This window comes from Phodopus roborovskii, unplaced genomic scaffold (assembly GCF_943737965.1).
Source record: "Phodopus roborovskii unplaced genomic scaffold, PHOROB, whole genome shotgun sequence".
In the NCBI taxonomy this organism is placed as follows: Eukaryota; Metazoa; Chordata; class Mammalia; order Rodentia; family Cricetidae; genus Phodopus; species Phodopus roborovskii.
Genome location: NW_026126575.1, coordinates 6299386 through 7452818, shown reverse-complemented (window position 1 = coordinate 7452818; position 1153433 = coordinate 6299386). Strand labels below are relative to the sequence as shown.

At 41.6% G+C, this 1153433-nt stretch overlaps 3 protein-coding genes, 1 non-coding gene and 2 pseudogenes across 23 annotated transcripts; 4 read left to right on the top strand and 2 right to left on the bottom strand.

Annotated features, from left to right (window-relative positions):
• The first annotated feature begins 20188 nt into the window (after positions 1-20188).
• On the top strand, positions 20189-120648 carry Lrig1 (leucine rich repeats and immunoglobulin like domains 1). The gene is made up of 19 exons (XM_051203423.1): positions 20189-20562; positions 56795-56866; positions 65293-65367; positions 91046-91183; positions 93164-93307; positions 94790-94933; positions 96467-96610; positions 98849-98992; positions 101363-101443; positions 104670-104741; positions 105555-105626; positions 108277-108440; positions 113744-114064; positions 115498-115779; positions 116272-116691; positions 117053-117178; positions 117772-117918; positions 118735-119016; positions 119114-120648. Exons 1-19 carry the CDS (start codon positions 20339-20341, stop codon positions 119356-119358), a joined length of 3297 nt encoding a protein of 1098 aa, XP_051059380.1. The 5' UTR covers positions 20189-20338; the 3' UTR covers positions 119359-120648.
• A 708-nt stretch (positions 120649-121356) lies between these two features.
• Positions 121357-227860, bottom strand: Slc25a26 (solute carrier family 25 member 26). 2 transcript variants are annotated; one of them, XM_051203424.1, is made up of 10 exons: positions 227751-227860; positions 214384-214540; positions 211175-211284; positions 197124-197228; positions 196258-196305; positions 145716-145760; positions 132874-132943; positions 126372-126436; positions 125482-125555; positions 121357-121708 (listed from the first exon to the last, which is right to left on the bottom strand). In XM_051203424.1, the coding sequence occupies exons 1-10, from the start codon at positions 227781-227783 to the stop codon at positions 121591-121593; spliced, it is 825 nt and encodes a 274-aa protein (XP_051059381.1). In that variant the 5' UTR covers positions 227784-227860; the 3' UTR covers positions 121357-121590. The 2 variants fall into 2 exon arrangements, with proteins under 2 accessions (XP_051059381.1, XP_051059382.1); XM_051203425.1 differs by lacking the exon at positions 145716-145760.
• Positions 227861-232925: 5065 nt separating this feature from the next.
• LOC127236013 (proteasome subunit alpha type-3-like) lies at positions 232926-233464 on the top strand (annotated as a pseudogene).
• A 216304-nt stretch (positions 233465-449768) lies between these two features.
• On the top strand, positions 449769-1026378 carry Magi1 (membrane associated guanylate kinase, WW and PDZ domain containing 1). 19 transcript variants are annotated; one of them, XM_051203417.1, is made up of 25 exons: positions 449772-450637; positions 788823-788939; positions 901041-901160; positions 919637-919843; positions 928306-928507; positions 936518-936600; positions 940492-940527; positions 950047-950104; positions 951763-951887; positions 953772-953864; positions 960984-961166; positions 962249-962869; positions 985286-985317; positions 994933-995149; positions 998792-998875; positions 1001569-1001660; positions 1003103-1003295; positions 1005356-1005649; positions 1008328-1008528; positions 1015829-1015922; positions 1016081-1016141; positions 1016992-1017135; positions 1019784-1019922; positions 1021961-1022049; positions 1023765-1023957. In XM_051203417.1, exons 1-25 carry the CDS (start codon positions 450325-450327, stop codon positions 1023819-1023821), a joined length of 3855 nt encoding a protein of 1284 aa, XP_051059374.1. In that variant the 5' UTR covers positions 449772-450324; the 3' UTR covers positions 1023822-1023957. The 19 variants fall into 19 exon arrangements, with proteins under 19 accessions (XP_051059377.1, XP_051059372.1, XP_051059371.1 ...); XM_051203416.1 differs by having other exon boundaries at positions 1008325-1008528; XM_051203407.1 differs by lacking the exon at positions 1021961-1022049 and having other exon boundaries at positions 994936-995149; positions 1023765-1026378.
• LOC127236041 (small nucleolar RNA SNORA44) lies at positions 838666-838793 on the bottom strand. The gene has a single exon (XR_007835751.1). It is a non-coding gene; the product is annotated as a small nucleolar RNA SNORA44 (small nucleolar RNA).
• A 43283-nt stretch (positions 1026379-1069661) lies between the features above and the next one.
• LOC127236020 (proteasome subunit beta type-3-like) lies at positions 1069662-1070501 on the top strand (annotated as a pseudogene).
• The last annotated feature ends 82932 nt before the right edge of the window (positions 1070502-1153433 follow it).

Below are 1153433 nucleotides of genomic sequence, written 5' to 3'. Positions count from 1 at the left end.
CAGGATAAAGCAGAGCATGAGAAAGATTAGGGCTAGTGTTTAGCCCTTCTGTTTCAAAACCCTTGGAAGCAAAGGCTTCCAAATGGAAGACAAAGAATCCCTTCTCTACTTTCCCCCTTTAATTTAGAAACCCTAAGAAAAAGCGTGGGGAAAGTCACACCAGAAATCACACATCCAGGGTCCTGTTTTGCTGCAGTAGAAACCAGGATTTTATCAGCAACTGCAGAGCCTGGGTGGAAGACAGAGTGGGTAATGTTATATGATGAGATGCACTGGCAGCAGAGGAAGGTGTCCCACAATGTTTATTTCCATCTCCCCTTGGGGCCCACAAGATGGCTAAATTCAATCCCAGGACCCACAGGGTAGAAGGAGAGAGATGACTCCCAAAAAAGTTATGTTCTGGCCTCCAGGAATGCATACTTGTACACACGGAACCACACACACACACACACACACACACACACACACACACACACAGCGCAACAAACATGTTAAAATGTTAAAACAAATAAAAAAAAAAACCCATGAATCTTGCAACAGGAGTTAAGAGGAGAGAAAAGGTAGCATAGTTTTGAAACATTGAGATTTATGTCTGGAATGTGGCTCAGATGGTAGTGAGATTGCCTTGTATGCCTGGAGTCCTGGCTTTGATCCCCAACACTGCATTAAGTGGGTATGGTAAGGCACACCTATCGTTATATTACCTGGGAGATGGGGCCAGGATGATCAAAAGTATATGGTCCACCTCTGGACCATGTTCAAAACCAGCCCAGGCTGTAGAAGACTCTGCCAAAAGAGACAGGGAGCTCAAGGTGTATTTGCCAGCATGTGTGTATATGTGTAACATGTGCCTGCTTGGTGCCCAAAGAGACTGGAAAAAGGCGGTACTTGTGAATCACCACTTGGAACCAAACTCAGTCCTTTGCAAGACCAGGAAGTGTTCTTAACCACCGAGCCATCTCTAGTCCCAGTTCACTCATGTTTTAATCTATTTACAAAGCAGTTGAACCACCATCACTATCTAATTCTACAGCCACTACTCACCATCCCCATCACTATCTACAGCTGCTACTCACCACCCCCCCCAATCCAAGTGCCTCATAAAAGACAGACACTCCCCATTCCTGTCTTTCTGCGACAGGACAGTTTCATGTCTTTCTTTATTTTAAATGAAAAGCCAGGCTGCAGGTTGAAGAGGCGGTTCATTCTCGGGAAACTGCTCTTAACACGATGCCAAGTGTCTCTGGATGCAGACTAAGATGTGCTCAGCATCCTGCTCCCACCCACTAAGGCCACCAGGTCAGAATTACCACCAAAAGCCAAGAGGTGGGGGCTGGAGAGATGGCTCAGGGGCTAAGAGTTCTCTGGCTGCTGTTCCAGAGAACCCAGGTTCAGATCCCAGCACCCATGGTGACTCACAACCATCCCCTAACTCCTAGGGCTAGTAAAGTCATGGATCTTGGAGAAGAACCTATAACCACCATTAAGCCTGCATAATCCCTAATTATATTCCAAACATTTATCCTCATACTCACAGATAAGAGTAGTTCTCATCCATCATCAAGGAAACTTCTCTTTGCAACATATGGAGACCATTACAGAAAACCACAGCTGATCTAAATACAGAGTTGTGGATCCCAGTCCCAACCAACACATCTACAGCACAACTCATGGACCTAAGGTTTAGGGATCATTTTAGAAGAAGGGGCTGTACACATCTACAGCACAACTCATGGACCTAAGGTTTAGGGATCATTTTAGAAGAAGGGGCTGTAGAGAGCCACCGGTGCCATTCCCGAAGATGGCGCTGGTTTCCTGTCCATAAGCCAGCAAGGCGCGGATGTGCGATCCACATCATGGGGTGACCGTTACGAGCGTTGCGGGCTGCACCTGTCAGTAACGGACACGACTCCTCTGAGCATATATAAGCAGAGCCCTTTTTCCTTCTCGGGGTCTTCCCTCAACTTGCTGTAATGAGCTGTGCAATAAACATAGCTGCAGAAGAATCCTGTTGTTGAGTGTCGTTCTTGCAGGCAAGGCGATAGCGCTCAACAAGGGGCAAAAAGATTGTAAGAGCCACAGGAACAGGGTGTTTCCTGTGAGATTGTATCTCCTAGAAATGTCAGAGAGTCTACACCCACAAAGTCTAGTCAACATGGCTGTGTAAGAAAGACATCAATAGACATGCTAATGTGAAAGGAAGAATGTGCTTGAGGCTTCAACCCTAGACAAAGAATTAGAGGTACCTGAGGAATGCTGAGAGCGGGAGAAATTGTCTTCCCTGGGGAAGAGCACGCCAACTAGTTATCCAATATTAAGTGGTCATCCATGAAAACGCACACATACAAGTAACATAAAGACTGAGCAGTTTGCAGTTATGTATAGGAACACATACACAACAACAGCAACAACAACAATTTAAGAAAAAGAGGCCATAAATTTGAAAAAGAGTGGGGAGGAGATGTATGAGAGGGGTTGGAGAGGACAAAGGGAAGGGGTTAAATGATGTAATTACAATCTCAGTAATAACAATAATAATAATGATAATGATAATAACGTAGAGACAGGACTTGGTGGCTGGTGCTTGCTGATCAGCCAGCCTAACAGAATCAGGGGCTCTAGGTACAGTGTGAGATTAAAAATCTTGTCTCAAAAATAAGGTAAAAAAATGATAAGAATAAGGAAGGCATATTGTTGCCCTCTAGCATCCACATGCTCTCTAGAATGTGTGCATAGGTACCCACACAAAAAGATACAGATACGTTGGAAATGACTTCCTAGGTGCTTACATCCAAGCCTGTTTATTTTGCTAAGGTTGTGAGTTCTAAGTACTCTGGTTCAGAGGTAGAATATCCCCTATGGGCCAGTCTGTGGAATCTTTGGGACTGTGGCTAGGCTAGCAGAAGTGGGTTGTGGGTGGTGGTGAGGGGCATTGAAGGGGATATTCACTTCTTGTTCTGGCCCAAGCTATCTAATTCCTGATTCAACATTATGTGGGCAGTCCCATAAGGCCCCACCACCATGCTTCCCCACAATGAAGGTGCTAAATCCTCTACACTGTGAGGCAAAGTAAACCACACCTTCCTTGAGTTGTTTCTGTTAAGAGCATGACAGAAGTCTACCATATGTGGTTTTGTTCACTTAGCAGCCTCCAAAGGATCTGATATCAAGCCTTGCTCCTGACAGGCACATTGTAATTGCTGTGTTGATGAAAAAATGTGCTGAACTGATCTTGCCAAAAGCCATCACGCATCATTTTATAATCTAAATAGTGGGGTGGGGGGCAGCATGAGGGGACTAGAATCTTTCGGGAGCCACCATGTTGGTGCTGAAAATCAAACCCAGCCCTCCACAAGAGACATGAGTGTTCTTAACCACGGAGCCATCTCTCTAGTCCCGGTATCTTTTAATTAAGGCCACAGGAGAGATTTGTGAAGATATATATCTTTAAAATAGATGATCTTGGTGTTTAGAAGGTAGACTGTGAACTTGACTCTACAGTTCTTGTTATGCCAATTTCTGGTAATCAGCTTAGAGGTGGGTTGAGCCAATTCTGGCTTTGTTCGATTCCAGCAACAGTGGGCACCGTGCTGCACTAAACCTGTTCATGCCGCTCTCCAATATGGCATAATAGGCTGTTGAGTTAATCAAAATGGAACTCTGCAGTAACAGAAATACAGAGCTCTGCTCTGAGGTTTGTAGCACCAGCCATTAGATATGACCATCTTTTTAAATCTGTAGCATGCACTTGGCAGCGTCTCTACCAGAATTCTATCATCAGGAAAATCACTTCCTTTTTTTTTTTTTTTTTTTGGTAAGACAAGCACTGAACAGGTTTTACAGAATACCGCATAGCACTGTAAAGGCTGTGGAAGTCACACCCTGATCACCAAGCGGTTTTAGTTTTATATTCATAAGAGAAATTAAAACCCTGATTGTAGTGCTGAGGGTTGAACCCAGAGCTTCCGGCATGCTTGGCAAGCACCCTGCCAACTTCGCTACATCCCTAGCCCTGAAGTGAAAACATTTTGTGACACATAAAGCAGATATGAAGTATAACCTGGGACTGCCCATAAGCACAACCATGCCTCCTGGTTTATACACGGTCCGTGATTAATTTTCTCATATGGTGACCACAGCAAAGAGCTTGTAATTCAGGGAAGCTTGAGCTGTTCACTGCCTTCCAGACACAAAGAAAAGTTACCCAGGTATGGTGGCGCAAGCCTGTAACACCAGCAATAACAAATAAAATTATAATTGAAAAAGAAGGAAGATCTGGAGTTGGATGCTAGCCTGGGTTATGCAGAGGGGACCATCTCTTAAAAACAGAGGGAAAGGCTAGCAAAGGTGATCCAGAAAATAAAACCACTCAGTACCAAGCATGACAAACACAAGTTCAATCCAGGGGACACACTCAGCGATAGGAGAGAATTCTCACAAGTTGTTCTCTGACCTCCACAGGTGTGTGCCATGAAGGATGTGTCATGGTGAGAGTGCCTGCACACACGTACACAAATGTACATAGTAAACAAAAAGTAGATACCATTTAAAAAGATTGGGAGGAGGAAGGAGTGCCCAGGAAGGGAGCAGAGTATGTGCTGAGTTCCTCTGTGGGGATCACAAGGCCCAGAGAAGTTTCAGGGAAAGAATGAGCAGCTAGCAGAGCAGACAGCATAAGACGCAGGGCACTGTTTGTGTTTTTGTTTGTTTGAGATGGACGTCTCACTCTGTAGCCCAGGCTGTACTGGAACTCCATATGTAACCCAGGTTGGACTCAAACCTACAGCGATTCTCATGCCTCTGCCTCTTGGGTGCTATGATTCCAGATGTGAGCCACCACTCCCGGCAATATAAGATGCTTTCTGTTACTCAATGATATGGTATCATAGGCTATGGTAATAAGCTTTTGTCTGGCTCTATTGCAGCTGACAGAGTGTCCCCACTCCCCAGCCAGAGTGGCTTGGAGAAACCACTAATCTGCCCAGTTCTTGTCACTTGGAGCAATGATTTAACAACTAGAACAAATGAGCACATTCTCAGGCTCTGCTTCTTACTGGCTGTGTGACCTTTGGCAAGTTTCTTAACCTCTCTGGAACACATCTTACTTCTTTGTGAAGTGGGATGACTATACTGTCACTCCATCATGTCTGTGTTGATATACAAAATGACACGCAGAAAGTTGGGGTTTATTGCTGCTGTTGTGATAACCTCCCTGGGCGTGCCAGTGTGGATACCTGGCCCTACCTTCAGAAATCCAGGTTCAGTATATGTGGGTGGAGCTCAGGAATCCGCCAGGAGGTGTGTGAACCACAAGTTGAGAAATAATGCCCCAGGAAGACAGGTGTGGGGCCATCTGGCCTGGCAATGTGACCCGGCCCAAGGCACCGATGATCGGTAAATGTGTAGCATGTAGTGGGTGGATAGTCTGGGGGTAGGAATGTTTTCCTCTGCAAGCAAGCCCAAGCCTGAGGTTGAACAAAGCCAGGGAGGCAAAGATAGGTTTGAGAACCACCCGCCCTTCTGTGCACTCCTCACCAAACACTATCCTGTTGTAGGCAGAGGCCTGCACAGAAGAACGCATACACTAAATACTGCCTAACTTAATTCTCAGTGAGTCTGCGACACTGTGCGGTGGTGAGGTGGTGGCCACCTTGTTCTGTGAGGACAGTTAAGGAGCCCCAGCACTGCACTCCCCTATTCTTCCCAGGTCAGAGCTACCTGGTCTAGGAAGGCCCATGGGCCAGGCAGGACTGGGCCCCAAGGAAGAAGAGGGAGCTGTGCTGTGGCAAGCCAGACAACACTGGCTGTACTCACAGGGCTGGTGGCTTCTCTCCAGACTGTTGTTGTTCTAAAAGGAATGCAGACTGAGAGTGGCTAGATAGTCATGTTTTCCCAAAGAAGCCAGATCCCCAGATTTTTGTGTAGTATATTCCCATTAATGAATGCTGGCAAGTAAGCCAATTTTTTAAAAACCCCATTCGGGCCAAACAAAACACATCTGCTGGCCGGATCCAGCCTGTGGGTGGGCCTCCAGTTTGCAAACTCTGGTCTAGACTGAGTGATTCCAGCCTGAGGATCTGCATGGAAGCCCCCCACTTACCTGCACTATGAGTTGGTAGAGGGACAGGATTTAACCTAGGGCAGTCTTACTAGCCCTGCACACACACTGAACTCATCAATATACAAGATGTCCAGGCTCCATATCTAGGATCCTAACTAGTCCCTATGAACATCCCCAGGTCTTTCGAGTCAGAGCTCAGCTCCCCTATATTTGGAGAACAACCTGGGCCAAGCTGGAGGGTGTTCTAGTTTGAAAGTAGTACCAGACTGGGGAAAAAAAACAATGTGGCCTTTTCTGTTTTCCCTTATCTATGGAAGAGTGCCACACAGTTATGCAAATGTGGGTCTCTAGTTTCCATCAGCTATCTGTCATAGGCAGGTTGGTGTGAGTGTGTGTGTGTGTGTGTGTGTGTGTGTGTGTGTGTGTGTGTGTATGGAGGCCAGATGTCAATCTCAGAAGTGATTCCTTGGGTTCTACCGACTTTGTGTATCAAGACAAGATCTTTCACTGGGACTGGGGCTTAATGATTAGGCTGGGATGGCTGGCCAATGAGCCCCATAGATCTGCTCTCTACCTCCCCATATTGGGCTCATCAGCACATGCTACTACACCTAGGCTTTTACTTTTTTTTAAATATAGATTCTGTGGCTGATGCTCAGATCCTCCTGCTTTTACCTTACAGAGTGAACTATCTGCCTAATGCCAGTTGGCACTAAATTCTTAACAGCCCAATTTAGTATTATCAGATTGAGGACACAGCCATGGATTACAGTTTTAGTAGGGGAGGTAAGAAGCAAGGAAAGGCCCTTGTGCCTTTGGCCCGCTCCACACAGAAGCAGCATCTCAGGTAGGACAAATGCCTGAAGTGACAGCTGGTAGCCCATAGGGACAGTGCTACAGCTCAGTGCTGCAGATATAAAGCAAACCACCCCAGTCACAAACCCCCTGGAGAAAAGAAACCCTAGGATTTGGGACAGGAGGTTGATGAGTGACTGATAAGTTTAAATACTTGATTTTATAAACACATGCTGAAGTTGAAAGAGGGACAGACACACAGAGATAGAGAGAGGAGAGAGAAGAGACAGTTCAGTGGTTACAGGGCTAGCCTAGCACACACACAGCCCTGGCTGCAAACCTCCAGGACCATATTAACCGGGCTTGGTGGCACACACCTGTCATCCCAGCCCTTTGGAGTTGGAGAAAGGAAAATCAGAAATTCAAGATTGTCGGGCGGTGGTGGCGTTCACCTTTAATGCCAGCACTCAGGAAGCAGAGGCAGGTGGATCTCTGTTAGTTCTAGGTCAGCCTGGTCTACAGAGTGACAGTGAGTGCCAGGGCAGGCTCCAAAGCTATAAAGAAACCCTGTCTCAAAAAAACCAAAACCAAAACAAAAATGAAAAAACAAAGGGGAAAAAAAATAAGTTCAAGATCATACTCAACTATATAGGGAGTGATTGTCATGCTTTTCTGTTTTTGAGGTAGTTCTTTCTCTTGTAAGTCCCTCCCCGTGAGCAGCTGGGGGTCTGCATGGGAGCCAGGGCCACTCAACTTGGTCTCACACCCCATGCTGAGTTTTTCCAGCAAGTTCCCAAGTTGCCAGGGTGGTTTCATACAATGGTCTCCCTCACAAGCTTTAATTGGCCTTTAACACACAGGAAGACACCAGGGAGGTTTTATGGTGTGTGCAGGGCTTTTGAACCTGGAACCAGATTCCTTGTTGCATCACACTCCAACCCTGCACACCCTCTTTTCCTTTTGAAGTCAACGGGAGCCCTGTTGAGGGTGTCTAGCAGGAATCAAGGATCTGGTCTAAGTGAATTGTTAGGAAAATGTATTAAAGCGCTTAAAGGGAGATTAAGTTACTGGAATAAACACACTTGAGCCAGAAAAGGGCAGCCAGAGCCACCTGGGGGGGCGGGGTGTCCCAGGTCAGAGAAGAGAAGCAAATGTCTCTTAAAAAATTTCGTGAATGTCTTCTGTGCTGGGAAGAAATAAGGCTCCATTGTCCTTGAAGTGTTTAAAATATGAATTGCCAATTAACAATATGATTGGCAAATTGCTCTACAATTAAAAACATAGAAATGTTGTTAGGCAATTAGAATAATTGTCACATGTTAATTATGGGTTGATGGATTTTGCATGCTGCCAGCAATTACCCTTTGAGCCTGAGATTTTTCTGAACAGAATCCAACCCCATAAAGACATTGATATAATATGAACTGACTTCCTTGCTGGCATGCCTACTGTCTTTTTAATGTCTTTTAAGGTATGTAATTATTTTTAATTAGGCTTCCAAAAGAAATTTTCTGAATATGTATTTTGCTAGGTCAGCCTTAGAAAACCTTGTATCCAATCTGAAAACGGAAGGAAACAGAAGAGGACACAGTGCAGAGGCAAGCAAGCTTCAGTTTTGATATTTACCAGCTAGCTACGATAGCTAACATTACTTTAGTCTTTGGTAACCTCAAAATAAAATAAGGAAAAATATATACCTGATGGGGTTGTTAGATAATATTGACGTATCCCTCTCACCTCAGACACTGTGCATGATGAAGTAATTGACATTTGAACCTATGTGTAGTATCTCCTAGCCATTCCTTGTTCTCTCTCAACTCTTGGCTTTCTCTTCATCCCTTTGAATGTTCTGGTTTTGCCTATTCTAGACCTTCTAATCTAAAATCAGAATCCTCCTTCATAGAGTCATGGAGTTAGCTATCTTCACATGGCTGCTTAGCTTTTGCAAACAGGATCCTAAATTTAAATCATGTTGACTCTTGGTTCATGTCCTATCTTCTAGCAGTATTGATCTAGCTGATTTTCACTTACAGTTCTAATTTGACCTGCAGCTGGTTTTTGTAGATAGAGGTGTACTGGAATATAGTTATAGCCAGTCATTACATATTATTTGTGGCTGTATTTGAGCTGCAAGGATATAGCAGGTATGTGTGGAATATTACTTTAATTATGCAAAGATGTGTTACATTTGTTTATGTTAAGGAATATTAGTTATATAAAGATGTGTTGCTTTTGTTTATGCTGCATTTGTTTAACATGTAAAGATGTGTTGCTGTTTCACCTTGCCTGCCTAAGGCACCTGATTGATCTAATGTAAAAGCTAAGTGGTCAATAGCTTGGCAGTGGAGGAACAGGTGGGACTGATGGGCGGAGAGAATAAGTAGGAGGAAGAAAAGAGGGAAGAGAGAAGAGAGGACAAGGGAGAAAGAAAGAGTGATGCCCTGGTCCAGCCAGGGAGCTGCCAACCAAGCAGACACGGAGTAAGACATACAGATCCTGGAACTCAGTTCACCAGCATCACTTTTACTCACTAAGCCATCTGGCTGGCCCATTATAAGATAAGAAGAAACCTGATCTCTGCATTACTGTGTAACACCACATATTGTGATGCAGCAAAAAGGCCAATGCCAGGTGCTGAGCAGATATTTACACCATGCTCTGGACTTCCCACTCTCTAGAACTGTGAGCTACACAAGCCTTCTTTCATTACAAGTTATCTAGTATCAAGGATTTCACTATGTCAATACTGTTAGCACTGGGAGTTTCATGAGATAGGAAACTGCAAGTCTCCAGGCAAACCCAGGTGGCTTGGCACCCTCATTCTACTCCCTATTATGTGACTTGGATGAATTTAGGTGGTTCTGTAACTTTATTGTGCCTGAAACACACTTTATTGTTAAAACAGAATGCTGGCTCCACCTCCAGGGATAGGGGTAGGGCCTGACTCACTCTATTAGATAATCACAAGGTCATTAGCCATCTAGAAGTCTTCAATTCCATGGCCACCTTCCTGTGACCTGCTTAGAGTTTAACTTGAGAAAATGAGGTCCCCATATAGAAAACTATTTATTGGACAATAAGCAATGTTTATTAAACACCTGCTACTTTTCTAGATAGAACCAGGGAATTGTGTCTAGAGATTCTCTGATGGCAGGGCTTGGGGAACTCAGTTTGGGCCCTGCCCTGGTACTCCCACACTGTGTACAATAGAGTTCTTAACACAAGAACCAGAAGAGAGTGGAATACAGTAACTACCTAAGGGCACAGGGAGCTGCTGTTTATGAGGATATGTTTGAGAATCCATCATTTTTTCTTAAGTGTCTTTGAGCCAGTTTCATATAGTTCAGGATGACCTCAAACTTGCTATGTAGCCCAGGATGACCTTGAACTTCTGATCCTTCTGCCTCCACCTCCCCAGTGCTGATTTTAGCATCAATGTACCTGGTTTAAATGGGATCAAACCCAGGGCTTTGTCCATGCCCCAAGTACTCTACCAACTGAGTTATAGCCTCAGCCCCAAATCTGCCTTCGGAAAATAAATGTATACTTTGTGTTTCTTTTAACCTCAAGACAGGAAGAGAGGAGATATTCTGTGGTCTTCTGAAGAGCCAGAACATATATTACCCAAGAAGCTGAGTTAGACGGTCAGCCAGTTTGTACATGACACTCAATCAAAGATGGTGACAAACATGTTAAGGAGGTCAATGATAACACTGATCCTTTGATGCTCCTAATAACAAGTGTATTTGGTAAGACTTTCTTTCTTACAGCACACTCATGTTTTATTGCCTGTCTACTTAGGCACCCTTACCATCCTATCTATCTACAGCTATTTAACAAATCCCTCTGGACTCAATGGCTGGGAGCGAGGTCTATTTTCACTGGTCATGATTTTCTGGGTAGAGAATCTGAGTGAGGCTCGCAGGGATGGCTTCTCCCATGTACCCATGCTTGCCATGCTCATTTTCATGGCTGCACTTAGCCAGTGGTCTGGCTATTTAGCCAGCTGGACTTTTTAGCCAGCTAAAAAGTGCATCGTGGGGCTGGAGAGATGGTTGAACAGTTTAGACCACTTGTTGCTCTTACAGAAAGAAGACTGGGCTTGGTTCCCAGCAGCCACTTGGTGGCTCACAGAACACCTATAACTCCAGTTCCAGGGGATCTGATGCCTTCTTTTGATGTCTGTGGTCCCTGGAACACATACATACATACATAACATACATACATACATACATACACACACACATACATACATACATACATACATGGAAAACTTTCATTCACATCAAAGCGACAGTGACCAGGTGTTAAGCAGATACCAGCACCATACACATAAACAAATCTAAAAGAACAACAAACAAACAAAAAACCATTTTTTTAAACACTGAGGTTTTCCTGTCCGATCTTGTTATAGTTTGGGCCGTTGGCTGTGCCTCTTGTGCTCCCTGTATATGGCCTTTCTTTCCTTATGGTCTCTATTATTCTGGGCTTCAATTTCTAGGACAGCCTGGGGCTCAACATATGGTAGCTGGAGTAGGAAATGGTCACAAGGCACAGCTGGTTAGAACTGGTTAGAGTAATATTGGATAGAATAAGTTACCATGTCAATCATGATCTATGGAGGGAGGAAAAACCCATCTTGATGGGAAGAGCTGCTGCTGGCTGTTTATGCTGGCTGTTATTCTAGACACTCGATTCTCCGATTCTTACCCATCAATGCACTCTCAATAGAGAAGCATGGTTGTTTTTATGCAGTGAGAGTGAGGGTTTCTGGGTGACAAGATGAAAAGTTTTCTTTGAGTTACAGCATCTATATCCAAGCAAGTGTCAGGGTTCCCTCGGGGAAATAAGGAAATGTAAATGATTATCAAAGGAATGTAGATCCTGGGCTAGAAAGGCAGAGAATAGCACAGAATGTGTGTCTGTCTGTACATCTGTTTGCCTGTTTTGCATATGTGTATGAGGTCCATCCAAGTATGTGTTTGTGAATGTGTGGTTGTGCTAACCTGTGCTGGTGCCTGTGGAGGCCAGAGATTGGTGTCTTTCTCAATTGCTTTTCTACCCTCTTTAAAATTTTCTTTGTTTATTGTGTGTGTGTGTGTGTGTGTGTGTGTGTGTGTTTGCTCATGCCATAGCATGTGTGTTGAGGACAAATTGTGAGACTTGGTTCTCTCCTATCATGTGAGTCCCAAGTTCAGGCTCAGGTTGGCAATTTGGTGCAAGCATCTTTACTCGCTAAGTCATCTCAACTGCAACTGCCCCAGTTCATTTTTTTTAGATAGTTTCTTTCTTTCTTTCTTGAAAAAACTTATATTTAACTTTATGTGTATGCGTGTGCCTGAGTATGTGTATGTGCACCACATGTATACAGAAGCTGTTGGAGGTTGGAGGAGGTATTGGATCCCCTGGAACTAGAGGTCTAGATGGTTGTGACCTATTATATAAATACTGGAACTCAACCCTGCATGGGCACAGCTCTCTCTCCAGCTCTGAGATAGAGTTTCTTAATGTTCACCTAGACTTGTCCATTGAGCTCCTTCTTGTCTCCACCCTGCCCTCAGCATTGAGATTCCAGATGCATTGTGCCATGCCTGGATTTTTATATGGATGCCAGAAATCCAAACTTAGTTCCTCATGCTTGCATAGCAAGCACTCTTCCCATTGAACTGGCTCTGGGTCCCTCTGTCTATATGTGTAAGATAAATCTGAAATTTGTAAAAAACCCAACTGTCCTTTTGGAAACAAATATAACAGATCATAAAATTCACAAATGCTTCTTATTAATCTGCATGCAGCTCAAAGAGAGAGTTCTTTTTTGTTTTTTGGTGGTGGTGGTGGTGTGCGGTGTGTGTGTATGTGTGTGTGTGTGTGTTCCAGAATCTCATGTGCAGCAGATGTTTTGAATGATCTTCAGTTTAGGGTCAATAATGGAAACCACATGCTGGACTATATTTTTGAAATTGTTTTAGTAAGGGCTTGTGAAAATATGGAAAATGAAATACGCACCAGCATATACAAATATATAACGTGCAAAGAAGCCATCCTATCGTATAGCAATAAGGGAGCCACAGTGGCATAAGGGATGAATGTGGTGTCCATCTTTAAATGTGCAAATGAATCATGACCTACTTAGAGCAGATTCTGAGGCTGGGGAGAACATTTGCCTAACATGCATAAGGCCCTGGGTTGGATCTCTAGCACCACATAAAACCAGTGTGGTGTCACAGGCTTGTGATCCTAGCACTTGGGAGGTAGAGGCAAAAGGAACAGAAGTTCAAGGCCATTGTTAACTATGTAGCAAGTTTGAGGGCAGTCTGCTCTGAAAAGGACAGATTTCTGGACTGGTGGGTATGTGGAGGGGCTGATGTCACATGCGGAGAGGCTTTATGGTTGCTGATGTCACCCAGATTTGAACGGTAGTACACATGTGTAAGATTTGGGAAGGAAGGGCTTGACAAGCATTTTCCCTTAAGAAGGGTTTAGTGAGCAAATATCATGTGTGTGCCTGAAATTGAGCTAGACCATGGAATGCCACGATCAGATTAAACTTGGTCTTGGGACTTAGTGAGCCTCCAGGTTGGAAAGAAAGGTTAAACGGAAAGAGAATGGAAGCAGAAAGACACGAGGAGGTGTAGGATTGCCAAGGATTAACTACAAGCACAGTCTTGGATTCTGGCTCTCTGTTTAAGCTTTAAGCAGGATATGATATGAGTTGAGCTCAGAGTCTCTGTAATTTCATTCATTAAAAAAAAAAATGGTGACCATTACAGTGCCAACCTTATAGTTTGAAAAAATAGATCTTAAGCTAAGGTCAAGAGAGTGCCTTGTGTGTGCTGGCAAAGTTCTCTGTCAGTGAGCTATGTCCCAGCTGTGGAAACCCCATGAGACTTAGGTAGAATCAAGTCATACTGTGAAATAATACTTAGCAGTGCTCAAAATGATTAACCATTATTATCATACTTGTGTGGGTAACTGATGGAAAAAAATTGAGCTTATTAATCATAGATATTTCCATAGAGCTGGAAATCTATTAGTAAGTTTAAAAAACAGAAAATAATTATGACCATTACCATGATACTGCCAAGAAGGAGGCATTTTGATATATTTTTTGAGACATTTACTGAATATAAATCCTGGATTACAAAAGAATTTTTAAGATTTTATGGATTCCTGACTTTGTATGACTACAGCTTTCGCCTCTATTAAGTGGGAATAGTTAGAACTGTAATATTCAGAATACTTTGCTACCCAGGCATGGTGGCATGTCTGTAGTCCCAGCGTGTGGGAGACTGAGGCAGAAGAGTCACTTAAGCTTAAGAGTTCAAGACCAGTCTGGGCAACATAGTGAGACTCGGTCTGAAATCAGAACAGCCTCTACTCCCAACTCAAACTTTAGGAGACACAGCTTTCACAAAGAGTCTGGTATCCAAAGAGCTGGCTTGCAATCTTGGTCCTGTCACATATTAGCCAATGAGACTATAACAATTCCCTTGGATCCTCCCCCAATCGAGAAATATATAAAGCACTCAGCAGTGTCATAGACAGAAAACAAATGCCCGGGAAATGAAAACTGTGGCTGTAATATGCAATTGCTTTAAAAACACACACACACACATGTGCATTACCCTGTGAGGCTGGTCATTCTATAGTGTGACAAATGTGCTGTGGCTGGTATACATCTAACTTCTGTTGGAGTTGCTGGCAGTGAGGAATAACCTTGTTTCTCTGCACCCGGAATCTTGCACATGCCTCTCTGATCAGCCTCTGGTGACATCATCAGCCTGTCTTTGGATGTAAGGGGCTGCCTCTTCTGGTGAGCTGCAGGGTTTCAAGATGGTCAGAGCATTTTATACCTTTTAAAAAATCCTTTGAGTCAATCAGTTAAAATAGTAACTTCACAGGTAAAGGACAAGTGTTCCCAGGATGTGACTTGTGTCGGGGAGTGGACCCCAGAGTTGTTAGTCAATATTAATAGTTCTTAGATGAGGGGAGGAACCCGGGCAGGTCACAGCTGAGTCACAGGCATCACACATTCTGGTTACGGAGGCACAGCAGCTGCAGTTTGACAGTAGCCAGAGACTGCATAAAAACCACTTCTTCTCACCTCTCTGAGAGGAAAATGCTGGAACCGGGGGCAGGGAGACATCAAAATCCTCTTCCTTCCTATCTCCAGACTCATTAGCTCCCTCACTAACTTTCTCCCCATCCATCTCCTTGACAAGATTATTGGAAAGAAGGAGTTAATGAGTACACACTTGTGTTTTTCTTGGGAGACAAGCACAAGACAGACTCAGAGCAGGCTGTCATCACTCTTGAGTCCTTCGGGGCTTTACAGGTAATAATTAACCTGTGGCATTCCTGGAAAAGAAAAGCTTGGGGTTGAAAGAACCTACTAAGATTTTTCCATCTGTAGTATAATCACCGACTTTAGATGTTCCAGAGTTTAAATTTAGTAACACTTAGAAAAGAAGCCTTAGATATCTGTGTCCCTAAACCCTCCTCTAACACACCCATGCCCTTTACTAGAGTGTTACGTTGTGTGGGAATGTGTGTATGTGTGTGCTCCCGTGTACATTGAGGGTAGGCCAGAGGAAGACTTTGGGCATCCCTCTCTACCACTCTCTGCCTTATGTCCTTGAAGCAGGGTCTCTTACTGAATTTGGAGCTAGGGAGACAGACCGCAAGCCCCAGCCATCTTCTTGTCTATGCCTCCCACATCACTGGGGCTCCAGGCACACAGCCAGCTTTTTATGTGGGTGCTAGGGGCTTGAACTCATGTCCTCATGCTTCACTGCAAGTGCTATTATCAATCGAGCCATCTCCTCAGTTCAAAACAGATAAATTTTTAACTTTCTTGAGAACAAAAGGAATTATCCTTCAATGCCATTTGAGAATACTGAATCTTAAGAAAAGAATTAACTGTATAAAGGTTTCTAGGAACAAGGATGGCTGGAATCTAGGTCTTTTGGAACCAGGCCAGGGAACTATTTTATTTTTTAAATTGCAGAACTGGTGACCTGAAGACTCCAGTGATTTTTAGTGCATCAAATATCATGTAAATTCTCTTTTAACACAAAGTAGGCATAATTACGACTCCTTGAAGCTGGGTTTTCAATTCCTATGATTAATCTGCTTTCCTGATTTTTTTTTAAAGGGTGTGTGTATTTGTGGTGGTGGAGGGTATGTCATGCCACATCACACACATGGATGTCAGAGGACAGACACTTGCAGAGCTGACCTCCTCTCCCACTTCTATATGGATTCTGGGGATGGAACTTAAGTTCTCAGACTTGCGCCTCATGTGCCTTTGCCCATCGTGCTGGCCCCTTTGCTATTATGGCATTGTGTGTTTCCCAGTGCAGTTTGGTAATTGAGGCTTTCTCGAAGTGAGCTTAGCATGATGTATTGCTGAGACTTCTGGATGCAAGAAACCTGGAATGATTCTTAGGGGTGCTGATTCCTTGCTGGTTTGGGGCATTGGTTCCTGCTTGATTAAAACAAACCGGGAAATCTAGAATGCTAAGAAAAATGGTTCAGACACTAAGGAAGCAGAGGCAGGAGGATCAGGAGTTCAAAGTCATCCTCTGTTACCTATCAAACAAACAAACAAAACCCGAAAGCAGTAGATTAAAATGAGGATCCAGAATGCACTGCTCTGAGCGAAAGGACTGTGACCTATTCTTCTAGCAGGTGGCTTTCCTTAACAGTCTTCCTTGAAGTTCTCACCCTGATTTGAGGTTGTGGCCACAGATGACTCTTTTCTAAGCTGGATCTCTACTCCCCGGCCCACATTCTTGCTGCAATTGCACACAGGTTGCTAGCATGTGGGCAGACTTCCATACATGGTGTGAGGAGCAGACATGACTTCATGCTTTGCTGTAGACAAGAAGAACTGCCAAGGCTCAGACGCCCCGTCCCCCCAAGACTTTCTCTGGAATCCTCTTCTCTGGTGGTGTGGTAACCAGACCACAGGGGATGCTGTAGATCTGTGGGCAAATTACCTTGCAGATTCCCAAATCCTGTCCTCTAGGAGCCTGGAGTTCCCAAGCACATCTCATAGCTCCACCCACAAACATTTGAAAACACATAACTGTTATCAATCCAAAGGTAATCTTCAGTTTCAAGAAGTGTGATCAGCTGTTATTTACTACACTGCTTGACTCTGGGATGGGAAAGGGACAATCTGACAAATTTCTCTAAGGAAATCCTCACAAACATTCTGAATGAAATTATGCTTTTGTTTAAAAACTGGGGGAGAGAGGCAATTAGAGAGATGGCTCAGTGGTTAGGATTACTTGTTGCTCTTGCAAAGGACTGGGTTTGGTCCCTAGCACCACTTGGAAGCCCACAACTGTGTATGGCCCAATGCCAGTGAATCTGATGCCTCTTCTGATCTGTATGAGCATATATGTATTGGACAGGCATATATGTAGGCAGCACACAAAAATACATAAAATAAAAATAAATTTAAATATTTAAATAGAACTTTAAATGAGGTGTGTGTGTGTGTGTGTGTGTGTGTGTGTGTGTGTGTGTGTGTGTGTGTGTTGGCCAGAGGACAGAGGACCGCTCTCTCCTTCTGCCTTGTGGGCTCCAGGGATCAAATTACTCTCTTTTTCTGCCATCTTACTGGCAGAACTGGACTCTTTTTGTCCAAACACTTGGGATACTGAGGCAGGAGGATTGGTGCAAGTTTGGTGCTAACCTGTTGTACATTATGAGATGTTTCAAAGAAAAAAATTGTGTGTGTGTGGGAATGTGGGGGTGCTAGAGGGATGGCTCAGTAGTTAACTATGCCATACTTCTCTTACAGAGACTTCATTTCCCAGCATCCATGTCAGGTGGCTCACAGCTACCTGCATCAGGCTACAGTGACCTTTGACCTCTTTGGACACCCTGTACTCAGATGCACATACCACATACATACAAACAGACGGAAACACACACACAATTAAAAATAAAAACAAATCTTTAAAATGTACTCGTTTGTGTTCATTGGTCTTGAAATACTTAAACATCAAGATGGAGGTCCTCTTCAATTTGGGGTCTTTTATATTCCAGTCCTCAGCTTGTTTTTATTATTTCTACCCAAAGACATGAAAACAAAGAGACCTGTTTCTCCTTATCCAGATGGAAGGTGTATGATTATGTGTACTGCACATGTAGTGCACATGTTCCTGCTCAAGCATGCACGTACACGCACACACACCAGTTGACACAGTCAGTGGGATGGGTCAGTCACAGTGTGCTCCTAGTAATATTTCTGGGTATCACATTTGGCTTAATTTACACACATCTGAGCACAGCTTCAGCATCACTTCAGAGAAACACACCCAACTGGACAGCATTCATCTGATAGTATAAGACCAGAAGAAGGGGAAGACGGAAGTCAGGATAAAAAGAATGGCAAATAGAGCTGAGTGTGGTGTACACACCTGTAAAGACAGTATTCAGGAGGCTGAAAGAGGAGGGTCGCAACTTTGGAAGGAGCTGGGCTATATGGTGAGACTCAAATAACCAAAAAAGAAAGAAGGAAAGAATAAGAGAGAAAGAAGGAAAGAGAGGGAGGGAGAGAGGGAGAAAGGTAGGAAGGGAGGGAGGGAGGGAGGGAGGAAGAAAGAGGAAGAAGGAAGGAAGGTAGACAGGTAGGCCAACAATTACTTGACTACTAAATTCAGGTCCAGTTAAAAATTTTGAGGGATAGTCACATTTCACATCAAAGCAAACCTCTTGAATGTGTTGAATATGAAATAAAAAACACTTTTAAGTATTTTGATTTTGTCTTCCCTAAATCTCTTCTACTCCGTTTCTATAAAATGTAAGTTAGATTTAACGTGCTGGAACAAATGTTTTCCAGCCGACTAGAGGCTTAGCTTCACTGACCTGTTAGAAACTTGCACGCTCTTGGGGAGAGTGTATGTGAGACACCAGCAAGTCAAAGCTCCCAGAGTGGCAGGTATGTATTACAGTGCTAATCTTTACCACTATTCCGCTTGTTTTTCTCCTACTGTGCGCGCTCTATTTCACATGGCGGCTATCAATCCATTCTGAACCATATACACCAAACATACAGCTTTTGTTTCTTCTTTTACTGTTTATAACGAGTATGCCATGGATGGTTTCTTGAAAATTGACTTGGAAAAGCCCCCGTTTTCAAATACAAAACACAACACCACAGCGAACCCTTTATCCAAGTCGGGGCATTTCCCGAACTATTCTTCAACTAACTAGGGGCGGGGAAGAGGGCGTGGCTTTGAAATTAAATTTCTGCAATACACTTTCATGTCGGTAGTCAAGAACACATTTCTGAATATAAGATATCAAGAACAAGGGCTGGAGAGATGGCTCTGAGGTTAAGATATCAAGAACAAGTTCGGAGCAGAAATGAGCTCCAGGATGTGCGATAAAAGGGCCCACCTCTGAAGAAATAGCTGAGAAACTCGTGAAAATTTTAAATCTTTTTTTTTTTTTCCCTCCTGGAAAGACACCTGAAAAGAGGGTGCGTGTTTGCTGTAAATCCACCGTGCTGTTGGTAGTCTGGGGGAATCCAAACAAACCTTGGGTTCAGATAGCTACCAAACCGGAGGATTACGGTCCCAACTTGCTCTCCTCCCCTAGGCTTAACGGGCGGATCCCTGGGCCACCTTTAGATCCCGGTGCAGGATAGCCAACATCCTGCAGGGCTCCTTTAAGAGGAGGCAGCACGCCCCTCCATTTCCCCGCCCAGTCCCCGCCCTTCACACCTAGGGTGGGAAAAGCGAGCGGAGGCGGGACCTCGGGGACCTAGCGCTCCTCCAGCCTAGGAAGCCGACCGGGGCTCCGGCAGCCAATGAGTAACGGGCAGGGCGGGGCGTGACTTTGTAGCCCAGCATCCAACGTGGGCTGCTCTCGGCCCGCGGGCCCCCGCGGAGGGGTGTGAGGGCGAGCAGCCGGGGCGGGGCGGGGCCTGGGGCCGCGGGGCTGGACCTCGGCGCGGCTGGCCGCTGATTGTTCGCCGCGCAGAGGCACGGTGCGCTCCGGACGCTCCGGGACGGTGAAGCGCGTGGAGTCCACGGCTCTCAGCTCAGAGCCCTCAGTAAGATGCTCGCCCGAGCCAGGCGCGGAGGCCGAGGCTAAACGTCTTCAGTCTTCAGCGGCGGCGGCGGCTCTCGGCGTGCGCCCGGGCTCGGAAGGCGACGCGCAGCGCGGCGGGAAGGACGAGCAGCGGCGGCCGAGCACTCACTGCGGGACTCCGCGGAGTTCGCAGCGCGCAGGGCTCGGCCCGGATGGGCGCGGGGGTGGCGGTCCCCGCAGGGCCCCGCGAAGCGGCCCGGTTAGAGCGTACCGGCTGAGCGTTGCGGCCGCCGAGACGACTGGGGCCGGGCGTCCATGCCCCGGTGCGGAGCCTAGCGCCGAGCGCAGCCCGCGCCCGCCCGCCCGCCCGCTCGCCCGCCCGCAGCTCGCAGCGCTCGCGCCCCGGCTTCGCGGCGCGCTCCAGACAAGATGGCGCGGCCGGGTCCGGGAGTGCTCGGGGCCCCGCGCCTCGCGCCTCGCCTTCTGCTCTGGCTGCTGCTGCTGCTACTGCAATGGCCGGAGTCGGCGGGCGCCCAGGCCGGCTCGCGGGAGCCCTGCGCGGCCGCCTGCACTTGCGCCGGGGACTCGGTGGACTGCAGTGGGCGCGGGCTGGCGACGCTGCCCCGGGACTTGCCCTCCTGGACGCGGAGCCTGTGAGTATCACCTTCGCTGCTCGCCCGGGTGCTGTCACTGGGACAAGGCACGGGGTGTGCATGGCCGGGGAGAGTGCGGAGTGCACTCTGTGGGCTGGGATTCTTGGGTGGTCTTGTGGGGGTCGCGCGTGGGGTCTCTGCGGTCTGAAGGTGAGTGCGTGTGTCTCATGGGATTCTGGAGAAGCCTAACTTGCAGTGCGTGTTCTCTTGAGGGATGAGGACATGGGTGTAGGGGTGTTTTGAGTGTGCTTCGTGGAATCTGGAGGCGAGCCACCGGCTTGTGACTTGAAGGTGAGTGGGTGAGCTGGTGAGTGAGCGCGAGGTGCGTGTGTGTGGGTGTCAGTGAGTGAAGAATGAAGGTGAGAGAATTTGTGTGCCTGCGAGACCGAGGATGGCAGAGTGTTGGGAGTCCATGTTGGGATCGGTTGATGTATGTTGCTTCTTTTCTTCTGTAACCTGGCTCTTTGGTGGCTGAGTTTCCTCAACTTACCTCCAGTTGGTAATGAATGAAGGTGACTCTTACCTCCAATGTTCGTTCTGTTTACATTATTCATTGGCGAGTGTGTGTACTCCAGAGAATCGTGGTGGCTTTGGCATTGGCCAGGGCAAAAGGGACCCTGCCCTGGAGAACACTGGAGTTAAGATTGGAGAGCTGTTGGAGATCTCTGAGTGCGGCTGTTCGCCGTTTTCCGCCTGACTGGCATGTACAGGGACTGTGTTCCAGATTCCTTCCTGTATGTTCCCTGGGATCCCCTTGGGCTTGATGATCCACAGTGGTGGGTCCCACCCTCGAGTTTTTCCTCCATAAATGGCACAAGTTAGTTGTTGAGTAGTGCTGCTTCAGGAGAGGTTGCCAGGGGCCTGGCTGGCTCTAATAGTTTGTTTCACCCCACAGAGGTGCATTTTTGTGCTGTTGGGATTGGGGCCTATCGGGAGTTAGTGGGATACTTCTTACAGGGGATTAACAATAACAAAAAGACATTATTAGGTTTCTGTAAACAGTGGAATAGAATAGCTTTGTTATACTTCTAAAAACTTAGACCTCTGTTATCAGTAATTAGCATCTCTAGAACTATTAGTACGTTCCAGAAAAGGCCTAGCTTGAGTAGTCTGCTTTTGACTTGAGCAGTTGAATGTCTTTCCTAGGACATAGAAGAGGTACAGCGGTACTTTTAGTCATGACACTGCTGTTTTAAAAAGAAAATTGACTATACAAGTTTTAATCCACCCCTATGGACCTGAGTATTAGATTGCCATGAAGGGGAGAAGTTAGTTGCTTTCTAACAAGAAGACCCCATTTTTTCTCTCTCTCTCTCTCAAAATGAGGCATTGATAAAGGCTATTTACCCTGATCACTTGGGCAAGCTCCTGTGAGTCCTGAAGCTGGCTGAGACCCTTTGGTTACCATTAGGCTTTTTCTTCAGGGTCTGCTTCCTCTCCCAACAGAATTCATTGGTGAAAAAACATGGCCTTAGAGTGGGTTTGAACACAGTGGCTCTGTCAGTTACTACGAGAGGAACAAACTGTTGCTCTTTACTAGGATTTTGTTTGTTAATGGTTGATGCTGGTTGATGCTGGCTGGGGACGTTGTGTTTTTCTTTGAATACTTAAGGTTTTTTTTTTTGTTTTTTTTTGTTTTTTTTTTTTTTAAATAATAGAACCACATGGGTAGAATCAGAATAACTTCAGTGTTCACCTGTTGGAAGAGTGACTTGCAAAGCTGTGTGTCCGTGGCATAGTGAGGAAAGCTCTCAGTTTCCAAGCCATAGCTTCCTTATGTGTTCTTATTTGCACTTTCCTAGGTCACAAGACCCACCTTGCCTTGCCCTGTTATGGAGCAGAACTTACTAATCATTTTTAGGCTTTTGGTTGCCTACAAGTGACAGTTCACACAGCATAAATACCTTTAAAATTGCAGTCTTTTTCACTCAAATGTAATGATCAATAAATACCAGACTAGGTATTTTGAGCCTCAGGAGATTTGACTCTACTGCTTTAAAGGATTAGATTTAAGATCCAAGCAGTGTGGTTTCTGGGTTAGCATGTGGTGATATTGTGCACATGTGCTTGCCTGTGCGCTTCACGCACACACACATACTTGAAAAATACTTACTGAGTTTTTTTTTTTCTGCTTAAAATGAAGTCAGGTATGAATTATCTTCTAACCTTAAGATTTCTCAAAACTACCCCCCCCCAGCGATATTGAGGGTTGAACCTAGGAGTATGTTAGGCAAGCAAGCTTGCTACCTCCAAACAGTATTTGTAGTACCAGCACTTTCATTTTAAACCATTGCTTTTATTCTGGGATTTCCATAAAGATATTCATACCCTGGGCTATACTTTGGCAAGACAGAAGTGGAGAAAGTCTTCAAATGTAATAAAATAAAAAATATCTTGTATTTTCACTGAATTCACACCCTCTAAGGCCATTGCGTCTAGGAAATGCTTTTATGAAGTAGGTAACTGCGGTCTGCTCAAACAGTTTCAGGCTGTGGGTTTGAGATAGCAAGGGACCTATGGCTTTATGGGTTTCTCTCCCCACTATTGTAAACAGGACATGTACTTTTGGAGTTGTTCTTAGGCCAAGCATAGAGAAACTATAACTTTTTAATAGTACATAAAAATGTAGTAAAAGAACAGGTCGCTGTTTATGGAGGGAAATAGATTCCTCTCCAGGGCTGAGGATAACTCTGAGAGGTGGAGCAAAACCGAGGCTCCTATCTCACTGCATAGGTGAGACTGGCATGATCCAATCAGAACATTCGTAAATAGCACCTAACTCTTTCAAGCCTTACTCCAACCTCCAGAACATTAGGAGAGTCCGAACTTCTTAGAACGTATGTGTTTGCTTTCCTTGAAACTATTTTTGAGAGCCTGATTTCAGAAACTGTTTAAGAGGTATTGAAGAGGATTTACTTTAGACTCTTTCTTACCTGTCTAAATTTGAGCAGAGAGTTTAGTTACAAAATACTGTTGGCTTTAACATTCCAAGAGGTAACTGATGGCTTATTGGGAATGAGAGGTAGGCAGGCTGCAGGAGGGCAATCTTTGGGTTCTTGTTCTGTGGAGGGAAGTTAGTGGGGATTCAAAAACAAGGACATTTAGCATAGGACACCAAATGTGGTCACATGAGTGCCAGTAGTAAGAGTTTATTGTTTCGCTTCTCTTATATTATGAATTTGCAGTATTAAGTTGGGTGGCTCAAATCTAGCTTTGCTGTTTGAGCAACTAAGTGGCAGTTATGGTTACATTAGACAATATACAATCTGTGCCATCACTGTATAGTTGGAATCAAGGAGAACCTCTGTCTTTCAGATTCTACAGCTGTGCTTCAAAGGCATGGTGTGCAAGGTGTTGTGAGTTAAAGTTCTGGAAATTACTTTCCATCTTATTTATGCAAATTAGCTGACCAAATTCTTTTAGAATCCTTTGACTGAAGTGCCCAAATGGTCCATAATCCCTCCTTACCTTTTAAAAAAAAATCTTTTTGTTTCATGTCACTTTAAGAGCTCAGCAAACCTTGAACTTGTTTCAATTTGGGGTTGGAGGTTGTTTAGAATAGAGATGGATTTATTTATTTTTGTGGTGCTTAGGGATTTGAACTCACTGCCTGAGGCATGCTAAACAACAGTGCTTTCCCACTGAGGAGCTCCTCCACCCAGCCCTATGGATCTTGAGAGTACTTGTACCTTTCTTCTCTGCCCTGAGCAGAGGAAAAAGCTTGGTAAGGCTGGGCTCGAGCTCAGGGCTTTGCATACTCAAAGCAAGCATTCTACCAACTGAGCCATATCCTAATCGAATTGTCCCCCTTCAAGGCACTATTTTAAGACTCACTGTGTTCATCTCTTTCTATAATTATATATGGTTAGTAGATTTCACAAACTTTGGACTTTTGAGTGTATTATAGGCAGTCATTCTTGGCAGTATCTTGAGAAGGCTTGGGGACAGTGCAGTGTGCTATGGTAAGAACTGCTTTCTGTGAGATGTCCTCCTATTCCTGCTCTCCAGCCTCATCCCTCTTTGGTTAATTACATCTTTGTCGCTTGGGTTCCCTGGGCTGCTTCCCTGACCAGTTGGGTCGCCCTCTGGCTGACCTTTTGTACTGTCAAGCTCCATGCCCACAATGAAAGACTCTCTTCCCTTCTTTGCCGTAGTGTCTCCTTGGGGCAAAGCTTTTTCAGCCTACTTCTAGCCTGGCTAGGGGCTGGTGTGACTTAACACACCTGGCTGTAAAATAGGCACCTGCCCAGAAGAAAGGTCTGTGAGATAGGAAAGCCAGATGGTGGCTGTTTAAAGTAGCCTATGGCTATTTTATAAAGTGAGAGGGAAGTGTAGAAGAGCTCATTGAGTTGGAAGTTACTGAAAGCAGTAAGCATGGTGGTGGTGGTTGACTTTGCCATTGTAGTCCTCCTTCTCATTTTCCTCATTTGTTTAAAACATAAAGGGATTCTTATTTACCCCATAGGTTGCAAGTTATGCCTAATTAACTTTAAACTCGTTTTGAAGGAGCTTTTGCTAACTGGCACCTTCCCCTCCTCAGCAATTGCAGTTTGAGACCCTGGGGGTCTTTTAGAAGTGAACAGGACATTGGGCTGTGTTAATATTCAGGTTTTTTGTTTTTTTTTTTTTTTTTTTTTTTTTTTTTTTTTTTGTTTTTTGTTCAGTGGATGTGCTTTCAACAGGTGACACTTTGTCTTGAGACAGGAGGGAGAAAGGGGTGGAGGGAAAACTCCTAAGCAGAGGAAGGGAGATGAAAAAAATCTCAAGTGGTGTCCGGCCTGTGAGAGGACCATTAGTAATTAGTGATTGCACTTTAGGCATGGTATTGAACCTGTGGGTTTCATTAGGGATGTACCTCATTATTTCTGATCTTTCTCTGTGCTAGTAACTACCTGGTTATCTTCTGCTGCTGTTTCCAGTAAAATTGCACATTTGGTTTTATTTCCTGAGGACTTTGAAGACCAGAGGTTAAACTTTATACAATGAAAATTGCATTTATTTATTGGTTTAGCCCAAATAGTTTTATGTAGAAATAGAGATTAGGATTGCCGTTGAGTCTGACCAATTAATTGGTCACTTACATAATAATTGGTGCAGAACACTGCCACTGTTATTAAGCAAAAATGAATAGGTCAAAAAGAATGCAGAACATAATGATTTCAGTTTTCACCAGTTAAATTGCTGACTTGTGCCCATGCTTTCTTGGGTGGGTATCCTTTTTCTTACCAAAAAGCCTTATGCTTCTATGCTGTCATGTTTTGTATAACTTAGTGTTTCACTCGTGTCTTTAAAAAGATTTATTTTCATTATTTTTAATTATGTGCATGCCTGAGGGTCTGTGTGTCGGTTTATACCTTGAGTGCAGGCACCCTTAGATGTCAGAGGTTTGGGATTCTTCTAGAGCTGGAGTCATAGGTAGTTGTGATCTGCCTGACCTTGGGACTAGGGACAGGATGCAGGTCTTCTGACAGTAGAAAGTACTTCAATGCTCAGCTTCTTTTCTGGCCTTTATCATCTGTCTTTTGACTCAAGCATATTAAGCCTAGACATCTAAAATAGAGTTACACAGTCTGCTTATAAAAGTTGTTCTAATTTTTCATAAGTGGTTTCTTCCTTTCCCCAGGTCTAACACTCTTTGTTTCCCTGCTTTTAGCTCTTTTCATCCACTCTAAATGGTCATTAGATACTGGTTTCTGATATTGTGATGGGTGGGAATGATGTGGATGGAACTGTTTTTATACTTTGCATTACCTTACTGGGCTAGGGGCACCTACTGCCACCCTTCACTTTGGGGTAGTGATGGAAAGATTCAGAGTTATTTTTAGGGTTCATTTCTGGTACCTTCATTCTCCAGCCCCTTGCCCATCTATATCAGGGGGTTCATAGTATCATATCTCATAGCTGCCAGGAGTTAAACTGTACATGTGTACCATTTGCTTCCTCTGTGTGGTCTACCAATTGAAGGTTGAGGTGGCGGTACCTCAAATCTTGCATCCGTTCTCATGACCAGTCCCTCCAAGTTGCATTTCCCAGTGACAAAGGCTTTCCTGGGAAAAGTTTACCTTTCTGATATAAAGGGATCTTTTGGTGTGGGAGTATAGCATGACTCATATGCCAGGCATCCTTCTTCGGCAGCAGTTTTGATGGTAAATGAAAACTGAAACAGGTAGACTTCATTTGCCTTGAGAATCTCAGATGAATGGGCAGGAAGCTGTACACAGTTGTAGTAAATTATACAATTAGCAAAAATTGTTGGGGTAGTTTAAAATCTATTCCAGTTGTATAAATACTGCCTGTTCAGCATTATTCTTTTGGAAAGATAGATGGGAAAAAGCAGGAAAGTGAGAAGCCCTTAAACCAATCATTTAGCCTCGTATTTCTCAAGGTTTCATTGAAATTGAGCCTACCCAAACACAGGTAGCTGAGTATCTTTGAAGAATGCAGGTGTGCTCTTCCAGGTGAGATTAGGTTACAGCCCTACAGTCCTTAGGGCGGGCTCATGCTGGTTGCATACCCACCTCCTTTTGGAAAGACTTGAAGGAGAGGAGGTAGGAGGGGGGATAGTTATTGGCTGAAGGTGGATAACAAGTTTCATTTGTTTTGGTCTGACTCCAGAGGTATGGTAACTCATAAGGGGGCACAGACAGTGAACACCGGGCCATCTGATGAACCTGGCAAGGATGCACCTTGAAAAGCCGTCTGCTTCTGGTGCACCTGTCAGTGAGTCTTTACCCTTGTGAATGGCCATGATTCATAGCCTTGCCCACATGAATGGCTGGAATTGTTTACACCCTTATTACTATTTAATCTAACCTGACCAGTAAGTCCCATTGTGTTAACAACCAATCTGTTCATCTCCCTGAGGCCGGATTCATCACTGCTTCCTTGTGAACCAGGATGCCTGTTCCAATCACCGCTCCTTGAGTTTGTTTTGGCAAAAGACAAGAAAGGGTGGTCTGTCTTCAGGTCTTTATGATGTGTAGGTCTCTTACCTTTTATGATCAGCAGGAATTGGAAATGAATGAATGTTTACTGATACTCTTACAAGCAGCCTCTTCCCATTATTTTAAAAGCTGGTTTAAAAACATCCACACTCCTTAAAATTTGCCTTTTGTGGCTTTTTTTGTGCAGCAGTGAGGAGTTGCTCCCTCCTGCCTGTCCTTTGACCTCTCTACTAATTTATAATTTGTTGTGTAAACAATTCACTGCTCATCTCAGCAGAGCACACATTGCACTGTTAAATTCTTTGTTCTGGATTACCTACTTGATGATGGCTGTTAGGGACCATTAGGACTGAGTGTCTGAACTGGGGCATGAGCTTCTAGGTAGCTTCCAGTTGGTCCTGTGGTTCCAGTGCTCTGCATTTGAGAGCCTTTGCATCTGAAGCATTTGCACTGTGGGTTGGATAACCAGAAAAAGCAGTGAAAACTCAGCTGACTGGGACAAAGTCTGTTGCCAAGAGAATCAAGAGAATTTTTATTCTTATGAGATGATTAGAAAGATTGGCCTTAAAATCAATTCTGAGTTAAGGAAATGTTTGCCATGGAATTGGATATTTTAAAATAAATTCTTTGTTAATGTAAGGTGTTTTCTCCTTAACATTATTTTATGAGGAGAGGCAAATGGACAGTTTATTAATGATGCCATGAATTTTGGACCTGTCAGTCAGCTTCAATAATTACCAATTCATGGTCTGTCTCATGGACCCCATGCCCCAATATTATCTCCCTTTCTACCCTTTTTTAAAGAAGCAAATCCAAAGCATTGTCATTTCATCTGTAAATGTGTAGGATTTTCCTTTAACAGCTTTTGGAGGGCATATCATTCACATGGTAACTATTTACTGAAAGAGGACTTCTAAGAAATGTGTAAAGGAACAAGTTCTGACAAATACGAATCAAAATTTCAAAGGAAATTTTGACAAATTATGCATTTACAGACTGTTTATCAAGCACATATTTCATGCACTTTTTTTTTTATGTTCTCAAATTACGTGTTGTTTCCGTACCTTTGCTTTTGTAGGGAATGTTTAAAAAGTTCTTGTGTAGGAACTGCTTGCCAGAATGCAGCTCTCACTAGTTTTCTTCTTTCTCCATAGGTCCCTTGATTAGGAGGCTCCTTCCAAGCTACTAATTGTAGATTAGAATCTATTAGTGAGCAAATATGATTACAATGGGTCATTTAAAAGCGGCATTTCAGATATTATTATTATTATTTAATGTAGAGATAATTAGCCATTGGTTGTAGCTAGGTCTCGAATCTGAATTGAGTTAACTCTTGTTTACTTTGCAGGGCCCTGACCCTCCAGCTGTGTCTACTTGAGTCTGCTTTAAATAGAGTTAGAAGCGCCCTATAAGAAAATCCCCCCAAAGCTCAGAGCCAGCTTCCTGGAACCCTCTGGGTTTCTTTTTAGCTTCACACAGATTAGAAAAACACTTCCTCCTCATGGCTACTGAGTGGTTTGTGTTACATAGCTCCATGCCTCTGTTTCTCTATTGTTTCTCTTTTGGTTGGGAGAATTCCTTTAAAATCAATTATTTTCAAAATCTGTCTGTAGAAATCTAATATTACATAAATTATAAAGCGTTTAGTGGGTTAAATGTCATTTTAAGTCCACAGATCTGTTGAGCATAATTAAACTGATGTCATATTTGATTAGAATACCATTTGTAGTGGATCCTCTGTTTATAAAAACATACACTGAAGAGCTTGAAAGCACTTATAGGCAAGCGAATCAAGTATGAGGGTCTGATTGTGAGCTCAAGTTCTATTTGCAAATTGGAAGAAAACTGTTTTGTCTCCTTCTTGATCAGGGATTTTGGTTCAGCCTCATGCTCACATACTGATTTTCACTAAAATGATTTTGTGTGTGTCTGTGACTTCCTTTCTCCACCTGGGACAGTGTGAGTTTCTGGCACATGAGCACTTAGTGTTTGCAAAACATTATAAACAGCCAGAAGAGCCCGTAGCTTCCAGGAAGTGGATTGTTGATGCAACCAAGTGATGGATGCTGAAGCCACTACTCAAGTAGGGAGGGATTGTCCCCTCCTCTAAAGGAGAGGAGAGCCAAAATCAAGTGAAAACAAGTATTTACTAGCTGCCAGGGCTGCCTCACTCCCTATTCACTGTGTTCTCAGATCTAGTGTCAATGTCTTATCCACAGGTAATTTTTTTCTCATGGAAGAGGCTGTACTTTGCTCGTGTAAAATTGGAATTCTAATATGATTTTTATTTTTACTTTTGAATTTATGTATATATGTTTCTTGTGTGTTTAGGTGTTTGTGTGCCGTGTGAGTGTGAGTGTGAGTGTGAGTGTGAGTGTGAGTGTGTGTGTGTGTGTGTGTGTCTGTCTGTCTGTCTGCCTGCCTGCCTGTGTCTCTGTCTGTGTACATGCGTGCCTGCCCATGGAGTTTAGAAGAGTGAGTTAGATTCCTTGGAGCTGGTGACATGGGCACTGGGATTCAGAGTCCTGTCCTCATGACTAAGCAGCAAGTGATCTTAACCACTGAATCCTCTCTCCAAGCCCCAAAATGATTTTTAGATTCTTTATAAGTTTTGAAATAATATTTAGGAATAGTTTAATTATGTTCAGTCTGGACAGACCCAAAATAAAAAAGTATTTTACCTCAAGTATTAATGACTTGGAGTCTGCAGGACTTTGTTGTGTGTTCTTAAATTCTCTTGCCTTTTGTTTTGTTCGTCTGTTCTCTAGACAAGGTCTCTCCTGTGCAGCCCAGGCTGGTCTTGAATTCACAGCAGTCCTCGTGCCTCAGTCTCTTGAATGCTAGGGTCACAAGCAAATGCCACCACTCCTACCTCTTTATTTGCCTAAACAAACAGACAAAGACAACAAGCAAAGAAACAAACTATGAAGCTGTTAAAAAGATGAAGATATAAATTTGCAGCTTCCATAGCTTTCTTTGGGCAGAGGGGAACAGGAGTTAAGGCTGGTCCCCTTCTTGGAAACATGTGGTACTTAGTATATATTTCTGGAGGAGAGGAGCCTGGAGATTTAGGAACTTCTCAAAGAAGTTCCTAACAGGAAGTTAACTAAACAACAGGGAGAAAAACTATTGACCTTGAAGAAAAAGTGTTTTTTGTTTGTTTGTTTATTTGCTTTTTTTCTGAAGCTGTGGAGAATAAGAATATGGTAGAATGGAAACTAGCTTGCAGCTGAGTCTTAGGAGCCCTGGGGTTTCTGTCCTGGCTATGATGTGGATGGGTGATATGACCTTGGGCTGTTTCCCTCCTTCCCATCTGTAAGGATGTAAAAATAAGACCTAATTTTCAGATTCTAGCTAGTGGAGACAAAGGGGAAGTGCGTGATGCTTACTTGATGGGTACCCAGAGCAGCCAAAGGAGAAATGGAGCGCTAGGGGCGGGGCTCAGTGAGGGGCCCTTCAACCAGGCTTTGCTATTGTTAAGGAGAAGCAAATACTACATCTAAAAGTACAGGTGAAACTTTCCTAATCTGCAAGTCCAAAATGCTTCAGAATCTGACAGTGTTTGAGTGCTAACATGACACCACAAGTGGAAAATTCCATACTGGGAAGGAACTTGGTTTTCACGTACAAAAGTATTAAAATTAGTGTATAAACTTGCCTTGAGGCTATGTGTATGTATAAGGCATATGAGTCATAAATGAATTCATGTTTAGACTTGGGTATTATCCTTATATAAATAATGCAGAAATTAAAAAAAAAATCTGAGATCTCAAAAACTGTGGCCCAATGCATTGCTGTTAAAGGATTCTTAGCTTGCCTTTCCCGCCCTTGGGCCAAAGAAAACTATGGAAGCTGTAAACTTGATATCTTTGACTTAGCTTTTTAGGAACATAGGTTTCGAGAAAAGTCACAGAGTCAATTTAGTAGAGCTTTCTTAGGGCTGCTGCTGGCCATAGTTGTTCAGTGACGTCCCTAAGACTGATAGTCTTTCAGCTCCTTGGGCCCAGTGTACAGACTCGGCAACAGCTGCAGTGAAGGACACACACCCACTGCTCTCTCCTTTGGAGCAAGCTTGCCTTTGGTTCTGTGCAGAGGCATGGCTGATCTCTTAGTAACTTTAAGCCATTTTCCCAGGGAGCTTCTCAGTATGCCTTTTGGTGTGTAAATTCAGCAGCCTAACTTTTGTACAGCTCAGTCACTTTTTTCTCCAATTTTTGAAGTCTCTCCTTTTAAAAATTATTTTATTTATTTATGTATTGTTCAATGGACACCAAATTTACCATGTGTGGGTTTCATTTTGATTGAATATTGTTTTTGGGAAATCTTGTTTGCTACCAAATAGAGTAGGTCCTAAGAGATTATATTTATCATGTGGAACCTTGTAGCTTTGTTTTCTGTGTTCTATATTTTTAAAAGGTTTGTGTTTATTGGGGAGAGGGGAGAAGAATCTAGAGGTCCATGTTGGGTGTCTTTCCTATATTGCTCCCACTTACTTTTGAAATGGTGTGTCACTGAAACTGAAGCTCATTCATTTGGCTAGCTTGAGTTAACCAAAGGCTTCAGAAACTGGTGGTACCATTCCCCCAGTGCTGAGGTTACAGGCACATGATTCCTTATCCAACTAATTACATGGGTGGTGGGGATCTGAACTCAGGTCCTTGTGTTTGTACAACATGCATTTTACCAACTAAGATATTTTCCCAGCCGACCCATTTTCTGTATTCTTCATAGCTACCTTCTTTCACATGGACTTTGTTGTCTTCACTAGAGACTCTCCAACCTTTCCTTTAATGCATTCTTTATCATGTGTTTTCTGTTCTTTTCTTTAGAGCATGCTTTTGGAAGTTGGAATCTTGTTTGGGGTTGCAACCCGAATAGAGTGAAATTGGAGGCACCATAAGTGGTGTTTGGAACCTCTTGACAGTCTTGGAAGTCATAGTACCTGTACCTAGGAATCACCAGACATGATTTGTTTGTCACCTCTGGACTTTTCTCATGTGTGTGTGTGGGGGGGGGATGAGGGTGGGGGTGGGAGTGGGGGTTGTTGGTGCATTCTTTCTGGGCTGAAAGGATCCTGTGGCTCCTTACCCCTCCAAGGGCTTCAGGGGTTTCTCTTCCAGGTGTTACAGTCTCAGGTCAGACTGTGTAGAGAACTGGAGGGGAAGTGGTTAGGGGTGTGTAGGTTGCCCTCATAAGTTCGTGGGGGTAAAGGGGTAACTGCAGCCTTGCTCGGGGAGCTGTGCTGTGCACTGTGGAGTCAGAACTTGTACTCTGTCTGCCTGTATGTGGGAGAACCTTTGGAGAGAATCCCTGACATAAAGCAAAAACTATGGAGAGGGCTCCTTTTCCTTCTTCCTGCTTGAGACCCACTTCAAAGAATCAGATGTGTTGGTGCCGCAAGCTGTGCAGTTATTGTTAAAGAATTTGGGAATATAATTGAAAACAAACTGCTGGGCAGAGCAGATTTAGGCAAGTTCTAGCTTTGAGAGGAGGGAATTCCAAGTTCTTCCTCTATTTGGAGCTGATGTCTCAGAACACTTGTTCTGTAGATGAATCATCAGTGAACTCTACATCTGGGAGTTATATATTGGGAAACAGCATTCTTTTTAAATGTAGAAGAAGCATAAAAGCTTAAAGTTACAGTGCAGTTGGAAAGTTGTAGTCAGAGTTTCAAAAAAACTAACATTGAGGTGAAAACAACAAAGTGATTGGCCATGAGATTGTTGATACTTAAAATGGAACGTACGTATCCGGAAGCACAGCCACGGCCAACTTACTTATTGCACCCCTGTCCTTTGTTTTTGAAGCAGATAACATTTACAAAATGTCATAAACACCATCTATTCAGAATCACTAGCTACTGCAAGTGTGGCTTTGGTGCTTGCGTGTGACTTAAGTCCTGGTCTTGAACTCCTTAAATCTTCTGTTTACCAGTGAAGGCCCTAGAGCAGGTCCTTGATCTGTAATTGGAGAACATATGCTCTCTTCTTCTGTGAGCTCCTTCATGTCACAGATTATGGGTTGGGAGATGAAGCAGCTGTGTGGTTTCTGTTGAGAGAGGCATCCCTGGAACCTGTCTATCTGTCTGAGTGACTTTGGTGAATTTACTTGGTTTCTCTCTGCCCCAGGTTCCTAAAGTAAAATGAGGATGACTGAAGTGCCCACCAGATTGAGCTTGTTTAAGGGCAAAAATAACAATGCCTAACACATGATTAGAGTTGGCAGAGTACTGGCAGCTCATGTTTTTTATAGCAGGATACATGTGTTAACTAATTTGGTCATCATCCTGGTGAAAAACTTAATGTATGTTTTATGCACCAGATCCAGGGTGGATACAATACTGGTCCGGTTCTAGCGGTTGCTGGAGTTAGAAGTCTAGTCTGCATGCACATGGTCATAGTAGGAAGAAGACCAGGCCTAGTCCTTTGTGCTTTCCTTTCCAGTCTGAGTTCCCTGAGGCCAGTCCCGGGCTCCTCTGTTTTTGAGTGGCTTGAGTACCCAGCACAGTTTTGGCATACAGTTGGTACTCTATTAATGGTGTCTGAAATGTGATTTTGAAGCACAGGCTTCTTCCTGGGCTGGCTTATGCTTTGCCTCTTTGGTGAGAAGGGTGGTAGCATGCACATATGCCTTGCCATCTGTTGTTTATTGTTTCTGTTAGGTTGTGGTTTGTGTTCCTGTTGCATGTTTCTTTGGTTTCTGGAGCAACTGCGAATATTATATGCTTGGGGATCAAAAAAAGTAAACTATTTATAAACAGTAAAGTATCCTTGGGTTTGGAAAGTGTTTTTCTCAAATGCATGTGTATTTGGTGGCTTTATTATAATCTCACTGATGTATCATTAGACAGTTTGCAGATTGAGGCTCATCTAAAAGATGGGCGGGTCAGTGTCCAGTCTTGTATAACCAGCACACAAACAGCCTTGGTGATAAGGCCGTGGTGTTAACGCTGACCCGAGCGGTGTATTTTTAACTCAAGAACATATAAACAGTTTAGCCTGCTGATGGAGTTTATACTTGCCTGAAATCCTTGGCATGCCTTGGTCTGGGTGTGCTGGGGATACATGTGGTCTTAGGAGAATGCTGTGACCACCAGTGACCCATGGCCCCCAGCCTTCATTTTAGAAAAAGGAATGCAGAGTTGGAAGGAATGAAGGGAGATGCTGGTTGCTGATGGCACATTTTACATTGAACTTTAAAAATACCTATTCTCTCTGTTGTGTAGACTTGAGGCAGGAGCAGAGACCAGTTGACTCCCATTTAATTTGTTCCTGCCTCTCCTCACCCCTCTCGAGCCATAAGGGGTCTTTACAGTCACAGATTAGAATAGACTTCTTGCTGCTGGATGTCCACTCACTCTTGAGGGTCCTAGTGCCTTCCTGCCTGGTTCTATTTGCCCAAGCTACCGTACCCAAGTGTTTTTTTTTTCTTCTAGATTCTGTACTGGCAGCTTGTCTTGTGTGTGTTTGGAGGAAGGTTCTTTTGTCTTGGAGGCTCCTGTCTCTCCTGAAATGTTTCTTCCCCTGGAAACTATTGTTTGCATTCCTTTGACTGGGATTCCCATCTGGAAGACCCTGCCTACTTCATATAGGCCCTTCAGGGTGTTAATTTGGTTGATAGCTGGCACCCCAAGCTGCCTGACAGCAAAGACTGGCTTTCTTTCTAATGCTTCATTGTTTCCACACGTCTGAAACATATACAACGTTCAGGCAGTCCAGACATAGATGTAGACAAGGGCATTCACATTCCTCCTTTCCTACGGTAGGGTCTTAGATAGCCCAGGCTGACTTCAAATATGCTAAATAGGAGAGAATGACCTTGAACTTCTGATTTTCCTGCTTCTACCTCCCAAGTGCTGCCATTACAGGTCTGTATCACCTCACCTGCTTTATTCAAGGAGGGGGATTGGTCCCAGGTCTTCATGCGTGTTAGACATTTAGCCTACTGATTGAGCCTGATTGCATTGGTATTCTTTCTACTTTTATAAGTTCAGTAGAGATAATCGGACAGAATAACTCAGACTTCCCAGGGTTCATGTATCTCTCCATTTGCTACTGACCTATTTGTTTGTTAGTTCCCTTCATCTGCTACCAGGTGCTCATGTTGAAAATTTAGAACAGGAAGGTTTTAACCTTAAAGCTGCAATTTCAAAGATGATGATGGACAGACAGTGGGAGCATTGCATGGGACCTGCCTCTCACATGGGGTCCCTGGACTGACTTCCTTGCTGGAGTCTTCCCCATGGCTGTCCTTGGCAGGTGGGCCAGACTGCACACACAGTTATCTTCTGACTTGTGCTTGGCTAGGGCACCCACAGTGTAGTTCTGAACTGTTGACATGGTCTCTCATCTGCTCTTTTGCCAGAGCTGCCTAGTGGAGACTGTTTTGGGGAGGGTTGCTTCTCACTCACTTAGACTAAGGCTGTCTAGACACCCTTCCCTTTGTGGTTATTCTGCTCAGTTTATGCTGAGCCCTCGCCAGGCAGCTGGTTTTGGTTGCCTGAGCTCTTGGTTACTCTGCTAAGACCTCCCTTGACAGAAAGCATGACTAGGCCAAGGTCGTTTTTCTTCCTTTGCTCTTGGCAAAGGGAAGGATTGCTCTCCTTGACTGAATCGAGTACATACAACATTCAGGGCAGGTTACTGTACCCTCAGGGGACAAAGGCAAAGTAGCAACACAGATTTGTAAGGACATATACAACAGGAAGGACTGTAAATTTGACCCTTTCTGTGTGGTCTTCAGGTGTGACACTTTAGCCCCTGCTCCATCCTTGAATACACAGGCCCCCTCCTAATGGCAGAGGAGTCATTGCTGGCCTGGCTCAAGGTGGCTCCTCACTGGGCAGTTAGTTTCACAGAGATGCTGCTAAGAGAGGGCATTTGGGAAGTGGGGTCATGTTAGTTTTGATGATTAGGAGGTCTTAGGTCAGGGTTCTGCAGGGGCCCATTGTACCTGGCAGCCTGGACTAGGTGGGGGGGAACGCGCTTTATGGGGAGGTTTTGTTCTGTTGAGCAGTCACCAGAGTCTAGTGAACATGTCTTTAATTACTTTTAATTTATATGGTAATAAGTGTTAGTAATTATTAAGAAAACTACAAAAGAAAGGGTTATTGATTTCATCATTCAGTGATAAATATTATTTTGTTGTATAAATTTGAAGCGATGTTTCATTTGAATACTTGCTTCAAATTATGGGTGTTTGTTTTGAGGTGATGTATGATGTATGGTGTATAGTTCTGAGTGGCTTTGAGCTCCATAGCCTCTGAAGTGCTGTGTTAAAGCCCCATGCCACACCTGGCTCAAGTTATGGGTTTGGGTTTATTTATTTGTTTGTTTATTTATTTATTGTCTTTTATTTTTTGAAATTAAAATAGTTTTTCTTCTTCCCTTTCCTCCCTCCAACCCTTCCCATGCACCGTTCACTCCCTTGCTCTCCCAAATTCATGGTCTCTCTCTCTCTCTCTCTCTCTCTCTCTCTCTCTCTCTCTGTTGTGTGTGTGTGTGTGTGTGTATGTTGTTCATTCCAAAATATATGAATAAAGCCTGCTCAGTCATAAACTGTTACTTGTATGTATGTAAATCCAATACCAAGTAATGGTCACTTGGTATTGGATAATCAACAATTTGAACTTTTAAAGACTCAGCATTATGAATATTTCCTCTATGGTTAGATTTTATAAAATGTCTGACATTGAGCCTCTAAGCTTTTCAAAACCCTAACTGTTGTTGGGCATAATTGTTTATATACTTCTTAGTCCCCTAGTCTGCGTTACCAAGTATAGGTTGCTCTTGATAGGAAAATCTTAAGATTTTGCTACAACTTCCCCCAAGAAAGTGGCTACCACCCCACGGGGAAGCTTGTGCTTGCTTTTCTCACACTGTCCCATTCACAAATGCCACCTTGTTTTCTGTTACCATGTACCAGAAAACCACCTTGCAATCTCTTCATCTTCATTTCTTTGCATGGTAAGGCCGAAAACTTTTAGCTGGTTATACTCACAGATACTTCCTTTTAAATTGTCTTTTTTTTTTTTTTTTCTTCTTATGTTCAATCCAGTAATTACCTCGGAGTCCTTAACTGTGGACTTGAGACACTGTTGAAAGAGCTGGTGTTTCTAAGGTACAGCAGGTCTAGTTCTGTAGAAAGCTGTGTTCCTGGTGGTCGTGGCATAGTTTTGGCTCTTAACGAGGGCATGCGTCCCTCCCTCCCTCCCTCTCTCCCTCCCTCCCTCCCTCCCTCCCTCCTTCCCTCCCTCCCTCCGTTTTCTTCCTCCCCCACCTCCCACTCCCCTTCTCTCTCTCTCTTTGCATTGCAGATGGGTATTGCAGTGGTTCTGTGGGTCCCAGGCTGCTGTGGCTCCCATGGAACCCACTCAGCCCACTCAACCTGGTACCCTGTCTGTGGCCAGTGTTCCTGGTACCTACAGCTGGTAGGAATCAGAGCAGATTAGCATGGCTGAGAACCCTTCAGGAACAGCTTCCAGCAAATGGAAATTATTTTAAAACAAATTGATGTGGTTTTTCTGTCAAACCTACTTGGAACATAAACAAGGTTGGACCATAAGCTGCCCCCCACCCCCTTCAGACAAGCATATGTTTAGAATGTGGCTTTTAGCAAAGTAAACATGGTCTCTAAAGTGAGTTGTCATTGTGTCTGATTTGAAAAGTAAAAGTAGCAGACTGGAGCAACACTGGCAGACAGTTCTAACACTGTGCGTAAGAATTACTGTCCATTTGTCTTTCTGCCACAAAGATACCACTTCCTGGAAAGGTTTTTGGAGTGAGGAGTCATTTGGTGTTAAAAAGATTAAGGGGAAAGAAACACCAGGCAATTTCTGTGGTGAGATAACTGTTTTTATTTTGCCCCTTGGCCATGTGGGAATATCAAAAACATCTTATGAAATACTTAACTCTTCTATGGTTGTGAGTACATACCCTGCACCCTTTCCCAGTCTGTGTGTCTTTGAATTCTCTGCCAGGGTCAAGATGGATCCCCTAATTTATCTAGAACAGTGTCTTATTAAATTAGCCACAGTCTCCCTAAAAGGCCAAACAATGCTTTTAATGTTCTGATTATGTATTAATGAATAACCAGGCCAAGGGGCACTTGCCAATAAAGGTTAGAGTGAGAAGGCCACCAATATCAGAGTGAACTTTGCACTCTGGGAGTGTGAATGATCTTGGGTGAAAGTAGTTTATTGCACAAGGGGAACAAGTAGAATCTCTTTGATGTTGACTAGCATCCTGGCCCCATTAGACTCTGGGGCTTCCCAGTCAACTACATCTCTGCTGGCTGTGGTGGTGCTGGATGGTACCCAGGGTCTCCAGGTGCTTGCTCTTGATGGTGAAGAGTCAGATACTGTGCATAGGGACTCACTGGGCCATTCATGTAGAGACTCTTCAGTCAACTTCAGTAAATGGCTAGCTGGACTCCAGAATCAGACAGCTGTACCTCCCAAGTTTCCCTCTGGAGGGAGTTTTCGAGAAACAGCATGCTATTATTCTAAAACCTCCTGCCCCAACCACAGAGAGAGGTTAGATCCTAATCTTAATATGACTAATTTATTTTCTCCCCAATGAACTGACATTTCCTCCTGCCTTCTGGCTTCTTTTTAATTTTTGAATGGCTGGCCATTGGGAACCCTGCTTTCCATAGCCTTATTAAAAAATTACTTACAAGAAGAAAGCAAGCTTGCAAGCAAGCAAGCTCTTTTCAAAATTCAGAGACAATGGGAGGGAGGATCCCAGCTCAGATTTGTGCCTCAAGGATTGATTGAGTGTGGGAGTGAATGTCTTTTGAGAAGCAGAAAAGGGATAGTTTGGTGTAAGTGGACTGTGGTGGTGGTATCATGGCTTTAACATAAATGTGGGTACTTTGGCCTCCTGTGTCTTATAATTTTGAGTCCTGAGGTAGTGAAACCACCCCCCCCCCCCCGTCTTTTGTTTAAAACAGAGTCTCACTATATAGTCTTCCCTGTCCTGTAAACTCAACAGAGATCTGCCTGCCTCTGCTTCCTGAGTGCTGGGATTAAAGGCATGCACCACCACACCCAGCAACTTTTTCCTTTTTAATTAACAGCTTAATCAAGATAGAGTTTGAGTACCAAAGTTGTCTTTTAAGTGTTGAGAGTCTGAGTTTTTAGTGTGTCTAGCATCATGCAGCTGTCACCACTAATTCTGGGATATTTTAATATTTCATATTTAATACTTTTAAATTTATATTTGTGCTGGAGCAAAACCTCATGCTGGTTGGTGCTTCCACCCGGCTCCTTCCTCATCTAGGAGTGTCTGTTTTCTGTGTTGAGTTACCTATTTTGAACATTGGGTATAACTGGAAAGATACAGTACCTGGCCTGTTATGCCTGCCATCTTCCTTTACTTAGCCTAATATTTTCAAAGTTTGTACGGATGTACACATTATTTCTTCTTTGCTCTCCTATATGGGTACAAATAGAGGATGGAAGAGAGTGTCAGTTCCCCTGGAGCTGGAGTTTCAGACAGTTGCCAGAGCGTGTGATGTGAAAGCTGGGAACTAAACTGATTCTGTCAGAGCAGCAGACACTCTCTCTTAACCCCTGAGCTGTGTGTCCATCCCCTCCACACACCCCCAAACTCTGAATAATATTCAGTTGTTTGGGTGTAACACACACTGTTTATTCATTTGTTAGCCACACATTTGGGTTTCCTCCACCTTTTGGCTAGTAAGAATAATACAGTTATAAACTTTGCCTCTCAGACAAGGTCTTGTTCTGTAGCTCTGCTCTGCTTTCTGGATACTGGGATGGTAGGCATGCACCACAAAACCTGGCTTGACTGTTGATGTGTAAGTTTTTGTGTGAGGGTTTATGTTTCTTAGATAGATACATGCAGAATTACTGGGGCATTATGGTAAGTGCATGTTGATTTTTGTTTTGGGGGGGCAGGGAATTGCTAGGGTATTTGTGAAGTGTTTATCATTTTAAAAAGAGACAAGTTGTATGACTTCAGGTAAGGTTTGGGTTGTTCCCCATGTAGGGATGTTCCTTTCAGGTTTGTTGTCCTCAGGCTTTTAGAACTTTTGGGGTCTTCTGATAGAAACATAAGGGTATTACAGTTCATTCATTAAGGTAATATCCCACAACCCATGGTGAGTTGGAAACACCAAGTTAAAAATGTATTTGCCACTGGTAACTTGTAGCTTAGCAACACAACGAGTGGTTTTGTTGGTTGCTGGGAGCTGTGGCTTGCTTGCTTTGAGAGTAAAGATCAGACCACACATCACTACTAGCCTGGGAAAAGACTACATTCAAAATTCCAAGTATGGCTCCTACTGAATGTGTCTGATAGTTGAACCACCACGAAGTCCATGAAGAGTAGTTTTCTGTGCTTAGTGACTTGTCCCTTGTTTGTAATCTCAAGAGAAGCAGTGAATGGGGCAGCAAATGGCAGTGGTTACTGTGGGGACTCTAGGTGCCAGAGTCCAGATTGGTTATCAGCATTGGCCTCTACCAGAACAGACTAGGGGGGCTTGCTTTGTTGCTGCCTGCTGAAGTTTGCTGTGCATCTGCACATATCTCTGGGCCTGACCATTTCCTCTGCTTTGGGGTAAGCCTGCTTTGCCAACTGAGTGTAGCAGCTATAAATTTAGACAGAAATGCAGTATGGAGGCTGTCCAAAGGTAGGCAGGGTAATTGCTCTGGACAGGTTTACAATAGAGAGGTGTGAAGTGCTTGGTGGAGACCGGAAGCTGGGGGAGGGACTGCAGATTGAACTTGAGTAGTTTCAGGGTGATAGACTGACAAGTAATTGAAAACTAAGGCTCTGGTGGCTTTTATTTGGAGAGGCAGCCACAGCTTTCAATGGTTTCTTTTAAAGCAAGAAAAATCTGCTCGCTGAGTTACTCAGGTTTTGGATCTTTTCAATGACATTCTCTGGTCTTTGCTTTTATTTTCCCACTTAGAACTGAGTGTGAAGACAAGGTAGGGGCAGGAAAATCCTCGTGGTGGCAGTAAGCTTTTTAGGTACACTTTGGAAGCACTGACAGTCCGGCTCTTAGCACCTTATTTTGTGAGGTCAGTCAGTGGGTGTGCCTCTCAAAGCATCTAAGAAAGGAGTTAATAGTAGATGTTTGGGTAGCCAGTAGGCTTAGAAATTTTTTTCTTAATAGACCCTGGACTCAGAATTATGGTGTTGCATGCTAGAACCTGCATTTTAAAAGCTTTAGGAAATTGCTTTGGATTCTTGGTGTGAGAGTCCTTCCTCATAGTAAGTGTGTGCACCTGAGCTCAGCTGACAAGTGATAGTTGCTTAACTTATCCTTCAGCTAGCTGTGCACGACCCTTGGCTTTTCTGATGTGCTCTGTTACTCAAAACATTGTCTGTTCCTGTCTTAGTTTATAAAACCCAAACCAAGAGCTAGACTCATGTTTCATCCTTCTCAAACTCCCTGCAACAACTTGCAGAAAGTCCCTTCAAAAGTAAGGCATAAAGGTGTGTGGGGAGTGCTTGGAGGCAGAAGCAGTCTGATCTCTATGAGTTCGAGGCCAGCCTGGTCTACAGAGTGAGTTACAGGACAGTCAGTGCTACACAGAGAAAGCCTGTCTTGATAAACCAAAAACCAAAACAAAATTAAAAAACAAAAAACAACCCCACCCAAAATAAAAAGGTGTGTGGGGAGTGGGGTGAGTTTCCCTTGAAGTGCAGCAGTTCTCAGTCTGTAGGTTACAACTCCTTTGGGGGTTGGACAACCCTTTAGCAGGAGTCGAAGTTCAGATATCCTGCATAACAGATATTTACATTACAGTTCATAACAGTAGCAAAATTACTGTTATGAAGTAGTAACTCAAGTAATTTTATTGTTGGGGGTTACAACGTGATGAGCTGTATTAAAGGGTCACAGAAGGAAGGCTGAAAACCACTGTGGAAGTGTGTGTCGGTTAGCAGTTAATCTCAATAACAAGGCTCAGGTGGACCCTTATGTTGCCTTGCAACTAGGGTGGATTCATAAACCCACACAGTGCAGCCAGCTCAGATTTTCAGTTTAATTTCCTTTGGTGGAAAAAACAGCCAGCCATCGTTTGATAATCTATCTTCAGCATGGTGAAGACACTCAGGTAGTGGTCAGAGAAGGCATAATTTACATGCAACTTTAGGTTTCATGTCTTGGCTGTAACATTTCTTTGAAAAATGAGGGAGAGTGATTTTAAGTGCGACAGAGGAAAGAGAGTCAGAGAGGGTTAGGGTGTGAGGGAAAAAGAAATGGGTGATGAGGTGCAGAGGCGTGTCTTCCTCCTGTGATAAGAAAGGGTCTGTGAGGTCCAGGCAGCTCATCTCTTGAATGGTGGTTATTCTAGCTACACCCTTCCCTCCATTGTGCCCAGGCACCTTTGGGGATTGTCACTTTGGAAGGTCCAGATTAGAAACAGGAAAGCATGGTTACAGTAATGTCTCAACAGCAAGTACCATCCTTGTGGTGTATTATTACATTACTGTAACTGTCTACCTGTTCTGAGAGGCAGATGTAATGCAGGTGTTGCACATTGTGGAACTTGGGTCAAGGAACCTGGGTAGTGGTATGTCTGGCTTCACAAACAGCACTCTGAAGTGCTACCTGCTCCTAATGGCAACAGAGCCATCAGTTAAATATGCAGCTGTTAAGAACAGGAGTGTTTACACAAGCAGCCTTCAAATTTTCAGATCCTTGATGAAAGCTAGTTGGTTGTGAATTATTAACTTCAATGTGCATGAGGAAATACTATCCACTTAAGTGTCAGGTGTATTTTATGGAAGGAAAAAAAAAAAGTAAGACTGACCACACCCTCATTTGGGGTTGAGAATCTGTGTGCTCATCCAGCAAGTTCACCAGGCAGCACATTTAAAGCTGGGTAGGAATGTTGGTGCATGGTGTGTGGTAGCTCTTCACCAGCCATCACGTTCTGCTGGGAACAGGAAGAAGGGAATGGGTTCTTTAAGCCACGGGGCATGTATAAATGCACCGAGTATCTAGAGTCATAGGGGGGTACTCCTCCCGTTGGTAAACACATTGTATACATAAAACATCAAAAGAGTATGGGGAAGGGTTGGCTTGAGAAGTCTGCCACGGTGTCACTTGTTTAACAGTTTTTACAAGAGTCTTTAATCTGTCACCAGGGAGCCATCCTTAACACTCGATTCCTGTGCAGCCTGTTTTTGTGAAAGAACCGGGAAGAGCTGACAGACAGGGAGGAGGAGCTACAGTAGCATCCGCTGGGGCCTCTGGGCCTCTGGAAGCTGATGTCGATGGGGTAGTTATCTCTTCTATCATTTATCTGGAAAGAGAACTGTGGTTAGGCTTTCCTTTTGGGTAGGAGTGGAGTAAGGTAGGGGAAAGGGTGAGGGAGGAAAGAGTTTGGGAAAGTCAAAGCTGACCAGAAGGGGCCATTTCCTAGCTCAGGTCTTCCTTCCTGTAAGTTTCACATGGCTTCGAGTAGTGGTGACTGAACTGAGGTTGTGGTGTGAGTAATGCTTAGGGGTACTAGCTGTGATTCTTGGGGTCCAGTTACTTTACTACTGGCCTAAAGCTCTGCTCATTTCCAGGGCAGAAAGCATGCATGCCAAGGGAGGGGAGAAAGCAGGTGCTTTGCCTCCCTCCCCTACCTCTTTATTGTCCTCAGGTGCCGTGCCATTTGGTATTGGCAGTTCTGAAATACATTGAGCACATTGTTCCCAAGCTGCTGGGATTAGCGCTGACACAAACGTGGGTCCTGCCGCCAGCCTCCTATATGGTCAGGGAAGAGAAGAAACTCAAGCTGTAAATGAATCTCTGTTTTGGGGCTTTGCAGTGGCAAATTACATGAATGTCTGAATTGAAAAGATGCCTGGTTTTATACCATCATGAATACCCAGGCCTTAGATAAATATTGACACCAGCAGTGTGACAGGCCTACCATTTGTCTCATGCCCCTAGGAATAAAAGATCTTTTCTCAGGTGTCCATGACCTTATAAACCACCCTGACGAGTTTGTGCAGGTGCTCTCCTGCACTGCTTCTCGAGGTTTGAGAGTCGGTTTTCTCTTTGTGCTTGTACAGGTATAGTCTGGCCCGCTCTCAGTTGCTCTGGCTTATTGATCTTTGTTGAGTTTGCTGCAGGTGAGGGTAGTCACTAGCACAATTTTGTAGCCATTGGGCTAACCTGGGATTGGAATGACGTTGGTTGCCTTTGAAGACCGAATGTCGGATCATGATAAGAAAGGGAAAACTTGTATAGACCCATATGCTGTACAGATATGGTGCTCAGAGCTGAATGCCTGCTGAGTAAACTGCTCAAATCACAGACCATACTTTGATTCCTCTTATGGAAGAGAACTAGCCTAACTCTTCTGATGTTAGTGGGAACTGTGCAGCAAACCAGCCCCCTACGCTTATGAGTCAGGGAGGTCCTGCTGGGGTCCCTTGATCTAGGGGATGGTGCTGAGCAGGCTCATTAGCAACTCTGGTTTGATATTGTATTTGAAAAGGTGTGCTTGGTGGAACCGAGGACTGTTTTTACGAAGAATATTGTAGGTGGAAGTTCTAGCTGTTCATGAGCAGAGTCTCAGGGGTCCAACCTTGTAAGTGTCTGGGTTTCATGAGACTCTGGGCTTTGATTTCTGCATAGATGGGAAGAAGTTCTGTGGGGTAACTTCTGTCTCTCCTTGCACACACAGGATACAGAGGATCTAGATCTCTGTGTTGTGTTTCTTAGGATTTTGCCTTTAAGTTGAACTCTAAAAGGGATCATTTATATGTGACTAAGGACTTCTAATCAGCTTTGCTGGTCCTATCCCATATATACAGAAGCACATCATTCTCTTCTTGTTTAGCTACTAGAGTTAACTGCTCATATCAACTCTCTAAGACCTGTCTTTTGGAAGCAAATAACCTAGAACTCTTAAGTTTCACATGGGAAAGGAGTGACATGCTGCTGAGAGCCTCACTGATGAATGAATAAAAATCAAAGAAAGACATTTGTTCTATAACCAACTTCTCATTAGATGTGATAGAATTTTGGTATATTTGAGGAGAGAGGTTTCTGCATTTGTCATCTGATTCTCTGCACTTGTAATCCACTGAAAAGGAAGGTCCCTGTTGTAACAGCAGAAAGCAACCTGTGGTGCGCACTGAAATAGTACTGTTCATTCAGACTGACTGTGTCTTCTCAGGAGCCTCAACCCCAGCAGCAGGGTGATTGCCACTGCCCTCCTGCTTCTCAAGCAGAGACGGTAATGCTGTGGCCAGTCTTTCATGTTCGTAGTGTTTCCTGATGTCTTACTATTACAGAAAGAAAAAGTGGCGTTTGGCTTTAACTAAGCATTTCATAACACATAAACTTTAAAGAGCCCCTCGGAAAAATGGACAGAATGAAGTCCCATCTCTATAAGCTTGTTAATAAAGTTGTTAACTGCTGGCCATGGGGCTGGTCTCTTAGAAATATTCAGATACTTTCCAACACCCGCCTGAGACGCAGAAGATGGATGCTTGTGGAGTTGTGATTCTTCAGGTTTCTCAATTGGTTGACTTACTCCTGGGTGTCTGCTCTCTGAATTTGAGTAACCTTCAGTTTTAAGTTTCGGGTAGGCAAGAAAGAGAAGCTGTTGAACTAGGAAATAATGTTCATAGCAATATTTAAGTTCATGTATAATACAGTACATTGTGGTACATTCCAGTAAACATGTGCTTTTATATTTGGATTACAGATTCTAGATGCTTAGGCTTCATAAAGACTCCAATGACATCACGTAGAGATGCTAGCAAGCAGTGTGTGTGATTTTAGTTGAAAATCCAAGGACACATGCATGCAGTGGAAGCTGAAAGTATACTCCGCAAGGAGTTTTTCTTTTTAAATGAGAAGTTGCAGCATGGCAAAGTTGTTACTCTCACTTACGTCATTTGCCTAGTAAAGCTTTTTATATGGTAGTGAGAGGAAAGACTACTGATAACACTAAGGTAAGCTGCTGTTTGTACAAATGTATTTGTCTAAAACAAACCACCTTCTTCATTTCCTTCTTCCTCCCTTTTAGTGGAGGAAGATAGGCAGCATATTGTACATTTGTCTGTAATTATCCTTCTAATTACTTACTTATACATGAAAAGAGGGCTGTAGGGATGGCTCAATGGTTAAGAGCACTGGTCTCTTTCAGAGGACCTAGGTTTAACTCCCAGCACCCACATGGTAGCTTACACAACTCTCTGTAACAACAGTTCCAGGGCATCTAACACCCTCTTCTGACATGTGTAGGCACATACATACATGTAGTCAAAACACCCATCAAATAAATAAAACTTTAATAATTGGGCAATGGTGGTACACCTCTTTAATCCCAGCACTCAGGAGGCAGAGGCAGGGGGGAAATCTCTGAGTTAGAGGTCAGTCTGGACTACAGAGCTAGTACCAGGTCTGCCAGGGCAATACGTAGAAACCCTGACCCAAAAGAAAACCAGTGAATGAATGAGTGAATAAATAAATAAAATAAATAAATGCTGAAAACTCCTGATCATTAAATGTTCAGAAGTGAGTCAGTATTAAGGCTCCTCCCCCATTCATTTCGGTGATAGGAAGTTTTGTACTAATATTTTCCCTGATTGGTTTATGTTAGGAGATAGTTAGACTTGAGGGGGGAGGATGGACACCATACTAAATATCTATCATTTCCTGGCTCTAGAAAACTGGAAACGGTGTTTAGGATGGTGTAAGGGTGGTGCAGATAGAGAAGTCTTACTTGTTTTGATGTATGCCTGTTGTATTCAGAGGAAATAATGAATCATGGAGCCTTCATTCTTAATGCATGTTTATACCTTCTGCCAGAAACACAGGCATGGAACTGGGCCACCCTGAGCAGGGGTGCTCCTTATGGAGCTATGCTGAGGTGGTTGTTTTGCATCTTAAGCAGTTTTCCTCTCATGGCTCTGTCAACACACAGATGTGAGTCTCTGGGAATGAAATAGAGAATCATTTTAGGTGCTGGAGCAGGAGCTTGGTCACAGCGTTCCTGCGGGCAGTGGTTCTACCAGAGTTGACAACTAAATTCCATGGCCCCTCAGAAATGTTTATAAGGGTAGCCGGTTTCCATCTTTGTGTGCACACCCAAACTTAGTGAGCGCAGGAACACTGTCTTAGAGTGGATGGATGGCTCTGTAGGAAGTTCATCTCCCAAGAGTTCACATTTGGTGAACTTAAAGCACTTGGAGAACCCAGGACTCCAAATTTAGTCACTAGATTGACAGGACTTTTTTTCTCAGGCTTACCCATCCCTCATTTCCTGTGTCCTTTGCCCACCTGATTTTCGATGCTGCAGAAGTAAAAGTCAGTGTCCTGCTTCAGTAGAACATCTGGAAGATTCCTCCATGCCTTTCTCAGGAGTGTAAGTGGCCAGAATTGGGCACTGTCAGCTCTCAGGTCTCAGTGGTCATCACGTGGCTATGAAGTGCCTATCTCTGGGGTAGAACTACAAAATCTACAAAAGGTAGATTGGGGGTCCAAGGGTGGCTATTGTGCAAGCAGTGGATTTAGACTCTGTAACTCTGAGTTTGTGACTCCTTTATAGGGCTGATAGAATAGGGAAAAGGCAATTCTGAGGGGCTAGACTTGTGACCCATTTCTAAGTATATTTGAAGCCCTTCTCGTGGTCATGGTGATGCTCCTCTGGTGGTAGATTTGTGGGATGGTCAGGCTTGTGGCAGGCAGCCATTCCCTGCTCAAACGAATGCCTTTTGCTTGTAAAGGTATCCACCAAGCACAGCAGTCATGGGCTGGAGTGCACCTTCATCATTGAATTAATTCACCTGTGTACAGACCGTGTTAACAAAAGACTATTATGGGCTTCTTCTCAGTGTCAGCCTCCACCAAGGATGCTTAAATAATAAATGTACCTATGTCATCTCTTTGTCCAAGCAAAGATTTTGTAAGGAAAACAGATCCTAGAATCTTCCTGTTGTAAGGTTTATGCCGAAAGCAGATGCCAACTGTCTGCAGTGATGGCAGGAAAACCCGTCAGGTGTCGTGATGCTTTGGGTTAAAATGTTTTCCTAGCGGAACAAGGAGCTAGTTCTGTTCTGTGGAAAGGACTTTAGAGGTCCTATGACTAACATTCAGCTCTGAGATGAGTTAGGATTGGTAGAACTGTAGCTCATCTGCTTGTTGGGTGGATCAGGAAGCTCTGGGCTCCTGCTGCTTTGCCCTTTTCCTTTCTTCCTAGTCCTGATAGCTTGGCCTCTGTAGCAGTTTGCTTTACTTTTTTGCTCTGTTGCCTCTTTGCTCTTCTAGCCTCTCTTCCCCAGAAAACTAGTTCCTCTCAACTGAGCTTTCTGAATTAGCTGAATTAGCTTTTCTTTCTTTCTTTCTTTCTTTCTTTCTTTTTTCTTTTCTTTTCTTTTCTTTCTTTTTTTTTTTTTTTTTGTCTTCCCCATCACAGCAGATTTTTCTTGTTCTGGATTTTATGTACCCATCCTAGGAGTGCAAGACTCAAGAAAGGGGTCTAGCAGATATTGCTAATGAGTATAGAGGGTGTCAGCAATAGGGACGAGGTCTGTGGTCACTAAGCTGCTTATGAAATAAGCACAGAAATGCCCACATAGTGACTGTTCTCAAGGGAAGCTGCAGTATACTCATCAATGAAAACTTTAGGGGTTTTATGTTGTGCGTGTGTGTGGGCACATTTTTTTATTTTATGTGTTCAGGTATTTTTCTTACACAAGTATGCCTGTCTACTACATGCAGTGCCAGTGGAGTCCAGAAGAGGGTGTCATATCCGTCTGAACTCTTACAAATGGTTTTGAGCTACCGTGTGGGTGTTTGAAGTCATTTTCCCAAACACTGTTCAATCATAAATAAACATATTTCTCTGCAGTTCAGCTTTGGCTCAAGGTCTACCAGTGTGCAACTTTTAGTCTACTACTGTGAGAAACTTTCTGAGAGCTATTTGATTGTGATTATTTGGTCAGGAGTCCTATCTGACAAGTAAGTTGTAATCTTCAGGCAACAAATAACATCCTAATTTATATCAGAATTTAGTCACTTAAAATTATTTAATGTGTATGGGTGTTTTGTCTGCATGCATGCCAGTGTACCACATGTGTGCAATGCCCCCAGAACCAGGAAAAAGTGCCACATCCCTGGAGCTTGACTTACAAATGGTTGTGACCTGCCACATGGGTGCTGAGAACTGAACTCAGGTCATCTGGAAGAATAGTCAGTGTTCTCAACTTCTGAGTTATCTCTCCAGCCCCATTTATATATACATTTATGCATATGTGTATGTGTAATTAGAAAAAATTTCAGAAAATCTTCATGGTAGACATATGCTCAGACATTTGTTGAATGTGACTAAGTACTAGAGGAAAAAGACATATGTCCCTATCAGATCACATACTGTTAGGATAGAGAGTATATACAAGACCTTCCGAGGTTACAGAAGCAGCATGAGTTGGCATTGGAATTCAGAGGCCCCAGCCTGTAGCTGCTGCTTGCTTAGCATGCAGGAAACCCTGGGTTTGATCCTTAGCACTACATAAAACAGGTGTGATGAGACATGCCTGTCACCCCGGGCCTTAGAAAGGGAAGACAGGAAGGTCAGAAGTTCAAGGTTGTCCTTGGATATAGCACTTTCAGGGCCAGTTTGGGCCACATGAAACACTGTCTACAAAAAAGTCAGAGGCTCACACTAATTGATTGATTTAAAGAGGAATGGGTGTGTTTTCCTACTTATATGGCTGTGCTGTTATGGCTGTATGTTTGATGGTTGTGTGTTAGCTTCTCTTTTGAGTCACCTTTTAGATTTCCCTTATTCTCAGGGAGGATGGTCAGAGTAGCATTTTTAGAATTGGAGGTAATCAAAATCCATTACTGCCTTTTTGAAATTAACTAACCAGTTGGAACAGTGTTCACATCCTATTTCCTTATTCACAGAAGGTGGTATTCCATTGCTAAACCTCGATTGTGTGAGTGTGGCTCATTTAAGAGCAAGGCTGTTCTTGGGTATGGACTCCAGACTGATGATTCTTGCTTAAGTTGCAATTGTATTTTTCTTCATATAGTGTGCTTTAACAGGCTCTTCAGTGTGGGTTTGGGAAAGCATCTACATTAGAAAAGGAGATAAGGACATGTGATGCCTCAGATTTCAAGTGTTTCCTGTGATCACAAACCTTGCAAAATAGATGTAGGGGCCATAACAGTGGCTTCATTGGAGGTTGTTGTATGAGATGTGATTCCCCAAAGTTACAAATGTAGAAGAAACAGCCCTAAACGCTTGGGGCTCAAAGGGCTTGAACACTTCTTGTACTTTAGAATTCTTAAAAGGACCAGTCCTGCTTTTCTGGCTCCAAGCAGGCAATTTCCTATTTAATGAGTGCATTGCAAGTTCTGAGGTTGACATGAGTGGCCAGAGCCTAAAGTATCATGAAAAACAATTTTCCCGGGCTAGCTCTGGGGACTAGCCAGTACTCAGAAGCTGGCCATTGGGTTGTCTATAACCTTCTCCCCTCACCCCCTTGCCATGTTACTCAGTTTAGCAAACATTTGAAAACGTAAACTACAAAAAAATTCTGTGCTGTCTAAGAGCCCAGCCAGGGCTGAGTAATGGGAAGTAGAGTCACTTGGAAACCAAACTGCATGAGGAAATTTCATTCAGTGGGGAATGCTTGTCACAGATTTAGGACCAATTCCTTCCGCTTGGAATATTTTCTGCTAACATTGAGGACTGGAAACATGCATCTTGCTGTGATGCACTGGGAGAGTTTGCCTGTAGAGGCTTATTTGGGAGGATGAAGTGCTCGTGTATTGTCTAATAAAGTGGGGTTACTTCCTCACCACAGCTTACTCAAAAAGTAAGTGGCACTTTCTGTCCCTCAGTTTCTAAGAAGTCAATGAATTATTGTTTGCCAGCTTGGAAGGATTCTTGCCAAGTTTGTAACATGTGGTTCAGGCTATAATCCAGGAAGGTGCTGGTCAGATTATGTAAATACCGATTAAGCCTATAGCATTACACTGGAGCAGTTTTTATTAGAATCTCCTTCCTTCCAAGGGACTTGGGCTTTCCAGTGTCCCTTTCCTGCTGGGATAGTTAAGAACTTGTTTGAGAAAAACTTGGGAGCCAGGCTGGTGGTGCATATCCAAAACCTGATACTTCAGAGGTGTAGGAAGATCCAGAGTTCAAGGTCACTTTCAACTGTTTAGTGAATTTGAATTACTTTACATAAGACCCTGTCTCAAGAAAAAAAGAAAAAGACTTGGGTTCATTTGTTAATATCCCTGTACCTTTTAAACAAAGATCTTGTGTTATTAGGACACAGATTTGTAGTGCTGGGGATCAAACTTAGGATCTTCCTGATACTGAGTACTCTCCCACAGAGTACCCCACAGCCTTGAGTTATTATCATTATCATACTGCTTGGTATTGGGGATCAAATCCAGGCCTCACACATGCCTAGCAAGCACTCTACCTGGAGCCCCTGAGATTAACTTTAACATTCATTTTTCTTTTGTAGTAGCCACTTCACTTAGAATAGTTGCTAATGTGTAATGATTTAGAAGCATTCGTTGCTTATGGTTAGTTCCAACACAGTTTAACAGGAATTTCATCGATAGCTTAAGTGCCCCACCTCCCATGCTATACATCTGTTGAGTGCTTGAAATTTGGTTAATGTGGTAAGGAGCTGAGCTCATACTTTCTATTAAGTGGTTTCAATACAGGCCACACGGTTAGTCCCGGTGTACATGGTGGTAGTGATTTCTCAGCTATTGAAATCCTCTGGCTCAGTGAGAGGAGCTTGTTGAGAAACATGCTTAGTGAGCACAGGGTTGTCGTGCCCTGTTAAACAGTGTGCTTTTCAGACACGCCTGAATAAAACTTGAGCTGTTCTCTGCAGCCCTACCTCTTGTGTGTTCTGCAAACGGTGGGCTGCACGGCCATCTTTCAGCAGATTAGCTGAAAAAGTATCTATGGCTGGGTTCAATTGTTCGAAGATCTGCATGCCCTTTGTGCAAGAACAGGGCAATAGGTGTTGTGACAATGGCTGATGATGCCCAGTGAAAGCTGCACTTGGCAGGGACTAAATTCCCAGAGGTTTCTTTCCTTGCAAGTGCTTTGCTACTGAAAGGTACAGAAATACTTTTGACAGTGTGTGTCCTGCTGATAGATGGATTGTTTTGACAGGAGAATCTGAACCCTTCACTGAAGTCCTGTTCATATGTCAGGCAGGAAGGGGCAGCCCTGCTCCTTGAAATAAGTGGGATGCTTTAGATGTGTGTACACATCAGCTGCCACCTGGAGGAATGGTTTTCTGTAGTTAACCCTTTCATGGTTCTTGGAATGGGAAATAAAAATTCATACTCTTTCTGCTGACTTCTTGGGCTAAGTATATTTCTTTTAATGTTGGGAAATGAGTGTTAGTAAGTGTGGAAGACAAAGGGCTAAAAAGACTTAATTTTTTAATTTGGAAAAAATGCACTGCACTCATTATTTATAGCAGCCAAAACTAGAAACAAGCTAAATGTTTATCTGCAGACAGTAGATAAGCAAAATGTAGGACATTCATACCAAGTATTATTCAATTGTCAAAAGCAGTGAGACTTTGGCATATGTAATGAGATTCATCTATGAGCCTTGAAAGCATTGTGCTAAGTGAAATAAGCCAGATACAAAAGGACAAATGTCTTATGACTCCTGACGTGGTACCTAGACAAGAGTAACGATGGTTGGCATATCCAGGGCAGACTGGAATTGGGAATTTTGTGGTGAAAAGGTTGATACTGGTGGTGATGATGGATGTATCTGAATGTATGTGTGGTCACAGAACAGCAACTTACAGATGGTGAAGTGGTAAATTTTATGTTATATACATTTTACAACAGTGAACAGGTGGTGCTGGGAATTTATGTATTGGCTGATATCTATTTTTTTTATTCCTTGTTATATTTCTCCAGAGGAACTACTTTTGTTTTCTTCATTTCCTGGTAATGCATTTGAGATCTCACAGTTTCTTCACGGATTAAGGACCACTTTTCAAATTTAAAAGCTAGAATAGCTCTGTCAAGGTAGGAGCTGTTCCAGGGGCTGGAGCCACAGCACCTTTGCTCTGTGCTTTCTGTTGGTGCTGTGGGATATTGAGTGGCCCTTTCTAGGCAGTCCCTTGGCATTATGTGTTGATCTGTGGCTTTTTTGATTGGGTGACTACCATGTTGACCCAGTGAGGGCTAACACACTTAGTGTCTTGTCCTGGTAGCTGCTTGCTGTCATCTTGGTACCAAGTTCTGAGATGCTCCTCAGCTCTGGATTACAGTGTATTAGGAAGATTGTTTTTTTTTTCCCCGCACCGTCTGCTCTAAGAAGCAGAATTTCTGAAAGTTAGTTGTCTTTCATTGCAAGGAAAGACAAAGCAGTGCATGGCTTTAAATGGACATGTGAGGGATGGGAAAGGAGAGACATGATTTTATCTCAGAATCTCAGTGAGCTGGAGAAAGCCTGTTGAGCCCAGCTCCTACCACCCCCCTCCCCCATGCCTTCTGAACCTGTAGCTTCAGGAGCCAAGCCCCAATAGAAGCCAGTGCTCCTCAGGCCAGGGGTAACTGGCAGAGAGGTTTTGTTTTGCTCATCCTTGCTTACTTTTTTTTTTTTTTTTTTTTTTTTTAAAGGAACTGAAAAGGTTTCTCATGAATTCAGATTTTTGAGTTTCTTAGGAAAGCCTAGCCTGGTATCAGCACTGGCCCCTGTCTCTGGAGCCAAAGAATAAATAAATGCCTTGTAGGTGGGTGGGCAGGCTTCCATGTTAGTCTCGTCCATCAGCCATTCAGTCTGCCTGCCCTTCTACCTGCTTTGTGACTTCTGACAGTCTCTATTAAATTCTCTTCAGCTCACCCATGCCAGTTACCTGTAATGATGTAAGCTTTGTGCTGTCCTTACCTCCCCCCAAGACAATGTCCCCATACCCTTTATGATAATGTGATCAAAGCAGAAAACCATAGTCCTGTCAGCCCATTTACTGTTGTAGGGAATTCTCTCAAACTGCATTTTCTTTCCCAGGTCTAAGCTGTTAATGTCTACATACTCATTAATAAATACCTCCCAAGCACAGTCAAGCTCATGCTTGACTTCTGTATGTGGTTTAAAAATTACCACCTTCAGTCTTTATGGTAACTTAATCTCTGGACAAATTGCTTTTAATTCAGACTGTGCCATGAACACAGATGGGCCATTAGTTTCAAGTGCAGTTTGACTTTTATTTAGATGAATGTCTTTGAGTTCACAGTGAAATGGCTATCAGCTCTAGGGTAGTATTGATTGAAATGTCTCTGGAGTAAGTTTAAAAGATAGTTGCCATTTATGATTAGTAGTGTTGTTAATTGGCATTAATGTCAATGGAATTAATAGCCAAGATGAAGAATGTTAACCTCTCCTGCACGTGTAGGCCTGCGTAGACTTGTGGCAAGGAGCTGGATGGCAGTAAGAGCTCATCTTGATCACCTCCAGTGGCTTCTGTTCCTGATGGATTAGACTGGCTTGTGTTCACTCTGTGGGTAAAGAAGTTTAGCTGAATCAACATTGATCAACTTGATCTGTCTGCAGCTAAGGCTATAGCTAGGCACATGAACCTTGTCTATGCTCCTGGACTTTTAAAATTAATCTTAAATCCTTGTTTAGACCAAGATTTCTCAGTCTTGTACTGGTTGTGGGACACTGACTGCTTGGCTTGGCAGGATGTTTGAGAGCATCTTCAGCTTTAAACCACAAGATTTTAGTGCCACCTTCCACCAGTGTTGACAGCTGAGCATATCCCTAGACATCACCATGTATGTGTGTGTGCGTGTGTACGTGTGTGTGCATAAGTACTCTTGGTGGCGAACTACTGGCCTAGACTGTAAGGGCCCACAGCCTGATCTCTTTTTCTGTAACTAGTACTTGGTGTTGATACTTAAGTTATATATTAATTTAAAAAAGTTATTAAGGTTGGGCTTGATGGTGTGCTCCTTTAAACCTGCAGAGGCAGGCTGATCTCTGAATTCTTGGGCCAGCCTGGTCTATGTAGCTGTTTCTAGATCAGCAAGGGCAACATAGGGATATCCTCTCTCAAAACAACTGTAAGAATGTATATCAGAAATGGAAATGAATATATGGCTTAGAGCAGTGAGTGGGTCACAGCATGGGGGGGGGTGAGTTTGAATGAACTTTTCACAGGGGTCATTTAAGACTATCCGAAAACACACATATTTACATTATGACTCATAACTGTAGCAAAATTACAGTTATAAAGTTGTAATTTTTGGTTGGGAGTCACCATACCATGAGGAACTGTATTAAAGGTTGGTTTGGTGGCATTAGGAGGGTCGAGACCCCCTGGCTTAAAGACACACATGGTGGAAGGAAAGAACCAACTTTTATAGGTTATCTCTCTCTCTCTCTCTCTCTCTCTCTCTCTCTCTCTCTCTCTCTCTCACACACACACACACACACACACATACATACACACACACACACACGTAATTATGAAGGTGCATTAAAGGATGTCCACATATACCCAGGTGAAGAATTAACAAGTATTTATTTTGGGAGTACTCACACAATGATGGTAAATAACCACTGTGGTCTTCTACACAGCCTTGCCCTTCAGGATGCTCCAACCACACCCAAGAGAGAGAACAAGTGAGCCCTATTCACACACTGAAACCACACCCTAAGGTGTAGCTATTATCTCAAGTCTTGGTGAAGCAAGATGCCACTACATGATTAAAATATTAATTTTGTATGTGTGTGTGCCTGAGTATATGTATGTACACCACATGTGTATATGAACCTGCAGATACCAGAAGGGAGTGTCAGGTCCTCTGGAATTGGAGCTATAGGCAGTTATGAGCCTTGTAGGTGTTGGGTACTGAACTCACGTCCTCTGCAAGAGCAGTAAGTACTCTTAACTGCTGAGTTATCTCTCCAGTCCCAATAAACATAATTTTAAAAAGTTAGTGGCCCTGGATTTGACATAGTGTAAAGCATTTGGATTAGGACTGGTCCATCTTAACTTTTCACGTGTTAGGTAGCCAGTTGGTACTGCTGAAGTCTGCTTGAATCTACTCTGGAGGTGTGGGTTCCCAGCCATGCTGTGTGCATTCTGTGTGCACTGAAGCCGGTGAGGAGGAGAGGTGTGTTGACAAAGCTCAGTGTGTGTTACTAAACAGTGAACAGGGTGGGGAGTCACTAGGCAGAGGGAATGGGTTTCTTCGGAGGGACTTGTGAGTGAGGAAAGGTTTCTTAGTCTTTTATGCAATGTCAGCTATTAATTTACTATTTTCATTTTCTCTTTTACCAGAAACCTGAGTTATAACAAACTCTCGGAGATTGACTCAGATGCTTTTGAGGACTTGACGAATCTGCAGGAAGTGTGAGTGTTCCCTAGCCCTCTAGAGGCAGACATACTTTCATACTGTACTGTTCTCACTCTCCTGGGTGGGTGGTCTCAGCTTATAGCAAGGGACTTTTGCATGTGGATTTTTACTGACAGATGACACTAGGATGATCCCTTTCATCCACAGATTTAATTACCCACAATAAACGAAAAATACAAAATATAAAATTTTAGAAATAAACAGTTCATGAGCGTAAGTTGAACTTATTTATGAGTAGTGTGGTGGAGTTTTGTATTTTTTGCTCAGGTCACAAATCATCCATTTATCCAGACCGTATATCCTGTTCATGCCACTTGCCCAGTTATCAGATGTCAGCCCTGGCATTGTGGTGCTTATATTAAGTAATGCCAATTTTCCCTAAACACAGAATTGGTGATATTGACAATGGATGTGCTAAAAAGCTCTGAAGTAGTTCCTTCAAGTGAAGAGAAAATACAGTAAGATTTTGCGTAAGATATTGAAGTCACATGAATTTTATTCTACAAGTATTGTCTTAGACAGCTGACTTATATGTGGAAAAAGACTATATGCAGGGCTCCAGGTATCCATGGGGACCAAGGAGTATAGATAAAGGGGTGCCATATTCAATTTCTTTCCCTTTGCTGCAGCCCATTTTCTATGAAGGGCATTCTATAATGCAGTAGGCATACTGGAAATCATGGTTGTCCGATGTCTGTGTAAGAGAGTGCCTGTCGATGGAAAGCCCTGTTTACTAATTGGGACACAAAGCTGTCTTGGTGCTTTCTGATAGGTCTCACAGAGGTGGAATAGCTTGCATGGGCAATAGAGAACTTGCCTTCCCTGTATCTTCTAGCAGAGCCAAGCATTGCTGCCATTGAGCACCAGGCTTGTTAATAACTCTTGGAGCATCCTTTAATACAGGCCCTAGTCTGTCTTGCTATTGTAAAGAATTCTGCTTTGATACATGCATTGGGATTGTCAGGAATTTTAGCTCCATAGAACTTTGCAGAAATTTCATGTAAATTGCACAGAACCACTGTGATTACTTACTTACTTCAAGCTACATACATATATGCACGTAATTTTAGAATGAAAATATATACTATAGTTTTGTTTGTTTGTTTGAGACACAGGGTCTTGCTGCATAAGTCATGATCCTATGTCTCAGCCTCCTGAGTGCTTAGAGTTGCAGGTGTTTATGGTTTTATATCTGTTTTAACTAATCCTCACATTTAAAAGTACTTAATTTAAATTTTTTCTTCATTATTTGGAGCCTTACTAGGATTACCTTCATACTAGTGCATTTCCACTGCACTAGATTCCTATACTCCCCTTCAAATGCCCCTTAATTCTTGCTGTCTCTCCCTACATTCCCTCCCTCAACGTCATCTCCCCCCTACCACCTGACCCTCGCATTCCAGTCCCATCCTGTCATATCTCTGCTCCCCTTGCCCATTCCCAGCCCATCCATAAAGTCTATGCTCTGTATGAATATGTACATAAAACTACTATAAAATCATCATCAAGTTTACTGTTATAGACATTTTATCAGATTTTTAAGTTCTTTATACATTTTACTATAAGCAATTGACAGAAATCCTGTGGTTATTCTTCTGTTCCGTTATAGCAACTTATCTAATGAAACCTTAGCTTCATTCGCTGATAGTTTGCAGAATTGCTGCATTCCCTATCCTCATGTTCAAACTATGATTTTTATGTCTTTTTACAAAGCATAAACTTCCAGAGTTAAATGTCAGAGTTGGAAGAAGTTTGGAAATGCTTTGTGTTGGTCCTTCATTTGCCCATGAGTTCAATCAGCTGGGATGAGAGGACAGAGATGTAAAGAGGGCCCAGACCTCAGTAACAAAGCCACAGGCTGGTGGCTTCGGCAGTAGAGACCGACGCCTCAGGGTTCAGGTTTTTTGCAGATGGTTGCCTCTTGTGGTATCTTCACATGCTCTTTCTTCTGTGCACATGGATCCGTGGTTTCTGATGTCATCATTTAACCTCAGTGATATTCTCCTACCCTTGTGCTGGAGAGTGACCACAGAGCTTTGACTATGCCAGCTCAATACTACCACTGAGCTGCAGCCTCAGTCTCCTTAACACCATCTTGAAAGACCCTATCTGTAAATTTATCTATACTCTGATGTCCTAGAGGTTTGTACTTCAACACACTAATTTGAGGAAGAGTACACAGTTCAGCCAGTCCTGGTTGTCCAGATTGATAAGCTTACTCTATCAGAAGCCAGTTGACATTATAACCCAGCACTTTGCTTTGGTCTAGGATGTTGTTGACTCTTGAGGTTATTTTATTTTATTTTATTTTATTGACTCTTGAGGTTATTATACGTTCAAATTTTGTGTCAGTTTCAGAGATTATTATTGGGAGAGATTAAAATGATGTTATTTCCTATGGTACCACAGGCTTTTGTTTATACTTATTTGAGTGTCTGCTTTATGCTAGATGATGTTCTGGGTCAAATGAGATACAAAAATAGGTCTGTGATTAGGGGGAGGTAAATGAGGGCCTGTCCTTAGGCACTGATGTCACAAGGGCACCAAAAGGTATCAGCCAAGATAATGGATATTTTGATGTCATACTTTGAAAGTCAAGATGAATGCTTTAGAAAGTTCACAGTAAACAAAATTATAAAAAGTCTGAATCAAGACTAGAGTCAAGGTTTCTGATGCTTTTTCTTTTGCTTCAGTACCAAGGATGGCTTGATCGCACTGCTTTTTATCCATCTTTACCTTTTTAATTTGTTCACTGTGGATTGTGTTTTGCATTCATTTTGACATATGCTTTTAAAGTCTGTTAATATGTTTGGTGTCCTGCCATTCACACATGTGGTGAGTGCTTTGAAGAGCACTCCTGTGTTTATCTCCCTCCATTTGTTTCACTTGCTTGACCTCCTCATCTCCATCAACTCCAGGTTTCTTAAGAGTTTATACCCACAGCTAGTAAGGAGCAGAGTGAGCCACTGCTTACCCAGTGCTGCGGCTACAAGGCCTCCTGGTGAGGAAAGGGTTGTTTTGGTAGCAGAAGAGCTGGGTTTGAGGTTCTGGTTCTAGATTTGTTCTGCAGGAGTGACTTGGCTCTTCTGTTCCTCTTTCCCCTTTCTGGACATTGATGTAATGACCCATGGCCAGTCCTGTTGTAGTTCCTGACTGATACGGATGTGTGATTCCCTTTGGCTTCTGGAACTCTGCAGTCCCCATACTGAGTGTGTCATTTAGTAACACATCCTTGAGGCTGACACATTGGACCTCTGGACACTGTGACTCTCTGCTACCTCTGCAGCAACACTGACTACTCACTGGTGGAGACACAAGGCTTTCCTTAAGAGACTTTTGATAAAATCTTGGTGACTTAGAGAGGTAACTGGCAGTGAGTGGTAGGAACTAGGTAAGAATATGGAAGCAAAACAAAACAAAAACACACACACACAAAAAAAAAAAAAAAACAGAAAAATCACAAGAGAACACAGCTCACAGTCAGCACACCAGTGCTTCCAAAAGAACATGCATGGCTCAAGTCAGGTCTCCCAGGCCTTGCGGTCTTGAGAGCCGAAGGCAGACACAGTGGTTGTGGTGGATTAACAGTGTTTAATTTTGGAGGCTCTAGAACCACATAACATTGTGGGTTGGGTAGAGAGAGAAAGCACACCCTTTGGAGGCCCCTGGAGGACATGGTCTTGTGCAGCTGCTTTCAAGTCAGTCTTCACTGCTCACAACCCTGAGGAAAGCCCACTAGGCAGTGCCTCCACCAGAGTGCTGGACGCCGAGTCCTCTAATAAGAGAGCTATTTATACAGTCCCCTGTGGAAAGGCTCCTGGGTCACATTACCTTGGGTGGCTTGGGAGTGCTTGCTACTATGCTGCTGTGCCCTAAATGCTTCCTGGAGAGGTCAAGGAAGGCCTGCCTCCAGGTATTTATGGCTCCACTCTCTTGTGTCCCAGGTCCCTGCTGCTTCCCTCACCCTGCTGGCATGCATGTATAAGCACAGGTGTAGAGGGTTAGGATGGTTGTGTATGTCAAGGAAGACTGAAACACCGAGGGGTGTTTTGATGAACTGCTTTTTTGCTCTTAGTATTTCCCACTTTTAGATTTATTTCTTCTGGATCCTGTACAAACCCTGTGACTCTGGTACTTGTATCATTTACATTTCTTAAAGGAGAAAACTAAGGTACAGCAAGGTTAAATGGCATGCTGAAGGTCACTTGGTTGGTAAGGAGTAGAAAAACCAAGCCCTCTGTGATTTAAATATCCATGCCTGCTCAACTACTTGGTAACTGCCTTTGCTTCTTCATTAGAGGGGGATTTGTAATTGAGTGTACTCCTGAGGGGTTGGTGTGTTATTCAGGCTTTGGGCAGAGCTGGGCACATACTACTCATTTGCCCTTCTTGTGATGTGTGATTATTAACTAAGTGACTGCTTCTCCATAACCATGGATTTATCATCTGTGGATTCAGCCAACCTCTGATTGATCATTGAAAATGCATCTGTTTGAAACACAGGTGTACTTATTTTTTTGTCTTTATGTATGTCTTAGGTATGCTAAATAATCCTGAGACGATTGAGGGTTCCCTGGACACATTCAGGTTACAAACAGACGCTGCATTTCTGTAACGTTCATGCACAGATTCTGGTATTTGAAGGGAGTCCTGATCAAACCTTCATGAATTCTAATAGAAGATACCTTGTATTACTATATAAAACTATCTGACCAGCTGCATATATCATAAAGTCTTACCAAGGAACATCTTGTGTGAGTGTTATTCTCCAGTAACTGAAGCCCTGATTTAAAACCCATGTTTGCTCTTAAGCACTATTGCTAATAGATTGTTCCTTGTAAGACACAACCAACCAAACTCTCAAGCTGAGTCCTGTGAGCTGCAGTCCTGTTAAGAGATAGCCCAGAGCAGCCATTCTGTGTACAAAGAGTCAAGTGCTGAATATATTAATAAATAAACTTTGCTGGTGGTCAAGAGAAGGTCTTTGTGATATATCCCTAAGGAGGAAAGCAATGTGTGTAGTATGTAAGTGTCTGTGTGAAACAGAAACATGGAAGTCTCTTATACCTGTCCAGGTCTGGGTCCTGAAGTGTAAGGAAGCTTTATCTTTCACTGAATACTTGTTGTATTCTTCATTGGAGCGTTTGAAACTCTTACTGTGTGTCCATTTTAGCCATTCAGGAAATAAATATGGTACTTAGTCCCCCAACCCCCAATTACTCCTTTGGTGGGTTTTGTATTATTTATTAAAGCCAAATTTGATTAGGTTAATAAATAATGATGCTGTACTATGAACTGCCCTTTATAACATTGTACATCTTGCAGCATGTAATACTCCCTTTAACAAGCTATTTATAATATAGTAGACACTTTGAGAGAAAGCTGCAGGATCAGAATGTCCCAGCTGACCTTAAAGGTCAGTGGGAAGCATCCAGCCTCCAGGTTCCGTCCTGGGGTCAGGCAGTCAGTGTATCTCATTGACCCTACTTACACCTCCTCCAGCTTAGGATTGGGCCATGATTCATGCTCTGGACCTGAATCATCAGGAAAAGGTTTATAAAAGCTAGACATTTCAGGAAGATTTATAGTGCTTTGAGTAAAGGTTTGGATGTGGGGGTGGGTGGGCAGAGTCAGCAGGAGCTGCTAGAGCACAGGGCATGTGCAATGGAAGAGTAGAACCCTAGATAGTGAAAGTATTTCATCACACACTATCCTTAACCAGTAAAATGCCTGTATTCATGGAGACGGCCAAACATCCAGAGTGCCTCTTTTCCTTCAGTGCTCCAGCACTGCTATTTTTGACCAGTCTCTATTTCAGTCTGGCAAACAGCTCTTCATGTCTCAGAGCGAGTTTGATGATTTGGCCTTCTGAGCATTGCATTCTCTTTTCAGCAGCACAAACAACTGGGGAGCCAACAGCTATGGAACTAGCAGCTTGCATTAAACTAACATTTTTTTCTTTAAAGTAGAAACGATCTAAAAGTTAGCTAGCTGTGCAGTTAGTCCCTCTCCTTTGGGCTCAAACTGTCTTCTTCATAAGTCAGGCAGCCCTGTTGAAATTAGAGCTTGCTATTTCTGACTGAGCCTGTTTTTCGGGACTGCTCATCAAGATGTAAACTTCCCTGTTAATCTTTAGCCCTAGTCTACTGTTCTGCTTAACCCACTTCTAGCAGTCCCATGGAGATGTGAAGTGCTAGCCTGTCCTTTGGCCTCTCTCATTTAGTTCTGTGGTGTGTACCAAGTGGAGTGATGTGTCATACCTACAGCAGCACTGGCCTGAGACCAGGTTCCTCAGCTGAAGTTCACCTGCATGGAATCTCATACTCTTTGCTTCAGGCTCAAAATCAACTTATGATAAGCAGGCAGGAAACAATCTTGATGTTACCTGAGGGGTTATGAATATTCAAGCCTGTCCCATGCTTCCTAGCATGTGAGCTTGCTCTTTTCTGATCTGATTTTTCCATCTTTGTTCATCTTCTGGCTGAGTCATTTCTGTGAAGTGCTAATCTGGGGTCATGACCCCAGGGTAAGTATTTAAATGAACTTAAACTTACTGTAATGTAGGAAATAACAGTTGTTGGTGTCTGACTCAAAGTTGCTGCTAGGACAGTGCACATGGAATTTGGCTTGACTCCCTGAGCCATTGTCATGTATTTGTGGTGACCTTGGTCCAGTTACTGTACATTTCAGTGTTTTGGCTGCTTCATTGGTACACTGGGATGTTTCTGGGACCTACATCTAGTTACCCAAAGACGAGATGTAATGCATGGAAAAGCACTGCTGCTACTTTTACTGCCACCGCCCCCCTCTGATTTCCAGTGTTCCTTAAGAAACGAGTTCTTAGGCAGGGTGACTTGTTGGCAATGCACACTCAACAGTTTTCCTTGCTCTGATAAGACCTGCCTGTCCTTTCTAGTAATCAGCACACTGGTGGGTACTGCGAAGATTTATTGGTTGAGATTAGGACTGATGAGAGTTTTTAGTACTTCCACACTGTGATGGGAAATGGCAGGGCAGGAAGAGATAAGAGTGAAGCAGAAGCTGTGTGATTTAAGGGGCAGTCAGATAAGCGACTGTTAAAGTAATTAATTGTCTATTTCCACAAACAAGGGCTCTTTAAGTGGAAAAAAGGCTTTGCCACATGATACAGACCTGCCTTCTCCCTGCCAGATGCTACAGTCATGGCAATGAAAAGCTAGTGAAAAAGGCACTGTGTCCCACAGTCAGTAATTGCCAGGCTTCATCCCTAACTGACTTTGGCACTGAGGAAAGCAAATGAGATAATTCAAGCCCCCACCCCTTCTATTCATTTCTGAAACGATGGCAGACAGCCATTATTATTCAAATAAGGATTCAAGTCCTATACTTGTTTGAATACAGCTGTCATTTTTGTGTTCTTGCCCTCAAATGGAGTAAGATGCTTTTTGTAAGATATACCTCCCTTAAGAAATTGGGAACAAGATAACCCATTTTTATCCCCTCAATTCCTCTTGTTAAATACTATTTCTTTCAAGTCTACCCCACCCCCAAAGCCTGACTTTGTGCCTTGGGTTTCTTATGGCATTTTGGGCTCACATTGGAAATCTGACACACCCCTACAAAGAGACCAAATCACGAAGCCTTTGTGGATAGACGGGCAGGCTGTACTTTGGTTTGTGGGCTTTCCCTTCTGTTAAGAGATAGTAACTGTGGAAATCTGGATTTAGAATATTGTAATAGGAGGGGATCCTGGAGAGTGAATCCCGTCTGCAGAGGAGTTTCAGAATGTCTCTTTGCAGAAGTGTGTTACATTTGTTTTTGTTTGTTTCTTCAAACATCACTGAGAGACTTCATCAGAGTCCAACTAAGTGGGAACCTGAAATAGATGAGGGTGTGAGTTACGTCATCCCCTGTGTTACATCAGGAGGCACTCTGAATGCCATACCTGTAAGTGAGCAGGCTCCAGCTCTCACTGTCATGTTGCCCCTCACCTAGGACACAGAACCACAGTAACTAGGAGGGGTTTGTTCTTCCTATCCCCCAAATCCTTTGTGACTACCAAGACCATTTCTGGTGATGGTCAAGGGAACACATTTGGCTAGAACCTATACCATGGCTTATTTTCACTGGTCCTATTAGTCTGATTTCTGAGCTTGATGGAAAGCCAGAACATAGTTTGTTCCTCATTGTGTTTATTTTTTACAAGGGGTACAATAAGTGGTTAAGCTGGTTTTTTTTGTTTGTTTGTTTGTTTTTTGTTTTTTTTTCCTTTTTTCTTTTCCTTCATGTGCCTGTCTCCCTTTAAAATTGATTCTAATTTTTTTTTTTTAATCTCACATCTCATTGTATCCTTATTGTGGTTAACTGATTGGTTAATTTTCTTGTATGTGATTTCTAACTAATTTGAGTGCTCCAAGTGACGAGTTACTTCTTTTTCTTACAGGTACCTCAGTAACAATGAGCTGACAGCCATTCCATCCTTGGGCGCTGCTTCCACAAATGTTGTCTCTCTCTTTCTGTAAGTGATGCCACCTGGAGACCCTGGGGCCATGGTGGTTGCGACACTTGGTAGCAAGAACATATGTGTTTTTGTGTTTTTGGTAAACAATGGCCTTTCTTAATGTTGCCTAATGATCATAGCAAACTCTTTGTTTTGCTATGATTTGCTGTTTGGGAATTTATAGTGTTAAGTTGGAATTTTTGCTTCATTTCTAACTTGGGAAAAATCAGTCACTCCCCACCACACACACACACACCCGTGTGTCTCTGTGACAGAGCACCTGAAGGGACAACTTGTACAAGGAAAGATTGATTTTGGTTGAAGGTTTCAGAGGGAGGCTAAAACCAGGGTCCTGGTAACCTCCAAAAGCCTGCTCCTAGTGGTACTCTTACAGGGAACAAGCATGCAAAACCGGAGTCTGCTGGGGACATTCAAACTCAAATCAGCGCCTGACAAAACATTGAAAACGAGAAGAAACATATAGGGACTTAACCAAAAAGGAAGAGGAAGGAGCTTTGGGGTTGCTATCATTTAAGCAGCTTCCAGCCTTTTCTGGGGATTATGCATCTGGCTCCACCCCATTCCTGTGGCATCAGGTGAAGTGCTACTGGTTTAAGCTCACCCAGAGGTCTTTCCACATTGTCCCTAGTACAGGAATGATCGATACCAGCTTATATTGGCAGCTTCCCCAGCAGAATACCCTGTTATACTGAATTTCCAGTCTCCACTTGCTCCCTGAATGCCTTTAATTTGTTGGTTTTAGGATTCATTGTCTCACCTGTATACATCATTTTCTTAACAGAGGCTCAGCAGGCTAAGCAGAGGGACTAGCAGGAAGTTAGTAAGATTGTTGGTGTAGCTTGCAGATCTGATTCTGGCTAGCCACAGGCATTGTGTTCAGGGGGTGCCTGACCTTTGAACTTTGCCCTGGAGCTTAACCCTTTGTAAGGCCTGGTAGCTTGCAGGAGAGCCTGGGTAGTAGAATTGTGACTCATTCTCTGTGTCTTGGGAAAATAACTTGCCCTCTCAAAACCTCTTTTCCCCGACTTACAAAATGTGTTCCTTATCCTTTACACATTCCCCACGACTAAAGGGGTGTAGAATGAACATAAAATGTTTGTTATCCTATGAGACATGAATTCATGGCCACTGCTTCTGGCTGGTGTCTAGTCACAGCTCTGTGGATCTTGGTGAGCTCTCACTTTCAGGACCATAAGACTTGTGAATTAGCCCTTGTTCTGAGAGGTGCTTTGGGGAAGGCTGTATCCCTTTTAGATAGGAAAAGGCCTGGTTTTCTTTTTTTATTCACTTGGGCTTTGTGCATAGCATCTGGAGAGTGTTTAATTGTTGGTAAATTAGGTCAGTTAGCCTTATGTGAAGCTAATTAGGGATATGATAATCCCCTGTGTGTCCATGAAACACAGGACTTGAAGATGCTTATAACTTGTGGCTTCAGGAAGCACAGGTTTTGGAGTAGCTGTTCCTGTCAGCTCCAGGCATGCTAGAGTGCAGAACTGCAGGCCACACCCCTCACACAGCCCTTATTTAACAAGGCCACTTGTCCACTCACTAGAGGGTACAAGAAGTGCTATTTCATTCCGCTTGCTCCTTACTTAGTGAAGCCAGGGAGGAGTAGCTCCCCAAAAGTCTTCTTAGTTGCAAGACAGTGGTAGATCTGAGGCTGGATGAAAATTCCCTTACAGGTGATTCTGAGGCACTTATTCCAGTGGCAGGAGGGCTCCTCCTGCCTGTGGCCCTTTGAACTTTCCTTTGCTCTACAAACTAAAAATCTGTTTCTATTCTTTGGCACTAGTGCCAGGGGGCAGTGAGGCTGTTTGGCCCTGTTCCTCTTCTTCCATTAGACTATGTTGAAACATGTAAAGAAGAAAAAAAAGCCTCCTTTTCTGTTGTGATTCAGTTTGGAAAATGCAGGTTCATGTTGGTAGTAAGCTCATTGGTTTACTTTTGTCCCCATCTGACTTGGGCAGTAATTTCACTGAAACCAGGAGTTGAAGTGAAGGGTCTTTATTTTCACTGTTCTGAAACTGTATTTCTGGTGCCTGCAGAAGTTTAGTTAGCAGTCTGGGGAGCATAGTTATAGGCTATTTTGCTACTAGCAGATGAGCAGAAAGCCCATGGTCCTCTTCTTGGTGAGAACAGGCAAGGAAGCCCACTGCAAGTCATTCAGACTTGGAGCAGCATGCTTTTTTAACCTCTGCTGTGTTTCAGGACTGCACAACTAAAAGATGTCAGGGTTCTGTAAAGGCTTAGTGGGTGCCTCTTCTGTTCCTTCTCTTCTGTCTAGAGCTTTACCTGGATGATGTGCATGAAGGTGTGGCAATTCAGAGACATTTCTAGTCCTTATAATTTTTGTATTACTGGGCCTTAGATATGCTAGGCAAGTGCTGTCAAGGTATACCTGGTGGGTGCCAAATGAGGGTGAATTAAGGAAGTCCATGAATGCCTGAATAAAAGAATAACAAGTGTTTATTTGGGGAAATATATTTGTCATATTGTGAACATTCCTTTTTCTGTTTACAATATTTTTGCACACTAGTATAAAATTAGAAATAAATATGCTCAAGATATTTTGTATATTGATACAATTTAAGGATATTTTTGTCATATTGTACTATACAGTTCTACCTTTGATCAAGATATATGTATAGATGTATGTATATAGCTAAAATTTTGAGATCATTGTCCTCATGCTGTAATCTGTTTGGAGTGTTTATTTTTCATGTGAAGCTTCAGTCATTAAGAAATATATGTTATTAAGAGTTATAGGTTATAGTCTCCCATGCTTTTCATACCCAGTTATGTTAGTTAGGTTCTCTAGATGTGCAGAGATGTACTCAGCATAGATAATTGATCTTCAGACACTTAAAAGACTTACAGAATATGGCATTTAAATATTTTTATAGTTTAGAACTTTCTTGACATGAGACACAAATGCTCCTGACAGCACTGAGGTATTCCTGAGAGAATGTTGGGCACTGGAGACACTCCATTTGTAATTTGTCTTCTTGGCAAAACTGGCCTATTTGGCAAAAGATGGCCCTTGCCTCAACTATCTGCAGTAAGCACACTGTCCAAACTGGACAACCAGGTTACAAAGATAAGTGACTGCTAAACCTTGCCAAGACAAAGTAGAATAGTCTTTCGATTTTTTTCCTGCTGCTGAAAATGGTCTGTCAGATTTTGTAGGCCTTAGCCAAAGTTGGTTGCCTTGATGCCACTGTGAGACCTTGGGTGACTATCCAGGTAGCCAAGTGTTTTTGTCATTTTGTGCACCTTTAGGAAGTTGTCCACTTGCACTTCCTGCTCACCCAGGTAATATTATTTTCCTTCTCAGGTCTTTGATGAGGTTGAAGACTAGATAGTCATAGCTAATATCCTCTCGTATATTAGCTAAGATATCTTAGATACAAGACTCAAACTCTTCAGGATAGTACAGCTGTTGGAATAATCTCTATATCTTTGCCAGTTACCTATAGCCTGAACATTTAGTATGTGTTTCTTGCTTGATGTTGCTCTTTTTGGTTGTAGGTCTAAATTTGTATATGTTTTAACTTTCTCCTGGACAATACTTGATATTTGTTCTTGTTGTATATAGTTTTTTGTGTCAGGTTAGAACCTTCTTGTTTAGGCAAAAGGGGGAAATATAGTAGGAATTTGTGTCTGCTAATAGTTTCGGGGTACCCATCTTAATGAATGACTTTAGTGTGTGGACATGGTCCCTTATATAGAAGAGGAGGAGTCATTCTTGCTCTCTTGGGTGATGGGCTGAGGCCTGATCACAGCATCCTGCATTGCAGCATCCTATGCCTCCAGGGGCAGAAGACTGTAGCAGCTCTTTGCCTTCATTGTGTGAGTGTTCCCCAAATAAATATTTATTATTCTTTTATTCGGGCATTGATGGACTTCCTTAATCCGCCCTTATATACCCCTGGCTTCTTTACAATATTTGTGTGTGTGTGTTTGTGTGTGTGTGTGTGTTCGATTGCACAGATGTGCATGTGGAAGCCAGAGGCCAAGTGCCACTTTCAAGAACACCATCTTCTTTCTTTAAGACAGTCTTTCATAGACCTAAAGCCTTCCACTTAGACTGGATGGGCTGGCAAGTGAGCCCCAAGGATCCTTCTGAGTACTGGGATTATAGATGTGTACAGCATTGTTATATGGCTTCTGAGGGTCAAAATCAAGTCACTTTGCTTGTAAGGCAAGCATATTACTGACAGAACTCCAGTTCTGCCTAATACCAGAACTCTTAAGATATTTTTAATTGAGGAAGGGTCTCACTATGTTGTCTGGGCTGTCCTTGAACTTGAATTCCCCTTCCTCAGGATTCGGAGTAGTACCACTATGTCTAGCCCCAAGTCCTTACTCCCCTTTTTTGAGTAGATGGAGGATCCGTGGAATAGAATATATGTCTGCTAGGACCATGTGAGTTAGGGAAGTTTGGGCAGCATTCTTGGGGTAAATTTCTCAATAAACACGTCAAGGGAAAGCAGGGAGCAGATGTAGCTGTCATTGACACGGGTTGCTTTTTTTTTCTTGTTGAGTGTGAGAATTGGAACATGCTCAAAGTATGCGCTCAGCTTTTACTTCCTTGGGTTGCATACAACTCGAGAAGAGGGCAACATCACAAAAAACCCATTTGCCCCTCTGCTTTAACTGCTGTTGGTACAAGAGACCTTAAGTAGAAGGTTTGTGATTTTTTTCAGTGCAGACACCTGCTGTTCTGGATACCAGCCTTAAAGTGTCTCTTTCTTATTCAGGGACTGGTTTTCAGATCACAGTTCCTCCTCTCTAGGTGTCACCCGTGGGAAGGCCTTGTGGAAAAGGTTCAGTTTTGTGCCTTTGTTAGGGCATCAATAAAGAGTTTGAGAGTTTGGGGAGCTGGGGTCATCCAGCACAATTTCAGTTGGTTAATGCTTTCTGATCGATGGGATCTGATTCAGTTGAAGTCAAAGAACAAATTGATAAGTGTTAAGGATAATGCTGAAATCATTAGTCCTTAATAACAGAAAGCATGAAAACCCAAGGAAAGCTTTTAATAGGATTGGGTTGGAGTGAGGGAGCTCATTTCCTAAAAATGGATCTCGGGAAAAAGAAACAGAATTTAATGAAAAGGGAATAGAATCTGCCAGCAGATTTTTTTACGTTCAAGATTAAAAAAAAAAAATGTTTTGGAAGTTCAGGAAACTTGCTTTTGATTCTCATGGCAATAGTAGTTTTGGCTGACAAATCAACATTGTTTCTGTTGAGGAAGGGTTCATGCTTTTCCTCCAGTGTTGCTGTACTCAGAACATTGAACAGTGGAAGTGCTCATTTTCAGACCAGGGAGCATTGCTAAGTCTTCGATGTGGCTTTGCCTCTGTGTCGTGCAGCAGCTGCAGCATGCTTCCCATGTGAACTTTGTAGGGGCTGCCTTACTCCTCTAGGTGTGGAGCATCTCATAACTTAATTTGTCACCATGCCATTCTCAACCTGTGTCTTAGATAGGCAGAACACCTGAGCAATAGTTAGTTATACACTTTGTAACTCTGCTATTTAAAGTTTTACATTGTTGCTTAGAAATACTTCTCTTACACTTTTATTATTTTAGTTCACTTGTTTGGTTGTTATATCTCTACACTATGTGCATGCCTGGTGCCCACAGAGGCCAGAAGATGGCATTACTTCACTTGGAACTGGAGTCATAGGTGGTTGTGAGCTGCCATGTGGGTACTGGGAATCAAATCCAGATCCTCTGGAAGAGCAGCCAGTGCAGAAACCAATTAGTAATGAAAGTGTAATGAAACCTTAAAGGGGAGAAAGCTTCGATCCACAGACACCCTCCTTCCTTATCCTCCATGAACATGTGCCTGAAGCTGAGGATATAGGGATTTCACAAAACTTTGGAAACTATTCCTGGCTTCAGGAACTGAGTTCAGACCATCAGAAATTAGACTTGAAATTGGTTGCTAGTATCTTCTTCCTTCCTTCCTTCCTTCCTTCCTTCCTTCCTTCCTTCCTTCCTCCCTCCCTCCCTCCTTTCTTCCCTCCCTCCCTCCCTTCCTCCCCCCCCCCCCCCCCGTGTATTATGTTTCTAGAGACAGATTGTAGTTCAAGGTCACAGGTGTAGCTCTGATGCTAATATTGAAGTGGTGAGTGTGCATTGGGGCAAGAGTGTTTACCCCTCAGCTGAGATGCAAGAGTAGGTGAGACTCTTTGTGTTTCCTTAGCTATCTTTCAAATTTCCTGCGAGCATTTCTGAAAGGCCATTATTAGAAGACATATTAAAGAGCTGATGTAAAAAAATCAAAAAAAACCTTCTTCAGCACATGGTGTTTATCCCAGGAGAGATGAAATAGTAGTCATATTTAAAAGCTGAGGGTTTCTGTCAGATAGATGGTGGACTCATTTTTACTGTTGTAGAAACTAGAATTTTGGGGGTTTACAAGTTGAGGTGGCTGTAGCTGTTCTTGTTGGTATACTATCTGCGCGTCATGGAGAGAAGAAAGATAATCAAGTGTGTTGAAAGCTGGTTGCCCTGTTCTGATACAACAGTTCTGTATGGGACAAGATAATTAGCTTATGCCGTCCCAGATATTGCTATCCTGCCATGGAGGACATGCAGGACACTGCCTAGGTTTATATGAGATGTGGGAGAGAAGCCCTAGGACTCATATATCCTTCCCAAGCCCATTGGACTTTGGAAGAGAATAAATCAGACATTTCCTGATGTCACCTATGTGGTGTGGTGACAGGTACCTGCCGGGAATATTGAGCTCTAAGCAGTCACTACTCTTAAGTTGAATGGTGGGAGACAAAAAGCATAAGCGCCATGGATAGATAGACTGAGCATGCTTGAGACTCATGGCTGTTACCAGTTTGTTGCTTCTGAGTTTGTTGTTTATTGATGACCTACTTGAGGCTCTCCAGCTGACTTTTCAAGTTACTAGGGAGGCAAGGAGACTAGGAGTGCTTTTGCACAGCCTAACCTGGCAGGAGACATACTGCCACCTTAACACTAGCACGCTGGTGGCTGTTGAAGCTTGTCCCCCAGGGCAAGAGTTACTTACCTTACTGCTAGATTGTCAGTTTCCAGTATCTGCTAGATCCTTGTCCGTACCTAAGTCTTGAAGAGTACTTCTTTGTTTCATGTGGAAGTTAAAAAGGGGTGTTGAGGAGGTGTGCAATTCTCTTCTTGCTCCAATAGGTCCCTCTTTTGTCTATTCCCAGCCTTGCATTGTGCACAAACCCTTCCATTTCTTCCTGCTTTCCCATCTTGTGACCCTACCTTTGTTTCGAAAGGGTTGTACCTGTTGTTACAACCACCTTGCAATCATGTCTTTGTTTCAGGAGATTGTTATGACTGACTAGTTATGCTTATGACCCTTCCTATTTTGCCCACCAATTCCCCCGTTTGGAACCCCCTACCCCCGAGCTATAAAAAACTTGTCTTTCTCACTTCCAGGGCTGTTCTCTAAAATCCCAACTTAGGGTGAGACAGCCAGCTGCCTAGTCCCAGGTGCACCTCTAAAATAAATCTTGCTTTAATTAGTCAATCATGGATTTGGTCTTTCTCCTTGCAGTTTTCAGGGTTAGCAATAAAAGAAAAGCAGTAGGGCACAGGCTGGTTTGTGATGGACTCCAGAGCTGTACAGTAAGGTTGCCATGCCTGCTGTGAGCCTCCTAGGAGGGGCCCAGAAGAAACTCAGTAATAACTGGGTTAGATCATCTTCTCCTAAGGAACTCCATCTAGCTGCACAGAAAGATGGACAGATAATCATCATACAAGGGCTGAGTACTGTCTCAGATCCCATCATATTGCTGATGGACGCATGACAGGAAAGATTCTCAGATAAAGTGACATTTCAGCCGAGGTTGTGGAAGTAGAATGTGGCATAGAGAGTAATGCAAGCGAAGAAGCCAGTTGGCAGAGAGACTGGAAACTCTTCCCCGTCTGGCTGTATGAAACAAAAGTTCTAGCAAAAGCCTACAAAAATCTTCAAAAGAAGGTGGGTGTGATGGAAATGACCTGCAAAGGGTCACCAGGCTTAGGGCAGGAGGCTTTGACAAACGTCTCAGTCCTTTCCCATTCCCATTCTTGAGAATGCCTTTCTCTTCTGTAATACACTGTCCCTGTTTCTATAACTGTCCATGTGTTTCTGTTGTAATTCTTTGTTCTAGGACTCAGGAATTTGGAAATCTCAGTGGGTACCCCGTGGACTCTGATCCATATCTCTAATATTAGACTTCCGTTCTCCCTCCTCCCTGAAGTGGGTGTAATTTACCACTGTTCAGCACAGTGAGACCCTGCAGCTTTGGGGGTACTAGCAGACTAACAGACATGGCTAGCTTCATTTAGGGTCAATCTGCCTTTCTTTCTCTTTCCTTTGTCATCAAATAGGCTGTTAGGTGAGCCAGAAAATTTCTGCTGAAAGGCCAAAAAGGACCTGTGCTCTCAGAACTGCAGTCTCATCGGATCTGGGTACCATTACTGAGCCTCAAGGTAGAAAATCACACTTTTACGAAGAGAGCAGCCTTGTCCCGCAGCTCCCTGGGGAATCTGCAGCACAGACGTCCTTTTGCCCCCAGTTGCAGTGAGCCTTTCTCTGGGAAAGGAGCTGATGTGGCTTCCTAGAGAGCCTGCCAAATCACACCGTCATGACTAGTCCTTTTCCTTCTTTCTCCTCTCCTTGGTCTTTGAGAGTGGGGGTGGTAAGCCAGGGAGATGAGAGGTACATCTGCAAGCTATTTGCTGAGAAAGTGAAGGAACACCAGCTGCAGAGCTGGGGGGAGCCCAGGCAGGGGAGCACTTGTGGAATACCAACTTGGTCATGGAGGTTCCTGCCTTTTTGGGAACTCAGCAGCTGAAGTTGTACTGCTGAGTATTGGCTTTTGTTAGATGTCTGGGTGGTGTTTTCCCTCCCTCCCTCCCTTCCTCCCTCCCTCCCTCCCCCCCCCTCTTTCTCTCTCTCTCTTTCTCTCTCAATATAGCACAGGATCCAGTGGGAATACGGGCTGCTCCTGATGCTTGAGAAACCAGGAAAGATTTGGAGGGAGGAGCCGCTCCTTCCAGCAGTGGGCTCTGAACACCCTCCAGGGCTCTGTGAAATGCAGCTTGGAAGCCGAGCTGCTCTGGTTGCACAACCTCCCATGTGAAAGGGGCTGGCTCCTGCCCATATCAACAGACTCATTCCAACTGGGCCATTTCCTTCTCCCCTCCTCCCCCTCCCCACTTCCTGCAGGTGGCTTCTGTAATCCAGTTAGCACTTGGGGAAGCCTCTTGTGCACATGCACCTAATCCGAAAATGGCTGGCTTGACTTTGACCTGTAGGGTGACCTTGTAAAGAAGGCAGGGCCTATTGTGTCTGCTCACACCTGGGAGCCATTTTCAGCTGTTCTAGCCCAAGTGGAAGAAATGTGTTTGTGCTTATGCCAGGCCTTTCTTTCATAAGGCCAGATTCAACCCATTTGTGCAGTGGTTCACAGTTTTAAAGATGGGCATATGAAATGGATAGTTTTGTAATTATAAAATAAGCAGATGTTACCTTATTCTTTCACCTTTTTAGATACGAAACTGTGACTGCAGATTTGGTGTATGGAGGCATTGCCCTGTGTGCCCTCTGAGGTACAATTCCGTAGTCAGTGGCATGCTGAAGGTAGAGACTACAAGTGTCATCCCAGAGGTTACAGAGTGACAGGTGGCTCCTGATCTACCTTCTGCTAAAGCTGGTTGTCCACTTTGTTCTGGAATGATGTGGTCTGGGAGCCTTAAAAGGGCTTGATCAGGTCCAGAGCTGACATCATATGTTGGGTGTGGGGGCACCTCAGAGTGTGGGGCAAGATGCTTCTGCCCAGGTAATATTCAGCTTATTCATACATGCATTTGCTTTACAAGCAAATGTTGATCTCAGGTGAGCTCACTGGAGCAGCTGGTGGTGTCGTTCTCATTACAGATCCCGAGAAAGGCTTCATGTGCCTGCTGTTCAGGCAGATCCTTCCCATCCTCTCACAGAGCTGTTTGTTCTGAGAGGTTGTGGCTGTCTACCTCTTAAGAGGTGGACATATGCAGGAAGTGATCTTGCTGCCAGCCCTCTGCAGAGCCCCAGCATCCTTTGTGGTAATGCCAGCAGAGTTGCCCATAATGGGACCTGCCCTTGAAGACACCACTCTAGGACAGATTCCTATGTCATTTCCTCACTTCCTGGATGCATTTCAAACCCAAACAGCTGAGGCAGAGGTGCCAATTTGTGGTTTCTTGTCCCATCTTAACTGGGTGCTGAAAGTGAGTGTGGGGGGGCAGCAGCACCGTAGCATCCAGGGCCGGTTCTCTCTGGCGCTACCAGTGTCTGCCTAGCTGTGCTGCTGCAGAGCCTTGGGAAGATAAAAAGATACTGTCCTGGGAGGGCTGCTGGGAAGTTACTTCTAAACTATATCTCTCTGTGACGGAGGGAGTTGGATCTCCTTGCTTCATACTGTCTGTCACCTGCAGCTTCAGGGTTGGGGTGACATGCCTCTTGCCTTTGCTGCTGTGCACTTGGGCTGTTGGTTTCCTTTATCCCACATAGGTGTCCTGATGTCACATACTCAGTCTGTCTGCCCCCAAATTGATCTCATTTGCAGATATTCCTTCTGGGTGATCTCTTAAAACATGTTGGAGTTCACAGATTGTGTGTGTTCATTCTTGGCTTTCTGGTATATTCCTTTTCTTGAGAGCTGTGGAGTGTACCTCTCCCACTCCATCAGGCCTTCTGTCAGACGTGACTGCCTGGTATTTTGTTTTTGTTACACTTTTTACTTTGGGGTAATTGTTGATTGACAAGTGGCTGTGAAAAATAGAAATTCTCTACATATCTTCAGCTTAGTTTCCTCATTAGCTCCATCTTATGAAACTTCACAGCCAGGATATTGATACTGATACAGGCAAGACCCAGAACATATCCATACCCACTGCAGCCCGTATGGTCATACCCACTTCCTGCTCTACACCCAGTGTGCTATTCCTCTCCAGATTTAAACTTTTTCTTTTTTACATTTAAAGTGTTACACAGAAATGGAGCGGTATAGCACACTCTATTGAGACTGGTCGTTTGTGTTGAGTGTAATTCTCTGGAGGTTGGTTTAGCTGTGTATTGGCATTTTGTTCCATTCTGTTACCAGGTTTTATTCTGTGGTGTGACTGTATCATACTTTGTTTAACCTTTCACCCATTGAAGGAAGGGTTCCTGTGGTTTTCCCAATTCTTGATTGTTTTGAATAAAGCTGCTGTGACCATTCATGTACAGATTTTTGTGAATATAAATCTTCATTTCTCAGGGCCTCAAAGTTCAGTGGAAAAGTTGCAACACACTTCATATTTTGTTTTTTAAGAAACTGCTGGGCTCTTCCAGAATGGCTCTACCATTTTATATTTCCATTAGCAATGTATGAATAACCCAGTCTTTTTATGGTTAGTATTTTGTGGTATATTTCCATTTTGTAGTTCTTTGGCTATTTTGATAAGTACATACATACAAATACATACATATATAAAATTGTGATTTAAATTTGCATTTTTTTGGTGGTCACTGATGTTGAACATTTTCTTCTGCCTTATTTGCTACCTGTGGGTTATTTCATTTTTATTGTTTTTTGATAGAGGGTCTGGCTGTGCAGCTCAGGCTGGCTTTGAGGTCTCATTCCTCATAGGTGTGTGCCCTAATGGCCAGCTCATCTGTGAGCCTTTTTGCTGAAATACTGTGTTGCTTATTGTCAAGTTTTCAAACTAATTGTTTTTCTTCTTGATGTTTGTGTTCTGTAAGGTCTTTACGTATTCTAGATACTGTTTTGTTTTGTTTTTGGATGTGTGCTTTGAGAATGTTTTCACCTAATGTGCTGTTTTATTTAACAAACTTGTTTACATTATAAATACCTTAAATTTGGGGATAAAGCTTAGTCCAGTGCATTAGTTTCCGACCTTATGGACTGTGCTTTTTAGGGTCAAGTCTAAGAATTTGCCTAGCTCTAAGCTGAAAGGTTTTTCCCATTTTTTTCCTATATGTTTTACAGTATTACCTTTTGCTTTTTACATCCACTATGACATGCTTTAAAAGCATGTGCTTCCAAGAAAGGAACAGAGCAAGTGCTTGCTCTTGTGGGAATGCAGAGCAGACTGGATGGGGGCCTGGTGGTTTGGGGATGCAGAACAGTGGCGCTGACAATGCTGCCGCTCTGATGCTATGGCAGTCTTGTCATCTGTGGGATGGATAAAGAGGACACCATCAAAGGGCCAACTCTTAATCCCAATTTTCCAAGTGCGCTTAGTTCGTATGCTAAAAGGCTTGGGAAATTGCATGGTAAGAGATAGTCTAAATCATATGATCAGATCAAAAGTCTTCCAGATGAGGCAGGAAACAGGCCTGATTTTATTTTTAAAAAGGCACATCATGGTATGACTCCCCGGAGGGAAAGGACTTGGTTTTAGAGGCTGCAGCCAAATGCTGAAACAGCTTCCTCCTCTGCCTGGAACTCAGGGCTGTTTCGAAGCTGGGATGTGGATCTAGGAGAATGTTCCAGTGGCAGGTGAAGACAGGCGCCCTTTGGTGGCCCCTGAAGATATTTCAGGACATCCTGGCTCCATCAACCCCCCCCCCCCCATTTGTTAACTTAGCCACTGGCTGCGTGATCTGGTTGCCTGTGCTGCTTCCACTCACAAGACAGCATAGCTAGGAGTCTGAGAATCCCTGGGCTTGCACTCTAGTTGGCTGGGTGACTTCCAGCCAGGGTATAACCTCTGAGTTAGGATCTGGATAAACCTTGCCTGGCATAGTTGGGAGCAGAGGGTGGAAAGCTTCTCCTTGGAGGATGCTTCTTTCCCATCATACTTTCTGCCTAGGAAACGAGAAGTGCCCCCCCCCATCTATGTAGACATGGGGAAGCTGACCACCTCAGTCATGTTCAGTGTATATAGAGGAGGTCTGGTGCCCTAGACCAACAGTGTGTTTGTACCTTGTAGGCTAAGGACCTGGAAGACCCTAACGGTGGGTCATCATTAGGAGAGACTGCTGGGGTGGGGGATATACAATGTCTCCTAGCTTCACTTGGCTTCCTCAACATCTGTATAGACAAGTCCTATCACTGCTCTGATCACATGATGGGAGTTCTTGGTTCTGTCCAGTGATGATCTCTTCTCCAAGAGTCTGATTACTACTCAGTTCTATTGTGAGGCCATTCCATATCATTGAGACAGGGATTCATATGCTAACTGTGTAAAGGCAAAATGGGGAGGGCAAGCTCCAGTGAATTTCATCTAGGTTCTGGCTACACTGACCCTTTAAAGTGTCTACTACTTGGAGTAGGCTCACATGCTGTGAGACTGTTATGGCATAGGACTCTACTGGAGACCTCAGCACCCCAATCTTCATCTGTGCCTTGTACACAGGCAATAAGTAGATCAGTGCATGCTGTGCCTCATACATATTCTGTACCTAGGCATTTCCAGTTCAAGATTGGGCCCCGAGAGGCTGGAGGGATGGCTCAGGGTTAAGAGAACTGGCTGTTCTTCCAGAGGACCAAGGTTCAATTTCTAGCACCTACATTACAGCCAACAACTCTAACTACAGTGCCAGGAGCTCTGATGTCCTCTTCTGTGCTTCACAGGTACTGCACATACATATATTCAGTTATATACACGAAAATAAATAAAATCTAAGGGGGGAAAACTCTAAGAACATTAGCTCCCAAAGCTCAGCATCTGAGTTCATGGTTTTTTTTTTTTTTTTTTTTTTTTTTTTAAACAAACTTCTTTACCTAATTGGCAAGCACATTGGTATTGTGCATAATAGTATGTGTGAAGATTTGGTTGCTGTCAGGCTCTGGGTGAGAGCTTTGCCCTACTTTGCTCTGTGTAGGACTTTTGGAATACTAAAACTTATGCTCATTGATAACCCATGTATCCTGACTTTTGTTTTACCACATTGGATGGACATTCTCCTGGATATACTTCTTCTCTCCCTTCCTCCCTCATCCAGCAGGAAGAAAAGCCCATTTAGTACACTGCTAGGGGCAAGGGACTGGGCGGTAACATGAGTGCTGTCTGGCTTTGTTGATTTTGTTGTCCAGAGACAGCTGCCCAGGTCCTGGGGGCTGGGGGAATCTGATGTTCCTCATTGTTCTGTGTAGTTTTCTTTCTTCGGGTGTGGACTCATGGTCTTGACCGTGCAAGAGGCTGGCCTTAGGCTTGTTTACTGTAAGTCGGGAAAGGTCAGGCCAGCCTTACAGTACCCCTGGCTGTTTGGTTGAGCCAGGGTTAGAGGCTTGACTGTCTGGTGCTCTTCTGAGTTGCAGGAACACATGGGGGCTGAGGTTTAGTGTCAGGGAATGATGTGCAGAGAAGCACCATGGATGTGCGGGGGTCTGCCGGTAGCAGGTGCAGGTGGCTAGGATTGGAAACAAGGAAACAAGGAAAACAATTTGAGGGCAAATAAAGCTGAGAGAGCATCTGGTGGCCATGGTGGCCTTGACCAGGAATGATAAACACTTATGGCTTTCATTTAAGATGTCTGTATGTAAAGGAAATTCTGATAGAAGTGACTGACTTGCCTTGATTTCTGTACCCTCAGGATTGAAGGCAAATGTAGCTTTTAGATCACAGTGGTCAGTGGCATCTGATAGGAACTGTCCCTGAGGGAGTGGAGAGGCATTGTTCAGATGGCACTCAGGTGACTCTTAGCTTGCTGTCCCAGATCCAGGCAAGAAGAAACATTAGCCAGCCTTTCTTGATCTAGCAATGTCTCATCCTTGCTAACTTGGACTCATTCACAAATCTCAGTGTTTGGAGCTAAGTGAATACTGGAAAGGAGTTACTCAGAAACTCACTTCTCCCTACCGTTTTCTTTAAAATTGCCTGTAGGTTCCTTACCTGGAAAAGAAAGTTAATTGTCTGCTTTATTTTTAATTCATTTTCTTTGTTAAAAAATATAATAGGTTGTATGACTTTACCTCTGTTTTTTGTGTAATTGTCAGGAGGTTGAGCTAGAGCTGTAATTCACGTGTTTGCTCAACAAACTCTGGTAGAGAAACTTCTGTATTATAAGGGTGTTTCTGAGTACTGAGCATACAAAATACTCCAGGAGACTTTTTGAGGTGAGACTTTTTGAGGTGGGGGCAGATATTTGAGACCGGGTCTCACGTTGCAGCATTAGGTTACTTTAAGCTCAGTCTTCCCCTGCATTGTCTCCTGAGTTGCTGGCATTATAGGCACAAGCCACCCACATCTGGCCGAGTTTTTATTTTTAATTAATATAATTTTAGAGCAGTTGCAGGTTTGTAGAATAACTGTAAAGTACAGAGCACTCCTGTAGCCCCACCCCAGAGCTTACTGTGGTTCATTGTTTATACTTGATGAACCAATATTGATACATTACCCCTAGATAAGTGTGTAGCTATGTTAAGTTTCACTCTTGGTATAGAATATTCTATTGGTTTGAAAAATATGCAGTAACTACCTGAGACTCTAGTGTTACTTATCCCACCTTCCTCCTTGTCTTCCTTCCTTCTTGACAACTCCTGTATCTTGTTTTTATTTTCTCAGAATTTCTCAGAATGTTCTTTAGAAGTGTGTTTTAGGAAGCCTTTTCACCCAGCAATGCACATTTTCCTCAGAGCATTTCTTTGTTACTGTTTGATTTGTGAATCTTCCTATGGAATGCAGCAATAACCTGACAGTTTGGACTGTGTCTTCATGAACCAATTCTGCTTGGGCTGGGTCACACTCTGGACTTAGTGCTGGCCATCGTTTTATGTCCCTGGGTTTCTTCATTGCAAGCTTGGAGCTTCTAGTTGAATACTTGGAGGCCTTATGGTAGGCCAAGTATTATCTGCTGCAGCAGGGTCCCTGAGACATGCATTCACATGGGCTTGAGGCATCAGATCTTTTTTCCGAGTTAATGGAAACTGTCTGTTGAGACCCCCAAGGGGGCGGGGTCAGTGATCCTGAAGGAAGTGAGCTGGCTGGGAGCTTGGTTGATATAGCCCAGTCCTGCCTTAGGAGAGTTGACCCTGCCTGGCAGAGGCTGTTTATCCTGCCACTGGGCTGCTCTTGTTTTTATCCAGTCTCCACCTGAATAAACAGATCCAGAACGTCATCTGCAGCCAGGCTGAGAATCTGCCAAAATTCCCCAGGGAACGGGTGATTCACTAGCAGCAGGGAAGGAGAGAGTCAGTGAGTAAGAAACCTGCTTATGCTGATTCTCACTTCCTGTCCACCAGATCATCTGGCCTGGGACATCTCTTGTAAGACACCAGTGTCTTCAAGCAGGTTGTCAGTCTGTACAATGGGACAGATGGTTTTGGTTTTCACTTTAGGAAGATGATTGTAAAACAGGCAGGTGGGGCAACAATCCTTCTGCTTGTCATGCTGACCTTTTCTCTAGGTTGACCTGCCAAGGTTTCCTGTGCTCACCTGGTTTAAGACTCTCCTGGGCCTTGTATTCAGGATGCACATGGCCTTTATCTTGACATTACTCTTGCCAACTTAGATCTTCCCTTTGTTATCACCACTTGGTGCTCGTTGGGTCCTCATCTAAGTAACACCTAAACAAGATAATTAAATTGAACGTGGTCATGTTCTGTGGCCTTGAGCCATATTCTCAACACTTAATTTTTTTACACTTAGAGACAGATATTATCATTCAAGAGCTAATGTTTAGTGGTCACTTCCACCATGTAGGTTCTAGGGATTGAATTTAGGTTGTTAGGTTTGGCAGTTAGTGTCCTTATCCACTGAGCCATCTCACTGGCCCTTGCAATACATTTTACTGAAAAATGTGGGGCTGGGGAAGGTGGGCAGGTTGTGACTTCTGAATATGGTTAAAGGAAACAGCAGGAAATGGGCACTTGGAATAAACCATTTCTCAGGTTCACTTCAACCTTGGAGAATTTAGTCTTAACGAAAGCTACCAGTGTCAATGTGAGGCTGGCGATGTGCATGCCTGATGACAGGTGTAATGTTGGGACTGGCCCTTGCATGCCTACCAGAGAGCGCACAGCTACGCACCCACAAGCATGTTCAGAAGACTCATCTGTGTTCATGGTTATGATTTTCACAGCAGTCACAGCTGGAAACACCCCAAGTATTGCTTAAAAAAATGGAATGAGAAAACAAATCTCTGTGTATTTCTTCAGTAGAAACAGCATGCTGAAGTTGGGATGGCATCCCAGGAGGGTGGAGGGAGGGAGGCTCAAGCTTTAGGAAAGAATAGTTCCAGCCAGGGCTGCATACCCAGACTCTGTAACACACACACAGAAAGACATGCATGCAAAGAACAGTCTGGATGGATCTCAAAACGTGAGTGAAAGTAGTCAGATATAGAAGAGTTTATGTGAAATAATTAAGTGTATATAAAGCACTAAAATTGGCATAATTATTTTTGGTTTGAGAAAAATAACAGCTAAGAGACTGGGAGGTGGCAATTTTCTGTCTTGATCTGAGTGATGCTCATGAGGATTGTATATGTACCTTTTATAAAAATACATTGAACTCTGCATGCATAATTTATGCATAAAATTCTCAGTGTGGCTTTGATATTGTAAAAATGTTTATATATATAAATAACTGCTAGTATCATGTGACCTGCCCTGTTTTGAACTAACCATCTGCATTGTGTCTTTGGTGCAAATTCCTCCCTAAATAGCATGAGGGTCATTCAGTGCTGCACTAAGTTTTACCCTCAGTGCTGGTGGGTCTCCAATTGTCTCACAATGTGCCAGTTACATGTATGATGTGTTAAGCTACACTATAGTTTCCCATGGCACCTATGGACGGGTGGGTGCCTTCAGTTGTTCTGACCAGACTTTGAATGCCTGCTAAGTTTAAGCAGTGAGCTGTTTGCTACCTGGCAGTGTCAGAATTCCAGACCAAAGCTTTGGTGTGCAGAATGCTCTAAGTAGTCAGAGCTGCCCTGGTGGAGGGTTTGATGAATTATCTCCCAGGATCACTGTGGGGATGGTGGACTGGAGGTGAGAGAGTCGGAGGTATATTAGGTATGGAACAGCCTTTTCCTATTCAGGTCTAGATTGTGTTTTCTTTAGAGGTTCAAGCAAAGTGCTGTAGTTTGGATTTTGCTAACCTTGATGATTGAAAATTATGGAAGATTTTGTATTTCTTGTTAAGCATCCACAGTCAGGGAATGGATGTGAGGACTAGTGAGTTGGCTACCTTCAGCCTGCTTCAGAATGGCTGGGAGAATTATTGAGACCTGCAGGGTGGCTCTCCGTATTCTCCATGGCAGCCTCTTTGCTCTGTCTCTTTCCACTGGCTCTATGATGTAACCTGGGTCATCTTTGAGGAACATACACTGGTAATTTAGTTTTCAGTTTACTTTCTGAAAAGCTAGACAATACATAGTCAGTAAAGACTGCAATAGTGACGTCATAATAGTGACATGGGCAGAGGAAGAAAGGAAGGGTATCTCTGCAGAGGAATGTTTAGCCCAATTTTGCAGGTTGATAAACCAGGTTGAGAAAGCAGATTGACACACAGTTTCAAAACTGTAGCAGACCTAGAATTAGAGCCTCTCCTAGAAACCAAAGCTAATTGTCCTGCTACCAAGAAGGTGGCAAATGATATTGTGTAGCCAACCTTGGTTTACCAATTGTTTCTGTAAGTCAAGTTTCAGTGGAACACAAGCATGCTAAAAATTGTGTATTGTACGCTGCTTGAACATTATAGAAGCAGAATTTGAGTAGTCGTGACAAAGACCAGATGGCCCACAAAACTTAAGTTATTCACCACCTGGCCTATTATAGAGTAAGTTTGCTGTTAAAGACAATAGGTGCATAATTTCAGGAACCAGAAATTTCCACTCAACCTAACATGTCCCTGTGCCTTTGATCCACTCACCCTTTTCTCCTGGCTGTGATCAGTGACATAAGATCTTTTCCACTACTAAGGGGATCTCGTGAACCAGGCTTTCACAGGGTGTAGTGGAACAAACATTCATGATAAAAAGTCTTAAGTGTTGGTTTCACATGCCTCGGTCTGTTTTACTGTCCAATTTAACATCAGCTCTGAAAATGTAGCCAAGTGGTGGGAGCTTATCATGCCTACCCTCCTCCTTTGAAGACTGATATTATTTTTGAAGCCTTCAACAGGTGTTGCTTTAATGGACTTCTGCTGTATTAAGTTTTCCTTACCCCAGAGGGCAGCCCAGAGGTAAACTGACACTAGTTGGAAGTGAGTGTCATGTGACTAGGCTGCCACCCACTACCCGAAATTCCTGGCTGCAGAATCATTGGCCTTTTGAGTGTTCCTTTGATGAAGCCATTGACATTATTCATAGCACAATGCTGTCCCCTGCCTTGCACTGTCATTGCTTTCTGTAAACTTGTGTGTCCTTTTGCAGCATCACCCACCCCATGAGGAGATGGATGTAACCCTCTGACAGCAGCTGTGAGAAGGTGGTCTCTGGGGATCCACTCCTTCCCTCCATTGTGAGGCCTTTGCTCCCATCTGCCATGCTTGCTGAGGCTCGGTCCCACAGGTCCCGTAACACATGCTATTCATGTAGAACCCTGTGCAGTTGGGGCATAGACTGGGCCACCTGGTTTGCTGGGAGAATCTCTTGAGTGGGCCAAGCCAAGACTCAAGTTCTTCTGGGTTTGCCTCTCTGCTCTGTTTGCATCTTAGCTGTGACCTCAGTCAATTAAATTCCAACAGAGCCACGAGTTCATTGCTTTGAACCATCTAAGAAGAAATGGTAGGCATATTTATCTGATTAGGTTGCTGTTTCGTTTGACTGTTTTGCCCAGGGTTGAGTATATGACATGCATCGATTGATGCATTGATGAACTTGGAGATGAGTGTGGACCTGCTAGGGAAGAGAGCTCTTAGGTTAACAGTGGTGGAAAATGACTTGTTTGGATATTCATTAAGAATGGAGTGTTTTCTGACCTGGGCTCTGAGACTCCTAAGCAAACAAATAAAAAGAGTAGGGAGTTTTGTTAAGCAGTGTGCTGTCCTGAGTTGGGGCATCAGATGGGCTTTGCAGTCCCTCTGCTTTCAGGGGGGAGGTGGAATGGCTTTCCTGTGTGATCTGAATGCTGGTCATTTTTCTCTATACTTAAGGAAGAATGGAGAGCTAGAAGGGATGGCTAGCCACCAAGAAGAAATGGGTTTGGAGGTGTTTGGCTTTTATGGGTCAAGGATATGAGCTTGTTGTGGAAGTGAGAAGGGGATCTACCCCAGCTGGTTGGGGGTCAGTGTCGGATTTGCTTTGAAGTCTGGTTCCTTGAGACAGCTTGGTTGTTCTAGCAGCTGGGGATGGCATTCTGCAGCTGAAGCAGGCCTGGTTCCTAAGTGGAGCTGAGAGCTCTGACTCAGTCCTTTGTTCCAGAGAGGGGAGCCAGGCTTGCCTGTTTGCGTCCAAATGTTGCAAAGGAATTGAAGGGAACCAGTCATCCATTCATTGTTCTCACTCACTTTTTTTTCAAAACATTTAGTATAAAATAGATCCATAGCTTGCTTCTGAGGATACAATGTGACTAATAAAACAAGGACTCATTTTTATGAACAACTGCTGGCAAATGTCAGGTCATATCAGCCCATAGTTATAGGAACTTCATACTCTACAAATGGGACTCTTTTAAGATTCACACCTAGAGATACCACCAGGTTGTGAATTTGGGTGACAATACTCACAGAACATCTTCAGTAGGGCTGTGGCATGTTTCAGAGCAAGGGTGCCCCTTCTTGGGTGGAGGTGTCAGGATCTCATAGATTGCATATCTATGGATTGTCCCTAAAGGAGGGTGCAGAACTTGGCAGGATCAGAGCTTCAACATCCACACTCTGAACTTGGATGGGTTCAGGAAGGGTTGCTTGGGACCCAGACTGTAGTTGACAGCAGAGATGAAGCTCCAGAGACAGTGTGGTGTGTGTTCTCAGCAGCTGGGCTGCCTTGGACATGATACAGGTGTTGGCATCTGGGCAGGGCTGTAACACGATCGGTGCTATGTCAAACTCCTTCCTGTTCCTGTTGATTCTGCCTGAAGATCTTTGCTTGGGCAGTTTCTGCTGTAAGAGTGCTGATGAATCCCATTTGAATACATATCTTCATTTATTCTTGGTGACCTGTACTGAGCACCTATCCTGCAACCCTTACCCTTCTGGAGGCAGTTGGGAGTAGAGGCGTGTCTTTCTTCATGGCACCATGCCATGGTGGGAAAGATGGTGAACTAGATAAGCTCTAACTGTTATCTGGCAAGCACCCAGTTTACCAGATAACAGTTAGAGCCTGGAGAAGGACAGGGCAGGTGATAAGGTACTTGCAGGTGTGTGATTTTAGAAAGAATAACCAGGAAAGGCCTGACCAGGAGATGACACTAAAATAAAAACAGGGAGTCAGGGATGGAAAAAGTAGGTCTCTGGAGAAGCATCCATGACCTGTGCAGTGTGGGGGAAAACATGGGGCAGATCATATGAAGGGGAGGAGAAGGTTAGGCAGGCCTGTGACAGATATTGTGCCTTGGAGGCCATAAGTCAGGGACTACAGTAATTTGTTTTCAAAGGGTCTCATGAACCAACAATTATTATTTTGTTTTGTTTTAAAATTGTGATAAAATATATATTAAAAATTTAGCAGTAAATTTATTAGTTTTTGTTGTTGTTGTCTAACTGCTCTTAAGCCATTTCCTATCCTGCACTACTAAAACTCCATGGCCATTACCAACCAATCTTCATTGTCTTGTTTTCTTTTGAAAAGCCCTTGACTTTGCAACCATCTTTGTATTCTACATTTTTTTTTTTAGTGCCTGCTTGCCCTCCCTCCCTTCCTTTTTGCAGCTCTCATCATGTAGCACAGGGTACCTAGAACTCTCTAGAACTTTCTTTATAGTTGAGGCTGACTTCAGACTTGTAGTTCTCATGGTTAGGGTTATCGCTTGGGTCCTAGTGCCCATGTAATGCTCAGTATTCTGCAAACACCTATAACTCCAGCTCTGAGAGATCCAGGCTTGCATATCTCCACCATATATACACATGTGCATACATACACAAATAAATCTTTTTTAAAAATTATAATTGTTAGTGCTAAGAATGCCATTTTATGTATGTGGTGCAAAATGGTAGAAGTAAATTTAGTCCATGCACAAATTGTTAGAAATTCTATCGTAATTTAAAAATTTAAATCAAAATTCATGGAACAATTTTTGTGTGTGTATAAAACTGGAATCAGCAACTGAAACAAGTAAGAAAAGATGTAACATTTGAATATTATTCAGTGATATACTAATTTGATACATGCTCAGAAGTGACAGGAAAATTTAAGTCTTTGTTTTTTAGATCATGTTTCTATAAGAACTGAAAACTTGCACAATGGTGGCATTAAATGCTTGTGTAGTGGTTGTGTAAAATAGGTACACAAATGAAACATCTACTGACAATAAGTCATACATTATTTTGAAGCATTTCTTAGGTGTATCTATTAGCAGTACAATAAAAACACTGGAGTTTGTAATTGACAGTTGTTTTGAATGTAAGCTATTGTGTTTCTGTGCATGTGAACATGCATAGCACAGGCACTGTATGTAATTCAGTTATGTGATCCCATATGAGGTGATATACATAGTTAAGGCAGCTATACTTTTATCACATTCTCTTTATCTATTCACCTGCCACTGGACGTTTGGGTTGTCTCATCTTTTGAGTATTCTGAATAACACTTGTGTGAACATGTGAAAGTGTCCTCTTGAGATCTGCCTTCTGTTTGGGGGTTGTTAAAAGATGGTGGTCCTGAGCTAATTTTTAGATGGTCATATTGTTTCCTAAAGTACCCTTCACTTCCCCACTGCTTGCCATAGTCTAGTATCTCCACATTCTCATGTACACATGTTCCCCTGAGGGTAGCTATTCTAATTATGACTTATGTCCCTTAAAAATACTGATACTTGTTGGCCATTTGTGTGTCTTCTTTGGAGAATGTCCATTTAAGTCCTCTGCTGATTGAAAACATTAGTTCTCTTTGTGAGTACATATGTGCATTTGTGTGACTGTATTCCATATCTCAGGGTGGCTATAGAGGCCAGAGATGGTATTTAGAGCTCTCTTGAGCTACTGTTATAGGCTGTTGTGAGCAACCTGACATGGGTGCTGTGAAATGAACTCAGGTTCTCTGAAGAGATCTGAGTCATCTCTACAGCCCCCGTTGCTGATATTTTAATAAGAATGTTTTGTGTCAAGTCATAGTGGTTCTTTATAGATACCTAAACCTTGAATGATTCGGTTCTGTATGTAAAACAATGCAGTCTTTGCATGTACCTGTGTATGGCACTTGAAGTTACCTCTGATTTACGTTTAATAGCTAAGACAGTGCAAGTACTTTGTAAATCATTGTCTTTGTTGTTTTGGAGATGATGAAAAGAAAGTTTGCATTATGCGTAGTACAGATCTGATTATTATTTTTTCTCCTGAGTATCTTGTATAAATGCATTTGCTTAAATCTTCAGGCGTGGAATATGCAGAATCTGCAAGTTGACCCTATTCTGAGCCTTCACCTTGGTTCCCAAGCTTGGTTTCCAGGTGGCTTCCCCTGCTCCACTGGTGCCCCAGCCGGCTTGTTAGGCTACAGGGCTGGGAACCAACTGCAGGAGGCTCACTGGGCTGTCTTCATTGACCACCCGATGCTTCTCTTGGTGTGGTGCCTGGTTCCTGAGGCCCCTCTTCTAATTCTCTTGCCCCGTTTCTTGTGGCAAACTCCTTTTACTTGGCCCAGAGTGCTCTCTGACAGGCCTGCTCTTAAGTCTGACCCTGCTCCTTATCGCCCCACCTGGCTCTTCCTGTCTCAGGCTTTCTCTCAAGCCTTTCCTGGAAACTTCTTCCTGACTCCTCTTTCCCAGAGCTCATGCCTTACTCCCACAATGTCTCCATCTCCATGGCTGCCTTCTCTGCACAGTGGGGAACTTTTCCCACTGTGTGATAATGTCTTGTCTTCTTCACACTGGCATTTATCCAGAATGGGGGCCTAGAATGCGGTTCAGTGGATAAATATACTGCCAAGTAAGAAGAAAAAAGTGAGAGACAAAAGACAAAGACAGAGGAGACAGAGAGGAGGTCTAAGGGAGAGGAGAGAGGTTAGACTGTGTCCCAGGGCTTGCTTGTGTCAGTTCTCAGAGTGTCAGATTCTTTGTGTGGAGCCCGTCCTTTCTCTGCCCAGGCCCTCTGTTCCTGGCTCCCTGGTACTATATTCAGGGTTCCCGGATGAGGCCCAGTGCTGTTGGCCTTTATTTCTTGTTCTTTTTCTTCTCATACTTTACATAATAAAGCTTCTATTTTCCTTTTGGAATCAGAAAACTGAAGAGACTGCCTTTATTAAAGCCATTTAATGAAGAACTCAGGAAGTGGCTTGGGGAGGAACCTAGAGAGGTAGTTTTTCTTCCTCAGCACAGTTGTACGAATGCATTTTGAGTTTCAGGGCCTGGGAGACTTGTGGAGAGAACAAAGGAGCCTGAGAGTCCCAGAGCTTCTGGGAAAGAGGTCCTTGTTTATGCCTGTTGGAACTGATTTGGTCAAGTGTTTGTTTAAAGGAGATGCCACTTGGTAAGCAACACCAGACTCTTTTGGGTTTAGTTCAGAAGGCCTTCGATTGGTTGGAGAGCTGCCCCCGTTTACTCAAAGCTGGCAGAGTGCATGGCTGGGATCCACAGTCCCAGCAATACCTACTACACAGGGAACTTCACTGTGACCCCTCCTGGCAAGAGTCAAGCCCAATCAGTGCCCAACCCTCACCCCCTGCTGGCCGTTGCTTCTCTCCAGATGAGTTGTTAATGCTGGTTGGTTAGGTTTGGGGTTTTGTAGAAAGAAGTTAAGCACTACAGTGCCCTCCAGGTGCTTTAGTGTGGTTTCAGAGAGCAGGCTGTGGCCTCATCCTTCAGATGAGAAAGCCAAGGCCCAAAGTCACCAAGGGCAGAGATTCAGGGATTTGGTTCTAGCTGGGCCCACCAATGAGCTCCTGCCTCATTGTAGAGTCAGGTTGGTCATCATATCTTTGTACTTTCTATAATCCTGTTTGTTTTCATGCATGGCATACAATACATGTCAGAAGACTGTAACTTATATTGTGATGTATTCAGATGGACTAAACTGAGCTCTTTGGGAGTGGGTGGCTTGAGAGACGGCTCAGAAGTTAAGAGCATTGACTGCTCTTCCATTAGCCGGGTGCAATTCCCAGTACCCTCATGGTAGCTAACAACTGTAGCTCCAGTTCCAGGAAACTTGACACCCTCACACAGACATACATGGGGGCAAAACACCAGTGCTCATAACATGAAAATAAATACATTTTAAAAATACCAAATAGTTGAGCTCTGGGCTCTGGTGCTTGCAGTCTTTAGTCACAGTGCTAGACCAGACACCAGAGATCAGAAATGGGGTTAGATTGGGGCAGCTTGGTGCATTTTCATATCATCTGTCACTGGACACTGGGCATGTCACCACCCTATTTCACCTCTTGGGTGGAACAACTGAGGCACAATATTTAGACGAAGAGCCTACTCTGTACAGAAAAGCCTATATATAACCCCGAGCCAGCAGATGATAATGGAGTAGAAAGAGGAATAGATCACACATTTAATGTTACTGAATTGTAATTTTAGGTAAAAGTAAAATCACAGAAACAAACAGTGGGGAATGTAAGAGTTTGCTGCTTCATCCTCTGCTCTGTCCCAGGCAACACAACAAGATCTTCAGTGTGGATGGACGCCAGTTGAAGTCATACCTGTCTTTGGAAGTGCTGGATCTAAGTTTGAACAACATCACGGAAATCCGGAGCTCGTGTTTCCCCAATGGCCTGCGTTTGAGGGAGCTGTAAGTGTCTCTACTGTCCATATACCATGTACCTCAGTTTCCAGGCCTTGTAATGACTGCCCTGGGCCAGTCTTAGACACAGGAGGGGTACTTCACTCTGGCCCTGGCTTGGCTAAGTCCATGAGGTCATACAGACCTTTGGCAGACCAAGAGTGGTGTCTACTCATGATCTCTTGGACACCCACTTTAGAGCTTTCCAAACCCTGTAGTTCTCTGTGGCGTCACAGGTGGAGGGCTGCCCTCAGGTAAGAAAGGCTAACTGGCTATCCAAGGGACTTGCCCTCAGTGTGGAGCCCAGGAGTCAGGCCCAGTCTCTCTGCTTACAAGCCTAGTTTTGCTGTCATGTTCAGAGCTGTCTCCCAGAGAAACTTGGAGGAAGTATTTGGATGGTGAGCAGGTACACATCACAGGGAGACAGGTTCCATCTCAATAACCATGTTGTGGCTGGCCCTTTTGGAGGGGGCAGTTACCCAGCTTTGTAGTTTTAGATGTCTATTAAAAAAAAAAAAACAAAACCAACCAAACAAAAACATGTCTCCATACCTGGCTCACATCGAGTGGATGGTAAACAGGAATGAAGGAGTTAAACCTTAATCCACTCACTGCAGGTAGGAAAATCCTGCTTGCTGGAGGAATCTGAAGACCAAAGCTAAAGAAACAGTTCCTAGTTATAAATGCATTTCATCCTGTCTTGCTGCTGCTTCTGAGTTATTCTGCAGCTCATTTGCAAGGCTGCTTTCAAACTCACCGTGACCCATCTTCTCAGGAAGGATGACATTTGCACATCTTTTCCAAGTCATTCTGAGACTCCAGGGAGAGGAGTGATTACTTTCAAGGGTTCATTAAGGCACAAGAATTGGGAACAAGAGGTCTTGGCTTTCATAAAGCCCTGGGAGGGAACTTTCCAGAAGTGTCCAGCTACCACCTGGTGCTTCCTAAGTGGCACACAGTTGCCACCAACTGCTACCCTGGGTTGCATTGCCTTTCCCTGCACAGATACAGAGGGCACTTTCTACTTGGCAGCTGTTGACTGCTCCGTCTTCATCAGCCGTTTGCTCTTTAATCTGGAGTGCTAAGAACAAACAGCCCAGCCCCACTTGCAGAGTCCTCGTGTGCCCTGCTCTGGGCTGCTGCCTGATGGCGGGAACAGAAGTGCTTCACTCCCTTTTGGCACCCCATTTTGGTTGAAGATTCCCTCTTGTCTGTCTCATTTTCACTTAGGACTTTGTCTGGGGAAGGCAGGAAGAGAGGTGTGGAGTGGCCCTCTCGGCTCTGTGTTGTGTTTTTACTACTTGGTAGAATTTGTTCTGTGAGATTCTTGCATCTGAGTTGTATATTGCGGTGTATTTTGAGAGTCTCCTGCTGTTTGGTCGGAGGAGGCTCCCCGACATGAACAACATGTAGCCCTGTGAAGATGTATCTCTTGTTTTCTGAAGGACTCACAGAGGTCTCTAAGTACTTCTTGAAGGTGTTAGAAATATTTAAATGAATGGTTTGCACATTTTCATTATGCAGATCATACAGTCAGACCCACTTCAAGATTAAATAAAGGCTGTTTCTCCAAAGTGTAAAACCCACTGACCTTGCCTCCCAATCAACTTTTTACTTTTAGGGCTTTTGTGTCAGTCTGAACTAGTTGGTGGTGAAGGAGTCCCACAGGTTCGTTTGAGGCAGGCCTCATGCTGTGCAGCTGGTGTGGGTGAAGGTTAGTGTTGTTCCCACCAGCATAAGCACAATATGCTGTGTGCTGAAGCAAGGCCTGCCTCAATGTCTACTCTTCATCAGACTGTCTGCTACCAGCATTCCCAGGTCCCCTGTCTTCAACTTGGGATGGGCTTGAGATGATAAACAACTCAGTGGAGCTCTGTCCCTCTGGGTGTGTCTTAGCACATTTCCTAGCAGACCCGGCTGGGTTTGGTGCTGTAAGGAGTGAAGAAGGGCTCCTACTGCCACTACATTTTTTCTTCTGAATCATTCCAGCAACTTGGCAAGCAACCGCATCAGCAGCCTGGAGTCTGGAGCATTTGATGGTCTGTCACGGTCACTGCTGACTCTCCGTCTGAGCAAAAACAGGATCACCCAGCTTCCTGTGAAAGCATTCAAGCTACCCAGGCTGACACAACTGTGAGTACAGAAACCTGCACTTTAATTAAGGTTAGCCAAACTTTATGGGGGCCAGATTTCCCCAAGGACCCTGTACCAATCGCCACCCCTTCCACACTGCCCTTGGTAAAGCTCTGCATAAACTATCATTTATGACCCTACCGCCACACCTAATAAAAGCAAATTAGGAGCTGGCTCTGGTGTCAGCAGGCTGCTTCAGATGGCCTAGGAAAAGCCTCACATGTGCATGCTTGTCTCCCTAACACTGCCTCTGAAATGCAGTCCAACTCCTGCCATGATGGCTGTCCCTCTCTGAAGTCCTGAGCCTCCTGCCCCAACCTTCCCAGTGCAGGGAATACAGGCACGCACCCTACTCTCCCCTCAGTTTCAATCTTATCTCAGTGGCTTTAGCGAAGCTTAAGGTGCCAAGGGCGTCCGTGCCTTGGACATAAAGGCATCTGTACCTTCCTGAATTGTTTGGTACAAAGCTCACTCATCAGAGGCAGCCACCTCTCCTTCATTCCTAAGCTTTAGAAGGTTAACTGGTTTGTTTGCCTATAAAAGAATGGACTTGTGTGTCTTTCCAGATAATATAAATAGCAAAAGGTTGCTAGAAAACTTAGATTAGCCAAAATTCTCTAGTCAGTGCAAGGTTTTTCAACTCTGTTTCTTTGTTTTTTCTGTGTCTTCCTTTTAGCAGAAGAGTATATTTCAGGAAAATAAGCCAAGATTCAGAATTTGGTTTAAACAGAGTAAAGCAGGTCAGGCTGGCACAAGGTGAAGTGCACCCTGTCCTCACACTTCCATGCCCCTCCCCCGCCCCGAGTGCTGGAGCACAGCTTTGCTCTTTTCAGTATAAGAAGCTGAAGATGCTGTGTGTGATGCAGGGTCATGAGACACTGCAGAAATATTTGGGGAAAACCAAGGGCTTCCTAATTAGTGCTGTGTTCTCCCACCTTTCCCCGGGTTGCTAATGGGATCCAGCTGACCTAGATTTCTCTTCTCTCTTGGTCAACTAAGGTTCTGGTAGGACTAGGGGCCAAGAGTATGTGTTCCCACCCCCTACTTCTCCATAAGGAGTCACTTCTCTCCATTGTATGGAGTTCTATCAGATACCCAGAGTTTTGGAAGGTTTGCTGTTATTTGATACCTAGTGGTTAGGATTTTCTTGGGTTGAAGCATCTGGTAGGGATTTCTGTTGTTGAGCACCTCAGCTAAGGGAATATATCTCCTGAGTCATGCCCAGGACCTGCTATAGAATCGTGAATGGTGACTGTTTTCAGGGGAGAAATGTGGGTATCTATACTTCCATGGTATCGGGCCAACACAGAGCTAGCTGACAGTGGTGTCAGTATGCCAGCTGAGGTGTAACTTTGGTTCTCCTAAGATGACTCCTCCAGAGTTTCCCCATTGACTCAAAAACTTGTTTGAACTTCTGGGAATGGTGCAGGCTAGATGTGTACATGGGAGGGATGTTCTGACATGATGGCTTCATCTCCATAGGGACCTGAATCGGAATCGGATTCGGCTGATTGAGGGTCTCACGTTCCAGGGGCTCGACAGCTTGGAGGTGCTAAAGCTTCAACGAAACAACATCAGCAAGCTGACAGATGGTGCCTTCTGGGGGCTTTCTAAGATGCATGTGCTGTAAGTGTGGGCATCTGTCCTGGGCTCTGGGAGGACATGGGCATGGGCTGAGTGTTGATTCAGCTGAGCGGTAGCTAGCTGTACCCAGTCTCCTGCTCTTTGGACCTTTTCCTGCACAATGGACCAAACCTCACATTTTCCCTGCAAGGTAGGAGGAGTTTTTGGTGGATATATGGCCAGCTAAGGAAGTGGAAGATGGACTGCACCAGTCTGCTGGGCCTACTCTCTACCCCCACTTCCTCCACGAACCTGAGTGCAGAGTGATTCCCTCCCCACATCCTCTCCACTCCCACATCTTATAGGAAGTCCTTTCCTTCCTCATGCTGTGTCAGTGCTCTTTCTTGATGTGCAGGTGAACCAAAATGTATAGTTCATCTTGGGAGATTTATTCCTGTCTTGTGAGCTAATCAAGACACTGAGTGCAGATGTGCAGCTTTTATCAGGGGGATTTCCAGCCAGATGTGTGCAGCAGCAGAGCTGTCTGCTGCCAGAATAGTGAAAAAGAACAGCAGAGAAGCAATTACTGACCTTCTGATTTTAACCTCTACAATTGTTTGAATCTGCACAGCTGGCAGTAAAGGTGGTGCCCCCCTTCCCCAAGTTTGTTTTCCACAAGGCCATCACTTTTTACCATCTCTGTCTGGTTTTCAGGTTTGGCAATGGCTTCTTCCAGATGTACACAGCTGTACCACTGTCTTTACCTGTGCCTTTCATTGGTTTAGCTGGCCATGTCCCATACTCCCTACTTCCCATGCAAATTACATCACAGCCTATACTTGTGCTATTATCTTTGTAGCTGGAACCGAGGCCGGAAGCCTGGGCCCACAGCCACCAGTGTGTTGCCCATTCTCATCAGAAACATCTCCCACTGCCCACCCCTTCCCATACACACCCACTCTCTGTTGCACGCATAGGAGGAGTCTGCTGGCCCACTCCTTGCTGTTTTACACTCTCCACTTCTGATTAACTGGATGTCAGTTTCCTGTGTTCACTTGCAAATTTGAAATCTAAATGGTCACTTGCTGAGATCACTTTCTCAGAGGAAAACTGATTACCCTGCCAGTTGGTTTTTATGTTGAGTAAGTCTGTGCAAATGAGGGTTGATGCATTTCTTAGGATCCCCCCCTCCCCGTATGTGTATATGTCTCTCTCTCTCTCTCCCCCTCTCCTTCCCTCCCTCTCCTTTTTTTTTTTTTTTTTTTTGTTTTGTTTTGTTTTTCAAGACAGGGTTTCTCTGTGTATCAGTCCTGGAATTCACTTGGTAGACCAGGCTGGCCTTGAACTCACAGAGATCCACCTGTCTCTGCCTCCCACTGCTTTGAGCAGTGGGAGAAAATCAGATAGACAAAAGCAAGTTCTGGTTGCTTAAACTTCTTCTCTGATCCTGAATGTGGAACAAAATGTGCATACTTCTCTGTTCTGTTACCTTCTCTGTGCTAACGACCACTTCTGATAATAGACTGGCCTCCTATTTGCTGACTGTGTGGCGAGGGAGTGCCAGTCTCTTCATCCTGTGTGTGTCCGTCTCTGCAGGCACCTGGAGTACAACAGCCTGGTGGAAGTGAACAGCGGCTCCCTCTATGGCCTCACAGGCCTGCACCAGCTGCACCTCAGCAACAACTCCATCTCTCGAATTCAGCGCGATGGCTGGAGCTTCTGTCAGAAGCTGCATGAGCTGTAAGCCTGGGGCAGTGGTTACTCACAGTACTCTGGAAGCCTCAAGACCTCAAGGAACCACTGGCCTGACTCACCCCACAGATGAGGAGGCAGCCCAGAGGCAGGGTGCCTGGTGATCTGTTCAGGAAGGAAGACCCACACAAGACAGCCACTGCCCCCTAGGCCTTAGGCTTAGAGACAGGAATGACATGCCAGGGAACAGAAACCTAGATGTTGTCATCACAGCCCTTTTGAGTTCCTATGTATTTCTGGAGTGAAGAAGTCATGTTTGAGTAGGACAGTGGAACTGAAAGAAGGTGACATGCTGATGTGGGGAGGGTTTGTTTAGCTGTGGGGTCTCACCATCCTTTCCTCAGACAGTTTCTCAGGGCACTGGGCTCGTTCCTGCCCCATTTGTGTCCTAATGCCCAGTGGTGGATGTGTAGAGATGAGGCACCCTTTAGGTTCTTTTGGGAAGTTCCCAGACAGGGTCCCAGGTTGTTCCTTTGCTCCTGAGGATGGTAGTGACAGACTCCTCTGATGGGGAGCATGTGGCCTAGGCATCCCCTCACAGAAGACACACTATAGTGCCAGAGCCAAAGACTCAGCAGACATTGTGTGTGCCCCTTTGTGTCCGCCCCCCCACCCCCCCCCCATCCCCCGGTTGAGGAGTCCTCTCAGCTTAATACATGCCTTGTACTTCAGTAGGTTTATATTTGAGAGATTCAGAAAGTTTTTACCCTCTCTCTTTTTACCTTGTTTCACTAGGCTTGGCTATAGGAAAAGATTGATTCACTAAACCAAGTGATTGGTAGGTAGGAATGCCACACCCTACTCAGCCTCTCTGATGTCTTTTGACTTCACCAGGCATATGTAGAGACACTTGAACCTGATGCTGCCTTTCATAGCTTGTGTCTTCCTCTGGTCATCTCTATTCTTGATAATATCACCCTCAGTGTACATGTCTCTTATACTCCACACTTAATTGGAGTCCATAAGTTAGCTAGTCCCTATCTTTTGTAAAAGGCCGTAGGCCTGCCCCTTTCTTTGTATTCGTTGCACTTAGATTCTGTGTTAGTGTTCATTCTTTGGGTTTAGCGTCTTGCTACCCAGAAAAGCTGCTGTTGACCACTGCCTATGGTACTGAGTGGCTTTGACCAGCCCTTGACATGTGGTTTTTCTGTTGGAGGCTAGGAGTTTTGGGAAGGGAGAGTCCTTGTAGGTATTCAATCTAGTCCCCAAGTAAGGACAGTCCTCTGGAACACATCAGAAAGTGTTTTGAGCCCCTGGAATTGGGGACACATGGAAAGGCAAACCCTTGAGTTCCCCTTTCCTGCTTCTGCCTGGCAACGTGACATTGTCTCTTGTGCCATTTAAAGAAAGGGAATGTTCACTCAAGTGTACTGGACTAGTTCCATATTAGAAAGCCTTAGCCACATGTAGCATTGCTTTCCAGTATATTCTTGGCCTTCCTTTTAAGCCAAATGCTTTAATTGCAGGTGAGGATGATATTTTGGTCTCCTGCTATTGATAGACCCATGACTTATTTCTCTGAGAGAGAATAGTAGTGTTCACTGCTACCTTTAAATGCGCATTAATCTTCAATCAATTAATTTTGCTTCTTTTTGTACCAGTCAGTCCTGACTTAACTTTCCAACTGTAGATAGCTATTGTGTCACATAACCAATTCAGTGCTGTGTAGCACCTGCAGTAGAGCTGGGGATTCCAACACAGAGGCAAGATTCCTGTTGAGGCGTATAACAACCAGGCCTTCTGTGTCAAGGTCTTATATCTTGCTAAGAGAAGAGGTCTTGGTTTGGTTGTCCCAGGCAGTGGCTCACTATGCCCTCTGCTGGCAGGTACAGAGAGTGTAGCTGTGGCATCCTTGCTCAGTGAAGTACCCTTCCAGATTTCTGTTCACTGCCACGAGGGCTCTTTCATTGCCTGAACCAAGCCCAATGGAGGGGCTTGGAGCCTTGAGATTTGGGTTGTATGACAGGTGTCTAAAGTGTATGTAAGAAGTAGTTCTCAGTTGTGTGGCACTAGTCTCATGGCGTGCATAATCATTTAGTTATCGGACTAGATGAATGTTGACTGATGGGTTTCTTTTTGTGTGGCCACTTTTACTCCGGATTCCATTGGAATTGCTTAAGTATCCCCTTTCCAGTGAGGTCAGCCCAGTTGTGGCATGACTGCTCAAGAGAAGAGGGCATCCATATAGCTCATTGGTGACATTTGTCTTCCTCTTCTCTTCCTCAGGATTCTGTCCTTCAACAACCTCACACGGCTGGATGAGGAAAGTCTGGCTGAGTTGAGCAGCCTCAGTATCCTGCGCCTTAGCCACAATGCCATCAGCCACATTGCTGAGGGTGCCTTCAAGGGACTCAAGAGTCTGCGGGTCTTGTAAGGATTTTGCTTTTGAGGGTGACAGAATGAAGGGTACACAGGTGGGAGAGCAGGCAGCAAAGCCCCTACTTTGTTGAGATTCTTCTTGCTGGCTTCCAGTCAGAATTGGACCCAAAGCTGGTCTGCTATGGGAACATGGGCTCAAACTTTTATATCATTGACCAAAAAATAACCATTGAACAGAAAAATCTTTTCTTTCCCAGGATGGTGCCTATAGAGGGATGAGAACTCTTTAAACATTTCTATCATTAGTAATTCTCAGCACATTCAGCAGGTCAGGGTGGGCAGGTCTAGAAAAGTATGCCTGTATAGGATACCTGTAGCAGCGTCCAGACAGTCCTGTGCATCTCTTCTCCAGTCTTCTGGCTGTGACTTTTTTTTCCTGGAGCTGGGGACTGAACCTAGGGCCTTGAACTTGCTAAGCAAGTGCTCTGCCATTAAGCTAAATCCCCAACCCTGTCTGTGACTTCTTCCATATTTTTCTTTTTGAACAGGGAAGGTGGTCATTCTGTCCATTTACTTCTTAAGACAGGATATCTGTAGTTCAGGCTAGTCTCAACCTCTTATAACCAAGGCTAGCCTTGGACTTGTGGCTGTCTTTAAAGCCCTAAAGCACTAGAATTACAAGTATGTGAGCCTGATTGTAAATTTTGAGAATTTTTTTTCTCCTCTTGCTATAGATCAAACCCCGGGTCGTTGAGTGATAGGTGTGTTCTCTTTGCTGAGCCATATCCCCAGGCCTGGCTTCTATGTATTTCCTTCTCCAAGTCAGTTCCATGGTCACTTTCCTGTTACCTGAAGCTCTTCACTGGATCTAGACTCAAGAGAGAGTTAGAAATGGAGTCCTGTGTCCTTGCTTGGGCCTCATTAGGGAGTAAAAAAGAAAAAGTGAGAATGCCATGTCCTTTAACACGTCCAGTTGGGTGAGGCTGCTAGAAGATGCTAAGGGTGCTTTTCTGGGACTTTTCATGGAATTTTTGTTATAAACGTTAGGCAGATTCCTAGCAGCCCTGAACCTAAAACTCCCAGAAGGGCATGGGGCTCTCAACAGACAGGGGGAGCAGCTTCAGCAGCCTCCTTCTCCAGCACGGTCTCTACTGGAGAGTGTGCCTGTCATATGCTTGGAGGAAGGCCTCTGCACTTAACCCTGGAAGAGTGGGCTGTAGCAGTGAGTCACTGCTGGGGAGTATGACAGTTAGTGCCAAGTTATTCAAGCCGAGGTCAGTCTGTGAGCCCTTGAGAGGCCTGAACAGAAAGGCCAGAAACATTCAGGCTGAACTGGCCAGAAAGAGAGGGAGACTTTGGCAGGCAAGGCCTGGAGCAGGAAGATAGGCACACAAAGCCTGGGCCCTGCTGTACTCAATGTGAGGATGGGATGGCAGGGTGGGGCTCGTTGAAGGGGCGGTCCCTTACAGCAGCACATTCTCTTAGCTTCATACTGGAAAGTCAAGGTCACAGCGAACGTATTGCACTTGCGTCCCAGCTCCACTCCCAACTGGCAGTGACTTTCCAGCTTCCCTGAGCCAGGAGCTGCATCCCTTTCTGTTCTTGGTCATATCTGCAAGGATTCTAGAAAGGGATGTGCTGTGAAAATCTGGAAAGAACAAAATGTGAGAGTAGGGGTCTGGCTGACAGGTGTGGTGTGTCACTGGGCACTGTGACCTGCTCTTAGAGGCTGACAGGTGTGGTGTGTCACTGGGCACTGTGACCTGCTCTTAGAGGCTGAGGGAGGAAGTGGTAGTACTAACCTTATCCAGGCAGCCTGGAGCCGAGGAGTTGGCCTTATTTTTCCCTTCCTGGCAAGTGGGTCAAAAGACTGACTCAGCATCCAGATGTCTGCTCTGGCTCAGAGTCCAGTGCTGCATAGGCCTCATGAGGAGCAGGGTGCCGGCCCCAACTTACAGCCTGGCCTGAAGGAATACCAGGGCAGAGCCCAGTTCATGCCATCTCTTTCTTCCACATGCCTTCCTGTGTCCTGGTTGAGCCCAGAGAGAGGACTGTAGGAATAGAAGAGTAGGCAGGAACTGTTAGAAATGGTTCGAGCCAGAAGTCTACTTTGTGTAGGTGGGGGTGCAAAGCTGGCTTCTTCTGCTGCTGTCTCTACTATTTTCCCCCTGCAGCCAGCTAGAGTATTTGATGGGTGTGCTAGCTTTGCTGGAAGCAGAAGCAAGGCCACACTGCACAGTGTGCAAAAGGACTTTGTCTGGCCACACTTGTCATGGCAGTATATAATGTTGGGCCCTCTGAGGTGCACCTAGATGTGTTAGGCCTCTTGGTAAAAGCCTGGGTGGGGGCTGGTCTTCCTTCACAGTGAAGAACGAAGCCATAGCTCAAGAGGGAAGGTGAACTTGTCTTCTGTCTTCTCAGGGACCTGGACCATAATGAGATCTCAGGGACAATCGAAGATACCAGTGGTGCCTTCATGGGCCTCGACAACCTCAGCAAACTGTAAGTATTTCGGAGTGTGTAGTTCTGCAAGCTCTTGGAGTTGGAGGATGCACTCTTGCAGCTCCCCTGGACCTCTCTGTCCTGGGCCCACAGAGGACAGACAGCAGGGAACCTTCTGCCGTGTGCAGGGAAGAAGCTGAGGACCGGTGTGAGGGCTCCAGAGCCGCTCACAGGCCACTCTCAGTCTTAGTGTTTTCACAGGTGGTGCTTCTTAAGGCTGCTGGTTTTGGTGCCATTCACAGCCCATCTGAAGACACCTGAACGTTTTGTCCTCCGCACAGAAGGGTGTTGCTGTCTTCCTCAGTTTCTAGAAAATGTGTGAAATCTCTTTGAGTAACTTGATAGTTTTGAGGCACTTGTCAGTATCTTTGTTGTTAATTATAATCTCAAGTAAAAGCAGCCATTACCAAGAGCACTAGTAAGAATTCAATCTGGGGAACTTTTGCCCTGCCCTAGAATTTGCCAGTTGCTGTGGTAGGCTGTGAGGTTGCTGATGATCTCACGAGGGCAGGCTCCATTATGCAACCTTTGGAGCTCAGGAGAGACAAGTGAATGGCTGAGCCCAAGGCCTGGTAGGTAGCAGGTTCTGCTTTGTATATCTGAATATGGAACTGGTGTACTCATTCCCTTGCCCAAGCTTCAGAATGGCTCTGGAGTTCTGATGCTGAGGGCCTGCCCACAGCCAGCTTGTGAGAGAGTGGGCATTTCTGGGCCTCACAGGAGAAGTGCTCTAGTGACTTGTGTAGGAGAAACAGTACAGCGCTGCACCCCAGCTCCAGTTCCACCTCTGGCTTTGCTCAGCAGGGAAGAGGGTGTTCTATGTAGGGTATACATGATGAAACCATGTGGAGTGTACTCAAGTGGGACCTCGGCCTTCTGCCTAGGTGGGCACTCCACATTAGGAGAAAGGCTTGTCCATACCATGGCTCCTTCCAAGAACAAGAGTACAAGGCCTACCATGACACGTTCCTTCAACCTGCACATACCATAGTACCTTTGTGGTTGCTTTAGCCAGCACTGAAATGGCCTTTGCGAGCCTTTGACTGGGCTGGCCAGATGTGTAAGAAGGTTTAAAAAGTGACATTCGAGGTCACTAGTCTGATCCTAACTGGGGAGGTCAGACTAGCCATCTCTTCCTTGGAGCATCCTTCCAGTCCAGGGATCCATTAGCATCTGCTAGCTTGAGAGCCCAGCCCCACAGTACCCCCAGATGTCTGCTGAGAGGTCAGGGTGTATTTCAGCCTATATCAGCAGAGTGATTGGCACTGTGTAATTGAGAATTTGTTTTATTGCTGTTGTCACCATTAGAAATAACAGCTGCTTTCACCGTAAAAGAGGTCAACGTGACTAATATTTAATGGATGAAATAAGGCACAGCATTTTCCTAGATCTAGTTTATGAGAGATTTCACTAAACAGCTCAGTTTGTTTTTACTAGGACCTGGAGCACATGGTACCCTGGCTTGTGGGGATCTGAGTAAGTGCAGGGATTGGCAGTCTCACAGTCACATTTGGGGTTCAGGCCCCATGAGCTGTTAATTGCTGCTAGTTTTGTGGCTAAGGAGCCAGAGTGAACATGGTCACTGGGTTTCTGGGCGTTTGATTTATTTATAGTAAGAAGTCCAGATCAAGAGTTGTGGAAGTGCTTTCAGTATGAGATTGTTTTCGTGTTCACACAGATTGCCCGTGAGAGAAGGAAAAGGTACAGGGGTCATTGTCTGTTTGCCCTTCATCCTATAAAGCTTTGTCTAAAGGCTGAACTGCCTCTGGAGCCCCCGGGGGAGGAATCTATCTCTAATGAAGACTTGTGGTGTGGTTTGGTGATGCCCTTGGGGGCAGGTGGCTCTTGGCACCTTTGTGTTCATTGAACTGTTTGAGTCTGTTCTGGCATGTAAGCCATTGGTCCTGTAGGCCAGCCCTGTTTTTGCCCCATACTGTCCCTTCTGAGCCTTAAGTTCAGGGCCACACAGTGGGTGATGGCTAGGCCATGATGCAGTTTGGGTTTTGCAGGCATCACATCACCATTCATTAGTTTCCAGTGGCAGGTTGTTACTGGTGCTCCCTTGTGGAGGCCAGTCTCAGTCTTAAGTAGGTGGAGGATGGCCAACTTCTAGTCCAGATCGTATCCTTTCCTGGTTCTTGCTAGGATCTTCAACAAGAAATACCTCTCTCTTGGGAAGAGTTGAGCTTTGTCCAGGGCCTTGTTCCTCTGTCCACGTATACACTGCTGTCTGGCCTTGCGGGTTGTGACATTTCCTAGGTATAAAAATCCTGAAGACATTAACATTGAATGGGCAGAGCGAATAACAAGCATCACTTCAATTGTCCTCTCTGATATTAGAGTCCTCAATAACAAAGGAAGGAACTTTGCATGTAATTGTCCAGTGCACTCTAGGGTCTCCCTTAGGTGGGAGCTCTGAGCTCCATACCCAGTAAGAGGAACACCCTGTGTATATTAACTGAATACTTACTGTCAAGGCCAGGGTTAGAGCTGCACAAGCCCTGCCCTGTGCTCAGAAACCCAAGGGTATGGACTTTATTTACCTGGAAAGTTGACTGTGACACCCCTAACTACCTGGGGTTTAATGAACTTCAAGTCTACTACAGTTAAATTCTGGGGCTCTTGTTCAAGAAGCCAGAGTACAAGCCGTCTTCTCCAGGCCCTAAGGGCAAGGATAAAGCACATGACAGCTGCATCCTGGCCACTATAGTACATAACAGATGCAAAGAGCTATGGGGTCATCTGGATGGATGCCCATCTTCCTGTTCTCTTCTGGTTGCTTGGGACCCTTTATGCCCACAATGCAGTGCATGCAGATTTTAGTACTAGTTTACACTGCCTTCTGACTCTACATCTCTCACTAAAACAGTAACCAGCCTGTTTTTCCTTAACAAACTTCCTACCCCCTTGGGTGGTCCTAGGACAGACAGCCTGGCCTGGTCATGGTGATTTTCACTTGACACTACAAGGGGTCTCTTGAGACTGAGTGGAACATGCAATTCCAGCCTATCATCAGCATGAAATTGTAGTAACGCTAGAGGTATTTTATTTTAGAGTGGATGGCCTGTGTACTGCAGCCTTATGTAATCCCTTCACAGGTCAGCATTGCATCCGTCTCTCTCAGACACTGGTCAGGTAGCACTGCCCTAATGGTGTGTTTTCTTTTTCTAATGCTCCTTGGTCCCTACTCCTGCCTACTCTGGGCCTGGATGTTTGGAAACTACAGAACTCTGTTTGGAAACAAGATCAAATCTGTGGCTAAGAGAGCATTCTCAGGGCTGGAAGGCCTGGAACACCTGTAAGTATCATGCCAGACCCTGCCCACCCCACAGGCCTGCCAAACATGGCTGCTGGGGAAGTCTGCTGGCAATTTAATCACTTCTTTGTAAACCAAGAAACAGTCTGTTTGGAAACACCATCTGTTCCCTTCTCATTATAAGTCAGCTTCAACTTTGGCCTTTATTTTCCCTATGCCAGGAACGCTCCTAGAGCATGTAGTCTGCTGGTGTGCTCCTAATTAACGCAATTGGTATTTGAACAAATACCTCCCTCCCACCTGCTGGACTACATCACCCTGCATCAGACTCCTTGAAGGGTCCCTGAGCTCTTGCTGCTTTGATAAGGATACATTATCCTGGCAAAGCCAGTCAACACCTGTCCCCTTTAGCAGCTCAGCCATTCCTAGCACATGCTGGGAGTTTTCCTACTGGGATGCTTGCCTCAGGGACCTTGGAAGGAAGTAGGCAGCACTAGTCCTGAGATGTTCATACTGTTGTTGGGAGTTGATGCCTCTATTGCCTGGCTCTTAGTTTTAGTCTCTGAATCAAGGTCATCCTTTATTCTGCTGAGCAAAAATTTTTTTTCTCAGCTTTCCACCTAGCTTCAAGGCTACTCTTATGGTTGGCTTGGTCCCCAAGTCATCATATGTGCTTGCATAAACATGAGAACTGAGAAGCACTCCTAACAGATCTGGCACATGGGGTATGGGCAGCTCTTGTGGGGGTTACCTGTGAACCAGGGCTGGCCTGGAAAATCCTTGAGTGTCCTTCCTTGCCACACACTTGACAGGTGCCCACAGTTCCTATACACCAATGTTTGTGTTCTATTTCAGGAACCTTGGAGAGAATGCAATCAGGTCTGTCCAGTTTGATGCCTTTGCAAAGATGAAGAATCTTAAAGAGCTGTGAGTACCTGGGAATCCATGCCCTCGTTGACATGAGTGGAGACTGAGAATAAGCAAGCCCTAAAGTTGCATTGTGTTCACTCTGTGTAATAGCTCTGGTCATTTACAGATTAGATCTAAGTTGTCTTTAAAAGAAACATGCCTCGTGGGGCCTAACTCTGGATAGGGGTGGCAAGTCTTTTGCTGAAATGCTGACATAGTAAACATTTTGGACTTTTTTGGGTCATAGGGGCTGGGTCATGACTATTCAGATGTGTTATTACAGCAGACAGCAGCAATAATACACAGACAAATGGGTGCAGCTGTGTCCTGCTAAAGGCACACCAGCAGGAACATCTAGTGGCCTGAAGGCCAGAGTCTGTCTACTAAATGCTGTTCTGATATGTAAAGAGAAAATCTCTTCTATAAAATGGATCGTCATCTTTTAAAGTATATCAGTTTTGTCTTTTAGGTTAGAATTTATATTTGAGATGGGTTTCCTGAAGGAGTTTGTTGGAATATGAGCAAGATGGCTATGGCCTAATTCTGGAGGCTCAGCCTTGGTCTGGTTTCCCTTCAACTGCCAATGTTCTCAAACCATGGCTGGCCCTGGGCCCAGTCCTGTGATTGGAGAAAGAGGTTCACTTTGGTCATTTTCTTCTCCATCAGATCACAGCAGGTTATTCTGTGCCCTTAGTCAGCCTTTGGGTAGATTTCACAAGCAATGATTAGAAACATGCTTTGAGTTGGAGCCCTGAAAATGCACTATGTAAGCCAGTGAAGAACTGGACTGATTGAAGGCATGAGCTGTGGAAAACACTGCCTATTAGTGGTGGCAGAGAAGTTTTGCCTGAGTGACAAAATGACTGGAACCTGTAGGGCCTGGGGAAGCTCATGGTCCCACCATCCAATCTGTCTCGCCTTCACCTCTAACTATGGATGCCATGGTGGGCCAGGAGCCTAGTGTTCCCACTGGTGCCTGACTCCAATCACTCCTGTGTTTTCTGGCCCTCCAACTCATGGCTTATGCAGACCTTCCCATTCCTGGTGACCAAGGTTTTTCTGGGTCTAGCCTGGCCTCTACCCTGGCACAGGCTTCACTAAAGACCATAGCGCTGAGCCCAGCAGATGTACTGAATGTGGTCCCAAACCTGATTCTTTAATAAACTTACATATATCCCTGTCCTGTCTCCCAGCAACAGCCTAGCCTGTCTCTAGGCCTTTTCCTATCTATTGTACTCTACCACACCCAAGTATCTTTTTGATAGTCAGAAGTTCCCTCTGGTCCTTCACCTGGCCTGACACAGCCAGACCACTACCACATAGGGCTCATTCCTGTGACTCTTGCCTCCTTGTGGGTCACTTTATCATGGGTAGTGCTGATGGACTTCTGCCATTACAGTAGCTCCTTAGCAGGACAGCCCTCAGATATCTCTCAGCAGAATGCCTGCCCATCAAATGAAAATGTTAAACATCATTCTGGTACTGTTGTCCAAGAGGGACCAGCATCCCTATTTTAATGCTTTGAGATAAATGAGTTGAGTCTTTGGAAAAATATTTCCTCAAGTGAACTGGAGAGGCTGAAGGAAGACTTTACTCTATGTGGTCACCCATGGGATGTATTTATTCCTCCTTGCTATTTACTAGTCCATCAGACATCAGGAAAGAGACAGAAAACAGGAAACTAGTTCATTTGTTGGTGTAAGAATAAGATATGCTTGGGGCTGCCCCCTTTGTCACCATGTACCCACCAGGCAGTTCATGCTGGGAAGCCCACACATTTACTGTCTTCTGGTCCTTGGCTGTGGGCTAGTGTCACTCTTTAACTCAAGACTCCAGGTCTTTGAGGATCCAGGCAGCTAGACTCTGGGTGACTTATCTGAATGACTCTTGGAGAAGGAATGTCCGCTCAGATGGCCATTCTGATTTCTGTGTTTGGAAGTATAACACCAGTTGCTTGAAAATGAAAACGTTCTCTGTTTTGGTTGGAGCCTCACAAAACCAAACTTGAGTGGTCTCATGACTGCTGGGCAGCAGCAGTTAACTTCCAAGCACTGTGCTAGAGGTGGATCCAAATTTTTGCCCTCCCCAGCAATACTGGTGTTATGGTAAACTCTGGCAAGAAGGTGTGCTGGTGAGGCTTGAGTTTGAAGTTAGAAACATTTACAGTTTTTCCAAATAAAAAGATAACAGCCACACAGGAAAAGATTTCTTAGGGTTTGTTGCAGAATTTAAAGTCTTCTTCAGTTTGGACATTCAACACAGCTTATCAGAAATGTGGTGAGCCACTGGTGGGCAGTGTGCTCTTCCCATGCGGGATTCATCTATGTTCACAGCAGGTTAGAAGGCATCCCCAGGGCGACAGGAGCTTTGGCCCTCCTAGGACAGAGGTAAACTCACAAGGTGCTGCTGTGGTCTTCGAAGAAGCATTCTTGGTATCTCCTGGGGGCTTGTTAGACATCTTGAATTCTGCCCTTACTCCATTTGAATCTGCAGGGATGTTGCATGAGCTGTTCCCAGTCACTGGAGGAACCATGAGGAAAAACATTCCCTTTGTAGCTTGATGTCCTGACTTCTAAGCTGATTGGTTACAGTATTTTGCTCTTTGTGTAAGGGAGCCCCCTTCCTTAATGGGCACATGGTAAGTGTCCACCTCTTGTTTCTCTTTCAGCCACATCAGCAGTGAGAGCTTTCTGTGTGACTGCCAGCTCAAGTGGCTGCCCCCATGGCTAATGGGCAGGATGCTACAGGCATTTGTGACAGCCACCTGTGCCCATCCAGAGTCACTGAAGGGCCAAAGCATTTTCTCAGTGCTGCCAGACAGTTTTGTATGTGGTAAGATTATCTTTGAGATTTTATTTTTTATTTGTTTGGTGGATGAAGAAGGGCAGAGAGGTCAGAAGGAACTTCTCATTATGAGACTCGTTCCTATGATGCTAGTTAATGTGGTCCATGGTTACAGATTAGCTGCTGGGTACAGTTTCTTTCCCACGGAAACCACATGTATTTACTGTATGGTGCCTCATTATGTGGTTCTTGGAGTGCATGTATTTAATTACAAGGGAGTAGGTTCAGCTACAAATCTAAATAATCAGTTACAGGGAGATCTAGTCTTTTCAGAAGAGTCCCGGTGCCTGGGTTTGGCTGTGAATTTACACAGTGCGTGAGGATGGGGTTTCAACGTGTATTTCTTTCCAGCCCTTGGAATGAGAGGTTAAACACAGGAAGAATGGGTCTCAGGAGAATAGCCACTACAGTAAAAATAATTCCTCGATGTTGACTTGCACTCTTGCTGTTTGTCCAAACCACTGCAATGTGCACTGCTGAGATTCTTTCTTCCTTCAGATTGCTGGGACATAGCAAGGGTGGTCAGGATTCAAGTTTAGTTACAAAGATCACAGAAAATGCAGAACAGCCGAAACACCACACACACACACACACACACACACACACACACACACACACACACACACAGAGAGAGAGAGAGAGAGGGGGGGGCAGCAGGTACCCCAGCAGGACCAACATAGCTGTATAGCCAAGAAGATGGACTCCAAGAATTAGAAGTGTCTGGGTTGCTTTGAGCAGAAGTGGGGTGTATGGCCCTCTTGTCATCGGTTCCCCGGTTCCCTCTGGCCTTTCTGGCCTTCAGGATCCCTTCCTGGACAGGGAGTGCTACTTATGACCCCATCTAGCAGCATGGGTGTCCCAAGCCACTTGTCCAATCTCTTTTCTTTTTAATTATGCATGTCCTCTTTTCTATTCATCCAGTACCTCCCACCACATTGGTTCCTAGAGCAGGTTTGCTCACTTCTCACAGTGCTCTGACTCCCAGGGTTGTGCAGAGAACATCCTAGTCACAGAAAAGCAGGCTCTCCTACAAGGCCAGTGCTAATTGAGTCCATGGCCATTAACTTGTTTGGGCTTCCTCTGTCTGTCCTACTGGAGGGCAGTCTTCCATTTGCATGCACTCATGAGACTTTGGGCAGGCTATACCTGATCCCTAGCTGGTGGCCTTGCCACACTTGGCATCACAGCAGTCCCCTCATAACTATCCATGAGAATCACGAGAATCCTTGGTAGGAAATCAGAGGTTCAAACTCTCTAGATGTCTCCCACTTGTACTTCTAAGAAACAGAAATAGCCACCTTACACATTCTAGGAAGTTAGCATGAAGTTAGGTGAGTGCAAGTGCAGATGAGATGGAGAGGTCCCACCCTTTCGGTGCTGCACAGGGAGCATCACAGTATAAACAGTACACTATGAGCTATTGGGCCCACTCTTTTGATACATCTAAGGGGATGGGAACAGCTCTGACCAAGTGCTCACTTGTGTTCCTCATAACAGTCTAAGCTACCCATGCTTAGACAATAGGTGGGGTAGCTGTCCCATGGGACATGAGGTGAGTTAGTCCATCTCACATGGATGGATTTTGACAATGATCAGCTAAGTGACTGAAGTCACATAGCATGCCTAGACTAAGGGAAATCTGTTGAGCTAGGAAGAGTACATTATCAGTTCCTTTGGGTGGGGAGCAATGGAAGATGGAAAGGGAAGAGCTAAAAAGACAGCCTTCTCTGTGGTGATAAAACTGTTTAAGACTGATACTTTAAAAAAAAAAAAAAAAAGACCCAGTGAATTATTTAATTAAGAATATACCTTACTGTAAAAATGTACTTTGTTAAAGTGGCTTTAGACTAATCTAAATTAATGCCATTATTATTGCTCATTTTACATTTTATCACCTCTAAAAGATTCCCACTCCCATGCTGTTAAGCTGCCCCTGTTGTCATGAGTCTATCCCCAGATCCTTTGAAGGCACGGGTCCAGTTGTATATGGGATCAGTCTGTTCTAGACAGCTGACATAAATAGGACTATACAAAAATTTAGCTTGCTCCTTCGACAAGTTGTAACTGAGTTCTCAGTTCTGTGTTGATGGTGCTGGAGTTTAAATTCAGGACATCAGGCATGCTCTGCAAGCATTCTAGCACTTAGCTACATCCTAGTGTGGAATTCCTTTACATTTACTCATTTAGTGGCACTATGGTCTCCAGTTTATAGATATACAATTTATCTGTTCATCAGATGTCGGGCATTAGGGTGTGTATATGCTTTGGATCTCTTGAATAATGTGCTGCACACAGTCAGGTTTTTCTGTATGTTTTCTTGGGTTTATACATACCTAGAATAGAATTGCTGAAATTGTTTTCCCAAGGGGGCTTCATGACTCCACATACCCACTGACAATGTATGGAGATGCTAATTTCCATAGTGACATTTGTTTTCATTACAACTTAGTTGCAGTAGGAGCAAACTGTCACATGCTTACTGGATGAATGTGTGTCTTCTTTGGCAAGCTAGTCATTCAAATAATTTGTCCATGTCATGTCTTTCTGCTCTTTAGCTGTAAATGCTTTTTTTATATTTGAGGCTCTAATCATGGTTTGCCAATATGTTCTCCTACTCTGTGAGGGTTTTTTTTTTTTTTTTTTTTTTTTTTTTTTTTATCATTTTGTTGACAACTGCAGTGCAGAAAACAGTTCTCTAGAGCCTCGGTTCTCCACTCTCTGTTGTTCGTGTTGCCAGTGTCATTTTCAAGAACTGATGACTCACACAAGGTCTTGACACCCTATTCCTCTGCTTATAGAACTTTAGCGACTCCTTCCTTATTTTGTCAGGATTATTTTGGCTATTATGGGTCCCTTGCCATTTCTCTATAAGATATTAATTTATAAATTTCTTTAATAAAAGAAACTAGGATTTTACTGACTCTAGATTAACCTGGGGAGCATGGCCATCCTAACTGCATTGTCTTTCTGATGCATAAACGTGGTGGTCTCACTTCTCAACTTTCCATTTATTTACTTGTTTTTCCTTATTCTTTGTGTAGGTTTTATAGTTTTCAGGGTAAAAATGTTACTCTTTACATAGAAAGATGCAGTTGAATGTGATAGAAACTGGAATGCTGTGTATGTAAATAAGTTTTATAATGATTTTATATCTCACAATTGTGCTGATAAAATATATTCAGGTTTGTTTTTGTTTTGTTTGTAGACTTTGTATTGTATGCATGGGTGTGGAGGCCAGAGGTCAACTTGGATGTCATCCTCAGGACCTCTCCACCTTGTGTTTTGTGAGATCAATCTGTCATTGGGAACTAGGGCTTGGCTTACCAGTTGCACTAGGGTAACTGGCCTATGTTGATTTTTATACTTACTTGTATAAATTCTTTTACAGTGTTTGGATTTGTTTGTTGTTTGCTATTTGGATCTAGCCTGAAAGACTCGCCCAGAATTTTCTACTGCAGATTGCCTTTTTTTTAAATATCTGGAAATGTTTAAATTACTTCCTCAAATTTGGAAGGTATTTTTGCTAGATAAGGAGATTTAGTTGGTATTTTTGATGAGCAGTAAGCTGCTTGTATTTTGGAGGATCTTTCTAATGTAATGAGTTTCTCTGGGCCATTTTGTCCTTTAACAGGTTAAGCACGGTGCATACAGAGTCCAGTGTACTCTATATGTAGGCCACTGAACCTGGAGTGCATCCTTTCCATCAGATTTACTATGCTTGGGCCATTTCTCTTAAAACTTTTTCTTTTTGTCATGGTGGTCACCAGTTAATTGTCACATTGCTGTGCCTCTCAATGCTGTGGCATAGGCCTCTGCTGTCTATTCAGTTTTCTGTTTGTTTTTCTTGCAGTAGATAATCCCCATGGATCCATCTTCAAGTTTATCCTCTTCCACCAACTCAGATCTGCTATCGAGCCACTCAGAGACTTCATAAAATTTCACTTATTCTACTTCAAAACCAGATTCAGTTCATTTTTATAATGTGTCTCTTCTTTGTTAAGGTATTCGTGGTCTTTATCATGTATGTATGGTTCCTTTAGTTCTTCTTTTCATAGTAAGATACAAAAAGTTCAGGATCTAGGATTCTTCAGACAGTTTCTCCTGACTGCTATTTTCTTGTCTGTATATTTCCTATGTTGATTGTTGAAAAATGGGCAACAAAAATAAAACAATATGTTCAATGTGGGAATCAGATTCTCTGCATGCTCTCTTACTGGGCTGGTTGCTGCTGTTTATTTCCTGTTTGTTTAGGGATGTCTCTTGGGCCCATGCCATAAAGCCTGCTGTGCACAGCCTCTTGGGTTTCTTGCTTGGTTATTTTAGTTATTAGCTAACAACTGGACACAAACATCCTTACTGAGTTTCCTATTCCCTCCCTGGGATCCCTGTAGGTGTTGGGTTTTGTCATCATTTTCTGTTTGTGCAGGTCCTTCAGCCCAGTCACAGGAAAGAAATGAGAAACCCTTCAAGCCTCTGCTGGGTGTTTGCATCCTAAATTCTCAAGTCTATTGGAGTCTTTATTGCCCATTACTGGTGTCTTCTTCACCTGATTCCCTTTGAGAGTTGCTTTTCCAGCTGCCTGAATGCTAGGGCTGGGGTGGTCATCAGTTCATGAGTTGGTCATCATAGGGCTTCTTCTGCCTTGCATACTCCTGCAGGCTCACAGAGTTCCCAGCTGCTCCAGTGAGTGTTCTCTGAGGAACTGTTGAGGGAGCTGGCCCTTACTGGTTGCTAGCTTCTGGGTTTCAAGTTTGTCATAGACCTGGGGATATGGAATTAGAATTGGATATATGAAAACACTGCTCACTGACATTACTGAGGTGTGTGGCCTTTTTCTTCAATCAAAAAAAAAAAAAAAAAATCTATGGGTTGTTAGTAAACACATGGTCTCCCTCAAATCTGAAAATTAGTTTTTCCATTTTTGTGGTATTTTACCTGTGTAAACTGTAGTGTGTTTGAGTCCTGACACTCTAAAGTGCATTGAACCCCAGTCCTTTTGGAATTAGGTTTACAAGTATGACTGATGGTGCCTGGAGATTTTGTTTAAAGCAGGCCAAGTTGGCATAGTTGTCGAAAGAAAACACTAGGCTGGTTTGATGAGTTGAGTGGTCATGGGTTGATTTCTAGCCAAGGAGGCAGTGAGGCCTGAGACCCATGGCACAGCTCTCACCATGTCTGGTGGAACTAACTTTGCTGGCACTGTGACCAGAACTGACCCAGTTCCTTCTTAGCTTGACTAGCAGCCGGTGTACCCAGACAACAGGGTGCCTTACAGTTGGTTCTCTCCCCAGATGACTTTCCAAAGCCACAGATCATCACCCAGCCTGAGACGACCATGGCTGTGGTGGGCAAGGACATCCGTTTTACATGCTCAGCAGCCAGCAGCAGCAGCTCCCCAATGACCTTTGCCTGGAAGAAGGACAATGAGGTCCTAGCCAACGCAGACATGGAGAACTTTGCACATGTCCGTGCACAGGATGGAGAAGTGATGGAGTACACCACTATCCTGCACCTCCGTCATGTCACATTTGCACACGAAGGACGCTATCAGTGTGTCATCACCAACCACTTTGGCTCCACGTACTCACACAAGGCCAGGCTTACTGTGAACGGTATGGAAATGGATCTTGTGCTTCTCAAGCAGAGTCCCATGAACTACACTCTTGATTGTCATTGGTGTAAGGAGACACAAGCTGCTATGGGATACATTTCTTTGTACCATTCCTTGGGTTTGTCCCAGACCAAGTTTTACAGGTTGAATCATTGTTTTTTCTTTGGGATGGGTGACTTTCAAACATTGTGGAGTTAAGCCTTTTATTTTTATCTTCCATAAACCAAGAATGTGGTTCCCAGACTCCAAGCATCCCTGGATCATCAGTTAGCTTCTGCCAATAGAGTAGATGGTCTATCTGGGAGCAAAGCAGCTTGGGACAAGTGCCAGTCCCCATCCCTCTAAACAAGAGTGCCCTTTTAATTCAGTTCTTCATGTTGTGGTGATACCCAACCATAAAATTATGTTCATTGCTACTTCATAACTGACTTTTTTTGCCACTGTTATGAATCATAATGTAAACAGTTTTGGAGATAGAGGTCTGCCAAGGGGGTTGAGACCCACAGGTTGAGAAGCAGTGCTCTAGAGGTTATGGAGATTAGGTATAGGTTGAGCCTCTGGCTTGATGGTTCAGTGTGAGGAAGGTTGTGACAAGGCCTTCTTACGCAGAAGCCAGACTCAACCATCAAGGTGGCTTTCTTTTAGACTACTGTCCGATGTGGTATGTTGAGAAGTGAAGACAGAATGCATAAGTAAGTCATTCACCGCAGGCTTGTGAAGAAGTGGCTTGTGGGTAGTCTGAAGCCCTGCCTCTATCCTCCAGTGTCTTCTAAGCTATGTGTAGCACAAAACAGTGTCTGCCACAGCTGAGCAGATTGTCTGGGCTTGCCTGAAAGAGGCCTGCCTGGGTGTTTTCTGGAGATTGAGGCAGCTGACTCTCCACCACAGGGCTTGAACATGAAGTCTGGATACTGACCACTGTGTCAGCACTGATATTAAAGCCACACAAGCTAGTGAACTGCATAGTTTTGCCTACATGTGGTTGATAATGTGGATCCCCATAGGCCCCAACCACAGTGGGTTTCATCAAGGGGGGATTGAGCCAGCCCATTGGTTTCTTCACGGTGAAGGTATGCAGCTTTCCCCCAGTAGCAGTTGTTCTGTTGCCCAGCTCTCTCCATATAGCTATGAAAGCAGGTCCGCCCCAGATCTCTACTACTGGAAGATCCCTATATAGTAACTATTGTAGAGGTTCGGGAGTCAGAATGTTCCATCAGAAGCCTTACCTTTGAGTGGTCAGCACCAGCTCACGAAATAGGAAGGTTTTAAAAGTGTAATAGGTGTTATGTCTGGGATGGGGAGAATTTGGGTACTCTGGGAAGGGTGGAGTAGCAATAAGCTGAGACCTGGACATAGTGGGGATCTGTTTGTCAGGAGTCTTCTTTTGCACGCAGCCATCCCATATAACTTACCTGCATTTTTTTTCTCCCTCAGTATTGCCATCATTCACCAAAATTCCCTATGATATTGCTATCCGGACTGGCACCACAGCCCGCCTCGAGTGTGCTGCCACGGGCCACCCTAACCCTCAGATTGCATGGCAAAAGGATGGAGGAACTGATTTTCCTGCAGCTCGTGAGCGACGCATGCATGTCATGCCAGATGATGATGTGTTCTTCATCACTGATGTGAAAATAGACGACATGGGGGTCTATAGCTGTACCGCCCAGAATTCAGCTGGCTCTGTTTCAGCAAATGCTACCCTGACTGTCCTAGGTTCGCTATTGGTAGTATATGTGGTGGGTGGGATGGGGGCAAAACTCAAGTATTACAGGTATCTGCTTTTCTAGAATAGGTGTGGTAAACTCTTTCTTCTTAGAGATTTGGGGCTGCTTTTAATTTTAATTTAAGCAAGTGGCTCTGGCTCATAAAAGACAATGAGCAAGAAATTCAGTCTTGACAGTACCTAGCTGTATGTTTGTCTGAGTAGGAATTCCCTTTGTGTGTGTGTGATCGTGATCTTGGTCAGGAGTAGTATTCAGGTCTACAATAGGACAGTTTGATATGAGGTAAGGTCTTTGCTGTAAAGGCCATTCCAAGAATGGCAATGATTTAGTCACATTTGGCCTTCTGAAAGCTTGAAGCATAGTAAAAGACCTCAGATAGTATTTCATCACTACATGGGATTGTCTCTGTCTGGAAAATAAGTATACCTCTAGCAGGCAAGATCCAGAGAATCAATGTGCAATCTCCACTGCCTTCCTGCAGAAACTCCGTCCCTGGCAGTGCCTTTGGAAGACCGTGTGGTAACTGTGGGAGAAACAGTGGCCCTCCAGTGCAAAGCGACAGGGAGTCCCACACCTCGCATCACCTGGCTGAAGGGAGGTCGCCCGCTGAGCCTCACCGAGAGGCACCATTTTACTCCAGGCAACCAGCTGCTGGTTGTTCAGAATGTGGTAGTAGAGGATGCAGGCCGGTATACCTGTGAGATGTCTAATCCCCTGGGCACTGAGCGAGCACACAGCCAACTGAGCATTCTGCCCACCCCGGGCTGCCGGAAGGATGGGACCACCATAGGCATCTTCACCATTGCTGTAGTCTGCAGCATCGTGCTTACCTCGCTGGTGTGGGTGTGTATCATCTACCAGACCAGGAAGAAGAGTGAGGAGTACAGCGTGACTAACACAGGTATGGTAGGCTGCTCAGGGGGTAGTGGAAGTATTGAGTGTTGCAGTCCCACATAACAGGAAATGGGAACACTTAAGCTTAAGCACCTGCTGGCCTGTACAGTTTCTGGTCTCCATGGAGATTCAGAGGCATCATGGCCTCTGCCTGTTGTCATGAGTCAGGTTGTTCCCAAACTCTTACCATCTTGTTGTTAGGCATCTGACTGCTGTGATTTTTACAACAGGATGTAAAGGAGCTTAACCAGTAGCTGCTGAGCTCTGCAGAGCTTTTGGGCCACTCTAGTGTGACCTTTGCGACTGTGAACTATGTATGTATTGTTGAGGCAGGCACCCCTGTTACTTCATCCTTGTTTTCCTTGTAGATGAAACCATTGTGCCTCCAGATGTTCCAAGCTACCTTTCTTCTCAGGGAACCCTTTCTGACAGGCAGGAAACTGTGGTCAGGACTGAAGGTGTTCATCAGACCAGTGGGCACACTGAAAGCAATGGTAAGTTCAAGAATATTGAAACAGTCTGATCTGGCTGTCCTGGACACAGCTTTACCTCCTCCTTGGGGTAGGCTGGGTACCTGTGTCACATGTGGCGAACCAAGTCTTTGACAGATGTTTTGCTTTGGATCTGGTGTGTACAAGGTTCTATGGGTTTAACATCTGGTCTGCGAAGTCCCTGCATTGGGAGGTGGAACATTGGGAGGTTGAATTGCCAGAAGAATAGATGCGAAGAACATTGCAAACCCCGACCAGCTTTACAGTACTGTTGGTGCTTCAATCAACCACAGATTGAAAATTCAGGAAAGAAATGTTTTGTCTGTACTGAATATGTATGGAGGTTTCCATTGTTACTGGTAGAGATGACTTAAGGTGAGATGACTTAAGGTCTATCAGAGAAGGTATACAGTTTATGTGCAAACAGCATCATTTCACAAAAAGGACCTGACCATCTTTGGATTTGGGCATCTTTGAGGAGCATAGGAACCAATCCTCAGTAGATGCCAAGGGATGGGTTCTGGGAAAGAGCTATAGCTTGTCCACTAGGCTGAGAGATCTAAAGCAGCTTCTAAATTGTAGGGGCTTCATTTCAGGTGTGTGTCTGAGAGACTCGAGCCTCTTCCCAGAGGTTGATATGCATAGCATTGCATGCCGGCAGCCCAAGCTGTGTGTTGGATATACTAGAGAGCCGTGGAAAGTGATGGAGAAAGCCGACAGGACCACTGCTCCATATGCAACGGGTAAGGGTCACTTTGATCAGAGAAAGCCATTGCTTTTGACACTGAAATCAGGGTGGACTTAGTAAATTGGAGGAGTAGCACATTGTTGGTCTCATACTGTCTCTGAATTGTATCAGAATACAAACTGGAAGCTCTGGCTTCAGAGTCCTGTGTCCCTTAGGCAAGTCTGTGATGTGCTGAGCCAAAGGGTGAATTTTCTTAAATTTATAAGAAACTTACAGAGCAAAGACCACACACAAACCATGATGGTTAGCATCCTTGTACCTAGCCTGCCTTGTCTCATCCAGGCTGTCCTCGGCTTCTGAGATGAGGCATGGGTTACAATGCCCAGCCAATGGCCAGAGGCTGGTATGTCCCCCAGTCACACTCTCCACTCCATGTATTGAGCAGGGCCTCTCAAGTAAGCCCAGAGTTCACTAGCTAGCCGGTGGGCCACCATACCCGCGTGGCATTTCTGAGAGTACTAGGGACCTGAACTCTGATCATTATGTTCATCATGCACTTCATCTGCTGAGCCACCTCCTCAGCCTTGCTACCAGGGTTCTTTAAAGGCTAATGTCCAGTTGTTCAGAAGACATCTCTATGTAGTGTCTAATGTAAATCTGTCCTTTTACTTTCCTAAAGTGTGCATCCTAAATTAATTTCATGTGGACACAAGCACAAAAGACCAGCTCCTCTCCATGTTTATATTCCAGGGAGGGACAGGGTGATTACAAAGGCAGTGGTAAACAGGACTCATCTTCCAGTTGGGCCTCTGACAGGGGATGGAGACTTCAGGGGCTCTGGTTCCAATTCACCGTTGGCTCTGTTCTTCAGCACACAATGGCTCTGCGGTATGCAGTGACTGCAATACTGACACGGACAGTCAGCCTAAGGAGAAAGCGTCCTATCCTCAGCCTGTGTCCAGAGAGAGTGGACAGCCAGATACACCAAGCAGCCAAGAGCTCAGGCAGCATGACAGAGATTATTCTCCACACCATCCTTACACTGGGACTGCTGATGGGTCTCACACCCACCCTGGGGGATCCCTCTATCCGAGTAACCATGACAGAATACTGCTGTCTTCGAAGAACAAGGCGGCATCCACAGATGGGAAAGGTACGTATTGTGTTAGAGGTGCCTCTGGTGGGTAGGACCCCTTATGGGGTTAGTGTACACAGGCTAACTAACGTGCTCTCTTGTTTTTCTTAAACAGGAGATTCCTCTTGGACTTTAGCCAAGTTACATGAACCAGACTCCATAGACCTACAGCCTTCTCCTACGTTATCTTCAGGCAGCCCAGAGCTCCCAGAAGACACCATACCTACTGAAGCCCAGCACTTGCTTGTTTCCAATGGCCACCTCCCCCAGGCCTGTGACTCAAGTCCTGAGTCTGTGCCACTGACAGGACAGCTGCCTAGCAAACGAAGGGGACCTTTGCTATTGGCACCGAAAAGCTAGGCTTCATCTACCTCAGTTCTTTTAAAGTGGTTGCTACAGGAAAGAGGTAGGAGAAGCTGTGGGAAGTTTGTGTCCAAATGTCACTCTGGACAGTTGTAACTTCCTTGTGGAGTATCAGTTGGCTAAAGGACTTTGGCATCTGGAGCACAGAAATGCAAGAGACTATTTGTGTACAAAAGGCAAGAAAAGTATTTGATACCATTGTACATAAGAGTTTTCAGAGAGTTCATATATATTATATATCTTTTACAGAGACTATTTTAATCCTTTGCGCATGGGTCCTGCTTTCAGTGATATTTTCACACTAGGTTGCTATCTAATTTTGGAGAAGGTCAGGAATAGTTCTGGTGCCTTAATGCACAGCTGAAATTCAGGTAAAACCACATTAGCTATTGCTGGTGGTTGGAAAGGAGGGCATTTTGGCTCACTTAGTCAGATTCAAGTGCATTGGCCAGACCTCTGCAGTTGTAGTTCTGGTGGCCTCATTGTGGAGCCGGATGCATGTGACATTTGCCTTTCTTCTAGGTTCAGGGTCTGTCTTTGGAGGAAGAGGTTGAGGGTTGTTAATCCAACAAAAGCTCAACTCAAAACAATTAAGCACTGCCTTTCGTCTTTCTTTGTAACTTACTCAGTAGAGGCAAATATCTCGTCTGTCTCTTGGATGGTTCTTTGACGCTTGTTAAGGCAGAGGCTGCCAGTGTTGGTATACCTGTGGATTTTTCCAATAGTGCGGTTTAGTTCTGTCAACACAGCACTGCAGAGAGGAAGAAAAGGAAGCCGTCCACATGTAGGGCCAGCTGATTCTCTTAGTAGGCCCTTCCCCATGTTCCCTGGCGTAGTGAAACTGGGCTTGGATGTACAAGACCGAGTCCCAGGCGGATTTGCACTTTGGGGCCCTGTTGCTAACCATCTTGTGAGTGCCAATGTGTAATTCAGTAAAAACTACATGGAAACAAACTCGGTCCTTAAAATCTCGAAAGCTGAAGGGAAGTATTGACACAGTGATGGCCTGAGTCACAGTGTACTGTCATGTGATAGGTCATCACTGTGCCCCAGGACAAAGCACATTCAGAAGTTTATTCTCCACAGTTGGATGATTAATGTTACTTCCACAAAATATGTGAATCTGCTGCTTCTGAGAGGCAATGTGAAAGAGGAAGTATTACTTTTATGTACAGAGTTATTTATTTATAGAAATTTTTGGTACAGTGTACATTGGAAACATGTAAGATATTGAAGTGTCTAACAAATGGTATTAAAGTGTCTTTAATAAAGGTTCATTTATAAATACTAAGTGTGTCTGTGGTCATTGTTCTAAGTGCAGTTATTCTGCTTTTAATAGTATTTTTCCCTAAAAGGAGAATAAAGACAGAGCACCACGGCCCATATTGCACTGTTGCCCCAGAAGATGCAGTGTACTACATTCCACAGATAGCTTGATAAGGCTTTGCCACCTGGAGCTAGTTAGTTAGTTAAGCCTCATGCTGCACAAATACACTGACCCTCCCACCTCCCGAAGCCAGTGTTGCTTGCAAACACCATGAGGACAAAGGAGCAGCTCTGGCTGGCCCTCTAGGGAGGACAGTGGTGGCCGTGGGGCTTTGCTTCCCCTTAGCCATGCTCCTGGCCAGAGTCACTCGGGCCCACCCACTCACTCACTGGAACTGCAGCTGTCTCACACACTAGGGATTTTAGGGCACTTTGCTGTAAAATAATATTAATCATGTGTTTTATAGAAGAAATATGAGGGTAATTAAAAACAGCAGCCTCCTTACCAGAAGGAATGCATGCTATGCACCTGCAGTTCATGCTTCTTAAACAAAGCTATAATCTTACACAATAGGAATTAGCCCAGGGGAGAAACACCACATGCACAGTTCCTGCCCCAAGCCCCCTTCCTTTTCCCAGTCTAGTCATTCGCTTCCAATGAAGAGCCAGCTTGCTCTTTAGTGACTCAATAGACAGCAGGAAGCAAACAATGCTGAAGGGCCTGGCCTGAGCTTACCAAGAGTATTTATTGAGAGGTCTGAGTTGTTGGTCTGGAGGTCCAACTGGAGACAGTTTCTGTGGGGACAGCCTTGGATGACACTCAGGGCTGCACTCTGCAGGCCGCTTAAAGGCAGGGCACTGCAGCGTCGACTTTGCTGACTTCGATGCTTGGGTGGCTGGGCCAGTGAGAGGAAGACGGGCTGCACAGCAGTCCCTCTTCTCCAAGGACACGCAGTGTCTGCTTCATGGGCTCTTCCTGCCCACTTCCAACAGCAAGCTGCGGGTCTGGTCATAGGCACCCAGGAAGATGAAGCCTCCTATGCTGATTGCTGCCATTCGTGGGAAGACGCCTGCAAATAACCTAGGGTCAGAAGCCAGAGTTTGCTCACTTCAATGTGTTTACTTCCTTTTAGGAGACCATTAAGTAACATTCCCAAGTAGGCATGAGAGACCAGAACCCAGTTTAGTATGGCTGGATGCTGTACTGTGTACCTGGGAACACTCAGGTTAAGGCAGTAACTCCACTGTCTCAACAACATCTGTGCTCTAAAAAGGAGTCAAAGGGATGAATCTGAGGCAAGGCTGGTAAGGGTACTCCCCAGTGGGACACTGAGGGGCCTCTGGGTCTCAGTTCTGGGAGGCAAAGGAAGTTCTTAAACAATTCTGCCACCGTCTTGGCCTGGTCACTCGGTTGTGTTCTGTCATTGGAGTTCCACAAATGGGATTCTATAAGAAGGAAAAGAATCTTTGTGGATTTTTTTTTCTTTCTTATTCTGTCTATAAAAGGACACCAGAGGCACGTGACAGTGATGGAAGGGAGGACTTCACATGTCAGTCCTGGACACTCAGGTGCCCCAACCCAGGCCAGTCAGAACCACAGTGGTGTTGCAAGCCACTCTGTAGATCAACGGTTCTTAACCTTCCTAATGTTGTCACCCTTTAATATAATACAGTTCCTCATGTTGTAGTGACCCCAACCATAACATTATTTTCATTGCTACTTCATAATTAACTTTTTGCTACTGTTAGGAATCATAATTATCTGTTTTCTAATAGGCTTAGGCTACACCCCTGTGAAAGGGTGGGGGGGGCGTCACCCCTCACAGGTTGAAAAACATTGCTCTGGAATATTCCTCAGATATTCATTGTGATATTACTGAAGAAAGTAACCTACTAATGACCTTCACCTGGCTACACCAGGCAGAATAACATGCAGCTGGAGGGGATAAAGCAGAAGAAGCAGGCCCAGCCATAAAAGGTTACAGGTCCTATGATCTCAGGGCTAACGGACACAGGACATATCCCAGGCTGTAAAAACAAAACAAAACAAACCAAACAAACAAACAAACAAAAAACCCAGCTTTCTGCAGAGGAGGCAGGGGCAGGTTGACAGGGTTGGCTCTTATTTTTCCTGAAACCTTGCTATCCAGAAAAGTGTTTCTGTGCAGAAAGACACTTAGAAAATGAGAACTTGAGCTCCATAGGTGGTTCAAGGTGCTTGCCATCAAGCCTGATGACCCCAGGTCAATCCCCTGAGAAGGAGAGCCCGTTCTCACAGGCAGTCTCTTCTAAGAGCCAGTTGTCTCACTCAGCTTTTGCACTAACCAGCTCGGCAGAGGCAAGAGACAGATGGGACCAGTGTCATTAGATAACAAATGAAGTGAATGTCTTTTAATGGGTGGAGTGGGGTTCCACCTATGCTGGTGGGTGGGCAGACTTGTGAATATAGCAGGGTATGTCTCAGATCACAGGTGACAGCACAGGTAGCATCAGACAGCAGGAGCTCCCAGCAGCAACATCACGTGCATAAAGGGCTTAGTCAATAAAAAGCAAAAGCCAGGTGGTCAGTGAGAAAGGGGACAGTCCCTCCCTTGCTGTGCATCCAGCATGGCTTTTGCCTATGGGAACTAACAGGAAGACCTGCCGGCCATCTACTCTGAGAGCATCAGGTTCCTTGGTGGTGGGAGCTGCTGTGAGGTGTGCAGACTTGGCCTGTTTAGTGCAGGGCAGGACAGAGGCAATGGTGGCTGTATCTGGAACTGCAACAGAGAAGGTAGACTGAGTGACCTGTCCAGGAAGGGACCAGTTGTTTCTTGGTCCAGTCATTTGTTGTCTTTATCAGTAGAGGGGCTGGAGCTGCTGTATGTTCAGTCACAGCTATTGCTGCCCGGAACATGCTGTACAAGGTGACCAGAGTCCAAGAGTGGAGACTCAGAAGATGAGCCAAAAATCTAAATTACCTTTCAGCACTAAGGCTGAGCTAACACCCACCTGTTCTGCTGCCTCTCCTCTGCCTGCAGCTCTGGCATTGCTTAGCTTTGGTCAGGACCGACAGGGAAGGCTGGTCTTGCATCATCTATAAATTAGTGTCCAGTGACCATGCTGGGGAACTGCCCCATCCATCGTGTTATCTCTGTCACCACTTTCTCAACACAGACAAGTGGGCTGCAGCTCTACAACACCGTGGTCAGAGAGGCCCAGCTAAGTCACCACAGACGCTAGTATGTGGAAATAGGACTGAAATCTGGCAGGTGGCCTTTATGATGTCGAAAGCCACTGTCACTAGCTGCTGCTTCTGTGGGCTAGCCACTGCTTACCCAAGAGGCTACCCAAATAATGCATATGGGTTCACAGGTCATTTCACTCCTCATTCCATTTCTTTGTTCGGTGTCAAGTTAGTATCCCAATGAATGACTACCGTGTTCTTATTTCCTCTGACGGTGTCAGCCATGAACAACAGACTCACTGCAATGCTACCACCATGCCTTCTCTGTGCTGAGACATCAAGAGCCAGTCAGTCCGACCCACTAGATCCAACCTGTGTCTTGGACCATTGGAGTTGACAATCAGTAAAGCCACTGGCACCACTTCCAGCTGAAAAACTCAGACAATGGGGTTTGCTTTCTGGCAAAAGCCTGACTACATTCCCTAGACCATCAAACTGCTAAAATGAAAATGCCAAAGTTACACAAAAATGGCAACTGGTGATTACTTGGGCATGGGGCTAAGATGGGCAGGCAGCAGTGCCCGGTGAAGAAGCTGAGAGCAGGCAGGGCTCAGCTAAACACACAGGGATGCTCCTACCAGCCATCCCAGAGGCAGCTCACCCTCCTCCCCTGCAAAGGGAGGCTGCTGAGCATCTGCACAGCATGTCAAGAAGGTTCCATGTAGAAAATCCTTCTATTTTGTTAGCATGTCAGCATTTATACAGTTTTAGAACAACTGTACAGGCAATAAACATGGAGCAACAGCTGTTCAGGACATAAAGCCAAATGTTTTGAGGCACACGGGGCTAGAGAGATGGTTAATAAGGTGTATGCTTTACAAGCTCGAGGAGCCAAGCTCAAATCCACCCACATAAAAGCCAGGTACAGCAGCACACACCTGCAAGCCAACACATGGGGAGGGGACACTAGACCTGGGCTCACTGGACAGCTACTGTGGCCAAAATGGTGAGCTCCAGGTTCGATAAGAGACTCTCAAAAACATAAGATGTAGCATGGCTAAGAAAGGCACCAACCCCAACCTCTGGCCTCTACAGGCATGTATGTGAGCAAACACAACTGTTTGCACATCATATGCAAAATAGAGGTACTTAACTAGTAACAGAGCAGTAATGTCCAATTGAGGCCAACCAAGACTGCATATACCAGGCTGGTCCTGTAGGATGAGGCTGTGTGTGAAAATACCTCTTTTTCTATTTGTATATCTCCAGACACACAAATACCACTGTTACAACTGTCCATAATCACCAGAGTTGTACATGTTATATCTGCAGCTAAACGCCATTTTCTCCAAATGTGACACCATCTACATTTGTGTGAGCACACTATATGATACTTTTGCATAGTGACAAAATTACTCATCAATAAAACAACACCTATAGATACACAGATCATGCCAATCATTAGGCATGGCTACCAATGGCTCTTAAAAGTGGTTATAAACACCCAAGCCCCAAACACTTTCTTCTAACTCATTTGCAAGTCTACACTGTGTAAGTGGAAACTTATTTGTATCAATGCTGTATAGCCCAAATAGTGCTGAGGGCCTGTCATCCATGGCAGGCACAAAGACTTGAGGAAGCACTAGTGGAGAGGAGGTAAGACAGTTGAGGGCTGGCTTTGTCCTTACCCTGACAGTCCCTGTGAGCGCCACACCCCGTGCATGGCAGAGAGCACATTCCCAACAGCAGTGCTGGAGCCTGCCTGCAGATGATAAGGAAGGGATAAGGCTGTTACCTCCTGGTGAGGGTGAGCAGGCTCCCCTCACCCTCATTCAATACACACTGTGGGGTTGGCTTGGAAATCTTGCCTACATTCAGACAGGTAGACAAATACCTCAGGGAAGCCTGAGCTCACCTAGGAACCACTGGCAACTGTTTGACAGGAAGCCAATGGGAAGCAGTTGACCTGGCCTGATGGGGATGAGGGTTCCATGTCTAAATGGGTCTAACTATAAAGCCTGACAGAGGAAGAATGCCACTTTCAGTTTTACAATGACCCCATTCTCAGGGCTGGCCCCATCCACCCATGCACTAGAATTCTGCTCACACGGCTCTGTTTTCTACAGAACTGGATTTAGAGAGAATGCTTAGTTCAGATATGTTACTGACATTCTTTAAAGCTCGGCCCAGAGCTTGGTTGATTGGTTTCCTTTTTAAAAATTCTGACAATTGTCTTAACTGGTCAAAGCCAACCAGGACTAAGTTCTGAGTCTGTGGATTAGCTTTGAGGAACATGAAGCTAGTCAAGCTCTCTTGAGTCTTAGATCTGAAAACAGTAGCAGGCAGAGGCCCTCAGATCTGCTGTGTGCACAGTGCAGGTAAGGATGCTTATGAAATGGAGGCAGCAACACACAGATCCATCACAGTGACAGCTATAGACAGATCTGCAGCGTTTATGACAATGCTGCTCTACCAATGTCAGTGTTACTAATGGTCCGGCAGGTACTCTGACCACTGTGTCCCTGCAAGTCTTCTTGCTAACAGACAGGGCATCGAATCTACATTATCTGATACTCACCTTTGCCAGCATGATCCTTGTTTTAGCCACATCCAGAGGTGTAGTAACTGCAGCTGCAAAACCACCTGTGTGCAAGATCCAACAGTTGTGAGATGTCTAGACTAACCAGTACCCTCACCATTTCTACATCTGGATTCACGTAACTGTTAAAATCATTTCTTGGCCGTCACATCTACTTGACTGTGTTGAGAACAGGATGCACACATGAAAAAATTTCAGTCTACCTAGTTCACACCTTTTGCAGTGACACTACAAGGAGGGGAAGGATATTCCTTTTCCACTCGAGCAAAGGAGTGAGGCCTTCCAACTCACCTTGCTCTCTGGTACACTAATCCAAGTACATATGACACATGAACAGCCAGATGTGGACTTTTCAGTGTGAGAAGCACAAGGCTCCCAGTGGCTTTGAAGATCACACCTTTCTGCAGGCTGTCTTACAGCCTCCAGAGGCTTTTCTGCTCTGCGTGGGCAGGCTCCTGTGTGTCACAGGACTTCCGTATAAACAGCTGACTCTTCAGGGTAACAGACAATGCTTTCTGTTTCCCAAGCTCTGGATAACAGCTGGGGACAGTTACACTTCTCCCTCTCTGTATCTCCTTAGCTCCCTCTTGCTCTGGCATGCATTCTGTCTCAAGGGTTCCTTTCCACATTCGGTGTTTTCGTCATCTAAATACTATAATGGCCAAACTGTCCATGGATTCTAACAGTATTCCTACCTGTGGACACAGAAACCCAGACTTTATTGCTAATATTTTGTTTCTGTGCTTAAGACAAGTGGTGTCACTATGTACCCAGAGTGAGCTTGGAAATTGCTATGTAGATCAGGCTGACCTCGAACCCACAGAGCTTGCTTCCATTGCTTTGTGTTGGGGAATATTATTTAAAGGTATGTGACATTTGTTTGTGCTGCATTTGTTTAACTCTGTGAAAAGAGCTGAACAGCCAATAGTGAGGCCGGAGTAAGGCTAGGTGGGGCTGACAGGCAGAGAGGAGAAATAGAAAGAGAACCGAGGAAGAGGAGGGCCTGTCACTCAGCCAGCCATGGAGGAAGAAGAAATGTAAGATAGGCAGCAGAGGGAAATAAGGAAAGCTGGCCAGAAACAAGCCAAGCTAAGGCTGGGCATTCATAACTAGGAATAAGCCTGTGTGTGCGATTTATTTGGGAGCTGGGTGGTGGCCCCTTAAAGAGGCAGAAGAGACAAGAACAACAACAAAGAAACCAACAAACACCTCACCAAACTACATCTTGTCCTGGGCTTGAAGGCATGTGACACCACCATACCAGGCCTGATGTCAATATTTTATTCACTTGGTACAAACATGCATATGAAACCCTGACAGGCCAGAAGGACAGAGAAAACAGCAGCCCCTAGAAGTCTTTCAGGAGGTTCAGCACCCAGGAACTGGGGATGAGCAGCAGTTCCTGGGGGATGTGCAAAGGAGGTCCAGGAATAGCTCCAGGCTCCACCCCCTCTGCTGTGGCATGTGGATAAAAGGGGCCTTTGACTTCTGACAAATATCTTTCTAAATACAGGGTTGAAATAGGTCGTTACAGGGACCCTGGGCTGCACAATGACATCTGTTCTGACACTTGTGGGAAGGCACACCCACTCCCAGTTTACGTTCTATTTTTGGTTACCCATGACTGCCACACACCTTATGCCTGTCAGCACCCCTTTTGTTTAGAACCCCGGACTTTCCATCCTTTTAGATTATGAAGTTGTGAGCCAACAAGATGGCTCAGCAAGTCAAGATTCTTTGCCACGAGTCCAAAGCCCAGAGTGTGAGTCCTGGAAGGTACATGGAAAGAGAGAACTGACCCACCAGGGCCCCGACTCCCCGCGCTGCCATGGCATGCACATGCCTGCACCCACCACACACTAAAGTAAAAAGAAATTTCAGAATGTAAAAAGACTGCTCAGTGCAGAGCTGAGATCTGCTCTTAAGCTTGCCCAACTCCAGCGCTTGAGGCCCTGGTCCCTGATGTCCCAGATGCTCATCTGCAAAGTGCAGGCAGATGAGCCTGCAGATTATCTTTATTAAAGAGTCCATGCAAAGTATCTAGAAGAGGCATGACTCACAGTAGCACCATGAAGGCATCCAGTCCAGTCTAGGTGGGTACTGTGCTGATTAGGTCTTTGCTAACTTGACACAAGATGGAGTTGTCCAGAAAGAAAACAAGTAACTGAGGAACTACCTCCATAATACTGGCTTGCAGGCAAGTCTAATTTTCTTAATTGAAGACTGATGTGGGAGGGCTACACCCTCTGTGGGCAGTGCCATCCCTGGACAGGTACTCCTAGGATGTATGGAAAAGCAGGCTGGGCAAGCCTGTAAGGCACATCCCTCCAGGGCCTCCGCTTCAGTTCCTGTCTTGAGTTCCCATCCTGACTTTTCTTCAGGATACACTTCAGGATACAGCTGCAATAAACCCTTTCTTTGCCAAGTTGCTTTTTGGTGTTTATCACAATAATAGAAAACAAACTAGGACATGGGTAAAGAGAATGGGTGATGTTCTTTTCTGTCTCAATCTAGTGCACACAGTGGGCACTCAATACGCTCAGTAGTAGGCGCCCTGCACAAGTCTAAACATGTATGCTCATCCTATAAATAAAAGGCAAGGAAAGGTGGGCATGAACGCCACTGCTTACTTGCCAGGCTCTCCGGAACTATGCCTGCACCATCACTGGCATCTACCCACAGTCATATAGCAGCTAGCAGAGCTGGGAATGAGATTACATGTATCCTGATCCCTAAAACCATCTTGCCACACCCGAGGAGGACTCCGATACAATAACACATTAAATAAAATAAGCCTGAACATTAAACTTCATTCTCCTATGTAACCATTTTCACAAGCTACCCTAAACCAATTCATAAAGCTGACAACACAGAATAAATTTGGATAGCCATCAAACTTGCCCTAGCCACCAACAGAGGTTAACCACTCTTTCCTGTGGATATTTGCATTCTCCAGAGATTTATGCTCCATGAAAGTAGTCCGAAAGAAAGATGAACTCAAACCACACAGGCCCTTTTATTGTATTACCATGCCAAAATCAGTATTTTACGTAAACCTCAAATATCTGACTACTTATTTGTATATTCTACTTATAGGATAAACTTGAGAAGCACACTCACACACCTCAGGAAACAACAATGGGGTCCAGCACACAGGCTGCTCTCATGTGAACCAATCTCCTAAGGGTGCTTTATTGAATGTAAGGCTACAGCTTTCAGGGTCACATTCATGGAACTCATTTCCACAGAAAAACTACTTGCTGCCTTGGGAAAAATGTAATTAATAACCCTCTAATAGGTAAAGGGACCCCTTCTTTCTGACAGCTTGGAGCGGCCCCCTCAGGGCAAAAGTTAGGATGTTGAGGAGGGCAGTGAGGGGAGGACCCAAGCCAACTCTGGCAGATCAGCTCCTCTCTGCCCCTGGAGCCTCCTAACTGATGCACTCAGGAGCAAGGGCTCCTTCCTGTCTGCCTCCCACTCAGGCTCTGTGCCAGGCTCTCACGTTTGTCACACACACAATCCTCACCCTATTCTACAGTTCCAGGGATGAAGGCCCTCCCTCCCCCACACCTTCTCGAGAGAGAGAATAGAAGGAAGTTTTTACTATAAGAAATTGATCCAAAGATACCAGAATACCAAAATGCTAAACATACCAATACACAACATCATTAGGTTTTATGAGTCAAGGCCAGTAAGCAAGCTGGCAAAGTCCTTCTTTTTCTGTATTTTAACCCTGACCAGAAGCCAGGGGAATTTCTAAGCATAATGAGCCATCAACACCTCCAATCTCAAGAGACATTTCTGGATATCTGTGCCAAGTAGCACATGAAGCAGGCTTGGGCGCAGAAGAAAGCGCTGAGGATGGCACAGAGCAGTCCTTGGCAAGGACCAGGCCAATTTAAACATGGAAAAGCACACGCGAATGAAAAATCTGATCTCCTGACATTGAGGGCACATTTGGTCACGACGAGCTGGGAGGCGGTAAGGCAGTGTGTGGATGTCCGGACAGGACTTTGGGTAGGAGGTCATTCTTCATCTCCCTGGCTGTGCAAAACAGGGTTGCAATCCACTCTTGCAGAACACCAATTTACTCAATTTTGTACTGTTCAGATTATGTTTATCCTACAGCAATGTTTTCAAAATACTAATCTTGTTTCTCTAATGTTTGTAGCTGACAAAATTTCCAAAGAAAGAGAAATATAAACAAGAAATGTATTTATTGCCTACTAATGTTTGATGTTAATGATGCACTGCCCCCCACCCCCAATAGGCCTTAAACTCCTTCATTTAGCAGTATCTCCCCTGAAAACAATGAGATGACCGGACAGAAAATCTACAGGCTCCAATAAGAAACTATGTACACTGTGCAGTAACTTCAGATAAATGACATCTTCCAGTGCCATCCAAGGGATGAGCTATTTTTGTTATGGGGACAGCTTTCCATTTGGGGTTTTGCTTTTTCTTCTGGAAGAGTAATGACTCCCTACAGCTGTCAGTTTTACACATCACCAAGAGCCAATGCACATATCAGAGGATCCCTTGAGCGGGGGAGTAATTATTTCTATGCTACAGGGTCAGGAAATGGGTACTTAAAAAGCCCAAGGTTTCCTTAAGGAACTGGGCTTCAGCCAGAAATTCAGTCACTAGGCTAGGCTCTGAGTACCATCTCCTGGCTCAGCATCACAGCATCCTCTGTCAATCATTGCCATCCTGAAGGGCCTGGACAGTGGGTTCCTACCACATACTGCATGTGTGACAGAAACTGCCTCTTTTTCCTCCTCTGACAAATGTTAGTGCCATGCAGAGCATTCCTCAGCAAAGAGGATTGTATAGAAAACAAATTCCCAAATACACAGTATCCATGTGTCTGCATGTAAATCTCTGGAATCATAATTTCAGGGAAATCTTAGGGTTTCTACTGCTGTGAAGAGACACCATGACCATGGAAATTCTTATAAAGGAAAAACATTTAATTGGGGCTGGCTTACAGTTCAGAGGTTTAGTCCATTATCATCATGGTGGGAAACAGCAGCAGGCAGGCAGGCAGGCGAGGCCCAGGAGAAGGAGCTGAGAGTTCTATATTTTGATCTGCAGGCAGCAGGAAGGAGACTGAGTGCCACACTGGGCATAGCTTGAGCACATGAGACCTCAAAGCCCACCCCCCACACAGTGACACACCTACTCCAACAAGGCCACACCTAATAGTGCCACTCTAAGGGGCAAGCATTCAAGCACATGAGGCTGGCATGGGGTGGGGGACATTCCTATTCAAACCACTACAAGGGATACACCAGAACATGCTTATTTCTTATTTGAAGGCAGATAAGTTTTAGAGCATTCAACTCCAAGAAGTGGCTTTTCTTGTTCAGGGTGACTAAACTTCCATAATGTTTACTTGTGTTCCTCCCCCAACACCTCTGCCCCAACCACGGAGACAGAAATGCACACCTCCTAAAGGCCAGAGCAGCAAAGAATCGTGACCTCTGGAAAATGAATCAAGACCCCCTCCTTTAACCCCACCTCCAACAATGCAGGTGTGGAAACCATTGCCCTCCCTGATCTACATGGGCTTTCTCTGCAGGGAAGTTCTAATTTCTGGTGGTTACTTCCACAACTTGTATGGGTTTAAATTGTTAACAAATGAGCCTATAAAATGTTTTCCTAATCACCACATGAAAACAAATAAAATCTGACAACTCTTACAGATATTTGGAAAAGAAGCATTTTCCCCAAAGCTGTAGACCTCCAACCTACCTGACCATCCGTTCACCAATTCTGCATCTAAACATTGTAATTCTCTGGCCAAGTTCTACACTTTTATTGCAACTATAATTCTAATTGACCTGTACTTGTAACGACAAATCAGCCCTTTCCCTTTGGCTTCTGAAGGTAGCATTTATTACATTCTTGGAAGCAGCTGTATTCTTGGCACTTAGTGATGGACGATACTGCACATTGACAAGCTGCTCTTGCTTTACTGTCTCTAAAATGCCCAGATGTTCACAAGGCCACATTTCCCACCCAGTGCAGTTCCGCCTGCAGTACGCTGTGGAGTAGCCCCTGCTCTCCCGATACTAATTAATCTCCTGCACTGTCAAACATGTCACACGGGCTGTGAATCTCGGATCGCCCGCAGCATCGCTCCCAGCAGACAGCTGCACAGTCGTTCCCCCCCCACCCCAAACACAGAGGGCTTTATAAATCATCCTTAAAATAATCCAAGGGCCTGAGTGAGGCTTTAATAAAGATAAAAAGAAAAAGAAAAATTTGTCAAAAACAAATTGGTTGTCATTCAAGCACACGCCTCTTTAGCAGGTTTGGTCCCCCCACCACCACCAAGATAATTTCTTTTCACAACTAGCCAGTGAGGCTCTGTCCATCTAAACAATGTGGAATTCCTGAAGGATGCTGTTCTGCACAGCTAGCATTTTCACTCTCTCCCCCCACTTTAGCTTTCCCAGGATAATATAATCCCCTGCACCTGCGAAAGCTCCGCACACTGCTGACTGCCAAGAGTCCACCATGTGACCCTGCTGCCACGACCAGAGCGCCTGCGTGGAAAGAGAAGGGAAAATACAAGTTATTCCATCTTTGAGTTTAGCAGAACCTGCTGTGGGTTTAGCTTGCGATGGGAACTTAAGTGAGAAGCTATTTTGGTAGAATTCTTCAATGATGACATAAGTGATTTTCCCAAGGACTTAACTGCATTCTAAAATTAGTCAAAGAAGTATGGGTGACAGCCACATTATAATTCTCAGAGGAAGTATTTTCAAGGAAGATTACACACAAATTAAAATAAAGAAAATAAGTTTATGAGAATAAAATATATTTTGTGTATTTCCTATATAACTCTAAGCATATAAATACTATAATTCATAATTATTCCAGAACAGTGTATGCCAAATTCCTTGGTTCTTTTAAAAATCCTTATCCACACCTCACCTATGAGAGATGTTAGCTGCTACCTGAGTGGTACTTTACTGGAGGGGGCATGCTTTGAGACAGGATCTAATGATACCCAGGCTGTCCTTGAACTCAGGGTCATTCTACTCCCGTCCCTCAATGGTAGGACTACAGGTGTGTGCCACCATGCCTAGCATTAATTCAAAATTAGTGGAAACATGTCTGTGTTGTTCACATAATAAGCTGGGGATTATACAAACACACACACACTAAGTGTAAGTTAGGGGAATGTGGCAGACATGGTGCTTTGCTCACTGGAAGCTTACTGCCTGGTAGGAGATACGATTCCATCTGCACAATGCTTTGTCTGGTCTCTCATCTTTTGAGATCTGTGGCCTTCTCAACAACCCTAGGATTTGGATCCTATTCTACCTAGGCTTCTGACACACAGCCTTGCACAATACTTATTTATTTGGCTTTACTGAGGTAGGTAGCATCTGATAGACTCATGTATTTAAAGTATACAATCTGATAAGTCTAGGGGACATACACACACACACACACAATCACTGTTACAACTAGAACCATGGAATTACTTATGAGTCCAAAGTTCTGCTTCCCTTTGGAACTTCTCTCCTGAGCCTCACACCTCACTGTCCTCTAAGCAGCCTGATGCTCCTGTCACTGCTGACTGGTTTGCCTTTGCTAGGATTTTATACAAGTTTAATCCCACCAATTTTCTTTTATGTGCCTTCTCTCATAACTATTCTGTGTTTCAACCACATTACAGGTGTCAAGACTTCATTCCCTTCTTGTTGGCAATAATCCAGCACACAGGAACATGATCAGCTGTTTTTCTAGTTTGGGGATGTTATTGATAAACCCACATGAACATTTGCAAACAGACCTTTATATGGAAAATATCTTCCCTTCTGCTTAGGAAATAACGAGTAACTAAGAAAGAAGTTGCTCGGTCAGAGGTAGGGGGATGCTTAACTCTGTAAAGCTGCCAAGCTGTTTTCCAAAAGTGAATGCACATTTTACATGCCCAGCAGTCCTGACCTGTCCACGTCCTTCTCAAGCTTGTCTGCCAGCATTTATAAGTGTTCACAACCTAGTAAGTGTGCAGTACTGTTTCACTACGTTCTTGCTTTGTTTGCTTTTAGATTTTGAGTTCTGTATATAATATGTATGTGTTCCCTGAAGGGGACGGTATGGACACATTAGTATAGGGGTCCACGGAGGTCAGATGACATCAGATGCTCTGGAGCTGGAGTTTGCAGGTAGTTGTGAGCCACTCACCATGGGTGCCAGGAGCCAGGCCTAGGTCCTCTGCAACAGGCAGTCCATACTCTTAACCACCAAGTCATGTCTCTGGTTCCTTTACCATGGTTTTAATGATGGTGACCTTCTCTTTACACACTTATTTCCAAACCATGAATTTTCAAATATTTATGTATTTTATTGGCTTGTCTATTATCTAAATTAAAGATATTTCAAAGTTTTCAAAATATGAATACAAGTCATTGGCAGATACTTTTCCCTAATCTGTGATTTATCTTTTCATTCCCTGGAAAAGCATTAAATTTTGATTAAGTCCAAATTATTTTTAAGATAATCATAGTATTTTTATTATAGATGGTGGATATTTCATTTTTCTTGGGACAGGATCTCACTCTGTAGTTCAAGCTGACCTGGAACTCACCACATAGTCCAAGATGATCTTGAACTCACTGTAACCCTCCTGGCATTGCCTGCTCAGCACTGAGTTCACTGGCATGTACCTTGGTACCTGGATTATGAATCTTGCTTTGGGTGACATTTTTAAGAAAATTTTGCCTATTTCAATGGTGCAAAGATCCCCCTCCCCCCTCTGTAAGTTCAGAAATCTTGTTTTTTTTTTTTTTTTTTTTAAAGCTTTTACATCTTTAACTTTGAGTTAATTTGTTATGGTACCAAGGCTGGGCTGCTGTTCTCTCATTCTGTTTGAGTGATGGAGAAGCACCCACTGGATCTAGTGTTTGAAAACAACAGTTCTTTCTTCAGTGAAATCCCTTCTCAAAAAAATCAACTCACACCTTTAATCCCAGCACTTGGGAAGCAGAGGCAGGAGGATCTCTATGAGTTCGAGGCCAGCCTAGTCTACAGAGTCAAGTTCTAGGACAGGATCCAAAGCAATACAGAGAAACCCTGTCTCTGCAAAAACAAACGAAAGGAAGAAAGGAAGGAAGGAAGGAAGGAGGGAGGGAGGGAGGGAGGGAGGGAGGGAGGGAGGGAGGGAGGGAGGAAGGAAGGAGGGAGGGAGGGAGGGAGGGAGGGAGGAAGGAAGGAAGGAGGGAAGTAAGGAAGGGAGGGAGGGAGGGAGGGAGGGAGGGAGGAAGGAAGGAAGGAAGGAATCAACTCACTAGTTGTCCCTCATCTATTTCAGGGTTTAATAAAGTCTGAAATCTGGTAGTTTCAGTTTCCCAGATTGGTTCTTTTTTAAAGTTGTTCTGACTATTCCAGGCTCTTCACATTTCCATGTGAATTTTTACATCAGGTGACCAATTTCCATAGAACACCCTGCTGGGAGCTCCTACTGACTGTATGAATTCTGGTGTTATTTGGGGTAGAATGGACACGTTTACAATACTGACTTGCATCTCACTTTTTCATCATAAGCATTTAGTTACTTTTCTATTGCTGTGAAGAGACACTGTGACTAAAACAACTCGTAAAAGAAAACGTCTGATGTGCTCACCGTTGCAGAGGGTTAGAGTCTGTGGCCAACATGGCAGGGAACATGGCAGCAGGCAGACATGGCATTGGGGAAATAGCTTAGAGCTTATATCTGATTCAAGCAGGACTAAATAGGAATGGCATGACCATTTTGAAACCTCAATGCCCACCGCTAGTGACATACCTCCTCCAACAAGGCCATACATCCTAAACCTCTCCCCAAACGGTTCCAACTGGGGATGAAGTACTCAAACACATGCGCCTATGAGGGCCATTCTCATTCAAGCCACCGCAATAAGCATCTCTCCCCACAATTTCCCACTCAACCCTGTGCTAGAGTTTCATAGGCTTTGACCCTGGTTTTGTCAGATTTATTTTTAAATACTCCACATGTCATGGAGCTATATGAAGGGTAAATGTGAACCTGTAAATTCAGTAGAAACTGATTATCAACACAAATGATTTTATCTGATTTGTGTTCTGCAAGATTAGCCATTCCAAAGGCTTCGCTCCTGTGCAGATACCATCAACTTTCTTCACAACTAAAGTCAGGCCTACTTATTCCTTTCTAGTCAAAGCAACTTATTTCACCTGAAATAATGGCCACACATGTTACCAAAAAGAGCTCCTGAATATCTTATTTTAAATGTTTAGAATAGTATAATGACACAGAAGAAGTGTCATTCTGGGGAAATAACCAAACACAGAACACATAAAATAAGAACAGCTGACTCAGCACCCATCTCCCATTATGGGTATTTATTTCCCTACTGACAACTCCCTCTGGAAGGGTTACAGGATTGCTAAAGATTTGATGAGGCCATAAAAATAAATCCAGATGCACATGGCCCTGTCTACCTTGTCAAGTTTAGGCTTTTAACACAGAATAACAAATAAGATACATGCTGCTGCGTGATGTCTCATTTCTTCCCAGCCCTATGAGGAAGAGAAATCTACTGGGCTAAAAGTCTACCTATCAAATAGGCTTCTTCTTCTTTTTTTTTAATCATTTTTTTGGGGGAGGGGTTAAGACAGTATTGCTTTGGAGCCTGTCCTGGAACTTACTCTGTGGACCAGGCTGGCCTCGAACTCACAGAGATCCCCCTGCCTCTGTATCCAAAGTACTTGGGTTAAAGGCGTGTGTGCGCCACCAGTGCCCAGCTCATACTAGGTTTATGAAGACAAATAAGCTTTAAGAAACTTTGTGACAAGCATATTTCTAAAGTCTATAACTCTACAGAAAAGAAGTTGGCAGACTTTAGGTAAATGATTTAATGTTTAAAGAGAAATGAGTCTTCTGTGGAAAGCGTTACTGTCTCCATTCCTCTATAGGCATTAGAGATCAATGGAACACAGCAAGGAATAACAACTTTTATCTTTTGTAGCAGTCTTTATGCATTTAGCTACACATCTGATAAAAATGAAACAAAGCATTCATATGAAATATTCCCTTCTCTCTGTGTGTGCACCTGCCTTGCTCATGCTGAGCACACATTCTATTACTGAGTTATACCCCCAACCCTTAACACCATCACTCACTTAACACACTGACTGGAGAAAAGCACACATGATCCATGTTTCTTCGTGAAGAGAGGTCATTTTTTATTCTTAATCTTCTGACATCTACTAAAGAGGACATTATTCCAAACACTTAAACCACTGCTCATAAGTTTGATTTACAGCAACAGTAAAGAACAAACAAAGGATGAAGGAGATCACAGAAGGATAAGTCAAAGATACTATGTAATTCATGATGCAAGAAATGTTCAGTGATTGCTTACCAGGTGTTTCTTGCAAGCTCAAGGGAAAAACAAAACTTCTGGGACAATCAGTGAGGGATGGATACGCGCACGCGCGCGCGCGCACACACACACACATATAGAGAGAGCAAGAGCAAGAGCAAGAGGGTCATGAAATGGGGGTGGGGCTGGTGGAAGAGAAGCTTCACAGAGGAGCCTGTTGTGTTCTAGGAAGAAAGGGGACCTGGTTACCAAGGGAAGAAAACAATCAAAATAGACTCGGATGTCTGAAGACTTCAAATATAAAATCCCCATAGATGAGTCTAACTTTCCACTTCACCTGGCCAGAATTAGCCTAAGAAGATATTTTAAAAAATAATTTTATAATAAAATGAATACTAATAATAATCTTAGGAAAAACAGACTCCAAGTCCACAGAGAAATTAAAACAAAGTCAGGGGCCAATGTCAGTGGCAAACTCAGGACACAATATAAATAATGACTGACAGCAACAGGCACAACTGATTCCTCTAGCCACTAAACACTTCTCACAATAGGACCCTCATCATAGTCTTCTGAAGTATGTATAACTGTTAGCATCTGTCATCCTTTAGAAAGGAAACTGAGGCTTGAAGCGCTTAAATTACTAGTGAACCTACCAATGGAGCAGGATCTAAATGGGGCCACATGCCATATCCTATACAACAACTGGACATAGACCTGCAGATTGTCATTGTCTTCAAAACAGAGATGTACACAGAATAGGAACCACACTTGCCGCTGCAATGCTACTGAAAAACCCAAGTGAGGTGGCTTATGCCTATAACCCCAGCACTTCGGAGATGACTCTCACTCAAACAACAACAACAAAACAAAAACAAAAAACAAACATACAAAAAACCAGGCCTGCTGACTGATTAAATAAAGCAACCATATTATGCCATATTCAAAGCAATTTACTTCATTAAGTTTGAGATTTTTTTAAGTGAGTAACTGAATATAAAATCTTGGGAAAATAATAGTGAGACCAACCAATCTAAACAGATGAGAGCCATTTACAAATGCTACACTTTGAAGTTAAAAATAAGAACAAGAAGAACTGTGCTGATAAGTATTACATATAAATTAGAAAAATATTTGAAATTGTATCTTAGCCCATGTGTTTGCAAGGAGAAGAGGATGGGATACTCACTGCAAAAGCTAGGGAAAGTCACTCAGAAAGATGATATATTGGTTATATTTAAGTAAGTTCAGACCACACTGGAAGCAGAATAAAAATAAACACAGCACCAGCAATGGGTCACATGATTCCTACTAACACTGTTGGATAGCTCACTAAGTAACTAGTACACCCCCAAGTGGGACATTAAAGATTTTACCAGATCATCTTATTTAATTTTGGAAAGCCTGTATAACCACAACAACAGGTGGGGTGCAGAGGCTGGGAGTGTTGAACAAGCTGCCTGTGCTCACACGGTCTCGCTCTGCACAAAGCCACATCTTGTTACAGACAGAATGGTCTGCGTGTGTTTCTCCAGGTTAGTCTCTGCCTTCCAGTGGAGAGACAGGACAACAGGCAAGCTGTAGAGAATGCCGGTCTCATTCCAGTAACATCTGTTTAATTAGTGGGGCTTGTGACAGCTTTATCTGTTGTTTTGTTTTCTTGCCTGCAGGACCTTTCTGAATACACACTCACAATTTAAGCTTCTGTAACATTCTCAACCTTAGTAATATTTCCACTGCCACATGTGTGTGACTATCACTCCCATCAAGGCAGAAGAATGACTGGAGAGGTGAGGGAGGGCCAGAAAGGGGCATGAAGAAATGATGTCACAGTCTCAACGTTTAAGAATTTAAAAATACAGAGGGCCACATATTCCCAGATGTTTGAACCCTGACCTCAGTTCCATGTTGTTGCCTTTTCTTTTCAAATAAAAATGAATTTTTATGATGACTCTACAAACACGTATTTATATCAAAGAGAAATTCAAGTTTAAGGGTCAAGACTGGCCAGTAGAATGCACTTAACTTCTTCAGTTTTCCTTAGGTAAACCTTTCTTAACAGAGGGTGATATGGAGGAAACATTCCTAGTAGTTTATGCAAACAAATTGATTCTAAAATAATTTTAGTTTACAAAGGAGCTGCAGAAACAGCACAGTTCCTACATATTCTCCTGCCGGTGTCCAGACTTCAAGGACCAAAACTGACCATAGAAAGCCTACTAAACCACAGGTCTATAGTGGAATTTTACAAGAACTGCTACCGTCTAAAAGTATGCAACTTACAACATTTGCCTAGTTCTTTAATTGAGTTGTTTTCATCCCCCAAGTGAGTCTTCACTTTTTTGTTGAGATAAAGTTTTACTTTATAGCTCTGATTGTCTAGAGCTCTATATGCAGACCAGGCTGGTCTTGAACTAAAGGCATACACCACCACCTGGCTTCAGTTGTTGAAGGCCTATCTGAGGAAGAATAATATGAGAAGGTGGGTCTCCCATCCCCATCCTAGCACCACTATTCACAAAGAGGTACAAATAGGCAGCATCAGGAATGGCTTGGAGTCCTAGTATGGGCAGCTATCTTCCACTAAAGCACACCATAAAGAGCTTATGTTTTTACTTCTAAAGACATACCCAGATGAACTCTACTGTCTAATGAAGACAAACTAAAAAGTTCGTGACTGGAAAAAAATTCACAATGTGGGACCTGTTCAAAGGGACTCACATGGCTTCCAATTTTGTAAGATTATAGGATTTTAATATGTGGTTTTTGTGGGTACATGATATGTTATTTTAAAGCCATCCACTCAATTCCAAATTAACCACGACTAAGATAACATGAAGGTTTTCAACTCTATGAAGCACTTGGGATCAGCTCTGGGAGACTCACAGTTGAGAATCCACCAACAAGTATAGCCACACAGCAGAGCCAGCGCATGCAGACTTCCTGGAAATGCTCCCTTATTAATGCTGACCAAGCTACTGTGTAGCCTTGCACAAGCATTCCTAAAGCTGTTCAGAGAGCTGCCTATGATTCCCGTTCAATCATAAGAGCCCTCCTGTAAAGTGCTCACACACTAATGTGTGTAAGGCGTAGGTTTCAAAATATGCTTTGGAGACCAAAGACAAAACACAACAGAAGACAGTAGTACCACCAGGTGGTTGAAGGCTAACAGTTATAGTTTGCATAATGAAAACTGGATGCACCCAGCTGCTAATTAGGAGTCATATGGAGCACACAGGCTGACTCTGGCTCCAGTTGTGGATGGAAAAGGCTGCGGATGGGATACACAAGCAGCAGTCTCCTTCAGGCTGATCTACACTTTGAGTAGGACTGAATTTAGGCTGGCTGAGACTTAAGATATGCCTTTCCAGCTACTGAAGGTTAGACATAAGAATTTCTAGGAACCCTGAATAGAAAAGGTGCTGTTCTAGAGAAAATGTACACTTGCTTCTTAAGACTAGGGACTACTATTTATGCAACCATATTTTTGGATTACGTAGCTGTCTTTTGGGGGAATCTTATTCTAACTGGGAGGTTCTCTGAGTTTTCTGTGTCTGTCATCTGATTTTGTATTAGTTTTGTTTTGGTTTTTTTGTTTTTGCTTTTTGGCAGAAGGGAGAAGAAGCCCTAGTCACTCAATGGCACTTCAATCTCTGTCTGAGTAATAATTACAATAGAACAAATCATAATTGAGGCTCAAAATGCTTCATCCAATGGCATAACTGTTTTAATACTCCCACCTTCAGAAGAACACCTGCCTTTCTGTTTCAGGGTGGACCATCTCTTTAAAAAACTAGGTAAGTTAGAAGCTAGAATAAAGAACTAGGAAAGGACATTTCATGTGACAAGACACCAGTCTAACTTTTACATGACGGGTACTGTATCAAATGTAATACTAATCCATACACATAAACAACTATCATGTGACAATTAAAATTAAAGTTTCAGAAAAGATACCAAGTTAACAAAGGGGAGGCTGAAGGGCAAGTCCAGATCTCTCAGAGCACCAGAAGAACATATTTAAATGTTTTTAATAACATAAGGCTTTTCATGACAGTGAGACACATCTGTTCCTGGCAGTACCAGTTAACTTCAAAGAAAGGACAAAGGGCACCAAAAAAAAAAAAAAAAAAAAAAAAAAAAAAATCTCCAAATGGAATTTGCTTCTTTGTGGTAAAAGCTAGCCACTTGGGCAAGAAATTTCCCTTGCCTCTACTGCTGACAGTATGCTGTCCAAACTGAACAAACAGGACACAAAAGAAAGTGACTAGGGTAGTCCTTCAAAACTTCCTGCTTCACCGAAAAGTATGTCAGATAGTCTAGGCCTGTAGGCCAAAGATGGATGCCCCAACATTACAGAGGAACCTTGGGTGACTGTCCAGGCAGCCAGCTGTTTATGCCATTTATCATAGTTTTAGAAGTTTCTTGCTCTACAGTTCCTGTTTACTCAGGTAATATTATATCCTTCTCGGGTCTTTAATGGGGTTGAAGACTAGAAAGATATAGTTTACACTTTCCCTTAGTCATGACAGAAAGTAAGTTAGGTACAAAACTTGGGACTCATCATGAGAGGATAGATAATGGAGTATTTTCTCAGAATTTGCCAAATACAAATAGACTAGACATTGTGAATATAATTCTTACCTGGTAAATGTTCTTATTATTTATAGTTTAGTATATTAGAGTTAAAACCTTTCCTTTTTATTTAGTCAAAAGGGGGGACATGTTGTGAGGTGTTTTATTACACTGTACAAAGATATGTCACTGTGACTGGTTTAATAAAAAGCTAAATAGCTAATGTCTAGGCTGGAGGTATAGCAAGGCCTTCTTGATAGAGAGAAGAAGAAAGGCAGAATTGCCAGCCAAACACAGAGGCAAAAGGACATGAAGGAGGAGAGGTAAAAGCCATGTGACAGCACATAGATGATAGGAATGAATTAATTTAAGTTGTAAGGCCTAGGTAGAAACAAGCCTAAGCTAAGGCCGAACTTCCATATTTAATAAGTCTCTGTGTCGTGACTAGGGGTTGGCAGTCCAAAAACAGCCTGCTACAGATATTTTAGAAGCTCAATGAATGACAACTGGAACCTGGGAATAGCTCAAATGTATATCAGTTTTGAATGGAGCCACACGTTTTGAAATGCCAATGACAAAAAGCAATCAATACCTGTGTATAAAGCAATAAAGACCCAACATCATTGCAGAGAAGGGGGCAGAGCATAAAATGCTGCATGGAGCATTCTACCTGCTTATGTGACACCAAAAAGCAGTGACTGCTGGGGGTTTGGGGTAGAAAGGGTACTAATGATAAAGTGGCAAGAGTGAACTGGGCTGAAACACTGTTAGAACTCATGTATCCCTGTTTTGTTTTGTTTGAGACAGGGTTTCTCTGTGTAGCTTTGGAACCTGTCCTGGAACTCACTTTGTAGACCAGGCTAGCCTGGAGCACACAGAAATCCTCTTGCCTCTGTCTCCCAAGTGCCGGAATTAAAGGCATGTGATGCCACCACCCAGCCCTCAGATATTCTTTTAGGGTGACATTTACTGTATGCATAGTATTCCTTGAGGAACTCAAAAATACATATCACTTCACACAGCTTTTAACCAGGCTGGAGAGATAACTGAAGCAATCAGGAGTACTGGCTGCTCTTTCAGAGGACTTGAGTTCAATTCCCAGCACCCACATGGATGCTCACAACTATCTGTAACTACAGTTCAGGGAGCAAATGCCCTCTTCTGGGCTCCGAAGGCAGCAGACACAAATGTAGTGCAGAGACACGCATGAAGACAACATGTTAAATTAAAGCTAAAAATTAAAACAAAAAACTTCAAGCAAAGTACTGTTATTTGTGACTACCACAAAAATCCACAGTGATTTTTTAAGAGTTAGAATTCTACAAATACACTTAAATTTTTGGAAAGAAATGAACCATCCCATGCTGCTTCCCTCTCTGGACCTCCAAACATTCCTGTATGGACTTCAAGTGCTAAGGACATTAGAATGTGTAGAATTTGTGTGAATGCCAGTTATTGAAGCAGTCATACAGAGGCTCTTGTTTGAAGGACAGCTGTTGGCTACATAGTTCTTTTGTCACATGCTAAAAAGGGGAGCTGGTATGCTAAGGGAATGTGACCTTCTCACTCATAAGTTGTTACATCACGCCTTTAACACTGGCCAAGGCATCTGTTTTTACCCTGCATCAAGAAGGAAATGTTGAAACTCACCAACAGAGACCCCAAAACTCCAGGAAACAAGTGCTAGTGTTTAATATCAGATCACATGTTCTAGCTTACTTTAAATTTTAAAAATCATACACTTGTGTATGTGCATGTTCACACATGCATACATGGGAGGGTGGCACATACAAATACATGCCAAGGCATGAGGTCGGAGGTCAGAAGACAATTTTTAGGAGCTAGTTCTCATCTTCTACCATGTGGGTCATGGAGCTAGAACCTGGGCCATGAGGCTTGATGGTAAGTGCCTTTGCCTTCTGAGCAATCATGCTGGCTTCTAGCTTCCAGATTACTTTTTAAAAGGATAATGTTTCCAATTTGTTTATTATTCTTGGTATGCAATTATAGTAAGGTTTATTTAGGAGTCCAAACTAACTCTTAAGATATTTTTAAAGAGTGTTTACTGTAGGCATGCCATGCATAGAAACTCCATAAAATTATGTTGGCATCAGCTTGGGTTTTGTTCGTTCATTTTCCTGTAGGACTGGAGTTGAATTTGGGGATTTAAGAATGCTAGGTCACCACTGGACTGCTGAGCTGTTCCAGCCCCAATTTGTACCATGATTCTTTGCCATTTTCCTGCTTGGTTATTTATAAACCCTTCCCACTTGAACAACTTTTAATCTTTCTTGACTATTATCCTACTAAGACACATGTCTTACTAGGTCTGCATTACCATTTATGTATACGTGTATAGTGCAACATGAAGTTGAACATGATGGCAACTATATCATGTAGTATTCACTAAGTCCTTTACAAAACTTGCAAAGACCCATGCAACTCATACCACTGTCACTGCCCTAACGATGAAAAGCAAATGCAATGTCTACATGTTTAATTAACCAATTTCTGTGTGTGAGAGAGAGAGACAGAGAGAGCATGCACACACACTCCAGCCTAGAGAGAGAGAGAGAGAGAGAGAGAGAGAGAGAGAGAGAGCATGCACACACACTCCAGCCTGGGTGTAGAGATCAGAGGACAATTTTTGGCGGCTGACCCTTGCCTCCCACCCTGCTGAGGCACTTTCTTCGACATACTCCATGCTATCTGCCCCAAACCTTCCAGCCTATCATTGCTGCCCCACTCACCACAGGTGTACTGTGATTACAGACACATCCTACTGTATCTGGCTTTCTATGTCGATTTTAGGGACTGAACTACATTGTCAGACCTGTGTGGCAACCCTTTCCACCAGCTGAGCCATCTTCCCAGCCCTTACTGCATCCTTAAAAGTGTTCCTTTCTATCTAAACAAATGAATGATCTGCCCCCAACCCAAAATGTGGTCATTTGAGCCCCTTACTCTCCTGGGAGTCAGCAGCAGAGGTGATGGACAGTGAGAGCTCCATAGCCTGATGTGCCTGCCGCCTTCTGCCTGTCTTGACACGGGAGCTGGGAAGCCTGGGCCTTCCTGTTTTTCCATTTACCCCATTGCTATTGCTTAACCCCGCATGCCAAACACCCACACATGCTCACACACTCTCTTCCACTGACTGGAGAAGGACGGCAGTCCAGGGGAAAGCAAAGCAAAGTATTTCTGCTCCTGTGGGCTTCAGCTGTGCCTGCAGCTACATCAAATAGTTGACAAGTCACATGGAAAAACACTTTGGCTGCTGGTAATTTGGAGTTTTTAAACTTCTACTCAATATTATCTCCTTCCATTGCATACCCATTGTTGACACTAGGAAAAAAAAATCTTCAAATGATGATGATTAAAAACTTACTTTCAAGGATTCCCACAAGGGAAACTGGACCAACGAGAAAGGAATCTGGAGAGAGAGAAAACAATCATGCAAGTTAGGTAAAACTATATCAGTGGTTGACCTGGCATGATCATAAGAACCCGCAGTTATCATTACAGTGATTCATTTTATTTCAGAGCTGTAATATGGCCAGTATTAAGCAAATACACAGGTGTAGTACAAGCTTTTAAAAAACTGATAACTCTGGCCATAGATCCCATCCTATTTCAAGTTCAAGGAACAGAAAGGACACCATGAATCCCCGTGAACTGAAGAGAAAAGCAGAAATGAGGCTGAGGAAACGATACACCACACATCTCCTATAGCAGCAGAACGGGAAGACCCGAGCAGGCTCTGTGTGAGAACTACAGCTCTGTACCGCTCAGCAAGCAAGGTGAGGGCTCAGGAGAGCAGCTGCTCAGAAGAGATAGGAGAGGGATGGTGTGAAGAAAGACGAAGGGAGGGAGGAAGACAGTGAAACGAGGAGGGCAAGGGTGGGGAAAGGGAGTGCGAAGGGAAAGAGGGAGAAGAGGCACGCAACGCTGGGCGTGACAGAAACAAAGTGGAAGAGGGTGGACAGGAAAGGAAGCCAGAGCCACTTGCAGGAGCATGCCAGCACGGTGGACTCCAGGAACCTGCCAGCTGCATGCGAGCGGAACGGCTGCAGCCTGGAGGAGAAAAGCTCTACACACATTATGTTCCATGCAGACTTCAAAGTAACCCTGGCCGAGCCAGGGAGAAGGTCCTGCAGTCCCCAGGACAGGTCAGGACAGGTCACTTAGAAAGTGTTTTCTGTGAGCACTAGACCTATGGGATGAACACCCAGTCCTCAGTAAGATGTCCTCCTCTAAAGGCGCTAGTAAGCCCCTAAGCCAATCAGTGCTGTTCTCACTCAGTTGACAGGTGGAGAGGCTGGGGTTCAAAGAAACCATGTAACTTGCCAAAAGACACAGTCAGGAACTTGAGTCAGATCATCTGACTTCAGAGCCCTAACTATCATTTTACCTGCAAAGATAAATATTCAACCATGTTTATCTGATTATAAATCCACACAGTACAATTTCTTCAATTTTAATTAACTTTTTAGATTAAAAAAAAAAAAACACTAACATTTCCAAAATAATGAACTCCAGTGGAATCCATCCACTGCTTACCCATCACCGCCTGGCACATTCAGTGCCCCAGGTGACACTCAGGCCCCAGTGTTGCAGTCTCTACACAGTTTAGTTCAGGTGTAGATCAGCTAGACTGTGCCCATGTTGACGCCAGCAATGTCAACTTATATGCATCCCCACACCCTTTGGAGGAATTATCAGGCATGTAACAACTATTTATGGTCACATGAACTCGGGACAGGAAGTTACTGCTGTACTTAGAAACTCAAAAATCTATCAACATCTGTCTAAAGCACATAGTGTCCCCGAGTGGGAATGACAGTGGCCACAAAAAGAAGCTGTCCTACTCAGAAAGAAAATGGTATCACGGGGTGTGTGTGTGTGTGTGTGTGTGTGTGTGTGTGTGTGTGTGTGTGTGTGTGTGTGTGTGAATGTCACTAGCTGGGATTAATTTGACAAATGAAAATCTCGTAGAAGCTTGTTCATGCCCTACATAAGCAGTCACACCCCTAGGTGTCACAGTCACACAAGACATTAAGTTTAGTGTCTTGATTCCCAAAACAAATTGGAAACTCAAGAGCTGTATTTTTAATGAAATCAAATACCAAACAAAACCCGGGCTGTAAGACTGGCTCCTAACAGCTCTTCTAAAATCGTAAGAAAGTAGACTGTATGGTGAGAGATCCCCAGACGAATAACAGGCAGGACTCAGAGTCTTCTAATTTTAATTTTCTTCCGTGAACTTCTCCTTCCTAAGTGTGAAGACATCATATTCTATAACAATGTCAAATGTCTCACAAATTTAAAAAGGCTTCATTATTGTAATAATCATTGCTAGAATTATTCATTTTTTATTAAAATAACTTCTAGGACTGCACTGAATGTTTTCAGAACTTATTTGACTTTTAAGACTATTCAACTTTCAATCTATGGATAAATATTTTTCCCATTTGCCTCTATTACAAGTTATTCATGAAATTCTTCTTTCAGCTTAAAGAGGCAACTTACATAGTATATAGTCCTGGTCCAAATATTCCTTAAAAAAGAAAGCCCAGCTTCATTCCCTACAACAAACTTCACAGATAGATTAAAGCAATTAAACACGCTGTAAATGCTTAGATTTGGGGGGTGGGACTTTTGTCCTGAAAGGTCCCTCCTAAGGTAAACTCCCGATGTTGAAAACATCTCAAATGTTAAGTCAAAACTGTACAGGCTGATTGTTGTCATTTCCAATCAGAGGAAACCTCTCTGGAGATGTGTCACACATTTGTGAGGTGCAGACAGCTCCATGCTGCTTCTAACTTGAGCAGAACATGGGCTACCAGAGAACAGCTTCCCTTTCCCATGCCTGGTTTGAAGTCAAACAACACTGATGCTTCTTCAAAACATGGAATTTTACACCCCACACAGATGTAAGCTGTTATTCTAAAATGCTTTATATGTGAAGAAAATGAATAGCTATACTCAAAGGCCTTCTATTCCAAAATACAACATACCTATTTTATTGCACCAAAAGTTGCAAAATAGGTCACTGTTGTGGCCTGTTTAATGCCTCCATTTAAGATGTTTTGTTTAAGTAAGGTTGTTAAGACCCAGGGGCACTAATAAGTGAGCAGCAATAAACCCAGCTACCATCAAAGAGGCAGAAGCTGGGGACCCTGCTACAATTCACATGGATCCCACTCAGCAACAAGCACAGAAGCAATTCTATCCTAGAATACACATGAGGATCCTGGGTAAAATAGAGAAAATGAAACTCGGGTCCCCAGCAAGAAGTGCTGGCCATCACTACAACACGAAGAATGGACATGGTTATATCATAAGCTGACTTACCTATCCCCAAGTATTGGACTGCAATTATGCCTGAATTCAATCAGTGTTTCTAACCTTATAACCATAAGATAAATAACCTTATAGTACTTTAATAAACAGTTATTTATAACCGAAGGGCTATAAAATATCATTTCTAAAGTATAATTTACTGTTGTGACTAGTCGATAGAATAATCACACAAGGTACTTTTTAAAAGATAAATAAAGGTAGATTGTAAGTTATAATAAATACAACATGAATGACCTAGGGAACCTAAGAATAAGAAATTATACTTTAAGGGTGAATGTTATCACACTTGGCAACTTGACCAACAACTCTGTTTATAAACTCAAGGAAATGTGCAAGAGTTAAAAATCCAAGGTATAATGGTTAGTCCTAATTGTTAGCTTGGTCAGATTTAAAAACACCATGGAAACAAATCTCTGGCTTGTCTGTGAAGGATTATGTAGACTAGACTAGCTGCTGTAGGAAGATAGATATAGCCTAAATGTGTTTGATATCATTCTATGGGGCCGGGGGGGTCTTAGACAATGGGAACAAGAACTATGGTCACACATCTTGCTCTCTGTTCCCTGACTGGATACAATGTAACCAGCTGTCTTCAGGCTCTGCTTGCAAGCCCCCCAGCATCCTTGATACTGTGTCCGCTCACACTGTGACTTAAAATAAACCATCCCTTCCTTCCTTAAATTGCTCCTGTCAAGCATTTCATTGTGGAAACAAGACAAATATACTAACACCTAAGATTGAAAAGTGGTCAGCTTGCCAGTGACATAGGAATGCGTCCAAAGCTGGCCCAGACTCCTTTCCTCTACAAGGGACATCTCTCTTCTGCTGCATGGCACTTTCCAAATTAATGTGCTTCATTTAGGGTTTCCCATTTTAGTGTCCCAACAATGACAGTGACTCTCCCCTTGAATAGTCAGCCCTTTCCGTTCAATCCCAGTGGAGGCCATGGGCAAATGATGGGGAGACAGAAATTTCAAAGTGACTATCATTCTTTAAACAAAAGGTTCAAAAGAAAGCCATTCAAAGCCTGCCAGAAAATGCCCATCAGAACTGAATTTCAACAGTAAACACCTTTTATTTTGTTTTGTTTTGTTTTTTTTTTTTAACTTAAACAGTTCAACTCGCTTATCGGCATTTTGCATAAGAAAATGTGTATCTCATAAAAGAAAAAAAAAACTGTATGGAGAAATACTGTAGTGTGGGTGGCACACCTCTTTAATTACAGATCCCAAGGGTGAGGGTGGAGGGACCCTGTCTCAAAAAGAAAAAGGGAAAACTGAAGTGAATTTCTCTTAGGTTAATAAGACACTCTAGGGTATCTTTCTAAATTAAGTACAATATGACAATATTCCCAATTAAGCACAATAGGAAAAAAAATCTAACAGAAGAAGATAAGCATGCACATACTGGAGCTCAAATAAATCTTAAGGATCACAAAGGAGGGACACTAAGGGTACTACTAGTCATTCCATCATTCATTGGGGCATTAGACACAGGGGATGCTTAATAAATCTTATCAGGGAAAGCCATTGGCTCCATCTTTACAGTCTATAGAATCATCAAAATCCTTCTATCTGGGCAGAGGTAACTCAGCATATCAACTTACATGTTAGTGTGTCAGTCATATGACACTATTACATAATGAAGAGTGGTAAGTGAAACAAACCCTCTCCCATTTAAGTTGTTTCTGTAAAGCTTTTCATCGCAGCCACAAGAAAGGAACAGACACTCTTATGTGAGTGGCCAACGTGCTGAAGACAGGAAATGTCGTTAGTCTCTGATTCACTATTTTTCTGACCCTCGCCCCCCCCAACACACACACATCAGGGTTGGAGGGAATGGATTTTTATTTCAAAAAGACACCTAGCAAAATTCAGTTGCACTGTGGGGTTCTCTTTCTCCTAACTGGCCCCAGCAACACCACATAGGAGAATACAAGTAAGCCAGCAAGCTGCAGGATGTCTGCCACATAGACCTCGGAGAAGCCACCTGAATGCGGTAACTGGGTAAGGCACTCTGAAGGATCAGCACAGTGCTGGCCTGCAGGCTGCAGAATTCTCACAGCCAAGGTGTGGCGAAAATAAACAATCCCCAGAAGCAAATTTTCAAAATAAGAAAAAATTTAAAGTTTTGTACATAAAGCTACTCAACACTTCCTTAGCACTGACTGGCAGAAAGTACACTGAGGTGGCTCTTTAGGGAAAATAGCTTCAGTAGGAGCAATGAGATGAATTTCACTGATAATCGGGCACAAACAATCCAGACACTCTCCCCCCTCAGCAGAAGAGCACTGAGGAGTCACCTCCCCATCAAGGGGCACATGCAATTCTGTGAGTGAACAGTCAGGAAGGGGATAGAGACGAGAGAACCTGGACTCAGCTGAGCTGAGCCCTGGGAGGTAGGGTGTCTCAGAGGTCTCTCCATCTTAATTTGGTTACATCTGATGAAAAACCAGAGTTGTTCAGAGATATCTAAAGCTGAAAACCTTCACAGCACACAATAGTTATTTGTTTCTTTGTTTTTGTTGCTGTTGTTTGGGGTTTTTGTTTTTGGATAACTTCCCAGAATCCCACTAGGACTTTGAGCAGAGGACTGAGGCTTTCTACATCGGAGCCTTTGTCTGGGCTCTGCAAGCTGTCTTTGAGGCAGGTCCATTCATTCCTGTCTCCCTAAAATCTATCCTCTAACAGTGAGAGGGAACCGATTGCTACTTCTGAGCTGTGGAAGCCCTTGGCATGTTACAAAAGCCTTATTTGGGGAGGGGTAGTACAAAAGGCTGCCTCCTATGGAAGGGAAGGGGAGGGCAGTGAGGACTTTATAGCAAATGTGCATAGGGAGAATATGTGAGTCACTGAAGGTGGACTGGTTCTGAGATGTGGGTGGTTCTCAGTTTACCAACAGTAAAACCTTCACATTCTGTTCAAACCCAGGCACAGCATTAGACCAAACCTCCCCATCTCACAGAGGGGAAGGGGGAGGGGGAAGAGAGGGAGAAGAGAAGACGGAGGGGGAGGAAGAGGGAGGGAGAGTGGGAAGGGAGCGGGAGGGGAGGAGGAGAGGGAGGGGGACAGGGAAGGGGGAGGGTCAGGAATTCTAAAACCAAGATTCTTGTCAAGATGTTTGAGCCAGGCATTCCAGGAAACATGATTTCCAGGGAGTGAGGATGTAGCCTTCACTGCCTGCTTTAAGATGGTCTTTGCTGCTGAAGACAGCATTCATAGGATGAGGTACTTTGATTTTCCCACTACAGTTCCTTTCCTTCCACCAGCATATTTTAGCATCACACTGCCCAGAAAACAAGAAGGGAAAAGGATAGTCAACCCTTTAAGAAGCTCAATGGTTAAGTTTTATGATTTCTTATTATTTCAGTGCCTGGCTTAAGAAAAGGAGGTGACATTCATCTAGGCTTCTGCAGTCACTTGGCTAACCTATAACTCACAATGTAGACCAGGCTGGCCTCAAATTCAGAGGTCTACCTGTCTCTGCATACTGAGTGCAGGGAAAAAAGAAGCATGCCACGATGTCTGGCATGTCTCCTAAATTCTTAAAGAATAAACAAATGAAGAGTTTCAAGCTAACCAAACATAGCAAAAATTCTCAGCTCACAGTACCATCACTTCTATGGATGCATGCTTCATCTTCACACTAAATCCTCACCTGCTTCCTTCCTGATACCACCTCTAACCTCTCCACAAACAGCTCAGTGGAATTAAAAGTACTTTTGGAAATGGTGCTACTAAAATAAAACAACAATAATGAGCTAAGCAGAAATGTATCAATGAGCTAAGCAGAAATGTATCCTTGGACAATTTACAGAGCAGACACAAGACAGCAACCATGAGAACAGCAGAGAACACACCCATCTGTTTACTTACCGTTCCACCCAGAGTCCTGGGCAAGAGGGCTCAATAACCACCACATGAGCTTGTGGAGCAACTGAGGGGGAAGAAGGACGAGCAGAGAGATGGCCAGTTTAGAGTGCAGGTAGAAGAGAGCCCACATTGTCTGCATGATAGTTCAGGGAATGACACTAATTATGGTTTCACATTTACTTATGAGACAGTGTTTGGAAAGTGGAATGTGAAAGTTAAGTCAGTACCAGTTTCATGCGAAAGAGAAAACAAAAACCAAAACAAAGCAAAACTACAGCTGTCAGTCACTGTATTTGTTAGTTAGGCCTAGGGGTTAGTAATAACTCAGACGCAAATTTCAGAAAACTTCTATTACTTCTATTATCCAGACACACCATCTGTTGGCCACAGGCTGGCTAGAAGCACCCTCATTTAAATCCCCCAATACGGCAGAGCTGTATGAAGAGTCAAGTGTAACTGCAGCAAATTCGGGGTATAAAAGCAGCACAGGGACCTTAGTTCACAACAAGCATAGATCTATATATGAACACAGTGAAAGAAAAAGCAATTCTAAAGCAGTAAGACTAGTTAAAATAACAAAGAATCAAAAACAACTTGCTCAAATCAGTAAAAATAAGGGTAAGAAAGGACAGGTGAAAATATGAAGCAGTTGGTGTCAGGCATGATGGGTACACACTGTAATCCTGGCACTTGTGAACTTAAGGCTGATCACAAGTTTCAACTAGCCTTGGCTATTTAGTGAGTTGTAGGCCAGCCTAGGCTATACAGTGGGAGCCTGTTTCAAAGAACAACAAAGCAAACAATAAATAAAAATATTAGCAAGAGAAGCAAGCTAAAGAAAACAAATTGTTACATTAAACTACCTAGCAGTATTTTGTTTATAAGAAAAACATGAAGTGAGTTTTAAAATAGTAAAAATAAAAAGGTAAGCATAGAAATTAAGCTAAAAAATTAATAAAGGTATTCTTTAAGAAAGATATTAAGTAGGCTACCAAGATGGATCAGTAGGTATCAGGCTCCCAGGCCTAACTACCTGGTCAACCCCTGGGAATTCAATGGTGAAGAAGAAGAAGATCACCAAATTCTGCAGGCTGTTCTCTAACCTCCACATATATGCTGTAGCATGCATGAACACAGGCACACACAATAAACAAACATAAATCTTTAAAAACTAAGCAACAAGGAAGTCATGATTCATAAAGAAGGTGTGTTAGAGGCTCACACTCAACTGAAAGTACGACAGTTAAATAATTCAGACAATGAAACAGAAGAGCCTGCACATTCGGTGAAATTCCTCCATGGTGAGTGGTGAAGAGGACAAAATGCAATCACTTGTGAACGGTGGGGAACAACACAGCCCTCTCAACCCTCACCCCCTCTGCTGCGGGAAACACAGAGCTTTGGCTAACACTTCCACATTGACTTAGGAAACCAAGCAACACTCTGGTCACACAGAAACTTGAAAGTCCATACTTTTCAAAACTATGACACAGCCCCTAAAAATTACTGTTGTGCTCAAGAAACCATGGAAAAAGAGTATATATCCATATACAGCCAAGATTAGTATGGAAGAGAGGAGGTGGACAGGTAAAATAGAACATTCCTGTTTACAACCCAGAATGTACTTAAAAGACTATATTCTAGAAACATCTATTTTAAAAACATGTCTGTAGATACAATGAGTTCTCTAAGAAAAGCATAGTAGGAGAGGAAAGCATGGATAAGGATGCCTGGGTGCTCACTGTGTCACTGTGAGTGACCAACATGGAAGCAAAAGTCATTAATAAGAACAACTGGACCTATGACTCCTCCACAGAATAGGAAGCAGTCACTTTTTTGGGGGGGGTGGTGTTGGATGAATAAACAAGTCAATTAAGGAATTTTAACATATTCTCATGCTCATTTACATAAATAATTAAATAAAAATTCTTAGGAAGGGTCCTTGGGAAGAGGAAAGGAGAAACTTCAGGGCAGTGGTTCCGAGATTTCATGAGTTATCACTCAGGTAGGAGATGACAGGAGCAATAAACAAAGCTATTGTCTGCCTCCGCCATTCTGATTTCATCTATTTGAGGTAGAGCCCTGCCTTAATTTTATTTATAGCTACTCAAGTAACTTAATGCTGTTAGGGCTGAGATGGAGGGATAAGAGTGTAGGGAGAGGCTGGAGACTGAGGTTCCCCCAGTCCTGGCTTTGGTTTGTCTGGCTCTTAGTAGCCAACCCAGCCCTGGGGAGCACTTAGCCAACTGGGGCGAGCCCAAGGTAGGTGTGGGAGGTATGTGGATGGCTAGCCAGAAGTTTCCAAGCTTGAGTGACTTAGATACGTGTCAGGATGCCCAGGTTTTGGCTCTGTTTACCTAATACCATGGGGTCCCTGTATTCCACTGCCCAGCAAACCTGGGACCAAGGAATTTCTGGGCAGCTGTGCTATTGTGAACTTTCCTGCATTGGAGAGAAGTGAGGTAGTTTGTATATTCCCCAGAAGCAGTCATTTAAAAGAATGTTTTGGAACTATAATTGTTGGCATGAGAGATTTTTACATGTGTTAAGAAAAAATACAAAAATAATATATATTATCATGTAAAATCCCTTTTAAAAAGTTCAAGACAAACACTATTTGATCATGACAATACAAAAGGTACACATAAATGCATATTAGTTAATATGAGGTATGGAGGCTCAAAACATGGGAGAGGAAACTGAACAAATGAGTAAAAGAGAAAAAGAATTATTCTCAAATGTACATGCATCTTAGAAGACACACCACGGTGACGTCTAAAGGAAACAGATCAGAAGGCAGGTAACAGACATAAGTGGCCTTTGGGAGACTCTGCAAGTGAGAGGATTCAGGGCAAAAAGGGAAATTATGTGCAGCGGAGAGAAAGTGAGAGAAAACTATGGGGACCAGTGAAGAAGTGAGAGGTTCTAAACTGCAGAGTGGGAGAGGCAGCAGCAGGGTCAGCAAGAACACTGGAGTCAGGCACGCATGCGCAGTGCATTGTGGGTAGTTCTAGCAAGTAGCTGGGGGAATAGATGAGCACACAGCTAGAGTATTTTAACCAGTATCATCATGATAAGAGGGGTCCTTTTAGGGACTGACTGGCTCTAGGGAACAGAGCAGAGAGTAGTGATAAAATAGGACTCAGACTGAATAGGGAGGTAGGTGACAGGGGCAAATCACAGTAGTGGAGGAACTGGCCAAAATTCCAAAAGGTATATGTAGCAGGGAATGGGGACTGTGATGGCCTAGCACTCACTGGTTCACCCGCTAGAGATGAATGGGAACTGATGCATGGCGTAGCTCAAGGAGCCAGACCTGAGCCAGACCTGTGACCAAGTGAGGGTGGAAAAATCACTCCGTTCCCACACTCCCCAGTATAAAGCTTGATAAATGGAATAATCCTTCTAGAAGATAAAACAACTGTCAGTCTATATACATGGAATACTGTCAAGTCTAATTCATTCAATAAATGTGCCTGGAATATAGAGAGGCAGAACCCAATGCCTCACTCTCACTTGACACATGGCCACCAAGGCAAAACTACTAACAAAGCACACCACCCAAACCCATGGGACTAAAGTACTCTAAAGATGAGGACTTAAACCCCAACAGAGGATTTCACTCAAAGGCTACTGATTATATTATATATTCTTTCCAGCAGGTCGTGAAGCTTTCTATAACACGGATCCATAAAGCAAGTCTTCACAAGCACACAAAAATAATCAAGATAATTTCCACATTATCAGATGATAGTGAGAGTGGCCATCAACAGCAAGGAAAATCCCAAAACTATAAACACATGTAGTCAGGACAGTTGGTGGGTCACAGAAAAAATGAGGAAACTTTTACAATTCCTTTAATTACGAAAACCAAAAGCTACCACATTGTTTCTGTATAACAGAAAAAAAGATCCAGGAGGGAAGTTCATAGCTACACGAAACATCAGAGAAATGTAAAATAGATGATGTAACACTGCACTGTACAATTTTAGAAAACAATGTGACAAAGCACCCCAACCCAGCAGACAATTATGAACAAGATCAGAGCCAAAATTAATAATGACCAAAAGAACAATACAAGGGGTCAACAAGCTGGCCAGGGAAGTAAGTGGGCGAACCACAGACCTTCACCTCCAAATACAATCCCAGTCTCAGCCCCAGCTCTGCAGCAGATCCCCTGCTGCAGCCTCCCCTTCCTATCTGTCCCCAGTCTCAGGGAACAGCACCCTGCTTTCCTCCCTTCTGCAGACCCTCTCAGTGCCCCCCCTTAGCCCATCCCCATTCCTAAGTGTCTGCTCCCAATACCTAGAAATACATTCTACCTGGAACCCTCAGTGGCTACACCTGGCAGGATCCCAGTAGCATTCCCTATCAAGGTACAAACAGCCAACACACCCTCCTTAGAACCAGAGAGGGCAACAGAAACCAAGGAATAAGACACCCACCTATCAAAGACCAGACCAGATATTAGCACCTAGCATTACAATCTTCCAAAACCCAGATTCCTAGACACCAGAATTTAACAAAATCCAACACCCCTTCATGATAAAAGGGCTGAAACAATAGTTCCCAACCTTCCTAATGCTGGGACCCTTTAATACAGTCCCTCATGTTGTGATAACCCGAGCCATAAACTTATTTTCACTGCTACTTCATAACTGTAATTTTGCTACTGTCATGAGTTGTAATGTAAGTATCTGTGTTTTCCAATGTTCTTAAATGACCCCTGTAGGGGAGAAGGGGAAGTCCTGGAGAGACTAGAGATACAAGGGATATAGCTCAATACAACAAAGGAGTTTACAGAAAACCCATAGCCAACATCCACTTAAATGGATAGAAACTCAAAGCAAATCCTTTAAAATCAGGAACATGACAAGGCTGTCTACTCTTTTCATACCTATTCAATACAGTGCCTGATGCCTTAAACATCTGAAAGAGATCAGGGGATACAAATTGGAAATGAAGACATCAAAGCTTCTTTATTTTCAACTGATACTTAAGTGACCCTAAGAATTGTACTGGGAAATTTCTACATCTCATAAATACTTTCAGGAAAATAGCGGACATAATGTACTCACAAAAAATCAGTAGCCCTTCCATATACAAATGGCAAACTGAGAAAGAAATCAGGGAAACAACGCTCCTCACAATAGCCTCAAAAATATAAATATCTTGGTGTAAATTTAACCAAGGAAAACTTAAATGATTAACAAACAAAAAACACTGAGACTAAGGAAGAAATTGAAAGATATCAGAAGATGTGATGATCCCTTACACTAACAGATTAGTATAATAACAAAAATGGTCACCTTACAAAAGGCAATCTACAGATTTGATTCAATCCTCATCAAAATTCCAACTATTCACAGATTTTGAAAGGATGATTTTCAGCTTCACACGGAGAAAACACACACACACACACACACACACACACACACACACACACACACGAACAAAAAACAGGCTAGCTAAAACAATCCTGAATAATGCTGGAGACTATCATCATCCCCAATCTCACACTGCACTAGTTACAGTAATAAAAACAGCATGCTACTGGCACAAAAACAGATACACTGATCAATGGAATCAAATTGAAGATCCAGATAAAATTCCACACACCCATAAACAAAAAGCCAGAAATATACATGGGGGGGGGTGGGCATCTTCAACAAATGGTGCTGGTCAAACTAGATGGCTGCATGTAGAAGGACTGAAATAGATCCATGTTTATCACACTGCACAAAACTCAACTCCAAATGGATCAAACACCTTCACATGACAGTAGACACACTGAACCTGACAGAAGAGAAAGTGGGGGATAGCCTTGAACTCAGGGAAATACTTTAAGAACAGGACACCATTAGCACAAGCACAGACACTGAAATCAACAATTAATAAATGGGCCCTCATGGAACTAACTGAAAAGCTAGGCATGCATAGCGAAGGACACAATAGTTCAGACAAAGCAGCAGCCTATAGAATGGGAAAAGATTTTTACCAAGTACACATCCAATAGAGGGCTAACTTACAAAACAAAAAAAACTAGGTATCAAGAAAACAACCCAATTTAAAAAATGATATAGAGATCTAAACAGAGAATTCTCAATAGAGGAAACTTAAATGGCTGCGATACACTTAAAAGTTATCAGGGGAACACAAATTAAAACGACTCAGACTTCATCTTACACCTGTTAGATCAATAAAAACAAGTGACAGCTCAGGTTACCAAGGAATCTTCCATTGCTAGTAGGAGTGCAAACTTGTACAATCACTATGAAAATCAGTGTGGCAATTCCTAGGGAAGATGGGAATAGATCTACCTCAAGACCCAGCTACACCACTCTTGGGAACATACCCAAAGGAGGCTTCATCCTACCCCAGAGATACTTGCTGCTCTATTCATAATAGCCAAAAAATGAAAACAACCTAGATGTCCCTCAACAGATGAATGGATAAAGAAAATGGGGTATATTTACAAAATGGACTATTACTTGACTGTTAAAAAATGAAACCATGAAACTGCAGATAAATAGAAAGAACTAGAAAAAAATCATCCTCAGTGAGGTTACCCACACACAGAAAGACAAATATTGTATATTTTCACTTACATGTAGATATTAGCTGTTAATGATAACCATGCTATAATCTACAGAAACTGGGTATAAATAAGAGAAGAAGAGAGACAGATATATCTCCCTAGAAAGGGGAAATAGAATAGATAGCTATGTATGGACAAGAGGAGATGGGACTAGAATGGGAGGATCAAGCAAGGAACGATGAGGGAGATCAGGGAGAGACAGCTAAAATAAGGGACATTCGAGTGGTAGTATGAAAACCTAATACAGAAAGGTTTCCTAAAATAGACACATGTGTGAAGGCAATTTAAATGAAATCATCAAATAAAGGAAGAGACAGATCCCCAACTGGACATCTCTTGTAACCAAACAAAGCTTCCTGTACTGGAATTGGGTTACATCTAATTGAGCTGCTGGCCAAAGGGTGGCAAAAGGACCCTCAAATATCCCAGGCTGTTTGCAAGACTACAAGTTGCTCTCCACTAACTGACAGCAAGGCCCTATTGCTGAAGACAACACCTATATAATTCAACAAACAGAAAAGTTGATGGTACCTACCTAGAGCTTTCACCCCTGTGGGCTAGTGTTCTTGGTACCAGAAGGTTCTGCACGCTACCAAAGGAGAAATGTAAACATCAATGCAGGTACAAACCCTGCAGGTGTCCTGCCTACAACATAATGCTGGCACAAAGTGTGTGGGAGTAACCAACAAGGCCACTCCATGAGATGGAAACCATATCCAGTACTGCTTGTGTGACCAAAAATCAGAGACTAGATAGACTAGGGACCTAGGAAATAACCAAATACTACTGTTCTAAAAAGAAAAAGTACCAATAAAATGATTCCTAATGGCATTCTGCTGTATTCATAGACCGGTGCCTTGCTCAGCCATCATCATAAAAACTTCCTATGGCAGAAGATAGGAACAAATACAGAGACCCACAGCCAGACAATGTACAGAGAGTGAGAGGCCTTGGAACACCCATCCCTAAATGGGATGTCTCCATCAAATCCCTCCCCTCAGAGCTCAGAAAACCTTTCAGGAGAGGAGGCAATGGTGTAAAAGCCAGAGGGGATGGAGGACACCAAGTAATCACAACAGTACTGATGCACACATGAACTCAAAAAGACTGAGGCAGTATGCACAGGACCCGCATGGGTCTGCATCAGATGGGGTCTCATGCTAAAAGAAGTGGGCACATGCCTCCATCCCTAATCCAGAAGCTATCTCCAATTGACTGCAACTTGCAAATGAAAGTTTAGCTTCCTTCAAGAGATTTCACCGGGGAAACAAAGTACTCTTAAGACTGCATGCCTAGCAGTAGATGGTCAACAGAAAACTAACTCAATGGCAACACTGGAGGTTCCTTGTCTCATGATGTCCTGACAAGGCTTTGTCTATCTGCCTGCCTGCCTGCCTTCCCTACCTTTTTTTTTTCCAATTTAATTTTTACCCTGTAGGCTCTTAGCATATATATATATATATATATATATATATAATGACTTCTTGTTTTGTGTTTTTATGGCACTCCTGAGTGTGTCAAACAGTGGGTCTCTGCATTTCTATTTCTGTGCCCTTTCTTGGGCTCTTTTCCTCCTGTTTATTCTGTCCTACTCTGATTTATTTGTTTTTATTTTATTACTCTTATTTTATTATTATCCCTTAGATACCTGGTCTTTTTCTAAGTGAAGACAAAAAGGAAGTGGTTCCAGATGAGGAGGAACTGGAAGGAGTAGAGGGAGGGGAAACCATAATCAGGAAATATTATCTGGAAAAAAAAAAAAACTATTTTCAAAAAAAAAAAAAAAAGATCAACTAGACAAGAAGCCACTTCTTTGAAGAGATAAACAAAAATTAAAATAAAAAGATTATCAAGATGGCAAAACACTCACTAACCTAACAGAGAGCTCACAATAAATTCATATAAATACATTTATACACAATAAATAGAAATGACAAGGGTATGCTTACAAACTATATCAACAAACCTGGAGAACTATTGGAGAATACTGGGGAATAGGGTTTAAAAAAAATATTCATATCATTTAGATTGAAGCAAACCACACAAAATTAATTTTCTTTATGAATATAAGACATCTATATTTTCTATATGCTTTCTAGATGAGCCACGGACCATTTATCTTTATAGTTTTTGCTTATAAATCAACACAAGGCAATAGATACAGCCATAGAAAGGGTAGAAGAAAACAGAACAGTGAGCTGTCTATATGCATGGTCTGTGACTGTCATGAAAGCTCTTGATGTTATATAATGAGTTGTAGAGACTTTGGTGGTGCTATCGGGAGCCTGGGCTAGTCTCACCTCTGGAATGCAGACTCTTGATCGGGCTCTTTCAAAATGACTGATGTTTCACAGGGTCTATCCTGTACTGTGATTAAAGTTAACTTGTACTCACATACACAGACCATAATGTATGTGGACATTCTCTCTCTGATAGATTACAGACAATCTAGCAAGTGATGATGTCAGAAATAACTTACATGTTACACAAATGCCATTACCTAAAAATAAGAAATTCTCAATGATTTAATTTCAGTGTTCAGATCAGGTCCATGGGGCTAGAGATCATGGAGACAGAGACATGAGCAAGAGAGAGAACAGCTAACTTGCTTAGCATTTTTGAAATACTATACTGCATCCCAGCACTGTAAATAAATGTATAAATAAGAAGAGAGGGTCAGATGGCTCAGTGGGGAAAGACTGCCCAAACCTGGCAGACTGAGTTTGACACCCAGAAGTCACCCACATACAAGTAGGTGGAGAACCCCTGGTGGGAGATGTCATTCTGTATATGTTTCTCATACTGGTGAATGAAAAAGCACTGTTGGCCAATAGGAAAGTTAGGTAGGCGGGACGAGGAGATGAGGAAGAAAGGGAAAGTAGGAGAGGGTCAAGATGGAAAGCCTGGAGAGAACAGAACCGCCATTCCTCTGCTCTCGGTAAGACCACGTGGAAATACATAGAAATGGGTTAATAATTAAGACAGAGCTAGCCGATAAGAAACTAGCACCTGGCCAATAGCATTGTATCAAATACAGAGTCTCTGTGCATTATTTGGGGCTGGCGCGGCGGCGGGACAAGACCAGCGGTGACAGGCAGAAAAACCCATACTCCTTACAAACCCTGACTCCACAGAGTTGTCCCCTGACCTCTACACATGTGGTATGGTTTGTGTACTAAAGCACACGCACGTGTACGCATGAGCACATACACACACACACACACACAAATACACACCGATATTCTAATAAAAACTGAATTGAAAAATAAGCTGAAATGAGGCCTACTTGCCTGATCAAACTCTTTCTACTCCAGTTACCACTCATTTATGATTCCTTCCCTGGGGACTCAGAAACAATGTCAAAGTGATGTGGAAATCTAAAACCAGAAACCAAGGGCATAACAAACACATGTATTCTGGAAAAGTCATAAAAATATCCAAAAATAATTATATCCTTAATGTCCAAATGACTGAACAAATTCATTTTTAATAAAATACAACTTGGAAGAAAAAAGTTACAATATGGCACTTGCACAACAAATACCCGGAGATTTCCTGGGACATTCAGGGACTAGGGGAGAAGATGGGTAAGGAGGGCACATTCTCCTCCTCACTGTATTCAAATTAAGCCATGCCTGTCTCAATTATCACACTTCAGGGGGGCAAAGAACAGATTTACTCTGTGAGCAGATGTTTCTACTATTAGCTTGTCCCCATGGATGAGTAAGTGCACAATGTAAATGGCTCAGTTACTAAACAGCCATACATCCAACCATTTCCCTCTAAAACCTATTTAACTACATGTACTAACTGAACAGGTGAACTCTCCTTTGCTTCAAACTTTCACTTTTCCCTATGGTCATCTTCTTTCTTGTTTAACATGTGCTTTAAGTACAAACTAGAAATGCATGCATGTTCTAAGAGAAACACTTTCACTACGAATGTAGAAACAAAGGAGATGGAGAAGCAGAGTTGGTGAAGGAAATGAAGAGATGGAAGACAACATTGCCAAAGTCAGTTTAAAATATCCATGTACTTCTTGTTAAGGTGGAAACTTCACCTCAGCCCCTGGCATCCATATACCCAGAGTCTGGAGTGTTATGATGGAAGTTCTACCCAAGCCCCCTCCCCTATCTCTCTCCAAACCCTGCTGCATCTCAGCCCACCAAATGATAACCCTCCCCAAGAGATGCTTAAGACCACTCCCACAGGGTATCTAGACTGCCTCCTAGAAAACGGACTCATGGTTTTTCTGGTTTCCCTTTCCCTTCTCTGTGGGGCCTGAAGACCACCCAGGAGCATTGTATCCATTAAACATGGCCTTTTTCTAATTTGGTTTCATTTGGTCTGATTTGCTTCTGTGGAGATGCTTATCAGCTGGGTGCAGAAACTTTTCACTTAATTGTCTTCCACACATAGTCCTATGAAGTGACTTGTTCACACTGAGGCTTGCAAATCACTGAGATAACATTGAGTATAGAATAAAGGAACTATAGAGCTATACATATTCAAACCATTCTGTTTTAAGATATAACAAATTCAACCTGGAGGGCTGATGGCACAGCAATTCAAAGAGAACTCCTACAGAGACCCAACTGTATTACTCCTTACCTGTAATGCATGCTCAGAGGTTCTCACTTTGTTATAAGCAGCATGCACGGGGTCTGGCTCAGAGCAGGTGTGTAACACTGAAGTCTGGCTCACTAACTCCGAAACCATATGCTACATTCTGAAAGCTGCAGAAAGGGGCAGTCAAGTGCTTCCTTTGTTTCCAGACTGTTCTTTATTGCTGTGGCCTCCCAAAGGACCAAGCCCCAGGCACCCCTGAGGAGTTCCACTGTACAAAGAAAGTGCTAGGCACCTAAGGGCCTTGGGTAAATTAGAAAACCACATAAGGTTGCGCTATTATAGCACGGCTGAGGCAACTGAAGATGGAAGACAATAAGCTTGGCCTTCTGTCAGGAATGAATCAGATGTCATTTGTGTTTTGGACCAGAGGGCTATGGGGACCTTGAGCATGGAAAGGACATTGCTCTTCTTGTTGTTTCTGTCACCTCAGCTGACCCAGGGCACATAGTAAAAAAAAAAAAAAAAAAAAAAAAAAAAACAACAACCAATGAGTCCACATGCAAAACAGGAGGAAATGCAACATTACTACAATAGCCATCTATGAGGTAAGGAGAAAGCATAGAAGACACTGAGAAAATGAAGGGGTTAGGACTGGTCCCCTTGATAGGGCTCACAACCATCTGAGCCAGCATAATTAAACTCCACACCAGAAGCTAATGGGAACAACATGGTGCCATGGGAGACTCCATGTTTGTTGTGACATGCTCGTAGGACACTGCCTGCGCATGGACTGTTCTATGGGTAATAAATACCCACACTGCCTTCCTGTGGCAAAGCTGTTTTCTCAATAGTTCTCTCCAGTCCCATCTCACTCAGCAAGCCACACACAGATGAGGTAGGCACAAGCAAGGCCCGCGAAAGATTCAAACTGTCCCAAGGGTCTCGAAGCACCACAAATTCTGTGAACAAAGGGAACTTGGAAACCATGGGGGCACTGTCCTCCTAAGTCCTAAAGAAAGGGTAAACTTTGAATATTGGCACAGTGAATTCCACATTCCAAATGAAGTAGTCTAGGCCTGTGAAGCTGCTCCATCATACAGGTGTCAGTGTGATTTGTAGTTATGAGCAGAAAAAGAAGAGCTGTGTAGCCATTTCAACAGACACAAGAGAGGCTTCTGAAAATACCACACACTTATCATGAAACACATAAAAAAAAAAAAAAACCCACGAACAGTAAGGAACATTCCTAATTAAATAAGATTGAGGGCTCTTGACTCTCTTTTCTTGTCCTCTTACACATTCTGTCTGTCTGTCTGTCTGCCTCTCTCATGTCCCCACTCTGTCACTGCCTTTCACCCTTTCACACTCCCTTTCCCTCCTCTCACAATAAATCTCTTACATTGGCAATCAAAAAAAAAAAAAAAAAAAAAAAAGATGATTAAGGGCCAGAGTGATGGCTTAGTGGATAAGACGCCTGCTACCAACCTCAAAGACCCGAGGTTTATCCCTGGGACCCAAAATGGTAAAGGTAAGAATGACTCCATAAGTTGTCTCTGACCTACATGCCTACATGCATGTGCACACGCGCACACACACACAGTAGTATGCACTTACACATGAACATGTACACACAAAAAATTAAAGAAATGTAAAAATAATTTCAAATAAAATTAAATTTTAAAACATGCATAAAAATGGAATAGCTATTATAATACTAAATGGTAAATATCCTTGCATATGCCTTTCACAAGAAACTAGGAACATGGGAAAGATGTTCAGAGTTATCCCTTCTATTCTGCAATATACCTGAGGGCTGAGCCAGAGCAGCCAAGCAAGAAAAAAATAAGGTGATTGTATAATGGAATAGGAAAGGGCAAAATTATGAAGACTGTCAATACCCGTTGCTGTCAAGGTTATGGGCAACCGGAGTCCTCACATGGCTGGGAGAAGCCTAAAATGGCTCAATCACTCTGGGAAATTGTTTTTGTCCTGTTGTTTTGTTTTTGGAGACAAAACTTCCCAATACAGACCAGAACTTGCAAGCCTTCTGATTCAGCCTCCCAAGTACTAGACTGCAGGCACACACCACTGTAGCTGTCCAGTTTACACACTCCATTAACCACATATGCCACTAAGTACTTATAACAAAACCCATAAAAAGGCTTGAGTAAGAATGGGCAGAGTTCCTTTACTGACCTGGGCCCACAGCTGGCAACCCAAATGCCGACCTGTAGGAGAATAGATGAGCCAATAGTCCCATCTTACTCAACTCAACAGCCCAAAGGAAGAGGCAACTGTTACATGCACAGAAGGAAGATGGGAGATCCCATATCGATCCAAGATGGCTGACTCCCAAGTTATTGTCCAAATGAAAGGGTCTTTGGGCAGCTTTTCTACAGGAAGAACTCAGATTCCCCCAAACCTGTCTTATCCAGTAAGATCCCTTCTGTCAGCTGAACCTACCCAACCACACAGTGCATCTTCCCAGGACAATTCAAGAAGGAGACAGGAGACCTGGCCCTGTCCTGCTCTATGGAATATATAAAAGCCCAGGCTCCACACCCCTTATAGGAAGAATCTGTGTCTTTGAGTGCCGAGTGCTCCTTCTGCTTCAGTATATCCTGGCTGTATGGTGTGACCATAACCTTCTCATCTTCACCTGTGGAGAAATAGCCCTGAGAAAAGACACTAGAGGGCAACAGAGACAAAAGCCAGATACCAGAGGAGACCTACTGTATAATCCCATACAGTTCAAAGTTTCTAAATAAGCCAATACACTCACACATAGCCAAAGCCTCACTGTTGGTAAGAAGATGGTGGCAAGTGGGGACTGGAGACCACACTGTACAGCAGCAGCACCCGAGAGAGCTTCTGGTGGTGATGAAATGTTCCACAGGCTGCCCGTGTGGGAAGTACTGTGAACCCAGTCACACCCATCCACACACACACTGTCTGCGTGCGACTGCTCTCCCATAACCCAGCAGAGCTGAGCAGCTGCGACAGTGACACTCTGACAGGCAGAGTCTAAACTATCAGACCCGTTTTGTAGAAAGATCAGTGGCACCTGCTTTATATTCCTATCATACTTGAGGTGGCCAGGCTGGAAGATGGACATGAAAACTCATGAGCCATGAAATGAACATATGTTTCCTAGATAGAAAAAGAGTAACTCATTAAAACTGACTTAAAAGGAACAAGTATTTTAAAGAGGAATAACCATGGCATAAAATGGACAGAGTATTCTCAGAAATGCGACACAGAGTGAGTCAGAACACCATATTGTAACGAGAACGTTATTTTGAGAAGGCGTTGGAGCTCTTCAACCCCTTTCTTTTATCTGCTTGAAAGAAGAGCTGACTAGAAGCCCATGGTCATAAATGCACAGAAGCAACTTTATGCTTCTCTTGCTGGAAGTCAATGTCACACCACAGAGACTCCATCACCAAGTGCTGCATTCTTTAGCGTAAGCTCCACTAATCTTTCCATAGCCATTTGCATGTCCACACATATGCCATCACCTTTCCTCATTCTACAAGGTCATTAGTTCTTCTGTAGCCCTGTAGAAGACAACAAATTCTACAAACCCCAATTTATCCTCACTCCCAGTTACATTTTCTAGTGACCCCATATTCACAAATTCGATCTATTTTCATTTTTGCTTCCTTGCTAACCTGTTGTTTTTTTTTTTTTTTTTTTTTTTTTTTTTGGAGACAGGGTTTCTCTGTGTAGCTTTGGAGCCTGTCCTGGAACTTGCTCTGTAGACCAGGCTTGTCTTGAACTCACAGAGATCCGCCTGCCTCTGCTTCCTGAGTTCTGTGATTAAAGGCATGTGCCACCGATGCCCAGCCACAACACTGACTGTTAAACATGACTTTAAATTAGTTGAGGCCTATTAACAGCATGACATTCAAATCTGATAATGGCTTCTACTCTCCCTCACACATCAGCCCTTACGACCTCTCCATGTCTCAGACCTGTCTTCTGCCTTAGAGGACAGGCTTCCTGACAGCTGTGCACCCTGGTCTGCCAGAGAGCAGGAAGAAGGAAGGGATGGCCCATGTGTGCCCAGCGGTCAGAGGGGACACTGCAATGCACTCCAATTCCAATGTCTCATTTCAGGAGAAATCTTTGCAAAGAGAGGAGTCTAATAATAAATACCATGTCTGGTTATTTTGAAATTGATGATATGGTGCAGTATAAACAATAATAACTAAAAAATAAGACAAGAAGTGTCCATGAGGGAAATCCATGTCTACTTCATAAAACTTGGCAAGGAATGTATTATGAATAGGGTGAGAAAAACGGTTTATTGATAAATGCTTTCCAATTATGAAAAGGTACTCCTAGAAAACAGAGAGAGAGAGAGAGAGAGAGAGAGAGAGAACTAATAAATTGTTTAACACAGACTAAGTGCTGAGCTACAAATTGGCTCAGAAGTTAGTCATGGCAGAAGTATAAAACTTTAAATTCCAAGTCAACATTCATTTGCCAACCCTTATTTGTTATTAAAACCACATGTTGGCATTGAGTCATTTTATGGTCCATTTGAAATAAACATGCAGAAAATTATGGGAAACAAATAGAACTTCAGAAGTCTGTTAAAGCAAGACACTCATTCCAACACAACCTCTGTCACCAGGCTTCAGGACGCCTTCACTAAAAAGTGCATTTGTGGTGGAAGGGGCTTATACTAAGACAAAAACTGCCCTGTGTGATGAGATTAGAACTGTGGCCAATGCTTATTTTTATCCTAGAAATTGGAAAACATGGATCTCATTACTTGTTCAATGACAAAATGTATTATGACACTTTAAATATCTTCAACTAGTAATATCAAATTTTACTGGGCAAGTGTCCTAGTTAACAAAACTAAAATAAAACTAAAATGCATATTAAACTAGTGAGTTAATATTAATGCAAAAGATTCCTTTCTTGAAGAATTCTTTGCTATATCCTCACTGCAAATACAGGGTCTTCTCCAAGTCCTTCACCCCTTCCTACAACTACCTGCAAAGTATATTTGTGACAAGAATGCAAATCCTTTAAAGCAAGTATGCCCTACTTTCTTTTGGTCGGTGTTTTTTGAAGCAGGGTCTCATGTAGCTCATGCAGGCCTGGAGTTATGAACCCAAGTCACTGTGGGATGACAAAGAAAGAAGACCCTTGCCAGGTGTAGCTCTGGAGCACCGGCCCTTACAGTGAGAAATGAGTTCTTCAGTCAGAGCCCTGCTGCTTGGGGGCTTGCCTCACATGCCCAAAGCCTGTGTTCCATCATCAGCAACACACTGAACTGCAGAAACTGAGTCAGGAAGATCACAAGTTCCAAGTCACCCTTTGTACACTGCAGCTAGCTTAGATACAGAAGACGCCCGCCTCAAAACAAACAAATAAACAAATAGATAAATAGATTTATCTTCTTTGCTGCAAATTACCCAGCCTGTGGTATTCTCCAGCAGCACACAATGCATGAAGCTATAGTTTTCCCTGCTATTTCCAAACTCTAAAATGGCAGACCATCACTGAATACAACAAAACAAAACAGCAACAACAAAAACTGATCAAGAACAAGAAAATGACAATATTTCGCAGAGAAAATGTTTTAACACAGAGTGAACCTCTGCTGCTCTTGCCACCACCCAGTAAATTAAGCAATCCCAGCTTGTCTCCCCGCTTGTTGTCCTGTGTGCCTCAGCCCCCACCTACTCCACCGTCACATGATTTAAATCAACAATACTTTAAAGAACTATTTTTGATTGCTATGTATTTTGATCTATAAATACAGGAAAGAGCTATAAACCTGTTGCTTGATGGGATTTTCAGACTGGGAGACATATCCAACAAACTAGTCTCACTCCAGGTGGGGGCTAGAGCTGGGAGAGTGCCTTCCAACAAGAGACAGCATCCAAATGAACCAAGATCTACTGCTTCTCAGCAAAGTACTCCAAATGGAGAGAATTAACATGCCTCATAACCACATGCAAGCCGGGTTCAAACACAGGTACAGGAGGAGCCTTGCCTTCATGTTTCCACTTCAGGGAAGACCTGAAAACTTGACTTCATTTTCAATGCCACTGCCTCTAATTCCAGTCCCAAGAGACACGACACTCTTGTCTAACCTCCACAAGCACCCACACATACCCATTAATAAACAAAATAAAAATATTTTTAAAGATTTGTTATTTTAATGTGCCTGGTGCCTGTAGAGGCCAGGGGAGAGTACCCAGATCTCCAGGAATTGGAGCTACAGACAGTTGTTAAGACACCATATGGGTGCTGGGAATCCAACTTTGGTCTCCTTCAAGAACATCAAGTGTTCTTAACTGCAGAGCCATCTCTCTAGTACTCTACCCAGAAGCTAATTTCTGTAAAAGGGCAAGTGGCCCGAAGAGACATTTCTCTCACAAAAGACATACAAACAGACAACAAGTGTTTAAAAAAGAGTAAGTTCAGCATCACCTACAAGGGAAATGCAACTCAAAACTATAATAAAACACTACCTAACACCTGTGGTATGGTCTGAATGTGAAAATTTACCCAGAAGATGGAAATTAGAGAATTCAGACATAGAAAAAATAAAATAAGGAAGTATGAACAGAACATGCAAGTTCATGGGACACAATTTAAAGACCAAACGTATAAATCATAAGGGAAGAAAGGGGAACTTCAGCCTAGAGGGATAAACAATATGTTCAGGAAAATTGTAGTGGAAAACATCTCAAATCTAGAAAAAGAGATGAACACCCAGATTCAAGAGACATTCAGAACACACAGACAAGACCAGAAAAGAACCAACCCACATCATATTATGGTTAAAACACTAGACAGAACAAAGAAAATGTATTAAAATAGCAAGAGAAAAGTATCAAGTCATGTATAAAGGTAAAAATCATAACATTCCTCAACAGAAGTAAAAAAAAAAATATTTCTAAGCACTGAAACACAATAATTGACAATCAAGGTTACTATACAAAGTAAAACTGTTATGACTGACGAAAAACCTTTCATGATTAAAAAAAAAGCTGAAGGTGTCATGGCCACTAAATCCTTGAAGAAGCCAAAGGTTTTCCCATAAGGCTACATGAAAGAATAACAATGCAGGAATAAGGAATAGAAACAGGAAGACACAAAACATTACAAAATCAACAAAATGACAGGAGTTAATACATAGCTTCCAATAACAATTTGAATATTAACAGGCTAACTTTCCCAATTAAAAAGACACAGACTATCAGACATGATAAAACAAAATTTATCTATTAGTTATCTGAAAGGAATATACCAAATCATAAAAAGCAAATACAATCTTAGAGTGACAGGATGGAAAAGGCATTCCAAGCAAATGGAAACAGAAAGCAAATGGAGATTACTATTCTGATAGCCAACAAAATAAAAGTTCAAACCAAAGTTAGTCAGAAAAGATAAAGACAATCACACCACACTCATATCTTTATCATCTATCAAAAGGAATACACACACACACACACACACACACACACACACACACACACACACACACGCACACACGCACACACCAAACACAAGTGTGTCCAACTTTATAGAACAACACTGGTAGATGGGAAGATACCAATTTACGCCAATGCAAAAACAAAACAACACAAAAAACAGTGGTGACTTCAATATCCATTTACACCAATACACAGAGCACCCCAACAAAAGTAAAATAATCAGAAACATCTGTGTTAAATAATCATAGATCAAATGGACCTAACAGACATCTACAGAACATTCCATGCAAACATTACAATACAGAACACACATTCTCCTCTACAGTCTAGGATACTCTCCAAAATTGATCATAAACAGAAAATAAAACAAGTTAAAACAAATACAGATATTGATTTAAAAATAACTTCTCAAATGCTATATGACAATAGAATAAAACTAAAAAAAAAAAAAAATCAATAGAAAGAGAAATGACAGGACATACACCAAGTATGAAGACTAGAAAACACACAAATGAATGATGGAAAAGCCTTCAAAGAAAACTTAAAAATTCCCAGAGTTAAATAAAAATGGAAACATACCATATGAAAACCTATAAAATATAGGGGAAGCAACACTAAGAAGGAAATTCATACCTATAAGGTCCTGTATTGGAAAAATTAGGGAGCAGAAATAGTGGCTCGGCAGTTACAGTGAGTGTGTGTACTGCTCTTGTAGAATACCTGAGTTCAGTAACCAGTATCCATGTTGAAAAGTTTGCAATTGCCTGTAACTCCAACTCCAGAGATCTGACACCCTCATCTGACCTCTGCAGGCACTGCATTCATGTACTGTCATTCTGTATATATGTTTCTCATACTGGTTAATGAATAAAGCACTGTTGGCCAATAGGAAAGGAAGATAGGCAGGACTAGGAGACAAGGAGGAAAGGGGAAGTAGTAAGGAGGAGTCAAGATAGAGAGTCAGGAGAGAGCTAGATGCCAGCCGGCTCTTCGAGGGTAAGAGGAGACCATGTGGAAATACATAGATTAGCAGAAACAGGTTAATACTTAAGACAGAGCTAGCCGATAAGAAACTAGTACCTGGCCAACAGCATTATATCAAATACAGAGTCTCAGTGTGTTAATTGGGACTGGCGGCAGGAGGAAAAACCTACTCCTTACATACAACTTCTATCCAGCAACACACACATATAATTTCTTAAAATAATAAAGTCTTCTTTAAAAATATCAGAGATCTCAAATAAATAACCTAATTATGTACCTTAAGGACTTGGAAAAATAACAAGCCAATGGCATAGATACAAAGAATCAGGAAAGGATGAAATGAATTAATGAAAACCTACACTCAGGGAAGTAAAGAGGTGGCTCTTTAGAAAGTGTGAAGCAGTAATTTAAAAAAAAATTCTCAACTGGAAAAAAAAATACAGAAAATTATATTCCAGTCTCTGATAAACATAGATGTAAAAACAGACAGAATTCAAGACATATTACAAAGATCAAGGTGGCTTTCTTTCAGTAACAGAAGGATAGTTCAATAACCCCAAGGCAGTGAGGTAGGAGTTAGCTTCCCATGGATAGTATGGGTTCAGGCCCATGGTAAACTGTAAGCTGGACATAACCAGGGAACAAAGAGAACATTAATAAACAAAAGAGCTCATTTCATTTAGTAGCCACAAAAACAAGCTAAGGTGGGCAGTCATCAACACCAGCAAGGGTTGCTGGCCAGCAGACAAAGCCCAAGGTCAGCAAGTAACAAAATAAATGAAGGCGGGGAGGTGGAAGGATTTTAAACATGACTGCCCCTAATCTGGCAAGCAGTGTACAATTATCTCCTCAGCTGAACCAAAGGGACATCTCAAATTTGGGCAGCCTCCCCACAACCACCCCAAATACCCAATTGCATTAAATCTGGACTTTGTCTAGTCTTCATCATCAAACTTATAAAAAGCCTCTAAACAAGGCTCCTCTAAACTGACTGAAAGCGATGCTCTCAGGACTCCCACTCCAGCAATTACAGAAACCTTAGTGCTTCTTGCTCTTGGATTGATAAAGACACTTTCACTTGCTCATGCTCTTTCATTGGCATTTCTTTTTTATTTTATGTGAATGGTGTTTTGTCTACATGTATGTCAGTGAACCATGTGCACACAGTGCTCTCAGAAGCAAGAAGAGGGTACTGGCTCCCCTGGATCTGGAGGTACACAGTTAGCTTGTTTGCCACTACATGGATGCTGGGAATTAAACCTGTATCCTCTGGAAAAACAGCCAGTACACTTATCCCTTGAGCTATCTCTCCAGCCTTTCATTGTGTTTTTATTCTTCAACAACTGAGACTTTTGAGGCCACCATCTCAGGACATTTTGGTGAATGCTGGTTGTTTCAGCACTTTGGACACTGGGTCAAGCCTACAAAAGGCCAGGAAGGCTGCTATTCTCAAAGATTCCACAGCATCAGGAACTAGAAGGGGATTCCGCGGGTAACAATGCCACTGCATGAGCTTAAGGGTTAAACCCCAACACTCACATAAACACTGGGTGTGGCCACGTGTGTGTCCATTAAACGCAGCATTGCTAGGCATGGAAATATGAGGACCGCTGGGAGGTGTGGGGCTTGCCTAGCCCCAGGTTCAAGAGAGACCCTGTCTCAAAGAGTATGGTAGAGAGTGATAGAACAGGACCCCAATAGCCTTCCTGGCATCTAGGCACACAGGAGTGTGAGCATTCCCACATACATGTAATGTATATACCACACATACCACATAGAACACACACTTTTAAAAAAAATATCCAAATGAATATACATAATACAGGACATAAGTAGACTCATGATAGAAATGTCAGGGTCATCTCAATAAATGCCTAAGAAGCTTTTGATGTAATAAAGGCCCTGAAAAAATGAGGAAATGTAAAGAAGATATCTCAACATCATAAAAGTCATGTATGACAAACTTTTAGCCAACATATTAAGTGGGAAAAAGTTCAACGCTTTTCCACTAAAATTGGAAGGAGACAGGATATCTGTCCACTTTCTCCATCCTTACTAGGTATAAATAATACTAGAAGCCTTAGCTAGAGCAAGAAAGGAAAAAAGGGGGTGAGGGGAATTACAAACAGAAAAGTTCGGAGTAAGAAGGGTATCTGTATTTGCAAATGGCATGATTCTTCAGAGAGACCCTAAAGGCTCCAGCAGAAATCTCTCAGATCGTATAAACATGTTCAACAAAGTGGCAGGATATAAAAATCAGCACCCTTCCTACAAACCAATAACAAATATGCTAAGAAAAAAGAAATAAACAAAATATCATTCACAATTGCCTCAAAAAAATACTGTGGAATAAAACTAACCCAGGAAGTGAAATGTCCCACATTGAAATATTTAAACAATGGAAGAAGCTGCAGGTAGCATGCTAGTTACTTCCCAGTCTGCTACCTACTCTCTTGCAGTACACTCAGTAAACTGTTTAAACACACACACACACACATACACACACACACACACACACACACACACACACACACACACACACCACTAAAGGAAGAAATAAGAGAAGTTAACGAGAAGATAGAGAACTCTCCTGTGTTCACGGATTAGAGAATTAATATTTTGAAAACAGCTATTTTGCCAAAAACATTCCATGATTTTAGTAAAATCCCCATCTGAATTAGAAAATCATGCTTCATAGAAACAAAAGAAAACAAATCTTGAAACTTACATGGAAGCACAAAGATCCTGGGTAGCCTAAACAATCCTGAGTAAAAAGAATGATGCTAGAGGTACCACCATCCTAGATGTCAAGTTACACTACGGACACAGAAATAAAAACAGCATGGTACTGGCATAAAAACGGACACGTAAATCAATAGAACAAAGCACTCAGACATAGACCCATAGAGCTACAATTGCCTGATTTTACAAAGCTGCCACAAATTCACATAGAAGGAAAGATCCTCTCTCCAACAAATAGTGTTAGCAGAACTGAACATCCACATAGAAGAATGAAGCAAGACCGATACCTCTCAGCCTTGCAAGGGTCAACTCCAAAGGGAACAATATAAGATTGGGACCTCTGAAACTGACAGAAGACAGAGTAGGGAGAAATTTTCAAAATATCAGGATAAAAAACTGAAGCAGTGGCTCACACCCTTGATCCTAACATTTGAGGAGACAGGAGGATCAGAAGTTCAAGGTCATCCTTGGCTACATGGTGAATTAGAGGCAGCCTGGGCTATGAGAGAACCTATCTTGAAAAAAATAAATAAATAAAAGTTATAGTCATAAACAGCATTTTAGGAATAAGGCTCCAGTTACTATAAAAATAGTGACAACAAGTGATAAATGGGACTTCAGGAAATTAAAAAGCTTCTGTACAGCAAAGGATAGACAGTCACATGAACACACTGCCTACAGAATGGGAGAAAATCTTCGTCAGCTACACATTTTGATGCAGGATTAACATCTATACAAAGAACTCAAAAGACTAAAACAAGAAGTCAAACATAATCAACAACAAAAGGGCTAAAGTAACGAGCAAATAGCTCTCAAAGGCAGAGGTACAAACGGTCAGTACACATGACACAACACTCACCCTCGCCTGCCTTGTGAACATTGCAGACAGGAAGTCAGGCCATGGAGCTCCTCTGCCCAGCTCCTTCCAATCTCTTTCTCTCTGAGGCTGCCATGAGGTAAGCAGCTCACTCACTGCATGTACCCCACCATGAAATTGTACCTCACCACATCCCCAAAGCAAAGGGACCAGCCAATCATGGGCCAAAACTGAGATCAGTTTATTATGTCGAGCACCTTGTTAGTGTAACTCAAAACTGACTGATACAAGGGGTTTCCTGACACCAGCAACAGCACAAACAGGTCATGCACCACACTTCCCACCTGTGAGTGGCTGCTGTGACAGCAGGCATCCGTTACAATCTCATGAGAACACATCACCCACCTGCTCTACTGTCAACTGAAACATCCCTGTGTACCTGCTTGGCTATGTTAAATAAAAGGTGATGATTAAAACAGTATTAGAGACAGTCACTAACACATGAAGCTACTCTAACTGTCACTTCCTATGTCCTCAAAGTGCCACTTTCAACACAAGGACAGTTCCACCAGAGCCCTTCCAGCCACCCAGAATGTCTGGGTTTCCCTATTCAGGAAGGCATCTGGCATCTAGTGAGGCCAGGATGCTGCTAAACATCCCCACTACATGAGAGAGTAAGCAGGTCCTCAAGTTCTACTCAAGTGTCATGAGTGTCCCTGTGTGTCCCTGTTAGCCCCTCATACCTATGACTGGAAATGCTACTCAAGAGTGGTCTCAAACTCAGAAGCAAAGTTTGCCACACCCCAAGTTTTGTGGCATGAGTTTCCATCAATTTTGGTTTAAGGACTGAACTTAAACTTACATTTTCTTCACCTTTTCTTCTTAGCAAGCAGCATCAGCGTTCAGGAATAGACAGGGCTCAATACTGCACTTTATCTAACCGTTCTTAGCAAATACACACTGACAAGTTGACAAGTGGGGGGTGAGGGAGAGTACAGAGCACAACAGATAAGAGCCATGGCTAAGCAAATGGCCCCAGAGAGGAAGGAATCAAAACAATAGGAAGGCTGGAGACTGGCAGACCCTAGAGCAGTCCCCTAACATCTACCCCCCCTTGCAGGGATACAGGTTCATCCCTCCCCCGCAAAAAAAAAAAAAAAAAAAAAAAAAAAAAAAAAAAAAGCATGGATTGTGGTGAGGTCAGGAAGCTTTGGGAACTGCCAGCAACATCACTCTCACCATGACAGACAGGGTCGCATTCCCAGAGCACCGTCCCAAGTATTCTCCAAAACCTCTTATATGTATGAACACAGATGTATGTGGGCACTCTCGTGAGCTTCTCATGCATAGAAATCACTGGCACTCCCTGAGCCCCCCACATGTGTGAATGAATACATGTAATTCTCAGGGAGGCATTGTTTTGTACTCATCTCAAAAAGAAAGAAAATGAGAAGAGACAGTTGAAATAACTTGCCTAAGGCCACGCAGGTGTCAGGTGCTGGAGCTTAGGTCTGTACCCAGACAGGCGACCTCACAGCCTGTATGTCTAACTACCACCTCCTACAGTCTCACACCAGCATTTCTAGGGACACATGGGTGCTTAGCGTCTTAGCGCTCAACATCTGTACCTGTAGACAACATGTTTTATCAATTCACTTAGACAAGAAAAAGACGTAAGGCTGAGGGTCCTCTGTCAAGGAATCAGATGTGATTGAGCAAAACACCAGCCACTGCTTGTGGAAAATGGTCTTCACCCAGCATGGTTTGGTTTTGAATCCAAGTTTGCTCTTTCCAGTCACAGGCTCCAGCTCACACGTGAACGTGACAAACATGCAGTTGTCACTCACTCTTCCTACTCCCCCTCGTGGAGCTGGAGGCAGAGGCACACTCCTGCGTCCTTTGACACAGCCAGCGTGGGAGGGGTAGCACAACTCCAGAGCAAAGATCTGCATCTACTCCAACTCAGAACAAAACTCAAACTTCAAGTCACCAGCATATAAACTGACTTCACATCTCACTTCGTTTTAAAACAAAAGCCCATGCCATAATTGACTTGGGAAAGATGGCAATTTTGAGTTAAAGTTTCAAAATGAGTCAGTTTACATGTTACTAGGAGCACTGCTTCTTGCTTTTTTTCTCTTTCTTAAATAAACTCTACTTTGCATCTTTCAAACATCCTGAGCAAAGAACAAACCTGCCATTTAATTCTTGAAGCTCAAAAGTTGATCCAATACTAAACCTATATAGGTTTTTATTTATGGATGAAGAGAAACTTGGAGTATTTTTAAATGCTATTATTCCCAAATCTGCTTAGAAACCCAAGCTGAACTGTAAATAAAATCTACACTGTGCTGCAGAAAGCTGTCAACACCTACAGAGGCAGAGGTGCGGGTCAACAAGACACTACAGTACAATGCGTGTGTGTGTGCCAGCAGCACAGCAGCTTTGGGTGAGTAAGTACTGGGCTATCACACTTCCTACCTTCTCTCCAGTAAATGCTACTGTTCCAGGTAGGTTTTTACAGAGTCAAAATGGGAAAGGCAATCTTCAGAACAAGAGAAAACTGCACAAGTCATGGTGGTGTCCCCAAGGGAACAGATGGAAACACTGAATTTCAGATCTTCAGAAGAATAAAAATAAACATACACAACGACAAAGCCAACTCTTTCCCTAAGGAAGCAACTTTCATCCCCCAGTGAGGCCACACCTCCTTGATCCTTCCCAAACAATTCCACCAGCTGGACAGCTCGTTCACACCACCACACTGAGCATGGTTCAAGTTCCTCAGGGTCAGACACCAAACGTCTAAAGACAGCTGGAAAATGGAAAGAAAGCCAAGTAGAGGGTACTCGGAACTCCCAGCACAGGAGTCAGTTGTCTGGTTTTGTTTTTGTCTTGGGTTATGGAACAAATAATGGAGGAAGTCAGCAACCCAGAACTGCCAAACCAAAAGTATAAAAGTTTCCAAAAGAGAAGTAGTTTTCAGATTTTAATTCTGAATGTTAAGTTGTTGAAACCACTAAATATGATATGAAAAGATTACATAAGAATTATATAAACAAAAATGCTTATGACTAATTCATGACTTCCTTTAGAAAGGAGTAAGTTCAAATCATATTACCATGTCAATTTAACACAAACATGGCCACTGCAAAGAGCCTCCCACACTGTGGTCAATGGCCTGCTCACTTAATGTAATATTGGTAATGGCTGAATTCCAGTGTAACAAAAAGGAAATAAAGAAAAAAAAAACAGCCTAGAAGTCTACTGGAGTTCACTGTAACAGGATTTAAGCTATAATTAAATTTGATTAGTTTGGTTCAAACCTCAAGTTCAAAAGAATTATCAGCATGAATGGATGAAAAGCCCTTTTACACGGGCATTTTGAAAATATGAAAAGGGCTGACACAGCAAGCATCAAAGACTTTAAAAGCAATTGACCCTTCCCAGAGCAAAGGAGAAAGGCTAACAGCTGAAACTCAGATGCTGTGTGCAAAGAAAATAAAGCTCCAGATGGCTCCAAAGCTTGGCAGTTTATTAAATATTAAATACTATTATTTTTAACTGGAGCTGGCCCAGGGATACCCAAATGGGTCATTGATAAAATGTGAAAACGTCTGATTCCACCCTCTGAAAACCCGAAGCAAATAAACGGTTCCTTTTCCAAAACCTACCAGCATTAGGAAACTTCTCCAGGACTTTCACAAACAGCTATGATGGCATTTAAATAAGCACGGTGTCTAAAACATTTAAAGCCCAAACACCTCCAGTCTAAAAGTCCAGACCAGCGTCTTAGAAAAAAAGCAGCTCAGGGAATCTAAGAACCAGTAGGAGACCCTTCACTCCCACTCCCTGCACGAGTCTATGCCACCAAACAAACACTGTGTGCCTCCCATCACCCTGGATACTGAAAGAGAAGACTCGACACAACTACTGCACGAACATGGCCTATTGTAGCTTGTTAGGGGCTGGCAGTTAACACAGGGCTTAGACACACTTAAAAAGAACGCCGACAGCATGGCACATATGAATGTGTGCTGGGGGCCTAAATGTGCACACACAAGGAAACCTGGGCATATACTTCTACACAGCTGTCAGAATAGCTGTAAGCGTTAAAGTGTAAGCATACAGCCACCATATGATGAAATAAACATGTGTGTTTGTGTAGCCATGTACACACACACACACACACACACACACACACACACAGAGCTTACAGACTTGGGATTTTTCAGTAGCACTTTTGCTTTATGTTAAGCATGTTCATTGTTACTGTAACCACAAGCCTCCGGAGGGGGAGAGCAGACTGTTTGCTGAGCATTGGGAACACGTGCCAAATGAAGCAGGTGTGAGAATTATCAGAGATGAAAGCAATTCTCCAAATAACAACATCATCCCATGATGCTTTCCTGACATGTGCGATTCTCTTCCTCTCCCTGAGGCACTGCTGAGGGGTAAACATTTCTACTGGCTTTTAGCACTGAAGAAAAGGTTGACCCAACAGCCATCTCCATCAAAGTAGGAAGAAATAAAGCAGGCTGGCTTGCTAAATGTTTTGTTTTGTTTTCCCTCAAAGTGTTTTCGGTATAATCAAAATAATTCTTCATATAATTATTTTATCCTGAAAATTATTTTAAATCATCTAGCTTTAAAATAATTCAAAGTAGCCTACTATTAAGAACATTAAAAAAATAAAAGAACTCATGAAGAAATCAATCATGATGTTTATTGTCCATTAATAACATAATAACAAGGGAGGGTAGGTGTGAGTGTGAGCAAAGTATGTGACACACAAACATGAAACTACCAAAACAGTCCACTACTTTGTATATGAATGAAAACATACGTGGAAGAAATTAGGCATCAGGAATTTGCCATTAATTTGGTGAAAACTTTACTAGAGATGAAAAGAGAAAAAGCTTGACCTCACCAGTTACTGTAATATTATCCACCAGTTCTTTATTTCAAAACAGAACAAGAACTCTTTTTTTGTTTCTGGCTTGTTTGGGATCTGTCTTTGCTGTTTATTTTGTGCTGTGCTGGGGACTGGATGGCAGAGCGCTGCATACACTAGCTAAGCTTGTACCCCACAAGGAAATCGCTTTACTGAACTTGGGATCATACAGTCTGGTTGTTCTCACATTCCAACAGGCTGAGAACCACCTGGAGGGGATAAAATGCAAACTTGTGGTCCCATCCCCACAGTTCCAGATTCAAAGGTCTGAGGCAGAACATAAGGACTTCCATGTCTACTAACCATCCCAGTAAGCTGAAGAATCAGATGGGCATTCCACCCTCTCTTGATAGTCAGCTGACCTGGCAATTAGAAAGACTTCTGGGTTTGGAACTAATGAGAGGTTCTACAAAAAGAACCCCACTCCAGGCACGGAATGCACTTTGGAGATTAGAGAGTCCAGGACTCAGCAGACTTCTTCTAACTGAGCCAGATAACAAGGAGTTTTGGCTCTGCAGGCTGTACAGTATCCCTTACATCTGCATTCTGCAGGCACCGTGAAGGCAGATGGTACAGGACAGTGGCTATGTGCCTACACACATTACCAAGACAAGTTACAGTGTAGTATTTGAAAACTAACATGCCAATGGCAGGATGTTTGAACATCTCAAGAAGCCATAAGAGAGCAGATTATATCACTGCAACCGGGGTTTGGCTTCCTGGTGTCTGATACAGTGAACAGTAACAAAAAACCAGAGATGGAACACACTGTAAATTTTGTGTAGTTTGTAATGAACAAACAACTTTCCTAAACAGAGATCTCATTTCTAGAGTTAATATATGACATTAACTGTTTCTATTTTTTTTTTTCCAGGTTTTTAAAAATTATGTAGGTGTGTCACTGGTATGCCTGCAGAGGGTGCTATATCCCTAGAGTTAGAGTTATAGGCAGCTCTGTGCTCAAAGACATGGATGCTGGGAACTGAACACACATTTTCAGCAGGAGGGGTACACGCTCCTAAGGGCTGTACCATCTCCACAGCCCCTTATCTCTAATATTATCAGCAAACAGAAAGATGCAGAAGACACTAACTGGGTTCTGATGATGTGGCTTTGCTGCACACCATGCCAGGCCAGAGAGAGCATACAGCTCAACCTTCTGATCAGTGCGTGGAAGACAAAGAAAGCTAAGCTCTTATCATCTTGGTTTTAAATGTTTCTCTCTTCATCTACTATTCGTTTTCTGCCATTCCTTGGAACAATTTTCCCCAATACTAAAATCTTCTCACATAGCACCTAAAGAGGTATAAATTATGATATATAAGTAAAACACAGGGTTTTGTGCACTAAAGTGAAGTAGTCTAGGTTGTACCTCAATTTTAATTATCAAACAGTTCTTAAATTTAGATAGTAAGCAAGACAAGCTTGTTTATCTTTAAAGTATACATCTGTAATATTTAGTTACATGTATACACATATATACATGTGAACAACTTTCTACATCTTTATCAAATTATAAACATGCAGACATACAAGCATCATTTATATGTGCTCACAGCTGTCTCAGTTTTTATAATTCAAACTGATATTTAAATAAGTCAATATGCTTTGGTACTTGGTAGGTAAACTTGAAGTAGCACCTTATAACTATACTATACCAGTTGATTTAAAAGCAAAGAATAAAATCAGTTCACTTCTGCTCACTCATTCAAGCTGGCATTTCTAAAGGAGCTGCAGTTAATGCGAGCCTGCCCAGTTCAGGATCATATATATAATGATGAATCTCAAGACTGAGACACAGTTTGGAACATGTTTCATGTATCCTGAACCATGCATGAAGAGACAGCTGTTATTTACAGATCAAAGCAACCCCAAGGATCCTAAAACAACCGGAGTGAAAAAGGCCTAAATCTAATTTCACCCCTGTCCATGCACTCCTTTGAACTAAGAAGTCAGAGAACTGGTCAGTATGTTGAACTAATTAGCATGCTTAACGCTTGCCAATTTTGATGGCTCCAATTCTTTATTTTAAGAAATGGAATATAAATAACAGGCTTTTTCAGACACACACTAGCAAGTCTGAGAAAATACAGGAATTACTTCAACTTAAAGTCATACATAGTGAGCAATACCTAAGAAGTATCACCATAAGACTTTTTAATATCTGCTTACTATTCTCTAAATTGTCAAATGGGATATCAACTGTTTGGGGTGTTGTTTTGCATGAGATAAATTCAATCAGTTTTTATGGAACTCGTTTGCAGCCCACCTCTAGCGCTATTTCAGCATGAGGGGCTGCAGTAGGTACCCTGCTACAAGACTGGGGCTGTTTTCACTTATAATGAGAGCAAATAGAGTCAAAATCTTCTAAGGGAAACCCTACACTATGAGCCAAGGGCACAAGGACACACCTTCTCTTTAGAGCCACACATTTTAGCCTCAGGGCACACTTGCTACAGCCATTCTAAACACCTCTGGTGCTCAGCAAAGGGGGAAAAGGCACAGTAAACAGGCTAGTGGGTGTTATACAGTGTCACCAGAGCCAGTGAGGATAATGAGTATTGAGTGGTTTTTTCTTTTTAATGATTTTTTAAATTATGATAACATCACTTCCCCCTTTCCCATTCCTCCTTCCAACCCCTCCCATGTACCCTCCCTGCTCCCTCTCTCATATCCATGCCTTTTTGTCCTTTAACTGTTATTGGTGGTGGTGGAGATAGTGTGTATGCACACATATGTGCATGCGTCTGTATGTTTACTCTTTTCTACCCAGCCCTGGTTGTTTTATTCACACAAGATCAACAAACCTTCCAAATAAGCAAACTCTACTTCAGTTTCAATTCTTCTTGCCCCTCTAACTTAAGTCTTGAGTTAGACTCGAGGTTGAAGAGTGCCAATTTCAAAGGGGGTCTGTGCACATGACTCCAGCAGGGACTTCGAGAGCATTTAGTACCACTTGAAAGAAACATTCCAGTTACAAAAGAGTCTGAAGGCTGCTAAGCACACACTTGTCAGGATGCTTCCCAATTTCAGCCAGCCCATCCCATCTTACTGCTCCTCCTGCTAGGAACTCCTGTAAAAGCATTACTCCAAATTCAACTCATTCAGAGAGAAGGCTCACTCCGGGGCCAGTCACTACTTATTCCTGGCCTTGGCAGCACTTTTCATGTTCACTTACCAAGGAACTAACTCTGTGTCCCACTCACTATATAAACAAATCCAAGTGAAGTAACATTACTGCAACCATAACAGTGATATTAAGAGGCAACATGGTCAGTGCCTCAGCTGTAAGATACAAAGAATAGCTACAATCTAGCTCTTGCGTGAAAACCTATGACTTCCAGTCTGTGACCTGCTCCTTTCATAGGTCAATGTCAAGATTAGTCTTACTACACGGTAACCTAATAATAACTTGAAAATAATAGTAGTTCAATCTCTACAAGGAAATATTTTGTGAATCAAAATCAGAGAAGAACTGTCCTGGCTCTCCAATATACACACATTATAGTACAGCAATTCAAGAAAAAGCCGCCATTCTGATGAAAAAGGTATGAAACTAGTAAGGTTTTGGAATAGTTTTAGTCAGCCTTAACTATCCATTAAAAAAGATGGAGGAGTAGGGGTCAGGGATCCAAAAGACATAAAATTTGGAGGATTGTTTTAAAATCAGCAGCCTACTCTACCAGTTAAAAAGAGAAGAAAATAGCCTAGACAAAGCAGTATCTTTCAAGATGGATGTTGGAGATGGGCAAACAAACTCCTGATCATGCCTGGCACAGAGAGAAGAATCATCACACACCTGTTACACACAGACCCACAGACATCACCAACTGGACTGCAGGAGCATTTCAATGGAACAGAAGGAGCAAGCATTTCAACAAATCAAGTCAGAGCAACTGCACGCCCATATGCAAAGACAAAACAAACCGACAAAATCTAACAGCTAAACCTCACCCCTAAATAAGTCAGCTCAAAAGATAAAAAACCATGAGACTTTTAGAAGAAAATAAACTTTGCATTTTGCCAACAATGGAGTAGGACTCAGCAATAAAGAACAGCAGAAACGGGGAAGACTCTTGGGCACCCGGCCTGTCCAGGTCAGGACATTAACCTCCTGTGTAATATATCAGAAGCTGGTCGTGGAAATGGGCAAAAGCTCAGCCTGATGACCCAAGTTCACATGCCCAGGACCAGTGTGAAACAGACACTGTGGTAAGACAGGAATCCCTGTAAAGCCTGGAGTGCACAAACAGCAGCAAACCAACGTGTCAACAAGGACAAGCACCCAGGGTTATCCCAAGAGACCCGTCTCAAACTATGGGAAGGCTAGGACAAACACCAAGGTTATCCTCTGACCTCCACAGGCATCTCAGCAAGCACTTATCTCATGTAGACATTTTAAAACCTAGAAACCAGGCTGAACACTGAGAAACCAGGAAACTAGAAAGGGACTGTAGAAGGGTAGATCTTAAGGAAGGGGAGACAGTAAAACAAAAATGATATGGAGGGGAAAGGGGGGTATGTGAACAGAAGTTTAAAAAGAGAAGACGGGGTATGACAGAGGGGTGTGAGCGTGTGGGGGGTAAACATAAGGATGTTTGAAAAAGCCAGGAGGAAGCCTGCTATTTTATAAGCTCTCTCTCTCCCTCTCTCTGTGTGTCTCTCTCTCCTGTGTGTGTACATACATACATACATACATACATACATACATACATACATACATATATATATATAGAGAGAGAGAGAGTTACACTACACAACTACACTGTGCATAATGCTCTCCCAGAAGTAGTTACGCTTGTCAAACAAAAAGCCCAGTGTCAGGTGTGGGCTCTCCATCCTTAAGTAGTTGGTCATCTGGGCCTCTGAGACTGCAGACAGTACAGACTACTGTCAATCTCCTAGTGGCCCACATGAAGTTGGGAATAAAGGTGATGGAGTAGGAGTGGACCCAGAAAGTCTGGGAAAAGAGCAGAGGGCAAGTATGATCAAAATACATTGTATGCAAATCTAAAGTTCCCAAAGAATTAATATATTTTAACTAGGAATTTAGGTTTTAAAAATGGACATCAGTTTTGAGATTATAGATGATATGATGCTATTTAAATGACACTCAAAAAAGATACATAATGGAGAACAGATCAAAATTGTTGCTGGCAATTAAAGCAGGATATGACGGCACAGATGTTTCAGGGGCTGACATGTTAAACCCATGACACTATACATCAGAAAGAAGTCCACCCTACAGGCGACAATTCTCAATTCTCAGTTACTAGGACATGTGTTGTTTTCCCATTATCTTCCAAGGCTTGGGAAGGAACCAGAGCCTTTGTTGTGCTAGATAGGTCCTCTGCCACTAAGCTATACTGCCAGCACCTACATATTGTTGCCTGAGATAACTATATGGAAATAGAAAGAATAAATGAGCTATTTAACTATTTTTTTCTGCTCCATAGGAGAACTTAGATACAATAATGCACCTCCCATCCAGATACTGACTTCTAAATACACTTTCCACCAACACTGACCACGGACCAGTAGGTTCTCAGCAACAATAGAGACTTAGCAGGCCTGGACAGGCTCCCACTGGTCAAATGTAGGGAGTTACGTACCAAACAATATAAACACATCATGACTACGGCACAAGGATCCCTGGCTATGGTGATGAGGAACATAAACCTGTGGCTACACTAACACCCACTAAATTGTCACTTTAAATAAGTGGATTGTATGGTGTGTGACTTATATCTCAAGAAAGCTGTTACTCAAAAAGAAAAAAAATAATAAATCCATGAATCCACAGTAAATATTTAAAACCTCTAAGGGTGAAAGAGGAAAACTCTTCACAGATGAATGCCAATTAATAAACTCGGAGGGAAAAGACAGTATTAGGAAAATCATCGTTTTGCAATACCAATGTAATAAATGTTTCAAGCAAGAAGCATCCACAGATGGTAAGACTATTAGGTGAAAGATGATTAGGGAACAGGAGAGTCACACAGCCTCAAAATATCACCCCATGGATTGCTTCATAACAAGGAACTAAGTCGTCCATGTATGGAAATCAGAGAACACCTACCCTGGTGATCAACAGGCCAGCCATAACCAGCGTTTATGTAGTGCCTGTGTAAAAACAGTCAAACTAGAATAACCCAAGTCTAATCACAGGGATTCAGACAATCTACATGTGTGGCTCCACAGGACAAAATGTCAAAGTCGTGAGGGAAATGAACAACCACGTGCCGGGTGCATCTCTCACCTCCTGAGGAGACGCTATGGCCTTCACAAGTGGTAGTGTGTACACTACCAACACCTTTTTAAACTAAACCGTCTGCAAGGATGGTGAAAACCCCTTGGTAAACAAACAGGTAAATGGACAGACAAACTACACACCCTGTAACTGTCGCAGGATCTGTTAGTCAACATGAGGCATGCCCCACACACCAGAGCAAGAAATGGCGGGTCATAAAGGAGGAAGGGAAGGAGGAAGGATCCAAATACAAGGCAATGAGACACATTTATCGGGGATGCTAGGATATATGCTGCTGAAGAGGAGCATAGAGCAAACCGCATCCCCTCTGCCATCCCAAAGATTCCACAGTCTAATAACAAAACTCAGTATCCAACGCACCTGAACAAAGCAGTGTTCAAAGGCTACCTCTAGGAAGTGAGGAAGGGGACAGGGTAGGCAGGGCTGCTCATGCCTTCCGCTAACTCCTTACACTTATTTCTTTAACAAAACAGTAAGTGTTTAAGAATTAAGCTTTAAATTTAACTTGCCATTTTTAGATTATCTTAAATTCTTTCACACGATGTTCAAACCTAGCCCTTTTTTAGCTTTTAAAAATAAATTTTATTTATTTATTTTAGAGCTTCAATGAGGAGTTTACTTAGAAAGGGGAGTGAGGGAAAAGGGAGGAGACATAGAGGCGCTGGGAACAGAGGAGGAGAGAGGGGGAGAGAGAGGGGAGAGGAGAAGAGGGGGTAGCTGGTGGCCAACCGAAAGCAGGAAAGAAAGCAAAAGAGAGAGAGAGGAAGAGCTGCAAATAAATTATTTTACTTTTTGTGTGTGGGTCTTTTTCCTGCCATGTGTTTATGTACCACACGCATACCTGGTAACTCACAGAGACCAGAAGAGGGGCCAGGTGCCCTGGAATGGGAGTTACCATGTGGGGTGCTAGGAATTGAACCTGGGTCCTTGGAAGAGCAGCCAGTGCTCTTAACCACTGAGGCCTCTCTTTACCCCCTCCCCTGCTTTTTCTTTTTGTTTTTGAAATAATTTACCAATTTTTATCAAAGTTACTATATGGTATAGAGTCCACACATATTCTGCTGCTGGTTCTAGAATAGTCCTTGAATCCAGTGTCCTCAGGGCTGGAAAGGTAGTCCAAGGACAGAGCAGGCACCTAACAAAGCTGCAGGCTTGTTCCTAGTACATGCAAAAACAACAGCAACCATAGTGCAGAACAAAACCCATTAGTGCTGCAAACTGAGGCCAGTACCACAATCCCTGAAGGCTAGACTGTAGCTCTCACCTAAACTTCAGGTATCGCCTTACACATCTGCTTCCTGCCCCAGGCCCCAAAGCCACCTTCCACCAGCCTGAGTGTCCCCTGAGCACCCATCTCAGGCAGACTTTCGTCATTACTGTTCATTACCTTAACAAGTTCACACATCTGTCGGGCTTGTACGAAGTCGCCTCATGATCATACTGAGATTTGTTATATACTTTTGTTTTCTTTGGGTTGGGTGGCTGAGACAAGGGGACTGAGTTTGAGGCCAGCCTCAACTCACTGTTTCCTTATTTGGTTTTGCTTTGGGTTTTTGATTTTTTTTTTTTTTGAGTTCCATGTATCCAAGGCTGGACTCAAACTCGAAAGAGAGGCAAGATGAGCTTGAACTCCTGCTCCTCCTGTCTCTGCCTCCAGTTCTGTCATTACAGGAATGTACTGCTACACCCATTTTTATGCAGTGCTGGGGAACAAACACAGGCTCTAAGCATGCTAGGCCAGCTGACACTGTCTTTACATTAAAAAAAATTAAATTCTGAGCATGTATGTACCAAAGATAAAAAACAAATTTATGCATCCAAGTACCTTGGATAAAAAAATTATCATGCTCCAATCTGAACCACTTTTATTGAGGCCAGCAAACATGTCCAAGTTTCCAAGTTCCTATTGCCTTGTTGACCAGTTCCGACTTCGACATTTAAAACCCAGGCCTTGGGCACCCTCTAGTGTCTCATTCTATACCACAAGCTTCACATTAACCACCAAAACCAGCATTGCAGAGACAATAAACTTTTACTAGTTTCTGCTTTTCCACCACTACTTAATAGCTGCTTGGCTACATTCCAAAGCCATCTCAATGCCTGAAGCCATCTCAATGCCTGAGCATCACCTACCACTGTTGCTGAAACCCAGAGAAGGAAAGACAATAGCTGTCCAAAAAGCCTTAAACAAGTTTAATGAAGATTACAGGAAAGAAGATGAAGTCAGCATTAATGCCTAATTTTTATCCTTTAAAATTCAGAAATTGTGCTCTAGGGGCTAGAGAGATGGATGGCTCCTGAGTCCCCAGCACTTGTGAAAAAAAATCAGGGCATAGCCACATGCCTGCCTGTAAGCCCCGTGCCATGGAGAGCAGAGACAGGAGAAACAGTAAGCTTTGCAGGCTGCCAGCACAGCTCTAGGTTGAGTGACAGACCTTGCCTCAAGGGGATAAGGCAGAGCATGGGAGCACAGTGTCCTCCTGTGGCCTCCATGCACAGGCATGAGCATGACCTGCATGCCCCCACACCCAGGCACATGCCCCTCCACCCGCGCATGTGTGCACGTGCATGTGCGCGCACGCACACACGCACAGGAAACTGCTATTTTCCACTTCCAGTCTTGATCCAAGCTTTGTACATCTGTAGTCACTTTCCCGGGATTTACTGGAAGTTAGTGGTCAGAGGGCTTATCTGTGAGGTGTAAGAAAGTGGCATCCTGTGAACAAAAATGCACACTTTAGGGCTTGACACACTTGACCTCAAATTCCAATCCCACACTTCCTAGCTCTATTGAATCATCCAAACTTCAGCTTACTGGTCTGGAAAAAGGCTAACGTTTTACAGTTTAAAGATTTAAAAATATATTAAGTATGTGATCATTATTGATTTCAAACTGTAACTTTTCATTTATATGAATCCATGTAGTGTGAGCCAGTCTGTCAAACCTCACAGATACAAATCTTCAAGTTCCTCCAAATAACCTTAAATCTTGAAGTGCTCATATAATTTCTGTATTTTACTTCAAATTTATTTAATTTTCTTAATACATAAATGTAGTTTCTCTCTTAATCTTTTTAGTAAGACAGAATTTGTACAGACAGCAAGATTATACCAGTAACAGGACTCAAGATTTTTCAAGCTCTAGTGTTCAATGGCCTCACTTGGCATATATCTGATGAAGGATCTTCTTTGCAAAACAATAGCTTGTTTACTAATTTTGTATATAATTTTAGAAAATAGTTCTCCGTGGATGTGCATTTATATAGCTTGTGTGTGTGTGTGTGTTGTGTGTGTGTGCGTGTGTTTCCATCCCCTCCAAAGGAGCAGTCTTAACAAGAGATTAAGATAAGGTTATCCATAGAAGACACAAGAAAACAAGAAAGTATATTAAGAAAAATCAAAACAAAACTGACTCCACTGGATATGTGGAAGAGCTGGCTGGTGGAAAACTACAAGTGTGCCACAAGTATGTGAGGACTCCGTAACTCTTTTTTATCGCATTTTATTTATTGTGTTTACGTGTCTGTGTGTGCATTTGAGTACCACAGCACAGGTGTGGTGGTCAGAAGACTACTTATGGGAGCCAGTTCTCCTTCCATCATGAGGGTCCCAAGAATCAAACTCAGGTTACCAGGCCTTTATCAACTGGGCCAAGGCATTTCTGAGGCTCTAGAGTGAGAACACAATTTGTTCAAAAAATAAGTAAATAGCAGCTGGCTTCTGTAAACAGAACCGAACAATACATACAGTAAAGGACTAAAGTTATTTTTTCTACATTAAGTTAATTTTACTACATTGTTCTGGTTAAAAATGTTTATTGAAGAGATTGTGAAAATTGCAGGCTAAAATCCAAGCTGGAGCGCAGTGACGTCAAGGTCTTACACTAAAGGATTAACTGAATGTATCATCCTTCATTCTTCACAGATCTCTACAGTAGTCACAATAATGCAAATGCAATTAAGTGACTCAACCTATAAACCTCTGTAATTAAAGGGGAAATTTCATTTTCATTTGTTTAATACTCCCATTAATAAGAATGTCTTAGTACACGTTTACTGAATGAGAAAGCAATGGAAAATCCCAAGGACAAATAGGGTTTTCTTTTCTTTTCCCATGAAGCCAACATTATGGAATTTAAACAGATGTTCTATTTGGTCATAGTTAATAAAATGAATTCTGGAGGATTAAAATCCAGCTCAGTGTGTTTGCACTCGATTATGACTGAAAGACAACTTCCCATTAAAAGTTTGCAAAGGCTGTTGGTCATTCTGCATTTGACAATCACTGACATGTAGATCGGTGAATGCCTACAGCACTCCTACTCCAACAAAGCCAGACTTAACAAAGATAATTTCTCTACGGGTTAAGAAAATTGAAATCTTGGAAAAGTATGTCTAACTTGGAATCTCACTGCCTAGCAAGTGTGCAGATCACAGCAATGCAGCGTGTCATCCGAACAGCCACTACTTGGCTGTTTCCAGCCCCAATTAGAGCTGCCTTGCCCTTCAGAGATGAATGTGGTGTCTGGTAGCATGGGAACAAAACAGAACAGAGCTTAATGGAATGAGGAAACCAACTCATATTTATTGAGAGCCCACTGTGGAGACTCTCTATGCTAGAGAACTAGCGTGCAAAGGGGAGAGAAAAGGCAACAGCTTTTAGAGAAAGGGAGGCTATCTAAAAACAAAACAAACAAACAAACAACAGCAGCAACAACAAACAAACAAACAAAAACTAATGGAAATAGGACAGAGAAACTGAAGGCGAAGCAGAGGGAAATCAAAGAAACAATGTCAAAGACACATGCTAGAACACATAGCTAAGAAGAAGCCCTCTCATGAGACAGTTAAAAAGTACAAACACGAGAGTGGGAAGCAGTGGACAGACCTAATGGCAGCAAGTGGTGAAGTTCTAGGACAGCCACCTCACATCATTCTTCAAAAGAGGACACTGAAGTGCCAGGACTCATTCAGAAAGTCTCTCAGACTGAAGATGCACCTCAGTGGCAGGCAGGCTGCTTACTTACCAAGCCCTGGGAACATTCCTAGTAAAGCAAAGGGCTTTCTTTGAATGGGTTGTGCTAGGTAGAATTCTGTCAACAGTGACACAAACTAGAGCCACCCAAGAAGGAGGACTATGACTGATTGGCTATGGGCAAAGCTGTGGTGCATGCTCTAGATTGAAAACTGACGTGAGAGGGCGCAGTTCACTTGGTGCCTGATGTCCCTTTGGCAGGTGGTCCCAGGCTGTATAAGAAAGCAGGCCAAGCAAGCCGTGGGGAGCAAACCAGTAAGCAGCATTCCTTCATGGGTTCTGCTTTTGTGTCTGCTTGATGACTTCCCTCAATGATGGACTGACATAGCAATGGAAACCAAATAAACCCTTTCCTCGCCAAGTTGCTCTTGGTCAGAATGTTTTTTATCATAGCAATAAAAAGCAAATGAAGATGGTGCTCTTATTTGAAAAAAATGCAAATTAGCCTTTTATAGTCAATTAGCAATGAAATTATTTAAATCACAATTTTTCCTGACATACTCATATTAATGATTTTGAAAGTCTAACCATTAGGATAACTATACCCTACACACTATATTTACAATGATAAAACTCCTCTCTGACAGACATCTGGATGAAGCGTCTTGACCCTCGGCTGGGCAGCTATATCAGCAACAGCAGTCCTGGGCCCCTTTCAAGCACCTGCTATCATGTCCCACAGTTACACATTCAAACACAGACAGAACCAAGTGGCTTCTGGAGGCAAGAACTTAAGCTTCAGGTCAGCTTCAATCTGGTGTGAGAGCAATTCAATGACTTTTGTATCTCAATTAAGGACCTTGAAATTTCAAAACAGGCTATACAATCCATTTGACCAGTTTGTAAAGGGGGGGAGTGGGAAAGGGGGGTAATCTTTATCTACTTCCAAACTACTGAGTGGCTACTCTACTGTACAAGAAGCCGGGAGATAATCATTGTTAAGATGGCAATATCTACAACAGAGACAGCACCAACAGCATCATCCCTTCAGATCTGAGCAGCAAAAGACACAAACTGCAAATTTCTCCTCTAGGACACAAAGTCAGCCTCTTTCTGGAGCATCTCCTACATCTTCCCCCTCCAGCCTTCTAGCAAACACCAAACTGAGGTAAGAGGTACAATTCATCTTCCTTGCAAGCACCCCAGCTCATCAGTGTTCTCTGAAAGCATCTACCCTTGTCTGGAGGTTCATCTGGGGAACCTAGGAAATCCTGGATTCTACTTACAGGTGCAACACACACGCTCCTTCCCTGTCTTTGTTCAGGCTATATATATCTGCTTATCTCTGACTGCTTCTAACTACAAGCCTTCAAGAATCATGTCTCATTTTGTGTTTGTGTATACATGTATGTACACTCACATACATATGTATGCAAGCCTGTGTGTATGTGTGAGCATGTGGAGGTCAGAGATCAACATCGGATGTCTTCCTCAATCATGTTCCTCCTCATTTCTGGAACACAGTCTCTCACCACACCTGGACTCACCAGTTCTGATAGGCTGGGTGACCATTGAGCCCAGGGATCTGGCTACCACAACTTCTCCAACCCTGGGCTTATAGGCAAAAGCCAATACGACCCTCTTTTGATATGGGTTCTGGGGGGATTCAAACTCAGTTCCTCACTCTTGTGTGGCAGGGACTTTACCAGCTGAACCACCTCCCCAGCTCTAAGCTCGCTTTTATCACTGTGAAAATGCTGAGTGCACCCAGGTGGGTGACCTCTGAACTCTAGGTGCATCACTACAGCCTTTGGTAAAGGAGAAGCCCCTGTATGCTTCCCCATCAGGGCAGGGCTGTTCTGCACAGCATCAGCTGTACTTAACTCACTCCAAGTTCTTTTGAAACAGATTACTTTTCTCTGCTTTCTTTCCCTACCCAAGTCCTTCTAATTCTCATACAGCAGCATGAGGCTAATTTGCACAAAACTTTCAGGTCCATGGACCTGAAATCATCTAGACTACGCCCACAAATATAACTGTGCTCCCCACTTCCATCTTACTGCAATAACCGCAATGCACCAAGATGCTCAGCCATATTTAATTTGGTCAAGTCCATGAGAAAGAAGAACAAAGAAAAGGTGAGGCAAATAGTCTAATCTGTTGATCTTGATCAGACTCAGTGCAAAATCCAGAGAAATTGAACTAGTTCCGGAGAACAGGGGGCTAAGTATACAATCTCTACAAAGAGCAAGCACAGCACAATGCATGGTGGTGCTCACAAAGCCCAGAGAACACACTTCATGTGTAGCAGATTTGTAATTGGTTTTAATAATAAAAACTCTGAGTCAGATATAGGGGGTTCATGCTGAAGATAGGAAAAGCAGAGCGGCCAGCCACTAGTTCTCACCTCTACCAATGCTCAGACCAAAGGGGCGATCCTGTCCTCAGACTGACTGCTGCCCAGACTGAACTGAGCTAAGGTCTTCTGCCTTATACCCCTTTCTCCACCCAGCCACACCCCTTCCTGTCTCCTCCTCCCTAGTGTTGGGATTAAAGCATGTGATCCCAAGTGCTAGGATCACCTTTGTGTGAGCTGTTTCTCTTTTAGACTGGATCAACTTCCTGTAGCACAGTGTGGCCTTGAACTCACAGAACTCCATCTGCCTCTATCTCCTGAGTGCTGGAATTAAAGGTGTGTACCACTGCTGCCTGGCCTCTATTGCTAACTAGTGTGGCCAGCTCTGCACTCAGATCTCCAGGCAAGCTTTAGTTGTTATAGCATATTCAAATATCACCACAATCGTGCTTCTAGTGCATGGAGACAAACTTCAATCCCCTCCTAAAGGTTACTGCTAGTGAGATAAAACTATCTCCAAGAAAAAATTTGCACACTGAACAAATCGTATACATTTCCTGGGGGTTCCCACTAAAGCTTCTGTGTATTTCTTATTGAGACAATCATATGGGATCTAGACAAAAGGATTTTATATTACTGTCAGGATAATGTAAGGCTTGAAGCTCTTAATAACGCAAAAATGTTGTTTAGAGCAGACCCATCACTTCTGATTTGTCTCACTTGGAGGAGCAGCTACATTTCATTGGGCAGTAATTCCCCTCTCATCCCAGCTGAGACTGCACAGAGCAACACCTCAGCTGAAATCAGCTCTGAAAGCTCCTTCACGAGCTTGCATAATGCACAAGGCCCCAATTAAACTGCCAACAAAGCTCTGCCATTTAGAGTAAACAAGGTCTCTCAGTAAGGTCACACAATTCACAAGGACTGCAGCCAAAAAATTAATTACTAGCATGACATATGTCAAAACAAATTTTTGAAAGGATGGAACAACAGTTGTGGGCATGTGTTTTATCTGTTTGTATGCAAAACTAGCACTCTCTGGAATGGAAATACATCATTTATTCAGCCCTTTTCAGAAAAATAAAAACATGTTGATTACTCTATCCTCCACTTTTCCCTGCATCCAGGTGAAAGATGAGGCAGAAAGAAAGGGCAAAGAAGGCTTACACAGGTGATATTTCTGCAGAAAACAGGAACGAGCGTGGAGCATTCCATCTGCTAAAAAGGGAACTACGGGCTCACAGCAAGGCTGCACTGTAGGTCATTGCCTCATTAAAACCAAAGGCCTAGGCCACACTACACACTGTCCATGCACCCTAAGGAGGCCTTCAAGCCACAGAGAGTACAAAATGAGAGCTTTCAAAGAATTCCAATATTCTATTAATTCCCACCTTATTTACATTAGAAACACTTGTACAAGTTAAAATGTTTTAGTCCTGGAACTCCAAGAGGAGGAGGAGACATCAGCAAGTTCTTCCTCTGTCATGGAAAACTGTGTCCTGGACCAAAAACATTTTTCACATCTCACTATGTCAAAGTCCAAGCAGACTCCTGTCTGGAAGGCAAAGATTAAAGCACGCCGCTGTCCACAGAGTCTAGTGACGTCATTACTGAGGGCCAAGTCTTGCTTTATCACTCCCTCTCCTACCCAACCCCACCTTAAAAAAAATCAGTACAGCATGTTTGTTAGAAGGCCCAAGATGACAGTGCTGGGTTTCTCTCCAGAAAGTTCCCAGCCCTTTGCATAACTGACCATGCCAGCTACCTAGAATGACAATGACACCAGCCTATCCAGCAAACCATTGCAAGCATTCTTCTGGATGGAAGAACCAAAGGTGCAACTAGACAGTCTGAGTTACTTCTTAAGCCAGTTCCTCCAAATACATTTCTGATTCGTAAGAAACAAGGCCAGCAATCAAAGCCCACCCTGTGCTGGGGCTTCAAGAACAGTAGTAACGGGTTACCTCTCTCAACACTGTGCCCTTGTAGCCTCGGTACAGTCCTTGGATGCCCTGAAACAAACAAGAGCCAAGTATCAGAAACCGGAACGACAAAGATTTGTGAAGAATGTTCTAGAAAGAGACTCCCTTGGGTGGTGGTGGTACATGCCTTTAGCAACAGTTTTCTCAAGTTAAACATTCTAAACTGGCTTAAGGCACACAAACTTGGGGTTAGCTCCCTTGAAATTGACATCTCTAATAACAAAACAAGATACATGGTGTTAAGTAACAGCATTTTATCTTTTGCAAACATTTACACTGTATACATTTCCAAAAGCCAGTCCATTATCCTTTAATGTAAGAAGAGGACTTATTTCAGATATTGGTCAGTAATCTCTCAATAAAGTATGTATTACAGATAAGCCTAGTGCCATGCGCTTAAGCGCACACATTAGTTCAATGAGGGGCCCATAGGACTGACCTTATTCCTACAGTTGGTAACAGACCAGAAAGATGAGGCATGTGGAGGTACACACCTGTCATCCCAGCACTCAGGAGGGTGAGGAAGAAGACGAAATGCTAGCCAGAGACACACTGCTTCTCTCCTACGGGCCCTCATACAATGTAGCAATGTTCTAAAGAGTATCATTTCCTTCACATGATTAGTTTGTCTGATTCTGATGCCCAAGACAGACTGCACTCACGGCATGTGCTGCAGTGACACTCAATACATGATCGCTTCAAAATTTGGAAAAAAAAACGAAAATGAAAATTCAAACACAAAGAAGATAATCCCAGCATTAAAGGCATCTTAAAGTTTCCTGTAATGTGCCCAAATGCTCTCACACAAATCTCCCTTAACAAGGAAAGGAGTCTAAAAGCAGCCTTACCTCTTCATTTAAAATAGTAGAAAAAATCTGCAAGGTTTTTGAAGAAGCAGACACCTGTGCCCGCTGCTTAACCACTTCAGAAGGAACTCGAATCAAGCAGGCAACCTAAAATAGACAAACGTAATTATATCTGAAAAGTTGCTGTTGCAAAATTAACATCTTTTCATAAGCAAAACTAATAATGCAAACATCATCTTGAGGTTTAATGTGAGGGGACAAAAAGTCTTATATTAACCTAAAATTCTTGAACCTTCGAGGATACACAGAATCATCAGTGCCAAAACCCTCCTCTGAATGACAACTTGCCTTCAGACACCACACTCCATGCATATGTATACACCACTCAATGGCAGAAGAAAATTCCATTCTCTTGAATTCCCAACTCATAGAACAGTATGCCTGTTCCTCCAAGGAATATACCAGAACAACCTTTGCTTGATTAGAAGTAACACACCAGGAGAGGAGAGGAGAGGAGAGGAGAGGAGAGGAGGGGAGGGGAGAGGAGAGGAGAGGAGGGGAGGGGAGGGGAGGGGAGGAAAGAGGAGAGGAGGGGTGGGGAGGGGAGGGGAGGGGAGGAGAGAGGAGAGGAGAGGAGGGGAGGGGAGGGGAGAGGAGAGGAGAGGAGGAGGGGAGGGGAGGGGAGGAGGGGTAGGGAGGGGAGGGGACAGGAGAGGAGGGGAGGGGAGAGGAGAGGAGGGGAGGGGAGGGGAGGGGTAGGGAGGGGAGGGGAGGGGAGGGGAGGCTGACTGTGAGCTGGTACTCCTCTTCCTCCCCACGTCACACCAGTCTCCACCAACTCTCAAACAAGCCTGGCACCTAGGACTTCCCACCACACCCAGCTAAGGAGTCATCCCAGCACCCACCCTTCCAGCTGACACTGGTCCTCAGTAGCCATACTCACACCTAGCTAAATCAATAAGCAATTTGTAAATTGCCTTCAGTGATGTAAAGACTGGCAGCCTACTTTCAGAAAGCAGAAGACTGTTCAAACCAGAAGGCAGGTGTGGCTGGCTGGACAGCTGCCTGGTTGGCTGACTCTAGGCATCTCCCTCTCTTTTTTTCTCATTCTCCTCTCATTCTCTCAAGCCTAGAGTCCCCTCCTCCTACTTATTCTCTCGGCCTGCCAGCCCCGCCTATGCCTCTACTGCCTAGCTATTGACCATTCAGATTTTTATTAGACCAATCAGGTGCCTTAGGCAGGCAAAACAACACACCTTTACATCATTAAACAAATGCAGCATAAACAATATAACACATCTTTACAAGGTTAGAGTAATACTCCACAACACTTGTGTGGCTTTTACATGGGTGCTTGGGATTTGAACTCAGATCCTCTTGCTTTCACAGCAAGCACTCTTAACCACTAATTATCTTTATATGAAATGCCCATACATATTTTGATTAATAGATTAAAAAAATACAGTAGGATTACAGTTTTTTTTTTCCTGCTTATTCATATTTTCTAAGTTCTTTGCAATTACCATGAAGTTCCATGGACCAAAGACTTTCTGTGAGGGGGAAATAAAATGAAGGGGCCAAATTAAAATACACTTGTCTGTTCCTAAGCTAGCAATGATCTACAGCAGAGCAGCTCACACGGCTTCCCAGAGGCTTGGAACTGCATACAAATGGCTTCTTTGGGTAAGACTGTGAACTTTCAGAAACCAACAGAAAACCGAGATGCAAAATTAAGTCCACTGACACCGACAGAAATCTAAAGGCAAGCTCCCAACATCTACAACTCACCAAAGAATGAAAACACATAAATAAATGAAAGAGAAAGGAAAGGAAAGGACACACTAATGTCTTGTGCTTTCCATTTCGGGAGGTCAACAACGAAATATGACCCCAATATGGCAGGAAAATAGGAGCTGTCCACTTCTGAGGTTCAGCATAAATATTTATGGAACGTCATGCTTCATAACCCTTCAAGCTCTTAGATTACAATTTTATTTCTTAAAAAAATACAGAAACGAAGAAAAACTTGGAAAAGGTTCTCAGATGAAAAGCACTCTGGGCCACTGCCTGGTACAAAGGCCCCAGCATGGCATCTGACCTCTGAGGTATGGCAATTCCGGCCCAAGTCACTCTACAAAGAAATGCCTCTCTCTCCTCCCGCTCCCCCCATACTTCTATTTGGTTTTCTGATTTTTCTTCATTTGAATGTGAGGCACAACAGAGCACAGCACAAGAACAAAGCAGATCTGAATGCTGCAGGTCTGTGACAGGAAATGCAAGTAACTCTGTCCCCAGGTCTCCCAGGACATCTGCCCTGGGGCACACCCTCTCCTCAAACATGTGGGATAATGTCAGGACATGGGGATGGTGACATCTTCATCAAACCCGAGAATGTTGCATGTGTTAAAGTTCTATCAAAATGGATTTCCATAAGGAACATATATATGAAGTGTAACAATTCTAAAACTCAGGAGTAGAGACAGGGGATTGAAGTGAAGGCCGTATAGCCTACAGGACAGGACAGAGGACAGGACAGGACAGAGGACAAAGAACAGGAGAGGACAGGGCAGGGGATAGGACAAAGGAGAGGGAAAGGGAGGGGAGAGAGAGAGGTGGGAGGGATGGAGGGATGGAGGGAGGGAGGGAGGGAGAAAAGGAGGGAGTAATATTCATGTGTACCGATCTTTTATCAGCCCTAAAAGGGAAAACAGAATACTAGACTCATTAGAATTCACACCAGAAGTATGACAAAACTTCTGGTAAATTTTAGTTAAATATTGACACAGCTACCAAGAGTTTCCCTTCTTGGAAACAAAAAACTTCTCTAAAAGATAGGTTACTGTCGCAGGGGGCAACCTAACCATCTATTAAATGCAACACAAAACTGAAAATCTATAAACCATAAATGTATGAAAGTGAATTAATTATAGTGAATGTTAGCATCATAGCAAGAAAACAAATCGCTGCCAAGCCTGGTGTCCTGAGTTTCATCACACAGTGAAGGAGAGAACTGAACTAAGCTGTCTTCTGACCTTCACATGCACACCATGGCATGTGTGTGAGAATATGCATGTATACGCACGCGTGCGCGCGCACACACACACACACACTCGGGTGGGGAAATGATGGTAAAATCTCTGGTTCTTCCTTGCCACAGCCAGGTTCCATACCTTCAACATCACCTGCCAGGGTTTCACAACTTTCCTCTGCCCTCTCACTGTGGACACTCAAATTCCACACAAGGAAACGGTTATCATCTTCATTAAAAGTTTGCCGTGCTTACAAGCATTCAAGGGGCTCAGCTAATTTTAAATTAGTAAATCCCTCATATTTCAAATGGAAGTCTATAATACACTCAACAGAAACCTAAGAATATGCTGCATAGAGCAACCAGGGATTGATATATCGGAAGAAAAGTCCGTGCTGGGCTTCATGGCAGATTGCTACAAGGAGTATCAGGAAAACAGTACAACAACGAAGACTTTTGAAACACAGTTTAGTTTACTTGCATTTTATGCTACTTTCTTTTTCAAATTCTCTTCAGAAAGCAGCTTCTGCTAATAGCTAACATATCTTTCTATGCCACCATTTAAAATTAAGAAGAAGAAAAAAAAAAAAAACCTCCGCTACAACTGTACTGTTCATTTGTGCATCAAGCCTGCCATCTTGTGGTTACACATGGAACTGGACCTGTTGATGTATAGCTATTTGGAAAGCTTACCTATTGAGAGAGTTTCTAAACCTTTCTTCCTTTCTTCCTTAAGTGGCTCCCCTCACTTACACAACCACCCTATAAGCACCATAAGAAAGACTTAAATCTCTGCAGGTACTGGGCTCTCTTGAGAAAACCAACACTGCACTGCCCAGACTGCAGCTAAGCGAGCAATCTCCTCAACAGAAATTATATTGACTTGTAGGCCCTGGATAGCAAACATTTAAGAATCATTATACAAACCAAAAGCCACTTCTGTACTTCTCCATCACAGAAGTGAGTCACAATTCAATGGAAGCCCTAATCATCAATCTGTAGATTCCTCTTGACAAATACACGCTGTTAATAGTAACTGCCATTTCTATAATACACCATCACACACTTAACGGTAAATGTACTTTGGCATGAATTATAGGAAGGGATCTCCTTGGCTAAATCGAAGATGCCAGGTAGCATGCTTTCTGTAGCACACAAGTGTCACTTACATCCCCTGGCTTGTGGCTCCTCCTTCCACCTTTAAACCATCAGCTAGGAAACCCCAGGTCTCCTGGGTCAGTCCAGATGCTTCCCTTCCCTCTTGAAGTAAGGATGCTGGAATTACAGTGAGCCCACCTGATGATCCAAGAAACCCTAGCTCTCAAGATCCCTAATCCTATCTGCCCAGCTTCTTTTGCAAAGTAACACTCTCAGGTTTCATGAAGGGGGTGGGGCTATATTCTCTAAAATAGAAACAGTAAGTTCTAGAACATGCTTTTCCTATTTTAAGAAACTCAACAATCTGCATTTTTGCCTCAACTGATTTTAATTTTTATTTAATATGCATATACTATATTTACATCATTCCCCTCTTTCAGCCCCCCCCCCACTCCCAATCTCCTTTTTCTTTGTTTTGGAGTGTGTTGGTTTGGTGTGAGTGTGTGTGTGTGTGTGTGTGTGTGTGTGTGTAGAACTAACCTATTAGGAGGCTCATACCTGAAAAACACTAATTGTCTCTCTCCAGTCATTGGATGTCTGTAGTTCTTTGTCTAGGATATTTCCCCCATCCACGTTAGTTAGCATGTCAACTGGTGGTGTCACTGTGTAGGCAGCCATACTGCTGAGATTTCATGGGTAGATCTTCCCTGTCATGTCTAGAAGACACAATTGCACTGCAGGTCTTTGAAGGTCCTCTGGCTCTTACAATCTTTCCACCCCATCTTCCACTATGTTCCCTGAGTGAAATGGTTGTGTTGTGGCTATCAATTGGCGCTGGGCATTCCACAGTCAGTTGTCCTCAGCACTGTGATTGTTGTCTGTTTCTGTGAAGGTATCTGCTTAAAAAAGAAGCAGCTCCTTTGATGAGGGCGAGAGTTACACTACCGTGTGTATAAGGATAAGAAATTAGAATGCAGATAGGAATTAAACAGGTCAGAGAGTGGCAGTAATAAGTTCTCCTCTAAGATCCATGACTTCTCCAGCCTTGGGCAGCTGGGTTTTCAGAACCAGGCTTGATCTCCCTCCTGCTGACTGGACCTTAAGTTCAATTAGACAGCTGTCAGTACTGCCATGATTAGAGATAGCTCGCCATGTGGGTCACTGTTGCGGCTCACATGCATCACAGCTGTGTGGGATTTCTTTTTCCTTCCTTCCCTTGGTAGCTTGCATACCACCTTCTAGTACGATGTCCTCAAAGAGGAGGCACTTAGTAAGAACCAGCATAATTCCTCTGAGTCCTGTGTCTGAAGTGCATGATGTCTTTTAGCAACTGTCCTACTTCAACTTCTGGGAGACAAACAAAGACAAGAGTGATAGCCTACATTGTTGAGGAGTTGTTTGGACTCTCCTGACCAACAACTCAAAAGAAGGTCTCTCATGAACTGGTACTAGAGCCTATGATTTTGTAGGGAATGTTGTCAACCAAATGGCAATAACTATACACACAAATTAGATAAATATATAATAATATGATTCCCTATATAATTTTCAACGCCCTTAGTGTTATTTTCTCTCCTTCCTAGAGTTCATCTAGGTATTCTCACTGGAGAACATTTCTGTAGGACTGGTGGGTTGGGGTTAGGGGTGCTGTCTTGACCTCTTACACTGGTTATTTTTAATGAAACCTGGGCATATGAATGTCTTTGGTTGTACGTTTGATGTGGACACAGCAGACTGGGTCCCAACTCTAGCTGTGGGTCCCGGACTAGGTATGGGGATTGGGTATGGTACAGGTGGGCTAGGGTCAGGCAGACTTAGTAGGCTGGACCATAGTACAGGATGTATGAATAAGGCTGGGCAAGGGGCTGGATGTGGTACAGGTGGACAGGGTCAGAGGGACACAGAGGACTGGGCTAGCACATAGCATAAACATCCTAAGCCAAGCCTGGAGTTTTCAGATGATGCAGGCAGAGTTCAGCAGACTGGACTGGTTCATGTGATGTATTAAACAGGAATAAGGTTAGGCCTAGAGGTTGGAGAGGGTACCAGTGGGCTAGAGAGGCAGGCAGACTCATCAGGCTGAGAGCCCAGGTTCAGGCTGTGCTGGCCCTGGGGGTTGAACACAGCACAAGCAGATATGGTCAGATGGACATCTACTACTCAAGCCCTGTACATTCCCATCTCCACTTCTGTCACTTTTATACATAACATAAAAAAACAGCCATCTCTACAGAGGTGCTCCTGGCAATGCACAGAAACGCTGGCCACATTAATCATTCTCCATGGTGTTTTATTGTCTACACCTAGCTAGAAATCTTCTGCAAGTCACTCAACTTTCTTGAGTTTAATTTTTCTGTATTCTTGTATCAAAATTGTAAAAATGTGTCACACAGCAAATTATGTGGCATGGAACCAGAACTAACATTTACTGTGCTGTGTGTGAGATGCAAGGCTGAGCGCTGTGACAGTGCTGCACAATTTCATCCCCGTAGGAAGAGGGAGTGAGGCTGCATGCAAGCCTGCTTGTCCCAGTGCAACGGGCAGCAGCTGCACGAAACAAACAGTGCACGAGTGGGAGCACGTGGGTGTATGTTCACACGTGTGCACACACATGCACACAAACACACATACACACACACATGCACACGCGCATGCACACACAACAAGGAGGTGTGAATATGTGGGAAAGTCGCAGTTCTGATTCTCATCTATACTTTGAAAATAGATGATCCACATCACAAGTCCTCAAAATAGTCCTGGTCACTAGGGAAATGAATCCAACCATTAATTTTATATGCTCCTCAGAAATAGGATTAACAGTCCTTATTCTACTTCCTGGCACCTGCTGTGGTACCAGCTATATATATGCAGAACACACAAATATTAGAACTCACACAGCCACAGACCAAGGCAAATTAGTAACCAAGGCATTTAATTCATTACCCTCCCAAGAACTGATTTCTAACCAACTAGAAGGCTAGCAGATGCCAAGTCTTGGTAGGCTTTAGGGGGAAAAGCCACCTTCACAAGCCAGTATTGTCTTAAAAACGAGTTTGCACCTGACAAATCTTGGACTCACACAAAAGTAGCTAAACCTATCTTCCTTTAACACTGCTGCCCTTAGAGAGAAGGGCTTGATTTTCCTACGTACAACATAATGGCAATGACTGGACACATTACACAGCCCCAAATAGTTCCTTCAATTTCGTCATAATGTATGAACATCGTGTTTAACTGTAAAGCTCAACTTAATTGTCTTCCATAGCCTGATATTGTTTCAAAGCTCAAAGTTAGCTCAGCTTCCCTTCCCTCTTACACTCTAAATAACTAGCATAATCAATGAAAGATGCCAGGTGGATCACAAATCAATGCTGTCTGCACTAAAGATGCATGCTGTATTAGAAAAGTGAGAATCTACAGGACGCAAAGCCTGAAAGGGTCAGCAAGGGCACGAGCAAGAACCCTTCATCAGATCCCTCAGGGTACACTCATGTCTCAGAAGTGAATAACCACCGGTTATATCACTATTGCTGGGCGGTGCCAAGCCCTGACTGGCCCCTCCCTCTTCTTGCCTGTGTGCTGGGCCTGAGGTGCCTGGAACAGCTGAAAAGATTGGGGTGGTGTGGACTGCACTGAATCAGTAAGCTGTGCTGGAGAATTCTCCAGCAGGCATTCAGCACACATCAGTAAACAAACACACTGAAGAGGGACTGTTTAGAAGCTCTTCTAGAAAACAGTCATTTCTGTGCTGACTCCTCTTTAGTATCTCTGGAGTTTATTGTCTTCCTCCATAGCCTCCTTCCTCCCCCTCTCCCACTCCCCTGGCCCTGGTGACCTCTGGGTTACCATCTCTCCTCACCCACACAGCTGACTGACAATGATCACTTGCTGCTCTTGCAGAGGACCTGGGTTCTGCTCAGTATCCACTTGGTGGCTCACAGCCATCTCTAAGTACAGTACCAGGCCATCCAACACCCTCTTCCGAGATATGTATACAGATATGTGCATACATACATATAGGCAAAACTCTTACACACAAAGTAAAATAAAGAAATCTTTAAAAAACTTAAGTTTTTAACTTTTCTCCTATTGCCTTGCTCAATGTTTCTTCTCATTGTTTTATTTTTCTATTTACTTATTTGCTTACTTACTATTTATTTTTTGAGGCAGGGTCTCCCTGTGTAACTTGGCTGGCCTTCAGCTCACAGAGATCCACCTCCCTCCGCCTCCCAAGTGCTGAAACATCAAATATTCATTTTATTTTTATGTATGTGCTCACACATATGCATGCACTCTGGTTCCCTCAAAGGCCAGATTCCATGGAGTCAGAGTTACAGATGGTTGTGAGCAGCCTAATTTAGATGTGGAGAATGAAATACAAGTCCTCTACAGGAACAGCACGTGCTCATAACTGCTAAACCATCTCCTACTCATTTATGACACTATGATATAAACAGAATAGCTTCCACCCATCCCAGGGAAAACACAGCAAGTGCTAGCATGTGCTCTAAGCTTTGTGTCTGAGAACATACTTCAAGAACTCAGCTTACTTGGCCAAGCAGATCAGCTAGTGGAGGCTTAACTCCACTACATCCAGTAAGAGCCTGAGTAGACTGGGACACAGCAGGTCTGGCAGCCTTTAGCTGCCAGGGAAGGGAAGCCTTAATATGAAGTGTCTTTAGCTACAAGACTCCACAGCAGCATGGGCCTTAAGAAAACTCGAGGGCAGGCTCCAACATTCACACCACATCCTTTTAATGAAAAGCCAAGTCTACACACATGAGTAATATTCCACCCTCAATAACGATCAGTCTGTGTATGTGTCAGTGAGTACCAGTGCCATCTGGGGTTTTGTTTACCTTGCAGAGTCCCCACTACTGTCTCCAAAGACCATCGTTTGTAACCTGCCGCATGGGCAGCTGCTTCCATCGCAGGCTGTCCTTGGGCCACATTTGGAGAAGTGCGTTAGAAGCTGACAGAATAGCATGTGCAAAACAAGATCTAATTTATCTCCCGGTTGTTTCTGTCTTTATGGGGAATGGGTTTGAAAGGGACACTCAACCAGCATCCATGCGGGAGACCTTTATGTCATTGTGCATACAATTGATTCACAGTGTGATCCTTTTGGATATAAAGAATTTTCAATATTCTTCCATTTCTAAAAGTAACAGGAACCAAGATCCAAGAAGAATGAGATTCAAGAAAAGCAAACTCCGAGACCCATTAAAGAGCATCACACTGCTAGATTACAGTGCCCACACCATTAAGGGAAAAGCTGCCGTGCCTTGGACCTCATTATGGATTCTGCTTCTCACAGGGCTTGTTCTGTGTGTGATGAAAACTGGGCTGGGAAATAATTGAGGTAGGGATTTAGAGATTTGGAACAGCAAACTTCCTAATAAAAATGGCACAAACGGGACTCTTCTTGCTGTGGTTACACATTAAATCTTATTTGATCGATTTCTCTGTATCCCAAATTGTAAGCAGAAGGCAGACAGTTGTGATTAAAGTCATATTGATTCATCATTAACATTTAATCAAGCCATTGCTATAGCCACAGGGAATGCTTATTACTGTGGCTGTGTTCTTTTCTTTCCAAGTTGCCTTTATTGTAGCCACAACAAAGAAACGGTGGCTATGTTCAATAGCAACAAGATACGGCATTGTGTCTGCAGCATACATAAGGCTGGATGAAAGCAAACATGCTGACAGGTACTGCCACCCTGAGCTATTCCTTATTGGCTGCGCTGCTGCAGCTCTGAGCAATGACCGCTAAGCATAACTGTCTATTCCTTTCATTTTACAATCAAAATTGCATTTCCCCTGTGTCCACTTGTTTATTTCCCTCATTTCTAGCACATTTACATGAAACTGAAACCCAGAGTTTGTGTCCTATGAAATGGAAACAGGGTACTAAAACAGGAAAAAAGTAATGTGTGAACTTGTTAAACAATTTGACAAAACTGATTCTGAACTTCCGGGAGGTTTTCCAGATAAGATCTAAGACTATTAGCACTTCAGGGTAGTACTTCCATAAATGCCAGAAATCTAGGAAACTTTTTAAAAATTCCTATTTTTTCATGAGAAACTCAAACTTATAGGAAATAATTTGTTCCCTTCAGCACCTGCATCCTTCTCAACAAGGCCCCCTCCTAACTCCAGGTCTTTTTAATAACCCACAAAGTCACAAATGTGAGACCACCCATCAGGACAAGGAAAACACACCAGTGCCCCACAAACACACCCACACATCAATATAAAGGAGGCAATTCTTCAACTGGAGTTCTTCCTAGCTATGTCAAGTTGACAACCAAGATTAGCCATCATATCATACACACTTAGCTACCAAAGTTTGATCTTCAGACATCTCTGACCCCCCCTCCACATATACATGGTGGCACCTGCACTTATACAAAACTCAACTCACAATGTAGCAAAGACACAAGTACAAGAATTAAGACTATAAAATGTGTATAAGAAAACACAAGTGTATCTTTGTGAGCTCAGATTAGGCAATGGTTTCTTTTTTGTGTTTAAAAACATTATTTTTCATTTTACATACAAACCTCAGTTCCCCCCCCCTCCTCTCCTCCCACTCCCACCCCTTACCCACTCCTCACAGGGGGTAAGGCCTTCCTTGGGAAGTCAACAAAGGCTGGTGTACCAAGCCCCTCCCCGCTGTATGAAGGCTGAGCAAGGTATCCCACCATAGGGGATGGGCTCCAAGAAGCCAGTTCATGCCCCTGGGATGGGTCCTGGTGCCACTGCTAGGCCCCTCCCAACAGATTAAGTCACATAACTGTCACCCACATTCAGAGGGTCTACTTCGGTCCCATGTAGGTTCCCCAGCCGTTAGTCTTATAGTCCATAGCTCAAGTCAACTGTCTCTGTGGTTTTCCCCACCATGGTCTTGACCCCCATTGTTCATTTGATCCCTCTTTTCAACTGAACTCCAGGAGCTCAGCCCTGTTCTTGGCTGTGGGTTCAGTCATCTGCTTCCATCAGTTTCTAGATTTATGTTCTATGATGACATTAGGGAAGTCACTAATCTGATTAAAGGGAAGGCCCATTCAGACACCCTCTCTATTACTGCTAGGAGTCATCCTTGTGGATTCCTGAGACTTTTTCTAGTACCAGGTTTCTCCCTAACCCCATATAGTGGCTCCCTCTATCAAGATACCTTTTTCATTGCTCTTCCCCTCTACCTCTCCCCCAACTCGGTCTTCTTCATCTTTCATGTTCCCATCTCCCATCCCCTCCCTTCTCTACCCCTCCCCATTTACCCAGGAGACCTTAACTATCTTTCCCTTCCGGGGGCCCTCCACATGTGTCCCTCTTAGGGTCCCCATTTTTTACCTAGCTTCTCTTGGGTTATAGATTATAGCCTGGTTATCCTTTGCTTTACATCTAATATCCACTTATGAGTGAATACATACTATATTTGTCTTTCTGGTTCTGAGTTACCTCACTCAGGTTGTTGTTGTTTTGTTGTTTTGTTTGTTTGTTTGTTTGTTTTTCTAGTTCCATCCATTGGCCTGCAAATTTCAAGAAGCCTTTTTTTTTTAACCGCTGAGTAATATTCCATTGTGTAAATGTACCACATTTTCTCCATCCATTCTTCCATTGAGAGGCATCTAGGTTGCTCCCAGGTTCTGGCTATTACAAATAATGCTGCTATGAACATAGCTGAGTAAATGTCCCTGTGGAATGATCCTTTGGGCTATGCTCAAGAGTGGTATTGCTGGGTCTTGAGGTAGATTGATTCCCAATTTTCTGAGAAACCACCATATTTATTTCCAAAGTGGCTCTTCAACTTTGCACTCCACATGCAGTGGAAGTGTGTTCCCCTTTCTCCACATCCTCTCAAGCAGAAGCTATTATCAGTGTTTTTGATCTTAACCATTCTGATAGGTGTAAGATGGTATCTCAGCCATTTTGAGTTGCATATCTCTGATGACTAAGGATGTTGAACAAGTCCCTAAATGTCTTTCGGCCATTTGAGTTTCTTCAGTTGCAAATTCTCTATTTAGATCTGTACTCCATTTTTTAATTATGTTATTCAATATTTTTGTGTCTAGTTTCTTGACTTATTCATATATTTTAGAGATCTGCCCTCTGTCCGATGTGGGGTTGGTAAAGATATTTTCCCATTCTGTAGGCTGCCTTTTGTTTTATTGACCATATCCTTTTAGGCAATGATTTCTTAACAATGATGTCAAATCACACAACACACACTTGACCCTAGCACCCTCACCACAGAGCCACACACAACTCGCTCCTAGAGGCCTGTGGTGGTTTGAAAGACAATGTGGCACTATTGAGAGGTGTGGCTTTGTTGGAGGAAGTGTGTCACTGTGGAGGTGAGATCTGAGATCTCATATATGCTCAAGCTTCATTCAGTGTGGTACAGTCCACTTTCTGTTGCATGCAAGATGTAGGACTCTCAACTCCTCCAGCACCATGACCGCCTGCATGCCATGTCTGACCATGGTGACAATGGACTGAACCTCTGAACTGTAAGCCACCACCTCAGTTAAATGTTTTCCTTTGTAAGAGTTACTGTGGTTATGGTATCTCTTCACAGTAATAGAAACCCTAACTAAGATAAGCCCTCACCACATATACAAACAACTTGACTCAGAATCTAGAGAAGCTGAAGGAAAAGAAATGGGAGTTGGAGAAGCCATGGGCCAGAAGTCAACACAATAAGCCAATGGGCAGTGACCCAGTGGGCAGAATGTCTGGCACAGTGCCTGCCCCTGCATCCCACTTCTTTTCATAACCACAGCTGCTACTTCATTCCCCCTTAATTTCTCTGTGACTGTCTGAAACTATGCTGTAGAATCCATTCTGTGAAAAGGAGTTCCAACTCAGCTACACTAATATAAACACCACCAACCAAACTTATATTGATATCTTCTTCCATCTCTTTAATTCTAGCTCTATAATGACATTGTAGGGCTGCCTCTAACAATAATATACAATGGACATTTTCTTACATCATAAGACTGTCTTTCAACTGTCACATTTAATCCATTCATATTTTTTGGGATTTTTACCACTTTCATAATTTAAGAACAAAAAACAGTGGAGGTTAGGGAGACGACTCAAGCATGAGGGTCTAGCATCAACATAAAAAGCTGTATGTAAGGCATGCACTGTGAGCCCAGCATTACTGGGGATGAAAACCAGCCTAGCTCCAGCTTCAGTGAGAGGCCCAGTCTCAAGGGATAGAGCAGGGTCCATCATTGTCCCCTCCCGGTACTGCATACAAAGGCACAGGTCCCACGCATACTTGTGTATATGCAGCACACACACCTAAATGTACACATACAAACACACACACAAAAAAAAAATACTGTTAAAGCTGGAATGGTGGCACATACTTATAATTTCTGTGCTCAGGAGGCTGAGGCAGAAGGATTACAAGTTCAAAACTCAAAGGGTAGGGGTTTTAAATTAGATAAAATTCACCACAAATACATTTGAGGAAACAATAATGCCTGTACTCCGTTATAGGCATTATACAGTAGAATCTGATACAGTGGATATGAAGTTTGTCTAGCATTTTAAGAGCTTTGAAATTTGATCCTCTATCTGAATCTTCTTCGAATCCCCCAAGACAGTGCCCCTTACCAGCAGGAAGTAGTTTGGAAAGAATGACGCCCAAATTCCCAAATATTGTGTATAAATGTTTGTTTTCATTTAATTGGACTTTGTTATATAAAATTAAATAAAAATAAATAAATAAATAAATAAATAAAAAGAAATTTGATCCTCAGCACCAAAATAACGTTATGTAATATGTACGTTGTAAAGCATTGCATTAAAAGATACATATGAGTTTTAGATTTTATATATCAGTTAAAAGAAATCTAAATTTTAAAAATAAAACAATTACCTGCACCAACAAACACAGGCATAATTCACATATCTAGAATGTTTTATCGTGTAGCCTTTTGCTTACCACTTCTCCCGCAGAGGCGGCCAGCATGTGCTTCACGGGCCTGAAGTGTGACGCTGAGTCGGTGTGCAGCAAACATTTCACATATTCATAGGTGAGAAAAAACATAGCAGCTGAAATGGAAAAGTCTCTTTTCAGTGTAAATGTCTCACATAGTAAGGAATATCTCTCAAAAGCTGTGACAATAATAATTATGAGATAAGGAGTGACAAGTGCATGCCTTTCCCCACTCTCTTACAGAACTTATCATATCTGAACTACATTATTGACCTTGGACTTGAAGAAATGTAGAAGACATGATCCCTGCCTAAAGTGCACTCAACAGGCAGCCCAGCACTGCCATGCTTCACTTCCTAGCAAACGTCTTAGAAGGAAGGGGCTGTGGCCTTCACAGACCCAAAACAGCAATACGGTCAGTCATAAAAACACACAGCTGCTGAGTTATACGTAGGCTAAGACCATAAACACATATCTTAAGTGAAATGTCAATTCAACAATGTTTACTTCTGATTATGCAAAACTATGCTACTTCTCACTACTTCAAAACATCATTATAAAACACAGAAACAATCAACTACCTCATTGAAAATAGAAGTCAGTGCCAGGGTTGGCAGTGCACATCTTTAAACCCAGCGCACTGCAGACAGGGCAGAATGATCTCTGTATTTGAAACCAACCTAGTCTACATAGCAAGCTCCAGGATACCCATGTTACATAGTGAGATTAAGAGGAAAAAGAAAGGAAATCAGGAGAAAGCTACCTCTGCTGCTGTCATCAGAGTTGCACAGCAGGCTTTAAACCTTTCTATGTCTGATCAAGAGATTTATGTTTACCTCTTCCATAAGGGATAAGGCACAGAAGCTAAATGGACAGCAAATTCATCTTCTGAAGGACATGAGAGCACTAAACACTCAGGAAAACAACCCATTTCCAAAAGTCAACCAGTGTGTAAAGGGCCCATAGTAACTACAGACACAATGGCTGCACACAGCTGTGTCTGGCCTATTCCCACATGTGGCCCTCACACTGTTTCCCCCACTTTGGCCCATCCACGACATGCCCAGGTGTAAGGGCTCTACTGCATTCAGCTGTATGTTCTGCAGGGGCATACACCCCCCCCCAAGCCCTACCCCACCCCGGGAGAAAGAAGAAAGCTAAAGGTTCCTAGGTTCCATCGTAGAGTACCTCAAGACTGTCATTTAGAGCTACTTTTGTGAAGTAGTAGAAATGTGAGTTTCAGCCCCTGCCAAACAGGTAGCATCCAAAAAGGCTCTGGGGTTGGAAGAGATGTCAGTCACAGTGCAGTTCTAAAAGAAGCCCTAGGCACAGAAGAGAAGAGGGGCTGCGCTAACCATGCCCCACCCCACAGGAACATAACCCCGGACTGCTGCTTCCTCTATTATGTTCCTAACTATAAAGAATGGGGCTCTTCAAAAGGCTCCCCCCTCTCTCTCTATCCCTCACCTGTGCTGGCTTTGTTCTCAAAAATGTCCACAGCCATATATGGTAACAGTGGATTCTGCACTCAGGCTAGACAGAGCCTTAATCAATAACAAAAGAAAACGTTTCCACAAAGGAAAGTTTGACTCATCCAAATCTATAGAAAACCCCATTTCTAGAAGGCTATGCTTGGACTTTGTCTCCTGCACTTTATGGGAAAAATTTTGAACATAGCCTTCCCAGACACACACACACACACACACACACACACACACACACACACACACGTGCTTGGAGAACATAAAACAGTTCTTTGAGTTTAACCACAGCATCATGTACCACTTATGCTACCGACGATGTCACAGCTACCTGAACCCTTACTGCAATAGAAAAGAGAGGGTGAAGCACAAAAGTAACAAGAACTGAGACCAAAAGCCATGAGCAGAGCATACTCCTCTGCAGATCTCCTCCTCAAAGGTCCTCAGCTTCTCTACAGAGGAGGATCGCCTTCCGGTTTCCAACCGCCAAGTGTCCTGGACACACCTGAGACTAATTACACCCCAATCTCTGCCAGTGGGCCACGGGCATCCGCGTGGCTTTACACTCCTTGTTGATCAGGTCTACTAGGGACAACCCTGTATCTTTGTCCATACTGAGAAACATGCATTATAAAGTGAGGGTTCAACAATAGCCCATTAGCTAATATTCAAAGAATTAAGACAGACTAGAGACTCTCAGGGGATGCAGAAGAAAGTAAAGTTAAAAACAAAAGGAGAGAAAGACTACATTTTCTTTGCACTACAAACCTTTACATGAAGGCTATGTTTAAAGACTGGGCACATGAGCATCAGGTTAACATATTCACTCCTTATCCTGGAAAAAGAGAAAATGGACCCCAAGATTTAAGAAGCCCCTAGAGACCTAATTTTGTGGGTGCAGGCTGTGTATCATTTGTGCTAGTTGGCTCACTGTACTTCTGAGCATTAAAAGCATCCACCAGGGACTGGGAAATAGGAAGTAGACACAGCTCTGAAGAACACTGTCTGCTCAGCGTGTGTAATGTCCTGGATACAATCCAAATAAAATAAAATACAACACCCTTTGGTAAACAATTACAATCAGGTAAGTGACTGAAAACAGATATACTCAGAAATAGATTAAATAAAAACACATCATCCTAATTATCAAAGAAAAACACCAAGTAAGGACACAGCTTTAAAACCCAAACAATAGACATTGGCAGGAGGACAACCCAGCCAAGCACCGTCCTCATCCAAGAGCAATTTAAGGTGAGCAATGCTTCTCCATCTCACCTGCTCACATCCCAAAGTAGGGATCACCCAACCAGCTCACCTAGGATACTTTCAACACATCTTTATAAAGCTTCGAGAATTCTGGTATTCGGGCAAGGTTAAAACCACTGCTCTAAGGGATCATAATGAAAAAGCAAAATTTTAAAGATTCTAAACAGAGGATTAAAAACAGCAAAGCCATTTTTAAAAGATTGCCTTTGTGTGTGTGTGTGTGTGTGTGTGTGTGGAGAGAGAGAGAGAGAGAGAGAGAGAGAAAGAATGTGTGTGTGTGTGTAAACATCCTGGAATAGAATCTACAATACTCTCTGCATTCTGTTTAAGTACAATCGAAGAACAAAACACAAATGCAGAAGACCAGCTGTAACACAGAAGGAATTTTCTGTTGGTAACATCTTAAACTACTCTGGAACTGAATCCATTATCTTGGCTTCTGAGCAGTGTGAATAGCCACACCCTTACCATTAGGAAAGGATCCAACAGCTATGGAAGGGACACCTGCATATATTCCACGAAAACCACCAGCCTTGTTGAATCCTTGGGGACTCTGCAGCCTTGTCTTAATAGTATCCAAAGGAAACAAGATCAAGTCAACAGAGGCACCTGCTACTCCTCCGGCCTGTGCAAAAGGAGAGGGGAGAGAAAAGAGAACAGTGAGCTCTAGCGTGGAGGGGCAGGAGAGTGGACTTTTCGCCTTTCCCATGCAGGACCAGGGCTGTGAAGATCTGCCCATGCAAGGCAAGTGCCCCACTCCCGAGCTACATCCCCAGCACCGAGTAAGTCTTTCAACAGTTTCTCCTATCTTTCAGTCCACAAATGCCTTTGCAATACTCAAAAGACTTGCATTTTTAATAAGAAAATAATACATTATCAATTGTACTACACTTGCAACCTGTACATGTTTTTATTTTTAGACAAATTTTAATGAATTAAAATTTTTAAAACAAAATTAAAGCTCATTCTTAATTTACTCCTATATTTCAGTAACTGTTTAAAGCTATTTTAAGAAGAAAAAGACAGGTAAAAAGGTACAAAGTACCCTAATTACTCAAGAAGCTACTCGTAGTTGTTTCTTGTTGTGTCTTTCCAAAGTTACCATGGGCATATTCAAGCAAGCATGGTTACTCTTTTCTTATTTATTTTTATTTCTTTTTTAATTTTATATGTTGTATATGTACTGTTCCTGTGGATGTATAAAGAGCAGAGGTAGACATCAGGCATCTTTCCTTGATTGCTCTTCAACTTTGAGACAGTATCTCACTAAACTGACTAGTAAGCCCTGCCTCACTCACCTTGGGGACAAGGTTTCATGTAGACCAAATTACCCTTTAACTTGTTACACAACCAAGGATGAACCTGAACTCCAAAACCTTTCTGCCTCCACCTTTCTAGTGTGAAGGTACAAATATAGACAATGGAATCCATTCCCTTGTTAAAAAATAATTAAATCGTCCCCGCCAGAACTCCCTGGGTTGGCCCCTGATCCTGCTGCTCCTGTCTCCAGTCCCCATCGAGAGCACCCTTGGAGCTCTGATACACCCCCACCCATCCCCACTGCCAGCCTACCCACCCTTCCCTGTGCCCTATCCCACACACGGTCCTGCCGCTCTGGTTGAGCACTGGGACAGAGGGTGGAGCCAACAGTCCACCCTACTTCGGAGACTTCTCGGAGCAACTCTGAACAAAGGAGACCTGACTATCCACGCTGGACCATCCGTAATTTCCACCGGCTTGGTCTCTGACCCCGCCTCCAGTCCTCTGCTGGAGTCCCGGGCCCCTCCCAGAGATCCACCTATCTCTGCGGGTCCACTCTGAGATCCTGCGGGCAAGATACTTGACCCCCAAATCCTGGCCTCTGCCAAAGAAAGAGGTCTCAGCTGGAGAGCACCAGTTTCCAGTGAGATCCGGCTATCCTGCAAAACCTTCTCAAGTTCCACCTCAGCCCTTGCCCTCTTCCGCCAGCTATTGGCCAGAGCTATTGGCCAGAGGACCACTGTGAATACCTGCTGGCATCTTCTTCTGGATCCTCATCCTTGACCCCATCCTGGATCCCTGTCTGCGGAGAAACTTCTTAGAGAGCTTGGACCACACAGAGCTACAAATATTGAATCTCAGACCCACATAAGCCCATCGGGGAAGTACCATAGAGAGAGGGAGAGACCCCAACAACACCTACTGGAAGAAGCTATGGGAAGAAGGCAATACAAGAGAACACCTAACAACAGAAAGACAAACATGACACCACCAGAATCTACAGAATCTACACCAACTAGAATGGAACACAATAAAGCAGAGGAAGCAGAAGGGTATGACTTAAAAATTACCATCATAAAAATGATAGAGGCCCTCAAAGAAGATGTGAGAAAATCTCTTAAAGAAATGGAGGAAAAAACAAACAAAAAAGTGTAAGAAATGAACAAATTCCTTAAGGAAAGTACAGAAAGCCAAGAAAAAACAATTAAGCAGGTGAAGGAAACAGTTCAAGACTTGAAAACTGAAATAGAGAAAATAAAGGCAACACAAACGGAAAGAATGCTGGAAATAGAAAAGCTGGGCAAAAAATCAGCAACTACGGACACAAGCATAACCAATAGAATTCAAGAGATGGAAGAGAGAATCTCAGGCGCAGAAGATAAATTAGAAGAAATAGATTCATCAACCAAAGAAAATCATAAATCCAACAAATCCTTAACACAAAACATCCAGGAAATGTGGGACACCATGAAAAGGCCAAACCTAAGAATAATAGGCATAGAGGAAGGTGAGGAAGCCCAGCTCAAAGGTGCCGAAAACATATTCAACAAAATCATCGAGGAAAACTTTCCAAATCTGAAGAAGGACATGCCCATGAAAGTACAAGAAGCATACCGAACCCCAAATAGGCTGGACCAAAGAAAAAGGACCCCTCGACATATAATTATCAAAACACCTAGCATACAGAATAAAGAAAGAATATTAAGAGCAGTGAAGGAAAAAGGACAGGTAACATATAAAGGCAGACCTATCAAAATTACACCTGACTTCTCCATGGAAACCGTCAAGGCCAGAAGGTCCTGGATAGATGTTCTAAAAGTATTAAGAGAACACGATGCCAGCAAAACTCTCAATCACTATAGATGGAGAGAACAAGATATTTAATGACAAAACCAGATTTTCCCAATACGTATCTACAAATCCAGCCCTACAGAAAGTATTGGAAGGAAAACTCCAACCCAAGGAAGGTAACTACACCCACAAAAATGTAGGCAACAGATAATCCAACTACACCAGAAACCAAGGGTGAAGCAGAACTAATATATTCACAATACCACTGCCAACAAGAAACCTAAATCAAACAAGCATCAACAATCAATGGTCTTAACTCACCTATAAAAAGACACAGGCTAACAGAATGGATACGAAGACAGAATCCATCTTTCTGCTGCATACAAGAAACACATCTAAGCTTCAAAGATACTTTACCTCAGGGTAAAGGGTTGGGAAAAGATTTTCCAATCAAATGGAAATAAGAAGCAAGCAGGCGTAGCTATCCTAATATCTAACAAGTTAGACTTCAAACCAAAATTAGTCAAAAGAGATGAAGACGGTCATTTCATATTCGTCGCAGGAGAAATCCATCAACACAAAGTCTCAGTTCTGAACATCTATGCCCCTAATACAAAATCACCCACATTTGTAAAAGAAACACTACTAAAACTCAAAGCTCATATAAAACCTCACACACTTATAGTGGGAGACTTCAATACACCACTCTCAACACTAGACAGGACCACCAATCAGAAACTCAACAAAGAAACAAAAGAATTAACAGAAGTTATGTCTCAACTGGGGTTAACAGACATCTACAGAACATTCCATCCATGGAACCTTCTCTAAAATCGACCACATACTAGGTGACATAACAAACCTCAACAGATACAAGAGAATAGGAATAGTCCCCTGTATCTTATCGGACCACCATGCTTTAAAATTGGAATTCAACAACAACACAAATAACAGAAAACCTGCAAACTCATGGCAACTGAACAATGTGCAATTGCACCACTCCTGGGTCAAAGAAGAAATAAAGAAAGAAATTAAAGACTTTCTAATATTCAACGAGAATGAGGATACAACATACCCGAACTTATGGGACGCCTTGAAAGCAGTGCTACGAGGGAAGTTCATTGCACTAAGTGCCCACATGAAGAAAACAGAGGATAGTCACATAAGAGAATTAACAGCCCAACTGAAAACCTTAGAACAGAGAGAAGCGAATACACCCCGCAGGAATATACGCCAGGAAATAATCAACTTGAGGCCTGAAATCAACAAAATAGAAACCAGGAAAACAATACAAAAAAATCAATGCAACAAAGAGTTGGTTTTTTGAGAAAATCAACAAGATAGACAAACCTTTATCCAAATTAACGAAAAAGCAGAGACAGAACATGCAAATTAACAAAATCAGAAACGAAACGGGGAACATAACAACAGACACAGAAGAAATCCAGACAATTTTCAGGTCATACTTTGAAAACCTGTATTCCACAAAAATTGAAAATTCAAAGGAAATGGACAAGTTTCTGGATAACTATCACTTACCAAAATTAAATCAAGAACAGACAAACAACTTAAATAGACCTATAACACGCAATGAAATAGAAGCAGTCATCGAAAGCCTTCCAACCAAAAAAAAGTCCAGGGCCAGATGGATTCAGCGCAGAATTCTACCAGACATTCAAGGAAGAACTAATACCACTACTCCTCAAACTGTTCCACAAGACAGAAACAGAAGGTTCATTGCCAAACTCTTTTTATGAGGCCACAATAACTTTGGTACCCAAACCTCACAAAGACACAACTAAGAAAGAAAACTACAGACCAATATCCCTGATGAACATCAATGCAAAAATATTCAATACAATACTGGCAAACCGAATTCAAGAATACATCAGAGAAATCATCCACCATGACCAAGTAGGCTTCATCCCTGGAATGCAGGGATGGTTTAACATACGAAAATCTATCAACGTGATCCACCATATAAACAAACAGAAAAAGAAAAACCATATGATTATCTCCCTGGATGCAGAAAAAGCCTTCAACAAAATTCAACACCCTTTCATGATAAAGGTCTTGAAGAGGTCAGGGATAACAGGGACATACCTAAACATAATAAGAGCAATATACAGCAAACCAACTGCCAACATCAAACTGAATGGAGAGAAACTTAAGCCAATTCCTCTAAAATCAGGAACAAGAAAAGGCTGCCCTCTCTCTCCATATCTCTTCAATATCGTACTAGAAGTTCTAGCTAATGCTATAAGACAACAAAAGGAGATCAAGGGGATCCAAATAGGAAAGGAAGAAGTCAAATTGTCTCTATTTGCAGATGATATGATAGTTTACATAAGCGACCCAATAAACTCTACCAGGGAACTCCTACAGCTGATGAACACCTTCAGCAAACTAGCAGGATACAAGATAAACTCAAAAAAATCAGTAGCCCTACTTTTTTCAGACGACAAAGAGACAGAGAAAGAAATCAGAGAAACATCACCCTTTACAATACCCTTTACAATAGCCACAAGAAACATAAAGTATCTTGGTGTAACGCTTACCAAACAAGTAAAAGACCTATATAATAAGAACTTTGTGGCTCTAAAGAAAGAAATTAAAGAAGATACCAGAAAATGGAAAGATCTCCCATGCTCTTGGATAGGTAGGATAAACATAGTAAAAATGGCAATCTTACCAAAAGCAATCTACAGATTCAATGTAATCCCCATTAAAATCCCACCACAATTCTTCACCGACCTTGAAAGGATAATAATCAACTTTATATGAAAAAACAAAAAATCCAGGATAGCCAAAACAACCCTATTCAATAAAAGAACTTCAGGAGGCATCACCATTCCTGACTTTAAGTCTACTACAGAGCTATAGTTCTGAAAACAGCCTGGTATTGGCATAAAAATAGACAGGTAGACGAATGGAATCGAATTGAAAATCCTGATATTAATCCACGCACCAATGAAACCTGATTTTCGACAAAACAGCTAAAATTATACAATGGGGCGAGGACAGCATCTTCAACAAATGGTGCTGGCACAATTAAATGAGGGTGTTTAGAAGACTGCAGATAGACCCATGTCTGTCGCCATGCACAAAACTCAAGTCCAAATGGATCAAAGACCTCAACATCAATCCAGCCACATTGAACCTCTTAGAAGAGAAAGTAGGAGGTACCCTTGAACAAATTGGTATAGGAGACTGCTTCTTGAACATAACTCCAGGGGCACAGACACTGAAAGAAACAATTAATAAATGGGACCTCTTCAAACTTAGAAGCTTCTGTAAGGCAAAGGACACAGTGGACAAGGACAAGACCAAACGGCAGCCCACAGACTGGGAAAAGATTTTCACCAATCCTATATCCAACAAAGGGCTGATCTCCAAAATATACAAAGAACTCAAGAAACTAGTCAACAAAACACCAAATAACCCTATTAAAAAATGGGGTACAGAACTGAAGAAAGAATTCTCAATAGAGGAAATCAAAAAGGCTGAAAGACACTTAAGAAAATGCTCCACATCCTTAGCTATCAGGGAAATGCAAATCAAAACAACTTTGAGATACCATCTTACCCCTGCCAGAATGGCTAAAATTAGAAACACCAATGATGACTTATGTTGGAGAGGATGTGGAGAAAGGAGAACACTCCTCCACTGCTGGTGGGAGTGCAGACTCATACAGCCATTTTTGAGATCAGTATGGCGGTTCCTCAGGAAAATGGGAATTAGTTTACCACAGGACCCGGCAATCCCCCTCTTAGGCATATACCCAAAGGATTCACATCCATGCAACAAAGACATCTGTTCAACTATGTTCATAGCAGCACTATTTGTAATAGCAAGAACCTGGAAGCACCCTCAATTGAAGAATGGTTAATGAAGATGTGGCACATCTATACAATGGAATACTACTCTGCAGAAAAAAATAATGGTATCTTGAAATTTGCAGGCAAGTGGATGGCACTTGAAGAAACCATCCTGAATGAGGTAACCCAATCACAAAAAGAGGAACTCTAGGTCTAAAATCCATATATGATATGCATTTTAGACCTAGAGCAAAGGATCACCAGCCTATAATTCACATCACCAGAGGAACTAGGATACAAAGTGCATTCTAAGAGATTCATATAAAGTCCCTCACAGAACTGAGAAGGGACAAGTCCCCCAGAGCACAGGTGAAGTGGGGGGGCAGCGAATGGAGAGAGAAGTAGAAGAAAATGAGGGGGAGGAAAGGAAAACATGTGCGACCAGGAAGATTGAGCCTGGTTAGGAATAGAAGAAATAGAGAGAGAGAGAGAGAGAGAGAGAGAGAGAGAGAGAGAGAGAGAGAGAGAGAGAGAGAGAGAAAGAGAGAGAGAGAGAGAGAACATAAAAGAGGGAGCCAATATTGGTTTGAAGATAAAATTGAACACAAAGAAAGGTCGAGAGAACTACAAGACTGCTCCCAACTAACAATCTCAGCTTCCGTGGAAAGGCTATCATAAATGCCCTTCCCAGAGAGTGAGATCAACAACTAACTTATCCATGGAGCCCTCAACTAATGCCTGTTGGAAACAGGAGCAAACACCCATACATAAACACTGAGTCGAACTAGAACCCAGACGCAGATGGAGAGGACAAGACCATGCTGCAGAAACACATACAGACAGCTTACCTGAACTAGGAGGAGCTAATGGCCACTAGACTGATAGCTGGGAAGCCAGCATGGGACTGACTCAGGCCCCCCTGAATATGGGTCTCAGCCAGAAGGACTGAGCAGTCTAAGGGACCTCAGACAGTGGAGCCAGGATGTATCCCTGGTGCACAAAAGGACTTTGCAAACACATCCCCCATGGAGGGATAACTGCCTTAATCTAGAGACAGGAGAAAAGCCCTAGTCCCTACTTCACATGACCTGTCAGATCTACATGACCCCAACTGGACGGCATTGCCCTACATATGGAATTGGGGTGGGGGGATGGGAGGGGAGGGTGGTTAGAGTGCATGTGAGAGGGCAGAGAGGGTAAAAGGCAGGGAAGGAGGGAGGGAGGAAGGGAGGGAGGGAAGGAGGGAGGGAGGGAGGGAGTGAGGAAGAGAGGGAGGGATGGAGGGAGGGAGGGAGGGAGGGAAGGAGAGGGAACTGGGATCGACATGTAAAATAATAAATTAAATTTAAAAAAAAATGCTTTGACTCCAAAATTTAAGTTGAAGGACAAGTTACTGGGGAAAAGGATTTCTATTTTTGTTTCCACAGAAAATGAAAAGATGTGGATTCCTTCCAGACTAATGTGGTTTGATCAAGCCAGACTACCTGAAACAGAGTACGAGGTGATCCTACATTCAAAACAGCTGGACAAAGCAGCCTTACAGACTACAGCCAGGATCTCTTAATCTTCTTCGAATCCCCATGACAGCGCCCCTTACCAGCAGGAAGTAGTTTGGAAAGAACGACGCCCAAATTCCCAAATATTGTGTATAAATGTTTGTTTTCATTTAATTAGACTTTGTTATATAAAATAAAATAATAAAAAAAAGAAATAATTAAATCTGCAGGCAAACAGAACTAGAGTAGAGTGACCCAAACTCGGAAAGACAAATGTCACATGTTCACTCTCAACTGCAGTTCCTAACTCTGAATCTTCAGTTAAGTGAATAACCTGGAGTAACTTTAGAGAGCAGAACAGGAAAAGGCAATCATGGGAGGGGGCTAGAAAAAGGAATAGCAGGTGATATGAATTGGAGGGGGTGGGGAAAAAAGGCAAGGAAGCTTTGTATATATAGGAGGGAAGAGGGAAGTCAACATACAATGAGAGGGAGAGAGAAGGGATAAATTAACACCAAGGATATTTGATGAGGTATCAAAGAATCATATTATCTTATATTTACCTAAAATTATACACAAGACATGTAAAGTGTGTGTGTGTGTGTGTGTGTGTGTGTGTGTGTGTGTGTGTGTGTTAAATGAAGATATGCCACTTGAGCTTACAATATGTTCCACACATGCAGTACTAGGGATGAGAAACATCCATTTGATTTGTTGGTTAGAGTAGTCAAAGACACTACCAAAACTATATAGGCTGTTGCCATTGCCCTTAGTTGCTTCTCAGAGGTTAAAGGTAAGTTCCTATTGCTGAAGACATCACACACTTTGCACACAGGACTTTGAAGACTTGAACTGAAAATAAGCTTCAAGCTTCTTCCAGTAGTCAGAAAGCTTCCAAGGGAGGGAAGCAACCAATAGTACTATCTAATGACCACCATAGCAAGCTATCCCTAAAGGTGCAGGAGTGGCTCAGGGGACATTGTGGAGGAGGCGACAGAAAGAGTGTAAGAGACAGAGGACTAGGAAGTCTGCTATAAGACTCTTTTGTCTCTTAGACATGACAAGGAACCTATGGTCATGACACCTCAACAATATGGCTGCCTAAACAAGACCTGAACAATGATATGTCAACAGACATGATAACACAGCAGAGAGAACTCTCAAGGGGCCCTACCCATAGACAAAAACCTACAGGCAACTACAACTGCTGAGAGGGGGAATTAGCCCTCCCATAGATGAGCCCCCTAATTGGTTATCCAATTCAAAGTTGTCAGCTCTGAAATCATACACACACATGCTACACCAAAGGGACTCAGCAAGTTGTATTTATACATTTATGCACTTTCCTGTGTAACAATGATAAAGAGGCCATCAATTTGGGAGGGATTTGGGGGGCATGGGAAGGTCTGGCAGGAACAACATGGGGTGGGAGGGAAGGACAAGGAAGGAGGTGATATATTTTAGTTTTTTTAAGTCTTAATAAGAAGTGAAAATAAGTAAAAGAGAGTACCCAGATGTAATGACATATACCTGTAATCCCAGCATTGAGGAGGCTCAATCCAAAGGACCCGGAATTCAAGACCAGCCTGGATTACAGAGGGAGACTATCTCAAAATTAATTACGTAAATAATAAATAGGTGGCACGCAATATATAGTGCTTTTATGCCTTTCAACAATTTATCCTGTGGCTGAATCAGACCTAATGTCTTATTTCATCTTATGAACTACTGAGTATTAATTCTGCATAACAACTTTTTGGGGGACTTAAATTTTCAGACAGCTAATAATTCTTATCCACCTAGATCTGTAGTAAGAAGCACACATCTAAGGATTCACATATTGTTTTCTATGTTTATTATATCTGCTAATCTCATGACAACTTCTAATTAAGTGACTAAATTTTTGGTATTCATTTCTAAGGAAATGAGTTTCTCTTAAAAGTGGAAAAGAAAAACTGGACGGTAACAAACAGGCAGAACATTTTAATAATTATATCACAGTAAAAGAAGGATGAAATTTTGAAAAATACAAACCTTTCAGCAGAGCGCTGAAAGGTCCACAGCACCATTCACAGGTGGGTAGGAGGGCAGGCTACACCATTGCAGGTGAGAACCCTCATTGTAATTAGCTGTTTGCTAACCATGTCCATCTTTTTAACACTGAACCATTTGAACATAATCGCTTTAAAATACAGAAAATTTACAGCTAGAATGTGTCCATGGCAAATAAAGGAGGGGGGAAGGGAGAGAAAGAGTGGGTACTTAGTCACACTTATGGACAAAGTTCAAATTTAATCTAAGCTTTGAGTTTACAAATTTTCCAGTTTGTGCAAAGCTTAGTGTGTGGTAGATGGACTTGCTCTACCCACCTTTCAGCACAAAACTACTGCAAGAGGTCAGTGGAAAAACAAAACAGTGCAATGCCTATTTGTTTCAGTTAAATAATACAAGTGAATTAGTAAAAACCAAAGTGCATTAGCAAATGTATTAACACTGTAATGCCACATGATCAACCTGAAAACATTTTAGAAAATAATTTTAAAGACTATGAAGCGAACGTCCTAAAAAGAGCTCTGAGATGAGTTAGGAAAGGGCTGCAAATGCTACTAAAATGCCTAGGCCAGGTACAGTGGCACACACCTGCTGTAGCCCAGGGCCATCAGTGGGAGATGAAGACACAAAGAGAAAGGAATGTGTGATTCTCTGCAGAGACGGGCTGTATGCACCCTAGAAGAGGCTCAGAGAGAGAGAGAGAGAGAGAGAGAACATAAAAGAGGGAGCCAATATTGGTTTGAAGATAAAATTGAACACAAAGAAAGGTCTAGAGACCTACAAGACTGCTGCCAACTAACAATTTGAGCAACCATGGAAAGGCTACCATAAATGCCCTTCCCTGATAGTGAGATCAACAACTAACTTATCCATGGAGCCCTTATCTAATATCTGTTGGAAACAGAAACAAACACCCATACTTAAACACTGAGTCAAACTAGAATCCAGATGCAGAAGGAGAGGACAAGACCATGTGGCAGAAACACATACAGACAGCTTACCTGAACAAGGTGGAGCTAATGGGCCCCCAGACTGATAGCTGAGAATCCAGCATGGGACTGACTCAGGCCCCCCTGAATATGGGTCTCAGCCAGAAGGACTGAGCAGTCTAAGGGACCTCAGACAGTGGAACCAGGATGTATCCCTGGTGCACAAAAGGACTTTGAGAACACATCCCCCATGGAGGGATAACTGCCTTAATCTAGAGACAGGGGAGAAGCCCTAGTCCCTACTTCAAATGACCTGACAGATCTACGTGACCCCACCTGGATGGAATTGCCCTATATGTGGAATTGGTGTGGGGGGATGGGAGGGGAAGGTGGTCAGTGTGCATGTGAGGGGGCAGAGAGGGTAAAGGGAGGAAGAGGGAACTGGGATCGACATGTAAAATAATAAATTAAATAAAAAAATCATAACTGCTCCCTTTTTAGCACAAACCTAAAACACCTGTGTGACATAAGCAAACCCCCTCCCCCCAACACAGACCACCAGCTGACCACACATTCACGGCACCACCAGTGATCTGCCAGCTGGCTACCTAATACATCTCAAAACTGCTATGCCTGCTTCCTACAATGGCCACTCACTCTCCCTGCTGGACTCCAGCTCCCGTATATGAAAGACAGGCTCACAGAAGTAAAAGACTAACCTCATCTTGCAGTCTTCTCTCTAACCGTCTTACAGTCTGCTAACAGACTGGGGATGAAGAGCAAACCTTGGCCTTGTCTTTCTACTCTGGTGATCTGGTGCCCTCCTTTCAAACAAGCCCTGCTCTCCCCATCCTCCACTTTGAGTTTAGATCCCCTTTAGGAGACTGTAACCAAATGGTATTTCTGATGCAGTGCTGAGGACTGAATCCAGAACCCCACACATGCTATGGGAGGCAAATGTTCTACTCAGCCAAACTGTTAATGATACAGTCAGGCATCAGACCTGTCAGGCATCAGGTCAGTGTTTTGTTTACCAATGCATTCCTAGCATGGGCACATGAAAGCACTCAACAACCACATCTAAAAGATGTTATTCATGTCTTAGAAGGTACTGTACACCAACTTGTAAAAAAAATATACTAGATTTTAGAAATATCAAAAGGCAAAACCAATCAGCACACATCCAAAACACAAACCAGCCAGGCCAGTGATCCATTCCAGTTACCTGAGGAGACCATTTTAGTTTAAGAGTCAGAGGTACCTAAGAAATATTGCAAGACCCCACCCCATCTCTAAAATGAGAAGAACTTGAATGACCAACAAAATGAGAAACACTTCCTTATCTCTAATGAAATAAAAAATTATTTTGAAATTAAATTAGAAATGATTTAAATATGAATCCTATTTATTAACTAGAACACTGGGGTAATACTTCAGCTGTTTGCGAGACTTGAAGAACACATGAAACACATATCATTTCTGAGAACAGTAATGTTAAGTGACAAAACTACTACTGTTGCTATATTCCCACGATATCCTGAACCCAGCCCACCTGTCATTTATCCCAACATTCACTTCAGCACTGTCTCCAACACCTGACGCTCATGGAGCGGCTTCTCTAGTTCAACACTGTATCTCCAACCCCTTTATACAGAACATTAGTTAATTCTGTGAACAATGCTACTTGGCTTCTATTTGCTCATTACAGGGGCATTTTAAAAATTAAGGTGTTTCCTGTCTGCATCTGTACACTCCTCCACAACAAAATCAAAATCAACCATTCTGTCTTGCATCTGCTGAGTCTATTATCCCCGGCTAGGCCTGCTGTCCTCAAACCAGTCCTCAAAAGAGCACTGGTTTTCATAATTCAGTGGAATAAAAAACAAACAATCTATTGACTCCACAACTATTTATGCTCAGTACTTCTTCAAAGCCTACACTTGGAGCAAAATAAGCAGATTACTACAAACTAAATAAATGGGTAGATACAACAATAAGTTAAGTTAGGGTCTTGGACGGAAAGGTCATGAGTGATTTCCTTAATAGTGTGTATTGCCCTGTTTCTTTAATTCCCAAGTTCAGAGTGAATTAATGAATAAGAGAAGCTGTTTTGCCTTGAGTAAAGACAATGAAAGGCCTGGCAGGAGGAGGCTGGCAGTTCTGAGTTGGAGGCCAGCCTGGTCTACAGAGGGAGTTCCAGGGCAGCCAGAGCTACACAGATGAACAGTCTCAACAACCCTCCTCCCCACAAAAAAAAAGACAGTAAGTCAAGCATTCCTGTCTCCTCTGACTGAAATCCCAGCAAGACCTACCTGGCCTTGAAAACAGGATCCCTGGACACCCCTCACCCCGGGCTTGCTCCTAGACCTAGCTGTCAATGACCTGAAAACAGACCACTGCACAAACCCCAAAGAAGGCGCCAGTGCAGAGAAGCTGCCACGGCTCCCATGCAGCCTGCACCCAGCAGTCCACGCCTGCCGCTCACTCACCACCAGCGAGGCCGTGAAACCCGGCGCGTCCATGGCCCCGCGAGCCCGCGAGGACTAAAGTTAGAGGTGGAGCAGAAGCAGGTGCTGACCCACGGAGCTGGGCGCTGCCATGTTTGGGGCGGGGCATGGACGACTACTTCCGGGACAGGTCTCATGACATCACTCGATAACAACCGCACACGTGGTGGTGCTTGGCGTTGAGCATTTGGGGAGGCGGGGAAGCTGCTGGGGTGGGGGCGTCTCGGGTGTGTTGGACGCCTGCATACTGCCCTCCCGCAGCCCTGATGTGATGCGTTATAAGGACCTGGCACAACCGGTAGCCCCGGCTGCGATCTACCGAGAGAGTCCGGAAGAGAGACCGGGAAGCGTGCAGAGCTTCGGGAAGGACTTGCCTGTACCTGAAGGCCAGCCTGCGGTTTCCTACTCTCAATCCAAGTCAAGTCGTTGATTCCTTCCCTTTATCTGTGCAAGTTCCTATCTGGATTTCTGTTAATCCATTTTCAGAAAAATTGCTAAACAAAAATACGTTTCCTTTACCAAAAGAAAAAAAAATGTATCATAATCCTTTTCTGCTGACGTTTATTTCCCTTTAAATTGATTTACTTATTCAAGAGTAGGTGTGATGGAAAAATTAAAAAATTAGGGCTTATGATAAGAAGGGAAAACTAGAGAGAACAAGAATTTCTGCCAGTAGATAACTACAGAGTACAGAGCCCACGTGCTGTTCTCAGGAGATTTAAAAAAAAAGAAAAGAAAGAAAAACCCCCTAACCTTGCAGGTGTGCTAATCAATCTCTTGCCTATCCATGATGACCTTGTAAAGAAACTTTGTACTCTCTGAAATGTCTGTAACTTTGGAAACTTGTGAACTGATACTATGGGCCTCAAGCCTCCCTTTTCCTTTTCCCTTTTAAAAACCCCTTCACAATTGTAAGTAGGCTCCTTACTCTTCCGAAAGAGTGAGATCCCAGCCTGTTTGGTTCTTAGCAATAAAAAGCTTTTGCCTTTGCTGTCGGGAGTCTCCTCCTTGGAGGTTGAGGAAGCTTGTAGGCACAACATATGGGAGGGGTTACTAGAAGAGAGAAAGGGAAGATACAGTTGGGGCCAATGAGATCACAAAAGTTTAATTGGGGTGGCTCCTTTATTGTTTGAAAGTTCAGTCCATTATCATGGTGAGGACCATGGCAGTGTGCAGACAGGTAGAATTGGTGCTGTTATCTTCTAGATAACAGGAAATCTACTGCCAGTCACACTGAAGGAGCATGAGTAAAAGAGACCTCATAGCCCACCCCCACAGTGACACACTTCCCCCACCAAGGCCACACCTCCTAATAATGCCACTCCCTTTGGGGGCCATTTTCTTTCAAACCATTACAGTAGATAAAGTGCTTGCCACCAAGTCTGGAAGTGGCTACTAATAAATACTATTATTCAGAGCCAATGAGATGGTTCAGCAGGTAAAGGCCCTTGCCATCAATCCTGAGACCTGAGTTCACTCCTCAGGACGCATATGGTAAAAGAGACAACCAATTCCCACAAGTAGTCCTTAGCCTCATATATTATATGTTAAGATGGTATATGAAAAGAAAATATATGTTACTACATATTAATATATTGATAAATATAATTTTAAAACTATACATATATATGAAATATACATATATATATATATATTTCAATAGACACTCTAATCCAATGGCAGAGTATGTGCTTACCTAGCAAGGCCCTTAGATGTAGGAAGACAGGAAGAAAAAGTACTCTGTGTGTGTGTGTGTGTGTGTGTGTGTCAATTTGAGTTTGTGTGGGATAGAATCTCGCTGTAGCTCAAGATAGGCTAGAAGTCACTATGTAGCCCTGGGTGGCCTCAATTCTTAGCAGTTCTCCTGCTTATGCCTCCCAAATGCTGGGATTATAGATGTCAGCCATTCCACCTGGATAATAACTTGTTTGTCTTCCAGGGTCTTGAACATGCAGGAACAGCATTTTGCCACACAGACTGCATCTACAGTCCACCACCTAGCCACTTTTGCATATTTTATAATGAACTAGAAGAAAATAGATTTCAAAGATTACCCACAAAGAAATGATAAATATTTAATGAACTGGAAATGTTAATTGCTGACCCAGCCATTTTACATAGTGTGAAAAATATGTACAATCACTGTGTCAGCTAAAAATAAAATGGCATAAGAAATCACTTGCTGTGATATGTAATGGTTCATCTTGCTCACTGTGGAGGCCATGTGTGCACTTTGATGAACATGTCATTAACTACTTAGAAAGTTTCTTGGAGTACGCTTATCTTGATAAAGATAGACAGTACCTTCTAACCCTCCATATATATTAAGGGCCTGCTAAATCTCAGTCATGGCACTGACTAGTGGATTTTTCCCCTCAGATAATCTTGTGTGAGCCACAAAGGACAATCTTTTGATGAACTCAGTCAACTTGTTGGGGACCTAATTTACATCTGCAAAACCCCTTTTTGTAATAAAATGCAACATGACCATCATGGCAGTGTTCTGTCACAAAGGTCCTGCTTACACTCAAAGGCAATGAAGGATTGTACAAATAGGGTATGAGAGGGCAGGAATCTTGAGGGCCATTTGAGAATTCTCCCTACCACACTTTTCTTGATAAGGCCACTGGGAGTTTGACAGTAAGCTTCCATTAACATTCCCCTCAAATTCCCTCCACTTTTTACTAAGGCCTGGTATCAAGGTATTCCACAGTTCATGAGATACTGTTATACACCATCTCTGTGTATAGGGTGGGTGGGTTGGTTGGTTGGTTTCAGCTTAACAAGTAAGTAGCTTAAAATGTTAACAAATTCTACCTCATACCATTTCCCTTGGTTAGGAATCTTGGAGAACTTAGGTTCAGTAGTTCAGGGATTCTCATGACTTACATTGATGGTGTTGACCAATATCAAATCATAAATCTTGACTGTAATTGGAGAATCTCCTTACAAAGTGGTAGCTCACTTCTGTGTCTTACAAATCAGTGATTGGCAGGAGGCCTCAGTCCCCCCCCCCATATTTACCTCTCCATTCCATGTTGTCACTTACTTGTTCTCATAGTGACTATTTTTTCCCCAGAGTGAGTACATTAAAAGGTAACAAAGTAGAAACTACAATCTCTTTTCATCTTTGTGACTTTTAATTTTTTAAAAAATAGTATGTGTGTGGGTGCTTTGTCTGCATGTATGCCTGTATAAAATGTACATGCCTGGTGCATGCAGAGACCAGAAGGTGGTGGGTACTGGAATCAAACCTAGGTCCTCTAGAAAAGCAGACTCTTAACCCCTGAGTCATCTCTCTACCCACCCCCAATCTTTTTAAATTATTATACCTGTTTTATGTATATGGGTGTTTTGCCTGCACATGAGAAGGCCCAAAGAGGGTGTTAAATTCCTGTAACTGGAGTTACAGAGACTTGTTAGTCACCATGTCAGTGCTGGAATCAAACCCTGATCCTCTGGAGAAGAGGCAATACTCCTAATCGCTGGGCCATCTTTGTAGACCCAATTTTTAAGTTCTAATTAAAATATATATCATTTCTCCCTTTCCTTTTCTCTCCTCAAACCCCTCTCACCCCCACTTATTCCCTCTCAATTTCATGACCTCATTTTTATTCTCTCTCTCTCTCTCTCACACTCACACACACACACACACACACACACACACACACACACACACACACAAACACAAGACCAGCCTGTTTGAATCCATTCAGTGTTTTTGTATGCACATGGTTCTGGAACTCATCTTGGTATTGAATAACAAATTAGGCGATCATCCCTGGAGAATACTAATTCTCCCTTTCCACAAATGTTAAACTATAACATCTTTTATGACCCAGACTCAGAAGGAAGTCAGTAGCCATTCTTACAATACTTACTGGTAATACAAGTCATTCATTTATACGGTTAGGTTGGACTAGTTAAGTGTCAGAAAGTCAGTAAAAATCAATGGCTGCCATATTGGAAACTGGCTTCCACACTAGAGAAATGCAGCTCAAGACCGTCATGAAATATCACTGTATGCCAGGTATAATGGCACATGCCTATAATTCTAACACTCAAAAGGTAGAGTCGGGAGGATTGCTATAAATTCAAGACCATAATGAGTAACATGCTATGCAAATCTATATAGCAAACAAGACCTTGTCTCCAAAAAAGAAAGACTGATTATATACATACTATACACATTCTCTGTGATGGATAAAATTAAAAAGACTAGTATTGCCTAGGATGAAAAGCAACTCATGCACTGTCTTGCTGAACTTAATATACAACAAAGTACAACAGTCACCCTAAAAAACAAACATAGTACACCCAAAACTGTTATACTATTATTAAGAGCTTTGTGTACAGAGGGAAAAATGGAAATACCCAAAGGTCTACCAACTAATGAATGAACATTTTTTACTTCATACTGACAAAAGAGCATTGCTTAATAAAAAGTAATCAGTGGGCTCATGAGATGGCTTAGTGAGGAAAACCACAGGCTGTGCAAGCATGAGGACCCGAGTTTGAATCCCCAACAATCACATAAGAAAGCCAGGCATGTCCAAATGCGCCTGTAACCTCAGTACTGAGGAGCAGAGACAGGGGAATCCCAGGACCTTGTTTGCCAGGAGCTAGCCAAAAAAAAACAAAAACAAACAAAAAAAAAAAAAAAAAAAAAAAAAAAAACGACAAGACTTGGGTTCAGTGAGAGACTCAAGTTAATAAGGCAGACTGTGCCTGATAGTACAGTGGCTCCTCCAAGTACAGGACACCCAGTGCCTCCTCAAGACAGCACATGAACATGAGCTCTCGTGTGTGAGGACACCCAGTGCCTCACACACATGTGAACATACATCACAAACACACACTACAAACACAAAAAATAATACACAAACATTTAAAGTAAATTAATGATGCCTTCAACAGCATAGGTTAGTCTCAAAGCACTGTAGTAAGTGAAAAATAAATAAAACCTAAGAGGATTCACAATCTAGTAAAGATAAATGTTTTAACTTTACACTGTGTGTGTGTGTGTGTGTGTGTGTACACAGACATGTATGAGTGTATATGTATGTACCACAGCAAGAGTTTAGGTCCTCTAAAAGAGCAGCCAGTATTATTAACCACTGAGCCACTTATTTTTCCTTTTTTTTTTTTTTTAAATTGCAACATGTTGATCAACATGCTGGAATGGCATTTGCAAGCTTACTGGCAGATGCTCATTCATCAGCAGACATAACAAAATCAGAAGCTTCCAACTGTAGATGTTAACTTTGGCTGCAACATTCCCCCTAAAACATCATGCATGGCAGCACTGTACATATATGCTTGTACCCATACATACTTGTACATGCTACAGTGCTCTTAGACCTTTGGGCTGCAGTCTCATGTTAGGGTCTTACAGGACAAATGATCAAGAACAGCTCTGTGTCATTGTCCCATCAGGTAGTTCATATGGTTACTGCAACTGTGCCATTGGAAAATGCAGGCAAGCTGCAAAGACAGAAATAGAAAAGCTTCAGATGAAAGGATCGACCTGCCTTAATTTAACTTAATTAAAAGTTAAAGAAGACACTAGAATAATTCATGTTGCACATAATGGATTAAGGATAATGCTTTTGAGCCAGATCTCAGCTGGGTTGGTGACATGAAATGTTCCAAAAGATATAAGGGAGGAAGCAGAGAAATGTGTTGAAGAAAGTTGAAGTAAAACAGCAAATCATATGATAACAGTGTGTAATATTAGTGCCACCTAGTCTGTTTTACATTTTATGATAGGCCATGTAGCTGTTTAATGCCATAAGCAACTCTCTCTCTTTCTCTCTCTCTCTCTCTCTCTGTGTGTGTATATATATATTATATATGTATGTATGTGTGTACATAAAATCTACTCAGTAATTTTCACTAAGCTTTTGTCTTATAAACAAAATTAATGAGAAGGAATGAAGAGAGGTATTTTAAACCAGAGAACACATGCAGTATACATAGTAATCTCATTCAAGATTTAATATGTAAACATGAGCTATAAATGGCACACAGAGAGTCTGGATACTGTATGCTATTGTCTTGTCTTTGTACTGTTTGACTACTAAGGAAATAGCAACAACTGTTAAAAGAAATGCTGCTGGATTAATCCAATTTATATATTTTAAAAATGCTATGCCTTCCAAATTTAAGTCTAAGGACAGGTTACTAGGGAAAAGAATTTCTATTTTTGTTTCCACAGAAAATGAAAAGCTATGGATTTCTTCCAGACTAACATGGTTTGATCAAGCGAGACCACCTAAAGCAGTGTCCCAGGTGATCCAACATTTAAAACAGCTGGGACAAGGCAGCCTCGCAGACCACTACAGCCAGGATTCCTGTGTCTTCTTAGGACTCCCCAAGACAGTGCTCCCTACCAGCAGGAAGCAGTTTGGAAAGAACGATGCCCAAATTCCCAAATATGTTTGTTTTCATTTAAATGGGTTAGTGATCACAACCAATCTCTTTTTCCGGGTAAAAAGGGGATTATGGTATATAAATGAATATTTTGTTTTGGAATGGATTTTCATTTATTGATACAAATTTAAGGTCAATTTTGTGATATGTATATTTCTCTGCTTGTTTAGGTATTTTGTTTATATAGCTCATTTAAATATGTAATGTATAATTTAGTACCGATTATAGAGTTACCTATAATAGTCAAAAGTTATAGTTAAGTTAGTTAGGTTTTCTAGATGTACAGAGATATATTTCAAATGGATAGGCATTCTTCAAACCTTTTAAAGACCTATAGAATATGACATTTAAAATGGTTTAGGGTTTTTCTTAACAGTGAGGCACAACTTCTCTTGGCAAGACCACCTGATTCAGAAAGGAAGATGGACATCGAAGAAACTTGTTATGGAGTTTGCCTCCAATATGGAAAGACCAGCCATTTGGACAAGATACTGCTCTAGTCTGGATTATTTGACTTGATGCTGTATAAACTGGACATGTAGGACCCACAGGAAAATGACTGTTAAAACAAGATGAACATTACTGTAGGGTTCCTGCTTCATAGAAGAATCTGCCAGACATTCTGCAGGACACAGAGAAAAGTGACTGACAAACTGCCAACACAAATGGGACAATTTAAAATTTCGTGCTTTGCTGAAAAGTCTGCCAGACACACTATGTCCTAAGCTGAAGATGGAACATTACAGAAGAACTTCAGGTGACTGACCAGGCAGCAAGATGTGTCTCATTTCTAGAGTTTATATATTATCCGTCTGTGGTCTTTGATGGAGTTGAAGACAGATAGTTGATGGGAGATGCCATTATGTATATATGTTTCTCATACTGGTTAATGAATAAAGCACTGTTGGCCAATAGGAAAGGAAGATAGGAGGGACTAGGAGACAAGGAGGAAAGAGGAAGAAGTAAGGAGGAGGCAAGATGGAGAGTCTGGAGAAAGCAGAATGCCGGCCGGCTCCCCGGTAAGAGAAGACCACGTGGAAATACTAGATTAGCAGAAATGGGTTAATAATTAAGGCAGAGCTAGCCGATAAGAAACTAGTACCTGGCCAACAGCATCATATCAAATACAGAGTCTCTGTGTATTAATTGGGGCTGGCACGGCGGCCGGACAAGACCAGCGGCGGGAGGAAAAACCTTACTCCTTACAGATAGTTATGATTATAGTTTTTCTTAGTTAGGATTAGAGATAAGTTACATATAAGACTTTAGACTCACAAAGATAGGATAGATGATAAAATATTTTCTTTAAATTTTGCTAATGTTAATGAACTAAATATTGCAATTATAGTTCTTGCTTAATAACTGTTTTGTTATATATTTCACTATGCAATATTTAAAAACCCTTTTTATTTTAGACAGAAAAGAGGAGATGATGGGAGATGCCATTCTGTAAATATGCTTCTCTTATTGGTTAATAAATAAAGCACTGTTGGCAAATAGGAAGCCAAGATAGGCAAGAAGGCAAGATTGACTAGGAGGCAAGAATGATTCTGGGAGATGTACTGAGGAGATTCAAGATGTAGAGACTTAAGAGAGAAGCAGTCTGGACCCTTTCTCCAGTAAGCCAAGACCATGTGGAAACACTTAGATTAATAGAAATGGGTTAATATTTAAGACAGAGCTAGCCAATAAGAAAATATATATATATATATATATATATATATATATATATATAAAACAGGCCAACAGCTTTATATCTAATACATCTTCTCTATGTGTTATTTGAGGGCTGATGTGGCTCTGGTACCAGGCTGGTGGGAAAACTGCTCATAACAGAGCACACAATTGGTTATCCAATACCAAATAGTCATTGCTGAAAACACACATACAAGGAATATTATACAGGCTGAGCAGCATATATTTATGCATCTAGAAATGTATATGTATGTGATGACAATTAATGAAAAGAGAGGCCATGAATTTGAAAGAGAACAATTAGGGATATGTGGAAGGGTTTGCAGGGAGGAGAGGGAAGGGAGAAATGATATAATTATATTCAATCTCAAAAAATAATGTTTTAAATTATTGATCTATAAATACAAAAGAGAAAGAAAAAGAACGAAAGTGGGGCAAGTTTGTAAACTCTCCATGCCCACCACAAGTGATATACTTTTTCCAGCAAGGTGGCACCTCTCAAAGTTTCCATAACTCCTCCAAACCCGGACCAAGTGTTAACCACCTGAGCCTGTGAGGAATACTGTCCATGAATATCAACAGAAAAAAATGCAGAGGCTGCAAAAGAAAAATTACAGATAGCTAATGAACATATGGAAAATATCTTAAATTCAGTAACATCAGAGTGAAATTTAACACAATCATAAAGCATATACTTAGCTTGTCAAATGGGTAAGGGCTTTCCAGAGGGACAATTGAAGCAGTACGGCAAGATACATCAGAACCCTAAGACCCACTTTGTCTTCAACTGCCCTGCCTTCACTGTACTCTAAGGAACTGTTTGAGACAAGCCACTGAAATATGGACAGGATGTTCATTTCACTGTTCAGTACAGAAACTAAGATGTTTGCCTAGTGGAACTAGGACTAAATCCAGGACCACCTCACATACACCAGGTACATTCTATCCCTGATTTTTATCTATCTGCAACCCTATTCCCACTTCTTATTTTTAAGTTCTCACTAAGCTGTCCAGACTGGCCTGCATTTTCTCTGTAGTTTCCATAGGCTTGATTTTCATGCCTCAGCTGGGATTATAGACCCAAGTCAACAAGCCCAGATGACCATAAGCATTTATATAATAAGACATATTCAACAGTGTCTGGTTGATATAATTTGGCTGTACTATAATAAATAGCTATTTAAATCCATTTGGGTTGAAGATTCTTTAAAGATGGAGAAGAATGGGAAACACAGAAGCAGTTCCCTGGGATGTGGGGCAGGTGCTTGAGACGACCATCAAGAACTCATCTGGCATACAATTGGAACTGGCCCTTAAAGGAGAGCAATTGGAAGGCAGAATGGTGGAGACTGTAACAGGGCCCCAGACCTTAGTTGGCCCCCAGGTCTCTGCACAACTGACTCCATGATGGAAGTGCCATTCAAACTGTAAGACCCAGCACATACACAGCACCACCTGCCAAAACTAAAAGCAAACGGACATAATCCATCGAAGTCCATAGTTAAGGAAAGTCTCTAAAAAAGTACTAACCGTGCTTTTATGGCTTCAGTAGTTCTGTTCCTAGCTAACTGTTCTTGTTAACTGAAGTATGTCAACCCAGGACGGTTTTTGTTTTTTGTTTTTTGTTTTTTTTTCGAGTTTTTTGTTGTTGTTTTTGTGCTTAGAAGCTCACCCTGAGAAAGGCTCAGGTGTCCAGTGGGATCCTGAATATCCAGTGTGGTTGCCGGCCAGCTAATAAGAGCTTTCTACTGACTAAAGCCATGCCCCAGCAGTCTTCTCTGAAGACCTCACAACAGAGAGAAGCCGGGTTTCTTTATCTAACAGTTCTAACAATTCTAACAGGTGTGCTCTCCCTCTACAGTATCTCAATCTCCTCACTGTGACTTCTTTTTAACACTTCCCTTTTAGTTCTAGAAATGTCGACATTTCTTCTCTATGACAAGGAGACTCCCTTTTCTTTTTTAAAATTGAATTTTCTTAACCCTGAACATATTTGCCTCCAAAATGCTAGCTGTGTGTTTTCTGCTTACTGCTTAAACTCTGACAAAGTCAAGTTATTTTGACTTTTATAAACTTCTGCATGTTAGTTCTTACTACTTAGCAGTTTCAGACATCCCATGTGAGATGTTTTTCATTTGTTTGTTTGTTTTTTTGTTGACAGGGTTTCTCTTTGTAGCTTACACTGTCCTGGAACTTACTCTGGAGACCAGAGTGACCTCAAACACACAGATATCCACAGGCCTCTGCCTTCTGAGTACTGGGATTAAAAACATGCACCACCACTGCCTGACTGTTTTAATTACTATGCCTAAGAAATTCATAAAATAAAAAAATGCCTTTAATCTATAAGCACCTTGCCCAAGGACAGATCCTCCCTGAGACCCTGGAGGTTGTTGTTCAAATAAGATAACAAGCCATGATCCTACTCCACCGGAGGCCATGACCGCTGCTAGAGCTCCAAGTAAGCCCCCTTTAGGCAGACACCCACTTCTCAATTCCCACCCACCTACCCCAATCTCCCTTCTCCTCCTTGTCACCATATCCCAGACCCCAACTTCACCAGTGGCAACCTGGCCAATCAAAAGTCATACAGACCATCAGAACTCCAGCTAAGCTGCCCCCAGGGACCCCCTCGTTCACTATGTTGGTTCCATTCCACCCTATCCTCAATGCCCCCACTCCTCCTTATCGCTGTGTACCAACCCCCAACTCGGGCAGAGACACCCTGCTCAACCAGAGGCCACACTGTCCTGAAAGCTAGAAAGGAAACAGAAACCAAAGAACAAAACACCCATCCAACAAACAAACTCATAAATCAGCACCTATACCTATAATCATCCAAAACCCAGATGCCTAGATGACAGCATAAGAACACAATAACAGCCAAGGCAATATGTCATCATCAGAGCCCAGCTACCCTACTACAGCAATCCCTGAATATTTCAACATAGCTAAAGAACAATAAAAAGACCTTAAAACCAATTTCATGAAGAGGATAGGGGTCCTTAAAGAGGAAGTCAATAAATCCCTTAAAGAAATCAAGAAAAACACAAACAGAAGGAAATTAATAAATCCCTTAAAGAAAGCCAAAGAAGCCAAGAAAAAACAAACATACCGTTGAAGGAAACAAAATTGTTTAAGACCTGAAAGTGGAAATAGAAGCAATAAAGAAAACACAAACAGAGGGAATTCTGGAAATAAAAAATCTAGGTAAGTGAACAGGAGCTGTAGACACAGGCATCACCAACAGAATACATTGGCATACCCTGTACTTAAGGTTTCAGTCTACCTTGTCCAGACAGCTCTCTGAGTGCAGTGCCAAATGGAGGGTTCCCTTTCCAGCAGGGCGCCTGGAGAGTGTCTCTAGGTCAGAGGCTTGACCTTATCTGATAGCTGTCCCTGAGGTACGGCGCCGGACTTATCCCAAGTATGACCTTTGACACAGATCCCTACAGATGCCCCTCCCATATGATAATTAGATATTGTAGTCAAGCTGTATGGTAGGACCATGCTGCCAAATACAAATTGGTTGATGCCCTAGCTACTGTCTCCATCTTTACGCTGGAATAAAGCTTAGCTGGAATACTGAAGCAGACTTCTGGAAAGCTATTTCCCTCATGCTCACAGTGCTCTGAGACCTGTTCCCTGCTTCTTCCTCTTCCCACCTCGCAGACCCATGGCCAGTGATCCACAAGGACAAAGGGACCCACAAGAATACAAGAGATGGAAGAGAGAATCTCAGGCATTGAAGATACCATTGAAGGAGCAGATACATCTGTCAAAGACAATGTTAAATGTAAAAAAATTCCTGACTCAAAACTTCCAGGATATATGAGACAGTATGAAAAGACCAAACTAAAGAATAATAGGAATAAAAGGAGAAAAATCCCAGCTCAAAGAACCAGAAACTATTTTCAACACAATCATACAAAGTTTTCCTAACCTAAAGAAGGACATGCCTACAAAGTATAAGCATACAGAACACCAAATAGATTGGACCAGAAAAAAATGTCCCCCTGCCACATAATCAAAATACTAAGCATACACAACAAAGAAAGAATAGTAAAGGCTGTGGGAGGGCAGTCAAATAAGATATAAAAGCACACCTATTAAAATTACACCCAACTTTTCAATGGAAAATCTAAAAGCCAGAAGGGCTGGACAAATGTCCTGCAGACTCTGAGACCACAGGTACCAATCCAGAAATACTGTACCATACCCAGAAAAAAAAAAAAAAACTTGTCAAGCACTATACATGGAGAAAACAAACTATTCAATGATAAAGTCAAAATTAAATAATACCTATTCATAAGTCCAGCCCTACAGAAAGTATTAGAAAGAACACTCCAACTCAAGGCAGTTAACTCTACCCATGAAAACACATAAAATAAATAATCCCAGCACTCCAAAGGAAGAGGCAGGCAGATGTCTGAATTTGATGCCAGCCTGGTCTACAGATCAAGTTTCAGGGTAGGCAACCTTAGGCAGTGAAGGAAATTTGGTGAATATGTAATTGAACAAGGGGCCATGTTCCAACCCCAGCAAGCAAGAACTTGGCAGTTTTGACCTCATAGTTCTGGCTTTAGAGTCAAGAGTAGAAGAAAGGGGTTATGGAATCTCCAACCGAGATTAAGGAAAGCCTCTGTGTGGGAACCCACAGAATTGATTCCACTCCATCTTGGCAAAAGGTCAGAGAGTTCTAGCTTATTATTGTTCTTCCAAAGTGAAACAACAATGATGTCTGGCCTAAGACGTAAATGCAACAGGATGTTTGACCTAAGTTATGGTAGCTTCAGGTCCTGCCTAAACAACAGAATACTTAACTCAGGATATAGTTACTTGATGTTTTGGGTGTTGAAAATGTAATTACACTTTCTTATTTTTTTTGTATTTTGGTAGAAAAATCTTTTTCCTTCTCCCCCTCTTTTGATAGGGGTATAAAAAGACTTTGAACAATAAACATGGGCATTCAGTATTCACTGAAAGCCCTCCGGACTCTATCCTGTGTTTCTGTCTTCTCTTCTGTATCTTTTATTTTTCTACCTGACATTCCTCAATCCACACTCCTTCCCATCACAAACCGGACAGACTAGCCAGTGGGACCAGACAGAAGCCCACCCCCAAATTGGGTTACATACACCAGTGTATGTCAGGGTTGCCCCTGCATGGAGACCTAGAGAGACCATTGGTGAGGCCTGCATTACCATGGAGACCCCAAGATGTTGGAGAGTCGTGGGATAGCTGCCAAGGACAGCTGTTAAGAGGGAGTGGAACCAGCCCAAGAAAAAGAAGTGTGTTGCAGTCAACACCGATGAAAGGAGCTGGAGATCTGAAGAGGATTTTAACATCGGTCATGGAGACAGAGTTTGGAGTTTGTCCAGCTGGTTTTCAGTCTTGCTTTGGTCAATTGTTTTTTCACTATGTTCCTTTCCCTCCAACTTGAAATAGTAATATGCAGAGTATGTGATCTGCTTTCTGATTTGATTTTATTAATAGATTGCATGAACCTCAGAAGAGTCTTTGGTCTTTTAAATGGAGTTGAAATTGATAGACTGGGGACTTTTGAAGTTGGACTAAATGCATTTTGCATTATGATATAGACACACACCTATGGGGGCCAGGGAGTGAATAAACATGGCCCCCTTAGACTTATGAGGAGTGGCATTATTGGAGGCGTGGTCTTGTTAGAGTAGGTGTAGCTTTGTTGGAGGAAGAGTGTCATTGAGTCTAAAACATCCTAGTGGCTTACTGTCTCATCCTGCTGCCTACGGGTCAAAACAGAACTCTCAGCCACCTCTCCAGCACCATGTCTGCCTGCACACTGCTGTGCTTTCCACCATGACAATAGTGCACTGAACCAGCCAGCCTCAAGGAAACATTTTCCTTTATAATAGTTACTATGGTCATGGTATATTTTCACAGCAACAAAACCCTAGCAAAGACAAAAGCCTGAAAACTCTTGGAAACTAAAGAAGCTTTCTATTGACTATTAGGTCAAGGGAAAAAAAATAAAGAAGTTAAATACGTCCTAGAGTTCAGTGAAAATGAATACATAACATACCCAAACTGATGGGACACAATAAAAATGCTAATAGGAGATGAGTTCATAGCACTAAGTACCTACATAAACAAATTGGAGAGCTTTCATATTAGCACCTTAATAGCTTACCTAAAGGTTCTAGAGAAAAAAGAAGAAGAAGACAAGAGGAGTAGATGGCAAGAAATTGTCAGACTGAGGGCTGAAATCAATACAGTAGAAACAAAGGACAATACAAAGAATTGATTTTCTGAGAAATAAACAAGATAGATAAACCCTTACCCAAAATAAGTAAAAGACACAGAGAGGCTATCCAAATTAACAAAATCAGAAACAAAAAGGGGGAGAATAACAACAAACACTGAGGAAATCTAAAGAGTCATTATGCCCTACTTTAAAAAGCTGTACTTCAGCCATTTTAGAGATCAGTATGGCAGTTCCTCAGGAAAATGGGAATCAGTCTACCACAGGATCCGGCAATCCCCCCTCTTAGGCATATACCCAAATTATCCACATCCATGCAACAAAGACATGTGCTCAACTATATTCATAGCAGCATTATTTATAATAGCAGGAACCTGGAAGCAACCCAGATGCCCCTCAACTGAAGAATGGATAAAGAAGATGTGTCACATTTACACAATGGAATACTACTCTGCGGAAAAAACAGTGGAATCTTGAAATTCACAGGCAAGTGGATGGTACTTGAAGAAACCATCCTAAATGAGGTAACCCAGTCACAAAAAGAGGAACACGGTATGTACTCACTCATATATGGATTCTAGACCTAGAGCAAAGGATCACCAGCCTATAATTCACACCACCAGAGGAACTAGGGTACACGAAGGATTCTAAGAGATTCATACAAGGTCCCTCACAGAAGGGGGAAGGGACAAGTTCTCCAGAGCACATGGGGAGTGGGGGGGGGCAGTGAGTGGAGAGGGAACCAGGAGAAGAGAAGGGGAGGAGAGGAAAGCATGTGGAACTAGGATGATTGAGTCAGGGGAAAAATAGAAGAGAGGAAAGAGAGAGAGAGACAGAGAGAGAGAGAGAGAGCATAAAAGAGGGAGACATTATAGCTTTGAAGAGAAAACTGAACCTAAAGAAATATCCAGAGACCTACAAGACTGACCCCAACCAACAATTTGAGGAACAGTGGAAAGACTACCATAAATGCCCTTCCCTGATAATGAGATTGATGAATAATTTATCCACCATCATGGAACCCTTATCTAATAGCTGATGGAAACAGAAGCAGACACCCACAACTAAACACTTAGCCAAACTGGAATCCAGATGCAGAGAGGGAGGATAAGACCAAGCTGCAGAAACACATAGAGACAGCTGACCTGAACAAGGAGGAGCTAATGGGCCCCCAGACTGATAGCTGGGAATCCAGCATGGGACTGACTCAGGCCCCCAAATATGGGTTTCAGATAGAAGGACTGAGCAGTCTAAGGGACCTCTGACAGTAGAACCAGGATGTATCCTTGGTGCACAAAGGACTTTGCAAACACATCCCCCATGGAGGGATACTCCCTTAACCTAGAGACATGAGAGAAGTCCTAGTCCCTACTCCAAATGACTTGACAGATTTAGATGACACCTCCTAGAAAGCATCACCCTATTGTGGAGGGGGGTGAGGGGTAGGCGGGAGTGGGGGTGGGAGGGTGCATATGAGGGTGGGATAGAAGGAAAGAGGGAGGGAGGGAGAGGGAACTGGATCGATATGTAAAATAAAATAATATATAAAAAAGCAGTACTTCATAAAATTGGAAAATCTAAAAGAAATGGATAATTTTCTCAATAGAAATTTACCAAAGTTAAATTAAGATGAGATAAACAATTTAAATAGACCTTTAACCCCTAAGGAAGTAGAAGATGTTATTTAAAAAGAAAAGTATCCCAACTATCATGGTTAAATAAGGATCAGGATAAACAAATAGGCCGAATAGATGTTTATTCAGGGAGAAATAACTTACAACCTAGACAGATGAACACCAGGAAATTCAACCCGATGCTCTCCTGTCCGAGTCACGCCAGCAAGAGAGCTTTTCCTGGCAGCGGGACAAGCCCAGGCGGCGGGTGGAAAATCATACTCCTTACACTCAACCAAACAAACAAACAAAAAAACCAAAAAATCTAAGGCCTGATGTTTTTAGTGCATAATTCTACCAGACTTTCAAAGAAGAGCTAATGCCAAGTCTCCTCAAATTATTCCACAAAATAGAAACAACAACAACAAAAAAAAATTGCCAAATTCATTTTATGAGACGATTATCACCCTGATATACAAACCATACAAAGATTCAAGAAAGAAAGTGAATAACAGACTGATTTCCCTCATGAACACAGATGCAAAAGTAGTCAATAAAATACTTGCAAACAGAATTCAAGAACACATCAAAAAGATCATTCATTATGATCAAATAAGCTTTATTCCAGAGATGCAGGGGTGGTTCAACATACAAAAATCAGTCAATGTAATCCACCATGTAAATCAACTGAAAGAAAAAAAGCCACATGAGCATCTCATTGGATGTTGAAAAAGCCTTCCACAAAATCCAACACCGCTTTATGATAAAAATCTTGGAAAGAATAGGGATACCCAGGACATAATAAAGCAATTTACAGCAAGCCTATAGCCAACACCAAGTTAAATGGAGAGAAACTCAAAACAATTCCCCTAAAATCATGAACAAGACAAGGCTGTCTGCTCTGTCCATATCTATTCAATATATTAATTGAAGTTCTAGCTAGAGGAATAAGACAACTGAAGGAGATCAAGGGGATACAAATTTTAAAGGAAGCAGTCAAAGTATTTCTAGTCCCAGCTGAATGGACCTGGGCAGAGTTCATCATCCTGGCCAGTATTTAATTAATACTTACTTCAAATTTGACTCATAAGTGTGGTAGTGGTCTTATTCTTGCATGGTGGGATTAGCACCCACATTTAGCAGAGCAGAGCTTTAATGGAGCGAGATGAGGCCTTGCAGGGTTCTGCTGGCAGGGAGTTCAGGAGCCTGAGGTCATACTGCAGCTGACCCTGTGGGCTCAATGGAAGAGGATCCCCTTTTGCAGACATGCACCTGGGTTGTTGAGTGTTGAGTGGGGAGACTTCACTCTCTGTCTGCTGACTACATGCTGTCCTCAGGATCTTGCAGTGTCTTTTGCAGATGGGTGTGGCAGGAGACTAAGGCAGAGAAGAGGGTATTGAGATTAGCATATGAAAGAAACTAGTTGGCAAATAGACCAGAAAACTCCCTAAGTGAAGTATGAGAAAGCCTTCGCTTTCTGAATCCAGCCACTTCTGACCTTCCCCAGCTCTCTAGCCCACTTCTACTCTAGATGTCATCATGGTGGGCTGGTTTAAGGTTGCAGGAATAGACTCACTTTCTCTGCACCATTTTCAACAAAAAATGCAGAAAAGCAAGGTCTCAGCACTCAGTCAAGTTTTACTGAAGCGCACACACACACACACACACACACACACACACACACACACACACACACACACACACACACACTGCAAGGCACACAAAGAGACAGCTTCCCCAGAATGTGGATATCCAGAGCTGGATTTCACATTTGCCTGCCAGATTTAAAATTTACATGTTTGGGAGTAGGAAGAATTTTCTTTCTCCCTCAGAATTGGCTAGTCTGGGCAGTTGTGAGAATTGGATAATTCAGAGGAAGTTGATTGGTTCTGCCCTAGAATCACCTTCCTCATTGAGATATTTAAAATCCCATTCAACAGTTAACCTCCCTTGGTAAAACACCACTCAGACTTTGTCTTGGGAGGAGAAGAATCAGGAAGTTAGTCATCTTAAATGTTTGAGTGAAAGCATCCTAACCTGATTAGAACCCCTTTACCCTGCCTGTCTGCTGCTACATCCAGCGTAGCTCCAGGATTGACCTGACTTGGATGTGGAGGCAAGAGAAGACAAACTCAGATATACCCAGAAGAGATGGGATCAAGTGCAGTGGGTTATCTGATGGAAAAACTGTGGTACCCCACAAGCTCAGATTGTTTATCATAAACAGTTAGATAGGGAGGCAGGATTATTACATATAACTAGATCAAGGACTCAGAGCATGGTGTACAACTGAATTGAGGAGATTGTTTCTGTGGGAAAACAGTCTTCAGGCCATAGTATTCTGAGGGAGAGAGCTATGGTGAACATTTCCTACACTCACTAACAACATCCTCACATGGACCACAGGAAAATTTTGCCTTCCTCTGAGTCACCTCCTAGGGGTGAGTGGTGTTAGTCAGAGTCCTCTAGAGGAACAGAAATTATAGAATATATATGGAATTTATTAAAATGGTTTATAGGCTATGGTCCAGCTAGTCCAACAATGGCTGTCTGCCAACAGAAGGGTAAAAACAAAACCACCATCTTTTGTCACCAAATACCCGAGTGACATCCCATATATTTGACAGCCACATTCAGAAGGAGTGAGTGACACATGGGCATAAATTTGGGGCAGCAGGGATCACTGAGAAGTTATCTTAAAGGTAATATATAACCACCAAGTGCAAAGAAAAGAATCTGTGGGCAGATAGGCTGGCTGGTGAGATCTGCACATGTGAAGAGCAGTGCATCTGTTTTCACCTTCAGGACATTCCCAATAAATACTCATTAGTACTTGTCCCATTCTCATTTATATGCTTTTGTTGATGACCTGTGTCGTGCTGACATCCATTCACAAGACATTGCTTAATTCCTCAACCTTCTCTGTGAACGAGCTGAAATACACCTGCCTACACTTTCCAAAGAGTGATTCAATTATCTTTCATAATTGGATTTTTGTTCACTATTTGACCCAAGATGAAGCCGTGGCTTGGTTTTTAAGAAGTATAAAAAATAACCATGATGGACTGTTGTTTGGATAATTGTCACAGTGTCTGACTAAGATCTCCATTCTGTAGGTGTGAAAATTATCCCCAAACCTTAAGCTTTGTGCATCTATTACCCACCAGGCCCATAGTCCTGTCACAATGAATTATGACAAAGGAACGCCTCTCCTGTAATTGCTCCCCACCACTGAAGTGCCAATGAATAATTATGTCACCCTTATGACACTCACTTGACACAGATGATGCCATCCAGTGATTTTTCTCAGCTTTCACCTACCATTGTGGTCAAAGCCAACTTAGGCTGATTTTCTTCTGCAATATGAGAAATAAGGGAAAACGGAGCATGGTGAACACACTTATAATTTCAGCACTCAGGACTTGGAGGAAGGAGGATTAAAAGTCCAAGGTCATCCTTAGTCATGTAGTCAAAATGTCTTCCAAACATTTATGTTTATGCCTATAGAGTTGTGTTGCTCTGAGTCTCAGTCAGAAAAGCTGCATTTTGTAATGGCCTGCAGTTATTGCAGAGAAACATAACTGGTCAGAGTGCTAAAAATAAGTTACTGTGAGTACCCAGCCTTAATGGACAGTTATATTAACCCCAACCCCTAAGGCTCAGGTAACATTGTGGGAAAGGGTATGGAGGATGGATAGTAACGCTGTGACGTGCTGTCTTCTGGGCATTATATGACCATTGCACAGGTGGAACCTGCAGCAGCTGTGAGTGCAAGACCAAACAAGCCAAAACTCCAGCATGGATGGGAAGGGTCCCATGAGGCAGTTAATGGCTGCTGGAGGAGGAAGAGTCATTTTTCTTTGGGATGTGGCCTTTGGTGGGTTACTTATGCTACAGTGTATGACCTCACGCCATGAATATATGGGAGGCACTAGCTGGACTCTGGGTTATAAGTTTTTTTAAAAGATGAAGCTAGGAGAGTGATATGTTGGAGCAATCTGTCCAGGGAGAGTTGGAGAAAGGAAGTAGTAAGTGAATATGATTAAAATAATTCTATACGTGTATGAAATTATCAATGAATGAATTAAAAAATTGTATCTTTTATAAAAAGAAGTTCAAGGCCATCTTCAGTTAAATGGTAAGTTTGAAGCAGGCCTGGGCTATATTCTGCCTCAAAAACAGACAGATAAATTAGCTTGATTTTTTTCTAGTTTAGGCCAGGAGATGGTACAGCAGACAATCACAGTGTTGCCAAGCCTGACACCCTGAGTTTAAGCCTTAGGACCTATCTGGTAGAAGGAGAGAACCAACCCCTGATGGTTGTCCCTGACTGTGTCACACAGCAGAGCAGCAAGGTCATGTGTGCACACGCACACAGGCACACACACACACTCGTAAATAAGTGTAATTAAAAAAAAACAAACAAGAAAACACAAGTGTGGTTCACTCACTTAAATGTAAACAAAAATGTTTTCTAGTGACCCATACATTTCTAACTAAGCTGAAATAAGAGCTTTTATTATTTTTCAAATTAATTCGTTCTATTAGAAATCACTAATCGTTGATTATCTCTCTATAACAATGTTTTCCTATATAATCCTCTTGCTTATCCCAACTTGATTTTTAAGATTATTACACTTACTTATTACACATGTGTGGGTATGTGTACACCCTCACTCCTGCCTTAGTGTCCTATGAAGGTCAGAGGACAAGCTTTGGGACTCTGTTCTCACCTTTCCCTGTAAGTGTCCAAAGGATTAAACTTAGCTCATCATTATCGGTGGCAAGCACCTTTACCATTATCTAACCAGCCGCCTTGCTGTCCCCAACTTGACTTTTATCTTTACAATTGATTTATGTTTATAAGTGTATATGTGTGTGTTCATGTGTCTATATGCACTCATGCACACATGGTCAGAAGAGGGCAGCACATCCCATGGAGCTGGAGTTACAGGAAGCTGCCAGCTGCTTCTGCCAGTACTGGGGACCGAAGTCCAGTTTTCTGCAAGGGTAGGATGTGCTTTTGACAATTAAGCCATTTCTCCAGCTCTACTTCTTGCTTTCTTTAAAACATCTTTGTTGCACTATACTTGAAGTTGAGACAGAGAGATTTTCTAAGTAGCCCAATCTAGTCTAAAACTTGATAAGTAGCCCAGGCTAATCCCAAAGTCACAATCATCCTGCCTCTGCCTGTAAGTGATGGAATCACAGGCATTTGGGCCCACACCCAGATTAAGTGACATTTCTGTGAGGTGGGACTGACCGTGAGGTGTATCTCCAGAACCCATGGTGAGAGGAGAGATTTCTAGAAGCTGGTTTCTTTTTTCTTGAAAAGGCCCAGAGAACACCTATGTGCTTCTTACTCAGCAAAACAAGCTAATCTGAAACATAACACATAACAGAAAACTGCAACCACATGACATTAAGGAATCGACATATCTCTGTAGATAACTAAGAGTAGTGTGGGGGGCTGAGGGGACAGGTCATGGAGAGTACTCACATAGAATGCACGAACCATTGGTCACCAGATTGTGGGAGAAAGAGGAATGGACAGGTAGAGCACACAGGATTTTTAAGATAGTGAAACTACTGTGTGTGGCTGTGGTGATGGATGTGTGCCATTATACACTTGTTAAAACTTTGAATGTACAATGCTGTCTTAGGGTTTCTTTTGCTATGAAGAGACACCATGACCATGGCAACTCTTATAAAGGAAAACATTTCCTTGGTGTGGCTTTGCTCATAGTTCAGAGATTTAGTTCGTTATCATCAGGGTGGAGAGTATGGCAGCATGCAGGCAGACATGGTGCCGGAGAAGGAGCTGAGAGTTTTACATCTTGACATGCAGACAACAGGATGTGGTCTGAGATACTGGGCATGGCTTGATCATACATGAGACTTCAAAGCCTTCACAGTGACACACTTCCTCCAACAGGGCCACACCTACTCCAGCAAAGCCACACTTCCTAATAATGCCACTCCCATTGGGGCCCATTTTCTTTCAGAGCACCGCAAATACTAAGAGGAATTTATCTAATGGAAGTCATGCAGTCTGAAGATAATGATATTTCAATTTTGATTCATCTGTGGTGATAATTACACCTACCTGGAGAGGCTACACTGCGTGGGTGATAGGAAATATTGGCTTATGCACTTTCTGATCAATTTTAGTACAAACCTAAAGTTGTTCTGAATAATAAGCATGTATCTATTTTAAGTAACGAAGATACTTTCTTATTCTCTGAGATTCCCAGTGATAACATTGCATAGTCAAATCCCAGCCTCCTTCTAATCAAGGAAGAGAAAGGAGAAGGTGATAAGGTTGAAAAGGACAGGGGCAGCAAAAAGGAAAAGAAAAAAAGTAACTAACAATGAACAATGTCTCTGTTTGTGCTGATCAACCCAACACAAGTTGGGATTATCTGGGAAGAGGGGACCACAGCCCAGAAACTGCCTCAGTGGCTGGCCTGTAGGCAAGTCTGGGGCGGGGACATTTTCTTGATTGATGTAGAAGGGCTCAGCCCTCTGCAGGTGGTGGTCCTGGGTTAGATACAAAAGCAAGGTGAGCAAGCAGGATAGCAAGCCAGTAAGGAACCTTCCCCTGTGGTTCTGCTTCACTCGGTCCTACCTCCAACCCTCCTCGGAGTTCCTGCCCTCGCTTCCCTTGTGAAGGACGGTAACCTGTAAGATAAAATAAAGTCTTCCCTCCTCCAGGTTGGTTTTGGTCAGTGTTTTTGTCACTACAGAAGAAAGAAAACAACACCACCCCACACTTCAGATATTTCCTATGTCAATCCTCACCTGCAAATCAATGAACAAACAAAATACAGTGTATACATTTTCACATACCGTGGGAAGTTACACAACCTTGAGAAGAACGGACATTCTGGCACATGCTGTAACATGGGAGAAGCTTAAAGAAACTGTGCTCTGTGAATTAGATAGGCTTAAAGAAATAGATAAGTCCACATGTAGAAGGTACATAGAGATGCAAAATCCATAAAGGCAGAAGTAGTCTAGTGCTTGCCAGGGCCAAGGATAGGGGACACACACACACTTGTTATTATAGGGATAGCTGAGATGTTTATGATGGTTGCATAAGAATGGATGTACTTCATGCTACTTAACTATAAGCTTAAATAAATAAACAGCCCCTTCCCTTTGGTGGTCCAAGGGCTCACATGTAAGGCCTCATGCACATTAGGTAAGGGCTCTGACACCAAGCTACAAGCCCAGTCACCTACCCCATGGTAATTTTTTGGTTTGGTTTTTTGCTTTTCCTTTTGAGACAGGGTTTCTCTGTAGCTTTGGAACTTATCCTGGAACTCTATCTGTAGACCAAGTTGGCCTCAAACTCACCGAGATTTGCCTGTCTCTGCCTCCCCAGTGCTGGGATTAAAGGGGTACACTACTACCCCTCAAATGTAATTTTTATACTATGTGCTTTTTTTTTTTTTTTTTACAATGAGATGCTTTTTCTTTGAAGAAAGTGGAACACATTTAACATATTTAATCTCAAAAAAAAAAAAAAGTATGTCTCACAAAAAGACGTGCCTTGGGGCTGGGGATGTGAAGCCCCTAGAAGAACAGTATGTTAGGCTGAACCAACTGCAAAACCATTTAATTTATTAGAACTCCAATTTGATTGTGGAGAGGTTGGAATGTTGCAGGTCCAGGGCCAAATTATCTTGGACAAATTATTTAGGGCCCCCTAATAGCCTCTCCTCAGTGTGTGACCTGGCATCTTTGTGGTCACTGAGTAAATCCCTTGGAATTTTAAAAAAAGAACTCTAGTTTCCAACAACCAAAAGGCTAAAAAAATGTCTTCAGATAGCATTGGCCCATAGCAGAGATTTCTCCACTTTGCTTTAAGTGACCTACCTGCTATATTTTTAAAGTGCCTTAAATTATGATTTTAACTGTCTTGTTACTATAAAAACTTGATCACACTGTTACCACATTTGGAACCTGGAATTTAGGATCATCTGAATTTGTGTCCTCAGGCCCTGGTCACTCATTTTGTTCCAGAATATTTCGTATCCCCTTAGAGGTGAGAGCTATTTCTCTCATCAACAAAACTCAGTTGATAAGAGTGCTTGCCTAGCATGCATGAGGCCCTGGGTTCCACTACCAGTACCACATAAACTGGCTAAGGTGGTATATGCCTATAAGCCCAGCATCAGAAGTTCAAGGTCATTATCAGTTACACAGAGAAGTTGAGACCAACCTAGTCTGCATAAGACCTGTGTCAAAGAGAAATGAGGGAAAGGGGAAATAGAGAGAGGGAGGGAGGGAGAGAGAAAGAGAGTGGGAGGGAGGGAGGGAGGGAGGGGAGGAGGGAGGGAGGGAAGGAGGGAGGAAGGGAGGGAGGGAAGGAGGGAGGAAAGGAGGGAGAGAGGCAGAGAAAGAGAGGAGATCCTGACATATTATGCTCTTTAATCAATTAATATTCCAAGCCCTCCCCAGCCCTCCAAAGTCATTGTGTTTCTGAAGTCAGGAGAGGAGGTCATAGTAATTAGTCATGGGCTCTGCTAAGAGCTCAAAACCACTGGTAATTCCCCACTAAGGAGAAGTTTTAAAGAATGACGGGCCTCACTTCGAATTTCTATTTCCCAGCTCCCTCACCATTACCTGCCTCATGCTCAGTTGGCCATTTTTTACCTTCTTCATCTTGAACCTTCCAAAGTGCTGTAGGGCACCACAGGCTTTTTATTTATTACCTTCTGTCTAGCAAGCAGCAGGTCTCCAGACCAAAGAGTGCAGCCTCCTATTCTTTCTATCCACCAGCATGCACTCTAAAAGGACACATTAGGCTTAATGTTACAGACCAAATATCCATTGTCTGGATCCATCCCTATGTGAGATCCATTTCCAAGAACAGCTTTTGAAAGAGAATGAATGCCTTTGTTTTGTCATAGGCTCAGTGCTGATATTATGAAATGCCCATCACATCCCCAAATAATTAGAAGGGGACATGTTGCCACGTGTCATATGTCATCTCTATGCACAGTCCTGCCTCCTATACTCATTTTTAGTTCAATTTACTAGTGTTTTTTCCCAAAAGAGTTTTGAGGCCATTATCTCACATATTTCATGCTGACCTTGAATTTCTGATTCTCTTGTCTCTGCATCCCTAGTTGTAGGGTTACAGGTTTTTACCCTGAGGTCTGGCCTGTGCAGTGCTGGAGATCAAACCAGGTTCCTCAAGAGCCTTATTCCAGATTCCTTTCATGACTGTGACAAATACTCTGACACACACACAGTTTAGGGGAGAAAGTGGCTTACAATTCCAGGTCACTCACAGTTCATTATTTCAGGAAAACCAAGGCAGGCAGGAACTTAAAATAGCATAACAGCCATGAGCAGAGAGAGAGAGAGAGAGAGAGAGAGAGAGAGAGAGAGAGAGAGAGAGAGAGAACAGATCCTCTCCTGCTTGCTCTAGACTCTAGAGATTTTTCTATCTTCTATTGTTCAGGAGTACAAGTACGCCTACACCTAGGGAATGAGCTGCTCAGGGTAACCAATGGGCTAGGTCTTCCTAAACCAATTAACAATCAACACAAGCCCCCAAAAGACATGCATGCACACAGCCAAATCTGATCTAGACAATTTCCTGATTAAGGTCCTTTTCTTAGGTGATTCTAGATAGCAGAAAATTGAAAAAAACTAACCACAACCCTGTGCTTTCTTTATTCTTAAATTTCCTCTCTTAAACCTTGTGCAGTAATATCAAAAGCAATAACCTTCATTGGTGCATTTTCTTATGAGAAAAGCAATGGCCAAAGTTTTGCTCGTTCTGCATTGTGCAGCTCCAAGGTGTACCCAGTACACTGCTGATGACTACATGAGTGGTTTATACTATAAACTATATAATAGTTTATGCTATAAACTATACAATGGTTTATGCTTTTAGAAACCATAGAACAGTATCATGGTTTATACTATAAACTTTATAGCCTCTTCATTGCAAAGATCCAGGAACAGTAACTGCTTTGCAATCAAGGTAAGGGGCAGTCTTTGAGGTTCAACAGTATGTGATCTTCATGGTCAAATACAGCACCTAAGTCTGAAATTTGTTAGTTCCAGAAAGGAAGGAGTTTGTAATAGATGCTGGTAAGGTTCCACCTGATGTCCTCTTGACTCAACTGAGGCCACCTACAGCTAAGGTAAACTGTTATGGCAAACTGACAGCATTCCCCCCCCCCGGAAGTTGATGCCACTCATCCCCTTGCCCAACTATGGACACAATCAAGTATGTGGGTACAAAGGGGTCCCAGACTTCACTGTCATGGGGAGATTTTATTTGTATTCCAGTTGATGTGTGTTCTAGTTTCTCAGAGATACCCATGAGGATTGTGAATAGTTGTGTATAATACTCACTTGCTTGGTTATGTATAATTTATCACCTTTGGCCCCCTTTCCAATCTCATAGTTTTCTACTTTCTTATCCATGCTTTAAGGTATTACCTTACCCCAAACAACCTGTACGCCAGTCCTTGATCCAGGCTCTATCATCAATGAAACACACTGGGACAGACATCCTTACAAATAAGTAGCCTCAGTTGAGTGTAACTGGATATTCATTACATGAATGAGGAAATGATTCTAGCATAGGGTCAAAGGAGTTTTCTCGCATGTGATCACGTTACTGAAAACTCAAATCTCTTCTACCCAAGCAAAAAAAGTAGGCTCTATTCCAAGAGTGAGTTAATACAGTTCCATATGCAGCTGTCATGAATCATATCATTTTTTTAAAAAGCAGTTTTTCTTCTTCTTTCCTTTTTTAAGATTTATTATGCATACAGTATTCTGTCTGCATGTATACCTGAAGGCCAGAAGAGGGTGCCAGATCTCATTACAGATGGTTGTGAGCCACCATGTAATTGCTGGGCATTGAACTCAGGATCTCTGGAACAGCAGCCAGTGCTCTGAGCCATCTCTCCAGCCCCAAATCATATAATCTTGAGTGGGTGTAGGCATTAGACCCTTTCATTTATGCTATCAAATGTCTCCATCCACCCATGAAATTCTCTCCTGTATCCTAACAATGCATACAAGTACCCCATTGCAGCCCCAATCAAAGCCTTGCAGCAATCTCATTTTGGAACAATAGCTAACCCTGTGAGTACATCTGCTTCCTAGCTAGAAAAATGTATAAGACTGGGGACGGGGAATTTTAAATCTACTTCTTTGTTTCTTAAAATTATGCCTTTATCTCTAAGCCTCAACAGTGCTTTCTCCTTTCCCATTCAAGAGTAAAACATGCTCAAGGAGTGTGAAATTGGCACAGTTCCTACACGATCTCAATAGGTAAACATGAAAACCTTTTCACTGCACATCACTAACTTCATTCAATTAGTGGAATGTTAAAACACAGTGGCACAGTACAACCTAACCTTTTAATTTCTGGGAAAACAAACTAGTAAATAAGAAAGCCTGAAACTCTTCCCTGTCCCCAAAGACAGTGTTCTTAGCTAAACAAGGAAGCGGCAACATCTGTTTTATAGTCAGGTGAAGTTAGCCAATGAAATCTTTTCTTTCCTACAATACAAGCATTCTTGATTTGATGATTTTGCACTAGGAATTCAATTCTGTTTTTACTCTCTTGTCACCTGTAGAATACAGTATATACGGTATACTAGACCTGTCTTCCTTCAGTTTTGACCATCTATGGGTGCAGATGTCTACCTTATCCCCTCAAGTGTTTATGGGTATGTAAGAAAAGGTTATTTATTTTGTCCATGAAGGACTTCAAACTAAGTTAGACACCTTTCAAGATCAGCAATGCAGTGTGAAGCTACAATAGTTGTTATAATAGTGAATTAAAAATCATTAACTCACTTAGCAAGTTGACATATTCTGTTTGGTTCAAAAATGGGTAGGCTTGTTTTAGTTCCTGGTTTTAGTAATATCATAGCCATTTCTTCGCATTACTAACTTCTTAAATTTTGCTTTTTTTTCTCTCTCTCTCTCTGACTGTTTTTTTCTGATAAGGAGTGAAGTGGAATGCCATCAAGGAAGTAAATATGATTGGGCTAGGAGTATAGCTCAAGGGCAGAGTGCTATGATGAGCATTTACAAGGCTCTGAGTCAATACCCAGGAATACACACATGTGTGTACGTATAAGTGCACAAATATATAATTACAGCTTTACTTTAAAGAAATGATCCCAGCAATGAGGCATCCATCAGTTGCATTTTGTCCACCATGACTACTGCCCACTTTAATGAAGTGCAGGGTGATTGTCTATGAAGCAGAAATGTCAAAGGCTTATTTTCATTAGTGACCCCACTGGACTAACCATTTGAGGCAATGCACAGACAATATTCTGCATTCTTTGTCATTTGTTATAAGTTAGTTCAGTGGCATTTTCTTATCAGACATTTCTCAGGGAAGACCTTTTCCAATATGAGCCTTCCAAAAACCCCTCTCACTTTGATTTTACAAGAAGCACAACTACATGGCTAGTAAATTTAATCTTTCAATTTATAAAATAGCTTTTATAAAAATAACTGCTGAAGGGCTGGAGAGATGGCTCGGTGGTTGAGAGTTCATGCTGCTCTTCCAGAGGACCCGAGTTCAGGTTCTAGCCCTCACATCAGTTGAATAACTTCTTTAATTTCAGTTCTAGAGGATCTGATGTCCTCTTCTGGCCTCCATGGGAACCCAAACACATGTAGTACACAATACACATTCAGAATAAATAAATAGATAAATCTCTGAAATCAGTAGCTTCTGGAGTATAAGCACGTTTGCTTTCCTCTCTGGGAGATTATAAAAGCACACTAATGGCTGATACCCTTTTCTCTCCTTTTTCTTTTTTTCCCCTATGCTCTTGTTGAACACATCTAATGTGTATTTTACCATTCTCTATAGACATGCATATGGAGAGAAATTACCACTTATAGTCTTTATAATGAAAAAGACACAAAAAAGGATCCAATGCAACAGCTATAGTAATGTGGGAGATGTTAGAGACAGCATCTGGGCTCAGTACCTCTAACAAGTTAGGCTCAGTCACTGGCCTCAATAACCTGATTAAATAGACAAGCAATAATGAAAGGCAGAGAAATGAGATTTATTCAACGTGTCACATTAGGAAGAGGAAGAAATAAGGAGATCTAGTGCCCCCTACCCCAGCACCAAGCACATCTTCAGGATCCTAAATATACCTGGCCATGCTACCAGCACCATCCTTGGGGTTCTGGCATGAAGCACAAATTTAAATATGAGATGTATACATAACTAAGCAATCCTGATAAGGTGCAGTCTGGTCTGTTATGGATTGGCCATTGTGATGGCCCTGGGTTTTCCTGTGGTCTAACAAGTCAGAACTGTGTGAAATTTCTTCCTGAGAGACAAGTTTCTTTGCTGGCTGCAACCAGCATGAGATTCCTGAGGAAATTTTAATTCTTTAGAGCCTATTCTTTCAATAATATGATAGCCAAAGGGACACAAGTGTCTCTTAGAATATCTTCACTTCTGCCAGAATGGTTGCAATAGCTCCGGAGTCCACAGCAGTTGGCCATGAGCTGGGAACCGTGACTAAACCCTTGTAATCTGTACGCCATGCCACCAGCCTTTCTCCACTGTCTGGATTGTACTGCCAGCTAATCTGTTCTACCCAGGACCTGCTTAATATGAAACACTAAGAATAGTGGCAGCACGTGGGCCCCAGCACATCTATAGGCTACCTGGCCAGCAAGGGGCTCTCTTTACAGCCCCTTTACAATTGGTTTGGACTCATGTGAAAGTTTTTGCTTTTAATCTGTTTAACTTATGAGCCAGCATAACTCTGTTACCATAGCAACAAATAATAATAAGAACAACCCTCAGTTTTTTAGCTCATTGTATTAAACCATGCTAACATGATTTAAAGCATATTTGAAAATAAGTATAAAAAGTATAAGCAAGTTGATAAATATGTATAATTCTCAAAATAGGTTCTCATCACAAGTCACAAGAAAGCCAGATGAAACTAGAATACGTACATATAAAGACATCGTGCTTAAAGTCACATAAGAGTGAAGGTAAAGTACAAGGCAAGGGTTAGTGTGAGGCTCTAGGTCAGTGTGGTCCTAAAGTCATGGTGAGGGCTGGTGTGGGAATCAGGTTAAGAGTTAGCATTAGAGGGGGAAGTAAAGATGGGAGTCAGAGTTGAGGTGTGATCAGTGACAAGACTAAGGTGATGGTCAAGATCACTGTCAGAGTCATAGTGAATATCACAACGAGATTAAGGTCAAGTAAAAGTCAAGGTTCAGATGAGTTTGAAGGTCAATTCCAGGGTCAGGAAGAGGATAAGGGTCAGAGTCTAGAGGAGTGAAGTTTCAGTGTGAAACAAGAGTTAATGTATGACTTAGTTCATTGCCAGGGACACAATAAGGATAATAGTAAAGGGGAGGTGAGAATCAGCTTCAGGGTAAGTGGTCAAAAATAGGATTAGAGTCATGGTCACAGTGTTGGTCAGAGGCAAAATAATGGTCAGGGCCAAGGGAAAATAGCATGAAAAAAATTGCAAAACTTTCCTATCACAGCCGGGTTAAAGTTCTGTATTGTTTACTTTTCTATTACTATGATAAAACACCATGCCAAAGGCAACTTATAAAAGAAAGAGTTTATTTATTTAGTCTTATGATTCAGGAAGGATAAGGGTCCATTATGGCAGGGAAACATGGCAGCAAATGGCAAGCATGGCATCCAGTAACAGGAAGCTAAGAGGTCACACCCTCAGCCAAAAGCACCAAGTCAAAAGGACAAACTGGAAGTGATGCAGAGCCTTTAAACTCAAAGCCCACCTCCAGTGACCCACTTTCTCCAACAAGACCACAGTTCCCAAACCACCCCAAACAGCACCACCAACCAGAGAACAAGTGTTCAAACATGTGAACCTATTGGGGACATTCTTGTTCAAATCACTACAAGGTCACAAGAAAGGTGAGTATAAGCATCAAGATCAGGATGAAGTTAAGGCTCAGAATCATGTCAAAATGAAAGTTCAGAGTTAATGAATATTATGTTCAGGGTCAAGATCAAGGTGATAGTTAAGTTCATTTTCAGACTCAAGGCTAGGGACACAGTCAGGGATGAGCTCATGGTCAACATGAGTGTCAGAGTGAAGGGAGGATCAAGGGAAGGGTCAGTGTCAGGGTATTTGACAGAGAAAGTGGAGGTAATTGTCAATGAGTTCAAGAGTTAACTTCAGGGAGAAAATCAGGGACAGATTCAGGATGAAAGTCAGCTCTGTCAGTATGAGGGTCATGAGGGTATGTGAAGGCCATGGACAGAAATAGGGTCAGAGGGGACAGAGAAAAGTTCAGCTTTTCCTTGAGAGAAAATACCAGCTTGCTAGTCAGGGTCAAGTTCAGATTGAAGGCCAAGTCCAGTCAGCATCACACTGGAGATCAGAGTGCCATTCTGTGCAGCTGATGTCCAGAGTCAAGTTCAAGGGCTACAGAGAAGGTTGTATCTGGATCAAGGTCAAAGCCAAGATGTTTTCAGAAAATGGAGATAACCAAGGTCAGGTTCTAGGCAAGTTCAATGTCTGGCTGATGATGACACTGAATCTGACCTTTCATCCCAATTCTTACCTTGATGTGGACTTTCACCTTAATTGTAGGTTCACCCTCACTGTGAAAATGATGTGGACCCGAGTCTTCCTCCACCTCTTTTCCAGTGCCTACTGTGACCTGTGCCTGTTGCAGACTCTGACTGACTTCTGAAATTCAAGCTGGCTCTGACCCTCATTGTTACTCTTTTCTTGATTAATAATTATCCTATACCTCACTTTCTAGCTAGCCTCCCTCTACTTGATGATGAGCCTCAAGGTGACTTCATTTCCCTGACCTCAAACAGATACCATCTGTAAACCCAATTCTGATGCTCAAGCTAACCAAGTCTATGTTAGACCCCAGCAGTCATTGTGACACAGCACTCTGCTCTGACCCTGATTCTGACACTATGCTTTTGTTCCTTACTATGACTGTGATTCTCACCATTACATTGATCCTGCTCATTGAAGTAGTACCTGAAAATCTTCTGATCTAACTTTCATCTTGACATGGGCCTTGATACTCCATCCTTATCCTGGTCCTTAATCTGACCTTTTTCTTAGGCATGCCATTGGCCATTAACCTCACTTTGTTCCTAGTCTGACTCTCAGCTACTTTCACCATGGTTCTATGACCTTCATTATGATACTGACATTGAGAGTCTGACTGTTACAGTTTTATTTCTGTTGCTGAAAGTGAATATCCTGACAAGCATCTTAGGGGAGGAAAGGGTTTATTTGGCTTACAATCACATTTGCAATCCATCATTTTGTGGAAGTCAAGGCAGGAACTTAAGCAGCTGGTCACATCCACAATCGTAGTCAAGAGTAAACAGAATAAATGCATTTGTGCTTGCTACTCAGCTATCCCTTTCTACCCTTTCTATGGTGCATCCATAATGGGCTAGGTCTTACTAGATCAGTAAACTATCTAGACCACCCTCCACAACCAGGCCCATGGGCCAATCTGCTCTATACAGTTCTTCAGTTGAGACTTAACTTCATGTGAACCTGCCTCTGATCCAGATGTTTATCTCTACATTAACACTACCCTAACCCTTTCCCCTAAGCTAACACTGACCTTGAAGTTTACCTACCCTTGACAGTCACTTAATACTTTGACCATGATCTGAATCCTTTCTGACCTCCATATTGACATAAACCTTGACCTAGACCATGATCCTTATGACTGCCAACTGGGGTGAGTAGGACCCTAAATATAAATGTGATTTTTTTTCTACATTCATTTCTTCTTTGAGATGGATTCTTCTAAAATGCTCAGGCTAGTCTTGAACTCTTATCCTCAAGTTTCTGCCTCCTGAGTAGCTAGTATTAGAGGTGCATGCCACTGAACTTGGTTTTAAAACTGACTTTTAACTTCATTGCGATTGAAACAGGACACTCTCATGCTCATCCTAACCCTTCCCTATTCTTCACTATGACACTGAAACGACTTCACCCCAAGTCTGACTCCGATTTTCATGTATCTGATATTTACAATGGCCCTGGCTGTTGGAAGATCCTGTACTTGACACTCAACCTGACCCTGACTCTGATCACCATGAATCTCAGCAATGATGGCTGACATGACCCTTATACTACCTCACTCTAAACTAGACCTTTCTCTTACACTGATTCTGATTGTGACCCTCACTTACAAAGATCATATGTTGACTCTTCATATTTAAACCAACCTGTACTCTCATTTCACCTCTGACCTTCACCCAACATCATTTCATCAGCTGTAACCCACATTCTCACTTTGTCCTTTGTCATCACATTCAATCACTACCTAAAATTGACACTAACCATCATCCATATGTATTTGATCTTCTCTGACAGTGACCCTCACAAAGACTCTGAGATTAAACCAGATCTTCAACTTGACTTCTCATCCTTGACACTGACCATAATATCCTTACTTCACTGCCAACCACTTGCCTCTGACCTTGACTATCCCTTCCTTGACAATGATTCTTATTTTGATCATGACTTCTACCTTGACCTCAGTCCTGTTCTTAATCCTGACCTTTATTGTTTTCCTAAGAGCACTTCTATTGGACTCTGACCTTAACTTTGACCTGAATCCTGGCTCTGCCTCTGACCTGACCCCTATCTAAGCTTAGCTTGAATCTAGTATTTCCTTTCTTCATGAAATTGTCCTTGACCCTGATCAGAGCCCAATACTGACATGAAACACTTAGCATGACCCAGGACTTTATGTTGGGCATTGCCATCAAGACATTAAATCCAAACACAGGACCTTTTGTAGACACACTCTAGTTTCATCTAGACTTCTTAGAATGCTCTATGGGAATGTGAACAATTTTATATCACTCTAATCTGGTTGACATTTGTACTGAGTGCTTGTAAATTTGGTGTTCTAATTTGTGTCGATATGATCTACTCCAAAGCAAGAAAGGCAGTTGAGATAAATAGATGATTTTAATTGAGTTGCCTCAGATAAGGGCTGGGCTCAACTCCACTAATTGTAGTAGTCATTACGAATTGTCTTCTGGGAGAGATGGCTCAGTGGTTAAAAGCACTAGCTACTTTTCAAGAGGTCCTGAGTTCAGTTCCCAGCAATCACATAATGGTCCACAACCATCTCTAATGAGATCTGGTGCCCTTCTCTGGCATGCAGGCATACATGTAGGCAGAACACTGTATACATAATAAATAAATAAATCTTTAAAAAAAATAATTGTCTTCTGGTCCTTTTCACCAAGATGGCATTGAAAGCGAAGAAGAAAGTGCCTTCCCCTCCCAAAGTTGAAGCCAAAGTGAAGGCCTTGAAGAAGGCAGTGCTGAAAGGTGTCCACAGTCACAAAGAGATGGCCCACATGTCACATACCTTCCGGCATCCCCAGATCCTGTGGCTCCCGGGGCAGCCCAAATACCCTTTAAAGACCATGCCCAGGAGAAACAAGCTTGACCACTGTGCCTCTGACCATTGAGTCAACCATGAAGAAGATAGGAGACAACACCCTTGTGTTCATTGTGATGTCAGGGCCAACATGCACCAGATCAAACAGGCTGTTAAGGAACTCTATGACATTGAGGTGGCCAAAGTCAACACCCTCATAAGGCCTGACAGAGAGAAGAAGGTGTACGTTCCATTGGTGCCTGATCATGACGCTCTGGATGTTGCCAACAAAACTGGGATCATCTAAACTGAGTCTGGCTGGATAATTCTAAATGTGCACTTTTTCACCATTAAAAAAAAAAGTCTTCAGGGATTGACATCTGAATCCAAGCTTGACTTTGTCTTTACTACTTGTCTCTTTACCTTCCTACAATTTTCAACTGTTTTCCTTTTGACTACCAGGAAGAAATTCCTGCCAAAAGCACATTTCAAATCCATACACATGGCTTAGATTACCTCTGTCTGCCTCTACTTCATGGCAAGAAACCACAATTGACATGAATGTAAGTTTCTACATTTTTAGAGTTCTTTTTCTCACATAAATTCTACATGTACAAGTTTGGGCAAATGGATAATATACTGGGAAAAATTTATTCTAAGACAAATCAAATATCATGTTCCTTGGAGCTGGATTTAACAGCAGTTGTAAGGCAAAACAACAAAAACCATTGTACTGTTTCTCAGAGTAAATTGAGATAAATGTAACCACACTAAAGCACATCCATTTAAAAAGTATTCTTCTTGGGAATGTGCTTTTAATATACTTTGCTCAGAGGTTGAGAGCACTGGCTGCTCTTCGGGAGTACCCAGGTTTGATCTCCAGTCTCAGAGGATCCAACACCCTCCTCTGGCCTTTTCCAGCACTACACATTTGCAGAGAGATAATGAAGGCAAGACACCTGTACACATAAAATAAAAGTAAAATCTTAAAAAACAATTTAAGGTACATTCTTAGTAAATATAAATAAATATCACTATTCATAAGCCATAATTTTAATTGACTCTTATTTCTTAAAATCTCAATGAATTCACAGAATATGAAATTATCTTTAGACGACCGCACATGTATATTTATTTGTTGTCTCACAATGCTAATGAATATGAAATAATGCTTAGTGAAAAATAACTGGCATGTCTTTAAACTTTCTGCCCTCTAGGTGTCACTTATGTCTACAGAAAGAGGAAAAACAATCACTCCTATTTGAGACAGTAACTAAAGCAGAGTTTATTATACTGGGTATAACAGAATTTCTACTGACTGTTTAAATTGCTGCAGTTTATTTATAAGACAAATTACTGTGACATATGTTGCTTTAATTTACTAGTGATTAATTATCCTTTATAGCTAAAGTTAAAAACTTTAGGTTATCATCTAATCATTTGTTGTATATATGCAAGATACCCAATTATGTATCCAGCCCCACTATTCTCACAGCATCTAATCTAGGTCAAAACCCTCACTCCCTAAGTCTCCTAACAGAATACAAAATTTATAATAAGTAAATTCTCCTTCAATGCAACTAGCAATAAACCTAACATGCCCATCTACTGGTGTGTTCCTGGGAATCTGACTCAGGGCCTGGGAAAAGTCATTCATCATTGGAAACCTGACCAAACTGGAAATGTCTCCTGTCCCTATTTTTGTCTTTTCAAAACTTAAAACAATAGGAGACACATCCTTATGGGGAGGGGTTGTTTTGTTTTGTTTGGCTTTTCAAGACATGGTTCTTCTGGATAGCTTTGTAGACTTGGCCTTGAATTCACAGAGCTGCCTGCCTCTGCCTTCTGAGTGCTGGGATTAAAGGCATGTGCCACCACCACCTCGCCACATCCTTATTTTAAAGTTATTTTTTTATTTTAAATTATGTGCATATGTGTTTGTCTATATATGGGTATTTGTACATGTGTGTGCAGGGCCTGTGGAGGCCAGAAGAGGGCACTAGAGTCCCTGGAGCAGGAACCCTGGCAGTTGCCAGTGAATACTGAGAATCAAACTTAACTCCTCAGAAAGAGCAGCACTCACTCTTAGCGGTAATCACTAAGCCATCTGTCCAGCCTCAGGAAGGCACTTTCCTCCAACAAATAAGTTGAAGCTTTTAATTTTCTCCAGACAATTGCCTCTTTCTTCTAGAGAAAAGATTAGTTTCTCAGTGAAAGACATTTTTTAAAATCTTTTTTTTTGTGTGTGTTGTTTTGTTTTGTTTTTTGAGACAAGCTCACTATTTGCTCTGGCTCTCTTGGAACTCACTCTGTAGACCAGGCTGGCCTCAGACTCAACCAGACTGGCTTAGAAGCTGCTATGCAGTGGGCAGTCTTGAACTCCTGCCTTCACTCCACACACTGGGATTACAGACGTGCACCTCCACAACTGCCTTCTTCTTGGTGTTCGCATTTTCCTGTGTACATGACTGAATTCCTATAAATAATGTATGTTAACTCTTTTACCACGATGTGGACAAGGAATAAATGATTTGTCTTACACGTAAAATGACTATTGCTTTGCACATGAGAGAGTCCTTTGGCCACCAAATTCATGTTATTTCCCAATGCATATTCCTCAACCATTGTTTTAGGTATAACTCAATTTTATATTTTTCGTATTTTAAAATTACACAGCAAAGCATAGCCAAATGTCAGCAGGTGGAGACAGTGAGCACACACGAACACCAAGAGGGCCTGGGTAGGAACAAACGCACTTATTTAAAGGTGGTGGGAGGGAATCTGGCTTTTGTTGAGGTTAAGCCTCCTACTTTGGAGGAAGGAGAGGAATGCAACAGATTTTAGCTAAGCTGGAATTCACCGCAAGCCGCCACAGCGGGCGTTCCTGAGGCTGCCAGGAGCTCCATCCAGCACTGCTCCTTGAGAACAGCAGTTTGGCAGCTATGTACCTGGAATAGTCCCTGCAAGCTCAAGGGTCCAGCTGGGCTGTTTTCTGCAAAAACGTCAGGACAGGGTCTAGGGGATTGCAGCGCGTTTCCTAGCAACGGCAGTACTGCCCCTTCTGGTACTGTGGAGGAAGTGCACAAGTCTCTTTAAGAGTGGCACCCCTGCACACTGGCCAGAATGTATTGGGAAGCAATGGGAGAGTAACACACCAAAATAATTACATTATAAACGTGCTAGGGAGCATTGAATTTGCAAACAGTTACGGGGTCACTGGCTAAAAGAGGCGTGGTTGAGATGGGCAGAGAGATTAATTGCAGTATTGTCTCCCTCCCCCAACCCCAGGCGAAAAAGAGGCAGGAGAGAGAGGATTGGGGCCCCAGGAAATCCCAGGTGTTTCATCTATCTGCCCCCTGTAAGAAAGAAAGTTTCCCACTTACAGCTTGAGCATTCTAGAAACAGACAGGAAAACTAATGGCCAGGAGATGTGGGAATTCACCAGGCTCTAGAAGCTTTCTTAGTCCTCTGTTTCATATTGAGGACTGCGGATGATGACGACACGAAGTTTCTGTGTAAAAATATTCAACAATGGTACATCATTAGAGGGACAAGTGAGAATTTCCCATGCGGAAACACAAAGCCAAACCATCCCCCACCCCACTCCGTTATAACCTGCTAGGCATAGCGCTCTCTTCAGGGAAGAGAAATTTGAGTGGCCCCTGAGAACAAATGCCTGATAAACATAAAAGGTACTGTGTGAAGTCCATTGGCTGGTGTTTAGTGAGCTCTCAGGCCCTTTATTCTGTTTGGTGACCCACTGCCAGGCTTTATCGAGAATGTACCTGGCAAGTAGGGCAAGCTTTGGGACACAGTGCTAGCACGGAGATTTAAATTTAGTCTGCCTGTGTTCATCTGATGTTTATCTCGGCCTGGTGTTGACAACTTGAAGAATTTTCATTGAACTCCCATTTTTAAGTGTTTTGGTGTTGCTTAGGCAACCCTGAGATTTAAACCTCATCCCAAACCGAATTAGGGACAATTTACTGACCATTAACAATGGGTTGAACACTTGGAGGCTTGTGGGATGTGATTATGGGAGTGTCTATCTAGATTAAGATTGTCAACTTAGCACAGGGGTAAATACTTTCATTTGGCACCCAATATGTGTATTCTGTTTTGGTTTTGTAAAACACTCTTGTTTAAATGAGTCCAACTTTGTCCACTATGCTGTGATGATTACTAGTGGTAGTCAGTGACACTATCTAGCATCTCTGAAAAGACAGTCTTCTGGGCTTGGCTTTGAGGGACTGTCTACATTATTTAGGTGGGAAGACTTACCCTAAATGTATTGCCATGCCATGGGTTGGGGTCCCAGACTGAATACAAAAGGGAAAGTTCATTGAGCATCAGTGTTTTGTTCCTCTGCTTGCTGACTCTGGCAGCAGTGTGGCTCATGCTCCTTGCTTTCCTGTCATTCTGTACTAACTTCAAACTGTGAAGCCAAACTCCACCCCCCCCAAGTTGCTTTTGCCAGAATAATGGATAAAATAGCGAACATCTATTAAAACACACACACACACACACACACACACACACACACACACACGCGTGAAATTCCTTCCCCACCCGGCATCCAGTGAGTTGCCAAGCCCCATGAAGATGATAGTATTAGTCTTCATAACTGACTTAATTTCTAGAAGTTGTCAGTATTTTGAGAACTAACTATGTGATGGCATCTTAAAATTTGAACAAGAAAATTTAGGTCAAGGCTATCTATCAATGGGATGTTCTAACAGGATGGCTGGAGACTGTGCAGGAAGTGTCAGCGTTAGAATAATTTGGTGACAAAAAGGAATGTCCATTGGTCATTGTGCTACCAGCCAACATGATGGATGAGTCACTTTACATGAAAGGTCTCAATTCTGCCAGATGGAATGATGGTACACACCTTTAATCCCAGCGCTCAGGAGGCAGAAGCAGGTGGATCTCTGAGTTTAAAGTCTGCCTGGTCTACATAGAAGGTTCTAGGCCAGTTACATAATAAGACCCTGTTTTTAAAAAGGAAGGAAAACAAGCCTTATTCTAATACTTTTGGTATATTACTTATGCAAAAAAAATATATAATAGTAAAGGGTACATTCTCTGTATGCCTTATGGCATATATAAATATGCAAACATAAGTAATATGAAACTATGGTGTTAAAATATAATTGTTAGTATACTAAATAAAACAGTATATGTTATATTAAGTTTATTATACCAATGAGCTACACAACTTTAAAGAAGTGCATAAACAAAAAATAAAAAAATCAAACTATCTGCAATCTTTGTACTCAGTACAAAACATAATGTCAGTTAGTATCTTTAATTAAAGTAACAATTCTTTTTCCTAGAGGACAGGAAGTTACAAACTGCCCAGGTACATTTTTATGAGTATTCATCTTATTAATTAAAGGCTCTGAAAAGGTCAGTACAAATGCATATGCATTATGAGCCAAAGAGATTTACATAGTTTGTTAATTCGATGACATTTTAAAACTAAAGAGTGGATTAAGATTATGTCTAGTTGCTTCTTTCCCATGATATGTACCTTTGATATTTGATTTGTTTCCTTGGGTGCACATTATTTTTCTCTGAGAAAGACTTTAAAAGGCAGGTCTGATCTGAGCTTGATGATTCTATATAATTCCTTTCCATTGCTACTTCTTAGCATCACTCTAGTAATGTGCTCTGTTGGGTTAGCCTGGCTGCTATGAGAGAGCAGCATCTACTGGCTGGCTCAACAACCAGCATTTGTCACTCATCGTTCTGGAGACTAGAGAGTCCAAGATGGATGTACCAGCATCCAGTGAAAGTCTCAGATTTTTGCTGGTACTTAGATGGTAGAGGCCTGAAAGAGGAACCTCTTATAGAGCCCCTAGTCCCATTCATTTCTACAGGCTCTACCATCGGATCATAGTTAGAACTGTAATATAAGAATGGGCTGTGTAAATATTCCTACCCTTGAGATGGACACATGCTGTTCGTACATTCATCTTCGCTCACTGGAAAAAGCAACAAGAAGTTTTGTTGCTGTGGTTTCTCTATGCAGTCCTAGCTGTCCTGGCTCTTACTATGTAGACCAGGCTGGCTTAGAACTCATAGAGATCCTCTTGCCTTTGCCTCCCCAGTGCTGGGATTAAAGGTGTGCACCATGGAGCCTGGCAGTAGTATTTTGAGAAGGATGTTTGAATCTGAGCTTGTTTAGGCTGATTCGGATTCTTCCAATGCCATAGCTTAGGCTCCTCATCAGCTGTTCCCCTCACAGTGAGGATTCACTTTAAAGATGAACGACACACATTCTTGTGTGCTTGCATTCATCTCAGTTTAATCTAAGAAGCAATAAGGTATTTGAGAGGAACATGTAAGCCAGTTCGTTTGCATAGGTACAGAGGTTTTCAATACTGTATTTGCCTCAACCAAGATGCATATAGGGTTTGATAAGATTTTAACCATTCCTCAGCAACTCACATTCATCTGAATTACATTTTCTTCCTCTGAGTCAGACCATCTAGAAAACTCTAAGCTCCATACAGTTACTTCTTGTCAGTTAAAGAAAAAAGTATCTTTGAAAATTGTACTTGTGTAAAGAGATTGGAGAAAATATAAACGAAATCAGACATTGATTCCTTAAGAAAAATCTTAACTACTAAAATCGACTGAGGCTACTAAAATTATCTGAGGCAAGTAAAAACAACAAAATATTCTTCTTAAGTATATTGTTTTTACTTTGTTATATTTATGCAAATCAAAGGAATGTATTTGAAAATACAAAGAACAAGTATAAGCAAGTTCAGAATTAAATATACTTTTCAAAACTGCTTTTCTATTGGAAATTATAAGGAATCTAGATTGAGATCAGATACAAATATATAAGATTTCATGTTCAAACTCAGTTTAGTGATGGTTAGGTCATTGTTAATAATCAGAATCATTATGAGTATTGGGGTCATGTTGTGAGTCAAGGTTATGAAGACAGTGAGCGTTAGGATCATGCTAAGGATTAGGTTCAGGGTAAGGGATGTGTGATAGAGTCAAGTTGGAAGTCAAGAAGAGCGAGTGAGAGAGTATTAGGGTGAGGATGAGAGAACAGAGTCAAAGTGACAGTAGTTGTATATTTTAAGGTCTATGATGTGATGGTTTGAATAAGATATGTCCCTCACAGGCTTACGTATTTAAACCCTTGGTCCCCAGTTGATAGTACTGTTTGGGGAGGCTATAGGACTTTATAGGCTTAGAGGAATGAAGAATGTCTTTAGGGATGGGTTTTGAGGATGTATAGCCTAACCCCACTGGCTGTTCAAATCTGTTTCCTATGTGTAGTCAAGATGTGATCTGCTAGTTTATTGCCCCTGTGACATGCCATCTCTACCATCATGGACTCTGGAACTATAAACCAAAATAAACTCTTCTACAAGTTGCTCTTGGTCATGGTATTCAAGCACAACAATAGAGAAGTGGTTAATACAGTTAATTTTAAGATTAAGTTAAGAGTCAGTGTATGGAAGTATAAAAGCTGGCGTTGTGAAAGGATCAATGAATGGATGAAATTTATGGCCAGGGTAAAGTTTAGGCTTAGGATCAAGGTGAAAGTGACAAGGATAAGGCAACTGTTGAGGAAGAAGGGGTAAAGACATGGGTTAGAATAAAAAGTCCAACCAAAATTAAAGGCTTTGTGAGATACAAATTAATGTGAGAGTAAGGCTATTGTGAGGGCATGATATTGGTCATGATCAGAGTGATTGTCAAGGTCAGATACATCATCAAAGAAGAAATAACAATTGAGGAGTAAGGGGTCCAGATAGAGTGTTTGGGTACCAATCATGGTGTCAGGGTCAAGTGGCAGGTAAAGGTTAGCTTCAGAGTCATAGACATGGTAAAGTTTGATAAGAGGGTCACAGTCAGTATGAGAGTCAAGAGATGGTTAGATTGTTGATTATGGTCACTGCTAGTTTGAAGAATATGGTGAGAGTAAAAATAAAGGTTACAAATCATGATCAAATACAGAGTTTTGGTCCATGCAAGAGTAACAGCAAGATCCTGCTTAGAGACATCATGATGGTCATGCATGAGGTGCTGGCTGGTCTTTATGGTAACAGGACACAGTTAACACAGCTAACATGTGTCATTTAGGAAGAGGACCAAGAAAAGAGTGGTCAGGCTGTGGGTGAGAGCCAGGGATAAGTGTGAGGGTGAGGTTCATCAGCATCCTGTGGGTGACTTGTCATATAGAAGATTTACAGACTGCAGATGCTCTGCCTTACAGGAATGTGATCTATATACACAGGAAGCCAACAGCTGTTTCATGACCTTCTACATCACTCTTCCAATTCGCAACTTTAGCTCTCAGAATAATCACTGAAACACCATAGGCCCTTCTGATGCTGGTTAGAAAGGCAGGAGAGATCTGTGTTTGTGTTCCTTCAGCCTCCCCAAGGACATCCTTCAAGCAAATGTCCTTGGTGGGAGGCAGCTTCCAATGGGCATATTTTAATTTTCTATCTTTGGAGCAGAGAATGACTTGGCAGTTCTCTGGTCTTTCCCACTAATATTTTCTCACTACTGGTTGAAGGAAGAGCTGGGCCTGGCAATCTGATTATAATATTAGACCTTATGCATGGGGCTCCTCTGTGTGCTCCAATTGCATTATCTGTAAAGCAGGAGAGCTGAATTTGATGGGCTTCTCATACTCTACTGGGACTTTTCAGGCATGAACTAAAACCTTTTAGGGCTCGCTTCTCTTCTGAAGATGCCACAGGATAGGGTTTCTCAGATTCTGAATTTTCACATCCTTGGGATGCAGAGAAAGCTCAGAGACTCGAGTTCCACCCACAGACCAGAACTTAATAGAAAAGAAAGATGGGAAGGAAGGAACGAAAGAAGGAGGTATAGAGGCATCCCTGCAGCCCCAGCACTGGGGAAGTAGAATGAAGAGGATCTCTGGGGCTCACTGGCCAGCTAGTTTAGCCCACTTGACAAGTTCTAGGCCAGAGAGACACTGTCTTAAACAAAAACTGAAAGCCCTGAAAAATATCACCTGAGATGGTCTTTTGGTCTCCATACATATGCACCAGACATACATATAAAATTCATGTCCCTAACGGCTAGAAATACAAAAATAATGACTTCTCTTTATTTGGGGATCACTGCAACTCCCACATTGCACCAGTGATCAGGGAGCATCCTCAGAGCTTTAGCTTTTCCAGTTTATAGGAAGAGCATAAAAGGGTAATGTTGACATTTTGCCAAATTTAAAAATGCAATCTGAAAGCTGTTCCTTTAAATGATACCCTCCCCTCCACAGAAGACCCCAGGAAGCTTTCCCAGGCTGTCATTTTCAGACCTTTCTCATCCCCCACCCCTCGGGAAAACGTGCTCTCAAATCATTTGAAGATATTGATTATCTGCTCTGTCCTGGACACTTTCTTTCTTTGTGTCCTGGTTGCCTGTGTTTGGTGTCAGTTCACAGATAAGAGAGTCCTGGTAAGGATCTATTTATAATATGTCCTTGAAAGCTGAGCCCTGGCTTCTTTAAGTGGCAAAGCTGTCATGTGGGGAGAAGAGATACCAAGTAGGTGGTCACTTCCAATAGGGAAGACAGTGTTGGATGAAGAAGCGTGGGTACACTGTGGCATGCCCAGGAAGGCTTGCACACTGCACAGCCCATCTCAAAATCCACACAAAGGGAAAAGAATAGACTTCTGGGGAAGGAAAGAGAAGTATTCTGAAAACATAACAGAAACTCAGTATGTGTTAGGGGAGGTAAATGATAAGAAGAAAGGGGGGGGGAGGAAGAGAGGAACCAGAGAGAGTACTAATTTACTAGTGAAAGCCATAGACTTGGGGCCAAGGGATGTTTATTTGAAATCTGGCTCCATATTTATTAGAAATTTAAGCTTGGACTAGCTGTTTGACATCTCAGAATTTTGGTTTCCTTGAGTGGGTATCACATATCCTTCTCCACTAATCTCCTCAGATTGCTGTAAAAATCCAATTAAAGGATGGCTATAGAAGCACTTGGTAAACTGAAAATACTATACAGTGCCTCTGAGCAGTATTCTAGAGTTCTATCTGTGAGCCTTTAGGCATGTTGTACAGAGAGAAAGCATCTCAGGGCAAACTTGTCAGTAGAATCTGGCATTATTCCTCTTCTGCAGATGAAGAAACATAAACGGGGTAATACTTAGCTGGGGTTAGTGACCAAATGGGCTTTCAACTAGGCCTGCCTAAATCCAGCAGCAAATTTGTTCTAACATTTCCTGGAGCTAAATATACATGGCATGGAGTTTTAATGCCTACATGTAGTAAGATCAGCCTTCTGGTGTTACAAGGCATTGTGCTGCTTTGCCAGGCCTACCAACACTGTTAGCACAGATTGGGTTGTTTAATCAGTACTACTTTATGCCCTCACTGTTCTGGATGCTGCAAGTTCGAGAGGAAATCGGCAGCAGGGTTGGTCCCTGGGGTGGGCACACTTCCTGCCTTGTAGATAGCATCTTTCTCACCCTGACCTCACACGGCTTTCCCCTTGCGCAAGCACACTTCTTGGGGCCTCTTTTCCATGAAAGGCATTAGTCTTCTTGGATTACAGCCCTACCATTACTACTACATTTGACCTTCATTGCTTTCCGTAAGGCCTTGTCTCCAGAGATGGCCACACAAGGGGCTAGAGCTTTGTACAAAGTGGAAGGGGGACATGGGTTCAGCTCATAACAAGTATGTAATAGGCAAATGTAACAAAATTTAAAGATTTGTGTCCTATTTTTTTCTCCTTAGAGAGGCATTTCTGAAATCTTACCAGTAATAGCCTCTGCAGCAAAAATTTCCAACTCCGAGTCCTCCCCAGATACCTGCTTTCCCATAATGTCGGGGGACTCTGGCATAATGGGAAAGGAGCCAGGCTTGTGCGAAGCCTTTCACATGCTCCTTCTCCCTCCCTCCCTCTCAAGAGCACTCAGACATGAAGAGAGCTGCCTCCCTGCCTCCGTTGCCAGGCATTCCTATTTAGAGTTTTGGGTGTTGGCAGACTAACAGAATCAAGGGTTTTAAAACCTCTTGCACCGTTTGCAGCTTTCCCTCTTTTTGCCTGGATCATCAGGAACTATTATTCCTGGTTCCCTGTGGGTGGAGGGAGACAAAAAAGATAAAATAATAATAATAATAATAATAATAATAATAATGGCTTGTGGCGTGCAAAACTGCAGGTCCTTTTTGAAAAGGCTTTGAGGCCAACAGATGCACAATGTCTTCTATTCATGACTGACCCTTCTTAGTAAGACATTCTCCATCCGTTCTAGAATCCAAAGAGTTTTATGTTGACTTTATCCTTGAATCCCATTCCACAGAGATGCTGATTGGTTTGGGAGCAAAGAGGAAAAGGCCAGAAGAGTTTGTTGCCTGGATGGCAGGGACTATTAAAGTGCTTTGCCATTCATCTCTCAACTCCAGCCACACATGATAAACTACTGTCACCAACCTGTCTAGCAATGTCAGTCTTCAGAACTTGTGAGCCAGATGTTTTGTGCAAATAGATGTTCTACACTTGCATCGATCTGGCCTGTATCTTGAGTATCTATCAGAATGTTCTCTTGTCTCCCAACACATACATTAATAATAATAATACTGAGTAATACCAAGTTGCAGTCATGCAAAAAATCCAAACTGTGGGTTCAGTTTGCACATTTAATGAAGGCTATTTATAATCATAAAAAGGGGAAAACAATAGCCAGAAGTTCATATGGAAGCTAGAGAATAAAGCTGGTATGTTACTTTTACAAATGGGCGACTAAAGTAAGAGAAGTAAAGTTGAAATTGATTTATTACCAATAAGAACTATGGGTTGGTTTCAGCCATCTGGAGAAAGAAAAATTATTCACTTAAGGTTCTTTTCTTTATGTCCATGAACTAAGTTAGACCCCGTATTCACCACAATTTTTCTAGAAAACAAATTAAAGATATTTTTTACTATTCTGTGTTATAAGACTCTCTCAAACACAGCAAAATCAGCGACTGTACTGTACACCAACAAATTCTGAGGTAGAGACATTTCTGGAAAAATAATCACTTTAGCAATATCATAGATACTTGGGGGTTGGTGAATTCATAGGGCAGTTTAACCTTTTTAAAGTTGTGAACTTTTTTATTTTATTAGAAAAGTGCTTTATGCCAGACGATGGTGGTGCACCCCTTTAATCCCAGCACTCGGGAGCCAGAAGCAGGCAAATCTCTATGAGTTCGAGATCAGCCTGGTCTACAGAGCTAGTTCCAGGACAACCTCTAAAGCCACAGAGAAACCCTGTCTCAATCCCCCCCCCAAAAAAAAACAAACAAAAGAAAGAAAGAAAGAAAGGAAAAGGAAAGAAAAGAAAAGAAAAGAAAAGAAAAGAAAAGAAAAGAAAAAAGGAAAGCGTTTAAACTTTTAATTTGGAAACATTTCACAGCACACACAATAGAAAAATCTAACACATCTGTGTGACAACTAAGCAGCTGATGTTAATAGTGTTTCAATTATTCTTCGAATCTCTCATTTAAAACACCTCACGCTGGGTTATGATGGCATGTGCCTTTAACCCCTGGAAAGCAGAGGCTGGTAGATCTCTGTTAATTTGAGGCCAGTCCAGTCTACAAAGTGAGTTCCAGGACAGCCAGGACTACACAGAGAAACCCTGTCTGAAAAAAACAAATAAACAAACAAAAGCAAAAACAACAACAACAAAAATGCATCACAAGAATTATAAATAACACTGAAATTTTCACTGGACTTCTTGATAGCTTCATTGTCCAGTCTGCCTCCCAAAGTGGCCACCCCTAAGAATGGAATGTACCTTTTAGTCACAAATACCTGATTTCAAGTAGTTGCAAAAATATCTTACAATATCACTCTTCAACTTAATTTCTCATTCTGCTTTAAGCGTTTTAGAAAGCTTTCCTTCTGTGTCAAACACTGACATTTTTGCAATATTTAATTTTTTAAAACAAGCTACTTTCCCTCTAATTAGCAGGATGAGACATGTTACTGTTTTAACAAGTCAAAACAACTGGAAGGTTGCTTCTGGGAAAGATCCAACACTTGATATCCCCAGAGAATGCCACCCCCTGGATTTGATATCTCAGTCAAGGACTCCAGACTTGAGGATAAGGATTTCATGCAGTTACTTTAAGGAAACCTCACAGGAGACAAAGGAGAGGCAGGTGATCAAGCCTGGAGGTAACAGAATAAAAGACCCAACTTTCAAGCTGAAGATCAGAAAAGCAAAGCAGCCGGTCACTAGTTCTTACCTCTACCTCAGGCTGAAAAGGCTGATCTTGTCTCCACAAGTTCTCATCAAACCTCAGTGTGCTGCCTTTCCTCAGTGTGGCCGGAGAATCGATCCTTCCTATCCTCAATGTGGCTGAAGAATGAATGTCAGTTTTGAGACCTTGCTCCTGTCTTAAACACCTCCCTAATGCTGGGATTAAAGGACTGTAATCCCAGGTGTTAGGATCAAAGGCTCTGTTACTCTTCACTTTTGTGTTGGCCATGGTGGCCCTGAACTAACCTCTTAATCCTGAGTTCAGGAATTAAAGGTGTGAACCACCACTGCCTGATCTCTATAGCTTGAGGCTGACTTTGCTTTCTGGAACCTCAGGCAAACTGTGATAAATCACAAATAGTATATCACAATTCTCTTTTTGTCTAATGCAAAATGAAGAAGGCTACACCTAACATAAGAAAAACTGTACACAATAAGTATATACAATATATACAGGCAATAAGTTTGTCAGCAATATCTAGTCCATTTGCATTTGACAAATGCAGAGAAAATACTTCATTATCTATGCTATCTTGGTGAGTCCAAAGTCTTACTTTATATTCTAATTTGCATTATCAAATTATCTTTTAATGTCTCTCAAACTTTTATATTTTACACATCTTTAGTGAATTTCTTTTCTGAGTCTGGCAAACAATGAAAACTATAACTATACTAATAGTCTCTAACTCCCTCAGAGATCCAAGAAGGAAATATTATTAACTGAGTAAGTAGGAAGTATCAGCAAGCAACTTCCAAAAAAAAAATATGAAATGACAAAAACTGCTGGCTATCTGGATAGTCACCCAAGATTCCTTTGCAACATTAAGGCATCCATCTTTGGCCTATCGGCCTAGCATCTCTGAGAGACTTTTCTGTGAAGCAGAATTTTGAAGGACTGTCCCACCTTGTCTTGGCAAGGTTTTTCAGTCACTCTCTTTAGTGTCCTGTTTGTTCATGTTAGACATTATACTGTAAGCAGGCAACTTCTTATCCAGTGGCTTACTTTTGCCACAAATGAAGTAAACACCATGTGGAGAGTCTCTTCAGTGCCTATCATCTTCTCTGAAGTAGATTGGTTCTGCCAGGAGCAGACATGTCTCATTGTCATTAAAAGCAAGCAAACAAACAAACAAACAAAAACCTATGTTATTAAAACATTTTAAATGCCATATTTTGTATGTCTCTGAAGTGTTTGAAGATGACCTATATCTAAAATATATCTCTGTTTGACTTTGAAACATACCTAATGTGATTACAACTTAGACTGTAATAGGTGACTAATTATTCACTTACATCTCCTTATTATCATATATATTTGTTAATAATAACTTTCAGGAACTAGAAATTTGCATTACATTGATAAATAAGCTGTATAGGTACAATACATTGAACAAGATTAAAAATGTATGTACAATACATCTTAACAAATTATTCTCAATTTGTATCATATACAATATTTGTATACAATATATAGAAGTTCAATCCAATGTAAAATATTTAAAATGAATAGTTGCTTTTTAAAAGTAGATTCAATAATCTATCTTTCTAGCCTATCATGTCTGTATCCTTAAAAAAAAATAAAACAAAACAAAACAAAAGAACAAAACCCCTTGATTCTAATCCCCTTTCTTCAACTTTCTTCCTGACCATAACCGACAGCATTTTTTAACCAGTCTCTCTAAATAATAACAAATATCCATAACCCACTGAATGACCAAAAGCCACCCACCCTACCTCTTGGGAATGTTGGTGTTGTGTTCTTACAGTTACTTCCTGCTGTCTGGGGCAATGGTATCTTTAGGGAATTCTTATAAGAAAAAATTTGGGTTAACTGTCAAGCTGTATTATTTTTTTTCCAGTTTCTGTAGAGGGCTTGTCTCAAGTCCTGGCTAAAGAAGTCTATGAGGCTCTATTTCATCTAGTCGCTTCAAAATTGTTCTGAGCAGTGTCTGTGAGACTGGATCATCTCCACTGGCCACTCAAAATTGTTCTGAGCAGTTTGTAGTCCAAAGTTGATCTTTAGTTGGTGTTGTTTAGCATAATGGTGTTGTCATTGTCCTGATGCAATTGTTGTTGTGGGGTTCTATCTTCTTTTGTTTGTTTTGTTTTTTGAGACAGTTTTTCAGTGTTAACTGTTCTAGCTGTCTTGAAATTCACTTTGTAGACCAGACTGGACTCAAACTCATTGAGATCTGCCTGCATTTACCTCCCAAGTAGTGGCATTAAAGGTGTGTGTGACATCTCCCCAGTTTGAATCCAATCTTCTTTTTGGAGACTTCAGAGATCACATTCAGTCAGATTATTCCTTTTCTTGGTAATTTTTTTTTGGGTAGTTCTCCCTTCTTCTTTGGATGCTTATTTGTCCAAAGGTCTTAAATTTCTCAAGATGTTTGTTTTTATGTTCCTGAAAAGGCAAAAAAAGAAACCCTTCCCCAACCCTAACTTTGGGGAGGTTCCTAATCTAATCTTTATCAATTTTGATTTATGGTTTCTCTTGAAAATTTTGTTTTAGCATCTAAAGCTCTTCTATCATCCAGAACAATATGTTTTCTTTCAATAGGCATTGGGTTATTTAGCTGTTTGGGAAGGTGATTCCTTCACAGTGACAGGATCTGACAGGAGTTGCTCTAGCAGGATCTCTTAAAAATGATGCAAGAAATACTAGCCAGCTTTGTCTGAAGGATGTGAGGCTAGAACAGCTAACTGTGAGATCCTCCACTCTGTTGAGACTGGTCCCTGAACCAGTCTGTACTTTCCGGGGTTCACAAGAGGATCAGGAAGGGCTTTGATGCACACCAAGAAAATTACCCAGTACTCATTTCACTAAGACTTGGGCAAACCAGATGGATCTAGGAGATTTTGAGCTATCTAAACTTGGCTTCAGCTGGAACCAGGGGTTGGACATGAGCTCATAGAAGGTCTTGTCTTCCTCATATCTGACTACACAGTAGTCTTACTTTAGTTTCTCAAATCAACTGATAGTGAAGAGGGCATGTATTCCAGCTCTCATGAGCCATCTCAGAAAATTCCAAGCAAAGAGCCAGAGCCACTACCTTTGAAGCTAGTCATTTGTTTCATTTTATCTTAGTTTTTGAGACAGGGTCTTGCTGTATTGTGGTTTGAAACTCTCTGTAGAGCAAACTGGGCTTGAACTCACAGAGATCTGTCTGCCTTTGTTTTCCAAGAGATGGGATTAAAGGCATGTGCCACTCACTATATCTGGTTCCCATTCATTTCTTACAACTCCAAACCAGCCAAATAAAAGTCAGTTCTTTTAACCTTACCATTTTCTTTCCCACAAGAACAATGAAAATTCAGTTACCCAGTAGTGTGAAGAAGCCAATCACATCTTCATCAGTGGCCTGTACTAAGCCCAACAAAAGAGAATGAACACATCTCTGTCTAAAACTTCAGTTCATAATAGATACTCAGAAAATATACACTGATCCACAGCCTGTTGCCTAAAATGCCTTCTATAGTTCCCATTCCTAGGGAATGAGTTCATAGCTTGAGTTCTTATACACCATCAACCTCACCCACTTCCATATCTTACATATGACCATCTTCTGAGCAACCACAGGCTAGAGGACGGGTATTCTGTGAGAAACCATAAGATAGGTTCTCTCGAGGGCAGAGGGCAGAATACAAGAGTGAGTATTCATTGTGAAACAGAAGGTAGAAAAATGTTGAGCAAGGCAGAGCTGTTGGGGCTGAAAAAGTGGGATGTATTGTGAGTTCTTGCTGATGGCCACTTTCTGAAGCCTTACACTTTTGCTTACAAATCTGCCACGACCCTCCTCACACACAACGTGTGGTTTGCTCAGTTGTCCATTCAGAGTTCTCCTGATACTTGCCGTTATTACTCAGGTTGAACACAATGACGTGACAATCTTTTTAGCTTAATTCACCATCTCAGCACTTATAAAATTCTGCAGGGCAGAGATCACAACAGCTAACTTCTCTGTGGTATTCAGCGCATTTGCAGGTCTCAGTGTACGCAGTTAGCCATCCGCTCCCTCTATCCAGAGGGCCTTTGCTTTGATTAAGCGTACCAGGCTTCCAGTGCCAAAGGGGAGCAGCGGATGAGAGTAATTATCTGCAGGACTCCAGCCATAATCTCAGTTTTGCCTGAGTGTGAGACTTACCTTAATTGCCTCGGTAGCTAGATGGAGGATTTATTCTTGGAATTACAAAATTATAGGTCTAGAAGGAGATCTAGGAGGGGGTCATTTATCATCAGGATAATACGCTTAATTTCTGGTAGGAACAGATACGGAAAACCTTTTCTCTTTGAAGAGGTTGTCATTTTCTCCACATCTTAAACCTCCATCTCACCCCTTTTCCAATTAAGGCAACCAAAAATGAGATCCTCAGCAGATACTGCAACATTTTGAAGTGCCCCCAGAAAAAAGACAATTTAAGATGTTCCTTTGCTCCAATGTGCAGATAATGCCATTCTTTTTATTGGGCAGGTATAATCTAATGTTAGACTTTGAAACCACGAGTCAAGTCAATACAGGAAGAGTCTGAGACCTTCTAAACTAATACCTTGTATTTGGATGGCATTTTTTTCCCTCAAGAGCCTGAAATTTCAGGTAATACCCTATAACTGCAAACAGGTTTCGGGAGAAGACTGATTTGATTTTTGTTATTTAATCAATAAGGTTCAAATGTATTTTTGATTTACTAGGCTCCAAGCCACCCATCGGCATTATATTAAAGCAGCATATTAGAGAAACAAGAGCTGTCACTTGTAAAAGATGCCATCATCAACAGCCTCCCTTGTTGCTTCCCCACCCTGGCTGTAGAAACATTCAGCACTCCCAGCTCTTATGCTTATATAGCATCTCAACACTGTGCACAAGTCCTGTGGAAGACGTCGGAATATTTTGTTCAAGTTTTCTTTTTTCCTTTAAGCCCCCTATATTCTACACATATTTAAATGATTTTCTTTTCCCATTTAAAAACATCTTTGTATGTACATGTGTTCATTTTGTGTGTGAGAGTGTGAGCACATGCTTTCCATGGTGTATGTGGCTGTCAGAGGACAGCCTTGGGTGTAAGTCTTGGCTTTCCACTACTGGCCCGAAACTTCTGGAGGCTCTCCCATCTTTACCTCTCATCTTGTTGTAGGAGCACTGAGATTCTTATAGACATGTGCTACACGTCCAGATATATGTGGGTTCTATGGCTCTGAACTCAGGTTCTCACTTTTGTAGGGCAAGTACTTCACCTATGGAGCCAGCTCTCTAGTCCCAGGGATGGCTTCTCAGCATAAGTACCCATAAGCCTAGCTTATTCTTGTACTGTAGATACAATAAGTAGTGGAAACACTCTTTGGAACTTTTGTTAAAGATCTTTCTACTTCCTTTATTCAGATAAATGGACACAATATTAAATTAACCCCAATGACTTAGTGCTTTACCCACGGATTAGTGTGTCACTCAAGCCTCCTCCTGCAGGAGAAAAGATTGTTCCAGAAAGTCACAGCTGGTCCATGAACAGAGAATAATAGATTGTGGGATTCTCAGCCCTAAATGGGACATCTATGCCATCTCCTTCCCTTCACATCCTTCCACAATGACTGTTATCATTTGTGGGAAAGAGGGCAGAAGGATTTTGAGAGCTGGGAGAGTGGGTGACTACAATGGAAGAGTATTTTCAGATAAAGCAGGCTAGCTGCACTTATGACCCATGGGGCTTATGACAGCATGCACAAGACCCACTCAAACTCAAGCCAGACAAAGTCCTACTCTAGAGGAGGAGGTGGGCACAGAGTTTCACACCCTAGTTAAAGAGCTATTGGCAGCTGAGAGCTTCTGACAGAGGGAGAGTCAGTTTTCTTAAAGGATATGGCTCACTGGTAAATCAGCCATGTTCCAGAGACTGGCCCACACCCAAGAGTATTTGGACAGATAAATTGGACTTGATAGGCTAAATGGAGCAAAGGATAAACTTGGGTGAGTATGTAGGTTGGGGAGGTTGTGGGGGTGAATATGATCAAAATCATTTTATGAAGTTGTCAAAGGATTAATAAAAAACAATGTTTTTAAAAAGTTTTACCCAGGTGGGGTTTTCCAAAGAGTCCATCTACACAAATGTCATGTTCTAACAAGAGGATCAAGTGCACTTGTGATTGTCTCACTATGACTTTTAATTGTTTGTTTTATTTTTTCAATGGGATATCTGCCTATGAATTATTGGTCAAGGGGACTCAACAGACATCCAAAACAACACAGACCATTGTCATGGCTCTTGGTTGTTCACCATAACTAGATGATAAGACCCAGTTGCCAAAGACCACTCACTTTGGATACAGGACATGGGGAAACCAATCTTGACTGGCAGGGAAACCCTCTTGCTGGCTAATTTACATGTAGCCAGAAGGTGCTATGCAAGCTGCTGTAAGAGAAAAGACACCTGTGATCTCACCCTGCACTCAACGCTGATGCTCCAACACAGAACTGTGTGGCAATATGTGCTCACTGGTGCAATGATGTGGTATGACAAATACGGAAATTAATGATCATTTTCTAACTGGATATGAGGTCTGGTCTACAGCACAGATTTCATGCTGCACTGTAAACCTGCTCAAAACCCCATGACTGGGGATATAACCGGTCCTGGAGTGGAACCTATTGTTATTGTTTTGCTCCGTGATCATGTTATCAGACTACCTTCTAAATAATTATGCGTTGTCTCAGAGACTTGTGCTGCACTCAACTTCCATCAGAGAGGCTTCTTGCTATAAGATGTAGTGGTTAGTAGGGCTCATAACTGGTCAGAGTGCCATGTATAAATGACAGTAATTTCTGAGCCATGGATGAATCATCTAGATTAACCTCCCTGCACCCAAGGCTCAGGTCACATGGCAGAAGAGGGCATGTGAAGAGCAGACGGGCTAGTGAGTGGGAAGAAGAGCTGGGGATGCTGATGTCTGGACATGGCATGGCCATTGCACACCCCAGTTCATAGCAGCTGTGGTTACCAGTCAGGGATCAAGCCAGTCAAAATTCCAGCAAGGGCGGGAGAGGGGCCCCCTAAGGCCCTTCTCTTTTCAGAGCTATTATCAGTTGATGTTGGCTTAGGGACAAAATAGTATTATTCTCCACTGGGGCTATGGCTAATGGTAGGTTGCCCACACTCCAGTGAATTCCTCACATCCATGTGTATATGTCTTTACAGGCAACACTAATTGGGCCATGAGTTATTAAAAATAACAACAACAACAAAAAAGGATGACATGCAGTTGAAATACAGATGGGGTGGAAGGGAAGAGAGGGAGTGGGAATGATTTAATGATGGGTAGATATGATAAACATGCACTACATATATGTATGAAATTTTCTAAGAACCAAAAAGAAAAAACCCTTAGCAAAGATAGTCACTTTGCCAAATACTATAGATGAGTGCCAGGCCATCTGTCTAAAGCTTTATTAGCCAGGTATTTTTATTCCTGACATGTAGATTAGCAGGCTGGTTCTTGGAGCAGTTCACTCATTTGCCCAGAGAGTTGAAAGTAGGTCTGCATACATGATGTCTAATTTTTATGTTAACTTTATAGAACCATAGAGGAGCCTCAGTATTTGGTCCAGTAGTATTCTGCATCTTTCTATGAAGTTATTTTTAGATGAGATTAAACATTTAAATATGAAGATGGACTAAAACATCTCCCCAGTGTGGGTGGACCTGATCTGTGTATTGAAGGTCTAGATAAACAAAAGGCTATCCTTAAGCAGAGAGTCAGTTCTGCCTGCATGGCTGACTGTTGTTGATCAGAGGCATTGTCCTTCTCTGAAGGCTCAAGCCTGTGAGCCTTCACATTAGAACTGATGTTATTGACTCTGTGTTGCATCTACAAATCTTTGTACATCCTCCAAACCACACAGGCCAATTCTTTGTAACAAAGATGTCTCTCTTTTTTGGTGGTGTTCCAAACAGGGTTGTGTACTTGAACTTTCCTTGTTGGCCACCAGCTCACAAATAATGACATGGAGACTTGATTAATTATGAAGACTTGGCCTTAGGCTTAAGATGTTCCTAACTAGCTCCTATAACTTAATTTAACCTGTTTCTCTTAATCTACATTCTGCTACATGGCTGTTTTTTTTTTAACCTATCCTCCCTTATGTATGTCTGACTTGGTCTGAATTTCACTGGCATCTCCCCCACATCCCAGATTCTTCTCCAGTTTCTCTCTCTGCCTGGAAGCACCATCCATTCTTTCCTGCCTCGCTATTGGCCATTCAGCTCTTTATTAAACCAATCACAGTGACACATATTCACATGGTGTAAACAAATATTCCACAACAGCATTTTACTATGTTGATCATCCTGGCCTTGAACTCACAGAGCTCTACCTCCTGAGTAGTGGGATTAAAGGTATGTGCCACCACACCTGGTTAAATATTGTCTTTATGCTATCTTTATACATATACATACTTCCTACTGGTTCCTATATCTCTAGAGAATCTTAACTAATTCCTTCTGATAAATACTCATTAGAATTATATGATTTCAAGTCAGGTTTACCAACCCTTATTATACTTGGGGCACCAACTGTATGACACTTAGTGCAAAAACCCATATTCAGTGTGCTCATTTTCTGGGTTATCTACAGTGTGATGTTAGGTGAGCCAAGCTGTACCAACTATTTGTTTGAAGCTTTTAGGTGGCATCCTCTCCATAGCAATTTTTTGCAACTTTTCATAATGCCTTTTCATAAGCTGACAACATCATCTCATTTTGGTCTTCATTTGGAAATAATGATGAATATTAATAAGTGCCCAAGGCACAGTGTCTCTTTTCTTAGGGAGGCCTTGTCACATGAGGAAGTGAACTTCTGTTCAAAATGGAGATGTGGGCATAAATGTTAAAGTAGGAGAATATGGGTGTTCTGTAAACTTAGGAACAACTTCTGGAGCTTAGCTGGGGGAGTTGGTAAAGACCTTGACATTTTCTGGGGTGGGGGAAGCTTTTCATCAATTAGGAACTGTCTATAATAGGAAATGAAGCCTTATTCTGTGGGATAATGAACAAGGGTCTGCTACTATTTTTAAATAAGTTCATTCTACCAATAGCCACATAAGTATTTGTGTTGTACCCCATACTTCCAGGTAGCAGACAGACATGTGTCAGTAAGAGAACTAAAATGCAGTAAGTCCTACTCTCCATTTGAATACAAAGGACTTAAGTAAGGCTTTTACAGAATTAGAACTCAATCATCTCAAATGCTACTTAGAGGGGAAAGGAATTTAACTATGCTGGGAAAGAGAATGATAAAATTTTACGTGTTCAAAATGTTTAAGATGATGTGAGTCCATATAGATGATGAAAAGGAAAGCCTTACAGATGCAGGGGTGCTACCCTAAGACAGAATCGGCATCGCTGAGCTTGATGGTCACCTCTCATCCCTCAGTGAATACTTGCTATTTTTACTTGGGAACACCCTCCTTTCCACATTCAATCAATGCTGTTCCTTCATCTACCCTACCAGGAAGAGAAGCCTGGGATTTTTGAATACTCAATAATTTTGGTCAGGTAGCAGGTTGATGACAGGTGATAGGTTTGTGATCCATGTCAAGCCAACTACAGGCACCAGGTACTTTTCTTGTTGCTGTGACAAAACATGTTACACAAATAACTTGGAGGAGGAAGGATTTATTTTTGACTCACATTGTCAGTCCATCACAGTGACAAAGACATAGTGGTATTACAACAGTGAGAGCATGCGAGGGGAGAGTCTTGCTTACATCATAGTCATGAGCCAGAAGCAGAGAGCTCAGGCCAAAACCAGAAGTGGCTACAATCTTCAAGACCCAGAAGTAAACATGACTTCTGTGACTTACCTCTGCCATGTAGACCACACTCTCCAAAGATAACTCCCTAAGACAGTGCCACCAGCTAGAGACCACGAGCCTGAAGGAAACACTAGAGACTTCAAGGATAGCAGGAACACTTTTTCCTTTAATTGCAAAACAACAATGACAACAAAAAGCCCACTTATTTCCAACTTGGACATGCTGGTATCCATTCTCATTGAAATTTAGAGAAAGTTTGGCAAGAATGCTATAAACACAGGGCACAGAGCCTGGAGATGCAAAGGAAGTTGGTTCCATCAAGGACTGAAAGTGTGTTTCTCCTCATATATTTCATAAGCTGGGATACCTTAGGGTTTTGCGGTGATCTGAGAGTCAAGGTATGTTGCAAAGATCAAACCATGCAAGAGGTTTCCTGGGATGGGGAGAGTGTAAAAGGCTGATTCTAAGTGAGGATAGGAAAGGGACAAGCTTTATAAAGGGTGTGCAACTCATGGTAACAATGGAACTGTGTCAAATTTGGCTGCTGGTAATGACATGGCTCCTGCACTGAGTCCCTAGAAGTGGACTTGGGGAACACCTGGTTCTGGAAATGGTTCTCTGTTTACCAACAATACCAACCTTCAATCCCTCCATGTGTCATAATTTGAAAAAGGGTCATTGTACATGGACTTAGCTCATTACTGTAGGTTTGTGCTCTGTTGTGAATGGTATTCTTACAAGGTGGGGGGTTGCTGACAGAAATGTGCACACTAGAGAACCATGTGCATATGAGGCCAGAGACTAACACATGCATGAGTATGTGGTGGCAGGGGGATATGTCTACACATCAAGGAATGCCGAAGCTTGGCAGCAAGCTACCAGAATCTACGAAGAGACAAAACAGATTTTTCTCTCATCTCCTGGAAAGGAACTGACTCTGCCCACACCTTGGTCTCACACTTCTAAGATCTGTGAAACAATAAGGTCCCATCATGCAAAGCACTCAGGTACTGTGCTACAGCAATTCTAGAATAGTAATTTAGGGCCCTGAGCTGAGCCTGAAGGTGACTCAATTTAGAATTTTCAGTTTAATGAACCAATAATTTTTTTCAGAATTTCACCAGTGCTTCACTGGGGTAGTACAAGGGACTTGGTGACACCCAACTAGCAGAAAATACAATTTACAGAAAGGAGGTGAAGGAAAGGAATGGGCTTTCACTCCAGCTCCGAGAGCAGGAACATCTTTTGTGTGGTTCCTTGAGGTGACTCCAGTCCTCAGTCACAGCAGCTGCTCTGTGACTGGGGTGAGAAAGTGGAAAGCCTGGGGCAGAGGGTATAGTTCTGATGCTGATGCAGGCTCTGGGACATGTTTAAGAAAACTGATAATGTGGGGGATGGCACTACATCATTGAAAGGCTGCCAAAGAGACTGGAGAGTTGCTGGGGTGACTGGAGAACTTGAGCATCACTGACACCAAGGGGGAAAAATGCATTCTTCAAAAACTTTGCAGTTAAAGTTTGGCTTACCCATGCAACTTTTGGTCTATAGAAAATAAAATTCTCACAATATCTTTAGGGACTGGGCTACTTTGGAAATATCTCTGCTGCTGTTTTAACAATAACCAACTGTGTGCTGGCCAGGTGGCAATCTTGGATATCACTCCTCAGAGGCCTCCACCTTACCAACCTAGAGCATGCCTACTTTATTTGTGCATATGTTCTGGGAATCAAATGAGAAAGAGAGAGAGACCACAGAGACACAGATAGAGAGGCACAGAGAGAGATCTTAATAAATCGGTAAACAAATGTGAGTACTTGATTTACAGCTTGCATAGAGAAACATAATGCAGACTTCCAGAGCCTTCAAGGTGAGGGTGCTCTACCCAAGTGCTTTAGTGCAGCTGCAGCTGACTAGGTCCAGATTATCAGCGTGTGCCTCAGCCAGTGCTGTGCATGCCATTGAGTACAAGGGGCATCACAGCCCTTCTCCATAGAAAAATACCCATATAATTCAGAAGGACATGGGCTACATGAAGAATGTCTCTTTCTTGATTAGGTTATTGTCTGGGTAGTCCAACAATGGCTGTCTCTTGACAGAAAGGTCTGGAATCTGGTCTCTTCAGTTCATCCTGAAGATGCCTTAACAGCAGGATAGATGACCATGCCATCAACAGCAAGGGCAAACAATCAAAAGGCAAAAGCTTTCTTCTTCCATGTCCTTTCATATGGGCTGCACCAGAGGACATGGCCCAGATTTAGGGTGAGTCTTCCAATCTCAAATAACCCTATCAAGAAAATGTGTCATAGGCATGCCCAGTTGATTCCAGATGTAGTCAAGCTGACAACTAAGATTAGCCGTCACAATTAATGAGTCTGAAACTTAAAAACTGCAATCATTTTAAACCAAAGCATAAACACATTCTAAGTCATCTACACCACCTGCTTCCAATACCCACTAGGCATCTAGCATCTGCATGCCAGTATGTGAAAGCACATGGAAGCCAGGCATGGTTTTCTTCCAGCAAGTACTTACCAAATGCTTGGCACTGATTGTAAAAGGTGGTCACTTAGATATGAACACAATAAGACTACTGCTGTCATGAAGCTACAATTCTGGGTAACCAAGAATGGCTAGTAGCTGTTTCAATTGGAGGTAGCGCAAGGAATGAATGCCCTTGGGAGTCATTTGAGTTGGGATCTAAATTTCAAGGTGGAATCAACTTATGAAGAATGAAAAACAAAACAACAGCAAAAAAAAAAAAAAAAAAAAAAAAAAAAAAAAAAAAAAACAGTATCCTAAGCCAGAGGCAATAGAATGTGCAACAGACTGAATAGATAATGAATTTGATCTTATTGCAGAACAGAAGCAGCCTAGTTAGTGCATGGGTAAATGAATATGCAATGGGAAGCCTCAGTAACCCTAGGCATGTGCCAAGGGTTAAGTTTGAGTGATGTTAAGATGTCTAGATGTTAAGTTTGAGTGAGCATCATTAATGATTTAGTGACCACATAAAAGTTTTCAAGAAAAGTCTCCTGTGATAATAACATCCCAGAGGAGATGATGCACACCTGTAATTCCAGAACCCGGAAGTTGGTGGCAGGACCATATGGAGTTCATGGTCATCTCTGGTTACATATAGAGTCTGAGGCCAATTTGGGTTACAAGAGGTCCTGCCTCAATTTCTTTTTTTCAAGTATTTTCTAAAAATTAAACACTCAAAAATTATCTCTGGAGGGTACAGATTGCTTGTAGAAATTGCTAAGTGGTTCTTAAGGTTGTAGACAACTTTAATCAACAAGAAGCTTAGTGTGGCTGACTTTGAGCCACCGCCTCATCCTCTGCCATTGTGTAAGTCATAAGTAACATCTGCTATTCACATTCTAACCAATGCCACTTTGTGGGGAAAAGTTCAAGCCCAAGCTTCCAACAGCATAATTCATGCTTGGGAAACAAATTAAAGGCATGAATAATTGTGATTCTGAGAAAAAGGGAAGATCTCCCTCCAAATGCTTTAGGATTCTAAGACTCCTAAACATCCAAAAAGAAGAAAGCAGTTAATGTAGGGAAACATTTGCAAAACTGTCCTGCCTTGGAATTCCAGCAATGTGACTGGAATAGGTTCCTCTCAGTGCCCAGGAAACCAGTGATGGTGGATGGCGGATTGGCCCCATCCCAAAGAGCAGCTAGGCCACTGCTGTTGAAACAAAAGATGAAAGAGGGATCCCTTAAGGCTCTGGTCAGAAAGTAATGCAGGAAACTGGGTGCACTTAATTTTGAGCAGCTGTATTTTGCAAACCCATCCTGAAAGAGTGCAGAGATTTTTCAGCTTATTATTTAACTTATTGAAAATTGTGATAGGTGAAAGGCATTATCTTAGGATCAAAGGAAGGAAAACTGAAGGTTTTGCCCATCATCAGTGCACCTGGGCTGCAAAGTAGGCTTGAAAGAAACAATCCTTATTAAGCACTTAGAGACGAATAGGGAGACTAAGGTGTTAACGCCTAGAGGACATTACTGTGGCTTTTGTACAGTGTTCAACAAAGCACTTTTGAAAACTCTTATTTTGCTTCACCCTCTTAATAGGACTCCTTTAGGTTATAAATGAAAAAAGATATCTTAAACATGCTTTTACAAAGTAGGGAGCCCTTGGCAGTGGTATTATAGGCCTTTCATTCCAGCACTAGGGAGGTAGAGGCAGGTGGATCTATGTGAATTGGAGCCCAGCTTGGTTGGTCTACAGAGCTAGCTCCAGGACAGGCTCCAAAGTTACAAAGAGGAACTCTGTCTCAAAAAATAATTAATTAATTAAATAAACAAAACAAAACATAAAAACCCCACAAACCCACAAAGTCGGAAGCATCCAGGCGTACCTGGAGTTTCTTGTCCTGCCAGGTCCCACCACTGCTTCAGCCCCAAACAAGCTCACAGACACTGTATTAACTATTAATGTTGGCTGATGGCTAGGCCTTCTTTTTGACTAGCTCTGTCTCAATCATTAACCCATTTCTATTAATCTATGTACTCCCATGTGGTCTTGGCTTACTGGAGAATGACTGGCGCATCCTACCTTCTGGGTGTCTACATGGCGTCCCCTTGTAGTGCCTCTCTGTCTCTCTTCTCAGCATTCTCCTTGTCTCCTAGCCCCGCCTATCTTCCTGCTGTTATTGGACAAACAATGTTTTATTCATCAACCAATAAGAGAAACATATATACAGAAGAACAACCCCCATCATTCAGGCCTGGCTTGACCCAGGGGCTAAAATATCTCATCCTTTATGGCTTCTCTTCCATTTTTTCCTCTTGTTCACTTTCAAGCCCACAACTGGCCCTCACACATTTAGTGGGTCTTTTCTCCTTAATTAATGCAATATGAAATTCCCCCACAGACACTCCCAGAAGTTTGTGTCCTGGCCGACTACAGATCCTATTGAGTTGGCAATCAATGACAACTCCCAGGAAGTGGAAATCTCCCCTCGAAAAAGCCTCTATGAGAACCAGACAGTTCACCATCACACTCAGCCATCAGTCTTGGCCAGGCAGCAATGACATTAACAGCCAAATCAGATGCACACAGAACTAAGACTGGAGGTCCTGTCCACCTAAGAAATAAGGACTACTCAGCTGGTGTCAGCTATGCACAGGTACCACAGGGTTACTAGCCCTGTTTGCAGATGAAACTCCAATGGTGAACTTAGTCACATTTTTTTAAAGAAAGGTCTAGTAATGACAGCCTCGAAGTTCTTTATCAGGAGATTAAGCCTTCCATTCTACCAGGTAGATGAGGCTTAAGATGCATGGCAACACCACGAATTACAGTCATGTCAGAATCAAAATAGATGTTCCAAGATCCCGGTCTGAGAGTCAGTCTTGTGCAGGGAACAAGTAAGTACAGTGTGCATCTAAAGGAAAGTGTTGGCAGCAAGGAGAGTTACCGAAGCAGTTGTCATTCTCCCTCCAGACTGCAAGCATCAGAAGGAAAAAAAAAATCTGTGACTTTTCTCGTCTCCCCTGCAGGCCTTGGCAAAGGACAGTGTGCAGCTGTGGCCAAGTAACAAGAAAAAAATTGTGCCCTCGCTTGACCCCTTTCTCCAGCAAATTGATATGAGCTCAGTATCTCGCCTTCAACATGATGCCCAGCTGATGGACAGGACTGACCTTCTGTACTGGCAGACACTGATGATTTGGAAGCTGTGCAAATACCCTGGGATCATGAATTTACAAACTATTAGAGATGAATCTGAAATATGCGATTCTACTCCTCTAATGTTATAGATCAGGGATGGGATTCTGGAAAATGTAATAGCAAGCCTTAGTTTTTTTGGCTGGGAGTGGGGGTAGAGGGTGTGGTGGAGAACAGTTTATCAGCTACTGTCCTTGGTCCTGAATCAGTCTCCATGTATGATCTCTGCCTAGTGTTGCACACTTGGACTTGGGTCCGACTGTTGCAGGACCTTTTAAGGTCAATGGGGGTGGAGGCAAGATCCTGATTCCAAGAAAATAGAACTGAGCTTTCTATTACAATAAAACAAAAAAGGGAATAGCAGAAACCCCCGCTGGCTCTATTTTTCTGACAAGTATTGACCTTCTCCATCCCGAGGTTTGCATAGGAATTTTAAAGCAGTGGGTAAAAGCCCTTATTTAACAAATGAACCCAAATTTTGGGTTCCCAGAATTCCTGCCTGTTGCCCACAAGCTTCACCATCATCAATACTCCCCATTGTCTCACATTGTCCCCTGTCTGAAAACTTCATTTCACGCGACAGGGGACTAAGGTAGTCCCAACCCCCCAAGAATTCTCTGTATTAGCTACCTATGGCTACTGTGGTAGTCTGAATGTATTTGGGCCCCATGAACTCATAGGGAGTAGCACTATTAGGAAGTGTGGCCTTGTTGGAGGAAGTATGGCATTGTTGGATAAGGCTGGGTGACACAGGCCTTTAATCCAGACCTTGAGGGTGGAGGGCATACCTTTAATCTTGGTCAGATCTTCTGTTGGAAAGGGGTAACTGCAGGATCAGGCTTTGAAGTCTTCTTCTCAAGCTTCACTCAGTGTGACAGTCAGTCGACTTCCTGTTGCCTGCAAGATATAGGACACTAGCTATTTCTCCAGCCCCTTGCTTGCCTGCATGCTGTCATGCTCCTCATCATGATGGACTGAGCCTCTGAACTGTAAGTGAGCCACCACAATTAAATGTTTCCTTTATAAGATTTTCTATGGTGATGGTATCTCTTCATGGCAATAAAAACCCCTAAGATAGCTACATTTTAAAAAATTATCCAAATTTAAGGAAATTAAAATAAAACACATGCTACAATGAGGGTCTTTTAGACAGCTTAGCCAAGGTTGTTGTCAAGGAACAGCTAGCATTGCAGTCAAGCGGATGCTTATTGACGCCTGAAGAGTCTTTTCTCAGGTACCTACTAACTATGCAAGCCTCTCAACTGGCCACACGAGCATCTCCACAACATAGCAGTGGCTTCCATGAGGCTGAGGTAGAGGTGGCAATGTATTCATGATCCCACCTCTGAACTCACACACTGTCACTTTAGCTGGTCCAACAATTGGCACAAGGGCTCATGAGCAGTCTCCTCAGAGAGGCTACCATCTCTTCCATCCCTTCGCATCAGGGCATAATGATGGCTTGTTTTCTGTACAGCCCATGAACTAAAACCAGTTTTTATAGCTGTGAATTAAAAATGTGTAGCATAGGCCTTATACTTTACATAACACCCAAAACAGTTGTCACATGGCCTTGTACAGAAGTTCCTGATCCCTGACCCACATGGCAGATAGGAATACCACTATAAACTTTTCCTTAAGGGTATAAAAATGAACCACTTTCAGCATATGGGATAAAAGAAGAAGGCTGCTGGGCCCGAGGGAGCTTTGCAAAGGGACTTCTCTCATTTATCAGAAGAAAAGATTCCTTTAGAGAAGATCCCTTAAGTCCTGCACCATTTCTGACATGGGACTGTCTGATGAGAATGGCGCTATGGCAACTGTCTTGCAAGTAGGAAACAAACAAACAAACAAACAAACAAACCAAAGTGGTTCTATAGAAAGTCACCCAGATATTTGACCTTATTGAGTTGTCTAGTTAAGCAATCCTCTAGCAACTAACTGGAGGTTTTATTACACAAGAAAATTTTTAAAATCTTTAAGACAGTCTTTGGGCATTTTACAATTTTCAGTTGAGTACTGTATTTACTTTCTCTTGGGAGTGAATTTCTGGGGGAAAGGCCTTGCTTGACACTTGACACAGACTCCCTTGTTTTTACAACAAGGTCTGGCATGGAATAAAATATTAAGCTTGTGTTGTCTACCATCTGGATTTCACAGTCTCAACAACATTGACACTTGGGGCCAGACAATTCCTCACTGTGGTAGTCCTGGGCATTACAGATATTGAGAGGCATCCCTAGACTTCATCCCTGTTGTCCTATGCCTTCCTGGGATGTGAAAATCAAAAATGTTTCCAGAAGTTTCCAAAGGTCTACTGAGGGATGGAGTGAGTCATCCCTGCCTGAGGACCACTGACTATCGGTGTAAATGAATAATTACTAGAGTGTTCATTTTTTTCATAAATGACTTAGCATGCAAAGCTTCAGAGTTTATGTGGGGTTCCATTAGAGTTTAGTCAAGTCAGAGACAGTGGGGACATGCAGAGCATGAGCTGGAAACTTAAAAACAAATGGCAAGTAAGGCTTTGGGTAATGTAGAAGTCTCAGCTCTGTCTCAGGCTGTTTGGATTCAGACATAAACCCCATCATCTCCTCTCAGGTCCTTTTTGATGTGTAGAAGAGGACTGAAAGAAAGGTTCTTGGTCTGTGTCTTAGCTACACCAGTTCTGGAAGCCACAGAGGACCAGACAATAAAGGCAAGGAGAGAGAAATACAATCTTGCTAGTAGTATCTAGAGTCCAGGGAACTGGGGCCTTTTGGGATGGGGAAGGGAGAGCAGAAGACAGCATATTAGTTGCTATGGACAAAACACAACAGCCTGAGGGAGTTCTGCCATGTGCCTGTCTCTTTAAAAGGACAACAGAAGTTTCCATCAGACTATGTTCTGCCAGATGTTAGCCCCTGGCTGTAGCATATGACATGCAGGGTTCTCTCACTTGACCTCACCAAATGTAATGACAGCATGCAATGTGCCTCAGCAACAGCTGAGAGCATTTAACAAGGGTTCAGAGAGATCCACAAAGAAGCATGCACTGCAGGGTGCCCCAGAAGACAAGCTGGAGAACACTCTGCTCAGAACCCAACCTAGAAAAAGCAAGGGGTCGGAGGTGAAAGGTCACAGCTATGATCCAGCCTGACCTCTTGCAAGACTGGTAGCTTGGTAAAGCAATGGTCTTCATCTGTGAGGTGGGATTGATTTGCAAAGATTAAAACAAGAACTTCTAGTGAAAGTGTTTTCATAATGTCGCCTCCACAGCAAGGAATACAGTTCTCCTCAGCTGTATAGGCCATTCCCTCAATGGAAGGCAAGCAGACAGCTGACTGCTTATACACACTGTGCCCAACCACAGGCTTCCTACCACATCACCACAGATATTGTGTGTTAACATGAATCCACTTCTTGATCTCAAGACTAAAATTCTTCCACACTCTGCTGTTCCATTCCGAAGACAAGGACCTCCCCAATCTCTTCTCATGGCTCCAGCCTCAACTTGAGTCTTGATAGCACATCAGAAGTCCAACCATCCCAGAGCCAAGTTACATGCCTCTATAATCTCAGCATTCAGGAGGCCGAGGCAGGAGGAGCATGAGTTTGAGAGACCCTGTCTTGAATGAATGAATGAATGAATGAATGAATGAATGAATAAATAAATAACAAAACAAAGCTACATAAAGCACTATTCAGGGTTGGAGAGATGGCTCAGCAGCTAAAATCATATACTGTTCTTGCAAAGGACATGAGTTCAGTTCCCAGCACCCACTCAGACCTATAACACCAGCTCTAGAGGGACTTGATGCCTCTGGCCTTGGTGAGAGCCTGTAGTCATGTGCACATACCCACACACAGATGTATAGTTAAAAATAATAAAGTAAGTCTGAAAAGGAAAAAACCCCACCATCTCAAAGCATTATACGTTTCCTATACGAATGCTAAAATGAACTTGCTGCTATTAACAGTAGTAAGATATGATTACATCTCGAGGGCTCTGCCTTGGTGAATGGATTAAGGACATCATCACATAAGAAAGCCCCTAATGAAGGGAAGGGTCTGTCTGGCTCATGTTTGCCTTAATCAAGGACATTTTCTCACTGTATTGAGTCCGTACACAACACCTGACTCAGCGTGAAAGCTCTTACTAGATGCTGGCCCTGTGCTTTCAGTATTCTCAGCCTCTAGAACGCTAAGCAACAAGCCTCCATATCTTACCATTTACCCCATTTCAGGTAGTCTATTATAGCAACAGAAAGCAGACAAAGTCACTCCATGCACTTCTCTCACTTGCCAGCCTTGATACACGATGAGAGCTGATGGCACAAGATCTTTGTTCTCCCTTTTGCTCAACACTCCTCTCTCTCTCTCTCTCTCTCTCTCTGTGTGTGTGTGTGTGTGTGTGTGTGTGTGTGTGTGTGTGTGCATCCACACATGTGCACATGCATTTATATTCGTGTAGGTGTACATGCAAATGCATATGTATTGATGCCAGAAGAAAACCAGTCACTATTTTCCATGCAGCCATCAATTAGAATGAAGTGACAATGGTTGGAATGAATACGTCCGAGATCTGAGAAGCTATTAATAAAAATGGAACCTTAATTTATCCTTCTAGTAATTTAAACACTTAATAGTATTCACACTAGAGCAGCTTATATGATATTTGGATAACAAATCACTGAAAGTTGTAACAGCCAGAAGGGGCAATTAGGGATAGAGAAAATTAAGAGCTCTCAAATATATTCGGGTCTATCAACTTTGTCAGTTGAGGGTTCCCTTTAATTACCATCGATTTTCATAATAGAGCATTAACCCACTATGTCAATTTACATTTTGTCACAGATTATTGCACATGGGTAATCACTCATTTTATAACATTGGAGGTGATGAGGGACCAGGTATACTGGTAATAAATGTTTTCTCTTATACAACCATATCTGAATTTTAAAAATGTTTTGTTGGAGCAGAACTGTATTTTATCTTAACTTGATTTATCAGTCAGCCCAATAATGCTTTGGCTCTAGAATTCACTTTAGGAACTATAGTTTTCTCACCATCTCTTCGGATTGGTGGAGAAGTAGACTACGTAGTGTTTCTGATCTAGCAAGTAAAACCTGATACATGAGGCTGGAAAGATGGCTCAGAGGTTAAGAGAACTGGCTGCTCTTCTGGTGGACCTGGGTTCAACCCCCCCAGAACCCATATGGTGGCTCTCAACCATCTGTAACTCCAGTCCTATGGAATCCAGTACTATGGACACTCTCTTCTGGCCTCCTCTGGCATAGCAGCAGGCAAAATACCCATACACATAAAAATTAAATTAAGTTAAGATTTTATTAAATGCCATCTTAAATTTTCATTTCTCACACTTTCTGAATGTGGTAGAGGACTTGACTTAAGTTGAGAGAATGAAAACCAACTTCCCTTTTCTAATATTTTCAGCTCTTGTCAAGACTTAAGTTTTGCATTCAAATGGGGCTTGTAGGTTATAAAGATGGCCTGATGGGTAAAGTTCTTTCCCTGAAAGCGTGAGTACCTAAGTTCGAAACCCCAGAAATAAAGTTTTAAAAAATTGGTTGTGGTGGTGAGCACTTAAGAAATAGTTATGTCTCTAGATATGCCAGCCAGCCAGCCTCATCTTTTTGGTGGATTTCAGGCCAGTGAGAGATTGTGTCTCAAAACAAAGTAGATAGTGCCTGAGGGACAACACTGAAGGTTATCCTCTGGCCTCTATGTACATGTGCATACTCATGTGCATGCACGCACACACACTCACACATACACACACACACACACACACACACACACACACACACACACACCTGCTTCATCTTAACTCTCAGTGTGGACTGTGGAAATCAGATGACATAAGTGGCTGTGTTTCTTAGGGCTTAAATCCTACCAAAAAGTCATGGATTCCAGGCTTCCCTGTTCACTGCAAGGACTCATTAGCTCAAAAGTACAGAGCATCCTCTCAGGAAATAACTGCCACTATTATCTCTTAAGAATTAGTAATCCTGCTAATAAAATAGAAATTAAAGACCAAGTGCCATGGGTGGGACTTGGGTTGACATGGTGGAGTCCTACCCACACATGACTTGTGAATGGGGAGAACACATTAGAAGCCACGATAAGGATGTTTCATGTTCGTCAGTAAAAGGCTCATGCTAACTAGCTCAACAGAACACCTCTAAGGACTCCACTCTGATTTCCTGTTCAAGACCATGAACTCAGAATAATTTACAGGGCACAAAATCTATTTCCTTCCCGTCTATAAAACTAATGAGATCCACTAGGCTTAGGTAGGGAAAAAAAATGAAAAATTGGAAAGGTCATGGATGTTTCTTTCTTTCTTATCTTCACTAGGTTGAAAGCTACTTAGGCTTATCAAGCTACAAGAAGAAAAAAAAAAAAGGCTGTAGTTTGCACAGGGGCATGGTCCCAGAGTTTGCCAATCTTTGGGGAAAAGATTGTCTCCCAAATTTTAGTAACTTTCACTTCCAAAACCTGTGTAATCACTAATAGCTAAGCCAGACTAACTTTTTCAAGTGAAGTTAGTTTCTGAGGCTCAAGGTAAGGACCTCAAGGTGGATGGTAGGCTCAATATCAAAACAGGAAGGCAGACTGGATGAGACCAACCAAAACCTTTTCTCAAGAATTAACCACAAATACCTTAATGTCTTCTGAGATCAAGCCCACAGTTGACCTACAGACATGCCACTAGCTTTACTCTTTAAGATTCTACCACCTTCTGATGCTGTCCCTGGGTACCAAGCTTCCAACACATGAACACAGAGACAAACTACATCCAAACCACAGCCACACCCAAAGCAGACTTGAGTCTCACTCAGTGTTCAGGCTGGCTCTTCAAACCATAATTAAACCCCTCTGGAGATCTCTACACAGGCACATCAGGCCCAGAGGAATACTCCCTAAATAATACTAAAGTCTGTCAAATTGACAATTAAATTTAACCATCACACACTTAGATTTGGGTTTTTTCAATTTCTAATTTTATAAAGAATGTCATTGAAATTTTGATAGAGACTACATTGAATTTAAAGATTGCTCCTGATAGTATAGCAATTTTTACAATATTTAGTCTGCCAATTCACGAGCATAGAATGTCCATGACTGTCACTTCAGTCTGTGATCCCCTGTGAGCCCTGCTTAGTTCATTCTGTGGGCAGTTTCTCATGGTTTCCTTGACTTCTCTAGTTCCTGTAAACCCCATCCCTTCTCCTGTGAGAATTCCCCTGGCTCTGTGTAGTGCTTCGCTGTGGGTCTCTGCATCTGCTTGCATCAGTTACTGGATGACTCTACTCTGATGACAATTGGGTTAGCCGCAGATCTGAGTATATCATTAGTATTCACTTCATTGACTTTCTCCCCCACCTCAACCCCATTGTATTTGGTTCTATCCTGGGTCTCTGAGCTATCCAGCCTCTGGATCCTGGCCACCTAGGCAGTGTCAGGCAGGCATGGGCTTCCTCTCCTGACAGGGGCCTCAAGTTGGACCCGTTACTACTATCACAAGCTGGACACCACCTTTGTCTCGGCACATCTTGGGGGCAGGATAGATTGTAGGTTGAAGGTTCTGTGGCTGGGTTGGTGTTCCTGTCCCACTGCTGGAAGTCTTGCCTGGGTATAGAAGCTGCCTGGTTCAGGCTCTATATCCCCCATGAAGAGGAGTCTTTGCTACAGTCACGTTCAGTGATTCCAGAGAGTTTTCACTGCAATAGGTTTCCATATCATTCCCGAAATTCCCCAGTTCCAGTTATCCCCCAAGTACGCTCTCCCTCCATCCCTCCCCCATACCACCTATCTCTCCTCTTCCCATCACCACCCACCCCCAATCCACTGGTAAAATCTATGTCCCCTTGCTAGGGAAATTCCTATGTCTCCCCTTGAGCCCTCCTTGTTATTTAGCCACTCTGGCTCTGTGGATTGTCACATGATTATCCTTTACAACTGATAACAGCTTATAAGTGAATATAAAATTGTCTTTACCTCACTCAGGATGATTTTTTTAAATTTATTTATTTTCTATTTTACATGTTGACTCCAGCTCCCTCCCTCTTCCTCCTTCCCTCCCTCCCTCCCTCTCACCCTCTCTGCCCCCTCATATGCACCCTGACCACCCTCCCCTCCCCCCACACCAACTCTACATGTAGGGCAATGCCATCCAGGTGGGGTCATGCAGATCTGTCAAGTCATTTAAAGTAGGGACCAGGACTTCTCTCCTGTCTCCAGGCTAAGGCAGTATCCCTCCATGGGGGATGTGTCCACAAGGTCCCTCCATGCACCAGGAATACATCCTGGTTCCACTGTCCGAGGTCCCCCAGACTGCTCAGTCCTCTGGCTGAGACCCATAATCGTGGGGGTCTGAGTCAGTCCCGTGCTGGATTCCCAGCTATCAGTCTGGGGGCCCGTTAGCTCCTCATTGTTCAGGTCAGCTGTCTCTATGTGTTTCTGCAACCTGGCCCTGTCCTCTCCCTCTGCATCTGGATTCCAGTTCAACTTAGTGTTCAGGTATGGGTGCCTGCTTCTTTTCCAACAGGTACTAGATGAGGGCTCCATGATGGCAGACAAGCCGTTGATCTCACTATCCAGAAAGGGCATTTATGGTAGCCTTTCCACGGTTGCTCAAATTGTTAGTTGGCAGCAGTCTTATAGGTCTCTAGACCTTTCTTTAGGTTCAGTCTTCTCTTCAAATCAATAATGGCTCCCTCTTTTATCTTCTCTCTCTCTCTCTCTCTCTTTCTCTTTCTCTCTCTCTCTCTCTCTCTTCTGTCTTCTATTCCTACCCTGACTCAATCTTCCTAGTTGCACGTGCTTTCCTCTCCTCCCCTTCTCTTTCTCCTACTTCTCTCTCCATTCACTGCTCACCCCCCCCACTTCCCATGTGCTCTGGGGGACTTGTCCCTTCCTCCTTCTGTGAGGGACTTTATATGAATATCTTAGAATACACCTTGTATCCTAGTTCCTTTGGTGATGTGAATTATAGGCTGGTGACCCTTTGCTCTAGGTCTAAAATCCATATATGAGCAAGTACATACCATGTTCCTCTTTTTGTGACTGGGTTACCTCACTCAGGATGGTTTCTTCAAGTGCTATCCACTTGCCTGTGAATTTCAAAATTCCATTATTTTTTTCTGCAGAGTAGTATTCCATTGTGTAGATGTGCCACATCTTCTTTATCCATTCTTCAGTTGAGGGGCATCTAGGTTGCTTCCAGGTTCTTGCTATTACAAATAATGCTGCTATGAACATAGTTGGGCTATGTCTTTGTTGCATGGATGTGGATCATTTGGGTATATGCCTAAGAGGGGGATTGCCGGGTCCTGTGGTAAACTAATTCCTATTTTCCCGAGGAACCGCCATACTGATCTCCAAGATGGCTGTATGAGTTTGCACTCCCACCAACAGTGGAGGAGTGTTCCCCTTTCTCCACATCCTCTCCAGCATAAGCTGTCATTGGTGTTTCTAATTTTAGCCATTCTGGCAGGAGTAAGATGGTATCTCAAAGTTGTTTTGATTTGCATTTCCCTGTAGCTAAGGATGTTGACCACTTTCTTAAGTGTCTTTCAGCCTTTTTTATTTCCTCTATTGAGAATTCTTTCTTCAGTTCTGTACCCCATTTTAATAGGGTTATTTGGTGTTTTGTTGACTAGTTTCTTGAGTTCTTTGTATATTTTGGAGATCAGCCCTTTGTCAGATGTAGGATTATTTAAAATCTTTTCCCAGTCTGTGGGCTGCCATTTGGTCTTGTCCACTGTGTCCTTTGCCTTACAGAAGCTTCTAAATTTGAAGAGATTCCATTTATTAATTGTTGATCTCAGTGTCTGTGCTCCTGGAGTTATGTTCAGGAAGCAGTCTCCTATACCAATTTGTTCAAGGATAGCTCCTACTTTCTCTTCTAAGAGATTCAGTGTGGCTGGATTGATGTTGAGGTTTTTGATCCATTTGGACTTGAGTTTTGTACATGGCTACAGACATGGGTCTATCTGCAGTCTTCTACACACCATCATCCAATTTGCCAGCACCATTTGTTGATGATGCTTTCCTCACCCCATTGTATTCTTTCAGCTGTTTTGTTGAAAATCAGATGTTCACAGGTGTGTGGGTTAATATCAGGATTTTAATTGGATTCCTTTGGTCTACCTGTCTATTTTTGTGCCAATACCAGGCTGTTTTCAGAACTATAGCTCTGTAGTAGAGCTTAAAGTCAAGGATAATGATGCCTCCTGAAATTCTTTTATTGTACAGGGCTGTTTTGCTATCCTGGGTCTTTTGTTTTTCCATATAAAATTGATCCTTTCAATATCCATGAAGAATTGTGCTGGGATTTTAATGGGGATTACATTGAATCTATGGATTGCTTTTGGCAAGATTGCCATTTTTACTATATTTATCCTACCTATTCAAGAACATGGGAGATCCATTTTCTGGTATCTTCTTTAATTTCTTTCTTTAGAGCCACAAAATTCTTATAATATAGGTCTTTCACTTGTTTTGTAAGCATTACCCCAAGATACTTTATGTTGTTTGTTGCTATTGTAAAGGGTGATGTTTCTCTGATTTCTTTCTCTGTCTCTTTGTCGTCTGAATAAAGAAGGGCTAGTGATTTTTTTTTTGAGTTTATCTTGTATCATGCTAGTTTACTGAAGGTGTTTATCAGCTGTAGGAGTTCTCTGGTAGAGTTTATTGGGTCGCTTATGTAAACCTTCATATCATCTGCAAATAGAGAAAGTTTGACTTCTTCCTTTCCAATTTGGATCCCCTTGATCTCCTTTTGTTGTCTTATAGCTTTAGCTAGAACTTCAAGTACAGTATTGAAGAGATATGGAGAGAGAGGGCAGCCTTGTCTTGTTCCTGATTTTTTTCTAGTTCCATTCATTTGCAAATTTCATAAAATCATTGTTTTTTAAGGGCTGAGTAATACTCCATTGTATAAATGCACCACATTTTCTTTATTCATTGTCTGGTTGAGAGACATCTAGGTGGTTTCTAGTTTCTGGATATTATAGATAAGACTGTTACGAACATAGTTGAGCAAGTGTCCTTGTGGTAGGATGGAGTGTATATGCCTAGGTATATGCCCTGGGTATATGTCCTGGAGTGGTGTAGCTGGGCCTTGAAGTAGATAAATTCCCAACTCTCTGAAGAACCACCATATTGATTTCCATAGTGGGTGTAAATTTGCACTCCCACCAGCAGTTGAGTGTTCCGCCTGCTCTACATCCCTGCCAGCATGAGCTGTCACTTATGTTTTTTATCTTAGACATTTGGACAGGTATAAGACGGAATCTCAGAGTTGTTTGATTGCATTTCCCTGATGTCTAAGGATGCTGAATATTTCTTTAAATGTTTCTCAGCAATTTGAGACTCCACTGTTAAAAATTATCTGTTTAGGTTAGTTGGTAGTGGCACATCCTTTGAAACCCAGCACTCAGGAGGCAGAGACAGGCAGATCTCTGTAAATTTGAGGCTAGCCTGGTCTACAGAGAGAGTTCTAGCACAAGTTCCAAAGTTACAAAGAAACCCCATCTTGAAAACTAAACAACAAAAAACAAAGCAAAAGAAAAAAGAATTTGCTGCTTTGTAGTGAGAGATATTCAGCCCTCCTGTGCCTGTTGCACTGACCACGCCCATTGAGGATGGAGATAGGGACTGAACTGATGTGGAGGAACTAGGTCTGGGGTCGGGAACCCTGGAGCTCTCTCTAGCTTCCTGGACAGAGACTAAGAGCATGTAGAGAGCATCTGAAGGCATCCTTGGGACTGGAACGTGCTGGTGTTCATCTGTCTCTGTTTAAGTTATTTTTCCCTGAATAAACATCTATTCAGCCTATCTGTTTTCCTCAATTCTTACTTTTCCACAATACTGTTTAGATCTCTACCCTATTTTTAATGGATTATTTGGTTTGTTTATGTCTAGGTTCTTGAGGTCTGTTTATTTTGAGTATGAGCCTTCTGTCAAATGTGGAGTTGGTGGTGAGCATTCTGTAGGCTGCCATTTTGTCCTATTAACACTGTCCTTTGCCTTACAGAAGCCTTCCAGTTTTAATGAGGTCTTATTTATTGATTGCTGATCTTAGTGCCTGTGCTATTGGTGTTCTGTTCAGGAAGTTGTCTCCTGTGCTAATGCAATCGAAGTTCCTCCCCACTTTCTCTTCTTTTAGGTTCAGTGTATCTGGTTTTATGTTGAGGTCTTTGTTCCACTTGGATTTCAGTTTTGTGTGGGGTGATAGATATAGACCTATTTGAATATTTTCTATATGCTGGGATCCAGTTAGTCCAGCACCATCTGTTGAAGATGCTTTCTTTTTTCATCGTGTCTTTCTGGCTTCTTTAGAAAAAAATCAGCTTTCCATTGGTGTATGGATTTACATCTGGTTCTTTGATTCTATTTCATTGATCAATATGTCTGATTTTATGCCAATACCATGTGGTTTTTATTACTACAGCTCTGTAGTACAGCTTGAAATTGGGGATGGTGATTCCTCCAGAGGTTCTTTTACTGTACAGGATTGTTTCAGCTATCCTGGGTGTTTTTTTTTTTTTCATATAAAGTTGAGTATTGTATTATCAAGGTCTGTAAAGAATTGTGTTGGAATTTTGATGGGGATGCATTGAATCTGTAGATTGTGTTTTTTGGGATAGCAATTTTTACTATTTTGATCCTGTAATCTGTGAGCATGAGAGATCTTTCCATATTCTGATATCTTCTCCAAATTTTTTCTTCAAACATTTGAAGTTTTTGTCATTCAAGTCTTTCTCTTGGTTGGAGTTACACCGAGATATTTTATATCATTTATATCATTTATATCATTTATATCATTATATCATTTGTGGCTGTTGTGAAAGCTGTTGTTTCCCTGATTTCTTTCTCAGTCTGTTTATCATTTATATATAGGAGGACTACTGATTTGGGGAGGGGGGTTAATTTTATATTCAGCCACTTCACCAAAGATGTGTGTCAGCTGTAGGAATTTCCTGCTAGAATTTTTGGGGTCACTTATTTATACTATCAAATAACCTATGTATGGTGATACTTTTATTTCTTTCCTTCCAAGATGTATCTCCTTGATCTTCAGTTGTCTAATTCCTCCAGCTAGAACTATACTGAATAGACATGGAGAGAGTCGAGAGCCTTGTCTTGTTCTTGATTTTTGTGGAATTGCTTTGAGTTTCTCTCCATTTAATTTGATGTTGACTGTAGGCTTGCTGTAAATTGCCTTTATTATGTTGAGGTATGTTCTGTGTATTCTTTCTAAGACTTATATCATAAAGGGGTATTGGATTTTGTAAAAGACATTTTCAGCATCTAATGAGATGATCATGTATTTTTTTTTTTCCTTTCAGTTGGTTTACATGGTGGATTACACTGACAGATTTTCACATATTGAATCATCCCTGCATCTCTGGAATGAAGCCTACTTGGTCATAGTGGATGATCTGTTTGATGTGTTCTTGGATTCAGTTTGCAACTGTTTTATTAAGTATTTTTACATCTATGTTCATGAGGGAGATTGGCCTGGTATTCTCTTTTTTGTTGAACCTTTGTGTGGTTTGGGTATCAGGGTGACTGTGGCATCATAAAAATGAATTTGGCAATGTTCCTTTTGTTTCTGTTTTGTGGAATAATTTGCAGAGTTTGGCTAACTCTTCCTTGAAAGTATAGTATAACTCTACACCAAAATCATCTGACTTCTTTTTTGGGAGACTTTTAAAGACTGCTTCTATTTTCTTATAGGTCTACTTAAATTTTTTATCTGATCTTGATTGAAATTTGATAAGTGGTATCATTGACAAAATTATCATTTCTCTTAGATTTTCCAATTTTGTGAAGTACATGTTTTTAAAGTACTTGGAGTTTTGACCCCTGCCTCAACATGGCTTCTGGTGGAGCTGGGTGCTTCCACAGATGGGTCTGACAGAATTTGACAGTGATTTATCCAGTGCTGGGCTTTTCTTTGTAGGGATATTGCTTCTGTTTTATTGCTTGCTATGGATCTGCTGAAATTGTTTAAACATTTTAAAATTTAAATTTGGCCAGTTGCAGGTATCTAATAACTTTCCCATTTCTTGAACTCTCTGTTCAGTTCATTAGCCCATTTTTGATGGAATAATTTATCTTTGTATTATTTATTTTTTTAAGTTCCTTCTATATCCTAGACGTTAATTCTCTGTCACATGTGTAGCTGACAAAGATTTTATCCTCTTCTGCAGCCTGCCTCTTCACTTGATTAACTGTTTCCTTTGTTATACAGAAGCTTTTTAACCTTAGCAGATGCCAATTGTCAGCTGCTGGCTTTAGGTCCCAGTTAGATTTAACTGCCAACTTGTCACAGCCTAGAGTCACTTGAGAAAGGAGTCTCAATTATGTGATCCCCCAAATCAGGTTGGCCTGTGTGAATGTCTGTAGAACACTGTCTTGATTGTCAATTATTGTAGGATGGCCCAGCATACTGTGGGCTGTACCATCCCTAGCCATGAGCTCCTGGGCTGAATAGGGAGTGAGCTAAGCGTGAGCCTACAAACATGCCAGCAAAGCACCCTTACTCCTTGGTTTCTGCTTCAAATTCCTGCTTGAGTTCTCATACTGACTCCTCTCAGTGATGAATTGTAACCTGTATGCTAAAACAAAACCCTTTCCTTCCCTTAGTTGCTTTTCATGGGCAACAGAAAGGAGAAATTCTTCATATTTATTCTTTGTGTCTTTTACATCATGCATCTCGATCCCACTAATTTCTTGTCATGAAGCTGTAGTGTGACACGTGAGTCATGCAGTAAAGCCTTTTACCCATATCTCTTTGCTTGATAATGTTCATTGCAAAGAGCCTTCAGGCCTCTGGCTTCTTCTACACTATTGATGTTGGGCCCTCACTGGAACTCCTCTTGGTTACCCTGTTGTTACCCTGGTCATGAAGGTTCTGCAGCTTTGGGTCTTCAGGGCTGGTGTGCTCCAGCAGATCACAGGAGAGGTAAATGCTAGAGTGGGCTAACTCATAACCCTTGTTCTGAGGCTGAATAGTTGCAGGGTTCATCAGCCCTCCAGCTCTTCCCCATCTTCACCACCAGGGTGAGCTCTTCAGCATTCCCCAGGCTAGTCCACCATGTGCTGTGATGAGTAAGGGGAGGGGCCAGTTCTCCAGCTCTGATGTCTTCGGTCTATTCTGCAGTGTTTGGGTGATATGTTTTGTGTATGATGTCATTTGTTTCAGGTGCTTCTCAATTGAGGGAATGGCCTATCAGTTGGTGAGACCATAGAAGTCACTGTTATTGTGCTTTGGTTAATCTGTGACTTTAAATCTAGTAGCATTTTATAAAATCGAATGCACCCATGCTGTGTGGCTATGGGTTTAGGATTGTCAGATCCACTTAATGGTTTGATCTGTTAGTCAGTATGTAGTGGCCTTCTTTATTTCTTCTGATTATTTTTCACTTGAAATTTTATTTTGTCAGGTATTAGAACAAGGGCACCTTCCTGTTCCCTATGTTTCCTTGAAATGCCTATTTTCATCCTTCCACTCAAAGGTTGCATCTGTCTCTTACAGTGAAATATGTCACATGGATGCAATAAATATATGATTCCTGCATTATTTTCTAGTCTGTTCATCTGTGTCTTTGAGTAAAGAATGGAGACCATTAATATTCAGTTATTAGTGAAAGGTGTGTGGTAATTCCAGATATTTTGCTGATTTTTTTAGTGTTTGGTATTTTCCTATTCCTATCTTAACTATTACTCTAGAATAATCTACTCTTTCTTGTGGCCTCATAGGTGTCATTGCCTTTGTCCTCAGTCTGAATGATTCCTTCAAATACGCTCTGTAGAGCTTGCTTAGTGGTAATGAATTCCTTTAGTGTATTTTATTTTAATGGAAAGTTTTTCTTTCTCCTTCAGTTATAACAGCTTTTTTGGGTATTGTGGTACAGAACACAAGTTCTTTAAGAACTTGTGATATGTCATTCCAAAGCTTCCTGACTTTTAAGTTTCTGTTGAGACATCTGCTATTATTCTGATGCCCCTGCCTTAATATGTGTCTTGATGTTTTTCTTTGAGACTTGTTACACTTTCTTATCTGTATGGTGTTCTAAAAGCTACATCTGGATTGGCATCTCTTCTCTAATTTGGGGAAATTTTATGCTATCATTTTGTTGAAAATATTTTCAATACCTTTGGAATAAAGTATTATCTTTCTTCTATGGCCACAATTCTTACATTTGGTCTTTTTATTGTATCTTATAGATTTTTGAAGTCTCGCTTGCACCTTATTATCAGTTTACTTTTGTCCTTGTTTAATTGCTCAGACTCTTTCACCATGTCTTTGAGCGCTGCTAATTGGTCCCTTGACATATTATAGTCATGAAGTTTTCCATTTAGCTTTGTATCTTATTCCTTCCACTTCCAGTATTTTCCTTTGGTTTTCTCCAGTGTTTCTGTCTCTTTATATTATTGCCTTCATACCTTTTAGACTTCTTCACTTACTTCACCTGTCTGTATTCTTTTGAGATTCATCATTCATCTTCTGTAATTTACCTGAACGTGTGTAAAATCATTCATCTGAGTTACTTGTCTGGGATTTTTGTCTAATTCATTCTCAGTGGAGGCCATTGCTGTGGAATTAGAAATTTCTGGAGGAATTAATGTTGTCTCCTTTTTCATGTTACTTATCCTGGAACTAGCTCTGTAGACTAAACTGGCTTCAAACTCACAGAGATCTGCTTGCCTCTGTCTCCCAAGTGCTGGGATTAAAGGCGTATGTCACCAATGCCCAGCGATGAATTCTAACTTTAAGGCATGGTGGTTCAATAAAATACAGGGGGTTATTCCAATGTTTTTGTATATGTTGAGAAGAAGAATTTTAGAGAAGGTTCCATGTGGTGCTGAGAAGGAGGTATATTCTTTTGTGTTTGGATAGAATGTTCTATAGGTGTCTGTTAAGCCCAGTTGGGTCATAACTTTTGTTGATTCCTTTGTTTCTTTGTTAAGTTTCTGTCCGGTGGTCCTGTCCAGTGGTGAAAGTGGGGTGTTGAAGTTTCCCACTATAAGTGTTTAATGTGTGATTTGAGTTTTGGTAATATTTCTTTTATGAATATGGGTGCCTTTGTATTTGGTGCATAGATGTTCAGAATTGAGAATTCATCTTGGTGTATTTTTCCTGTGATGAATGTAAAATGACCTTCTTCATCTCTTTTGATTAATTTTAGTTTGAAATCTAATTTGTTAGAAATGAGCTTTCTTCTTAGGGCAATTTGATTGTAAAGTCTTTTCCCAAGCCTTAACTCTGAGGTAACTTCTGTCTTTGAAGTTGAGGTGTGTTTCTTGTATGAAGCAGAAGGATAGAATCTGTCTTCATATCCATTCTGTTAGCCTGTGTCTTTTTATGGGTGAGTTAAGACCATTGACATATTGGGAGATATTAATGACCATTGATTGTTGATTCTTGTTTGTTTTGGTGGTGGTATTATATGAATTTTCCCCCTTTTTCTGGCTTTTAGTAAAGTGGGGTTATCTATTGCCTATGTTTTTGTGAGTGTAGTTAACTTCCTTGGGTTGGAGTATTCTTCCAGAGCTTTCTGTAGGGCTGGGTTGTGTAAATCTGGTTTTGTCATGAAATATCTTATTTTCTCCATCTATAGTGATTGAGAGTTTTCCTGAGAATAGTAGTTTGGCCTGGCATCTGTGGTCTCTTAGTGTTTGTAGACCTATCCAGGACCTTCTGGCTTTCAGACTTTCCATGGAGAAGTCAGGTATAATTCTTATAGGTCTGCCTTTATATGTTACTTGGCTATTTTTCTTCACTGCTCTTTATAGTCTTTCTTTACTCTGTATGTTTGGTGTTTTGATTATTATGTGGTGAAGGTCCAATCTATTTGGTGTTCAGTAAGCTTTATGTACTTTCATAGACATGTCCTTCTTCAGGTTGGGAAAGTTTTCTTCTGTGATTTATTGAATGTTTTCTGCACTTTTGAGCTGGGCTTCTTCCCCTTCTTCTATACCTATTATTCAAGGTTTGGCCTTTTCACGGTGTCCCATACTTCCTGGATGTTTTGTGTTAAGGATTTGTTGGATTTAAGATTTTCTTTGGTTGATGAATCTATTTCCTCTAGTTTATCTTCAGCCCCTGAGATTTCTCTTCAATCTCTTGTATTCTGTTGGTTATACTTGCATCTATGGTTCCTGATCGTTACCCAGCTTTTCTATTTCCAGCATTCCCTCAGTTTGTGTTTTCTTTATTGTCTCTATTCCATGTTTCAGGTCTTGAACTGTTTAAATTGTTTCCTTCATCTGTTTGCTTGTTTTTTTCTTGGCTTTCCTTGCTCTCTTTAAGGGATTTGTTGATTTCTTGCATTTTTGGTTTGTTTTCTCTCCCATTTCTTTAAGGGATTCTCTCATATCCTCTTTGAGGGCTCTATCATTTTCATGAAGTTGTTTTTAAGGTCATTCTCTTCTGCTTCATCTGCATTGGGATGTTCAGGTCTTACTGGCGTGGAATCCCTAGACTCTCATAGAGTCATATAAGTCTTTCTGGTTTTGGATGTGTTCTTATACTGTTGTCTTCCCATCTCTTCTTCCAGTGGCTTCCAGTGGATGCAGCTGGGGGCTCTCCCCCTCTATCTTTTCCTCTTTCTCTACTGGAGGGTGGAGGGGCAAGACAGGAATGGCAGGCGATGCAGGGTGCTTTGTTCTGATTCCAGATCCCTCAGGGACTGAACTTTAAATGTGCTTGAATTTTTAAAGATTGTGGGACTTTTGAAGTTATTTATGTTTTTAATGTGAGATCTTGGGGATGATTGAGAAAGAAAAAAATATAGCTTAATGGTGATGTCTTTTGTGTCAAGGTGACAAGGGACCAGTTGTGCTGGCAAGTTTTAACTTTCAACTTGACACAAGCCAAAGTCATCTGAGAGGAGGGGCCCTCAATTTAAAAAATGCCCCTGTAAGATCAGGCTGTACACAAGTCTGGAGGGCATTCTTTTAATTCGTGGATGATGTAATAGGACTCAGCCCATTGTGAGTGGTGCCATTGCTGTGCTGATGCCCCTGGGTTCTATAAGAAAACAGGCCGTGCAAGCCTCAGAGAACAAGCCAATATGGAGCATCCTCCATGGCCTCTGCATCAGCTCCTATCTCCAGGTTCCTGTCCTGTTTGAGGTCTTACCTTGACTTCTTTCAATAATGGTCTACAGTGTGGACATATAAGCCAAATAAACCCTTTTCTCCACAAGTTGCTTTTGGTCACGAACACAGAAATAGTAATCCTAAGACACTGGATTGTTGCCTTGTGGATGAGGATTTTGCTTTTCTTACCCTGCTGTTCAAGCTGAATTGTGGGTGCTGGCTTGGATTACTTATCTTTGGTTTTTCACCTGTATTTTTCTCAACACTTTTCAGATTTTTTCTACCTTTATACATTTTCACAACTCTTCCTTTCTCTCTTTGGAATAGAGCCTGTTCTCTCTCACATTGCCTCTTCTCTGTAACTGGATATGATAATTAATTCTGATTGTCAACTTGGTTGGATCTAGAATTGACTAGGGGATACATCCCTGGAACAGTCTATGAGGACATTTCAAGGATGGATGAACTGAGAGGAGACCCTCCCCCATAGGGTGTGGCACCTCAGACATAAAGAGGTGAAGAAAAAGCAATGTTTGCCTGCCTGCTTCCTGATGGTCACTGAGTCTATATTGTTACTGCCACTGTGGCTCTATGGTGACATTTTGTTTATGATCTAACAAATGAAGCTTGCCTGAAGATCAGAGTGCAAAGCTAGCCACACTAGTTAGCCATAGAGGTCAAGCAGTGGTGGCACACACCTTTAATCCCAGCACTTGGGAGACAGAGGTGAATGGATCTCTGTGAGTTCAAGTTCATCCTAGGCTACATGAAATTAATCCAGTCTAAAAGAGAAACAGAGCTCACACAATGTGATCCCAGCACTCGGGGTGTCATGCCTCTAATCCCATCACTAAGGAGGTAGAGACAGGAAGGGATATGACTGGGTGGAGAGAGGAATATAAGTCAGGAGGAGACAGAAGCTCATGGCAGTCAAGGTAGTCTGAGGAGCCGTGTAGTCTAGGCAAGCAGCCTGAGGATATAGTTTCATATGAGGTTTCATAGAGAGAGCATTTGGCCTGAGGATTTGTGGAGACAGGATCGCCCATTCAGTGTGAAGGAGAGGTAAGAGCTAGTGGCTGGCTACTTTGCTTCTCTGAACTTTCAGCTCCCCTCCCACCCATTCCCCCAGCCATAGCTGACTCCAAGGTTTTAGTATTAAGACCAGTTAGACCAGTTAGAATTTGTGCTACATTGCTGTCCCTCGCAGCTATCAGAATCCAGCTTATTCACCTTTCCAATGTGAAGACAGTGACTACAGTAATTCTCCAGGCCTCCAGAGTTAGATTGAGCAGCCATGGGTTTGTTTTTTTGGCCTCTCCAGAGTGCACACAGCCACTGTTGGGCTATCCAGATCCTAATGTGTAATCCAGTGTAATAAATCCCTCTATAACATATAGTGAGTCATTCTACCATCCTGTTCTAGACAGCCCTAACTAACTATTCACTGAGTCACAGTGAAATGGCCTCTAATCTGCCATCTTACTGGTGGGACAGTATCAGGAAAAGCTCGAGAGGTCTGGAGTTGAGGTGCCTGGGTGATGGGAGATGTCATTCTGTAAACATGTTTCTCTTATTGGTTAATGAATAAAGCAATGTTGGCCAATAGAAAAGCAACATAGGTGGGACTAGGAGACAAGGAGGATTCGGGAAGTAGTAGGGAAGAGATTCAAGATGTAGGACAGGGAGAGCAGAATTCTGGCCCCTCTCTCTGGTAAGATAAAACCACATGGAAATACTTAGATATATAGAAATGGGTTAATATTTAAGACAGAGCTAGCCAATAAGAAATGCTAGTAACAGGCTAACAGCTTTATATCTAATACAACATCTTTGAGTGTTATTTGGGGCCCGTGGGTCTGGGACCAGGCCTGTGAGAAAACCTGCTCGTAACATTATTTGAGTTCTCTATCTGAAGCTGTGTTATGTGATTGAACAAAGCAAACAGAGACCATTACAATTGAAAGATTATATGCTTTGGAGCCACTCAGCTTCAAAAGGTTCCAAAAGAGGGCCACAAAGAGTGACTGAATAGCTTGTTTGTCCTTTCTTCAACCCTAAATGAGCTACTTTGCCTCCAAATATCTTTCCATATAGGAAAAATATAAGAAATAGTCAGGGTTCTACATTTATCCATTTCTTAAAATCATGGAACTTTGTGGTATTTTTAGTTCTTTAGATCAGAATAAAAAAAGTCCCTGGAATGATAGTTCAAAATTAACCTTTCCAGATGTGGCCACATCATCTTATGTCATGATGTCATGTTGATAATTTCTACACATCACCCTGCAGCTCTCTTGCCCATGAACTTGTTTGCTAGAATGTAGAAATGTTTGTATTGCAGGTAGAAGGCTCTAGAAGGTGAGGGTACTTGCCAGCTTCCCTATTACAGTTTTATTTCAGCGTATGGGGAACTGACTGACACAAAAGGCATAGTAGACATTAAGAAAATGTCTGCAATAAATTAATAATTAATTTAACTAACTATGTAGCAGGAATTCTAATAAGCTTACTAATAAAAGCCCAGAGTCAGAAATAGAGGAAAATGCTGAAAGATCAGAGAGATGAGAGAGCCACAGTCATATCTTACCTTGCTAACTTCCCAGCAGAAAAGAGACTCTCCTCCTGCCTTAGAAAGGTCTCTCTCCACCCAGCCATATCACTTCCTGTCTTTCCGTACAGACTTCCAGACCTCTATGGTTAACTAGTGGTTAATTCTGCCCTCTAGTCTTCAGGCAAACTTTATTGTTAGAGTATAAACAAGACATTACTACATTTTCCCTTTTTAACTAATGGGTGGATGAATGGCTCTCCAGAACTTAACATAGTATCAATGCTATGAACAAGACTTAGCAACAACCCTTCTCAGCCTCAGTTCCACCCTCTGAGCACCTGCTCCTACGGACCTGAACAGTACAGTAGGAGAGGCCATGGGGATTCCTTCTTCTTCTTCCAGCATCTCTCATTGGACCGGACATCTACTTATCTATTAAGCTAAGATCTTTATTATTTTCTAAAAGTGTGTCTTGGGGCTTAGAGACAGTTAGTGGCTTGACATGAAATCCCCCATGGGTCCATGTGTTAACACCTGGTCCCCAGCTTCTGCTGATATTTTTAGAGGTGGTAGAAACTTTGGAAAGTGGGCCTTAACTGGAAGAAGTGTGTCTTGGTTATTTTTCTATTGCTGTGAAGAGATACCACAACCAAGGCAATGTACAAAAGAAAATATTAAATTGGAGGCTTTATTGCCTATGACCATCACAGTGTGGTGAGTGGAAACAGGCAGGCAGGCATGGCACTGGAGCTGGGACTGAAAACTTACATCCTTATTTGCAATTTGGAGTCAGAGAGAGAGAGAGAGATAGAGAGAGAGAGAAATAGAGAGAGAGAGAAATAACCAAGAGTGGCTTCTGAAAGCTTCTCCTTGGTGATACACCCCTCTAAAAAGGCCACACCTCCTAATCCTTCCCAAATAGTTTCACTGACTGGGGGCCAAGCATTCAAACAGATGAGCCTGTGGGGGCCATTCTCATTCAAACCACCAGAAAATGGATAGTTAGTGATGGGTCCTTCAGGACTGGAAAGATGGCTCTGTGGTTAAGAGCACTGATGTTCTTCCAAATGTCCTGAGTTCTATTCCCAGCCACCACATGGTAGCTTGCATCCATCTATAATGGTAGTCCCTTGAGGTCCAATGCCACTTTCTGGTGTGTAAATGTACATGCAGACAAAACACCCACATACATAAAACATATAAATAAATCTTTAAGGAGAGGCTTCTGGAGAGATGGCTCAGCTACTGAAGGCTAGACTCACAACTAACGACCTAAGGGATGGGTCCTTCATCATACCTTGCCTGTGACCCCATTTTTGTAGCCTGCTCTTCTTCATGCCCACCGTGAGGTAAAGCAGCTCCTCCACATGTGCCTCCTCCTCCATGATGCTGAGCCTCTCCACAAACCCAAAATCAAGGGGTCCCAGAAGGACTATTAACTGAGCCCTCTGAAACAGTGGTCCCAAAGAAACCCTTCATCTTTTACATTACTAACATTAGCACTTTTGTTATAATTACATAAAAGAAACTAATACCAGGATTTTGTAAAACTGGAAGATGGATTCTCAGCCCCACAAATAGTAATCATGACTGTGGTGGTTGAAGGGACTCTGGCCAGCCTAACTCTGGCAGGCCTTGCCCTTCTCCCCTCATCCCTGTGCCATGTTAGAAACCATCAGATTACATTCCTAAAGCTAGCCACCAAGGTCTATTCCCTGTTTGGCCATTTCCTCCTCCTGAGGCCAGCTATCAAAGTATTGAAGTCCAGCAGTCAAAAGCTCCCATTGGCTCACCTAATTAACATGTCCAATCAAAATTAAACACCCAATCCTAAAATGGGGCTTCCCCTTTTACCTTTCTAACCATTTTCATATGGGCTATGTCTATTACCTCTCTATCCAGAGGCAGTCCTTTACCATGTCCCCTCCCCTAAGACAAAAACCCTTCCCCACTCTTCCTTGTTCCTTCCTCTTGTCCCTCATGCTCTATCTCCTGTCATTGTCTCTTTTCCCTGTCCTTTGTCCCTTTGGGGCAAATAAATCTTCTCTGTGCTGAGAACTTGGTCCTGAAGGTCCTGAGCCGACACCAATCCATTTCAATGCCACCAATGATAATGACAACATAGACCATGTCCAAGGACCAGCTGAGGTGATCTGGCCTCAGATAAGATCAAAGTTCAGGAGTGTATACAAAGCTAAAGAAGACAGATCTAACTTCAGAAAGGATGAGGACAGAAAGGGGGGGGGGATGAAACGAGGAGGGGTGGAGAAAGGGACAGAGAAAGAGAGGTTGAACAAACAAACTTGGCTAATTTCAATGTGCCAAGTTTTCAGTTTACATATAGTCCCTTGAGACCTAGCCATACTTCCAGGCTTGATTATCACTTTCAATTCATATAGTTTGGTTGGGCTTTGGTTTCTTGCAAACAAATAATTTCTAACTCTAAAATAAGGCATTTTCAAGACTCATGGTAACTTGAACACATTTTTTGCTCATTCATTTGTTTGCTTGCTTGAGACATGCTTGAAGAATAGGTGAGTGCTCTGTACGGATCTCTGGTGGGGAGACAGCTGTCAATCAAAGACAAAAGAGAAATGGTAAATTAATCGATCCAGGGTTAAGATTGTTAAGTCAAAATGCCAACTCATGTCAGGTGTGGTGGGTGACTCACACCTTCAATCCTAGCACATGGAGTGCAGAAGCGCGTGGAGTTCTGTGAATCCAAGGCCAGCAAGAACTACACAGTGACTCCTTGGCTCAAAGTGGCCAATAAACCACTAAGATTTCCAAGTCACAAGTAGTATAAAAGAGAATTCAGCTTGTATATAGAGAGGGAATTCATGCCATCCTTTATCAGAGAGCTGGATCCACCCTTCAGTTCCACAAGACCGGTTTGAGACTGTCTCCATTTTGTAAGCAAGTTTGTGGCTCTTAGCCTTCTGAGCCAGGGCTGAGTGACTTCCCAGAGCAGCCAAAGCCAGGCAGACACAGAGGCAAAATTTCAACACCATGCCTTGCCTCCAAATCCCCACGCCTTTTGTTTTCCTCCTCTTCCAAACTGTGGCCTCTTCCCAGGCGACAGGAAGTCCGGAAGAACCCTGCACAGGGCATAACCCTGCAGAAACCAAGCAGAAGGCATCCAGACTGTGCTATTTTAAGGATCAGCTCTGCCAAAACAATGCCAGCAGCCAGGAGAAGCGGTTCCAGCCAGCTCTCTGCTATAGTTGCTGCAAGGTGGGTCTGTTTGCTGCACTGTCTCTCTCCTGGGGGCAGGTATGAGGGATTGAGGGGTGGCCGAAGTTGGTGAGGCCTGCGATCTCTCACTTGACTTTAGCACCCACTTTCACATCCAGACCCTGCAGTGAAGACAGATAGACCCAACACAGAGCTTCTGAGGGTACCCCTCAGACTGGCTCCATAAATCTCTTCAGAATTCACAATGACATTACAGGACTTGGCTAAACTGCGTACTCCTGGGGGAATCTCATTTTCTTTCCAACTTATCTCACATTACTGACAGAAAGGATAGAAATAACCTCCTCAGAGCTATAAAAATGAATGTCAATAAAACCCCCAAAGCTCCTTCAGAGCCTTGGAAACAGTAACCTTGTTTTCAGACCAGCTTTTCTCAGAGGAGACAAGATCAGAAACCAGCTGGGGTTTGCATTTGGCTTCACAAGACCCACCACAGCGAGAACAGAGGAGCCGCAAGGGTCTTAGCAGTGCAGCCCAAAATATCTCCCCGCCCACTCCTGGTGCCTGGAATTCCACCAGGAGATGTGTTCCTGGCTCAAGATGGTGCCTCTCCTGAGGATATTTCTGGCCTTTACCTAGGCTCAAACCTGAGAGTACAGTTCCGCTTCTAAGTCTGTGCCTTTGGAAACAGAGTGTGTTCCAAGGAACAGGTATATCTCAAGAAGTTTTATCAGATTGAATGTCAGCATCCAGCTGGGTGCACAGCCCTTCAGTATGAGGTTTAGGTTACCTTCATTTTAAACAAGCATCCATGTTAGTTCTCAGGTACACTAAAGCTTGAAGATATGTTCTGTTATGCTCATCTACCAGTGTTCCAAAATCTACTATATATAAATCATGGATCTAGGGGGGAAGTGGGTGTTGAGTATCATGCCTCAGGTGCCATCCACCTTGTTTTTTGAGACAAGGTCTCTCATTGGCCTGGAACTTACCAAGAAGTCTGGGCTGGCTGGCCAATGATCTCCAGGGTGAGTGAGCCTTTCTCTGCCGCTTCAAATGTGTGATACCACATCCTTGCATGGTATTTTTACATGAGTTCTATTTTTACATTGAGTTTAGTTCCTCATACTTGGACATTGTGCTCTGAGTAATATTTTGTTGGGAGTTTGTTTCTTTTCATTGTAAGATATTTACTGCCACCCTGCTAAGTATCGGTGGTAACTCCCCTCCATGTCTCTAAGTCAGGCCTAGAAATCGAGTACTAGGGAGGATTGAGGTAGAAAGATCACAACTTCAGGGTGAGTCTGGGCTACATAACAAGAGTCTGTAAAATAAAGTAAGTCAGGTACCTAGGTTCCCACCTATAATCCAAGTGCTTGGGATGCTGAGTCAAGCATATTGCTGCAAATTCAAAGACCGCTTGACCTATGGGTCTATAGAGTGAGGCTATCTTTAACAGATAAAACAAAAAATGGACAATAAAGACGATTTTATTTTTCACATGACTGAAAAGGCTAACACGATGGAATTCAGACAGGGTTTAATCAAGGTTCAGCTTTGTTTCTGCCACGATGCTAATCTTTGAGCTTCCTTTTCTTCCCACAGCTGACTTCCTTGACAGTGGTAAAATGGCTGCATATTTTTAGAGCAATTATTGCTCCAAATGGCATCACCTGGCAGAAAAGAGATTTTTGGTTCTCTCAGCATCAAGAGAATAAACCATCTCTTAGCTAATTCAACCAATGTGGGTTATGTGGGAACTTTTATTTATTTTTTCTTTTCTTTCTTTCTTTTTTTTAGAGACAGGGTCTCTATTTAGCCCTGACTGTCTTAGAACTCACTATGTAGGCTAAGTTGGCCTCAAACTCAGAGAGATCCACCTGCCTCTGCCTCCCAAGTATTGTGGTTACAGGCATGTATCACCATACCCTGACTAGGAAGTAACTTTTAAATTAAGCCATTTTGTAATGTTTAAACCACGATCTTACTATGTTGCCTAGTCCAATCTTAAGTTCATGAACCCAGTTCTCTTCAGCCTTTTGGGAAGTGAGGACCATGGGTATTAAGCTATATAGACATTCCATTAGTCTGAAGTAAGCCCCATCGAACTGGGCTTTCCGGTACTTGTAGCCAGAAGCATGTTTGGATGTGCAGCCCTAAGCTAATATACTCCCGTAATTACAAGATACTGCTTAGACTTCTGGAATTCAAAGTATGGACCTTGAGCCAGCAGCCTCAACAGCACTACAGAGCTTGTGAGGAATGCAGGCAGTCGAGCTCTTTGCCAGGTGTACCAAATCTGAAGCTGTGTCATCAGGAGAGCTAGCTGTATACTAGAGAGACAACGAAAATAAGCTAAAGGTAAACTTGATAGAGTAGCTTCTAACTGGACTAGATGCCTACTGGGTTCTTAATTGCATCTCAACTTCATACATGTGTGTATTCATTCTTTCATTCATTTTTTTCAAATCAATAGATTTTTAGCTCTACATTTGCAACTGAACGAAATGTATTTTTAATGAACAAAACAAAAACAAGGGAGTCTCTATCCTTAATGGGATCATCAGCTGCTTGAGAAAATGAAATCACATAAACTGAGACTGAGTTCTCAGGCATGTCCAAACTTTTGACCCTATAACAGAGCATAGGCATCTACCAGCTTTGTGCTCGAGAATGATTTAATCAGGTTAAAAAAAAAAAAACCCTCCCAAACAACCAAGTTTTAAGCAAGCTTATGATTTTGTATTGAGCCACATTCACAGCTTTCTTGGGACCCAAGTTGCCAATGGCCAGCAGCTTGGACACGTTTGAAACTGGATCCTTGCTAGGCACATGGGAAAGGATCATCAGGTGATTAGGATAAATGGTCCCAAGTGCCCTGTGAAGACCAGAAAAGCCTTAGTAAAGGGTGTGGCAGGATAAGGGGAGACTGGCCCAGCAGTGGAAAGTGCACAGGTAAGACCTTTAAACAGAGAACAGCAGAGACTTGAGTGTCCAGAACAGAGTCTGAAAGGCATGGAGAGGTTCAGCATGGAGAGGTTCAGCATGGAGAAGCAGGGGATAGGTGATAGAACTCTCAAAACCCCATGTTAAATGGGGTAGAGGTGTAGCTCATGCAAGTGTAAGGCCTCAGACTCAAGTCCCAGCCTAAAAGAAATCAAAGAAATGTGTTTAGGTAGCTTTTGTGTAATCCCTAAACTAGCAGAAAGTAATACATTTAAACATATCACTATCATGGCCACTGACAGTGACACAGCACCTTAACTTGTTTCCTAACATCTTCTGCTTTTCTTTCTTTTTCCTGAGCCAAGTAGCCCTGCAAGCTTCACATATTCACATTCCACTTGCTATTTGGGGCTGGCGGACAGAATGAGGGGAGGGTCAGTCCGCTCACATTATTTCCTTGCTCTGAGTGTTGAGACAACAGAAATTAGAGGCATATGATGTCATCATCACATGGTTCAGGACTCCACAAAGTATCCTGGCTCAAAGAGAGATAATAAATGCACACTGGATGAATGGCTTAACCTAGGCTCCTTTACTGCAGCAAGGTACAGTTCCTGATCTGTAAAATCAGATGCTAGTGGCATGTTTTATAGGGTTGAACCAGTAAAGAGACAGTAAGTATATGACACAGTACTAGACATAAGCCATGTGTACATATATGTGCATATAGCACTTGCACAAATGTATAGGGGGGGGGAGAAAGAGAGAGAGGGGAGAAGGGGAGAAAGTGGGAGAGAAAGAGAGAGAATTTCTCACCACTAGCTCCTGCAATCTAAAACAGAGACTCTATGAAATATTGTCTAAGATGGGCATAGTGCTCCCAGTTCTCCAAAGAAATCTAAAGACAGCCTGGGCTACATAGTGAGACCCTGTTGCAAAACCAAAACCAAAACAAAACAAAACACAAAAACAGAATCAATTGCAGAACTAAAACCAAAACAAAACAAAACACAAAAAAAGAATCATTTAGGTGGCCCATGCACTTATCTGTGAATGGGGAAACACAAGCCCTGACCTGCCCCACATTCGGTCATAGAATAGACATGACATTGACTGAGAATCTCATCCTCAGTCCTTCCCCGGTCATGTGACATTGTATAGCTAATTACCCTGGCTGTGTGTGTTTCTTCAGCAGGAAAGGAGGAAATTGGAAGTGTCATAGTGGTATAGGGACTTATATTTGGTCTGGAATGAAATAAGTGTGTGCCCATTACTCCAGTGTGGGAATTATTCCAACTATAAACTGGCCTGGTTGATGTCACATTGCATGATTATTTTATGAGCTTTTGCAGGTGAGTGGGGATTTTTTCTGGCTGACAACTTAATCCCCTAGAGTCATCCGCCAAATCTCTCATTTACCTGCAGAACAACAAAGCATCATTTGCCTCCACATTTATCATAAGAAGAGATGAAAACAATATTGATGGGTGTGCAGTGAACATTTGCTGCCAGTCCCTTGTCCTCCACACCTGAGGCTGTGTGTCAAGGCCTTTTCAGCTTCAAATGTGAGGAATACACTTCAAAATAACATGTACAGAGATTGCTAATGTATAAAGCAGATCTGTCCAGGCCATTTGCTAGCTTCCGGTAAGTGCAAAGTCCAAGTGCTTAAATATAATGTTGTCTGGAATCGATGTTCTTTGTCTTTCCATTTTCTCTTCTTCCAGCGCATCACCCTCCACCAACAGGCTCTCTACACAGTGAAAAATGTCATCACTTACACTTAAGGTTGTGATATAAGAAGGAAAAGAAAAAAAAGCCCTTTGTTTCCCAGACTTCATGTCAAGTCTCTAGGAAAGAGCTCCGAGTGGCTCAGTGGGTCATGTACCTGCTTATTCTTACATCCAGGGACACAGAGCAGGCTGACTAGCCAGACTCAGTCACATGCTCATCCCATGGAAAGGAAACAGTTACTGCTGATTCCATCACACAGATCTGAGGACGTAAAGTTCTTTATAAAGGGTGAAGGCTAGACCAAGAAAAAAGATGACCCTCCTGTTTATCTTTAAAAATACTTAAACTATAGTCCACCCCCAGGGCTCTCCTGTTAATCATCTATGTCAGACACAGAATTCATTTCAATTCTATGAAGAGGTAAGAAAAGAAAATACAGGGCAATAAAAAAGTACTTTTTTTTTTCTTTTTAATTGTGAAGCCATAGAAGAGTTACAGCCCACATCAGGCAAACATCCTTATAGTGCAGCTGGTGCGGTGTGGTGTTCCATCTGTCTGTCCATCATCCCCTTTGTTCCCTGGCCTGCTCTATGGCCTGAGGCTGACCCTTGGTGATGCCTAGCCTGGGTTCAATGGGATTCAGATAAGGTAAAGAAAGCAAGGCCATGGGAAGTGACCTCTGTACCTCCTGTTTTCAGCCCTGCCAGCCTTGGGCTTTATTCTCTATCTTTTCCTTCATGTTTAATAGTGAAAATAGCGTCTCACCTGCCATTCATTGAGTGATATATCATGTCCTGTTGACCCATCAGTTCTGACAGATCCTTCCACAAAGCCTTTACAATCATTTCAGCTATCTTTGCTTAGGTCAAGAGTGTATCTGCCATCTACTAACAGCTAAGATCCTAACCCACAGTGGACCTGGGTTAGTTTTCTCTTTTACCCTCTTTATACTACAAGTAACATACATCAGTACAGAAAAATATGACCCTCCAAAAGGAATACCATGGGCTGGGAATGTAGCTCAGTTGGTAGAATGTTCCCCTGGGTCTGATCCCAAAGGGTATATAAACTAGATCTGTTAAGGTAGCACATGGTTATAATCCCAGACTTGGGAAGAAGAGGCAGGAGGATCAGAAACTCAAGGTCATCTTTAACTACATATTGAGTTTGCAGCTAGCCTGGACTTAATAATACCCCATTTCCAAAAAGGAAAAAAGACATATTAACCCCTAGATGATGTAACATTTTTATATATACCATTTCAAATTTTATTCTTTACATACGAATACATACAGTATAGATTTTTAAAGATAAAGGTAGAATTATTACTAGCTTTTTAAATTATAAGCTGTCTTTTTGTTGAGAACAGTAATGGGAAGTTAATGTTTTCAAAGCCAAGTCAGAAATCTTTGTAGAACAATGTTACAAGTATAACCACTTTTTTTTCAAAACAATTACAAAATAATCAGTTTTGGAGATCTCTTGTAAACAAATGACTAAACTTTCAAGCCAAGAAAAGCAAATGTGGGGAATATTTTGGAATGTAACTGGCTTTCAATAAACTTTGACTTTCACCTCAGAGAATGAAAGCACAAACAGCAGTGAGAACATTGGCTAATGCCTCCTTCCACCCAGAGGCCTCTCACTGCTCTACAGGGAGATACAGTATCTTCCCTCAATACTCATTTTGAAAGAATTAAAAAAGTTTCCAAGCCCTGGTGAGTATTTTAAGAACCGGAAAGAGATGTATTGTACAGGATGAGTGGATGCTGATTCAGCGATAGCTTCCATCACTGTCAAAGCACATGGTTGTATGGACAATTATCCCTCACATGACTGAACCCAGACTGAACAGTGTTCACACAGACTGGCAGTTCAACAAGTACAGTGAGTATGAAGGCCACTGAGAAACAGATATGATCCCAAAAGACCATGTGCATGGCCTGGTCATTTAAAACAACCAAGTGTTTACATACCAATAACTGGGAAACATTCATGCAAACTGTCCTTGTTTGAGTGTGAAATGTCCCCTCAAAAGGCTCACGCAACATGACGTACAGTAGTACACAACCTCTGATCCTAGTAATGGAGAGGCAGAGATGGATGAATCTCTGTGAGTCCCAGGCTTGTCTTCTGAGCAAGTTCCAAGACATCCAGAGCTATATAATGAAACTGTCTCAAGAAACAACAGAACAAAATAAAAAGACTTACATGTTGAAGGGTTGATTCCTAATGCAGTAGTGCTGGGAGCCAGCACATGTGTGGTATGTACTCATATGGTATGTGTGGGTGCACAAGTGTGAAGGCCTGAAGTCAATGTTGGCTGTCTTTCTCAATAACTCTTCATCTTGTTGAGGCAGGGTCTCTCACTGAATCTGGACCTCATCTATTTTGCTGGAATAACTGCCACCAAGTTCCAGTCATCTTCTCATCTCCTACTTCTAGGATGATAAGTGTATCCTGCTGATCTCCAGCTGGTTTGTTTGTTTGTTTGTTTTGTTGCTTGTTTGGTTTTTGTGGATGCTAGGGGATTTGAATTCTGGTCCTCATGTTTTTACTGCAAGTATTTTACTGCATCTCTCCACAAGTCCCCACAAGTGAGACTTTTGGAGAATGATTGGATCATGAGGGTCCTGGCCCCATCTTTAGATTAATCCATTAATAAACTCATGGATTTATAATTTGCTGGCATTATTGGGAAGTGGTGGGGGTAAATTGGAGGAATTAGATTACTGGGGAATATGCCTTTGGAAGCAATGTCTTGTCCCCAACCCCTGGCTTTACCTACTCCTGACCAGAACAGGGAGTAGTGACAAAAAAATAATACAGTACTCTTTATTTGAAGACCCTATAACTGGAGGGTGTCCACTTCAAATCATTTAATGTGAATTCATTGGAGGGCAAGTCTGGTGCCAGAAGCATTAGTAATTCTAGCTCAATAGAGTACATTAAAGTCATTGCAGTTGGGAAGGAAAGGTGATGGGGGCGGGGCATATAGGAGAAGCTGAATGGGAGGGAGTAGGGAAGAATTTCATCAAAATATACTTATATATGAAAATTCCAAGTAGTCATTTTTAAAAGAAAGGAAAAGCTGCTATAGTTTAAAATGTCATAGTTGGATCTTGGGTGGGGGTGAGGCAGTCCACTGTGGGGCATGTTACTGCCTTTCCTTCCAAGCCCTTTGCCTCTAGGTGGCCCTTCCATATTCTCAACTGGCAGGAAGCACTTAATTCACTTGGTCTGGATATTGTAGCCAGTAACAATGGGCTAACTCTGGAGTTCTGTTGTCTTGCGGCTTTCAGAACTAAGGCCATGATTAAGAGGGGTGGTTGGGGAACATCCAGAGTGCAGCCTTAGAGGTGAAATTATTGGACCCAGGCAACATTTCCTGGCCATTACTCAGGGAAGAGCTCTACCCTTGCTAGCATGCCTCTGTCTTGCCTTAGGCTTAAAAGTAATGGCTACAGGTTGAGACCTCTTGAATCCAAGTAAATCTTAACCTCTTTTAAGCTTATTTTCTCAGAGTTATTTTTTTCTTCAAAACAATGAAAAGTCTCACACAGAAACGTTGGGAGACATCCAGACTCCCACCATTCATGCAATCTGGTGTCTTCGCTTTCCCTGTCAACCGGGCTCACTGGCCCTCTTCCACTGTTTGTAACTCTGCTTTGGCAAGTGATGGAAAATGTGGATTTCCTCCCCTTTTGTTAATAGTCTCTGGTCTCATGGATTCAATTTTCTCAAGCACTGGCATTGATTTTATAGTAACTCCTGTGGGGTTTCTTCTGGCAGCCCTCATTTCTCTGACTCAGCCACCACCTTCGCAGGACTCTGAGAGTGTTAGCTGTAATGGAGACCCTACTTCTTTCGCCTGGGTCTCTGCAGTTGCAAAGGGAACTGTTAGAACAGACAGACACTTGACTCTTTCACCTATATGGTCCTGGTAAATGTTGTCTAGAGATGGTCCCGCATTCTTTTCAGTTCCCAGAACCTTATGATTATTAGAGTCTTAAAAGGCCTAAGAGGTACCCAGCCAGCAAGCAGCAATTGCAACATAGGTCCACTCCAGCTCAGAGGCACCTGAGATGTCTGAGTGACACACTAGTCACTTGTACTCTTAGCTTCGGTTCAGTCCCCTTCTCAGAGGGTGGCACTCTCAGAAACACACATCCTCTGAAGATCCAACCTGGCGGGCTTTGGATGAGGGTGTCATGATGGAGTGTTTCTTAATACTAACTCAAATTGAATTCTACACCTCCACACCCACCCATCCCTTCATTCACCATGCTGACAAATACTGTGTGTTCTTTTGCAGCAGAATAAACTAAACAGAATCCAGGACATGTTTGGGAAACACCAGTATGCTGTGTCATCCTCCTTAAGAACTGTGGGTTAGAGTTTGATGCTACCAAGATGGATTTTCACTGACTTCATGCCAAAGAACAGGCACCAATTTTGCTTATTGATTTTAAACCTTAGGTTTCTTCTTCATGAAGCATGGTGCTAGAAGTCACACCTAGATATGGACTACAGATAAGCAGGCCCAGGCAGTTACCTCCATTGTTTCTTAATTCCATCAGGGACACATTGAGCGACTTTGCTTCATACCCTCTTCCTGCTTGGATACACTGCCCCCTGGGTCATGATACAGCTGACTTCTTTTTCTGACTTTCAGGTCAGCTTAAACAGGAGAGAAGCCATTCTCAGCTTTCAAGACTAGCTTCCTATATTGTCTGGGTTCTCTGGAGCAACCAAACTGGCAGATTGGATGAATGGTAAAATACTCTGTGCATTGTAAATGGGGATTTATTAGACTGGCTTACATAATAGGGACTGGGTAGTCCAATAATGATTATTTGTGTGCTGGAAAATCTGAGAAACCATATTTGCTCAGTCCACAGAGCTGGTTGCCTTAACAGTCCAAATCTGACACTGCATGACGGGCACAGTCCCTGTCTGACACAGAAAGCTACTGGCCTCCAGTTTACATTGTAAGGCTAAGAAGCTGGGGACTGATGGCAGGGAAGGATGGCATCAGTGACAATGGGATAGATGTACTCAGCAGCAGGAAGCAAAGGCAGGCCAGCACTGGACCTCTGTGCCTGGGCTGCCATTAGAAGATGCTGCCAACTAGGGGGAAGGCCCTCTGCCCTCAGTTCATCCTCTCAGGAAAGATCCTTAAAGACTCCATTGGGTGTGTCTCTTAGTCAATTCCAGACCCAAAAACTTGACAATTGAGGTTAACCATCACAGTCCCTACTGCCACGGGGCTGTTTTCACATTTCTTTATTTTGTGTACCTGTGGTCACTTGGCCTCTAAAGTGATTGTATTTCTTTTCTATCAGCCAGTAGAACCTCATAGATGATGTGTGCTGTCTCACAGGTCCTTGTACTTAGATAGCCTCTCTACTTTGTTTCATGTTCTGCTCTCCCTACCTTTAAATACTTAATAATTTTAATAATGGGTCTGCATTTTCATTTTATGTTGTACATTATGTAGCTTTCATATTTATGGTTTATTGTGGTTTTCTTGATTTTAGAATATGAACCCTAGGCTGGAGAGATGGCTCAGTGATAAAGAGCATTTTATGCTCTTGCAGAAGGCCCAGGTTCAGCTCCCAGCACTCAGATATTGGCTCACATAACTCCAGTTCTTGGGGACCTGATGCCTTCTTCTGACCTCTGCAGATAACAGGGGCACACATGGTACCCATAACTGACATGGTAGCATTGTCAACTTGACAAGATCTAGAATTACCTAGGACACAAACCTCTGACCACATCTATGGAAGAGTTTCTAGATTAGGTTAAATGAACTAAGGACATGGATGGAACCATTCCCTGGGTTGGGTCCTGTACTGAATGAAAAGGGAAAAGCAAGCTGAACACCAACTTAATCTGTCTGTTTCCTGATTGTAGGTGCAAAGTGAGCTGCCACAGGCTCCTGCTACTACATTCTCTTCTCCATGATGGACTGTACTCTAGAACTCTCTACTCCATGATGGACTGCCCTCTAGAACTCTCTTCTCCATAATGGACTGTCCTCTAGAACTCTCTTCTCTATGTTGGACTGTCCTCTAGAACTCTCTTCTCTATGTTGGACTGTACTCTAGAACTCTTTTCTTTATGATGGACTGTACCCTAGAACTCCCTTTTCTCTGATGGACTGTACTCTAGAACTCTCTTCTCCACAATGGACTGTACCCTTGAACTTGGAGGAAAACCAGCTCTTTCTCCCTTAGACTGTTTTTTTTTTTCCCCATCTGCATGCAGGATGGGCACTCTCCCCACCTTTTAATTTAAATTTGAAACAAGCTTGTTTTACATGTCAATCCCAACAATCCTAGTTCCCTCTCCCTCCCCTCCTCCCTTGTCCCCCAACCTCATATCCCATCCCCTTTCTGCTCCTTAGGGAGGTTGAGGTCTTCCATGGGAGATCTTCAAAGTTTGTCATATCATTTGGAGCAGGGCCTAGGCCCTCACCATGTGTCTAGGCTGAGAGAGTATCCTTCTATGTGGAATGGGCTCCCAAAGTTCATTCCTATACTAGGGATAAATACTGATCCACTGCCAGAGACCCCATAGATTGCCCAGGCCTCCTAACTGACACCCACATTCAGGGGGTCTGGGTCAGTCCTATGCTGGTTTCCCAGCTAACAGTCTGGGTCCATGAGCTTCCACTTGCTCATGTCTGTGGGTTTCTGTGCATAGTTTCTGTGGGTTTCCCAGCCTGGTCTTGACCCCTTTGTTCATCACTCCTCCCTCTCTGCAAGTGTATTCCAGGAGTTTGGCTCAGTGTTTACTTGTGGGTGTCTGCTTCTGCTTCCATCAGATACTTGATGAAGGCTCTAGGATGGCATTTAAGGTAGTCATCAATCTCATTATCAGGGAAAGGCATTTAAGGTAGCCTCTCCATTATTGCTTAGATTCTTAGTTGGGGTCATCCTTGTAGGTCTCTGGACATTTCCCTAGTGCCAGATTTCTCTTTAAACCTATAATTGCTCCCTCTATTATGATATTTCTTTTCTTGCTCTCCTCTATTCTGCCCCCAACTCAATCTTCCTGCTCCCTCACGTCCATTTTTCTCAGTAACATAGAATTGGACATACTCACAAGGCAGTGTGGCCACATTCTGTAAAACACTATGCTGAAAGCAGAGATTCTGGGAAGGAAATGCATGTTACCTCATTAAAAGCATAATTATTCTACCTGTGTCTTTAGCATGGCCCAAGAACCTACTTTTCTAGGGGCAATCCCTACTTCCTGAGGGGTAGTCCCTGGGTTAGATGGTTGAGCTACCCAATGGGAATAGTCTCTATGCAGGCCAGAGTCTAGTCTCTTGGCCAGAAGTAATTATCCCATGGGTCTTTACTGACATTCTAAGAAAAGGTTTAGCAGCAATCATTTTAGCAGGAAAAAATACACTCTAAAGTAGTGACTCTCGACCTTCCTGATGCTGTGAACTTTTTATCCAGTTCCTCATGCTGTGGTGACCCCAACCATAAAATTATTTCATAGCTGCTTCATAACTGTAACTTTATGAATTGTAAAGTAAATATCTGATATGTATGATATCTGAGATTTGACCCTCGGGGGGGTCTGGACTCATAGGTTGAGAACTGCTGCTTGAAAGAGAGATACTCATATGGTTCTCTTTGAAACAATGAACCCTGAGAGACTAGAGTTCTCCCAGGAGTCTCCAGCTGGAGGACGGGAAAGACTGAACTTCTCTAAAAGAGATTTCATGCAGTTCTCACAACTTATAGGACAGAATAGAGCCAATATAATGATGAGTCAATAATGGCAGGGTCATACCTCAACCAGGGCTAAGCATGTTGAGGACTGAGGACAATGTAAGGAGTATGGTTTTTCCACCTGCCGCTGGTCTTGTCCCGCTGCCGCGCCAGCCCCAAATAACACAATGGGACTCTGTATTTGATATAATGCTGTTGGCCAGGTACTAGTTTCTTATCAGCTAGCACTGTCTTAAGTTTTAACCCATTTCTGTCAAATATAAGTACTTCCACGTGATCTAATCTTACTGGGAAATGGGGTCTGTGTCTGGTCTCCCCAGTCTCTCCATCTTGACTCCTCTTTACTATTTCCTCTTTCTTCCTTCTCTCCTAGCCTATCTAGCTTTCCTATTGGCTAACAGTGCTTTATTCATTAACCAGTATGAGAAACATATTTACAGAATGACATCTCCCATCATCTCCTCTTTTCTGTCTAAATAAAAAAGAAGGGTTTTAACCTTAACATAGAAAAATATATCACACAACAGTTATCAAATAAGAATCAAATAACAATATTTAGTCCATTAATATTTAGCAAGATTTGAAGAAAATATTTCATCATCTATTCTATCTTTGTGAGTCTAAAGTCTATGTAACTTATCTTTAATCCAAACTAAGGAAAACTATAACCATAACTATCTGTCTTCAACTCCTTTAAAGACCACAGAAGGATAATATATAAACTCTAGAAATGACAGAGACAACTCACTGCCTGGTAAGTCACCGGAAGTTCTGTAATCTTCCATCTTCAGCCCGTAGGCCACAGTGTGTCTGGCAGACTCTTCAGCAAAGCAGGAAAGTTTAAACTGTCTTCTTGTATTGGCAGTTTGTCAATCACTTTTCTCTGTGTCCTGCAGACTGTCTGGCAGATTCTTCCATGAAGCAGGAACTCTGTAGCAATATCCATCTTGAATCAGCAGTCACTTTTCTGTGGGTCCTGCATGTCCAATTTACACAGCATAAAGTCAAACAGTCCAGACAAGCTTAGTATCTTGTCCAAATGGCTAGTCTTGCCATATTGAAAGTAAACTTTATAACGAGTTTCTTTGATGTCCATCTTCCTTTCTGATGCAGGTGGTCTTGCCAGGAGCAGTTATATCTCACTGTCAAGAAAAACCCTAAACCATTTTAAATACCACATTCTGTAGGTCTTTGAAAGGGTTTAAGAATGCCTATTTATCTCAAATACATGTCTGTATATCTAGAAATCTTAACTAACTTAACTATAAGATCCGGCTATCATAGGTACTATCTATAATCTGTATTGATTTATACATTACATTTCTAAATGAGCTATGCAAACACAATATCTAAATAAGAGGAGAAATATACATATCACAAAATTGACCTTAAATTGTATCAATAAATGAAAATCCATTCCAAAACAAAGTATTCATATTTATATCATAATCCCCTTTTTACCTTTAAAAAGATTGGTTGTGGTCATTAACCATTTATAACCAACCCCATTTAAATGAAAACAAACATTTAGAAACAATATTTGGGAATTGGGGCCACGTTCTTTCCAAACTATTTCCTGCTGACAGGGGGCGCTGTCATGGGAATCCTAAGAAGATGCAGATATCCTGGCTGTAGTCTGCAAGGTTGCCTTGTTTAAGCTGTTTTGAATGTTGGATCACCAGGAATGCTATTTCAGGGGGTCTTGCTTGCTCAAACCACATTAGTCTGGAAGGAATCCACAGCTTTTTATTTTCTGTGGAAATAAAAATAGAAATCCTTTTCCCCAGTAACTTGTCCTTAGACTTAAATTTTGGAGTAAAAGCATTTTTAAAATATATAAATTGAATTAATTCAGCAGCATTTGTTTTAACAGTTGTTGTTTCCTCAGCAGTCAAACAATGCAAAGACAATATAATACCGTACAGTATACAAATTTTCTCCATCTGTGGCTTTTTATTATTCTGTTTCTTTTCTATTTTTTGAGACAGGGTTTCTCCATGTAACTCTTATCTGTCCTGGAATTTACTCTGCATACCAGGTTTACTTTGAAATCACAAGATCTGCTTGCCTCTGTCTCTCAAGTGCTGGGATTAAAGGCGTGTGCCACAACACCCAGCTGTTCTCTGTTTTTTTTAAAACCATTGTTTTTTCTTCTCCCCATGCCTACGTATTTTTTTAAAACACACTGTAAACCTTTAGCTTTTACTTAATGTGAATCTGTCTTTACTGTAAATCTTTATCTTTTTGTAGCCATGAGTCTTTATCTGTTAAACAACAACATTGCTAAAATGAAAGTCATAGTTGTTTCTGCTGCGGTTTATCAAAGATGGTGGCAGGTACTTTTACCGCCAGCACTGAAAGCTGTGCTCACCACCTTGGCCTGCGCTGCCATCCAGCAGCATGCTGCCGGCTTGGAGATGTGGTCACTGCCATTGCCAGTTCTCATACACACCAATAAATTGTTAGTAGTGCTTTTTCTTAAGAGTCGTCTGGTTTTGTTTTTTTTTTTTTTTTTTTTTTTTTTTTTTTGCTTATGCTGAGTCAGGAACCCTCCCTTAAAGTAGCTTCGAAATCTTTGCTTGTCTCTCGCAAAACAGAGTTCAACCCAGAAAAATGCTGTTAGTAAGAAGCCTTGCTTGTCTCTATTCTTTTGTTTCTAATACCCTTTTTTTAAGCTTTTGTTAAATTTTAAGTGGAAGTTCTTATTAGCCACGTGGGCGCCATATGTAAGGAGTAAGGTTTTTCTGCCCGCCACCTGGTCTTGTCCCAGTTGTAGGTTTGCCGGGGCCCAGGCTTTGATCACAACAGCTCCTGAGCACCTAGAACTATCTATCTCTGACACTCTGAACTTCTCAGATGAGTCAACGTGCTGACCACTTAATTACCTTTATATGTGTGTATGTAAGTGAATTTGAATTGATTTTTTACTACTCATGATTCCATGAGAAGAATCAATGGCTAATAGCACCTATTAGATTAAGCTCAGAGCCATAAATCCCCAGGCCAATTTAGGATTCATCCTCTTGCCATTCGATAATTCCCTTGTCTTCTCAGTGTCACTGACTGTGGTAATTCACCTGACCTATAGCTTTGATGCTGTGTTAAGTATAACTCGTAACTTGTAACTTGAGTAAATGAAGGGCACAGAGAGCACATTAATGTTTCTGACCCTATAATGTCATATCTTAAATGGGTTATGCACATGTAGCGATGCCACGGACCATCTGTACTGTGTATTTAAGGTCTGGAATGAAATGGCCAGGCTTGCTCTCATTGTTTATTTATGGGATGCAGACAGCCTCCTCAAGTCCTAATTCACTGTTCATTCACTGTTGTGCAAGCTAAGGGGCTGGAATAACTGCACAAGAAACGTTTGCTGCTTCAGATGACACTACTAAAAGAAGATTGTTCCTGAAAAGACCCTTATCTTCCGATGGGGGAGGGGCCGTTAGTTCTCTATAAATTATGTAAAGAAAAATGGCAAGTATGTCTTGCTTTCTCTTTATTGGAGGCATTGTTTTAGCACAACTGTCAAGTTGAGTACACACCTATTTTGAAAAGCTTTTTACAGTTTTGAATTAAGCACAAATGGAGACATAAGCGGCTGCCTAATTAGAGCGGCGAACAGAGCTCTGCTCTGCAACTAAAGACAGGATTGCACAGTGACTGATTCACAAATGGAACCAGCTAGGGATGGAGGCTGTGCAGAGGGTGAGAGAGAGGAAAGAAAAGCAGCAAAATACAGTCAAAAGGAGCAACCAGAGAGGTAGCAGGGAGCCCTAGGGAGAAAAGTACAAATCTTGGGTATAGGTGGGGTAGCCAGACTTCACCCTGAGAGCTCAGGGCAGGCAGTTCCTTGAACCTGAATACACACAATCAGTGGAAATGCCTGTGTTACTGTAGGCTTTCATATTACAACTGCTGCACAAAGGCAGCTGCCGGGTCCCCTGTCCATCACCAGCAATTTCAATGAACTCGACATGTGGTAGCTAGGGATACTCTTAATAACGAAGAGCACATTCTGGTGAGGGCCAGCAGAGGGAGCAAGAGGTTAAGGGGTATGTTCCAACCAGTACCAAGGACACAGGCTTCTGACCTGGGACCATTTCCATTTGTGACTAGGAACCGTTTCTAGACCTCCATGCTCCCTCCCCAAAATGAATGTTTGATTGCTCTGTCTGTGGGTGCCGGGGGTTAGAGGACTGTTTATTTTTCTTTGATTCATTGTATATTATTATGCTTTGAATGTATATATTATATGCACTCAATGTTATACAATGTGTATACTGTATGTGTTGAGCTAACAGTTTTAGTTAATTAAGATGTGTAAATGTTTGCTTCTTTTCTCTGTTTTGCAGTTCAATACTCTTAATAATGCTACAAAAAATGATCTGGACACAAGAACTATCACCACAAAAACAAAGAAAATGAGTTCTTAGTGAATCCTAGATGTGCATGGCTTTAATGGGAATCAAAGAATAAAAGATGAGTTAGATACACTCTGTGGTGTCATCAAGCTTATAGACGTTCCTCTTCATTGTGACTCTATGTAGTGATATCTTGTTTGTACTCTAACAAATAAAGTTTGCCTGAAGACCAAAGGGTGGAGCTAGCCAGTAGTTAGCCCTAGATGTCTAGGGACCTGTTCCAGCTGCTATAACAAAATATCCTAGGCTATGCAATTTATAAACAGAGGAAGTACTTCTTACAACCCTGGAAGCTGGAAATATCAGAATATGGGGCCTGTAGCCTTGGTTACTGCACCTGCACAGCCAGAGTACTGAGCTTGGCGGAGGGTGTTGGGACTGAAACACTTAACAGACCACCATGAGAAGTGAAGAAGTTGCTACCACTGTTTATTACAGACAGTAATGGGCTTATATACCCAAGCCAGGGAATGCGCTAAGCATAGGAAGAAGTCATGCACCACCCTGGGGTCAAGGCACACCTGCACTGCGCACCGGAAAGTTATGAGAACAACCTTGTTTGCTCAACCTTGTTCTAGAGCTGGGTGGGGAGCAAGAGAACTGTGAGGGACAAGTACTTAAATCTCCCAACATTGGTGTGTGGTGAGGGCCTGTTTCTTACATGGCACCTTCTCTCAGCACACTGCCATGCAAAGAACAGAAGGGACAAAACCTGTGTCTTCATGGGGCCGAAGGAAAGACCAAGACTCACACTTCTCTGTGAGCTCACAAATCTTACTTTTGAGGGCTCTAACTTCACAAATCCTAAAGTCCCCGTTTTATGTGTATGACTGTGTGGATGCACATATGTGTGCAGGTGCCTGTGTATGTATGTGTCCAAGCGAGTATGTACATGTATATGTCTGCATGTGTGTATATGTGTGTACAAGTGTGCAAGTGCATGCCTATGTGCTTGAGTGTGGACGCCAGAGGTCAACCTTGGGTCTTGTTCTTCAGGGGTGATCCACCCTGTTTCTAAGACCTGTCTGTCCCTAATCCACAAGTTGGGAACTTCAATGAATACATGCCCCAGTTATGTCTCTATTTTTTTTTTAACTATATGAAGGTCAGGAGACAATTTGCAGGAGTCAGTTCTCTTTCCACCAAGCAGGTTCTAGGGATTGAACTCAGGTCATCAGGCTTGGGAGGAAGCACCTTTATCCACTGAACATCAACCAGCCAAGTCTCTACTTTTTAGTACCTTTTCTGTTGGTAACTTTTCCTGTTGTGACAAAATAAATACCTGACAGAAGCAATGCAAGGAAAGATGGGCTCGTTTGGCTCATGGCTTGAAGGGACCACCTACCCTGTGAAGAAGACACAGTGGGAAAGCAGCTCTAGCTGAGGTGCAGGAGTGTGAGGCAGCTGCTCACTGTGTTCACAGTCAGGAAGCAGGAGAGAAGGATGCTGGTGCCCAGCTCAGTTTCTCCTTTTTCTTTTCTGTTGTTCCCGGACCTCAGTCCCTGGAATGGCACCACCATATTCAGGATGTGTCTTGTTGTCTACATTTCTTGTGTGTGTAGCATGTGTGTGTGTGTGAGTGTGTGTGTGTGTGTGTGTGTGTGTGTGTGTGTGGTGTATGTTGGGTGTGTGTGATTTCTTTGTGGTGTGTATGGGTATGTGTGGTATGTATGTGAGTGTATGTTGTAGATGTGTGTGTGTGTGTGGTATGGTAGATGTGTGTGGTGTCTGTGTGTGTGGTGGGGGGGTGGCATGTGCCATGATGCACTAGGGATATGTTCCTAGTCCAGGGCTCTGAGCACATGCTAGAAAAGTACTCCACTAGCTGAGTTACATCACCAGCCCCCAGGTAATGTTTTTCTTTACCTCAATGGATTTCTAACTGGATTTTCCTCTCTGTGGTGTTGGCAATCCAACCTAGAACTTCGCACATACTCAGTGAGCAATCTATCCCAAATCAGAAATTAATTTTAAAAGATGTTTTATGTGGTTACTATAAATGCAGTCAAAATTGCACATCCTAAATAAGAAGATAGTCATTAAATAAACACAATAATACAAAATGTTTACACTTATGCAGTAACTGTGACCCAGACTTGGGAAGTCACACCTCCACCTCCCAAAGGCTTCCTTCTTGACTCTGTCAGAAGTTCTGGATGTATGGTAAAAGGTAGTGGCTTAGAATGCAATTTCACACTATAAAGGGTACCGACTGGTTGCAGAACATGGGCACTGTTTGATGCAATAGCCAAGAGAAATATTCCAACCAAAGGAGGAAGTAAAAAACCAGCAGCTGGAAGGACAGGAATTTGCAGTGTTTATCTGAACATCAGCCAGGGGGATGCATAGCTTCCTAGTATACAGTAGCTACTGGTTCGTGTCAGGTGGGTTAAAGGATCCCATTCCCCCAAAGATAAGCATAGGTATCAGATGAAAACCTAGAAACCTTCATGCAACATATCCTAGTGAGAGAACCTGTTAGCTTTGAAGTTTACTCAAGGGCAGGCAATAGAGAGCTGAACACTAGCACACTGGAGTAGGTCACACAAAACAACCTTCTTCCACAACGTGAGAGGGACAACCATTGACTGTCCACAGGGCTGAGATCTGTGCACAGCTGAGGAAGACCTACCTGGATTTCTATCAGTTTTATTATCAATTTCCAGATTGTTCTGGTCAATATAGACATCTACAATAAAACAGTTTTCAAATGAATTCTCCTTGGAGTTAACAGCCTAAGGTTGTTGCTAAGTTGGTAGAGGGCTTACATGATGCCCTCGGTTCCATCTCTAGCGCTACACAAATTGGCCATGGTGGTGCATGCCTTTAATCTTTGCACACTAGAGGTGGAGGCAGGAGGATCAGAAGTTCAAGACAACCCCCACCCTAAGGTTTATGTTTGGACCAGCCTAAACAACATAACATAACAGTGTAGGGGTTGTGACACCTGGCCTTGCATGGCAAGTATTGTACCCTGTGCTATAGTCTCTGGTTGGTTTTTTATTTTGTTTTTTTTTTTGGGGGGGGTTAATTTTTTTTAAAGCAGATTTGTAAATCAAAATAGACCAACTAGAAAATAACATCATATATTAACATTATTCACCCTAAAATATCACTGCTGTTAACAATCCTGCAGCAATTATCTTATAAGCAGGAAGAAGAGAAATGCAGGAATCTATCACCTAGTGTGTTACAGTGATTTATGTTTTATTAAAGCTTAGTTTCCAAAAAGGTTAGGATCAAATTTTAAAATCAATCAGGAGCAAAGATATCTGAAGTTAATGTGTAAGTTAATTAAAAAGAGTCATTCATCTTATAAGAATGAAATTAAAATCATCTTTGGAGGGAGGAATGGGAAGGTGGAGGAGTGGAGACTATCACCATACATCATGTACCTGAGGATGCCTGTCAAAACCCCTCACCATGCACGATGGATAGATGCCATTACAAGTTCTGTTAAAGATATTTCAGTAAGGTTTGAACTCCAAAAAGCCAGGCTTTTCCTTATGTAAGAAGTACTGACAAAGAATGAGAACTGTCCACCATGAAAACGGACAAGCTCTCTACCCCAGAATCATGGTCAACACAGAACTCCAGGGGAAGCAGTTCCCAAGGCTGTCTTCCAACTGATACCCACAATGGTTCTGAATGATTTTTAACTTGTCCTTTAAGTCCTTCAGTATGTTTAGGTGACACTAGGTGTCACTTTATAAGATTAAAAATAGTAACTGAAGTAACTGAGCAATCAAGGTATCTTGAGAGAACCTCTCCCATCAGACAATCATTAACACTGGTGATATTTTCCTGAGAATAACTATCATTGTCAGCAGTCACTTTCTGTTTTGCCTGTTCTGTGTTCAATCTCTGGCATTTAGGAGTCACTTTTAGATTTTCAGGAAAAGTCCTTAAATGTGTTGCCACTGTCTTCAGATACTCTGGGTCTTGTCTTTGGTCTAGGGGACATGCTCTGTGACAAGTCAGCTTAAGAATGCTCTTTTAGCCCTTTTACTTACCCCAGTTCCTTGAGCAGATTTAGCAAACATGACTAAGGAATTCCATTTGGGGGACATTTCCTTCTATTCACAAAGACTTCAACTTTCTTGTTTAGTAATTAATGGCACCCCACAACCAGAAGGAACAGGACCAAATAGGGGCAGCCATAGTTTTCCCTAGTTGTGCAATAGAGTCTCAGGGGTTATCTCAACAGGATGTGTGCTTAAATGGCAAGCGATAAAGAGACCAGACAAGCCAGTTGCCCTGCTATGCAGTCTAACTGGAAGGAAGTCCTCAGGAATGGATTCCCAAAGAGCAAAAGCTACATCTCAAAACAAATGGCAATTTGTAATGTTTGAGCTCTTCTTGCTTTCCAATGGTGGATGGCAAGATGCAAACATCTCAATACAAAATTTCTAGCCATAGTGCCTTACAGCAATACTCCTAGTACTCGTAAATCTGAGGCAGGAGGATGGCAAAATTGAGACTATCCCAGATGACCTATCTTCAAAAACATAAAGGAAAGGCTGGAGAGATGGCTCAGCAGTTAAGACCATTGGCTGTTCTTTCAGAGGACCTAGGGTTATTTGCCACTACCTACATGGTGGCTCATAACCCCTGTGTACCTCTAGTTCCAGGGAATCTGACCCCCTCTTCTGGCCTCTACAAGCACTAGATATATGCACAGACATACATTCAGGCAAAATGCTTAGACACATGAAAAAAATAAATAAGAAAAATTTTAAAAAATAAAAGTAAGGGGGAAAACCCCAACATAATAACTATAATTGAGTTCCTGTGGCATGTAGTATTTTCCACAACTCCCCATCATCTGTATGCAGTGTGTATTTGCATGTTTACTTTACAAAACAAGAATAGCCAGGTTCCAAAAGCCCATGCCCAACACTCACTCACACACACACATACACACACACACACACACACACACACACACACACACGGATGTCTGGTGAGCACAGCTCACATCTGTACACATTCATCTCATGACCTATCTTTTTGTGTGTGGTCCTAAGGATGGAACCAAGCACCTCATAACCACTGAGCCTGTGCTAGGCAAGTGCTCATCAGTAAACTACAATCTTAGTCCTTTAAAAATTTTCTTTGAGACAGGCCCTCCCTCTTTAGCTCAGGATGGCCTAGAACCAGTGATCCTCCCGCATTTGCCTCCCGAGTGCTGGGATTACAAGAATAGGTCACCTAGCCTATTTTCATTGTGATCCTGATTGCCATTTTGATCCTTCATATTCATATTTATTTTAAACAGCCCAGTAGTCATAAATAAGTTCTTTAAATAAATAGAGAAAAATTCAGAGCTTTTGAAGACCCATGCATCCCTCCTCCCTGACACACACACACACACACACACACACACACACACATATATATATATATGAAATTGTGGCAGCTCCGTTCTGTTTACAGGTATAGTGAATGGTCAGTTATTCAGCCCTTAAGCAATACTCATCCTTATTTTTATCTTGGGCTGAGAGAGAAAGAGACAGACTCAGGATGGAGCATTAAGCTGTGTACATGATAGGCAAGTGCTCTACCACTGCATACCTCCAACCTTTCTTGGTTTAAAATGTGACTCATACAGCCACTATGAAGATAAGCTAAACTTTGTAGGAAAAATGCAAAATAATAAAGTAAAAAATTACACCCTTACTATTCAGTGTTTAATACTCAGATATGGTGTCTTCTAGGGGTGTTGGCTTAGTTTTGGTAGGGCTGTGTTGGGGATTGGCCCTGGTGTTGTACATGCTGGCTAAATTCTCTCCAACTAGGCCACACTCCAGCTTCACATTTCAGATTTCCTAACTCATTTAAAAAAAAACAGGCTCATCCAAAACTGCATGATATTGCTTCCTTTTCACTCAGAATAATATCACTATCACTTCTTGCTATTTTAAGAATTTGGTTATAAGTCATTATAAATAATTCCTTCATGTTAACATAATAGAATATTTAAATTATTGAAGTAAATTTTAGAACAAATCTTGGTTCTCAAAATCTTTCAGTTTTTATGCTTTTTCTGTAGGTAAAATTAGGGTGTTAGTGTAGTGGAATTCAGGAATCAAGAATACTCTTTTTGGTTTGCTTTGGTTTTTTTTAGCTGTGTGGATTATAGGCACATGCCTATAATCTCAGTCACTTAGGAGGCTGAGCTGGCTGATTGTGAGTTTGGGGCCAGGTTGGGGAAAACAATGAGACTCTGTCACACACAAGAAAGTAGTTTGAGACGAGGTTCAGATGTAGAATACTTGCCAAGCATATGCAAGTGCCTAAGTTTGATCCTGAGCAAGAAGGAAAATGGAAAGTTTTGTTAGTACATGAGATAAAGTGGAGGGCTTCTCCACGTAGAGATAGTGGGAAGTTAGATGTCCTAGAAGTCATGTTCAAACTCTACAAAATGACTTGTCCCCCTCCTCTTCCTTGGCATGTTCTTGCTGGTTCCCAGGCTGGACTCACTCCAGCATCCTCTTGCCTCAGCTTCCCAAGTAGCTGGAACCCCATGGGAGCGTTCTGTGCCTGGCTGTAGTACAGATCTTATAACTAAAGAGAGAAACTTTGGATGAGGAGACTAGCTTAGTTGTGGGGTAATTGCCTAGCATGTGTGGGGCCCGAATTTCCCCACCAGCACCACAAAAAGAAAGGTAAAGAGAAAAGAGGAGGCTAGGAGGGGAAGGAGGGGAAGAATGACAGGAGAGAGAACAATACTGGGACATGAAGTTAAAGAATGAAAATGGCCAGATAAAAGAGAAAATCCTTTCACTGTATACAGCAGCTTTTAGAAGCACTGAGTCTTCTTAGGGTCGTGGTGACATCTGGGTTGAATGAGCACTTAGTTTTCACTCAAAGGGGAGACCCAGGGTGACGCCACACCAAGCTAAAAATGTGCTAAGATGGGAAGCATTTATTCTGTTAAACAATGAAGTCACTAGCCACTGAGACGTAGGGCAGCATCACACTCATGGCACTCACTGACACTTGCATCCTGCTCCCTGTCGACTCTCTTGAACGTTTTCCATTGAGCCAGGATTTTGTCCTGGGGCCAGAATTCTCTATCTGTGTAAAAGGACAACTACCCACAGCATAAAACCCTTGTAGAAAATGATCACAAGTAAAAAATCACAGTAGCTGAAGCTCAAGGACAAGCAAGTCCAACCATGTTAGAGTGCCGACTGTGATCACAGGGAAGAGTCACACAGGGGCTGTGAGTGAGGGCATCAGAGCTCAGTGGTAGAGTTCTTGCCTAGAGTGAGGCTTTGGGTTCAGGCCCTGGCATTGCAGAACTGAAACCAAATTCCTCCATGACAAGAACTTTTGAAATGAGAGGAAACATGTGAAAGTATTTCAGGGCCATACATTAACAAGAACATACACCTTGTGGGCGTGCAGTGCCACGGATAGGATCTGGAAGCCTTGGCACTGAGTTAACAGCTACTACTTCCTTTAATAATCTCGAGTCACCAGGCTGGCCTACTCATTAACAGAATTTCCCTCAAACTGTTCTCTCTATTACAAATTGTCCACATCCGGGTTGCTGAGATGGTTCAGTGGGCACAGGAGTTCTCTGCCAAGCTTGGCATGATTTTGACCAACATGTTGGCAGGAGAGAAGTAGTTCCTGAAAGCTGTTCTCTGACCCCCACAGCCCACAAAAATACATACATGAATAAGTAAATGTAAGACAAAAAGTTTTAATGTCTATAGCTGCTTATTCCCCCAGAGGTAGAAAAGAGCATTCTCAACCAACTTGTATCAACAGGGGAACAGGAGAGCTAAGAAAGGTACTATTAATTTTTTTCTTGTTTTGTTTGATGGTCTCCTTGCTTGCATACAAGTTTGTGTAAGACCTGAGTGCCATACTCTGTCAAGACACACCACACACACACACACACACACACACACACACACACACACACACAACCTTATTAGCTTATTGAGCCCCCTTGGTCACTTCCTGTCATTATGAAGGAAGAACTTAAATTTCTGCCTTACGTGTGAGGGGAGAGAGGAGCAAAAGGGAAGGTGGGCACAACCTCTACTGCTCTCTTTTCCTAGATTAAATTATAACCAACAGTGTATCAGTAAAGGTGTGGCTGACCTTGGCAAGGCTGCCTCTCTCTTGTCACCAGAAGCTAGCTCTAAGGTGACCAAGGTCACCTCTTCCCTAACTCCACACAAAACGAGGAACCCGAGTCGCCTTTCAACTCTTCTCCCTGATCACTCTGCACAGCCCTCAAGACTGTTGGGAGTAGTTGGCAAGCAGAAGGGGGCGTTTGCCTTTTGCTACATTGCTTTCTGTTTTGCTGCCATACAGTGACAGTCTAGGTACACCACACTTCTTGTCTTGTCATGACCAGTGTTGCTGGTCCCCAATTAAGATGTCTCTAACTGTATCTTTTCCTCCAAATTTGTGTGTGCAAGCAAGAAGGCCATCAAACAAAACAAAACTAGAAGCTGTTAGTGTCTTTCTTAGCTCCCTTGTTGACAGGAGAAGATACAAGGTGGGTAAGAATTATTGGGTATAGGTTCCCAGGAAAGGATGCCATGGTGGAGAATTCTCTGGAACATAAATTTCCCTTTGCCAGTTCTCTTTCCTGCCTGGAATACAAAAGCTGCTGGTGTTGGGGAAACAAACTTGGGACTATAAGGAAGAGAAGCAGACATGATCCCTGATGGCCTCTCGCAGCCATGATAAGAGCAGGGGACTGCTTGTGTCTAGACTCCTAATTAAATGAGAAAAATAAAACCCTCACTTGGTAAGGCCATTGCCTTTGGTGTTTCTGTTGCTTCCTGCCAAATTCATTCCCTATTGACATAGCACAGTGATCCTTGCACTATGAACAGGGCCTGGCATACAATAAGATATTCAATCCTGGGCTGGGGAAAACCATCAGTAAAGTCCTTACTGCAAAAGCATGAGTCCTTGAGTTCAAGCCCCCCCCCCAAAGCATGTGGGGGGGAGGCAGGTGTGGTGGTATGCACTTACAATCTTAGCAGAGAAACACAGAGTCCTGGGGCCCAATGACCAGCCAGGCTAGCCTAGTTGGTGAATCCTAGGCAAATGAAAGACCCTGTCTCAAGAAAAGGAGGGAAAAAAAGGTTAATGGCATGTGAAGAACAACCAAAATAGTCCTTGAAGCTCCATGTACATGTGTACAAACCTTCATGTGTATCTGCAAATACATGAATATTTATACAACAAAGATAATTGGTGTGTTTTATTTAAGGGAGGGGTATGCATTCAAAGCCATTCATAATCAAGACCTAATATAAAACAACAAGAATATCAAACTTGAAGGTGCCTATAAGTTATATTCTTCATTACTAAGGATTATAACTCAAATGGCAAACCAAGAAACAAAATAGATATATTAAAATATCAGCTTTCATGTATTGGTGCATTCATACAATACTTATTGCACTCACACAATCTACCAGACTCTATGCTAGGACCCAGGAATGAGGCAGCACATCTAACAGGCCAAAGTGCAACCACTTTGTGGGGCCTCTATTTAACGGAGGAAGAAAGAGCACACAGGAGATAAGTGCCTGTGTTAGGAGCTATGGAGAATTTTTATGAGAAGGAACAGCAAGTGATTATCCAGTTCGTGGCCTCCAGCAGACATTTCCCAGGTCCTGTTCACATCTATGCATTAAGCTTTATTATTTTCATGTCAGCCCAATATGAAAGTCCCAGCATCAGTATCCTTCTTGCTTCGGGCTCTTTCTGGGCCCAGGAACCTGCTCTATCCCCACATATTGCCACTAATAGGAACAGGAACAGACACAGTCCAGGAACAGGCAATAGTTGGCATAGAAGTTCCCCAGGGCCCTGCCATTTGGGCAAGATAACACCCATTATCCCATGATGTACATGATTAGTACTGGATCTGATTTTGCCAGAGAAATTAGATCAGTTGCCCATAGTGGTTGCTGGCTTGATAACAAACCCTTTAGAGGAGTGCTTCCCTCTTTCCCAGCTCCCTTTCCAGTTTCCTAAGGACACTTTCCAAATAAGTGATTTATACTCAGATCCTGGTCTCCAAGTCACAAACTAACTAAGACAGAGCCAAACTGGCCAATTAAGAAAGACGATGCTGTTGTACCTGAGGAAGAGGCAGGTAATAAGAAAGGGAGCCAGGCAGTGGCCTTAGGTCATGGGATCTATAGATGCTGGAGTTTTGTCCAAGTGAGACAGGAAGCCTTGGAGGGTTTGGGGAAGAGCAGGAATGTGCCCTGACTTACATTTTGAACCTTGCTCTAATTGTGTTGATAAGAGATCATAGGGATAACAGCAGAGGCAGGGCCACTCACAAGGAAATTATCCATAATTACAACTAATGCTGGCAACAGATGACCAGACACAGGCCTGGAAGGTGGCTTTTATAACTAGAACAGCTCAAGTGTGGCCAGGAGATGGCTTAGTGTGTGAAAATGCTTGCTGCACAAATAGATATTTGAAGTCAGAGTCCCAGAATCCACGTGAAAACTGGGCACAACACACACATCTCTAACTCCAATGTTGGAGGGCAGGGGACATGAGTGGATTCTGAGGATTGCTGGCCAGCCAGGTTAGCCCAAACTGAACTCCAGGTTCAGTAGGAAGGCCCTGTCTCAAAAAATAAGGTGGAGAGTGATAGAGGGTGATATCAAACATCAATCTCTGGCCTCCACACACATTTGCATATGGTACACCCACACCCATTCCGAAATCCATGAACATCCCTTCCCTCACACACACACACACACACACACACACACACACACACACACACACACACGTGAAGAGTACTACCATCAAAGAACAATACCAAAGCCATTCTCTTTCCCCTCATCATCTCAGTCGAATCCCTCATCCAACAGAGCAACCCCAAGTCAGTGGATCTCTTTGTCCTGAGAAGTTGGTATTTGGTAAGTGACAAATACCTGATCTTGTTTAAAGTGTCTGGCTTAGGGCTGGAGAAATGGCTCAGCAGTTAAGGGCACTGGCTGTTCTTCCAAAGGACTTGGGTGCAATTCTCAGTACCCACAACTACCTATAACCCACAAGATCTGACTGTCTCACACAGACATACATGCAGGCAAAACACCAATGCACATAAAGTAAAATTAATAAGTTATTAAAAAAATATAGTGTCTGACTCTCCATGGCCAAAAATATCATACCCACCATCTGAGGCTACTGTGAAGACTAAATTAAATGAGACAACATTTGTAAATTTCTGGGCCCAGTGGTTATGCTAAGAAGTTCCAGCATTACTATAATTTAAATATCATATTTCATCAACTTTAAACCAATATTGTTTTAAAATGCATTATTTTTTATCCACTTTCACAGGAGAATAAAAATACTGCCAACTAAACTACAACACAGGGACTTCACGACAGTTCTGCAGGGTACACAAGAGATACAGCACCTTCTCACTGCTCTGAAATGTCTTTTATCTAGACATGGACCATTCCTCAACTGCACACACGATGAGTGATGGGAAATGTTTTTGCCTGTATCCAAGAAACAGTATGAGAGAAAGTATAACTGGAAGCTCCGAGGGTCTACTGACATCTTCTGTAAAACACTGAGAGGAATCAGTGGCATCCCTCCTTTCACAAATGCGTGTTTCAGTGACCTCTCCTGCGCCCTGCTACTTTGCTTCTATTGCCACATGTGGGTATAAGGGTTTCTTATTTTTTAGCTGCTAAATCACTGTGTCCTTTCTTGGATGAATGTACTAATTGCTACACTTGAAACATTCAGCTCCAACAGGGGTAAGATATTGTACCGGCAACAATTTTCAACAGATAGGACCAAATGACAGATCCCCAGGTAAGAAAAAAAAATACTACCCTGTGACCCAACTGGAATGCCTCTGACTAAAACTCACACACTAACCTAAGCGCTGGCTGAGGCCCTTACAAGGAAAGACAGGAACAAGAGGAAAGTACTCCAATTTGGATGATGTGGGATCTTTTAGAAATGGAGACTCAGAAAGCAAACATTATTTTTATGGAGGTTTGCCAAAGTATGATGAGTGGACAAAGGGGTGTGGCCTGATATAATGAGCTGGAAGTGGAGGGCTTGACAGTATCTTCACTCAGGTTTTTCCGGTCTCAGTGTTTTCATCTTTGTCCCTTCTTCCAGGCCTGCAGGGCAGCGCAGGGAGCTCACTAGAATGAAAGCTAAATGACCTGCCTCAGGGGACACTCATCTGGGTCCTGTGGTCTGCTTCACAGGAAGTGAGCAAAGGAAAGTCGGAGAGATTTCTTGCTTCTAAGGCCTTCTCAAGTGCCACAGCAGCAGATCTGGGGACAGCATATGCTGAATACTATCACAGTCTGTTCCTAATAGCCTCAGACTAGACATTTCCCAAATACCAACCAATAGGGAATAAAGTTTGATGTGCATGGTATAGAAACATAGCAATAAGAATGAATTTGTGAAAGCTACCAATCACAACACCTTTAAGGCTCGCAGATGCAAAATGGAGAAAAATGAGGGATTCCATCAAATGTAGTTAAAGATTAGAACTCATGCAAGCTTCTAGAAATCAAGGAAATTGTTATTTGTAACAGAGACTTGGATGGCGACCAAATTTGAACAAGAAAGGGACACCTAGGGTGCTGTTACACTCAGTTCTGGAGGTAAATGCTAGCTGCATGAATGTGGACAGTTAATAAAAATGAACACTCAGTGTGCCTATGCTGTTTCTGTAAGTGTATTTCAATTCAAAAAGTTATGAAAACTGTATGTCTGCATATCTACATACATCTGTGTATAAACAGAAACTTATTTTCTATTATCAGGGTAAAAAAAAATGGTGTCTGAATAAAGGATCATTTGTCATGCCATTTTATCATGAAATTTTATTAGCCAAAGCTTCAAGCCAGATAGTAACACTTACTTAGTTATTTGCCTCTTACACATAGTTATTATCAGAAATAATAGTTTATTAAGCAAGATAAAACAATTTTTCGGATTATAGTATTATTTTCATTTTCTCTCAAGGTAAATTCCTGCTACACACCCACACCATTCACTTCGCTTGAAATCTCTTTCTAGTGTCAGTTTTAGTTGGCTAATGAGGACTTCCTGTGAGCTCAAAATGCTTCAAAAACACAGCAGGAGAGACAGTTATTCGTGCCTGAAAAAGTCTAGAACTTAATTCTCCAGAGAATTATGTAGAACTAAGGCTTCTGGTACAAGTCCCCCCCACCCCCACAGCCTGGGGAGTCAAGACTCAGTGATTAGGAGAGAAGAGAATGAAAGATGAGCTAGAGGAAAGCCTACACACTGACTGGACTCTACACTGGTAGAGCTCTCCCCATTTAGGCTGTGATTTGCCAAACATCCACCATTTCCTTGCACAACTATAGAAGCTTTGAGTTCAGGAAAGCACAACCTTCTCTTTCTGGACACTGTAGTTCTATTGTAGCTGTTTCTATGTGACTGCAACCAAAACATCCAAGGGAAGGACTTAAAGGAAGGAAGATGTAATTGGGTTCACTGTTTCCAAGGGTTTGATACATAGTTGTTTGACCCCCCCCCCATGTGCTTGGAAAGACCATGTGGATGTATGAGTTGGTCTCCTCATAGGGGACATGGGGCAGAGAGAGAAAAGAACACAAGGCTTGGCATAACATTCAGTCATACCCCAATAATTTATGTGGCCCCATCTTCCAAAGTTTTCACAACCCCCCAAAATAGTGCCATCAGCTGGGGAACAAGCATGTAACACATGAAACCAGGGGATGCATCTCGCTTCCAAACCATAGCAATAATACACAATCTTATACCTGTTCAAAATTTTACCTGCCACAAAATTCACTTTGCATCATCACCACCCCTCGGTGAATGAATATACTAACCCCAACACCAGCTGAGCAATGAGGGAAGATGTCCAACAACTCAACAGAGACAGCAGAGTGCCTTGCTCAGCCCCCACCCTCTGCCTGCAGGACTGTGAGCTACATTTAGATGTTCTAAGAGGAGAAAAGGACAGTAAAGTACAAGGGGGACCAGTTGAGAAGAGGAAGGGATCAGCAAGAGTGAGGGTAATGGGTATTACAAAAGAGGGTAACAGAGGTGAATGTGAAAAAGTACATCACAGGCATATTGAAACTCATCGTGATATGTAGTTAATATATGCCAATAAAAACCAAGAAACTAGGTAGTATCTTAAATCTAGAACCTCTGAGTTTGATAAAGTTTACCATGCTGTAGTAGATAGCACAAAAACCTGATGTGAATGGTAGTAATGAAAAGGAAAGACAGAATTTGGAGATCCGAGAAAAAAGACTTAGAAACTTAGTAGACCTTGATCGAGTTAGTTGCTCAGAGTATGACAACTGTGCAAGTCATTGGACAAAGAGATGCAAGAAGCATCTGGACCAACCTTTATCTTTACAACCCTGGAGCTGTCTCGATTGCTTTCTTTTTCTCTAGACACAAGCTGTCCATGATTTCCTTCAGTCTTGTGGCTTTAAAAATTACCCACATGTAAAACAAAACAGCAAGAGAAAGTCCTCACAAATGGTGTATCTTCAGCAGAGATGCACCTTGGGAACTCTAGGCACAGACATTAAGCTGTTTCATTTCTCCTCTTAGATATCTGAATTTACCCTAAAATCACCTTGGGGAAAACTGCCAGGTGTGGTAGCTATAATCCCAGAATTTAGAAGCCGAAGCAAGAGGCTTCTCAGAAATTTGTGGTCAGCATGAGGGACAGAGTGAGTTCCAGGCCAGCCTGGGCTACTGATTGATAACTTGTCTCAATTAAGATCATCACACAAACTACATTCTGATTCCTTCACTCCACCCCAGCTTTTTCATGTAGCACTTGATCCACAATAGTGAGGAACACAGTTTGGATCCCAGCACCCAAATAACAAGTGGGTGTTCACTAACAGTAATCAAAGGGGACAGGGCCAGGAGGCTTGCTGAGGCTTGATGGCTTCCAGCCTCATTAAGATATGAGGTCTGGGTTCAAAAGACTCCTTCCCCAAGAAGAACAGATGCCTGGGTATGGTAGTACACACCTTTAATTCCAGGCCAACCAAACTGCCCAGTGAGACCAAGTCTCAAACACACACACACACACACACACACACACAAAAAAAAAAAAAAAAAAAAAAAAAAAAAAAAACAGAGAGGAGCAGGCAAAGAACAATGAGGACACTCTTTTCTCACTTCCCCTTGCAAGCATGGGCAAGAGCACACATGTGTGTATGCACACATAGACACATACACACAGAGAAAGGTTGGATAGATGAATGGAGACAGATAGGTAGGTAGATGGATGGATAGATGGATAGATAGATAGATAGATAGATAGATAGATAGATAGATAGATAGATAGATAGATAGATAGGGAAATTTTTAAAAAGAAAAGTACTGTGGCAGGAGCTAAAAAGCCAATAAATATTGTAAAGTTTCCACAAAAGCATGTGAAACTGATTCTATTTCTTTCCACTTCCAGCTGTAAAAACTGAACACTAGAAGTGGGCAAGCTGCCCCACCTGTGAGGCAGTTTTGCAGCCTAGCTAGGCTTCTGAACAGTCACAGACACTACAAACATCACTGTGGCTGGGCACTGCTTCTCCACGGGGGAGTGGTTTGTACCCAGGAGGAGATTAAGCAACATCTGGAGATGTTTTGGGTTGTCACAACTAAAAGGGGAGAGGCCAGTGTATTAGACAGGTTCGTGTTACTTTAATTAAACTCCTGAGTTAATTAACTTATAAAAAGTTTACTTTGGCTCACAGTTTTACAGGAGTTAGTTCAAGATAGAGGGGCCCAGATAATTTGGGCCTGTGATGGGGTGCCAGATGGCAATGTGATGGGGAGCACACAGCAGACTAACCTGCTCACCTCATGATCCAGTAGGCAAAGACTTAAGAGTCCCCTCTAAGGGAACACTTCTAGTGAGGATCGCTCATAGGATTTTACCTTCTGAAAATCCATCCATAGCTGTTCCCAACAGACAACTCTGGAAACAAGACTTTAATACATGGAGCTTTGGAGAACATTCAGCATCTAACTACAATAGTCATAGATGATGCTAAATATTCTAAATATTCTAGAATGTACAGGAATACTCTCTATGCACCTGTCTGACCCCAGATGTAAAGCCCTGAGTTAAGCATATAAGAACTTTCTCTTCTACTCATACCCGATCCTGTCCCATTATGTATTTCTGAGATCTGTTATTTAAATAGTCATGACTCAAATCTCTTGGATACCTAGCTTTCAAAGTCTAGCCCTCAATTTCTATAATAGTAAGTCTGCAAAAATCATTCCTCAGTAAAATATTCCTGCCTATGGGCATCCCTCATCTTTAAATCTAAACAATTTTCATTTTAATCAATAGGAGTGAAATTTATGACAATATGGACAAAGTCTAAAGCTTTATAATCTTTCTAGATACAGTGGTGCACAGCTGTCATTATTACAGCATTTGAAAAGTAGAGAGAGAAAGGCAGTGAGTTAAAAGCCAGCCAGGGCACACATAATAAATTTAAGGCCAGCCTGGACTTACATAGAGAGACCCTGTCTCAAAACACTAAAGGCTAGCAACCTGACTCAGCGTTTGAGTATTTGCCCAGTATTATGAAGGGTCTTGGACTCAAAGGGGAGCAAAAGACATGCCATGTGCAAAGTCCAGCTAGCATGACCAGATGAAGAGGCCATGTGGACAGAAAAAGTTCCAAGATTCCATGGGAAGAGAGGAGGTCAATGTCCCAAATAAGCCAGGCTTCAGCTACCCATGTCAAGGCATTAGGAGAACAAACTCTGTGACCTTCAGGTGACACTAGCTGCAGCAGATATTACAAGGAAACGAAAAATCACCAAGCTAAACCAGGGCAGTTCAAAATTAAAAATGTAACACAAAGGCTCATTGGAAGCCACTAAGGCTGTGATGTAGCAGTACACAACTGGACTGTTGTCTCCATAAGGAGGAGAGATGACGAAGTCACAATAGTTTAAATTCTCACTACTCTCAGAATTCCTGATCTAAACACAGTCCTACCAAAAGCAATGGTGTGTATAGCTTTAGGGAGGCTTTTGAAGTTATAAAGCTTAGACAATAGTGACTTCTTTATAAGGCAAGAAATCCTGAGCCAAGGGGTTACTCAAACCAGCTGAGTGGTTTTACAGAAGTCAGAGCCAACATATCTGTGATACCAGTCATTCTCATCATGCTTCCTCCAGTGTGATCACAAGACACTTGGTATCAATGGCAGATGTGATGTAGGCATGGAAGGGAAGTGGCAGTAAGGAAGAGGACACCACAGGCCATGTGTTTGGGTGTATATGTGTGTTCACGCATATCCGTATACACATGCATGTAGAGGTCAGAGATCAATGTCAGGCCAACTGTCCTGTACCTTATTTTTTGAGATCATGTCTCTCAATTTGTACCAGTTTGGCTACACTGGCTGCCAAGTGAGCCCCATGAATCCTCCTGTCTCTCACTCCCTAGCACTGAGATTGCTCTACCATGCCTGGTTTTTATTTAGTTGCAAGGGATCAAATTTAGGTCCTCATGTATATATGACAAGCATTCTTCCAACCAAGCCACTTCCTCAGCCTTGTATGTCACTATTTTAATGGAAACCAAAAGTTTCCCAGATACTCAGGCTAAAACTGGGCTCTGATCCAATCAGTAGTTCCTAGGAGGTGGAGAAGTTGAGGCACAGGCTTGGAAAAGAACTCTGCCTTCCTCCCTCCACAGTGTGAACATTGACCCTTTGCCACTATAGATTCAGGGATTCAGAACACAGGACCAAGACCCACTGGCTTCTGAAATAATGTCAGAAAAATACAAGGGAGTCCATCTGATTGAATAATAATAATAATAATTAATAATAATAATAAAGTGCTTTGATTCTTGTCAGCTCATCTCCTTCTCTTCACTATTTTCAGTTGAGTAGATCTTGGGAGGCTACCCAGACACTCCAGGAGCCAACCTGAATCCATGTAAATGCCAGGTATAGTACAGTACGGTTGTGATCCCAGTGCTGGGGAAGCAGACGGGTGGATCTCTAGACTCACCAGCTAGGCAGCCTAGACTGCTTGATGAACTCCAACCAACCAAGAGACCCTGTCTTAATGAACAAGTAGAGGCAGCTATGAGATGCCTCACAATTACAAGCACTTGCTCTTGCAGAGAACCTCAGTTCATTCCCAATACCCCCACAGCAACTAACAACCATCTCTAAATCCAATTACAGGTTATCCTCATCTTCTGGTCTCTGTGGGCACTGCATACATGTGGTACATTAAGAGGCACACAGGCAAAACACTCATACATATTAAAAAATGCATTACTGGGGAACACCACAAGATTGACTTCTGTCCTCCACATACCTACCCATATATGTATACACATGTAAACACATACATATGCCCTAATAAATAAAAAAAACAAATATCTTGTGAGCTAGGAGTGATTGCTTTCATTTTACAGATGATTATGGAAAGAAAGCTGGGGACGGTGTGTAAATAAGGTAAGTTTATATGTTGCTGGAGGAGTGGGTCCAAATAATCCACACCCACACCAGATGGTCTTTACAGGAACTAAATTCCAGAGTTTTTCCCAGTATTCAGGGACAATTTGATTGCCATGACCCATACAATAAATAAATAAGTGAATGAATAAAGAAAGAAACAAAGAAAGTAAGAAAGGAGGAATCCCAGCAGTAGAAAACAAAGATATTTAGATCCCAATCCCTGGGCCTAGGTGCCCAGCCAGCTTTAACCTACTTGATGAATAACAGGACAGACAGAGCCTGTCAAAAAAAAAAAAAAAAAGCAAGGTTGTGCAATGGCCTCAATACACTCATGAACTACCCTATCCTGCTCTTAAGCATGCACACACACACACACACACACACACACACACACACACACACATACACACACACACCTTCTCTTCCTCCTCCTTTAAGTGATATCAAAGCAATTTTAGAGGAAAATGAGTGGGTGAAATTGTTTATCTTGCTTGCTTGTTTATTCCCGAAGAGAAGGTGATAGAATGGTCAACACAGCTGTTGTACATCAAGTACCAAAACACATTGTGAAAGATTTCCTGACAAATTATGCCTGTTGTACTGATCTCTCAATACATGAACGAGCTCTATGAAGCCAAGTGGAGGTGACCGGAGAAGTAACTGTCTTGATTACTTTTCCTGTTGCTGTGTTAAAATAACTTGACAAAAACAACTTAAGGAAGGAAGGAAGGGAGGGTTTGGGGGCTCACAGTTCAAGGCAAGAAAGTCAACAGGGACTTGAAGCAGCTGATCAATTTGTGCTGCAGTCAGGAAGAAGAGAGCAATGAACGCTCACGCTCAGCTAGCATCCTCATTTTTATGCAGTTCAGGGCCCAAGTCCAGGGAATGTTTCAACCACTTTTAGGATGTGCCTTACTCATCAAGAGAACTCTTCATAGGCAGGGCCAGAAACTAAACTAATTAGGTAATTTTCCCCACAGCTGTACCTGGAGGCTTTCTCTTTGAAGATTCTAGACCCTGTCCAACTGACAACATTAAACATCTCAGATACAATAAGGAAAGTTTTGATGGTCAACCTGTTGCTGCCTTCATCTGCTACTTGGATACAGCTTTGCCAGAAGTCCTGTTAATGTTAAATTGTGAGGATCCTACAAAGAACTATGGATTACAGTCTATCTATCCTTCATGGCACCAAACAACTCCCTGGTTACGAGTCTGCAAGAAAGAGTTTAATCAGAAGGCAGAAGTTCATTAGGAGCACATCATGGGCCAGAATGTTGTAGATTATATGTGTTACTTAAGATGATGAAGATTCTCACAAGAAACAATCTTCCTAGTGCCCAAAGAATGATATAACTCTAGACATGGTGGAGAATATTATAAGAGAGTTTGTGCTGACTAGTTTTATGTCAACCTGACACAAGATAGAACAGTAGTTCTTAATCTTCCTAATGCTGCCACCCTTTAATATAGTTTCCCATATTGTGGTAACCACCCCCCACCATAAAATTATTTTTATTGCTACTTCATAACTGTAATTTTGTTACTGCTAGGAATCATAATGTAAATGTCTGTTTTTTTCTGATGGTCTTAGGTGATCCCTGTAAAAGGGTTGTTTGACCTCATAGGGGTCATTACTCACAGGTTGAGAACTGCTGAGGTAGAGTCATCTGACATGAAGGAACCTTGACTGAGAAAATGTCTCCATAAGATTGGGCTGTAGGCAAGCCTGTAGAACATTTTCTTAATTAGTGATCATTGTGGGTGGTGTTACCCCTGGGCTGGTAGTCCTGGGTTCTATAAGAAAACAGGCTGAGCAAACCATGAAGAGTAAACTAGTAAGCCACTGCATCAGCTCCTGCCTTCAGGTTCCTGCCCTGTTAGATTTCCTGTCCTGACTTCCTTTAATGTTGAACTATTATCTTAGTTAAGGTTTCTATTGCTGTAAAGAGAAACCATGACCATGCCAACTCTTATAAGGAAGACATTTAATAGAGGGGGCTCACTTACATTTTCAGAGGTTCCGTCCATTATCATCATGGTGGGGAGCAAGGCAGCATGCAGGCAGACACGGTGCTGGCTCCATCTTGATCAGAAAGCAGGAAACAGTCTCAGATCTTGAGCAAAGGAAACCTCAAAGCCCACCCCCATAGAGACACACTTCCTCCAACAAGGCGATACCTACTTCAACAAAGTCACACCTCCTAAAAATGACAATCCCTATGAGTTTATGGAGGCCAATTACATTCAAACTACCACAGCTATGGAGGCATAAGCCAAATATACCTTCCTTCCCAAGTTTGTTTTGGTCATGGTGTTTCATCACAGCAATGTTAACCCTCATTAAAAAGCTTCAGTGGGTCTGTGAAAACATCTAGTCTGTAAGAAGCCCCAAAAAGAAGAAAATAAGACTAAGAGATGGAACTAGCCTAAGATGTTTGTTGTCCAGAAGCTGGGGTAACTCAAAAGAAAGGAAGGCTTTAGAGCTCAGGAGTGGGTTTTTGGAACTAATTTAGACAATTTTCTATGAAGTTTGTTCAGATAATAACAATAAAGTTATCAGTCCAGTAGCTAAGAAAATGAAAGTGCTAGAGCTATTTCAGATAGCAGAATTCCATGCTGGTTTTATGTCAACTTGGTACAAGCTAGAGTCACCTGGGATGAAGAACCTTAATGGAGGAAATGTCCCCCACCGAATTGGCCAATAGACAAGCCTGTAGTTCATTTTCTTAATTAGTGAATAATTTACAAGGGCCCAGGCCACTGTGGGTGGGGCCACCCCTGAGCAGGTGGTCCTGGAGTGTATAAACAAGCAAGCTGAGAAAGCCATGAAAATGGAGCTCTTCCATGGCCTCTGCTTCAGTTCCTGCCTCCAGATTCCCGCCTTGAGTTCCTGCCCCGACTTTATTAGATGATGGACTGTGATTAACCCTTTCCTCCTCATATTTCCTTTGGTCATGGTGTTTAATCACAGGAAGAGAAACTGTAAGAAAGATGAATGGGCTCAAAAATAATTACACTAGGGGAAGAGTTGGGAGAGCTGAGTGTCTGGAGGGCCACTTCCTGGCCTTCCAGAGCCTTTTTAAAGGTCTCAGTATGCATTCATTTCCACCTTCCCAGAGGTCAAGCTCCCAGTGTTGAGGATTCTGAAGCACAGTGATTTGATAAATAGACATAGGCTTGGAGGATACATGTTGAGATATCCTGTGAATGAATCTTCTTAACCATCTTCCTTTTTCTGTCTTCTCATTGAGAAAAATGGGCAGGCAGTTAGGAATAACTGGGTTAAGACACTGCTTTAGAGGACAAATTCATCCACAATCTATCTTGGCTTGATCAGGGAGGGAGTCAGTGCAGTGATATATATTCCAAAATACGAAGGGACAGTCTTGTTGCTCTGAGTGTAACAGCTACAGAATTTAGAGACAAGTCCTCGATTTCTTTTAGAAACCAATGACCAGAAAGACCATAGAACTACAAAATCCCTCTAGGGTGACTGGTAAACAAGTGGATTAAATTTGAACCCAGGACCTTGTATACAAAAAGCATAGGAAAACTTCCAGGGAACCATGGTAAGCATGCTTGCCCTTGGATGGAGGGTTCAGACACTTCTGAAAAACAAACAACAACAAAAAACCCACACAACATAGGCATCTCCTGCCACAACTTGATTGAAAGGTTGATCCTGTGCAAGCCCCACTCATACAGCCTTGACTCCTTTACTGGAGCTAAGTAAATTCCTTGGCCAGAGCCAACATTTTATGATTCTCAATGGCAAAAAAAATGGTCAACAATAGAATGATGATGGTGATAATTATGGACATAATGAGAGCTCCTTGGGATTTCTTAGGTATTTTGTGATAGAAGCTTGGCATCCCTGACTTCATAATCCATCAAAGAGCCATTGTGAATGAGGCATGCCTGTAACAGCAGCTGACAAATGTTATACTTGATGCTGCTATAATCCCGATTAGGTAGAAAATTAGGTGAGTATTCGGCAATGTGCCCAAGTTATTGAGATGCTCAGAGAAAAACTTAGGATCTAACTTTAGAAACAAAGAGAGTGGCTACTAAGCAGGCTTACTCTCTAATAGCATGAGGGCCAATAGGAGCAAACGAAAGCTGTTTTTTTTTTTTTTGTTTTGTTTTGTTTTTTTTTTTTTTTTTTTTTTTTGTGTGTGTGTGTGTGTGTGTGTGTGTGTGCCCCTCTTTAACATAAGTTTTAAATAAAAAATTAGGTTATTTTATGTGTGAGTGATTTCCCTACATGTATTCATGTGTGCCATGTGAGTACTTGGTGTCCCAGGAGGACAGAAGGGGGCATTGTATCCCCTGAAATGAGTTACAGATGATTGTGAATCACCATGTGGGTGATAGGAATTGAACGCAGGTCCTTGGCAGGAGCAACAAATGCCCTTAACCTCCAAGTTATCTCTATACCCTCTGGTTTAACTTTTGATTTGTGTGTATTTCTAAGTTCATAGGAAACATTCAGTTCACAGGCTCATTCAGAAACAACCTAAATCATATGTGAACTTACTTGAGTATAACTGTTCTGAACCATTTGGAATGGCCAGTTTTGCACTCTGCTTACTTTCCAGAAAAGAAAGTGTGATGAAGGAGGTTGGGCTCTTAACAAAATAAAACACATGCAAGAGGAAGGAATAAAGGAAAGGGAGGAAGGATAAAAGGAATGAAGGGAAGGGAAGGGTGGATAGATATTTTATAGCATCCAAATTGATATCTACAGGGCAGGAAGGGTAGAGAGATGGGCTCTTTCTTGCCTTAGGTTTCAGAGATGCTAGACAAAGCCACTTCCATGGAGGTTCTTCAATGATATAAGAATTTTGCTCAGAGATTAAGGGGAACACTCTTCTGTCTATTGGCCTCTAGTCAGTCATTACATTTTATAAGCTACCCAAAGAGATGAACCAGTTAGAACAAATTTCAGCAAAGTCAAATGACATTAAATAGTGCATTGGAAGACAGATCATAGCACCTTCTCAGGTTCTCCTCACTGCCTTTTTCTTCACCTCCAGCCACCCCACGGCAATGTCCCATTCGCAGTAGGTCACTCATCCATTCACAGAGCACAATGTCTACTTGCAGCGAAGCCTCCATGTCTGGATTATGCTATACAAAGAGGAGAATTACCTCTCTTGTGGAGTAACCTAGACCAATGAGAAATAGGTGACAGGAAGGAGAGGTGGGTAACTTGCCAGCCCTCCTCTTTCATGTGCTATGCTGAGTCACAATTCCTTCTGGAAATTCTTGCAGCAAAGTATGTCAACAAGTCGAGCAAGGCTAGTGAGTGGTCTGTGAGTTGCTCACGACTGGCTCATGGCTCAAACATTCATGATGCTTCTTCAAATCCCTCTCTCACTACCCCTGCCCCCTCCAGTTTTGAAGCTCCCAAATCAGTCTTAATACCTTCAACACGGCTACCTGGATACAGAGCAAAACCTCAGAACTGTGTCTTACAGTTCTCGTGAATGGAATGTGTGTAGAAGTGGCTACAACAAATCCTAGCCCTTGATCTTGACAAGAACTGAATCTTTTCTCTGATGTTCTATTTCCTATCCCAACCCCCCACTGTCTGGGAAGCATCAACAATTGGAACAGTTGGAGGCTGCAGATCAATGGCATTAATGATCTTCAGCCCTATGTTGTCTCTCGAGTGAGTGGCAAATAAGCTTTAATATTTTAAATAAAGCTGTATTATGTGTCTCAATTATTGCCTCAAACTCTACCTTGTAAAAATACCTAAGCCAGACTGTAATTATGATATCTGCCTTTTGCAGACAGCTTTGTTCTGCTGAGGATTCTATGTGAATTGCACTAAGGTCCCAGCAGAACAGGGGCTGCTCTGGCTTAGGGGACAGATGTACCTGGAAATCAATTCTTCCATAGTTAAGAGATGGAAAGAATGGATCCAGATCCATTCTTTTATGTCTGAGATGATGGACATATCACATCCAAATATAACTTCTTCCTCTCCCTTCAGAGCAGGAAGCAGTTGGTTGCCTTTATGCTCAAACAGAAATACAGAAAAGAAAGAAGAAAGCATGCTCAAATTCTTCTGATACAGAATAAGAAAGAGAGACTCAAGATACACTTGGGCTTCCATTTCCTTGCTGGTAAAAGTTACTAAATTCAGTATTACAAATGGATTGGCCTTCCTATAACTCCAGCTCCAAAGCATCCAACACCTTCTGACCTCCAGGGATACCTGCCCTTATATGGACATACCCACCCTCTCATATACATAATTTTAAAAAATAAATGTAAATCTTGAAAAAAATGATAATATTTGAAAATGTAATAATGCAACAAATAGTGACAGTTACATAGATAATATCCACATTATGTAAGAAAATAGATTTATTTTTCAGTTAAGATAGAGTCGTATTTGTCTGAGTGTATGTGTATGTGTGTGTGTGTGTGTGTACCTGTACACATGAAGGTTACAAAAAAGGTGTTAGATAACTTGGAGCTGGAGTGATAGGCATTTGAAAGATGCCTTCCTTGTTACCTTAGCCATCTTTCCAGCCCCAAGATTCATATTTCTTGATAACAAAAGAAGCCATGATATACTTGATCTTTTAAAAACTTGTTTTTTTTAATTGTGTGTGTGTGTGTGTGTGTCTCAAGAGAGAGGGTATGTGCACATGAGTGTAGGCGTCTTTAGATGCCAGTGGTTCCCATGGAGGTAGAGTTCAAGGTGTCTGTGTACCACCTGATGGATACTGGGAATCCAATTCAGATCTTCTGCAAGAGACACAGGAACTCTTAATGGCTAAGCCATTTCCCCATAGCCTATTTGAGTTTCTGATGCATTTATTATTGGCTGGGTGTCCTGGCACACCCCTATGATCCCAGTACTTAAAGAAATTGAGGCAGAGGAGTCATGAGTTTGAGGCCAGCCTGAGAAGTGAGACCCTATCTCAAAAACAAAATTAAGTAGTCGCCTATGACTGAATATAGTATAATGGTGTCTTCTCTTTGAGCAGAGCATCTGTGCCAGCAGTGTTGACATCAGCTGGGACTTCCTAAGAATTCGAGCATTTGGCCTCACCCTTGAATTACCAAGTCAGCAGCTCTTACAGCAGATGGAATCTAGCAGAGTGTTTCAATAGCCCCCAGGCTACTTTGATGCATGCTACAGATGGACAATTGCAGATACATGTGATGGATGAACCATGTTTTCCCTTTGCTACTCCAAAAAAGCCTAATACTCAGGGCAACTTAACTGGTCCTCTTATGCAGGAATCTATAGCAAGAAGATTATGAGTTTGGGGACATGGTCTCCAAAGCAAAACATTTTGTAATTAAATAGGCTTTAAAACCTAATAAAAGAAGAGGAGAAACAACACAAAGAAACAAAATTCAACACACACAAATTGCCCTAAAATTTACATGTTCAAATTCCCTCCTAGTTAGCTAAACAAAACTAAAATAGAATCAAAATACTATTGTTATGCTGCTGAATGGCAGGGTAGACCAAGGCAGTGAGTACAGCTCTCAGTTCTGGCGATAAAAGTACTGGCCACCATCTTGGATAGACTGCAGCTAATATAGCTATGGCTTTCATTTTAGAAATGTTGTTTACCAGATAAAAGACTCGTGGCCACAAAAAGATAAAGATTAACAGTAAAGACAGATTCAGATTAAGAAAAACTTCTAAAGGTTTACAGTGTGTTTTAAAATGTATGTAGGCTTGGAAGAGAAAAAGAAACAGGATAAAATGGTTTGGAGAAGAATAATAAAAAGAGAGTAGCTGGGTGTGGTAGCACATGCCTTTGGTTCCAGCACTTGGGAGGCAGAGGCAAGTGAATCGCTGTGATTTCAGAGTAAACCTGGTGTACAGAGTTTAATTCCAGGACAGATAAGAGTTGCACAGAGAAACCCTGTCTCAAAAAATGAAAAAATAGAAGAAGAAATAGAGTAATAAAAAGCCACGTAAAGATGGAAAGCAGAGAGAATCTGGATACTGTATGGTATCTTACTGTCTTTGTATCGTTTGACTCCTGAGGAAATAACAACAACTGTTAAAATAAATGCTGCTGGATTAATCCAATTTATATATTTTAAAAATGCCTTGACTTCAAAATTTAAGTCTAAGGACAGGTTACTGGGGAAAAGGATTTCTGTTTTTGTTTTCACAGAAGCTAAAAAGCTGTGGATTCCTTCCAGACTAACATGATGTGATCAAGCCAGACCCCCTAAAACAGTGGTGATCCAACATTCAAAACTGGGACAAGGCAGCCTTGCAGAACACTACAGCCAGGATTTCTGCATCTTCTTAGGATCCTCATGACAGCGCCACCTACCAGCAGGAAGCAGTTTGGAAAGAACGATGCCCAAATTCCTAAATATTGTTTACAGAGAAAAGTAACCGAAAAAGGGGTTTTAAAAACAAAATAGGTCCCATGTGGGGGAATGGGTACAGCACTGGTTGGGGCCTATTGCGTTATCCCTACTTGAGGTTCTGGGTATGGTGCCTGCATCTGGATTCCGCAACCAGTACAGTAGACAGGCAAGTGTCACCCAACAGGCACTCATGGCCTTGGTTGGCAGTGTAACCTGAATCAGCCTAAGTATGGCTACAGATGCTGTAGAAGCGATAGCCAATGACGGGCAACTCCTAGTGGGATCAATGCCGCCTAAGACAGGGAGTGCTGAGAGCATTTCCTCATGACGGGTGAGGTATTTGTTTCCCAGGGGACCTAAGTCAGGTATCGCTCCATTTAAAAAATAAAAAGGGAGGAATAGTTGAGAATTTTAAGTACTTGTCTCTTAGAACTCTCTTCCTCCACATCCAGCTGTAGAACTTCCATACAAACAAGGTTGTTCTCATAACTTTCCGGTGTGCAATGCCTGTGCCTTAACCCCAGGTGTAGGTGGTACATGACTTCCTCCTATGCTTAGTCCATCCCCTGGCTTGGGTATATAAGCCCATTATTCTCTGTAACAAATGGCAGCAGCTTTTTCTTCACTTCTCATGGTGGTCTTTTAAGTGTTTCAATCCCGACACCCTCCGCCAAGCTCAGTACTCAGGCTGCTCAGGCGTGGCAACTATTTTCTTGTGCCTGCAGAAATGGCTCAGTGGTTGAGAGCACATATTACTCTTGCAGAAGAACTGAATCTGGCTTTGAGCACCCATACTGAGTAACTCACAACAATCTGTAACTCAGCCAGGTGTTGGCATACAACTTATTCCCAGCACTCGGGAGGCAGAGACAGGAGGATCTCTGTGTTGGAGGCCAGCCTGGTCTACAGAGCAAGTTCAAGGACAGGCTCCAAAGCAATACAGAGAAACCCTGTCTCAAAAAACAAAAACAAACAAACAAGCAAAAACAAAAATCTGTAACTCCAACTCATGTGCACATACTCACACAAACATATAGTTAAAAATAATTTTAAACACCATTTCTATACTGCCAGGTTTATAAGAATTACAAACTCTGGCAAGTCAGCATTGCTGGGGACAACAGGGGAACAGGCATCATCTGGCATTGCTGTGAGAACTCATTCTAGACCAATCCCTATGGAGGAGATTTTGGATTATCTAATAAAACTACATATCAATTTATATTTTGACTCTGTAATTCCCTTTCTAGAAATGTATACTGATGTTAGCCTTCCAACAATAAAAGAATATACACATATTATTATATTATTGTTCATCACAGCAAAGTAGCAGAAAATGTTTCACTGGCCACATGCAGCAGAGCGGCTGAGTAATATGCAGTGGAGAGTTGTGCTGCTGTGAAAAAAGAATGAGGAGGAAATAAAGTATGTCCAATAGTATGGATTAAGTGGGGAAGGGTCAACAGAGTATGTGCAATCTGTCAGTTTTCATGGGAAATAAGAGGATGTAAAAAAAAAAAAAAAGATACTATTCCTAGGAGACAAGATTAAAGATCTAATCACTCCAAATAAGAAACTGATGACAGACCAAAGCATAGATACCACCAAGTCCAACTTGGTAAACCAATGAGTTTTATTGGGGTTACTTACAAGAGCAGAGATGACTCAAATACAGCTGCCTTATCAAAAGCCCACCCAAGCATGGGTGACTGCTCACAAAACTGGAGACTTAGAACATACTGTACGGCCAACAGGCAGGGCAATAGGTTGGAGAGTGTGCTGCCCAGTTAATTCAGTTGCTCTAAACCTTTTCTAGGTATCAAGGCTGGACTCTTCTTCCAGCCAGCTCAGCTTGACTACTCGTGTCTGTAAGTAACCTTGCAACTTATATATGCTTGGACAAGGAAGAGCTTATTGAATCTGGCAGGTTTCAGGAACTTCCTGAAGCCTTTGAGTTGTTTACTTCCTGAGTTTAATGAGATGCTCTGCAGAATGGAATGTTTCATTCCCTCTTAACATCCTATATCTTAACCAGTTTTTCCCAAAGATAGAAAATTTTAGTCTTGGAGGGAACTGTAAAACAACACTCCTGTTACCTGTCCCTCCAGCTCTTACATTCTTCCCACCATTATTCTGCAATGGTTCATTGGAAGGGGTGACATAGAGTTTGACTCTCTGGTGCTCTAACTCTAGTGGGCATAGAAAGTTTGTGTCCTGTATGTTTTAAATCGATTTCTCCATCTCTACTCTGTTCTTGGTTGTCTCAGTGGTATTGCTTTTGCTGTAAAATACAAGCGTAGAAAAGGAAGAAAAGCAGAAACAGGAAAAATATTCAAGTAAACACTGCCAGAGGTAATTACCTCTGCTCATAATTACAAATTTTAAGAAGCACCTTAGCCTGTATATCACATTTATTTATCAAAACAAAAGCAATTATTTTTTCCACTGGAGCCTATGATTTCCCTGGTCACACATTTTATCTCAGATCCAGACATGAATTTTTCTCTGTGGAACACGGCCCTTAGGTTCAATCAGAAAGTTGGCTTCCTCCATAATTACTCAAACCATTATTGTCCTAGCTGAATAATAGTGTCCGGCAGTTTCATCTTGAAGCATACAAGATCCACACCTAAGAAGGACTTTGGGCCATAATTCTCTCTAGCAACTTAATAGCACAGTCTAGCACTACAGGGAATAGACCACAGGGAAGGGGCACTTTCAGCTTAGGCTGAAACCGAAGCATATGATACCTTCTATGATAGTATCTTACCATCCACTTCTGGAATGTGACCAATGTCAGTAGCAGTAACCTTTATTGTTTCAGGGGCGTCTAGCACCTCTCTTGCCAAAGACTCCTTAGGAAGTAAGCCATCCTTAACACAGGGATTCTTTGTGTGTGTGTGTGTGTGTGTGTGTGTGTGTGTGTGTGTGTGTGTGTGTGTGTATCTTATGGATTTGGAGCATCTGCTTTTATTCCTATACAATACACATGTTTACTGTCTATGAATTGGTTTTCCTCACCACTCCTTTGGATGCACTGGAATGTCTCTCAAATTCACCTCTAAATCTGAAAAACACTTATGTTATCTATACAGAATGAATCTTTGTTTTTTAGCAGGTCAGTGGGACAGAAATGTAAAGTCACAAACCACCATCCTATGACAAATAGTGAGGTTGCTGAGATAAGCCCAGAAAAGCACTCTGAAGTCTGTTGTCACCTGTTCTGGACATGTCCACAGAGAAGAGCAGACTACAGCAAACTGATGGGAGATGTCATTTTGTATATGTTTCTCATACTGGTTAATAAATAAAGCACTGTTGGCCAATAGGAAAGGAAGATAGGAGGGACTAGGAGACAAGGAGGAAATAGGAAGTAGGAAGGAGGAGTCAAGATGGAGAGTCTGGAGAGAGCTGGACGCCAGCCGCCTCCCCTGTAAGAGAAGGCCATGTGAAAATACATAGATCAGCAGAAATGGGTTAATAATTAAAGGCAGAGCTAGCCGATAAGAAACAAGTAACCGGGCCAACAGTATTGTATCAAATACAGAGTCTCTGTGCATTATTTGGGGCTGGCGGCGTGGCGGTGGGACAAGACCAGCGGCGGCAGGCGGAAAAACCGTACACCTTACAGCAAACTTACCAAAGTTGAATTCAGCATGCGAAGGTGTCATCCATTTGTATTAGTTATCTGGGTGTTGCTTCTTGGAACACTTTCAGGGGGGGGTCTCTGCATTTCCTTCACCCCTAGTGGACTTGATGGGGCTGGCTGGCACTATCTATCTGCTTAGTCTAGCCTAGGGTCAGTGGGGGAATAGTCTCTCATCTCCTTAGTTATGCCTGTTCCCAACTCCTGGACTTGGCCTGTAATAGTCTCCTTGGCTGGTTGAACTGTACCCAGGAGAGAAATGTAAACTGTTTCCTCATGGGAGACAGCCGCCTACACCTCCATCAAGCTTTATCTTTCTGAGTTGAATTGTTTTATATGTATGTTTATTAGCTGATGTTTATTGAATTAAATTTACTGGAAGCCAAGACACATCTGCTTCCAGCAAATATATATATATATATATATATATATATATATATATATATATCAATAGAAGACCAATAAGTATGCAATGTAACACAGGGATTTCGGTTAGCCTATGTGGTTTTTACCTTAAGTGTCCATGACCTACCCCATTAGTACGTGGGACAGTTTCCATCCCTGAGGATCTCCTTCTACCTTAGCAGGGGGCAAGGTGGTAGAGTGTACTGCGGAAATCAGCTGTAGCTATTGTTTTCTGTGTTTTTCCCTGTGGTGAACTGCTGCTCAGACTTTAAGGCTCACCAGCCCTGCATTTGCTGTTTCACCAATGTTTCTTCTTAAGAACTCTGACTCAGTCTATCTATATTTCACTTCAAATAACATGGAGGGGCCCCCTGTTTGTCTTTTTCCCTGTTTTTACTTGTTTTAGTACCTTTAGAGGTTTACATGTCAGCCTAAGTAATCATATAATCAGATCTGTTCAAGTCTCTCACAAAGAGCTTGTCCTAATGTGGCTCTTAGCAAAGCCACTAATGTTAAACCCCTGTTGTGAAGTCTTTGATAAATTGGTCTTTTCCTCAACTTTTGATTAAACACAGCCTTATCTGGCCCAGGGAACTGGCATGAAACACCACTTTCTTTTTATCTGTCTTAAATTTATTTTTTTATTATTACTCATATCATATTCTTTCTGTCTTTACTATCTGATTCTCCATGGACTCCAAGTTTTTGAAGCACGAAGTTCTTGAGCACGAATACAAGTTTAACTCCTTTCCCCACCACTGCAAAATGTAAAACAAAAACAAAAACAACCCAGTTACATAAACATCTCTATTGCATCTTTTCTGATACAAGCAAATTCCCACTGAGTAGCCACCTGAATCTTGATACAGTTTTTACATGTAGTGGTGGCAACACAACGTCTGTGACAGGCTGTTGACACTCTTGTTCCTTGCACATTACTCTCACAGATTACAAAATGTATTTAAAATCTTTAACCTTTTTTTAGGGCATCTCTATACTCATGCACCAGACTCCGTGCATCACGTAGGCATGCTACTGCAGACCACATAGTCCAGGTATCTCCAGTTGGATGCTGTTTGTGGAGACTTGAGAGGTGTGGCCTTGCTGGAGGAAGTACATTGTGGGTGGCAGGTCCTGACGTTCCAGAGGACTCTTACTGTTTCAGATCCACTCTCTCTCTCTGTTTCCCTATTTGTGGTTCAAGATGTGTGCTCTCTGGTGAGGCTCTGGCTACCACGACCGTCTGCTGCTATGCTTCCCTGCTATGATGGACTCTTATTCCTCTGGAACAGTAAGCCAAAAATAAGTCCTCCCTTCCATTAGTTACCTTGGTCATGATGTTTCATCACAGCAGCAGAAAAGTAACTAATGCTGTGTAAGCATCAGGACCCGAGTTAGATTCTCAGAACTCATGTAAAATGACAGACATTTTTAATCCTGGTGCTGGGGAAGTGAATGCAGGAAGATTTATAACCTAATTGGTGAGCTTCAGGCCATGAGAGACTTTCTCCAAAAAGCAGATGGTATTCTTGAGGATGACATTGGATGTTGTCCTTCAGACTCCACACGTGTATATACACACACACATAAAAATGAGTGAAGCCAGGCATGGTGACACATCCTAATTCCAGCAAGTAGGAGGCAGAGGCAAGTAGATCTCTGTGAGTTTAAGGCTAGCTTAATCTACACAGCAAGTTTCAGGCCAGCCAGGGCTACACAGTAAGAACCTGTGGTAGTTTTAACTACTCCCCCACAGTCTTGGGCATTTGAATACTCGATGCCCAGGAGTTGCTGTTTGGAAGATTTAGGAGGTGTGTGGCCTTGAATTATGCCATTGTGGGTGGGGTTTTGAGAGTGTAAAAACATGAGCCTTGTTTTTTTGTTTTGTTTTGTTTTGTTTTTTCTTGGCTCTTTCTGCTTGCTGCTTGCTCTTCAAGATGTGAACTCACCACTTTTCCTGCCTCAATGCCTGCTGCCAGAGTTGTCTGCTGTGATGGACTGTAATCCTCCAGAATTAATTAAGCCCAAATAAACTCTTTCTTCTATAAGTTGTCCTGGTGTGTTTTTATCACATCAATAGAAAAATAACCAATATCAACCCTGTCTCGAAAAATAAAATGTAGGAATGGATAGAAACAGTGGGAAATATAAAGAGTGGAAGAGGAGAGAGGACACCTTAGAAACAACTCTAAGTTGTAGAATTTTATATTCAGAGGTGAATACACAAATGAAATGAACCTGGATCGAGGGGGAAACCAGACAGAACATGGACTGACAGAGGGCCTTGTATTCCAAATGACATAACAACCGCTGAAGGTGGGGAGAGGCTGGGACAAAGTAACCTGGGTAAAACTGGAAAATAGCATTCTTTACTATGTATTGTAAGAATAGAGAATTGTACCCCCCAAAAAAATCAGCTTTCAAAATGGTGTAGATTACTAATTCTGAACTTATATTTATTAAAAGGCAGAACAAGTTAGTGAATGCATTATCCCTATTTTATGATGGTGTGAAAATCATGCTAAGGACTTTGTACATGCTAAGAACATATTCTCTTAGTTTTATCTACATATGGTGAGATTGTGGTTTTGTTGGTCAAAAAAGAGGATAAGAAATAAGAATGTTATGGAGGCTCACAGAAACCCTCTGTTAACTGAAACTGAACTTATCAGTGTGGTACCATGATTATACATGTGTATGTGTATGATGAGATATAGGTAGATTATAGAGACAAACACACGATAACTATAGAACTGTAAGTGTATTGTGTGTGCGCATGCTAGTATACACACATATATTTTCTGGTTCTTTCTGCTCAGAGAACTTGGAAACAATGGAAACAGTGATATCATATCACCCTGTCAACTCAAAGAACCTAGATCTCTGTGTCAAGGCCGTTTCCCAGTGAAAAGGACAATGACTTCTTACAGAAATGATTGATTCTGGGGCTGGGCCAGGGAAAGCACAAGATGAGCCTGAACATTTTATGGTTCTAGAAAACAGGGAAGTATTAACAACAATAAAAGAATGGGACCAACAAACAGTGGGATAGAAGAGTCAACTTGAAGGGTCTCCCAGTGAGCAAAGTTAAGACGAGTAATAAAATAGTGATAATAATTGATGTTGCACAGAGAACTAAATATTTAAGACCTAGGCTGGTACCAAGCAAGCAAATAATGAATATAAATTGTAGGGTTCATAGCAACTTGGTGGGATCTAGAATCACTTAGAAGACAAGCCTCTGGGCATGCCTGTGAGGGCCTAGGTTGAGATAAGAAGACCAATCTTAAGTGTGGGCAGTACCATCCCACGGAATGTATTTTGTCCTACACAGAAAGGAGAAAGCATGCTGATCAGAGGCATTCATTACTCTGTATTTTCTTACTTCAGACACAGTATAACCAGCTGCCTCAAGCTCCCCTCCACAGCCATGACTTCCCCTTTATAGAAGACTACAGCCTGGAACTATGACCCAAAATAAACCTTTTACTTTAAGTTGCTTTTTTAAGACATTTTGTTACTTCAACAAGTCAAGTAAAATACAGAAAGCGTATAACTGAGCCTGGTGTTGGTACTGGTACAAACCTTTAATTCCAGCACTTGGGAGGCAGAGGAAGGAAGATCTCTGAGTTCAAGGCCATACTGGTCTACAGAGTAAGTTCCAGTACAACTAGGGCTACACAGAGAAACCTTACCTTGAAAAAAAAAAAAAAAAAAAAAAAAAAAAAAAAAGATGAAGTATTTGTCTTAGTTAGGGTTTCAATTGCTATGAAGAGAAACCATGACCTCAGCAACTCTTACAAAGCAAAACATTTCATTGTGGTGGCTTACAGTTTCATTGGTTCAGTCCATTATCATCATGGTGGGACATGATGGCATGCATGGTGCTGGAGAAGTAGCTGTTCCATGTTGATATGCAGGCAATAGCAAGACACTGAGACACTGGGCAATATCCTGAGCACAGAAAAACTCAAAACCCACCCTCACAGTGACACACTTCCTCCAACAAGATCATACCCACTGCAACAAAGCCACCTTCTAATAGTGCCACTCCCCGTGAGATTGTGGGGGCCAATTACATTCAAATTACCATAATAGTGAATGAAATAAAGATTAATGAATGAATAGGTATTGAGTGAAATAAAGCTTTCTACTAAATAATAAATAACAGAAAATTCATAAGTAAATAACTGAATAAAGGAAATTAGGAAAGGGCCATCTCTCCATTATCATAGAATTATGGTTCATATATACAAATGGGTGACATTAATAGCAGCAGCTAAAGTTAGTAGGCAAATGTTCACTACCACATGTCTCATAAGCAACTCAAAGGGTACAAAGGCAATTCTGGGGTTATCATTGCCAAAAATATATATTCTGAGTTTCACCTTGAGGAAATATTATACTAACCAATGAGGAGGATGCACAAAATAACTGACCATTTCCCTTGTGTGTGCATCTGTGCTGTATGTTCATGTTCAAGCACGCACACATTTGTACAGACATGTGTATGGAGATGACAGACATCATGATGTTGGGCATCTTCCTCAGTTGCTTTCCACCTTTTATTTATTTATTTATTTATTTTTGAGACAGGGACGTTCACTGAACAAAGTGCTCACCAATTAGGCTGGACTGACTCGTCAATGAGCCTGAGGGGTTTTACTGTCTTCACTTCCCCAGCAGGAATACAGATACCCAAAATGTATATAACATGGCTGCACATGCCTACAACCCCAGCATTGGAGGGTGGGCAGAGACAGGTGGATCTTGAGAGCTCACTGGCCAGTTGGCCTCGCTGACATGGTAACCTTGCAGTTCTGTGAGAGACTCTGTCTCAAGGCAATAGGGTGAAGAGAATTAGAGGAAGACTCCCAGTGTCCTGCTCTGACCAACACATGAATGTGCACAAATTTGCACATTTACACACTCACATGTTTGTGCTACACACACACACACACACACACACACATGAGCACACATACATACATGCTCATGCATTTGCAATTTTTTTAAAAGGATATTGGTTCCCCCAGTAATACAGGGCCAGGCATGTTATGTTCCATGTAGAACTGGGTTGGGTTATGTTGAATATGTTCATATCTAAATTCCACCAAGCAGAGAACATTTAAAAGTCATGCACTCTACTGTAGGTGTGTTATTCCTGGATGGGAAAAAAAAGAAAAAAAAAAAAAACCCAGCCTAGCAAGCTGAAGAGTAACCTCAGTGATGTACATTGAACTAGGCTCCTAACGGAAGCCATAACATTTGTCATTATGATGCTTTAAATAAATATAACAAATGCCCAGAGGAGATGTCACATGTCAGGTTCACAGCCCAACTTATATTTAAAGGGTGTTTATAACTGACACAAATTGTATGAAGTGACTTTTTTTTTTTCTTAATGGCATTGATTCTTCATGGCATACCAGTAGAGAAGTTGCAAATTCCTTTACTTTTTAAGATGAAGAGACCAAATCTTAGCATAGTAAGAAGATATTGGCCCCAGCCAGCCAGAAGTAAGGATGCTTCGAAGGGTACTACACCTCAGTCCAGGGTGTCTCTGACATTATTACATTGCCTCAAACAGAAAGACTTGGAGTTTTATATCCAGTACCAGGGAGGCTGGACAGGTAGATCACTCAATAGTCAAGGTGTTTGCTGCCCAAGCATGGGGACCAGAGTTCAATCCTTGGGCATGGTGGCACACACTTATAACCCCAGAGCTAGAAAAGGCAGAGATGGTGGATTGCTAGGCTCACTAACCAGCCAAGCAAGTCTTGATTAAACAGTCAAGCCTAATCAGTGAATTCCAGGATACTGAGAGATCCTGATTCTGAAAGTAAGGTGGAGACTAAGGAAGACACATGAGGTTGACCTCTGACCTACATAAGCAGGCACACATGTGAACCTGCACACACACACACACACACACACACACACACACACACACACAGGAGACACAAAAACCTACATAAAACAAACAAAAAAAAAAAGATTCCAAGAAGATACTTGCCTTTTTAAAAAAATGAATTTCAAGATTTTTTGTAGTTCCATCCTTGAGTTTTTATCATGGTCATAGAATTTTAGCTGCCTACATTTAAAACACAATCAAAAGCCACTCTAGATACTTAGATCTGTGTAAAGTAATGTGACTTCAAATATCAGAAAGAAAATTTAGAGTATACCTTTGAAGTTTGAGTTTGACCACTCTACTACCCCTTTTGATCTCACTAATCAGCCCTTCAATTTGAGTTGATTGACTAACAGCAGTCATTAAAAAAAAAAAAAAAAAGCATAGAACAAGTTCAGACAGACCCATTGTCCACTCTGGACAATGACCCGAAATTCCTTCGCAGACAGTTGTGTTGTGTTTTTTTTGCCACACATCCTAGACACTGGTCTACTGTACCTCTTACCCAAATTAGTCCAGGAATGCTGAGGTCCTCTCACTGTATGCCCTAAACATAAGAAAAAATCTTTTTCACAGGACATCCTGGACTGTAAGATCACTGACCTCACTCAGAATCTGATATACCACACTGGAGTTCTAGCTCTGCCCTTCTTAGTAGTATTGCCTTAGACAACTTAATAGCTCTAAAGACATTAAATGCATCTCTACAAGTTGCTATCAGATGTGGGAGGGAACAGTACCCAATGAGACAAACTCCACAGATCTTGAAGGAACATTCAGCAAGGCAAGGTGCAGTGATTGCAAATGGTTGAGGAAGCCAGGCTTATGTGATGAGCGACTGAGGCTGGCCATGGTTGGTTATGTTTGATACTTCCTTTTCTGCCCCGACCTTTTAGGTGTGTATGTGGGGTGGGGGGTGCACATATGTGTTCATGCTATCATTCTGCAGAGGCAAGCTACCTTAGGGTCTCTCATTGAGTTCTGGAGTTCACTGGAAATTTGGCCTGCAGGGATCCCTAGTTCTGGGATTACAAGCACATGTCACCTCAGGGTCTCATGCTGGCACAACAAGTGCTTCACCAATTAGGCCATCTCCCCAACCCCTGCTCTTCCCTTTCTGACTGCTTAGAGGTTGTGGAACTAAAAAGGGAAAAAATCCACAGTGGCAGTAAACACCCTGGAAGGCACATAGAAGGAAGGGGTTTCTATCTAGGCACCATGTTGGACCAGCTGCTCTGTGTTTTTTGCTAACCACTCATAGTCAGCCTAATAGCAACCAAAGCAATTATTCCCTCCTGGGAACATTTCTGCTTTGATTGTCATCAAATATGGACATCTGGAAGAAATTCAGAAATTGATTCCTAACAGTAGAGTGGATGCACAAGGTAGTGCTACTGTAATTAAACCCTCGGCAAATCCAAGTCCATCCGATTCCCCTTCCTTTGTGTGAGAGACCTGCATCCTTCCTGCTTCCTAAATGTCTACACCAAAGACAGACACTTCCAAAATCCTGTTACCACACACCTTCTATTCTGCATAAAAAAGTGACTGCTCCTTTAAGTAAGTTGCAATCCACCAGCTTTATATTTTATTGAGTCACAATAAACTAAAGGAAAGGAAAATGGGGAAACTTGCCAGAAGGAAGATGGTTTTCTGAACCCAGTTGGTAAATAGAGTGAAAAGGACCGTCCTGGCTGTACGTTTGAGCTGTCAAAACACAGCGGTGATTCCATTATTCAGCAGTAATCTAATACTATCCCACACTTAACTCCCAGAGGGGAGAACCTGGACTTTTAATCATTTAGTAATGCTCTTGTGTCCAATCTTGCAGCTTTGTCAAGAGCTGTGAACGAACAAAGTTGTTTTTTTGGTTTTTTTTTTTTTTTTTTTTTTTTTTTTTTAATGCACTTTTCTCTTTGGGGCCAGTTTCAGTTCTCATCTGCAGCACAAGCACAAGCAACTTTGAAGAGCAAGCACACCTGGAAAGGGAACTGGTCCCCTCAAGCACTGAGGGGCCTGCAGGTGGGGGGCAAGCAGCTAGAAGGCCTTGGGGAGGGGCTTCAGCACCACTTATGACCCAGGTTCCCACAAGCTTGCTGCAGAGCAGCAGGGGCCAGAGGGGATGCAGCATCTCACAATTTTCTGGCCCTCCTTATGAAGCCAGTTGGGGTGAAGTCTGGCTCATGTGCTTGCTTTCCAGGGGCCATTCACACTTTGTGACACTCTGTGACCTTTCTTCTGTGTGACAAAGGTGGTTTGTCATTTCTGCTTTGTCTTGGCTTTCTGGGCTTACTGTTTGGATGGTGCATGTCAGTCTCCTTGGGGACTCGTGGCTTGGGACTAGTGTGTGTTGCATTTCTGGTCTCTGTTGGACTTTCACACTTCTGGAATGAATGTAGTGGCATGGGTCTCCATCTGCTTGAGTGTTTGGTAATGAAAACCAATTCAAATGAATTAACTCTGGATTTTGTCTAGGACACACAGTACTACCCATGCCTCAGGCAGGCTATTCAACCCACAGGTTGCACGTACCCCAGAATAGGTTATGTAAGGAGTAGGTTTTTCTGCCCACCACTGGTCTTGTCCCGTCGCAGCGCCAGCCCCAAATAATGCACAGAGATGCTGAATTTGATATAGTGCTGTTGGCCAGGTACTAGTTTCTTATCGTCTAGCTGTGTCTTAAGTATTAATCCATTTCTGTTAATCTAAGTACTTCCACGTGGTCTCATCTTACCGGAGAGGCCGTTGGCGTTCTGCTCTCTCTGTCTTCCATCTTGACTCCTTCCTCTTTCCTCCTTGTCTCCTAGTTCCGCCTATCTTGCTTTCCTATTGGCCAACAGTATGAGAAACATATTTACAGAATGACATCTCCCATCAGGTTTGGATATAACCAACACAAATTTTTAAACTTACTTAAAGCATTTTGAAGTTTTTTGTTTTTGTTTGATTGATTGATCAGTTACTTTTCTTTTTTTTATAACTCAGTTGTAGCTCTTGAGCATGAAGTCTGTAAATAACAATGTTGTGCTACAAAGGTTGAACACCTCTAGCTAATTTACCCATATGTTCCTTGAGGCCCTGAAATTCAGGTTTGCTTGTTCCTGAGGGTATGGCCTGTCCTGAACTTCATTTCCTTCCTTCCTTCCTTTCTTCTTTTCTTTCTTTTTATTATTTTACATATCAATCCCAGTTCCCTCTACCTCCCTCCCTCCCATGCCCCCCCAACCACCCTCCCATCCCTCCACCACCCCACTTCACAGGGAGGGTGATGCCTTCCAGGAGGGGTCAACAAGATCTGACAAGTCAAACAAGGAGGAGCTAATGGGCTCCCAGACTGATAGCTGAGAAATCAGCTTTGGACCAACTCAAACCCCCTGAACATGGGTCTCTGTTAGAAGGCCTGAGCAGTCTAAGGGACCTCTGACAGTGGAACCAGGATGTATCCCTGATGCACAAAAGGACTTTGGGAGCACACTCCCCATGGAGAGATACTCCCTTAAACTAGAGGCAGGAGGGAGGGCCTAGTCCCTACTCCTCATTTCCTTTTTTAAGGAAACAGACCATTCAGGCTGGGAAGATAACTCCAGGGTTAAAGCACTTGTCACCCAAGCAAAGAGACCAGAATTTGGATTCCTAGAATCCACATAAACGTTAGGTGGGAGAGGTACCTGTCTGTAATTCCAGCCCTTGGGCAGTAGAGTCAGGCTATCCCTGGGGCAGGTGCCTAACAAGTGAAACTAGCCACATAGATGAGCTCTGGGACTCATCAAGAGACACTGCCTAAGAGGTCATGTTGCCACACACCTTTGTTCTTGCACTCTGGGAGACAGGATCAGACAAATATCTGTGAATTCCAGGCCAGCCAGGGCTACACAGTGAAACCCTTTCTAAGAGAGAGTAGGATGGGAGAAAGACCAATCAGGAAAGATGCTTATATCAACTTCAGATCTCCCCTTGCACATGTATGAGTGTACACTTACACCTGTGCTCCCCATACATGTAAGCGTGCGTGCATGCGCGCACACACACACACACACACACACACGAAAAGAAAAAGCAACACAGACCAGCTCTACCCAACTTGCAGGTATGCTTTGAAAGTTAAATGAGTACAGGTGTAAAGGAGGCTTAGCTTATATCTTTAAGATACACATTCAGAAAGTAGAGTAGATTTTTCATGAAAAAAATATTCTCAAAGCAGTGACAGGTCACATAAAGAGAAATGTAAATTGCTTTTGGCTATTTTAAAGCTGTTCAACTTCACTAATAATAAGAAAAATACAGGGCAGCACTACACAGGGATATCACTTTTACGTATTAAACTGGCAAAGATCCAATCACCAAATTGTATAACACATTCCAGAATAAATAGCGGAATTCTGCACTCTCATACACTGTTGGCAAGAGTGCAGAATGGTACAGCCCTTTGGGGAATCTAACTGGCAATTGTGATTCAAATAACAAATGCATTGACTTTTCACTCAGCGACTCCACTCCCGGGAATTTGTTTTCCATCTGTACCTAAACTAGCACTGAGCAAAGTGACACAGACACCCTATCAATGCTGTGAGCATGGACAGTGGGCTGGAAATGGCTCCCTGCCTGTCTAAGGACAGGTAGGTAAATAAACCAAGGCACGATGGCCTGACCTTACTCAGTTGGAGAAGAGACTCTCAGTCCCTTGTGGGAAACACCCCAGGAAAACTATTAGGTGGAAAAATGAAGAATGCAAAAAGAACTCAAGGCATCCTTAATTTCCATGAAAATGACAAAAAGCAACAGTATATTTATAGAGAAATAAAAGCCAGAAGGCAACACAACACACAACTAAGACCTGTTACAAAGAGGCAAGGAGTCAGTCCTCAGAATAACAATTCCTTTTGATTTCTTTTATTTTTCCTAGTACAGGGGAAACCCTCTACCACTGAGCTATATGACCAGTCACTTTGAGTTTATCTTTATTTTTTTAACCAGGTGAAAATATTATAATTTCATATCACAAAATCAAAATACAGAAAATTAACATTTTTCTAAAAGAAAGTGCTTTTGAAATCAGTTGAAACCCATATTTGAATTATCTGTGGTTCAGAACATTTCCTGGCTCTTGGATGCATTGTAAGTCTTGAAGACTAAAGTGTCTTACTGAGCGCTGTAACCTGGGTGGCAAGTCATGGCTCTCTCTCACAGTTAAAGAGCAGTTTTTACTACAGCAATGAGTGATGAAGGGTCTTGCTGCTTTCAGTCCATAGGGAATGGTCAATTAACTGTGTCTACTAGCAACTATCCATTGAGGAGTTACCAAAAAAGCAAAGATCCATCTCTGTGTGTGTGTGTGTGTGTGTGTGTGTGTGTGTGTGTGTGTGTGTGCGCGCGCGTGCGTGCGTGCGTGCGTGCGTGCGCATGTGCACGTACACTTTCATTCCTCATATATTAGCCACTTTGTATTTTGAGACAGGGTCTCTCAGTGGCCTGGAACTTGCCAAGTAAGGTAAACTACCTCACCAATGAGGAGGTATCTGGCTCCTTAGCAACCATTGTGCTTGACTATTTTTAACAATGGGTCTTAGGGCAGAACTCAGGTACTAATGTTTACAGAGCAAGCACTTTATGGGCTAAGCATACAGCCCCTCTACCTTTTTAGTGGGAAAGCAGAGGTACATCACTGAAGAAAATGATGGATGGAAAATTGCATTCCTTCTTGGAACTCTGAAAGAGGACAAGGATCTAGTTTCCTCTGAGGGTTACATTTGAAACAAAACCAAAGGCAACTGAGGCTGGAAGGGACCTATAGAGCTGCCCTGGGTCATAGTAGACTCATGAGGTGAAAGACAAATTTCTCCACACACCTTCCACCTCTTTCTTCATTACCAGTTCCCTTAATAAAAGCACAGGGGTACAGGGAGATTGCCACAGAGAGATGATTGATAAAATGACTCCTACACCAAAAAGCCAAAGAAAATTTGTTCATCCACACCTCAACTTCCTCTATGCACCGTAATTTATGCAAAATGCCTTCTCCTTTATGGCAGAGTGTCTGATTTATAGATTGGGCATCTGTTTCATATAAAGGGCTCCGAATGGAACAACAGCCTGTGTTCTAACAAAACAAGATTTCTTACATAAATCACTTCTGACCTAGCAGATACCTCATGCTGAATTTCTGTTAAATCCAACCATATTTTTCTTTTCCTCAGAGCTTGTCCCACAGGTAGCTATTAACACAGAAAAACACATATATATTTCAAGCTGTTAAAAGACCACAAAATAGCAATAATAAATCTAGAAATAAGTTTATTTCTTTAGATTTTTCCTATTATACAGCTTTTTAAAATAAATGTTTTCAGGATGAAATATTTAAAGCAATCAATGTCTTCAGAGATCTTCTAGCCCAGGAATTTGCAGACAAATGGAATTTCCTTGTTCACTCCCTATTCCCTTGCTCACTGCAGACATTACTAATTGATCACTTCTTTACTGATCAGGTTGTTGAGGACCTTCTATAACTCTCCAACCAAAGTTCAGGCAGCCCCCTAGGAAGGAAATCTATTCACTTGCAGATTAGGAAAATCCAATCCAGTTCCTTCAAGACTACAGAATTTAGAGGGATTCTGCCAAGGTCACAAGAGAGTCAGTGACACCCATGGAACATACTTCGAAGCACTTGGTATTCTCTTTGGCCCACACTACCTGAGTATGCATTTGTCTTGATACACATGTTCTTTTTTCATATTCATACACTCACTCACACACACATATATGTAGACACACATATATATTTATATACACACACATACACAGACATATATTCATACACACACAGACATACACACATACACATATACAGAATACACACACATCCACTGACACAGACATACATACAAATCCACAGACATGTATTCATAAAAACACACGAACACACATTCAGATACATATAGACACACACACACACACACACACACACAATAAATAAACATAATATTTTTAAATTGAGTATGGTGGCACACACCTATAATCCCAGCACCAGGGAGGTTGAGGCAGGAGAATCAGGAGTTCAAGGACATTGTTAGCTACATATGGAGTTTGAGACTTTGTCTTTAAATAAGTAAGCAAATAAATGAATGAATAAATAAAATCCATTTAAAAAGGAACTTCCCTATCACTCCAACACAAATGATTTAGAAACTCTTAGCTACCTGCCACACTAAATATTGTTTTGTTTTAGCAATAATCTTTTCTTATCAGTGTGCTTCCTCCTCAGTGCAGAAGCCGTAATTATTATTAAACAGGAAATTACTCCTCATCTGGGCTACCACAAAGGACCAGGCAATGCACCTGATGCATGGACAAGACCCTCCATCCTTGAAGCACGGCAGAATCGCATTAAGCAATTTATCACAGTCTCTAATAAACTTCAATGAGGCTTTAATTCTTCCTTTGCCTCAAACAAAATTTCTCAGAATTACTGAGCATCAGAGCCAGATAGGACCTTTCAATTCGAGTGATTAAACAAACCACAAGAAAGCATAGACTTCTAGAAACAATCTGATCAGGATAACATAGCTATGGTCCAGGTCTCCCAATTTTAAGTTCCTTCTAATTTAGCAAACCACAATGGTGGGATGAAAATGAGGAATTTATCACAGGGTTTAGGGCTGCACACCTGCACTCCCATCACTCAAGAGTGAGAGGCAGGGGGATTTTGAGTAACCCTGCCTCAGAAAAAAAAAAAAAAAAAGAAGAAGAAGAAGAAGAGGAATTTCCAGTATAGCATATAATCCAAAATATCCTGAGTTTTCTTTTCTTCTTCCTTTTTGTTGTTGTTGTTTTTGTTTTTCAGGACATAGTTTGTCTGTGTAGCTCAGGCTGTCCTAGAATTCACTCTCACTTTGTAGACCAGGCTGGCCTTGAACTCAGAGATCTATCTGCCTCTGCCTCTTGTGTGCTGGGTTTAAATGCATGTGTCACTACAGCCAGCATATATTGAGTTTTCTAAATCAACACTTCTTAAACTATGTGACCAAGACCCTGGGTTTAATACTAATACCAAGAAAAGAACAAAATGATGGATCTGTGGCTGTAACTTAGTGATATGGTGTGTGCTTAGCTTGTATGAAACACTGGCTTCTAGTCCACCACCAACCTAACAAACTTATAAAAAAAAATATGGATCCCAGGGGTCTGGTTAAAATGCAGAATTTCATTATGTATTCTCAGATATGGTCTGAGATCCAGCATTTCTAACAGGAACACATGATCCAGATCTATGGCCTGGTGGTCCCTTTATTGTAATACTAATACCATCTGGTATTTGTAGCGTGTCTTTACTATATCTCTGACCAACCACACATGATTGTCATCACCTAGGTCACTGTAGATTACATGGAAGTGAAATCTTTTACATGGTGTGTTAGTTACTTTCTAGTTGCCATCACAAAATAAGTGCCAAAACCACTTAAGGAAGGGTTTGTTTGGGCTCATGGTTTGAGGGGCCATACTCCATTGCAGCACAAAACACATGATGTTGGGAATGTAAGGCGGCTGGTCACATTGTGTCTAAGTCAGGGAGCAGATAGAGGTGAACACAGATATCCAGTTATTGTTCCCATTTCTTCCTTTTTATTCAGTCTAGAACCTCAGCTCATAGGATGATGTTTCCCAAATTCAGGGTTGGTTTTCCCACCTCAGTTAAACCTTTCTAGAGATGTTCCTACAGATGAGCCCAGAAATGTGCTTCAAGGTGACTGGAGATTCAATCAAGTTAACAGTGAAGATTAACCATCCCACACAGCAATAGCCATTTACTGTGAGATGGAGGCTAATTGAGCTGAATTTGACAATATAGAGATACAAATTTATGTTCTCTACTGCTATCTTCACACCTTCATTGCTATATTTTCAATTCTTTTACCCCAGGTTAATGTCTAGAGAAGATGTCACTTCTTTGGAAACATTTGTTTATTTATTCATCTGTTATTCCCATCTTCAGACATTATGATGGCAATACAGTTCCAATGTTTCTCTCCAGCAACTCAGATCTACTTTGGTGGGAACCAGGTAGGGACTGCTGCTCTCTCTCTCTCCTTGCAATGCTACTCTCTGCCACCTCTGGACAACCTGAGATCTGGTGAGGGGAAAAAATAGTGCTTTTAGGGCCCTGCATGGTCCCCTGAAGTACCTTGAGCAAGCCTGAAGCTGTTGGCTGGAACTGCTTGCCCCAGAGCTATTCTTGGTACTCTTCCTGCCCCCTGGAGCTGTCATTTGGTACTCTTCCTGTTTTGCTAACACATACCTGGTGGGGAGGAGCTAAGCCTGAAAATCCTGTTATTTTTTTTCCACTGTGCTTTAAATCAGTATTTAAGCCCACTCCATCCCCTCAATAAACAGCATTCGGCATTCCAACGCTGCCATTGAATGAATGACCTGCTGTCTTGTCTCGTATTTCAATTTCTAGGCCTTCGCCTGACTCATGGAACAGATAGTAGCATGGGTGCTACAGTGCTTACAATCAGAGAAGTTACTTTAAAAATACAAATGATTTGGTGGGTCGTTGATACAAAATTTCAGACAATGCCTCCTTCCTTTTTGGAGAAATCCCATGAGTTCAAATTTTCCCCTTCACTCCCACAATAGGGATATTGATAGTGCCCTACATCTTAGCTACTCTTCTATTGTTATAAAGAGAAACTGTGATCAAGGCTACTCTTATAAAAGAAAATGTTTAATTGGGAGACTGCTTACAGTTTTAGAGGGTTAGTCCACAACCATCATGGCGGGAAACAGACAGGCAAGGTACTGGAGCAGTAGCTAAGAGCTTTACATCCTGATCCTCAGGTAACAGGCAGAGAGAAAGACATGGACCCAGCATGGGCTTTTTAACTTCAAAGCCCACCTCCAGTGGCACACCTCCTCCAACAAGGCCATACCCACCCATCCTTCCCAAACAGTTTATCCACTGGGGACTAAGTATTCAAATACATAAGCCTATAGGGGCCATTCTCATTCAAACACTACAGTAGCCAAAGATGGTCTGAGCTTTTCTCATCTTACTGCCTCTGGTTCCTGAGTGCTGGGACAACAGGCATTTGCCACCACATAGCTGCTGGGCTGCTGGGGGTCAAACCCAGGGATTCCCACCTCCCACACAAGCCCTACCAATTGGGCTTCATTCCCAGCCAATTGATGTTAATTGATGGGTTTTAAATCCTTAGCGATATGTGTAAACTTTTCAAAAAAAAGTTTCTAGAATATATAATAGTTTTAATTCCTCAAAACTAATGCCGACACTACTAGGGTAATAATTGGGTACATAGCATTGAATGTTACTTCTAATTCACTTCACTATAGCAATTGGGCACTGAGGCACTGCTTGAAGAGTTTGCAAACTCAATTTTCTATGAATTTATGATTAAGCACTCCTGGAATTCTCCTAGGTGGCATTTTTATTTTTTTTTTTCCTCCATGGAAAAGAAATGTATCATATAGAACATTAATTTCATGGACTTGATTCTTAGAGTTATTCATTGTAGGACTGAACCTTTCCGGGATGTGGCAATGAAAGGAAATTTCAAATGGTGGTTCTGATCCTACCCGTACTGCAACTGTGCTAGTTGTCAAGTATGACCTCTTCAAAGTCAGTTCAACTTAACAGTGCTTTACGTCCTCATTTGCAGGCAACATGCAGAGATAGAGGCTGGGCCTGGTCTCCTTCAACAAGGCCATACCATCTAATCCCTCTACTCTTTCAAACAGTTCTGCTCCCTGGTAATTAAGCATTCAAAAATATGAGCCTATGGGGGCCATTCTTACTCATACCACCACTTGCTGACTTCCAAGCTTGTAGCTATATCAAAATGCAAAAATGCATTCAGTCCAACTTCAGAAGTCCCCATCATCTTTCACAGTTTCAACACTGTTTAAAAGTCTCTTTGGAAACTCATAGCAATCTCTTAAATATAACACCATGTAAAATCAAATTCAATAAGCAGATCACATACTTCCAACATATGGTGGCACAGAATATACATTACCATTCCAAAATGGAGAAAAGGATCACAGTGAGGAAAAACTGGACCAAAGCAAGACCAAGAACCAGCAGGGCAAACTCCAAAAGCTCCAAATTCTGTACCTCCATATCTGGTGTCAAAGTGTTCTTCAGTTCTCCAATTCCTTTCGGCTGTGCTGACAGCAACATCATTCTCTCTCATGGCCTGGGTCCCTCAATATCCCTCAGATCCTACAACCCTGGCATCTCCAACATCTTGGGGTCTCCAATACAATCTAGGTTTCACCTTCACCGCTTCACACAATGGCCTCTTTAGGCCTCTGTGAAGGGACATCCCTGACATATGCCTGACCTCAGTGGCTTTTCTTAGCCATGGAGGGAGATTCCATAATGCCTTTCTTATGTCCTTGCCTCTAAAGCCAGAACCACATGGCTGAAGTCGCCAAGTTCTGCTGCTTGCTGAGGCCACAGCATGGACTCCTTGTTCAAACACATTTTCACCAACTTTCTGTTTTCAGTGGTTTCCTTTGCTACCTCTTTCTGTATCCTAGGCTAGCCTTAAACTCAGAGGACTCAGAGGTCCACCTGCTTCTGTCTCCTGAGTTCTGGGATTATAGGCCTTTCTACCACACCAGCCCTAAGCTTTTTAAAAAATCCTTTTCAATTATTCTTTTTTACTCCTTTTCACAAATTGGAAGCTGGGTGGGATCTTGCCCTGAGGTTACCACTCCCTTTATTCCATTTAGCATAGGTTTTCCTTTAAACTTTTTTATCTACATTTTGCATTTTTCCTTGCTCAGCGTGCTCTTTTTCATTATAGATGTGCCTAAGACTGACCACTAATAAGACTGATCATGCCATACAGTCAATATTCAATATTAGGCTGTTTGGAAATCTCCTTTGCTAAAGCTATTCATTTAAAACTCTTCAATTTAACCTCAGGCAGATTTTTGTGGGCAAGGGTTGAAAGCAGCCACATTCTTCACAAAAATATCACAACATCCTCTGAAAATTTTGAGCCAGGGCTCCACAGTTCAAATCACCGTCAGCCCCTCTGTCTTCAGTACTCCTACTAGTATGTCCCCTTAAACTCTAGTTAAAGCATTCAATTCTTTTTCTAGTCCAAAGTCCCAACGCTTCCCATATTGCTCTAAACAAAAGCATGGTCTGGCCCATCATAGCAATACCTCAGTTCCTGGTACCTACTTCTGTCTTAGGGTTATACTGCTATGAAGAGTCAACACTTATAAAGGAAAACATTTAATAGGGGCTGGCTTACAATTCAGAGGTTTAGTCCATTATCACCATGGTGGGAAGCATGGAGGCATGCAAGCAGACATGGAGCTGGAGAGGAACTGAGAGTGATATAGCTGGATCCACAAGCAACAGGAAGAGACAGTGAGCCACTGCCCTGGCTAGAGCTTCTGAAACCTCAAAGCCCACCCTGAGTGACACACTCCCTCCAAAAGGCCACACCCACTTCAACAAGATGGGGGTCATTTTTACTGAAACCACCACACCTCCTAATCCTTCTAATCTTTTCAAACAGCCCTACTCCCTGGGGACTAAACAGTTAAATATCTGAGCCCTGGCCATTCTTATTTAAACAACCACAGGGACTTTTGCTGACAAGCTGGTGTCAGTGTTTGTCTTAAGAGTCTCTGTGGAAGGTAACCTTACACTTAGACTGCTTTCTTGAGCCCCATGGGTCTCCACCACTCTGTTAAAAGTTGACTGAGACCAATATAGGCCACTGGGAAGCTGAACAGTACCTGAGATGATGATTTAAGAATTAGAGAAATCCCTAATTATTGCAACTAGAATCTGCCATAAGAAAACCCAAGTTACTTTCCAGTTATAACAAATTCAAAAGCTGAAAAGATGTGTGAAAGAGGTAACCCCCAGGTCCCTGCCCATAAGCTTCTGGGGGAATTAAGCCATCTTTCTGCCTAGTAGGTTACTGCCAAGAATAAAATAAAAACCTAGCAAAAAAGGCACTGTATGGATCTAAAGCTTTTCATTTTTGCTCTTTTGCCCATGAATGTTTCTTCTAGAAATAATACTTAAAAATTGATTGAACAAGTACCATTAGAGGTATGTACTGAATCATCTAAAGCAGTAGCAATTTTCATATAGAAAAAAAGAAAAACTGAACACAATTGAAGTGAACAAGATATGGGTAAAGTACATTTCTATGAAAAATAGCCACGTATATACATTATGGAAAAACAGCACAATAAGTTTAGTGAAAGAGGTTTATAGATCAGATAATATTAATACATATGTGTATATTATAATTTATAAGTATATATGCCATAATATCAATACAAACTATAATTCCATTATGGGAGATTTTGCTACCTAATTACTACTTTTTACATCTCTAATGTTTTCTTGCTGTGTTATAATATGCAGGTTGAACTTCCTGCTATGAAAATCATGAGCCCTAAATGCTGCAACATCCAAGCCTTTTAAACTCACATGGTACCCCAAGTTGAAAATTCCAGACCCAGTCTTTTAGTTTTCTATTTCTGTGATAAACATTATGATCAAAAGCAACTTGGAGAAGAGAGGGTTTCTGTGGCCCATAGTCCACCTTCAGGGGAAGCTACAGAAAGAACTCAAGGATACAGCTAGAGGAAGGAACTGAAGCATAAGCCCTGAAGGAAGTCTCCTTACTAGATTGCTCCTTGTGGCTTGCTCAATGTGTGTGTGTGTGTGTGTGTGTGTGTGTGTGTGTGTGTGTGTGTGCGCGCGCGCGCGTGTGTGTGTGTGTGTTGGTGTTATTGGGGTTGTTGTTTTCCTCTTATTATCTTTTTAATTTTTTATTCATTTTGCATACCAACCACAGTTCCCTCCCTCCCCTCCTTTCACTCTCCCACATTTCCCCACCCCACCCCCACCCACTCCCCAGAAAAGGTAAGGCCTCCCATGGGGAGTCAACATATCAACATGGCATATCAAGTTGAGGCAGGACCAAGCCCCTCCCTGCTGCATCAAGGCCAAGCAAGGCATCCCACCATAGGGAATGGGCTCCAAACAGCCAGCTCATACACCAGGGATAGATCATGGTTTTATTGCCAGGGGTCCCTCAGAAAGACCAAGCTATACAACCGTCTCCCACAAGCAGAGGGTAGTTCATTCCCATGCAGGCTCCCCAGAGTAAGTGAGGTCCCACAAGCTTGGGCCAACTGTCTTTGTGGGTTTCCCCAACATGATCTTGCCACACACACCCCCACTTGTTCATAATATCCCTTTAGGAGCCAATGCTTGGCTATGGATCTCTGCATCTGCCCCCATCAGTTATTGGACGAAGGTCCTATGATGTCAATTAGGGTAGTCACCAATCTGATTATAGGAGAAGGCCACTTTAGGCATCCTCTCCACTATTGCTAGGGGTCTTAGCTGGGGTCATCCTTTCAGATTCCTGGGAATTTCCCTGGCATCAGGTTTCTCCCTAACCCCATATTCAGCCTGCTTTCTTATACAATCAAGAATCATCTGCCCAAGGATGGAAAACACACTGCCACCCCTAACCCCTGACCATAGGCTGGAACTTCACAAATCTACCACTAATCAAGAAAATGCCCAACAGACTCCTCTACAGGCAATCTCATGGAGGCATTTTCTCAATTGGGTTTCATATTTTCAGATAATTTTAGCTGTGACAAGTTGACAAAAACCAACCAGGACACCCAGTCTCATGTAACAGATCATAGTCAAGATGAAGGCATAATAAATGTATGAAATTACCTTCAGGCTATATGCAAAATCTTCTCATGAAATATAAATGAATTTCATTTTAGATTTTTGATCCCATCACTAAAATAGCTTATTGTGTATGTGAAAATATCCAACCCCTCCCCCAGTTAAAAATCTAAAGCACTTCTGGTCCCAAACATTTCAGATAAGGGATACTCAATATGTATTTATAATCTGTAGAGGAAAAGACCATTTTAAAAAAGTATATGTCTATGATGTCTGAGGACCTTGGCTCAGTCCTAGAAATATACACACAAATAATAACAATGATATCACATAATTAAGACCCCACTTTTTCCCTTGTAGATGTCTTTTATGAAGTATCTTCAGAACTCCAGCCACCAACCTACCAAACAGAAATCTATCATGAGTCACAGAGACCCAAAATAATCCAGTAATTCAAACATGCCATATAGACTTATATGTCCAAATTATCATTTTAACGTATAAACAATATAATTTCACAAGATATTGCATACATTTTTCTAAGTCTGAAATTATCCATATATTTCTTTTGGAATAACTGAGATTAATCAGATTTCAAGAGCTGAATGGCCACATGCATTGGACAGTGAAGTTTTTGAAATGAGCATGTGCTGTGCTATCATTCTAAACAATCAGTAAATGTCCAGTTCTTGGTTATGATTTCAGTTATTTATATCTTCCCCTCTTCCTCCCCTCATACTGTTCTGTCTCCTTTCTACCTTCCTTCCTTCCCTCCCTCCCCCTCCCCCTCCCTTAAACAGGGTCTCACTTTGTAAACCAGGTTATTCTCAATCTATCAGAGACTAGCCTGCCTCAGCCTCCAAAGTGCTGGGATTAAGGTGTGTACCATCACATCTGTCCCCAGCCCCTGACACACACACACACACACCAGTTTGTTTTTAAAGAAATAAGGATAAGTTATGCTCAAGAGTTAGTAATGGCCCTGTTCAGAAAGGAGACTCTTTCTCAAAACATTTAGAGGGGTTTAATTTCTAAAGTTCTTTGGTTTTGTTTAAATGACTGGTGAGTCTTAGAAGATGATACTCCACAATTTGGTTTTCTTGTCTTTAAAGAAAGCTCTGCCCTAACAATGCCTCCCATGCAAACACCCTACATGAGCTCTTACCTCTCTCTTATGTCTCTTTCCATCCTCAGCTGTTGACAGTACAAGGTCATACTCTTTCCAAGATACAGTTGTTGCTGGTCCCTGGGAGGAGGAGGCAGAGTGACAACAAACAGTCACCTATGTCCTCACTGGGGAATGACTGGAGTTGCTATTAGGGATTCCTGTGTAATCAAAATGATGGTATCCCAAAGGTCTAATTCAGTCTAAAGAATTGTACCTCTCATTTGTTCCTCTCATCGCTTTTTGAATGTTCCACCAAAAGCAGCCCCACCAAGGGAAGGTTTCCACTGTCTGACCATGGCCAGGAAGGGCAAGCCTCAGTACAGCCTAGCACAATGGATTCAGATGGGCCTACGTGTGGGTGTCTATTGGTTTCTGTATTCTTAAGATCAAGATAAATAACTTTGTTCTAACATTTGGTTTTTAATTTGTGTGTATGTAAACATATACGTGTGTATATGTACTCAGGTTCATGCACACGTATGAATAGGCATGCAAATGGCCAAGAACAATTTTGGTTTCTGTTCTTCAAGCCCCCCTTTAGGGGAGAAGATAGGGTCTCTCACTGGCCTGGAACTAGCCAAGCAGAGTAGACTGCCTGGCTAGCCAACCCCAGCAATCCATCTGTCTCTACAGCCCCAGTCTTGGGATTACAGATGCATGCCGCCACATCTGGTTGTTTGTTAATTTTTAATGTGAGTTCTGGGCATCCAAACCAAGTCCTTGTGCTTACAAGGCAAACACTTTACATGCGGAGCCATCTTCCCAGTTCTTTAAAAACCTTTATTCACATCAGACCCAAAATATGTAGAGAAAAGCACATCCATTCGAAATGCGTGGCTTGGTGGCGTCACAAATCCAGTGCTCTTACCTAGCCATCACCAGATCAAGACGGAGCGTGCTTCCAGCACTTTGGCAGCCGTCGCCATCCCTGCCATCTGCACCCGTTTTCTGTCCTTCCAAAGCCCATCACCACAAACTGAGCCAGTTAAAACCATGCAGCTTTGTCACCTCCAGTGTATGTCTTAACACCTTCTGTTCCCAGTCTCCCCATGTGGGAAACAAGGCATTAGCCAGAGTTTATCTAGGACTTCAGCTCACTGGAGCTATGGGCGGGATTCAGTTTCTGTGGCTGCCTAACTAAGGCCTCGCTTTCCTGCCCCTTGTTAGTTAGGAACTGCTCTCAGCTCCTATAGGCTAACAGCATTCCCCATAGGCCATTCACAGTTGTTCCTTCTTTTAGGCCAGAATGACCTTTTCTTTCCAGCTGCTTTTATTTCTGCTCATTCAAGAACTCAATAGATTACACGAGCCCACCTCAGATCACCAGCTTGGTAGTTAGGTATTTTAATCATGGGAGTGATGTACTAGTTATTTCCCTGTCACTGTCACCACAACATGTGGCAGGAGCCACTTAAGGGAGGGTTTATTTCAGTCCATCATGGAAGAAAAGGCATTTCATAGTTCACAGCAGTTGGGGCAGAGGGAGGAAGCTCGCTCATGGACTGGCAGACAGGACTCAGGGAAAGCTACACCAAAGCCAGGGACAGGTCTAACCTTCAAAGTCCTGGCCCTAGGGGCCTGGTACTTCCAGCCAAAGCCTACCTCCCAGAGGCTCACAAGTAGTGCCACAAGTGTTCAAAACCTGAGACACTACTCGCCTGTTCCAACTTGGGTACCCAACAACAGTGTTAGAGTAGTTCACAAGACTGTATTGAGTTGTAAACTATAATCCTTACAAAGATGTTAGGATATCACCTGGTCAATAGTACTAAAAATGTTAATATCCAGAGAGCTTTTGTTTCACTATGAAAGTCCACAAGGGAAGATAACCATCCTCTCTCCTTCTCTCTCCCCCCCTCTCTCTCTGTCTCTCTCTATCTCTCTCTCTTTTTTCTGAGATAGGGTTTTCCTGTGTAACAGCTCTGGCTGTCCTGGAGCTTCTTTTGTAGATCAGGCTGGCCCTGAACTCACAGAGATCTACTTGCCTCTGCCTCCCAAGTGCTGGGATTAAAGGCATCTGCCACCACTGCACAGCCTGTGATATCCATCTTTAAATAGCGGAAGGACCCATCAAAGTTGAACAGCCTCAACAAAAACTCTCTCTAGCTTTCATTTGCTTTCTTTGGTCCTTGCCCTAAGACATATGGCAAGAATTTATGCTAATGTGAGCAAGAGCCTGAAAAGGTCTCATGGACAGTGCACTGTCTTTGAATTTAATTGGTAGTAAGAATAAGGCCAACCTGGGTTGGGAGAATAGCATAATGGTAGAGCACTTGCCTACCTCATGTGAGGTTCATGGTTCAATATCTAGTACTAGAAAAAAACAAACAAACAAGGTACTTTGTATAAAACAGTTATTCTAGAATGAAAACACTCAGGTTGTGACAAGACATTCATGAAAGGTATTTCACTCACTGGGATCAGCAATATATAAGAAACACCATGGATTAAAACTTAGCCTAGGGAAGGGTTTTGTCTTATTTTTCAGAGGATTAAGAAGTGAAATTCAGAAAATCAGACAGGTAGACCAATGGAATAGAATTGAAGACCCTGATATTAATCCATACACCTATGAACACCTGATTTTTGACAAAGAAGCCAAAATTAAACAATGGAAAAAAGAAAGCATCTTCAACAAATGGTGCTGGCATAACTGGAAGCTGACGTGTAGAAAGAAGACGGCAGATAGGTCCATATCTATCACTGTGCACATTAAGTCCAAATGGACCAAAGACCTCAACATAAATCCAGCACACTGAACCTCTTAGAAGAGAAAGTGGGAGGTACCCTTGAGCAAATTGGCATAGGAGACCACTTCTGGAACAAAACACCAGTAGCACAGACACTGAGATCAGCAATTAATAAATGGGACCTCCTGAAATGGAAAAGCTTCTGTAAGGCAAAAGACACAGTCAATAAGACAAAACAGCAGCCCACAGAATAGAAAAAGATCTTCAATAATCCCACATCTGACAGAGGGCTGATTTCTAAAATATACAAAGAACTCAAGAAGCTAGTCACCAAAACACCAAATAATCCAATTAAAAAGTAGGGTACAGAACTAAATAGAGAATTCTCAATAGAGGAATCTAAAATGGCTGAAAGACACTTAAGAAATTTCAACATCCTCAGTCATCAGGGAAATGCCAATCAAACAACTCTGAGATACCATCTTAGACCCATTAGAATGGCTAAAATAAAAAACACCAATGACAGTTTATGCTGGAGAGGGTGTAGAGAAGGGGAACACTCCACCATTCACCATTGCTGGTGGAGTGCAAACTTGTACAGATACTTTAGAAATCAGTATGGTAGTTTCTCAAAAAAAAAAAAAAAAAAAAAAAATCAATCGACTTCAAGATCCAGCACAGCAAAGCAAATCCACTCTTAGGTATATAACCAAAGGATATACATTCATACCACAAGGACATCTGGTCAACTATGTTCATAGCAGCTTTATTTGTAATAGCCCCTCAACCAAAGAATGGAGTACACAATGGAGTACTACTCAGCAGAAAAAGGATGGAACTAGAAGAAACCTTTCTGAATGAGGTAACCCAGACCCTGAAAGAAAAACATGGTATGTACTCATTCATAAGTGGATATTAGACATAGAGCAAATGATAACCATCCTACATCCACAATTCACACCAGAGAAACTAGGAAGCAAGGAGGACCCTAAGAGAGGTATACATCAACCCCAGGAGAAGCGGAAAAAGACAAGATCTCCTGAGCAAACTGGAAGCATGGGATGGGCAGGGGAGGTAGGAGGAAGGGGAGGGACAGAGAAGAACATGAGGGATCAAGAAGACTGAGCTGGGGGAAGAATAGAGAAAGAGATCATAAAAAGAGATGCCATAATAGAAGAAGCCATTATAGGTTTAAAGAGAAACCTGGCACTAGGGAAATGTACAGAGATCCACAAGGATGACCCCAACTAAGAATCTAAGCAACAGTGGAGAGGCTACTTTAAATGCCCTTTCTCTATAATGAGATTGATGAGTACCTTAATGCCATCCTAGAACCTTCACCCAGTAGCTGAAGGAAGCAGAAGCAGAGATCCACAGCTAAACACTAAGCTGAACAACTAGAATCCAGTTATAGAGAGGGAGGAGTGATGAGCAAAGGGTTCAAGACCATGCTGAGGAAGCCCTCAGAAACTGCTTACCTGAGCAAATGGGAGCACACAGATCCCAGTTTGACAGCTGGGGAACCAGAATAGGACCAATAGGCCTCCTGAATGTAGGTGTCAGTTAGGAGGCCTGGGCAGTTTATGGAGCCTCGAGTAGTAGATCAGTATTTATCCATAGTGCATGAACTGGCTTTTTGGAACCCATTCCCTATGGAGGGATACTCTCTCAGCCTAGATACCCCAGGGAGGGTCTAGGTCCTGCCCCAAATGATATGACAGACTTTGATCATCCCTTATGGAAGGCCTCATCCTCCCTGGAAAGTGGATGGAGGGTGGGATGGGGGGCGGGTTGGTTGGGGGGCATGGGAATATAGATGGGAAGGAGAGGGAACTGGGTTGGTATGTAAAATTAAAAGCAATAAGATTGTTAAAAAATAGAGAAAGAAAAAAGTGAAATTCAGGTCACATGGTGGCAAGGAGAAACTAATCTCACATACTGATTACCTTTCAAGCAAGGGATCAAGCATGGTAGTCAATTCTTCCTAATGGTTTGTCCTCAGATAAACCAAAGCCATTGCCTACTCTCAATGCCTTTTAGAAGTTGTCCTGTTTTAATCAGAGTCTCACTCTGCCTATCTTCCAGTACCTTGTTTGTAAAATAGGTGTTGTAGGGTATCAGTAACCTCACATGGCATTAACTATCTACTGATTCAAAATCACTTAATTCATACTCTGTGCCAGACTTGGTGCCAGGTAGTGAATAGTTACAAATTAAATATTAATGAGATGTCTGCTATATCTACTGCAACACTTAATTACTTGCCTAAGCGATCTACAATCTGTGGAATCCTGGGGCTAGAGGGATAGTTCAGTGAGTAAGAATACTTAATACACAAGCATGAGCACCTGAGTTTGGATCCCAGCATACATGTAAAAAACTGGGTGTGGTTAGGTGTCACTATTTAACTCCAGTACTGTTGGGGGTGGAGACCGCAGGATCTCTGGGACTTGCTGGCTACCAGCCTATCTCCAGGTTCAGTGAAAGTTCTGGTCTTTAGGGAGTAACATGGAGCATGGTTATCTTCTGGCCCCCTATCTCACAGATGTGAATACACCGCACACACACATACACACACACACACACACACACACACACACACACACACCAAAACAAAACCGAAATGTGGACTATTCAGCTGGCTGCAAACTCACCCTCATGCCCACCCCCACCGTCATACATGATGATATCATTACTGCCTACCACTGGTGTGGATTCAACCCCTCAGGCCTGAATTCTTGGTAACTTTGGTCAGAGAAAACAAAGTAATTGCATTATTGGCCTAAGTGCTTCATAATGAAAACAGCAAATATGACCAGTTTGTAACTCCCAGGGGGAAATTTTGGGGGATTGACTGTCAGGATTATCTGCACTACATCTTTCCTTCCATTAACTAAGAAATATTGGGTAGCAGCTTACTAAACATATCTGAATGTAGGAGGGTCCTTCCCCCCCCCCCACAGGAGATTCTGTTTCCTCGTTAAGAAATGATCATTATGATCATTGGGGAAAACTTTCCAAAACACTTTCCCTTCCAATGGAGAGGTCCTAAATTTTCCCTCACCCTTAGCCATATGGTTAAGGAATACATGCTAAGTTTGGCAGAGGCACAATGGTCACAGAGAACGGTACTGAATAGAATATTATTCTTCTCTGTAGCCAAAACTCTATCTGAGGATTGCCTGGATTAAGGTTGCCTCCCTAAAACACAATACGTTGTTATGTTTGTGTTTCAGATAAACCACAATTGTTTTAGCGTAAATATAACTCTTATGCAGATTTGGGACATGTTTTTATTAAAAAATTTATTTGTTGCTTATCTGAAATTCAGATGTAACTAGGTGTTGCATGCTTTGATTTGCTATACCTGCTAACTTTACTCTGTTTTTTAGCTGCATGAATGAGGGCATGGATCCGTAAACCCTGTATTTTATCAGTAAAAACATGTTCTTCACAGGATGGCCTGCTTCATTTTCCTCCAAGCATGGAAAGATAGCACTTTCTCAGTTTCCTGAAGCAAACCGTGGGGCTTGCTTTAGCCAATGAAAAACAAGGAGGTATGAGTCACTTCCAGAAGGAAGACTTTTCTTCCCCAACTCCAAACTCAAGACAGGTCCAAGGAAGAGGAAGAAAGCTGCATGTGTGGATTTAAATACTGAGCTCTGGGGGTCTGACATTGTAGTGTTCCTTAGCTGTCTCCGTTTGATTTCTTGTTGTGGTGAAGACCATGACGAAAAACAACCTGTGAAGGAAGAGTTTATTCATCTTACATATCCTAAAGCACAGTCTACTGAGAGAAGCCCAGGTGGGATGACATTTTGTTTATGAAGTAACAAATAAAGCTTGCCTGAAGATCAGAGTGAAAAGCTAGCCACACTAGTGAGCCATAGAGGCCAGGCAGTGGTGGCTCACACCTTTAATCCCAGCACTCAGGAGACAGAGGCAGATAGATCTCTGTTAGTTCAAGGCCACCCTGAGCTACATGAAATGAATCCAATCTAAAAGAGAAACAGAGCTCACACAAAGGTGATCTCAGCATTTGGGATCCCACAGCTTTAATCCTGGCACTAGAAAGGAATATGAGGTGGGTGGAGACAAGAGCTCAAGGCAGTCTGAGTGAATCTGGGGAGCAGTACAGCCGGAAGCAATCTGAGCATAGAGATGAGAACTTTCTAGTGGCTGCCCGCCTTGCTCCTCTGGTCTTTAGCGTGAACCTGAATTGTCTCTGGGTTTTTATTATTCATGCTACACCCAGGCAGGAACTGAAGCAGAAGCCATGGTGGAATGCTGGTTCCTATGTTTCCTAGCTTGCTCCCCACAGCTTGTTCAACCTGCTTTCTTTTTCTTTCTTTCTTTCCTTTGTTTTTTCTTTCTTTCTTTCTTTTTTAATTAATTGTTTTTGGTGTGTGTTTTGCTTGCATGTCTGTCTGCCTTTATGTTTGTATACCACATGTATGCCTGGTACCTGCAGAAGCTGGAATAGGGTGCTGATTTCCCCGGGACATGAATTACTGACAGTTGTGAGCTGCTACCATGTAGGTGTTAGGAATCAAACCTAGGTCCTCTGAAAGAGCATTTAGTGCTCTTACCCTCTGAGCCACTTCTCCAGCCTTTCAGCCTGATTTCTTATACTACCCAGGGTGACATCACCCCAAGTGGACTGGGCCCTATCACCTCAATGGAGGAAATTCCCCCCACAGACTTGCCCACAGACCAATCAGATGCTAGCGTTTTCTCAACTGAAGTTTCTGCTTCCCAAGTAACTCTAGCTTTTTGACAACTGACAAAAAAGAAAAAATAATTCAGAATATTAGCTAAATCTGCTTGTGAGGTGTTAAGAAGCCTGCATGAATTAGTGATCCCCAAGGGTTCAGAGCGTGCTTGCCACACAGTGGGCACCATTTCTTGTGCAACACTGTTCTCATATGAAGAGGAAATTGAGAAAGTTGTGCTTATCATCTGTCTGTGTCAGCTTGGATTGCCATAACAAAATACAACAGAGCAGATGACTTAAACAATGGGCATTTGTGTCCTGATGTTTTGAAGGCTGGAATCCAGAAATCGGGGGACCAGCATGGTCTGTTCCTGGTGAGGGCTCTCTCCATGCTTGGTAAATGGCCACCTTTCCCCTGTGTGCTCATTTGGACTTTCCTTGGTGTGTGTGGTACACAAGAGACAAAGGGGAATGGTTTCTTCCTTGTTTTCTCTTCTATAACTCCCCATCCTATTGAATTAGACCCTCACCTTTATTTCCTTGTATATCATTTACTATATATGATCCCCTCTCCAAATCATGTTGGGAACCAGCTTTTCAACATACCCATGACAAGGGGACATAGTTCAGTCCAGAGCACTATGCATGTGCTGATAGTAAACCCTTATTGTCTAGTTTCCTTTCTCTGGGCCTAAGAAATCAAACCGCATACCCCTTCCCATAGTGTTTGGTAATCAGCCCACCAATCCACAAACATGTAGCTCAGTGAGTTTCTTTGATCACTAGACAGGTTTTGTGTGTGTGTGTGTGTGTGTGTGTGTGTGTGTGTGTGTGTGTGTGTGTGTAAAATACTCCTCTTAGGGTCTACTCCAATTGCAGCTTGGGTTATAACAAAGCAACAGACTTGACTGCCGATGGCCAGGGTTGTGCACTCTGCAGAAGCCAGCCATGTGCACAGTAATTCAGAGAGGGCAGCGAAACCAGATCCAGGGGGAATCACGAGCAGTTAATGAGAATCAGATGCAGTGTAATTCAGACCACAGCACACATCCTGATCTCTGGGCACAGGGAATTACATCCATAAACAGACTAGACTTGATTTTATGCAGCAGTTTCAACCCCCAAAGAATCCCAAAGCACTGTAAAGCACACCCTTGTTACTGGTGGCTCAGTAATGCAGGAGGCAAGCAGGAAAATGTGTCTATAACTCAGGCTCAGAGCCTTCATTTAGAGTTCATGCTGTCTACAGGGGCTGGCTTGACTTCCATGCTAGGCAACCCTTTACTGATACGGAAAATATACAGCTTTTCCTTTTTGCTAAAAACACACTTGTAAAAAAAAAAAAAATCTACTACCCTCTAAAGAGGTTTTCGAACTTTGACCTTGAGCCACAGTAAAAATACACAGACTCTGTCAGACTCACCTACATAGCATCTTATAGTGAACAGAAACAAAAACCTCATGGACTATTATTTATCCTTGCTATGTGTGAAGTATTCTGATGTTCTCAATTCTCTTTGTTTTTTGAAAAGCTGATCCCTGCCAATAATTGATCCTAGAACTCATTCCTATGAAGGACCTTCAGTTCTGAAACCCATTTTACTAAAGCGTCCTCAGCAGACTCCAGCATCACTACAGTCCAATTATACCACAGCAGATGGTCCAGAGACAGTCACTTTACCTTTGAAGTAGCAAGCCTTCTGGGATTCCTCCAGTTTTAACTTACTGAAGTTTTGATGTACGGCACCTGTGTGTAGATCTTAAACATGCTGAAGCCATAGTCACTGCTGAGACTGTTTTCAAAAGGTCTGAACATTGGTGTTTCAAGGTAGGAAGAAAGTAACTGTGTTCTGGTGCCTTGTCCAGGGCTATGGACACAAACAGAAAATGGCTTCCACGTGAATAAATGGTTAGTCCTGTATGTAGCTCAGCAGGCCCAGAGGCTGAAAGCACACCATACACTGCTTGCTTTTCTCATGTCTGGATTCCACTGTCCTCATGGTTGGGATTTTTTTCTCCTTATGGAAAGATTTCCAGTGTCTCAGGTATCAGAGATATTTCTGAGCAGCTCTCAACAAAAGTTCTCCCACTCCAAGAATCCATAATAAACAGAGCTCTTTGGTTTGATAAAAGCTCCAGGCTTCTCAACAGCCCAGGATGGATTGTGTGCCCAGTTATGAGCCAATCACATTGACTAGAGTTATATCTTCCTTCCGTTGTTCAGATCTAGGTAATTTGCCTGTCTTCTGGGCATAGTCATAGACCAAACAAACCACATGAACTTAACAATATTGTGTCACAAAGGAAAAATCAAAGGACCCTTTCCAGGAGTTCAAAGCAAGAATTGCAAGAGGTGATGGAAAAGTTGGCCAGCAGTAAACTTGGACGGATGAGAACCCCCATCCTTGCCTCCTGCTCAGTTTGAAATCACAGAGAGGGAACAGGAGCTCTATTATTGCACTTGGAGAATACTTCCCATCTAGAGAACACATGATATTTTCCTTCTCCAATCACTTTTCTAAGATGTAGCAAGAGACTTTCCTGCCTTTCAGCCGTGAAACTTAATGTGCCACGAACTTCTGGTCATAAGCCTAAGAACTAAAAGCTCTCTTTGGGGCCCATTAGAAATCATCTCCAAAATTCACAGAGTGGTTTTGAATGTAACTGTGTTGTGGTCTTTGCAGGCAGTGTTTAAACATGTAGGTTACCTTGGATTAACAAAGGTATTGTGCACTCAACTGATTGGCTCAACCAGAGTCATGAATACTTGCTCTGTCTTGCACTAAAGAGCAGACAGAGAGAAAACACCCAGGAACACACACAAAACAAAATCCACGAAGTCTGATAAAGAGGAAGACAGTGTCTCAGAGAGACAGGGCTCGAATATGATCATTCTCCTAGATTTTGCCAATACCACTTTTTCTGGGAAGCCACCAAATCAGAATTGTGACTTTTGGACCCTGCAAACATTATCGCCATGCATGGGTGGTGGTTAGCTTGCACCAACACAGACAAGGGACATGAGGAGCAGTCACACATTCTTTCTTTTGGCACATGCCCCTTCCAACCTATGTATCAGGCCAGAGACTGGGTTTTTGTTTGTTTACTAGTTTTGTCTTGCTTTTAATTAATGTGAGGTTCCAGAAAGTAATTTCTCATTGAAGTTTTTCAATTCAAACTGGGAAAAGCCAGCCCTGGTGTGATGCAGGCATATTTATGACTTTCAAGCAAGGGACACATTTTCTTTTATAACATAATTTGTTACTGATTTTTTGGGGGAATTTTACAGCATGCACCCCCATCCCACTCACCTCCCAATCCCTCCATAGCTGCCCCTTACCCCTTCAGAATTCCCCAAATGAAACCACCCCTCAAAATTAATTTAAAACAAACAACAACAAAAATCTCAATCCTCTATCTTTTCTACTTTCCCACCTCTTCACGTTCTAGTGGTATTGGGAACTTTTGTGTATCAGGCAGTATACCATTTTGTCCAAACAGCCCCACCCACAAATGTTCATTGCAATGAGTCATTGATCTAGTTCAAGGCCTCTGGCCTCTGGCACGCCATCATCACTGGACCCTCATCAAAATGCCTCTCAGCTACCCTGCTGTTGCCCCATGGAGACCCTGCATCTATTGTGCCACAGGACCAGAAAAGAGACACATTTCTCCTCATAGTGCTAGCATGTGTGTGTACATTCATGTGTGTGTGTTATGCAATGCATTGTGGGGGAAAGTGCCTGTGTACATGTGAACATCAGAAGAAGGCACTGGGTGCAGTGCTCTTTGTCTTATCCTTTTGAGGCAAGGTCTCTTGAACCTGGCACTCAAATTTTCTTATTAATCTGGCAGCCAGAGATGCCTTCTGTTTCTGCTCCCCACAGTGCTGGGGTTACATGTGCCTAAGGATGCCCCCTTCTTGTTACATGGGTGCTAGGGTCTCTCTAGCCTTCCTTAATTCTATTCTAAATTGGGGTTTCAATGCATAATATAATTCTTTCCTTATAGGTATCACATATGGAACAAAGAAACTAGTGCTTTTCTACAACCTATACCATTTCCCTGCCCACTTCCTTGGCTTATTCTTTCTCTAGCTTTCACATCTTGGCATAAATGATAGAACATATTTTCTTCAAAATCAAATATTAGAAATTAAACATAGACAAGAGTAAACAAAATTACCATGTAACTTACCCAACCCATTTCAAGCTGTCTATATTGAGAGAAATGAAGACATATGTCCAAGAAAAACCTTAGATGTGACTATTCATAGCAAAGTTATCATGATAACCAAAAAGAGTGGACTATTTAATGGGCAAGCACAATGTGGTTTAAGGTAAAGTGCTAATCAACCATAAAAAGGAAGCATGCATGGCCTACTAGTATACAATAAGAAGGAAATAATTACTGATATTAACTGCAAAGTATATCCATATAAAAACATTATATGAAGAAGTCACTGTAAAAGATCACATATTTTATAATTCCATTCATATGTAAAAGCCTTCAGAGACAGGAGAGGTATGAATGGTCACACATGGCTGGAGGTAGAAACACAGATTAACTGCAAATAAGTATATGAGAAGAATGTTTTGAAATTGAATTATAGCAATAGTTACATACACAACTTGATCAATTTAATAAAATAATTGAATTGAATAATAATGATAGTGATAAGGTTAGGCTTCTCTAAAGTCTAAAATTGAATAAGATGCTCATGTTAGACTGTCTTTAATTTTTCTGTTTCACATCTATTCATTCTGTGTGGGGAGGGGCACGCCGAGATCTCAGGACAACCTGTGTGGGCTCCAGGGATTGAATTCAGGTCACCAAGTTTGAGGCAAGTGCCTTTTCTCACCAAGACATCTCTCTAACCCCAACTTTCCCTACTGTAGGAAGTCTCATGTACCTTAAAGTACTTGAAATTGGTCTTATACCTCTATTTATGCCATTAACCAGAATGATCTTGGATGGGTCACTTGCTCTCCCTAAGACAAAAAGGGGACAGGTCCATTCATATCAGCTCATTTGTCACTAATCTCAAACATCATATTGTTTGAATTCTTTTTTTTAATGAACAAAAGAACTGAAAAGATATTTCTCAAAGATAATATGCAAGTGAGGAATAAGAAAAAAAATATTCAACATCACCAATTATCAGGGAAACGCAAACTAAAACCATAGTGAACTATCACTTCACACTTGTTAAATTGGCCATTTTGGATATGGCTCTTAAATGCTGATGAAAATGTGTAGGGTCAGCAAGATATCTCAGTGGGTAAAGGCCTTTGTTACCAAGCATGACAGTCAGTTTGATCTCTGTACCCACATGGTACAAGGAAAGAGCCAATTCCCACAATGTGTCCTCTGACCTGAGGAGCTGTGTCACCTGTCTCATCTCTACGATGTTATACACGAGGCAGGAACTTCGTACCCTAAAACTGCTCCCACAGCCCACCCAAAGCTTTAATGAGTCCCAGATGCCCATGCCCGGCATTCTGTGGATGAGGATAATTCTTTTCTAAAATTTTATTTTGTTTTTATAGTCATGTGTATGTGTGAGTCATGACATGTGTGCTGGTACCCAAGGAGGCCAGAAGAGAGCATCAGATCTCCTAGAACTAGAGTCATGGGCGATTGTGAACTGACCATGTAAATGCTGGAAAATGAACTCTGGTCTCCTAGAAAAGCAAAATGTGCTTTTAACTGCAGGGTCCCAAGGATGACCCTTGCAGTGTATGTTAGCCCCTTGTTTGTGACTATACTGAAATATCTGAGAAAGGTTAAATTGTTTTTATAAGCAAGATGGTTTTCTTCCCTCTGTCTTAATTTCTGTTGTAATCTCACTTTGTAGTTAAGGCTGTCTGCAGGCTTTATGCTTCCTGATAGATCTCACTGTACTGGTGGCTGTATCAGCCACTTACGAAGAATGGACATTTGCTTGGAACAGCAGAATGTTCCATCTGCGATAGATGACTTATGCTGCCAGTGTAAGGAATTGTAGGAACAGTAATTCAGACAAGTGACATAGAAGTCCCTCAAGAACTAAAAATTGAACTCTGATGTGGTTCAATAAGCTTACTCTGGGGTCTGTGCCAAAAGGAAATGAGATCAGGATTGACGCTCGTCCTGATGTGTTTCCTGTAGCAGTGTTCACCACAGCTGTAGGGCCAACATGGATCATTAACTTGATGCCACTTAGAATCACCACAGAACTAGGCCTCTGCTGTCTGTGAGGAGCCTCCTAAGTAGGGTTAAGTGAGGTGTGAAGAACATCCTAAATGTGAGCAAGACCATCGAAAGGGCGGGGTTCTGGACTGAATCTTTGTTCTGTTTTGTTCTTTGAGAAATGGACTATCTGTTTAATCCTGACTGTCCTGCAACTTGCTATACAAACCAGGCTGGCCTCAAACTCAGAGATCCACCTGCCTCTGCCTCCCAAGCCCTGGGATTAAAGGCGTACACCACTATGCCCGGCTTCTGTCTACCTCATAGCAGAGGCAATGCAACCAGCAACTTTCTATTTCTGCTGCCACTAATTCACTGTCATGAATGTTTCCCTTGAACTGTGAACCAAAAGAAACCTTTTCTTCCATGACTTGACTTTGACAAAGGTTTCATCCTAGCAATGAAAAAAGGCATGATTGCAATAGCCAAGGCAGAAAACTACAATTGCCCACAAAGGGACAAGTGAAAAGATTTTAAGATGTAACTTGCATGAACACTGAAATATCATCTGGCCTTTAAAGGACAGAGTGTGAGTGAATATGGTAGCTCAGCAAGTAAAAGGGCTTGCTGCCAACCTTACAGTCTTTATTTGATCCCCAGAATACACAGGGGAAAAGAGAGAACCTCTTGCAAGTTGTTCTTTGACCACCACACTCACACTATGACATCTACACATGTGTGCACATGCACACACACACACACACAAATAAAAAAAAAGTACGAAAAAATTAAGCAGAGTATCTTGCTGGACACATACATCTAGATCTAAACACTCAGAAGACTGAGATGGGGGAAGTCTTAAATCAGATGGTGAGGTGTTATTAAAAAGAGAGAGAGACAGGAAATAATGACATGTGTGAAATGTGAATAAAAATAAAATACTTCAGGGATACTCAGCCATGTGGGGTCTATAAACATCACACTCAGGAAGTAGAGAGCAGGAGGAAGGTTATTTGTACTATGTTTCCCTCCTTGGGCTAGAGATACTGAGAAAAGCAGGTTGTTCTCATGTGCCTGGGTGAGCATCCCAAGTGGCATTCAAGAGAGGAGAGAGATGTGACTCGTGAAGAGGAAGAGGGCCTTGTGACTCTATAAGCAGAGAAAAAAGCAGATATGGGATGGTTTCATTTTATTGCAGCGACAGAAATGACTCCAGAGGGACAGACAATTAAACAAATGGGATTAATAACTGAATGAATATACAAGGAAGGAGGAAGGAAATAGATATAGAAATAGAAGCCGGGTTAGTGGTGGTGTACGCCTCTAATCCCAACACTTGGGAGGCAGAGGCAGGTGGATCTCTGTGAGTTCAAGGCCAGCCTGGTCTACAAAGCTACACAGAGAAACCCTGTCTTGAAAGAAAGGAAGAAAGAAAGAAAGAAAGATAGAAAGGAAGGAAGGAAGGAAGGAAGGAAGGAAGGAAGGAAGGAAGGAAGGAAGGAAGGAAGAAATAGATGGAACCTGTAAGTCTAGGTTAGGTGATGATGGTACCAAGAAAGAAGGAGGTGAGAAACACAGTGAGTCCTCTGAGTTGTTTGTAGGATGAACAGTGAAGATGATCGGCAGAGAGTTGGACATGCTCACATGAAGTGCTGGGGCTCTCCCTGCACCTGCTGGTTGGGAGGACTGAATAAGGTAATGAATGTAGAAACCTGGCCTCGGAAGGTATTCAGCAAATGTCAGAGGACTTGGCCCCACATCTACATCCTTCATCCCTCATGTACCTCAGGCATGGCATGTCATGAGACTGCCTGTCTGAGTTACTGTTCTCCCCCCCCCCCCCTTTTATAGATTTTTTCCCCTCACATGATGTATCTTGACTGTGGTTTCCCCTCCCACTACTTCTCTGAGTTCCACCTCCTTCCGCTCCCTTGTGGATCCATCCCCTTTCTGTTTCTCATTAGAAAACAAACAGGCTTCTATAGGATAATAATAAAATCAGATAAAACAAAAACTATAATATTGGAATTGGTCAAAGCATAAAAACAGAAGGAACAGAACCTAAGAGAAGGCACAAGAAATAGAGACACACTCATTGCACACTCAGGATTCTATAAAAACATCTAAACCAGAAGCCCAAAGAACACGCGGGGCAAAAAGAGAAGAGGATAGATATGATGTTTCATTTGAAAGTGGTTATCAATTGGAGGTTGCTTCTGGATTAGGGATGGGACATGTGCCCACTGCTTTCAGTTCTAGGAACCCATCTGGTGCAGACTCAGCCCTGTGCATGCTGCCTCAGTCTACGTGAGTTCATGTGTGTGTTGATCATGTTGATTTAGAGGGCTTTGTTTTCTTGATGTCTTCTTCTGTTCCCTCTGGATCTTACACTTTTCTGCACTTCCAAGGGGTTCTCTGAAACCTAAGGGGAGGAATTTGATGAAGACATCCCATTTAGGGCTGAGTGTTCCAAAGTCTCTTACTCTCTGCATGTCTGGCCATGTGTTTCTATATTTGTTCCCATCTGCTACAGGAAGAGGTTGCTCTAATGATGGTGGAACAAGGCACTAATCTATGAGTACAGAAGAATGTCATTAGAAGTCATTTTATTTCTACCTTAAAAAAAAAAAAAAAAGAACAGTCAGATTTGGTTTTTCTCTAGGGATCTGGGCAATCTAGTCTCTGGTTTTTGGTCACCCAAGCAATGTTAGATTTGGGTTCCATCTCATGGAGTGGGCCTTTAATCAAATCAGATATTCATTGGTTACTTTGTGCCACACATTGCATTCCATGTCTTGCAGGCAGGGTACCATTGTAGATCAAAAGATATATGTGGCTGGGTTGGTCTTTATGTTTCTCCTTCTGTAGCATGCAAAGTACCTTCCTCTACCAAAGACACTAGAACATAGGCATGAACACTCTATATAGGCACCAGCTCGACTTCTCCATGTTCAATGAGTTGTGTAGATGTATGTGTTCTATTTCTGTGAAGAGACACCATGAACAAGGCAACTCTTTTGAAGTGAAGCATTAACTGGAGGCTTGCTTACAGAGTTTAGTCTGTTGTCATCATGGTGGGAAGCAGACAGTCTTGACACTGGAGTTTTATATCCTGATCCTCAAGTAGCAGGTAGAGAGATACTTGGACTGGTATCGTCTTTTGAGACCTCAAAGGCCACTCATTCTTGTGACACACCTCCTCCAACAAGGACACCTTGTAATCCTTCCAAACAGTTCATCAGCTGGGGAATAAGCATGCAAATATAGGAGCATTCTTATTCAAACCACTGCTCTGGTCTTTATCCCTGTCTTATAGAAGGCAAAGTAATAAATACAGGTGTCTCTAAAACAGTCCATAATGCCAGCTCAAGGTTAAGTAGAAGGAAGATCCAGGGATAAGAAAAAGTGGTTCTAGGGAGAGATGCTTCAGAGTCTCACAAAGGACCTGAGTTCAATTCCCAGGACCAATGTTGGGATTCTCAGAACATTGTACCTCCAGCTCCATGGGATCTAATGTCTTCTCAGTCTTCTAAGGCCACGTATGCACATATGTGCAAATACACACAGTGATATACATGCATAAATAAAACAAATCTTTTCTTAAGTGCTTGTATTGATGTAGAAAATATAGGTTCCCTTGGGCAGTCAATATTTTCTAATTGAGTAAACCTCATTATGTGGGACACAGGCTCAGCCAGAGTTTATCTTGTCCCCTTTTTAAAGGAGAATGAGTTTGGAAACAAATGATGAGTTTGGCAAGATTTCCAAAGGGAGTATTTAAAGTACTCAAAAAAGCAAACTGTAGTTAATCACCTTCAAACACTCCAGAAGCTGGTTTGGATCCAGCTGATATGTGAACTGTAGACTGTTTTTCTTTATTAAAGAAGTCTCAAGGTAGAACAGAAGAGAATTGTTGGGTAGCCTTGTTATATTTTCTGAAAATAATGATATTTTGAAAAAAAAGGAAACATTTCATTTTTTCTACATTATTCTATTTTTTATTGGCTGTTTTCTATTGAGGAGTTGAGAGAACAAATTTTTTTAAAATATCTTTTAAAGTATTATGTATTTTTGTGTGTATATGTGGTCCTGAGTATAAATATGTGTACCGCATGCCTGCAAGTGTCCCCAGAGTCTTGAAGAGGGTGCCAGATCCTCTGGAACTGGAGTTACAGGTGGTTATGAGCAGCCAATATGGGTGCTGGGAACATAACTTCCGTCCTCTGCAAGAGCATCAAATGCTCTTAACCATTAAGCCATCTCTCTAACCTCACAATGAAGGTTTCGAAGGATCACAGCCTCTGTAGCTTTTTCAACACCTATATCCCTGTCACAAACAGCTTGGACCTCAGGACATTCCATGTCCCTAAACAGTTCATCCTCAGAGCCTCTCAACTCAATCCATGTACGTGTTTTCACCTTTGAAATTCTAGACCTGGCTCTGTCACCATATACCTAGACATTTGCAATAGCCCCTTCCCTAGTTTCCTGAATATTACCAAAACCCTTCTAAAACACCTCCTGACAGCTACAAGCAGGATTTACCCAGAACAAATGCTAGCCCATGGAGGCAGGTGGAATGGGATCATCTTCAATCTTTCCCAGTTCACTATCTTCATCTGCTAAAGAAGATCATACCAGTGACTGACCCTGAGGTCTGAAGTCAGTAAGAATGAAATGCCTTCTGACATGCCTACAAATAGTAACTGCTCATCAATAAGCATGGCTATTGTCACCAGTTGGCATGTCCACCAGGCAGGACAATCTCATCTCATTTATTATAAACATAGACCTGTTTACTAGACAACAATTGTCCATCTGTCTGTCTATATAAGTAAAATAGAAAAGGTGACTTCAGACCTCATTTTTTTTTAGGCAAGCAACATTGGATATATGTATGTATGTATGTATCTATGTATATATGTATATTCAATTTAATTTAAATGAAGTCAATTATATTTAGTAACAGTGAATCACAGGCATTAAAAAGGGGATATATGAGGCTGGGGATGTAACTAAGTCAGTAAAATTACTTGTCTGCCTAGTGTACAAGAATTCCCTGTGTTTGATAGTGGTGGCACATGCTTTAATCCCAACACTCAGAAGGCAGAGACAGGCAGATTTTGGTGAATTCAAGGCTAGCCTGATCTATAAATCAAGAAACCCTGTTGAAGAAAAGGAAAAGGAAGGAAGAGAAAGAGAAGGAAAAGGAGGAGAAGCGGCCTCTACTGCCCTGGCTTCAATTCTCAACATCCCATAAACCAGGCATGGTGGCACTTGCCAGCAATCCTCAAGGTAAAAGACTGGGAGGCAAAAGGATTAGAAGTTCCAGGTCATTCTTGCCTACACAGCAAGTGTCAGGCCAACCTGGGATTATTTGAGACCCTGTCTCAAAGAAACAAACGAAAAGAAAAGAAGACTAAGGGGTAGAAGGAAGAGGAAGTGGATGCACGCTAATAGATTATTTCATTCATCTTCCCGTTACATAATTCCTTTCATACCCCTTATTCCCTGACAGTCCCCAGTGGGTATAAAATGATTTTTAAAGAAATAAACCCCAAGCTGGGTGTGATGATGAATGCCTTTTAACCCAGCATGTTGGAGGCAGAGGCAGACAGCTCTCAGAGTTCAAAGCCAGCTTGGTTTACATAGTGAGTTCCAGGCCAGCTAGAGCTACATAGTGAGGCCCTGTTTCAAAAGAAGGGAAAGGAGGAGGAGGAAGAGGAGGAGGTGGTGATGGTAGTTGAGGAAAAGCATGGAAATAAACCTCAACAATAAGTACAGTTACCTATTAAGTATCAAGAAGAGTACTTTCTCAGAATATAAAGTGAAAGTGTAATCCTTAGCTGACTTAACATAATGAAAAGTCAGAAAGCAATGTCACTCCTAAAGCCCCATGTAGCATCCTGAACCATAGGTCGTGTGCACTACCATGTCCCTTCTTTTCTCTTGGGAGATGCTCTAATCACTCAGTGTACCTGGAGAGCAGTCATTTGAAAGCACATTTTCTCCCAGCCATGTTTTGCTCATTAGCTCAAAAGTAATGAAAAAGAATATTTTAAAATTTAAAATTTTATTATTTTTAAAGGATCCCCAAACTGGAGTTAGAATTTTAAGAGGGCTCTGAGGACTAAAGAGATGGTAGTGGCCCCTACCCACATTTCCCTTGTATTTCAAAATAAAGACAACCTTAAGAGAAATGAAAAGAAGAAAAGAGTTCCATCACTGATTTTTCTTGGTATAGCGTATATTTAATTATGTTTTTGTGTGTGCAGATACATTCCTACATGTGTCCATGAATATGTGCATATGTCGATGTGTGAAGGCCAGAGGTCCATGATGAGTGCCTTCCTCAATTGCTGCCCACTTTATCTTTTGCATTCCTTCTCTCATTGTATATGGAGCTCAACAATTCAGTTAGACTTGGTGACCAATAAGTCTAAACGACCCTTGTCGGTCCTGGAACTACAGGAACGTGCTGCTGTACAGAGCATTTCTTTATATAAGTGCAGCAAATCCAAACTCATTCTTGCATTGCAAGCACTTTACCAAGCCCACCCCCACCCCTGTGTGGGTGTTGTTGGTTGTTGGTTTTCTGTTACCAAAGAACGTCTTGTCTGCCTGCCAGGGTGCAGGGATATATGTATGTATGTGTATATATATATATATGTGTGTGTGTGTGTGTGTGTGTGTGTGTGTGTGGTGTGTGGTGTGTCAAATGAGCCTAACAGAGAGTGATCCAGCCAGAGTGGAATTTAGAGATCTGTATTCAAATCTCACTGTTTGACCTTGAGCTAGTGACCCCTCTCTAAGCATCCATTGGGTAACCTGTAGTTGAAAGATGGCTGAGGAGGGATGAAAGCAAAGTAAACACAATCATTTTCTGTTCTCTAAGTGATAAATAAATCGCAGTCTATACCTGCTTGCAATTAACTCATTGCTTATAAGCAAAAGGTGCCAAAGCTAGTAGACTAATAGCGCACACTTTAAAACTGTTTACTTGCTCAAAATGTGCGTCGAATGTTTAGACAATGGAGAACTTATCAAGAACTCCACAATTTCAGCTCAGCAGACTCTAAGCAAGCTATTGTATCCCACAGTGTGGAGAGAAGGAAAGAAGAGCAAAAGAAAGGAAATGAGATGCACTGACCTAAGGGGAAAAGGCAGCAAACATAACATGGCAGTGGGTGTTAAGATTTCGGGGATAAACAAAGTGCTCTTTGCAGGACTCTTCCTGATGACTGGGAGAGCCTATTTTTCTGGAAAAGGCAGGCTTTCAATAACTACTTAATTACATCCCATCTTATAATTACAGTGAATGTGATTAAAAGACAGTAGAGATCCAGGTCCCCAGGGCTGCCTTCATCTCTAGCAATGTGGATAGTGTTGCTATCAGTGACACCTTCATTGACCTCAACTACATGGGCTATATGTTCTAGTATGATCCTACCTATGGCAAGTTTCCAAGCATAGTTATGGCTGAGAACAGGAAACTTGCTATCAACAGGAAGGCCATCTCTGCCTTCCAAGAGTGAGATCTGGCCAACATCAAATGGGGTGACGCTGGTGTTGAGTATGTGTTGGAGTCTCCTGGTGTCACCACCACCCTGGAGAAGGCCAAGGTCCACTGGAAAGGTGGAACAGAAAGGGTCAGTATGTATGCCCTTTTTGCTGATGCTGCCATGTTTGTGATGAGTGGGAACCATGAGAAGTATGACAGCTCACTCAAGATTGCCAGTAATGCCTCTTATACCACCATCTGCTTAGCCTCCCTGGCCAAGGTCATCCATGACAACTTTGGCACTGTGGAGAGATTCATGATCACAGTCCATACTGCAGTCACTGCCACACAGGAGACTGTGGATGACCCCTCGGGGAAGCTGTGGTAAGATGGTCATCAGGATGCCCAAAACATTATCCCTACATCCACGGGCTCTGCCAAGGCTGTGGAAAAAGTCAACCCAGAGCTGAATGGGAACCTCACTGGATGGCCTTCATGATCCTACCTTCAGTGTGTCCTTCATGGACTGGATATGCTGCCTGGAGAAAGCTGTCAAGTACAATGACATCAGGGAGATTGTAAAACAGGCATAAGGGCCCACTGAAGGGCATCCTGGTTATACTGAGGACCAGGTTGTCTCCTGCAACTGTAGCAGAATCACCCACTCTTCTGCCGTTGATGCTGTAGGTGACATTGATCTCAATGACAAATTTGTAAATCTCATTTCCGGTATGGAAATGAATATGACTGCAGAAACAGGGTGGTGGACCTTGAAGACTATATGGCCTCCCAGGAGTAAGAAGCTCTGAACTGCTCAGTCTAGCAAGAACAGAGAGGAAGAGAGAGGCCCTTGGCTTCCAGGGGGCCCCATCCCAACTCAGCTCCTGATCTGAGCACCTTGACCCAACAGCTTACATCCCAGTCACCCAGAAGAAGGGGAGGGGCTTAGGGAACCCTACTGTCTTGAATACCATCATTAAAGTTCATTGCATGAGCCAGTGTTCTTCCAATGTCATTATTATAAAATGTAAAGAAAGCTGAGGCATTGATCAAAATTGAAGAAGACAATCACAATGTAATGTCTGCTTTTGGTCTGGATCCTGTACTAAAAAAAAATTAATAAAATTATTGAATCAGATGACAAAACTGGCATGTGGACAGTAGATTCAATAAAATATTGATCATTACTTAATTACCTTCAGTAGGTAAGTGCTCTGTGGTTACATACAGGGAAGTCCTTGTTCTCAGGAAACACAAGGGCTGATGGGTAATGCTCTCTAGTGAAAGCAACTCAGTCACCATTAGGAATAAGTTTTTATAAATGGAGAATGAATGGGCAAAATGGCAATAATTGGTGAATCCAGTTAATGGCTATGCGGGAGTTATCATGCTAATAACTTTTCTTCACACCTGAAATGATTTGTGAACAAATGTTTAAAACCGTGTAAGACTGGAGAAGTGCAGGGTCTCTCCCTGGCAGCACAAAGATGGAAATGAAAATGTCAAGCACGTACTGTGTAGCTGGTATAATCAAGAGTGATGTCCTACTGTGACCAGATATTAAAAGTTGGATCAGCCATGGTGAACTTCCATGGATTTGGGCAATAAAACGAAGCAGTCTCCTAGATTAAGGTTTTATTATCATTCCTCTGAGGATGGATAGCTGGTCAGATACTCTTTACTTTGGCTGCAGGTCACGGGCAACTTGACAGTGTGGTCTGAAACCTGTTTATCTCTTGGGTCATCCAAATATTAATAAGACATGACTTGAAATTCCTCTAGTATATTTCCATTTCCATTCATCATTAGGGAATTTTGAAGTCCAAAAGTCTCTTGATAGCCCCAACATAACTTCCCCTGATATGAAGTTTTTCTTGTTTTACAAAGTGATTTATGTGTCAACTGACACACAGCTCAGGAGGTGAATGATACCAGTTATGACTGGGGAGTCTGGGATAAATAATTTTATATAGACTCCATTATTAATAAAGGAAAATATTCTTACCTCAGAGGGGATGATGAAAGAAATAATTACCATTTGTACAGTATCTCAAGGTCTTTTGATGAAAGGGTCTGTTCAGGTCTATAAGTCATGTTTTATGATGAGCTCTGTCCCATTGTCTTGACAGTACATTGAGTGCAATCATTTTAGGTGGTTTTCTCAGCAGCTGATGAAGGTGGTTGCCTCATTGATCAAATGAAGAAACTCATTTTCTGGACCCCAGCCACAAGTGTGTGACCTATCAATAGAATTAAACATAAAGAAGTTCATAGCCTGAGCATGGTGATCCACACCTGTAATCCCTTCATTTGGGAAGATGACGTAGGAAGATGATGGGTTCTGGGATGGCCTGGGCTACATAGTGAGACCTTATCATCTCTAGAAATAGGAAGCTCCTAGCCCTTGCCATGCTGTGGCTTCTTTTTCACTGGATTACAATATGAGTCATTGTGTTCTCAGTTTACCATATTCATTTGTGTTATTATTTTAGTTTGACTTTATGACAGAAATGTTATAGTTAACTTTCACTGTCAACTTGACTGGATTTAAAATCACTACGAAAACATACCTCTGGATGTGTCTATGAGGGTATTCCTAAGAAGGCTTAACTAAGGAGGGAAGATCCCAAAGGGTAGGGTCCCAAGCTGACCACAAGGAGAAAGAAACCTGAGAACTAGTATTCATCTCCATTTGCTTCCCAACTAAGGGCATGGCCAGCCATGGCATGCTTCTACCTTCATACCTCCCCCAATTTCAAACTGTAATTCAAGACAACCCCTTCCCAAGACAACCCCTTCCCAAGACAACCTCTTCCTTCTGTAAGCTGCTTTTGCCATAGCTACAAAAACAGTATCTGAAAAACCAAACTACTCTTGCCTTGGCTTGACTAGTTTATAGCCAATGTTACTATAAACCCAATGTTCAGTGTTAGACATAGAGAGTAAATTGATAAGACAACTAGACTGATCTCATCAATGAAGTTTAGAGTCCAATGGAGAAAAAAATACATATACATATATACATATACATACATACATACATGCTTGACAGAAAGCATGAACAGAAAGTAAAGAGAAGAGTTAATGGGCTGGTAAGATAACTCAGTGATTCAGAGAATTGCTGCTCTTCTAAAGGACTTGAGTTGAGTTCCCAGGTCACAGCTGCCTGTAACTCCAACTCCAAGGAATTCAAAGTCCTCTTTGAGCACCCAAACACATATTTGCATATATTCACACCAACAAGCACATGTATACATGAATGAAAATGAAAAATGGAAATATTTTAAAATTTTTCTTTAAGGAAAGGCATGTGAAGCCCAAGAGTAGAAGGATGGGGTCTGATGTAAGTTAATTTTTTACTAGTTCTTTCTAGGTCTGGTTGTAATGATTGTAATCATGGATTTCCTTATAGGTAAAGGTATTTTAATAACACACCACTTTGTCAGGAACAATGCATCTGGACCACAGATGAGTTCAAACTCCTTTTTCTAGCAATGCCTCTAATATCTTAGAACTTTAATATTGTGGGGATTATGTGATGGAATGAAATATTACAACTATAAAAACACTACAGGGCCTTGGGAAATTGCTCACTGGGTAAAGTGCTTGTCATGAAAACATGAACACCTGAATTCAGGTCCTTGGCACTCGCATAAAAGCCAGGTGCAATGGCACACACAACTGTAACTCCAGTGGTATCTGAGTAGGGACAGGCAGAGCCTCTGAGTTTGCTGACTGGTCAGCCTACCTAATTGGTTCTCTCCATTTCCCCCTCAATACCAGGAATTGAACATAAAACCTCATGTATTCAAGGCAGATGCTATACCTGTTCTCAAAAAAAATTAGGTGGAGAATGATAAAGGGAGACATATGTCAACCTCTGTCTTTCACAGATACTTGCGCACACACACAGATACCTGTGCATGTGCTTGCACACACATGCATACACACTCTACCACAAATGATAATCTAACACTGATTCTTCCATATTTGTTGATTAAAAAGAAAAACAAGAGGAGATTAAGCATTTTTTTAAAGTACAAAATCAGCAATGTTATAATTAATGAATTACAGGATAAACTATGGAAGTAATTTTCCACTCCTGTGGCAACATGTAGTTATTTTTTTAATTTTGTCTGTATGAAGTAAGGGCTCATTAATAGTGTTTTGAGGGGGAGGCTCTATTGTCTGTTTCCCCTATAGATATTTAGTTGTCTAACTGGGTGATGGCCCCTTTTGATACAGGTCCAAAACTAATTACCTATAGAAGTAACAATAAAAACATCTGTAACTGAGCCAGGTGCTGGTGGTGGTGCATGCCTTTGGTCCCAGAACTTGGGTCTCTGTAAGTTCAAAGCAAGCCTGATCTACAGAGCTTGTCCCAGGACAGCTAGAGCTGTTACACAGAGAAACCCTGTCTTGAAAAGCCAAGAGAAGAAAGCATTATAACCAATATCTGTTTAATGTTAGTTTTTAATAACTGCTGTAGACTGTACACTCATCAGCCCCATTGCCAGCTCCCAGGAGAACGCACAACAGTATGCCATGAAACCCTGGATGTAAGGGTAAGTACTCACTATTCCTTCACAAAAAGTATGTGGGATATTCCTTTATATTGTGTGAATATATGTCACTGTGATTTGTTTAATAAAGAAGCTGACTGGCCAATAAGTGGACAGGGTAAGATTAGGGGGAGAGTCAAACAAAATGCTGGGAAGAATGATGGAGTCAGGAGTAGCCAGCAGATGCAGAGAGAATCAATATGGACAAAAAGATATCAAGCCATGTGGCAAAGCATAGATAGCTAATAACAAACCCAAGCTATTAACAGCATTTATAATTAATATTAAGCCTCTGTGTGGTTACTTGGGAGCTTCTTGAGGGACAGAAACCTCGGCCTACATAAATAAGTACATGCTGAATGTATATGGATTCATTGAAAGAGGAAAAGGAATCCATATACCTGTAAGAGCAAAGAGAGTTACATGCAAAAACAACAAAAAGGGTTTGAGTTCTCCAAGTGTCTCAAATGCAAAGTTTTGGTTCAACAGTCTTTATTTACATATCCTGTTGTTTAGAACACATCACACAGCTGTCCAACAAAGCAGCATATACAAAAACATTTGGAGCAACTTTGCATAAGGTAGCTAAAGTTGTAGCCTAAAGAGCTCTCTGCAGGAGTTTGGCTAAAGAGGTTGAAGAACTGAAAAACAAAACAAAAACAAGAAAACCTTCCATCCTTTGTAGGTGTTTACTACTGCTGCTGCTGCTGCTGCTGCTTCATTTCACTGATTAAATAAACTTAGCAGCTCATCCTTGCTTTCACATGTTGGGAAAATAATCTCAGTTTCTCACAGAAGAACACATAAACAAAGTAATTTGACAAGGTGATTTCTTATTGCAAAAAAGAAAAGGGTACAATAGAACCCTAGCAAAGATTCTCGGACAGTGTCCTCTGTCTTTTGACCTTGATATAGGTGGTGACTAGATTATTCCACTGGTGAGAGCTCTATGTCACAATCAGACACTAATGGCTAATGGTACAAAGGAGAAGGAGCCAGGTCAGGTAATATGGGTTCTTGTGGAACTATTTACCTTTGATAGAAATAAAATACAAAACAAAACAAAACCATTTCTCACTTTTTCTTCCTTTATCATACATTTAAAAAATCATCTCCCCTCTTTCTGAAGAGATAACCCCTAACTGGATCTGGCTTCTCCCATCTAGATGGAGTTATTAGTCATAGTCAGTGTTTTGCTCTAGGGGGCCAAGTTGAAATAGTCCAAAGGCACATTGGAATTTTTTCCCCAAAACATGGTTTCTTTGTGTAACAGCCCTGGCTGTCCTGGACCTTGATTTGTAGAACAGGCTGGCCTCAAACTCTCAAAGTGGAACTTCCATTTTGTATAACAGCTAAATGCAGAGAGGAAAGGAAGCCATTGAATAGTGTCTCAAAAGAGATGTGAGGGGGAAGTAAAGGCCTAAGTGATTAGCATTACACATCCTAATCAGAGTACCAGGAGAAGCCAGAATAAAGGATACTTTTTCAATCTCCGAATCAAAGTCCATTAGAATCTCTTGATTGATGGGCCTCCATCTACTGGCCTCCTTGTTTTTCATTGGCGGCTAAGGCTGCTCTCCAGAATGCTGAAACTGGGATCTGGTCGCAGACCCTTTGATAGCTGTTAGAGTGCCAAGTTGATAGCTAGAGAGTCTTAAAAGGTATGGCCTTGCTGAGGAAATGTGTCACTTGGAGTGGGTCTTACGGTTTCAATGACTCAGGCCACTTTGAGTGCATGCTCTTTGCTTCCTGATTGTGGTTCAAACAGAAAGATGTTAGCTTTCAGCTGTGGCTCCCACCACCTGCCACTTGCTACTTCTGCTCTACCATCATGGACTCTGACTCTCTAGGCCATAAGCCCAAAATAATAGACTCTTTCTTCTATAAGTTTCCTTGAACATGGTGTTTTATCACAGCAAAGTAACATACAAAAGTTGGCAATATGAGTAGGGCATTGCTGTGAACATCCTGACCATGTTGCTTTTTGGAGGAATGTAGAAGACCTTGGGATTATGGATTAAAAAAGCTATTGGATGCTGTAAGTGGGGCTCAATGGATCTTAGTAGAAGATGAGAAGATAGTAGTGCTGAGAAGAGCAATGTGTGCTATGGAAGAATGTGAGCAACTGGGTTAGAGACCATTCTTGTGATCTTTGGTAAAGTTTTTGGCTGCTTTCTGACCACATCCTAAGGACTTGCCTGAGGCTAAATTTTAAAGTAATGGACTAATTTCTTTAGTGAAACATATTTCAAGAGCACCTGTTATATGATTATTAGCAATCATTTTATGCATCTCTACAATGAAAAATAACAAGTATGGCAGAAAGGAATAAAAAATGTACAGTAGATGGGCTAAAGGACACTGGCAAACACTCTCTGCCCTCCTCAAGAAAAGAAAAAAAAAAAAAAAAAGGAAAGAAATGGGGAGAAAATGCATATCTCACCCAAAGAGAAAGGAGTCCATAGGCTTACCACACTTTTTATTGTGAATGCCAAGCAGTGTTCTTTGGGTCCCATTTTGATCTCCCCTTAATTCCTTGGTACAAACTGTTGCTGGGAAAGGGAAGATTGTACAATGAGGAAGTGTGCCCAACACCATGGGTGCTGCTGTTGTCTGGGGATCATACGAAGACACTGGGAAGGAGAAAGTGACCTTGGTGCTATTTTGACCTTTCCGAGCCTGATATGGACTAAAGTAAGACAGACCTATGAATATATAATGGGTAGGGGAGCCTCTGGGTCTTCCAGAGTAGTTGATCTGTTCCTTAGAGGTCTTTTTACCTAATGGCGTCCCATCCTGGCTTCAGAAGTGTTAGCCATCACAGTCCACACCCCACACAATACAGATTTCTTATGCTCCCATAAATGACCATAATTTCCACCTTTCCTAATGGAGACTTTTGTTGCACTCTGATTTTAAATGCCTCATTCATCTCAATTACCTCATGAGGCTTTCTTGGATCCCCAACCCCCAAACCATGACACAGAGACTTAATATTAGTTATGAATTCTCAGTCTTAGTTTAGGCTTATTTCTGGCTATTTTTTTTCTTTCTTTCTTAAATTATCCTGTTTCTTTTCATCTACATGTTGCCTTGGAGCTTTTTACCTTTCTTACATTCTGTATGTCCATCTCCGCATCTGTCTGTCTGGCCCTAGGTGTCTCCCTCTCTGTTCTCTCTCATTCTCTTCTCCCTCAAGCCAAGATTCCTCCTGCTCCTCCTCATTGTCTCTGCTTACGACCCCTGCCTATCCCTCCTCTGCCTAGCTATTGGCTGTCCAGCCTTTTATTAGCCCAATCAGGTACCTTAGGCAGGCAAAGCCACCACCTTTACATCATTAAACAAATGCAGCATAAACAAATGTAACACACGTTTACAAAGTTAAAGTAATATTTCACAACAAGGCCATGTCCTGTATTAAGTGCTTCTTAGCAAACAGAAGTTCCAAGGACACTTATGGAGCTATGGATCAGGATTTCACAGTTACTTTATGTCAGTGACAAGTCTCATTCACTATCTCTTATTCAGCCTCATTATAACCCAACCAACCAAGAAATATATTGCTATTCTTCACATTTCCTACCTTGGTTTTGTGCACAAAAGTTACCTAGTTGCTACAGTATTTTCTTAGGCCCTTTTCATGTTGCTGGGAAACTTTCTGTCCTGGGATCATTATCAATTTGCAGGAAGGAGTGTTGTTCTCCTGGGGGCCATAGCAACAGAGGTGGGGTATGCTTCCCCCAAGGGGAAGCATCTGAGTACTCTTGGATGTGGATTTGAAATCCTGGAAAGCCCCCAAATTTAGTTGGGAAAAGAAAAATCTCAGTGTTACACCAAAGAACACATGAACAGAGCAAAAGTAATTAATCAAGGGACTTTCTTCTTGTAAAAATATGCGCCCTCAATATGCCAGCACCCAAAGTCAGCAGCTAGTGGACAAGCTCAGCCAAAAAAGCCTCTGTCTTTTATCCCCGAAGTCAGTGGTTACTGTGCTTCATCCCACTGGTGGGCACTCATCTCCACAGTCTGATATTATTCACCAATTGATGGAAAGGGGAAGATGGAGGTTCAGGGAACGTGGATGGTCTGTGGGGCCAACCACCTTTGTCAGGAAAAGAAGTTTCTCACAGAGGTGGAGTCTATAGCAATAAAATGAAGAGGGAAAGGCTACCAGTCACACCGTATTAGCTAAGAATCAGCTTTAATATTTTCTGATATTTGGCCAGAAAGATGGGTTTGAATCTAAAGGCACTTGCTGCCAAACCTAGAGGCCCAAGTTCAAACCCTGGGTCCCACAAGTTAGAAAGAGTTTCTCGAAAGTTGTCCTCTGACCTCCACACACCTGCTATAAAACTGAATCACACACAATAGTTAAATAAATGTAATTTAAATGTTTTTCAGATATAAAATAACCTACCAGTTATTTTTCCAAGTAAGAAAGCTAAGCTTACTATATAGACACCTCTACATCAATTAAAAGGAAGATCCATGCCCAGAATATTTTATGAATTAAACACTAGAAACTGCTGTGGAACCTAACAGTTTGCCTTTGAGGAGGGGAAAAACAGAAAAGACCAACACTTACCACTTAGTACTGTTCTCTTTCTTTCTCTCCCATTCCCATCCCTCCCTCTGCCCACTGATGTGTGTGTGTGGTGTGGTGTGTGTGTGTGTGTGTGTGTGTGTGTGTGTGCATCCATGCTGGGGCTTGAACCCAGGCCCCATGGATGGTAAGCACATGCTCTACTGCTGAGCTCTAACAGCTGTTGGCAATTTAAAAAATAAAGCATACATTTTTACTTCCTCAAATTTAACTAATATATTTATGGCATTAACTCTTGGAAGACATCACTGAAAAGACTTCAGACAGATTTTGGAGCAATTCCATCCTTATTTTGATCTCCTATCACACTGTTTTATTTTAGAGGGCACAATATTGTCTCTGAATTTCTTACCACCTAGGGAAACTTGGCCTCCAATTCCCAAAGTCTCAATTTAAATGATAATTGAAGTGAATATAGGGACTTACTCAGAAGAGTCCATAAGCAGGGCTGACTCCGGGTGGGATTTGGCTCTAGGACCTACTAGTGTCTCCCTGCTTTGGTTTCCTCTGCATTAGCCCTGACCCCAGCGTGACTCTGAGAGTGGCATCAAGTGTTACCACTTTCCATAACCTGTATCCAGATCACCAATGTTTTGAATCAAAATGAAGTGTACCTCTCTGTTACAGCATCCCATATACAACCAACCAGAACCTCTTGAGGTTACACTGGACCAGCCAGAACCCCTGAGGTTACAAGCACAGGACTGAACCAACCCTCTGAACCAAATATACCTGTGAGCTGTACAAGAAACATCTGCTCCTTTCCTGGGAGAATTCTGCTTTCCCCTGGTAGAACATGAGGACTGCTGGGAAGTAGAGAAGGGAAAAGTGGAGGTCTATGTGGAAAACATCAATCCTGTCACATCAACTATGAGAGGAAAATCCAGAGCCAGATAGAGTTGTATGAGACATCTTTGTGTTTAGAGTATGAGACAAGCCTGAATTATATAGCAAAACCATATTTAACAACAACAACAACAAAAAAGTATTAGGAATTATCTCTGAGGTATTTGTCTTCAAACTTATAAACATACAAGGTTCAGGCCGTTGATATGGCTTGCTGGGAAGCCTGAACAGAGTTCACCCTGCATCTCTCCCCTCCCCCCAGGATCCAACTCATGTGTATACTCCCATACACAAAATAAATACATTTTGTTTTGTTTTGTTTTCAAGACGGGGTTTTTCCTCTTTTTAGCAGCCTTAGCTGTCCTAGATGTCACTTTGTAGGCCAGGCTATCCCGGGACTCTCAGAGGTTCACCTGCCTCTGCCTCCTGAATGCTGGGATTAAAGACAGGAGCCACCACTGTCTGGCTGAATACATTTTTAAATAAAATAAAAATAAGATATTTGGTTCCATCTCTGTTCTCTTAAAGTTGTATCACCTCTTTTCTCCCAGGGAAGGAAGGTGTCCTGGTCAGAAACACCACATTTTCCCAGCACCAGGGAGTCAGAGGTAGGCAGATATCTGCATTTGAGAACAGCCTGGGCTACATAGGAAATTCCAGGACAGGACATGGTTTCTACAGAGAAACCATGTCTGGAAAAACAAACAATGGAAGGAAAGAAAGAAAGAGAGAAAGAAAGAAAGAAAGAAAGAAAGAAAGAAAGAGAAAGAGAAAGAAAGATACAATCATTACATATAATCTCAAAGTGAGCAAGTATTTATAGTCTTATCTGTGTCCAACCACATTACTTAGTAACACAATGTATCAAATGAGCAGAACCCAGAACTAGGTTCCCAACCCAGAACACTAAAACCTAGTCCAGATGTTATCCTAACCTCGATGCTATGAAGCAATAAAAAGTTGGGGAAGTTTTCCATTGTCACAGTCAGCTTACATAAAGGGGAAGAATAAAAGCCATCTTTATCAGTATGGGGGAGGACATGCACATTGCAGAGCATGTATAAAGATCAGAGAACAATTTCTTTCCAGCCACCTTAACATGATTTCTGGTTAGTTTCAGTTGCTTTGGCACAGACTAGAGATACTGAGGAAGCAAAGCCAGGAAGCAAAGCGAGGAAGCGGGAAGCTCAGTTGAGAAATTGCCTGGATCAGATTGCCTCATAGGCATTTCTGTGTAGCCTTTTCTTGGTTAGTAATTGATGTTGGAGGACAAAGCCTACTATGGGTGCTACTGCCCCTAGGCAGATAATCATGGGTTGTATAAGAAAGCAAGCTGAGCAAGCCATGGAGAACAAGTTAATAGGTATCCCTTCATGGTCTCTCTCTGCTTTATTACCTTCCTTAGGGTTCCTGCCTTCAGTTCCTGGCTGTGCTACCCTCAATAATGGACTTACTATAACCTGTAAGCTAAAATAAACTCTTTGTTCCACAGATTGTTCTTGACTCTAGTGTTTATCACTGCAACAGAGAATCAAACTAAAGTGCATGAGTTCCTAGCACTGACCTTAGGTCACCAGGCATCTACCCCAAGTGCTTTTACCCACTGAGCTGTCTCACCAGCGCTATAATCAGCTGTCATCTACAGGTTTCAAACAGAAATCACAACCTTGAACATTGCCAAGTTGGCTGGCCTTCTCTAAACCCCAATTGACAGAACCCTGTTGTCTTCATTATTAAGGCTTTCAGATGATGTCAGGTTGCTAGAATGCCTTTGTTGTAGAATAATATTCTGGGTAGGTGCTGAGGGCACAGAAGTAAACAAAGCAGTTGTAGCTCTGTTTGGTCCAGCAGGGTGTAGAGACTGTCAACATACTTACTCACTCAAGTTAAGTGAACGCAAAGACCCTTTAGTGAGCTGTCTCAGGCAGCACTTAACCTCTTGTGTCCTCCCGAGAAACCTCTGTGGTCATTTATTTCCTAGAGCTACCATTGCCTCCTGTACGCCTTTGAATCTGAGCCTTTCCCTGTACAAAGGAAAAGCTCTTCCAACCATCTTTCTCTTTCTCTCACTAACTTCTGTATCTTTGATTTCAGTTTCTGTCTTAAACCACTCCTTCCCCTGGCTTTGCTATGGGTTTTTTAATTGTGGTTTAGCTTTGAACTTTGAGTAGTAGAGGATGACTCTGAATTCCTGGGTCTCTGTGTCAGCCAAGATGTTATGGCTGCTAGACAACCAAGCCACACCTCCAGCTCTCAATCAGAAGTCTTGATGGGATCTTCTGGGCTGTCTGAGCTTTCCCCTTGACACAGCACTTTCAGAACTAGACAACTAGGAAGATTCCTGATTAATCTTTACCTTTCCAGACTATGCTCCTTGAGGGGCAAAGCTTTTCACCTTGTTTCTACCCAGGGTCTATGCCCTTGACATTCCTTTCACCTTTAACACTTTCTCCTCCCCCCCCCAACTAATTGATCAACCCCCTTGCTTTCTGCAGGTCTCTGCTCATATATGAATTTAACCACACATCTTCGCTTGCCACCTAAGAAACAACAGCCACCTTCGCCCTGAGCATCCCATGTCTCCCATGTTCCCTTCATTGCACTGATCTTCAACTTTTTCTTTGTGTATTGTCCCATGAAAAGTGTAAGCTTTTCCAGTGTGGGGGGGTGGGTGGGCAGAGATAGGAGAATTGCTGTAAATTTGAGGCCCGCTGGTTAACAGTAATTTCCAAGATCAAAACAAAACACAAAAATAAAGCAAGAATAAGAGAAAAGGGGGAAAAAGTAGTTCTTTGCCTATCTTGTTGGTGACTTTTTCCTAGTAATCAAATATTGCCTTTTATGTGTGTCTTGGTTAGGGTTTTTATTGAAGTGAAAAGACATCATGACTATGGCAACTCTTACAAAGAAAACATTTGTTCGAGGTAGTAGCTAACAGTTTCAGAGATTCAGTCCATTACCATCAAGACAGGGAGCATGGCAGCATGCAGACATGGTGCTGGAGGAGCTGAGAGTCCTATATCTCACAGGCAACAGGGAGTTGACTGAGATAGTTGACTGGGCAGTATCCTGAGCAGAGAAAATCTCAAAGCCCACCCCCTTGGTGACACACTTCCTCCAACAAGGTCATGTCCACTCCAACAAAGCCAGGCCTCCTAACAGTGCCAGTCCCTGTGAGATTATGGGGGTCAGTTACATTCAAAGTATCACAATGTGTTAGGGATGCAAACCATATTTAACGGATGAAAGGGTGAATCCATGTATGATGTGTAGCAAATGATCTGGTCCACAGTAGGCACTTTGCACATAGTTTAGAAGTCATGAGGAAGTTGAAAGCTGCTAAGCAAACACAGGGTACTTGGCTTAATTAGAAGTGTCACATGAAGTTTAAGTAATAAGAAAAAGAATTTTATGCCTGGTATGAAAGCACACTCCCCCAGCATTTGGGAAACCGAGGTAGGATTGTGAGTTCCAGGCCAGCTTGGTTATCATCATGAGACCCTCCTCAAATGAAAAGAGGGGAGAAAACAAACAACACAAAAGAAAAAAAAAAACTCGTTTTTTCTCTGATTCTTTTGATTATATTTGTTATATTTGTGAAATAGGTAAATTATGAGTCGAATTTTCTGTATTGGTATCTAGATGAGACTAAGCAAGGAAGAGAAGTCTGATAAACCCTTCACCCTCAGACACCCTGCTCTTCCACTCCCCCACCCTCCTCCACCTCCCCATCCCCTCTCTTCAACATATTTCCATGCAGCTGGCAGCTTTTGTAGTTCTGCAGTTTCTTGCCAAGAATGGAGATTAAAAATGTCCCATAGAGAAATTAGCATCAGGGTTGACCAACTGGAAGCCAAACCCTGCAGCTATTTTCCTGCGTTCCTCAACTCCCCGGAGAAGCAGAGAGGGGAAAAGGCAGAGGCTGGAGGGCAGGGCTCTAGAAGGCTCATTCTCTTACTTATGATGTTAAGTTGGGGAGGAACTGTACATAATGTATTAGAGGCCTGTGCCTGGGAGAGGCTCTTCCTCTGCCTTTAAATGTTTGAGTCTTGGGAGCTCTATAGTTTATTCTGTAACTATGTCAGGCTTTGCTCCATTGTTACCTGGAGGGGAGGGGCATATGAGATACAAGAAAAAATAGTCTTCATAGTCTTAGTGACAGTTTATTTACTCTGAAGAGGAGGGGTTGAAGAAAAGACTATCTTTTATTCTTAAAAAAAAAATCCTCTCAGTACAAAGAGTCCATGGCTGTTCTTGCTTAACACCACGTTGGGACCAGCCTCGAAATTCTAGCTATAGCAATTTAGCCTAAATTTCCATATAATCCTACATAATGGTTATTATAAATTGCTTTACTCCTTTGGAAACTACTTCAAAGACCTGTTCATAGAATATTTCTCCTGGGGTGTAGGAAGCCTCATGTGGAGATAAAAAGCCATATGAAATACGATTCTCTCTCCAAACCTGTATCACTCGGCTTTTAATGATCACTAAGACGATTGTAACACTCAGTCTGCACACAAAGAGAAAGAAAGAATAAAGTACATTCTGGCTATCATCATCATTCTTAGGCTAAGTGACAATCTACTTGAGAAGTATTCTTCGATAACCAACAGCAATTACACATGAGTTATGTTTGGAGATGGTTTGAGCTCAGACAGGTTTCAAATTTGTCTAAGGACATATTAGGCATTGTGTGACAACATGGGACTCTGGTTCTTTGGATATTGTCTTCTATAAAATTCATGCTTATGGACTGGACAACTGAGTTACAACAAAATTTCATGTTTTATAAAAGTTCAAACTTTAGTGCTAGGCCATAGCTATACCAAGGTGCATGTGACCCATTTGTCATGAGTTGGCTGCACCTGAGTCAGTATGTTGACTGAACATTATTTCTTGTAATGTGTAATTTTTCCTTTGAAAGTTGTATGATATAAACCAGCACATTCTGTGCTGTTTTAGATTATTATGATTTTTAAGGATATTAGAAAGTTTTGTTTTGTTTGACTTTTGTTTTGGTTTTTGAGACAGGGTTTCACTGTAGAGCTCTTGCTGTCCTGGAACTCACTATGTGGACCAGTCTGACCAAAAACTCACAGAGGTCCACCTACCTCTGCCTCTCAAGTGCTGGGATTGAAGGCGTGTGTTACTATGCCCATCTTAGGTAAAATTCACATAAAAATTAATTTATTATTATTATTATTGTGCTAGGACTAAATGTACTCTAGGAAAGTGCCCTATCACTGAGCAACTCCAGAAAACTTTAAAGATATATTTTCATTCATTCATAATTAGTAATTATATATACATGTATTTGGGAACAAAATGACCTTTACTATGTAGAAAATGTATTGATTAGATAAAGGTATTGGCATACATTCCATCTCAAAAATAACCTTTTTAGGTAATACACTTTATCCTTTGAAATTTTCATGCATTTATATACTACATTTTGATAAATTGACCATTTCTCTCTCCAACTCTCTCCAGTGTTCCCCTGTGTCTGTCTGCCAACTTTATGTCATCCATTTATTTTATTTTTGTTATTAATGATCCCTGAGTTCAGTTAATGTTGCCCATACACACATGGATACACATCTTCTTTGTACTCTACTCCCTGACAATGAGTGCCATGTGACCGGCAGTTTCTGCCACCATGCTTTCCTTAGTATGATGGATCGTGTGTCCTGTAAACCCAAATAAATCCTCTCTCTCTCTCTCTCTCTCTCTCTCTCTCTCTCTCTCTCTCTCTCTCTCTCTCTCTCTGCTTCTTGCCAGTTATTTTGTTATAGCCACAAGAAAAGTAACTAAGATGCTATGTGTGAGCTTTGTGCTTTCATTCTTTCAAGGTGCCTCCATGTTTTGTCATGTTAATAAGTAGTTCCTTTTTATAGCTGAGTAATATTCCACTGTATGGATATAGTTCATTCTGTTTATGAATTTATCCACTGAAGGGCATTTGAGTTGTTACCCCTTTGTGATTATTGTGAGTAATACTGCTATGGGCAGTTACAAACAATTTTTTGTTCATATACCTTTTGAAGTCCTTTGGGTGTATATACCTTGGAGCTGTTGGCTTATGTGTAAATTAGCTTATGGAGAAATTGCCAAACTATTCATAGCCACTATGTCATTTTTATATTTCCACATGTATTGCATGAAGCTTTTGACATTTTCACATTCTCAGCATTTGTTATTTTCCATTTTACTAAGTATAGCAGATCTATGTGCCTAGTAGGTATAGGGAGGTTCTTTATGGATTTGATTTACATTTTCCCAATGACTAAAAATGCTAAAAGTCACTTCATAAGTTCCATGGTATTTTTAAAAACAAGATTTAATTTTTAGGGGGGAAGGAGTTAAGTTTACAGAAAACTTGAAAAGATAATATGTTGATGAAAGTTCTTCCCCGCCAACCTGGTTCCAAAGCCGCCTTAATCCCAAATAAACACACGGATGCCATATTAATTATGAAACTGTTGGCCAGTGAGTAGGGCTTTTTATTGGCTAACTCTGTCTGAATTATTAACCCATTTCTATTAATCTATGTATTTCTACACGGCCTTCTCTTCCTGGAGAACACCTGGCACACCCTACCCTCGCGGGCTCCACATGGTGACTCCTTTGGTATGCTCCATCTGCCTACCTTCCTAGAATTATCCTCATCTGGTGGCCCCACCTATCCTTCCTATCTGGCCACTAGACAATCTGTGTTTTGTTCATCAGTCAATAAAAGAAACACACAGAAGGACAAACCCATCAATAATAAAACAGTATTTTGGTAACATAAAGTCATGTAAAATATACTAGGAACTATCTCCTCTGCACCTCTCCACAAACTTTTCTACCTTAGATGTTTTTGATAGAGAAATGTATTACTGGAATACACTGTCATTGTTAATGTAGGGTCTGCTGTTGCTTACTTTGCCTACTAAACCTACAGGCTAGAAACCCTTACAGTGAGTATAGAAGAAGCTGGGTGTGGTGACTTGTCCCTGTAATCTCAGCACTTGGGAGGTTGGAGCAGGGGGATTAACAAAGTTATATAGTGAGTTTCAAAAGCACTTGGAGTAGAGTGTCCTCAGCATTATGGATAAAAACATGTTTTTTTTTTTTTTTTTCGATCACATAACTTTGAATACCAATTGTGTCATGTTGGACAGGTTCTTTCTATCACCCCAGGGATAGCCTCGGCCCTATAGAGTCATTATGGGACTCAAGCGTAGGAACATATTTGAAGCACTCATGTGGAATCTTTTAAATGAAATGTTTCCTTGCATTTAAAGCACAGAGCATGCCTCCTTTGTGTTCTTATGGCCGGTCAAGATCCGTGGGAGATTATCACTTTCTCAATGTCCTTCGTTCATGCTCTCACAGGGCTTACTCAGTCTCAAAGTATGCATGGATCCCACACTCTACATTAGGTCATGGGCTGGGAATAGTACCCAAAATTGTCAGCCTGGAAGCAGAAAACCTTGACCCAAATCCCAACTGCCACTTCCTAGGTATATGGCCCTCTTCTAGTTACACAGTCTTGTCTAGTTTCCATTTCCTTATCTGCCAAATGAGACGAATTCTCTGCCTGTAAGGTAGAAAGTATTAAGTAGATGTGCTACATAAAGCATTCAGCAGCATGCCCAGTACAGTGGTGATATACTAAGAAAACATTCGTCATTATTGCTATCACAGTCATGATTTTGGTAACAATAAAGATAAATTACTATAAAGATTTAATGAGGTAATAAACACAAAGACTTAGGCAGTATATATTGTAAATATGACTTCATAGAAATGTTCTTTGGGCCAGGCAGTGGTGGCCCACTCCTTTAGTCCCAGCACTTGGGAGGCAGAGGCAGAGGCAGGTGGATCTCTGGATAGCCAAGGCTACACAGAGAAACCCTGTCATGAAAAAGAAAAGAAGAGAAAGAAGGAGGAGGAGGAGGAGAAGAAATGGTCTTTTGAGTACTTTTTGTCCATTTAAAAATGTAAAGTCAGCCTTAGCTCGTGGGTCATGCAGGGGAAGGTGAAAAAGTGGAGGAGAGGTGGACCTCTGTCAACATGAATGGATGATGTGGTGTCATGACACCTGGCTTCAATCACAGGTACAAGTGCGTTTGTGTGAGATGTACTGGAGAGTAATGAAAACTGCTTTTCTTATCGTGAACAGCCATCCTAAAAGTTTGTAAGACACAAACCTAGAGTCAGTCCCCAGCCATCTGGAGAGCAGTGGCAGGAAATGCCAGCTTGCCTTAGCAAGGGGGTAGCATAGCTGTAATATTTTTACATCTAATGGCAACAATTAAAAAAATAAAGTCATACCAAGACTGCATGCTAATGTAAAATTAGTAACCAAAGGAAGCTGAGTAAGTCAAAAATAGGGTAACCCTGGTTTTAAAATAAAGACCGAGAAGAAAGAAGAAAGAAGTGCTGTCTAGTGTTTGCTTCCATTACTCAGCTGCAAGAGTTCCCAGCGCTGTCTGAACTCTAGAGGCAAGGTCAAAGATCAAGGTCAAACATCTGAAAAATGCAGATGCTATGAGAGTGAAAGCAGAAACATTTCTCAGCCTATGCCAGCTTGTGCATTCAGTAAAGCAGAAAGCTAACTCAACAATTAAAACCTTGCTACCTTCCAATACAAAGCTTAATTCAGCAGTTTTAGATTATATCCAAAATCTTTGCCGGGCTCCAAAGCAGACAGGCAGAGTGTCTTAGTCAGGCCTGTCAGAAATGTTCAGAATATAAGGAATCCAAATTTGGGGATGACTCCCTGGGAGGCATTGCTCATAACCACTCTGGTTTTGGCTAAGTCTTTTCTCACCTGGGCAACGGTCCATAAAAAATGAGTTTGAAATTCTAGGAACGTGGTGAGTCTGGCGAGGGAGTCATACCTATTTCTGGAACCCTCATTCATCTGGCTACATGATTTTGGTGGGGAACAGTTTTCCAAAGATGGCGCAGTACAAGGAGCAAGGTCACCCAGACTCCACACTGCTCTTTTCTCCCGAGTTGTGTTCCCAGACCCCACCCTTGCTCTCTGGGCTCTGCTGTGCTAAGTGGCAGAGAGGATCATTGTGGAACCACATAGTCTCACTGTGGGCAACTTTAACCAGCTGAGGGCCTGAATGACTATAAACACTAGAGCACTAGAATGTGATTGCAACCCCAGACTTGCCTTTGACTTCATAAAATGCCATTAAGATCAATAGAGGGGAGGAGATAGAAAAGTCTTCTAACAGTTTCTGTTTACAAAGTACCATTCTCTCTACTAAGAAGTACTCTAGGGCCACTCTGGATTTCCCTGTCTGTGAATGTTCAAAACACTGGTTTTTTTTTTTCTCTTGTTGTTTAAATGCCAAAATTCGAGGTAAGTTTTTTTCTAGAGCAGTGGTTCTCAACCTTCCTACTGCTGTGACCTTTTAATACAGTTCTTCATGTTGTGGTGACCTCAGCCCTAACCATAAAATAATTTTTGTGGCTATTTCATAACTGTAATTTTGTGACTGTTATGAACTGTAAAGTAAATATCTAATGGTCTTAGGTGAGCCCTGTGAAAGGGTCGTTCCACTCCCAAAGAGGTCGCCACCACCTGCTGCTCTAGACAGAAACATCAGTTTATCTTTTAGTTCTGTGTCGTCAGTCCCTAATATAACTGACAAAATAAGCAGTTCATCAATTTCTTTTGTGAATAAATGAATAAAATAATGTTCAAGTGTCATGTACCATCTTTCACTTTTTCAACTTAGTCAAATAGGAACTCAAGATCCATATTGAAGCATTTGAACTTGACAACATGAGTCTTAACAAGACAACATATTAAACTATGTTTGACTTGTTCCCACAGCAAAGGGTTTGAGACTGTAACATTGCCAGCTTTAGCATATCTTTAAAACGTCTGCAGAAACGTGGGCCAGGCACTGCAGCAGCTTTGATCACAAAAATCTCACACTACATTTAAAAAAGCAATCATAAGAGTCTGTAGGGTAATCTCCTTTTGTGAGGTTTCCCCAGATAACTCCATGTCCACAGACAGGCTGTGGTGATTAGATGGTCAACAGTAGTTTCAGGGGCTGAAGTGGGAGGTTCTGGGGGGGTGAACCCAAATCCTCACATATGACGAAACGGTGTTTTTTCATTAAACTTCACCTCTGGTGCCTTCCTGACATTTTAAAATCATTGGTAGTTGTAAAAGCCTCTAAAACATAGTTTCTACCTCTACTCCCAACAAGTGAATTACTTTAGCAAGAACTGGAGTCTCTCTGATTGCTTTTCACTACTGAAAAAAAATGTCCTCCTCAGTCTGCTAAACCGGATTATGAAAGCTGCTATGGCCATCTTTTCCTACAAACAGGAAAAGGTCAGTCTTCACAGAGCCAAAGAGGATGAGGACAACTGAAAGAAGGCAGATCCAAGAGATAGACAGACACAGTGAGGGACATCTGTATTAGTTACTCGTGTTGTTGCTGTGACAAAAACCTGACAAAAAGAGCTTAATGAAGAAAGGATTTGGCTCTCAGTTTGAGGCTACACTCCACCAGGCAGGGAAGGCTTGGTGACAGGAGCTAGAAGCAGTTGGTAACTCTGTCTGCAGTCATCAGGCAGAAGTGAATGCTGGTGCTCAGATTGTTTTCTCCTTTCTTATTTTATATTTATTTTATTCTCTATGTGCATTCCTGTTTCGCCTGCATGTATGTCTATGTGAGGGCCTTGGATCCTCAGGAACTGGAGTTACAGTTGTAAGCTATTGTGTGGGTGCTGGGAATTGAGCCCTGGTCCTCTGGAAAAGCAGTTGGTGCTCTTAATCACTGAGCCATCTTTCAAGCCCCTCATTTTCTCCTTTTTATTCATTTTGAGACTCCAGCAAGTAGGAGAGTGCCACTCACATTTAGGGTAGGTCTTCTGTGCTCCAGAAAATCTCTAACAGATGTATCCCGAGGTTTGTTTCCCCAGTGATGCTGAATCTCATCAGGTTTACAATCAAGATTAACCATGGCACTGTCATTTAAACTTTCATCCAGACATGCTCAGAGCCATCCCCAGGCTAGCCTTGCCAGTTCTGTGGAGTGATGCACTTCCTCCTTGGGTTAAGCTAGTTAGACTGGGTATGTCATTTACAACTGAGGCCTACTATAAATTGTTATTTTAGTTTCATTCAAACTCTGAAATAATTGCTGAAAGGACGTTGGTTCACTCTATCCTAGACTATTCAAAACAGTGTATTATTTAGCTATCTCAAGCAATACACATAGGGCTATGTTTACAAAAGGGGAGTTGAAGATATATCTATGAACAAAAGAAGTTAAAAAAAATACTTTGTCACATACCTAAAGGTATGTGACACTTAGGAGGAAGTTGCTGATGGGGCTCTATGAGTTCCAGGACATCCTGTTTTACTAGTAAGTCCTTGTCTCAACAAAAAAACAAGATTGCTTTTATTTTATAAATAAACTAAAATTCGACATGAGAGTATTGGAGAGAATCTTGAGAGTACAGTGTGTGTGTGTGTGTGTGTGTGTGTGTGTGTGTGTGTGTGTGTGTTTACATGCATATACATGTATGCACACTCCCAATTGCTAAGCACATCACCTTTTTAATTTTTTTAGAAAGATATCATATAGGACAAAATGGCATCAAAGTTTCTACATAGCCAAGGATGACCTCAAACTTGGGATCCTCCTGCCTCCACCCCCCAAGTGCTGGAATTACTAGCATGTGCCATCATGCCCAGGCTTTGTTTTGTGCATATATATGGATGAGAAACCAAGAGGATGATGGGAGTGGTACATCAAGCCAGTAACAACAGAACTTAAGGTTGAGACAAGAGGGCCCTGAGCTTGAAGCCATCCCAGGGTATACAATGAGAACTTTTCTAAAGAAACAAAGGAGCAGACACCCCCAAAACAAAAAAATAAAGTTCTAATGGGAATCCACTCAAATATAAGTGGTTAACTTTTGCTAATAGAGTTTTGAACAGCTTTATTTAATGCTATCTTATTTTTATATAACTTTACTTGTCTTCCAAAAACTAATACTAGGGCATTTAAAATAAGTATTTAAATCTATTATTGTGTATATTTGGTGTGTATGTGTGTGTGTGTGTGCACATGCGCACACACACAAGCGCGTGAGATTGTATAATGAAACAAATTCCAGAGTTTGGAGGTCACAGGACAATATTTGGGGTTGGTTCTCTCCTTTTTCACTTAAGTGGGTCCCAGGATCAGGTTTGCACGGCAAAGGCTTTTACCTGTTGAGCCATCTCAATGGTGCTGTATTTTTAAAATACAGGCAGGCATTCTACCTTTGCATTCAGTACGCATTTTTCTCCTCTCTCAATTGGAAAAGATTCACAATAAACAAGAGAAAGAAATAGCATAATGCAGAATAATGAAATAATAATAATAAAATCAATAATAAGAGTTTAACCTATTTAAATATGTCCTATGTTTAAATTACTGCATTTTTGTGAAGCTGGTGGGTGGTGGGATAAAAGAACTATCCATGCCAGGAATGAGGATCGGTGGCACCATTCTAGTACAAGACATGGGATCCTGAGGCTGCTTTAACCAAGAAGCAGTCTATTATGCCAGCAGGCTTTTAGTGCATAACTATCCTAATTTAGAAAGAGCACAGAATATGTAACATGAAAAATAAAAAGCCCAGAGACAGATACTGGGGCTCAAGCTTCAAGTTGAAGACTAGAGAAGCAAAGCAGCCAAGCCACTCGCTCTTGCCTCTAGCTCAGGGTGAAAGGACTAATTTTATCTCCTAAAGCTCTCATCAAGCCTCAGACTGCTGCCACTCCTCAATGTGGCTGGAGAATGAATGCCAGCTTGGAGACTCTGTTCCTGTCTTAAATACCTGTCATGAATCCTGGGATTAAAGGTGTGTGATCCCAGGTGCTGTTGTGCAAGCTGTTTCTTTTAGGACTGGATTAATTTCATGTAGTCAGTGTGGCCTTGAATTTATAGTGATCTGTCTACCTTAATGCTGAATCCTGGTATTAAAGGTGTGCATCACCTTTAATAAATTATAAACAATATATCACCAAAAGAATGTTACATGTTGTGGGTTTTTGTTGCTTGGTTTTTCTTTCCTTCTCTCTCTCTCTCTCTCTCTCTCTCTCTCTCTCTCTCTCTCTCTCTCTCTGCCTCCCACACACCAGGGTCTCTCTCTGTAGTGCTGGCTATCATGGAGCTTGCTATGCAGTCAGTCCACAAGGCTGAGGCTTTTATACATTTTTTTCTTCTTTATCTTCTATACATGGCTATATGCATTCCAGTTAGGTGCATTAAATTACAAGGCAGTAAGTGCTAGAATGAGAAGAGAGGAACTACAGGAGAGATATGGTCAGTTCCTATGTCCACACAGAGTCTACTGGCCAGCCTACATGTACACACACACACTCATGGACATTGTCCAGCCTGCATGGCTGTTTCCTGTTTTTCTTCCTCTTAGCTCTCTAGGGTCCTCTCTTCTACATACCACAGCACATGCTTATCATCCCAACACTTGGGAAGCTGAGGCAGGAGTATTGTTCAGAGTGTGAGGTCAGCCTGGGTTACGTGTTGAGTACCAGACTAGCCAGGACTATAAAGTGAGACCCCAGCTCAAATCTGTTCTCCCATTAAAAAATAAAACAACAAAACACGAAACTATGCATATTGACTCAGAGGAAAAAGGCTCCTGCAGCCAAACCTTCAACCTGATTTCAATTCCTGGCCAGGATGAAAGAAGATAATGGGCCCCACCCTTGTTGCCACACAAGTGCTGTGGCATGTACATGCCACAGGCATACACACACTTGCACAAGTGTATGTAAACAAAAGGAATAGAGTGTCCAAATGTATGCATAAGCCAGTAAATAAAAGTATACACACACACACACACACACACACACACACACACAAACCAAGGAGGACAGAAACACAGAGTGTTTATTTGAATAAAATGCAGTTACCTTGTTCTCTAGACAATGAGAAACATCATTAAATGTGTTTTCAGTGGAATCATAAAGCAGGAGGGACTGCTGACTTAACATAGTGTTTTATATAATTGAACAATTTGGGAAATCTCAGGAATGCTAGAATAAATTTTTGGGGTTTCCTTTCTCCTTTGACATACAATCCAACTTCAAATCTTCCATTTTTGGGAAGTGGTTAATCGAAGTAAACCAGAATGTTCAACAGGATTTAAAAGTTTAAATTCTCTTTCTTCTTGGCCTCACTCTCTGGCATATTGAAATAGAAGCTCATCTCTGATGTTTTGAAAGGTCACACAAATTAATATTTTATTTATCTAAGGGGAGAAAAATTTATTTTACTAAGGGGAGAAAATACCATGAACAGTGTAGGGTTGTGTGAAATACAAGGAGTGTCAACTAAATTTTTGTCTGCCTGGTGAGAAAAACAAACAAGTTAGTGGATGAATCTTAAAAACGCCTCCATGAGATCACTAGGAAAATAGCCTTCATTCTGATTACCATCTCCCTGGACCAACATCTTCAATCTATCCTGCTGGTCTATTTTCCATGTCAACAGTGTGGAGTCACTTACCTTACTATATATACACAAATATTTACACTGGCATCTTTAATGAACTTCCTAACTGCATTCTACAGGAATTAAGGTTTATTTGACAGGCTGAGGCAGAAGGATGATGAATTCAAGGCTAGGCTGATCTACATAGTGATTCCCTTGACTTATATGTCCTTACATTTTGTGAAGAGCTGGCAAGCTTAAAATGCTACTCTAGACTTTGTCCTGGTTTGCTTGTCTGTTTTTGGGCTAAAATTTGGGCCCAAACCAACTAGCGGTAGAAAGGATTCATTTGGCTTGCAGAATCCAGTGAATCATCAAGGGATACCATGGCAGTATGAGAAATGCTTTGTTTGTTTCTTTGTAACAAAGGTGGCTAGACTCACCAAAGGCCAATATTCCATAAGTCTTCCTATTTTGAAATTCATGTATGTGTCTGTTTGCCCAAATTCTAAACATTTCTGAGATTTGACTTTAACACACACACACACACACACACACACACACACACACACACACACATAAATTATGAACTAGCTGATCATGTCAGACTGTGAGGTTGAACTCTCAACAATGGGGTAAGATTCAGTCACCATCTACATTAGGATATAAAGTAAGTGACCTTCCTACCTCAGTGAAGGATTGATATCCTGGTTTGGGTTGGGTCATACAACACCCTTTTTTCAAAAAGAAATTGCTTTGATGGGTTACTTTTACTTTGTGTGTTTGTGTGAAACAACAATTTGTGGGCTGGCTTCAGATTTCAAATTCATCAGAAGATTTTTGATTGAATACTCTCCCTTGAAGGAGACATGTCTTAGGGTTCCATTGCAGTGGCCACCAGGGCAGCAGGCAAATGGTAATCTTTTAGACTGGTAATGCTTCCAGGACAGAAAGTCTCTCTGTGGTGTGGGAAAGAGCCTAGGAAAGTCCCAGGGCCACCAGCACAGCTGTGCACAGACCAAGTTAAGAAACATTACAGAGAACAGTAAAATATTACTAAATATTGGGACATTCCAGAGGCTGACAGCAACAGGAGGGCTAGGAACTTTCTCTTTAGAGACGAGGGTGATCAGTTATAAGGGTCTCTCCATTTAGAAGCAAGAATCCTCCTCTTTAGGGACAGAGGGCTGTGCTCTAGGGGACTTTTGGCTGGAATGGGAAATAATCAGGACAAACTGAGCTCCAAGAAAAAGAAAAGAAATGGGTTCCCTCAGATAGGGTAAATCAACTCCTCAGCCTGGCCCAGAGAATCCTTTTCCTCATTCAGTATGCCTCTCCCTGAGTGAACTAAGGAGAGATTGAACAATACCAAAAAAAATATCCAAAACCTACATTTAACTCCTATCTTCTCTCAGATGTGGGATTCTCCTTTCTTTCCCTCTCCACCTAGTTCTCCCAGAGGAGCTGGGAGACTTTGGATCAGGTTTAGAGGAAGGAAGAAGAATAGACAGTTGCTTGATATGACTTGGTTCAGCACTGCCTTAGACCATGAGGTTCCTAGGCAGTTGCTTTTCTTACCACACAAGATTACTGAGGTTTTCTGGGCTTAAGGGGATCACAGAGACTGAACCCTCATCCAGGGAAATACTGGACAAAAGCATGATCAAAAACAAGCTGGGGAAATTCCAGACTTTGCAGCTCCACGTCTGATGTCAAAACGGTCTTCAGATAACTTTTAACACCTCTGTCTTCCATGCTCCTATTAGTACAGCCCCATTAACCAGTGCTTAAAGCATTCCACTGCTTTCTAAACCCCAAACTACCAAGTCCATATTACTGAAAACAATATTATGGTCAGATCTATCACTGCAATACACCAGTTCCTGGTACCAACTTCTGTCTTAGTTAGGGTTTCTTCTATTGCTGTAAAAAAGACACCATGACCACAGCAATACTTATAAGGGAAAACATTTAGTTGGAGTGGCTCACTTATAGTTTCAGAGATTCAGTCCATTATCATCATGACAGGGAGGATGACAGCATGAAGGCAGATGTGGTTCTGGAGCTTGTAGGCAATAGGAAGTCAACTGAGAGTCACTCTGAGGGAAGCTTGAGCAAGAGACCTTAAAGCTGCCCCAATAGTGACACACTTCCTCCAATAAGGCCACACCTACTAACAGTGTCTTTCCCTTTAGGGACTATTTTCTGTCAAATCATCACACTTGCCATCTTTTACTAATGATATCAAGAAGGCCATATGACTTGATTGCCACTGATCACCAAACCCCTAAAATTTTCTGTACCAGAGGCATTCAGTCCCACATCCCAATTCTTTTCTTTATGGGTTTTTAACTCCCTGGGTGCCTGGTGGGATCATGGAATGCAGATGCAGAGGAGCCTGCAACATTGCCAAGTGACAAGGTTGATATATTTTTATGTCAAGCCAAAGCAGCAATATCAGACCTCTATGGTAGTTTTTATTTTTTGTTTTTTGATTTTGACATTTTTTTTTTTTTCATGATATCAGCACGGTGCCGCCAATACTAGTCAACTACCAATGGGAGCTGACACTTTGAGATGGTTAGTTGGGGAGACTCAGGCAAATCTGCAACAGCCAATAGCAAACTTGGAAAAGCACAGACCTACAGGATTGTCAGGTGCTAAACAAGTTGCTTCCAGTGGGCAGCTGCAATAGCTGGAGCCAAGAAAGAATCAACCTCCTTGGGTAGGAGGTTGGAGAGGCAGGCTCTGCTGGTCTTAATGCCTGATCTTTCTGTTCAGCATCTCCATGGCCTTTTTTCTGTAACTGAGATAGAATCTTCTTTTCCTTCTCAAGACTCCTTTGGTCCATGCTTGTTGTCTACTTTTGTTTCTGTACCTCAAAGCCCTGGGTACTTTTGCTCTTGTATTTAATTTCCAATTACAAATGACTAAGAACAGGTTGATGCCCTGCCTGTACAGGGTTTTTTAGATGTTATTGCTTTCTGTGTTCTGTAATCTATAGATTATAGGTAATAAATAAAAAATAAGTGAAGTAAAAGATTGTTACAGTTTGCAGAGAGGACACAGAGGACTGTCTGCTCAATAAATAATAATAATCTCATAATAATAACTCCATCATCATAGTTTTAATAACTCTTCCTTGGCTGAATTTGTTAGCTGTTCAATTTATTGGTGTTTTTTTTTCTGAGTGTTTCTGTTTTTCTTTATTTGCTGCTTGCACTCATTCAAATCCAAAAGTGTGGCAATGGTACATCAGTCTGTGTACACACCACAAAACTTCATGCATTTTGATCTATTTATTTTATGTGTATGAGTACCTCAATGTGGATGTATGTTTTTGTGCAGCAGGTGCATTAGTGATGCCTGTGGAAGACAGAATTGCTTGTCAGATCCACTAGAACTGCAGTTATAGATGGTTGTGAGCCACAGTGTGCATCCTGGGAACCTGCAAGTGCAGCAAGTGGCCCTAACCGCTGGGCTATATTTCTACCTCCCCCCCCCCAGACATTTGGATGCCTGTTTTCTACAGGATTTACCCAGGAACTTACAATAATTTAACAGTGTACGTAGATAATATCAGATATATATATCTGATAATATATATATATATATATATATATATATATAGAGAGAGAGAGAGAGAGAGAGAGAGAGAGTTTGGATTCAGCTTTCATTTATTGTGGTTGTTACACAGCACTATTATCTAAGCCAAAAAAAACCTGCTGTCTTCAGAAGACCAGCTGTGTCTGTTTATAAAAGATCATCGGAGGCTGATGGTGGCCTTTAATCCCAGCACTTGGGAGGCAGAAACAGGCAGATCTCTGTGAGTTCAAGACCAGCCTGGTCTACAAGAGAAGCCCTGTCTCCAAAATAAAAATCATCAGCGTTAAGTTGGTTGATGTTTCTTCATAGAAAGAGGGGGTGGTCTGGGCAATTGGATCCTTACCTGAGTCACTGTATGTGATTCTGCCTCAGTTGCAAGTGGCCTTGGGGTCTTTGGGAGGAGCTAGGGTATATAGGCTGGGAAGACTAAAGGGGGGGTTTCATACATGCATCTTAGGGAAAGCCACCATTCATACAGTTTGACTTTACAATGTGGCTGCTTTCAAGTTACCCACATTCATTTTAGTATCCCCAAACTGCTGTGGAAGGATCTTTCTGTACACTGTGAATATGTGTTACACTCACTGGTTAATAAAGAACTGACTGGCTGGCAGCCAGGCAGGAAGTATAGGCAGGAGAACCAAACTGAGGATGGTGGGATGAAGAAGGGTGGAGTCAGAGGAGTTGCCAGTAGATGCAGAGAGAAGCAAGATGGGCTGGGGGGGGGGCGTGGCAGCGGCGGCAGTGCACACTTTTAATCCCAGCACTCAGGAGGCAGAGGCAGGTGGAGCTCCGTGAGTTTGAGGCCAGCCTGGTCTACAAAGTGAGTTCAAAGACAGCCAGAGCTGTTACTCAGAGAAACCCTGTCTTGAAAATAAAAAAGGAGGGAATAGACACAGCCAAGCCACCTTCACTCTCCCAAGAGAAAATCTCATGGTATTAATAAAGAAAATCAGGAGGTAGAAGAAAACATTAGAATGATGGAAAAATGGAAATATTTTATTAAAACAGGACTTTCCTATAAAGATTAAGAAGGCTGGATGTTTTTTTTTTTTTTTTCAGAATGAAAAGGGAAGCTGGAAAGCTTAAACCAGTTATAAAGGCCTGACTAAGTTACACAAGGTATGTGAAAGACTTTATGTATGTATTGAAATGTCTAAGGTTAAAGTTCACTTCTATTAACAGGGTTATTGGTCTGTTCTTCATAATAATTACAAGGATTAGCTTAAAGAACAAAAACATATATCCAATCAAAGTCCATTTTAAAATATGTAGGCTTATTTGCCTCAGCTTTATCTAAATATTACACAGTAAAGGTACCAGACCAGTGCACATGACATTCTTCATGTTCAATAACCAGACTTGGAGATCTATACTGATGTGGTCAGAAGGCTTTTTATTAAGAAAATATTTTGCTTTTTCTCTAATGTCAACTAGGTCCAGACTGTGGGCAGCCGTTGAAATACTCTGTAACTATGGGGAGTCAACTTTTCCTCTGCTTAGGGAGGTTCTGGAGACCCAACTAGTGAACTCTAACCCGTGTTCAGTCTATGAATAGGAGGGCAACACAGGAAATTTTTCTTCAGTGCTTTCAAACAAAAGCATGGTTGAACAAAGCTTTGACTTATCCCTACATAGATAAAAACTGGTTAAAGGAAGTGTCTTAGTTAGGATTTTATTGCTGTGAAGGGGCACCATGACCATGGCAACTCTTTTGTTTATTTGTTTGTTTGTTGTTTTTGTTTTTAAGACAGGGTTTCTCTGTGTAACAGCCCTGGAACTTGCTTAGTAGACCAGGCTGGCCTGGAACTCACAGAGATCTGTCTGCCTCTGCTCCCAAGTGCTGGGATTAAAGGCGTGTGCCACCAACACCCAATAATGAAAAACATTACATTGTGACTGGCTTACAGTTCAGAGGTTTAGTTTATTATGGTCATGGTGGGAAGCATGGTGGTAGGAAGGCAGACGTGGTGCTGGCGAGGTAGCTGAGAGTTCTATCTCTGGATTGGCAAGCAGCAGGAAGATACAGTGAGACACCTGGCCTGGCTTGAGCTTCAAGACATCAAGACCTATCCCTAGTGATGTACTTCTTCCAACAAGGTCATACCTTCTAACAGTGCCGCTCCCTATGAGCCTATGGGGATCATTTTCTTTCAAACTGCAAGAAGGTTAGATGAGCCAGAGGTTTTTCTCAAGTCCTAAGGACCAGACCCTCAACTGATTATGATTTAAAAAGAAAATGATTAGTTTTGGCTACCTGCATGGTCTTAAACACCCAACATGGAAGTATAACGAAAGACTAGAATGATTGGTGTATTTCTCTTACATTTCAAGGGATTGTATTCCTTGGACATTAGACATTAGACCTTGAATCCATATGAGATGTTAACTTTGACAACTATTTTTTTATGAAGGACTTTAATTTTCAAAAGAAAATGCTGTCCAGATAAAATTTCCTGTCTTACCTCATTGCAACACTTACCTACTGCCAAGAGAGGCAAGCCCACTATTATTGTAACTTAAATGTTAATGGTAGTTAAATTTCTTTTTAATCCATGTCTAGAACTCATCTGGGAGGAGTCTGAAGCTGGTTCCAGCCACTCCAACAGTTGTCAAAGAGTCTGAGAATAAATCTTGGTTCAGCATCCTTAGAGGCCAGTGAAAATGAGGAGTCTAATAAACAGAGACTCTTACGAGGCCATGAAGAGATTCTATTGAACTTTGATTTGGAGATGAAAAAAACAAAACAAACAAACAACAACAACAACAACAACAAAACCCATCCTCTATTCTGACTAGTTCTGGTTCTCTGCCTAGGACTTGTAATGCTAATAGCTCCTGCCTTTACCTCCCCTTCACATCTCCTTCCAGGCATCAGTCAAGTTTCTTCCCTCCCCATTTATATCCATTATATAAATGGAACCATGGGTGCACTCTGGGGGGTCCTTTAGATTGATCCAGTTGAGAGATGCCCTGACTGCCATATCTGACACCACCATTCAACTGGAATAACCAGATCAGTCACAACCCTAATTTCATATGGCAGTTAGGGTAACCTCTTTGGGGAGGGTATGATGAAAACAGGAGGTCAAAATTGTCTAGTCAGTTTAAGGTAAAAGACAGACCCCAGAAATAAAAGAAAAAATAATCAGTTTCTCTCTTAGCTAAAAGCCAGAAATGTTCTTAGGCCTCTTTGTAGCCTCAGTCCTGCCAAAGGCCTGAGATGCCAAAAGTGTTTTAGAGGCTCTGGTTTCTGATCTGGTTTGCAAATGACTCTGAGACGTTCATTCTCAGGAATGTTACAGCAGCAGTAAAGGATCATTGAGAGACTCTTATGCTCAAGAGAATCGACCCTTTGACTTGGATGGAGACCCAGCATTCCAGTGGAACCAGGCCAGTCTCCTGGCCAATGTTCTTTCCCTGGGAAGGTAGACTCACCTGCATCTATGCTAAACAGGAGAAATAGTTAGTCCCTGTGTTATGAGCCTTGCCCAGAGCCTCCTCAAGACTGCTCTCACCAAATAATCCACCGTCATTTATTGTAACAATAATTTACTATTACTAGAAGGCTCAGAAAGTTAGCATACCCTGGTTGACCTTGAAGAAAAAAAATGAAAATGTGTAATAAAGAGGGGGGTTAAGAGAAATGTTTATGTCCACCAGAGGTGGCTAGTTCACCAATGGCCTATAACCCATAAACCTTCTTGATCTTGAAACGTATGTGCCTGTATGTCAAAGCTCTGTACGCCCCTAAAATGGCCCTCTAGACACTGTCACCTCCCTTGTTAGAATAAAGTCTAAGAACTTCTTACCCAGGTGTGTCCTGGTTTGGGTCATGGCATAGCCTTTTGGCAAAAAGAAATTGCTTTGTTCGATTATTTCCATTTGGTGTGACACTGAGAATATTTCTTCCAAACAGCAGGAATTCAACCCGGAGGCAGGAAGAAAGCTGCTTCGTGGCTTGCTTTTTCTGGTTTGCTCAGCTCTTTTTCTCATATAGCCCAGGCCTGCTTGCTAGTGATGGCCCCATCCACATTGGGCTGGGCCCTCCCACATCACTGAACAATTAAGAAAATGCCCCCACAGAACCTAATGGAGAAAACTCCTCAGTTGTAGTTCTCTCCGCCCAGAAGACTGTTACTGTGACTATCTTTCTTCACAGCTTCGAGACTTTAGAAAGAAACAAATTTGGGAGGAGCAAAAGAAAAGAATCCTTCTTATCTGTGGTTTTGTTCTTCAGTATAGTATAAAGAGTTATATAAAAGTCAGATCTGAATTTGTGCAGAACCTATTGTTACAGCTCACTTCTCATTAGTTCTAGTCTGTCTTATTAAGAGTTTATAGTTGGTAGCTGGTGTGGTGGCACATGCCTTTGATTCCAGCACATAGGAGACAGAGGCAAGCGGATCTCTGAGTTTGAGGCCAGAGTGGTTTATAAAACAAGTTCTGAGACAGCCAGGGCTACACTGAGAAATCTTTCTCAAAAACTCCAAAACAACCCCACAGATCAAAAACCAAACCAAACCAAAACTAAAACAAGAGTTTATGGTTGGGGCTGGAGAGATGGCCCTGCAGTTAAGAGTCCTCACTGCTCTTTCAGAAGACTTGGGTTTGAATCTCAGCACTCATACTGCTATCTCATAACTCCCTGTAATTACTGATCCAGGGCCTCAAATTCCTTCTTCTTGCCTCTGTGTATACATGTATGCACACAGTACTCATAAACTCATGCAGGCATATACATATACATATTTAAAAAAACAACAACAACTTTAAAATAAAGAAGAGACTGAGGTACACATAAACTCATGCAGCATACACATACACATTAAAAAACAAAACAACTTTAAAGTAAAGAGGAGACTGAGCCATGTGGCACCTAGCTTTTATCCCAGTAACCAGGATGCGAATCAGGTAGAAAGAACTCTTGAGATCAGCCTTGTGTACACAGAGAGTTCCAGACCAGCCAGGGATATATAGTGAGATCTTGTCTCAAAAAAAAAAAAAAAAAAAAAAAAAAAAAAGAAAGAAAGAAAGAAAGAAAGAAAGAAAAGTGTCTGTGTCAACAGTATAAGAATGCTTTGTCCATCACCCGAGTTGCTTTCAGCCCTCAGATCCCTACGTTCTGCAGAAAAGTTTGCAAATCTGTCCTCCCTAAATTGCTGTGAAGTACATGATCTTCAGATGGCTCAAAGGCACACCCAGAGAAGAACACTGTATTCCTTCAGAAAGATAGGAAGAGATGGGAGGACTAAATCAACCTAAATCCACTGTTTGGCAGATTCCAGAGGCCCTTCCACCAAAACTGTGCCTAAATGTGTTCAATGGCTGCAATTGTGTTCTGTGAACACGGCCTTTGGGTTTTGCCTATGGATTAACGCTTGGCCTTGTTACTTCAAAACTCTTGGGCAAGTTTGTGCAATTCCTACCTCCACTTTGCTTAATGGTCAAACTGAGGCAGTTTCTGGTAATTTCCACCTCACCTGGTTGCTGTACTGTCCTGGCATACACAGTAAGCTTCAGAGTCATGGATTTGTAGTATCATTCTTTGCAGCAGAATACATTGCCAAATTCTTGGCACAAGCAAGAAACTTTAAGATGTTAGAGCCCTTTCTTTACATCTGTACAAAGGAAATATACTTTAAAATATGGTAGCTCTAATCCCTTCTTAGAAAACAATCTTTAAGGTGGGGGGGTTTGGTGATGGGAGATGTCACTCTGTAAATATGTTTCTCCTATTGGTTAATAAATAAAGCACTGCTGGCCAATAGGGAAGCAAGATAGGCAGGGCGAGGAGACTAGGAGGAGAGAGGAAATAGTAGGGAGGAGATCCAAGATGGAGGATGGAGAGAGAAGAACGCCAGTCCCTCTCTCCGGTAAGATGAGACCATGTGGAAATACTTAGATTAATAGAAATGGGTTAATAATTAAGACAGTGCTAGCTAATAAAAAAATGATAGTAACAGGCCAATAGAATTATATCTAATACAGCATCTCTGTGTGTTATTTGGGACTGGTGTGGAACTGGGTCCAGGCTGAGGGAAAAATTGCTCCTAACAAAATGGTGCCAAACATGGACCTGAGAACTTTCGCTTAAAACTTGATAAAAGCTTAAAAAGGGATTTTAGAAACAAAAGACAAGTAAGACTTCTTGGTAGCAGAATTTTTTTGGTTGAACTCTGTTTTGCTAGAGATAAGCAGAGATTTGCGCGGCTCCTTTAAGGGAGGTTACCTGACTCAGCATAAGCTGCAAAAAACCACAAGGCTTTTAAAGAGCTCTGCTAACAACTGAATGGTGTGTACAAGAGCTGGCAATGGCAGTGACCACATCTCCAAGCTAGCAACATCCTGCTGGACCAAGGCAGCGTAGACCAAGGCAGTGAGCACAGCTCTCATTTTTGGCGGTAAAAGTACCCACCGCCATCTTTGATAGACCCAGGCTAATAGAGCTGTGGCTTTCATTTTAGCAGTGTTGTTGTTTACCAGATAAAAAAGACTCATGACTAGAAAAAGATAAAGATTTACAGTAACGATAGATTCACATTAAGAAAAACCTCTAAAAGTTTACAGAGTATTTTAAAATATATGTAGGCTTAGGAGAGAAAAAGAATAAAATGGTTTTAAAAAGACAGAGAGTAGCTGGGTGTGGTGGTACATGCCTTTAATTCCAGCACTTGGGAGGCAGAGGCAAACAGATCTATGCAATTTAAAAGTAAATTTAGTATACAGAGTTAATTCCAGGACAGATAAAAGTTACACAGAGAAACCCTGTCTCAAAAAATGAAAAAATAGAAGGAGAAGGAGGAGGAGAAGAAGAAGAAATAGATTAATAAAAAAAAGATGGAAGGTACAGAGAGAATCTAGGTACTGTATGGTATTATATTGTCTTTGCATCATTTGACTGCTGAGGAAATAACAACTGTTAAAAGAAGTGCTGCTGGAATAATTCAATTTATATATTTTAAAAATGCTTTGACTCCAAAATTTAAGTCTAAGGAAAGGTTACTGGGGGAAAGGATCTTTATTTTTGTTTCCACAGAAAAAGAAAAGCTGTGGATTCCTTCCAGACTAATGTGGTTTGATCAAGCAAGACCCCCTGAAGCAATGTCCATGGGACAATGCAGCCTAGCAGATCGCTACAGCCATGATTTCTGCATCTTCTTAGGATCCCCATGACAGCGCCCCTACCAGCAGGAAGCAGTTTGGAAAAAAACGATGCCCAAATTCCCAAATATTGATTATAAATATTTGTTTTCATTTAAGTGGGCTTGGCTATAACTGGTTAATGATCACAACCAGTCTCTTTTTAAAGGTAAAAAGGAGATTATGATATAGATATGAATACTTTGTTTTGGAATAGATTTTCATTTATCAATACAATGTCATATGTATATTTCTCCTCTTGTTTAGGTATTGTGTTTATATAGCTCATTTAGAAATGTAATGTATAATTTAGTACAGATTATAGATAGTTACCTATGATACTCAAAACTTAGAGTTAAGTTAGGTTTCTAGATATATAGAGATATATTTAAGATGAACAGGCATTCTTCAAACCTTTCAAAGACCTACAGAATATGGCATTTAAAATGATTTAGGGTTTTTCTTGACAATGAGACATAACTGCTCCTGGCAATACCACCTGTATCAGAAAGGAAGATGGACATAGAAGAATCATGTGATGAAGTTTCCTTTCAATATGGCAAGACTAGCCATCTGGGCAAGATACTGCTCTTGTCTGGACTGTTTGACTTTATGCTGTATATACTGGACATGCAGGACCTACAGGAAAGTGACTGATGATATAAGATGGACATTGCTACAGGATTCCTGCTTATGGAAGAAGAGTCTGCCAGACAGTCTGCAGGACACAGAGGAAAGTGACTGACAAACTGCCAATACAGGTAGACATTTTAAAGTTCCCTGCTTTGCTGAGGAGTCTGCCAGGCACACTATGGTCTATTGGCTGAAGATGGAACATTACAGAAGAACTTTGGGTGACTGACCAGGCAGTGAGTTGTCTCTGTCATTTCTAGAGTTTATATATTACTCTTCTGTGGTCTTTGATAGAGTTGAAGACAGATAGTTATGTTTTATAGTTTTCTTTAGTTAGGATTAAAGATAAGTCACATATAGGACTTTAGACTCACAAAGATAGGATAGATGATAAAATATTTTCTTTAAATCTTGCTAAATGTTATGAATTAAATATTGCTAACTGGTTTTTATTTGATAACTGTTTTGTTATATATTTTGCTATGTTAAGGTTAAAACCTTTCTTTATATTTTAGACAGAAAAGAGGAGATGATGGGAGATGCCATTCTGTAAATATGTTTCTCTTATTTGTTAATGAATAAAGCACTGTTGGCCAATAGGAAAGCAAAATAGGCTGGACTAGGAGACTAGGAGGAAAGAGGAAGTAGTAGGAAGAACATCCAAGTTGGAGAACCTACAGGGTAGAACGACAGCCCATCTCTCCGGTAAAATAAGACCATTAATCTAATAAGACTATTAGATTAATAGAAATGGGTTAATATTTAAGACAGCGCAAGCAGATAAGAAACTAATAACTGGCTAACAGCATTATATCAAATACAATGTCTCAGTGTGTTATTTGGTGCTGGCATGGCCATGGGACCAGACTGGCAGGGAAAAAAACTACTCCTAACAGGGTGGTGGCACACACATTCAGGAGGCAGAGGCAGATGAATCTTTGTGAGTTCTAGGCCAGCCTGGTCTACAGAGTGAGTTCCAGGACAGCCAGGGCTACAACACAGAAAAATCCTGTCTCAAAAAACCAAAACAACAACAACAAAAAAGTACCTTGATTTAGTCATTAAGTCTAAATTGTCTTTAACATGTATCATATAATTTAATGTCATCCTGTGATCATTTAAATATTCATATATCCACTTAACAAAGGTTCTTACTTGTGCTGCTAGTATTATATCAATTTTACAGAAGCTAGAGTGATTTTGGAAGAAGGACCCTCAATGAAAAAATGCTCTCACCAAATGGTCCTTAGGCAAGTTTGTCTGTGGTATGTTTTCTTCATTGATGATTGTCGTGGGAGGCCCAAGTTCCCTGTGCTCAGTGCTGACCTGGACTGGAGGTCTTAGATACTGTAAGAAATCAGGCTGAGCAAGCCACAGGAACAAGCCAGTAAGCAGCATTCCTCCATGGCTTCTGCATCAGCCCTTGTCTCCAAGTTCCTGTCCTGTTTGTGTGCTTGTCCTGACTTCCTTCAGCCTTGGAGTGTGACCTAAGAGTTGTAAGCTGAAATAAACCATTTCTTCTTCATGTTGTTTTTGATCATGGCATTTTATCACAACAATAGAAACCCTAACTATGAAGTTCATACCAGGTCACGAGGGTATTACTGTGACAGACCTGACCATGAGTTTTGGGACCAATTATGGTACCATTTGAACTTTGGCCTGGAAAAGCCATTGAGTATGCAAGGCACAGTGGGCCCTTCTGTGGGAGCTCGGAAGATAAGAATGCAGATAGCAGCACAGACAATGGAGGCCTGGCTTGTGAAGTTTCAGAGGGAATTAAAGGCTTTATCTGGGCTTTTTATGTGTTATCTTGAATTAAGAATCTGTGGTCCTGGTGAGTTGGAGCTGAAGAGTCGGAAGAGATCAGAACCACCAAAGTGAACCCGTTGCTTTGTTGGTACCATGGAAATCTTCCAAGAAATATTTCCTCAGGGTCAGCACAGAGACGCTGTGGTCCAGGTGACTAAGGCGCCACCTCACGCTGGCAGCTGAACTTGGTATTGTTAAAGAGTCTCCTGGGTTCTATGGTTTTGGAGGCAGAAAGGAGTCATGGAGAGCAAGTGAAGCTTGGCACCATGAGAGGTCAGGCCAGGTCATTGGTGAATGTGCAGCCTCGGTAGCAGTGAAAATCTGAGGATTGAAGGGGGGATAGGGAGAGGTTGCAGCTTGGTATCATGCATTAGTATCAGAATCTCCTAAGAAGGCCCGGGAGAGGTTATTGGTTGAAGGTACAGCCCAGTTGCCATAGAATCTCTGGTGTTTTTGGAGATGCTAATACCATGGGATAACCACTAAGGACTGCTGTAGATATGGAGTGGAGTTAGCTGTCCTAGGAGGAGACAAGCTGTGTTCAATGAATAGCATAGCCAGAGATGCATGACTGTCCAAAGCCCTTTGGGGTCCAGAGGGTTGTTGAGTGGGTCCCAGAAATCAAACACTGAGTTATTTGTGTTGTTGGAGTTTTTGGCTTTGTTCAGGGTGTAATGGTGCCCTGGTTCTTTGTTCTTGAAGTGAGAAAGCTTTTAACTCATTTTGATTTTACAGGAGCCCAGAGTTGAGAGACATTGAAGATACTTTGGATATTTTAGAGGGCTCTAAATGTTTTAGAGAATTTGAACTTTGAAAGAGGCTTTGAATGTTTTAAAGGACTTAACTTTTAACGTGTTGTTTTAATTTGTAGAGGCTGTGGGACTTTTTAAAAGTTGGACTGTTTTATATTTTGACATTAAGATTGAGATCTTGGGGATGAATGAGAGCAATGGTTACATTTTATCAGCAATGTGTTTCTGTGTCAAGTTGAGGAGTGGTCTATTGTGCTGGCTAGTTTTATGTCAACCTTACAGAAGCTAGCGTGATTTTGGAAGAAGGAACCTCAATGAAAAAATGCTCTCACCAGGTGGCCTGTAGGCAAGCCTGTCTGTGGTACATTTTCTTCACTGATGATTGTCGTGGGAGGCCCAAGTTCCCTGGGCTCAGTGCTGACCCTGGACTGGAGGTCTTGGATGCTATAAGAAATCAGGCTGAGCAAACCACAGGAGCAAGCCAGTAAGCAGCAATCCTGCATGGCTTCTGCATCAGCTTCCACCTCCAGGTCCCTGCGTGTTTCAGGTCTTACTCTGACTTCCCTTAGCTTTGAGGAGTGACTTGAGAGTTGTAGCTGAGATAAACTGTTTTGTCCCCACACTGTTTATGGTAATAGTGTTTTATCGCTGCACTAGAAATCTTAACAAAGGCTCTTGTACATTTTTCATGAGACATGTGTTTTCTTTTCTTTCTTTTTTTTTTTTTTTTTTGGGAAGGAGAATTCAGTGGTTGGATATCAGAGATGTAATATCTGCCCTGAAGTTACTTCCACTGTGGGCATGGGAATGAGACCATGTGAAAGAGGGTGGATGAGAAGTGTCAGAAAGCACACGCTAAACTCAGTACCTGTAAATTTCCAACCCTGATTGCTCAGAAAGACCACACTTTTCCCTGTATTTCCTCTATACTGGCTTCAGAGCTTTCAGGTCTGCCTTCTGGGTTATCCCACACTTAGAACCTGAAGTGTGGGCTGGGGGTTCTGGCTGGTTGTAGAATATTTTCCTAGCATACACAATGTATTGTTTTTGAAATCCAACACCGAAAAACCTAGCTTGTCTGTCTGTCTGTACTAGAGAAATGTCTGTATGTAAGAACCCTGCCTGGTCCTCCAAAGGACCATGGTTTGGTTCCCAGCACCCACAGGGCAACTCATACTGTCTGTATCTCAATTCCAGAGGATCTTATGCCCTCTTCTGGCCTCCACAGGCACCATACATTCAATTGGTACACAGACATACACATAAAATTAAAAAAAAATGAAGTTAATAGGTTATATGTAAGTATGTATGGTTATGTATGGTTAGTATAGTTAGTCAGGTGTGGTTAGTCAGCAGGCATGTTTGTGTTCCCAGCAACTGAGAGGAAGAGGCAAGGACAATCAGAAGTTCTAGGGAATGCTTGGTTATTCAGAAACCCTCAGGCCAAAAACTCCCAAGAAAAACAAAACAAAACAAAACTAAAAACCATGTGTGGTGGTGTAAGACTTTAATCCCAGCACATGTGAGGTAAAGGCTGGTGGAATTATGGGAGTTTGAGGCCAGCCTGTGCTATACAGTAAGTTTCAGGCTAGCCAGAGCTAAATAGTGAGACTTTATCTCAAAAACCAAACCAAACACCACATAGATAAAACAGAAGACAGGAACTGGTCTAAATTCCAAGTCCTTACCTTCTCAGTTGCACTGGGAGGAAACATAAGTCTTGTATAGATCCCTTGGAATGCTCCATATGAGGATGAGCATGAAGTCAGGAAGTGAGGGACTACTAGTTCTGTGTGGCTAAGGGTATTTTTGGCAAATAGGTTCTAATAGAAAATGAAGCGATAAGAAGAAACACAAGGTCAAGTCTATCAGTAAATGTGAAATGCATCTCAAACAGTATATTTTAAAAAGTACATTAGGCAGAGAGTATTCATTTGACAACACACTTGAAGACTTATGAAGTACTAGGAATCCAGTGCTCCTGACTGGGGAGTATGCCATGAACCCAAAACATCTGAGTTCCTTGTTATCCTGGAGAGCATACTCCAGATAATTGGGTCATATGTTTCCTCTCCCAAAGGGACTGTGACAAAAAAACAAAACAAAAAAACATAGGGATTAAGATGCTAAATATGTGGCTTTTAGTATTGCACAGCAACACCACTTAAGGGAATCCTTAGAAATCCAGATGTTGCCCAGGCCTGGTACATCCTTCCAGTACTTAAGTACTGCTTCCAGTTCTCAAGAAGTGGAGGAAGGAGAGGGAGAGTTGGAAGCCTTCCTGGGCAGCAGAATGAGTTAGACCTAGTCTCAAAAAACAGAAAACATAGGTGTTCAATCTACCTTATTCCAGGCAAAAGATAGTTATAAACATCCCCAACACAAAGAAGTAAAGAAACAGTGACATTTATTCATTTGCAATGATTTGGTTTAATAGGGAAGACAGAACTGTGCAGTTAAGAGAATGGATTTGTTAAAGCCCTTAAACTTTTAAAATGTTAAAAAATTCAAAGATGTGGGACTTTTAAGGTTTTTATGTTGTGATAATAACATCATGAAGTCTTAGGAATAGATAAAGGAAAGATTAAGAGTAATGTGTTTGTGTGTCAGGTTGACAAGGTGGGTTGGACTGTGTCAGTTTTTGTCAACTTGAGAAAAACCTAGACATAGCTGGGAAAAGGGAATTTCAGTAGAGGAACTGGCCTATGGGCATATCTGTGGGGGCATTTACTTGATTGCTTATTGATGTAGGAGGGCCTGGGTCACCTTAGGGATGTCATCCTTGGGCAGGTGGGCCTGGTTTGTATAAGAAAGGCAGCTGACCAATCCAGGGTAAGCAAGCCAGTGAGCCACATTCCCCCATGGTCTCAGCTTCAGTTTTGCACAGATTCCCTTGATGATGGGATCTAAGCCTTAAGTTTAAATAGACTCTTTCCAATCATGTTTATTCTCATGGCTAGATCTGTATTAGACTTTGTGATTTAAGTTTGAAGGAACTGCTCATTTGATATTGTCAGTGTTGAAAGAGTTAAAACTACAACAATAAGAACAAAAAACCTCCAAACAACAACAACAACAAAAAACCAAGTCCCCAAACACCACCATCACCACTTAAAAACAACAACAAAACACCAGTGGTGGTGGCACACCTTTAATCCCAGCTCTTGGGAGGCAGAGGCAGTGAATTTCAAGCCAGCCTGGTCTATAAAGTGAGTTCCAGGACAGCTAGGACTGTTATATAGAGAGAGTCTGACTCAAAAAACCCAAACAAAACCAAAACCAACCAAACACCACCACCACACACAGCCACACAAACACACACACACACACACACACACACCACAAAGTCCCCCAGAGGCTGGATATGAATACTCTCACCTCTCCAGATAATTAGGGGTGAGACTATTATTAAATCCTTAATTCCCCCCTCCTTTCTTTTTACTTTCTTTTCTTTTCTTTCTTTTTTTAAAGACAGGGTATTGTGGAATCCAGGCTTGTCCTAAAGCTTGCTTTGAATTCTCAATCCCCATGTGTCAGCCTCCCAAGTGCTGGGATTATAGATGTGAAACACCAAACTTTTATTTTTATTAAGCTAGAATAGCACTCTAGAAACAAGACTTTAAATCTTGAATGTTCTAGAGAGATGGATTATCTCCATCCTCCAACCCCAAGCACTAAGGATTCTCAGACTATGAAGTTTTATATGCCACAATACAATTATTTACTTTGTAAGTTTCCAGTGCTTATGAGTTTTTCCTAACAACTATGGTTATTAGTTCCTCCAACATTGGTAAGTGGAAGCTTTGAGAATTCAGTTTACTGAACGTCATGCTGCAGATGCCTGAGGAATGTGAACTTCAGATTTTTCTCAACCCACCTCTGTGGCATCTCACCTCTGTGGCTCTAATTCACACCTCCCTCTATCTAGTAGATTCTCAACTCTGTGACTAGAGAGGAACTTGTGGGAAATCACTAAAAGCTTAAAGAAACTGTTTTGGCCACTGCTGTGCCAGTGTTGGAGGCTGTTCTTTCTGTCCACACCTCGCCAGCACCTCAGGGTGCCAAATTCCAAGGTGACCCCCAATCTGCGTGTGCAGGACCTGCACCCTGAGGTGATCATTACTCCCCAAAGCAGTCCTTAGGTTTCTTGGCTCCTCCAGAAGCTAACGAGGGCTGGCTGCTGCTCCTTTGCTAGAAGGACAATGAGAAGCTATCAAGATCTCTTAGTTTGAAGGCCGCGCTAGCCTTTGGCTTTTCTGGCTTGCAGGCACTTTTCTCCTTGTCCTAAAAAAGTTGGTCCCAAAGTTTAAGGGTGGGAACGCACGTGTAGGCAGGTTTGATGGGCACACAGGGAAGCTGAGAGGGTGTGTGAGACTTGCTGGTTCGGGTCCTTAGGGTCACAGAGATAAGAGTCAGGCTCCGCGTGTGGACTTGAACCCCTGGGCGGGGAGCAGGCGCGGGAACGTGGCGGGAGGCAGCGGCACCGCGTGAGCGATGGCGTGGCCAGGCACCGGCAGAGGGAGGCGAGGGAACTCGGCTGGCCAGCACGAGAGTGACCCTGGCACTTAAGTGGTCTCCCAGCCCCCACCTGTTTGAGACGATTTGCAAACTCCAAAGGCGGATTCTCTGTGTTCCAAAAGTTAGACAGCACACGTGTTCCCCAAAAGGGTCTGGCTGGGCGGACAACACTGGAAGAGGAGGAATTCTAGGGGTTCAGAGAGAGGAGCAAGTTGGCGTCAATGGACGGTCGGTCTTAGGACCTCGCGGGAGGCGCGTTGGAATCTCTCCCTTCCAGGAGGAGGAATGGGGCGGGCCTGCCCGCGGGCGGCCACCGGGCGCATGCGCGCGCGTCTCCTTTCCAGCCGGCCGCCGCGCTCCGCCGAGCGGAGTAGAATGAACTGTAACAAAACAAGCCGAGTCTTTGTATCTGCTTAAAGGGGCCGTGGCCACTTCCCTCGCGTCCCCTCACCCCCGCCCCGCGCCGCCGCGTCTCCAGGGCTCCCGGCAACTAGCTTGGAAAGGGCTTCCCTCGCGCTGAGGAGCGGCCGGTCGGCGCGGAGCAGGCGCAGCGCGTGTGGAGAAAGCCGCCGAGCGGAGAGCGGGCCCGGGCGGCGCCGGAGTGGACTCTGGTCCCGGGAGCGCGATCGGCGCCGGAACGCGGACCCGGAGGCACCGGAATGCAAACAAAGCTCGCGGGCGCCGGTGCAGGGCTCTCGACGGAGCCCGGAAAGTTTGTTTTATGATGGCTTGAGAGCGCGAGTGAGTCGGGCGAGGAGGATCGAGTGGCTCGCTCCCGCGCTCGGAGAGATGCTTGTCCCGTGAGCCCGCGGTGCAGGGGGCTCGTGCTGTGGGGGCACCTGTCTCTGGTTTTAGCAGTTTATTTTATTATTTTCCTTTGAGGAGGGGCTGTAAACTCATCATGTCGAAAGTGATCCAGAAGAAGAACCACTGGACTGGCCGCGTTCACGAATGCACCGTGAAGCGGGGACCCCAGGGAGAGCTAGGAGTGACTGTGCTGGGGGGCGCGGAGCACGGGGAGTTTCTGTACGTGGGGGCGGTAGCGGCAGTTGAGGTGGCGGGGCTTCCCGGCTGCGGCGAGGGCCCGAAGCTGGCCGAAGGTGAGCTGCTGTTGGAGGTGCAGGGGGTCCGGGTGTCCGGCTTGCCCCGCTATGACGTGCTGGGAGTCATCGACAGTTGCAAGGAGGCCGTCACCTTCAGGGCCGTCAGACAAGGTAAGACGGGGCGTGCCTTTGAAGGGGGCGCACCCAGAAAAAGAGGGGCGGCTTGAAGGGGCACTGTTTGCTCCGAGTGTGGAGAGCCAAAGTTGAGGCCCGGGCCAGAGGCACGCAAAGTTGCGAGGTTGTGGGCTGCACCCACCTGCGTGGCCCGCAGGGGCTGGGTTTGCGCTGGAAAGCGGAGGTGCTTCCCAGCCCGGGTTTGCCAACTTCTCATCGCAGCCACCTAGTTTGTGCTGCGCAGCCTCATTTGCACCTTGAGGCATCTGGGAGACTGAGGCAGGGCAAAGGTGGACGCTTCTCTCAGTCCCTTATGAGGTGGCTACTAGGCTCACCTAGCTGATGGCGTTCTCTTGGCACTGCTTAAGCTCCCACAATTGGAGAGGTTCGTGGAAGGGGCGGGTCTATTTGTGGTAGATTGGACCTCTTCCATCACAAAATTGCCTTCATCCCGAAGCCCCTCTAGGTGGGCTGGGTTATGACCTCCGGAGATTCCTAATACGGCCGCCTAAGGAGGCTGCTTTCACCCCACAGCGGGGTGACGTCTGTGTCTCCTCCTTGTGGAGACATACAGTGGGGGAAGGGGTGTTTCGCTCTTGGCGCGAATCTAATCCAAGTTTACCCAGTCGCCGCCTCCTCCCTCTCCTGCACCATCGTCCTTATGAAGATGATTGTTGGTGGTTACAATTCACTGATAGCGTACTATGTGAGAGCCTCTCTGTTTTTTTAATTGCATTATCTCATTCTGATTCACAACAGTGCTTGTACGATCGACTTGTTAAGTCCTATGCTATAATAAGTAAGCCGAGACTGACCTTAAGTAAATGACTTGCCCAAGGTCACACGACTACTAAAAGTTTACGAGCCTTTTCTGTTAAACCTCAAGCAAGCAGGAGGAGTGACTTTTGGTGATGACCTCTAGGGATTGAGTTCTGGAGTAGGGGGAAGTGAATTCTTCCCAAAGTCTGTAGGGTGGGAATGGCTTCCTTAAAGATGCCGTTGATATGGCCCCTGGTAGGTTAGTCACTCAGTTTGGTGTGAGCGGCATTCTGACCCTCTGACTGCAGCGCTTAAAGGGATCCCTCCAGCACCCAAGTGCAGTGATGCAGCTTCTCCCAGATGAAGGCACCAGAGGAGGTGGCAGAGTTGAATGTGGTGAAAAGTTGCCATATGTTCCTGTCAGGATAGCAGCAGCTGAAGGAAATGTGTCAAAGGGAAGGCTGGGCTGAGCCATTCCTCTCAGCAGCAGGCCCCTTCCAGATGACCCGAGGAGGGATGCAGCATGTGTGTGGGTAGCCAGGCCTTCCAGTGGTGTTGGGAGCCAGGCTGACACCTAACAGTGGAATGTTTTTTATCTTGCTACTTGGCCTTGCCTGACGAATATGTCCTTATGAGTTTCTCATAAAAATCATCCCAGAAAATATGCAGAATACTGCTGGGTCACAGTGAGGGCTCAGGAGACTCGAGCTATCATCCTTGTAATAGTGTTGAATTTGAGCGGTCATTTATGTATCTTAGTTAGGAATTTAATGCCAGTTACCACGGTGATTATGAATGACTCGGTAGAGCGATTGAGAAAATACTATGTCAGACGTTTATTGGGAGCAGTATTAGGTTTGCATTCAGGGCCACTTTGCAGAAAGATTTTTCATCCAGTAGGGTGTCTGGGGGGTGATTAATGGGTCCTGAGACTTGTGGGCAAGCAGCTGCCTGAAGTTGAGTTCTTTTACTGTTTAGAAAAGTTATTCTCACCCCCCCCCATCAGTGTAGCTAGAGAAAGATGCCTATGGATTTGACAGTTACTGTAGAGCCTCCGAGCGTCAGTTCTTTCCCTTAGGACTATCTTTTGCCAACAGCAATGTTCACTAGGGAGAGAGTGGGTTTATGCTTCTGAACATCCTTGTAATGGGCTAGGAGTGGCTTGGAATTCACTGCATTATGAATACTGTTGCATGTGATGTTATAATTACATGGGCACAGTTACTTGTCCAGTGTTGACATTACAGTCAAGAATGCCCTAGGAAACATTTTTACAGTCTTCCTTTCATGTTTCAACATATGTGAGTTTCTTTGTTACCGTCTCTTCATCATATCAGGTAGACTAAGTTGGTATATGGGAAGAAGTGATATTTTTATGGTGTTTCCATTTCCAGTTAGCACAGTCACTCTGAATACATGTCTGTGGAAATGTCACAGTCTTGTGTGAGAAGATCATACTCTTTTTTGTTGCATGGCAGTTCTCTGGAAAGACTTGTGAACCAAAATAGTCTATAGCAAAAGGTACCATACGAAACAGGAATGGATTGTGCACCAGGCTAATAGGACCCACTAGGCTGGAGTTTCTTCACTTTAAATGTAGAGGGCAGGTGTTTGTCATAAATGCCTAAAAATACTATAAATGTGCATGTGTTAGTTGGATCTGTGTGCATGTTACTCACTTGTAGCAGAATTCAAGTTTTTTTTAAAAATGTAAATAAACTTTAAAACTGACATACAAACATCTTTACATTTTTTTTTTTTTTTTTTTTTTTTTTTTTTTAAAGACAGGGTTTCTCTGTAGATCAGGCTATCTGGAACTCACAGAGATCCACCTGCCTCTGCCTCCCAAGTGTTGGGATTAACACCACCAATCGACTTGTTTTGTTTTTCTTGAGGCAGGATAGTCCAGGATGTCCTTGAATGCCTGGTCCCCTGTCAATCCCCAGTGTGTGCTTCTATGTGTAGTGTACTGCAGTGTTTGGTACTTGGATGTGTGTTGTATAAGTTTAAGTTAGCTCCAAGTGTCTACTTTGGCGAATTTTGGCACCTGTACCATGTCATTCCTATCACTCAGAAGATGCAGAACATTTCCATTCCATTCCTTTCCAGTTAATCCACTCCCAACAAAGGGTCTTGGTTCCTCTTACTATAGACTTGTATTCTTACTATGGATTTGTATTCAGATTATTCACTTTTTGAAAGTTTATGTTACAGTATATACTACTGTGTGCCCTTTTCCACCCAGGAGCTTCTGGAGATTTCATGTTGTGTGTTTTCCTGTGGCTCCTTTTTATTGCTGTATAATATTCTCTGGTGTGTATTTTGTCCATTTGTTTCTGCTTTTGCGTTTAGGTGCACATTTGAGCATTACAAATCAAGCTGACTGTTCTGGTTATTTTCCATCTTTGCCAGTTTTTAGTCTTGTCCATGTCTAAATTTACATCATTCTAGTGTTTTTGGGAAAGAAAGTAATTACAGGAATGTTGAATCGGAGGTAGCTAGTTTTTATTAAGTTCTCATATTGGAATTTGCCAGGCCAGTGTGTGTTTAGTGCATGTGAGTCCTGGGTTCACACCTTAGCCCCAGAATATACCAAGAAGACAGTAAGAGTATGTCAGGTTTGCTAGCCTAGCACTTGGTAAGCATTTTCTTCTTCAAGCCTCTGATCTTGCCTCAGGCCTCGGAAATGTAGGCTCACAGAGAGGTTGGGTAACTCTGCTAAGAGCCCTTTTGACATAGCAGAGGGAGAGAGCATAGCCCAGTACCACCCCAGAGCTGCTTCTCTCAATCCTGGGGGCACTGGGTCTGGAATTGGAGTTACCCAACCCACACACCTAAGCTCGCCAGGGTCCTAATTAGGAATGGAGATTCTGCCTTTCAAGGTGCTTCTGGAACTTTGGGCACAGGGTCCTTGGGGATGTTTTTTGAACTATTGGCCTAGGGTAGAGCCTGGAATGGAGAAGATAGGCAGGTGACCTTCTGTTCTGGAATAACAGATCTTGCAAAGTCATCCTCTGTGGGCCTAAATTTCTCAGTGCCAGGTGTAAGTGGGTATGCTTTCCTTCCGAGCTGCTGCCTCCCTTGAGACCCTCTTCCTCCCTTGAGACCCATTGCCTCACTTCAGAGCTATTGCTCTGGAGAAGTTCTGGGCCACGAATAACTCAGACTTGAGGTCTAAAATGGTCTGATTGCAGTTTTTGAGATGAGTATATTATAGGTCTTGCTTTTTCATATTTTTGTGGATAAATTTGTGGTTTTGCAAATTGCTCTGGAACTTAAATTGCCCTTCCTCACTCTTCTTAAGGCAAGTAAGAGACAATAAATAAGACACAATTTAAAATGCGAACATTGCACCAAACCTTTCTCACCACAGGGAGGGGGGGTTGTGGCTCCATGGAGTTGAATATATTTCTGGTGCCAGCTTTATTCCTTTGTGCTTGTTTTGATGTTGTGTGCTTATGTTGGCGAATTGGAATATATGGCAACAGCTCTTAAAATAATTCTGTAACCATTTTCCCTTCTTTTAAAAACTCAATGCTGTCTCTTTCTTGGTCTCTTCCTTTCCTGTGAATGTCAGATTGGCTTTCTTTCTCCCAGATTGTTTCCAAGTGAATGTTGTTTTAAAATTCCTTTTTCTCTTTGCTTTTTAGTATTTTATCTTGTTTATTTATTTTGTGTGTGTACATGTGTGTGCATGTGTGTATGATGTGTATGCCACTGCCCACATAAGCTACATATGGGCAGAGGATAACTTTGTATAGTCTGGTCCACTCTTCGCTTTTATGCTTTTTCTGGAATTGAACTCAGGGTTTCAGGCTTGTGTAGTGAATCTTTTCACCTACCGAACCATACATATCACCTGCCTTCTGCTTTTTTCAGACCATATCTCACCATGTTGCTCTGTTGCCTTTAAACTCACTATGTAATCCAGGCCCCCACCTTCCTGCCGAGCTGTCTTGCCTGCCCACTCCTCAGATCTTGGTGTGCTAGTGGGGAGATGTTGGCTTGTAGCAGAGCTGGAATTGGGAAGAGGCGCATAGCATTGGTTTCCCTAGTCCACCCTGAGCTGTAATTAGGCACCACTGTAAGCATGGATGGTCACCTTGAGTGGAGTGCGTCCCTTTCCCTGCTGTGTTGGCACAGTTTCACACAGTCTGGTACTTTCTGTGTCTTTCTCCTCCCCTGTGAAAACAAGAAGCTCACCTCCATTCACCTAATCCCAGTTCCTACGACAGTACCTGACATTCACTAAATAGGCACTCACTAAAATTTGTTCTACCCAGGAAGACATTTTCCATGGTTTCTTCTTACTGAGAGGACTTGTTTTCTGAGGCAGTGTCTCACTGTGTGGCCCTGACTGGCCTGGAACTCTGTAAATACCAGGCTGACTTTGAACTCAATGAGGTTTGCCTGCCTCAGCCTCCTGAGTGCTAGGATTAGAGGTGTGTGCTACCACTATAGTCTCAAATAAGTGTGCAACTAGGCCAGCTGTGGTATGTGTCTTTCCTCTGTCTCTGTCCATCCTTTCTTAATTTAGAATCTTACTGTGCGTTCGGGTTCTGCTTTCAGCCAGTGTCTGGGAATGATGTTTTACTGAAGCTTTGTGAACGGTATCTATTTATTTATCTTCACCAACAGCAAAAAGACTCTTCCCTACGTAAAACAGCTCCAGGCCTTTCTCACTCTTAAATTATGCTTTGTGTTTATATATTTTTAACTTAAACCTTCAAAAATCAGTCTATTTTTGTTCTTGGTGCCAGAAGACCTTTCTCAGTGGCTTACTTTTAGTTTATGTTGAGGAGTACTTCATAGCTTTTACAGGAAAGAAACAGTGTAAGGATAGGCAGCCCAAGCTGTGTGTTGTTCCTTCTGACTACCCTTTGGCATTGACTGTGTCATTTAAAGTAGATTAACTTGACCTTATGAGACAGTGGCATACCGTTGGCTCACTGTATTTGTTGGCATTCAGTATCCCACTCGTCTGGGATAACAGAATTGATGATATCCACCAAGGGGAATTAAGTGGTTTATAAGAGAAAACATTCTGACATCTCCTTACCACAGGGGTTTACATGAAGGATGTTGCTCTATAAACAGTGGTTATTTAGTGCACAACACCGCTCTATGATGTTAGTGGTCCTTTCCTTGAGTGTGTATATATATGGGTAACAGGATATGCTGGATTTTGTATACACTGAGAATAAAAGCTGTCAGATTCGTTAAGGGCTGACATTCATGTCCTAAAAAAGTAGGTTACTGAATCGCTGCCTGTCTGTAGCCCACTCATAAGCAAGAGAACCTTGCCAAGTCTCTCATGAGCTCTGGAGCTTTGTCATGCTGTACTCCATGGGCGTCTGCATCATTCATTGTTTCTTGTGGTTTCCTTTCAATGGTTCCCCAGTTGAAGCCCATGGATGTCAAGGTTGCATCTGTCTGTTGACTTCTGCTTTATAGTCTGGGTCTCTTAGAAAAACATCTAGTGTGCTGAATCTTACCTTTTCTGGAGGCATGCAATACAGTTAGAAAATGTACTTAAATAGTATAACTTATGGTTAAATGGAAATCATCTATTTTTGTAGTTCAGCAATTAAATAGTAAGCAGTCCATTGTTTATGCTCACACATGTAGTTCCCACCTCAGAGGTAAAGGCAAAGTTCATAAAGAAACTTTCAAGGCCTGTATGACCTGGCTCTTGATATCACTTCTCTGTCCCTACCCAGTCTTGAAGTCGCCATCTACACATCTGACAGACTGGCTCCTTCATGAACTCCAAGCCTTTCTCTGAGGTTTTCTCTGACTGACATGTTTTAAAATGAACTCCACGGACACTTGCCATTCTGTGGTCTCCCTTCAGTGTTTTCTCTTACCCTGGGCTGTGCAGATCACTTAAGTAACTTGCCTGTAGAATTTAAGTTCTAAGAGGGCAGGGCTTGTTTGCTTCTTCACTGATGCTGTTCCTCTGGGACCAAGGACACTGTAGTAGTTAGTTGTCCAGTAGTAGTTGTTCATACATTTGTTGAGTGTTTATTGTCAACTTTAGAATGAGAACATATCTCTTGAGTTCAGTTGTCTCTGCAAATTAGGAAAATGTAGATAATCCATGAGGGTCTACATTAAGCCTTGTGTTAACTTTTAATGATTACACTCTCTGGCGGGAACTGAATAGAGTTAGATGTGTGGTCCAGAAATGCTTTGAAGGCAGCAGTGCTGGCCCACTTCAATTAGACTTGCTATTATGGGTTTTTATAGTAAACACATTTAGTCCTTTGTCTCCTGCCAAGCATAGGAGAATGGAATATGTTAGAGTCTCCTTGGGATCAAAGATAAAGTTACACTTAACTTGCATTTTCAATCATAGAAGATTCTTGATTTTTAAGACTAATTGAATGCTGGATTTTTTGCGGTGGCAGTACTTAGGGTCACCAGGTGGTTGATCCATCTGGAGACTCGAGTCCACTAGAGCCACACCGAGGATCTCATCGACATACCCGTCATTGACTTCAGTCTGTTTTCCACCCAGACTGCTCTCCACTATTATGCGTCCCTTAAAATGAATTTCTAGGAACACACCTGAGATCAACTTTTTTTAATTTTTATTTTTTTTATTTTTGGAACAGTCTTCTATTGCTCAGATTTGTTTGAACATTATGATGTGACCAGTAAAGTTTCCTCAAACTGAAGGCAACCCTCCCATCTCAGAATCCCCAGTGATTGGTTGAATGTAAATAGCTTATCTGGGAGGTGGTCCTAGGAAATACAAGTAGACCGAGGCAAGATGCCAACCAGGTCTTTAAAAAAGTCACATTGCTGAGGCAGGAACCCTGGGTTTAGGGCAGCAAACTCGTGCTGAGTGCATCAGGGAAGTTTGTGAGCTGTTTCTCCCCTCCTGTGGTCGGTGAGAGGTTCTTCCTGCTGACTATGCCTCTGTGTACCTTTTCTGTAGCCATCTCTAGTGTTGGGAGAATGAGTTATGTAAGACAATTATATTCTCATTGTCAAGGTATCATGCATACTGTTGGTGTAGTGGAGTCGATTGCGTGTTTTTGCAATGGGCCATAGTTCTGTTATCTGCAGCAAGGCTAACCTTTGAGTTTGTTGGGAGACAAGGCTTGCGGCTCTCTTTATGTACAGTGGCATGATGGTGCAATTAAAAAGGTGCTTGCTTATACACTGATAAGCCATGATTTAAAATTATTGCTAAATGCAGTATTAAGTGGACTGTCAAACTGCTTGTAGACTAATCCACAAATAACAATTAATTTATGTGTTGTAATTAAGATTTTAAACCCAGTCTGGCTAATGTAGAAACTGGGTGTTAGGGGGCATAATACTCCTTCACCTCTTTAAGCTATGATTGCCCCTCTGAAAATGGAGACGATGAAGATACTCTGAATGTGGAATAAGATGCAATCTGAGTTAAGCCACATGGCTCTGGGGTGCGCAGTGATTGCTCAGAAAGTGTTGGCTTCTGTTATTGTTCCCCATTTGAAAGTGTTTCAGGGAGAAGGAATATTTTTTTTGGGGGATGGAGATTTTGATACATAGCTCTCTGTAGGAGCTTTTCAAGTCCAGAAACAGCTTTCATCTTTCTGTATGATTCAAATGCTCTTTCTGTGGGATTCGTTCACATAGGAAAGAAGCCTGTAGATTCCCGCATTTGGTGGAGGTCTGTGCCTACATGAGAGGATGAGGAGTTGGTCCTAAAGGTTGTTCTGAGGTCCCAGGTTGTGATAGTGTTTGGAGAAATAGCAGGTTCTTTGTTTATTGGTGTGCCAGGCAGACTGATGCGGTATAGTGATAACTTGAGATTAGGTGCTCTGATTTTTCTGCTACCATGTCTGGGCTCCCACACTAAAAATGGCTGGGGAGGTAGTGATGTTCAATGGTTAGTTATGTAGGTTTGAAGTTAGTCTGTGTGGACTCAAGTCCAGGCTTTTCCTCTTGCCAGCAGGGAGACTCAGTGCTGGTTAATTGGTAGAATGTCAGTTCTCAGTTGGAAAAGTGAATAATATCTGTGTCAAAGGTTGCTGTCACAGTTAGTTTTTGTCAACTTAGCACAAACCTAGACATATCCAGGAAGAGGGGATGTCAATTGAGAAATGGTCTTCTTTAGATTGGCTTGTGGACCAGTCTGTGGAACATTTTGATTAATGATTGATAGGAGAGGGCCTGGCCCATTCTGGGCAGTCTTATCCCTGGGCAGGTGGGCCTGGATATATAAGAAAGGTAGCTGAGCAAGCCAGCTTGTGCTTCTCCTCCAGTTCCTACCTCCAGGTTTATGCTTTGTCTTTTCTTGATGATAGGCTGTGTAACCTATAAGCCAAACCCTTTCCTTCCCAAGTTGCTTTGGGTCACTGTTTCATCACAGCAACAGAGAAGCAAATTAATATGGTGACTGTGAGGACAGTGCTTTCCTTGGTTCCTAAGGAGTAATGACCATCCATGATTATTTTTAGGGGAACCCTGAGTTCCCTGCCCCCTTCCCCAGGGAAATTTGCCAGTGTGTAAAAACATTTCATTTTTCATGTCTATTAAGGGTTGAGTGTACCAACATCTCCTAAATAGAGGTCAGGAAAGTTGCTAAAGAACTTATAATGTACAAGAAATGTATCAAAACTAACACTAAGGCTGAAGTTGAGAAAGCCGGCTCTGAGGTATGGCTTCATAGGTAGACTGGGAATCTGAGTTAGGAATGGTAGATTAGTAATGATAGCCTATGAATTTTTCTGAGTCTTGGGTTGGAGTTTGCTTGGGTGCATGATCTTATTCTCCTCCTATCCACGAGAAGTGACTCTTCGGAGGTCAAGTTAGTCACTGACTGTGACTCAAGCTTGTGTCTACCTGGCTCCCTTGGGCTTCCGTATTACAAATGTCTGGAGCCCTCACATCCTTATGTTGAGGGATTCATGTGAAAGAAACTATTTTAGACAGGTGCTAGACACAGTACAATATGCTTAGTGACCTCATTGAAGATAGTTCTAGGAATAAAAAAAAAAAAAAGTATTCTTCCCAATTTACCAGCTAGAATCAGAGTGTGCTATGGCATATCTTCAAGCAATTCTGTTTATTTGCCATAGGCTCCTACTCTTTATGATTGATGTCACTAATTCTGTTGGTTTCCTTCCCCCTGGTACTGCCTGTGCCTTGTAACTGTGAATCTGCCTGACTGTCTTCCTTGCTGCATATGCGTTTCTTGTAGGAATCACCCTTGTTTTGTGTGTTGTGTGATCTCTGCTCTGTGTATGTACTGAGGAAATCTCTGCTGAAATTTTCAGAGGGTTAAAAACTAGACATGATTTTTACATAAATTCTTGCCTAAGATTTTGTTGGCGAGGAAATCCATTTCTTATTTTTAAGTCATATTAAATATACTTAACCATATGTCTGACTTTTCTGTGATGATTTAAAATGGTTGTCTGCCAGTTGTTGTAGCATTTTGAACTGTAGAGAAAATATTGAATTAATTGTGTTGGAGGTCTTAGCGTGTCTTTATTCTGGCCAGATGTAAGCAGCAGTCGCTCCTGTGACGTGGCCGTGAAGGGAGGCACCAGTTCAGCCTGATTTAAATAGAGCCAGTGTCTTACCACCTGGATTTTTGGCAAGTCCTTGGAATTTACATCTGATAGAGTGTGTTCATTTCCTCCTCCAACTATCAGCCTGCTTCGGTCTGTGGTTAAGAATTCAAAGCTCAAGTTGTTAAAAGATAACTTTCTTTGGTGTTGAAGCATGCGTATTTTGTCTTTTAGTAAAAAGTATATACATCAAGGTTTTGGTTTCTAATCTTTAAAAAATTCAAATACCACTATAAACATATATAACTATTGATCATTACATATACTTGATCTGTACATACCTATATACACCCATTTATCTATCCATCCATCTATCCACCTACATCAGTTCATCTATCCTCTGATTGTGCCCTTCTTTTTTTCACATTTAAACAATATGTAGAGTACAGAAAGATGTTAACATGGAAAAAAATGCATGCACATGACTTAATATTTTATCCCAGAGAAATGTATGTGTTAAACATTGAATTTTTATCTATCCATCCATGAAATTGTATATCAGTATTTGGTGGGACTTTATGCCTAATAAAAATACTGTGACCTTAAAACAAATAAACAACAACAAAACAATAACCAGGAACTTATGCTGGCTTAGAACTTGCTATGTAGATCATATTGGGCTCAAACTCAGGAATCTGCCTATCTCTGCCTCCTCATTCTGTGGGTTACTGTGCCTGTGGACTTAAGAACAGTTTTTAAATACATGAATTTACTTAAACATCCCAATTGCTACACAATCTGTCTTGGTCACACTATTGTATGTCTTCTTGCTTTGAACATGAACACATTATTTTCACTTGTTTCATGTTTTATACATGTTTTTGACAAATATCCTTCTATATATGTGTATTTTAGCAGACATGTTCAGGTATTTTCTTAGAACAAATGTCTAGAATTAGTTTTGTGGGCTCATGTGAATATTTCTTTTTAGTTCAGAGTTAAGTAATAGCCTTTGAGTGTGTATATGAGAACCCGTTCTTTGCCTGACCTTACTTGACATGCCCAGTGCCTTCTACTAGAATTTTTTTTTTTTTTTTTTTTATGGAAGTCATGATTCTGAGCTCATGGTCTGAGATTGTATAAAGGCTATGGAGTGGTAGAGACTGGGGACAACCGGAAGGGTTTTCCTCATTCAAAAGGAAAGAATTCTGATGGGATGTGATCACGTGGCATGTACTAATGTTGGTCCACAGTCATTAGCTCTTTTCAAGTTTAAGTAACCATAAAAGCTTGGAATTTTTAAAGACATGAATTCACCAATTTTTAAATGTTGGTTCAAAGTTCTTTTTGAAAGCATGGGGGGAACCAAGTAGAATGCATCTGGAAGCCATGGTTGGTTCTCACATGACAAGTTGGCAGTGTTTCCTCTATGCATTAGTCTTTCTCATTGGTGCCTATAACATTTCATCTCCTTGAAGTAGCATTCTTATTTCTTATGTCTGTGTTCTCAGGGCCCAGGATGGTGACCAGCTCGCTCCCTCTCTCTCTCTCTCTCTCCCTCCCTCTCTCTCTCTCTCTCTCTCTCTCCCTCCCTCTCTCTCTCTCTCTCTCTCTCTCCCTCCCTCCCTCTCTCCCTCCCTCTCTCTCTCTCTCTCTCTCTCCCTCCCTCCCTCCCTCTCTCTCTCTCTCTCTCTCTCTCTCTCTCTCTCTCACACACACACACACACACACACACACAGAGCGCACGCTAAGAAATGTGTGTTGAAATGAATAATACATTCTGGAAGTGGTTTAGTTTAGCACAAGAACTTGTTCATGTAGGTTCATGGAGGCCCAGCTGGTGACAGTTCTCCAATTCCAGTTGAGAAGAGCTGGGGAGAGAGTATATTTTGACAGCTGATTATAATCTTTGGAATATTCTGTCTCAGGGCCCTGGTCTGCTGAAAACTTAGAACTGGGTGCAAAATCACATCTTGAAATTGACATTCATGTGGATTTGAATTCCCAGTGTGGGAATAGAATCTATTTTCTGCTTAGAGATGATTTCACTGTGAAATGTATAGTCTTATAAATAAAGGAATGAGCAGGCTCTATTTGCTGCTTAGGAATGGTGTGTGTGTGTGTGTGTGTGTGTGTGTGCGCATGCATATACATGTATATGGGTGTGTGGGTATACATGCAAGTATGTACCAGAGGATAACATTGTGTGTTTGTTGTTCCAGCAATTTTTTTTTATGTTAGCTTGGCATAAGCTAGAACAGTCTGAGAAGAGGTAACCTCCGTAGAGAAAATGCCTTCATAAGATTGGGCTGTAGGCTAGCCTGTAGGGCATTTTCTTAATGTTTGATGAGGGAGGACTCATTCCCCAGTATTGTAGATGGGGATACCTCTGGGCTTGTGGTTCTGGGTTCTATAAGAAAGCAGGTTGAGCAGGCCAAAAGGAGTAAGCCAGTAAGTAGCATTCCTCCATAGCCTATGCTTCAACTCCTGCTTCCTGGTTCCTATCCTGTTTGTGTTTCTGCTCTGACTTCCTTCTATGATGAACTGTGATAAGGAAGTGTCAACAAAATAAACCCTTTCCTCCCCCAAAGTTGCTTTTGGTCATGGTGTCTCATTACAGCAATAGAAACAGGCATTATTTACATTTCCCTTTCGTATGTGTGGTGTGTGACGTGTATGAACATGTGTATATGTGTGTACCAGTGCACACTGTGCCTTGAGAAAGGTTAACTGAACCTGTAGCTAGATTGGTGGCTGGCTGGCCAGTCCCAGCAGTCTTCTGTGTCACTCCTTCACAAGTTATAGGCACTTGTTTTTTATGTAGGTGCTTGGGATCTGAACTCAGGTCCTCAGGCCTGTTCAGCAAGTCCCTTTATCCATGGAGCCATCTCTACAGCCCTATCTTGTTTTTGAGAGCGTATCTCTCTTATTGGCCTTGAGCTAACCTAGTAGGAAGCCCCATTTGTCATTCTCTGTCTCTCCAACATTTGTTTCTGCATCACCAGTACTGGCATTGCAAGCACAGCACCATATATGTTGTCCTAGTTAGGGCTCTATTGCTGTGAAGAGACACTATGACCATGGCCACTCTTAGAAAGAGAACATTTAATTGGTGTGGCTCTCTTACAGTTGAGAGGTGCAGTTCATTATCATCATGGTGGAGTTGGTGGCGTGCAGGCAGACATGGTACTGGAGAGTAGCTCAGAGTCCTACATCTTGCAGGCCACAGAAGTGGTCTGAGACATTGGGAGTATCTTGAGCATATATGAAACCTCAAAGCCCACATGCACAGTGACACACCTCCTCCAACAGGGCCACACCCACTCCCAATACCTCCTAGCAGTGGCTTTTTCCCCCCTTCCCCTTCCTTCCTTCCTTCCTTCCTTCCTTCCTTCCTTCCTTCCTTCTTTCTTTTTTTTTTGAGACAGGGTTTCTCTGTAGCTTTTTGGAGTCTGTCCTGGCACTTGCTCTATTACCAGGCTGGCCTTGAACTCACAGAGTTCTACTTGCCTTTGTGTCCTAAGTGCTGGGATTAAAGACATTCGCTACCACCTGGCACTGTGGGCCATTTCTCCCAAACCACTACACGTGGCTTTACTTTTTTTTTTTTTTTTTTTTAAATGTGGGTTTTGAAAATTGAACTCAAGTGCTTGTGCTTTAAACAACTGAGCTGTCTCTCTGAATTGGGAGGGTTTAAATAGTAAAGGAAAGTGCCCGAGACTGTCTTTTTTTGGCTAGTCTATAGATAAGTCAGATTCCAACCTTTCCATCTAGAGCAGATAGACATGCTGGCTGTTAGGACTTGGTGAACTTCTGGGGACTGTTGTTAGTGCCATTGTTACATGGTAGAATTTTGTGTCTAGGAAGCTGTAGCCCTTGCTACAGCTAACCCTTCCTGCCTGCATAATGGATTGTTTGGCATTACATAATTCATGCCGAGCACCGGCTTTGCTGCCCGAGGCTGAGGCACAGGACTCTGTATTTCAGACCAGAGCTCAGTAAATGCGGGTTTTTCTATCAAGGAGCCAAGCAAGGGAAGGGCCGCTACAAGATCAAAATGGTGCAGTTGGCCATGAAAAGCAATGCAGAGTTAAAGACTCCTGTGATTTGGTTTGTGTGTCCTTCCCTTTAGTGGTCACTTTTCTTCCCTTTGTATCCCTATCAGAATGGAATGTTCTGGTAGACTGTGTAGGAATTCAATTTTTTTTTAGGTAGGGTAGTCTGTCTGTTTTTTAGAACTTCATGCATAAGACAAGAACTAAGAGTCATTTTCAAGTTGAGACTGTTGTATGGTCTGGCAAACTTCCTGTGTTTTCAAAGCTTCCTTTGTGGCACACACATGTCCCCATCCTGGCATGAAATGTGGCCTTAGTCTGCTGCTTTGAAATGCTCAAGCATGTATTGTAGTATGCAGTGCATATGTGCTGTTATTGCTTTGGGCTGTGATCTTTGGTAGCATTCCTGCCTTCTGTCTTTGTTGAGGAATCTAGATGTGCTGAAGGGCTGATCCAAAGCTGAGCACCTGCTCATTTGTTGCAGCTAGACTCTAAAGCTGCCCATCTGATCCTGAGTGAATCCCAGATAAATATGTAATTAACACATTTTGTCCCATGCCTCTGAGGCTTCAGGATTGCTTACTTTGTGGTATTACAATAGCAGTACAGTAGGTAACTGAGACAGTGGTTCCCTGTCTAAATTACTAACACATGGTCAGCAGCTAGGCCACTTTGAGATTTTTGCACTTGAGCTGGGTGAGGCAATGATTAAACATGGTAGGAATATCGTAATCATTCATTCTAGCCAAAGAACATCACACTAGCCTTCCATTTCTGATGCTTGCATCCCCAGATGCCCTGACTTTCTCCACTGGGATCTGTGACCTGAATTTGTTGTTCTGATAACTTAATTTTTTTTTTTTAAACTAAAACCAGGAAGAAGACTTCTTTTGGAAGCACAGGACATTGTCTCAATGTGGACATGTTGATATAGAAAAGCCAGTAAAGGAAATATCCTGTAGCTGTTGCCTGTTTGTGTCTCTAACTCTTTGGGAAAACACTGACATAAGGAAGAAGGGACTCAGCTTTCTTGTGCAGTGTGAATCTGTTTCGGTGATATTTCAGCTAAAAATGTAAGCTTAAACTATTCTCTGTGAAATAAATTAGCTCAGAAAAAGATATTTGTAAGAAGCCACTGATGAGGATATAATTTCTGGTTGTTCTCTTAAGATTGTTGTTAGAAGGAACCTGTCCATGGGGTTTAATAAAACACACTGACTCACTCTGCTTTCTGAATTCATAAGGGCAAAGAGAGATTTAGAAGAGGCTGGGGAGGTGTGTGGACCTTTGTACCTGATACCCAGGCATGGCTGCCTACCTGAACGCTACTGATAGCACCACAGGCCTGGATACATGGAAGAAAATGGTCAGCTTTGGAAATGTTGGCTGGCATATTGAATTCAGGTGAGCATAACCTGTGACAGAATTTCCTGGGGGCATGCTACAAGGTCTAGGCATCTGGAGTGGTGGCTTCATTTAGCTATTCTGACTTGAGTTTCATAGCCTAGTCCTTGGGTCCAATTCCAAAGAGTGGTCCCCAAAACAACCCCTGATTCAGAATCAGCAAGGATAATTTTGAGTATGGGGATGACATGGTCTCAGCTTAGACAGTATAGAACAAGAATCCTGGGATTAGGGTGGGTATTCTCTGCAGCCATGGTGTAAAAATAGTTCTGGTTCATAGTTTGAAGCTCTAGACTTCACAGTGCTAGTTTTTCAATTTTAATTTCCTAATATATGGTGGTAGCAGACCCAAGTGTACACTTGAAAACACATTGATTTAGAAAAGGCAGCAATAATGGGAAGTCAAACTGAGTTATTTGAGAGAGCTGCCTGTTTGGAGATGTGTATATTGGAGTGTATAGATGGTTTTCTTGCTTTAGAGTTATAGACTGTAGCATCAGTCTGTGACGCAAAGGGACTTTTCTCTCCATAGTACATTTCCTGTTCTAAAACAGAGATGGTCTTCCAGAGCAAATACTGTGCTGCCCAGTAGAACAGGCTGAGATGTTTGACTGTCATTTACATTCTGTATGTACTCTACTAGCCACATGTAGCTGTGGTGGCTTAAACTGTGGCTACTAGTGTGTCTGGGGAACTGTGATAGACATTTTATGTGCTTATAATGAATTAATTAGACACATGTCTAATGCCTACCATACTGAATTGTGTAAATAACAGTACCATTCCAAATGGCAAGGACAGTCATGAATATTTGCTGTCACATTCAGCTGCTCTGAACTGTACTTAGAGTGATACTTTGGTTTGATTGTTCCTAAATTTGAACCTGATATTTATGGTGTTCTAGGTTTGTTTGTTTTTGTTTTTGCTGCATTTACCCATCACAGTGGGTTCTTAAAGAAGTTGATTAGATGGTACTGTAAAGATTTCCCTAACCAGTTTGTATAGAACAATTAATTTCCACGAGGCTGCGGATAGTGGTTTTTCTATTGACTCCTCTATATAACCCCTAATAAGTAAGTTTCTTGGATGGTTGGAAAAATCATCTTTTTAAAATGATTTCTTTATTAATGTCATGTGCTTATGTGAGTTTATGTGTACCACACGTATGTAGGTGCCTTCAGAGGCCAAAGGAGTTTATCTCCTGGAACTGGAGTAACAGGTATTGTGAGATGCTTGTTGGCGGTGCTAGGACCTGTACCCCCAGGTTCTCTGCAAGAGCAGTATTATGTTCTCTTAACCACTGAGCTGTCTCTCTTGCCCTCTGGGAAATCATTTTACTTGGAGTTTTGTGTTTTGAAGCTCTGGGCTATGCTGAAGTTGTATAGTTAATTTTTTTTTTTTTTTTTTTTTTTTTGACTCAGAGCTTTGGTTACAATTAATAATAAAAGTTCAAATGGTTTCAAATGGCCTAAAAGGATTAGCTGATGTATAACTAAGAATTCCAGGGAGACAGAGCATCAATTAGTGTTTGATCAGCTTCAGAGCTGCCGCTCTTCATATGTTACTATCTAGACTGTGAAAGTGTACTCTCTACCTCTATATTTATTGGGACACTTCAACTTTTCAGAGCTCCCTCAGTCATTGTCATTCCTTGGGGTTTGGCTTACCACTCTGTTTTGTTGATAGGTGCTGTGTTCAAGGGGAATTTATGGGAGGGAGTTGCTGAGTCTGCTTCCTTTTTTCTTCTCTTCTTTTTTTTTTTTTAAATGAAAGAGAAGGTTTTACCCTGTAGCTCTGGCTGACCTGTGACTCACTGTGTAGACAAGCCTGGCTTTGAACTCACAGCTCTCCCTGCCCGCCCTCCTCTGCTTCTCAAGTGCTGGGATTAAAGGTGTATATCACCATGCTCAGTTTATCTGCCCAGAAAAGTGCTACCGGTTGTGTGCTGAGTCACTTACTCTGCAGCGTTTAAGTCAGCCATCCAGGCTTCTACAGGTAAGTGCCCCTTGCAGTGGGAAAGTGAGGTAACCATCTGGTTTGGACCATGTGACTTTTGCACAACTGGGGAAGCATTACTCATGATTTCTAATCAGGAAGTAGGCACTGCTGTAAAGTGTGAAGTCATGAACTATATGCCAGATAGAATGGCCAGTTGGGGACCACATCCCAGCGTGCTTTGTTTCAAAGTCGACAGCTAGTAAGTACAGACTTTAATTTGCTTCCAGTCCTAGAAGCTCTGTGGAACTTTTTTTTTTTTTTTTTTTTTTGAGCTGTGCCCCCCATCTTTGGGCAATGTTAGGGAATATCTGAATACAGATTTGGGTTTTATAATTGAAATGTGCTACTGGCAGATGGTGAGTGGAGGCCAGGGATGTCACTCAGTGTCTTACTATGCTAGCATGTACAGGACAATACCACAACAAAGAGTCATCTGACTCTAAAGGACAGCAGCCCTGAGATGGGAAAACCTAGGCTCAACTGTAGCCTTTTCATGGACTCAGAGGCCCTGCATCTTATCTGTCCACTTGTTATGCTTTTATCTGAAGTGGGCCTCCTTGTTTACTGGCGTCCTTCTGGGATGTAATGGCTGAAGGGCAGTAATCCCATCCATATATTCTGCTTGCTCTCATGACTAAGCAGCAGTTGACAGCTGAGCTACATTATTATATGAAATGAATAGACTAACCTAGAAAAAGGGCTGCCTTCTTTGGATGGGAAGGTTCATTGAGGTATGGAGATGGCTCAGAGGCGATAAAAGGATTAACTCTGAAGCTCTGAGGTAGGCTATAGAATAATGGGTGTACTGTTGATTCCTAAAGGGCAGAGTGAGAACTGATCAGACAACATGTTCTCATTCTGCTGGCAAACCTGGACAAGCAATGACTTGAAATAGGAGAATAGGAGATAAATATCCAGCATCAGCCCATACTGGGCTGAGTGAAGAGAGACACCGAACTTGCTAGCTGACTGCAGCTGAGCGTTTAGACCTCGGAGGAGGGGAGTTTGCTTGCTAACTAAGAAGGTCTCTAAGACATCAGTGGTAACCAGAGGCTGGGGTAGGCTCACCTGGAATCTAGGCCCCAGGGGACATGTTCTATGTGAGGTAGAGTATTGCATTGGTGACAGTGTATGGTTTCAGGTTCTATCCCTTACCAGTTGTGTGACCTTGAAGATCCTGCCTAACCTCTCTGTCTCAGTTTCCTCATCTACAAGAAGAGATGACAATGGTTCTTGGCTCTCAGTACCTGGCTTAAGGCCACATAGCTCAGTCCTTAAGAATTCTAGCATCTCAGGGTTGAAATCTTGGCTTCAAACACCCTGGCTGGAAGGTGAAGAGAGGACTATGTCATCTTTGGAGGAAGAGCATGGCCAAGTGCTGTTCACTGGGCACAGTCTTTGGGGGAAAACAGTTTTCTTTTACATTTCTTACCTTGTACTAGCAGAAGTTACAAATGTGAAAATAAGAAATCATGGGTACAGGTGGTAGGCAGTGGGGGGTTGGCACTAGTGGTTGAAACTTTTTTTCTGGCTTTTAAAATAAAACATCTGGGGAGTCGGAGAGATGATTCAGTGGTTAAGAATATTGTTACTCTTCCAGAGGACCCGTGTTCAATTCTCAGTATACACATGGTGGCTCACAACCATCTGTACTGCCAGGGGATCCAATGCCCTCTACTGACCTCCATGGGCACCAGGTAGGCATGTGATGCACATATATAGGTTCAGGTAAAGCACTCATACAAATAAAATAATATATAAAGCTTCGGATGCATATATACATTTCTGTGTGCACACGCATGCGCATGCACGCGCGCGCTCACACACACGCACACACCACCTCTTCCTCTTAATTCATGGTTGTGTATGCAACCAACAATGATTATGGATCCCTGTCTCTGACCAAATTAAAAGGAGAAATGAAAAGAACCGAATCCAAGATAATAAAATAATCAGCAGATATTCAAATGATGAGGTATTCTTTTTGATTTATTACAGCTTGCCTGAGGATCCAGAAAGTAAAGTCAGCCACAAGCTAGGCACACACCTTTCAACTGAGCAGCTAGAAGCTAGAAGGTGGTGGTACACACCCTTAATCGTAGGACTCAGAATTAAGAGGTAGATGGATCTGAGTTCGAGGCCACCAAGGGATACATGAAATTGAATCAGTCTAAAAGAGTAACAATCACATGCTTTTAATCCTAGCACTAGAGGGATAAGATAGAAGTAGGGTCTTCAGTATTCAGTAGGAGGCATACATTCTCCAGCCACGGTGAGGAGAGGTAGCAGTTTGAGACTTGGTGAAGAGCTCGTGTGTGGATAAGCCCATTTAGCCTGAACTAGAAATGAGAGCTAGTGGCTAGCCGCTTTGCTTTCCTGATCTTCAGCTTTAACTCCAATATCAGTCTCTGGGTCTTTTATTTATTTGTGTTACATATTAGCTTCCAAAGAAGAGCAAAGGTATTTGCTTTTTCTTCTTTCCTTTTGGTTCTTAGCAGTCTCATTCTGAACTAATAATGGCTTTCCACTTCTTTCTTGTGTTCATCTCGCAGATTTCATTTTTTCTCAGCGTTGGGAAGCTTCTAGCTGTCTCACCTGCCCACCTTGTCCTGTTGCCTGTTGTGCTTTACCTGTGATGATGGAAAATGAGGGGCTGAGCACCACACCAAAGTCACCAGCAGAATCTGATTCAGTATGTCAGTTCAGGTGTCTGTTTATGTAGTTATAGATATGTTGATGTGTATGGGTGCACAGGCATGTGTGAGTGTGTGAGGCCAGAGGTCAGCCTCAGATGTTCCTTAGGATGCCGTGTATCTGGAGACTTTTTAAACAGGGCTTTCTCCAGGGCCTGACATTTGCTGGTTTGGCTAGGTTGGCTATCCAGACAGCCCAAGGACTCCACATCTCTGCTTCCTCAATGTTGGTATGACAAGTCTGTGCCAAAATGCCCAGATTTGCTTCTGAAGAAGCAAACTCAAGTCCTCATGCTTGCAAAGCAAGACATCTCCCTAGCCTGGCTCAGGCTTTGCTTTCAAGGGTCACACATTCATGTACTAATCCTGCTCCATTCCCCTCTGTGTTAGAGATCAGAACATAACTGCTTGTCTGGTTAACTGACATGAGTTTTCTGGTAGCTGCATTCTTTCTAGGTATTCACCTGGACAGTTCCCTATCATTTTGTGATGGGTGATGATAGAATCTTGAGACTGTTTCTGGTCCCTGTGTGCATGTATGCGTCACCTTCTGGAGTTTGGTCCCAGGAGAGCTGAGACCCACCACTGGCCTTTAGTGGTGGCAGTTATTATACCCTCCTCAGGGAACCCCGAGCTGTCTGCGCCTGGGCAAGGGTATGTGTGGCCAGCTTGGCTCATTACAAAGTTGTACTGTTTATCCATCCGTGGCCACGCCCTGTTCATGTCTAGACATAAGTTTACATGTTCCAGCTATGACTAGACACTTCTCAGGGGTCCAAGGAAGGGAACTTGGACTTACGGGCTTAAACAAAAGTTTATGTAGCATAACATGGACTGTTTTAATCATTTTTAAGCATGTTAGGTGTTAGGTACATGCATGCTATTGTGAAGCCATTGCCACAATCCTATCTTGAGAAAACTGTGTCATTTTTTTGCAGTGGAAACTGTTCCTGTTCCTCTTTGCCTGTGCCCCTAGCAACCGCTACTTCATTTCTATCTTTGAATATGGCTCTTACAAGGGCAGTGTGTCTGTGGATGAATATAATTTGGCTTTCTGTAACTGGCTTATATCACTCATCACCATGATTTCCAGGTTCATACACACTGTAGTATTTGTCATGATTTCCCTCCCTTTAATCCTTTAAGGCTTTTGTGTTTTCTTGTTTGTGTAGGCCTCCTTTTTACTCATAGTTGATCTGTCCATGGAGAACTGGATCCCCCCCTCCAGTTTCCCCCTCCTTTGTTCTCCTTTTCTGATTGACTTCTGCTTCTGCTCAGAAGCAGGCATCTATAATCAATTCTCCCTCCCTCCCTCCCTCCCTCCCTCCCTCCCTCCCTCCCTTCCTATCTTTTGTTTTTTGAGACATGGTTTTTCTGTATTGCTTTGGAGCCTGCCCTGGAACTAGCTCTGTAGACCAGGCTGGCCTCAAACTCACAGAGATCTGCCTGCCTCTGCCTCTGCCTCCTGAGTGTTGGGACTAAAGGTGTGCATCTGGCTTTTTTTTTTTTTTGGTATTTATTTATCTTTGAGACTGGGTATCCCATGTATTCTTGTCTGGCCTCCAATTTATTACAATAATAGCTTCCTCCATATCCTTCTGCCTCTGTCCTCCAAGTCCTAGGATTATAGGCATATCCTGTCTTGTCTGGTTTTATTTAGTGTCGGAGATCAAAGTTTCCTCAGTCTTTGGTCTCTTCCTTTCTTATCCCCTCCCTGTTTATCAAGTCTCTCAGGCATACTGCTTACTTAAGTCCCTGATACTGAAGGCAGGTAGTGCATTGCCAGGGTAGAGCACAGAGCCAGGGTAGAGTGTGGCCGGCAGTGTTAGCTCAGGTCTTCTCCAGTGCTTGGAACAGTTTGTAGATTCAGTGTCCTCAGCAGCTTTAATCTAGTTATCATTTTCACCTTCTTGGCAGGGATACAGAACACTCACTTGTTACATGCACAGATTTGTTTTTCATGGAGGCTGGGTTCAAATGTAGGCCCATGACAGAACTAGTATATAATTCTGGACATGGGATTTTACTTCTGGGAAGTAGCAATAATAAGAAACATCATGAATGGTAGCTGCAAGAGTTAAATGAAATGACATAGAGAGCCCCCAGCATAGAACATAGAGTAAAAACACAGCCAAATAGCTGATATTTTTCCTGCTTTGAATCTGATAACTTTTGATTCTAGGTTTGTGGAGGCGCGGAATTGACTATGTAATTGACTCAAAACACTTCTGTTTAACACTCTGTTTTTTTTTTTTTTTTTTTTATAATCTTTCCTGGCACTACCACTTCCACTTAGATTTTATGGAGCTGAATTTGTTGGACCAAGTTTTATGGAGCAGATTTGATAGAAATTCATTCTAAGTATACTGCCTTTATGTTTTCCTGTTATTTCTTTGTAAGGTGGGTTGGAGTCTGATTTTTTTAGTCACCACCCTCTAGAGGAAGCTACAAATGATTATAGGATAATTCAAAGATCTGTGACTCTTTAGTGTTCTAGAATGATTGTGGTGAGATGGAGAATGTATATAGATGTGGTCCAATGAGTTGCACAGACTGGACTTGGTGAGTTTTTCCTTCTGTTAACTGTAGATAGGATGACAATTCAGTCACTCTCTACATGTTTATTGCTTCTAGCCTAAAAAGATGTGCTTCAAGGCTAGTGTGAAGGCATACACTGTAACTGAAGATTGAGGCAGGGAGAGCATAAGTTCAAGGCCAACTGTGCTGTGTAGTACCTGTCTTAACAACAAAATAAAAATGGATTTTATGTGTGTTTATTTATGTGATTATACTTTACATATTTTGAACAACACATTTAATCATTATTAAAAGTAATAGTTGAATAGTTATAAAGTATCTAACAATAACATAGTATGGACCATTCCATGTCGCTCCCCATCCCCCCAGGGTTTTGTATATTCCTGATTGGCTGGGAAACTCACTGTGTAACTGAAAATGATCTTGAACTTGTTTGTTTTTGAGACAGAGTCTTACTGTGTAGTCTTACCTGGTCTGAGACTCACTTTGTAGATCAGATTAGCTTCACAGAGATCCACCTGCTTCTGCTTCCCAAGTGCTGAGATTAAAGATATGTGGCATTATGCCCAGAAAGGTTTTTCATACATCTTGAGTTGAGTTTTGTTTACCGAAAAATGATGAGATCATCAATTTATCACTTTCATATGTGTTATATCTCTTCTAAATGAAGACAGACCAATGGCTTTAACAGCCTGTTAGGCTAGGGCTACATGGCAGTTGTGCAGGAAACATTTGTCTTGGCTGTCTCATACTTTTTTGAAGTGTTCCAAACTCATATTTAATGCCCATGCCCCAGTTTTCTTTATATGGAGAAAAAGAAAGTACCATATGTTGTATTATATATTGTATTGTATTATATTGTAGCCCGGCCAGCTGTTCTAAGGACACAGAATATTGTTTCACTGGGTCCTTAAATGCCAGACACAACCCTGTGGGTTGAGTTTCTGACACTGATGGTGGTTAGGTATGAAGCTCACTTTTGGGTTGTTGTGAAACCATAGCAGTGTCCACTGTGTTTCCTGTTTGGGGTTAGTGAGCATCCTACAGTAGGGTGCATAAGTGTGCACCTGGACCTGAAGGCTATAGAGTAGCCCTCAAGAGCCCTGAACTGAGCCTCACCTGCACGACGGCACTTGTCCTGGTCTCCCATACTTACTATTTATCGTGTTGCTTTCTCATTGTTTTAAAATCCATTCTTTTCATCACTTGAGTGGAGTTGATGGGGTTGTGGGATGTAGGCATGGATGACTAGTAAACACTTGGAGCAGTGTTTGCCCCTAGGAGGATGCAGGCCCTATAGATACACAAGGTATGCGTATATTCTGTGATTTGCTAGTGTGTAGATCGAGGGATGGCCTGCTCTTCTCTGTGTGATATGATATTTGTATATATCCTTTAAGGGTCCCGATTTGAGTCTGGTGGCCCTGGGCCTGGATTTATAATCTGCTCTGTCCATGGGTTATGTTTATATCTTTCTAGGACTCCATTTGGACAAAAAAGTTAGTTATGTGCCTTATAGAATTGTTTGTGAGGATGAAATGGTATAATGTATGATGAATATTCATAGAATACTGAGAATTTACCAAGTGCTCAATAAACATTTCTGTTAATGTCATTTTACCCAGAGGTCTGTTGAAACAGCAAACACACACACACACACACACACACACACACACACACACTCTGTGTGTGTTACTTTTGCAGGGTACTCGTTCTTCAGGGATCAGTCCTTTTATTAAGCAATAATCAATGAAATGCCTAATGTTCTCGATCTCCTCTTGCATGATAATTGTCTTTTATATTTGCTCACTTAATCTTCAGTATAAACTTTAATACTGTTTTAAATCTCTATGGATTCCTATTGAATCCTTAGGTTTGGAATTTAGAGGGAGTGATGTGGTCCTAGTTACTACTGTCAGTAGGATGTGTCCTTGGCTCCTTATAGCCCCTGCATGCGTGCAGCCATGACTCTGAGTGCCTACAATTTAGAGTTGACTGTAGATGGGTTAGTGTTTGTGGTGGTGATGGAGAAATCAGTACTGCAGGGCCTTTGCTCACAGTTGGGTGTGGGAGTGCTTACTGAGGTTTGTATTTGATTTATTTAGGCTATTTACAGAGTTGGGGTGAGGCATTAGTTTGAGTAGAGGGGAGAGCCAGAGCAGTGTCCTGAAAGCAGAAAAATAACAAGTGTGTTGTGGGCCCCAAGTAATGTGTGTGTGGGGGATGGGATAGCATGTTTCCTTTCCCAGCTTGGCACTGTTTCAGGAGTGCTCATTAACTTGGGTCTTGAAATGATTTGATAAATAAAGCCTTTTTTTGAGAGTATGTGGGAAGAACCCATTAAAAACTAACATTTTGGCCTAAAATTCTTACCACTAGAAATCTTTTTTTTGGAAACACTCAAACTCGGCAAGATATGTGAAGAGCTGTGCACTTCATGGTATTGCATGTAAAGAATTGACTCATGTATTATGATGGTTGAAGGCTTACAGTACCTCCCTGTTGTACCATATTCTATAGCTAGTTAAAATAGTAAGTTGAATCTGTGTCCTGACATGTAAACGGATGATATGGTAAATGCAAAAGGCTCTATTGGGTGCTTCCATTCTTGAAACAAATTTGGGTGGGTCTCTGGAACAACATCAATCACTTATCCATGGCTACCTATGGATGAGTGACATGTGCCTGTTTGAAATATGATTATTAATAGTTCAATCTTTACATCTTTATTGTCTTGTTTGGGCAGGGATTTACATGGTTATTCTATCTTTTTCTGAGGATTAGGACTGGGGCAAGAGTAATGGGAAAAGGCTGTTATACCTGTGACCTGCTCTTGTAGTTTATAGCAAGCATGAATTTTTTATAAGGCAACTTGAGGATTATGCCTTTACTGTGTTAGGCAGTGGCTCATTGCTGGCCTACCATTACGTGGTCATCTCTGATGAAGAAATTACCTTTTTCTTCCCGTGAGATGAAGATCTACTTTGTTCTACTTGAGTAAGTCATCCATAAAATTACCGAAGATTTTCATTGTCATATAAGTCAGCATGCTTTGCCACTCATCCAGTTTTACAAAGACCTAGTGGGGGTTGTATTTCCTTCTTTCATTTAACGCCTATGTTGAAGGATTGAAATTCTCCCTGAGAAAAACAACACACCCTTTGAAATACTGTGAAATTGTGATCTTCTCATCCCCAGGTTCCTCAAGCATCAATTTAGACCCAATAGGAATCTAAATTATTAAAGGAGCTCCACGTAGATGGTGGAGCTAGAGTACGTGGCAGAATTGGCTGGAGTCTACTTTGCTTTGCTTCCCGGTAAAACCCCAGAGGAAATGAACCTGGGGAGGAAATGGCTGCAATTCAAACAACAACAATAACAAAAAAAAAAAAAAAAAAAAAAAAAAATGGTCACAGGGCACTTTTGATGTGCTAGGACTCTGTGCTAGGTGACTTCACATTTGTCACATCTTTCATTCTTTACTGAAATTGTGCCATAATATCCTTCTTTCGTATATATGTGGAAACTCAAAACACTAAGTACCTAACCCAAGGTGCCTGGGCCTCAAATCAGTCTTCTCTGAGTTGTAATTTAATTTTTGTTTGTTCTTGTTTGAAACAGGGTCTGATGTAGCCTGGTTTTAGCCTTTTGATCTTTATATAGCTGAGGATGACCTTGAAATTGATCCTCCTGCTTTTTAAGTATTGTGATTGCAGGCACACACTATCCTGCCTGCCTTTGACTTGGAAACTCCACTAGTAAGAGATCTTGTCAGCCTCATCCTTATTGACATTTTGACCTGGCTGATTTCTTGTTGGGGCGTGTGGCTGGCACTGTAGCCTTTACCCACAAGATGCCTACTCTTTACTCCTTAACCTCTGGTTGTCACACACACATACAAAATGTCTGTATGGAAGTCCCCTGGAGGGTAGAGTAGTCTCTGGTTGAGAATGACTACACTGTACCGAATTAGAGGACTGTCATTGAATCCAGGTATGTCAAGGGTTAGCAATAAGCAAGCAAAGGCTCCTATGCTTAGTAGTGTGTAAACTTTCCAAGGTCAAATAATTTTAACCCTCCCCCCCCTTTTTTTTTTTTTTTTTTTTTGCCAGCAGAGTTGTGTTTGTTTAAAACTTGGGGACCTGGAACAAAGTAGCTGTAAATCTTACTAGTTAATGAATAATGGCTCTGGTCAGAATGTTGAGAAGGTGGAAACATCTTTGCATCTTGCCAGTATTCATTTTCACTTTGTCCTGATCATTTTGAGATGCACTTTAACCAGGAAGACTCATGTTAATCGTTCCATATGGTTCTATTCAGCTTTTTAAAACTGCTGCTCATGGGGGTGTATCACTCAGTGTTTGCTTAACATTCATGAGGCCTTGTACTCAACAGATAACAGTACTACTGCTGAGAAGCTGCTCAGTGGTTTGGGCTCCATGCAGGCGCCGGACATGCCTTTCTCTTAAAGGCTGTACATACCGACCTTATGGTTGGCTAGTTGAGTGATTCATCCTTGGACACTGTGTGGTTCTTCTGTGTGCTCACATCAGGACTTCTTTTTCTCAATTGCTCCCATCTCTGCTTTTCTCCAATAAGCTGGTTCGTGAGTTCTTAGCGTCATTTTATGTTTCAAAGTGTGGTGGGGCTTGGGAACTTCCAATATTGTCTCTTTTTATATTTGTAAGAAAATTTTAGAATGAATGTTTGATGACTAAAGTATACTGTGGATTATTCAAGTTGAGTGGAACATGGTGTACTGCCCCCTTCTTCCCCATTCCAAGTTCTAAGATAGCACTTGATTGCTTGTCCAAGACAAAACTCTTTATTGCCTGTCATTCTTTTGAATTATAACTTTCAGAAACCCACTTTGTTTACCATCCAATTAAAACAAAAGAAAATCAGATCTGCTTGGGACAGTTTGGATGCAGGAGGGAGAGTTAGAGCTGGAGGGGAAAAAAAAATTAGAGCATCTCTAGGGTGCTTTCCTTATAAAAGCTAAGTTAGTGGTTTTTGTTTTCTTTTCTTCCAGTTTGTATTTTAACTAGTTGTGTAGAAAGGACAATTTAGCTTGCAGATACATTGTTGCTATGTAGCTGTTGTGGTGTTAGTTGTTTAGAGAACATTACTTAGGATAGTGTCTTTCATTTTCTGTTTGCCTCATGGGGACATAATGCAGTTGCCTAAATTGGCCCTTTCCAGCATCCCCAGCATTTGTTCTGAATGACTCACCTGCGGGAAGAGGAAGCCTCTCTTCTGGTTCCCAGCCAGGGGTCACTGGCCACATCGGTGCCACTCCAATTCCACAGGGAGCACTTGAATCAGCAGACCCCTAGCCACTGACATGCCACCGGTCACACATGATTTCCATGGAGAAAGCTGTGAAGCCCTACTGCTTTCTTCAGGACAGCTAGACCACTAGGTAAGACCAGAGCAGCAGTAAAATGTTTCCTGTATATTGTTATCCCTGCCTGGAAAACTGAGGGCAAAGGTGCTTTATAACCAAGTCCGTGGTGTGTGGTATGCAAAGAAAGTTGAAAACTAAAGCAGGGTTTATACAACTTCCTCCCCATCCTACAAACAGGAAATTCCGCAAAGGAAGTTGCGTTTTACCAAGAATGAGTCCTTGTGGATTTTAGGTAACTACTTTACTAATGACATTGGAGTCTGGCCAAGCCAAAGAAAGTCAGTGTTGCCTGGGAGGCTGCCAGGGGGTGGTCACCTAGGAAGAGAAGCTGCCCAGCCTTTCTAATCACCTGTCTGACACTACCCTGGCCAAGCGGCTCTCAGCTTCTTTTGTCCCACCCGTCCCTTGTGTGCACCAGGCTTTGTGGGCATCAGAGAATACCACCCGGCCAAGAGTCTCATGCTTCCAGGAGCTATGGGGATGGTGGGCACGGAGAGCCCCTTGTGAAATGCTGAGACTACTGGGTGTGGTTGTATCCCCTGAGATCCCCGAGGACTGGGGTTCCTTACAGCCTGCACCCACACCTCATCTCACTTGCTTACTCTTTTTGTGCTTCGTTGTGAAGTGTGGCCAATAACAGCACCCATTTCAAGCCTTTCCTCGGCTTTGTATCCATATCAAAAATAAGGTTTTTTTTTTTTTTTTTTTTTTTTTTTTTTTTAACTGAATTTATTTGGGGAAGTGGTGGTTACACACCTTTAATCCCAGCACTTGGGAGGCAGAGACAGGTGGACCTCTGTGAGTTTGAGGCCTGCCTGGTCTACAAAGCTAGTTCTAGGACAGGCAGAGCTGCTGTCATTATATAGAGAAACTCTGTCTTGAAAAAAAATTATTCTCTTTCTCTCTCGGCTTCAAGAGTTAATGTGCTCTGAGGGCAGTTGGAGAACCTCACACTATGTGAAGGTAGTTATCTTTAAGGAACAGCTGCTTTGTGTACTGTGTGTTAAGTGTCACTCGTAGGCTTTAATCCTTTCAGTGCCTCTGTGGTCGATGCATGGTTGTGCCCTGTGATGGAATTCAGGTGCTCCATGTTTCTTCTAACATCCTGTGGCAGGCACGAGGCTGACTCACCAGATCCGGAGGATATATATGTGATCTGCCCCCCTCATTTTGCATCTTCCCTCCAGCCAGGAAAGTGTGGCAAATAAATTGAGATGGTGTTTCTGCACTATGGGTCTGTACACTGTGTTTCTTCCTGTCTGCAGTATGTTTTCTCATTCGCATCAAGCCTCTGCATATTTCCATCCCAGTGTCCTTGATGAGATTTGCAATGGTTCCTCCTAAGCACTAGAGTGACTGAGGACAGCTGCTTAGGATGTCATCAGGGAACTGATCTTGGTTCTCACTTCATTTCCCCTTTGTGTGCCGCTGGATTTCCTCATCTTGCTGTCCTCCTTACTGCTGCAGTGGGACCATGTTGGTGACACTCTGTGTCAGAAGGTTCAGTCTGCTGATTATTAGGCATCCCTTAAGTTTGGGGTAGATGTCCAGCTTCTCTGCTTCTTGGTATTTTAATGATATTGTTCATTGGTAACTTGATTCTTGCCAGTTAATTAATAATACAGGAAAGAGGCAGTGTGTCATTGGGGAGTTGGGAGCACCATGACGACCTGGAGTTTGCAAGAGATAATGAGCTAGAGCTGCTGAAGTTCTGTTGGGGCAGGGCCAGAAGGCACACCTCTCTGGAGCACTGGGACTCCACATGCGTTCTGTGTGTATCTGCATCCTGCTATGTGTGTAGAGATGTTCAATAGAATGAACAAGAAATATATGCTCTTTAAAGATAGGACTGTGTGGCTGGGAGGAGGTGGCTAAGTGCCTGCAAGTATGAGTACCTGAGTTAAAATCTCTAGGACTCATGGAAAAATCTGAACATGACTGTGCATGCCTGTAACCCCAGGATTGGAGGCTAGAGGCAGGCAGATTTTGAGAGCTGTCTGGCCAGGCTAGCAGAAACAAAAATCACACAAATAATAACAACTCCAGTGAGATTCCACTTTAGTGAGAGGCCCTGTCTCAAGGGATGAAGATAGAGAGACATGCAATAATGCCCTTTTGTAGTTTCCACACTTAACTTTCATGGATGCATGTACTCATCTACTCATGTGCGCATAATACATTCATACAACAACAGCCTTAGTGTCTGCCTGTCTGTCTCTTTCTGCACCGACATCCCCCAGGATCACCAAGCCCAAGCCAATTCTAAACAAAATTTAAGAACCCACTTTCTCAGTCCTCACTGATATTTATGTGTCTCTGTTCAGATGCTCAAATGCTGTGTTTTCCTTAAATAGCAGTTCTGTATGTGGTGGTATCCTTAGATGCTCATGTTTGGGAACCACAGGGTGGCCAGAGCATAAACAAGAAAGCTTCACTTTGGGATTGTCAAGGGCTTGACACTTGCTGAAAGTAAGTCACTGTAATTTGTTGTATCATATATACATATACACATTTAGAAATGCACATAGCTATATATAAACATGCATATATATGTATATATATAAACATGTGTATGTATATTATCATAAATGCAAAATACTTTACTTGGCTTTATGGGGAAATTTTCAGACTTTAAAACTCCTTGATTATATTTTGTGTTCAAAGGTAGGAATTTGTTTTTCTTCCTGTTGGTGGTATCATATTTTCAGCCTGTTATAAGTTACTTCTGATTTGCTGACATTATTTATGTAGTAACAACTTAACTGTTTCCTGCTTAGATTGCTGATTCTGGCTTGGTAAATAGATGATCCTCTGGAATAATGGACAGTGCTAAATGCAGCTGTATAGATTCTAATTTACACTGTTGTGTAAAGTTGCTAGCGGTGAAAGTCGTAGTCTTTAGTACAGGAAGAAGTGAGTTGTCACTTCCCAAGTTATTGTTCTCACTTTCTCTCCCCATCTTACCCCTCCCCATCTCTTGAAGTCCAGGCTGCCTTCAGACACAGTATGTAGCTGAGGATGATCTTGAACTGTTTTTTTTTTTTTTTAATTTTTTTGTATGAATGTTTTGCCTGCATATTTTTCTTTGCACCATATATATATACACTGTGCATAGAGGCCAGAAGAAGGTGTCCTTATCTTCTGGAACTGGAATTATGGATGGTTGTGAGCTGCCATATGGATGCTGGGAATTGAACCTGGGTCTTCTGAAAGGAGCAAGGGACACTTTGAACTCTTGATCCTCCTGCTTCCAGCTGGCTCCTGAGTGCTGGGATCACAGGTGTGGACCACTACACCTGGTTTTATGCAGTGCTAGCAATCAAACCTGGACCTTTGTGCATGCTAGGCAGGAACTTGTTCAGTTGGATTAAATCATCCTCAGCACCTTGACACATTTGAAAAGCAGCTCTAGGTAACCCATGTAATGTAGAGATCTAAAGGACTTACTGGAGGCAGTGGCAGTGTCCTTTTTTGAGACAGCGTTTCTCTGTATTGCTTTAGAGCCTGTCCTGGAACTTGCTCTGGAGACCAGGCTGGCCTTGAACTCACAAAGATCTGCCGGTCTCTGCCTCCCAAATGTTGGGATTAAAGGTGTGTGCCACCAACTCCTGGTGGCAGAGTCTTATTTAGTATCTCTAATCCAGGGGCCAAGGGTAGAAATATGTTTCTTGAAGAGTACTAACGGGAACTGGGTAATTCCCCTCTGCAGCAGGTACAGGGTGCCCTTTGTCTCTGGCTGAGTCTCAGCCTTGTGACTGCCAGGTCTCTTCTTCTCTACCTCCTTTCTTGTTTGTTCCCTACTAGGTCTTTCTAAATTGATGCCATGTCCCTCTTTGTGCTCTCCTTTTCTTTGTCCTTTAGTTGATACTTGGTTTAACTCTTTTATTTTCTCCTTTTGTTCTCACATACCACTGTCCTCATCCTGAGCGGGAAGACATAGGAAGGGATTGGAGATTTAGGAGTTGGCTTAGTCCTGAGTGGGAGGTGTCAAAAGTTTTCCAAGCACAGGAGACTCAGGGACTGTATTGATTACTAGACAGCTGGAGGTGGGACTGTTATTTAGAAACACCTGGTAGGGATGGGGTCCCAATTAGTGAAATTGTAAGTTGATTTTTTTTATTTTTTATTTTTTATCCCTATGACAGACTGCTTTTCAGAAAGGAGGCAGGAAAGAATTACTTTGGCTTACTATTTCAGAAGGACTTCAGTCCATCATCACAGGAAGGCATAGCAGAGTTCATGACAGCATATGTGTGCATGTGTGTGGGCGCACATGTAAGCCTCTTCCTTGTAGTGGAATAGCTGAGAAAATGGGCCAGAACTAGTGTCTGTAGTTAAGGGCACGCCCTTAGGCAGGTCTTACCTCCTAAGAGTTCCATAGTTGTGCAATTGGTGCCACAAGCTGAGAAAATAACATTCAGAATATGAGCTTATGAGAGACTGTTACTACGGTTCCAACGTTATTGGCTCATAGGGAGTGACATTATCAGGAGGTGTGGCTTTGTTGGAGTGGGTTTGGCCTTGTTGGAGGAAGTGTATCACTTCAGAGGAGAGCTTTGAGGTTTCATATGTTCAAGCAATGTCCAGTGACTCATCCTCTTGCCTTTGGATCAATGTAGAACTCTTGGCTCCTTCTCCAGCACCATGTCTATACATCACATGTCCTACTGTGATGATAATGGACCCAAATTAAAGTTTTTTCTTTTATAAGAGTTGCTGTTGTCATGGTGCCTCTTCACAGCAATAGATACCCCAAGGCAGAGACATTTCAGATTCATCATAGCTGCTATACCCAGAATTGTGTGGATGATGCTCTTTTGGGTTTAAGGAGGAACAGATACCGTTCATTCTGGTATGGCACACTTACTCATATTTTGCCTTCCCTTCCCCCTGTCACCTCAGAGCAGGCTGCTGGGGATACTGAAGCCTCCCTGGTAACAAATCCAGAGAGCTGTAGGTCACATGAACTCCAAATTAAATCTAGTGCTTCTCTGTAAACAGCTGCTGTCTGTGTTCCATTAAAAATGAAAAAGCTATTTAACACGGCAAATTCATAACTTCACGGATTTCATCTTGATGAAATCCAAACTTTGGAATCATAATTGAGGAGATTTTTAATACTCTTCTGTATTATGTTTAAATTAAATGTCAATTGGATATAGGAGGAGCCATTCTCTATTAAGGTGGCAATGGTATGTAATGTTTGCTGGGAACTCTTCTAATTGTAACCAGGACCATTGTTTGTAATTATGGCGTCAAGGGCAAGTTTTTAGGCTTCTGTGACTAAAATCATCCTTCTGGTCTCTGTTGTGATTTTTGCCCGTTCAGGTATTTGCTTTAAATTTGTTATACTCTAGGATGTCTGAAACTCAGAATTTTTCCCCTTAACCTTACTCATGGAATTCTTTTGTTGGTGACTTATCACCAGGACATACTTAATTTTTACAGGTGTGCTTCCAGAATATGTACAGTGATCCTAACTATCCATGAGGGTATGGGAGATGGTTATCTGCTTGTATTTCCTCTCTCCTCTGCTTTTCAATGCTGCTTTAGTACCTGGAATCTAACCCAGTGTCTCATGAATACCTGCCATGCCACAGTCTCTTAAGTTGTAGGTGATGATTATCCGAAGTCCTGCAACTCATTGTGGAGATGGTGCAAAATTTGGCACTAGTGAGAGATTTATGAATGCTTAGTGACTCAAATTAATTTAAAACAAGTGCACAATGAAGCTGAGCCACTCTGGCAGTGCTTGCCTGTGTTTCACTGTGTAACTTCCCTGTAGCCTTTGTTCTGAATATATGAGTCATAGACACTTCACACAGTGTATGCCATTGTGTATGCCTGTGTGTGCATGCTGCCTGAAACACCTCTCCTTTAATGTATGCATAGATTTCACACCCCAAACACACACACATACACACACACACACACACACACACACACACACACACACCATGCCTGTATGCATTTGAGGAGTATGCATGCATATTTAGTTTTTTCCCTGTGGTGCTAAGAATTGACCCTGGAGCTTTATGCATGCTAAGTGATGTACCACTGAGCTACATCCTCAGCCCCATACACATACATGCTTTTTTGAATACATTAGGTACTAACTTACACATGATTCCAGCTAGCTCTCCCATGTAGGAAGAAACATATTTCAATAAGCAGGGCATGTGTGTGATATTCTGACCCTTCTGCCTCCACCTCCTGAGTACTGAGGTTTTTGATGTGTACCTAGTTTATTCAGTGCTTGGAATGGAATCCAGGGCATGGGGCTGGATTGTCTCGGTGAGCTCATCTTCTCTTGCTACTGTTGCATTGGTGAAAGCAAACAAAAAAGTGGGATTTGCTCCAAACTAATTGTGGCATCTTTCTGGATTGGAACTGGGAAGTATTTGGCTTTCAGCTGTCTTATAGCACTTACTGTACTTCTGGTTTCGAGTTACTATCTTCGTTCATGGCTTCCTTCCTATGGTGACTTTCTTTCTTCAGATTGGATGGCTGTTAGTACATTTTCTGGTAGCAGGGACCTAACCTCATCATTATGTACAGAAGCCTAAGAACAAGTGCCTCACTTCAGTCACACAGGTAAAGAGTGTGGGGCTTTGGCCCCCTGGTTTTCAAGAGGGCATTTTTCCTAGGAATTGGGATACAGATGAGCTTTCTTCATTCTTGGATACAGTTACCTCTAGGTTGAAAATATTTGGAAAAAGACTGCATCTGACTAAACACAGATTTTTTTCTTCTTTTCTAAACAGTGCATTATTAAAACTACTTAGCATTTACATTTCATTAGGTATCTTCAGTAATATGGAGAGGATTTAAAGTATATGAAAGGTATTATATACAAATACCATACCTCTTTATATAAGGGACTGGGGTGTTGCTGTTAATGGAGGTCTTGGGTTTAGTGCTTTTCTGAATACTGGGGGATGGGTATACATTCCTTTCTTTCCTAATACACAAATCAGCGAAGGCCTTTAAAAAATGATAGCCAGAGTCAGGCACACCTGTAATCTCAGCACTCAGAAGGCAGAGAGGCAGATGGATCTCTGAGTTCAAGGCCAGCCTAGTCTTTCAGAGCAAGTTCCAGGGCAGCCAGGGCTATACAGAGAAACTCTGCCTCAGAAAAATAAATAAAAAATAAAGATGATATCTGAGATGTCTCAGAAAAATAAATAAAAAATAAAGATGAAATCTGAGAGTAAAATAATAGAACAGATTTCCCCTTTCTTGTAATGTAATATTTTTTTTTTTGTACCAAGTCCCTTTTAACCTTGATGTCACAAGCTAGATCTTCATTATACTGTGGCTAGATTGCCATTGTTATAATGTGCCCCATGCCCATGCTGTTTGGGGAGGTGGTGGGAAATGGCGGTGAGGAAGGAGAGGCAATGAAAGGCAGTAATGGCTGGTTTATGGCCACTCTAGTTACTCCCATCTTCAAGGGAAAATGGAATAGAAACAAATGCTCAGTTTGTGCAGTTCTACGGATATGGAAACTGTGTACTCTATTAGTTCTCACTTTTCCTTCTCTGTTTCTTTTGTTTTAAAATATTTTTATTTTTTAAGAATTGCATATATAGTTTTTTGATCTTATTCACTCACCCCTGTGCTACATTTCTGTTTTTGTGATAAAGCACAGACTAAAACCAACTTGGGGGTGGGGAGGATTTACTTCCACTTCAAGTTTATAGTCCACCATCGAGGAAGCCAAGGCAGGAGCTTGAAGGAGGCAGCATGGGGGAATACTGCTTTCTGGCTTGCGTCCCCTGCCTTCCTCAGTTTGCTTGCTTTTACAACCAGGGCCACCTGCATCAATCATTCATCGGGAATATGCCCCACAGACACACTTAGAGGAAAGACGATCCCTCAATTGAGGTTCCCTCTTCCTACATGACGAGTTTGTGTTGTGTTGACAGAATGAAGCAGCATGCTCATTCCCCTTACATTTGGTGTTGAGACTTAAACCCAAAGCTCCTTGCACTCCGGGTATGTGCTGTACTGTGAACTAGCTGGCTATTTCTTTTGTATCTTCAGGGCATTCAAGATGGTCCCCTTAGACATGTGGATGCGGATGACTACTGGTGGGCTAATTTGTGTTTGTACATCGATTCTACCATTTTAATTTTCCTGCTAGTGCCAGTTATTGGTTGTAATTTACATGGCTGGGTAAAGGCTCTTCCCCTGCTACTTCTTCCTGAGAATATCAAGGAGCCAGCACCCAAGGGTAGTGAATCAAAGGCACTGTTTTTGAAAAGTAGCCCTCCTAGGGCATGCGAGTCTTAATCAGCACAGTATTATTTCATAGATCTTATTTTGCTTTCTGAAATGTCTTAAGAATAGGTTCTAGTCCCTGCCCAACAGCCATATCCTTAGGCGTCATCTTGGAGCTTGTCTTCTGTATATTATTTGCATTAAAAAGAAACAAAATGGTAGCTTACAGAATTCTTTATGGAGACATTTCGCATAGTGAGCTCTTCCCCCTCTTATCCAGACAAATTTTTTTCTTTTCTTTTTTTTTTTTGTAAATTGCCCTTTGTTTCCAAAAAACCTAATTAAAAAAGCTGTATTTCCAATATAAACTTTGGAGTTACTCTTTGTCCAAGAAGATCTATTGGGAAACCTTTTACTGGTGAGAGTGTTCTGTGCTGTGCATTGATTCTGTTTATGAGACTCACTGAATGACACAGACACATAGGTGGCAGAGGCCCACTGAGGCCATGTAGGAGGTGGTTTATCAAACCCGAGCTTGCTGTGGGTACAGGGAGGTGAGGGAAGGCTTAGACTTTGCTTGTTCTTTTATTTCACGGGTATGATAAGTTTCAACTTTTAATCTAATTTTCTTTTTTCCTCTTCCTCCCCCTCCCTCACTTCCTTCTTCCCTCCCTCCCTCCTCTCTCCTTCTACCCTCCCTCCTCTTTCCTTCCTTCTTTTCCAACTGGGTCTTACTGTGTAGCTCTGGCTGTCCCAGAGCTTACTCTGTAGACCAGGCTATCCCTGAACTCATAGAGATCCTTTTGCTTCTGCCTCTCAAGTGCTGGGATTAAAAGTATGTTTAATCTGTTTTTGAGGGTCATAACAGATTGGCCTGTGGCTAGCAGTTATTTCATTAGTATTGACATAGATGTTCAAATTTTTCCTCTTTTCTTAAGGCTACTTGTTTTTGACAAGGCAAAAATGCTATAACAAAACAAATAGGAATCCTAATAGGAAGGGCAGGGAGGTAAGTCATTAATTAGCATGATTTCTCTATTAGGCATTAATGGGGTCCGAGCATGTACCCATCATTTGGTTTTTCAGCCTCACATATTCTTTAACTTGCTTGAAGCTCAGTGTCCCCTCTAATAAAGGGATGATTGATTACATTGGTAATGACTCCCTCAGCTGCTGTGAGTGTTCTGCCAGGCATATATGATAATACATGGCATGTAATAATCAGAGTCATTTTTTGATGCTAACGACTTTCACGAATATTCAAGGATTGTTTCAGACTTTTCCCTCTGAAAGTTTCTCTGAGGTGGTCTTTTACTTACCGGAGGGTCTTCCCCTATCTGTCCTCACCGAACTACCCTACTTGGTATTCAAGAGTGAGCACTTGTGCTTTCCTCTTCACAAACCCCAGCAACCCAAATGGAGGCTTATGAACCTCCTCACATCACCCTGTACTTGATGATTAGTTTGTACTGCGCACTGATATTGTCCAAATACCTTTCTGTCTCCTCTGTTTGATAGCAGGCCACTGGAGGAAATACTTTTCATCTTTCCATTCATTTTTTCCTGCATTAGGCAGGATTCCTTCATAGTGTCTAAAACATGCTGTCCATAACTCTGAGCCTCAGTTTCCCTTTGCTGGTCAGATCCTGGGTGGGGGGGAGGTGTCCAATTAAACTTTTAGGTAGCGCTTGGCATGCAGTTGATTCTTGGTAGGATTGGTGGACTAAGGGAAGAAGCTGTTCTTATGGAACAGTTGATGTGGAATATGGAGGCTGGGATGGAGGACACTGCCCTGATGCTGGCAGGGAATCAGTATTTGTTAAGTGCCTTGTTTGAGTCAGCTCCCAAGCTGAGTCTTGTCCCACCAGAGGATAAGAGGTATGGAGGTGAAGTGAATTTCCAGTCCACTAGCTTCCTTACTCAAATACTCTAGCCTGGGATACTCTGATCTCGCTGAATCCTGCTTGCTTTTAGATTTGATTGCCTACAAAGCATAGCTTGTGGTATTCACCCTGGTAAATAATCAGGGTGGCACGAAAAAAAGAATGCGCACTGGGGTTTTTTGTGCAATGTTGGCTCTGCTTTAATAGTTTATTGTCATGTTAGGTTTGTTGATTTATTTATTTTTCTTGTGTATGGGTGCTTTCCCTGCATGTCTGTCTGTATATCTCTGGGGAGAGCAGAAGAGGATGTTGGATCCTCTGGGACTGGAGTTACAGACAGTTGTGAGTATTCATGTGGGTGCTGGAAATTGAACCCAGGTACTTTGGAAGGGCAGCCATTAAACTTAACTGCTTGAGACAGGCCCTGTCTGGCCTGCAACTTGCTATGTAGACCAGGCTGACCGCAAACTCACAGAGATCTGCTTTTTTCTGCCTCCCAAATGTTGAGATTAACGGAATGTATCACCATGCTTTCCCACTTCTGAACCAACTTTTAGTAAGATAATGTAGCTATGTATGTACAGGGCAGATTTTGATTAAAACTGAAGTTGACTTCTACCCTGGTTTCCTGAATTCATTAGGACTCCTTAGGATTGTATTTGCAAAACATGATGAAATTAGTTCTTGATTGCAAAAAGATTGTGAACTGCTGATCAATCATATCTTCAAGGGAATATCGCATCCAAATAATAAGTGTCAACTAGTAATACCATTTACCAGAGTGTCCTGAACTTTCTCACATAGAGAGAGTGGATTTAAGGACATTAAAATATATGTTAAAGTAGATCTAATTTATGAGCAGAATATCATATGTTTATTGAAAGCCTTGGGTAACGTGCAAAATGCATCTCCAATGTCTCTGTCTTTCCCTCTCTTTCACACACAGACATGCAGATACTTTACACTAGCAGGGATGGACTGTAGGTGGTCTTGATACATATTAATCATGTGTACATATATGAAATTTTGGTTCTTGGTGTGTTTGGCATGTAAGCATGTTAGTGCCATAGATGGGGAACTACTGTAGACTGTTTTCACATTTATCGCTCCGATCTCCTATCCATCTCCTCCCTGTTTTCAGAATTACATTGTCTTTGAGAAGGGTTCTTTTATAGCTGGTGCCTTGAGTGAGAAAGGGTCAGAATAAAAAGGTTCTTGTAAAATGTATCATGATTTTTATCCCCATTTAGACATGATTCTATTCTCTGTTAAGAATTAAGTAATTGTGAGTACAATATGTAAGTGAGCTATAAAACGATTCCATTAAATGTCTCCAATAATGGGAACACATCAACACTAACCCCATGAAGCTATGTGCCTTAAAAGTTTATAACCTCAATTTTATTAGCTTTGAGGTTTTTTGCACTAGATGAAAGGAATACTACCCCATAAAAAATGGTACCTGATGAGCTTGAACCTTTCTCACCAGCATTTTAGGAAAGGCAAGGGTAAAAAAAAAATTGAATTGTTTCAGAGTATGATCTATAAATTTGAGAAATAGTCATTATCTTTTGGCTGTGGTTAATTTAGGAAGGCTTAATAGGTTAGTCTTAGTTTCTTAAGTCTCAATTTCTAAATATATTTTCTTTATTAAAACAGTGAGTTGAGTTTTATCACTTGTTTCCTTAACAAATGAATGTTTATTGCAAGCCGGCTGTGGCAGTCATCTCGGCATGAGGCGCTGTGTAACAAATCACCCTGAACTTGACTGTAGACATGAAGTATCTCCATACTCACAGATGTATAGGTTGGTCAGGAACTCTATGCATCTTATTCTGGAGGCTAGCCTTGGAATTGACATCACAAGTGTCATTTCAGCATATATCTAGAGCAGGCCAGTGAAGTATAGTCCTCCCATGGAGCCTAGGGTAGAAGGAGGGAAAGATTTTCTGCCAAAATATAATAGACTCCACCACCCACCACTACTGCTGTGTCTTGTGGGACCAGGTTTACAGTATGAACAAGATGGATGAAGTCTATGTTCTCATGAAAGCTCTGTCCCTGTATGGGTGTGATCATTGATGAAAAAAGATCAGAACACGAAAGCAAATCACCAAGCAAGACAATTTCAGATAGCAGCCAGGATAATACACGACTCAGTGAAACTGTCATATGTACCTTTTCTCATTTGTATTGCCTTCTGTGTGGTTGAGATGTGACTCTCAGTAGTGTGACATTACTCTAGAATGACAACTCTTGGCAGCTGTGGGTTTTGGTCTGTGGATAAGTTAGTGGAGGCCTTAGTGGTTTGAATTTTGAATGGAGGCCTTCATAGTGCTGGTCAATGCAACTGAGGAGAACTTCTGCCAGGCCACAGCTATTGAGGAAGAGACTGTGTCCATACACACATTTTTAAATACTCCTCACAATAGAAATGGTTCCCCAGAAAGGCTCCATGATTTGCAGAGGGGGCTAGAGAAAAAAAAAAAAAAGTGTGTGTGTTGTGTGTGTGTGTGTGTTGGGTGTGCATGTGTGCACATATATACATGCATGCATACACACATATACTTATACAATATACCCACCTCTGCTAAGTAAATTGTGGCTCCCAGAGGACTAATTCCTTTTCAGTTGTGATAAAATTGACTGTAGATCACCTAAAAAGGGTATGGAGAGATGATGTCATTTGTTGGCTTGTTAAGCTGAACACATGCCAGTCATTTGGTGGCTTATTCTGTTTGGGTGCCAGTGCTGTTACAGCTATTCTATACAAGCTGGAAGGGTGCCATATTTACCTTACCTGGCAGAGAGCTCCTGTGCAGCACAGGGGATGTGGGTGTTCTTCACCCGGCTCTGACAGATGGGAGGAAGGAGCAGGGCTAGCGGAACTAAAAGTCAAGCTTCGTTTTGTGGGTTTCAGGCTGTCAGACTGCAGGGGTGATTGGAAGCAGGGCATTTTTCCTTCCTAGGTTTTCATTTATAGTTATCACTAAATATATTCCAATGATGGAAAATTATGGCTTTTTACTTGCCACTTGGCAGCTGTGCCTGTATCTCTTTTTTAGTTTTTGGTGTATATTTTAAATCCAGTTAGGCTTCAGTGGTGTAGAATTATGAGACTTTAAAAAAAGATGAAGTGTCACACTGTTAATTTAGGGTTAGGTGCAGTATAAAAAGACAAGTTATAATCGTTAGTGGTAGTCATTGAGAGTTTCCTGTGTCCCATGTCTTGGGTGAAGTGCTGGACATATGTGATGGCATGTGTTTTTTATATTCCTGGATACCTTAAGGGTAGTTATTTGGGTGTTGTAATTATTCAGTGGAAAACTGAAGGTCAGAGTTCAATAGTTCCTTAAGCTTATCTAGCGCATGAAAGGTAGATTCTGGATTCCAGTCCACATTTGTAAATGGTGGGGCCAGCATTCTTAGAATTCTGATTACTTTTTTGGAAAGGAGAAAATATCCTGTATAATTGGTGCACAGACTTTGTCTGAAAGTTTCTCTTCCCTGAATACCTAGAACACAGCCAGGTAGGCACGGAATATTCTAGAAATGCATACTCCGGAAATGGATACCTGAACAAGCAGGCACAAAGGCTCTGGTAGGGCTCTGTGTGCTCAAGCAGAAGAGTGGGTGAGATTGCTAAACGTGGGGACTCAAGGAATACGCTTCCTGACTCTATCTAGTTATCCTTGTCCCTTCAGTTAACATTTGTGTTCAGTGTTTAGATCCTAGAGATGTACTTTGGATTTGATCCCATCTCAAAAAATCCTTACTGTGTTGGTGAGGTGATTTAACGGTCATGTTAGTTAGAGGACCTGAGTTTAACCCCTGGAACTCATGTTGGAAAGAAGAGCCAGTTCCTTCAGGAAGGTTCAGGAATATTGTGCGATGTGTCATGTGTGTCCTCTTACACTCACACACACAACACACACTCACAATAAAATGTCTTTTAAGGGAGTGATAAATTCCTATAAGGAAAAATGGGCTAAAGGAATATGCATTTTGACTCTTTAAACTGTACTGTTTAAAAATGTTTATGAATTTTGGATGAGCTTAAAGCTTTGGTGTGACCAAATCTGTTTCTATTTCTTGGCTCCTCTGAGTGTGGCCAGTGTGAACTGTACTGCTAATGACCCATTGCGGTGATTGGCGGCTGAAAGGCACCATCAGGCAGTAGATCCATCTCTAGGCGGCACTGCATTTGTTCCTATGTTGTTGCTATCTTAGCACCTTTCTGGAAATGTGTTTGTTGATGTCTGTCTACACCAGGGAGAAGCCAAGGCAGAGTGAATCATCAGAGTTTCCCAGTTGCTTCTGTGTTTGTTCACGGCCTGCAGTCTGTGTGAGAGTGAGGATTAGGGTGAATAATGTCCTTGGTTCCCAGAGCTTATATATTGGAGGAGGAATGTGCTAAGGACCCTGTGCTCCTCCTGCTTAGCACTTGACCGTGTAACTTTGTTTCTTCCTTTACCTTGGTCAAGAGAAATGGTGGGGTCATGTGTTCTCTATGCAAGGGACTAATGTTTGTGGAGAACAAAGGGAAACTGGACAGATGCAGTTATTGAAGTGGATTCAATGATTGAAACTGTTCATTGTTTTATGCGTGCAAGTTACTCTATGTTGGTTACCTGGATTTCCTCCATGAGCCCAGCATCCAGTGCTTGCACACTTATAGAAGCTGTTATTGAACATGTGGTCTTGTGACTGCTTAAAGGGAATTGGTGACTTCAGCTAAGTAGTTTTTGCTTGCCTATTGCTGTGTGCCATCCTATCTGGGACCCCAGGCATATGAAAGGGAGCTGGGGAGATGGATCAGTGGAAAAAAGTAGTTTGCTTTGTTGTACGAGGGCCTGAGTTTGACTCACATACATCTTTGTAAAATGCTTGGTATGCCTCTGTGTCTAATTCCTGCCCTGGAGGTCAGAGACAAGTAGATCCTCTCTGACCAGCCAGGCCTGCGGAAAGGCTTCTGATTCAGTGAAAGACCATCTCAAGGTAGTAGAGAGCGATAGAAGAAGACACTTGATGTCAACCTCCACATGTGTGGCCCATCCACATTTACCCACACATTCATGCATATGCATCAGGGAATCATTCCTCTGAGCTGGGAGCACAGCTTAGAGATTAAGGACCTGGGTCTTATAATGGAGCAAGGATCTGTTTCCTTCCAAGGTGTTGGCTCTTATTGGTGAGTTCACTAATGTTCCCAGGCTGTGTGCATGTGCAAGTCATATCTGAACTGCAGATGATTCTTACCTTAGGAGTCGGAAATCACATTTGGCATTGTACAGTCTCCACCCACCCTCACCCCAACTCATAGATTATTGTAATGAAATTTCATATGGTTCAAGTGGGTATAGTTTGCACAGCTTCAATTCCAGCACTTGGGAGGTGGAAGCAGTTCACATCCAGCCTAGGCTACACAGTGAGTTCAAGACCTGCTAGTATAACACAGTGAGACTTGTTTCCAAAACAGAAAGTCATTTGATTCATCTTAAAAAAAAAAAAAAAGTGTTTCTGAAGGTTGCCAGTGTAACCCACCACAGCTGGTATCCCATAGTCATTTGCTGAATGATAATATGTGATGCCTATTTTGATATGATTTATTCTTGTTCAGCTGGTGTTCGGGGAGGACTTGATGGTTCGTTGAATTGTCTGTAGGTTTCTGTAGTGTAGTGGTTGTTTGTGGATTGCAACCACTTTGGGGGTCAAACACCCTTTCATAGGGGGTGCCTATCAGATATTTATTTATATGACAGTTCTCTTTTGGCACTTTTTTTATTATTAATTTAGTTTCTACATTTCAGCATTACAATTTTTAACAGTAGCAAGTTTAGAATTCTAAAGTAGCAATGAAAGTAATTTTATGGCTGGGGGTCACCACAATGTATGGTATTGTATTAAAGGGTCACAGCAGTAGCAAGGTTTAGAACCAGTGCGGTATAAATCCTAGCCTCTTGGTCTGTGACTCTTGTATCAATGTAGGGCTACATGCTGTAGGATATGTGAGGCAGAATTGTCATTTAAAGGGTTGAGGGAAACTGCCATCATTTTATCTTGCCAGGAAAGCCATGAGACACAGGATGTTAATGTTATTAAAACTCTATGAAACCCATTACAGTGGTTCTTGATTAAATGAGATGGTTTGTTAGACAGTTCATTCCCTCATCTGTAAATAAAGCTCAGAGATACCTAGATTTTTGGAAGAGAAAGGAATTTAGAAGGGCCTGATGTGGGCTGTTGTGGATCTGGAATAGGGTTTTGCTATTCAGCTTGAGCTCCAGCAGCATTAGATGCAGGCTCTCAGGTCCCCTTCTGCTGAGAATCTGCATTTGAACAAGATTCCTTTGGGAGGGTAGGAGGAAAATTTTGATTAGATAGTTTTGAAAGGAAGACAAATTGACAGAAATCAGGTGAAGAGTGGTCTTTTTAAGCTATAGTACAGAGCAGTTCTTCCTCCCCACTCCCATCCCCATTCCCATTCCCACCTCCCCACCTCTTGGTTTACAAGGATGCTTAGAACTCCTGATCTTCCTCCTTCTCCCCTTCCAGAACTAATATTACAAATGTGCTGGGGAACCAAGCCTGGAACTTTGTGCATGCTAAGTAAACAGTTTATCAACTGAGTTACCTGCCCCCACCAGACCAATTTATTTTGAGTGTTTGCTGTGTTCCTCCCTCCCCCCAATTTTCTTCCATTTAAACTGCATTCAGTTCACATGTCAGGACATTGTTGAGGTAGCTTCCTTAGCTGTTCAGCTGTCTGGGTTAGTCAGGAGTGCACAAGCTGATCAAGTCTTCATTGTAAGCCAGTCATTGTATGAGGTTAACTCCTGGGAATCGTTTTACCTATAACCCCTTTGCAGTTTCTTGAGGTTAACTAACCTGTGATCAAACCCCAAACACTCTCTGGTACCTAAACTCTTCCAGGCCACATTCTATACATGACACTCACATTTATTTTCTTGGTGTTGTTAACACTGTTAGTATGTTATATACAGCAGAATCTGAGCAAGAAAGATATTTACATCATGATTTATATTTGACCTTTCAGCATCAGACATGTAATAGTGGTTAGGAAATATTTGCACTCCCTTACTTTAGAAGCAGGTCAGAATATAGTCTGCCAAGACTAGCTAGCCCATGTGGTTTCTTTAGTTAACTAGGAATCAGGGAAGAAAATTACAGTCACCTACACATTGATAAATACAGCGCAGAAAAAACACTTCCCTGTATCTGAGGCAGAGGTCTTCAAACACAGTTGATTTGGAAACCACCCTCGTGGTTATTTCCATGACTTGTTTTATTTAGTTATTAACATTTTATGTATGCACTCTGTGTATGAATGTGTGTTGTGTGTGTGTATGTGAAGGTCAGAGACTAATTTTTAGGAATCGGTTTTCTCTTTCAGCCATGTAGCATGAGGATCCAGGGATCTAACTTACTCCATCAGCCCTGACAGCAGATGTCTTTACCCACTGAGCCATCTCAGCAGCCATAATTAGCTTTACATTTTTTTTTGTTTTTTACATTTTTAGAGCAAACTATAGTATATGATCATTATTGGGAGCTCATACTGTTGCCAAGCATTTACACACATAAATACAAGTCTCCAAGTCCGAGCTGTCTTGCTCGTTCATTAAGAAATACCCAGGGAAGAACAGTATTAGCCTGCATGAGATCCTGGACTTGATCTCAAACTCCTCCAAAACAACAACAAAGAAGAGTGTCAACAGAGGTGCCCCTCCCCCCTCATAGTTCAACTTGCTATTCTTTGAGTCAAAGAAAATTAGAAAGGAATTCTCTAAACATGTGGTATGCATTCTTATTTCAGCTTTTGTGAACCACTTAAGATCTTCCATAAATTGAAAAAAAAATGTAATTTAAAGATGACTCAAGATTTTGTTTTTGAGATGGAGAAGGGAGGTTTTCACCTTAGCCTGGTCTCAAATTCGAATTTTTTTTTTTTTTTTTGCATCAGCCTCTCAAATACTGGGATTACAGACATGCACCTCTATGTCTGAGTTGATAATAGAGCTTTTTGTGGTTAGCAGTGTATGTCTAGGGCCATGTCTGGAAGCAAGGTGCCCAGTTCACTGCGTTTAGCCTCCAGGAACATCATGGCATGAGTCCCTGCTAATCGGTTTCTCTGTGCTAGTGGCAAACTGGCTGGAACTTAGCACCATGGCAGGAACTGACATTTGAAGAATGAAACTTGAAACGTGTTGGAGATGAGTCTTGATAACAATGCTCTGAGGAGTTAGCACTTTGTGCTAAATAAAGTAGGAGAGCTTCCCTTACCAACGAAAACATGCTTGTGCCCTTGGTTTGCGTATCAGTCTTTCATCACTCATGTCCTTAATGTTCAACTTTTCCTTTTTTAAGACAGGCTTTCTCTACCCTGGCTGTCCTTGAATTCACCTTGTAGATAAGGCTGGCCTTGAATTTATAGAGATCCACCTGCCTCTGTGTCCTGAGTGCTGTGATTAAAGGTGTGCTCCTCCACAGCTCAGCCAACTTTTCCAATTTTGCTAATGGTGTAATAGTCACGGAGTTTGTAGTTTGTAATGCTGGTCAGGACCTGGGACCTGACTCCTTCCCCCTACTCTTTGCTGTGATAATTCAAGCGCAGTCTCCCCTTTGCACTCAGGTGGTCTCTGAGTCCTTCTAGTCTTCCTGTGCCCTCTCTTGTCTCTATCCTTGACTTTTTCCCTTAAACACTTTCATATGTTTTTCATCTCTGACCTCTTGAAATAGGTTTTACTAATGTATTTTTCCTTTGATCAAATTACTTTGCAAATTTTACTTAGAAAAATTTGTTTAAGCAAAGACAGCTTTCCCCAATATTCTTTAAAATGAACACATGGCTGTTAACACAAAAAGCAATTGTACCTGGGAACACATGTGGAGCACATAAACATGCAGACATTATACTCATACACAAAAGAACAATGCATTTAAAAAATGCACCTGGATATGGGGGTTGTAGCCCAATGGTAGAGTGCTTAAGAACCTGGATATGATCTCCATAACGTTGATAATTTTTTTTAACCATTTTAGCAAAATCATTTCACTTATTACCCTTGCCCACATACTGTTAATGCATGCTCATTCTGTTCTGGCACACGTGGCCAGGGCTCAATATAAAGCTGTAAATTTAATGAATGTTATGATGAATTTTTTTGTATTATATTTTTCTTCTTTAACTAGGCTGTGTTTCTCCAGTGTGAACTCTGTAAATGGGATCATGTTACAATGTCAAAAGTTACATACCTGGACCTGTAGCATGACATTGTGTTCATGAGAGACGATCAGGGGGAAAAGGCTAATGTCCCAAGCATCACTAATGAGATAAAAATTTCAGAGGATGGCCCTGGGAGCTGCAGGCTTCTGCACCATTGGTAGCTGTCTTACACTGCAGTATGGAATGTATTAGATGGAAAGATAGAGGGAGGAGAAATGGCTGTCTTGTTGGGCTGCCACTGAACTTGGGGGTGATTTTTGGATCCTACATTTACTTAAGGGGCCAGTAGCTGACACTGTGCAAAAAGAATTAACCTCTGTTAATTTTCAACATGAAGATAGTCAACCACTTTGGCATCCAAGCCTTGCAGGTTAAGAAAAATAGAACGCCATAGACAAACCTTGGATTTAGGTCAAGTACAGATTTAGTAACTTGCAGAGGTTATTGTTTCCAGTCAGTCACTCATTTTCTTGCTTGATTGCAGTGTCACAAGCTTCTTTCTGAGATGCTCTGAGAAGTCAGGAGCTTGTTCTTGTTTGATTTTTCTTTCTTTTTTTTTTTTTTTTCTTTAAACTTTAAAAGATAATGACTCCAGTAGTATCTTTGGTGTACTTTTGATTTCAGCTCTCATTTCGTTCTTTTGGCACAGGGAGGTCATTAAAAAGGAATTATCTTCGCAATAACAAGAGAAAAATAAATGCTAGATTAAAATGTGTTTTTCATCTCTGTTCTTGCCTCTTGAGTGACACCAGGTGAATTATTTAGTCTCTATGAACTACACTTTGAACAACTGTTGCTTCCATGCATGTCTGTTTGAGGAATAAAAATCACATGGCCACCATTGTGATTTAGCACAGATTTTATTTGCTGAGATAAAGACAAGTTGGCGATGGAAGTAGGAAAGAGCAGTCCGTAGAACATCAGCTTCTTCATGCTGAATGAGAACTGGCATGCTATTTACCTGTGCTGCCCCTGTGCTCATGGCCTTACCCTATCAAGACTTTATGCTACTTTATATACTTTAAATCATTGCTTATTGAAAGCATTAAAACGAAATCTATAATTTTCTGGTTATACTGCCCACCAAACCTGTTGGATGGTTTTTAGTGGGCAGATGCACTTCCTGGTCCTTTCTTCAGCTGTTGGGGGAGTTGGTGAGCCATGGGTGTTAAGAAGTTGTTATTTTTTTGGGTGTTGTCCTTGGCAGTGGGGCTCTATTGTCAGTTTGCAGAGAAGAGCCCTTTGTCTTAGCAACAGCCTGAATTGTTTGGGGATTTCCATGGGGCCTCCTTGGTTAACAGCTCAATTTAATGCAACCCAGTCCCACCACTGGAAGCTTTGCCTGGTGACAAGAGAAAGCCAGTTGAGGCTCTGTAGTCCCCATTCTTAGAAGTCCTTATTAGGGTCACCTTCATAGATCCCAGGAAGTTTCCACTGCACTAGCTTGACCTGAACTGCCATTCCCTCCAGTTCCCCATCTTTCCTTTTACCCCATCTCTTCCTTTGCCAGATACCTCAGACTCCTGTCCCCACCTGCTTCCAGTCTGCCTGCAAAATCAATTCTATTTTCCCCTCCCAGGGAGGTTCACTCATCTTGCCTACACCCCTCTTCTTTACCTAATCTCTCTGGGTATATGGAGTGTAGCTTGGTTATCATTTTCTTAGTGGCTAATATCCACTTATAAGTGAATACATTCCTTATTTTCTTTATGGGTCTGTGTTATCTCACTCAGGATCTTTTTTTCTATTACCATTCATTTGGTTGCAAATTTCTGATGTCTTTTTTTTTTTTAAACAGCTAAGTAATACTTCATTGTGTAAATGTACCACGGTTTCTTTATCCATTCTTCTATTGAGGGGTATCTAGGTTGTTTCTAGTTTCCGGCTATTAGGAATAGAGCAGCATTGGACATGGTTGAACAGATGTCTCTGTGGTAGGCTGACGGGTTCTTTATGCTCAAGAGTGGTATAGGTGGTTCGTGAAGTAGATAATTCCCAACTTTCTGAAGTCTAGCTGGTGCCTATACAAAACTCTTACTCTTACTTTCTAGTCTCTTTGGTGTAGGAAGGCACTCTATAGGCTACCAGAAGAGAAACATGGACACCAACTGAGCCACTAAACCTTTGATATACATTTGCCCAGCCTGCAAAATATGTTAGGGCAATGGTGACACAGAACTTGTGGGAGTGGCCAACCAATGTGTGATTTGGCCTAAGGCCTACTCTATAATATGGAAACCATACCTGAGACTGCTTGGGGAGCCAAGAACCAGAGATTAGCTAGGCCAGAGATCCAAGGTAAAACCAAACACTGCTGGTTTTTTGGTTTATTTGTTTGATTTTTTTTTTTTGATTTTTTTTTTTAACAGTATCAATAAAATGACTTCTGATGGTATTTTGCTATACTCATAGATTCAGCCATTTTCAGAGTGGCTTCCTCTAGCAGAAGATGGGAACAGATGCAGAGACCTACAGCCAGACATTATGCAGACAGAGAGGCCAAATTGAGGTCTCCATCAAATCCCTCCCCTCAGAGTCAGGGAATCCTATAGAGAGGAGGCAGAGAAATTGTAAGAGACAGAGGGGATGGAGGACACCATGGAAACATGACCACATGAGCTCACAGAGAGTGAAGCAGCAAGCGCGGGACCTGCATGGATCTGCACAGGTCCTTTGTGTCTAGATTGTAGCTATCAGCTTACTAATTTAATGGGACTCCTGGCTAAGAATGAGTGGGTCTCTGACTCTTGTTCTTGCTCTTGGGACTCCTCCTGTTGGTTTGCTACTCCCAATTTTCATCTGACGGTTTTTGCTTCATCTTACTAAGTTTTACTTTGTCATGTTTGGTTGTTATCTCTTAGAAGCCTGTTCTTTTCAATGAGAGACAGAAAGGGAGTGGATCTGGAGGGGATGGGAAGTGGAGAGGAACTAGGAGGAATAGAGGGAGGGGAACCGTAATCAGGGTATAATGTAGGAGAAAAGAATCTGTTTGCAATAAAAGGAAAAAAAAAAGATGTTGGGTTTTGGAGTACTACTGACTTCAGGTTGCAGACACTGTTTATTTGGTTCTTTTTTGTTGCTGTTGGGCAAAGAACTTGGTTTCTCTGAGATTCAGTTTGATCACCTGTAAAACTGGTATATTGTAGCCCCTACTAGACAACTGTTGTATGAGATACCATATTAAATGTGTGAAATGGCTAGTGATGCATGCCCAGAAGGTGGCATGTGTGTGTGTTTGTGTGTGTGTGTGTGTGTGTATGTGAGAGAGAGACAGAGACAGAGACAGACAGAGACAGAGAATGGATGTGGAGGACAGAGGTCATTCTCTAGTGTTTTCCTCAGTTTATTTTTATATTTACTATTATTATTATTATTATTGGTTTTTCAAGACAAGTTTTCTCTATGTTGCCCTGGTTCTTGGATCTAGTTCTGTACACCAGGCTTTACTGGAACTCAGAAATCTGCCTTCTAGAGTACTGAGATTAAAACTGTGTGCCACCATGCCTGGCTTCCACCTTATATTTTGAGACCTGGAACTTACCAGCTGGTTAGAAAACCTAAAGGACCCTCCTGTGTCCATCTCCTCACTGCTGGAATTCTTGGCACACTATTTTTTTACCCCTAAATTTGGTTCTGGAGGATCAAACTCAAATGTTCATGCTTTCACAGCAGGCGACTCCTCATCCCTCTATGTTACTTAGCAATTGTGCCAGGTAAAAATACTCTTAATGTTGCAGGATTGGAGATTTAAAATTAATGTAGCTGAACATAAAAAGCAGGAGACTGTTTCCTTTCCATTTTTTTTTCCCTCCCTGTTCTTTCATCTTAGCTGGATTCAATCTGGAGATGCAGATATGCCCCCTTCTCCCCCTAGGCTTAGTGCATTGGCCATCTGTCTATTTTCTCATGGCTTTAGGGTGAAGTCTAGGCTTAGGAAAAGGGCTTCCATCACAGGTGAGCTTAAGATCTGCCTGAGGTTTCAGCTCACACTCTCCTTTACTCAACTTAGGCCAGCCACATGTCCCTCTGTTTCTATGACTCTACACTGTAAGATGTAGCCTAGAGGGAAAAGGCTAAGGCTATGTGTCTGTCCTCCACCTTCCTGCCCCTGGCCAGGAAGCCATTTCATCCCATCTGTCAGGCAGAAGTTCAGCGATAACTCTGGCGACTTCCTGAATAGATTTAAAGAGAAAAGAAATGCCAAAACCCAGCTATAAAAATGATGGCATATTTAAATATTTACACCCCAATAAATTAATGTTTCTAGAGTATTTATAATATGCCACAAGGAGTGACTGCCATAAAGGAGGTAATTAGGGTTTTATAAAAATATTAATTATACGTGTCTGGTATGTGTGATATGGTAATAAGGCTCATGTGCAACCTCGGTGATTGTACAGCTGTTTCACTCCAGTCCACACATGACAGTGACTTGTTGATTTGGGCTCATTGTGAGCCACTGGCAGAAGTTCAATTTGAAGCCAGACCCAAACTTCCAGACTTCTTGATAGATCTTATCTTTACAAAATTTATAAGGCCCGCAAAGTGGTTCATTCCTGCAATACCAGCACTCTTGAGGTGAGGAAGGAGGATTGCTGTGAGTTCAAGTCTAGCCTGGGCTATAAAGTGAGGGTTAGACTAGCCTTTGGCTACATTGTGAGATGTCTGTTTTTTAAAAAAATGTGTTCCTTAATACTGAAGAGCACAGATACTGTAATACATGATGTTTCTTAGAGAGAAAAACCTAATATACATCACAAATAAACTTGTTTGCTCTGACATAAGTATTTGCTTCTCTTTATTGTGGACTTACTATTTCTTTCCTTGCTTTCTGCTCCAGTAGTTACTGATTTGCGGACCATTGCTTTCTTATGCTGCTCTTTAAAGTCATGAAAATTATGCAAAGTTCTTTTATCTCAAAAATATAGAGGACAGGGAGGGTCTCTGGCCTCTCTCTGAATTTGCTTTCAAACCACTTGTAAGTGTCCCAGCTTGGGAACCCTTGTCGTTTGAAATGGCGATAGCAGCGTAGATTAAGAGACTCTGAACAATGTGATTTAACAGGCAGTTCCAAGTTTTAGTGCTTTCCGAGCCTACATCTTGTTTTCAGATAAATACCGGGTTTAAAAGTTTTAAAATTCAAATTAAAGGCTTGGTGAGGAGTAGTCTTTTAAACAAGGCTTTGTTGTTCCTCATTCTCACAGGCTCTTCTGTTAGTCACTCAACATTCATTCTCGAGGTGGTGAGATGTGAATTGGAAGCAGCCAGCCACAGTGTAGATAGTACTGTCAGTTACCCAGCCTTTCAGGCCTCGGTGTTTTTGCTTTGGAGAATGAGAGGAGTGATATTATCTCATAGGTGGGGAGTTGCTAATCTGTAGAGAGTATGTACAGTGGTACACAGCACCCAGGGAAACACTCACTATGCTGTGGTCTTTATCACCACTCATCAGATGTTACTCATCAGATATTGATGGAAGGGCTGGAGATGGGGCTCAGTAGTGGAGCACTTGCTTAGCATGCACAGGAGAAGTACAGTAGCCTGCGTGTTTGAAGATGCCATCATGATACCTATGTGTTAAATTAATAAAAAGATTTTAATGTGTTGTGCATGGTTGTGGGACCATGCATGTGGAAGCAGGAGGTTAACCTTAGGTATTGATTACTTCTTTCCAGATTAATTTTTATTTTTTGATCATGTGTATATGTATGCCTCTGTGTGGTCTGTGCTGGGCATACAGGTGCTTGTGGAGTTCAGGGGAGGTGCAAGACTTATCTGATCTGCATAGGTAGAAATCACTCAACCTTTTTGCCTTGGCATTTTGAGACTTTGTTTTTATTTTTTAGTATTATTTTCCTATTATACTACAGTTCCATCATTTCCCTTATCTCTTTCCTCCCTCTAAACCCTCCTATAGACCCACTCCTTGCTCTTACTCTTTTAAATTCACAGCCTCTTTTTCTTTATGTGTGTGTTTATTTATTTATTTGAGGAAGGGTCTCATTATGTAGCCCTGGCTATCCTGGAACTTACTATGTAGATGAGGTTGGCTTCAAATTCACAGAGATCCTCCTGCTTCTAAGTCCTGAGTTCCTGGAGTAAATACGTGTGCCACCACACCCGGCTTATATGTGTGTATTCTTAAATACATAAATCTAACCTGCTCAGTTTGTATAAATTTATATGCTTTTAGGACTGAACATTTGGTACTGGATAACCAATTGATGTGCCCCTCCCTGGGATGACTATTTCTCTCACTCTTAGCATTCCTTAGTTGCCTGCAGTTTACTGTGTAGGGTTAAAGCCTCACAGGCTTTCTCCTGTCCTGTCGATATCAGCCTTGTTTAGATCAGGGTTAGGCTATCATGTTGGTGAGACTTCATTGGTGTAGCTTCTGACATTTCTAGGAGACTCAATCTCATAGCAAACTCCCCATTCCTCTGGCTCTTAAAATCTTTCTGCCCCCTTCTCCTAAAATGATCCTGGGCCTGAGGTGTGGAAGTTGTGTGGTAGATGTATCATTTGGGACTTGGCTCCACAATTGTGTGATTTGACTGATTGTGGTTTTCTATAGTAGTCTATATCTGTTGCAAAGAGAAGTTTCCTTGATGAGGGATGAGGACTGCACTTACCTGTGGGTAGAAGGATAAATATTTAGACTATATTTAGGGATTATGCTGGTTTAGTAAAGTGGTGGTAATAGGTTCTTGAAGCTTTAAAAAATCTTTTCTAATATATGATTATTTACTAACTGCTTCTTTGAAGGAAATGTCAATATTGCCACAGGACATTGGAGGCTGTGTTCACAAGAAAGCCAACATTACTGACAGTGAGTTGAGATAGACCCAATTTAGTCCCCTCCCTCCCTCCCTCCCTCCCTCCCTCCCTCCCTTGCTCTTCCCTCTTCCCTTTCCTTTCTCCCTAATTGGAAACAGAAACTTGAAACATTGAAACTAACATTTTTACAATGCTGCCAATTTTGAACTTTGCCAATGACTTTGTTGAGAACTCTGAGTGATCAAGTGAGGCTTCTGACACAGGAGGACAGCTATAAGTTAGAAACCAATCTGGGCTTTATAGCAAGTTCAAGGCCAGCCAGGGCTACAACTGATCCTAATTTTGTCCTTAGATAAAATTAGATGAATTTGTCTATTGGATCTGAGCCAGGGTAAATCTCCAAGTTCGAATAGCAGAAATGTATAGTTAGGTAAAGGGATTGAAGCAGGCTAGCCAACCCCCAAACTAGCTCTTATTTGAATATTCTTCAGGTGCAAATTCCTGCAGCTCTGGTCCTTTCACCTTGGACATATCCTAAGGGAACCTCAGTAACTCTTGTTCTGGCTTAGATGCAAAGGTGAGATTATTTTCTTCTGGATACATAAATTATATTTGAAATGTTGATGAACCTTAGAAGTGTACTTGCTAAATATTCTAAGGATACCATTTCTTATGTCTAGCTTATGTCCTTCAAGCTGTTTGGGGGCTGGTGCTTTGAGGATAATGTAATTATTTTCAGTGTGTAAAGTGAAGGAAGTTGATGCAGCCTGATTTTAACTCTACTTGCTTGGGTTTGACAGGTGTAGCCATATGTCCCCTGCGGTTGCTGCAGGGATGAAGAGCTTAAGCTTTCTGCTCTTCTAGGTGTATATTCTTGGGCAGGCTATGCAACTTGAGTCATGCTGTAGCATGCATGTGAATGGATATAGCAATAGTACCTACCTCTCAGGGTCCGTATGAGAGTGACATCAGATGACTAACAGATAGATGCAGATTGATTGGCATGATGCCCAACACAAGAATCTGCATGTGCTAAGAAATTACTCAGCTAGGAAGGGGGACACTCAGGGTAGGGGCTAGGTGAGGCAGTTGCCTGAGTTACAGCATTTAAGAGGAACTGAAACCTCATCAGTTCAGTATATCCAAATGTACTACTGCTTTTCGTGCTATACGTTTTAGGGCTGTGGGTCAAACCCAGAACCCTGCCTATGCTAAGAATGTGCGCTACTGCTGAACTGCATTCCTAGCTCCAGGGCACTCCTTTTAAAATTAATAAGGTTCACACATAATGGACAGATATCACAATCATGAGTTCAGTTATAGCTGATACTATCATTGCGCGCACCCCCCCCCCCCCCACTTTTCTTCCTGAGAACCTGGTCCATCAGTTGCTGAGAGATATTCTATCTGAGAACTTTGGGCTCATTATTGCCAGGAATGGTGGCCAGTTTGCAGTGATGAGCCAGTGATTAGTCAATTCTTCCTAAGTCTCCAGCCTTGCTTTCAGGAGGACTCCCCTCTGCAGTCAGGGCTGCAGTGTGATCCTGAAATACTTCTAAGCTTATGGTGCTTTGAGTAGAATGGTTCTGTGCTTTTGGTTTCATGACCTGACACAGCCCATATAGCCTGTCCTATTCACATGGAGGCTGTTCATTTAGGAATCCCTTGGATTCCAGCCATCAAGGTTACTAAATAAAGCAGTTCAAAGAGGTGAGGCATAGTTCCCATTCTTAATTTTGACCCACATTTCAAACAAAATGAAGATGAGTGAAACCAAAAGACAGTTCCGGTTTTGCTTACCCTTCTCTGAACGTTTTAAGGTTTTTATGAAGGGTGAGCAAAGCCATTTAAGATTCCATGAAGCCACAAGAGCTATGAGTTTTACAAGCACATCCCTAAGGAAGTTAATCAGGTTTCCTTGGGGTTGCTGGGCTACAATGCTTGGAGGAAAAATAGCACCACCCTGAAGAGTAAGAATAGCAGAAACCACATGTCCCCGTGAGCCTGCAGCCAGCTGCTCCTGAAGGAGATGGAATTTAGCTGCTAGGATGGTTTTTGTTGGCTAGCGTTTTGATTAAGCAACAGGTTCTTTGCCAGCCTGGGAATGTGATTTATTAAAGATACAAATCTGATCTGAGGTGGGTGTGTGTGTGTGTGTGTGTGTGTGTGTGTGTGTGTGTGTGTGTGTTTGGTAGGTTGAGGTTATGCCTTGTTTGACAACTGTAAGAAAATTGAACCCTGCTTCATGTTTAATTCTTACATATTTTTCCCTTTTTTGTTTCCTTGGTTTTTTTTTTTTTTTTTTTTTTTTTGGTTTTTGTTTTGTTTTGAGACAGGGTCTCACTATGTAGTCTTGGCTGGTCTGGAACTTGCTATGTATGTTAGGCTGGCCTTAGACTCAGAGATCCACTTGCCTCTGCCTCCCCTTTTTGCCCTTTCTGGAATTAGAGGCATGTGCTACCATGTCTGCTTTTATCCCAGGAATCTTGATATTTCTCAGTAGAGCTGTGGCAAAACCAAACCAAACCATAGAACTTGTGACTCTTCTAAGTTGATTCCCCACCTGACTTCTGGAATTAGGAAATGTGAAAGAGTAAATAAGGTGGATATTTTAGCTTGTTGGAAAATGGAAGTGCTGCTTTTTTTGGATCCTTAAAACCACTGCTTTTTGAATGAAGAAGTTGGGAACTGACTCACCCATGTGGCATGATTCAAACTGCACTTGCGTTTGTGATGAAGGCAGGGTCAAAAGTGAGGTTGGTCATCAGGTCCCTTATTAGTGATTATTTGGCTGGGATAGGAGCCAGAAAACCATTTAGGGCAGGGGCTGAGTCAGCCTTCTGCAGTCCTGGCTTCCCAGCATGCTAGGTTCTAAGAGTCTTCTGTGAGCACAACAAAGGTCGTTGCTCTTTTGAAAAGGTGCCAGGATGCCCTGAGTAAGACCATGGATTTGGGGAGGGGAGATAGATAGGTCAGTAAATAAAGTGTTGCAGCATAATCACGAAGACCTGAGTTTGATCCTCAAAAACCCATGTGGAAAAGCCGATGTGTTCCCAGCACTATGGTCTGACCTCTGGCCTCCACACACAGGCACATACCACGTGCACCCGAAGCTTCACGTACATTGTACCTCGGTACACACAAACACATTCCTCCACCCTCCATAAAAGATCCTAAACTAACTATTTAGAAGCTGGATGTCTTGAGTAAATTGACCCCTCTGCTTTAGATTTTCATTTGTAACAAGCTTATTACTTGCCTTATACAGTTGTGAGAATTAAAGTACTCAGAGTAGAGTGTGGATCCTAGCAGAGCTTCTGGATAGGATAAAACTTAGTTTTTCTTGGCTGCTATTACAAAGAAGTGGAGCTAGCTAGCAGGATGGCTCTGCAGGTAAAGGTGCTTACTGATAGGCCTGATGACCTACCAACCCTGGAACCCACCAACCCCCGTAAGTTGTTCTCTGATCTCCACATGGATACCATGATATGCCCCAGTGCCCCCTAAATGTATACACAGTTTGAAAAGATGTATGCTTTCCCTTCGTTAGCTGTGGAAGGTTGGTGTCAGGACTCCATAGAAACCTACAGATAAATCCCAAGTTCTCTCTCTATATAGTGGTGTAGTCTGTGCAGATACCCTTATGTAGATACACTGTATACTTTAATTCATCTCTAGGTTTCTCATAATATGTAAAAAATGTAAATAGTTGTGACGTTTTATTGTTTAGAGAATAATGGCAAGAAAGTAAATCTGCATACTGGACACAGATACATGTCATGAGTCTATGGGGATAGAGCTCACAGACTGCCTGTTGATGGGATAGATTGGAAGTATTTGTGACAGCTTGATGTCACGGGTAATCTGACTGGGGAAGAGTGTCAGCAGTCACAACTGGACAGAAGATTTGAGTTCACCACACCTTGGCATCTTAGCACAGAGCAAACTCTGGTGGAACATTGGCCAAGTGCAAATTTGAAGAGTCAAGGTTGGGAAGCAGCCCCAGTAAAGACTGTCATTTGGGATGGGGACTCTCCATCATCCGCTGACTGTGGAATTCAGTCTGGCCCAAGTTTCCTCTTAATTCCTAGATGAAAAATATAACCTGAAATACTTTCTGTTACTACATATTGGGGCTAAGGAGGTAGCTCGGTTGCTAAGGTTTCTGCTGTGTGAGTGTGGGGACCAGCTTCGAGCCCCCCAAACCAAATAGGGAGCTGGGAATGAAGTGGACATGGTGGCCCATTTGTGTAATTCCAACATTTAGGAGGCAGGGGCAGGAAGATCCCAGTGAAGGCTAGCCAATGCCATATAGTGAGAGTTCATCTTTCAAAGAAAGCCTAAGCAAAATCCTGAAACTCCAAAACGAAACAGCAGCAGCAGCAACTTAAGTCTGGAGTGGTAACATTTGCTGCAATCCCAGTGCTGGGGAGGGAGGTGGATACTGGTAGATTTTACAGCTCACTGGTCAGCTAGCCAGGTCTACTTGGTAAATTCTAGGCCAACTAAGAAACCCTGTCTCAAAAAGCAGGGTACTGGTTACTCCTGAGGACCAACCTCTAAAGCAGTACCCACAAGAAGATATACTGGAAACATCTGAAAAAAGGGAAAAAAATGTGCCAAATAAGAAGGCCAAAGATTGATACTGTGAGGGACAGTCTGAAGCTCCAGATAGTCAATAGCTGCCATTTAACTCATAATTTCAGTCCAAGTTTGTGTGACATTGGGTTAGAGACGAAGACACAAGAGGTATCAGCAAAAAGCTTTTTGTAATGTGCAAACTGTCTTGGCTTCCGAAGACTTAATAGGACATTCTGGAAGGGTGTTTGCTCTTACCTCATGCCTTATATAAAAAAACGGTGTTCAAGAAAGGTGGAGAAGTGACAGGGCTGTTTTTTTGGATGTGCCTCCTTTCTTTTATGTCTGGCATATGCTTCATAAGATTTTGGAAATTAGTCTCTGAGCACTGATGTGTTTGCTGAATCAAGTCCTGAGTTTTCAGAATGAAAATTCCTCTTGCCAAGAGTTGCAAGTTGGACAGCAAGAGTGTTTCAGTTGTTTTTGGGTGAGGCAGAAAATTAAAATTGACATATCTCATGGATAATTATTGTTTCTTTTTTTAATAGATACTTTCAAACTTTTGGGGCACATTGTGAATGCCTTGTGTAAACTTGTGCAACTATGCAAAATAATCCTGCTTCCTGTGCTTGCTTGCCTGGTCACTATTATAACTTGGTGTGGGTTGCAGAGTTTATAAAGATCTGTAAGTTTGAAGCCAGCCAAGATTTCCTCCCATTGACTGGTGTCTACATCCTTATGTGTTTTGTATCTGAAGTATGCCAGGGTTGGTTGGTGTGCTCAGTAGCATATCTGTGGCTTGCCATTTGCAAGATTAATCCTTTTGTCCTGGACATTTTTCTCTTTCCTGTTTTTTTTTTTTTTTTCCCCTTTTTGATCTTTTGCCATATGGGGAAGCCATGTGATGAATAGTGCTGCAGAGGGAGAGGGATCCTCTGTGTAAGAGACTGAGGTGCTCTGCTGTGTATAGTTACCTCATGAAAGCTGTAGGTATGTAACTACAGTTCTGCTCACTGCAGGGATATGAAACCCGGAAGACCAGACAGCAGTAAATAACCATTACAAACTGGCAATGTAAGGTGGCCCTGTTACCCCGCCCCCTTCTGTTGGTCTATGCTTTCAGTTGTTGTTTGAGGGTCTGCTGTCTCTGCAGCTGGTCTTGGCCAGTAGGATGTAAGGTGTGCTCTGGAACCTGTGCCCTCCAGGTGAGAGTGATTTCCTGCTGATAAACTGAGTCACAGTTTACCCTGTCATTTCCCTACTAATAGCACTTCAAAAGTGACTTAATGTTTTTATTTTTGTGTATCTCTCCCTTGTATTCTTTATGCTAATTCCAACAGTTAACATTTCTTTAAGCCATATTTAATATAAACCAAAATGAATTTAGATAAAAGCTAATGCAGCATGTATTTTATGATGTCTGTATTTATGTTATGTCATTCTTTAGTTGGATTGTTTATCCTCGTTGTTTATATTTTAATCCTGATTATAAGAAGTGTTCTGAAAGTAAAAGAATTTAGATAAGAAAATGAGATGAGCTTAAAAAAAATAAGTTCTAATACTGATAGAGTGACTTCAGTATGCTAAATTTTGGGCTAAGCAATTCATATGTATTTGTTACCTTTATCTTCTCAAAGTGTTATAGCTATAATAGCTACTTTATGGTTAATACAGTTAAGATTTAGTTAATTATTGCTGACTCTAAAAACCAGTAAATTTTGGAGGTCAGTTTTAATCTAGATCTCAAATGCAGCTACTATGCTGTTGTTGTGTGTATAAACATACACACTGATATCCAGTACTATGTTCGGCGTTATGGTTCATAAATTTGTACTGTTGTTGCCTAAGAGTTAAATAGAGTCCTCAAAGCAAAGTTTGTCCACATGTGTGTCAGCACTGGGGCAGTTTAGTCATTAGAGCTTGAAGGGTATATATTATAAAATTTTATGCAACCCTAAGGCATTTTTTCTACGTCCTTTACAAAACAAAACAAAAGTAAATAGAAAATGTCAGATTAGAGATTTTATGGAAGTTATTTTAGTTCATTATCCTGTGCATTTCATTGCTAAGCACCAACTCAATGTCTCACAAATGATAGCTGAGTGATTGGCCACTTAACCGTGCACCTGACTCCATATCTCATTAAATTTTGATACTGTTAAGAGTGGGGGCTAAAGTGATTAGAGTAATGTGTATGGGGAATGTCTAGGTGGCCTTTACCTTTATAAAAAGTTATGTTTGGGAATTGGGTTGTCACTGATTTGCTTGCATAGACTGAAAATCTTTGCCTACCTTCCCCAGCAGTGCATAAATCCAAGGGTAGGTGGAATGCACCTGTAATTTCAGAACTTTGGAGGATAAGACATTCAGGGTCATCCTTGCCTATATAGTGATTTTGAAGCCAACCTGAGTGAAATAAGACCCCATTTCACAAGCAAAGCAAGGGGTTTGGAAAGATGGTTTAGAGATTTGGAGCACTGGTTGTGTTTCTAGAACCCCAGTTCAATTCTTAGCACTCACATGGTGGTTAATTGTACATAACTCCAGTCCCATGGGGTCTGATGCTCTCTTCTAGTGCCTTCAGGCCAAACACTCATACACATAAAAAAGTTAAAAAGTTAAAAAAAAAAAAAAAAAAAAAAAAGACTGGAGACAAACCATGTGTATTTGGTATCCGCTGGGAGGTAATGTGTTGGAATGCAGTGATTCAGTGGACCAGATTTGATTTAATCCATCCTTTTAATCTGAGCACTAAGTCTTCCAGATGTGTGAAGTCAACCAAGTTCATACCCTCTTTTGAAGTTATTTTTCCCAATGTAAAGTACTGTTAACATGTGTTAATGCTATCCCAGGGATGGAGTATTTATGTGTACCTAGTTAATAAATGTTGATCTCTCAGGGTTGGGTACTAGGTTGCTCTTCTTGGTATTTTCCCATCTGTCTTCCTCATCATCCTCAAACTTAGCATCCTTTCCTTAACTCCTGACCCTGAAGTGAGGCAGGAACTGCTTTGATGTGGAACCCAACCATCTTAGAGAATCTTTATGCTGCCCTGTGGAGAAGTTGGCCTGTGAGAGAGCCCTACCTGCAAGTCCCTGGCCTCTTAGTTCCAGTACTGTGTGCTAGGGACTTTTCTTGTTGTGACAAACTAGTTGACATAATAACTGAAGAGAGGAGAGGTTGATTTTGATTCATGGTCAGAGAGGGTATTTTTAGTCCCTTATGGCATGGGTGACTCCATAGTGGTGGTACCATGTGGCTGAAGACTTCATATTGTGACTGGACCAGAAACATATAGATAGGAAGGAGGGCTTATAGATCCCCAAGGATATGCCCCCAGTGACTCACTTTTTCCAGCCAGGCCCCACCAGCTGAAGATTCCACAGGTTTCCACAGCAGAGCCTCTAGCTAGAGACCAAGTGTTCAAACAAGCGAGCCTGTGGGGAAAACAAAAGACTGAACCTGTAACACACAATCTCATCTCTTTTTGTTTCCTTCTTGTTCTCTTTCTAGGTCTTTTTCCCCCTTTGTGTTGGATTTTCCCTTTATTGGATGGGACATGATAAATGATAGCTTACTATAGAATGATAGTTGAATGTGCCCAAGAGGAAGCTATTGAACTAGGGTAGGGCAGCACATTTGTTCCTTGGATGGTGAGATGGCTCAGTGGATTAAGGAAACTCTGCCAAGTACACATATGTCATATTTACACCAAATAAATGCAAAACAGCAACAACAAAAAGGCTCCAGCTATTCTCATTATGTGGTCCATGATCTGAAGAACAAGGAAGCACAACATGCAGTACCGCAGGAAGGCAAGATATGGGAAACTTCATGTCTGGATGGAGGAGATGCACCTGGCTGAAACAGTCTGTGAGAGGTGCCAGGGCTCGTCTTGCCGTCTTAACTGTTCATCTTTGATTCCTTTGCTTTGCATTAAGAGCACATATGAGTTGGGTGCAGATTGTGTTTCCTCTTTGGGCAAGGGTCTTGGACAGTAGAATCTTTTGCCTGCCACCCCGCAGGAACTGCAGGAGAGGAGTAAATGATAAAAGGAGGATGCTGAAGCCTGCAGTGTTCCTGAAATACACAATACTGGTTTCTCTTTAAGTCAGATGGTCTCTGAGTAGGATACTGAGTTAGACAGGTGTGGCATGTGTTTTCTGAATGCAAAACTCCACCTAAGGCCACACGCAACAGACTTGTAAGGAAGGCTGTGGAGCAGTGGTTCTCAGCCTTACTTATACTGCCACCCTTTAATGCAGTTCCTCATGCTGTGCCCTAACCATAAAATTATTTAAATTTTTGTGCTACTTCTTAACTGTAATTTTGTTGCTGTTATGAATTGTAGTGTAAATACCTTAGGTGACCCCTTTGAAAGGTTGTTTGACCCCAAAAGAAGCTCTCTGCATTGGAGTCTATTGAGTCTGATAAGCAATAATTCATCAGCATTCATATTCTCTGCCTTATTTTTTTAAGAATAGCTGGTATGTCTGCAGTAGGATAGAGGTAATCCTAAAGCATGCAATAACATTATTCTTTGATTACTTTGTTGTTGGAGAAGCCATAAATAACCATAAAGAACTAGTGTATTGGATAGCTCTTTTGTAAGCAAGCTGTGTAGCAAACTGTCTCCAAATGCTATAGTAAACAACAGTAAGAATGGCCTGTAGTCACAGTTTTGTTTTATTTTTGAGACAGGGTTTCTCTGTGTAGACCAGACTGTCCAGGAACTCACTCTGTAGACCTGGTTAGCCTCGGACTCACAGAGATCCACCTACCTTTGCCTCCTGAGTGCTGGGATTAAAGGTGTGTGCCATCACCGTCTGGTGTAGTCACAGTTTTGTGGGTTTTACTCAGGCTGTTAACAGCAAAGTTTGAACACATAAGCTGTCAGTCAAAAGTGTTTTCTTGGTACTACAGTGTGAACTGAGAAATTGGTTTAGTCTTCCCAAGGCAGCAGCAGTTGTTACACCTGGTATCCATCAGTGTCTAGAGATGGCTTTGGTTGTCAGTACTAGGATGAGAGGAAGTGGAGGCCAGAGATGCTGATAGGCATGCCTTGGTACGCAGTACAGCCTTCCACATCACAGATCAAGTGGCCCCATGTGTCAGTAATTCCTAACTTGAGAAATCCTTTTGCTCCTGCTACAGTGTCTGTAGTTAAGGATCAGGAAGGGTGAGTGCCAATGCTTCTCAGAAGATAGTGGACGGAGAGGGAAGGAAGCATGTTCCTGGAGACCAGCTGTGGTCACCAGTTTAGATTCTGGAAGGGTCCTCAGTCCTTGACTCTTTCACCTAATTATTTTGAGTCAGGGATCAGCCTTACGTTATGTGAGCCTCATTAAATTACTCAGCCATTCCTTCTTGTCACACCTTGTGTAAAATTGGCTATGCTAATGTGCTCCCTGCCTGCTATACATTTAAGGTGTCTGAAAGAACGTCCAACACCTATGAAGTACTTCCCTGTAGCACACTCACAAAGGTACTGTGACTAAGTCCACACGAGCCACCACACTCTGTGAGTGTATCAGTGTAAGTAGTCTAGTTTAGAATACCCACATACAGTTAGGGTTTACGGTGTGTTTTTAAAAAGGACTTCATGTGTAGAATAAAAGAATTCAGAGTGTACCGAGGATAGAGGGTGAAGTCTCTAACCTCCTGACTTAGCTAGTTCTCTGTGGAACCACTGTAGCTGTTTCTTGTTCTGGTAGCTGTTCAGCTCATACAAGTGTGTCTCTGTTTTTTCCATTTTCTTCAGTTAAGTGTAGAATATGTATAACATTATGTATGTTCATAACATAGAAATATGCTGTGTTTTAAAATCGTGTGTATGTGTGATTTTTTTTTTTTGCTCCTTTTTTCTTACTTTAATTTTATGTGTATGTATGAGTGCATGTAGGTGTGTGTGCATATGTGCACACCACCTGAATGCCTGGTGCCTGTGAAGGGCAGAAGGGGAGAATAGATTTCCCCAGAAGTGGAGGTGCAGCTATTGTAAGTTACCATTTGGGTACCAGGAACTGAATCTGGGCCCTCTGCAAGAATAACTGATGAGCTATTGTTCCAGCCCCAACTTTATTCTTTTTGACGTCGTAGCCTTTACCCCTGCCTCAGTGCTCTGTATATAATGCACTTATCAGGTTCTCCATCGATGAGTACCACTTTCTTTTAGTCTTTTATTTTTGCAGATATTGCTGCAGTGATACTATACCCTTCAATCTGGATCATTGTGCACAAATCATTCTGGTAATAAAATAAAGTCGCTTCAGTGGAGCTAGGGGTTTGAAAGGTAGGCCCTCTTTGTATCTGTAGTAGGTTTTGCCAAATTGCTCTTTCAGGAATGTGCCCCACCCCTTCCTTTTACTAGCTGTGCACTGATGCACTTAAAGCTCAGTCCCTGGTTTTCTTATTGTCTTTTCTGTCCTAGTCCTCTTTTCTTCCTGCCCCTAGGCTCATCCTAGATGTGGTCAAGACTTTATTTCAAGTTTCCATCTTATCCCAATCTGGGGAACACTTATCCAAGGGGTGTGCTTAACCCCCCCCCCCCCACTAGTCCTCTTTGAGAGCAGGCCTGGATTTCCCTCCAGGGCAGGTCGATGTGGAGACTCACCTTACTTCCTCTCATTGCTTTTGCAATCTCATCTGGGTAAGGCCCCTTCTGCACTTTCCTCTGTTCCAATGCCTGGGAGGCTTTTAAGAACAGGTCCTCATCTGTAGTGCTGGGGACTTGGAGCCTATAAACTTGTCTTGGGCTCTTGCCAATGCATAAAGATAGGCGCAGTTAGGCGCCCACATTCCTTACCATTTTAGAACCAGAGGTATCTGCTTGCATGTGCAGTGTCAGAAGAAGACAGGTTCCCCTGAGGCCTTTGGCCTGCTATTTCCATGGATGCTTTTGGTGGGAGATGATTGCCCTCACTTGGCTGGCAGAGGACCCAGTTTGACAGTCCATTTGTTTGTCTTTCCCAGCCTTGGCCTCCAGATGGGGTGCCCTGTAACTTGATTCAGTGTTTACAGAGTCCAACTGGGACACACTTGGGAAGGGATGGTTTCTGGGAGGGGAGCTTTCTCCCTGACATTGATGTGTCCCTTATTTAGAGATCTCTACCCATTTCTAGTGTTTCTTCTTTTCTTTCTTAAGCATTGACTCATACTTAAGAAAAAAAAAAAACTACCTCATTTTTAAATTATTATTTTACATGTATGAATGTTTTGCCTGCATGTATGTGTATCATACATGTGCCTTGTACCTGTGGAGGCTAGAAGAAAAGTGTCAGACCACTTGGAACTAGAATTACGGCTGGCTGTGAGCTGTTGTGTGGGTGCTGGGAACCAAACTTGGGTCCTCTGCAAAAGTGCAAATATTCTTAACTGCTAAGCCATCTAGTGATAGAAAAGAATATTCATCTGAATTGTGGAAACAGGGAGACAAGACACACCCAAGCATGTTGACTCCTGACACGACCTTGAGTTCTTTAAGGTTGATCTTGAGGAAGGAAGAGATCACTTTGCTGTGTTTTGTACCTTGCAAAACCATCTTCCTGCAGGCCCCACAGCTTTCCAGCTCTGTCTTCCTGCTGTTGTGCTCTGGCTGGAAGAGCATTACCTTGGGGTTAAGTGAGTCACTTGTCAACTGCGAAACATCTGAGTTGCTAGAAAGTTCCCAGTTTGCTATCTAAAGTATTTTGGGGAAACATGGTTAGGAAAGAAATAAACATGGGTCCTGCCCCCATCTTAAACATGGGCATTTGGGGAGAAGGCATTTCAGGGTGTAGGCTGTGGCTGTGATACCATCTTTGTACAGGGAAAGCAGTGTGCATAGTGTACGTCATGATGAGCTGTGCCTGGAGCCCCTGCTGCCACTCAAATTCTTTACTCTTCCATGAGTTGTCTGTTTCTGAAATTACCTCACTGAAATTAATACACTTTTATGGGGTTAGTAGGATGGCTCAGTTGGATGGATACAACCCTGGGACCCACATAAAGGTGGCAAGAGAGAACCAACACCATAAAGTTGTCTTCCAGCCTCCACACCTGTGCTGTAGGACCCCCCTCCCCCAATGCTTACATCACACACACACAATCTCTCAAACTAATACTAAAGAAATAAGCTTTTATGCTCCACTAACACATACTAATGTAGTTGAGAGAGTCTGCCTTTTAATGGAACTGTTTGCTTTTAGAGTTACCATATTTTTATGAAGCTGGTTCTGTGTCTGTATTTTATAGGCATATCAGTTTTTACTTAAGCGTTCACTTGAAATACACTGAATTACATAAGATGAGTTTGTAGCGCAGGACAAAGGTGAATTAGCAGCAGCAGCACTTTTAATGACTAAAGCATGAGAGTGGGATACAAGTGGCAGAAGTTTTCCCAAGCGCTGATTGACATGTGTCTTGGAGTTCGCATCGTGGGTCTCTGTCAATAGTAGATCCTATAGGCAGGGGAACATTTACCACATAGTTGCATCTGTTTCAAAGGCATTCAGTGGAAAATCATTTGCACTTTACATCTGTTTCTCAGCTAAGAAAAATACATGCAGTTGGTTCTGGCCTCTTTGGAAGGTTTTAGAGCAAGGAAGGATGTTTATGCCTTGGGGCTTTGGCCAAACCCGCTTGTCTCTTCGAAGGGGTCCTTGGTATCATGAGCATGCAGGAGGAGGTAAGTTTGATGGGCATAGCTTCTAATGTCCAGTATCTTTTATATCTGGAGAACTTGGAGGTAGCTCCTAAATTACAGAGGACACCCGCTTCAGTGCAGGCTTGTTTGGATGGGAAAGAGAGTTGAGCAGGAGAGCAAACTTGGTGGTATATTTCTGAGGAAGCTGGGGGGTGGTGTTGTTGTTATTTCAAGCTAGTTTAATGGCAAGACCCTATCACAAAGGAGGTGTGGGGCATGGGATCCTCTGAAATGAAACTTGGCTAAGCTTAAGGATTTGTATGATTCTTAGGGATTGTATTTCAGGAGATGAAGGCAGGTGCAGCTGCCTAGGGGATCCTTAGTTGTGTAAATGTTTAATACCAGGGAGTGTGGAAAGCAGCAGAAACCAGAGGAGAGCCAGGTACTCCCTGCTGAGGACTATTCAAAAAAAAAAAAAAAAAAAAAAAAACTTGAGGCTGTAGGCTTGGTAGAGTTTTTTTTTTTTTTTTTTTTTTGTGGGGGTTGTGGGTGTACAAGAGGAACCCTGACTCACTACCCCCACTCCCGTGGAGGGAGTCCTTGCTCTCTTCTGTTTACTTCCTGAGCAGCGATATGAGTCCATGCTAGGAAATTCAAGGTGGTAAGAGATGAGCCCTTTCCCTTGGTAGACATTTTTTTCCCCCTTGATGTTGGTTCCAGTATGGATGTGACCTCTCCATGTAGGGGTACCACACCTCAGTTTCCTAGCTGTTTATCTTCCCTCATGTTCCAATGGACATTGAGAATTTTTTCATTTTCTTTCCAACCCCTTCCCTTCTCTCATTGTTCTTTAGCTTTCTGTTTTAGGTGTTGGCTTCATTGCCCAGCCTGGCTTTGAACCCCTGGGCTTCAGTAATGTGCTATCTCAGCTTCCCTAGTAGCTGAGACTAAAGGTGGGTGGTCCTGGCCCCATCTTTGCTCTAGTGGACTTTATGGTAGGGCAGAACTCATCTTCCAAACAGGATTTGGAAGGACCATTTGTTCTGAAGAACTTGAATGTATATGAAGAATACAGTTGAGGATATTATTTGTCTGTTAGACCAAAGAAGCCCAGCCTGCTTAACTGGTTGTCCTGAAATCACTGGTATATGACAAGCTTCTTGTGTCAAATCATGGAAGTTGTTCCAATAGGAGAAACAGCCTTTTCAAACCACTTAGTGGATTGCTCAGGGAGCTCTCAAACTTTTAGTGCTAACTAAGCAATTTGCTGGAGGTTCCTTTTATTCTCCCCCAGTACAATGGAACATTCTTGATGTTTATCTCGCAGAAACCTTAATAAAGGGAACCTGGCAGGAAGGTTGGGAGAAGAGCAATGAAGCCCATCTTTACTGAAAGGTTAACTTTTGAAGCATATATAAAATGCTAAGATGGATGTCATTCTCTGTTCATTTCAGCTGCTGACTGGACCAAGTACAAGGCTCCTTGCCCCTGCAGGGTACCCTTGAAGCCCTTAACCAACTATGCTGGTTCTAAAATACTCAGCATGGCAGGTCATTAGTCACCTATGTTGAATACATGTATTATTGCTCAGTGCATTCTTTTGGTGTTATATTGCCTTGTTTATTTAAGGTATCTTCATGGTCCAGGTCATGTTTTCAATGCTGGCGGTGTACTTAAACTTGCACATTGTTGCCTAAGGAACCCATGTTGAAAATAACAGCAGCAGTTACAATTTAGGAAGAAGGGATAGGATAAAGAACTGAAAAAATTCAAAGATGGGCTGGGAAATACATTGTGGGTAGGTAGTGGTGCACCCAGAATGACATAATTTCTGTAAATTTATATTGAATAATTTCTTTCACTAGACAGAGATGACTTAATTTTGGGGTGGGGGTGGTAATATGTGTGGACAATGCATACGTTTGGGTGTTTGGATATATGCCCTTATACACACACACACACGTGGAGACCACAGGAGGACATCAGGTGTTTCCTGTCACCGTCTGCTTCCTTCCTACCTTCCTTCCTTCCTTCCTTCCTTCCTTCCTTCCTTCCTTCCTTCCTTCCTCCCTCCCTCCCTTCCTTCCTTTCTTTTATTTTTTAATGTAGGATCTTTTATTGATTCAGAAGCTCACCATTTTACCTTCAAGTTTCTGCAGCCTATCAAAGCAATGCCCTCAGTAGGGAACACGCCTGCTGGGGTATTTCATAGTCAGTCTAGTACACCTCTGCTAAGGCAGTTCAGCAGATGCATGTAGCCTGATGCAGGAGGATTCCATCAGATGGAAACCGGACTGCTCCTTATCCTCGTCTTGTAACTGAAAGCCCGAAGTCATGGAAGTTGAGGAGTCTGTTCTGGGATTTCATCGTGGCTCAGACTGTCACGGGAACCTAGTTTATGTACTCATTCTGCTTGCCTATTAGATTTGCATCCCTGCCAGCCAGACTGCTCTGAGACATAGGAGTCGTTGTCCACCAGGAGCTAATAGCTTAAGACAAAGTATAGGAGTCTGTAGGTGACTCTTACACTTATCAACAAACAGCAAACATAAAAAATAGGAGTAACCCTATGGACTCATGTCTCAGAAGTGTTTTTTTCTCCGTTTCTTTTTTTTTTTAATTAAATTAAAAAGAATTACATTAAAACTTTAAATTAAACCTTAAAAAATTTAAATTATGCATTTATTTTTATTTATTTAGTTACTTTTGAGACAGGGTCTCATTAGCTGCCATGGAACTCATTCTGTAGACCAGGCCGATTTCAAACTCACAGAGATGCACTTGCCTCTGCTTTCTGAGTGCTGGGATTAAAGGCGTGTGCTACTCATGTGCTTCTCAGAATTCTCAGAAGTGGTTTTTTTTTTTTCTTTTTTCTTTTTTTTTTTGTGGCTTCATAGGAACAAAGATGGGGAGTTATAGAAACCAAGGCAGGAAATTTACCAGGTGTAATGGGGGAGTTAAAAGGGGTGAAAGGAAGGAAGCAAGGCGCACGTCTTTCATCCCAGCACGCAGAGGCAGAGGCAGGTGGATCTCTGAGTTTGAAGCTAGCCTGCTCTACAGAGTGAGTTCCAGGACAGCCAAAGCTACACAGAGAAATCCTCTCAAAAAATAAAAATAAATTAAAAAGAAAATGGAGAAAGTGTTCCAAGAGCCTCTTCTCCATGAACGATTCAACTTAATGGAAGTAGAGGGTTATTTGTGGACGATGAGATTTTTTTAAAATTAATTAATTAATTAAGTTTTATTTTATATAATTTTTTATTTAAATTTGAAACAAGCTTGTTTTACATATCAATCCCAGTTCCTGCACCCTCCCACCCTCCTCTGTTTCCTCCACCAACCTCTGTCCCATCCCTTTCTGCTCCCTAGGGAGGGTGAGGCCTTCCATGGGGAGTCTTCAAAGTCTGTCATATTATTTGGAGCAGGGCCTAGGCCCTCCCCCATGTGTCTAGGCTGAGGGAATATCCCTCTATGTGGGATGGGCTCCCAAAGTCCATTCCCATACTAGGGATAAATACTGGTCCACTACCAGAGGCCCCATAGACTGCTCAGTCCTCCCAACTAACGTCACATTCAGGGCATCTGGGGCATTTCTATGCTGGTTTCCCAGCTATCAGACTGGAGTCCATGAGCTCCCCTTGTTCAGGTCAGTTTCTTCAGCATGGTCTTGACCCCTTTGCTCATCACTCCTCCCTTTCTGCAACTGGATTCCAAGAGTTTGGCTTGTGTTTACTTGTGGGTGTCTGCTTCTTCTTCCATCACCTACTGGATGAGGGCTCTAGGATGGCATATAAGGTAGTCATCAATCTTCTTATTGGGGAGGGGCATTTAAGGTAGCCTCTCCACTATTGCTTAGATTATTATTTGAAGTCATCCTTGTATAATCTCTGGATATTTCCCTAGTGCCAGATTTCTCTTAAAACCTATAATGGCTCCCTCTATTATTGTATTTCTTGCTCTCCTCTACTTTTCCCTAACTTGATCTTCCTGTTCCATCATTCCCACCTTTCTCCTCCTCTTCCCTTAACTCCCTCTGACAATGAGGTTTTAAATTCCAACTTCAAACCTGCTTTACTCCCTATCCAGTGGGATCAAGATTCACTGGACTCAGTTTAAGTTAAGCGAGGTTCCACAGATGCCATTCTGCCACCCAGATGCTCTCCGAAACCCGACCAGGGAGTGAGAGCCAGCTGGGGTCGGGGACCACAGACCTTTTACTTGATGAGCAAAGGGCCAGAGACAGGGCAGTCTTCTTAAAATTGTTGTATGTGTTGGTCAGAGGCAAAGATATGTCTTTCCCTCTCCCCCTGATTTCTTCTCCACAGATGTCAAAACCCTGATGAGGAATCTTCAAAATGTGAACTCTGACTTGCTTGCTGAGGTTCAGCAAAGCAGCTGGAGAATTTCAGAAAGCTAAGCAGTCTAGACATCACTTTCTTATCTCCACTGGTCTTTCTGGGAGCTTTTCCACAGTGGGAGTCCAGGCTCAGGAAAACTGGCTTAACTGGCAAAAAAAAAAAAAAAAAAAAAAAAAAAACCTAAACCATCTGGAATAAGTTTAGACCAGTCTCAGAGAGTACATACAGGGCTATGGTCATTTGTGTGAGAAGAACAGAGAAAAAAATGCTTTTTGATATCACAAATTTATTTATTTATAGTTATGTGCATGTGCCTGCATTAGATTATGTCCACCACATGTGTGCAGGTGCCTGAAGAGGCCAGATAAATTGATCATCTGGAACTGGAGTTGTAGGCTGTCATAAACTACCTGTTAGAGGTTCTAGGAGCCCAACCTTGGTCCTCTGCAAGAGTGGTAAAAATCCTTAACTACTGAGCCATCTCTTCAGCCCTGTTTTTGGTATTAAAAAAAATATAGGGGGTCACATGTAGCCCAGCTGTTGAAGTGCTCACTTAGCATGAGTTAAGTGCTGGGCTCATCAATGCTCGGCACTCCATAAACAGGGGTTGATGTTGCACACATATAGTTGTAGAACTTGACTAGAATCGTGGGTGGAGGCAGAATGATCAGAACATATCTATGAGTTTATCCTTAAGCACATAGTAGCTGGAAGCCTGCCTGGACTAGTCCCTGCCCCACAACGGGGGTGGGGCCAAGAAAGGAAAAAGGAAGAGAGAGGATTGATTTCTTGCCTCTTAGGCCTAATGTGCTCATTCTGCGTGGATGTTGTGTTGTGCATCGATGAATTCTGATGGACTGAAGAATGATATGTTTCTGTGAATCAAATAATTTAGTAAAGGAAACCTATTGTAAGTCTGTGGAAATGCAGGGACCTAATGAACTTTAATGGAGACCTGGGTGGTTTGAACACAGTGAGTTTGAAATAGTTTTGAAGTTAAACAAATGGACAAGGTAGAGAACCAAGGTACCTTTGGCTGCTAGGCCCCTCAGAAATGTCCAGAAATGGAAATGTTATTTGTGCCTTGGCAGTTGTCAAAACAATGATATCCTGCCTATAATAGCCAAGGGACAGAATGTGTACTTTGCTCCCTAGGACCATGGGCGTTGGCTTTTTTTTAAACCTTAAATATATGTGCCAAATTAGCTAAAATGTTGTCATTTCCTTTATGGCTGTTGGAAATAGTCTAGCTGTGTCAGGCCCCAGTCCTCAGGCTGTATCCTCTGCTTTTCTTGGTGATTCTGTTTCAGATGCTCAGTTCCCATCCAGACTGAGGCTGTTTTGTGTCAGATACTTAACTGCCTGTTGGTGTGATAAACTCTAAGTACTCTGGAAGTCTTTCCTCAAGATGGGTTTCAAATATGCGCCTTTGATGCCACAATAAGCAGATCTTTGTTATAAGCATAGTTTAAAATATTGCCAAGCTGAGCTTTGAGGACTGGAGTAGTCTCTCCATAGTTTTGTCTATGTGAGATGTAGTTTTAGCTAGTTTTAGCATACCTGAGCTTGTGCTTCATTTTTCCTGTGGTTTTCTCAAGAACTCAGTTTAGACATTGAGACTTAATGAATGGCTTTCTTTCAGTTTTGCTTGAGTGAGGTCAGGGAGAAGGAGGGAAGTCACATGATGATAACATACATAAGAGTGACGTAGCAGAAATCAACCCACCTGGGTCAGTGACATCAGCTCAAGGAGAACCTGACAGCTACCACACACCACCCTACTTTTGGGCTCAACTCCTTCTCATGAAATCTGACTGCACCTCGTTGGGAACTTTTATGAACTTTGAAAGTTTCTATGAGCTGATAGACTTGGTGTGGGTTCTTTTATTCCTGGCTTTTCTTTCTTACTGTGTTGTTGAGGTTTGTTCACGTAGCAAAAAGTCCAGTCTTTTGCTTTCTGTTGATATTTGTAGCTTGCGTGTCTTTTTTACATTTCTTTCTGTGCTCTGCTTTGTGTATGTGCACCTGTATGGTAGCCAGAGATTGGGGTTTGGAATCTTCCTCAGCAGCTCTCTGTTTCATGAGGCAGGGTCTCATTGATGATTGGCTAGACTGGCCAGAAAGCCCCAGGGGTCTGCTTGTCAGAGCATCCCCAGTGTTGTAATTACAGATGTATGCAGCTGCACCTGGGTCCAGATCCAAACCCAGCAGGTACTTTGCTGAGTGAATCATCTCCCCAGCCCCATGTGTTCTACTGTGATGATATTAATGTTGTATGTGGTTTGGGATTATTAGAAATAAAACATTATGATTTTGGTGTATACCTGTATGTTTATTTCCCTGGGTTGTAGCCTGGATGGAATTGTAATACCTGATCATACACAGAACATTTATCTAATTCCAGTGGACAGTTTCAAAGTGTGGTTCTAGATTTATTGTATGTTTTTATTTTTTAAAATAATTTTTGCAATAGTAGAGATTGGATTCAGGACCTGACACATGCTATGTCAGCCCTCTGTTTCTGACCTATCTAGACAATCATTTACTTTTATCCATCTAAAGCTATGTCTGCTTTAAATCATTTGAATTGATGTATCTCATTGAAAGAACTTAGGGGGCTGTGAATATAGATAGCTCAGTGGTAACTTACCTAGCATGTACAAAGCCATGGTTTGACTCTAGTGTACACAAGGGGGCATGCACACACAGGGGAGGAAGGGAGAGAGAAAGAGGAGAGGAGAGAGAGAGAGAATAAGAGATTGGTTGACTGAGAGGCTGATTGAGGTTTGGAGTATAAGTAGTCTGAATTTACCTAAGATCTCCCACTGAAGGACTTCTAGGTGATTAATTGGAGGTTGCATTAGTGGTAGGACCTCAGTCCCTGGACTCTTACACCAGATGCTTAGTGCCAAGTTGTGTGAGGGCATACATTTAGCCTCTGTGAACCTAATAGCATTGTCTGCAAAATGGGAATGATTTAAATTCCTCATGGACTTGATACGAGGAGCCCTGCGGCCCTCCCATGATGCACTTCCTTAGTTTCTGGCCATGTTCATGATAACAAAGGGCTGATGAAGACTTGGAGTCACAGGAAGCGGTGCCTGGTTTCATTGCTTTGGAATACTCCTGTATTTGTTTATTTAACTTTAGTTTTTGGGGTAACATTTATTTCCCTGAGAATATCAGATATGAGAACCCAACACATTGGTTCTGGAGCCACCCTGTGTGCTCCGTATTTGAGTGTGTGTATCTTGAAGGACACCTTGAGCCCCAGGGATACTGTGGATGTGTCTGCATCTGACACAGGAGAGCAGAAGAGGAAACGGTGCTTGGGTGCTTGGCTGTGTTTTGACGCGGAGGAGTTTTATTTTTCCTTTGTCAGGACTCTGCATCCTCCATTGAAAGCAAAACAAAGCCCTGCCGCCTGGGTAAATATTGTGACTGGCAGCCCCAGTGTTGCTGCTGTCCTTTTCCCCTTTCCTACAATTGCAGAGCGACCTAGGGTGGCACTGTAAAGCTCCATGCTTGGCATGCTGATATTTGAAAAGTAACCTTGCAATCCCAGAACTAAAAACGGTGATCTAGAGGAAAATAAGAAACACAGGTCAGTTTTCTTTGGAGAGCAATTGTGAGGCATTTGATGGGTAAGAGTGGGCCTCACCTCCCCCATACCCAAGCTGTAGCAGGCTGCTTCTGGCCTCAGGGAGGACTCAGAGATGGCAGTATAGGACCTTATTTGAGGTGGCCCTCTGCCTAGGAGATGCTTTTCCCTCACAAAGTTGCTTCTGAGTAAACCTGTGTGAAACAACTGACTTCAGAGCTTTCGGAAACATAACTGCAAACTCAAATTTCATCTGCTCCCAAAATGTTAACTAAAATCTTGGAAATATGTTTTTTAGGGTAATTCCCCAAAGGTTGTTAATCTTTGAATGATCCAGGCCTTATAGTCTTGCCTTCTTGCTCCTTGGTATTGGAGCCTGCTAGGTTGGAGAGTTGAAGAGTGGTAGTTGAGTTAAAATATTTTTCTAGAGGAAATGAATTCACTTAATATTACAGCTATCATTGCTATCATTTCAGAGAGGGGTGCCATTCCACACAGGGTGAAGCTTTTAAATTCACTTTTGGTTTTAAAAGGGATCAGCGACTCTCTGAAGTCACAAATTTGCATTAACCATCATCTTTTTAGATGGACATGTTGGTGACATTTTCTCCTCTCTGTTTCACGGCTGTCATTTGACAGTCACTTTTATTTTCCTTTCCTTGTCAGAGATACAGCTAGCTCAAGGGATCCTGTGTTGTAAAGTTCTTGTCTAAATGAGGCTTATCAGGCCCAGGCAGTCTGGCACAGTGTAGACAAATCTTCATTTGTTCAGTGTTGGAAGAGGAATGTGGCTGATACACCTGCCTCCCTGGATACACCTGTAGGGCTGGTTTCCCTGCAGAAACCTCACTGATGAATCCTTAACTCAGCTGGGATTTGCTCTCCCCTGGCAACCCAATGTCGATGTGACACGGTGCAGAGGGACTGAGGTTTCTCTGTCCTTTTTTTTTTTTTTTTTTTTTTTTGCTGCTTAAGTCTCAAATATGTGTGTAATCTCTCTTGAGCTGGTGTGGCAGAGCCGAAACTTGGCTTATCACTGCTTTGAAAGTCTCCTGGAACATAGTTTAGATAAGGTGAAAAAAAAAAAATGCCAGGCCCAAGATATGGTAAATTTAATCTTCCCCCACAAAGAACAGTGCTCTCTTTAATTTGCCAGCCTGTGGATAGGTAGGAAGGTGTGAAGGATAGGTAGGAAGGCTGCCTTCCATACCTCCCCTTGAGCAGTTTGGAAGCAGGAAGGAAAGTTCATGTTCTTGTTTGGTATTACCTATTTCTTGAGAAAATCATAGGCAGCTGGTCTCTGCTGGAGTCCCTACTTTTGACCTTGTACTTAACTTCTCTTTGAGCCTTAGCTGTTTGATCTAGGAAAAGGGAATAGTGCTAATAGTGTGCAACTCTCAGGGTAGAATTAAAGAGATAATATTTGCATTCCTCAGAAGGGTACCCAAGAGTTCCAGATAGATACAAACAATGAGACATGCCACTGATTTTTATGTGGTCTCCTTGGTTAATTCTTCCTTATATTCATTTAGTTTTGGTCAAAACCAAGAATTTGTGAGTCATCAACACCATGTTAACAGAAATGGGCCCCAGAGATAGGGGCATTTGTCAAGGTATTAAAGAAGTATGCTTAGCTTGGAGTTGGTGGGCCACAAGAGGCATGTGTATAGAAATTAGTAGATCCATAAGTTTGGAGAAGAAAAATTATGTCATATCTTTATTAACTCTTAGCTAAACTTGAGCTTTCCTTCAGTTATGAGCATAGGCAGAAAATCTCAGTGGTGTTAGTAACACTCACCATAAGGTCACCAGTAGGATTCTTAGATATTTTAATATTTTATAGTGTTATTTATACCTTCAAAAAATTAAAGGCAGGTGACATGTAGCTCAGACTGTTATCAGACTTACTGTGTAGCAAAGGGTATCCTTGAATTACTGGGTCTTCTACCTCTCAAATGTTGGGATTACAGGAGTATACCACCATGCCCAGATTCTTTCATTCATTCTTTCTTTTTCTTTCTTACTAAAGATCACAATAGTTACTGAATCCAGTTTTATGATTCTTCAGTATTTTTTTATTAAGAATATATATCACTATATTGTAAATTTATTTTATAAGTACTTTAAAAGTATTTTACAGTATAATTGGTTTCCTTTGTTTTTTTACACATGTTATTTTGCTTATTTATAAATGTTATTCTGAGCAATACCCATAGGCTTCACAAACTACTTAAGGAGTCCAGGCATCAACAAACAAACAAAGAAAACCCCCAAAACAAACAAACAAAACACATTGTATTCATAGAGCTATAACAGATTGACTTAATATTTTTTTAAATTGTTTTTATGCATGTTGTGTTTTGTCTGCATGTATGTTATTGTACACTATATGCATGCAGTGCCTGAAGAATCCAGAAGAGAAGGGCATATTCCCTGGGACTGGAGTTATAGTTGGTCTGAGCTACCATTGTGGGCACGGGGAATCTAATCCTGGTCATTTGGAAGAATAGCCAGTGCTCTAACTGCCGAGCTATCTCTCCAGCCCCTTGACTTGCTTCTTTAGAATCTGTTCTTTCCAACATAAAAGTTGTATGCAATCTGAAATTCCTAGCTAGGTGTGGTAGCACAGGTCTTCTTACCTGGGAGGTTGAGGTGGGAGACTCCCAAGTTTAAGGCCTGTTTGTGCATTAATGTGAGACCCTGACTCAAAAAAGAAATAGACTGGGGATCTAGAGTGGTGGCAGAGTGCTTGGACAGCATGAACAACACCTGTGTTTGGATCCCCAGCACCTCAAAGAAGCCAACACACTAAAAAAAAAACAAAAAAACAAAAAACAAAAAACAAACAAACAAAAAAAAAAACAAAAAACATGTGGCTGCTTTTAAAAGAGTAAAAGAAGGGAGTTAAGTTACTGTTAATAATGTTCTCTATCCAAATGATTATGTGTAAAATATTATTTTAGTAAGTTGGCTGTATTAAAAGTTAGTTGTGACATGTTTCATTTGTTTTCTTATGCTGAATGCTTGAGTCGGTCGGGGTCTGACTTTCATAATCGGTGCTGCAGGTTCACTGATATTCAGTCACATGTAAGAGAATTTCACTTGAAACATTGATTCATGTATTCCCAGCTCAATGCACTTGCTTCTTATTTGTATTGGGGTACTTACACTGAAAGTACTGAAGACAAAAGAAACTTAAGAATTCAGTTTCTTATCGGGAGAAGCCATAGAGCCACTCCTCATGTTTGCCCGGGGTTGCAGTTTCCCCTCCAGAGTCTAACTGTAACCTTCCAGAAAAAGCAGCGGTTGAAGAGAGTGCTATGGCGATTGTCTTAGGAAGCTGCTCATATTCTTGTGTTCTAATTGGTTTAGCAACTGTTCAGAACCTTCCTTGAGGTCTGCCCAGCATCCTACCTGTCCAGAGCAAGCCATGCCATAGGCACTGATCATAGCACTAAGCTGCTCCCATATCTTTTGTGGGGCCATTGATGGCCTGGATTTTCTAATTCATTCCATCCACTTGAGAATAGTTTAGAAGTTCTTGGAAATGATTCTGTTTTCTCTTTGCAATCTTTGGTGTAATAATGGAGCTTGAGTTCCATAGTGGACTTTTGGTATTTTATTTGTATTCTACTCCCCTGAAGTGTTTTCCTGAAGGTGCTTGGGTGGGGTTGAAATAACCTACTTCGTTTAACTTTCATTGGGCAGCTAGGGCAGGGTACAGAATTTTGTTTTTCCTTCAATCTCTTTCGAAAAATGGGGCAGCTCATTTGAGAAGCCTGGTTCCTCCAATGCTTCCTTTAACCTTTGCCTTCTGCAAGCTTTTCTTTTGCCTTCTAGGTTGTTTTTCTGACTTTGCCTTGTGTCTGTCCTTTTTTTTTTTTTTTTTTGATTAAAATTTATAATAAGCTGTTACAAAAGGAAGCAATAATGTTGCCAGTTCTGATCCACTATAAATATAACATTGGGTCCTACATTTAAAAGTTGGAGAGAGAGAGGGGTACTGGTGAAAAGCAGAGAGGAGTTGTTTACATTGGAAAAAAAACAACAAATAAAAGGGTCCAGTGATCTCCCAAGTCTATCCATGTTCAGTCCATCATTGGCCTATAGTTTCTCAGTTTCAGATTCTTACAAGGTGGGCTGATAAATCATCAGAACTCTGTGCTGCTCCAGGATCCAACCTTCCATCCCTCTGTCATGGGATTCTTGAGGAAATTTTAGGCTTGTTAATTATTCAAAGAGAGCCTGTCTAAAAAGAACCATGATGTATAGCATCTTTCATCCTTCAAGACTGAGGCACAAAGATGCAAGGAATTGAGGTATCTCCAGGTAAACTTTCAGAATGCTCTATTCCAGAACTCCAGAGGGTTTGAAATGGTCTTCTCCTCCAGTTGTTTTTTTTCCCCATAAGCTGCAATCACCTTGAGTTCCAGGAACAGCAGAGCCTTGAAGAACATAGATAGCCCCCAAGTGAGAGCAATTATCCAGGAATAGTCATAGCTCGCTCCTTTAGGTAGTAAGGGCTTCTCTGGGCCACCCTGAAGGACCATGATGCAGTGATTGATTAGTTGTGCATGCCTCTCGCACATTTAAACCTAATGTTCCTGTTTGTATCCTGAAGATGATCTTGGGATCACCAGACCCTTCCCCTAATTTTTCCCCATTGCCTCTCTGGCAAATTGTGGATGAGTGGCTGGACCTACCTTCTAGGAGCTTCTTTACTAAAAACTCTGGTTTTGAACCTCAACAATAATCTTGAACAATTTCAAATGCTGATTCAGGCAGAATCATCCTTTTGGTTGTTTTCTATTAAATCGACATTGAATAGAAACAGTAATTTCTAGCCAAATAGTAACTGAAATAACAAACAGCCTTTGACATTTATACAATCATTCAGTTCATATTTGCTGGCTGTGCAGAGTGTCAGGCAACAGTGAAAAATTAGGGAAAGGATCTGGTGAATTTCTAGGATATAGTAAGACAAATATTGGGCATGGAGTTTGCTTATTTTGGTGTATTATATAGGTGCTGAAATGTACCTCATAGACACATGCTTTGGCCCAAGGTAGTTGGATTTTTCCATCCCATGCGGGAGATAGAGCCACACTTGATTTTATTGAAATGAGTAACCATCTGTATCTTTGTGTGATAGAAATGAGTTTAGGAGATTATAAATGTTGTGATGTGTCTAGAGGGTTATGACTAAGGAGGACATGGAGTGACACACTCTTTGCATGCTGTTTTCTCTGTACTTCTTGTAGTTGGTTCTTGTTGCTTTCTCCTGCTGGTTTCTGTGATGAGACTAGATGATTCAGTTCCTTCATTTTGGTTTGGGACATAAAACATGAAGCCTCATGATTCATAGGGACTGTTTGTGGCACCACCCTCATTACTTGTAAAATTTGCTTTTCAAATAAGGTCTAAGAGATTTTATAATGTTAAAGCAGTAATAGATTTTAACAGTTGCTTAAATAGTAAATTACTCAGCATGCACTGCATGTTAAATCTGCATTGAAGATAGAGGCCCTTGCTTAGGACCTAATAGACCTTTGACATCCCCTTTAGAATAGACTGAGCTGGTTTTAATTGTATTCTTCCCTTTTAATGAAAAACTTCCAACATTTAAGTTTGGAGTGAGATGATTTTGGAGTGTCAGTAATGTTGAACTTACCAGGAATTTGTCAATTTCTTGCGCTGAGTGTGGTCTGTGAGTAGCTTCAGAGCAATGTTCAATCCTGTTTGTAGAGGGAGGAAATGAAAAAGAGAATGTATGTTTGTCATGGAGTTCATATGGATGTCAAAGGACAACCTTTTGGTGTTGGCAAGTCATGATCTTGCTAAGTTGCACCGACTAATTATGAACTTCATTATGTAGTTAAGGCTGGATCCCAGGGAGTGACCCTACCTTGGCCTCCTGAGTAGCTCTGACTATGATCCTATGGTTCTTAATTATATTTAGAACACCTTCCTTCCTACCACACCTTTGAGGTTTTTAAAGGTTTGAATCCCACAGTGTAGATGAGACCATAAACATAAAAGGATACAGACCAGTTAGGACAGCATTTAGTTGTTTTAGAGAACCATTTACTGTTTGCTATGACTTTCAGATCTCCTTCTCTTGCAACAAAGCAAAAGCTGGGGAATTAGTTTACATACTGTTATTTGAAAGCCATTCATCCCAGAAAGCCTGGGAGTACCAGACATTACACAATATATATACACAATATATATATGGGCCAACTTTTCCTTGACTGCTAGCTGTAAATCCACATGAACTGATATGGCGTAACTGAGATGAAAACACCTTAACTGTGTTACTTAGATATCACCTGGCTGTCATTTTTCCATCATTTAAAATTTATTTCAAAAGTGTGCTGTGTAAAGTCATTAGCTGATGTATTTTTTGAGTATCTGCTTTTCTCTTGTACCTTCTTAACCCACAGATGAAAATGGAAAAGAAATTTTAAATGCTTACATGTTTTCTCCCACATTAATTGAACCTTTTCTATTTATCATTTTCTTGACTCCTGTTCTACCTGTCTTAAAGTACACAGAAGCTGTTGTGTATGTGGTGTGCGCCATGCATGTGTGCATGTGCATATGCACGCATGACTACCTGTATATCTAGGATACAGTTTTCAGGAAATGAGTTACTGCAAACAGGCTTGAGGGCACATGACATAACCACCTCACTGAATTTCACTGCCAAGACAAATAGTGGTAGCTGCTTTGGTCTCTGCTGAATCTCATTGCCTCCTTGGCTCTGTTTCTCATCCACATGGAAAAACTTGCTGAAATTTGTACCTACAGAATCGGGTGGAAGAGGACCGACACAGGGTGTAGTGAAGTTTGAATATTCTAGATTAAGAAATACATGATGAAATGTTGCAAAGGGGGAGTGATTTTTAACTGCCAGGGTCAGCAGCAGCAACCACCAGTGAGAGTCGATGAGGATTTGTGGTTTGCAAAAGTATTTTACCTTGTCTTCTTGTGGAGTAATGAGTCAGGATGGGAGGAGAGAGGAATTATGGGGACATTAAAAGAGGAAGGAGTTTGTAACGCTGGAGTCTGTCTAAAGCCTTACCCCAGCTGAGAAGCAAGAACTCCAGTACAATTAACAGATGCTGTGAAAACTGTCCATACAAAGTTAATATTCATTTTATAAATAGACACTTTATGTTAAAGTATCAGTGACCCAGGCTGAATGTGTGTGACTGTGTAGGACCTCATTTCTTTCCCCAGGCATTGTCTGAGTGCCTTAGTTAAGTTTTCTATTGCTGTGATGAAACAACCATGACCAAAAGTAACTTCAGGAAGAAATGGTTTATTTCACTTTATAGTTCCATATCACAGTTCATGACTGAGGGAAGTCAGGGCAGAAACTGATGCAGAGACTGTGGAGTAGTGCTGTTTATTGACATCACCCATGTGAGCTGTGCCCTCTGACATCAATCATCAATTAAGAAAATGCATCACAGGCTTGCTCACAGGTCAATCTAGTGGAGGCATTTTCTTATTTGAGGCTCCCTCTCCCCAAATGACTCTAGCTTGTGCCAATTGACATCAAACTAGACAGTACATCGAGGATCTCAAAGCTGAACTTGTTTACAGTAAAGGCATCCTGCCTTCCTGTATCCTCGTCATGGGCTTGACTGTGCACACCCCCCCCCCCTTTGATTGTGATCCTGCCCGGTTTCCCTCAGGAACCACCCATGGATAAGATAATAACCTCAAACCCTATCTAGATCACACATATGACTGTTACAAAAACAATGAACTTTCTTCCTGGAGCTCATATCCATACTGTCCTACTGTCTTCTGAGCACCTTCTTACCTCTCCTGCTTAAGCCTGCACTCAAAGATCTTTAATCTCGAAATCTGCTTCATAGCCTGGCTAACCAGGAAGAAGCCATCCATCCTGGTTTGACCTCAGCGAGAGCCTGGAAACCCTAAGGGAATTGCTCCCCTAAGGGAATTGCTCTGGTTACTAAGGATGTCAGTGGGGAGATGTGCCTTCTTCACCTAGACCCACAAATGCTGATAGCAAGCAACACTGATTCTATTCTTTCTATTTCTGTCCTTAAGGATCACTAGTTAAGGTCTTCTGGTCCCTGGGAAGGCAGTATTTTCAGGGCTAGCAGGCATGGCAGGAAATGCTAAGGTCTCATGCTAATAGCCACCCAAGGGGTACTCGTACTCTGATATTAGTTATTTCCAGCCCCTGCTAGTGTCCTTGGAGGTTGGCCTTAGGGTCCAATCCAGAGAGCTGCATATGTGTTCTTTTTCTTAGTGAAGAATAAATAGGAACACTGCAATATTTTAATTCTGTATTAAAAATAGAGCATTTGAGGTCTGCAATTTTAATGTTAAAGCATTTTAAAAATTGCCACTCTACTGCTTGTTTGCTACTGCATTGTAGCTGCACTCTTCCCCCAACATGCATTCCTTCAGCAGGGTATCACAAATGCTAGACACTCAAGACATTTTCTTAGAATGAGTATATATGATCAGTGACAACAGAATCTCCTGGGTGGTTGCAAGCACAGAGTCTGTGCCCACTTTTCCGGAACTTCACAGACAACATATGTGGGACAGTGGCCAGAGAACCTGCATTTTAAGAAAGGCTTTTCTAGCCAATCTGTGTGTTAATTCATATTTGAGCACTCATGCCTTAATTTCACATTGTTTCCGGTTTCTCTGTTGTTTTTTCCTGTATGTTGGAACATAGCACAGTGTTGAATGACATTCTATTTTCCATGTTCCCTTTCCCAACAATATTATATATTGAACACCCTCAGATAATAAATCCGTGTATTATATAATGGATTCTTGTAGCTGTTACATGTACTAACACTACAAAATTGGTGCCCCCTGCCCCAACCAAACTGGTCTTGAAACTCAAAGTGATCTTCCTGTCTCAGCTTCTCAAGCTTTGGGATTATAAACATGAGCCATGACTTCTGGCTTAAACTTTGTACTTTATTTTTTTTTTTTTAATTATCTAGCCATTTCCCATGTGTATGTGTGTGTGTGTGTGTGTGTGTGAGAGAGAGAGAGAGAGACAGACAGACAGACAGACAGACAGACAGAGAGAGAGGAGAGAGAGGGTTTCTCCTGTCTCTCAAATTTCTTTAGTTTTTAGTGCTGCAAGAAGTTGATAATATGAGCATGGCACCTCTTTTGCAAAGCTTTCCTAGGTGAGTTGAGGGCTCTCTCTAGAGTCCGAATTTCTTGCTCAGGGAGTGTATTTTATTTAAAGGGATATTATCATGGCCTTGAAAAGACATTAGCATTTATATAGCACTTTCTGTCTCTGTGATCCTACTTGTTTAACTAGTACATTTTTCAAATGCAAAAACAATTCCAGGTCACTTTTTATTACATTTCCTTGAGCACATTAAACATGGATGAATGGGTTCCTGACTCCCATGCCCTTATCTGGTGTTGTTCAGGTGGTCAGGTGCTTTCAGATGGACTCAAACAGACCGTTTTTTTGTTTGTTTGTTTGTTTGTTTGTTTTGTTTTTTTCTCCCCCCTGAGACTTCTCTTCTTTGTTTGAGAAAATAAAAGATTAACCTTTGATTCCTTAAGAAATGTATACTCATCACTTACAGTGTAAAAAGTAAGATTCCACTTAAGAAATAAATGACTTCAGCATTTTGAATTCCATAGAATTAACAGAACATCCTTAAAACTTGTATTCAGTGTTAAAGTAACTCAACAATACTTGACCACAAGGTCTTTAAATCTCTACATTCCTCTTGAAAAACTTTGTTCACCTTATGTTAGATAAATCAGGACTGTCTGGAATGAAATCTTCCTAGGTACTCCAAGTTAGAATGTCTAAGTATGTGAATAGACACATTTGACACATTTGTACACAAAATGCTTGCATCTTACAGAGTAGGGACACATTTCCTGAAATGTTTTCTTTCCTCCCTCTCTCTCTCTCTCTCTCTCTCTCTCTCTCTCTCTCTCTCTCTCTCTGTGTGTGTGTGTGTGTGTGTGTGTGTGCGCGTGTGTGTGTGTGTGTGTGTGTGCGCGCGCATGTGTGTGTACACTTGTGTATGTGGAGGTCAGAGATCAACCTCAGGTATCATTCACAGGAGACATCCACCCTGATTTCTGACATAGTATCTATTATGTCATTGCCTTGGAACTAACCGAGTATGCTCCACCAAGGTCTTCCAGTGAGACACTTCCACGAACAGGCTAAATCCAATGCCCATATTGTGTGTTGGCCTCTGGGTTGGAGCTCTGAGAAGTGCTTTTTGCAAGCAGTTTAGTTTACATATCTTACATCTCCCAAGAGTTCAGCAAAGGTTATAATGGCATGCTAGTTTTAAAGTCAAGGAGTGCATCTCAGTATAACATGCCTGGACTCTGGTTATAAAGTAAGCATTCAGATTTCCACCAAAGTTTCATGTTGACATCCTAGCCCCCAGTGTGGTAGTAGAAGCGGGGAGAGCCTTTAGGAAATTAGTGCCTATGTACTACAAGCTTCTCCTTTCTGCCATGTGAAGATGCAGAGAGCAGTTAGAAGATGGCATCCCAGGAGAGGTCTCTCATCAAAGCCAGACTGCCAGACTTCTACCCTCCAGGGGAAGATCTCTGTTCATTGACTCTAGGCATTTTGTAGTATCAGTATGAATGTACTAAGATAGCCTCCTAACTTTTATGGATATCATACATTCTTGGGGGTTGCTCAGTCCTAGGACTATTTTCCCCAGGAGCTGTAATTTTTTCAGAGTAAGAAATAGATTGGAGTGAGAAATAGAGTTTGAGCAAGGCATGCTGGCACATGCCTTAAATCTCAGCACTCTGGAGGCAGAGCCAGGCAGATCTCTGTGAGTTCTAGGATAGCCAGAGAAACCTGTCTCAAAGCCCTCCTGCTCCCCAAAAGAAGAGGAAGAGGAAGAGGAAGGAGAAGGAAAAGAAGGAGGAGGAGGGGGAGAAGAAAGAAGAAGAAGAGGAGGAGGAAGAGGAGGAGAAGAAGAAGTAGAATTTAGAGAGGTCTTTCCTGGGTTTCTTGGTCATTTTTTTTTTTTTCTTTTCAAAGCAAAGTAAATGTAGATTTATTAAGGGAAAATGAGAATGATCTCCTCAGAGTAGGAGGATCTTTGGTCCTTCACTCCTTTACCTTGCTTCTGGCACATGGCTAGCAAGCTTGTTAAGGCTCTGATACCATGGGACAGAGGGATAGAAGAGAGGACACCTAGGCAACTCACAGCCTGTGTCACACTCATATATCAACATTCTGAGGTTTTCATTTTGGGCACTTAAGATTTTTCTTTTTCTTCCTTACTCTCCAGAGAGTATAATAAATGATTCAAAAACTCAGTATGATAGCAACAACCATTTCTCAAATGGCCACAATGTGCTATAGCCTTGAAAGCGTATGTGCAAAGTCAGTTTTGCTTCCTGCCCTCATTACAGTTCTAGATAATTATGTTGCTTGAGTGTATACCCTTCCCCGGTCAATCACCCCTTCCTTTCTCAGTGTCTGCTGCAGTGGGAACACACATTTCAGAGCAGGTCAGAATGGAGACTGGCATTTCTCCTCACAGTTCTGATGGGTCTGCTATATAATGTTCACCGTTGCAATACTCCTCTGATCTTAGATCACAAACATCTTTAAGTAAGGCCTTTTAATGTTTCTTTGGAATAGTTTACATTCTCCAGTTTGTGTTCAGAATTAACTCAAGTCATCTATTTTTAGTTCTTTGTTCTTTGCCCAGAATTAGCACTGGGGTTTACTGACACCACCCCTACCCCACAGTGTAAACATTAATAAATACAAAATAGTAATCATGGTGGTAAAATATAGTGTGCACATTTTCTGATACTAGAGATCGTATGGCTGCGTTGTTGCCTGTGTCCACAGAACTGTGGAAACTTTGTGGAGTCAGGACCTTGATTTTGAAAAAGAGATGCACGTAAAAAGACTCTTCCCGTAGCACTCTAGAGACACTGGAAATCCAAAAAGCAGAGTGTGTTTAATGAATGATCTGGTTGGCTCTTTCCATGCACGCTGGAAGTTAGTTTAAAGTAAGAGTAGGCACATTTATATTTTTCTCTTTGGCTCCATAGTCGTATTTAAATGATTTTGAAGAGGTCATAAAAAGAAGTGACAGCGCTGGTGCTTACCTTGGTGCCTCTCCAGGATGAATGCAACTTGCAGGGCAGGATACAGCTGTTCCTGCTGTTTACCTACAGTGGTTGCATCCTCACTACAAAGTCCACAGGGCTGCAGGAACTGCCCTCTGCTAAGTCTTTCCTTTTGTCTCTGAGGACCTTTCCCTTTGTGCTGTGCTGGCCTATCATAATGGAATGACTTCAGTGATGTCTCTTTTCAGGAAGTGTTTAATGAGTCTCAGGAAAACTATAAATAAGTCTCATGTCATTGTCACATCCAAGGAATACTTATAGCTGTTGTTTTAGATGATTAGGAGGTCCCATCTGTGATCTTTAGAAGAGGTCTACATGCAAAGAAATGACTGCATCATGTTATTTCCATTTATTTTATTCTGAGCTTTAAATCGCCCTGTTTCAATGCAGAGAATGGTATCAGGTTCCACATGTAACCAGTGGGGAGGTTGCCATTTTTGATAGTGTCATTTTGCCCATTCCTAGTCTGGGTGTAGCACTTTGGTCATCTTGGCCAGGGAAGTGAGACCAGAACTCTTTATTTATTAAAGGCCATTAAATATAGTGTAGGGACTAGGGTAGACCAGGGTAGAGCACTTGCTTGGCTTGTGCAAAACCATGGGTTTGATTTGACCTCCCCTACCCCAAAGCAGCAGCAGAAGCAGCAAGAAAAACAAACAAACAAAACTCATTTTACAAGTCCTGTTCTAGATAATAATGATGATGATGATGATGATGATGATGATGATGATGATGATGATGATGATAATAATAATAATTGCTGTAGCTTAGGATTTGATTATAAATTGTTCCTATCCATTGATCAAATTCCTTTTTAATCATAGGAGCTCTGTTTTTATTCATAGCTTAGATACTTGATGCATAAAAATTTTTTTTGAGGTCTCCATGGCCTAGGTTGGCCTCAGACTTGCTGTGTACCCAAGGATGACTTTGAACATGTGATCTTTACCTCTCAGATGCTAGGATTGCAGGCATGTACCACCATGCCTGGTTTACGGATGCTAAGAACCAAACTCAAGGTGTAATGCATGAGCCACACTTGTGGCCTAGAAAATTCTTAGTGGTAAAAATTTCTACTTTGTATGTGTCTGAATTTGATAGGATGGATGGTTACACATAAAAACCATGTAACTTTTTAAAATGTATTTTAATTTTTCAATGGAACTTATTTCTTAAGTTTAAATTTTTTTTTTTTTTTTTTTTTTTTTACTTTTTGAGACAAGGTCTCTCTGTGTAACCCTAGCTGTCCTGGAACTCACTATGTAGACCAGACTGGGCTCAAATTCATAGAAATATCCATCTGCCTCTCTGCTTCCTCAGTGCTGGGATTAAATGTATGTACAGTGATGCTTGGTCTTGGTAAAATTTTTTTCTCTTCTTTTCTTTTTTATCTCTCCCCTCAGGGTTTCTCTATGCAGCCCGGACTGTCCTGGAACTGGCTCTGTAGACCAGGCTGGCATGAAACTCACCGAGATCTGCCTGCCTCTGCCTCCAGAGTGCTGCGATTAAAGGCATGTGTCAGCGCTGCCTGGCTTGGTCAAACTTTTAATAGTGTTCTCTTGTCCACATTCCATTGATTCTGAAAACTTTTCTCTTTTTTCACAAAACAATTAAATCTAAAAAAAGAAAAAAAAAAAGAAAGAAAAGAAAAGGAATTGATTGTCACAGTTTGATTTCAAATAAACCAAATGCCAGGTTTCCCCTGTTTATTACTTAGATGCTAATGAAATGATCTAATAGAATAACATCCATTAGGTAAAAATACCAATCTTCTGAGCAGGCTTTAACTGTATGTATGCAGGTATTTTGACTGAATGCATGACTGTGTAACACACATGTAGCCTGTGCCAGTGGAGGCCAGAAGAGAGTGCTGATCCTTCGGGACCGAAGTTTTAGGCAGTCAAGTGCTGCTGTGTGGATGCTGGGAATAGAATCCGGGTCCACTGGAAGAACGGCCAGCGCTGAGCCTGGTCTTCAACCCCTAAAATTACTAATTTTGATATCATTTCTTTGTATTCTTCCCATTCTTTATATCACACAATACTCCACAATTCTGTTGGTTAATTACAGGGAAGCATAAATAAAACTTGCTGTAGGGGAGATGGTGGCTCAATCTAATGCACCTGCATAGATCCAGGAGGCCCTGGGTTGAATCCCCAGTACTTTTTCCCTTTACAAAAATGGTCTTACTAACTTTCCTTTAGCAGGTGAGGCACAATGAGCTGTGATTTTGCATATCCAGTGCAGACCTTGTAGGAAACACATATTTGGGATGGATTCATGCTGTATACAGACTGCCAGTGGCTCTGTGGTAGAGCCTTCAGCCACAGATTGGCCAAGGGAGGGCCATCATCCCCCAAGGCAAGTGAGTGGGTTAGGTCACTTCCAGGAACAAACTGAATTATAAACAATTTCCTGGTTAGCCATCTGGGGAGGGAGAGGATTTCCTGAACTGAATCCAGACTGTTGTCACTCAAAACACACAAAGACCCTCCTAACCTTGAAAAATCAGAAGCAAAAGGGCCAGGGCTACCAAAGTGTTGCCTGAGAGGACTGAGTATCACCAGCGCTTATGATGATGCTGTCCTTGGGATAGGATTTTGCAATCTCAGGACAGTACTAACGTGTTGGAATTGAGATTCCAGCATACAGGCCCCCTCTTCCTTTGCTCTTCACCTCCCAATGAGGGTCTCTGGGACCAATGGAAGAGATCTTTGGCAAACTGTACAGACTTACCCAGCACCACAAGGAAAGTTTTTGTGTAAAGAAAGTTAGATAGAGCCTTAAAGAAAACAGTCTGATTCAAATTGTGCTGAATGTCCTTTCTTTTGGCAAGGCAAACACAATTTGTTTCTGTGCTCTCTTGGTGGATTAGCACTTTGGTGTAGTAAGTAACCCTTTATCTCTTTGATAACTCACCTCACTTTTCTTTGTTTTCTTTACCACTTAAGGGACAATCAAGGTACAAAGTCCTATGCTGGGTTTCCCCACCCTGACTCACCCATATGTTCCCCTGGACTCTCTTTGCATATACTGTTTGGAGGTAAGTGAGAAGAGATTTGTGGTTAACCCATGGATTGTCAACAGCTTCAGAAATGTTGGAAAACCCCATTCTGCCATTTTGTATTTTATAGTCAGTACCTTTCAGCCTACTGTTATCTATAATATTTTAATATCCACAGTATTCAAATGGGGAAAAACCTGCAAAACTGGTGGCTTTGAAATAATGGGTTGCTATTTCTCATGATTCTGTGTGTTGACTGAGGAGAGTTCTTGGCCTTGTCCATCTGTTTGACAGTGACTGACTGGGTACTCTCCAGTGTCTCTCCTTTGGTCCTGATGGCTCTTGGAACCCTGCATCTCTTCAGTGTTACTTTTCTCCGAGGGACCAGTTCCAAGTACTTGGTGATTTCAGACCTAATTCCAGAAGAGGGGGTGTTAGATTGAGGGAAGAGGAACCTGAGACTTTGTGGGCTAGCCAGGGCAACATTGGGAGAAACCCATCTCTAACGAACAAAACAAAATCTACCTGATAGTGATGTTGGCAGAAGCAAAGCCTCTTTCGCGTCCTGCTACAGAGCTCGCCTGTGCCACTGTTGGCACTTCCTGTTCCTCAGGGCAAGTTCTCCAGTCACCTGTGAGTGAGCTTCACTTCAAATTCTACCCAGTCACTTGCTCTTGCCACTTGCACTTCTCACATGATAATCATAGTCTCTATTGCATTTTATTTTTGTAGCTAACTGATGTGTGTGTGTGTGTGTGTGTGTGTGTGTGTGTGTGTGTGTATTTCAGACTTCTGCTTCAGGGTATTTTTTTAAGGGTGTTTCTGTTGTGACACCCTAGATTCTGGGAAACATAACCCTTCCTAATAGTTTCCTCTGTTTTCTTTATCATTACACTGTTTCTCATTCCTTTTTAGAACTTGTTTTTTTCTGAGAAGCTCATGCTGTGTACCAGGGTAGAAACAATGCCTGCCTTCTCAGTATCCTGCTTCTAGTACTTACAATAGTAGATAGTTGTGCAAGTCCTTTACTTTTATTTTCTCAGAATATAACTTCAAGGTTTCCTTCGGATTCCTCCTCTTCCTTCATTTCTTCTTAGACAAGTGGTCAGTGCCCCTTCCCTACCTTTTGCCACCCAAGCAACTTGCTATGTATACCAGGCTGACCTTGAACTTGCAGAGACCCTCCTCCTTCTACCTCCAAGTGCATTACCATGCCTAGCTGGAACCAGGTGTCTTGGCAAATAGCATTGTTAGCTATCTATCATGGGAAAAGATTCCTTATCTTGATCACACCTCCATATGGCTTCAAAACACAATTTTGACTTCATCTATGCATGGGACCCTGAATGAAACTGTGTGGGGTCACAAATGCTTATCAATTTAGCTGCTACTGTACTCTGTACTCTCTCTAGACTCCAAGGAGAGGGTATTTGAATGGATTACTCGATTATTTATGTTTTTTTATTGAAAAGAATGCAAACTTCTCTTTATGCTCATTTTTAAATAGAACAGTTTTGGTTAGATCCTACCTAGACATGGATGGCAGTATTTCCTCTTTTAATCAGCTATTCTTGATTGTTATTGAATGGATAGAACAATTAAGACAATTTAGGGTGGTATAGGACACTATAGGATAGTACTTCATCTAAGCCATATAAAGAATCAGTTCTTGTTCCAGGTACTAGCTTAATTGGAAAGCGACTTCAATAGAGAGCAAGGGAGAGCTAGCAGACAAGGGTCAAGTAGAGTCTCGTGAGAGGTTGGAACCCAGAATAGAAAGTGTGGGACTTCTTATTTAATCTCTTCTTTTTTTCAGAGTATTTTCCACCACAGATGATCTTTCTTTTGAATTTTGACCTACATGGTAGAATTTGGAAAACCCATGATTCCAATTTATTATATGACAGATTTATTTATATGACCAGAAGACACGATTAATTGGTAGACTTGTTGAATGTTCATTGCTAAGCTATTCAGTTTTTTTTTTAATAGGTGGACTCTAGGACCATCAGGAACACATGCTTGCTGATGGATGTTGAAGATAGAAGGCTGAAAGGGGCTGTGGCTTCTGAAGTAGGGACTGTAGGTGCCCTGATGTCTCCTGTTTTAGAAGAGTTTTAGGAAAATATAGATAAGTTATCTAATCCAAGCAAGACAGCAATTTTTCCAGCCTCTTACTGCTCTAAGAGCAATAGTTGACAAAGTCTTGAATGCCCTTTTCCCTCTTTGTTTCTCTGTCATGTTCAATTTTGTGTCCTGTCTTTTACCACTAAGAGCTTTAGATTTGTTTTGTGTGTTTGTTTTTTGCAAGGTGTATGTGTGTGTATGTATGTCATAAATGCTTATTATACTTTCTCAAAGCAAGAATTACAGAATGCATTAAAATGCACTTCTGTGATTTCCGTAAGGAAAGGCAGTGTTCCTGTGTGTTCTAAGTTGCCATTAGTAAATGTGCACTTAACGCAAGGAGAGTGAGCTTGAGGCATAACTACATGTAGTCAGTCACGTCTTCCTCAGGGCTGTAGTTCTGGTGCTCTTAATAGCTACATGCAAGTTTGGGTCAGGATGTCTGGAATCCTTTCATGTTGGACAGTGCAGTGAAAGAATTGGAACACAGTCCATAGGTCTGCAGTGAAGCTTTCTTTGTGTTAGTTTAAGGTAACTGAAAGCAGAAAATGGTACATAAATCAGACAAAATGCTCACTTAAAAAAGAACACCATTCAGTGATGTCCTTTGTGTGGTTTATACTCATTTTTTTCCCCTCCAAAAGAAAACACAGTGAGGGTTGTTTTATCTGGAGATGCTTGGATTCTCAGGCTCTTCACTGTGTCCTTCATTTCCTAGAGTGGTTCCTTGAAGATTTAAGAATTTTTAATTGAAAACCCCAAATCTGAGATACTTTAAAATCTGACACAGCATGACATAGTACTGGGAAATCCTAAAACATTGTGTTTACAATGTTTTTATTTATTTATATTTATTTTTATTAAACTTATTATTAAAATAGAATAAAATTATCCTTAGATGTTTTGTAGTAAGTATATGTAAAATGTACGAGAATTTTTGTTTGTAGACTTGAGTCACACTATCAAGCTCTTAACTTTGTACATGTACAAACACCTCTGTTCCAAGAGTTTGAGATAAGGTATACTCAACCTATTATGTTAAAGTGTGATGGGATTCTTCCTGGGAAGGGAGTATTTAGACATGTGGTATAACTGCTCATGAGATGCACAAGAAAACATTTTTCACTCTGATGAAAGGAACTATAATTTGTTTTTTAGCATTCTTGCTCAATGTCACAAATGTTAGTAAAACATAGAATGAACTAGAATCCAGGATGGAGTTGTAAGTCCTTCTAGTCTTCATCCCTTCATTTTGGTTTTTTGGAAACAGGGTCATGCAGTATAACCAGGCTGGCATGGAACTCACTGTGTAGCCCAGATTGGTAGGCCTCCTGCTTCAGCCTCCTCTGAGTGCTGGAATTTCAGGCTTGTGCTACCATATACACCGAACCTGGGATTTCTGACCCAGGCCACTTTCTATTTTAAAACTATTTGGTATCCCTTGGCTTCTTCACTTGAGTCATTTCCATGAGTTGGTTTGTTTTGTTCTGGGGACTCAGCCCAGGGCTTGGTAACTTCTAGTAAGAACTCACCACTAAGCTTTATCCCAAGCCTGTTTTGTGGTTGATAGTGTTTAGTTTGTGAATGTTAGTTGTAGTTTAAATATTTTATAGCTTTTGCAGTATGAAAAGGCGTCGGTTGCTTGAGGAGGTGGTGTTTGCACTGTCTCCTGTGGATTGCAGTGGCTCTGAGTGTAAACACCTTTCTGTTTCACCTTGTTCTCTATGGGATGGCAGAGGTTCCTTGGATTTTGAGAAGCAGCTCTGAAAGGTAAGTTTGAGTTAGTTAGATGAAGGAGAACAGATAATAGGTTGGAGGAGGTTGCTCTGCACTCAGGCTCATTATCACAGGCTTTCATTGACTGCTGCAAGGGATCTATGACAAGCTTGTAGGGCCTAGTCACATATTAGCATTGTATTTCACAGGGCTAATGCTGACTGCATCTTTGATTATAACGATTTCATTCAGATGAGGGTTCATCTCAATAAGAGATTTCATTGTTTTATTTACAGCCTGTAATGACAGACAAGTCACACGTTGCATATTTTCTTATGCCACAGCTCCTATTGTAGGAAAGTAGTTATTTTTGGAAGAAAGGACTACACCTTTCATAATTAAAAAAGGCATTACAAGTTCTACATATTTAGAGCTATGCCCAAGAGACTTAATGAAGTTACATATGTATTGTAGCTTTAGAATCTTTCCAGGTGGAAGGACACAGTTGAATAGAGGGACCAAGGCCAAACTTTTGTTATGGTGGCAAGAGAAAAAGGAAATGTGAGCAGTTGGAATTCCTACTGGCAGAACAGTTGACTGTGGAGGAGAACAATGCATCATTTCTTCCCACTTGCCCTTGACAAGTGATGTTTTCTAGTTTCTGTTTAAGCAGTGCTCCTGGTTCAGCCTGAAAAACTACTTGTGAATGCATTGTTATATTGTTGCCTCAGATACTCTCCTCAGGAGTATTCAGTAGTGTGCTGTGCCTTGGTTAATTGCCAGCTCTGGGCAGAGTGTAGTAGTTACGGTTTCCACTATCACAATATCACCCTCATGGCCAGCGTTACACAGCCACTGTTGTCACTGAATGCAGAGCTTGGAAAAGTTGCACACATTTGGATCAGGTGTCAATATGAGCTGGCTCTTTTCACGATGGGTTCCTCACATGACACATCACAAGAACTGAACTCCAATGACATTACATGAGGATGGATGGTCATTCATTGAGACTTTTGTTGTGGGTCAGATTTGAAAATTTCTTTAATGTACTTTATCTTTATATCTTTTACTTATTTTATTGTTTATGAGACATGTTCTTACTATGTAGCCTAGTCTGCTCTCCAACTTGGCATCCTCTAGCCTCTACCTCTACCCTAACTAGTGTTATTGCATGCTTGTCCTACTTTTTCTTAGTCACTGTAATAGTACACAGAGAAATGCTGTTTGCTCTCCCAAATTTAGTATGTTCTCTTCTTATTCTCAGCTGCTTGTATTTTTCAATTTGCCTATTTCTCTGAGAAGTGTAGATGCATATAAATGACAGATCTGAGATTGAAAAATATCTTGCTGTCTCAGTGTCAGAGTTTGTGATGAGTAAAATATATATGTAATTATTTGATCATTCAGTGTCAGTTATGTTTCATGTACACTTTCTCTTTTCCAGTTATAAAGAGTCTGCAATGTTTTGAGAAGAATTAATGAATTCATGCAGTTTACTAAACATCTGTTGTGTGTCTGTTTTACATTGCCGGGATGCATCAGTGAACAAAACAGGGAAAAAATAAAAAAGTGTATCCTCCAGGGAAAAATGAAACAACTAATTATGTCAGTGCAGTTTGTGGTACAACAGGGGTCTCCAGTAGAGATGCAATGGGAAAAGTGTTGTAGCATAAGGAAGGGGGAACTATGTACAATGGAGGTCTTGGGCTGCAGTTTTATAAAGTCAGAGATCATAATCCTGTAATGGCTTAATTTTGAGATACCTCACATTCCTGATTGCTTTTTCTCAAAGGAACACAGTATGTTAAATAGCCATGCTCCCTGAACACAGGTGTAGTCTGTCTGGCCCTCTTGCAGGCTGGATCTTTCTTCCTTCCCTTGATTTGACACTGTGTAATGTAACAGTCTCTTGTGTCTCCTCACTGTGTCGTCTAACAGTCTCTTGTTTCTCCTAGACTCCTTGTCACACTTCTGGCTGGTGTTGATCTTGTGGTTAGCCTGAACTGAAAGCCCTTTCCACAGGCACATCTCCCAACCAAGCTAGCTTTCTTGTCAACCATTTTACTGTTGACTGATTGGATGTTAAAGCAGTACTTTATGTTTATTTCTTTGGTTTCTCATTATACAGAAATCCTGCCGGGGCCCTTTGATTTATTGGCCAAAAGATCTTCATTTGTGTCATCTCCAGTTCTTATTTTCATAAGCAACAGTCACATCTTTCAAAGTTCATTTTTACGGGGTGTGATGATGTCTATAAGTGTCCTGTTGGTGTCAGGAAATCTATATAGAAATAAGGGATGAAGGGAAGAGGGGAGGGGAGGAAGACATCATCAGGATAGATAGACCTTAGTGTTGGATCCAGTACAAATACTTTTAGCTGGAAATGATTAACATTCTTTTGCTAGCATCTTATTTAACTTTAATAACACTGTCTATTTGGATTGAGAGGAAACCCTTGTCTTATCAGAGTATAATAAAATTTCTTTTCAGGTTTAGTTTATACAAGTCAAAGCTGAGTTCATTTTGAGAAATCCAAAACAACAGAAATGGCTTCCAAGTCCAGTTGTGGGATTGGCTTTTCAGTGTCAGAAGTCTGGTTGATGCTTAAAGAAAGTGGTGAGGTCATTAATAGACAGGAATCCATTTAAATGCTCTGGCCATGTGGCTTTGGAGATGCAGTATGTTAGAGGTAGAGTAGGCAGCTCCTGAGGTTGACCTCTGGCCTGCATATGCGCAATGCAGGAGCACATGTATGCACACATGCATTAGTGAGAGCATATACACAAAGGTGCTTATAAAATACTTAATATTTAAAAGCATATTTTAAAAATTATTTAATTATAACCATATATATATATACACATACATATATATATATATATATATATATATATATATATATATGAGAAAAATATGAACTTTGATTTGGATCCATTTTCTTTTTATTTGTGTTTGATCAATCACAGGTATCCCATGTTTGGTGCCTCAATTTATTTGTCTGCCAAATGGGGATGAAAATGTTTATCTGAGGGTGCTTGTGAGGACCAAGTGAATACATTAGAAATAGTTCAACCTGTGTAGACTGTTACCTTTTGGGAGAGGATGGTGTCCTCCATGTTTACTAATTTATCATATTCTAATTGTCAGTATTCTAAGTCTTGTGAGTTGGAAGAGGTATAATACAGTGAAGAGAATTCTTTTTGTTTGCCCAGCTCTCCCCAGGGAGTTGTGTGTCATTGACTCTGTTTGTATTTGTCCTTGTTGGGCCAAAGTGAGTTGTTTTTATACAAGTTTGGGCAAGGTGCCCTTTATTGTCATTGAGTGTGACCTTTACACCAGCTTCTTAAGTGCTACCAAAAATATGAAAAAATACCACTGAGGCCTTTTATTACTCTGGGATTATATTTTAAAGGAAATGTCAAGGATGACTCAGTGGATGAGGAAATAGAAATTTAAAAGGGCTTAATCATGGATCTGAGTTTTCTTTTAAATGTTTAGTTTTTACTTTTGAAACAGTCTCATGTAGTTTAGGTTAGTCTCTAATTCATTGCACTTGGAAGATGATCTTGAACTCATGATCTTGCTTTTACTTCCTAAGTGCTGGGATTATAAATTTGTGCAGTCACACCTGGTTTACTTACTGCCGAAGGTTGAACTGATGGCTTAGTGCATGCTGGTCCAACACTCTACCTGGAGAACTACCCTGTGAATCATGACTTCACCTCTGCCAGCTCCTGTTGCTGGGAAACAGATTTCTCTTACTGGGTGAGAAGTATAGAGGGAGTCCAGGTCCAATACAGGCCTGGGGCTGCACATCCCACCCTGAACTCAGTAGGACTCGTTGAGTTGCCCAAAGAGAAAGTGTAATGGGAATAAAAGTGTCCCTGCAAGCTGGTTTACTATTTGCAAGACTCCTCGGAGAATCTTGTGGATAAAAATTCACCAAGGTGCTCAAAAAGTACAAATAATAGCCATCTTTTATACGGTACTTGACTATGTTCCTGGCATGGTTCTGAGCTTTTGTATTGTGTGTGTGTATGTATGTATGTATGTATGTATGTATGTATGTATGTATGTATGTGCCACATATGTGCTCTTGTGCATGTCTGTGGAAGCCAAGGGTGGCATTGAGTATTTTCATCTTTTGATTTCCACTCTCCCCCCCCCGCCCTTGGGAGACAAGTTCTCTCGCAGAACATGGAACTTCCCCATTAACTAGACTGGCTTGGTGGTGAGATCCAGGGGCTCCCGGTGCTGGATTATGGGTTTATGGCACCCTGCCTTGCCTTGCTTTTTATGTGTTACTGAGAATCTAAACGCAGGTCCATGTGCTTGCACATTGAGTGCTCTTACCCACCAAACCATCCTGCTAGCTCCAATTTGCCACTGTGAGCTCACAGATCCTCACAGTTGCCTTGTGAGGTTTTATTCCCATATGCTGTGTGGAGAGGCTGAAGCTGGGCTGTATAAGATTCGGGTTTCTAAACACAGGGCCTGAGACAGGGTTTTAATGTCTCTTTTCCATTAGAAACCACTGTGGGAACGCTGCTGGGATGCCATAAGCAAACTGTGACTGACTCTTTTGTTTTCTTTTCAGTTACTCAATTACTTTTAAAACAAACAAAAACCTCAATGAGTTTTACTGTAGTCTTCTTCTTCCTCCCCCCCCCTCCTCTTCTTCTTTCTCTTCCTCCTTCTCCTCCTCCTTCTTCCTTTTTTCTTTTTCTCTGTATAGCCCTAGCTGTGCTGGAGCTCACAGATCCACCTGTCTCTGCCTCCCAAGCTCTGGGATTAAAGGCGTGAGTCACCATACCCAGCCTTTTTGTTTGTTTTTAAGGGTATTTTCACTCATGTATGTCATTGTTTTCTTTGTATTTACTCCTGCCCCTAGATAATTTTAGATGTAGATGGCCTCACTGTGCCTTTATGCTGTATAATATGTTGGTTTCTCCTTAGTATCCCCCCACATGTATGTGAGTGGAAATCTGAGGTTGACCTGGGATATCTTCTTTGAACATATCTTCTTTAATATACATTTATTATATGTTTATCTTAACATATGGATAATTTAATTTTTTAGAGTTTTAAAAATTTATTCTTTGACACTTTCATTTGTGTGCAATGTGTCTTGACCCACTATATATACTGAGGCAGGGTCTCTCACTGAACCTAGAGCTCAACAGTTTCAGTTAGTCTGGCTGGCTTCTTTGCTTTGGAAATTCACTGTCTCTGTCTCCCTCAAATTGGGATTACAGGTAGTCCCCAAGCCTGCCCAGCTTCTCCGTGTGTTCAGGGGATCTGTGGAACCATTTCTCCCACCCTCTCTTTCCCACTATGTGCTTAGAACGTTTAGAGCAGTGATTTACAGTATCTACTACAGGCATCTGCCCCCTGCATGGCGGATCTCTATACTATACTGATAGACATTTCAGGATCTGCAAGGCTAGAAATGGATGTGTGGGAAGATTTGACTGGGGCTTGTGATCCTATTTTAGTTCAATGAAAGAGCACCTGATTAAGAAATGTGTAAACCTTTTAATGCTATAAATACAGGAAAACTTGCTTTTTCATCTAACATTTAAATGTACATCAATTGTTAAAGAGCCAAAGTAGCATTCTTTTTACAGATGGGCTTAACTTTAATTATTCATACATCTCCTTGAATTATCACAGTTATCTCATAAGTGATGAAACAGTGTTAGGCAAATTATGTTTCTGTTCACAGAGACAGCTGAGTCTAATACTTAAAGTCTCTTCAATTACTTCACATTACTCAATATAAAATCCAGATTCATCGATGACGCATGGAAGATTAAGTTCCTGTTCTCTGTTGTTGTAGAGAGCTGATACTAGTTGGAACTGCTTCTGTGTGATGATGAGAATACATCAATCACACTTGGGCCATGCTGTGCCTATGAAGAGGCAAGTAGAAGCCCCAGCATGTTCATTATTAGATGCCTTTACATCTTGCACAGTATGGACATCTGTACATGACTGGCCAGCTTCCTCTGCTGTCTTTTTACCACCCACCATGTCTCCTTGGCAATTCTCCTTATATTTAAAATTATTTTTTTTTAAAAAAATGTCTCTCAGGGTGTGGGTGGATAGTTCAACCATAAAAATGCCTGCCATAGATCTGAATTTGGTCTCTAGCATCCAGGAGCAAAGCTGAATGTGCTGGTTCTGATGGGGTAGATAGTGGAGGTAGGTGGATCCTTGGGGATTGCTGGCATTGCAATGCCACTTGATTCATTACAGAGCTTCTCCAGGCTGCCTTAAAAATTGACTAGTTATAACAACAGAAGCATGTCGTTTTCAAGTTCTGGGAGTTAGAATCCTAAAGTCAAGGAGGACCTGAAATCTGTGAGGGATCCCTTCTTGTGTCTTGAGTTCCTGCCAGCCACCAGCATTCTCTGGTTTTGTTGCTGTATAGCTGTGAGCTGTAATTTGGGTTTGGGGATTTAAATTTTTTTTTTTAATTTTAAATAATGTATGTTGGGGTTGGAAGGATGGGTCAGTGGCTAAGAGCACTTGTTGCAGAGCACCTAGACTTGAGTTCCAGCTTACATGTGATGTCTGATAGCCACTCCTTAGGTGCAGTTTCAGGGGATTCAGTGCTCTCTTCTGAACTTCTTGGACCTCAAGCACACATGTGTTGCACATGTACACATGCAAGCAGATCACTCACACATAAGATAATATGAATCTAATAATTGTAAAATTATGTGTATATGTATCTGTGTGCGGTGTGTGTACATGGAGTACATATCTGAGGCCACAGATGTCAGCTCCCTCTGGGAGATGGAGTTACAGGAATTGTGAGCTGCCTTGCAGGTGCTTGGGACTAATTCTGAATCACCTGGGTCCAATTTAGTTGGCCAGTTGGTCACAAACTGAAACCTCCAAAACTGGGAGCTAAAGGGAACTTTATCTTGGGATTTTTTTTTTTTTTTTTTAAATGAGGGAAAACTGACTTACTCTTGTTTTCTGTCCCTTTCATACTATTGTTGGATGTGTGTGTGGGGGTGTGTGTTGAGGTACGTCCAAGTGACTCCTCTTTTAAAAACTACATTAGTCATATTAGCCTTAAGGCCTGCTCTAATCTAGTGCTTCTTCACTGATTTTGTCTGCAAATGGTCTGTTTCTAAATACAGTCAGTTAGAGCTCCAGGTGGACACGGGCTTGTAGGGAGCTGCACAGCAGTGCAGACATCCTGTCTTCCACTTTCTTCCTTGATGTTGTTCTGTGAACTTAATGTAGTCTGGTGCTCTTTGGCTGACTTTGCATGGCTTTTCACCCCGTAGGCAGGCATGTTCAGCCTGAGGCCCACAGGCTGCATGTGTCCCAGAATGGATGTGAAAGTGGCTCGGCACAATTGTATATAATGTCAGGTTGCAGTAACAAAAGGTTGCACACCCTTGTTAGAATTTGAGCTTTTTGTTATATAGTATTCCATCTCTTAGACTCTCCATTTCTGTGGGGAAACTGGTCACATAATACTTGTATTTTGGCATTTTTGAAGAGTCAGAGAAATGATATAGGCAGATCATGTAATACATTGAATATTGTACCTACTTGTCATACTCCGGTGTTTGTTCATGTCTTTGAAAACTCAACGTAAATATCTATTCCACACCCCCCTTTATTTGAAATACATGTAAGAATTTTCATGTTGATATGTTCATTGGAGTTAGTTCCAGCATGATTAACAAAAAAATTTTTTGGGGGGGGAGGTGCGGCGGACCTCTGCACTGCAGAATACAACCTAGTGTGTATGCAAGAAAAGTACTTTATCATTGGATTATTTTTCCAATCCTTACTTCCCCCTCCCCTTTCATTTTAAGACAGGGTTTCACAGGCTGATTCTGATCTCACTTGTAGCCCAGACAGGCCTTGAACCTGTTACCCTCTTGTCTCAGCCTCCTGAACAGCAATGCTTACAGGCATTGCCATCAGGCTCACCTGGTAACAGAGTTTTTCAGAAAGTTGAAAGTGAATGCTGAAATGTGGACCAACATCAGGAAATTAACTCCTTAGATTAAGGTTTTTTTTTTTTTTTTCATTACAGATTGTCATAGTCTGGCAGTATACCATGTGATAGGGTTCTTCCTACAACATAGGCAACATTAACTAATTCTGCAGTGGGTTGAAATGGTAACACAAAGCAAAACCATGTTTGTGTGTTCTGGGTAATTATGATCTCTCAGTTTGAAAGTCAAGCCAATTATGACTATAAAATTGCAGTCCCACTCTATTGTGTCCTTATTAAATATAAATGTAATATAAATAAAAAACCCACGGGAGGTATTCCAGTTTAATCTTAATTTTTTTTGTTTGAAATGTGAAATTAAGTAAATGTTAAGAATCTCCTTGAACATGGCAAAATGGACCAAATTTAATTACGTTGCATTGCTTTATAAATACTTCTCAAGTTCCAGGAGGTTATATATCTGGAGTGCCTTGAGGTGATTGCATCTGAGGAAGAGAGAGTAAGTTTTTATATGACACATGTATCAGAACTTTAAAAAGAGATGGTTCCGTACTAGAAATTCAGACAGTGTTTATATTTGACTGGCAGAATTTGTAGATTCAATATTTGTGTTCCACTTACTTCAACTTAAGAAAAGTAATTTTAGAACTACTTGTTTTGAATTTCACTGGCTTTAATGACTATTACAGAGGTCTCATAGAAATTGTATCTGAGGTGTTTATTTAGAAGAATAAAATACAGGTGATTGTGGATAGGAGAGCAGATATATGTGATGCAAATCAGTTTTCTTGTGTTAAATAGCCTACTACATCTGTGACCAAGATTCCAGAGAAACAGCTTCCAGGGAGGAAAGGGTTATTTTGACTTGTGGCTTCAGTGCTTTCAGCCTGTGGGACCGTGGTGGGGGCTTATAGTAGTGGCTGCTCACCTCAGAGCCGGCTGAACACATGCACACGCATGCACAGGTGTATCCTTGTGCATGTACTTGGGCACACGCGGAGTGGAGCAAAAGTACCCACTCTCTCCACTCTCCCTTTTGCCTTTTATTTCATCCTGTCCTAACTCCCACCCCCGTGATGCTACCCAAATTCGGAGTAAATCTGTTTCCCTTATTCCCTGGAAATGCCCTCAAACACAGAGCTATGGTTTGCTAATTTTCAAGGATAGTCTCAGTCTCATCAAGTAGAAGCGCCAGTTGCTCATACATTGATAAAGGTTCATCATCACAGAGCTGGGGATGGCTCAGTGGGTAAAGGGCTTGCTGGTGTGATGGCCTGCATCTGCAACTTCATTATGGGGCATGATGGCCAGAGACAACTGGATCCTAGAGTTCATTGATTAGCCACTCTAGCCAACTGGTGGACTCCAGGTTTAGTGAAGAGACCTTGTCTCAGAAAATGAGGTGAAGAGTGATGAGGAAGAAACCTGACATTGACCTTTGGCCTGAACATGTGCATGCATACGCTTACACACACATGCATATACCACAGACACCACTATAGTTACAAACAGTATAATAGGAGTAATCTGTGAAATATGGAACTCCCCGTAATGATTGTAGCTCTTTGGAAATGTTGTTCCCCTTCTCGGGTTCTGTGCTCTCTGCCTAGTCTAGGTCACTCAGTAAGTGTGTGTACTGAACATTGGGGCAGAAAGTAGACTGGTAACCACGTAGATTTCTGTTATTCACAAGTTTCTATGAATCTGAAATAGATATAAAGGGGATAAAATTGAAAAATTTTGAAAGGAGGCAAGGTGCTTGCAAGTCTAAGATGTATGGTTAAAATTATTGAGTTTTGATATTCAGAGCAGCAGACAGATGCTAAGAGAAGGCTGAGAGGGTGGAATGGAAATTCTTTTTGCAGTGTATTGAAGTCCACAGGAGAAGGGTTGGGAGGGAGGGGGAACATAGGCTAGAATATGTAAAGGTGTCTCCTGGGAAGCTTCGCTTATGTAAGCATTTTGGAGGTTAAGGAATGGAAACTATAGTTGCTCATACATTTATAATTTCGGAATCAGAAGTCAGCATTTCATCTCCTAGGGGTGAAAACTAACTCAAATTCAATGAGATTAATTCACTTTTGTCTAGAGGAGAAGCTGATGCAGTGAGTTGAGCAGGATTAGGTAGGCTGATAGTTTGTATTTACTGAGCTGCCTTGTTTCCTGTACAATCAGTGTCCTTGGAACAGATCATTTCTGCCAGATGTTACAGGACTCCAAGTCTGTACCCTTTGGGCTAGTGTTTACTTTCCTTCCTTCCTTCCTTCCTTCCTTCCTTCCTTCCTTCCTTCCTTCCTTCCTTCCTTCAGAAAGACCATTCTCTTGTGTACAGCTGAACTCTTCTTACTTTCTCACGAACATTCTCATTGTCTTGCATCTATTTATTGATGGGACAATTGTGAGTGAAGAATAATTCAAAATTCACTGGACGTAGGAAAACAATAATTTAAGCGGACATGCTTAGCAGCTAAACAGTAGAGTGAAAATAACTCATTTGTAGCACAAGGAAAAAAAAAAAAAAGCCAGTTGATGACTGCTGAGCAGCCGGGTGCCCTTTAGATCCTTGGGAGCATAACAACGTTGATCACTTCTAGATCCAGGGTGCTAATCAAGATGAACAAATGTAAAAGACGAGGAAAGCTAGTGTGATTAATAGAGTTGAATAGCTTACTGTTCAAATTACAGAAGTTGTCTAGGGATTTAATGACATTTTTTAATTCTGGGAATTTATTTGTAGTTACTCTGAACCTACCTCAGTGTGTAGACATCTATTTTGTAACTATAAAGTCCATTTAGCATAGTTTGTGTATTTATGTTTGTTTGAATAGCTTTTAAACTATTTAAACTGATTTTATTTGTTAGAGCATGTTCAATTACCAGCATCAGTGAGAGCAAGGTGCCCGCTGGCATAGTTTCTTTCCACTGTTAGCACTACTACCATAAGGGGTGGGATACATTTTTAATACCTTAGGAGCCCACTTGATGTGTCCCTATCCCTCTAACAACAGTTGACATTAGGCTTCACTTTCGGTGTAGTATAGTTTATGGATTTGGACAGATGACTATAGACATGGACTGCTGTTACAGTAAGTGTCAGAGTGTTTTCACTGCCCTGTGCTATGTATTCACCATACCTCACCATCACGGATCCCTTCTTGTTCTGATGTGCTTACCTGAGTAGGCCTTATTTCCAAGCTGAGAGAAAGCAGCTCTAAATTGGACTTGCAAGTGTTCTCTCCTGGATGTAGGTTTTCAGCTTTTCTGGGAAAAATGAGAGCCTGACTGCAAGACCGTGTGGTAAGATTATGTTTTAGATTGTTAAGTGCCTGTCTGGAGAGATGGCTCAGCCATTAAAGGCTAGGCTCGAAACTGAAAATCTAAATTGTAAGCGCCAAGCTGCCTTCCACACTTGCCCCTCTATTGTGTGTTCCCATGACGATGAATGAGAGTTCCTGCTTTTCCACATCCTTCCAGCATTTGGTGTTGTCATTGTCCTGGGTTTTAGATATTCTTATGTGTGTATATATAGAAGAATTTCACTAGTGTTGTTTTTGTGCATAGGGTACCCCTGCCCTCTTGCAAAAGTGCTATTGTCAATAAAAAGTCCGGATCACAAAGAAAGAGACCACTGCTCCAGGTGAAGTGTCTTGACAAGCGAGCACTTTGCTCTTGATCAAGAGGGTGCACTGCTCAGGGAAGCAAAACAGCAAGCACTTTAGGTCAGGACTTGGTTTGGTTTATGAAGGTGTTGACTGTGTCTTTCCTCCATTGGCTGGGGTCTGACCTTAGTCTTTTGGGCCTGGCTAGCTTTACAAAAATTGGCTCAAAGGAAATGAGAGGGGAAAGGGCCAGGCACTTTAATCCCAGAATGTAGCAGGGCTTTTATGATACAAAGGTGTTATAAGGTGAAGCAGAATGAAAACATGTGCTTAAAAGTCTTACATGTTGGGGAGCTTAAAAGATTTTAATTTCTTGTCTGAAATACAAGGCTTTTGTGTTGTTTTATTTCACCCACCTCCCTTCTTCCCTCCCCCTCTCTCTCTGCTCCCTCCCTCCCCCCCTCTCTCTCTGCTCCCTCCTTCCCTCCCTCCCTCCCTCCCCTCTCCTTCCCTCCCTCCCCCCTTCTCTCTGTAGGCCTGGCTGTTCTAAAATTCTTTTTTGTTGGCCAGCCTGGCCTCAAACTGACAGATATGTGGGATTAAAGGCATGAACCCCCATGCTTGTCTCTGAACACAACTTCTATTTAATGTTATACTATTAATAATGAAGAAAAGTAAAGATTAAATATAATTTCGAACATCAGATAAAATGTGCTGTTTGTGTTTCCACAAGTTTCTGTATTTTATATGCAAAAAAGGCAAATACTATGCATAAAGTTAAAGAAGTAAAAACTGGTAAAACATTAATTTTAAAAATACTGATTTGGTGCTGTAGAGCCGGTTCAGCAGTTAACAGCACTCACTAGCTGCTCTTACAGAGAACCAGTGGTCAGTCTCAGCCTCCATGAGGTAGCTCACAGCCATCTGTTCTGGGAGGTCTGATGCCCTCTTCTGGCCTTCTGGGCACCACACACACACGGTGCACAAATGTACCACAGGCAAAATATTCACACAACATAAAATAAATATTTAAAAACCACAAAAGAACAATTCAGTGTTTCAGATAAGATTTTTTAGAGGGACCAAAAAGTAACTTTTTAGAACTGTTGCATATTCATGAACTGTACAGTTTCAAAGAGTAAAACTGTGTCCAGCAAAGAGTTCTTCCCAGCTTAGTCCCCCATAATCACTCACCTTCTCAACTTCATTTTTCTGTTGTTTGGGTTCCCTTAGTGTCATGATGGGCATTGGTGTATAGGTGTCTAGTATGTGCCATACTATATGTCATTAAACACAAGGGTATACTCAAGAAAAGTGACATTAAGGGCTAAATAGATAATTCCCTGGATAAAGAAAGCATTTGCTGTGCAGATTTGTGGACCCAAGTTTGGATTCCAAGCACCTACATACCAGATGGTCATGGTGCCCCTCCTGTGATCCCCAGAAGACTAGCCTTTTTTAAAAAAAATGAGCTCTGGGTTCTATTGAGAGATCATACTTCAACATACAAGATAGGGAGTGGTGAAGGAAAAATCTGACATCAGCTTTAGGCCTCAACATGTACACACACATGTGTATGTCCTCCTGAACACACATATATGTCTACACACATGTGAAAATACATATGGATACCACCACATATATACATGCCACAAAATTGCCATTAGGCAGGCTGGGCGGTGGTGGTGCATGCCTTTAGTCTCAGCACTCGGGAGGTAAAGGCAGGCAGATCTCTTTGAGTTTGAGTTCAGCCTGGTCTACAGAGCTAGTTCCAGGACAGTCTCCAAAGCCAAGACAGAGAAACCCTGTCTTGAAAAACCAATATAATAGTAATAATAACAACAACAATAATAATAACTAAAAAATTGCCATTAGGTGATTTCTTGCTGAGTAAAGATAGAATGTTATTATGCTGGGGCTACAGAGTTTATATGTGGTAAAATATTAAAAGAACCTCTTTCATATCCAGTCCATTCGGCTGTGTGAGAAAAATATATGAATGTAGTTCGTTAAGTTTTTTTTTTCTTTTAAATATTTGTTTGTTTGTATGTATATTTGTGCTGTGGCACATTTATGTGGTCAAAGGATAACTTGTAGGCATCTGATCTCTCCTTCTACCATGTTGATCCTGGACATTGAACTCAGGTCATCAGGTTGGGCAATAAGTGCCTTCACCCATTGAGCCACCTCTCTGACCTATTATATGACTATCCTTACATTTACACATATGATCTAAACACATGCACAGAAATGATAGCAAGTACATTCATTTGCATCTTTCTTTTCATCCGATGGTACAGTTTGATTCAGTATATCTCAAACTGTGAACTGCTGAGCACTGCGCCTCATATTTTTGGGTTATTTCACTATTTTTTTATTTCATTATTTTTAGACTCCAGGAAATACAAACGATCTGGGATGCCCATAGGGAGGAAAGCTGGGAAACAGAAAATAGCCCCAGTTACCTGCTAGTCATATTTTTACCAAGGAAGGGGAAGGCAGCACGTGCAGCATGGATCCTGACGGAGCTGCATGCCACTCAAAGGATGCACATGGCTAATCCCTAGGGATGACTCAGTGCAGCTGTAAACTCTTTTAATTAGGCAGGAAGCACCTGTGCCTTATTATTTCACCACTTTTCCTCTTCCCAGTCCAGGCTCATTAGGGACTTAAAAAAGAAAAAAGAAATAGAAGAAAACAATCCAATAAGCTGGAACTTAGATTTTTTTTGTTTTGCAGGGGGTAATATTTGGTGTCTAAAAAGGGCAAGTATACAGACCCTCTGCCTGTAAAAGTAGGTGCAAGTTATGGAGGGCAAATGACTGTGCCTGCTCTTTGGTGTTTGGCAGGAAACTATTAGCAGCCATGTGTGTCTGGGTTTGCACTTTTGCATTGAGTGTTTGAAAATATTTAACAGAATTAATGCTGAATGTGTTTAAGGTGTTGTTAAAATGTTAGTGATTCTGGTATTTTAGTGTCTGGGCTCTTGAGTGATCTTTTCGGTACAGCATTCTGTCATGACTCCATTAAGTGGCTGACACAGGTCATCCACTTAGCAGCTTCTATGATACTGAACAGAATCATTTACCAAATGATTAATTGGTGAGATTTTCTGTGTCCTCTCCAGAACTGTTCTCAGTAAGGTTATAACATGAACCTGCATTTTTCTTTTTTTTTTTGGCAGGGGGAGGTGGGAAGCAGAGTTACACATTATACCCTAGGTTGGTCTAGAGTTTTACTAGCTCAAGCTGGTCTTGAACTCACAGAAATCTTCCTATCTCAGTCTCCCAAGTAATGGGCATGAGCAACTGTGCTTGGTAAACTATGTCTTATTGGGTACCTACTCTGTGCTAAAAGCTTTACACATTTATTGCTAACTTTAGCAATTACCCCAAGAGACTGGTGATCTCATCATCTTTTAGCAATGGAGAAACTGAGGTCCAGAAGTGATATACCTCACCCAAGGTCACTCAACAAGCATTAGAAGATTCTGGACCTGTTTGCAGTAGAGTTTTGCTACAAGAGTTACTACTCTCTGTGGGTACATTTGGGAAATGTTTTCTAGTCTTAACACATAGGGTTTGGAAAGCATATTAAGTTATTGGTGTTGTGTTTGTGCCTAGGCTTGCGCCCTCATAAAAAAGCTTGTTTGGCCAATCTGTTTGTCACTATTCTCAGCCTATTGACTTGAACATTTAGTGCAGTCAGTGGTCAGGTGTTCTGGAGCATTAGGTTCAGATCTTAAGGATAGTAGTCCTGCACTTCAGGTGCTTTGTTTAATTTTGTTTTGTTTTGCGTTGCTTCAGGTGCTGGACGGGCTGCCCTTTGTTGTCACTGAATTACACATAGATGGATATCTTGAGGCCTGCTCTGCTCAAGGTTAACATGTCCTCCATCCCACTGACATTTGACTTTCTGATTACAGAAACTAAACATTGAAACCCGGATGGACAATGTGTTCACTTGTGAGTTCAGGTTAATCAGTGCTAAGAAATTGATTTTTGCTCTAGAATAAATGTTGGTAGCTTTTACATTATTTAATACAAACCAGTGGGTTAACTAATACTGGTTCACTGTTAACCAGAGAAGCCCCCTCCCTGTTGGTAGAATTCCCTGCTTGGTCTGTGTTTGCAGAACACCATCTGCTGCCTGTGGACAGTCTCCTACTGGGCATCTTCCCAAGGCTGCTGCTTGGTTGATTATGGTATACCCTGATTTTAATCCCTAGGCTGCAGATATTGGGGGGAAATTTGCTACAGGAATTACTGTCCCTGGGTGTGTTTGGGAAGTAGTTTTAATTCCAGTATGTAGAGGTTGGGTAGGTCCTAAGTTACTCTGAGCAGTGCTGTGTTCAAAGTAGCTGTTCTGTTTTTGCTCAACATAGGTTTTCCCAACCATTTGAATCCATTAGGATTCTGGCCTTGATCCGTGCTTTCTGTCTCCCAGAGTTATCTTTTAGTTTTGTATGTACCTCTTTGTCTAAAAACTTGGAACTGTGTTTCAGACTAAGGTAGTAGGGTATAATACCATAATTCTTACTGCATCTAATGGATTTATTTCTTGAAATACAAGTTTGTCAAATAAGAAATGTGTTGATCAAGTAATTTCGAAATGCTCAAACTAAAATAAAACTTTGTCATTTTTCTTGATGTCTGATGGATTGCACTTTTTATTTTGGTGACTTGTAGTTCAAGCAACAATTTATAATTCTTGGACAACACCAACATGTACATTGTCAAAATGTATGCTTAGGTGGACTTGTTCTACTTTTCTACTAGACAGATTTATTACAGAGTTGATAATCATAAATAATAAATATAAATGTATGTTCACCCCTGTCCTCAGTGCTAAGGTTTGGGCCCTCTCACATGCCCAAAACACACTCTAATCATTATCTACACCCAGCCCTGTTATCTTTTCATTCTCATAATGATTTTGCAAGATAACATTTCCCCCTACTTTACTAAGGAAACTAGCCCAGGGAGATGAAGTCCTTATTCATCCAGATCCCATGGTGAGTTAGTTATTTCGTGAATCTAGTTTTCTGGGTCTTTTATTTCTGTTAATTAAAAAGAAAATACCCCAAAGTCAGGACATATGAATTTGAGGAACTTGTTTATTATACCAAACAGAGGATAAAACCAGATAGATACAAGCTATCCCTAACCACACCAAACTTTGATGAACCCTATGTGAGTTGTCTACTTGTAATGGAGTTTTAATCCCAGCCTTGGTCCTCCTATCCTCTCAGGTTTACTAGTTCCTGCCCTGGCTCTGTCTGAGCAAGCCAGAGACACGCACCTTAAACCAAAACATGATGTGTATGGTTTTGGAAACAGACTACTTCCCCCACTCCATTTTGGTGAAGTGTCCGATTATTGCATTTTAACAATGCACTGTTTCAAAACTGGGTTTGCAAGCTTTCAAATGTGAGGTTATGTGGGTAGACCTGAGAGAAGATACAGTTTTGGTTATCAATGGCCACTCAATGAAATAATATTCCTTGCATAAAATTTCCACCTGTAAGATAAATGTGATGTAAGCATTTGCTGTGCTGTCTCCATTAGGGGATAATGGCAACAAGAAGTCTGTATGTATTCAGTACAAACACAAATGTTTTTCCATCCAGTATTTCCATCCTTTTGGTTGCTTGCACCGTGGATTTGGAAGCTGTGATGCATACAGAGGGCCAGCTGCCTTCTATTTACTATTAGATGCTGTTGCTTTCAAGATGTGCCTTCATCATAACAACGTGTTTTCAGTGAGAAGAGTGACATGCTTCCACATTATTGGTAACACAAAACACATGCTCTCAAATAAAGATGTTAAAATAATTTCAAGTGCTTGGAAGTAAGCTTTTATGTATTTTAAAAATAGGTATCTTTAGTTTTTCACCACTGAAATTAGATTATTTCTGTATTATAACCCCTTCCCCCAGAACTCTTCTTTATCTCTGGAGCTTCATGGAAGTCTGTCAGGTCAGAGAAATATCTCGATTTTTTTGGCGCATTCACATTTGGGAATTTAGTCATCTGCCACTGTGTAGTACACCCAAGCCAAGTACAATTCAAAGATTTTCGGGTCATCGATTAAGCTTTTAGTTAGGGCTTTGTTCTTTGACTGTACATTTGTTGCATTGCTGGTTCGGGAGACCATAGATGGTACTGGGGAGTGAACTTAGGGTGTTGTGCATACTGGGCAAGTGCTGCACTATTGAGCTACATCCTCAGCCCTAAACTGTGTTTTGATTGCCTCTGTGAGACACTCAGAGTAGACATTTTAAAAATGTTTAATGATCTGACATACCGATTGTGTATCTGTGTAGTTTGGGCTTGCATTTCTGATTTTTTTTAAGTGTGTATATGTACATTCACAGTTGTATGTGTGCATGTGTGTTGTGCATGTGTATATACATAGTCACAGTTGAGTTGTGGGTGCATGTGTATGAGCATGTATATGCATACATTCACAGTTGTATGTGTGCATGTGTGTTGTATATGTATATAGAAATACTCTTTCACTCCCCACTTTATTAAGTCAGGGTCTTAGTTTGAATCCAGAGTTTGCTAATTCTGGGTTATCTAGATAGCCAGTTTGTCCCAGGGATTTCCTGTCTTGGCCTTTCCCCTACACTTGTCCAGATTTTACTGGATTCTAGGATCTGAATCCCAAGTCTCATGCTTTCACACCAAGCATGTTATCCACTGGGCTTCCCAGCCTCTTGCTTTTTTATTGTATTTTCTTAAGATTTCTAGTGATTAATTACCACTGTATTAAGACACTCTTCCCCGCCCATAGTTGTGAAGCAGCGTGCTAAAGCAGTATTTTCCACCCCTTGCAGAGTATCTTGTCATCCTAATTAAATATGTCATACACTTTTCCTTACCTTTTCATTGTTTGTAGCAGTTTTCAAACTGCCCTGACCATAGTAATGGCCTACTTGACCCCACCTTTGTAGAGAACCCAGTTTTCTGTAATGTTTAGGAATGCTTCATTTTTAAGACATCGAACACTTCTATAATGACACCTTTGCTTTCTCGTGACTTTTTAAACCTTTTTTTCAGAATGTTGTCACCTGGGGAGAGGGGCACCTCAAAAGGGGGTCACCCCCATTTTCTTGTCTCTATTTGCTGGGGCGAAGGGCTGCATAGGTGTCTGCTGGTACATGGGCCTGCTCTTCCTGAGGCTTCCCCCAGAACAGTTGGTGGGACACAGGCTGTCAACAGGTGTTTGGGTTCAAATGCGGTGTTTGAACATTGGTTCGCCAGCTAGTATTGCTGCTTGGAAACCTTGAGAGTGTGATACTTAATTGATGGGCATAGGTCCGCTGGTGCTCTGTGCTGAGGTGACACTGCCTCTGCTTTCATTATTGGGCTTTTTGATTTGCCAAGATGTGAGCAACCTCCTACAACATGTTCCCAGGCTGTGTGCCCCCAGCCAGGATGGACTGAGGCCATGAGCCCAAACTAGCCTTTCTTCCCTTTAAGTTACTTTTCTCAGGTATGTGATGACAGCAGCAAGGAAAATTACTAGTACAACTGGTAAACCCTTTGGTACTTAACCAGTGAGAATCAAATGAATAGGTAACCTGTATCAGGCAGGGTTGAGTCCTGGGATAAAGCCAGAGGGAGGAGGAACAAGAAAGGCATCCTTAGACTGAGGGACAGTGGGAATAGTCTTAGAAGATGGTGTGGCTTGGAGTATGGAATAGGTGTGTGGGGTGGGGAAGGGTATTCACAGAGCCTTGCAGCCTGTGGTAAGGGGTCTGGATTTTATTCCAAAAACAGCGACTATCTGTTGAAAGATTTTAATAGGAAATGAGCCTCCTACCTCTAGGGTGCATACATCTCTGAGGCTGAAAGTCTCTAGAGGTGTGAAAGGCAAAGAGAAGTGGGCATCTTAGTCTGGTTTCTGGCCATTGGAACAGAATAGCTAATATACCAGGCTTGCTTGGTCAGTCCAGACCCTTCTGGCACTCCTGGACTGCTTGCTGCTTCTCTCATAATCTAGAGGTTGTCATGCCATCTCCCTGACATCCTCACAGGGTAAGGATTCCTAGAATCACATGCTTTTGAGGAATGTGGCTTTATTTATCTATTATTTATTTTTGTGTCCAACTTTAGGCAAATTAAAAACTGGTCCATTTACAAAGAGCACTGCAGTAACTTTAAAGGAATCACTGGCGAAGACGCAACACGAAGGAAGGAGGTTCCTTCTGGTCTTATCTTTTAAGGAAATGGAGAGAGAGAGGTAGAGATGCAGACAGAAAGACAGAGACCAATAGTGACATTTTACAAGGAGGACTTTCTGTGTGCTAGGAATTTAATTCTCACGCCGCCCTATGAGACATACAGAGCTAAGTTTTCTGTCTTGTAGATGAAGAAACCAAACCTTAGAAGCAGGTTGTCCAAGGTTATACTCAGCTGGGAAGTGGCAGAGCAGAATGCACACCCAATGCTGTTGCTCAAGCTTTCCTCCCTATCTCTGCTGTACATGAAAACTTCAGCTCAGACAGCCCCCACCCCCACCCTGTGAATGTGAGCATCATCAGGGTTCCTTTTCCCCAGCTAGTCTTGGTGGTCTCATTCCGGCCATTTCATGACACCTATAGTTCATTCCATTTTACTTGCATTTGATCCTTAACTTCTAATTTTGCTAAAGCTCTTTAAGGCAGTGTCGTTCTCTCTCCTGTTGCTGAAAGTTAATGTTGGAGGCTTGATGCTGCTGGCGTGGCCCTGCTCTCAGGTGAAAGAGAAGGGCTGATGTTGGACCCTGCCCTTGGGTTGTGTCCTGATGGTGTAGCATGCTCAGGTCCTGCCAGTAGGTGAGAGCCGAAACCCAGGTTGCCCCTCCCATGTTGCCCTGCCCCTTTTGCAGAGTTGTTGGAAGGGCCCTCACAGCATGTCCCAAATTGGAATTAAGGGGAGGGAGCTACAGGCTGGTACAGGTAAGAAAGCCCCAGCAACCTGTTTTTCACAGCTAAAATTAAGACCTACTTGAGATGCTAAGGGACTCACAGAGACATCGGTGCTTCTAGAGATTGGTGTTGGGGTTTTCTTTTTCATGTTCACGGGGTAGGGTAGTCACTGCCTTCTCTAACAAGAGTGTGTTGGCTGCTGTCTTCTTGTATTGTTAATGAGCCATCTTGGTTTCATTTACTTTTATCCCTTTTGAGAGTGGGTTGCTGGTGGCAGTGTGGGCTTGTCTCAGTTCTCATCAGCTATCAGAAAGACACGAGCCAGAGACAAATGAGACTCTACTTGTTCCTCTGTCTTTTCTTTGTGCAGCAATAAAATATCTCAGCATTACTCAGCAAGCAGATGCAAACTCAGGTATTTATTCCCCACCATTGCTGTGTTAGAGATTACAGCCAGTCCCTGTTAAGGGATATTCACAAAGACTCTGTGTGCTCATGTGTGTGCTACTTTGCATTCTTTAACAGCATTCAATAAACAACACTGGGGGGGGGGGGGAGTAATCACAACACATGTTGTTCTTTTGAGTAGGATGGCTTCGGCAGTTCTTTTTGTGTGGTGGAAGTTTTATTTTTCTCTGTTAATAATAGTGACCTTCAAACCTGGCAAGTGTCTACTGGAGCAGAATAAGCCAGTGCTACTACTAAGCACTAATTATTGGAGCCCTGTGGGATCACAGGCATTTGTGAGTTTGGGGCATTCTTGGATATATAAATGCAAATTCATGGAGGGCCCTTAAGGAATGAAAACAGAAGAATTGGTCTATACAAGAATGTGCCTTATTCCCAGGGACTGGGATCAGAGCCGTGGTATAGCTTGAACAGAAGTGGTTTGTGTAGGTAGGTAACTGATTTTTCACCATTTTGAAGCTTGACAGAAGCAGTTTTCAATAGGAGGGAAACCCTTATTGCAGCTCTCTGTTTTTCACAGTGGCAGCAGCCAGCCAGCGAGAGAGTGCTTCTAATTGAAAATCACATAACTTCATCTTAGCCAACTTTCAATTGCTTCCCAAGTGCATCGTTTTGCCAGAGTTTCAAACAAGACTGTACAAGAAAGGAAAAGAATGTGGGATTCACAGATACTAAAACATTGTAAAAACAGCTCTGATATCACCAGCCAATTTAGACACGGAACTCCTCTCATCATTTGCCGAGAGTGAACAGAAACTTAATTCATACGCTTTCTCAGAGCTTCCTTGTCTCCATTCTGCTGGTTCCTCCTCTTTTCATGGACCACCCTGGCTTGTTTGCACTTTTCTGTCCGTGGCCTCAGCTTTCTCAGTCTTGTCTGATGATTGCTATGGTTAGGGAGGAAATGCTTTGTGTATTGACTCTGAGTTGCAAGCACTGCAATGCTCTCCAGCAAATGTAAAAAGAAAGTATATTACTTAAGGGCATAGTGCCTCGGGCGTCTGAGGGATGGTCAAGGAAAGGCACACCCAGTGTCCTGGAATCTCAGGAGCAACACTGTCTGGTAGGTTTTTCTGTATCTTATTCCCTGCTTCCTGTGTTGTTCATTCTTCTCTGGTTTTCCCAGACCCTGGCTGCCCACATTCCCAGCATGCATTTCAGACCAAGGCTAGAATCGTTGTCTACACTGTGTATTTGAAAGGGACGGTCTCTGATTGATCCACTCTGGTCAGAAGCCCACATCTGTGGCTCAGGAAGTGAAATCCCATGCAACACAGGGGCTGGAAGCACATCTGTTGTAATCATTGTGAGGGAAAGAAATGGCTACAGAATTCACCATTGTTAGTCTTCTTTAAAATTATGTTTATTTGTGTGTGGGCAACTTGTGCAAGTTGGTTCACTATGTCTATCATGTGGGTGAGTCCTGGGAATGGAACTTAGGTTGTCAGGCCTAGTGGTAAGTGCCTTTAGTCAGCCCACAGTCAGTTTTTTTTTTTTTTTTTTAATGAATTTCTGTAGGACCTTCTTTTAATGCTGGGGATTAAATATAGTGCATTGTGTATGCTAGGGTGAGCTATGCCTCCAGCCCTTAGAAATCCTAACTCCTTTTCTACTTCAGTTTTGGGTTCATCAATCAAGTTAGGGGAATAGAAGTGTAGATCAGGGTTAGATGAAGGATCTGCTTGTTAGACTCAACTCCACATCGCATTCTGAGCAATACAGAAAACAAATCATAACAAAAGAATACCAAACCTAGTCCAACAGTAGAATTTACATGTCTAGAATTTACACGACAGGAGGATATTGGCAAAATATTTGTGTGTTAGGGTATTATTATTATGTGAGCACTTACTGAATGACTTCTGTATCTTAGGCCCTGTTTCAGATTAGACAAGTAACACATGACTAATACTTTTCATCTATACCATGTTATCCTTTCCAAATTATAGCCATATGCTTTCTGCTTGCTGGTTTCCCACCTGATTTTCACTGGAATGAGAGATTATTTTGAAGGTTGGTCCTTGATGCTGCTTGTACATTTTCTTTTTCTGTCCTACATGATGACATTTGAAAAAATAATGGTTGAATATAGGGAGGGCTGGTATAACAAAAGATAAGATAGTGAGGCTGTCCAGTGAAATAACTTCCAAGGTACAATGACTGGGTATGTAATATCCATCACTTGTCCTAGAGACATGCCAAGAAGCAGAATTGGCCAAAAGGATAAAAAATACTTTATGTTGGTAATTGGTTTCACTGGATAAATGATAACTGAAAGCAAATCTGAAATTCTTTTAGAACTTTATTATTCTCTTTGATCTAAGTGTGCAAGTGATTAATATGTGAAAAACATTTCTTGATAAGCAAGGTCTGAGTTTCCATGGATTTAAGGCCATCTTAGTGCATTCACATTGGACTTAACCTAAACGTCTGTAGCATCTGGAAAATTTGTATTTCAGAGGGGATTTGTTTTAATTTTCATTCCTTAATATAATTACAACTATAATTTTCTTTTGCAAGTCTAATCCAAAATGTAAGTGAATTAGGTAAAGTATATTAGAAATTGTATCAAAAATCCATTTGGGGGTTTTGGTAGATATGTACAGAGACTTGATGCCAAGAGCCTTACTGTGAATCCATTTTTGAGCAAACAAAATAAACCAACAAAAAACCAAAACCAACCAAACAAACTTTGTTCCTCTATTGTGCTAGAAGGGTTTGTAACTGAGTCATATCCAAATGGTGATAATATGTCATGATGAAATTTCTGCTACCTGTCAGCATCTCTGAGGTGACCTCAGTTTTTCCTTAGGTTGACCTTCCTTTCCTGCCTTCCTGTGATCAGTTTCTGGGTCACATTATACCAGGTTTATTTGGTTTTGAAATGGGATCTCACTATGTAGCCCTGGCTGGCATGGAACTAGATATATAAACCAGACTGGTTTTGATCTCATAGAGATTTATCTTTCTCTGCCTCTCAAGTGCTAGGATTAAAGCCCTGTGCCACTATACCTTGCCAAGCCTGGTTTCTTCAGTTCAGTGGTCCTATAGGTGCATGTTATCAGTGAAACTTACTGAACGTATGTGAGCCTAAGTGACTCTAGATTTTCTCTCATGACAGAGTTTGTTCTGTGGGCATTTTCCATTTCAGAAGGAGATCCATGTGTGGAATTTCTTTTGTTTAGTTGCTGTTATTTTCATTCATTGTTCCATGTGTGTATATTTGGAAATAATTTAGTGTTTCCAAGCAATAAGAACTTTGACATGAATCATAGAAATGAATGAGCCATAAAACTAGCCCTTATTTTCTGAGTGTACCAACAATTTGAATTGTGTTTATGTACACATGTAATTCTGAACATGTACACATGTGTTCATATATAATATGCACATGTGAATTAACTCCTACAAATAAATGCCAACTTGGTGTGCTGCCATGCTTAAATTCTGTTACTGTTTTTCTCTAGAGTTTTGGTAATAGAACTTCCCTGAGAACTACCTTCCTTACCCTTTCCCTTTCTCTCCCCCTTTCTCTAAAGTTGTCAATGAACTTTCATTTCAGAAGAATAAATATTTGATGTTAGGTCATAGCTGAGGATGGATTTAGGATCAACTATTGGCAGAAATGCATAAATTTAGAGAGAGTTCTTTTGAGCAGGTAAGGCTTTTATAGGAAGAACCATTCTACTTAATGGGGTATCAAACTCTGGCTAATGTCTTATTTAAGGCCTTATTCTTAAATATTTTAGGGAGAAAGATAATTATGAGTATATCTTTAGTTAAATTGTTGGTGTTATGTTTTAAATTGATATTAGGGAACAAAATCTGCTTTCCTTGAAAACACTTTACCTATAAATAGCAATCCGTGTATCAAGGTACTGAAATACCTCAAATTTTCCATTAATATTTAGATGCAAAGAGTAGTACACAGTTACCACTAAACTATTAGAAAAAAATAGTTTTTTTCCTTCAGCACCCCCCCCCCCATAATTCTACTAAATTTCATGAGTGTTATCTTTCAGGACTTTATTAGTCTAGATGTTTCATGTATGTGTGTATAAAATAAAAATCAGTGGGATGTATGCATCTTAGTTTTATTTTCACTTCCATTAAATCACGAGCAACACATTATGAAAAATAAAATCCACATTATTTTATACTACTATTGTAAAGGTTTGTATAGCATTCCGTTCCAGGGCCAACTAGTCTCTCTGTATGCACTGCTGAGTAGTTGAGGGTTAGCTTTAGTTTTTCTTGTTTTAAAGAACTCTAGGATAAACGTCCTTGTATCTGAATGTCTGTCCACATGGCGAGTAGTTTATTTTTTGGATGGACATGCTCCCCAGCTGTGGAATTGCTGAGCTCAATGTTTGGATGATTTCAAGGCCCCCTTGTTTGTTTTCAAATCACATGTTATCACATTTGCTTTCCCTATAACCTTTCTCCCGGTGCTGAACTTGGTTGTACTTTGATGCTGTGATCACTGTTGTTGTAGGCATGATAACAACTCTATTAGTTGGTGCCCTGGTGGTTTTGGTTTGGTCTGGGTCCTCAATTTCTTTTCCTGCTCTTGACTATCACTGCTGTCTATATCGAGGTTTTCTGCAACATTTGCCTTTAGGAGAAACCACTGTGGCTTGTCAGTCAATGGTTCTCCCACACTAGCCAGACTGTGGGTGTGCTGTGGTAGCCACTGCCCACAGGGATTGGCCGTTTCAGGGAAGCAACTTTAGGTAGTAGGTTAGTCCTTTTCCCTTTGTGAACTGGAAGAGTGCCCAGTGAGTGTTGTCATAGAACAAGCAAGCCACTTACCTGCTTTTAGCTGCCAAGCAGGACTGAATCATTAGTAGGTTTCCAGAGAGATTATTATACTTTAGACTTAATACCTATTATAATTTGATAACTGAAGAATCCTTTCAAAGGAGAGAAGTAAGTGTCTGGAGATTCTAGATTGACATCATTTCTCCACATTAATGTGGAGGGTCATTGCCATGAGTTTGAATGATACCTTACCATCTGAATGGCTTTTAAAAATTAGTTGTTTGTGGTTGTCACTGTGATAGAGAAAGTTACAGGATTGATGATCACCGATTAATCCTGTTACAAGGGTTTTTTGGGGGGGGGTATTTGAAAAAGAAGAGGCTCTCGTGACTGTATGAAGACATTATCATGAAACATGTAGCCCCTCACACTGAGGTGACAGTTTAATTTCTGAAATCTCTGACGTCACATAACCCCCTGGGCCAATACATTTTCTGTGTATTTCATTGACTGCTTTTGTGTCCATGGTCATGGCATTGGGTGGAGAGAGAGCTGTTGGGAAATAGGTGCTGAGTTTTCAGAGGACACACTTTGCTTGGCCTTCCTGCCAGTACTTCTGGAGTGCTGATGTTGCCTGTGTACAGTAAATCACTCGCTAGAGGCACATTCACTTAGGCCTGCTGTTCGGTGAACAAAAAGGGAGAGACAGAGTGATGGATTTATGGCCAGGTTCTTCTTGATTATGTACATGCTGCTGTCTCCCCCATGAACATCACAGCTATCTGCAAAGGGGCAAGTGTTTATGGGTTTTAATCAATGTGGTTTAGCACCTCCATTTCCCTGGTACTGTTTGGGAATGTCACAATGATGGGTGTGTATGTTTTGACCTCATATGAAGGTTCCATGACAACAGTAAACGTTCACATTGCAGGTTTTCATAAGGTAATTAATATGGATGATGCAAGTGGCCTCGGCCGGCAATAAAGATGGTTGTGAAATTTCCCATGCCAGAAGATATGCTCAGAGCTGGGACATGCGCTCTGACAACTGTGAAGGGTGCTGATGAGAGCTCCTTTTCCAGACAGAGCTGGGCGGAGTTCATGCCCATTGGCTCCATTGTGTTCCTCCAGCATGCTGATTGGGTTGAGCTGGAGTGTTTGCACCAATGTTTGAGCCAGTTTTTTTGTTCTTATAGAATCCTGTTGGTATTTTCTCTATTTGGTCTACATTAAAAATGAAAACAAAAATCCCAACAATCAAGATGAGTGATAGAGTAGCATCACTTTATAGAAGAGCTGTCACCAGTTAATTTTCGGATTTGACAACTGGTATTTTGGTTATCTTTTTTGGTATTTGGGTGGACTGGTTTGTTTCTGTCATTTTAATGATTTGAAAATTTAGTTTTATGTGAATGGATGTTTTGTCTGGATGTGTGTCTGTGTGCCATGTGCATGTAGTACCTGAAGAGGCCAGAAGAGGCATCCCCTGGCCCATAGTGACCGTTATTAGATATCATATGGATTCTGGGAATTGAACCTGGGTCCTCTAGAAGAGCCATTAGTGCTCTTGACTGCTGAGCCTTCTCTCTAGCCCAATTTTAATGATTCTAACAGCGAACAGTACAGTTTAGGTATACTGTTAAGAGTTAAGTACCACATGAGGGGACTTGTAAGATTTGTATCTTACATAGTATCGCACAGGCTCCGTGAAATCCTTTTTTACCACTGTTATGCAGGGGCATTAGTACTCAATGCTTTTTAGAAATCATGACACAAATTCTTGACAGTGCCTCCTTGCCTTCCTCATGCAGTTATGGGGTATGGGTAGGATCCTGTCTCCACAGGGAGGTGGGCAGGGTGTCTGGTTCCTTCTAGAGTTGAGGGGAAGGAATTGTGTTTACAGTGAAGTAGGAATCTAAAATTTCTAAGACAGGGTCAGAAAAGATAGTAAAACTTCTAGCTTGTTCTCTTGGGACACTTGACTTTGCAATCTATCCAGCAGGTTGTGAAGAAAGTCAGGCACACATGGAAAGGCCTGATGTTTGTTTCCATGGCCAGACACAGCTGCTTCTAGCCCTTGGTTCTCAAGTCACCTTCAGTCTTCATGCTTTCCTTAGCAGAGACTTTGACAGCTGTGAAAGATAATGAAGTGGTCTCTTTTAGCTAAAGCCTTTGGGTTTGGGGATGACATGCGTGCAGCTGTATAATTGGAATGATAGATATATTGTGGCCATGGGATGGGGTATGAAGATTTTGTTCATTTAAAAGCCATGTAACAGGCTTTTCCTGAGGTGGCCTTTTTGGACAGACAATTTGCAAAGGATCTTGTCATTACAATTTGGCCCCCGTAAAATAAGAGTTGTGTCTTTCCCTTGTGTGTTGTGTGAGAGGAAAGGGAACAGAGCTTGCAGTTGTACTTTTAGACTAAACCTCTAGGTGCACACATCCCTTAGGGTATACTGCCATCATTGAATCTGACTCATTCTCTAAAGTATCAGTCATGGCACACACATTAACAATTTCACTAAAATAGGTTTTAATGTGGGAGGACAAGGTATAAATTGCATTATTTTTTTCTTTGCATATTTAATGTTTATGTGATTTCAGGTGGTTCTTAAACACAGTGGGAATATTTTAGTCTGTAGCTTGGATAGTTTGAAATTGGGATATAGTTGTGGTTTCATTGTGGTTATGTGAATGGCTTGTTCTTTGTTCCTGTTGCATCCCATCCTGTCCTGTCCTGTCCCGTCCCGTCCCATCCCGTCCCATCCCATCCTTTTTGCTGTGGTGATTAAACCCAAACAAGGACCTATGCATTCTGACCATCTCTACTCCAGTCTTGTTTTTACCTGAGAAACATTTTGAAGCAGGGTGTCATTAGCTTGTTCAGGCTGAACTTGAACTTGAATCCTCCTGTCTCAGCCTCTCTAGCAGCTGGGACTTCAGGCTTGTGCCACCTTGCCTGGCTTTTGTTTTGTTTTGTTTTGTTTTGGATACCATTTATTGGATCACCCCCACCCCACTCCTATGAGGGGTTTGCTGTAGACAGGCAGGGTGACAAACCACAAAGAGATGAGATTGAAAACTTGGTTCCATTTGATTTATTCAAAGAGGATCAAACTTCTAGAGAGTCTGATCATACCCAGTAGTTTATTACCATCATATTTTTAAAAAAATAGAATTTGGAAAAAAGTTTTAAGGCAACAATCATTCCCATTCCCGGTGCACAATAAAGCTTAAGGCATGACTACATAGAAACTCCTTTGCAAAGCACATGTGGACCATAAAGGTGGGTTCTATAGCTAAACGGCCTAGACTCCAGTGTGTTCTATCACAGAGATAGCATGGAAGTCAGCAGGCCATAAAATACTTGTGGCATATCCCCTAAGGATGGATTCTGTTAACTGGAAGCTAAAGATAAAAGTCTAGGAAAGGAAGGGTTAATCACTGGGGGGAAGGGGTTGTTGGGTGAGGTCTGCCTCTACAGATAGCAGAAGGTCACCAGATCATTAATGAAGTCTACTCCCAGCTTTCTGGGAGGAATGTGGGTATTTTATCTCCCCCACCAAGGAGACATCCATCCATGCTTAACATTCCTGATTTCCCTAGTGCTTATCTGGGAATACAAGGACCCTGCACCCTCTACACATAAACTCCTGCCCTCACTCCGGTTTTGCTGCATAGCTTAACTTGGAATCCTTATCAGCCTCTCAGGTACCTCCCTTTTAGAAATCTTCCCTTGCCAGCAGTCAGTGGTCAAGGTACTTGAATTTTCCTTGCCAGAGCAAAGCTTACATTGCAGTTTTAGTTGTTATTTCCCCTCCTCTCAAGTTAAATTCCTGCCTGTCCAGACCCTGCATGGGCAATACTTGACTCTAGTTGAGATTCTTGGTGGAGATTACTCCTCAGCTCATGTATGTTCAGAGCTTGTGTGGTGTAAGCTTGGAGTTTGTTGGCTGTCTTCCTACCACTCAGGACAGTCCTCTCTGTGTCTCACAGTGTATTGGGGTAGCTGAGGGGATGGGAACGAAGGCTCAGAGGCAAGTATTGAACACTCTGCTAAGTCCATACAGAGTATGTGCTGAACTTGTGTACTAGCAGCCGGGCCTCTTAAACCACCTGGATGTGAGAAGAGACTGGCTTCTTTTCCTTCTTCTTTTTTAAATGATGGACTTCTCTGTTTCCTTTCACCCATTTCCCCCCTACCTATCAGATGGATACTTGCTTTAGTTCATTGATCCATCTCATTTTGACCCAGGGCAGATATATTTGTATCTCTACTTGTTGTCATATTATAGTGCTCAACTGAAAGACCAGACTGGAGGAAGGCAGTGGTTGCCATTCTTTTAAGTGTCTGTACTTCAAAGATTTTCATATTCACTAACATTAGAGCTCACAGTTTTAGAAAGTTACTGTGAATCCAATACTTGATATTATCATGCATAGGCAAAACATTCACATAACACAGTACATGTATTCATCTGACCTTTGTATATAGTAGAAAATACATTAAGGGCTTTGTATTCAGATAATTTATGATTTATATGTAGAATTTCAGGGGTTTTGGTGTAATGCTTAGTCATATGCTAGATTTTGTGGGCCACAGTTTATGGGAACACTGCACTGGACTGTCTAATATATGAATAATAGTTTTATTAGATTTTGTTTTTGGTTAATTTGAGACAGGGCAGATTGGAAGTACTTTATCTTAGGTGACAGTAGCATCTTATTATGCTTTAACCATATGAAAATTTTTTTAGCTGTTTCTGGAATCTTTTTCCTGGGTGCAGGCGTGCTGATGGTACTAGCCTTGGAAAAGTTCTCAAGTATTTGAAGTACACCTTGTGTTTTACGTTTGTACAGATACCCTGACATTGACTAGACACTTATTTTTAAATTATTAACGAGGGGCTAATGTCTTAAGTTCACTTAGAATTTTTCTATATAGTGATGAAGGGACTGTGCCACATTGGGGAAATTAAATAGCTCCGTGGTTCAGCTAGCTGTATTTGTGTGTATTGGCCAATGTATGTTTGGAATCAGCACTTTATGGGGGCTGCAGTAGGACAGAAGTTCATTTCTGGGTCTTCTAATGGCGAGTGCTTGGCAGTCCTGGGTCCAAATCAGATTTACATCATGATTCCCATGGATAGTGGGAAGGGGACAAGGGACCAGGAGGGAACTTGTCTCCTTATTCACAAGTGTGAGCCGGGAATGGCACACTGCTTCTACTCCTGTCTCAGAAGCCCCTGAGCAGCTGCAATGACAGGCTTTAATCAGGGCAGCCATATGCTCAACTGAGTATTTGCAGGGATGGGAGGATGTGGTTCATGGGCAACTCACACTGCTCTGTGATGTTTAAAGGAACCTTGAAGCACATTAGTGCACAAATGACTGAAAAAAATCTCATTGGTGTGTCAACTATAAATGAAAAAGCCATCTGAATTTTTCAAAATTCTCATCTGTTTATGTATATATCTTACACACAATTTTTCCAACCTCCTGGCAGATGTGAATGTTCTGCGCAAGATCTTTTTGCGTAACAAACCATTTAGAACTGTAACAGGGAGATGTAAAAATCTACTGTTCTTAATCTAGCGAAAGGTTATCCTGTTCCAATTTGAAACTTCAAGCATATAGCGTTGCTGGATTGTAAAGAATTTTTAGCATTTTATCAGCCTTATTTGCTATAGTTTGAAAGTGCAGATAAATATCTCCTGAGATATGGCCATCAGATAACACTTGCTTTATGAATAGCATAATATATAAATATGGACATGTCAATGTGTATGCATATGTAAGCCCATATACTCTGTGATATGTGTGTGCGCGTGCATACGTGTGTGTCTGAGGTCTATTTCCATAGGTATTAATTATTTCACAACCTGGGGTTTTGCCCATATTACATTTGCTACCAAGTAGGGAAAGAATCCCATGATACATGTTAAAAAACAACCAAAAAAGAAAAAAAAAAAAAAAACACCTTTTTTTTTTTAATCACCACCAAGATAATCTGTTCTGTGTATTTTTATCACATATTTATTCTGTGTTGTTGAGTGTAAGTTGTTCCCAACCTTCTGCTTCCATAGAGAACAGTGTGATTTTTTTTTAAAAAAAAGAAAGAAAGAAAGAAAGAAAAAGATTTATTTACTTATTATGTATACACTGTTTTGCCTGCATGTACACCTGCAGGCCAGAAGAGGGAACTAGATCTTGTTATAGATGGCTGTAAGCCACCATACTGTTGCTGGGAATTGAACTCAGGACCTCTGGAAAAGCAGCCAGTGCTCTTAACAGCTGAGCCATCTCTTCAGTCTGTGATGAGTAGTTTTTGTATCTTGTGTTATTATGTATTTGCCTGGATGGTTCCAGGAGACAATTATTACATTACATGTGGAATGCGTGTGTGTGCGTGTGCGTGCGTGCGTGCGTGCGTGCGTGCGTGCGTGCGTGCGTGTGTGTGCGTCTTGCAGCGCGCGTGTACAGAGGCAGGCTTATGTGTGTGCATGTGGAGGCCAGTGGTCAACCTGCCTTGATTTTTGTCATCTGCCTCAACATTTGAGACAGGATATTTCACAGGATCTAGGCTAGGGTTAGAACTAGGGTTTGGGTTAGGCCAGACTAGGCTGGCTGCCACCAAGCGCCGCCAACCCCAGGAGGATCCACTTCTCTAACCCTGGGATGAGAAGTGGACACCACCATGCCTGGCTTTTACCCTGGTCTTTATGCTTGCTCTGGAGCTCTTTGCCAGTTGAGCCATCTTCCTAGTCTTCGAACAGTTTTGAGACATTTCTTCATGCTTTTACCATTGCTTTTCAGTAATATCTGAAGTCTATGTTCATGTAGTAGGAACCTTAGCCCTTAGTTTGATATTTTAATAGTCTCGAGATTGATTCAAGTTACCTTAAAATTTCTCTTCCTTAACCTTGTGCAGTAGCTTAAGGCTGTGCCCTTCTCCATTAGAAAAAAGTAACTATTGTTCACTCCTTCTGTGTGCTTCTAGGTGGTGGCTTGGTCAGATCCCAACCTTACCTCCTACTCCAGGGTGTGCTATTTGATCTTTCATCTTGGTAATGAGTCTGCCCCTAGATACCTCATGCTCTGTGTTCTCTTGTCAGTACCCTGCTGTAGCTAAGCAGAGGCCGCTGGTGGCTGCTACAGAGGCGGATGGAGAGCCTTGGCCTGTCTTTTCATGGCAATGTCAATTTTGGAAGCTAATTAGTGGGCCATCGCCTTTCGATCTCTGTAACGAAGCCTCGGATTGTTTTTTACACTGTGTGTCTTCCCATTTTCATTCTCTGTAGGGATAGGAGGTTCTGTCCTTTCCGCTAGAATCTATAGTTCTTTGTCCTCCCTTCTATTTAGGAAGTGATTCTACAAGATTTCCTTTATTTTCTTCTTGCTAGTGTGGACAGTTCAGATTGAACAACTTATTTCTTCCTAGTGAACAGGATATGTGCTGGCTGTGGTTTCATGGAGGAGGTTTTTTTTTTTTTTTAAATTTTGTATTTTATGACAAGCTTGGAGGCAACACATGTAAAGAAAAAGATAAACGATTGTTACTGTTTTTGTGGTCTTTTCTCCCATGTGAGGGTGAGATGGGGAAGTAAGACTAGAGATGTAGCAGGGCAGTCCAGTGGCAATTCCGGATTGTGTCTCTGTTATCACTCATTACTGGGTATTCTAGTGCCAGTGCCTACCTGCCTCTTGTTACTGGGATTGAACACAGCCCCTCAAGAATGCTATGCCCTTTGACGTCATCGCTTAAAACAGCAAATCTCTCTTTTAAACAATGTATTTTGAGATCTGTATTTTGTTGGAAGTTCAGCCATTGAAACTGGGTGGTCTAGCAGCATGTTTTTAGCACTTAGCCAGTGTCTGTGAAATTCCAGGAATAAACTTATTCATAATTGTTGCAAAGAGTTATTTGAATAACAAATATTAAATTCTTTCTTAGTAAGACCCACCCTGCTTATAAATATTTTGTTCATTTTTGAGGGTCACATTTCAGAATTATTGTACTATTATTCTTTCAAGCTAGACATTGCTGGCAAAATGCTGCATGGGTAATTTATTATTTCCAACAGACTATACAAATATGAAACCTAATTTTGGCAACTGTTCTGTACAGTGAAATTTTTACTATTTTATTGGGCATTTAATGGCTTTGGGGCTCATTAAGCTGTTTTTGTATGTGGAAACATATATGTATGTTTCCATGTGTATTGGCATGTGTATGTGCAGGTGCATGTCTGAGCATACATGTGAAAGTCTAAAGTGGATGTCAGGTATCTTCCTCCACCAGGGTCTCTCAGTGAGCCTAGAGCTTGCCCATTTGGCTCATCTGGCTGATTAGCTCGTCCTTGCGATTCCCGGTCTCTGCTCCTAAGGGCTGTCATTACACGCAGCCTCTATGCCTGCCTGGTTTTTAAGTGGATTCTGGGGATCAGAATTCTAATTTTCAGCAAACTCTTTATTGACTAGGCCATCTCCCTGACCTCTCATATAAAGTTTTAATTAATTACTTTTGAGAGACTACAGGGATCGAATCTCTGGCCTGGTGCAAGCGAAACAGCTATTGTACTGCTGTGCCATCCCTCCAGCCTTTGCTTATTTTTTAATACCAGAGTCCATTGCATTTCCACACCTGTGACTTTAGCTTTTTGGTGTGGTTTGTGCTGAATTTTGCTTTGTACCCCAACTTGACCTCAAACTGTCCATCCCTGTGTTTCAGCCTCATAGTACTGGGATTATAAGCATACATGCCCAGATCCAGTTCCTGGCCTTGTAACTGTGCATGTGTAGTCACCCCCATGGTCTGGCTATTTTTACCAGCTTTGCAGATGCCCTTATATCTCAGTATCATGGCCATTATGAATGACAAAAGGCACTTTAGGTTTCATCTGCTGTTCAGAGCAGTTATCAGAAATACTTGGATAAATTTAGAAAGACATTAGGAGGTAAGTTCCTGTGAGGAAACTGGAGAACATGGTCTCCTTCATGCATAGTAGCCTATCTTAAGATGGAGTAGAAGTCCTCTGCCCAGCTTACTGCATTCTTACTAATGCTCTTAGGATCACCCCAACTTCATCTGTTCACAGCTGGACTCCTGCACAGATATGTGGAAGCTTCTGACTTCCTTCCATTAGACAGAGATACGATTAGGCCCATACGTAAGATTCCATATACCCTTGGGCAAGAGGCACAGCTCTCTAGGTTAAATGCTGAGGGTCCCGGAAACATCCTGACTTGTAGAAACTCAGTGTGTTAGCTGTGTGAGTTTTGGCCAGCTGTTCCCTTGGGTGAATGGCAGTGAACTCAGTGCCCCGATTTCATTATCTATAAATGGGAGACAGTAGCATCCCCGAGGTATGGGGAATACTACATATGTTGCTGTGTTGTGTTTTTCATGATTTGTCCTTTGAACTGACTGTTGTATTCTCTGCATGAGAGAATTCTGGTTCATCAATGGGTATAGGTTGATCACAGAGGCCTCTTCTGGTTTAATTTGACAAGCCAAACATAATTACCTCCTGTTGAGTATCTAGTACATAGTGTGCCATATTTTGTTGGCTACATTGTGGAATTAATTCATTGCAGTAGACTGTCAGCTAAGTAAGTCTTGAGCTCTGTTTTTCATGTAAGAAAATTTGGGCTGGAAAGGTGAAGGCTGTAAATCATGCTCACCCTGCTGAGGTGGTAGAGTGAGAATTAATACTAAGACTGGTATCTCCTGGGAGCTCTGTTCCTCTCAGTGCCTTTGTGCCATTGAAGTGTCGACACTGGACAGTCTATGGTCATCCGCCCTTAGTCTTGAGTTTCCAGCATTACAAAGCTTGAAATACCATGAATTAATTTTTTCATTATTTAAATATTCTAGCGGTTTTAAAAACTCAGATCTTAAATAATTAAGACAGATGTAATCTCCTGAAATAGTTTTCTGGTATAAAAAGACAAAAACAATTTTTAAATAAATACTTTGAATCTTTTTTTTTTTTTTTTTTTTTTTTTTTTGAGGCAGTCTCATTATATACCCAGTCTACCCTCAAGCCGCTCACCTGCTGAGATTACAAACTGCTGAACTCTGCTCTGCTGTTGCTCTTAGTAGATAAAATCTTGACAGTTCTCATGAATACAGTTTTAGTGTTGTGGTTTTTAATTTTAGATCCTTAAAATTGCTTTGCACTTCTGAGACTCTAACCTGGGCCTCACCAGGCAAGTTCCCTACCACTGAGTTATACCCCCTGCCTCTCAGTGTTTTACTGCTGTTGGTAATTATGTTGTAGATGGGGGAATTGCAGACAGAAGGTTGTTTATTGGCTTGCTAAAGACCACCTGGTAAATTAACAACAGAACTGGCATTAAAACCCTACTTTTCGAACTCCTGAGCAGTTCCCACCCCAAGACCATTTTGCCCTTTAATACAAGAGATAGAATTTAAATTTGTATGTGCTGCTTTCTGGGAAGGGTAATCTATTTGAAGTGGTGTTTGGGAGCGATTGGCACATCTGCCAGGAGGCATCAGAGCCCTGTGTGTGGATTACAGAGGTAGACAACCATGACTGTGGTGTGATGAAGGAACAGAACACTTTCTCCTTTTCATAGCCATTGGCTACTTATGTTCAGGATGCTGCCGCCTCTCTTCATGGGAGCGCTTCTCTGGGTCTTACTGCCATTCTGTCTAACTTAGTGTTTGGTTCTCAGTTCGGAAGTGTTCCTGCCTACTCTCCACTTGGATCCACCAAAGAAAACATCTAGAGTGTCCCACATAGGCATATCTACCTAGATAGCCTCTCCACAGGGGCAATTCCATCGTGGGATAGAGAGTACACTGTTTCACCCACTTGTCCTCACTTACATATAGTGCCTTTTCTTCCTAAACTGACATCGACCAATATTATTTAACAAGAAGCCTTCTTTTTTAGATGGGAGAGCACCTGAGGGTTCCCTGTGCAATACATATGTGTCCCCTGTATACAGCAGTTTAGTAAATACTTGTTGAGTGAATTTTAAATGAATACATGCACTGTATTTGAGTCACAGGAAGCTGGATGTGAGGTAGATATATGTAGAAAACTAAAAGCATCTTCCCATCCCCCAAACCCCCCTTCTTGGCTGGGGAGGCAGGGACTGGTGGATCTCTGTGAGTTCAAGACCAACCTGGTTTACAAAGTAAGTTCCCATCTAACCAGAGCTACCAAGTTTCCAGTCTAACCAGAAAACCCTGTCTCAAAACAAAAAACAAAACAAACAAACAAAAAACATGTAGTAAACTTTTAATGTCTTGAAGCCCTTCTTCAATAGAGGAATAGTTTTGGATGCCATTTTCCTCTACTTTTCACCCTCTGGGATCTGAGTTCAGGTTAGAAGAGGGGAATGAACAGGTATGACCTAGAGGCTAAGAAAGAAGGGAGCTTTTGATCAATCAGCTTCTTGGCTGTGTATAATCTGTTGATGTTTATTCTTCCTTCATTCATCAAATACTTTGCATGTTGGGAGTTAGGACTTCCTCAACTTTGTGAGGGGTCTCAAGATGTAGACTGACCTTCTCTTAGTGAAATACGTAGTGCAAGTCAGTACATCATTTATTCACTCAGCAAATGTGTATTATCTACCTACTGGTCCCAGAGGTTGCTTTAGATAGTCAGTATCAGCTAGCAATTTGCTGTGTTTTTCTTCTTGATTTCAGGGTGCAGACAAGCTCAAAGTCAGAAGCAGATATGTCACACTCCCTATAAAAAATGGTGAAGAGGAAAAAAATGATGAAACATTGCAGAGATGTGTCCCAGGCCAGTAACCCTACCCTAGTAACCCAGTAGTACTGTGCTCAGTTTTTCTTTAGTTCATGAGGTTACAGCTGTTCCTTTGAACGCCATTCTCCAAACACTGAATGAATGAATGAATGAATGAAATAAAGAACATCTCTTCCTCATGTTTTTTGCTCTTGTGATGGTTTAGGAGATGTCTCCCTGCCATCTGCAGTTGTCAGCTGCTCATCATCACTTCAGATTTTAGCGTCCAGTTCGTTCTTTTTGACATGACCATTTTTCCTTCCTTCCTTCCTTCCTTCCTTCCTTCCTTCCTCCCTCCCTCCCTCCCTCTCTCCCTCCCTCCCTTCCTCCCTCCTCCCTTCTTTCCTCCCTCCCTCCCTCCCTTCTTCCTTCTGGTCCTTGGTTTTGAAGTGTTCCATAATATTTCCTATTTACAACTCCTGCTACCACAGTTCTATGTTCTCACTTGAACTTCTCTCTCTGAAAGTTTGTCTGAGTTGGTGTACAAGAACTCTCTCCTGATGTGGGCATTGAGATGCTGTCTGTATATACCGTAGCTCTGAGTGATATCCACCCAAATGACTGTATCAACAGTCATAACAGTAATTGCTACCCTAGTAACACTCTTGTCACTATTTTTGCTGCTTTTGCTTTTATGGGGATTATTTCAAAGACTTTTAGCACATAGGTATTCAATAGCTGACTTCATGTGTCTGCTAAAAACGATCAAGCTGAAGAGTATAAGGGGAAGGAGACGAGACTAGCCGTGAGTATGAACTTAGTCTGGCATACAAGATCTGCCACTTACCAACTCTGGAGCGTTAGACAAATGATCAGTTCTGAGATAAGATGGGAGTAGCATAAACCACCTGTCTTAATAATAATAATAATAATAATAATAATAATAATAATAATAATAATAGTTATTATTATTATTATATATAGTCTTGTGATAGAACACCATGGCCAAGGCAACTTATAGAAGCATGGGTTTCTTTGGAGCTTACAGTTGCAGAGGGATGGAAATCTGTTACCATCATGGTGGGAAGAGTAGCAGCAGTCAGTCAGTCATAGCACGAAGCAGCAGCAGAGAGCTCACATCTGGATCCACAGATAAGAAAGAGCACTCTGGGGTTGGCATGATTCTTTCAAACCTCAAAGCCCACTCCCAGTGACATACCTCCTCCAGCAAGCCACACCCACTAATTCTCCCAAACAGTTCCACCAACTTGAGACCAAGTATTCAAACAGGGGTCTGTGGGGGTCATTCTCATTTCAAACAGCCATACCACCATAATGAGATGGTGCTACATGTGACTCCTTAATGGTGTGCAGCGCACATCTGAGTTACAGGAATCCCTGCTACCCTCAATTTACAAGTATTTCGGAGCACAGGGAGGTTTGCATTTTTGTTTATGGACACAGCCAGGATGTAGGGAGCTGGGATTGGAACACAGGCAGCTTGGTTGTCCAGAGTTGTTATGTTGGCAAACCTTTGGGCATGATGTTCTTTAGTGTCTGTAACACTTGTGCAAAATGTAATACCGTTACTTTACTTGAGGCTTCTTCCTTTAGAGAGCCCTGGTTTTCTTCTGCAGGGATCTCTCCTTCCATTCCACTTACTATCGGTGGCAGGGGCCTGCTTTTTCTTACTTTAAGGAAGTACAGCACTGGTGATTGCTTCTCAAGGTTTCCCCAGTGATCTTTGCTTCTGTCTTCATTTCTGGCTTTGCATCAACATGTTGAGAAATTCTTGAGGAGCATTTCAGCACAAGTCCTGGGTGTACTGTGAGATGACTCATCCCAATTAGGCTGCATCCCGTTAGGCTGAAGCTGTCTGCTGGGGATTCTCTTGTTTATTGGGACTTTTAAAGGAAGATTGCTGGCATAGCAGCCATTGCTCAGCAAGGCTGATAATGACTTTGATCCTAGCACCTTGGAGCTGAAAGTCTGGTCACAGGGGCAGGGAAAGCAGACAGACAAGCTGAATGATGGCAGCCCAGAAGAAGCCTGCCCCATGCAAAAATCTCTTCCCACCTCTAGCTGTTCCTCTACCCCATCGATTTCATAGACATTTCAGAGCAACTTGTGTTCAGAGCTGTCGGTAAATCAATCCTGGCAGCTTTCTCTGAGCTGTGGCCAGGATCAGGCTTTGCGTGGTTTGTAAACAGACTGACAACATTGACGTGTAGGAAATAGCATCAGGAACACAAATGCAGTCCTGATGGGAATTCTGCCCCTTTTGTTTCTGGTGTGCTATAGTTTTCATTCTTCTCTCATCTTGGAGTATGATAAATACTGGATGATGGGAGAAAATTAATTTGTCCTTGATTTGATGCATAAAGAATGGCCTTCCATTCTTATATCAAACTTTTGTTTGCATCCTCCAGCAATGGTGCTGGCTGGTATGACCCAGGCCAGTGTTTTGCATGTGATCAAAAAACTTTTCATTGTCAATTAAAGATGCAGGGAGTTTTCCCAGTGGGAGGATTTCTGTATTTTTGTTTTCCCTCACCTTACATTAGGGCTGAATCCCTTATCTCCAGTGGTAGTCTGCTCTGCATCTGGATTCCATGTTCTCTCTGGGGAGTTAGGCTCTGAGTAGTGGAGGAAAACCCACGGCAGTATCCATGAGCTGTTCATGCCTGTGGGAGGCCACATGGTGTCCTTCCCTGTGGGAAGGTTGCATCTCTTCTTGGTGATGAGTTATTTCTTGTGGATCATTACATCAATTACACCAGAAGCTGCTTGTTTCTTTCATTTGAAGATCTTTTCCTAGGAATACTCTTTAGACAACTGTCCCCTAGGTCTGGCTACAGGGAGTATTGGTCATGGTCTGTACTTGAGGTGAGATTGCCTTTGAGTCCCTGCTTTAACTTGGGTGGGGCACCTGCCATTTTTGTCTTTGTTTTTCAAGACGGGGTTACTCTGTGTCGCAGTCCTGGCTGTCCTGGATCTCCCCTGGTATAACTGTAGGCTGGCCATGGACTCACTGAGATCCTCCTGCCTCCACCTCCCAAGTGCTGGGATTAAAGGCATGTGCCAATACTGCCCGGCTGGCACTTGCCATTTTTACATCTCTCTTTTGGTGCTGCTGAGGCTGGAATTCAGGCCTTCTGCTCACTAAGTGATAGCTGTAGCATGAACTGCCTCTGCCGACCACAAGGACTCTTAGAATGTCATGAAGTTACCTAATGGATTACTCTAATCTTAAAAGAAAGAAAATTGAGGACTGGACCTTTTAAGTCAGCAGTAGAGCACCTGTGCAGTGTGTGCAATGCTCAGGTTCAGACCTTAGCACCACACAGAGGGTTTGCAAGTTCGTGCAGTGATGCCAGTCTCTACCATCTCATCACAACATATGTTGTTTCCCTCTGTTGTTCCTTCAGTTCTCCTTGAGATTTCAGGTGTTGTTTTTGTTACCTGTTTTCTCCTATAACTGTCTGTTTCTCACAGTGTGTGTGTGTTGTAAGCTGATAATGGAACCAAGACCTGGACTGTGTTAGCCAAGTGCTCTCCTATTGACCCATATCCTAAGCTCAAGTGTTTAGATCATCGCAAAGGTCGCTTGCTTCCTCCACCTTCGCTGCACCCTTTCTTGTGGTGGACAGTCACAGCTGAGCCATATGTAGATTGTAGTAGTTATATTGCCTTTCATGACACTTGTGAAGTCTTTTGCTTATGTTATTTTTTTTATTTGTGTGTCTATAATTCTTCTCCAAATGATCTCATAAAAAGGAAACACAAAATGACACAACAACAGAACCCCACTCCTAGGCAAAGGCAAACCAACGAAAGAATCCATCAGCCCCCTTACAGTTTTGTTTTTCTCTCATTATTGCCACACTGGCCACTAATGTAACACACATTCTTAAGAACTACCAAGTCTTAGAGTGGGAAGTGAAGGCACAGTCCTCCATCAAAGTTCATGGAGATGGATGCCTTCAACAGGGTGGGAGAGCCCCTTCCTACAGAATCAAGTGAGAACCAGGGCTTAGTTTTAGCTTTGTGTCCCCTCCTCCCCAATACATGCAGAGGGAGAGAGGGATGAGTGTAGGCCTATACTTGCAAGATGCTCATGTGACCATCAGAGGACAGCTTCCAGTGTTGGACCTTGCCTTTTACCTAGTTTGAAACAAGGTCTCTCTTGTTCACTGCCATGTTGGCTTGACTAGCTGGCCCAAGAGCTTCTGGGAATTCCCTGTCTCTATCGCTGGGATTAAAGACACATGTATCACAATGTCCAGCTCTTATGGGAGTTCCAGGGATCTGAACTCAGATATTAGGCTGTGTGCCCAGCGGGCGGCCCAGGTAATCATCTTCTCAGACCTTGATTCATTTCTCCGTGAGCAGTCTAGGCTGGTGTGAAAGAAAGCCAGTGTCAGCACATGCTGGCTTTGTCAGGTCCTCCCGCCTTAGCCTCTGAATGCTTGTAGGTGTGTGCCACTCATGCCTGGCTCTGTGAGGGCTCTGATCACCACCACTCTCCAGGCTGCTAGTGCCCCTCCCACGGAATGTGGGCCACCGAGATAGTAGTGTACCTTATAATAAACAGTACAGTGCATGGGTCCTAATTCCTTCCTGTTAGTCTGAAACCTTTGTGAGCAGAGTGTAAACATTTAGAGGGGTGATACATTTTGATTCTGGTAAAGGGAAAATGGAGAACATGATGTCCCATTCAGGAGCCACCAAATATGCCAGAAAGTACAACATACCGATTAATGTTGAAGTCGGCCCAGAACAATGCGTGACGAAGGAATGAGTGACTCTGAGCGTGAACTGCACACCTCTCCAGGCCTCAAGGTTTGTAGTGGGCCCTAGCGCAGCAGATGAACTTGACCCCGAGCTCTGGGCTCTGGCCTTCCCGTCCCTATACACAAGGTTGTCTCGAGGCTCACCCAGAAAGAAAGTCAGCACTTTGCCTGTGGACAGCAGCAAAGCCTGCCCTCTTGGCCACTGTCCTCCAGTTTGTTGTTTTTATTGACTTTGTTCTTTCAAAAATAAATAAATAAATAAATAAATAAATAAATTCAAAATACTTAAAGTACATTAATGAAAATACAGCTTGATCTTTTAACCAGCATCTTTTCTATAACCACCACCAGATGGAGCTATGGAACATTGCAAGTGTCTTTTGGGTCCCCTGGCCTTTTCAGCACCCTGACTTTTATCACAATTGCTATACATTTGCTTGCGATTTCCAATAAAACTAACTATAATGTGTGCTATTTTATGTCAGGTTTACAGATTTTCCATTTTGAGTGCCTCAGGAGTTCTTTTTGTTGCTTATGTAATATTCCACTTTGTCGTCATGTTATTATGTTCTTAAGTATCTGAGTGGTTTAGAACTTGTAGATATTTTCACTAAAAATGCCCTGTCCTTTCCTAGTATTTTTTTTAAGAACACATTTCTTTATTTTGTGTATTTTTAAAAGTTGGGGGAGCCTAGGTCTTAGAGTAGATGTCTGACTTTAGAATCTCTCTCTTTCTGTGTGTGTGCGCGAGCGTGCGTGCGTGCGTGCGGGCATGTGCACATGCAGTTTTACATGTGTACACATGCGTGTGGAGGCCTGAGAACAAGCTTGGTGTCATTCTGCAGCAGCTTGTTTTATGAGTCTTGGCCTGGAGCTCACTAATCAGCTAGACTGGCTAGCCAGCGGGCTGCAGGGGAGGGGCCATCTTGTACCTGCCTCCCCGGTGCATCACCAAAACCCGCTTTCCTGGGTTCTGGGTTTCTAACTCAGTTCTTCTTGCTTGTACTGCCAGTACTTTACTGAAGCTCTCTCCTATCCCTGTCAAGCTTGCATCACTATCTGAGCTCTGTGTTCCAAGTATGTGGCTTGTGGTCTTGAGTATGTGTAGATCAGGGACAGGAAATGCAAAAGGAAATTCATGCATGGAGAAAGAATGGAGCAGGGAGCTGCCCACTGTGTGTTCAACGAAAAGAGACAGACAGATGTGGAGAGGAGGAATTGCAGACCATGTGATGACTAGTCTGGGGCCTGGGTTTCTCTGTGGATTCAGACTCTAGCCTCTGTCCCATTCCTCAGCAGTTTCAACATAAGGACGGTGTTTCAGCTCTTATCAACATTGTCTTCACCTGTGAGCAAAGCTGGTGCCGAGCTGGTGGTTCACAGGGCAAACATTGAAGGCCACAGTGAAGACCTGTGGGGTCTACTGGATGGTAGCCGCTGTGCCCACATAGTTATAGACTTTATCTTCATGGTAATGGCACCCCCACAAGCTGTTCCACGGTTATTTTCAGTTTGCCAGGTAGGAAGCTGAATGTGTTAGTTGTCTTCCTGTTGTTGTGGCAAAAACACTTGAGATAGATTATTAAAAATAAAAAGGATTTTATTGGCTCCTGTCTGCACAGATTGAGGTGTGTGGTTGCTTGTCCCTGTTGCCTTTGGGTCTGTCATTAGGAAGGGACTAGTGATAAGGGCCTAATGCCAGCTGCCTGACATCTGGTTATAGGAAGCAAAGAGTAGGAAAGGAGACAGGGAGGCAATGGGCTCTTGAAGAGTACGCTGCCATGACTTGTTTCCTACATCTACTGTTTCCACTGCATCTCAATAATTCATTAAGTTAGGAAGCCTACAGAGGGTCCCTCCATTGATGAGGTCAGTGTTCTCTTGTCCCAGTGACCCCCTAAAAGTCCCACCCTTGAACACTACACTGCTGAGTGAGTCTTCAACAGCTGAGATCTTGGAGGGTGATTAAGCGCCAAACTATAATGCTGAAGGCATCAGGGGTTCAGTAACATGTCCCCATGTCAGCTGCTTTTTCTCAGTCCCAGCCCTGACTTCTCTTCCATTTCCCCATAGTAAGCTGTCTTTGTCAACCATCTATGTCTTATAATACACATCTCAGTTTGAGAGGAAGAGTGCCATATATTAAAGAGATGACCCTTCCTGGGTTTAGCCAAAAGCAATGGAGAACTTCTTCCCCAGGTCTTTTCAGCCATGCAGGAGAGTGGCTCTTGCCTTTTGGTACCTTTGCTTTTACTGGCCTGGGGTGGTTAGATAGCCATTGAGAAATAATCCCACCCTCAGTGCACAGTGCAGTTTTCCCTCCACGGAGGAAGCGGGATGTTGGGAAGTATTCCCTGACCACGTGCTAAGGCTCCTCAGACACCCAGCTCCACAACTGGAGCAGAAGGACCTAACCTTCCCTCCAGGGTGTTCAGCCTCTGTGTGGTAGGTAGGAGGTAAAGCGCTTTAGGCTTCATCCTCAGAATCACACCTCTTCCGACTGGGTTCTGCATTTGACACATTGCTTGTCCTCTGAACATTGTTTCCTCCTTTGTGGAAACAGAAAAATCACATTTACCCCAAGGGTTGCCTTTTGGGTGGCTTTCATATGCTCTGCCCAATGTTGACATGTCCAGTGCAATGTCATTCACCAGCAGTCTGAGGTTCTGTGAGACCCATGGACAAGAAGGCTGCACTAAGTTAAGCTCTGGCAGGTGAGGTGAGGCTCCTTACTTCCATCCATCTCAGGGCCAACTTTGCAGAACAGCATATGGACCAGAAAATCTCCTGGGGTGTTTCCTCAGCAGGCTGACTTGTAAGCAAATGACAGAATAGGCAAGACTGGCTGCAGGTTCCTGATAGATCAGTGGTGACAGGGACTACCATCTGTTCCCATACTCTCTGACCTAACACACCTAAGCCTCCAGCAAAGCAGGGCCTTTGGGGCTGAGTAAGAAGCAATCCTTCAGGGAGGGCTCTTAGAGGTCTTGTGAGCTGGACTGGCACGCATGGCCCTGTGGAGCTGAGTTCTTGACGGATTGTTCCAGGAAGGGGCATGTTGCCCACAGTGTGTTAGATACTGTGCCAGCCCTGGTGCACTAGGCTCGTGCTTTCTCAGGCCTGCGTGCGGTCTACGAGCTTATGGGAGGCTAGATGAGGGTAAAAAACTGGGAGCTTTTCTTGGGTCTGGTGACTTCTTAAGTACTTTGGGTATGCAACTCTTCTAAATTTCAGAATAACCATGCAGCACACTTCTAGCATTTATTACTTATTTTTGAAGTATTCTCTTAATTCTGTATTTGGATTGAGTCTGTTGAGCAGCAAAGTACTTCTGGTAATGTTAATTGAAAAATTAGCTTAGAACATGCTACTCCCCTACTCAAGACACTAGGAACAACTCACACACTACACTCAAGACAGGGTCTTGGTATGTACTCTAAGCTGGCCTCAAATTCAAGCTCCCATCTCAATTAGGGTTTGCATGTTATCACCACATCCAGCTAACATTGTGATTGTCTACAAATTCATAGGTGGGTCCACGCTAGTATGTCCTCAGGGCCAGTTGCAGCAACTGAGGGCATTCTTCTTCTGGGGAAAGCTTGAAAGAGTTTACTTGAAAAAGACATCTTGTAAAAGAATTCCAGCCAACAATATATGTGTACCTGTAAACAGATGTACATATGGGCTCTATGTCACATGGAAAAACGAGACCAAGGAAGCCTAAATCTTAGGAAACAGGGAGGAACTGAATGCAGGTGAGTGAGGGTGGAAAGCTTTCTGCTTCTAACTCTGCCTTGAGTTTTCATACTTTTGGTGGTATTTGTTAGTGAACATGTAAAATCCAACATGATGTTCCATGACATCTATTCCAAATGGCCACTCTAGCTGTGTAGAAGTTCATTGAGTGTAGTCTTTGAGTCTGGTAATTTTGGGGTATGATGATTTCTTTTTTGTGTGACGTTTTATTTTTTTAATGTCAAAGTTTTCAAAAAGGATACAAAGCAAGGTTAACTGCTGAGTGGGGTGCTTCTGCCTGAGCAGTGGTAGGCTAATGCCCTGGGTGGGCTCTTGGCCTCCCAACAGCCACCTCTGTACTCATCTCTGAGTACCTGGCCTCTCTGCACTTGGCCCTGAGTTTTGTTAGTCTGGACCATCAGTTCAACAGTACTGAGCCTTTGGAAACTGCTGACTTCAGAAGACAGTGTAGCTCTCCTGGGTGAAGGGTGGGTAAAGGCTGGGGAGGGATTCATCAGGAGGTACCCAGAGTGCCAGTCACACAGGTGGCTGCATCTCTGTCGGGCCTTTGTTCAGAAGCCCACATTCCCCAGGCACTTCGGCCATTCCTGATCTCTGTATGTCAGAAGTAAAATGGGGTTGAAGAAGGTGTTTAAGGCCTGGTAGTGAGTTCCAGGCCTGGCGTCTCTTCTGCTTCCCCAGGCAGTTTGTTTTATACTTTTCTTTTGTTTTAATTACACATCTCATATCCCCCAGCCCTGAGGAGTTGTAGCACTTACCAGCAATTCTTCCCCACCGTCCTCACTCTGTCTCTGTGGAGTAGTTCTTTACCTGGATATATATGTATGTGTATATGCATATTTATCTATTTACACATACATTTATGTTCTCTACTATCTGTTTCTCTACTATACATGTGTGTACTTTGTCTTTACACAGCGAGCACATAATAAAATCAATACATGTTTTTTAAAAGCCTTCCCCTCCCCCTCCTCAGTCATATTCTATATACATACTCCTATGTAAGCTGTTGGTATTTATGGTTTTAAAAGTTAGCAAGGGTGAGTGTGACTTGGTAGTAGAGTACTTGCCTAGCATATATGAGTCCTTGGTTCAAGCCCCAGCATCATATAAGCCAGTCCTGGTAGAGCATACCCATATCCCAGCATTGGAGAGTTAGAGAAGAGGCACAAAGGTCATTGGCTGTACTAGAAGTTCCAGGTCAGCTCAGGATATATGAGACGCTACCTCAAAATAAAAATAAATAAAATAAAGATAAGCAAACCTAAGTTTTCAAGGTGCTCCATTTTGGCAAACTATAATTTCTTGGACAGTTGTCATGAGGAATGCTGCAGAGTATCTGTCATTGCAATGATGGTGACCCCTTAGTAGTACTCTCTGTAATGTTTTTTTTTTTTTTTTTTTTTTTTTTTTTTGATTCTTCTTTCTTCTATTTGTAGCCCCAGTAAAACCCTTACTGGGACTTTAACTTGGATTTGGACAGTGATGGGAGAAGATTTTCATGTCAGCTCAATGTTTCCAGTCAATAGCCACAAAAAGCCACCTGGTGTTTTTCCCAAAGGCCTGGAGGCAAGCAGTTGAGAAGGGCACAGGGGCATTTCTGTAAAGGGCACCCTGCAAGTTGGAAAATGGGAAGTTTGTATGCTTCTGACGTGCAGCTCAGGGTTGCTGATGAGGCCACTTGGCACACGCTGTGGATCACCTTCCCATGGATGAGTGTGTGTGTGTGTGTACATATACATACATATATATGTATATATATATAAAATCTCATTTTCATTCGTACATTAACTATTTACAAGTTAAGAAAAAAGAAGTCTTTCTGCTACCATTCATTTAGTAGTAGAGGAGGGAGGCAGTGAAGAAACAATAATTCCAGTGAATATGAGAGAAGTTGAGAGAGACTCACTCTGTGAGTTTGTAGAACAGGGAGTGGTCCTCAAGGAGCTGACTGTGGCTATGTCTGATACAGATGTGGAGGGAGGGTGGAGATAAAGATGCTTGTGTATATCAAAGCTATTTTTTATAGTTGTGTAATATTTCTTTATAAATGTGCAGTGATTTAAATGCCTGTTACTTGGTGGGGTGTAGATCATTGCTGGGCTTTCATGTTTTATTTTGTTTTGCTGGATGATAATAAACCCTTTATTAAAGGACAGCTCAAGTGGGGAATGGTGGCACATGCCTTTAATCCCAGCACTTGGGAGGCGGAAGTAGATGGATCTCTGTGAACTTGAGGCCAGCCTGATCTGTAAAGAGAGTTCTGGTGGTTGGAGAGATGGCTCATTGTTTAAGAGCACTGGCTGCTTTTCCAGAGGACGCAGATTCAGTTCCCAGCACCTATGTGGCAGCTCACACTTGTGTGTAATTCCAGTTCCAGGAATCTGATACCTGTGTACATAAAATAAAGATAACTGGAGAGAGAGAGAGAGAGAGAGAGAGAGAGAGAGAGAGAGAGAGAGAGAGAGAGAGAGAGAGAGAGAGCGCTAATTCCAGGAGCATCAGGGCAGTTATACAGAGAAATCATGTTACAAAAAGCCATTAAAAAGGGGGGGCAGTTCTACTCCCTTATTCAAACAAACTCTGTATGTTATTATTAAGAATAATAGGAAAATGGGGGGGGTCATTGTTGTTATTACTTACTTTGAAATGTCTCAGAATAAATATTTTTGTCATGTCAAACACATTTAAGTCTATGAAGGATGACTCCCTCCTCAAAGGAGTTGGAAGAATTGAAGAAGAGGAGGAAGAGGTGATCTATTCCCCTAAGCCTACCACCCACATCCCGTGTTTTCTCCCAAAGATTCTGCCTCTGGGAAGGCAGGCTTCTGGAACAGTCCTAGGGGACCTGCTTTGTCTTAGCTGGCTTTGGATGCCATCACCACGGCAAATCCCCACAGCTCTTGTTAAAAATGTGCATAGCAATCTCTGAGGGTACCTGAGGACTCTTCTCTCTCTAAATCAACATGGGGAGCATATTTGGGCTATAGTACCATGTGCGTTGACATTCACTTTGACCAGCTCAGTGGCTTCTGTTACAATCTCCCTCTTACCTGTAAAGATAATTCTTGTCTGTACATACATTTGTCTGCAACTGTGACAAAAGAATTAGAGAAAACCTTATGTTCATAGATTTTGGTGTAATATATGGCATGGAACATTTAATGCATAATTGATTCTTTCTCTCCACTTTCTCTTCCCTTTGTAAGATTTTTCTCCATCCCCCTCCTCTACTTTACCCCCACCAATGCTGGGATTCCGACAAGTGCTCGTCATGACGGTTGCCCACCATGCTGGCTTCCTGACTAGAATGTCTTACTCTATCACTTAAGGACTCTGGGTAGATTTGTGTTGGGTATAGACAAATGGTGCTAGCTCATTCAGAGTTGAAGATGAATTCACTGTAAAATAATGCACACACTAATGGGGAAGTGGGCTTTTGATGCCTCCCTGCCTTGATGCAGTTGAATGCTTTCTCTCTCTCTCAATCTCTCTCTATGTATGTATGTATGTATGTATGTATGTATGTATGTATGTATGTATGTATGTTGTGTGTGTATTATATATATATATATTTTTTCTTTTTCTTTTGGAAGCAGCAATGAGGTTTCACCCCATGCCCATCATTGATGAGAGCTTTTTGCAGAGGTGACAAAAATCAGTCTTTTCCTGAGTGAAGGTTTCCACTTACAGTGGGATTCCCTCTCTCTTTCCTCTTCCTACAAGGCAGAGATGCTCACAATTAGATCTGATGGAGAGATGCTGAGCAGAATGGGATTGCAATTCCTGCAGGGAAGATGCAGTGATTTAGTTATCCTTATTAGGACTTTGAAAAATTCTGATTCTCGTCTTTTCTAATTTATTAATGGCATTACCCAGCCAGGCAGAGCAGCAAAATCTACAAGATTAAAAATTAGTTGAATGCAGCTGGGACCCATTGATGTGTTGTCTCCATAACAACTAGCTTGTGTCTGGAATTACAGACGGGCACCACTCCGTCTAACCACATGCCATAGCTCTGTAAAACATTTGAACACTGAGTTCCTTCAGAAGTCATCTGGAAACTTCTCAGGGTCCTGAATTTTTAGTTAGTGGATATGATCACGTTCATGCTTGGGTGATTATTACAGCTTTATACTTGTAAACACCTTTTTCAGAATTAATACTGTTGGAAATACTCAGTTTTTATTGAATGTTGTGTAGTTAAACTTGTTGGTTCCTTTCCTGTTTCCTTGCCACCCTACTACCCCGAGAGGGGTATGTGTGTGTTTGTGGCGACATGGAGAGGTCAGAGGTCAATGTTGATGATTCCTTAATCACTCTCTTTTTCATTTCATTCCCCCACCTTTTTTTTTTTTTTTTTTTTTTTTTTTTTTTTTTGAGATAGAGTTTGTCACAGAACCTGAAACTTAAACATTTGGCTAGATTGACTGACCAGAGAGCCCCAAGAATCATTGGTTTTTGCCCCCTCACCCCTACCTTTGGGGTTATATATTCATGCATTTGCGTCTCTCTTTTAAATGGGTGTTAGGGATCTGAACTCAGGTTTTCAGGCTTTTGGTACATTGAGTCATCCCTGTAGTCACATAAGGTTTGTTCAGAAAACAATAAGTTTTTTTGAGACATGGTTTCTCTTTGTCATCTTGGCTGTCCCAGAACTCATTCTGTAGACCAGGCTGGCCTTGAACTCACAGAGATTTTGCCTGCTTCTGCCTCCTGTGTCCTGGGATGTGACAGACTTTGATGATCCCCTATGGAAGGCCCACCCTCTCTGGGGAGCAGAAAGGGGGTGGGATAGGGGAGGATGGGAGGGAGAGGGAACTGGGATTGATATGTAAAACAAGATTGTTTCTAATTTTAATAAAAAAAAAAAGAGAAGAAAAAAAAAAAACACACACCCTCTTGTACATGGACATGAGCCTCATGTGAGCACATGTGGAAGTTGGAAAAGGGAGGAGTCAGATTCCTTTGAAGCTGGAGTTACCGGTGTTTGGAATGCTTGGCTTGTTACCTGAGTGCAATATCCAAATTGCAGTTATCACGGTTGTGCACCATGTTCTGACTGCTCATTCATCTTTCCATCTACACATAGTGTGTCTTTTAATATGCCCCTTCTACACATAGTGTGTCTTTTAATATGCCCATGTAAAATCAGGAAACACAGGCAGTCTTGTGGGTGGCTGACTGCAGCATTCCTTAACCAGCATCCTTAATGGACTGCAGTTTTCAGAATCTCACTAAAGGCAGCATCTCGGGCTTATTCATTTTTAAGGTCTTCCTCCTTAAAATACTAGATTTAAAAGCTTTAAAAAGAAAAGGAAAAAAGAAGAAAGGAAGGAAGGAAGGAAGGAAGGAAGGAAGGAAGGAAGGAAGGAAGAAAACCACTGTCACGTCCAAACCTCCATGGTTTTCGTGACTAAATCCTTCTACCCTTTATTATAACCATCATCTCTGCTAAGGATGTCAGAACCCTTTGACTCTGAACTCTGGGTTTTGCATGTTGACTTGAAAGTGGTTTGTATCTTTTCTGGGTACAGTCATGTGAGGATTAGTAGGTGTGAATTGGAGAATTGCTATGAGAATATTTTGATTTGCAAACAGTTATAAGGTGTTAATTAACAAAGTTTCATAAATGTCTAAGTTCTTAAAATGTGAAAAGGATCCGTTGACTTGGCAGTGCTTCTGTGCTTCAGTTGCTTGTAGGGTGACTGTACTTCTAACATAGGGCTTGGGTTTTGTGTGCTCTCCTCTCTTTTCTTTCTCTAGGAACCTGCCAGCCAGCCATCATAAAGGCAAGCTGTTTCCTGTCCTGAAAGCTGCTGGCCATGGCTGGCTAATGACCTCATAAACCAAGGCTAAGGCACTTAGGAAACACAGCTGCCTTTCTGCCAGCTGTAGCTCGTGCACCTGCAGCACCTTTACCACTGTTTGGGTTCGAACACTCCTGTTGAGTAAACAGGGCACTTGCAGAACATTGTTTTCACGAAGTGCTGGTGTGTGTGGTAGGGTGGTGGGCAGTTTCTAATATGCCATGGGGCAAGGTAAAAATGAAGTCTGGATCTGTGTGTGTTTAGGCTTCGGGTTGGCCCTATTCAGTAACAACATGTTCTTTGTCCTTGCATCAACCTGCTCCCATACCATTTGCTGCCATGTCTCTAGTTTCTCCATTTGCCACTGTGTGCGCCACTCTGCTCTGCTTGCTGTCTTTTCCAATTTCATGAGAACACCTTTTAAAAGCACCTTCCCATAAGACCTGCCTTTTCAAAAGTTGTTCCAGAGATACTGCCAGCCCTGCAGACTCATCCTCCACTGCTGCATCATCCCTAAGAGCCTCAGGCTCTTCAGAGCAGCTACACAGTCCCGAGGGTGCCACGAGCAGGAAATCTCTCTCTCTCTCTCTCTCTCTCTCTCTCTCTCTCTCTCTCTCTCTCTCTCTCTCTCTCTCTCTCTCTCTCGTATGTGCTCACACTTAGTATAAGGTTTCAGGACCGAGCATGTGAGTAGTTGTTCCCGGTGACTCTGATGTATGAGCAAGTGAGGGAGTTATCTGGTAGATCAGCACAGACAAATGACAGAAGCACTTTAATTCTGCATGTGCCTAGATGCCCTTCTTCTCCTTAGCCATGCCACAGTACCCATGGGAACCAGGGATATCCAAGTTTAGTTCTCCTGGTTTTCCTTGTGCCATCTGCCCCCTTCTGACTTCATTTGTTTAATTACCTTTCCTCCCAGTTATTTAGTACAGTGATCTCTTTCTACAGGTCCCAAAGCAGACATTACCCAGGCTTTTCCATCTCCTAGACCCTCACAAGCTCCTCTTTATGATGACATCTTTGACAGAATCCATCCTGTATGCTGGCTAGGATGCCTACTGCTCCATGGATACCCTGACATCCCATCCTTGTCCTCGGGAGTTTGGTCCTCACTTCCTCTTTGGGGAAGCTGAGGCCCTCCAGAGTTAAGAAGCCTGTTCTGTGAGCCTACTTTCCAATCTCTGGCAGAACTAGGGGTTACACCTACACCTGAAGTTACAGAGTCTCAGGTGGCTCCTGGAGCATGTTCTTATTATTTCCTGTTTCAGTACTCTAGCCTAGTCTGGATAGCACAGGGCTCTGTGCCTATTAAGGAAATATCCTGGGAGGAGCCTACAGAGAAGCTGAAGATGGACTAAGCAAGGGTTCCTTTTGTCCTAAGTCACCCCTGAACAGTACTCTTGTCCTTGTCAAGGGGATACTCCCGTATAGACAGCAGTGCAGGAAGAAGGAAGAGTGGCAAGGGCCAGTGACAGCCACCTGTGTTTTCAAAGCACTTTTTTGGAAGTCTCGTCCAGCACTTTACCTGGTATTTCTTTCCTGTCAACAGAACCCAGAGGAAATGAGGATTTCAAAGGCTTGTCATAGCCTGCCACAAGCTGTGTTTATCTTACCATTTTAGAGGCCATGAATATCAACCCAGAGCATAAATAATCACATTTATCCTTGTAGCCTGGCACGCCCTCTGCTGCGGTGGCTTATGCTGACTTCATCTCTGAGGTGCCACACTTCTCTCTCTGCTTGTGAGCTTGAAATAGGTTTTTCCTTTTTAAAAAAATCTGTGTGGCCATCTGTCGTGGCACCCTGTGGGGTATGTGGGTCATGATTTGAGCAGAGGAACCAGGTGATAGGACAAGTGAGGCTTGCTTTGTTTTTGTTGCCTGATAGGTCTGCTTTCCCAAACAGCATCCCCTCCAGAGGTGTCTGAAAGACCAGTATAGCTTCTCTGTGTGTTGGAGAGTTACCCATTTAGAGGGTGTGTGTGTGTGTGGGGGGGGTTCTTCAGAGTCTGGTTTTTAAAACCACTCTTCCTTATCTTGATGGGCAATTTATTTCAGTAATGGGGTTATACGAATGCTGAAGATTCCTTGAGGGTGGTTTTTTTGTTTTTGTTTTTGTTGTTTTTTTTTTTTTTTTTTTTTTTTGAACAGAGAGATATTTGTATGCCATTGCTTCATTCTTTCAAATACCCTGTCTTGAATGTTCAGAGATAGATGGCTGGCATAGTTACGTCCTTGTGTAGAAGGAAGGAGCTTATTGGACTTAGTTTTTCCTCTTTTTTTTTTTTCTTTTCTCCTCCTCCCTGTAATATATTTCAAATAATAGGCTAGAATTTGCTCGGAATTTATGTATTTTTGCCAGGGGCACTTTGGATGAATCCTGATAGTGAAAACCCACTTTGCTCTGAAGGGATTTTCTTTTTTAGTGTCAGCAGCAAAATGGGTGTCTCGCAGAGGGAAGCACTTTAAACAATTAAATAAAATGTGGTCTTGTGTAGTTAGAGACATTCCCCCCCCCCCATTCACCCATCATTTCTTTTTTGATATATTTTGATGTTTCTTTACTGGTCCAGAAATTCATTCCATGCTTCTCTAACATTAGGCTGGCCCGGGAGGACAGTAGAAGCAGAACATAGTGGGTAAGGCTTCAGTGCACCAGAAATGCCCAGCGGCTGATAAAGGGTGTGGTGTGGTGTGTGTTTAGACTTTGAATGTTGAAGTGTTTGAGGAATGAAACTCAGGTTAGCATTTCTATCAGTGTAGAGTATAGAAGTATAGAAGTAGAGTATAGAAGAATGAGCTGTGATCTTGGCCCTGTCAGGGACTCACTGATCAGTCCATTAAATACACACAGTAGATCTAGTCATATCACACAGTAAAGCCATGTTCACTGTTGTTAGAGGTGTTGACTACATTGGGTTGGATTGGGCAGTCTAGAAAATCTGGAGACTTCTCTCTTAATCTCAAGCTTTGTATCAACCGAAGATGAATGTTTTCTCAAGAACAAAGAGTCTTGTAACATTAAAAACATTGGCTGGAGGTTTAGATGCACACACTGCCTAGTGTGTGTGTTGGGTTCTATCTACCATTTTAGGTAGTGTTGCACATTACTGTATTTGATCAGTGCCCTCCTTATTTCTGGCTAGACTTAAATCTGTTGATATTCAGGGAGCCCATCCTGTACTGTGATCCTCCTGTTTCCATCACTAGCTACCTGTGGCAGCTACGCAGAATTTCTGAGGGGATTTCCTTGGGTGGATTTCTTCCCTGCGATAGGAGCAGACAGGAGGGCTAGTGTAGGAGTCATTGTCTGAGATGGACGCTAATCTCTCCCATGGTGCTCTGTAGCCCTTCACACCTTTTGTTCTGTGGCATTGCTTGTCAATCATATCATTTGCCATACTCCTATAAAAGCAAAAGCCAAAAGCTCAACATTCCTGTCACCCCACCCCATTAGATTCAGCCTTTGCTCAGCCTCATCCCTATAAGTCTTCCTCCTTCCTCTTCTGACAGAGTGCATGCAGTTTCTTATGATGGGTGTATTTTTCAAGCTTTCAAAAATGAAAAAGAAAATGTCTATGTGTGTGTCTGATGCATGTTCTTTGGTAATTTCCATGATCATAACAGGAATATTGCATATATAGCTCACAGTATATAGCAATTATTTTCTCTGTGAAAATTTCAGGTACTAAGCACACCCTCTACTTTCCAATGGGTGGCTTAGAAAGGTCCTAGAGATCTTAATGCCTGGTCTAGGCTCACACAGCAGGTAAAGAGAGTGAGTGGTGCAGTCTATCTATATTGGTGGCTTTTGTTCTCTAGTACTGTGTATCAGTCATATCGCCTGCCCTACTCCTATAAAAACAAAAGACAGAAACTCAACATTACTTTGACAGCTTTAGTTTTACCCTAAAAGTTCATCCAGAGTTTATATCATATATTATTTCTTATCTTTGTTTTAATGGAAGACTCTTTCAGATGATGTAATGTCCTTCCTTTATATCTTTACACTCCAGGAAGATGTTTCTTTCTTATCTTGACACTCTGAGAATGTCTTTGCATTACTAAGACCAGCAGCAGCCCTGATTTGACAGTGTGTCTGAGATGTGAGAATTTCACTTTTAAAATCTAAACAATTAAAAAATAAAAGCTGTACAGTCCAGAACAATCTAGGAGTGTTTGCTTGGAGTACTAAGAGGTTTCTTGAATTAGCAGGACATTCAGCCAGCTAAGTGTTCTAGCAAATTATGATCATTTCATCTTTCTCATTTGCATAATGCAAATAGAAAAGGCTATGCTTACATGTTGGAGCACAATAAAACCATGTGGGTTGAGAGCAATCTTAGCACATTTCCAGATAGGTACGCTTAGATTAGCATGATTTTAGTAAAAAAATTGGTCTATTTAGATGTATTTGGTTCAGTTGCATTGTGCTTTGATACTATTCAGAATAATATAGTCCCCCTCCCCAGTCATCATAATGATAGTTGATCAGTTAACTCTGATATGTATTTCTGCTTCATACTAAACTAATAACTTACCTATCAGTAATACAGATGATGAGTCTGTTTTGATGATGGGTGACTGGGGACAGAAATATGGCTCTGCATGGTGACTCACCCAAGTCTGAGAAGTTGCCTTCAGCTTTTAGAAACCTCATGTCAATGGGATCACTGGCTTCAACAAAACAGAATTCAAGGGCTAGTTGGTTTAGTGAAACCAAGTTGCTGAATTTTATTAAAGATATTTAATGCAGGCTTCAGAGAAGGAGAGACACCAGAAGGACAGACACTCGCAAGAGTGTGGTGTTGAGTGTGTTTTCTGAGGGAGAGTGCCAGAAAGCAAGACGTATCTAAGACATACTGGCTTCTCCAGGAAAGGAAACAGTTAATTGTCTCAGCATTAGCCATACACACCTTTTTGGACTTCCATGTTGTACTTCAAAAGGTTGACCAAAAATAACTCCCCTCCCATTCCTGCCCTTTGTTTTGATAGCAGAGGTGCCTTGGATGGAGTTAGACTCTGATGCGGTCCACCAGGGCTGCACTGGGGTTCAGGGCATGCCCTTTCCCTGTAATCGGGATTTTTTGCCAAGAGTCCAAGACCTCTGTAAGGATGAAGTAGAAGAAGAGGACCTTGAGCAGTGGTACCCGTGCTAGAATCTTTCTCTACTGCTGACTAGAAGCTTTCACTGCCTTTCTCTCTGCCTCAGATCTACAGAGCAATTTTTTTTTTCTTTATTAAATTCCCATCGGTAGCCAAATACCACCTTCCCATGTTAACTGGAATCTGGAAAAAATGAGGAAAAAATGATATTAATTGATCTTTGTGTTCCTTCTCCACAAAATGTGAAGCTATATAGAGATATATCTTAACCATGTTGTGACAATTAGGGCAAAGTACTTCTCTCTTGACACTCTGGGTATGCTCAAGAGGATTTATTTCCTTTAGTTTCTATGACTACCACATGAAGTGTAGTGTATAGGTATCATCTGAAGCAATAATCAAATCCTAGTGGTCTTTGTTAAACTTTTGGCTTCTGCTGCCTCTGCCCCTGCTGATTCCTAGCTAAAGTACATGTGCATCAAATGGGGACAGTGCAGGAATGGGAATAGTGACTTTGTTCAACTTCATCTCTGAGGTTGAAAGAGAAGCTGCCATCCCAGCTGCTGAACTCATTCCCCCCGCAAGAGGAAAAGAGGCTCTGGGTAGTCTTGAACTTGCAGTGTATTGTTTGGAATGCCATTGATCTGCTATCTCCTCTTTGGCTACCTGATCACAGACAGGGCCCTAGCCACTCACTCACAAAGCAAGTGACCAGGAAACGCAACCCTCATGTATTCCCAACAATCAGAAATATTTAGCGAACTACTCTGGTGTCTTCTCAACCAGCGAGGTTGTTGCATTTGAACTTGAGACTGAGGTTGGTAAAGGAACTTGATTAGTAGATTCCCCAGGTGACTGGGTTCCATTGGTACTGATTACAGCCTCAGGCTTTCAGCCGCTAACCCTCTCTCTGCTCATTGCTCATCTCTTAATAAGTTAGAAGGTCAGTTTATTTCCTTTAATGAACTCTCAGCTTAGGAGGAAAATCAGATACAACAGGAGCTGGATAATTTGGCTGAGAGAGCAGTCATTTTCTTTGTTCAAACTGTGCCTTATGTTTGTAATACACTTTAATTAAAGAGTGATTGTTAGGTTTCTGTAAGAGCTGTATTATAAGCTGAGCAATAATGGGTCCGTGGGGCCGGGAATAAACGTACTTAAGGGCTAGCTTGGATTTGCAGGCCCTAGGATGTCATTTTAAGCATCTTATTAAGACTGTCCATATGGGATCTAAAACATTCCAGGTCACTTTGCTTCTCTGTGCTCCACTTGGCCCACCTCTTTAACACGCCCATATGTTTCCCATTTGGCTTTCTTTTATTGGAAATTTCATTCAGTGTAACAGGCAGTTCCTATGTTAACCACACTTCCCAGTAACCCAAACAGAGACACATGGGCTGACAAAGTAGATTTCTTCCAACTCACTGCTGCTTCCCAGTCCTCCCAGTGAATTTGACAGACATGCTTCCTGTCTTTTGAGCAGTTCTGACCCTCTGGTTTTGCATTTTAGCTTCTCCCAAAGAGAAGTATTTAGAACTTCTCAACAGAATTGTAAACTGATAAGCAACAGTTTGTATACCTGTTTTGTGTGTTGCATCTGTACTTTGGTTTAAAAATTCACAGTAACTGCCATTGATTAGTGGAGGTTTTAGTTCCTTAAAGCTCTTTAACGTTTGTGTAAATGTGGTAGGTACAGGCTCTCCTGGTCATCCTGGTAATACAGACCAAGGATAGCAGGAGCATTATGGGAACAGGCTTACATCTGAGTGCTGCCACTAACTACTCACTCCTTGGAAAATGACGAGTAGCCTGATGAAGCATCATCAGAACACATTCAGGGCCCAGGCTGAAGCACTTGCTTAACATGGACAAAGAAGGGGCTGGGGTTCCATCCTCAGCTTTGCAGAGAAGCAATGACATTTAGTGGTAAAAACCATTTGTGTTTCGCTGGCCTGTGCAACTGGGAAAGTGAAAAAATAAATTAGTTGAATGTTATATTTTTCCATGGTAAGTAGAGGGTGTTCAAAAGTACATTTATTTATGAAAAGGAATTTCTATATCCCCAGCATAAAGTAATGCAAAATAATAGTAGTATAAAAATCCAGGAGAGCTCAAGTCCTGTATACTTTTGAACTTGATTAAGTCTTTTTTAGACAATGTCTCAGTGCATCTTCTGGGTTTCTCAAATGATCCTCCTACCCATCCTTCTATGTTTCTGCCACTGTAGGCATTCACCATCTCAGGGATGACTTATGTGTTTTAATATCTGTTATGTGTATCACAGAATATACTTAAGAGCATGCTCAAGAGATGGGAATATCTCCATATGGATAAATGCTAAATTTACTTCTGTTGGAGTTATGTAAAAAAAAAAAAAAAAAACTTACAAATTAAGAACAGAATTTTTTTTTTTTAATGTGGGTCACTTTGACAACAGGAGTGCTGTCAAGATCCTAATTTTACAGCTCACAGAGGCTTCTCTTGCAGGAAAAAAAAAAAAACCCACCAGGTGGTGCTAGTATTTTCCTGATGCAGAGATAAAAACTACAAAGCAAGCCAGGGAATTTCCATCCAGGGTCCCCTTAGGAATTTGGGATTTCTAAGCATCCAGCTATCTGCCTCACATTTAATGTTATTAAGTTTGTAGAAATTCTTGAGCTTTAAATCTGCACTTGGAAGACTCTGTCTCAGACTTGTGATTTGCCATGGTGTAGTTGTTTAGCAGATAGGATTTTGTATTTACAAAGAAGAAAACTGTCTGGAGGGTCATTTGTTGCTTTGTACCCGGCTGTTTTGTTGTGTGGCACTGTTTAAGAAAGTACCTGCCCTCAGGACAGAATTTAGCTCAGGAGATAATTGTCTTAAAATTGGCATAAACAAAGGCGGTTCATTTCTCAGAGTGACTCTGCTGCTCTTTATAATCTGCAAAAACTAGCTAGTGTTTCCTTCTTTAATTGAGGATGAGGCCCAAGAAGATAAAAAACACCGGACTCATTGCATTTGTCAGTGCACTTGTCCTTCCAAGTTATGCATTCAAGGGTTTCTTCCTCAGAGGGGCAGTGTGGTCCCGGCTAAGACTTTAGGCCCTACAACAGAGGCTTGGGCTTGAGTTCTAGTTCCATCATCTCCTAACTGTCCTGGATAAATATTTACCCTTTCAGACCTACAACTTATGTGTGATGGGAAAATAGCAGAACCTACCTTGGAATTGTTACCAAGGTCCACACAGCCTTGCATGTCACTACTTTGAAGTCATTGCTACTTAGATGTTTAATTTCCTTCATTGAGCCCAAAGCCCGGTCCCACATTCATTGCCTGGCAATGGCCATGGCAGAAAAGCATCCTACAGTTCTAACAACAAGAAGATCCAGTTCATGACTTTCATCCTCCAAATGAGGATATGTTTCCTAGACTAGCAGCTGAATATCCTATAACATATACTCAGAGGACCAGGCTACATCCTGTTCAGCTTTGCCTGCAACCTGCAATGACATCACATTTCTGGGGTGAAAGTTCACATTTCAACTGTTATTCCACTCCTCATGATGTCAGGGTTAATAACCAAAGGTGCATCTAATTTATTGGCAGACCATGTTCTCCTTTAGAAGTCTGTGTGTGTGTGTGTGTGTGTGTGTGTGTGTGTGTGTGTGTGTGTGTGTGTGAGAGAGAGAGAGAGAGAGAGAGAGAGAGAGAAAAGTTACTTGAACATAACTTTTGCAGAAGGAAAAAATGGATCCACTTTGGATGATAGCCAAAACATTTCTTAGCACTGTGTGAGCAGTCAGGGACCAAGTCAGTGTCTGCAGGTCCTGAACTTGCCACATGATGTGCTCAGTGTGGCAGTGTCACTACTTACTTGCAGCCCTGATTGACGAGTTTTATGATAGTTTAAGAGGGTTCAGCCTGGCTACTTATCTGTCTTAAGTAAGAAGGACAAACTTATTGGTTAGGCTCTGCTGACACTCCGTGCCTTGCACCGTAAGGCTGCGGAAACATTGTGAGGCATCATGAATGATACTGAAGCAAACCGACCACATGCACTTTCTTGCAAAGGTTATGAAACTTTGGAAATTGAGATCTCAGCATGGTAGCTCTGTCTGCAGTCTAGACCTGGGGAAGCTCAAGGTAGATGTGGCTGGTGCAGATAGGATGAAGCCCTGAACACTGTCACTTGAGAGCAGACTTAAGGTCACCCTGGCAGAACAGTGGCCCAGTGAGGACAGGACCTCGGTGCAATCGTGAAGGGAAGGATTGAAACATTGAGATGTCAAGTTCCTTAATTTAAGATCCAATGCATTGGATGAGGTCAATTGTTGTGTTTTTTTTTTTTTGTTTGTTTTTTTTTTTATAGAGTCTCTTCACTGAGGTTAACCACCTTTTACTGACAGAGTGGGGAGGCCTGGGAAAGCTATTTATTCATTATAGGTTATAGGAGGCAGAGCCACAAAGCAATTCAGACTTACTCCAGAGCCCATTGTCTTTGCCAGCTTGACATTACCTTTCTTCTGAAAGTTTCAGGGTGGCAAAACAAGACATCTTAAATGAAAGCAAGAGTTGAATACCTTAGTGCATGACCAGAACAGGTAAAGTATCCCTAATCCTGGAAACTGCAGTAAGAGTGGCTGTAGGACCCCACAGTCTTTGAATTGGTGGGGGTGGGGTACCATCCCATTCAATATTGAGTTTCCCTATACTTCAGTATCTGCTCCGTTGTTGTTTTAATTTCCATTCTGTTTCTGTTGCGTTGCTGTTAAATATAAAACCATACAAATTCTACCAAATTTCGGTCTTGTTGATGACTACTTTTCTGGCTGTGTATTTGATTGGGGGAGCAGGGTTAATTCCTCTGGAATTGGAGTCTTGGAACATGACCTAAATAACAGGTGATAGCTTTGTTGTGGCAGTAAAGTCTCTAGCTGGGAGGCTGTATTAGTTGTTTATTGCTGTGTAATAAATGTATCTCAACACTTACTAGCTTAAAACAATAGATGTAGTATTTCCTTGTTTGTGCAGGTCAGTAACCTGAGTATGGCTTTACTTGGGACCTTGCACTCAGGGATCTGATGAGTTTACTTACTGACAGCTGGGCTGATGCCTCATCTAAAGGCCTGAGTGGCACTGCCAGGATTGCAGACCTTGGTCGCTCACTTGGTAGACCTCTCCAGTGGACTTGTCTGTGACACTGGCTCCTCCAGGGGGGACTCAGGGAAGAGAAGCAGAGCTCACCTGAGACAGAAGATTCAGTCTTAAATCTTGACCGAAAGTGACATTTTTTAGGTTAAAAGTGAATTTATGAGTTCTTATTATATTGATAGGGAAACACAAATTCCAGGAGGTGGGAATCATTGAGGATCAATCTGTAACACACATAGCTTGTGAAATGTCTCTTATAGGTTCCTATATTTGGTCCTTACTGCTAACTGGATGACTTTCAGGGAGTGATTGGAAAGTTAGGTATCTGATACAACAAGTAAATTCTAAGTCCTTTGATGGATTCATATTGTAGTTGGCATTGTTAGGTAACGTAGTGAAAATGAAGGGTGGGGTACTGGAAGAAGTATACCACTGCAGGAGGTTGTTGTTGGAGGCCGTACCATGTCCCTTTCCACATGACTGGTCTCTGCTACAGGCTCCTACTACCATGACCTTCTGGCAAGCACTTGGGGCCCAGCAACTCTGGACCTTTGAGCTATGATCCAAAATAAACCTCTCCTCTCACAAGCTGTTTGTGTCAGCTGTTTTGACTCAGCAGCAAAATGTGAGCGACAGGAACCATAGAAGGTAAGTAGCCATAGTAACCATAGACTCTTGGTAGAAGACCCATATATTGAATTAATGTGTAATGAGAAGGCCAAGAAGAGTTTACAGATGAAGGCTCCCCTCACCCAGCATTATGAGCAGCGTAGTCCTGGTCCAGATTTCAGCAGAGGAGTCAGAAATAGCATTGAGTAAGCAACAGATGGTCATCATGACTTTGCCCATCGGTTCAAAAGCTTATGAGAAAGAAGAGACTACAGAAAGGCATTTTGCTGCAGCCCAAGTAATTATTTTCAGTGGGATTATGTTAAAGCTTCATATTTGCAAAATCCAAGAACAAAACAAAATGAGAAAATGGGTGTGAATTTCTTCGCTTAATTAAATAACCTTTTATTACCTCCTCCCTTCCCAGAGTGTAAATTGCAGTGTTGTAAAAAAGTAGCAATCTTGATTTGCTTTGTTTTCAGACACCCAGGAGGGAAAATCAACTGCTTTCTGCTCTGTAACAAGCAGATCTATAACTCAGGGCTGTGACATTTGTTTTGATGTTAGAGAAATGACCATAAAATTTTGATGGCGGCAGAGCTACTTCTGTGGTAGAGTTCTGAAGAAACGTTGACTGATAAAACTCTGCACATTGATGTTTAACTAGCTACATAGCTAACAGTGGTTTGATTAAGTATTGCACTGTTGAAATATTTTAGTACTGTGATCCTTCTGTATCTGTGTTATCAAACTTGATGATGACTTTTTTTTTTTTTTTAAATTTGAACCCTCAATGGCCCTCAGGCATTTCCAGTTGGCTTATTCAGAGTCATTAGGTGTGGTGATTTGAATGAGATGTCACTCATATTCTCAGGCATCTGAATACATAGTCCCTAGTTAGTGACACTTATTTGGGTTGGTTAAGGAGGTGTGGCCTTACTGGGCTGGGGGCAGGCTTTGAGTTTTCAAAAGCCATATACTATTTCTGTTTCAATCTTTCTGCTTCCTGTTTGTGGTTTGAGATGTAGGTTCTGAGCTGCTGTTCCGGCCTTCATGCCTGCTACCATTTTGTGTTAACCGTTATGGGCCATGAAGCTTTGCAAATGTAAGCCCAAAACAAACCCTTCCTTCTATATGTTGATTCAGCCCTGGTGTTTTATCACAACAGTAGACGCCTTAACAATACAGTCAGCAGTCATTGATGGTCACGGAAAATAGAACATAATGGGGAAAATGAGTGAAACATTGAAAACATCAGTGAAAATGACAGGTGTCTACCAAGGTTGACAGACAGAAAGGACACTAATTGCAAGTATGAAAGATGAAAAATAAGGCATCATTGCAGATTCTGAAGACACTGAGAACTTTGGAAGTTGCTTGAGAATAGAGTACTTGCTTAGCATGTGTGGAACACTGGGTTCAGCCTTCAGAAGCATAAAACCCAACCAACCAATGAGCAAGCTCAAAGGGAATACTAGGGACAATAATACCAGTGGTTCTCAACGTTCCTTATGCTAACCCCCTAATACAATCCCCATGTTGTGGTGACCACCCCACCCCCCAACCACAGAATTATTTTTGTTGCTACTCCTTAAGTATAATTTTGCTATTGTTGTGAGTTGTATGTAAATATCTGATATGCAGATTGTATTAGGTGATCTCTGTGAAAGGGACATTAAACTCCTAAAGGGGTCACACCTTACAGGTTGAGAACACCACTGTTCCATACAGATGTGAGCGAGATGAAATGAGGATGGGCTGGAGCAGCACAAACCACCTCACTTTAGTGAGTGGTTAACTTGAATAGCCACAGAGGGAGAACACAGCTGTTTCTAACAAACTTATTTCTTTTCCTCGATATACACCTGTCAATGGGATTGGATCACACAGCAGTTCTCTTTTCAATTCTCTTGGAGGAGCAGGAGTGCTGTCCCCCATAATGACTGTACCAATCTGCACCAGTTTACATTCCTACCAATAGCATGCAGAGGCTCTCTTTTAGTAATTGTTATTCTGTTTTCTTGAGTTATTATTCCTGTAGTTAACAGCTGTGTGTATGTGTAGAGAGTTGGTGGGACATGTGGTTTATATTAATCTACCCAGGCAATGTACTAACATCTCTCTCTGTCTCTCTCTCTCTCTCTCACACACACACACACACACACACCTACCTTTCATGTACCAGTGCCACTTTTTACTTTTTAACTTCTGAAATTCCTCTATAGTTATTTACAGTAGAACCAATATGGGGAAACAGGTGATGGGTACAGAGGTCTTGTCTCTTGTATCTTTACCACTTTCCATGGTACTGCAATCTTTGAAGGGGAAAGACTGTATAAAAATAAGACCTTCAGGTTGATGATATATGTAGCTCAGTTGGTTGAGGCCTTGTCTAGTATATACAAGTCCTGGATTTAAACATAAGTGCCACATAAAACTGGGCCCGGTGTACACACCTGTAATTCTAGCACTGGGGAAGTAGCGGTGAGAGGATCAGAAGTTGGCTTTGTAGTGAGTTTGAGACCATCCTGGGCTATTCAAGCACTCTCAAAAACAGAATAAAAGAAGTGAGACCTTTCAGATCACCCCTATTTGGCTAGAATTCTAATCCTAGTCCCCTCTACCACTGTTTTCCCCTAAACCCAAGCACATTTTTCCATTTTATTTTTTGTGTTTATTTGCATGAATATATATGCACAACGGTGAAGATGCTTACACATGTGTATAAAGGCCAAAAGAAGGTGTCAGATCCCTCTGAGCTTGAGTTACCTTGGCTTGTGATGTGAGTTTGGGGATCTAGCCCAAATGATTGCACAGCATACAGTCTTAACTGCTGAGTCCCAACCTTGACATGTCCTGAAGATATTTTTGTTTCTCATATATGGCGAGAGGTAACTTGTACTCCTAAATGTCCCACTATCCTCAGTGTAGTCACCACAATAGAAGTATTCAGTCACAAGTATCCTGAGTCTGAGTTTGAGAATCTCTGCACTAGTTCCTTTAAACAGCTTGAAACAAGTGTGAAATGTGAGGTTGTCCCTGTAGAAGGAGACAGCAGATTCAGCAGGACATTTTTAGAAGAGCCACATAGACCAACACATATAAAATGCTGGAGAATATAGCATAGCAGAAGAGAGAGATGGGATGGCAAATGTGAGTTAGTTTGTGCTGATCATTTAGATCATAAATAAGGTGTTTACGGTTGCCAAGCAGCAGGAGGCAGCTATGTCCTCTGGAAACAGCTAGTAGTAGCTGCTGCATATTTCACTAGCAAAATATAAAGGTCTCTTTTAGCTGTGTTTGTCCCTTGTGGCTGCTGGATGACTCTAATGTCATCTGACTCTAGCCAGTGTTGGTACTGGAGAACAGGCTGGGAGAGTTCCGGTAGCCCTGTGCCACCTTGGGGAGAGTGTGTATTTCTCCTCACTCCTCCTGCTTTAATGTGCTTTGCCTTCCTTTAGCAGGCATAGCATCAATGACTGATACACACTTGTAGGGCCATTCTGCTAGTTGCTGCAGAACTGGTAACACAGGGATGGATGAAGATAGGCAGGACCACCCAGGTGCTGTGGAAACTGTTTTGGTGAGGTTGTGTTAGCAGCTGTGTCTATTTGAAGCTGTAGTGTCACAATACTTCAGAGAGAAGCAAATGCAGTTATTATCTTTAGTTATTAATTGAGGCAGGTTCCTTTCATTTTACCTTTGTTAATGATATCTTAATTTCTGAGAAATTGTTTCCAAACTGTCACATTTAGGATCAATTTGTGAGCAAAGATGTGAAGGGGTGCAAACTGTCAGTGACTAATATTAATATAAGGAGGTGGTGTCACATTACCATTATGATAATCAAAAACAACACGACGACAACAATTCCCTCTGTGTTAGGTAGGCTGGTTTTGAACTCCAAGTTTCAAACGATATTCTTACCTCATTTTCCTATGTTGATGGAACTACAGGCATGCACTATAGCATATTTGGACTTATTGCTTGTATAATACTTTATATTCAAACATTGAGCCAGGGCAGATTGCACAGTGAGGGGTGATAGCAGCAGTTACCAAAGTGGTGGCTTCATGGAAAGCCCAGCTCCATCATTTTCTTTAGCAAAATGTCATTTCCTTTGTATATCCTTGGTAGCTGATAGTCTGAACTTGCTGGTGATGGCTAACCCATTTTACAGAGTCCTTACTAGAAAGCCAGGCATGTTCACTGCCCAGTAACAGTGGCATTAGCATAGTTTCTGGGTGACTATCCAGGCTATCAGTAAATAGAGCTGTTTATGCTCCTGAACAATCTTTCGTGCAATGTCAAAGCCAAGTTTTCATGTTTTCCAGGGAAAACACTGTTCTTCTTTGGCTTTGTGTGGTACCTGCTACTTCTTTCTCAAGACTAGATGTACCCATGACATCTTAGGTTTGATCATGATTTCACAGCTTCTGTGCATATGGGTTGCCGTGGATGGCATGCTGAAGAAACCACATTAAAGGCCCTGTTACTGGTCCTTATATTAAGCAAGCAACACCTATTTTGTCAGCAGTGATGTTGACTTTAGCTCTGGTCTCATCTATTATCCATGGTACCAAATTTTAAATTAAAGCAGGAATAAACAAGAAGCTTAATGTAATCAGTGAGGGAGATACAGGGTGGCTGAACAGGCAGGTTGTATTCTGGTTTCAGCCATAGAGCAGGAAAATCTATATATGGTACTAGTTGGAGCTAAAATTACAAATATAAATTCCCAAACCTGCCAAATAATGACCTATAAATACTTACTATGAAATAAGAATGTTCTCATTTGCATTTAAGTAGTTTGGATTTCTTAGATTTCACTATAAAATGTAGCATTAATGCAAATATTTTTCAATGAAGTAAGTAAACCCACCAGAGAGGGTTATTAATTTCTTGTACATAGTCATATATTTTCAAACACTGGCTTATCATGAGAGGCCATGATAACTCCTTTATCATACTTAGGAGTTTACTTGTTACAGTGGATCAGAAGCCCAGGAAATACAGATGCTTCAAATAAGAAATATATGCTGGGTACAAATGAACCCATGGGTGCATTTGCCATTGTTATTAGGTGACATTTTTGGGCACATTCTTCTTTTCCTGCTATATATATTTCTGAACCAATGAAATTTTAAATACCTTAAAGTCGTATGTGTTGTGTTCCCATGACATCTATGGTTAAAAAAAGATAAATGTTGTGTTAAAAGGGGTATTTAAGAAATGTAAACAAACTAAAATGAATTTTTTTTTTTATAAAAAGAATTAAATTCTCTACTTGGGTGGAAAAAACGTAAAATAAATATAGAGAATAGATTGGCATTCCAAGAACTAATGTATAAACAATTTCATTAAAACACACATTCATACCACTTCATGCTGGTTTAAAAAAAAATCACATCACATTATATGATATAGACATGTTTGAAGGAAAAGGATAAAAGGGATATATTATGCAAACCTTAATCAATAGAAAGCAGATGTAGCTGTATTAATATTGTATGAAATGGAATTCCAAGTTACAGAGATGGCTCAGCAGTTAAAAGCTCTTTCTGATCTTACAGAAAACCTGGGTTCAGTTCCTAACATCTACATGATTGCTCCATGGATTAACTCCATTTCCAGGGCACCCAACCTCTTCTGGCTTGCAGGCACCAGGCACACACAAGGTTCACATACATACGTTTAGGCAATCATTCAATGGCATAAAAATATAAATATATTTTTATTTATAAAGAAACAAGCATATTTCAAAGTGTATAAAGTTAAAATTACCACACATAGAAAGATGTTTAGAAAATCCTTTGTATTTACATGTATGTGAGGCCAGAGGTTGACACTGGGTGTCTGTTTCTGTTATTCTCTGTATTGTTTTTGTGAGACATCCTCTCAGTGCTCTCGGAGACCACTGATTGTCTAAACTGGTTAGCCAGAGATCTGTCTGTCTCTTTGTCCCAAGCACTAGCTTCCTCTAACCCCAACAGGCTTTTATGAGGGTGTTGGGGATCTGAACTTGGGTCCTCATTCTTGAGTGACAGTCATTTTATTTACTGAGCCAAATCCCCAGCCCCAGAGAGGGACCCTTTTATAAAGTCTCAATCTGCCAGATTGACAGAGGAATTCAAAGTAGCTATGCACAAAAAAAAAAAAAAAAAAAAAAAAAAAAAAAGAGAGAGAGAGTAGGAAACTATGTAAAGAGAAAACAGAAGGAACAATACAATAGAGAAGCATGCAAAGCATGGTGGTAGTTGGAGCTCTCAGCATCTCCTCTCAGTGACTGATATGGAGTAACTGGAGAAGAAATGAGCAAAGCTGCTGAAGGTCTTACCATCAGAAGGAAATAGACTTGGCGTTTGTACTTCGTTCAGTGGATGGAGAACGCATGATCCTTCCAACATCCACAGATTGTATGCAAAGATCTACCATATCCAGAGCCATAAAGCAAATCTCACCAAATGAACTGTAGTCATTCAGCGTGTTCTCCAACAGTAGTGCAGTTAAGGTGGAAGTCAACAGGAGAAAGAAGCCCAACTCTGTGTGCCCCCGGCTGTTCCTGGCTTGCCTTAAGTCCATTCATACTGGAGGGTGTTTTGGATGCCATGTTCCTCATTAGTCCTTTGATCTGTTCACCCTGGGCATTAAGTTCAATACTGTTTAGGCACTTTTGAGACCGCCTTCTGTTGCCATCCTGCTGTCTTAGCCACCATGATCATATCACTCTGTCATTTTCTTACCAACACTCACTGTGTGTATTCTTTTGTGTTTATCAGCAGAAAGGGGTGAATTGCTTGTTGTGTGTCTCGCAGTATCCTTGGTACCTGGACAATACCTGTTAAGTCAAAAATTTTTGAATGGCCATTAGATTTTTGTTGCATAGTCAGCCTTGTATACTAGTAAGCCATAACTATTTTTGTTACTACTGGGGATTTGTGAAAATTAGTAAACCAGCTCCTTCCTATGCAAATGAACATTTCTTCAACTAGCCTTTGTATTCATATAGTTGTTTACTCAACCAAAGAAACTGTTAGGGGATTCTGAATTGAAATAGGTTGGATATGTATAAAAGCCTTCAGAAAACTGTTATACTAAATTATGAAAAGCAAGCAAAAACTAAATCGTGGTGGTTTATTCAGTTTAGCAGTGAAAATGAAGTAAAAATTCCATAATTTCACAAATTTTAATTTTATAAGTGTCAGTAAAATCTTGTAAACATGTATACTGGTGATGAACTGCATAGCCCAGTTGGTAGGGCACTTGTTTAGTAGGGTACTATGGGTTCTATCCCCAGTACCACATAAACCATGAGTAAAGGTGCTCACCTAAACCCCCACACTTAAGAGGTGAGGCTGGGAATGGAAATTCAGGTTACTCTCAGCTACACGGTGAGTTCTAGGACAGTATAGAACAAATGAGATATTGTCTCAAAAATAAATAAATAAATAAATAGATAAAATAAAATTAACCTACCAAAGACCAAACCTACCTACAAACAAACAAATAATCTACAACAACAAAACCAATACCAAATAAAATAAGCCCAAACAACAATTAGGTCTTGCACATAGGAAAGTGATCAGTGGTTATTGTAATATGTAGATACTTAAACATATTAATGTATATCCAGGACTTGTATTCAGTGTCTTTGTTTCACCTTGGTATTTGGTAAGTTGGAGAGGAATTATAGAATGGATGTTGGATAATCATAATGTGTTTCAGTCATTTGTGTCAGGAAGAGAAACATGATTTATTTTCTTCTCCAAAGTCATTTATTCCATCATAAGAATTGGCCTGGTGACTGTGTCACTATAGAGTTATGAAGATTTTAACAAAAAGTACTAATCCTGCATGTTCCTTCCATTCCTTCACAGAGTCCCACAATGAGTGAAAGCAATGCACAGGGATCAAGCATCCCAACACACATAACAGTAGCCTGGCATTGCAAACCAACAGAATCCCCAGAAACCAACAGGAATTACTACCCACTGGATCCATTTAATGATATGTCATTTTCGCTAGTGTAGCTAGAGACCATGCTGCTTACTTCCATCAAACACAGAGGCTTCTCTTTAGTAACCACTTGAGAATGTAAAGTGTCATGGGTGTCTTTGCTAGACCGTGGGCTATAGAAATGAATAGGAGGCCTGAGACTACCAAGAGATAGAAAATAAACAACTACAAATCACATGGGAATTGAAACTGAAGCCTTGGGTATTTTTTTTTTTTTTTTTTTTTTTTTTTTTGGCTGAACAAGGGAGCACCTTACTTCACCCAGTTTTGAGGGTGTGTGGACACTCATTGGCAAAACCAGTGGCTGTCGATCAGTAAGCACCATTTACAGAGTGCTGTCAGTTTTGTTAGAATTGCCTGTGAACCTTTTCTTCTTCTTTAGTGTTATTATTATCATTATTACTATTGTTTTTAAGTCAGAATCTCAGTATGTGGCCCTGGTTTGTCTAGAACTGGTTTCCAACTCATGAGGTCCATCTGCCTTTATCTCCTATGAGTGCTAGGATTAAAGGTGTGGGCTACTATGGCCCATTGTCTTCCTCCTCCAACTGTTTTTATTAAATGGCTTATTAATTCATTCATGCATATAAATGTTTAGATTCAACCCATCCTCCATTTATTCCCATTTGTTTGCTTTCCTGTCTGCTCTCTCTTCCATCCAACTTGATGGGTTTGCTTAAAAATAAATTAATATCCATTGAGTCTATGTATGTCATGGATGTAAGACCATCCACTGGATCATGGGAAAACTCCCCGAGCCCACATTCCTAACGGAAGTGAGCCCCACTCCCTCAGCAGCCATCAACTTCTGGTTGTCACTAACCGCTTTCTCATCTGTGCTAGAATTTTGACTGGTTTAATCTTGTGCAACTTTTGTGCCTTCAGTCCCAGCCATTGTAAATTCATGCATGCAACTATGCTGTCATGCCCAGCAAATACTGTTTCATTACAGACAATAACTGCCTCTGGTTCAAAATATTTCTATCCTTTCTTCCATGGTGATCCTTGAACCTTGAAGGGCAGGGAGGGTGCCAAGAGTATGAGACTGGAGCACTTAACTCCAAATGGGACATCTTTATTCTTACTCTTAGTTCTCCATCCAGCCCTAGGAGTTTTATTACTATAGATTTAGGTTTACTTCATTATTCAAGGCATTAGTAGCCTTTCACTCTGAAGAATTCATCTCAGCTCCTTCCTTGGCATCATTGCTGAAGTGTCTTTCCAGAGTATAAGGCTAAGGTCCACTCAGAGCCAGCTGTTGCTGCTGCCACTGAGGTGGGCAATGTGTATTCTGTAACTTACTGATGTGTGGGTCTGCCCTGGGTTTTTGCCAGTGACTGTGTAGTTGCTCTCTTGCCAGCCATGATGGAAGTTTTATCTGTGGGCAGACAAGGGAAGTGCTGTCAAAATGAGGGACAGTTGGAAACCCCAGAGAAAGCACATTGGGGTGATGACAACTGCAGGTTAAGATATACTGATGATGGTGGTCTGAGGTCTCTCTACAGATTGTTTCTATAATATTTAAAGGCAAGTTACGATTATTATTGTAGGTCACAAGGTCAATTTATTTGAAACTTCCTTTCACACAAGTAGATTTTCCCTAACATGTGCTTTAAAAATTCTTCATTGCCAACAGTCTTCATGAAATTCTTTGATTGGCAGGATCTTATGTAGCCCAAGCTGTTTTCAAACTTGCTGTGTAGTTAGGAATGACCTTATCTTCTGTCTTCCTGTTTCCACCTTCCAAGTGATGGATCACGTGTGCTCCACCTCACTGTGTTTATTGATTCTAGGAACTGAACCCAGGGTTCTGTGCATGCTAGGCAAACTGCTCTATTAACTGAGATATATCCTGAACCTTTTATGATTTTTTTTATGTTGATGATTTTAAAAAACTATTTATGAGAGAGAGAGAGAGAGAGAGAGAGAGAGAGAGAGAGAGAGAGAGCCTGTGTTCATGCATGTGTGAGGGTAGGAGTCCCTGGAGCTGGAATTACAGGCAGTTGTGAGCTACCAGATGTGGGTGATAGGAATCAAACTCTGGTTCTCTGGAAGAACAAGTTCTCTTTTACTGCTGAGCTATCTCTCCAGCCCCCTTTTCTGGTGTTTCAGCTTCACATATTTCTTGCTCTAATTACAAAACTGGGGTCATTTAGTTCTTTGTTGTTGTCTTTATTATGTTAACATACCAACTGTCAAGTTTCCAAGCTTAGTCTTCAAGCCTATTTTACAGATGAAGTGTTCTACTTTGTATACTTTGGGAAAAAAAATGGTCCACTACAATGCTGTATTTTGTTATAATGGTATACTTTATGTCTATACTCAGACCCTATTCTTAAGGGAGAGAGGAATGCAAATGTAGCTAGCTCTGGGGGTTAGTATGCATTGGTTTTAGTTGTTGCAAAACATGATTTCTTCCTAAGTTGCAAAGCTGAGGCTTTTGCTGCTCTTACCCTCCTGTTTATCCTGCTCCCCCTCATCCGATTTGTTGTCACCTTTCCTCTCTGTTCTTTTTCCATATGAAACCCTTATTAAAGAAGATGCTGAGATCTGTAACCTCCTATTCCAGCCAGGAAATAAAGTTAAAACAAAGAAAGGAGAAGCTAAAGCTTCCTGGGCAAGCACACTTGATCCATGAAGTCAAGGCAGGAGGCTTGAGATATGCTATCTCCTATGGAGAATCAGTACAGAGAAACATCATCAGTATTCTCCCATTTCATTAGAGATGCTGGTGGTCCACATATTTGCATGAGTTTGGAATCCAGAATGCAATGCAGATCAATAAATATATTTCACAAATGGCCAGGAAAAATCAGTGTCAGGTCCAAACACTTGCCCACTAGTGCCCATTATTGATTGGCACAGTCTCAAATCCTGGTTAGAGTATGCTTGTTTATTCTCTCCTTCCCTCCCTTCCTTTCCCTCCCCTCCCCATTCATTGGTGTTTGGCTGCATGTATGTCTGTGTGAGGGCATCAGATCCCATGGAACTAAAGTTACAGACAGTTGTGAACTGCCATGTGGGTGCTGGGAATTGAACTCAGGTCTTCTGGAAGAGCAGCCAGTGCTCTTAACTACTGAACCTCTCTCCAGCCTAGTGATATTTTGTTTATTTTTTTTATGTGCATTGGTGTTTTCCTTCATGTGTGTCTGTGTGAGGGTGTCAGATCTTGGAGTTACTGACAGCTTTGAGCTGCCATGTTGGTGCTGGGAACTGAACCCAGGTCTTCTGGAAGAGCAGTCAGTGTTCTTAACCACTGAGCCACCTCTCAAGTCTGGCTAGTGTTTATTTTTTATGAGTTTACTTTTCTGAAACTACCCAGTACAACACCCATCATAATCCTGCATGCTTGTTTGCTTCCATGCTACAAACCTATTTATTCATATTAACTGATGTCATAGTAAGACTCCTGGCAAACAACCCTGGCATCATTGTCTGTGGGTTTTACTCTCTCAAAATACTAGGGTACTGCAGCCTTGATAAGGTTTGGGCAAGCCTTTGAGTGTTTAATCACATGGATATGTGTGGTTATTTTTTAATAGTGTACAATATATTACTGTCAGTCATAAAACACATTGAGAATTAATTGCAAGCATAAGTCAGACTTGTTTAGTCATTTGGGAAGACTGCCAGGAACTTCTCTTATAAGGGGTCTGGCTGTGGGAGTGGAATGGGAAGTGATTTCTGCTGAGAGAAAATGTGTTGTAGTAGCCCATTTTGCCAAGAATCTGGTCATCTGTGACTTAAAATTGAGAAAAATAATTGGGCCATTTGTTTTATAAAAGCTGGTTTTATGGTTTGTATGAGTGGGTTTTGTTTTTATTTTTTTTAACTGAAGCTACGGTTGAACCAGTCCATGGATCAGTGCTTGGTGCTGAACCTAACCATGATGTCTCTTTATCTGTAAGTGAACCAACCCCCATATATATATATAGGTCGACATATGTATGTGTGTGTGTGTAATATATATATATATATATATATATATATATATATTACAATTTAATAATATATATGTTATTGTAAACATTGCCATCTTGGAGGTCTTGGGACAAAGTATGTCTTCTAATAGTTGTAAATGTAATAATGTGACATGATAATCTATGTGGATTGAAAAATAGTTACATTTATATTAATGACATTTTCATTTCCCAGATTTTTTTCTCTTGTCCTTTAATGATGTGATATTCTAGGAAAGAAAGATCCTTCTTTACACATTTGTACCTGTTGAACTTAACCTTTGCCCAGGTTTCTAATTTTATTTTTTTAAGGTATAAAGTGCATACAGAAAAGTGAATATGCTGTAGCTGAATAATTTGATGAGTTTTCAGGAAGGAACACCCCTCCCCCCACGCTGTGAGCAGCACCCACTTTCTCCAGTGGGTGTGCCTCCTAGGCCTCCCCTAGGTCTGTCGTAGCCAATAACTACCTGCAGCAATGGCAGCAGCACAGACGACTTTCATCTACCTTCCCAGTTTTTATAAGTAAAAGCACACGACTCTTGTTTCCTTTGTGTGTATTGCTCAGCATCATTATTTGAAGGTTCATGATGTTTTAGCTACAGTTACATAGTGGACTTTGTTTTTGGACAGCCAGTACTTCTGTAATATTTCTTTCCAGATGTGGCTTTAGTGGCATACAAATAACTTCAAGATGATTTGTGACTATTCAGAAGTCACACTTAACAGACCCCTTAAAAGGACAACTTGAGGGAGGGAGGAAAGAGGGAAGGAAGGGAAGTTAGCTTTTGAGTCAGAAGAAGTGTATTGCCCCAAGCAGAAGTTCCTGAGATACTGTATGTGCCAGATGCTAGAAATGGCATTGGAATCTTGGCACTGGTTTCTTTGTTACAGAGCCGGGTAGTGCTGGTGGTCAGGAATTAAGAGTGTTTTAATGGTTGTGTGTGTACCAGATGTTACCTGCATAAGACATGATTGTATGTGTGGAACACAAAAATTTTCAGTTGTAGGTGGATATAGTGATGACTGGTAAGATAGCTTGTTCATGAGCAGTAATGAATCCAGAGTACAACTGCAAGGATATACATTTATCTATCAACACTTAACGAAAACATGATTCTTCACATAGGGCTCTGTGGTTCATTTGACCATTATAAAAGCATATTCTGCTGGCAAAATTTTTCAGCAACTGATTCAAGTTAAGTAATTTTGTCTTTGAGGATGTCCTGAGGGGTTTTATAACTTTGATAATAGTTTCTCTAAGACTTTCTCAAACACTGTTGGCCGTGTTTCACATTGTACATGGGACTGTTTCGTGCAACTTTCACACTTAATAAAAAGTGTTTGTAAATAATACCTTATGTGTGTTAGTCATTAAAAATTACTTAGCAAGAGCTGTGTTGCGCAGTGTTCTTGAGACAAAGGTTAGGAGAGTCAGTGCTTGCCAAGTATCTCATAGACCACACCCCACTGCTTCATCACAGACAGAAAGGGCAGTCACTGCACCGTTTATAAGGTCAGTACCCTGTTGGTGAGAGTAAAGCTTTTGGAAGTTCTTTCTCAAAGACCATACCGTTTAAAAGTATCACAGGTGCTCCAGTTTTGAATGTAGGAATTCTACTAACTGACACTAACCTAACCTAAACTTTTGGCCTAAATAGAAGATGTGCACAATGATTTCTTACGCCTAAGCTTAGGGGCTACAATGTCATACATTTAATTTCTGAAGGTGGACAGTTTGATGTAATCTCCTAGCTCTAAGATAAAGGTATTGGTGGAGTTGTAGTTCTTTCTGTTGATTTTCTGGGTGTTCAGCCCCTTGATGAAGTTGTCATCAAAGATGTACAGTTGTGTTACCTCAGACCCAAAGGCAACAAAATCTCCTAATGTTTTAAGCACGTTTACAACTTTGTATTGTAAGGGACAGTCCTTGAAAGGAGCTATCATTGCAAGGCAGATTGTAAAGATGAAAAGACCCTCTCTGCTGATAGGAATAAAGGAGTATACCATATTTGGCTAATAGCGAAAATATTGAGTTAATAAACTGTCTACTTTTCTTTTACTATTTAATTTTTTTCCACCCCTGAAAGCAATTCTGACATAAGATTTTCAAAGATAAACTTTTAAAACACCTGGGACTAGTATCCATTTGAAGCTTATGCTTTTGAAGGTACCATTTCCTATCCCCCCCTTTCCCTTCCTCATGTGTGCATTAACTTGAGTTGTGCTTGTGTGTTCACTAGTTGATTTCAGATAGTACATGCCACCCCCTTTTCAGGGAGTATCCTTAAGTGTTTAGTATTAGTTTAATCTTAAAATATCCTTTAATATTCTCATGGATGTTGTCTTAAAAATAAGCAACTCTAGGATAGAAACAAACATTGCACTTTTCAGTAAGGAGATACCTTGTATAACTTCCTAAGTCATTAAGTGACTGATGGATAAAAGAGAAGCCCAAGCTAGCTGCTAGAGTCATTGCTGTCCTGGCAGTGTGGAACACAAAGCTGCACCAGAAGTGAGTTAATTATCTCAGCAGCCACATTTAGTGGGGGTGGACAACCATAGTGTTCGCTGTGTGCCTGCGCATGGAGCATGGTGGGAGTCTAGCTGGACGGGTGGCCAATAAGTCCCAGAGATCCTCTGTCTCTCACCTTTCCAAGTGCTGGGATTATGGATACACATTGGCATAACTGGCTTTTTATGTGGGTGCTGGAGATATGAACTCAGGTCCTTATGCTTGAGTGAGTTTCCTTACCCACTGAGCCATCTCCCCAGCTCCAGTGTCTACTTTTTAATTCACAGTCTATTAATGATGGGTAGAGTTAGGTCATCTGAGAACAAAGAATCTACTTAGTCATTGAGATGAGGGCTCCTGTAGTTCAGTCTGACTGTGGGCTTGCCATGTAGCTGAGGATGATCTTATGATTCCCCCCCCCATTCCATCCCTGGAATGCTGGGGATACAGATAAGCCCTACCACACCCATATCTGGTCTGGTGCCGGTCTAGGACCCAGGGTTTTGTTCATATTTGGCAGGTGTTCTACTAATTGAGCTACATCCCCAGCCCTGGGTTTATTTTTTTAAGAAATGAAACTTAGAGCTCTTTCTGCATATTGTTTCTCTTGGATGTATGGTTCCCTATGGTCCTTGCAGCATGTGTGTGGTTTGAAGAACCTGTATGTAGTTTGGAATTAACCTTGAGCCTCTTCACATATTGGGCCCTGTATTTCTCCATCTACACAGCCACCTGTGCTGGTACTCCTCATGGGTCAGGGGCACAAATGAGATGCTTTGTTTTAGAACTCACGAAGGGCTGTTGGGACAGAAGCCACATGTGCTATGCAAACAACCCTGCTATTTGCCCATCTGTGGCCCTGGCTCTTCGATACAGCTCTTCTCCAAGATCACACAAGAGCTTGGGGAAAAGGCAGAGCAAAGATTTCCAAAATTATGTGAATGTACACATTTTCAATGATAGTAGATGCATAATGATTGGCCGTATAGCTTTTAATCCTCTTTTAATTAATATTTTTAGTTTTTAAAATTTCCTAGGGAGAATTGATATAATAGCTAGTATTGTTATTGATTGCTGTGTGCTTGCATTGTATTAAGGAAGTTTATGTGTAATTGTACCTCATATTCTGGTGTGGTGCTTGTCAAATAGAGTATCAGTAAATATTAGTTGAATTAAATGTGGAATTGAGATAGACATGAACTAACCACAAAAGAATACTGTGAAGATTCGGTAGAAAATGAACAAGATCTTTCATTAGCTAACATTTTCTGGCCAGAACAGTGTTTGAAAGATGCAGAGGGATACAGAATAGAGTTTAAGTGTCCTTTTAATTCTATTTTTTAAAATGGAAGTGAGGCCCTGTGGGTATGTAGTTTAGTGGTATTATGTATATTTATCATATTTGAGTCTCTTGAGTTCAGTTCCCAATACCAGAGCAAGGAAAACCAGAGCAGAGAGATCCTCACAATTTCACTTAGTTGTTCTTTAACTGAAGTTAGAATGCCCCGTGTTTTGGCTTTCTCTGCGTAACTAGAAGGGAGTAATTAGGCACTGTCATGGTCTCTTGAATTAGAATTGACTTTCTCAAGCTATTACCGTAGTCCACATTTATTTTATGATTTGCTTTTCTTTTTTATTAGACCATTGTGTCTTGTTTCTCTTACATTTGCTATGCCATTAGCAGGCAGAGCTTCTTTTTCATTATTGTCATAAAAATAGTTCCTACCAGGGCCAGAACAGTCCTGTTTAGTCTGTTGTCATAGAGCCGAATAAGACTGCCCCCTCCCACCAAAGAGTGCATCTTCTCAGCACACAGCAATCTGAGCATTTCTCATCATGGGTTTTCAGTGTCATTATTCACTTTTCCTCTTTCTTACAGGGTTCATTTTTTTTTTTAATAACTAGGAGGGAGTGCCAGTATATTTTGGGTAAACCAGAAGCAGATTTTTGATTATTTTTGTGGTGCTAGAGATGATTAAACTCCTCCATTTTTCCATCACTAGAAGCAGGAGGCAGAAATGCTCCAATGAGGGGTGGGGTAGGAATGGGAATGGTGTGCTGCTGATTGAGCCCAGGGCCTCCTTCATATGTATTCACCAAGACCACAATAAGAATTTAATGTTTACCACCAGAGGGAGTAACTTAGCAGACAAGCTCCTGTTTTCTTTTAGATTGATGCCATGCCCAGGCTTTAGCATCACACTAGTCAATCCTTCTCTGTGAAAGACACAACTCAAGATTCCGATGGCATATCAGTCAGGGCTCTGTAGAGGAACAGAATGGTTTGAATACACACACACACACACACACACACACACGATTTACAGAGTGGCTTATAGGCTGTGTTCCAGCTAGTCCAACTATGGCTATCTACTAACAGAAAATCCAAGAATCCTGTAGTTAGTCAGTCTATGAGGCTGGGTATCTCAGGAGGTCTTCAGCATATGCTGGATTCCCAAAGAAGTTGGCTCTAATGCCCATGAAGGGATAAACTTTCCAGTAAGAGCAAGGGCAAGCAGGCAAAGAGCAGGTGCTTCCTTCTTTCTTGTCTTTTATATAGGCTGCTACCAGAAGAGGTACTCAGCTACTTGGGTTTTAGTTAATTCCAGATGTAGTCAAGTTGATCACTAAGAATAGCCATCACACATGGGCAGTACTGTTTCCTATTTATATGGACAGTAATAACCAAAAGTGATTATAACAAGAAACCGTATAAGAAAGATATGAATGTGACCTCTCTTTTGAACTATTTTACTGAATTACATTTAAGCTTTTTTTTTTTTTCCCCTGTGATGATGTAAAGGGACCCACTGCCTTTGTGATGAGATAAGGTGAGATGAATGATACAGCATTGTGATGTTGTCTTAGGTATCTACACAGAGCTTTCATAGCACTGGAGTACAAGTGACAAGCAGTCTGATAGCTCAGACAGCTGCTGAGTAACTAATGGGCAGGAAGAATATATATAGCTTCTTTACACTGGACAGGGGATGATTTTCATATTGATCTAATGAATAGAAATGACATGAGATTTCACCACATTACTTAAAAGAGCATTCGTTTCAAAACTTACTCTTTCCAGAACTTTTCATTTAGTAATTTCCCCTGCAGTTGTTCATGGTTATCTGAAACCATAGAAGATGAAACTATAAATAAGGGTTGTGCTGTATTTCTGGGGTGGGCACCTAAACTATATAAGGTATGTATAGCTAAAACTTGATGATTCCTTTTTGCAAAACCCATTCAGAGCTTAATATGCCATTTTAAGTTATAGAACAACCCCCATGTATAATTAGATTAAGTGTAATAACTGTTCAGCATCCATTATGTAAAAATCTGACTTGCCAAATTCAGTTAATCTTTTTAAAGCATATTTTATGGTAGAATTTAGGAACGTGTGCACATGTGTGAAATTAGTCAAGTGACATATATTTGTCTAGTTCCCATTAAGGGATACATAATACTTTGGCATACAGGAATGTTATTTACCTACAGATTAAAACAATTCTTATTGAAGTAAAAATGAGAGATATTGTTAATGTTTCTGGGCTATAACTTATGTCTAAACCATCTGTCCCTTGCATATATTCCCTATCTCATGTATTCCTATTCCTTATAATTTAGTTATTATCCCATTAACCATACCATTAAAGATAATGGCTAAATGTGCTATCATTGACTTAATAATTGATCCATTTATTATGTATTTAAAACATTGGAGCTGGTGCTAACTAGCTGAAGATAAAATACATTTTGGGGTCCATTATTAAGATAACATTTGACCTAATAACTCATATTTAATTTAACTTCTTTTAACATCAATAATACAATACTGGTGATGGCCATGGCTATTAATGGATGCTTGCATTATGAAGAGCATATTGAGAATATGGAGATGATGGAGTGGGTAAGAGCTCTTGCTGTGCAAGCATGAGGGCCACAGCTTGCATGTGCCTGTAATCTCAACATTGCAGGGCAGAGGAGACGACTTGCCAGGTAACCTATCCAAAATTGTGAGCTTCCAGTTCTGTGCCCCCCCCCCCCTTGTCTAGCCAGGTGGAGAACAGTATAAGACTCCAGCATCCTGCTTTGTCTTCCACCACATGCAAGCATTTCTCTCTGCCCCCTCCCTCTCTGTCTCCTCATCTCTCCCCACCCTTCATTATCATGAAGTGTTATGTCCTTAGCACATTTGGTTAAACACATTAAATATACTTTCAGTAGTGTTGATTATTTCCCCCTAGTAGTTATAAAGAGCATGTGAATTGTTAATAAGGCTCCACTATGGACAGCTGGTCCTGCCATATAATTGTTGTACAGCAAGGACTCATCTACTTTGCTTCTGTTACAATGGCAATGCCACTTAGCAGATTTTAAGTTGGTAGAGCTTGGGTGAAATCCCTGGATATTTGGAGCTCTGATGTTTAATATAGTATTCACCCTCTCTGTATGGTTATTTAATTTTTATTTAAGGAGAAATGAAATTTATTTTCTTGCTCCCAGTATCCATTGGAGCTGCAAGCTACCACACTGGACAGAATGCATTAAAGAACCTTTCTGTTTCAAAGAGAAGACTTTTCAGTACTTCTCTTACAGAAAATTTCACAGCCTCTTGGCAGCATAGCTTCCTTTATTGACTTTGAAGTATTACCCCAGGTTCTGCCACATGCCCCCTCTCTCCCTCTCTTTCTGCTTCATGTATTCTATACATGATTGTTTCTAAGCTTGGCCCTACTACATTGAAGTTAAATGGGGCACTGGTCAGTGATGGCACATGTCCTTAATCCCAGCACTTGGGAGGCAGAGACAGGTGGATCTCTGTAAGTTCAAGGTCAGCCTGGTCTAAGTGAGTTTCAGGACAGCCAGGACTGTATATACAGACAAACCCTGTCCTGGAACTTAAAAAACCTTAAAAAAAAAAAAATGAAGTAGGGGAATGTTTGACATTTTACCATTCAAGGTAAGCAGAATTACCATTGGGAAAGGGGTGGGGGGGAAGTAGTTGCTTTTCTTATCATGTGAAAAAAAAAATACCCTGACAAAAGCAGCTAAAGGGGGTAAGGCATCTATTTCCAATCCTAGTTCAAAGTTAAAGTCCATCATTGTAGGACTCCGGAAGTGTGGTTGGGGTAGGGGAGGGTTGCATGGTGAGGGAGAGTTGTAGGATCTTAACAGTCATGTCACATCTTCAGTCAGAAGAACAGCGAGGACTGTCCACGTGTTAGTGTGTAGCTAGCTTTCCCCACCTCTGTATAGTCTAGGATTTTCAGCCTAGGGAATGTTTCTACTTGTAATTAAGATAGGTCTTTCCATTTCAATGAATTTAATCAAGTTATTATACCACAGGTATGCTCAGAGGTCATCTCCTAGGGATTTCTCCATTTATTAGGTTGCCATTAACAATCATCAGAATTTACAAAAGGTTTTTCCTCAGTGATTTGTTAGCGGCCAACATTTGCAATCACTGTTGCAGAAAGTAATGTTTTATTTTATTTCCTTTTCTGAAGCTTGGTATTGAACCCAGGGCCTTGCATATGCTAAGCATATACTCTCTACTGAGTTATACCCCAGCTCTATTTTTATTTTTTAATTCACAAATCAGTGTCTCCTGAACTTGATGTCCTTCCTCCTCGTCTTTTTGTTTAGGTGCCTTTGAAAATTGCCTGGCTAGTTTCAAAGTCATGTTAGAGTTATCTCAATCTCTTGCAGAGGAACTTCTGGTCACTTATGTCCACAGGCCATGTTTGTCACTTCATGTGTGTTTAACAGCACCTGCCTTAATATGTGTGAAGATTAAGTCCATAAAGCATGCAGGCATTTAATAAAAATATATTTGGTAATATAATTTTATTATAAATTAAATATGTAATAAAATAATATGTGTTTTCACAATGTAAATACATAACATAAAACTCTTGCTAACATAAGATGACATAGTTTGTTTTTATGGGAATTGCTTTCCCATTTAGGGACCATCTAAATAATTTTCCTTCAAATATGCAATGACAGAGCAAAGTGGGAAATTTTAGATATCCTTGTCATGTGGGTATCTGACAGAGTCGCTTACTCTGCCTTCTTGGTTCATACCTTGGAATTACTCAATCTGAGTGGATTTAAGTGGCCCTATATCTGGAGAAGACTCCATGCTTCAGTATTCTCATTAGCCAGTTGTTGGCTGCAACCTAGAATAGAACAGAGCACCTTTTCTTAAACAATAAGGTCTAGAATCAACCAAGTTTCTGAGGGGGAAACTCTTTTCCAGTTGTTTGACTGTGACCTCCTGGAGCCTGAGAGAAAACAAGGCAGAAGTTGTACATGCTACTGGCCTCTGGAGCTCTGTAGAAGACACTGTCATTATAATAGGTTGGACTTAAAAATGTAGACACATTTCCCAAGTGGATGATCTTACTACTTTCCCAAATCAAAACTAAAATGCAGTTAAATTTTATGAGCTTCATCTGTCCTTTTCCTTGCTGTAGACACTGGTATTTTCTTTCTAAAGGTGTGTTTTCCTAAGTTGCCCATAAAAATGCCAAGACTCTTAGCAACTGGTTATATAAACAAACAGTTTTATATCTGTGTTTTTAAATGATTAAATCAAATTACTATACACCTGGAACCTGAATTATCATCATTTCTCAGAGACATAAAAACATGGCAGCCATATTCTCCTGCATGCAAGGCTTGTTTTGTAACACTCTGATTCTCCCAGCTGCTTCGGATTGCTGTGCTTCTTGGGAGTGAGGGGTGCTGTGTGGATGTCCACTTCTGAAGAATCACAGTTCTGCTTCCTTGGCTGATTCAAGGAAACCTCCATCTTCAGGCGAGAGAAAGAGGTCTTGTTTGTTTTGTTTTGGGTCTGTTGGTATGATTTGGTGCTGGGAGTCATGAGCTACAGACTTGTAGACATGTGATACACCAGTGCACTGTGTCCCTAACCCCAAATATCTGTTGACCTTATAAAATAGCTCCTTGGAGGTCTGAGCTGATAACACTTTTACTACTGTATAAATGGGAGGTGAGGGATAAATATAAGTAAATGTGAAATCTTAAGCCTTGGCATAAATCAAAAGTACATCTCTTCATCTCTTATGTACTATTGTATACCAGTCATGGAGAGAAATTGCTGTGTCATATATTAAATAAATTAGTTTTCACTGTTACTTTAACACTGTGATTTCTTTTATTGCCTTTTACATAGTAATAAGGTTACACTATTTCTTATGAGTTTATGGGGGGTGGTGCTGAAGAGGTGCTCAGTGGTTAAGATCACTTGCTTCTGTCACAGAGGACCCAGGCTTGGTTTCCAACACTCAACAGGCAGCTCACAACTCTGTGGCATTAGTTCCATGAGATCCAACCTCTTTAGGTCTCCAAGGGCAATTCATATACATAATGCATATATATGCATACAGGCAAAATAATTTTACACATAAATTACTGTTTAAAGGCTTTTTTTAAAGTTTATTTATTTCATAAGTGGTGTCTGGCATAGAACTATGTAGCTTAAATTTATAAATTACCAATGCCTGTCCTTTACAGGCAAATCCCTCTTACCTTTCTCTTTATCATCCCCCCACACACACTTGTGTGTAATGAGGAATATGTATGCATGCATATGTGTGTGGAAAGCTAGAGGTCTTCTTTAATTAATTCTAACCCCTCCTCCACTTTTTTAGAGGCAGAGTCTCTCACTGAACCTGGAGTTCAGTGATTCCAAATGATTGTCTAGCCAGCAAGCTAAAGGAATCCGTCAGTCTCTGCTTCCCACAGCTTTTCCACACTTGGGCATGGGAATCTAAACACAGGGTCTCATGCTTTCATGGCTGACACTTCTCTTATTGAGTCCTCTCCCAGCCCCAAGTTTTTGTTTTTAAATGAAATAATACAATAGTCCTAGTATCCAAGTATGTTTTGTTTATTAACCAGTAGAATCACTCTTCACACCATTGTGGTTGATCATAATGGATAGTGAGTTAAGTCAAGTTGGTAAAGTCTGAGAAGAATGGAGAAGAGACTCACAGAAACTCTTTGGTCACCCCAGGATGGTGGCTTTTCATATGGTGTGCATTTCCAAAATAATGACAACACATTTCTATGATGTCACATTGTATGACCTTTTATGTAGCATTTTTATAAACCAGCAATTATAGAAAAATAGCCAGTTGGGTGGCATATTATTCTCTTTTTTTTCCCCTCCCCATTTTCTGTGTGCCCAATACTGGTGATATTTATATAGCTTGACCTTGAATTTGAGAGCTGTACAGAGAACCCAAGATTAACCCCATCCCAAATTCCTGCCTGGGTTTACACAAAAGCAATACTATTTGTTTACACCCATGAACAACACAAGACTTTGATTTCTTAGTATGGTGTGTGTGTGTGTGTGTGTGTGTGTGTGTGTGTGTGTGTGTGTTTAGTCACAGCTAGTAAATAGTTGGCAAAGACTAGTAAGTAGTTGGAATCTGGGGAGCCCTAGGGAGTTTATTGCTGTCTTGGCTCTGCTTTTGTTGTTTTTGCTATAATCTCTCATTCTCCAAAGCCTAGCTCTGAAATGTGGAAGAAAATATGAATAACCCTTAGCTCCTTCTAAAGTTCCAGCCACCCACAGAGACTGACTAGCTGCCTTCCAGCCATAGCTTCCCATTTCCTAGAAAGAGACTCTGTGCTGCCAAATATGGGTCAGGTGGCTGCTCTTGGCCAATGTGTGGAGCTTGGATTCCTAGTCAAACATGGCTGCCTAGGGCTCCCTGTAGAGACCTGGGAGGAGGTGTCCCAAGAAGAGAGTTGGCTTCTAGATTTGGCAGACAATCTAAAAGATGTTTCATAGGAGAAGAAAAAAGCAACCCAAGTTTTAAGCACTCATTTCTTAGGCTGTTACCAGAAAATGTTAGTGATTGTAGCTTTCATTGAATCAAAAGGGGCTGGATGATAGGACTAAGGGCAATGTTACCTTAACAATACATGCTTTTCATACCCGGAAGAGCCAGGATGCAAAGACTATTCAACTACCTAGAGAAAAATAATGAAGGGTGCATTCAGTGTTCTGCTTCGTTAATATGTACTTTGATGTTTTTACAGTTAGTTTCTAGCAGCGGAAGTTCAGCAATATTGAGAACAAACGCTTTCTTTCCTTGTTCCTGCGTAACCATTTGCTCAATTACCTATCAACTCTTTAAAACAGCAGATTAGTTATATCAACAACTACGTGGTAAGTGCTCACCGTAGGTTATATATTTACAAAGTGTTGAAAGGAGTGGTGTGTGGAGCCTTCCTGTAACAGTCTCATGGAAGAGATAGGGGAAGAAGATACATATATCCATCCATGAGTAACAAAGGAAAACTAGTGTTAGTACCATGAAGGCATATTTCAGTGTCTGGACCTGAAAAGTAGTAGAGGAGGGATTGGTCATTGTCACACATTGGGATATGTGTATATTGGGCTCTTTCAAGTTGACTGAAATGCAAGAGCTCCAAGACAGTGTCCATTATCATTCAGTAGACACTCAGCATCACTGACAGAGTTGGATCCTTGGCTGAATGATCAGAAGTGTGAGGGGGACTGTCTGGTCATTCCTGTCTCTCTGGGGAACTATCCTGAGCTCATTTTCCATTAGTTGGGCTTCCCTGATTCTGACTTGGGTTTCTAGTCACCACCTCAGTGGAATTACTCATGCTTTGTTTTGCAGTGTGCCTTGACATAACATTCAGGAAGTATTCTTTTTCTGGGCAGGGGTGTCACTGCCACAGTGGTCATGGTTTCTGACATGTGGCTTGACTACTATGTGAAGGAAGGAGGCCTGCTACTGGTGGAACTTCAGAGGTAGCATGCCCCTGTGCTAGGATGAGAAGGATTCTGGGAAGAAAGGGCCTCCCAGAAATGCCACATACGTCATGCTATGGTAAACAGTGCATAGTGGTAGACACATGTAATCCCAGCAGCCAGGCTATCCCTTCCTTTAAGCCCAAGTTGGTCTATGTAGCAAGTTCCAGGCCAGCTAGAGCTACTCAAGGAGAATTTGTCTCAAAACAAAACAAGACAACAAAAGCAAAAAAAAAAAAAAAAAAAAAAAAAAAAAAAAAAAAGAAAGAAAGAAATGCTGTGCTGATGCTAAAGCATTCATTTAGCTGCAGTGGCTTCACCTTGCCTGTCCTCCTACTGGCAAGGATGGCATTTGACAAATGAATCTCTGTGTGCTTAGGTTTCTTCTGTTACTGAATTCATAAGATACTTGGGAAAAGAGATCCTGAAATAGAGACATTTTCTCTAGGTAGAAGAAAATTGCTGTAAAACAGGCATTAGGAGAGAGGAGAGTGGGGAGGGGTGAAGATGTGTGTGCAGATCTAAGAGAGGGGCATTTCAGATGGCACCTGCAGAGGGCAGAAGAAAGGGAGCCCATTGGGTTTTGAGGCTGATTACAAGTTTACTTTGCAGGAGAACCTGATCCAAGGCCACCATCTTATGTACCTGAGAAGTTAAGCTTGATGTTAGAGATAAGTTTTACCTGTGAGGTAACCTTGTTTCCCTGTGGTGACCTGGGATACTGCTCTTCCTCTAGGCAGCTGGTTCTCTTCCTCAGGCCTCTAGTGTCTCCTTTGTTGGCAAGGATGTAATATTGGTCATGTGACTGTATCAGCAGAAGAGAGTATCTGGCTTTCAGTTTGATTTGGGTTTTCTGTCACAGCTGAGAGGATTTTTATCTTTTAGGAATTTTTGTAGGCTGCTCAGAATGATCAGAAACCCCTGGATAAAGTGTTTCTGGAAAACTTGTCATTTAAATTATGATTTCCTCCTTGTCATTGTTCCTTCTTTCTCAACTTTATCTGCCTTTGCTGCCTCCGGTCAGGGGAGGGACTCCTGTGTAAGCTGTAGTCTTTTTCCATATTGAAAGGGAACGTAATTGTCTGAGAACTGAATTTCTCTGCTAGGTGAAGGTTTTTGTAAAGCCCTCTCACCTAGTCACTCGACTTCCCCTTGGAATGGTGACAGTTCTTACCCAGTTCTAAAGGTCTTGAATATTATCTACTACATCTGGATTGCTGAAGTGTCCAGAAAGAAGCTTAGGGTCCCAATGTGCTCAATTATCCCAGCTGTTAGAGCATATCATCAGGGTCTGGGGTGGGAATGTGGTAGGAAACATCACAGCGTTTTCACACCGTGCTAGCATAGCATACTATTTCAATGTGAATGTCTTTCTTAATAACATTCCCGTGGGTCCCCTGAACCATAATCATGGGCTCATTGCTCCTCTGGAATTCCCAGTATCCAAATGTTTCTCTCATATTAAATGCCTGCATTTCAGGTTATTCCCACCCGGAGTATTGCTCTCATTTCCCAGCATAAATCTCTCTTTTACTTTTTTGGGTTATCCAGGGGACACATATGGCTGTGCCTCAGTGTTCCAGTTGAGCCTTAGCAGTTAAGTCAGTTCTCTTGTAAGAGGAGAATGCACTCTAAAAATATTTTGTTTTGTTTAAAATGAGATGTAAAAAGATGTCAAAAAAAGAAAGGAAGAAAGAAAGAAAGGAAGGAAGGAAGGAAGGAAGGAAGGAAGGAAAAGAAAAAGAAAAAAAGTCTTTTCAAGGTCCTGAGTGAATCTAAGATGTTTCTTAAGTGACAGGAACTAGAATGGTCCCTGGTTTGAGGTGGTTGGAACACTGTTGGTCTTATGAAGTTTTCTCGATGACACTGAATAGAAACGTTGTCTTTCCTGAACCCCATCTTCTTCATATCATTCCAGTACTTATTTCAGTGATGATTTGGCAGAATAAAATGCATCCAAAGTATTTAGGTCAGCATTCAGCTCACAGTAGTGACCAGGTGGAAGATATATTTTTTTTTTCTGTTTTCATCATTATCACCTGTGTTGTTATCAGGGTCATGAATGGAGATCATTAGTTCTCAACTGAGAACTTTATAAACTCTCTCCCCCACAGTACAGGTTGTATCAGGAATGTCTACAGAAACATTGTGAGGATCAAAACTTGGGGGCATTAGTATCCAGGGGGCAGAAACCAGAACTGTTGTTAAGTTCCTTACAATGCACAGAACAGTCTCTGTAGTTAAAGTAAGTGGATCACAAGTCAGTAGCAGGATCCCTGAAATCAGTTAGTGCCAGTAGCCCTGGAAAAATACTGTTTTCATTTTCTTTGTTCTCTTTCCATTTCTCCTTCCCTCCCTTCCTCTCTCCTCTCATTCCCTCATTCCTATCCCCTCTACCCCACTTTACCCTGTTTTTTTTTTTTTTTTGGTCTTGAGATAGGATCTCATATACCCAAAGTGTCGATGAACTCCTAATCCTCCATCCTCTCATCCTCTTTCCTCCACCTCCCAAGTCCTAGGATTACTGGCCTTTGCCACCACATCTGACTTCTACTTTCTCTTGATGTTGTGATGTAATCATGCTCAAAAAAAAAAAAAAAAAAAAAAAAAAAAGCAGCTGTATCTGAAATGTTCCATTTGTAACCTGTTATTCTTTGAGCCTCCTGCTTTTCTTACTTGTGTTTGTACAAATCATTGTCTGCCAGGTTAAGCAGAAGAAGCTATTTCTCTCGATTTCTATCTCAGTAAGAAGACATAGGTTAGGTTTGCAAACTTGAATGTAATTAATTAGGCTTGAATGTTGTTGCAGTTGTCTCAGGGGTAGATTCAGAGTGGGCTTTAAGATACCTCCATTTCTGCTAGATTTTTGTTAATTTGTCATTATTATCTTAAAGGTGTATGTACTGTTTATGTACCTTTATTACAATTTTCACCAAAGCCCTTAAACTACTTCTGTGTAAGAAGAAATGAGTTACTTTGCCTTATGCAGGAAGTGTTTATAACATTGTATTTCCTATTGACATCTATTCACAAGGGATGGAGTCTATCAGTTTCATTTGGAATAATACTTTTTGTATGTGGATGTGTATGGATGTCCTTGTGTGTGTCCATGTGGAGGCTGGACATCAATCTAGGGTGTCATTCCCTAGATCTTTTCTACCTTGTGTTCTTGAGACACATATCTCGCTGGCCTGGAGTAAGCTGAGCTGCCTGACACCTGAACCCCAGGATCTACCTGTTTCTGCCTCTCTGGCAATGAAAGCACATACCACCATGCTTGGGTTTCTTATGTATGATCTGGGGATCAAATCCACGTCCCACCCCTGCATGGAAAATTCTGTGATAAGCAATTTACCAACTGAGCCAGCTCCCCAGTCTGTTCTTAAGGAACTTTAAGAAGCTGTCTGTGAGGGGCAAATCAGGCTACATGTAAACATTTCCCTAATGTGTTTTTTATTTGTAATCAATAAACAAGCAAATAAAATTTAGGCAGTGCTTAAAAGGAAAGGTTTTGAAACTCAAATACTTTACTAAGTGTTCATTTAGACAGTGCCCATTACAGTAGAATTTATCACATAATTTTAGTCTAGACAGTATTATTTGTCATCTCCTAAGAGAACACTGTCATCCTACTACTCATATCACTCTATTAGATTAGCTGTGTTTTTTCTGTATAAAAATTATCAGCTTATTTATGTGGTACCTTATTTTAAAACTCACTTTGCATGTGGCAGGAAATAAAGACAGTGCGTAAGGATTATTTCTATTTATTTTTTGTTATTTTTGAACAGTCTCTCTACATAGGCCTGGGTGTCCTAGAACTCACTATGTAGATCAGATTGGCCTCAAACTTAGAGAAATCATCTTGACTCTCCTTCCCAAGTATTGGGATTAAAGGCATGCAACACCACACCCCACTTGATTATTGCTGTTTTTAAGCAAGTGATATTGAAGGACTGTGTTGTGAGGTACTTGATGTGTTATGTGTTCATCTTCTTGTGCACAGTGCTTACATGGGTGTATACATCGCAGAAAATGGGGGAGCTGTAGACTTGGAGGTGCATTTTTCATTGTGGATAGTTTAGATGTCAACATCTAAAGGCTTAGGTGGACCATTTGCCATGGAAAGAACGTAATAAAGTGTTCTTAGCACTGGGGATGGAAAGCTAAGGGTTCTTTAGTCATTCATTCCTTCAGTTCTCCACTATTTCATTAATCTGTTATTTTCCCTTTTTTGGATACTATGTACTTAATGGGCATTACAGTGATGAAGAATCCCAGTCATTGCATGACTAGTTTCATGTTGATAATAGAATATCAACAATAGTACATCTAACAATGTTAGCAATTGTTAGAGCCATCAGTTTCTAACCCCAGAATGCCGTGTGTGGTTGCAGGATATCATGTTCTTGGGAACATTAAAATGGTTGTTGAGGGTTTTTAATTTTTTTTTTCTGGACATCCTTCACATAAATGTTACTTTTAACATTTACTTTTAATTACTCTCAGATGATGAATGGCTCTTTGTGATAAGAAATTAAAATGTTAGCAATTAAAGGACAGTTGGCACCCATCACCATCTCCCTTTCTTCCCCATTTCCTCCAAAAAGATTTTAGAATTCTCTGAAGTTACTTTCTGTTCAGACCTTCTCTGAAAAGAATGGGGTGAGATGAAGAGAAGCAGGGAGGAGGGTAGAGAAGTTGGTGTGTGCACAGGTACATGTGTACATGGAGGAGGTTCTAGGGCAAGGACAAGTTGTTGGTATGTGTATCACAGGTCCATGTCCATGTCTGTGTTCATGTGGAGGTTTTAGAGCAACTGTAGATGTTGTTCCTGAAATACTATCAATCTTTTGTTTGTTTTTGAGACTAGCCTGGAACTCATCTAGTAGGCTGTGTTGGATGACCAACATTTCAGATGTCTGTCTGTCTCCTCCTCTCAATTCCCAGGATTGTAAACATGTGCCACCTTGCCTTGCTTCTTTAAGGATATAATTTTATTATTTATTTTCATTATTTGTATATATCTCTGTGTGGAGGGGTATATGGGGGTGCTTGCAGAGGACTGAAGAGGGCATTCGATCTCTTAGAGCTGGAGTTAGAGGCTGCCCAGTGGGTTCTGGGATACAAATTCCAATCCTCATGATAGAGCAGCAAGCCCTCTCATGGACAGAGCCATCTCTCCTGGCTATTGCTTGGCCATTTGCATGTGGATTCTGGAGACTGAACTCAGCTGTAAATGCTTGCAAATCAAAAACTTTACCAACTGATCTATCAGTAGGGAGGATTTTGAGGGCAAATTTTCTATCTCAGATACTAGGGACAGTGGTATGTACTAGATGCATAAATAAATTTTGATTGACTTTTTAAAATACTTGAGGCATTTTGGGAATTCATAAAACAGGCATATCTCTTGTGAAGTTTTAGAAGGTTTTTGTTATACACACACACATACACACACACAATATTTTAAGCATAATTGCTATCACCCCAAGTTTCACTGTACTCTGAAAGATAGATGGTTATTTGAAATGTTGAGAGCTACTGTGTTGGCATGTAGGTAAGCCAAGTGATTGGTGATGGACACAAACTGAGAGCAAAACTAACACCTATATGGACATTGGGTCTTCCGGATGATGTGTAGCAGGAATGCCCAATCTTCTGGCTTTGTGAAATAGCATCATCTACCAATGTGTTAGGCCACCATCATAGCTGTCTGGGAATGCATATGGTCCTTTGGACATGCCTGACTTGTGGGGTTTTCTACAGCTGTTTCTGCTCAGGTATCAGGTACAAATATGTTCCTTCAAATTTGGTAGTCATCTCCATGGAAGCAAAGATGTCAGCAACTTGGCATTTTCCTAGAATGTTCCGACTTCATGACTGATGTGGCCACCTGGGGAGATGCTCAGTGGGTAATATGCTTGACACACAAGCATGAGAACTCGAGTTTGGATTCCCAGTGTCCCATGTAAAAGCTGGGTGCAGCCCAGTGTTCTGTAGGCCTTGTGTTGGAGAACAGAGACAGGAGGGTTGATGAAATGCTTTCCTCAGCCAATCTAGCCAAGGTATTAAGCTGTGGGGTCATTAAGACACCCTGCCTCACAAACAAAAACAAAACCCAGCAACAACAACAACAACAAAAGCATGTGGAGAAACTTTTGAGGACAATACATATGAGATCAGACTCTGGCTTTCATGTGTACACAGAGGAGAGCACAATTCCATATGCACACACAAACATACACACACACACAAAACAGAAACATTTAATAAAATTCCATTTATCTTCACCTACTCAAAGGTTCATATAGTTTTTTAAGACCAGACATTTCTTGGATGTGCTGTATCAAATCTGAAAATGAGATTGTCTGCATCAGTGTTATTTAACTGGAAGCTATGGATGTGATGTAAGATAGAAATAAACACATTGATGAAAGTAAGTGAAAGAGGTCAAGAGTAAGTGTAAAGAACATGCAGAGATTTTCATCTGAGGTAAAACAACAGTAAACCATGCAGTGTATACTTTAACTGTAAGATGAACTTGAGATGGCATATTTTCATTCTTATACCTTAGCATCAAAATATATGGGTACAAGGAGAAATGGATTTATAAAATATTCATCCATCCATCTACCCATCCATCCATTGAAACAGGAACTCCACTATACTATACAGCCCTGGCTGTCCTGGAACTCAGTTTGTAGACCATGCTGGCCAGGAATTCACAGAGATCTGTGCTGGGATAAAGATGAGCATCACCATGCCTCAGTGAGAAATGGATTTAAGATTTTTTTTTTCTAGTACATTTTTAAAAGCAGTGATTTCTGCTTTTAGGTTTTTTTTTTTTTTTTTTTTTTTTTTTGTCTTTTAAGTTTTAATTTTTTAAAATATTTTTCGTATATACGTGTTTGCCTGAATGTGTGTCCATGTGCTGCATATGTGCAATGCCCTGGTGGCCGGAAGAAGCTATCAGATCCCATGGGACTAGAATTACAGGTGGTTGTGAGCAGCCTTGTGGGAATCAAACCCAGGTCCTCTGGAAGAGCAGCCAGTGTTCTTAACCATTGAACCATCTCTCCAGCCCTTCTGACAATTTCTTATGGCATAATTATGCTTCCTAATTGTGCATCATTTTCCACCATGGAAGCTCTTATTGCAATGCATTTAGTTATTGTAACTAGTTCCTGATGCACCTGACTGAGCACCTGCCCTCCCTCCACCCCGATTCATTCTCTGGGCTGAAGAGAGGTGAATTGGGCTAGCTTATGCATGAACTTGTCCCTTCTATATTTCCTGCTAGCTCTCTATGGGGCTAAGAAAGGAACTCAGTAACCAAAGGGTCCCCTTCAGTTTATATATATAACTCTGAAATCATAAAAACTCAATTACCTGTGACATGGCATGTGCTACCACTGCTCACACATGGTACCTTTAAATGTAGGAACCAAGAGGCAATTATTTAAAAAAAGGATGGGTATGGTTGTTCACACCTTCAGTTTCAGGATTTTGGGAGCCAGAGGCTCCTGATAAGTAAGTGCCAGGACAGCCAGGGATATATAGGGAGACCCTGTCTCCAAATATAAAAGAGGATAATGGTGGTAGGAGTTTCCTGTGGGTGTTTTCTAAATGTGTCACAGATGTTGCATCATCTCTTCTTCATTCAGAGCAGACAACTGGGGCAGGTGTTGTTAGATAACAGATAGCATTGTAGATAAGTATACTGAAACATGGGATCAGTTACCATATTAATATCAGTCTCCTGAGTAGACATTCTGAGTCATGAATTTCTGACAATTTTGGAAAACATAGCATAAATGTTTTAAACAATGTCATTTGTGTGTTCAAATAATACATTCACTGTTTTTCTACCGTTTTTCCAAGGAAGAACATTTAAATGTAAAGCATTAGTATACTTGCTAATCTAGTGGGAATGCTGATATACTATCCACCATCCAAAATCCCCAAAACACTGATCGTAAAGTATACTTAAAAACAAAAGATCAAGGAGACTTTAATTATTAGATCTTAAAAAGAACCCTGCCCCACCCTGCAAGCTGTACCTCTCAGCAGCTACTGGGAGGAGAATCAGGGATAGAAGGGAAAAGCCATTCATTTTAGCTGGCATGAGGCATTCATTTAGGTGGCATAACAGGGCAGACAAGCAGGCACATGATGGGGAGTGAGGCTTCAGAGACAAAATAAAGAAGCTTAAAGTATTTGACAAAGTACACGGGGGTTCTGGCTAGCATCTGAGTCGGGGTGGGGTGGAGGAGGGAGAAAGATACAGAATGACAGAAGAAGGAAAGTACCTTTGTGACACCTCAGAAAGGTGGCAGACCCAGCCAAACCTCATGGTGGCTCACAGGAATGCACTTGGAGGAGGGAATTATGGGACAGAAAGATACAGTGTCTCATTAAAGAACAATGATTTTGCCATCCCTTTAGTGGGCTTAACATAAGCCCACCTTCCTTGGAATGGTTCCTGGTCCAAGTGATTGACTGTGCCCAACTGGAACGTTTGGTCTCCACCTAGGCCAGAGTTCATTCTCTTGACCAGAAGTATACCAAACAGTATATTTTTAGTAATACCCAGATAAAGGATCGTAGTCAGTCAGAACTACATTTAAATGATTTGTGGAGCACCTGTTTAGTTGAGCTTGCTTTGGTTTAATTAAATCAAACCTCATTTTAGAAAGTCTTAGGTCTGTGGGCATTTTGACTATCACTAGGATACATCTATGGATTTAGAAGAAACCAAGGCACCCTTCCCAAGCACTGGTCATGGGAACAGCAGCAACTCTGCTCATTTTGATGTGAATGATGGCTGCTGCCTGGTTTCTGCTTGCTTTTGTGTTCAAGGAGGACAAAGGGTCTAGATGAGTGGACAAGTTACTGTGTTAAGCTCCTATGGCTGTGCTGGGGGTGCAGTGCTGAAAATTGGTTCCAGACTGAGGCATGACATCACTATTAAGGGGTTGCTCCATCGCTGTAACACACACCAACACTGGCCCATTCTAACTCCCAGTCAAGTCTGCTTTGTTGTTCCATTGTTTTTGCTTTTTCCTGTCTCTTGCTCTGAACTCTTAGGAGGTTCTACATATTATATAGCTGGCCATTCACAGAAACCATGCTTCTGTTTTTTCGTTAGCAGAAGTAGCAGTTGTCAAACTAATTACAAAAACGTGCCTGACACCTATAGTTGCTCATAGATTTCCAGAGCCACCCTGTCCATATTAAAGCTGACTTAGGCACTTCCTTCCAGAACCCGAATGTTTATCTGCCTCCTCTCCTGTTGTGGAAAGTTTAGGGCCCCTGAAGCTGGCAAATAAATACTTCATTATTAGTGGCTAATAACCACAAATTGTGAGGTATAGTCAAAGTTTTCTAGATAAACAGAAAGTGCCAAACTAGATAAACAAAAACACAGATATAGATTTCAACCCAAGATCACATCCTTGAAAGATGGAAGGGGGATTGAGAACTGCCTTGGGGCGGGGTTGGGGGGGTGGAGTTCTACTGTGTTTTGTTTTGTTTTGATCTGTGTGTCCCTTAGCTGGATGTGTTACATAGCTTGTTCCCGCTGAAAAACTTTGATTGGGACACAAGCATTCCCATGTGCTATTTACAGTCCAAGGCTGCTTTCCCACCTCAGCCTCACAGCTGAATTGCTATGGTAGACAGAACATGGCACATAATGCTTCCAGTAGAGTCTTGGTTAGAACATTACAGATAGTGTACATATTGTTCAGAAGACTTAGGCCTTTAAAGAGATTTAAGTGGAATGCTGGGGTTATGGCCCAATGAGGTCCTAGGTTTGAATCTGGATACTGTACACTGAGAAGGTATGGAGGAAAAAAAAAATAGGGATAAGCATGTAGTTGAGTGTTAGACTGCTTGCCTAACATGCTCAAGGTCCTTGGTTAGATCCAAGCCTGAGGAGAAGGAGGGAGAGAGAAAAATGTATACTTATTGTAAATTTAATTGCAAGTACAGAGTGGAATGTGTAATTGATTTATATATTCATTATTCTCTTATTTTTTCCTCTTCCATTTCTTGATACCCAATCTTTGTTTTCTCCCTCCTTCTTTCTTCCTTCTGTTTAAAATTCATACCCAATGGTAGGAAATTTAGGCATTCTCATCTTGGACAATCTTAATCGCCCTTAAATATTTTCTCATGTTAATTTTTCTCAGAAATGTGTTGTATTATCACTGTAGTAATAGGATATAGTCCTCTTGAAGGTAAATGTTTTATTCTGTTCTCATTTAATTATCTATTAGAACCTTACCAATTTTCTTGGAGAGATTTTTACCGTGAACTACAATTCTATCCTGAGGTAGAAGTATCAGGCCAAAAGATATTTTAACAATATTTTCTGACATGCAAAAGCCTAAAAGGAAATTTGATTGAACACAATCAGGATTTTAGAACACAAAAGAAAAAATGTGATCTCTTGGGGAACTCAAGCAGGTTTGACAAAATTCAGTTGTCAAAGATGGGATTGTTTTTCCCTGTTTCAAACCTGTTCTTCAGCAGGGTGGTGGTGGTGTATACCTTTAATCCCAGCAGTTGAGAGGCAGAGGCACCAGATCTCTGAGAGTTCAAGGCTAGCCTGGTCTATAGAATGAGTCCCAGGACAGCCAGGACTGTTTCACAGAGAAACCCTGTCTTGAAAAACAAACAAACAAACAAGTAAATAAATAAATAAAATCTGTCCTTCATCTCCTGGCCTATCTACTGTCCCTCGCTAATCAGTGTTCTGTTTTTACATATAGACTCAGAAGATGGTCCTTAGCTATGACAGGTTCTCTTTGTGGAGGTATTAGCCAGTGATTTCCATATCTGGGGATTGTATACTTGTGTTTTGACCAACTGCAGATAGAAATATATTTGAAAACAACAAAGCAAAACAAAACTGCCTGTCCTAAGCATGTAGTACAGATTTTCTTATTTGTCAGTGTCCCCGATTTATAGTAACAATTATTTACCTAGCATTGCATTGTATTAAGTATCAACTACTGATGATTTAAAGCATATGGGAATGGATGTGATATGCCAAAACTAAGACATTTGACATAGAGATTTGAGTATCCATGGACTTCAGGATCTGTGGGTCCCTTGTCTACTTTCTTTATGCTTAAAACAACAACAACAACAACAAGAAAAACAAACAAAAAAAACTTTGTTGGATGTTGGACTAGCTTGATCTCTTCAGCCTGAGTCTCTAGCCATCAGGGCTTGCATTGATAGAACAGGCAGTGACATAGGCAAGGATTGCAAGTGCCATGAAGGGTGCTTCCTATAGGGATTACATGTATAATCCATGTTGATTTGAAGATACTTTATTGCACCAGCCTCTTAGCATTATTGAACTGAAAGGTCCAAGGCTCTCTGAGGAGACTAAAGCTGACAAGTTGGAATGACATGATTCTTTGGCTCTAAGCTACCTTTCATCTACTTTATTAACTTGAGCTTAATAGTTCTTTAAAGATTCTGTAGTTGACTTCATAGGCTCAATGAATGGTATCTTATCAAGATCTTTTGCAGGAAAACAAGCTTTCTGGTTTTTTCTTCTCTAACTGTCCGATTGTCCAATGTCATTAATCCTTGTGTGACTAGCCACTTTGGTTTTTAATCCAATAAAAACGAACTGGACTTCAAGGGATTAGCTTTAAACAAACAAACAAACAAACAAAACACAGAGTCTGGGTTGATAAAGGCCCAATTTAGGCTGAGTTGTGTTAACAAGGAGGACACAGTGCATTTCCTTGGTCTCTTCTATCCTCCATGTCAGACAGCAAGTTCAGCTGCTAAAGCAAAGCAAACCCATGTGGTGGCACACACTTTGATCTCAGAGCTCGGGAGGAAGAGGTAGATGGACCTGAGAATTCAAGGCTAACCTGATCTACAGAGCAGGTTCCAGGACAGCCAGGGCCAAGTAGAGGCACCCTGTCTCAAACCTCCCCCAACACCAAATGCACAAAGCTAAAACAAAGCAGGTTTATTGTGGGGTTTCCATTTTCTTATGGTGGTTTAATGGTCTTAGGCGTGTTCTTAACTCTGAGTATGTCATTTTAGTTTCTAAGTGTCCTTTGTTGTTGTTTATTTTGAGCTAGGTAAGTGAAGCTAGATTTAACAAAAGCTTGGTTAGGCTGTTAGTAATGTATAGAAGTATTTTTTTCTCCTCCATTTCTAGTTTAGCTTTTAAGAACAAAGCTTTTCTCTTGGTCCCCTTTAGGCCTACAGGTTATGGACATGCAGTACATTTACTGTATTAATAAGCATTTATGATTATTTTACACTAACAGTATTTTTAAAGTGTTTATTTAGTGTGTAAATGTAGGTACATATATGCCATGAAGTGTGAGTGTGTGTGTGTGTGTGTGTGTGTGTGTAAACCAGAGGACAGCTCTTGGGAGTCAGTATGCTCATGGGATCCAGCTCAGTTAGTTGACTTGCACAGCAAGCACTTTATCTGCTAAAACATCTGTGGGCTGACTGGCTTTGACAACATTTCTTGTTTTGAGCTCTCTGGATAAAAACTGGAGGGATAAGAGATCTGAAGATTTTTATGTCTAAGATGTTTTTTCCTCGTGTAAAGCAGAACAAAGGCAAAGGAAAAATTTGTCCGAATTATTAAGGTTCTACATTGGTTCAAGACGTTTAAAAAGTAGAATTTTCATGTATTTATTTGTGAGAAGTACCACATGATTTCAAGAGTCTTTGTGGTATTGATTTTACTGTACAGAGAGTCAAGAGTACAGTCCAAGCTGGGAAGTCTATCTGAGGCATGCATAAGACCTCTGTGCATAGCTTGCTAGTAAGACTTCTGGAAAGTGCCCAGTGGGAAAGGAATTCTTCAAATACAGAATGAAATGAATCACTTAAAATGCACACAAAAGTGTCCATACAGCAAGATGTTTCTTCCAGTGGGAAGCTCTGGGTCGGACAGGTAGGCTAAGACAGCGTTGGAATCCAAGTTCTGTTGCTGAATTCAAACTTGACTGACCTGCAGCAATATTTTTTGTAAGACTGGGATAACACCCACCTTGTGGGATGCTTGTATGATTCCCAGAACAAATTGCGTTAAAAACAGTCCCGTAAAGCCTTCAAAAGCTTTTCACATACATGCGACTTGCTAGTGCTGTCCAAATAGGCTTTGACAGAATTGCCGCTGATTGTTTCCAGGAACTTTACTGGGGCACAATTGAGTTATAGTATATGTGAATCACTTCTCAGGGTTTCTGATTTGACCCTGAGGGAATTTAGTAGGGTTGAAAAATGTGGAAGAAAGAGAAAATGGCATTGTTTAGACTTGTGGGGCCCCCTTAGAATGAAGAGTAGAGGAGACTTTTGTGGCTTGCAGGTTACTGTGACTTCAACCCTGGCTTTCTCCATTCCTGACTTTGGTAGCCATGCTGTGTTCCCTCCTTCTCAGTTTGCTAAGCTATGGTACTTTGTGGCCTTTGCATGGGGGATTTCAGTCTAGGATGCTTTCCTTACCCACTTTCAAGGGCAAACTCTTCACCTTTGTTATTACACGAGTTGGCAGGTTATTCAGCTTCATGTTCTCGGAATACCATCACTTGCTCCTCACATTCCACTCTGCTCTTATAATTGCCCACTTCTTTGTCCCACTGGTGAGTGGGACTGTACATTCTCCGAGGACTGACAATGTGCCGTGTTTTCTGTCATCTCTCCAGCACAGAATATAGATAGCCCTTAGCTCCATGAAACAGTTTTGAGTTTGTAAATGAATGATGTGTGAGAATCAGTTCCCTTGTCGTAGTTCAATGTGTTTTTGGTTTTCTATTTAAAGTTTCTAAGCTGCCTAGAACTGGCTAAACATAACATCTTTGTTTTGACAGTAGACTGCTCACTAAAAAAATGGCAGAGGAAGACTTCAAGTTGAATTTATCCTTCCGTGATCTGGTTTCTTTTAGGGTGTATTGCCATGGAAATACTGTTTTGGTCCAGAGTCCAGAGTCTGAAAGGTGACCACAGTGCCTGGGTTACAATACCTTTATTTCCGCCTATTCCTTGTATCCTGAGGCATCTGCTTCTGGGTGTTTCTGTGAGATTCTGTCCCTGAATGTGGCTTTAGGGGACAAAATAGTGGTGATGCTACCACAGACATTCTAATGTTAGATAACTTGAAATATGAGTAGAAAGAGAAACATCTGATTCCCACCAGTGAATTGTTGCATGCTTTTGGGTGTTGGTAAGGGCATTGATTGAAATTTTAAGTAGGAAACTTTAACAATGAGTTAAAGAGTTTTGTCAGTCAATATTAGAGGGGTTCTTGGTCAAAGGAATCACCCTTAATACCACCGAATATATTTCAGAGATACTTGGTAAAATGGCCATGTGGTTATTCATTTGGGTATGGATGCAGAGAAATATTTTTGATCTGGTTTACAAGGAACAATAGAAATGGAAAGAAATACTGATTTCATTCATTCATTTTAGTCATTTGCTAAGTCTTTATTGGGGAGGGGGGTGTGTGGCGCAGTTGCAGCAGGAATTATTCCAGGGGTAGAAAATAGAACAGGGAAGCCATCACACAGTATTTATAACATGTTCCGTTTCTTGTAATAATTTATGCTATCTTCATGAATTCCATTCTGAATAAATACTTTGTGTAGTCTGTTGTATGACTAGAAGGGATTGAAAGGAACACATTACAATGCTATCTGTAGTTTCTCTGTTCCTGATGTTCAGTTTAAACATTTACTTTTTATCTGTGTTTAATCCTTGATTTATCAGCCTTCTAACATCTTTGGTCATGTTGTTGGCTTGGATCAAACAAACTAATAAATGCCATTTCCTCAAAAAGGAAAGAAGAGGTGAATATAAAATTAGATTGGTAAATAAATTACCAGATAGTTTGGCATCTCCTTTTTGTACCTATGAAGATAGCGCCCTCTTGTGGTTCACTGTATTTCTCTTTTAACTTCTCAAACTATTTGCTTAAACAAAATTATATAAATTCATGGCCCTTGAGTTAAATTACATTTTAAGTGGTTTATTTAGAAACAATCGATTATATGATGTAACATTAATTCATGCAACAATTTTGTGTTTTTAATGGACTTATAGAGATATGTAACTATCTTGCATCAAGCAGCTGTCTTATTTTTGGAATATTTTAATCTCTTCTGAAAATGTCCCCATGCCCCTCCCTCCCTCCATGTGGTTCGAGGCCAGAGACATTGAGAAGACATGCTTTCTGCTTCTATAGACTTGCCTTGGTAGGTGGTTCACACAAAGGGAACTGTATGGTACCTGGTCTCTCATACTTTGTTACTTGACTTATTTTCAAGCACTATCGTGTATCAGAACTGAGTCCTTTCCCCCAGAATCCCTTAATAGGCAGGGATTTTAGACTTGGGCTGTGTGATGAACAGACATGCAAATACATCATGTCCATCCAAGTTCAGGATACCCAAGACTCTACTGCTTGCCAACAGCTCCCAAATAAACACACTGAGTCTTAATATTAATTGTAAGTGCTCAGTCAATAGCTCAGTCTTGTTAGTAGCTAACTCTTGCGTTTATGTTAGCCCATATCTATCTATCTATCTATCTATCTATCTATCTATCTATCTATCTATCTATCTATTATGTTACATATCGACCCAGTTCCCTCTTACTCCCTCCCTCCCATAACCCCCCCACCACCCTCCCCTCCCATTCCTCCCCTACACACTCCACAGGGAGGGTGGTGCCTGTCAAGTCATGTGGAGTAGGGACTAGGCACTCCCTCCTGCCTCTAGGTTAACGGAGTATCCCTCCATGGGGGAATGTGCTCCCAAAGGTTAGCCTATATTTTTTGTTTACTTTCTGGTACATGGCTCAGGGCTTGTTACCTCATTCTCTACCTGTCCTGTTTCCTCTGCATCTAGCTGGAGTTTCTTCTGACTCCACCCTCTTCCCCCAGCTTTCTCCTTTTCTTCTCTCCTTTCTAACTTTATCCTGTTCAGCTATTGGCCAGCCAGCTTCTTGGTTAAACCAGTCATAGTGATACATATCCACAGTTCTCTAGTCTAGTAATTTACCCCTCCATTGCCTTTGACCCCAGGAAAGATTCAAACTACATAGGGTGTGTGGTTGCTGGGGTGGGGGGGGGGCACAGGGTAGGGTGGATTAAATAGAGAATTGAGGAAGACCTTTAACAAGTCCTTCCTTGGATGTTATCACATGGTAATTCTGTCTTGAAGCTCTTTACCCTGACATGAAAACAAAGCTCCTTATGTGCCTGAGCAAATTCCATTGTGTCTTTTGGTCTTTGGGAACCAGCAATTGCCATATCATTTGGGTAATGATTCTTTTAATGGATCTGTTTCTGGGAAACAAACTAAGGCAGCTGTGATGATAAAGCCCTCAAATGCCCCTACTCTAGGCCAGAGAGCTCCCAGTGAGTGCTAGGAGGGTTGTGGTGGTTCAGGAGCTGTTCTGTAGAGGCTGTGAATGGGTACCATTCTGTTCTTCCAAGCGTCTTAAAAACAAATAATCTAAAATGAACTAAAAACATCCCTAGCCACAGTTCTTGGAGAATTGAAAAGCAGCAGTGCACAGACCTCCCACTCTGCATGAGCTGGGTTCTTTGCTCATCATACATAGCATCTTCCATGAGACTTGGAAGATAAAGAAAAGGTCACCTGTCTGGGGGAACAGAAACTTGGAAGTTTCTCCTCAATGCCTCCCCAGCAGGGTGAAAAGGAGTAAACAATGGCTGGCAGGAGGCTCTGCTCATAACTGAATTGCAGAGAAAAGAGGCTCTCAGACTGTGAGCCTCCTTCCTGCAGGCTGTGCAGAGAGCTCCAGGGCTACATCTTACCACCCTGGCAGAGGTGGATTGTCGGGGATGCAGCTGCCTTTGAGTCATCCCTGCTGCATATAAGTAACCCCTCACCCATGTTCATTAGTGACACCAATAAAACACCATTGATTCACCAAGCTGACCTGCTACAGTCATTGCTTTGGTTTGTCATGCGTTCTCTTTCTGAGGTAAACAGAAATGTGTGTAATGTCTCTCCAGTAGTCTGTCATCTCAGTCTGTGTTCATAATTCCCTTAATTTTCCTATGGTTTTGCAAAGAAGTTCATTAATGATCTTCAAATATGAACTTGGATTTTTCAATTTCATTGCATCCCAGAAATGTATTTTTTAAAATGTTAAGAGTCATTTGTCCTTCAGAGAGAAAACTGCTGCTTAGCTGCTTGCTGTTAGTGACACTGGTTCTGAACATAACATCTAAGATGCTCTGTGAATTGACTTACACAGGAGCCTCCAGATCCCTTTTTTCACTGGTTTCAGTTGGTTTTCAGCCCTTTGAATGCTGTATTATATAATTTTTGCCTCAAATCTTTCTTTGGCCCCTTGGATAATGTCATAACTAAGTGCTCATTAAAGTTAATGAGGGTGCATTTAAAAGGGGAAACTTTGCCTTCTGCTATATTCATTGATACCTTTGATTTGCCCCTTGTCCTCCTTTGTGCCTCTCCTGATGCATAATTTCAGCTATGAGTGGTACCAAATCCCCGATTTGGTCAAATGTGATAAGCAGCATCATCTTTTGCCTTTTAGTCTCATTATTTTCATGGTAAAACATCCTGGCATCACACAGAGTTTGGGAAAGTTTTAGCTAGTTAGGGAAAGGTCAGTGCTACTTATTACTGCCTTATATTAACACACTTGTCACCTTCAAAAAGTAGATCTCCATGGGGACCTTGCAGGGTCAAGGTCTTTCCATCTGTGGTATGAATATTATTCATCAGATCATGGTTTTAAAAGGCTGTGCTCCTAGAAGAGAGCTATTTACCGTGGACTTCTGGATCCCAAAGTTGGAGACTTCCTGGGAAGGGTCAGAGACCATTAAAGATGGCATAAATCTGTCACATGGTCATGCCATCCCCACTCTTAGGAATCATATTTAGTGTTAGCTTTGTAAAGTTTGTCATTTTCAAAACAAAGCCAACCAACCAACCAACCAATGAACAGAAGAAGGTCTCCTTGTGTAGCCCAGCTTTCATCAGTCTTCCTGAATAGACCTGTTGAGTGTTATGATTGTAGACATGAGCCACCACACCCAATTTAAAGTATAGTTTTAAATTATTCCATAGTTCTTTATGCCAAAGCATAGGTAGAGAAAACCATGGGCTGGGTAGGAGGTGTATTGTCTCTGGGGAAATGTACATTCTACCTAGTCATTTCTGGCTTCTCTTGCCTGTGGCTGAACCTGACAAGTACCTTGGAACCTTCCCACGTCTGCTTGAGAGCATGGCAAGTTCATTAATGGACATCTGCAAGGACACCTGGGCCTATGTCATTGCCCACGGTGTAATAGAGAAGGTCACACTGGCAGCACTGTATGCTGGAGTGTGAGCATGAGGGTGGAGAAGAACTGAGTGAGGTTGAACCCTTTTTCCTGCAGCACTTGCTTGGGAGCTCAGGAATGTGACAGACAGCACTATGCAGTGAGCTGTGGGGAGGTTAATAAGGCACTGTTGACAGTTTGTGCTAGCTCATTACTTGTTTAGAGGTAATGGAGGCAGCTATTCTGGGCATTAGAGTATGTTCATTGTGTTTTCCCTTCCATAATGGTAGGGCCTTCATATTTGTCACAACTATTAATGCCATCACACTCTGTCCAGTGTCCCCTGGCATCTTTCCACAAGGTGAAAACCTCTGAAATACATAAGAATCTTTGAAAACTTGCTTTTAGGAATCTGGCCCAAGAGTTTGTATTTTTTACAGTTACCTAAGTCAAAGGCAAATGTTGAGTGGCTTTTTGTCTCGTTTGGTTTAGTGGCTCCCAGCTTCAGCACTGATTCTTTTGGCAAGCTATTTCCTCTTGGTTGTGGATGAAGGTATATTTCCCTCATCTATGTGTGTGCTGAGGATATGGTCCATTGATTACACAGAGGGCCCTGGGTCCATAAGCGTTGTCTGCGTTTTTTCACTTCCTTGCATCTGCCAAGAGGTTGAGTGGTAGAAATGGTTGTTGCACATGGCTTTTGTAAGACTTTAAAGAATACAGCATCTGAAATTTCCTAGTATGAGGTAAGTGTTCCCTGGATATTTTATAGGTTAGTAAATGATGCCTGACATAGTAGGTGCATATATGATATTGCACATCTACTTATCCATGGTGTTACTGGATTCCAAGCAGTACAGGATAGTATTAGCTGTGATGCATTGACTATTTCCCATGTGCCAGCCTTCTCAATATATATATATATATATATATATATATATATATATATATATATATACCTTTGCCAGTTGTGTAACAACTTTTGCGGGGATATAATTGCCCTACAGAAATTTGTACAGATTTCAGACATACAGTTTGGATTTTGACCTTCTTCAGTACTCACAAAACTGTCACCACGGTGAAGGAAGCAGCCCTTTGTATTCTTGCATCCTGACCTTCCCAGCCTTCCAACAGTCCTGTTGTTACTGTGCACTGGATTTTTTTTTTTTTTTTAAGAGTAGAATAAAAAAGATTCAATGTGGGACCCGCAAGATGACTCAGTGGGTAAAAGCACTAGACTCCTCAACTGGTGACTTTAGTTCTGCCTCAGAGACCCTCTTGGTAGAAGGAGAAAACTGACTCCCCAAAATTGTCCTCTGACACCCATCTATATGCCATGGCATGTATACTTTATTTATACACACACAAGATAAATAAATTTTTGAAAAGTAAAACAGATAAAATTAAAAAGTGGGTAAGTAAGGGTGCCTGCTGCCAACCCTGATGACCTGAGTTCCATCTCTGAAACCCTTATCATGATAGAAGGAGAGAAACATCTCCTGCAAGCCTCCTGTTTTTGCCTCACACACATGTTATGACATATGCAAGCATCTCCCCAATAAATACATTAATAAAGTATAATATTTTTTAAATGTGATATGAATTTTTTATTAAAAATAGGTTAATTATTTAGTTTATTGTTTTCAAGAGGATGTGATAGGGTTTGGGGGTTTACCTCAGTGGTAGAATTAGCCCTTGTCTGCCATGCATAAAGTCCTGGTTCAATCCCTAGCCCTATAAAAGCAAATGGATAGTTGAGATGCTGAGAACTGTTGTGTCTACACATATGCACTGTCATGGATGCCCAGGTACTGCGCAACATCTCACCAGGCACCAGGGCTTGGAAGCCAGCTTTGTCCATTGATTATTCGTCCCTTGGGAGTTTGAACAAAATTCAAACCCATCTGATATTATGCCAGTTTTGGCTCCTGTGATGATTAACTCTTTATTTGCTCAGAACTAACTCTCCTCCTCTGACACTAGCTCTGTGTGTGTGTGTGTGTGTGTGTGTGTGTGTGTGTGTGTGTGTGTGTGTGTGTGAGTGAGTGACTCATTTTTCTTCTTTGTTTATTCCCTGGGTTCTACCCATGCTAAGAAAACACTCTACCCTCAGCCGTATCCTCTCCCTACTTGCTAAGTTCCTATAAGCAGTAGCTGGACTTCACCACAGCCCTCTGGGCTTGGGGTGTTACCTTGTCTGTTTTACCACTGAGAATCCAGAAACATGGGAACTTAAAGCCTTCCCCCCAGATCACATGGCTTGTGACCATAGCGTTTATCTGTTTGCATCTAAAAGTGGAATAGAGATGCTATGAAGAAGAAAATGGTGATGGTGGGACTTTAACTTGGGGAGGGATGGTAAAACCATAGAGAAATATTTTATGTTTATTTAACAATACTTAATAAATAAAATTATACACACACACACCCAAAACAGAGTTGTACCATTAGGGTTATAATGCTTTCCAATAAGAACCATAAAGTATCTGACAAAAAAAAAAAAAAAAAAAAAAAAAAAAAAACCCACTGCCAGGCATAGGAACTCTCCCTTGTTGTTGTACAGTGATTCTAAGAGACTCCCCAAACTATGTATGTTGTTGCCATTGCCTTTGGTATTTCCAAGAAGTTGAAGAAAGGATCCTGTTGCTGAAGATAATGCCATATGAGCTGGAACTGACCTGCAAGCCTTCTTCCTCCTAGCTGTCAACATATTGCAAAGATCTATGTCAACTGCCCAGAGTTAAAAGTAATCAATAGCTCTATCCAGCTGTAAAATCTACAAGCCAATATGACTGGCCTGCCAAGATAACCTCAGTGGTGCAATAGTGGGATTCATATCTTGGGGGTAACCAACAACTGTTTAGTTGGACTTTTGGTCCAGTCAATAGTAGGGAATTGATACCTGGTACTCTAAATCTAGCCAACTCTCTGTGGCTAGAGAGGCCACAGACTCTAGAGGAGAATCTATTACTGCACTTTTCTAAACCAATATTGTTTCTACCTGTATCCTAAATATTTGTCCTTATACTCACAGATAAATGTAATTCTTACCCCTCCTCAAAGAATCTTTTTTGCAACTGATAGAAGCTACTACAGAGAGCTACTACCAGTCAAAATGTGGAGGAAAAATGACCGAGTAGTAGCTGATCCCACTTGGTTCAACAGAGCCTCTACACTTAAAATTCAAGGAAAATTGTATGTGTTGGGAAGGGCACCTGATGTAGAACAGTTTTCTAGACATGACAGGGAAGCTGCTTTTATGACATCTCAACAATATGGTTGTCTACAAAAAACCTGCATAATGTCAACACTTGTTGAAATGAATGGGAGACGCCACATGGCTCCATTAGATAAAGAGCTATGGGCAATCAATGGCTGCTAAGAAAGGGGAAGTCAGTTTGCTTTTTTTTTTTTTTTTTCCTAAGCACAAATCCATTGATAGTTTATCTAATGCCAAATAGTCATCTCTGAACAATGCATATGCAAATACTACTAAATGAGCTCAGAAAGGGTGTGTGTGTGTGTGTGAGTGAGAGAGAGAGAGAGAAAGTAATTTATGAATTTTAGAGGGAGTAGGCTTTGTGAGGAGTTGGAAATGGAAGGGTAGAAATAATAGAAATATAGTATTCATGTATGAAATAATTTAAAAAGTAAATTTACTTAGAACACATTTTCTATTAATAAAAGTATTTAGCTGTAGTTGAATCAGGAAAGTCTTGCATGTTCTTAAATTTTCATTCTCTGTGTATATAGTGTATACATTCATAATGTTTATGTGTGTGTGCATATAGGGAGGCTGGAGGTTGACACTGGGTGTCTTCCTTTATTACTGTCCACTATATGTGAGACAACCTCTTTCTGAACCTGTAACCCACTAGCCTGACTAGACTAATTGGCCAGTAAGCCTCGGGTATCTCCCTTTCTGCCTTGCCATAGCTGGGATTACAGGTTCGCAGTGCAGTACTCTCCTTTTTATGTGGGTGCTTGGGATCTGGCCTAAGGCTAACACTTGATGCATTGTGATGGCTCCTCAGCCCCGCCCCTTGAGTATGTTCCTTTTCCTTGTACACACTCATTTGCCCTCTAGCCTGTCTGTTCACTGCTTTCTCTTGAGCTCTCCTCCTGTCTTTCCACTGTGATAGGCTCTGCAGTCCCTTGTGGAACTCTCAAGAGTTGAAGCGGTGGGTAGAGTTCCTGTTGAAGTTTGCAGTGGGACTCAGCACTGATAGCCAGGATGTGAATGGAGTTGCCAGAGATGGGCGTGAACAAAAGCCCTGAAAAGCACACGTGTCCGACAGAGGAGAAGGAATGGCTCTTTGTTCGGGAATCCCACAAGTGTCTTTCATCTGCTCCAGGCTTGAGGCCATAGATTCATGTTTTACATTATACCGTGGTTTCTTTTCTGAGGGGTACCACTTTTTGTTGATGTTATGGATTTTTTTTCCATCCTAGGGCCTGAGAGCTGGCATTAATTATTGGAGTGGTGTGTCTGCCCAGAGATTTCCTGGAGCTGCCAAGAAAACCAAATACTGGAGGAGAGTCAGAAAATCACCCCAGATGTGCTCTATTGTAATTTTGAAATCAGCCTTTACAAAACTGATGTCTCCGTTATAGCTTAATATGCTCCATAAGAAGATCTTACGAAAGTGTGTTAAAGTGAGGGTTACCTTTTTTTTTCTTTGTGTTCTTTGCAACTCTAAGATGCAAAACCAAAATCTTTCATTCTCTCATTTCATTCCATTTTTAACATTAGTAATTGTGTGACTTTAGCTTTGCTTGCTTGTTTATTTTTGAAGTTGCAATAAAATTTAGTTAATGAAAGATAAGAAAATCTAGCTGCCAGTGAGTTTCTGTTCAGACAGCAGTAAATAATGCTGCACTGATTTTCTTGTACTCTCCCTGCGCCATGCCAGGAGAAGAGGTGGGTGAGGATTTTGTTGAAGAAGACTGGCAAAAATCTCGAACCAAGCAAGAAGGGTGACAGCAACTGTAGAAGCACCTGCCTTATAACCTAATTGACTAGGTTTTGGTTTACATTTTGTTGCTTTTTAAGGAAGCATCTCTGTCTTGTTTACTTTCCAATCAGAGAAATATATCACAGATTAGTTAATGCTAGAGGAAAACAAAGATCCATAGTGTACAGCCCACTCATGTTCAGAATTAATATTTTTGGTATTAATGAATATTTTTGTACACCCGCTCACATGTAGATATCGTTTAAAAATGCAAGATGTTTGGTATTGCAGAATGATCATTATTCACCAGAAAAGTGTCATTTGTGTTAGTTGCCTTTGCAGAATGGGGAAAGGAAGAAAAGGCGAAACATTACATCACAAGATTTCAAAGGTGTTTTTTGTTTGTTTGTTTGTTTTTGGAGGGGGTAGACCTTAAAGGAGGGGAATAGAGCAAGTTCATGTGATAAAGATTTGAAGGATGAGTTCTGTGAGGGGTAGGGGGTTAGGGTACTAGGGAATAGGAAGCAGGAAGATGGGGAGAGAAGGGGCTGAGAAAACAACCAAAACTAAGTGTAAAAGCACTATAAACTGTTACTTTACATGGTAATTTAAAACAAAATTAGATTTTTTAAAAACACTAAAGTTTATTTTTTTAAACAATTGAGATCACAGTATGTTTATGTTATTGATGGCTCTTTGGCATAAGAATAATTGTAAACATTATCAGTAATATTTTTGAGCTTCTGCGTGCCATATAGTGTTTCATTAATTTTCAGTATTATCCCGCAATGTTGATAATTTTTTCTTCTCAATTGTAAGTGTGGAAACTGAAGCTAAGAAGTAACTGACTCATGTCCTAGGCAGTTGCAAAGACAGAAAGACAAAAGTCAGACCCAGGTCTTCTTGTTCTGGGGGCAGATTTTAGTGTCTTGTTACTGCCAGAAACAAGTCTGGGAATCTTCACGGTCCTCATTCCCCTGTGCTAGGCACAGATCACACTCAGTTCCAGTCAGTCTTTTGGTTGAGCTCTTAGAACAAAACAAAACAAAAACAAAAGGCACAACTGTGATCTTGTTGTTCCATGTATTTGTTCATTACTTTGTGGGAGGACGTTGTGAGTATACATACCATTTCCCTTAGCAGAGCAGAAGGAATGTGCACAGTGTACCCATAACCCATGTGAACAATAGCTTAATAGACTGGCCTTGAAAATGATGTGGGCCATGAGGTTATGGGCTTCTACAAGTCCAAAGACTAAAATTTATATTCAGAATAAAGGTGGGTGTAGTAGTACATGGCTTTAATCCCAACACTTGGAAGGCAGAGGCAGGGGGACCTCTGTGAGTTTGAAGCCAGTGTGCTCTACATAATGAGTTCCAGGACAGCCAGAACTACATAGTGACAAACAAATAAACAAATATGAAGACTATGAAGACAATTTTCTGTAATAAGGCATTAAATAAATCACAAAAGGTGGTTTTTAAAAATTATTCAAGAGACACTGCATAAAAAGATTCAAATATTTAGGGGTTGTTACTGGCCTATCATCCATCCATCATCTATCTATCTATCTATCTATCTATCTATCTATCTATCTATCTATATTTGTTTTTGAGACAACATTTCTCTATATAACCCTGGGTGTCCTGGAAATTACTATGTAAACCAGGCTGGTCTCAAATTCACAGCTATTTGCCCACCTATGTCCCATGAATGAATGCTAGGATTAAAGGTGTACACCAGTGTGCCTGCCAGTTGTACTGGTTTTTATTGTCAACTTGACACAACTTGCAAATCACTTGGGGGAAGTCGAACCTTTGCTGAAGAATTGATCTGTAGCTCTGCTGAAAGGAATTGTCTTAATTGGTGATTGATGTGGGAGGGCCCAGCCTACCATGGTGGCACCATCCCTAGGTAGGTAGGTAAGCATGGGCTGTGTAAGAATGCTCACCAAGTATGAGCCAGACACCAAGCCAGTAAGCAGTGTTCCTCTGTGGGTTCTGTTTGATTTCTGCTTGAGTTCCTGCCCTGACTTCCCCTCAGTGATGTACTGTGATCTGGAAGTGTGAGCTAAACAAATGCTTTTCTCCTCAATTCTCCTCAAACTGCTTTTAGTCATAGTGTTTGTCATAGCAGCAGAAAAGGCTATGAGGACCTGGTGGAAAACAATTACAGGCATCTTAAAGCAGCCTGTGTGTGGGACATCTGGCCAGCATTTTGAGCCATGCTAAAGGTGTAGCTGCCCCTTCATCCCTCAGCAGTGCTAGTGAACACGGAACTTTCATTTAGCCAGATCTGTACTTCAGATGTATAAATTCCTAATGCAGTAATGTTTTACCCCATGTTGGAACAAAACTGGATTACCACTTTATTAATTTTTTTATTAGCTAGAGACTGGGACTGTGAAAACAAATGCCCATGTTCCCCTTAATTATTGGGTTAGTTAGCATTGCAGGAATCTGTAGTGAGTAATTTCTGCCCCAGAGCTATTTATCTTCTGGAATTTTCTCCCTTCCTGTGAATTCTTTTTCATATTTGCTCTTTGGAAGAAATTATTCTAATTTGTAGCTCATTTAGCAAGCTACAAATAATTCATATTAGAATGGAAGTACAATGAGATATAACAAGTCTAATCTTTGAATCTAATTATGAAGAAGTTGTTAAAATTAATGACTTAAGTATAATTAAGGCATAAGTATCCAAGACAAGGCAGTCGTAGACCTGAGAAAAGCAAATTACAATGTCGCCGTATTTTTCTTCAGTGTTCTTTTTGTTCTGAAGAAGACAGTCTTGTGATGTGAGTTCAAAGTGATGGTAACAAAAAAAAAAAAAAAAAAAAAAAAAAACTACAGTGGGCCCTGTAGCCAGCAGAGCTGTGGGTGCCAGTGGCTCTCTTTAAACTGTCACCATGTGAAGACAGATCTGGTGCTAGGACATGCTGAGTTGATCTCTCTGTGATTCTGCCCCCACTCCTTGTGGTCATTCATCTTTTGAGATGTCTACATTTGCTTTGGCACGCTGTTCCTAGTAGTAGTGATTTATGGCCCGTGACAACTTGAGTTCTCACTAAAAAAAAAAAAAAAAAAAGTTTTGTATTTTATGGGGGTAAACAATCCTCAGTAACATATAAGGTGAACTACTCTATATCCAGTACCTTTTGAATACTTTATGTGTATAATGCATATTATTTCATTTATTCTCAAAGTAGAGCCACTTGTCAAGTAGTTTCCTCAGTTAACTGATGAAGAATCCAGCTCTTGGGAAAAAATAGATTGCTTTTGGGAACTCGGGAGGCTGGTTATGGAGTCATGATCTTCACTCAGTTCACACAGACCTCTGGCCTCCGCAGCTCCCTGTGACATTTATTCCCTTAAATCCTCATTCTATGAAGTGCTTTTGGTGCAGATATACCACTACACCAGTGCTTCTAAACCTGTGGGTCACAACCCCTTTGAGGTCACAAATCATCTCCTACATATCAGATATTTACATCATGAGTCATAACAGTAACAAAATTGCTTTTATGAAGTAGGAATGAAATAATTTTATGGTTGAAGGTTACCACAACCCGAGGAACTACATTAAAAGGTCATAGCATTAAGAAGGTTGAGAACAACTCTCTAGAATTGGTTATGAATCAGGTGCCTGGCAAAGTGTCTGGTGCCCAATAGATTGTCACAATGTAACTCTTTGATTGCCTGTAGTTTATAAGCTTCCTCCTTTTTTTTTTTTTTTTCTTTTGTTGTTGTTGTTCTTTTACCTTCTCTTTTTCCTTTTTCTTGCTTACTTCCTAACACATAGAAGCTTGGGAAGCCGTTGTCATGGCAGCCGTTGGCTTTCTTCCTCCTGTGTTCCTGAGAGTAGGTTTTCCTCTGTCTAGAATCATTGCCAGTATCTGAAGTGAACTTGGCTGTCTCCTTTGGGACCTTTGCTTAAATCAGCATCTATTGACCACCCCAAGTCCTGTGTCTGTTCCCTGTGGCAGAATTAGGGTTCTGTCCCCAACAGAGTTATTTTTACTAGCGCCTCACAGTGCTAATGGGAGGGCCCTTACATACAGAACCATGAAATCTGTTTTGATCTGGGAATATTGATCTTTACAACAATGGAGGTGGGCTCAGTAAGTTGCATTGCTTTAAAACATTGACAACATTGAAATAAGATCTTACATAATATAGAATCATATAGCAGACTATAATTGCAAACTATTTATAGGGACTCATGTCTGTAAATAAAGAACTATTAAATAATGTAGCCACTGAATAATGAGGTAGAATCCATTAAAATTATATTATATTAGACATCTTTGTGTGTGCATGGGGTGGGGTTATGTCGGGGTCTCACGTAGCCAAGTGTGTCTTCAGATTCACTATATACCTACAATGTTCATGAACTCCCAGTGTTCCTGTCTCTACCTTCTTCTTCAGGGTTGGGACGGCAAGAAGTACCACCCTGCCAATCTTTGTTGAACTTCCTTATTTTTTTTTTTTAAAGATGATTTGTAAGCTTAAAAAATACCTTTTATTTTGGGCATTGTGTTAGGTGTGTCTCTGTTTTGTATATACCATGTGTGTGCTGGTGCCCTCAGAGGCCAGAAGAAGGTGTCTGATACCTTGGAGTAGAAATTTACAGGTATCAGCTATGTGATGTGAGCTAATTGTAAGTAACTATTAACACATTTAGAGAAAGTCAGTTATACCTTGTTTTGATAGCTAGTTTTGTTTCAAATTACATTCCCTGTAGTTGAAATTTATATTATGTAGTTACAAAAAGTTGTATTTATGATGAAATATCAATATTTCCTTGTGTTCCCCATGCTCTGTGATTAAGATTCCTACATGTGCTCTATCCATAACCTAAAACAAATGAGAAATCTCTTACAAGATATTTTTCCATATTAATGTGCTATCATGGCTGATATTTGCTCAATAATATCTTATAATTGTGTGTATATATGAGCATCCATACTTATGTTGCAGTACCAAGGGTGGGAATTAGGACCTCACACATGCTGTGCAAGCTGTCTACATTCCTAGACTGAACTGATTCCTTTAAAGCTAAACTTATTTTCTTTACAAAAAGAAAATAATCCTTTCTACCACCTAATTATTCTTCTGTACCTGTCAAGATGGATGAGGGGCTGAGCGTACCACATGACTTGCAGTGGCAGCTAAGATGGCGTGTTATTATTCTGCAGTTCCTAGCAGTGTTTGTCTGGGTTTAGTATCAGAGTTGTGAAACTCAATTTTAGTGTAGATGGCTGTCTTCTTTGGGTAAGAAGGTGCAGAGTCCTTGGAGAAATGGCTGCAGTGGTCCTTCATCCATGCAGGGTTTCAAGATCCCTGTGATAAAACATAAAGAGCTCTCCCGCAGGGGCCTATTTTTTCCTACTGATTTCTCTTTTCTTGTAATCTTAACAGGTACAGGAACAATGGTGATGTTAGGGACCTAGTTGGTGGCAATAAATCAGCAAGTTCTGGTGGTCATGTTCTTTTGAAGAACAGAGTTTTTGCTCTTGCCCAGGTTGGCTCTGAATCGTGAGACTCAAGCTCTCTTCCTCTCTTGGCCTCCAAAGTGGCTGAGATTACAGGCACTTACCACTGTGCCCTGCCCTCCTGGTATGTTTTACAAAGTGTGACTTCCCAAGGACACTGGTGCATATGAGCACTTTGGGACTTTATGACGGGAGTCTTAATGACAGATTAAGCCATCTCCTCAGTATTGTTTATGTTCCTGCATTTGGGAAGCGATGCAGCATGGACAAGTTCATGCCTGCCAGCCTACATATGAATGCCTTTGACCTCACTCTGCTGTACTTTCCTTACCTGTCAGAAATGTGGAAGACCCTGGTGACCACAGGATAATAGATAAGATTATCACTTATTTGGTTCTGCATTATATTCTTATATTTAGGTTCTGTTTTCTCAGTGGTACTCATCATCATTTGTGGTGTGGTCTGATATTTTTTTTTTTAAGCATAGAAAAAATAGTCACACATTTAAAATGGGAGAGATATTTCTTTCTTTGTGTCCAGAGACAGTTATTGCCTACATCTGGGGCTGTTTCTTCAATCAGTGACACACGAGAATTTATGCTTTAAAATTTTTACTGTATTTATTTGTATGTGTGTCTGGAGTGGGGCACATGTTGAGGTGAGAGGGCAAATCGTGCCCATATTGGTTCTCTCCTTCTACCATTTGAGGAGTTAGGCATTTAACAGTGTCTAAGAGCCACCCGTGGTTTCTTCATGACCACCTGTATACTAGTCCCCTTGAATGTGGTTCAAAGTCAGCTTGTGCTTTTGGTGGGATCCAGGTTGATATATTTTCAATCACTTTGCCTAACACATGCCTGGTTCATACGAGCCCATTTTTATTAAGAGGGGGAAAAAAAGATTTATGGGAAACTAGGCTCGTGGTGGCATACATTTGTAACCCCAGCACTTGAAAGGTAGAGGCAGGGTTATCAGAAGTTCACAGTCATGCTTAGGTACATGGTGAATCTGAGTCCATTTGGAGCTGACGAGACACCATTGCAAGGGAAAATTGTCCAAAGGAAACCTAGCTAAGCCCCTTTATTCCACGTATATTGTGATTACATGCAGAAGTAATCGTTTGTCCTCGTCTGTATGCTCATATTTCCTTTACCATCATGGAAAAAGGATTCACAGCTTTGAAGAACATTTCCTGCTTCCTTTTTTTAATGATAAAGCAAATACTGAGTTCAAGTTTTGAGAAATTTTTCTTCTTTATGGCACCGCATCTTGTTAAAGCCTCTTGCCTTTAATCCTGAAATTCATCTATTAAAGCTAGTGAGAGGCTGTTGGCTGGCTTCAGGTTCCAAGGAGTTCTTAGCACTAAGTTTAGATAAGAACTTGTTTGTCAGAATCTCAGTGGGCTTACAGTGCGGTGACACTGGAAAATGTGCTTTGTCCATGGAGTTTAAAAGGGAAATACTATTCAGCGTGTAAAGCACTTTTTAATCCTTTAAAAAATATTTCTCACATTTTTCGAAAGATAATGATTTCTTTAAAGTACTGCTACTGTAGTTTTGCTAAAGCAGAGATATTAAAAATTAAACTCAAGGCTGGTTCAGCCCAGGGCTCCTATGTGTGCTGCCTTCATGAGAAAACACAGGCCTTCAGTTCTGCATTTCATCTTTGCCATCTACCTCACCAATGTGAATAAAGTCATTTTACCCCACAGCTGGCTGTTATTATGTGAGCCCTGCAAAAGTGGTTAATTTTTCAGACAGCATTCTAACTTTTCTGCTGTCTGCTCTCTCTCTCTCTCTCCTGTCTCTCTCTCTCTCTCTCCCCCCCCCCCTCTCTCTCTCTCTCCTGTCTGTCTCTCTCTCTCCTGTCTCTTCCCTCACTCCCTAGTAAAGTGAGGTAGTGGTGGGATATTAAAAGACTTGATTGAGGAAAGTGACCTTTGACTTTTGGTTCTTGAATTTGATGTGTTGGGACCACTTCCTGAAATTATTTCTCAGCGATTTGTTTAAAGAATGCTTAGGCAACTTGCTATGCTAACTTACCTGTTGATATAGGTCATGGATCTAATTGGCTTTTAATAGAGATTCACAGGTTGGCAAATACCACATCTTAGGATTTAGAAAAGACAGTCTGCTGGGCATGGCAGAGTAGTAAGTTTTTATAAGATAGTTTGAGGTGGAGTGAGGAAATAGTGAAATGTAAAGATTAGGCTGGGTAATGTCAGGCTAATAAGATCTCTTATCGTAAAGGTAAAAGTATTATGCATGCTAAAACTGGCTGGTCTAGAACTTAGCTATCATCCTTCTCATTGGATTTCTTATGAGATGGATCATTTAAATTTTTGATTGTCAATGTGAATGACTTCAATTTAGTTTGGTCTGCTTTGCAGGGGCAGGGGAGGGGCCTTCATGGAATAATTCAGCCCAAAATAATAGGTGATTTTTTTAAATTGTTGTTTAATTTCAACTTTCCTTTTTGTTGTTTTTGTTTTTGCAGTGGTAGGAATCTAACCCCAGTCCTCCTGCATGCCAGGCAAAAGGGAGGGGCATTTTGTGGGTAATTCAGAACGAGATTATATATTTTGGGGGCCTTCAAAAATATAGAATTTTTCAGCAGTCTGCAAAAATTATAGGATTACATGTTTGATTGGGCCAGGCAGGGAAGTTACATGTATACGTACATAGGTGATGAGCAGTGATATGGAGAGGAAGATATAGTAGTGATTAGAGGGGTCACGTGGCCAGGCAGACATAGGTGCACAGTGTTGTGTGCCCCGTGGTTCTGGCATTCTGCCTACAGAATCAAAGCACTCATGGAAGAAGAAAGAGACAGAAATAGACACTGAGAGAAAGGCTCTGCCTGCTTCAGGTGAGGTACATCTGTGCAACCAGGATTTTTTTTTTATTTGAACCTATTACATTTTCTCTTAATACATCATGCTAGCAACTGCAATGCAGGTTTCTCTTTGATTTATGCTTGTTTATTTTCTTTTTTGAGATACGGCCTATGTAGTTCTGGCTGTGCTTGAACTCACTATGTAGACTAGGCTGGCACTGAAGTCACAAAGGTCTGCCTGCCTCTGCTGGGATTAATGGTGTGAGCCCCCATACCTGGCCATCTTTGATTTTAACACCTCACATTCTGCATCCTTCCCATTTTATTTATTTATTTTTAAATCGAGTTGGTTATTTTTTTCTGTTCAGAAACTCATGCTGTGATCTGCAGTTGCTATCTGTTGTATGATGGCATAGATCAGATCATCATTGTCTAAGCAAGGTCACAAAACTCAAGCATCCATTCCCTAAGCACATTCATCACAACAGTAATTATTTTTAAGCCCTGAAAGGAACACATAATGCATAATACATCATTTTCAGCTGTTTAACAGTACGATGCTCTGCTCATTTTTTGTCACCATCACATCCATGTTTTGGTTTCATATAGATATGTATGTAACATTCTTCCTTGAGAGAGCCAGGACTTCCTCTCAACTTGGCTTCCATTCTCTTCCATCCACATCTATGTGGCCACGGTCCAGTGTTGTTTTCCTGTTCAAGGATCACAGCAATACAGATGGCTGAATTCTAGATGTTGCCCATCACCTCTGGATTTCTATTCCTTGTTCTTGATTATATGCTATAATGCATATAACCAATATGTATTAACACCCTTCTGCCCGAGCTAAAGCAGGTATTCTGTCCTACATAAATGAAGTCCTCTGAAAATCAGTGCATTAACTTGTCCAAGCATGATATAAAGTGTCTGAGGTTTAATTGGTGCTACATATATTAGAAGAGCAAATGTAAATATCTGTAGCTGCAACTAAATACTAAGGAAAATGTTTGGCATGATTCTCATGTACTGTTGTCCTCAGTTTAATCTCTGGTGAGAAGAAGCCCACAAGTTAGGTTAAGGTGTCAGATCAAGGTAGTTAGTTAAAGTAGTAGAAATTCTACTTATACCAGCTGGTTCACATGTGTATTAATAATCTAGACAAATATTCCAAAAATGTAAAATCTGTATAGAAAGAGCCATTGCCTCATTTAAAAACTGCATTGAGGATCAAGAAACTTGAAAATGTCTGCTATTTGAAGATTGTTCATTGACTTGCATAATAGAAAAAAATAAATTGAGTTATGGCTTAGTGATTAAATTTCCTCCACAAAATCAATTCCAAAGACTTCACAGCCTGTGGTAGAGATTTTTTGGAACAGTGGGCACTGTAAACTTTCGAGGCCATGTTCTTGGAGCAAAGCTAATAGCTAGGTAGGCTTGATGCTAGCCTGTTCCAGGCCTTCATGTATTTTTCTCCCATTGAAAAGTTGCTGATTTGGGGGGAAATGACTCACGCTTTAAAAAAAAAAAAAAAAAAAGAGTATAATCAATTAAGCATTGGTGTGTCTGTTATCAGCACTGTCACAAAATGCTGGAAGGAAGGAAGTCAGGAAGTCAAGCTCTGCACACAGTCCTTTCAGGACAGTCTGTCCTTCAGTGTTTGTCCATCCTTAGCTCCAGCTGCAAGAGGGACTCATGGTGTTTGCCAAGTTTGTATTCTGCTGGTCTTGATTACGTATGCTACTGGTTTTAATGGGAACAGATGAGTCACATAGCTCCCCGGCACTGAGGATGCCACACCAAGGAGCATCCATTAACTTCTGTCATGGCAAGGATGCAGTGCTCAGTAATAGGCATGGGTGCCTTGTGAGGATACACCTTTTGGATGAAGTACTTTGGGTCCTTTAATCTTCTCTTTTGATGGGTAAGTGTCTTTTTAGAGGGTGCACAATGCAGTTTAATGTTGCAACCCCAAGGAAATGGTGTGATTAGTTGTCATGTCACTTTGTATGCCAAGTGAAAAACATAAAAATAAATACCTGAAAGAAGTCAGCACCCCCCAGGCGTATTACTCAGTCCTTGGGTTGGTCCACACCTGTGTTTATTCCACACACTTCATTAATTTCTAAAATTCCTTTCAAAGGGCATGTGCTTTCTCATCATATTCTGAAGGGATGCTTTAGAGAAGAAAGCTGATTTATGGTAGACTTCTCTCTGCAAGTGGAGGCCCTTTGATGGATGTGTCCCCAGTGGTCTGTTGAGTTAGGTGACCTTTTTAAAAGGCTCCATTGTCAGGCCTTCTTTTAGGCTTTAAGGTAAATTAAAGTACAACTTAGGACAAAGAGTGAAGAAGCAAATTAAATAAATGGTTACTCCCAAACTTATCCTTTTAATTACTGACTGTAGCCTGTGGTGACAGACAAGCTGTTTTTATAGAAAGCACATGAGAGACATGAATTTGTGCTATTTTGTTGTCCTCGGGTGGAGGGTGACGTTTAAAAGCCACTGAAGCTAGACATCCTGGGATGGAACCCCAGCTCTTACATTTAGTGACTGGATAAGGTGAGAGAGGATTTCTCCCATGTGTCTCTTTGCTAGGGTTTCTGCAGGGATTAAATGAGTGAATATATTACCTTCATGCTACTCTTGGAGTGGAAGCATGGCTGTGTTCTCCCTCCTAGAGTTTGCTAGCAGGCCTGAGTATAATGCAAATTTTGTACAGGCATAGGAAGCACCACAGTAAGCCGGAGAGCCAGAACTTAGCCAGTCCCTTGTTCCAATTTCATATTCTGCTGAACGAAGAGAAGCAATTGTAAAAAGTAACTAAACGGCAGAGGCCAAAGGAAGATGAGTGCTTTTAACATGGTCTGTTGGTGCAGAATCCTCCCCACCATCGCTTCCTGTCCTTGATAATAAGAACATCACTTTCCTTTTGGTGCAGGAAGGACAATTTCATGGAAAAAGAAAAGAGTAGGTCAGCGTGTCCTTATCTTTGCTATTTTTACAGTGTGTTGAGCTCAAAATAACCCTTATGCCAGTGTGGCCTATGTTGGAATGGGTGTTCTGCTCCTCTTCATGTCCATCTCACTTAGCTTGGTGTTTGCCTTAATAGAATGCACCGTCATTGACTGATTTTCCTTCCTTAGGAAGCTGAAATTGTTTCTATTCTTGGATTTCAAATTGTATGACAGTGAGTGCTCATATACATATAATTATGCCTGCATTTAGTCTCTATTCCAGAAGTTGTGGTAGCACAGTCATTAAGTCCTGTGGAGAATGATGTTCTTTTCCATTTTCTGAGGGTGTGCCAGTGTTTCAAGCTCCTCAGTCACTCCCCAGCTGTGTAATCTTAGGTGTGGTATTTAGCATCCTAGGGCCTCAGTTCCCTTGTCTATAAAGTGGTAGGAACAACGGTACTCACTGAAGTGGTTGTCTGTAAGAATTAAATAGGAACATAGACACAGCACTCACAGTAACTAGTGTATACACCGCATAGTAACCAAGGAAGCAAGCTGGGAAAAGATCACTTACACAACTCAAAACCAATTCCAAGCAAAGTAATAATTTTTGCTAATAACATTCTTGGTTCCTGAGAGTCTCGCTCATGATTCTCTAGTCAGTGGCCAAATGAACAATGTCTAGTTCACAATTTTGAAAGGATCCTCATATAGCAAAATAATGGTGACTTCCCTCTGAATGCTGTGAATTTTTGCTTCCATTTTTTCCCCCTCCACTCTCATGGTCCATACTTGATGTCACATCCATGCTCACAGTAAAGAGAGGCCAGTTTGAGGGGAAGTGATTGGTGTCTCTTGTGATCATGAGAGGTTTCCAGTGACAGGTCAGACTTTCTCCTTGAATGAAAAGAGACAACTGGTGTCTGAAGGAACTTTCTGTGGACCACCTCCTGAGAATTCCTTTGTGAGTCTGGTTGAAGAGGCAAAAATAACTGTTTGACCCGTGGTTATCCATGGCCTGCCTCTTTGAAAGACCCTGGGTGTTGAAGGCCTTCTTCCTGGGGAAGATGAGTCATTCTGGGGCCATGAAGAAATTACAGTACAGGGAAGGGCATTCATTTTCCAACACTGCTCTATTGGCCACCCAGGAAGTTCCTGAGATACATCTCAGTTTGCAGCTTCCCCAGTGATACTTACGAGGGTCCTGAAGGGTTAAATGAACCTCTCCATCTAGGCTCATTTATAATCAAGATGGAAAATACCACTCTTTGTCATATGAAGCCCATTTTTCATTCCCTAGAAGTGCTCAGGAACTCAGTGATCCTGGCATGCCGAGATGAAACAGAGAGCACATTCACTCTTAGGTGGTCCTGGGAGGCAAAAGCAATCCATTTTACCTGCAGCCGTCATTGGCATTTGTTTTGTGGTGGCTTTGGAACTATTGTGCATTCCAGACTCAGTCTCTGCTGCCTAATGAGGAGCAGGCTCCTGCAGAATGGAGGCTTCTGCCACATTGCGCATTCAGATTGTGTCTCTTTGGAAATAAAATGGCTTGCTCCTCTTAACCTCCCTGCCTTTGCTACTAGGACAGAGACAGCCATAAAAGCATTTTGAGAGGTTGGAAATGAAACCTCCTGTAATTGCAACAGGAAATAGCTTAACAGTGCTGGGATTTGGCATTTTCCTATGGAGTCTGCAAAGTCCTGGATCAACAGGGTCTATTGGCAATAGCTGTGCCTCTTCATGGCCCTGTCTAGCATTGTTCTTCATTTATCACCACTCCCTTTCGCTTGCTGTGCAGGAAGTATTCGTTTCAATCTCAGTTCTGATTCTTCTGTAGCTCTGTTTGCGGTCAGATGGTGAGGTCACGTGACTGTGATGTTGCTGGTCTTAAAAAAAAAAAAAAAACATTCTAGGGACAATGGAAATTGAATGGGCCTCCAGAGAAGCAAAATGGGTTGAGAATCTCAAATCACACAGGGCCTTGAGTTGCGCCTGTGCTGTGGAAGGGTGCCATTGTTTCACCCTAAATGTCTGAGATTGCCCCCACCATGCCAGTGATGCTCCCCACCCCCAGTTTTGGCTCACCTGTCTCTATTCACTAAATAAGATGATAAGTAAGCTCATTGCAGTCAGCCTGTAAGCTCCCTAGGTCTGTACAAGGATCTCTTGTGAGACATGCCATTTGTTTCTTTCTTTAGATCTGAGATGGAGTTCCTGTGTTGTGATTTTTAAGCTACAATACCCTTTTCAAGTGGTGTCTTATCCTCCATTCTAAGGCAGTGTTTTGTATTACTAGAGACTGGCTCTATTATTTCCTACTTGTGTGACATCACTGGGCTGTCACAAGAATTCTATGACAGTTCAAAGAGAAATCAAGTCTAGATGGTGTCTGTCCTCCCCTGTTTATCAGAAATAGTACATAATAGAGATAATGCCCAAATCCAGCTAATTCCAGGTTCTTGCACTCAAATTTTTCCCTGGCTATACTGGAACTTGCTGGCCTCAAACTCATATTCGCCTGCCTCTGCCTCCTGAGTGCTGGGTAAACACCATCTTGCTGACTTTAAAATCTAGATTCTTCTGTTAGTCTTTTAATAGAGGAAAGAGAAAAAAGGGCAGATGTTGAAGACTGTCTATTTAATCCTGTGGCCAAGTGAATGGGAGTGTGTCAGTTCCTCTCACACCCTGGGGCACACTCACTCCGTTTTGCAATGGGTGATTTTTGTGCTGGGTTTTCTTTCCCAATAGTTTGGTTGCTTGCTCAAATATATTTTTTATAATACATGCATATGTGTTGCATCCTTGTGAGCTTATTTTGGATATATAGGAACACCTAAATGTGTATTAGTTAAGTGACATCAGGGAGCATTTGGTGTTGAGATAGTGTGTGGCCAGAGCTATAACCCCAACACTAGAAAGGTGGACGTGTAGTTAAAGGTCATCCTCTAATTACATAGTGAATTCAGGGCTAGTTGGAGCCACATGAAACCTACTCCCAAATACCAGCAACCCTACAAACAAGAAAACAACAAATGTAAGCCCCAAAACTTTCCAGAAAGAAAGCACAATGGAATGAGAGAATGGAAACAGGGTCTTGATTCAGTGTTTACCTTTTAATGGGCTGTAAGACAGTTCTTCCTGGGCAATGCTAAGGTACACATGTGTGAGAAGCCCTCATGGTACAAATATGACATGTATGAGACAACAGCAGTGGATAGATTTAAATTATAAATTCTTATACTATACATATATACATGCACTTATCAAATTTTTACATCAAGTATAAGTAAATGTCTGCCTGTTTTTCAGAATTCTTGGAGATATGTGGGAGCCATCTGAATGTTAATGAAAAAAGACAATTAAATACTATTCTCTTTTCAAAGTGACTCAACTTTGGCACCATAGAAATTTTAAGCTATATGATATGTAGTAGGTTTAGAAACATCCCTGACCTCTACCCACTAGATACCAATAGCTTTTCTATAGTCATGACAACTACAACTGGGTCCAGATTTTGCCAGATGTTCTTTGGGATATGATATCATCTCTGGCTAATAACCACTGTTCTGGGAATACATATATACATATGTACATACATACATACATACATACATTTCAGTTAAATACACTGAAGACTGGGTAAATGTGATCGTGGCCCCCCCATGTGAACAGTTTGCGAAATATGGTCCAAAGAGGACAATTTTTCCTTATGTATTTCAAGAGTGCCATGCTTGGAAATGAGCTCCTGCTTCTGTTTTCTTGCCATAGAAGTGGTGAGTTGTGCAATTTCATTTTAGTTCATCTTTTCTGTATCTGTCTGAAAAGACTCAGCCAGGACTGGGACACTTAGCTCCCTTGATAAATCTGATCTTATAGCCATTAAGAGTCTTTGTGGAGGGGAATTATATTGGACTCTAGGTACTTAATTGGATTCTAGGATTTCAGGTGTTATAGGATTCTTGTGATCCTGAGGTGATGAGCTATCTTAGAAATGGACCTCTCAAGTCAGTTCTTGTTCAGAGAAGTTTCTGGAAAGAAAGGAAATAATCAGTTGTCTTTCAAGATTAGCAATTATGTATTTATTTTTCAAATGAAATTGATAAAAAAAATTCTGATGGCTTGCATTCTATATCAGAAGATAGAGATTGGGAATTGAAACTCTTGTCACATGAGCATGAGGACTGAAGTTTGGATCCCTTGAACTTACACAAAAGATGCAAGCTCTCCTGTGATCCCAGCATTCAGGAAGTGGGGACAGGGAATCCCAGGAAAAGCTGGCCAGCTAGTTCAGCCAAATTGTGATCCCTGAGCTCATTGAGAAACCCTGCTTCAGGAATCCCAGTGGAGTGATTGCTGAAAAATTTAAATTTCAAACTTTGGCTTCCACACACAAGCAAAAAGATTTAAAAAAAAAAAAAAAGAAAAGAAAAGAAAAGAAAAAAAGATGAGTTTGTTAACTTAGAAACCAAAGGAAGCAGAAATGAATACTTTTCTCCCACCCTTCCCTAAGTTTCTGAGATTTAATTTATTTTAAGATTCCTTATTCTAGGAAGTTGGCCAAGAAATCTGAAAGTTGAACCCTGCATAGTGTGAAGTACTTCTGAGAAGATGGCTTAAATCACCAGGAGGGGTTGGTTTTATTTGTTGAAATTTAATTTATAGCACATTGTTTTCTAAAAATAATAATTTAGTGTGGTTTTTGAGATTCTTTTCAATGAGCTGAAATGCTCTAAATTTGACATTCTGCATGTAGGCGTGAACACGGTATTATTACCAAAAGATTTTTGTTCACCCCTGAGGATGGGCCACAGAGTTCAGTCTCATACTCCTGCATGTATTGTGCAGGATTGTTGTGTGTGGGTATTTTGTTTTAGTTGAGACTGAAGTTCAGACATTGTCTTCTGTAGCATTCATGTTGGCTCTGTTCTCTGTTTTGAAATACATGTCTTTAGTGATGACCACAAGATGTGTCACCGGTTACAACATCATAGTTTTTCATAAAAGTAGTTTATAGAAAGAGCCTGCTTCTGCAATTCAGTTGAGAGAGTATGCAATTGACAAAGAGCGTATCTCTGGTCAGATAGAGATCATGACAGAAGGCTTGGCACCATAAAGTCCTCTGCTGACAGAAGATGGAATGGAGTTGTAGCATTTCTCAAGTGTTTCTTTTGTTTAGTGCTAGCGTGGCCTTGACTCGTACAATTTTTAAAAATCATCTCATCCTTAAATCCCACCTTCTCTTGCTCTAGCTCTTATCACTGGAGGACTTTGATCTCATTCAAACGAACCACTTTGACTTCTTTTTAGAAGCTGTGCAGAACAAGGGCCTTTCTCTCCATCCAGCCACACTCTGCAGTGGGATGCTGCCTCAATGTTAAGGCCTTTCTTTCCTGAAGAATCTACCACTAGCAAATTGCACAAGACATTTCATCTCCTTGAGAAGGGTTTCAGGGTTGTCAGGAAGGACAATAGGTTGGAAAAAAAAAGAAGGGAAAACTAGTTATATGAGTTGTTTTAACATCATGAATATTATGGAGTTCTTTCCATATTTTAGAACATTTTTAAAGTAACCACTGAAAATTGAGATGATTTCAAATACCTAAAGGGAGGGCTTGTTTAGAAGTGGAGAAATGGTATAAAAAAGGGAATTGTGTGGAAGAGATCAGAAATAACATATTTTGAATTATGTAGGTTCAAATTATTCAGTGTTTGTATTACAGCATAATAAGGCATGAGGTTGCCTCAAGGGTAACTGTTTTCTCAAATTGGTACACTCTGAAATAAATTGGCGCAAGGTTAATGAGATTTTTATTTTAATAATTATAGCAGCTTTGTATGATAGCTGTTACTTTACCTTCTCTAGGTTTATTCAGTTGTGGGTAAGTCAAGAGAAAATATTAAGACATTTACTTAGCTTCCTGAAGACCATAAAGACATATAAAGTTGTATCTCTGGGTATCATTTACATTTTCTTAGAAGACATACTCACTTTATATGTCTGTATGTAAATTGCTGCTGCTGAATTCCATCACAGATTGTCTAGAAGTGGATTTGAATTTTCAACCCTGCACTTTCCCTGCCTCCTGTACCACTATATAAAAATGTTTTCTTATTAGTTTCCAATAGACCTCCCTGTGCCTGATTGAACATGCTGATTCTGAGGACAATGGTTGGACTAGGAATCCAGGGAAGTTCTGAGCCTCTTTTCTTTTGTGGAAAGGTGTTAGCTGTGCAGGTCTTTGGAAGGAATGTTAAGAGCATACATTGAGTCATTCAGCACACCCTTTGAGTTGTCATCATTGTTCAGTTGACTGGTCCCATTGACACCTCTCAATGTGGCAGATGGTTTCCTATAAACAGGAAAACAGTAGCTTGCTAATGTATGCTGCAGATAAGTTAGAGTGCATGCTAACTGGTGTCCAAATTGATTGACTAATCAATTGCCATTCCTCTGTAACTTAGTAGATTTGGTTTGAAATATGTGAGCACAATCAGTGAAACCCAGTGGGAGTTTGCCAAAGCTGTAATTCTTACAACCACCTCAAACTCAGCATATTCCTTTTAAGGGGAAAATTTGGCATTCCTAACACCATCTTTTCTTAAGATGATTTTTTTTTTTTTTCTTCAAGCCCAGATCAAAGGCAGATTTGAGAACACCAAAAACTGCATCTAAGAAAGGGCTGCTCCTGGAGCTGATGGGATAACTTTCTTGCTGTTGAAAAAATGATATTGTAGATTAAAAATTGAGGAATACAGTGAGTGAGTATGGAGTTTTATGGGCTCTGAAGAGTAGCAAATGCTCTTAACTGCTGAGCCATCTCTTCAATCCCAAGAAATCATATTATTAAAATTTGATGAGAGACTGAGTCTTTGTCTCTGAAGGTGATATATCTTCTTTTTTATGAAGAGAATTACTTTGTTTTTATTCATGTGTCAGGCATGTGGGTGACTGCCCTAGGAAGCCAGAAGAGCATGTTGGATGCACCAGGTATGGAGTTACAGTGCTTTGTGAATGCCTGGATGTGGGTATTAGGAACTAAACTTGGGTCCACTGGAAGAGCAATGCATGCACTTACCCACCAAGCAATTACTGCTGGCCATGAAGATTCTCTTCATGCCTAAATGATAGCAGTGTTCTGTAACCTTGAACCTAGAAATTTTGATTATTGAGAGAAAAAAATGTAATTACCCGGCATACGTACATATAAATACTCATATCTCTGTTTGACCTGGTGATACTTTCTTTCAAAGGCAGTCTTGAAAGAAATTTGGAAACTCTTTATCATCTTGTTTCAAAGCCACTGTGAAATTACATGACTGTCACCTCGATCCCTTCTGTGCAATACTGCTGGCCTATGTATGGGAAGCGTTTTCAGGGATTGCCTTACCCAGGTCTTGTAGATTGCTGCTTTTCTCTCTGAGGATCAACAAACTTCATATTCTTATGATGAAAGGGGACATCAAAGTTGAGAAAGGGAGACACTGGATCTCTTGAAACTGCCACTCAACAGGGTGGCCACAGCCTGCCTCTGAAATCTGCTTTTTTCTGTTCTTTCTCTGTTAATGCTCCATTGCCCAGCAGGGGGCAGGAACAGCTCTTCCTTCCAGAGAAGGCACCAGCAGGAGGACATTTAGATTAGGGCCTCGGTCTAAGCTAGAGGCAGGACAAATAAAAGGAAAATCATATGCTTGACAGCCATGTCTCCTGATTGATTGAGTGAGTTACCATTTTAATCTTGTGTTTCCCCCTTTCCTTTAATATTTATAGGTTATGTCTATCAGAGGTGTGTGTGTGTGTGTGTGTGTGTGTGTGTGTGTGTAATTATTTGGACTGGTCCTTATAACAAATTTATGAAAATTTGTAATTCCCCTTAAGATAAGGGGACACAGGCCCAAATCTCAGAGAATCTTTTTGTTTTTTAAATTACTTTGTTTATTTGTTTTTTGTTTTTTAGATAGTCTCTATATGTAGCCCTGGCTGTCTGAGGACCTTCTGTGTAGAAACACGCTTTCCTCAAACTTCAAAGTGATCCATCTACCTGCCTGTGCCTCCTGAGTGCTGGGACTAAAGCATGTACCACCCCAGCTGGTAACTTGCATGCATCCCACAAAGGAGTGCTAAGAGCTTTGCAGGAATGTGAGGGAGTTGGGGGTCAGGTGCTTATGCTCACTCTGTAGTTGCAGGCTGGCATCCTTGTCATCTTTCTGGTTCCTTCCTCTTCTTCCTCTGGAATATTGGTAAGTAGAGGCATGGGCCACCATACCCAGTTCACAAGCGTCTTTTTAACTCGTTTCTGTAACTAATGATGGAGAGAACATGTGAAAAATCAATGATCCTGGAAACCAGGATTCTAATGCAGATCTGGTGCTGGAGCTAGAAGTGTGCTATTTAGCTCAAGTGAGGGGATTTATGTTTCAAAATTCTCATCGTTGTAGCAAACTTTGAACTCATTCAAATAGCCAGTGACTATGTTGCCCACTTGTCTGAATGCACTTGTTTAGTCTTAGCCTTTGAGGAACTACGTTGTGTTTTCTCCATGTCCTCAGCAATGCACACCTGCCTTCTAGTTCTGGGATGCAACCAAGTGCAGCAACCACAAGTTCAATTGGTTTTGGTCTCTTGGACTTCTCTGATGAACAACTTGAAAGGAAATTTCTCATGCATGGCATTGCAGTTTTTGTTAGATAACCTATGGCTCTTGGTGGGAGTGTTATTACCCTTAAGTAGTGTGGTATCATTTAATGTGTGTATGTGTCTGTGTGTTCATAAATGTTTGTGTATGTATATATGTATATAAGTATATACATATTTTCCCTATAGCTTTTTCAAACATTCTTAAGGTTATTTACCCCTTTCTCCCCCCTTTATGTTGCCCTGTCTCCCACTTCCCAGTTAGAGCTGCTAACCCTTACCCCGACTCCAAACCCTGTTCCTCATTAATTTCTCTCTCTTCGTAGCATTGGGCCTTCTTCTAGAGCTCTTTCCCCATCATTGCCCCCTTTTTATGTTCCTGGTTTCTGCTGGCTGTTACTTCAGGTTCTGTGCTCAAATATATATTACCTTACTCAATACAATATTTTTTCATCTTTTCCATTTACCTTCAAATTGCATAATTTCATTTTTCTTTACAGCAGAATAGAATTCTGTACACTTCAAGTTTTCACTGTTCATTCATCAGCTGAGTGACTTTGAGGTTGTTTCTGGTTCCTCTTGTGAGTAGAGCTCTAGTTAACATGGTGGAGTTGTTATCTGTGGAGTAGGATATTGAGTCTGTTGGATGTATGCTAAGAAGTGCTTTATCAGTGTCATACATGTGGCAGGTTTATTTTTATCTTTTTGAGAATTCTCCATAGTAATTTCCAGAGTGTACCAGTGTACCAGTTTGCAGTCTGATAAAACATGAACAAGGATAGTCCTTTTCCTGCATCGTCACCAGTACTGGCCATCTTGGCCTTTCATATTGTTTATGTCTTTCCAAGGATACCTGGGTGTGTGTACTTCTTTCATTGATTGTGTTTTTGCTGTGATTCTGTGTTGCCTCTGTTGAGCAAAAGTTGGTTTCTGTTTTGTTGTTGCTGTTGCTCAATATTGATTGATTTCAGATCAAGTATGAGGAGTTGGTAGGTCAGTTCTTCAGATGCTCAGTGGTGATTTTGGTTTGGAGGAATGGGGTGATTATTGTTCAGTGGTAAGCACAGAAGCATGTAAATGGGAAAATGGTTGGATTAACCCAAGGGAGTGTGCAGGCTGTGCTACCTGGGCAAGTGTGAAGGCCTGAGAAAGGCATGGGTGAGCTTGATATTGGAAACTCACTAGATAAGTAGTGTACAAACTGTGTCCAAAGCAAGACCTTAGAATGGAATATAGTGCAAGCACGTAAAGTTCTAGTAACTCTCCAGCCTGACCCAGTGTTCAGGGTATATGGCCCTGGGGCCAACACTGGGGGTTGATAAAGGTGCAGGTAGATTGATCAGATTGGGCTGGGCCTATAGGATGTTTGACCTGGGCTAAGTCTGAAGATTGGGGATAATCCAGTCAGGGTAGGTTCTGGGAAATCAGAAGACTAAACCAGAGGCAGAGGATGAAAGTCCTGGGTAGGGCATAGAGGTTAGATGTAGCATGGGATGATCAGAATCATGTGAGCTGGTCAGACCAGGCTAGCATGAAACATAGATTTTTTTGCTAACAATATTTATATGCAAACAGAATTGAAACTAAAGAATGTTCTTTGAAGTTAGAATTCAGTATCCAACTGACATTGCCAACCTGCCTTGAAAAGAAGAAATAACATATGGCGGCTTAAACTACTAAGATACTATGCCAATTGAATGCTAATGTGTGATATGTGTTTATGTTTTTCAGGTAAGGAATTACATTTGGTTCTGCCTGGTTTCCTAAGGGGCGTGACAGATGCCGTCTTCTGTGTTCATTTGTAACCTGGCAAATCGTGCACAGTATGCCCACCTCCAATTCTAGGGCTTCCAATTGTAAGTTATCCACTTCATATTCCTGTCTGTGGAGGCAGTCTTATGGGAAGAACTAGGCAGAATGTGGTGGGTTATGTTGCATGCTCTGTGCTGCTCATTTCAGAGTAGCTGACTGACTTCCTGATCACCAGGCTACTGCCCTTTGTATGTCTTTTCTCTTTTGTTCCTTCCATTTTATTATTCTTATTTAAAACACTAGACGTTCTGGTTCCCTATATATGATATCTGAACTGTAAAATACTAAATATGTGAAATAGTTTTCAGCAAGTGTCAGTATTGAAAATATTATACAAAGTGAAATAAAGCCAACATTGTGTGAGCCCATTTTTATAAACTATGGAGTTGGAAAATGCAGAGAAATAAAATAGACTAAAGGTCATCGGGGTCTGGGATGGATAGGGTAGGGAACTTCTGTATTTAATAGTTATAGAATTTCTCCCAAAGATAATGAAAATAGATAACCATGGTCAGAGATAATGAAAATAGGTAACCATGGTGCCTATAGAACATTGTGAATACCATTAATGCTATACAATTATACACTTAAAATGGTCTAATTGGGGCCATCTATGTGAACAGAACAGGATAGTTTATCGGATAAAGGAACTTGTTGTTAAGCCTGAAAAGTTTGTCTTTGATCCTTTGCAAAGGTAGGAGGAGAAAATCATCTCCATGAAGTTGTCCTCTGACCTGCACTTATGTGGGTGCACACATGCTCTGTACAATCATAAATAACTAAACAAAAATTCAAAATGTTACCCAAATGCCAGATTTCATATTTGTAAAGACAGCAAATAACAGGAAATAACAGGTAGGAGCCCACCCCTGCAACTTAACTATCCACACCATCACTACATTTAATTTTGAAACATTTTCTAAAGGTCTTTGTCACTATTGAAGCTGAGGTCATAGAGTCTACACAGTCCACATTTCACTTTCTTTCTTCAGCCTTCTGTTGTGAGCATTCTTGTTTGTGGGGACCTTTGCTTAAAATACTGTATCAGTGTGCTGGAGAGATGGTTAAGAGTACTTGTTGCTCTTGAAAAGGAACCCATATGGCAGCTCACAGCATCCTAACTCCAGTTCCAAGAGAGCCCTCATCCTCTCCTGGGTTGTACATGGTGCACATATAGACACAGGCACTCACTCATACACATAAAATTTAAGGAAAATACTTAATTAAAGGATTTCTTACTTGAGTCATTCATTATGGATCATATGTCCTCATTTCTCAATGCTCTCCTGTTCACACTGATTTCTCCATTTCATTCATTCAGTAGACGCTCAGTGAGCATGTGCTGGACACCAGCCAGGCTGGTCATTGCGTCTGAGTAAGGTAGAAGCTAGTGATGGGTGGGCATTGGAGCTACATCATCTAACCCATGCAAACTGGTTCCATGTGGGGTGGTTTGGAGGGCACTAGGCTGGGCAGTCTATAGAATGTTTATCACTCCTCTGGACTTGCCATTCTCTTGTAGAGTTGTAGAGTTTCATACCAGTAACAGAAAAGTATCTGAAAGGAACCTGGCAAAGATAACGCTCTCAAAAACATTCTCTGCAGTAATTTCTCATGCTTCACTGTGCTGTCCCTGAGATACAGGAGATGCTTTTGGCCTCTTCTCAAAACTGATGTGTAACATAATGAACATGAAAGAGTCTTTGCAAAAACCCAAGTGTGTTCTTTCTAAGAAAAAAAAAAGTTTACGTTTACTGTGCATAGTAGAAGGACCAAGCTGCCATGCACTTAACAGTATCTTTGTGAATTCATGTATCATCATTCCATGGAATTTAATTTTTCCTAGACTTCCTTATGTTATTTTCCTAGAGTTTGAGAAGTCGCACCAAAGGAATATATATTGAATATTCCCTAGATACAGAAAAAAATAATTATTGTAACAGAAGCTTGGGTGAGGTGAATAGGAAATTCTAAAGACCTTTGAAACATCAGCAGAGAACAGGGACTGTGTCAGAGGTATCTACTCCCTGGTTAATTGGGAAGCTGGTGGGGTATCAAGAACTGATGGACACATTCTCAGGGAGTCTCCACATGTTCTTATTTTATGGTGCCTGGCATACAGTAACAATTTGACATACAGTTGAATGAATAAATGCATTTTGGAAGGGCAGACCTTTCTATAGTGGGAATGAAAAGACTGACGATTTTCACATTAACTCATGGTCTCAGGAGGGGTTTTAATGTACATGTTGTGGTGTGTGGCTCTGTTTATCTGGCATCTGAGGAAGTGCAGATCCCTTTTGAATTGTAAGTCTATGGGGAATCTTCCTCTTTTTTTCTCAGGTGAGTTATGAAAGCAGGCCCATTTTACCACGCCTCTCACTTAGCCCCTTTGAAAAGATACTTTTCATATCTGTTTTCAAACTTTCATTTGGGGAGATGTGTTTTAGGGTTTGTTTACAAACATTTCCCCAGACATATTGTTGATCATCAGGTTTCTTTATTTAACAGCGGTTTCTTTGGGCTGTTTTCCTGCTTCTCTGATTGACAGTTTGACAAATGTTGTAGATTTTTGCAGAGATAGAGAATTTTATTTGCTCAGCAGAATTCAGTGGAAATCAGATAAAGAGAACTGGGACACTTTACCCAAAATGAATTCACCCAGGACCTGAGATGGGGGGTGGAAGGCACGACACAGTGTGGTTGTAGTGTACATCTTGAGCAAGGTCAATGTTCCTTGTGTGCTGGTAGCAGCAGGTGCACACATGCTCACTTGCACCTGTGTGGCATTTAATTCTGAGTCATTCTGGGCAAGGACTCAGTTTTTCCTTTCAAGGAGGAGGGCAGATAAGCTCAGAGTTCATGGCGCTTGCCCAAGTGCACATGACCAATTCATGGTAGACCCCGCAAGCCACACACCCTGACAGGTCAGGCATCAATCTTCCCTCGTTCTCTCTATAAAAGTTAATTGAAATTAAAGCATGCTCTGGGAATCATTGGATTTCCATAAACAGGGGAAAACTAAAGATGAACATGTCTCAAAACCTGGGCACCAGGATCCTGAGAGTCATCTCTTGACATTAAATGTGCCAGTGCTGTAAGATAGTTGTCATGGTGCTTGGTGAATGCCGAACACTCCACATGTGATGCTCATGGTTGCTGTTGTTTTAGGTTTTTGCTGTTGAACAACAGAAGCCTTTGAAGAACCCCTTTGTTCTCCTTGCTTTTGATGAAGTGTTAAGTGTTGCATGGATCTAAGCATTTTGATGTAAATATGCATAAATGTCATATTTCCATATGCAGATAAGCAAGGGCAGTAAAAGTCTCATAATGTGATTCTATTATCTAATTTCCAGACTTCATTCTGTATAATCTGAACACTCTGCTTAGTCAAGGTCGCACCTTGTCTCTGCTGTACCTGTTCTTGTATAGCAAGTTAAGGCTGTGAACTTCCTAGATGCTTGCTGAATGAATAAGTGGTTGAAATAAGTCACAAGCATGTGTTGTAGAATGCTATCCTCCAGGTTAACAGCCATCTACATCAGAACAGCTGTGACTACTTGCAAGTAACCCCCATTCAAGATCTTCAGTCAACTTGTTGGTTGCTGACCATCCCCATAGATGATGGTGGATGAAGAAGACCCTGGCCTTGCACTTGAGATTCTGGCAGCTCTCCCACTCTTCCTCGCCAGATGTATCTAATTCTGCTCAAATTGTAGGAGCCTCATTATCTTGGGAAGTACTAAAATATGTAGGTCATGGTAGGTTAACTAAAGGAGGGCTCCATCTGCAATTATGAGGAAGTCGTCATCCTTGCTGAGATATGACTGATCAGTCATGTGGCTGCTTCCAGTTACCCATACTGCTGTGAATAACCAACCCCTCACCCTGTAGGTAAAGCCCAAGAAATTCAGTGGCTCTCTAAGTTGGAATTTGATATAATTATACTTTGGAACCCTATAAGGAGTGGGTAGGCACACATCTCCCCAAAGAAAAATTTCCCACAGCATCATTAAGCAAGCTTGGATAGAATCCCCATGTGTGTTTATTTTCTAAACTGAATCTCTGTGATGAAGGTTTTCTGTTTTTGTGTAGCAAACTCCATCACCCAATGGAATATGCCCATTGATTTTTATGACATAGAATGATCCTGGGGTGTCTTACTCACCAGTAAAACCACTAATTTTGCTCTCTATAGAGGGACCTGTTAAAAAGAACTCTGTCAGTGGCTGGGGACATGGCTCAGTCTGCCAAGTACTTGCTGCACAAGCTTAATTACCTGAGTTACGATCCCAAGCACCCATGCCAGCATATGCCTGTGCTGTTAGCTCTGTGGAGGCAGAGATAGATGGATTCTGGAGCTCGCTGGTTGGCCAGCCTAGCCAATTAATTAGTGACCTTGTCTCTAATAATAATAATAGCCTCTAATAATAACACCACCACCAACAACAATAATAGTAAATCTATAGGGATTGAGAAACACACACACACACACACACACACACACACACACACAATTTTTTCAGAACTCTTCCTGTTGTAGCCCATGAAAGACAGAACTACTCCACAGTAAGTTTTTAAAGATCTTTTGAATTTTAAATATTATTGAGAGTTCAATCCCTGAAACCTATGTAGAGGTTAAAGGAAAGAACTAGCTCCACAGAGCATTGCACACCTCAATAATAATGATGATGATGATGATGATGATAATAATAATAATAAATACATTTTAAAGAAAAACTGCTCAGATCTCATTAAATTCTACTCTGCCCCATTAAATTCTATTAAAGCCTGCTTCCTCACCCCAGAAGCAATAAATCTGAAACCCTTTGAAGAAATAAACACTTAAAGAAAGGCAAAAGTTTGAGAGATATTGTCTATAAATATTTACACACACAATGTATTTGGAGCTGGATTTTTCTTATTTTATTCTTATTATTTCTTATTTATTCTTATTATATTCTTAAATTGTTCATGTAGTAAAGACTTTCACAGCCTAATTTTAGTAGCTTATGAGATGTGGTTTTATAGCTTGAGTTCACAGAGTGTCTGTTGGTCCTAGCTGAAAAATTGTTGCAAACTAATCCGTAGCAATTACCTCTCTGTCTTCCCTTTTCCCTACTGTCTGAGTCCTTCCCGAGACTCTGAAGATGCTTTAGAGTAACAGGAACCCTACCATGAGAGACACTTTTCCAGTCAGAGGCAGTGGGCATGGTAATTAGAAACAGGGTTTGGATTAGGGCTTCCTAAATTCAGATCCCAGCATTCTCAGCCCCCTCTGTGTGTGACCTTTGAATCGCTCGTTAATGACTCAGGAATAGTTTCTGTGGGTGTGCATTGCCACAGACATTGTAGTAACCTCCTGGGAAGTCCTGCAGGATTAGATAGAGTAATGCATGTTTGTAATTCACTTTGCACAGTGTCTAGCTCTCAGAAAATTTTGTCAGCATTCTTATCAACCCTGCTATCACAAGCCTACATAGTCTCTCCAGCAGAAAATGGGCACATTTCCGCACAGATGAACATAGATTATTATTTGTTTTTCTTTGTGTGTGGTCGTGTCTGTGGGGGAGGACTTGTATGAACGTATTATGGATTCTTACCTAAGGTTTTGAGTAAACTCTCATGTGAAAGCCTTTCTCAGTTTTCTCTAAGGCTGTCCATGCAGTGTGTGCTGTCCATGCAGGAGGCTGTCCATGCAGTGTGTGCTGTCCATGCAGGAGGCTGTCCATGCAAAGTGTGCTGTCCATGCAGGAGGCTGTCCATGCAAAGTGTGCTGTCCATGCAGGAGGCTGTCCATGCAGTGTGTGCTGTCCATGCAGGAGGCTATCCATGCAGGAGGCTGTCCATGCAGTGTTGTTCTTTCAGCAAAACTTGCAATTTAAAAATTTGAGTTCTGTCGTGAGAAGTGGTGGCCTAAAGCCATTAATCCTGAGGAAAGAAACCGGGCTTTTGAGAACACTGGGTGTTTGTGCTGAGTTTTTCCTGGCTTATTGGCAGGTTGTAAGGATATGTGCAGTCTAATTTTAGGGGAGCGATGAGGCTCCTTTTTGAGCTAATGATGTGTGTCCATGCATCCTTATAACTTTCTACCTTCAATCCCTTCCACCCTACTTACCACATGTAGCTGTGGCAATGTCGAGGAGGAGGCTAATGAGCTCTCTGCCTTGTTCTAAACCATTGGCTGTTTCTAATTGGACACATGTTACCTGTGTTTGGATCTGACACTTGTTATCCTTATCAAATCCTCACTTCCTCCCTGCAGATGAGTTGCAGGGTGTTGAGAGGAGTGGTTGAGTGGTTAGACCATGCTTCAGGTCCCCAGCTCATGGGTGTAGCTTTCTGGTTCTGAAGAAAGTACCTCCATACACATGCTTTATAAAGTGGGCCATATCCACTCTAAAATGAGAAATCCAGATAACATATAGATCTCATTTGTCTATTATTAGAAAAATGGAAGACAGCACTTTTTAAACTGGGATTTTTAGATAAAGCTGTCAGCATAATCCTCTTTCATTTTTCAAGGGAGAAATTAAAGGTTAGGATTCTAGCACGATCCCAAAAAGGATCTGATGAAAAATTGTTTGGAGGTTAGAAACCATCCACAGATCTTCAAATTAGCTTTGTTTCTCTTTCAGGAATAAGGCATCTTACTGAAGCATCACTGGCCAGATTTTTAAGGATCTTTATTGTATGCAAATATATGTACTTTAAAATATGGTCATAAAAGGGGCTGGGGTTGTGTTGGCAAAGTGCTTGCTGTGGAAGCATGAAGATTTGAGTTTGGATCACCAGTGTTTCCTAAGTATGGAAATGTGAGTGTAACCCAAGAGCCAGGGAACTGGGCACACCAGGATCCTGGGAGCTCACTGTCTAGTAGCCTAGCCCAATAGGTGATGTCTGAGTTCAGTGAGAGTCTATATTGAAAAATAAAGTGAGGATGGAGAGATGACACAGGGGTTAACAGCACTGACTGCTCTTCCAGAGAACCTGGGTTCAATTTCCAGCACCCACAACTGTCTGTAACCCCGGTTCCAGGTGATCTGACACCCTCACGCAGATATACCTGCAGGCAAAATGCCAGTGCACATAAAGTACAAATAAAAATACATAAAAAATTTAAAGTGTAGAACAGTTGAGGAAAACAACCTATGTTGAGCACTACCCTCCACCTGCACGGTCAGCCGCATCTATTCGCACCCACATACACATCTGAACAACAACACACACGCATACACACACACACACATAATATATATATGATCAGAAGGATAAATTTTTTTTTCTTTCTTTTTCTTTTCCAGAATACTAGATATAGCTGTCCTGGAAATTTCTGCTAAATGTTTGTGTATGTTCGAGGCATGAGGTCCTTTCGTATATACCCAGGATTCTGCTTCCTTTAGGAATCTTCAGTGGTCACATGGAATTGGAAACAGTATGGAGTTTTCTGTGCTGCTGAAATAGAGATTTGACTAATGATAGTAAAGGGGACATGGATGAGATAATGTATTTAACCTGAAGATGAAAATGAGTTGGCATCTGGCCCACTCACTCTACTCCACCAAGCCTGTTCCCCATCCCATGTCCTGTAAGCTGTGGAGAAAGTGGACTGAGAGACTGTCCTTATTTCTGAAAAAGAGGAATGCATCTTAGGAGGGCCTTTGGAGCAGTAGGAAGAGGAGATTGGAGTTTAAATCAGACCCAGAATTGGAGAAAAGTAACAGCTGGGATTGCCGTGAACTGCTGTATTAATTTGGCTGTGCTGCCCATCCCTAGAAGAGATTTAATAATGGCAGTGGTCTCGTAGGGATGAGGGAAGGCGGTTTCTTTGCCTTGAGCCCTTGCTTGGGAGTATCCAATTGGCGCTATTTCCTGTGCTCCCAGACTGAACAGTCAGAGGAAGAAACAGACCAGAGTACTGTCAAGATTTATTTATGCTTTAATATGCCATATAAAGCCACTTGTTTGTTTCAAAATTAAGATGAACCACCCAAGGAAGGGACTGGTTGAAGAGTTAAGCAGTCTTCAAATTGCCAGCTGCTACATCTGTCCCAATAAGCCAGATGGTTTTTTGATAGGATGAATCTCATTGTGTGAGAGATGGATGAGGCTTCCTTCTGCTTTTCTCTGGGATTGTCTTTGCTGCAGATGAATTTATGGCACAAATGTCTGCTGGTGTGGTTAGATGTAATGGGTTGGCATGGTTTCTTCCCTCCATTGTTTGAAGTCATGTGTAATTTAAAACATGGAGGTTCTACATATAATTGTTTTTCTAGCTTATCTTACAAACACACATGTACAGTCTCTAAAATAACCTGACCAAATGGGGCATAATCAGTTACCAGGAACTTAGATCTTGTCCCTCCCCCTGTCAATATAGCTGAAATGTCCAGTTTACCACAGTTCCTGCCATTCCCTAATATCTTCTACCTAGCTCATTTCTCCTATTGCAGTTTCTGATAAAAAAAATTAACAAAGCATAGACTCATATTTTTATTTAGCTTAAAGTCAGTCTTTACATAGAGTTTACCATGTTCAGTTAGTGGATTTGTAAACCTCAGAAAGTGGACTGGACCTTGGTATGAGAGAAAATATGCATTAATAGTACTTAAATGTGCTATAGAATCTCTAGCAAAATGTTTGAGGAATTTCTTTATGCTAATCAAAATATAAAACCGTAAGCCTCAATAAACATGCATTTTGAGATCACTTTCATTCTTGTGCAAAGCTTTTTCTTCTTATGCTGTAATATTATGACCATCTAGGGGACAATAGAGAGCAGCTTGCTGATAGGGTTTCTGGGGCAAACAGACTGGTTTGGAGCATTCAGAAACATTTTCCTTTTTTTTTTTTCTCCCACTATAAGTCTGGAGAGTACAGGCAGCTCCTGAAAGATTGCGGGTAAAAGATGAAAGTTGTGTTACTGGGCTTGTTTTCTTTATCAGTATCTGTAGGAATCAATGTGAAGTATGTATAGATACAGGATATTTGTGGGATTTTGTGTCTTGAATCAGAGTATGAAGATGAAGCCTGCATGTGTATTTTGATTGACTGCTAAATGCCCATCAGTGGAGCTGCGGTCTTGATATAGAGATATTGTGAAGGGAATCTGGAGTTTGTTCTTTTGTTTCTCTGATGCTTGTGACTGGTTCCTTTTTAGACCAAGATTATATTCATTTTATTCCTAAACATCTTAGAAGAATGTAGCTTGGTAAACTCATTTAAATGGATTTTTTTCCTATCAGGAAGTAATATGAGGGGGAAAGGTTTTCACAAGACCTAGGCTTCTTAAAGTGTGACCTTTTAGTTCTTAATATCTTATCTGAACAACAAATAAGTACCATCTAGCATACTGTTAGTCACTTTCTGAAATGTTTCTCCCCTGTGCTTTTAAACTGCTTAAGAATGGAATGGGCCTTCCTCAGCTTCCAAGGCTGGCTACTGTCAGCATTTAATGCCCTTCTCAGTCTCAGCTTTGGATCTGGGGATTTGAAAGCACTGTTTATGGAATGGGTGATTTTAAGAAATAATATTTAAAGCACCAATTGAAAATTACTAATTTATGTTTGATAATGGAAATTCCTTTGTAAATATTTTTATTATTATTTGGTTACAGATACAAGTATAAAATTCTGTATATGATCATGCGCCTGAGGTTGGGTCATCCCCTGGAGATGGAGTTACAAGCAGTTATAAGCTGCCTGATATAGGTTCTGGGAATTGAACCACACCCCCACAAGGATAATTCATATTCTTAACTACTGAACCATCTCTCCAGTCCTAATCTTTCTTTGTGTAAATGATCTTTTGTTATTTATAGATCCTTTAAGGGGTGAGATCTATGTTGTTGTCCTTGTTTACTTGGTTACCATCTCCCTGTTGTCCCCTCTAACAGAACCCAGACTTTCATTAGCACAGTTAATTCATCTTAACAAAGTAGGTGTGGCTTTAGTCAAAAGTGCTGAATCACAATTGGTCTAAGCCGGTGTTGTCCTCCTATTCTCTTTCAAGTATCTGGAGAATGGTGATATAATTAAATTGGTAGAGTTTTACCATGCATGATGCTCTAGGTTAAATCCTCAGTGTCTATTAAATTGACTTTGGTGGATCCTATGTGTAATTCCAGGAGTCGGGAAGAGCAGAAGTTCAAGGTCATTTTAAGCTACAGAAACAGCCTGAAGCCATCCTGAGCCACATGAGACCCTATTTTAAACACAAAAACCAGAAACCAACAATAAACAAGGCCTAGGACTGTCTCATTGATTAAAGTGTCTGTTCTACATGGGTATGACCCTGGTTTGGATCCCCAGCACCCATGTTTATGTATGAATGCTCGGTGAACATGTTGGTCTGCCGGTAATTCCAATTCTCAGGAAGTAGAGATGGCAGATCCATGGAGGAAGATGGAGAGCTATAAACTAGTCATGACAGTGAGCTCTGTTTCTTCTGGAGGTCTTTGGTCAATGAACAAGGTGGACATTGATCCATGAGACGACAGATACCAGTTTCTAATCCTCCATCCTCACTATGAATTTGTACACATGCAAAACAATAAAAACATGATTGACTTAGAGGTGTACAGGTGGCCCACCTCTTGTATTGAAGGAAGTAGGCAAGAGAATGAATGAATATATATATATATATATATATATATATATATATATATATATATAAATAAAATTCCCAGCCTTCTTTTTTTTGTAAATATTATTTTCTTTGGGCTTGAAAAGATTGAAGAATTGTAATTATGTGCTATGTATATGTGGTCATTTTAATTTTTAATTGAACCAGAGGCCTGAAAGTGTGTGGTAACAAAAAGAAAATAATCTGTCCTGTCTTGTTTATTTAATTCATCTGAGCTCCTCCTGTATAGTCAGACATCAGAGGTAGCAGGACTGCGGTATTTGATGCTGTCAACATTGCTGTTGACATTTTTTTTCTTAACTATATGTTTCCTGATCTAGTCTGGTCTACTGCTTAGACTGTAATACCATATGAACAGCAAGCTGATTCAGAGATTCTCAGGACACTGACTATGGCTGTGTCCTTAGAGTGGCTGAAAGTTCAGGAGGGGTGTGTATGTGTGTGTGTGTGTGTGTGTGTGTGTGTGTGTGTGTGTGTGTGTGTAACTATGGGAGTGGCTGAAGACCAGGAGGGTGTGTGTGCATAGGTGTGCATGGAGTGAACACGTGGGTGTTCATGAGCTCATTAGTTGCCTAGGCTGGCTGGCTCACTAGCTCCAGGCAACTACCTGTCTGCCCTTCCAATCCCAGGTTACAGATGTATTCATTACACTATACCTGGCTTTTCGACATTGGTTCAGGAAATCTGAACATAGGTCGTCATGCTTACCCAGGAAACACTTTACCCCCTGAACCATTACTTCAGTTCTTTGAGCATCTTTTGTTGGTGATAATGAACCTTAGAGGTGGTTTCAGGGGTCACAAACAGATTTGCTTAAGGAACTTGGCTTTGCTGGGCTGTAACTAGAATGCTTGACTAATGCAGTATTGGCAAATGTTTGCCATCTTAACTTGGGTTAGAGTTTAGTTCCCTTCCCATTTCTGGGAAATACTACTGGTAACAGTGTCTACACTATAGTTGTCTGCTGTGTCCAGTGTTATACTCAGAATGTTAGTAGGCAGTGATATCCTAGGGCTTTTTATATTAACTTTCACTACTTTTGTATAGCTTTGAACTTTTGTTACTTTTGTCCTAATTCTGTTGTAACACTCACTGAAATAATGCTAAACCTTCAACTGGAGATATTTTCAAGTATAGGGACTAGAAGCTTCAGAGTAGCTCACATAATGTAGCAGAGATCTATGGATGCCCTGCTGTCATAAACAGATAAACCAGTTGTAGTCCGGGTCCAGTGCTATATAAATTCATTGCTGCATAGCATTTGCTTGAGTAATTACTGTCTCAGGCAATTATTTCTTTTGATACTTTCTTATTTCTAGAACAAAATTTTCTTACTGAATGAAGCAAAATGAAGAACCAGATCTTTGCAGTTGTAAACTTTTACGAAATCGGATTTAATTGGGTCAGAGTTAATTAGGTTGTAGTCTATTCACTCCTTTTGAGTCCTAGGAGTATTAAATATGTTATATCACTTTGTGAGCAATGTCATGGGACATTGATTAGGAGTCAAGGTAGAGACTTGCTGTTTAAAAACTAATTGGCTTCAGGACATGCTGGAGCTCTCCTGGAAGAATAATGCTTGTGATTGAAAAGGGGTTTTTGCTTGAGTTCTTTTTTTGCCTATGAGAGTCAGGGAAGTTTGTAAAGAATAATTGTGTCTTAGACAAAATAACATTAAAACAAAGGTCTTGTTTTTCTTTCCCTGATTTCTTTGGGATGGTTGCATCTCTTCCAACAGTGAACTATTTTTTTTTTTTTTTTTTTTTTTTTTTTTTTAAGGAGAACATGTGTCCACTTGGCACTTGGGACTCTTGATTCTCCTGGGAATATTGAGCTAAGGAACTGAACGAGGTTGCTGAGATAGGGAATTCTTCTTTAGATATGGCAGCAGCCATGCTCATAGCAAAAACATATCATGTCACTTTCCTACTTAAAACATCTAACAGTGGGCTTGGGGAAGTGGCCCTGTCAGTAAAGTGCTGGCTACACATGTGGTGGAGGTTGTAAGACAAATTGACATTCCAGTGTGGACAGGAGAAATCTCAAAGGCCCCATCTCCAGATGAAAAGATAAAGGACATTAATGGCTGCTGAGAAAGGAAGAATTGCTTTTCTTCAGGGACAAGCCCCTGGATATGTTATCCCATCCCAAGTGGTCATCCCTAAACACATACACATATGTATACATATAAGTGACACTAAATGGACTCAACAGGTTGTTTTTATATATGTAAGTATATATTCATGTGCACACATGCATAACAGTAGTAATTAAAGCACAAGTCACTGAATTTGAGAAGGATTGGGGGGAACATTGGAGCAGTTGCAAATGATGTAAATATAGTACTCATATGAAATTCTCAAAAGTGGAAAAAATAAGAATGCATGCTGGGGTGGTTTGGAAGAATATGGCCCCCACAGGAAGTGGCACTACTAGGAGGTGTAACATTGTTGGAGGAAGTGTGTCACTGTGGAGCTGGCCTTTGAGGTCTCATATACGCTAAAGATACTGCCCAGTATCTCAGACCACTTCCTGCCGCCTGCAAGATGTAGGACTCTCAACTACTTCTAGCACCATGTCTGCCTGCACGCTGCCATGTCCCATCATAATGATAATGAACTGAAGCTTTGAACTGTAAGTGATCCATTCCAATTAAATGTTCTCTTTTATGAGTTGACATAGTCATGGTGTCTCTTGATAGTAACAGAAACCCTAATATAAATACTGATTTGATAAATGGAAATAACATTTTTAATTCATATATAGTGCTATGCACCTATAACTTATGTGTTGGAGAGGCAGAGACAAGAGAGGAGATCTTCTGAGAATTGCTGGCCAGCCAGTCTAGCTGAGTCCACAACCTTCAGGTTCATTTGAGAGCCCTCTTTAAAAAAAAAAAAAAAAAAAAAAAAAAAGGAAGGAAGGAAGAGAAAAACCGTGCAAACAGCTTCAACCTTTGGCTTCCATATGCATACACCATACACTTGCATAGACATGTCACATAGACACACTCAGTTAAATGCATGCAACAGCAGCTTCCCTTTGATGAAGATCCATCTTACCATGTGCTTACTTAACAGCCCTACATGATCTGTACCTCCCTGGGCCCCCGGTGTTGAGTCAAACCCTCTTTACCTCTTACAGGGTGCTGAAGTCGCACATGTTTCTCTTCATTTTTCATTTGTCTAGTATGCAAGGATTCTTTTCACAGATCTTTATATGACTGGCTGTTCCTTGTAGTCAGATGCTTTCTATACTGATCCAGTCTAAAGCAGCACCCCAGAGTCCGAGACACTGTCACATTATTGTACCACTCTGATTTAAAAATATAATGTGAATTTGAGATTCTTCTGTCTGTATATTCTATTGTCTGTCTGCCTAAATCAAAATCTACCTTGCACATCTTTTTTATCCATCGTAATTGTGTGTCTAAGGGGCACTCAGCACCACAGGGCCTAGAACACATAATAACTTCTCAAGTGAAGTGAAAATTAGGGTAATAGCATATGAATAAATCTGAAATATTCTACAAGTGATTAACATTTTGGTTCTAGGGATTGGAACCAGGGCTTCAAACATGTTCATCACATTGAAGTGCTGAGCTACCCCCAACCCCGACTATATTGAGTCCTTTTTTTATCATAAAGTGTCTACCTCATTGGGAGTTCTAATTTAAATAAACATTTTTATTTTTTTAAATCCACATGCAGATCAACTATTTATTCATATTCATGCATCCATCAGTTAATACAACAAGCATCTGAAGATGGGGGTCCTCATTTTTTGTGCTGTATGAATTCTTGACTCTAATGTACATTAAAAATGAGTTTGCCTATCACATAATGCATAAATTACAGTGGTTTCGTATCCCCTTAGAATATTCCATTCGATGCTTGTAAGTCCCAGAGGACAGAAAGTTCTATTGCTTTTGTTTTGTGTCACAGTTTACGATGTATACATACCCTTCTTCTGCACTTCCTTCTGTGTTGCTTTAATACTGAGTTTAATTGTGCCTCTTTTGCTTTGCTTAACTGGTGTGAAGGCCTGTTAGATTGGAGAGTGATGTTTTCATGGCTCTCTGGAAAGGATTTGGAGTCCCGAGGATACACCAGGAATGAATGGTCCTGATGGTTCTGAAAGCCTCAGCTGACCCAGGTCCCATCCAAACTCCCAGGGTGAAAGGCATCAGTGTCTCTGAGCCTGCTGATTGAGAAGTACTTTAATGCACTTATTGACAGTGGTACAGAGACTCTGTGGCCTCCTTTTGGATTGGTGTGCGTGAAATACCATAATTCTCATTCACTCTATTTTCAAAATACCATCTGTGAAGACAGTATTAATCAGAGATTCCTAGGCATTGTGAGTGCAACAGAGCCTTGACTTCTTTAACCAAAACAGACAGACAGACAATTTACAAAAGGCAAAAATACAAAACAACATGTGCTTGGATTGTGGAAGAATATTCCAAGACTGGTAGTGCTTCTGAATCACTTCTCATTCTGAATCCTTCTGAATCCTAATCTCCCACCAGTCAGGCAGTGTCTTCTCCAGGTAGTTAGCATCCCCCCTCATTGAATATTCCTTCCTAGACTTCCATTTTGCCATAATTGAATTCAAAAGCCTGGGTTCTCATTGTGAAATATTAAGCTAAGGTGTTTTATGTAAAAAGCATTGAATTATCTTATTCTCCAGGTGGAAATGTAAATCTAATGAACTACAAGACTGTCTATTTTATACTATGTAGCTTCTTTAAAACATACTGATTCATATGCAGCACTATAATTCATTTAATCTCAAGCCTTTGCATAATTTTATATTCCTCTTCTATTCTTTTTTTTTTTTTTTTTTTTTTTTTGCTATACATTCATGTAAATTATTTTTTGCCTGCCATACTGGCTCCAGAACAGATTTGAGAAGCAATGGAATCATTAACCCTTTGCATAGCTTCCTTCCCTCCCTCCTTCTTTCCTCCATCACTACCTTCCTCCCTCCCTTCTTCCCTTTTTCCTTTCTTCCTCTCTTTCATTTTTATTGCTAATGAAATTACTTGGAATTGGGCTTTTAAAATATTCATTTTATTTTTAAATATGTGTATTTTGTGCTGGTGTGCATATATGAGTGCAGGTGCCCACTGAGGTGATAGATCCCCTGGAATTAGATTTACAGGCACTTATGAACTGCTCAACATGAGTTCTAGGAACTAAATTTAAGTCCTTTGAAAAAGCAGTATGTACTCTAAGCTACTAACAATATATTGCCATTTTGTTATTTTTGACAAAGAACTGTGCTGGCTGGTTTTGTGTCAACCTGACACAAGCCAGATTCACTGGAAAGGAAGGAAGCACAGTTGAGAAAATGCCCACATAAGATCTAGCTGTAAGCAAGCCTGTAGTGCTTTTACTTAATTAGTGATTAGGGGAGGCCCCCATCCGTTGTGGGTAGGACCACCCCAGAGCTGGTGGTGCTGGGTTCCCTTTGGTTGAGCAAGATGCGAGGAGCAAGCCAGTAAGCAGCATTCCTCCATGCAGTAAGCCTCTGTGTCAGCTCCTGCTGCCTGGTTCATGCCATATTTGAGTTCCTGTCTTGATTGCCTTGGTGTAGAAGCACACACCAAATAAACCCTTTCTTCTCCAAGTTGCTCTGGTCGTGGTGTTTTCTCACAGTCATAGAAACCCTACGTAAGACAGAACAAGGATATTTTATTCTTCTTTGTTCTTCATTTGTTTGGTTTTTGAGACAGGGTTTTTCTGTGTAGCCTTGGCTTTCCTGGAACTCTTTCTCTCTTTTTAGACCAGGCTGGCCTCTAACTCAAAGCTGACTGAATGCTGGGATTAAAGGTGTGCACCACCATTGTTGGCTTCTTCTTGGTGTCTTTAGTCTGTAGTTAATTATGGTTGCAAACATTTGGAATAGATCCTGTTATTTTCCCTGTTTCTCAGACAGAAAAAGCCACTAACCACACTAAAGTTAGATGGCTCCTCCTAGGTCACACAAGGAAAGAGCCACATTTCAGATTCACGCAGCATTGTTCCAGAGTCTGTGCATTCAGCCATTACACACTCCTTCTGTTGAATGACAATTGGATATTAGTAGGAACAAGTAATCCAAATAAGTTGGATTGGGACCATATTTGGAGTTCTTTCCTTCTGAGCATATTGAAAAGTCAAGCTCTTTCAACTCAAGTTCTGGTCCTTGGAATTTTTAGACCAAGTACAGAGATTTAGTTCTTGGGTTCCATAAGTGTTTTTTTTTTTTTTTTGTGTGTGTGTGTGTGTGTGTGTGTGTGTGTGTGTGTGATCAGTTGTTTGCTTAAAATCTGTTTATTGAGCACTTCATGTAGGCAGTATCTTGTGTAATAGGTATTCAACAAAAATACAAGTAAAAAGTCTCTTCCCAAAGTGTATACCTCACATTGTAGTGTAGTAAGACTGACTGATTTGTGTTGCACAATAAATACAAGATCCAGATACAGATATTGGGGTTCAAGCTGAAGATCAGGGAAGCAAAGCAGCCAAGCTAGCAGAGAGCTCTTACCTCTAAAAAGGGCTGGGGTGTTCCTGTTCTCAACATGGCTGGAGAATGAATGAATGTTCCTAACTTCAGTGTGGCTGGAGAATGAATGCCTGATACTCAGACCTTGCTTCTGTCTTATATACCTCCCTAATGCTGGGATTAAGGGTGTGTGATCTCTTGTGCTGAGGTCATCTTTGTGTGAGCTGTTTCTCTTTAGGACTGGATCAATCTTGCGTAGATCTGGGTGGCCTTGTACTCACACAGATCCATCTACCTCTTAATCCTGAGTCTTAAGATTAAAGATGCATGCCACCACCTCCTAGTTTCTGGCTGCTGGTAGTAAAAGTGTGTGCATGGCTTTTATGGCTTGTGACAGACTTTGCTTTCTGAATCTTCAGGCAAGCTTTAATAAATCATAATTTATCACTACATACTTGAGTGCGGTATGCTGTGAAATTTCTTACCACAGACTTTGCACTATTTTTAGATGATTCCAAAGAATGGGGGCCCTGTTCATAAAGGACTCTTCTCTCTGTGGCTGACACATAACTGACTCAAATAATTTTAAGAAGCACCTGACATAATAACTACTTGGATATGCTGGTCACCTATGAGATGATAAAGAACCACTTGAATATGTTGGTCACCTAAGAGATGAGCTATAATGACTTAGATATGTTGGTGTGGTGATGATCTTTGTTGCTCTGGTAACCACTTCCCTTGCCATCCCTCTCTACCACTGCATTATAATTTTTACAGGATAATGTGAGTTTACATACAAACATATATGTGTTTATAAAGCTTGGTTGGGTTGGAAGAAGACTCTCATGCATGGTCTCTTTGAAGATGTATTACATTCACTCTTATTAAACATGCCTGTTCAGGCTTGTTATTGTTAATGTGTTGCTTAGAGTTCCAGATTTCTTTGTCTGAAATTCTATGTATGTGGTTGATGATATTTTAGAAATGTGTGCATTCACTGGCACACCTAGTGATTCTCACAGTTTCTAATGCAGAAATGCACTAATTTTCACAGAAGATTTTTTTTTAACACTCATAATGTGTTTCACCGACAATTAAATACTCAAGGCTCTAATGAGGCCCTCCTATGTGATTAAGGTTTCATCACTCTCACTTTAGTATGAGTTCACCACCAAAACTGTGATTATGATGGGTTTTTCATGTCGGAGTTACTAATTCGGTCATTTGTTGTTGTTTTGCACTCACTGAAGTGAATTGAAGATGATCTGTGTGTAGTAGGCTGTGCCTATTACCTGGGTTATATGAAGTTGCTACACAGGCCATGAATACCATGTGATGGCTTGAGTGAGAATCTTCCCCAGTGGCTTAGATAGTTGAACACTTGGTTCCCGGTTGGTGGTGTTTAGGGAGGCTGTGGAATCTGAGAGGTAGAGCCTAGCTGGAGGAAGTTAGCCACGTTTAAAAAAACATAGAGGTACTGTTCATGATGAATTGTCAGTATTCAGTCATTGTTGAGGACAATAACTCTTTAAAAAGACAAGATAAACCATAGACAATCAGGAAGTTGTGCTTGGTGTGGGCCATCTAAATAGCAATGTTCTAAAATTTTGAACTGTTCGAAAAACCCAAGTATGTAAAGTGACAGATGAGTGAGTGAATGATATATTTAATGTTGTAGGTGTTAAAACACTGCATGTTAACAGGATGCCATAGTTTATTAATTGGCATTCAATAGTGCTTGAATTATGTGGTGTAAATGCTAAAAAGTAAGCTAGAAAATAGCATATACTGTTCTGCCTTAAATTAAAACATATTCAGAGTGTTATTAGTATCCTTTTTGTAAGGACAAAATTCTATATAGAAATCACAGATAGACTTATATGTATACATGTGTTGTATGCATATGTGTACATATTTGAGCCAATCTATAACAGGAAGTTTTTGTTTGTTTGTTTGGTGTCCATAGGTTCTGGGTTTAGAACTTATTTTTCAGTTGAGTTTTCTTTTAGATTATCCAATATTTTAGAACATTTGCCCAACATCTTTGTCTTGATAGGGCTGTGTGTTGGAGCCAGGAGTGGAGAACTGGGTAAAGGAGTAGATAGTATCTGCCAGTGCCTTGAGGAAGGGAGCAAAAACTGAAGGGGAGAAGGTGAGGAGGGATGAAAGGAACAAATGAAGAAGGAACAACACTGTCACTCAGTTTTATATGACAGTGGAACCTCTAAAAGATGCCAGATGATATTTGACTTGGATCTTGGAACTCTCCTTTTTATTGCTGTGATAAAGCACCAGGACCAAAAGTAACTCAGGAAGGAAAGGTTTATTTCAGCTTACAGTTTATATTCCATCATGAGGGTGGGGTGTGGGAAACAAAGTCAGGGCAGGAACTCAAGGCAGGAACCTAGAGCCAAGAACTGGAAAAGTGCCCATGAAGGAATGCTGCTCACTCAATTGCTTCCCTTGGGCACTGGATCCCCTGGGTCTGGAGTTACAGGCAGTTGTGAACTGCTCTGTGGGTGCTGGGAATCGGACCGAAGTCATCTGGATCAGTGGGCAATGCTCATAACCTGAGTCATTTCTTCAGCCCTCAGCCTATTCTTCCACCACCCAGAACTACCTCCTGCAGTGGGCTGAGCCCTCCCACATCAATCATTAATTAAGAAAATGCCCCCATAGGCTTGTCTCAGGCCAGTCTGATGGAGGTAGTTTCTTGATTGGGGGTCCCTTTTCCCAAATGACCCTAGCTTGTGTCAAATTGATAATTAAAAAAAAAAAAAAAGCGTGCATGATAAATGATTTCTTGAGGAGTCATAAGGGAGATAAACAAAGGCTTTATTCATTTCCATTTTTTATGTTGTGCTCCTTAATGCTATATTGATTTTCAGGATTACCTCCCTTATTTATATGTGAATTCTATATTAACTTGGCCTCAGAATGTACTAAGAAATCTATCTTAATAATCTCTGAGCACAGACTACTTTGCTTATTTATATGAGTTACAGAAATGTAAAGAAATTTAGTGGCTAGGTGTTTCTGATGTGTAACTAAGTAAATTGTGTGTGCATGCTTTTTGGAGAATGGGAATGTGGTGGATGTAAATTGGGAAGGACAGAGCAGGGTTTGGAGCCCTGAGGTCACCTCTGTCCATCCTGTCATCTGTTGCTATGACTGATTGGAGAGTTTCATCTCCATCTTGTTCTGGAAATGTATTCAGAAAGTTGCCACAAGTTCTCATAATGTTGCTCCTTCTCATCACTGCAGGGAGCTCAGGTCCAGCCAGAATATTTGCAGCAATATTGCAGAACTAGCTTCTACAATTAGAGCACCTGGCTAGTCTCAATACCTTTTCTTTAAAGAACAAAGCAACAAGTTCGTGTTGACCATTGTGGTGTCACATTAACCATAGATGATGTAGTTTCTTATTTCCATGTCATTGTGACCTTGATAAACATCTTATTGATGAGATTCACAAAGTGAATTTTAAGTCCAAGAGGAAGAACAGAGAGACTTATTCATGGGTAGTGGTGTTATTATCAGTTTGGGAAACCTCCAACATCACTCTTTCAGCATAGTTAGACACATTTGACTAAAACGTCTCTTTCTTCTCAGCTCCCGTTGTGTTATCCCTTTAGCTGCTGTGTTTTAGATCATAGAGATCTAGGACTGACAACCTTTTCAGTCCTGGAAGAAGGTCCAAGACTGAGCTTGACCTTTCAGGATGCTGCCCAATCTCATCTCATGGCTACCATAGTTAATTCAGATAGTGATCCAAGCTGGACCAGTCATAACCAACAGAAAGACTTTTGGTAATCCTACTAAAGGAAGTTTCTCTGAGGTTAAGATTGTGGGCTTGAAGCCAAGCAGAGGCAGGTGTATTTCTGTGAGTTCAAGGTCAGCCTGGTCAACAAAATAAGTTTTAGGGCAGCCAGGGATGCACAGAGAAACCCTGTCAAAAAAAGCTAAAACAAAACAAACAAACAAACAAAAAACAAAACAAAAATTAAAAAAAAATCCTGGGTTTGAGAATGTAAGGAGATGATTAGATAGAGGCATTATAGGATGTATAGTAGAACCTACTAGATGGCAGTAGAACCTCTCCTACCCCAGCTATTATAACCAGGCATGTTTCTAAGCTTTGCCAAATGCCCTCAAGGACAAACATTTTGAAGACTATCCTTTGGCTTTTTATTTATTTGTGTTGTATTAGTTCTTTCTGTGTCTGTGTGTCTGTCTGTGTGTCTGTGTCTCTCTGTGTCTCTATGTCTTTGTGTGTCTCTCTCTGTGTCTCTCTCTGGTGTATAGACACATAGTGTGGGTATAGATACATTTGCCCATGCATTCCTATGTGGAGACTAGAGGTCAATGCTGAGACTTTGAATGTCTTTCTCAATCCCTCTCTACTCTATGAAGCTCTTTCTATGACCTGGATTTCACCTAAACTGTCTTTCTCCTAACTCTCTGAGAGCCACTTGTCTCTGTCTTTCAGTGCTGGGGTTACTGCTGCACAGCTTCATGCTCAGCTTTTGTGTGGGTGCTAGAAATATGAACTTGGGTCCTCATGCCGTTACCCACAAAGCCATCTCCTAACTTTTGTATTGCTTTTTTAAATCACTGCCTTTAGTGTGGCCTTGCTTCTGTTAGTATTTCTGTAAATCCCAGAAAGATTCACGTCCTTTCAAAATGCCCTTGGCTTAGCATATCTGGAAAACTCCTGTCCTCCTTTTCTTTAGCTCCTTTCCTTAAACACATCCTGTGAGGGATGTGCCCACAGGTTCTGAGGAGTAGACATGGACAGATGTGGTGAGCCTTTTATTTTTTTTGCCTATCACATTGTGTGTGTGTGTGTGTGTGTGTGTGTGCGCGTGTGTGCGTGTGCGTGTGCGTGTGTGTGTGTGTGTGTGTGTGTGTGTGTGTGTGTTGCTTAGCTACTTGGCCTGACTTTCCATTAGAGCATCTAAGACTTAGCTACAAATTGCTGTGGTTTAGGTTAGAAAAACCTCTCTTTAAGTGTTGCCACAATTCATAGAATGGGACTGTCTTTCTAAACCCCAGCCTGTTAACACAAATACAAAGCCTGGTATAAAAGAGGCCTCCAGAGGTGCTCACTGAGCACTAGGCTTATTCTTTTTATTCATCTCGGACCCCATGAAGAGGAGCTGTTCAAAGTCGTGCATTGGGAACTGGTAGTAGGCAGTTCTGCAGTAGAGAATGTGGAAAAGGAAGCAAACAGGCCTGCAATGATATACAATTAAGTGGTTTCCAAGAACTGGAGATTTCAGAGTCAGGTAGCAAGGGAGGAATTGCCGTCTCCCACTGTTCCCAGCACTCTGTGAAATGAGATAGTCTGTCTCTGTGTCGGCCTAATTGCAGCTCATTCTTCCCATTTCTTCTGTGCATTGCATATTGAGGTAAATGGCCAATGAATCAATCCAGGGTGGAGAATAATTTATTCTTTTTTATTTTCTTTATCAGTGCAGCTTTTCCAGATGAAATACATCTTTGTTGTCAAGCTGGTTTGTGCTGGAGTCTGTGTTGTTCAACAGTGGTTACATAGATCCTTTGGGGTTATAGTTCACTGGCCCATAGCATATCTGACAGTACCAATATCACTTTTGGTGTCCTTAGCAAATGGCCCAAATTCTAGGCTGTTTCTGCATCTAAAGAGCAGAGTGTTTTTGATACTAGCAGCATGATGGGATAGCTCCTAGCTAGGTGGTGTCTGATGCATCTGCCCCAGAGAGGAGGATACCAAAGTTATCTGAGTTGTACAGTTAGGTAAATGCTTTCTTGGCATCCATTGTTATTGTTTTGTTTTAAAACCCAATTTCAGAGACCTGAGTCTCCATATACCTTCAAGGGTAACAGGAATGTTTGAAAGCATTGCTCTAACAAACAGCTTCCAACACCTGGCTGCTCATAGGGGCATCCCAGTGGAGATGAGCAGCTGCATCTGCTCTAGTTGACTAAATTAACAAATCCCAAGCAGAGTGAATTCTGTCTCACCTTTCCCTGCCTTTTTTTTTTTTTAAACTTAACCACACAAAATCTTGGTTATAAAATGGAGTGTTTTCATATAATGAGAACACATAAATATTTCACTGATGCAATTATATTTGACATGAAATAATTCCTCAGCATGGCTAGTGCCTGAGAGAAGTAATAAATCTGCTTCTTACCCCCCCCCCCAAGTAATTCTTATTTTAAACAAAACATGTGTCTGAAGCTGTGGTTCCTGTGTGTATGTTCTACTGGTAGGGGAATGTCATTCCCTGGAAAGTGCATGTGGCGTTTAAAGTAAGAAGAGATATTCAAGGGGAAAAAAAAAAAAAACTGTGTTGCATTCCTGCAGTTAAGGTGAAATAAACAGACACTGGTCTGGTTAGAATTTTCAAAGTCCCAGACATGTACTTAATTAAAGATTCACCTCTTAATTGAAGATGCACTTTTGCTTTCAGGTAGCAAATTGAACTTACAATTTCTCCTAGAAAGTAAAAGAAAAGGGAGAAATGGCCTGGGGAGAAGGGAGCTGTTACAAGACAACAAAGGGACATCTTTTTTATCCTGAAAAAGTTATAACTACAATGAATTCATTCTTTTTTTTTTAATTAATTTAAAGTGAGTTCCAGAAGATTGTTCTAGTCCATTTAGTCCATTTTACCTTCTAAAGTTATGTGTCCTTGAGGCGATATCTATTTACAAGCATAACTGATGAATTCTTTACTTAGCTGAGCTCATTTTTGTTTCTAGCCCTGTCTCCATTTTTAAAGAAAATTTATAAACTAATGCAATTGTGTGTGTGTGTGTGTGTGTGTTTGCACATACTTCATGGTGATAAGAGCTGTCACTTTAAAAAGTTGGCAGTGTCAGAGAAGAAATGGTTAAGGATTTGATTTCTATATAGAAAACCAACCTAAGATTTGTTGGTGATTCTTGAAAGATACTGTCATGGTTTGAGAATTTTACTCTGTATAAAAGTTGACCAGTTTGCTGATTGCAGTTTCATATATAATCAGCAGAAGACAAAAGACTCATGGGCCAGAGATAAAATAATTGATATTACTCAGAAATAGCAAGCAGCATGGGCATGGAGTGCAGGCTTCCTGTACTCTTTGACTCTTAGAGGATATTTCAAAGGTCTAAGATGGGACTGTGCAGAGACCTTACTCCCAGACCTAGAACTCTGAGCTTGATGTATCTTCCTCTTTTGTGGTAAGCCTCCTTTGAAGGAGACATCATCTCATGTCTCAAAGTGGTTCATCACAAACAATTACAGCAGTGATCTGGGCAAACTGCAGTTAAGGGCTTTGTGTTTCTGTCATGATGCCCAGGGACCAGGAGTCATGTTGGATTGTGTCCTATTAGTAACAGCAATAGGAGGTATATTGACTATCCACACTGCGAGGCACACATTGCTCACATGCATGACATGTGTTAATTTTAATCCTTATAACTAACTATTCATGACAATATTCATGCCTCTCTTCCAGTACAGAAATCAAGGCTAAGGCCTAGAGAGTAAATAAGCACATTACTGTGCTTATTACCATGGCTGGTCATAGCTTTTGCAATGATGTCGTTTTCTTTAACTTTGGTTTTCTTTGTCTCCATACTGGAATGAACACTATTTTAAGTGTGCTTTACTTTCCTAAAAGCTAGATTGTACTGAGTGGTGTGATGTAGATCCTAGGTTTGGGGCTTTCTTTGTATTGAATCAGGGTCTCCTGTAGCTCAGGCTAGCCTCAGATTCACTCTAAAGCCAAAATAGGCCTTGACCTCCTATTCTGCAACCATGTAGTGCTTTGAATGTAGAATGTCTCTTATAGGCTCAGTTTGAGCCTTTAGTCCCTAGCTGGTGATGCTAATTTGAAAGTTGCAGTACCTTTATGAGGTGGGGGTCTCCTGAAGGTACTAGGTCACTGGGTGTGATGTGACCAGCTGACTTAGACCTCTGCTACTGCCATGGATTTCCTGCTATGGTGGACTATATTCCTTCTGTAAGCCAAAATTAATCTTGCTTAAGTTACTTCTTGTTAGAAAATCATAGCAACAAGGGTGGTAAGTACTTAACCCCCTCCTAAGTGCTAGGATTATAGCCTGTGATGTTTGGTATCCAAGGATTTTCTTGGTGCTCAGCAAATGGCCTTTGACCTAGTAGATACACACAAAAATTGGTTAACCACACAAGTTACCAAGGGACTATGTGACCTTGCCCTGATATGTAGTAGCAAGCTGGGGCTTGAGTTTGGGTCTCTCTGGCCTTGCAAGTCTTGTATTTAGCTACTAGTTAATAATAGCATAACCCCAGTGTTTAAAATTCTTTGGGGTTTTGATTTTCTGGCTTATTTTAGTCATCCCCAGCGATAGATAATCAGTATTATTTTGGAAGACAGAAATGAGAGTACTTCATTCATTTCATTTATTTATTTTTTAAATTTCTCTTATGGCTTGATAGGAAGAAAACAGCGGGTGTTTCCTAGAACCTAAAATACACAGTTTCAATTAAATTCAAAGCTTTTTCTGAGCTCTCTGTAGGAAACAGCATAGAGTTGACCAAAGATGTTGAGCTTCTTCCCAGCCTAGTTTCCATGGTGATGGTTGCAGCTTTGATAAGGTTCATGTGGCAGCGAAAAGAAGCAGAAGACAGGATGATATTCCATCACTCAAGCAGCCAGGGTCCTTTATGACAAAGGGCTGCAAAGGACAATGTTCAGGTACTGGCTTCTAAGCAGAAGGAGCTGAGAAAGCTTTTGTCCATGTTTTTTCTACTTCCTATGTCACTGAGAAATCAGTTTACATCTGAGGCAAAGATTAGCAGTAAATTTACTTTCCAACTATATCTTTCTGATGCATATTTAGTTGGAGAATCTTCCAGGAAGGAAATAAAGGTAGAATGATGTTTACCTGCTAAGGGTCTGTGGATATAACAAAAGATCTAGGGTGGAATTTCTAGAAGTGTCTGCTTATACATTTCATGTAGTTGTTTGCTTATAAAATAAGTAGGCAGTCAATTGCTACAGAGTAAAACTCACAAATCATAAAACACTGTGGCTTAGAGAAAGAGTGTTAGTATTTGTTATGCTTTGGTATTTTTGCTTGCCATTGACCTCTCCATGGTTGCTTTCAAAATGAAAGATTCTAGCTCCTGTCTGGCAGCTGTTGGTGACTGACTGTTGACTAGGATCTCATCTGGAACTGTGAACCAGAGTGTGCGCACATAACCTCCCTGCAGCTTACTTTATATAAGTTGGTTAGGTTCAAGAAAAAGTCTCCCAAAGAGTAGTTTGAACACTCTTGAGCTTTTGACCTAGAAATGGTGAATGTTGTGGAATGGTAAAATCATTTCTCTCATGGTCTGTCAGTCAAACTCAAGAGCCTAAATTAAACATGAGGTTACATAGATCTTACCTTGTAGTAGATATACCAAAGGATTTTCAGATTTTATTGTTAAGCCAACACAAGAGCTCCCTCTGTGTTGAGTACTTTAAAGAAACATACAGTTTTGGTCCTCGTGATGTTCATATCCTGGGAGATAGCTTCAATCTAACAGCTCACATGAATAGAAATTATTTATACTATGGTAATGATCATAAAATGGGTGTACCCAGAGGATTGACAATATGGGGGGTTAATTGCTTGCTTGGGATGCCATAAATTGTTATCGGCTGGGTGGCTTGAATAATAGAAACACTTTCTCTTCTTCCTGGAGGCAAGAAGTTAAATATCAAGGTGTCATTGTGTTTGCCTTCTAATGAGGCTGGTCACCTTGGCTTGTGTATATGCAGATACCTTCATTCTGGATCCTCCCATGGTCTTTCTCTAAGTATGTATGTGTGCAAGCCCTAGGGTCTTTATAAGGATATCAGCAATGTTGGATTAGGGCCCACCATACAATCTCATTGACTTTGATTGTCCTCTTAAAGACCCTATTAGTTGTCTATCTGCATGTATTTCTTCGTGGTGTGTGGAAGCTTCAAGGGACAATGCTGAAACAAATCTACAATCTATTAAGTGCTCTGGAAATATAAAAGAAGGAAATTTCTCCTGAAATTAGTACTCTATTAAGCCTACCTAGCTGCCACTAATGTTTCTTTGCTTATTGTTTCTCATATTTGGAATTGAACTCAGCTTCTAATGTACCAAGTATGCACTCTAGCATCTGGCCCACCTGCATCTCCTAACTGATGTTTTGTCCCTATTGCATTCTGCTGTAGTGCGGTATTTTGCTTTTCTAGAAACTAAGTTCCAAAGCTTCTTGGGTAATAGCCAATGACAGTGTGAGTTGTTTTTAAATGTATGTATCGGTGTATGCACACATGTGCCTGTATGTATGGAGACCAGAAAACAGACAACCTGGATATTGTAGTTCAGACTACTTTCTTCTTCTTCTTCTTCTTCTTCTTCTTCTTCTTCTTCTTCTTCTTCTTCTTCTGCTTCTGCTTCTGCTTCTGCTTCTGCTTCTGCTTCTTCTGCTTCTTCTGCTTCTTCTGCTTCTTCTGCTTCTTCTGCTTCTTCTGCTTCTTCTGCTTCTTCTGCTTCTGCTTCATCATCATCTTCTTCTTCTTCCTCCTCCTCCACCTCCTCCTTCTTCTTCTTCTGAGACCCAGTCTCTGTTGAAACTCAGCAAGCACCAGGGGGTCTGCCTGCTTATGCCTTGTTCCAAATGGGACTATAAGCATGTACAAGCAAATCTGTGTTTGTTTGTTTTTTGCATGGGTTCTGGAGACTAACTCAGGTCCTGGTGCTTATCTCAGCCTACAAGTCATTCATTTTTCTATTTTAATTACACCTATGTGTCTGCCTGTGTGTAGGTATGTGCACATGAGTGCTGGTACCTGGAGTAGTAAGAAGAGAGCAGTGGGACATCAGATCCCCTGCAGCTGGAGTTATACATGGTAGTGAGCTGCCTGATGTGGGTGCTAGGAACTGAACTTGAATCTTTTGTAAGAGCAATACTTGCTAGTAACCACTGAGCCATCTCTCCAGCTCCCACATCACTGTCTTAGAAAAGACAGTTTTCACAGTTCACTTGGCCTTCATTGTAGTCACTGAGTAGTCTTCTTGAAGGTTCTTTGAGGGTGCAGTCCTTGATTTTTTTGAAGCATATTCCTTGTAGTTTGCATAACTTCAGGTACTTCTTGGAAAGTGTATTTTAAGCAGGACCTGATTTACAGTTTATTTCTCTCATAAAATAGAGGTTAGCTATTCAGATTCTTTTAAAATTGCCTGTCAAAAACAAGTCTTGGGTTTTCACCTTGTCATATGTTATGCATAAAATGAACACTGTGATCATAGGCTGATTAAGGTGGCATTCTTGGGTGTCACTGTGTTTAAACACACCTCTAATGATCAGATACTGAAAGATAAGTGTTACATGCTTCTGTTGGCAAAAAATTATATAGATGATGATGATGCCCCTGCAGTGACTCTTATAAACACGGAAAAACAAAGGGGTGAGAGATAGCTCAGTTAGTGAAGTCCTTGCCTCAGAAGCATTCAGGCTTGAGCTTGATCCCCAGAACATATGTAGAAGTCACTGGTCTGGTCAAGGTACCATGTGCTTAGAATCCCAACACTGAGGAGGAGAAAGATATGGCAGGTCCCTAGGGTTCATTGACTGCCACATCTATGTTACTTGTGAGTTCTAGGTTTTTGTATCAATTAAAAAAAAAAAAAAAAAAAAAAAAAAAAAAAAAAAAGGTAGCGCCTAAGGAATGATAGCTGGGTTTGTCCCATGGCCTCCACAAGTGTATGTATACATGTTCATGTACATTTGTCACTCTGTGTGTTTGTGTGTGCGTGCATCTGCACAAACATAAACACTCAGACATATACATACCTATAAACACACAAAAATCAAAAGATAGACACTTGAGAAGTGTTAATAGAGTTGGGTGAGTCTGCTCGTTTTTAACAAAAAGCCTAGGCAGAGTTACAGCTTTAAAGATACACATTCTCTTAAAACCTTTGAGTCCCTGTCATCCCCTGTGCTGCACAGTGGACTGGAAAGGAGAGATAGTTTCCATTTCCAGTATGACACTAACTGCCTCTTTTCAGAGATTGGTTTAAGAAATGTGCCAAACTGTACAATTTGTTTTGGTTTTTTCCTCATGCTTTTACATACTTGAATGCTCCCTCACCTCCAAAGTCAGAGATGTGACCTCAGAGCCTATTCCTGTCACACAAAAGAACACAGAGATCAAATACCGGTTTATTTTTGTTTGAAAATGTGTGGCTAATTTTCTAGGGCTTTTTTTCCCTCCCAATAGACAAAGCTGAGCTGTGTGGTCTGTTTTTCTTCTGGGACTTGTTAAATTGGAGCAGTTTATTAACCCTTAGGAAACATCAGATTTTCTCTCCCATCTCCAAGGCCACATCTCATGGTGGGGGTGGTGGCAGATGGAAGGACAGCGATTGGGATTATTGTTCTCTACTTGGTTGAGTCTGTCCTAACCCTTTTACTTATCCTAATACCCTGGCATTTGGTGTAGAGAAGAGAAAACAGGAGAAAGGTTGAAACCAAGTCTAGAAAGGCCTTTTTGGAAGTTCTATCGGAAGTGGAATACTGCCCCCCCCCCATCTTCTTCTGGTCTACACTATCTTTTTGTTTGCTTTTGTTCTTTAAAGGTAATTCTATGTGTGTTGGGAATGTAGTTCAGTTGGTAGAGCACTTGAGCAGTATGCCAGAGGCCCTGGATTTAACCCACAGTGTCACCCTATAAACTAGAAGGGGTTGGATCTCACCTATGTGCTTTGAGAGCATTAGTTTTATCTAGCTGATTATAAAGATTTATTTTCAATTTGCAAAAGATGGGCAGCACTTACTGGGAGAATTATTTTAGTGCAAAGGACTATATGGAACTGTGACTGTCCCTTACTCTTTGAGGTTGAAATGCTGGTCAGTGTATGACACATATGTCCTATCCAGTGATGCTTTGCTTTGTCTCTATTCAAATTTGTGGTGACCACACCATTTCCACAATTACAACCCTGGTTTGAATAGACATGGCCATGACTTTGGGTTTCTGAAGGATTCCTAGCTGTCGATATTTTATTGGCTCAGTTTAACTGCCTTTAAATGCTGTATTGCTAGAGAAACTTAAGAGGGAAGTTTGAAGCCCCTGGCTACTAATGTGGTTTCTTTTATCTTTTGCTTAATGCTCCCTCTCTGCTCCAGAGGATTTTTTTTTTTTTTTTTTTTTTTTTTTTTGGTCAATCTTGAGTGCCTGTTTTGATGATTTACAAAGTATGTCTGTGTTGTGTAACACCAACCCTGATGGATCCAAGTAATGAAATATTTAGCTTGGGAATCTTAGGAGCGCTTTCAGGCAGCACTGAAGAAAAGTTGCCTACATCTAAGGTGTGGTCAGGCTTTGGGATAGACATTCCTACACCATTAAGAACAGCACTTAACACATCCATGTTTGATTATTGAGCTGTCAGCCCCTCCACATCCTTTGCCAAGTCTTTAGTTTACCCTGCTGCCACACTGAGTCTGGTTCACTTGAAATGATAAATGAAACCCATAGGTTGTTTGGGTATGTAAATTTTTTGTCTGTGCTTTGCAAAGATGAAAGCATAGGTTCAAAATTAAAATAAATTGAGCATCCTGGGCGGGGTGAAGGATGGAAGACTTTCACCTGTCTTTCTGAATCAAAGTAGGATGCTAAAATGTACTCCCATGGCCAAGTGGGTCTTTTGGTATCTGGTCCCTGCCTGCTTTTTCTGTGTCATCCCAGGTTACTTCTCTCCTTTCCCTGTCAATTAAGCCATTGTTACAAAAGTACTTTTAGATTCTCTGTAGTTTTCAGTACATTTGAGTTTCCATTTTCTTCTCTTGGATCTCTTTTCCTTTGTCTTTCAACTTTCTGTGTCTGCACAGCCCTGGCTGTTCTGGAACTCGCTCTGTAGGCCAGACTGACCTCAAACTCAGAACCATTCTCCTGCCTCTGCCTCCCGAGTGGGGAAGGTGTGTGCCATCACCTCTGTGCTATGGACCCTCACCTTTCATTCCACTGCACTTCAGGCTGTTTCTGGCTCCTACCATCACAAGCCATTCTCTGTCCTGGTCTTGGACCCAGTATAGTCTGAAGTGATGAAGAAGAGTTTGGCTCACTTTTCACAGTTTCTCTATACATAACTCTGTGCTTAGTACCTTAGAAGTGCTCCCTGTGCATCTGGGAGGGGTGGCTAGGTGGATCAACAGTTAAGAAGACTTGCTGCCTGTTTCAGTCAGGGTTTCTATTGCTGTGATGAAACACCATGACCAAAAGCATCTTGGGGAGGAAGGGGTTATTTGGTCTTGCTAGTTACAGTCCATCACTGAGGGAACTCAAGGCAGGAACTGAAGTAGAAGCCATTGAAGGAGTGTTGCTTACTGGCTTGCTTTCTCAAGGCTTGTTCAGCATGCTGTCTTATAGCACCCAGGACCAGCAGCCCAGGGATGACAACGACTGCAGTGAAATGCAAGAAAATACACCACAGTTCAATCTGGCAGGGACTTTTCCTCAGCTGAGTTTCCCTCTTCTAAAGTGACTCTAGCTTGTGTCAAGTTGACATAAAGCTAGCCAACACATTGCCCACTTTCTGCCATCCAATACCCACTTCTGGCACCTATAAAAATAAAAGTAAGTCTTAAAAATATATAGATTCTTCTGCCTTTGTAAATCAGTAGGCACACGGGTGCTAATAGCCTGTCAGAGCTTCTCTTGAGGTATTATGCCGCCCTATTCATCAGCCCTATCTAAAAAAGAGACTTGAAGGTTTGAGTCACATGAGGGAGCTAAAGTTTCTGTACTCATTCTAATGTGAAAGCCTTTTCCATACTCATAAACTTTTTTCCACAAGACATATTAAGTTTTCATCATCTAAGGGGGTTGGAAACTATCCCATATCTCTTACAGTGTATTTAGGAGGACAGGGGATATGGTTTAGTTAGTAAATGGCTTGCTTTATGAGCATGAAAATGTGAGATTGGATCCTTAGCACCCCATGTAAGAAGCTGGCTCTGGGAAGGAAGAGATAGATAGGTGGATCCCTAGGATCATAGCCAGCCAGTCTAGTTGAATTGATGAATTCCAGGTCAGAAGAGACCATGTCTCTCTCAAAAGATAAGGTAGGTGGTATCTGGGGGAAATGATACCTGAGATAGACATCTAGTCTCCATGCATGTATGCATGAACACACATACCTACATATACATACACACATATCACAGATAAACACATAGGCCTCGTGCACGCGTGCACACACACACAATTAAATGTAAAACAAAAAATAAATTTACATTGCATTTTTAAAAATACGTATCCTTCTTTAAAAAGACTGTCATCCAGACCCATGCGTAGGAGGTTTATAGTTGGTCAGGATAACCCTGGGCTAATCTCATGAGAAAGAAGAAGCTTTACTAGCAAAGATTGTTTGCCCTGATTTGGACTTACACAGCTACTTCTTCTAAGAATCAGAGTGAGATTCACTGAACATAAAGTTAAGTGTTTTAAAGTATACAGCTTAATGTGCATGCACTATTTATCAGGACTCAGGGTGTGTTGTGAGTAATGTTCCTCTTAGGAATTCAGTAAGGCACTATCTGTTTAATTAGAGTTTCAGTAAATTTCAAAAGCCTGTCACAGCTGGCCTTGTGTGCCACTGAATACCAGCTACTTTATGAAGTTTTATAGGGCAGAGAAAGTTCTTGGTTAAGCTTATACTCTCTAACAATATTAAATGACTTAAAATAATACTTTATTATCCAGATGTAAGCTTAAATTTTTTTTTCTTACTTCAAATAGACCTCAATAAGAATGTAGCTTGACTTAAAACCATGAGAATGAGAGACTTAAGGAAAGATTCTGGAAGTCCCTGTGTCATTGTGCTCTCTAGTATTTGTGTAAAGGTAATATGAGATGCATTGTGGCTGCTCCTTAACCTCAGTGAAGGTCTCCAAATCTCCAGGCAGCCAGAGCCACTTTTAATTGATTGGGGATTTGGGAAAGCCACTGAGGAGTTTGTGCAGCTGGAGAAAGCTATGTTTTGAGTCTAGAAAGAAAGTGGGGATTATTGGGAAGGGTAGGTAAATATGAGACACAGCTCCCTGTGCACAAGCAAGGCAAGATGGGAGGAGATGAGAGTCCATGGGGTAACCCCGGGATAGGTGGCCCTGTCAGCTCCTCCTATAGCAACATTTCTATAGAATGCTGGCTTTTTCTGCCATTTTTTATTTTTTTAAATCAAGCAGATCTTGTGTGGCTATGCACTTGAATGTACTGTACAAACATTTTCAGGAACTGATTGAAATTATTGTTGAGAATAAAATTTTAAATGGCCAACAATTACATTTCCAAACTTACAGGCCATAGAAGACCCAAGGGAGTCATTTGTTACTAGTGCAAGTTAGACGAGAAAGAAACAAGTCAGTCTGCAATGAGCTGTTTGGGCAAAGCACATCAGCAGCAGGAGAAAGATGAAGATAGTCAGGAGGGGCATGGCCTGAGGTCTGGAAGTGGGTGGCATTGAGCAGCATAGAACAGCCAGTCAGATTTGAGCTTCCTGCTGAGGAGGTGGCATGGTCTTCCCTGAATAAATCAGCTAAGTTCATAGCAAGGTAGGGCTGTGGCTCGTTTTGTAACAACTGTACCTAAGGAGTTCAAGATTAACCAGGAATGGCAAATTAGGTGCCTCCTAAGGACAGCCGAGTTCCAGGAGTGGAACTAGCTCAGGATTACCTGTACTGGTAAAGTAAAGCCTAGAGAAGGAATGAATAAGAGCAGACTTACAGAATGCTGCGTCTCCCCATGACCATCATGTAAGAGAGCAATGGATTTGATGACCACAGTGCTTTTCTGCCTCTACACATTCCTTGTATCAGAAGAGACTTCTGTAGCTGTAACCAATATAAAGCAAAGCAAGGGCTGAAAAGATGGCTGAGCCAGTAAATGGAATCATTCCCCACTTGTGGGCAAACCTGATGACCAGAGTTAGGTACCTGGAACCACCTGGTAGAAGGAGAGAGCTGATCCCTTCACGTTGTGTTCAGATTTCCACGTGAGTATGTCATACATAGAGAGAGGGGTAGGTAAAAATAAAGACAGTGCAGGGAATAAGAACAAAACAAAAATACCTAAGTGACAGCAACAACACCCCACCACAGTGCAGGCAATTTATTTTCTGGACGCTTCTAACAGTGCCTTGGGAATTCCAGCTAGTACTCATGTTAGCCATTCCCAGGGTTAGTGGGGATTTGGTAGTGTTTTATTGGCCTTGATGATCTAGAACTCATTTTCCTGAGATTTCACCTACCCTAGCAAGTCTGAAAAGTTGGACTCCCAACCCTATATTCTTCAGGAGCCCTCATCATTGAGGGGAGATAGTGTGACGCTGAAAAGCCTGTTTATATTCTCTGGTGCCATCTTAACTTGAATTAACATGCCATTTACTGTCAATGTGACCTGAGGCGAGTATTGCCCAAATAGTAGTATCCAGGAAGCAGCTGAGTCCATGGAAGAAGGTCCAGGGAAGACTCCTCACCACAGAGATAGTAATGGAAGCCACTGGCTAGGCAGAACTGCTTAAAGGCAAGCATGGTGGGAATGAGAAACTGCACCTGTAGTAAGTTTAAATTTCCTTAGACACGTTTTTATTGGGTCTTTAATCAGTGGGAAAAGTTGTGCTGGGCAGTCTTGCTAGGATTTGAATAGATAATTGACTCACCCATCATGGCCTTACACTCTGCTCTTGGGTTCAGCACATGCCTTGGTGGAGTTCATTACTCCAGTTAAACTCTCTCAGCATCTAAGGTGTCAGATGTGTGCATCTTCTGGTTCAGCAGCCATGCAGCATGTACAGCATCAGGACTAGAAGCCACTTACCCCTGCCAAAATAGTAGGATATGAATGCCCTTCCTGAAAGGCTGGAGGAGGCCATTGCCAAGTGCATTGAGGAGCTGCTGGACTGGGAGGGTGGGCTGCCTCTCCCCAGCCAATCCTCAGTGCCTTTTCTCCAGGTTCTGCTGCAAATGCTCTATGAAAACAGTGGGAACCTTCCTTCATTGTTAGCAGGGGGTAGCCCTGCATCTCAAGATCTAACGAATCGAGTTTCTCACACCATGTGTTGAGCTCCTGGGAGCTCCAAGCTGGAGAAAGAAAAAAGAGAAGCTGCTTGTTTATTCATCACTTGACAAATATGCCTTAAGGACTGAGGCTTCAGAAATAATACCATGGTCCCCCCTTTCAAGGAGTTTCAATTCTGTCCCATGAAGAAGTACAATGGATAATTGCAGGTAGTTCAAGTCCTCTAATGGGATTTGGTAGAAGTTAGCTCCATCAGTGAAGAATTGGCTTTATAACCCAGAAGACCTGAGTTCTACTCCCAGCACCCAAATATCAGGAGCAATGAGCTCCTCCAGACTCAGCACTGAAGAGACAGAAACAGATAGATCCCTGGTGCTCTATGACTGTCCTTCCCTTGGTGAAAGCTCTTTCTCAGACAAACTCTACACCACAATTTATTACATCCTCACACATGTACACACTTATGTGATGTGTGTGTACCCACGTGCACATATACATGTACTCCTAGACATGTACATCCCATGCTTGTACTTAAATATTTGTACCCCTCACGCATGTTCACCTGCATACACAGATATGCATACACAGGCATGTATATTATCTTCCTTAGTCAGGGAAGGCAGCCCCTAAATGATGTTCAGCGTACAGATACAGGGAGTGGGCACCAGGGAGAAGGCCAGGTCAGGAAAGGGATTGGTTTTGGTAATTCTAGGAAGTAAGTGGGCTGGCTCCTAAGCCTGCTTATAGCTTCTGACAAGAATCCTGTATGCATATTTTAAAATTCTCACTTTACTGCTGTGTATTGCATTGTACCATATGAGACTGTGGGGGCAGCGAGGTGGGGGGGGCACTTGCAAATTATACTATGATAAATTACAGCATTGACCCAAAAGGCTCTGCTGGCTTCAGGCTCAACTGTGAAAAGCCTTTGTGCCTAATCATACATGTAAGGGGTTGATTGTTGTTTGTGCATTGATTTTTTTTTTTTTTTTTTTTTTTTTTTTTTTTTTTGTTTTTAAGTAGGGGTAGGGAAAGACTGGCTGTAAATAGGTAGGTGCTGAATAAGCTGACACTTTAAAAATGTACATATACAAATTCTTCTTGACGTTTGGATTTAATGCTGACTGTGTAGGAGACTGGTGGACTTGCTTGGGAATGTATGTATGGAATACCAATCTATCACCTCTCCTGCAGCAAGTATTCTATCCAGAGCTGGAGCCACGGGGAGAATCACAGCTCCCTTGTTTCAACTTGGATTTCCCAAGGGCCACATTTGAGGGAAAGCAAGGGAGAATATAGCCAGGCATTGTTTGGTATTTGCATATGATTTACATAGTGCTTGACAAGGTGAAATCTGTCCTCAGCAATGTTCACGTTAAAATTTTAGCATGGTTTCCTGTCAGCCATTTCAAGGTGCTTTTTGGTTTTCTTGTTTTTTTTTTTTTTGTTTTTTTTTTTTTTTTTTTTTTTTACTTGTTTTACTATTTTCTCATATTGACTGCCTACAAATGATACATCTTTTTGCTAGAAGTATGCAACTATGGTTCTGTTCATTACAACAAGAAAATTCAGGGTCCACTAGAGACCATTACTTGGCAAATGAAGCTCCTATTGGAGCTCTTCCTAATCATGCCTTACAGTGCCTTTATTGGGGCTTGTCCCAGAAACCCTAGGGACCCATTTGTGGGCGGGGCAGGAAGGAAATGAAAGCTGCAAGTGGGAGGAGGGAGGTCAACTTCTCACATCCTTCTTATAGACTGCAGGTTAAGATAAGTTCACTGTTTTGTGGAATCTTCACTGTCAGCTGGAGATAAATGGAAATGTCACAGGGCTGTGACAACACTTAGCTCAGGTCAGTGGTTAATATTGTCAGTCTGTTCCTAGAACCTGCCCTTCATCCATATCCTGGGCATACATTCCATCTCCATAAGCTGGCAAGGGCCCCTTGATGGTAGCCCAGGACTCTGAGAATGTTGGCTGAGTGATTTTGGGGTGCCAGGTCTCATGCTCTGTAGGGATCAGAGTGATTAATGTGCATTCTCATCTTTTGAAGAGCTGTGTGGCACCTTAGAAGTACTCACATTTTGCACTTAATATTTAATTAACACATGCATTGACTTCATTAGAAGCAATTAAAGAAACAGCTTCAGGTAAAGACATTCTGTGACGTTTCTGGATGCCAGGCTGTTAGGCATTCACATTCTTTATCCTTTGAGGGTTTCTTAAGATGTTTTACAGTCATATTTTAATTTGCCAATTCCTGCTAATTATCAGAACTGCTATCTGAGGCAGTCACAACATAGGCAGAAATTAGGTATAGTTGCTCAGTTTTTTATATAAGTAGATTCAAGGCAGCCATAGGATGCAAACATTTTAAAATATAGTGTCATGTATAACTGTAATTCACTAAGGAATCACATAAAATTTGTTGTTTATTACTTAAAGGCTATCTCAAGTATTTCATAAGGAAGGGTGTTTTTAATTTGTAGGCAAAAGATCAAAAGCATTCCTAGTTAAAAATAAATTTCCAGTTAGATATGATGGTGTAGTTCCTTCTTAGTATTCTCAGGAGACTGAGACAGGATAATCACTTGAGCTTAGATCTTCAAGGCTAGGTTGAGCAGTACAGCAAGGCTCTGTCCCAAGGGAAGAAGAGATCTCAATCATTTTCTCTTTGCCCAGGGCAGTAGTTTCTAAGTAGGACTATCGGCATACTTTGCCTAGTTTAAAACTGATTTCTGGGTCTGTCCTCAGAAGGTCAGAGGTAAGGCCTAAGAATTGTCATACCCAACAGATGTCCTGTGGTTTGATGGTGAGTCTTGGCTCTCTGTCACTGAGAGGCCTGCTTTGGGGAAGCAGCAGCCTCTCTCTTTGATACTGGAGTTGGACTGTGCAGTGCCTCATCCGCACTCTAGCACTTAGCTCCACCCGGTCACCATCTCTCGCTCTTAATTCATTACTTCATGTGTTTCACGCTGAGATGCATTGATCTTCCTTTTACTTGGCTTTTTACCACTGTCATTTCAAGATAGGAAGTTCAGTGTTCAATGTCTGACAAGAGGGAACCAGAGTATGAGATCATGGGCAAACATTTCCTTGGGTGGATGAGCTACTGTTTATATGAAAATAGCCTTAGTCATTTTTGCCAAGAAATTATTTGTTCATTCATGTATCCTCCAATATGAAACATTGTCTGAGTTGTGGGATACTCCATAAATATGAGTGATAGCTTCCTTCTCTAATGGAGTTTAATACTAAATGGTAGTTGGGAAGGAGGAGGAGAAGGAAACAGATAACAGATAAATGATAAATCAAGTATGAAAATATTATGAGGAGATGATGGCGAGGGAGATCTATTTTATACAATGTGAACAAGGGACGCTGTTTTGATAAGTGAGATAGGTGCCCATAGAAAAGTGAGGCTAAGTGCATCTGGATGGAAGGAAGTGTTTCCCAGAGAGAGATGTGCGAATGTGCTGGTTGTGCTTACAGATGAGCAGAAAGGCTGACAGTACTGGAATACAATAAGTAATAGGGGAGGTGGATGGTAAATGGCCATTGGAATTTACTCTGAGTGAAAATGGTGGCCACTGGAGGATTTTGAGAAGTGCCGATAAGGTATGCCTGACATTTGGAAGGGTCAGATTGTCCTTTGGGAGAATTGGAACAAGGGAAGCATGGTAGGTTAGAAGAGTAGAAACTGACCAAAATACTGATATTCTATGCTGCTCTTCTAACATCACAAATCAGTCAATCACCAGCGCCTTTGTCAGTGTCTTGGATGTTGGTTTTAATGACTTGACAATGCAGCGTGCTGTAAGAAATGGAGCACTGGATCTATACATGGAATGGGATTTCTTTGTGTCTGTCCCAGGAGCCCATTGTGTCAAATGGCTTTTCAGTTCTTAGAGGAAATCTTAGGAGGCATCTAGATACACTAATTCATTTATTCACCAACAATTCATTCTGAGCAGTGGAGAGGAAAGTTCACAAATGCAGGAACTTGGGAATTTCAGAACCCATGTTCTGTGTCCAAATGTGATGTAATCATGACATTAAAATGAGGACTCAATCATTTTTTAATTGTAAATTATTTTTATATGAATGAATATTTTGCCTGAATGTATATATGTGTATCATGCACATATTTGGTGCCTATGGTGGTCTGAAGAGGGCATCAGATCTCCTGGAATTGGATGGTTGTGAGCCACCATGTAGGTGCTGGGAGTTGAAGTTGGGTCCCCTGCAAGAGCAGCAAGTGCTCTTAACCATTGAGCATTCTCTCTAGCCCCTTAACCCTTTATATAGTAGGAAATGATGTTTTAAGGATAGGGGTAGTCAGGATTCCTCAGAGTTTGTGATGCAGAAAGATGCAGAAAGGAGGAGTGTCTTAGTCTTCAGGTGTCCATATGTTCACCTCCATTAGTCTGAGAGCCACAGCTGTTGTCATTGTCTTGTGACAGGACTAACTACTCACCACATTATTTGACAGAGTGATGCCTGAGTTAGTCTTGGACTTATTCTGAACACTTTTACTCCAAATACCTCTCCTCTATCTTCTCTGCTTCTGTCTTTGTTCTTTGAGTTCATTTTTCTCTTATTCTCCCCTTCCCACCCTGCTAGTTACTCACATTGAGGAAGATTGTTCAGGGCATATGGGAGTGGATTTCACACTGACATGTATGTAGGAACCAGGTCATTAGTTTGGGATACTTCATCCTCCTTTTCTGTTCATACTTTTTTTTTCTAGTAATATATGCCTACCCAGCTTACCAAATTTTTGCTTGAGCATGAGTTGCCTTAAAAGCAATTTCTCAATTTGTACACAAATGTAGTAGGGGTGCTAAAATAAATACTCAAAAATATATTTAATAAGAAAAAATTAATAAAAAACCATTGATCTCATTCTGTTCCTAGAGACAACTAGCCCGAGAGTAATTGCAGCATTTTATAATGGAAGTCTTTGGTTGTAAGTCATGGATTTCTGCTTTTTCATGCAGTTGTTTTTGTTGTCCCTTAGAGGACCTTGGCTCAACAAGTGCAACTTAGGGACTGCTCATAGGAACACGAGTTAGAGTTTTGGCAGGGTACCTGCTCTTTGCAGCATATTAGCTTCTGCGTATGTGTGTGGTGGAATCAGAATACAAGGTTACTGTTGCTATCTATTGTGTTGGTTAGGTGTGGTGAGGTGTCTCTTTACTCCAGTCCCTGGGGATGGTTTTCCCATCTTTGGTTTAGAATGTAGTATTTTTATGATGTGGACTTGGATGAATTCATCTTGTGGAAGAGCTACCAAGTGGTAATAAAAAGAACAGTCATCTTTTTCCTTTATTTTCTTTTGGTGTCCATTCTTTTGTGGATGTGTGCGTGCGTGTATGCATGCAAGTGTACATGGATATGTGTCCAAAATCTTCCTCTACCACTCTTTAATTTTTTTTTTTAAAGATATGTTCTCTTATTAAAGTGGGCCCTATCTAGCCAACAATCCCCTGTCTCTGTCCTTCAATGCTAGGGTATGCACAGCCGTACACAGCTTTTTACATGAATACTGGGGATTTCAACTCAGGTGCTCATGTATGCACAGCAAGTGCTCTTACCAGCTGAGCTACCTTCACATCCCTTCTCCACCTAGTCACGTTTATGAGCAATTACTATTAACTGGGTATTATACATTCTAAATTCAGTTAGTTTCCACTACATCCTGGTGAGATAAGCACTGATTGTGGCTCACTGCCGATGATGAAATGCGATGAGTGATGTACTCCGAATGCAGTTCCTGACACATGGTGTTAACAAAAGGCAGTGACTTCATCAGCTTCTATTGCTTGGGTTTAGCTTTTATGTTTTAAGAAGTAGTTTGAATATATTCCTGAGATCAGGAGGTCAGACTGTTTTCTTCTTGTTTTTTGTTCATTAGTTATCTGGCTACATTTTACACCACTAATTTCTATCTTTATTGGTTTTTGCTGATTAAAAAAAAATCCAGTATTTATTTCTTACCCATATTTTCTCCTCTCCCATCTGTGTTCTGAATATGGATGCTCAGTAATAACTGATGTCTGCTGTTTCTTTGGGACCAAGTCTGCTTCCACTCCTACAAAGATGCAAGTCTTGTTTTCTTTTTGTTTCTTTGCTTTTATATTTTCTGGAGACAGGGCCTTGCTGTGTAACCTGAGCTGGCCTTAAATGCACAGTCCTTCTAGTCCAACCTCCCCAGTGCTGGGAATACCTGTGAGCACCACTAAGCTTTGGTTTCATTTGATTGCAGGATAGCAGACCTTTCAAGAAGATACTTAACATCTCTTGGGAAATCCTGGTGTACAGCATTTTCTTCACTGCTTTGGATTTTCAGTGTTTTTAGATCTAAACAGGTTTCATTCTTGTGCTGTGTTTTGTATTTCAGGTACATTGAACTGTTTGTGTGGGAGGTGAAGACTAGGGTCCAAGTCACACTTTGCATGTCCATGTTTTATAATCCTAAGAAAAATCTCTGAAACGTAGTCACTTGTAGCCTCCTTAGTTGCAGCATGATTATAGTCATGTTGTCACAAACACTAGGTCATATGGGTTAGGAAACACTGTGGAGGGTGAGTCAAGGCTACTTCTCTTCTTACTAACTCTTCAATAATGTACTCTCTCTCTCTGTGTGTGTGTTGTTTGTTTCCTTCAGTACCTAATTAGTATCATGTCGTTCCTTTCCCCCCTCCCCATCTCTTTCTAGTCTTTCCTTTCTTCCATCTGTCCAATAGCCTATTAGCTCTTTCTCCCTCTCCCATCCTATCCCACTCCACCCCACCCCATCCCATATAATCCCACCTATCCACCTGCAGTACACTTTTTTCAGATCCCATTTTGAACACTGGACAGACAACAGTGAACAAAAGTGATGCAGTTGCTAACTGCACGGACCTTACTTTCTATCCTACTTGACCCTGTTGAGTGTAGGAACTTGTGTCAGACTTTGCACTGTAGGTCAAAGGTTGGAGTTGGAGGAAGTGGTGGCTCATTTGAGGAATTTTACAAAGAGAGCACTGCAGGTGAATTAAAGCTGGGACTATGGGCCGCTTAAGCAGGAGAACGTGAGCTGGTTGCCTGGCTGGCAGGTGGGAGAGAGGAGCAGAGCATGGTGAAAAGAAAAATAAACCCATGAAAACTGTCAGAGAAGACAAAGAACAGAGATAAAGTGTCACTGTATGAGGATTTTCAAAATGCAATATAGATAAAACATGAATTTTGAGGAAGAATTAGAGTGCTATGAATGCAATGATTCAGGAGGTCATTAGAGACAAGGACTGCCAAGGCAGGGTATGACATCAAGAGAGAAGATAGCCTGGTATTAGTTAGGGTAGTGGCTATTCTGATAGCACACTCTACATTCTGATCATTCACATACCTGTTGCCCTGTTTCTGTCACTGCCATGAAGGTGTTTCACTCAGTGTGGCAGGTGCAGTGTATCTCCCTTCTCTGGAATGCTGCCTGTTACAGAGTGAGCACTCACCCAGTGTGTATGAATGAACAAACAAAACAAATGAAAGAATCTTTTTGAAATGTAGCACAAGGGCTTATTGAAAACTGGATTATCCCATGGTTCATAAAAACCTGTTGTTCCTTAATGATCTTCGTAGTTGCTGAGTTGCTCTATCAAAAAATAATCAGTGTTCAAATGCCTGGCTTGGACGTGGAAACATATTGGGTCTTTGTTTTCAGGCTTTGTAGAGGGGAGTGACAGAAAGGACTTTGGAGGAAAGGAAAGAAGTGTTGGGCTGCTATGATTGGGGGGCTGTGACACCAGCTTCCTTCAGAGTAGCTATGCTTGTGACTGTCTTATGTACCTGGCTAGAAGCTAGAGGCTAGAGCTGAAATAAAAAAAAAAAAAAATGTTTTCACTGTTTGTTGAAAAAAAAAAACTGTCAAGAGGGAGCACTGCTCTGTGTTCTTTCTCACACACTGTCTATGGTTGAGTTGGAATGCTTTCTTCAAAATTATTTTCACTCCCTCTGCTGAAAATACCACAAAGCCTTCCCATTAATAATAAAAATGAGGGTAAGAGGGGCTGGAGAGAGCATTCAGCAGTTATGAGCACTTACTGCTCTTGCAGAGGACCTGAGTTCAGTTCCCAGCACTCACATGACAGCGCGTGACTGTCCTTAATTCTAGTACGAGGGGAACTGATGCCTCAATTAATGAACTTGCTGGAATGACAACTGCTAGTAATTAATCTGAGAATAAAATGTTAAGGTTCTTGGGGAATTTCTAAACTTATTGTTCCAGATACCCCAGGTAATATGAAACCCATGAAAGTGTTTGAAAATAAATGTTTTTACATGTATAAAATAGGGGCTACAGAAGTGACTCAATGGTTTTTCTAAGAGTACTTGTTCTTGCAGAGGACCTAGGTTCAGTCCCCACATCCTCATGGTGGCTCACAACCATCCATAACCCTGTGGTAGGGAATCTGATGCCCTTTTCTGACTTCAGGCATGTACATACTATACATATATACATGCAGATAAAACATCCATATGTTGTATTTAAGTGTGTTTTGGATTTGAAGTTCAGAGATCTGGTTGGTTGGAAAACTAGATAAACCTCAAAAAAAATTTCAAAGAGGCAAACTTGTGATTTTTCATAGAGATATTGTCTACCGGAATCACTAACACTGGCCAGCTATGAATCACTGAGTTTTGAAAGAATAAAAAACCAGGTGCCCTTTAGATTAAGCCAGTTCTAGCAGCTGGCAGAGACTCACTGGAGAAGAATCTCACCATTCAGGAGGCTGAGGCAGGAAGATTCTGAGTTGGGTTATGGCATAGTCTATTGCAGTAAGAGACATCATGACCACAGAAACTCTTATAAAGAAAACATTTAATTGGGACTGGCTTACAGTTCAGAGGTTTAGTCCATTATTGTCCTGCTGGGAAGCATGGTGGCCTATAGGCAGACATGGTGCTGAAGAAGGAGCTGAGAGATCTGCAGGCAGCAGGAAGAGATTTGGGGCTTGAGCTTCTGAAACCTCAAAGCCCACCCCTAGTGACATGCTTCCTCCAACAAGGCCACATCTCATAATAGTGCCAGTTTTAATGAGTCTATGGGGTCCATTTTCATTCAAACCACCACAGGCTACTGTTGTTCTTTTGTTATAACTATTGTTATAATTATTGCCTAAGACAGACATGGAACTTTGCGCCCACGTGGAGTTTATTGATAGAGGGGAGAGAAAGGGAGGGTAGCTGGTAGCCAACTGGAAGTGGGGGTGGTGCACTTGGCGCGCTTGCTTTAAAAGGGAAACTTGCTCATGTGTAACTGAGTCCCCTGGCAGCCAGGTAAAGCTTGAGCAGCCAGGTAAGTCATGAAGTAGAAAAAACATGGCCATGAGTGTCCCACCCATCATGGGAGGGGGCGGGGTCAGCAGACTGCTGGTTCCCAACAGCTACAAAGAAAGATATTGTGTCAAGGAACCAAAAAGGAAACAAAACCAAAATATCCTGCTCTGGTACCAGGCTCATGTTCCTTGTGCCTGTGTGCTTGGTTCTTGTTTGCGAGTATTGCTCATATAACATGCACATGGAGTTTGTGTTGACTGTGGGATTCACTGTGACTTGAATTCCTCTGTTTGGAGTACAGCATTTTGACTTCATGTAGTAGGAGCTGTTAGACTGTTAACAAGCTTGATGTCGGCTTCCATTGAGAAGTTGACCAAGTAGAAAATGGCTTAGGCACTTTTTTGCTATGGTTTCACTGCAGTTATCTAAATCTCTTCCTTCTACTCATGAGTGAACACAAGGAAACATAGCAGCAGTGATAGGACACTAAGAAGGTAGTACAGTGCCAACAGTAGAACTTGTAGAGGTGCATTAGTTTGCAGTGTGCTGGGATAGTGGGTTTCGATTCTGTTAAATTTTGAAAATCAATGTTCTTACAATTTTTATTAGCACAGCCACAGGCTTAGAACAACAGCGGTGATGTTCTTAAAATGGAACAGCAGAACTTGGCATTCAGCGTTCACTTGAGTGTAATATTCTGCCATGTTGTATGTGCCAAGGACATTTGCACAATAGTTTTAATGCAAAGTTATGTGGTCCAAGAGGATAAATAGGTTTCTTAAATGCAGAACATGCTAACGTTTGTCATGGCTTTTTAGGGGTTTTGCTTGCAGATTGTCACAGTTGGTCTGGACAGTCTAAAATGAATTTATACATTTTGCTGGTTTTGTAAGTAAGGTTCACTCATCAGAACACCCTCATGTCATAATACCATGCCCTAGCATTTGTGGCCATTGTTCTGATTAAAACAGGGTCTCACAATTACATAGTCCTGGATTGCCTGGAACTTGCTATATAAACCAGGCTGACCTCGAACTCACAGAGATCTGCTTGCCTCTGCTTCCCAAATGCTAGGATTAAAGAAAGGCTTGTGCTACCACTCTCAGGTTGATTACAGATTTCTTAAAAAAGATCATTATAATGGTTAAAGTTGTGTAGATACTGTCATATGCTTGTTATTTATTTTGGCTTTTTTGTTTCTCCTCAAATGAGCCACAAAAAAGAAACAAAACAAAACAAAAACCTTAGCATAGCTGGGTCCAGTCTTTCATTGCAAGTACCTGGCAAGCAACTGCACCTGGCTTTCAGAACAGTGAAACGATGATGCCAGGAGAGGTGTGTCTTTATGAACTATAAGTCTACAAGCGTGTCACCAGGACCAAGTACATTCTGTTTCCAGGGATTTTTGGGTTTAGGGTTGGGGTTGTTTGTTTTGTTTTCCATCTGTATTCATTTGGTTCTGTAGAGAACTGTGAAAGCAAATAGACATTACCCATTCATTCTGCATCTACAGTGGAAGTTAAACTTTCCTACTCTCCCATCTCATTGGTGGGTCGTGGTCATGTGATTTTCATGCCTTTCTAATGTGGAAAGATGTGTGATAGGCACAGCTAGGCTGGGGCCACTGTTGTCTTTTGTGCCAAGGGATATATCCTCCCCTGGTAATGGCCATGTGCAGTGTCAGGAATGGGGCTTGACTATATCTCTAGAAGGAAGTTGAGGTGCTGTGGGACAAAACATCAGAGAAGTAGCCTTTGCTTTGGTAGGTAAAATAGCAGGTGGCCCTCTTTTCCTGTTAATCAAAGATTTTCATTAATTGAGCTTGTAGTCAGTTAAGCTGCAGCTAATTATGTTTGGTGGGTAATTAGGTGCATATAGAGTAAAAAAATTGGATATATCAAGGTTGGCCTTAGTGCTGCAAAGTGCCTAACAGGTCAGGGTTAAGGGAGCCAAAGCTTAAGCTGGGAGCTTCCCTGCATATTCTGCATTGTATCACTATGGCTTGGTGTCATTAATAGTTGCTGAATTTTGTTGTTTTGGTAGAATTCATAGATTGTGATAGGGCCTGTTATTTGCTGAAATAAGGAAACAAAAGGGGAAAAGTACATTTTGGAGAAAAGACACAGTGAATTTGAAGACAAAGGTTTAGATTTGCTGAAAGCGAAAATCTTCTTGGAGAAAAGTGAAGTTGTTTGCTTGTGAGAGGTGGTAGCTGGCTCCTTAGTGAGAAGACTCTTCAGCGGAAGTATTCTTGGAGTGTGTGTTTTCTATTGAAGACACCAGTACCTGTCTTCAATAGAAAGGGTTTCAGAGGGATTTTGTGTTTCCATCTGTGTCTGGTAAATTGTATTAGATACCACATTTTTTAGTGACACAATATCACATTGTCCCAATAAAGATGATTTGGGAACAAAATTCACACTGGAACCAAAACTTCATTTGTTTCAACTGCTGTCATCTGCAATTCAACTATTTTTTTCAAAGCCTACAATAAGTGTGTGTGTGTGTGTGTGTGTGTGTGTGTGTGTGTGTGTGTGTATAGAGATGGCAATGTGTGGATAGTTCCTTGCTTTGTAGCTTTCCACCCAGAGTCTGTTTTGGAAGATATTTCTGAGTTCTGTTCTTTTGCCTCCGGTAGAGTTAATAGATAATTCATCCTCTTGATCTCTCTAATGGTTAAACTTATGTAGTGACTGAGCTGTCTATAGAAAATAAAAGAAGCAAAGCTGGTGGTAGTGAATGGTGAATATTGAAGTGTAATACATGCTTGGGGACCAGCTCTTCCTGAGGATCTTATCAGTGCCTATTTTGATTAAGTAGCTTCCTTGTAATGCTTGAGAACATACATTTCAAGCCACTTGCTGAGCCCATTACTCCTGTTCCTAAGACATGCTATCAACAGAAAGGCTCTAGTCCCCCAGGGCGTAAAGTTGTTATGAGGTTTAGTCATAAAACTGATTGCTACAAATCCAACTCAGGTTTTCAGGCAGCATATCAAACATCTTTACCCACAGAGCCATATTGCTAGCCCCAAGATCCTCTTAATTTATATGGTTTTTGCATATTGGATTATTAAAACCATAAAAGTCATAATTTAGAGGGCTAGAGAAATGGCTCAGAAATTAAGAGCACTTGTTGCTTTTGCAGAGAACCCAGGTTCAGTTCCTAGAGTTCATATGGTAGTACACAACCACCCACAGCCCCAGTTCCAGGGGCCAACCTCTTCTTACTTCACTGGTCACCAGTTGCACACATGGTGCATGACCTAAAGTAAAGTGAATGCATTTTTTAAATCCTACTTTCAGCTGAGAAGATATTTCTGTTGGTAACATGTTTGCCACAAAAGTCTGAGGACCTGAGTTCAACCCCCAGAATGTATGTTTAAACAAAAAAGCCAGGCATGATAATTTATGCTTGTAATCACAGCCGAAAATATGCTTGTTTTTTGTCAAATGAAGTTGTGTTATCTGGGTTGAGGCCAGCTCAGATGAGGATTTGCCTTCCTCATATTGTCTGTAGGCAAGTTTGTGAGGACATTTTCATGATTAATGGCTGATCCAGTAGGGTCCAGCTTACTTTGGGGGGTGGTGCTTCTGGACAGATGGTACTGGGAGACAGCAGGCTAAAGAAGTCTTGAGGAGAAAGCCAGTAAACAGTGATCTGTGTTGAGTGCCTGGCTGGAATTCATGCCCTGATGTTCCTTCATGGTAGAATATGACTAAGATGTGTAGACAAAATAAACCCTTTCCTCCTCAGGTTGCTTTGGGCCATGGTCTTTATCACAGCAGTAGAAAGTGAACTAAGACAGTAAGGAATCTGGGATGACTAGCCAGATGGATGACTCCTTCGGGAATGAATACAGCCATGGTTGTCCTCTGGCCTACACATGCATGTGTGTACACATACACAGGCAAAAATCACAATTTGCCTTTACAGGTACAGAATGAGAAGATTCTCAGCTCAGATTCTTGGTGTTTTGTTCACTGTCAACTGGGACAGTCTTTATTCATGGCCAGTTCTTGCCTATGAAATCCTAGTTTTGCCTTCAAGTTGCTATGACAGATTCCTCCTCTATATTCGGTGATAGAATTCTTTGGTTTTTGTTTGTTTGTTTGTTTTCTTTTTGTGGTGATGGGCATCAAAATTAGGACCTTGTGCATGTTAACTAGTGCATTACCTTTCTGGTGGCAAGTGCATTACCACTGAGCTAAAACTCTAGCCCTTTCTGCATTCACAAAATCCACCCCCATACAGATTGCCACAACGTCTCTCACGATGCTGTATCATCTGTTGACAGACCTTGAACTCAAAGACTAGTAAATGAAATGAGCCACAAGCTAGCCTTCACTCTAGTGTGACCAGCTATGGTTTATTAAGAAGATTGCCCCAAAAGCTCAGAGCTCTAGGAAAGATCAAGTAGACTCTTCATAGGCAGCACAGCACACGGCAGGAGATCAGCCAGCACATTCGTTTTGGAGGTGTTTTCTCTGCTGTTCACTTTGTTCCCACAGTAATTGGGAGAGAAGTCACTGTGGCCATATTTGCACTGACAGATTTGTTTTGCATTGTGCTGAAAAGGGGTGTTAAGTGGAGGCCCATGAGGAATCTGAGGCATTCAGCAGGAGGGGGGGATGGGCGGCGGCATAATGTGACTGTATTAGTAAGGGCTCTGGAGAGAAGCAGAACTTAAGGAACAAATCTGTGTGTGTGTCTGTGTGCCAGTATGCCTGTGTGCACTCACATGTGTGTAGATACAAATAGCAGTGTGTGTGTGTGTGAATTTATTCGAATTACAACAATGCCTGTACAACAATGCCTACCTATGAATGGAAATTTAAGAATCTAGTAGTTGCTCAATCCCATGAGACTGAGTATCTTTTTTTAAAGAAAAAAATTAAAAAGCAAATGAGCTTACCTGGCACCCCCAAACTGACAACTGCCAAGAAATTTTTCCTAATTTTTTTTTAATGCATAAATGTTTCAACCTGTGTTCACGTTTCCACTAAATGACATCATTCTGCTGGGTTTGTATGCTGGTGTTTCATTGAGCATTTATGGAGCATGCACATTTAAAATATTCATTTTTAAGCACTTTGTTGTTTTATTTTGTACTTTTTGAAATAATTATAGATTCAAATGCAGGTTTATGGAATAACATGGTTGGATCCCTTCCAAACTTAGTTCAGGCTTTCCAGAGCTGCCTTTCACAGAACTATGGTGGAATACTGCAGCCAGGATATTGACATTGAGGCAGTTTATCAAGCAGATTCACATTTCCCCTATTTTATGTGTACTCATTTGTGTAGATCTGGGAACTTCATCACCTTTGTAAGATGGTTAGTTTTATGTCAACTTGACACAAGCTAGAGCCCTTTGAGAAGAAAAAACCTGACCTGAGTGAAACCCCTAAAAATGGCCTATAGGCAAGTCTCTGGAACTTTTTATTGGTTAACAATTGATGTAGGAGGGCCCAGCCCACTGTGGGTGGTGCTAACCTAGGCCAGTGTATAAGAAAACGGGGCTGGCAAACCATGTGGAACAGGCCAGTTAGCAGGACTCTTCCATGGTCTCTGCTTCAGTCAGTTCCTGTTCCCAGGTTCCTCCCTTGACTTCTTTGAATGATAAATGATGGTGTGGAAGTGTAAGCAAGGTATCCCTTTTCTCCCCAAGTTGCTTTTGGTCATGGGGTTTTATCACATGAAGTCTTAGCTATGGATCACACCATTAAGTTGTTGAACAGCGCTGGGCTGTAGCTTAGTGTTTTGACTGACATACATAAGGCCCTGCGTTCAATCCTCCCAGCAACACACATGCACACATACTTGTGCCACAGGCCACTCACCACAAGTATAACATTTGTAGTCACATCAACTCTTTTCTTGCTTTTTCCTACCCTTTTTAGCACATGGTAACCACTAATCTCTCCTTAGATTCTGAAACTTTGTCATTTCAAAACTGTGTTTCCAACTTAACATAATTCCAATGTCAGCTTGTATTGGACATCTTTTCATGTGCTTGCCTGTCATTTTCAGTCAGATAGCTTTTGTTCAGGTCTTTAGCTCATTTTTAAAATAGTGTTTTAAACTGTGAAACATGAGCATCCTTTGTAAGTCCAAGTTCTTCATCATCTATGGGTTTTGAATATTTTCCCCAGTGAACATCTTGTCCTTAAATATTTTTTTAATATATAAGAGCTATTTTTAGAGAAGGTTTTCAGCAAAGCTGAGAAAATTACACAGATTTTCCCTATATTTGCTGACCCTACACATGAAGAGCCTTCCTGGGCTGTAGATATGGTTCAGCAGTTAATAGTGAAGTCTTCTCTTCCACAGGACCCAAGTTGGGTCCCCAATAACTGTTTTAGATATCTTACAACAACCTTTTGTAGCTCTAGTTGTCAAGGCTCCAATGCCTCTGGTCTCCATGGTCACCCATATGTATGTGCAGAAACCCATGTGCATGTGTACACAGCTAGAAATAAAAATAAATCTTTTAAGAGTCTTCTTAATTTTGCTCTCCACAAGGGAGCCATTAAAATTCATGAACTGCAGACAGGTAATTTTCACCTGAGCATTAGTGTTAGCTTGGGGTGAGGTATGTTCTGTTGGTTTAGATAAATATATATATATATATATGGTGTTGTGTGCCTTTCCTAAACATCTGGGGCCCTGTTAGTGGGTCCTTTGAAATCTTTTGACTTTAGCTTTCAAGTGGTTAAATTTTAAACTTTTATTGGCCCCAAAGTAATAATTTGTCCTCTTCTAGATTGTATGTGGTGTCGTAGCATTAACCCTTCTCCTGCTCTGTGTGTTATAAGTTACCATTTGATTATTTTATTTGTTTGTTATTCATAATCTATTTGTTTGTTCTGTGAGCATTCTTTTTCTCTAGCACTATTTGCTCACAGGTGACATTTCACTGATTTAAATTGTTTTTTTTATCATTCCCAAAAGTCAGGAGTACATATATCTCATTGGCCTTTATCTACATATATGTCTATCCCCCTGCCCATATCACACTGTGGCACTATTGTAGCATCTACTGAGTGCTAGCATTGGATGGAATGTGTCTCCTAACCTGCTTCTTTACCAAGACTTTTGGGTCTGTGTTATCAGCAGCTCCCATTGTCAGGGTTTCTGTGCCCTTTCATGCCAATTTTCAATCCTGAACTCATTTTTCAGGACTCCCTTTAGGGTACTTTATTTGATTAAAGCAATTCTTTCCCTTCTCCCTGGGAATCATGTTCATTTTCTCCCTGAGTATAGTAAAAACAAATTAGGTCTTGTGGATGATTTTATTTATGCCCACTGTAACCTCCCCCAACTTCTGAACACCATTCAGTAAATTGATCTGATTTGCAAATCTTTGGCTGGTTTCTTAGTTCTTAAGTCCTTATCCTGTTAGATTTAGCGTTATGACTGGGAGTGGAGAGATGAAGAGGTGAAAATGGTTTCACTTGTAATTTCCCAATGCCCTCTTTTCAAAAACAAGGTGACTGAGTGTACAAATAAGTGCATGGTCTGCAAATGTTTACACAGGAAGGTTTTAGGGAGAATTTCTTCAGGAAATGTTTTCAAACAGCATGGCCGCAGAGTGATTGTGTAAATTGTAATGTCTGTCCCTCCGGCTATGTAAACAGAAGAGGAACTTTTTTTTCTCTTACAAATGGCTTGGTCGTTCATTTAGAATAAAAGCACCATAACTCACACTGTACAGTAATGGCAGGACAAAGAGATGGCATTGTCTTCTGGTGCCCTGTAAGAGTTTATAGACACTTCCAGGGAACCAGTTAGGAAATGGAGTTGAGAGGATAGTTTATTTCGGCACATTTTTTAATTCCACTCTGTGAATAATATCCAGGGCTTTGGAAGAGAAAGAAAGAAATGGAGAAGGAAGAATTTGGAATTCTCTCTTAATGGCATGCAAATTAGCTAGTAGACCAGGGAAAAACACACCGTTTCCAAATTCCCAGGGGCACTTATGAACAGAGGATATAACAAGTACAAGGATGGTGATGCTTTGCCCTGAGTCCCACTGTAGATCTCAGTGAAGCAGGTCTGATCTGGGGACTAATGGACGACATGCTTGTCAGTAAGGCTTAAAAGTTAAGGACCCCAAGTAGGACAGTGGTTTGAGCACTTGGGAGGCAGAGGCAGAGGCAGATGGATCTCTTTGAGTTCAAGGCCAGTTTGGTCTATAGTGTGAGCTCCAGGACAGCCAGAACTTTTACATAGAGAAACCCTGTCTCAAAAAACTAAACAAAACCAAACAAAAGAAAAAATTAAGAAACACAAATTAATTCTTTTTGCTCCCACCAAACCTCAGATTCAAACATCCAATCCTGCTGTCCCATCATGGCAGAATTAGGTCATGCTTTCTTTGGACAATTCTAAGATACATACCTGGCAGTATCATAATCAATATTACCATTTTTATTTTACTGATGGCTATTCCCACCCAAAAGTGATAAATAACACTATAATTTTATACTTTGACAATAAGAGACCCTGGCTTAATGTTTCCAGTCCTGTGTGACTTTGGGAATCCACAGTGGGGGCCAGCTCTGTACTTCCTAAGTTCATGAAAGAATAGAAAGTATCCAGAGAAAAGAGTGTAATGTGGGGTCTGTCGCCACTCCCCCCCCCCTTCCTTATCTTTACACTCAGAAGGTAGAAAGCTTTGGGATTAAAGGGAAGAGTAGTCTTTTCTATTGTTTAAGTAAGGTCTCTTGCTCAGTAGAAGGAAACCCCCAGTGAGGGTTGTTTGGACATGACATCGTCTTAGCAGCCATTGCCCAAGCTGGCCCCATGGAAGTGAGATGTGGGTGATTCTGTCCCTCTGACATTCTTAAGATTTCTTAAAATACCCTGGAGGGCATACCTACGTTATCTGCAACTATTGCATCCTATTCATATATTTGAACATTATGAAGTTTAGTTTCCCTGGAACCAATTCCCCACAAGTACAAGTGTCTCTATAATGTCTCCAGTGCTAGATTTTAACACCCTTCTCCTTTAGCTCAATATCACACACAGCATCTTTGTGCTAGTTGAGTATATTTATTTCGTGGTTTTGTGCTAGAAGATATAGATAGGTAAACAGAAACTTCAACTGCAGAAGTGGCTCCTCTGGGGGAAACTTGCTTTGTTAGTCTGTAGACATGCTTAGATGATGAGAAATTAAACAACATGATTGAGGAGGAAGAGCAGAGCAAGTGGAACGCCGGGGGGGGGGGGGGGGGGGGAAAGAGTTCTGTTGCTGTTTAAGCCCATTATTCAAGTTTGAAGATTGGATGGCTCTTAATTATTCATTTGAGTGTCAATGAGGATAGAAAATAGCTATCTTATAAGTAACAAGGACATGTTGAAATGACGAAGTGATTCTCAAAAATTCAGAGTAAGCATGAGGGGAGGGGGAGTGTTCATTTTTTTTTTTTTTTTTTTTTTTTTTTTTTTGAGCCTGTTGAGTGTGTGTAGAAGAAAGATGTTAAACTAGTTGACGGTTCCTTGTTTGAGGAGTGTGAGCATACCGGTTGGCAACATTGAACAGCAATAAAGAGAGCCATAGCTGTGGGCTTCCTGCATTTGTAAGACAGACTGTGCTGAGAATCTGGGTAGGCTAGGCACACAGCCATCTGAATGCTCATCCTCAAGCCGGCACAGAGAGCTTTTGATTAAGTCTCTGTCTCAGTATCTTCCCCCACCAAGGGTACCTACCTGTCTCCTTCATCCCATTATAGTTTAGTTGATCATCTTACACCCTTCCTTTTTTGGGGGGTGGTTTTTGTGGGGGTTTTTTGTTTTGTTTTTTCTTTTTGGCAATCTCTGTGTAGCTTTGGAGCTTGTCCTGGCATTTGCTCTGTAAACCAGACTGTCCTTGAACTCACAAAGATCCATTTGCCTCTGTCTCTCTCCCGAGTGCCAAGTTAAAGGCGTGTATCACCACCACCACCACCACTACCACCACCACCACCAGGTCACCTTGCTTCTTTTGTGAGCAGGGAACTTCATTTTAATTTCTTTGTACTTGCAGTGGATGTTTAAGAAAAATGCAAACATACTACACACTGGAGCTAGGGAGATGGCACAGTTGGTAAAGTGCTTGCTACATAGCATGAGGGCCTGCCTGTGTCCAGATCCCACCAGCTCTGTGAGGACAGCTGGGTGAGGCAGTGCTCAGCTTTAAGGCCTGAGGGGATGGGGGCAGGGTGATCTTTGGAGCTTTCTGGACAACCAATTTAGCCAAATCCTTGAACTCCAAGTTTGGTGAAAGACCCTGTCTTTAAAAACAAGGTGGGACTGGGGGTGGGGCCTTTAATCCCAGTGCTGGGAAGGCAGAGTCAGGTGGATCTCTGAACTCTGTGAGTTCAAGGACAGTCTGGGCTACACTGAGAAACCCTGTCTCCAAAAATAAGTAAAAATGAGGTGGATATTGAGAGAGGAAGAAATCCACCATCAACCTCTGACCCCTACAAGGGCTTACATGTGCACACACACATACATGGCATACATAAATGTGTGACACACATACTTCCACACAAAATACTGTCACTTGCAGTATGAGTCCTTAGTTTATTTAGAAAGGAAGTCAGTATAAGTTTACTCATAGTCAATATGGTGACACATGTCTCAGTATGTATCAGTATCAGTGGACCCAGATTGGTCAGGGCTGGCTTGAATGTGGAGATGTGAGTGTGGCCTCGTTGGAGGCTGCCAGCCAGCTGTTATACTGACTGCACAAAGCTGCCAGGTGGAGAGAGCAAGGGAACAATGTTCATCTGCTCCGCGTTGTAAACCCGATCGGGTTTCCTCCCTCTGTTTCCTTTTGACGTCCTCATACAGAGCTTCCCACACTATCTTGAACACCGTATCCTAAACCACCGTTTTCCTTCATTATTTTTGTTCATTACTCAGACGTCCCCTATTGTTGAGATCCACATGCTACTGTTATGCCAGGGATCTTTGTCATGGCTGCTTGTATCTGGGCAGCTACTCAGCTCAGCAGCCCTCACTGAATTCCTCAGTGACCGTGGAAACTGTTCTTACTCAGCTGTTCCACCTTGATGTAATATCTTTGGCTTGACTCTTTCTGGCAAGTAGTAAATATTAATAACAATACTAACCAAACAAACAAAAATCAATAAATTGGCCTGATAGTGGTGGGTGTACACCTTTAATCCCAGTACTTGGGAGGCAGAAGCAAGGTGATCTCAGTGAGCTCTAAGCTAGCCTGGTCTCTAGAGATAGTTCCAAGACAGCCAGGGCTACACAAAGAAACCCTGTCTTGAAAAACAAAACAAAACAAAACAAAACAAAAAAACCAAAATGAAACGCAACCAAAAAAATGTCAAAACTTAGAATTTAACTTTGTGAAATTTTAAAAGTTCTAGAAGTTCTTGTTACCATTCTCAACTCAACTTAACCTGGTCTCAACTCAAAAGATCTCTTTATGCATCTAATATAATCTACAAATGCATCACCTAATCTTAATTACATACTTATTCTTCATTATGTATCCCACCCCCAACAGAATGTTTTTAGTTTCTAAAGGGCCCTCAGCAGCTGTTTAAATTCTGTGTACATGGAGGCATTGAATTAATATCTGTTGAATTAATTAAGTACATCTGTTCGTGTCCCTTTGTCGGTCTCCTTAGTAGGATGGTCTGTTATGTTTGCAAGTGAGGGGCAAACTGGGATGTGTCATTCCATATTGTGAACACAATATTGTCCCTTCAGAAAAGCACTTGGTTTTGTGTAGTTCATTGGGAAATACAAAGGATGGTGTGGCCATCTGTTTTCTTTAGCTCCTGAGGAAAGAACAAAAGCATTGTAGTTTGACTGAAAGTGAGGAGTAGGGGGAGAAAAAAGAACACAAGAAACCAATCCCTCTTCAGGTTTTTAATGGTTGACCGAGCTAGGGCCAGTGTTTCCTTCCCTGGTCTTTATACAATTCAGCGTCTCCTTTCCAATCATTCTGGACTTGACCAGGTCAGCTCCCTGACTTGGCCCAGTTCTCTGTAATTCAAAATTTTCCCCACCTTTTAGTTAGTTAGTGTCTGGGTATGGGTTTCTCATCTTCAGATTCAGTCACCTGATAATCAAAAGCAAAAAAAAAAAAAAATCTCAGGGATTTCCAAAAGGACAAAATTGGATTTGTTGAACATTGAGTATAACTTGAAATCTATACGAATGAAGTTACATGTAGCTGTTTTATTATTATATTAGGTATTTTAGAAAAACTTTTCTGTGTGTGTGTGTGTGTGTGTGTGTGTGTGTGTAAAAGTCAACAAAGAATAACTTGTGGAGTTGTTTCTCTTAATACATTTTGTGGGTGCTATGTGATTGGACTAAGATTGTCAATCTAGGCAGCAATGTTTTTACCCACTGAGCCATCTTGCCTGCTCTATGTTTTGTATTTTATTTTATAAATGGTTTAGATGTGACTTAAACGTGTGTGAATTCTCTGGAGTAGTGGATACCCCATCACATAAGTGGCTTGAGCATCCACAGATTTGGAGTATCAAAGGGAGGTTCTTGGTGGGGCATGGGGGGGGGGCGTCTCTCACAGATCAGATACACAGGAACAGCTTACATTCGTGGGAAGAAGTATGATTTCAGAAAGTTTAATTCAGAGCTGAAAGTCACTGCTCCAGTTTCTTTGTCTGGCCTAACCACTGTCAGTAACTTGATATTTGTCTTTTCATGGTTTTTGCTTTAAATACAGATGAGTATTTTGTATGCTGTGGCTTTTATAAAATATTAGTTTTCATCCTTTAATTTATGTCTGCCCTTATTACTGTGAGTGCACAGGATCCATTTCTTTTTAATAGCCATGTGGAATTTTTTATATTCTATAGTTTCATATTCTATAGAATGTTCTATAGTATTGTGCTTGTTAATATATAGGTGAATATCTGAATGTTTATAAAATGTCCGGTTGGATAGAATGCTGCCTGCTCTCTGCTGGGCTAACCAGGTGGGTTTTCTCTTTGCAGCTGTTTTGCAGATACCATCATGCCAAGTGAAAATTGAGTCTGGCCACATTTATCTTCAAATATCTGTTAAGTTTTCCCTATTTCTTCTCCATCATTTGTTCCTGAGTGCAATTCAGCCAAAGTCATCTGCAGCATTAGAACACATTGTTTCTTTGATTGAACCAGTGTAAATTGTTTGGCTTGTGTTGTGAGACAGTTGTTTCAGTTTTATTGTTATTTATGTTTTGTTCTTGGCTCAGTGGGTATACCTGAACTCTCTTGTAAAAAGTGACCTCATTAGTCTGTCCATTGTACATACTTGGAATAAGGTTTTTCTCAGTTCATAGTGGGTTGTGCTTTTGTTTGTGTGTTATGTTATTCTATGTGTGATTGCCATTTGAGAATTTCCTCAGTTTTTCCTAAAGTTCGCTACTAACTTCTCAATAGTATTCAAATTTTTCAAGGTATATCCCCCCCCCATTTCCCCCTTTTTTTTTTTTATCTTTTTTTTTAAAGAATCTTTTCTTATTTTACATACCAATCACTGTTCCCGCTCCCATCCTCCTGTGCTCCCTTCCCCCACCTTTCTTCCTTCACCCTACCCCCCCCCTCCACTCCTTGGCCTCCCATGAGGAGTCAACAGAGTCTGACACATCACTTTGAGGCAGGACCAGGTCCCTCCTCCCTGTATCAAGCCTGAGCAAGGTATCCCACCATAGAGAATGAGCGCTAAAAAGCCAGTTCATGCCCTTGGCATAGGTCCTGGTGTGACTGCCTGGGGCCTCCCCAATAGATCAAGTCACATAACTGTCACCCACATTCAGAGGTTCTAGTTCAATCCCATGTAGGTTCCCCAGCTGTCAGTCCATAGTTCATGAGCTCCCACTAGCTCAGGTCAGCTGTCTCTGTGATTGTCTTCATGGTCTTGACCTTCCTCATTCATTGATTCCCTCCTTCCTCTCTTGAACTGAATTCCAGGAACTCAGCCCAGTGCCCGCGGCCAGTGCTCTTAACCTCTGAGCCACTTCTCTGGTCCCAGGTGTGCAGTTTTACAAAGGTGATCTGATGTTATTTCAAATTACCTTTGAAGCCCCAAACATCTGGGACTTCTCACCCGCCTTGCGTGACACATGTAAGCAGATATTGTTATTTAATTTTAGATATTGTTATTTAATTTTAACTTGCCTTCATGAGCCTTGGTGTCCCCACATTGTGATTAAGACGGGTGGACATGAGGTTTGGGGTGAGATCAGAGTGTCAGGACAGCAAGTCTCCTGCTGTGTGTATGGAAAGTGTGGCTGTGGAGTATCAGTGCTCCCCCTCTGCTGATGGAACCAGTAGCAAAGCAATTTGGGAATGCCCTTTTCAGGGTCTACTGATGTTTGGAGTTTGCAGTGAGTGAGCATAATCTTCATTTGTAATATTGAATTGCAGCAGATTTGGTACTTGAAGCCTATGCTTTAGTATAGTTAGGTTAGTGATGTGTGTGGGAAGTGTACGGGTTCTGTATTCTGTAGCAGATTGTATGAGGATAAGCTGCCAGCCAGAGAACAGTGGGTTCATGGCAGAAGGGGGGGCACAGAAAACAAGGCATGTTGCAAGTTCCTCTCTTTTCTTTTGTTGAAGGCAGTGTTGAAAGCTATCTGGGAACAGAACGCCTCTGTTGAGAATGGCTGTTCTAGAAACTAGAGAATGTTGAATTGTTTCAAAAGAGATGTGTAAGCTCTGGCTGCCAGTTCATTTCCCCCAAAATAGTTCCTGTAGATGGAGTTTCACAGGCACCTTGTGAGGCTGGGAATGTCTGTGGTCATAGCGTAAAATGAAACCATTGATTCTGTTCCTGCAGATAGATTGGATGGCTTGTCTTCTTTAGTCTGAACAGGAGTCCTACTTGAAAGTCACCTGCTGAGGCTGTCCGCCATACGTTCCTGCCTGTGTGTGCCTATGTTCTTTCTGTCTGTGTGCCTCTGTCTGCCTGTGTGTGCTTATGAGTGTGCTGAGGTTGTCCTCCAGGCTCTCCTGCCTGCCTGTCTGTTTGGCCTTATCAGGAATACAGAACACTCAGGCTAACGGCTGTCACATGTATGGAAGGATCTAAACTAATTAACATCTTTTTTAAAATTCTTTTTACATTAAAATAAAAACAGGTGAATTCCATGGTGAACTTGTGGAAGTCATATGACAGTGTTGGAAACCATTTCTTGTCTTCTGTATGGGTTCAGTGTTTAGTGGCAGGTGCCTTTAATGGCTGACTTCACAGAATTTTTGAGACCTCTTTTGTTGCGGCCATTGCTTCTCCTGCCCCACATTCAAATGCTAAGCCTTATTGAGCTACTTTGTTCCCAAATGAGGTAACCCCATGTGAAAGGCACTGTATTGGTTTTGAGAAGTGTGAGGGAGAAAAGGCTCTTATTTTGCGGTTAGGTTTTAATAATATAAGTGAAATTTCTGTTCTCCTTTCTCAGAGCTCACATTTTATGAGATTTTGCACCTATGGTTCCAAGTAGACAGAGGGATTATGTCTAAAGGTCTCTGTGTTTCAGAGCTAGAAGCATCCTAGAAGTCTCAGCCCCAGTACTTAGCCTTACAAATAAACTGTGGGTCATTGTGGGCATAGAGCAGACTGAGGCAGAGCCCAGTTTAGACTTTATTCTCAATTTCAGGTAAGAAACTTTCTGAAGGTTACAAGTAGAGGCTTAAGATCAAGTGTCCCTAAAGCACTGTGTATTTAACATCTTGGATGATAACAGTTAAACAGCTGGATTATAAAAGTTGACCCATAAATAATTTTTAAATTTTTTTCATGTTTAATAGATGTGGATTACTCTGGTATATTGTACAAAAAATCATATGAAATTTTAAATTAAAAATATGAGCCCTCACAAAATTTGAATATTGAAGGGAGTGATCAGGCTTCTTCTACAGTTCATGCTGTGTCTGGCTGAGAAGGTCCATTACTATTAACAGTAATCTGTAGGTGATTCCCACCCCCCACCCCCCCATGGAAAACTTGGAGGGTTCATCTGATTAGAGTTCCTGAGTTTAGAAGAAACCCTCCAAGGCCAAGCAGAAGCCTAGAAGTTCTGCTTGCCACCAAGAGGTGGCAACAGTGGTCGTTTATTTGATGCCCCTTTGTGCTTGAAAACTTATTTTTTAAACAGTTATCCTTTCAACCTCTAAAGCCTTAATTGAGGGGCTGGAATACAAGACAACACTTGTTTGTTCTTGATCACATCCTGCTGTCATGGTATGATGAGTTGAGTCTCTTTGTAGTCATCAAACAAAGTGGAATAATTTTCTTCCACACTTTAATACTGGGGTGGGGGGAATAGATGGTGGGGGTGGGGGGGAGCTTGCCCTCTAGGGAATGTAACAATAAGCAGGTTGCAAAGGAGTAGGCGTCAGTTGCTGATACCAATCTGCTCTCTGAGATCAGTCCCTTGAAAATTGTTGTAGTGGTATCAGACCATCACTTAACTAATAAAATGCCATTCCTAGTCAGAGTTTTATCGTAGTCTCTAAGACATCTACCCCTTCTCTGCCCTGCACAGGTAGTGTCTGCATGGTATTCTTGTGGCCTTCCCATTTTTTTTTTTTCTTGCTCTTCTTTTTATCTTAACAGCTCGATGCTCAGGACACAAACTTTATTATTCTGTTTCTACACATTGACATGTAAGCACGTGTCCTCACTGCTGTGACCTGCAGACAGTCCACCAATCAAAGGGGCTATCTTTTCAGCGTCGCATCTGATGCATCAGCACTTTTGGCATTTGGGAATTCGCTACATGTGTGGCTATCACAAAATGAACGTATTTTCTATATTACTTTCATTCTGTAGAATGAGTTTGATGATTTGAGGTTAAGATCCAGGATTTTTACACTAAAGCCCACGTTTCTCTTCATATCTAGTCCCTACCATTCTCCTTTAGCATTCCACTGTATGAAAGCATGAACTCTTTCTCTAATATTAATCTGAGTCTGAGATCTGTAGTGAATCTGCTTGATGAAAATTCTAGTTTGGGTTTATTTTGTTGTTGTTGTGTTATTATTTTTCTTACACTTTAGGATGCAGCAGCCACATTGTCTGATGGGAAAGTACATCTCTAATTTGAGATGAGTGTTTTATACCTCTCTTAGTAAAATGAAAACTAGCCTTTCTCCCATAAGGACTCTGCCTGGGTTTTGTGTCTATAATGAAATGATTGTATGTGTGTCAATACTTCTGTCTTAGGCAGATTTCCTCAAAGGAATGGAGATTGGAGTCATACACATAGTTTCCCTGGTGGTTTGGACTCATGTTTGTAGTGTGGATTGGAGCCTGGCAAGGGTGAGGGGATGGGTGGGCCGGCAGTATCCAGAGCATTGTGCAGTGGCTGTGAGCTGCAAGTCAGTCTTAAACACAATCTAGTTATGCCCACTTCACCCCCACATAAAGTGGTAGATAAAAAGAAGCTTGTGACTTTTTCAAGATGACATTTAATTTGTAGGTAATGGCTACTGTAGTAGTCGTTTTCTGGTCTCCTTTATTTTTTGAGTCAGGATTAGAGTCTTGTACCCAAATTTTTATTTTTCATTAATTGGCTTGTTTATTTACTAATTCATTTACTTATTTTGCAGAAATAGTATTTGTAAGGAGTACTGTTTTTCCTCCCGCCTCCTGGTCTGGTCCCACCGCCGCGCCAGCCCCAAATAATGCACAGAGACTCTGTATTTGATACAATGCTATTGGCCAGGTGCTAGTTTCTTATCGGCTAGCTCTGTCTTAATTATTAACCCATTTCTATGTATTTCCACGTGGTCTTACCAGCGAGAGGCGGCCGGCATACTGCTTTCTCCAGACTCTCCATCTTGACTCCTCCTTCCTACTTCCTATTTCCTCCTTGTCTCCTAGTCCCTCCTATTTTCCTTTCCTATTGGCCAACAGTGCTTTATTCATTAACCAGTATGAGAAACATATACAGAATGACATCTCCCATCAAGTATTGTGTGTTTTTTAAGTTAAAAACTTACTAGTATATACTCTTAATACAAACTAATGAGTTTATCCTGGCAGATTCACATTTGTGCATAATGTACTTTGAGTGAATAACCTCAAGTTCTAACAGGAACCCATTCTCAATAAGCATTGGGTGTCAGTTACAGAACTTTATTTATATTACATTATAAACATATCCCAAAACAGTGAATGAAGCCTCCAAAGGAAGTGAATAAAGTACTTCTAGAGTCCCAGTATATGTGTGTTGACTCTTACTCCATTGAAGAATGGGAATGTGTGCCTCTGGCATATATGTACTTGTTTGTAAGCTAATCTCCACATTAACTGTGTTGATAGTTGAGGCTCCTAAGGGAGGGAATCAGAGCCAAATAGCCCCAGTGGTACTTAATTTATTAAAAGTAATGCTGTGCTCATCAGCTTCTTGGTGCCACATTTCCACCTGTTCTTCCTTTAATCTTCGAGAAGACCAAACACAGCAGATGGAGCAGGGGAGGAGGGGAGTTTGCCTTTTCCTTAGGACATGATCTTTGTAATACATCTTAGATTGCAAACTCCCTGTAGGCAAAGCCTTTGTTGTACCTTAGCAATAGCCCAGAGTGACTAAGCTTGTGCCTGGAAGTTTTTGATGCTCCTGTATAGACAGGTTTTGACCTACACTCTTTAATGGTGTGATAGTTTGAGGTTAACCTATACACTTTCGGTGCCGAGTTCAGTAAATGAATTGTATAAGGTATTCCATCTTTTGTTATGAAGGAAGGTTAGTGTTGGATGATTTTTGGCCAATCATGGGCTGATGTAGTTGCTGGAATATGTAAGGAAGGTTGGGCTGATCAGTGGAGTTCAGCAAGTTAGGTGTCTTGAGTGAATTTTCAGTTTGATGCCTTTAGTTGGTGGACTCATGTGTAGGCAACTCCATTGTAAATTGGAGGACATCTGTATTTGTTAGATTGAGGATTTGTGACAGTGTCTCAATTTTTTATATAACCTTTAAAAAATTCAAATGGATCTCTGCTTGAGTAACATATAAAACTCTTAATGGTGACAACATTGATGATATTTCTGTATGTACGCAGAACTACACAATGTGTACCCATGTGAACATGCATGAATAAACATTTATATTGTGGTTTGAATGAGAATGTTTCCCCTAAGTGCAGTCTTGCTGGAGGATGTACTCAGTAGATAAAGTCTGTGAGAGCTCATAGCCTGGTCCCTTCTGGTTTGATTTCTTGGCTTCCTGTTTGTGGTTAAAATTATGAACTCTCAACTTCCTGCTCCAGACACCATGCCTAACACCGCTATGTTATTTTTCCCTCTACAATAATAATAATCCAAAATTAGCTCTTCCTTCTGTAAGTTGCTGTGGTTATGGTATTTTTTCACTGTGGCAGAAATGTAACTAATATGTATGTCTACATATACATGTGAACATGAGTACACCTCCTCTCTGCATGAGTGTTTTCCTGTTTGTGTTGGTGGGAGGTGGGGTGGGTCTAGTAGTGTTGAGCCACTGGTTCTGATGTCATTCAGTATGTAACAGAGAAAAATTCCTAGTAACCCTTTGGTTTCATTAGTAAATCCAAGCCAGCTTCAGTACAGCCTATTGAATAACACAGCATGCTTTGTACTTTAAGTATATTAATTACTTTAAACTCCATATAATTTCCATTGTAATGTGTGTGGGGGGGAACAAGGCAAGCTGAGTTACACAGCTTTTAAGAGTTGTGCTAGATAGCCAGGCAGCCTAGATTCTAAACCATTATATCTCAGAAAGTCCTCCACAAGATATGTTGCAAGTGGGGGTGTTGAGAAGTTGTTTCCTCCTTTAGGGTGCAGAACAGTTCTTTAGAAGACACCCATTCTTCCTGGTTCACTCTCGTCTCCCTCGTGTGTCCTTCCTTCCTTAGTCTGTGCCAAGCATGAAGCAAGCTCCTTACGCTTGCATGTCTCTAAGGGCCTCAGTAAGAATAATTAAATTTTACCTTCTGGCTGCTTTTCCCACAGGAACCTGCCGACATGGAATTGTGATGAACTAGACTGTCCCAGGCTTTGCATGCACTCGTTCTGTTCCATCTCAGTCCTCCCCTTCAACCCCAGCCTCCTTCACCACACATGCTCTCATACCCTAGTCTTTATTGATTCATGATTTGTTCCTCAAGGCCCAACCCCTTGTGCCCTCCTTCCTGAAAGCTTTTATGTTGTCACCAAATAGTTTTGGCAAATGCCTTTGAAACTGAAATGTCTAAATTTTAAGTTTTTTATTTCTCCTCTATTCCCATTCATAGCCAAGAAGTCCCATTTCTATTCACTGTGAATTGAGAGGACACTACCATTCTTCAAATAGAACATCCCTTCTTGATGTGCTCCATTGGTGGGATGATGTGTTATTCTCTTAGCATTTTGTAGGTTTTAGATGGGTATTGTCATTGATGAACCCCAAAGCTCTTCTCTACCTACGCATGGCTTGCTTGTGTGCTCTTGTAATGAATGCAGCAGCGATGAAACTTCAGAAGGGGCCCCACCACACTGCCTGTTTGAATGATGTGTGATGAATCTGCACCCTGAATGTGAAAGATCCATCACATTGTTTTTGAAAGTGTTATAACTGGCTGGTTACACATTTGTGGCTTTGAACACCAAAACATTGGAATATTTTCAATGTATGTAATGTAGGTATGTAAAAGAAATCCATGGACAAAGAGGTTTTGTAACTATTCCTTGAAGTAAGTGTGTGTGTGTGTGTGTGTGTGTGTGTGTGTATTAGACAATAAATAACTAAGGGGTACTTGGGTGACAAATATATACAGATTCATCACCCAGTTTTACTTATCTTGCCCCAGAAGCACTGTTGTCAGTGTTCCCACACCCATAGTCTGTTTTATGGCCTCCAGGCTGCATTTTGAATGATTAAATTTAGGTCTTCTTAGACAACTGTCTTTAGTTGCTAGCTAACATGCAGAAAGACTCTTCCATGATGTCAGCACTGGTTGCATGTGCCTGGGCCGAGCCTGTCTGTGATGGATGAGGTGCTGCTTCTGCTGCTACATTCTTGGCCAGGATATAGGAGGCCAGGACCTTTCACCACCCCTGTGTGGTGGTCTACAAGATGTTATTATATGTGGCATTTTTCAAAACTCACTTTCCAGCTACTTCCTTATTCTCATCATGTTTTGGGTGACTTGTGTGTAGGGCTGTGGTTCTCAGCCTGTGAGTTGCAACCCCTTTGGGAGTTGAATGACCCTTTCACAGGGGTCACATATCAGATATCCTGAATAGCAGATGTTTACACTATGGTTCATAATAGTAGCAGAATTGCAGTTATGAAGTAGCAATGAAAATAATGTTATGGTTGGGGTCACCACACCATGAGGAAGTGTATTAAAGGGTTAAGGACCACTGGTATAGAGGAACAACATCTGAGGAATTGAATTCCATATTACAGTCAAAATGTTGTTAGACCTTTGAGGATGACTCCCAAATCCATTCTTGTTGTTTAAGATACTATTTATAGCAACTATGTCTATACTCTCCCTCCCCTACTTTCTTTTTTGAGACAGGGGTTCTCTGTATAGCCCTGGCTGTCCTGGAACTCCCTCTGTAGACCAGGCTAACCTAGAACTCAGAGATCCACCTATCTCTGCCTTAGAAATGCTAGGAATAATGCCATGTGCCACCATGCCTAGCTTCTTTTGTTTTTGTTAAATTTTTGAGACAAAGCCTCACTGTAGCCCAAGCTGAGACCCAGAACTTGGTATGTAGCAGAGAATGACCTTGAACTTCTGATCATCCTGTGTTTGGAGTAGGGGCAAGAATGCAATGCTGGGAAGCAAACCCAGGAGCTTCATGCATGCTATACAGGCATTTAGTAACTGAGATACAAACCTTGGCTCACCTCTGATTTGATTTTCTTTAATGTCTTTTATGCATTGCTGTGCTTGTTTGCATAATAGTGCTTGGTGAACATATGTGTACAAATGAGAAGTTTGAAAGAGGTGATAAGTTTGCTGAGAGTGACAGGTTGCCAATGGCAACCACACAAATCCCTGGCTTTCCACTTGGTACAGAGCAGCATCTTCAGCAGGTGTGTGATTACTTTTTTTAATGACCATATGGAAGGTGTTAAAAGTTTTCTGCTTTTTATTTTTATTTTTTTAATGGTTTGATGAAATATTTTCTGCAAGATTTAGATCAGTTTCAAAGCATGAGCCATGCATCACTGTGGGGCATGTAGGTCAGATTGGGGCTGTACAAAAGCTTTTTAAAAGCTAGGCAGATTAGGCTTCTGGGAGTTCTGTTGGATCTGATGAAGATTGTGACACAGCACAGTGATTTATAAAACATGGGTTGTTAGTGAAGAACTCTTAAAACATTCAGATTTCTGGACAGAACTGCTCAGAGGTTTAATTTGAGAACAATGTGCTGAAGTCCAAAATGCATATTTATTAAAGGAAGGTCCAGGTATAGTCAGTTCTTGTTACCCATGAGAGCTGTGTTCTGTAAAGTTACCATGAGTACCAGAGCCAACACTCAGCTTCTAATGTAAAAACCTAACTAGGTTTCTATGGACCTCTAGTATCAGTTTTTATCTGCACATCCATCATAATCTTATGGTTTTTGTGTTTGTGTTTAAAGATGCTTTATTTATATCTACATATGTACCTACTGTCTTAGTCTGTATTCTGTTGCTGTGGAGAGACACCATCGCCATGGCAACTCCTATAAAAGAAAGCATTTAATTGGGGCTGGCTTGCAGTTCAGAGGTTTAGTCCATTATCGTCACAGCAGGAAGCATGGTGGAACTCCTGCAGACATGAAGACATGGTGCTGCAGAGGTAGCTGAGAGTTCTGGATCCACCAGCAGAAGGGAGAGACATGGGGTTTGGCTTGGGCTTCTGAAACCTCAAAGCTCACCCTATTTCCTCCAACAAGGTCACTCCTCATCCTTTCAAATACTGCTACTCCCTAGTAACCAAACATTAGGCTACTCCCTAGCCTAAAGGGTCTTTCTTATTCAAATCACCACATTCCATTCCCTGAGTCCCATAGCCTTGTCACAACACAAAATGCTTTTAGTCTAACTTCAGAAGCCCACATACTCCATGACAGTCTCAACACTGTTTAAAAGTCCAAAATTCAATGTTTCTGATACTTAAGGCAATGTCTCAGCTGTAATAACCTGTAAAATCAAAATTAGAAAGCAGATCATATAGTTCCAACATACAGTGGCTCGGAATCTACATTACCATTCCAAAATGGAGGAAAGGAAGCATAGGGAAGAAATACTGGTTCCAACCAAAGATGAAACCCAGCAGAGCAAACACAAAATTCTACATTGCCACACCTGCCTATATCTCAGAATACATCCCAGAGCTGGCCTAGAAATTACTATATAACACAGATTGGCCTCCAGTTCACAGTCTACCTGCCTCAGTCTGTTTGTGCTAGGATTATTATAGATGTGTGAGCAGTTAGTTACCCGTGACTTTTATACATATTTCTGATAAAGCACACATCCTGTTTTTTCTGTATAATTAAAGCCACTGAAAAGGGATTGATATTTTCCTGGTCCTGGATAACATGGCTGACATTTTCTTTGACTTTTAGCCTCATAACAAAGATATCTACTGTACTTAATTTATTGTCCACCATTTCACAAACAGTTTTAGCCTGTTTCTTATCATCTTGTCACACATACAGACGTTGCTCTCAGTTTGGGGAATTGCTTCTTCCTCTGTCTGAATGGTTTATTGTGGGTGGGTTATTCTTGAATTCACAATCAGATGCACTAAAACTGGTTGCTAAATGAAGCTTAGCTAGCACCCATGAAAAGCATGTCATGGTTATAGCTGTGTCCTTAGACACACTGTGTGGGCTTCAGCAGGTGAATTGGGGGCATTTTTAACAGAAACCACCCATAAACACACACACGCACACACACACAATAATGTTAAAAGATGGCAGTGGATGAATGTTGAAAAAACCATTTGTCTACAGTACAAGAAGTCAGGATGTTATCATGTCTGTTCTTTGCTGGGAACATAAAATCTTTCAATGCATTTTACATGTCTGTAAGTGACTGAGAAAATATTCCATATTGATTTAAGATTAAAAATCATATTTAGTAGTTGGTTTGATAATATTGTCAAAGTTATAGTAGTAGATTTTACCTTAGGGCCTTTGACCTGCCTTAATCAGAGGTCATGGGCTCCAATTATTGGGCCAGGTTCTATTTTGTAGCAAGACTTAAAACTGATCAGAAAGGTTTGGTTATGTCCATGGCATTGGTGACACTATTGCACCAGTAGACTTAGCTTATAAGCAGGTTATTATTGTAGCTTCCAGAGTTCACGTCTGGATGAGATTGGTAATTACTGTCCTCTATTAGCATGCATAACGACTGGCATTGTGAAGACTAGCCAGTAGAGAGGAAGCTTCCCAGTGACTACCTCATGTTATCTAGGACTCAAGTGTGTGAATCACACTGCAACAATACTGTCTTACTGCTAATGGGACATATTATTAAACTGATTTCTACTGACTTCTTGTTACAGCCCTAGATGGTGAGTCTCTCAGTCCTTATCAGCAAATGTTCTTTGTGCAACAGATGGTAATCAACACAGACCCACACCTGGTCAGGGAGCAGAGAATAAGTGACTACACAGTGCTTAGCCCTAAATAAAATATCCATATTGCAACTCCCACCTCACATGGTGCAGGGACCTTTGCAGAAGAGGGGGTAGAAAGACAACAGAGTAGAAGCAGTAGATGACTGGTAGAAAACCTTTTTTTTCTCTCCATAATACATGCATAGGAACTCAAAGCAATTATGACAACATGCACAAAGACCTGAGCACTACCCAAGGCATGTGAGGCCAGTACTACCAGTTAAGTAATGTCCCAATCTGGGTCTTGTTATATAGCCTAGACTGACTTGGAACTCATGATCTTGCTGCATGAGTACTGGAACTATGTCACACTCCTGGCTCTATTTCACTTTTTTTTTTTTTTTTTTTTTTTTTTTTTTGTCTTTCAAGCCGAGGTTTCTCTGTGTAATAGTTCTGGTGTTCTGGTTCTCTAAGAACTCACTCTGTACACTAGGCTGGCCTGGAACTCTGAGATCTACCTGCCTCTGTTTCCTAAATGCTGGAATTAAAGGTGTGTACCACTACCACCCAGCCATCTTATTTGCTATCTTATCCATCACATTTGCATTTTTTCTTATTTCTAATGATAACAATAGTAGTAGTAGTAAAAGTCAGAGGCATTACTGAAAATGCTAATAAGTTTAGTACAGATGCTGAGTCAGAACAAAGAAAAGGTGATTGAAATGGTTTCATTGGAAAATTGGGAATATGCCACCACTTCTCCCCACCCCCCAAGTTAACACTAACTCGTTTGTCCCTGGAAAAGCCACAGTGTTTACCTCTGGCACCAAACTGAGCAGCCTGGCTTAGTTTTAATTGAGAAAGAGTCTCCTAAATTAGACATTAGTAAACTTTTCCTGTAAATACCAGGGTGCAATTATTTTAAGCTTAAGGAACATACAGTCTCTATAGTAACAACTTGATTCCATCTAACATAAAAGAAGCACCTATCAGAAAATGACCAAAGACTGTGTGAATGTCCAAGGTGACTTCTAAAGCAGGTAGACTATTCTAGAACAGTGTGACAGGTCAATAAGGATGGCATGATGGTGTGTTTGTACTTCCTAATACTGTCTCTTTGTACTGTATAATGAAAGATTACAACATGATGTTTTGATACATATATGCAGAGTGAAAGGCTCACAACTATCTTCTCTTGTTCTGGACTAGAAATAGCTAAAATCTATCCCATTGTGTATTATAATACAGTCATGTGCACGATGATATTTCACCAGTGACAAAAATGGTATGCTATGGTGGTCCCACAGGATTACATCAACAATTTGACTACTGCAGCTGTCTTAGTTTGTGTAAATGCACTCTCATGTCACACATGGATGAAATCACTTGACAGTGAGTTTCTGAGTACATAGCCTAGTTGCTAAGTGATACAAATGCTGTCACCTGTGACAATTCATAGAATGCTCCCAACAGTACCGCCAACTCATTATGATAGCATGCTTGATAGCATGCTCTGGAAGGAAGCGGGAGGGGGAAACGATGTAGAATAATTAATCTGTTTGTACAAAGCAGCCCAGGTAGACAAGTATCATGCCATTACCACCATAAAACAATAATAATATGCACTCAGTCAACATGTGCTTATCTAAAGTGTAGTTCTAGGACTATTAATCATATATTGTGTTCAAAAGGACCTGATGAGGCAGCTTCTGAATTGCCATGTTTTAAAAACTGTAAGAGAAAGTAAATTGTTTACTCAAAGTCCTGTAACTTCTAATGAGCAGGAGGAGGGCAAGGCAGTTTCAGCTATTCTGCACAAATGGTTCTAGCTTTACATGGAAAAACAGACTCCTTCTCAGTGGCTCCATGTTTATATATTTACCTACCCAAGAAATTTTATTTTTAAAAGGTATTTATTAATTATTGAGAATTCTATGCAATGTATTTTTAACATTTTCATCTTCATGCACCATTTCCTTTCCATACTTACTGTGTCTTCTTTTTTTCTTTATTTTGTTTTGTCAGAATTTCTCTGTGCAGCCCTGGCTGTCCTGGAACTCACTCTGTAGACCAGGCTGGCTTGGAACTCATATGCCCTGCCTCTGCTTCCTGAGTGCTGGAATTAAAGTCTCCCTTTACCATTGCCCAGCTGAGCCCATAGGGGATCATCAAAGTCTGTAACATCATTTAGGACAGGGGCTAGGCCCTCCCCCATGTATGTAGGTTGAAAGAGTATCCCTCCATGGGGGAATAGGCTCTTAAAGTCCATTAGTGCACTAGGGATAAATACTGGTTCCACTGCAAGAGATCCCATAGACTGCCCAGGCCTCCTAACTGTCATTTACTTTTAGGGGACCTGGTTCTGTCCTATGCTGAATCCCCAGATGTCTAGCTGGATCCATGAGCTCCCACTTGCTCAGGTCAGCTGTTTCTGTGGGTCTCTCCAGCTCAGAGACCTTAAATTTTAGAATGCTTACTTTTGGGTCTATTTTTTTTTCCACCCTTGGAAACCTAGATGCCATTTTAGATGGCTTTGTTTAAGTTTGTCCAGGTTTAATTATAAAGTTGAGTTCTGTGCTTAAAAAGATGCCCCTTCTAAAGCAACACACCAGCATTCATTGTGTTGAGAAAAGATTATTTGTCCTGTAATTTACACATGATGGAAGGATTGTTTGACATTTGTGTTTCTCTCCATTCTCCAATCTAGAATGGCTTATTCATTTGCCCCTTATGCACTCCCACCTCAGGAGGGCATATATGCTCACAGTTTATCTAATTGCATTCCAGCCTGTGAGTGGATATGCAGAAAATGATAATTGTTTTTTTTTTTTTTTTCTAGCTCTCTAAGCTGATGTCAGGAAAGATGATTTTGTGTCCTGAACAATTCCTAATTTATTTCAGAAAATGTGTATTCACATTGGAATCCTGGGGTGTAGGCTGGTGCATGTGTGGTAGCAGATTGATGGTTATATCTTTGATGCATTTTCTCTTATCAGTCTGATTCCCAGAATGGAGAGTCCCAAAATAATTGGTCCTCTGACATCACATAAATGGCTCCAAAATGCTGTAATAGCTTGCTATGGAAGGCTAGACATTCTGACCGCCCATGGAGATGATGGTCCCTTCTCTTCTTGTTTTATTATAGTGAGATTTGTTTAATCTAAAAGACAAAAGGGATGGTTGATTAGAAAGTGAAAGTCAGAATACTTATTGCCATTCCCTCTTTCACTGATTTAATGATTTAATGATTTAATTGAAGTCATTATAAGAGCAGAAATCTAGACCATTTTCTTTAATGAGATTTGGGAACTTGGAAAAGGCACTAGCATGCCTTTCTGCTAATGGATGTTTTGATATCACTATTGTCAGCAGATACATTTGTAGGTATGCACTGTTATGCCAGATTGACAGTTAAGAGACTATTTCAGATCATAAAACTGACATTCCCAATGTTATGTCTCTAATTTCAAGATTTGACCAGGCTTTTGCTTCTATTGAAGGTCACTGGCAAGGTGCTTGATCTTTGTTGGCCTTTAACTCCAAATGTGAGAGAAAGTTTCATTTCTCTTAGGTATCAGCAGCACACTGCCTAGAATAACTTGAATGCAGTCACATAGAGATTTAAGTAGAAACCAAAGTCCAGCAAGGCTAGCAAAGTAGAGTTGGAGTCACTGTCATTCGCTGATTGCTTAGGGATTCAACCCTTAAATAGAGACCCTCATTTAGTTAATCAAAGCTCTTGGCCCCTCAGGTAATAATTTCCTTTGGGTCTCCATGTTGCTCACTGTTGTTTGTATAAAGTAAAGGGTACATTATCTTTAGGTTTCTTAATTAATATATTTTTCTGTTTGCTCTGTTTGAAAGGCAGTAGCAATGGAGTTTGCACTTTGAATCCCAGCAATAACTTAACCTGTGGTGTCCTTGAGCAAGATACTTAGCTTGCCTTTGTTTCTGCCCTCTTATCTTCAAGATGGGGCACCATAGTATTTAGGTCCTATGGCTATTGACATAAAGGGTTCAGAGTTTTGTAAAGTTCTTAGTTTCATAGAAGGTGTTGCATAAATTCCGACTGTTTATGTCATTCTCTCTCTCTCTCTCTCTCTCTCTCTCTCTCTCTCTCTCTTTGTGTGTGTGTGTGTGTGTGTCTGTCTGTCTGTCTGTCTGTCTGTCTGTCTCTCAGCTGTTTGTCTTATTTCTGGATATAACCAATAGGTACCCTTTCCTCCCTTTGGCTTGTTGAGTGTCAAATCTAGAACCTCATGAATATTAGATGATAGTTCTTCATTTCTTCCTCTCAGCGAATTTATACTAAAAGATGCTTGTTTCATACATTAGTGTTACATACCATTTGAGAATAGTAAACTATGATGGGAGAGTGAGTTTGAGGTGTTTGCAAGATACTGAACTTACAGTTAAAAATGTACTTTCTAAGGGCTGGAGGGATGACTCAGCTTTTAAGAATACTGGCTACTCTTACAGTACCAACATGGTAGCTCACAACTGTCAGGAGGTCCAATGACTTCTGATCTTTAAAAGAATGAATTTTCTCAATATGTGACCCTAAATATCCTTGTTGATTTTTTAAAATTTAGCACTTTTGTAACTTATTTCTCTATCCCTGATGGAGACTTGGTGATATTGTAGAAATATATTTTATTAGAAAACAAAAGCCTGGAATGATAATTCAGGAAGCTCACTCTGTGACGCCAAGACTTCTTTTGCATTATCAGTGGTCATAAGATCCAGCTGGCCTTTGAGAAAATAAGAGGAAAAAAAATCTCTCTCTCTCTCAAGGTTAATTTATTTTTCTCATGTATACAAGGTGTATGTGCATCATGTGTATGCCTGATACCCATGGAGGCCAGAAGGATTCAGAGCCCCTGGGACTGGAGTTACAGATGATTGTGTACCTTTGTGTAGGTGCCGGGAACTGAACCTAAGTCCTCTACAAGAGCAACAAGTGCTCTTAACTACTGACCCATCTCTCTAGTTCCTAAGGCTTGGCTTTTTAATAAGATTTTTCGTAAGAGTATGAAAGTAGTTGGAAATGAATATTCAGTTACCTACATTCAAGTTCCACATTAACTTTTAACTAAGCTGTGTGATCTTAGTCAACGTTCTCAACTAATCTGTGTTTCTTTCTGTTTATTGTCTCTAAGGTAGATAATACTACTCCCATTTCAAAGTGCTGAGGCAAGGACTGCATAATGTATAAGAACACTTAACAGAGTCCTGCAGTAAATTATAATTGTCATGGTGATAGATGATGACAATTTAGAATTCTCCTCTGCATATCAAATTGAGCAGAAAGGAGAAAAAAAAATTCCCTTGGTAATAAATCCCCATGAATTCCATCTTATCATCCATGGAGGAGGAATAGAGACTCTTTATTCTGTCATCTGTGTTTGGTTGGAGTCTGACTAGGTTATATTTTGGAAATCACAGTTTGCTGTATATGTGACAGTCTATACCCTAACTATAAGTGGATGGATGTAGACATTTTCTCCCTTTTAATTACTGTTTGTCTGTCTATCTGTCCGTCCATCCGTCCATCCATCCATCCATCCATCCATCCATCCATCCATCCATCCATCCATCTGCTTTATGGAGTCACTGTGAAGTCCTCCAGTGTCATCTGGGAGGGTGGGCATTGACTGCGTCTTCTCCTCCCTCTCTTCTCTTTCTGCACTCCCACCCTTCTCCTGATAGAATCCTTGGGCATTGAATGAAGCACCTTCCCCTCCCCCACTGGCATTTTCACGTTGGTAAGGAGAAGAGCTGGATAATGGAGGGAAATCATAAAAGCTCCTATGCTGACAGCAGCAAGCTTGCAGTTCCCTGGCAATAGGTAATTTCCACCTTTTGAAATTGATATGAATGACGAAGTGGAATAATGGCAAGAAGCATTTTTCTGTGCAAAGTTAAATTATTTCACAATTACAAAATGTGTAAAATCTGAGCCCATGCAATATATTTGTAGCCATTTACATTTCCATAACAACTGGGTGATAAAGTGGAGGTGTCTTCCAGGCTAACGTTTTGGAGCCTAGCACTTGGGAATTATGCAAAGAATTGCAGGAGACAGAATAGTCAGCAGGCTCTGCACAGATTTCATCTTCCGACCAAGATCCATGCTGTAGATTGTGTTAAGAGGGAAAGAGCTGGCAACTTTTGGCAGATAGTTATTTACCCTGTCTTACCATCCCAGGATCTGAAGTGTATCTTTTTCCCTAGTCAAGTGTTCCCTAGCCAAGTGTCACCAGCATACCAAAAGGGTGCTCAAAGTAAAGATTTGCATGTGACGTCTTGAATGTTCTGGAACATTTGATTTTGAGGTACTGGCAGGAAAGCCTGGTGTTATCACAGGACTGTTGTGATTCCTAACTGTCTTCCTCCATGTGCTTATATTCAGCAAGAGCTGCTCTTCTCCAGGCTATACAGCCTGCAGCCACTTAACAATTTTATGGGAATTTGCTCTCAGCTCTGAGTATTGTTTCTCTCTCTGCCCTGCCCTCTTCCCCATACACATTTGTGTATGAAAAAGCTTAGGTGTGATTGATTTTGCAGTTAACTCTGAAAGCACTAGTTGAGAACAGTTTGCAGTCTGGGTCACAAAGATTTGCAACATAGGAAAAACTGGGTGGGTGATCCATCTTTGCATTCTGAAATAATTGTATAATGTCTTTGCTGTAGACCCTAGATCTGGCTATGTAGATGAAGACTTTTAACAAAGCAAACTTTTAGAATCTTAAAAGTATTGAGAATCAATTTACTCATCTTTAATTTTGTCATCCAAACATATTCCTGTTAGCATATGGCTGTATTTTTTTCTAGTTTGCTTGTCTTGCATATATTAGAACCATGCTTAGACCCCTCTCTGCCCCATCATGGAAATAGGATACCTTTGTGTTTGTATATCTTAAATCTAGTTGGACTTTGTGTTTTATATATGGAAGTTACATCAAAAGCACAGTTACACACCACCATATGTAACTGAGATGATGGATAAAAAGAAAGAGAAACTGAAATTTCTCTAGTTAACTTTCCCAGCCCCCAGGCCTGCTAGGTTTAAAATAACCTTGGCTCAGTTCTTTCTCACTGTCTTTGAGAAAAGAACAGCACTATGGAAATGCACAGAGGAGCACAGTGTGGCCTTCTAGCTTCCAAAAGCCCAAGTCCTGCTCATTTAAAGGCTTTTAGCAGGCATTTGTGTTATTAGCTATTCAAGCATTTTTAACTCCTGTGCAGAGGTGCAGTTGCATTTGACCCTTGCTTTGTGTCTCCCGTCCTGTATACCCTAAGGTAAATCATGGTTAAGAAAAAGAAGCCGGGAGTTGGTGGCCCATGCTTTTCAGCCCAGTACTCAGGAAGCAGAGGCAGATGAATCTCTGATCTACATAGAAAGTTCTAGGACACCTAGAACAACACTATAGAGAGACTCTGTCTCAAAACAAAACAAAAACAAACAACAACAACAAAACCCAAAAAACAAAAGTTTGCAGGTATCAAGATTCATTCTAAGTACATTGGGAATCTCATGAGGGAATATGCACTGAGAAAGGCAAGTAGATTCATGTTTTAGACAGGAGAGAAGGCCAAAAGCAAGGCAGGTGACTGCTAAAGAATTTCCCATAGTCCAATAGTGCGATGCATGATAAGAAGAAGTGGGCTGCTTGGAGAGATAAGCAGCAAGTGGAATTTGCAGAAGCAGACTGCTGGTTTGATGGGACATAGACAAGATAGATGGAGGAGATAGCTTCCAGGTACAAAATGCTGCCCTTCATTATTTCTCAGTTTGTGATTTAAACACACATTTCTATTGTGGTTGGGCATGCATGTGTGGTGAGGGTTTCATAAGGGTTGCTTATCCTGTTGAGATTATTCTGAAAACCTAGATGCATAGTGACTTGGATCCTTGCTGGGTAAAGGAACTCTCTGAGGAACTTGTGAATGCTGATATCCTGACTCCATGAATGGGGGAGAGTTGTGTTTTTCTTACAGGCCTGGATATCAGACTGTTTGACCCTTGATTCCTCAGGTATGCTCCCTAGTGCCCATGCATTGTCTTCAGATCTCAGAATGACACCTTCAGTTTCTTGGATAAAAAAGCAGGCAAGGCCACCACTATTTGAATCTCAGTAAAGCTGAGGCCGTGGCCTTTCAGTGATCTTTCATCACCATGGAATTTGGCTGGACTTAGGTGATTCATAAAATGTGGCCATTAGGAGATAATGCACTGACAGTTCTGCTGAAATCACCAAGCACTAAACCCAGTGTCTTTGGATTTCTGTTGCTGTAGAGAGATACCATGACCACAGCAACTCTTCCGTTATTGAGAGGGCTTGCTTACAGTTTCAGAGGTCCAAGCCCTTATCATCGTGCCAGGGAGCATGGTGGTGTGCAGGCGGAGCTGAGAGTGCTGCATCTTTCAGGTAACAGGAAGTCAACTGACTGTCACACTGAGGGAAGCTTGGGCCAAAGAGACCCAAAGACCGCTCCCATAGTGAGACACTTTCTCCAACCAGGTCACACCTCCTAATAGTGTCTCTCCCTTTAGAGGCCATTTTCTTTCAAACCATCATACCCACAAAGGGCCAAAGCAGAATTTAGGTACACCTCAGGATTCATCTGATTAGGCCTACTTGCTCATTTGAAGCAGGGGTTTTTAGATGAGGATGATTTTTTTTTTACCCACTGGGAGACAGTGCTTGAGGATGTTCTTGCTTTTACAGATGGTTTGGAACTGGTAGCTGCTCTCTAGTGAGTACAGACCAGAGAAGCTGTGAACTGTTCTACAGCATAAGTCTTGCCCCCCAAGAACACAGATGCACCTGTTCACATAGGCCAATAATAGCAAAGCCAAGAGCCAGAGATTAAAATGCTAATTTTATCCTAGTTTTTTTCTTAACTGTTACTCACTTTGAATGACTATCAATCTTATGTTCATCTTCAAATTATTAGACAATATCAATGGTGACAGTTTTAGAAATGAAAACAGATTTTCCTAGAAGAATATTAAATTATTTACCCATCCACTAATAACCAAGGCTTAAGACATTTAAACAGTGGCATCACAGTCAGAGCACTGTGCTTGGGAGGCAGAGACAGGTGTGTCTCTGAATTGGAGATCAGCTGGGTCTGCAGAGTGAGTTCCAAGACAACCAAGGGCTATACAAAGAAACCATTTTTTTTGGGGGGGTGCATAACATAGTGGCTTTACAGCAATGATTCAATTGGTCTAGAAACAGTAATAACACTCATTTATTTTCATTTAGTTTTCCATATGGATGGCATATATATAAATGACTGTCGAGCTCTGAAAGTGGATGCTGTTTAGTTTGCCCTCATGTAGCCTTATCATTTCAATTAATATGTTTTTCCCTCAGCATAGTAGCTAGAGAAGATACGTACTTAGATATTTGCTATGAATATTTCTAGAGCAATATATTCTCTAAATATGAGCTAAAAAGTTAGTCAAAGGTTGGTTACCTTAACATGAGAATGAAAAATGCTGGCATAAAGCCCAGAGAAATTGAAAAATTAAATTTGAGGCTGAGTTAAACAAATTGTTACTCTCGGATATTCAAGAAAGATTAGAGCCTCTGGAAATGTGGATGGGAATACTTTCTTGGCGCCATATGCAAGAATAGCATGTTTGGGATGTCTGTCTGATATGAGCAAAAGAAGAAAGTGAAGAGCTTGCTAGACCATGAGCAGCAGTCCAAATTGCATGCATCTGGAAATGTTGGCTTCATGTAACAGGCGTACCTGCCATGGTGCTGGAGAGAGCTCAGCATGTAAGAAGACTTGTTGCTCTTGCAAAAGACCTTGGTTCAGTTCTCAGCACTCACATGAAGCTCAAAACCATCTGTAACTCCAGTTACAGAGGATCTGACACCATCTCTTTGTTCCCACATCACCAGGCAGACATGTGTTGCACATATATACATACATACATACAGGCAAAGTACTCATGCATGCTAAATAAAGGAATCTAAAATTAAGTAATTGTGTTGTTGTGCTGGTGCGTGGGTATCTTGGTATGCATGTGGAGATTAGAGGACCACTCTCTGGAGTTAGTTCTTTCCTTCCATGTTGTTGAGGCGAGGTCCCTTTTGTTAATGCTATGCAATGCACACTGGGATAGCTGGCCCACAAGCTTCTGGCATGTTCTACTATCTCTACTTCTCTGGGATAGCAGGAATGCTGGGTTACAAATGTGCTAATCTGACTGACTTTACAGGCGGTTCCAGAGAGCAAACTCAAGTGGTCAGGCTTGCACAATAAGCTTCCAATAAGCCAGCATTCCAGCCCCCAGGAAGTGTTCTGATTACTCAACTGCCACCACAGCTAGAGTCCAGGATTTGCTGGGGCCCTAGCTCCTACCTGCAGGGCAAGCGCCTTGCTTCATGACATTTTCCTCGATAGTGATTTGTTGTGTTGACTTCAATAATAATCCTTCCAACCATTACTTTGTTTGTCCTTATGGGTGATTGACTCAGCCAAAACCCCAATCTGGTTCCTTGAATCCCAGGATTAGCCCATCCTGTGGGATTCTTTCCAGCCAGTGATTCATGATTCTAGAACAATGAGCAGATATCTAAATCCCTCCCCTGTCCCAATCTTACTAACTTCATTTTCACATTCTTGATAAATGTCATTAGATTTTCTATGTAAATAATCTTTTTTTAATTGTGTATGGGATGTTTTGCCTGCATACCTATGTGTCACATATGTGTCTGATGGCTTTGGAGGTCAAAAGAGGGTGTTACAAGTTGAATCCTTTGAAACTGGAGTTACTGATGGTTGTGAGCCAACATGTGGGTGTTGGGAATTGAACCCAGGTGTTCTGCAAGCAAACCAAGTACTCTTAAACTCTGAGCTATATCCCCATTCCTGGACTATATAAATACACTTTCCATCTGTAAAATCAGAGGATTTTATTTCTTCAGTTGTAGTTAATGTGTTACATTTCCTTTACTCACCACTTTGGCTAGAACTTCTGGTACTTTATTGTGGTGAGAACTTCCCAAACTCTAACAAGAAAAAGCATTTTACTTACCATCAAGATGTACCATGGCAGTCAAAGGTTTTTTCTGACTGTTTTTGGCCAGCTTGAAGTGTCTCCCCTAATCATAATTTTTGAAAGTTTATACTTTTATACTTGTCAGATAGTTCTGAATCAGTTGATTAGTTGATATTATGGTGTAAAGTTTTGTTTTTTGTTTGCTTTTGTTTTTCCCCTTTTTTGTGCAGTAGGTGATGGTTCTAAACAGGGTTTCTCTGTGTACAGTCCTGGCTGTCCTGGAACTCACTTTGTAGACCAGTCTGGCCTTGAACTCACACAGATCCACTTGACTCTGCATCCCCCTCTCTCTGGGATTGTGGAGTGTATAACCACCACTCAAGGTGAGTTTTCTTTATAAGCAAGTTAGTATTATGAATTATACTGATTGATCTTCACACTGTCACTGTAATGAAACAGTATTCCTTATCTACCAAAACAAGAAAACAACACTTCAGTTATTCCATGTCTCATTATTTCCTTTCTTTTCTTTTTTTATAAATTTAATTTTGTACTTAATTTATTATTTTACATGTCAATCCAAGTTCCCTCTCCCTCCCTCCCTTTTACCCTCTCTGCCCCCTCACATGCACCCTGACCACCCTCCCTCCCATCCTCCCACCCCAATTCCACATGTAGGGCAATGCCATTCAGGTGGGGTCATGTAGATCTGTCAGGTCATTTGAAGTACGGACTAGGACTTCTCTCCTGTCTCTAGGTTAAGGCACTATCCCTCCATGGGGTATATGTTCACAAGGTCCTTTTGTGCATCAGGGATACATCCTGGTTCCACTGTCTGAGGTCCCTTAGACTGCATAGTCCTTCTGGCTGACACCCATATTCAGGGGGGCCTGAGTCAGTCCCATGCTGGATTCCCAGCTATCACTCTGGGGGCCCCTTAGCTCCTCCTTGTTCAGGTAAGCTGTCTCTATGTGTTTCTGCAACCTGTTCTTGTCCTCTCCATCTGCATCTGGATTCTAGTTCGACTCAGTGTTTAGGTATGGGTGTTTGCTCCTGTTTCCAACAGGTATTAGATGAGGGCTCCATGGATAAGTTAGTTGTTGATCTCACTATCCTGGAAGGGCATTTATGGTAGCCTTTCCATGGTTGCTCAAATTGTTAGTTGGCGGCCCTAGACCTTTCTTTAGGTTCACTTTTCTCTTCAAACCAATAATGGCTCCCTCTTTTATGTTCTCTCTCTCTCTCTCTCTCTCTCTCTCTCTCTCTCTCTCTCTGTCTCTGTCTCTCTCTCTCTCTCTGTTTCTCTCTTTCCTACCTTGACTCAATCTTCCTAGTAGCACATGTTTTCCTCTCCTCCCCTCTCTCTTACTTCTCTCTCCATTCACTGCACCCCCCCCCACTTCCCCTGTGCTCTGGAGGACTTGTCCCTTCCCCCTTCTGTGAGGGACTTTATATGAATCTCTTAGGATACACCTTGTATCCTAGTTCCACTGGTGGTGTGAATTATAGGCTGGTGATCCTTTGCTCTAGGTCTAAAATCCATATATGAGTGAATACATACCATGTTCCTCTTTTTGTGACTGGGTTACCTCATTCAGGATGGTTTCTTCAAGTGCCATCCACTTGCCTGCGAATTTCAAAATTCCATTACTTTTTCCTGAAGAGTAGTATTCCATTGTGTACATGTGCCACATCTTTTTTATCCATTCTTCAATTGAGGGGCATCTTGGTTGCTTCCAGGTTCTTGCTATTACAAATAATGTTGCTATGAACATAGTTGAGCAGATGTTTTTGTTGCATGGATGTGGATCATTTGGGTATATGCCTAAGAGGGTGATTGCCGGGTCCTGTGGTAAACTAATTCCCATTTTCCTGAGGAACAGCCATACTGATCTCCAAAATGGCTGTATGAGTTTGCACTCCCACCAGCAGTGGAGGAGTGTTCCACTTTCTCCACATCCTCTCCAACATAAGTCATCACTGGTGTTTCTAATTTTAGCCATTCTGGCAGGGGTAAGATGGTATCTCAAAGTTGTTTTGATTTGCATTTCCCTGATAGCTAAGGATGTGGAGCATTTTCTTAAGTGTCTTTCTGCCTTTTTGATTTCCTCTATTGAGAATTCTTTCTTCAGTTCTGTACCCCATTTTTTAATAGGGTTATTTAGTGTTTTGTTGACTAGTTTCTTGAGTTCTTTGTATATTTTGGAGATCAACCCTTTGTCGGATGTAGGATTGGTGAAAATCTTTTCCCAGTCTGTGGGCTGCTGTTTAGTCTTATCCACTGTGTCCTTTGCTTTACAGAAGCTTCTAAGTTTGAAGAGGTCCCATTTATTAATTATTGCTCTCGGTGTCTGTGCCCCAGGAGTTATGTTCAAGAAGCCGTCTCCTATACCAATTTGTTCAAGGGTACCTCCTACTTTCTCTTCTAAGAGTTTCAGTGTGGCTGGATTGATGTTAAGGTCTTTGATCCATTTGGACTTGAGTTTTGTGCATGGTGACAGACATGGCTCTATCTGCAGTCTTCTACACACCATCATCCAATTGTACCAGCACCATTTTGTTTAAGATGCTGTCCTTGCCCCATTGTATTCTATTAGCTGTTTTGTCAAAAATCAGGTGTTCATAGGTGTGTGAGTTAATATCAGGATTTTCAATTCGATTCCATTGGTCTACCTGTCTATTTTTGTGCCAATATCAGGCTGTTTTCAGAACTATAGCTCTGTAGTAGAGCTTAATTAAAGTCAGGGATGATGATGCCTCCTGAAGTTCTTTTATTGTACAGGGTTGTTTTGGCTATCCTGGGTCTTTTGTTTTTCCATATAAAGTTGATTATTAGTCTTTCAAGGTTAGTGAAGAATTGTGGTGGGATTTTAATGGGGATTGCATTGAATCTGTAGATTGCTTTTGGCAAGATTGCCATTTTTACTGTGTTTAATCCTACCTATCCAAGAGCATGGGAGATCTTTCCATTTTCTGGTATCTTCTTTAATTTCTTTCTTTAGAGCCACAAAGTTCTTATTATATAGGTCTTTCACTTGTTTGTTAAGTGTTACCCCAAGATACTTTATGTCGTTTGTGGCTATTGTAAAGGGTGATGTTTCTCTGATTTCTTTCTCAGCCTCTTTGTCTTCTGACAAAAGTAGGGCTACTGATTTTTTTAAGTTCATCTTGTATCCTGCTAGTTTGCTGAAGGTGTTTATCAGCTGTAGGAGCTCCCTGGTAGAGTTTATTGGGTCGCTTATTTAAACTATCATATCATCTGCGAATAGAGACAGTTTGACTTCTTCCTTTCCAATTTGGATCCCACTGATCTCCTTTTATTGTCTTATAGCTTTAGCTAGAACTTCAAGTACAATATTGAAGAGATGTGGAGAGAGAGGGCAGCCTTGTCTTGTTCCTGATTTTAAAGGAATTGCCTTAAGCTTCTCTCCATTCAGTTTGATGTTGGCTGTTGGTTTGCTGTATATTGCTCTTATTATGTTAAGGTATGTTCCTGTTATTCCTAATCTCTCCAAGACCTTTATCATGAAAGGGTGTTGAATTTTATTGAAGGCTTTTTCAGCATCTAGGGAGATGATTATATGGTTTTTCTTTTTCAGTTTGTTTATATGGTGGATCACGTTGATAGATTTTCGTATGTTAAACCATCCCTACTTAGTCATAGTGGATGATTTCTCTGATGTATTCTTGGATTCGGTTTGCCAGTATTTTATTGAGTATTTTTGCATTGATGTTCATCATGGGTATTGGTCTGTAGTTTTCTTTCTTCGTTGTGTCTTTGTAAGGCTTGGGTACTAAGGTTATTGTGGCCTTGTAAAAAGAGTTTGTCAATGAACCTTCGGTTTCTATTGTGTGGAACAATTTTAGGAGTATTGGTATTATCTCTTATTTGAATGTCTGCTAGAATTCTGCACTAAAGCCATCTGTCCCTGGGCTTTTTTTGGTTGGAAGGCTTTCGATGACTGCTTCTATTTCATTGCAGGTTATAGGTCTATTTAAGTTGTTTGTCTGTTCTTGATTTAACTTTGGTAAGTAATAGTCATCCAGAAATTTGTTCATTTCCTTTGAATTTTCAATTTTTGTAGAATACAGGTTTTTAAAGTATGACCTGAAAATTGTCTGGATTTCCTCTGTGTCTGTTGTTATTTTCCCCTTTTTATTTCTGATTTTGTTAATTTGCATATTCTCTCTCTGCTTTTTCATTATGTTGGATAAAGGTTTGTCTATCTTGTTGATTTTCTCAAAAAACCAACACTTTGTTGCATTGATTTTTTTTTTTTTTTTTTTTTTTTTTTGTATTGTTTTCCTGGTTTCTATTTTGTTGATTTTAGCCCTCGAGTTGATTATTTCCTGGTGTCTACTCCTCACTGGTGAGTTTGCTTCTTTTTGTGCTAAGGCTTTCAGTTGTGCTGTGAATTCTTTTGTGTGACTATCCTCTGTTTTCTTCATATGGGCACTTAGTGCAATGAACTTCCCTGGTAACAATGCTTTCAAGGTGTCCCATAAGTTTGGGTATGTTCTCATTGAATATTAGAAAGTCCTTATTTTCTTTCTTTATTTCTTCTTTGACCCAGGTGTGGTGCAATTGCACATTGTTCAGTTTTCATGAGTTTGTAGGTTTTCTGCGATTTGTGTTGTTGTTGAATTCCAATTTTAAAGCATGGTGTTCTGATAAGATACAGGGGATTATTCCAATTCTCTTGTATCTGTTGAGGTTTGTTATGCCACCTAGTATGTGGTGGATTTTAGAGAAGTTTCCATGTGGAGCAGAGAAGAAGGTATATTCTTTTGTGTTTGGATGGAATATTCTATAGATGTCTGTTAAACCCAGTTGAGACACAACTTCTGTTAGTTTTTTTGTTTGTTGAGTTTCTGATTGGTGGTCCTGTCTAGTGGTGAGAGTGGTATGTTGAAGTCTCCCACTATAAGTGTGTGAGGTTTTATGTGAGCTTTGAATTTTAGTAGCGTTTCTTTTACAGATGTGGGTACCTTTGTATTTGGGGTGTAGATGTTCAAAACTGAGACTTTGTGTTGATGGATTTCTCTTGCGATGAATACGAAATGACCGTGTTCATCTCTTTTGATTAATTTTGGTTGAAGTCGAACTTGTTAGATATTAGGATAGCCATACCTACTTGCTTCTTGGTTCCATTTGATTGGATTTTTTCCCAACCCTTTACCCTGAGGTAATGTCTGTCTTTGAAGCTTAGATGTGTTTCTTCTGTGCAGCAGAAGGATGGATTCTGTCTTTGTATCCATTCTGTTAGCCTGTGTCTTTTTATAGGTGAGTTAAGACCATTAATGTTGAGGTTGAGTAAGGACCATTGTTTGTTTATTTAAAGATTTTTCCTTTTAATATTTATTATATATACAGTGGTCTACCTGAATGTACACGTGAGTGCCAGAAGAGGGTACCAGGTTGTGAGCCACCATGTGGTTGCTGGGAATTGAACTCAGAACCTCTGGAAGAGCAACCAGTGCTCTTAACCTCTGAGCCATGTCTCCAGCCCAGGACCATTGATTGTTGATGCTTGTTTGTTTTAGATTTGTTGTTGGCAGTGGTATTGTGAATATATTTGTCCTGCTTTACCCTTGGTTTCTGGTGTAGTTATATTATCTGTTGCCTACATCTTTGTGGGTGTAGTTAACTTCCTTGGGTTGTAGTTTTCCTTCCAATACTTTCTGTAGGGCTGGATTTGTAGATACAAATTGGAAAAATCTGGTTTTGTCATTAAATATCTTGTTTTCTCCATCTATAGTGATTGAGAGTTTTGCTGGGTATAGTAGCCTGGGCTAACATCCGTGGTCTCTTAGTACTTGTAGAACATCTATCTAGGACTTTCTGACCTTGAAGGTTTCCATGGAGAAGTCAGGTGTAATTTTGATAGGTCTGCCTTTATATGTTGCCTGTCCTTTTTCCTTTGCTGCTCTTAATATTCTTTCTTTATTCTGTATGTTAGGTGTTTTGATTATTATATGTCGAGGGGGTCTTTTTTCTTTGGTCCAGCCTATTTGGGGTTCGGTATGTTTCTTATACTTTCATGGGCATGTCCTTCTTCAGATTGGGAAAGTTTTCCTCGATGATTTTGTTGAATATGTTTTCGGCACCTTTGAGCTGGGCTTCCTCACCTTCCTCTATGCCTATTATTCTTAGGTTTGGCCTTTTCACTGTGTCCCCCATTTCCTGGATGTTTTGTGTTAAAGATTTGTTGGATTTACGATTTTCTTTGGTGGATGAATCTATTTCCTCTAGTTTATCTTCTGCAGCTGAGATTCTCTCTTCCATCTCTTGAATTCTGTTGTTTATGCTTGTGTCTGTAGTTTCTGATCTTTTGCCCAGTTTTTCTATTTCCAGCATTCCTTTGGTTTGTGTTGCCTTTATTTTCTCTATTTCAGTTTTCAAGTCTTGAACCATTTCCTTCACCTGCTTAACTGGTTTTTTTTTTTTTTTCTTTCTTGTCTTTCTGTACTTTCTTTAAGAAATTTGTTCATTTCTTTCACTTTTTTGTTTGCTTTTTCTTCCATTTCTTTAAGGTATTTTCTCACATCTTCTTTAAGGGCCTCTATCATTTTTATGACAATAATTTTTAAGTCGTTTCCTTCTGCTTCATCTGCTTTGTTGTTGTGTTCTGGTCTAGTTGGTATAGATTCCCTAGATTCTGGTGGTGTCAGGCTTGTCTTGCTGTTGTTAGGTATTTTCTTGTATTGCAGTCTTCCCATAGCTTCTTCCAGTAGGTGTTGGTCGGGTCTCTCCCTCTCTCTATGGTACTTCCCCAGTGGGCTTATGAGGGTCAAAGCTTTGATGTCTGTAGCTCTGGGTGGTCCAAGCTCTCTAGGAGGTCTCTCTACAGGCAGGAGCTCAGGGAAGGGGGTCAGCAATCAGGCTCCAGCATAAGACTGGAGATGGGGATCAGAGATCCCGAAGGCCAGGACGCTGGACGTTCCTTGTGCCTATAGGCAGATCTAGCCTGGGCCTGGGACTCTCCAGTTGAGGCCTCTTTAGCAGAGGCTCTGCTGTGGGGGTCAATGATCCTGCTGGCAGGAACTCAGAGTGGTCCTGCAGTGATAGGCAGATCTCTGGGAGGTGCCTGGGACTTCAGTAGAGGATCAGCGATGGGGGTCAGAGACCAAGAAAGTGGAAATTACTAGTGGTCCCACATGGATAGGCAGGTCTCCTGTGTTCAGAGCTGCTCCCAGAACTTCCCCAAAGTTGTCTGGACTGTTGGCTCCACCCTCTGTCCCAGTGTTCAACCAGAGCGGTAGGACAGTGGGCAGGGTAGGGCACAAGGTAGGGGGAGGGCAGGCTCTCTGTGGGGATGAATGGGGGTGTATCAGCAGAGCCCTAAGAGAACTCTCGATGGGGGCAAGACACAGGAGCAGAGTGATCGGGGCCAACCCAGGGAGTTCCCAGGGAAGTGTGTAGGGGAGAGGCTGCCCGAATTGGGCCCAGACTCACCTCTAGCCAAGGCCTGGTGATAGAGGACAAAGGCTGGGCTGATAGTCAGGATGTTTCTGCACCGATAGGCAGATCTCACTGGACCATTATTTCTTTTCATATATTGCTGGGTTCAGTTTGGTAAAATTTTTCTTTTGTGAATGTTTATATTTGAGCTCATGGGAGGATACACTAGTCTGTAGATATTTTTGGTAACAGACAATATTTGCTTTGTAAATTTATATTCATTTTCTGGAAAGATCATGTTGAATTGGTATTCTTCACATAGTTGTTAGTGAAAGACAAAAAAGTAAAGTTAAAGAAACCCCCCACTTGAAATGAAGGACAGACTAACCTGGAAAGCTAACCCAGACCAACATCTGTTCCTTGGAATTTGCTAACTTCCTCTCACAGGGCCCTGAGATAACAAGATACCAAGAATTCACACTGCCCCTCCTTTCTTGTGAGTCAGCAGGTGGTGAATAGGGTCCTTAAGAAACAAAGAGATAACTGTACCTCCGGTTTGCCCAGACAAGATAAATTAGCACACCCTGAGGCCCTAAGGTCTGTTGACCCTAATAGCGAGACCATCAGGCCTCAAAGGGTCATGTACTCAATGGACAGAGGGTCCCACCCCCTACCTAAGCTTGTGGGTTTTGCCTTTAAAAACACCTGTGCCCAGGGGATGGTGCTTCTCTCTAGCCTGTGTGCTGGAGGAGCCCGTTTGCACAAACGTTTCCTGTTCATTAAAGCCTCTTGTGTGTTGCAGCAACTGGACTCGACATTGAGTTCTTGGGGGTACCGACCAAAACTGGGAGACTCCTCATTCTGAGGGTCTTACATTAGGTTTGTTGTGTCAATGAAGTAGTATGTAACCCTATGGATTCCCTTGTGTGTTTAGTTTGAAAGTTTCATTTCTATAATAATCCAAAAGCTGTTCTAGTTCTGCTTCTTAGATAGACTATGGTGTTTCTCCAGTTATGAGTTCATTTCTCCTCAGTCATCAGTGCATGCCCCTCTTAGAATTCCCTTCTGATTTTATGCACAAATGGCCACTAGCAGCATCATTTAATTCCTCATATTGATAATTCTCTCTTATGTGTTTGTGCCCTTTTGTCAGTTTTACAGGAAAAATTGCCTTCTGTTTAATCTTTTCAAAGAAACATTAACTTTCATTAACTTTTCTGTTGTCTTGTTTTTTTTTTTTTTTAATAATTATCATATCTTTATCCTTTCCTTTGCCTTTATTTTGCTTTTCTTTGTGTGAATTCTTGTGGAGATTGATTTGAGGAATTTGTTCTTTACTAATGTAAAAGCTATCAATCTTCCTCTGATACTATTTTAGCTGTATTGCACAGATTTTTATATGCTGCAGTTTTCTTCTGTCTGATTGAAAATTCTTTAGAGAGTTCAGCTCCAAGTCATGGGCATTTGTTGGGCTTTTAAAAGCATGGATGTAAGCATGTAAGTGTTCAGACCTTGTCCTCAGATCTGTCTCTTTCTGATTTCTAGTTTGATTCCCTTGTATTTATAGAACACAATTGTATCTACATGCAGGTGAAAATGAAATACTTAAAATTTTATTTGTGCGCATATATATATTGCGGTTTAATAAGGATCAGGATAAACAAATAGGCCAAATAGGTGTTTATTCAGGGAGAAATAACTTACAACCTAGACAAATGAACATCAGCAGGTTCCACCAGATGCTCTCCTCTCTGCGTCCCGCCAGCAAGAGAGCATTCCCTTGCTCCTCCTCAGACCTAGTTTCACAGGTCACTTCCGCCCCTGGCTCCACCCCCAATGGGTGTGGCCAGTGCCGCTGAAGGAGACAAAGTAAATATCCCACTACATATGTATGTGGATGCCTATGAAAACAGACATCAGAGTCCCTTGAACTCGATCCAGGCCGTTGTTAGCTACCCAGTGTGGGTGCTGGAAATTGAACTCTAGTCCTTTGTAAGAAAAGAAAGACTTATTGGACAGAATATACTAGATATATATTGGTTGTACTAGGACAGATGTCTATCACATGTTCATTGGTATTTGAAAGAAAGACTAATATTTAAGCTTCTTACAGTTTATTGTCCATTTACATTTTATGTAGTTTTTGGCATTAGTGCTTATAGCTATCTTATTTTACTTTTTCATTTATTTTTTTGTAATTTTTATTATCTGCTTTCCTGAGAGCTAAGCATTGCTCAAGTTTTCCATTTCAGTTTATCTCAAAAGTTTTACCATGTTGTTCTTTTCATGATCTTTTTAGTAGTTGCTTTAGAATCTACATTATAGACTCAATGTATCTTCTGCTGAGGTGGTAATTTTATTAGCTCAAGTGTATTCTTTAAACCTTATCTTCTTTTACATCTTTATAATATACTTGTCTGAAATACTTGTATATGCTTACAATCACACTGAACAGTATTATACCTTATGTACCAATTATTAAGCCTATTTAGGAAATTGAAAGGGAGAAGGACCATGAATCATACTTACACAGGCATGCACGCACACATACACACACACACACACACACACACACACACACACATTTAATTTCTGTTCTAGTCTTCCTTTTGGTCAGTAAATCTATTCGTTCTTGTATGCTTGCATGTCTCTTGGGTGTGTGTGTGTGTTTGTGTGTGTGTGTGTGTCTATATGAGCATGTGTCATATGTTGTAGGAATGCCTTGGGAAGCTAGAAGTAGGTATCAGTTCTTCTGGACTGGTAGTTACCGGAAATTGTAAACTGTTCAACATGGATGCTGGGAACTTAACTTGGGTCTTCTCCAAGAGCAAGTGCTCTTAACCACAAGGTGTCTTTCTAGTCCTCTCTTCACTCATTCTTTATGGTAGGTCTGCTATTAATGATTCATGTAACAATGCCTTTATTTCTCTTCATATGCTTCATTGTATTATATTTTATGTGGATTAACTTTTTTCCTCTTTAGTTTTTCTTACCTTCTTGAATTTCTACATTTACATGTTTTGCTTAATTTGAGAAATTTTGTGATCATTACTGCCAGTATATTTTTAGATGTGTTCTTTCTTCATTCCTTGTGGGATTCTAGTGACAAAAATACGAAATCTTGAACAAAATACTATAGTTCCCTGAGGCAGATTGGTTGACTGGTATGTATTCTCTCTGTGTCTGTTTCTGTCTCTGTCTCTTCTCCTCTGCTTTCCTATTCTCTCTCTTTCTCTCTCTCTCTCTGTCTGTCTGTCTGTCTGTCTGTCTGTCTGTCTGTCTGTCTGTCTGTCTGTCTGTCTCTCATTTTGAAACAGGGTTTCTCTATTTAGCCCAGGCTGTCCTGGAACTCACAGAGATCCACCTGCCTCTGGCTTCCAAGTATTGGGATTTAGGGCATGCACCATTACTACAGTACCCACTTATTTTTGTTTGTTTGTTTGGTTGGTTGGTTGGTTGGTTTTTTCAAGCCAGGGTTTTGTCTGTGTATTCCTAGTTGTCTTGTAACTCACTCTGTAGACCAGGCTGGGCTAGAACTCAGAGATCCGCTTGCCTCCACCTCGCAAGTGCATTCTTGGTGGTTTTCAAAGTACTTAATTTTTCATGTTTTGTCTTCAAGTTGCCTGAAATTGTTTCTTCTACTTGTTTCCTCCATCTTTAGATTCCATTGTGAATTATTCATTAAGCTCACCCATTGTTTTGGCTCATTTGCCATATTTAGATGTAGGATTCTATTTGTTTCAACCTTGTGATATGTTTCTTTCCTAAGGTATTTGATATATTTTATAATTTAAGTCAAGTGCATTCACTGTGGCCTCTGGCATCACTTCTATAATCACTGCAATAGTCCTTGTCAGATAACTATAGCATCTCTGTTACCTCCAAGTTGGTGTCTTGTGATTGTCTTTTTCAGCATTGTTAAAACTTTCCTGATTCATGTTACAATGACTAATTTTCACTTTGGCTGTTATGAACTTCTGACTCTTATTTAAACTTTCAGTTGTTTTTATTTTAAGAGTCATTTATTTTATGTGTATTTTTTCCTGCACATATTATGTACACCACATGGGTACCTTTTATCCAAGAAGGCCAGAAGAGGGCCTTGGATCCCCTGGAACTGGAGTTACAGATGGTTGTAAGCCACCATGTGGGTGATGAGAACTGGACCTGGGTCTTCCCCAAGATCAGTAGATTCTCTTACTGATGGCTCATCTCTTTAGCCCCCTCAGGGTTTGGTGTTGTTTGTCTATTGTTTGCTGTTTTATTACTAATTTGACTAGGAGAAGGAAAAGAAATACTTACTCCTCCACACACATTCAATGGGACCAGTGGTTTTCTTCTTCCCTTCTAGTTGATTCAACAGCTCTGGAGTCCCATAGTTCTCAGTAGAAGGTATGAGGAGAGCAAGAACTTCTACCCGGTGTTGGGGAAATTTGATTTTTGGTGGGAGGACCTGAAGATTGATAAACAATTAAGGGCACTCCTTGTACTTGAAGAGAAACAATTTTAGGCTCTTAGCCCCAACTTCTCTAACTACAGTTTCTGGGGATACAATATCTTCTTCTGTCTTTCTTGGGCACCAGACATGCACATTATACCCATACATATATACAACAAAAATTCATTTACATAAATAGATAAACGTAAATGTTTTAAGATTAAAAAAAAATAAAATTTGCTTTCTCTACTTAATTCACTTCTCTGATATCACCTTGTAGTGGAGCCCAGAGATTAAGGTACCTCTTTCTGCCTGGTAGTCTTTGGTTCCCTTCTCCATAATTTCCAGTTAGAATGTAGATTGGCTGAAGTAGAGCCACTCTCTTCTAAAGTTCTGTCCCTTACTCGTCCCCTGTTCTTTAACTGAGAGAACAGACTTTTATCTTTCCTTTTCCTAATCATTTTTTATTAGTTTCTAGCTTCTTTAGTATCAACCCTGGGATAGGAGCAATTTAAGGAAACCAATGCCCATCCCACTGTATGTCTGTCTCTTTACATTTAAAAAGGAGCTTGTTTGTCTTGAAAATGATACCTGAATCTCTGGTTGTGCTTAGTGTGAGGAGGAGAGAAATTCACCCTTCTTTAAGAAGGGCGGGGTCACCTAGTAAGACAGTGGTTGGGTCTTGGTTGTATTATCCAGAACACTTGAGAAGAGTTATCCAGTTGGTGTCAGGAAGTTGGTAGTAACATGATTTTACAGAAGAGAATGCGTATGAGGAACAAAGGTCAGTCAAGCCAGTGATTTCCTTTCCAGCCCTTCTGATAGTTGGTAATGGAAGGGCAAAGAGAATGAGGAGCTGAGAAATGAATAACCAACCTCACCATCTGGCTTCCTGCAGTTCAGAAAGTCACATGACACCGCCGAGTTAGAGCTGCTTCGCTGTGTGTACTTGAGGTGCCAAGTGCTATATTTAAGCCAGGAGCCGCTTTGGAAAATATTTTTCTACTTCTGTTTTGTCAAACACATTCCTTGGCATATTATGTTAGGACTTCTTCTGTTAAAGCTTCACAGAGCCTTCTGTTTCTTCAAGCTGATTTGGCTTGCACTACTCAAACATTAGACCCTAGTTTTGGAACAAAAGTCTTCTCTAGAGATAACACAAAGAATATCTAACTCCCAGGCAGGTAATACCTCCCAGATGAGAGATGGAGATCTTATTCCTTAATTGTTATTCTTCTATACATGAGACTGCTTTTTAAAGTTATTTTCTGCTCTAGCCTCTTTGACTACATTTTCTCTTCCCAGAACCTTTCTAATTATGGGGAGGAAAGGAAATGTTAAGCTAGTCTCTCTTTATAGTGAAAAGCGGAAGAAAGTGTAACTGGCTTACTTTCATGGTTTGATTTTGCTTGAACTTTTAACATACCAGTGTGGCTTCAGTCTGTATAAATAGAGCACACAGATACAGGCTAGACATCTAGATAAGCCAGCATAAAAAGATTTTGTACAGCATTTTAGTGTCTGTGTAAAGATAAGGGTTTTTCTATGGAGCTTACACCGATTGAGTTTGCTGGTAGATCTTCTTACTGCCTTTCAGGCAGGGCGTGATTGTCATGGCACCTGTACCTCTGACCCATGGCAGGTTACTAGCTCATTAAAGAGAATTAATAGTTCCTGTGAGTGGAGGAGGCTTGATCTTTATCTGGCAGTGGCTGCACTTGGTGTTGGTGGCCAAATACACCTTGTTGAGGTGCCTGTAGGCCAATGAAATAATTTCCCTATTCGTAGCAGTCACTTTGAGTTAGATTCAATTTGAGAGAGGCTCCTGATTTTCCATTTATTTTATATAGTTATGCCTAAGTATGCTGGAATTTGCTGAAGTTCAGCCATCAGCCTAGATTGCTGTTAAAACATCATTATTTCGATATGAGGGTAGGAAGCACCATGTATTAAAAAAGCCTTTTACCCCTTGCTCTTTGCTATTGATCATAGCCAAGTGGAAACTGGTTCATTTAGGTTCTCTCTACACATGTGTGTATACACACACACACACACACACACACACACACAGTCACTCACACACACACACACACACACACACACACACACACAAAGCCTACCCTTCATATTGATGGCTTTTCTTTACATTGCACTCCAGGTTAAGATGACTTTTCTCTGGAATTTGTGTGAAGGTGAGAAGTGTGACTAATGGTCAGTGAGAAAACCAAAGAATAGGTCACTTTGAGCCTCCTGACCTTTTGAGATGAAGTGTCTACCCAACTATTTTGTTGCTCCCCCCCCCCCCCAGCCAGGGCAGGCAGAAACCCAATTTAAATTTGCAAGGCTGTGACTCTAAAGATTGTTAGAATTTTTCATGTCTTTTCCTTATGGATGTTCTTCACTCCAATCTGGCTTTGCCCTCCTCTCAATAGTTTTGGGCTTCATCTTTGAAGTTGAGAGCACTTCATCTTAGGTGCAAGGTATAGTACAAACAGCAAGGTCTGCATAGTGTCCTGACAATTAGTAAATCTGTTCTGAACTCAGGACTGAGGAACCAGGCTTTGCTCAGAGTCCTGGCTGTATAGTGGAACCATCAGTGGTTGTCTTGCTCCTGCCTTTACCCCTGTGATTATAGCTATGCAGTCACTTCCAGCTTAGACCCTGCTGGGGATCGACCCCAGGGCATTGTGCTCTATAGACAAGCACACTGACAACGGAGTTACACCCTGTGTAGGTGTGGATGTATGTGACTCTTCGCTGTCTCTGTCTACATGAGTGTCTGCCACAGGTGTGTAGGCACCCAAGGAGGCCAGAGGGGTTGTTGGATCCCCGAAACTGGAGTTATAGGCAGTTGTGAGCCACTCAATGTGGGTATTATTTCCTAATGACTCAGCCATCTCTCCAGACTACCTGGTATTCAAAACCTGTTGAAAAATACTGGGGTTTGTTTGCTTGTTTGTTTTGGTTTTTAATCTGCCTGGCCCTGCCATATAGATTATTAATTGGTCTGAAGTCAGAGGCCTGGGGGGATGGGTATTATTTTAGACATTTCTTAGCTGATTTTAATGACACTCCGGTGAGATGCAAACCTTCAACTGATAGAAAACAGCTTCCATCTCTGTGGCATTCATTCATTCATTCATTTTGAGGACAAAAGAAAAGACATTCGATTCTTCTCTGAGAGCCATGTGATACATGGTAGTTATTTTCCTCCTGGCCTACTATAATATTCAGCACAAACACAAGGGAGGAAGGACTTATTTTTGCTGAGTGTCTCGAGTGATACCAGTCTGTCATGGTTGGAAAGGCATGGGCTAGAGCAGGCTTGGTTTCTGGTGGTGAATGCCTGGGGCAAAGCGTTTATAACATTTCCACGAATCTAGAAGCATAGCTCTGGGGAACAGGAGCAGATACTACCTTCAGGGCCCACCCCTCAGTGACACATTTCTGCTAGTTGGGCCACAGTCAATGAGTTTCTACAGCTCTCACAAAAGCACCCCTGTCTGGAGTCCAGGTGTCTAGGCCCCTGGAAAGGATCAGTCTGAAATCAAGCAAATGGAAAAGTGCCCCATCTTAAAGGCAGAAGATGAAAGGCTTTCTTTCATCTGTCTGGATACAATGCATGAAAGTGCCAAGGCTTTGCTCACCTAATAGAGCACTTACTAATGGAGCTTATTGGTTCGTCTGGCATCTTCGATGCAGATTTTAAAATGTCATTTAGGGTTTGAGTGATTCTCTCTGTATATGAGTAATGTGTGGAGAAGAACCTGGAAGAACCCAGCTGCTACAGTCCCCTTGATTTGTCTTCTTTCTCAAGTAGGGGCAGAAAGGATTACATGCTGTATGCACCATTGTGGAGCACCTAAGCTAGTGCAGCATTGAAAGCTGTGTGTTATGGAATTCTTTTAAGATCCCTTTTGACCTTAAAGGGGATGGTGCAGCTGACTTAACTTTATTAGAGAGGATTGCTGACATGAAAGACATCATGGCATAGAAAGGGGAAGCCAAAATAAGTATCGGGCAATTTTAAAATCAGAGATAACCTAGGTATTCTTCTTAGGGCCATTTAGGGCTAGAGAGATGATGGTTCAGTGGTTAAAAATGTATGGTGCTCTCTCTCTCTATATATATATATATATCAGGAGCCCACAGCCACCTGTAACCCCAGCTGCAGGGGAATCCAGTTCTCTAGTGTTTCTCAATGTTCCTAAAGCTGGGATGCTTTAGTACTGTTCCTCATGGTGTGCTGACCTCCAGCCATAAAACAATTTCATTACTACTTCATAACTGTAATTTTGCTACTGTTATAAATCACAAAGTAAATATCTAATATGCAGAATATCTGATATGTGGCCCCCAAAAGGTCCAAGACCCTCAGGTTGAGAACCATTCCTCTAGCCTCTGAGGGAATCTTACATACAATTAAAAATAAATCTTTTAAAAAGAACTAGGACCATTTTTTTAGACATTCCACAGGAACTGAGTACAATGTGTTACACTCATTTGGACCTGTTGGAGCCAAGTGATGTATCCTTTTGGATTCTCAGCCGTGTTTGTGTGTGTAAGTGGAGAGAGGAGAGGGAAAGAGAGAGGTAGATTCAGATTAGAAGTATTTTGTTGGTTGGCATATTCCAACAATCAAAGGGGCTGGAGGCCCAGGCGAGCTGGTGGTGCTATCTATCAGAAAGTTGGCAAGCCCGTGTTTTAGTTCTAGTCCAAAGGGAGAAAGAAATGACTCTGAATTCAGAACTGTCAGGTGGAGGGATGTTTCTGTGATTTGTGAAGGGGTAAGATTTTGACATCCCCAGTTCTTCACCAGTGAGACCAGGTCTACCTATAGTGATGAAGGTGGTCTGATTTACTCAGTCTGTCCATTTTTGTTAAACTTACCATATTTGACTAAGAATCCGGCTGCTTCTTAGACTAGTTGAGTTGGCATGTGAAATGAACCCTTATGGATGATTCTTTAAATCACATACTGTACAGATTTGGGGTTCACATACAGGTCTTCTGACTTTTGACCAGGATTCTTGACTTTATTGTCTTGTTTTCTGACTCATATCTGTAAAAATTAGGCTTCAACAGCATTGAGTGGTAAGTGTTTGGACAGTGCACACCAAACCCTATGTTCAATCCCTGGGTCTCAAAAGAATAAACTGTAATTTTGCAGAACCCATACCACTAAGGAAATAGTAGGCAACCATAGTGAGAGAATGTTTACCAAATCCCCTTTGTCCAGGACTTGAATCACAGTATATTTGGAACTGTTTTATTAAGATAACCTAATAAAAACAGTCAAATGGAAAGATACTTTCATTGGCATATAACAAGATGCTTAACATGGTTAGCCTTCTGGGGGAATGCAAATTAAAATAATGAATAAGCACTGTAATCCACACATAAAGAACGTGGTAGTAAATGGGGAAATTGAAAATGAAGGCTACATGCCCTGATGTTTGGGGACTGGACTAAACACTTGATGTTCTCTCCTGTGCTTTTCTTACACAAAACTGAAAGTATATCCCCTCTCTTGGCTTTCATACCTTTAGCCATACTGTGGTATTGGGAGCATGAAAGTACTCTGAGGCTAACACCAGCTTTAATTAGTTAACATTCTGACACATAAAGGCTGGCTTGTTTAACTTCTTTTGTTTTATACCTAAGTGACAGACATGAAACAAAAAAAAAAAAAAAAAAAAAAAAATAAGAAGAAGATGGAGAAGAAGCAGAAATAAAAAAACAAAAGTAGAATTCTATAAGAGTTGACTGTGGCCATGATTCATTTGGTAAAGTTATTGCAGGAGAACCCAAGTCCAGTCTGTATATTGAAGCCAGGCAGGGTGACATTACTGATAATCCCAACACTGGGGAGGCAAAGACAGGCATTTATTGATTGTTTTGTGTGCTGTCTTGCTGGTCAGCCCTTTAGTCAAGAACAAATGGCTGTTGAGAGCACTGTTATTCTACAGCCAGAGGGGAACCAGGCTGGCAGATGCACCAGTGACTCCCAATATATCAACTCTTCTTGTTGGGTTGGCATATGGCCAGTGAGTGCCCTAATTACTGAGTGGCTTTTATAGCCCTTTATTTGTAGTCCATCTTGAATAGTAGCTGGAAGATGACAGTGAGTCAACATGGAAATGGTGGAGTATAAAAATGGGAATTGTTAATAGAATTTGGGAAATTAGCCACCTCTGATGATCAGCCAAAGAAGTGTTTTCCTTATTCGTTCAATGTGAGAGCGATAGTCTGTCCAGAGAGATAAATCTTGGTGAATTAAGAAGTCTTACCTGGTTATCACTGCCTTTGCACTAACTAGCCTCCTTCCTTAATACTCTGTTAAAAGAGCCAAATCAGTAATGAGGAGCAGAGGAACAGATGCATTTAATGTGGCTCCCAGAGGAACAGAGAGAATTACCAAATCCCCACCCCCCAACTCACATGCCCATCTTGAAAGTCCTGAGACCCAGGGCAGTTAAATAGAAGCCAGAGGCATACATAACTGAGCAGAGGTGATGTGATCCCTGTGCACCTGCTGTCTCAGTCCCCAGCCTCTGCTGTCAGCTATTCTTTGGGAGAGAGTTTCCTACTTTAGCCTATTTAGTTCCTCCTCCGATTGCCTCCAGGACTTCAGCCATTTCTTCACTCTGCATGAGATTTTGGGAACCCATTCTTTTTACTATTTATGTATTTATTCATTTATTTAGTTATTATGTATGCAGAGTTCTGACTGCATGTATGATGCCTGCATGCCAGAAGAGGGCACCAGATCTCATTACAGATGGCTGTGAGCCACCATGTGGTTGCTGGGAATTGCACTCAGGACCTCTGGAAGAACAGTCACTGCTCTTAATCGCTGAGCCATCTCTCCAGCCTGGGAATCTATTCTTTGACTAGTTTGATAGCCAGAGACTGTAAAGTGCCTCTCTAGCTTTTATTCTTTCCTGCCAGACCCACCATTACATGTTTGTAACATGTATAGTTACTCCAAAACCATGCACATAGCCACATACACATGTGAGGTATTCCTTCCCTCAGTTCTTCCCTCCATGATCTTGATGATTCTATCATTTCCTTTTGGTTTTGACTTTGTTCTGTATTTAAAGCCAATATTTTATACAAAGAATAAACCTGTAAGGTGCTTTCTTGAGTGAGAAACTGTAGCCAATCTTTCTCTTTCCTGCCAGGCAGCCCCCAAATAATGAAATGGAGACTTATTATTAATTATGAAAAGTTGGCCTTAGCTTAGACTAAATAAATTAACCCATTTATTTTAATTACATTCTGCCTTGTGGCTTGTTACCTACTCATCCACACTGTTCATGCTGCTTTCTCTGAGTCTGGCTGGTGATTCCTCCTCTTTCTTCCCAGGAGTTCTGCCTATACTTACTGCCTAGCTATTAGCCATCCACCTTTTTATTACCCCAACCACAGCAATATATTTTCACACAGTGTATAAATATCCCACAACAGGAAATTATCTCACTTCCTTTTCAAACTTATCTAGTGATTTATGTTTCACCATTCCTGTCTGTTCTCATAGTCTGGTCTAGTACAAATGGCAGAGGTGTGCTGTACTATGATGTTCTGTCTGTGATTTGCCAATATAGGTCAGAGTGCCTGGAACACTGGCCCCTGCCAACTGTTGCATGAGTTATAGCAAAATTTGGTTTGCAACCCAGATTCTCTCTCCACTCAGAGAATAAATTGGGGTGAGGCTATGAGGGCAAGGAAACAGCTGTCTTACTTATTGTGGATGTTCCAGACTGTGAATGCATTTGCATAGAGACATTTGAAAGGTCTTTCTTGTCTCCAGAGCCCTAAAGCCCAGCAAGAAAGTGCTTTGCCAGTGGGTAGGAGGAGAGGGCTGTTTCTCTAGAAGGAACTTTGCTTACACATCGTGGCTGGATATCTGTAGAAGATAGTGTTAGTCAGATGTCAATTCTTTGTTTTGTTCTGGTCTCCGCCCCCCCCCCCCATAGTAAGAACATTGAGGGTTGCCAATTTTTGTGATTTGTAAGAGAAGTCAGTATCCTTTATATCAAGAGTCAGACAGATGTATGTTTGCTAGTTTCTTGGTAATTGTACAGGCTTTAGCAAAATAATATAGTTTATTTTTTAGTTTTATACTTTTTTTGTTGTTGTTCTAAAAACTTCCAACCCATCTGGAAGGTGAATAACAGTGTAAACTGTACCCTCATTACTAAGTTCACCTCCAGTCATATCTGGCTATGTTCTCTGTTTCCATATCTATACCTATTTGCATTTCACCACATTTGATGGCTGTAGGATGTAGATACACTAGCACTTCATCGCAACTGATGACATTCTTCTGTAAGTTTTGGCACAAATGCTGTGTCTCAGTCTTCTTTCAGTAATATCATTAGACTTTCCTAGCCACACTCATCATTTCCTCGGCGCATTCTTCATCACATTGTTTGCATTAAATTTAGTGTCTTCTCAACTTTACATACTTATTTGAGATGACCCTTGGTTAGGAGAAAGAATAATGCATTACTGAATCTTTAAGGTGTGCTAGGTAGATAGGCAATGCTAAGCCTGACAACAAATCTTTAGAACATGTTCCATCTTTATAATCAGCTGATACTTTGGAAAAGCCAGCATCACCAGGGATTTAGTAACTTGTCTAAAGCCTACTGCAGAATTTGAAGCCTAGATTAGAACTAGTAGTCTGCTGGGAAATCAATAATCTTGGTATTGCAAAGTGGAACACATAAACAAAGAAATCAAAAGTAACTCAGCAGGAATTCCTTTTTGTAAAGAATGAAGCAAATGAATACAGTAGCCAAAGTGGATGTTTGTCTTTTATCCCTAATGCAGGTAGTGACTGCATCTCATTCCATTGATTGGAGCTTGACTTCACAATCTGATGTGATTGGCTAATCAGAGCAAAGGGGTGTGTGGGGAGGTTCAGAAAATACAGACTCTTGTTGTCTTGAATACCTTGGTAGAAAAAAAAAATACATTTGTTACCATTAGATGCATGCAGATTGCATGCTGCTGACAGAGTTCTACTGTGCATGGACATGTTTCATATCACTTGGTTTCCACAACACCAACTTCCAAAAGCAAAAGCTGTTTAGAAAACAAAACTTCTGTGAATGTGAGAACTTAACTGGATATACACTGGCTGCTTGGCCTTACTTTCCTAATGTCCATCTTCCAAGATGCTCTGTTTTTATTGTGACCATCTCCTGACTCCCTCCCTTACTAATGACACTTGAACAGTCCCTCTGTCTGGATAGGATTCCCATCTCTTCTCTAAGTGGGCGGTGGAGAAATTTCTGAGCTTTAGTTCATACTTCTAAAGCATGGTACCAGCCTCGTAGAGTTGGAAGCAGATTGTGATGTCACATTTATCAGTGTTCACAAGCATGGTCTGTATATGTTCATAATCCTCACTCAAATGTAGCAGGGTTATTTAGTGTCTTTTCAGGATGTCACTTCCAGGTCAGTGAAAAGGTTCCATGAGTAGAGAGAGGCACTTGCTGCCAAGCCTAACCATCAAAGTTAAGTACCAGTATCCACCAACAGAAAAAGTGATCTGATTTCCCAGAGTTGTCCTCTGACCTCCACATCCACTGTGGCAACCCTCCCCCATTAATAAATATAACAAAGAAACAAAAGAGGAGGGGAAGGACAGGAGAAGATACAGACGTAGCAGCAGTAGTCATCACTGCTGTCTCCAGTGCCTTGGCATGAGGCATAAATGGGTACATGTGCATCTTCAGGATGCTGAGGAGTCTGAGCTTGGATGCCCATCTTCAGTTTTTGGTGAAACCCTAGAGCTGCTTGCTGGGTTGACCTTAAACTTGCATCAGCTATAATGCTTAGACAAGAGGAATCATTGTCTTTCTGCTTTCTCTATACAAGTTTCTTCCCGCCACCCCCCAATGAACAGATGTTATTTTGCTTCTTAGCTTAAGTGGAATAAATGTAGGGAACATAAAGCCTGTAAGTAATGAAAAAAATGGAGATGATAAAGTTTAAGCCTGAGCTTGCTTTTCTTTCTATGCTTAATTCAAGTTTCTTCTCACTGTGGGATGAAATTTGCTGTAAAAAGATTCACTGGGAGAAAAAGAATAGAAAAGGTGGCCAGGAAATAAAAATAAAGCCGATTTTCTAAAGTGCTGACAAAATGTTTTGTGCTCGTCCATGTGGGGTATGTAATGTAAGTAGTGTTTTTTGTGTTTCGTCAGCTTACACAGTTCTACCTACTCTGCCGCCTCTCTCGAGTCACAGACTTGCTGTGTATTTCCTTTTCTTTTTTAAGTTTCAGAGAAACATGCCTGAGTAAACAGGACTGTTTTTACCACCAAGGCATGGATTCAGCCTCCATGTGTCTAAAGAGTTCCCTGTCAATTGTCGGCCCACCTAGGGCTGTCACCTAAACAGGAGCTTGCTCTCCAGAGAAACACCCTTCATCAAAGGAATGAAAGATAGGAAGATAGGGTTCATTCTGGAACACAGATTTAGGCTTCCCAGTACGGAGTGTCAACATTGAAATAGCATCATGGAGTTTTTTAAAGCAAGGTTTTTGTTGTTGTTGTTGTTTGTTTGTTTTTTCCATTTTTTTTTCCAGAGTCAGGACTTCTCTGTGTTGACCTGGTTATCACTGAACTCTCTATGTAGGCCAGGCTGACCCTGAACTAGGAGATCTGCATGCCTCTGACTCCCAAGTGCTGGAATTAAAGGAATGTACTACCAAGCCCAGCTAAATCAAGCATTTTCAAAATACTGTGGTGGAAACATCAGGGTAGAGGTTCCAGCAAGATGTCAGAATTTCAACTGTGGGCCTCAGATGGTTTCTACCAGCATTCTTAGCCTTTCCATTGGTGGAGAATAAGGTTTTGTTAACTGAATACAATTCTAGAGGGTTTTATCTGTTTATCAGTATGTTAGATCTGGCAAATAGATGAGAAGTTTTTTTTTTTTTTTTTTTTTTTTTAAAGGGGACTAATGCTACAGCAATTAAATAAAGTATAAAATTTCATTGAGATGTTAATCATTGTTTGCTTTAGAAGCAGTTTCTTTTCAGAACACTCATTCATAAGCTGTAGCTCTGAGACCATGTCTGTTAGCCTTACTCCTTCCTCCCCACCTTCCCCTTCTTTTTTGTTAGGATGTCACTCTGTAGCTCACACTGGCCTTCTCCCTCTGCCTCCTGCTGTTTAGGGTTACAGGTGTGTCCCTCCGTGTCTGGCTTTCTCTGTGATCTTTGTAAATACAGTTTTGATAGGAAGCATTCTTACTTGCATATGGTCCCTGCTAACTTTCATAGCACCAAGAATGGATAGTTGCAGGGCCTGTGTGTGCTCTCAAGGCTGAGAAAATGTAGCCTATCCTGATTTGGGTCATTGCTTTAATGTTCTTTTTGGTAAAGAAGTTAGAAGTGACTATATAAAGACTTGACATATTCAGTGTTCCAAGTTTATGTGTTTTTTTATATTAGGGTTTTCTTGGTTAAATATACATGATAATGATAGTCACTCATTATTTCTCAATAGGCCATTCTCTAAATTAACTTTCTGTGAAGAACAGTTTGTCAAAATTAGGAAAAACTAATTAAAAGGGAAAACCCATTCTCATTTCAGCATTCTTTGTCACATGAGTGATGCTGGATTTTTCTGTATCTCAGTAGAACTTGGTATGACCTTTGGGAACCAATTGATTCCATTTACAGAGAATTTCAACAATAATTCATATTTATGGTTTGCATTATAGCATTAGGTAGGGCATCCAAATGTTTGATACATGTTTAATCTCTATACCAGTTTTGAGCCATTTGAAGTTAAGAGTCACAGTGTGATACCCATCTGTAATCTCAGCACATATGAAGTAGTGGCAGGAGTAAACAAGGGCAGTGAAACCACTGAACTAAACCACTCCATGGCTGGGGGGGGGGGCGGAGGACTTGGGATCATCCTGCCAAGGTTATTATAGGGTGTGGGGGCAGAGAGAACAACCAGACTGAATGAGGCCTCTATAGTGGTCTTTTGCACTAGGTAGTTGACTTTTGTGGGAAGATTAAGGATGGTTCTGGTAAACAGACACAGCCTTGAGACTTGTTTATCCAGTGAGATTCTTCTGTTAATTGGGCCAAAGTGTCCTTCCTGTTAGGACAGTGTCTGTCAGCACTTCCATGGGGTTAAATGTAAGAGTTGGGCCTTTGCACCTAACAGCAGGAAAATTTGTTTTGAGGTCAGCCTGGTTATATAACTTGGAAAAACTAATAAATATGGGATCATGAAAAAAGTAATAAATACAGATAGATTACTCTGTCTTTGTTTAGTACACAGCCTCATGTGGGCTGGACTCAACCTTGTTATATAGCCAAGGATGAACTTGAACACTTGATCCCGCCTCCATCTCCCAAATGCCAAGATTATAGGCCTGTCCATAGCACTCAGCTACAAATACATAGATTGTGGTGAACTGATAAAATATATAGCATTGCAAAACACAATTATATTTTACAAATGCCTATAAAATGTTATAAAATGTGGGCATAAATTCTCATGCATTGTAGGATCTGACAAGTTAGGTCATAGTTCACAGAGATCAACTGAACTCTGTGGAATAGGAGACCCATTTATTGCCCATTAAAAAAGAAAAACGTTGTTGCTTTTCTGTTGCTGTCATAAAATACCAGGACCAATTAGCAACTTAGAGGAGAACTAAACAGAGTTCATCATGGCATGGAATCAGGAGCCTGAGACTTGCCTGGCAAACATGGAGATCATGTTTTATCTGCTCACAGGAAGCAGAGAGAGTAGAGGAAGTAGGGGCAGGCTATAAACCCTTAAAGACCCACACCCAGTGCCATGCTTAAATTCAGCAAGCTTCCTAACCTTCCAGAACAGCCACTGACTGGGGATCAAATGTTCAATTCATGAGCTTATGGGGAGACATTTTTCATCCAGCCCGCTGCAGCATTAAATCATACCTTTCTGTCCTCTCCTGATCTTCGCTGCCCTTTCCTGGGTCAACACCCCTTTTTAGCTAGTGTGGATGTACTGACCTCTCCCTGTCACTTACAACTACACAGCACACTGTACCTGAAAATTTACACCATGTCTTTCTCTGCTATGGCTGGAGGTTGTTGGCACATTATTCCTGCACCTCAAGTAAAATACAAGTGCCTTGTCATGGCCTATGAAGCTCTTTTCACTCTCTACCCATGCTCATTGATGATGTGCCCTTTGCTGCTTCTGAATTTTCTACATATGCTGCTACCTCTACTTGGACTACTTTCCACCACACTTTGCAGGAGTGACTACCTTCATTCACCTCATTATTACCATCTTAACAGTTGCCTCTATCCACAGGCTATCCCTGCCTTGCACGTGGAAGTTTTTGAACATCTGCAACTGATGTTATTTAATAATAACTCCCAAATAAGTATATTTCTTTTACAGGTGAGAGAGATGTTGGGAAACAATGTTAGAAAGTAACACGAATAACAACATGTTGACATTCTCTGACACAAATGACATAGTTGAAGGTCATAGTGGCTTGGTCAGTATTAATAATACTCCTGTCCTCTTTCTTGCAAACTGTATTTTATTGCAGGATTTATAGTTGGCTAAAACTTACAAGGAAAATACAGAGAGTTCTGATTTACCAAAAGTAAACTTACATTTCTTTCCCTGAACTAGAATATTTTTATATGGAAATTATCATCCAAAGTAATGGTTTCATTATGATATTGATGGAGATAGCACATGATTCTCTTGCCCAAAAAGAGACAGAAAATCCTATTTCACAGTTCAAGTCCAGCCCAAAGTCCCAAAGGAAACATGATATGCCTGAAGCCATGTGAAGAAAATGGCATGAGTATCTATTCCATCCATGAGATATAGCCTTAAACACAGCCTAGGATCCCCTCCTCTCGTGCACTTGCTTGCAGACTAGGCTTCTGCTCCATGGAAATCAGTTTCTTGACCTTTGTTGCATTTTTTTCTTCATGTCATCCCACTAACATTTATAGCAACATGGTTTGTATTGAAAAATGCCTTGGTTTTTATGCAAAGGAAAATGAATTTTGGTGTGTTGAAAATGGAACTTTATGTAATATTAAGATGATATATTGATAATCATTAAATTTCAGAAATATCAATAGAAAAATGCAAAGATATATTTGGAAAGTTAAAGGATACAGAATTCCTATGCATTGATAAAATATACAGATATAAAATAATAGCAATCCAAGAAGAGTCTAAGCTCCACTTCCCTCTTTTAAAATTTAAAACTCCTTGCAGTGATCTCTGATCGTGTATGTGTGTGTGTGTGTGTGTGTGTGTGTGTGTGTGTGTGTGTTCAGGTGAATATGTACACCTGTTCACATGGGTGTCTGTGCAGGTGCATGCATATGTGTGGAGATGAAAAGTTGAAAAGTTGACTTTGTCTTCTTTAGTTGGTTTCCACCTAATTTTTTCCTCCTTCCTTCCTTCCTTCCTTCCTTCTTTCCTTCCTTCCTACCTTCCTATCTTTCCTTCCTTCATTTCTTCCTTTCTTCCTTCCTTCCTTTCTTCTTTCCTTCCTTCCTAACTTCCTTCCTTCCTTTCCTCCTTCCTAACTTCCTTCTTTCCTTCCTTGTTTTTGGGAGGATTTGTGAATATAGGTTTTTAGAGACAGGGTTTCTCTGTGTATCCCTGGCTGTCCTGGAACTCACTCTGTAGACCAGGCTGGCCTCAAACTACAGAGATATCCCTGCCTCTGCCTCTTGGGTTGTAGTCATGCACCACCACACCAGGCTTCCCTTCTTAATTCTTTGAGACAAGGTCTCTCACCAAACTAGTTTGACCGTTCTGGCTGCCCAGTAAGCTTCAGGGTTCTACTGATCTCTGTTTTCCCTGCACTTTGATTAAAGGTTTATCCTGCCTCAGGCAGCTTTTTATATGGGTACTCGGGATTTGAACCTAGGTCATGTTTGCAGAAAAAGCACTTTACTCACTGAGCCATCTCCCCAGCCCTAGTCTGAACTTTTTGTTGTATGTAAAGTTCTACATACTTCTGTCCTCTGTTCTTTCTTCCATTTACAAAACAAATCTTGAATGTGAACAAAAGTAAAGATGCTGGGACATACTTACACTTTATTATTTATCTACTATACAGTTTGTTATTTCATTGGCTCAATGCCCTTGACAATTTAGGAAGATTTACTGACATGTCCTCTGAATAATTGGCAATTAATTTGAGATTAGATGCCCAAAGTACAGTATTCTTAATGGGATGTGAACGTGGAATTTTTTTCTCATCCAAATGTCAGGGAATGCAGAGTAAATGTTAACTGACTGCATAGTTAACCCTGCCCTTTGCACATTCACAAAAGAGAGGAGTTTTGGTCTGATTACCATAAACCATAACTGGCTTGCTTAGTTGGAGCCTAAGATCAAAGTTAATCTAGCAGAGTCTTGATAATGCCCTTCCATCTGAAAACCTGATTTGTCTTGATGGTGTATACATGTATGTGCCTGGGTCACATATAGGGAAAGAACTAACGTCTCGCAAATGTTCTCTGGAATTTGTTTTCGACCCAAAAGGTATGTTTAGCTATCACAGACCTCTTTGCTACTCATATTTCAAACTCAAATAGTGTTCACTGCCTCTTAATTTTTATTTTTATTTGCGTGTGTGTACATGGGAGCCCAGTGCCATGGCAGACATGTTAGGGGACAACATGCAGAAATTGGTTGTCCCCTACACGTGCGGTCTAGGGGCCGAGCTCAGACTTGGCAACAAACACCTTGCCCGCTGAGCACCCCTCGCTGCCCTGTCAGAGTCTTTGTCATGTTAGTGATTTGCTATGACTTTTTCAAGTCAAGAACCACCTAGACTGTAGGCAATGGCAAGAGTTATTCTTTCAGTATCATTCAGGAGTGTCTTATCCCTGGGGCTAGAGTCTAGCAAGTGTGATTAGCACACCTACAAGGGATGCACCAGCAACCATTCTGTCATGAACCTTGCTCCCAGTTTACCTAAGAACACGCAAATACTTTCACCTATTTCTAGCAGCTCATAAGCAAAGCCTTATGCTTTGTCTTCTGTTATCTCTAGCCCATTTAAATAACATTCATATTTATGGTCTTTTTTTTTTCCAGAAGGAATAATGATCCGTGTCTGGGCTAGCTTTTGTTCTTTTCCCCCTCACCTCCAACACTTGACACTGTAGTGATTACAATTTTTATCTTTCGTTAAGTGCTCCACTCTGCCCTGCACTATGCTGGCATGTCGTCCCCTCTGCTGTTTACAGCAGCCATGTGATGCTGCTGCTATTATATCATTGTTCTATTTTTACGAGTGAGAAAAGAGAGGCTCACGAGCCATGGATAATGGAGCTGGATCTATACCTGGACCCGTGTTTGTTCACTGCCAACATTTGCCCTATTCTTTATGTTTGACTCCCTCATGAAATTGGGAGCTAAGCATCTAGCACAGTGCCTAGCATATGGTATCCACTCAGCCAGCCACCCTGTCTAATTTTGTTTCCTGTACGATTCTGTGTATTCTGATGCACATAGGATCTGTGTTATGTCACCTAGTCAGTCAATTCTAGATTAGCATCTCCCTCAAAGAGTTCATTGTCTTCTCTGTCTCTTAAAAAGTTATTTGGAGGCCTGGTGAGATGGCTTGGCAATTAAGAGCACTGGCTGTCCTTCCAGAGGAACCAGGTTCAGTTCTCAGCACCCACGTTACAACTCACAAATTTCTGTAAGTCTAGTTCCAGGGGACCGGGCACTTTCACGCCAGTGCACACAAAATTAAATAAATATTTTAAAAAGTTATTTGGAAATAATTATTATGGTATTGTTGACTCATAGAATGTAGAACAGTGTTTATCAATACCCTTATAAAGTCTACTTATGTAAACTTGAAGGAAACATCCATGAATGTGCTCCATAGTTCCAGATAACCCATTCTTTTGTACTGTTCTGTTCTTAGTCTTTGTTTCCCTCTATTGTGGAGGAAACATGTTAAAACTTTCTGGGTGAAGTTTTGTTCAGTGTGGTGTCTGGCCTCTGTGTTCAATGTTAAATTCTTGGGAATTATCAATGTCACTTAGGTATTTGTAGTTACTCGTTTTTAAGTGCTGTGTAGCATTTCATATCACTTTTTGTTTCATTGTCTCTGCATAAACATTTGGACTATTCATAAGTTGGAGCTGTTGTCATTAAGGCTGCTGTAAGGACTCATCTATATTCTCTTTTTGTGGACTTACTTTCATAGTCTTCATTTCCAGTGAAATTGTTGGGTTATGTGTTCTTGCAAATATGACTTAATAAGGTATTGTTAAATTGTGTTCTCATAAGGCTGAGCCTCCTTGTACACCCACTAGCTGTGTATAAATCCTTGTTTTATGACCTTGCCAAAGGGTGATGTATTTATTCACTCTTTGAATTTTGCTCTTCTGGTAACTATGTAGTGGGATCTCCTTGTGATTTGAATTTGTGTGTTTATACCACCAAGGCATGTGTCAGCATCCTGTGCGTGCATGCATGTGTGTGTGCTTTTTTGAACTTTTGAAACATCCTATCTGTCTGTCTGGGGAACAGGTAAGACAGTGCTTACTTCATTCATAAATAGCTGATAATGATTGAATGGTGTTAAGTTTTATTATCAATGTATGTCTTTTCCTTTTAACAACTTGAACCTTGGTTATAATACAACTGAAATAAAATAGTTCAAATGCAGTTTCATAAGTTTGTGCCTGAGACCAATCATTTCCTGATGTAGAAGGAAATAGTGTCATGTTAGAATCTCTGTCATAGTCCTGAATCACTCTTCAGAGCATAAAGAAGTTGCTTCAAGGAGTTCTGTGTGTCACATAGTGTCTGGTGGATGACTTGTTTCACTAAGGCTGGAAATGCCTTTGCCTGGTTTTCATTGTGTCTAAAAACTGAAAGACACTTGTTTGTTGTTGTTGTTTGTTTTTTCCAAGGCAGAGTTGCTGTCCTGCAACTCATTCTGTATATTAAGCAGCTGGCCTTCGACTCAGATCCTCCTGCCTTTGCCTTTGCCTCCCCAGTGCTGGGATTAAAGTGTGCACCACGAGACCCAGCTGGAAAGTCAACCTTTTATCCTTGTTAATTTTTTAAAGCCCTCTCTGTAGCATCTTTATCCATCTCTTTTAAAATTCTTTAAAATTCTCTTTCCTATGACACATTTTTGCAACATTGAAAACTTTTCTTTTGTTGTATTAAGTATATAAGATTTCAAGGAAATAAAGACACAACTGTGGCTCAAACAACAATAAGGAAGCAATGTGTAGCTTCATATGAAAGGGAGTGAGGATATGGAGATGTGGATATCAATATTTATGTATCCATAAAATGAAGAATGGGGTCTCTCTTTTCTCTGCTTGAGTCTTTTGCTCTAAAAGAAATGGCAGTCTTTTTTATTTTTTTTTAAGATTCCTTCTATTAATATGTGTTCTTTCTTTTTTATTTGTAGTTTATATATTTTGTTGTTTTTATTTCATTCTGGGGATTGAACTTAGTCTCAAACTGGCTAAGCTGTGCCTCTGTCCATTACCTATTTAGAATCTTTTTTCACACAAAAAGAGTCATAGAGACAGACACCCATGATCTCGCGCCTGCATGGAATACAAAAGCTGATTTCGTACTAATTGCCAATAAGTTGGTAGTATGAATGGTGTTTATCACTGGCCTGGGAAGTGCAAGGGGAGAGGTTTGTCAATAGATGCAATGTTTTGTCAGGAAAAAACAAGAAACATTGTGTTTGCTCCCATTGAAAAGGATAACTAAACATAATAGTACAGTATTCTACACTTAAAAAGCTGGAAGGATTTTTAAAGTTTTCACTGTATACAAATGATAGCTACCTTAACCATTGTGCAGTGTATACCTATGTTCAAACATTACATGATACACCCCTATATACTTACTATGTAAATAATTTCTGCCTTTACATGCCAGTTAAATAAAGTTTAAAAATGCAAATAGGGTTCAGACCTTGAAGGCTATTTTCCAAGCTCCCTCCCTGCAACTGGCATGTGGAGGTGTATCTCATATATATACTTAGCAGTTACTATGCAGGTGGGCTGAACTTTACTGAATCAGTTTTTTTTTTTTTTTTTTTTTTTTTTTTTTTTTTTTGCTATAGTGGATTATACTGGAGTTCTGAACTGCCTGGAGAGGTGGAGACTGCTTTATAATTTGACACTTAATGTTGGACTGCCCTCTTGGCAGTGTCACCTGTTTGTTCTCCCTCTGGGAGTGTCTGGCACTGGCACTGGCACCCATTTAAATGTAAAGCCTAGAGGAAATTCCCCCTAATTTAGCTTCCTAGTGTTGCTCTGATTGGGCCCACACCTTGGTTGCTTCCCTCTCATTTTCTCTTTGTTGCTTTCTCCTGGCTTTCCCCCTGCAGAGGGAAATACTTCCTCACAGTGGCTGAGGGTCTGTGGGCTGGATTTGCTGGATGCTGCTTTCTCACACACAGCTCTGACAGAAGGCCCTCTCTTGTTGATGTGCGCTGTCTGTTTTATGTTTCCTGCAGGAGGAAGGCTCAACAAGGACCTGCGCCACTTCCTCAACCAGCGGTTCCAGAAGGGGTCTCCAGATCATGAGCTCCAGCAGACCATAAGGGACAACCTCTACCGCCATGCCGTGCCTTGTAAGTAGCCAGCTTTAGTGTCTCACTGCTGGAGAGTGAGTGTGCATGTGCTCACGTGTGTGTAAAGAGGAGAGCGGAGAAAGAAGCTCAGCTGATGATTCTGGCACACATAGCAGCGTGTCCACCTAATGATGCCCTAAATAAAGCAAATGTTGGTTGACAGCAGGACAGACAGCATGATGTCATGGTGTAACTGTGTGACTGGATTTCCATTTGGCTCTGCTACTTACTAGTTTTAAATGCTGGGCAAATTATCTACCTTTTGTGGTCTCACCATCTGATCTGTATAAAGAACATGTCAGTCATGGTAGTTTCATGAAACTACTGTGGAGCATAAATGGGCTGAAGCCAGGAAGAAGTTTGTAAAGCTTTGGCATGGTGAAGCTTCTAGAGATATGGAGTGAGCCAGGCAGAGACCCTGAGACTGACCTGGACAGAGGCCACTGTGTTTTTAATGGCCTTCAGTGTAAGGAAGACCACAGTACATGCTCCTTCCCTGTGCCTTCCTTCCATACAATTAGATTTAAAAGATCCTAACTCTGGATTGTAGGAAGAAAGGATATTCACAGATTATAAACTACAATTCTAAAAACCATTCAAGGCAATCAAATTTGAGCAAGCAAGATACAGAACGTCCAGCCTCTAAAAGGAAGACCTTCAGCATTAAGGACAAGCAGTCAGTGTGATAATCTGTGAGTGCATAAATGGACAATTGCCTCCGAGTGGGACGTGAATACACTTGGGTCCATGGACTTGATTTCATTCACACCCCAAGGAAGGAGTCATCTTGGTCTTATTACTGGGAATTTTACTTTCTGGTTCTCTTTGAAGTTTTAAAGAGTTTTTAGAGCGACCATTTTTAAGATACTGTCTCCTAGAGGAAGAATACTGTCCACAAAGTCCTTCTTTTGCTGTGCTCTGATGTCTAAAAATATAATATTTTGTAAGTAATAGGCTAGACTGCCGATGTTTGCAGGTACTCCTATGAAACCACAAGTGTAACTAACCAAAAGGTTTACATGGATTTGAGAACCTTAGGAAATAAGTTTCTAGAATAATCTGCTGCCCGCCATTTTACATGGTAGCAAGTCGAGGTTCTGTGGAGAAGAGGAACACTGTGATTAACTTGGGACAGTCCTCTATAGTCCTCTTTACTCACTGGCAGCTGCATCTGACATAGAAGATGGCTCCGTTGCCCTCTTTCATTTCAGCTTTTCCATAATGAATTGAAAACTCTAACCCTTTAATGGCCCCATATATATTTAAGATTAATTGCAATTCTAATTCTAGTCTTGTGGCTGGGGTAGGGACTTTAATCTGATCTTTAGTGATCTTGTAACACAGTTTTGAGTGAGAATGTGACTCAGGGTGATAGGATCCAGCTTGGTCCACCTCTGTCATGCTGGCCCATGCTATCTACACCAAGAGGATGAGGAAACATTCATGGAGACTTCAGAGCAGATGCTCCTCTTGTTGACTCTTGAACTTTCTAGGGCCATTTCTTAGCTGTCCTGTGAGTGCCTGTAAGTTATAGGTTCAGGTTGACTGCAACTTTGCAGAATTTACTAATTGCAGACTCATGATTGTTCTCTACATAATTTTTCCCCTGTTTAGATAGCAATTTATGAAATGGGGATGAAGCAAATGATCACACCATTGCTTGATGCATCTGTGGTGTTACCATGGTTACATTTTTGGCAAGCTTTCCCATTTCCCCCACACTGATCTGTTGGACCTAACTGTGAGCTAAATGGCTTGATTTTAAGTGTGCCACTATTTAGGAAGTAGGTCCAAAATGGCCTCAGTTTTTAAAAACAGAGGCAAAACAATGTTTGTCTTCTCGTGAAAAAAAAAAAACAAAAAAAAAAAAAAAAAAAAAAAAAACACTTGGTATTGATGTCCTGTTTGTATAAAACTAGTAGATCAGGAATTTGGAAAGTGAAATTGGTGTTTGGCCTAAAAAAGAAGATAAATCACAATTCACTGTACCTATCCGATTATAAAATGTCAGAAAATGAGTGCTATTTCTGTGTCTGTTGTGCTCTGTAAGTGTGTGTGTATGTGTATCTGTTATTCATGTATGTATGTACCCACATGCACATGTGTGTAGGTAGAATCCAGATGTCCATTTTTGATGTCATTTCTCAGGTGCTGAAACCTGGTTCTCTCACTGGGATTTGGGGCTTATGATTGAAGCTTGACTGGCTTTCCTGGAAAGTCACAAGGATTACATGTCTCCACCCACTATGCGCTAGGGTTACAAGCCTGTGTCATCACATCTGCCTTTCTAAACTGTGGGCCCAGGCGCTCATGCTTGTCTAGCAAGCACTCCACGTACTTACTCAGCTACCTACCCTGCCCATGATGTGGTTGTTAACATGAGTTGGCTAAGGTGATATAGGATTCTGTGGCAGGTCAAATCAAGTCTGTCCCCATGTGTGTTTATTTTGACCCTTAGGCCCTATTCCCTTGGAAAGCAGGGATCTTTCTTTACCAATGCCTTTGTGAGTGGGCTGTAGAAGTCCTGAGTTGGGAGAATCAATCCTCCTTGTGTTATAATAGGAACAAAAGTTCCTGTGATCTGTTGCTTTCCAGAACCTCCATTGGCTGATACTCCTGGACCTCAGTGTGTGACCTCATGAGCAGGTTTCTGCCAGTCCAGGTTGATGTTCTGTTCTCCACATTGCAGAAGATATATTGTCCACTGGAAATGAAGAGATAAAGCTCCTCTAGTCCCTAGTCATCTTAACATCTTCAGTATGTGTGTTGTGATGAACAGCTTAGAACTCAGCCCTATGCATGGCAATAGTCTGTTTTACCAATAAGCAGAGAACAACTGAATTTCTGCCCAGTCACACTTACAGATTCCATGCTGCTCACTTCTCACGACTGCTGTGATTATTATTTTTAATTTCTAGCAGCTTCATTGAGGTATAATTCACATACCATCCACGTCCCCTGTTTAATGCCTTCATACCACCCTATTTTTGTTGTAGCTATTCTCCCTTTTATTTTTCTCTTTATTCAAGAACTTGGTTTCTACAGCAGAAGGAAAAGGTCATCGTGGTAGAACATAATTATATTTGCCACTGAAAATCACTCCCCCTCCCTAGGAAGAAAAGAGTACAGAAAAGAGCTCAGTGCTAGAGGAGTCAGAAGTCAGAGCTCTGCCAGCTCTGTGGCCTCGCGCAGCTCATAGAACTCCTTTGTCGCTCTTAAAATGGAAGGTCTCCCAGGGAAGGGAGGCTTATGAGGTAGGTTCTTGTAGGCATGACCATCCTCCTGACTGTGCAGCACTCTACCTCACACTGAGAACCATGTAATGCAGCCACACATGCATGTGTACACGAACACACACACACACCACCATATTCTAAGTGTCCAGTTTTGTCTTGTGCCCTGTTTGTAGCTCTCCTGAAGCACATGCAGCCATTTCCCGGTGCCTGCCTAATGCTTCACACAGACTTCTTCCTGTCCCCAGCATATAAGCACCTTCTTCTATTGTACACATTGCTTTCTCTGACCACTTTCTTACTTTCATGGCCTAGATGCCTGTTCTCCCTTGAAGTTCTGCCTCATCTCCTTTACTGAGGCAGGTGCCCTCCTCAGGTCTCTCTAAGCCTTTCACCCTCTACCATGTCTTGAGCTATGATTTCTACTGTGTGTCTGTCTGTCTGTCTTACTAGAATCTAACTTTGCCAGGTCTCCCAAGGTGACCTCTGCATCTCTAACTTGGTGCCTGGATAGTAAGATAACTATTTGTTGAGTAAATGAACAAAAAAAGAAATATGGAGGAAAGTTCTCTGTTTTCCTTGATTGTTTTTACTTCCTTGGATATGCATATGCAGCCTTTAAGAGCTGCTTTTGCATAGGCTTCCAGATTGAGAGGCTGCTCGGAAGATTGCTCTCCTCAGAGACTGTCTGGTAAGGCCTTCTTTGGTGACTTGGCAGGTAATCCAAGCTGTCCTAAACATGGAGCTAGGAGTCCTGTGCAGCACCTCTTAATTACACTCTCTGTTGCTGTACCTCCCTCAACGATGGCCTCCCTGTTTTCTGACTTCTTGTCTTCGTTGATGTGACAGCATCTGAGATTGGTGCTTTGAAGTAGCTGCATTCCATGTGAGGATAAATACCTCACCTGACAGGGCTTGTCATTTGCCATGCCGCTGTTGTCAAAGTGAGATGCAAGATGCAGCTCATGGCTCATTCAGCAATGTTGCTTCTCTGGAATGCTGAGCACACATCTGGGGGCTCTGTTCTGAGGGGCTCGTTTTTCCACACAGGCAAACAAATGTCTCCTGAAAGAGGGAAGGAGAGGAGAAACCTGTTTTATAGCTTAATATGTTGTTGATCAAGACTTTCTGTGATACTGAGACCATAGTAACCTGCCTAAGAGGTATTGACTATTAACTTAAAGGAGTTTACAAAGAGGTTGTGTTTGATCTCCAAGACATTTGAGATTTGATGTGAAAAACAGCTATCACTGGTCTTTATTTATAGAGGCGCCATATTCAGATAGACAGTTGAGCATCTGCCAACATTGACGTTTTTTTTTTTTTTTTCCTCTGTCATACATAGAGCCATGCATTACTCTGGGGACTATTTGAACCTGAAGTTTTCTCTTACACACTGTTGTTTCCACTATGATTTGTCTGAAATCAGCCCATTCTGCCATGGTTTCTAATAATTAGAGCTAATGATAAAATAGACCGCGAGCAAAGAAGCTAATGCTGGACGTCTTCAGGAATGTGTGTCTGTGTTTAGATTATGTTTGATGTTGATGAAGTGCTTCTGATTGGAACTTGTAGAAAGGTCTGTGAGCATCTGAGTACTAACATGACTGTTATCCTCTAATCAAAGTGCTGCCCAAAATTAAAAGGATTTCTTTTTGCTCTTTGCAAAGCCTAGCCTGATTCATGGCATTGATAGTCACTTAATTTTGTGACTCTGTGTCCGCAGGTGCTCTGCTGTGATTTGTATAGTTTGTATAGATTGCCTCTGTCCTATCATCTCTAACTCTAGGATACATAGGTTGTCATAAGCCTGAAGTACAGACAGACAGATTCTCTCTTTTCCTCTCTCCCTCTTCTCTCTCCCTCTCTCCATCTCCCCTTCTTCTGTGTGTGTGTGTGTGTGTGTGTGTGTGTGTGTGTGTGTGTGTGTGTGTGTGTTTGAACCTTTAACCTGCCTTATCAGCTAGTTTATTTAGCAAGTGGTACAGTAATGTAAAGAAAAGCATCACCACAAACCACCTTTCAGTTTTCACTCTGCTCTCCTGGACTCCCTACTGACCCTGTTTAATTGGTGCTTGACATGGATGCTGACTCTCTGGACCATCCTGCTGGAAGGACCTGAGAGGCCAGCACCTCTTCCAGTTAGCAGTTTTCCTGTGCTGTGTGCCTCCCCCCATTTTTCATGGATGCTTGTGAGTAGTACATGAGCACCCAAAAGTGAGTCTTCCTCTTCCCAGGTCACCCATCAAGTGTGACCAACCTGTGTCCCTCAGACCACATGTGTCCTAGGGTAGCTATGAATATCCTGAGTTTTTACCTTTTTTTTTTTTTTTTTTTTTTTTTTTTTTTTGTAATTTAGTTTTACTCAAAGATGAACCTTGTAGATGATAACAATGTTGTGTTGCATTGTGAGAATGTTACACAGTCCTGGGAGCTTCTATCTGAAGCTCTTCCTATGAGGTCAGTCCTTCTACTGACATGAATTTCCAAATTTAGCATTGCTTCTCATTTTCAAGTTCCCTTTAGGCTTTAGCTATCTCAGAAACACTCTAGGCTAGGGGATATTTTTTTTAAAAAGCAAGCAAAAACAAAACAAAACCAGAAACGTATAACTCAGGATTGGAGGTACCAAGGTGTCTGAATTGAGCAAGAACCTTCTTGCTGTTTGGTCCTGTGACAGAGGCTGGAATGAGAGGAGGTCACTGTCCTCTATTTGAAGCCTCTTCTGAGAAAGAGATGTGGTTTGTTAGTATTGTATCTCATGTATTCTTAGTGTATGTAGCAAGAGAAGTGGACAGCACCAGTCAGTGGTGTGTGCTGGTACCCAGTTTATTAAGGCCGGAACTGAAGTAGAAACCCATCTAACTACCACCAGACTTCAAGCTCTGGTTTTGCTTCTTTGCCTGCTGTCACCTTGACAATTAATTTTTTAAATATATGTACTGAATCACAAGCCGTCTCCTCTTAGTAACACATGGATTAGGCATTGGCTCAGTCCAGGATCCTAATGTATCTATTTGGCAGCTGTGTTAATTTATTTAATTGCTTTATAATTTTAGCTGACATTTTCCATCAAGATTTGTTACAATTATAAAGCCATTTTCACAGTAATTTTTGAAGGTATATGAGTTTCCATAGTGTCCTTACCACCTATTATGTCAGAGAAGATTTCACTATATTAGTTTTTCAAAAAAAGGTTTAAGTCCAGAGAATAAAATACAGTGTATTTGATACAAATTCTCCTTGCATCAAGTGTGTTCAGTAGAAACAAGTGCACAGAGGGCTAGAGGTGTGTTGGTTGAGTGCTCACCTAGCATTTATGAGCTCCCCACTCCTATCCTTTAGATTTGATCCCTAGTACTACTTAAAACTGGGTTTTAAGTTGATTATATTAGCCAGGGTTCCTGTGCAGGATTGAAATCAATGGAATTGATATACACTACAAAGGGAAATAGTGGGTTGGCTTTCATGCTGCTTGCTGGGTGGTCCAGCAGTGGCTGTTTGCACTCTGCAGAGGCTTACAGTCTGTGGCTGCTCAGTCCACAGGCTGGCTGCACCACCAATCTCAATCTGGTGCTCAAGGCCTGGATAGCACTGACTTTCAGTGCATGCTGGAAATCTAAGAAGGCAGGGTTCCACTGTCAGTGATGGATGGTGCCAGTATCTGCAGCAGTAGCATCGATGCACTTAGCAGCATAGAGCCCAGGGAGTTTGAGGCTAGTGTAGACCCTGTCTCCAAAACAAAACAAAAATCACACACACACACACACACACACACACACACACACACACACACACACACCAGAAAACCGCACAAAAATACAAGTACATTTCTAGCTCTTTTTATGGGTGGTGAGCATTTATGTTGAAGTTCAGGTAAGGATACTTTTCCTCCTGTGATTTGATTGCCTTTCTAAACCCTGATGCAACAGGGGGTGAATAATAGGGGAAGAATAGCACTTTGTACTCTTACAGAGGATGGGTTTGGTTCCAGCACTCAGATGAGGCTGGCCAAAGTGGCCTGTAACTCCAGTTCCAGGGTGTCTGATAACCTCTTCTAGCCTTTGGGGGCTTCTGCACTCAAATAGTATACATACAGATGAACACACACACGATAAAATTTAAGATAGGCCATGATATAAGTCATGGGTGCTTAAACACTTTTCACCTACAACCACTGTTTGCCTGAGAAATTTTTACCTGGGGAAAATTACATAGATATATAAAATAACTGTACAAATTAGCATTTGTTGAGAAGAATTCATTAAAGCAACTTCCGTTGTCATTTACTAAAGATAATAACAAACTTGCCTAAACAAGATAGATGTGGTTGTCATACATACACAATGACTTATGTCTTTGTTAACTATTTGATAGTGCAGGACATAGAATATTTTTCATGTCTTTGGGAGTTGATTGGCAACTTGATCTTACGTTGGTGAGTACTGGGATGCTGCTTCACACAAGTACATAGTACAAAAGAACAGAATCATATTCAGGGCCATTTCAGGAAGTTTTAAACTCTGAGCTAATCTCAAACCAAAATTCATTGAACCACTTTTCTGTGAAAGTCAAGTGAGCAGCTCAAACAGTAATTTTAAAAATCAAAGACAATGAGTACCATTCAAAGATGCACAGATTTGATGCATGTTGAGGAATGACAGTAGGGAAAATTTAAAAGGCTTTTTGTTTTGTATAACTAAATTATGTTCCTTTAAGGGCAGAAAACCTCCCTTGAATAGTAAAAATGTTGTAGTTTATAACCTCTAGCATTGCATATCTGAGCCAAGCTCGCATAGACAGTGTTGCTGCTGTCATATGGGGTGACAGCATGCTTAGTGCAAAGTAGCACTTACATGTTCAGAACAGAGGCTACAGGGAAGTGGCAGAATGAAACATGGAAGAACACAGCCACAAATACCGCAGATCCAGCATATGTTTGAGTTTAATTGTTCATCATTGCATATTCAGAACCTTTTTACTGTTGCCAAAAGTTTCATATCCTCCACATTGTTACAGGACCCTATAGGGGCTCCAAACTGCTGGGCTGGCAAGATAGCTCAGTGAACAAAAACACTTGTCATGAATGTCTCCAGGACCTGAGTTCAATCCCTGAGAGCCATCTTGAAAGTTGTCCTTTGACTTCTTCGTGCACAGAATGGTACACAGTTACCTGCACTCAAACACAGCATGCACTCGTGCTCACATACACACATGCACACTCACCTGCACTCACACACAATGCATATAACAGAGTCACACACACGAAAAACTGAGGTGTAAAATAAACTGCTTGTTGTGATTTTATTCAATTTAGACTAGACAATATCTATTGTTCTGTTTTAAACATAATGTGAATGAAATTGTTGTATTAGTGAATGGCATACTGTATTTAAAAATAGGCAGTTTCCTGGGAAGGTGGCAGGGCTAACACAGTGCATGGAGCCCTTTATTAATCTCCAGGAAAGCTCCCACCTCCACATATAATTAACTGGTTGCCACTTCTATCTGGAAATATGCACTGAAGTATTTAAGGGTAGATTGGGTCAGTTCTTTGCAAGAGAGAAAAAAGCAACTGAAAATATATTTATTGCCTGTGCAGAAATGGAGAGAGAGACAAGTAACAGGCCAACAGGCAGAACTCTGGATGAGCCTGAGAGAGGGCAGGTGGTATCCTTGGTATCATATTTATTCTTTTGACTTCTAGAAATTTGAATTACTCCCAGATAAAGTATTCTTAAAAGGAAATCAACTCATCCTAATAGAAATAAATTAACTAATTATTGTTTGGGAGAAAAAGGTGTATATGCTCCATGTGGGTATCATTTCTCCCTGTAGTTATGTCAGTGTCTTTAGACTGTCTTAGAGCTGGGATGTGGTGTACACCTTAATAGGCCATGAAGCAGAGACTGTCTGAGAGATGTGTGTAGCAGAAACACAAATCTCCTGTGGAGTAACAAGTTTTTGTCAAGTGTTCTAATTATAGTGTTTCGTGTTATTATTGCACAACTCCTATGAAGTCAGGTTCTTCTGTTACACCACTATCCTTTTACTGATAGGGAAACTGGGGCTGATGAAATTCACTTTCTTACTCTTGTACAATAGTGCTGAAACACCAGCACCCAACTCCCATTCATAATTGCAATTTTACCAGACTTGGAGTACATTGTTGCATGTGTGCCTATCTAGAAAATAAGTTAGGAATAATCATTTTAAGTCAGTTCTCAAGCTTTGCTAATGAGATTCTAGATGAATATAAAAGTATTCGTAGAAGATAATTATATTATGAGATGTGCTGGATGCTTCATATGCCAGGTTTTACCCCACTGCAGTGTAGTCGTCTCCTGATGGTCCTACAACAGGATACTGTTTGTTACTCTCCATATTCAAGGTTAAGTAAGTTGCTTAAAATCTCACCACCTCTAAATTGTAGATCAATAGTGGATCATCTGCTGGATGCTCAATTGGAGAGAGAGTGGAATAAAATTGCCACTCATTTTGGAAGTACATGTCTCAAAGATGCTTTCTAAATATTGTGACACAGTGTGTTATGCAGGTAATCTGCTACAAATTTATCTGAAACCCAATTAAAGGAGTTTTTCATTCTTTCTCTTTTTAATCCTTTATTTACTGTACAAAATTTAAATACCATCTTGGTTCTGAATCTATGATACTTCCAGATCCGTGGCTCCCACACTGTGACAAGCTGGGAAGCACATACATGCTAGCCCAGCTACCAGACTCATGGGTAACCTGGTTCGGTTTTGATCTAGATGACATTCTCCATAGTGTGAGATTACAATAGGAAGGCTGGCTTTACTGTTGGGAAACTTCTTTCCTGATCTTTCTCATCACTACAAGTCTGTTGGTGGTTTTTCAAAACACCATGTACTTCCCATCCAGCCAATCACACTTAGAACATGTGATTAAAAATAAATACATAAATAAATAATTAGCCGGGCATTGGTGGTGCACGCCTTTAATCCCAGTACTATGGGAGGCAGAGGCAGGAGGATCTCTATGAGTTCAAGGCCAGCTTGATCTACAGAGCTAGTTCCAGGACAAGTTCCAAAGCAATAGAGAAACCCTGTCTCAAAAAACCAATTTAAAAAAAAAAAAAAAATTGGCAGCCATTTGTACTGGACTACTGAAAAGCGAACCTGGAGCTGAGTGTCTTAAGTTTTATTTTGTATTATTTTCATCTGCAAATAGCCCCTGGTAAATATTGGTGACTCCATTACCATCTCCACAGAAACTCCACCCTGATCATGATTCCTTTATGACTCTGGAAGGTGCTCCTTTTGTATTCTGATGGACTACCGTCTTTGTTGAACTCTCCAGTGCAGAACTACCTAAAGTTCTCTGCAGTCATAAGTACTAGGTATGCAAACACCCTGATGTTCATGTGGCTAACTTCCTAGCTGTGAATGCTCACATCAGAGAACATCTCTGGGATGACTGGACTTGATCTTGACACTACCATGGCTTTGACCCGAAAGTAGAAGCCCAAGTTCTTCTTAATTCAGCTCAGTAAATAATTAGATGTGGTGGTGCATGACTTTAATCCCAGTGCTTGGAGGCAAAGCAGAATTCTTTGTTTCTTCCTTTGTTTTTATTATTGTTTGTTTGTTTTTTCAAAATAAGTTGTCAGTTTGTAGTGCTGGCTGTCCTAGAATGCACTATGTAGACAAGGCTGGCCTCAAACTCTCCGAGATCTGCTTGCCTCTACCTCCCAAATGATGGGATTACAAGTGTGTATCACTAAGCCCTTTGGAATTCTTGTAAATTTGAGATCTTCCTGGTCTAGGTAGTGAGTTTCAGGACAACCAGAGCTGTATATGAGACCCTGTATCGAAAGAAAAAGAGTCAGGGTTGTGTTTGTTATGACTTGAGTCACAAGTACCCCTCTCCTTACTCATACCGTGAACACCTGCTCCGCAGTCTGATGCCGGTTTTTGGAAGTCATGGAACCTTTTAGGTGTGGAACCAGCTGTTGAATGTAGTTTACTAAAGACAGCATTTGAAGGGTGTACCTATGCATGGTCTTACCTCCCTCTTTCCTGCCTTGTCTCGTGTCATGTGAATGGTTTCAGCTGTATGCTTCCACCTCTCTGAGCTTGGGGTACTAACCCTAAGGCATGGTCTCCTTGGCTACCTGACAACTGATAAACTGTAGGGAAAGCTGTCTTGTTCTCACTTGAGCTTGGCATGGTCGGAGACCAAGTGGCAGAGAGGTGGCATAGTTGGTGCTCTTGACACCTGCTCAGAATAGCTGGACAAAGTCAGCAGGATCAGTAGCAGAGTATGTTTTGCTCTGTATCTGTGTTTGGCTTTTCATTGTACCCCTTAATAAACAAATACTTCAATTAAAAATGGGGTCCAGATCTACACAGAATCTCGACAGAAGAATCTCAAATGGCCAAAAAGACACTTAATGAATTGCTCAGCTTCCTTAGTCATCAGGGAAATGCAAATGAAAATGACTCTGAGATACCATCTTACACGAGTCAGAATGGCAAAAATCAAAAACACATATAATAGCTTATGCTGGAGAGGAAGCAGAGTAATGGGAATGCCCCTCCATTGCCAGTGGGAATGCAAACTTGTACTTTGGAAATCAGTATGGCGATTCTACTCTTGGCATATACCCAAAGGATGCACTTTCATACCACCAGGATATTAGCTCAACTGTGTTTATAGCTGAATTACTTGTAATAGGTAGAATCTGTAAACTATCTAGATGCCCTCAACCGAAGAATAGATAAAAGAAAATATGGTACATTTACACAATGGAGTAGTATTACTCAGTGGGAAAAACAAAACAAACAAACAAAAAACAATGATATCATGAAATTTGCAGGCAAATGGATGGAAACTAGAAAAAAAAAAAAAAAAAAAAACATCCTGAGTGAGGAAACCCAGATCCAGAAAGACCATATATACTCATTCATAAGTGGATATTAGATGTAAAGCAAAGGATAACCAATCTGTTGTTCACAGCTTCTAAGATGCTAGGTAACAAGAAGAACCCTAAGAGAGATGTACATGGATCCCCCTGGGAAGGGGAAATAGACAAGATCTCCTGATGCGGAAGGGGAGGTCAGAAGGGCAGTGGGGGAGGAGAACATGAGGGAATGGGATGGTCAAGATGGGGGAAGGACAGAGAGGGAAAGGAAAGAGATAGCTTGATTGAGGAAGCCATTATGGAGTTAAAGAGAAACCTGGCACTAAGGAAAGTCCCACAAGTCCATAAGGATGACCTCAGCTGAGACTCTAAGCATCAGCAGAGAGAGTGCATGAACTGACCTTCCCCTGTAATCAGATTGAAGACTACCTTATTATCATCATAGAACCTTCATCCAGAAACTGATGGAAGAAGATGCAGAGATCCACAACTAGCCCTGGGCCAAGCTCCCAGAATCCAGTCGAAGAGAGGGAGGAATGATATGATCAAAGAGGTCAAGACCGTTTTGGGGAACCCACAGAAGCAGCTGACCTGTGACTCTAGACTGATAGCAGTGGAGCCTGCTTAGGAAGAAACTAGGCCCTCTGAATATGGCTGACATTTGTGTTGCTTGGGCAGTCTGTGGGGCCTCTGGCAGTGGCTTTTTGGAGTTCATTTACCTTGCTCAGCCTAGATATAGGGGACAGGGCCTTGATCCTGCCTCAAAGCCAGACTTTGTTGACTGCTCATAGGAAGCCTTACCTTCTCTGAGGAATGGATGGAGGTGGGGTGGGAGGAAGATGGGGAGATGGGACGAGCAGGAGGGGAGGGAGTAGAAACTGGGATTGGTCTGTAAAATGAGAAGTGATGTTTTCAAATAAAAAATTGATGAAAAATAAACTGATTATTATCTGGTGCCCAGTGTGGGGCCCAAACCCACAACTGAGATTGAGAGAGCCCCCTACATGAGCAAAGGTGTTCTCTGACAGCCCTCAGGCCTTTCCCAGGGCTTTGCCGTCTCATCACCCTGCTCTTTAGTCTCAAGCCATCTCATGTGTTTTTGACTTAGGTGGAGTTGTGGTTTTCTGCCCTTTCCTGCATGTTAGATGTGGGCCATTCTGTTCTTAGGGGCTTTGTTTTGAAAAGTGAGGCATTTTGTTTAGGAGGAACGAAATCATTTTCAAGGTTACTGGCTGATTCCTATGGTGGATTTATTCCTCTGGTTTCTGTATGTGAGTGTGTTTGATGTTTTCTCCTCACCCATCTCCTAGAATGGAGCATTAAGTCCTACAGCATAAAGGAGCCGCAGCTCATGTATTCTTCATTTCATCTGCTGATTTTAAAGATATACATGTCTTGTTTTCATCTCTAATTGGTTTTACATAGCTTCAGCTTCACTTCATTAGGGTTTGTTGTAGAAACGCCACATCTGTTTCAGCAGAATCTTGAAAGAAAACGTTGCATGAGTGATAGGTGAAATGTTCTTCAGTTATGTGGTATGACTTAAAATGAGGCACTCTGTGAAACCACTATGGAGGGAATTTGGGGTTGGCTATTAGAGTGCCTGCCATGCTGGTATGAGAACCTGAGTTCCCATCTCGTTCCCATCTCCAGCACTCTCATAAAAAGTTAAATGTGGGGCACTTACCTGAAGCTCTAGTGCTGAGGATTTGGAGCCAAGAAGATCCCTAAAATTCACTTAGCAGATAGTCTTGCTGAGTTGGTAAGCAGAGGAGTCAGTCAGAGATGAGGCTCCAAAAGTAAGGTAGAGAGCAAAGAGCAAAAGAGGAAATGACTTGATTTGGGTCCTGACCTCTATATACATGGGTGCATGTACATGTGTCTGGGTACGTATACGTACACACACACACACACACACACACACACACACACACACACACACACACAAATGAAATTCTGCAGATTTCTGACAGTGGAACTCACAGTAACACTGGACCATCCTTTGTTTTGAGGCCTGTGGCCTTGAGGCTTCGTTTAAGATTTGTTTTGTTTTTTGTTTCTTTCTTTGTTTATTACTTAGTTCTATTCCTCTTAAAGGGTAGACACCTAAATTATGCCTTGTACATTTTGTCACAATTGCACACCTGCACAAATTCACACCGTTCAAGGATTCTGCAGGGCCAATATGCGCCTTCCCTGTACACAGTAGAGTACATCATTTACAAACCAAAAAGTGGGTGGCAAGGTAGTGAGGAGACAGGTCAGCCAGTAAAGTGGTGCACTAGATTCAGTCCTCACCTAAAAGAAGCTACACATAGCAAGTGATTATAACTCAATGCTGGGGAGGTGGAGATAGAAAGGCCTCTGACAATGGCTGGCCATCCACCCTGGCCTCACCTTACTTGGACAGCTCCAGGCGAGTAAGAGGCTCTGGCTTAGAAAATAAGGTATCCAGTGCCTAAGCCTTTGTTCTGTACTTCCACACAAACGTGCTTGTGTGCCTGCTTGTTTGCATATGGACATACACAGAGCCATATGATTGGTTCCAGATAAAAGCCTTCTAGCAGCCCCCTTATATCTCCACCTATTACTTCCTTTCCTTCTCAGAAATAACCATGATTCTGATGATACGTGTGTGTATACAAACATTTATTTATCTGTGTGTGTATACTTGAGTGTGTGTGTGTGTGTGTGTGTGTGTGAGAGAGAGAGAGAGAGAGAGAGAGAGAGAGAGAGGCCCTGTACATGTTGATTCTTCCACTTCTTGTGTTCAGGGCTCTAACTTATGTCATCAGGCTTTGAGGCAGGTGTTTTCATTCATCTGAAATGTCCAACCAGCCCTAGTTCTGTCCTCTTTTTCTAATGTTGTTCTTTTGAAATGTATCCACATCTTTCAACATAACAGTAGTTTCATTTTCCCCCCACCTGATACCTTCTAATTGTTTTGATAGACTACCATCCTCCTCTGTAGGTTTCAATAGTTTCCAGCTTTAAGTCCAAGCTGTATGTGTTCTTACACAATTACACGTTTATGTACAATACCTGGAGCATCATTACTGGTTGTAAATTCAGTTGTGGTAGATCTTGCCAAAACATTTCCAAGGTGCATATAGCTTTTACTCTGCCTAGCCTACCATGAGTTCAGACCATACCTCATTGTCAAAATCATTAGGTATTGTTAGTTTTGTGTACAAATATTTTTGTCATCTTGGTGGGTATGCAGTAGCATCTCTTTGTGACTTTTTTTTTTTTGCATTTTTGCTGATACAAAATGATATTGATCATCATTTCAAATATTTTTTGTCCAGTTGTATATCTTCCTTTCCTATTTTATTTTGTTTGCATTTATCTCTTAATTTAGATTATCTTTTCCTAAAAGTTGTAGCAGGATTTGAGATTTAAATGTTATTTTGATGCTTGGATAGATTGTCCAAACTTTTTATATTTCACACAAGTGGCACTAGTAAGGGCAAGTGTGGTGGTGGGTGCTTACAATCCCAATACTCAGGATGCTGAGTTTAAAGGAGTTTGAATCAGAGGCATCCTATGCTACAATGAGACTGTTAATCCCACTGGGTAAGAATAAGACCTCTACTACAATCTTTGAGCCAAATTTGAAGCAAGCTTTATTAAATACTAGCATGACGATGGACACTGGCCAGGTCCATTCTTGGTACTCCCAAAGTATTGCCCCAAATTACATTACTTATGGGCTTTTAAAGGCAAACCCAGCAAGGCTATGTACTTATTAAAAAATAAGGTATCCAGTGCCTAAGCCTTTGTTCTGTACTTCAACACAAACGTGCTTGTGTGCCTGCTTGGTTCCGTGGGACCAAGCATACCTTCTGATGTACTTCCTGACCATGCAACACTCCCCACACCCCACCCCAGTCCCTACAGGTGATGGAGCACATCTTGTATAGTTTGGGTTGTTGGGGCAACCAAGATTGTTTACAGAAGTGAAAACATGTGGTTTGTTATCTTACATGAACAACAGCCCCTAGCATTTCAGGAATCTGACCTTGGGCAAGTAGGGCTTATAGGTTAGAAGCAATTTTGTTTTATAGATACCTTAAGCACAGTTATTAAACTTAAATTTAACTTTAGCCATCATAAGACCTGCCATATCCGTGGGGGGGGGGAGAGAGAGAGAGAGAGAGAGAGAGAGAGAGAGAGAGAGAGAGAGAAAGAGAGGCCAAAAAAAGTTCATTGGGGTCTGGAGAGATGACTCGGGTGGTTAAGAGCTTGCTTGCAAGGCAAGCGTAAGGATGTGAGTTTGATCTCCAGAACCCATGTAAAGATATCTGGATGTATGCTATTGATTAGTAATCTAGATGATGGGGAGGCAGAGACAGGCAGGTCCCTAGGGTTAGCATAGTCTATTTAGTGAGTTTGAAATTCATTGAGTGACTTTGTCTCAGTAAAAACAAGATAGATGACACCTGAGGAATGACACAGCTTGAGGTTATCTGCTGCCCTCTACCCTCTACATGCATGCATGTACATTCACACATACAGAAGTGCATATGCATGAACATGAATGCACATATACACATGCACACATACTTAAAGAAAATGCCACAGAATGGGTCCAGGTATGTCTGCTTTATAGGTAGGCTGCAATAAGAATGAAACAGGAAGTGTGAGAAATCACCAAGCACAAAGCAGTAAGTGCCTCTGTACCAGGCATGAAGAAGGCACAGGCGAGTAACATCTAAATTAAGAAAAAGAACATCTATTATTGTATCAGAGGTCAGATTCATTACAACGTTATTATGTTGTGGTTCTCTCCCTCCCCCATTCTCTTTATGTGCCTTTACCTGCTTCCTATCCTTTTGTACTACAAAAAGAGAATGGTGATGTGCATAATACATCGGCTAAAGTGGCCGATTTGTTACAAAGGGACACTAGAGGTCCGATCAGTTCTCCTGAGAAACTTGTCTCTGCAAGGGAGACAAATGCTGAGTAGAAGTGGGTTTCTAAAAAGAGGGCAATAGGATAAAATATAATGCTCAATTAGAATTACCTCCCTGCCCCGGTAAGGGACATGCAGGAAAAAGGCCTGGGTTTTATCCTCCTCCTTTGTTACTTAGCTTGTCAGAGACTCACTTTGTTCATCTGTAAAGTAGAGAGAGCAATGCCTTCCTTACTGCCTTTGCACAGTGCCTGACCTCCAGCCACCTAGCACTGTATATGGAGCAGCTGTGATGAGGTGGATGATGTTCATGGGGAGAGTGCTGGTGCCGATGAAGATGATGAAGGCGCCTCTTTGACTGAGAGGGTCCTGTCTGCCTCAGCCACCAAAAGGCTCAGTGAAAGCTGTTTCTGGGCAGAGGTAATATCATTTCCAGGGAGTGGTGCTTGTTGCAGCAGGAAGGGCAGTTTAGGAAAGGGGAAAGGCTCCTTCCATCTGGAAGGAGCCTGTGTAGGTGTCAGTGACTGTTGGGGCATTGTTCCTGGATGTCCCTTTGCATTTCAGGCTCAGGAGTTTGGCCAACCTGGGCATCCCAAATGACTTACAGTGAGTTTTGTTGTTATGTTTGATTTGTGTATTTCAAATTATGTGTAAACCAGGCTGTAGTAGTACAGTTTAATCTTTAATTAATCTCAGCACTCTGGAGGCAGAAGCAGGCAGATCTCTGAGTTCCAGACCAGCCTGGACTAACGAGAATTCCTGGATATCCAAGGTTATACAGAGAAACACTGTCTCTGGGCAGGGTGGGTGGGAGGAGTATGTGTAAGGACAAAATCATAGTGATTTAAGAAAGTACTGGAACTGGCTTTAGGCAGCTTCTCTTTGGGACTTTGGGACACTAAAACATTTTGGAATACTTTGGGACATCACTGGGGTTGTTAGTAATAAGACTTCAAGTGTAACCCACAGCCCCTCCACCCTCTGGCTTTGTAGAGTTGGATAGGTTGCTTCCCTGAGGTTTCCCAATTCTTCTGCAAACAGGATTGTGCTATGGTCCCCATAGACTTAGAGAGAGGATTGAGACATAACATTTGAAAATATGACAGGCATACAATTAATGGCCATGTTACTGAGATAAAGCCGGGTACTTGATGAGTAGAGACAAATTCAGTGATACTTATTTATGAGGGAAGGGTACCAGGGAAGGTGTGTTTTAAGCATACCTACCAGACCATGTAGACTTACTCAGCCTCCTCATCTGTGTGTTGTGGCTACAAGCAGGCTTTGGTTCTATAATTCTGTCACCAAATGTTCTGGTGTTGTTTAGAGCAATTGCAGTTGAGATAAATCTGCTGTGTAACTAGCCTGCCATTGAGCAATCTATAATTTACTGACATAAAACACACTCACCTGCACATTATAATGCTAAGTGTGATATTGTAGCCTTACTATTTTCTCTCCCTCTCGTTAACGATAAAGCCCTTCAGAGTGCTTTAAAGGTGGGTCAGCCAGTACAAAAGGGCCTGGCTGGCCTCTGGGCTTTTACTTTTGTTGCCATTTCTTGAGCTCTCTGAAATGAATGGCTGGCTGTATAAAGGAGGGTGAGCTTTTCTGCAGTAAAGCCCCCAGGAAGCACACCTATGTTGTGCATCATTTCCAGAGTTCAAACATCATGTCCCTTGCCCTTGTGTGTTCTGAGGCCAGAGAGGGCCACAGCAGAGCAGACCAAAAGGTGATGATAGCACAGGATTAATGAAGGCTGCACAGTGTTGAGGCTGGAGGTGTATAACCTTGTCAAACAGTCAGTCTGTAGTGAGGTCCTGCAAATAGATTCCACAGTGACTGCGGTCCTGTTCAACACAAATTCAGAGTTTCTAGAACTTTCATCTTTGATGGCATCATTGTAGAATAGTTTCTTCCTCTTAGTCCTCTTTCGTAGATTTCATTATATGAGCCATTGTCAAGGAGCAACTGGAAGCCCACTGGTTGACAACCTGTTCATACCATTAAAGAAGCTGGTCAAGACAGGGCAGTGGTGGCACACACTTTTAATATCAGCACTCCGGAAACAGAGACAGGTGGATTTCTGTGAGTTGGAGGCCAGCCTGGTCTACATGGTGAGTTCCAGGACAGCCAAGAATGTTATACAGAAAAACTCTGTCTCAAAAAACAAAAACAAATCAAATAAAACAAAACAACAAAAATCTGGGCGCTTTCCACCTTGGAGGTTACAGTCAAATAGGGACAGTTGTAAGGAAATGCTCTGCATCTACTGTTTCCTTTCCTTGTTAAAACTGACAGTCTTTCGAATTAATTTTATTTCCCATTTGCTGTATGGTTCCCCAACAGACTTAGGAAAGCCCTGGAGTTGTCAGTGGGATTGTTTTCTGTAAGAGTGGAGGGGTCACTTCCTCATATATGTGTGGCAAAATCCAGATGGAAAACAGTATTTCAAATTGTTACACCTTTTCCCCTTTTCATTTCTAGAAGTCAAAAGGTTCTTATAAGGGAGATGCATCTCTGTGATCCATACTAACTGTTCAGTGATTTATCATCTATCTCTTGACATTATGTGCAAGTCATTATAAGCCATATGCAGGAAGAAATGTCAGTAATGATTGTCTATCACGTCTTGGTTATAAGTTGATAAAATACCCTGTTATTAAGGACCTTTAACTTTTAAAAGCATCCAATAAGCTGGAAGTTCTTTTGTTTAGCTTCTCTTTCCCAGCAATATTTGTTACTTCCTAATTGAGCCTTATAAATTAATCTTAGAAAACAATCAGTGTTCTTTTCCTGGAAAAACTTTGCTGCAGAATTCAAACAGTTGTGCTTAAAAGTTGTATCCTTTGAAAAGGGGTTTCATTTTGATCAATACCTCCTTTGTTCTGTAAAACCAGTATTTCTTGATTTGGATATGTTTTTTTGCACTTGGGTGTGTTGATGCATGTATGTAATGTGATAGTTTTCTTTTTTCTTTGAAAACCTATTGAGGATGTAGCTTGTAATTATTAACATGTTAAAACTGTTCTTTATTTGTTTGTTTTCCTAGTATCTCATGGATCCCAGGCTGGCCTTGAATTTGCTTTGTACTAAGCCTGACTTTGAGTTTCTGATTCTCTTGGCACCCCCACCCCAAGCATTTTGAGTTCTGAGTGCTGGGATAGCATGCATGAACCACCATACCGGATTAATGGATTGCTATGGTCTGAACCTGGGCTTTGTGCATAGTAGGTAAACACTCCATCACCTGAGCTACACCCTCAGCCCCAAAATAAGAAGAGTTTCGTATTGGAGGGAAAACTGTCTTGTACTGTGCTCTAAAAATGTCTCCCTGAATTCAAATGTTGAAAATAAATGGCCAGTGTGATATGTAAAACTTTCAGACGATAGATAAAGTCATGAGTATGACAGGAATTAGAGCTGTTTTGAGAGGGTTTAGGAGAATATGTTTTGGTTCTGTCTTGGCTCTGCCCAATGCTAACCCAGTGTTAATCCTTCTAACCCTTTGGACACAAGCTGCCATCTTAGGACAGGTCTCTTGTGAGACTCCCAAGTCCATTGGTGTCTTATCTTGACTTTGTACTCTCCAGTTAGCAGAACTGTGTGACACAAAACTTCACCAATTTCTGCTTCTTATAAACATCACCACAAATGGACTAAGACTCAGACTATTTATTTTTGTTACCTGTGCTTTGAATTTGTATGATTAGACTGGTAAATCAGTATGTGGATGACTTTAACTCAAAGTCATCCTTCAGGTGTCAGTTATCAGGTCCCTTTTCTACCTCTATGGCTCTAACAACTAGCAAGAAATTCAATCCACATTTTTAATGAATACCTTAGGGTTTTCCATCCCATATGATTATCAAGTTATTCTTATTGTACCAGTAACATATTTTTTTTTTATTTAAAGTAAAAGCACCAAAATTTCATATGACCTTCATAATACCATAGTGTTTACTTTTTGTCAGAAAGCCATGGACTGTTATTTAAACCCTCTAAACATTTGTCTAGCATGTGTGAGATGTCTGGGTTTCCAGCACCCAACCCCTAAAACACACAACATATACACAAATATTTGGGGGCTAGACACAGTCTAGCTGTACAGCTCAGTACTTGCTCAGCATGTGGTGCACAAGGCCCTGAGTTAGTTCATAGCACTGGAAAACTTAAATGAGACAGAAATATCCCTCGGAGATCCTTTGCTAGTTATTCATGAATGTGTTCTGAAATGTCCTTTCTCACTGTGACAAAGTAGCTGAAAAAAAGTCAACCTAAAGGAAAGTGTAGGTGGGAGTTTCTGTGCTGCCAGCTGCTCCCAAATAAACACAACGAGGCTTATATTAATTATACGTGCTTGGCCAATAGCTCAGGCTTGTTACTAGCTAACCTTTACATTAACCCATATTTCTTATCTGTGCTCTGCCATGGTGCCTTTTCTCAGTACTGTATTCTCGTCTTGCTTCTCCCTAGATCTGCTGGCAGCTCCTCTGACCCCACCCTTCATCCCAGCACCTTCAGTTTGGTGGTCTCACCTATACTGGCTACTGGCCCGTCAGTTCTTTATTAACCAATGAGAGTAATACATATCCGCAGTGTAAAGAAAAATTATTCCACAGCACGAAAGGGTTGTTTTGGCTTGGTTTCACACCATGGTTGTTAGGCCCCAGTGCTTTGGGGCCTGTAGCACGTACAGCAGGACATCACAGCAGAAGCATGTGGTTGAAGATATCTCACATCATGGCGGTGAAAGGGAGATACAAGGATCCCAATGCTTTCAGCAGAATGCCCCTAACAACCTGTCTTCCTTCACCACTCCTCACTTCCTTCCGGCTGCCTTACCTCCCAATGGTGCCAAACCACAACATGTATGAGCACAAGGGTTTGTACAATGAGCACCACACTCTTAAAGGCAGTGTAAGAGCTTTCTGTAAAATATCCTGGCATGTGTGTTATTTGATTGTTTGTTTTAGCAATTGGATACAGGGAGGAGAAAATAGTTGTTTCCTACTGTTTGTTTGTTTGTTTGAGACAGGGTTTCTCTGTGTAGCCATGGTTGTCCTGGAACTTGCTCTGTAGTCCAGGCTGGCCTTGAACTCACAGAGATCCACTTTTTTCTACTTCGAGTACTGGGATCAAATGTGTGTGCCATCACCACCCAGCAGGTTCTTTCATCTTAACAGCATTGTATTCAGTTAGTCCTCTCCTTTGGCTTTATGTTGTATGTTAAGACAGTTTTATTAGTATATTATTCCAGAAAATCACTCATCTGTCTAGGTTTTCAAATTAGTAGAATTATATATGACATTCTCCTACACATTTTTTTCTATTAATAAGGCTTTACCTTTTGTTTTTGAAACTAATGGAATTATTTCTCCTTTCTTTACTCATGATTTTGTTTTCCAAACATTTTTTTCCTTGCCAGGTGATAGTGGGACACAACTTTAATCCTAGCACTTTGGGAGGCAGAGGCAGGGAGATCTTAGTGTGTTTGAGGCCAGCATGATTTTCAGAGTGAGTTCCAGGACAGCCAGGACTGTTACACAGAGAAACCTGTTTTGAAAAACGATAAAAAGAAAAAAAAGATTTTTTTTCTTAATGTCTATAGCCTATTGTCTATATTTCTACTCTAATGTCATTATTCTTAGACCATACCTTTTAAAATAGCCTCATTGAAATGTATCACCCATTTTTTAAAGACTTGTTTTTTTTTTTTTTTTTTTTTTTTTTAGTTTATAGCTGGCTGCCTGTATCCATGGATTCAAGCAACTTCAGATTCTGTGTTAAGCTCACAGTGAATGTGTCTATCTGAGTATCAATGACTTTTATTTTCTTGTCACTATTCTCAAAGCAACACAATTTAGCAACTCTTGGCTATTATAAGTAACCCAGAAGTGACTTACAGTATTTGAAAGGCTTAAGTTACTAACACATACATATTCTTTTGAGTTTTTACTTCTTTTTGATGATTATGACTAATACTACCACAAATACTTTGTATATATTTTTATATTGGCATGCATTTTCATTTCTCTTGGACACATTCTATGAAATGGAATTGTTCTGTTATGTCATAAATAACTTTTTGAACCTCTGCCAGACTATCTTCCAAGATGGCAACTCCATTTTATATTCTTATTTGAGAGTTTCATCTTTGCTAGTTGTCATTTTGATTAAAATAGCTTCATGACTAAGAAGTGATATGTCATGGTGGTCGTGACTTATATTCCTGATGGATTACCCAGTTACACTGAGTACATTCTCATGTGTTTATTGGTTACTTGTATATCATCATTAGAGAACTGTCTGTTTAAATCCTTCATTTGTCTTTCAAATAGACTATTGACTTTTATATTATCTAATAGTAGAGGCCTTTCATATATTTTGGATATAAGCTTCTCATCAGATAGGATTAAAAAATATTCTCTCCTACTCTATTGATTCTCTTTCCCTTATCTTGGTAGTATTATTCTCAGGGAATGAAGGAACCTCTTCAATTTGTACTGTGCTTAATTTGTATTTTGTACACTTTTGGTATTATTGCCTAACCAAGGACTACAGATTAATAACTTCTGAGAGTTGTATCAATTTCTGTCTGTCATCTCTTGTGAGTAAATTTTTGTACATGGTTTGAGGAGGGAGCAGCTTTATTCTTTTGCATATGAATATCTAATACTCCCAGCACCGTTAGATAATTTTTAGACCATTTTAAAGTTTACCTTTCCTGTTTGTAGCTTCATGAGTAGAAAGCATAATTCAGTTGTTCTCTCTCATTCTTCAATAAGTATATATAAAGGTGTAGTTTTCTTCTGTGTGGGTGCCTAGACCTATCCTGCAGATTTAGTTTGTTGTTAGTGCCCCCCCCCCCCTGGCTCCTTTCTATGTTAATGTCTATTCTTACTGCCTTCTAGTTAGCGATTGTGGCCTGGGTTGTCATTCAACATAATTTTATCAAAGGACAATTGTATTATAGTTACTACAGAGGCCCTCTTCCAACCTCATAGATTGGTTATACCTATTATTATATCCCACAGGGCCATGCTCTTGGTATGTACTAAATAAATTTGATGGATAGACATATGGAAACTGGGTGTGGTGATGCTGAGCTGTGATCCCAGGACACAGGAGGCTGAGGCAAGTGGATAGAGACTGAGTTAAGGATCACCATGGACTAAATAATGAGATCCTGCTTTATAATAACAAACCAAAACAGAAGAATATGGTCACTAATTATACGCTGACATGGTGATGCATGTCCATAACCCAAGCAAGAGAAGACAGAGACTGTGGGTTTGCTGGAAGTTTGAGTATAGCTTGTTCTGTATCAGCTATCTAGAGCTACATAGCAAGACCCAGTATCTCAAACTATCCCCTCCCCCCGACATGTTCATAGAAAGCAGTCAGCAGATCCACACCTGGAAGATAAGGTACTAAGGTGGTTAGTTTGATAGGAGTAACATTAAGCGTGTCTCTGTGCCAGACGCACACATGGCCTGCATCTGCCCACCTTGTCATTATGCCCACCTCATGGGCATGGACTCTTCATTTTTACTTTTACAGGAGAGAGATGTTGCCAGGTGGGGTTATTTGCCCTTGAGTCACATAGGAAAGAGGCAGAGTGGCTATTGCACTTGTTTGTCCCCACTGTCCCTAACCTACACCCCTGCCTCCAAAGTGGTCACCATTGGCTAACATTTGTTCAGAGAGTAACCTTCGGCCTTTTCACACTGCATGTTAAAATGCTGATAGAAAGACATGTCTACACCTCATTGTCTAACCGCTCCCTGGGTCCCAAAATCAGGTAGCAGTGAATGAAGAACACACTGGTTCTTACCTTGTGTATGTCACCAGTGTGATTTCAAAGGACACACTATGAAATATCTTTCCTTATTTCTGCTGTAGACCACTTGATCTATGTGAGCCGAGATTTGTGAAATTGAGGGTGTACTCTCTGATAAAACTGAGCAGCTTCCCATGGTCTCTTTGCGCCAACCCCTCTCCCCCCGCTTGTGTTTCTCTTATACGTAAAGAAGCTTGAAAATAATTTCGATTTTCTTCCCACCCCTTCTCTCTCTCTTGGATCGAAAACAAGAAGTTGGGTGGATAGGGAGATGGAGAAGAGGATCTGGAAGGAGTTGGGGGAGGGGATAGAATATGATTAAAATATATTGTATGAGACTTTTAAAAACTTAAATTTAAAAATTATTTGTTACCATAAGGGATATTTCCCACCTAAATGGGGCTGTTTTTCTCGCTCTACTGAAGTCTGAAAAGATCTATCCTTGAGTGCTGACTGCATAAAAAAAGTCCCTTCCTTATTTCATGAAGAGGGTGGTTTCAGAGTTTTGTTACCTTTAGTGCAGTCTCTATGCAGCTTCATTGCACTAGAACAGTTTAATTTGTACTGTACTATCATTTTCTTGTGGAAAACTGATAAAATATAAATTCCAGTTTTCAGTATGAAATTGTGGCTAAACACTTTAAAAATTTCATGTGACACTTTTCTGTCTGATGATGGCAGAGAATGATGTCAGTACTTACACATGATATACAAGGTTGATAAGGAAACTACTCACTGAAGCATTGTTTCCCTCTAAACAAAAATGTAAGTTGGCTTCTAAGTCCTCACCCACCAATGGAGTAGGCAGAAGAATGAGGCTTCTATTTATTTATTTATTTTGTTGATAAGGAAACTACTCGCTGAAGTATTATTTCCCTCTAAACAAAAATGTAAGTTGGCTTCTAAGTCCTCACCCACCAATGGAGTAGGCAGAAGTCTGGAATGAGGCATTTATTTATTTATTTATTTACTGTGTAAACATTGTTCTACCTAATTGTAGGCCTGCACACCAGAAGACAGTACCAGATTCATTACAGATGGTTGTGAGCCACCATGTTGTTGCTGGGAATTGAACTCAGGACCTACCTCTGGAAGAACAGGCAGTGCTCTTAATCTCTGAGCCATCTCTCCAGTCCAGAAGCTTTTTTAAGAAACAAAACAAATACAAAACCAAAAAAAATCTCACCTTTTCTGACAGTCAGAGTGGTGCCCAGGGCTTTGCATTTATCTAATTGGAATCCTATATCCATTTTACAGGACTTACCCCAAAGTAAAGGGTATGTGTTTTGTACTAGGCTTAGTGGCACTTGGGAGGCAAAGGCAAGCATGGATCTCTTGGAATTCAGAGCCGGCCAGCCTGATCTACATAGTGAATTCCAAGAATGCCTGAGCTAGGTAGTTGAGATTACGCCTCAAAAATAACAACAAAACAAAACAAAAGAAACAAAGAGATGCTTTGTAAGGAAAGTGTTGTAATAAATACTAACAGCAAGTGGCATACAGAAACTCTTTTTTCTGTATGCATAGGCTGTAGACACTTTACTTGTGTGTCTTCACAAGTCTTCACATGTTTAAAAAACTGAAACAGAAACAGTGATAAAGGTGAAACCTGATACTAACCTCTGGCCTCATATAAACACACACACACACATGTGAACATATACATTCATACACACAATGACTACTATCATGTAGGAATAATACACAAAAAGTTCCCACCACAGTCCACTAGTATGCAAAAGCATAAAGAGGAGAAATGGGCTTGGCATACACAGAGCCTGATTCCAGTGTTGAGTCTTCCAACCATGGGTGGTTACAGGAGCATTAGAAATGCTGTCTTGCCATTCCCTGGGTTGTTGAAGGAACAAAAGATTACATTTCCAGGAATAGAGTGACAGGCTCCTGCTTAGTAATTGAAGAGAAACATGCTTTGTTTTCCTCATCAGCTCTGACAGTTAGCTGATCCTGCATCCTAGGCAGAGTTCTGTTCCCCAGCTATCTGACAAGAGGGCTACCCTGTCAATTTTTCTCTCCCCCATCTTTCAAATGCTTTGCTATCTTTTGGCTTTCATCCTCTTTGTCCATTTCTTTCTCATCATTCTTCATCTCAAAGTTTTAGATTGCCTATGTCCTGTCCATGCTTTAGATACATTAGTATTTATTTGTTTGTTTGTTTATTGAGACAGGGTTTCTCTGTGTAGACCCAGCTGTCCAGGAACTTACTTTGTAGACCAGGTTGGCCTCGAACTCACAGAGAATCTGCCTGCCTCTGTCTCCTGAATTATGGGAATAAAGGTGTGTGCTACCAGGCTAGTGTTTAACTCTTGACAGCCCCTTGCATGTGATCCTGGAGCTATGACACCACACATGGCAGGTAGTTCCCTCTTTTGAAGTCAAAGGCATACTCTGTGGTGCTATCAGTGTTTTCCTCAACTGCCAATAGGAAATATTTACTCTCTGGAGTCTCTAGGCACGTTTCCCACTCACTGAGCTAGGATGAGGATGCTGAGTTAGAAATAGGCCTGAGATCAACCCTCTGACTTTGAGGGGTAAGGAGATGACTACTAAAATGCTTGTTGAACAGGTATGAGGACCTGAGATCCCAGCTCTCTTCCAATAGTCAGGTGCAGCAGTGTGCACCTTTAATCCTAGTGAGGGGGAGGCAGAAAGAAGGGCATCCCAAGGGACTTGCTGGCCAGTGGTGAACTTCAGCATCAGTGGTAGACCCTGCCTCAAAAATGAAGGCACAGAAATGATTGACTCACCCTTGCCACCACCACCCCCCGACACACACCAAGAAAAGAAAAAGCAATTGAATACAAGGTGATAAACCCCAAAAAACTTGATTCTAAATGGGATTTTACCTTTAATTTTTTCCGAGTCATCTGTTTGAAGGGGAATCCTTCAAATCATCATTCTCCACCTGTCATCTTTAACTCCAAGAAAGTTATTTCAAATATAAGAATTATTTCCGTGTAGTTCCTTTCAAAGTTAGGAGAAAGGCCAAGGGAACTTGGGAGACATTTGTCCCTGTTCTTGAGAGTCACCCACCTTTCCTTATGATACCCCCAAGCCCTCATCCCATCTGTCCACTCAGCTGCCAGTCCTTAGCAAATGGGACAACCCGATTTCCCGCCTTTCCTTGGCCAAGGGCTCCCTAGGACCAATCGGGTGGTGGGGACTTGACATGACCTGGTAGGGGAGCTAGCTGGGTCCCGCCCCCTCCCGCCCCCTTCACAGGTGCAGCCCTAATCCCCCCTGGCCTAGATATCCGGCAGCCTCTAAGAACCCTGGCTCTGTGATGTAATGCGCTTTTTTCACACTCCCGGCTTAAATACAGATGGAAATTGTTGTCATGTGTTAGAAATGTCGCCAGTGATATAAAAGGCGCAAGCTTGAGCATCTTCTCTCCCTTGTCGCACATCAGCTGCTCCTCCAGCCAGAGCCTGTGCCCTGGAAAACCCACTCGGTGGTCAGGTGGCCAAGGAGCCCCCAGATATCTTAGGAAAGGGTTCAGATCCCACTCCCCACCCCCGCCTCTCCTTACAGCCGCTGCGGAGCCGAGGACCAGCGTGGTGGGAGGCTCTTTCAGGCGCACAAAAGGAAGGATTAATCTTGGCGATTGGCTGGGCTTTTGCAGGCAAGTACAAGTCCATGATCTCCTCCTGGCAGTCCCCTTCCCACCTCTGGATTCGAACGCTCGGCCACTAGAAGAAGGCTGGGATCAGGCGGGCGACGACGGGGGCGCCTGCCACCGGAGGTTTGCGCTTGGGTTGTGGGAACATCCATGGAGGTGAAGATGCCATGTGTGGTGTGTGGACCAGGGAGGAGGGGAGACTGGGCCAGCTTGGGAGGGCCAGATGGCCGAGGCTGCGTTTTAATTCAACGGGCAGGCAGGCCCCATTTGGCTGGGCAGGGTGGGAGGAGAAGCAGGGAAGGAAAAAAAAATCAGAGGTCAGTGGGTAGGGAGAGGCTGGGCTCCAGAGCAGATGCCTGGCGAACAATAGGGCTTTTGAAAGGGATGCTGGAGGAAGTGTGGCGTGCGCTTTGTATTGCCTCCTCCGCATTGCAGGTTGGAATCGGGCAGCTAAATTTTAATGAAGTGCATTCCAAAGTGTGCTAGTCAGCCTGGGCTTGGGGAGCCAGAGCGAGGGGCGGCCCCCAGGCTTTGCTGAATGGGGACTAGGGATGGGAGGGGGAGGGGGACCGCCGAAATGAGTTCCTGATGGATGGTAAAGGAGGAGATGAAAGCTTGCTCAGTGTGGAGGGCAGAGGAAGGGGAGGGGGAAAGCCTTAGGCCCCCGTGCATATTAATAGGCTCCAGCAGGTGTTGGTAAATGCGTGTTGCAGCATTGTTCCGGCGCCCAGGCTGGAGTAGGCGGGGAGACAAGAGAGCTGCTTCTCCTGGCGGTAGTAGGCAAATGCCTTTGCACTTTGGAAGAGCTTTGCAAGCTCTCAAGAAAATAAAGAAGGAAAGGACCACCATCCCCTCTCTCCTTTCCCCCAGTTTTAAAAGGAGGAATGTCCATGCAGAAGGTTTTTTTAAGTTTGCTTCCTGGAAATTAACATGTGTTTGTGAGAGCTCTGTCTCATCTAGGTAAGGTATGCTTGACTGTGGGCATCAGTAAATAGAGGAATACGGAGTCTGGCTTGTGAGTGTTTGGGACCTGAAGGGCTGTGCTCCCTAGCTGGTTCTTAATGGGTCAATCCTAGAAGGCTGGGATCCTTATTTTCTAAAGAGGCAGGAGGGTGTACCTTCCTCTTCTCAAACCCTAATCTGTCTGACCTGAGTACCAAGGGGGCAGTGAAGTGTGCAAGGAAGCTGTGTCAACCACAGAGTTGGCCTTCCACACAAAGGGAGTGGATTTGTGTCTGAACTAAATGGTTTGAGGGTATGTGTTGTTTATTTGTAAGGATTAAGGATAGGCCTCTTTCTCTTCTCAAGAGTTGACTATGCCTAGAGCCCTCTCCATTGAGAATCATTTAGGAGGCTTTTTAGTTAGGACTATGCATTGGTCAAATAACCCTTGCTGGTTTTGTTGTTTGCTTGCTCGCTTGTTTTTACTACTCTTGACTAGAACCTATTCAGTGTTCAAAAGGTTCAGATGTTCTCATTGGAGGCTAAGATGAAAACTAAAAGCTTTGCAGAGGAAGGGGTGGGTGACTTTATGTTGAAAATATTTAACTGTGGTTTTATATATAACTGCAATTTTAACATAGACTAACATTGCCTTTTGGGGTTCTGAGAAAAATGCATTTGTTTAGAAAAGCATACATTTTATCATTTATAAGACCAGTCAGTGCCTTCTGAAGATTGATGTTTTACCAGAACTTTGGAATCCTGCATTGATCAGATGTATGTTCAGATTCTTTTCATGATTGGACTTGTATAGTACCTGGTCAATAAGGCCTAGCTTGCCTATGAATTTTAGTGCTGTGAAAAGCTTGAGCAGATTAATGGTATCAACAGTGTCTTGATTCCTCCATTTCTCAGCTGAGCAAATAGAAACAGTATGCCTCTGACCCTGGCTGACTTTCTGCTGTGGGCTTTGGGGAAGAAGATGGGGCAGAAGGAAGGATTGCTGCTGGGACCCATCTCTGACCACCACCTCTCCCATTCCCACCGCACCCTACCCTACCAAGTTAAAAGTTGGAGCATTTCTGTTTTGCTTCCCTCCGGAGTCTCTCAGGCTACAAAATTCAAGTTGTGTTTCTATGGCAATGCCTTGAAGAAAATGTTTGATATTGTCTCTGGCTCACTTGTGTTTTTACTACAGAGGTAGACTTGACCTATTATTTTCTTTTCTTTTTTTCTTTTTCCCCTTCACTGCACTTAGACCTAAGGTTTACCTGCTGGTACTTGTTGAGCAGAGAGCAGGGGCAATTGTGTATGTTACAGAATTTTTCCCAAGAAGACTAGAGCGTCCATGTGTGATCCAGAGTGTGTCCCAGTGGAGCAAGCATCCACTGGATTGATTCCACTCTGAGACTGTTTCTGTGATACACAGCTATAGATGAGCCATTCTGATGCTTAAGATAGCAGTCCATGAGTTATTAGTACCAAAGAAGCCATGGCTGTAGCTGGTGTGCATCAAGAACATTTCCAGTAGTGAATCCAATTTCAATCTTCTCATGTGGCTAGAAGTAAAAGAAAGACTAAAGAAGAACATTTGCAAACAAGTCAAACACTGATTGATTAGTACTAAAGTGAACAAACAAGTAATAAATAAAAGGTTGTCATTTCTCTTTGCACCTAAGCAGTGTCTTTAAAGCAGCTAAGGTGACAACAACTGAAATGTCCTATTCCATGATATGTCTTTACTAATTAATATGTAGTTCAGTGTGTTTCTCTGATTTTGGCTTATTAGCCTTTCTGTAGGGAACAGGGTGTGCAGACACTTAGGTCTAAATGTAAAAGACTATCTCAAGTAATTAATGACTATAGAGGTGCAAATATCACAAAAAGCAGGATCAAAGACAACTCTCTAGTCAAGTGGGTTTTTTTTTTTCCTTTGCAATTCTATTTTTCTGGCAAAATTCAGTTCATTTGGTAACCATTTTTCTCCCAGGATGTTTATTTTCTCTTTTAAAAAATGTTTTTTATGTTGATAATCAGACCCCAAATATTTGAATGTAAGCACATCCCTCACAGTCATACTGACACCCTCTGGCACCAGACAAACTGTCATAGCATTTTTGAGAAGTCTGGTGGAAAGAAAAGGCAGCAGCACCAGCAATTGACTTGGGAACTGTGCAGATGCCCGTGCAACAGACAGTAGGTCTTCTCTTGGCTTTCTGTCTTCTGAAGTGTTAGGAACACTTGCTCCAAAGGTCGTTTGGATTCCCACTCTAGAAGTAGAAAAGTTTCTGCCATTGTTGGCCCCCAGCACATCTCCACAACTCCTCAGAGATGCCCACAATAGGGGGATTATGGCTAAGCAGTGCTTCCCAAGCATGGCAGTGTGTTGTTTGTTTCTCTTTGGTGACCTTTCTGTCTCTGCTCTTTTACTTATAAACTGACTCTTCTTCCATTTGTCCCAAGAGTCTAGTGAGTTGATGACTGAATACCATGTGAATACTCAATTTTAGTTGGGTATATTCCTTATACACACCTTGGGCTCTGGTTGCTCATTTAATTCTTTTCTTCCAAAGAGATTGACATCTTTGAAGTTACAACAGATGCCAGATTGAGGCAAAAAATCAATTGGAAAATGTTGTTTGACATTTACTATGATGTTTGAAAAAGTCCAAACATGAAAGTAAAGAGAGACCCCAGGCTTGAAAATGTCCCACTAGACTCAACCCTCTTCAATATATGTGGATATCTGACTCAAAAGGAAAGAAAAAGTCCTCAGGCATAGGCTTCTTTTCTTTGTGATATACACCCTTGTTTGTAGAGTTTTTATTTTATTTTATTTTATTTTATTTATGTATTGCCATTTCCTTTCTGAATCCTGGTTCTTAGTACATAATACATATTGAGTACATACTTGAGTGAGTGGACACACCAGGAACCCTGGGTAGTCATTTTGAAGTTTGATCTGAGCGCTAGAGCGCTGATACTTCTGCCAATACATGAAAAAATCATTTCAAATATAGAGAAAGGAGAGATGGGTCCCCTGCATTTAAAGATGCCTGTTCTCTTCTGCAAGCTAGATAGTTGATCCCATATTCTATAGGAAATAAAGCACTTTCTTTCTGCTCATTGTTCAATTGATCTTCAGGGTAATACTGAATTATTGTATGGGGTATATTTCTGTTCCATAGAAAAGATTAGATCCATGTGAATCCACAAATTTGACAACAGCTATATGAAATAACTTACCGAAAAGCAGTAAGTGCCACAATTTTCTAATTAATTGTGGAGCAAGGCCAAAGAGTATTGCTTTAAAAATACTAAGTATAGGCCTGAAAGGGAAGCCCTAGTCTGTAAACATTTAGCTTGTTTTAATGATGCTTAGCACCTGGGTTTATGGAAGACTTTGCTGTTTCTCTTTATGGTTTCTTGGACCCTTATGTCATTGACATCCTCTGTCTAGTGATAATATCACTCTGGAAGTAGTACATATGTAGGTACCTACTCTTTAGACGTCAAAGACTGTAGCATAGTGAGCAAAGCCCACTAGATCTCCCTGAGCTTCTTAAGCTTGAGTTAGACCCATGTTGATTTAGTCTAGTCAAGGTAGAAAAAGGGGGATAAGGTAGAAATGATTATTGAAAAGGAAATACTTTATCTGTGTGAAGTTTATTCCCAAAAGCTATTGTAGTGATCAAAACAAAAGTTGACTTGATTGCTTACAAATAAGACCAGTTACAAAGATAAATATAATATATAATTTCAGCTGACCTCAGTCTTGTATCTCAAAAGGAGTGTGTATGTGTGTGTGTGTGTGTGCGTGTGTGCGTGCGCACGCTTTCAAATTTCTGCAATAATATATGCATAGGCAGCTTTTATTCCTGTTTTCTACCTGAAATTGACATCTTAATTAATTAAAGTATCTTTGCCAAAAATTTGGTAGCAAACGCTCTATGTATAGGGCAAAGTGCTATAATGCTTTTTAATTTTTATTTTGATGCTTGGACTTTGGGTTGGTGTCTCTTTCCCTCCCAGATTGATATACAGTAACTAGCCCAGCATCCAAGTTCCACTTGCCTTTTCTTGTTACCATCAATCACATCTGAACAACTTTCCGTGTCAGTACACGTTTGCCTACTTCCTGCTTTCTAGTCATTATTGAAATCTGTGTTTTTACGCTGCTTCATGCTTGAGCTGGCTCATTTAGTCATAAGATAGATGAAACGTTCAGCAAATATTAATTTCACAATATTTCTGTTCTGAGAACTATTGGATGCTCAGGATTTATGATCAAACTCAAGGATGAAGGTCCAGCATGGGGTCTGTGTTACAGTCAGGGAATTTGGCAATACTCAGTAATTTAGAGTGCAAAATGGTGCAGATATGATAAGGGAGGAGAAGAGGAGAGGAAAAATCCAGGAACTTGGGCATTAGGTGTGTTGCAGTTTTGAATAGGGTCTTTAAGGTGTCAAGTTAGGCCCCATAGGCAAGGAAATAAAAAAAGTTGGCAGAGTTAGGGAAGGAACTATATCTGGGTGATGAATAGGCCAGTACGGACACTGCAGCAGATGTGCTAACTGCACTTTTAGAGAAGTAGCAAGAAGATGAGAATGGTTGGAGTTGAGATGATGGGAAGAAGTGTGGAAAGCTGCATTTTAGGGCACAACCACACTACTCAAAATGAATAGTAGCCATGACAGGGTCCTGACCAGAATGCAGTCTGCTCTTGATGGTGGAAAGCCTCACTGTGGGCAGTGTGCTAAGCTATCTGGAAGAGTGGAAGCAGGGAATACAACTAGGAAGCTGTCACTGTCTTCTGCTCAGAGGAGAGGTGTGCTGAAGGCATGGAGGGATAAAGAATGACTCTGAGTTTTTGTTTGTTTTTTTTTTTTTTTTTTATTTGTTTGTTTTATTTTTCAAGACAGGGTAGCTTCTCTGTGTAGCTTTTTTTGGAGCCTATTCTGGAACTTCTTCTGTAGACCAGACTGGCCTCTAACTCTGCCTCTGCCTCCCGAGTGCTGGGATTAAAGGCATGTGCCAGCCACCACCTCCCTATTTTTTTATTTTTATTTTTGTTTTTTTGAGACAGGGTTTCTCTGTAGTCCTGGGCTTCCTGTGTATACTAGGCTGGCCTTGAACTTGAACTTGGGAGATCCACCTACCTCTGCCTTCCAGTGCTGGGATTAAAGGTATGTGCCACCACTGCCCAGCTTTATTTTTTATTTTTTAAGGGTAATTGTTTGAATTTGATGGTTTGTTTGGTTTTGCTTTTTTAGCTTAATCATATGGGGGAAGCTGAAAAGGCGTTATCTTGTGGTTTAGGTCAGGAGTTCACCCTAGGAGTTAGTGAATGGGAGGTACCTTATTAGATCAGGGGTTTATGTAGACAGAGATAGAAAGCCTAGCATCCTATCTCCCCGTAGCTACATGGAGTCTCTCTGGAGGCTTCTATCTGTGTCCTCCACTTAGAACTTTATGATCTGGAGTTTATAGAAACCTCCATTATGCCATGACTTAGGCTATCATTGGCTAGATCAATCAATCCTATGGCAAAACTGTTAGAGCCATAGCTTTGTACCTACTTGCAACTTTCTGGAGACTTCCTGGAGGTTCGACTTCTGAGGTACCTGACATAGGTGAATGCAAAGGCTATGTGTATTCTATGCATGTGTGCATTTGTGTATGTTCATTTGTGTGAGAATACATGTGTTCAGGTACACATGCATGCATGTGAAGGTGTATGTGGAGGCTGTGGACAACCTCTGGTGTCATCTTCAGGAATCCTGTTCACCACCTTGGAGACAGAGTTTTTCATTGGCCTGAAACTTACTGATTAGGCTCCAGGGATCCACCTGTCACTGCCAGCCCAGCATTAAGATTACAAGCTGGTAGCACTATGCCTGGCATTCCTATGTGGGTTATGTAGATCCAGCTCAGATTTTCTTGCTTGCAAAGCAAGCACTTTCCAACTGAGCCATTCCTCTAACCTTAGAGAATGCATGTTTTAGGATTAGAAATGCCTCTACTAAGGAATGTCACAATGCACATTCTTGTCAGTGTGTGCAAGTTTTCATTTTGCTTCCACTTCCCTCAAACTGAGTATAATCAATCTTTAAAAGTTGCACAGGGTGGTAGAAAAAAATGCTGTGTATAAGTATGGTCGACATATATAAGTATTTATAATAAATACGGTCTTTACTCAGACCTCTCATGTTCTCAGCCTCAGAGGTTTCTGTTCAGGTTCTGGAAGATGTAAGAATTTGCTCCCCTCTGTGAAAGTTTGCCTACCATGGGCACAGTGGTAGCACAGGCCATATTTAGCAGGACAAACTAATTGCCTGAGGACTTAGCTTTCTGCAGGAAGATGTAACATACTCAGCATTGTTCAAGCAGCTAATTAAAGACTAATGGGGAGACTGCCAAGGAGCAGTTTTAAAGCACATCTTCTGTAAAAGGGGAAATTTTAAATTATGCCATTATATCATCCTCAGAAAGAGCAGTGCATTCTGACATGTGGACAAGTTTTAGTTGCTAGTGCTAAATTAAAATAGTTGGCACAGCCAAGATAAAGTGTCCAGTGAATTCAGATTTCTTTAAAAAAATTATGCAAGGTTGATTGAGGACCTTCTTCCTAATTAATGAAACAAACACTTAATGTGTCTCAACTACGAGGAGATAGTAGTAGGGCCTGGTTGCATCAAGTGTGGCCCTTTTTCCTCACTCAGAATCCAGTGGAATTGGTGGTGGGAAATAAATCTGTGGGGGATGATGACATACTGTCACATGAACTATGCAAAAGTGAGTATAGTTGCTGTGGCTGGAATTCAGGTCAAGGATGGCTTTGTGGCATAGGAAGCTCTGCTGGCAGTTTTGAAGACCAGAGAATAGAAAGGCAGAAGACACCTAGTCATGTGCCCATCTTGAAGAGAGGCTGGTATTTCTACAAAGCCACTCATTGTGGTCTGTGCAGTTTATAAGAGTTGTGAGGGACTGTCATGGTAGGGACTTAGTGACACTCATATGTCCTGCCAGGACATCAGTTTTAGAACTGCCTTGGAAATCTTAGAGAAATTTAAACAGAAGGAATTGCTTGCTTACATTTTTGAAAATGACTCTGGCAGCCAGCTAAGGTAGAGGCCATCTCCGTGACCTTCTGGCCAAATATGATCCATTGTTTGTTTCCTTCTTTGGGTTGTGGGTTTGCTTGTTTTTGCATATTGTCTTTATTTGGGACATGACCTTCTTTTTTTCCCTGTTTTTGTGCTGTCACTATAGGACATGGTGCCTGTAGCATAGAATGTAGAACCCACCAACCCTGAACTATTTGATTGAAGAAAGTTTGTTAACCCTTGATTTAAAGTTTGAAGTTAATGCAGGGACATTTACAAGGAATCTATGACTAAAATAAAAGTACTGAGCCCAATTATTCAGTAAAATCTGAAGGACTTAGTGAGTAATGGGATGAGAAATACAAGGGAGAGGTGGAGTTGGAAATGACATTGGTTGGTTCTAGGAAGAGTGACCAGAGGAATTGAAAGGTCACACAGGGCATTTAAGTGGAGATGCCCAGCTAAGTGAGAGTGTTTTTATGAACCTGTGACTGCTTTGAGCAGATGTGGAAGATGGTAAGTAGGAGTTTAGGCCTTGTCAGTGCTTATAACCTCAGAAGTACCTCATTGTTTATCCTTCTTGTTTGCTTCAGAAATGAATCTCACTCTGCAAGTGTTAATCTTGACTCAGGTCCTAGCTTCACACTTTTAGGAAGCTATCCCTATGTGTGGTATGTCACACAGCAAGTCAACACAGCATGTAGGCGAGTTCAGAGGTTTCAGTCTACCATCACCAACTGGCAAGCAATGGTGAAGCAGAAATTTGTCTGGAAGGGCGTGGCAGGGGAAAGAAACTTCACTGGTGGAGAAGAAGGAACCAGGGGAAGCTAGATCTTTCAAAGACATGCCTCACATTCTACTTCCTCTGTTCCTTGCTTCCCAATAATGTCATATTCATCTGTTGATCTATTAGAACACCCATCATTTAAACACCCCCAAAGACCTACCTTTGGACATTGCATTGAATACAATGCTTTTAACACAGGAGCCTTCTGATAAGTTTCATACTTAAACCTTAATATGATACATTATATAATCTGATCTACCCAGCTCCAAACTCTTCATGTAGACAAGGAATCCCAGATTGTATAGATGGCTTTCTTTTCAAGCAAATATTTATTTCTCTACCTTGAGCATAGTCTAAGGTTAAGGGCAGTGTCCCATACTTTTTTATGGGATTCTAGGATGTATCATGTAATCAACTCAGTGTAGTTACAAAACATGATATTTGAATGGAGGAAGGCAAACATCTTCTAAAATATTTCATTGATTTGTTCGACAGAAATTTGGCTAACACATTAAATTCATCCCATGCAGTCTGTTATATTTCTGCAGTACAGTGGTTAACAATTCTTGCCCTCAGAGAACTCTTGTTTAATGGAAGAAGAAAGGCAGCACATTCCGCCCCCCCACCCCATCTCAGTTCCTAAGACTATGAACCATAATACTGTAGAAGGATTGTGAGTATTTTAGTTCAATTCCATCATTTTTAGAGCTAGACCTTGGGTTGCCCATCTCACTTGTATGATCTGATCCACTCTGAAGGACATGGGATGCATTGTTTTAATGTGCACTTTCCATTCTTGGCTCTGGTTGGTGCTGATTTTGAAGACTGTATTTTTTTCTCTTCTTATGTTAATACATCCTTGCCAGACTTACTTTTATTGCAGATGCTCTGCTTTAATGGGGTCAAATTTGGGAAAGAATGCTTCACCCTTAGTCCATTCTCTTATCTCATATGACACGCTGCTATCTGCATTCTTGAAATGTGACATGGAAAATTAAGGAACATGGAGTTTCTGGCAGTTTCCCATTTTCATCATTACATGAGCTGAAAGCATCAATTTTCATTTCATGCTTTGAATTGCTTGTAATAGGGGTTTTCAGTGAATCTTTGGTAGGCAGATGAGCAGAGCTCTGGGACCGTTCAGGAAAGAGAACTGCTCTGGAACCTAGGAGACCCACATGTGTTTGGAGAAAAGAATTCTAGATATATTCCTCACCCAACCCTACAGGACAGCTGGTCTTGCCATGCACTGAGGAATCTAATTGTTCCTCGTGAGTTTTCTTGTGTTGCTATGTGTGATGCAAAGACATGGGATGGGGCATGTTTTATTTTCTGCAGACAGCATGAAAGTAACAAGGTGCTCAGCACAGTGGTACCTTCCTTGCGTAATGATCCCCCTGAAGTGGATCAGGGATGGGACTTCAAGGCAGTAGATGCAGTTGTAATTTACTTGAGGTTTGACTTCATGTGTGGGTTGGTTTGACTTTATTCATGGGGAGGTTACAGTTTCCTTTCTATAAAGACACTTTCTCCAAAGGCAGCATTTGTGACTTACCAGATTTGTGGAAAACCTGTGTATCTTACCCAAGACGCCTCTCTGTGTTGTGTTTGCATTTTCCAGGATGCAGAATGAAGGTGTTGGAGTGAACTGTTGTGCTTGCCAACCAGCAAAAGGGTGTTAAAAAAAAAAAAAAAGTCTGTTATGTTTCTTGCCAGTTTGAAAATGTGTATGTTCCAACATTTGTCATTAAGAAAACGTATGTTAGTTTGAGATGGCTTTAAGTGTGTGCATTTGTGTTCATGTGTTTGTATGTGCTTGTGTATGTGCGCACACACACATGCCTGACTCTAAGAAATGCTAGTTTTTTGTTGTTGTTAAAAACTTCAATTTTTCTGACTCTAGAGAAATGTCCAGAGACCTTCAAGGATGACCCCAACTAACATTCTGAGCAACAGTGGAAAGTCTACCATAAATGCCCTTCCCTTATAATGAGATTGATGACTAACTTATCCACCATCATAGAGCTCTCATCTAGTAGCTGATGGAGAAACAGAAGCAGACGCCCACAGCTAAAAACTGAGCTAAACAGGAATCCAGATGCAGAGAGGGAAGACAAGACCAGGCTACAGAAACCCACAGAGACAGCTGACCTGAACAAGGAGAAGCTAATGGGCTCCCCAGAATGATAGCTGGGAAACCAGCATTGGACCGACTCAGACCCCCTGAACATGGGTCTCAGTTAGAAGGCCTGGGCAGTCTAAGGGACCTCTGACAGTGGAACCAGGATGTATCCCTGGTGCACAAAAGCATTTGGGAGCACATTCCCCATGGAAAGATACTCCTTTAATCTGGAGGCAGGAGGGAGGGCTTAGTCCATACTCCAAATGACTTGACAGATTTTGTTGATCCCTCCTGGAAGGCATTACCCTCCCTGTGGAGTGGGGGAGGGGTGAAATGGGAGGGGGGCACGTGAGGGAGGGAGGGAAGGAAAGAGGGAAGGAGGGAGAGGGAACTGAAATCAATATGTAAAATAAGAAAAAAGATAAAAATAAAATAAAACTTCAATTTTTTTGAAGTGAGTTTAATTCACTTAAAAAAATTGCTTACAGTTAGGGGTAGGGGTGTGCTGAGTTTTGGAGGTCACATATAGTCTTGAACCTGTCCATTCATTCAAGGAGACCATTGTAGTCTCCCAAGGAATTCCTTCCTCCTTAGCCCTTAGTAATCAGTATCCTTCCATTCCCAGGCATCCATATCTGTTTTGTATTACCAATATTTTTGACTTATCCCAAATGCCATATAAATGGAATCATTTAGTATTAAGCTAATGAATTCAGCTTATTTGCATAATAAATAGAGTTAAGACTCATCTCTGTTGCTGCTTGCACTATTAGTTCCTTTGTATTACTGTGGATTGTTCCATTTTATGAATGTACCACAGTACATTTGTCTATTTACCCCTTGAAGGACTATTGAATTGATTTCACTCATGAGATTATGAATAATGTCATTAAGGAGGCTCCAGAAAGCAAGAGAATGGCTTAGAGTTCCTGGGCGAGGACCCACATGAGCACACAAGGGGTTTTTGTCAAATTAGATTTTTAGCTGTTTGTAAAATGCCTAGGATTGAGATCTCTGGGTGACATGGTAAATCCATGGTTAATGCTAGGAGAAACTTACCCACTTCTATAGTGGATATACCTGGTGCATCCTCACTATGGTGGGCAGTGTAAGACTCTCTGTTGTATGTTTTTTCTAGCATTTGCTTTGTTTGTTTTTGAGACAAGATCTTACTATGTAGTTCTGGGTGGTGTAGAACTCAATATGTTGACCAGACTGACCTGGAACTCAGAGATTTACCTGCCTCTGCCACCTAAGTGCTGGTATTAAATTCATGCACCACCATGCCTGGCATTTCTCTAGTATTTGTTACAGGTTGAGCATCCCTCCTTATTAATCCCAATGCTGAACTATAATGGGTTTTTAGTGTCATGTCCACACTTGAAAAGTTTTGTGATTTCATTGCTTTTAAGACTTTGAGTTTTCAGATGAGAGATGTGCACTGGGAAAGGCTACACAATTCTTCAAAATACAAAGGACAGGGAACTCTGAAACAGTCTTGTCTCAAATATTTCAAATGAAAGAATCTCAAGCTATATTGTAAAGTTAAATATTTTCTTAGTCTTTTAAAAAATATAAGTGTGTGAATGTTTTTAATGCATATTTATCGTGTGTGTGTGTGTGTGTGTGTGCGTGTGCATGTGTGTCTGTGTGTGCACACATAGAAGCTTCTCAGTACATGTATGGAAGACAGGGGACATACAGGATTCAGTCCTTCCTCCCACCACAGGGATCTGGGCTTGAGTCAGGCTGTTATGCTTGGCAGCAGGTGTCTTTACATTTCCAGCTATCCTGCCAGACCTTTTTCTTAGTCTTTCTAATACTGTGGTTGCAATTTGTCCTAATTCCAGACAATTATAGATGCTAAACATGCCCACATGTGCTTATTTGCCGCCTGTATATGTTGTTTGGTGAGCTGTGTGTATGAATTCTTTATCTATTTAAAAACTGTTGTTGTTTGTAATCAAGAATTTTAAGGGAATACACAAACTGTCAGTCAACCCTATTCATTAGTTTGTCTGATTATTTTTGATGCACCAAGATGAAGTCTGGAAAGATGGCTCGGTGATTGTGAGTGAACACTGCTCTTCCAGAGGACCTGCTTTTGGTTCTCAGCACCCATGTCAGGCAGATCACAACAGCCTGTAACTCCAGCTTCAGAGTATCTGATAACTTCTGGTGGCCTCTATGGGCACCCCTATGTATGTGCAGACATTCACGCAGACATAGATACTCGCTAACAAATAAAATATCAAGATGGCTCTCCACTTCTTCTTTCGTTTGTGATGGGTTTTTTCAATTGTTTGTTTGTTTAAGTTTTTGCTAGAAGTTGTTCCTACCTGGTTTTACTCTCTGGCTGTAAAGATGACCTTAGCCACCCATTTCACCTCTCTGAATCTCTCCTTCATTTATACAGTAGTCTTAGTGCCTAATTGCTAACTTGATGTTAAATAGCATGTCATGAATAGACCCTTACACAAAATGTATACTTACTGAGCAAATCAGGAAATATTACTGATTACTGTGAACTTCTTTTTACCTGTCTGCCTTCCTTATACCTGATCTGTGAGGTCCTTAAAGGGAAGTCCTTGGTGGCCTTTGCTTACCACTGCAGCTCCAGGGTTTGGCTCATAGCTGGCAGTTGAAAGGCAGAGAGAATTGTTGGGTGAATGAAGAACATAGAATGACATTGTTGATGTTTACTCAGTGAGTCCATTGCAAATGTGGCTTTTAGCCACTAAATTAAGTCTTGGGTATCCTCTTTTTTTTTTTTTTTTTTTTTTTTTTTTTTGTGTGTGTGTGTGTGTTGGAGTCATCAATACCTTTTAGCTAACAAACTCATTTAGATTTAATTTTAGGGAGTCTGACAGCAAGATTTGGGGACATAGTGTATTTGCATACACCTTCTATCTACTTAATGCTTTTCTAAAGGACAAAACCATAGCCTGAAACCCACCTGTGGGTTTCTCTTTGCTGGGATAGAGTATCAGCCAACAGTGTAGTTCCAGATAAGTTAATGATGTCTTGGCTGTGCTGAAGGGGACTTCCTGACCAGCTCTCTCGGGGTATGTGGCCCATTGCTTCTTGGTTGATTTTAGGGAGGACAGGTATGCCTTAGCTGGTTTAGCTCTCTTGCAGCAGCAACAAGGCTGTTTATAACCTGGCCTCATTTTGAAGAAATCGCTGACTTTGGCAGGGTCCTGTCAGAGCCTCACCAACTCTAGCACTGGCCTCCTGAAAAGCATTGTCTCAGCTGGTCTCAGCTGAGTCAGCTGTGAGGCAGAACTAGGTCATAATAGCTCATTCTGGAGGCCGAGCAATACTTCCAACCAACCTTCCCTTTTTCCACAGGAAGGGAGAAAGTTAACTTTAAGCCAGTTTGCTTTCTTTCAAAAAGTGTCTTTGAGGCCTGTGGGTAAAGGAGGGAGGGATAGGAGCTGTCAAAGAGCCCCTGGGATGTGTTAATTATTAGGTTATGTTCTGTCTGGCTTTGAGCTTTACACCACTGTTGCTGTGGAAAGCTCTGCAAATCGAACTGCTTTTCATGCCTTGGTGATCCAGCTCACTTTTCTGGAGCCAGGAAAGGCTGGACTTTGCCTTTCGAGGAGAGGCCTGTTCATGGTCAGAGCTGCTCTCGTATGGTGGAGTTACACCATGCTGAATGCATCTGCAGGTGCTCTCCTTCAAACCTTGCTGAGAGCATCCTTCAGGAGCTCAGTTCTACAGAAGCCTCCCCTTTCTAGAACATTGGCATGCAAGATGGTTCTTGAACTAACTCTACCTGCTTCATGTCTCCTGTGTTGCTAGTTAATTGTTTGTTAAGTTTGTTGTTGGTATAGCTGTTTGAAGACCTTACAGTCAACATACATTAGTCTGTTATTAGCAAGAAATACCACTGTTAAAAGGAAGCTTAATGAAGCAACTTCTCTTAGAGGTCAGAAAAACACAAATATTGTTTGCAATGTAGCTCTATTACACAGAGTAGCCCATTCCCACTATCTCATTGCTTCATATAGTAACTGCATTCCAAGAGATATCGGGAGCTGAGACTAATGCTGTCCTAAATTAGGAGGAATTTCAAACTCCCTTCTGAGATAGTTAAAAAGCATGACTCAGAGAGCAGCAATAGAGTCCAGAAGAATAAAGTGCTTAGTTAACACATACACTCACACTGTCCAGGGTCAGTCAGTCTTAAGCCACATGAAGCTGTTGGGGCATTTCAGATATGAAACATCTGAATTGAGATCTGGTGACAGGATAAGGTACAGTGCACATTGTAAAGACTCAGTGAGAGCAAATGAAGGGAAGACACAATGGTAATGATTCTTAGACTGACTTGACCTTACAGTAGTTTGAATATGTTGACTTCGAATAAACTAATTGTTTAGTTAATTTACTTGTTTAGCTTGGATTCTTTCTTTTTTGGTTTGTTTGTTTTTTGTTTGTTTTTGTTTTGTTTTGTTTTTGAAGTAGGATTCCTCTGTGTAACAGCCCTGGCTATCCTGGAACTTACTTTGTAGACCAGGCTGGCCTTGAACTCATAGAGATCCAACCTGCCTCTTTAATCCCTAGTCCTGGGATTAAAGGCAGGCACCACCACTGCCTAGTGAATTCTTTCTTAAATATTATTTTTTTTAAATTATGTATGTGTGTAAGTATGTGCTTATGAGTGCAGAGCTGGACTACAGCCAGTTGTGAATATGGGTGCTGGAAGGACAACCCAAGTCCTCTGAGAGAGTTGTGTACACTCAACTACAGGGCAGTCTCTCCACCCTCTTAGATTAGTATTAATGTTATCTTTGTGTTTTAAAATTATTTATGGGTTCATATTATATCTCTATGAGAGGTATAATACTTGTGTGATATTTGCACTCATAATTTCAAAAATTCAAGAAGTTAAAGTCATAGCCTATGCCAGTGTTGACTTGCTGATTGAAGTGTGTCCTTCTTTGGAAAAACTTGAATCCCTTGAATCACATATTTAAGTATTGATCATAAAAGGGGCTTGAGACCAGTAATAACTGTGTACTTGCCATGGATGTCTGTGCTCATGATGACCTTGTTATGAGGTTCAAGTGGGGAAAATGAGGTAACGAGGTCAGAATGCAAAGGGAAATCCCAGCAATTTCCTTGGCAAAGCTTGCTCTCTGTAGAAGTTGTATTTGACCTGGATTTCATGCTCAGAGTGATCTGGTATTCTCTTCCATCAACCCCAGAGCCTGTCTCTGATGTTACGTACCTAATAGCAGTTCCAAGGGCTCTCACCTGTAGTAAGTGCTTTTGTGGCATGCTTACAGACACTCACTCCATCCCTCTCAGTTCCCAAGAGCACTGAGGGAAGTTTCTGTGTATTGTTGTCCACTGTGGTGCTTGGATCTGGCCTGAGCCTCTTCTCTGTGCCTGCTGTTCTCACTTCCTATCCCTAAATCTGCCATGTAGGCTCATACATGACCCAGACAAGACCTTCTTTCTTTGCTCACAGAAAGCCTGCTCTGTTGCTGAGTATGTGGCTGTGTGCAGTGCACCTTCTAGGGTGAGAGGTATAGCAGCAGAAAAGCCAAATTAGCTCTTGTTAAGCTTGATTTAAGGAGCAGATAGTCTACTAGGGCCTCTTGTATAGTTTAAGACACTCAATTGCAACGAATGGCCAACCTACAGAGAACTTGGAAGTTACAGAGGCCAAACCACTTATTTAGCAGTCATTGCTGCAATCTTGAATCCGCAGGGGTGAACTGTGTTTGTGTACTGAGGTACTCATTGTTCACCTTCAGGAATTCAGTATTTCCTAACAACTGCCATCTTTGGGGTATTTTCTTATGTTTCTTGACAAATAGAAGAATGAAAGGATGGATTCCTTGAGTTTGAAATTGATTTAACAGAAAGGGGGAAGAAAAGGCAGAGTTCAACAAGGTAAGGGCATTGAGCGTGTAGGTGGGAGATGAGTGGCGGTTTTCAACCAGGAAGGTAATCCAGATGAGTTGGAACAAGTTTGTTTTCCTTCTGGAAGTCAGGGTGTTAGTGAGTTCAAAGTCAAAGAGGCAGATGTCTGCCTGCCTTGTTTGATGCTCCATGAAAGAGGGCAGTGGGCTGGGGCAGAGTGGGACAAGAGTTAAGGGAGTGTTAGACAATGAAGTTGAAGAGGTAATAGGGGATTGTAATCAGATGGGAACTTTAGCTTTTCCACACATCTGTAGTCCAGCTTACTTGTCTGAAAAAAAGTGATGCTATGCAGTAAAATCCTAGACTGCTGATGTACAGCTCTGTAAGCTCTCACAAATATACATAACCCTCTTGCCATCATCCCTGGCAAGATGCTGAGTCCTTGTACTGAGAGACACACTTGTGACTTAGCACTTCAGAAGGCCACTCAGGAGGCTCTGACTGGCAGACTGTAGAAAGGCAAGCTTAGGTGATAAAGGCAGAGTTCAGGTTCATACAGCTGTCAGATGTGGAGGAAGCCAGCCAACAGATCTGGTAGTGATCTCAAGGTAAAGTTTGATGGACTGTGTAAGAGAAAGGAAGGATGACATGATTTTGTCTTCTACACTAAAGAAGGGTGGAATACTTGTCACTTACTGAGCTGGGGCAGATTGCATGTATGCTTTGTAAGAAAGAAGGGTGGAAAGAGTATTAGTGATATTTTGGGGGCCTCTTGTCCCCCTGTATGGTTCTGAGGAGCTTGGTTATACCTTTTGTGCAGTGTCATCTTAGTTCGCTTTGTTATTTGTTCTTTGGTAGAAAGATCTTTCTAGGTTGACACAACTCCAGTTTCGTGTAGCTGTTTTCATCCTACACCCTGCTTGACTTATTTAAGAAACATGACTTGTAGTAGAGAGACCTATCATTAAGAGGCTTCTTTATTCCACCAAAGTTGAACTTCAGGAGGCAGTTTGGGTGTGTAACTTTGAGTCTTTCTCTCTTACAGTACTGTTAGATGACAACTACACTCTTGTGGCAAAAGAGAAACTGAGAGAATGCTAACATCAAATGGGAAAAAATAATAGTTGTACGGGAAGGGATATAAATGCTTTGTGTAACTGAATCCCAAGTTTAGCCTAGAATACATTCTAGAAAGAATATCTGAGATAGTTATCAGTTGCTCTCTATTGCTCAGTGATATGGACTTTTGCTTCATTACAGGTACTTTTTCTCCTTGTTTGGGTGAGTTTCATCAACAAACATTTATTTATTTTTTTGGAAGAATTTATCCAACATTAGATTCAGACCTAGTCTTGGGCTGGAACAGTAAATGAGGCAGGGGAAAAAAAATAAGGCTGTGTTTTGAGGGATCTGATAGTCAAATTTTGTTTGTTTGTCTGTTTGAGACAGGGTTTCTCTGTAGCTTTGGAGCCTGCCCTGGAACTTACTCTGTAGACCAGGTGAACTCACAGAGATTTGCCTCGCAAATCTTGCCTTGCAAATGTTGGAATTAAAGATGTGTGCCACTACTCCCTGGCTTGGAGCTGACAGTCTTTTTGAGACAGGGTTTCACTATGTAACTTTGACTGGCTTGGAACTCTCTATGTAAACCAGTCTGACCTCAAGCTCACAGTTCCTGTCCCTGACTACCAAGTGCAGGGATTACAGGCTTGTGCCACTGCTTCTGCATGACAGTCATAAGAACATATGTGATCATTATAGTTTTATAAGAAGAAAAAAATATATTAATGAATAAAGAAAGAATACAAGTGACTTTGTCAAGTTTCATTAGCCATTATTTTTTCCTTTCATAGTGCTAGGAACGATATTCCTAAATCACACTCCATACTTCTTTTTAAAAAATTAAAACCTAATATTTTATGCCTTGAGATTTTATACAATATATTATGATTATAGTCACCTCCTTTCCCAGCTCCTCCTAGACCTACCCCCACCTCACTACTACCCACTTTGTCTTCACTCTCTGTCTCTGTTTTAAATACATTAAGTCATCCTGGAATGCAGCTCGTACATCAGAGATCACACCATAAAGAAAATTGACTCTGCCTTCCCCAGTAGCTATCAAATGCCAGCAGGTCCTCTGTAGAGTGGGGAATGTGCCTCCTGTCCCACATGTTGGAGTTTTGTATGGCTTGAACTAGCACAGGTTTTATGCATGTTGTTGCATTTGCTATGAGTTCTTATGTGTATCTGCCTTGTTGTATTTAAAAACAAAACAAAACACTGTTTTCTTGTAATAAGCCACCATCTCTGGCTCTTAAAATCTTGCTTTCCTCTTCCACTAATACCTTTGGTCATTGAGGGGAGGAGTGTGATATAGAAGTCCCATTTAGGGCTGAGCACTCTGAAGTTTTTATTCCCTATGCATTGGCCAGTTGTAGCCTCTATTTATTGCTTTCTAATATACAAAAACCCTCTGATGTAAGTTGAGAGATACACTGATCTCTTGCTATAGCGATTAGAAGTTGTTTTAGTGCTAGTAGGTTTTCTCTTAGGACCTTTGACCTATCTTGCCATGGGTTCTTGGCCTCATTACCAGTGCCAGGCATATGGAGTGGGCCTTAAATTCAATGAGAAAGTGGTTGGTTGTCTTTATAATATGTGTGCCACTATTGCGCTATTGGGCACATCTTGATATATAGGTTGTTATTGTTGCTCACAGGGTTCACAGCTGGGTGAGACTAATGATTACTTTTCTTCAGAAGTGGTGGATGCATGCCTAGCATATTCCACGACCATAAAAGCCAGATAGCCTTTTTAAATATGGATTTTTTGATGTTCTTTTGTTAAATTTCTAATGAAAATACTGCATCGTTTCCTCTCTCTCGTTGTTTTCATGCACTCCCATTTCCACTTTCTCTCAAATTCGTGACCTCTTTTTCTTTAATCATTATTGATAATGTCTTAGTGTGGTTATTGTTGCTGGGATGAAATACCATGATCAATGTAACTTGGGGATGAAAGGGTTTATTTGGCTTACACTTCCACATTATAGTCCATCACTGAAGGAAGTCAGGACAGGAAGTCAAACAGGGCCAGAACCTAGAGGCAGGAACAGATTCAGAGGCCATGGACAGATACTGCTTTCAGGCTTGCTCAACACAGCCTACTCAGCCTACTTTCTTATATAACCCAGGACTTTCTTATATAACCCAGGGGTGGCACCACCCACTATGGGCTATGCCTTCCCCCATCAATAACTAATTCAGAAAGTGCCCTTACAGGCTTGCCTATAGCCCTGTCTTACTGAGGCATTATCTTTATTAAGGCTCTCTCCTCTTAGATGATTTTAGCTTTTGTCAAGTTGACATAAAACTATCCAGCACAGCTGAGTCTGTTTAGTATTACTTGTATGTATATGTTTCTAGAGTTGACACCATGGTATTGGATAATCAATCTGGGGCCTCTGAGGAAGACCAATTCTTCCTCTCTCAACTCATTAATTGGTTGTAGTTCTTCATATAAGAGTGAGGTCCCAACTGGAGTTGGAATTGTTCAGGTTTTGTTTAGGCAGCCATGGTGTTAAACTCCATGTTTTATGAATCAAGGGTATGGTGTCTTTAGGAATAGGATCTTACCATCAAATTTTGGAAGATAACTAAATTCAATGATAATAACCCGTAATATTTGTAGGCCTATGGGACTTCATTGGCCAAAGCTTACAAAGAATTCATTCATTCATTAAGGTTTTTATTTGGTAGCATGTGGTTATAGGTTTAGTGTGTGTGTGTGTGTGTGTGTGTGTGTGTGTGTGAGAGAGAGAGAGAGAGAGAGAGAGAGAGAGAGAGAGAGAGAGAGAGAGGTGGAAGGATGGAGGAACAGAGGAAGGAAGAGAGGAAAGGATGGATGGAAGGAAGGAGAGGGAGGGGGGACTTTTCAAAAAGAATTTAATCATTGCTTTTGACATTCCCTCATCTATCCTTTGCTCCTAGCCCCCTTAATCTCTTATATTCCATTTTTCTCTTTTCCCTCTTTACCATTATATTCTGTCTCTCCTTGCTTGAAAGAGTCCATGCTCCCACATAGCCCTTTACTAGTATTGTAAACTGTGTGGGCATTCCATATGAAGCATACATCTCTAAAGTTTAAAAATTAGCATCTGTATTTCAGAGAAAACATGTTGTTTGTCTCTCTGCATCTGAGTTTTTTCACTCAGCATGATGGTTTCAGTTCAGTCCATTAACCTGCAAATTTTATTTTCCCTAAGTTGAATATTATTCCATTGTATAAATGTACCACACGTTCATTATCTGGTCATCAGTTGATGGACAATATGTCTAGGCTGTTTCCATTCTCTTCTCTAAGATGAGTAGCAGCTGCAAACACCGTGCTGACCTGAGCTTTCGGAGTGTCTCCGTGTTACTCTGTGATATAGTTGGAAATCCCATGACTATAATCAAGCCAAAGCCCTTGGAAACATGGTGTTGTTTTCTTTCTTAGGGAGGTCTTTATAAATTATGCTTCCTTCATCACCTTTCTCACTGGCTTTATTTTCTGAGGCTCTAGAACTGAGTCTTTTGATCCTCTTTGCATTTCAGCAGCAAGTTTGATGAAATGGCATCTGATAGCAGGTACAGATGTGTATCCTATTCACCATAAAAAGGAGCTGTGCAACGTTCACATATGCATGTGTCTTGGTTTCAACCGCTGAGTGACAGAAGGTGCTGCAGTAACATGGCAGAAACTTTGCTGGAGGGTCCCACCTGATGTCTTCATGACCTCCATTGTAACCCTGGATTTTTGTTAAGTTTCTTTTACCTTGTCTCAAAAACACCTACATTGACCTCACAGAATCTGATAGTGAGGCTGGGCAGTACTGTTCACCTTATGGCCATTCACATTCACATTGACCCAATTGTCCATTACTGCTGTTGGAGGTGCAGTGCCAAGTGTGTCTTGTGTTTTGTGGATTTCCAGAATGCACAGAATTTAAGAGAGCTTGCAGGGGGCATCTTTCCTTATTGAGAAACTCTTGGACCAGGAGACGTCATTGTTCCTTGTGACCAAGTTTTCTTATAGGAATAATAGCACCGGGCAATAATAGCACCTTTCCATTTCTGGATCAGTGTTGCAAGTGGGATTTGGAACCTGGGGGGAAAATGCTTCCTTATGTCTTCTTTCTCGAGTATCTTAAAGCTGGTTGAAAATCCCCCCCCCCCCCGTCCTTCTCAGAATGCTAGTATGACTGCTTCCTTCTAATTTTATCAAATACAGTATGTCCAGAAACAAGACAGAACCATGTTGCTGCATGTGATTCCTGGCAGAAGTGGTGTTACTTCATCTCAGGACAAAACTGTGAGATTTTAAGAAGCAACATGATATGATTCCTTAAGGAAAGCAAATGGGATGCCTAGCCTGGCTGCCAGAGTCTCTGGACTTGGTAGTCCGAGGTCATGGCTAGTCATTTGTGATCTGAGGTTCCTGACTACAGCAGAACCCTCCCTCCCTCAGCTTGCAGAATTCTGGGTAAAGAGCCGAGGTGTGGTGGGCAGTGTTGCATTCCCAGGAGAGTCACATTTTCATGATATTTATTCACTCACATGACACAAGGCAAGCCCATGCACGTGTAAGATTGAGACAGATGTGATGCATCACTCACCAGAAGGAATTTGAGGGTTGAGGGGTAAGGTCCAATGACTGTGTGCCTGGGCTCAACTGTCTACAGGCTGTTCCAGGATGGAGACTGTGCTGGTAGATATAAATCTCCTCATATCACTACCTCACTGAGCTGAGGGACCTACTCTATCCTGCTGTTCCTTAAACATGAGCCCACTTCATCCTGGGGCTCACCTGCAGAAACAGTGAGCTTTTCTCACTTTGGAAACAGACTGGCAGCATTGAGCTTAAGCAAAATGTAGACTATTGCATTTGGTGGAGAGTTTAAATTGGACACTTCTAAGACATTTTTAGGTTTTTTTGTAGATGGCAGATTGGGGTAAAGTAGGAGAAGCATGCAATTTAAGAGCACCATTAGTAATCATTTTAACACTTTAGGATGTTTTAAGAATTGTTTTAAGAGGCTGGAGAGATGACTTAGCAGTTTCGAGTACTTCGCTCTTCCAGAGGACCCTGGTTTAACTTCCAGCACTTGTATGGCTCTTCACAACATTCTATAAGCCCAGTTCCAGGGAATCTAAGGCCCTCTTCTGGCTTCTGTGAGCATCACACACTCACATGGTAAACAAACAAACAAGCAAATAAGACATGTAAAAATTAAAAACTAAAATATAATAATTTAAGTATAGATAGATGAGAATTATGCCTTTTCTTTTTTCCTAGGATGTCTTTGACTCTCAGCATGGTTCTGGTATTGATCTTACCTTCATATAAAACTGCCTTGTCATAGTTTAAATGAAATGGCCCTCATAAGCTCTTATAATACTTGGCCTCCAGTTGGTGGAGATAAGGAAATATGGCCTTGGAGGAGGAGGTGTGACATTGGGGGTAGGCTTTGAGGTTTCAAAGCCTTTCACAGTGTGTTTCTCTTGGTGCAGATGTGGATTAAGATGTGAGTTCTCAGGTACTGCTCTAAGTCCATGCCTGCCTTCTGCCATGTCCCTGCCATGATGGTCAAGAACTCATCCTCTGAACCTGTAAGCTCCATTTTCTTCTGTAAATTGTCTCAGTCATGGAGTCTCTTCAGAACAACTGAAAAGTAACTTAGACATAAGTTCATCCAAGACTCTGCATTAATTGTATGTGTGTTTTATATGTCTATTGTATCAGCCACTTTTACTTGAAATTACTGAAGTTTTTTTTTTTTTTTTGGTCTTTGTTTTCATCTTTGGAGCACTAAGATCATGTATCCTTTTCTTCCCTGTGGTTTGGTTTTGTTCTTGACTTCTGACCTTAGAAATTGTGACTTTAAATAACATAAAGAATATCTAAGGTGACTTCATGAATTTAGTTCTTACAGAAATAACTTCTTGTGTGTGTGGTAGTATGTGAAGGCCCTTTATATATTCCTCTATTTAATAGATATTTATTGAACATTTATTGTATACTAACACTATTCTGAATGCTTGAGTTATATAAATTAAGCAAATCTTTCTTCTTGGAGCATACATTTCTAGTCCCCATGACAACTTTTCAATATAGATATTGGCTCAACCATTTTTCAGATGGGAGAAAGATGCTCCAAGGATAATCCTGGAAGCAGATGATGAATGTGGTCATGCTAACATAGAAGAATGTTGAATGGATTCTGAATTTAGTCAATAAATAGGGGGCTTCCTGGAATGTCTAAGTCCTAACTTGGCTCACAGAGGTGGGCCTAACTCCAGTCTGTTAGAACTGGAATCCTTTATCCAGAGAAGAGAGTACAAGTGATTTATCTGCATGGGAATGATAGGATCACCGCTAATTTTCATGCTAGCATGCCAGGTACATTATAATACTGATGTGATTATGTTGATTACATTTGTGCCATGAACTGAATCCTCTATTATAATTTCTGAAGAAATTGCTCATACATGTTAGCCTGATTGTTTTGATAGGAGAAAGAAACAGAAAGTGGAAAAATTTAGGTTAAAATGTTGATGGTGTGTTTTGCAGATAAAATTATATAAATCTTGTGATTATTAATGTACCAGACAATTAGGAAACAGTTAAATTTAACTTACATTAAAGACCTTTAAAAGACTTATTGAGATGAATTTGATCTTGTATGTATTTAGTGTGTGAAATAGTTTGAAGCCATCACTATGAGGGATCAAAAACCTAGGCCCAATTGTATATGCTTTTAGTCCTAGCTGCTTGAAAAGCTGATGCAAAAGGATGACTGGTACTCAGGAGTTAAATCAAGTAATTTGGAGACGGGGGAGGGGACAAAACCACACTCACGTTTTGTTTGTAACTTTCCTTGTACCTATTTATATCTCTGTTACCTACACTGTACTTTTTCCATTTCCACACAGTGATACATGCTTTCTTTCTTTTTAAATTTTTATTTTTTGAGCTTTATTTTTATTTTATGTGTTTTGACTACATGTACATCTGAGCATTTTGACTGCATGTACATCTGAGCATTGCATATGTGTGGTGCCATCAGAGGATAGGTGTTAGATCACTTGGAATTGTAGTTATAGGTGGTTGTTAGCCATCATGTGAATGCTGGGAATTGAACTCTGGTCCTGTGGAAGTGTGGATATGCCATCTTTCCGGCCCCAGTATGTATTTTCCATTGCTATGCATTAGGTTGCTTTTCTTAGAAGCTTTACACAAGCTAAGTCATGTAATATATATTCTTTTTGTAAATGAACCAGTCTGCCTTAAATCAATTGTAACAGTGAATTATGCTTCATTCATTGATATAACTCTTTGAGATCCATTCCTGTTGTAGCATGTAGCCATAGTTCACTGTTTAACTACCAAGTAGACTCGTGCTCCGTATGGAGATGCCATAATTTACCTACTTCTCTGCTGATGGACATTTTTGTTATTTTAGTTGGAGGGCTGTTATAATTAACACCTACCAAGTTAGCCTTTAAATGGACCTAGGATTTCATTTCTCTTAGTATCTAAGTGTGGAATGGCTAGATGTTAACGTCATCTGAAATTTTTCAGTAATACAGCATTCCCAGAGTGCCTGTTGCCTTTTACATCCCAGCCTGGTACTATGTGAGACTTCAATTATCTCATGTATTCAACAAGTGTTGATTAGGCCAGACTTTTTCTTTTATTATTATTGTTAAGAGTACGTGATTACGTGTGCCTGTTAGGGGATATATACCCACACATAAGTAGAGGTGCCAGTAGAGGTCAGAAGTGTCCAGTGTGGTTCCTAGGAACTCAGGTCCACTGCAAGAGCAGTATGTGCTCTTAACCATTGAACTTTCTCTTCAGCCTCTTGGCTAATCTTTTCAACTTTAATGTTTTAATGGTGTCTAGCGGTATTTCATTATTGGTGACAGATGATATTGAGTCTTTTTATGTCCTCATTTGCTTTTCATGTACCTTCTTTTTTAAAGTGTATAATGAAATGTTTTGCTCCTTTTATGCTGGCTATTTTTTTAATGCATATATATATATTCAATAAAAGTCCTTTTTCAACTATTTGGTTTGCAAGTATTATTTCTGAGGCTTTGCTTTGTGTGTTTATGCTTTTATAGTGACTTTAGAGAATAGAAGTTTGAATTTAGTTGCTATCCATATTATCCCTTGTAACTATATGTAGTTGCTTTTGCTATCACATTCCATGTAACAGAAGGTCAGGAGAATTTTTTTTCCCATCTCTATCCATAAATTTTATAGTTTGTGATTTGGCTTTTATGTTTCCAATCCATTTTGAATTATGATAGGAGTAGGGATGGGAAACAGAGTCTCACTGTGTACACTGGCTGGTCTGGAAGTCGATAGGTGAACCAGGCTAGCCTTGAACTCACAGAGATGGACTTGCTTCTTCCTCTGTCTCCCCAGGGCTGGGATTAAAGGCATGTACCACCATACCATTTATGTTCTTATTGGTTTTGTCTTTTGTCTGCAACAAGTTTGGTTGTTTTTCAAGCATTTCTTGAAAATGTGTCATTTCTCCACTGGATTGCATTTCTATCTCTAACTGCAAGAGTGAATCATATGTGATGTGCATACGCATATTTGGAGTGTCTATTCTGTTCACAGAGTAGGATAGCATTGTCTTGGTAATTGGGAATTGATTTTTTTTTTTAAACCCTCTTTTCCATCTTCAAATTCATTTTGGTCATTGAAGATCTTCTGAAATAAAATTCTACATAAATTTTAGAACCACTATTTCTAGTGCTACAATTGTAAGATGGAATTTTGGCTAGGACTGTGTTGAATATCTAAATGTAGAGAATTTATAGTTAAAACAAAATATTCCCATGGAGCTTAGGATCTAACTAAGTAGTACAGCTCACCTGCCCTATGCAGGCTCTGGGTTCCATCCCTAATACAGTAGGATGCATATATTCTGTAAGGGGAATCTTTAAAGGTCTTGTTTCTTCCTTTTAACGTTTTTGGTTTAATATTTTTGTGGGGGGGGATGCTTGCATCAGGGAGTGCTTGTGGGGGTGAAAGGACAACTCTCAAGAGTCCATTCTTTCCTTTTACCTTGTGGTCAGATTTAGCCTTCAATATTATGTATTTTTGATGCTTCAATAAACACAACTTGAGCATTTCAGTTCTGTCCACAGATTGCAAGTGGGCAGAAATACATATATTTTTGGACATCATTCTTGTGATCTGTAATATTACAGATTAAATCAGATTGTCCACATCGATCAGGGGTTAGAAACCTTTTTCTTCAAAGTCCTTTAGCAGATATTTTCAGCTTGTGGGTTGGATGGTCTCTGTGGAGGTGGCTTCTTTGCCTGCTGTAGGGAAAACAGTAGTGGTTAATACATAAGCAATGGGGGTTGGGGTAGTTCCCTAGTCATGGAAATTTCTCTAGGATGCCAGCATAAACTGTGCCATCTGTGTTGCTCACCTTTTCCAATTTTGTAAGTCTTCTATTTCCTTTCTTTTCTTTGTCGTGCTCTTTGAGGGTTCTTGTAGTGATGTGTTTGGTAGAATAGAGAAAAGCAGTTATGTGTCTCTCATTTATACTTGCAGGGGAAGCACTCCACCTCAGAGCTATATGTGAGTGCTGGGGTAGGTCTCTTGTAAGCCCCTTTCAGGTGGAGGACTGTGTGAGCTAGTTACAGTTTCCAAAAGTTGTTATCTATTTTCTCCATCTTGCTCCCTTACCCCCCCCCCAAATCAGTACTGGAATTTCTCAAATGGTTTTTCCATGTTTGTAGAGTAATTCCACAGGGTTTCTTTTTTAGCTTATGAGTACAATAATCAGATTGATAGGATAAGCTCCCTTTGTCAGTTTCTCTCTTTGTCTTGGAGATGAACTCAGAGTCCTCTTTCTACAACAAGAGATGCTAGGAATTTGGGCAAAGCAGAGCATATAGTTATCCTTCCTCCAACTGTTCATTGCCAGGTTGTAGCATGGTCCCTGTTATTGCCAGATTGCCAGATCGTTTCAATTTTAAAGAGAAATTGGAAGTTTGACTTTTTATTTTCCTGTTAGCACATTTAGAAATTGTCTGCTAAATCCTAACTGTGAACCAGATATACATAATGTAGAGCTTACACCATCTTTTAAAGAAAGATGTTTTACTTTATGTGTCTTGAGTGTTAGCTGCAGAAGTATGTCTTCAAGTGTGTGTCTACTAAATGAGGAGATGGGGAACTGAAGTTACAGGTAGTTATGAGCTACCTTGTGGGTGCCGGGAACTGAGCCCAGGTTCCCTTTGCAACAGCAGTATATACACTGAACTGTCTCCAGCTCCAGAGCCTGTCATTTTAATCATTAAGTGTGGTTAACTGCTCACAATATTAGTACATTCACACAATTGTCCAACCAAACTTCAGTCATATTTCTTTGCATCTTGCAAAATTAAAACTTTATACTCAACCAACAACTTAACCTTCCCTTCCCTTCATTGACTGCACACTGCCAGTTTCATTTGTCTTTATTAATTTGATTTCTGTGGAGATCCCATAGTAGCGAGTTCATAGGGCATTTGCCTCTCCTAGCTATTTTCAGTCACTCAGCCATGTAGCACGTGTCAGTATCTCCATCTGGAAATCCACAATTGAAATTTACAAACCAGATTATTTTTTATTCTTTTTTTAAAAATAAAAATCCATAAATGCTAGTTTGCTTAACAGCTAGTTTGTTTTGAGACAGGGTCTCACTCTGTAGCCCCAGCTAGTCTGAAACTCACAGATGATCCAGATGGCCTCAAACTCACACAGATCTGACTGCCTCTGCCTCCCAAGTGCTAGGATTAAAGGTTTGCCAAAACAACAACAACAAAGAAGAAACAACTTAAAGCCTTAAATCAGTATACAAGCTAGCCAAAACATGGCTACCCCCAGCTGGATTTTGTACTGGTCTATGTGGATAATAAAAGTAAACATGAGAATTATTTAGCTTATTACTGTAGGTTGTTAAGCTGTGTAGTCACACAGGGCCAAACTCCTTGTACTTGAAATAGTACAAATTCATGGAGCATCATAAGGCTGTGTGTGTGTGTCTGTGTGTGTCTTGTGTGGTGTTTGTGTGTGTCTGTGTATGGCTGTTCCTTCAGATATGTGTATTCATGTGTTCCAGAGTTGAACTTTATATATCATTCTGCAAGCACTGTCCACTTTGTTTTCAGAGGGGGGAAAAAAATCTCTCATTGGCTTGTAATTTGACAAGCAGACTAGGCTGGCTGCCCTCTGAGCCCCAGGGACCCATGACTCCTTGCTTACCCAGCTGTAGGATTACAAGTGTGCCCCCAGCTATTTTAAGTGTGAGCTCAGGAGAGTCAAAAACAGGGTCCCATGCTTGTGCAGTTAGCACATTACTGACTGAGCTGTCTCCCCAGCCCTCTCAGAATGTTTCTGGATACCTAGCACTCATGTTTAGTATTAGTCTGCCTTAAACCCAAAAGCAAGCTTAGCTATCATCATTCCCTCTTGGAATGTGTAACATACAGGACATCAGCCAGGCCTCTGTCCAGAGCAGGCACTAAATAGCTATAGACTGGCCGAAGCTTTATTAGTCCTGAGTTGTCTGCTCACTAGTAGCCAAAACCCTGATGTGGAACTTTAGTCTCTTGTTTGGATCAGCCATACTGAGCAGGGTATAGAACACAATGGGTTGAGTTAAGCCCCCTGCTTGTGTGCAGGGATAGGTAGTCAAGTTGTTTCTCATTAGGGTTCTGCTGTGCATCTTGATTTGATTATGGCTGAGGGTTTCCCTCATACCTTATAGTAAGGAGTCACCTGGAGTGTTTGGATAAATACATCAAGGGCTGACTCCTGATTATAATGACCAGGAGAGAGAGAGAGACAGAGACAGAGAGAATGTGTGTATGTGTGCTAAAAAAAAATTTTTTTTAAATGTTATAAAGAATCAGAAATAAAAGAGAACCCAGGGCACAAGGTTGGGACAGCTCCTGCCTCACTGTCAGCAAGCACTGGCGCTCACCCCACCCCACCCCCTTCCCTTGGCTGAGTGAAGAGTTGGTGAAAAGCCTGAGCTTGTATGCATGCTGGGTCCTTCCCCAGTCCTTCACATCAGTTGCCTCTCCAGCTGTGCCCTTTCTCTGGTACACAGGTGCCCTTGGGACAGTGCTTTGGAGATTGTTGTGTGCATGCTGATGTGGATGCTGCTGACTCCGGGGTTTATGTCCTGATGTCCCTTTGAAGGCAACATTTAACTGCTGAAGAGATTTGCTGGATTAGTGTTCAGCCTAAATTAAATGTAAATATAAATACCAGTGGGGTATGGTACAACAGAGTATAAAGGCTTTTTGCTGCCTCCTCATCTTCCTATCTTCTTTAATTAGCCCCTTTGACCTGATAAAATTATTGGGAACATGATTCTCTTAGTGCTTTCTGAAGCAGGACCTTTTCTGAGTTTGGTTTTGTTTTGTTTCTTATTTGGTTTTGTGTATGAGTGTGTGTGTGTGTGTGTGTGTGTGTGTGTGTGTGTGTTATGTGTAGTGTGTGTGGTGTGTGTGTGTCAAGTGTGTGTGTGTGTGTTGAGTGTGAATGCAGGTGCACACATTGGGAAGCTGGAGGAGGGAGTCAGGTATTCTCTATCACTCTTCTCCTTGAGACAATCTCTCACTGTACTGGTTAGCTTTTGTCAAATTGTTACAAACTAGAGTCATGGGGGAAGAGGGAACCTCGATTCAGGAATTGCTTTCATTAGATTGGCCTGTGGGCATGTTTAAGGGGTATTTTCTTGGCTAATGATGTGTGATGGTCCAGCTCACTGTCCGTGGTGCCATCCTTGGGCAAGTGATGCCAAGTTGTATCTTGCCATGACTTTCCTCACTGATGGGCTTTGACCTGGAGGTGTAAGTCAAATTAAGCCTTTGCCAAGCCTGTCACTTTTGGCCCTGGTGTTTTGTCATACAAACCATAAAGCAGACTGGCATACTAAACTGGAGCTAGGCTGACTCCAGCAGGCACCTGTAATCCTCCTGTTTCCATCCACAGCTTTGGAGGTATAGGCAAATGCATAACCACACCTAACATTGACTCTCCTTCACCCCCAAGAATGAATCTCTTAAGGAGAGTGGTATTGCTGAAACTCCTTGTGGAGAAGGTGAAGATCTCAAAAGTCAACTTGATCAACCAACCAAGAACACAAATGGCTATTGCTATTTTCTTCACTACTGTGTAGCCTTGCAAAATATCCTCTGGCCATGAGTATTCCTGTGTAGTTCCTAATTAGTATTGGTGTGCTTCTGTGGCTGTATAATATGAGTTATCAGGAAGACAATGTTAGGCCCTTGATAAGACCGTGGAATTTATTTTCTACTAGAGTTATCCTTCCCGCACCATCTACTAAGAAAAAGGGAATGAGAACAATGATTTAGATGGTATGACTTTTTTTCTCTTTCTCAGTTGTCTTTAGAAGTGTTTAAGTCTTTATTAAATAACTGTATGCAAACATGAACATGAGTTTGTATGCACATTGCTTGTAGGCCTTGTTGGCACCTTTGGTGAACATCAAGGTTTGCTAGCCTGTGTCAGAGGTTCATCTGGCCTGGACTGTAGATCTGCTTTCATGTTCTCCAGGGAGCCAGTACTCTGGTGGTGGAGTGTGCTGGCTCATCTCTGCTTTTATAGTGTCACTATGCTTGCTATAAAGCCTTTGAAGCTATGTTGTCTTTCTACCATTGATATGTTGGTTGGCAGTGAGGAGCCAGGAGATCTATTCTGTCACAGGCATTTAATGATGATAAAACATTAGTGAGGCTATTTGAGAGCATTTTTGACAAGCGGTCCCTCTGCTAAAGACCTTGGCTGCAGGTTAGAATACTATTAGGAAATCAAACTATTAAGCAAATAAATCTTTAGGTTGCTATTGAACTTGGGATGAGGCTATGCCTATTTTTAATTTCCCAGAAGACTTGTGAATAGCCATTACATGGACTACTATTTTTATTTTTTAATTTTTTTTAGTCTTCATATTGTTAGTATTGTAGATTGGATGACAATTCTTTATCCACAGCTATTTCAAGATTTCTGCAGATAGTTATTTATAAGAGCGCTTTAAAAAAAAAATCATTCATTCTTTTGCCATATAATTTCTCTTTGCCTTGGCTGGATCTATTCAGTGAAGAAGAAAATTCAGAATTAGACATGGAAAGAGGCCAAAAACAGGGGCAGAAGACGGCAGTGGAAATACCCAAGTCAAGACACTTGTGAAGCACATTGTGATTGTAAAGGAATCTTTAAAATAGATTTGTTCTGCCCCTACCCCTCTTTTTTTCTATGAGATTTTTCTACTTTTGCAGCTTTGTCTAAGGCAGGGAACTGCTCCATGTTTATGAGGTCTCATATATGCTTTGCTCTCCATTGTGATGGGTAAGACAGTGAGAAAAGTAGACCATCTGTGTTTCATCAAAGTTGGGTTCCAGAGTTTGAGCTCTGTTTCTCTATCGTTTCTTCCTGTAGCCTATGCTCTTCTTTAGTTACCTGAGTTGGGTACTTCTGGCATTTCATTCTTTCTGCACAGCCTGGTTTGAGAACTGGTGGGTCAATGAGGGACTGAAGAAAGAACAGACTCTTAGAGACACACATACACAAAAGCTGGGCGGGCCATGCTTTCTGCTGGAGGCATAGGGTCTTAGTCACTGTTCTATCGCTGTGAGGCATGGCAAAGCAACTCCTATAAGGGAAAGTATTTAATTGGTGCTTGATTATAGTTTCAGAGGTTTAGTCCATTATCATCATGGTGGCAGCAGGGTTCCTTGCATGATATTAGAGCAGTAGCTACATCCTGATCTTCAGGCAGAGAGTGAGAGGCACTGGTGTGGGCTTTTGAAAGCTAAAAGCCTACCCGAAGTGACACACTTCCTCCAATAAGGCCATCCCTACTCCAGCAAAGCCACATCTCCTAATCCTTCTCATAGTGCCACTCCCTGGTGCTGAAGCATTCATACATAAGAGCCTATGGGGACCATTCTTACTGAAACCACCACAGGCACCAACAGCCACATGGGTTTATTTAATCTCATAGGCGATATGTGTAGAGGAGCAATCTCAGGCTCTAGTCATCCCAGAGGAAGAAAGAGCAGTTGATACTTACTGAATGCACTGTCAACATTTGCCTTCAGGCCAGAGGAAGGCTCTGCCAGTTCCCATGGGTCTGACTGAAGCATCAGGATCCTTGACATGGCAGTGCTCATGTCAACAATACACATTTCATTTTGGACCTCCTCTTCTCCCCACTGGGTCTCCTGTAGCCCAGGCTGGCCTCAGATTCTTATTCTCCTGCCTCAGTATTCCAAGTATTGATATTACAGTCATTTGCCATCACACCTGGTTTCTCTGCCTTGTTTTTTAAGAAAGCATTTGTTTATTTTGTATATGTGCATGCATTATATGTGCTGCGTTTGTATCACAGCCTGTGTGTGTGTGTGGAGGTCAGAAGACAACCTCTAGGACTTGATTCTCTTTACCAGGTAGGTTCCAGGGATGGCAATAAGTGCCTTTACCCACTGAGCCATCTTATCAGCCCTTTTCTGCACCATTTGAAGCCCAGTGACACAGGAAGTTAGAGGAAACCTATAACCTCACACAGAGAGGAGTGGGGTTGTTTTGGTGTTAGGAGAGGAGGGCAGAGAAATGTGTTAATAATTAAGAGCTAGTCAATAAGAACCCTGAGCCATTGGATAAACAGTTTATAATTAATATAAGCATCTGTGTATTTATTGGGGACTAAATGACTGTAGGACTGGCCAGGACAGAAGCATCCCTTTATAGAAGTCCCTAGTAGGTGACTAGGAGATAGATCCTTCCTGGCCATCTTGATGCTAACACATGCATAGGTGTCCCGTATCCTGCTCTGTTCCATTTCTGTACAGTGCTGTCTCCCCTTTGTCACTCCTCTTGGTCTGAGTACATTACAAGGTGGTATGTAAAGGATATTCAGTAATTCCTAGGAGTAAAAGAAGCTAGAAAGCCATTCTAAGAAGGATTCTGCTTAGCCATTTAGCCTGTCCATCTGAAAGGTGCCCCTGCTGACTAAACACAAGGTAGTAGAGGAATAGAGTATTGTGAATTTGAAGTTTAAGTGTGAACACAGTTGATAGAGGTTGCTGGAGGTTGCTATCTCATGATATCTCAAAGTATGTTTGGTCAGTTTTGCTGGCTCTTGTCAGGAGGCCACAGGAACTTCTGGTTGCTTAAGTGACTTTATGACATGCCATCTGCTTTTGCAAAACATGAGACCAAAGACAAAACACTGAAAGTTGAGGTGTCTTAGGATTGCACTTCAGAAAATGCCATCATCATATCATATCCCCTCCCTTCAGTGGGAGGAGACTACAATGGAGGGACAGAACCTAGAGATAGTCAGGTACAGTGCTGCCTGCCCCAAGTTGTATGGGGTTTCTAGTGAATGGTCTGTTGTTTGTTACCAACCCAGCTCATGCCTGTCACATATTACTACAGGCTCAAATTCAGCTAAGAGCTATGGAAATCAATACAGCAATGGATAAGGAAAAAGAGAGTTGTCATTTGCTTAAATGCACTAGAATCTTGTAAGAAGATAAATAAAGAATGGCTGATTAAAAATCACTGTGAAATTAGGTTTAGGTAAGGTCTATAAAATTTCAAAAACACTCATAAAGACTTAAAAGTACTCAATTGCTTTGCAACTGTCTTCATTTCAAATAAACCCTATCTTGAAATCATAGCCTTTGAATTGCTCCCAAATAGGGAGTCTAGATTGAAAATCCAATTCTCATTGTACTTTATTTGAGAAAGAATGTGTGTGGCAAAGTGAAAGACTTTGAATTCATATGTAAAGACTTTGAATTCATTCGTAAAGACTTTGAATTCATATGTAGTTAAAGACTGTGAATTCATATGTAGTTTTATCTAATCTCTTTCCCTTTTGTGTTTGATTTTATTAATTCATCATTTCCTGGTCTTAGGTATGTTGGAAAATGCAGTCTTAGCATGTGAGGTAATCTCAAGGTTCTTATCTATAAATTATTGCAAAAGGTAGTTAACCACTATGTTCTAGGTGAAAGCATTACTACAACCATCAATTCTGAGATGTGTGGTTTTCTGCCTTTTCATGTCCCAGCAATTAAAACACACTCTATAATCAGTGACATTTTGTAATTTACTCAACAGCATATAGCTGCATCTTAAATTATAGTTTATGGCTTAGATTTGATAATACATGATGTGCTTTGTGGTATTATGCCCTGGAAAATATGTTACATGTCTGAGTTCTAGGTTTTTGTTAAAGTGGGGGTAACTGTTTCTGCCCAATTATGGCTTTGCTGAGTCTGTTTCAGTTTGTTAATAAAGTTGTACAAAACAGTGCTAACTTATATTTGACTCTTCTTACATGCTGATAAGAAATGTGACATCTGGGTGTCTCAGTGTCCTCAACTGTGTATTAAGATACATGATGTAAATTAGTTCCTGCGTCTGTTTCATCTTGAATATAAAAGTCTGTCTTTTTTGCATGGGAACAGATTTCAGTTCCCAATCTATTAGTGTGCTTTCTCATATGTCTTTTAGCAATGGAGAGAAATGGAATGGAGTGCATCAAGCCTGTCCAATAGATAGTACCCTGTCTGGTTCTAGCAAGATAGAAGAAATAAGCTCTGGTGTTGTGTTACATGGTAGGTTGACTACAGACAGTGATAATTTGTTATTGTGTATTATTATTTTGTTTTGTATACTTTCAAAGGCCAGAAGAAAGGACTTTGAATGTTTTTTACCATGAAGAAATGACAAATGCAACTTCATATAGCAGTTATAATCCCAGTACTAGGGAGGAAGAAGCCATAGGGATCATCCTCGGATATATATGGAGACTAAGGGCCAGCCTAAACTACATGAGATATTGAAGGAAGGAAAGGAGGGAGGGAGGGAAAATCCTTTAGGAGATGGGTCTCTTTCTATTGATTTGAGCACTAGATATGTTTATCTTGACTTGAACACAATGTATATGTGTCTTTAAACATTACTCTGTGACTTGCAAATATATACAGGCTTTATGTTTCAATTTCAAAAAGAATTTTCCAATAAACAAAATGGAAATAAAACAAACAAACAAACAAACAAAAAACAACCTCAGCTGGGTTGTGGTGTCACGTGCCTTTAATCCCAGCAATCTGGAGGCAGAGGCAGGTGGGACCCAGTGAGTATGAGGCCAGTCTGGTCTACAGGGTAAGTTCCAGGACAAGCTCTAAAAGCTAGAGAGAAACCCTGACTCAAACAATAACAACAACAAAAAACCCTTTTTAAATAGTAGTCTTCAACCTATGGGTTGTAACCCCTTGAGGTCCACATATCAGATATTTACATTATGATTTATAACAGTAGTAAAATTACAGTTATGAAGTAGCAATGAAATAATTTTGTGGTTGGGGCTCATTACAACATGAGGAACTGTGTGAAAGGGTCACAGCATTTGGAAGGTTGAGAACCACTGGTTTATAATAAGCAAGTATCTGTGAGAGTAAATTCCCAAGATTTTCAGTTTCCAGAGATAATAGACTTCCCAACCTGCTAAGATTATAACTAAACATCAGGACCTTTTGAGTTCAAGGTAAAGCTTACATGGAGTTTCACATCTTAAATTTAAACATTTCTGTCTGATGGTTTTCTTTTCTCTTTGTAAAGCTATATAATAAACTAAAGGTTTAGAGTCCTCTGATGTGGTGGATTATTCTTAAAGTCTCAAGTCTTTGCTGGTTTCTTCTTCCTGATTTCTATAGAGACTTTTGCTTCCTGTGTGCTAAGCCATGGGTATTGTAACTGGGTGCCAGATGCTGAGGGTCAAGGAGCATGGATCTGAGGGTAGCATTCAAACTACCTAAACATTTACAAACAGATTCCCCCACATTGAAAAATACTGGTGGACAAAGAAAATCATTAAGCTTACTGTGTTTTCTTAGTAGTGTCAGTAGATATGTAAAAGCTTTTAGTAACCATTAAAAACCTCAGATGTAGGCTGAGGATGTAGTAGAACTCTGCCTATCATGCACAAAGTCTTGAGTTCAATCCCCAGCACTTATAAAAGACAACAAAATGTAAACATCTCCCACCTTTGAAGAACTAGGAAAATCATCAGTTCTAATACTTAGTTGCCTTGAACAGCTTGTTTTTTATCTTTTTTTCAATATATCTGTGACTGTAAGAATTGCTGATGGTAGGATATGTGGCTTGAACATTTTCAAAACACAGGCTCCATTTGTACTGTGTGAACATGCATCCTCAGGAATCACTGACTTGTTACTCTTGTCATTGCTTTGGTGACACCTAACAGAAGCAACTTAAGGGAGCGGCTTATTTGGGCTCATGGTTGACGGTTTAGTCTGCCATAGTGGGGAAGATGTTGTGGCAAGAGCTTGAAACAACTCTTCATAATGCATGGAAGCAGAGAGAGGAGGACTGCTGCTCAGCTCCGTTTTATTCAGTCTGGGACTTCAGCCAATTGGACAGTACTACCCACATTTAAGGGAAATCTTCCCACCTCTGTTAACCTCATCTAGGTAATACTTCATAGACATACTGTAGTTGTTTGAAAGAAAATTACCCCCAAAGGGAATGGCACTATTAGGAGCTGTGGCTTTGTTGGAGTGGGTATGGCCTTGTTGGAAGTGTGTCACTGTGGAAGTGGGCTTTGAGGTCTCATATGCTAAGCCACACCCAGTACCTCAGACCACTTCCTGGTGCCTGATGCTCTGTATGACTCTCAGCTCCAGCACCATGTCTGCCTGCATGCCTCCATGTCCCACCATGATGATAGTGGACTAAACTTCTGAAAATACAAGCCACTCCCATTGTTTTCCTTTATGAATGTTGCCTTGGTCATGGTCTCTCTTCACAGCAATAGAAACCCTAACTAAGACACCTAGATGTTGCCATTCCGAGATTTTAGGTTCCTCTCTGAAAGCCCGGAGGCCTCTTCCTCCCAGATGACTCCTGTGTTTGCAGATTTTGTAACAGATCCCTGGCCTTTCTCAGTAGGTAGTGTCAGGAGCCCTCCTATGTCAGCTCACTTTAGTGCCTGTTGGGACCTTGGATGAGGTGGGTTCTTTGGTGGCTTTTCATTTCCCCTCTAGTACTACTTCTTTCATGTGTCCTTTTACCTGTCTTTCCTTACCTGATCACAGTTCACGCTTACTCCAGCCCTTTAAGTTAACTGTAGGTGGCTAATTCCTTCAGAATCCCAAACTGCTATTAATATGTGAGCTAGCTATTGTAAGCTCTCCTTACTATAGGATGTGAGTGAAAGGACTATATATCCCTACACTATCACCATGGATATGTTAATTTTAAAAAGACCAATTAAACCCAAAGGTATGTGATTTTTCCCTGAAATGATTTATAAAAAGAGCCGCCAATGCTGGTAAATGCTGAGGAATCCCTATATATTGTTCTTGGCATATCTTTTTTTACTATCACCATGGGAAGATGACATTTCAAAAAACAATTACAGTCATATATGTGCCTCAAACCATGTGCATTTGGTGTGTGTGTGTGTGTGTGTGTGTGTGTGTGTATGCCCCTTGTGCATATGTATGTGTTCCTATGTCTACAGGTGTAGGCATGTGCTTTCCATGACATTTTGTAGGTAAGAGGACAACCTTGTGTTATAACTCACTTTTCCATTTTGAGTTAAGGTCTCTGTATTTACTTATGTATTAATTACTGCTACTATACACACAAACATGCACACACATGCACATATATGTACACATGTGCATGTGCTGCATATTCCAGACATGTTGACCTGTGAACTGATGAGGATATTCTTGATGCTGCCTTCATTTCCTAGGACTGCAGATGCTCAAGCTGTACAGCCAACTTTTACACAACAGGCGGCTTTACCCACCAAGTCCTCTCCCCAGTCCCCAGATGAGTTTTGTAAACCTCTCTTGGCTTCTGTTTTCTGCTCTACAAAAAGAGACTAGCCTTTCCTACTTCACTGGAACATGGGACAGATTTAAAATGGAATGGATTAAATTACTTATTACAGCATAGGAATATTGGACTGGTAAAAATAATAAATGGTAGAGATAAATGTTTCCTCAGAAAAAGTAAAAATACAAATGTTAATACTTTAGAGTACTGAGTAGATATGCTCATGTAGATAGCTGCTATTTTGGAAATGGAAGATAGTATAGGATAAATCATTTACATGGGTTTGTGTTTAAAGTGGGTTATTAATTTGACACAAAGCTGTCCCTTCAGAATAAGGAGAATAGGCTGGTTGTGGTGACTTACACCTGTTCGGGAGGCTGAGTAGTTTGAGGCTAGGCTCAGAATATAGTAAACCCCCATATTTCAAAAGCTGAATCAGAACAATAAAAAGGCATGAATGGATAATTAAGTATAAGAATCCTTAAGCCTCTTCTTTGAAGGATGTTGTCTCTTTTTATGCTGATCAGTGACATGAGTTAAATACCCTTGCCTTCTGCTCCACTTGGAGTTATTCTTGAGGAAAAATGAGATGGGCCCTAACATATGAGTTCACCAAAGAAACTGAATCCAAAAAGAGATTTTGTTTTTTTCCTGGTGGTACATTGTCTCTGTGTGTTGTATTAATCTCCATGTGTCTTAGGATTTCTGTTGCTGTGAAGAGACCATGACCACAGCAACTCTTACAAAGGGAAATATTTAATTGGGGCGGCTTGCTTACAGTTCAGAGGTTCAGTGCTTTATCATGGTTAGACATGGTAGCATGCAGGCAGACATGGTGCTGAAGAAGTAGCTGAGAGTCCTACATCTTGTAGACAACAGAAAGTGGTCTGTCCCACTGGGAGTGTGATGAGCATTATATGAGACCTCAGAGCCCACCTCCACAGTGACACACTTCCTCCAACAAGACCACACCCACTCCACAAGGTCACACCTCCTAATAGTGCCACTCCCTTTGAGGGCCATTTTCTTCCAAACCACTGTACCATGTGTGCTAAAAGGCTTTTGAGCTGTCTGGTTTGTAGAGTATATGGCTTGTTTGTTTGGTTCCACCATAGGAGAGAAGCAATACTTGAGAGTGATGTCATTAAAGCTTCTTGCTTTAGAACATTCACTGTTCTCTGCTGTTATTCCCTTTACATTAGTGAAGCAGAAATATATAAAGCTTTTGTGGTTGGTAGTATGCTCAACTCTGTAGATTAGTGGCTAGGCTTTCCTTACAGGAATTCTGACCAAATACACTAGGATGCTTTGCTAAACATTCATTTCCTTTTCTCGTTCCCTCCCTGCTCAACTCAGTCACTCACTTGATCACTCTTTCTTCGTTCATGAGTGTCCACAATTGTAGCTTCTGTTTCCTCAATGCAGAATAGACTAAGTGAAAGACTTCCAGTTTCCATTGTACAATCACCGTGAACTGACATTTTCCTTTTTTTTTTTCTGTAATCTCATACTGTCTATTTCCTTTGCTTTCCTTATTTTACTCTCTCATTTTTAGTACTCCAGTTGAAACTACATTCAAGGAAAGCTTAGACACCATATCCTTTATAGCCACCCATTGGGAATCTTGGCCTAAAACCATGGTTTTTTTTTTTTTTTTTTTTTTTTTGGAAGTGGGACCAGAGCTTTCTCTAATCATGATCATGAGAGCAGAAATTGGGGCAGTGGCTGAAAAGGAATGATACATGAAAAAAATAGAACCTGTCACCTGTTTGATTATACACATTGAGTATTGGTGGCATGCCAACCCTCTTTGGGGTTCTGCTGGCTGTGTTTTTCTTAAATGATCCCATTTGGCACTAGCAGAATAACATTGTGGAGAAGTCATTGGTAAGGAGCTAAAATCCATTCCATTTAGACACCAGTAGCATCTTCCTCTAGTACCCAGGAAGATGAGGATGGCAGTTATCTCTCAAGGATGAGAAAGTCTTCATTTCTGACACTTGTGTGAATCTGGAAGGAACTGACAGAAGACGGTAGTCTGTGCCAAATCTGGAACAGATGCAATTTTCTTTTTGTTCATTGACTCTTAGGTGGAAGGCCGTTTGGTATAGAGTCCCTACTGAAGGTGAACTATAGAGTAAAATTAATACTAGATGGAGCCAAAACAAGTTCTGAAGGGAACTTGTCTATGTTGTTATCTATTATTGATATTAATTAATGTTCAGTTTTAAGACTCACATTGCATCTGTTAACTTCCTACCAAAAGCAAAATTATCAAGGTGATTGTTACTGAAGGAAAGTCTTCCAACTATAGGGTTAATGTGGTGACTCTAACTGTGTAATGTTTTTGAAGGCTCCATTCTGCCTGACACAGAGTTCTGGAAAGGGATAAGGGATATCTGTATTAGGGTTAAGACAGACTGATGAGAACATTAACATGGACCAGTAGAGTTCAGTAAGTCTGTAATTATCAAGAAAAGAGGAGAGCAAGCTTCTTTGAGAGGTCATCACCATGACATTGAACCTAATAAATGTATTTCTAATGCTGTGTGCATTTCCTTAATGGAGGCAACTTACAAAGACAGATTTATATTGTCTACCATAGTTGCTGTGGATCATGAATCCACATGTGGTAGAAGTGAGTGATTGTGGCTCATGGACTCTATTGTGGGTACAACTGGCCTGTTGGTCTCGCTGTAATCATCAAAGATTTACCTGTGTCTGAAACATACCTTTTGCAGTGTTGTTTTAATCCCTTAGTGTGCATGGCTCTCCATAGGGCAGGTCCAATAGAGTGTATGCACAAACAAGATATGCTACCACTGTTTTATTATCACCTCATCTTGGGAGTGATATAAACTCTTTTGTCTTGTGCATGCATGCTTGCGTGCACTCTCTCTCTTTCTCTCTCTCTTTTATTGCTGTTATACAAATCAGTTTTGTATTATGTGGGTGGAGAATGTACAAGAGTCCAAATAAAAGGAATTAGGGCTTCTTAAGGTCCATCTAGAGAGTCACCCACACAGAATTTGGATGACTCTTGATATCTGTTCTGAAAAGATGCTGTTTGACTGAGATAAAGTGAGGGTTCTTAGGACAGATACTCAGATGCACTGGGAGACCATGCTCAAGAGCTTGACTGGGACCAGATCACATGTGAGGTCAAATGAAGAATTTTATTATTTGAATGCTTAAGCTAGTAATGACAATCAAATTTCTTTTTGGTTTTTCTTTCCTTTTTCTTTTCTTTCTTTTTTTAAAGACATCGGTCTGCTGCTTTCTATGAGCAGTATGAATTATAGGTAGGAAAGCCAGCTGGAAAGCTGTGATAGTTATCCAGGCAAATGATCATTTCGGGTGAGAACATTGGCAGTGAAATAGTAGATGGATGTGCAATATATTTAGGAGGAAGCTTGTCAGAATTTAGAGTGGCTGGAGCTGTTGTCCAGCAGGACCTCTGCTTCTGGCATCTAGAATGGGATGGACTGAGGTGACATTGTCAGATAAAGGGAACCAGGAGCTAAGAGGATGTAGCCTAGTTAGTAATATTTGCCTAGCTTGGATGGTGCCCTGGGTTCATTTCTCAGCATAGCATAAACCAGACACGATGGCACATAGCTGTAATCCCAGCACTTGAGAGGTGGAAGCAGAAGGACCAGAAATCCCAAGTCATCCTCAGTTACATAATGAGTTTGAGGCCAGGTTGGTATCATGAGATCCTTTCTTTCTTTTTAAACCTCTGAGTGTGTGTGTGTGTGTGTGTGTGTGTGTGTGTGTGTGTGTGTGTGTGTGAGAGAGAGAGAGAGAGAGAGAGAGAGAGAGAGAGAGAAAGAGAGAAAGAGAGAAAGAGAGAGAGAAAGAGAGAGAGAGAGAGGCAGAGAGAGAGATCCAGGAGGTGTGCTGGAAAGAGAACTAGCCATCAGAAATAATAGACTTGGTCCTGAAATTGGAGATGTCACTGTGGACAGTGAATAAATGTATCAGGTAGCTAGGAGAGGAAGGCAAGCTCTGCTAGGAAACATACAGTTCTACTCAAAATGTAAATAGCATGGTGGTCTTTTTTTCCTTCTTTAATGAAACAGAGACAGCGAGACAGAGGTTGATGAAGGTGAATTCCTTTATTTGTCTATATCATATTAGTTGATACAGGGTTTTTCACTGAACCTGAGGCATGCTTAGGGATGTACCTGCTCTCAGCACTGGGGTAACAGATACACACTGCCAGACTCAGATTTTATGGGGGTTCTAGGAATTGAAGTCAGGGCTAAATGCATGCTCAAGCAAGTGCTTTACTTATCCAGCTTTACTTATCCTCAGTCCAGGCCTAGTACATGTTTAAACCCTTAAGACAGATATTGTTTTCATTTGTGTATGAATAGTTCATGTCTGGCAAAGCTCAATGGAATTCTAGGCATTTCCCTTTAAATGATCATTCTTATCTTTTAAAACTCTTGAATCCGGCTTTACTTGTTTATTTATTTATTTAATTCTGAGGTCCATTTGCGGTGTCCAAATGAATTCACTTTCATATGTAATTTAACCCCTTTCTTGCTTTGTCTCTTGCCTCTGCTTTCTCCCTCTTCCTTCCCTCCCTCCCTTTTCCTCTCCTCTTCCTGTTCTCTCTCTCCTCTTTCTCACGCTTATGTGCATTTGTAATTCTCTGCTTGTGTTTGAGATAGTATTTCATGTCTTCCATGCTAACCATAAAATCCAGCTTTCTGCTTCTCCTACTGCTATTTCAGAATTCATGGTTATGTGCTGTCATGCAGTAGTGGGCTCAAACCTAGGGTCTTGGGCATGCTGACCAAGCACTTAAGCAACTTAACCACATATACATAATTGTCAAAGAATTAACTTAGACATGCCATAAAACATTTGAGAGTCTATGGGACTAGTGCATAAGTCATTCTTTTCCAGGTAAAGAAGCAGATTAATTGAAAAGATACTTTGTTCCAGGCTTTAAGTTTTTGAAGAAACACTACCTCCTTTCCCTTATCCAGTATATCTACACTAAGACTTATTTCAGCCACCTGCTGCATGTCAGGCAGTGGCCGAGTGAAAGGCAATGAGTCAGAGCTGCACTCTGTCATGACTGTATAGATGTCTGTCTGTTCATGGCTGATTTCCAAGCTGCTAAAAAAGGCCTAGTGTGGGTTGGCCCTTGAAACATATATTATAAAATCATTCTATCTGAAATAATCAGACTTTGTGTAAAACAGTATAGAGTTCCCCTGTCTTCCTCATGCTACTGCTAATGTTGGTTTCTCATATCACAGCGGTACCATGATCAAAACCAGGAAGTCACTATTGGCACAATACTAGTAACTAACCTCTGGACAGTGGAATTTTACCACTTTCCTTTTTTATCAACAATCCAGGGTCCTACATTTTATTCAGATGCCCTCTGTCCAGTCTCTTATGACCTTGACATTTCAGGAAAAAAGTGCTGTAGTTAGTTGTCCTGTAGAAGGCATTTCCACTCAAGGCCATGCTGTGATGGTGACATACCTGTGCTGCAAATGACTTCATGAGGGGCGTGAGGCTTTAGCAAGCTTGATGGAAGGTTGGAGCAAAGGATGCAAGAATTTTTAGGCAAGGAAAACTCTGAACCCAGAGCCCTTTGGTGCTGTCTTGTTCCTTTGTACATTCAAGTAATAGTTGGACTTTGCTGACCAGTCAAGAGTTGTCACCTTCATCTGGCTACCCCACAGCACTGCTCATATCTTTCTTCATCCATAAAAGGGCCATTGTGATTCACGCCCAGCCCAGTCTCTTTATGCTGCCAACCCTGCTAGGCGAGCTTTCGCTTCTTGGGTATCAGCCATGATGTATCTGCATAATCTTTTTTAAAAGAATTATTATTTCATGTGTATGTGTTAGTGCCTATGTGTCTGGTGCCAGAGGAGGTAGAAGAGGTTGCCAGGTCCCCCAAAATTGAAGTTACGGGTGGTTGTGAGCCACCATGTGAGTTCTGGGAACCAAATCTGACTCTTCTAAGAGTGCATTAAAAGCTCCTAACCCCCAACTATCCCGCCAGGTCTCTCCTCCCCACCTGTCATTTTTTACTAGACTCAACCAGTCCTTCCTTGGTCTTGGGAGCAGTCAATTACTGCATTTTTTTTGTTATTTTTCTTTGTCTCAGTTACTTTTCTTTTGCTGTGAATAAGCACCATTATCAGCATTACAGGGAAGGCATCTTATATAAGAACGTGTTTAATTTGGAGCATGCAGTTTTAGAGGGCAAGAGTCCATGCAGGTAGAATGAAGGCATGGGGGCAGGAACAGCTGGGAGCCTTACATCTTGATCTGCAAGTAGGAGGCAGAGAGAAACTTCATAGCCCACTCCTAGTGACATACCCTCCTCCAAAGAAGCCACACCTCTTAATCTTTTCCAAACAGTTCTACCAAATGGAAACCAGGTACTCAAACATACAAGTTTATGTGGGCCATTCTCATCCCCACCACATCATTGTAGTTTCTTAAATTTAGGGAGTACTACATGCCAGACTCTTGGCCATACCTTCCCAATGGGAAGCCATGCCAACCCAGAAATGGGTAAACAGTAGTTCCTGGGGGTGTGTTCTGCTTGTTTGCTTTTCCAAACTGCACACAAGATAGAGTCATCTGGATAGAGGATCCTCAGTTGAGAAAATGCCTCCTTTCGATTGGCCTATAGATAAGCCTGTGGGGTGTGTTCTTGGTATGTGATTGATGTGGGAGGGCCCAGTTGGCTGTGGGCAGTGCAACCCTTGAGCAGGTGGTCCTGGTTGTATAAGAAAGCAGGCTGAGCAAGTCCTGAGGGGCATGCTAGCAGTAAACAGCACTCCTCCAGGTTCCTGCCTTGTGTCCTTTCCTGGGCTTCTCTTCATGATAGTCAAAGTATATCCCATTCCCTAGCCCCACTCCCCCAAGAGCTCCTTTTGGTCATGGAGTTTTATCACAGCAGTAAAAACCTAAGATGGGGTTGGTGACTAATAGCATTTACTCTATTTGTTCTGTGAAGCTTTGCGTAAACAGGTGGGAACAGTCCTGAAATACCCAAATAGACATTCATTGTATGTGTGCTGTTATGCTTTGTTTGGTAGAAGAGGTTGATGGGCACGAGAGGGAGGGTATTTGAAAATAGTGGAAGTAATAAAAAAAAATGTGTTGAAAAACATGGCTGTAGGCCAAATAGTTTTCTTTTCCTGTCTGATCTCAATCTTATTATACCTCAAAGAAAATATTCCATAATCTCCATGAAAAATTCCAAATGAGATCAAGAATTAGTAAAGTCCAGACATTTGCCTCTAATGGGGGGAGGGGAGAAGGGAGGGTATGTGAGCTCCAGTGTGAACTCAAATAGCAAAGGCCTAAACACTGTTCATCCTCACCAAACTGTAACCTGATTCATGTTAGAAACTGTCTTGTAGCCCAGAGACCAGATGCAGCAGCAACATCTCAAAGCAAGGATAGTCCTTTCTTATGTCACCTGCATTTCAGTTGTGCTGTCAGCTTGAGTAAGATGCTAACTAGGGACTAACTCCCGACTTGTGTTGTTGATGCTAGATCCTGGTTAGGCATGTCTCAAATATCTGCAACAGTAAACTATAAGAAAGTGTGTAATAATAAGAAATGTGTTAATGGCCATGTTCAAGAAGCACAGAAAGGAGAATCATGAATTTAAGGCTAGTCTGGACATACATAGTGAGTTCATGGCCAGCCTAGACTACACAGTGAAATCCAATCTCCACCCCCCCAACACACAAAGTGTTGAATGAATAAAGGGTAATATTTAAAGAAAGATGCTGGAGTCAAACTGAATTATTCTGTTTGGTGCTAGGGCCATAAGCTTTGTGCAGTATAGCTAGCTAGGTCCTTTAGAAAGAAATAAACACCAGTGATCAAAATGTAGGATAAGATACCTACCACAGAGAGTGAGTTCTGGGTGGCCACTCTAGTTTAATGTAGAAACTGCCTCTAGCTACTAAGTCTCCAAATACATGACTTAATAGAGTTTTACCCTGCATAGCTCAAAGATTAAGTCAGAATTGTTTCCATCCATCTTGAGGTGCTTACAAATGAAAGAGAGCCCCAGTATTGTTATGTTAGACATAATGAGCATGGTGTATTTGAGAGAGTGAAACACTGACGGAGAGGTGTTGTCCTCAGTCCCTTTACCTTTTTACCCTGGAGTGTAGTGGAACTGTTCATGTTTGAGGTGGAGCCTGGGGTGCTCCTAGGTATAAGAGTACCTGAGCAGGCACGGGCCAGTCTCCGGTTCTCGTACTTTGAAGTAAAGAATTGAATTGATGAGTATATACTAAACAGTGAATTTATCTCCCATCACTTTCTGAAGCATAGCCATTGCTCCCAGAGGAGGCCTGATGATTTTTCATATGCATTATGTCAGGAATGGCTCTGGGCCTGAGTTTGTTTCTGAGTTTCCTCCTGTAAGATTTCAGCTTGCACACACCCTTATTGAGTAGAGTCAGGGCCCAAGAGAAGCTAAATTTGTTTCATGAGGTCCATTTTGCTAGAAACAACCAGAAATAGACTAAAAACGGTGATGTCACCAGCAAGCCCTCATTTCCTTGTTCCCTTTGGTAAGCAGCGGATCAGTGCAATAAGCCAAAAAGTATGCAGCTCGGAAATTGACAGTGCCCCCCCTTGGTTGGATGCTTCAAAGTGTACCCTATTCTCTCACCCTGCGCTAAATGGATGCTTGGGAGTAGGTTCAAATATCTTTTTCTCTGAATTATGGGTTTCAGGGTTTTGTCAAGTGGCTTTTTGGTTTGCCTTTGCTTTGTGTTGTTCTTTTCCCACCACTCTGGAGCTTATAAAACTTAATGGAGTGAATGTTAATGTTGTGAAGTGAACACACACACACACACACACACACACACACACACACACACACACTCACACCCCACTGCCTGAGCAGGGCTGCTCTCTGGCCCTCTTCATCTGCGAAGGTGGGTGCTTCAGAGCCTCTAATTACCAGCTTTCTGCCTCCTAACACTCAGCCTTGAAGAGCTCTCTTAGCAGGAGACCGGTGTACTACAGACACTCCACTCCACCCACTGAATGGCCTAATGTAATTATTCCAAATTGAACATCACCTTTTACTCAAGCAGGACTAGCTTGGCACTCTTTTGAAGTTACCACCTTAGACCTTCCGCATCTCACCACATCTGCACTAGAAGCAGGTCCTCTGATGTATGCCCTTGGGGGAATTATACCAGTTTGTTTTGGGGGCCCAAGAATGTGAAATCCATCCTTGGTCCTTTCGTAACAAATAAATGGAAGTCAGTGTTCCCCACTAGCTAATGTTTCCACCCTGGAAGGCAGGCCCCTCGATGTAGAGTCTGTTTCCTCTGCTTCTTTAAGCCACGTGGACATGCCCCTGGAGTATTTTGTAAAGTACAGCAAACCATTGCTTTTTGCTTCCTTGTAAGTGGACTTGCTATTCCAGGCAATGATGTGAGCATGCTGGGGCCAGTTCCAATTTAGTCCATTGATTATCCCTCCCGAATTCCCCACAAATGACTGCAACAGTCCACCTGAAATTAGAACTGAAATGGTACATGAATAAAAAGAAAAGCTGGCCAAAGGTGGTAGATTGCAAAGGCCATCTGGGGAAGGGTCTGTGTGTGTATGTGTGTGTGTGTGTTTATGCAAATGTACATGGTAGAGGATGGGCCTATAAAGAGTCCATTTGGGGAAAAAAGTCTTTTTTTTTTTTTTTCCCTACCAATGGAAGGATGGAATATCTTCCCAGTATCAAATAGGCATGGTGCCCTTTTGACATTAAGAGTTTATAAATGATAGTGATACTGGGCAAACTAGATCATCCACATCTTTGAACTTGGGTCAGACAGAGACTTTTCTTCATTGATTCTTAGCTGTGTGGCCCCTTTTTGAGCCTCATGGGTTTTGAGCTTCAAAGGGGAAAACAAATAGTCACCCATCTCTGGAGTGGCATGCAGTGAGGTGACATCAGCTTTGATACTGCAAAGTTGGGCTAGGATAGCCCTACAGCTAGAATATCAAGTTATCCTGGTTTTATCCCATAGAAGGAGGGCCAGAATCATCCTTCCTCATCAAAGAGAACGTATCCCCAAGATGGGCCTGCGTGGAGGGCTAGGATAGACAGTGCTTTCAGGGTGGTCTGGACCAGAACAGAGAGTACAGGTGCTGTTTACTAGTCATAAGTATGTTGATTGTGAGTTAAAGTTAAGCCTTACTGCTTTTCTGCCTTATTTCAATGTAAACTCACACAGCCATTTCGTTGTCATGTCCACTCCCATCTCTAAACCTGTAGCAATTCAGGTGGGGACCATTGGACTCCCTTCCCCTTCTGGGTGTCCTGAAAGCTGTGTTTACCTCCCAGCCCACCTTGTCTAAGACCTTACGGAACAGGGCAGTGAGTGTGAGTGGCGTGCCTTGAGAAGGCTGGGAGTGGGCTGAGGGACATTAGAGCCAGTTTCCTGCCTGCGATCCCATAAGAGGAGCAGCTGCTACCCAGCTTTCAGGTGCTTGATGATGAGGCAGCTGGCTGCAGAATGCTTGCCTGGACTTAGGCTGTGACTGAGTAGGACCTGAGGAGGCTTGGTGGCAGGCAGGTAGATCAGTAGCTGCAGGGGTGGGAAGCCTGACTGCCTCAGGAAACATCTGAAGTGCTAGCCTAGCACTCTATGTTTGCTCCAGTTTGCATCAGACAGCCATGTTTTCTGGGCAGCCATTACAGGTGTGCTGCTGAACACAATCTTAGGAGCCTGGGCAAGCAGATGGAAAGGGGTAAGAGCCGCTAGCATCCCCCTGACTGTCTTTGCTTGGTGGCAGGGGTTATGAGGGTGCCTTGCTGTGGCTCCAGTGTGTTCAGAGCCAGGATGCTTTCCTCTTTGTGTCTGTTCCCTAGTCCCTCCTTCCTCTCTTCACAGTTTGCTGCTACTTGGGAAGTGTGGGCTCACCTCAAGGAGCCTGTGTTTTGGACATCTCTGAAAAAGGTACTTACATAAAGCTGAGCTCATCGGCTGGAAAAGATGTACTGAAAAATGGAAGATCTTTTTGTGCAGATCCCTATTGTAAAGCCATCTTTCCCTCCTGGCCTCTGGAGGTCCCCGGCTTAGGAAGAGGAAGAATGAGGGGCCCACACCTCTCTGGCCTCTTACACCAATATCTTCACTTTGAGGCGGGAGGTTGCTCTGGAATGGAGAGAGCGAGCTTTTACCTGGATGCCCCTAAGTGCCCTGTAGCTCCAGTTTCCATGGTTTCCCTGCCCACTCACAGGAAATGGAACTCTCGGCATGCCTGTCTGCCAGAAGCAGTTTCCTCCCGGCCACCAGAGTGGATCACAGCTGGGTTAGGAGACTCATTGGGACTTTTGGAGTCACCTATTCCTCAGATGAGCACTGCCCAAATTGCTCCTGTAGTACTGGTTGGGCACTTGTACAGGTGTGGTGTCTGAAATCCAGGCGCTGTCCTGAGTCTTTGCTTGAAATAAACATCGTAACCATCATAGGATTTGGTTGCGGCTTGCCTGCTTGTGGGCTGCGTGTTGTTTGCATACTCTTGACTGCACTTTACCTGTTCTCTAACTGTCTGTGTACATGCATGCATGCATTAACACATGTAAAATATGCACAGTGACACATTAGGTTTAAAGGCATGCACGTCTTAAAAGCTGGGTATGGATTTCCAGTATTTGTCCACTTCTAAGATCTGTCTTAAACTTCATCACTGATGACTATCGTGGTAAGCTGAAACCAGTGTACATATTACAGTTAAAGTCCTTAAAGACCAGACATTCTAGACCAGATGGGATTGGTCAAAATTACAGGTATGGTAATGATGGTGACACATACACCTGTAAAGAACTTACAAGCCAAGGGCTCCTTAATCACTGAAATCACCCCATCATGTTTTGTTTTCATTGCCTATTATAGAGAACGCTGATAATGATACTTAACTTCTCAGTGTTTCTTCCCTTTCGTATTTTTATTTTTCCTTCTTTCTTCCGTTCTTTCTTTCATTTCATTTTTTATTTGATGCTCTAGGGACCAAACCCAGGGGCTTTCATGTGCCTATTAAGAACTCCATTGCTGAGCTCCAGCCAGCCATTTATCTCTCATTATTTCCAAGAGCATACATTTGGGGGTTATCCTAGTACTGTGGGTGAGGTTCTGATGTTGCCTAGTAACACAGAGATGGACCTGGGGAAAAACAAAACAAATATTGTACAACACAGAGGTGTACTCTCTACTTTGTACCTTCTGAGAAAGAATCTCTTGTTGACTTTGGTACTGGTATTTCTCAGCTGGCAGCCATTGAGCCCTGGAAAGCTCCTGTTTCTTCTGCCAATCTTACTAGAAAACAGACATGTATGGGATTAGCACATGTGTGAGCCGAGAGAATAGTTTTGTGAAGTCACTTTTTATTCTACTTTGATACACTGGTAGTGGAGACTGAACTCAGGTAACCAGACATACAGAGCCAACATTTTGCCCATTCCACTATCTTTCTGGTCGTGTGTGTGTGTGTGTGTGTGTGTGTGTGTGTGTGTGTGTGTGTGTGTAAATGAAGTGACAGTCATTCATTAGAGACAGTTTAGAAAGTACAAGATTCTGAGAATAAAAGAAAAATTCTTAATTCCTTGATCTAGCAATAATTGTGGCGGTCATCCAGCTATATCTCCCATAATTTTCTACAGCTGATCTATAACTCTCATTAGGTATAGGTTTATTGTAATGCACTGTCAATATAATTTTATATCCTCTTGATTAATAAATATATCAAAACATTATAACAGTTGTATAATCTGTTTTTCTCAAGTACATATTTTTGGTTATTGAATAATATCTTCTCATGAGAACAGAAAGTTATTCATTAATATCTGCAATGACAAATTTCTTCCATGTAATCACTTTCCTTTTTCTCTGTCTCTCCTTCCTTCCTCCCTCCCTCCCTCCCTCCCTTCCTTCCTTTCTTCCTTTCTTCCTTCCTCCCTTCCTCTTTCCCACCTCCCCCCACAGAAGCAGTGTTTAAAGCCCCGGCTGGCTTTAAATTTGACACCCTCTTGCTCCAGCCATATGGGCCACCATGCCTGGCAGTCTCTCCTTTTTAAACAACTGTGATAAATATTGTTATGCTTTAATGTGTGTTCAGATGTCTGCTTATTTGTCTAGACAGGGATTTCCTAGAGGAGCACAGACATTGTCTTCCATGCTTGGGACTGGACTTAGGGCTTTGCATCTGTGAAGGTGTTCTAGCAAAGCCACATTCCTAGCTCTTTGGCGTTTTGAGATAGGATCTTTCTCCATAGCTCAGAATGGTGCCAAATTCATGACTCTCCTGCCTTTCCCTAAGCATAGGCATTTTAAAAAACGTTCCTGGTTTGTGTTGCTTGAGTATCTTTAAACAAACAAATAAAAACTACAACAGTAACAAATTATGGTGATTGTTTGACCTCCAGAGACTGGGGAGCACTCAGTGGTGCTGGCTGCTGTTAATCCCAAAAATGGGAGAAGGAAGACCACTAACCCAAATCATCACAGCCAAATTAATTAAAGCAAGCTTTTCTTCATGTACATGAGCTGCCTCCCCCTAAGGCAGGGTTCCAAAGGTCAGCATCAGATGTGAGGAAAGCAAGACTTGTTCAGGGATAGGGCGTTTCCAAGTAGTAGGGGATTTTGGCAGGCAAAATTGGGGGGTGGGGTTACAAGAGCAGAACATAAGCATAGAAAGTTAATCTCCTAATGACTTGAAACAAAGATATGCTTGCAAGCTGGGCATAACAATGTAGTCATAGGTGGTCATACAACCTTTTGAAGCAAAGGTAGGGTTGCAAGATGTTTATAAAGAACTTTTTGAAATAAAGACATTATTGCCATTTCTGAAACAGGCAATGCAGAACTATTTGTAGTTAAGGTTATAAGTGGGGCATAGCCCAATCCTTGAGAAACTGATTTGGTCATAAACAGGATTGAACCTATTTTGTCTTCCCCTTGAGATGTCTTTTAAGAGGCAGGCTGGCTTCACTGCATCTCTGGGAACCATGAAGCCAAGCCCTGCCTTGCTGCTACGATTGCACATCCATCCTCCCAGCAGGCTGGTTATTGTGGCTGTGTTTGCTGTTGCCATGAGGAAGAAGGGAGAGGGACATTAATAGTAAAGGTGTGATTGTGTACTGTGCATGAAACTCTGGGTAAATGAAGAGCTTTACCTCCCAGCTGCTCTCAGGCAGCTTGCTCAAATGCACTATCAACTCAATGTTTGTTAAAGAAAAAAACAGCAGTGATAATTCTATTGTAGATCAATATCTACAATATCCAAACTCCTTTTCATGAAGCAGGATTGTAGCTCAGTTGCTAGAGTACTGGTGCATCATGCATAATGCTTTGAGTTCAACCCCAAGCCCTGTACACATCATGATAGGTGGTCCATTCCTAACCCAGGGGAATGTGGACTGGAAGATAAGAACTTCAAGGTCATCTTTTGCCACATAGTGACACACAGTGAGTTTGAGGCCAACCTGGGCCACATGAGACCTCATCCCCTAAACAAAAACAAATGATATTTTCATTATGACACAGGTCATTTAAAAAACAAATTAAAAACATATAGCTCTCTGTTTTCCAGGTTTATATACATTCTCCTGTTTTGGAGCCATGAGATTTTCTTTGTGTTGGGTACTAGTTTGGTTACTGTGGGTATAGCAGTAAACATCCTTCACCTTCCATTATGAAGCAAGAATATCGAACTGGGTCTGGTGACTCCTATAATCCTAGCACTTGGGAGGCAAAGCTAGGAATCAGGACATCAAGGCCATTGTTGCCTACAACAGTGAGATCAAAGCCACATTTGATCTGTACTAGATACTGTCATTTGCCCCCCCACCCCAAAATGCACTATATAAGTCCCCCCAAAAAATGTAAAATGCCAATGGTGATACATACTTCTGTGGAGCATAATAAAGCAGCATGAGCTGACAGAGAATAAAGGGCACATTGCTATTTTAGAAAAAGTAGTCCAGTTGCAAACATAAATTAAGAAGTCTTCTGTTGGTTGTGATTATTAGCTTAGCTACTGAATGTCTGAGTTGTCCTGGTATGCAGTTTCTGACTTCCCTTTAAGCCTATCTGATTGCTAAGCTCTTTCAGTGTATGATTTAATCGCATGTTTTCCATTGATTCAAGAGGAAGTAAGGATGTGTTTCCTTCTTGAGTGTCTGTGCGGAGGGGGAGAGCGGCTGCCTCAGTTGCAGAGCTGATCCTGCTTTGTTTAAAGCCCCTTGGAACACCTCACCAGTGACCAAGAAGTCGGGTTATTCCTTCTCTAGGTTCTTAAGCCTGGAAAGAAAATACACTTGATAAACCATTGGTGTGTATGCTCTGTTTCTATTAAGGGCCACCTGTTATGTCTCCAGAAAATGCTCCACGCTGGGCATCTGCTTCTTGTGCTAAGTAGCTGTACACAGCCTGTCCAAAGCTGGGGGAGCCAGCAGCCTGCAAAGCTGTGCCCTCTTTTCATCCCAAGTTGTGCCGTAGAGTTACTTAACATATGTTTCCTTACACTCCTGTTATTGAGCACATATGCCTTGGCCCCAATCACAAATGCAGATACAGGTTAAAAGGACACAGCCTTCCTAAGGGGTGGTATTCTTGTTCCCTAGAGAATGGTATATTTCTTTCAGGTGGCCCCTTGGCAGCATGTGGAGAAAGTTCACTTCATATTTGGTGGAAGTTTATGTGTGTGCATATGTATCTTATTTCCGTAAGAAAACAAAGTGTGTGTGTGTGTGTGCGCGCACACGCACGCGCAAATGGAGAGAAAGTGGCTGCTCTGATTTAGTCTATCTAGGACATAAATTGAGTTCCGGCTGTATGGTAAAATGAGATTGCAGTCTCTAGCAGATCTTACTGATTGAAGAGAATCATATTGATGCTGTGATTAATTTTTTAGTCCAATTACAGACTTCTCTTAGAAGCCTTAATATTTTATCTGCCAGATTTCTGAGAGTATAACGTGGTATGAGTCTCCCTCTACGTGACTGATTTTTGAATATACCTTTCAGAAAGTACTTGGCACGCAAGAGAAATGCTTTAGGACTCTAGAGAGGGAATGATCAGAAAAAAAAAAAAAAGGTGTTCTGTAACCTTCAGCCTGACTAAAAGGGATCCCCTGGGGGCTTCAGCCTGGCTAAAGGATAGTTAGCCCCTAGGTTTGTTTTGAAGCCATTAGTCTCCTGGTTCCTAGCAGTGCTCCCTGGTTTTCCTGTGTGTTAGTGAGGATGTAAATGATCTTCAGTCATTGGCTAAATCTAGGTGCCCAGAGCATGCTAGGGATTTACCCTAAGTCTCTGATCTGTCTTCTGATGTGTTGATGTCATCTAACTACATTCTGATTACATGTCAGGTGGAAATGCATTGTTTTTAACAGCTCTACACCCTGAACTTTAATGACACCTTTCTTTTTCTCAGTGCTTGTAACCCAAATCCTGCTGTTGAATCCAGCCAGGTTATCCGGGTTTTGCCGCCACTCCAGAACACTCTAAATGGAGAATAGGATCTGTGCTGGGCAAGGTCAGGCTCACTTGGCCCTCAGGACCTGGGCATTGATAGCAGGAATTCATATCATGGAGACTATAGAGAGGTGCCTTATTTGTAATGGACATTTCAGCCTACACTTTGAAAGGAATTAGCTCTTTTTGTGAACAGAGAGATCTCATCACTGTCTTTTGTAGTGGCCCCCAGGAGAGGATCCTTCCTTCTTCTAGTTACCTGAAGTCTGAAAGTATTAAATAGAAATCCTAGATATAGCTTTTAGATCACATTCCCCCTGAATAGCATGCTCTGAAGTTTCATCTCGTCCCAGCTACCATGTAAATCATTCTTTGGTCCTGACTAGCCAGGCTGTAAGCCATACTCACTAGTTAGTCACTTTGTAGCTAGGGTGTTAGATTTTCTGTTAATGGTATTTTAGTGCTTGTTCAAGGAACTGTGGCACTAATGGTGCTGACAGCTGGGATGTGACAAGGAGAACCCTGAAAGTGTTTCTTTTAGAAACATAAATGTTCTTGGCTTAATGAGAAAAGAAAAAAACCATGTTCTGAGACTGTAGGGGTCTACAATACAGTAAAACCTTTTGACAGAGACTCCATTTACATATTATAACTATTAGTATTCTATTCCACTATTATTAGTTGTTGACCATTGTTACGTCTAATTGAGACATTACATTTTATCATATTAATTTTAGGCATTTCTGTGGGTCTTGGACAATATCCCAAGTGAGTAAGGAGGGACTTGAGACTACAGACATTTTATCCAATATTACGCTGATATCATAGTATATGGAAAGTACTGTGTGGATACTGTGGTGGTGGCGCATGAGTTGAATCCCAGCACTGAGGAAGCAGAGGCAGGTGTATCTCTGAATTTGAGGCCAGCCTGGTCTACAAAGTAAGCTCCAGGACAGCTGGAGTTGTTACACAGGGAAACCTTATCTTGAAAAACCAAAAAATGAAAAAAGGAAAGCAAAATTAAAAAAAAAAAAAAAAAAAGAGGAGGAAAAGAAAAGGAAAAACTATTAGGACAGCAAAGATAATCTATGGTGCTGATGCCAACACATGTGTACAACAGACAAAAAGTCAGGAGTGCCTGCTGGCTAAAAGGTCAAAGGTCACCAGAAATGCTGCTGTCTTTGCTATGAGATGCCTTTCTTGGGAGTGTGGAGATACCAGGACTCTCAGAAGGACTTCAGGCACTGGTTGGCTTTTCTGTTTCTCTTCAGTGTGTGCCCCATGCTGTGAGCATCTCACCAAGTGAGTACAATTCTAGTACTCAGTGTATAGTCTTAAAAATCCCACATGGTCCTTGGATCTAAGCCAACTGCCTCAGCTGCTGTTTAACCAAAGTGACAGCAATCAGGATGATTTTGACTATAAGCTGTCAAGAAAAAAATATCTTGAGGTGTCATAATTAAGACAAGTGATTACCTAACTGATCTCCATGTTAAGAAATATTAATTTTCATTGTGCCAAATGAAGACTTTGGCTCTTTTCTATCTTTGTCTCGCCTACTCAAACTCCAATGCATAAAATAACTTTCCAGTGAGAGAGTGATGGTGCTTGACTGCCATTGATAGTTTGTTGTGTTGGACAAGAGGGGAGGGAAACGTTGGAAGTCTTTCCAGACTGGGAAGGTCACAAGGCTAGTCTTCCCCTGGTGAAAATACTTGCCTGCTTCTAGGAATACATTTGAGTCCATTCCCTCTTCTTTTCCTTGGATGAAAATCCACACGTGGGGCTTGTGAAGTCACCACCTCTTGCTTCTGTCCCTGGCTTCATGCAACCAGAAGCATCCTTCAGAGCTGGGAGTTTACCTCTGTCTTTCTTGGTAGAAGGAGGTCCTTATGTATCTTCAAAGTTAACAATTTGGTCTTCTCCTGAGACAGTCTTCCCTTTGAAGAGCTGTTCATTCTCAGGCTTTTAGGAAAAGAGAAAATTGTTTTAATGACCTGTTATTAGAAATATCCACTATCATCAGACTTATTTTCATCTTTCAGCTCCCTTTCAAACTCATGGAAAGAAGTGACAGTACCATCCCCTGGGGAATGAGAACAGCATGGAGAAGGACCTGGCCTGGGCTGACTTCTCCTGCCAACCGTATTCAATTTTGCCAGGGTTATTTTTGCCCTTGGCAATCTTCTTCCTCCCTAATTGCAGGGCCATATGGTGTTTTGTGGTACCCCCCCTTCCCTGCAAAATGCGCGTGTGCAAGTGCGTGTGCGCGCGCACCCCAATTAGTTGGCACTTCCCTTCCATTCAGTTTCTGTCTTCTTTTGCGCAAATTACCTGCCATGGTGCTCAGGTTGTGCAGACTGAATCCTAGGTGCCTTGCAACTTCCAAATCTTAAAAAAGTGGAGCTGAGGCTTCCTGCAGGATCAGGAGTAAAGACAGTGGGTGAGAGAAAAATGAAGTAAGACTGACTTTTGGAAGTAGCCACACATGAATTCAAATGCTGGCACACACTGGCAGTCTTCATCAATCTCGGTAACAGCACGGTGAACATTTGCTGAAGGCCTACTGTGTACCCGGGTTCCCAGCCCTGTGAACTCACTTCCTGATTTCCTGTATTTTTCATGCTAGCTCTCAAAACATGGAAGCTAGTGGTGTTTGCACAAGCCACATAGCTCAGACCAGTTTCTAACTGCAGTCTTACCAGATCTACACCTAAAATACAATCTCAGTGTCTTCCCTCTTTATTTAATGACTTATTTATTTATTGTTTTACGTGCCTTGGTGTTTTGCTTGGTTTTATGTCTGTGTGAGGGTTTGGATACCCTGGAACAGGAGTTACAGACAGTTGTGAGCTGCCATGTGAACACTGGGAATTAAAAGGATCTTCTAAATACTTTAAAGCCCACCATTTCTTTGCTTTATGCATGAATTATAGGTCTCAAATCCAGACCTTGGAATTCTTTTATCCTTTCTGGTTCCTACTTGCTGGTGGCATTTGAAGGTCTCAGAACTAATGTTGATGATTGATGGTAAAGCTAGGAGCTGTGGGTTTGATTGCTGCTTACATTTTTAACCTTTTGAAGATTGTAGGAATATCAAATCACCAATTAATCCACATTGTCAGTTGCAGGAATGCCCCTGACAGCATATTGAAAAGGCTGGGGGATCTGTGGAAGATAGCCTGGAGACTCCCTCGCGTTATTCTTTATCCATCTGAAGTGATAAGAAGGGAGGCCAGATAAAGCTGTCTGGGCACAGTAGAAAACTGGGCTTCTCAGCTGGTGAGCAATTCCAGATATGTACAGGGTGTTATTGGAGTAATTTGAAGCATATTTCCACAAAAAGGAGAGTTTATTGTCAGATTTTTGTTTTTACACTGTCATAATAGCAGCTGCAGCACCTATGAACTAATTTACATGCTGATAAAGCATTCTGGACAGAGTGGTAGCATAGTTACTGCACAGTATTTGTTGCTAGGACAAGTGAAGCTTTTGCTGCAGGTGTACTCATGGGACCCATCTCTCCCACTTCATGAATTACATGCAGGAAGTAGTCATTCCAGTGATGCCCCATTTGCTTTACAGGCAATGGTTCTCAAGTACTTTACTTTGTACAGTCATTTTTGGCAAAGGGGGAGGGGCAAGAGCAACATCACCTTCATAGTAAAATGAGCATCAAGAAGGGGGTGGGCGCAACAGAAAAGGAAATGAAACAGTCAGATAATCACCCTGAAAGCTGAGTACAATAGCAAACATCACCCATTCATAGTCAGATCCATTAAGCATCATAAATCAAGGTACAAGTATTGAATGTAAGATAAGTTTTAAGAGAACTAATTATATAGATCAAAAGACTCTCTCTTGTTTTTGCAAAGATTGGGAAGCCCTCTGCTGAACATCACATTTTTCTCAGTTCTTTGAACTCCTTTTGGCTGAGATTTTGGTGGCATTACTGTAATTCCCAAGACTAGGTAAGTGATGAGGATGGGATTGTGGGATGTAGTGATCCGGCAAATCCTTACACAGCATGCCAGTGGATTTCCGCCACAGAGCTGGAGGTTGTAATTAGGCGCATTCTGCCAGTAGAGAATTGACAGGGTGGTTGTTTCATTCTTTGGTTTCTTTGCATACGTCTTTACAATGCAGTGTCTCTCAATAACGGTAATTGGAGCACTGTGTGATACAATCTAAGAAGTTAATTCATTTATTCCAGATAGTAGCATACTGGAAGGGCTGATGCCCTTCATTTTCACTTTCTTTGAAGCTAAGCCATCCTTCCAAGCAGCATATTTAGATTTCTCAGATCACTCTGATTCTTCAGCGAGAACAGAATCATTGAGTATCCTGAGGTGATCTTAGTTCCAAGGGTCTAGAATACATTTGGTATTACAAGTGTTAGAACAGTGTTTCTCTGATGATTATCCAGGTGCTGGGGGTAATGTGCTTACTTCCAAAGAGAAGACAGGGAAATAGGAAACCCACTGAGAATTGATGTGGCTTTGTGAGAACAGCGTTAAGTAGGGCTACAGATTGGATGATGGTATCCTGCCTTGGATTTGACCCAGGAAGATATTCAAAGACTTTGACTTCAGGTAAGGAGGTGGCAGTGGGCTCAGAAGGTGCACCTGGTAATAGTGTGTGCTTTTGACTCTAAGAAGTTCTGAGTATTTAAAGTAGCTAGGAAGTGGAGCTCAGTGAGGGACAGTTTCAGTCATGTAGCACCTGTGGACCTCTAGCACCAACACACTGCTTTTACATGACAGAAGTGAGGCTGCACCTCCATGACCTGTGGCTTGAAGAGTGTCATTTGCAGATTATTAATGAGCTGTGCTGGGAGATTTGCCAGTTTTGTCTAATGTTTTCCTGACTCTCTGCCAAAGTCTGTGGGTGAGATACAGTTTCCAAGGAGAGATGCATGATGTTAGGAGGTGGGTGACCACAAGGAATCCTAAATGGCTGCCCTTTCAGACCTCCACCCATGGTGACCTGCAGAACCTCTCCTGTTACACAATAACGTCTACACATTGGATGTTGTTCCGTGTCTTCAGACTCACTAGGGCAGCAGAGTAGGATGGGCTGACCTCAGGCTGAATAACATGTTGGCATTGTTTTTACACCCCCAATATTTGCCTGGTCCTGGGCAAGCGAGCAGTCTGATCTGTGCTAATTCAGTGATGCTCTGAGATACCTATGGATTTGCTTTATGAGTTTGTCAGAAGACACAGTCCACTGTTACTATTCTATAGGGAAAAGGAAAGTAGTCACTGGAGATGAGGGGTTATTAAGTCCTGTGAAGTGCCAGGTCCTCAGGAAGAAGAGCCTTTTGTTCATTCTCACAGTTGGAAATGCTCTTTTTCTCTGTCTCTTTTCTTGCCTCTCTTCACCTCTTTTGTCCCTCTTGAGCTTTTTGAGACATGCTGGCCCCAACTTGCTATTTGAAGCTGAGGATGTCCTTGAACTTTTATCATTCTGCTTTTGCCTCCTGAGTACTGAGGTTTCAGGTGTGTGCCATTGTGTCCAGTTTATGGGTGCTGGTGATTGAACTCGGGGCTTTGTATATACTAGGCAAACTCTCTCCCCGAGTGAGCCACACTCCAGCCCTCTTCATTGTCTCTCTTGATTTCTGTCAATGCTAAGCTTCTGACTAGGAGGGAGTGAGTACTTCTTTTCTTGTAACATGTTGCTCCTCCTCAGAAAACCTCTGTAGACTGGTAGGAGACAATATCCCTTTGGAAAGAATACAACAAGCATTTCCATTGCGTTTCCTGGCTATTTCTATTATGTGTAATTTTGTGATTTTTAAAGTCTAGATGGAATTTTTAGTTCTAAAAGAATGCTGTGAAATAATAGCATTTCCCTGGGTAACAAAACTTAGTTTTTCCTTTGTCCTCCTTTCTCTTTTCATCCTTACTCCCACTTTATTTTATCCTCCCCCCTTTCCTACTTCCTCCTTTTTTCAAATTTCCACTGAACATTTTTTTATAATCGACACTGCAGTAACTTAAGTCTTTGATGTCCATGGCTTTCACATCAGGGTTTCTTTGGTACTGAGGTAGATAACAGTTCACCCTAGACATCTGTAGTGTCCCCTCCCATGATTCTGTAGTAGAAGAATTTGTACTTGTTTTTTTTTTTTTTTTTTTTTTTTTTTGAGATACAAAAATATAGAGACAGTATATTAAATTCTTGAGAATAATTTGTCTTTCCCAGTGGTCTCAACACTGATTTCCAGATCTTCCTGATAGTGAGAGTTACTTCTCTAAATGCTTGTGCAACTAAGTCTTAACTTACACAATCATTTCCAAGCACATGGGACAAAGAAATTCCTCCTCAAGGGCTCTCAGTTTTGTTCATCATCTAATACTCCATAAGGCAAGATGCTCATGCTGAGATATATATGGGACTGAGACTGAGAGGAAGTACCACTCAGCTGCTGGGCACAGTAGTGTACGTCTACCCAAATGGGCAGCAACTTTTTTCTCCCTCTGGCCTTTTCTCTTATGGGTTTTTCTCCCTTTCCTTTCTCCAGTTCAGCTCCCTTCCCTTACTTCCTAATCCAATTAATTTCCTGATGTTTTTCTGTTGGCTTAGTGGCTGCACATCAATCTACTGATATTTTAATTATTGTCTGCGGCCTCACAGCCCCACAGTCAGCATCCTACCAGCCACTCAGGTCAAGGCCTGGTGGGGCTTCCAGCTTCCAGCTCTGCCACAGTTTAAATTAAATCTCCTTTATTCTGTTTATCAATAAATCTCAGGAGTCAAAGGCTGGGATAAAAACCTGCTAGCTCAGAGAAGTTGAGTAGCAATTAGCTAACCTTGATTTTTGGCCGAGACACCCCAAGAGACACATTTCCTCTCTTGTCCCAGAACCAAAAGGAAAGCTCAGTCTCTAGTCCCTGCCCTTTCCTTCCTGTGTGTATTTTCTATTCAAATTGCTGTCTTCTCTATGGCTAATTCCAGTCAGCTGGTGCCTGACTCCATCCTCCGAGTCAAAGTAAACTGTATTGTTAGCCTGGAGTGTCACAGTGCAGTCAGAATATCCCACAACAGTTATCTACATTAAATGACCCTCATAGTAATTCTAAAAGTCACCTCGTGGACTGTCATAGTGGCCTGAACCAGAGCATGCTCTCATTCAGCATCCCTGGCATCTGAACACAGTGTTGTGCACTCTGAGTTCAGTGGTTATCCTGCATTGTTCAGCAGCAGCTTAAATGACCTGTGTGAATATCAAGCATCCTAAGAGCTTGTATGATTTACTGGTTGATCTTGCCAGCTAAGATATGTGCACATGACTCTGTTCTTGGCTCCCTGGTCCTAAGCATTTTGCTTGAAAAGACAAGTAAATAGGTCATTTCAATGGCCAGTGTGGGGTCCTACCACATGCCAAAGGAATAAATAGATGCTGTGAAAACCCAGAGTAATGATTGCTTAGCTCAGCCTGAAGCCAAAAGAACATATGGGAATTCTCCTGCCCAGACAAGGATTGGTCCCATAAGTATTTTTTTGGTGGAGGCGTAACAGATGCAGGGTTTCCATGCATAGGCAGTGATGGTCCGTGCCACACTCAGCTAAGTTAGGCAAGGCCCCTTTCTTCCCTTGCAACACTTATTTGGGAGGGCATATAGGGACCTTGAGGTGCCCAACTTGAGATCCTGACAGATTTGAAAGGGGAGACAAACCAAGAGCAGGTCATGGGGAAAAAATTCCAAGAAATCTATAAAATGTGTAAGTTTTACCGTACAGTCTGGAAGCCCCAGAGAACTTTGAGCAGGTAGATGATGGAGTCACATTGGTGTTTGTGGTTGTCTGCTGGGCAGCTGGAAGAGGATCCTCATTCCTGCATCATGCTGAGAACATAGGTACAACTTAACTTTCTGTGGTGAAAACATAAAAATAGGAATCATTCCTGAAGCAGCATTCTTGTAATGACACGGATACGCTTCCTATGGAGTGTGTGACTCACACACTCAGTCAAACTGAACTCTAACCTGCTGGTATTTCCTAAGGTTCCACCAAGGAACACCCATCTCATGGAGAGTTCTGTGTAGAAAGGATTGGATAAATGCAAGCACCATTATTCTTCCTGGAAATTCTTGATTAGTAGTAGTATATGAAAACATTTTGAGGTCTTTGTTGGGTTTCAAACCTGGGACAAATGGTTGAGATGCCTGTTTAACATACCAAAATAGAACTGGCTACCAGGTTCTCCCAGCATCCCTCAGTCTCCACCTGTTGCAGATTATGGCTGGCATAACCCCCCACGCCCACCCTAAACTTCTCCAGCCCAGTGACTGGGCTACCCTTCTCCCAGCTTCCCTTCCCTATATAAACCAACCATTTTGGTTACCTGGCCCTTTTCGCCTCTTTCGTGCCTCCTGGCTGCTGCACCTGGTCCCCCTCTCTCCCCTCTGTTCCCCTCCCCCTGTCCTCACATGGCTCAGGATCATGTCCACTGTGGACGCTCCCACAAGTCTCTGACTGTGCTCCCCATATATCTCTAATAAACTTTCTCCTCTGTTGTACCTAGGAGCAGTCATGCCCTTTGCTTTTCTTTACCTTTTTTCTTTCAGCCTTGTGTTGGATCTAGTTCTTTGCAAAACTTTGCAGATCTTTATTAGTAAAAAATTCCACAGTTTTGTGCTACTCTACTTGGTGAGAACCACTGGGAGAGTGAAGGAAGGAAAGAAATTTCTATTTGGGCTCTTTCCTTGTGGTTCCCTTCTGTCTTTGCTACCTTCCTGTTGTAGCAATGGTTGAGGACACATAGCTGTTCTAAGCTTATGTAGGTGTAAAGAAGATTAACAAAAATGATGGTGGAATTCATCTCTAATGAATTAAGTCCCATTAAACTAGGAGATGGGATTAATGTTCAGTGTAAGTCTTTAAAAATAGTAAAACTTTAGTTTATGTATCAACAGAGAAATGGTCGTTCATTTGTAAAAATTACTTTTCTATTATTCTGTAATGACTTTCTGTTATATTATAATCAAGACTCAGTGCCTAAAATCCTTACCCTAAATTACCATATGGTAAGGAGCATAGCTCTGTCATAATTTAAGAGCCAGTACAAATCTAAATCATTTAGAAATCAAGTATGCATGTTTACATTAAAATAGTAAATTTCCATTGTTAATGAATATTTATTGTATTATGTATTTACTCAGTAATATAGTCCTCAAGTCAATATTTTCTGAAATCTGTATTTTACAAACTAATGGCATATCTGTATAGATATTTAAACAGTTATTAAATTAGTTCTTTACTGATGTACTGTTCCAAAGCCGTGACTATGAGGATTTTAAAGCAACATTGTTTTTAGCCTCCTGCACACAAGAATCTGGAAGAACAGTTGTTAAAACAGTCAGTTCCTCTGCCTTGCTATGGCCGTTCAGCCAGGACATTATGGTCTCTGCTAAAGACTTTGGTTGTTAAAATCCAGTCTCTATTGAGTATAATCTGCAATAAAGTAGAAGGGGGTGTGAATATCTTGATGTGTTACATTAATGAAGTGATAAAGGACCCAGCAGTGGATATCTCCTATCGGCGGTGGCTAGAGTGTCTCGTGTCTCAGTCTTTCTACTGGCTTTTGTGCTAAGCGGTACTGAGGTTGTGGATATGTAACAGTAGAGTGCTAGTCACCAAGTTCACTGAAGTGTTTTCTAGAATAGACATGGTAGTAATAGGGTTTGGGTAACAGTGTGGACAGCTGGTATTTTCAACATCTTTGATTGCTACCAAGGTTCCCTAGGCACAGAGGACAGACACAGTGGCAGAAAATCACGAAGTTTTATTTGTTATAGGGTGGTGCCACAGAGTGTGTGTCGAGGTCAGATGGTGGCTGCACATTTGGTTCTCTCTCCCCACCTTTCCATGTGTTCTGGGCATCAAACTCATGTTTCAAGGTGTGTAGAGTAAGTGGCCCCTTGCCAACCCCTCATACATCTTTGTTATTTTGTTTTATATTTTAAAGATGGGTCTCACGATGTATCTATGGTCAGCTTGATACTCACTGTGTAGATTAGGTAGGTAGATTAAAATCACATGTCTACATGCTTGGCCCCTCCACATAACATTTAATAAGCATAGTTGCTGTGTTTAAAATAGCTATATAATTGTGATTCATGTGCCCTTGTGATTGGCTCCTTTTGTATCTGGGCTTCTGCCACCAGAATTCCCTACCCTGCTCTCCCTTACAGCAAATGATCAACGGTCTCTAATTTTGGGGTTGTTCACTATATCTTTCTATCTACGAGAATATAAACTCCAGTTGGGCAGATCTTTGGTTTTATTTATTTATCTATTTTTATTGCATACAGCATGTTAAACGTGGCACACAGTATATAGTAAACATATGGAAAGCAGGGTATTGATACTTACAAAGTATTTTATTTCATGAATATAACTTCATATCTCATGGTGCTGTCAGCTCAGATTTGAATTAATAATTACCACTCAGGATCTCACTGGGAATCTTCTTAATTCCAACCTGTCTTAACCATTTCCTTTTGGAACAGTAATAAAACAGCGTAAGAGCTCATTTGCTTGAGAAGTTATCTAAGTCCCTCTGTACTTTTATCTCCACAAAAAAAGTGAACAGCCACGGGTTGCTTTCCTGTGCTAGTCCCTGAGGATTTCGTGGGGCAGATACCTGCTCTTTATATCATTGATGTTGTGATGGATGAGGAAGAGAATAACTATACAGATACATTAATTATAAATTATGGAAGTGCTAGGAAAAAAAAAAAAACAAGGGACAGTTGGGATAGACATTTTTAGTCGTGGTCGGGGAGGTTTTGCAGAGGCATGGCCATCTTTAAGTGAGGTCTGGACATGGCTTCTTGATATTTTTAAGCATCTAGTTATATGAGTTATTTTTTTCAATCCATATCTATTCAGCGAATAACAGGTCAGATACACTAGGAGCTTAAAATTAAATAGCAGGAAGACAGAGGAAGCCCCCTGCTGTCACAGAGTTTATATGCTAGTATAGGAAGGTGTTTTCTGTTGCTTGTGACCTAGGGTGATAATGCATCAGGTGCCATAGTCTTCCTTTATGCACAGCAAATCTGTTCCAAGATTCTTAGAGGATGCTTGAAATATCACCAAACCACAATCGATATGTTTTGTCACTGTATCTACAGGCTCACAATAAAAATTGATGTATGGATAGATACAGTGAGAGATTAACATCAGCAACAACATCTCTAATATAAGCTTTGTGAATGTGGTTTCCTCTCTCCAGTCTTAGTGTTCTTTCTGCGCCTTCTCATGTTGGTGCCTCTTCCGTCTCAACTGTGAATACTTTGCACAAGCAGTGAGTAAGTTTGCACTTGAGGTGTGAAAGCAAAGCTGGTATGAGTGCCTTTCCTTCTCTTCAGTTTTGTGGGTGGAAGATCTATTCTCATTGAGAACTTAGTAACCTCAGCCCAAAACATGGGTGCTTTCGGTTTATAGCCTCCTTGTATGCCTGTGATGGGTCACTACACCATGAGACAGAACTGTATCACAGAAGCTGTTTATCTTCTGGTGGTCTGGAAAAACAGAAGAGTATATAAGAAGGTGAGCATGAAGCTGAATGAAGCTATAATGAAGAAGGCCAGGCAAAGATAGAACTCTAGCCTGGCCTTCTTCTGTGGTTCTAGACTTAACCTATTTATGCTTTGAGTGCATCAGTAGATTAAACTATTCATTATGCCAGAGCTCCCAGTATCTCATTGCATCTGGAAATGCCCTCTTAACACCTAGAGATATGATTCACTAACCCCCTACACTTTTCTACAGACTTTACAGAGTATTATGTGCATATATGTTCAATTGTGTGCTGGCAGAAAGTGCACGTGCACTGTTCAAGTGTGTGTGTGTGTGTGTGTGTGTGTGTGTATGTATGTTTAAAGTCCAAAGACCTTTTAAAGTCCAGAACCTTTTGCAATTGCTTTCCACCTTACATATTGAGTCAGAGTCTCTGACTTGAACCTGGAATCTGCCATTTGGCTAGTGTAGTCTAGCTAGCTAGCTTGACCCAGGGATGTCTTGTTTCTAGATTGCAAATTCTGGGATTGCATGGGGATCACCATGTCTGCCCAACATTTATAGATGGTTGCTGAAGGACATGTATAATATAAGAGTAAGAATTGGATGGCGAGAGGATGTGACTTGGATAAAGGCTTAAGGAACTCTACCTTGAAGACAGCTGTCTTAGTTAGGGTTGTATTGCTGTGAAGAGACGCCATAACCATGGCAACTCTTACAAATAAAACAATAATGGGTGACTTGCTTACAGTTTCAGAGGTTCAGTCCATTATCTTCATGACAGGGAGTATGGTGGCTTTCAGGCAGATGTGGTAACAGATCTGAGAGCAAAAGGAAGTTGACTGACATACTGGGCAGTATCCTGCGCATAGGAAAACTCCCAACACCCCCCCCACACACACACACAGTGATATACTTCCTCCAACAAGGCCATACCCACTCCAAAAATGCCATACCTCCTAATGAGGTATGGAACTCCCTATGAGATTATGGGGGGCAATTACATTCAAACCACCACAGTGAAATTTGAGTTAAACTTGGGGGAGATTTGGTAACAGCCCTAAGGCTGTTTTGTGGAACACTGTCCATCTGAAGGTTGGTGAGGTGACTCAGCAGGTAGAGACACCTGCTGTGCCTGCATTTGATCTGCAGAAATTAGGTCACGGTGGAAAGAAAGAACTGACTCCTCAGAAGTTTTCCTCTGACATCCACATGTGTTCACATACACCTGTGCACACACAGGGTATAATAAACACTGGCCATCTGGTAGAAGAATGTGGACATGAGGCCTTTGAATGTAGACATGAGTCCTTTGAGGGGGGGATCCTCCCTGGAGCTTTGACCAGTAAGGAACCCACTGAGAAGGGAAGTCCTGTGGTGTTGTTACACTTACACATAAACTTCAGAATCAGCAGTGTGAGTTTTGATCCCAGCACAACTGCCATTAAAAGGTCTCAAGTAAATAATGCAACCCTTCCCAGCAATAGGTGTGAGGTCTGGGCTCATGATTGTGATGAGGTTTCAAGGAGAAAGGATGCCAAGTAGCAGCTGAGCCAAATCTTGTGATGGTAGCATTAATAACAGACCTCTACTATTAGTTGAGTACCTGTTATCATCATCATCGCCATCGTCATGCTTTTTCTAAGACCCAGAATAAGAAATTGCTTTTGGTCATTTCACTGTTCCAATTCCTCAGACCTCCCTCCTATAAAGGTGCTGAGAGTGAGTTCACTCACTTTCCATGCTTGGGAAACTTGAGCATAGGAGTGGTAGAGATAATAAAAGGGTTGTGAAAAGGAGTGAGTCTTTGTCTCTGTAAACTTTGGTGTAGTGTTGGTGCTCACAAGAAACCATTGGTGAGCACAGCTTTTGCCTGAGGATCACAGGAAGTGAATTGCTTATAGTGTGGGTAGGGACCTTTGCTGGTCAACTGGGATGGTAAAAGTGTTTTTCCCCATTAGACTTCTTAGCATCTCCATTTTCTTCATAAACTTAGAAAGAGGAAGGGATAAGAACTTTCACTAAAAATGTTTGCAGGCCCTCTTTGTCATTTTGTACCATTTACGGCATCATTACAGTGCCAGCATTTAGGAAGCCACAGCATTGCTTACATGGCTCCTGCTTTACCTTCAGAAAACAGTAAAGAAGATCTTGAGAGTTGCTGCCTTCAGTTTCTCTTCCCTCTTTTCAGAAATAACTCAAATTGTCGGTTGAATTAGAAAGACTTTGTGAATGCCCAAGCTCTCTTTTACCACACTCTCCTCACTGTTTCAGTAAGCTGGTTTGTCGGGACACACACAGAGAACTCCATGGTGACTTATAGGGTTAGCAAAGACTTTGACACTTCTGCTCTGGGCAAAAACATGGGCTTTCTTGGAGATGAGACAGTAGCTACTAGGTAAATAGGTTAAGAGGCCAGGATGGGAGGAGAGTGGCTGGTAAGGGTCATTTATTACCTCCCCAGCTGCCCCCACTGACAGAGAGCTAATGGCAGTCAGCCCCTGCTGCCAAACGAAGGAAGGAAGATTGCTGTCCCCTCTCTCTGCCCTTGACCAGCAGCTGCTGTCGGCAGGCATAGAGAATTAGATGAAACCCTGTAGTGAGACCCAACCAGCTTCCTGGGACAGGACATTCAGTTCACATATAGTGAGCAAGCAATGCGTTTCATTCTTTATCTTTTCAAAAGTAAGCTTATTTATATTTCATGATAAATCCTTCATTTTTAATGATCAATGTACAAATTCTTGTCTCCAGTAAAGAGCTATTGGCTTGATCATTGATTGGTCTTATCTAAGTAACTTGGGTCCAGTTTGCACAGATGACAAGGGCATAATTTGCAATTGGGGCTTAATGAGACTCCTGTAGGTTTCAAATGAAGGCAACATGCTTACCTGATGTTGGGGGTGGGAGCTTACTTGTATGAAAACAGCCAGTTAAAAATCTGTAAAATAGTTTATTATCCTTACGTAATTCTTCAAGGAAACTTGTAATAGTAGACCATGCTACAAAGTCTACACATAAACAGCCCACCTCACTTACTGTAGGCTTAACTCATAGCCAGTGCTCTTCATTCCCCCAGCATGTTGTCATCCTCACTGCACAGCCTGCCCTTTTACTGACTTTGACATAGCAATCTGTGTTTTATGGGAGCTAAAATAAAACTCACATGTTCTTGAGTATTTGGCTGTGTGGCTGAAGGCTTCAGGAATTAGTGTGACTATGCATAGTCATTAAAGCACCAGGAACTTCGCGCTTTTTTCTTTTCTCTTTTTCTTTTTACTTTTATTGATTCTTTGTAGATCTCACATCTGTATTCCAATCCCACATATCTCATCGCCCCCTCTATTCCACCCTCTGCCCTTGCAACCTCCCTCCAAAACAAAACCCAAAGAAATGAAACGAGAGAGAGAGAAAGAGAGAGAAAAAGAGAGAGAGAAGAGAGAGCGCGCCTTGTCGAGGAAGCTGTAGTGGTGTCATTGAGCCACCAAGTTTACCCTTTAGTCTGCTCCTCTTGGAAGTGTTCATTGCCATTTTACTTGCAGGAGTCGTTGGTCTGACTCAAGGCCTCTGCATAATGGGCTCTCTCTAGGGCTCTTGTTGTCCTTGTGTGTGGAGATCTTGCTGTTTGGGATCTATAGGTTTTTCCCTTTCACCTGCTCCAGCAGTTCATAGATGATGTTCTCATAGCCCGGGTTCCGAGCCTGGGTGGTACCTGGGTTGGGGAGCCTGCCAGCTTTCCCTCATCTTCACTACCTGGGTGAGTTCTCCAGCACTGCCTGCGCTAGCTCACCAATGCAGCCTGCAGCAAGGAGCAGGGCAATTCTGCTTTCAGGCCCTCAGATCCAGGTCACCCACACTGGCTCCTCCATGACCAACTCTATTGTTTTGCCCAGGCAAGGTGCAGGGCCCACTCTTCTGATTGCTATAAGGGCCGTGTGGGGAGGGACTCAGCTCTCCTGTTCTGCTACCTTCAGGTCTGGCTCACCTGTGCTCCTGACAAAGGGTCAGCTCTGCTGTGCTGTCCAGGTGGGGTACAGGGCCTGCTCTCAGGTGTGCTGCAGCTGGTGGATCTAGCTCTCTCATGAGTGAGCGTGGAGGGGGCATCTTTCTCTTACCCTTGCCACCACGTGGCAGACAAGGTGGGGCAGGTCAGCTCTCCTGCTCTCTTGCCCTCAGTGAGGTCAGCTCAGCTGCACCCCTGACCACAGGGTCAGCTCTAGTGTTCTGCCCTGGTGAGGTGCATGCCAGTGGCAAGGGGTGGGGCCGGCTTTGCCGAGGGTGTGAATAGTGGGGACTTGAGCTCTAGCTTGAGGAGTGGGGCCAGCTTTCCTGCTGTAGGATCCAGCAAGGGCCAGGCATCCCAGTGAAGGCCCGGACTGGCTCAGCACAGCATGGTTCCAATGATTCTCTATCCTAACACTGGATACAGACATCAATCAAAGATCCTAGCTGGCTGTGCAGTGGCGGTGCACATCTTTAATCTCAGCACTTTGGAGGCAGAGGCAGGAGGATCTCTGAGTTCCAGGACAGACTGATCTATAGAGCAGGTTTCAGGACAATCAGGGCTACACTGAGAAACTCTTTGTCTTGGAAAACAAAACAACAAAAGACCCCAGCTGCAACAGGATAATGGTCCCAAACACGACCTTCTGTAGCAGGTTGGCCCCGGTGGCAGAATGGCCCTTAGGCACCAGCATGGTCTCAGGTGGCTGACCAGACCCTGGGCATCTACAGAGACTTTGGTGTTGACATGAGCCATGGATATCACCCCAGACCATGGTTTTGCAGGGCCAAGGACCAAGACATGTCCCTAGGCAATAGGCCAGCTCAGAAGTCTCCATGGCCCCAGGTGGCAGCACTGGCCACCCAGATCAGTATGGCCCCCACTATTGGTGTGATTCTTGGACATTCACATGGTCTCAGGTGGCTGACCAGTTCCATTATCTGCACAGCCCTTGGTGGTAACAGGTACCTTGGACCCTGGCCACTGTAGGGTCACAGACTCAGACATGATATCCAGCAGCACCCCTGACCTGGATGGCACCATGCCCCAGGTGACAGTGCAGGCCACTCAGATCAGTATGGCGCCTGCAGTAGCATGGCCATCAAGCATCCTCATGGCCACAGGTTGCAGTCCAGTCTCCAGTATGTGTGGTCTTTGGTGGTAACGTAGCCCACAGACATCAATACAGACCTCAGCTGTGATAAGACCACAGGACCAGACATGGTCCTAGGTAAAAGCCCAGGCCTGATTGTTACCATGGTCCCAGGTGGCAGTACAGCACATTCTAAATGGCATGGCCTCAGTGACAGAGTGGCCCTGGGACACTAACATGGCCACAGGGGGTGGCCCAGACTTCAGACATCAGCACAGCCTTTTGTGGTCTCAGGAGCCATGGGCATCAGTACAGACCCTGGTTTTGACAGGGCCACAGACCCAGATATGGTCCTTGGCAACAGCCCTGACATCACTGTGGACTCTATGAATTCTGGTGACTAGCCGGCCATTTACATCAGCCTGAGGAACTTGTTCTTATAACCATCTGGAATTGTTCTTGATAATTGCTCAATCTTAGTACTAAACATTGTTATCTGTCATTGAATCCCCTAGTGTTATCTACTAAAGAAATAAGTATTACATTCATTCAATGAAAAGGAGTCAGCCATGTGAAGAATAATATGGTTGATGCGGGATTGGGAGTATTGAGTTTTTCCATTGTAGACATTATGTTTAAACAAATTGGCACATTCTTGTGAATCAATACCAGTGTTAGTGCTAAGTGATGAATGTTTAAAGTGATGCTATTTACCGATATGTTGATCGTGTGACTTGTTATCTAAAGATAACCCAAGGAGGTATAGTTAAAGTCACGTACATTGTGCGAAAGGCTCTGAAGAATGCCGATTAGAGGTGGAAACTTTTGTCAAGGCAGGGAAAATGCACCCTTCTTTGGAGAGTGAAATTAGGCATTATATGGAGGAAACCTGTGTTCTTTGTGAGCAGAGCAAGTGATCAATAGCTGGGTCTTTTTCCTTTCTCATGTGTGGTGCTGCAGATCAAACCCAGGCCTTACTTCAAGTGAAGCAAGCTGTCTGCCACTGAGCTACAGTGCCTGTCCCCACCTGTCCCAGCACAATTACTGGATTTGGTTTCTTCTTCCTTTATTGTTTTGTTTGAACTACAGAGTTTGTGGCAGTAATGACGATGATGTTGCCGTTGTTACAGCTGATATTTAACAGGTGCATATTCTGACCTAACTAAGCATTTTACAGGTGTTGTCCTACATAATCCTTACACATCTCATGAAAAATATGTTATTATATTGTTATCATAATTATTTCCATTTTAGAGATAAACTAAGGTGTTGACCTTGACTGTCATTGCTCAATTTTTAAAAACCTGACCTGAGATTTAAATTTATAAAGCCTGATTTTAGATTTTGTAATTTTTTTTCTACACAAATTCTGGAAGAGCATAAGATCTCTGTGGTGTTTAGGAAAATTATATAAATTGGACATTGACTTCTGAACTCAGACTTTTTCTGAAAAATGAGAGCAGAGACTACTTGCATCTTTATCATTAAGGTTAACACACACAGTCATGCATTTTTATCTGTTTTGAAGTAGAGTCTCACGATGTATCTTGTTGCCGAATTTTCCTGGCCTGCAGATCCCGCTGCAACTTCAGCCCCAAATAAGCACACAGACACTATATTAGTTATGAAACTATTGGCTGATGGCTAGGGCTTCTTATTGGCTAGCTCTGTCTTAATTATTAACCCATTTTAATTAATCTAAGTATTTCCACTCGGTCTTATCTTACCGGAGAAGGGTCCGGACCTATTACTCCTTCTGGTGGCCTACATGGCATCTGTTTTGACGGGCTCCTTTTGCCTACATTTCACAGAATTCTTCTCATCTCCTAGTCCTGCCTATCTCCCTGCCTCATTGGCCAAACAGTGTTTTATTCATCAACCAATAAGAGAAATATATATACAGAAGGGCATCCCCCATCAGTATCTAAGACTGGCCTTAAATTCATTGTGTAGCTCAAGCTGTATTCAAACTGGATTTCCTCCTGCCTTATCTCCTTTAGTGCTAGAATTACAACCACACATCACCATGCCCAGTTAACATTTATATTTATTTATATCTTAACAGTCTTATGGCTGTACAGTTTATATACCATAAAATTAACCCCTTTTGGAGTATATGATTGATTGGTTTGCATCACATTCACAGAACTGTGCAACTATTGCAACCACTTCATTGTAGAAATATTTTCATTATCCCCCAAATGAAACTATATGCTCATTAACAGTCACTTCTGAGCTTTTATTTTTCCCCTTTAAGCTAAGAAAGCAAGCAAGCTGCCTAATATTAGAACCATTATTCATTCTGTATTGGACATGCAAAGTCACTTAATTTGTGATTTGTGGAAATGTGATTATTCTTTTTCTTCTTTTTTTTTTTTTTTTTTTTTTTTTTTTGAAGCAGGGTTTCTCAATGCAGCCCTGGCTGTCCTAGAATTCGCTTTGTAGACCAGACTGGCCTCAACTCATAGAGATCCACCTGTCTCTGCCTCCTGAGTGCTGGGATTAAAGGCATACACCACCACCACCCAGCCTGATGTGATATTCTTAATCATAGTTTTTCATTAAAATAATCATTTTTTTCTTGTCCAGTTGAAAACATTGAAGATGAATCCATTCCATTATCATGCAAACAGTTGTGTAGTGACTTCATAGAAAATGAAAGTTGTCTCCTGCCATAATGGATAAAATCAGCTTCAGTCCCCCATTGTGACAGACAGCCTTTCCCACTCAGGTGTGGCATTCCTCACTCCCTGAATTCTACTCAGGTGGGATATATGTCAAGATAATCCCTAGAGGGTGATTTTTGATCAAGGAACCTCTCGTTGTGAAGATTCTTTATTTCCTGAATGTTTCTGCTGCTATTTGGAATGAACCAGCAACAGCTGGAGACTTGCTTTCCTGTGTATGTGTAATGAATGCAGGTTCTCTGCATTTATTTGTGATAACATTCTCTCCCATGTACAAAGGGGAAGAGTGATTAGTGCTCATGTCCCTTTGTACTGGAGTTTGCTACTGAATGGAGTCTGGGCTCTTCACCTACTTTCTCTGGTCAGGACGTAATGTGACAGGATGCCATACAACTTGGGGTCAGGATCCTGGAAATCCTGAGACTACTTTATCAGCTTTCTTCTCATCCAAAGTAGCCCAGCCCACCTCATTTCAGTCTGATGACTTGGGAGTCTTTTGGGTCAATACCCAGGAGTGGTATAGCTGAGACACACGGAATTGTGAAATGCCTTAATTTGAATGGTAATACAAACTCTGTGTTTTCTGATAGTCTTAGGTGACCCCTGTGAAATGATCATTCTACCTCCCCCAAAGCAGTTATGACCCACAGGATGAAAACTTCTGACAAAGAAAGAGCTCATACTTTCCTCTCTGACCCCCCTCCCTTCCTGTGAATACCACCTCCAGTCCAGAAGAACCTGCTCTGTGAGAAGTGGAGGCTTGTTTAGCTTTAGCCACCTGGTTTCTGGGGTTGTGTTATAGCAGCTCATGTGACAAAGCCTTCTGTTTGATATTCACAGGTATCAACAGTGGTCATCTTCTTTTGTAATGAGGGAATTTAACCCTTAGGCTCCTTATTAGATCAACTGGCTTTATTTTTTTTTTTTTTTTTTGTATTTATTTTTGATTGGTATTTATGACAAAATTAAACTGATTTCCCATTTAATGAAATGCAAAACATTTCCTTTTGTTAAAAAAAAAAAGCTAATAAGAACTAATAAGAATCAGAGTTCACTGACGATTAACTGAGGTGGGTGGGAAGGTCACTGTGGGCAGCACCACTCTCTATACTGGGATTCTGAACTATATAGGAACGAGAATAGACTGAGCGCAGCATTCATCCATCTCTCTGCTTTCTGGTTGTAAATGCAATGTGACCAGCTATCAAGCTCCCATTGCTTTGAGTTCCTGATCATGATAGACGGTATCTCGAACTATGAACCAAAAGTAACCTTTCCTGAAGTGCCTTTTGTTGGGGTGTTTTATCACAGCAACAGGAAAATAATGAGCATAGACAGTGTAACAAGGACTTAACAAGTACATAGGTCTTGAACGTCATCTACTACTGTCAGGATGTTTCCGTTTCTCTTCTCCCTAGTTACTTTGTGATGTCCCTGTGTAATCAATTCATACCACCCACACTGTCCCTGTGTGGTAGTCTGTCTGTCTAATGGTAATTTTGCCTTTTATAGGCCATCATGTAAATGGTATTATACCACATGTAGCCTCTACATCTGGCTTTTTTTCCACTTAGCACAATATAATTGAGATCCATCCACACTGTTGTGTGTGACAGTTGTTTTTCTAGATGTTGTTGCATTGCAGTGGTACACCACAACTTACCCAGTTGAAGACTATTTAGGTCAATTCCAGTTTGAGATGATTACAAAATAAGGTTTCCATAAATATTTCTTATACATTTTTGTTTGTTTTTGTAAAGTTGAATTTCACTTCTCTGGAAGAAATTCATTAGATCATTGGAGTGTATGGTACATTTAAGTTTAACTTTTTAACAAATTGTCATGTTAAAACTTTTGAAAAATATTTTGATATGAAGGTCAAATATTGAGTAGTGCTGCTGCTGGTCTTCAGATCTGTAAAGAAAGTACTGTGAGACATTGGTAATGGAATAAATAGGGTGAGGACAATGCATTCATCCGTGCTGTCTTCATTGGGTAAAGAATGAATAGTGTAAGTCTGGCCTTGTTGTCTGATACCCTGGCTGTCCAAGATATGAGGGCAGTTGTGTTACAAGATAAAATGGTGTCTGTGTGTAGCATGTTCTACTGTCCTAAACAGTGAAAATGACAGGTAATCTTTTTGAAGTCTTGGTAGATTTTGATAAACAAGACGCAAATTAATACAATAGCAAATGATACCATTGCTATTCAATCTGAGTGGGATGCTCATGGTCCAGTTAGCAGGCTGGGTCTGAGAGTATTTGTACAGTGCTGGGAAGGAACTCCATGGAAATGGCTTGTGTGGAAACCTGCTGGGGTTGGGACCTGAATCAGCAGGAGACTGCTTAGAGGCATTCCAGGGCTAGGGTCTCTTCAGCTGCCTCAGCTGGGTATTTCAGAGGGATCTCTAGAAGGGCTTCCACAGTGGTGAATAGTGTGATGGCAAAGAAGGTCACTTTCTGATTTCCTCAGCGAGGGTCACTGAAGCCAGGTATACTGAAAGTTTATGGACCATAAAATGTGCATAAGAAGCAAATAGCCACTCATTATTTGCTAGGAGAACTCAGGATCCATTGCTAATTCACACTGAGACATTCAATAGGACAGTGCTCAGATTAATTAAGTTATGATCTGGTGGTAGAAAGGGTTGGGAGTTCAGAGCATAACTTATTGGTCCTTTTAAAACAATTAAAGAGTACTTTTTGATTAACATTAACATTTTGAGTTTTAAAAATAAAATCAGGTGGAAAAATAGTACCACTTTTTCTTCAACTTTATTTAAAGTATGCTTTTCTTCACAGCTGAAAGCATGTCATCGACCTTGGTGTTAGCCTTCTGTAATGTGGCAAGCCTTGGAATGCATTGTTAGTGTAACTGACTGGAGCCTGTAATTCATTTACATGTTTTTGTGATGAATAAGTTAAGATTGACGATGTTTGAAGAGTATTCAAGAGTAGGATCTTTAATATATTTAAGTAATCATCTTAATCTGTTTATGAGGTGCAGGAATAAATAAATGTCTACGGACATAGTTCACAATGTGAGAGGTCTTTACTGAAAGGAAGACCAATTCATCTCTTCCATTTCTGTAGCCACCCTGTTAAAGTGTCAAGTGCTCAGAGGTCAGTATTCTTCCAACTGGATATCTGTGAGAGTATAAGCTCACAAAGCATGGGCATTCTCTCTCCTTGGGTAAGATGCAACCATGGTCATTTATTATTCACTGACTTGTTTATGTCACATCAGTGCACATTGTTAGCATTCCTTCTGGCAACTGCCTGCAGTCTAATCATTCTTACCATTGGCAGTTACATAGCTAAAACTGTCCCTGAGGGCAAACCCACCAGGCTTATTTCCATCTTTTCCCTGTGCTACACTGCTTTCTTTCCCTCTTATTTTATTTTGTTTATTTCATTGCAATCCATACTACACAAATATATTTAAAAACTTTTTTTTTCTACCAAAAAGCACAGCCAATAAAGGGCCAAATAGAATTTTTAGAACAAAAACACAGACTTTGACTAGATCATTTTTCAAAGCATATACAGGCTTCAAAAAATGGAAGGTTTTCAAATAGCAGTTTAAGATGTTTTGCTGTTTAATGTTTCTCATTATTTTGAGAGCTTGAAGTCTTTAGGAGACTGTATCAAACACAGCATATAACCAACAACTCAGATGCTCCTTTCCAGTGGAGGTATATTGGCTAGTCCACTGGCTGTTGACAGGGGTTCTTCACATTTAAGAGTAAGTAATAGTGAATTTACTTCTGCAGACTCAGTAATCAATAACCCTACCCATGTGTGTGTGTGTGTGTGTGTGTGTGTGTGTGTTTATGTGTGTGCATGTTTTTGTTCAGGTGTGTGTAGTTGTATATGCAGGTGATATCCAGAGGTACACTTTGGGGCATCTTTTCAATTCTCTCTCCACCTTATTTTATGAGATGTGGTCTCTCATTGAACATGGAGATCACAGATTGGCTCAAATGGCTGGCCAGCAAGCTCTGAGGAACCTTCTGTGTGTACACTGTTCCCCACTTTTACACTAGAATACAGTCTCAAATCCCTTCTACTCCTGGTTTTTATGTGGATGCTAGAGATCTGAACCCAGATCCTTGTGTGTGCATGGCAAGCACTCTGAGCCATTTCCTCTGAGCCATTTCCCACACCCAGGCACTTTGCAACAGGCACATGTAGGTAGAGCCTACATGTTAGGCAGCACCAAAATGAAACATTTTACCATGGCAGAAGGTCCTGTTAGACAGAGCTAGTTTAGAATGGGAGATGATATAAACAGTTGTCATTTAAATCACTTTAAATAATTTAAATCATTTAATCACAACTGCCTTATGTAAGGTCGTGTATGGGTTACTTTCCCTGTCTGGACCTCAGAATTCTTCACCAATAAGATGAATATAATATTAATCCTACTTTGGAGGTTGTGCAAATTAAATATATTTTTTATGAAATGCTTAATGCCTTTCCATAAGTAAACATCTAGGCACTAGAAGCCATTGTTTCCTTCAGTATTTGATGGTCTCCTTTTCTCTCAGAGGGGAAACGCTGCTTTTATGAGCTTAGAGCTAATAACTGGAAGATATTTCTGGCCTGGTTTCCAGCTCAACAAACAGAAGGTAGCATTTTAGGCTGCAGAGAGCCGGAGTTTGTTAGCCTGGTATATTTTTATGTGTCTTCCTAACGTGATAGAATTTGTTTTACTCCTCTCCTTTCAGGAAGTAACCCTTCTGGCTTTGTTAGAAGCATGGTTTGTAATAATTGTACCCACCCCAGATGGCTCCCGAAATCCCTTTGAAATGCCATCTGTCAGGCGTGTGTCCAGCCAGCAGCCTGTCATTCTGTTACAAGAAAAGAGGAGGCGGGGCCCTTCCCTGTGGCCTTTTCCCCCAGCATCCTCTCTGAATGGATCCTGGGAAGTTGGCCCAGACCCAGAATGGGTTGCTCTGAGCATCCCTGGGAGTAGCCCTCTTGGTAGCCTATAGTCAGGACAGGTTTCGTCTGGGTAATAAGCCCTGTGTGCCCACAGGGCGGAGACTCACCCGCCTTCCCACCTCCTCCCTGCAGCTCAAAAGCTGCTGGAAACAGATTTGTTTTCTTGGGAAGACAGCATCTCTAGTAGCTTCACTTTTCCCGTAAAATGTAATTTTTGAAGTTCCTGATTATTTCTAATCCTTTCAGGAAATGAAGACCCCGGGGTGATAGTTGTCTTTAAATCTGGCAAATTGGATGTGATGTCATGTAAAAAAGAATGAGCAAATTATGAGCCAGATCAGGCAAAGGGAAAAACAACATTCTCTGGCCTAGGAACACTTTAAAGACTCAAGGAATATTTTGTTTGGTTTTATTTTCTCATCTTCTTTTTGAGTGGGTTAGGCCGATGGTATTTGAGGAGGGAAGCTGAGTGTGGAGTTTGCCATAGGAAAAGACTTTGGGTGGGTCTTCTCACAGCATGTCCAGAGAGGTTCTATCTGTGCCCCGCAAAGGGATTTCCCAGGATGACATTCGCTCTTGATGTCTTACAAGTTGCTGACTAAGCAGCTTTTTCCTTGACTTCGGGACCTCACACCTTTACTTCTTCCTCCCTGACGCCTACTCAGCTGTCTTCCAGAATCTTCATAGCACAGAACGTAGAAGGTGTTCTTGTCCAGCCATTGCCTCTCAGCTTCTTTTCTTTCACAGTCTCCTCAGACTTCTTTCTCAATATTTTACTTTAAGATGCCCCTGACTCGATGATAATGGGTAGCTAATTTCTCCATCTCAGCTTGACTGTCAGATTTACAAGGCCACTGTTCCTTAGGCTCTCTGCATCAAAGTGTCTAATCTCAAATTTAACATGACCAAGGTGATCCTTTTGGCCCTCCCCCTTGCAATGATTTCAGCTGTTATAAATGGCATCACCCTCGTGTCCATGTTAAAAACTTTTTTAAAGTCTTCATTGATCTATCTTTCATAGCATATCTAATCCACCAGCAAGTTACTTTATGTTTGTCTTTAAAACTCAGGCACAGTAGTTTTAACCTTGTCAGGAGAGGATATTTAAAGGAGACTCTTGTATTATTAGACTATTGAAAACAATGCCCACCCCCACACACACACACACACACCTGGACAAAACTACATTTTTCCCCGAAACCTCATGGTGGGGGAAGGAAAGGCATCCTACAAAGTGCCAGCCAAAGGAGGAACTTACCTCCCTGCAAAATTCCACATAGTCCTGATTACTCAGCTACTCACTTTGGGAGGCAGCCTGGGCCAGTGATGGCTGTAATCACACCTTGACGGGAACTGCTTAGTTATACAAACCTCTTCACTCCCTGTAAACTTAAACTTCATGGCAGCACCCTGAAGATGGATTAGTGCGTTATCAGACTTCTTTACGCATTCTTCTTCCCAGTGAAGGTACATTGGAGTGCCAGCTTTCTCTGTTTTTCTTAACTGCTTGTTTCTTGTATTGGCATACAGAGAAAGATTAATCAGACAAGTTGGTTGGGTCTTCTAAGCCCAGGTTTTGACCCTGAGAATTCCAACATTAGTATGATGTGATGAGTTTATTTACTCCTCCCCTTGCTCAGTTTTCATTTTTATGTATGTATATTGGTGGTTTGCCTGCAAATGTCTCTTGTATTTGCATACAGAGGAAGGTTAATCAGGCTAGTTTGTTGGGTCTTATAAGCCCAGGTTTTGACCCTGAGAATTCCAACTTTAGTATGATGTGATGAGCTTATTTACTCCTCCCCTTGCTCAGTTTTCATTTTTATGTATGTATATTGGTGGTTTGCCTGCATAGGTCTATGCATGAAATGCATATGGAGATCAGAAGAGAGCGTTGATCCCCTGTGACTGGAATACAACCAGTTATGCCCTGACTTGTGTAGGTGCCTCCTTACTCCACTTTCCAGCCCTTTGGGCTTCATGGCACTAAAATACATTATTTTAACCCAAAATTATGTTCTGTGCATGTCTACATACATATCTACTTTTTGTCTCACGTTTTCTTATGAACTTTGCCTCATTTACCAATGTTTGCTCTGTGCTTTCAGCATCACTTGGCATGCATTGGGACCTCAGAAAATGCTTATTAAATAATTGGGACAAACCATGGCATTCATTACATGCATGCATACATGTACACATATTTGTATAACTGCAAATTGTTAGAGTAGGATTGGAAATATAAGACTCTATAAACTCATTTAATTCTAACAACATACTGACTTCAAGTATTACCTCAGCAGACTTGTTCAGCAAGCCTGTGGTGTAAAAGTACCATTGTTAACTGTCTGACAAAGAGGACACTGTTAAGTCATAGAAACTAAGAAACATGCCTGAGACTGTGAGTAGAGCCAGACCATGAATTTGCCCTTCCCATCCAGACTTCTGCCCTCCTGTGGTAAATGTTGCTCTATGTTTTCTCCAGTGTTAACTGTGTGCGGGCGTCTGATGCTTGTTTTGCATTTCTGGGCATGGAGCAAATATTACCAATGATCCTAACCTGTCATAACTGGGATAGAAGTTTAAAGATTGATCACACACTATCCCTTTATCCATGCAGGACCAGAAGGGGGAACAAACAACAAAGAATAGAGGAATTGCTGGATGGCACCAATAGCTTTGCCCAAAGCCATGTAGTGGGTGTGAGAAACTACCATTCTGGGAAAAATTTGAAGCTATCTTCTAAGACATTTGGATTTAGGATATTTTAAATTTTGGGTGTTCAGAAAAGTGGATTCATGCTGAGCAAATTATGCAGTAATTCTTGAGGGTTTTGACCTGAAAGGCTATAGCTACACAGGGTATGTATGCTGACGCTGTTTTATATGGGTATGGGGTCAGACTGAATGCTACATAGCATTGAGGGTATGAGAATTGATGCTCACATACAGTTGTTTGTTTAATTGTTTTACAATTATAAGGAGAGAGTTCTGGGAAGAAGACAAAACCCTGCTTATTATACTGGAAAATGTTAAATCACCACCATGCCTTGTGAACTCCGCTCTGAGTCCCACCCCCTAGTTGTAGGCTTGTAAGGTTTATATAGGATCAGAACTCATATTGCATTGTTCTGGTTTTATTTCCCATAACATTAATCACAGGTTTCCAATGCATACTCTATGACTGCATCTTTTTTTTGTCTCTTTTGGTGTATATCTGTACTGCATTCACCTTGTTTCTCCTCTTTGGTTGACACTGTGCTGAAGTGTGATAGATAGTTTTACACTTCAGAGCCTGGGCAGAATGTCTTCAATGCTCTCTCTGTGGCCCATGTCATTTCCTAAGAGAAATGGATACATTGATTACCTGTTAAGAGTGTAAACAGATTAATTCCAGGGGTGTTTTCATTTCATACACAATGTCCTTTATCTGTCCTCAGAGCTCATGGGTATCCACATTTTATTGAGCATAATAATTACCTGGGGAAAAATGGTGTTTTTATCCCAGGGAGATGTCCAAGCACGGATTGAGCAGTCACATTTCTACAGGGGTATCATTTTCTTCAAAGGCTTATTACCCTGGAATTGGCTAGATGTATTGTGAATAAGGATTTCAAGGCCCGTTACAACAATGCAAACCCTTTAGGCTCTGAACTTAGGGTAGATAACTTTGTAGCATTTATTGGAGTCTTAAAAACTGGTAATCTTGAACATTGACTGTGTGTTATACTATTTAAGTTTTCATTTGCTTGGTACGTTAAGAAAAAAATGCTAAAACTGTCTCTGTATTACCTGTTTCCTCTTTCCCCTGCTGGAGGGAAGGAGGGAAGAATTGGGGGTGATGTTCTAGTAGGATGGTGCTTTTCCTGGGCCCCTGTTTGAGTTCTAGGCAGGCTAGCTCACTGAGCAGGTTTGTTTAGTTACTCAGGTTGGAACTCCCTGTTCTAATGGACTGATGGCATCCTGGACCTTTGTATTTTCTTCTGCAGGCACAACCCGATCTCCCAGAGAAGGAGAAGTGCCTGGCGTGGATTACAGCTTTCTGACTGTGAAAGAGTTCTTGGACCTTGAGCAGAGCGGGACACTGTTGGAAGTCGGCACCTATGAAGGTGAGCTGGCCTGCTGCCCTATGGCATCCAATGTGCTTGCAATGAATGGTTCAGGCAGAGTGTTTAGACTATGGGGAGTCTAAAGAAGTAAGAAGAGATTAGTCTACCTTAATGTGCTTCACACTTACAAGATATGGAAAGCCTTAAAGGGTTTGCAAATAGTTTCTCTTCATTACCTTTGTGAACTTAAGGACATACATTTCTGTGTTTTGATGTGAACACAAGGACTGCTTCACTGGATTGAAGGTCATCACAGTGTGACCTTATATTTTTGCTATCTTGAAGAAATGAAATTTTATTTTTACCACTAGTTAGATTTACCTGGAAGTGTATTTACATTGTTTATAAAGAAACATCAGTGAGTATCACCTTCCTATGCCAAACTGTTTCCTGTCTGACTTGATGTGTGATGACTGATGATGACCAGAGCTTCTGATTGTTCTTTGAAGTCCATTCAAGTATTTTCATGCATGCATGTGTGTATATACCTCTGTGTGTGTTCATATTTCCTTGTATTGTACTCAGAGGACTGTGCATTACATTCTTTTGGTGCCTTGTTCTTCTGTGTCTTGTATCTTAATAGATCCTTGCCATTCAGTAATAGAGACCTTTCTGTTTGCCTTTCTCAGATCACTTCAGATGAATGTATCATGATTTATTTAGTTTTCTCTCTCATGATTTATTTAGTTTTCTCTCTTTGGGTAAAGATTTTGGGTTATTTTTAATTTTTGAAGATTTACTTTATTTAAAAATATTTGTTATTTTTGTTATTTCAGAACACTACTATATTTCATAACATGGACATTATCTGTAGCTATAATGTGAGTTTCTACAAATGAAATTTTTATGTCAAAACCAAACAGGGGGAAAGTTACAGTTCCTTACCTGTTTGAGGATTGTATTATAATTTATCTAGCTAGTTCTCGAAGAGTGGATTTCTCATAGGTGATTTATAAATGTTTTGTTTGTTTGTTTGTTTGTTTGTTGTGGTTGTTTTGAAATGGGGTTTCTCTGTAGCTTTGGAGCCTGTCCTAGAACTTGCTTGGTAGACCAGGCTGGCCTGGAACTCCCAGAGATCCCCCTTGCTCTGCCTCCTGGGTGCTGGGATTAAAGGCATGAGCCACCACTGCCCAGCAATGTTTTCTTTTTCAATTGACGTTCAGGTCTGATATTCCATATGTATTCAAGGATCAGATCAGGATCAGGACACTTGACAGACACTTGGAATCCCAGGGCTGGGATGCTGAAATAGAAAGTCATGAGTTCACTATAAGGCAGGCTGCAAGTGATACTCATCATTTAACACTGATCATTCCTGTTAGGGATATTCAGAATCCTTGCTACTGGCTGTTTTAAAATATAGTTACTCTATTATGTTATAGAAAATAGGAAATTCTTCATCTTAGTTAATTGCATCCATGTTACTGCTAACCATCTTCTCTGTTTCTTCCCCTCGTCCCAGCCTGTAGTTGCTACTATTCCCCTCTCGTCTCTCCTTCTGTTACAGAGCTGTTGTGTCTTGCACACACACATAAAAATATGAGGAATTTGTCTTTCTGTGTCTGATGTATTCAACTAGCCTAATGTCCTCCATGTTCATGTTGCAGTGTGTTGACGCCAATGATAGGTTTTTATTTTTATTTTTGAGGAGCGTCTCATGTAGTTCAGGCTGGCATGATACTCTGAATATAACTAAAGATGACCTTCAACTTGGTGTCCTTCTGCCTCCAGCTCTCCAGGGCAGAGATAACTTTCAATGTCACTTCTGTTTGTTTATTTGTTTGTTTAGTTTTTCCTTTTTAAATTTAAATTTGAAACAAGGTTGTTTTACATGTCAATCCCAATTCCCTCTCCCTCCCATCCTCCCCTAACACCCCCACCAAACTCCATCCCATCCTTTTTCTGCTCCCCAGGGAAGGTGAGGCTTCCATGGGGAGTCTTCAAAGTCTGTCATATCATTTGGAGCAGGCCTAGGCCCTCCCCATATATCTAGGCTGAGGGAATATCCCTCTATGTGGAATGGGCTCCAAAAGTCCATTCGTATACTAGGGATAAATACTGATCCATTACTAGAGGGCATATAGACTGCCCAATCCTCCTAACTGACACCCACATTCAGGGGATCTGGGTCAGTGCTGTGCTGATTTTCCCTGGAGATGGGGAAAGGGACATGATCTCCCAAGCAAATTGGGAGCATGGAGGGAGGAGAGAGGGAGTTAAGAGAAAGAGAAGGGGAGAAGAGGAGGGGAGAGGAGAAACACATAGAATCAGCTGACTTGAACAAGGAGGAGCTCATGTACCCCAGCCACTTCCATTTTATGAGGTGCTGGAGAATGAACCTAAGGCTTCTGGCATACCAGGCAAGCACTTTATCACCTGAGCTACGTTCTTAGCCCCAGTTTTTATGACTTTTTGTGGGTGAATAATAATCCATTGTGTATATAAATTATATTTTCTTTATATATTCATCTGTTGATCAACACTCAGGTTGATGTCATGCCAGAACCATGTGAACAGTGATAAACATGGGAGTGCTGATGTGTTTTACATGCTGACTCCTGTTTTCTCTTCATAGATACACACAAACACACACACACACACACACACACACACACACACACACACCTGGATCATGAGCTACTTCCGTTTCTGTATTTTTAAGGAATTTCTATGCTGTGTGATGTACAACTTACATTCATTGTTCAAGAATTCCCCTTCCTCTGCAGGTTTGCTGTGTGCTACTTTTGGTCCGTTTGGTAATAGCTACTCTGCCTGGAGTGAAACAATATCTTGTTATATTGTTGATTTTGTTTTGTTGATGACATTGAGGTATTTTTAGGTACTTGTTGACCATTTATATGTCTTTAAAATGTTACATTTTCAGAAAACAATGTCATATAGCTTGATTGTTCTTTGTTATGTTGTTATTTGAGATAGAATACCATAAGATGATACAATTTACTAGGTTAAATTGCTGATTTATTCATGATTATGTTATGGATCTCTACAAACTCTTGAAATATATATTAGATAATCATAAAATTTTTTTTAAACATTAAGATTAAAACAAAAGGTAAATGGGAAGATTACTATTGACCTGCATCCACCCCAACCTGCCTGAAGACTGTGTCCATCGCCTAGCCCTCTTTCCAGGTAGGGACTCCAGACTCAGGCTGCTAAATCCATTCATGCCCATGTGGCACTCTTCAGGAAGCGGCCCTACATTCCCATGACCAACTCTACCTGGAGTACTACACATCCTATCCCTAAGCTGCACTATAGCTCCATCTAACCCCCTCCCCTGCCCGAGAATCATGTGTCTTGTGTTGGCCCTCAGATCCCACTCTAGACAGGGGGACCCCATGCTCACCCTGTCAATTCCACCCACTCCTGCTGCCTAACAGCTAATCCTAAACAGACTATTGAGAGCTGGCTGTAAGAATCTCCTCCTCCTTCTTTTTTTTTTTTTTTTTTTTTTGAGGGGGAGGGTTTGGAGGACAGTGTCCTCTGGCTATCCTGAAACTCACTCTGTAGACCAGGTATGTGCCACTACACTTAGTCATTGTATATTTTCAGGTCTATGACACTTGATTGTATGCAACAACTAATTACTAAGTGAGGACATAAGGTCTTCAGACAATCCAAAAGAGTTGAATCACTTAGTCAAAAGATTGTCAAATAAAAACAACAACAAAGAGTCATGGGATGCTATAAAACCATAAAGTACCCAGGGATAGAAGAAACAAAGGGAAGAGGCTCAAAGACAGAAAATATTGTCAACAAAATCAAAGAAGAAAACTTCCCTAATCTAAGGAAGGAGATGTCTGTCAAAATCCAAGAGGCATACACAACCACAAATAGACACAACCAGAAAGAAACTTTCCACGTAATAGTCAATACAGTAAATTTACAGAACAAAGAAAGGATACAGAAGTAGAGGAGGAGGTGATATTTCAGAGGAGACTGTGAAAACCTGAAGCAGTTAGACAAGTTATAAAAGACCTCAGATACTAGGCCAGAGTACTATACCCAGCAAAATTATCTTTTCTACCAAAGGAGAAAGGAAAGTTTTCCTGATTAAAACATATTTAAGTAGTTTATGACCACTAAGCCAGTTCTATAGAGATGTAAAGAGACAGTTAAACATGCCCAAGAAGGTCTAGGAAATAAACTTAATCAAACTTAATTTAATTTGAATAAAACATTTAATTAAAAGATTTTAATAAAATACCACAGAGTAATAGGAATTAGTGCATATTGCTCAATAATTCTCTTTTTAATAATTTATTTTTATTTTTATGTGCATCTGTGTAAAGGTGTCAGATCCCTTGGAACTGGAATTATATACAGTGGTGAGCTGCCATATAGGCTCTGGGAATTGAACCTGAGTCCTTTGGAAGAATGGACAGTGCTCTTGACTGCTGATCAATCTCTCCTGCCCTTCTCAATAATTCTTAATGGTCTCAACTTCCTACCAAATACACACAGACTAACAGATTAGAAAATGGGATATATCCTTTTTTGGTGCCTCCAGGAACACACCCCACCTTAGGGTGAGGTAATGGAAAAAGATATGAAATTAGAAACAAGTGGAATAGTCAGTCTGATATCTGCAACAACAGATTTCAAACAAAAACTACTTAGAAGAGATAAGGAAGAATACTTCATCGAAGTAGTAATCCACTAGTAGAGTATTACAGTTTAACCATATATGCACCAAATACAAGAGCACTCAATTTCATTAAAAAGAAAAATTATTAGGTCTAATGCTACAGATTGATTCCAACATGGTGATAATGGATTGTTTCAATAGCACACTTACCAGGAGACAAGCCATTGAGACTGCGGGTGGATGTGAAGGGCAGCCTATACTGAGAAACTGCAGAGTTAAAGAACAACAAAATCAAATAAACATAACAGATTATCCATAGAGCATTCCACCCAAACTAAAGAATATACTTTGGAAATTTCTCACAATAGACCACATATTAGGACTTGAGGAAAGTCTTAACAAATCTAGAGCAAGTGAAATCACACACTGCACTCTGTGTGACCAGAGAACAATGAACAAAGCAGCAGTAGAAACCACAGAAAGTACACCGACTCATGGAAACTAAACAGTGCACTGCTGAATGATAGGTCAAGCAAGTAATCAAGAAGGAAATGGATGAAGATGAAAATACAGCATACCAAAGTCTGTGAGATATAGTGAAGGCAATCCTGAGGAAAGCTTATAGTACTATGTACCTGTATCCAAAAAAAAAAAAGTGAGAAATATCAAACTAATAACTATGTTGCCCTGGAAGACCTTGTAAAATCCAAAACAAGCAAAACCCAAAAGCAATAAACAAAAAGAGTGTGCTGGTTTGTTTTTTTTTTTTTTTTTTTTTTTTTTTTTGTATTTTGTTCTTTTTTTTTTTTTTTTTTTTGTCAACTTGATACAAGCTAGGGTCATTTGGAAAGAGGAAACTTCACCTGAGAAAATGTCCCCATCAGATTGGCTTGTAGGTAAGCCTTTGGGGGCATTTTTTTTATTAATGATCCATGTGATTGGGCCACACCTTATGTGTGTGGGCAGTGCCACCTCTGGCCAGGTTGTCCTGTGTTGTGTAATCAAACCAACTGACCAAGCCATAGAGAGCAAGCCAGGAAAGAGTGTCCCTCTGTGGTCTGGCTTCAGTTTCTGCCTCAAGGTTGTGGCCTTTAGCACTTGCCCTGACTTTTCCTTCATGATGGACTTTAAGCTGTAATATAAACTAAACTCTTTCCTCCTCAAGTTGATTTTGATAGTCTCTTATCCCAGTAGTAAAAAGCAAAATAAGACAAAAAAAATAATCAAACTCAGGACGGAAATTAATGAGATGAGAACAGGAAATAAAAAAAAGCAAAACAATACAAAGAATAAAACCAAAAGTTGGTTCTTTGAAAAAAATTAATAAGGTTGGCAGTTTGCTAGCCATATTAACCAAAAGGGAGAAACAGAATCCAAATTAATAAAATTGGTGATGAGATTGAAGACATCACAAACCATACTGAAGAAATTCAGAGAATCATGGATATACTTTAAACATTTGTATTTCCAAACGAAATGGCTGATAAAAATATATGGTCTACCAAAGTTATAACAAGATGAATAAGTAATGAACACATGGTGTATATATACACAAAGAAATATTGCTTTGCCATTAAGAAAAATGAAATTATAAAATTCACTATTAAGTAGAGTTGGAAACAATCATACTGAGTGTAGTAATCCAGACCCAGAAAGAAACATCCCATGCCTTCTCTCATTTGTGGATGTTAGCTTTGAATACAGTTTGCAGTATCCATAAATGTCAGGAGATAAATAAGGGATGGTGAAAAGAGATTTCAAAGGAAGGGAGTTCAAACTCAGTTCTATGAAGGATAAAAGAATAATAATGAAAGAGGAGGCATTAACATGGGGTTGGGTATAGTAGGACAGGGTAGAGGAGGAACTTGGAGAGAGATAAATAACACTAATATTCTTCCAGAAAAAGTCATGGATATCTACCACTATAGAAGCTTCCTAAAGTATATATAAAAAGAGTTACAGTGGAGTTACCCTATGACTAGGTAACAGCACCCCTACTAGACACCATAGGCTAACAAATAAAAAGCGTAGTGCCAAGAATGGGTTATCTATTTTTGAAATTGTTGGGTAGTTAGGTCACATAGACTCCTAAACATTGCATGCTGTAGCCAATGCTATTGCTTCCCCTCTAGAACTTGATGTTGAGACTGTATTGTTGGAGATACTGTATACTTGAGTCAAAGAATGTGGAAAAATATCAAGCTAGTAATCACCTGAAAGCTTCATCCTTTCTGGGTAGCTTTCACTGTTCTGGGAGGTGTCTTGCTACCAGGGGAGGAAAGTAATCATTGGTCTTACCCAAACTCTGGTAGCTAAAGTAACAACTGGCCTGGCAAGACATGCCCACTGGTGCAGTAGAGGCATGAACATCATAGGAATAACCAACCACTTTCTGAGTGCATTTAAGTTCCACTCATAAGATGGAATCCATATCTGGCACCTTCATCTATGCAAAGAACCGGTAACTAGATGATTATAGGCCCTAGGAGAAAACCTACTGTTATTATTTTACTAAATGGACATAGTGTTAAATCAGCTCTCTATGGCCCTTAGAGTAATGCATCTCTCAACCCCCGTTAGAGAAACTCCTGTTTGTAGTAGATGGCAATTAATACAGACATCTATGCCTGGTTAAGGTACAGAAAATAAGGCCCTAAATAGAAGGCTCAGGGATCACTGTGAAAGAGCAGGCTGAAAGATTGTAAATACCAGTAGTTGTAGATAATGACAAGGAAACAATACTGCTTTGGGGGATTCTTAATTATGTTTGACCTAGTCTACTGGAAAAGAATATGTCTGGGTGACTTCTGGGCTCAATAGTTGAGGTCTGAGAATGCAATGAAGAGTAGAAAGATGCTGAGGGAGAGAGACACAAAGGACTTCTTGTCTGTGTGACTCTATTTAATAATTTGGTGATTGTTGGAAAGCAATTGCAACCCCTTTGCTTAGAAGACAGTGAATTGTCCTCACCAGAAACCAGCTATTCTTTCAATCTGGGAGGGAGGGACCTTGGTCCCAAAATGTACATCCTATATATTTGCATTTGTATAGTCACAGCTAGGTGAATTGTAGTAAAAGGAAAAACTTAGAATTCAGACAGGAGTTTACTATGGAAAAAGAAAACTCAACTTCGTTTATTCAGATGTTTATTGTCATCAGTGCAGCAAGGGTGCCATTACTGTCACTGAAGTTTCAGATGGGATCCTGGGCTCAATGGAATAATTAAGTAAGGTCTTCATGGAGGGTTTGAGGCAATAGATAGGAGACACACTCAGCTCAGATCCATCAGCCTTTCCCAACCCCCAAGGATATCCTGGCTGTGACAGGTAGCCTGTTAGTGCTGCACTGACTTCCTGGCCCAGCAGAAAGGAAGTAAATGGTTTTCAAAAACTATCTGGTTGTCCTCAAGTGTGTTTCGATGAATGCTGGTTGGTTATGTTAGAATTGAAATTTTCTAATATACCAAAGCAATCCTTTCTATTTCTTATTCATTTTTCTGTGCTTGCTCTCCAGTGTTTGACCTTTTACTAGTTTAATTTCACACCCATACAAGAAGGCTCTTAACTTTTTAGGGCTAACTAGAGTTTGACTTTCACAAGCTGAGAGCAAATGGAATTTTTTATTAAATGCCAGATACTGCCATTTGATACTACTAGATTCCCCAGAGGCCTGTCTCTCACCTGCTGCCCCTGGATCATTCCTCAACAGTGGCTGTGTCTGATGGCAAACACTTAGGAGCAAGCTAAAACCTCTTGAATCTGACTCAGCCCTGTGCTGTGGAGCTGTGTCCCCTCTGGCAAGTCATTTTCTTCCCAGTCTCCATTTTTCCCATGGTAATTACAGTGTTTCCATTTGAGTTAGACTAAATGAGAAAGTGACTGCAAAGGGCTTAGCGGATTGCCTGCACAGGTACACTCCCAGTCAGGGTTAGCTCTTGCATACATATACAACTTATATACATTTGCTACACAGTGTATTCCCATGTCCTTCCAGTAAACCAGTGGCTTACTTCCCAGGTTCCACCCACATTTTAAAAAATTTTTATTTTATTTGCCATCTGGAATTTCTTTTGTCCTCTAAAAGCAAGAGTCTGGTATTACAACACAGAGTGTTCCTAATCTCCCTCTCTTTACCATCTGATCTACCATGCTGTGAACTGAGGACTCTGACCCTGTGAGCTCAAACAGCTCCTCTGCTTACAAACAAACCAAACTACACAGGGTATTCTTTAAATGTGTCATTAAAAATAACTTTACTTGATTGCTTTTGTTCAAATTAGTGTTCTTAAGAGCATCAAAGGCTTGTTTCCTAGTCCATGGTACTGATGGAAAGTGCTAGAAATGTGAAACGATGGAGTCCATGTAGTTAGAAGGCTTTGGGGAAGTTGCATGAACATGCTCTTGAGGGGAATGTTGAGAACATGTCGGCTTCTTTCTCTCTGCTTCTTAGCCACACGACATGAACAGATCGATCCACCGTGGCATGCATCTCCCCCCTTTCCCAATGTGGGGAGTGAACTATCTGATTGTGGATTAGAACCTCTCAGTTTCTAATGGGGGGAAAAAAGTAAAACAGGGGTGTGGTGGCACACACCTTTAATCCCAACACTCAGGACACTCAGGAGACAGGGACATGGTGGCACACACCTTTAATCCCAACACTCAGTAGGCAGAGAGGTAGGCGGAGCTCTGTGAATTTGAGTTCAGCCTGGTCTACACAGAGGGAGTTCCAGGACAGCTGGGATGGCAACACAGAGAAACCCTATCTTGAAATACCAAAACAACAACAACAACAACAACAACAACAAACTAAGTAAAATGTATTCTCAAAGGGCATTCTGCAGCATGCCACACAAGTCTGTAGCAGGTGCTGTCCCTGGCTGGTAGAGGAAGCAGCTGTAAGAGGTCGGCCTGTGAATGGTTGGGTGAACTGCTTAGAGATAGCAATGGAACCCAGTCATCAGTACCCAAAGCATGACCTGAAAGCATCCTGACTGTGTTCAGTACACAGAAAGTTAGAATGATGGCTTGTGGGTGGGAAAGGAAGCAGCCAGTCTCAGCTTCCCCAAACCAGTGCAGTCCATGGAGAGTTTTGCTCAGTGTACCACTCAGTGTATTTTCAGCCATACATATGGTAACCATTAACCTGCTGAGGATCTTCAGAGTGGACGGTTGCATTTTTCTAGATTTACTTTTTGCTTTTTAAAGTGTGTGTGTGTGTGTGTGAGAGAGAGAGAGAGAGGGGGGGGGAGGAAAGGAAGGAGTGAGGAAGGGAGGGAGGGAGGGAGGGAGGGAGAGAGTGTACAGGTGCCCATGGAGTCAGGAACAATTAAGCTATCAAATCCCCTGGGGCTGAAGTTACAGGTGGTTATGATGCTAGGAACTGAACTCCAGTCCTCTGCAAGAACTGCAAGTGTTCTAAATGGTGAACATTTGAGGTTTTGTGGGTTTTTTCTTTTTTATCACTTCTTTCAGAATTTCTTACAATGTATTTTAATCATTCTCACTCCCCTCCCCCAACTCTTCTCAGATTAAACCCACCCTCTCTACCACACACTTTTGTGAATCTCCTCCCTGACCCCAAATCCTTCAAGATCAATTTGTGCTGCCCAAATAGTCTTGGATGTGTGGTCTTCCACTAAAGAGTGGTCAACTTAACCTAGGGCTAAGAGGAGACTCTCCCTCTCTCAGCTAATAAATGTCAGCAGGCTCATAGTTGGGGTCATTTGCTCAACTCCCCTTGCCATTCTTGGACTTGTTCTGGCTTGGGTTTATGCATGCTATTGCAACTACCTTGGATTCATTCATTGGGACTATACAGATAGCTCAGTGCTTAAGAGTAATTACTATTCTTGGAGAGTTTTCTTTAGTTACAGTTATAAGAATAAAAGGCTGGAGAAGGGGGATGGAGGGTGGTCCTGAGTGAGGGCCCCAGGTCAGTGGGACCCCAAGGTAAGGGACCACATGGGAGAGCATAGCAGGTTGCATAGCCGGTGAGGGTGACCGAGGTGGGAGGGAATAACACGCCAGGCAGATAGAGCTTAAAGGAGGAGTTTATTTAGAAAGGGGAGTGAGGGAAAGAGTGAGGGAGAAAGGAAGAGACATAGAGGCACTGGGAACAGAAGAGGAGGGGGGAGAGAGAGGGGGAGAGACAAGAAGAGGGGAGTCGCTGGTGGCCAACCCAAAGCAGGAGAGAGAAAGCAAAAGAGAGTGTAAGTGGGCAGGGGTCTTTTAAAGGGGTCCTTTATACCCGCCTGCAGACTAGTACTCTTGGAACCCTGGGCTGACCACAGTACTGCCTGAATGCCTTCTGCCAGGTGACAGGGGCAGACCAGCGTAATGCCTGAATCCTTACAGAGAGGACCCGAATTAAGTTCTCATCATGCAGCTAACAATTGCTTATAACACCAGTTCCAAGGAGATCTGATACCTCTGATACTTTTGGACACATACACCCCACCTCCCTCTCTTATGTACACATGCACACTAAATATTAAAAATAAAAGGCAACTGATAATTTTTTAAAAGTTAAACTTTCTAATTAACCACAGTTACTAGCCACTATATTTATTTCAGAGTCATTTTTTAATAAACAAAAATATTCAAGGAGAAATAAAGTCCTACAGAAGAAACTCTCTCTCCTCACTTAACAACTTTGTACAGCAAATATGCTTTGAGCTGAATTTGGATCCTCAGAATCCTTGGAAAGCTTAAAGCACAAATCCATATAAAACCTGGACACGGAGTGAGGCGGTGATGGTGCACACCTTTAATCACAGCACTAGGGAGGTAGAGACAGGTGGATCTCTGTGAGTTCAAGGCCAGACTAGTCTATTGAGCAAGTTCCAGGACAGCCTCCAAAAGCTATAGAGAAGCCCTGTTTCAAACAAAACAAAACAAAAAAATTTGAACACTGTAGTGCATGTGTCTACTCTCACTATGAGATGGGAGACAAAGATGAGAGACCCATTGGTAGCTCATGGGCTAGCTAGCCTGGAGTATACAATGAAGAATACACTAGAGACCCTGTTTCAAAATAAGGTGGAAGGCAAGGACCAACGTATACTCCCACAGAATTGCACATGCATGGGCCATAGCAGGCTTGCTCCAGAACTCACTGTACACACATGTACAGACACACGTACACACACACACACACACACACACACACACCACAGAATGTCCTGCTATGCATTTTATCTGGTAGTTGGTGTTATGCTTAGCTGTGAATCACATGGGTGATGGTAGTAGTAACCAGTTGATTGAATCTAGAGGTATTTGTTTAACCAAAGAGCTGAATTTGCTGATATTGTTCATTATCAGAAGGAAAGAAGAGATAAGTGACAGTAATTCTCCAAGCCTCTTGTCTTCTTTATCTAGATCTATATTGCTAGTATTTGCTAAAATAATAACAATAGGTGGCTGTGGAAGCCAAAGAGAAGGAGGCGGGGGAGGGGAGCATGATTTTTAGATTACCCTGGATAGATTACCCTATATAGTGAACCCTGTCTCAAAAAAGAAGGAAAGAAATGCTATAATTGGGCCAGGTTTAAGGAGTGGGCAAGGACTGTTGACAGCTGCACATGCTCTCAGCAGACCCAAGGCATACAAGTTGCTAGTGGAGTGTGTCAGTGATCTGCTTTACATCTTGAACCAGCTCAAACCAGCTCCCTGTCCTTTTTCTGGACAGACAAGCTATCAGAGAAAATAAAAATAAACTCTTTGGCCCAGCTTTCTAATTGAGCTAATTTATTTGATACAGTACTTGAAATAAAGCAACTGAACCATCCCTGTTGTTTTGTTTGTTTGTTTTTTGTTTTTCCTGCTGACATTTTAACTCTACAATCCTGGTTGTTGCTTTAGTACCCACCCTTGAGACTTCCCTGGGAGAGAGTTTACAAGGGATGGACTATTCAGTGGGACTGGTCGGGAACATGCCTGTTTTACAAATGCCTCTGGGTAGAAGAGACTGATTATACACTTTGATCATTGCAAAGGTTTCCTTCAGCCTAGAAGTGCAGTGCCAGGGTGACCTTTGAAACTGGAGTTATGGGTTGCATATTTCTGCATGCTAATTAGAAAGGGGATGTCCGTGTTCAATAATGGGATTGTTTTGCTTCCTAGAAGATCTTCAGAAAAGCAGCTGCCAACAGTATACTTTAGGGGGACAGGGATATAAAGTGGGGTGAAGAGAGTTCATGTTTGTCATTGAGGAAAATAAGACCGTCTGGAGTCCTGTTCTTTGGCTGGCTCTGGGAGCCGTCTGTTGTGATAAGCTCTGTTGGCAAACTCTGCTGTGGAATGTTCTGTGTTGATAATGAAAGTAACCAAATGAAACCTGCGCTGTCGTTGGCTTTTCTCTGAATCGGAAGATGGTGAGGCTGGAGCTGGGAAGATTTTATTTAATTTCATTTCTCAGAGATCCTTAGAGATTTCTGTTAGGCACAAGCACATCTACATTTTAATACCCTTCGTCATTTACGAATTATGTGACTCTCATCTCCTTTGACTGAAAATGAGACTACTGGTTCTTTTTGCTGCAGGATAACTATAAATACTAGCTTGTCTTTTCTTTGGCCTCATACTTAAAGTCATGGGTACAGAGGAACGTCTAATTATAGGACATTGGTTTATTATCCTTTTTATATATAAATATACATCTACAGGGTGGGGTACATGGGAAAAGGAATAGTAGAGAGAACGTGATGGGAGTTTTCAGAATAGCATAATGTGTTGAACACATAAATGGCAAAATAGTATAGGTATATGTTATTCAGGGGTAACTAGTGGAGTAGAAAGAAATGCCATGAGTCATGTCATTAAAACACCTGATCCACAGGACTGGTATCTGGGACGATCCTAGGCTGGGATTTATGTGTGCCATCACTACTTGTTCCTTTATATGTTCTGCAAAGTATTACTGAGTGACACTATGTACCTTATAGACTGTGGCAGCCCTCGGGGAATGCAGACGTGCACAGAGACAGAGGTGGCTAATGCTGTACAGAATTTATAACCCAGACGTGAGAACTGATGCCAAATCGAGATGTTAAAAAGGGATAGCATCTCCCTGTTAACACAGCAGGTCTGAGTACAGCTTTGATCCAGCCTGTGGTGTCAGAGATAATGTCCTGAGAACAAACAGTACCAAGGTTGAGGGACAAAGGGAAGAGTGGATACAAGAGCCATTAGGTGATGAGGGGCCTGCTCTGAGGGGCTACTGAATAGAACCCTGTGGAGTCAGAGGGAGAGAGCATGTGAAAGGTAGTTGTAGACCATCTTGGAGAATGGGAAGGGCCAAAGTCCTCTGAACACTAAGGCCTAGGCAAAACCAGATGAGCTGGATGTTTAGGAATTGTACAAATGTCTGTGTTATGCAGGAGAGTGAAGATTTTATAAACACTCCCTCCAAAAGGAGAAGGGATCTTTGTCCACTTGGGTTGATACTGTCCTCACTGGAAACATGTCATCTGTACTTCCCTCAGGTAGTGTCACTACCATTCTGGGCTCTTGGTTGTTTTTAAATGCTTAGCATCTAAGAGGACAGGAAAGGGATTTCTAATTTATGCTGCACTAGTGTTGGCACCCTACAAGAGCCCGCTGTGTTCCTCTCCCACAAAATGGGGAATGGTTTTCACTGTCTGTTCATGGCGACCCTGGGGTGCTGCAGAATCTCCTGTATACTGGTTGGAATCTTAACTATCAGGCCCACCCTGACCTATGGGATCAGTGTCTGTAATTAATGTTCCTAGACTGTTTGCCCATTACAGTTTCAGAACAGATATTCACTATGTAAAAAGATGTATAGCTTTACATCTTACTGCTAGTGCATAGCTTAGTACTTAGAATAAAGATTCTCTCCAAGGATATAAATGAAATTATAACTTTGTGTAAGTTGAGAAGATGCACAGATTTGATTCATTCTTGCTGAAAATCCAGGGATAGTACAGTCTTCCCTAAATGTTTTATAAAGCTTTTAAAAATTGATTTGCAGCCCTCATTAATTTATAAGTGTGAGTTAGAAAGTATTTTCTTTGGCTTTGGTCATGGCCATAGATTGTGCTTGTTAATTAAGGCCAGCCTTGCCTTCCTCTTCCCCTGCCTTCCCTTACCTCCCTTCCCACCACTCCTGTTGACTTTTATTGTAAAACCTGTTCTGAAAATAGCAGAGAGGAAGAAGAACACATTCCCACTTGGGCTGAAGCCCGGGCACCTCAGGAAGTGTCTGTTGGGTAACATGGAGTCTGCGGGACAGCCAGGTTCAGAACTCATAGAAATGATTCAGCCTGCCAAGCAATAACCTTAATTAATGTTTTAATCATTTCCAGTGCCTCATATTATTTATGTCCTTCACACAGGGTCTCTTGTACATGCTGCATGTTCTCTGTAAGCTTTGTGCTTCTACCTTGGCTTGCTTTGCCTACTTAATTATCACACTGGAAATTCTTGATAAAGTGGAGTTTTTAATGGAAGACACAGTTTGGATCTTAGACTCCAAGATACTAGATACAGGCGATACAGTCCTGGATTAATTGTGAGACTCTGTAATGACCCTCTTGCCTGAGGTTACTTGGGAAGGACACTCTACAACATTATGTACTTGCTGACCCAAAGTTCTGGGTCCAGATGGATGCATCCACAAGGAGCATTCAAAGGCCAACTAATAGACTCTAAGAATTTTTGGGAATTTTATGTTTTTCTTCATTCTTTCATCACTCTGCCTATGCCTCTGCATCTACATAGGCTTTTGCATCACAAACACCTTAAGGTGCTGACCTGAGTTTTCTTCCAAAGTGCTTATGTGGCAAAACCAATAGGAAAGACAGGGGTGACATTATCTGCATAAAGCCTTGGTTCCCTGAGTGTGTTGGGGCATTGTCTTGGGGGTTGTGTTTGGGCTTTGTCATCTTGACACCAACTAGAGTTACTTGAGAAGAGGAATTTCAATTGAGAAAATGTTTCCTTCAGATTAGATTTCCCATAGACAAGTCTGTAGTACTTTTTTCTTGAATGATGATTAAATGTCACCAAACTGAGCAACGATAACTAGGAAATTAAGAGCATAGAGTCCCATCCTTTACTTCCCCTTTTCAGTAGGTTCTGACTTGTAGCTCTCAACCTTCATTCAACATCTAATTCTAAAATGAGTGTGGTCTTTTGATATATTAGTGGTGGGAGGAATTAAAATAAAATTCTGTTGTACTTTATTTCTGTTTTTTGATTGATTCACTGTGGAGATTTATTTTTAAGTCAACAGTCTTACTTTCCTAAACCTCACAAACACTCCTCAGGTTAGTGAAAAAGTTGTAGTGCTTGTCCTAGGCACTCCTTTAAAGAAGAGATTCGATAGTTTTTGCATGACCTTGTAGAGGTGAAAGACGAAATGGAAGTATGTTTCTTTCTTACATATTTCTAGCTATTCCTTGTGTGAGGGTTAGCCCCTCACACCACTACAGAATGCCTTCCTCCAAGCCTTTTTCTCCCAAATTCTTGGCCTATAAGTTGGGAATCTGTAAGATTTTTTTTTTCTTTCTTTCTTTGTAAGAGACTGATAGATCACTTTCTGTGTGAGAGCTGAAGTCTTAACCAAAGCCTACAATATGAACTTACTCAAGACTGACAGTTGGGGTCTTCAATGTTTCATGATGATGCCCTATGCCCCCTGGGTCTTTTTTTAATTAAGGTTTATTTATTATTCATGTGTATGATTGTTTTGTATACATGTACTTATGTGTACCACATGTATGCCTGTGCTCAGAGAGGCCAGTAGGAGGTGTCAGATGCCTTAGAACTGAAGGTCCAATGGTTGTAAGCCCCTATATGGGTGCTGGGAACTGAGCTCAAGTTCTCTGTAGGAGCATCAAGTGCTCGTAACTGCTGAGCGGTGGCTTCAGTCCCTGCTCCTACATTTTTTGCCTATATGTTCAGAGTTCACTGATGGCATGGATTGTTATCTCAAAAGAAAATGGTTTTAAGTGTGCTCATAAAAGTGTTGATTCAAACCACAATTTAAAGAAACAAATATTAGGGTTGGAAAGTTGACTCAGTTATTGAGAGCGCTTGCTGCTCTTCTAGAGGACCAGAATTTGGTTCTCAGGACCCATATTGGGCAGATCACAACCATCTATAACTCCAGGTCCAGGGATTCCCATGCTCTCTCTGGCTTCCATGGGTATCCACACAAGCACAGCACACACATGTAGACATACACATACACAACTTTCTTTTTAATTTTTAAAGAGTCTCTTCTAAATTAGTATTACATCTTCCTTTCTTTTAAAAAAAAAAACAAAAACAAAAAAACTTAATTGTGAGGCTAGACAAATAGCATAGTTGCCATAGAGGTTAGCTAGTGTGCTTGGAGCTCTGGGTGGAATCCCAGCAAGCATAAACAGAGTGGCAGTTCATGGCCCAAGAAGCAGAGGCAATGACCAGCCTAGCCTTGGCTTCCATTCCCCCACCCCCCACCCCCAATACAACCACACCACAGGGATGCGGGTGCTCCATTGAAAGAAATAGAAAGGGATAGGTCAAAGGGAAATCCTGGTGGAGGCACACTCTTGGTCAGTGCACCTACCCTACTGGTTATCAAGTATGCTTTCCACATAGTTGGTAATGTGTTAGTTGTGAGGGTATAAAGACCTGAGTTTAACCTTGTTTAACTTCAGAACCCACATAAAAGAGTAGGGTGTAATAGGATGTGCTTGTAATCTCAGTGCTGGGGAAAAGGAAATCGATGGATAGGACCTCACTGGTCAGCTAGTCTAGCTGAATCAGCAAACTTCAAGGCAAGGGGAGACTCTGCCTCAAAAATGAATGTGGATGGTATCTAAAGAATGACACCTAAAGGTGACCATTCAGGTTTGTAGATGGTACATGCACACATGTATAAAAGTACACATACTTTTTTTTTTTTTTTTGGTGTGTGTGTGTGTGTGTACACATACAAATGAGACAAACATACAAATGAAAATAGAATACACATTTCTAAATATGAAAGTATCCACTTTGCCAGGCAGTAGTGGTGCATGCCTTTGATGCCAGCACTCAACAGAAAGAGGCAGGTGGATCTCTGTGAATTTGAGGCCAGCCTGGTTGGTCTACAAAGCAAGTTCCGGGACAGCCAAGACTGTTACACAGAGAAACCCTGTCTCAAAAAAAAAAAAAAAAAAAAAAAAAGTGTTCACTTCATGTATCATTGGTAATTGCGTAGCGATGTTAGTGAGACCCATACCAAACATGGGGAATTGAAGATGGCTAGAAGCAAAGGAAGAGGGCTTTCCCCCAGGGGGCACCAGCGAAACAGGTTTTCTGTTGAAACTTGGCAAGAATTTGTTCCCACCTGGCATAACCCCTGTAGTCAACCCTGCCATTCAGTTTAAGAGGTGCCACGTGGTGCTCACTGCCCTTCTTTCACAGAAGTGCCCGGTTCCCTCTTAAAGAGAGACAGAGACCCCGACCTTTGAGCCCTGGGAGGATCTTGGCAGTAATGAATTTTATCTTCTGTGAGACTCATTCCTAATGGGACTCAGCCTCATGCCGTTGCCTATATGAAGCGAAGACCAATTGAAATTCAAATGTAATGACAGTGGAGCGCCTGTATTCAGCACAGCCACCTTTGTTTTCACTTTAGCTTCTTTGCATCAAAACCACATGGCTTTCCTTTTCCCTTCTGCAACCCCATAACTAGCTAGATAGAAAAGACATCTTTGATAACCCATTCTAGAAATGAAACACAGCAATGTTTGAGCTTTCCAGCTTCGTTTTTTTAATGCTCTAAGAGATTTGGATGTGAATTCTTGGGTCTGAGGAAAAAAGAAAAGTCTTCATTTTGAAACATGCAAATGTGTCTCTCCATCACCTAGGAAACTATTATGGGACACCCAAACCTCCCAGCCAGCCAGTCAGTGGGAAAGTGATCCCGACGGATGCCTTGCACAGCCTTCAGTCTGGCTCCAAGCAGTCGACCCCTAAGCGAACAAAGTCCTACAATGATATGCAAAATGCTGGCATAGTCCACACGGAGAATGAGGAGGAAGATGATGTTCCTGAAATGAACAGTAGCTTTACAGGTAAGAGTAGATTGTGTTCCCTCTGAATGGATATGCCAGATTGGTAACTGGAGTCTTTACTGAAAGGTTCCAACCACTGTTCAGGTTGTCACGATTCAGACTCTAACCACAGGGTCCTGGGAGAAGAGGGTATCTTTTCCTTGATCTACATATCGTGTTTGTTCCTATGAGTGTTAACTTCACCCAAACCAGTTTTAATGCATAGGACTAAATGTCTGCAGTCTCAACCTGGTTTCTTTCTCTTCAAAATACTATAACATGTTTAAAAAATTCCTTACTTTGTTGCTTGATTATTTTCAGTTATCATTGGAGGGGGATCATGAGACATGATCATGGTTGCTTAGTATGAATTGAAACATGAAAATTGGTCTTATCAGGCTCATGTCATTTGAGGATATATTGGTGAGCTGCCAGCATCCTCTTCTCACCTAAGTAAAGATATAATGGAACCATATCAGGTATTCAGTTAACTTGTACAAATTTCACTGTATATCCTCCAGGGGAAGTGATGGGAAACTAAATATTAAGGTTCTATAATGCATGTGCATGCTGCATTACATAGCATGGGTTACTGAAATTTGGTACATATTATAAAGGGCTGCTTAAGGACAAGGCCTCTGGGCAATATAAGACCCAGAGGCTGGGGTTTGTAATCTTGGTTAATGAGCATATTTTTCACAGTATGTGGGTTTGATCTGCATGATATAGTTCAAAATATAATAACTATATAAATAGCTATATAGTTCATATTTATACCACATCAAACACACGGCCTATAGCATATATAGAGTTGCTAATTGTTATATGCCTTACAAGTCCATCTTGTTTCTTTCATTTTTCCTATATTTATATTTTTCTTTACTGTCTCAGAATTGTAGCTCTGGATATTTTATCCATTTCCAGCATATTAGATCCTTTTCTTTCTGTATCACCAGACTTTTGTCATTATCTAGTTAGACCTAGCCACAGTCAGTGAAAAGATTGCCTATATGCATACCTCCCACCACAGTCACCAAAACATAATAGGATATTCAGGGGAAAGTTGTTACTGTTGAACATCATATATATTCTTTTGTTCATCTCAGAGGTTTTGCCAGACATTCAATTCAGAATCCTAAGAGGTGGTAATAGAATGTTTTGATAATTTTATTATCAACAATAGTGTAGCTCAACCTTTGTGCAAGAAATATTGAGCAAAGAAGAGTGCTTAGGTGTTGTGGCTTGACTTGTAGTGGTTTTCTTTTTACAGACAACGTGCATAGCCCCATTTGTGTGTAAAATGGCTGTATTAGACCACTTCTAACTTTCTCTAAGAATTTTATTCTATGAAAATTTCCATTTTTTTCCATTTCGATTGGAATAGACAGTGGCTGACCTTTATTTGCAATATCTAGAAGATATTTGCCATTCTTATGCACACTTTTATTAAATTCCACTGATTTCATTCCTTGGGGATATTTTGTGTGTTGATCGTGGTCTTCTCCAAAATGAAAACAGATCATGCACAAGTGTTACCATTTCTTTTTAAAATATCTAATACTTTAATATCTTGGTAGTTCAGGAGATAAAAATAGCAAATCATGATCTAACTCACAGCAAAGAGGAGGTTCCCCAAAGAAGATCTAGCAGGCCAGACCCAGTGAAGCAGCTCTGCCAGCATAGGAAGTAGACTCCAGGAGTGGTCCTGAGGAGTAGAGGCTGGTAGTAGATACAGAAAGTAGACCTCAGGAGCAGGCCCCCGGAATAGTCCTTAGGAGTAACCCCAGGAATAGTCTCCTCAAGTATGTAGCACAAATAATAAAAACCCAGAGACAGATATTGGGATTCAAGCTGAAAATCAAGATAGCAAAGCAGCCAACCAACCACTAGAGTTCTTACCTATACCAAGGCTGGGACGATCCTGTCCTCAGTGTGACTACAGCATGTGCCACCACTGTCTGGCCTGTATGGCTGACTAGTGTGGTTAGCTTTGCACTCTGAACTTCAGGCAAGCTTTATTTGTTACCTCATAAACACAATTTCACCCCATAATTGGACTCTAGGAGTGATTTTCGGTAGACCACAGGAGTATTTCCCAAGATTAGACTCCTGGAGTTGACCTCTGGAGTGGGTCCCAGAGTTAGGTCCCAGGAGTTTGTACTACCAGACCCCAGTAGTGGTTCCCAACATAAGTTCCCAAGAATAAACCTCACGAGTTGGCTCCAGGAATAGACCTCAAGGGTAGGTTAGTCTTTAGGAGTAGACTACAGGTATAGTCTCTCAAGACCTCCAGGAGTGGTCTTCGGTAGACCACAGTACTATGTCCTAAGAGTAGACTCCAAGAGTATCCCTCGAATGTGTCCCAGGAGTGGCGTTCAAGATTTGTTCCTGGGAATAGTCACTTGGGGTTTCATGTTCCTTTACCTGTCTTCTACATACATGTTAAAGAGGTTTCTTGGTAGAAAGCAAGACCAATTCATGGTAGTAGCTGCAGCAATTGGTGGGTTTTTTGTTTTTTAACTACTATGTTTCTATTTGTAGAAGCTGGATCTCTGATTTCTTTATCACCCCCAGTTGAAATTCTAGCATCTAAGTACAGCATATGTTCCCAAACCATCATTAGTACAGTCTCATTATTAGTTAATACACAAAACAGGAAGCCAAATGATCATGGATGTGCACTTTAAGTTCCCACCTTAATACCAAAAAGGCAAATAGCATGTACTACAAGGGTATGCCCTATGCTAGGAGAATAGTTTAGTGATACAACACATGCCCAGTGTGCAAGTTTGGGCCTGATTCCAGGCACCTGCATCTGGGGATGGGAGTGGGGTGTGGTGGAGAAAGAAATTAGAAAGGAAAAGGAGAGGGGAAAGGAGGGAGGAGTAGCTTGATGTGTCTATGTAAGTAATATGTTGAATGAATACTTATCAGAACACTGATGTGCTGTCATGCACAAACTCTTGCTTTCAAATAATTAGCACTACTGTGATACATGTGTAGAAAGAGTTGCTTCAAAGCATTTTGCACTGCATACCTCTTTTAAGTTGCAGTCCACTAGCTACTCTGAACTAACAGCTTCTTGGACAACAGTGGTATAATGAGGTCTTAGCTCTGCTTTAGACTGGCTTTGCTAAAGTTGTGACAGTTATATCCAAATGTAGAAGTACTGTGTGCCCATTAAAAATGATACTCCCCAGAATATTTAAAAGTAATATTATATTGCTTCAGTCCATTGCTTGGATCATTTGAAGAAATTATATCCCATAATCATGCCTTTGTAACATTCAGTGTCAATAGCAGGAAACGGGGAAAATGACCACATGCATCCTGAGGGCATAGATAGCCTGTGCCTTCTTTCTGTGATGATAGTGGACACTCAAAATGAGCGGGTACTAACCAGAGGATTGATGGTTGAACACTAGGTAGTGGACAGCTCTCTACAAATGGTCCCTGAATTACAGTGCTAAGAGCAGCCACTGAAGGCAAATTTTCTTTTGTGTACTTAATGATGGTAGAATATACTGTTGGCCAAGGTACACAGCTATTTAGGCAACCTAAGGTGTTAAATGGAGAGATGGGTCAGTAAGAGTGTTTACTGCTCAAGATTGAGGACCTGAGTTCAAATCCTAGTTGGGAATAAACACCCACATAAAATTAAGACTTTAAACATCTCACATGCTACCTTAGGTTATCTCTACCCATTCTTTAGAGAACTGTCTGAAAACATGTTTCTTGCATGAACTAAGTCTTCCTCAATGTGGTGCTTTTAAACAAATCCCTTTAAGCAGGCAGTGGTGGCTCACACCTAATCCATCCTTGTACTTGGAGGCAGGTGGATCTCTGTGAGTTTGAGGCCAGTCTGGTCTACAGAATCAGTTCTATGATAACCAAAGAAACACCCCCCCCCCAAAAAAAAAAAAAACAGAGAAGTTCCTTTAAAATTTTATCTCAATCCTTTTTTTTTTTTTTTTTTTTTTTTTTGCAGCAAGGAACCAAGCAAGTAATTAATGGTATTTGGTGGTGGATCTGGGGATTTTTTTGGGCACATGAGAAGTGAAACTTCCAGAGCAATGTCAGAAATGAGTGTGTGTTGAGTCCTATGGAGTCACTCTACATTCTTGCTAATTACTCAGTTCATATTGATATCTGTTAATTTAAAAATGATCCTTCTGTTTTTGTTTGATTTCCTTTTTTGTTTTTCTACATTTCTGTTAATCTTTACTCTTAGATATAAGTTTTAAACTGTTGGGGTTTTTCCTTATACTTTACTCTTTAGCTCTTTGCGGGGACTGCCACCCGGCTCCCAAATAAATCACAGAGGCTTATCTTACTGATGAATGCCCAACTTGATTTTAGCTTGTTTCTAGCCAGCTTTTCTTAAATTGTCCTGTTTATCTTTTGTCTCTTGGCTTTTATCTTTATCTTATATACCTTTCTTTACATCTTATGCCATGGCTGCTATGTAGTTGGGTGGCTGGCCCCTGAAATCCTCCTCCTTCTCTCGCTTTTAGTTCTCCTCTTCCATGATTTCACCTCTTATTTATTCTCTCTGCATGCCAGCCCTGCCTAGCTGTTCTCCTGTTCAGCTGTTGGCCACCCAGCTCTTTATTAGACCAATCAGATGTTTTAGACAGGCAAAGTAACATGGCTTTGTTTAACAGAGTTAAGCTACTGCAACATAAAAGAACACAACACAACTTTGCAGCATTAGACAAATATTCCACAGCATAAACAAATGTAACACATCTAACTTCAGAAAACATTGTTTTGTTTTGTTTTTTTTAATCCGACTTAATTTACTTTAGTTTTCTGAAATAAAACCCTTCTGTGGTGGCTACAGCTTCTGGTGTGGGTTTGCACAAGATGGCCAGTGAATTCCTGATAAGGAGACTTGGTGGACACAGTCTCTTTCCAGAAGTCATGGGTCAGATAGCTGGAGTTCTTAAAAGTAGCATGAAAGGTGGCCTTGCAAAGTTGTGCAGGGTGGCAGTGCAGTCCCTGGTGATGTGTAGCAGTCATCAATACCAGCCATCAGCAGCAGTTTTTTTGGGCACAGGAGCAGAGACATGATAGTGCCTTTGGGGGCAGGGATGAGTCCCACCAACACAGAGCCACAGCGGCCTGTCACTTTGCATGCAACTGTGCGGGGCTTGCCAGTTTTGTTCCCCCAGTAGCCTCTCCACACAGGGACAAAGGAAATTTTGGCCAAGATGTTGGCACCTCAGATAGCAGTAGCTACCTCCTGGGAACACTTAACACCAACATGATCATTGTGACAAAAACCTTAAAACTAGTCTGGTGGCCAGCCTGAATCTGCTTCTGAACTGGCATGATCTTCAGAATGTCACCTTTTATGGATGCAACCAGGAAAAAAAATCAATAACATCAGATTTCTTATTGGTCAGGGAAAACAGGTAGATCTCCTCTGGAGTCTTGATCTTCGTGTCCTTAATCTGGAGGCCCAGCTTGGTGCTGGGGATCCACTCCTTGCCCTTGGCTTTACCTGCACAAGCCCTCGTGGCCTCAATCAAAGCCAGTCTTGGCCACAACCGTGGCTCCTAAGACCACTGTCAAATCCTCCACAGAAGCTGCTGCAGGCTCCTCCTGGGTCCTCCAGGCTCTCCCACTGCAGCCATATAATCTGTCATTTTCTGTTTTCCAAAAGAAGAAGCAAGTTGTAAAAATGAACTTGTATTGGTTTGAGAAAGAAAGTGATTTTGAGGCATTAAGCAGATGCATAGCCTGGGGACAGCTTTGGTTTCAGGCATGACCTTAAAGTCTCTATCGGAACACAATTTTCACCCAGTTTTGTCTCTGCATACCATACATCTTGCTAAGCCATGTTACAGGGATCACCGGCACATCAAGTGTTAACAACTTCTGCTTGATTATTCCATTATCAACAGGGTGCCAGTTGCTCCACCAACATTTCTATACTTGATGTGCTGCTTCGTTTTATTTCAACATGACACAAGCGAGGCTCATTTAAGAAGAGAGCTTCTCAGTTGAGAGCCTCCATCTGGTTTGCTTGTACGCAAATCTGCACTGCATTTTCTTGGTCAATGGTTGATGCGGGAAGGCCCAGGTCTTTGAGAGCAGGGCCACCCACGGGCAAGTGATCCTGGGTGGTATAAAAAAGTAGGTCGGGTAAGCCATGGGGAATAAGCCAGTAAGCAGCTTTCCTCTGTGGCCCCTACTTCAGTTCCTGTCTCTGGGTTCCAGCCTTGATTGAGTTCCTGGCCTGAACATCTCTCCATGGTAGACCACAGCTGTAAGCTGAAATAAACCATTTCCTCCCCAAGCTGCTTTTGGTCTTGGTGTTTTATCACAGCAATAGAAATGTGAGTAAGACATGTGTGTGACCTCTGTTGCTTAACCTTGTAACATGCATCTGTTCCTGAACCAATGGAAAAGGCAAAAATGATAGAATATCCCTAAATCCAAGAGTGTGACTTGGAATCACGAGTGGATTTGTGTCTGTTTATATCTGGACCACACAGACACAGAATGGCCTCCAAACAATATCCTTAATGATGGCATCAAATTAAGAGGGGAGAGATGTTGGCCAGGGTAGTCCTACAGATGGCCTATTCAGTGATGCTGGGTTGCGGTAGAACTGCTCATCTTGTAGGCTTGGCATGCTGCCGTCCACCTTTTGGAGAGCCTTCTCATGTGTTGAGCTCACTAGCTGTTCATCAGACAACTTTGGGAGCCAGTGTTTTAATCCCTTATTCTGCTTTCACTCAGAAGTGTCTACAGGGGAGTGACTATGAGAGACAGAAAATGACTATATCTTGATTATTATGTTTTAAAGCCCCATGGAGATTGACATTTAATATCATCCTCCTCTATAAAAAGTCAGCAGCGATGTCAACACTGCTGTTTATGGGTGTTTTGATGATATCACCCTTGGTGTTTCTGGTTAATATGGAGGCAAGGAGACACATTCACTTAAAGCCTTCTTTTAAGATCCAAGTCAAATCAGTCCACCCACATGATACTGTTCTGGGGTAACTGTCTTGGTTTTCACAGGAACAGTCGCTTTAGCTTCCCAAAGGAGTCTCAGTTCTGACTCACTGCCATAGCTGTCTCTATATTCTAAAATTTTGTATTCTTTCCAGCTTAATTTGTCAGTATTTTCATCTTTGCCAGAATCTATCAAATATCTTCTAATAACTTATACAAAAATCTACAAAAATGCCACTGAGTCTGTGTATTCAGTTTGATCTTTTTCCCCCTCCTGAGTCATGAAACCAAACAATTCAATGGAACGAGAGCTTAGATCACTGTGAGGAGATTTTGGTACAGAATCCTTAGGGTTTGAGTTGATAAATTGGTTTCTTCTTTGGCATCTTCAAGATAATTGTCCTTGTTTCTTTTCAAAGCAATAACTATTGCTGTGTTTTGTTTTGTTTGGGTGGTTACTTTTGTACTAGAGATTGAACCCAAGACCCTGCACATACCACACATGTGCTCTGCTACTGAGCTATACCCTCAGCCGTGGTAGGCATGTTGATTTTTTCTGTTTACCCAAGTGAAACAGAAGCCATGGTTGATAACCAGCAATTAGGAAAAGATAAGTTCTTCTAAGGATGTAAATGCTGGATTGGGCATTTTTTGTTTGTTTGTTTGTTTTGTTCTTCTCTTGAAATGAAAAACAATTTTTGTCTTTGAGTCTATTTACATAATATGTCACAATTACTGATTAAATCTTATCTGGAACGAAACCAACTTGATCATGATCTTTTTGATGGGCTCTTGAATTTGGTCTGCAAGTATTTTATTGAGAATTTTTGCAACTGTGTTCATCAAGGATACACAATATAGAAATTAAATAATTGTTAAATGTCTAGCTATAAAGGAGACATATATAAAACCCCCACCGAGGCTTAGGGAACCTTGCAGATGAAGGAATAACTGAATTTATATGAGCTGATAAAAGCTGAGGAGTGGTGTAGGACCCTAACTTCTGGGCATCACTGTTGCACTCTTGAGATCACAGCAGCCATGAAGGCCTGCTCAAGGTCTGTGTAAGATTGGGTCGTGAAAGAGGAAGCAGCTCATGAGGCCACAAACTCTGTGATGCTTGCCACGTTCTCGGGGTTGATTAGCAGACACAAGGTTGATTAATGTCACCACTGTAAGACATATAGGTTTTTGTAAACACACTGATAAAAAAATACATGAGTCACTAGAAGGTAAAGTAGAAGGAGGGCTAGGAGTGAAGACAAAAGGAATTAATGAGAGAGAGAATAAGAGAGGGTCGTGGGTTAATATGATCCAAACACATTATGTACGTGTATGGAAATGACATGATGAAAGCCATTATTATGCATAATTAATACTTGTTAATAAAATCTAGGAGCACGAATGAGTGTGGGGAAAGAATGTAGATGCATTCATCATGTATTTCCCCGGCTTGGATTGTGTTGTTGAATAGCTTTGTGTTTGTTTGTTTTTTTCTCTCTCCCATGGAGCAGCCGATTCTGGAGACCAGGACGAGCACACTCACCAAGAAGCAACGCTCACGCCTGTGAATAGTAGCATCCTCGCCGCTCCCATCACGGACCCTTCTCAGAAGTTCCCTCAGTACCTACCTCTTTCTGCAGAGGATAATTTAGGTCCTCTACCTGAAAACTGGGAGATGGCCTATACCGAAAATGGAGAAGTCTATTTTATAGAGTAAAGTATACCATTTAATCTACCTGATAATACCCTCTGCTCTCTCCCTCCCCTCCTTTTTCTTGTTCTCAATATCAGCTAAATCTAGAGAACTGATCACACAGCAGTGCTATTCTCATTACACATGCCTCATGTGAAAATGGTTTTCATCCATATCATTCTTAATTAATCAGTGTGGAAGGGTGTAGGGAGTATAAGGTCTGTAATTTCTTGAAGGGGTTAGACAACTGAATCTTACTATATAATTATAATAAGTAACCATTATGTCTTCCCATTAAAATGGTAAATACTTGCATATTTTTCTTAACTTGTTTCAGTTTTCTTACTGCTGGGTTTTCAGGCTTCTTTATATATTCCGGATAATTTGTATTCTGGATAATTGATTTTTCTCAAGTGTAATTGTGGTGCTTCTTAAGTGTGACTATTCATTGCTTTTCAAAGTCAATGAGTTTTTAATTTGAGTGATCTTGTTTAGGTTTTGTTTGTTTGTTTGTTTGTTGTGGAATGTGTCTTTATGGTGGTAGCAAGGAATCATTGCTTTACTCAAAGTTAAAGATTTTCTGTTGTAGTTCTTGAAGAAATTTCATAGTTTTACACTGAATGTTTAGGTGCATGGAATAACACAGGCTAATTTTATTGCATGATACAACATAGGTGAATAGGAATTTGAGAAAATGTAGACGTAAAAGACTTAAAAATGTATGTAATTAAAGTTTTAAGCAAATAATATTAGTAGATATAGAGAAAAACCTGACACAATTCCTATAATTGAAAATCCAAGAATCTTCTGATCCCTTGCCACACACATACACCAATGGTAGTGCAAGTTTAAACTCAGTGTTTAGAACCTTCTGTTAGTAATGTGTACCACATTTTATGGATCATAGATGGATGGGAGAGGGGCTATTATTCTGTAAAAGAAGTATTACAATGCTCTAATTATATCCCCAGTACACAAACAAAAATGTAGATAAATGTATTATTCTCATGTAAATGGCCTACCATGAAATGAACCAACAAAGGAAGGCATTGCAGAAGAATGTATGAAGCACCTCAACTTTTCAAAATACACACATGTATCTAAGTGAGGGGTTTGTTTTCTAACCATAGTACACATTTCTATGGTACAACACCAAAATTTGGGAGAGAAGTAAAGGAACAGATTTTCAGGATCTTTGGGCCAATTACAAACATCGAAACATTGGTGATCAGAGTTTTAGGAAAAGTTTTAGGAAATGAGTAGGCAAGGGGGAAAAAAATGAATAACCAGTTCAAAATCTCCCAAATTTAGTAAGAGTGAAAAGAGTAGATGAACTCAAACTGAATAAACACAAAGAAAATGCACATCATAGCCAAGCTACTTTTCTGTTGTTGTGATAAAGTGTCAACCAAAAGCAGCTTATGAAGAATTTATTTCTGTTTACAGTTCATAGAGCGAGAATCCGTAATGACCAGAAAGACACCACAGGAAGAGGCCAGAGCAAGAAGCTGGCTGATCATATATGTTGTCACACAGGAAGCACAGGAAGTGAGCTACAAGTAGCTCTAGGCAATAAACTGAGAGCTCTGCAGCCCCTGTGACTTTGTCCAGCAAGGCCCCACATCCTAAAACTTCTATAACTTCCTGAAGCATAACCATCAGTTGGGGACCAAGTGTTCAAATATATGAGCCTGTGGTGACATTTCTCATTCAAACCATCATCACTAAACAAAAAATCTTGAATACGGGAAATGACACCTTAAATATACAAATATAACAACTGATGAGAGACAACTCTCTTTTGATGTGACAGGGACTAAAACAATGGTTCTCAACCTGTGGGTTGCAACCCCTTAGGGATCACATGTCAAATCAGATAACTTAAATTATGATTCCTGTAACAGTAGCCAACATTACAGTTCTGGAGCAGCAACAAAATAATTTCATGGTAGAGGGTTGCCACAAGACGAGGAACTGTGTTAAAGGGCTGCAGTGTTAGGAAGGTTGAGGACCACCGGACTAGAAGATACGGAATTGCTGTTTGTGGCCTGAGAGAGGGGAAATAGCTCAGTGTCTACATAGACTGAAAGCACCATTAGGATGAGGTACTCTTCAATGAACAAACACTAGGAAAGATACCTACCCTACATAACAAAGAGAATTCTGGAATAGCAGGAAGCTGTAATAGAAAAAGCGAAAATATAACTAAGAAAAATGTTTCTTTGCCTCTTGATTTTTCTGAGTTAATTTAGATGATTGAAAAAGAAGTTCAACATTTTTTTCCATACAAATTTTATAACAAACACATATAAAGGAATACATAAATGTACTAAGATACAAATATATATATATATACTACCTAAATGTGGTAACATATGGTATCTTAATATTTACATGTAATACCCTGTACTGGTTAGTTTTATGTCAACTTGGTACAAACTGGAGTCATCAGAGAGGAGGGAGCCCAAGTTGAGAAAATGACTCCATAAGATTGGGCTGTAGGCAGGCAAGCTTGTAGCTCGTTTTCTTTCATAAAATTTTACTGACATATTGCTCTGTCGGCAGGTATGCCTACAGGCCAGAAGACCACATCAGATGCCATTATAGATGGTTATAAGCCACCATGGGTTTGCTGGGAACTGAACTCAGGACCTCTGGAAGAGCTCTTAACAGCAGAACCATCTCTCCAACCCCTGTAGGCCATTTTCTTAATTAGTGATTTATGGGGAAGAGCTCAACACACTGTGGGTGGGGCCACCCGTGGGCCAGGATTCTATAGGAGACCAGGCTGAACAAGCCGTGGGGAGCAAACCAGTAAGCAGCAGTCCTCCATGGCCTCTGCATCAGCTCCTGCATCTAAGTTCCTGCCCTGCTTGAGTTTCTGTCCTCACTGCTTTTGATGATGAACTATTATGTGGAACTATGAGAATAGTAAACCCAAAGCTCGATAAACAATCAAAGTAGTGCAGATAAAGAGAAAGGTTTTGCTCAAGTCAAGTAGCCCACAGGAAAGCTATAAGGAAGCAAGAACATGGTGATTATCAATAACTACATCACATTAATTAAATGCAAATAAAACTTATTTCAGATGTGAGCCACCATGTGGGTGCTGGGAATTGAACTCAGGACCTCTGGAAGAGCAGCCACCAGCCCCAACTTATTTCAGATGTAACAGTTGAGGTATGCTGAGCATAAAAGCATAGAAAACCATAATAAATATGTTAATCATAAAAAACTAAACATCAAAGTATTATCTAATGAAGTTAGAAAAAACAAACATTTCACAAATAAACACTAGACTTCTTTAAAAAGAAAGAAAAAACAACCAATACCTCAAAACTGTATTTTCAAAAGCAATTGTTTGCTTACGTTCACTTTTGTGGCTGAGTCTTTCTTTGTTACTGTCCTAACCTGTAATCTTTTGTCTTAGTCTCCTTGGTGCTTTGCTCAGGGACCAAAAAAAAAAAAAAAAAAAAATTAAATGAAAATATTGCATATCTGTGAACGCTCTGGTCTGTAGTCTAAGCTTTTATCTCAAGAACTTAGGAAAAGAAGAGTAAGTCACACTGAAAATAAGGGATGCCTTAGCAGCTGAGGACCCTGGCTACTTCTGCAGAGGACCTGATTCCATTCCCAGCACCCACAAGGTGGCATACAAAGTTTATGACTCCAATTTCAGAGGGTCTGGTGTCCTCCTGTGGCTTCCACAGATACCTGCATATATGTAGTACTTGTGCATAAAGGCAAACACTTATACACATAAAATAAAAGTAATACATCTCAACAAACATATGCACACATGCTACACACACATGCATACACTCTTAAGCAGACCACAGGAAAAAGTGAAGAGCAATCAGTTGAACTGATTAATAGAACTAAAGAGAATCTATAAGACAAAGAATGAAAGATGGAAATCTGCCATTATTAATCAAGCTGGCAATCATCACCAATCTTGAAGAGTTCTACAAGCTACTAAGGGAATGTGGCCACAGATCTACATATAAACATTTAACAAAGCACGCAAATTTGATTAGCAGATCATCTAGTAGGAGCCCTTAACTATTAGGAAAATGAGTATATAATTTTAAACTTCTGAAAAAGAAGTTTAATCTTAGGCTCATATGGTTTCCTACTGGAGAATTCTGTCATAGAAGAATGAGTACCATATCTACACAATGTTATAGGTAGAAGACAAAGAACAGTGTATGATGTTTTTATGCCATTTTTATCCTGATAAAGATACCAATGAAGGCTTGCCATATATGCCTCAGTACAAGTTCAAACCCTAGTACTGAAAAACAAAAAATAAAGAACAAAAAATGCAAGGACATTACAAATAAAAAGAATAAAAATGAGAAGTCAATTGCTGTAGTATACCATATTAACAGTCTAAAGAACACATCCAATAGCCAACATGCAGTAGCCTGGAAACCCCAGATCTCAGGAGAATGTTGAGTTTGAGGATAACCTGCATTGAGAGATCCTGTCTTAAAAGGTATATATGGAGACAAACACACACCACATAGTCTTAATAAGATAAAATTTCTATTTTTATAATAAACATCTGTCCTAGCTGTCCCAGTTCACAGCTTTATAAAGATGTTGCCCTTGATGGTATCTAGGTAAAGGTATATTGAATCTAGCTATATTCTTCTTTATGGTGATGTGAGAATCTGTAGTTATTTTACATTAAAAGGTTGTGCCTGTTAGTTTTCATCAACTTGATACAAACCTAGATATATTTGGATGTAAGCAGAACTCTTCCATGTCCCTTGTATTTGTTCTTCCCTTGAATTCATACTCTGACTTCCATGATTGACTACAAGCTGTAAGATGAAATAAACCCATTCTTCCCCCAAGTTGCTTTTGTCCCTCATGTTTTATCACATCAACAGAAAGGTAATCAAGACATAAATTGGAACCAGGAGTGGGGTTGTGACAAAACCAGCTATGTTGTTCTTGACTGGATTATGGAAGGACTTCAGAACCTTGGGCTAGAAAAGCTATTTAGTGCTCAGAGCTCAGTGGCTAAACTTTTGTGGGAGCTTGAAATATATGAGTGTTGACATCTGTTGTGATAATGGAGGCCTAACTTGTTTGATTTTCATGGGTTGTTTTGAGAATTTTTTATAGACATTGTTGTAGCCTTTGATAATTTCAATAAATAACAAAATTATGTGTTCCTGGTTATCTAGGGCTAAAGAATGTGATTAACAAGGAGCCAGCACCCCAAAAGTGAAACCCTTGCTTTACTGGGATGTTTGATGCTGGAGCTGAGAAATTAGTGGTATTTAGGGAGAGACTAACATCAATGAGGATCGGAAGTCTGGAAGTATTTCCTTAGGTTCATAGAGGGCCAAGATTATACCTTGTGATGGCAGCTGAGAGGCCACTGGTGGTGGTGCAGCATCAGGTGTAGTAGAAGCCTCAGAATTTAAGGGGTCAGGGAGAGAAATTGAGACTTGGCATCATGTGGCAGGGCCAGGGTCACTGAAGAGAGACCAGAAGTCATTGATAAGGGTGCCTCCTTAGTTGTCTCCCAGCACTTTGGAACAGCCACCAAGGACAACAGCAGCTGTGGCATGGAGTGGCCTGATTCTGTGAATGTAATGTGTGGGTTCTACATGCCAGAGCCAGAGAGGTGGCACTCCCTAAGTCCTCTGAAGCCCTAAAGAGTGTGAATCCCAAACATTGGATACTGAGTCTTTTTTTTTTTTTTACAGTGTTAGAGCTTGGTTTTGCTTTGGTCTGATGGTAACTGGGCTCTGGCTTGTACTTTTTGAAATAAGTATGTAACTTTTTATAGGTGTTCATAGTTGAGAGAGTTTGTGTATTTTAGAGAGAACTTGAACTTTGAAAGTGACTTTGGATATTTTAAGGAGACTGAACTTCTAACATGTTTGACTTTTTAAAGACTGGAGTTTTAAAAATTGGAATGTTTTGTATTGTGATGTTGGTATTAATATGAGGTCTTGGGAATGAATAAGAAAGGGAAGTCTATGGATAAATAAATTAATGTGTTAGTGTGTCAACAAGGGGTTAATTGTCCTGTTGGTTTCTGTCAACTTGACATAACCTAGACATATTTGGTAAAAAGAAACTCAATTGAGAAAATGTCTCTACAAAATTACCTGTAGACAAGCCCATGGAGCATTTTCTTGATTAATGATTGATGTGGGTGGCACCCCTGGGCAGCTTGTCCTGAGTTATTTAAGAAAACAAGCTGAGCAAGCCAGTAAGCAGCACTCCTCCATGACCTCTGTGTCAGTAACTTCATCAGACCCCAGACCCCTGCCCTGACTTCCCTGGATGATGGAGTAGAAGCTGTAAGGTGAAAGAAACTCTTTCCTCCCCAAATTGCTTTTGGTTGTGATGTTTTATCACAGCAAAAGAAATGTAACTGACACAAAGATATGTTTCTGAAATGATGCATACTCTTATTTCCTAGCGGTGACCAGTCTAGTATCATTGTATCATTGTGTAGACCACAGATTCTTCTATATGCCTCCCTCGGTTTCATTTTCATTTCTGCCGTGTGTCCCCAGTGTCCTTGGGCAGACCTCATCTTTGTATTTCCATTTTTCTCTTCTGTAAAATTGGGGTAATAACTGCTTATTACTTATTATGAGAACAAATAAATTAAATAAACCAAACAAACAAATAAATAAACTAACCTATGAAATGGGTTGCAAGTAGCCCTATAGATCAGAGTGATGATGGGAATTACTGTATTATTTAAAAATTTTCATTGTTGTTGTTGTTGTTTAACATGGCTAAAATGGCATAATTTTCTTTTTAACAATTAGTAAGGTTTTAGTCTAAAATCCTGGCACAAATCTATGCCTCTTCTTACATTGATAGCCTGAACTTTAAACTTGGGAAAAGAGAATTCATGACGAAACTTCAAATACTTACTTTCTCTCTCCATTTCTTGTTTTCCTTTTTAGTTTTGAGCCAGAACTCTTGAACTTGGAGTTCCCATCTCACACACTTAGTTGCTCAGTGAGTCAGGCCCAAGCAGAACTTTGACCTCCAGTGCCTTGACCAACTTGGGGAAGCACAAAGGCATCTTCTTTCTACTTTGCCTGTGACATTTCTAGTGTAACTGAAGGACAATACCCTTGGGGTATTTCAGAGCTCACAAGGCCCCATTTACAGTCTGTTGAGACCTTTTCTCTAGGGTTGGCCTGTACCTTCCAGAAGGCATTTGGACAGGATCTCTATCACTCCTTTTCTTTTATCTTAATAGCCTGATTCTATTTGTAGTAGGGAAGTTGGGTTTCCTTTGACCTCTCTAAAGCCTAAGTTAGGGACTAGCATGGTGACTTGCCAGTCAAGGTGCTTCCCCGCAAACCTGACACCTGAGTTAGGTACTTGGGACCATGATAATGGAAGCAGAAAACTGATTCCTGCAAGGTGTCTTCAGACCACCACATATTCTATGGCACAAATATGCCAACACACTGATACATAAGTAAATTAACTAGTTCATTAAATACCTGTTAGGATGTTGTAGAGAACATTGTGTATGAGTAGATTTGAGGTGCTGTGTGATTGAGGGGTTTCACACTGTCATGAAAGGGCTTATATGACAGAACAGTGACGCGGCAGCCTTGTTAGTGAATTTCAGTATTCTAAGTTGAAGTTATAGACAAATATAAAGTAAATTAAAATTTATTATTTGACAACTGTGAATATGGATGAATAAGTCTAGACAGTAGTAGACTGTATTAGAAAAGCATGTCGTTTACATCTTTTTTTTTTTTTAAAGAAAGCTGACATTATATTTTCAGCATTCAGTAATTGATTGAATAAATATATCTTAGAAAGGGAAATGTCCTTCTAAGACTTACCCAAGGCCATTATCATTCCAACCTCCAGCCTCCTAGTGGTTTGGCTGTACTGTTAGACTGCATCTTTTCATTGGTTCCTGAGCAGATATGAAAAGTGTTTGTGGTTCTCCTGTCTTTGTACTTTGCTGTTATTCTTTATTTTTAAACAAATTTCTTTTTGTCTCTGGATTTCAGCCATAACACAAAGACAACATCATGGTTAGACCCTCGGTGCCTGAACAAACAGCAGAAGCCTCTGGAAGAATGTGAAGATGATGGTAAGGACTAAGAGGTTTTAGGATCAGCAAGTTGGGGCTTGGTTACATGTGCATATTTTTCTAAAGAGTGATTACAAGGTAAATCAGTTTTTAACATTGAAGTGGTTTTGGTTGTTCAATTTTTAGGAAGCACACTGTGGATTAGAATGCAAGCGGGGCTTAAATAGAATTCTTTCAAAAGAACACTTCAAGACATGTACATTCCAATATAGTTGTTGGAAATAAAGGCAAGTTCTTCCTCTGCCTTGAACTTGGAAAAGACTCTAGAGAAATTCCAGGAATATAGAAACCAAAGATAGTTTGATATTCCACACATGCTAATGTTATATGTTATAAAAGCCTTCAGAGAAGAAATCAGGAGATTTCTTGGCTCTTATTGTTTTCTTAATTCTCATTTCTCCAGTTTGGGGGCCAATTGGAAGATCTTAATATGTTGGGAATATCTTTGTGGCTTAAAATACAATCATGATTTTTGAAAGGCTACTTCTCAAAGAGGCAGGTGTTAGAACTACCTTTTCATCTCCCAAATGTTCCTTCTGACTATACAAGTTTCTGTTGAAAAAGATTATTTCAAGTATTAAGGGGAGGTGAATGAAGGCAGAGCCAAGTATGTTCACTTTAACACTGGAAACTTACCCGAGTTCCACCAAGATTACTTTCTCTGGAGGACATATTAAAAGATGAATGGCTTAGCTTGCTGCTCATTATACAATTCTGGCATTTGATTTTGTAGTATAATTAATTGTGGAATTCAGTTTTTCCTATGAGATAACAAAGTTTTATTAATTTGTCCTGAAGTGCAGAATTGTTGCATATACATAAATGTAATGTTTGGGAAATACAAGCCAGTGTTGCAAAATAGCATACAGTTAAAAGCTTTGTATTCTGAGAGTTTCCTGTTGCATGTGGCTGCAGATTACATGAAATCAATACAGATTTGCATGTTTATGTTTATTGGAACAGGTTCAAGTGGAAATATGTATTTTTCTAATTTAAGAAGCACAGTGCAGGTGCTCGTGTTATTTTGGTTTCTTGCTCCCACAGCTGAAGAAGGAATGATCTAGGTATGATAGGAGCTGTTTCTCATGTTTCTCATATACCCAGGTAACGACTCTCTGAGTATTTGAGGATTCTGTTTAGTGTAATACACAGGTAACCAATTTTCAAAGATGAGAACTTCATATGTATTCTTTAGAATGTACTTTAGTACAACTTCATAGAACAAGTTTAATCTCTTTGACAAGAGATGAGTTTGAAAGTAGTTTAGCCATTTTCATTATATGGGGTCTTCAGGGTCAGTATCCATAAGTACATTGGGAATGTGTGAAAATACTGGTACTATATTTTTATAGTTGATGGGAGTTTGCAAAACTGAGAAAAATTGCTGTGGGATAAAGGCATTAAGATGAGTTAATATTTTCAATACAAAGTTTTCAGCTCTGCATTACCATTATTTTCTTTAACTCAAGTGTACATCCATACCAAATGCAGTCCATTCAGTAATCACCTCTTTAACATGACAATCCTGTATTTTATTCATTTAGAATGATATGTGTATGTGAAGACAGCATAAACATGTCATCATACGATGGCACATGTCAGTGTATGTCTTCTGATAAGAGTAAACACAGAGCTGCCTTGAGCTACTGTTTGTTGTCATGACACAGACCAAGAAAGCACTAAGGCTCACATGGTATGCCTGCACTGCTTCATACTCTCAGGGTCATGTGCACACAGAATGCAACACACCAGCGTTAAACTTAAGTATTGTAAGGATGCTGCGCTTGATGTTGCCTTTCTCAAATGAGTGAAGACCCACAGTGTATTAATTAATTACCTGTGGTCATTGATCTTTGTCTAGTGCCATTAGAAGTCTTGACCCAGCCTTTTAATACCAGGTCAATGTTTTTAGTTGCCTGGTTTTTGTCCCAACAGGCTGTGTCAAAGTGATTTCAGACAGCTTAATTAGAGACAAACTCTTGACCCTTCACCAACCTGTGCTAGTTGCCCCTTGTGTTAGTTAGTTGAGAGTTAATAGCTACACACTCAGGAATTCCATTGACCTGTCACTTTCAGCCTCATATCTAATGCATAAGTCAGCTCAATTCACATGCTTCCTCAACATTTCTGGAACCATTCCCTGCTTTCTTCCCTACCCATTCCATCCCTAGCCAGGGCACATGTGTCCCCTACCTCAATGCTTTCCTTCTGCTGCTCTCAGCAGCTTTTATCAATGTCGGTGGACGATGTCTTCGCTGCCCCCACTTGTGGCTCCCTGGCTGCTCAGTGACTGCCTGATCTAGTCTGCTTGTCCAGCCACACTTGCTCTTCTCTAGCCTGCCCTTTGCTTTGCATTCCCACTAGACCTCACTGAGTTGCTGCTCAGCAATTAGATGCGCAGTCTTCTCCTTAGAATATATCCGTGTTTCTCACAGCTGCTGAATGTCTTCCATGAGAGACATACGTTGTAGACCCTGCAGATGTGACAGTGACATCAACAGAAAAACATCTGGCTCTAACAGAGCTTAAATTCTAGTCATCTTGTTTGACATTCATGTACCTTTCATATTGTAGGTCAGATACTGTTTCCATGACCTTGGAGAATTAGGCATGGTCTTAATTCAGTTGGATTTTGTTTAGCTTTGTACATGTCTCTTCTCTGAAAAGAGTCATTGTATCCGTCCTGATTTAACAGGCCCCTAGTCAGTGGCTGGCATATTAGTCACTGGGGGAAAAAAAATGAACAAACCCACCCCCAAACATTATTAGGTAATATCTAAATGAATACTTTTTCAAGTGATTTATTTAAATCTGATAACCTCTTTTAAAAAAAAGACCACCAGTTAAAACTTACTGTTCATGCCAGGTGGGCATGACAAACTGTCTATAGATTCCACTAGGAGGCAAAGATGGGATCTGGAAGTCAAACTGTCTCCCAGGACTAGCTGAGAAATGTTTAGCACCTAAGAAGGTCTAGAAAGTGCTCTGAGCACTGCCATGTAACACAGTGGAAAGAGGCTTCAACCCTTTGTCTCTTTGTTTACATCGCTCCCTTCCAGTGTTGGCAAAAGCCACCTGTTCTCTGTAGCTTGGGAGATTTTAGCGACAAAATGAATTCTGTGTGCTGTGCTGTGTTCTCATCTCAGTAATAACCCACTTGTTTTATTGACAGCCAGAAGAGGTCAAGAATGAAAAGATTTTGACTTGTTTTGCTGGCTGAAATAATTGAGCACATTTTTATTTGACTGTTTCTGAACCACTGGCTTAGAAGAGTTATGTACAAATAAACAAATAAGAAAATTCATGAACTCTGCCCTAGTCCTCTTTCAGTGTAGCCTTCCAGCACCACGTCCTTGATATGTATCACCATGACATAGTGATCTTTCCAGCCCCTGTTGAAAGTGGGTACATCCTTTCTCAATTTGACCTCACCTTCTGCTTGTCAAGCGGTATTACTTTTAAGTTAAGTAATGCTGTAATTGTGAGTGTAATTGCTTCTGTGATGAGAGGGTTATTGGAGGATTAAAAGGACCAATATTGAAAGGTCTCATGGCTTTGTTTGCTACACATAAGGTCTGTAATAAGTGACTTCCCACTTAAGAACATGGAAACCCCAAAGGTATTTATCATCTTTTGCAACCTATCAAAGGACATTTTGACATACAAGGAAATGAGCTGTATAATTATTTTGCCACTATCAGCTCTTACCATTTTGTGATTTACACTGAGGTTAGGAGTTTAGTAGCCAAGCCAGTGAAACAACCACAATGCAGGTAAGGACACTATACTGATGTGTTTGCTGCTGTTTTCTGAGGGAGTTTCTCTCTTGGTGCTGGTGTCTGAATTTGTCTTTCTCTTTTCTGTCTCATTGCTGCTCTTCCTTTGGAGAAGAAGGGGTACACACCGAGGAGCTGGACAGTGAACTAGGTAACGCCCCCCTGCCTGCTGCTGTTGCGTGATTCCCCTACATGGTAGACTGCTGAATTCTTCTCTACCTTGAGTGTGTACATGCTCTCCAGTCACAATTTTCAGCCTGGCTTGCCCATGAAAGGCAGTGAGTGTATTTGATGACAGGCGTCCAGCGGAGTTATCTGTAATACATGGTGTTTACAAAGAAATGATGTGAACAGATTAAGGGTAGAATAAGAGTCAATTGGTCTGTAGATTCAGAATTGGGGGTGGCGGGGATGAAGGGATACTTGCCATGAGCCTTGAACTTTCATGTACTCTGTCTTGGCTTCATTGCCTTATTGGCTTCATTGCCTTATTTGTGTAGTGTGCAAGGTCATTCATATGAATAATGTAAACAAGCCAAGAAAAACAAAAACTCAAGAGACAGATTTACTGATTGCTATGTGAGCTATTCGAAATACAATAACTCCAGTGAGGAGCTGCACAGTTGATGAGTCTTATAATTGTATTATTTGGAAGTCATGGGCTGTGTGCTACTGACCTTGTCACTGCAGTCAGTATCTTGGGTGCAGTGTTTATTTGTGCCATTTTCTGTAAAGACTCAGCTCTTGACTTTCCCTGGCTGTTATAATTTGGGAGTAATTTGCATGCGTGTATAATGCTATTTCTTTGCTTTGCTTTTGGACTGTATTGCATTACATTCCGTGTGAAGTGATAATGTTGAGATTTCAATAGTTTTGAAGTTAGTTGCAGTCCATCTGAAGCGTCACTGGAGTAGATAAAAAGGCACAAGTACTTTCAGGTAAATTTCAGGAGAAAGTGTTGGCTATTTGAAAAGTAGCCCCCCCACTTACCTGTTTGAAGTAGGTCATTTGACATCAGTGTGAGTGGACTCTCCTAAGATTTCTGAATCTGCTTGCCTTTTAAAATTGTCTTAATTCCTAGCAACATAAATGTATTTTATAGTGATTACTGCTCCTGTTTGGTTTTGCTTTTTCTATATACATGTACTATTTGTTTCCTAGAGCTGTAGTATAGACTTTAGCCTCATTTTAATCAGTATTTAGAAAATATCTTCTTACAGCTAGTGAATACATCAGTAATGGACAATAACTACCTGAGGTCTGTTCTTTTTAAGTTGCTTAGTAAATTGTTCTGTGGTTATTGTGGTGGGAATGGCTGGAGGTTTGCCCTGTGTGATAACATAATCTAAAACCAGTTTTATTTAAAAAATTATCAAATTAGAATAGTAGATAAAATCATTGAAAAAAGACAGTAGTATTACCCACTTATTGAATTAATTTCAGCCTTTGCTACCACCTGAATAAAATATGTGAGTGACCAATCTGTGGTTCTAGGTGGCCTGTGGAGATAACATACAAAGCTGTGTGTGGTAGTGCGTGCTTCATTGCTTCTACGGAAGTTTGAATGTTAGAATTTCAGGAAAGCAGTTTGTAATTTCCTCTTTGTAGCTATGGTATTGTTAGAACTTGCCTTTACCATTGAAGACTCCAAATAATGTGTTCTAATGATGTGGTCCCGGCTGACACTTGGAGATAGTTTGGAGCAGTCATTGAGCTGTCTCTGGGATGAAACAGACGGCCTAGCTTCCCATTTAACTGACTCCCTGACATGTATTTGCTTTCCTTACTTGCTTACTGGATCTGTGGCATGTCAACCTTGTTCTCCTTCTTGCTTTCCACTTTAAAAAGCTACCTAAATTAGTGGCTAGCGTTTTACCTCGGCTGGTAAAGTGTGTGCCATGCAGCACAGGGACCTTTAAACTTTGCTTTTAAAAAAGCTTAGTATAACACTTAAAAGCCCAGTGCTGAAGATAGAGTTAGGTGGGACTTGCTGGCCAGCCATCCTAGCCTAACTGGCAAGTTCCAGACAGAACATGGTAGTGGCTGGCAAAATGTCTCAGAAGGTAAATACACTTACTGCGAAGTCTCAAAATCAGAGTTTAATCTCTGGAATCCACATGAAGGTGGAGGAGAAAACACACTCCTCTGACCTCTCCATGTTCACAGTGACATAATGTCCTCACTGGGCTCCACATGCCTCACATGCATGATCATGTATATATGCTCAAGAGTGTGCACTTGCACACATGCATGCATATGCACATTTGCAAATAGATTAAAGGGAGAGCTCCCTCAATGCTCCTGAGGAGACTTATTGAGAATTTGTTTTGGTGTTCAGCACATGTGGGTGCTGAAAAGGCTTTGTGTGTGTGTGTGTGTACATATATTGGGCTGACCAGTACTTTCTTACAATACTTTTCGCTTCATCATAAACAAATGAGTCCCATTCTAAAGCAGTCACCCATATATCAATTATGTTTTTTCTCTTGAGTAGTGAAGGCATGCCGCCTGATTTTTGTTCACACAGTAGTGTAATGCACACTCATGTTTGCCACATTTGCTGTTGACTATTGCATTTACTTCAGATTCTGTTGACAAGCTCACTGCCCATTTTCTTAATAAATGTAATCTATTTTTTGAACAAAAGCACCTGTCAGGTTTTCAGTGAACAATGTGTGTCCATATGTGACAAGGAATGTCTAACCTGCCTCTGGGGGCATAGGCAGTCAGTGTGGGACTCAGTTCACTTGATAATAGAGTTGTCATTTTGCAACTCTATAATGTGAGCTGGGTTAGTAGCTCCAGATTGTGTCACATTCTTTATAAAGTAAAAAACGAAAAGCAAACACACACACAGAACCTTCCTTTGATCTAGTAGGTAGTGAAATCAAGTAGGGAAAATAGAGATGAGACTTTAAGAACATCCCTCTGACAGCTTTCCCAATACAGGATATTTGACTAATCAATATTAGCTCCCATGGGAGCAAAATGGTCTACATGAAATTTCCTGATGGAGGAAACTGAAGCACATAAGTGTAGCCATCCTAATTCCTTTGTGCTTTACTGCCAGGCACTGGCTATGAACTGTGTGCTTTGTAAGCATTTTACAAGTGTCTCCATTCAGATGAGCCAGGGGAAAGGTGTGTTCAGAGATGTTTATTAAACAAGCAGATTCCATAGGGCAACTGAGCCAGTGTGGACCATGAGTTACAATCCCAGATCTGAGCCATGCTTGAAGGGTCTCAGCTCTCTCTGTCTAATCCCCATAACAGGCCGAAGAGTGTTCCCTGCCTGTCTGTCATCCATCCATAGCCACAGGCAGTGTGCCATCAAGAATGTTTGCCGAAGACATAATGTAATCAGTTTCTCTGTTAAATATTTTCTGACCTTTTCCATTTTCCAAAACCAAATGGCAAATTCTAAGACAAACAGCTTCTTTTTTTTTTTTTTAATTGATGACCTATTTCTATTTTAAGCATTAGGAGACTAATTCCTGTTATTAAGTTAATTACCACATTGGAAGTGAGAAATCTGTCTTTTCATTTCAAACTGAGTTTTAGCTTAAAAAATTCAAAAATGTATAGGATTGGTTCATCTGTTTCAGAAATGTTTAATTTGTGTATGTGCTTGTGTGGGTGCATGGAAGCACACAGAGTGCTTGCCAATTAAAAATCACCCCAACCCACACACTCCAAAAACCAACTGATTAGCTGTTAAGTTGTTGGTGATACAGGGGGTAAAGTCAGAGGTGGTTTCTGGTAGCCTCTTTGTACCTCCACCAAAGCACAGGTAATAGCTTGTACACTTTCCTCTGTGTTCCCAGTATCTAACACATCCACAGGCAAATCTAACAGTGGTTCTCTTTGTGTTTGCCAAATTAAGAAAATCCCATACTTATTCTACTATTTTATTTGATGATAATCAGGTCAAATATTTTTGGTTTTGGTAGGTCTGGTTTAATTAGTCATAACACTATCCTTCACTCTCATCCATTCTAACCCATAACTGTGCAGCAGTTTGCATTTTTTAAATCTTCAATTTCCTAACTCCTTGGAAATGTTTCCCTGATTCATTTTCATTTAAATGGTAATTTCTAGCTTTGTAAGGGGAAACTGATTTCCAGGCATTTGATTGACATCAATCTTTAAGATCTGATATTACAAACAAAGGCTTTGTTATATTATGCATTTTAGTGCTAATATCTCCTAAACTCAGAGACATCTTAAAATCTTCTGAGTGCTTTTTAAAAAAGAAGTTGGGGGTGCCTTTGACTGCAGGCATAACCTGTGTGCCAAGTGCCTTAACATCGGTGTGCACTGATATGCAGCCAAATTTGAACAGAACATGAACTTTGAGTTATTAATTTGCATGTATTTGTGTGCATGTGCATGACTCCACTGTACTCTATGACTGTTGGTAACATATGAGGACCCTTTGCTGACAAAATGTTAATATTTGAAAATCCCCATAACATATCATAATTAAAACACTAAGTGGACATAAACAAAAGTGCATTAAAAGCTCAAAGAGAAGAAAATACAAGTCATATATAAATGGAAACCCATTAGAATAGCAGCAAATTTCACAATGGAAACTCTGAAAGCCAGAAGAGCCTGAAATAATGCATTCCAAGTATTAAAAGACAAAAATTGCCAGCCTGCAATAATATACTCAACAAAACTACCTACTATAATTGAAGTCTTAAGAAAAGTTTCCTATTACATAAACAATCTTTTAAAAAGTTTACAATCAACAAATCAAACCTAAAGAAAAACCAAGAAGCCATCCAGTTGGGGTCATATAGATCTAACAGGTCATGAGAAGTAGGGACTAGGGCTTCTCTCCTGTCTCTAGATTAAGGCAGTTATCCCTCCATGGGGGATATGTTAGCAAGGTCCTTTTGTGCACCAGAGATACATCCTGGCTCTACTGTCTGAGGTCTCTTAGACTGCTCAGTCCTTCTGGCTGAGACCCATATTCAGGGGGGCCTGAGTCAGTCCCATGCTGGCTTCCCAGCTATCACTCTGGGGGCCCATTAGCTCCTCCTTGTTCAGGTAAGCTGTCTCTATGTGTTTCTGCTGCCTGTTCTTGTCCTCTCCATCTGCATCTGGGTTCTAGTTCGACTCAGTGTTTATGTATGGGTGTTTGCTCCTGTTTCCAACAGGCATTAGATAAGGGCTCCATGGATAAGTTAGTTGTTGATCTCACTATCCTGGAAGAGCATTTATGGTAGCCTTTCCACGGAAGCTCAAATTGTTAGTTGGAGGCATAAGAAAATACTTTAAAAACCTATATATGTCTAGTAAGCTGGAAAACCCAAAAGAAATTATTTTCATCCAAACCACCAAAATTAAAGAGAAGTATAACAAATGAGGAGCTTGAGATACTAATAAAAAGCCTTTAGGCTAAATAAACAGGGCCAGGTGGATTCACAGGAGAATTCTATCAAGAAGGAAGGAAAGAAGGACAGAAGGAACACTTCCAGAGCCAGTATTGCTCTAATATCAAAACCAGGTAAAGACACACACACACACAAAGAAAAATACAGGCAGATGTCTCTGAACATAGATTCAAGAATGCTCAATATAATACTTGCAAACAGAATATAGACATACATCAAAAAGATTATACACCATAAGTTTTTTTATGCCTGAAATGCAGAGAGGGTTAAACATACACATGCAATAAATATGGTAAAAATATGTAGAGGGATTTAAAGATAAAAATAACATGCTCGTCTCAATAGATGGGGGAAAGCCTTTGACAAAATTCTACATTCATTCATGATAGAAGTCTTAAGAGAATGTGAGACTGGAGGGAATATACCTCACCATAAAAAATGCTATATATGAGAAGCCCACAGCCAACATCATTCTGAACAGAGGAAATCTTGGATCACTTCCACTGGAATCCGGAAATAAAACAGGGATATCCACTACCCTCACACATTGTGTGTGTGTGTGTGTGTGTGTGTGTGTGTGTATGAAGTACTAGCTGAAGTCCTACGACAAGAGAAGGAAATTAAAGGGATACAAATAAGTAAAGAAGAAGTCTAACTACCCCTGTTTGGAGATGCTACTGCACTGTGCTTTAGAGATATCCAAACTTCTACCAGAAAACTTCTAGGAATGATAAATAAATTCAGCAATGTGGCAAGACATAACTAATAACTTTTCAATGTATCAGCAGCAAACATACAGAGAAAGAGATCAGGACACAATCCCATTCACAATAGCCTCAAAGAAAGTAAAATAAGAGTAAACGATGCTGGATGGTGGTGGCACATGCCTTTAATCCCAGTACTCAGGAGGCAGGGGCAGGTGGATTTCTGTGAGTTTGACACCAGCTTGGTGTACAGTTTGAGTTCCAGGACAACCTCCAAAGCAACAAAGAAAACCTGTCTCGAAAACAAAGTAAAGCTAACCACAGAAGTGAAGAACATCTACAATGAAAACTTTAAACTCTAAAGAAAGAGATAAACACTAGAAAATGGATAGACAGTCCGTGGTCATGAGTTGGTAGAATTAATATTGTGAAGACAGCCAGTTTACCATAAGCTGTTTACAGGTTCAATACAATCCCAAATGAAAAATCCTCATCTCATTCTTCACAGAAATAGAAATAAAAAAAAAATTTAAATTCATATGGTACCACAACAGACCTCATATAGCCAAAACAATCCTGAACAAAAATAACAGTGTTGGATGGACTACCATACCAAATGTTGAGATATTACAGAATCATGGCAACAATAGCAATTTAGTACAGACACAAAAACAGACAAGTAGACCCATGGAACAAAATTGAAGACCTAGATGTGAGTACACATAACTTCAAACATTTAATAATTGATAAAGATTCCCAAAACACAAGCTGGAAAAAAGAAAGCATTCCAACAAATGGTGTTGGGGAACTGGACACCCACATGCAGAAGAAGGAAATCAGACCTGTGCCTATCACCTTGCAGAGAAACTAACTCAAATGGCTCAAAACCTAAACACACAGCACTGAAACTGCTAGAAGAAAACAGAAGCAGTGCCCTATGTAATATATGCGTAGAGAAGGATTTTCTGAATAAGACTCCATTTGCCGAGAAAAGACTAACAACTGACAAGTGGGACATCGTAAAATGCTCCTCACAGCTAAAGAAACAGTCAACTGGATGAAAAGGAAGCCCACAGGATGGGAAAGACTTTGCCAGATAAATATCTAAGAGGATCAATGCCTACACTATATAAAGAACTAAAACAAAACAACAATTTTAAAAAAGTGACCCGTTCAAAAAGACAGGCCTAGAACTTAATCAAAGAGTTTTCAAAATAAAGGGGAAAATGGCCAAGAAATATCTCAAAAACTGTTAATCGAACCTAGCAATTAGGGAAATGCAAATTGACACACTTTGAGATTTCATCTTACCCCTAACAGAATTTGCAAGTTTAACAAATCAACTAACACCAAATGCTATAGGGTCTGAGGGGAAAGGGACCCCTCATTCACTGTTGGTGAAATTGTATCTGGTGCATCCACTATAGAAATCGGTGTGAAGAGTTCTCAAAAAGTTAAAAACCATCCCTTGGCCTTTGCCCAAAGGGCTTGTGGCATTTTACTCACAGATACTTACTTTCTCAGCCATGTTCATTGCTATTCCATTCACATTAAGCAGGAAATGGAAACCACCTAAATGTGTGTCACCCGATGAATAAATAATGCAAATATGTTACAGACACACTGTGGAATACTATTGAGCTGTAAAGAAAAATCAAATCATGTACTTTGCAGGTAAATGGATGAAGCTAGAAAAGATCATAGTGAATGAGGTAACCTAGACCCAGAAAGTCAAATATCGCTGCCCCACCCCCATCCCCCAGTAGAGGCTCCTAGCTCCAAATCTTCAGATACCCAAATCTCAGATATACAAATCCTCATCCCTTTTGCAGCAGATGGAAACCTCTTTCAGAAAATCACAACCAGTCAAAATTCTCATTGGTTGTCCTAATCCAGTGGATACATCTACAAAACAGATCCTGCACCTAAGGCTCAGGGAACACTATGGGAAGGGGTGGAAAAATTTTAAGACCCAGATCGGGGAGTTGGCTTTGAGACTGTCTCCTAAGAATGTCTCAAATCATGACTATCTAAACATGAGCTGAACAATGACAATAGTAGACATGCCCAAGTGGATGGGCATGAGACCTCAGCCCTACACAAAGAACTATAGCAACTAAGGAATGCTTTCAGTGAAAGAAATAATATTCCCCATAGCAGAACACATCATTGGTTACTCAATACCAAATGGTCAGTCGTGTAAACATGTATGCAAATAACATGCAGCCTATATTTAGGTTATATTTAGGAATGTACATGTATATACCTCTCTCTCTCTGTGTGTGTGTGTGTGTGCATTTAACAACTATTAGTGAGAAAAGAGGCTTTGAATTTTTAAGAGCAAGGAGGTATTTGGAGGGAGAAAAGGATTGGGAAAATGGTATATTTGTATTGTCATCTCAAAAATAAATTAAGAAAATAGTAACTACACAATTCTTTGAAAAAGCAAAACTGTTTCAAAGTAAGTGATACTTCTAGTATTTGTAGTGTTCAATTCAAATCCTCTGACTAGTGATTTCTAGGAATAATGATTCACTTCACAATATAGCATTACCTAAGCTTGCCTTAGCTGCACAGATAGGTGGAGCTTTAAAACTCAAGTTGAATAATTGCTGCTCTGCCTGAAAGGACTGTTTGATGACACAGATGCAGCCTAGGTGTTTCTCCAAGCAAAACAGTCTAGTGCAGCAAGCTTTTCTATAATAGATTCTGTAGCGGAACTCAGGAACCTGGTTAATAAATGAATTTCCAACTTCAATGTGAACCTGTAGAAGGCAGGGCCCACTCTTGACCTGGGGACATTGTTTCCTCACATTCAAAAGATGGCATAGTTGGCTGTGCTGATACATGCCTGCAATCCCAGTGATCAAGTAGTGAAGGCCAGAAAATTGTAAGTATGACACCAGCCTGGTCTATTTAGTGAGACCGGGCCTGACACCCCTCACTAGGGGGAAATCCAAAAAAATAATAACTCGCACACAGCAGTGAGTTGTCTGTATCATGTGTAAAGATCTGGGAAGATAACTGACCCACATGTAATAATGCAGTGACAGAGTGTGCGTGTCAGGCACCCATGACATTTTTATTCACTCGGTAGTGCTGATTAAGAACAAGGAGAAAGTAAGATGTAGGTTTAATTTTCTTTCGAGGAAAGCAAACTAAAACCATTGAGTTGAAAATGAAAAGAAAGTATTTTTAATGTATAGTCTGGAAACAATGCGAAAACTAGAAATACTTAAGAAGTAGGTATTCAAGGCAAATTTTAAGTTAAGTGCTTCTGTTAAAATCTAATTTAATACTTGGCTGATAATGAAGGCAGCTGGGAATGCATTTTATTACACTTTATTTTCTTAACTGAAATACCAGTAGATGAAGGATTGTTTTTTCATATAGGAAGGAACACTGAACAAAGTAAAAATAACGTATGCTTCCTTGTGTTTGAATATGCAGTTTTAATTAGGGTCAAGGTGTTTGAACGCTCACTCCTCTTTGAATAACTCAGTTGTTGAGCTCCTGGCTCTTCAAGAATAAGCTCTTCTTGTTCTAATGTTCTTTTGTTTTTCAGAACTGCCTGCTGGCTGGGAAAAGATCGAAGACCCTGTCTACGGTGTCTACTATGTAGAGTAAGTGCCCATGGATAAGCCACATTTCACTTTTTGCACTTTTATGTGGTTATGTATTATGTACATGATGCTAAACATATCTTGGCATTGTTACAAAATTTAACAATACTAATAATTTTCTAATGAAAATATGAAGAACTTAGTGAATAAGTAAGTCATCACTGAATCTGAAGAAATTCAGAAAGGAAGTCAGTCCATGTGACTTTTGTTCACTTCAAATCACCATGACCAGTGTGAATGTCAGGCGCTCAGTGAGTGTTTGCTGAAGGCCAGGGTATGGGAAACCAGTCAGAGAGCTTGTACTTCCTCGGGGGGGGGGGGGGCCTCACTGTCCTACTTTTTTCATGCCTAGGTCAGAGCTTCTCAGTAATGACTTATTTATTCATTCTGCCATTCTAAAAGGGTTAGACAAATCTTAATAATTTATGAAATGATGCCAAGAGTATGAAGGAAATAGAAAACTGGGATGAGATGCAGGATCTTGCTGGATTTAAGTACCTCCTCCCCCAGGTGATAACTTGGAAATGTGGGTAGAGTCCTACAATTCCAAAACAGCCATAGCTGCGTAAGCATGTTAGCTTGTATTATCAAACCAAATACTCAGAGGTTACTTCCCTCCCACCTGAAATGCCATAGTGTCCCTGCGTACATAGTACACTTCTGTGATCTCACCTACTCAGGTTCAACTGTTGGTGGAGAAAAAAGTTACATGGGAAAGTTGAGAAGTGACTAAATCTTAAATTTCAAGTTGAGTGGCATTCTAGGCATGATGTGCTCTCCATCCTTGCTGCTTCAGGAAGATCAAGGCAGGAAGCAGCACTTTGTCCAGCACATCCATGCTTTATGCTCTGCCTGCCTACCAGGTCCTCTGCCACAGTGTCGTGTGCTGTGTTCAAGTGTCCCTTATCCCTTATTTCATGGTGAACCCAGAGCACAAAGGGCATAGGCAGTTGGAACATGGTGAAGAGGCAGGGAAGAAGTCCTTTTTTTTTTTTTTTTTTTTTTTTTTTTTCCCTTTTTGGTTTTCTGAGACAGGGTTTCTCTGTATTGATTTGGAGCCTTTCCTGAAACTAACTTTGTAGATCAGGCTGGCCTCGAACTCACAGAGATCCGCCTGCCTCTGTCTCCCATGTGCTAAGACTAAAGGCGTGTGCCACCAACACCCAGCTGGGGAAGAAATTCTTTAAATGACTAAGGAAAAAAAAAAAAAAAGAAATCACATGTGGAGACTGCTGGAGGTTCTGGTAAATTATTATTGATCTTTTCCTGCGATCATTTTGTAAATTAAACTTTGCCATAAGTGTGTACAGATGCAGAGGAAAACCATAGTTCATATAGGACTGGATATTGTCTGGGCTTCAGAATTCACTGGGTGTCTCAGAACACATCCTCTGTAAACAAGGAGTTTCTGCTGCATGAGTAAGAATACAGTTTGCCTTAGGACATTTGCTAGGAATTTCTAATAAGATGCATTCGCAACCGACACCCTAGCCTTTGTGCACATAAGCATCCTGTAATGGAAACCATGTTTATTTCTTCTTATCTGCATCTCCACACCAGACCCTCTGCGCTGTTCCATTCCAAGTGAAGGACTTGTTAAGCCTTTTGCTGCTGGAATGAATATTTCTTACCTGAAAACTGCTTTCCTTTCTTTCCAGCCACATCAACAGGAAGACACAATATGAAAACCCAGTCCTAGAAGCCAAAAGGAAGAAACAGCTTGAACAACAGCAGCAGCAGCAGCAGCAACAGCAACCTCACCCTCAGCCACCACAGCCAGAAGGTCAGCTCCTTTGCTGGAGGCTTTTGCTTGAGCTGGGAATGTGGGGCGAAGCCTAGGCACTGACACCCCCGTGTGGTCAGAGCTGGTCTTGATGACTGACTCTCCTTCGCCTCTCCTCAGTCAGCACACCACTGTACTGTGCTGAAGGGGGCGCCCCTGCATAGGCACTCAGACCTGTCCCACAGGAGCTTAGCCTGCAGAGCTGTCTGGGTGTGAGGGAATTGAGATCCCTGAAGCACTTGCATGGCAATCCTTGTCTAAATCTGATGCCCCTGTAACATTCTGACTTTACACGGAGTTTCTGGGCACCAGACTCCTTTTTCATGTTAGAAACCCTGTACAGAATGATCAGAGCTGGTAATCCTGAGTGCTTCTAAAAAGTTAGGAATTCACATTCATTGTAGAAATAAAAGCAAGCCAGGAGCAGAGTGCAACATTACATTTCCCAGTGCTTGCTCCACCCCACTCTCAGATGTTCACTGTGTGGAAATGTTCTGGTATATACAAACTGTAATACCAAAAACAAGATAATTTTGTGTGTATTTGAGCAACTTGCTGGGTTTTTCTTTTTTCCTTTTTTTGTTTCTTAAACCTGCTTGAAGGCTTATTATAGTTAAATGGCTGAATAATGTGTCATATAATGAGTGCCTGTACTAATCATTTATTAATACTTAGGTTTTTCCTAGTTTTTCATTATAATTTTTAAATGATAGGGTTTATAATAAATTAATATCAATTTTGTGAATATGAAGTAGAACACTATATATATAACTATATGTGTGTGTACGTATATATATATATATACATATATATATATATTTATTTATTTAATGTGTATGGTGCTGGGAATTGAACTTAGGACCTTATTGCATGCCAAGCACTAACTCTACCACTGAGACATACTTCCAGTCTTTGAATATAATCAAATATAGATAGCCCTTAGACATGGAGATAGCCAAATGTTCCTATAAATGGCCACATCACACCTTTATAATATAATATGAAAATAGTTATGGATAATGTATAAATATAGTCATATATGTTTGTTGATAAAAATGTGAATCTCATAATTTTCATGTGTCAGAAAATACTCAAATTTAAACTTTTAAAAATGTGAGAGATGTCCATGCCTGGTGTGTATACAGAAGTAGATACTGAGTCTAATTTAGTGGTAAGCCATGGTTTCCCACCTGCTACCCCAACATGCAGTATAGAGAGAGTCTGTTTGCCAGCTGAGGGGTTCTCTGCCTTAATCTCCTTTTTAATTTAAGAATAGCTTTAGAGGTTTTTTTTTTTTCTTGAGAGGATAAAACAAAGCAGTCTCAGAAAATGTGTCTTGAGCCATGAGTGCATACAGCTGGATGTGTTAGCTGAGGGAAGGTGACTCCGAGGTAAATCTCAAGGGTCTTCCACTGCAAGGTGTTCGGGAGCCGCCAGTGCTCACGAGATAAGAGTTAGGATCTGGCAGTGGCTTCCCTTTGGGTTTCAGAGGCAACGAAAGTTTGCATCTCAGCAACATGATTTTCCTCCAACTCACCCTGCAGGACAGGCATGTTCAGCAGACAAGGCCACCCCTCACTGGGCCTGCAGAAAGTTCTTTCTCATATGGTTATCTTCAGGTGAATCCACACTTTAACAAAAGAAAAACAAAACTTGTTTTCACTGAAAATGAATTTTTACCAGTTAAGTCATATTTATTTCTCTAGCAAAAGATCAAACATGAGAGAGAAAGATCTTTGCCATCTTTAGCACAAAGAAAGGCCAGTCGGCTGTCTCATTTGCTCACCACCTGATAGTGATTTGGCGCCTTGACTGTCCCTGAGTAGGTAAATGTTACAGCTGTTCAGAGACAAACCAGGAAACTGCTTCTTTTCTTTTCTGTAGAATGGACTGACGATCATCCGTCCCTCGTGCCTCCCGTTGCTCCCTCCCATCCGCAGAGCAACCCGGAGCCAGCCAGGGAAGCGGCACTTCAGGGTAATGTGGGGTTTCCACTGCATGATGGAGCTCTAGAGACACACTGCTTAATTTCTTCATTTTATTGAGAGAGAGAGAGGGAGAGAGGGAGAGAAGGAGAGAGAGAAAGAGAGAGAGAGAATACATATACATGTCACCCCATACTCATGCCAAGTCAAAGTATAACTTGAAGGAATTAGTTCTCTCTTCCACCATGAGGTGCCTAGGAATCAAACAGCTGGTCAGATTTGGCATGAAGCACCTTTTGCCAGCTCATCTTGCCAGTCATAAAGTCTGACTTTAAAAATGAGATTTTGTAACTTGTAACCCTCAGTGCTGTCGACACTTCTAGGTAGATAATTCTCTGTAAGGGGGACTGTCTTAAGCACTTCCTTATGGGATGTTTAGAAACATCCCTATACACTCGATGTCAGGAGCATATACCCACCTCCCACTGGTACCTATATGATCTGAAAGATGCCCATAATTGCTTTTGAGTAGTATTTTCTTCTGTGTGTAAATAACTTTATCTTTAATGCCCTTCCCTGCTGCTGTTTGTACACTGGTGTGTCCTACAGCATTTTCATGTGTGGCCCCTTAGGAAGAATCTTTCCTCATTTGGGATCCTGGGTCTTGCTATAGTCAGACATCATTTCTCCTCAGTGATAGAAGAGATGCAGTGTGTCTGGGGTTGATTGTTTCTTTCTTCTCAAATAAGAAAGCTAGAAATACATTACATAGTGTTATGGAATTATGGAATGTTGGTGGTACAGAACCATCAAACTAGTGGGAAGTTGGCTCTGGTAGTAGATGTCATCATTAGATTGTTATTAATATCTTTGAGCACAAAATGTATTTTATTATGATAATGATTTCCTAAAGATAGACTATAGTCTATAATAACATATTAATTAATACCAACATAATTGTAGTGACCTTACCATTTCTTGGAAAATAAAATTCCTTCTCTGGCTCATGTTCTCTTGCTTCACCTCTGGTAGTAAGGAGGGTTGTGTCTGCCTCATTTCCATACCCTGAACCAGCCACACTGTGGACCACTTTAAAGAGTTACATAGGCGCTACGTCTGTGTAGTTGTCTTTTCCTTCCACTCTTTGCTTCCTCTTACTCCCTGTCATTCCCTCTTAACCATCCTTTACTTGTCATTTGTAGACCTTAGCAGTTGTTAGTGTTCATTGCTGTTGTGTTATTTCACAGTTCTTTCTCCATTAAGCTTTAAATTCATGGGTGCATGAGACTAGGAGTTGTGTTTGTTTGTTTTGGGAATTCCCAATCAGCTAAAGTCCTTTGATATGTATGTTCTGCTGAAATTATATTATTGAGTGAAACTGTGTATGTGTGTGTATATATACACACACATACACACATATTTTGTTTAGTGTTAGCTCATTTTTTTTTTTTTTTTTTTTAAAGAATTGTCTTAGAGATGAAATACACTAAAGACTGCACATGGCATTTGTCCATATGCTTGATCTCAGAATATCCCTGCTTTGTTTGTTTGTGAGGCATGTTCTCACTATATAGCTCTGGATGATTTGTAACTAGCCAGACTAGACTGGCCTCAAACTCACAGAGGTCCTCTTGTCTGCCTCCTCCGTGCTGCTATTAAAGGCCAGCACCGTTTTACCCAGAGTCCTTGGTATCTTGGGCAGGTGCTCAGCTACTGAACTGTACTGCTGGGCTTTGGTTCGTTTTCTTTTTCTTCTTTAGTTCTGTTGAACAGTGGGCTGAGAAAATCTAGGTCCACTGAACTCTCCACAGAATTAATGATTCTCAACATACAGTGTGGCTTCTGTGTTGATCCTCATCCCTCAGACTTTGGAGTATAGTCTTTGGAGTATAATTGACACCAAAGAACACCTTAACATCGGTCTCATTTTCTCTAAACTGGGAGGATAATAAACTTCAAGTTAGACTCAGTCTCGTTGTTTATGACAAGGTTACCAGTCTGCTGGCAACACATCTTAGTTTCACATAGTGTCTAGTTCTTATGGTTGATCAAGAAGAAGCCATTTTGACAACTTGGCTTTGTGGTTCATTTCTAAAACAAATTCTCCTGTGACTGACTTTACTTCTTAGCACCTGGTCATTTTGTAGATGTGTTCTTGGACAAACTGTCCAGCTTCCAGATCAAATTTGGGGAGGGATTTCTGTAGCCTTCTCTCCCTGTACCCATCTCTCAGCTCTACGATATCTGATTTATTGAACCATATCATATGCAGGATCCCCCTCTCAGCCCTTCATATGCATGATTCATATTGGTTATTCTCCACAACCATTATATGAAGGTGGTACCATTTCTGTCTCCTTAAATGTGCAACATCAAAAAGAAAGGTTTGCCACAAAGTAGTAGAACATATATACAAATGCCATTGTCATTAGGAATCAGTAAACTTCTGACTTACTCTCCTTTCTGAGGCTCACTTTATTTCTTGAAGTATCCTCTCCTATTTATTACAGTGTTACTGGTTACATATTGTCATTTGGGTTTAAATTAACTACAACTGAAAAAATTAAAAATTGAAGTTTTCCCCATCAACCTTATTTCAAGGCTTTGATATCTACTTATATGGCAGAGTGGCAGCTATATATGTAGATATAAATATTAAGTAAATATACAGTGATGCAGTAAGTGATGGTAGATAGCTCCCAGTCCAGAGAATCCAAGTGCCAGAGCCTAGTGTAGTTCTGACCCAGCAGTGAATCCTTAAGGGCAGAGTTCTGAACCCAACCCAGAAAACCCTCATTCAGCGGACATAGGATAAGAATTAAAATGAGTACATTTTAAAGAGCCATTTGGATGAGTTTACAGATATACAACCTAGTCTTACAAGTACACCCAAGAAGTTAATGTCTCAATAGATGGTACTGACCACAGAACAGCAACAAAGAATAACAAATCCTCCTGCTTGTGGAAGAAAATAATTCCCAATACACATTAAGTCATGACCCACCCATACCTAAAACATAATAAAATGTGCGTTAATACAAAATTCTGATGTCTCTCTAGCTAAATAAGCTATATGATACATTTTCATGCTTTCTAACTTTGCTTATAATAAAAATGAAAGGTACCAATACCTGGTCACTTATTTTCAGTGTTCTCTGCATCTTGCTGAATCTGTACATTGTGTTTTTCTTTAGTCATTCATTCCTTCAACAGAAATTGTTAGAGCACCTCATGCAAATGAGTCTCCATGGAACTTACATTCTAGTGAGTTTAGTGCATGTGCAGTGCTCCTTCAGCTTGGACATAGGACATCAAGCCAGTCAGTGAGATATATACATGTTAAAGTAGTCAATTCCAAAAAGACAAATAAAGCAGGAAAGGGGGCCAGAAATATTATAGAGACATTGCACACTTTTCAAGCTCTCTAGACTCCTGTCAGCCTCTTCTGTAAGACCTAAGCTGTTTGACTTTCCAAGCCCATTCTTCTCATCCTCATCTTCTCACCTGATAATTGGCCTGGGAGCTGTCTCCCAGAAGTCTTCACTGGAGATGCCATCCTTCTCACCATACCTTGGCAGATGACTACCTGGCAAAAACCTGCTAAATCTTGCCTCTCTTTAAGCACAGTTACAGGAGTGCCATTCTTTCAGTTTCCAATAAACTTTGGACTGCAATGGAGAGGAGGTTTGTGTGCAACTCTCTGACTACTGCCAATTTGAAGGCGACTTCTTTGCAAGAGCCAGAGACTTTTAAAAATATGCAATTAAAATTTGTGTGTGTGCCCAGAGACCTTTTTAAGCCTTTTAGTTATAGCTAACCAAAAATAACTTTCTAAATGGGTGCCAAGGCTGCTAAGCGCAGAGGCATGGGGTAACTTCTGTCTTCCTCTCTCTTAAAAAATACAGATATAGATATTGCAGATGAAGAAGAGGTTGCAGCAAGGGCAGAGCATGGCAAAAGAAATTAGGAAATAGGCAAATGGCCACTGCTTGGGATAACCCTACAAATTTAATGACCTCTTGGATGCAGACAGGGACTTAGTGAAGCCTGGATACAACTTTGTGAATTAGTTCCAAAATGCTACTCTTTTTTTAATTTAATTTCTTTTGAAATTGTCATTCATGAGTATTATATATCCATCATTTCCATTCAGCCCTCCTTGTCCCTCTCCATTTCCTCCCATGCCCCCAACTACCTCTCAAATCCATAGCCTCTTCTTCTCTCATTATTATTATCATTATTATTACATCTACACACATATGCATAGATATAACCTATTAAGTCTACTTAGTGTCTCTTGTATGTACACATTTTTAAGCTGACAATTTGGGATTGGATAACTTATCAAGAGCTTGAAGAGCTTGAAAAACACTGATAATTCCTTGCTTGCCCTCTCTTGTTCTGTCTCTCTTTCTCTCTCTCTCTCTCTCTCTCTGTCTGTCTCTCTCTGTCTCTCTGAAGCCATTGATTGCCTATAGTCCTAGAAGTAAGCCTTCCAGAATTTTCTGTATCTACTTTTGCATACTGGCTGGAGTTGTCAATATGTAAGTCTTGTTTAGGCAACCACATTGTTGAGATTTTATGAGTGTAACTTTCTAAGCATTCACAGTCTTGGTCATCTGGCTCTAAGACCTTTCTACTCTTCTTCTGTGATGTTCACTGAGCCTTGGGTATAGAGGTTGTGTTATAGATGAATCTGGGACTAGGAAACCCAAGGTCATTTATTCTCTGCATTTTGATCAGTTGTGGATTTCTGTAATAGTCTCAATCTGTGGCTAAAAGAAGCATTCTTGATACGCAGAAAGGTTCTCCTCCAGGGTCTATGATCTAATCAGCCATTAGGTAGTTTGCTAGGTGATATTTATTAGCAGGCATGGATTCCCTTCTGTTGAATGTGTCTTAAATCCAGAAAGACCACAAGATAAAAATGCCACTGTTGCACTGTTGGGGATATCTTGCTGGGCTGGTCATCATTGTGTTTCATAGGCTTCCAGCAAGGTAGGGTTATTGACTATTTTTCCCCTTGGCAGCCTCAATAGCACCTTCAGATACTTTGAAAGCCAGACCTCAGGGAGGACTTCCAGGACAGTTTCAGCTCCACTCTTTGAAGTCCTGTGACCAAAGAATGTGTTGTCTTCAGCAATAGGGACATACCTTAAAATTCTGGGAGTCAGCCAAGGTCAATGCCAATAGCCTATATATATGGTTTAGGAGTGTCTCTTGTAAGCTTCTGACCAACAACTTAGAGAAAGATTGTTGTTCTATGGCCCTTATGAGGAACATTATCACTCCTATCATCCCATGTAGTATAACTCTGTTTAAGCTATATGTATGTATGTATGTGTGTGTGTATATATGTATTCACGTGCATACATATATATTATATTTTTTTAAGTTAGCCTCTAAAATATACTTCTCTATGGCTTTACAAACATCTTAGTGTTATTTATCTTTAGGACATTCTAAAGTTATAGCTCAAACAAATAAATACTACCCATGAGCATGAGTCTGAGTTTGGTCCCCAGAGCCCACAGGAAAATACTAAACATGGTAATACACTCTTCTAATGGCAGCCATGGGGAGGCAGAGACAGGAGGATCCCTGAAGCTCCATGGCCAGCCAGCCTAACCTAATTGTTAGCTCTAAGCCAATGAGAAACCCCATCTCAAAAGACCTGATCAATCTTTCTGAGGCTGAAATCTGAGGTTTTCTTCTGGCCTCCACATATATGTATATAGCTATACATATACAGACACGTACACAAACATATCCACATACTTTAAAATAGAAAACCCTTAGTATAAGTGAGAATTGCTTAGTTAATAATTCATTTCCAGGAAAATGGCTGAATTTGAACCTGCTTGGCTCTTGTAGGAACAGTGTAGTTTGGGGGTTTTATTTTGGCTTCTGCATTTGCTGCTTTAAAAAAAAAAAAATCACTCTAAGCCAAATGTCCTAAGATATTCTTGTTTTTGTTGTTGTTGCTAAAAGCGATAAACCTTAGGAGTGCATACATGTTAGTTGTTTCTCAAAATGTTAAAAGCCGAAGCTAAATAATATGAGTCCATTGACTTTGGAATTCCATTTGAGGTAATGACCTTTAATTTTCAAAACAGTAACACTTACTTTGTGTCACTTATACTTTGTGTACTCCCTGGTATTATCCATGGGTTTTTGTTTAGAGTCTTTCATTTGGTTAAAAACTAAAGTTTCTACTCAGTTGGTCCTATGCATGGAAGCCATGTCCATGGTAGCATTTTTTAGTAGACACTGCAAAGTAGAAAAGAAACCATGGCAGAAAGCAAACACCAGCTGCTTCCTTTAAGGAGGCCATGGCAGCCCGTAGCTGTGAAGGCCTGTGGGCTGAAAGTCAGGGAGAATGTCTCAATACTGAGACTGGTTTTTGTTGTCTTCATTGTTTTGGTTTGGTTTGGTGTGGTTTGGTTTGGTTTGGTTTGGTTTGGTTTGGTTTGGTTTGGTCCTCTTCTCTTTCCTTTTGGACCTAGAAGGTGGCATGCCTGAGACAGAGCTGTAGCTGAGAGAGTGGCCAACAATGCCAATGCACTGGGCTGAATTCCTGCATGGCACACCTGTAATCTAGCACTTGGGAGGTGGAGGCAGGAGGATCAGAAGTCAAAGTCATCAATGTCTGTATTGGTGGTTGAAGGCTAGTTTGATCTACATGAAACCCTGTATTGAAAGGAAGGAAGAAAGGAAGGGAGGAAAGAAGGAAGGAAGAAAAAAAGATTTTCTCTATGTATGACAATATGACTATGACATCCACCTCCTAAACAGGGTGGACAGAAGCGCCATCATTCCTGTAATCAAGAGAAGAGTTTTACAGTGTATTTTTGTGTATGTGTATATACATACCATGTATGTACAGCTGCCTATAGGGAACAGAAGAGGGCATCAGAGTCCTTAGAGTTAGACTTACAGCACTTAGGAGCTACCTGATGTGATGATGAAAACCAAACTAGGGTCCCCTGGAAGAGGAGCAAGTGTACTGAGTCATCCCTCTGGCCCCCAAAGGCCCATCTGTGTCCAAAGTCCTCAACCCTTGTTCTTGAACAGCTGTCTGCATTCTCATAGCACCCTTAATTCATTCACAGTCATACTCATGATGAATTTCCTTGTCTTCCTTGTCTTTTCTCATTGTAATCTAAACCAGGCAAACCTTTTTTTACAAGAAACCCTTCTGAGTTGAAAGGCAAGTTCATTCACACGAAGCTACGGAAAAGCAGTCGTGGCTTTGGCTTCACAGTGGTTGGAGGAGACGAGCCTGATGAGTTCCTGCAGATCAAGAGCCTCGTCCTAGATGGTCCTGCTGCACTGGATGGCAAGATGGAGACGGGTGAGTACACATAGCCATAGTATTCCATGTGGTAAGGACTCTGCCCACAACAAGAGCAGACAGCATCATGATTGCTTTATATGTGTCCTTTATACACCTTGCAATGAGCTAGACCCCCTGTTACAACACCCCCCCCCCAATTCCAGATGAAAACCTTTGAAAGTACTTTGACTTTAGGGACCTGTTAGGGTACTGTTGCATAGAGTAAAGTAGTAATTTATTAAAAAATGCAGATCGATTTGAATAAATGAATTCTAAACTCAGAACCCTAGTGTTCTTTCACTGAGTATTATATTGTCAATTAACAGAGAAGACAAAAGAGGCTAAAAGAAAGCTTTATTATCAGTTAAAATATCCAATCTGGTTTTGGCCAGTGGATGTACCACCCTCCCCCACCCTGTTTCATTCAGCTTCACGTTGAAGGCACAGAAGAACTACAGTACTGCTTCTACCCTCATTAGGATTTTGGATGGGCTTTAGAATAACAAAAGATAGGTCAGTAAGAGGAAAGCATATATGTTCACTTAAGATGAGATGAAAACCAGGTCTCATGTCACTCAAAGACCACAAATTGAAGGCTAGCATGAGCTGCATAGTGAGACCTTGGCTCTGAAATTGCTTCCATAAAACAAAGAATGACTCGGATGTGACACAGGGCCCTCAAAAGTAAATGGCAGCCCAAAGATGATGTTCAGCACTTTGTACAGTGAACAGAGTGGGTTATAAGAATGTGGCAAGGATACACAGGCTTGTGCTAGAGTAGTGAAGTGAGTAAAGAGGTGGAGAAGTGACTGGGAAGTCAAGGTCAGTGTGCATCAGCTTCCCCTGGTGTTGGTTTCTTATCCATAGTAAGGAGGATATGTTGAAGTAAGAATGCTACTTCTTGCGTGGGAAGAGCGTTGTCTGTGTGGAGTTCTCAAGAGGAATAAAGAGAGTTCCTCTTTTAAGCCTTTTTAGCTCAAAGTAGGCCTGGACTGAGTAATGACTCTCGCTCTAGTGGTAGGTTCTGATCATTAGGAGAATGTGATTGTAGCGGTATTTTTTGGTGTTGTGGTTGACCTCCAAACTGTTGCCTTTTACAGGGGATGTAATAGTCAGCGTGAATGACACCTGTGTTTTGGGACACACACATGCTCAAGTTGTAAAAATCTTCCAGTCCATTCCTATTGGTGCCAGTGTGGACCTTGAACTCTGCAGAGGTTATCCATTGCCTTTTGACCCGGATGACCCTAATACAAGCTTAGTGACCTCGGTGGCCATTTTGGACAAAGAACCAATTATTGTAAATGGACAAGAGACCTATGATTCACCAGCGAGCCACAGCAGTAAAACAGGCAAAGTCAGCAGCATGAAGGATGCCAGGCCAAGCAGCCCTGCAGATGTGGCTTCCAACAGTCCTCATGGCTATCCCAATGACACGGTCTCTTTGGCTTCCTCCATAGCCACTCAGCCAGAGCTGATAACTGTTCACATTGTCAAAGGGCCAATGGGCTTTGGCTTTACAATTGCAGATAGTCCTGGCGGGGGTGGCCAAAGAGTGAAACAGATTGTTGACAGTCCCCGCTGCAGAGGACTCAAAGAAGGGGACCTTATTGTGGAAGTGAATAAGAAGAACGTTCAGGCTCTGACACACAACCAAGTCGTGGACATGCTGATCGAGTGTCCAAAGGGAAGTGAGGTCACGCTGTTGGTGCAGCGGGGAGGTACGTAGATGGATTTTGTTCTTTGCTTTTGAAATCTGAAGTGCATTGGTTGGCTTATTATTCTTCAACTATTTGAGAGGTTTTTTGTTTGTTTGTTTTAACTTAAAGATTTGTTGTTTTTTTTTTTTTTTTTTTTTTTTTTTCCTTTTTTGCACTAGAAGTTGAGCATAGGGCCTGCAGCATGCTAGACAAGCATGATGCCACCAGGCTGTATCCCCAGCCCTAGACCACTTCACTCACAAATTTGAAAATAATTTTTGCAAATGTCTTCAGTCGCTTTGAATACTCTTCACAATGAAGTTCATAAATCATGTTGCATGCATAAAATAGAGTGATTCTGTAAAATAAATCACAGTGTCTTTTTAAAAATCATTAAGATTTGTCTTTAAAAAACAAAGATTTCTCTTCTCCTGGCCCTGGCCTTCCAGGCTGTAAAAATGAATTCTTGAGTCCACTCTTCCAGCCTCGGTTCTTACTAGTCTGCTACTTCCCCTGGAGTTTAGCCACACTGGCTTTGTCCTTTCCAACCTCAGGACCTTTCTATTTCTGTGATCCGGTTTCCTCTCTGATTTATCCCTAGAGAGTTACCTATCACACTGTTGAAATTAACCACCAACACATCTACAACATCTCTCCTATATATCTATCTATATTGTGATAGCCCTTATCAGAGTCAATGTGATTAATTATTATCATGAGCCATCACTTTATATTTTATTTTCATTTCTCTTTCACTGGAACATCAGTTCAATAAGCCAACACAAGCATCCTCACGTTGTTGTTTGTTAACCCTACTATTTGGCACACCTGACTCCTTTTAGAGTAACATTACAGGCTTTAGTTCATCTTAGTCTTGACCTTAGGCTTCCTTCTTTCTTTCTCCTTGCCTAAGCCTCACATTTTCTCACCAGCACTCTTACTACTTGTTACTTTCACATTAAGAAATACTCAGTCCTGAAATGTCTCACTCCTGGGGTGCAAACTTGTAACTAGTTGTAGCTTATTGTTCACCCCATCCTCTTCAGTGCATAGAATACTTAGCCCTTGGAAAGGATCAATTAGCAAATGTGGTTTCCTTGCAACAAAGCTGCTCACTTGAAGTTGTATACTATGTGAGCAAAGTGATCAGGGTTGTTAAAGGAAAGCCAGAACACAGCACAGCTGCTGAGTCCATTAGAGTGTTCTAACTTTTGGGAGCAGTCATCAAAACCATTGTGCAGGAGGGGTGTGGGGATGCACAATGATCGCAGCACTCAGGAGGATCTCTGTGAGTTCAAGGCCAGTCTGGTCTACAGAGTGAGTTCTAGGATAGTAAGAAGTACATAGTGAGACCCTGTCTAAAATTTAAAACAAACAAGAAACGTTGCGCAGACCGATTTGGCAAAGCCACTCCAGTACATTTTGAGTTTTCTTCTGGTTCTGAGACCACTTGATACCCGGAAAGCTAATCCCTAAAAGTGGCCTTGGTTCATGCGGACAAACTGGTGATTTGTAGAGTGCTCTCATAAATGTATGCACCTCTTGTCTGATCTTTACTATTTCCTTGGGGTGTAAGTAGTAGAACTGATTTGTTCACCTCATTTCTGGTTCTACTGTCCCTACTCTAGTGCTCTGCCCACGTATCTCTGAACAACACTGATTCAGCAAACTTGCTTACATGTCTGGCTGGTCTAGCAGGCATCTCTCTAATCCAAGTCCTGTGCACGTTTTAGCCAGTCTCCTCTCTAAACTGTTTTAATCCTTTCTATTGAGTGTGTTGTGTACTGGGTTCTTCTATCATTAGATTCACGTTTAAGGGCACCAAAAATTAGTTTTGTGATAATCCTTAACTCAACTCATATTATAATGCATTTGCCTAAACTAGCAAAGAGTTGATTATAGAAATATATACTCCTTCATGTTAACTAAGTATATATTTTCTAAATTTCTGAGACTGTTTTTCTGTTGATGCTATTACATTTTATGACATTCATATGGGAAGATCCAGAATATATTGCCTCATTAATCAACATCTACATGGTTTACTCTACAACTTGAGTAATTTAAAATTGCTGTAACAGCGACAGTCTGTAAAGTACACCATATACCCTGTGTTTGATTTATGTGTCGGATAGGAAGTTTGTACATCTGCAGTTGGCAGGCCATTACCAGTTACTATTAATCTTTCTCAAAAGCATAAAAATATATTTGGTTATGCCACACATTAGTTGTTTGCATTGAGGCTGACATTTAATCATCCCTCTGTGTGGTGGGGGGTGCAAGGAGAATGTTTGATGAAGAAATAGGACAGCAGCTGGCTGAGATGAGAAAGTGAATGGTCAGTTCACTGACTGCTCATGAATCTCATTTCTGTCATAGTTTGTGGTAGACAGATTGATTCACTCATTAAATCCATATCGTCTAGGATGCTGTGGCATCCATGTTGGGGATGGCGTTCTATATGCCTTATAAAGTGGGTTTGGATGTTTGTCGCATCTGTTTTCATTCCTAAGTCCCATGTTCAGTCTTACTGGTTGCCCTTGTCAATTTGGTTCAGTTTACATTTTTTACTTTTAGTATTTTCATGTCTGTTACCTCTTTCCATCAGTATGAAAATAAGGCAGAGGATGAAGTTGCTTTTGTTAATTTCTGGGGTCTGGCTTGGATTTGCTAGGGTTGTCTTCCACAGGCTAACTAGCTGGGACTGTCACAGGTTGTCCCTACTCACTCAACTAGACCTCCTTCCTGCTGTTGCTCCAGGATTTGTCTGTAAGGCACAGCCCTCCTTCTTGTGATGTCCTCTCAAGCATGTCCTTCTCTCCTCCTCCCTCTGCTGTCCAGAAAGGAGACTGCTTTCTTTCTGGAATGATTTGAAATTGTACTAACATTTACAGTCTCTTTTCTGCCTCCCAGTGCCAGCGTAAGTCTGTAGTCTTTCTTGAGTTTGGAAAGTTGTGCTAGCTAATGGTTAATTGATAGTGTTTTGTTTTGTTTTGTTTTGTATTGAATGTACTAAAGAACTTACCCTGTATAAGTTTCCCCATGTTTAACGGGAGCACTTAATATGTATTCAGCACAGCACCCATGCCCCATGGTTTACAAACTTTGCTTGCTTAGCTAATGCATACCTCTGTGCTTCTCTCTCAGAACTGATTTTGTCTTGACTTGAAGAAGTTTGTGACAGTTTTGTTTTGTGAATGTAGAGGATGAATGCTGTGCTTTGGAGGGAAAGCATCTAATAGAACTGGGTCTGCCAGGAGTGAGCAAGCCTCTGGGTTAAGCTGTGTCCTTACCCTTATACCTCTCAAAAATGGAAAAAGAACATTTTTAACTAGAGAATCTTTGGGCTTCTATTTCATGAAAAGAATGATTCCAGTGCTGTGGAGCAAAGACAGTAGAGTTGAAGCCAGAGGGAGGACATTTGAATTGGACCTGGCTCCTGCTGTGACTGTGTGTGTGCTTTTTGGCAAGTGCCTTGCCTCTCCTTAGCTTTTTAGTTCAGAATGTAACAAAATTATGTCTGCCTTAAGTGTATGATGTAGATAACTGTTGGTGGTCCATCCATGCTGTTTTACTAATATTACCAGTTAGTTGGTTGGGCTGGCTTTTTATTAACAACAACCAAGAAAGGAAAAAAGGAAAAGAAAAGATGACCTCTAGCCAGAACTCATGGTTTTAATATCATTCCATGATGTTTTGAGATCTGTGTTTTGTTTTAGAAGCTCCATTGTTGGCTGCTGCTAGGTAAGCAGCCAGTGGTGTAAATGAAACCAGGCTCCTACCCCATAACCCTGGTTAGCTTTAACTTCTCATATAATTTGTATGTATGTGGGGGGGGGCTTAAATTCATAATGCTAGATTTAGTTGAATTTTTTAATAATTTTCTAAAAGATTTTTCTGGGTTTGTTTGTCATGAGGCTCAATCAAGGCCTTTGCTTGGTTGGGTATGCTCTCCCTTGCTAAGCTATGACTTTCCCACTTAAGCTTCTCTAAGCAGCAGATGTCCCCATCTTTCCTAAGAGACATTTCAGCTCCCACCTTCTGCACTCTTCTGCTTCCGACAATAGAAGGAGTGGTTTGATTCTGAAGTTCTTGTCTTGGGTGAAGACCATGACTGGCTTATAGTGATGGTGACAATAATGGAAGGGATGTCTACTCCACAGTACATAAGAACCATATCATATACAGAGTTCTTTTGTCAAGCCACTAAGTTATTTTTTAGGATCCAAATCTTAAGAGCTGAAATTGTAGGATTCCCAGAAGGTGGGACTCTGTGTCTTTTTTCTTATACCACAGGTGCTTTAAAGTAGACTGCCTCATTTCAAGTCACGGGAAAATATACCAGTATAGCTTTAGAGTCACATTAATTCACTGGAGAAGAGCAATGATGTATTGGCAGAGAGAGAGAAATATGAAAATAGTGGCTGAGTTCTAGTCAGACATGTTACCATGGTACAACCATACACATTCAAACACAGACATACATTAAACCTAGTGACACCTCACTTTTGCAGCCAACCTGGAATTACTGTTATGTACAGAGTTACTCAAAGTGGGATCCTCTGTAAAATGAAGGTGCCTATTTACTGCCTCCTACAATAGGAAAGGAAATGTGGAGTATTGGGATGGGGTGGGGGGAAGTACAGCTAAATTTGAATAGTACAGAGCAAAGCAGGGATTCCTGGTTCTTTTGGGGATGCATGCATAAGACTTGTAACTCAGACAATAAACTGCCATTGTGCCAGACACTGCCCTTAATGGTTTGCATACTCTTGACATAGAATTCCTAGAACCCTCTGAAAATGGTGCAATATTAGTTCTATGTTTTAAGAGAAGTTAAGATCTCAAGAATATCAGATTTTCCCCAAATTTTATACCTGACTAAGATTTGAACCAGGAATCTGGGCTATGGAGATTGTGCTTAAACACTATGCTAAAAAGCCTTCTGACATAAGAAGAAGAGGAGGAGGAGAAAAAAAAAAGAAAAGTAGAAGAAACTACTCTGGTAGCAGAACTGCTCAGTGTATTTTATGTATAGAAACTATCCCACTAGCATAGTTGTTGGTAAATTACTTTATACATAGAGAGATGAATAAGCCTGAAGTTCATAAACAAATTGATATCAATTTAATTCTCATCAAATTCACTGATGATATTTCATTAAATCATCCAAACAGGCAAAGTGGTAATCTAAGTTCAGTCATCTAAGTGTGTGTGTGTGTGTGTGTGTGTGTGTGTGTTTCTGTGTGTGTGTGTGCCTGTCTGTCCTATATCTCCATCTGGGGGTGTGTGTCTATGAGTCTGTGTGTGCTCCTTCTGAAATGATGCAAAACCATCATAATTAGTACCACAGTGAGCTGTCTGCCTGGCAGTTAAACTGGGTGATCAGGCGCCTCTCTTTGCCCTCTGGTCTTGGACTGGAGAATGAATTGCAAATTGCACCACTTAAGTGTTTGACTGCCAGAATGTCTCACACTAAGCTGCAAGGCCCTAGGAAGGGAAATTCGGGTTCCTCACAGAGTGATAGCCTAATGGAGTTGAGTACTACATGTTCTTGCCTCACAGATGCTGCCCCTGTCCCTTCTTAGATATCCAGGCTCAGGGTGCATCTCACCCCTCCCTGGCCTCTGCCAGGCACCCTATGGCACTTGGCTTTGTACTGGCCTCAGAAGAGAACTTGGTGCTTCTGTACATACTCTGTCTAGAGTGGATTAAAGTTAAGTCAAGGCCCTTCTCACATCCGAATGACTTCCCATTAACTACACAGTCCCATGTCAAGTCCTGCCATGTGATATCCCCTCTCTGCTCTTTCTTCTCCCAGAGAACCTCGGGACTCTATTCCTCACATCCTCCAGCCTCTGCTCTGAGACCCTTTCATCTCAGAGGCCATTCACATCAGTCACTGTCCCTCCCTGTTCTCTTGGGTTTAGAGGTTTTTAACTCCTTTATCCTTAGGGTATACACTCCAAGACCTTCGTGTATGCCTTGAAGCATAGATAGTATATATACACATACTTGCAGTAAAGATTACTTTGTTAAACACAGAAGAGACCAATAATAGCCAGTAGTAATGAATAACTAGGAAAACATGCATGCCTCTCTCGCCAACATACAATTCAATACTATGACTTATTTCTGGAAATTTCAAGTTAGTATTTTCAGACTTTGAGTGTCTTAACCCTCAGAAAGTATCATGTTGGGTAGGGGACAGGTTGCTTGTACTTACTTGGGGGTCTGCATGAGAGCTGCATGAGAGCAGTCAGTACTTTATCCTATTATCTGGAATAGAGCCTAGCACATGATAGTTATTCAGAAAAACCACATTGATTAATGACTCTTCCTTAAGGAACCTGTGCCTATGCTTGAGTATGCTGTAGTTTCTACAGCTCTTCTTTGAGAAGCCTACACCCACGCTCACAGATGTGCCTTTCTTTCTACCGACCATCTCTGTCTCTTAATTCTCATGCTTAAAGCTATACACAACTATCTTTATTAAATCCCAATTCTGGCTTATTGAGGGGGGAAAACCCCACGAAAATCACATGTATTGTATGAGCAAATGAGATATACCAGGCCATGTTTTCTGAACCGCACTCCTTAGCCCAACTTCTGGGATGTGATTACTGCAGGGATAACACAAGGAAAGGACCAACACTATGCAGCAGAACAGTGGTAACACCTGGATCTGAACCCATGTCTGTCTGTTTGCAAAGCTTGACTGCTCACAAGGACAGGGGATTGTGTTTGTAAAGAACATCTGTAAATCAAGATGCCTAAGAATCAGTGGTATCTATTGGTATTACTACCTTGCACAATAAGAAATAACTCTACTAACTCAGAAGTCATCTTCCCTGTCAGATTTTTCCTTCTGTTCCAAGGTATGTAGTTAAGAGAAATGGTAAAATAAAGTGCATTCAACACCTCACTTCTGGGATAAAATAAACTACACCTGAGTAGCCCTTTGTGGAATGACTGGCTCTAGGATTCACTGGCTTGATTCTTAACTGTTAAGCCATCTCTCTAGCCCCTCTACCAGCTTTCTTATACAGCCCAGGACCACCTGCCCTAAGATGGCCAATGTCCACAGGAGGCTAAGCCCTCCCACATCAATCAGTAATCAAGAAAATTCTTCTCATATACATGGCTACCAGCCAGTCTGATCTAGGCTATTCCTCAATCAAAACTCCCTTTTCGGTGACTTGTGCCTAATCCTAGTTGAAAGTGAAGTTGATGGTAAAAACTAACCATGACAGAGGTTTATTTAAAAAATTTAAATTATACCCAACTAGACTGAAAGATGGCTCAGCAGGTAAAGGCATTTGCTGCCAGGCTGAGTTCAGTCCCTGGGTCTCACATGACAAAATGAGACAACTGACTCCTGCAACTTGTCCTCTGACCTACACACTCACACGTACTGTAGCACACATGCATGCTCATGTCCACATACACACACAAATAAAGGTTAAAATTTGGAAACAGGAGCTGGAATGCTAGCTCATTGGCTAAAAGCACTTTCTGCTCTTACAGAAGACCTAGGTTCAATTTGCAGCACCCACATAGTGGCTCAAAACCATCTGTAACTCCAGTTCCATGTGATGCATTGCCCTCACCTGCACTGGCTACTGCATGCATGTGTGCACACATGCACTAAAACACACATACACATAAAACACTTTTTTAAAAAAAAAAATTTAAAACATTGTAGGCATTGGTGGCACTCGCCTTTAATTCCAGCATTTAGGAAACAGAGGTAGGCAATCTTTGAGTTCCAACCAATCAGGTCTACAAATTGAGATCTGCCCTTAAAAATAACAGCTAAAATTCTTGCTTATAAAATATGTGTGATCTGCTACCTAGCTATAAGCAGTGTACAGTTTGTCAGAATTCCTTTGAAAGAGGAAGCTGTTGACATCTTCTTTAGTGTGTTGATGGGCGTGGTATCTCCCACTGATGTCACAGCCTACTGAGGGTGTTTGGGTTTGGCAGCACTATTGGAATGTTGAGGCCTTGTGGGATCCTGTGCGAAACCTGATTCCTTCAAGGTGGTTACAAGATTTTCAAGTTAAAATGAACAAACTTCTTGCACTTCCGTGGTGCTAAGCAGGATAGCTTTCAAGTTTGCTATTAAGGAGCCTTCTGGCCTTTATTAGCAATGCAGTTTGAAGTTGTTATTTTGGTTTATTGCCATGGCTTAAAGTCATCAAGGATTTTATTTTGGAATTCTTCATAAAATGTTAGGTCACATTTGCATTTGAGATGACTTACACCAAGATGGGAGATAAATATAAAAATGTTTCTATTTTGGCTGTGTTTCATTATATAATGCATGAGAATTGCTCCTTGTTTTCATGACTTGAGGAATTCTGACATCTTTAATTATATTTTGTCTTAATTTTTAAATCTAAGCATATTGCTTATTTGCTCATACATTTATAGGGAGTGTCAGATATAATTGGACAATTGGAGTTTATTCTTTATATTCTTTTTTAATATTTACTATTTTGAATTATATATCTGGCTATTTGTGTGTGAGTATATGTGCCTGTGCACATGTGCAGTCCAGGCCCAAGGTCAACCTTGAGTGTTATTCCCCGGGAACTGTTCAGCTTGCTGTTTGGTCTCCTGTGGTCCTAGAGTTCATATGAGTAGGTTTGGCCAGCTGGTCAGTGAGCCATGGGGATCTTCTGTCTCCGTCTACCCAGAACTGGGATTATCAGTGTGTGTTACCGTGGCTGGCTTTTTCACATGACTTGTGGGAATTGAACCCAGGTCTCATGCTTGGCCTTTCAACTGAGCCATCTCCTTAGCCCCATTCCTTTATATTCATAACGCTGAGTGGTTGACATGCCTCAAACAAATCATTTTTTCCTATAAGCAAGTACCCCATAACCCTTGAAGGTAAATATAATATCCCAAACGTATGCACATTATTTATTATAAATGTATATGAGATTTATCTTTCTCATTGAAAAGTAGTGGCATCCCCTGGCCTTTCTGGAAGAGCAGTAGCATTTCATTGGCTAGGCTGACAGCAGTAAAATTACTATTCTGTGCTGCTACTCACAAAACTGCCTGTGAATGGTGAAGACAATGATTTGTTGTCTCTTTGGGGAGGGAATAAATTTATTCACATTATGTGCCCAGCATTGCCTAGACACAGGGAGCAGAACAGAATCGTTTGCAAAGAAAACAGAAAAAGACTTAATTTTGTGAAGTTGTTGTTCTAGGAAAGGTGCAAAGGGGCAAAAGCCTGCAGGTGAACAGGAGGTGTCAGGCAGAGGAGAGCCCTGGGAAGAGGTCAAAGCATGGGCTGGACAGTATGGGGGATTGGGAAGGATGACTCCTCTGTGTTAGCTGGCCAAACACAAGCAACCACAGGAAGGAAGTAAAGGAGGGCAGCGTGACTGGAGACAACACGCACTAAGAGTCATAACCGAGGTCAGGAACTGGGGATCAGGTCCAGGACTTGGAATGTCATGTCCATTTTTGCCCAGTGGTGTGTGTGAAAGAGTGCATTAGAGGAGAAGGTGAGATTGGAGCAGATCGACAGGAGCTATTGCTGAGGTTGAGCAAGGGTTGGCAGCTCAGAGTGACAACAGTTAACACCAAGGGAGGTGAGTCGTGGGCTGTTAGGGAGAGTGGCATGCAGTAGGTGAGCTGTAGGTTGAGATTGACAAATTTGTGGAAAAGGCAAGCTAGCAACTGTTTTAGGCTTTGTGGGCCTTACGGCCTCTGTGTTTTCACCACTCATCTGCCTTGCACCAGGTAGCATGCAAAAGTGTGGCTCGTTTATGTTCTAAAAACACATGATGTGCCCTACTGTTCTAGTTTCCATCTGTTGTGACAGATACCATGACCAAAAGCAACTTAGGGGAGAAAAGTATTTGTTCGGCCTTTCAGGTCACAGTCCCATCACTGAGGGGAGCCAGAACAGGAACTCAAGTGGGAACTTGAAGGCAGGCCTGCCTTGTGTTCTACACATGTACCACTCACAACCAGGGAACTCATTTACAGGCAAGGAGGTTCTACAGAAACCATGACAGAATGCTGCTTGCCAGCAAACCCTTGTTTACCAAGGACTGCCTCACTCGGGGAATGGGGCTGCCAGCATTGGTATGGCCCTCCTCCATCAGTCAGCAATCAAAACAGTCACCCATAGGTATATCCACAGGTCAGTCTGATCTGAGTGTCTCCTCAATTGAGACTCCCGTTTCACTGTGCCCAGTTAAAAAAGGGAAAAGAGGCAGTGAGGCGCACCCCTTTGATCCCAGCACTTGGACAGAGGCAGGCGGATCTCTGTGAGTTCAAGGCCAACCTGGTCTACAGAGTGAGTTCCAGGACAGACGGCTATTGCTACACAGAGGAAGCCTGTCTACTTTGTCTGTTGGTCTGGTCATTGATCCTGGCATGATTAACCCTGTAAAATCTGTATTTGGAGAGAGAGAGAAAAAAAGACTTTCCTATGGTTGACATGAGCATCAGTTTTATAAAAATAATTTGGAGATAGAACTGTCTTGTCCTCTTTTAGACTTTGTTGTTGTTTCTAAATTTAAAAATGGATTATGTTCTCTGGTGACTTTTGCAGTAGATACATACCACCTACCAAAGTGACAGATGATTGCATTAAAAATAACAACACTGCCCATGAATTAATAGAATTGTGTGTTTGTGGAATTAGTTTGCTTTGGTAAAGCAAGTTTTACTTAACACCCTGGCAAGCTGAAGGAGGGGAAAGGCTGGTTTTCAAGTGAGGCTTTGATGCCGGTAACAGCTCCCATTCCCCAGATGTAACAATCGATGTCTGCAGATATGTGGGCTGCCTGTCTACAGGACCATGTCAATTCTGAGAGCCATGTTTAGAATCCCTTTGATAACCATTTGTGTTTGCTTATTGCAGTTTCTGTGTTCTACTCTTTAAAATGCAAATGACATCAGTTTCTCTATTATCTTTTGTTGTTGTTGAACTTGGGCATAAGATACTTAATTTCTCAGTCTCTTATTTCTTATTTGTCTCTTATAACTCCTCAATAATGGAAGTAAAGCCTTGCCCAGTTGTGACAGCTCCCTGTGACATCTACACTAACTGAGGCTCAGCCTGGGCCAGTCTTAGGCAGTGTTTTTGAACTTCCTAGTTGTTTTCTGAAATATGGGTAGAAGGGCACCCTCCTGTGTGGTAACTAAGATGGACTGATACAGGCCTGTCACACTCTCAGCCCACCAGTGGAGGTGGAGGGTGGTTAATTTAGCGCTTGCTTTGTCTTGGTGGATGGTGCTTGGGGCAGAGGAAGAAAGATAATGTGAACATGTGCTGCCATTTGTACTTTTGCTGGGGTGAAGTGACTGGTGTGTTATTCCTGCAGCAGCGAAAGGAGGGGAATCAGCAGTGAGCAGGGAAGTTTTCCCAGTGAAGTCTCCAGTTAGATTGCTGAGTGCCTTTGGCCTCCTTTTTAAATCGTTCTGAAGATGTTCTCAGTTTGCAGAGTAAGGAATTGGCAGCTTATGTTCAGTTGCTCAATTACGGTTTACAAAAATGCGCTGTTTTGTGAAATCTACAATCCAAAGAGCATTGCTGTTTGGAAGAGGCCCCCAAGAAGATGCAGTAAGGACAGGAGAGCTTGTGGGAATGTCCAAGGAACTCTTCCTTTTCTGACCACTGTTTCCAGGGACTCTTAATTTAAGGAGAGCCAGAGTCCCGAGGCACGGTTCCATTTGTTGTCCGCCACCCTTACTTATCATGACAATTGTTATTAACAGCCTTTCATGTAGTCTGCTTAAAGTTAGTAGGGTAACCCAGGATTTGTGAAATCCAAAAGCAGAAGGAAAAACACAGAATGAGCTGGGCACATGCAGTGTGCTTGAGGATTTCCAAAATACCCATGGCTGGTTTTTTTTTTTTTTTTTTTTTTTTTTTTTTTTTTTTGTCTTTGTTTTATCTTTAAAAAGAAAAAAAGCAGTCTCAGAAACTTTATAACAGCCTTTAAAAGTCCTTTCTGAGTGTTTGCTAGCATTAAGATCGCCCATCTTCATTAACTTTTAGCCTGATTTGCCAAGAAAAACAACAGGAACAGCTAGCTTCAGACAGGAGAAGGAGCAAGGGGGCCTCGGTGACTGCCCTGCACAACGAGCAGGGACTTGAATGCTTCCTGGGTCAGCACAGATTTCCTCTCCCTTGCCATAAACATGGTGCTCCAGTCTCTATCTTGTTCCGGGCTGAAACACTCCATGCAGTGACATCAAAGTTCTCAGATCTCTCCTGCATCTTAAATACAATTGACCTATAAAAGTTATTTGTAACGAGGCTCACTCAGGGTGGATGGGACTGTATGTGTGTGTCCACATGTGTTTGTGTGTGAACTGATGCCTACTCCTTTATTTCTCCTATAAGTAAATCCAGTGTGTGTGTGTGTGTGTGTGTGTGTGTGTGTGTGTGTGTGTTAGAGTGTGTGAACTCATGCCAACTTCTATATTTCATCTGTAAGTAAATACAGTTGGCACAATGAGATTGGACTGGTTGAAACCTGAACGGTATAAGCCCCTCTCCCGAAGTAAAAGATTCGTTTCTATTCATTAGAAATTGACAGAGCCAAGGAAACACCTTCTTTCTCCCCCACCTCAGTAATTCACACAGTCACTTAGACCATTTCAGATACTGTTTCATCAAGAGGATTTTGAAGACATTTAATATCTCCACGGGACACAAATGGGGCTTCACTTGATATGTCCTTTGTTCTCTGGAAAGCCTGACCCCTGTATAAGTGGCTTCTTTGGCCTGATTCTCAGACTCTTTTAATAATGCAGTGCCCTGGCCTCCAGTTGGGGATCATCTTGCTGTTATTAACCACAACCTGTGCTATCTGAACTATATGAGACTTCTTAAAGTTGGATTTGGTGCGAGAGGGGGGATTGTCCTCAGTTGTGGTTAAGCAGTCCTGTAATAAAGGCATATGAAATGGTCACATCCTTACAGAAGGCATTGAGAATTTGCCTCCCTGTGAAATTAAAGAAAAAACAAAAAAAAAAAAAAAAAAAAAAAAAACCCATTGTAACAAAAGAGAAATTCCTAACATGAGGCTGTTAGGAATGCTCCAGAGATGCATGACTTTGCCTGCAGAAAGCAGCTGCCCCTCTTCCCATTAGCACTTGTGTGAGAGTGAAAAGGAGCTATTTGGAGCCTTGTAACTCCTGTCGTAATGAAAGTTTGTTTCGTGTGTTTCATAAGCAAAGATGGAACAGCTCTTATCTCAGGCTGGAAACAGTCCTTGAGAACATATGCATTTCCTGGGGCTGGGTTTGAGCTCTGAGAAGCAAGCTTGTTGTCATGGGAAGTCAGGACACAAGGTGGCACAGTGGAACCTTGTTGTGTGCGGAGTGAGGCAGCTCCAAGTTTGGCTGAGCCTGGCGGCTCACCAATAAATCAAGAAACAGCAAGGATCAAGAGTTGTTAAATAGGCACCGCGGCAATGATGTGGTGATAAAATGAAAGGCCAGGTTGCCCCTCCCAGTTGCCTCATCAGCTTTTCCTGCAGCCACTGAAATATGGGCTCACTTCATAAGTTCTGCACATTCATGTATTTGTTGGAAAGATATTTACTGACCCGAGGTCCAGCTGTGCTTCTGAAGCTCGGCATAGGCAGATAAGGTGGACAAAAGACAAGTAAACAAGGACAACAAATAAAGATGTGGGCAAGTTATTTTTGGGAGTGTCATGGTATCTGGGAACAAGCCGGGCTTTGTAAATCAATTATGGTAAAAAAGGAGTCACTTCCTATTGGCTGGGGGCCTGGATCAATTCTGAGGTCTTAATGTTGACAAGATGAGATGCTGCCCATGCATAGAGTTTCAGGCTTAGTGTTCCAAGATGGGGGAGGTTCCGGTGAAAATGTCCAGAGTTCAGAAGTGAATGGCAGCAGAACTAGAACATATGGACAAGGTGACTCAAGTAGAACTGAAACGGATCAAAAGCTGCTCAGGAAAAGGAGGGCTCAGTGAGATGCACAGAAGAGAGTGAGAGTCATTAAACGGATGCTGGGAAGCAAGGAGGCATATATCCAAGGGACCCTGTCATTGGATCTGTGCTACACAATGCCATCTGTGGTCTCCCTGTGTATAATAAATCAAAGGGCATGCACAGAAAGGCTAAAGGTCCAGCGATGAGGCCTTTGCAATCATTTAGGGAAGACAAAGCAATGGTAGTGGAAATAGGGATGCTTAGATAGAAGGATACATGGTGGAAGGGATAAAGAATGTCCCAGAAGCCACTCCTCTTCCAGGTTTGGGTGTCTTGAAAAGATAAAATTCAGATTATTCTACTAGATAGCTTTCTCCATCCCATGCAGTACTTACACTACTAAAAATAAGCAGTTGGGATAGGAATTGACCGAGAGTCAGCAGTGCTGCAGGAAAGAGTCCTGGTGTGGATTTTACAACCCAGAAGTGCCTCAGTACCAATTACAGTGATAACTTCCCCTTGGGGGAAGGGACACATGCAGCATCCTGTTTTTGGAAGAGGAATTCTTAACTGAGTTTTTCTCTCAGTGCACTATTCTGAGCTATTGTTTCATAATCCCCTCCCTACTTCCTAATACTATTGAAATTCAACCTTTGAAATGTGAAGGGACTTGTGTAGAGTTTTAGGCCACCCCAGTTGCCATAGCCCAACAGCTTCTCTGTGAAGAAGCTGTTGCTAAAAGGGAGAATCAGCAAGGCCAGTAGTAAAACATCCATATAAGCAGCAATCAGTACTTTGCAGCTGGCGGTCTGTCATCCCAGGAGTGTTCCCCAGAGGTGGAAATATTATTAGAGTGAGGTAAGACCCCTAAATTCACAACCTGCACGATGTAGAGAACTATAGGAATTGCCTTGATTGTGCTTTGAAAGAGCACATCTTGCTAGGCTATTCCCTGGAGAAGGATTGTCCCTGTGCTGCATCATGACAGAATAGACTTTTAAAGTGACAGTTCTTCTTTCCCTTTATGAAGACAAGGTGTCCCAGCTCCCCCTGCTTCTGACTCATTACTTCTTTTCCCTACACCCCATTAAAAAAAAATCCTTTTATTGTGCACTATGAGGAAAAAGTTGCAAACCAGATAAATTATTACTACTACTGTGGTTCCAGCTCTTAGCGGTCAGCTGTATAGCTTTAAGTTTGCTTCTTTGCCCCCAATCAAGGAGAGTCATAACTGCAGTGGGCAGTGATTTAGGTACTGTGACTTAGAGTAATAACTCAGAGGATTAAGAAATGTGCTACACAGAGACTCCAACTGAAGAAGAGAACCATCTGCCTAAATTTAAATCAGGAATGTGGGTTTGAGATAGCGTGGCAAACTGACCTGTTGCTTGCAGATGGTAAGGCTAGATTCTCCGTGAGGCTACATGAAAATTTTTCTGTAAATTCATTTTATACTGCTTGGACAACTATAGTTTTCATCCCTTTGTTGTGGTCTTTTGCCCAGAATAGCATGTTGTATAGTCTCCTCCACTGCTTACTTGCTAGTGTGCCCTTGGCTACATTGTGTAACACTTAGTGTAACTGTTTCCTCATCTGTAAAGAGGGTATTAGGATTTTCTCAGAGAACTGTTGTAAAGAGCAGTGCACATCTATGCTCTCCAGATGTTTAACACACAGGTCTCAATTTTAAAGAATAAATATATATATATATATATATATATATATATATATATATATATATATATATATATGAAATAAGAAGAAAAGGAAGAATTTCTACCCTTCGAGTTATAGGTACACGTTTGGGTTTTTGCTTTTTTGTTTTGTTTTTGTTGTTGTTGTTTGTTATTTTAACTCTCTTGCATGGTATGCAAACCCTCTACTGTTAAGCTACAACCCCAGTCCATACTTCATATGCTTTTGAATGAACTGTAGGAACATCCTCCCATTTCAATGATATTTTTTTTTTCTCAAGTGACCATTTATTTATGAAGAATTGCTTAGTCTTTCAGCAGCCCATAGTGTTAATGCTTCAAGTCTCTCCGCATCTGTCAGTTCAAGGCTTCTGACTTAGAGGTGAAAGGCGCTCTAACCATTAGCAATCACCAGCCTCACAAGCCATTTATTTCTCCTAGAGACATATTTATTAGGCTATATGTACTGTGTAATTGAAGCCAACTTCTCTATAGCTATAAAACCTGTATAACTATATTCTTAATCTTCTTTGTAAGATGCCAGGTGACACAGTATGGAACTCCTTCCCCTAGACCCTGAAGTCAAACCAGCCCTCTTCATTATTAGGGTGATGCTATTTCATAGTAACCATTAGTTGACTTCCCAAGGAAGAGTGTCTTCATCTTTCTGAGGCCAGTGGGTCTGATCGTGTATTCTTGGCAGCTGACACTGTTTGCATTGAAAAATTACTCTGCAGAGTTGATGATGGGTTTTGGCTAGAGGAAAGAGGGGGGAAAAAATCAAACTGTCCAAACTAGAATAATTTCTCATTTTGTTTTATGGATTTAATTTTGTGATATAGTGTGTTTTTTGTTACATGCATCAGTAGAAATGTACCCTGGCTCAAGCTTTGCTTTGAGTCTATGTTGACATACTTATTTAGCCTGAAACAACTGTAAAAGTCATGATCCTTATTCAGTCAATCATCAGCATGTTGCTGCCAGCTTCTCCACAGGGCAAACTCTGACTGTCCCTCATTTCCAGGCCACCCATTTCACTCCTTTCTTGCTGATGGCATCAGTCTCTTGTCTCTGTTCTATATGTCATAAGGTTACCTTCTATCTTGGTGGCTTATTTGTCTCTGTTCTATATGTCGTAGGGTTGCCTTCTATTATGGCGGTTGACGCTCATTGCTGTTATTTTGGGTTTGTGAACAGACTTGGAACCTCTCCAGGGCATACCCCAAGTTCCTGGGTCTCCCCAGCCATGCTTTGCTAGGCATATGGCAGAGTTCATTCGATCTTGCATGGATAATAACCTCATGCCAAGTTCATTCTTATGATTCAGGTAAAATATTGTTTTAACATAGCTGTTCCCAGGCCCAGCCTCTTTGTCATTGTCATCAAAGAAGAAACTTCCCATGGGAGTGATCTACTGGGTTGTTGATTCTCCACAGAGTGAGGACTGCAAAATCAGGACTTCAGCCTCTTCAGCCTTGCTCACTGCTCTAAATCATTTCAATTCATGGCTCATAGTAGGGCTTTCCATGCACTGTGCTTAGACCTGTGAGTGAATCTGTCCTGTATTCTTCCAGCGTGCACTCTCCCTAGCATCTAAATTTTATCTACACTGAGGTCAATGGAAAGTAACATTCTCATGTACATCTATGTATTATGTCCCCCTTTACATGGTCTCTAACAAACAAAACAAAAAGCTAGCTGGTAAGGAATGGTGTTCATGGCTTGTTTAAAAAGCACTAGTTTTTCCTACTGATAATTTCTGCTTGGATGGAGGAGCCTTGTTCTCAGTTGTCTGTCCTTCCCATTGAACATCTACAAGTCATTGGTCCCTCTCTCAGCTAATCACCATAAACAGACTTCACAGAGCAGCATCTTGCTTCTAAGTATTAGTGTTGTGGTGTGTCCTTCAATGCATTCCTCTGCTCATAATCGTTGATACTTCCTTTTAGACAGTTCCAAGAAAAAGGAGATAGAATGCTTAAAGAAAGCCAAAGTGTTTGTAGTAGGATGGCAATGTCTAGAGACCCAGTGAAAGGGGAGTGGAAGCCATAACGAAGGAAGTGCTAGCCAGCGACATTGTGCATTTTTATTATTTGTTAGATCCTCTTTGTATGTCACAGTGACTTCAAAATTCACCCTCTCAACACCCTTTGCCTAATTTTTTTCTTCTTTCCATCAATCAGGGAGGGTAGCCTGACAACTCATTTCCTTTAATCCTGGAGCACTGGGGCCATAGAAGCCCTGTGTCCAGGCAACTCCAGGTTTGCTCTTCACTGGGCTAAAAGTTTGTGTTTAGCTTCCCAGTTAGCTCAGCTGAGCACTGCTTTTTCCCAACCATTTCATTCAGTCATTGTCTAGACAACACTATGCCTCAGCCTGACATGGTAGCATACCATATATTTCTAGTGTTCAAAAGTGGAAACAGGAGGGTCATGAGTTCAAAGCCAGCCTGAGATACATACTAAGACCTTGTCTCAAAACAGAAGAAAAGCAAGGACTAATGATGTAACGATGTAGCATACGTGGACCCTGGGTTTAACTCTTAGAACAAGGAGAGGAGAGTGATGTATTTGTGTTCATTTGAAGGGAAAGAAATGACTCTTGCACGTTGCAGAAGTCAATAATAACCCTGGCAGTTGTTCTCCAGTGTGCTGTGTTTGCCTTACTTTAAAGGCAATGTAGATTTTTGTTTATTGTGGTATCCATGTGTATGTTCATAAATAAAGCTTTCCTTGTTGCAGGAGATAATAACACAGGTAGTAAAGGCACTTGGAATCCCATGAGCCAAAGAAAATGATGTTTCTATGTATGACTTACTTGCCTCCCAATGCTTGTGTAGTATTACTGTTTCCTGTAAGTTATTCGTGCCCGGCCATTATAAAATTTCTTCAAGAATATCATCCTTCTATTTAGTAATGTAAGAGGAGTCTGGGAACAAAGTTTATGGCTTTGGTTTTTAATGGGGGAGAGAGCACTCCCAGTTGTGTTAATGGTTGTGTTTCCGTCACTAGCAGATCATCCGCCTTTTGGTTTCTCTGCTGGGAAGTTTAGAAATCGAGGTCCCAGGCTTTTCTCACTGCATATATCACTTATAGGCTCACACCTTGAGCATATGCCTCCCTGTAAAAGTTTTCTGGATTCTCTTAGAAGTAGCATTTGCTGCTGCTTGGGTGCTAAGAGCAGATGGCACCATCCATAAATGCTTTCTTCTGCCTCTTCAGGAAACCTTCTTACCTTGAGTGGACCATATGAGCCCATTAAGACAGATGCTGCTTGTGCCCATATGCCTCACAAGCAATATGTGGTTTGGTTTAGAGAGCATAACCCTCCTTCCTGCTGCCACAGGGTGAACAAAGAACAAATTTCCCTAAGCAAACCAGGGCTATGCCATGAAGAAGGAATAACATTGCCTTCTGGAGTCTGCCCAGCACAGGATGGTCTGCAGTTTCCTCTTCCTGGTTAAGAGCTCTGTGTCATATCTAAGGCTTAGAGAATGTGTCCCCGGAGTGACCCTCTGACTGTGTTCTAGGGCTTTTCCCAGCTGCTTTCAATCCTTCTGAATAGTTTTTGCTAAAATAAATTATAAATTGTAATAAGGAAGTTTGTTCCAGCATTCATATTTATTAGATTTTAAGATTTAATGACCATATGGCCTAAAACAAATCTTTGATTCCCAACCCCCATTTTAAAGCGGTCAAGTGGAATGTCTTGATTTTGACTATTTAAATATTAATTTGTGGCCATAACCTACTTTGGGCTTCTGTCAAAGAGTGTGGCTTTTAAAATGAAGGTTTCAGCAACTCACAAATAAAGGCCTTTTGCAAAAGGTTGTTGTTATTTGTTGCAAAATACAATTTGTAGGGCCAGGCCTGGTGGCAAGTACCTTTAATCCCAGCACTAGGGAGGTAGAGGTAGGCAGATCTCTGTGAGTTAGAGGCCAGCTTGGTCTACAAAGCAAGTTCCAGGACAGCCAGGACTACTAAAAAAACAAACAAACAAAAAATGTGTCAGGTTAGGTGGGACCTTCTGGAACATCATATGGGCAATTTCCTAGAGGAAATACACATACATTAATGGGTTACCCCATTTCTTTCATGCTGGTCGATATTTTATTGTTAATAGAAGGGCTATTAATTAATTTTTATTTTAAAATTGCTATCTTACTACCTCAGTGAGATCAGTAATGATGAATGGTGTCCAAGATATCAGTTTGGGGACATTCACAGAAGGCAAAACTATGTGTCTATGTCTACTGCCTCCCATAACACTTCTCTTTCTCCGTGCTGTTCACACTCTGTTATGTTTTGGAGGCAGTCTCTGCATTATTACATGTAGAAAGAGCTCGTTCCTTCAAAGCACATGAAGTGCTTTGTGGGTTGATTACCCCCACAGGTTTGTTAGAAGTTCTGGTGGCTTTCAGTTTTGCCATGTATCAGGATGCTGCCCTGAGCCTCTTTGTGGGATGCGCCATAGGGAATGTGTGTTTGTTCCTCTTTGACAGAGAGTGGCATACCTTACGAATGGAAATCTTAAGAGATAGGTGGTGACTACCCAAACTAGAGTCTTACAGAGCTAGTTGGAAACTCTATATGAAGTTTTGTGAAGGGTCAGTGGATAAAGATCAATCAAGTTTTATAAAAACTAACTAATGAAACTTGGTTTATTTCCATTAAATGTGTAAGAATTAGGAGAAAATGTGAACATAACCATGTAATACTTTCAAAGTGTATGGAGTGACTCAGTAATACCATTTGATAAAGATTTCTTACGGACAGCCTATTCACCAATAAAAGCACCCAGTTCTTTTAAATCCATGTCATATAAAAATTGCTCAGCCCAGTCTGAAGTCTGTAAGTAAATCCTACCCTACATGTTTTTTTTTATATGTTTACTCAGCAAAATGAATTTTCCCTGATTGAAGTTGGCTAATCCTAATAATTTTTTCGTAGAAGATGTCAGTTAGCCAAGGAAGGTAAAAGTACCTGCTGTTGGAATAGGACCAGAACAGAGGCACTCAAGATTTTGTGTTATTTAATTAACCTTAACAATCTTAAAAGGTGAGCCATGCTCTTCCCATTCATGAGTGCAGAAACTAAGTTGCAAAAGACTCCAAAGTGACCCGCCTGCCTTTGCCTCACTTGAAACAGTAATACTTTCTGCTCTGTCACAGTTTCTTTAAATATGTTCCTGAGGTGACTCTTCCCTTGGCATCAGAAAGCTGGAGACATTTTCTTAGTACTGCAGGTTTCTGCTCCCCTGACGGGGATAAGGGGTGGTGCTGGGATTGTGCTCTCTCTCTCTCTCTCTCTCTCTCTCTCTCTCTCTCTCTCTCTCTCTGTCTCTCTCTCTCTCTGTGTGTGTGTGTGTGTGTGTAAGTGTTACATTTTGAGATCTGAGAGTTTTTCTGTCACATCATGGTCACCTTCTTTTTTTGCAATGTGAGGAGCCTTGCCAGGGAGTGGCCCTTTACTTCTGAGGACCAGTGATTCTTGCAGGCCTCACTGGTGGTGTGAACATTAGCATCCCTCATCTGAGTGCCCCACCCACCCACCTCCACTGCTTCCTGTTACTTCTGCTGGCTTAGTGTGGCTTCAGATCTGACAAGGTACTTCCCAAAGACTTGAAATTTGTCAGACTACCTCAGAATCGCTCCTCAGAGCCAAGCTGAAATGTCTGCAGAATCATCGTGTCCCAAATGTATCTTTGGCATTGGTGCAGATGGGATCTACAGCTTGTGGTCTAACTCATGCCCAAACAAGAAAGAAAAAGAGGGGCAGTTGGGGAGATGATACCTTTTAAAACACCAGCGTGTGCTTGTTTTTCTTTCTCACCTCCCTTCTCCACACTTGTCTGGTGCAGAGTCCCCATAAGCCTGCCTCTGATTGCTGCTCACTTTCCTAGAAGTGATGAGATCACTGGCTCCTTCCAGTCCAGCCCTCCCACTAAGGACAGGGTCTGAGCACAGCCCATCAGGTTCAGCCACCACCTTTGTTTCGCTTCTTTCTCGCTTACTATCTTTCTCTGCCGGCTTTGTGAAATTTTCCTTGTTCCTTCCAAATGGCATGCTTACCTCTCTAGAGCCCAGTCCAAGCCCCAGTGTTTTCCAGAAGCCAAGTTAGGGGACTGCTTAGATGACTGACAGATATCCAGATGTGTGCTGATGATCCAGAGGGTATCCTAGACCAACTTGAACTTATGCTCCAATTTTATCCTTCTCTGCTGGCGAAAGAACATTCATCTTTGTGTTGAGGCTGAGCTCACCCAAGCTAAAGAAGGCATTTCTTTGCCTGAAATACATAGGGGAATAAAAAAGGCAGGAGAGGGGGGGGATATAAATTTAACCATGCTGTCCTTTAAAACTAAATATATACCCTTCCCTCTGTCCTGATTGGTCCATTTCCGTTGACAAGTGGCTCGTAAGAAAAAGGAATATCCTGAACTTAATTGTAAGTTAAGTCTCTCTCTTAATCCAGAAGAGCATTTGAGATTCTGTCCAAGTGTTCAATTTCCCAGGCCGCTGAGGTCTGTGAATTTCTTTTCCCAGCCTCCAGGCTGCTGCAGTACAAGTCAGCATAGCTAATGCAGATAGATCTCCTGCCTCTCGCTCTCCTCCTCCCTCAGCTTTGGATTCGATATGAACAGCCTGGTAACTCCGATGCTGGGGAGGACTATGACAGAACTCTGCAGATAACTAGGTGGCCATGAGACACCTGGGGATTGTTCTTTAAGAAAAGGTAACATTTATATGCTAATGATGTCTCCTCCTTCCCTCTCCTTGTTGCATTTTTTTCCTAGGGCTACCAGTTCCCAAGAAGAGTCCAAAGTCGGTAAGCACTTGTCATTTACTTGATGCTTGGGGGTGGGGGTTGGCGCTGCTGGGAGTGGGGGGGGGGCAGCTGAAGGAAGCTGCCTGGCTTAACCTGACTAAATATGTTTTAGAGTGGATACGGGAGCCAGGAGCCCTGGCTCGTTTAATTAAGTTCTGGGGATATGTTTGATATAGATGGTATATCTGTTTGTCTTTTAACTGTGCAAAGGCTTTGGTGATTAAAATAATGCAGTTTGGCTTCTCTACACAAATGCTCGCAACTCCTTTGAATGGGCGAGTTTCTGAGCTGTTTCAACTTGATACAAATGCTATTGTTTCCTTTGGGGGAGGGAGAGAGAGAAAAGACTCCACCTGCCTGCTCCCTGGCTTCTCAACTGGTGTTCTTAGCAGCGCTTCACATGGCTATGCTCTCTCGGAGCTCTCAGAGCTTCTGTAGGTACTCAGTGGTAAATTATTCACAAAACCAAATGCCTGTGGGTTTGAGGAGAATTGCTATGCCTGTATATGTCCATGCTCAGGTGGAACAGTGTTCACTGCCCGGCTCTTAGAATAATACATTTCCTTACCGGGAAAATATCCTTTGTTGTTTTGCTAGCTTTAGCAGCATTATGCTGCAGGTATAGGATTCTTTAAAAAAAAAAAAAATCAATGTTTTGATGTCCTTTCTAATCTGGTTTCCCTGAAGATGCATTACCTACTTGGCATGCTGGCTAATAGCCTAGAGGCTATAGTGTTTGGTTTGGTCGTATATGCTTTTTACTCCCAGGGCACTAACAAATTAAGATGCTACTTAAAAACTCAAAATCTGTGATTTGAATGTATGTGAAATTGAACTGTGTGGTAGAGGCTTCCCAACTCATTAATATTAGGATAAAGAAAGGGCTTCCTTGTAACTTAGAAGATATGTGAGCGAGGAAATTTGTAGCTTTGTGCCATCCAGAGGAGGACCTTTAAAACTTTGCAGCTTCAGGCGTTGCGCTGCGGTGGAATTCTTTCCACCTGTCTCCCAGCATGGCTGCACCAGGCAGAAGTTCATTAAGGAGATGAGCAAGGGGAGCTGTATGCCTTCTGAAGCCCAGTTGCTTAGTTCTACAAAGAGAAAAACCTGCAGTAATTGATGTGACTCTGATGGCACAGAGCCGTGGCGATTGGAACATTGACTCCAGGGCTGTTTCCTGTGTCAGTTTGTGTTAATGTCCAGACAGGAAAGTGCTGGTTGGTGCCCACATTGAAACCACAGAGCTGCCAAACTGTGTGCGTGTGTGCATGTGTTTATCACCATCCCTGGGTCGTCGTCAGAAACCCATTGAGCCTTCAGACAAAATCGAATGCAGCTGGAAGATGTGTCTCTGAGCTTGAGTTAGTGTGGGTCTTCCATGGCCATGCTGTGCTGATGCAGGGACCTGTTCTACACACCCCACATGCTGTGGAATTTTGACAGGAAGCTACCTCTTTGCACTAACAACATGATTTCAGGTAGTGGGGTGTCCTCTGCTGTCTGCACCTGTGCAAGAGAGGTTTTGTAACGTTTGTGTATCAGTCCCCTAAGTACTTCAGAATTACCTGGCTGACACCTAGTATCAAGCATGTACAGAACCCACAGTCATGAAATCAGTTAAGAGAATTCTCTGACAGATGATTTTTGTAGTTGCCATGTCATTAGTGAGGAACAAGCCAATTACTTGGGTTGCATTCCTAGGAAAAAAGCTCTCTTAAACTGCTCTGCCCACAGTCTGCTGGCTTCCAATTACCACAAGCTAAGAGGGTGGGTAATGTTGGACTCAAGAGCAGGCTCCCAGCTTGGGGCTTGTCCTCACATGGGTCCTGCTCCAGGAAAGGGATGTCAGCTTGCATGACATGCTGACACACTGGCAGCTACTGCACATGATTAGGAGACTATCAGCCAAGGGCTGCTGTTGGCAAGAGCATTACAAACATCTGTGATCAGTGGGGGCTTGTACAGGTGGATGAAAAGCTGTTTCCCTTTCCCCAGTTTGAATCTGGGTGATGCCCTGCCAATGGGACAGATGATTATGGGATGTTTTCAGTGGGATTGGAGGGAATCCATAGGGACTCTGGATGTCCAGGTGCTGATTGAGCCGCTCAGGTGGTGACAGATAGTGTCAGTTCTGCAGGCTGCATAATTAACAGTGCGGCAATTGTACCTGGGTCGTGATCCATGTAGATCCCACCCCAGCTCTGTGAATAGTGTCTAAACCAGGTCCACGCTATTGGTTGCTTCTTCTCCCTGCTATAACCCTGAGGTTCTGACACGCTTGGCTTCCTCAAATGATGGACAGGGTCCCTGTATTGCCATACTTTTTCTTTCTTTTTTAATGTTTTCAATAATTAGGCAGTTGAGATTTTATTAGAGCAGAAGGGTTTAGCATTTTAATGTTGTTCCACCTCCTGGCTTGTCCCTATAGCTTACTCTTAATAAGAATTTAACTTACTAGATTTAGTTTAAATGCTAAGTTTGTGGGTTTTGTGTACACTTGAGGGATAATGGTGGTATGTATCTTAATGTCTGATTAATACCTGGCCACAGATTTTCTACCACATGGCAATAAAAGATAAGACACATTTGCAGTGGGATTTTAGATGTCTCTGAAAAACTTAAGTTGTGCCCCAACTTAATCATACTGACTGGAAAATTAATTTTAACTGTTAGTTTAAATCGAACACAGAAATCTTGTGTGCGGGCTTTAAACTCTAAATTGCACACCCAAATAAATTGTGAATCAGATTCACTCTGTTCCTGCTGAGTCATATCCCACCTTCTCCATCCTCCCTTTGTTAATCTGTCCATTTCTTTACCTGTTCACCGCTCTTCTGTCCATTTGTCCATCCATACATTTATCCCCCACTTACTCAACCATTTATCCATCTTTTCATTCAGCAAATTAGTAGTGAGGACTACTAAGTGTAGAACTTGAAATGAGGTGTTGGAAGCACCAGTGTTTACGGATGTCGTCTAGATGATAAAATAGTGCAGATTTCCAGAAACTAAGAGAGAAAATATCCCTGACTCCCAGCAACTGGGGAGAGAAATGGATGCCATATCAACAGACAGACCTGTCTAGACCCTCTCCCTCTGGTGATTAGAGTCTGGTGAGTTTATACATTGAAAGTTGATGAAGAAGGAGTCACATTATGCTGCCATCCAGCTGTCAGTCCCAATGACCGAAGTAAAATAGTTTCCAAAGCTAAGACCCAAGGTAGATAAAGAACTGTAGGTGAACTGTGAGACCACTTGGTATTCTCTGGCAGGCTGGGGACACCCTAAGTTTTAAGAACATTGACAAGGGGGTATCTTCAAGACAGTGACCATCCTTTTACCTGCAAGAGATACTGAAGGGAATTTCTGGAAATAGACATTAAAACATGTGAGGGGCACACAGGATCTCTTATGTGATAAATGCTTTGAGGAGATATAAGACCTCTTAGGACAAGCATGCACTGGGGAGACACAAGACCTCTTAGATGATGTATGCATTGAGTGACTCCTGACTGAGTCACCCTCTATGATGGCCACTGCCTCTCACACTGCACTCCTAATTGCCACAGTTCCAAAGCAACCATATAGATTTCATCAAAGCTTCTTCAAACCACAAGGAACAGCAGTGAGGATGGTACATGAGGAAAGGAATAGATTGATTTCAAACTATCAAATTGTCCCAACTCAGTGAGCAGTCCATTGTAGCCTCTAGAAGTGTAGACTTTCCACTTTGCTAAATTTCTTACATTTTATCTAACTCAAATTTCATTTTTTACATATAACCAGTATTCTCCTATTCTTCTCCATTAATTCCCTTGACCTGTCTTTGAGAAGAAATTTGACTTGGAAGCCGATAAGAGATATAGGAAAGAGGCGAAAGTAAAAAGCAGCCTATGCTTTTTTCCTGGACCTGATGTCTGATTTTCACACTTCTAATGACCTTGGTCTCATACCTCAGCAGCACTTGGATTTGCTCCTATTGTCCATGCAAATTGCTGCAGTGGCCTTGGGTCTTGGCAGATACATCAACTGTAAATAATTTGGCTTTAAAATGGATCAATTTGTCATTTTTAAGCCACATGAATTCTTTTTATCATCTAAGCTCCTAAGTGCTGTCTGTATTCATTTGCTCTTCTGAGCAAATATTTTCAGTTCACTTTATCAGAGCCCCCATTTCTAAATCATTCTGTGAAACACTGATGAGAGAAATTTTTCCACATTTCCATGTATAAAAACCATTGTGCCTTCCCAGTTTTCCTGACCTGACAGTAAGTAGGATGAGAATCATTCATTTTAGAGAGATAGGTACAATTTCATTCTAAAAGGTTTTGTGAAACAAGTTCATGGCCAAGGACTCTTAAGGAGATTTTAAAATTAAGCCCATTTCTTCCTTCAAGTTGGCAGAGATCTGAGAATAAGAAAATTAAATTCTTAGTTCAAAAATATCAGCCTAGTGACAATAGTTAGGATTGGTGATTTGTGTCTGGGTATGTGATATCCTTCCCAAGTGTTAATGCAAGCTGGACTGTTGTTGGGGTGAATGTGTTGTTTCTAAGGTGGTGGTGGGGTGTGAGTCCTTTGTTTCTTAGGTATCTTATTCTTCCTCCTGTCTCCCACTGGATCATTCAGCAGTGCCTCTCCCTCATCACATCTCTGCCCCAGTGGGAGCTGCCTCAGGTGCACAGCAACAATGAACCTCAAACTGACCTCTCTGTTTCCAGTCATTTATCTACATCTGTCCCCTAGCCAGAAGCCCAACCAAACTTCCTGGAAGTACATTATTAGCTCCTGGTTCATTTCCACTTTAAGTGCATAAGATTCTTCCTCCAGAACTGAGAACGAAGCCTGTCCTCACTGTCACTCGCATGATCTGGCTTCCAAGTTCATGTCCACACACATGGTCCCCCCACAAGGTCACCCTAGAAATTCAATCCAAACTGCAAACTTCCCATGCTCCATTTTATTTTAGTATTTAGCACATGCTGGAGTCCATTGCCACAGTACTCTTCTTCACGCCCATCTTTAAGCGAGCTATCCCAAAGGACATAGTTTTAAATATATTCTGAATTCATTTAATATCCACCCACACTAATACATTCATACTTGGGTATAAATTTTTATCTGTTGAGTGTCATAGTGTCTGGCACAGTATAAATTATCCATTTGTATTTGTTGATCAACCTGAATATATATGTTGCAAATGGTTGCAGTTAGGCTGCCCCTGTCTGGTATCCTATTGTTAATGCAGTGGATATTTCTCACCATACATATGCTGCACATACAGGCTTCACTTAACAGGGTTAAAGGTGCAGCCTTATAGCTGCTTCTCTTTGAGCTACTGTCTCACTTAGGAAAATGAGTTCAAAGTAGCACACACCTATAACCCTAGCACTCCAGAGGCAGGGGCAGGAGAATCAAGAGTTTGAGTTGCCTGGGCTACATAGTAAAACTTTGTTAACGCACAACAAGTGAACAAAACTATAAAGAAAAATAGATGAATGTCATTCATATTCAATGCAGATCTAATTCTGTGCTGTCTTGGTTGAAAGGTGAATTTTCTTTCATGTACAAAGGCTTCTGGTAGATAGTCAAGAAAAGTCATACTGACTGACTCTGAAGGGCCAGAAAGACAGCTGGTAAAAATGCAACACAAGCATAAAGGAACTCAAGTTCCTTCTCTAGCATCTACATTAAAATAAAAAGTGTATAGTGGTTCATGCATTTAATCCCAGTACTGTGGAGGTACAGATGGGCAAATGTGTTTAATGGTCAGCCAGCCTAGCCTAATCAGGGACATCCAGATTAAAGAAAAACCCTGTCTCAAAAGACTGAAGTGCATGGCACCTAAGGGACAACACCCAAGACTACCCTCTGGCTTCCACATACATGCATGTGTACCTGTATGTGTGCAGAACAGTACATATACCTGATCACATGTCCACACACACGCACGCCCCAAATGAGAGCTCTGTAAATGCTGCTATTCCCTGACCATTTGGGGCTCTAATAAAGGATATCACAGAAATGAAAAACATATTTTTAAATGTTTGCACAAATACACATAGAGCACAACTCCAAAAACCCTAAAATTCTCATTATAGAATGCATCTTTAAATTGGGGAGAGGTGGTCAGTTTTAAAAAATGAATAAAGAACAGGGCAATATCTTAGCAAGTTGAAGATCCAGAAAGATTGTGGATTACAGGGCCACAACTGGTATGTCGTCAAATTAAGCTAGTGAGTGATGGGTGGTTCTGTGGTTTAGTGTTTGGAGCACATTCTCCAAATTTTTTGATATCCCTTTGCTAGTCTCCCTTAGTCAGTATTCTGACTGAAAGGTGACATTAGATGACATTAGAGGAACTTAGAGGCAGTTTGACAGAGGTGCAGTTTTGTTCCTTCATCTAAGACTGTGCCTATCTTGTTTTCAGTCAGATGTAGATGACCCCTTGTGGCAGGGGAGAAAGGCTGTTATGATTTGAAAAGTGTTTTCAGTACACTTCATCCACATACTCCCTTTATGGTCAAGCAACTCTCTAGTTAAATCTGAGGCTGGGTGGGATTTGTTATACTGGGATAAACATCTTAGTGCCTTCAAAACCCACTTGAGCAACATGTGTGATGGTTTGTGCATGACTCTTCTCAGTGAGGTGAGAAAATTCTCCACATGAGCAGCTAAAGGGAAAAAAGTTTGTTTTGGCTCATGAGCTTAGGGAATTTCAGTCAATCAGGGTGAGGAGGCATGCCTGCAAGGTGGCTTAATCTCTGTCAGCAGGAACATCAAGTGGCTGATCACATAAGGGTGACTAACAAGAAGCACAAAGGTCAGGCTAGAGCCAGAAGGGCAATATCATCTTCAAGGGCCAACCCAAGAGACCCACTTCTAGTAGCTGGGCCAAAGGCTCCACAACCTCTCAACCCCACCACCAGCTGGGGACCACATCCTCCAGCCCTTGGCTCTGTGGGGATCACTCACCAGACATAAAAACTAATGGGCACATTATAGGATGGAAATGCCCAATACAATCATCAGACTCCAGAGGAAAAGTGATCTAGTGTAAGAGGTTAAAGTTTGATTTTCAGGGACAGGGACCAAAGAAGTCAGTAGGACACACACTGCGAAGTACCCCCTGAAATAGCTACATACATGTGACCACTCTTCTAGATATAGTATAGCATGCAGGCCGAGTGGGTGGGGATGTTAAGTGACCCCAAATGGAGACTGAAGCTTTCAGGTTATTTCAGCTGTGAAATGGACCCTGTGCTGCTGGGCTCATCCTACATTTGGGCATCTGCCACTGTTTTAAGGAACAAAATCAGGGTAAGAATTAGAAGGGGCATGTGTGAGTCTCCAGGCACACTCAGCTCCTGTGTTGAATGATTTGGGTATTTAGAATATCTCTTAACAACACAGAAGCCATAGTCCATATTAATGCTGTGTACTAGAGTTTACTTCAAGCTGGAAGTAACCTTTAATTTTCCTTACCTGTAAGACATTACCTGTTGTTATGTTTTTAAAAAGGGTTAAGCAGCATGAAAAGTATGAAACTTAAAAGGAAGAAACCTACCCATGGTGTCCTTATTTTTCTAAATGTTATGCTGTATGTTCACACCAACAATGGACTGGTGCTGTGCATATTTTGTGACTGAGAGCTTGTAAGAGCTACACTGGTGAGACAGGCACATTCAGAAAAGAACTGGTGTTCTCACCCGCAGTATCTTTAGCGTGTCACCCAGGGAAGGGTCAGGGTAGGCATTGCCTTTCAGGGTATGATGTGAGGCCATGAAAGCTGATGTCAGTGTAGGGAAGGACCTTAAAAGATGGCAGTGTGCCTATTTCAAATCTCAGAAATGCTACTCCATCTGGCACAGAGCTAAGTACTTTATCATCTGAAAAAAGGGAGGGAGGGAGGGAGGGAGGGAGGGAGGGAGGGAGGGAGGGAGGGAGAAAAAAAGGGTGAAGTAGTGTTGTGTTTGCCCTGGGCTTTCCTTGGTATCTTTGTCAGTGTGTGTCACCCCCTTTGCATGTGGGTGAGCTAAGCCTCTCAAAGTTCTAATAACCTTAGAATAACCTTACATTTTCTTCAATTATGTATCTTTTCTAAAACCTGCAGTCAGGTCTCTAGCAGTGAAGTCAAGATCTCACCTCAATCTAGGAGTTGAGGAGCTGGCTGTCAATAAGATGCTTGCCACGCAAATATATATACCTAAGTTATAGTCTCAAGACAGGTGTTATAGTCAAAGACAGGTGTAGCAGTAGGTGCTTGTAATTCCAGAAAGGTGAGGTGGGAGGTGGAGACAAGGCTCTCACTGGCTCACTGGCTAAGTAGCCTAGCCTGCTTGGTGAACTGAAGGTCAAAGAGAGACCCTGACTTAAAGAAAAAGTGTAAGGCCCCTTTCTACAGTGTGTGTGTGTGTGTGCACAGACATGCACTGCACACACATGCCACTACACAAAGGGAACAAAGCAAATCTGCTCTTTCTGAACTCACTTCATCTCCTTATTTCAAAAAAGGAATAAAAGGGGAAGGGACCATGGTCATTTCTAACAGGGAGTGAGAGATGGAGGACTGTTGATAACCTCTGGTGGCAGAGCTCCAGGGGACCAGGACACACACCAGGATCTTACAAACCTCTTTAAAAACAGCTCTGAGGTGTGCATGGTAGAGGATGGGGAATGCCCCTCCCCCTCTGGTCCCCTAGCTCCTGATAACTAGGCATAGAAGAAACATGGTGTCTTTTGCAGATGAGGTGGAACTCCAGCATCATATTTGCAGGGGTGAAACCATGACCAGAGAACATTTCATAAAATAAATGCAAGTCTGTGCTGAGCTTGTTTCAGTGATCAGGAACTTGACTCTGCCTTTGAAGTCGGTGAAGTTAGTTCCCCTTTGAAAAGTACTTAAAACTTTGACAAGTTACCAGTCTGGGAAGGCTGACCCTTGAAGGGAAACATGTATATGTACTTCCAGGTTTGCTCTTGATTTTTTTAAAATCATGATATTCTCAGTAATTCAGAAGGTAGAAAGCCCTGCCGTTAGAATTTATTAACTAAAGACTGTGGAAGTGCTAATTTCTCTGTACATGAGTATCAGGGCACTCCTAATGCTCTGACCCAGTTCCTGCTGAAACAAGACTGGTGGAAACCTATCGAACAGAGTAGGTATTTTATCACTGAGAGATACAGCATATGGACCCCAAGTAGCATTTTTAGCCCTGATTGTATGGCTTGTGACTATTACAGACTTACACCGAAAACATAGGGTATTTTGAGTCACTTATTTTTGTCAAGAACTAAGGGTGTCAGGATAGATGCATCTTACAATAAATAAGCTCAATGTGTCCTCCTGAGAGCTTACAAAGAAAATCAGATTTGTTTCCCACTACAGCCCGGAGAACAGCATGGGTATGGTTATGTCTCTGTCTAGTCCGCCCCTCTGTCTTCCTGCCAATCACTTGAGGATTTATCTGCATTCAGCACTTGCTGGAGCACCCAGAGAGAGAGAGAGAGAGTCTCTCTGTGTGTGTACAGAAGTGCTATGCCAAGGCAGGCTGGGGAGAGGTGCTCACTGGAGAAGCCACAGTCACCTTCTTCTTTTGGCTTGCTTTCTTACAGCAGCCACTGGAGAGGAAAGACAGCCAGAACAGCTCGCAACACAGTGTCTCCAGCCACCGGAGTCTGCACACGGCATCCCCAAGTCACAGCACACAGGTGCTCCCCGAGTACCCACCTGCAGACGCCCCTGCTCCAGATCAGACCGACAGCTCTGGGCAGAAAAAACCAGATCCTTTTAAAATCTGGGCCCAGTCCAGGAGCATGTATGAAAACCGACGTGAGTAGCTCCCTGGGTTCCTGCTTTCCTATGCTCTGACCTCTTCTTAATAAAGAGAGATGTAGGTCATCCAGTGGGGAAAGGTAGGAAACAGGAAGCCACAGCCTCTTAGAGCAGGTAGAATGCCCTGGTTGCCTTCATAGGCTAGATGATGTCTCCAGCTTGAGGAAGCCTGGGTCAAAAACAGATGTTTTCCTTCTGGTTCAAAGAAGTTGTTGGTGAGAGCTGCTGTCTTCATTCTTTCCTGGACTGAGGATGTGGCATGCTCTGTCTGTACTCCTGCCTGGTGAAGCTGCTCCCACACAACAGCGCTTTATTGTGATTGTGGGTTTGTGAGAAGAGGTCAGGTACTTTCTTTGTGGCCCTGTGATTCTTGAAAATACTGGTAATGTTTTATTTTATCCTCTTCAGTCTTTGCAAACATTTCCCTCAAAAAGGTGAAAAGGAAAAAAAAAAAAAAAACCCACAGAGATTGGTTGTAGTTTAATCATCTATCCAGTGGTTAGGTATGTTCATTGTTTTATTATGATCGACTTGGAAAGATATACTTCAGAACTTCCCAAATCTTAAAAACCTAAAATCTCCTCCTGTTTCCCTTCTCTCCTTTTTAATGACATGATTACTGGGGACATTCACCATCAGCAGTCTTTGTTAGTTTTACCAATGCAAGTCCCTAAAAGCCCTTTTGTCTTTGCTGGCAGCGCCCATTCCCTCCCTGAGTTGGCTGGTTAGTTAGTATGCCCTGGAATGGGGCAAAACGTGTTAGGAGCAAGGACATTATATTGATGGCCTGGGAGAAGCTGGGAGAAAGAACAGCATTGTTTTGCCTGGGTGCCCTTAGAACAGGGGGCCTTGTCCCCAGCCACCCTGATGTCACTGCTCTGGAGAGTTGTGAAGCTCAGAGATTGTGAGAGGTAAAGGCTCTTCCCCCTCTCACCAACCACTCTGACTTGGCTGTGCAGCATACCTGGCTGGCTGGAGGGTGTTTGGGGAGACCTCCATTGTTCCGTGACTCAGATAAAGGAAGGGAGTAAGGCCAGCAGCCCTGAGAAAGAAAGCTGACAAAACCCTTAGGTAAAGCTCAATAATCAGGGGACACATGAGAGTCTCACCTCTCGCTGATTATCAGCTGTTAGAGGTCCCTTGAAGTCTTATCACCATCAGAGTAAAACACTGGGCCATTAGATAGGCTGTTGGACCGGCTGAGGCTCACCATGCTGACAAGACAGCTAATTTGAAAATGGACCCCCATCTATACCCTGGAAAGACACCATTAAAAGTACTCTGGAAGCCAGGCTGAAGGAAATTTCCTACAAATGCAGCAAATGCTAACTGCAAACTTAAGCATCCTGTATCAAAAAAAAAAAAAAAAAAAAAAAAAGTCTGGGATGGGAAATGCTTCCAATTTCGGATTTTGAAATGTATGCTTATCCGTAATGAGACAGTCTGAGGATGAGCCCTGAGTCTGATTTCCAAATCTGTTTATGTTTTGTGTATCCCTTACATCCCTTACACACAAAGCCAGAAAGTCATTTTAGGCCATATTTGCAGTGATTTTATCTGTAAATAAGTTTTATGGTATGGAGTTTTCTTCTTGTGGTGTTACATCAGTACTTAAAAAACTTTGAGTTTCATAGCGTGTGAGGTTTTTATATCACAGACAGCCAACTGGTGTAAACCTGGGCTTCATACCAGGAACCCCTCTAATTGTAGGGATTTCTCTGTAAAACAACACTGAAGGAATGTCTTCCAATTGAGAATGTTCCATATTCCCTTCACACTTCTCTCTAACCATGTGGCTTCTTCAATCAATGACCCAACTTTACGGGATGTTGAGTGACTGCTTTATTGACCATGCACATGCTTTCTTCAGTGCAGTACACATTATGACTGGGTTTTCCATGTTCCAATCATGTTGTGATCAAATAAATCATTCCCTGAAGTAGTGGCAGGACCTCCTGGATTGACAGGACACTTGGAGCACATGCTCAACGGTAGGCTCACCCACCCTAAAGCGACAGTATTTCTTGGGACTTGGATACTTAAGTTCAACTTTTAAGAAAGTTTTCACCAGGAGAAGAAATTGGAATATCCAGTATGGCCATGGCCAATTGCTGTAGGCACTGACGTTGCTCAAGTGAGGTCAGACTAGAATATTTGAAATGGTTTCCTTTTTGTCCCTTTGCTTTCTTTAGCATCTAAGCAATCGGATACAGCCCTATGAGTGAGAATCAATGTCTGTTTGGTGATTGGAGGCTCTATAATTGAGTGATAGTAGCAGCCTAATGGCTGTTGAGATCTGCATAGATTTTTTTCTTCTCTGCTAAATGAGAGTAACGATGGCTCTTCCTCCCCCGACCACACCTCCAGTAATTATTCTGTCTCTAGCACAGGTTTTCTTCTTCCCATGGTACCTGATGATGAACCTATAGCAATTTCTTCTTTGAATTTGCATTTTGTGTAACCTCAAATTCATCTCTGCCATTGCCCTAAGTTATTTTACATGTTGTTTTTTAAAAACTATCCTTTTTAAAAAGGAGTATTCTTGATGGGTTGGAATTGCCTCCCTGTCCCTTGATAATAAAATAAGCAAATACTAAAGAAAAATTGGAAGTAAGTCACAGTAAATTAATTATACATATTTTTCCCTTTATGTTGAAAATTCCTTTCCTTCTTATTGAACTTCATTGTTAGGGGCAATGTAAAGATGAACACACAGCTGACCACTTTCCCTTGCCTGTTCTAGGTGTTTCACAAAATACCATCCTCTCGGATTGGCTCTCTGCCAAAGCAGCAGTGTCAGAATGATTTAATCTAAATTATAGAAGTGTTAATGAATCCCTTTGAAGAATTTCAATGTTAATTAAAGACTTGAAGTCCTTTAAATAAGCCACCTTGCCTGTTTGGTATTTCCTCTAGATAACACAGTTGGAACCATGTCTTTAAAGATGGCATGATTGGTCTTATTCGCAGATGTTCACACAGTCTCCTAGTGCACAACAGCCTTTGCTATAAAGGAAACTCCAAAGCTTATAAGACAGTTTTTGCTTGCTTACGGTATAGCTTGCTCAGAAAGCAGTCAAAGCTGTCATCTTAACCAGCATGTTCTTTAGGGAGCTGAGCTTACAAGTCTGACACCAAGATTTTAGGATGATTGTAACAGTTTCTATCTGTGTGTTCATTCAGATTCAACAGATTCCTTGCCTAGAATTCACCAGGGCATGCTTCGGTCTAAGGATGGATTCTCTCAGGAACTGATACTCCCCTAAACAAGTGTTGTTATGTAGTGCTAACACACATGTTCTCAAAAGGCGATGAGGGTTTAGGCAGCTGTCTATAGTTCATGACATGACTGAAACAAGGCCAATCAAGAATGTGGTTAGACTCATTAAACATCAGGAGCCTATGGTGGTATGGACGTTACAGGAAACCCTCGGTGTTCAGTTAGTTTTTTGACAAGTAAAGCACCATGACAAAAGAATGTGAAAAACAGAACCGAACTACAGTCCTTTAAAATCCATAGCTGTCATGTCCTTTTTTGTGAAGCTGAATTGCACACCCCTTATCAATCATGACTAAATTAAAATGAACCAAGAAAGAGCATATGTTAAGCTTTACCCAATTGTGAAATTGATATTCCAGCTATGTCACCTTCGCCTGCATCAGGATTGAGCAAGGGTGAAAGAGACAGAGAGATCAATTCCACGAATTTTGGAGAATGTCAGAGTAAGGATCTGCTGCAAACTTTTGTTTCTCCATTATCATTTATCCTGTTTGATGTTCCCATCTGTCTGGGGAGAAGTCCACAGAAGTGAGGGAAGATAATCATGCATGAAGAAGTATTTTTAGGCTTGTTTTGGCTGAGCATAAACCAAACACAAGATGAGATTAGGAAGTGATGTGTGTCCATTGTGTGTCTGTAGCAGTAGAGGCGCCAGGGCCTGGTGACCCATTCTCCTGTGAAATATCAAGGAAAGTCATTCTGCTGCTTCGTTAAGTGACCACTACCAATACCAGAAGCAGATTAACTGCAATGATTGTTCCCTAGGTGAGAGTCTAAGATGCAGACAGCTGGATTGATAATAATAAGTATGACAGTAATGTCAGAGAAATGGCCCCAGCTCGCTGCCCTTTAAGATATGATTCTTCTGAAAGTAAAGAGTGAAACATTTGGGGGAACTAATTCCAAAATCTCGGTACTTCTTATATGAAGAATTAGTAGTGCAGGAGATAAAATGTTGACTATCATAGGGTATTTCAATACCAACTCATTAGCCAAGGTTATATTTATTTGGGTAAATGGTATTTAGTGGGTAAAAGAGTAAAATTGTTGAGATGCTAGAAGTCAAGTAGCAGAAGGCTTTCCTTGTCCCATGTCTGTGTTTATGTCTGTGTTTCCTGGCTCAATGCTAGTTTATTTATATCCCAATTGTCACGGGGCACCTTTCAACAGAAAACTCTCTAAATAAATTTACCATTTTCCAGTTGATTTTTGAAAGGAAGAAAAACTTTTTTTTCCTGTGGCCTAACTTGGGTGATTGACCTAAATCTGCTGGGTGTCTGCCATGCACCATGTTAGCTGACACCCCATTGACACATAAGGCAGAATGTGATACATTTTGTTGTCCCTTAGGATAGACAAATAATGCAAGTGATGCAGAGAAAATGGATCTGGGCTGAAGGCCCTTTAATTGCTCTTAGAAATCGCCTGAGCTCAGTAGACATCAGATTGACTCTGCCAGCATCCATGTGTACCTGCTGAAAATCACCAGTACTCTTCCGGGGTGCTAGTTTCCTTCCCTGATTAAACCAAAAGACAGAACAACCTTTCACTTAGTTTGTTATTTCCGATGAGGTACTTAGCAGTATGTATTATTCACACACACACACACACACACACACACACACACACACACACATTCATCTCCAAATGTTTCTGTAGGAGTCCAATGATGTAGCTGAGTTCATCTTCCTTGGCATTTTACAAGTTAGCCTCAGCAGTTTTAATATAAAGGGTTGTATACAAACATCCAGGTAGAGCCCTAGCCTTAAAGAAGCTCCAGCAAAATATTTTGTGAGTCCTCTGCCTTGTATTTACCTATTCATTTGTTTCCTTCGGGTTATTAATTTACTATGCAAATCACTCAAAAGGAACTCCCAATAATTCCCAATGTGAAATCTAAACAACCATCTTCACCTCTCCTGTTCTGTCACACAAAACTGGAGAACTTGGGAATTAAATTTTCTAGCCTAGATACTCCTACAGCCCAAAATACAATTAATGAAACAAATAAGAAAGAATGTGGAACAGTTATTTAATGCCCCCTTTAGGATTTACTGCAACTAAATTATATGCATTCTCTTTAACTAAAAGTTGTAACACTTTATAGACGATAAAATACCTTGTATTCACACTAAAATACTCAATAAAAATAAAGGGAAAGCAACCCTTTTATTATCTCAGTGAAGTAACAGTGCATTTATATAGAATGACTTCACAACAAACATTTTCTTGTGGAATTTACTGAGAGCATCATTTTAAAACATTAGACCATACTGAGTGTTAGACATAAATAGCAACTTACTGGATAATAAGTTAATATGTACATGTTCAAATACCATAGGCAAATTAAGGGAAAAGCTGTAATTTAGTGATGAGATGTGGTTAATTGTTCAGAAGTTTCTGTCATCACTTGACCTTAAGGGTATAGCAGCCTGGCAACTCTGGGATAATAGTACTGAACTCTGGTTATTTTGTTTCATGATGGTGCCAGGGATAAAACCCATAGTCTAGAGAAGGATAGGCAAACAGTTTCCACTGAGCCCTTGAGAGTAATTTTTTTTCCTCACAAAACTGATCTCATATCACATTACTGGTGTCACTTATCTTGATTATGTTGGGAAACAAGAAAATTATTAAAAAGAAGTTGAAAATTTTTTTAACCAAAGCCATAATACTTATCCTCAAAATAAAATATCAAGCCATTCAAAGGAACTTTCAAATCCACATTGCTGACTCCTTCTCTGGGGAGACCCTCACTTCATGTGATCCTATCCCTAGATCCTTGCTTGCTTTGTAGTGCAACAATCAGCACGTAGTTTGACTCCTATTGCAGCAAAGTTGGAGAGAGAGGCCCTTGCTGACTCCAGGCTTAATTGTACATAATGGTGTGAGCTAAATTGGGAATTACCAGGAGGTCATAGTCCTTTGGAGAACTGCAGAGCTCACCTTTCATACTGCTTTCTTGTGCCCATTGTCATCTGCTGTGTCACCTACCCACGCTCTTTTCTTTAGTTGCCTGTGCTAGGAAGCTTTTGTGTGTGCTTACATCATCCGTTGTGGTCTTGTAATTGTGCCCATTTTAGACACATGATTCCCTGTACTAGTAAAATGATCTCTTTCCCTTCTTTCTCTGCAGTTCCAGATTACCAGGAACAGGACATCTTCCTTTGGAGAAAAGAGACTGGATTTGGATTTAGAATTCTGGGTGGAAATGAGCCAGGGGAACCGGTGAGTCTTTTATCTGTTTCTCTCCCTGGTGCTATTTGCTACAACTTCAAAGCAAAGTGGTGGCAATTGGTAGATCACCAAGATACAAACGAGTCCTGCTAGTTGTGGCCCTGGCCCTTTCATCTTGAGTAGTATGGATCTCCTACTGCTTTTTGTGGAGCCACATTTGTTTGTTTGTTTGTCTTAAGGAAGAAGGGAAGTAATTGTTTCTAAAGCTTTTTTGTGTGGTGGGGGTTGCAACAGCTGCCACACACATACTAAAAAGAAGGAAAACAGATGGCAAAGTAGGCATTATCTAAGGAAACAGCAGGCTCACCCTCCTTGTGGTCAATTCTGTGGTATCTACAGCAGGTAGTGGGGTGTATATGTGTGGTTGAGTAGAAAGTATAGGGATCTGTGTAGTAAGTAGCCAGAGCACAGAGAGAACTTCACTAGGCAGTGGTTAAGAAAACAGCACCCTGCCTTTAAATAATAGAAAAAAGAGAACCCTTCACAGTGATCAGGAAACACTGAATCTCCTTCTTGGGCCCCAGTTTCTTAGAGTAAGTTTAATTTGACATCACAGGGTACTTTGAAAGAAAAATGAAAGAGAAGTACTGTTGTTGCCTCTGAAAAAACCTAGTATTTATTTAGCAGTTACTATATATGATGTGCTATACTAAAAACTTTTAACATATATTCTCTCCTTTATCCAAAATGTATCCCAAAATAAAAGGCTAATTAACTGTCCCTAGGTCATAGAGCTAGGTAAATGCAAGGACTGACAAGGTCCAACTCCGACATCTTCTTAGCCACTATTTTTGTTCATGCCCCTTATAAACAAACTCTAAATGCCATGTAAAGAAAGTGGTTAACAGTATTGTCTATTGAAAAGACAGAGCACACACCCATACTAAAACTCACATAGCAAGACAGCCAGACATTAAATATAATCATTCCTCCATCTTCTAGTGCTGAAAAACACTGGAAATGGGGCTGTCAAGCAAGAACTTGCTTCTTTCTCCCCTCATTTTATGTTTATTGAGTTGCCCTATGGGTAAGCAGACAGTGCTAGGCCCTTAAAGAAAATAAGTATTGATATACTAATCAGAATTTAATGAAAGTGGGGTTCCCAGGTAGACAGCAAAGGAGGAAAGGCCTTATAAGTGAGTGAATTGAAGTGCCCATTTCTCCAGAGTGGAAGAATAAAAATTACATGATGGACAGGCCACAGGTATTATCTATGTCAAAGAGCCATGCAAGAAATAGTTCTTTCCACTTCTTAAAAACTGCTACAGTGCCTGGCATAATGCTTTATACACAGTGGGTGCTCAATAATTGTTTGTGGCATGCACATGGATATGAATGAATGAACTGAATTATTTCTAGAGATGTACAGGCCATCAATCTTGATAGTAAAGCCAACAGGAAAATGTTTCATCCATCATCTAATTACTCGACAGATTTATATCGGTCACATCGTACCACTGGGTGCTGCTGACACAGACGGCCGCCTGAGGTCTGGAGATGAATTAATCTGTGTGGATGGGACACCAGTAATTGGGAAATCACACCAGCTTGTGGTCCAGCTTATGCAACAAGCTGCCAAGCAAGGCCATGTCAATCTCACAGTGAGGCGTAAAGTGGTGTTTGCTGGTATGTTTTTCATTCATTCCTTCAGACCATGCTCTATCGCTCTCACGTCTGCCTCCTCGAGCTTCTATTTTAGCAAATGTTTGCAAATGTGATCAAACTCAGAAATTTCCAGATGGTTTCTTCTCTCCAGCTCTGCAAAAGTGCTGTCGTTCAGAGGTACTTTAATATGCTGTTTGCATATGCTCCAAAAAGACTTCCAGAAGAATGCCAGTTGAATATACATCCCCTGCCTCCTGCCCCCTTCACCAACCACAACTTAGCCTTCCCCTTCACTGGATGATAATCCTCAACCGAAGGGTCCAGGAGGAGCGTGAGAAAAGGTCAGCTCCACATTCAAAGAGAAGTTAAGTTTGGACCACAGAATGAGCTAGGTCTTCCTGACACAGCGCCTTGCTGTGTCTTCACTGACAGAGCTGGAGAGCTGCCCAGTTCTCTGTCAGCTCTGGTTCCTTTGAAATTCTCAGAATACCTTTTCAGCCTCCACTCGAGAAGAACATGCCTCCAAATGCTTTCAGGTTCTAGCACCCCCTTCCTGCTGTGCCTGTGGCTCAGAGTATATTTCCATTATCTGACCCTGCCACTTTAAGAAAGTGGTTACGTGTGTGTTCTTTTATGAAAGCATGTGTCTTTATTGTTCACCTTTGCATGCAGCCTCCACTCAAAGCCTGTACAACAGAATCCAGAAGAGGAAGATTACCTGTTGTGTCAGATGAATTACTGAAGAGGGATGAAGTGAAAGCCTTATGAATTCTCTCTAGCCTTAATACTAGTGTAGCAAATAGCTCCCAAATAAAAGTAATCGGGCACTTAAAAAAAAAAAAAAAACTAATGTAGCTTATTTTAAGTGATATATAATTAATTACAGAATGAAGTTAATAAGTTCCAGTATAAGAATCTAATGGTAGTCAATTGAAAACAGTCTTACTCCACACAGATTATATCCTTAGAACTCATTCTTGCCCCGTCCCTAAAATTCTTAGCATGGTGTTTCATGCAGCCAATGGTAGTCACCTGGTTTGGTTTTGGTTTTGAAATTATTTGAAAACTATTTGGCTTCCCTGTGATGTACTTTCACTTTGTTGCTTCTGTTTTATTTGAAAGACTTAAATGTTTGGGATATTTAGCAAGTTAGTTCTACACAGACATTAAGGTAGCATACAGCAAGAGGAATGGGTATTGACAGGTGCTGGTATGAGGGGCAATCAGAGTTGTTATTTAATGGTGAAAGTTTCACTTGGGGAAGTTGACAATTCTAGAAATGGATGGTGATGACATTTACATAACAGTGTGAATACACCTATGTCCCCAAGTTACATGTAAGAACTATTAAGTCATTAAATTTGTGTTTCCCATAATTAAAAACATCTATGAAAGTAAAAGCTTTGTGGAATAAATATAATTATAGCCACAATTCACCATGGTGCATAATGATTTTGATGCTCCTGGTTCCACCTAAGGAGTGGACTATCTAAGAATGCTGTGCCCTGTTAGCTGACAAGGCAGTAAGAATGGAAGGATGCCTAAAGCTGGGAGGAAGCAAATGCCTCTAGCTCTGTGATTGGAATAGATATTTACAGCTGGGAGCAGAGGAGAGCAATTCTGTAAACCTCCCACAAGGTTCTCATGAGTCCATCTATGTGACTACCCCTAGCAGTCTCCTACCCAGTGAGAAAGTCAACACTGTACAGAAATGTACCTAGGAGAGAAAGATGATGAATGAGCCTTTGAAGCTAGGATGGCAGCCTTCACTGGTATAGCTCATACTCAAGTTCCTTCCTACATAGGAAAAAGATCATAACTGGATGTTGCTGTAGATGGATGGCATTGTGGGTTGTATCATTGTACTGTCTCCTGCATGCTATTTAGGACTCCTCCTTGGAGGTAGATGTGCAGACAGCCTTCCTGGAGACAGGATATTATAAAAGTTTCCACAGCAAGGCTCTGTGAGACATGATGCCCTCATTGGCATCTTGGTTTCCTTACAGGTGGGGAAGGTGTAAGTGGTGGCTGAGCCTATTTTGGGGAATTTCAAATGGTTTAGAGACACATTTCTCTTGCAGTCCCCAAAGCAGAGAATGAGGTACCCTCTCCAGCATCATCGCACCATAGTAGCAACCAGCCAGCTTCTCTAACAGAAGAGAAGCGCACACCGCAGGGCAGCCAGAACTCCCTGAACACAGTGAGCTCTGGGAGCGGCAGCACCAGTGGCATCGGCAGCGGCGGCGGTGGGGGCAGCGGCGTGGTGAGCACTGTCCTGCAGCCCTATGATGTGGAGATTCGACGTGGAGAAAATGAGGGCTTTGGGTTTGTCATCGTGTCCTCTGTGAGCAGGCCTGAAGCAGGCACAACCTTTGGTGAGTGCCAGAAGGGACAGGTTAGGCTTTCTTCTTTCAGGAAGGTGCAGCAGTTAAAGATGCTTTACTCTTGCAGAGGAGATGGGCTTAGCTCCCAACAGAAACCCCTTCATGTTTTTTCACTTTAGATAAAGTCTTAATTGGACACGGAATTTATTTGTTAGGTTTTCTTGGGTCCCCATTCAACCCCTTTTTAGCTTTCTAAGTGTACACGTAAGATTTATGCACACATAAGGTGTATGTCCTCTTGGTAATATAATGGAAAGTTCCTGTGTAAAGGATATCATTAATAGCAATGGCCTCAGAAAGTCATAAAGATTTTAAAAGCAGAGGGTGTTCATAAGAATGCCTAGGAAAAGTAGAGATACAAAAAGTAAAATGTGACCTATGATAGTCCCCCACCTCAGGAATGCCCTTTTTCCCTACCTGAATGCTCCTGAATACTGTTGAAGTTTTAAATGATATTCTGTTGTTGCTTTAGAAATTGGCTAAACTCTTGAGTTAAGAGTCATTCGATTTGGGTGTCTTCTCCAGGTCTTGAATTTCAGTCAAGTATGAATAATGTTTTGTAACCTTCTCCAAGTATTACCTTTCTCCTGGGTGCATGCATAAAAGCAAATAGGAACCCAGATTATTCTAAGAACCTAGCCAAGTACATGAGTCTCTTTCCTGTTGCAATGGATGTACACCCTCCTTCCTGATTCAGTTCCTTGTCATCTCCCAAGCACATTGGAATGTGATAGGAGACAGGAAGGGTTATTATGCAGGCTTCAGATTTTATATCAAATGGCTTAACCCCATTGGACCTCATGACCAGTGGTCTGGTCACTCATTGGCTACATCTCTTTAACATTCTGATCCTGTAGAACCCACTCTGTCTCCTGTTAGTCTTGATGAGTTGCTTCTTGCTAAAGGGAACAGTCGGCCTCTTCTGCACAAGTGTGACTACAGTGTCAGCAACCCATTACTAAGCATGCTCTTCTGAGCTGCAAAGATCAAATCATCACAACATGTCACAATGTGTGACCTGACATCGGCACACCAGTTTTTATTTTGCTTTGCTTTTAAATGACTTTCAAAGACTTTTATGCTGACTTTAAGAATAACAAAAAACAGGAAAGAAATCCCAAGTTATTGCCTTCCCCCAGTCTATAGTGATACTCTCAACTTTATCATAGTTCTCATTTTCAGTCTCCAGAAAGAGAAAGCAGGTATGTCAGGGACAGGCTCTGTGCTGGTTGATGAGTATCAAATGCTTTCACTCACAGTTTGATCTTTGATTGTTTTCCCTTGGTTCTCACAATCAACAAATTCAACTTTCCTAACACCTTGCACGAGACTGCTGCGCTATGCAGAGCCTTTCTTCATGCCTGCTGTTTGAGACCTTTGTCCTGCAAGTTGTCCATGGAGCTGAGCTACACTTACTCAGGGTCTTGAATCTGATACACTGTGCCTGGTTCCTAGAGATTCATAGACAGCTCACTTGCTTTGTAAAACTCTTTGAATTGAATTTGGAGTTCCACTTAGAGACACAGACTCTGTCAACTCCTCCATTTGAAGGAATCAAAGTACGTTTTTTCAGATAGTTTCCCTTCAAGTAGAAATCATAATGATAAAGCCTGCACAGTTGACTTTGTCCTATTTCCAAAAGGTGGCTCAATCATGAAGACATTTTAATAGTTCTGAGAAAGCAAATTCCAAATGTCTGTATAAAAACTAGCTATATAAATACTTGGTTGCCCTAGAGCATTCTTCAAAGACAGCTCCCCCAATAGAGTGCCTCAAGTCTACAAGAGACAAAACTGCAGAGCCCCCTCCCCTGTCCCATATCCTGTGTGCATGTGTGTAAGCCACTGAGTAGAGAGGAGATGATTAAAGGGAGAGGACTGGGGAATGCCTTGAGGCTAGCTTTGGTTTGCTATCCTGAGCATGGGTTGGTGCTAGATTTTCACTGTGTCCCTTTAAGGGAATTTGTTTGTGAGGCAGGGCCGCCCACCAGGGCCTTCCTGAGAGCTCCCTACTTGGGCTGATTGAACAAAGGTCCCACACGGATCAGTGACAGTGCTGGTGCTCTCCTGGCTCACCTCCTACAATCATGTCCTTTCCCAACACTTCCATCTCCGCACAGAGAGAGAGCAAAGGTGTCGGTCTACTTTGTGTTTTCAGATTGAACTTTTGATGCTAGCAGTCTCTTACAGAAGTCCAGTGATTATTTTTGTAAATGGAGGAAGAACAAAACATTGGCAAAAATGAAAATACAGGAACACAGAATGGGTAAAAGTATCCACTCCCAGCTCTGGGGTTTAGGTTTACAGCCATAAATAACCCTACAGCCACAAAGCTATTTGGGGTCTCCAGACTCAAGTTACCAAATATCCCAAAATCTAATTGTTTTAAGGAGAGAAGCTGGGTTTTGGGCATCGTTTTAAATCATAGAAAAGGACTGTGACCTTGTACTCTAGTCTCTGAGCTGTGGCCATTTAAACACCCTGAGTATTGCCAATGTTTTGACCATCAGCACAGCGCTCTCATCTAATAACATTTCCTTAATGCTTTAATTAATTAACACTTAACCTTCTCTTTCCCTTTTCAACCCTTTTCTCCTCCCTTCACTATATTCCCACATAACTTTAAAAAAAAAAAAAAAAAAAAAAAACTAAAACACAATACCAAAGCAGGCAATGCATGTGTGGCTATGCCTCACAAAATAGGTCGGATTATTGAGGGGAGCCCTGCTGACCGCTGTGGCAAGCTGAAAGTAGGAGACCGGATCTTGGCAGTAAATGGATGTTCCATCACCAACAAATCCCATTCTGACATTGTCAACCTAATCAAAGAAGCGGGCAACACAGTGACCCTCCGGATCATCCCCGGGGATGGTAAAGTATACTGTTACCTCTCATTTCCTTCTGTCTCTCCTTCACCCTACCCCCACCCCCATTAGTGTTCATGTAATTGTTTGATTTTGATATAGAGACAGCTTTATCCATCCCTAAGTGAACATGCCTGTCAAGTGAACCAGAACCATTATTACTAAACCATTTCTCACTCTCTGACCTAATTAATCCTATATACCTGTGATCCCATCTTGATGCAGAATTTTTAAAATTCCAGAAAATCTTCAACTTTCTCTGTTTATTTTTTCTTTGATCTTCTTATTTTCGGAGTGATAGAAAAACTTTGCTATGGGTAGTAATGATGACCTGATAGTCTAGCTGGGAATTCTGGGTTTGTTTGTTTGTTTTTTATTTTGGGTTTTTTTTTTTTTTTTTTTTGGTTTTGTTTTTTAAACAATCACTGAAATGTGACATCACAAAACCTACCTAGTGACAATGCAGAGCCAACACTTATTTTTCTTTTTCAAAATAAGTGACCATATTAGTACTTTTGATTTTATGGACAGTTCCTAGGCCATAGCCTACTTGTTTTGGCTATAATTTTTCAGTATGGATAAAGAAAGATCGGATGTCTATATTTTTGGCTGATTATGTACATTAAACTTGAAATATCCTTGCTTACTTACCTGGTTAAATTAACACCTTTGGTTCTTTTACATCCATGGCGGTAACATCCCACAGTGCACAGAGTACCCCCACAGTGAGAAATCACCTAGCATAAAAGACCAGTGTTCATATTTGCAAAACTGAAGGTGATGTGCTGATATTGGTCAGGGTGGGTTGCTTGCACACTTAAATCCTGAATATTGATCTCATTCTAAGCCAGCTTTGGGATAATTCTTATCCCAAAACATTTAATTAGTTTCCCCCACTATTATTTCTATACATGCAATAAAGTAAATTACATTCTAAAACATGAGTGTTTCCCAAGATGAAAAACAGTTATGCCATAGATAAGACAGTCAGGCATGCTATTTCAAGTGAATATTTTATATGCTACTTGATAGAAGATGATACTTAGGATTCAGGACTTGAGTGGGCCAGCTGGTGCTTTTCAGTAAAAGTAAATTTCAAACCAAACACATATTTAAAAATTGTATACTCTCACTGGGTGTGGTGGCACACACCTTTACTCCCAGCACTTGGAAGGCAGAATCAGGAGGATCTCTAAGTTTGAGGCCAGCCTGGTCTACAGATTGAGTTCCAGGACAGCCAAGGCTACACAAGAGAAACCCTGTTTGGGGTGGGGGGGTATTATCAGAACAGAGAACTTTTCCCCTAAATTTTATGTAGTGCCAATTATGGAGGAGAATATATATCTCCTGAAGTGGTTGTGTGTATCACCTTCTTTAAATGCCTGGTTTGTAATTTGCCATCTGGTGCAGGGCCCATTCTACCAATTTGGCTCTCTGGGAAGCTACTGCAATATATAAAAGTGATCACAAAATGGCAGAGCCTAAGTTCCAAATGGAACAGATAAGGGAAACCAGACAAAGAAATGAAAAATAGTTCAGAGAGTCCAAAGGTGGTATATAAATAGGTTACATGTCATGGGGAGATTTGTTTTGTTTTGTTTTTAAACAAGCAAACAAGAAACCCAAAGAACTGGGTATGGAAATTCACTTACTGACTCTGTCCCAGGCAATCAAGTGTGAGAATGAGAATGTCTCAGAAAGGAAAGCAGGCAGGCACAGGACCTCCTTAAAGGAAATGCTTAAAGTGTAAAATCAGGAACAGCAACCAAGAATCAACTTAATACTATACAATAAAGTCTCTGAGAACCTGAACACCAAAAATATATAATATGTAGTAGAATGTCTACAAATAACTGGCAATTAAAAGGCCTTTTAAAAAACTAATACTTAAATGTCAAATTCAGGAAGACAGCCTATATCCTACTTTAATTAGAAGATAGTGTTTGTTTGCTTGTTTGTTGTAAGGCAGAACAGGTTTTCAAAGGATGTGGGTTTTATTCATGGAGTTTCAGGAAATCATTGCTGTGATAATAAAACTCTGGACCAGAGACTTGAGTGACTGTTGGGAGCCAGGTGAAGGCAGCCACGAGTAGCAAGGGAGGATCGTGTGCTGTTCAAGCCTTCAAGGGTCTAAAACTGGAGCCTGCAGCATGGGAGTTAAATCCCAGAGAATTTTACAACCCCATAAAGGAGAGAGTGATGGGGAGAAACCCTGCTGGATTGTTTCCTCTGTGTGGTTTGCAAAACAAGTTTGTGGAGGGAAGCAGGCAGCCCTTCGGGTTTGGGAACCCTAGTCTTCTTCAGGTGTTTCATTTGAATGTTCACTGTACCAAATAACCTGAAGACCAGTTGTTTTACCTTATCTACAAAGACAGTGAAGCCCTTAACCACAGTGATTCCTGCTCTTCTATACTGTTCTCAGAGACTCTAGGCTTACACAGTAAGCTCATTTGTATCTGGGCCACGTGTAAAAGCCCCTGAATGCACGTCTTTGACTTTGTTTCTTTTCTTTTTGTCTGGAGACAAGGTTTCACTGTATAGCCCAAGCTGCCTCTAGCTTGAGATCCTTCTGCATCAGCCTCCTGGTGCTGATGTTGGGATTACAGGCATGAGCCACCACCCTAGCCAGCTGCATTGTTCAGCTCCTGCTGCCCAGTTCTCTGTTCCTGTCGTTAGATGCCTCATTCCTTCTCTAATCTCCCTTACTCTACTTCCCCCTTTCCCGGCTGTCCAGTAAAACTCAAGGACAGTGGTTCTCAACCTTCCTAATACTGTGACCCTTTAATGCAATTCCTTAGTTGTGGCAATCCCCAACAAAATAACTTTTTCATTGCTGCTCCACAACTTTATTGTTGCTTTTGTTATGAACCATATGATAAACATCTGTGTTTTCTGCTGGTCTTAGGTGACCCCTGTGAAAAAGTCCTTCAACCTCCAAGGGGTTGTGACCCACAGGTTGAGAACTACTGATCCAGGACATCACTTTCACAGATCTTATACCTAACAAGACCCCTTACCTCTCTGTCTTTTTATGTTAGTGATCAAGTAGGGTGGTAGGGAGAGGAAGGGCCTCTTCCAAGGTGATGAGCAAGGGATAGTAAATATATCATGACAGCCCAGAAAGGTCTAGAAGATAGCTGAACATCCTGAATCTGAGCTTAAATTTTCAGAATCGAACCATACTTGTATTGCATGGAAATGCCCATGCAGTTTAAGTGCAAGTAAGACTTTTATCAGATAGAGTAGGACATGACTTAGCCTGGCTAATACAGAATCAAGTTCAAGGTAATAAAAACATATGTGAGTCTAAAAATGCAGCTAACATTTCATTTCACTGATATTCAAAGTACTTGCTTATAGATAAGACAGAACTTAGCAATACAGACTCTGTTGTTTCCTTGGTAGAGGGAGGGTAGTATTAAAAAAAAAAAAAAAAAAAACAACAATTTTCACATATGCATAGGATTCTTGTTTTCAGTGCTGATTTCAGATACTTACTACACATGTGTCTGCATATTGCAGTATTTATGAAAACAAGATTGGATACTTTGTTGACTTTCTTGGCTTTTCAATGTATATTTCATGATGGGAGGTAAGAATATTAGCATGGGAATGAGGTTAGCATGGCAACCACTTGTCAGGGGGGTAGGTTGAAACATGAGGTAGGAGTTCCTGTCAGAAGAGTAAATGCTGTGGCTTAGACTAGCCCTCTACAGTGCCTTGAGAGCTAGGATTTGCTTTTCATGATGTGTGATGGCTTTGAAAAATGTAGTAATAGCCATCTTTATCCCTCTGGGAGATGTAAATGCTATTTAATAAAGGTAGAGGCAATGTCTACATTTTGTCAGCTCATTGCCAAAGAGCTGTAACAGTCATATGCAATGAGACACTCCCTCATACCATTGCTGTTAGAGCACACGGAAACCTGTGCACTTCTTTACAGGCCCCTTGGTACTTTTGCTCTTATATAAGCCAAGGGGGCTAGAGCTATAATGTATTGTTCAGAATGGGCTGGATCTCTGTGTTTTTAAAAGTTGGACAGTGTTTTGGCAAATGTAATCTTGGTTTAATTCCAAATGAAGACTTAAGTGTTTATGAAAAATAAATATAACTTTGTTGATATTATAAAAGCATACTGGAAATCAAGCCTATTTGAACTATTTTGATGCTCTGAAGATGGCTTATAAATTCCTATAGACAAGAAATGTTATTTTAAGGAATCGGTGGTGATTAGTGGAGTTACTGGTATTCGTGTAGTAAAATGAAAGCATTGCTTATTTGAAAGGAATGTACCAATTGGATATGATTTTCTTGATAAATATAATTCCCAGGCAAAATAGAGTAAGTTTTTGAAAAGGAATTGTGAGGCAAGCATTGAGTTCACTTCTCATCTCTGCTTGCTCACTGGGAGACCTTAAATGTCTTTCTTTCGATGCCTCAGCTCCACATCTGTAAAGTGAGACATTCATGGCACCTGCTTGTCTTATAGACAGATAAGAATAAAGTGAAATGGTGATTATCATAATGGACCTACACGGTGCAGTGTTTGCTTTGCACGCTGTAAACTAAACAGTTATACAATGGAATAAGGAGCATTCACCAAACTCAAAGTAACCTATTAAGTGTTAATGTGTTTTAAATGTTGAAAGTTAAGCTTCAACACCCAAACAATTTACATTGAAAAACATCGCAAGTAAAGAATTGAAGGAAAATTACTGATAGCATTCTATTTATATGTGTAGTGCATGATTTATCATATGCCATCAAATCATGAAAACAAGAGAAATACAAAATTTGCTTGACAATAAAATTTAGGGTGCCCAGAAAACACTGGTGACCAACAGCACACAAACATTCTAAAAGGAATTCATTCAGCAATTATAATCACTTTAATTACAAGGAAGCATTTTTCATGTCCCAATAATGGTTTCACCATGGCCCAAACACCCTTGTAATTTCCTGGAGAATCTTTATGTAATGAATGGTAGTGAGCACTATGAAGTGTGATAAGAGACCAGTACCTATGGTTATAAGCGTTCCTGTGAGTCATACTGACGGGCTGTGCTATCCCTATATCTTGGACTGGCACAGTGAACTTGTTTTATGAAATACCAGTTAGACTTACACTTGGTTCTCCAGGTTAGCGGCCCTGGTATGGAAGTATTGTAATGAGTTAGTGCAGTCTTCTAATGGCATTCATTAAAATTCACTAATATGCTCTCAATTATTAACAACAATGGTGGTAATAAGTAGTAACAATAAATGCCTCCACATATTCAAATCATTTTGACTAATATTTATGTGTCAAGCACTATCCTATTTTCTACCTATAAACGTTGTACCAATTCCCTTAGAGACTTCTATTGTTCCTATTGTGCAAGTGAGGAAACCCAGGCAGCAAACACTTATGCCATTTTGTCTAAGCCTTATGTAGTCAGCTGCACAGCGCAGGATGCAGAACAAGGTGTCAAGACTCTGCAGTTTGACCTTGCAAACCCTGAACATTGTGCCTCCCAGCTGACTTGAACACCACCTCCTCACCCAGAGGGCACAGGGCACACGGTATCGGTACCAGACTGAGAAGAGCCTAAGAGGTGCTCTGAGGCACATTCCCCTTTGTTTCACATATTACTTCCTAGTAATATGTGAAATACACTCTTTCCCTGATAGCTACAAAAACATTTGATGAGGACAGATCATGAGGCACATTATCCTGAAACAGGACTAGGATATGGAAGTAGTTCTCTGGATCCAGTTAGACTTTGTGCTTTGGCTATAAGAGTAATAGGCTTTGGGGGCTAGACTGAAACTGAGAAAAAAAAAATAGATTAAGCTTAGTCATTTCGGAGAGAGCTTAAATAACTTTAAGCAGTTCCCAGAGAAACTAATATAATGTTTCCACTAGTAGCAAGGCCCAAAGGTGAAGTAGATATACATTGGGCACTCACTACATATGTGTGAGACAGTCTACTAAACCAAACAAATAAAGCTTGCACCTAATGAGGGAGAATCTGGGTCTGAAATCCTGAAACTCATGTGTGCCATATAATGGCAAAGCACTGGGAAGTTAGATACCAGCCGAGTACATGCTAAAGGAATGAGGGTGGAAGACGGGCCGCAAGCAGTTAGGGTAAAAATAGGCTATCTTTTCTTTCAAGAGTGCAGTGGAGAAAGATATGATCCAGGTTTCTAGGCTTACAATACCTGAAGTATTTCCTCCATAGAAGCCTATTGTACCTGGTAAATATTTGCAATCAGCAAATGCTAAATTGCTAAACTGCTTCCTGTGAATCATAGGACTTGTAAGAACTTTCAGTTTCCAAGGTACTCCATGAATTAAATGGCCATGTAGAAGCTAATACTAGAACTTCACAAACACTGTTAGTATTTTCCTGACTGGAAAATATACACTAAGTTTCAGCCTCAGTTTAAAAATAAATACTGAGAGTAGGACTTGCTCATGACTAGCTGCCACCCAGCTTTATCTAAATAGAGAAATGATTAGAGATTAGTGAATGATGAGTAAATGGAGAATGATTACCCATTGCTAACAAGTGATTATATTTTACATGCATGTCAGTGTACAAAACATGGTTACACTCATGAGTACTTTCAGGTTCTGAAACCCCAAATTTCTAGAGATTAATGAAGTTGCTTTTGAATTTGATTAGTGGAGAAGAAAGTCAATTTGCATATGAATATAATTGTGTTCATTACATTAAAGTGGCCTCATAATTTATATGACTTGTTTATAAACACTGGTTATTCCAATGCAAGTCTTGAAATCAATCTTTCAAAAAGATACTAAATGAAATTTGTTGAGTCCCATCTTTTCCATTGGGCTTCATTAAAAGCAATGGGGAAGAAAGTAGATATATGTATGTGACAAGATGGTACAGCACTTCTGATTGCTAGTGTTCAGATGAGGACATCAAGTAGACTCAACCAAATAGAGCTGATAAATTGCAAGAAATGTTAGCAAAACCACTTACCATCACCCTTTAAAATTCCTGAACTCCAATGTGGTGCAGTGCGGCGATAACGCATGCCACGTTTCAGTGGCAGGACAGGGGTGACCCATCTGTGTAAGCTACATTGCATTTGTGGGGAAATGTCTAGTAGGGAGGAGAGTTGTGGGAAATGCATGGTCATCAGAAAGGTTCATTGACCCCCTGATGGTTTAGTCAACTATTTGAATTATAGACAGAGAAGTCAGGCTTCTTCATCTTGAGCCAGGGTTTCTGCATCCCTCCCAGTTGGTTTATGTCTTCTCTAAGGCCTTCATGTCTTTATGCTCTGCCTTACAGAGTCCTCAAATGCCACACTGCTGACCAATGCTGAGAAGATCGCCACCATCACCACTACTCATGCCCCTTCTCAGCAAGGGACCCAGGAAACAAGGTCAGATGTGGCTTGGGTTCTCTGTTGTTGCTGCTGTTGTTGTCATCAGCATCGTTGAAGGGATAAAGTAGCTGCTGCCTGATGTACACACATCTTTGATTTTTCTTTCTTATTTTCCCCTTGGGTTGCTGTTATATTTGTGTCTCTCATTTTGGCAGGAACACCACCAAACCAAAGCAGGATTCTCAGTTTGAGTTCAAAGGACCTCAGGCTGCACAGGTGAGGGCTGCTTCTGCTTCTCTGTACACCCTCCTCATTTCCCTCCAACTTCCTGAAGCTGTCTTTAGGAAAAAATCCTAAAGGAAGACTTATTTGAAAATAAGCAACCTTTTTGTGGGGTGATACGTGTTCAAATTTGATTGTCTAGAAAATGACATTTTGCTTTCACTGCCTTTGAAAAATATTCCTGGGTACTCTTTTCTGAAGGAGAAGAAAGAAAGGCTGTCACAAGATTCAGTGATCAGAGAAATAAAGCAGCTAGTGTCTCGCTTTTCATGGTTTTCAAAGCCTGTTACTGCCAAAACAGTATCTTTTTGCATAAGACATTTCTCTAGCTAGTGAATTTCAGATAAGACCCCTAGAGTGCAAGTCTTGTCCTCAGGTTGGAAATGCACAAGTAACAGACAGTGATGCAAATTTGATGAACATGGGTGATCCACAGGTAAATGTTTCTGCTGGCCTTCTTCTCCAAGCAGAATGGAAACAGGGCCCTCATGTATAAAGGCTGACTTACAGCACTGAAAGGATTTACCAGATATAGGACATCTAGCAACACAGCAGCCAGTGGTTGTTTGATGCAATGAAGAATTTCCCTGCCTTAAAATGTCAACTGCAGCCTTACTGAATGGGTGCTGTAAATGTATGCATGTTTTAAGCATGCTTGTGAATGTTTATGGATTCAGAATTCATAGCTCCTCAGATGAATGGAAATTAATAAAGATGATTAATAAACAAGAGTCACTGAAGTGGGAGTTACAGATAGACTTTGTGCATTTTTGCAAAGTCACTAAGAGAAATGGGTGTGGATCTAAGTTCCCCCAGAATGATTGCATTTAATTTCTTCAAATAGGAACAAGATTTTTACACTGTGGAATTGGAAAGAGGAGCCAAGGGATTTGGCTTTAGTCTTCGAGGCGGGAGAGAGTATAATATGGACCTCTATGTTCTGCGCTTAGCAGAGGATGGTCCTGCAGAAAGATGTGGAAAGATGAGGGTAAGTAGAGAGGGGTCCAGAGTGCTTGTATGTATGTCATCCATGGTCACTTCTTGACATTCCCACAGCTTTCAGGACACTGAATGTATGGCTCCTGTCATATTTCTTTCTAAAGCATACTTAAAGTGGGGTATTTTCTGATGCCTTTCCCATTGTTCTTGTGCTCAATCTCTTAGAGTAGGCACATTCTAGCACAAGAAACTGGATAGTGCAGAACACATAGCAGGCAAGAAATGCAAGTAGCCCTATAGATTCTGAGTGGAGAGCTCATTCATTCTCTAGCTAGTCACCAGCTGCCTTCCCTTAGCCTCAGAGATTCCCAGCCAACCCTAGACCCCAGCATGGGGCCAGTGGTCCCATGGCATTGCCACTGGGAGTTGCTATAGGGGTGTCAAACCTTTTGATATTGTGAAACAGCTTTGTCATCTACAAAGTTCACATACCAGAACCTTAAAATCAAGTTACAAAAACAATTTATCGACAATAAATCTCACAAAGTTTTGAGGAAAAGCTTTGTGCTGGGCCACATTTATAGCCATCCTCTACCATCCCTCTCATGTCATAAGTTCAGCATTCCTAGCCTGAGAATTTGAAGACACATAACCATCGCTGTCTATTCTCTTTAGCTGCTTAATGTTTGTTACAATCTGTGTGGATTAGATGATAGAGAAGCAAATCATCACATTTAAATAAGTTACATAGGGAGCCATTGCCATTACAGCAAATAAGAGATCATCAGGAAAGGAAGAAAAGTGAGCTGCCTGAGCAGAAAGACACACGCACGCATGCACGCACACACGCACGCACACACATGTGATGAACTCATTACTGTATCTATACTTGTTTGTCCATTTTCAAACCAATGGACCAACTTTTTGTTTGTGGTTTCTATTTTTATACATTATTCTGCTTCTTTCGTGTATAATATAAATGTATCTATAGGCACACATGTGGAGACAATAGGGTGACTTTCAGGAGTCACATCCCTCCTTCCTCGATGTGGGTCCCAGGGATCAAATTCAGCTCCTTAGACTTTGTGGCAAGTGCCTTTACCTACTGATCCATCTTATTGGCCCAAACCGAGTCTTTTCTTAATTGAGGAAGCAGAGCATAGTTTCCGGAATTAAACAGTGAGAAATGAAGGCTATTTGTAAGAAACAGTTTCTAATAGCATGAAATAGCATTGTTGCAGCTGTGGAGAGCTCCTAAAACACATTTATCCCATGGTTCCTCGAGCTTTGTAGCATGAGGTTGTTTTCATCCCCTTTGAAGTTGAAGAATGGAGCTGCAAGAGGTTGAAGAGCCATAGGATTACTTGACAAATGTGAGATGGAATCCAGGCTCATGGCATGGATCACAAAGCCAGTACTTTGCCTCACCTTCCTTCTAGAATGTAAACTGTATGAGTCAGACTCTGCCCTGTTTTATTTGTTCTATTTTTGCACAGTGTCAAAGAGGATGTGTGGTCTCCCAAGACTCCTGTGGAAGGTTTTTCCTCTGAGCTTACTCATGTGGTTGCTGTCAGGCTTTGGTGCCTGTCAGCCTGTGGCTGGAGACCTCTCCTTTTCTGTTTTGTTGTTATTGTTGGGAGGTAGGGTTTTTGTTTTGTTTTGGTTTTGGTTTTGGTTTTTGAGGCAGGGTTTGTGTTTGTAGCCCTGGCTGTCCTGAAACTCACTTTGTAGACCAGGCTGTCCTCAAACTCACAGAGATCCATCCACCTGCCTCTGCCTCCCGAGTGCTGGAATCACACCTGACTTTCCTCTCACTTTCTTATCATGGGACTAATATTAGTCAGATTTCAAAAACAGATGCCTGCAAAAATAAGCCTAAAATGAAGAAAAGCACAGTGTGTCTCACAGTCCCATAGGTTCCTGTTTTGGGGTCTGTTTGGAAAGTGAAGTGTTATGGTGAGGTAAAAGGGTGTGGGCATAGCAAACTCCTAACCTCACGGGAAATGGGAACGAGTGAGGGAAAGAAGCCAGGGTCCCTGCATCCCTTTCAAGGACATGCCCTCTCTCACCCAACTTCCTTTCATTCTACCATTGATCAGTAGCATCACCAACTGTGGGTCCATGCTTCTATTCCACATAGGGCCTTTAGAGAACACATTCAGTACAGTAGGCACTCCATAACATCAGAGAGAGTGAATGAGAGAACAAAGGAGGACAAGAAAGACAGAAGACAGTTATTTTGTAACCCTCTGACCTGGTATCCTATCACATTTACCATACTATACTGATGTTGAAACCATCCACCAGTTCTAACCTACATCCAGAGTAAAGGAAAGTGCACACAAGTATCTGTACATGGAGCAGAGATCCTCACTTGGGGCCAAGATACTCTGTCCTCCTTAGTAGCTCATGTTCTCTTTACAGCTCTCTTACTTCAGCCAGCACTTAACATGATATAATGTACTACTTGTATAGTGTTGTGTATTGTTCCTACTAACTGCCTTTCCCTCATTAGAATCTGATTGCCACGATGGCTAAATATTTTCCCCGGAACACCCTGAGCAATACAAAAAAATTCTGGGATATGCTTAATGTGTATGTGGGACATCAATGAGGGGAAGAATTTTAAGTCAAAAAGACTTCCATAGCTTATGGAAAGCCAGTGTGACCATTTCACTTTGTCTCTTGCTTTGACAGATTGGTGATGAAATTCTAGAGATCAATGGTGAGGCCACCAAAAACATGAAACATTCTCGGGCCATAGAACTGATAAAGAATGGTGGCCGCAGAGTTCGTCTGTTTCTGAGGCGGGGAGACGGCTCAGTCCCAGAATATGGTGGGTCAAACTATGAAAACATCCCTTCCTTCCCTGGCATGACTCCATGAGTTTGTCTCCAGAACGGCAGCAGGAAAGTCTTTTTTGTTTCCCTATTCACCAGTGTCTTACCAGCCTCTTGCACCATGTGGTTCTTTGCCTCGCTTGTTCTGAAACCTCTACACGTTTCATCCTTTGCTTGCTTACATGGACTGGGGCATGGCCTAAGACAAGATATCGATAGCCCCCTTTCTGATAATCAGAGAGAACATTCTGTCTAGTCCGGCCAAGAGCGAAGGAATGTTTGTTGAACTGTGCCAAACTGTTTCTCAGCTCCAATTGTTAGCACAAATGACTACACAGTCCTTTAAAGAAACAGGTTGCCTGACTGGTGTTGAGGCACAATATCTAGTTGGGTTTGTTTGTTTGTTTTGCTCTGTTTTGTTTTTTTGTTTTGTTTTGTTTTTGTTGTTTTTTTTTTTTTTTTACAGAGGTGTGAAATTCTGAGATATTGGGGGGCTTTGCTCACTTTGTTTAGACTCTGAATACGACAGTTCTCTGTCCCTCTCAACTGGTCTTTTACCCCTAACCAGACCACCTGAGCCCACACTATCAAACAAACAACAACAAACAAATGTTGATCTATTAGCCATATGTTTTTAAATGATAAAGGATGAAATAGATTCCCAGTGCCCATCATGAGGGAAACACGTTACTATACCTTTCCTATGAGGAAAGCCAGGTGATACGTAGAGTTCCTCTGTCGTATCTTAATGATAGTTTGAGTAGACAGCAATGCTCTTTACCTAGCTTAGTGTTCTGATGGCAAAATAGTGTATATTGTGATAATTATGTCCTATTTATTTGAGATTATTGTTTAAAATTTAAAAAAAAAAAAGGAAGCTATGCCCTAGATGTAGGGCTTTTTTTCCCAACCAAAGGTCTACAAAAGTTTCTATAGAAACTGTGATTGAAAGATCCCCATATACATTGGTCCCCTTTATTCGGGATTTATCTGTTATCACCCTCTTTTCTGAAGGTCTTTCTGCACAATCCCAGATATATTTTGGGCTCAATGAGAAGCTCAATTTCAGACATAGTTCAAGGAGGAGAGTGGCTCCTTGGCAGGGCAGCCTTCCCAGGTGCTGGACATTGGTACAGGTGCACAATATGAGGGGTCTAAGGTAAGGGGGAGGGTGGGTGTCCAACCAGAGGGAATCTTAATGACAACATCAGGTGCCATGGCTGCACACTGTGCTATAAAACTTCTGACCATTAGGTGTATTGATACCACTGAAACTGTGTAACATGTCTCCCTTTTCTGTCTTCCCTATGCTTCTGTTGGATGTGATATCTCATTTGAGAGTCATCGTCAGTAACCTGTGTATCTTCTCCAAACCTATGTCTGTTGCACTGAGGATGAAAATCCAACACTAACAAATGTTCTTTGGGCTAAAAATAAAGATCATTGAAATACATGGTTTTCCACAAAGGGTTGAACATGCCAGGGTTGTGCTACTGTAACATTTCCATGCGTCATTTGGACTAAATCTCTCTAATTCTATTGATTAGAGTTACAAATGGGTTATAATATGTTAAGTTCCAATATTTTTCTGACTTGACTGGAACCTGCTTCTCTGTGAGGCTATTTTTGTAATGAGTTTTTTGTACTTAATTTAACTGCCGCGGTATTGGGGGGCGGGAGGGGACTTTGTTCTTTTGTTGTTTATTGTTCATGCTCTCCTATGCCAGCCTGTCATTGTTCCAGTTGTTGAAAAAAAAATCACAAAACAAAAACAAAAACAAAAGGATGCATCATCATCTGGGTTTTCAAGTCATCTACCAGCTATCTAAAATCGTCACTGTTCCAATTACGGTCTCTGCAGCCTTGGGTGTTGCCTTAGACTGACTGGACAAATAAACTCTCTTTGCCCTATGTTAACAAATGAAGATTTTTTTTTTCTTTCTTGTTATAGGGAATCTAAATGTTCAACTTTTTCTCTTTCTCTCTTTCTCCTTCTCTCTGACTGTTCTTGGTGCTGGGCCCTCCCTCCTACAGCGATGATACCTCCTAATATCGCTGCATGTATGAGAAATGAAAAGCTCGGGGAGGCTTGCTTCTACCTTATGGGCCATAATCAAACTACGGTTTGTAGCTCAATCAATACTAGGTGTTTCTGTGCTGTGGCCTAATATCCTCATTGCTTCTGCTTAGCTCTATTTTGATATGTTTGGCAATTCATTCTGAGCACCCTGCGTTCTTTGAATTGTAAGTACATGGCGGACCCTGTTGAAGTGTTGCTCTCCCTTTTCAAGAATAGAGTAAGACCCCATAGGTTAGGTTGACAGAGCGCTTCTCTCCCCCAAGTGTGGAATGCCTTTGTCTTTGTCTTTGTCCGGGTAGCACACTCAGCATTTAGACAGAAAGAGGCTCTTCCCTGGTGGGTAAGGCTTTGCTGCACAGGAAGAGGAGAGTTCCTGGCTGAGGTTTCTCTAAGTAAACTCCAGCCTATGAACTAAATTCTGGTTACAGCCAGTTTTGTAAATAAAGTCTTATTGGCATATAGCGCACCATTTTTTTTAAAAAAATGTTTTGGCACCACAGTGGTCAAGTTAAAGAGGGATTGCTGACCCAAAGTAAATGATAGCAGACCCCCCCCCCCCCCAGTCAAAACAACCAACACTGTGAGGACTCATGCTTTAGGCTCCAGCTCTCCCTCTGTTGAGCTCATCCTGGGTTTGGAGAGATCCTTCATGAGACAGACCGTTTGGTTCCTGTTGTCCTGGCTGTATCGTGGAAGCTCAGCAGCTTGGGCACCTAAAACTTGATGATTTTATCATTGCGACAGAACATCCCACTTTGCAAAGGCTCTCATAAATTCAAGATGCTGCCTTAAATGGCTGCAGTGTCAGCTCAGATAGTTTAATGATTAATGGGACTTGTCATGGGCTGTCCAGCCTTTAGATCTGTAGATGCCTGGGTGAGCTAAGGAGCAGTCTAACGGCTCCACATCTCTTGCATGTCATTATGGTTGTTTCTCATATCATAAAGAAAGGTGCTTTTAAATGAACAGATTTTGTAAATCCCAATTCATTTCAAGCACCTAATAACTTAGCCCTCTCACCTTTATATGGCAGGAAGATTTTTTTAAAATAGTTCTTTTTTTTTTTTTTTTTTTTTTTTTTTTTTTTTACTTGAAAGTAGACAAAACAATTAAATGTAAAAGAAGTTTAATGGACCTTCAAGGGGGTGTCAAATCTGACATTTAACATCTGCCCTTTGTGTGTTGTTAGATAACCCCCTTTACCCAATACCCTGAATCACTTTTTAAAAGTAGAAGTATGTTTTTTGTATGATGTGCAGATCCTCAGCCAATTGTCCTGCTCCTTGTTAGTTCATCACCCAGATAAGCCAGCAACTATAACCCCCAGAAAGCTTTCCTGATGCCCATTCAGGTCTGTTCCCTAGGTTAATTTTAAGCAGAACAAGTATTCACAAATAAAATGGTATTGGAGGGAAACATAAGAAAGGTGGAGGCCGGGAAAGGGCTGATGGGTGGCCAAGAAAGGATAGGTGTGGGTCAGGGTTCCATACTTCTGATAACTCTAGACAGACCCTTTCATTATAATGGTCTGTCTTCAGGGTATGGGGAATAGTCAGCTAGATGTTGAAAGCCATAGTGCTAGTTTTTAATCCTAACTAGTTGCAGTAATACTTAAATTAACCAAGATTCAGTTGGCTTGGAATCTGCTTTAACAGTTGTTTGTTTGTTGTGACTAATGAGTCGAGTGTGGGAGGGAACGGGGGCCAGGAGCTGCAGGACCTTCGTGTTAAACTGTTGTTCTATTTCTCTTCCTGACAGACCCCAGCAGCGACCGGAACGGACCCTCCACCGGTGCACAAGGTGTTCCGGAAGTGAGGCCCGGGCCGCATGACCGCAGACCGCATCCAGCCTTGGAGTCCAGTTACCCACCCGATCTTCACAAATCATCACAACATGGGGAAAAGCGGGCACACGTGAAGGATCCAAAAGGCAACAGGGAGCACAGCAAACAACCCAACGAACACCACACCTGGAATGGAACTTCTAGAAAATCCGACAGTGGGGCATGCCGGCCCAAAGACCGGCCACCTGATGCATGGAGAGACGCACAGCCGGAGCGGACAGCCACCAATGGCCCCAAGAAGAGGTCTCCGGAGAAGCGCAGGGAAGGCACCCGCAGCGCCGACAACACTTTGGAAAGGAGGGAGAAGCATGAGAAGAGAAGGGAGATGTCCCCTGAGAGGAAGCGAGAGCGCTCACCCACCCGGAGAAGAGACAGCTCCCCCAGCCGCCGGCGGAGGTCCCTGGAAAGACTCCTGGATCAGAGACGGTCCCCGGAGCGCAGAAGAGGGGGCTCGCCTGAGAGACGGGCCAAGTCCACCGACAGGAGGAGAGCCAGGTCCCCTGAGCGCAGGCGAGAGCGGTCTCTGGATAAAAGAAACCGGGACGACAAGGTTGGCCACCGAGAAAAGGAGGAGGCTGGTCTGAAGTCTGAAGTTGGGAGAAGCCCCAGAAATCCCCCGGAGCAGAGAAGGCGGCCTTACAAAGAATGTAGCACTGACCTCAGCATCTGAGACCCCGACTCACATTGCAACCTTTACCGTGTCAAAGGTTCTAAGAGGAAGGTGGCAAACACGGAATTATTTAGTTTCTTACCTGAGAAAGCATCTAGACCTGACAGACCTATGAATAGTAATGGACATTTTATGCATTTGAAATCTTATGAGAAAAAAAAATATATATATATATATGAAAAGTCTTGTGCCTGATGTATAATATTAAAGAAAGTATTTTTAAATGCATACTTTTTTTGAAAATTATTTGCCAAAATAATGGCCCAAAGGGTTATACATTTTGTTCCATCAAAAGCTATATTGTTGAGAATTGTTCCCTCTTTGGGGCAAGCTCTTTCTCTTCTAGATGAATGGGGCTATTGGTCATGTCCTCTGAGTAAATACAATGAAATTTAACTCAGTATAAACTGTTAGAAGTGATGTAGTGCTGTACTGTAAACCCTGTTTTTCAGAAAAACAGAACACAAAAAAAGCAAACTTCTACTTGTACAAACTGAGGACCTTTTAGGATGGATTAGGGTGGCCAAACTGTGTGACAAGAGTACTACTGCAAATGAAGGATATTTATGACGACAGTGCACAGCGCTAAGATACTTTATGCTCATGAGTTAATAGTTGGTTCAAAGTACGGTTTGTGCCCTCCCTGGCCCAGGAAGGTGCAGAAACAAGAAGGTTGGCTGCCATTAACCAAATACAGCCTTAGCTCAGATGGTTGCTTTCATCGGCTCCACCGTGGAACACATCTCACAGCAGTGCCCATCACAACTTGTCAGCCTCTAGGAGGGACAGACAGGCTGCTTCTGGGTTGTCTGGTCCAGTATGAAGCTGAGTGGGTGGAATGTAGGACCTTATGCCTCTGGGATGAGGGAGATGTAAATGTCTCCAATGTGGAAAGAGCACCCTCCCCCACTGTGGAGCATAAGCCCATGGTTGCCTTCTGCAGGGGGAGCTGAAGAGTGATATTTAAAAAGCATTGGGGCTGCTTATTCCTGAATGACTAATGATGCACTTTGAAACCATAATCCAAGTCTTAAGGATCGATTGAAAGGCAAGGAAGAAAGTCGTAACACCTATGGTTCTTGATCTTCTGGGAAAGCTCTGTCCCCATGACCCTGTTCTTTGTACCTGGGGATGGAAAAATAAAACGTAATGGTTTTTCTTTCTAAAATAGACCCATTTTCTGAACCCTCAGGAGGTGTGGTTGGGTGAGCTGTAGACTGAGATGTGGTTTAAGTGGATTACTGCCTAGCTGAGCCAAAGTGTTTGCTTGTACCTGTTGGACCACTACAGCAAACCGCTGCTGACAGTGCATTTGTATTTCTGTAGTACTGTTTTGCATTTTCCATTCAGACACAAAAAACGTTGCAAGTCAATCACTGTTGTTCCCATGGTACTGTATTAGGGGAGGGGAAAAAAAAGAAAAGAAAAGAAAACCAGCCAATCATTGTATGTAGAGTTTAAAACTGTAATTAATAGAGCCTGTTGGAAAAAAATAAAACAACTGTTGCCTTTTTTTTTTTTTGTATAAAAGAGAATTTATGACAAAAGTCTAGCTGTGAGGAATGTGGTATGTGTCTATATTTCTGAATATGAAAAGATTGATTCTTGGGAATATACTTTAATGTAAAGCAAATCAAGTATGTAAAGTTGTCTTAAAGTGGGAGACTATATAATCACTAAAGCTTTAGTTTGTTGGCGCTATCATTTCTCCATGAAGAGCCTGCTCATGAATAATTAAGCATTCATTTGCATTCTCTGTTCTTCACTCATTTATTTCTTGCTTAATGCTCTTTCTGTGTTGATAAAAAGCAGTGTGTGGGCCAATCTTTTTATAAAACACTATGCACATATAAATATTACATTGTTCATAGCTTTATTTGACTTGACATTATTACCCTGAATAGCTATAGTTATGTGGACATGATCAAAGTTCTTTTCCTGAATCAAATACAATGTACATTCTGTAGCTAAAGGGGGCGGGGAGTCTGTGATTGCTACTTTTATTATCAGAGTTCTCCCCACAAAGCATACACAGACTAAAGTACTAATGCTGAATGGCAATGTTTATTTCACCCATTTCCTGAGAGGTCATTTGGAGCTCTGCTGCTGGCATGTTTCTCACTACTTATAGCACAGTCCATGATGTGACTAGTTTGTTCTCTTGACCACAGTCTATGGGTTTTGACCAAGTAAAAGAGTCAAGGACAGTTTTTGGATTGCATCCTGAAGTTAACATCAAGAGGTCTGTCTCATTGTAAAAAATGGTGTTCGGTTTTTAAAGTCAGTGCTAACCACCTGAGCCTGGCTTGGTTTCTGAGGAATTTTGCTGTAGCAATTTAATCTTAATTCCATACACCCGATTTGGTTTGAAAGTATTGTACTTTCAAAGTATGGAGAACTATACACTAATCCGAAAACTAGAATTCTCTTCAATCTACTGGAAACTGAATCTTGTGAGCCTACTCTCCCCACCCTTCCACTTTATGTAAGAGTGCTGATGAGGTATGATGGATGAGTATTTTGTATGATTAAACCAAACCATTTAGGACCATCCCCCCTCCACTGTACATCTGATGCCTGAAAGAATGTTCAGGGGGGTGGGAGGACTCAATAGCCTACTTGGATTTTTTAAGGTTTTTTTTTTTTTTTTTTTTGTGAAAGATTTTTTAAATTCATTTTTACTGTAAAATACATGGAAGTGTGTATGCATTCCATAACCACTATTGTTTCTGGATTGGTATCTTCTTTGTCTCCCATGTGGTCTCAAATGGATCAGGGTGAAGTAATCACTCTTGAGAGCCCATGATTGCAACTACTGAAAAATCAATGCATGGAGGAAAAGGGAGCTATGTCTTTGTTATGGAAAAGTACCTTGCTATTATTGCCTCCTTGTGATTACTGTGGGGGAGGAGGGAACTAGGATGGTAAACCATCAGACCCAACACCAGAGTTCCAGCATCAGAATGCACATAGCAAGATCCTCTGCTAGTTTGTATGCTCGTGAAAAGTAGAGCATGTGCTGTAGTGCCGGCACCAAGTCATGGCAAATTCCTCAGAGCCAAGGCTTGAGTCATTTCCTAGGGCAGTGATATCTGGCCAGGGGGTTCACTAATCTCTTGAAGCCTCCCTTCCTCACCTCTAAAGGGGCATACCTCACAGAGTTGGTCAGCCCTCTCAGGACAAAGAGCTCAGAACACAGAACACACCTGGCAAATAGACAGTCCTCAGTGACACTGCCAGCAGTTAGTGCTTTTTAATCACAAGACCAACAAGTCATGCATCTGTGCTTGGGACAGGTGTGATGAACTCATCTCGAAATGTGTAACCAAAATGCTGTGTTTGGAGACAGCGGATCAGTCTCTGCACTTATCTTGAGGATGGGTACACTGGTGAAGTTAGACACACCTGCTTAGTGGGGAAAGTTTAGAGTTTGTGGAGGGGCAGGAAAAACCAAATGCACAAAAGACAACCCCTGTAATAGTGATTTAAGGGGGTCTAGCCATATGGAGAAAAAGTGGCAATTGGATAGACCAAAAGAAGACTTACCTAGGGACAGAAGAGGCATAGTGCAGGGCATATAGGATGTCAGTGGATGGTTGTGCATCTGAGCTGGTCTTAGAGCTTCACCTGTCCGATTCACTTCCATTTCCAGTTCCTTTTGTATGACATGGCGGCTAGGATTTTTCCTAAGGCACTTAAGGGCTTGCAACTTCAAAGAGGGTATTGTGTAGGACAGTAAGCCTTCCCACGGTCCAACTCCTTTTGTTATATTATGCTCTATTTTCTCCCCATCATGGTAATTATGAGCATTGTTTCTTTAGCATCTCTTGATGAAAATGGTTTCTAGCAGTGGTCCCCAGCTTAACAAATGATTGAAGCTATTTGTAAAGCCTTTGTGTCCAAGAGTCCTTTACCTGCCATAAATGCCCACACTGAAAAGAATGTCCTGGAACTCAATTACAGCTATCAGCATTTTCCTACTGGTGGCCAAGCGGAGTCCATCACTCATGTTCTACATTAATCTTAAAAGGAATAGAGCTTTCAGATTCTCTGATTATATAGCAATACCAGCAGCATGGGTGTTTTGCACAATCAAATGGAGGTGCATTTACAATACAAATCATGGGCTCCGAGGAGGGAAGAACAAGCTCCCAACATAGTTATTTGAGGCATGTTTGGCAGTGATGACCTAACATGAAACATTTTAACAAGTCTTTATGCATTGAGATCATCACTAGGGGTCAAAGGTGTATAATAAGACTTCATTAGTGCAGGCATTGGGTGGTGACTAGATCCAGACCACTTAAGAGGTCAGCCAGATGGGATTTTTGGCATTATATAGTATGTTCTCCAGTATAGCATATGATGGCTTACCTTTGACTAGAAAGTTCATTGTAGTGTGTCTGGACATGGTCTACACAGCCTGCAGCTACAGACATTTTACCAGTAATGTTTCTGTGAATAAATTCTCTTTGAGCTCAGGATCATAGAACTAAAGAGAAAATGGAAGGTCTGCTAATTTCTGCACACATAATAACCAAGGCTATTTCCTAAAGGCAGTTTGTTGGGCATGCATTTATTGAAAACTAACTCTACCAAGTAGGAATACCTGCTTGGTGGAGAGAGCTTATATTGGGTAGCGGAAGGGGGCAAACAAAGCAGAAAAACAAATGCACCAAAGATACCAAGTAGAGGCCCAGGGCCCTGTAATAGTGACTTAAATGGATCAAGCCAGATTGAAGAAAGTGGCAATTGGATAGATCAAGACAAGAAAATGACTTAACCTGGTGACAGAGCATAATGCAGGTTGAGATAAAGGCTAGAGGTAAAGTGTGCCTTGTTCTCAATGTCTAACTTCAACAGAATGCCATTGGAGTGTTTATGAAGTCACTTCTGGGTTGCATATCTCTCAGGGCAGGAGATATAGACAAGTAAAGTATAAGTTGAGATAGGTGATCTCAGCACAGCATGACCCTCGCAGACTGAAAGGAAGGTAGGAGTCATTAGACATTGGTGCTCTTCCTGTTCCTGCAACCATGGATCTCAAGAGAATACAAGAGCTGATTTGCCTGGGCCCAGGCCCACCTACTGTTTGACTTTTCATAGAAAAAAATCTGTTTTCTTTCCAGTCTATATAGTCATTACTTTTTGTCAGTGTACCTTTATAATACATGGAAAAGCCTGCTGAATGTTGTACTCAGGTTAATTATCTCGTTTTCTTGAAGCTTACAAATCTATACCTTATTACCCTCTTTCACACATAGGTGTCAGAGCTCAGAGACCTTGTTGTCACCCTTTTTACTGTTTAGGTTAACCATATTCTTGTTGAGTTGCAGAAGCATGTTCATGTATTTTGCTAGACATCTGGCATTGGAGTATTAGACACGAACACTTCTGATACTCCATTTTGAAGAACACTTAAGTTTATGAAAGTAATGCATACTTTTAATAAAATACTCAAATATTTCAGGAGAGTATAAAACAAGGTGGTGTTCTTTGTGACCAGTCAATTCCAGTCTCTGTATAGAACTTACAGAGTTGCCAGAAGGCACTTCTGGGGCAAGATATTCATTGGTTTACAAGTTTCTTCTGTGAGACTGAATGAGATGAGTCAGGTAACAAAACAAAGACTGTATTATTCTTTGGAGAGAAGGATGAAGGGGATTCTGAACCAAAAATGAAGCGACAAGGCAGTTAAGTGTGGAGAAGCTGGCAACAGAAACAATTAGGAAAAGCATTCACAACTCCAGCCTTGGCACCTTTGAGGGAATCCCAAAGCTATACCACAAGGTGAACCAGATGGCTCTGGCAATAGCATCCAGTCTTAGGAGACACAGGGCTCACAAACCTGAATCTCACTCAGCACATGTTTTCAACATAATTCTCACTCTGGATTGGTACTCGGCATCAGAGGAGAAATCCATAGCAGCACTCTTCATGTCCCAGCACTAGAGCCAGGTGCCATCCTGACAGTGGCTCTGTGGTTTGAGACTGAGCTACTCTGGTGTGAAGAGCCGTCAAGATCATAGCATCTCTTACAAAGAAAAACACTTAGCTGGAGCTGGCTAACAGTTCAGAAGTTCAGTCCATTATCATGGCAGGAACATGGCAGCATGCAGACAGACATGGTACTGGAGAGGTAGCTGAGAGTTCTACACCTTGATCCACACACAAGTGGCAGAAAGTGAACCATCCCAACTGGGTATAGCTAGAGCATATATGAGACCTCAAAGCCCACCCCCACAGTGACAAACTTCTTCCAACAAGGCCACACCTCCTAACAGTGCCACTCACAATAGACCAAGTGATCAAACACATGAGTCTATGGATACCATACCTATTCAAATCACCACTTCTAGGGATGTGAAACTGAGGATCAGTCATAAATGAAGCAGCCTGGAAACACTTTGCCACAGTATCTGGGCGAATGACCACCAAAGGGCTAGGTCAGATATGAGAAGTTTAGGCATCAGGAAGCTTCAGCTGTCAAAAGCAGTGGCCAGTGGCCACTGATGAGGAGTAGGGTTAATTGCCTGTGGGAAAAGAAATGAAAGCTCCAAACCCATAGCTGGCAACCATGGGACCTCCAAGCCTACCTTTCTTCCACAAGCCATTGGCTGTGGGGAAGGATTTAGAGCTATGATCTTAGAGGTCCAGGCCCTTTAGTCCCATAGGGCAGTTCCCTGAAGTGTAAATTCCAAAAGCTCTGAGGCCATCAGAGGGACTGTTGTGATACATTATTTATGATTTATTAAAGCCTGCCTGACTATACAGAAAGCAAAGCTAGCCACAAATCATAGAGTCAGGCAATGATGGCACACACCTTTAATCCCTGGACTCAAGAGACAAGCAGGTGGACCTCTGTTATTTCAAGGCCACATTGAGCTACAGTCTAAAAGAAAAACAGCTCACACAAAGGTGATCACAGCACTTGGGATCACACACCTTTAATCTCAGGATTTGAGGGCTACAAAAGAAGAATTAGTCAGTAGCCACATTGAGAAGAGCATAGCAGTCTGAGTGAATCGGAGGAGCAGTAAAGTCGGGGGCAGTCTGAGATCACCCCTTCTGTCTGAGCACAAGTAGAGGTAAGAGCTAGTCGGGCTGCTTTGCTTCTATGATCTTCGGCTTGAAGTTTGAAGCTTGAAGCCCATTATCAGTCTCTGGATCTTTTATTATTTGTGTTACAGCTGCCGTTCTCTGAGCTCTTCCCCTCCAAGGCATAGCTCAACCCTCTGCCCTTTTCACTGTCAGATAGGAGGGCCTCCTCAGCTGGAATGTTTGCTCCCTCTACATGCACAAAGTGGGTCCTTCAGAGTTCACAGGCTGCCCAGTCCACAGTCCATAAAACTCATATGACCTATCGTAGTTCCCTGAAAGGAAGCTTCAGAAATGAATACAACCCAGATGCCGACAACAGATCCACCTGGTCCCTCATCCTGCAGAGTAGCAGATGAAAACAATACAATAGACAGCAGCTACAACTCTTTATTTCCACTCCCCAAATACACCTGGTTGATTATAGTATTATAACTCAGAACTTTCTCCAATTCTTTTTTTAATTGCTTCTTTGAGAATTTTGTACATTGTGTTTTGATATGTTCACCCACACCATTCCTTCAAGATCCAAACCCTTTCCCTATCCACAGAACTCTATGTTCTCTCTCTCTCTCTCTCTCTCTCTCTCCTCTCTCTCTCTCTCTCTCTCTCCTCTCTCCTCTCTCCTCTCTCCTCTCTCTCCTCTCTCTCCTCTCCCCTCCCCATGCATCAAGTACAATTTGTGTTACCGGCAAATTCTTGGATATGTGATCTTCCAGTTGACTTACCAGAGACAACATTCTCCCCCACATCCCTCCACCTAGAGGCAATTAGGACCTTTTTTAAAAATCCTTCTTTTTGAGGAACAATAACTTTAAAAAGTCTCGTAAATAAAATCTCCCATGATGTCATTTCCCAGGTTCCCTGTTATCTGGTATTTGTCAGGATCCTCTGGTTCTGACTCTTCATATAGTTATTTTCTAATTATTAGTGTATATTTTATCCTTTTACTGAAAAATAATTTTTTCCTCAATAATATATCCCCTCCCTCTACTCCTCTCATTTCCTCTCTGCATCTCCTCCCATCCAGATCCACTTTCTTTCTGTCTCTCATTAGAAAACAAACAGGCTTCTAAGGGATAATAATAAAATAAAATATGACAAGGTAAATCAAAACCTAACACATCAAAATTGGACAAAATAACCAGACACAAAAAGATCCCAAGGAAAGGCACAAGAAGAGAAACCCACTCATTCACACACTCAGAATCCTATAAAAGCACTAAACTGGAAACCATGATATTATATACATATATGATGGGAGATGTCATTCTATAAATATGTTTCTCTTATTGGTTAATGAATAAAACACTGTTGGCCAATATGAAAGCAAGATAGGTGGGACTAGCAAGAGACAGGAAGTAGTAGGGAAGAGATTCAAGATGGAAGACTGAGAGAGAAGAATGCCAGAGCCTCTCTCCGGTAAGATGAGACCATGTGGAAGTGCTTAGATTAATAGAAATGGGTTAATATTTAAGACAGAGCTAGCTCATAAGAAACTAGTAACAGGCTAACAGCTTTATATCAAATACAGTGTCTCTGTGTGTTATTTGGGGCTGGTGCAGCTGTGGGACCAGGCTGGCAGAAAAACATACTCATAACACATATGTATGTATGCATATATCTATATCTCCTGGTGTGGACCCGTCCAGGCCCTGTGCATGCTGCCTCAGTCTCTGTGAGTTCATATGAGCTTTGATCTGGATGATTCAGAGAGCCTTGTTTTCTTTGTGTCCTCTATCCCTTCCAGCTCTTACACTCTTTCTGCCTCCTCTTCACAGGGTTTCCTGAATCCTAAGGGGAAAGAATAGATGGAGACACCCTGTGTTCCACAGTCTGTCACTCTCTGCATAATGACTGGCTGTGAGTCTCTATTTGTTCCATTCTAAGAGGAAGCTTCTCTGATGATGGTTGATCAAGGCACTGACCCATGAGTACACCAGAATGTCATTAGGAGTCATCTAATTGTTTTTGTTTTATTTTTGTCTTTTACTTTGTTTGCTTTTACTCTGTTCAAGGCCAGTCTGATCTACAGAAAGTGGTCCAGGATAGCCAGGGATACACGGAGAAATCCTGTCTTGAAAAACAAAAAAATATAAGTGTGTATGTCTAAATACTTAAATACATACTAAAGTCATAGAAAACCTCTTCTGTGAAATTATAGTAAAAAGTTCCCTAAATCTAGGTGTATATGTGGGGGATGGAGGTGAACAAGCCTTCTAGTACAAAAGAATCCCCAAAAGATGTTACCGGAAAGGAAATTCCCCATGCCATGGTTTAATTAAAATAACAAGAGCACAGAACAAGGAGGGAAATGCAAATTATTTACAAAAGTAAACCTATGAAAACAATAGCAGACCTCTTGAGCAGAAACTCAAAGCCAGGAGAGTATACAGTCTTACATTTAAAACCATGAAACAGAATAATCCCCGTCAAGATTATTCTGTGCAGCAAAATTATCCTTTAAAATGGAAGAAGGAAGTCCTCCCATGAGAAGCATAAGCAGAAACAGTTCATGGCTGCTAAACCAGAACTGCAGAGAATACTTGAAGGAACCCTATGAGATAGATGTGTGTGAGTGTGGGAGCTTGGGAAAGTGTAAACCTCACAGGGATCTCTATGAAAATTAGGAAAGGGTCGGCAAGTGCTAACTCACTTAAACAGAAAACCTCCAGGGTAGTAGAGAAATTAAGTTCTATTTTTTTTTTTTAACAATATCCCTAAGTGCAGAGTCTTAAATACCCAATTAAAGGGTGAAGACTTGTAGATTGCATTTAAAAAATAAGATCTAACTGCTTTCTGTCTGTAAGCTTCCTCCCTGGCAAAAGACAGAGACTGAAAGCCAAAGGATGGAAAATGAAAACTCAAGCAATCCAGGCCTGAAAATAGACAGATGGTGATACTTTATTTGAAAAAACTTTAAGACAAAATTAAAAGGAATTTGAAAGGTTACTATATTTTAGTATAGGGAGCAATACATCAAGAAGACTTAATGATTGTCTTATTATAAAATGTAATATAAAACTCCAGAGTTAAGTGTCAGCATTGATTAGACTTATTACACATCTACAGAATATTACATTTTCAGCAGCCTATGGAAAAGATTTTTAAAATAGAATACATTAAAAGTCAAAGAACAAATCTTAACATACCCCAAAGTCATTTATATATGTTCTTATATATTAGTTACCAAATCATAAAGAGGAAAAGCTACAACCAATAGGAAAAGAAACTATACAAACTCATGGGGATTATCCAATTTATTTTTCTAGTAATCATTGGTTGTTGAATAAGTTGAGGATTAAAAAGTTACTAGAATCAAATTAAAATGAAAACACATTTACCAGATCCTTTGGGATATAATGAAGGTAGTTTTAAGGGGAATTCATAGGTATGGATATTTACATTTTAAAATCAGTCTCAAATAGCCTAGTGATTCAACCAATGATCTTAGAAAAAGGAGAACAAATCAAGCCCTAAACTGGTAGAAATAATAAAAATCAGGGCAAAATATCAATGAAGTGGAGACCAAAAGGGAAACAAAAAAGTATCGACAAAGTAAAAATTTGACTCTTCAGAAAGAGAAATAAGATTGGCAAACCTTGACCAAAACTAACCAAAAGAAAGAACTCACATTAGTAAGATTAGAGATGGAAAGGGACCTTACAATTGTACAAGGATGGTATGCATGCACAAGCAAACTTTTTTAAAAGTGCAAACTGGATTCCATAGTAGCATATTAATATCATGATCACATTGTTTTCATTCTACAGATGCAATGATGATGTAACAGATACATATAACTAAATGTAACTGCACATGTCAAAGTTTCTATTGCAGTGAAGAGATATAATGACCTTGGCAACTCTTATAAAGAAAAACATTTAATTGGGGTGTCTCACGGTTCAGAGATTTAGTTCATTATCATCATGGTGGGACGTGGTGATGTACAGTCAGACATGGTGCTGAAGAAGTAGTTGGGGTTCCTGCAGCTTTCAGGCAACAGGAAGTATCAAACTGAGCAAAGCTTGAGCATATATTTGGCCTCAAACCTTGCCTCCATGGTAACACACTTTCTCCAACAAGGCCATACCTACTCAAACAAAGACACACCTCCCAATAGTGTCATTCCCTTTGGGGGCCATTTTCTTTCAAACAACCACAGCACATAAATGTAATCAAAGATGTAAATCACATAATCATGTGAATTGATAAGGGGGAGAAAAGTCTGACAAAATTCAGCATCCATTTATGAGAGAAGCCCTAAAGAAGCAAAGAACACACCTCATAGTATGATTCTGTATGATGAACCAGGAGCCAATACTCTGAGTGGGGGAAACCTGAGTCATTTAACCTAGTATCAGGAACAAGATAGGTATATCCATCTGTACCACATACTCTTATTTAATATAGTGCTTGAGTTCTTAGCTGGAACAAGAAGTCAAGAATAAAAGGGGGGATATAAATAGGAAAGAAAAAAGTTTACAGACAACCTAAACTTAAAAGACTTTAAAGACATCCCCAGAAAACTCTTAAATCTGACAAACAGGTCAATGTCAGTATACAAAGTCAGAAGCTTTTTGCTATACCAACAACAAACATGCTGAAAAGAAATTGGAAAAACCTGTTCACCTGGCTCAAAAAAAAAAAAAAAAAAAAAAAAAATACCTACCATAACCCTTACCAAGGAGGTACAGGGTTCTACAATAAAAGAATAAGACACTGAAGAAAGAAATGAAAGAAAATACAAAAGCAAGCAAGAAGAAAGAATGCAGGGAGGGAGGGAGGGAGGGAGAGAGAAAGGGAAGGAAGAAAGAAGAAAGTGAAGGAAGGAGGAAAAGAAACTCATGAATTGGCAGAATTTATATGCTAACAGTACCAACAGTAACTTACAGATTCAGTTCAGCCATCATCGAAGCTCTAAGAGCATTCTGAAAAATTAGCCACCCTAAAATGCATACTGGGATTCTTAAGAAGGAGAAGAAGAAGGAGGAGAAGGAGGAGGAGAAGCATCACCAGCTGTGAATGGGAGTTAGGGTGATGGTTCACTCGGTTAAGAACATTTGTTGCTCTTACAGATGCCCTGGATCCAGCTATTGGCACCTACAAATGGCTTGTCCTGTTCCGGGGGATGCCTTCTTCTGATCTTTGCAGGTAAGCATGTGGTACAGGTACATACATCCAGGATAAAACCATTCATTCACAGAGTGAAATAAATAAAAAATAAATTGAGACTCTGAATTGTCAAAGAAATCCTAAGCAACAAGACAATGTTGAGGGTATGACAGTGCCAGATTTCTAACTGTAGTGCAGAGATACACCAGTATGCTGCCTACACGGAAACAGATGAGGAGCAATGGAATACAGCAGAGTATCAGAAAATTAACCCATGCTACTCCAGCCTGTTGTCCTTGACAAGGTGGCAAAAACATGTTGGAGGAAAGACAAGCTATTCAAAAATGGCAGTGACAAAACTAAATGGCCACATGTAGAAAATTAAACCTATATCCCTTCCTCTACCCTATACAAATACCAATTCAATGTGGATCAAATTTGAAACAACTCGTGAAAAATACTTCAAAATACAGCTGTAGTCAGGAACTCTCTGAATACAACTTCAATTGCTCAGGAACTAGGAAGGACTGGAGATTGGGTTGTACCAAATTAAGACTTTTACTTACAAAGAAAACATTTACCAGAGAAAAGACACAGCCTACAAGAAAACGGAGAGGATGTTTGGCAGCTCTCCTTTCCACAGGAAGGAACTGACAAGGTTAAGCACCAAAAGAACAGAGACCCACCAACAAGTGGGCAGCAATTCTCAAAACTAAAAGCACAGATGAACATGAAAAAAATGTTAAATGTCTTCACAAATAAAAATCATTTTAGGATCGTATCTCACTTCAGCCAGTATGGTTGTCATCATGAAAACAAAACACAGCAAATACTGACAGGAGTCACATTGTTTGGTAGGAATGTTAAGGCAGCCATCATGGAAATCAGCATGGGAATACCTTGAAGGAGACACCACACAATCCAGCTATCCCCCTCCTGCCTATACACCCAAGAGAATCAAAGCCAGTATGTGTGTTTACATGTGCACCATAGCCAAGCCCTAGAATCAACCCAGGTACCTTTCAGGGGTTGAATGGGCAAAGAAAATGTGGCATACATGTATTGTATGTGTGAATGTGTTACTGAGCCAAAAAATTTATATGAAGATACAAACGTGTGGAACTGATAGCATAACATTAATCAAACCAAGTCAAAATCAGAAAGAGAAATATTACATTTTTTTCAAATATATGAAATTGTAAAGGGAAATATTTGGGAAGAGCAAATATGGGAGAAGAGCACGAAATGGAGGATGACTGTGATTGTGTACATGTATGAAGATGTCATGATGAAGCCCATTATTACACACAACAGTTAGAATGGACCAATGTGCATTTAAAAGAAGTGACTTGTTCACAAGTGTTTTTTTTTATAACATCTCTAATCTTTTAGGAGCACACACACAAACACACACGCACACACACACACCTGCTCTAATGTGTGTGTATGAAGATGTTTCTATGTGTGTGCATAAAATCTAGCTTTTACTTCAAGAATTATCTATGAGTCATTATTGTGAGTTGCTCCTTTAACTTGAATATTGTGATACTTTTCCAAGTTAGGGGTGTATACACACGTTTAAAATAAAACCTGCATACTGTAGATCTCCGCTCTCTTCCCTTTCTTCAGGTTCCTGCTGTAGCTTTCTCGGTTTTCTGTCTTCCTTTCCACTTGCCCACCTATATATATGTCCTTCTCCCTTGGGATGTCAGTGAAGTCCTCAGCTCTCGAGCCACACTCTGGGAAGTCCTTGGCACTTGCCCTAGCGAGCCCCTGATCACCATCTGCTGCTCTCCATCCAGATAGCCACACTGGCTTCCTCTCTCGCTGTTCCTGGCCCCTCCCGTGACTTCTCTATGTAAAGATTTCAACCCACATGCTTTGTTCTTTCTCCTCCAGGGCCCTGCCACCTTCTACCCGTTGATGCCCCACATCCCCTTCTCTACACCACGGACCACCTGTTCCCTCTTGAACACGCAGCCTGCACAGCCACACACAGAGCCATGCCTGAGGAAGGACTCATGGCCCATTTTAATGCTTTTCTCCTGGTCTTTAATTTTTAGCAAGTCTTTGACTAAGGAACCCCACAACTGAATTTGCATGCTTCATCCTCATTTAGAGTTAAGCCCTGTCAAGAGCCCCAGTGTAAGCTTGGAAAAGTTGAGGATCTTTGTCTTTTAGACTGGGACAAAGCTGCTCACAGTTGTCATCCTGTAATGTGAGCAGTTTGCCCCTTTCATGCCTACCCAGTCTGCTGTTGACCACAGTGTATTTAGCTAGATCCCTATGGAACACAGTTTCTATTACAAAAGTCTGCAGCAGTGAGCAGCCCTGTATGTAATGAAAGTCTGGTACCCTTGAGCGGTTTGGCTTAAATACCTTTGAAGGAGCACATCATGGCTCCTTCTTCTCTATTTCTGGCCGCACTAATACTGGGAATATGTACACTGCCATTGAGAACAGCTGCTTTCAGCTAAGTGTTTGCAGGTGTTGGGACGGTGTCCCATTGATGAGTTTCCCACACAGCCTAAAGGATGCCCGGATGCCTCACAGTCTCAGGTGCACACTGTAGCCACGTGTGGACAGAGCTTCAGAAACAATTATCTTGGGGCTGTGACATAACTGGTCTGGCTGCAGCCTGGCTCTAAAAGGTCCCTGGTGATTCCATCAGGCAGAGGTGACTTTAACTTAATGGACAGAGGGAGATGGAGTGTGATGCTTTGCTTTCTCCTTTGGCCATAGGGGGTGAGTCCTCACCTACTGCAGCCCTCCAATTGCACAAAGGAGAGGCAGGTATGATGATTTTCGCAAACCTTCCTAACCGTATGAGGATATCAATTGTCAATTGTTTTATATTCTTGCTGTGGCTGAATTTATTCTGTAGTAAAGACAGTGAAGAGGTGCCTGTGTCCTCTGAGGTAGTGTTGCACTGGGCTTCAACAAAGGTTACATCCTTTTTAAAAAGAGACTTGCAGAGCCAGGCTCGGTAGTGCATTCCTTTAACCCCAGCACTTGGGAGGCAGAAACAGGCCAATTTTTGAATTCTAGACCAGTCTGGTGGTCTCCAAAGTAGGTTCCAGGACAGCCAGGGCTGTTACAAAGAGAAATCTTTGCTCAAAAACCAAAAACCAAAAACCAAACCAAACAAACAAAGCTTTGAGAAATACTTTAGTGCTCTTATTTAAATGGAACACATGGCATGTTAAACCAGAACAAGACAGAGAATATTAAATAATGAGCAGTTTGATGTGATGAGAAGACTGCAGTATTTTTCTAGCACATTCATTTTTTCCAAAGTGTTTCTGGGCCTCCCACTCTCCCCAGCCTTGAGATGTAACTACTCTGAGCCAAGACTTTTGCAGGAATGAGAGCAGTTGGTGCATACTGCATACCTGTGTGGAAAGACTTAAAAACAAATTTAATTAGTAAAAATTATTGATTGAATTGAGCATTTTAAAAAGATTCATTTTTAAAATTTTATGTGTATATTTGTGAGCCTGAGTGTTTGTACATGTACCAAATGCACCAAATGCACCAAATGCATTTGGGTGCAGAGGAGACTAGAAGAGGGCATTGGACCCCCTAGGATTGGAGTTAGAGGCAGTTGTGAGCCACCTGATGTGTGGGTGCTGGGAACTGAACTCTGGTCCTATGCAAGAGACCATCTTTGGATAAAGAGCTATCTCTCCAGTTCCTAATTAAGCATCTTAAAGTTTAAAAATTATGTATGACTAAATGAGCAGAATGTGCCATTCTTCTAACCAAGACAACAGTTAAGTCTTAAAATATGTTCTTGAGATCATGTTGCTATTAATAATGCAATTCCCATAGCAGATCAACTCACGTGACTTACACTTGTCTAGACTAGTGCCCCAGGCCAGAATTCACCATTGACACTAGTAGCTCTAACTAGGGACCAGATGAGAACTCAAAGATGTATCCGATGAGATGGGGAGATGGCTCTGTGATAAAGTACTTAACACCTAGGCATGGAGCCCCAGAACCTACACAAAAAGCTGGATGTATCATCCAGTGGCTGTGATCCCAGCACTGAGGGAGAGGGTGGAGACAGAAGGGGTCCTAGAGCTCTCTGGTCAGGCAGTATAGCTCAGTGGAGAGTTCCAGGTTCGGTGAGAGGCTGTCTCAAAAAACAAAAGTGGAGAGATAGAGGAAGATAGTCAGTGTTGACCTCAGTACACACACACACACACACACACACACACACACACACACACACACACACACACACACAGAAAGAGAGAGAGAGAGAGAGAGAGAGAGAGAGAGAGAGAGAGAGAGAGAGAGAGAGAGAGATTGTTTATGGAGCTGATTCTCTTCTTGCAAACTAAGGTGTGGCTGATTAAACTGTTTATTGCCTGAAAATATAGCTTCATCCAGAGCGGTTTGTTTACAGGTATGTAAATGTAGCTACCATTTTTGCAAGCCATGGCCCTGGGTGTTTGTGTCAAAAGCAGGAGGTGAGGCAATAAAATCCCTACAATCCTGAAGTTCAGTGTCTGGCAGGAAAGCCAGACACTGGCTAATTGAGTTTCCTTGTGGTAAGAGTTCTGGGGGTGTATGTAGTGTCCTTGAATGTCTATGTTAAAGAAACTTCATCTAGACGGTGCCGCCGGGGAGGGAAGGAAAGAAACAGGAGCTCTCCACAGGGAACTCGAGGCGTGGGCAAGGACTTCAGCACGAAGCTATGGTAGTTTTCACAGAGAAAAGGAAAACCTGGAAGACTGCAGTAGGGAAACAGAAGCAAGACTCAGAATCGGTCTGAAAGCTTCTAGAGAAAGACTCATTGCGTATGTAGAACAGTTCATAGGGACCAATTGCTAAAATAATTCCCATCAAAAAGGCAGTGAGGACAGCCCATCTCCAACATCCAGAGAAAATCAAAATCTATTAGAAGAACCATAGACATGTGAAGAGGACATCATGGAGATGTCTGCAGAGGAAGAAGTATTTTCTTAATTCTTCCCATAAGAGCCACCATTTGGACTCTAAAGAGCCTGCTTAGGCTGGGAGAGCTTCACTCCCTCTAGCCTGTCTGTTTGGAATCTGAACACAGATTTGCATTCCTGAAGCAAGACAGACTCAGTAAATGCATCCTGTTGTGAGTTTCATGAAGTCACTCTTGTGAATTTATTTTTTTTACTCTCAACCTCTTCGGAGTTTTATTTCAGAAAAGCCATTTCACAGGTTTTTATTATAATTATTAATTTGGTGTATTCTGTCTGGTTTCTTTGTATGACTCTTCATTTTTTTGTGAATTTATTTCTTCTCTCATACAAACATCATGACTGCAGTTTCCCTTCCCCCACTCTCCTGAGTCTCCCTCTTCCCCTCTCCCCCAGACCCACCCTCCCTCCATTTGCCTCCAGAAAAGAGCAGGCCTCCCAGGGACATCTACTGAACAAGGCATAACCATTTACAATAAGACCAAGCATAAATCCTCAGATCAAGGCTGGGCAAAGCAACCCCAGTAAGAGGAAAAGAATCCTAAGAGCAAACAGAAGAGTCAGAGACACCCCCCCCCACACTTCCACTGTTAGGAATCCCACAAAAACACCAGGCTAACAACCATAACATGTATGCAGATTACTTTTCTTTTCTTTCTTTTCTTGTAATTTTATTTCTTCACTCTCTAGATTCTACTGAAATTAATGAAAAGGTCTATTTCCCCTATTAATGGAACACAGTTTAGATTTTGAGGAAAGTATTCCACATGTTCCACTCCTGAATGAGCAACTAGGTTCAAATGCAGAGAAAACATGTGATCTATTATAGAACTCAGAGCAGAAAGACTCTCATATTCCTGGGACTTTATGCTGCCTTTGGGGAAGGCTAGATGTAGGCCTCAATGAGAATATAATTCAAGCTCTGAGAAAACAGAAGAACAATGAGTCAACAAAGGAATTACTTACTGTTTATGATATAAGTAGTACACAGGTGCATCAGCCAGAGGACAATAATGGATGTCATTCCTCAGGGGTTGTCCACTTTTTTCTTGAGAAGGGTTTCTCACTGGCCTTGTCAAGTATGCGGAGCTAGCTGGCCACAGAATCCCAGGCATCTTCCTACTGACAACTCCACAGCACTGAATTCCAATCACTTGCTGATGCTTGCCTTTGTGTGTGTGTGTGTGTGTGTGTGTGTGTGTGTGTGTGTGCTGGAGAGCAAACTTTAGCTCTTGTGCTTTCATAGCAAGCAATTTACTGACTAAACCATCTCTTCACATCAGCTGAATTGTCCCAAAACAACAGTCAGAGTATATGGGAAGCACTAATTGGACTCTGAGTTAAAAAGAAAATGTGCCAGGCGGTGGTGGTACATGACTTTAATTCCAGGACTCAGGAGGCAGAGGCAGGCAGATCCCTGAGTTGGAGGCCAGTGGTCTATAGAGTAAGTTCCAGGACATCCACGGATATACAGAGAAACCCTGCTTCAAAAAATCCAAAAGAAGAAGAGGAGGAGAGGAGAGGAAGCTGGGAGGTGTGGTTGGGGCAGATCTAGGAGAAGTTAAGGGAAGGAATGGATGTGAATATGAGCAAAATAAATGGTGTGAAAATTTCAAAGACATAATAAATATATATTTAAAAATCCCCCAGATAGCATAAGATAAAACATCCCCTTGACCATTGCCCTCCCTAATTCCAATCTTCTTCTAGAGCTAACTGGGTTTGTTAGATTGGGGTGATGATCCCAGACACCTCTGCCTATATGCCAGTGTCTCAAAGCACTTGTGTTTGACTGAGCACACAGTTTTGTCTGTGGAGTCTTAAGATGACAAAAGGTGATGTCCATCTTCCTCAGATGATCTGTTTTCTCCTGCTCCGTACATCATGCTGTTTCTTACCCACCTTATCTTGTACCCATTTTCCATTTGTTTTGTTCTTTTGAGGTCTATAGTCTTCTTACATTGCTCTTACAGACAATCACAGAACTGGCGAGGGGTCAGTTATTTTCCAACACTTCTGGAGACCATAAGTTCAAGGCTGAGGCCTTAGTTTCTGGCAAGGGCTTTCATCCTTACTTGCAAGTGGCTTGTCTTCACACTGCTTTCCCCTCGTGTCACTTTCTAGAAAGGACAACAGTCCTGTCAGATTAAGACCTGTCCTTATTATATCACTTAAACCTATTTTTTTCCCTTATAGGACCCTCTGTTCAAATGCAGACATACTGTGTGTAAAGAGATTACATATATGAATTTGTAAATGCACAATTTGTTTTTTATAACACACAGTAAGACTATCCTGTACTTATCCTTATGTCCATCGGAGATAATCACTAATCACCCCCCCTCATTTTTAAGCTTTAATAAAAAATGATTGTTTACCCTTAAACTAATAGCAGCAAGGACTTCTGTCACTTCTGGGGAGGCAGTGGATAGGAAGAAAGAAGGGTCAGAGGCATGGAGGAGTGAGAGTCTGGTTGTAGGAAGGCCGATTGCCACTTGCTCATGCTCCATAGCCTACAGAGTTCTTAGCTCCAAGAGTAGGAGAATTTGGCATTTGAGTATGCAGAGATGAGGAGGCAGGCAAAGCCAGAAATGTCTTGTGTAGGCTGCCAGCAGTCCCCAAGCATTAGCATAGTGGGCAGGCAACCCGAGAAGAAGGAGAATGCTACAGGCTACTAGCAGACACCCCCAGCTCCATGGCCAGAGCCCATGCAAATGGATTGTCCCAGGAGGCCATCTCCTTGTCCTAAAAGGCACTGCTGTTTGGAGAACCTTCCGAGACATGGTGTCATCCAAGGTCCATCCTCCCATGCCAGGAGAAGTTCTGGAAAGCTGTTCACACGAATCAAAGAGTAAGAACCCAGGGAAGAGTAACAACCCAGGGAAGAGTAAACACCCCACAGATTTATTCACTGATAAATCTGTGAATATAGTTGCCAAGCTGAGATCTGGGCCCTGGCAGCCCTAACAAACTGGACCCAGCCACCTGTCCTCAATACAGCAACTAAACAAAAGCAGGGGAGAACAAAGGCTGGAAGTTTACTCAATGTAGCTACCCTGAGAAGAGGAACAATTAAAGAAGTCCAGTGACCTCCAAAACACCCTCCGAGGCTCTGACATGAGGTTTAGGTTTCAGTAGAGAGCAAGAAATAGGCACATCTTAGCAATCCTGTCATGGTGTGTTCCTCCGATCACTGACCCTTTTGTTTGCTCGGCTTCAGCCTCCCCATCATTGACTTATCCGGTCTGCTTGGAGTCACTCCATCTTTGACCCAACCCATCCCGTCTCCTCAGCTTCCTTCTCTACTTCATGATAATCTGAGCAGCTGCTGGAACCCTGTAAAATCTCTTTTCAAGAGACAATTTTCTGCTCTGACTGGCTCAGGGCTTCAGTCTTCCTCTTCTCCTGGCATCAGATTCCTGGGGAATTCCAGTTTGGTGGGGGTTATTGTCTCAAGAGTCCTACCACCGAAGACAGGGATAGCAGTGTTTGTTTAGAATCCCGTCATTCATTCCTTTAAGGGCTGTTACACATCCACAAGGACTCTCTGGATGTATAGAGAGCTAGGAAGAAATACTTTGACATCTAGTCTAAGTATGTAGTTCTTACACATGCACAATCGGATGGCCAGGAGACACTTAGGAATGATTGGAGACATTTTGTTATCAGACTGAGAGAGGGTTTGTGCTACTAGCATCTGTCAGTGCTCCCCTGGTCCTCCTCCTCAGTAGGCACTCAGCCAGCCAGAGTGCCAGCAGAGCAAGGGTGAGAAACTCTGCACTAAGCCACAGTTTATGGATTTCCTGGGAGCTGGGCCCTGGAAAAATACTTCACTTTGATTTTGTAGAAGATGTGATTTTAGACAAGCATGTATTCATCCTCTAGCCCCCAACTAGCTTGTGTGAATGATTCTTTGAAATGGTTAGTGCATCAATCAATTTCCTTTTGCTTATTTGTGTTTTCAGACAGCTCCTAAAACAACCTAGTAAACTCCTCTGTCAGAGCACACAGGATTCTACGAGAATAACTGGTGACAACCACAGCTGTCCTGGCTTGGTTCTATATTCTTACTGTCAAGTGGCCATATTTTATCTTAGCTGCAGCTGAAACCCAGCCATCACTTAGAAGGCACACTTCAGAGGCTGTTGTGAGCATTGATGGGTTAACATTATTAAGGTGCTTTGGAGCACACTCAGCTTTCTAACTACCATCATTAGGCAGATTAGACCTTTTAGACAGCACTCTTGGCTTTGGTCCTGCCTGTCCCCTCACTTGCTTGAGCAGTTCCCTGGGAGGGAGGGTATCAGAGTGGGCAATGGCCAACAGCTGAGAAATAGGAGCCTTATTTGAGATGGCTAATTTGGGATTCTCCTTTAATGATGAGACATAGAGAAAAATAGTCCCAGGGAAGTTGAAATCTCATAGTAGTGATGCAGGACTACTTCTGAAATGCAAGAACTGAATTAGAAACACCATGCATACTCTCAGGTGTGATCATTTGTCATCACTCTTTCCTTCCCCTTTCTCTCTTGCTCCTTGCAGAGAGCAGAACCTGATTGGGTGACTGCTCTAAATCCTCGCTTGAAGAAACTCTAACTTAAATTCTAGATGGTTTAGTTCCCATGCAAACATCTTAAAGACTTGTTTTATATTTCATTATATGTATGAGAGGGTGCACATGAGTGCAGGGGGCCTCAGAGGTCAGAGGCATGGGATCCCTCTGTAGCTAAGGTTATAGATCGAGCTACCCAGTGTGGGTGCTGAGAATTGAACTCAGATCCTCTACAAGAACAGTGTGTGCTTTCAGCACAGGGTCATCTCTTCAGTACCTATGTAGACTTGATTAAAAGAAAAAAAAAAAAAAACAGATTTATTTTATGAGTGTTTTGTTTGCATGTATGCATGTGCACCATGTGCATGCCTGGTGCCCAAAGAGGTCAGAAGAGGGTATCAGATGCCAAGGAACTGGAGTTATAAATGATTGTGGCTCTCATGTAAGTGCTGGGATCAATGCATTCCCTTTATAGTCATAATTCTTGTGTAGTTATTGTCTGCTGCTTTTGCAAAGGCCTTTTGATTTGGGCAAAAGCTATTTCAAAAGGACCTACTATGTGTCAGGCACTGTGCTTGAACCTTATCTCATCCCTCAACACTTGTTGAGGTAGGTATGGTCTTGTCCGGTTAGTAAATACCAGCATGGAAGCATCCTTGTGGCTTCCACAATTTCCTTGACTATGAACCCACCAGCACCACCTACCAGCAGCTGCCTAGCACTGCATCTTTCTTTCCCTGGGGCCAACCCGGTGAGACCTTCCCTGGCTCCCTTTGATTTTGGTGGCTCATTCATCATGCTGAAACCATCACTCTGCGTTCCCCTTGCTGTCTCCTTGTCCCTGAATAGCTTGCAAGCACTAGTTGCTGCTCTCCCAACTTAGGCACTCTTTTCCACCCACATCAGTGACTTCATCTTTTTCCAGGCTTAGATCAGTGGTTCCTAAACTTTGCTCTGGATTAGAATCACCTAGGGAGACTTAAACTTCCTAAACTGTGCAGCAGATGAATTAACCCAGCATCTCTGATAATCAGGATGTTTTTACTTTATTTTCTTCAAAGCTCTCTGGGCATTTTTTAAGTGTAGTCAGTTGTGAAGCCTAGACACACACGTTATGCCCTGTGTGTTCTTAGGTGAAATCAATAGCCCCCACCCCTTCTCTGTCCATGAGAGGCTGTTTCTCTGCCTGTTTCCAGTTCCTCAGACCCTGACTGTCCAAATTTAGCAAGCAAAAATAAAGTCACACTTGTGTTTCCCAAAGGACATATACTGAAACTGTTGCCTGTTTATCCAACATGCCTGCTATGTCACTTCTGACAACCCTGCTAAGGACAGCATGACCTCTTAGCCAGGAAGACCTTCCATTGAGGCCAGCAGTAGGCCTCATCTTTCTCTGACATGTCTCCCCCTTCCTGGTTGACTCATGCCCTGTGAAGCTGGACCACTTCTCACATATTTTTTCTGCACACATTTGTCCATTCTGAGTCCTTGGTCTACTCTAATTATCTGCATCTTTGAGGATTTTACAGTGATGGAACTGGACCCTTTGTGTCTGTATTCTATATGCCTTCCTCTGATGATCCAGGTTCTGTTATTTCCCATGATGTCCCCATAAAACACTGGCCTGATTATGCCCTTGGACCTGTAAGACTACTCCTCTAGGATGTACAGCCTTTAACGACTTTTGAGAAGGACTCCTTGGCAGTGTACCAAGTACTGGGGACCATTTTAAGAAAGCCATGTGTTCTGACATGTACCAACACGTTGTTTGTTACTTGTATTAGAACACCAGATCTTTCCTATCAAATTTTTCCCCATTCAAAAAAGCAGAGAACAGGCTTTCTGGAGCCATCCTGCCACTTTCCACCAGCATGTCATGAAGACTGGTTCCTGCTTGCTATAAACCCACCCTCCCCATCTTCCCCAGCATGTCACACCTGACTAGTATCAAAGCTTCCTAATTGGTTCCACTGCATCCACCATGTGTCCTCTTGATGTGATTTTTGTGTGATGGGGTTGGGGGGCTGGGAAATGGGGGGGTGGGGGTAGGGGGTTGGAAACTGGGGGATGGGGGAATGGGGTAGGGGAGGGCACAGGTAGTGTATAGGTTTATTATATGCTTTTTTATGTGGATGCATGCACATGTGGGTACAAATGTACAGGTGTTTCCTCAATTGCTCTCCACCTTAATTTTTGAGACAGGGTCCCTCCGAGAGCTTGGAGGTTCCCACGTTAGCTAAGCAGGCTGGCTTTGAGGATCCATTTCTTTAGCCCTAGGATTAAAATGTGTGCTGTGCTCTGGTTTTTACATGGGTGCTGGTGATCAGAACTTAGACACAAATGTTTCTGCAGTACATATTTAGAGGGTAAGCCATCTCCCTAGCCCAATGTGACCTTTATAAAGTAGGTTGGCTATTACCAATGTGGCTGTGGGCCCCTCCTCCATTGTCCCTAGCCGTCCCCAGCACATACTGCTTCATAACACACCAGCAGAGATTGCTCTAGCTAGAACCTGAATGTTGGTGCCCATAGGCTTTTAGGGGCCAATGGAGCCAGCTTTTTCTATGTAAGTGGCAAGCTGGCACCACCAGGGAATTGTCCATCAACTCAGCAGCCTTAAGTAATGTGGCAAGTCCTGGATGCATGATCCCCACTGTTTCTTCAGGTTCCCCAATCAGATGCACTTACATGTGGTGGCTGTTTGCTTGTTAGTTCTCCTTTCATTCATCTTTCATAGACCCTTCCTATCATAGACCTTTCCATTAGTAAGACATTAATTACCCAGGTCAACTCCTTATGCTTGGAGCCTTAACTCGATGTCTATTTGTGGAGTAAGCTTTCATTCATACTTTTGGCATGTTATATCATTAACATAAGTTTACCTAGGGATATAGGGAAATGTGAGACTTAAAAGAATGCACAGATTCAAGAGTTTCACAATTCTACAAACCTGACCTGTTTTCTTCCTTATTGAAGTCCAGGCCTAAAACTCTGGAGATGTTTTATCACAAGCTCTTTGGGGCATGTCCGTGCAACACTCAGTCCCATAGAAGAGGGGACTTGGAACCACATTCTGTTCTCCAACCATGACCATACTTAACTGAGTGGCCATCAGACGCTATCTTGACTAATAAAATTCATATCATCAGGAATATGGCATTAATACTTCAACATTCCAACTCAGACACAGAGAAAATAAAACATAGGGGCCCGAGGGAGATGGCCTGATCATAAAGCCAAAGAAGCCAGAAGACCTGAGTTCACATCCCTAAGCACCCACATAAGAAGCTGGGAGTAACAGTGCACACCTGCAATCCTAGGGTTGAGGACACAGAGGCAGGAGGCTTCTGGGGCTAGCTGAGCAACCAGCCCAACACATCACTCAGTTCCAGTTTCAACAAGAGATTCTTGTTTCAAAAAAATTAGAGGGAGAGCAATGGACAAAGACATTCAATGTGGCCCTCTGGCCTTAATCTTCACATAGAGGTGAACATGCAGATGTACACCCACATGGACACACAGACACAGACATGGACATACACACATACACTGTCAACTTGGCACAGCCAGGAATTACCTGAAAAGGGAGTCTCTGAGATTTGAATGGCATGTGGGGTTTATCTTGATTGTTAGTTGATGTAGGAGAGCTCAGCCTGCTGTGGGTGGCACCATCCCCAGGGAGGTGGTCCTGAACTGTGTAAGAAAGAAAGCTGGTTGAGTATAAGCTGGCATGGGAAAATGTTAGCAAACAACATCCTTTACGGTTCTTGCTGCATCTTTTTCTTTGGCTGTGAAGTGAGCTTCTTGGTTGGAAGGAATGCTGTCTGGGATAGCAAGCAGGACTACCTCCATGTTTTTGCTGAGTCCCTACAAGTTGAAATATACCCTTTCCTCTCTCGAATTGCTTTTGGTCATGGTGGTTGTCACAGCAACAAAATGAATCTCTCTCCCCCACTCCTCTCTTTCTCCCCTCTCTCTTTCACCCCACAAAAACAACAGGAAAAAAAAAAAAAAGTCCACATGGACATAGGACATCCACATTCCCCTACATGTCCTCCAGAATCTGGGCTAAGTACTAGAGCAAGCTCATGCCTAAAGTAAAACTCAGAAATAAAGAGGCTGGAGGAGAGGAGAGAGTGCTGCCGTGGCCCCTGCTCTGTTCCCGGTCCTTGAAGCTCAGCTCCTCTCTTGTGGCTTCTGAGGGGCAGCCACTGTGTTTTCTTTCAAGTGCTGTAGGTTGCTCAAGATGGCTTCTGGTTCTTAGAACCAAAGAGTCCAAATGAACACAGTTCCTGTAAGTTTGTTACAAAGGAAAAGAAGAATCTTTATCATAGTTTCCTGGTAGAATATTTTGCCTAAATCAAACAGGTGACCAACAGTAAGAACTCGGAACCTAGCTTAGGCTGCTGGGTAAAGCTGGTTACAGGGGTTCAGGGCTGTTTTCATTTTATTATAACAATAATTGCTATTGTTGTTATTGTTATTATTATGGTTTTTTTTTCTTTCAAGACAGGGTTCCTTTGTGTAACACCATTGGCTGTACTGGAACTCATTTTGTAGACCAGGTTGGCCTTGCACTCAGAGATCTGGCTGCCTCTGCCTCCCAAGCACTGGGATTAAAGGTGTGCGCCACCACACCTGGCTGTGTTTTGTTTTCTATTGCGCCTTCTTTTGTTGCTTTGCTTTCTGTAGCTGGACAACTGGGCACTTTTGGTGCCATTACACTTCTTAGGATACTTTATCTCTGCTAAGTCTTAACCCTGCAGCACAAGTGTGTTCTCTAACCTTGGAAATGACAGATACTTTCTCTATGACTTGGTCAAATAGAAGGAAATGAGCAGCTCCTTTTAGCTATTGGGAAAATGTGATACGTTAGAACATACATCTTCAAAGTATCTGAGGGTAAATTGATTTTCCCCCCCAGTTCCTTCTGCTGAGTGACAGTCTAACACTGAGAAAGTGTGCTAGTAATGAGCTGGTATTGGAGAGGTCTGGTGACAGTCCAACTCATTGAGGACACCAATTAATGGCATCTCAGTATTCAGTGTTTTGCCCTGGTTATAGTCTTGCTTCAGTGTGACCCTGGCCGAGTCTATGACTTGCTGCAGCCAAGACAGTGTTGTAGAAATGACAGACTCAGCTCCAAGCATCTATCTCTAGAGACTTGAGCAATCCTTTTGCTCTCTCTAGGCATGCTCACAATTTCTCACATTCCCTTAAGCCTGATATAGTGAGGACCAGCTAGTGTTTTGATGACAAGAAGCCACATAGAACAGAACCAAATTGTTCTAATCAAGGCGAGCCCCAGTTAACTTGCCAGCTCTACAGAGATATGAGCAAGGCCAGTTCAGATCAGGGGCCCATGAACTTTGGAATAATAATACATATGACTGTGTTCCAAAGCACATGGTTTTAGTGTGGTTTATTAAATACTCTGGTAGTAGACAATATAGCTTGGTCTTTTCTCAGTTGGGATTACAAATGCTTAAGTTCCTAACATGGAATCTGGAGGAGGAAGAAGATACTAGAGGTCAACAGGTTGTGTTCCAGTGATTAATCCAGCGTGGGCCTGCACTGTGCAGGGGGTGATGCTACACTACAGGGCTTTCATACCCTCTGAGATTATGTTCCATGGCAGTGGTTAGCAAATGATAGCCCATAAGCCAAATCCCATGGCCAGTCTTGGCAAATAAAGTTTTTAAAAATAATTTATTTAGATTCATTTTCTGTGCATTGGTGTCTGATCCCCTGAAACTGGAGTTACAGACAGTTGTGAGCTGCCATGTGGGTGCTGGGAATTGAACCCAGGTTCTCTGGAAGGGCAGCCAATGCTCTTAACTACTGAGTCATCTCTCTAGCCCCGACAAATAAAACTTTATTGGAATATAGTCACACTGGTTTGTTCACATATTGTCTATGGTGGCTTTTTTACTGCACTGGATGTCTGGTTGTGACAGACAGGGCTTTGTAAACTCTAAACTATTTACTCTCTGCCCTTTTCCCCAAAAAGCTTGTGAGTGCTTGCCACAGAGTGCCTAAACCTAAGAATCCATGCATTCATAATCAGACAATACATGCAGTCTGAATTTAGACTGCCAAGGCAGAGAAAGTGAGTATTGCAAATAGGAAGAAAATCATTGACAGTACAGAGGCATGGCTCCAAACAGCAGCCATGAGGCTGGAGTGGTGTGCTCCATGGAGAATAGCAGGGAGCTATTTAATTAAACACCAGCCAGCCCCTCTGCTTGGGATGGGGGGCAGTTTGTTCTAAATATAAGCACCATCTTTAACTCCTCCAAAGTCACTTTCCTCTGCATCTTATGATTTGCCCTCTTCTCAGGAGTTTAACTTTTTTAGGGATGGGGGAAGCCATAGAAAAAAATATGCCAAGAGATTGGGTCTGACAACTTCCACCACTGATTTACTGTCTGATAAACAGAGGGAGAGTCCTAATGTGTCTCACCCACGATGGGTTCCAGATACTCAAATACTTCCTCCCGCAGCCAAAATCTCCCATCTTATGTGAAATTATGGAGAAAAAATGGTAGTGGTGAATGACAGGGATAGAATGTTCTTTCTAAATTTATCTTAATTGAAATGTATGGAGAAATACATAATTTAAAGGAACAGTTCATCCGCCTTTGTAATGTAAATAACCGTACTGTGTGAGTGTCCGGATGTGGCTGCTCTCTCTTCTTGCCTCACTGAACCCTTGTCATGTATCAAGCTTGTCTGATGCTTGCGCCTTGACCCTGAGACGTCACACCCAAGTCACTATGTCAGAGCGCCACTGACTCAGCATGCTGCCACTGCCCCACCTCCCAGGCCTGTCCTTTGTAGCCACCCCACTGAATTGCCCACCCTCACTCAGATGCAGCCATACTGCCCCTCATTTCCCTTAAGACCGTCAGATTCTGTCAGTTCTCCTCCAAAAGTATTACAAGTTCTCTGTGACACTGGGGACCCAGCAGCTCTTGCCTAGAAGTCCAGACTGCCGGCCCGTTACTTTATTTCTGGCACAGATGGCCAGTTCTTCTCATGGCAGCAGAACAAGCCTCTCAAGAGTGGACTTGGGTCAGATCCCTTTCTGCCTAACCTTCCAGTAGCTGTTCCTGCTGCTGTGATTGACTCCGTCTTCTCACAGCCAAGTGCTGATGGTCTGGCTTCACTTTCCAGGAGTCTCTTCTCGATGACTTCAGAGTCCAGCCCTGCCACACTCCCAAACTGCCTGAGTTATTCCTAGCTTCCCCAGCCCTAGCCCTAGCTGTTGTAATTTAAAAAAAAAACACCACCAAGAGAAGTCAAGCCATACAACAGGACTCACACGGGAGGTTTGTTGGAAGAGGAGAAAGCAGGGAAGGGGGTGGGCGCAGAGACTGGTCCCTGGGAATGGGAGTGATGGAAGAGAAAGAGAGAGAGAGGAGAGAGAGGGGGAAGTAGCAAAAGTACACAGGGGATAGTCTTAGTGACTGTAGCTGGGGATGTATCCTGTTAGGACCCCAAGCGCAGGGCAGTACAGATGCCTGAATACTAACACTAGCCTTAGCTATAAACTTCTCTGTAGCACTCCCCTTTGCTCATCAGGCCCTGTGTGTAGACATCTTGTGTTAACAGGTCTGGGATGTGGGAGACAAAGTCATCCTCTACTAAGTGGCCAGGCATGCTGAAAACATCCTACACGACACCCATAACGGAGGTGTTCTGGTCCTAGGTCAGTAGTCGCTAGGCTAAGAAGCCTTGCCCCATCTGAGTGCTCAATTCTTCTCCCCTATCCCCCATACAAAACAAAAACAAAACCCTCACATATTCTAAAGCATCTTCCTCACCCTTCCCACCCCTAGTCTTCCCTTAGTCTCTGCTGAATAAGAACACACATTTCTGGTTTTGTCTCTCCTCCCTAGTTACATGTAAGCTCCCCCAGAGGAGGACCTTCCGCTGGCTCACCACCGATTCCCCGCCATTGTGTAGCACAATGCTTGCATGTAAGTCCTTGGAAAAATGTGGCTCCATCCTGAGGTTTGGGAGTCTGCTACATACCCACAGTAGCACAGACTACCAAGAAAACTGCTCATCTGTTGGTTGGTTCTTTAAGTCACATGAATCTATATTATAAGCAACGGGTCTTGCAGCTGTTACAAAACAAATCTTGCTTTATTGGATGTACATGTATCAAAATGGCATGGGAAACCCATTATTATACATTCAATACAATTTTTTTTTTAATGTAGAGAACAACCGAGGAAGGCACCCGAAGTCAACCTCCAGCCTTCACATTCACATAGGTGTGAATGGACACATGCATAGACACGTGAACATACACAAAGATAAATGGTGCCTTAACACAATGTCCCTGGCTCCCTCCTTCCAAGCATGCATGCCCTGCCGGCCACTTTTCCCATGTGGAAAGCCTTGCCCCATTATCAGCCAGGTTCCGGCACGCAGTGACCACTGCTCACTTCTTACACCTCCATGATCTCTCTACTTAATCCCAGTGGCTGATGTAAGGGAGGCAGAAACTCTGGGTAGCCTGATGCCCCCTCACCCATGGCCTGTCAGCTTCCAGCACACCCCACTGTCAATACTGGATTAATAACTTTTTTTTAACCTCGAGTTCTCTGCAGATTTTTCTCTTGGACAAAATTACCAGTCTACTTCAGCCCCAATTTGGCAATCATAGAGGGAACCTTGAAATGATTATCCCAATTTAAAGACAACATGTATTACTGGCTCACGTTTATAAACATAAAATTGTATGTCCTTTGTTCTTAAAGCCACGCATGGGCTTTAAAAAAAATTCATTTATGTTTGCCTCCTAGACTTGTCTGCATCTCGAAATGACTTTGGATTTCATTTTTCAAAGATGCAAATTTCTGTATTTGGCACCAGATGTTTTAATTTTGGATTCTGACCATTTCTTCTGCTCTCACACTATTTCCTAACACTCGTGTGCACACTCACACATTCCCTGCACATTCTCTACACTCAATGTGTAGACCATGGAAATGGTCTGAGCAGGAGCTAGCTGGTCGGCATGCACCTCCAGGGGTGGAGACCCCTGGTGTCACCAAATGAAAGGTGCCAACCTCTGCCTTGGAAATAGGCCCTGCACTTAGCCATGGTGCCTTGCTGCTGGCCCTATTCTGCCCTGCAGCCTATTCCTTAATGAAATCAATGTTTGGCAGCCCCCTTCCCAGGCCACTAAGTACTTTAGCTTCTCACTTGGGATTTCCTGCTGACCTTGACCGCCCTTGGCTCTGCCTGGAAAAGTAGTTTGCAGACTTGCCTACTCCAGCCTTGCTTCTTACACACCCCCTCTTTCTTAGGATAGAAGCTTATTTGCCCCCTCTCTGTAATCCCACTGAGGTCCTCAGCTGGGGAAAAGCCCTAAGTCACATTCTAGCTGCAATAGGGTTGGCTAGGAAATCTAAATTAGCAAAGTCCAGAGAGAGTGATAGAAGCCTTTTCATATTCAAGGAAATAGTGTGCATTGAACATGAGACAGGAGGGTGCAAAATTTTGGAATATGGTGTAGGCTCAAGTTTTGTTTTATCATATATATACTGTGTTGTCCAGTGTTAAATCACTACACCTCTCTGGGCTTCACTCTCCAACCCTGCCCACCCCTATTCTCTGTCCACCTTGACCCAAATGGGGTTTGTAGTATCTATGTTTTTAGAGCACAAAAGATTAATAGTAAGTAGTGTCTTTAGCAGCTAAGGATGCCGTTGACCCATATTAGGGGCTTGTGATATTTCACACTGTCAACTTGCTGAGATCTAGAGTCGCCTGGGAGACAAGCCCCGGGCATGCCTATGGATTACTTAGATTAGATTAATTGAGGTAGGAAAGATTCACGTTCCATGATAGCAATGGGTGGGGTGGAGGTGGGTGGGTGGGGTTGGTGTCTCACTGGCTGGATGAAAGGAGAGAGTTGAGCTGAATGTCTCTGTGTGGTTTGAAGATTCAGTGAGAGCAGTGTCACAGATTCCTGCTGCCACACCCTCCTCTCGGCTGCCACGCCCTCCTCTCCTGAATAGATTAACCTGCACCCTTGAACTTGAGCCAAAACAAACAAACCCTTCCTTTTTTAAGTAGCTTTTTGTCAGGTATTTTGTCCTAGCCACTTGAAAAGTAATAGATAGAGGGCTAATGTATTTCCATTGAAAATCCTCCCCCCACCCCTTCTGAGATAGGCTTTCTCTGTGTAGTTTTAGAGTCTGTCCTGGAACTCTGTAGATCAGGCTGGGCTTGAACTCACAAAGATCCACCTGCCTCTGCCTCCTGAGTACTGGGAGCGAAGGCCTGCACCACCATCGCCCTTAAGCTATGGGATATGTATCTGTTCTCTGTGGAAACACTCACAATGACTACTTTTGTATGAGCACTCTTCACAGGTGGGTTCTCCCATGAGGCATTAGGTCATATGATTCTACCTGGGCCTTGGAAATTACTCATCATTAAGATGAGATTTTAGTGTGTTCACTAATATGGATCTCGTCAGTCTTTTTTGCATTAAATTACTTGACCAGCCAGATTGTAGCCCACTTCTCTGAGCCCTCCAGATGTGGTGTGTTCTCTCCCTGTAAACTCACGCTGCAGTGACTACCTGTGCAAGGGTATTAAGAGGTAACCATGTTACAGGGTCTCTGCTCCTATGAGTACAAGACTGTCCTTTTTGAAAGGCTGAGTGAAGTCTCTGCCAGTGAGTTGGGAATTCAGCAACTGGATCAGTTGCTGCACAAGTGTTTTCTTATGGAGCACATTTTCTGCTAGTGTTTTGCCTCCTCCAATACACCTGTTTGTTACTAGCACATTGGCTCCTGCCATATGACTAATAGAGTCTGGATTAGGAAACTGAGTCCCAGAGGAAAATTTGCAAAGGTTTGTTAGTAGATAAAAGCAGATGTCCATCATTACCAGTATCCTTATCAGAGTGTACATGTGATGGTCTTCAGGTTCACAATGAGAAGCTCTTGTTTCTAAGTGTCCAATCACTCTGGTTCTGTGATTGTGTTCCCCCTCCCCACTAAAGTACTGTGTCTGCCTGGTGTGCAGGATGATGTCACAAACTGTGCCCCTTTCAATCTGAGTAATTTTTCTGGCTTGCCTCAACTGGGGTCTATAATGGCCTTGCTTCCAGCAGACATTTCAGTGCCGTGTGACAGGGTCTGAGCAGAGAGTAAGTGGTGAAAATAAAAACAGACAGCAGCTATCCAGGTCTTTCAAAGGCTCTGGGGTAAGTGCTTCACAGATGCATGCTTCTTCAGCTCTCACTGAGCCAGCTGCGTGGTGATGGAGAGCTTCTGTGTGGATGTCATGCCCACTCCTAGGGGAAAGAGGACCAGGTAGCAATGTCACATAGCAGCGGATAAAAAGACAGGATTGGAACTCAGGTCCAGAAGCCCATATGCTATCTTTGAAGTAGCAGCCTAAACTTTGAATGAATAAACATATTCAACAACATTATTCCGCATGCATGCCTGCTAATGTGGACTCTATTAAGGCTCGCTGTACAACTGAAATTCATGGGACTACAGAAAGGCATGCCATTCTATAGCTACCATCCAGGTTTTAATAGAGAGGGACAACTAATGTGAGAGAGGACAACTAACTTCACAACAGAGTTGGGGCAGCATCCTGCACATGGAAAAGAAGTGTTTCTTAGAAGAATCAAAGGATGCTCCAAGGAAAATAACAGTTCTATTCAAGGCATGCCCCATAAAGTGTTGTATATTTAGATACAGTCATTGTTTTTAAGTTTTTCTGTGGTCAACACAAAGGCCTGAGGAAGAGAGAGGAAAGGATAATAAAAAACGGAAAAAGAGCCTGAGTTGGTGATGATGTCATGTTTCACTCCAGCAAGTTGGGGCTGGAGGTGGCTCCTGGAGGAGAGCAGCTTACTGCTTTCCCAGAGGACCCACAGGGTCCCAGCACTTACACTGGGCAGCTCACACTGTCTGTAACTGTAGCTGCAGGGCAGCCAGTGCCCTCTTATGACCTCCACAGCATCTGTAAGAGGTGGCATATATTCATGCACCCTCACTCACCCAGCTTTAAAAAAAAATCTTAGACCGCTGAATTGCTACTGAAAGAAAGAGGCCCACACATTGTTTTAAGCAGGGAAGTACTGCTTTGAGAGTCAATTTGGAGAGATCCTCTGCTAACTGAAAATTGGTTAGTGAAGGGGAACTGGTAGGGAGAACTAGGGGGTATCATCAAAGCCCATTGTTAAAAGGATATGGGGGATAGACAGATGGGCTTACCAGCTAAATCACTTGCTTTAAAAGTTTTAGGACCAGAGTTCAGTTTCCCAGAAGCTTCTAAGATGCCAGTGGGCACAGTGACACACCTGTGGTCCCAGAGCAGCAAAGGCACAAGAATCTTTAAGGCAAACTTCCTAGCCAGACTAGCTGAAAGGGCAAGCTCTCTATTCTGGGAGAAACTTTCTTAATGCAATAAAGACACTGAATGTCAGTCTTGGACTTGCACATATATGTGTATGTACACCTCACATATATGTGTGTGCATGCATGCATGTGTGTGCATACACACACAGATGCACACATGCATTCATGGGGATGTGCATACACACATGGATGACATGGCACACACACACACACACACACACACACACACACACACTATGGGAGATTATCTAAGAGTAGAAATTAGGAGTCAAGGAGGGATAGTTTTGAGACGCACTGGATGGAATTGGCCCTTTGAAAGGAAGATGGAGAAGATGGAGATGATGAGCTGATGCTCATTTCTCAAGCTTCAGGAGAGCAAGTAAACAGTTCTGTTTCTCACCAGTACAGTAAGACAAGAGATGGAGCAGGCTCAAGAAGAAATACAGCTTTTGCTTTTCATTTTAGGATATCCATATGGAGATGTCTAAAGGCATTTGAGTTTAAAGTTTGAAGGAACATTTACAGATTCTTCTTATGAAGCCCAAATATGTATATCATAGGCCAATAACTCTGATGAATATGGATGGAAAATTTTCAAAGAAATAGTTGCGCATCAAATTCAAGAACACATTAAAAAGATCATCCACCATGATCAAATTGGCTTCATTCCAGAGATTCAGGACTAATTCAACATATGTAAATCAACAAACGTAATCCACCATATAAATAGACTGAGGGATAGTCCTCAGTAGATTCAGAAAAAGCCTTTGATAACATCCAACATCACTTCATGACAAAAGCCCTGGAGAATCTGAGCACATAGGCCACATATTTCAGCATAATATACAGCAAGCACATAGCCAATGCCTTGTTAAGTGGAGACAAGGAATTTGTGCTAAAATCAGCACTATAACAAGGATGTCCATGTTCCTCTTACCCACTGCTTAACATAATGCTTGAAGTCTTAACTAGAGCAATAAGACAAGTGAGGGAGACAGTGAAACTCTATTGCTGAAGATACCACATATTTTAATCATAGAACATGGGGAAATCAAGCTGCCATTGACCTGGAGCTTCCTCCCTACTGGCTGTCTTTCCTAAGGCTGCTAGGTGCTAGGCATACCACCATAGTAGGAATGTAAGCATCTATCTTACCACTAGTCTTATGTTAGATAGATGAAGCAAAAGAGGAAGAAATCAGAGCCACAGTCCCCATTGAAAGTTTATTCCCAAAACCTAAACAAGATCTTTCGTGAGACTGCATCTCTCAAAGGCTCCAACACATCCTAAAAAAATCATGGGGGGGATGAAACCCTCAATGCATGGGTCTTATCCAGACCACCTTGGAATTCAAATATTGAAGATGGCAATGGTTCCAACAATTTGTTCCCCAACAAACTGCACTAGTAGGTCCACTGTCAGTGTCTACCTACCCATAACTATTAGACAAATCAAGAAATAATAGCTTTACTATTTGTGCTCTGTTTGTTACAAAAGTTAGCCAATCTTTAGAAGTTGTTAAACTGTGCCCAGTGATGAAAGCCTTTAATCCCAGCTACTTGGCAGGAGAAGAATCCTAAGTTCAAGGCCAGTCTAGGTAACTTGGTGACTCGCTCTTGAAGTAAAAAGTAAAAGGAGCATTAGAAGTATGTTTCTGTGGTAGAGCATTTGCCTAGCATGTGTGAGACCCTTGGTTCACTCCTCAGTTACCCTGACTCTCTAAGAAATCACTTGCCAATGTCGTTACTCAATACTCACTGTGCTAGACAGGCTTCTATAGAATGAAATATGACTTCCTCTTCTCAGTGCAGTGCAGAGGAATTTAAGCTTCATGGTGGTCATATTTTGAAACTGATATCATGTTCCTTTCTCATTGGATATCCATTGGGAGCTTGACCTGCCCTGATTACAAAACAACTGGGGACAAATGACATCATTTCTTTAAGATCTTTAGGAAATGACAGAGAAATTTAAATTGGAAGCAGAGACCCATGAATCATTTTCCAGGAGGCTTTAAAATCCATCACAATAGCTTTGCTCTCTCTCTCTCTCTCTCTCTCTCTCTCTCTCTCTCTCTCTCTCTCTCTCTCTGTGTGTGTGTGTGTGTGTGTGTTTTGTGGCTCTTGATTCTGTTCCCAAGGCCGCTCTCCTGAAGATTAGTGTGCTATTCTTAGAAGACTGTACATTCTCTTCTCTCACTGGTTCAAAGACAGACTCCAAACTAGTCTTTCATGATGAAAAGGGAGGAAGGCTTGCTTCTATAATTCCTAGCTGGAGAGAGCCTGCCACCAAGACAGAGCTACAGGAAGCCATGGCAGTGAGCAGGAGGAAGGCCACAATGTAACAACAGCACACAGCATACTGTTGTTTCTATAGCTGTATAGTCTAACAGAACAGTCAGGCTTACCAGCTCCCCAGCTTTACAAATGAGAAAACATACTCACAGACACAGACTATTTACCGTGCTTAGCTGTGGAATAGCTGCTTGGTCTTGAGCGATCAGCCTGGTTCAAAAGTTTTAGGTCAGAACCCATCCCATTATTTTCCTTGTTGGCTGATGGGTTGGGGAAGGTAAATGAGTGATCAAGTTTTCTAGGTTAACGACTTCTGTTTGAAGAATGTGGGGGGGGGGGGACTTTGAGGGAAGAGAGGAACCAATATTTTATGGGTTGTGGGTACCAGTTGATAGGGAGAGATGCTTTTGACTTGGGTCACAGGGATGTTCACAGAAGAGGTACAGTGACCTCACAGATGAGTTAAGGTCCTGTCTAGAGATTTGCAAGTGTTTTTGGACTTGAGCAGACCTAGGCTGGATAGCTGCCAATTACTAGCCTGTACCTTCTGTTTCAACTTTCTGATGTGCATGTATTCCTGCTCTCGTGTCAAGTTGTTCGATTTTATACTAACCTTTTCCTTCTTTGGTCAATTCATCATATTTGTGGAAGTCTGAGGTTATGCTACACAGAGGTGGACCATGAGTTAAACAATTGTAAGGGGAAGAAGTAAGTAGAGAAAAAATGGGCAGGAGGGATAATCTTGTTTATACTCTAACAAATAAAGCTTGTCTGAAGATCAGTGGTTAACTAGCCACTAGTTAACCATAGAGGTACAGAGGTCTGTGCAGGCAGACAGGAAGTGAGATGGTTGGGTGGAGAGAGGATGAAAAAGACAGGGGCTCAGTCTCTTTTTGCCTGGGAAGTTGAGTAGGTAAGGAGACTGTGGTTTTGCTCCTTTGTCTCTCTGATCTCTCAGTATTTTCCTGTGTATCTATCTGCCTTTGGGATTTTATTATTAAGACCTGTTAAAATTCATGTAACAGCTCAGAGATTAAGAGCACTGGCTGCTGTTCCAGAGGTTCTGAGTTCAATTCCTAGTACCCACATGGTGGCTCACAACCACCTATCTGGTGCCCTCTTCTTCTGCATGGGAATACATGCAGGTAGAACACTGTATACATAAAAAATAAATCTTAAGAAGAAGAAGGAGAAGGAGGGGGAGGAGGAGAAGAAGAGAAGGAAGAGGAGGAGGAGGAGGAGGAGAAAGAAGCCAATACAGGGAGCGTTAGTGAGTATTCTATCTCTGGGCATATGTGGGGTTCAGCCACATGGGAAGGGGAGTATTTGAAAGGTGTGGTGGAACACACCTCTGAGATGATCTGCCATAAGCAGAAATCACCAGCTGAGTGGTCAATGCTGAAATCACGGATGGGCACTGATAACATGTACACAGTGGATTGGTCAATGTCGAGGTCATGGATGGACACTGACAATATGTGCTATAGGACATGGGGTGAAGCAAAAGTTCTACCCAGTAGTTAGCACTGTGATACTGAAAGAACCACAGTCCTGGAAGACAGACAGAGAGAGAGAGAGAGAGAGAGAGAGAGAGAGAGAGAGAGAGAGAGAGAGAGAGAGAGAGAATGCACATAAAGCTCAGAGGACAAGTTCAGATAGCATTTCTCTGGCACCTTCTGCTTTTTCTTAGTGTGTGTGTGTGTGTGTGTGTGTGTGTGTGTATGTGTGTGTGCATCTGCTTGCTCATAGGGGCCAGAAGTCAGTTTTGGGTTTCTTCCTCAGTTGCTCTTCACCTTATTTTTTAAGACAGGGTCTGTCATTTTATCTGGAAACTCACTGGTTCAGCTAGACTGGCTGTTCAGTTGGATCCAGAGATCTGCTTCTCTCTGCCTGTGTTGTGGTTACAACAAAGGTCCCTGCTTACTGCTGTTCCATATGTTCTGGGGATTGAACACTGGTCCTTGGGCTTGTATAGCAGGAATTTACATATTTAGTCATCTACCCTGCCAAGCCTTACTTTTTGTTTGAGACTGGGCTTCTAATTGGCCTGAAACTAGGCTAGACTAGATGTCCAGGGGACTCCAGGAGTCTAGCTGTCTCCCTCTTCTGTCTGTCCATCACTGGCATGCCATGATGCATGGCTTTTTACTTATGTTCTGGAGGTCAAACTCAGGCTCATGCTTGCACGTGTGTTTATCAACATCTCCCCATAACAGACTTTTTACTCTCTAATGCCACCACTGCCTGTAGCCGTCAGGATTTGGCTGGACAGTAACTTCCCATCTCTAGATTTCAGTTTGCTGCTTTTTAAAGAGAAGGTTCAGGCACATGATCACACACACACTTCACACTCAGACACTCTATGGTTCTTTGACTCGAAGCCTGTGGTACTGAGGATGTTGCTTGGTGTTAGAGTGCTTACAAGGCATTGGGTTTGATCCCCAGCACTGCAAGAAGTGAACCAAGCACCAGGCATAAGTGGCACATGCCTTTAATCTTAGCACTTGGGAGACAGAGGTGGTGGAGTGGTGGAGCTCTGTGAATTCAAGGCCAGCCTGGTCTACAGAGCTAGTTCCAGGACAGGCTCAAAAGCTACACAGAGAACCCCTGTATCGAGGGAAAAAAAGAAAAAGAAAAAAAGAAAAAAAAAAAAAAAAAGAAATGAACCAAGTCATATATATATATATATATATATATATATATATATATATATATATATATATGCAAAGAAACAGGTTGACGCTCTGGACCGTCAGCACCCTGAACCAGTGTGGGTCAGTTGCCATGGCTCTCTTTACTGAACAGTTCTTTGGCAATAGGGGAAAGAGTTAAATGTGTCTTTTCATTTTTATAATAGCAAAATGAGCTCAAGCACTACTACCACCTCTAATTACAGAACAGCAAATGAGGCAAGGCTATTTGTCCACACCACATACATTGTAAGTGATGGAGCTGGGGTCTGAACTTAAGCCAGTCTGAGTGACAGATGATGTATTCTGTTGCTTGCTCCTATGGTGGGGATAGTTTTGAACTTCTCATATGGATCCATCTCACATGAGGTGTGTACAGAGACACACAGTGGTGCCCGTGGCACTGTGGTTATTATTATGTAATTATTATGAGCACTTCCCAGGACCGACAGATGTCCATATGACAAGCTATGTCCTAGAATGGGAATGTATTATTGAAATATACTTTTTCAAGATCATCATCATTGCCATTGCCATCATGTTAGCAATGGCTTCTGGAGGGCTATGGCATGCCCAGCACTATTTTTGGTCCTTCACACTTGCCTGTACATTCTACCTGTGTAAGACCCATGGCATAGGAACAGTCATCGTCCCCACTTTGGCTGGATCACATGATATATTAGTTAGGATTTTCTAGAGGAGTAGAGGGGATAGAATGATACATTAGATGAAGGGATATATTAGATTGGCTTACACAACAGTGGCTGGGTAGTCCAACAGTAACCATCTACACACCAGAGAATGTAAGACACTGCTCTGTCTTCACAGCTGGATGCTTTGGTCATTCCACTCTAATGCTGAAAGCATGGAAGATTCCTGAAGAAGAGATGGTCCCTAGTCTACATGGGAAGGCTGGTGGAGTTAGATTTCCACATCAGCAACACAGAATAGATGCATCAGCAGCATGGAAAAAAGGCAGGCAGGCAGGCAGGCAGGCAGGCAGGCAGGCAGGCAGGCAGGCAGGCAGGCAGGCAGGCAGGCAGGCAGGCAGGCATAGCAGAACTTCCCCCCTCGACCCTCTTAATGTCTGGGCTGTCTCCCAGAAGGTGCCACCCATTCTCAGGGAGGGTCTTCTCCCTCAGTTAATCATTCTTGGAAATCAAAATTAATAATTACACATGGATCATGAGCCTGGATGCTGACTTCAGAGGCCATTTATGTTCTCCAGCTACCTTTCCAGACACAGGTATGGCTCTGCATGTTAGAGTTTGGACCTATCTTATCATCTCACCTGGAAACCAGCAAGTGGAGATGAAGGTGATGGAAGTTATCAGGTTTGAATGGGAGCTTACACCCAGAAGCACTCTTTGTGAATACTCTCTGCCTGTGACTTGGATAATACTCAAATACATTTAAAAAAAAATCCATTCAGAACTATGTTACCTTCTGGATCCTTGTGATTGTATAGGAACTGTGTTACATATTGGTGGCTCATAGATTCTGTGCTGGATGGTTTTTATATCAACTTGACAGAAGCTAACGTCACTTGAGAGGAGGGAACAACAATTAAGAAAATGCCTCCATAATGTTGGGCTGTAGGCAAGCCTGCAGTGCATTTTCCTAATTAGTGATTGATGGGGGAGTGGGAGGACCCACCCCATTGTGAGTGGAACTATTCCTAGGATGGTGGTCCTGGTTTCCTTAAGAAAGCAGGCTGAGCAAGCCAGTAAGCAGTACCCTTCAGTGGCTTCTGCATCACCTCCTGCCTCCAGGATCCTGCCCTGTTTCAGTTCATGTCCTGTCTTCCTTTGGTGAACTATGATGTGGATGCTTAAGCCATATAAACCCTTTCCTCTCCATGCTGTTTTGTTTGTGATGCTTTGTCATAGCAATAGTAATCCAAGACAGTATCTATTCCCTGCTGCTACCTGTTATTCCTGATCCAAGGCAATAAAGTTATTCTGCTCAATGATGGAGTCCCTTTGGAAAATGAGGCTTTTTGTTGTTGTTGATATTTTCATTTCTCCACCTTCCCTTTTCTCATTCCATCCTCTCCATGGACCTCTTTGGAACTTCTTTGGAAGTTCATGGCTTCTTTAAATATATATATATATATATATATATATATATATATATATATATATATATATTCCACATATTTATTCCTAAATATACAAATACCACTTGCTCAGTTTGTATGTTAATTATATGTATATATACGTTTACCATGGCAGATCATTTGCCATTGGATAACCAGTTGGTGTGGTCTTCCCTGGGGAAGACTATTTCCACCCCTTGCATTCCTTAGTTTCCTGTAGCTTTCTGTCTAGAGTTGAAGCCTTATGAACTTTTCACCTTCCACATTAGCATGTCTAGTGGTGTAGTCCTTGATCTGATCATGTTTAGGCAGCCATGTTGATGGGACTTAATGGGTGCAGGTTCTCTGACATTTCTAGGAGACAACCTCACAACAAACTCCGTTCCTCTGGCTCCTACAGTCTTTCTGCCCTGCCTCCCCTCCCACCGTGGTCCCTGAGCCTGGGGAGCAGGAGTTGTGTTGTGGATGTATCAGTTGCAGCTGGGCCCCACAACTCTGCATTTTGATTGGTTGTGGCATTTTCTGTAATGGTCTCCATCTGTTGCAAAGAGGAGCTTCCTTGATTAGAGGTAATAACAACACCTATCTGTGGGTGTAAGGACAAATATTTAGAATGTAATTAGAGATTATTTTGATTTAGTGAAGTGGGAGTTGTAGGTTCTCCTCCAAGATTCATCACTTCGCTAGTCCTGGGTGGTTGGCTAGGTTTCCAGTACCGGGCATGATTTCCTTTTTGTTGAGTAGGCTAAGTCAAAGTCTACTGTTGTCAAGGCCCAGGCTGGCTGTCAGGAGACAGGTAGCTACAGAGCATGCTCTTACTTTCAGTCAAGGCTGTCTCCCCACACCTTGTTTTTGGAGACAGTCTTTCACTGAACCTGGTGCTTACTGATTTAACAAGTGAGCTCCTGGGATCTTCCTGTCTCTGCCTCCCCATTGCTGAGATTACATCTCCGCTGGACAGTGTATCTTGAGAGACTTACTTTAGTGAAGGGAGCAAAGCACATCTGTGTGAGCTACTTTGTGCAGAGACAAAGAAGCTTCCATGATTCCAAGTTTTATTAAATATTACTGATTTATAATCCTTACCTTACTTAGGGTATCTGTTGCTGAGATGAAACACCATGACCGAAAAGCAAGTTGGGGAGGAAAGGGTTTATTTGACTCACACTTCCATCTTGCTGTTCATTGTTGAAGGAAGTCAGGACAGTAACTCAAGCAGAAGCTGGAGGCAGGAGCCAATGCAGAGACCATGGAAAATACTACTTATTGGCTTGCTTCCCATGACCTGTTCAGCCTCTTTTATAGAGCCCAGGGAAGGGCACTACCCACAATGGGCTTGGCTCTCTCCCATCAATCGCTAATTAAGAAAATGTCCTCCCCCAGGATTATGGAGGTATTTTCTCAACTGAGGTTCCCTCCTTTCAGATAACTCTAGCTTGTGTGTCAAGTTGACATAAGAGTAGCCAGCACAGCCCTATTGTTCCTCTAACCATCGTGTTCATTTGATGTTTATGGAACCACTGCCGTATGATTGGTCTGCTGTAGATGCTAGAGATACACTGGTGGATGGACTGGGTAGAAACCATGGCCCTTGTGTAGCAAATAAGGGAAATGTCTCCACTCAACAATAAATAACAAATGTGTGGAGTGTTAGCAAGTCAAGGGAAAAGGTCTGGAGGAGGGAAGCAGTGACTGTATTTAGGAAAGGCCTTGTGGAGAAGACAAAGAGTGGGAATGTGATTGTCTGGCCAGGGAGTATGTCAGTTGGAATCAAAAGGTCTAGAGTCAGTTGAGATCCCAACAAATTTGGGGGACAATTGGGGAGCTATGTTGGGAAGGAAAAAAATCCAGAAGAGACTTGCAGGGGGCTGATCTTTGTGGAGGAGGATGTCTACCTGGGGCAGAGCCACTAACATTTGCTGAAGAACTATTTTAGGATTGTGAGAGGAAGAAGTCCAGGATGATTACCAGAATTTTGCCAATACGAGCAAAACTGTAGTGCTACCATTTAGCTGAGAGGGTGGGGCACATTCATAGTGTAACTTTGACATATCAGGAAAAGGTGAAATCCTTTATGCTCTGTGTCTGGAAACGAGCCACTACCCTCTTGCTTGGGCCATGGCAGACATCAGCTATGGGCTTGGTTGTGACTTGAGAATCCTTCATAGTTCTCTTGGAAGCCAGTTTGTCTCAGAGCTGATGCTTGAGATAAAATCATCAGTTGAGTCTACTATTACTTATTGTACAGTTAGGAAGGTGGGGAGCATGTGATTGATTTCTTAACAGTTCTCAAATGAATGACTTCACCTTATATAATTGCTTACATTACTGCAATTGGATTCTAGAGAAATGCCTTTTCCTAGGATCAATGCAAGGAAAAGATTGACAGGGCTAGGTAGATTTCTTTTCTGATGCCTGGCTGTTGCGTCTTTCATAGTTGACCAGAATCCCTGCAACATGGGCTGGTGTGTGCCACTATAGTAGGATGCTCTGCAGAGTTACTGCTATTGCCTTTCACATCTGTTTCTTCATGGCTTGGGTCATCGCAAATGATTGATAAGTGTTGGTTAGCTTAAATGCATTTGAATTAACAAAAGAGGCCACTTCAATGTGACCTCAGTACATTAAATAACACTGTTAAACATTCATTAAGCACTTATTCTGTGCTAGATACCAAAGGTTTAGTAGTGCCAATGGGGAGAACTGTATGGGCAGTGTTTCATCATCATTAAGGCAGTATTGATTGGGAACCTACTTCACAGCATGAGATCCGGTTCTCCCCTTATGTAGCTTGTTTCATAGGGATGTATTCTAAGGTCACAGGAGCATTGAGCTTAGACATTCCAAAGAATATTGCTTTCCCTTTCTTCCCTTAGACATGTGCTAAAGACATTTCCTCCAGTTTGTAAGCCAGCGTCTGAAGACCGAACAGGATTAGTAATTTCCCAAGAACTCATACTTGAGCTATTGAGCAAGTTGCTCTCAGCAGGGTTGTTTTGGCTTCCAGGGGACATTCAGCAATGTCAGAAGATTGTTTTTGTTTTTTACTTTCTTAGCTTGCAAGGTGCCTGTAACAGGAAAAATAAAAGCCCAGTGACAGATATTGGGGTTCAAACTGAAAGATCAGAGAAATAAAGTAGCCAAGCCAGTAGCTCTTACCTTTACCTCAGACCCTAATGGGTGACCCTGTCTCCAGGGACCCTCACAGTGCAACCCATAGTGTACCGATTTCCACCAAGCCTCAGACTGTAATGTCCTGAGCTTCTGTCTCCTCCCACCTTAGATTCCTCTCTCCACCCAGCCATATTCCTCCTGTCTCTACCTCCCTAGTGCTGGGACTAAAGTTGTGTGATCCCAAGTGGTGAGATTACCTATGTGTGAGCTGTTTCTCTTTTAGACTGGATCAATTTTGTGTAGCTCAGCATGGTCGTAAGCTAACAGAGATTCATCTGCCTCTGTCTCCGAGTCCTGGGATTAAAGGTATGAGCCACCACTGCCTGGCCTCCAAGGCTTGACAGTATGGCTGCTGGGATTAAAGATATGTATCTCCATGACTGTGGCTAATTTTGCATTTTGATCTCCAGTTGCTTTATTGGATCATAAACAATATATCACCATAGGTGCCACAGTATCTAGTGAAGAAGCCAAGGAGGCTGCTAAACCTCCCACAGTGCATAGGGCAGGCAACCCTACAATGAAGTCAGTCAACCTAATGCCAGCTGCTTCAAGGTTGAGAAATTCGGTGTGCTTAACCCAGAGAGCATCAGAGCTGTGGTTCTCTTTAAGTCATAGGTGAAGGAAATGGTAATTCTAGAAATATGCATATATTGATATTTCACATTTAAAAAAATTAAACATAGAGAGAAAGTCAGAGCCTGTTTGCAGGAATTACAGTGACAATTGGAATCCTACTAAAGTGCAATCATGCCTATCATGTTCTGTAATGGAGGGGCTGTCATGCCCATTAAGGGAAAGAGCCATTGCTGTGGACAGGTGTTTTGAGATCCAGGCCCCGATGGTGACCACAGACTTCCAGATCTTTCCCATGGATGACAGCCTGTCTGGGCTGACCACCAACATCCAGACATTTGCTTAGCACCTCAAGTTCCAACTGAACCTGTATGAGCTGAAGGAAGGTCAGGAGATCAAGCTTTACACACTAATGAGCATGGTGGCCAGTCTCTTGTGTGAGAAACAGTTTGACCCCTATTACATACACATGTCATTACTGGGTTGGACTCGAAGATCTTTAAACCCTCCCTTGCTCTCAGACCTCATTGGCTGCCCTATGGTGACTGATGACTTTGTAGTCATTGGTACCTGCTCCAAACAAATATATGGGATGTTAGAGTGTAGTGAGATAGTCCGTCTGTGGCACTGACCACGCCCATTGGGGGTGGAGCCATGGGTGGAGTGACCTGTGGAAGGAGGTCGGAGGGGAGCAAGGAAAGGCTCTCTTTCTGGCGTGACTCGGATAGGAGAGGATCGGGTTGAATTTCCTGGTGTTCATCTGTCTAGGTTGTAAGTTATTTCTCCCTGAATAAACATCTATTCGGCCTCTTTGTTTATCCTGATCCTTATTTAACCGCGTTATTAGAGTCTATCTGGGAGCCCAACATGGATCCAGAACATCTGTTTGAAACCATTCCCAAAGCCATGGTGAATGCTGTGAATCAGGATGCTGTATCAGGCATGGGCATCAATGTCCACATAATTGAAAAGGACAAGATCACCACCAGGACACTGAAAGCATGGATGGACTGATACTGTACTCTGGTCCCAGTTTATTTCGTTGTTTTTCTTATTAATAAAGTTGCTTTAAAAAAAAAAAACAACAAGCCAACCAACCAACCAACCAAATAAACAAACAAAAAATTCAAACATGAACCAGCAGAAGACACATTCAAACCATTGCAGGGCACAGGAGGCATGCCTGTGACAGTTACACAGTCCTGGGTTCCTTCTGCCTAATTTATTTCCTGTCCATCATGACATACAGCCTCTGTCACATACTCTGACTGCTGTGAGGATCTGCTTACCACATACCTATAATCAATGGATTATAGGTCTGATCCCTCTGACACTTTGAGCCAAAATAAACCCACCCTTTCTGAATTTGTTCCTGTCAGGTGTTTCATCACAATGATGAGAATTCTGACTAATGCAGGGGTCTTTAGATCATTAAGTCTCCTAGTATCTTCAAATTTTCCCACTGTGTGCTAACAGTGGATTTACATCTTCTGGGTGAGTTGGTCATTGTCTTCTTCCCCCATCTGATTTGTAGTTTCATGAAGACAGAGATTCTTCTCTTCATTTCATATTCCCCTTCACCACAAAGCACAGTAAACGATCAACACCTCGGAAACATTTGGTTCCAAACATGCATCTGATGAGATAGAGAATTTTAACTCATATATACCCAGATAGGTAGATGCTATCATGGCAATGCATTGTGTTCCACATCTAGGACACTATAGGACCATGTTTAATAAAAAGCTTCCAAAATGGTTCTCAAAGATCCTTGCATCTCCTGTGTAATCTCTTCCCTTTGGATGAAGGCTGATGTCACATCCCATCCTGTGTAGCTTGGTCCCGGAAATCTGACTTAGTCTGAAAGAGAACGAAGAAAGGATGGACACACAGACACAGGCACAGAAAAATTGTGGTCAGGTGTGCTGGGCATGCTCTGATGGAGTTGTACCAATTATTCAACAACCTGGAACCTCAGTGTGTGTGCTATGTATATAGCACATGGGTGTGGGGGTGTGGTTTGCTAGCCTCTGGAGGAGGTTCTCTGTGGGTGAGAAGGTTCAGACTGCAAGCATCCTGGAAAAGGAAGCCACAGTTATTAGTCTTTGCACACACCAGGGAGTGTTTTGTAAACATTCTTGCTTGCACACGGTCCACGTTCACACTTGGACCAGAGAAAGGCTTTGCCAGTCTCCCAGGGGTCAGAGGCATCATTCCTTGCCTTGGCCATGCGTATGTAAATGACACACCTTCACACATTCCTCAGCTCCCCACAGGCTGGGACCAGGGACTTGCTTTCTTTAGTGAGATATGACCAAGTCTGGGCTGGAATTTTCTAGAGAAGGCTTTAGGAGGCCTGGTTTGTGCTTTGCTCAGGGTTTTTCTCAAGTTTATTCTTTCTAACAAAACTAGCAGAGTGTGGTGGGCTCTGTTAGCCCAGCTGAGTGGGATTTCTAGCCAATAGTTTCCAAAGCATGGAGGACTTCAGTCAAACAGCCTAGAAGGAATGTAGTTCTGCCAACAGTTACATGAGTGAGTTTGGAAGTGAATCTTTCTCCACTCAGGTTCTCAGGGAGATTACTGGCCTAGTAACCTGGTAATGATTTTCTGTACTTTTTGAGATGCTATGAGATGAAAATCCATGACCCACAGAAGCAGAGAGTTTTGACCCATAGACAAAAATATTGTTTTAAGCTACTAATTTGTGTGGCAATTTGTTAGGTAACAATAGCTAACTAATACGTACTATGTTAGGGCTCAGGGAGGGAAAAGATGGGTAAGAAATGAGCTTTCACCTCAAGGGTATAAGTTTGTGAGAAGCTTCATCTTATCTGTGAGTTCAACTGTGGAGAAAACATTCCACATACAGACAAAGGCTTGGTCAAAGACATGGAGACTTAAGAGTCTAGGGAAGGGAGGCCAGAGTTCAGACAGGGGCCATAGCCAAACTCTTGAAAGGCTGGGCCTGGGATTTTCTTATAGGTAATGGATACACCAAAGTATTTTGAGCACTGCAGTATGTTAGAGGAAACTATGCCAAAAAAGATTTTACATTTGGAGTCAGTGGATTACACTGTTAAATTATTTTATGTTGCATTTCTTAAATGCACAAGGCATGCATATATTCTCATTGTTAATAATTTATGCAAAGCAAAATTCCCTTTTAATGTTTTTAGCCTACATTTCTCTTCCCTAAAGAGATGCTGGCTTTATTTGTGGTGTTGCACACAGGGACACAATGTATAGTCATATAGTGGAGCAGGCGATAACCCTGTTTCTAGAAACATAATTTTAGTGACTAGAAATTAAATAAATTTGCCTTACCTTGGTAATGACCTCAAACCAGAACCATGACCTTATTTCCCCACCAAAGGTTGCTTTCCAGAATACCTCTATGATGTGTGTCTTTTAAGGTCAATTTACTCTTATTTAAAAGTAAAACTGTATTTCTGATTGATAATCTAAAGATATGTATTTTAGTGACTCAAATCTGGTGTCCCAGCATCATGACGATGCCTGAGTTCAAATCCTCATTCTGCTGTAGGCTAAGTGACCTTGTATGAGCTAGTTCACCTCTGTGCCCTCAAGTTCTTTCTCTGTAGGATACAGATAATAGCACATTTATCATGAGGGTGAACTGTATGGATGTGTGTGAAAGGTCCTATGAAGGTGGTTGATATTAATGTTAATAGATATTAACATTAATATCTGGGACCACAGTGTATGTCATGTTCTAAACTTACCTTCTTTTAAAACACTGCATCTTGGAGAATTTAGAGGCACTATGCCCTTTTAAATTAAAACACTTATTCTGAGATAACTGTAAATGCTCATGTATCTGTAAGGAAATCTACAGAAGTATTAAGCACTGGTAACATTGTGCAAAATCAAACTACAACAGCACAACCGCAATGCTGGCATGGATACAGCCCAGATATGGGCTAGCTGCATCCTGAAGACATGTTTTACTATGTTGTAAGAGCCATATATGATTTCTTTTTGCCCAATACCATCCCTTACCTCTGGAAGCAACTGGCCTGGAAGCTGTTGGCATGTTCTCAGTTTCTATAAGTTCTGTATTTAAAAAACTGATTCATGACATAGTACAGAAGGCAATCTTTGGAGACAGACTTCTCACTCGGTGATTCTCTGGAGATTGGTTCAGTTGCCTGCATTGAAAACTGGTATTTTTTGTTGCCTGGTGGTAGGTATGAAGTAGATAAACTATGGTTTGGTTAATCTTTTCACATACTGTTGTGAGTGACTTCCTGTGAATTGAAACATCCCTTCTTGAGGAATGCTCATGGGACCCTGATGGAAGCTGGGAGCTCCTGACACTTACGTGTTAGAGGGGTACTTTGCCAAAAAAAAAAAAAAAAAAAAAAAAGGACTTTAAATTTGGAGCCGTTGACTTACACTGGCAAACTGTTTTATGTTATATTTTTTAAAAGTATGAACCATAATATATTCTCATTGTAAATAATTAATAAAGTAATAAAATACCCTTTACTGTTTTAACCCTCATTTCCCCTGATGCAGATCTGTTTTGGTTTGGATATGAACTCAAATGTGTGTACACCTTTTGGTACCTCTGATCATTGAGATCATTTAGAGTCAGCCAGGTGCCTGATGAGTCCCTGGCCACACAGCTGTTTGTACTGGTGTGTGAATGGTAAAGGCCTTGTTCAGCTGATTGGAGAGGCATTCAGTCTGATGGGTTGAGTGGGCATCAAACTTCCTGTCTTCTCTATGGCTTGCAACTATGGAGTTTAGTTGGCTGGGGAAATTAAATGGGTTCAAAAGGAAAAGGAAACCAGACCATCTCAACTAAAGTATAGGGTTTGGGGCTGACATTCCCTGTGGGGACAGCAGGAGAGACTAGAGGTAGACATACATGATGGACCCAGGAAAGATTAGGAAGAAAGTTTCATGCAGAGGGAGGAGACGATTAATAGACATAAGTAAAGCCATAGTGGCCTTTGCTGCAGCATACAGAAAGATCAGAGAGATCTGAGATGCCAGGGCCCAGGGTCACCTTTATATAAAGGGGACATAAGAAGATGGTGGTCAAACTGCCAGGGAAGGAAGCCCTTGGAGAAACTGTCAGCTTTTAGGTGATAAAATGACACGGAGAATTTAGATATGATTCTTCACAAAGAGGAAGGATTTCTAAAGAAGAAAAAGAATACTCTAGAAAGGCAACATGTTCCAAGCTAGCTTATTCTTTCCTGTATGATGAGTGGCAGCTTAGCATAGCATATTAATTACCTCATTGTTTCTGAGGGTGAGGGATCCTACCAGGCTTTGATGTAGGTGTTGACCAGGGCTATGTCCCTCTCAGTTACTGGGAGTGAGGTGGAGTGTGTGGGGGGGAACAAGAGGACTGGCAGGATGAACCCACTAGCAATGCTGGGTTTTATATTATGTAACAGAACCATGAGAGTGACATCTTGTGACATTTATTTGTGGGAGGCATACACTTAGAGGTATAGGATATATAAAGACATGGTCATCATGTGTTTGGGGCTATGGTGACGCTCATAAAGCTTGTCACAGTACCAAGTGTACAGAGGGCTATTAGAATTTTGAATTCAAGGAAGCAGGAAGGAGGTGGACCATCTGGTCAGGAACTCAGGGGATAAGATGGTGGGAATAAAGTTTGACACTACAGCTTGGGGAATCTTAAAGGTTTAAGGCATTCCAGTTTGGGCATTGTGGAACTTATAAATGGAACATTCCATCCTTGGCCTTCTGAAACCAATGTGTCTGCTAGGAAACCCATTTTTGTTTTTAGTTTGTTATCCATATATTCATTTCCTAAGTAGTCATTCCTGCCAAAATTGCTCTAGAAATGAAATGATAATTGTATTTAAAGTCAAGTGTCTATGTTAAAAATTGACCTTCATCTGTAGTTTCATCATTTGGTGAGTTGTTGAAGGCAAATTTACAAATCCCTGCATTAAGAAGCAAGACAAAGGATAGCTGCAACCTTTTTTCCCCCAGCATAGCATCTCTGTGGACTCATTGTAGAGACAGAATGAGCTACTTGCTAAATGCATCATGATTGTGTCCTCTCCGGTGAGCAGCTGCTTCAGGAATTGATAACAGGAAAATGTTGTGCAAATATTCAGGAGGATAAAAGCTCAGAGGTGAGATTGCTCTGGGTGGTGTCAGAAACAGTTCTTCAATGTCTCGGAGATGGCTGAAAATAATGGCAGTGCCAAATAAAATAGCTCCCCCTGGGAAGAACTTCAGCCTCTAAAATAGCAATTGTGAGAATGCTTTGTGAACTATGGGATGCTGGATAAGTGACTATCAGCATCTCTTAGCTGTTAGCATGCACGCTGACTACAAGGAAAATCTTTCCAATCAATTAATACTTTCTTGAAGATGGCCACTATGTCAGGGGTTAATACTTTTAAAATATTATTATCATTTATTATTTGTATTATTACTATTGTTTTTGAGTCACCTCAGTATGTATCTATGGCTGGCTTGGCCTAGAACTCACTATGTAGATCAGGCTGGCCTTGGACTTGCAGAGCTTTGTCAGCCTTTATTTATGTGTGTATGTGTGAACACTAGAATGTGAAGGGCAGGTGCCCTTTGGAGCCAGAGGTACTGGATCCTTCTGTAGCTGGAATTACAGGCAGTTGTGGTTTTGAGATGCCTGACATGGGTGCCACTCATCACACAGGAAAGAATAAGCTAGCTTGGAACATGTTGTCTTTCTAGAGTATTGTTTTTCTTCTTTGGAAATTCTTCCTCTTTGTGAAGAATCATATCTGAATTCTCTGTGTCATTTTATCGCCTAAAAGCTGACAGTTTCTCCAAGGGCTTCCTTCCCTGGCAGTTTGACCACCATTTTCTTATGTCCCCTTTATATAAAGGTGACCCTGGGCCCTCTTAATGGTGAAGTAATTTCTCTACCTCTCAGAGAGAGAGAGAGAGAGAGAGAGAGAGAGAGAGAGAGAGAGAGAGAGAGAGAGAGAGAGAGAGAGAGTGTAAAAATTCTCTTGGGAATCTTTTTTGTTTGTGTTTTGAGGCATCTCAGCCTCCTGAGTGCTTGGGTTTTGTATAAGCATCACTACCCCTGGGGCTTTTTGAGACTTTCCCCCGAAAGTCACTGTGGTCTTTCCCCCGAAAACAGCTTATATGAAGGAAATTTTATAGTTTTAAGAGATTCCTGAGGATCCCATAATTAACCACTGTGGAAATCATGCATCCTATGTGTACAACCTCAAATTAAATAATTTCAAGATAATGAATAAACATAAAGTGCACAGTTAAATCCACCTGTACCAAATGATAGGTGTGCTTATGGATTAGCATCACTGAATCACTTTTGCAAGAAATGAAATGGAGCCTTCATTATATGTTGGGGATTCTTATTTGAAGTCTTAGATGTGAAGGGCAATGAGGAATTGATTTGTATTTGCACTGGAATTTTATTTTCTAATAAGATTTGTAATGTCTCTGCATAGACATTTGTTTCTCAGGTAGAACTATTCATGGTATTGTGTGGGAGATATGAAAAAGCCTATAGGGGTTAATCTCTCTGTCCTTCATAAAGGCAAAACAGTGTTGACAGTTTGGATACAGGGTAGGGAAAGTAGAGTGAGGACACTGTGTTACCTTTTAATCACTGTAATAAAATATCTAAGAAGATAATTTTAGGGAGAAAGGATTTCTCATGATTTCAGAGATTTTAGTTCATGGTCACTATGAACTGCTTCTGGGCTTCTGTCAGAGAACCATAATGGACTGCTTGTGGTCAAGCAAAGTAACTGACTTTATGGTGGCCAGGAGGCACAAACTGAGATGGAGGGACTAGGGGACCAGGCATCTTCTTCTATGGCACACCTCTAGTGACCTATTTCCTCCAACTAGGCTTTACTGCCTAGCTTCCAATACACCCCCTCCCAGTAATACCAGCAAATTAAGAATTCATCAATGGACCAATCCACCGATAAGGCCAGACTCTACTGGACCAAGTCACTTCCCCTAAGTTTCACCTTTAAACACTGCATTGGGGATCAAAGCTTCAACACATGCATTTTAAGGGGACTTTTCATATCCTGACCATAGATAACATCTACAGTAAAATAGAGAAATGGAGGAGATAGAGGAGCGAGAGAGAGGGACATAGAGACAGATGCATAGAAGGAGCAACAGATATGTGTGTACACATGGTGGCAGAGAGGTGGGGGAAATAGGAGGAGAGGAGGAAACATGGATAGAGATGGACAGACACATAGATGGTGCTGTGGTCTGAGTATCTGTGTGCCCAAAATGTCTTCCCCAATTCAGTGATGTCATGAGAGGGTTGAAGGTGTCAGATGTGACACTAATGGCAGTAGTCACTAGGAACCAAGAATCCCTTTGTCCCATCCAGCTTTGATGATGCAGATAGAGTTCACCATCTACCACGGGTGAGCTGTTACCAGACACTGGTTCTGCTGGCATACTGGTCTTTAGACCTGGATAATACAGTCATGTATATATTTAGAAATTATCTACTTGAAACTATTTTGTTATTTTGCCTGAGTGGACTTAGGCAGGCAGATTGTTGGGGAGACAGGCAGAATGAAAGGTTGAGAATTTCCAAGCAACTGAGCACTGTGCTGCTTCTGAGTAGTGGAGCACTGCTGGTAATGTTGTTTATCATCACAGTAGCAAATAAAAGGACAGTGGGTGCGTAAAGAGGGAAGGTGCCACTGAATGGGGCACTTTCTGGGTTAAAAAAATAAATAATTCAGACCCTGAGCATCTGTACTGGAAGAACTGGGCACCTCTATACTCTCCAGGAATTCTGTTGTATCTCTGAGGCATTTTTGGAAATGTGCGTATTGTGTCTCCCTAGGATGAAGAGAACAAACACTTAAAACACACTACAGCTCTCCCCAGAAACTTGAAAAGTGTCTTCCGAATACCTGGTCTGCAAATGTTGTGCAAGGCAGGAAAAGGTTATTTAGAAAGACATTATACTAGTCTTTGATGAAGGATCAGCCAAGGCCAACATTAACATCGAGAGAGATGAAGAATTTGTATGCAATATCTTTTGATGTGCAAAGAATTACCCACTGGCTTCCCAAGCAGGACATGGCTGTAATTCATAGAGTGACTGTTCAAAGCCTCTAATGTCTTGTAACATGAATGTGCTTAGAAGTTAAAATCTAGCATGGAAAAATGATCACTTGGGTGTTAGGACTGATGTTCATGACTAACGCAGCCTTTGAGTAGTTACTTATTATCTGGTACCTGGTGAGCTGATGAAAATTATAGAGAATTTCCTGGAAATCCCCATTTTCAAGGGTCATCATTACATTAGGATTTCCTGTATGTCACAGGAATGGTGTTTTCTAATCAAATTTCAATATGAGTGGTTTTTCCAACTGGCAGAGTTGAACATTAACACAGCTCATCGATGCTTCTGTGATCTACTGTTTAGCAGCTTCATTACAGTTGCTTGTGAGAGCACATGGAATAGAAATGGAGATAAAAATCATTTTGATGAATTGTATTCTCTAAATACAATTTGCTTAGTAGGCAAAGACATGATGGAGCATCTTCAGGGAATGCAATGATACATGACTGGCTGCGAGCCATGATGTGAAAGCCATTGGAAGGTGTTGAGGTGAGGGTTCCAGGAGGAGCAGTGGTATTGACTAAGACCCCTGGAGTTCATTTGCTGTGAACCTTAGTGATATTGTTTCATTAAATAAATTTTCTCAGTTCCCTTGAAGACCCAGGGACTTTTCTAGTTTTAATACTAAGAAAATAATATCATTTTATACTCCTAGACCCTATTCTATTCCTTAGATCTCTTTTTACTTGACAAGAAGTGAATCATCAGGGTAGTTTAAGAATGTCAGCCATTAGTAGGAGAAAGATGAGCCCAGTAAAGGAAAGCATGCCTGTAGTGCAAACCCGCTACTGGTGGGATTAATATCCTCTGGTGCTTGGTGTTGTGTTTTCTACTTTCTCCACATTGTTCCTCTGTCTCCTGAGTATTAGGATTATAGGCGTGCAATACTGTACCCTGATAACACATATTCTCTTATTTTTCTTTGTAATCAAAATAAACCTTCATTTTTTTAGGGTCTCAACCCTGCTGGCTTCCCAACAAGAAATGACACCTTGGATTTTCTGGTTCTCAGGCTTCTAGTATGTGCTCATGATAAATACTGGACTTTAGCTTCCTTACAGTGTATCTCTCTCTGCCCCACAGAGGGCTTTCTTTTGCTGATCCTACCTTCTGTAGAAACCCAGGCAATGCAGCATTTAGTACCATAATATCATTCTGCAAAACTGAAGTAATTAGCAGGTGGGTTTGCCATAGAAACAGAACTGGCCCAGGAGCAGACAGTGCTAGACCACATGGCAATGCAGTAACTACAAGGGTCCAGGCTTTCCTTATTTCTTAAGTTTTTATTAGTGTATATTGAGCATACAGAATCATAGGTTTCCTCATGGCATTTTGAACTCTATATAATGCATCTTGGTCATAGTCACCCCATTTCTGTCTCTTGTCTCCCCAATACCTGTTTTCTCAAATAGTTCTTCTTTCCCTCTCCTTCTTTCCTTCCTTCCTTCCTTCCTTCCTTCCTTCCTTCCTTCCTTCCTTCCTTTTGCCAATGGTTTTAATTAGGGTTTCTCACAGGACCATGGATAACTTATCAGTGTCTATTTCATTGAAGTGAAAATCTTTACCACATTTTCTTCAGGATCCATACTTTCTGGGACTGTATAGCTGTGCTCAGTGTTTTACACTACCTTGCCCTCATGCTCCTACAAAGCTATGCTTACTTCACAGTCAGGAAGGAGGCATCTGGCCAGAAGGCCTAAGGAGCTCACTGGAAATATCATTTTCTGGAGCCACTTACTCCTCTTTGGCAAAGTTTAAGCCACAGGGATGTCTTCAGCTTGTTGAGGTCAGGGAGATAAAACATCAACTCCACATATTGGTCAACAAACAAAGTTGGGGTCTTATAAGGAAGATCATAGGGTGCACCCATCCTTGAGCAAGGGGTTTGCAGTATTGTGCATTCATTATTCAAAGACCATATTTAAAACCAAAAGATAAAACTCAGCACTTAGACTAGGTAAGCGAGTATATGAATCCGCCATTGTTTTCCATTGTTACAGTCCATCTAACTGTTGCAACCTCCCTTTAGAAAAAATCAGTTTACTCTCCAGATTTGCTTAGCTTTATTTTCATGTAGTTTGTTGTGTTATATCTAGGTTAGAATTCTTTTCAATTTCTTGCTTCAGTTTCATTTAACTTTTAAATCTGTGGACTGATATCTGTCAACAATTGTGGAAAATTCTCTGCCCCTTGATGTCTCAAATATTGCCTTTATCCCCTGTTCATTTTTAATACCCATTAAAAAATGTAAGAATGTGTCTTAGCCCATCTCTCCACATCTGCCTTCTTCCTTGTCCTTTTCAAGTGTTTTTTTCCTGTGTTCTAGATAAAATTGTGTTCACATTCTCTTGTTCTGTCTTTCATTTAACCAGGGACACCATCCATCTGTAATTATGTTGAAATGTTTGGTTTTATATTTTTTATTTATGGAAATACAGTTGAATTTTATTTTGTTTCAAAGTGATAACATTTTATATAGTTTTCCATAGTTTGTATTCATTTCCATATATATGGAAATATATATAGTTTTTATTTATTCTTTGAGATTTTCATGTATTTTGGTCTTATTCTTTCCCCTCCATCAACTCCTCCCAGATTTTCCCTTACCTACCTACTTAGTCAACTTCATGTTCTCTCTCTTTCTTAAACAAAAAAATGATCAAACAAACACTGTGAACAAGAAAAGGTGTCCAGTTTGTGTTGGCTGACTACTCCTGAGCACTGGGCTGGCCCTGGGGTGTGGTAGATATACCCAGTGCCACTCTGCCCAAGAAAACTGATTTCCCCTCTCCCAGCAGCTATCAGTTGCAAATAGCTCTTGGGTAGGGTAAGATTTTGTGCCATTTTCCCTCCTCCACACTGGGATTTGTTCTGACTTGAGTTCTGAAGGTCTTGTGCATGTTGTCACAGTATCTGAGTTCATATGTGTATATGTTTGCATGATGCTGTTTCCTTAAACTGAACACCCCCCTCCACTCTTACAATCTTTCCACCCCTTCTTCCATATAGTTGTCAGAGCATCGAGGGCAGGGGTATGATACACACATCCCATTTAGGACTGAGAATTCCAAAGTTTCTTATTCTTTGCACATTCTCCAGTGTGATTCTCAGTGTCAATTTCCATTTACTGCAATAAGATGCTTCTCTGATGAAGGTTGAGCAATACATTGATCTATGGATATAGCAATATGTCATTAAGAGTTGCTTTATTATTATGTTCATGTAGCAGAATAATAGTAGGTTTTTTCCCTAGAGTCCAAGACCTACCAAGCTTCAGGCCCTTGACATTATCAACAGTGTCAGGTATGGTTACCATCTTGTGGAGGGGGCCTTAAATCCAATTTTTCAAAGTAGTTGGTCATTCCCTTAACATTTATGCACAGTAAGTATATCTTGCAGGCCAGTCAGCATTATAACTCAGAGGGTTCATAACTGGGTGAGGCTAATGATTGCTTTTCTCCTCTGGTAGCCTGGTTAACACTTTTAAGTGATGTGAACACTTGTCAATAGAGGCAAAGAATCTCTTGAATACTGGCTAAATTCCTCCATGTTCTATGACATGAATACATGAATATATAATATTCTATCTTTAAGATGTGGTGATCTGATAGGAATCTGATAGGGTATGGGGGTTTATTCTATTTTTTTTTTTTTGTATCTGTTGAGGTTTGCTTTGTTACTGAGTATGTTGAGTATGTGGTCTGATATTATCAGAGTTTCTTATTTCTGCTGGCTTTCCTGAGATTGTATTTCTTTTGTTAAAATTTCCAGTACCAACAACTCACGTGGTGTGTGCGTGTGTGCATGCACACACACACATATTCCTTATTTCTAAATAGCTACTTTAAGTTAACATTACAGGTTTTGATCACTTGAGTGTGTCAGTCAATGCTATGAATCCTCTGGCTTGCTTCCCCATGGTTCACAGCTTTCTCTCTTTTCTTCTGCTCTGCTAAAGAGTAAGCTTCTTCTTCTGTAGTTCACCATGTGGGAGGTGAGTGGATATACCATGGGTTCTCTCCTCTTTGGTGATGGCCAAGTTAGTAGTGTGGGAAGTCTACTGCCCACACAGCCTTGACTCAGCTTCTCTTTTAAGTTTTGTTTTCTAGTGTCTCTTGATGTCACAAGCAGATTTGTTTCTCCAAGATTAGTAGATGCCTAGGGGCTAAAGCAACTCAGAAGTTTTCCATTTGAATCACTTATTTAGTGTTTATTTGATATATTGTTTAAATTATTTTGTCTGCTTTCTGGTGGGTTAAAAGGATTAAGAATAGGCATTGCATTAGCTTTTTCTGCTTTATGTGTGGAGTTTGTCCAAATAGCCTCACCACTCACTGCTGACTAAGCAACATCTGAAAGTAGCATTTTACTAACATCATTCCATAATGATTATTTTATGATTATAACATCAGAAAAAGGCGAAGGCTGTAGTAAATGCTTTCCTTTGTTTGACTTATAGCCTATTTCAATTCTTTTTCTGTCTTTTGGCTTTGAGATAATGCCTTCTTATATTTCATAGTATCTCCAATGGTGCTGTCAACTTCAGAGGCTGAAGGGGATGATGTGACTGGGTAAAAAAAAAAAAAAATGGCAGCAGGGAGATTTGAGCCTTGACTGTCTCCTGTCCTGGATGTGGGGTTGCAAGCATAGTCAGCATTTTTTTTCTATAAAATTGGACAAATTGCCTCATTTATATGGTTTCTTAGACATGTCTCTAGAGGAAAAAGGCCTGAGCTTCCAGTAGAAGACACAAAAGCATCCATGGACACCTCAACAGGGAAGGAAATTGGAGCCTCCCATGTCCTTAGTATGGATGTGATTCCAGACTGTGATGATCCTCAGGCCTGAATCCCATCTTTCTTTGCTCAGGTGCCGAGGTCATTGTCAGCTGTAGGTTTTCATGCTCTCTGAAATGCACAGTGATGGTTTGTTTTGTTATTGTGGGAATTACAGCAATGTATGCAGCAACTTCTATCTAATGAGTTTTTAAGATTGTGATTTATTTCCTTCTCTATTTTAATTGTATTTTTTTTTCTTTAAAAATTTCTACTTCAGCTTTTAATGCTCATTACTCATCTTGCACATACTAAATGTGGGTCTTTTTTTTTTTTTTTTTTAAATTTCATCATTGTTTGACCGAAACATCCCTGTAAACAATAGAAAACCAAAGTTTCTAACAGTACTTTCTCAAGACAACTTGTTCTTTAAAATGTATTTGTTTATTTGGTGTGTGTTTCTGCGTGTCTGTATATGCCTTTGTATCTGTGTGAGTGCATGTGCATGTGCAGAGGCTGGAAGGGGGCACTGTGTGTCTCTCTGAACCTTTGTTTTAATCAGCCAGCAAGTCTGATCCTCCATGGAGCTGGCATGATGGATGTGTGTGGAATGCCTGGTTTATTATTGGATGCTGGGATCCTAACTCCCATCGGCTATTGCATAGTAAATGCTTACACTTCTGAGCTATCTCTCCAGATCTGCTAGATGTAACTTCTACTAATCCCTAATAAGAACATTTGTATTATGTGTCAAGGGGTCTTTTTTCTTTGGTCCAGTCTATTTGGTGTTTGGTATGCTTGTACTTTCATGGGCATGTACTTCTTCAGATTGGGAAAGTTTTCTTCAATGATTTTGTTAAATATGTTTTCTGCACCTTTGAGCTGGGCTTCTTCGCCTTCTATGCCTATTATTCTTAGGTTTGGCGTTTTCAGTGTCCCACATTTCCTGGATGTTTTGTGTTAAGGATTTGTTGGATTTAAGATTTTCTTTGGTCGATGAATCTATCTCCTCTAGTTTATCTTCAGCACCTGAGATTCTCTCTTCCATCTCTTGTATTCTGTTGGTTATGCTTGCATCTTTAGTTCCTGACTGTTTGCTCAGTTTTTCTATTTCCAGCATTCCTTCGGTTTGTGTTTTCTTTATTGTCTCTATTTCAGTTTTCAAGTCTTGAACTGTCTGAGTTGTTTCCTTCATCTGTTTGATTGTTTTTTTCTTGGCTTTCCTTACTTTCTTTAAGAGATTTGTTCATTTCTTCCAATTTTTTGTTTGTTTTTTCTTCTATTTCTTTAAGAGATTTTCTCATATCATCTTTGAGGGCCTCTATAATTTTTATAAAGTTATTTTTTAGGTCATTCTCTTCTGCTTCATCTGCTTTGGTGTGTTCTGGTCTAGTTGGTGTAGAGTCCCTAGATTCTGGTGGTGTTATGCTTGTCTTTCTATTGTTAGGTGTTTTCTTGTATTGATGTCTTCCCATCTCTTCTTCTAGTAGGTGCAGGTGGAGTCTCTCTCTATGCTACTCTCCCTGTGGGTTTAGGTGGGTCAGGAGTTTGATGTCTGTAGCTGTGGGTGGTCCAAGCTTTCTAGGAGGTCTCTCCTCTGACAGGGGCCTGGCTATGGGGGTCAAAGGTCAGACAGGTGGGGATTCAGGGTGGTCCCATGTGGATAGGCGGGTCTGACAGTGGAACCAGGATGTATCCCTGGTGCACAAAAGGACTTTGGGAGGACATTCCCCATGGAGGGATAATCCCTTAGCCTAGAGGCAGGAGGGAGGGCCTAGTCCCTACTCCAAATGACTTGACAGATATTGTTGACCCCTCCTGGAAGGTGCCCCCCCTGTGGATTGGGGAGGGAATGGGATGGGAGAGTGGTAGGGGGCATGGGGGGAGGGAGAGAGAGAGGGAGGGAGAGGGAACTGGGATTGATATGTAAAATAAAAAAATAAATAAATAAAGAACATTTGTAAATAGCTTTACAAATGCCTTTTTCTGTTTATGTATAAGTTTACATTATACAGTGCAACATACATGTAGTGTATGTATATGTATTTACAAAAATGAGGCATAGTATATGTCAGAGTGAGAAAAGTAACATTTTTATATTATTCACATTCTTTATGGCTACTACATGTGTAGCCTCATTTCTCTTTTTCTTTTAAGTTAATTCTATTTTAATGTTAGATTTCATGCCTTCAATAGGCATGCTATAATCTGTATAACTACAGTAGTTAGGTACAGAGTAAGGGAGTAGCAGGGAGGGGAGGATTTCCCAAAGAATTGGAAGTAGAATATATAGTTATTTGGGTGGAGGTGGTGTGGATTGGGAGGATTAAAATGAGGATGTAAGGAAAGATGGGGTAAGGCAGAGAGTAGAGGGAGCGACAATTAATATTAAGTACCATTTGAAGGGTCATATGGAAACCTACTACAGTAGAAGCTTCTGAAAATACATACATATACAAAAGAAAGTAATGAAATAATGGGGGAGACAAAGCCACAAGTAGACATCCTTCACTACCAAGTCAAATCCTCAGTGCTAAGAGTGGGTCACATCAAATTCAGTTATTGGCAAAAGGGGTCAAATGGAAACCCTCAAACAACTCAGGCTATTTCCTAGGCTATGTGTTGCTCTCCACAAACTGATGATAAGGAAAAATTACCAAAGAGAAGACAATATTTTCATTGAACATGGAAAAGGGCTGGTGCCTGCCTAGAGCCTTTGCCCCTACTAACTAGTGTTTGTGATACTGGAAGTTACTCTGCACACTGATAGGCCATAGGTCTAGGGGAAAATCAACTCTATTGTTCTGCTAAAGAACATTGCAGTAAAATGGTTCCTGATGATGTGTAAGAGACCTAGGAGTACTCAGTCCCAAATGAGATGCCCTCATCAAACCCCTCCTATCAGGGCTCAGGGAACTAAGTGGACGAGGAGGCAGAAAAATCATAAGAGCCGGAGAGGATGGAGGACACCAAGAAAATAGTGTCTTCCAGTTATAACAGGACTGACACACATATAAACTCACAGAGACTGTGGCAGTATGCACAGTCTGCAAAGGTCTATGCCAGAGGGAGTCCCAGTTCTGAGAGGGAGAAGTGGACATGAGCTCTGATTCATAACCAAGAAGCTATCTCCAATTGACAATTTCTTACAAAGGGAAACATAGTTTTCTCTCCTAGAGTCTTACTGGGTATACAATCCACACTTAAGGACAGGCCCCATGCCCAGAAGTACAAACTCAATGTAATTTTAGGAGTTTGTTTGTTTCATATTGCTCTGTTTGGACATTTTTTTTTTAACCTTGACTTTTTTTTTTTTTTTTTTTTGCTTGTGTATTATAGTTTCTGATTTTGTGTTTTTATCAGTTGTGTGTTTTTCTCTCTCTCTGTGTGTTTCTTATGTTCCCCCCCCCCCTTTATTCTGGTCTGTTTGTTTTTTACTTGGCTGTTCATTTCCTAAAAAGGAAAAAAAGGCATAGAGAGATGGGGAGAATCTGGAAGAAAATAAGGGAGGAGAAACCAGGATCAGAATATATTGATTGAAAAAAACATTTTCAATAAAAATGTAATTACAGAGTAACTGAAAAAGGTTAAATTCATTTTAGATCAATATGGAAACACATAAATTATATATATTAATGGATACTATGAGATGTTTGGTAATATATACACTGTCCCATGCATCTCTATCTTCAAACACCTGTCATTTCTTTATATGAAGATTTAAAATACCCTGACTTTGACATTTTTTTAAAAAGTACAACACACATTTTCATCTGTAGCACCCAGACTGCCTTAGTTCCTTGTGACTGTAGTGTAACACCTACTTGATGGGAGATGTCATTCTGTAAATATGTTTCTCGTATTGGTTAATGAATAAAGCACTGTTGGCCAATAGGAAAGCAAGTTAGGCGGGACTAGAACACAAGGAGGATGTGGGAAGTAGTAGGGAGGAGAGTCAAGATGGAGGACGAAGAGAGCAGAACGCAGGCCTCTCTCCTGTAAGATGATACCATGTGGAAATACTTAGATTAATAGAAATAGGTTAATATTTAAGACAGAGCTAGCCAATAAAAAATGCTAGTAACAGGCTAACAGCTTTATATCTAATACAGTGTCTCTGCGTGTTATTTGGGGCTGGTGAGGCTATGGGACCAAGCAGGCCAGTGGGAAAACCTGCCCGTAGCACCTACTGATACCTATTGATTGTTTCCCCACCCTGCCATCTCTTTTCTCTCCCTGGCTGTGTATAAGCACCATCCTTCTGGACACCTCCTATGAAATCAACTCGTCACCTCTCTCTGTAAGTTTGGGACTGCACACACTACTTGCCATTCTGCTTGTCTTATGTCACTGAACATAACATCTAGCACCATGTATATTGTCATCCATGACAGAATCTCAGTCTTTTGTGGATGAATTTTGCATTCCCTAATGCATTTATGCCGTGTTTTCTTTATCCCTTTAGCAGGAGGCAGGCATTTAGGTTGAGTTTGTTACTCAGTTGTTGTGAACACTGTTGTAACGAACACAGAGTACTATGTCCCCTCAACTTGATGTCATATTATTTGGGTATCTACAAGAATGGGATAGCTGGGTTACATATAGTTTTATTTTTTTAAAGGGTTCCATGACAGCTGAACTAATTTACAATTATGCCAACAGTGTGTCTGGGTTCTCTTTCCTCCACATGCCAGTTATCAGCTCCATAATACTACTATAGTGAGGGGATGTCACCATATTGTTTCATTAACATGCCCTTCACAGTGAGAGACAGTGAATATTTTTCTTACACCTGTTAGACATTTGTGTAAGTCCCTGTAAGTCTAGTGCCCACTTTCTAATTATTTGTTTGCTATTACTTTTTGTATATTTCGGCAGTCAGCTCCTTGCTAGTTGTACACATCGTTGATATTTTCTCCACTCAATGGCTGCTTCTTTACCAGGTCATCATGTTCTTATCTGCACTGATGATGAAAGAATATTGATTTTTAAATTGAAAAGTTGACAATTTTATTTTTACATTTACAACACAAATGAAAACTCCACTTTTTGAGACACTTTCTGTTCTTTAAAAAGACTCTGCCTCGCCCTAGTCCCTACTTCACATGACCTGTCAGATCTACATGACCCCAACTGGATGGCATTCCCCTACATATGGAATTAGGGTGGGGGGATGGGAGGGGAGGGTGGTTAGGGTGCATGTGAGAGGGCAGAGAGGGTAAAAGGAAGGGAGGGAGAGAGGGTGAGGGAACTGGGATCGACATGTAAAATAATAAATCAAATTAAAAAAAATGCTTTGACTCCAAAATTTAAGTTGAAGGACAAGTTACTGGGGAAAAGGATTTCTATTTTTGTTTCCACAGAAAATGAAAAGATGTGGATTCCTTCCAGACTAATGTGGTTTGATCACGCCAGACCGCCTGAAACAGAGTACAAGCTGATCCTACATTCAAAACAGCTGGACAAAACAGCCCTACAGACTACAGCTAGGATATCTGAATCTTCTTTGAATCCCCCAAGACAGCGCCCCTTACCAGCAGGAAGTAGTTTGGAAAGAACGATGCCCAAATTCCCAAATATTGTGTATAAATGTTTGTTTTCATTTAATTGGACTTTGTTATATATATATATATATATATATATATATATATATATATATATATAAAAAGACTCTGCCTCATGCACCTTGCACATGGTAGACAATCACACTATCACAGTCTTTGTTTCTCTTTGATAGAAGGTGGATGTAAGTTTTCCTTGTCATATTGTTAGGAAACACCTAGTTATAGCACCAATGGAGTAGGACAGATTGCACAGTACCTACTAAAGAGACTGCCCTCCATCCTTGTCTGTCATCCACTCATTGTGGCTGAGTAGGTATCATCATGGGATGGGTGGGAGTTCTCATTACTGGCAGTACTCGTCATTGTCATGCAGTCGCCTTTGGGTAGGCTTATTCCATAAACATTATCCTTTAAGGAGGACTGGAAAATGCAGCCATCACTGCTGTGGGAGGTGGAGTAATGAATGGAGTGGAAGGCATCTTTCATGTTGAAAGGCAGCCATCCTTGCCTTGCTTGTTCATGGGTCCTCGGCTAGCTCTTCCACCCACTTGACATTTGAATTTCTCTGTCCTCCTTATGGATGTAGATAGGGTAGGATGAATGTCATAGTACTGATAACACTGCTTTGCATGCACCAGATGGCAAGCCAAAAACAATCAAACAAAAAACAAACAGCACAGTCTTGCTGTGATTTCCAGACTGGCCTAGATCTCCTGATTCTCTTACCCCAGTGTCCCCAGTGTTGGAGTTCCAGGTGTGTACTTTGATAGGGAGATTGAATTTTATCTGATGTCTTTTCTATGTCTATTGAAATGATCATGTGTTTTGTCTTTCACTCTATAGTATGACATATCACATTTATAGATTTGCAAATGTTACATTATCCTTGTGTTCCAATGAATCCCACTTAGTTAAGGGAATATTTTTTTGAATGTGATGTTTAAAACACTTTGCTAGTATTAAACTTTTGTTGGGGATTTTTTCCAACCATGTTTATCAAGGTTATTAGCCTTCCTTCCCTCTGTCCTTCCACACCTCCCCCTCCTTCTTTTTTTATGTCCTTATCTGGTTTTAGAATTAGGGTATTGCTGACGTCATGGAATATGTTTGGAAGACTGCCTCCCTCTCTGTTTTGTTTTACTTTTTTTTTTTAAAACAACTTAAGGACAACTGGAACTAGCATATAATATGTTTGGTAGAACTCATTAGTAATGCTTGGTCCTGGAATTTTCTTGATGGGAGATTTTTATTACTGACAATATCATTACTGGTCTGTTCAGGTGTTCTGTTTCATTGTGATTTAATCTTGGTAATAAAGTGATGGCCTTACAAATCCTTAGGGTAGAGAATAATAAAACATGAGTTTGAGAGAGCTGTGCTCGTTGGGGTTTTGCTTTTATTTTTATTTTTCAACGTGACACAAGCTAGAATCATCTGGGATAAACCTCAACTGAGAAAATGCCTTTGTCAGATTGACTGAAGACAAGCCTGTGGGACAGTTTCTTGATTAATGAACATGTGGCTGGGCCAAGCTAATTGTAGGTGATGCCAGCCTTGAGTAGGTGATCCTGAATTATATAAGAAAGCAGGCTGAGCCATCCAAGAAGAGCAAGTCAGTAAGCAGCGTTCCTCTATGGTTTCTGCTCCTGCCTTGAGTTCCCTTGGTGATGAAGTGTGAACTTAGAGTTGTAAGCCAAGATAAACCTGTTGTGGTGTATTCACCAGAGAAGACTGCTGGGACATGGGTTTAAGCCAACAGAAAGTCTTTATTAGCTGGCTGGTGACTGCCCTGGATGTTCAGGATCCCAATGTAGCCCTGAGCCTTTCTCAGGGTGAGTTTTAAGTACACACACACACACACACACACACACACACACACACACACACCACAAAATGTGTTCTGGGTTGACATATTTCAGTTAACAAGAACAGTTAGCCAGAAGTGGGACTACAGAAGCCAAAAAGCAAGGTTAGTACATTCAGAGACTATTTCAGAACAATGTACTTGGATGGATTAGGCCTTTGTTTTAGTTTTGGAAGGCAGTGCTCTCTTGCTGAGTTTTACAGACTGAGTTTTACAGACTGAATCACAGTTCCGTGGAGTCAGCTGTGCTAAGGTCTGGGAACCTACAAAGGTCTGGGGCCTTGTCACAAATCCTTTCTCTCCAAGTTTTAGTTATGGTGTTTATCATAGCAACAGAAACCTCTAAGACAAGAGCTTTCTTGAAATCTTTAGAAAGAGTCAGGAGAGCTTCTGCAGGTGTGGTTAGCTAACACATTGGACAGAGCTAAACTAAAGGTCAGTAGAGAAGACATACAAGATAATACCAAACCATGGATAGTTGAGATCCAGTCTTCGTTCTTTCTCTGTAAGTCTAAATGTGGTTGGTAATCCCTTTCCCACTTCTGTCCCATCACCACTCTGTATCCCTCTCTAGAAAAACTCATGTCTTAACTTTTTTCTGGCATGATTTGTGGAGTGAAAGCATTGGGATGGCATCCAGTGTGACTTGGCACCAGAAGTGCTGAGAGCCAGACTGATCCCATGCTCTTTTAGGGGTCTGATGAAAGGACAAAGGAGCCTAGCTCTCTGTCTTTGCTGAGGCGCAGATTTGGCACCATCTGGGCTGGGGCTGGGGCCAGGGCCTCAAAGAAGTTAAGGTTTTGGTTCCTGAGAATTTGGCTTTTCTGCCTATAGAGATTGGACTTAGCATTGTGTGCTCAGGCTCTGACGCCCTTGAGATATTCTGTGTGCCCCTTGTGTGCAACATTGCCTGATTAGTTTCTTGCTAAATTCATCTCATTTCTCCCCTAAAACAATGAATATAAGACTATAACTCCTTAACAAGCTTGCTGCATAAAGACATAGCTTATATAAGACCTTTTGAATCCACCTTTTCTATCTCCTTTATTTATTATTTTTAATATTAGATTCTCTCTCTCTCTCTTTTTTTAGATTTATTTATTTATTATGTATATGGTGTTCTGCCTGCATGTTTGCCTGCATGCCAGAAGAGGGCACCAGATATCATTATAGATGGTTGTGAACCACCATGTGGTCACTGGGAATTGCACTCAGGACTACTGGAAGAGCAGCCAGTGTTCTTCTTCAGCCCTCTCCATTATTTCTGACCTCTTCAGCCCCTCTCCATTATTTCTGAATCTTTGGACCTTCCTCCTAAGGATGCTGTCTCTGAGGAATGATCCACTGGTCTAGGTCTAAGTGGGATCAAGATTCACAGAGGCCATTGAACACTCCCCATTACATAGTAACTGGAGCTGAAGTTGGTAAGAAGACACAAAGCTGGGACTTAGGCACAAACAGAGCCCAGCCAACCCTGTGTTGTTAAACACATCTCTGGCACAGTAGCCTTCATTTTCATTCTACCTGTCATTGTTAGTTCTGGGTCAGCATCAGCCTTACTCTCTAACTAGCTTAGACCATAAGGCATGCAGAGATTCCACAGCTTCACTTATTCCTGCTCTCTTACCCTATGCCACTGCAGAACTCCCCATTTTAAAGTTTCACTGCATTCTACCTTTTCATATCATATATGGTAGGACTTTTAAATCACTCTTATCCGTTAAACAAAAATCAGTACTGTAGTAGATGATTTGTTTGGTGGCAACATCCAATACTAGGAATGAACCTGCAGAGTACTTGGTACACAGTAATCTCCATTTTCCTTTAAAATAGAAATACCTCTATGCAGTGAGATATTCACTTTGTCTGTTTCTGTGGCACTGACCACGCCCATTGGGGGTGGAGCCAGGGGCAGAAATGATCTGTGGAACTAGGTCTGAGGAGGAGCCGGGGAACACTCTCTGGCTGGTGGGATGCGGAGAGGAAGTATTTGGGGGACCCAAGATGGTGGACTGAGAGAGAAGAATGCCAGCCCCTCTCTCCAGTAAGATGAGACCATGTGGAAGTACTTAGATTAATAGAAATGGATTAATATTTAAGACAGAGCTAGCCAATAAGAAATGCAAGTAACAAGCCAACAGAATTATATCTAATACAGGGTCTCTGTGTGTTATTTGGGGGCTGGTGCAGCTGTAGGTCCTGGCTGGCCGGGAAAAATCTACTCATAACACCTCTATTTTAAAGGAAAATGGACTTACTAAAGCCCAGATTTCCTGTTCTCTTTAGCTCATAGACTGCAATTCTCTGTCCACCCCTGAGGAAAGGAGCAGAAAGACTTCTGGAGATGCTGATGTGACTGTGCTGACTGGAGATGCACCCTTCAGAGAAGTGGTTCTATCCACAAACTTCCCTCCTGCACAAGGAGTCTTCTGACTGTTAGTAGAGCAGACTATCAGGGCACTTGGAGGACTGACTGCCTTTGGTTTGAAAGAGAAACATCTTCATTGTCTGAGAGAAAGAGAGATGAAGTAAGAACATAAAACAAACCAAAACCAAACCAAAACAACAACAAACCCAGAACCCCAGAAAATGTTAAAAAAAAGAAAAAAAAAGGGGGGGGGGAAATGGCAAGAACAGCAACAGTTCAATAAATATGCTCAGAGGTGTTAGATAATATTAGAGGGTGTCAAAAGGAAATATATAAAAATCCCTGAAAGATGTGGTTTTAGGAGATTAAAAGATCTAGGTCCTGTGCATATTACACTTGTATAGCTTGTTATGCCCGTGGGACTCCTAACAGTGGGAGCAGGGTCTGTGTCTGACTCCTTTACCTGCTCTTGGGACCCTTTTCTCCTACTAGGTTGTCCCATCCACCCTTGATATGAGGATATGTGCGTAGTCTTATCGTTATTTGTTTTGCCATGTTGATATCCCTGAGAGGCACTCTCTCTTCTGAAGGGAAACCAAAGAGGAGTGGATATGGAGTGAAGAGAGGAGGTGGGGGAATACTGGGGAGAGAGGAGGGAGGTGAAACTGTAGTTGGGTTGTAATATATGGGAGAAGAATAAAGAAAAAAACTGCTATGATTAATTAGACACCTAGACAAAAGTGGAAAGTTCTACACTGAAAAGAAATTGACAGAATACAGATGAGGCCTGGCTGTGGTTCCAGAAGGACAAGGATACAAGCAAATGAATCTCAGTGAGCAGCAGAGAGCCTGGGAATAGCAGTGAATCCCACCAGGGATTTGGGGATGAAAGGGGTGAGCACAGGATGTGAGGGATCTCTCTGTGAATGCTGTTGTGAACTGAACAGCATGTGGATGGCTCAGAGAGAATGAGGAATCTGCAGATAATGCCTACATCAACAAGTTAGGAAACACTACAGGTGTGCTATTGGGAAATATGGAAGTAAGGTCCAAGGAAAAGGGGAGGGGTGGGAGTTTGCTGCCTAGAGACAACTGATCTGAAATGCCCGGAAAACTTGTGGCTTTCATGGTGTCATCAAATTAAACATGTAGTGTGGCAGTCAAAACTCCACACCTACATTATTTTGAGGCAGTATCTGCTTTTATTCAGTACACATACAATCCTAAAACATTTGGGATTCAAGTGTGAATTTTTCCATAACGAGGAAAAATAATCTGTTTGGGAATCACTGACAGTTCAAGAATATGAAACCCAGGCTCAGCTGGGTGATTTAAAAGATTTGTTATGAAAAAAATTTCAGATAAGCAACTTTTGCCTCATTTACAGACTAAGAAGCCAGCCCCATATGAGAGAGGAGTCCACACTGGCAAATTACAGTTGCAAGATTTAGCAAAAACACCCAGCCAGATGAACAGACCAGGATAGTTAGTTAAATTTGAATTCTGGTGAAGCAGCTATGTTTAGTCCAAGTATGCCCCACCATTAAATGAGACATATTTATCCCAAAACATTCTTCACCATTTATTGGAAACCAATAAATGTGGCAATCATACTGGGGCTTGAGAGGAAATGGCTGGACCTCTTTTTTGTTTCTTACTACCCCATCTGTCATCCATGAACTATTTAAACCTGCTTAGAATCTGGTTCTCTTTTCAGGTTCTATCTGACCAACAGCTTTTGACTGCAGGAGAGTCCATCTCTACTGTTCTGATGCAGTCTTTCTGTTACAGGGTAATGGCCAAAATGCTGACTTGAATGGGCACCTTAGGGATAAATGTAGCTGAATGTCTGGTAATCAGCTGCCCCTTCCCTTCAGTGGGAAGGCAATGTGAAGTGAGATGCTGAATCAGAAAAGCAATCCGACGCTTGGTAGAGGGTGGTAACCTTGTCCACAGCTGTCAGATGCAAAGTTCCTCTTGTCTTCCCTTTGAACTTAGGTCCAGTTGTCCTAATAGTCAAGGCTGTCACCTGTCAAGCTTTCCTCCTGTCAGTTTTTTTTTTTCCTGGATTTATTCTCTGGGACTGCTTTCACATTTGGTATAGTTGAAGAATAATTTTTTCTTCTGCATTGTCAATTGGATGGTCAGGGCTGGCATTTGCAGTCTTTAAATTCTTTCCAGAAGTCAATTCTTCAAACAGCCTGAAGAAATAAAAGAAACTATCAAGTGGTCAGTTGTGTGTCTCTGTTTTTCGATTACTTCCAGCATGGTAAAACAAAAGCAAAAACAATCTATCAGGGACTTGGGAGTCTGAAATTTTGAGCTTCATAATGTGTTGTTTTCAGTCCCCACAGAAGCTTCCTGAGACCTGATGTGCCCTATGGGAGTGGCCTCCATGGCTGCTGCTGTGACTAAGCCTCCCTTTCACTTTAAAAGGCAAAACAACCTTCTCCCTATAGTTCTCACCTTTAATTTTCTATCTTTACCCAGACATGCCAATATATTTCTCTGTTCTGGGACTATTGACTCTGTAAGCATTTTGTAGCTTTTGCAATTCAATCTCTCCTCTCTTTTTCCCTCTCTCTCCCTCTGTCTCTGTATGTCTCTGTCTGTCTCTCTCTCTAGTTTGTCTATTATAGTTATTTTATTCACCTTCTCATAGTTTATCACAAATTACAAAGACCCAGGAACAAGAGTTTACTTCACAATTCTGAAAATCGCAAGGCATTTGTGGAATGAGCTATGTCATATAGATTCAAATCTGGATTCTGGCTCCATGCTTTTCTGTCTATGTAATCAAGACTAAGATACTTAGGCTCTCCCTCCCCATTTCCTTAGCTGTAAAATAAATAGTGACAATAGAACCTGCTGGGTAGATTGGCTTTAAATAAGATGAGAGTCAACTGTGCATTGTCATGCTACCCCTACAGGCCACACAGTAAAACATAGTCATGTAGTAAGTTCTTCTTCACAAAAATACCATGACCTTTGTCCATTCTAGGGCTACCATCCAAACATATAGTATTAGTTATACTCTTTCAAGCCTATGGCCTCATTGGATACACAGTGTTTAGAAACCAGGGATTCTGGTGCTGTTTAGCTCTTTCTGGTACTTTCACACACTAGTCAGGTGATGACCTCGTGACCTTGATAGGGAGGAGATCTTTTGAAAGGCATATTCCTCCTCTAGACCACCCTCCAAGGTTCTCCACCCTTGTCTCTGTTTCTGTAAGTGGGGAAGCAGATTGTTTCTCAAATCTGACTGTGGGTCTATCAGCTCTTGAAACCTTTTCCATCAGAATGCCTCCCCAGGGCCTTCCTTGCCTCACAGGAATGGAAACATAATAATGACGACAACAACAACAATAATAAATCACTCCACAAGAGAAAAATCAATGACATACTTGGTATCTCTAATGAAAAGCATTGCCAGGTGTGGTGTTTGAATGAGAATGGCCCCATAGGCTCATTTGTTTGAATGTTTGGTCCCCAGTTTGTGGACTTTTTGGGGGAAATATTAGGAGGTACCCCCACTCCCACCCCAACACATACATACTAAAGAAATAAGAATAAGAATTGTATTGAGACATTAAGGTATCTAGGTCAAGGGTCAGTTATAATTGGTTTAAACCATGACTTTTGCCATCTAGCTTTGTTCTATGAGAGCCACTGGCAAAGCAGAGTTTGTCAGTATGACCACTATCTGCTTGTGGGTATAGATGTTACACCAGAAACTACAGCAATCATTGTGTAACCATAAGTCAACAATCATGGAGACAAGAAGTCAAAGGCTAAAGCTAACTGTCACATCCAAGCTTACAATCATCTTCATGGATGCTTCCTGTGTAAGACAAAGCAAGGGGTACGATGGAGGGTTCTGCTGTTTCAAACTCAAAGCAATCTTAACTGACAAGTTTGTTATTGGCAGTTGTTGGTCATTGACAGTAGGTCAGCTTTTGAGACTTCCTTTGCCCTTTTCCCTTATATAATTCTAATATTCTAATTCCTTCTTCTAATTAATCTTCCAAACCCTTTTCACTCTATTTTCCATGGTCCCTAGGAAATAGAGAAGTCAGCACGTTGAATCCGGAAAGTCCTGACTTCATTACCATGACTTTGTGGCCAACAGTGTTTCTTCAGCTGTCAAAAGTGAGAAGATGACAATCACACCAGCAATAATGATGCTAATAATGGCTAATATCTATTGCTCCTTGTGATGGCTATTCTTGGTTGTCAACTTGTCTGCATCTGGAATTAACTAAAACTCCCAAATGGAGGGACACACCTGTGAGGGAACTTTTCTCAATTTGAAGTGGGAAGATCTGCTTCTAAGCTGGACCTTTGATGTGGGAAGTCACACCTTTAATCCACATCATTTGAACCTGGGATACCCCACCTCTAATTGCAACCACACCTTCTGCTGGGAGCTTATACAAGGACATGGAAGAAGGAAACTTCTGCTCTTTACATACTTGTTCTCACCTCACTGGCAAGTCCAATCCTTCACTGGCATTGGAGCCTATTTTTTTGGGATTCTTGTGTATACTGACGACCAGCTGTGGCATATAGCCTCCTGAACGGAACAGGTACAGGATTCTTGGACTTTCTGTTGGTAGGTAGCCATTGTTGGACTAATAAATGCCATATCTATCTATCTATCTATCTATCTATCTATCTATCTATATATATATATATATTATATTTATTAGTTTTGTTACTCTAGAGAACCTTGATTAATACACCCACTTATGGAAACAGGCAGTGGGCTAAAGAAGTTCACGAATATTATCTTAGTGTTCTTACAACAGATGTAATGCAGTTTTTTATATAAAAATTGATAGTAAAACTGAAATTTAGACAACTAAGTAGCTTATCTGAAGTTATGTGACTTTGAACTTACATCTTTCAGGCAGACTCAATATCTGTGTTAGCCTGCCTCACAAAGTTCCTCAGTGACTCTGATCTCCTGGAAGTCATACTCTTGTGACTTGACCTCCTGGTTCTGGCAGTTTTAACTTCTGTCAAAAAACAAAACAAAACAAAACAAAAACCACGCAGTTTCTGCTCCCCTCCTGTCCTCTCCCGTCCCTCTCCTTCCCGCCCCTTTTCTCCCCTCCTCTCCTCTCCTTCCCCCTCTCTCTTGGAGATGACTAGTTGCCGCCTTCTATGCTCCTAGGAATTTGTAAAGAAGCCCATAGAGCAAGGGCTGTTTCAGCACTGTTTCAGAAGCAGATTCTTCATCTCTAGTCCGGCTTCCAGCAGCTGCAAGGCAATGTCCAGGCCCATTTGGCCTTCTTTCTGGATTTCTCCTACATTTCTTTCTCTGTTCCATTCTGGCTCAGTGGCAAGACTGATTGGTTACAAAGAATAAAAGCCTAATGTAATCCATTCCAGAAGGAAGAAGGACTTCCAGGCGGGCGTAAGTGAAAAGTCAGAGAACTTCAGATACCATTTGACCTGGAATTGATGACCTCATTACATGTATGCATGTTTCTGGGATCTGCTTGGCTCTGATCCCCTCTATGTGTTGATTTCATCTTCGTTGCTTTTTTCCCCCCTAAGGGGTGAAAATGACTAGTGTCATCAAGTTGCCAACAAACGAGGAATCAGAGAAAATGCACGGATTTCCCCAGACTCCAAGTCTAGCCACACAGATCTGGAAGAAGGGGCTATAGCAGTCACATGCCTGGAAGAGGTTAGTGATTATCCTATGACATTCATTCTCACGGCTTCTTCTCTTTTCTTTGTGTAAGAGTGTAGTGTGTGCACATGTGTGTGGGAGAGAGATAGATCACATATCACTCTGATGGCCTTTGGAGTGTCAGCTTCCCACAGCTAGGTATCTCTTTAAATGAAAATAAAATTCTGCCAAGAAAGAGGGAAGTAGAGAAAATTACTGTCAACTTTTCACTACTTCTTTTCTCTATCACTCTCATTCTATTTTCAAAACCTACAATCAATTTTGTATGCAATTCAAGGACTGCCATTGACTTTCAGTAGTCTAAACAAAACAAAAATCAGGAGGTTGCCACAGCATTTTGGAGACAGCTAATACTCAGATTATGAGTGGTGGCTCTGAGAGCCCTGGAAAGAATGAGGGAAGACTGGGGGTTCAGTCCCTTCTTTGAATGTTGGATTTTGTGGGTAGGAGTTGAGTCTCCCCCACAAAAGATATGCCCAGTGCCTGTTTATCACATATTCACAGCAATGGAAGGATGCTCACTCCACAGCATCCTAGAGTGTGTACCCAATTTTATTTCCTTATATTGAATTTCATTGTTTGCTTTCCCCCTTGAATTCAAGGATGGGATTGTGTTATATTTTGGATCTTAAGTATGTCCCTAAGGACTTACATGCTAAAAACTTAGTCTGGAGCTGGAAAAGCCTTAAAAAGGTGGGACATTTTGAAGGAAGTTAGGTCCCTGGACCTCAGCTCCTCCTCATTTCTCTGTGTTTGAACCACCATAAGGGAAGCAATTTTGTTGCATGCCCCACTGTGATCTGCATTCCCATAGGCCTCAAAACAATTGAACCAACTAGCCATGGACTGAAACCACACAAGCCATGAGCTAGAATAAATATTTCTTTCTTTAAGCTGATTTTCTCACAGCAACTAGAAACTAATTGAGATATTCAATATACTGAACATTTATTTTGAACAAGTGTCCCAGGGCAGGGGTTAGGGGTGATGACGTAAGTGGTTTGCTTACTTGTTTGTTCCCCAGCATCCTGAAGAGATCCATTTATCTGACCAATTGAAATAAATTGCAATGAAATGGCCTTGCTTCCCATCATTCTTTCTGTTGAACAGAAAACAAGTGTAGTGCTTTTCAAAAGGCATTGCCCTTAAGCTTTTTGAATAGAGTTAAAAAATAAAACTGACTTTGAAAGAGGCAAACATTTGCATTCAAAGCACACAGAAGTCAGTGGAAGAAGGCCCTAAGAGTGCTGTATCAAGGAGAGCACAAAAGCCATAGTGCAGAACGGCCTGGAGCAGACAAGGAAGAAGCTGCTGCCAATGGCTAGTGTTTATATTTGCATAAGTACTCTTGCTAGGTGCATTGTTTCAACTGAGTATTTTACAATATGTCACCTTGGGCTGTATCACATGTCAGTCAGAGCTAAGAGCAATTGCTCACCATCTCTTTTCTATTGTTGTCTGAACAATGTGCTTCAAATACTTGTCTAAACAAACTTTATAGCTGCTTCAGGCAGGAGCAATGACTGCTGGGATATTATACTAGGAAAGGAAGTGGGTGGGGAGAATAAGTTTCACTGCATATCAATCCCTAGCTTGGAGTAAACACTTGGTGTTAGTGACTTTGACTGAGGGGTGTGTTTGGTCTAGGTATCATGTCTCTGCTGACTTGCCAGGATCAAGTGGTGAAAGTGATTGCTTCATTTGGACTGAGCTGGCCACTGTATCTACACAGCCCTCTACTCTAGTGTTTTTCACAGGCTTAGAGAGACTGCTTCATGTTTCCACAGTAGAATTTTTACTTGCAGTGAGTCTTTGCCAAGAGTGCATCAAGACACTTAGACAGCCAATGCCTTAGGCTCTGCACCACATGAAGAGTGCTTACTGTCTCCTTGACCAGGGTCAAGGGTCTGGGGATCTTGGAGAACAGGAATGGTTATTAATGGGAAGTTTAGCAAGTTTGGGTGGAGAGCAGGTTGGATTAGGAGAGTTAGGCACAGGATGGATTAGGAGAGTTAGTCTAGGAAGTTCACCATACTTTTTACTGAATAGGCTTCAGCACACAGTTTTTTATTTATTTATTTATTTATTTATTTATTTATTTATTTATTTATTTTTTGAGATAGAGTCTCATGTAGTTCAGACTGGCCTCAAACTGAGGATGATCTTAAATTTCTAAACCTACTTCTTCTATCTCCTGAATGCTGGGATTACTCCAGCACACCACCAAGTCCATTGTATGCAATGCTAGGAACTGAACGTAGAATTTCATGAATGCTAGACAAGTTCTCTACCAACAAAGCTATATTACAGTCCAACCAACAGATTCTAATGGCTTATGTTAGTATTGGACTGACCTTGATGTCTGTGCAGACTTTCTCCTTGGAGCCAGGAGATTGCACCCAAGTGAACACCTCCCTGCTGAGTTAATACTGGTCTCAAATGAGTTAGTTATGCAGGAAAAGCAATTCTTTGATTTCCACAGGGGCCATGACACTGACTATCTGAATGTCATGGTTCTAGGAAGGGGGATGTAGTCAACTCTACCCTGATGACATAGTTCCCTAAAGCTAGGGTTTCTGAATTCCCTTTATCTCTAGACTTACTGGATCCCTACCAGACTTTCTGAGTATGAGGTTCTGGGTACAAGTTTTGAGATGAAATCTCTGATGTCTCTGGAGGCAATTCTGAAGTGGAGAGCTTAAGAATCCTTCTTGATGTAAAGTGTTGGAACTAGGAGTCAAGTCTCACAAGGCTAACCCTTTTTCTCAGACACTTGAACTTGGACATATTGCCTAACTTGTCACAGCTTAGTGCTGGCATGCATTACATGATGTAGTGGTCTTTTGTCTCCTGAGCTGTGAGTGGAGCTTAATGGTGGTAGGAATGCTGCATAATGCCCGGGACACAGCTAATTCCTGTACAAGTTAATTATTATTTGAAGCTGAGGCTGTGTTCTGTAGGAACCAGATATGTCTACATCTTTCCCACCCATCAAACTCCAGAACCATGATAGTAGCTAAGGATTATTAAATGTTTAGCTCACACCAGAAAACACAAAGTTTTTTTTCATTTATTAGCTCCTTACAAATATCCCCTACAGCAGGAGGTATTATTGTCTCTTGTTAAAGAAATGTTCAAAGGGGTTGGGGGTGTGGCTCAGTGGGCAAAACACTTGTTTCATAATCAATCATGAGGGCTGGTGTTCCAGTTTTCAGAATCCATATAAAAGCTGAGCAGCACTGGGGTCTGCTTGTAATCCTGGAGTTCAGAAGCAGAAACAGGGATACCTAGGCAAGGTGGTTAGCTAGATTAAATTGACAAGCTCAGAGTTCAGTGAAGGATTCTGCATCAATAAATGAGGACAACATTGAGGAAAACATCTGACATCAACCTATGGCTTCCTAAGTGTTCATGAATGTACACATGTGCACACACATGCCCTGTATCTATACCCATATATGCTACCATACATGCAAATATGCATATACATAATATACAACACATGTAAGCATACTCCACGCACACACGCGCACACACACACACACACACACACACACACACACACACACACACTAATAGGTAAACACAGAAAGGTAAAGCAGAGACCTGGAGCCTCGTCCCTTCAAGATGGCAAGTGGCCAAGACTGGTTGTGTCTGAGCTCTGAACTTGGAGGCCTAAGAACTATTGCTTTTGAACCCTGTTGTGTGTGCATCATCCCTCTAGATGAAGAACTTCTCTCAAACCACAAATTCTCTCAATACTTTTCAGTCTCCGGTGCATCTGTTACAGCCAAATTCTTGTTAATATTTGTTTTGCATAGTGTGGAATGCTTTTCCAAGTCAGACACCTCTTTTGCATCTGCGGAGAATCATGTATGTCCTTGAGCATGATTTGCCTGTTTCATCTGACTGTGTCCTTGAACAAATGATGCCTCCTGTTCCTTCTGTACAAACAATGAAGATGCTTCATGGTTCTCCGTCAGCCTCCCCCAGGCTCTGCCCAGGGCTGGTGGCTCACTGACTTGTGCAGATGCTCCTGAAATCCTTTGATGGGAACAAACTGACCTGATTTGAGTTCACTACAGACTTTCTCTCTACAATGTCTTTGTTTGGAGTTTGGCTGTATTCCTTGTTCTAGAAGACTGGGCATTTTCATTCGTAACTGTGTTCTTGGTCTGTGTCTGGGAGCCTTTGAGAGGAGGCTGCTCAAGTAGGCATGGTATGGAGCTGTCTAACCCAGCTAGCCTGCCCCCATTTCCTCAGTTTCTCCTGGAGACTGCTGCTAAAGCATAGTTCTCACCCTAGACATTTCATAACTGTCCATTGTTCCAGAATGGTGGAGGCCTTTGCTGCAATGTCACAGCACTGCAGGGTTTGGAGGCCTTTGCTGCAGTCTCACAGTGCTGTGCCTCTGTGTGTGGTTGCTTAACTAACATCTTTGCCCAGACCCAGATCCATGTCTGCTTTTTACATTTTGTCATTGCTAGAATCCTGTCAAAGTGCTAGGTACTTAGTACATATTTGCTGAATGGTTTCATCACTTGGATGTTTGCAGAGAATGAGCAAAGACAGAAATGTGACTCAGGCTGGCTTTATCATGAAAGAGTGACTACTGACAGATATAACGAAAACGTCAGGTGTATGGACTTAGTGATGAATGCGGGAATATCTGCGGTTGCACAATACAGCAGCAATGATTAAGATCTGTCTTCCATCTCTCGGCTAAGTTTTGCCCTCTTGTCGCCATTGCCTTGGGGTGAATAGGTGGCCACTAGCACAGGACAGCACCCTCACAGGGTGCCATCTTCTTCTCAGCTGCCATCAGAGGACTTTAATAACAGGCACCAGTTTGTACAGCATTCCATTCCCAGGCTGCCTGTTCCTGCCAAGAGGGATCGTATGAATTCCCTGGGTTATGGTCAGGATCTGGGAAGGTGCAGGTGAGCCATATGATCTGAGAATGCAGGAGGTGGTTTTGGAGGAGGTGGTTTTTCCCTCTCCCAGCCCTAGGTGGTGTTTGGGGTACCAATTGTGGTTACCTAGAATAGCTGTAGGTCTGATAAACACTTCTGAAGCCAAGAAACTGACATTCTTAGGAAGAAAAGCTAATAGTTTGGTGAGATCCAGGGCTCTCTAGGTTACCAGGAGAGACCCATGGAGACAAACTGAAAGTTGACTTCATTCCTAAATACATCTCCATGAACTTCACAAGCTTTGACTTCTTATAGTGAAGGGAAGTCTTCTACACTCTCAGAGGATGGTCCAGAATGCTGGGAACCCATACCCAAATGGAAAAGGAGCAATTCTCCAAAAAAGAAAAAAATGCTAATACTTAACCTTAAAAAGCAAAGGATTATGAAGCCAAGGACTTGCTGTCTTAGGTTATATTATAGATTCACAAGAACTTTAAATTTTTTTTTTTTTTGAAGCATTTCATTTAGCAGGCAGGTATGAGTACATGCCATAGTAGGCATGTGGAGTTCAGAGGACAACTTGCAAGAGTTGGTCCTTTCCTACTATTCAGGCTCCGGGAACTGAACTCAAGTTGTCAGATTTGGTGGTAAGCACCCTTACCCTCTAGGCTATATCTCAGGCCCCACCCATGAGATTTTATTGGAATGTCACAGCCTAAAGGAGACGACTGAGCTACTCGCTGTTGTCTTTTAAGTTAGGAGAAGGATCTGGGACTTGGACTCAGTCAATCATATATGATTTCCCAAACTTTAAACCTTGAATTAGTGATAAAACATTGCCTTCAATGTTTGAAAAAAATTTACATGGCAGTTGGTGGCAATGATAATGGCAAGAGCAGTATTCCTCAGACACTTCCACTCCCAATGCCCATCTTCCACCCACCCACCTGCATCGAGCCCTCTATATCAGCACACTTCCCAAAGGACACACTTCCTCCAACAGGGCCACACCACCTAATCCTTTCAAATAGTGCTACTCCCTGCCAACTGAGCTTTCAAACATATGAGCCTATGGGGGGCGTTTGGATTCAAACCACCATATTCCCCAACACCATAGTCATTTCCCTACATGTTTCCAGTTTGCTATTAATCTCAGGACTCATTTCTTTACCTGTAAAATAGGAGTGGGGGAATTTCTGCCTATAGAGCTATTGTGTCAGTAGGAGAGCATAGCAGAGCCTGACAGACATAAATACCTTCTCAGTGACACATGTGAGACATAAATTGTATAGCTCGTCCATGACTGGATGAAGTTGATCAAATTCTTTGGTGTGGCAGCCAGGTTAACTGCTGCTGTTAAGACTCATGGATTCCTTTTAGAGAATTCATGAAGTGTCCACTCTGTACCAGGTTCTGGTTTTGATTAGTACTTTTATAAGAAATTTAATTTTTGCTGTCATCGTCTATCTCTGAAGATACTGCTCAGATGTCAGTGCCTGCCGGAGACAGGGCCACAAGTTGCAGGCATCTGGCTTCTCTGTGAAGAGCTACTCTTCTCCCTTGAGAAACACCAATTTGGGGGAGCCCTTCCCCCTTCAACACCCTCTTCTTCCCAGGCAACTTTTCACCTTTGGAAATGACCTCCTTGGATAGACTTTGCTGTAGAACTTCTTGAAGAAGGGAAGAAGACCATGGACAGGCACATTTAGTTTTTTGTGTATGGATAGGTTGGTCAATAGAACCAGGAAGGGGGAAGGTGTCTTAAAATATCACCTGAACTGGCGCTGCTTTTTGGCAAAACAGGAAACTACATGATTTCATAAAAACATCAACCAATGAATAAATAAATAAATAAATAAATAAATAAATAAATAAATAAATAAAAAACCAGTTTATTAAATTAATGATTGATTGATTGATTGTATGTGCATGCCCTAGAATGAAATTTCCCTGGTACACCTTGCCCCCTGCATACACATTATGTGATCAACTTTCTTTCATTTCAGCAAAGAGTGTGTTTTTTTTTTTCCAGAATATACTGAAAATCAATTTATTTTTCCTGCAAGTATCAAGAGTCAGTTTTGCTGGGAAACTTATCTGCCTTAAAATAACTATTAATGATAATGCCTCCAAATGTTGCATCCACTAATATCCAGCTGATTTCCTTGGAATTTTGGTGAGGTCTGCGGAAGAAATCCATTTTTAAAGTTGTCTATGTATGATTCCCAAGAGAACACACAGTGAAGGCTTCCTTGCTGCACAATCACTTTCAGCAAGGTGGCATGCGGACTGCCACCACTTACACACAGGAAGGAGAATTGCCACCGCTAGCACACAGGAGGGAGCACAGAGCTCACAGGAGGGAGCAGGGAGCTCACAGCAAGAACTGCCATTTGTCTTTGTTCAGAGAAGCTGATTGTTTCACACTTGCTGGGACAGCCTAAGCTGGGACTGTCTTTGGTTTTCCCACTTGAAAGCCAGCCCTTGCAAACTAAGATGTGTTGAGATTCACAGACCATGAGTCCTGAAAGGAGCCATGGAGAGCTTCAGATTCAGTCTCTCCTCTTTCCTCAGAAACTGCAAAATGTGTACTAAGAATCATGACAAATATCTCCAGCAATATGTTCTTACCTTCGAGTTGTGGGGGGCAACCAAGGGCAATGGCAGTAGCAACAGGTAATTCCTGGCTGCTGAAAGATGGAGTGAGTCTTCTCCAGGGACATGATAGGTTGTTCAATGCCAGGTGGATAGCCACACATACACACATGCATTCATACATATACATATTTATATGAGTAACATTAAATAGGCTCAGTAGATTTTATTATATATACATATATATATATGCATGTGTGTGTGTGTGTAAAACAGTAATAGTGAAAGAGGGAAGAGGTCATGAATTTGAGAGGGAGTTGAGTGTGGGAAACATCAGATGGGGAGAGGGTGGGGTAGAAGTGACGTAGACACAGGACTCATTGAAGAAATTCTCAGAAAATACAAAAAAGTCATGAAAACTATCACATTGCAAAAAGAAGCTTTTCAGTATTTAAACATCCTTTCCCCTGACATATAGACTGTCTCTGTTCTTTTAGAAGAAAACCATCATATATGCAGTGCAGAAAAAATGCCAGATTACAGAGACCACATCATTGTATAAGCCAATGTCTCTGCCTTCCCTCCTTTATTTTGTGTATTTTCATAGATTGCTTTCTAGAGAAGCATGGGAGGCAGATGGGGGAAGCAAATGCCACTTTCTGTAAGCCATCTCCTGTGAGAGCAAACAGAGAAGAGGAGCCGGGGAAGTCAGAGGGGTTGCTTCCTCACAGAGACTCAGTGAGCTTGATGACCTTGATGCTCATCCCATAGTTGTTATGGCAACAGGAAAGTGCAATTTTGGTTGCTAAGGGACACTGAACTGAGGCAGCCTCCATCACTACTGGTCGTTCTTCTACTCTGGGATTCAGAAATTGACCTAAGGATGAGTCAGCAAAGCACCTTTAAAGGTTGACTACAAATCAGGCTCTGGGTAGCAGTGTTTGTTTTTAAAGAAAATCCTAAGGTTTTGAAATAGGGCAATTTTTAAAAGTCTTAAATGCTTTAAAGGTGATGGAGATGTTCTACGTGAAGGGGCACTCCTGTCACTACATCTGCCAATCCCCTGAGGTGCCACAGCACCATTTCACTTACAAACAGATGATTTTTGAAGCAGGTAATATATTCACAGTATAAATCTTTGCCCCTAGAAAGGTCAACCTAATTAGTGAGGAGAAAGCTCAAGCTATACCTGAAAATGACTAATGAGTCATTAAGTGGGCTGTTTCCCTGTAGCATCCTGGGAGGAGAGTCAGTGACATCAATGCCCATTTACCTGAGTGATGAGTCTCATCCCCCTTCACATTAGTCAAATTCCACAGCATGTGCAGAATGCCTTGTTGGCCAATTAGTGCTGGGCAAAACGTGGGTACCACCTGCCCTATGATAGACTATGATGCTTCTGTGTTTCAGTTCTTGGTCAAGACCATACATGTGTGACTCATTATTTCTCTGCCTGACATACACTATTAGTGTACCTATTCACATGTACTTTTTATGGTGCTGGGGATTGAGCCCAGGGTCTTGCCCATGCTAGGCTACTATAAATATTAATGTCTGTTTGGGAAACATGAAGAAGCAGACTATACCTGCATTCAATAGATGAGCATATTTGCATTGTCTGTGTGTTGAAATAAAATAAAACTACTTCTGCCCTTTAACCCTTTGTCCTTTAATTTCATCTTGCTGCCCTTTTCTTTTTTACTTCCTCAACTATTTATGAGCATATTTTATCTGCTAGGAACTAAGAATATAGAAGTAAATGAGAATGTCCCCTTGTCCTTCCAAGATCCCAGTTTTCACATTGGGATTACTGACTTGTAGACAGCCATGACATAAGTGTTTTAGTACAAGTATGACAGATGCAATATTTGAAGATCCATAGCTTTGTGGACTGGGATCTTAACATTTAGGGCTTAACTCTCTCTCTCTCTCTCTCTCTCTCTCTCTCTCTCTCTCTCTCTCTCTGTGTGTGTGTGTGTGTGTGTGTGTGTGTGTGTCTACTCTTTTCTCACGGGGTCCTAGGGAGTGCTTTATGTGTTGTGTCTCTCTGGTGACTTATCAGGTCCTTTGGGAAGAAAATGATGATAAAGGCAGATGTCCAAGTAATTTGGTGGGATAAAGCCTCTGCAAGATAACAAAGAATAAAGTAGGAGGAAGCAGTAAGAGCCTTCAGACCAATGCATAGATCTAGTATCTGTGAATGGCAGGGCTTGGGAAGAGGGGAGGACCCAAGCCTTTGAGCATACCACTGGGATCCTAGGTGCTAAGAGCATCTGTAGAAGCATTCAGTGCCAGTGAGTCCTGTGCCACCACACTGTTTTCCACATTCAAGAGTGTGATTAGAACTTGGTGTGCTTTGCTAATGGTGGTTCTGGGTGTACCTGCTGCTGAGTCTGGCAGCTAATTATGCAGTCTGTGCAGCTCTCAATAAATAGATCAATGGCCAGAAGGACAGATAGATGATGGATGGATAGATAGATAGACAGATAAACAGATAGATGAATGACACTAAGGGGTTTGACAATTTAGGAGATTAATAGGGAAAGAACTAACCTGACTTAATAGAAATTCTCAAGGGTTTAAAAATAGAACTACAAAGTGTAAACTGCCTGTTAATGGCAGCATATGATCTAATGTAGAAAAGAGCCTGGACATGCAGTGCACATACATCACTATATTTGGTTGTCTTGGATACAACCCGTTCTTCTCTGTGGCCACCATAATTGTGTAACTCCTTTTGTGAACCCGAGGAAAGCTATACAGGCTGAAAATAGACTCTCTCTAGGGAGTACTTTCAGGAACATCATCTTCAGGGGAGTGCAGAAAGCTGAATTAGTCAGAGAGCAAGCTTAAACAGAAGTTTTGCTTAGGGACCCCACCTGAACCCCCAAAGAGGCTACAAGGCTTGTGTGGACCTTCAGTTGAGGAATAATAGTGATTCTCTGTATCATGTACCAGTCAGCCATGGGATAAGGCTGCCCTGATAGGAAGTATACCCTTGGACATGGAAGGACAGTTCTTGTTAAGGGATGCCTATGTGAGACACTAGCAGGCAGCATTTTGAGAGCTTGCAAAGAGGGTTGGGTCCTGAAAAGAAGACCCGACTGATCAAGAAACCCCCTCCCGCACAGAGGTAACCTTATGCTCCACAAAGCTCCACATGATCCGTCATTGAACTTGGAGCTCAGCCATTTGGACATGCTAGCTGGCCAGTGAACTCTGGGGGTCCACATGTCTTTGCTTCAGCAGTGCTGGGATTGCAGGCCTCTGCTGTGTCCTTTACACAAGACATGGGAGCGAAACCCAGCTCTTCGTTTTTGTATGTCAAGTACTTTACAGATGGAGCCGTCTCTCAGTTCCTGAAGCCTGCTTTGTCAGTTTTCATTATTTAACCTCATGAATTTGATTGATCTCAAGTTCCTGCTTGGCTTCTGAGAAACTCTATCTCCAGACAGTGGGAATTGGCTTTGGATTATTGAAACTTGGAGCAAACAGGAAAAGATGCAAAGTAAAGAAGGAAAGCCAAATTACAGAGTTATGTATGTTTCCATTCTAGTCTTAACACTGATATATACATACCTTTTAAATAGGGTGTAATAGTACTAACACTGATTGTATTATTACACACACACTCTCTAATTTTACTAATTTAGAGAAAGATAACTAGAAAGTATTTGTATTATGTATATGTGTGTGCACCTGGGTGTCTGTAAGTGTACCATGTACGTGCAAGAGCCCACAGAGAGTTTCAAATGATATGAGGCATCATGTGTGTACTAGGAACTGAACCTGGGTCTTCTGAAAGAGTAGTAAGTGCTCCTAACTGCTAAACCATCTCTCCAGCTGAAGAAAAACATTTTTTCCCTTTGATTCACAATTTATTTTTTCCATTTTTTTATTTTTTGATTTCATTTTATATTCCAACCACAGTCCTCCCTCCCACCTTTCTCCCCCACCCCATAACCCCCAGTCCACCCCCAGTCCACTCTTCCTCACAGGTAAGGGCTCCCATGAGGAGAAAACATAGTCTGACATAATAGGTTGGGGCAGAGCCAGGCCTCTCTCCCATGCATCAAGACTGGGCATGGCATCCCACCATAGGGAATGGGCTCCAACAAGCCAGCTCTTGTACCAGGATTATACCGTGGTCCTACTGCCAGGGGCCCCTCTGACATTCCAAACTTCACAACTGTCTCCTACATATGGAGGACCTAGTTCAGTTTCCAAGAGTTTCTACAGTTATAGGTCTAGAGTTCATGAGTTTCCACTGGCTTGGTTCAGCTGTCTCTGTAGATTTCTCCATTATGATCTTGACTTCCCTTGCTCATATGTTTCCTCCTCCCTCTCTTCTCTTGGATTCCCAGAGCTCAGTATGGATCTTGGTTTTGGATCTCTGTATCTATCTGAAAGACAAATTTTAAAAAGAGATGAGATTCTGGTTTAAAAAAAAAATCTAAAAAACATGCAAAATAAGATTTGATGGACTATGTTCATCATATGGACAGAAAGGTATCTATTACATAATTATTCTTAAGCATATGCGTTTCCATAAAATGGATATCACTAATAGGGACAAATTAATCAGTTAAGAAAATGTGAAGCCACAATTAAATGTATTAAAATGTTTTACAGGGCCAAGATCTATGAAGTCAGATTAAGAAGTTAGGAGTTAAATCTATAGTGACAATTCCATCAAGGGTACTTTGGATACCTAGAGATCTAGGCAGAAGGGTATGCAATGAGCCAACAAAACCTTGGGGGCAACAACCTTCAGAAGTCATTCTAGAAGTGGGCTGGAAGGGGCAAATGCAAAAAATGGTATTTGAAGGATTAATGTCTGCATGCTAGGGTTGCCGAAATCTTCCTCTAGTAGATTAATAAATCATGGATTAATAGATCTCCAGAGGAGCAATCAAAGTTCTCAGCCAATCTCTCTGATATGTTAATAGGGATCTCCCTGTGTTGGGTCATTAAGGCTCAGTTAGAATGTACAAGGCTAAATTGCCTTGCCTTGTTGACTAGATTGAAGACAAATCAACTCAAGTGGGTTCCTGACATCCTTTTTTGCAGTGTGCCTGCTGACAGAGGAAATGGATCCCAGCAGGAGAAGATCTCTGAGTGTTTAATCTCTCATTGCGGCAGTCTAGGCACTGACAGGCTTGAGATGCCAGGGTGTGAATTGTGGTTACTGTTTATCAGTTTCTGGTAATGAAGAAACTATAGAGGGTATTCATTCAGCCTACTGTAGGACAGTGATTCTCAACCCATGGGTCTTCTAATGGCGAAGACCATTAGAAAACACAGATATTTACACCATGATTCATAACAGTAGCAAAATCACAGTGGTAAGGAAAATAATTTTATGGTTAGGGGTCACCATACCATGAAGAACTATATTAAAGTGTTGCAGTATTAGGGAGGCTGAGAAGCACTGCTGTTGGGTAAAGTGATATTTCAGGTCTTAGGGTGTGGAATAGGAAAGGGTATTCTTCAGGTAGTATGTTAGGGCTAAGGCAGGACCATAAGGCAAGAAGGACTAGCCACACAGAGAGATTAGGAGTGAGGCTGGGATGAATGAAGAAGACAATCTCAAGAAGGCACAGCATTGCAAATAGTCCGAAAAGGAAAGGGCTTACTGTCTTAGAGACCAGTGTGGTAGAATGGATGCACAGAGGACAACTGGGCTCGCAGACCACATGAAGCAGCCTGTTTTGCTTTGCTAATTAAATCATACAAAGCTGGGATTTGCCCAAAATGCAAGGTGAAGGGAATTGAATTTTTAGGCAGGGAGAGATAAGATTGAGTTTTTATAAAAGAACATTAAAGCTTCTACAAGGAGGGTGGTTCAGAGGGAAACAAAAGTAGAATCAGGCAAATGCTAAAACAAGACATCCAGGAAAAAAAGAGCTGATGGCTTTGGTCTCAGGTGATAGGTCCAGAGAGGACTGGAAGGCTGACAAATTAAGAGCATAACTAGGAGGCAGAGAAAGGTTAGCTGTGGGAAAGAGCTGGTTAAGGTGGGAGAAACCGAGGATATATCCATGTTTCGGTCTCAGGCAACCAGGAATGTGTATAGAGTGGCTTGAGTTCTAACGTCTGTTCTGTTCTGTTCTGAAAGTGTATTTCTTTCATTTTGCAGTAAGTCAAGGTCCTAACTACTGCCCTTCCTCGTCCTTGTGTCTGGACAGAGAGCAGCTTCTCTCCCGAGCAAGCTGTGCACCTTCTCACCAGTATGGAAAGCTGCACTCCTCTTTGGTAGTCAGCATTGCATGACGGGCCTCTCTGGCATGCAGTACCGGCTCCTTGAATGATTTAACATCTGCTCTTCCTACTCAGCACGAATCTGAATGCACTGCCTGTTGATTGTCTCAGGCACAACTTATTACCCCGAATCTAAGACTCCTGCACCATTTCAATTAATGTGACCCGTGAGTGTGTGTGTGCTAGAATGGCTAAGCACAGCCAGGATTTAATTGATTTAATTTGCATACCTCATTCTGAAAGAATTATGTGCTATAAATTCACCTACTGGCAGGACCTGGCCACTGCTGCTTCCTTTGTGAATACCAAATTAGCCTCTCTAGATCTTTCCTCAACCCTTGTTGCCTTAAACTCTCCAGAGATGCCCAGTGTATGCTCTCTGGGGAAATGGAGTCTGGGGCAAGTGTGCATATCATTAGACTGTATACAAGAGATGCACTTGTCATGGGAATTTATATCATCATGGATGCCACATCTAAGGGAGCTATTGAGACTCTGGGTCTGGGATCTGAAGCCAGGGGAGGAGTGTCATGGGCTTTGCATCTTTCCAACCAAAGGCACACTTTCTGGATACTATTGAAGTTTTGCTATATGAGACTGAAGAAAAGGCAAAGTGATGTAAACTTTTATTTCACATATGCAATGCACATATCAAATATATACATTTCAATGCATGTAAATATGTATATGATGGGAAATTGTCAAGAACACATCAGGGTATCTGTAGCAAATGATGAACTACTGAACAGTCCCATTGCACACAGAGGGTGCCTGCTGCCTCTTGGTGCTTTTGCTGCCCATGGTACCTGGGAGCACCCCCTTGTCCCAGTAGCTGGAGCAACTATGCTTAGTCCTTGCAACATACTTCTAGGCCGCTATCTCCATTCTGTAGCTGTACCTAGAGCCTTTCTGATTGGTTAACTATTCTGAATTATTTCCTCCCTCCTTCTCTCTCTCTTTTCTCTCTCTCTCTCTCTCTCTCTCTCTCTCTCTATGAATTTTTGGGTCAATTTCATGCTAAAATATCATTCACAAGTTTAGTTGACAAAGACTAAGCACAGACTAGACACCAAGAACTGCACTAATTTTATAGACCCAGGGCCAGAGTTAATAGACACTGTGCTCAAGAGGGTTAGCCCAGGAATCAAGACTGTTGTACAAATATCAGTACAATGACAAAGACAACCAAAAGGAACTGTAGGATCGTTGGGGGCATCTAAACCTGTCTGAAGTTACAGTGTTGTGGGTAGTCAGGGACAATCTCTTATAGGAACTGACCATAGATCTGAGGTTGGAAGGGCATCATTCACTCTTAGGAAGGGTGGAGGTGAGGGAGGAGAGCCACTGGTGTCACTGAAGAGAAAATACATATGAGGAGAGATGGATTAGGTAGCACAGGTTAGAACTGGTATATGCAGTACTGTAATTTGTTTGCTTACATTCATTTTGCTAATAGAAAACATATCTTCTGGAATAGGGGGTCACTAAAACTCCCCAATCTCATTCACACTGTTAATTTGAATTCCTAATATCAGAAATGGACATATCATAGAACCCTCTAGTCCAGTGTTTGTTCTGTTGCCTTGGTGAAGTGATTGGTCCCATGGTAGATGAGGGACCCATGTCAGTCTAGCAAGATCTGGGTCCCAGAAATATGATGGTAGTATTGGAAAAAGGAAACTCTTTCTCACTGGCATTGTTAGCCTCTGATAGGCAACTGGCTACTGTAAGGCGAACTCTCCAGTACCTTGGAAAATAGAGCTGAGACACAAAACCAGATTTCCTATAGCAACCATTTCAGCATCTGGATCCCACTGTGCCAGAGACCACGTGTTCCTTGACTTCCTTAGTGACACACACAGTAATAAAACTCCTGTCAGCTTAAGCCATACCAAGGCCATGTGAGAGTGAAGGAAACCTGATGAGTTCATGGTGTCGGGTGCTGTAAGCCAAAGGGATCCCTGAGAACAACATAGATCCAGAAATGGGCAGATATGGACAACCACACAAAGGCTACTGAGATGGATATTTCTGGGAGGTGGAAGGAGAATCCAGGCAGTTACTTGGACTTCAGTGATTATGTATATCTGTTAGCCTGTTACTAGCATTTCTTATTGGCTAGTTCTGTCTTAAATATTAACCCATTTCTATTAATCTAAGTATTTCCATGCGGCCTTATCTTACTGGAGAGAGGGTCTGGCGTTCTACCCTGTTGGTCCCACATCTTGAAACACCTCCCTACTACTTCCTGAATCCTCCTTGTCTCTTAGTTCCGCCTACCTTGCTTTCCTATTGGCCAACAGTGCTTTATTCATTAACCAATAAGAGAAACATGTTTACAGAATGACATCTCTCATCATCTCCTCTTTTCTGTCTAAATAAAAAGAAGGGTTTTAACCTTAACATAGCAAAATATATAATAAAGCAGTTATCAAACAAGACCACAGTTAACAATATTTAGTCCATTAACATTTAACAAGATTTAAAGAAAATATTACATCATCTATCCTATCTTTGTGAGTTTAAGTCCTATATGTAATTTTAATCCTAACTAAGGAAAACTATAACCTTAAGTATCTGTCTTCAACTTCATCAAAGACAACAGAAGGATAATATATAAGCTCTAGAATTGACAGAGACATCTTACTACCTGATCAGTCACCTGAAGTTCTTCTGTAATGTTCCATCTTTAGTCTACAGGCCATAGTGTGTCTGGTAGACTCCTCAGCAAAGCAGGAAACTTTAAGCTGTCCACCTGTATTGTCAGTTTGTCAGTCATTTTTCTCTGTGTCCTGCAGAATGTCTGGTAGACTCTTCCATGAATCAGGAACTGTAGCAAATGCCCATCTTGCATCAGCAGTCACTTTCCTGTGGGTCCTGCATGTCCAGTTTATATAGCATAAAGTCAAACAGTCTAGACAAGATCAGTATCTTGCCTAAATGGCTAGTCTTGACATATTGAAAATAAACTCCATAACACATTTCTTTAATGTCCATCTTCCTTTGTGACGCAGATGGTGTTGCCAGGAGCAGTTGTGCCTCACTGTTAGGAAAAACCCTAAACCATTTTAAATGCCATATTCTGTAGGTCTTTGAAAGGTTTGAAGAATGCCTATTCATTTCAAATACAACTCTGTATATCTAGAAAACCTAACTAACTTAACTATAAGTTTTGACTATTATAGGTAAAGCCTAACTAAAGTTTTGAGTATTATAGGTAACTATCTAAAATCTTTCTAAATTATATATTGCATTTTTAAATGAGCTATATAAACACAATACCTAAACAAGAGGAGAAATATACATATCATAAAACTGACCTTAAATTTGTATCAATAAATGAAAATCCAGTCCAAAACCAAGTATCCATATCTATACCATAATTTCCTTTTTACCTTTTAAAAGAGATTGGTTGTGATCATTAACCATTTATAACCAACCCCACTTAAATGAAAACAAACATTTATAGACAATATTTGGGAATTTGGGCATTGTTCTTTCCAAACTGCTTCCGGCTGGCAGGGGGCGCTGTCATGGGGATCCTACGAAGATGAAATCCTGACTGTAGTGGTCTGCAAGGCTGCATTGTCCCATGGACAATGCTTTAGGAGGTCTTGCTTGATCAAACCATGTTAGTCTGGAAGGAATCCATAGCTTTTTATTTTCTGTGGACACAAAAATAGAAATCCTTTTCCCCAGTAACTTGTCCTTGAACTTAAATTTTGGAGTCAAAGCATTTTTAAAACATATAAATTGTATTAATTCACCAGCATTTATTTTAATAGTTGTTGCTATTTCCTCAGTAGTCAAACAATACAAAGATAACAGAATAGCATACAGTATCCAGACTTTTTTGTGCTTTCCATCTTTAGGTGGCTTTTTGTATTACTCTATTTCTTCTACTTCTATTTTTTCATTTTTTGAGACAGGGTTTCTCTGCATAACTTTTATCTGTCCTGGAATTAACTCTGTATACCAGGTTTACTTTGAAATCATAGAGATCTGCTTGCCTCTGTCTCCTGATGCTGGAATTAAAGGTGTGTGCCACCACACCCAGCTACTCTCTGTCTTATTATTCTTTTAAACACCATTATATCCTGTTTCTTTTTCTATCCCAAGCCTATGTGTATTTTAAAACACACTGTAAACCTTTAGAGGTTTTTCTTAACCTAAATCTGTCTTTACTGTAAATCTTTCTTTTTTTCTGGCCATGAGTCTTTTATCTGTTAAACAACATTGCTAAAATGAAAGCCATAGCTGTGTTTGCCGCAATCTATCAAAGATGGCAGGTGTAAGTTTACTGCCAGAACAGAGAGCTGTGCTTACTACCTTGGTCTATGCTGCCATACAGCATCATGTTGCCAGCTTGGAGATGTGGTCACTGCCATTGCCAGCTCTAGTATATACCATTCAGTTGTTAGCAGAGCTCTTTAAAAGCCTTGTGTTTTTTTGCCACTATGCTGAGTCAGGTAACCTCCCTTAAAGGAGCCGCAGAAATCTCTGCTTGTCTCTAGTAAAACAGAGTCCAACTGAAAAAAAAAAATTATGCTACTAAGAAGCCTTGCTTGTTTTTGTTTTTGTTTTTTTTTTTTTGTTTCTAAAACCCTTTCTTAAGCTTTTGTTAAGTTTTGAGTGGAAGTTCTTATTAGCCACGTTGAAGGTGCCATTTTGTTAAGAGTAGGTTTTCCCTGACAGCCTGGTCCCACAGCCGAGCCAGCCCCAAATAGTACACAGAGACGCTGTATTAGATATAAAGCTATTGGCCAGTTACTACTTTCTTATTGGCTAGGTCTGTCTTAAATATTTACCCATTTCTATTAATCGAAGTACTTCCACGTGGTCTTATCTTACCGGAGAGAGGGCCCGGAGTTCAACTCTGTTGGTCCTACATCTTGAAACTCTACTGAAGGTGATTCTTACAAGCAAGCGTGAGAGCAGAATCACCTTCAGATTCTGACTTCTGCAATGTAAGTTCTGGCTACTGTTGTATACAGTATACACTGTCCTGGTCACATCGGAAGCATTCTCATTTCAGAATGGTTTATCATGGTGTCCAGAATCTCCTAAAATGCTGTATTTCTGTCCTCCTCCACTAGCATGTTTTCTTGGTGACCACTTCATTTTGTTACTTGTTCTATGATTTCAGTGTAACAAAACTTGATGATAATATGAGGCTACACTAACAATGTAGACCCAGCCAGGTTGTGGTGATACATGCCTTCAATCCCAGAACTCGGGAGGCAGAGGCAAGCAGATCTCTGTGAGTTTGAAGCCTGCCTGGTCTACAGTGTGAGTTCCAGGCTGTTACACTGAGAAATCCTGTCTTGAAAAACCAAACCAACCAAACAACAACAAAATCAATATAGACCCATGAAAGTCCTGGGTTATGAATGTAAAGGGCTTGTTCTATGCCTGATCCCGTCAAGTGCCTGCACATGAAGATGATCACCAGCATCTGTGCTATTTCACACACGCAAACAGGTTAAAATTCAAAAAGTTCTGAGACTCCTTCAACCAGCAATTGACAAAGCTTTTCATTAAATCTCAATATTTTTATTTTATTTTTTTCAGAGAAAATCTTTAGTCTAATGCAGATATCCGTATGGAAAAGTTAGTCTTTACAGGCCTAGATTTTTATGTTTCCTGACATTTGTGGTATATGATTGCTAATTTATCAGTCTTTCAGCTTTTCTCGTGGATTTGTAGAGCAATTCCTTGTCAATAATTTAGGGGCTGCAATTAACAACAACCAATAGTTTTTCTATGCAGCTGTAATGGCCACTTTTTTGAGTTCTACTTCCAGCTGTTCAAAGTCATTTCCTTCCATGGATAATTCTCTGTGATTTCTGAAACATTACAATCAATATTTTATCCTTGGCTGCTTAATAAATACCACCAAATCCACAGCCTTTAGCATTTCAGAGAAACCATTCTCTCTGATTTCTCAGCAACAGTGAATTTATCTATCAGAGGAAGAGCCTTGAGGGACTCCATTTATTTTAGAATATAATGGATTTTTTAAAAAATAAACCTCCAAAAGCAAAATCAGAGCCTTCCCTCAGTGCTATTTCATGGCTTGAAGCTCTATGATCCCCTGGGTCTTAGAACAGGAGCAAATGACTTCTCAGGTGACAATGGAAAGGCCCTGGCTCACTCTGGTTTGACACTTGACAGGTATGGAAAGCCATTCAGGGTTGTCTTCAACACAGTTTCATTCCAAATGCCAGGGGGACAGGTAGGGAGGATGCTATTGACATTTTTTCATACTTTAAAACTGTAAGTCCATGGTAAAATACATTTGGTCAAGCTCCCACTTGTGCTAAGTCTTTGAGAAGACATTGCTTTCCTCTGAGATACTTGTCTCTACCTTGCCAACGGAAAACAAAATATGTCTCCTTGCAAAACCAAACCCCTAACCAAATCAAAGCAAAGCTACCTTCGAGAATCATTCAGAATCTCTCAGTGTGTTGTCTGGGGAGAAAAAAACAGCAACCAGAGCTGCTACCAGCATCAAAGTCGTTCCTGAAGCTCTCTCAATGTGAGAGGGTGTGCTTAACATCTTGTGCAAGATTTTTCCTTCATAGGAGAATTTGTGTTTCTGTTTATTTGTTTTGTTGTTGTAGTAAGACAAAAGTTGTTGGTCATTAAGCTCCTCACAGCTCTTGGGTCTGCTCGTGGCTGTATGTAGGCAGATTCCACCCACCTCCGTGGATTTATTTGTTGAAGCTTCCTATAAAAGTGTCTAATTCCTTTGTTGTGTTTCTGCGTAATATAAGTTAGAATGAATTTGAAAAGCTTCTCCTGCATTCAAGAAAAGTAAAATGTCCTGGAAGATGACAGAATTTGTCATTTGGAATGACACTCAGAATGGCACAAATTTTGTATTTATGTAACGTGTATCTATAAACTAAGGCTCTTAGGAGCTAGCAGGGTTGTGAAGAGCTATTGGGCCAAGACGTGGGGAAGATAAGTACAATGTAGAGACAACAGACTGGATTCTGTGGTACTTTCTCTAGGGGAACTTGTTGATTCTAGATAGGGGAGCACTACTTTTAGTAGCCTGCTAGAAATGGGGAACACTGCTTTCAGCATCTGCTGGGTAATAGAAGTTGGGGTTCAGGAACCATTAAGGTCTGGGTCCTTCAATAGAAAACACAAACCAGGGCCCTCTAAGGTGCCTATCACACACATCTGAAAGTCTGAGTTCAGATTCCCAGAACCCGTATAAGAAGTCAGGCAAGGCTGTACACTCTATAATCCTAGCACTGGGGGTAAGTGGTCCTGTGGGCTTGCAAGCCAGGTATTGTAGCTGAATTAGTGACCTCCAGGCTCAGTGAGACAGTGTCTCAGATAATAAGGAGGAGAAAGGGCACTGACATTGACCTCTGTCCTTCACATACAGGTGCATACACAGACACATGAACACACACACACACACACACATTACCTTATGTGACTCATAAGTAAAGGCACTGATAATCTGAAACCCACATTGAGTTGTCTGGGTGTTTATTGATATAACATATTACTGGATGGTTGTGTGTCATTTAATTATTGGGACTCTGGCTCTAGAAGTGGGACAGACTCTCCCCTTTTAGACCTGAGCATGTTTATTTAAAAGCACCATCCAGGAACTCTTGCCTGGGGACAGGCTGGTTCCCCTGTCCCTGTGACAAGGAGAGATGAGAAGAACCCAAGAATCCAAGAGTAAAAACATTGTACCCATTAGAACATCTAGAAGCGAAGCCATTTCCAACAGAGCCCACCCTGTAACATAAAAAATGCCTGCAGCAGGAATAGGAAGCTTATCCATGGAGAGGAAGCTCTCACCTGGAAACTCCAGCTAGCTGTCTCCATGAAGCTCCCTGGTCAATTTTTGCTGGAAAGTGTAGGATCTGATTTCAACTGTTGTTTGCTTTCTCAAATCAGGCAACTCCAGTCGTCCGTGCCAGATGTGGTTAGTGCCCGATTTGATCATGTTTTGCTGTTATCCCACTGTTTCTATCTTCCATTTTACTTCTGCTTGTTATATGCTTGATAAGCCCAATTATTTGAAATTGAAAATATGGCAACTGTAAATTATTCTGACCCCATAGAACACTTGGCTTAGATGATAAACTTGTAGTTGACTGATTAAATGCAAAATCCTCTTAGAAGAAGCAACGTCTCAAATTACTCATAGAAACACTTTTCTAAATGTATTTGTAGGTGAACAATTCACAAGCAGGCACACAGGAAACAAACACAGGGTTGTATACAGACAGAACCTCAGATGATAGATAACCACTACTCAGATGATAGCAAAGCAGAACGCAGTTCAAATCATTGTACATAGAAAACTAAATAGATTGACAGGAAATTGGAAAAGGGATATTGCATATTTATAAAAGAACAAATTGGAAACAGGAAATTGAAAGCAACAATAATTAAACTTGATATGGTTAGAGCATGGTGTGACAAAAGATCAGATGTGAATGACAGAATCATTGAACTGTAAGGTGTGAATGTGAGAATCTGGACTCTCCAAAGTGCCCCGGCTCAGCACAGATGGAGCATGCTCGTGAGCAGCCTGGAGTGACTCCACTGAGCCAGATCCCACAAGCCCATCATTGACAGGGAATTCAAAATGGGGTTTTGTTTATAGACTGTAGTTCAGGAACTGCAGCAGGAAAGTTAAGCCTTAGTACCCAATGACACAGAAATGGACTTAGGACACAGACAGGACACTTTGGAAGGGCGAGAGAAGGCTGTGGGCTGGGTTCCTGTGAAATGTGTCTGAAACTGTCATGGTGCAGTCACATTAACGATTTAAAGATACTACTGCAGTTTTTGGCTATGGGACTCCATTGCCTAGGCCATGAATTAAGTGTGTATGTGAGTGTGTGTGTGTGCGCGCACATGCACGCGCGCGCACCTGTGTGTGTGCATGCATGCATGAGTGTGAGTGCATGCATGCACACATGTGCATGTGTGTGTAAATGTGTGGAGGCCAGAGGCTGTGTGTCTTTTTTGGTTACTCACCCATATTGAGGCACAGTTGTTTACTTGAACCCAGAGCTCATTGATTCAGCTACTGAAGAAAGACATCTTGATTTGGGGATCCCCTGTCTTCACGTCTCAGGTGATGGGTTTACAAACAGGCCTCCACATGTGTCTTGCATTTATGTGGGCACCAGGGAACTGAACACTAGTCTCATGCTTGTGCAGCAAGCACCTCACCCATTTATTCACTTCCTTGGACTTTGAACCATGAGTTTTACCAGCACCTTAGATATCTGAACTCAGTTTCATTGCCAGTTAAGCTTTGCTCTCCTAAATGCCTCCTTGCTAGAGCAGTGTCAAGTAGCTGTCAAATATATCCATGGGCAGAACCCATCCTGCCCGAACATGTGTGGCTTTCAGCTTCCAGCCTCTAGAATCCAGGAAGGAACTCTTCAAAGGAATAGAGATGGGGAGGCATTGGCCAGTGGGCCAGAATCCACCATGTGTGTTGTTCCTGTTTGATTGGCAGCACATCACCCTGTTTCTCTTGGAAATAGAACATGCTCTGTGGGAGAACAATTCAGCCAGTGAGAGACACAAGCTCAGATATGCTAGTTACACTAATCTGTCCCACAAGATGCCCTAACTGGTTTTTGGATGTGCTATCCATCCATCCATTCTGGTTTACTAAGAGCCTTCTCCAAATGCCTCTGCCAAAACTCTGAGGAAAAAGTTCTGAATGTGTACTGCTGCTTGGATCTGCCACTGTGAAGACAGGGGGGACATGAAGACACACACACACACACACACACACACACATACACACAAACACACACACAGAGAGAGATACAGATATATATATATATATATATATATATATATATATATATATATATATATAGAGAGAGAGAGAGAGAGAGAGAGAGAGAGAGAAAGGAATTGGACTGGGAGAGCTACAGGGTTGCTGTGATTCTATGTGAATCCCTTGGTCAGATTGTACCTTACATAATCCTATACATTTTCCCCTTTCCTTAGTTTCAATTGAGTTCTTGTCACATGTAAAATAGAGTTCTAATCATTTTGTGAATTGATATATTTTGGTATACCCCCTCCTGTCCTTATAGTTATAAAATATTGCTCTTTCTGCAAACGACATAGAGATTTGAACATCCCATTTCCCACAGAGGCTGACATTCTTTTGGTGAAGGTTTGCAGAGGCCTAGGAGGCTCACTCAGAGCTCACATTAGTTAGTCTTCATTGTCTGGGACTAGGCACCTTACTACACTGACAGGAAGACATGTTTGTTTTGCTTCAAGGCTTCAGAGTCTGCCTTTACTTTTCTCTGTGGTGTTTCTGGTCTCATTGTGAGGCAGAATGTCATGGTGGCTTGAAGCCTGTGGGTGGTTAAGGTATTCATCTCATGGCACACAAGAAGCAGAGAAATTCAGGAAGATCCCAGGCAAAATACAGCCCCCAAGGACCCCATAGCCTGCTTTTTCCAAATAAGCCTGTTTTCTCCTTTTTGTCACCTCCCCAATGCTATCACACTGTAAATCCCCAGGAGATTAATGACATCCGTATGATCTAATCCCCTCTCAAGACACCTAGAGATGTGTGTCACTAATCTATCTGTCTCTCAACCAGTCAAACTGACAGTCAAGTTTCACCATCAAAGGCTTACACTAGAGCTCTTTGTGTGTGAGTCTGGCAGTTTCAGGTGCCTGTGTGTGTCATTTCAGTTAGAATAACTAGATCAGTAGTCAATCCTAGATTATATCTGTACTTCTCTTAGTACTCTATTCAATAGTCATCTCCATCAATACAAGGACCTGCTCATTTGTCCATCCATCCATCCATCCATATTCATTCATTCATTCTTGCCTTACAAACCAACAAGAAGCTATGGACTGTATTGTTTACATGGTACTGACAAAATGTGTCAAAACCAGGTTAAGTTTGGACTGAGTACATAAATTTTGCCTTTTTCCTAGGGCAATTTAGAGTCACTGTAAGTCTGTAAACAATACAGTCCATAGCTTCTTGTTGGTTTGTAAGGCAAGCCAGCTCCCAAATAATGACATGGAGACTTCTTATTAATTATGAAAGCTTGACCTATAGCTTAGTCTTGTTCCTAACTAGCTCTTATAACCAAAATTAACCCATTTCTCTTAATATACATTTGATTATGTGGCATTGCCTCTCTTCCATCTTGTACTTCCTGTTTCACCTCAGCTTTCTGTTACACTAGTCACAGCAATACTCCTTCACACAGGGTGCAAATATCCCATAGTATTCTCCTATCTCCTGGAGCCTTGTGTTTCACCCGTGTCCTCAGTCTGTTGCTTAGACGCCTCTCTTAGGTAAGGACATACTTCCTTGGCTTTCAAGGTTTGGAACTCACTGTACTCATTCCATGATCTGATCTTTAGATGAGGCTCAGCTCTTTTGGATCTCTCATTGTATTTTTATACTACTCTTATTAGATTTATAACATCACAATAAAGCTATTTTTAAGTGCTCTCCTTTCAGGGTCACCATAGCAGCCCATTAACCCTATGATTCTCAAGGCTAACGACAAATAACTAGACCAGATTCTATGTTATGTACTGCAGCAGCAACTATTTCTTCCTCTTTGTTACAATTGAAATTTTGTGGATGTTCCTGTGAGTTTGAATTACTTTGTCTCCTTCACTAGCTAGGAAGCCCAAAAGGGCTTAGGAGCATAGATAATTTTCTATGCCTGAATATCCTGACACAACAGAGACTTAATATACATATGGAGTGGATCAGGCTAATCTTTTTTGAATGAGTGGATGAATTGTGGATTATAGAAGATGATAGTATGTTTAAGGAATTTCAAAAGATGAGTCTTATTGGGCAAGTTGGAGCACACCTCACTCCCAGAACTTCTGAGGCAGAGACAGGAACCTTGTTACAAGTTGGTCAGCAAGGGCTATATAGAGAGCTCTTGTCTCAGAATAAAAGGTAGGAAAAGGAGGAGGAGAAGGAAGAAGGAAGAAAGAAAGAAGGCCGAGGATTAGAGAAGACATTTCTCTGTCTTAGTGAGAAGGCCAAGTACTGTCCATGGACAGTGGAATTTTAGGCACCATAGAACCTGGGTGAGGGTGACTTAGCAATGTGTACATTTCTATCTTTCAGAGAAGTTGAGTAAACCATTCAATGAACTTTCTTCCTTGAGCACCATCTGAAAATAAGTTACAAGCACAGTATCCAAGTATTTATCAATGTTAGACTACATTTTATTTAAACATATAGGACAATCTCCTATATAACAGTACTATGACTATATTAGTTCCTTTTCTATTGCTATGACCAGGGTTACTTACACAAGGAAAGATTTGTTTTGGGTTTGCAGTTTCAGAAGGATAAGAGTCCATTACCATGGGAAAACATGGTAGCAACAGACATGATGGCAGGAATAGCTGAATGCTCACATCTTAGACATTGTATCTCAACCTCAAACAGGAAGCAGAGAGAGTTAACTGGGGATGGAGAAGGACTTTGAAAGCCCAAATCCTGCCTGCACTGACATACTTCCTTCAGCAAGACCACACCCCTAAATTTCCCAAACAACACTACCAATTGGGTACCAAACATTTGAAAGCTGGAGACTATAGGGGGCATCTCATTCAAACCACTACACTCTCCTCCCTGGCCTCCATGCTCTGGCTGATTTTGTGTGCCAAGTTGACAGGAGCTAGACTCATCAGAGAGAAAGGAGCCTCAGTTGAGGAAATGCCTCCATGAGATCCAGCTGTAAGGTATTTTCTCAATCTGTGGTCAATGGGGGAGGGCCTAGCCCATGGTGGGTGGTCCCATCTCTGGGCAGGTGGTCCTGGGTTCTATAGAGGAGCAGGCTGAGCAAGCCAGGGGAAGCAAGCCAGTAAACAGCTCTCCTCCATGGCCTCTGCATCAGCTCCTGCCTCCAGGTTCCAGTCCTGCTTGAAATCCTGTCCTGACTTCCTCCAGTGATGGACTACATTCTGGAAGTGTAAGCCAAATAATCCTTTCCTCCCCAACTTGCCTTTTGGTCATGGTGTTTTGTCACAGCAGTAGAAACCCTAGCCAAGACAGTTCAACTTCAAAATCTTCATAGTCTTTCAGTTTCAATAGTTTAAAAGTCCCAAGTTTCTTCTGAGAATGAAGTTTGAAAGAAAAGAAGTAAAAAGGAAAGGACATGGCTGCTCCTAGGTATGGTGGAGGAGAAAGTTTATTGTAGATATGTGGGCGAGTATAGTCAGAGACAGGGACATCTGAGAGAGTTCTGAGTGCACATAACCAGGCTGAGCTGGGCCGTGTGGAGATTGGGAGAAGGGAAGGGAGGGAGATGGGAGAGAGGGGAACCAGGCACAGCAGCCAGGAGGCCAAAGGTTCAAACAGGGAAGGGCAACCCAAATGTTTGGATTATATATGGAATAGCCTCTAAGGGAAGGGCAGCACAGGGCAGGCTATGCAAGCTTGTAACATTTAGGGACTGAGGGATCCTGGGAAAACCTGTGGGCCAGGTCCAGCTTTGATATGTTAAATAGGCACCTTAGCCATTTGTTCCAGCTTTGAAACTTAACAAAGGCAATCTCTTAATTGTAACCCCTATAAAAATAAAATTATATACTTCCAGCATACAATGGCACCTGATGTACATTACCATTCTGAAAGGGAGGAATTGGGGCACAGTGAGGAAATAACATACCAAAGCAAGGCTGAACTCCAACATGGAAAGCTCCAAATCCTGTAGCTCCCTGCCTGTAGTCAAAGGGTTTAGATGACTCCACCCCTTTAACATTGCTCCCTGCCACTCTCTTGGACTGGCTCCGCTCTCTGTATGCAGCTCTTTTTGGCAGATATTCCATGGCTTTGGCTTCTTCAATATCTTGAGGTTACCAAGTCAACTCAGGTTTCACTTCCACAACTTCCTGGAATGGCCTCTAGGCCTCCATGCAGGGATTCCTGACACAGGCCTGGCTTCCATGGTTCTCTGAAACCACAAAGAATGATCCCACAGCTTTATTCTTGACCCTTCAGGACTTTAAGGCCAGAACCACAAGGATGACACTGGCAAGTTTGGCTCCCCACTTGGGATGGACCATAGCCCCCTTGGATCCCAGCAGCTTTTGTTTGTTCCTCTCTAGAAACAGTTCCTAGGCCTTTTCCTTTCACAAGTTGGAAGCCTAAGTGGTTGGGGTCTTGCCCTGAAGGATGCCTTCCTTTATCCTAATGCAGGTCAGGCTTCTCTTTAATCTCTTTATTATCTATTGCAGCACAAGCCTTGATGCAACATTAAGTTTCCGGATGCTCTCTTTCTCTTCCAAACTGCACACTTTTTCTTTCTGTCCCACTTGCTCGTTTTCTTTGTAGCCCTGCATAAGATTGATTATTAATAACCACATGACAGAGTCAATTTTAGACTGTCTTAAAAAATCTCCTCCACTAAAGGAATTAGTTCATTACTTTTCAATTTAGCCTTAGACAAGGTCTTAGGACAAAGGCTCAGAGCTGCTTTATTCTTTGCCAAAGTATCACAAGAACAAACTCTAGCCCAGTGGTTAATACTACTGCCACCTGAGCTGGGCCTCCACTGCCCATGTTGCTCCCATTGCTGTCTTTCAAGGTCCTCGTAGGATAGACCATTAAACTCTGCTTACAGGTTCAAGTGCTTTTCTAGTCCTAAGTGCCAAAGACTTCCATATCCCTCCATCAGTCAGTATGGTCAGGTGTATCATAGGAAAAGCCCACTCCCTGATACTAGCTTCTGTATCAGCTACTTTTTTTTATTGCTGTGATAAAATACCATGACCAAGACAACTTACAGAAGGAAGGGTTTATTTGACTTATGGTTCTAGAGGGGTAAGAGTCTGTCATGGCAGGAAGGAATGGTGGTGGGAAGAGCTGAGAGCTTATAACCAACAGGAAGCAGATAGCAGTAACTAGCAATGGTACAAGGAAATCCCAACCCCAGTCACATACACTCTTCAGCAAGGCCACATCCCTTAAACTGCCCAAACAGTGCTACCGACTGAGGAACAAACACTTAAAAGGCAGACTATAGAGAGCATCTCATACAAATGAGCACCACAATGACCATTTACATCCCGAAGCTGGAATTATTAAATGGATACAATTAAAGCTGCAAGCCCCAGCTGAGTGTCATCAATTACTCCACTAAATAGACTTGGTGCAGGACGATCTAGTTGTGGAGTCCATTTGATTGTCATGTCTCCTTAGTGTCATTTGTTCTGGGGAAAAAAATTGGTCTTTCCTTGGCTTTTGTGGCTTAGAAACACTTTAAAATATAACAGTCCATTTATTTTTCATTATTTTCCTCATTTGTTGTTGGCCTATTCCTCCTGATTAGATTCAGCTTAGCACGGTTGATGGAGCTAACAGAGAGAGAGAGAGAGAGAGAGAGAGAGAGAGAGAGAGAGAGAGAGAGAGAGAGAGAGAGAGTCTGGCTCTTCTCATTGTTTCTAATCACAGATAAGTTACCTTCATTGTTTTGTTGAGTTGATGTCCTCTAGGTTTTCCCACTGAAAACATCCCTTCCTTGCCTTTGTAGTTATGACATTTGAGAAGCTGCTTTGAGGCTATGAACATACCCATTGTTCACTTGAGTTTCAATAAATGAGAGTTTTCATTTGACAAATATTTGTTTGGTACTGCTAACCAGGATTACAGAAATGTTTTGAGATTTTTATAGTTGTACTTGCTTTGGAGACAAACCTAATTACTAGTCTAAATAAGTGCAATGAATGGAATAAAGATTTTGTTTGTTTGTTTTTTTTCCAGAGAGGACAATACAGTATTTTCCTCAAGAATGAATAAGAAAGACTTCAGAGGAGACCTGGTGGGTGGAGCTAGGTGGGATTGTATGGGATTTCCAGACACCTGAGTAAATAGAGTCAAAAGGAAACATAGCACAAGTTGTGGGAGGAAGATGGTAGCTTTGTGGCTTGTGTTATATGTACATTAACTTGTTCAGCTCCATATGTTAGAGGTGCTAGAGACAAGTGGAGGGGGAGACATGGGAGGCTGAGAGGTTAATTGAAAGGTTTTAACCAAAGTGTCTCATATAGCCTAGGCTGGCCTGGAACCTGGACTTGCAATTTAGCTAAAGATAACCTTGAACTTTGAAATTCTTATCCTCCTTCCCCTAACTTCTTGGAGCTGAGATTATAGATGTGTGCTACCATTTCTGGTCTAGGTGTCGCTGGGTATTGAACCCAGGCCTTCCAATTCAGGACCCAGTGCATGTAAGAAAAGCTATACCTCCAGATCCCCAAAGGGGCTTTAAACTGTTTTAAATATAGTATCATCCTGTGTGGCTGTTATGTGATGTGTACAGACACATCTGTGGCATACACATGTGTGGAGGTCAGAAGACGTAGGGTCAGTTCTCTTCCTTTCATTTTTACATAGCATGGGTTCTGGAGGTGGAACTCAGATAATCAGCAGTACCCTTAAGCCCCAAGTCATAAGGATAGGTATGTAGAATAAAGACAGAAATCATTCTGGTTTAGAGGCTTTGCAGTAGTAGGTTCTCCTCTAAGGTTCATGACTTCACTACCCATGAGTAATTGTCTGTGTTTATAGTACTAAGCATATATCCTTTTTTATTGAGTGGTCCTTAAGTTCAATTAGAAAGCTGTTAGTTATCCATTAAGATGTAAGGCCCACTGTTGCACCCTTGTGGATATTTCCCCATTCATCATTGTAGTTTATAGGTATTACAGGTAGGTAGGACTACTGATTGCTTTTTTCCTCCTTAGCTGCTTACATGGCTCTTTCTAATTCTATGTGAGCTAATCCTCAGGGAAGGAGGCTTCCATGTCAGTTCCAGATCAACTCATCTAAGCCCTGTGTCCCAAGAGCATTATGTCTTCAGCAACAGGGTCTTACTTTCAAGTTTGGGAGGCAACCAAGTGTGGCAACAATAGCCTATATAGTTCTTAGAAGTCTCTTGGAGTTCTCAGACTAACAACCTGGAGAGAGGTTTCCTATGCCTGGTATTTGGGATTTTTTTTTAGATAGCGCTTAAGTGAGCATGACCACCCCTAAGTGCAGCATAATTTCATTTTTTTTTATGTGTGTGTACAAGAACATATTATGATTTTAAGTAAACATAAAATGTTTCCTTATTGCTCTATAAAACACCTTTAGTATTATTTATCCCTCTGCCCATTCCTCTTTTCACAGCTTCTGTGCCCTACTGTCCCCATCTCCAAAGCTCATTGTCCCTCAACTTTCATGGTCCTCTTTTATTTTCCTGCTGACTAGTTTGATGTCAACTTGATACCCACAATGGAGAAAATGCACTCACCAGATTGGCCTGTGGGCAGGTCTGTGGTGCATTTTGTAATTAGCCATCAATGTGGGAAGGACCAGCACATTTTGATTATGCTACCCTTGAGAGGGTAGTCCTGGGGTGATAAGAAAGCAAGCTGAACAAACCTTTTGGAGCAATCCAGTGATAAACACTCCTCCCCAGCCTCTGCTTCAGTTCCTGTCTTCAGGTTCCTGACTTAACCTCCTATCCTGACTTCTCTGGATGATGGAGTACAATCTGTAAGTTATAATAAACCATTTCTCCCCCCCCCCAGTTTCCTTTGATCATGGTGTTTTATTACCACAATAGCATCCGTTATTAAGACTTCTGGCTTCTGCGGTTATTCCAGGGTCTATATTCACATCCAAAGATTCAGAGCTAGGATTCACAAGTAAGAGAGAACATGTAGTATTTGTCTATCTTGGTCTGGATTACCTTACCTCACTCAATGTAATATTTTCTGGTTCTATCCATTTGCCTGAAAATCTCATGCCTTCATTTGTCTTTACAGCTGAGTAGTATTTTGTTGTATAAAGATAGCATGCTTTCATTACCTACTCATCAGCTAAAGGACATCTAGGTTATTTCTGTTTCATGGCTATGTGAATAGAGCAGTAATGACTAGCTCAGCAAGTTCTGTTGAGTAGGATGTGGAGTCACTTCAGGCACATTCCGAGGAGTGGGATGGCTGGGTCATATGGGAGGTTCATTCTTATCTTTCTGAGAATTCTCTGTCCTGATTTACACAGTGGCTGCACTAGTTTGTAATCTCACTGATGGTGAATGAGGGTTCCCTTTCTCTACATCCTCACCAGCATTCATTGTGAGTTGCTTTCTCTATCTTAGCCATTCTGATTGGTGCAAGGAGAAATCTCAAAGAAGTTTTAATTTGCATTTCCCTAATTGCTAAGGATGTTAAACACTTCTAAAGATGTCCCATTAATAATAGACACCCTTCCCCACCAAATACCTAACCAAGGTGTTAAAAGAGCTTTTCAGTGAAAATCAAATCTCTGGAGAAAGATCAAGGCAGACACTAAAAGACAGAGAGACCTCTCTTGCTCAGAGATTAGTAGAGTAATATTTTGAACATGGCTATCCTACCACAAGTGAGACAGAGATTCAAGAGAATCCTAACCAAAAATCCTTATGTCATTCTTTGCAGAAATAGAAAAATCTTAAAGACCCCAATTAGTGAAAGCAATGCTGAACAAAAAGAACACCTCTGAAGGGTTACCACTCTACATTGGAAGCTACATTACAAGGACATAGCAACAGAAAAGGATGGCACTGGAATGTTGACCAATGTACGAATATAGAGGACCCAAACATGAATGCACATAACTAATTATAGACATCAAAAGTAGAATACACACTGAAGAAAAGACAGCATCTTCTACAGATGGTGCTGGAAAACCTGAATGTCCATAGGTAGAAGAATGAAATTAGACTGCACAAATCCTAATCTCAAAATAACAAAAACAAAACAAAAGCTGGCCTGTGGTGACACATGCCTTTAATCCCAGCACTTGGGAGACTGAGGCAGACAGATCTCTGTGAGTTTAAGGCCAGCCTGGTCTATGTTCCAGGATGGCCAGGGCTGTTACACAGAGAAAGCTTGTCTCAAACAAACAAACAAGCAAACAAAAAACAAAAAAGCAACCCCCAAAACAACAAAATACCCAAACCAAATCAAAACAAACAAAAAACCCCAAAACACAAAAATGTAAAAACCAAAAACAAAGATATCAGTGTGAAAATCTGAGCTGCTGAAATTGCTAGGAGAAAACAATGAGCAATGCCTATGGCCTATAGATGTAGGAAAGGACTTTCTGAACAGGACCCCATTTGTCCAGGAATTAAGGCCAACATTTGACAAGTAGGACTTCATAAAACCAAATTTTCATACAGCAGGGGGAATATTCAAATGTGTGAAGGAAAGCTTCAGAGTGGGCAAGAATTATCGGCAGCTATATACCTGTAAGAGAATTAATATCCAGAACATACAAAGGACTCTGAATTCAAAGAGTCAAGGAAACAAATGACCCAACTAAAACATAGGCCACTAATCTGAGCAATTTTCTGAAGAAGCAATGAAAATGCCCAAGAAATATCTCTAAAAATGTTCAACATTGGATGGGGTATTTTTGTGCAAGGAATCTGCTTGACTGTCCTCTGGTGCAGTTTCACCCTTAGATTTGGACACGAGGATCCTTTCTCTGGATTCTGGACCAGTAGGTCAGCACTAGTGTGTTACAGGGCTGTAAGGCCAGCATCAGTGTGTCACAGGGCAGTAGGCCAGCATCAGTGTGTCACAGGGCAGTAGGTCAGCATCAGTGTGTCACAGGGCAGTAGGCCAGCATCAGTGTGTCACAGGGCAGTAGGTCAGCATCAGTGTGTCACAGGGCAGTAGGCCAGCATCAGTGTGTCACAGGGCAGTAGGTCAGCACTAGTGTGTCACTGGGCTGTAGGCCAGCATCAGTGTGTCATAGGGCAGTAGGCCAGCACCAGTGTGTCACAGGGCAGTAGGTCAGCATCAGTGTTTCACAGGGCAGTAGGCCAGCACCAGTGTGTCACAGGGCAGGAGGCCAGCATCAGTGTGTCATAGGGCAGGAGGCCAGCATCAGTGTGTCATAGGGCAGGAGGCCAGCATCAGTGTGTCACAGGGCAGTAGGCCAGCATCAGTGTGTCACAGGGCAGTAGGCCAGCATCAGTGTGGTGGTAGCCAGTGTCAGCATGTCACATGTTCCGGCATAGCAGCATTGCAGCTTTAGCATACCCTACCATGCTCAGCACTGTTCAGGCACAATAGCAGTCTGTCACACCTTACCTCAATGCTGTAGGCCTTGGGGATGGTGTGCTGCTGTCAGAGGCCACAGTGCCACATTCTTCCTTTGAATTCCATAAGCAAGAGTCCTACTTCAAAGTCAATGCTGACTTAGCTCTAGATTTGCTGTCAGGCAAGCCAGCCAAGGAACCTAACTGCACATCACTGCCTGACCCTGAAATCTGTATACAGTAGGTGTAGTTGTAATTTGAATGAAGCTTGACACAGCCATTGTAGCATTTCAGTAGCTACCCTTAGAATCATGAGTAGCTTTGCTTTCACAGAAGTATATAATTGTATTTCCTGGACATTGAAAAATGAGATATTTTATCTAAATAGTTTTGATTTAAAATTCTGATTATCATTATTCAATTTAAATGTGTGCTTATTTTAGTGGGTCTATTACTACAGAAGAAAAACAAAACTTGAAGGCAACACTTTCATATTAAATAATTTAATAGTTAATAATGAATAAAAGTAATAAAACACTAAATAACAATTAAGAATTTAATGAAAAACTTATTACGTTTAACATTTACTCTAGTGTAAATTTCAAATAAAATGGTGTCAACTTAATTGTGTATTATATAATAACAGTTGACAATGTAACTTGTCAATTTATTATAATTTAAATGTTATATTATAATTTATTATTGTTAAATCTAAGTTTTATGAAAACATGTATTATGACACATGATTTAAAATTCTGTAGAGATAATAAGAAATATAAAATTTAGGAAATCATATGTAAGAATTTGTGAATATACATGACTTATTACAAGTGAAGATATGGCTTATCCATTCATTATGATCCATTTCTATATGCTAGTCTTTTTTTAAAATTAAAATCTTACATATATAGATATTTTGCCTGAGTGTATTACCTGTGTACCACATGCATGCAGTACTGATGGAGACCAGAAGAGGGCATCAGATCCCCTGGAACTGGAGTTATAGGTGATTGTGAGCCACCACGTGGGTGCTGGGAATTGAACCTGGGTCCTCTATGAGAGCAGCCAGTGCTCTTGACCACAGAACCATCTCTCCAGCTCCATATGATTGCCTCTTAATTCAATTACCTGAGATGTTTCTATAATTTCTGATCATATAAAACCATTAGTTTTGCACAATACAATGATTAAGCTTGGTTGTGAACTTCATTGGAGTTAATTTAACCAAGCATAAGCCACTGGAAGGGAACACCTGTAGGGGATTTTCTTTCATTTTTAAAGAAACATTTTTATTGATGTAAAATGCACTTATAAAATGTCCACAGAGGTCATGTCATTTCCTTACTGCTACATAGTTGTGTTAGCAATGTTATTCGCACCTATTGTTACCTAAAACATACTGTAAACAATTAGTTATATCCTAAAGCAAATGAGTAACTGGTTCTCAGCAGTCATTGTTTAATAATTAGTAGGATTACACTGTCAAACCTGTGTTCTGGGCCATGTGCTTACTTTCATAGAAGTTAGAACATGACTGCACACACAGGGGTGGTCCTGAATAGCCACTGATTCTGTCTTGGTGACAGGTGGTACTCCCTTTGCTTGGAAATGACAACCTTGCTGATGGCCTACAATGGGCTCCAGAGCTCTGAACGCAATAATCTGTGGCTCTGTGTGTAGTTTACCTCTAGTAAACACATGCAGCGTTGCTTCCCGCTGTTCTGCATTTTTAAATGTATAGTCTATAACACACACAAATACTCTTAATTCTATCTTTTTTAATTTCATCAATCTATAATTCCTCTCAATATGGTTTGTGTGGACACATAGTGAATTTCTGAAAGGCACATGAATTAACCTCAGATAACAAGGTTTTAGTAATGAAATTTCATAGCATGAAATGTGCACTATTGACATTTATTTCATGCAGCATCAAGGAATTCCAAATTCTGAATACCATAGTTAATTTCAAAACTCCTCAAAGTTATGGCTTTGCAGCTGTTTTAGCAGATTGAATATGAAGCGTTCTAGCTCCTAAGGGATTTTCTTGATCATGTTATTGGATGTGTTTATAGACCCACCCAACATGTACACAGTGCCTTCTGGTGCCAGTGGCAACAAAGAGATTCTGCTCTTTACCTGCTTCCATTTGTGCTGTGCTGGCAGGTTCATTTACTCTCTCTCTCCTAGCTGATTTCAGAACCCATCTTTTTTCAGCCTCCCAAAGTTCAATGAGGACCATTAGCCTTCCAGGAATCCCTAGGCCTTCAGGACCAGCCTGGTACTGCCAAGACATTCAAATTTGTGGATTGAGTAGTTGTTGGAGTCTCAGCCTTTCCAGTGTGACAACAGCCATTGTTTGGCTGCCCAGATCATATTGTTATAAACCAGTCCCTTTTTAATGTATGTCCATTCTATCAGTTCAGTTCCCCTAGAGCAGTGGCTCTCAATCTTTTGGGGATCAAATGACCCTTTCACAGGGGCCCTATATGAGATATCCCACATACTAGATGTTTATGATTCATAACAGTAGCAAAATTACAGTTATGAAGTAGCAACAAAAACTATAATCTTATGGTTGTGTGTCACCACAACATGAAGAACTGTATTATAGGGTTGCAGCACTAGGAAGGTTGAGAACCCTTGCGCTAGAGACTCTGACATATTTCCACTTTGTCTTAAAGAACACTCATCAAATAGGGAGAGGAGACACATTTACTAGTTTGCTCATAGTTCTATGTTATATGGGCTCCAATTGAGCATTCACTTCAGGCTCTGCAAATGCTATGGGTGGGCTTTCCCGCCCCATCCCCTTTCCTACTCTGCCTCTAACATAGATACTGGCCTTAATGTGTAGGCTTTACTCTAGAGGTAACATGGAGGTTGTTTCCAAGTTCTCTGTATTAGATGGCATAGATTTGGATAAATAATAGCCACTGGCACCTACTTCATCTTCAGCCAGAGTTGAGGACTGTGGGCATTTTCATATGTCTTCTTTGGGTCACAATCTGAGGATAGAGGACAGCTATAGCTAGGCTTTAACTATCCAGGAGGTTGCGATACTTTCAGAATGATTCCAGTGTTTTAGGGCTGGCCATCTTATGGTGTAACAATCTCCCTGTTGGTGGAAACTGGTCTGTAAAGCAGTGTGATTATAGCCTCCTCATCAAGTCCCTGATACATTATGATTTCAGCAGCACAGCAGGCACATTTGTACCCATGTCCTCTTCTAAGGGGCTGGCTGATGTTGTAAATGGTTCACATTGCACCCTCTTCCCTTCCTGTGCTTTGATGGTGAGTTCTTTTCCCTTATCAAACAAAGCAATACATGTGCTTATAGGAGAGAATGAAAAGATAAGCAAAGAGAAGAAATAAAAACACCAGCAGTCCCACCAGGCAAAGATGCCTATGATAACAGTGGCTCACACCTTTATAGTCCCTTGGGGAACTGTTATAGGAGATCAATTTCTGGCTTTGCACCCTAGGTTCTGCTCCAGGTGGTCCGGGCTGGCCTGGCAGGGGAGTTTCTCCAGGTCTAGGGTGTAACTGTAGGAGACATCCAGTCTAGACATTAGGCTATAAAATGTGTGCTTTGTCAAGATAAGTGTTCCATAATACAGTTCTGTTGCCTGATTTCATCATTTAACTGTTTATTGTAAGCAACATTCTATAGAAAGACAGCAGGCCTAACCTACCTTTTTAATAGTTCCCTGTGTGAGACAATTTAATTGTTTTCTTGTTCTCTGGTAAATGGGATTTTTTTCTCCTGGGCCAGGGGGTGGGAGACAGATAAGAACAGAAAGCTTACAGATGTCTAGAACACTAGAGTAAGCTTGGCTTGTGTTGTTTTTTTGGGGGGAGGGTTATTGTAATTTCTTGGCTATAAAGCTATGGTTTTCAACTGGTCAATTTCCAAAGGATTGCCTATCAACCATTGATACTTCTAGGAGTTCATTCAGTTATGTATTTCAGTCACCCAGCCAACATACACTTAGCTTCACACTAGGGACACAAGGACTAGATTTTATTTTTCACCTTAAGGAATTTGTATTCTAAAAGAAAGCAGAGGCAAATGAGCCATTAGTCCATGCTTGTCTATAGAGCACTTCCCTTAGCCCTGGGACCTCTGATAACTCCAGTAAGTAGATTTCCTGGGTTAGTGGTTGGCCCCTACCCCAAGAGGTCAGCATCCAGGAAATCATCCCCTTTGAAGGTCCAAGAAAAAGAACGAGGTAGTGAGAGAAGACTGCCCAGGGTAACAGCCAAAGTAGCCAATGTCACCTGAGCTTTTCTTCCCCCTGAGGAGATTTGGATGAGGTCTATTCACACCAGATAGAGCACCAGCCAGAACCCCATCCAAGTCCATTTGCAGGAACCAGTGAGTTTGCTGAGCTCTCACTTACAGAGCGTGGGTGACTTATTTACAGGAGTGTGGGTGACTCCAAAGTGTCCAACTTACTGAAAAGTTTCAAGCAGCAAGGATGATGACTTCCCAGTAGCTTTGTAGATTCAATCCCCTGTTACTTGACCTTTCACCCATGGTTATTCTTTAATACCTTTCTGCAACAGGCTGCTTAGACAGAATGAATTAGAGCAGTAAGGAGGGTTGAGATCTCCTGTGAGGTCTGATGAACTCTCCCACCCCCTCCTCTTATGAAGAGATGTCAACAGGTTTATTTCTGAGGGTGTTTTTCAGGCAGTGGAAACTGGCCTGATCAGGAGACAATGGGTGTTATGTTTGGAGTATAGTGTGTTCCATAATAGCTAAGAGTCAAGCCAAGGTACTCTGGCTCCAAAGACCAAGCCCCTTACTTCCCACTGCTGCAGGAGCCTGATCACCCAAGGGCAGCAGGTTAAATTAGAGCAGCCATTAGGGAAATTGGTGTGGAAGTTTCTCAAAACATTAAAGGTAGAGATACCATATCAGCTGAACCACTACTGGGCATTCACCCAAAGGAAACTATATCCTTCCAAAGAGATCCTTGAACACCTGTATTTATTACTGCCTTATACAAGGAATGCAAGGAATAGAACCAGCTAAATATCTACCAGCAGATGAATCCATAATGAAAATTCAGTACACATACACAGTGCAATCTTACCTAGGCATAAAAATAAAATTACAAACTTGGCAGAAAATGAATCTAGGAATAATCTTAAGCAAGGTATCTCCTACTCTGACAAATCTCACATGTTCTCTGTCATGTGCAGATCCTAGATTTTAATGCTAGTATGTGTACATATGTGACTATGAGTATTATAGGTTATGAAACTAGAAAGGATTCCACAGGAGGGGAAAAATGAAAGTGGGGTCAGGGAAGTGATGGCAGCAGAGCACATGTGATGTGGGGGGGGGGGGAAGTGGTGGAAGGCTCAAGGAAGTGTCATGGTATCGGGAGAAAAGTCAACCAAAGCAAACTTTGCAAATGATGTAACAAAACTTAATACTTGGTATGCTAATTAAAAACAAACATATTTAAGAGAGGGCATTGGGTGTTGGGCAGGGCTTCTGGTGTCAATGGACAGTTTGAATGTGGGAAGGTAGTGAGAGAGAACCAACCATTCTAGAGGGTCCTGGACACACAGAAACGATTTCATTATTATTATTGCTCTTTTTGGGCTGGGATTTGAATCTAGGGCTTCAAACGTGCTAGGCAAGTGATTTATCATTGAGCTATATTCCAAACCATCTTTAATTCTTCAAAGGAGAATTTAATAGAGTGTAGAGAACACACCCATGGTGCTTACAGAAGCACACTGTGATAGCTGGTGTTTGTGGTAGACGTTTCCTCTTCAGGACATGTCCTGACTTTGCATAATAGCTGCAGCTGAGTAACTGAGTCTGGGAACCTTTGAGAAGGATTGGGTCCATTAACAGACCAGTCCCTTATGGGATGATGCAGCCAGGAAGCTGAATGGATGGAACACCTTAGGAGAAAGGCCCAATCATATTGTGTAGCACAAGATGATGAACAGCACCACTCTAAGATGCTCTTTCAAAGAAAGCTCCTGAACCAAGGACCATCAGATGAGACTGGGAAGAGTCTAATTGATGGCTAGATATGAGGAGGCCACTTGGGGAAACTCTCTCCAGTGGAAATATATCTAGAGGGATACTGTGGAGAGGCTTCTGCTTGAATCCATCCTGTCAGAGTTGTCTCAGAAGGATGGGGTTTGGAAGCAGTGCATCTCCGAAGAAGCAGAAATAAACAGGCAGATGTCACTGATAGTGGGCAGAAAATACTCGTCAGGGTTAGAAATCAGATTGCTTGCAGTGGCGGTTTAACGGTTAACTCACCCATTTCTGATGGATACTTTTTTCAACAGTTGGGCGCCATCTGTAAGGAGTATGGTTTTTCTGCCTGCCGCCGCTGGTCTTGTCCCGCCGCCACGCCGCCAGCCCCAAATAATACACAGAGACTCTGTATTTGATACTATGCTGTTGGCCCGGTTACTTGTTTCTTATCGGCTAGCTCTGCCTTAATTATTAACCCATTTCTGCTGATCTATGTATTTTCACATGGCCTTCTCTTACCGGGGAGGCGGCTGGCATCCAGCTCTCTCCAGACTCTCCATCTTGACTCCTCCTTACTACTTCCTATTTCCTCCTTGTCTCCTAGCCCCTCCTATCTTCCTTTCCTATTGGCCAACAGTGCTTTATTATTAACCATATGAGAAACATACAGAATGACCTCTCCCATCATATAGACTCTCTCTGATGTGCTCTAGCTTGCGGGTGGAGGGAGAAGGGTGTGGAGAATTGACATGATCTTACAGGTCTGGCCTTGAAGCTATAAACACCACTGCCATCTGTAATCCAGTGGTTAGTGTTCAATCTGGGGCTCTGCTTAAACTCCGGGATGCCATTAGCCAGACTACTCTCTTAAGAGGGAACTGCAGTGGGTTTTGTGAATTCTCTTAGGGCCCATCCTGTAAGTTCCTCCTACTTTCTGCCCTGTCATTCTCAAAGTCTCTTTCTTATGTCAAGGTGGCTGTAATGGTGGGGTCACATCTGACCACATGGCTCAGAGAAGTGAAGAAACCACCTCTTTTCTGACCATTTCTCATGAACATGAAGACTTTGCCCCAAGGCCCCAAGCATACTTTCTGTCATTGTTCATTGATCGCAATCAGGTCACTTTCTCTTCCTGTACCAACCCTCAGAAGAGGAATGAGATTAATTTCTGATAAATTAATCTCAACCTGGAGCGAGCAGTCAGGAAGTAGGTCTTCGAAACACACAGTTGCTAGTCCAGGAGAATCTTGGAAGAGCATCACGATTCTACCAGGATGCAGGATGCAAGAGACAGCAATATTCCAGTGGTGGGTGAAGCAGGCACTGGTGGCAACTGAATCATTCGGCTTCTCTGAGGAGAGAGAGGGAGTCAGGCAGGGAGGAGGTTGGTGGTATGGAAGGGGATCTGATGTGGCAGCTTTCTTCTCTCTTGTACTTGAAAAATGTCCTCCTCATTCCCAGATGACTAACTGCCTTCCTTCCTTCCTTCCTTCCTTCCTTCCTTCCTTCCTTCCTTCCTCCCTCCCTCCCTCCCTGCCTCTCCCTCCCTCCCTCCCTCCCTCCCTCCTTTTCTCCCTCCCCATTCTTTCTTTTTTGAACAAAATCTGGCAAGGAAACAGAACACAGGTATAACACAGAATTGGGGGAGTGGCAGTGACAGCTGGAAGACAGTGTGGTGCTGGTTTCAATAAGTGAATCACAGTCTTGGTTTGCAGAGGGAGTGTGAGTGACCATGGGGCTGCTAGGGAGGAAAGCCAGGGGCTTCTGGGTCTGTTCCTGGAAACATCCAGAGATTGCAGCATGAGGAAAAGTATTTCCTGACTGTGTCAGAGGCTGCAGGCATTGTTGACTTCTTTGGATTGTCCAATGCATATACCCTTTGATAACTAGAGAACACACATTGGTCTTTCCCTCTGCTAAATAAAATGATACACAACTGAAGAAATTTAAAGCAAGTCTACCCAGGAGGGCAAGGGTCCTAGAGGTCGGGAAGTCAGGTTGGCTAAATGTGGTGGGACTTAGTCCTTAAGATGCCCTGCGAAATGTTTCCACTGTGGAGGTTTCCATGGTGAAGATCCTAGGTTATCAGCTAGTCGGGAAGGAGCTATGGTAAACCCAAATGTCCTGTAGACTTTGAATGCTGTGCCCAGGGTGATCAGAGCACATTCTCTGGCAGGTGCTGTGCCACAGAAGCCAAGAACATGACCTTTGGAGAGGGCAGTCTTGGCTTTTCAAAGTTCCTAGTTTCTTCCTAGCTGCTTGATCTTGAGCTTGACTTAACTGCTTTAGCCTCAGTTTCCCCTTGTGTAGTATACATTAGTGTTATTTTACAGCTTATAGGGCATAAATTCAAAAGTGATTACCAGAGTTCTTGGATAGTAGAAAATTCTTCATAATGTCCTGTCATGATGATAATGAACTAAATCTCTGAAACTGTAAGTCACCCAGTTAAATGTTTTCTTTCGTAAGAGATGCCGTGGTCATGGTGTCTCTTCACAGCAATAGAAATCCTGTCTGTCTGTCTATAATTTCTCTATCTCCTTCCCTTCTTTCCCTCCTTTCCTCCTTCCTTCCTTCCTTCCTTCCTTCCTTCCTTCCTTCCTGGAGTAGGGACAATGGGGAAATACAGAGAGAATGAAGATGAAAGGTAGGGTTGGAACAATGGCTTCATGGAGTGCTACTTCTTGTGGAACATGCGGACTGAAGTTTGGATCCCCAGCACTCAAGAAGCTGAGAGAAATACCCAGGGCAACCTGACTAGTTAGGCTACCTAAATGAATAAACTCTGGGTTCACCCCAAGAGCATGCCTCTTTAAATAAAGTGGGGAGTGACCAAAGAAGGCACCTGCCATCAACCTTTGTCCTACACCCCCCCACACACATAAAATTAAAGATAGAAACTACCAGGGAGTCTTTTTCCCCTTTATTTTCTACTACTTCAGTTTTATTTTCATGTTTTTTAAAGACCTGTACCCTTGCAGGGCTGTGGATTCACACAAAATCATGTGCCTATCCTGTGTGTCATTCCCCCCCCCCACCCCATGCCATGACAGATAAACAGACAGTGAACCAGTATGTCTGATGGGCTCATCCGACCTGGCTTAGGAGTAGGGAACAAGATGTGGTAGTTTGGGATAACAGGCATTTTCAAAGCCATAAGGGAAGCTGGGTTTCTAATCTTGGCAAAGAAAAGCAGAGATTCTGATCCCAGTGGTCTGGGCTGGCCTGGAAACAGGGCAATAACTGAAACTTAGCATGAAACAAAGGAAAGTCTAAGAGGCAAAGCAAGGGAGTGAGGGAGAGACCCAGGGACACATTGTTGTTGTTTGACACAGGCTCTCACAATGTAACCCATTCTTGCCTTGAACTTGTTATCTTCTGTCCTCTACCTCCCAAGTGCTGGGCTTGCTGGCCTGTGTCACTGTCTGGCTCATGGACAATTTTAAAGTTATCCTCCTTTCCCAGACACCTATCTGCCTAATCTATAGGCATCTGTTACTGGCCAAAGTGTTTATCTCTAAGCTAAACACAGAGGTGGATGCTGGCTTTAGAAGATGAGATGGCACAGTCCCCAGCAGCTCTGTTTGTGGAAGATGGAGATGTTTGCCTGCAGATACTAAGCTAGGTCTTCATTACGTTAAGTTAGAGGCTGACTTGACTGCATCCTTCTTCTTCAGTGACATATAGAATGTCAAGATTGCCGAATCATTTTCCTAGCAGTCATTTCTCACTCAAAGTGCTGTGTTGTGGCTAATCAAGAGAACATTACTGGCTCAATTTTTGAGCAAGGAATTAGGCTTAAAACATGAAAGTCTGTACATGATTTGAAGTTGAGTCAAACCTTTACTTCTTCCTTATGGATAAATTGTTTTTAAAAATAAAAACTAGGGTGATTGACAATCAGTTTTAGGAGACACATCGTTCAGAAGTTTCTAGAGCATGCCACCATTTAAAGAAGTTTGAGCTGTTGTATTGAATTTAGTTTTAGGTTGTGGTTGGAGTTCCTAATTATACTCTGCAAACGTGGAGATGTGGAAAGGAACTCAATGGAAAAGTAATTAAGGGACTTTCTACTGCTTGCTTTCCCGTTAACCAGGTCTATTGGAATCACGAAGCCAGCTGTGGCAAGTCTATTTAATAACCTTCTTTTCATTTCCTGGTCTCTTACTCCGTTTCTCTTGCACTCGTCAATCCAGGGCATCCTGGATTCATTGTTTGCTATTTCCGTCCATATGCTACTTTAAAATAATCACACGTGGGTTTATGTTCAAGTCAGCCCTCATAGCTGGTTTCCATGGCCAGCAATTATCAGTTGTGAAAACCAATGGAATAAAGGAGTGGGTTAAAGGACAAAGGGGGAGAACTAAGCTAGAAATATCCCTCAACAACAAGAGTTTGCCATAGAGCTGAAGTTGTTTTACTTTTAATTAAAAGTAAACCTTTTCCCACAAAGGGCCCTTGTGTGATGAGGCACAAGAGGGCAGTGTTACGTTAAACTAAATTTTAGGAAGATGTGATTAGTGGTAGAAACCTGACAGGATTAGATTCATCATAACCTTGGATATGAGATTTCTAGCTGTGGTGAGAATGTAAATAGCACAGGAGGAGGGGGGAAGAACCCATCTCCAGGGCTCATAGCTATTGATCTATTTCATGGCATTAACAAATGGACTGTGATCTCTTCTGGATAGGAAACCAGTCCTTCACACCTGAATAGATGGGGAACTCTGCTGGCCATGACTGCTCTAGAATACTTCTAAACCACTTTGAATTTTAGAAGTCTTGTTTCAAATTTGCTATTCATTTTAACAAATGGCACAAGGATGAGAAACCACTTAGAATGGATGTTTGAGATGAGAAGAAACATATGCAGGTTGGCATCTCATGGGATCAGGGCTGCTCTGGAGCACCTGGGTAGCTAAAGGCTTCATTCAAGTGTTCAAGCTAAGACCATATTAGGTAGGTTCTCTACAGGAACTGATAGAGAGTGCATACATTAGAAAAGAGGACTTACCCTGCCTCAAAGAGATGATGGGATAGAGTCAGTAGACTTCCTAGAGGAGGCCCTTACCCTCTCTGAGGAGCAGGTGGGAGGTGTGGGTGAGGGGGTGGGAAAGTGGGAGGAGAGGAGGGAGGGGGAACTGGGATTGGAATGTAAGAAATAAATTAATAAAAAAAGAAAGGTTAAAAAACAAAAAGAAAAGAGGACTTAGTAGAATAATTTGCACCAAAGGGATTGGAAAATTCCTGGAGTCTCATCCTTAGTCTACCTTGGAAAACCAAGAAACCTGGAGTTTGATGCTCCAGCAGTGGTTGTTGGTGACAGACCAGTGAGAAGCAAAAGTAGATCTGAAAGCAACACCTTTTTCAAAATGTGAGCCACCTCCTAGAAGGCGGAACCCACCCTTGGATGGAAGTCTCTTTTCCTAGTTAATCTTTCCTGGAATGCCCTCACGGACTTACCTAGAGGTGTGTCCCTTAGTTGACTCAGATTCTGTCAAGCTTTAACTATTGCAAGTCTACCCCTCAATCACATCTTCTTATGTTGTGCTTGGTTTCTGAATGAAGATAATAACAAAAGTATAATTCTACTTAATGATATAACTATTCCACACACAGTTAAAGGCTAAATCTCCTCCAGAACAGATGGCAAAGTCACCCGAGGAATGTGTAGTCTTCTAGTGTCCCATACTTAACCATTACAATACAGAGTCAATGATACAGAACTACTGAGATTATCTCAGTTGGTGCTATATTACATGGTAGAGGAAAGGAATAGAAACTCATGATTACAATCATTGTCTTTGTAACTGGTCACATGGCACAAAACTGGTATTTATTACTATATTTCTCTACTATTAATTATATATTTCCTCCATTCTCAATAAGCAGCTTGGCTGTGTTGGTTGGAGAGGTGACCCACACCTTCATTCCAAATAGGTCTGAGCCATTTTCACCATGTTTGGATTGTCAGGCCCCATTGACTTTAATACCAGAATGTAATAATACCAAGAGTTACCCTAAATCAGTGGTTCTCAACCTTCCTAATGTTGTAACCATTTATATAGTTTCGTTCATGTTGTGGTGACCCCAACCATAAAATTATTTTCATTGCTACTTCATAACTGTAATTTTGCTACTATTATGAATCAAAATGAGATATCTGTGTTTTCCAATGGTCTTAGGCAACCCCTGTGAAAGGGTCATTCAACTCCTCCCCCTCCACCAAAGGGAGTACAAACCTTAGGTTGAGAACCACTGCCCTTAAGTGTCTCCTGCTCTCAAGACGTACATGTGGAGAAGCAATCTAATTTCACAATGCTAGGTTGGATCACTCACCTCTATTGACATTGTAACTTCTTGCTTAGTCTGTTGACTCAAGTGCATGATGCACAGAGTAGTCAGGGAGAAGTCTTAACTTCTAGTTCAATGGAATGTTTGTTGTGCCTCATGGCAGAAGTGCCCACTTCGTCAAGAACTAAGACTTCTGGGCTGATGGATGGAACATACAGTTGGAGGGACAGGAAAGAAGAATTTTGTAAGTGAGTAGTGGTAAGTGGTACCATATCCATTTCCTGTTTTGACTCCTGAACCCATGATTCATGGTTCTGAGAGACATGGAACCCATATAAAGGATGTTGATTTAGGCATCTATAACTTTCTTGCCTGTCATAGGCCTCTAGACTATTGCTACCTAGGTGCTGTTATAACTGTCTTTAAAAAGCTATCTGCTTCAGGATGGGGGAGAACATAGTAAGACCATGAGCATTTCCTTTTGTTAATTTGAATATTTCTGCTTATACAGATTTAGAAAAAGCTGAATAGACTTCCTACTGAGTTCACTTGTAGAAACATCGAGAGTAGTTAGCTATGAGCCTGCAGGAGTCAGACCATTATGAACACTGCCTTGTTTGTGTCATCCCTTGCTGTAAGTGCACATTGTGTCTTCAGCAGTTCAGTGTTGCTATTTGGCCCTTGCTACTTAGAAATCCAATCAGACCCATTGTAAATTATTGAACTGAGCAGTGACTGCTCTCATGGGAGGGTCTAGAATACAGAGAAGAGTTCACACATCATAGAGCTCTCCAACTCTCTGGTGGCCACCTGACAAGTCTGTTCCTATAGCATTAGTGAAGGGCATGTTTTCTGGACTCTCTTATTGTAGAGGATTATTTTTTAGTAGCAAATCTACCTGAGCTATCCACTCTACCTGAGCATTCCACTTCCCCAGAGCCTTTGAATCCAGTCTTCAACTCTAAACCAAGGGATATCAGGCATTGCTAATTCATTCATACTAGGCCATCTTTTGACCTATACATCTACCAACCAAATAACTATTTGTACTTAAAAGGATTTTTTTTGAAAGTACCTTTACTAAAAGACATTATTGCAAGCCTCAGAGAAAAATATTGCATTTTGTTTTAAATTTCTTTTATTTTTCAAATGTGAATACTATATTTGTATTATTTCTACCCTGACCCCATCCTCTAACTCTTCCCATCTCCTGCACACTCTCTCATGTTCATGACTTCATTTTCTATAATTATCATCCCCTTGCAGGCTTACTGAATCTATTTAGTGTTGCTCTTGTTACTTTTGTTTAGGGCTGACCTCTTGAATTTAATAAGCATCTGGGGCTTGTCTATAGAGAAGACTTTGTCATTCTCTCTTAGCAGCCATTGGCTGTATGTTGCTCTTCATCTAGGGGTAAGGCTTTGTGAAATTTTCTCTATTGTACCGATATGTCAAAGGATGTTAGCACCCTTTTAAACTTTGCAAACAGTAGCATTTAACCCATAATCTCTGACCAATGGGACCATACACATTGGCGGATCCAATTTTATGTTGCTTCTACAATTACCCTATATTCTTAGAATATATTGTCACATAGTCCTCATGACTTAAAAAGCTCAAGATTTTTAGGAGTGTAGTGTACTCCATCATCTCCATCATGGAGCATACTGTGTACATCATCTCTAGAAGGCCTGCTAACACGAGTCTTATTGTAGGACTAGGGACAAAGGTGAGTAGTAAGAGTGGGTTCTGGGGGGACATGGGCATTATCTTGTTTGGCATCTCTTTCAGGAAATGATATTGCTGTTTCCATAGACAAACCAGAATTAATTCCTTCATCAAATGTGGAGAGGGCAATACTTCAGGAAGTGTGGGTGGGGACATATTTGCTACTACTTACTTGAGCAAAATAAACCCATCAGAATATGTGAGTTCAATGTTCTTGGCTTCATCAGGGTCCTCCCATATCCCAAGTTATGCTCTTTTCCAATCTGTGTTCATTTTAACTCTTGATACCTTTCAAGGTGGGGACCTGACCACCGTGGTGACCGCAGCAGCAGCAGACTCAGCACTGAGTGAGGCCAGTCAATCAACACTACTTTTTTCTTGGACCACTTGACTTATGTCTAGGTTACCTGCTGGGGCATGATGTTGGAAGATGATCTCCCTTCAGTGAAGCCTTCCTGAAAATGTCCTCACAGACCTTTCTAGTTTATTCTGTCATATGAGGCTGACAATCAAGGTCAACCATCATATATTCCAAGGGTCATGAATCGCACTGAATCCAGAAACTTCCACCCTTTGTTTTGTCTGCTTTTATTGGACTTCCACCTATTGCCTGATGAATCCTCAACATGTCACTCCTGGGAACTTCATTTATCTGTAGAAAGTAGCAAAAAGCAAAAACTACAATGTTTACACATGAAAAAAGTCTGCTGTAATGTCTAGCATATAATTGCATTTTGATAAACAGCAAACAATGAACAATTTCATTATCACTATGACTCTATCTAGGACACAAATGGTATTGAAATAGGTTCACCTTTTGTAGTGGTGTCTCTTCTTGCTTTCTCTTTTCTCCACTGCTGGGGGATGAGCTCAGGGCTTACATGTCCTATGCAAGCACTTGGCTCTACCCCCAAAGCTCTTTATACTTTCGAGGTATTTTTATCCCTCAAGATACACTTAAACAGAAATTCAGAAAGATTTCCTGAAACTTTGGTGATGCTATAGGTGCAATTATACAAACTAGAACACCTTTACAATAGAAAAATAATGGATAATAATTATCCTGGGACAGCAGACACAGACCAGGACTGTTCAAGCCAAATCAAGAGGCATTATGACACTGGACAGGTTTTACTGAAGCAATAAATTCAGACTTGAAATACAGAGAGACAGACACATGACACTTTATTACCTAAGCATCAGTGATTCTTGTTGGAACAGAAGTTCCATCTTTGTGGCACGGGGCACAAATATCTCCCCAGTGTACATGGAAACATTATGATATGTCCTGGACCCCAGTGTCTTCAAGACTAGGCTCTACCCCTCCTCCTGTTCTTTTCTTCAGGACCATTCTCAAAGCACTTAAACCCCTCAAAGCACACTTGTGTGTTATCTTGCTTTAGTCTCCTGACATCAGTGGAGAGGTATTGTATTTCATTTGGGTTGAAATGGGGTCTGGGGAAAGGATGTCATTCAAATGTCACCTGAATTTGGGCTGCCCTAAACCCGGGCCATATAGATGTCCCTTCTTTGTAGTGTCACAGCTTTAAAATTACCTTTGACTGATTATGTTTTGTGTGTTGTGTATAAAGGACAAGGACTTTGTCTCCTTTGTTACTGTCACTAACAAATGAGGACAGTGCCTGGGTAGAGTTGAATATCCTTGAACTAAAGAAGCTAGAAACTGATAACTTGAGATCATGATGAGTTATGAGGGGAAAGACCAACCAGTACTTATAAAGGTATGCCTTTCCAGGAAGACTCATAACTCACAACACAAAAATAGCTGTTGAACTCTTATGAGGTGCAGGGTCTTGCTAAGCACAGTTCATTGTTGTAGCAGCTAACATAATAGTTCTAAATAGTCTTTCTTCTGTCTTATGTATGAGGAAACTGAGGCACAAAGAGTCACAATCATTTTCTTTAGTTAGAAGTACTAAACATGTTATACAGAGCTGTTAAAGGATGTGTTGAGAGCACAGTGTGATGTACAAGGCAGGTGAGTACCACTCTGCTTCAGGTAATACAGAGCCTCCATTGATCAAGAGCTATGCGCTTGTCCTTCTGAACACAACAGCCCTATCCATCTTGCCCTCATTCTCTTTGTCCTCGATCTTATAGGATCTATTGGCTAGGTTGATTTGGGACTCCAGGAGACTTCACTTTTAAGAGATTAAAAAAAAAAAAAAAGATATATCTCCTTGGAGAGGTCACTTCTGATACTTCAAAGAATTTTGAAAGTCACCCATTAGAGCTGCTTCCCACTTCAGATGATACTTGTGGAGCTGGCACAAAGGGTGTGGAGTGGCATGAAAGGTTCCCTCTAAGCCACTGGCTTCTCTAGTTGGTATTGACAGCAAATTCACTGGTCCTTTATGGCTTTCTCCTTGGGAACTTCTGAAGAGCAGACATTTTATTTGTCTCAGAGTTTCATAGTTAAATATAATGTATAGTAATAGACTCTGCAGTACGCTGGCCTCTCTTCTCCCCCACCTTATCCCAGGAAAGAGCGAACAAGACAGATCTTAAGGTTTTGCAAAGTCCTTGCTTCTTCTCCAACTATTCCAGGATATATTTCTGGTCAGTAGGAAAGGAGGCGCTATAACAGATGAATGATTTCCCTAATATTGTTTAATGGCACAGTGTCTAAGCACATTGTGTTTGGTGACAAGCTCCGTTTTAATTGATCCTTTGAAATGGCAACAGATTAGTACTTTTAGCTTGTTCAGCATGCATGCTTTGGAGCTCTGTTTGAGAAAGATCTAAGAGTTAAAAGTTCTTATTTGCTGCACCTGATCATTTAAACTGAATCATGCCCCTCCCCCACCTGTTCTGTGCATCACATGGTTTTGTTGCTATGATACATAAGCTCCAGATCTTAGCTGTAACACAAAAGGGTTAATATGTACTCTGACATAAATGCACCAGCACTGGTTTTTGTCTGGGAGCTGTGCTCAGGTAGTTTCCCAGAAATGCTGGTGGAAAGGCTTGGTCTTAGTGTATACTGTGGTCACTACAGGGCTGTGAAGAGAGCACAGAGAATGACCAACAGCCCTGCAAAGCTCCTCCCAGAGTAGTACTTGCTCTCATCTCATACAACAAAACACAAGCTTATTTTCTCTGTAAATTCAAAGAAGCTGAAAGTACAAACTTCGCATGGGCCTTGAAGGCAGAGGGTTGAGGATGTGTGTTAAACAGTGCTGATGATCTCCATCACACACACACACACACACACACACACACACTCACTCCACTGCTTAGGATGAGTTGGGGGTGGGGAGATAAGGTTGAAAGCTAATATACCAAGTGTCCATGTAACATGTAATGGCCATATTTTGTATTACCCTGTATTCATGTTAAAATTGGTGCCTTTTTCTTGATGGAAAGTGGAGTTTCCATCCTGAATTATATGCTTATGGGACATTCACTAACTTATGTGTGCCATGTCTTAGTGACAAACATGTAGCCCAGTCTGGCCCAGGACTGACCACACAGCTGATCAGCTCCCAATCCTCCTGCCCCCTTTGATTAAATCACAAAGCTGGGATCACAAGTGTACACCAACTTCTACTGCCATGTTTTTTGGCAGGAATGGCTGAAAGAAGCTCTTTTTCAGGCAGTTGAGATGCCTCATTATGGGAATGCATTTACCATACAAACCTGACAATCTGAGGTCAATTCATGGACCTTGTGGGTGAAAGGAGAGAGAGTCAGTTCTTGAAAGTTATCCTCTGACTATCACAGGCGCACACACGCATGCACACACGCATGCACACACACACACACACACATGCTGTGTCATAAGTGCTCTCTCTACAATAGAAGTAAAATTAAAAAGAGGTTTCCCCTCCCTTTTCTGGGTAGAGTAGTCTGTAAAGGTGAAGCTTGAGCTACTGCAGCCAGTTGTATCCACGAAGAGTGCCTGGAGCTGCCCAGGGCCACCGTGGGAAGCCAGAGAGGACATGTGGGAGTGGAGGAGTGAGGTTCTTGAAGGTGGTGCTTGAATCCTGGCTGTAACCAGCCATTTTCCTTTAGACTTCTCTTTGCTTTGTTCTTAAATGCTTCAGAGTGTAAGTGGAAGACCAAAATGCCACACAGTCATTTGCATAGTAAATGATATTTGACCTGAGAGTGGTGACAGATTATATAAAGTTCATATAATCTGTCTTTCTCATGCAACACAGTGCGACTAAGACTTCATTTGACTATCATTGTACTGACACCACTCTTTTCTAAGCCTTTAGTTTCTGTAAGACTCTTGAGGTAGGAAGTGTCCAATTCCCAAGCCAAGTAGAGCTGACCTGATGCTAGGTAAGTCTGGGGAGGCTGCTATACTAGAGTGGAGATTCAAATGAAGCAAAGAGGCAACAGAACAAAATGAAACACGACAACAGCAACAACAACATTCCCCCTCCCCCAAACAAAACAAAACAGACCACCAACAACAAAACAGCAAAACTGAATTAGGTTCATTCTAGAATCATGTTGTTCCAATTTGGCTGCAGTAGCAATAGTAACTGCTTGCCTCTACCTGTGTTCCTAGAAGGGTAGACGTCTGTCCTCCTTTTGAGAAGGCATTTGCTTGGCTCTCTTACTCCTTCCAGATCAATTGTTATCCCAAGGTAATTAGCAGCTAATTTTTTCTGGGTGACCATGGACCAGAGAGAATGTGGCATGCTTGACCAGTTGAAGAATAAACAGGTGATTGTGAAGTAAGGTACAAGTTCCAGAAAAACAGGGGGCAAGGCAGGTGAAAGCATTATCTGTATTCACTTATTGACTCGTCCATCCAGGTATCAGAAATAAACAAAACAAAAGCCAACAAACACACATCACTAACAGAGGCTGTGTGAGTTCCAAGGTTCAGTGGGCAGAAAAATTTCCATTAAAGAGCACATAAGACTCTTTAGTTTACAATACAAATAAGCATTTGTATTTATTGTACAAATACAAATACTATAAGGTTAGAAGTATGATAGGAGAGGTACAACAGAAAAATAAAGTTTTTGGAGGAAGGAGCTATTTCTACAATTTGGAACACTGGGAATGACTTCTCAGAGGAGATGTTGGTATAACGGTTAAATGATGAGCTAATGGCACCTGAGAGAGCAGAGCTTAACTCCTCTGGCTAATATCTGTGTGGCATTAGGCAAGTTATTCACCCTGTAAACTGATCACATTGTCTCCAAATTGGGAAGATGGCTCTGCCCTGCAGGCACATGGCTCAGGGACCTATCAGGATCTGGATCTTTAGCAGAGTGTGTGGTGAGAAACAAAGGCTCAATCCATGGCAGCTATCTCTGTTTTGTTGTAGCTGTTTTTAGAGCTTTCTAAGCAATGTACCACGTGAAAAGGCCATGCAGCATCTTTAATAATGTTCATAAATGCACTGAGGGTACCAAAAGCTGATACAAGTAGAGGAGACCAGAGTGTTTCCTCTGAGGTTGAGGGAAGCAGGGGTCCTTGATTTTACATGATGGAGAGTAGCCACATAGTGGGTGACAGTGTATTGTGTCGTCCCCATCTACGTACCAAGATCTTGGCGTTTCCTTCTGAGGAGGGCAAGGAGACAACTAAAGAAAAACAAACACCAGTTATAGGGAAAAGGGCACTGAGTCTGCTTTGGATTAGTGGAAATGAAATGGGCGGAAAACATTTGGTTGTTTGATCATGAGAAGAGCTATTTTAAAAGTTCCAGGTTTGCATGCTCTCCAGAATAGTTATTCTTAGTAATAATGCCAGGAAGTCATGTGATGTAGGAAATAAAAAAAGATGCAACTGGGACTTGGAAGAGGTGACCTGAGTCTTGAATCATCAGACACAGCTAGGTGAAGGAAAGACTCACCTCAAGTTTTCAGGCCCTCTTGCCTCAGGTGCAATTTAGGTTGGTGTTCCTGCCTTAGGATTTAGGAGGGTTCAGAGTCAAGTGGCATATGGAAAAATGTGAGGACCATGGGGCAGTGAAAGAAGTATTGGATGCAGAGGAGGGCAAGCATGTGGTAACGTCAACATAGCTCATGCTATCACATTGTAGCATGGAGGTTTTGAATGTGGATGTGTGTACAAGCTGGTGCCCAGCCTATCTTTGGAGGACAACTGTGCTCTGTTATGGGGTGACTCTACAGGTTCATGTTTTGAATGCTTGGTCTCCACTTTATGGCATTATTTTCAAAATCCATGGAGACTTTAGGAGGTGGGTCTGGCTGGCAGAAGTAAGTCATTGCACTTAGGCTTCTGAAGACGATGCCCACCCTGGTACTAGTCTAATGCTCTCTACCTCCTAGTCCTTTCTAAGGATGGAACTGCTCCTGCAATAATGTTTTTGTTGCCCCAGTGAACCAGAGTCTCTCTGAAACCCTGAACCCAAACAAACCCTTCCTCTTAATGTCTTTTTGATCAGGTATTTTGTCACAGAAATGATAAGGTAAGCAATAAATGGTCTGAGGGTATTTCAATATTGTATGCTTTCAATTTGATGAAACCAATGAGAACATTTTGAGTGGAGTCTGGCAGTTGTCCTAACTGAGTGTTGCCGTACAGTGCCATTGGCCACATTTGTACTGGTGTTTATGACTATGGTGGAGCCAAGGAGGATTTGCCAAGGCTAAGGGGGAATG

Coding starts and splice junctions, on each gene's coding strand:
- Lrig1 (XM_051203423.1), top strand. CDS start 20,339: ATGGCGCGGCCGGGTCCGGGAGTGCTCGGGGCCCCGCGCCTCGCGCCT. Junction 104,742..105,554: donor CTGGAAGGCCTGGAACACCT/GTAAGTATCATG, acceptor GTTCTATTTCAG/GAACCTTGGAGAGAATGCAA. Junction 117,179..117,771: donor TGGGCACACTGAAAGCAATG/GTAAGTTCAAGA, acceptor GCTTCATTTCAG/GTGTGTGTCTGAGAGACTCG.
- Slc25a26 (XM_051203424.1), bottom strand. CDS start 227,783: ATGGACGCGCCGGGTTTCACGGCCTCGCTGGTG. Junction 125,556..126,371: donor CAAGGATCATGCTGGCAAAG/GTGAGTATCAGA, acceptor TATCATCTGCAG/GCAGGCTCCAGCACTGCTGT. Junction 121,709..125,481: donor CGCTCACAGGGACTGTCAGG/GTAAGGACAAAG, acceptor TTCTGACCCTAG/GTTATTTGCAGGCGTCTTCC.
- Magi1 (XM_051203401.1), top strand. CDS start 450,325: ATGTCGAAAGTGATCCAGAAGAAGAACCACTGGACTGGCCGCGTTCAC. Junction 788,940..901,040: donor CTACCGCCATGCCGTGCCTT/GTAAGTAGCCAG, acceptor TTTCTTCTGCAG/GCACAACCCGATCTCCCAGA. Junction 985,318..994,932: donor CCAAGAAGAGTCCAAAGTCG/GTAAGCACTTGT, acceptor GCTTTCTTACAG/CAGCCACTGGAGAGGAAAGA.